General features: G+C 37.2%; 13 protein-coding genes and 2 long non-coding RNA genes across 31 annotated transcripts; 8 read left to right on the forward strand and 7 right to left on the reverse strand.

Moving 5' to 3' along the window:
* Positions 1 to 406: 406 nt before the first annotated feature.
* On the forward strand, positions 407 to 468,101 carry Dpr1 (defective proboscis extension response 1). Its single transcript, XM_076436345.1, has 6 exons — positions 407 to 1,640; positions 144,619 to 144,782; positions 284,660 to 284,870; positions 419,102 to 419,321; positions 425,064 to 425,161; positions 459,570 to 468,101. The coding sequence occupies exons 1-6, from the start codon at positions 1,565 to 1,567 to the stop codon at positions 459,671 to 459,673; spliced, it is 873 nt and encodes a 290-aa protein (XP_076292460.1). The 5' UTR covers positions 407 to 1,564; the 3' UTR covers positions 459,674 to 468,101.
* LOC143214859 (uncharacterized) lies at positions 227,474 to 251,433 on the reverse strand. Of its 4 annotated transcripts, XM_076436350.1 has the most exons (6): positions 244,118 to 244,537; positions 236,888 to 237,013; positions 236,086 to 236,232; positions 235,536 to 235,663; positions 229,478 to 229,626; positions 227,474 to 228,960 (listed from the first exon to the last, which is right to left on the reverse strand). In XM_076436350.1, exons 2-6 carry the CDS (start codon positions 236,913 to 236,915, stop codon positions 228,930 to 228,932), a joined length of 483 nt encoding a protein of 160 aa, XP_076292465.1. In that variant the 5' UTR covers positions 236,916 to 237,013; positions 244,118 to 244,537; the 3' UTR covers positions 227,474 to 228,929. The 4 variants fall into 4 exon arrangements, 3 of the variants coding, with proteins under 3 accessions (XP_076292465.1, XP_076292464.1, XP_076292463.1); XM_076436349.1 differs by having other exon boundaries at positions 227,474 to 229,626; positions 244,122 to 244,537; XM_076436348.1 differs by having other exon boundaries at positions 227,474 to 229,626.
* Positions 251,953 to 261,338, forward strand: LOC143214860 (uncharacterized). The gene is made up of 2 exons (XR_013010234.1): positions 251,953 to 258,035; positions 258,100 to 261,338. It is a non-coding gene; the product is annotated as an uncharacterized LOC143214860 (long non-coding RNA).
* Pect (phosphoethanolamine cytidylyltransferase) lies at positions 352,641 to 526,386 on the reverse strand. Its single transcript, XM_076436343.1, has 18 exons — positions 526,222 to 526,386; positions 525,649 to 525,786; positions 525,296 to 525,475; positions 524,770 to 525,196; positions 524,461 to 524,681; positions 496,899 to 522,929; positions 482,341 to 482,407; positions 466,572 to 466,668; positions 454,074 to 454,157; positions 427,745 to 427,821; positions 425,638 to 425,842; positions 422,876 to 423,069; positions 419,169 to 419,335; positions 400,011 to 400,125; positions 399,596 to 399,721; positions 399,186 to 399,288; positions 398,889 to 399,020; positions 352,641 to 398,690 (listed from the first exon to the last, which is right to left on the reverse strand). The coding sequence occupies exons 1-6, from the start codon at positions 526,263 to 526,265 to the stop codon at positions 522,833 to 522,835; spliced, it is 1,107 nt and encodes a 368-aa protein (XP_076292458.1). The 5' UTR covers positions 526,266 to 526,386; the 3' UTR covers positions 352,641 to 398,690; positions 398,889 to 399,020; positions 399,186 to 399,288; positions 399,596 to 399,721; positions 400,011 to 400,125; positions 419,169 to 419,335; positions 422,876 to 423,069; positions 425,638 to 425,842; positions 427,745 to 427,821; positions 454,074 to 454,157; positions 466,572 to 466,668; positions 482,341 to 482,407; positions 496,899 to 522,832.
* Exu (maternal protein exuperantia) lies at positions 495,155 to 503,981 on the forward strand. Of its 4 annotated transcripts, none has more exons than XM_076436340.1 (6): positions 495,155 to 495,537; positions 501,711 to 502,015; positions 502,094 to 502,375; positions 502,508 to 502,721; positions 502,809 to 502,951; positions 503,037 to 503,981. In XM_076436340.1, the coding sequence occupies exons 2-6, from the start codon at positions 501,728 to 501,730 to the stop codon at positions 503,352 to 503,354; spliced, it is 1,245 nt and encodes a 414-aa protein (XP_076292455.1). In that variant the 5' UTR covers positions 495,155 to 495,537; positions 501,711 to 501,727; the 3' UTR covers positions 503,355 to 503,981. The 4 variants fall into 4 exon arrangements, with proteins under 4 accessions (XP_076292455.1, XP_076292457.1, XP_076292456.1 ...); XM_076436342.1 differs by having other exon boundaries at positions 495,524 to 495,665; XM_076436341.1 differs by lacking the exon at positions 495,155 to 495,537 and adding an exon at positions 500,501 to 500,699.
* LOC143214852 (uncharacterized) lies at positions 509,251 to 521,959 on the forward strand. The gene is made up of 8 exons (XM_076436338.1): positions 509,251 to 509,392; positions 509,609 to 509,749; positions 509,849 to 510,090; positions 515,014 to 515,271; positions 517,280 to 517,416; positions 517,621 to 518,071; positions 518,811 to 518,988; positions 519,490 to 521,959. The coding sequence occupies exons 3-8, from the start codon at positions 510,058 to 510,060 to the stop codon at positions 519,729 to 519,731; spliced, it is 1,299 nt and encodes a 432-aa protein (XP_076292453.1). The 5' UTR covers positions 509,251 to 509,392; positions 509,609 to 509,749; positions 509,849 to 510,057; the 3' UTR covers positions 519,732 to 521,959.
* A 235-nt stretch (positions 526,387 to 526,621) lies between the features above and the next one.
* On the reverse strand, positions 526,622 to 533,701 carry LOC143214849 (putative ATP-dependent RNA helicase DDX5). 2 transcript variants are annotated; one of them, XM_076436331.1, is made up of 6 exons: positions 533,542 to 533,701; positions 531,858 to 533,059; positions 531,720 to 531,779; positions 528,880 to 529,110; positions 528,612 to 528,791; positions 526,622 to 528,439 (listed from the first exon to the last, which is right to left on the reverse strand). In XM_076436331.1, coding segments are annotated over exons 1-6 (1,839 nt in total). In that variant the 5' UTR covers positions 533,544 to 533,701; the 3' UTR covers positions 526,622 to 528,275. The 2 variants fall into 2 exon arrangements, with proteins under 2 accessions (XP_076292446.1, XP_076292447.1); XM_076436332.1 differs by lacking the exons at positions 526,622 to 528,439; positions 528,612 to 528,791; positions 528,880 to 529,110 and adding an exon at positions 529,478 to 530,121.
* Positions 533,702 to 534,868: 1,167 nt separating this feature from the next.
* LOC143214850 (putative ATP-dependent RNA helicase DDX5) lies at positions 534,869 to 540,191 on the reverse strand. 3 transcript variants are annotated; one of them, XM_076436334.1, is made up of 7 exons: positions 538,851 to 539,237; positions 538,035 to 538,292; positions 537,732 to 537,969; positions 537,283 to 537,563; positions 536,712 to 537,205; positions 535,285 to 535,527; positions 534,869 to 535,214 (listed from the first exon to the last, which is right to left on the reverse strand). In XM_076436334.1, coding segments are annotated over exons 1-7 (1,833 nt in total). In that variant the 5' UTR covers positions 538,853 to 539,237; the 3' UTR covers positions 534,869 to 534,897. The 3 variants fall into 3 exon arrangements, with proteins under 3 accessions (XP_076292449.1, XP_076292450.1, XP_076292451.1); XM_076436335.1 differs by lacking the exon at positions 538,851 to 539,237 and adding an exon at positions 538,436 to 538,744; XM_076436336.1 differs by lacking the exons at positions 534,869 to 535,214; positions 535,285 to 535,527 and adding an exon at positions 535,824 to 536,362 and having other exon boundaries at positions 538,851 to 540,191.
* LOC143214851 (RNA-binding region-containing protein 3) lies at positions 539,586 to 542,050 on the forward strand. The gene is made up of 6 exons (XM_076436337.1): positions 539,586 to 539,743; positions 539,963 to 540,442; positions 540,500 to 540,641; positions 540,723 to 541,166; positions 541,297 to 541,447; positions 541,530 to 542,050. The coding sequence occupies exons 1-6, from the start codon at positions 539,723 to 539,725 to the stop codon at positions 541,687 to 541,689; spliced, it is 1,398 nt and encodes a 465-aa protein (XP_076292452.1). The 5' UTR covers positions 539,586 to 539,722; the 3' UTR covers positions 541,690 to 542,050.
* A 192-nt stretch (positions 542,051 to 542,242) lies between these two features.
* On the forward strand, positions 542,243 to 544,452 carry LOC143214856 (uncharacterized). Its single transcript, XM_076436344.1, has 5 exons — positions 542,243 to 542,582; positions 543,012 to 543,288; positions 543,361 to 543,647; positions 543,727 to 543,961; positions 544,058 to 544,452. Exons 1-5 carry the CDS (start codon positions 542,391 to 542,393, stop codon positions 544,117 to 544,119), a joined length of 1,053 nt encoding a protein of 350 aa, XP_076292459.1. The 5' UTR covers positions 542,243 to 542,390; the 3' UTR covers positions 544,120 to 544,452.
* Positions 544,453 to 552,612: 8,160 nt separating this feature from the next.
* On the reverse strand, positions 552,613 to 556,051 carry LOC143214858 (uncharacterized). The gene is made up of 3 exons (XM_076436347.1): positions 555,732 to 556,051; positions 555,054 to 555,275; positions 552,613 to 554,930 (listed from the first exon to the last, which is right to left on the reverse strand). Exons 1-3 carry the CDS (start codon positions 555,876 to 555,878, stop codon positions 554,448 to 554,450), a joined length of 852 nt encoding a protein of 283 aa, XP_076292462.1. The 5' UTR covers positions 555,879 to 556,051; the 3' UTR covers positions 552,613 to 554,447.
* Positions 555,890 to 563,459, reverse strand: LOC143214847 (uncharacterized). 6 transcript variants are annotated; one of them, XM_076436326.1, is made up of 12 exons: positions 563,247 to 563,459; positions 563,040 to 563,098; positions 562,640 to 562,709; positions 561,537 to 561,813; positions 559,592 to 559,787; positions 558,937 to 559,163; positions 558,373 to 558,662; positions 557,508 to 558,269; positions 556,886 to 556,978; positions 556,716 to 556,817; positions 556,168 to 556,477; positions 555,890 to 556,097 (listed from the first exon to the last, which is right to left on the reverse strand). In XM_076436326.1, exons 2-12 carry the CDS (start codon positions 563,095 to 563,097, stop codon positions 556,023 to 556,025), a joined length of 2,460 nt encoding a protein of 819 aa, XP_076292441.1. In that variant the 5' UTR covers position 563,098; positions 563,247 to 563,459; the 3' UTR covers positions 555,890 to 556,022. The 6 variants fall into 6 exon arrangements, with proteins under 6 accessions (XP_076292441.1, XP_076292440.1, XP_076292444.1 ...); XM_076436325.1 differs by having other exon boundaries at positions 563,209 to 563,459; XM_076436329.1 differs by having other exon boundaries at positions 561,537 to 561,840; positions 563,209 to 563,458.
* Positions 563,460 to 665,144: 101,685 nt separating this feature from the next.
* LOC143214776 (uncharacterized) lies at positions 665,145 to 723,268 on the forward strand. Its single transcript, XM_076436157.1, has 4 exons — positions 665,145 to 667,229; positions 712,520 to 712,692; positions 722,045 to 722,248; positions 722,414 to 723,268. Exons 1-4 carry the CDS (start codon positions 666,857 to 666,859, stop codon positions 723,143 to 723,145), a joined length of 1,482 nt encoding a protein of 493 aa, XP_076292272.1. The 5' UTR covers positions 665,145 to 666,856; the 3' UTR covers positions 723,146 to 723,268.
* Positions 723,269 to 874,216: 150,948 nt separating this feature from the next.
* LOC143214762 (lachesin) lies at positions 874,217 to 1,030,713 on the reverse strand. 3 transcript variants are annotated; one of them, XM_076436134.1, is made up of 10 exons: positions 1,030,350 to 1,030,713; positions 978,554 to 978,645; positions 947,578 to 947,684; positions 937,620 to 937,805; positions 924,036 to 924,119; positions 911,278 to 911,401; positions 905,174 to 905,311; positions 904,937 to 905,056; positions 900,952 to 901,119; positions 874,217 to 893,907 (listed from the first exon to the last, which is right to left on the reverse strand). In XM_076436134.1, exons 2-10 carry the CDS (start codon positions 978,621 to 978,623, stop codon positions 893,612 to 893,614), a joined length of 1,293 nt encoding a protein of 430 aa, XP_076292249.1. In that variant the 5' UTR covers positions 978,624 to 978,645; positions 1,030,350 to 1,030,713; the 3' UTR covers positions 874,217 to 893,611. The 3 variants fall into 3 exon arrangements, with proteins under 3 accessions (XP_076292249.1, XP_076292248.1, XP_076292250.1); XM_076436133.1 differs by lacking the exon at positions 1,030,350 to 1,030,713 and adding an exon at positions 1,030,013 to 1,030,336; XM_076436135.1 differs by lacking the exon at positions 1,030,350 to 1,030,713 and adding an exon at positions 985,385 to 987,909.
* A 20,365-nt stretch (positions 1,030,714 to 1,051,078) lies between these two features.
* On the forward strand, positions 1,051,079 to 1,059,202 carry LOC143214800 (uncharacterized). The gene is made up of 4 exons (XR_013010226.1): positions 1,051,079 to 1,051,533; positions 1,052,845 to 1,052,924; positions 1,056,128 to 1,056,582; positions 1,056,674 to 1,059,202. It is a non-coding gene; the product is annotated as an uncharacterized LOC143214800 (long non-coding RNA).
* The last annotated feature ends 32,515 nt before the right edge of the window (positions 1,059,203 to 1,091,717 follow it).

Here is a 1,091,717-nt window from a genome sequence, read left to right on the forward strand (position 1 = left end):
ATTTTTCTCAGCTTGTTCGAATTATTAAAGTAAGAATAAACTGTTCATGTGGCTCCAATCACTTGTAATTGGTGCAAGCAATTTTTATTTTGCACAAAGATCCGCAGTCTACTCATTACATTTGAAACACCAGAGACTAATGGATACATCGAAGCCTCGCGAGAACGTTCGTCAAGATAGCACCCGTACGCTGTCGAAGTGAACTCTGGCGATGGGTGCGAGCATAAACGTTTCCTGTCGCGTCCACTCGAACAAGAATTCCCGGGATTCTTGCCGAACACAGGACTCCCTGTGATGATACCTTCAAAGATCGTATCGCAGCGTAGGATTCTATAGCAGCTGACCCTAGTAGGAGACAAGGAGAGACTCGCGGTACATTCCTGCACCGCTGCACCGGACCAGTCGGCCCTTGAACGCGTGAAGTAGAAGTGGTCTGCGCGTAACCCGTCCGCGCCTGGTGCACGGCAACCCGGGCGCATGCGTGCATCCGGAACGGTCCCCCGCAGAATCACTTCGCGCCGCGACGCCAAGCGGCACCCCGCATCCGTGTATACGCGGCTGGTCCATGTGCGTTCAACGTCGTCGCGTGGGACGTCGACGACGAGGCCGACGAAGACGCGTCTCAGTACAGTGCACTCTCGCGCGTGTTCTCGCTTGCCTAGCCGTCAATTCTACCAATCCCGAAGGATACATGAAATTAAACTAAAAAAAAAAAACGCGTGAAAAAGAATAATTATCAGTGTCCTCGCGTTTCGTGGGTGATCGCTGGTCTAGGGATGAATTAGAGGTGAAAAAGATGCTACAGACAAGCGACACGAGCGTGATCGCGATGATCACGGATTCGCGTGAGATCCAGGAAACCCGGGAGCGTGGTTATCGCCGCGGTTGCAGCGGATTACGGTTCTGCTTCGACGCGACGCAACGGCCTGCTTGAGAATCTTCGTGTGGTACTTTACAGTGTGTTGATGCTCTTGCGGTCTTAGCCACCCCACTGATGCATCGGGAACCGATCCGCGGGATTTGACGCGCGATTTATCGTCGGTGCTCTCTACCCGTCTCGCGCTGGATCGCTCCACGGGATTCTTCGGTGGATACCGTCGTCGGTTGGATCATCCGGTAATTCTGAAGAGTGTGCGACGATACATACGTGGAAAACTTGATTTCGGTAGTGGACGTGTCTCGCGGTCGTTGCCCCATTTCGATTCTCATTGAAACCCTATTGGAACACGCGAGCGCCGGTTCCTGCGACCGCGGAATGATGATCGTCGGTTGATCCGCGCGCGCGAGAATGTTTTAGATGGTACGGTGTTTGCGACCGGGAAATGCGGTAACTGGAGCAAGTTGCATAATTCGGTATAGTGTGTAACTAGAGTAGCGTGTTTACCCGCGGGTGCGGAAGGGGCGCCGCAGGCCGAAACACCGATTTTAAAGCTGAATTAACCTGATCCCCGGCGTCGTTTCGGTTTTCGGTTCTCGGGAAGCGGTGTGTGCGCCGCGCTGACCAGAAACGGTCCAACGTGGGAAACGATCGACGGTGATACAACGTGTGAACCAAGTGTTAAAAATGTGGTGTCGTTGGCTCGCCGTTCTGATACTCGCTGGTTTTCTACTGGTTATCGAAGGGATCGCGGTCAGCCAAGGTACGTGACCAGACCCACAGCATTCTTAAACATTCCCCAGACGTGCCCACTCGAACGCGTTCAATTACCCCGGCGAAACTCGCCCTCGAGGATCGCGCGCGGTTAGGACCACCATCCGTTCAACGAGATGCATTCGCATGCATCGCCTACTTTTCGAGAAGTTCGCGTTACGCTCACCACTTTGCTCAAGAACCTGCGAATTCAATTGAAATGCTCGCCGGTTCGACCGGGCTATCTGTAGACGCCCGTCCACCAATTTCGGCGAGACTGCATTAATAAGTCTCAATCGAGTCACGACACTTTTCGAAATTGCTATGAAATCGAGCTCACGCCCTTTATACCGTTAAATACGACATTTTGGGTTTGGAACGGTATATTTCTGTTACGTTTATGTGTCACAATATAGTTCTGGAAGTGAGTTTTTAAAAATTTTTAAGATACTTTAGGAGTTAGTCTGTTATTCTCTTTTGTGCCAGTGTCGTCTTCAACACTCTTTTGGATTTGGAACGTTATATTTTTGTTACGGTTATGTGTCGCAATCTGGTCCTAAAAGGGTGCGTTGTTATTCATTCATGCTATTCATGTTCTGAACATTTCTGTTGGACATGGGAAGGATTATACTTGAAAGCTCTGTTCCATTTTTTAGTGGAATCGCTGGGATATTAATTTGCAATTAAAGAATGTGCTTCAGATGTCTCGAAATATATAGTAGAGTAGAGACATTTAAAATGAGTCTTTTCATTCAATTCTTGTGGCTGTTCTTTATTAACATTAATGATATTGTTCCATCGAAAAACAGAAATAGTGTCCACATAAAATTTCATATTTTAAGACAGTAGTGTTCAACGGTCGGTTTGTGTATCGCTTTAATCTCTAATGAGCTGAAGCGGACACAATTCAGAGCAGAGTTCACGTAAGAAATGGAAAACAAAGAGTCCTACACACAATGACGAGAGGCGAGTACCTGAAAAATTCTTTCACAGACGGTTTCTCGGGAACTAGTTCTAAAAAATGGATGACTATCCAGTTGCTCCTTAAAGTGCAACATAAATTTTGGAATCACTGTACTATGCGCGTGAAGACTACATATAGTGGCTTTATTTATTTGAATGATAAATGTTAATGTTCTTATGCAAGTAAAGAGTAAAGAGAAGATTAATTAATATCAAATATACTTTAGATGCTCGAACAGTTCTAATGACAACCTCAAATTTACCGTCGGACAGTTTCCAGCTATTCCAGTATGCATTTCCAGCTACGTCATACTAAGTACATCATTTAATCGCATGATTATACGGTTATGTATGCCTAATAACTGTGTAATAATTGATAACTGGACTGCGGATTTAATGCATTCATGACAATATTGGGTGATCAAAAAATTGTTTTAAACAAATTGTACGTATGTATCTATTGGGGTAGCAAGTGCATAGTCTTTTTGAACAATTCTTTATACATTTACTCATACATAAAATACGTGTGTGCAGTCTTTGAAACAATTTTCTCATCACGTTATATGGAAGTGTATTGTAGTAGGAAGATTAAAAGAGAATTAAAAGAGAAGACTGTTAATATGTTCCTTTCAATCTATTATTCTAAAAAAAGAGAGAATATCTTATCAGGTTTCAATTTTTGGTAATTCATACAGAAATTTTAATTTTGCACAAAGATCCACAGTCTAATTATAACAATAATTTTGAACGAATTAGAGGTCAAAATAAATTGTTGTTCTTCTTCTTTGTCAGTTTAAATGGTCAATGGAAGATCTCGATATATTCACATGCTGTACGGAAATGTATGCTATTTAAATTGCACGAAGAATCGTTATACAGTTTGTCAGAATTGTCGGTACCCCTAATTGACGATTCGAACAGTTCCATGAACCTAGCAATGCTAATGACAGCTTTCGGCAGCGTTAACTACTTTGACTTTCATGCTTAGTGCTCCATTCAGATTCACGTAGTAATAACTTCGCAACCATAACAGATAGTACAATTAATTTCAACACTTTAACAACTTCATGCGCAAGCATATAGGACATGCATTAGGACGCATCATTCACCTCCACGTCTCCATACTCCTGCATAATGCGGCAGCTCGCAGGCCGAAGTGTCTCACTTCAGCAGTTTATGAAGCACTTTAGAAGCGAACGAACCGAGCTTAAGTTTCGGAACGAGAAATTTCTGCTTAGTATGTATTAGATGTGCCGATGACTAATTCATTATTTCTTAATAACATAATGATATAATTCCGGGAACATGTTCCACACATTTCTGCTTTCACGCCGTTTCCCGAAAAATTCTTTATCTTTATAAAGATCTATAATCTGTGTCCACCATTTTCCTACAATCTAGACTATTATAAGATATAATTTATGTACATGTTTTGTACATGTCTTGTAGCAAAATATAATGTTTTCATATATCATAGAAATATTGAGAGAACAATAAGGTGGAGTGGGTTAAGTGCGCTCTAGTCTTTGGACTTTAAACCGATGTATTTTCAGTCTGGTATGTAAAAACTTAACGGTGTTGGTATCAAACTCTTGCCACAGTTATTACTGATGAATTAGTATTATGTAGGATTCTAATTTTGCTTGAAAATTGTCATTTTGAAAAATCGAAAATGCTTTCGAACCTTGTTTCAAGTTCTACGGGGCAAGGAAAGAATGATTTAACAAGCCTACTGTAAAATGCTTCTTGTTGCATAAGTATATTGTTTAGTTTTTACCCCACTTACCCCACCGTGATAGTACGCACTTGCCCCGTGTAGTAATATTTACGGGGCAAGTGCATCTTAATGTTTTTCTCAATAAATTTTAAGAAATACAATAAAAACGGTTTAATTAATGTAAACCTACATCAATATTTGTTGTACTTAGCTAAAATAACAACACAGAATATATTAATAACTTGTAAACTATTGCACGTTCAGGGTAACCTCAAAGTTGTACGTGTACCTCGCACGTGACTGTTTGGCATTGGTTAATTTAAGCGAGGAAAACACCTTTATTCTTGGGCGACATCTATGTAGAATAGTTCATACTAACTTATACTACATTAATAAATAAAAGCTAGAGAAATTTCGTTCATATTATAATAAAAATAACCAATTAATGAACTTGTCCCGTTTACGCATTTACCCCACTCCACCTTAACATATAAAATGCAAAAAAGTAGTGTTTAATCGTTTCCTATCATCAAAACATTGTTAGAGGAGAGAAAATCTGTCTTAACTTTCTTGAAGTTTGCAGAAACTTCCAGGATGTAAATGGGGCTAATGAACTGAAGAAATAATATATCGCCTATTAGCATTAAAGTACACGTTGGGTAGACCGCCAATATTCGGTCACCCGTTCTAGGCACATCCTGTGCTGCGTCGATGTCTTCCATCTTCCACATTAATATCGAATTCTGACGCATTAACACCGGGAAGAACGTGTTGTCGTGAATGATGGCTCTAAGGGAGTATGCGCGCATGAGCTCCACCCGAAGTGTTTCGAAATTTAACAGGCCTGCGACCCCTGCGCTGTAACGATTTGCGGAGTATGCGTGCTAATTGAATAATTAAAAGTCACTGCGGTCGAATGTCCATTCGACGGAAAATGCAATGTCCGGGGCAACAGTGACACGGCCGTGGCAAAGCAAGTAATCACCGCTTCGTAATTGTGCAATCACAGGAACGCGGCTGCTCAAGTGGCAAGAAACGAAATTTCACGGGGACAACTTAATCAATTAATTCATGGGGACACGCGTAAACGTTCGTGATCGTTCATAATCGAACAGAACCTCATCGATTCGAAACTCTTTCACCATCTTACCAGTGCCACAAAACGAGTGCTTCAATCCAAACTGAATTTAGTGGGAGTGAAATGTATTTAATTATTACACTGCGGATTTTTGCAGAAAATAAAAATGTTCTTTCATACCAGCTTTAAAAAATTAAATTTTTAGATTACTCCGAGGGCTTTCGCTCTTTTTTACAGAATTAATTGCGTAAAATTGTAGAAAATTCAATTCACAATGTCCACATTCAATGTTACACAAAATTACCCAATGCTATACAAAAACTCAAAAAACTAAGAAAATTATGTTTATTAATTGCGACAAATTAATTTAATGTAAAATAACCTTTTTAGCTACCTTTCAACTCGATGGAACTGTCCAGAGATAAATGAGCAACTGCGATGAAAAGTTTCATTAGATTATAAAATATGTAAAACGTTATTAAACATTATCAACTATCTCAAGATATTGTTTAAAATGTTCCTGTAACTTCGTTTAGTAGTTCTATAGTTGTTTAACTTTTTAATTTGTAACAATTATTTGATTTTTATAGGAATTCAATTCAGCCTATTTTCGAAGCAATGCGCATAACAATTTAGTCTGCGTTTTGCATTTTTATATTTGCGCGATGTGCGTAAACAAGAATGGTAAATAGCGATTCGCATTTGGCTCGACAAACAATCAATTAATCGTCAACAGTTTCATGAGTGCTGCAGCATGGTACATCATAAAAAGTACATCCAGGTTAACTGATCAATGTTTACATAAACGACAGTGGCTCTGAAATGATCATAAATGCATGCTGTGCGAAAATAAAACTTTAATAAGCCGATAATGGAGAGGAGAACATCGACAAACTGGAGCTTAACAATTGTTGCCAATGTGTCAATCGACGATACAAAATAATTTACCTAGCTAGTTTGTAACCGTAATGTAAAATAATATTTTGGACAATGCATATGAAAATATACGTGAGAGTACATCATGAATAATCGATCTTCCTGGATAGATACTTCATCAGCAGCACATTTATAATTCCGTAAGTTATTGTAATTAAAATTCTGCTCATTCCTGCGAACTTTAAATTTGATTTTAAAGTTCCTTCTTAATTTGTTTCTACAGAAACTTTCAGTTTAACAACTTCGTTATTACTTTGGATACCGTTGGAGTTATAGATTTCTGAATAGAAGCGCCACGTGCCTATACTTTAACGAATAAGTATACGTTAATATGTTTACTGTGAGCATACCAGTTAAATGTATTTACGTTTTATGTAAAGCATCGGAACAAATGATTGCAAACCTGAATCAAAAACATAGTACATATTTCTATTCACAGCAGCTTTTGTTTTCGATTTGAAAGAATTGATAATTTATTACCTGGTGCAGGGGGAAGAACGTTTAGTTCACGTGTCTGTCCATTACCAGATCCAGTTGATAATAATGTTTGTAAATGTGGCTAGTACTATGATATTGTTTGCCCGCCACAACAACTTCGTATAAGCTGATAAAAGATAATAGCATCAATGGAAATCCTGTAATAGAGTATCATCATGAGAGTTTATTAGAAGTAGAAACACTGACCAATGACCAGACATAATATCAAACGCATTAGAATGCGAGCGTGTACCACGAATTTCCGAGCTTCATGCTCGTGGTAAACAAAGGGCTACATAGAAATTAATGTGTTGCAATCTCCAACGTATTTTATCTCGATATTAACAAATCTATATCAAATTATTATCGACTTTGTACTGTAACCAAAAGTACAAAGTAGTATGTACATCCACAGTTCATTTCATTTGTGTGTGCATTAAATTACTATCGAGTGTAAAATAACTTAAATTTAAAATAATACCTTTTTTAGAATTACACCTTATCTGCTGAATTAGTTGATGTAAGGGGTTCCTGTTTGATGAAACATATTATTAATACTGAAATAAGTAAGTAGTAGAAATTACACTAAACTTTAAAAACTAAAATAATGCATACACAATTGATACGTATTCTTATGATAAGAGCTAACTACTACACACACATATTCGCATATTATTATAGTGAAATTGAAAAAACTAATTAAAGAAAGCACACTAAAGAAATCGATTTTTTGAAAACGAGAAACTTGAATGCCCCCTTAATTGCGAGAAATAGAAACTACAATATACATGTAGATTTCCTTTTCTGAATGATTCTATTGAGCTGAAAATAAGCAGAGTATTAAATTTTTCTAAGTTATTGTATTCTCTTTTATGTTCTACCCACCCAATTCACAGTCTAATTATTTCCCTAACAATTCAAACCAAATACAATTTTTTCTAAATTTGCGTTACAAAACCAATCTTTCCAACTTCACTGAAAGACCGATTTGTTCTGCACACTTTTAGGAAATTAAATCGGGGTTTGCGCAATTACGTGGATGGGAGTAAGTAGAAACGTACAAATCGGATCTTTAGGCGATAACCAACTTTCGGCAACGGCAGCGGGTGAAGCTCGTTCATCATCGTGTATTTCGGAGCGGCGCATTGTCCACATCACGTGCACGCGTTCAGGGAACATTAAATCGATTCTCGTTCACGCGTGATTTACCACGGCGAATTGAATCGTAAAGTGGTTTGCGTGCTTACGATTTTTCCTGTGTAATCGACCGCAATGTATCCCCGTGCCACGTTTCTCCCCGTACTCTCCTCCCCCGCCCCTCTCGTGCCCGCTTTTCGCCACCTTTTGCCCGAACCAAGCCCACACTATCACCACCGGCAGCAGCGGCAATTCCTCCTTCATTTATCCGCCTCGAAATCGGTCCCCTTCGGGTGAAATTCGCGCCGCGGGAGGCATCGCTAACCGCACGCAATCGAAAGTAGCTGACAACCGCACAAATACGAGAGCTCAAACAGCGGGCGCGCATAATTTTCTACGGCGACACGGGACAAACAAGATTCTGGCCACGTCGACGGCTCATCCGCGCTTTATACTACCGACGGGACCATGTTCAATATGTACTCATGAATATCAATCAATTCGACACATCTAAGATTCTTTTCATTGGCTTCGATCGCCAAAACCAAAGGGATCCGGAGCACGATATCAACCCATCAATAATATAATGAGACTAAGAACTACAATAATTCAACATCTATTAGATAAGAAGAAGTACTTCCAAACAGGAAATTGTTTAAAAAGACCTACGTATTTTAGGTGGCAATCAATGTACAGTGAATGTGCATGATGCGTAGAATGCAATTGCAATAAACAGATTTGAACTTGAAATTCAAGGTCAAAGCACTTTTGCAACCTTTTTTACTTATCTTGATCAGAATGAAAAACGAAAGTGAAAATAGGAAATTGTAAATGGATCAGGGACCCAAACTGTTATGACCAAAAAGAAAAAAAAGTCGTGGAATAACAAGTATTTCATCGACTAAAATCGTATTGGTAATAACTATTACAAATTTCCTTCATCGATAACTGTTATGAGCGATCGCAATAAATTTCTCTCAGTGATAACTGTTATGAGCTGTAGAAATAAATTTCTTTCATTGATAACTGTTATGAGTGATCGAAACAGTTTTTCTTCATCGATAACACTTGTCGAGGATGATCTAATTTTTTGGACACTAATAACTATTATCTGTAACCAAAAAGTTCTAATCATTTCTTTATATTTTGTGTAGATATTATCTGTTGATTTTGTGTAGATAACTTTTTATGAATGATTTTTATCGTAGAAAATTTTATTGTAGAATGACAGTTATTTTTGGACCCTTTGGTTTCATTTTGTTAAGATTATTGAAAGATGAAATACATTGTGTTATCTAGCTTTCATTTCTTACAATCGACTTAGAAAAATGTTATTTTGCATAAAAATCCGCAGTCTAGCCATTCATTATGGAAACTATTGTTTAAATATTTGCACTACGATCTATTCAGATGTTCTTAATAGCAAACTGTCGAAAATAATTATAACAGTAGTAGTGCTTTTCCAATAGATTTTGGAAAAGAAACAGCAATGCAACAGATGAAGCTACTCTTTAGAGAACCCGTATCGAGTTATGTCAAAATCGCCGATACGGTTTCCGCTGATATAGTTTTGATCGACAAGAATTCACTGAAACCAAGTTTAACTGACAGCAGCATTCACCGGCAACATTGTTCCCTCCGTAGTTATGCTTGTGTACTGTGTAGACATTGTGTACGGACGTCGGTAGATGGATTTTCAAACTCCAATTTGTCGAAAACTAGACCTTGGGAAACGTTGTAATAATATACCTCTGAGATACTTTTTCAGAAGGTAATATTAGTTCGTATTCCTTTCTACATGCAATATTTTCAGGCACACAATGTATAATAAACATAACCGTAGATTGCTTTATACAAGATATATTTGTACACAATTTTTATTATTATCAAACTAGAGCTGGAAATTTCTTAATTTATGACTGAACTGTCGATCATGTTGCAAAATTAAAATTTTAATTCATTTCACTTTTAAATAATTTTGATTATTGCAACCAACGTGCCGATATTCAACAAATTTTTAAATATTTCTACCGTTTGAAGTTCCATCCACCCAGTTTTTTGTTTTAAACGTTTAATATCTCTGCTCGATTTATGACTATTGAGACTATAAACATGCGCATTTATGGGGTGCTATCCCATACATTTATTTCTGTGGATAATCCATACATGTTGGGTATTATGAACATCCACGATTTGGACAATACTAATAAATATGATAAATTCGTTAAAAATCTGAATATAGGGCGCGGTCCCCTATAAAATACCTTTTATAAAGTCACTCTCAGTCGTTTATAAAGAAATTTTAATTATAGGTAGTCTAGTGAAGTTTGGGCCACCATGTTCATTTTTATAGTTATATACATATATTGTGTTCTATTATTATAATACATCTTTCTAAATCACTGATTAGTATGAAATATCTTTACAGAAATAGTAGAAACATTTAATTTAAAAACATTAACCAGAAAATGAAAAAAGACAACAAATGTTCTCAATGTCATCCTACACATCTGCAAATTTGTTTTTAATATTTCCGCTGTTAATTGGAAAATATTAAACAGCGTGGTGGTGACTCGAAAAACGGAGGACCATTTACAATTTACAATTACAAAATTAACACACATCGCACAGTGAACAATAATAAAATCATTATTTCATACTGTTTCTGACCTAATTGTAACTGCTGGGATACAAACAATTTTTTCCCACCCCAACTAAAAAATGAAGCCGAAATCGCACTTTTTTAATTCTTCAGTTTCTAGTGTTATTCTAGTGTTGAATGGATGATCGCGTATTCGAGACTTAAGTATGATGTATACGTGTCGAGAGAAGAAAGATTGAGTATATTAGCAAGCAAGTAGGCTCCATAAGAAATGTCTGCTTCCGCTTGAAGTTGGCTGGAACGGCGCACAAAGGATGGAACCCGTACTCGGGGGAATGTGTACAAAGGCAAATACAGTATCATAAAATACGGTCGAAAGGGAAACGTTAAATCGGATTGGCAAGTTTCAGTTCATCATTCCGCTAACTGAAGAAAAGGAATATAGAATCGGCTTCTCATTTTCTTTTGCGTCACGCTCTCATTCTGTCTCACCGGGTAGCGTCACGTGCCAGGAGTCGTTTAGCGGTTGCTTTTTTCTTTCGAAACGAGAAAATTTTTGGAGCGGACCTTCTCCTTGATATGGCACGACACTGCTTTACTTCGCTTCGTCGAGCAGGATTACTTTCTTCCGTGTAGTTCCAGGGCAGTGGCAATCGGGGAAAAACTTGTTAAATCTTCCTACGAGAGAAGAGTATCATTTCTGACCTGCTCTCTGCTACCAGCAAAACTTCCGTTGCGCATTGATAGAAAACATGCACTGACATGACGTGCGGCTTTTTTTCCGCAACCACACCGACATGCTACCAGAGAAATATCGATCTCTCCGTAAGAACCAACACCATTCCCTAGTCTTTTCCCGACTTATCAGTTGAAAGTTTGTTTTCTTGGATTCAGAAACAATTCACGGTTTTCGATAAACTCAATCTACAGCGAGTCTACACATTTTTCTTTTTCACTCGAGTATTTGATGAAGCTTTGGGATTATACAGCAGAGTATTTTCAATGAATTCAACGTGTATAACAACCCTGGCATTCAATATTAAAAACCTCCGCGGTTGTAAATTTTAACCTTGATTACTTCTAACATTCCATTGTAAATTAAAATGTATTGCAACCTAATAATTTTACATCGACTTTGAAGCAATGAAAATATTTCTAATAATTTTTAATTTGTTAAATGAAATTAAATAGTACGTTCTAGTTTCATGCCCTGGATTAAATAATACTGTAATACATATTAAGCGAATATGGTGTAAGAGTTAATAATATTTTAGAAAAACACTAATAAAATGATGCCTTCTCGCCAAATAAAAAAATAATGAACTGCCTACCTCTATGTAAAGGTCAAAAATAAATTCAAGCACATGACTAGGTTTTGGGATTATATCTCAGATATTAAATAGTGATGATGTAATATACAGGGTAACTCAAAATTCACTACACAATTTAAACTTCGAATTGGTTCATAAAATTTGAGAAAATAAATGGGTTATTCCAAATTATAATGATCTAGTAACTCTCGAGCAATTCTGTATCATATCAACTATAAAATTTACTTTAGTTTTACTGTAGTCTTAGTTCGAAAATTACATTATTAAGCATTGCACTAACTGCAAACTCCTACTGCTTGTAATAAACTTGTAGGTTTCGTGCATTTTGCATTTTCCACGCGAAGTAATTATAGCAATAAAAGCTGGATGGCAAAACATTTGAGCGGTAGCCTATTTCTAGCACCTCGAAGGTGTAATACAAAACTTACGATCCCTTTAACACTCTAGTAAAACAGTATATACCGACAAATTTGCATAAACATGTGCAATCTAATAATTATCAGCAATCGTTATCAAGAAGTAGAGAGAAATAGCTCGAAATTCATGACGCATGTGGACATGAATCTTTCGAGAATTAGAATGGAAATGCAGCGGTCTGTGTTGCGGCGCAGTTTGTATGAAGCGACACACGCGAGCGAAATTAAGAATCACGCCGTTAACAGATCCATGGAAAACTGAGCAGGCCGGATGCAATGTAATCACGCATGTACATATATGTATACACTGTAAAATGGGAAACGTTATCGAGTGGTGAGCACACTTCTGCGCTCGACTTATGTAATACATAAAACAGAGGCCGCGGTCTCGCGATATAAAGCCAGAAGTCTCGTGTCAGGTCTCGCGGAGAAGCGTCGGAAGCAACCCCGGGGAAACTACGATGATTTATGATCACTTATATGCGAAAGGTTATGGAGATTTTTGCGGTGGCGCGCGCGAGATCCCGTGCTCATTTCCAGAAAGTCGCCTCAGCTATGTGCATATTGATCAGATCGAAATTTCCGCGCGGTTCCACGATACTAAACGCGGGCCGCATTGTTCCCGACGAGATAATTACTGCAATATTCTTCGTTATCGTTGCCTTATCAGCCCCCTCTACCCACCTCCTACCCTGATCGTCGCATTATACAATGCGTTTATTGCGCACGCTGCCGCCGCAGAAACTATAATTTAGTAATTAACATTGCAACGGTGAATTTAATTTGTATGAAATATTATTCCGATTATACTGAGTAACAGGTATCGCGGTCGACGGCGGACAATGATATTGAAATACATGATTTGCAAGTAAACAGCGTGTGCAATACCTAGGATAATTTCCACCGTTTCATCCTATATTTGAACTAACATGTTGCTAATCAGGTGCGATAATGAAATCTCAGCTAATTCTCTTTCCTCGTGGCAACGTTTGCTGTTTGACTGGGTTGTTTCTCCATCGAAATAAGGTAAGGTTGCTCAAATCGTACCCCTTAAGAAAAAAAACCGTATAAAACTTAGGATTTATCAACTAAATAGAAATTACATGTGTTATTCAAAACTTGTGTTAATATTGTTGTTATATATTATAACGAAATTATAAAATCTATATGCTTTCACGTAAAATAAGCTAAATCTTTAAAAACTTACATCGGTAAGTTAATATAACTGTATTCCTTAGTTTTATTTGTACGCACGGTGAAAATTGCATTCAAATCGGTTAACGTTGTTATGAGCGATAAACATTTCAAGACGATCACGTGAAGACGAAATTCAGTAACATTAAAATATTTATTGCTCATAGCAACGTTAACCGATTTGAATGATCTGCGTGTTACACTTGGGTAGTATCCCTTGTTAGTAAATTGAGACTTCCAACGTGTCAGAAAAGCTCAATTGATTTCGTTCAACTTTAAAAAAATTAATTCGAAAAATGCGATCGAAGATTTCTTGCCACGGGTTGTATTACGAATATCGAAATCTAGCACTGGAAAACGTTTCACTTCTTACCGAAAATTGTGACATCACTTTTTAATCAACTCAATATCTCTAATACAGCATTGAAGCTACATTCAGTTTTAGTGATTAGATCTGACGGAACCCTATGGAAATTCGTTAGTAAGTGCACTGAGAATTGGTTAGACAAGCAAAGAGGGCACAAATCACGGAGGATTGTGATAGCAAGTAAACTGCGATACTGAGATTGTTTGAACAGTAATAGTTCAATGACGACAATTCGCTGGTAATGTGTCTAGTATTAGCGCAACTCTGCCTATGGACGCTAGCAAATTAGATGAAGATTTAGATGCGCCCTAGGCAAAGCTAACTTCCGGACACATGGATGCACACACACAAATAACGCCGCGGGTTATGTACACTCAAAATAGTGTCTCAAGTTCAAGAACGTAAGCTATGGAATACATGGCCCTAACGTGATTAAAGTTGCCGCTTGTTGCTAGTTCAACGGCGTATTGCACACGTTGAAAAACAGGATCCGTTAAAGTAGAACAACTATCTACCGTAATAATATTTTGGAGTTTGTAATAACTAGACAGCGGATGTTCATGCAAAATAAAAATGTTCGTCCTGAATCGCAACAGACCGGAGTCAAATAGAAATTTATTTTCATTCTTAATGTGTTTGAAGGGTTTAAAATAATATGACAGAATTTTTAAATTCTTCTAATATTTTTACTGATTCAAATTACACCTACTCATTTTTGTCATAAGTGCATATAATCCGTTGTGTAGTAATAACTAGACTGCGGATTTTATGCATTTATGACAAAAATGAGTAGGTGCAATTTGACACAGTTGACAAATTAAAAGAATTCGAGAACATTCATTTATTAGGCTCAACTTATTAAAATTATAGAGAAAAGAATATCGCTTCTATCTGGAACCTGTTCTTTGTAATTGATGTAAACAATTTTTATTTTGCACAAAGATTCGCAGTCTAGTAATAACAACCCGAACGGATTCCACAATTTCTTGCGGCATTTTCTGTTTTTCCTGCATTGCAAATATTTGTTTAAATTGCACGCGAGGGGTTGGGAAAAGTGCAGGTACAATTATATTAGGGACAATATGAAATAATAATTTTGTATGTATTATCGTTCACTATGCGATGTGTGTTAATTTTGAAATTGTAAAATGTAAATGTTCCTCTCTCTGTTTTTCGAGTCACCCACCACACTGTTTATCATTTTCCAATTAACAAAGGAAACATTAAAAATAAATACGCTGATGTACAGGATGACATTGCGAACATTTGTTGTCTATTTTAATTTGCTGGTTAATATTTTTAAATTAAACGTTTCTACTGTCTGTACAGATATTTTATATCTATACAATTATTTCTTATGAAATACTTTTTATTAATTCAATAATTGTAAAATAAAAAATCTGTAATCGGTCATTTTCACCGGTGGCGGTAGGTTTAGTTTAAAAGAGAAAGATCGAAATTTGAACTGAAATTAGATTAAATTAACATATGATTTCCATTATATGATAAAACACAAATAACAAATTCACTTAAATTCAATCGAACAACCGTCCAACAACAAGTCCGAATAGATAGAAAATAAATCATTCAAGTAAAATGTAAAATCAAAATCAATTCAATCTGAAGTTAAATAAACACGATTTCTATTGCACGATTAAACGCAAATAACAAATTCATTTAAATTCAATCGATCGTCGTGACACAAGAGGAAATTATCGCGAAAAAACAACGACACGATTCGAGAAAAGATTTAAATCGATGAAAAATAAATAGTTTTGTAATATCATCGACGAAGTCAATCATTCTCCCTAGTTGGACGCAGAATTAATTGTAAACAAGGAAACCGTACTCACCACTTAACGGACACTGTATTCCGTCGTTCTTACACTTGTTCACTTTCTGCGTCTTGATAACAAATGACGCGGTTTACACAGTCACACTCGATATAACGAAACGCACGTGTGTTCACTTTCACTGTCATTATACTAATGACACCGCGGCCGAACCTTTGGGTCTCGCGACGTTTTTATTGGTAGGAAGGGGGCGAGAGACCCGAACAGAGTCCCCGACGATGGGCGATTGCCCCCGAATTGGGACCGGAGTGGAGGGGAGGCTCAGCGTTCGAAAATTCGCCCAATAGAAGTCAATAGAAGCGCGCGTCAGGACTGTTGGTCGGGTTGCCGCATGTTAGGCGGATTTATAATTGTTAATAACTGAAGGACGAAACCGAAATCGCGCAATTTTTCTATTTTTCATTTTCGTCTTGTATGCTGTAATCGAACACGCTATACATATAAACAACAAAAATGAACTCACTATACAATCTACAATTAGAATTTGTTTATAAACAACTAAGGGTGACTTCTTAAAAAGTATTTTAGATTTTTATCATATTTATTACTGTTGTCCAAATCATGTATGTTCATATTTACCTATCATGAATGGATCATGAATTCAAAGAAATAAATTTATTGAATAGCGCACCATAAATGCATGTTAGAGTCTCAATAGCCATAAATCGACTCTGAGATGTTAAACATTTATAACAAAAAACTGGATGGATGAAACATCAAACGGTAGAAATATTTAAAAATTTGTAGAATATCGACACACATTAGTTAAAATTTAGCAAAATTATTTGAAAGAGAAATAAATTCGTACAAATTTAATTTTGTGAAATATATTTGTGTATTCAAAGTTAAGAAATATATTCGAGAGATCAGATTCTCAAATGAGATACCCTGTACACGTAGTTGTAAATTCAGGAATGAGAAAGCCAGAGTAAATTGCTTTCTATTTTACAGGAGAAAGTTGGAACTGTTTAAATCGTTTAACCACTTGCATAATGCGAGAAGAGAATCCGTTCGCATTAATGCACAAGTCTGTTCATCTCGAAACCGTGAAAAGAAATACAGTGCGATTGAAACTGTCGACGAGCTCGCGTTCAATACCATGGAGCGTATCCATTTTTTGTAACAAATTACTCACCGGTTTCATCGTCACTGTGTCTCGTGCAACTCGAAAAGTATAAAGGTTAGTTACGAGCATCTTACGGTATCGATTCCCGTAAAAAGCTCGCACCGCCAGCACCTTTTATCGAAAGCTGTGGTGCCTGTAATAGTGGCACTGTCGCCTCTTTATCAATGACGTGAAAATCGTTTCGTAATAGACCGCACATTCGCGATATACTCTATATGAACATAAATTGTCTGTTATATCGTCGTTGCGGCTTCCTTATTCTTTTTTTTTTCTCTTTTTTGCATTGCCGTCGCTACACACCGGGATACACACGGTGTTCATAATGGCGTATGCATTCGAGACACGTTTTATCAACAGATTTGGAAAGTTTCTTTCGTTTTGTTTAATTCGCCAAGTAGAAAAGGGCTCTCTAATACAAGGAATGCGGGGTAAAGTCTTTTTAATTACGGAGGCGCAAAAACGAGCAACGTGACGACACAATTACACTGCGGCGCGGTCCTGTTCCTGTTCCCGACGAGTTCGCAAGCACAGCTTTCGTAATTACCTGACGCATGCTTCGCATGATCAGTTTCAATTTGCGAAAAAAGCTTAGTCGGCAGCGGAAAAAAAAATCGGGCCAACGCGAAAAATTTATCGCGCAGTATCCCCCCGGCCACGGATACACCGACAGACGTCGACTTTACGTCCGCGTGTCTAAAAAACGATATTTGCCTTGACAATTAATTTTCATAGAGAATATAACGGTTTCGGTGGGAATTTACATGCACAATTCGATTCGGAACGATTGTTATAAAAATTTGGTAGATACTCAATGACTGAATGATTGATATGCTACTATGTTACAAAAGTCATTGGTAGACTGCATTTTCTAGCTCATTAAAAGTTTAATTATTGAAGACATTCGTTGTTATAGTTTCTTTCGAGTTGATATAATGAGTTTTAACTGTGTATGATAGTAAACTTTGAAATAATGCGCAGAATGTACTCGTAAAGAATGAGAAAAGTTCAATGGGTTGATCGATATTGTGTATTTCAAACAATATTATCAGATACGTTATTTAATAAGCAAATATGTAATTTACAAATTTTACATTATGCATTTCGTGATTAAAAATTGATTTATATTGTAGGTTTCCATTATAATACTGCGGTGTTCCTCGTGTATTCCACACAATGTAAATAATATTTAGTCTTTTTTTACATGTAATTAAGGATTAAAAACGTGCTTTAAAAATGAACAAAAATATTTGTTATAATAGCAATACTTGTTTTGTAAAGTAACCTACTGATGAAGTGGCAAACCAATATGTAAAAAGCCTACCTACTATATTCGAAAGAATATTATATAAACCAACAAATATAAATTCTTCACCATTGTAAAAATGTTTACCATAATAAATATAAGTTCTAAAACAAACATTAAAGACGTATAATTTTAGTGGAGACAATACTCGTGAAAAGCAAATATTAATAACGAACTAAGTTGCCAAAAAGCCCAGATGTTCGTTAAGATTCTATACCAGGGGATTTTAACTATTCCGAACGACCACCATAAACGTCTAGCTAGACGCATGCCCGTAATATGGGAACATCCTACGGGGAAAATCAATTACATTCATGGTATGGCAAAGTAATGATATTAATTTTCCGCCGAATTCACCGAAAGCAACCCCTCTGCATGACGGTGGATTACGTAGATGACACGGAAGCCACCCCTAAACGCACCATGGACAATCCGGATAATCTTGCGCAATAGGAACGAAGATTCCCCCATATTCTTTCGTCCTTTGGCAAATCACCGTCGTAATAATTACGGCGGATCTCCGGCGATTGAAAATTGAATGGTTCGTTATTACGTTTCAATTAGCAAGCGCGGATATTTACGGTAATTGCAATCAGTTAAGCTGTTAGGACGCAGTGGGTATAACTAACGAGAGATGGGAGGGAACGCGAACGAAGACAAACGGAATTCAAGCTACGTTTTACACGTTGCGAATTCTGCTCAGATTAATTCGATTGAAAGTTTCCATTTTTTAATTGAATTCGGGAGACCGTGAGGGGAGGCTTCGCTATTAAATCCATGGACATGTATAGAGTTTCAATCGTTCTTTGAAGAAGTTTGGAAATGTCTCTTGTGTCAGAATTTAAAGAATGAAAATATTTTAAACAATTAGAATAGAGTAGAACTTTTACTTTGTTTAAAATTATTGTATGCATGTTCCGTTTTATCTTTTAAAACAATATTTTTTACCAACAATATTTTTAACCACCCGTTTCAAGGAAGCATAACGCTTTTGAGACAATTCTCCTGGCAACTTTGTTCATCTGTTGGAAATGTAATACTTCAATATTTTTAAATGCTTTAAATAATTTTACTGATTTGAATTTGATCTACTCATTTTGATAATAAATGCATAAAATCCGGAGTCCAGTTATTGGGTAAGGTGGAATGGGGTAAGTGCGCAAACGGGGCAAGTGCGTTAATTGGTTATTTTTATTATAATGTGAACGAAATTTCTCTAGCTTGCATTTATTAATGTAGTATAAGTTAGTATGAACTATTCGACATAGATGTCGCCCAAGAATAAAGGTGTTTTCCTCGCTTAAATCAACCAATGCCGAACAGTCACGTGCGAGGTACACGTACAACTTTGAGGTTACCCTGAACGTCCAATAGCTTACAATTTATTAATATATTCTGTGTTGTTATTGAAGGTAATTACAACAAATATGTAGGTTTACATGAAATAAATCTTTTTTATTGTATTTATTATAATTTATTGAGAAAAACACTAACTAAGATGCTCTTGCCCCGTAAATATTACTGTATGGGTAACTATAAAACTAAACAATATATTTAATACAAAAAAAGCAGGCTTGATAATAATTCTTTTCTTGCCCCGTAGCACTTGATACAAGGTTTGAAAGCATTTTTAACTCTCTCTAGTTGACACTTTGTACAAAATCCTATCAAAATGATAATTTTCAAGCAAAATTAGAATCCTACATAATACTAATTCATCAGTAATAACTGTGGCAAAAGTTTGATATCAAGAGCGTTAAGTTTTTAAATACACCAGACTGAAAATGCATCAGTTTACAAGTCCAACTTTGCAAAAACTAGTGCGCACTTACCTCACTCCACCTTATTATATATTTTAATATTCGGTTGGGAATGACCCTAGCGAGTTAATATTAAATTCCATGACCGACATTGAAAACTTGAGTATCGCTGCTGTTAGGCGAGTAAAGTTTCGCCATCGAACGTTCGGCAGCGGCGCGCATAGTTAACTTGTTTCAGTTGTATTAATTCGCGCAATAAAGTTGACGGCATTAAAGGATTGGCATAGTCGGTAAACCTCAAATGTGCTTATATACAATAATTAATATACGTTTTGCTAGGCCGCGGCACAAAGCGGCTGCTGCGCGATCTCTACCTAGAATCTTCCGGTAAGAGATTCTGCGTGGTTTACAGAGCAACTAGATAATGAGATTGTGCCGAGTTAATAATGATTAGTGTATCTAGTGCGGTAGTTATGGAATCTCGCGCGTACCGCGCGCAAGTGATGATAGCTCAAGTACTATTTCGACTCGGCCCCCGTGGCTACTCACTTGGGAGAAATTGGAAACACCGTTGTAATCTCCTTTAAACGGTGGGATGCGCGCCGATGCGCTTTCCCGTCATACATGGCCAGCAGGAGTTCATCTGCTCGGCTCGGAATCGAGAGATTTATCGCGTAGACCACTGATCACCCCTCTTTCGGAACTGACGTGAGATATTATCCGCTCATTTGCTGTTAATCGTTTCCCCAGAAACGGTCTGTTACCGTGTGATCCGTTCCGAGTGATTGATCTTTAATATAGTACAAAAGTTTGTAACACAAGTGGCTTAAGAGATATCGTTTCTGTCGAGAAATCAAAAGATTGTTTTGTATTGAGGTTTGGCGTCTATATTTTTCTTATTATTTTGTCTGTATCTCATTATTTAACAGAATTGAACATTATATTACATTATTTACAGAATGGCGACACTTTGAATTCCGAATTTTGATTTCAGAGGCTTGTTCTTCACAGATAGAGTATAATAAAAAAATATTTGTAGAAGTTGAATCTTGAATTAAAGTAATGAAGTAGCCATATTCATCTCTGTGGTACTCGTGTGTTTCTTATCAGGTTGGTTTTATAAAATATATGTTTGTATAATGTAAATGTATGTTTAATTAAAAGGATATTTATTCCCAAAATTAATTTGAATTTCCAATTTATTTTGCTTGCAATTCATATAACATGGTGCATTTCACGATTGCCTTTTTATACGCAGATCACGTTCGGAATTTATTTCAAATTTAGTTCCTGCGTACGTCAAATACAAAGGCATTCAATTTCATGAAAGACGAATAAAGGAAGAATGACATGCCAGTATTATGCGAAACCTAATCAAGAAAGTCTGCGCCACTCTGTTCTGTGCTGTCCATTTATCCATTGACGAAATTATTTACCTTTTAGTGACGCATGTTTGCTTTTTCACTAAATTTGTTGTCTGGATTTGTACAATTCTTGTAATTATTCGATATCGTGAAGTGTTCAATATTTTTACTTCAAGATGATTAAGAGGAAAATATATTTTTACTTCGGTTTTTTAAGACTGATTTCGACAACTTTTATTTTCTACAAGGGTCCTTTGAATTACTAAGAACATTGTTAATTTTCATTACCATATCCATTAATTACCATCGCCTTACATTTTGGAAAGGACTATGCATTGAGGAAATGATAGTGAATAAATAATGTATATATTGGACCTTAAATCTTCGCAACATAGTAATTATTTTGTTTGAAGAAAGAGATAGCTGAATATCGCAAAAGTTTCATCTCGGAGATTTATTGCCAGACAAATGAAAATAACTTCGCTCGGAAACAACGACCGCGATAAACGCGAAAAAAAGGAAGCTAAGCGAGAAAATTCTATCCACGGAGAATTCGTGGCTGCATATTAAAGTTCCAGCGCTATCGATGTTTACGCTGCTTTATAATCCTCTTTAAACGATTCCGCACAGTTAAAATGCCTGGAATTCGTATTATCACTGTCGTAACTTCGCCCGTTCTCACAGTTTACTGGTATGCCTATTGATTGCAGTTGAATAATCGCTTCGTGATCGAAACTGTTCCACAATTACGGTTGCTGCATATTCGTTACAAATTCACAAAAAATTGCAAACGATAAACCGCGATTTAGTGCAAATAACTTCACTACAAAATGAATGAACACTATCGGATTTTAATAAACAGAAATGTTTGAAACCATTTAAATAACTACTTCATAAAATCATACAACTGTTTGTGATTTCCTAATTTGTTTATCAGATAGTAACTATTTAAAAATATCTAATTTTGGTACAAAAATGATCCACAATAACCTAACATAAATAAATATAATATTTGTAACAGTTAATATTCATCTATGCAAGCAATTGTAAAAGAAGATTTTATTTTTCATATTAATTTATGTCAAATATTTTTGTCTTGTACATTTTAGAATAAAATTGGGTGAAGTTATAGTCTCGATAATTCCTCTAAAAAGTAACTTATAAATCACAGTTTTTAATTTTGCTATCTGGAAAATTTAATTTACTTAAGAAGTGAGAAATTGGTATAAATTGCAGAAGAATTGAAATATCACAACTTTCCTCTCCGTGAATCTTCGTACCGAAGACAGAAGATTGTCTAAATGATGTATTTACAGATAAATCCCTCTCGAGCGTAGAACGGTAATTTAAACGAATTATTCAGTTTTTTAATTATCAGTAAGTGAATCGTAGAAAGTTCGGAAGCAGAAGTTTCAAGAATTGAGCACGCGAATAGGTCAAGCAAATTGACTGAATAGAATACTAACGAGCTGAATGGATCAGAGAGGTTCATGAATTCAATTGACTAATTGCTACGCTCTTTTTAAACGTATGTCTGTATTCATCTCGTGTATCTCGATTTTTACGACATTTTCTGCGACACGTACTTCACGAAATTATATAAATTGTGCACCAATTAAATATCCTCCGGCTGCAATTACCGAACAAAACTGCATTCACAGGCCCATTGGACGTATATTATAGATTTTGTTATATAAATTTCCGATCTAAAATTCATATCGAATATCCTTTTGTCAAGGAAAAACTTTGACGAAATGATGTCAAACGAATTAAACGTGATAAAGAATCAAATAAACGTTATCGGTTTCTTTGATTCTGGAAACTCATCAATTTTAGGATGAAAGTATTTTATACTGGAAAAGCTGGTAATACATCAGTTATTGTAAAACAATACATATATAATCGGATAAACTTGAACAAATATAAAATCGTGTCTGCTCTGTTTTTAAAATTTTATATTAACCTGCATAAAGAATGACATTTTGTAGATTTTTAGTTTGTGTTACAGTATAAAGTAATCCGATATAAAAAATGTCTGCATGTATATGGTAACAACCGATATAAGTCCTTACAGAAATTTACGAAAATATTTTCATCACGATTTCAACCAAACGAAAATATGTTTCAAATATTTCTTTATTTGTCATCTAGTGAACTAAGGGCTGCTCTTTACTTTACCGGACTCGAAAGTGTCAATCTCCTACGAATTATGATGTGTTTGGTATGTGATTCAGTAGATTTGTACCCGGCGCGGATGCAGATCGAAGTTTCGAACCTCTAGGATCAATAGTTGAGGAATTATGGTCGCTTAAAGTTGAGCATATTTACAGTTTCTTGACAGGCAAGGGCGCGGCCATATTGGTTTGTAGTGACGGTCGCAATGACGGGGCGGCAAGGTGAACTCGTGGTCGTCACTACAAACCAATATGGCGGCGCCCTTACCTGTCAAAAATGCTCAACTTTAAACGACCATAGCTTCTTAAATATTGATCTTAGATGATCGAAACTTCGATCTGCATCCGCGCCGGGTACAAATCTACTGGATTACATACCAAATACATCATAATTCATAGGAGAAAGGTACTAATTTTGAGTCCGGTAAAATAAAGTTTACCCGAACTAAGTCATACAGTTTTTTTTTAAAAAAAGATCAAGCTATGTATCAAGAATACGATACTAATTGCCAGATATTTTTATCAAAACGCTTTACAACATTTACATGCGGACATTTCATATGCAACAAGCTAATAATAAACTTTTAGAATGTAATTAGTATTTTTTGGTTAAACACTTACCGTATGGAAGAACCTAGTTATGTCTCGAGAAACGGTAGTGGCTCGGAATCGGCATCTGAAACGTTAATGACCTCTATACTATGTCCATTGTACTTGTGTACGTTCTATTCCGGAAAATAATCTAAATATAATAATATATCAAGTTTTTCGTAAGTACCACTTTGAGATAAACACTTTGGTCTTCGTCCCCGAGAAGATGGTACATACAGAGAAACTTTTAGATATCTACGCCCCATCCATCTTCTCGTGGACGTAGAATACTTACGGACTAAAAGAGTTAAATGTCAATTTGGCACAGTTTTCGCAAGATAAGTTATACTTTTCTGTTATTTGTAGATAAATTTGTCCGAAACTTCGTGAGTTTTATTTTCTTAATGCGAAACACATAACCGAGAAACCTAAGATGTAACTGTTAACTCATCAATAGACTGCGGATTTTATGCATTTATAACAAAAATGGGTACGCACAATTTAAAACAGTCGAGGTATTAAAATGATTTAAGCCCACCAGTGTATTAGTTTCACCTTAATAAGATAATTAAAAGAAAAATGAATTTGTCATTTGACTCCTGTGTCCTGCAAAAAATGCAAACATTTTTTATTTTGCATGAAGATCCGCAGTCTTCACATCAATATTTGAATGAAAAAAACCTCGAAAGATAACTGTTTACCTTGTTATGTCATCGATCTTTTACTACTGTGTCAATTTGACACCAAGGGACAGATTCAGTTCGTGAAATAAGGGGTGAATGAGGGTTAAATTAAGAAAATGAATGTGAATGAATTGCAGCAGTATTAACCAGCTCAGCGCGTCCGTGTTGACGGAAGAGTATTGACGGGAGCGCAAAAGGTTATCGAAAAAATCACTTTGATACGTTGAAAGCAATCGGAACGATTCCGGCTGGCATGGCGGGCGATTAAAAATACGTGATTTTGTTCGGCGTAGCCTCGTTACGAGCCTTGTCCTCATTTTGTTATTTTCTCCGTCGTTTGGTATCGGTTGGTTCCAGCCGATTCACGTTTATATACGGAGCTTATAACGCACGAACGGGGCATCGTTCACGCGCGGTCGAGCATTCGGTCGCATGCACGCGCGAACACGCGGCCGTCCGGCCGTCTGCCAGTGTACAGTCATTGTGGTTAATTTGCAACTGGCACGCTTGGGATTATTGTCTCGAGGGGATTTTCGCGGAGGATATGTCGGTGCACGCGCATCTCTGCCCACCAACCACCCACCTCCTGCACCAGGGGGGACAATACTTTTCCCTCGATCCGGTTTACGGCCTCCATACACCAGGAATAATCTTCATTTCTTTTCGTTGCGTCGAATATTACTGCGTGTGCCGATTGCGGCACACACCGGCTGCCCCCATTGCAAAATCATTATCGTTACTTTCGACCCGGCAATAACGATTGCCAAACCATTAGAAAAAAAACTGCGAATTTTGGTTCGCTTCGCTTTGGTTCTCTTTCTCTCTCGCTCTCCCCTCTCATTTTGATCATATTCTCATCACAATTCATTTTTATCATCTCTTTATTTGTAGCATTATTCTCTGGTAAATTTATAAACACGATGACTCTTTACACAACCCTTTAATACCCAAGTAATAATCTGCATATCCGAATGTTTGTTAAAACATATCAAGTTCACAGTTGTTACAGTTGAGTCATAAACAACTTCAGTCGCAAACCATGAATAATTTTGTTAATATAATCATTAATAATTACAGTAATTCACAATGAGTACTAAAATTAATGGAAATAGGTTAACCTTCTCGTAATCCCCGCAATCGCTGTACATTATGTGTTTAGAATAATTGGAGAGCGTTGAACAACCACCATAACCATCAGTGTACGCTCCCCTTTACTCGACAAACGATTCACAGCAACAATGCACGATTTTTGGAAAATTTAAGGACAAATAATTATTTATCCACTTTCGAATAAATTCTTTATATCGAAAATCACCATTTTAATTTAACAGTATCGTGAATCTGTTGAATATTTAATAGCAAGCTAAAGCTCAGACCTTGAAGTATTGTAGTTTATTATTTTAAACCATTATATTCGTAAAAAATGTATTTAATTAAAAATTATTTTATTATATTTCAGTTTCTTTTTCAATAAAATGTTATGAATTGGTGAAGATTTTAGTTTGTAAAGTTAAAATAGTTTTCAAATATTCTTAACAAGTCTCGAAGTAGAAGTAATATTCGTGTTCCAAGAGCATATTACGTCACACGCCGAATATGGCACAGCATGCCGAATTTATGTTGTTGTTGAAAGGACCGTGTCCGCGAAGATTAAGCATACATTCCGCGCGAATCATTTGGAATCCACGGTTTCGAGGAAACTTTGAAACGATGCTCTACGTAATATCTTCAGGAGACGTCTAAAGGATAGTTCCTCGTAAAAATTTTCTAACTACGCGAAAGTTTCATAGCCTTTAAGTCTGACAAATCTTTTACATACTATCTTAACAGTCACCGCCCCCTCTGTCTCCGGTGTGATCGAGAATCTTCCCTCCCTGTGCAATTTTCTAAAAAGCTTTTGTACATAGACCGACTCGCAAATCCGTGAGAAAAATACATGCTAATTGCAAACTTTCGAAACAGCTGAATAACTTCGACCCGCTCACTTGCAATGTTGCTCTAGCTTACTTAGAATGTACCTCATATGTCAGAAACTTACATCAATGTATTCCACTTCCCTGAAACGAATATTTAATTCATAACTTACTGTTCATATCATACATGTATATTTGTATATAAGCATCAGCCACATGAAAAGAGAATTTCTAATCTCAACAACAAATTAATCTGGATCACCTTTATTATTATTTGAAAAAGATTTGATCAAAGGTATTGGGTATGGGAATAAAGTTTCCGCCCTTTTCACAGATGTCGTTGTACTTAAATACCGGTCGCGTATTTGCTGGAACGTAGTACAGTAAATCTTTTATAAACGCAAAAGCCTCGGGGAGATTCGTTTGCATTTATCGTAGACGGAACGCTATTTTTTTGAGCTTCAAAGGCCGAGCCGAACGTAGAGAAGGACAGCGCGTGTAAAGAGAGACCGCGGCGGCCGAAACTCGAAACGACTGCGACTCTCCGCGTCTCTTTCTTTCCCATACGCTGCCCTTCCTTACGCCCGAAACGTTCATCGTCAATTAAACCACTAAATACAGTTGAAATTATATCGCGTTTGGTCTATTAAATGCCACAAATATATTGATGAAATATTCACAAATAAATAAGTAATAATAAAAAAGATTAAATATTAGTGTTACATTGTGAGGACGTACGGACCTTTGAAATGTGCCGACGACTGCAACTCTCCGCGTCGCATTACTAGTGGTTCACACCGATATACCCGAGCCGAGATCAGATTACTACAGTGGAGGGGATATTTTTTTGCGTTTATAGAGGATTTTCTGTACTTGGAAGGAGTGAACTGGGAAATTTTGTCCCATCCGCCTTATTCGCCGGACATTGCTCCTTCAGATTTCCGCTTGTTCCGGTCCACGCAGTCAGCCCTATCTGGAGAGTCGTTCATTTCCTATGAAAGTATTCGAAATTGGCTCGATCAATGGATTTCATCGAAACAACCAGATTTTTTTCTTCGAGGAATTCGTTTATTACCTGAGCGATGAAAGAGGTTGTAGATGGTGATGGAGCATACTTCGAATGAATTTACTTTCTAGTAAAAAATGGCGGAAACTTATTCCCGTAGCCAATAGTAAAAGTTGAAAAAGATAAATTAGTGAAAACAACGAATTGTGCATCCTCAGGAGGGGAAAATGCCGCGTCAACTCGTTAAGGGAAGTAACGCTTGCTTATGGCATGTACCGTGTTTCCAAATTGAAGTTATGTAATAAGTGTTTGCATCTCGTAATTCGCAAAGATAAGTCCGATCACATTTCAACGTCATCTGACGTGGCGGCTGCCGGGCTCTGAGAAATCGACTGCTCCTCGCACCTTCGTTCTCCTGTTTTTCGCCGCTGGGCTGAAGTTGCCCGATATATCAGCCCGGAAAAAATAAATGATTCATGAGACCAGATTAAGTATATCGGTCAACTTTTAATAACCACTCTCCGGGAAATGTATGACACGGTAAATTCTCCGATTAAATCAGATTACGCGGCGTTAAATTCGCTTCTCTTCATCCTTTAAAAACGGATGTTCGCTGTTTTGAGATGACATTGATAGATCTGGGAGATTGACAAGAAGGTATTGAATAAATACCGAAGAGGTATTGATTATAATTATCTAAGTCGTACTCTGTAAATTAATCTAAGTCTACTCTATTCCATAAATAACATTCATAAAAATAATATTCATAGCAATGTTTTGTTGTACTCTCTAAATTAAATTTAAATAAGTTGGATATTATCAATCTATATTTCTATGTATATTAATTTTTCCACTCCATAATATGACGTGCTACTATAAAATAAATAATTGAGTTGATTCTTCCAGAATAGTAGTACCAATACTAAAAACGTACGTGTATTTTTGACTTATATTCAATATCACTTTTTATGAGTATTAGCAATACAAGAAAATCCTCTAAAGTTGAATAAAATTGGAGATATCCCTCAGATGTATTGAGCATATCAAGCATACCCAAGTTTTAAGACGCATCGAAGACGTCTCGAGCTCGATAAAGATGTCAAAATCTGGAAAGTTTGAAGCTCTGGAACGCTACAACGTATTGAAAGCCCTAGAGCACTAGTAGCATTCGTTTTCCACATTATTATATCATATTCCTACATACTTTCCTGCTCAAAAAGGTACATGTTTGCGACAATTAACATTAAGGCAACAAATTGTAAAATAGTGGAAGACATAGAAACTTTAGATTTACTTTCCGGTGGTTCTGAAGTTTCTATGTCTTTCTCTAACGCTTGGTAAAACTTTCACGATTCGTACAAGACTTTCAAATGCAACACGGTTACTAAATGTTTGAATACTCGCCGAGTTTCGAGCTTTTAATTCCAGACATCTTGAGTCGTCCTAAAATCTCGTAACTAGACACACTTGTCCTGAAGTTCTCTTATTCCTTCCGAGCGCCCAATTCATTTTTAAAGTTAGCTTACATGTGCCGGTGATTATGAAAGTGGCCTAGGTCGAACAAATAACGAAGCCCAAATAAATTGAATTGTTTTGAACAACATATCTACTTTAATTTTATACCGTTTTATTAGGTGTACACAAATAAGTTCTTGACCTGAGAATAGAAACGGCTGTACTAAGTTTTCGAAACGAAACATTTTTTTTCCGGTTGGGCGATTTTATAATACCAACCTAGTAGAGTAAATTACCCGACTAATAGTTTAACATAACCTCAAAATATTATTGTAATCACAATCAACAAAATAAGTTGCCAGAAGTCGCATATTAGACATTGTATGCTTTTCGCATATCAACTGAAGAAAAAACAGTTTCGAGGCTAAGGAGATGATATGTGAAGCATTGGGAGAAGATGCTGTATCTATTAGCACCATCAAGAAGCGGTTCCAAAGATTCCAGAGTGGAAATTTCGACCTCGAAAATGACGAGAGAGCAGGAGCGCCGAAGAAATTTTCTGATGAGGATTTTGAGCAATTACTCGAAGAAAATCCTTGCCAAACGCAAGCAGAGCTTGCTACTGGGTGAGGCGTAACGCAACAAAACGTTTCCTTTCGGCTAAAAAAGCTAGGAAAAATTCAAAAGCAGCGTCGCCGAGTTCGACACGTGCTGTCGGAAAGCAAGAAATTGAGACCACATGCAGCAAAAACGAACAGTGGCGCTCTGGATTCGTTGGCCTGGGAAGTTTTGTCACACCCGGCGTATTCACCAGACGTGCCTCCTTCAGATTATCACTTGTTCAGATCGCTACAACATCATTTCGTGGATACACACTTCCAAACAGTTGAAAAAGTCGAAAAATGCCTCGCAGATTTCATCGAGTCAAAACCGCAATATTTTTTTCACTAAGGGATTCGTCATTTGCCCGAGAAGTGGAAGAAGTGTGTAGAAGCAAATGGAGACTACTTTTCCGATTAGAACATACTTGTATTTTAAATAAGAAAATATTGAATTTGACGAAAAAAGGCCGAGAACTTATTTGTACACCTAATACAAATGTGGTTATCGCATTATCGTAACACAAATAAATATAACATAAAACAATTTTAGAAATGCGATATACAAACATGAAATATGGATACTACATTATAATTTATTCTAAAGAATTACTAGCACCCATATAAATGTAAAATATTTTTAACAATGAGAGAATACGCGCAGTGTTACGTATCGATTGGTCACAGCTAATTCAACGTCGTAACGTGTAGGTAGCTTCGTAAGGTAGTTAAGGTTAGTAGTTAAACCCTGACGTGGTTTGTTTCGTTCGAAAGCTAATCATTTCGCCGGCAAGACGTTTGAAGCCACAATCTCGTAATTGACCTAAGATCGTGTAACGACAGTCGCATGACCGCGTGACAAGTCCAATTATCCGATGAGTTGTCCCCTTGCCCGTTGCGCAATGTACCAATCTACTTGGGAATAGCCCTTGAGCACGCGCCCCGATTGTTAAGAGCTTGCCGCGCGTACCGTTTCATTCGTTTACGTGCACGTGTACACCCCGCAACAATAGCGCTAGACGCTATACAAACCCATACGAACCTACAGGGTAACTGCACCTAATATGGAACACCTGATTTCAACTTGCCGGAAGTATACGTGCTATTTTCCTGTGAATCCGGCATTAGAAGACACCGACATTAATATATCTTCATGTAATAATACAGGGTAGCCCAAAAATCACTGGACATTTTAGATTTTCTAGATTATAAAATGGAATAGATTATTCTTTCATAAATAAATACATTTATTGTTTATTTGTAATGCGTACTGTTATAATTCAATTAATATTTTTTATATTTGAAGAGGTACGACTTCTATAATACATATCGGAGTTTTTTCTCAGAGAATATGTGAGAAATGAATATAATATAATAGTATAGTTATGAACTACTACGTCGTATTAAAGAACATCTTATGAATCACATCTTTCTCTTATAGTAGTGTATGGTTTCATTTACATAGTTTTGTAGTAAGTCGCTGATTGTACCCGGTACTCGTTCTTTTTATCGCTATATAAATGTTCCACGAAACACGCAATCGTACATCACGAGATATTTATACGAGTGGTGGTATATGGTTGATTACATGTCATTAAGACCCCATTGGTTATGCCCCTTACTTCCGGCCGACAATGTATTTTCAAAGGTGGCAACTCTAATCTGAAATCTAATTCATCAGATAGTGCTCAACGTTGATTATTGTTACCATTACTTTGTAATTCTGAATTCTTTTGTAAAAGTATTTTGAACTGCATTATAAATTACCTGAAGTTATCCTAATTTCTTGAAAAATATTCTATACCAAAAAAATTGTAGTAGGATATTAGTCAATATTCGATTCTAAACAAAATTCAAGTGGTATGGTCCAACATTAGAAATTTAATTAATTAAGAGTCATAGTATCTTGCTCATAGCAAACTTTGTCACGTGTCACTTTTTCTCATGTTCGAGAAGAATGCTGGACAAAAGCAATGCGAACACCTTGTACAAGAAACCTGTAGACCGCAACAGTACTTCATCAAAATAATTCATAGTATCAGCATTCTAAATTGGAATAAGGTTGAGTGGGGTAAGTCCGCCATATAACTTTCACTCGTCTCTAATAAATCAGTCGTCCAGAGGTCTCAGTGATTAACTCTAGTTTTAACATTGTTTTAATTTTGATACTAAAGCATTTCCAAATGCTACCAATTTTTGGGAAACCATCTAATGCTAAAATTGCTAATTTAGTCTGGTATGTAAACACTTAACCTTCTTGGTATCACACTCTTGCCACAGTTATTACTGATGAATTAGTATTATGTAGGATTCTAATTTTGCTTGAAAATTATAATTTTGATAGAATATTGTACAAAGTATCAACTAGGACGCACTTGCCCCGAAAATGAGGCAAGTCCGTCTCTGAGAGTTAAAAATGCTTTCGAACCTTGTTTCAAGTGCTACGGGGCAAGAAAAGAATTATTAACAAGCCTGCTTTAAAATGCTTGTTATTGCATTAAATACATTGTTTAGTTTTATAGTTACCCATACAGAGTACGCACTTACCCCACCGTGATAGTACGCACTTGCCCCGTGCAGTAATATTTACGGGGCAAGAGCATCTTTGTGTTTTTCTCAATAAATTTTAAAAAATACAATAAAAACGGTTTATTTAATGTAAACCTACATCAATATTTGTTGTACTTACCTAAAATAACAACACAGAATATATTAATAACTTGTAAACTATTGCGCGTACAGGGTAACCTCAAAGTTGTACGTGTACCTCGGACGTGACTGTTTGGCATTGATTGATTTAAGCGAGGAAAACACCTTTATTCTTGGGCGACATATGTAGAATAGTTCATACTAATTTATACTACATTAATAAATACAAGCTAGAGAAATTTCGCGTTCATATTATAATAAAAATAAACAATTAACGGACTTACCCCACTCCACCTTACTGCACACGCAACAGGCTATGACTGTTTCATTTTACGTTTTCTAGTGCAGCGTGCAAAAGTATATTTGCGTAAAGATTCGCATGGGAGGTATTATTTACAGAGGCAGCGAAGTGGTTACAGTTACGTGCGGCGGCCTGTATATACGGCAATTAGGTAAATAGCGATTTCCGCAGCATCTCTGTCCATAAAATTCCACTTTAGCTCTGCGAGCCGTTCTCGTCCGCAAAGGACACAGGGGAGAAGAGGGTTTCCCGGTCTCCAAACTCCCTAGCGTGCCGTTCATAAGCCTTGATAAATAAAAGATCGTCACGATCGAAATAGTCCGAGCCTACGTCTTACGTATGTACGAGGGTGTGTTTTCCCGTGGCCAGCGGGAGCATACTGCTCGACCATGACTGCCCCCGGAAATTGATATAGAGCCACGAGAGACGATCGCCGGCGGACCTCTGGCATTGAATTATACCCGTAGACCCCAATGCCCGAACCGGGAACTTATTATCCGAGGTTATGACAACGTAAAAATACCGGTCGTTAGACCGACAATGGCGACAGTGACGGTGTTGCACGAGGGTCGCAAAAGAGAAAGAAGGTCAATGGGTGTTTTTTTTTTCATTGCTGCATCGGACGGCAAACCCTTTGTTGCAAGGGTTCTCGAAACAACAACAGTTTTTTCGACTCCCTTTGAAAGCAAACGTAAAGAACTTGTCCCGGGATTTTTTTGTCATTAGGCGTTGTTTTTACATCGGGGCACTAGATCTAGCAGCATTGGAAACCACTCAGGCGGATATAAGGACCTTCTAATGTGCAACGGCAAGATACCATCACAAAAGCCACCGGGATATTCTCCACCGAAAATGCTGGGACAAAGTTTCCACGGCGTTCTTAACCGCGAAAAATATTTCAAGTTACATTCTCCTTCCGGCGCGAGTGCAATCTGGGTTTCGTTTGTCAACGATCAAGTGGTTACGTGTTGCGCGGGATGGCACTAGCCTCTGGCCCTAGAATAACGAGTCCGCGCGCGACTCGTGATGAATACTTCATTCAACATCTACTAAATATGAATGTTAAGTTTCTCTTTTAAGACGATGTAAAACTTAATTCTTTTGTAACCACTATAAAATTCGTGTAATGGATCCCTTCAGCATTTTCGTCTCTGATAAAGTAGAATTTATTTAGGATTCATTTATTTTTTTGAAGTATCAAGAAATTCTAAAAATATTGCCAATATTCAAGTTTGCTAAGTAATTAAATAAGAAAAGGTAAGTCTTCACAGCAAATAATTCTTCCAATATACTGACAGTAACTCGTAATGGTTGTCCATTCGTCTAGCCGCTTTTGGGATAGCTTTCGCCAGATGTAGTTCCATAAAACCGCACGAAATAACAGTACCACATCCTAATCTTCTCCCTGAGCTACCAAGCAAGAGAAAAGACCAAATAAACCCACTCAGACTGATAATTGGACACACAAGATTACCACACAAATACCTCCTACAAAACGAAACCCCGCCACGGTGTGAACATTGCGATCTACCACTAACTGCCACACACATAATTCTAAAATGCACCAAACTAGACCAACCCCGCAACAGATACAAAATTCCCAAAGAAGTCGACGACGTATATAAATCGAAACAAGCCAGAGGAAATCTACTAGAATTCATAAAGTCTGCAGACCTAAGGAATGAAATCTAACCAACGAAGCACAAAGTCGTCGCTAATGACCGAGAAGTCGATGCGAAGTTAAAAAAAGAAACAAGAAGAAGTAACTCAAACAGGAGATAAGTAAAAGTTGATTTCCTTTATTAATTGGACAAAAATAGATTGCAAATAATTATTATAAATAGTGCACCAGAATTGAAATTCTTTTGATATTCCCACTATTTTAAGTTTCACCTACTCCACGGTGTTATAAATGCATAAAACTCCATTCACAATTAATCGAACCAATCTCCTGAGGAAATAGGAAGTTCACAACACCGAATCAAACTCCGCAGACGCTTCAAATGTTGTTCCTGTTGTGCGATGTTCTAGTAATCTTGAATGTCTGAGATGCTATTCAATTGTCTTTCAACTTGTTCTTGACTTCACGAAGGGAAGCTACTCAGGACAAGACAAATTAGAAAAGTTTCGCGATGGACGACCATGTTCTGAATGCGGGAGGAGAAATATGAGGAAAGTCATTTTCTTGGTCGGGAAGGCGGCAACGGAAAAAAGGCAAAAGCTGAAGAAGGGAATTGGATATGAGTACAACGAATTAGCTCTGGAGAATGTAAGTGTGCTCAACGGGAAAAAGGATGAAGCTGGCTCGGAATGTAGAAACAGAACAGAGACTGCTGGCTGCAGGCTGATAATTGCACAGCTTGCAATACGTTATATTACGACAACGGGGGTTAGAGAAATGGCGCAATACCTACGTGAAATAACCTCGGGTCATGCTTTGAATATCCGGGGCGACGATATTCCGTGCGATTTTCACCTGACTGTTCATTTATATTCCTCGAAGTCCTTCCGACAGGGCTGGACGCAGTCTATTGCGGTGATATTAGTTAAGGTGAAAAATATCTGACAACGAGAGAGAAGCGCCGGAGATCAACCGCATACACATACACTTAAATTGTAATCTATTTTCATCAGCTAAATTAAACCGACGCGACGCCCGAATCAACTGCGGATCAGAGCATTAGGAACCGCACTCCATTAAATACCGAAATGCGGTGAATCCTTTGTGGTCAAAGAGTTTTAATTATCTATTATTCATCTGTTGGGTATTACTCTAAATTATCAGGGAGCAAGCCGAGAGTAGTGGCAGATTGATGCAAACAGAAAGTAATTTAGATTATACGCATCTTTATGAAAAATAAAAATTTTCTACATTAATTGCAAGACGTGAAAAGCTCGTTGCATCTTTAACCATTTTAACATGTTGACGTTCGAAACTACTCCTACTTAATTGTGTCATAAATGCATTAGAATACCCCCTTTTTATCGAATATTTTTCGTTCATACTTCGCGGTATGAATTCTTCTATAGTCGCTACTATTAACTGAAAATGAAACAGCACGTTCTATGACATGCAAATCATCAATTTTATTTCCTGGAACGCAACGGGTTCGTCGATCTTTGTGATATGAAATTTCATTTTTGGAAGCTCAATTCTATGTATTTTATTCCTTTATAATATTTTGTCTCTGATAAAAACTGATGTTCCATCGCATTTGTTAATACATTGATATATCCTCACATTCGATCGAAAACAGCATATCTACTTCTATTTTAATATTGCATATGTTTTTTAGTACAAACTACAATATTGGTTTCTAAGCCGATCAAAATTTTCGTACATAAGGGTAATTTTCATTTTTCGTAGACTTTTTATTAATTTTACCGATGGTACAAACTCTGCATGTATTGTCTCCGTATTCGATCGCGAAAGAGCAGATTGTGCCAGTATCTCCGTCACACAACCGCCGAATTATTAGATTATCGAATTCGCGTTAACGTGAACGGCATACCGTAATTTTCCGAAAAATTACTCGCGTTCCGGGAAAGCACGTTCGGTTCGAAATAACTCGACCTCCATTCCCGGAAACGTTCCCCGAAAGTATCAAAGGATGAAAACGCTAGTAGAGGCAGCACACAGTAGGCAAACGGATCGAATATTCTTCGAAACTGTATCCTTTGTAAAATGACAACTCTATTAGAAGTAACTTCGTTCAACATAAGGAAACTCCGAGGAATTCGCCTTTTTCCAGTTAGAATCGAAATACCTAGTAGCGAATTCGGTTGTGGGAGGGGACCTTTGTGTACACCAGCGATTCATTCACTTCGTTTTCTTCCGATGGTGGAGGAACGCCAAAGAATTCCCCTTGAAGTTCTTTTTCGCTAACCGCAGAAATGTATCCTCGCTATTCATCATGCGCATTGTACTCGCAAAGCGTCCTCCACGGGATCCTTTTCGCGAGTCGACGCGACGGACTCGTAACGGGACAAGTGGGTGCCGTCGAAAAATGCAGAAATACAAGGATATCTGCGCGTAATCCATCCACGGTCCATGGAATCGCAAATTCCGATTGTTATCGTTCAAGGGCGAAGCCGCGTTCTGCGAATGGAACGCGACAACAACAGGATCAAGAGCCCACCCACCGTAACTTACCCAGTTGTGACATTAATACCTATGCTCGAATTTGTCGAACTCTCTTTGTTCATTAGATAAATGGAAACTGTTCCCGGCGCCGCTGCATTATTTTACTCGAGTTATTAGCAATGTTTGCCGAGGGTATTTAACCGAGGAAACCATGGTACAGCGTGTTACGATAATTACTTCCGCGCTGTCTGCGAAAAGTGTTTGCGTTGGTAATCGACACCGCTGGATGAAATAGTCGACGTCGTCTCGACCCCTATAGACATTTTTTCGATGTTTACCTTCCTCTGTGTTTTATTATATTTTCTAATGAATTATGATTGCATCCTTGGTGGTCGTGAATTTTTTCAAGACGTATATTTATTGCAAGACTAATATGAAGTGTAGGTAAACTTGTCGAAACGTTACTTCCTCTCGGATTTCATAATTCTTAACAACTTCTTCCTACACATATAATAGGTAGTCTCTTTTAGTTGAATATTAAAATTGATAAATATATATGAATAATATCTAAATATTATTTCATTAATTAATTTGAAAATATGAATAGAAGTTCAGGGGAAGATAAAGCTTCAAGTCAGTTCAGAAAGAATGCAATACCACCACACTCCTATAAAATACTTTATTTAATCGCCAGCAGTATCCAATATTGCATGCTCTAGGAATTTTAATAAGGATCGCCTTATAGGTTTAAAAGTCAATTCATTCCGGTTTTGATGGTAGTAGACAGCCAAGGTATGCAACGAGCAATTCATAATGTCATTATTTTTTAAATTAAAAACTTTATGCTTTCTCTATGCTCGTCATCTAACATGCCATATGAAGTAATTTTGAAAACTAATTTTGAAAATAATACTTTCAGATCTGAATAGAGTTCTGAATTAATTTCTATATGTTTCGACTTATTTATTGAGGGCATAATTTGATTCACTGTGATAAAAGCTGCATAAGAATCGAAACATTAGAATTTGAATAAGTTCGTGATGTTCAAAACCATTTTTTTAGTATCAATGTAGCGTGCCTGCTTCTCATATGAACCTGAGCCATAAGGGGTTGAATCAAATTGAAATTTCCAATTTTGTTCGTAAAGTCATTATTGCAACTACAGATGTAACAGAATAACAGAATAAATGATTTTTCTTCTTGCAATTGGCAGAAATTAACGTCGATAGTACCTCGTTGGTCGTTCCTGCACCATTCTAGCTTTTGGAATGTGATAAATACCATTTTAAAAACTTTATCGACCATGAATCTCAATTGTCCCCGCCGGAATCACTTATCTTGTCACACGAGAACGCTTTAAAATTGTTAACGCGCCCTCCAGTGTTTGTTTTATTCAAATTCGCCAGAAAATACGGGGAACTATGGCGTATCGTGTTAAACGTACTATCTCTCGCGGCAACCAACGTACGGAATGAAAACTTTACAATCGTAAATTGTCCGTATACGCCGTTACTGTGGCGAATAGTACCAGCCACGCGATATTTTCTTCGCTATATTATGTATATAACCTCGTTTCTGGAAAACTTTCGTACTCGCACCGCGATGCTATTAATGAACGAACGAATGTGCTTTTAATATCCGTCGCGCGCGAGAATGAAGAAGAAAAGTGTGCACATATTTACGTTCTCATTAGAATGTGGAAACAAAATTCACGAGGGCCGTGCACACGCGACAATTTTAATTTCATTCGCTCGAAAATTAATTCTCTGTCGCACGATTTTACGGCGTACCGCGCGCGCTCGCGTGCGAAACTCACGCGATAATCGCACGACTTCTTTCGAGTTAGTATTTCAAGCTGCATCGGCGGCTTTGGTCATTAGTGAATTTAAATTTACGGTAAATTTATACACACTCGCGAAAGAGACAAATGAACGTGTTTACTTTCTGGAAGGTATTTTCATGTTCATAAGAATAATTATGTTCTGAGCTGAACACACTTACAGGTAGGTAATAGTTTAATATAAACTACTACATGTATTTTTAATAAAGCTTTTCAATAGAATTTCGTATTACAAAATTTAGTTACATTCAGTAATAAAACAGTAATTTATTCAAGAACAGTTCTGTCATGCAAATATACAATAATAGGTATAAAAAAATCAAAGGAAATAAAAATAATTTATGAACGAAGAAGAACGTATGATAAATGTACAACATAAAGCTTACCATTAAACAGAGCAGAAATAGAAATAAAAGAACACTCCATAAGCGAAAACCGAGGAGCACGGTTTCTTTAAATACTAAATTCGTCGAATAGAGCGCCATAGTAACCATTAAAAAGTAGGTCGCTAATTCCGAGTTTTCTGAAATGAAGTTAATGAAAAGATGCCACTTAGGTTGCTTTTGATGTCATGCTTTGCCCCTTTTTTTGGCAATTCATTTCGCGCATTCATTGCTAGACGCCATACAAAAATATTTTCCGGCATTCAAAGTTTTATTAATTTTTCAATCGTTAGAATTGAGAACCTATCGTTTTGATCCGGCTGTATCAATATAATTCAGAAATATTTTTCTACTGTAATAAGCAGACATGAATAGCCGTCATTGTGCAATTGAAACACGCAGCAAACCGGCCTAGTAAATCCGTAGTCATTTTACACGGCTCGATGTGCGTCGAAATTAATAACTACAGGGGTCACATGTATTTTCATCGAACAACGATACTCGACAATTGAATCCCGGTTATAGCAGACTGATAATTAAATATCTACTTCCCTTCCGACGGTTTAACGCTCGCGCACGTAGCTGCCGCGGCCGCGCGATATGTTTGGGTCTGCAGGTGGCCTAAATAACCTCGTTTCGCACAATTTGCAATTATTTGATAATCCGTTAACGTGGCCCCGTTTAATTGATTACTAATTTATTGGGACGAAGAATTCATTGGAATTACTGATATCGAGAAAGATGATTATCGGTCTAACCGCGACGATATAACCGGCGAACGTGGGCTCCGCATTGTTCGCACGATACAATGCGCGACGTTACTAAAATGCTTCCGGTAAATCAATAGCTGAATCCCTTGAAAACGACAGAGACGATCGTTTGGCCGCGCTACGCTCTTCGAAGTTTCACCTTCGGTTCGTGATTGTCGTGTTTCGAGAGTACTTTTGCTAATCAGACTGGAATCGTTGAACGATTTGTTCCCGGGAAACGGCGCAACACAATATCATTTCTCGGGCAACCGTGGAATTCCGTTTAATTTCCTGCGATTTACCGACTTTAAATGACGACGATTTATATACTACCCCCGGCACAAAGTATTCCATGAATAATCGTCGATACGTTGAACGAATTAATTGAGCGCGCATTAAATATTTAACTTTAATTATTAAATAGCGCGGAAAATAGTACTAGAGGTAACTACAGGCCGTCCAAGTTTTTAAATGGCATTCTATTTTCATAGGTTTCTCGGTTTTTATAGTATTCGTCTAGAACATAATGATTTTCAAGATCGTACAAAGTGATAAATGGAATAATTTTGAATATTATGCAGGATGAGTTTGTAAGAATGAAATAGCGATTACGTGAAGAATGTGTCGAATTGACGAGATGCAAATAATTCGATATTTCGAGAAGGAAAAACCGGAAGAAGGAATGTTTCAATGGAGCGAACGCGGCCGACGGATAAACGATGGAAAGTTTCTTCTGGAGTCAGCCCTTAAAACCGCGCGTCGTAAATCCGGACGCAGCTTTCTGCTGCGAAATTATCGTTCGAAGTTGGCCTATCTGGCCGGCTCAACGGAAATTCGATTTCTACATTGGGGAATGTGTAGCGTGTCCCGGATACTTTATTATCAACGGACAGACGAACGGACTCGGAAAGTTCGCGAGGCACCCGGCGCGCACTTTAAGCCGACCTCTCCAAAGCGTATCCAATCTTCGAGAAGATGCAAATAGAGGCGGGGCACCGAGAGCTGAGCTTGCATAGAGAGATCGGTCAGGAATGTTAACAGTACAACTACCCCGGCGCACTCTAACTATCCCGACTACCGATGTCCGTGTTTCCTCTTAACTTACACCCCGCGGTTGCATTCAATCGGGACTAAAACGTGGCCTTCATATCGCATAAAAATCCGCCACGGACTTTTCACGGTACACGTTTCACACAGACTCCCTCTCTCTTTCTTTCTTCCTCTCTGTCTCCCCATACTGGTTCCATATTCCCGGCAGCACTTATTCATCGTCTCCGTCTGTTACAACCTTTCGGGTCGATCTTCTATACGTGTCTGCTTACCTCAATGGATTTTCCGATCGGTTAACGTGGAAGAGGATATTCGTTCTTTGCCCCGTAACTCAGCTGTAAATTGAAGTTGCTCCATTCGAGGACGTCCAACATTCGAGACAAAGGCGTAGTCCCGGCTATAGAAGCATTTTCTACGACCACTTTTAGCGATACAGTAATACATCCATGTACTGTTACCTAATTAATATAGTATTGGTATATATATATAGGGTATTTATCCTATTAATGTGCTTTCGTATTAAACAAGTAGTCGAAACTAACTTACTAACTTGCAAAAATGAATAGACTCACTATTTTTTTTAAATTGAATTGAACTATTAATATAGTCTCATTGATTTAATAAAACTATTGATACAGTGACACCCATTAATATTCGGACACTCTCAAAAAAACGATAACTTTGTTAATATGTATTGGACTATGTGATTTGAACTTTTTTGGGAAGCTAGAGCAATTAGTTTACTACAGGATGTGGAAAGAAATTTTTTCAAAAATTGCAATTGGTCGGAATTGTAGAGAAAATACTAAGAGTTGCATTTTACAACTTTTTTATGCGGGCCTATATTGAAATTTTAAAAAATACGTTTTGTAGATCTGTGTCAATTATATGCACTGTGACAGTTTCATAGAGATCGGTTGATGCGGGAAAAAACGACAGGCATTGAAAGATGTAAGAATCCTTATTCGTGAAAAACTGCAATTTTTGCCTTCTTTAAACGTTTGTAGCTCATTACAATGTTGACCGATTTTGATGAAATTTTCAGAATACGTTTAATTGATACAGATCTACGGAACGTGTTTTCTAAATTTTCCATATAAGCCCACATAAAAAACTTGGAAAATACAACTTTCAGTATTTCCTCTGCAATTCCGACAACTTGCAGTTTTTTAAAAATTTTTGTCACGTTCTAACATCTCCAAAAATTTCAAATCGTATATTCCAATATTAAAAAAGTCTTGGTCTATGGTCTTTTTAAGAGTGTCCGAATATTAGTGGGAGTCACTGTATTAAATACTGTTGCAATGTTACGTAGGAAAATGTTAAACATTTTTCCAAAGATGCACATTACACTGTCAACAGTTTCACACGGATATCTTAAAATAATTTACAGAGAATATACATTATACATCGTATCATAAAAGTGAATAATTTCCCGAAAAAACGGTTCTTAAATTTTTAGAAGTCAAGTAAGGCAAAAGTAAATTGTTTAAGCTTTCAAAAATAGCAATGAATCTTAATAGCTTTAGAAGCGTGAAAACTTAGCAAGAAATTCATTTTGAAAAATGCACTTCGTCAAGCTCCCAGGGCGACGTTACAGGATGAAATCTTAATAGGACGCCGCGGCAACACAAAAAGCTGCGGAACAACGTAATCCATAAGGCCGGTTAGACCTCAAAGTCGGGACGTATTAAATCTAATGACAAAATCGTTTACAGCTCGCGACGGTAATTCAGCCACGATGGTTGTGTATCGTGACCCACATCGACTACCGAGAGCACATTATCCCGTAAAATCAGCGAAATCTCTCGTCTCGCAAATGAAAATCCATTTAAACCCACTACGCGGACCGTGCTTTCTGCTTCCTGCGAACCGGAGATATTTGAGAAGAGATCGGGGATTGGATCAAATTATTTCATCGATTTGGCCGGCTCTATTCTCTCGACACTCCATCAGCCAACGTTTTGCCTTTGCACGGGCTTCGTTTTTCCGATCGAGTTCTCGGAGATTGCTCGATTTTCGACCACGTCATACGCTCTCTCCTCTCGCCGATACACGATCCCTGGCCTAAAGCTACCTTTGGCTGATTTTTTTCCATATGCTGACCAATATGGTCACCAGTGATAAAAACTCCGCGGAGTGAACTGCATTATTATGCTAAAATTAGTTCTTCTGCTGCTATCTTTGTCGAAGATGCTGGGATTTTTGCGTTTATTTACTGAAGAAAGGTGCCAACCTTTTCTGGGCCCTATTTGTTGCATGCCAATGTATTTATAATGTCTCCATATAGGACCGTATACCCCTAGGACGGATGACCATTTCTTTTTATACACCCTGTACGGTTTTGACATATAACTAGAAACGGTGGATACAAATACCATATTCAAGTGACTTACTTGTAGTGGATCCTCTTATTCCACAACAAGTCAAATTGTATTGTCTCTTACTCTACCATTTCAAAGTTCTCTATACGATTCTATATAAGTTACTTCTAGTTGGCTGCATACGACGATTTCAATTGAGTCAGAATTCTACGCTATAAACCCTCTTCCACTACGTGTCTGCAGTGAAAAGTATGTAGACAATGTAGGCTCTTACCAAAACAATGGATTCCATTGTATGTTCACTCGGTACAATTTAAGAGACACCAAATAATAAGGTCTCGTTATGAAAAACTAGCAGGGGAATGGAACCGCGAATTTAAGGGTGCAGATTCGTTCCGGCATTGCTCGTTGTGTGCGCCGAGTGCACCGAGTGGACTTCCATCCCAAATAAAAGTGTTCTATCTCGATTATAGCCAACGGATATTAAACAGTACGATTTCCTTCCTTAATGACCTAATTCTGAAGTCAAGATACTTTCAAGTACAAAGGTTTAAACATTTCAATTGAACGAGAGTTCGTAGCGTTTTTAAATCAGAATGCGAAGATAAAATTAAGACACTTATTCATAAGTTCATTCAATAAAGAACAGAATGGAACATATGTTATTGAACAAATCTATGAATAAATATATTAATCTTTAAATTTTTATTTAATCCTTAGTACTCGAGTGGCAACTCTGACGTTACGTTACTTGTTACGTTATTAAATTATTTCATATCAAATAAATTACTAAACATTTGCCTATTGCACATGAGCAAATTGCATCAGTTTAATATGCATACTAAAATGAAAAAAATCGTATAGAATGGAAATATTCTAGGTGGGAAGAAATGTTTAATTTTCGAGTTAAAGTAGCTCCGCGAGTGCAAAGCATATTACATTTATTAACTGTGCCAATTCCATGAATAGGATCAATAGAATGAAAACAACATGACAATATTTTTAAGTTCTTTTCATACATATCTTTGCTTTCCCATGTTTCACCAGTTCTGTTACGTCAAATGCATAATATCCGCAAACTAGCTCCGAGAATGCAGCGGTGGACGAGATTTAACTTTGCGAAACAAACAACTGGGGTCCATTTTAAATGGAAATGCGCGCAGACGGAGTGTCTTGGCTTTCTGTTCGACCTTGTCGAGAAGTGTAAAATACGATTTATTAGAGAGATAAGTTGTGATTGTTCGACCGCGATCAATCGCGATTCCCGTCACGGATAAACGGCGCACGGACGACAAATCGTACGGCGCGCGGCGGACAACGACAAACGCAGCTGAAACATCAGAAACGGGAATTATGCAATAATAGAATCGAACCACGGTTAATTGAACACAACGAGACTTTCATTTTAATCGGGGACACGCCTGACCCAATCTCTAACAATCGACGCGTTGTTTCGCGCCTCGTCACCCTCGAATCCAATCAAAGCATTGAACGCGAGTTTGCCCTACTCGACCGCGGGAACAAATAATTTCGACCGCGACTCGGACGTGATTTCGCCGCTCGCCGTGGCAAGGGTTTTCTGTTTTCGGACGAACGATTCAAAAGTGCCATCGATCAAAAATATACAGTTGGAAACGATATTCAAAAAATCAATCAATTGTTTTTCAATAATGAAGTTCTTTAAAGTACCGTACCTATCACTATCTTAGACGCTGGGACATCTGTAGGCGGTTGAGGACGGTTGTCTAATAAATCTGTAGACTGTAATTTGCATTCTAAAATCGGACACTTTATACGCAATCAGTTATTGCCAATAACCTAACATTACACAATTTGATAGGTAGCCTGGAAGCGGACAAAACTTTACGTTCGATCCAATAATTCCGATTGGAGAGAGACCAACGAAGGAAGCTCAATGAGAGAAGGAAAGAAGGGGAGAAATAGAGAACGAGAGAGGGAGAGAAATAGAGAGAATGACAGGGAGGGGAAGAGATATGTTCTAAGCGGCGCGGTATCGCGACAATCAGGGGCACTTGAAATCAAGGAATAGGAAAAAGGGTGCGGCTGCACCGACACGATCGTGGTACATCAAATAGATAAGGAAGGTTATTCGGCGCAGTGATAGCAATAGGATGGAAAAAGAGGAAAATGGACCATTGCTCTGCTAACGGCGTGCATAAAACCGTCGCAAGCGATACGTACTACCACGGTGAGCCGATGTATCGAGCAGCCTTCCGGGATATAATCGTGATATACAGCCAATATTACGGGACATATAGATACTGCAACAGTGCTTTCAGACGCAGCGGGGTATATGACAGAGGGGACCTGAACTGAACGCCACCGCCACGACGAGGTATAGAGAAAAGTAGGATTAAGCTCGGCAGGATGTATTGGAATCCTGTTGTTCGAGCTCGCCTGCGACGCAGCATCATTTCGCTCGCCGCCGCGGTTGAAATTAGAAAATTTTTGGGAAGGAAGCGTGAAAGAATAATGGCCCGACCCGATGACAGATTATAAATGCTCCCCGTGGTTCGATCATTTATTCGGCCAACGTGACCCCATCATCGCTCTTAAATGTTTATTCTTCAAACTTGCGCGCGTAACGTTTAGCCGTCGCATAAGCAACAAGCCAATATTTGCGACCCGGTTTTATCGTCGCGTAACTTCTCAAATCTGCTATGGAAATTGGAATAATGCAGTTCGGAGTTCAATCGTGATCGCGACTTGCTTGTGATTAATTGCGAACGGCAGTGTTGTTTAAACGCGCTGAAACGTGTTCATTCATTTCGACTTTTCAATTAATTAAGCAGACTGCTTGGGTTCTATACTGTTTATTATAGATAGAATTGTTTAAATGTATTCGTTTATGGTGAACTTTCAATGCATTGAACAAATTTTGCTTACGTTCTACTGCGTATTTTATAGCAGAATTATTTATTTAAACATGCAGAAACGTGTTCATGAATGCAACACTTTTGTGCATACACTGAAATTTTCTTGATAACAAACTGAAAAAATATTTGTTACATTATTTTGGACACATTAAAAGTGTTAGGAGAATAAATAAAAGTTGTCTTCTATTTCCAGTAATCGACACAGAAAATTCTCATTTTGCATAACGATCCCTAATAAGTTCAAAATGGTGTTTAAATTGACAATTTTAGATCTGTTAATTTCACTGAATTAAGTAAATAATTATGACTAAATGAATTTTTTTTTGCGTAATGGTACTATGCTTAGAATGGTCATGGTTATATGATTAGAATGGTCACCACGGGTCAGTATAATAAATCCGATATTAATAGATGGCATTACCATTCAACGAGCCATGACGTAACCATTGTTCATTTGGAATAGCAACAGGCCTAACGCAAACAAAGCCCCGACCTTCTGCAAGATTGGAGGAGTATACTAGTGTATTCGTCGAATGAAGAGGCTTATTTATTTCGTATCCGAAATCGATCCCCTCCACATCACTCTTGACCATACGTCAATTGGTATTGTCGATACTAGGTCGTCCGAATAAAAGGCGAACATATTGGGAATAAATATTGACAGTATGCGAAAGTTAAGGCTAACAAACGATGTACGAGTGGATAGAAAAGGAACAAAACTGATTTAATAAAACTTTATACGATAACTCAACTTTTTCTCATCGCAGGTTCCCCGACATTGGATTTTTTCGCTTTGTTCACTTTATCCTTACATCTGTTCATTTGCTTTTCCGTCAATATTGCACCGATATCAAGATTTATTATTGAATATTTCAAATTGCCAGTATTAATTGTTCAATGTTAAATATAATGAATTTTCAATATTTGATTAGCTTCTAAATAGTTTCATATTGAAATTCAATTGAAATCCAATACTTCGAATTTTGGTTAGACCTGGGTATAGTTTTTTGGAAGGGGATGCAGAGCCGAGTTGGGCAAAAATTTAATCAACGATTGACGACTAAATTTCTATTTCAATCGTTAATCGCAATTAACAATTAATCTCCTAGTTTAGTCGTTAATTGCGGTTAACGATTAAATTTCTACTTTAGTCGTTAATTTTGATTAACGATTACATTCCTCTCAATTGTAATCGTTAATCGGATAATTGATTAATGATTAACTGCTGGAATTTCGAAATGAAATACGGAATCAAAACTATATACGAATACTGACAAAACTGTAAACTGAGTTTAGGTGTATTGTGTCATTTTGTCTATAATATAAATTCTGTTTACGTGCTTTTATTTTATTTTTTTTCGATGATTTCTTTCTTAATCAACGATTGACGATTAACTTCATCAATCGATTGAATCGATCGTCGATTTTTCGATGATTTCTTTTTTTAATCGTACATATTAATCAATCAACCATGATTAAAATTTTAATCGATTAATGCCCAACTCTGGTGCAGAAAGAGTTCATCTACATTTCTGTAGATAAATTCGTGTGCAATAAAAAGAACAGTGTTGAAAATTTCATTAGTTATCTAGTCAAAATAAACTTCACTGTAAGTTCGAACAGAACTTGTTAAAAACGCAAGATATACTGTTTATTTCGCTATCTGTTATGACGTACTGATGAAGAATGTGGCTTTTGAAATAAACATTAATCGATCAGATAAAATTCCCAAGCCACTGTACCCGTTTAGCAGAGTTCCGCGGCACGTTTGCAACCGGTTAAAATTTTCGCAACAATCACTTGCGAAAGGAGGCCATTAGGGTGTGATGGCATCGTGGCGACTGGTTCGTTCTTGCTCGTCCCTGGACAGTCGCCGGCAACAGGGAAATCTGGTGAACCCGGGGCGTAACGCTTTTACGGTCAATCCCCACCCTCGGACGATGGGGGTGGTATCACGATTCATCGGAGCCTCGTTGAAATAATCGAACAACGGGCTCGTGTAATTAATCGATCACATGAGAAATATCTGACATCGTTCGGTGTACTTCGGCACTGGCGCGCGGTGGCGTTAACGCATTCCGTCGCATTGATCAATGAGGATCATTATTCGACATATGGACTACAGTGGCTTGTTCGGTAATTCAATTATACCGAGGCACCACCGCGCATCGGGTTCGAGCGTGTTTGGCATACTTGTACGATCTGCGTTTGACGCCGGTTGATTCATCTCGGTGTGTTAACAACGAAACGCATTTTCCGTCGGTTAATACTCACCGCGAAAATCACCCGGCGGAACATTGAAATCGCGCCGTAATGTTCCCCGTAACCGGTACAATGGCCTCCGTTGGATTTTCAATCAGGTTCACGCTGTTCACGCCTCGCGAACGACGCGACGGAACGCGACGCGGCATACACACGTCGAAAAAACACGCCCTGACCCCCGATGATTGTCTTTCGAGTGGCGTGTGTCCCACATCGAAGGGAAACGAATTCGCAAACATCACTGAAAAATGTATGTTTCATCGAGCTGACGCATATCGCACGTCTCGAATCGTGCGAAATGAACTACGGCACGTGATCAGTTTTGGGAAAAGTCACCTGACGCCCCACACTATTTAACGACCGACACTACCATTTTATTAAATGATACGTAACGAACAATTTTAATATCTTTTGAAGAAATGTTTGTAAAAGTGATTAATTTGGTGTTTTTTGGAAAAAGAAAATCGGTGAATTTTTACCCGGAAAAACGGTTTAGATTTAAATGAAAGACAGCTCCATATTCTACCATTTCATAGTTGCTGAAAATAATCTCTATACGACATTAAAATGTCACAAGATATTTTTTTAAAATAAAAATCGCCTATTTGTCGTTCTTCTCACGAGAAACTAACGTAGAAGTTTTTATATTTATTCTGTGTGTAAAGTAATATTATTTTTAAATTTGCATGTAACACTGTTTGCAAAGAAGAACAGGTTACGTATTGTCAAAGAAAGTTGTCATTCGCAGTAAAACCGTGAATGTTTTATTTTATGAATTAAGATTCCGGATCGGACTAGCTGAAGCATTCATGGAGTATCGATCAGAATCGGGAAATCCGGTACTTAGCTGTTAGATACGAGGCACGCTCGGCAGAAAAGTTTCGGATTTCCAGCAATCCCGTATTAAAAGTTTTCCACCGTCTAAGCGCTTAGTTGACCCTATACATTAGTTGACAGGCTGAATTGTAAATGAGCTGGCAGCCAGTATTCCGGCGCTTCTTCGAGCCGGCGACAGTTCATTATAACTCGAAACACGAGGCGCAGAGCTCGAAGTATGGCGTCATAGGCCACGCATTTTGTTGCTAGCGGACAGTTTTCGCGACAAGTAACAAGGCTATTCAGTGGAATAAAAAGATGTAACGAGTCAACGGAAAATTGTGCTGTTTGGTTGCAATGGATTGCGATGCGACAGAAGTGAAACGAATTTCTGGCAAACATATTTTCGCGTCTGCAGCAACAGTTTTGCTGAATAGCATCGGGGATACTAATTAGTGGATTGGGGATTTTACGTATTTATGACAAAAATGAGTAGATGTAATTTAGTAGAGTAAATACACTTATTGTATTATTTTTAACATACTCAACATAGTAAGGAAGAAAATAAATTTTGTTCTGATTATGCTGTTCCAATTTGTACATTTCCAAAATTAAAACTTGCAAGATAATTATTCTAACTTTCTAACAAGTTAGAACCAGTTAATTGTTCAATAATGATCTTTGTGTAACGATTTTCCTTGATAATGTGTACAGAGAGTGTTAGCCTCATTACAGGGCGATATTTATTAATCTATTAATAATATCCAGACAATGTAGTATAGATTTTGTAAACTCCATCGTGTAAAGGGACCGTTTATACATAGTATGTGGACGAAAAAACTTCAAAGCCACTCTAAGCGTGAAAAACAGTGGGTAACATTGATTTTATAAATGGAGTGAGGGGTCGATTTTTATATATTCACATTATCCTGATCGAGCTTGCGTTCAAAGTATTTTGTGAAATATTGTGACATGGTAGAAACAATCTACTAAATGTCTAGACTGCTAGAAGAATTAAATTTTTATTTATGTTTTTATGTTTTATTTTTATTGTGCATAAAAAGATAGGCAGTCTATTAATAACTTACTTGTATATTTAAACAACAAAAGATTCCAACGTGTCCTCCATTTTTGTTCAGAGACACATGTTTTTATACAAAATTAGATTAAGATTCAGAACGAATTAGTTGAAATAGATTAATAAAATTAATGAATTGAGTAAACCAGATTAAAATTATTTTTAATTTGTGTCTCTCCAAGAACCTCCCTTATAATTTTCTAAAGACTAAGTCCCGTTAAATAATTAATAAAAAAAGGTATAAGAAATGTTGTCTATTAAAACAATGAGGTTATCAGTTTGTGTCTAATTACTAAATAAATCGATTCTGCAGATACTGAATTGAATTTTCTAGATTGAATTTTGTGTCTCCTTCTTTGAAAATGAATGTTCAACCCGAACAAATTTGCGCAGACACATTATTCGTTATTTATTAGAAGTGTATACTATCTGTACGGGCACTGACTATGGCATTCACACGTGGGCCGAGAGCTCCAAGTTTTAATTAGAAATCGGATACCTTAAAGTTTTTAATGGACCAATCACACGTTCATGTTAGAAAGCGTCTGCAGAGAGATTTTAGCAAATTCGCGGAACTTTGGATCGTATCTTCATTTTTCAAACGTCAGACACATACTTAGGAAACTTTGATTTAACTTCGGATCTTCATCTTCCGGTGTGTATGCTGTTACATTTCACACGAAAATTATATACAATGCATTACCTACGTTAAAATGTATTGAATTAGCATCAAATGGTAACAAATCAATGAAATAAAAAGATAAACAGTAAAATTTGCAAATTTAATTCATGTAAATAAAAATATAGAATTTTTGTGCGTGTATAAGACCGATTTTTCACAAATAATAAAACAATACGCTCTGCTTTTTTTGTGGAACAATGTTCCAAAATGCAACAAGGATCATACAAATCGCATGCAATTTTTACGAAAATTAGTTATTAAGTAATGTTTCTATACAAATCAAATTTGGATAAAACTGAACTATTGAATAAAAAGCAAATAAGTAAGGGTTATAGAAAATGGATGTTTAAATAAACATTTTGTTAAAAATAATCACCATATAATATTTCTACATAAGTGTTCAGGATTCAAGCAGTGAAATTCGGTCTATGTCGCCGATACGGGTGATCTCCGTTTCACCCGTTTTTGCAACCTATAAATAGAGCACACGTCGCCGTCGCGCGTTGCCGCTTAGCAACAACACGCTCTCATTAGCCGAATTTCACCGCTTGAATCCTTCAAACGTTCTATGTATATTGTATAGAAATCACCCGATTCCAGCGGACCAATCCGGGTTCGCCCTTTCATTCTTATATAAGGCACCTGCGGTGCCTTCTTGTGCTTTTTGGTCAGTTTGTCGACTCGTTCGCTCACCGAACATACATGCGATTCATGTTCGCGACAGGGACAAATAAAGTGAAGTGCCTCATGTGGGTGTTCAACGCAAAATAACTTCTTCTCATTCGCTCGAACTCCTTTTCCTCCACTGGTCCTCGTGGAGTTACCACGCGCGCTCAAATCTGGGTGGTTCCGGCAACCGGCATCTTCCGACCACGCTGGTCGGAGCCGAAACAATAAGTAATACTATTTTACAACAAAAATTATGTGCAATTTTTAATCAAACTGATTCAATCGAGTTGGAAATTCAGTCTAAATAAAAGTTTGAAATGGACATCCAAATGAAAATTGTCTAAAAAATAACCACAAAATAATATTTCAACATAGTTTATAAATACCACTATTTTGCAGTTAAAATGACACATAATTTTTAATAAAACTTTTCCATTTAACTGTGTGAAATATGTTTAAGTATCAGAAAATATTTCAGAAATTAAATACTCTCTCTTGAAGCGACATGCTGTTGGTGTGCGACATGTATAAGGTGTGAGAAAGAGCGGGGGAGGGAGAGAGAGAGAGAGAGAGAGAGAGAGAGAGAGAGAGAGAGAGAGAGAGAGAGAGAGAGAGAGAGAGAGAGAGAGACAGAGAGAAAGAGAGAGTCAATCTGTCTTCAGCGTCTTTTGCCAAAGAATTTCTGGCTGTCTCACCGCACATAGTTGGCGAGCCAATAAGAAAATAGAAGGCTGGACCGGCAGAGGAAACAATGGAACGTTTTCGAAAGAGATTCCTCGGAACTTCGGAACTCATTTTGTAGATAAGGTCTATAAAAGATGGCACGTTACATCCGTTATGAGCCGGTTTCGATTCGTGACACGACTCGTAACCGAGGGAGGCGTTATAGATCTCTCGCCGGCATGGAAAGTACTGTCGAACTGGGAGTGATTTACGATTCAAAGAATTACCGCGACTTCGTACCAGTAGCCCGATGTCAAAAGTATTTCTCGGACGAGGAATCGACAGGATTTTCCTCGCGAATGCGCCGCAAACCGTATTACTTTCAGAAACATTTCACCGTCGATTCTCTGCTCCTTCATTACGGAAATTCTTGGCGAAGAATCAATGCTGTCAGAGGAAAAATGTTGGACGGATCTCTGTTCTGCGACGTGATTCATTACACTAGGGATGAATAAAACTATTCACTCGACCTGGTAATGAAACATTGTACGACTTGCTCCAAAGTGTTTTCCGCGGAATATGATGGATTTCATAAAACTTTCGATGAATTGTTAGTATAATTTCGTTAAAAGAAAAACAATACTATTATAAAGTTGGCCTTATTAGAAGGTCGCAACCTCTGCATTCACAGGCCATCATTCATTTTTCTCTAGGATATTTATACACGATATAGCAAGTGATAAACTGAGGTGAACAAATTTTGGACCAGGAAAGCGTGTTCAGTTTCTCGGTACTTTATCATGCAACAATATCTTGGACAAAAATCAACAATTGGTAGCAAAATTACAGACGTTTAAGCTTTGAAATGAGACCAGGTTTACGGCTGTACTACTCTTTTTGACGAAGTTATCGTAGTTTAAATATCGACGATTTTCGCACATCGACAATTTAGTGTTCACTTTTTCGATCGACTGCAGGCAGAAACGCGGATAGGGAGAACAAAAAGGAGGGTGCTCGAAGCGTGTTGCCGCGATGGATTTACGCGTTTCGTCGAAATATGCCGTTGCAGCGCGCATAAAATTTGCCGGGACGTTGGGCTCGGCTGAATTGTTTGAATTTTTGATCCGTGAAATTATATCTCTCGACAGTTTTGCTCACCCCTGACACCACGCATCCCCTTACACCGAAGATCGCTTCGTTCTGACGCGAGTGCAACGCGCCGCGACAAATTAATTTTCCCTGTCGTTGGATTTCCGACCCTTTATACTGAAAACAGGGAACTTCCGTTCTTACGAACGCACGAAAACGTAATGCATTGATTCCAGGTGAAACGAAGCAGCAAAGGTGGCTCATTGCAATATTTTTTGACAATAACCATACCGTATGTGGATTGACGCGTCTATAAAGAGCAGTGGACGCTATTCTGTGATCGTTCCGTTCGCTGACTGCACTCGTTATTGTCTCTCTCTCTCTCTCTCGCTCTCTCCCTCTCCGCCCTCTCCCTCTTTCTATTGGCAATGCTGGAGCAAGGTCAGCTACTGTTATCTACACCTATAAGTCGATAGAGCCAGAATCTGTAACTTAGAGCTGCAGTACTAGAAGATTGCAATTTCCGTGTAGATATAGATGCTGATAGAATTGGCGCGATTGCATTGGAAAATTACAGATTCGACATTTTCGAAAAAAAATTAAGCTCCTCTTCTTTTTATATAAAAGTGATTTGTTCTATTTTAACAATTACAGTAGGTGCTCAAATTATGAAATAAATGTGATTTTACATTAAATCGATCAATTGTTAAATGGAAACCTAGGTAGTTTACATTCTTCAGATTTTTTCTAAAAACTGCTGATAAACTCTCCGAAAACTTAAAAAAACTTAAAAAACTTTTCTCGTAAACGAAACTGTCATTGAAGATTGAAGCCTCCTCAAAAATTGATGCACGATCTTTTCTCCTGTTTCCTCAGAGACGTGGAAAAAGTAGGGTCGTGTAAAGCCCTCGTGTATATTATTGTAAAATTTACGAAAAAGCTCGATGAAATGACTAAAAGAAGTCATACACCAATTTTTAAGGTTTCGTTGTAATGAGGCAGCTTCAATGTTTAAATCTGTGGTGGTTTCCATCACGAATAAATTTTTAAAATGTTTTTGTATATAGACGTTTTAAGTCGTAGTACTTTCGAGAAAGAACAACAATTATTAATTAAAGTCCACTCACGATATATGGTCAGCAATAAACATTCAGTTATGAAGTATCAGCGTCCAGTGTGGGCTCAAGCGTTCCCGCGTTTGATTCTCCCCGGACTACAATAAATTCAATGAAAATGGCAGCCTCAAATGTTTCAGAAGTGCTATCTGGTGTCTTGAGATATCTTTGAATATGTTCCGAAAACCGTAGGACTTTATTTAATTAATTGAATCCAGGGGTTTGGATAGTTTGTTGTTTGACACTGGTCGCGGGTCCATTTACCAACAGCATATCACATGTCTGGATACAATGACCCTTTGTCTCATTAGCCGATGGACAACGATAAAGGATCGCCGGCCGCGCTTTCGAGAAATCAAATACTACGTCCAGTTCGCCGTTGAAAGCGAACCAATCCAATCTGCTAGCAGTTCTGGCAGAGGTTTATGGACACAGAATACGCAACGCTTTGAATCTTACTGGAAAGTTAAAGGTACTTGACCGTCCACAAAGGCGCTGCGAGCTATGGACGAAACGAGAACAAGAGTAACTTCTCTCATCCTTTCTTCAGGGCTCTTTTAATAACGCTTCGTTGACTGAGCACATTGTACTAGGTCATTTCGAACTTTGTTTAAGAAACTCGTGGAGGTAGCGAGAGGCAAATGGCGAATTTTCGTGCAAACGACAAATTAGCAAGTTAAAAAAGCGACACTCTGTTTGCCTGCTTATTAGTGGTTGCTCTCGGGACAACATTTGAGCAGACTGAATTTTATAAACGTCACTTAAACCAGATCCCTTCTACATTTGCCATATACTACCAACATTTAACGCGTAACTGATAGTTCCTCAATTATCCTTCCTGTTCTTACAAATAAAATTTTGAGGTCTGGCTAGTTTCTAAAAAATGGATTTTGAATAGCGTCGTAGAAGCGGAAGGTAGGGTGGGGACACAAGTCTTAATCTGGCGACTCTGGTTTTACACATTATACAAAAAATTGACTAAAAATTGCAATAATAATATAAAGGAGATATTTCGTTTAAAGTAATTTTTAAAGCAATAAAACTATAAGTTGATTTTACATATTTACAACTATAATTTGAATTTAATAATAAACAAATAAATTTCAGTTGAATAAATTCAATCATAATTGGGGAACAAAATGAACGTTGAAGGTAGCCAATGTTTAACAAGGAAATGGAGATTTCTTAACATCATAATAAGCTTCATCAAACGAAGCACACATTGTTCAATTTGTACCAGATAATACATCTAACATTCTGGGTTCGTGTAACTCCAGATGAAGTTAACCGTCAATCAGGCATCGACCACGCACGAATGTTTCCTTTCTAATCAACGTTCGATGCACTCTCGTGTGTGCTTGTATATTTTCGACATATGGAACATGGGAGATTGTTTGCTGGATAAATGAAACTTTCGCGATGGAACATGCAGGTTGGATATTTGTCCTTCTTTCGTTCGCTCATAAACAACCAACTTCTAAATTATGTATCTACGTTCTACTTTCCGTTTTGCAAATTGCAAATAAACATTTCGAGACTTTCGAAGAGAAACTCTTCGTAAAAATTTTTTCGTGACTGAAACACCTTAGATTTAAAGACTAAAGCTTCCTCTTTACAACTACACTTTAAAAAATAATATACGATATTTTCTAGCAATTTTATCAAGCTTTGAACGAGAAGTGACCTTGAGAAGGCTTCGATCTTTAAATCTATGGCAGTTTCATTTATAAGAAAAAATATTGAAAATTTTTAGAGACGTCTGTAGAAATCCATTTAGTCCAGGCTTATGGTCCTATTTGTTTCTACGAAATTATTCCACTTGAACTATCAACAATTTTTCCGTGAATTGGAAATCTAGTGTTCAAATACTTTTCGAATCCACTGTACGTAGCTTTGGCAAATGCAAGTCGCGAATTTAGAGAATTGTTTCGGAATTAATTAAAAATTTCAATTCGCGAAGCTTCTGGTACGTATAGAAATGAAACGTAATTTATAGGGGAGGCGAAATCACCTGGTCAATGTAATACTGACCGCAACGAGTGTTCAATGGGGTCACTGGAAAACTGCTTACACCATGGGGAACGTGTAACAAACTGCGAAAATCGAGTCACTGCCGGCAGAAAGCCCAACAAATGTTGCGCGATTTTATGACCCGCCGCAACGTGGTTCGGTATGCTGGCCACGCAGCCGGCAAAGCCAGCATTTTTATTAACTTTCCGAACGGCAACAAAACACAACTCCGCTAGCGTTCCAAACATGCATGCCTGCATCCCTTCTTCGGAAATTGTATCAGATGTGAAGTTTTTCGCTCGATCGACCGGCGCCCTAGGCTACGTAAGAATTCCGAACGGAAATTTTAACGAAATTTCCAATCGTCTTGTTTGCCACGCGAAAAAACTAAATAGAAGGTTTAATACGTGTAACAAGTTTCGACAAAGAATTTTATCGTCTCCCTTTAACAATACGTTTAGGCCGGTAGAAAAATACTACAAGTATTCCAGAAAAATGTAAGATGTTCGAAATATCTCACGACCACTATACTGCCTCTGCACCTCCGGATCGGTGAAGATCTGTAGAAAAGAAATTTTAACTCGAAAATTAAACATTTCTTCCAACTCCGAAATAAACTTCTCCCATCGATAACTGTTATGAGCGATCGAAATGAATTTCTCTCTGCGATAACATTTGCCAACAAGATAAACAAGGAAACATCCAAGAGAAAAAATTTTCGGTTACTTATAATCCTTATTTGTAACCAATACCATTTTAGTCGATGAAATACTTGTTATTCCATAACTTTTTTCTTTTTGCTTATAACCAGACTACCGATCATCTTTATGAAAAATAAAAAACGTTTGCATTGATTGCAGGACACAGGTGTTAACTAAAAATTGTATTCTTCTTTTAATTATCCTATTAAGCTGAAACTAATACGTTGATGTCCTTAAATATTTTTGAAATGTCCACTAGTTTAAATTACAAATACCCATTTTTGTCATAAATGCATAAAATCCGCAGTCTAGTTATAACAGTTAGGGTCCCTGGATTTAACCGATCCAGAGGTGCAAGATCACGTGCAGTGGCCACGACATATAATTTTAAACACTCTGTACGTTAAATAGTCAGACAAGGGGTGATTTGGCCGCGACTCCTAAAAAATTAAAGCTTCCTGCAACGTTGCTAGTTTGGACGGGGATCGAAAACGAAGCTACTGTAATTCACATGGGCCTTCTGTTCAACAACGAGCATCGGCAGTCTCGTTTTCACGAACTCTGCTCCGTGAATCGGTCAATTCCCTGTCAGTTGGCAGTACGTTACTCAAATAGCAGGCGCGCGCGCACTGGCGCGGACGCTTCGTACAACAACGTTTGCGAAGGTATATATTTCAAGTCGAGCATTTCCTATAAATCTTCCGATTCTGTATAACATTGACGCCGGTGGCAGCAATGTAATAAAATGCTCTCGCATGCAACCCGCCGGCTGAGTCTTGTCAAACGGCAAATATTAGGCAGGTCCAGTGATTTATGTTCGTGTCGGTGTGTTATCGAGATGCTGGCTGTTTACGGCCCGATTCCGTGAGCCGTAACCGTCGTCGTTACACTCTGTTCAAAACTCATAAAATCACGATATAAATTACGAGACAATAGGCCCGAGTAGATACCATGAGGAAACCATTGTATCACCAGCAGCCCGGTTAACAATGGTCCACGGGGACAATAATATAGCAGAGAGAGGGATGTAATTATCTTTGGCGCGGGAGAGATACTCGGCATTGTCTCACGGATGTCTATCCGACCGCTATTCGAGGCGTTGGCGATCCGTCAAACGTTGAAAGATACCTGAGTGTTTGAAAATTTCTCCATGGGAACGGGCCAGGTTGTCTGTCTCTACCGATATTGACCGCGTGACGCACAATAATCCGTTATCGGGACTGAATACTTTCCACGTCGTCATTACACCGTGTTCACTACCGTTCGTGTAACCATTGTAATGCTTCTTATTGGAAGGAAGCAGCAGTTTCAAATTGCCGGTGAATTAAGTTATGAAGACTCGCGATGGGAAAATTGTTTTATTGACAAACCGATTATTCGATCGCCGCACGACGAGCAAACGTTGCACAACTACTTTTGTCTCTTTCTTTCTTCGATGATACTTCATCGTACCGCAATGTGGTATTTACTCTTTTGCATTTTGTTTCCGTGGTTTGCTCCCGCGCTTTTAAGGCATGGATAATTATGTATACTTCATAGAAGTAGTAACAATGCCATCAATTGATAGTTTTTATTGTCGGCGACATCGATATCTGTGAAATAAGTGTCGGTGTAACCATTATTATTCTGGTTTTGAGCTTCCAAAAAATCAATTGCTTTGCAGTTTCTTTATGAATGTCTATATATGTATGTCCTTGAACATGTGCACAAAAGGACTTGTTTGAATCTATAAAGTTATTTTAATCATAGGTGTTTAATGAATACAACTGGCAGATGTGCAATCACATAGCCAGGAAAGTATATTTTTTATTTCGTTGGAACTGCACGCTTGATGTAAGAAGGATTTCTCACAGAAGAAATTCTCACAGAAGAATTTGGCCAACCAACAATTTTTTGAAGAGGAAGAACGACCACTTTATGGCCCTTTTCACTCGATTTTCTCGAACCACATTTTATGAAACTGTTGTCACGATATTTCGTGTTACAGTCGACCAATTGACATGAAATTTTGAGAGGATCATCAGCATACGTTACTGTATCATTCAAAATGTTTGAAGTCCATTGCTCTTTCCATTTTTAACGTGCTAAAGGCAGAAAATATTTAGGAAATCAATAATCCGAATTACTATGGTTCTAACATTTTTTGTTTGAAAGAAATTAAATTATAGGAGGATTGTGATTCAAAGTATTTAATAATTACTCGATTCTTCAGTTTCAAAGCCGTGCAATACAAGCCCTTACTTAAAATTAAGAAGAAAGGGGTAATTACTTAATGTAGGGTCGAAGCTGTAGATGGTTAACAATTTCAGTTTCGAGAGTGGCAGAATTTTTTAGCGATATATACATAAAAAGTTAGTATATTCAAATAGATGGAAGCTCGAAAAAGAAATGACAAATACATATATGATGATACTGTTTGCATAGAATACAATCATTTTTATCTTTTTTGTTTTTTCATCTTAGGATCCTTTCCTTAAGCCCTAAATTAAATTAGATTTCAGTGAATCCAAAATGACAATACCTAGAAAATTCTATCTTAAGCGTGCTTTTATTTTAGAAATGAATACTTGCCGTAAATAGCAACATAAATGGTAAAATTCGATTTTGTAATATAAAAGAAACTGTTTAGAAGGGTCATCACGCAACATATCCATTTCGACGAAACTTTACAAAGAAGTAGTTCTCATAAAAAGGTTTGATCCAACCTTTATTTTATCTGCAGTCGTAAATCTTGAAGGAACGAAATCAGCCCCTACAGGTAAGGGTGGAAAACTTATTTCGTCGTTTATCTCGAAAGCGGTTCAATGCAGGAACAATTTTGATAAACATAAATTTGGCTATTTAATAACGTGTTAAACAATTGACATCAGTAAACTAAAAAATAAATAATTAATATTTAAAAATTTAGTAGCTTTCCATTTTTTCATATGTTTTTAACCCGGTCTTATATACACTCATCAATACAAACTGTTAATGAAAGTGAAAAATATATTTGCTTTAACATAAAAGGAAATGAATTTCTTGGGGTAAAAACATTTTCATTTTGCATAATGATCCGCAGTCTGATAATGACAAAAATAACATGGCAACTATACAGATTCAGCAGTATTTCACATACACGATCTTAGTAACGTTTTCATTTATGTGCAATTAACAAACCCTTAGCCCTAAATAATTTCTGCTACAGGTATCGGAAAAGCATTTAATAATAATTAGCCGGCGATACAAATGAAACTTATCGAACCGACTAACAATTATGAAAAGTAGTAATAAGGTACAAATAATTAATCAATATCAATTAAACAACATCCTGCATCGAAACAGATGTAAACAATTAAAATGGAAATCAAGTTTAACCAGAAATGTCCATTCTTCCAAATTTAACACTGGAGAAAGTTCTTCTACTGTTCCCCACCGTTGCGGAAAACGTCAATTACTAGGTGCAAGCAAAAAATTAATTGAGTTTAAAAGAGGGGGGAGAGAATGTTACCGAGATAATTATGATGCACATTTTTTGCTAAACGTGGATCCTCTCAGCTCGCATATCATTTTCAGGCTCGATTTTGTGTATGTTTTATGAACTTCCAGCAACTTTGAGAGAGTATCTTGTTCAGAGCTGGCTCTTTAGACCACTTACATAGCTTATGTTCAATTATTATCAGAGTTGGGCAAAAATTTTATTGAAATAAAAATTTTGAAGTGGTTTTTTTCCAAGTGGGTTTTAAACCCACTTTACTCGAAATTTTTATTTTAATACAATTTTTATCCGACTCTGATTATTACGTACCACCATGGGCGTGTGTTGTATCTGTCTTTCACGTATTTGCACGAAACGCATCAGCTCCATTCGCGATTCGACTCATGCGTCTCGCAAAAACCACGCGAAATACACGTAAGTAAATAGAAGTCCAGTCGTATTGAGCTCCGTCCAATTTTTGTACGATCCTTCCGAACAACTTCTGAATTCCACGGCCACAGAATCGACTGTTCGGTTCTGAAGTCAAATATGCGGTGATATTGGGGACTATGTTTCAATACTCGTCCTTGGAGATGCAATACCTTTCCTTGGTGAACCGCTGTAAAACGACTTCCATATAAATACAATTGCATTTGTTTGATATTCTCGACACAGAAGCAGGGATAGTAATAAGTACGATTTGTAAGCAAAATCCTTCAATTTCGATGTCAAAAGGCAATGGCCAAATAAAAATTTGTTTCTTACTTTTATCACTTTATCACTTACTGTGAAGTAACTCGTAAAAAACATTTCCATTCGTCTGTATTTCAATTTTCAATTTTGTTTTTAAATATGTTTGCTGTTGTTAATTTTGGAATTTTTTAGTATCAATATACACACAGCAAGGATAATTGAATTTGCATTAAATTTAATATTTCAATGTTTGTAGTACGTAAGGGTTAAAAAATTAAAATTTTTTTACTGTATCAAACAACAATCATCAAAAAATTCACAAATACAATTTTATACAAAATTTTATACGAATACAATTATATGTATATAAAGTTTTATAAAAACTTTACTGTACCTACATAACGATCTGAAATTTATAAATAAGTTAAAATTAATATGAAAAGAACCAAGAACTAGAGCAACCAGCAGAAAATTCTAAACTCACTATCGCCGAGTTCGGTACAGGCTGAGAAATTAATTTCGGCGTGTCTCGCCGTTCAATTTCTCTGCGAAATTCAGACACGGATATCAAGTCTCCGGTTCACGGTTCAGTCACTGCACAGTTTTATTGCGAAAGTTCAGATCTAGCTCGCCTCTATGCCTCAACAAACATATTACTAATATTTACGTACACACGCACACAGAGGTCTGTGGTTTCTATCCAAAGATCAACGGGGAACGAGATCTTTTCGCGGCGGGATGGTGCACGTTTACGTTTCCCCGACGATTTTCTCTCGAAATAAACTTCAAACCAAAACAGCATATGTTCCCGTGCACCACTTTCGAAACGTACGCGGCCACACACGTTTCCCCACAAACTGATACTTTGTATTGCAAAAACCACTTGTACGTGTGCGCACGCTTTGCATTCGCCTGTGTTTACGTACACGCACGCTTTGTACACAGTTTCTCTGTACACAGACCCCTCTGCACACAACCGTGGATAGTTACAATGTTGCACAAACCTACGTCCTTTGCAAATCCACCTTTGCCTGCATTTATGCTAGTCGATCCACAGAGTTGCAAGAAAGAAATGGCCTTCCGTCCTGGTTAGAATCAGTACACAGTGGTGGATAAAACAAAGTTTAAACTTGCAATTTCTGTAAGGTGGAGTGGGGTAAGTACGTGAACGGGGCAAGTGCGTTAATTGGTTATTTTTATTATAATATGAACGCGAAATTTCTCTAGCTTGTATTTATTAATGTAGTATGAACTATTCGACATAGATGTCGCCCAAGAATAAAGGTGTTTCCCTCGCTTAAATCAACCAATGCCAAACAGTCACGTGTGAGGGACACGTACAACTTTGAGGTTACCCTGAACGTGCAATAGTTTACAAGTTATTAATATATTCTGTGTTGTTATTGAAGGTAATTACAACAAATATGTAGGTTTACATGAAATAAATCGTTTTTATTGTATTTATTAAAATTTATTGAGAAAAACACAAAGATGCTCTTGCCCCGTAAATATTACTACACGGGGCAAGTGCGTACTATCACGGTGGGGTAAGTGCGTACTGTATGGGTAACTATAAAACTAAACAATATATTTAATGCAATAACAAGCACTTTGTAGCAGGCTTGTTAAGCATTCTGTTCTTGCTCCGCAGCACTTGAAACAAGGTTCGAAAGCATTTTTAACTCTCTGAGACGGACTTGCCTCATTTTCGGGGCAAGTGCGTCCTAGTTGATACTTTGTACAATATTCTATCAAAATGATAATTTTCAAGCAAAATCAGAATCCTACATAATACTAATTCATCAGTAATAACTGTGGCAAGAGTTTGATACCAAGAACGTTAAGTTTTTACATACCAGACTGAAAATACATCAGTTTAAAGTCCAACTTTGCAAAAACTAAGACGGACTTACCCCACTCCACCTTATGTGAGAATTAGCAATTTTAGCATTGGTTTCCCAAATATTGGTAGCATTCGGAAATGCTTTAGTATCAAAATTTAAAAAGTTAATCGTTGAGACCTCTGGACGACTGATTTATTAGGGACGAGTGAAAGTTATATAGCGGACAAGTAAAAGTTACATTGCCTTCAGAATAAAGACATCGTTCCTTGAGGATCTAGCTATCAAGCAGGAGAAACGAGGGTGCTTTCTGGTGTGACGACCCCCAGGTACTTACCCCAGGACCTCCAAAGGCCAAGGGTTCAATTCCCTCAATACTAAAATTTCTAATACGCGAATCACGATTCCCAGCTACATGCTGTATGAACGTCACGAACTCGTGCAAAATTATTTATGACAGTGAATATTAATGTTAAAAATCTCTCGTCTTAAACCCTCATATTATTTGCATAAATATTTGCATAAAAGACGCTAGGATGATAATGCACCCATATTTGCTCTACACGTGAAATCAACAAATTATTTTCCATTTGTAACGTCACATTTTAAAGAAATACATCTCACAACATAGACATAAAGGGATCAATGATTTTACAGTATGTGAAAGTAGTAAATGAGTGAATTTTTACCCTGAGGATCGTACAAGGGTTACAGAACGTCTTACAAGGAGAACCCCCGCTCTGTCCCTCACGGATTTTGTTCAGACTTTACAGAGTTATAGATCTCGTTCCCCTGATTACGAAAATACCCCATTATAGGGGCAGACGCTCAATAGTTTTCGAGATATTTGCAATTAAAGTTTCATAACCGTAAAATATATATAGTTTAGTTCAGACTTTTACCAAGCAATGGTGTGGCGCAACAGCAGCGAGCGGAACTGTTACGCAGCAGGCCCGGGTTCGAATCCCTTCGTGGTAAATTATTTTTTATTGTTTTTTTTTCATGAAAAATGCATTTTCAATGTTAAATAAATTTTAAATAAAATATTTTTATTCGCTAAAGGACTAATTGAAAATGATACTTATTACTTTATAGAAGAAACACTAGATCTATTACTACATATACAAAAGATAGTAATTATAAAACAATAATAATATTAAAATAATATATTAGAAAATAATACGTAACAAATAACAAATATAAATATAAATACAAATACCTCTGATTACTATTCATTGCATTTATTCTATTTTGTATTTGTATTTATATTTATATTTGTTGTTTGTTATGTATTACTTTTTAATATATTATTTTAATATTATTATTGTTTTATAATTATTATCTTTTGTATATGTAGTAATAGATCTAGTGTTTCTTCTATAAAGTAATAAGTATCATTTTCAATTAGTCCTTTAGCGAATAAAAATATTTTATTTAAAATTTATTTAACATTGAAAATGCATTTTTCATGAAAAAAAAACAATAAAAAATAATTTACCACGAAGGGATTCGAACCCGGGCCTGCTGCGTAACAGTTCCGCTCGCTGCTGTTGCGCCACACCATTGCTTGGTAAAAGTCTGAACTAAACTATATATATTTTACGGTTATGAAACTTTAATTGCAAATATCTCGAAAACTATTGAGCGTCTGCCCCTATAATGGGGTATTTTCGTAATCAGGGGAACGAGATCTATAACTCTGTAAAGTCTGAACAAAATCCGTGAGGGACAGAGCGGGGGTTCTCCTTGTTAGTGCAAAGAGAAAGTTTACGTTTTCGAAACTTTACTGTTGCTTATAGCAGTTGTTTTGAATTCGCAATTTTAATTGATTATAAAATATGAAATAACCTCCATGAGGATTATTAGAGAATTTGAGAATTTTAACTATCTTCGCATCTTTTATAGGATCATTCTATAAATAACGCAACTTGTTTAAGAACTGAATTCAGCATTTTATGTGTGTTTTAGGTTATATTATTTTATTGTCATTATAATTTTAGGTGCATTGATACTGATTAAACAATCTACTTACAGTGGTTCCAAAAAGTATTTGAACACTAAATAAATGCAAAAATATATGCTTTTCAAAGTCATGGAAATAGCACTATTTATAAATTCCGAGTTAGATGCCGTTTTTGCGTGAAATGAATGAATGATTCCTTTTCATGCATGGTAGTATGAGTGATGCAGTCCATAGTTTCGCACTTTCAATGAGTATTAACGCTACTATTCATGAAACTGCGCGTGCGTCTATCGCAATTGAAAATAAAGTTTCTTTTCATATAGATTTGAAATAAAGGATTTCAATTGCTGCAGTTGAATGAAAATGGTTTAAACTCAACTTCTACGAAAATGTGCAATCTTTTGTGCAATGCATAGTTTTCATAATTTTTTATAAAAGAAACCTGTTTTGATTTAATATATAAAATTGAGGTTTTCATTTAGATGCTAAACAATTTTATATGAGAATATGCACATTCTACAAAGTTATAAATAGTAATTCAGAGAACTGTACTCAATTGTGATATGAAGGATCAAAACCAAAACAAAAAGTATTTTCTCTGCAAAAAGTTAGAGGATCCACAAAATTCAAACATGTGTAAAAATATTGGAACCGGAATTGCTTCAACGCATGAAGGTTTTATGAGTATTGCGCGTAAAAAGCGGAATGAAAATGTGTGTAGGTTCATACACAGGTTTTGTGAAAGCGCTGCATTCTAAATGAAAAATCATCTCGCACAATAAGACTTGTAAAATAACTAAAACCGACTGCGTTGATTTTATGACGTGATTGAATGTTATCTGAAAATAATTCCAATGAATAATATTTTGATCTACACTGTGAATCATGAAGTGCGTAAAATTTAATTTTATAATCTTTGATACCTCTTTCATTTTATTACTAAAATATTTATTCATAAAATTTATTCATAACATAACTGTACTCCTAAATACTTTCGATTCTTTTACCTTTTTATGCTTAGACATTTCTACCATAAATGAATAAAATCCACACACAGTCTAGTAATCATTTATTAACTATAATAACAATATAACATAAATCTCACCAATATTTTCGGCCTCAGAATGTTTTTATCAAAAAGAAAGTTGTAAGGAAAGTTAACAATTTCTGAAATAGAAGCATCTGAATTCAACAAGAAATGTCAAGGTATAAATCGAGCTCAAATTATGCAAATTTTATTTTCTATTATACCAATGAATAATTAATAAGAAAACAAAACTGTATGGTCTATGGAGTTTCGTTGTAATTGCATTTAATGCCGCGTAGACTAATAAGGGCAGCAGAAGTTTCCAAAATGTACAACTTTCTCGCCAAGTGAGAACCACGTACTCTTAGCTGACATTAGTTTCGCGTGAGGAGTACCTTGTTCCTTGTTTCATGTTTCTATCTCGCCGAATACTGCACAACTGAACATTCAAAAGAAACTTTTCTGCAAACAAGGGACTACCGGCTGTTGAATAATTGGTGATTCTTGCGCATCGTTGCATTGCCTCGCAATAGTTATTTGTTCAGATGCCAGTGCGTGGATTACGGAGCTAAGGATACCTGGAGCAGACCTCTGGAGAATAAACTTGCAGATTTGTACAAAACTGTTGACGACATACGAGGCATAAAATATGAAACAATTCATTAATATTTGTTACTGTAGCGCAGCAACCAAGTGGTACGCCTTCTTAACATTGAATGAGAAAAATCAGATTATTTGTTACGGCAAATTTCAAGGTTTTCCTACAGATATGCACTTTATATTTTTAATAACACATTCTAAAGTTTTATTTCGGATGCAAGACTTTTTATAATGTTTACTTTAAGAAGAATCAATAGATTTCACAAAGTGCTAAAATATACTATAATTTACTATAATATAGTGCAATATACAAGAACATACTATAATGTAGTGCAATATACAAGAGTATGCTATGATATAGTGCAATGTATAAGAATATACTATAATATAGTGCAATATACAAGAATATACTATAATATAATGTAATGTACAAGAATATACTGTCATGTGGTGCAATGTATAGGAACATACTATAATGCAGTGCAATATACGAGAATATACTATAATATAGTGCAATATACAAGAATATACTATAATATAGTACAATATACAAGAATATACTATAATATAGTGCAATGTACAAGAATATACTATAATATAGTGCAATGTTCAAGAATATACTATAATATAGTGCAATGTACAAGAATATACTATAATGTGGTGCAATGTACAAGAATATACATATTATAATGTAGTGCAATGTACAAGAATATATTATAATATAGTGCAATATACAAGAATAAACTATGATATAGTGCAATATACAAGAATATACTATAATATAGTGCAATGTACAAGAATATACTATAATGTGGTGCAATGTACAAGAATATATTATAATGTAGTGCAATATATGTATACTGTAACATAGTACAATATACTATAATATACAAAAATATACCAGAATATAGCACAATATAGCACAACACATATGAAAATACTAGAATATACCAGAATATAGTATAATACACTGGAGAACAACATACTATAAAGCATATATAGCACAATATTCTAATATAATAAGTTGCCTTTTGGAAACTAATGTTGTTTTCCACCCAACTTCTTAATTGAATACAATACGTTTCCGCATAATTTAGCATGTTTTGCAACCGGAACTGTTTCGCGTCACACGCGAATTGCTTGCTCGCGAAGTTTGGGAACCGAATTCAGCGGCGTCGCCGATCGAATTAATTAGAATTTCGTGGGTCAGCTCGCCAATAGAATTATTGCGCTTGCCCCCCCCCCGTGTTTAAAGAATCGAGAGCCCCCTACTCTCGCTGCGGTTTCTATGCAGAGCCTTGCACGTATTTCATAAAAACAGTCACCGAGGCAATCGCTGTGTCGAGGTCGGCGACGGAACGACATCCAATATAGGTCCGTCGCCGCAGCAAATCGGTTGGCGGGAAACAACGGATTCCTCATCGGGTCGTCCGCAGGAAATAAAATTTATTGGGACGCCTATCTCTAGCCTGCTGGTCCGACAAAATTTCATTCGATTTGACCGCGGTGTCATACGTTGAACCGCGAGGTCGATCTGCGTACACTCCCGTCCACAAGTCCGCTGGATTCTTAACAGGTTGAGTCATGCAATCAATAATATCCGTTCAAAAATCGTTTCATTTAAAATTTTAATCCGGCAGCGTAGACCCAGACCGAAATTTGAGCCGGCCACACAAAAAGCACACCTAGACATTGATTATATTATGGGTGTAGAAAATTTGGCAGAGTTATTGACCCTCTGTAAGATATCGGTGTGGGTCAGGAACGACTCTGGCGTAGGCCTAGAGCAGACCTGGGCGACGCTGGCTCAAAAAACACATGTTGTTACTACTCTGGGACTGTCTTAACGAGCAAGAGAAGGAGAGAAACAGCAACATGTGTTTTTCGAGCTAGCATCGCCCAGGTCTGGCCTAGAGCTTGCAGGAGTCCGAGGGTTGAAGCATCCAGGGCATTTTCATCGGAATGACCAGGTGTTCGGTGACTTATAGACGGGAGTGTACGCTGGGGTGTGGTGGTGCGATGTCCCGCACACATTAGCACCTGCGGCCGCTCGTGGATGGTAGCCGGGACGTGTCTAGGCGAAAGTGGATGCTCACCGGGGGATAACTGGCGAAGGGTGGAGAAGAGGCAGAGCGCGTCTCGTCAGCGTCTCCAACCTTTCGGCCTTTCATTAACTCAAACAGCCTGGCTTTCTCCCTTTCAGCTAAATGTAACCGTGGGACCGGCGCGATTGCATTCTGGAAGGTTGCCGGCTACGGCACTAGGTGAAACTACCCGTTTCTTTCCGCCTGGATTTCTCCTTTTGTCCGTCTGGAAATTAACGAGTAGACAGGGCATCATGGCCTCACACCGACGACCTGCTCTACCCTGCCCTCTGCCCTGGTCCGGTCTGCTAGGTTGCTTTGCGCAGTTGCTGGCTGCGTGGAGAACGTTAGAAAGAGCCAACCGAAGCGGACGGGAGCGAGCCGGCGACGGGTGAAATGACGAAGGACAAAAATAGCGGAATATTTAAAAAGATACAGCAGAGCGATGGAGAAACAGGCCGAGGGGTGGAGACCACCCCCGGACCACTCGTATAACCCCCTTTCATAGCTTCATACCTCGCGATTTTGGGATTCTGTTACCGACGAAACATTTCCCCGCAAACAAACATCGCCATTACCACCCACTCCGCGTGTCGGATATTTTTTCCTCCAGCGTGGAATTGAAATTAGGGAGCCGCACAAAGGGGAACCTTGCGAACCGTTTGTTCCTCTTTTAAAGACTTATTTGCCACGAGAATATTCTATTTGAGAAATACACCCCCGCAATTTGGAGTGCTCGAGTATAAGGCTCGTGATTAAAATTGTTGATGATGAGGGAGATGATGAAGAGGATACGACGAGATGGATGGTAAAGTGTTTGCTTTTTTGAGTGCTGAATTTTCAATTATGAAGTTTTTGACAAATAGAATTGCTATCATTGAGGAACATCTCGCAATGTCCAAACATTCATTGTCTGTATAATTCAAATATTGAAGTCAATTACCTAGAAAAAATATGATATGAAAAACACTTACAGATAAAAATTACTATAAACTCTAAAGTTATTAGAAAATTCTTCCTGTGCATAAATATTTTCGGTCTACTCATAAAATATTTGTAAATTACAACTATGAAGATAATTGTCTAAATTTTGTCTGAAAAAATCATGATTTTCATAATTTTCCAAATACCAGAGTTGGGCATTAATCGATCAAAATTTTAATAATGATTGATTGATTAATGTACTATGAAGAAATCATCGAAAAATCGACGATTGGATCAATCGATTGATGAAGTTAATCGTCAATCGTTGATTAAAAAAAGAAAGCACCGAAAAAACATAAAAGCACGTAAACAGAGTATGTATTATATGTATATAGACCGAATGACAATACACCTAAATTCAGTTTACATTTTTTTCAGTATTCATACAGTTTTGATTCCGTATTTCATTTCGTAATTTCAGCAGTTAATCATTAATCAGTTATCCGATTGACGATTAATAATCGTAAACCGCAATTAACGATTAATAAGTATTTAATCGTTAACCGCAATTTTAACGATTAATAAGTGTTTAATCATTAACCGCAATTTTAACGACTAATCTAGGAGAGTAATTATTAATTGCGATTAACGATTGAAGTGGAAATTTAGTCGTCAATCCTTGATTAAATTTTTGCCCAACTCTGCCAAATACATACATAAATCACAATTGAAGTGATTCAAGTAAATGCAATGCAGGATGACCACAGTTTTTAAGGAATTATTTTGAAAACCTATACGTTTAATTGTTATTGTTAATTGTTCTGTTGAGTAATTGTTGTGCGATATAGCAATATAATCTTTGAAAAACACACATATTGTCGAAGGTTTGCACAAGCTATATTGCACAACCTGATCAGCTACTTTCATTCTTTTACCCCTTTGGTTTCGAAGCACTATGCTGGTAACCCTAGAGAGTTCCGGCGTCTTTGACAGAGGCACAGCGTAACATCGATTGCAAGGATCTCTCATCGGAGAGATTTCTATCAGAAAAGCCTTTGCTTAAACTTGAACGAGCATTAGGTGCAGCGTTCCTACAGGAATAATATTTTCGAGGAAAGATTGCGATAGCATTTGAAACACCATACCTGAAAATCACTTCAGGAAAATTATATAATACGAACAAACGATGGATAAAAATGTTGGGTTTACGAAAAATTCATCGTATTTCCAAATTCTGAGATATTCATGGCATTTGCACTTGTAAATAGCAATTGTTGTAGCTAAAAGTAAAAATCGCATTGTGTAGATTAAGAAAGTAATTTTGTATTTTGTAGAACTGCAGGTACCTATCGCAGTCAAAAGCTTGATAAAATCTAGCTGACACTGTCAACATTAATAAGCTTATGGTAATTCAGAACTACAAGTACAAAAATTTGAGATTTTAAAAATTACAAATTGTTTATGAAAAACAGTTAAGTGACAAGACTTCCAGTCTTATATTGTCAATTTCGTAGTACACACATACCTTAATTAAAGTCTGCACTTTCGTGTTGTTGCATGAAAATAGGTTCATAATGTGCCAAGTCACGTAGTCAATAGTAGCATCGGGATTTAGTCGGACACTTTGATCTTTCTCTTTTCTGTCCTACATATTGACCCTCAGCGGAATTTTTGTTAAAAATTTCCGTTTGAAAATAATATTTAATCTTTGATATGTTAATGACAACAAATTTTCAAAAGTGATACTATTTATTTCACAACGTTTATGATCATATCAGTAGAATACATCAAGCTATAGTGGAACGAGTGGAACAATCAAAATATTGGTAGATAAGTGTAGAATATGTCAGTCGATGATCCCTGGTCAGATAAGCAGGATAGGCGGACAAGTAGTCAATCAAGTAGAATGTGACGCGCGGTAGTCAGACAAGTGGAACGGGTCTGTCAATGGTCGGACAGATTTCTATTGTACTTACACACAGTCGGCAGACCAATGGTGTTAAACCAACACGCCTTTGTGGTAAATATCTGGTATTGATAAACTTTATATTGAACCTTTACACTTTATTTTAAGGGTACCCATTTTTAAAAAATTTGAAAATAGTAAAAGATTTTGAAAATTACACGTGATGAGAGTTGGAATACTATAAAGTTGCAATAAACCAATTCTGTAGTTGGAAAAAGCTGGTGGAACAGTAAAATGGTGGTTACTTTCCGAAGCAACCTCAACATGGAACCTTTTCTTTTTTTTATAGATATGGTGAAAAAAATGCCGTTACGCACACCTCAGAAGGGGGTAGGGTGGGGCTCACGTGACAGATGGTCAGTCACGCCATACCCACTAAAAAACGGGTCCCATGGAAATCATCGACACAGATTTCTCCGACACGGTTTTCACCGACATCATTTCATTAATTTTTTAGTAATTAATTAATTAATTAATGTGGATTGAATGAAAATCAGTGGAAAAACGAAATATGAAACCGAGTGTTCTTGAATTAATTAATTAATAAATAAAAAATTAATGAAATGTTATCGGTGAAATCTGTGTCGATGATTTCCATGGGACCCCTAAAAAACAGTCCACATTCAGGACGGTCCATGGACCGCCCCACTACCAATCAGCTCAATTCCCGAACTGGCAAAGAATCGGGGGCCCGCTTTCCGCATTTCGCCCGACTCCTTATCCTCTGGCACTGAACGACTCCTGTTCTTGGCAATTAACCTAACTACCTAATATTAAGCCTTGAAATAAGGCTACAATAGTTCCGGCCACAAAAAGTGCTGATTCGGTTCTAGTGTGCGGCAAACAGCATCAGCGCGGAGTCAACGTGACCCGGTGGTGCGGTGCTGGTCAGGCGCGGTGCTGCCTAGTGTGCGACGACCTTTAAGATGTCGACCTTACGAACTTGTTGCCGCATTTTCGTACGTGTTGCGTATGTGCCGGCGGGAATGGGAATTTTCGCTCCTCCCTGTGGGCGCGGTCGCGTACATGCGAACAACGATTCAATTAGAGGTGAATATTCACGTGTTCCAGCTGGCTAAGTATTGTATTTCGTGGAGAACCGGCGAAAGCGTGCCGGCGTCGCTATACCAGCGGATCCATGTAATTTCGTTCCTTACACAATCGGGAATAATTGTGCACCGAGGGACTTCAGTGCAATTTCATCGGGCGATTTCGAATTCCCATTGAAGCGAACCCGCGCAAGCCCAACACTGCTGACCAAACAAATTTCGCTGATATCAGACATTAAGTCTGGGATAGATCTGACGATTACACCAAAGTCTTTTTAGAAATGTTTGGGGATCCGAGAGCCAAATAGTCGCAAACAATGTTCTTTAAAATGTTTTTGTAATTTATAACACCCTTTTACATTGTTTCCTGCAATTTACTATTTCATTGAACAATTATCGGATTCGTTTAACCTCGCGCTATCAAATCTGATCAAGTTTCAGCTTCGAGAAACAGAGCGAATCGAGCGAGTACTGCATAATCATTGATTCACTTACTCACAATTTACAAACGTTCCGGTTCCGTCGATTTTATAAAGTGTGAGAGAAGAGGAATGTTTATTGATACAAAATAGTATGATTTATTAATGCCATACCTAATTGCGAATCTTGTATGTTCAGTGCAACTTGATGTAATTTTGTTAAAATTTTAATTGAGTTTTCGCACATTAATGATTGTTTATTTAATTCCGGAATTGGTTCACAAGAAATTGAGCTGCTGCGAGTATTGACAGGTTCGATATTTTTCAAACTGCTACTAAGCACCTTATTAATATTACTGACTTCATCATTAATGGAAGATATAGTAGTGATGTAAAGGAAATCGATTAGTAGGCACGATATTAGTCACTTTATCGGAAAGCCTCATCATTTGCTCCACTACAATATTGAATAACTTATTCTGTTTAATTAGCCTCTCGTATTGATAATGCCCGTTGTGATTAATAACGTCGTACAATATTCCCTCTATCGCCATCATCGAGAATGTAACAAAGTCTATTTGTTATTAGCTAGTCTTACAACGTAATGAAAGTAGCAATGAAATAATACTCTCTGCAATGCAATAAAACACTCTGTCAAATTAGTTGGCACTGGTAAACTTTTCTGTGAAATTAGTTAAGCCGAGAATGGGTCAAGCCTGCCTGTCAAGAATAAAAAGAAATATTTCGCCGTACCAAATTCGTTGCGCTGGAATAAGTTAGATGGCAACGGCAAACAAATTGGGCAAAGAATAATTCTCGGTGCGGAAGACCCCTTTTTTCATTTGTATGATCATTAACGGGCAACAACTCGCAACGTTATCTTGAAGGCCACTCCAATTATAGTATTACAACAGTCGAATTATTCACCGCACACGCTCGTACGTAGCACGCTCCAAATAGTTTGAAAGAAGACAAAAACAGCTCTGAAAAAACACTCGAAAATTTACGATTGCAGCCGGAACAACTCTGACTCTTTCTCGAGCGTTGCTGCTGCTACTGCATTGGCACGATTTTTTCAGTGTTAACGCCGCAGCGTTATCGGCGAGTGGAAAATTAACCACTTCTCTCTGAAAAGTATCAGATGGACCCACAATTCGTGAATAACGCCCTGTACATCGGCTAGTTTCACGAGTGTCATTTTATATAATTTTTTATTGGGGAAGTGCAAAATGAAACCACCCATAGCTGTCGGAGAAACGAGGGGAATGTGCAGTGAAATTCCTAAAAGAAACTAGAATATAGTAGAATAGAAGATACTAGAATATATTATAATATACAAGAATATTGCATAATATACAAGAATATGCTAGACTATACGGTAATATACTAGAATATACGACAAGATAGAATATAATATCTACAATATATTATGACAGAGTAGGGCAATAATCAACTAATATTAAAAAATGACTTTAAAATAGTCATTAGTCAAAACTTTTTGATTAGTTAGTTATAACAAAGAGCAAATAATTAGTCACAGCTCTAAGTAATTGTTAGCTATTGCTTATTTGTGAATTAGTAGTTGATGATCAGTCATCAATCTTTAGTCATCAGTCACTATTGTGCGAATAACATACATTAATATTATTAATTAGCTATCATTATAATCAAAAAGTTTTGACTAATGACTATTTTGCTACGACTAACATTCAAAAAAACTATTCGTCATTTTTAAATATTAGTTGATTATTGCCCTACTCTGTATTATAATATACTAGAATATATGGTAATATGCATATTCTAAGAATTAATTGAAATGTTTTAATCGACGTATTAATTGTCTGTACTAAAAAACAAACATCTGTTTGAGAAAAAATATTTTCCACCAATACATATTCCCCTTGCAATAGCTGTTCTGATACATTTTTTTAATACAAATATAATATAGTCTTTCCTATTTAAGTGGTCCACCGCGTAAATTATTTGGTTACATATTGATACAGTGTCTAGTACTGAGAAACGCATATCCAAATGTAAAGTCCATAATGTACAGATTGAATGATTAACGAATAAACAGAACAACACGAGCTGGAAAACGGAGAGTGCATGTTATTTCCATTTGCTATTAGAGTTTCATGTGTGACACTATCGTTTAAAGTTTAAAGCAATTCAAATTTTGATTGCGTTCGTTGTTTGTCAATAGAGGATTCTCACGCAAATAAATATTTCGCGCTTTCAACAACGTCAATATTCCATTATATTTTCTAGTTTATTCAACTCTGTCATTGTAATTTAAGCAAATGCGATTTATATTTTAATCTGACGTCAAATTCGATTCTGGTAAAAGGTAGATTGTGGTTGCTATATTGAAATAATTCAAAGATGTATTTATGGCAATATTATAAGAAGACGGGAATGCAGAAAGAGATTTAAGACCAACATACAATTATGTTATGCAAACATAAATACATATGTATTAAATACGGTATTCAAACAGTAACATGGTGAGTACATTAAATATATGTATTAATGCATGCATATGTACATTAAATATATATTGTATTATTACTACGTAACTAAGTATACTATGTACACTAATTATCCTGATACTGTGCTAATACCGTAATTGTGACAATAGTATGGTATGTGAGCAAAGTTACCGAGTTGTGGTTTATTGAATTAGAGATTTGTCAACAAAATAATTGTTGGACTGTGTATTTCGTGCATTTATTATAGTACTGAGGACTTGTTAAAATTATTAAGATCGTAATCTTTTGTGATTAACACGGAAAATTTGTATGCTGTATTACGTTCCACAGTCTAATGGTTATAAATATTTTATTTGCAGGTGGGTTATGTATCTTTAAACGGTTGAAAAATATTTATGAGAATTAGAATCAATAGGTAGATTTTATTATATGTATGATATTTCAGTAGTAATCGTTGTAAAATTGAGCTACTTACAGTGTAAGATGGAATGAAATAGTACGTATATGTAGAATTATGTTTTAATGAAAAGCTTTGAGTGAAGAATTATCAATTAGAGATATTCCAGTATAAAATTTACTTTTTATATCCTATGATTTTATTTTACACAAACCTAATAATTTTAGCACCTGCGGTGTTTTATTTCCCATCGATGCGTATTTAGAGTGTCAGACGGAGTCAAATAGTACGTTTTAATCAGAAGCCTTGGAATGAGATTGTAAAGCAAGGGGTTAATGCGGTTTGAAATTTTGGAGGATCACGCATTACAGCCGCGCCTGGGAACGAGCGAAAAAGCTTAATGCCGCGACTGGAACACGGTACACGCCCTCTGTGAAACACCCCTCCGCGAACTTGTAACGGTGGGGTGAAAGTAACACGCATACACGCGCTCTCAAAGGACCTTCCGCCCCGGGCCAGGCATTCCCGGTCCACAGACGACTCAATTAGACTCCTCCTTGCTTTTGACACTTCACAGTTTATTCGTCTAAGATTAGCGCGCTCGATGCCTTCAAGCGGAATCGTTTAAACGCCCGTGGACCGTAAGGGCTGACGAACATATACGGAAATATTGATCGAACGTTCCTGCTCGTTACGATAACGCTTAATTAACTTTTCATTTTTGGTCTGGTGAATTTCCTATGGAAGCCTTCAAATATTTCACCAATTTCTATTGACAGAATTTTTAACTGCAATGTTTTTCGTCAGTGGACGCGTAAAGGTCATATGAAGATCAACTTTTAACTTATGGTCTGGTGAAATGATTCTGATAGTTTTCCCCTTTGGGAACCTTCAAACATTTCACGATTGATTTCTATTGAGAAAATTTTTAATTGCAATTTTTTCGTGAGTGGACACGTTTAGGTCATATGAAGGTCAACCCCGCTTTTTCTAAATTGAATGATATTTTTGAGTACGTCAATGGATGCAGCGCGACATTAGTTATGCAAAAAGATATTAACCTACTCATGTAACAAGTTAATGGGAAATATTTGAATTTAAATAATTGTAAGACGCTCAGGTTCAATAATAAATGGACTTCGTTAAACCTCTACGAAACAACCCAGGCAAAGCTTAGCTCCTTCATACTTTCACTTACACTGAAGCTTTCCAACGCGATATTTCTTCCCCTATTTTTCATCATTTTCCCTTTTTTTCGTCCCGTAAATCGTAGATAACGGACGATACACTTGAAGTGCCAACGTGAAGATACGTATGCCAGACTTTTTCCTGGCGATATGGCAGCGTCAAATGGTGACATCAAACGCTCATCCCGGCTTGAAAAACTGGCGCTGATAATAACGAAACGCGGTCCAAGATAAAGCCGGCGAACAGTTTTCGGTTCCGTGCCACGCTCGACTGATCCAGTGATCGATTCATCTTTCGTTCTCTCTCGTTCTCTCTCATCTTTTTTAAGTGTCATCCATCCCGGCGAAATGATCCATGACTTTTTGCTAACAAGAAATACGTGCACGGGATTATTGTTTCAAGAAAATCTTTGTGGAGTCTAACCGGATAAAAAATTCATCGACAAAATGAAATCTGTCGAGGTTTCGATTTTTTCCGGCGAGCGATATTCAAATTGAATGAGATTGAACGTTCCTGCCGGCGGAAATTAAAATTCACACGAATATTTTCCTGTTCGAAAGGTTCTACATTTTTCATTGAACATGTAGAAATAATATCACGAATTGTGTACATAAAATTAAAAAGATATTCGATTTTCCTTGCGGATTCAAGGAATTCTTAATATTTGCCGTTTAAATCAAAACTGCCAATAACTACTGCAGTGCCAGCAATAGTACAGTTTACCCTACGAAGTCCACTTAATTTCTATTTATCTGAATTAAATTCGAATGCAAATCCAAGGCACTCGAGGTACCAATTTATTTCGACGGAAGAGCATCCTGAAACTTTGAAGAATCTCTGTGGCACAAAGGAGTGAGCAACGTTTAAAACGTTTAATGCTGCAGCAGTAGTTCAAACGGAATGCATTATTCCTTAAAATGCAAGAAGGAGAAGCCTGTGCCGACGTGTAGGATACGCGACCACCTACGTGTCCACCTGCACAGCGAAGGAAAAAAGGAATTCGTTTCTCCGTTGAACGTTACAAGCCAGCCTTGAAGAACAAGTACCCCGAAGCAACCGTAGGAAGTGCCAGCTGCAGTTGTCGTGGCAGATAACTTCACGTAGCCCCTGACTAGTTCAGATTCCATCCAGTTTTCCGGCGTGGTCACGCGAGAAAAACCGACGACAGATGTTTCCAGTTCCTTTCGTAACTTCTCGACCAACTGATTTCTTTCTATACGCTCCAATCCATCCCCCTCGGCCGCCTACCTCTATTCTCCGACCCCTATCGACTACTTTTCATTCGATGGTCGATCCCCTTCGACTCCGCGAAACACAGTTCAGTGTGCTCGACACGAACGTTGACCGGACTGACTCAATTCATGTGACGTTTATGCAGGATGCTCCAACGATGTACAGGGTGGTTCGTAACTTACCGTTCAATCGGATCTAGCGCGATGTTATGAGAAAAAACAAGTCTAGCAACGGAATCAAATTTTATTTCAAGAAAGTTTATTCGAGACATTTTATTTCAATCTATTCTATTGGGTAGAAGTAAGTAATTTCGGTATTTCAACGTGAAATAAAACCGAATTTCTTTATTCAAGCGATGAACTTTAATCAATAACATATTTCCTTATTTATTCTTTTTGGCAAAAGATCATTGAACAAAAGGGATAATATCTTATCCATTAAAGTTCATTGCTTGAATAAAAAGATTGGGCTCTATATTTCACCTTAAAATACCGAAATTACTTTCTAGCCAACCCAATATTTCATGAATAAATTTCGAATATTTAAGCATCTGCATTCTGCCCCTCTAGTATCTACTTGACCCGAAATATGGCTCCTCCAGGGACCTACTGTCCGCATTAACTCCTGGAGAACTTCAGGCCCAACTCCACACCAGTTCTTTTCATAGCACTAATTCTTTCCTGTGTTGAGCTAGACTGATTCTTCCTGTGTGAAGAATATGCATGTTTCGGGCGATTTGATATTGGGGACAGACTGTACACACATACACACGGTGTGTTGTCCGTTCAGCATCGGTTTCGCGTGCCGTTCAATAAGATTGACCGCGATATATCGTAATCCGACCTCGTATCGCGGCCGTTTCATTGCGATAACGCGGCATTAAATTCCAATGTGCTTGGTTGAGCGCTTTGGAAATTTGAGCGGCGGCGGGGGCGGCGTCTGAATGCTTGATTTTTGCGGGGGCGCGAACGCGCGCGACGATTGTTTTTGACGAGCTGCGTTCGTCCCCCGGAGCGCGGTGAATTGCTTTCGTTCGTGTTTCCGCGGCTGCTCTTAATCAAAGCTAGATCTCTTTGTGTTCATTGCTCGAAACCGCGCTCGCGGTCGTCGATAAAGAGGGCTTCGGTCCCCGGCACAATTACAAACGCCACGTGATCGTCGATCACCGTTTCGAAAAGCACATCCCCCTCCGATGAGTGTGTCGGAGATTACGGTGCACGTTGTGAATAATTAGGCTAAGCTCGGATAAGTGCGAGATCATTTTAGAACAATGCTATGGGACGTTCGATACATTTTTGTATTTCTCATGTGAAAAACAAGATATAAACTTTAGCATAGCTCTTCGTCACAGATGGGCAAAAATTTAATCAACCATTGACGACTTTCTACTTCAATCGTTATCGCAATTAACAATTAATCTCCTATAGTTTAGTCGTTAATTGCGGTTAACGATTAAATTCCTGCTTTAGTCGTTAATTGGGATCGACCATTATTATCTTAATCTAAACTGCTGAAATTTCGAAATGAAATACGGAATCAAAACTGTATGAATACTGAAAAAAATGTAAACTGAGATTAGGTGTATTGTGATTTGGTCTATAATATAATATAAACTCTGTTTATGTGCTTTTATGTTTTTTTCGATGATTTCTTTTTTTAATCAACGATTGACGATTAACTACTTCAATCGATTGAATCAATCGTCGATTTTTCGATGATTTCTTTTATTAATCGTACACATTAATAAAAGATTAATGCCCAACTCTGCTCTTCGTGTTAAAGTACTTCATATAAAAAATATATAAAAAAAGGTACGTGTCTAATATTTTTGTATGTCTTATGTCTTCAACATGTTCCCTTGTCAGTGTACGGTCAGTGTAGGAATTATATTCCTCCCCTTGAAGTTTATTAGTTTAGGCGTAGGTTTCTCACACTTCAATTTGTTACACTGACAGGAACAATGGTACCAATCGCCGCGAGAGCTATTCTCAAGCCATTCTTTATGGTTCTTCTCCTCTATATCCTCAATATAGCTTTTCCACTAAAATCTACCAACCCAATCTTCCTTACATTCCATACTTGAAGAAGAAACGTTGACGTAAGCATAACACAAGCAAGAGATTGCTTTTATTTTGCAAGCGGTGACAAAACTGGTGTTATTCTGTATGGTACTTTAAGCCTTGATAATCTGAAAATTTATTAAATATACTAAAATATATATTTATATTGACTACTTTGGTTTTATTGTTCCTCTAGTTTAATTTCTAGATTCGTTTCAAGTCACTAATTCTTTTATCGTATGTTTTACAGTGTATATATACATTTGGAAATATCGCACATTTATTTATTTGTTCTAGTAATTTTATTAAATTCTTTAGCGATACAAATCGAAGGCTACTTGAAGCTTTCAAATGGTTACGTCAATCATGACAATCGTTTATAACAGTCGAGAAAGATATTTAAATATATTTTTTTAAGTATACCTTTAATGGATTGAATGAACACCTAGTTCATTTTGGTTTCTACAGAACAAGCGATGTCGATCATTTATTTCATTTTGCATTTAAGCACACTTTTAATGAGTCAAGTGAACTTCTACTTAATTTTAAAACGTATTCAGTTAATTCCAAAGTACACTTTTAATAATTTAAATATACCTGAAATTTAGCTTGGTTCCTTCAGAGTAATCGGTATCAACGATAATTTCAAAACGATCAAACGTGGTATTTAATTACTCCTTAATTCCAAATTTAGACACGCCTTTCACGAATTAAGAAACCTCCAGCTAATTTTCAATTCTACAGACCGGACCACAAGAAAATCCATAATTGCAGAGACGCTGGCAGTCTACTTCTCGCATTCCGAACTCTTCGCCGAGAGATCGATGAGCTACCGCCACTTCGAAAATTTAGGGAACAAAGACGCAGCCTAAACTGTCCTAGCCAACTGGATTCAGTTGCCAGTGAATGGAACAAAGGAACTCGTGAGTTTACTCCTCTCGGTGAGACGCCGCGCCGCGAGTGCAAGAAAACGGATTGAATTCGCGCGGATCGATCAGGAAACAATTTACATAGACGTGTCTCCCACATAACGCTCTTCTCGCGTACTCTCCGCTCCAGCTGGCACATGTAGTTGGAAGTGGGTGCTTAAGACGGTACGATTCAGTCCAGCATTTCCTGTTTTTCCTTTACAGCGCGGTCACCTTTGACGCATCGAGCCCTCTGTCACCTACTGTGCCCGTCCCGTTCCCGCATTTAATGCATTTCGAATTTCTTCCACTTCCCGGGGAACGTGGAACTCTCAAAGATCGCACACAGCATCTTTCTCAGAGGCGACCTACGTCCTGATCTTCCACTTCTCAAATCTAAGAGCACGATGTACTACGTGCCACGCATACGTAAAAATTTACAAGATCAGAGTCGTCCCGATTTCAATAATATTTTAATATCATTTCATATTATTTTTAATATGATTTCTCACAATTCAAAAAAGCAAGCCAATGGGGGAATAGTTAAAGAATGCAATCCTTCTTTCCCTAGGAATAATTAAGTTCAAATATTTATAAAAATTCAATAAAGTAAGATATTAACGTATGTGCCATCTAAGAAAGGCCTGTCAAACATGATGATAGACAATATTGCATAACGTCGCTAATTTATAATTTTAAATAAAAAAATGTGAAAATAAAGTTAACGTGTTGCTAAATATCCCCTACAAATATATTTCAATTTTACTTAACGATACAAGTTTTAAATGATTGTAAACCTACAGGCTGGTGTACCCCCTTAATAGGCTTCCAGTAGATGGTGTTAAAAAATGAAAAATAACAACTGGTTTAAGAGAAAACTTATGTTATGCAACTAGTTTTGCAATAAAAAATTATTTAATCAATATATAAACGCGTCTATGAGAGAATATTTCCATAGGGTCATAATAAATTTAAATATCGATTTTTTGAATCAGCTTCACGAGGCTCCTCCAATAATAAAATATTATGCTATATATATTATTTATTATATCAATTAGTTTACCGAGCGCTGTAGAGAATCACGGCTAGAATTTCTCGTCCAAATTCATGTTCCCAACACTAAATTCTGCGGCGAGTGCTTCCCCTCGGGATAGGGCTAATTACAGGCCGCTTTTCTTACGTATTTGCAACGAGATCCATGTACATAGGAATCTCGCGTCGGCGGACTATCGTTGTATATCATCAGTCGGGTGAATGCGCCAATAGTTCGCCGAATATCATAGAGATGAGACGATGAGACCACTATACGTTCAGAAATTATTGAGCCGCCTGGCCGGCCCCCGAGTTGTGGGGCTTGATTGAACTCAGCAATGACGTACGTCGCCGTTCGACACTGGCCACGTATCGAATTTACATCGGGATCGACCCGCGCCTCGCGTATTGTCGCATACAACGACCTCGTATTTTGCTGGGGACCGTGACAGATCAAATTTTAGCTTCCATTCGCTCCGAGGAATGCGACACCGACTAAGATACCTCAAGCCATTTAGCTGATCTGGCGGCCATCAATCTCCATTGATGCTTAGATTTTCTCCTAACTTATTTCTACACCGCATCTACATTACATCCAATGTAATTTTATTATTATCTAATTTTCACATACACAGTCAGCGTCAAAAATGACTCTTCTAAAACTGAACGAAACGACTTGAATTCTTTTGACATATTGGGATTAGTTTACCAGTTAATCTGTAACTAATTATTTTTTTAAATTACTGTTGGTTGCAATTGCGAAGAAAAAACTATTTTTTATATCTGTGAATCTGTAGTAAGGCGGAGTGGGGTAAGTGCGCCCCAGCTTTTGCAAAGTTGGACTTCAAACGGATGTATTTTTAGTCTGGTATGTAAAAGCTGAACGCTCTTGGTATCAGACTCTTGCCACAGTTATTACAGATAAATTAGTATTATGTAGGATTTTAATTTTGCTTAAAAATTATCATTCTGATAGGATATTGTATTTACAAAGTGTCAACTACTACGCACTTGCCCCGAAAATGAGGCAAGAGTGTCTCCGAGAGTTAAAAATGCTTTCAGACCTTGTTTCAAGTGCTACGGTGCAAGAAAAGAACGATTAACAAGTCTGCTTCCTATTGCATTCAATTATATTGTTTAGTTTTATAGTTATCCATTTTTAAGCAAACATGTTCATTACTTGTAACGCCGCGCCGCACCGTGGTCATCGCGATCGTTTACATAGAACATTACCCAACTTGAAGGCACCGATTTGACTGACATTCTTCTAGAATATTGGTACCTTAAAGAAAGTCATATTTTTTCACATCGATAATTCGCTTTCAAGGGGCAAAAAATTCGATGAAAGTACAAAATCTGTAATTATACATGACTTTCGCAAAAAACTATTGATATAGTTTAATTTCTCGTAAAAAGTACATTTCTCCGTAAGCGCTTGGATTTTTTTATCTGAAATAATTTCCAGGATATAAGGACTTTATGGAGTTACACTGAACTTTGATGACTTTTGTCACGCCTTCAAACTGAATCATCGCTATTAAAAATATGTCTTGCATCTGTTTATGGTATCATCATTCTGTAAAAAGTTAATCAAAATCGGTGTTTTCTAATTGGGTCATTTCCTTAACACCTAATGTCCTCTGCACCCGTGTTGCAGACATTTAATGTCAACGTCTGCAACACGCTGCAACGAAATATTTCAATGCAAAGACGGGAGAGAAAATCTCGCACTCATGTGTCAATGTGCAGCAAGTTGTCATCGATTAGTGGAATATGCGATTGCATTTTCCACACACACCCAAATATTCAATCTACTATACAGGGGGTCCTGCAAAATGTCTGACGAGTTTTCTTAGACCGCGGGGCCTTTCAAAACGCGAGACCGGGTTCCGGCGAACGCGCTGAACCTGCCTCGCGCCGACCCTGACAGAATATATTAATAACTTGTAAACTATTGTACGTTCAGGGTAACCTCAAAGTTGTACGTGTACCTCGCACGTGACTGTTTGGCATTGGTTGATTTAAGCGAGGAAAACACCTTTATTCTTGGGCGACATCTATGTCGAATAATTCATACTAACATATACTATATTGATAAATACAAGTTAGAGAAATTTCGTTCATATTATAATAAAAATAATCAATTAACGCACTTGCCCCGTTGACGCACCGACCCCACTCCACTTTACATAGAATTGTCACTATTTGGAGAATACTTCAAAAACCTTATGTTTCTGAACGATTCTTCGAGAAAAGAATTTTGCAATGTTCGAAATAAATTAATATTACCTAGAGCAATGTCTAAGAAATACGATTGAAGAGATAATGTCCAAGAAATGTAATTTCTTCTTTCTTTGCCGTCCACTATGTTTCGTGGATTTCAGATGGAGCTTTCACTATTAAATAGAACAATTTGTTATCTTATATAACTTCACGTGATAATGTATAAATCTTTCAATGGGATAAATGAGATATAGCCGGGAAATAAAAGTAAGTTTGCAAGATGGAGAATAAGGTGAAAGTTATAAACCGGCGAGATGCACAATATGCAGTGTATCTTGGGTTTATGAAGCATAAGTAATATACTGTTCTGCTAATCTGTCTTTCAAAGTTACTTCAGACTTTACACAGCTATTCAACAATAATAACTCTAGACGCAGCACAGTTGCTTAATGCTGTTAGCATGAAGAGTGCCTAACTTTTGAAAATATGATCTTTAGTTTTTCGGAAATAAAATTTCAGCTCTTCGAAACACTTAGACAACTTTTGCTTTCTTTCTTATGCCAGTCTTCACTAAAGCATACTTCTCGTCGGAGTAAAAAACGTATCATACTGTTTTACATTCTATTGTTTTACATTTTGCACCATCTGTAATGATTGTTGTATATATAAAAGTATATATAAAAGTGTACAAGATCAATACAATAAATAATTTTATAGAAAACCCGAAATTCGATACAGGTTTGTTTTTCATCATTTTTTAGCGTATCTTATACGGTATCATAAAACTCTGCAACATGGCAATAATACTAAACGTCATTCTGCGGGATGCAATCGCAGCTCCAATATGCTATTGCAATTTCCGGTAGGTGTAACAGATCGAACAGCAGTCACTTCTCCTTCAACATAGAATACGTATAATTTGCAGTAATATGAAATTTGATAATTTGTCAGATAACATGTATCGAATTCGGACATGATATTCCCTCCAACGAGTACATTTGACGCCTGCATGAACCAGAAATGAAAATTCAATGTTACTCTCTATCGCTGTAATAATTATAGTTTAATAATATTATATAATTAGAAACAAATATGATATTAGGAATAATTAATTTCATGTTAACTAATAATTTAAACTCAAATTTCTCTTCCGTCGTATCCCATTTCCGGTATTAGAGTTCATTATTAGAATTCATCGTACATTTTTTCATTTGATTTAGAATTCGATGACAATTTTGATGAAATTTTAAACTTTTAAATTGATGTCAATCATATATGCTGTATATATTTTTTAAATTGTCATTACAGAAATTTACTATTTCCTCTTCGATTTCTATCAATTGCAATTTCCTCACAAAAATGTTTACCACTGAAACCAGCTAGACCACTTCGAAATTGCCCAAAAGCCAAGCTCAAAGAAGACAAATGAGGAAACTTCATCGAGTTCTTAGGGGCAACAAAACTGGCAAGAATAGCATAATAGACTACATAGTCGCTGAAAACCAAAAAGTTGATGCGACTTTAAGAACCTAAGAAAAAGAAAAATCCTCCTAACTTCTTAAGCAAACCCAAGTCGTTCGGTCCACTTTTTAAAAAGTTACTGCATTTTAACCCGCATCCGGTCCCTCATGTCAGTTTGACACACTTTTTACGTAAAAGATGTTATTCTGCCATTTGTGAAACAATTGATCTGAAATTTCGTGACTTTTATTTTTATAACACGAAGTATGTATATTTAGTATTATGTATTAATAGCAAAACATGCGACCAGAAAATACGACAACATTTGTTACATTTTTATACTTTGTTCTCAATAAAATAATTAGCAATGTTATCAGTGTATCGTTTCATTTCATTTGATATTTTACCACTTTGTCAATTTGACACAGGAGGGACACATTAAGTTTCGAAAATGAAATAGGGGAGGGCGGCTTTTGACTGTGAGTCTAGGTTCTAATTGCATCAAGTACGTACATACGTGTACGCGAAAATTCCAAACGTACCAGAATTCCCACAGTGACACACCTACTACTTGAGCAGCACGGAATGTAACGGGTCACGGTGTAATATTTATTTTACGTGTCTCTCACGGAAAGCAAACGTTCCACCGACGACGACGTGGATCGCTAAATAATCAAGGGTATACCTCAAACGTGATGGCCCGGGGAGTATTTTATGATACGTTTGTCGACGATATCGATCGATGTATCTGCGTTGGGGTGTCCATGTCCGAGGCGCATTGTGCTTTCGTCGCGTTCAGTAGGTCGCGCAAGCTAACCACTTCGAGACGTGTGATGTACAGTCTCGTAAAAGGATTTGACACGATACATCAGCAGACAAATCCGGAGAGGTGAATTGTGTCCGCGTTGGGTCAGCTTTCCCGGTGATCGACACAACGCCGCGAATACAGATACTATTCAGAGAGGATATGTATATTATTGGCAAGATGTTGATTAATATTGTTTAGTGTGACCTGTTTCTGCTGCATTCAACCGAGGAAGTTGGAACATGATGCCTTACTATGCAACTTCAGAAACACAATACAGTATTCTCTCCGTAACTGTCGTATTTTCGGGTCTGTCGAGTCACACTTACGGAAGAGGTACTACATTCTTCAAAGAGGAAGAGGTACTACATTTTTCAAAGAGGAAGAGGTACTACAAACATCAAAGGCGTCACTCTTTTAAATTCAAAAATCAAATTTCCTTATGTTTTGTTTTTTTCAATGAAACTTTTACCATCGTATCGTATTCGTCTCGTGTTTTAACATTGTTTACTGTGATCAATTTAAAAAATACTGTGTTCCCTCATATCTGCGTTACTATTCTTACCATTACAATGGTACGCAATCATGTAACTACACACACACACACACACAACTACATGCTACCATTTAACTTATAAATGTAACATAATTAATTAATTTAAAGTGTTTCAAAAATTTAATTCCTGCAAGCTTTCCCAAGGTACTTAAAGTAATATTTGGCGAAGTTTAATCAACTTGAACGTTGTCGTAAAAGTGTACCAGTTCAGTAATGCACTCCGCCATAAATGAAACAATATTTTAATCTCTGTTACGTATTTCATTATTTGCAGAACTCCGATATAATGAACATTAACAAACGATGTACGTGCATTATAGATTAAATCTGTCGAGGATTAAAACATGACAATTGACAGTCCATATGCACCGCGTGCAAGCAGCTGTGCAATTTTCATGGTTTCGTGTTCGCAGTTTATTTATGTCTCTTAATAAATGAATACAGAACATCTCGTTTTATCACAGGATCTGTGTACCGCATAATAAATGGATCAATGAAATCACCAAAATCCTGATTCGCAAAATCTTCAAAAGACAATCGTACATAAATTTGCCTGAGGAGGGATTATCATATAAATTATTTACACGCAACACAGCAGTGGAAACATTGCCGAGGAACAGTACACCGATCTAGAATTCAATCTCGCCTTCTATTAAATATTACCTCCAGCTAGGGGATCCGGTTGTCAATGCGAACGAATTGAAGCCCCCACACAATTTTCGCCAATTCCTCCGAAACTGGATCCTCTATTCCCATCGGTATTCGATTTTATTACTTGGCCGAAATACGGCGGATTCGGGACGTCGGATTACGAAGCCTAAACAGGTCCAGGAACCGGCAGGTTGTTCCCTTTCGATAAATCAAACAATCACGGAGCATCTGCCGAAATCCGTCTTCACCGCGTTTTCATCCCCTTAGCAGCGGATCAAATAAAAACTGGGATTTCTCCTTTAGCGTCTTGCGCACTACTGGTCCGAGGTCACGCAGGAACGATCATAGGAGAGATCATTAAATGTTTCCCGAGGATTTCGCCTCGGTATCATTTACCCACTCGTTCGGAATACTTCATTACACACTTGAGCGGAAGGCAATTAGAGTAGCCATGCAGGGTAACGTCGGGGCTACGAACTTCCTTGGTGGAAGCTGCATCTCTCCTCTCTCTGTCTCTCTCCCATCCACTTCTTCATCGCTGGCCTGGTTTCCCGGAAACATTAGAATTAGCCGTGAAATTAGCATATTCAGAAGTTTTGCAGTTTAACGGACGACTTCTATGCGCTGGGAAACCTCTTGCCAGGTTGCGCCCGGATGTCTTCGGGCAACCAACGGGCGAACAATGAGTGCTGTGCGTCGCGCAGCATCGCGGCGAGGAAAAACGTCTCCGTGCCCCGGGCAATTATCAAGGCAAAGAGATACTCGAGGTGATCCGGAATAACAGCCTCGCGCGAACGGTGAATTTCCATTAACCTTTTCGTCCGAAGGGAGCTAAGCGTTTACACCGGATAGATATTACAGAAGCGGTATTAGAATAATGCAAACAGAGAAGCACTGTCGCACGGAAAATACCGTTTCGAGACGCGAGAAAAGGAAATCCGGCGATGCGATGGGAGGGATTGTTTCAAGGATATGAAGGGAAAAATCTGTGGCTTTTCCTACGCTGGCTTCTGGGCACGCCTCAAAGGTAGAGGGGAGACCCGGGCTATTTATTTTATTTGAAATTGTACGTGTACTTTTGGAAATTACATATTTAATTTGAAATTATACGTGTACTTCTGAAAATTAAATATTTAATTTGAAATTACACGTGTACTTTTGAAAATAAAATATTGTATTTATCAGAAGAAGTTTTTGAAGTATTCTCCAAATAGTGACTATTTCATTTATCTTTTTTTAACTTTTTACTTATCTTTATCTCGTGAGAACATATAATTATAAGGATAAACTGATTTGGAACAGTCCAAAACAAAGATATTTAATGATACATGAAAGTAATATTCTTTAAAATCGGTACTGTTAGTATTTCTTTTTTAATAGTAGATGCTTGACTGACGATTAATTGTTGGCATTAGTTACTGCTATTTTGGGTAATGTACGCAATTACCTTTAGAGTTCGTTATTTTCTCATTAAGATTTTACGACGTTCAATATTACGAGCTGTTCCATATTACCTGCGTTTGCCCTACTTCTGAGAATGTACATAGACTGAAACTTCGAAAATAAGTTCCTTCCATAAAAACCAGGAACATGATTTTTATTCAACAATCGTGCGTTCAATTATCTCGTTTCTCTAATCTAGTTTCTCAAATGAAAACTTCAATTATATCATTGAAGATCAATCGAGCGACTTAAAGGAGTACATTTCTAAATGAGAAGTAGTGTGAAAACATAAGAAAAAGATCATTTGTGTTGAAATAAAAGGAAATTTGTCTTAGCTCTTACAATGAGTTAAATATCTGATATTCTGTGAGAAGATAAGTGTTATGAATAAAAGTAAATAATTGTTATCCTTGTGCTTACTTCTAATTTACACCAAAAATCTTACTGTAAGCAACAGAGTTGTAGTGATTAACATACATAAAGATGACAAATTGTACAGTACAGTCTGTCTGGACTTTATAACAAAAATATGAAGCATGGAGAACCCCATAACACATTTTTTGTATTTATATTTATCATACAGCAAAACATTCAGTAATTATATTGGCTGTTGATACAAAAGCATGTTTTGCTTCCAACGTCGACGCCAATTTCCTCTGACAAATAAGTAAAATGAAATGTTCTCTCACAAAAACATTTGACCGAAATAAATGACAAGAGAATATTGAGACAATTATTATAATAAATTCAGTCGCGCGTCATCATCAAGTATTGACGTATCGATAAAATTACTTGTTACTGGGGAATAAAAGCATAGGTAGAATGTTTCACGTTTTGAATTGATGACAAAACTAATTTATAAATATTTTGTTAGGTGACATTTTTGTCATATTTTCACTTGTAAAATAGAGAGAAGAAATTCGTAAGGAAACTTATGGAATCTCCTGTGTAATGGGAAACTACACTAACTAGAAGTCCAAAGGAAAAAGAGAAAAAAACCATAGAGATGAAAAACAGGAAAATGACGAGAGAAACCCTACACAAGAATAATAGAAAGAAAAGTATATATAGAGATGGAAATGAGGGAAACAAGATAAAGAACCAATTATGGACAATGAAGAAGGAGTAGAACGAAAAGGGGGAATAAAACATTCAGGATAACCCAACGTACAAACCAGAGATAGCGATTGCTAACACACTGAGGAATAGGAAAATATGAAAAATGGATAAAGACAAACGAGTCTACAAGAAGAAAAAGAACCAACTAAAACTAGGATATATGTACAATTAGGATATTTGCATTTTAACTCTCTTGTAAATTAAAAATCAGGATCTCTGGTTCCCTAAAACCTAGTGATTTAATTGAATTATTTCAGTAATCACTGATTGATAAATGTTGTTACTTCCAAACGGAAGTTGTGTATAAATACAGATAAAATCTAACACTTTTTTTTAACTATGTTCATTTATAGTCGCGGCAATATTTAAGCCACTAGCAACTGTAATTTGATAATAATTCGTATATTTCGTAAAACATAAGCAGATATTTACATTATTTGCTGATCGACGCGTGACCGAATTATAATTCATGTTATTATTCACATTATCAACTTGAATTAGCAATGCAAGAGCCATGTTTGCTCCATAAAACGGTCATGTTTATGAAAAATACATGTTTGCATACATCGCGTATTATAATGAATAACATCACTTTGTATTCAGCTCATAGTTTGCATGAATTTCATTACGAAGTTATGCCTTGAAGTTCATATAGCTGTATAAGCGTAAGAAATTAGAATAAAGCTTTAAAAATGGTCGTGACAAGATATGAAAGAATCGCGTGTGAAGCATTCATGAAAATTTATTTAACAAACTCTAACTTGTATGATGGTATGTGCAGAATCCAATTTGAAAATTTAATTAATTGCTTTCCAAAGTATCAGTTTCACAGAAATAAATTGATGTCCATATTTAACGAAAGTTTCCTAACTGGAAATGTATTAATTACAAAGTTTCGTCGAACGGAGTCATAGAAATTAAACTGTCATTCTACGCCGCCGTTAATATTTCTCGTTCATCATCATCAACAGGTTTTCTAACAATTTTTGCACGGGATGGTTGCCCGTCATTAATTAAACGGTATTCGGGGAGAAAAAACTTTCTCCTCCCAAGGAGGAAAAGTTCGGGGGTTATATACCTGTGCCAATTTTCCCCAACAATACTTTTCGGCGTTGTTTCAGCTGCCAGTCACAACTTCGCTAAATTACTTGTGTATCAAATTTATTTCATCGGTGCCATAATGCCAAAACTTTACAGCCTCTCGTTAATTGGGTACGATTGAAGTACGTAGTACTGTGGGACTTCGATTATGGGTGTTTATCAGCTCGAATAACTAAACAAATTTATGTAAACCAGCAGAGATGGGCATTATTTGTCGAAAGAAATACTATTTAATATTTTAGATTTTATTTTGCTTAAAGAAAATAGTATTTTAAATAAGATATGCAATTTCGAAAATAAAATATTTCTATTTTAACAATCTGAACCTCAAAATAAAATATTTTACTTTTTGCATTGTTATAATACTCTGAGAAACCGCACAAACACATGCGGTTTACGTCTATCTTATCGTTAAGAAACGATTTACACTCATAAATGTACTGAATCCGAACCATTATTTTCAGCAATAATATTTATAATTAAAATTAAAAATAAAGACAAAATACAAATATTTGCACAATATATTCTTCAAATAAAATACTATTTTCAAAAATGACTGCCTCTCTCAAATAAATTATTTTATTCTCAAAAGTTACATACTATCAAATAAATGGGATTATATATATTTATTATTTACTATTTAAAATACTATTTTCCCCAGCTCTGATGTAAACATCTATTTTCACTACTTTATGCTAATAGCATAGAATAATTGGAAAATTATTTCTTTCACTATGAATTTAATATGTGGAATTTTATACAGTATACACGTATATGCCAAAAAGTGGCACTTAAGTCATCATAGTTTATATTTATTTTGAAAATTAATTGAGCAACAATTTCGTATGGATAAAAGTTGTGGGCATGCTCGCCTAAAATGATCTATCGCCATAATACCGTGCAGTTAACTTACAATTGAATTTCCTTATTTCGCTTGGGATGGGAAGGAAGTCGACAGAATCGATTCCGCTCGAGGAAGGAGCAGAACTTCAGATCGGGCTCGACATATCGTTACCTGAGAGTCGAGGAAGTGGAAGAACGACAGCATCGAGGCCGAACAGAACCGCGGACTGACTCGTTGAACCGGAAACAGATTTGTTTCACTGAATTACAAGACGAGCTCCATTTTTTCCCCCTCCCGGAACGCTGTCAACGGGAAGACTGATCAGCAGAATTACAATCGTACCGCGCGGAAGCTTTTATGATCAAACGGTGAAAATCGCAAGTTACTCTCTCGCAGCGCGCGTGCAATTACCGGCCACCGTTCGAGCACCGTCTAAGCCCGCAATTAAACTTTATCTTTAATCGGCCCGGTTGTAACTCGGGGATAACGATCCTTCATAGATTCTGTTGAGCGACGTAAGCTTCGCAACTCGTAAGTCGAATTCGGGGAAACCCTGATATTAATTGCCTACTAGAATTTTCGATGTTCGATCGCGCGGAAACCAAGTCCTTAAGGGTCGAAACGAGAACTCTTCAGAGATCCGATTCTTTAATTACTCGCGAACGTTTTGGATTTTTATTTCCATTAGCAGCCTGCGGGGGAAACTTGCCGAATGGTCACTGAATTTATTCGTTTCCTTGTATTAGGTTGTTGCATATGAAATGTCCAATGTTTTTTGTTATGATAAAAATTTTGGATTAAGATGTGCACCACTATAATCAACGTAATGTATGAAATGATACGAACAGAGCAAGATCAGGATTTAAAAATTGAGAATTTTATTTTATATTTTAACAATTATATAAATTTTTAAAAAATACCGTCTGGACGTCTACATTTTTCTGGACGTACATACGTGGAGAGGCATTTGAGAATTTTTCTTTTGAATTTTGTAGTTCACTCCGTGGGAATGCTGCGTTATACAGTGAAGTCTCCCGATTTTCTAACCGCGTTAGAGCGTAACCGTATTGCAGGCATGTCGTGTTATATGTTGGCTGGTTGCAACTAAACAAAAGTTTCCATTTTCCCGGGGTATATTTTATGCACATCGTACTCGGGGGTATTTAGTCCGCGTCACGAACTTAAACATTCCATTTAATAAATTACGAAATTTCTATTCCGCAATTTTCTAGGCATCCGCCTCGTGGTCTTACTTTAATGAATCGTTCTTCTTTCATTAAACTTCTTTCATTGAAACGAATTAATTATTTTTTAATGAGTTTCCCCGTGTTTCCTTCTCGTGACGCGCCCCGCAAACAAATTTTTAAACACCGTACACAGTACACCGAGGCATGCTTTTAATTCGCATCGTTGATCGTTGATATTTAGGCTGTGCATTTTTATACATTTGTGGATCTTGAAGATCTGTACAAGGGAATATCATAGGCATTAAAAAAAGAACAGATTTCGAGAGAAATGCGATTAATGTTTCGACTGTATGTGCACGTAACTTCATTATTTGTACGAATTTATGTAAATCCTTCTACAGACAAATTTTTAAAAACACGTGCTTTAATATTAATTGAATATGGAAAATAAGATTTGATCTACAGTCAGCTGATAGACACGTGAACGAAATCCTAGAACTTGGAAAGGTAGAGAAACCAAGGAGAAGGAAATTTTGCCAGTGCGGTACGGCTGGCAGACACATTTTCCGTCGAGCGCGGCATCAGAAGGATACTTAAAATGATTCTGTCGTCATTGAGATGAAGGGACAAATGTTCATGGTTAATTGCCACGGGAGATCTTTTGTACTCAGAGAAAGATTAAAAGTCTCTGTTCTCCTCTGGCATTGTCTTTGCCGACCACCTTAAAGGCGTTAACTCGAGGAGATTATAATTTCTCATTGTCAATTCTGCTCGATGTAGCTAATACTTTCTTCCGTCTGCCACTTCGCTCCCTTTTCTGGTGCTTGTGAGAGAGCAGTACAGCAAGAGGAATAGCTGGACCAATGGAAAGTGAAGAAGAAGACATTTTTTACGATCAAATTTTTACGACCTTTTAAAACGATCCTTTAGCACATTTTATTCACTTTGCGAATTGCAATGAATACAAACAATTTTTATTTTGTATGAAGATCCAAAGTCTAGTAAAATGACACGCGAGACTCGCCATAAAACATTATTTCTTTAAACGATAATCGAGCCACGACGCCGACGCCTTCAAACACGCACGGTGCACACAAAAGGTGTTCATTAAAGAATACGACACAGTCTCATTAAAAATAAAACGTAGGATCTTTAAAATAATCCAGACTTATTTCTCGCGATTACGAGCAGGATAGCAGCAGAGGAACAAACCGTGAATAACAAATGTGGTCCGAGAACAATATCGGGGGTTGTTATCGTAATCGGAGAACGAGGAGGGCAGAAAGAGAATGTAAAGAAACCCGAAGAAAAGCGGGCGGCACAGGAGGTGAAGATGAAGGGGAAGGTGAGAGAAATTTATCACGTACAGGTGTCTGCGAGGATACATCGGGATAATGAGATTCGTGCCCCTTTCCACGCCATAAACTTGTAAAAAAGCTCGGGCCGTCGTAACAATGTCCCCTGGTCTACGAGTGATCCGTCCCCGTTGCTTCTTTTTACGACGGCGTCGAAGAGGCTCGGCGACTCGACGGTGGGTAACGAGTCACAATAGTTCCTGAGGGTCATGTTCAGACTGGATAACTTCGTTTGGGAAACATTGTCGACGTGTTCGGCCAGCCCCGGACTCTCCAATAACGTCTCCACATTTTTATCAGCATCCCTATCGTTACCAAGATTGTCATCGATCGACAGTGTCCGGCCGCGATCAGAATCAGCTGTGGCCGTCCACTATGTCCGTTGTCCTTTCCCTGAACGTCTAGACCTGCTAATCCCAACTAAGTCCTCCAGATTTAATTGTTTCGCGTAGTGATTGCACCCCCACCCAGACTCAGGGGACTTGGCTAAAATTGGGGAAATAAGTTACCCTCTCTTTGTCAGTACCGCAGTAATCACGTGACATTGTGACGCGTGCACGACAGAGACGAAACGTGGGGAACTGGGGTCGTAGAAGGGGAAGCTAGAGTGGGGAGACAAATCTTAGGCGACTCTGCCACCATCTCGAAGGGAACGGCTATTCTGTTTTCATTTTACTGTCCAGGGAAAGAGTTGGGCAATAATCAATTAATATTTAAAAATGACTAATAGTCTTTTTGAATGTTAGTCATAGCAAAATAGTAACTAGTCAAAACTTTTTGATTTGGTTAGTGATAACTAATTAATAATATTAATGTATGTTAATCGCACAATAGTGACTAATGACTAAAGATTGATGACTGATCATCAACTAATAAGCAATAGCTAACGATTACTTAGAGCTGTGACTAACTATTTGCCATTTACTTATCACTAACTACTAATCAAAAAGTTTTGACCAATGATTATTTTGCTATGACTAACATTCAAAAAGACTATTAGTCATTTTTAAATATTAGTTGATTATTGCCCAACTCTGTCCAAGGAAATACATTAACCGACGCAACGGTATTCATGCATTTCGAGTGACCTCAAATTTATAATGAGCGTTAGCATAATTATAGATCCTATAGGTGAAGATCGGCCAATACTGTTGCAATATTTGGCAGATGTGAAATTGATTTTAACAGAATAGTGATTTTAATTCTTAGAGGGAATTACTTGTGTCTCAGCTGTTGATTGAGGGTGGTCACGGTGAACCTGAATATCATAATTTCAATAGACTTTTTGTTATTGTTGCTACAATGAGGCTCTCATATTATTCGACAGATGTGAAATTGATTTTAATATGATTGTACAGGAAAATACTTATGTCTATCTTTCTTGTAATAAATAAAATAACTAAAAACAAACGAACAACATGAGTTTGACCCGAGTTAGATGAATCTTAAATCGTATACATATAACTTCAATTATTTCACAGCAAGATATTAATTCTCTAGTGCATGCAATTATTATTATTCTCACTTTCCCCTCTTCGTCTTAATGAAATTAATTTTAGTTTCAATACGTTGATCAATGTGACTTTTATAATAATAATGGAATTATTACGGAAAGACTGGCCTTTTCGTTGCTGTGACGAAGCAAAGAATTTTATGGAAATACATACATATATTTGGCACTATGGTTTGAAAGAGCTGTTTGGCCGAGGTCTGCGTGCCAATCTGAAAGTATTTCTCTTGAAAGAACTTGTTAGTCGACGCAGACCTGAAAGCAACTCTCCGACCGCGTCCCCTGCAATTGGTGTCACTTCTGCTGTCGAAGATATAGCTAGCAGAAGTCTGTTCTCAAGTGGACGCAAGTGAGAGCTGCAATCTAGAGTTAGTCTAGTGCATACAGCGAGTGACGAGTGTATTGAAACTTCAATGTTCTGTATTTCTGTTTATTGGTCGACGAATTTTCCTCCAGCATTCTCAATATAAAGTGTGTGTATTCTATAATGTATGAATAAATTAAAAGTTTAATTAAAAAATAAGGGTGTTCCACATCCTTAACTATCGTGGTACATTGTATTTTTAAAAACAGTATTAATCCTTCTTTATGCATCAAACGGCATCCTGAAAATCTGTTATGCTTTTTAAGTCAATAATTTACTATACTGCGAACAACATGTATTAAACAATTGAAAATAGAGTTATTATGACACTATACTACAGTCAGAATAAAGTTAAATATACACAAAAAATAAATAGAGAACGGTGCAGTATTAAATAGCTGAAAAAATAAAGTTATTATATGATACTGATAACACATAGTCAGAATAAAGTTAACCGTATGTGAACAAATAATTGGAGAATGTACAACACACTTTACCCCGGATTACAGTTCGTTTTCGATTAAATCGACAATGATTTATGGTGTCTACGTGTATCGAAGTATCATTCAGCTCACGTGTCTGTCCATTACTCATTAGTTCCTCTTGCGTCACTTATAAAATTGTCGGTGGTATGGTGCACCATTTTCATCGCATTCGTTTAATGGAATCTGTAGTTAGTACATAGTCAGGTTGATTAAAGACAAACAGTATCGTATCATATCGCATCATCAACGCTGTATGCTAAAAGTAGAATTAGCAAACAATAATTTGAGAATAGGTGTGCTCGATGAATTTTCAAACCTAATTTGTTTCAAGAACGAAACCTCGTACCAGAAATTGTGTTATTCCATATTGTACAGCTACTTTTTCGAGTAGAGAACATTTGGAGTTGAAATTTTACCATCAATTTTATGTGCTTTTACATTGATTTGTTGATATGTTAGACAAGTTTAACTAACAATAAGTATACCAATTTACAATTAAAATATACCATTAAAAATTATAAGTTTTAAAGAAAATGTATATTCATTTTCAACATGGCTACTTTAAACGCAAACTGCATTGTGCAATTTTCGATAATCCAGCATAATTATTTATTGACCAAAAGAAAATTAAATTATAAACGTAAGTTGCAATATTCGCTGATAGCTTCTAAAGTTTGCACCCCAATTTTCTACCTCGTACAGGGAATGAAATTTCGAATTAGAATGAAAAATGTATAACTTGTCGAACATAATAAAATTTCGGCGAGAATGCTCGAATCTATATGCCTCTTGCGTGATCTGAAGGTGGTCCGTGCCGTCACAGAAATTCCAGCTGTCGAACTGCGAGCAGAATTTCTATCGATAAATTGCTTATTTACGTCAAATGCTTTGGAACATTCTATGCAGGTACGGTTGAAGTGCATTGCAATCCCGTCTAGTGCCGATATAATGGCCTGTATGCACTACGTGTGACAAAAGGGATATTAAATTAACTGTCAGATTAGTTCCTGACTTCGAAAGCAGCTGCACAATTGACTAAACCTACGGCGACAACTTATCGAACCACTTAACCAGCCTTGACGACGACAAAATCGCTATTCAAGAAAATGCAATCCGATTGAAAACGTGTACGCATCATTCGCAATCATGGAATGCAAGGGTGCAATACAAGTGCAACACGAAGAAACCGTCAATTGGACTTCAAAGCAGTTCAAAATTATTTAAATTGTACTTTGAAACACATTTAGTGTTGGAAGTCAAATTTAACAAATTCCATTAACTGTTTTAGCAAGCTTCGAGGTTGAAACAGTATTTAACAAAGTAACAGTTATGAATAAATTATAGTTCGTATTGAATCTCGTATTGAGTCTTTTTCGAATAAATTTTTCTCAAGACAGGTGAAAGATATTTTTTTAATGAGGAAATGGTGGAAACTACCCCCATCAAATTTGATCACTTTTCAACTAAACATTGTTACGAGAAGGAAAACTATCCGCTCTCGTAAAAGTAAATCCCAAGTTCCAGTGTTAGAGAGGAATTTCATGTAATTCCGACTTAAATATGTATGTAACACTTGACAAGGTACCTTCTGTCGGTTTGCATTCTAACGAAGGAATTCCACGGGAATAATTGCCAATCGACTAAATGGATTTCACCACTATTCGCAAAGAGGCTGTAATTACGTCGCCCGGGAGAAACTCAAGCGTTCGAGCACACCTGTCGCAGATAAAATAATATTTTATAACTTCGCTGATGTCGGGACTCGTTCAATAGCCTCGAAGGTTCACAACGAATTAAAGAAACCGCCCTTCAATGTTTCTTCAACCGATTAACACCTACGACACTTTTTGTTGTACCTTTTTCCTTGCGGAAGTGTTGCTCCTCTTCCCCATCTCGTCTGCTTAAAAAGAGAAAATTTCTAACTGGCTCTAGAACCGCAGGATAATTATGTTCAAAGTACTAATTACTCGACCACTCCATTAGTTCCGGTTTTAGTTAATTCCTTTACTGCTTCGTAACGGAAAGCTCTTAAGATTCTATGAAAATTCAGGTTTGGTTTATCTGAAGTGGTGTCGCAATATTAATTGAATGAATACCTTTGTTTTTGACCTGTAATTGTGATTTAATCAATTTGATTAAGTTTAAAAAATCTTGTTAGTTTGACTAACCATTTTATATTATATTTTCTAAACTAGATGCTCGAATAGTATAGTGAATAATAATACAGTGTATGTATAGCAAAATTAAGATTGATCTCATTATGTAAAATTGAATCAAATATGTTACACAAAAATTTAGTAATTCGTTATTAGATAAGTAAAACCTAGACTAAAAATATTTATATAAGTGATGCTTTTATAACTGAATTTGAGAAAACAGAAATCCAATAAATTCAAAATTATTTTCCGTTGATTGAACGACTTCAAAAAAATTGTTTTCCAGTATCTCGAAAATAATAGAACATTAAATTCGATACAAAGTATTTTCAATGTAAATTCTACAGTATAACACACCTGCAGCAAATTAAATACGTATCCTAAACAGTGAAGTTTCATACGAAACAAATATTTTACCGAATATTTTGCATGTATTTTCACAGAAATAATTTTATTTTGATTTATACCGAGTGTATATTTCAATCCTGCAGTTATAGATGATTCGATAAAAATAAAATAATGTTTCAGATATAAAATATAAATAACCAGATATAAAATATAAATAATGAATATTTACATTACCACCAAACTGTGGCACGTAATGCATATTGATAAAATTCTCTGGTCATTTTTCTAAACGTATAAATACCTACTATACGACGATATAAATAGAGATTTTACACACTCGCGTGCATACAATTCACAAGAATGATGTTCCGACTGCAAATCCGTACTCTGTACGACGCGTACACGAGACGCGCTATTTCCTTCCGGTAAAAAGAATAGGGGAACACTTCCTCACGTACGAGGTGACATCTGAGGGCGTTTTGTGGTCGGTTTTCCCTTACCGCAACGAGAGTCCGGTCGGACGTCGTCGAAATTTCGGAACATGAGGAAAATATTCCCAAGCAGAAACACGGTTCGTACATTTGCAATCGCGAGCGAAGTTTTGTCACAAATTATAAAAATCGTCCCACATTAAATTCTGCATCCCTGCAGGATAGAAAAATATTCAAGTTCCTGAAATTTTATATAACACGCTACAGTTAACCCCTTAAGACGTGGGTTTCGTATGCTAAATTTGATTATTGTTAACCCTTCATGATAAACTAATTCCTCCAATGTCCTACACTCTTGTAATGTATTTATAATTTGGCATTTTACATAGTCATTTTTAGCACAAATGCATAACATCTACTTATTAGAGATTGTATAAATATAAAAACAACTTCAAGAAGGTTATATGAAATATTTTCTGACGAAATCTGCACAATAATTTTTTAAAAATCATTTTTTATGCATTCAGAGTGTCTTTAATGCGATCATTCACATTCAGAATCAAGGGAGATAAATAGATACTATATTTAGTATATGATCCACCCTCACTCACAGGAAAAGATCTCACGTATTATGAAACAGCCTTGTATAAAAATAAGACGTGCAACAAACACGTTCCCATTTCCCTTACACTAGAAATACCATGGAATTTTATGCGTGATGTCAACATCCTCCAACAGTGGTTCAACCTTATTTTCAGTAGACATGTGCCATAAGTAAGCAGTATTATCTGAAGACAAGAAATAAATGTAAATATAATATCTTCAAAATACACAGTGCAATTCACATTTATTCATTCCACTGTTTAATTTTCGTATAATATTTACGAGTAGTCTCCAGATTTTATATCATTATAAAAAGAAATTTAAATTTAAATGATTAAAAAAAGAAATTCCCCTATTTTACGGAAGTCGAGTATTGGCTAGATATGAACTGAATAAAAAGTAATGATTACGTTCATATTATATTTTTAATATTTACTATCATTCCTAACAGGTTTAAACCAATACAATACGACTATCTAAAATAATTTGCGACAAATAAAACGGTACCAACAAAAGACATTTATCTATGTATCTTGAAGAAGTTTGTTTCCGTTTCTTCCTTCTTTATAAAAATAATGAGCAATTTCTGTGTTTTATACTTTTTCTTATATCCTCCAAGGTATAAAGTTTTTCATCCCCAACTTTGTGGACTATTCGCACCCCGTAAACGTGAGAACGGGCACCCATAAAAAGTACGCTTTGCATATATTTCGATGCTCTTCTCTCGCGATTTTAGATCTAACTTCCGTACGTTTTCCGATTCGTAACAGTCGACAAGTTGGATAACGCCTTTGAGGAAAATCGACGTCAGTCTTTCTACTCCTCATTTTCTTCTCGTAGCTAATCTATCATCTATGCCATGTGTCGACAGTCGAGATTCGTTGGCAAGCTATTGAAGTTCTACCGTAGATCAGAAAGCAAAATGACAGCACGTCAGCGCAGATTGACACGCACGGATGCACACAATACGCGCAAGTACATCACCGTCTAAAAATATCCAAACAAATATGCAGGGCATTTCATGGGTTCGTAACGATAGGTGGCAAACATTTGACTGCTATTGAAAAACATAATTGATATTTATGATAATTAGACTGCATATCTTTATGCAAAATAAAAATTTTCTACCTGAATTGCAACAAGCTGGGATGAAATAAATATTTAATTTCTTGCTGAATATGTTTAATAGGTTGAAAATGATATAGTAGTATGTTTAAATTCTTCAAATATTTTTACTGTAATGATAATAAACATCTATGATATTTATGATGATAAACATTCACCTGCCCACTTCTGTCAGAAATAAATAAAATCTGCAATCTAGTCGCACGTAAATGTTCAAAATTTGTATTCCAAGCAGGGACCAAAAATAACAGTTATTCTAAAATTTTCTACGATAAAAATCATTAATAAAAAGTTGATTATTATTTAAATTTAAGATAATCTACAAAAAATATAAAGAAAAAAATTCGAAGAACAAAATGATTAAAAGATTTCGATTTGTATACTTTTTGGTTACTAGTAACAGTTATTAGTGTCCAAAAAATTGGATCCTCCTCGATAGCTGATATCGATGAAGAAAAACTGTTTCGATTTCTCTCATCGATAATTGTTATGACTGATCGAAATAAACTCGTATCGATAACTATTATGAACGATCAAAATAAATTCCTCTCGTCAACAACTGTTATGAGCGACCGAAATAAACTTCTCCCATCGATAACTGTTATGAGCGATCAAAATAAATTTCTCTCATTGATAACATTTACCAACAAGAGAAAAATTTTCGATTTTAATCAATGAAATACTTGTTATTCCATGACTTTGTTCTTTTTGGTTATAACTAGACTGCGGATTTTATGCACTTATGACAAAAATGGGTACATACAATTTAAAGCCGTGGACATGTTAAAAATATTTAAGGGCATAGGATAATTAAAAGAAGAATTCAATTTTTATTTGGCTCTTGTGTCCTGCAATCAATGCAAACATTTTTTATTTCGCATAAAGATCCGCTGTCTAGTTATGACAGTTAGGGTCCCTGATTCCAAGTTCTAAATTTTCTATAATAAGAAACCATTCGAGCAATATTTTGTGAAGAAAGATTTATACTTTCATGGATTCACTGTATTGACATTTCTGGAAGGTTTTGTACATTATTTCCGGTGTCGCCAGTCCCTTTTTTCGCGGGGGCGACCAGATGTCCACCCTGATGTTTCATCCCCTCGCCAGAACATCCCATGGACGACTAAAGACGTAGGAATTTGGAAGTCCATATATCGCGATGGCAACTGGCAGGCTGCGTTCCCTGGTGGCACGCCTTAGCGGGCCCTAAGGGTCTCTTCCCTCTTCTTTTCCCAATTTCCTCGCTCCGTCCGGTACACTTGGGAGATGCCAGAGGCAATGAAAGTACGCCACCTTTCTGTCCGTCTTAAAAGTTCGGCCAGCCTGCCAGGAAAAGACGAGTTTATGGCCGTGGCCATGCTACGATCCGCACGGGAGCAGCCAACGACTCGACAGCAGCCTCCCTTCTGTTTGTCTTTCCCGTTGCCGCTCTTAAAGTTGTTCCCTTCTTTCGGGCAACACCGTGAATTATTAGAAGTGGAAGGCCGCTGGTTACCTCCAAAATGAAATATTCGATTAGCTGCTCCTTTCCATGGAATCTATAATTCATCGGGCGCGACAAGAATATCTCTGGAATTTGGAAACTCAAAATTTGCCACTCGGAATTGGTCTTCACGGTAACCGTTTGTTCTTATTGTTGAACTTGCACTACTTAACATTAGAAGGAGCATTAAAAGTGACTATTTTACATTACTTTATACAAATAAAAAGAACGTGTCCATCTCCAAATTTTTAGCCATTTTTTAATAATATATACCCGAGGAAGTAAAGTCGAATAATTCCTCATGAATACACTTTTACAAACTCAGTAAAGTACAGTAGATTAAAAATGCTTGTCGCAGAGACCCACCATAGCGTCTGGCAAGATTTTACGATGGTGCTTGAAAGTCTCTTAAACTATACTGTATTGATTAGATTCATGGCGCAATATCAACTATATGGTTTATGTTTCTTCGATTTAAGTCTGAGTTCGTGAATTCCTTTTATAGAGTGTCTGACTCTTCGGTTTATGGTACACATTTATTATTCATGTCTGAATCTAATCTACTAAAAAATTTTACGATTTCATTCTATTTGCAGTAATCATTCCTGAGGATCCATAATTAGTGCATTCGCATACATAGGTTAAAAAATATATTTCAACTCATCTAAAATGTCTATTAAATTTCGAGTTTCATATTTCAATTTGTGTTATTAGTATTAGAAAAATGGCATGATATACGTTGATATCGAAAAAGATAACATTTACTTTAAAAGCGTATATTATTCCTCGAATATTCCCCAAGAGATGTTCGCAATACGGACGTACGACATCGCCAAGAAAATTTTTATCTCGCGATCGATGAAACAGGAATCCATAGTGCGGGCAATAGAATTTTTTTTATCATCTCCTTCGATATGGAAGCAAATTGACAACTCGTAAACGACACTAAACATTAAACCAATTCGACGATGACTTCGCAATTGTTAAATTGTATATGACGTAACTAGTGAAAGAGGACGATGCACACGTATGACGGGAACGAGTGTCGAATCTCTTGCATATTCAACATCGATGGAATCGATTCATTCACGCATGCTATTGTAAATCAGAACCACGATCGGGACCTGTTCAAACGATTTGTTCTCGAAGTTCCGTTCAGCCCTGGATCTCGAGAAATCTGTCCAGTCGATTCCAGAAATTCGCCAATGTTCGTAGAAAGCTTTCGAGAATATAAGAGACTCCTCCAGCGCTCATCTTTTAATATTTTTCTCGATTCATTTATCTTATATCAAACATGAATTACAAAGGAAGGAATTTAATGATTTTTTTCTTTATGTTTTCTTGGATCCGAAAAGTAATTAGAACAGAATAGAAAATATGTTCTTGAATAAATCTATGAATGAACATCTTAATTTTATCTTTGTATTTCAATTAAAAACGCTATGAACTTCCAATTTAATAATTTTTTGAAATATAGAGTTTTTAATTTTCAACGAAACGTAGATGTTTTAATTTTCAAGATAGATTTGCATTCAAATTCAATGTTCCGTAACCTACCGTGTAAAAGTCGAATGTTGAGAAGTTACAATCCTAAAAGTTAGGCGATGAGTTTGCTTGTTTATACCTGTTCCTTCCACGCCTAGCCACGAATTTCGAAAGTTTAAAAGTTTGCGAGACGTGTGTACGAGATTTGTACTAAGCAGGAGGTAAACAAGCTCTCACAGTCCAGGTTCAAGATGTTCAGAGATCGACGAAGAGCATGGGAAAACAAAATGGTACATGTTTCCGAAATTGCGTTCTCAAGTTCTCTGAATTCAGGTAGATAATTCTCATTTTGCATAGAAATTCGCTATTTACTGATAAAAATTCATTATGACGATTCAGAACCAAAAATGAAAAATCTAGAAAAATGTTTTCTATTCGTTTCTGTAAAATTTGAAATTGCAAACTTCAAGAGTGGAAAAGTTACACAGAGAGAAAACTGTGTGCTCGAAAAACTGGTGTACGCATTAGTAATTGGAAAAGCAGCAGAAAAAGTTGTTTTTAATTAAAGAACTTGATGGAAAAGCGAAAAGTTTGAAAACGAGAAAACGTGCAATTAGCAAGTCATAAGAGTCGGAAAGAAAGCAATTGATTGCCGGCAGAATGGTAATGGAACAGCGCGAGGTATACATATGTAGCGTGGAATTCCACTTCACGAATCTCATTCAACTGTTGATATATCTGAAACAAGCGTGAACACATTCATTCCGCATTTGTAATGAATGATCTGACAATCAATGAGCGGCTCCCGCACACAGCTATCGCGCATGTTAAAACGTAATTTCAACGATACATGCTTCACCTTCAATGGCACGAACGTTGAAAGGGTGAAATCGATGAAAGAGGAAAATGGCACTTGAGCGGAATAAGGGAACCAAAGGAACAGGTAAATAGACGCGAAAGGAGCGCTTCGTTCGGCAGAGATTCGCTTGATTCAATAACCTTTAAGTCTTGTTGCTCATTTATTCACCCATAGCACGCCGTTTATCTCTTTGATCCCCTGGGCGAGACTCCTTTTTCGTGTGCACTCGCGACACTTACTTTTTTCACTGACGACCGGATACTGTTTGATTCATTAGGCCTACTTCGGTCTGTGCACGAGAATGCACATTCGAGAGAGACTTCTCACAGAATTTATTATCTACTGCAATGAAACATACTAAGAAGATACATACAAAAATTATTTGAACACTGAATTTCCCCAAAAAAGACGTCACTATATCTCGACTCATTTTAAAGCCTCTACTTCTGCTATTATTCATTTTTGTCAAGATATGTTTGCATGGTACAACGACTGGAAAAATGACGACGTTTCAATCGAGTTCATTCACTCATTCTAACTGACTGGGAATTTTATTCATTTAAAAACGTGACTATGTGGTATTTCAAACAGCAGAAGACTTAAAAAGCTTTCAAAATATCGACATATTATTTCAATTCGTTAAAACACCTCTACAATGCTAGAAATAAAAGTATGCAGCAAATAATTTAAAAAAATTATGATCCTCTTTTTTCGCATCGTACAAGTTCGGTATAAAATATTTTTTAATATCTCTGAAAATAACGAAGACATTGGGAATTAGAATTAATGCTTCATCCTTTGGGTTTGCTATGTACCTTTTTTTAAATGCGAATTAAATTTAAGTGGAAAGATAATGGAATTTCTTTTTGTTATTAAAGGCTGATAGAATTTCAGTGTATTTTCAGGGTGAAAGGACTTTTACGGGAACTCGGATTCGAAATTGCACAAGCCAACTGATACCCAGGCTACCCGTTAAAATAGCTCGTTCAAACTTTCACATTTCTAGCTTCGCTGCAGCTGAAAGTAAACCTGATTGCAAAGGGATGTAAATTCGAATTCCGTCTGAACTATGGTACCTAAAGTATGAAGCCATGTAAATCATTTACCTCGCGCGCAGTCGTCGGGCAATTAGTATGCAAATGCATTTTCATTATTAATCTATGACTCGGCGAAGTACCCGGGCTTGCGCCTTGAGTTTTAGCTCCTTTTCCGAATTACGGTTACCACGGTTACCCTCGTGAACAATTCGACCCTGCCCTGCGCTCCCAGAAATTCAAAACAGCACAAAACAAGTCGGCCAAAGCGAGGGCAAACAGTTGTAATTAAAAGTTTCGTAAAGTGAGCTCGGCCCGTTTTTCTATTACGTGTACTTTGGAAATACTTTGTCCATCGACGGAACCCAGTAATTATAAAATAACTTGCAAAAATATCCATTCACCCGAACAATTTGTCATGCGCGAGGAGTCGATGCTCGTTGTCATTCTCATTGATCTCTGTGGAAACGTTGCAACTCTCTGCGGAGCTGCTACCATTTTTCGAACTAATTCTGCACTTCACTTTTGAGTATGCTTTCAGAGTTTCGATATTTTTCACACAGTTACTATGCAATTTTATGTAAAACTAGAATCAATAAAAAATTGATGTGCAAAAAACTGCTTGAATGTTGCTCGAGTAACGAAGTCATTTTTCTAGTTGAAGAGAAAATTAGTAGTACATTGTATAATTTATTTAAATATGTTTATCACAGAGAAAATATGATCTTGATTGCCCATAGTCAGTGTTGGGCAATAAATAAATTTATTTAAATAAATTTGAGCAAGTCTAAATAGAATTATTTAAAATAAAATAGTTAATTGCTATTTACAAATACAATTTCAATTATTATTTGTTTGACAGTCTGAAAAGTTCGCTATAGCAGACAAAAACGCGTACGTGTTAATTATATAATATATACAAAATACAAGAAATAAGACAAGACCAAAAACTATTTATTTGATTTCCACCTAAATCCAAACAATAAATAATCTTTTATTTGCAAATAAGAATTAATAAATAGATCACTTTTGGAATTATTTAAATTACTTTTATTTAAATAAAAAGTTTAGTCATTATTTATTATTTAAAATAAAATTTGCCCAACACTGCCTATAGTATAAGCCTACGTCTTGCACCACTCTTGTCTAGTCTCTTGTAAAACCTATTTCCAAAATATTGAAATAAATAATCTTTTGTAATACAATTTTTTAATTTCGCTTACAAAAGCAAAATTGAGGAAACTAAAATCAGTGGCAACTAGACTTCTATCGACACGACAACAAAACCGAACATCCTGAAGAATACTGGCGCATCCAGCTGTCTTTGACACGGGGAAGCTTATCGTAAGCGCAGCCTGTCAAGCAACCGGACAAGTTCATAGGTTGCCCGGCGATAAATTCACTATAATACGAAACTATATATATATATTTGTGGAATATTTCCTCGGAACTTTTGCATGACCGACCGGTGCGAAGGCACATAAATATGTAGCAGTGGTAAAGAAGTGTCCCCGCGGCTCTAATGTAATTCCTCCCTGGTCACTGTCGGAAAGTTAAAAACTTGCTATCTCCGAAGGTTTTCAGCTCGAGGAAAGAAACTTCACCGTATATAGAACCGATGAGAGCGTGCGTGGAAACCGTCTAGAAAACATTTTTCATCGTTGCGAGCGACGCAGCATAGTTATACGTATGGACGTGTCCAAATCTCGCGCCGACGCGTTACTTATCGTTAGGGGCTCGAAAACCTGCAAGGATTTGCCAATTCCTCCGATCTTATTTTTCTCTCCTCTGTTACGAGGAACGTGGTCTCTCGCCGTCGATAAAGTCAGCGGCCGAGGACGTACATTTCCGGATCAGAGCTACGTCCGTTGCTACCATTGTCTCTAGCGCTCTGCGAGCCCTTCAGCACACCCGCACACACCCTTCACACACCACCGAAAGGGACTTCCTTCTAAGAGGTATTTTGTCTGAATTTGCTACCGTGTCTCGAAGAACTGTTCTTCCGGCACGTAGCAACTCAGACGAATGAGGATACTGACTATTTAGTTGAAACAGACTGGCACGTGTACTGTGTGGAATAAAAATGTTAGAACCATTTGCTACACTGAAAGTTCCTGCAACGTTTGTGTGACAGACAAGATTATTTATTGTGTGATTGATAAATATAATTTTTGCACTGTAGCTCTAACTATTTGATCACCCACTGCAGATCACAATAATATATATCAATAGATGTGAAATAGCAAAAGATGAAAGAATACCTTATATTCATTATTATACACAAGAATATTAATCCTGGGTTATAAGATACTAATTTCAAGTATAGGTACTTACGAATTTTTCACAATATTCTGTTTCTCCGTCGGATCAACAGGACACTGCAATTTGCGCGAATAAGTTTGAAGCAAAACACAGCACATTATCCAAAATTGTGACAGCGAACGGGAAGAAGTTACTCTGATCACGGTCAAAATAGTACTGCGGTTGTTACCTCGGTGTTTTGTGAATGGTTTAGGTGGGGAAATGTTGCGTTTGTTAATTGGACGAGTATGTGTCGGAAGGACTTTAGATTGAGAAGTGGGGAAACCGTCAAGAACTTACTTTTGGTATTGTATTTGGTCGTTAATTACGTGATTTATGAGGGTAGTCCACTCGTCGCTTCGATGGGTCCGTCGCATGTGTTGTCGATCTGTTTTTTTGCTTGCTATAAACTCCTTTACAGGTATATCGCCTAATCCGCTGGAGGAACGGTGAGGTACGGTAACATTTTATAATACAGGATTAATATCCTTATAACAATGGATATAAGATATTCTTCCATATTTTGCAACTTCAAATCTATAATTCGAATGGTCTGGGAGACGATGACGTTGGACGGGCCTAGCGACGAATGTCCCTTTAAATTTCGTTTGCTTGAAGCACGTACACTATTATGTTCTGTCTCATCGACACGGTCGGGTGGACTGTAGTAGTAGGCTTTTGTCTATACGTATAACTCTCCACGCAATCAAATTTTCCAAAAACTTTAACAGCATATATCTATTTAACTATTTGTTTGCGACATGTGGCTTCTTTCAAACTTTTTCTCTTCCGGATGAGTGGAAGGTGTTGATGTAAAAGACAACTTTACCAACAATTTTCTTTGTCGTAAACAATTTTGCAGCAAGTTTCTCTTACAAATGTCCACCGAGTCAGAGGTGTAGATTCACCCCTAGGGCGGATGACCATTACTTTTTATGCACCCTGTACTGTACACCTAGTAATATGACTATTATCGTCTCAGGAACATATTCGATAGGTTGACTAATAAATAGCATAAAGCTTATAGCATAAATAGTATAATAAATAGCAAACAGCTTCAGTCACATCGAATTTCATTTAATTTGTATATCAAGGGGTCGGAACTATCAATTTTTTAATAAACTTGCACAAGTTGCAAATGGTTCTACAGCATCTACCCTTCAGAAAGTGTCGCAGCAACGTCTCAAGCAATCTGCTTGCTGCAAGTACAAAATAATTATGCTACAGAGGCTTTCGTCGATGATTTATATTTCCCAAAGTTATATAAGACGACGTAGTCCCCGGAAGCAGCGTGATCATCCGTTCCGAAGAGTTATGTACTGTCATCCAGCATTTTTCCGTTCATCCTCATCGGGACCGGTCTCCCGACTCTTTTTCCCTTCGCCTTTGTTCTGTGTCAAGTGTACGGCTGCGAGTGGAAGAACGTAAAGCGCATTAATCTCACGCGGGACTTCGCTGAGAGAGAGCTCGGTTATTTTTCGAAGTTCGTCTCGTGCGATGCTGTAAACTTCTGGGCGAACTTCATTTCCGGCCGCGGCTCCGCCGGAAGGAATTCGACGGCCGGCCGTAAAGCTAACACCGCGCCATCGAAATTTCCTTCTGCCGGTGAGAGGTCAGGGCGAGAAAAAATGGTCTTGCATATCAGAGAATCGGGGGTGACGTCTGTGCGGGATTACAAAAATTTTTATCGGTCACTGACGAGTTGCGCTCCGCGGGGCTGGCCCACGACGACTATAAAAGGTAACGACACGGCCGGCGATTCTCGTTTCATGACTCAGTCCGGATTTCTCAGTCTGGGCCAGTAAGGAAAACAGCGAGAGCTCTGTCGGAGTGTTATTCGATGCTTGCATGATTCATAAATCCGTATTATCGACATGTGCAACCGACCGCGGTATATAGATGACGAAGAAATTATTATTGGTGGCATAGTAGACACTTGTGTCTCGCAGAAAACTAGGCTGTCACGGACGTGATAAGCGTCACAGTTTTGATTACAAATTAATAGTTTGGCATTTCTTGTGTTAGATTCAAGTGAGACACCCTGTAGAACAAAACTCGCGTCAATGGTTTTTGAATTGCTAATCGCACGGGGATATACGATGAAGCGGATCTTACGTGGACCGAAGTTTGATCAGCCAACATTTCATTACCGGCTTCCATATTTTAGTATTTACTCGGCCATTTTCCATATATTATATTTTGCATCTTCTGGTACAAAATTAAACTTGTAACATTTTATCTCGAGGTTACGCAATTATTTGTCTATTAGAAATCAATGATTAATATTCAAGGATCAAAATTCAAATGTGTTAATCTAGACTTAAAAATTATTTTCTATACTCAAGAAGTTTAATCATGTATTCATAAATATTTTCATAATGTATAGAATTGTATTATAGAAGACATGTAATGTTTCTTTGTATTTCACAAGAAGGTCCAATAATTGCACAAATTCAATCTCATTAGGAGTCGCAAGACCTGAAGGCAGTAATTACAGTGATTAGCTCTGCAGTTTCGGCTTGATTACCAAAATTGCTTTGGTTGTTGGTGGATTTTTCAAAGTGGTGATTAGGTGGTTCTTTGCAGGGTCACACAGACCTACTGATAATACGAGGTTTAAAAGAATCTATGAGCTCTACTAATGAAACCAGGAGTACCAAGATACGCTAAGGTTGAAGGCTGGGGCGATTGCAGCAGCTATCGGACCAAGATAGGGCCACACTCACACCGAACCACACCGTGAAAATCTCAATATCGTCAGGTCGTTGGAGGGTGGTGCATAACTCGCCGCCGAAATTCCGCAGATTCCTGGAGGGAACTCGTGAGTGAAAAAGGACAACAGGACGTTCATTTCCGTTAAAAGGCTTGCTCCCCGAGCGGTGTTCTTAATGGGTCACTCGATCCTTCCGCTGAAACAGGAGCCGCCGGTAAGAACAGCTTTGCAAACCAGTCTGCAATAAAGTGTTTCGCCTACATTTCAAGACGTCCCCCTCCCGCCCACGTGTATTCACTCCCGCAACCCCCGCTGCTGGCTTTCATCGTTCCGACTCTTCGCGCATTCTAGTGCATTCGGCCGGCCGCTTGATCCCCCGAGTTCCTCGCCTTCTGAATTCCAATATATTCGAGCGAGCGCCGCCTGTTAATTACCGTCTTCTCGGTATAACAAATATTTGCCGACTCTTCGCGTACTGATGCGACGCGAAAGCGAATTGTCGCACTTTGAAATTGTAATCTCACACAGTTCCAGGGCCCCGAGGGCCCACCAATTTCGAGAGTTCCATGGGGTTGCGATTTTATCGCATTCTTTGCTTCTCCCTTCCCACCATTTTCATTGTTGTTAGGGATTATTGGATGGTGTGAGATCGAAAGTGGTACTTCCGCGGTGATAGAACGAAACTGTTCATTTTTATTAACAGAAGTTGTTTGTTTTTTTATCTTCCAAATAATTTCTTTTCTGTTTCAAGTTAACATTTCATATTGACACTGTGACCCTTGAACAGCAGACGTCTTTCACAATTATAAAACTGATGTTGCTTACTCACAGCATTATTTATAAATTTTTATAAACACGATTTTTTAAACGGAAATGTTTTTACAGCTTGAAATTCTTTTAATTTGAGGTTTCGTTTTCTTCGTCAATACTTTTTCTTTGTCCACTGTCTCGAGGGATGGTGAAATTGCAGCAATTTGTCTTTTCTGCGTTTTCCAGTTCACTAAAGTACATCCGATGGTTTACCGAGAATTCGGTTAATTTCATTTAATCGAATTAATTATTCAATTAAATGCAAAGTAATGTTCGACATGGTACTACAGCAAATGAAAATTGGAATTTGTTTGTGGGGTATATACAAAACATTTGGCTCCCCAGGGCCATCATGTAACTGAGTTATTCTACACAATCACTTTTTAATTTGCAAAAATGTATCAAGTTTGTATTGAAGCTTACACAAATTATACCAAAAGCAATTTAAAGTATAGAAATGTAATCACTTTAAAAAATCGGTATTTTATTCATTGTTACTTTTTATTTCAGTACATACTCGGTCACGGCTGGAATAAAATTGTGGAAAAATATGCAAATATGAATGAAACATGTTAAAGCAATTATGTAGCTGCGAGTGAAACATGTTACAGAAACTGTGTAACTTTGGATCGTGTAAAAAGAGATCTACCATGTGAAACTGTGAAAGCCAGGGTTACTTTTTTCAGCATTAAAATACAAATGGCATTAGTAGATTCCGGATTTCATGCATTTAAGACAAAACTGAGTAGGTGCATTTTAAAACAGTAAAAACATTAAAATTATTAGTGAAAAATATAAATTTATATTTAGCTACTGCGGATATAAATAAAACATTCATATAACAATGAATATTGTTTTTCTGTACGGTACAAAATGAGTAAATTTGACACTGATTTATTGTCATTCAAAACAATGTTGTGTCGTTGGAAATATTAAAAAATGTTCCAATATTTCGCCATACTAATTGAATGATTTCATACCTTTGAACAGTGCATTATTATTAAATATTTTATGGAAATGCAAAAATATATGTTTTGTTAATATTGTTTTTAATTATACTGCGTTTTAATATACGCCTGAATGATTCTTCCAACAATCACGGTTTTCATCGAATATTTTCTTTTGATGGTAATTATTTATAATTTACCAGTAAACTTAATATATTTTTCACTACACATGAAAAATGAAAACAAATGTGGTTTTCATTTACTTTCACACAACAACAGTAAAATAATAATCCACTGGGGTATGTGGAAATAATAAAAATATTATTACTGTTTTCTGTTTCTTCTACTGATATTTTATCTTATAATCACCACGTAAACGAAAACGTATGAAGGATGTACCTAAACACATTCAGCACAGGTCAGTCAAATTGAATGGTAAACGCTGATCACATTGAATCCGTATAGTTTGAACAGTAGAGCTATTAATCGCCGACTATTTATTGAACCGGTGAAAATAACGCAGAAATTTCAACCAGCAGTTTATAAACGCTTAATGGAATTGACTTAGCCGGAGTATTTACGTAATATCAAGTCACCGATAACGCTTTATTCCAATGAAAGCGGATAATTCATGGTAAAATTTTAATTACGATAAAACATCGGATAACGTTAAAATATCGCGGTTTTAATTCACGCCGTTGCCAGCCAGTTTAACCGTCCTTTCCATCCAGAGTTCTCGACTCAACGAAAAATGACTTTGATTTATCCATTTAAACTTTCTACTTGAAATTCTCATAATTACTACCCCCACACCACGCCTCCTTTACTTTGTGGTATAAATGAGGTAACCAGGGCCCTAACTGTTGTAACCAAAAAGAAAAAGAGTCATGGAATAACAAGTATTTCATCGGCCAAATGGTAAAATTTTTTCTCTTGTTGATAAATGTCATTGTTGACAGAAATTCATTTCGATCATTTATAACAGTTATCGATCGGAGAAGTTTAATTCGGTCGCTCATAACAGTTATTGGTGAAGGAAATTTGTAATAGTTATTATTAAATAGTACAACTTTCAAATGGTAGACAATCCATTATTTCATAAATTTTGTATTCATAGAATTAGTTGCTACAATCAAAAATTTAATGTGACAAACATGAGTTTTTCCAAATTTTCTCCTGACAAAAATTACATCGCAAATCATCTAGAGCTAATTTTAGAGCAGAAAAGGCTCGTTTAACGCTAACCTGAGTTGCGGGTACTAGTTTCGATAAATACGGGAGTCTATATTTCTGATTTTTCCAATAATCTATAATATTTTCGTCTATACCGATACGTTTTTCCCGAGTGGAACAGAGTCGTCCGTCAACACAGACAGTCAACAAACAGTCTTGTTATACGAAACCTTCACAATGAATTTCACAGGCTTGCTCCATCCGAAGAAGAGTAGACACCTCAATAATAATAATTAAATAAGCAACCGAAATGAATTTTCTCATCAATAATTTTTATGAACAAGTGAAAAGAAATTCGATCATCGGTAACTGTTATAACCAATCGAAATAAATTTCTCTCAACGATAATTGTTATGAGCGATCGAATTAAAGTTTTTTCTCATCGATTACTGTTATGAGCGATCGAAATTTTGTCTTATTGATAACTGTTATAAGTGATCGAAATAAATTTCTCTCAATGGTAACTGTTATGAGCGATCGAAATAAACTTCTGTCATCGATAACTGCTTTGAGCAATCGAAACAGTTTTTCTTCATCGATAACAGTTATCGAGGAGGATCCAATCTTGTGGGCAGTAATGACTGTTACTTGTAAACAAACAGTATAAAAATCGATATTTTTTAACAATTTTGTTCTTCGAACGTTTTTCTTTATATTTTGTGTAGATTATCTTAAATTGAAATAATAATTAACTTTTTATTAAGGATTTTTATCGCGTAGAAAATTTTAGAATAACTGTTATTTTTGGTCCCTGAAGGTAACAGTTATTTCAACGAGGAATGTCTAACAACTTTTTTCAATAAAGATTGCACAAGTTTTATTACTATCCCTAGCGCGTATATCTTCGAATCACAATAGCGTTCGTGGACCTTTGTTTCCGATGACGCTAATGTTATGGTCTCTGGATTATTCGGCCCTGGTTGGTGAGAGCAAGGACATCGTTCTGCTCGGCGATAAAAGAGAAACTTTTGAATTTACGCGGGCGGTATCTTGATGACAGTTCGTGGACGACGATGAACAGACTGTTTATGAACGGTCGTAAATCAATTTACTATTTTCCATGTTCTGAAGCATTTTATATTAATTTTTTTTGCAACATAATGCGACCTTTTGAATTATTGAGAACGACGCTGTTGGCAGTTTGGGATTATGATTAGACTGTGGACTTTTATCTAGTTAAAATTTTCAGAAATGTGCAAGAAGTATGGCAAAAATGTGTAGAAAATATGCGAACAACATGCTAGAACTATGCAGGGTGTATGCTTATATCGTCTTACATATTTTGTTCAGATTTACAAGTTATTATTCATTTTTTTAATCCGAGGACAATCTTTTGGAAAAAATTTGGCTTTAAAAATCTTATGACCTCATTGTAATACTATTGATTCGTATAATTGTGTTATTATTACTTCTTCTCTGTGTGTATAAATCCTATATTTAATCAGATATGTACTTACATTTCAGAAAATTATATTTCGGTCTAATAGATTTTGTTCTCAATTACCAATGCATTAATAATTTATATCAATTGTGACGAATTCTAAAACCTCGTAACAGGAGTAATATGAATGTAATAATTAGAGCGCGTATCGGTTTTCAGTATGATGCGCACGGAATTGGTAATATGGGTTATTTGCATGTTTAACAAAGTCAAATAAAATATTTTACACTATCAAATTTAGACCAATATAAAATTGACACAAATTTTACAATTTAGATCAATTTGTTAATTGAAATTGTACAAAAAAAATAATGATGATTCGTGTATTTGTTTATCTTTTAAGGTAAACATATATAAAATATACATGTGTAAATCCCCAATATAATTACTAAATGAGATTGTTGCAAAATAATAATCATTAATAATTAATAATTAGCGTTATGAGACAAGTTATTGGGAACAAAATTGAAAAAGTATTCGGAATCAAAAGGGCTAACTAATTAATGGAGTAATGTCTTTGAAGGGTTCAAAACCTTTAGATACTTCTTCGTTTTGAACATTCTGAATTTATCAGGCGTTTGTCAATTTGTGTCAGTGATTGATAATATTTTTAAATGATAGATAATATTTCTAACTTTTATGCACAAGAATAATGGTCGTTGATTAAGGAAGTCTGTCTTTGACTTTTCCTAACGTCACTATAATAGGATGCAACCCGGAATACGGTACATTTCTGAAAGGCTGGAGGGGACAGGAACAATTTAAACGGATACAGAACGACCCGTATTGGCACATTAAATTGGCAGATCAATGGAGGCCACGTTAACTTGTTTGCTTTTCAATTTCCATGATAACTGCACTGAACCGGCGCGCGCGGAATTCCTTTCCGCTTGTTCGCATACACTCTTCGATGCAACGGAGGTCAAGTGTTTTACGCTTGTTAACACACGATTCGTGATCTCATTAATTACGCGGCACAGAATTCTTGATTGTAAATCGAAAATTGTATCAAATTTCATACGTTTTTCTTGGAACAATAATTTCGTAAATAAACATCGATGATAGTCTCTCAATTATCTGTGATTTCTCTATATTAATAAGCAACCGAGCGATTGATTAAACATTGATGGTGTTGTAATTGTCTATTTTTAATTATTCAATTTTTCCTGTTCGCGAAAAGTGAGCGATACACTAAAAAGAGATAAAATCTGCTTTAATTATATTATCGGGCGCTTATTAATATTTAATTAAATTAATTAAGAATGCGATGATCAACGTGGCAAAGTTGAAACGATCTGCCTTGTTATGTATAAATATTGGAAGCAGGATAAATATGAATATTGGTATACTATATTATTCACAATTTTGTTTGAAAAAGAATGTACTTCTTACTCCTGTTTATTGTAGAATTATCATACGGGATTTTAACATTGTATATAAATTATTCTGCTTTGTTTACTGTAGCCTGTTAAATATTACGTGGTATTTTATCGTGATCTCTCGTTTGCAATCGGTTTTCAAACTTTGTTCTGCCATGGAAGTTAAAATCTATTACAAGCTGTATTATATCTTATAGAATACTAGCTTTTGCCCGCGGCTTCGCTCGCACAGGAAACCATTTAATGCCCTCGGAAATTGATATTGTTTCTCCATATAAAACCTTTTAACCCCCCATTCACCCCTATAGAGTTTTAATTTTATGTCATGTCGCTGTCTTAGATTTCAAATCCCCTTTTCACACCCTTAGGGGTTGAATTTTTTAAAATGCCGAAATAGGTGTTTGATTAATTATATCAAAGAGCTTTAAGACCAAGTATGAAGTAAATCCGACCATGAACAAAATATTCCTCATACAAACGTTACAACCCCTTTTCACCCCCTTAGGGGTTAAATTTCGAAATATCCTTTTTTATTCCTTGTATTATATATGTCGATCACAAAGGAAACCTCTGTGCAAAATTTCAGCTTTCTAGGTCCAAGGGATAGATAGATAAGAGCCTTTTGTGAAATGTTGAATATTGCCACATCGAATTTTGGAAAATCCCAAAAGTCTATAAATCCGTAAAATTTGCAGTGGACAAGCTGCAAGCATTTGCAAATTCGTTTCTGGTTTAATTTCCGGTAACGAATTGCTTCCAAAAGTTCAGCCACCGATTGTGAATGTATGTACAAACACGTTTTTATCTTCAGCTTTTCATGTTATATCCATTATTCCTGCATATTGTTGCATCCAAATTTAAATCGGCAGATTTTCATTTCGTTCCCAGTATTTCTGCATATTGTTCCGGATTTAAATCGATTTACATTTCGTTCCCATTATTCCCGCACATTTTGACAGCGAAACGAAATACTAAAAACCACAGTCTCAATGATCTCTGCAAACAGATCTTACGGAAACGCTGAACTCACGAAAAAGATACTTGATCGACTCAGGTGACATTACTATCCAATTTCGACTCCACATGTGCACACGAAGACACACACTGTGACTCGATTCCATTTATGAAGAGACTGGAAGTGAGAAGGAGGGTGTTGTATGCTGTTTGGTCATGAAGATTGATAACCCAGGAAGAGAAACGAGCAGTAAATACGTGACTTCGCGAACGGTGACGTCTATCGAGCAACGCAGTGATCCCCGTAGGGGTGTGTACATACAAATACGGGGGTAGGAAGTTAAGTATGAATAGATCGGAAGCGTAACGCCTGATCAAATAGAGGGAGCAACAGCCGGGGAATGGTAATAGTCGTTTGTTTTTCAATTTCTCACGGTATTGTGAACACATACACGTACGAGCACGCACACCTGCGGCACGGCCATTCGTTCAGGTCACCCAGGACAGGAGAATTTTCTCCTCGGAGTAACGACGCAGGATTCTGGGGACTATCGATCGACTTTCTTCGTGATAGATAGCTCCGACGGTAGTCTAGATTCTCTGCTTAGCTCCCGATCTACGCCGGTACAATCTGTCTTGCGCGTAATCACCTGCTGAAAATCTCGATAAGCCCTCTGTCTTTGATTCTTCCGCGCGATCATTCCAGGGGAACGCAAAGCAAACGTACCAGCTCGCGATTATAGTTGCAATACTGCTCTTCTGGAACTGTCGTGCGTGTATATTTCCGTAAGCGTGATTGTCGCGTTGATCACCCACTCAGCTATCACAAAAATTGGGTAACTTCGAAGTAATTTTTAAAGTTTGTGGTCCATGGTTAAGGATAATAGATCTTTGAACAGTAACAACAATTTTAATCGTAAACCAACAACTCACGCCCCTAATGCAAACTAATCATTTCCTTCGGGATTATCATATTAGGTGGTTGCAAAAATTATAAATTTTTCTAGATAATCTTGTTGATCAGAGTACAAGCAACATATTCTGTCAATGAATTACGAGTTTCTTAACTGTATTACTATAGAAATTATTATTACTTTAAAGTCGAATATTTCAGTCTTTAGAAATGATTCCGTTAAAGTATGGGTGAGACAAAGCAGTCAATCTGTTAAGGAGCTTTGGTAAAACAAGAACAATCGATTTCTCAGACATGGTGTATTCTGTTGGTACGATCCTTCTGGATTACCTTCCCAAAGTTTTATTTGGAAATTCGTAAGACTGCAGGATTTATGGCCCAGAAAGTACAGTCGTTTTGCATAGTGGTAACAGAGGATTGGAACTTTAAGCGCGTTTCTCTCGATATTCAGTTTTCGAAATCGATGCCCGACATATGTATCTGGAAGACTAATCTGGATAACATTTTGCATTAATATTATGAAAACTAGTATCTAGACATATATTGACAAATCGGATTTTTTAAATGGATTTTTCCATTGTTGGAAAAAGAAAGGAGCGATTGCTAAGGTGATTGTAAGCTGTATCCAAATAATTGCTTTAACAATTACACTAACGATTCTGATCGAATATTTTCTGGTTGTATGTAGAATCTTTTCGATTAAATTATGTTAAAGAGATGCGTAACTCAACGAATTCTTATATATGTATGCGAGCGTTACGTTTCCAGATTAATCCTCCATAGTCTCCAGACATGTCGTGAAAGTATCGCCAGTTCTTTTGTCGCGCATATCCATTGATGACGTGGACAAAGTCGAGTGCTTCGCAAAGGCAACGACCTACGATTTGTCAGAACCGCAGGATCGTTTCGCGACGACAAAAAGAAATGTGTGGCACGTCCCGTGACAAAATCTCCTTTTACATTATCTCGAATCTCGTTTGTGGTCGAAACCTCAAGCTTCTCAGCGACAGACGTTTCCATGTTGTACAAGGTGAAGGACTGATTCGTTCAGTGGCTTCACAATACATTGTGTAGCTGTGGTCTGTTTTCCAAAATAAGAAACCCACTTAAAATAATTGTTGCCATAGCTATCCATCTCACTCTTTCTTTACATGTAAAGATCTCTATGCAAGTTCCTATTTTCATACATTATTTTACAAAATCTGAGTATGGTAAATATGTGTATTCATTTATTCATGTTGATATTCAATAATTTAAAGCATATAGAAAATTTTCTATGGGTCAAATATGACTCAGCATTGGTTTGCTATGTTCCTGTTTTCATTGATTAACTAGTCCATGAAGAAATACCTTAATTATATATCAATATACGTGCATTAGTATACATGCGTACTTTACATTCTCTGTTTGTGATTTATTTTTTCAATAGAATCTGTCAGAGTTTGTGTTACGTCACAAGTTGTCATTTTGACTTAAACAAGAAAGTAAGCTAGATGAAAATGTTATTTAAATTTATATAGACTGGTTTTTTTCTATTATTCGATTTAGGGAAGTTAAAAGTGAAAGTTAAATTTAAAAGCACATTCATAGCGAACGCATAGCCGTACAAAGTAACAATCATACACAGTTACACGATCAATTTCATTAGGTTCGATTACATTCGGCTGTCGGAAGTTTTATTGTTCGCTTACAACCCTATTGTTGTACAATTGCTGGCCCTTCGCAATGGCACACCCCGTGATATCCAATAATTCCACTCGAAATTGAGTGGCCAACATCAACGTCAAAATTAACACCTCGGGCCCCTATTGTTTGCGCGGTCATGATCGTCTTTTACCGCAGCGGCATAGTATGAGATCGCATCGACAAAGCACAGACGTTTGGCATTGTGATTTCTATTGGCCGTTGATCGCGTTATCAAGAGAAACAGCAGATCCCAGTGACAGGTGTCGATGCCTACTTCGTTATTGATTGCCGTCGTTTGGTTCCGATAATCATACGAGTTTCTACCTAACCGTGACCCGAGATCGCCCGCGATAGATTAGTCTGAACCTTCAGCGCCGGGTTCAAGCATGCTGCAGACGTCATAATCATGTCATAATCATGGGACTGAACCAGTGATAAGCGCGTTAATGCTGATCCTTATCCACGTTCCGCCATGGCACCCTGATAAAACGATATTATTTAGTAGCGAGCTAAAGTCATTTGTGCTCAAATAAAATATATTGGTTTGTTCAAAATATCTTTGAATTTTGTGCAATAATTGCACACATGGTTGTCTAACATTCAGTATCGAGCATCTGACAATATTTAATTCGACTTTTAGTCCGTAGGAAGTAATTATAGTACTTAAATAGACCAATTAAAAAATATACTGGAAGGTGGCAGAAAATTATAGATCTAAATGAACACGAGTTGCGTTTTGGATGCGTTTTGGAAATGAGCAATGAGTTCCATTTTGGAAAATAAAGTTTGCCTGTAAAATTCGTTGGATGTGTCACACGAATTTCTGGCCAACTTAAAATATTTATACTTTCATCGTGCATGGTTTTATTACGCATGAATTAGACGGACCAGCTTAATACTTTACAAAAAAATGATTTGTACAATCTTCGGCTTTCTATGAAGTAGGTATTTCAACATGACTGCCTAGATAATGCAGCTATGTTTTGTTTAGAAAATTCTCATGGGGTTGGTAAGCTACTTGTTAAAATGTACACGTGAAAGAGCGTGAATGGAGTGGCGAACAATGAAAGTTCCGTTTCAGGAGATTCCGCTGTGAAAGCATCGAACTTGATTTTACATGGCAACCTGTAACAGGCTTAATGCATCCATAAACTAGATTAATTACAAGGTTACATGATCGTGGAACCGCTATTTATTAGCCCATTCTGAAAATCGTCGTACAGTGTGCAAATGTAATTTATAAATTGTAGAAGTTCGATGTTTTCTTAACGTTTCAATTGAAATTTACGAGTTTACCAATTTTTCATAATTTAATCTGCGATTATCGATTCTAATTCATCCTAATTACTAAATGACTTCTTGTTGTAGTTAACACTTACTTATGCTCTATATATTTTAATATACAGGGTGTCTCAAAATTAGGTCCGGAGCCGAAAATGGGAGGTTCCTGAGATCATTTCAAGCGACATTTTCCTTTGAAAAAATGTCGTCCGCGGCTTCGTTAACGAGTTATTAACGAAAAACACGGACCAATCAGAGCGCGAGCTAGACGCGTGCAGCCCGGCGCGCCGGCAGCCGAGTGTCGGTGGCACGCCGCGATGTCGTAACGAACAAAAGTTTCTCGATGATGTGAATCCTCACCAATTTCGATAAGCTTTGGATATGTTGTCAATACCATGATTCTGAACAACATTTCCCTTCACAGTTTCTGTCGATCGGCTTTAGTTTACGATATTATTGTAAAAATTTGTAATTGTAAATCGATCGATGTACTATTTCCTATCCGATTTCGATAATTTTTGGATATGTTGTCAATACCATGATTCTGAACAACATTTCCTTTTACAGTTTCTGCCGATCGGCTTTAGTTTACGATATTATTGTAAAAATTTGTAATTGTAAATCAATCGATGTACTATTTCCTGTCCGATTTCGATAAGCTTTGGATATGTTGTCAAGACCATGATTCTGAACAACATTTCCCTTGACGGTTTTTGTCGATCGGCTTTAGTTTACGATATTATTGTAAAAATTTGTAATTGTAAATCGATCGATGTACATACTATTTCCTCGCCGATGTCGATGAGCTTCATTTCAAAGGAAAAAGATATTTAAAACATCGAATTTATATCATATTTCAAAGTCATCGGAATCGGTGAGGACCCACATCATCGGCAACTTTACCCGAACGATAGAAGAAGCACAAACTTATTGAATTAAAAACTCACTTATTCAGCCGTAAATCCATTTGACTACCACATACAACCACCACACTTTTACATAATCTTCGAATCGGTGTTTTCGAGAATCATATGATTCTCGAAAAATCAATATCTCCTTGGGAACGATTTCATTTGTTTTAAACGACGCCTTCATCGAATACATTGTACGCTGGGAGAGCACAGTTTCGCGCGGCATCGCGAAGAGCATCGAACTCTTTCCGCGTCGGAGTAAGTAATTTCGTTCGATATCGATACGAGTTATAAAAGTGTGCTACGAGTTCAACAATTATGTAAAAGTGTGGTGGTTGTATGTGGTAGTCAAATGGATTTACGGCTGAATAAGTGAGTTTTTGATTCAATAAGTTTGTGCTTCTTCTATCGATCGGGTAAAGTTGCCGATGATGTGGGTCCTCACCGATTTCGATGACTTTGAAATATGTTATAAATTCGATGTTTTAAATATCTTTTTCCTTTGAAATGAAGCTCATCGACATCGGCGAGGAGATAGTATGTACATCGATCGATTTACAATTACAAATTTTTACAATAATATCGTAAACTAAAGCCGATCGACAAAAACCGTCAAGGGAAATGTTGTTCAGAATCATGGTCTTGACAACATATCCAAAGCTTATCGAAATCGGACAGGAAATAGTACATCGATTGATTTACAATTACAAATTTTTACAATAATATCGTAAACTAAAGCCGATCGGCAGAAACTGTAAAGGGAAATGTTGTTCAGAATCATGGTATTGACAACATATCCAAAAATTATCAAAATCGGATAGGAAATAGTACATCGATCGATTTACAATTACAAATTTTTACAATAATATCGTAAACTAAAGCCGATCGACAGAAACTGTAAAGGGAAATGTTGTTCAGAATTATGGTATTGACAACATATCCAAAGATTATCGAAATCGGATAGGAAATAGTACATCGATCGATTTACAATTACAAATTTTTACAATAATGTCGTAAACTAAAGCCGATCGGCAGAAACTGTAAAGGGAAATGTTGTTCAGAATCATGGTATTGACAACATATCCAAAAATTATCGAAATCTTATAGGAAATAGTACATCGATCGATTTACAATTACAAATTTTTACAATAATATCGTAAACTAAAGCCGATCGACAGAAACTGTAAAGGGAAATGTTGTTCAGAATTATGGTATTGACAACATATCCAAAGATTATCGAAATCGGATAGGAAATAGTACATCGATCGATTTACAATTACAAATTTTTACAATAATGTCGTAAACTAAAGCCAATCGACAGAAACTGTAAAGGGAAATGTTGTTCAGAATCATGGTATTGACAACATATCCAAAGCTTATCGAAATTGGCGAGGATTCACATCATCGAGAAACTTTTGTTCGTTACGACATCGCGGCGTGCCACCGACACTCGGCTGCCGGCGCGCCGGGCTGCACGCGTCTAGCTCGCGCTCTGATTGGTCCGTGTTTTTCGTTAATAACTCGTTAACGAAGCCGCGGACGACATTTTTTCAAAGGAAAATGTCGCTTGAAATGATCTCAGGAACCTCCCATTTTCGGCTCCGGACCTAATTTTGAGACACCCTGTATATTATATTTTGCTTGTATATTACCACTAACAAGTGTAAATAAAACATCTGTAATGTAACGAGGTTTTCTGTGACATCTTCCATATAACATTTTCGTAAGAGGTTCAGCTTCTAATTAAATTATTTTTGATTGGAACGACAGAAATGCTGGTAATATCGAAGTACCAATTTCATGTAAAAGCTGTGACTCGGTAAGTTAAGTGAAGAGGTTTCAATTTGATATCCTTATTTCGACGACCCTGTCGCAGTTCATTTCGTTCTGAAATGAAAACTCTCTACCCTGTAAATTATCTCCTAATAAGAATCTTCCAAAGACTATTCAATATATTACCATTTTGAGAGAGAGAAAACGATCTTCTTTTATTTTTTATTCTATTTGAATAAATTCATTGATTCTATTTGAATATTTTAAACATTTTGATCTACATCTAAGTCTACATACGAGAAATTTAATTCATTAATATTGTAGAAACATCCATTATACATGACTATTTTCCAAAATCCAAAATTCAATGATTAATGGCATTAACAATTTCTAAGTCTGAGGAAATTTCATTGTACGTTTTTAATATTGTAGACATCCATTATTCTCGACTTTTTCCCAAAATTCGAAACTGTCTTTCAATGATTAATGGCATTAATATTTGACGACTCGAATTTGAATACACAGTAAAACATCTTTCCGATGTTATCAATGTACAATTCATCATCCGCCGGAGATTAAACCTCCATTTCATAAATCCCTGTCTCCCGGTGCATATTTTCTGGATCCGCGCGATTTGAATAAAATTTGAATTTCGCCAGAAGAAGTTCCCCCATGCATTTAAGGTAAAGTCAACAACAGCAACATTCCTTAGATGTGTATATAAAGAGCACACAAAGGCCGAGCCGGCGCGCAACAACTCCATAAACAAATGGAATCCCATTCCTGTATTGTTTTCCGACAATAATCTCCTTTACCTCTGCGAAATGCACTTCAATTGTTTACAATGTTTGCAATTTTCCGAGGTAAACTGTCCTCGACTCATTTTTCCGTCGAGTTAAATCGAAAATATCGTGCCGTTGCAAGTGCAAGCCAGCTTGAACACGGGAAAACAAGAAAATTACAAGCAGTCGAGTGGAACGTCGTCACTTATGGATTACGTTCCGTTTATTAACAGTCCGAGGTCGCAGCCGGGCCAACGATTAAGTCAATTTGTTGTTTTTATAAAGGTTTCTTTTGTTTTAACGTGTTCTTTTTCTGTTGACACGCTACTGGAAGAAAGTTCCATCGTGTGACAAATTCTCAAGCGTATTTTTCCCGTTAATTATTTGGAAACAATATATAAATATTCTTAAAAACTTTTAATCATTGTACTATTTTGGATTTCATTCACGCGTTTGTTAGAAGTGTATAAAATCCGCAGTATGATACTGACAATTTTATTAGCAACACTAAATGTGTTACTAATTAGAAATACAGTTAGCAACATTTTCAGGTACGAAAAAGTTAGAAAATCCAAAGAAACTTCGAGGCAAGTACTCTACTTACAAAATACTTAATAATTCACGTACGATATCTTCTGCTGTAAACACCATCAGTAAAATCTGGGGTGGAATGCTTAATAAACACAGTCTGTGTAAATTCGGAGCCATTTTCGATCAAGACCAACGTTTTATTAGTAGCTTTGCTTATTTCGCGAATGGACAGAATTTTTGCTAATTAACGGAAAGAGTGGATTAAGGGATCGCAGAGACCTTCACTCGAAGACCCTCCATAAATGTCCCCATTGCGATTGACTGATTCCACACACTTGTCTAACAAGGGGTTTTCGTTCTCCAGCGCCTGAATTGGTAATCAATATCGTAAAGAGGTGGTACGCTGGTTACTCTCCGTACGAGAAATCGATGCTTCCATTTAGCCATTAAATTAACATACATGCCAGTTCATTCTTCCATTAGTCATTCTCTGTTTGCTCCCCTTCCTAATGGCACTGTTTATTAAAGCTCTGTGTGTGGACCGTGGACGATACAGTTGCCCCGGAAAGCTTTACGAACACACGCTGCGCTGTTCAGACTGAAGACACTTTTTTGATCCAAAATGTTACAAAATTGAAAGGTCTGTAAAAACAACATTGAAAAATTTTTCTCGTCACTGAAACCATTGCAAGTTACAAAATTAAAACTTTCCATAAAATATACGAAGTAGTAATAAACGTAAAAAGGGATGAAAAGTTCGCTATGAATGCGTTTTTTGAGTTCTGTCACTTCAGCAACGAGGATGCGATATTACTTTGCACGTCAGCTTGAAGTAATCACAAAATTTTCAAATTACATTGAAAGCGATCGCAACTTCCAACATACTTCCTATGTGTAAAATTCCATGAATCCGACAAGCAGGCGTCGAGGAATGCTGGCAGCGGATTTTAAGCAGTCGCGAGCCTTTTGTCGCCCGGCTGTGGCAAACGTAGCGATGAAACGACAGGTTGTATGACACGGAGAAAAGAGATATTTTATCAGGTTTTTTACAACGCTCGTAAAATGAGTTGTCGGGGGGCGTCTGACTAGAAAGCTATCTCGCCGGTGATCTTTGTACCAGCACCTCCTCCGGAGTCATACCGTTTCCAACACGTACAGGGTATCGGGCGGGAATTTAGTTCGAAGGGAATCGCGAACTGCGCGGCGCGGCGTGGTCGTCTTACGAAAGGATATTCAGTTTCGAATTTTGTTTTATTGCCCTACCGCTCGAATCCTGTTGAGCATCGACCGGATCGAATTATGCAAATCCACCTTTCTCACGATGATGGAAATTTTATTAGTTTCGCCGGAATTCGTATGTTAATTCCGTGCAAATGTTCCTTTCTTCCCCGTTATATTCGCACCGATAACCTCCCGATACGAGCGCAGACGTTCTCGCCGAGAATCCTACAGTCATGGCAACAGCTATCGATAAGATAACTTCTGTTGAAGTTCACGGCGAGTTTATAGAGCACTCGCGGGAACGAGAAATAATTCATTCGCCGGGAAATAAGAATTATTAGAAGGATGGCGATATCGGGGATTGCGAAATTAACATTTCCATACGACGCCGAATGGTCGAGACACACGAGTTAGGTTTACGATGGGGACGTGACTTTTTCGATATTTTTGGAATTAAGGTTTCACGTTTATTGCCACGGGAACTACGAAGCATTAGTCTGAAACGGAGAATCCATAGTTCTCCTGGTTTATCTGTCGTTCTTCAACAAATTCTGTTCGAGCTTGCACGACGCTTTAAAAATTAGTTTACACGAAAAGATTCGTCATTCAAAGACGCACAGATTGGATGTTGCAATGTTCAATAAAATGAATTTTTCCACCCCAACTTTTAAGGCTATTTTCACCGCCTTGACATGAATATCTGCAGCTATAAAAAAATACGTGACAAATATCTTTATGATTTTTATATGTATCGTACTTTAATTAAACGCACTTTAATAGAACCATAAAGGACCATTAGTACTAAAGCGGCATTTATGTAGTATAATTGTAGTAAACAAAGTTCAGCCGCTTTGATTCTGTACCTTTCAACTGTACCTTTCATCTGTACCTCGAGGTCTGCTCACGATAAGCAAATCACGGGCCTCTAAAATCATCACTGGTCATCGTTGTACTGCTAAATATTCAACTCCATGAGGGAGAATTGAAGGAAACTGTTATGCTTCGGGGGACGTAACATTCACGAAATACGCCGAATCAAGCAAACAAACAAGCAAGCAAGATCAATCTGTATTTGATTTGGGCTACTTGTTTGCGATTGTGTTCGGAACTATTTAAAGGATTTATTGAAGCGATAGTTGTTGATTCCTCTGAAATTTTCCTCTGAAAATTGTTTTACACATATTCTTTTAGCTGCTTCACGTTGAAGGGCTGAATGCAGACATTGATATCTTGGAAATTATTAGAACTATAAGAAGCTTGTACATAACAATCATTGGAGAACGAAAGAAATTTCTAAATGGCTTCTGTATGTGGTAATCGATGCAGACAATTATTACTTTGCATAGAGGTCCGCAGCCTGCATAAATTGTAGGCTCCGATTCATAAATTGTTGCGACAAGAACTGAACGGAGTAAAGTATACAAAATATGTAGGAAATATGTCACATATTCAGTTATTTGTTTTTCACGTAAAATATGGAAATCATATGGAAAATATTTGCATGAAAATCCGCAGTTCGTTACCAGTTTACCAAGATCTATGAATTCACTGTGAAAGGCAATATTACTTGATCCAACAAGCCGAAAATTGTAGTAATCCGTAAGCTAAAAAATTGAATACGGATGTTTCCACGGTGGAGACATTTGTGTAATATCTCTCTGGAACGGCCCTCTCGCTCAAACTAAATAGAAATGGAGAAGTAATGTAAATACTAGGATACTGAACCGCTAATTAACAGCGGTAGCCGAGAATTAAAGGAAACGCCAAGGGAAAAGCACGGAGGAAACAGGGAGATAAAAGGTTCAGGAAGGGTAGAGATCAAGGTGGACCAGCCAGACAGACGGACACAGAAACGCCAGGTTAGTTCGCATGATCGTTAGGCGACCTCTGAGGCTAATCGTACGCTGCAAATGAGCTATTTCGTTTTCCACCTTGATTGCGTGTCAGCCATGGTGATAACGTTTGTATAGAGCCCCTTTATGCCGACCAGCCAACAAGGATTCCGTGGGATTTCGTGTGCGTCGCCACTAAATTCACCCGTGAAATTGTGGCCCAACCTTTAGTCTCGTCATCGGCCTGTCACAGACAAATCTCGCAATTCAGGCCAACGTAACCAAAACTGTTCCCACGTGAATCAGTTTTGCCGCGAGCTTTAAACGGTTCCAATCATAACTCGTTACCTGCATCGTTCCCTCGCTACTTTTCAATCTGTTCCTCCTCTACTCGACACCGTCGCGTTTGCTCAACCACGAATTTACAGGAAGACCACTGTCAAAGTTGTGTATCATGGAATGGCTACAGTGATTCACTTCTCATGGAATTTTATTCTGTCAACTAGAGAGGAGCTTCGATGATCCTGAGAACATTGTACCAGTTAGCCTATTGTGTACCGAAAGTACAATATTTTCATGGGAGTGCACTGTCATTTAAAACGCAGTGAGCATAATACGTTTTCAATGAGAATTAATAAGATGTCTGACCATTATTGGACATTTCTACTTGCAGCACAGTTTACACGAAAATGTTTATGTGCAAATTAGTTTGTTCCTTTATGTTTCTTTAGAATAAAGGTTTACAATAAAGTGTAATCTGTAATGATACGGATAATTTTTCCTGTACTTTTATCGCTGTATATTATACATGATTTAATCACATTTGTAATAACTGTGTGAAATGTAGAATGAGAATGATTTTAGATTTAAGACACACTAAAATTATTAAAACGAAACTCAAATTTAACTAGTTTCATGAAATTTCGCCGAGTGCTGATTCGCAGCAGAATCGGTAACGTATTAAAAGGTAGGTGATTTAAAATATGGATTGGGAAAGTTGGAAAATTCATTCTATATACTATTCTATAAATTCCGAACTCGTGTGTAAGCGGATTAAAATGGCCATCGTTAGTTTTACATGCATTTGGAAGAACTAATGGAATCATTTTCGACGATTTATTGAACGAGTTTAACGCATAACTTCTAACGTTTTATGCACTTTCAGTTGATAACAACCTTGACAAAAGAATCATATGAGAAATGGTCATAATATTTCATTTTTCTACCGTCATTTTCACTGAAACTATTAGCTTAGCAAATAAAACATTATTTCATGTTAAATCTACAACTTTAAATTATAAAAGTTGAAATTTATTTTAAAATTCTCAACCGGATAGTAAATAATTAATTTCCAAAATATTTTCAGTTATAATTTTTCATTAATGATTTTAAATAAAAACATCTGGATCAATGCTTTCCATTAATTACAACTAAAACTACCCTTACTAAATTAGTGATTAGCTAGATAAAATTCGGTTATGACAAAAAATGAATTTCCAAAATATATCCAGTTATGTACTTTATTTGTTAAAGATTTTAAATAAACACAGCAATGTCAGTGCTTTCTTTAATCTATGATAAAAATTGCCATTATTAAATTATTGATGAGCTAGGTAAAATTCGATTTTTAAACGGCGGCGGCGTATAATCAGCGGAATTAAAAGACAATGATTATGATACGCCAATAATAACCGGTTGATTAAACCTGCATATTTGCGAATGCAGTTTTGTTGGCGCATCGCTATTATCCGGTTCTTCGTCTGTCAGCTATTTCTGTAGCGAGAAGTGCACGCCGACCTGAAAATCTAATTAACCGGTCGCAATTACTAACCTCCCCCACCCGTATGTAATTAAGGTTGATTCTCATAACCACTCGAAGTCACAGCGAAATATACTTTCTGATGAATTTCAGGAGTCCACGCACGAACGCCTTCTTTGCAGTCATCTCTCTGTTTAATTGCGTATGAAACACCGTGAGAATGATCGTTTGCCAAGCCTGCGTTTCCCGACTTTCCGATTCGCTCCATTCCCCATCTTTTTTTTTTAATTCAACGCAGAATGCAATTACATGACTACGCCATTGCTGTAATTTCTTCTCTTGCTTTTGCCTCATTTCGCCCCGGTTGTGATAAATTCCAAGATCCGTTGGAGCAAGCTCGACTTTATTAAAGCACAAAGGCATAAAGATTAAGTCGCGTAATCATTGAGGTTCGTGGGCTTTAATTATGAAATGAATTTATCATTTTCTCGAAAGTACGCTTCATTAGATAATCAGAAAAAGTAAATTGAATTCAAGACAAAATGCAATAATAACACTCAAGAATATTATTAATGATACTCAAACATCTAATTAACTTTTTGGATTCATAAATTAGTTACTTAATATATAACAAAAATTTTTAATAAAAAACCTTGAATTGGAATTGAGTACAAACCGCACAATGTTTTGAATATACATAGATATAAGTGTGGTGGATAAAATCGTGAAAAATTTTTAAATTAAGATAACAGTTGAAACAGGAAAATTAATTCCAAGTAGACGGAAAACTTTATTTGAAATTGTAAATGTTTTACCTCGTCAACTAAATTCACTTTAAAAAAATTTTGGTCTGCAGCAGTCTGTGAAGAGCTTAAGCTTATGCATTCATGCTCAATGCCAATTTGCGACATATGGAATTGCATAAGCTGGTTATTTCATTTTTATTCAAATAAAATCCTTGAGAGGTGAAATATATTTTCGTTTTTAATCGGTTTCGTAAATTTCAGATAAATATTTATAAAATCGTTCCACAGTTTATTTCCTTCAAATACAAATGATCGAACTATTAAAACTGTTTAATAATATGTAGAGTATTCGATACAATTTTTTAGAATAAAAATCATTCAATTATATCTTGCAATATATTTCATAATTTTTATAAAGAATTATAAAATTTTCCTTTTTGTAAGCGAAAGTAAAATTGAGCTCAGGTTCTATCGAACATATGGATTTATTCAGCATATGGGTTAAATCAATGGAACCGGAAGTGCTTACTGTGCTTGCGACCCAAGTAGCTCTCAGAATCGTTTTCAAAAATTTAGGAATTCACTTTGCTTTCGTGCCATCGGAACGAATCAAAGAGCGCCATTTATACCACGATGGAAAGTGGTATCATAAATGTTTTTCCACCCGGAAATAAACGACGGACCCTTGGAAAAGGTTCGCGTTATCGTGACTCGTATATTATTAATCGTCGAACGCAACATTTGAATTATAACACCGAAGTGCTTCGACCACCTTCATCGCGACATGTAACGATTTTTCCTCGTTGCAATTGACATCTCGGTTATTTAGTGTCCTTTATCTATTGATAAGCGTAAACCGACTGAACCAACAAAACTGGTGATCTTTGTCATAAATTGTTTCCAGTGTCGTTAAACCTTCTATTGTGTATGAAATTAAATTTTCCAATTGCATTGGAAGACTTGAAAAAGGTTTAGTAAGTGAATTCGTTTATTATCTCTTTTAGAACATTTCAAGCAGATGTTGTGTTTAATAATTTATTTGGTATCACCTGCGAATAATAATTTGTTTACGATTTCATGTTTAATGTTTCAGTTAACCTATTATTTTGAAATATTTGTAGAACAATTATTTCATTTGATCCCTTCCAACGTATTTATGAAATATTTCGAATTTCTTTTCATTTCCTCATCGCGCGTTGAAACAAGATAATCTATTTCCTTTTATCCGTTTTGCGAGTAATTATGATGTTGTATATTCTCCGATATAGGATGCCAGCTACGCGGAAAAATACGGAGAAAATAATGAGGAGAAAAGTTTATCGCACAAGAATGTCTTCCTATCTCCAATTCTATTTTCTGCAATTATGATACTGACACGGGGTTATTATGCAATTGTCCAATTGTATGAAACGAATAAGAACACCTTTAGAGTAACAATAAATATAATTTCATCTGTGTCAGCTAATTCTTTCAGACAATTGTAAAATTTTATTACCATGCATACGAAATTATACAGTTCTTTTTTGAATGTGCAACAAAAAACTGAGGCTATTAAAAAATTGGAAGAAGATACTGCCACAAAAGGAACACGAAATAAAATATTTAGATCTGCTTTCGATGTGTTTAATTCCGAATATTCGTTAAGTACGTACTTTCCCAGAGGATTAATGAATGTCGGACCAATATCGGATATTACTACTTGCTGCGTGCATCGATGACGCCACACATGTGCCAGCGATTCATCAACAGAATTGTTATTGACATAAATAATTTTTATTTTGCGTAAAGATCCGCAGTCAACCGAACACGTTTTGAAATTTAAAGTAACTTTTTTAAGGTTCCAGCCACCATTAATCGTAGTACCCGCTCCAATCAAACGATTAAACCGTTCAAGTTCATCGTCGTCGACGAAGAAAACAAACATTACATAAATATAAGCCGAGTAGGCCACGCCATGTTTTTTCGCCGCAGCATCGCTGCAGCTCGACAAGACAAACAGTAATCCGCATCGTTCACGTCATACGAAATCCGTTCGAGTTGGCCGCGTGTGGTTAATAAATTTGGAAGATTTGCATGCGGCTGTCCGCGCATTCCAGCGGCTCTTCAAACATCCGATTCACTATAAATCATTCCGTGAAATGTTTGCAAAATGTTCGAGCCGTTCGGCTCGAACGAAAATCGCGGCGCGCGCGGCAGTCACGCAAAGAATCTAACTGGATGAGCAACGATTTCTCGCTCGCTTGCGTCTCATCGATATTTCAGGGAGCGTCGCAGTTGTCCCCAAAAGAAGTCACCGGCGAGAGATAGTAAATCCTGTTCTCCAACCGTCGCACGCAGCTGTTGTCTTCGGTTCTTCTGTTGCATAATAGAGAAACGCTTGGTCGAGGCTTTTGGCTCTGACATCGGCCTGCTTCGAGCATTCTAAACACAGAATTTCTGCTCCTCATTAGTATTTTCAAATTCCTTGAATTAAAGACAATCTAAACAGTATCCGTACCTATTTCGAAACAGAAGCTGATGTGTACAAACATGTTCGAAAGAATTGTATTTCAATTTTGTGATACTATCAAATTAACCATATTAATATGACCGAGTCTACTTTATTGTACTAGAACAAGGGAAGTACACAAATTTTATAGTCCTATTAGATACTATTAAATTAGGTTACTGAGGGTGACTTACCAGTTCTCGATTGAAATTATTATTGCTATTGCAAAGTTGCAACGATAATTATTAGGTTTTCACATAGACACTCATTGCAAATGCAGATAACTGTGACTAAATAGATGCCATTTATACTCAACGATTTTATAACCGATTAATTGTAATGCAATACTTTCTAAATATATGAAGTAAAGATATTGAAGATAATTGATTTCGACTTTGAAGCAGCATACCTCATTTTACATTCAGTGATTAAAAATAATTGATATCGATATATGTTTTCCGACAGTAAACAAGTAAATACCGAAATATTAAATTCTGAAGTCCAAAGGCGAATGAAATTTTCGTCGAGGTCTTCAGCTGCTTCTCAGTTATTGAAAGTCTTCTTTCATAAGAACTTGTCAAGATGCTTAAAAAGGTTGAGGTTGGAGTCCGGTAAAGAAACTAGGTGAAGTCTCACAGCTCGGTTCATTGAATTTCTGCAGAATCATTTGCTGAACATTGTCACGAAGCAATAGAAATAAATTCTTTTCAATGGACGTTTTTATTTCATTATTTTATCTAATATCGTGTTGTTTGCACTCTCTGTTGTTTTGTGTTCCATTTTGAACGTTTACAATGAAAACTTTCGAATTCGTTTTCCTCTTTTTGACAGCTTCGAATAAACTACGCGAAACGATAAAACTAGAACCATTTATATAAATCAATAGAGCGAAGATGCTGTGTGTACATATTTACGTAACGATTCAATCTAAAATAGGCGCTAAAGTTCGTTTCTCATCCAATTTTACGCGAGATAATGGATGGACAGTTTAAGACATTATTTTAATAATTTTATTCTTTCTTTAGCACTTGTCAATAATGCGTCACACTTAAAATTATGTGGCATGTACCTATTATATCGATAAAGTATTCCATACCTCTCTCGTTATTTAGTAATTTTTTTATGAATAATTTGACGCTGAATATATAAAAGTTATTTTACGATGGTATTAAAATAATGTTTTAGGTTAGTAACTGACAATGAGTAAACTATTGCCTCTGTTTTGTCGCGGAACTGTCGGTTCGCGAATATTCGGATCACTGCCCGCCAAGCTAATCTTGGGCAGGTAATTCAATGATATGATGAGCATAAAAGACAACAATTATTTCGCATGAAAATGAATGACGTTAATGGAAGCGTTTCGTCCCGGACCTGCTAGTGGACTCGTCAGTAAGGCTGATCTAGCAGGTCCTGCCTTATACGCTTGGTAATTCGTGACATTTACCTTATTTTGTCGTGGAAAGATTATTGGTGATGGAAGTTTTGATTACGAATAAAAGAGTCGTTTTGTTAAATCGATCGTAACTGTTTTTTATGGGGGGAAACATTTGTTATTTGTTTTTGATTTGTGCCGAAACCTTCTTCATCGTGAAGAAGGTTTCTAATCAGTTTATGGCTGATTTTAATGATGTTTCATGAAAATGCAAGGCGATGTGTTGATTGGGCATTGCCGAATGTTTGCAAAATCCATTCAAACACACCCTTGATGACTCGTCATCCTCCACGGCCGACTTGAGCAGCCTTCAGGTGAAAGAAGAGAGTCAAAGAATGAAGTAATCGATATTACTCCAGTAAATGGTCTCTTGTGATCGAGACAAAACGCATCTAAATATCGTCCGAAGGAAATACGCGAATATTGTTCCTGCGCGACGGAACATTCTCCCCCACGTTGATCGATCCGATCGATCAATTTAGAATTGGTTTACGCGTTTAAAGTTCATCTGTAATTGACGCTAACGCTTGGCACCGCGCGGTTGTGCTCAGTCTGTATGTGAAAGAATACTAGTTGCAATGTTTCGCGTATAAACATGATGCTTTATGGTCACTGTTTGCATGTTACAGTGACGTTCGATTTACGTATTGTGGGTTCCGTTGAAAACAGTTTAGGTAAGATGTACACATTAAAGAATCACCAATCAGGAAATGGCCATGAGTAAAACTATTGGATTGTTCAGATTTGACGAGATCGATATACAAGAACAGTTTATGAACGGTTTCGATTTTGATAATGAACGTTTGAATTATGTATGCGTAAATAATGCTTGCCGACGACACGTTTATCGTGGTGGTTAGAAGATTTGAAATTCACTTCCGGTAATACTGATATGGTAATGAAATACAACTAGATTTTAAAGAAATCTAGTCTGAAGAGACATTAGAAATTGTCGCGATTTCGTGTCTTTTGATAGAAGCTGACTCGTTGCGTCAGTTCGTTATTTGCGATGTTGACATTTGTGCCGTTATCCGACTAAATGGTTCGAAAAGGTAACGTTTGGCGACGGATCGTGTGAAAGTTGCGATAAAAGACCTCGGTGGTCAGGTCGTTAACTATGTTTATGTTATATAGTAGCGGACGCGAGGGATCTTGACTGATGCCAAAAGATCCCGTTTTATGACGTGCCTTGTCCCGCTGGATGGACAAGAGTGACAAGAGAACAGTGCGTCAGAGTTTGATTGATAGCGTTAAGAATGGACTGCGCGAAAGACTGAATATCACGGTGCGAGTTTAATTCAACAGTGTGAATTCGTCTTCGAGTCCTATCGCGAGTTTGTAGAGTTCCTCTGTGTGTGTGTGAGAGGGCGTTCTTCGTGAGGCCCCTCTATGTATGTGAGAGGGGGTACGTCTCGTGAAGATCCTTCTATGTAGCGAGAAGGTGTGTTGTGAGGGCCCTTCTAGGTATGCGAGAAGGGGTGTTCCTCGATTTGAGTATTGGTGCAATATCACTGATTGCCTTTCGAACGAAATGTATTAATTGGTTTCATGCCGAATGGTGCATTTCCCAATCAACACCCTCAAACTCTGACGCATGATCGAATGATTCGACACGTGATTCTAGTGTGGAATTGACGTGTAGGTTTGACGTGACTGACGCGACTTAATGCGATGTGGCGCGGTTTGAGGCGACTTGACGCTATGTGACGCGGTTTATTTGCCGATCGAATGTATCGTCATGATTAAATGTCAATTCAGTTAAACGTTAGTTTGACGGCATATCAGTTTAATTGAATGCGAGTTCGATTGAGAAAGTTGGTTTCTCCGTATATTGCCATGTTCGAGACAATGTGGCTTGCAAGACGGAGCCATGCAATTTTGCGTGTGAGGATGATTCGACTCAAGAACGTGATGCGGAATTTCGCGTGAAGTAAATTTGACTTTGATTCATTCGCGTCGTTGAGTCTCGCGAGGCCTAAAAATGCGACGTTCTGATCAAGGTGATCCGTTTTCTCGATTGATATGGTACCGATTAACTAATTGTCTGCATATAAATCTATTAAAGCCGTGCTGCCGTTTCCGGAATACCACGTTGTTGTTTGTCGTTCGCGAGCGGATGCAGACAATGAAACGAGTTGGAGCGTCGATGCGAGTCCGAAATCGACGGTGTAAATTCGAACTTGCGATCTTGCCGTGAAAATTCCGTTGTAAGATTCGTTGATATCCGCGGTCTTTGGGACGTACGAGGAGTTGCCGATCTCCCTTTTGATTTCTCCGGCGAAGATGTACGCGTGCATTTGATAACGCGACGGAGTGCGAACTGATTGTCCTAACGTCCGAGTTTATTCTTTGCGGTTCATTTTATAGCACCGAATAATGAACAACCCCATAATTGACAAGACAATGGCTGTGCGTTGCACTTGTCTACACGAGGACTGGTTAGTGTCACGTTGTTCGCATAAGTTGAACGGTGTGAACTCGACTGCCAGCCCTACGTGCGATTTGTAAATGAAGTTGTTCTATATCTAATACGACTTCGTGAAGAACTGGTTAGTATCACGTTGTTCGAGCGTGTAAGACTGAACGGTTGTGATGTCGACTTCCAGTCCTAGCACGACGTCGTCTAATTGCGAATTTGGAATTGATTTCGCGGAGCTATCGAATCTGTACGGATATTTGTCGGGAAGATTGAAAGTTTACGACGGCGTGATGCAGCAGGTAGAAACCCGGCGAATTGACAGTTTCTACCTGTTTTTACGTGCCCCGGCGCGAGCCGTTGTGCGACTACCGGGTACCGTTGGTTCGATTTTAAATCATATTCGAATTTTCCACTCGAATAATGGAACCGGTTGATTCGGATGTTTGAAAAACGTCATGCCCTTGTTGTGTCGTGCAAGGGATCAGGATTGTTCGCGAGTTGATCATCGGGAATTTATCGTCGTTGTTCTACGTTTCCGCGTGTCCTTGCGAATATGGTGATGAATGACTTCTGTTTAGATAGTATTGCGATTTCGCGACGACGTTTCGATGTTCGTGATCGCGTATTGTTTCGTTTGCGTGGTGTTATTTCGCGTTCGTCACCGTGAAATATGATTTGCTTCGATGCGACGCGTTACGAAGATATTTTACGAAATCTGGCGCGTTAGAAATGCGCGTGTTTGCTAACGGTTGTTCTACGTTTGTGCGTATCGGAATTCATTTATCGATCGCGATTCTCGTGAGAAGATCGTTCGCGACGTCTCTATGATATGCGATCGCGTGTGATGCATCGAGTCGTTTATCGAATCCGACGATTTATCCGGCATGGCGGTGCGTTTAATAATCGCGAGGTATGACGTAAAAACAACGCGTAATGGTTTCGTACGTCTCCACCAACTGAGCCTACGCGGCTTGTAATTTACTCGTTAATTGTAAATGATTCGATCGCGGATTCGGCCTTTAGGGAAACTGACACTCGTAAACGTAATTGACATGTTGTATGTTGAAAGTACGGGGTGCGCGTGTATTAAACTTAGAAAAGCGTTTTCTAAAGATTAGACTTTATATGCGATTTGAGGACACGTCGTTTGTGCTTCGAAATGCAGATACGCTGGCCAGTTTCGTACGCGTCAGCCATTGTGATTCTCGTAACGCGTGTAAATATGAGAAATTACCAACGGTGTGTGAAAGTTCCTGATTAGTAAATTCAATAACGTGTCTACCTTTACTGATGGCGGTTCGAATGCGAATGATTCTGGTTGGCTGTTGTCTTTGAATGATTTCCGACGTTGACGATTGCTTAGACTGATGTATGTACTGCGGCTAAGGCTGGTTGCTTCCTTTAACGTGGTTGGGTGGAATGCCGGATGCTGCAGACCACTGTCAGAATAGTTTGTAAATGAATGTTTGTACACGATTGTCTTTTATACGAACTGCACTCACTAGGACACTAATCCGGCTCGAAGGACCAAAATGTTTTGTCGCGGAACTGTCGGTTCGCGAATATTCGGATCACTGCCCGCCAAGCTAATCTTGGGCAGGTAATTCAATGATATGATGAGCATAAAAGACAACAATTATTTCGCATGAAAATGAATGACGTTAATGGAAGCGTTTCGTCCCGGACCTGCTAGTGGACTCGTCAGTAAGGCTGATCTAGCAGGTCCTGCCTTATACGCTTGGTAATTCGTGACATTTACCTTATTTTGTCGTGGAAAGATTATTGGTGATGGAAGTTTTGATTACGAATAAAAGAGTCGTTTTGTTAAATCGATCGTAACTGTTTTTTATGGGGGGAAACATTTGTTATTTGTTTTTGATTTGTGCCGAAACCTTCTTCATCGTGAAGAAGGTTTCTAATCAGTTTATGGCTGATTTTAATGATGTTTCATGAAAATGCAAGGCGATGTGTTGATTGGGCATTGCCGAATGTTTGCAAAATCCATTCAAACACACCCTTGATGACTCGTCATCCTCCACGGCCGACTTGAGCAGCCTTCAGGTGAAAGAAGAGAGTCAAAGAATGAAGTAATCGATATTACTCCAGTAAATGGTCTCTTGTGATCGAGACAAAACGCATCTAAATATCGTCCGAAGGAAATACGCGAATATTGTTCCTGCGCGACGGAACAGCCTCCACTCTAAGATATTGATTCAAATCTTTAAGTTATTAAATTATTGATATGATTGTAAAATATTCCTTTAGAATTATAACATAGTTCCATTGTAAATTGTTATTGTGCTAATTTATAAATTCTATCGTTAATTTCGTTAACTCGTGACTAACTTTTATCTAGTATTAGTTTTTCTTATCTCGATCCCTCGACTACGAAACCATACTGAGTCCATAGGAATACTAATTCTGTGTAGCAAAAGTTTATATGGGATTAATTTTAGTCACTATCCCAAAGTATGTACATATAATGTTTCATACCTTCGTCCGCTTTGCATTTATCGATCATGCGCTTTGAACAACGAGAAATTCACAGTTGACATTCCCGGAAGCATCGTTTATCGTTGGTGTTCGCAACTCTCGTGTCGAATGCGTTTTAATTTATAACTTGACAGTCGAAGTGAAATGGCGTTTCGGCTTATGTTAGGATAATCGGTCCGGAACGTAATACGGTGTGCATGAACTTTTCATTTAGAATAATCGCTCGTAATATGCTGGTTTCAGCGTGGAGCACCCCTACAGATCTGATAGCACTCATGACAGTTTGTGACCAATTCCTCTTTGAACTAAGCGATTGGCTAGTTCAGGGTGAAGCCTGATTGCTCCTGTGAAACCGGAATGCTGTTTAGACTAACTGCTACTGACAACGAATCTGAGTGCTTCTGATTATTCTTGTTTGCTGGCCGCTTGATTACCCTGTACCGTCCACCTGTGACGCGAATATCTACTCTGACAGACTTCTACCGTGTCGCTATATCGCAATTTTGTAATCTCCAAAATTTAATACAAACTATACGAAAGTGTACAAAAATTCACAATATAATACAATTCAAACTTCCAATCGAGGTTTCATTTAATTATCTCCTTGTCTTACGATTTTCTTTACAACTACCATAATTAGATACGTACTTTGTTGTCATTAACCCTTTGGCATACAAATTAAATGAAATTCCATGTGACCAAAGGTACTATTTATTTTTTAATTAATTATTTCGGTTAAGATTAACAATGAATTTTCGTACCAATTCAAAAGCAAATATGCTCTAGGGATGATAATAGACATGGCGCTGGAAAAAGCAATATTTTACTTTAATGTGTAAATTATAAACAATCATATTAACGGTCTATATGAAAAATGAAAATTTCTATTTCTTGTGTAACTATAGTATATTGTCTAATGACAGAATAGTGATAACTACACTGTAGATATTACTGTAAAATAAAATATTTAAATATTTAAATACCTATTGGATCCACTGTATACATATATTACGTGTTGATATAAGACAAGGGGTTGGATTGACGGTGCAAAACAAAATATACGTATGTTTGTCTCTCGAATTAAATGGAGAGAGTGTAGATTTGTTAAATAAATGTGTGCTCTACATGTTTTTTTACAAAACGACCTCGCTCCGCAAGTCTGTAAACCAATGGTCTTATTAGTTCCGCGTGCAGTGGGCGACAGACTAATAGACTGACACACCATTCTTCGAAACCACGTATCTTGGTTTCGACGGTTCGTTCGTTAATCGAACACGGAAGCAATCAGGAACAGGTGGCACTCTGTACTCACCGCAGTGCAATTGTCGTGATTAAAAAAATTAGCGGCACCGCCATTCTCTGATACACCGTCGATAAATAAGGATTACGTGTAATCGCACCGAATAACCGGCGGTACTTTTTACGTGTAAAAAAAGACAGAAACCGAGCCCGCAAAACGTAGACGATCCTAGCCCGCAAACTCAATTAATTGTACACTCTAATGTGTCCAGGAAAAACGAAGGTAAAATGCATGGAAATGCGTGCGCGGTTCCAGCGCGGTCGATGGATACTATCTACCGGGCTTTCATTCTTTTTAATCGTTGCATTGTGCGTGATATTATAATTGGAATTCCCTCTGTGCCATTCTTTTTCACGATTTCTACTCTTATTGTGTACCGTTTGATACGTCCAATTTTGTATCTGATGCAAATTGGTCATATTTTCGATCTGGGACTGAAAACAAGTGTGTTCATGATAAAACAGTAATTATTGTTATTGCTCAAGTTGATCCGTTATATAGATTCCATTGTTTTCTTTGATGTTATGCCGCTGGTTTGTGAATTTTTGTAACATTATTTGCAAACAAACATAGCGAACCTTTTAATACAGTTCACTTCAGCCGATATTGTTGATTGACCAGTACAATTTTTGGGTACTGTTAGTTTTTCATATGAATTCATCCTATTTGCCATCGGTGTAAATATTACAGCCCACCCAGTGACTTGTTTAATCCGTTTTAACATTTTAGCTTATATAGCTAAACGTCGTGTTAATTCAGCTTACTTCTTTCAATTTACTTTTGAAGAAATAAACAAAGTTTAAGATTGTTTGTTTGTCAAATTTGTAGAAGGGATTATTAATAAAATTTATGAGAAGAATTATGAAAGAAGAAAGGAAATGATAAGATATCATGTGCAACTTTATAAGTAGATAAAATCAGAAATTGAAGGAGAGCCATTGAAATCTTGAGAGGTGAGAGAAGGGAGAAGTAGCTTTGAAGATAGAGAGATTGGTTCATGTTGTGAAAAGATGAATGAGCCTGATAGCACTGAGCAGATAAACAAGGTAATACCGAAGCTTGTCAGATCTAAAGTACTAGACCCTGAATTTAATTATTTTCTGCAGACAATATAGATAACTCGTCTAAAATTACATGAACAACAAAACTGCGAAGCATTTAATTACATGTGACGAGATTTAGCTTTTTTATTACAAATTACTGATATTAATACTGATTTCTATGAGTATCACAAATAATTATTAAGAGAAAAATGAGTAAGTGAGTTAAGACAATGAAAACAACAGACAAAATAGTATTGTTAATGTAGTTATTGTTTCATCTTCAATTTTTTAAGATTATTATGTGAAAAAGTACATTTTTATTTCCGTTATTTGTAATTAGTGTAGATAACTTCTAACTCTGCATAAAAATCCTCAGTCTACTGATGATACAATAATTTCAGCAATCTCTTTGAATGTATCATTATGGGAAAATCTCATTCTACTTTGATTCCTCAGTTATCAATTATTCAATACTGCACTATATTGCAGAATGTATCGATTACCCATTAAGCTAATTCACGTTAATTCCCGTAAATGGGTTAATTACCATACCTTTGGGAACATAGTGAGATTCCTCTTACCTTTTGATATTATTCTAAAAATTAAAGTCCGGCCTTTATAATACAATACTAAAATATATCGTAAAATATACGAAACACTTATTAAGATCATTTAAGCTGATTCTAGTAAATAGGATAATTATCAAAACTTTAGAAACTGAATTAATTCCTAATCAGTATAACGAAATACGAAAATAAGTCGTAAAATACACTGATTACTCATTAAGATCCTTTACATTAATTCCAGTAAGAGGATTAATTAACAAAACTTCAGAAACGTAATTAAATTCGTCTTTCGTTTCGACGTTAGCTTAAAAATTAAGTCTGCATCCCAGCACTATAGTGACTAGTTATTAAATCGTTTAGGTTGATCCTAGTAAATGATCTAACTGGAAATGTTCAGAAAAACATGATTTAATTCTTCCTTGTAATGATCATTATTTTAAACATGTTTATTTAGTTGTAATAACATAATAATTTACACAATTATTTCCTTTGATTCATGTAAATAAAGATTAAAGTTTTAGAACTAAGAATTAAAATTATTGAAATTGTTTATACGCAAACTACGAATTTATGTATTTATGATGAAATATATAATAACATCGATAGTGTAGCTATTAGTAATGCGGGATTAAACAGGACACTTATCTGTTTCTAATTATTTTTGCACAGGTAACTTTGCGCGGGAGCAAAAGCTGCTGCCAGGAAACGTCTTCAGCAACCATAACGCCACTAATTCGCCGACGTTCGAGACGAATGTTCCACGAAACGTGACAACGGCGGTCAGCCAGACCGCTTTTCTACATTGCAGGGTTCATCAGTTGGGTGATAAAGAGGTGAGTGGATTCATATGTTACATTCGACCGGACAACGATTCTCTTCGGAAACGAGATACGCGCATCGCTTCTTTTTTATTTCCTGCTCGCATTATGGCAAGACAAGCCTTCAGGATGATAAGATTCGGCTAATAAGGTTAATAACTAGACTGAAGATGTTTATGCAATTCGCAATTGTTGTAGACGAATTTTAAGAAAGTGGAACAGAAGTTATAAATACATGAAGATCCGCAGTCTATTAATAACTAAGATACTTACATTATGTCGAGTAATTGAAGACCCAGGTGTAAAAGCCGGGCAAGTTCATTTTTGTGTATGCACCAGTCTTATTGTATCTTATTGAATCAGAGAAGATGTCTTTGATGCTTTTGGAAACAAAACCGAGAACAAATCTCTGACGCTTTTGAGAAAGGAACGTTCGAACTAGTGAAAAAGTCTCTATTTCGAGGGCGATGCTACACGTACTGTACTTTCAAGCTTCTAGAGCTGATCAGAACCAGTACCCGTCTCTTCATCATGAAGAGAGATGGCCAGACAAACGCCTCCATCCAGAATTCCATTGCTCCACGAGCAAATTTCGCCCTGCTCTCTAGCTTCGAAACGGAGCAGCTCGACTAACTATGGAAATGTCTCTGGATGAAGACATTGGGCTGGACCACCCCTTTCATGAATCGTCGCCGAATATCGGAACTAATTGTTCTGGGATCTGCAAGTATGGTTGGTTACAGCTGCAATTGCAATCGAAACGAACGAGTGAAACTGAGGCAACAATTATTTATAATCTTACAAGGGACGACCACGAAGAGATACGTATTTCTTTAAATTGCAATATCTCTGTAAAAATTTATATATACATTTATAGCAAAATTGAGTAGAAATTCAAAGTTGTTGAAAAATTTAAAAAATTGAAGACGTCAATATATGATTTCTCCTCTATTAAAATCATTAGAGGAAGAAATAACATTGAATTTGGTTTTCATTTCTTGATGCAGACAATTTTTATTTTCGCATAACGATCCGCAGTCTACTAATTACTAATAAAACTAATTAATATAGGAAACTCTGGTTATTGACACAAAATCGAAGTAAATTAATATGAAAGTTGTTATCGAGAAACATTATTGTCTAGTTATTAATTCATATTCGGTAAAAACCACCATATTTTAATTAGCAAGAATAATTCTATTTTAAAATACACGTTGATCAGAGAACAGAAGAATGTGCTATGCATAAAAGGGTCCAGTGTTATATCAAAGGTAACCCTGCAGCTCTGTTGCGGTTAGGTTCGCTTTATCGTTTTTCAAAATCTCCGATCCGCGGTATGCATTCACGGTGGCTGTATGAATCTGAGAGGCTTCTAGGATAACATTACCGCAAGGCTGTCGTGCGGTTTCGGTGCCGGGTTGTTCATAGAATATGCATGACGCGTGTTTCAAGAGTGAAACAACCTGAGAGACGGGGTAAATATGCGTGCAGTCATCGAATTTTATTTTCATTCTTGTTCCGTCGGAAAACGGTGATTACGCGCGGACACATAGCAATTTGTCTGGGGAGGAAAAACGTTTTTCGGTAAAAGGATATTGTTGGATAACGTCGTGTGCTTAAACGGTATTTGCAGTGAAATCTGTTATTATGCTTGTGATAATAGAGTCCTGTTAGTTTTATAAAATCCTGTCCAATCAATAATGGAACGGTAAAAAATTATAGAATTTCTACTAGAATTTGTTCGTTCAGTTTTAAACAAGTCAATTTGTTGTAGTTGTTTGGAAAAAGTTAGCGAAAGAAACATTCGCGTAAACATAGATTTATTATTAATGAAATTTCCATCTAATGTAGTGTTCAATTTTTTTATTCGTTGCTACAACAGTTAAAATGGACTATATCTATCCTGTGATTTTTTTCTATAAATGGAAAAATTTCTGGGTAAACTAGACAGTGTATTATTCAAACACCACAGAATCGAAATTTTCCATAAGATAAATATTGAATCTGATACTACATAGAGAATTTTTTCGATATTTCTGTTTCATGTTCACAATTTTTGTGTGAATATTGGAACATAGTGAACACGTACGACGTTATGTGATATGAATACGTGAGGTCGAGCATACACATATGTATGTAAAAATCCTGCCTTCTCTGTATGAAACACGTAAACATCGTCAGTAAAATATTACCATCGTATATCTAAAGAAAATAACACATAATTTGATTAAAATTTTGTGGTTTATTATTTAGCCATTTTTTGTTATTATTTAGCCATTAGAAATTAACATGGTTAATAACAAAGTTACACTGCAGAAACTGTACTAAAAATTTCACGTAAGCTAGAGCTCTCTCGTTCACGACAACATCGGAGATCATCGTCAGGAATAATGCACGGGATATACGTATGCAGACCCGTTGATACGATAGCCCCACGTCAGCACGATTTATTCATACTTCCATCATTAAAGTTTAATCAAACCGTACGATCTTTACGTGCCGTGCGCTGGCATGAGTTCGGAGAACGTGCATAGCAGTGCTATTTGTTGAAGTTTCAGTAAATGCGAAACTTTCGAACTATGGAGATCGAGGAATTACACGGGAAGATTTGATACAACGAAATCTGGTAGAACTGGAGGACCGGTGTCTGGAGAATGTTTTTCGATCTACCATTAACATTTGCGTAATTATTACGAAATAACATTGTTCTAATTACGAAAGGCAAGCAGTTGCTCCAATCAATTGTAAAGTTCAAATAAATATATATTTGAGTGTGTTAAGCTATAATTCGAGTGACAACTTTGCAACTTTATATTCAAACTTATACGTAATGTTTGTTTCACAAAGTGCAATACTATTGTGTGCTAACAAATGGAGACAAAGAAATATTTTGGTGTACTCTTATTATTTATTTATTACTTTAAACCGAATAAGGTTTATGTAGCATAGTGTATTGATAATTTTTCGTTCCACTGAAGAATGTAAAAAACATTTTCATTTCGTCATTCAGTTCATTTACCCATTGAGTAATAAATCTTCAATAAGAAACATTAAGGAAAAACACCTCAAAATTTAGATATCTGCAATAGTTTTGAAGAAAGTATCTTATAATAAATGTCTCAGATAGTGCAAACAAAAAAGATCCATCACCAAACCGTAATGTAAATTGAATATACATAATTTCAATCTGAGTGCGAAACTCATTGAATTCTAAGCTTCTCAGTAAGCTTACGTTGGCTATAACTAATAGCTAGTAGTCAATCGCCTCCCAAGAGATTCCAATTAGTCAAATTAATCTGGTCAACTACCAGCATGACGATCATTTACGATCAATACAGTAAACGATAGTCACGCGCGCGTGTGATATTGGAAAATATAGTTGCGTCATAAAATAATCATATTAAGTAGGAAACACATTACGCATACATAAGCCGGTTTCATTATTTTATCAAGTCTGTCATCTATGTTATGACTATTTCTTCAAGTTTTACCTACTGGTAAATTATACTTTCGATTTTATAACCGAAACAAAATAATTATTCTTCTGTTAACAATATCGCAGCATTAAAAAAATTTTACTAGGAAATTATGAACAGTGTACGCGATTTAACGTGTCCTCTTTAAGACGAGCACGCTACGAAGAATGCTTGCTCACGTCGCAATGATGGAGGAAAATTTGGAAACAAAACAAACGCTCTGCTCTGCAGAGAAGAGCTCTCTGAATCACTCGACTGGACACCTTCGAGCTCCAGATACAGCTAATTTCTGCTCTGCCCTCCGGAAACATTGCTCCGCCACTGCGAATTGTAACAGCGGAGCTTTTGAAATTTTAGCTGTGCATTGTAGAATCCTACCTTTCACTGGTAATTGCATCCAATTTCAGCATGCATTGACTATGCAAGAATACGTTTGTCAGGTCAACTGTCGGGCTAGCAACCCTAAAAATTCTACGATATCAAAATATTTCATTACTGGGAACCAACACTAAAAAGCAAAGACTCTCGCAATAGTTATTAAATGATCGCAAAAATTCCTGTTCAAAAATAGTCTTTTGATAAAGTACTCAACAGTGACAGCTTGTGTTATTCACAATTTAAAAGATTTTTAGAGTATATATAACCACTTCTGAAATTATTATTAAGAATTATCGATCTTCTCTTACACAAAAGTCAGTAGCTACAAAATTTATTAACAGGCGTTCGGTGGATGATGTGTTAGAAAAACTATTATTTTGTTGAAACTGTACATTATTTTGTTGTAACTGAAACTTACAAACTGTCTTTTGTGAATTCCCAAGAGTTGATAAAGTAAAAGTTTCTAAAATTCGAACTTTTCATTCAGAATGATTAAAGAATGATTCTTTTGCGTTTTATCACGCCCTACTTGGTACCAAAAATAGGTCCGAAATTCGAATGACGCGGTTCTTTTGCAAAGCCGGGTTCGTTGGACCAAAACGCGAAGAGGTCGGCGAATTCCTAAATTTAAAGATGCGATCGATACTTGTTCTTGAACCGGCATTTCTGACCTCTTGTCAGGCTCTGCTAATTGCCTCATTCGTCGACCATCAATGGCTTCAAAAGGATAGAGACGCCCACTGACAAGCTGTGACCTAATTAGGAAGGGCGAAACGGCGTTCCAACCGGCGCGAAATTCGAAACCCTCGAGAGACTGGCAACGATAAAAAGAATAGTGAGGATTTCAGCACGCACCAAGCACGCCTCATAATTCTCTGCCATTTCTTCCGTGCAATTTGCTTAACTTGAATTTTTTAAGAACGGTCTCGGACTACGGGCCACTTGCCGCAACCCGAAAATGAAATTAGGATGTATCTGTCGGGCATCTCTCGTCCGAGATAACGACGTCACATTTTCTTTTATTATCCGTTTACGTGCTATGGTCGCCGCCACTTAGTTTATATTTCATATGAAGAACAAAATTCAACCTCGGAGTACGGCAGTAGGAATTCCCGAGACTTTGTGAAAAGTGGTGTAATGCAGTCTTGCACAGATTTTTTGTTAGAAAAGTACAGAAACTCCGTTTTTATTCTTGGATTCATCTGTATTTTTCAATTTATTTTCGTTTCCGTCAATTTATCTCTGCTGTTTTTATTTTCCAAGGACAGTAATTAAATTCATTTACCTCTCTGCAGACAGACAATGCACACTCTAAAATTGCTCCAACCAAGTTTCTATTGCGAGACAAGACAGCCGATGATTTAAGCGAGTTTAATTGAACTTAGATAATGAGTTTAGCTTTGAGTACGTTTCCTGCATTTTCTTATCAAGCACTTCAGGACAGAACGGCCTGTTTCCTTTGAAATATCTTCATTTGGAGTGTCGATTTTACAGTTATTAAACATTATATTGCAACTATCAACGAGGAAATAATTTTCATTTTCTACAAAGATAATTACACTCCTGCTTTTTTTCGAAGAGAGTTAAATACTGGTGGTTAAAATTACTGAATAAAATATTTGATTAAGCAATCAATGTATGTAAAAATATTAATCTGAATGAAATTCTAATAATTGTAATTCAAAAAATGAAAATAAGAACATGTGTTAATTTAAAAAATAAGGTTCAAATATTAATTATATATTTCGTTTCGACTTAAAGAGAATAAATATTACTCGTATTTATGCGTAAGCATTGCCAATCGCTTTTTCGTGTCATTATAATGGAAATTCGTTGTTGCATTCGTATGTATTGTTTCGAATTACAATAATCTAGTCACAATTACCCTTGTTTCAAGAACAAAGCGTTTCGCGATGTTGTAATTTATATAATATTCCCTTCTCACCTTTAAATGTGGGACGCACGGATAACCTTTACTCGTTCATCTGTGAAACAGCGGTAATAAATGGAGCACTGTTAGCATTAAATTCAGAAAGCAAATTAATTGATTTCCACGCAGCAAATGCCGATAAATGTATTCCAATCTGTCGAAATTACGTGAGTAGAATAATTAATATGTAACTAATTATGTATTTCCTCAAAGCAGATTTCCTCTTAAGCAGATCCACCTTAAATAACCGAGTAATTCAAAACAGGAGCAAGGATACGAACGTAATTTCCAAACTACAGGAAACGAAATGTAAGAAATACTATCTTTCTTACTCGAAACAAACTATTTGAAATGAAATTGCTAGCCAGAGTTGGGAACATTTCATTTGATTTGAATTATTTTAAATACTTTAATATTTTAATTTGGCAAATAACATAAAATAATATAGTCCAAATAAAATAATAATATGATTATTTCAAATGACATGTAGAAATAATATACATATTAGTTTTCAATTATATGATTTCGATAATACCCAAGCCTGTTAATAGCTGAACCAAACAGCACAAATACAACCAAAATAGAAGCACGAATACAAATATAATTTACTAGATACAACGAACAAAATGGAAGAAATATTTGTCTGAGGTAGCAAGACCATCGAAATAGAAATAGCATTTCCAGCTGACTCGCTGCAACATGATTTTAGTATCGAATGGCTGTTGGCGTCGAACTGATTGTGTTATTGCACAGAAGAAACGGGGACGATACGGATAAGGAAAGTTTCTCGCAATACAGGCCGCTGATTTTTCTATCGTGACGACGTTAATAACGCACGACGCCCTGTCCAATGCTATTTAGAATGTTCCGGAATTTCGACAGAGTGTTTACACCGCCATATTATGTCAGTGGTTTAGTCTCGCTCGAAATCGGAACATTAACTACGTTTGCACGTGCGGCGGCGGCGACTTCGCCTCTGGCTTACGCGGCTTACACAGGCCGTCCATCCGTAAAATGGGACAAAGCATTTGCATTGCTAATTTTGTGTATGACGTTAGATCGCACGTTTCCTGACCCGGCACAAGCTTTCGAAGCGGAGTTGTCATTTATTTTATTCGAATGCGCCGGTCTTGTCTGCAATTTTTATTGTTTCGTCCATCAACGGACCCTGAAGAGGTCGAAAAGATTTTCCGAGCCTGTCAGATGGAAACTAGCAAACTTACTTTATTGTTATTTGCTAGTATTGGAATATGGGTATACAGTAAACCACACTCGATTAAATATGAAATAGAATTTATTCTATGTAATATATATATATCTGTGAAGGCACACGTTGTGAGACACGTCTTTCGACAATCTCGACACGAGTGACGTTCGCTCTAGAAAAAACAGATCTAAGAAACAAGTGAGAGTTGAGGATCCCTGGACGCGGACAACATGGATACAATTTTACAATTTGTATATGCGCTCGAGAGTCAAGCGACCGAATCTGCCTACTAAATAACAGTAGATTATTTTTGTCAATTTGTTTCTTAAACAAATTCCAACAGCTAGTGCTATGGAGAGAACTATTTATTCTTATTTGTGTTTATACGGGTGACCGTAATAAATAATTAGGAAAGAAACAGGGATAGTGGGTGGAGCGAGGAACGAAGATTGCGAGAAAGCGGAAAATAAGAAAAACGATAAACAAACACGTTGTATCGAACACTAATTGATTGAAAGCATAATAAAACGCCCTTGATTTTACTGTTGCTACATATTGAAGTATCAATTTCACTTTAGTAACCCCTGGGGATTGAAGGAGAGGATTCTCTATCCACCAGTTCCAAAGTGTTATAGATATGTCATTTACGTTGTCCGAGACATTTTAAAATAATTATTTCTTGCAATTCATGTCTTTAAAATTCACTTCGTATACTTTGGATTTTTTTATGATTACAATCAATAATTGTAAACGACATTATTTAGATTATTATTTGAAATTAAAATATTGTCGTTACCTCGGTTTCTAAAAGTTTGTGAGTATGCAATTAATATTTTTAAACAACATTATATAGACTATTGTTTGGAATTAAAGTGTTATCTTTTTTTATCTTGGTCTCCCATGGTTTGTAAGAATACAATACTTTTGAGCAACATTTATCTGAAAACTTTTACTGGTATGAACAGTAGGGGTAAATATGCTAATCTGTAAAATGTAAAACGTGAAAGAGAACATTATTATGTATACATTTCACATACTGTAATCAGGGATTTAAAACAGTGCCAAAATTTGATAAAAAATTGTTTTTATACGTACCGAAAAGAGGAAAAGTTCGCGGCTATTGATTTTTATATGACGAAATATAAAATCCGGCGTGATAATTTTTTGCTCAACGGGATGCGCTTTAGAATTAATATCCAAAAATGAAATCATCCGTGTAGCACTGCGCTTGCACTCGACATGAAATGGAACTAATTCGAACACATATTTTCCCAATAATTTTGCACAAAGACTTTTTTCCGCATTTATGCGTTAGCTCGTGGGTAAGTGTGAATGACACAAGGTATTGTTTAACTTTACGTTAGTGAAGAGATTCGTCAAAATTTTATAAAAAATACCCTGAACAAACAGCTTTATTTTAATCCTTATAAAGCGGATGCCTTTGACAATTATATGAATAATTCGCAGTATGTTATTTAGTCCAGATATTTTATTATGAATTTTTCAAACATATTTTTGTAATTATTTCTTCTAACTTCATCTGTGTGGTTGCAACAGATATTAATAATTTATTCGTTTGAAGCTACACTCAGTAAAATAAGTCTCCGTACACCCTTTAGAACAGAATAACTTTTTTATAATTATACCAAATGTGACCTGATGTTTTGTAAGCAATTAGAAGCATTGGTTTACTGGATGATGTGCAAAAAAGATTTTCCAAAAATTACAATTGATCAGGTTACATGCAAAAATAAGAAAAGCAGTTTTTTCAAACCGTTCCCTTGGCAGTGATTTCGTTAGAAAGTAGATAGGGACACAGGCCGACCACGCATACGAAAATGCAAATGTCTCGAAAACTAAAAACGACACCCCTATATTGGAAACGGAGAAAGTTGTTCAAAATTTCGAAATCTATAACATATTTAAATTTCATCAAAATCGCAGAGGAGTGCCTCTTTCTGAATAATTGCCAGAACTTCTTTTGTTTATAACTTTTTAATAAAAAACGAGCAACGGCTAAAACCTCTTGGAGGTTACTTAGAAAAGTGACCTTGATGACATAGGTCAATACAGTATATCGTTTTAACCCTCATTACTTAAAATAACTGCTATATTTTGAAAACTTCTTTTGTTTACAACTTTGTAATAAACAACGAGCGCCGGCTAAAACTTCATGAGGGCAACTCAGAATGTTGTCTTTGACAACATATGTCAAGGTCAAGGTCATTCGAGATGCCTCCCCTAAAGTACATATTTACCGTAATTTTTAGAAAATATTTTTTGCACTTCATTCAGTACACCAATGCTTCTAATTGGTACAAAACATCAGGTCACACACACACACACATACACACACACACACACACATTTGGTATAATTATAAAAAATTTATTCTGTTTTAAAGGGTGTACGGAGACTTATTTTACTGACAATGAGTGTAAGTAGATGGTAACTTTGGAAAGTTGGATCAGAATAGACCTAGACGCAGCTATCTAAAAGTCTATCTAAAAAAGCACCATTATACAAAAATTATTACAAAAATAGATTTAATGGAATTCATTCGGGATGAATTATTTCGACCCATCTAGTAGTATTAGTACATATTAATCAGACGAAGTGCTTCCGTATTATATGTCATTATATCAAGTGTCAAAATCGATTCGTAAAATATTGGGTTGAACCAAGATTGGAAGTTCATTTTATTTTCCGAATGCTATTAATTCAGTGACATTAAGTTATTAACTAAGTAAGTTTAACTCGCCGTTAAAATTGAGATCAAACTTACAGTTGTGGAACGTACCGAAAAGACCCCGCTATTTTCGAAACGCCGTTAAGGAAAGTTTAATTCGAGAACGGGTCCTCCGGAGAATATCACAGAACGAAGTTGCGTGAGCAAAATGACAGGGGTAGGCATGCTCTACGTAATTTGATCGCTTCGAAAGAAGCCCCTTGGCTCTTCCCTCGCTTTCCATAAACATCACTTGGGAGATGTTCCGTTTCGTTTAGCGGCCTTCCTAGAAAGACGCATCAAATCGCACATTGAAAAGTGAAACAATTTATTTGATCACCATGATATTCGAATGTTCCTTCTGAGCGTCACTAATATCACTTGGCAGATGGAGAAAAGTTACTATACTTTATCAATATTGTTGTTTTATTAAATTGATTCGTTTTCCAATCGCAAATAGAAAAATAAGAAATAATTCACTCCTTCCAAATTGCACATCGAAAAATAATAGTTTATTCAGTCACCATCGTAACCAAGTTTTCTTTCTAAACGACACTAATATCGTACAACTCAAAAATTAAACGATTAAACGAACTTACCTAACAATAAGTGAAGTTCTATCGTAATTGTATGAAGCACCTCCTTCAATCACCTCGTAGTAGGATAAACTGTACAATTGTAAGTTACAATGTAAGTACAATTGTAAATGTATCGTTTGTTTTTCTATTGTTTCTTTTTCATCTGTAAAGATTGTGATTGAAGGAGGAGACGTGTAATACAATCGTTGTACAGGCGGTATGAAATTGATTCCACACGAACAAAGAAGTAGAAAAGTGCAGAGTAGTTTTTTTTTTATTTGAGGGGCCTTGCGTTCGGGAAAATCAAATTTCAAAATTTGTCACGTACGAGTCTATAGCTAACATCTGTCTGAACGCGGGTTGTAATATCGACAGGAGATTATTCAACGTGGAAAAATAAGTAAAAAATTCAGAATGAAACTTTTTCGTTGGAAACATCGTTCTCAGTAAAAATCCAATTTAAAAAAATCGTTGGGTGGACTTGCAATGCCTCGGTAGAATATGTGCGAACTTGATTATTTCAGGAACGATGGTGGTAACATAAAAATACCATTCTACAATTTAAATGTACTTTCGCGTGTTTTGATTGTACCATTTGTGTGCTGTTAGTGACGAGTCAACAAAGTGCACTCGACGAAGTTTCACATTTCATTTTTTCGGAAATGCGATATTTGATAGGAAAGTTTTGTAAGGTTTTTTATGTATATGTTGTATATGTCACGTCGCTTAGAAAGTGTATAGTAAGTTAATCAAATATTTTACCCTGCGCACACTCATTTAATTAACTAACAAGTTTTCGTCTACGTTTTTACGAATTTTATATAAACTCATCCATTTTCGTGTTTCATGCGACACAAAACTGAAGCAGATTATTTCCATGTCTCGACGATTGCAGAGCATAAAGAACGATTTGTTGATAGCGGCGAAAAAATTCATGTATTCCGAAAAACAAATAAGGAATGCTGTTTTCAGCATAATACAGTTCTGGAAGTCGATTAAGGTTCCTGCTTCAAAGTTTCGGCATCTCGACGGTCGTTACAGAGTTTTGATTGCTTAATGAGCTCGTTAGAGCTTCCTGAATTTCGAAGGGCTTCCTGTGACGTGAAAAGGTTGCAGCCATCTGTTTTTGCAAGTTTCATTTACACACAAGCAACATTTCAGAACTACGAAGAGCAGACAGGTTAAACAGGTACATAAATAAGAAGGAACAAAAGGAAACCTTGTAGCGTAAACTGCTAGTTACCGTTCCTTCATGAATTACATAAATATACTGCATTAATATTAAAGCTTAATTCAATCTTTCATAAAACACAGCGTACATTTATTCATTTTAACTACATGTCCGTATACTATCTCTCTACGTATTTATGAATAAATTATGACAAAATGCTTTCTAAAAAACAAAACATGGATCATTTCATTTAATTTCTACGTAATGTAGCAGACTACAAATCCATTATTAAAGGAAACTTTGTGAACAAGATCATCTATGCAAACCCACCCTTACAGGATCATATTAATAAAAAAGACGAAGCATGTGCTTAAAAACTCTGCGCGTGCATACGTTTTGCGTACATAATCAAGTCAGTTCATTCAATGCTACGATAACAAAGGAATTTGAAACAAATTGTTCCAAACTATACACTAATTTCCACTGCTATTAGTTTTAAGCTCGATTCAATATGACATTATGTACTTTTTTCAGTATTATTTCGCAATTTTTTTCGTTTATTTTGTAAATTGGAAAAACTCCTACGTTGATTTGAAAGACAATCAAAGTTTCTACGGTTTTTTAGTCATTTCCCAGATTTTCCAACAGGTTTCGTCTATTAAATTATAATTCCGCGGGTGAGTAACGCCGTTTCTCTTCAGCACAGCGCGGCGCGGATAGAGAGGCATCTATGCGTGCGAAACTCTAAAAATGAAGTGCACTATTCCTGTTTTGCAGTGTTTACTCGCCGCTTTTAATTTGTTCCTAAATTCAGCCGAAACAGGGCCGAACGTTCCGAACCATAGTCTCGTGGAAGCCCGAAGAAGAACAGAGCGAAACTATGGTCGTAAAAACAGACAAACAAACAAGAAACCGAGCTAATAAAAACGTGGTAAAATATAACAAATGGTGAGTAATAATAACAGAGGCAGTTGATGGAACAAATGCAGCCAACTACACTTCGCGGTGTCGCTTGTTTAGTTTATTTTTCTAAAAATTGTCCTATAACTGGGGTCGTCTCGAAAAAATTCATGTGAACCAATAATTTTGAAATAGAGAACAAAATTGTTGCATACAGAATTTGGTAAATATCAAAAAACATTATCATTATAAGGTGTGTAAAATAGAAATAATAATATTATTGCTTGTTACGTTAACTTTAATTCTATCGACTAATAAAGTCAAGTTTGAGTCGAAGTAATGCTATTATTTTTGTACCAAATACTAACAGTATTATATAATATTTATTTATTATTTATCATATAATATTATTATATAGTAGAATGTAGAGATTTGTATCCCAGCGTAAAAAAAGCTGTCCAAATGTTGCAGTATAAATTACTTATCAAGAGTTTTCCGATTTCTGTGATGTTAATGGTCACCGTAACAAAGCGACGCTTACGAGTGACTCTCGGGCAGTTTTCAGTAACAAATTGTCCGGACCCGCGGCAGCTTGTTAATGTGAACGTAGCACCAATAATACGGTGCGAATTTATCGATGTCATTAAATTAAAATGCGCTTATTTAAATCGGCCGGTCAGAGGTGACCGCAGACAAATCACGTGCTGGTTGCCACCGGAAACGGAACGTGATGTTTGAACGTTTAATGCGCCCTAAGAATAATTATCACACGCGATAACGTGTTGCCGGCGAACGCTTTTGCGCGAGATAATGAGGGGGTGGAGGTTGCTTTGAATTTCGAAGTCTATGAAAGTTTTCGGGACAGTTCGCGAAGCTGTTACAGATAAAAACTTGCGAATACCAACTTCCGGACAGTTTTAATGCAGTGCCTACTAAAATAGACCTGGCCAAACTGCTTCGTATTAACAAATAAATCTACAAATACACGGCTAACTTGTTGCCTTCGTTAAGGAAGCTAAAATATTTACAATTTGCCCTTTTTATTAAAAATTTAATGAGTAGTCTGTAAACGTAAATAAATTATTTTTATGAATGACTTTCTACTAAGGATGTGATCAAGTTCAATGTGTACTCACGAATCCGAATCAATTTCAATAATCAAGTTTCATTCCATGGGTTTCGATTACTACTTAAAAGCAATCATGTTTCAATGATTATATTTGAAAACTATTCATTTTATACAAACTGATACCTCGTAATGAGTACTTACAAGTTTCGAAAAGATACTTATAAGTACATACTTCGATGTTGAAAGGAATCGAATCTTTCACAAGTAGTACTCGAGTCTTGGAAATCAGAACTGCATAGTAGGTTTTAAGCACTTTCTTTATTAAATTAAGAATATTTCCGATAGATTATGAAATTATAGTTATACAGGTTGAAATAAATTATGCATTAGAGGACAACATAATTGTTTTTAAAGGTAAAAAAAAATAATGATTAGAAAAATTAGAGAATTTCCGGTACGATATTCATAAAAGTTTTGAATTTGTTTGACCAAGATTCGAATAAACTTGCAAGTATTAAAGTACTTGTAAAAGGTTCGAAACTGTCCGGCATAGGTTCGAGTATACTTAGGAGTACTATTTCTGTTTTTCGAAATACTTATAGAGAGTTCGAATTCAATCACTCAAAGTTCAGACCTGTTTGCGAGGTACTTGATCCCATCCCCACTCTCGACCATAGATTTGAAGACTGAAACCTTTCTCTTACAATAACTTGCTAAAACGATTTTTTTTCTGTTCTATGGAACAGAAATGAGGAGTTTTTCAGAATAATACTGCAGGAAAAAACAGCCAATCCTAAGTAGCTTATACCAGCACACAAATAGAAATTCTTTGACTCGTGTACTATATACTTGGCAAAGAATTGTAAATTTAAATTAAAATACAAACGCGATGACACTCTGATGCGCACGTAAGTATCGCGAACGGTTTTCCACACCGTATGCGATTAACGTTCTTTATCGTTTCTCTTCGCTTCCTCGATTAATTAGCACTAAAGCGATTTGCTTAATATCCGGAGGGAATTCGGGAATATTTTGCACGGTAGAGTCTAACACTGCGACCCAGCGGCATGGAGCTGGGTGAAATTAATTGAATATTTCGAATTTCTGATCAGCTGACGATAATCGCGATTCGATCACGCGTCCGGCGTACGGCACACGCCTCTATGCTGGAATAAATTAAATCTGGGCATGAAAAAGACCACGGGAAAACCCCGGCGCATTTAATCCGAACAATTGCTTTTCCGATGCCATCATGTTACCGGTGCGCCTGCCCGTTTTCCAATTTCGTGTACTCCTTTCGCTACCCCTGCCTATGAAACTTCTTTTTTCCCCCGTTTGCTCGTCTCGCGCCCTTTTCATAGCGTCCCAATAGACCGATAAAATTGCAAAATAACTTGGACCGGGTGTCGGAATTCGATTTCTTTTTGCCTCCGTGCGTTCCAACGAAATCGCGTTCGCTAATATCACGGCATTGTTAAGAAACGATTTCGCCGTAAATATGGCTAGCTCCCCTAAGTCCCCTCCATATTTGCGTGGCAGACGTTATGCATTTTTGTTCAACCGCGGCAGAAAATTTACGGCTTTACAAACCAGCAAGTCTTTATTTCCTCGCGGAATATAAACGCTTCGCGATATTACCGAACCATTCTTATGGCTCGAAACAATATTTGCAGTTAATTTTCTGTTCAAAACTGTTTAATCACTTATACTCTCGGGATTTCGTTCGATTTTGAATTATTTCGATTGCATACGATTCCCACGATTTTATGCGCGTTTTTCATATATTGCTGATAAATACTATTTTATTGAAATATATTTGGCAACGTTTCCCCTGGTCTGTTGATCATGTATCATTGTTGCATTCGATAATGTAATGATCGCATTCGAGATTTCGATTCATTCACATATTCATGTTTTTTAATGTGTCGAATATTATCCACGCGTTGGTTATGATTTCTGATTCCCGCGTATAGATATAAATTAACTCGTGTACATATAATGTGTACAATAAGATGCGATTATTCGGAATAATGTAAAGAATGAAAATTTCCAATATCAGCTCAAACATTGATACTTTTCGAAGATTAAACGCAAACTTTGCAGAGTTAATTAGTAACTTTGTGCTACGTGTTACCAGCTGTTAACGCTTTATCTATCGAAAGCTTAGTCATAGGATCTTCCATAATTATGCTGTAACAAGGGGAAGCTTATAAATCATCTTTTGTACAATAATTCCAAACGAAATTATTAAATTATGTTAGTGAAAAAATACTGAATCATTGACCGTAGACTTTCGAAAACTATTAAATAATCGCTGGCAGATAATAGGTTAAGTCCAATGGATTAAATGTGAATTAAAATGGTGCTACTCGATGATTATTTTATGTAGATACATGGCTGGCAACGATTCTATTATCAAATAGAACACTACCAAAGCCGATTGAAAAATACTTACATAACAACAATATTTCTTAAATTTTAATCCTTAAAAAGCAAAACCTATAAATTCTAAGTGTCTCATTAATTATCAAATATATTGCACAACGGACTTTTATTCATGTTATAAAAACGGTTTTTTCTATAAGTTATGAATTTTTGTTCGGAATAATTTGAATAATCTGAAAAACAAGAAGAGTTCAAACTGTGCAAATCGATCCAAATGAACATACTGGTCCGAAATTACATTCATTTTTCTAAACCCGAATAAAATGACAACCGGCGAACAAAACGTATCTCATGGATTTTCCGAAACTGTGTTGGAAAAATTCCGGTGAAATGTCCGCGGTTAAGCCGTAGAAATTCCTCATTCGAACATGACTTGCCAATGATCCTGCGAACGCGTATTTAATAAAAATATTGCCATTGGCGCGGCAGCAGTGCTGCAGTGTATGTGAAAAATCGTCGTTGTCAGAATTGGCCTCGCCGATAAAGTTCGTTTGTTCTATCTCGTACACAATGCGTGGAAAAACCGCACAACATTTAAAACATATTGACTCGCGGCCGATATTGGAAGGCTATAAAGGTTAATAATTTTACAGTTTCCTTTCGATATAAAACGACGATGTTTTTTCCGCAACAAACAAATCTCCCTCATCCGCAATACGTCGAAATCCACCCGGAGCCAGCGTCTTATATCGGAAGAAAACTGTAGCAAATTGAAAATGATACATTTGTGTGTCTACTTTCTCTTAATACACTGTTTTAAATGTTATCTACCCATTTCTGTTACGAATGCATATAATCCGCAGACTAATGATGACACACATTCTGTAAGACACGAGACATTGCGTGTCCCACAAGACGTATATTTCATCGCAAAGAAGGTCAGCATCTGAAGTGCATGTTTGCCCGACCCTCCAAGCTTTCATAATTACATGAACATACATAAGGGACAAGGTGCAACCTTCGTTTGAAATATTACAAGCGGCTCTCCACTCCCTTCGCCAAGTACTCGTGAAGTCTTTCGACGATGTTGCTTGAGAAAAACACATATAACCCGGCAAAAGGACGCCGATGAGCACAGATTTATCACTTTCGGGTCGCGGTATTTTTAAAACGGATGTCTTTAAAATCTGCACAAGGGCAGGAATGCTCGGGTTGCACACCTCGACTCCGTGTTATGCACTGTTAACTTGACCCAAATACTCAGTATACACCTGGATGCGCGTGTAGCGCCTCAAAAGTACGTCTAGAAATACGAGAACCGAGAGACCCAAGAAACATATCAACAATATGTACCTCGCCGAGATTTTGTCACTGCTAATGTTTGCCCGAGATGCTTCTCACGTTGCACACTGCTCCTTATGAATGCCACTTCGAAATCAAAGATCTACACGTGAAATGAACCTACATTTGCCAATTAATGAAATGGCCAGGTAGTAATTACTGTCTCGAGAGTCGTCGATTTTTTGTTAACAAATAGCCTATCTCTGTGGTAAATAGACAATTTCTGCATTAATTGCGGAAATTATCCACGTTATTGCATCGTCATAATGAGATTTTCAAGTTCATTGTATCAATGATACAACTATCAATGATACACTAATCTCATACTATAATGTGAACCGATTAACAAAATAAACATCTGTTTATCCGGTTATTAAATTGTAAAATAAATTCGTTTCAATGTTCTTCGTTTGAGTAGCACGACTACATAATTAAACAGGCATTCACGATAGCAGTTATATGAGTCGATGGCTTGATTCAGAAAGGAACAAACAGGTCCGAAATTTCGGGTATTGGAATCCTGTCCTAACACTAGAATTTAGGTCATTCACTCCTGAGACAAAAGGATTTATTTCAGTCGGAGAGTTTAAGGCATAAGGAAACTGCATTGAGATTCAGAGGATTTGAAATTCCTGATCCCCCTGAATCTGAAATTGCTAAAAATATAATATTTACATAACCCGATTTCCCTGAGGAATTTCGAATTCCTCTTAATTATCGGGCTGCAAGACCGCATGCGTACTGGCACGAAAATGTAATTAATGATTGAACCATTTCGGATGAAATTTTGTCATCCGCAAGTGATTATTTATTCCATCGAATGTAAATGTAAACAATGCAATTTTGAGGACATGTCGAATATTATGGGTTTACGTAGAATATGAGATTAAATAAATTTAGTAAATGTTATGAGAGTTTGTAAAAAAAACTGTTAAAGAGAATATCAATTCCGTAGTTTTCGTTATTAATTGTTCAAATTCTTTTATGTTTTTATTTTTTACATCTTTTTGACTTTACTTCCATCTACTGACTAAAGAACTTTCTGTTCACGTAAAGCTGCCCAAAATAAATTCTATTGATTTACTTGATTCACAGACTTTCTGATAAAATGCTGAATTTGATACTATTTGAAAAACAGAACACTCCGATTCTTCCTCGTCTTCGAAATGCGCAGCTACCTCGGAAAACAAACAAGAGAAAAAGGAAAGAAAGCATAGTGCACCGTTTTGGCTGGATTCGTGAATAACTATGGAGTATTTTCGGGACCTGGATCCCATGTTAAAACTTACTTTTGCATTTTGATAGGGATCGCTTGCCGATTCCTCGGTTCAAATCTTTGGGATAGAGACGTCCAACAACTTCTAAAATATCCTATGCCCAAAGAAATCAATTTGTTGAATACTTCCGTTCAGATACATTGGTACAATTTCAATAAACATCAATTAAAAATATTAAGTGTTGTATCTGAGACACCACTATCGTAAATCCTATTCACAAAATGTTCATTTTCAAATATTCGTTCTAATTATGTTTATTACATTCCATTAATATCGACACTTGTCGACTTGTGTAACTGTTACTTGTAACCGAAAAGTATAAAAATCGATATTTTTTAATCATTTTGTTCTTCGAATTTTTTTTCTTTATATTTTGTGTAGATTATCTTAAATTTCAATAATAATCAACTTTTTATCAATGATTTTAATCGTAGAAAATTTTAGAATAACTGCTATTTTTGATTCCTGTTAAATACCGATATGAGACAAGCGGTTTTTTACAAAATGAACTGTTAGATCGGCCGCTCGGATCACTGTGCGTCGCGCGTCGCTTCGATCCCCAAATAAGTAGTTAAGGACTATGATAAGTCTGAAGTTGTATGATGTTCGCGGTCATGTTGTCTCGCGTGCCGACGGATTAGTAACACGTTCGAATTAAATCGCCTGGAAAGTGGTTTGTCGCAGGTTCCAAAAGAAATGCCGAACGTCGCGGGAAGAAAGTAACCGTCCCACAGCGACCGATCACTTCGGAAAGCCGATTACCTTAATTGAGCCGACGGCAATCGCCGTGCTTCGTTCTCGGCAGGAAAGATCTTCCCCGAACCGTAGAGGGACGTAGAGCCACTGTCGTGGCTGCCTCGGTCGCGTTCAAAGTCTGCCGCGATCAACTTTCAGTAATTTGATCAGAGTCGGAGATACCGGCGGTTCCATCGCTAAAATCGGCGTAAATCCGATAACTTCTCGGCAAACAGATTCCCACGCTCGGGGATGGAACTCTTAGAAATGAAGTCACTCCGGTTCTTCCGCCTGCAACAAAACCACGACACCGCTACGAATAACTTTCGACTCGAAAGAGAGAATCGAGAAACTTTAAGCGACTGTTTGCGGCGATTACGGTAGTGCACGGTTAAATTTACATCAATTCAGCAGAGTTGAATTATCGGTAGCGGGACATCCTTTTTCCAAGGATTGGCTCGAGCATGGCTCCACAAAGTGAGAGAATCGATAAAACGAGAGGGAGCGAAATAGCCCCACCTGGAGCATCGTCGATGGAGATGGAGAGTCGAACTACAGAAAATAAAAATGCAATACAACAAATTTCATTTTCAGTGATTGTCGTTCTACCTTTATATTTATAGTGCCAATAGATAGCTGAGATTCTTCCGATTAAAATGAGTCCAAACACGAGGTAGATCGGAATTCTGTCTCTATTGATTTATGTAAATAAGGCCTGAGGATCTGGTGGTCCATTCCCCTTCTACTGAGCTACTCCCACCACACCCATTGGAGTCGACCTCTGTATCTGGGCAATGACGTGACACCTATCTATTATATGTATACTAGGCCCCAGTGCAGCCAGTCACTCACGCATTGACTGGCCTAAAGCACATGCTGATACCTATAGGGTAGGGGAATCGCCTAAGTAATGGTGGGAGAAATGTTTACCAGGCCAGAAGTACAACACAATAGAACTTCGATAATCCGTGATAATTAGTGGAACACGATTGTTCGAATAATATAACAATTACGTAATTTTAGTGCTGAACTTAATCCTTATTGAAGTTTGCAGTAAATCGTGTAGTAACAAACTAATTCCTTGTGTAAAGTATTCAGACGATGAAGAGGCCCGGATAATCGAGGTTCTACTGTAATTAAAACGCAGATAGCTCCATATTAAATCGGTAAAATTAATCCGATTTGCCTTGTGTTTGGATTCATTTTAATCGGCAGAGTCTCAGCCATTCAGTGGTGTTACAATTATGAAGACGACAATGACTGTAAATAAAATGGTCCTTATCCCATATTATTTTTTTTTTTAAAAAGGAATCGTCTTTATCCTTGTCTGCCGAGATAGCTTTATCGCTCGCAAGACACCGAGTGTTCGGAAAAGAGTATGGAATCGTGTAAAGTTAACCGCGCAGATTTTAATGAAATTTAACTATGCACTGCTATGTTTGGTGTAGTTTATCATTAGCCGACACAATAATCGATAATCACTGATTCGAATGCGTAAGACGTACCACGCAACGTTTGGCTAAGCGCCGGAAGCCAAGCTTTGCTGAATCAATGGATTTGGTCAATCACTACTCCGTCAATCAAACCCTCCGTTGTACGCTGCCGAACGTTCAATGCGATCCTTTGACCTAGGGTGTGATTCTGTTACTCCCAGATACTGATGACTCCATCAGCGACCCTTCCCCTTTTTCTTTCTACCTCAACAAACTCGCCGACTGTCCCGAAAATCTTTTTTTCACCGACAATTCTGTTCCTGTCAGCAATTTGTACTCACAAACTTGAGTTCGGACTTTGCTCTTTTTCGTCCCAAGCCTGTCGCTTACGTCACTAAAAATTAGATTAGATTGAGTTATAAAACTAAGTTAACGTCACAAGCTTTCCTTTTTACAATCAGGGTGCATTCTAATTTTATATAGCTTCAGAGTAGTATTGACTTTGCATTTCCTTTGCGCACGCTCCATCTTCCGTTAGCTCTAAAATTTATTTATTCATGGGGTTATTTGTTGACTCTATGTACTGGCTATCAATTTTTATCATGTCTAAAAGTATACACTTGAATATAAATAGGATAACTGCATGAAATAAATCCTTATTTAGAGATAGACAAATTAATTTTATACATTTTTTGTTGTTTAAAGCCATAGTACACAGTATCAACATTGTTCAAAGAATCCATGACTTTTTTCTGGTAAATTCTTTTTCTCATTTCTTGAATGAGGTACGTTGCATAAAACAATTTAACAAGGAGCAGCAGACTCTTCAAAATAAAGCTATAAAGTATACAATAGCAAAGTATTAATTTTGTAACAAACTATTATATAATGGAGTGTCAGCCATGCTATATGTTTAAGTTAGCATTGTCCAAAGGTAAAGTGCAATCAACTTCCTGGATAGCTTGAACAAGATAATTACAGGCTCACTGTGAATCCCGACGGAAGAATTAAGCAACTTCTTGCTACTTTTTGATTCTTTCAAATTAAAAGTATCTTTGAAGCATACTGGCGAACTTAATCGGTGAATTTTTTTCTAAGTAGACTTTACAATGAAAATCTTTGTAGAAGCGAAACTTTCCAGGTGTAATATACAAAGGCTGGAGTTCAACAGAAGTTTACTTCCTCTGTTGAAGATTTTAACGTCGGCATCAAAGTAGAAATAGTACCGAGTTCAATTTTGTATTTTTACGTCCCATCATATTTTTTGCATTCACGTTTGATATAAATGCATAAAAATCCGTAGCCCAGTATTATCCTACTAATAAAGTCAGACGCGAGAAGTTAGTTTTTCTTCTTCTTTTGTGGATCCACTGCGTCGCACCGCCATCATACGAAATGTAACTCATTTCCCTTTTCTTTAATGATCTCTTCCGTTTCTCCGACTTAAGCGTCCGGCTCATGATTGCGTCTTAAACATTTCAGAGATTCATAAAGTTAGACGTTACATCAACATTCGTTTTATGGCCGTTGTAAACGCCGGGCTCAGTTCTTCGAACGAGAACCCCGTGCTAGATAAATTCTCACGCGCAACGATTCTCTGACTCAGATAACACATTATAGTCCTGTGCTTGAAATTCCCTTTTTTTAACTTCACTATTGCTTTTAAAATCTACGGAGACCGGCAGTCGAATATACAGAATATATGAGAGTTCGACGGTTTCACCCTAATCGATTTTCTATATCATACAAAACGTATTGCCAGTTTTGTGTTTATTATTCAAATTTTAGTGCAATTTATTTTGATCTTTATACCTTGAAATCTGAAATATTGGAATCAGAAATAAAATAAAATGATTTTGACACATAACCACATAAATAAGTCGATACAATATTGCCTGATATATTATTGTATATTTACTATCAACTTATTTTTTATTACTATCAAACACCAGTAATTAATAAAGTCTCTTTCGAGGATCAGCAGTCTGAGGTAAATATAATTTACCTCAATCGTATTTCATTAACCGAGAACATAAAAGTAATTTCTTTCAACTCTTTCGATCGTAAAGACTTTATGCTAATGACGACTATGATTATAAAGATGGAAAGGGTTGTAGCGAACCAGTGGATACTTCTTCACACAAAGGAACAAATCAATTTAAATATTATCCGATTATTAAGTATTGTCGTTAATTGCGAACAGTGAAGTAGAGTTCGATTGCAGATTGGAAAGCGAATTCTTTTAGCGACGAATAGTAAGCACTATACAAAACGTGTCAAAGTAAATTAATAACTGCTTCAATATAGAATGTCATATTCTCTTATTCAATGTACATATGTACGTATGTACACAGCCACATATTTATTAAAAAATGCACCACAGTAAATATTTGTAGACGTCTTACATTATCAGAAGTGTGTATTACTAGGTAAGCAATCGTTTGTGCAAATTCCCATTTTGTAAATTTGGAAGACATTGGAATCGAGTAAAATTTACGCTATCAAAAATAGTTCAAGCCTATATTAAATTCTATTAATTACATTATATCACTCTTTGATATTTTACCAGAATATTTTACCCTAATTCCCAATTAGTTTGATATAGCAGTTCAAAGTGGCGCGAATGAAATAATTTTGTGAATTTCCATGGAACACGCATTTCTGCATCAACGTATGAACTAAAACTTACACACTCTCCCACTTAACATTATTTGCTGACAGTTTTACGAGCATTCTAAATGCTCCGCCTTCATTCTCGACGATTTCAATGAGACTGTTTCATAAGTCTTTGATTGTGTCGTTGCTAACAGCGAAAACTCGCTGAAGCATTTTCTAGAGAGTCAAAGAAAGGATCTCTCTCTGCGCGTTCCTTTTTCTTCATTTATTAAACGAAACGAACGCGACAGCAACGGTCCTCTCGAATATCACATTTTACAGTAGTTTAAGTGTGACAGTTTGCGAATTCTTTTCGTAAAAATTAATATTGCGTCTTACTATTTTCCTATGAGCCCAAAATGTTGGCTAAAGTATTTGTTGTTACCGTATTAAAATCGAACCAGTAAAAGCAATCTGCTATAATTATTAAATGAGTAGAAAGTATTTGAGTATGACATAAATAAAACGGATATATAACACGTAATTCAAAATACATTAGTTCACGTCCAATGAAGCACAGGCATGCATTTATGCATAGTTGTGTAACACAGATCAATACGAAGTGACAATTCTATATCGATCGCGATACATGATTTTAACTATAGCGTTTACACGCTCTACTAGCAATGATCTGACTCTAGTCGGACGAATGATATATTCATACTACTTGACATACGATCACAGCATTTGCTTGCCAAGGAACTGCATCCTGGTGCATCCATCTTGTCGTGCGCGCGTCGTTTGTTAATTGCAGTTCTGTGTAATAGATTTACGACTTTGTTGGAAATTGCCCTCGTGTGTGTAATTGTCTGATAATTTTTGCATTTCCATGTGTTTAAAAAACAAGTTCCGCCCACGCAAATACTTAAATCCTGATAAAGTAATCATGCACTTCTCATCAAAACATCCTTAGTTGTTTGTTTTTTCAAACTTTATTTCGAATGTAGTTATATACTGCGAGAGCAACTTTAAAAAACTATTGGTTTATTTCAATTGTAACATTATCAATGAAACTATGACAGATTTTTATTGTTTATTCAAGGCGTTCGAATTGAAATAATTTGAAACGACTAATAAGCTTTCGATAGTTAAAAGATTAATAGGATATAGGGCGAGTGACAGTCAATACCGATTAGAAGTTCCAAAGCACATTTGCCTGTGCATCGGCGTCTGGAATCGATTCAAGAAACGCATTTTTGGATGCTCGACACTGTTCCCGGCGAAACCGTAAATTTCGAGCGGGTTCGACGTGCCATTAGTTATGAGCAAAGAAATCGAACGATAGTTTCGACCGAGCGATATACGGGCACGGAAACCACGCCTCAAACCTCGACTGCGTTAGCAATGAGATTTCGTATCAAGATTTCTGGCGTTCATGTGGGAACGTGTTCAGCCGTGGTTCACAAAGATTAATGACTTTCGTGAGTGTAGCGTGTCATAAATTATATATTTTTTTCGAGTATTGATCAAACGCGTGTCCGCGTTGGCTCGAGGACGTTCTTCCTGCCTTTAAAAAATACGGACGAATCAATATCGTCGAATTTTGCCTTTAGTATATTCTGATATCAATCTTCCGCTCTGCCCGCACTTGTAGAAAAATATTTACCGGGAACCGAGAGTGAGCTTCGTACATTCAGACCGCTTCGGTAACCCGGATTAGGAAAACTGTATAAAACTATTTTTTGACATATAAGAGGAATGCTTAAATAGAGTATTGGCTTGATCTACAAGTTTCTCGGGATTTATATTGTGAAATGCACTTAATTCTTAACCATTCAGTGACGACACCTCTGCACTGTAGTGTAGGAGTATTAACCCTTAGACTGACGGCATTTTTCCACTAAAAACATAATATTTCTTTTATCATATTGCAGTATTTTGAAAATAAGGCAATGTTCAGGAAGTTTGTTTTGGAGAAACGGTGCACCCCATATTTTTTTTAAATTGCGAGGGTGTAAACAAAATCCATTCTGAAAAACGATACAACAATAGATATTTATAAAACAATTGGTATGGCTGTCAACGCTTATTGTGCTTATCACAACAATTAAACGTGGAAGAATAATAAAATAAATGGTACACAGTTACCGAGTGAAAAACGAAATGTGTCACAGCTATTATTAAGATTGAAATGAACGTCGGAACGACTCATGCTCCGCATTCAAATTACTCGGTATTGTATAGAATGACATTTACAATGCACGAAAATATGCTGAATACAAAGGAACGCCGATAACTTTGTAATACAGTTGCGCACATTGAAACGTTACGAAAGTTTTCATATTTGCATTGCAACGAGAAGTCAAGCTGCGCATGCTTCGCATTGTACTTTCTATACCATTTTAAACAATGGCGTGGTATTAACGCGGAAAATATAATTGCGCGAATGTGCGGGACACTAAAATATTACTGGGATACCGTCCCTGGCGTATCAAAAATTTAAACTGCTTAAAAGACGGGTTTTGACCGCATTAACGTCATAATCATTGGTCATTCTAATGTTAAAAATGAGCGGGTGTAATTTAAAACAGTAAAAACATTAGAAAAATTTAAAGATACTTCTAATATTCAATATTAAAACTTCCAATATCCAAATATTGGAATAGTCGACCATTTTAATTCAATTTGTCAAATTATTCTCTATTCCTCTGTGGCCACTGTCGAATCGCAGTGCATATGAATTTTATCGATGAAACGCGTAAAAATGTTATTCTTACTGTTATTGGTTCCGCGTTAAATAATATCGACGGCTCTCTGTATGTTGACGATTTAAATATTGACTCTATGAATGGAAGCAACGTATAATATTAAAATTTTTTTATGTTTTGCCTGATCATCAAGGATATATTGGGTTGGCAAATAAGTTCGTTCAGTTTTTCAGAGTGGAATAAATCACAAAAACCGAACGAACTTATTTGCCAACCCAATACAAGGTGACAAATGTTAGATCTAAAAAAATAAATATTCGCTGGATCATAAGGTTCGCTGGCAACGTTTATTTCAATAATAGCTAATTAATTTTAGTATCTTTAGATGGATTGCAAAATGGTGGTAACAAAAACGCGTTAAGGGAAATATTAAAATATTAAAAGGAATTAATTCGTCACCCACATTTGAAAGGTAACGAAGTTGTTAAGAATAATACATGGACAAGGGGAGAGTTACTTGGCACCGAACCCTAAAAAACACGATAAAATATTACTGCACAAAACGTCAAAGAGTGCACTTCAGATTTTATTCTAAAAGGACATTTAAATTTGCAGAGTAGGGGGGTAGGATGTAAAAAAGGAAGTGGGTGGAATGTAATTCAAAGCCGAATACAGTTTTCATAAAGGTGACAGAAAAGGGGGTGGAGTCGTTAACAAAACTGAAATAAACGTTTGAATGAGTGAACGGCGTTTTAGAACTGAAAACTCGACATTCTTGCTACGTGGAACAAAAAACGCTAGTAGCGTCGGGTGAAAGGCTGCCATTTTGCTGTGAATTTTATAGCCGGCTCTTGAAATGGTTAACAGTGTAAGGGCCATAATACGAGCGGCATATATTTTTCCTCCATAGTTTGCTTTGTTGCATGGTACACCATAATCCACCGGCAGCGTGATACGTGACCAACATGAGTATCCGCCTTTGGAGCTTTCGTCAACCCTCCCCCCACATCCTCCCCTCACCCACTCACCCCTTGTATACACTCCCACTATGGACCATCCCTCATGAAATCCTATCCACATTGTTCCCGTGTATAAGCTGACTTCAACATACTTTTCGTGGTGACGCTATTCAACAGATTTATAAAACAAGTCCACGGACTAACTTTACGAGCGCGCTTTACTCATCGTGACGATCAAAAGACGCTCCATGAACAGACTCGCAGATGCTTCATTCGTTCTTATTCAATACGTTTTTATTAAATGAAACGACGGAAACGACATTTTTCAGCAAGAGCACGTGCATCGCAAAGCTTCACTCTTGTGTACGGTTAACGTTTGTTTCTCTTGGGAAACATTGTTTTGATGAGAGACCAAGATAAACGGTACTCTTTCGTTTTTAAAATTATTCTTTCTGGACTTATGTACAGGATGGGGCACCAGATGTCGTTATTATTATTCACAGCGAGAAATGTTTGGTCGCGTCAAGGGTTTATGAACGTCAACTTTAGAAAGGTTTATGAAGCCTTATGAAAGTAAACAGAGACTCGATATAATGGGACTCGCGATTACACGTCCAATCCGTTCGGCTGTCAACAGAAGACTGTAGTCGTATTTTTGTAGCACATTGCTACGAAATTGTGCTTCGAATGAACGGATCCATAAAACAACGAAATGTCCAGGAATAAAGGACCTCTAAAAACGATCAACCGCAGCATGGACCCAATCACGTGGCTTTAACGGATTTCACTTAATCATCGTCAGGACAATGAATCCACTTCGACTGTACCTTGGCTAGCTCTCCGGAATCGTGGTTCGATAGGAATTACTTTGTTCGTCCCATGACGTCCCATTTGCTAATGAACATTCGAAAACGCGCTAACTATATCACCAAACGGAATTGACGAAGCAATCGAAAAGCTGCTGAAGGCAAATGGAATACATGATGTGTACTGAAACGTGCATTGTCCGAAAGTCTAAAGTCATCAAAATTGGAATGGAACTTTCGGATTCAAAGCTTACGGCAAGCTTACGGGTCTTATTTTCAATTTTAATTTAGATATATAATTTTACTCGTTTTAATAAATTTCATTTATTAACCCCCAACTAATCCCCGTTGATTGAATTGTCTCAACGACACAAATCGCCGGATAGAATTCAACTACCGACAAGCCAATGCTTCTACAAAGGGTTACCAAGACGTGTTGCATTTTTCTGGATGAACTTGCCGCAGCTGCCGCGCGACGGAACTTTGCACCCTGTCGGGAATATCGATTGAGTCTTCGACAATGCGAAGGCGGAGATTATTTTACGGTGAACCGAATCGCACGGCTCGCGATAGTTTCGTGCTCGCTTATTCATTGACACATCCATGTTCCGCGCGGCGAACTTATCGTAGCTTGTCGTCTAGATTTGGACTTTGGAAGTTCCGTGCAGATTCGACGGTAAATAGAACCGTTCGGATCGCATTTGCAAAAGGGTCAATTCATTTTGCTGCGGATCGATTCCTCCAGCGTCCAATCGTCAAGTTATGGGCTATCAAATCAAACAAATCAAGTGTTCATCATTGTAGTTAGTCTAATTTTCAACGTGGAAAATATTTCTATCGACGATAATAGCAAACGCAATGATAAAACATGCTTCAATGGATGGTACAGTAGAGAAAGTAAGGAATTCAAAATCATGCAAGGTCTAGAATATTTATGTTTCTGGGCAACTTCTATACTCCATGTTTGACTATTCTAAAGCTCTAAACAAATAAATAAATCAAGAAAATTACTACCTCATATTTGTACCTCCTCCTCTATTTCTCCGAAATCGATAATTCTCTTCTGCGCCACACACAATTAACTAGACCATTAGCTCGAGTTCGATGTCTAACGACGTGGTCAATCGTGGACGGTGACCGTAAAGACAGCAATAAAAGCAGAGGTGTTATTAATGATACCACCGAAAATTTGTACTGGCTTGAATTTACCTTCGTTACAAAGTCTTGTTTGTCTACAATACTTAATACTTATGTTTAAGCATAATTTCAGTATTTAATTTTTCTATTTATAACTATCCCGAGACTTTCTACGTGAAAAAATATATAAAAAAGAAACTTTTTAAAAACCACGCTTATATTAAAATGCACCAAAAAGGAGAAAATACTTTTTTTTAGATATTAGTGACAACACACACACAATTAGTATACAACAACAACGATAACTCGGCAAGCTAATATAAGCGTGGTAATAAAAACTGAAATGGATAACTCACATTTGTATCTTGTACCCCAATTCTTAGTGCTGGAACTGCGCTACGTAATTAACTAGACTAGAGTATTGGCTCGGGTTCGATGTTTGACGACGTGGTCAATGGTGGATGGTGACCACAAGGACAGCAATAAAAGCACAGATGTTTCTAATGATACTGTCGCAAATACCGAGATCAGAGGCCCCGCATATCGGACAGATTTGTCAAACCTACCGAATGAACGATCGAACAACTAGATTTGGCACGTTTACGTGCACGCATTGTACAGAACATTGGATCAAAGCTATTGCTACGTCGGCGACCGGTCTCTCTATCCTCTCGTTCTTGGTTCATCCTGCCAAAACGTGTGTACAACAGGAGGCCAGCCAATTGCGTTACACGTTGCGAGAGCTATCGTTACAATGCTCAAAGTCGTCTTTACGTTCCGTTACGTGACTTGGACACCACCGATAACGGGAAATCCAGGAATCCAGAGCAATCCGGAAGCCATTTCCGTGTGCTAACTACTGTGTTTGCTTGGAACGCCAATGTAAAGAGCTTCATTGAAGATTGATTGTCTGGATCCGATTGAAATATTAAACCCGCTGCAGTGCCCCAGCCATTTCTGGTTACTTTGGCCAAACACCTAGATGAATTATCATGATCCCACCACTTGCCTGTGCAAGAATATTCACCGCTTTATCTTCTTCACGTAGTTACCCTCAGAATTTTCTCTTCGCGAAAAGTGAAATCTTTATTTAACAAAATAGTTCACAGATAAATACCATATTGCTACCAGATTTATTTCCATGATTTTAGTTTTAAGCGAAGAAATTAAATGATAATACAAATTTGAAGGTTATTTAACTTCTTAACTTAATTATAATTGTCACTATTTTAGTAAAATTTTTTTGTTCATTGGGATACATTTTCGATTTTATATGATAGGGGTTGTTGTGTTTTAATTAATTCAATGGGTCTTCCTTACAGCTTGGACAAAATCGTGCAGCGATACCGTGCAAAAGTCCCTGGGAGTCAAGGACTGGATTCGTTCCTCAAAAGTGATAATTGCTTTTTCGCTGTTAAGCGTTCCGAGTAAAGGTACAAACACCGACCGGCGAAACGTTGCACGTTTCCCCATGTTCCCCGAAACCACACAGTGCATTCGCACTCCACAAATCGAACCGTGGTTTCCTGCGGCTTGAATAAGGAATGGTAAATTCCTCTACAGTGCTTATCCCAAACGTTGCGGGATTTTCACGCATTCTTTTTCGACCGTTACACGATTCTGAACTATCGAAAATCCTCGCGAGCTTCCGCTTTAATACGCCATACACGCCGGAGCCTTGGATTAAAGGATACTCAGGTAAGTGCAAATAGCAAAACGAGAATTTCAGTTACCCGAAAACTGGATTTTGTTTACGAGTACCCCTAATGGAAGCAGCAGACAATTCTCGTTCCACCATTTTCTAGAAGGAAATCACTTCTGGTAGAATTTCTTAGAATTTAGTAGAAATTAACTTGGGCCATTATTAACACTTAGATGACGGATTGTTCTGATAACAGTACAGATAGCAATCGTCGAATCCATTTGTTACGTATTTTGTAAAATAATAATTACAAATTGCCAGAGGATATTAAAAGTTTCATGGTTTTTCATTCTGCATAAAAAGTTTTATAGAATTACTTGAAATATATAAATCGTAATAATCGTAATAACTACACACATACGCCAATTTATTATAAATTTATTTATAAATTTCGTATTAAATGAATTGTTTTTAGTTCATCAAAGTCGTGGTACATACAGTACACAAGTAAAATGAATCATAAATTGCATTAAATTTTATGTTTTACAGTTATTGAATAAATAAAACAAAAATTCCGTAATAATACTATTTGCATTACAACAAGAATAAAATAATCGTTTATTAAAGTATTTTCCATCGGAGCAATAAAGTCGTGCGTGAAAGAATTATTTGAACTTGTAATGTTCAAATTACACATCGTGCTCGTGAAATTTTAGCACATCGAAAATAAGCAAATCGTGAAATATTACAAAGCATGCGGAATATTACAACTCGTAATACCCGTAAATAATTACGACAAAGACATTACAGCGATTGCCATAATTTTTCCGTGTACGTGATAAAGAAATTACGTATGAATGTAATCTATATGAAAATTGCAAACAGAGACATTTTACATCTGTTACGAGTAGCTGTTCCGACAGATAATACGTCCAGTGCGTAATTGACGTTCATGCACGGTAGAATACAGTTTCGACACGCCGTTGTTAGTTAATCAATTAATATTGTAATTTTCCATTACAGACCGAAATTCTATCACTCGGATAATATATAGTAATCCGAAAATATTTATAAAAAACGAATGCGAAACGTTTCCTGCTATAAGCGCATCAACACCATTCAATCGACTAATAAAAACACGCTCGCATAATCGATGCGATCCGTCGAAGAGAAAGTTCCGCATTGACAGAAACTTCTTCCAGTTTGACTTCCATCAGAACTCGGTTAACGTCAATAATGTCTGCATAAACCGAATTCCGTCGAATTCGGGCCACCATCGATTTGTATCGAAGCTTCTTTTCAATTCGCATAGTGTGGTCAAGGGAGGACTGTCATGTAACATGTTCGGAAAATCAATTTCGATAGCATCTAGAAAATATGCTCCCAAAATTTTGCAGATGAATTTCGTGGTAATAATGAAGTCACATTAAAAATCTTGTTATCATCAGTGGTAAGTCAGGAACACACAACAGAAATCATTTATTTTTACAGTTACACCAGTTAGAACTTCATAAGCTAGTTCTCCGGCGAAATTAAAAAGTTCCGAATACAATCACCGATGGGAAGTAGACGAAGCTGGGACGGAGTGGATCGAGGGCGGCGAAAAGAAAGAAACGGTTTCACGTATCAAAAGTTTATCCATGACGTTTTACGTGATATCGCGACCGGTCGCTGGAAACGATTGCGGAGGCTTCAAACTCGATTCATAAAAATGTCCAGTGGAAATGGGGGTCAGACGGATGCAGTTTAAAGAAAGTTCCGGCCTGCAGTCGGGATGGAAACGAACGGGAACTCCGAAACTTTTGCGTTAAGCTCATTACGCGAGAAGCAGATATCACGCGCTCTCTTTGCTGTCGTTAAAAGTTGCGACAATCACAATAAGCCGTTCGTATCACGGCGAATAGTCTGCTATAGGTGTTGGAGTCCTCTCATTATCGACCGGCGATAATTCGTTTAATTTTCCCTTCTCGTACTTCGGATGGAGCGTTCGATCCCGCGACATTTAGCCGTGCATGTGCGTGTTTGGAAATAATATCGCGTACAGACGAATCGAAATCCTTCGATTCCTTTCGAGGGAAGAAGTTTCCTTGAATCCGGCACAAAGTTCTGCGAAGTTTCGAGAAGTTGAAAGAAGTGAGGTGTTTACTATTTGTAACTAACGACAGACACTTAAACTCGGAGAGTAAGGTACCAACAAGCATACAACTTTGTTATTAGTCGTTTCAATCTTTGAAACAGTTTTATCGTGGAGAAGTGTTTATTGACAATTTTAACTGCGCTATAAAATATATAACATACTGAAATTAATTTCGATCATGGCAGTGTGATTTAAAAATTGATTTCTGTATTGTTCAGAACAATTCAAATATAGACACATGCATTGAATGAAGCTTTCAGGGACGAAAAGTTGAGGAATATTTAAGAAACTATTTAATAAAGAGCTCTATGTCTTTTTCCAGTAGACTATTACATAATACGATAAAAAAATCTGTTTAAAAATTCTGTATATATATGTATTTTATGTGGCAGTAAATATGCAGTAAATTTACAGTAAATGCATAATTTTGTACAGTATTCTCTATAATTCCGACCAATTACAATTTTTCCAAAAAGTCACGTCATGTAGTAAACTAATTGTTCTAACTCCTCAAAATAATCCAAGTCGTATGGCACAATATTAAGAAAACGATCGTCTAGTCGTCTACTGTATTTAGAGTATCTACTCATGTATCGTCGCATAAATGAAACATTGCAAACATAAAAGAAAATGGAGAATAGTATAATATATTCTATACTATAATATATTATTCTTATTCTACTATATTCTATACTAATCTAATATTATTCTCTCTATACTATAAATAATATACTATTATATAATATTCACTCGATAGAGTACCGAGGTGTTACTCTACGCCTCTAGATGGTGGCGTGTAATCAATTCACCGTCGAGGGTGGTACCAGCATAAACAGGACGTTGTAGAATCGAAAACTTCGCTTTCCTGCCAGCAAGAAACTTTTCTTATTTCTGGCGATGACATTTATTGGTTTCTCATATATTCACATTCGACTAAAATATTATGAAACCTATTTCACTATTCTGGGCACAATTGTTACGGGGAAGTGTCTTAGTTCCTATAGATCATTTGACATTATCTAACAGGACTAGCTCGAACTACCGTCGATAGTTAGAGTTGTTTAGTTTAGCAGTCGAAGCTCTATCTACTGAACAGAGAGTTACGAGGTGTTAGACTATGCCTCTAGATTACGGTGAGCGATTAGAGATGCTGCCCGCAAGAACCAGTACTGGCATGCCTGAACATTATGGGATCAAAGATGTAATCCTAAGGTACATAGGATTTTTAATATCCTTAGAGCTTGCAATTTCATTGTGGATTGTTTGAATCCATCTAATGAGACTGGTTTCATTAATAATGCGCATTAACAGTAACCGTACTGAAAATAAAATATGACTGGCATACATTTTCTGAAAATTACAAGACTGAATTTCTATAAAAATTTTCCGAAAGGATCGTCGTAATTTCAATAAGTATGTAAAAATTTGGTAATGGTATGGTTGTTAATTAAAAGAATTGGAGACTAATTGGCTAATAGCTCGATCACCATTTATAGTAACCTTGTTTTCGTCGCAAGCGTTATCGTTATCGACCAAAATGGTCACATCCACAAATCTTGCCGACTCCAGCCACGCTATCGTTCCGTTAACCAATTTGTCATCTCTCCGCACAGTACTGTCATGTGAGGTACAGTCTTCTGAATCCACAATCCTGCGCATTCAACTGCGATCTAAAGTGCAGTCATCTGAACTGCGACTGCAGTCCCCAGTTCTGTGCATAGTTGACAAGTTGGTTTGCGGGACGGCACAGGAGCGAGGGGAATACTTCGCTCGCTCCACATGACCTCACCTTTGACACTTTCAAAGTACAGTATACTCGTAGTCTCTTTATCACGTAGTCCTGTTTGCAGATCTGACCGTTTCGGTAAACAACAAAAAAATCCGCTCGATAGGAGGACCGTCTATTGCATTCCAAACAATGGCGGGACTATTAGATAACGATCAGACCCGCATTCCTTCGACTAGCCAACACCTTGGCAATCCATTCCGCGGTCGCACTTCCGATTTACTCGATTTAACACTTTGATACGACTGCCTGTCGCGTACGCGTGATATTTTTCAGCCGCAAGTAATCGGATGGAGACACGCGAACGTGATTTTGTTGTTTGTGTTCTTGCTTTATCATGCGAAAATTAACTCTTTAGCTACCGGATGCCAGTAAATAGACACTTTAATGACTGTGCTTTATCTGCAAAAGGCTTAACAATTTTCGGTTGCATAAAATATAGTTTTACGCCTTTCTAAAATAAACGTGGCTTTCTTGCAAAGTGAACGTGACCGATTCCTAATTTTTTATTGAAGCACATATTGTAATCAAAATTGTATTGGAGTAAAATAAATAATGGATTATGAAACTAAAGGTCCCAAACTTTAGAACGAGTCCGAGATCAGTGTTTAAATATTTCTTGGATCGACTGTATATTGAAAAATTGTTCATAACTACATTTATGATTCAGAGGGGAATCAGACTAAGGGTGAATTTATAGTGGAGCAGCGAGGTGAGCTCTGTGCGGTGAAAAAAAAAGAAAAACAAAGAAAATACATATGTACTTTTTCATTAGTATGTGTCGAAATGTTGTCACGAATGCTGGTTTCTTTTCACCGCGCCGCTATCATCGATGCTCGCCGTTTCACTATAAATGCACCCTAACCCGTCAGCCAGACAGAGCCTCGCAGCATCGAATTAAAGTATTTAATAAAGGTCCACCGTTCCGGTACACACTTTCGGGGAACTGTGTGGAATCGTTCGAATAAAGTGAATCCCTGACAAAGGAACAGTAGCCCTTCCAACAAGTTCCCGAGAATCAATCATGCCCGAGTTATCATCGCTTTTCACGGTGTCCGTGAAAGAGGCGACGGAGGCGAGAGGCTTCGGGAAAAGCCTGAGTCGAATGTTCGGCCAAGTTAATCTTGGAATCTCGGTTCGATGATTCATGGCCGAGCAGAGAAGCTCGACATCGACGGAAGCCGAGCCGTCAAAAGTGACAAAAGTTCCCAGGCAGGAAGACCGACTTATCGCGCTAATTGAAGCCCCTTTCTTAATTTAACTTAGCGAACTGTTTCGCGCGGATTACCGGGGCGAACTTTTATCCAGTCCAGGAGTGCGATCGAATTTTCATCGATGGCTCAAGGACCGCCGGGAGTCAGCATGGAAACATTACAGTTACGAGTTAGTCATAGATACCTAAAAGCAGTGGACCGTCCAATGCAAACAGTTGCAGGGCCACGTGTATTGTGGCAAATTGCGCTCAGTTAGCCGCAAGGATTTCCCTTCGAACCGGCGCGGCTTTATCGCATCCGCGCAGCGTGCCAATTCCGGAAGAACGTGAATACTGGTTTATACTACCTTCAGTTTCTCGATAATTTCGAGAATACAACCGCGGAGTCGGTTACCTTCGTCCTCATGACATTTTTCGGGGATACAGTGTTCCCGCGATTATTGTGAGAACCTCGGGGGTATCCAGTCTCAAGTCGAGTCATATTAAAAGTAGACGAAGGTATGTGAGAGCACATGGATAAAACAACAGAATCCTATTGTCAGCTCGAACAATATTGACTCAATAATATTTTTTAACTATGAAATAGAATCCTAAGGCTTAAAAGAGAAAGTTTGAAATCATGTCGAAGAATTGATTCATTTTTGCAGCATTAGCTCGATGTGATCGTCGATTTTTAATATTTTATAGAGCAATTGGTGTTATCTTTACGAAACAAAATATTATAAATCGAGAATCACAGCGATTGCCCAGGTCTCACCACGTGGAGGTTGCTGCGAGCGAGACCCGCCCACCCCCTTAGTATTTCTTTGTCGTCCCACTCGACGGAAAATCACAAAAATACACAATTACAAAATACAAAAAAAATGCCTGTATATATGTGCTCTTATTTCGCCCAATGTACAAACGAAGACTAAGAAAAGCCTAATTGCAAGCCTACCCGTCCGAATACCTAATCTTCTATACTGTAGTATAAAGTTGATTTTCTCCTTGCATGTGTATGCATATGCTTTTTGAATATTTTCTGTCTTTTTATGACACTTTTGTGCATTTTTCTTACATAATCCTTATGCATTTGCTTCTTAGAACTGTCGCACTAACGTACCAATAGACATAGTATTCTCGCACCAATGTTAATAGAAATGTTTTTCCATTAAAAAAGAAACTGGTTAGATTGTGAACAATTGCTAAGAAACAGGATTATTATTGTTTCATAACAGTTTCGTTTATTTGAAAAATTTCGAAAGCTTTCTCTACTGGAAATACCAATACACGTACATGATGATGAAAATTTTATAGATAACTGAGTGCTCGCTAAACCACATGATGTCAGTTGATTAGCAACGTTACCATAAGTGTCGTGCGTAATGGACAATCAATATTTTCATTGTGTTCTGACTAGCACCGCTTCGAATCGTGATGTGTCACGTGATTTTCAAACATCTGCTCATTCGATCATCAAACTTACATAAAACTCGTCGCGAAGTACTTTCAGAACGTCCCGGAAGTGGTCGGAAAGCAAAGTGATCGTCAGCGCGACGCACAAACCTACCATTATGGCGCGATGAGTCGACGATAATCGTTATCACCCAAGTTAAGCGGCCTACATTGAGATTGAGTCTGGCAGGGGTGCGATCTAATCGGTCGCGTTTAAGTTAATGGGAATTTTCCCGAAGTATAAATTATCCGACTTAATCGAGTGCGCGACTGAAATTATACGTTTCGGCGTTCTCAGCGAAACATAATTTTCCGTTCTACGAGTGTTGCAGTTAGTCATGCTGGAATCACAAATTACTTTAAAATTAGTGCTTTTGTCAGCTGTGTCACGTTATACCAAAACAGTGACGTTTTTGAACGCGAATCTCTAGTATTCTCCCAATATTAACACATTTATTTTTAATCCTTTGCGCTTGAAGCGTTCGTTATACAAACTCCTTTGGTTATCTCTGATGTCTTCATTTTATTTAATAACAAAGTAGAGGATTACAGTCTATCGATTATAAAATCGTTGTCTGTAAGTAATTTTTATTTAACCATAGTTATCTGCATTTTCAATGACTCGCAGCTGTATTGTTATAATTAGAACATATTTGACGATATCAGAAACTGATGGATCATTGTTAAAGTTTGCATTCTGTTGTATTTGACACATTTATCAACACTGTAAGCGCATAAGTTATGTCTAGGGGCAACAGTTCAGTAATATACTGTTTTCAGTAGTACAACCTACCGATGGTCAGACACAAAGAATTTCCAACGTCAAATTCATTGACACATAAAATCTATCATTATCGTTAATGGAAATATTTTTCACATTGGACATGTATGTCAACAATTACAATGGCAGACACTGTGTTTGATCGAATAATGTTTGCCGGGAGTAGTGCTATAGAAGGAACTAAATAAAAATATAACAACCAATTATCAAGTTCGATCACTGTCAAGTTGCTTTCCCGAATAGAAAAGAAAGTGAGTCATAAAGTTCCTTGAAGTACTTCACGCAAGCCGATTTTTAAATAAAGCTTCCCCTCGCTCGAGGCATCTGGCAGCTTTTCGGTTGCCCAGGTTCCGTGCTGCTAACGTGTAATGAAAATATGTTATGTTTCTCGCTTTTGTGGTGCCAACATTGTACATTTAAATTGCCTCGTTTCCAGTCATTTACATAAGCGCTATTCCCTGTGAGCAATCAGAAACACTAAATGCCTAACCTGTGAAAAATGAAAGCACCGGAGCTCGGCCAGTGGAGCAACATGGACTTAAAGTGTCATGAGGACTGAGACGATAAAAAACTACTTTCGGCACTTCTTCTTAACGCATATTTGTCCTTCGTGTGTATTAACACAGTTTTCGTGGTTCTGAATAACAATTTCATTTTAATTTTTAATTAATTCTCACTTACGCAATTGAATTACATTGTATTTCAATTATTGTATTTCAATCATAATTCAAACCTTTCAATTAATTCAATTACTACGTATTTTAATCAGATGTGTAATTGAAATAGAATATAATTAAAATACAGATCTCCAAATTATAACCCAGAACTTTGACGAAGTGCGATATATTTTTCTGTTTTTCTTTCATATACTTGTTTGCTGTCTGTGCGGCGTAGTTTCTATATTCCTCGTCCCCGTTCATAATACGTAACGCTATTTCATGTTTATGGTTGAAATTTAAAAAATGTGTAACGCTAAAGTTATTTCTGTGCAGATAATATAAATTTAAAAATAATAAATTCCTTCTGTTTGAAACCTTCACACGGATTTTTCAACCTATTACTTCATTATTCTTTAATTTTAATTTAATTACATCGTAATTCGTAATTGATGTATTTTATACAAAGTATTTTATAATTGTACTGTAATTGCAATTTAATTACAATGTATTTTATAATTGTACGCAATTACAATTACGAATTACATTCTAATTAATTGAATGAAGATCTGAATTATAAATTACAATATAAGTGAATTACGATGTAATTCAAGTACTTTGTAATTATAATTCCTGGAGTAATTCAATTGTGATTCTGCACAACTCTGTGTCTCAGGCACTGACAAATATTTTATGGCTAAGGAATATATCTTATTTAATTTCCGCGTAGCAAGTGTTGTCGTCATGATGGATCGAAGGAGACGAATGGTACAGATAGAAATACTGCTGCTACTCTTTCTTATAAGCACAAATGAGAGAAAAGTGATAACGAAGCTTGTCCGACAGAATTCTAAACCAAACAGTTATTTATATATAATTGATATATTGATAAATATAGTTGATAAATATAGTGTATCGATAAGATATCGATAATCATGTCGTTCAATGCATCTCTAACTTAATATCAAAAGAGTTATTCTATTCTTTTCGACTCATTAAAATTATCCAAGGAAGAAATGCACTTTCATTTGATCAGCATGAAGATCCGCAGTCTACTGATCATGAACATTTCCCCAGTGGCGCCAATAGAGTGCAGAGGTTAACTCCTTTCATGGCAACGCCGAAAAATCTCCATATGAAATGTAGAACTTTCGCAGCTGACAAATCGCCAGCAATAAAGTGACTCTCGCGAGCCCGGTCACGAAACAAATCATGAGGCAAGAGGGTCCGGACCTGTTCCGCAAGCAAATGACGCGAGGATTGCCCGAAGTGGAGCACAGAAATAAAACTAAAAGAGAAGAAGAAAAAAGGGAATAGAAAGGAGGAAAAAAGGAAACAAATTCTTCGACGAGCAGCGACACGCGCGTTGTACGCCAATTGTCAGGCGATTTTGTATCGTTCGCAAAGTAACGATCGAAATTCTCGTGCAGCTTAATCGAATCAAGGCGACGTTTCCCGCAGTACAGCAATCAGCAATCCGATTTTCCCGGCATTTGTCCGTGCGCCGTTCGCAGAAGCAATTTTCCATGGCAGAGAAAAGAGGAGGACAGCCGCCATCGCCGCGCCGGCCGGGAAAAGTCCGTGTTGCCGGACGGGAACAGAGAAAGGGAACGTGAAGTCGAAGCGACACGGCATGTTCACGTTTTACGGTCACGGGCCATGGTAATTGTTTTTTTATTGAACGTTGCGTTTCTCGCCAAGTCAACCGGCCACCGCCACCCCTTCGAACCAACCCCGCGCTCGCATAAAGGCCCGCAGAACTGACTGACCGGGCCAGGCTAACTGACTGACGGTGCCATTCCGCGGACATCGGGAGCGCGGCTCGTTGATTTCGGCAAACGCCCACCGCAAATTAGCTGTAAAACCAGTTGCTTTCATGTCAAATTGACAATCTCGCTTCCGCGTTTACGACGCGCTCGCTCTGCGTTTTATGAACGCGCGATTTATTTTTCCGCCTCCTCGCACCGCGTGTTTCTGCGTAGCTAATCTCTTCTGTTTTAACGGCTTTGTTATTGCCCGCAATTTCCGCGAGATTTTTTGAAAAAAAATCTAGAGCGACGGTCAAAGCGACTTATTGAACAGTTAATTATTCGGAACGAGAGCTTCCTGTTGCAATCTTTATGCAAGCAAAGAGAACATTTCAATCAAGTCAAAATAACTTATTTAGTAATAAGTTGCTTTTGTAACAAAGTTTCGTTTACCCAATAGATTCTTATAAAAATAAATCGCCAACTTTGATAGAAAGATCACCCATTTATGATCGGCATATTCAAGGTATTAAATTAAGTATACGGAGGTGTGACAATAAATAAATAAATAAAATAATGACGTACCTTTTTGCGTAAAATATCGAGATGTTCGTTAAACGAAGATCTTTAGGATTACTTAGGGACTGAACACGTTAAAAATCGGAATGAATGTTGATAGCGGAAATTGAGCTACAAGCGATAAAATGAATTACATTTTTTATGGGTAAATTTACCTCGCAGACTTATAGGTATGAAACAAACAACGTAAATGTCGTTTCCCTTCGTCCCGAGAGACACGACATGAAAAAAGATCAGTTTAAGATAAGAATATACCGCGGCAGCCATAATTAGAGACTGCAGAAGACATAGTATCCGTAATTAACTTGAACACGCAAATATCTCACCTGCGTTTTTTCTACGACGGACCGTAAAAATAAACCGGGGGAAAAACCTGCCAATGACCTCATTCCGCCGGACACTCGTATCGTGTTTTATCCCCCTTTGCATACGCACGCTCATTTGCATAGATTATTCCCTTAAAGCTTTATTTGCCCGATGTCAGGTCGCGTCTAGTTTTATTACACCACAAATTTTCACTGAGCGTCGGCTTTCTGCGGCGAGAAAAAGGAGAGAAACATGAAAACCATCAGCCAGGTAACTCTGGAACTGTTGAATTTATATTGAAACTTTGCAAGGCATTTCAAGTAGTTACCAATAAACCGAAACGAACCACGGCGGGCATTCAAAATAAATTTTAATCTACGATACTATACTTTCTTGCAGCGGAGATGAAAAAATCTTGTGCCAGTTTCTCCGAAAAGAACGAATACCATTTACAGTTTTCCTAATGTAACGGTGAATGTGATGAGCTTGTATTAATTATCGTGAATGTGTTCCTTAATGGAAATTATGTATTATTAATACTGGAAGTACCGTGTGCTAAACGCAACACATATACTGAATGACCGATAACTGGTGCTACAACCAAAAAGGGGGGTCAGTATAATATTATCCCTTTTCCTGGTTTGAAAAGCTTGGCGCTTACAAGTAATAGAAACGCCTAAGAAGATAAACCTTTCTGTAAGAATTAGAGATAGTTAGTGATAAGTTGGATAATCGAGTCAGTATCGTCGTCGTGTAACCGAAATGCAATTATAATCGTAGGCATAAAATTACAGCGAAGTCGTATCGGGCAACTGACGATCAGTAACGGGTCATTTCGTTAACGACCGTCGATCAGCGACATTCTACGGTAAATGCATCGCAGATCGATCACGTCGGTAATGAATTTCGAAATTCGGCCACAGCTGGGTAATTAAAAATCACCCTTATGCATCTGGGTCGCGGCTCGATTAACTGAATTCCGATCGGTTCATTGATTTTCTATTTTTCCGTGGCACTCCGGCGCGGCGCGGCGTGGCGCCACGCCGCGGACGAGTGTTTGGTTTAATCGAGATGAAACGGAGGTATCGGTTGATCGCCTCGGTAAATAAATCGTTGCTCATTGCACGCATCGTCGGAACAGATTGGTTTGGCTGTACTCCAACAATAGTTGACGTCGACGACATTGATCTTCGCCGCATTCAGATTAGGGGTGAGGGCCGATCCGGCATTGCCACGTTATTTTACACTTGGTCATAACCAATTACCCAAGTTGAAAATTATTTCGTAAACAACGCACATTATTCAATTTACCCAACGCGCATTATTCATCTCTTAAAGGGGGGGGGGGGCCTTCATGTTTCTCTACTGCTGCTATCAACCTCAAAATTTTTAAAAATGTTGTACCATACCAGTTGTACATTTGAGTCAAAGAGAATTTTGAAATCTTAAATAGAAAACATTGTGCAACTCTATCAGATGCATTTTTGTACAATTTTTCCATTATCGATTCATACGTAGGAGCATTTTGTGAGCATTTTGCTCCATTTGTACCATTCGAAAAATTGTTATAAGTCTACATTGCGATTCCAGATAACAGTAAGGAAATTTTAAAGGATGCAATTTTTTTTACCTTAAAAACTTGTCGATAGAAATGTTAAAAATTGTGATTGAAATAAAAATTTGAAGCCAGCAAGTCACCATTTTATTAAGTTCCATCTCTTGAAGAAATTATTGAGCTAATTCTGCAACCATTATTACGATTATCTTTTGCACATTGTTATTCAAACTAAACGAATAAATTATATAGCTGAACATAACAAGCCATTTCGAAAATACTTCTTTATTTGCGGAGACATCACACCATCGGGAAGATGAATAATTGCCCAGCCTGATATAATACGTGCTGTCGTGCGTCGTAGATCATATCCGCCCTATAATCAAAATTTATTGAAAGTAATCCCGTTATTCAGTGGAACTCGTAAATCAAATGTCTCTTGTTCCTTTCTCTTCCAGCAAGTTAACATTGGGATCCTAATTTGATACCGTTACGAACAGTTTATTAAATGTTGAAACTTTTCTAATATAAAGCCTGGCATCTTGCGGAAGTTCTCTCTACAAGATAAATTAAATTATAATTATTCCCTTTCAACAATTTCCTTTCACATATTTCTGTTGGGAGCTCATATCCAAGTATTACGATAAATTAACGTAGTTATTCAGATTCTGCAAAATGTAAAGTTACCATTAACTTTTATAAATATATGATTATATGAATGATTCTTCTATACTCCATGTATTAATGTGTAATATTTTTGTGTTATACTACTTTGAATAGTCCAGTGGTATAATTTATGAATCAGTAAAGTATTTTTTCCGATATAAAATTATTTTAGAGAGAAAATATTTTTACTATTTCAAATATATTATATTTATGATAAACATCGTGTTTCTATTAAACAATAAAGTATGGACATTTACAGAGTCCTTAAGTAATTTATTATAAACTGAAAATCGCAGAAGCAAATTTTTAAATTTTTAATATTCTGTACTTGTACTTCAAATGGACAGATGGAAATTAAGATTTTTGCTCGTGCTTTCCCAGTTAAGCTCACAGCTTCGTGGAATCAGAATATACCGAGCCGGATGTGCTAATCTTAATGGATCATCGATGACAGGGATAATGAGGAATCAGCTCTTGCCTACGTCTCGCAGTGAAAATTCGCGACGCTTGACACGCCATGGTACATAACATGACACAGATTTCCGTTTAACGTCTCGGCCCGAGTGCCGGTCTAACCAGTTTCACGTCACAAGATTCGTTAGGCAGGCAACGCGCGGCTTTATTGACAATTTTAACAGAAATTTCGGTGGAACCCAGGGTAGGAAGTGTGTGTACATCGTATTCGTGAGTAATGAGAGAAGCGAGACAAGATTAGAACGATATCTCGGCAACTTAATCCCGGGGACCACAATTTCCCCTTTAAGCTCGCCACTGCTCATCGGATAAAGTTGACACAATTAACGGGTAGACACAGTTAAGAGGTCCTCGAGCGTGCGGATGTGCCTCTTTTAGATTGCTTATTTCCGAGACAAGACGGGAGAGATACCGTTTCAACGATAGAGTCGATCAGACTCAATATCTATAACAGCATCGATGTCCTGCCCTATGTCATTCACACCTTCGATCTATAATACGTACATTATCTGATAATTCCATGTGTGATGCCGTCTTTCGACGATAATCTTCCTAATAATTGACTAAATTTTAATTGCTTCATGGTTTGGACGTGCTAAATACGAATATGACTTTTCTTTTGTGCAGAAATCATAAGATCCCGAGATATTCCCAGAAAACCTTTTTAAATTGTTAAAAATTGTTCCTTGCGATCGTTTCCATCTTTCAGCAAGTGTGATTTTATCCGTCTTTAACTAGCATTATTTTCTGGGGCACGTCTCGTGTTGTCCATCCACATTGTTTTTAAATATTTGTAGCTCGATATATTTATAACCACGCTTTTTAATATTAAGATTACAACGGGACGAAGTAATTATTTAAATAAGTTAGAAAAATATTGATTCTCTTAACAGAAATGCTGTTGTTGAAAATATTAACTAAGCTACGAATGTCTACTTATGAAAATTATTGAAGGAAGAAGTGCATGTTCATCTGACTTCCACTTCTAACGATCTATTTAGAATATTTTTACGTATGCATAAAATATTCGCAGTCTACTAATAATAAAGTAGTAGCATTAAAATCTAGCGGGCAATGTTATGAAAAATTCAAACAAAAGAGATCGTCCATGTCATATTTATTAGCATAATCTGAATTGTACGTGTATAATGAAAATCTTGTTTCCAGTTCAACGAACGATTTGTTTGTCGCATGATTGTTTAAGGAGCGGGATGGTATTTGTAAACGGCCAGCTAACTATACAGTTTGATTAATCTGTGCGATAGATTGAATCACATTTCGTTCATTCTATATTTTAATCTCCGAGGGCTTAGTTGGCTAAATGGAGGATACTGTTGATGAATCGTTGCGGCGGTTGCAACGCTATGATTGCAATGCCAATGCTAGAATTATTAATGTTTCTGAGCATTGGAACTACTGCCAATATATTGGGTACGTTTCATTTTATTAGTTAACCATGAAACGTTGCGGTTAACCTCGCATTAAACGCGACAGATCTATAACTGTGTGTGCTGCGTAATGCGACCTTAAAGATGTATGGTGCAAATTTAGTGGTGCATTGTTCCATAAAATCGAAGACATGTCTCTGAACGACAATAATTTTATATTAAAATCAATATCAGGGAAATATTATTGCAGCAATAGTGCCGTGCGAATTGTTAGGTAATGAATTGTTACAGTAACATTGAATGAAATCCATCAAATGTTAAATAAATGAATGTTGCATTGGAGACATTGCTATAAACAGAACTAAGACTCGCTAAATACTACTAATTTTAATTAATAAAGATGAATGAAAACCAAAAGTGACACAAAAAACAACTTCTGAAAGTAATTACTAGATTGCGTAACTTTATGCAAAATGAAAATATTCTGCATCGATTTTAAAAAGCAGTGGTTCAATAAAAATTAATATCATGCCTCCATCATTTTGATACATTGAAAACGACATAACAACATTCCTAGGTTTTTATCTTTTACTATTTTATATTTTCAACCAATTTTCTCATGAATGCATAAAAATCCGCAGTCCAACATTCATCTTTTCTATTACCCTTTCCCAACAATCTAACAACTTCCCCCATTGTTGACAGACGGTGGTTCTGAGATAATTGAACGGTGCATGTGCGGATCTTGGAAAATGGAAAATCTCTCTGTGAAGGTGGGGGCAATGATGTATATAGGCTCTAATCTAGAGTGATGGGGTTTAGGAATCATAAGGATCAGTATAGTCAGATTAAAGTCTGAAGACGTCACAGCTAGGGTAAGTTTCAAAGATGAACAAAGTTTGTTTCACGAGTAAGTCAAGGGTGAAATCATTGGATTCGACGAGTTTGGTATGTTTGAATTGAGTGGAAGGCTGAACATTTCAAATGCCCCCCCCCCCTAGCTTTTGGTAACTATTATACGCTATTCTATTCGTATCGAGTTTCGACGTGCTGAATGGGAATAATGTTCTGTTCGGGTGGGGCCAAAGTGATCTTAAAGTCAATTTAATTTTTATAAATGGAACCGTATATTTTTGCCGTGTAGCCTGATAGTGTCTTGTGTGAAGAGATAGTTAAGCACGACACAAGGTTATCCAAGGTCATAATAATTAAATAACAAACGAAAATAACGTTATTAAAACAAATGCTCAAAATTATTGCCCTCCGTTTGTTGATGTTTCCAAGAAATATTTTATAATTAATATCAACATTGGTGCATCATCTTCAAACGTGTAATCACGACGCTTACAACTTTCTTTTATAGTCTTCTCCATTTAATTTGGAACCGTTCGAATACTTTCGTGGTTCACTGTATGTTTAGTATCAGATTTGATGTTGGTATGGAACACATCGATAGTCCTGATAAACGGAGTCTCACAGCATTCAAAACAACATATTTCAGGTGGCCATGCCAGACGAGCCTGTACACACAGTTTAATGAAGCGACATGGACGTTCTCGGTTATCTGATAGAATCCCCTGGTTCCTGTATTCAACACAGTTCCAGTATAAAACGGTCCAGTTACACAGTAACTCGGATTTAGAAAAAGAGCACAAGACGAGGTGCCTTTTTGGCGGAGGGCTCGGAAGAGGGATGGGGTCCTGTGAGTAACATTTAGGGCATCGCTTCCAGGTCAAAGACAATGGAAAAACATTCTCCAGAGATTTAATCGGTCGCCTTCGAACCGGTCTGCGATCGGCCACGAAGCGACCGATGATTTAGTTCGAAGTCGAACTGACCATTCGACGGATTCCCGGATGTACCGGCCCGGGAACCTCGGCGAAACCTCGAGAGGAAAATGTGACGATCAGCGCCATGCTTTTTTGGCTTATCGCCAGATATTCGTACGAACCTTGTACGATCGCAGCACCGAGCAACTCTGTGGATTCTTCTGTGAAGGCGGGCGCGAGTCCCTCAGGTGCTTCGTGGACGATATCGAGATTCTATCTAGAGCTCCGTCTTTTTCAGTCTTTGCCCCCTTCCTTCGATACGCCGCGCCGCCGCCACCCCGCCGCCACCCCGCCGCCACCCCGCCGCCACCCCGCCGCCACCCCGCCGTTGCCTTTCTCTTATCTTTCCGTCTGTGCCCCGGCTTAATCGTCTCCCTGGAAATCCTGCCAACTTCCCGAGAACGTGTAAGTATTTCTTATTCTTCGAGGTTTATTCTGTTAATCACTTTTGTTTCCATTTCTTTCAGTTGTTCCGCGGCCGTTTCTTTTTTCGGCGCGCGTCGTTACAGAGTTCGAGGGAGTTACCATTCCGTGGGCTACAAAGAGCCCCTTTCATAAAGAGAAAGCCAGGGAAAAAGGGTTGAGTATACCTACAGAGTTCCATGCCGGTAAGAATTGCAGGGACAAACAGAACAATGCCGTTACGGTAATTAATTTCGCCTTAACTCCGAGCCCGGTTGGGGAAAGGAGATGATACGGGAATTAATCTCCGTGGTCACTGAAGTCATATACCGCACTTTCTTCTGACTAAATTTGTCCGGCAAATGTTTACGGGGAAATTAATTGTTTCCTGAGTTGTGTGTCGATTAAGGTTATGATAAAAACGGAACGCCTGCGAGACATCACCGTACATCCAGTTTGATGTATTAGGCTGTTGCATGGGAAATGTACGATTTCAGAATGAAAATATTCTGAAGCGTTTTAATTCAGAAATAGTGTTGTAATCTACATAAGGTACAAAGCTAATTTTTAACGCCCTATCTTCAGTCTTTATTTACATATTTAATTGCACTTTTCAGCAAAACTTATTTCAACATCAATTCAATTCTTTCACTCTATTGTGTCACAATATTAGTATAAACTGTATTGTATTTACAGTGGTTGATCAAAATATTATATGAACTGTAATGTAATGGAAAAATTTCATAGAGATAGCTCCTATGAATATTATTATTTATTTTAAATCTCCTTAACAACAATTCTTTTCTAGTTCGGTACAAAATAACTGCAACATTTAAATTCAATTAATTGGAGCAGTAAAAAGAGGTATAGGATTTATATTCAATGTAAAAGTTTGTCAACATGAATGTTAATTAGTCATAAACATTCCCCGTTTGAACCACGTGTTATTTTAAATTGCATTTTATTGGTTCACTCAAGTTCGCTCTGCTCCAACGGTCAGTATCGGCAATTTTTTGTTAATTGTTGTACTGATGCAACAGAAGTACGAAACAGATAATTGGAAATAATACAAACATTTAAAACACGCTGAAAGCTGCATGGAATAACAATTTGTTTTTATACCGTTCCGAATTAAAGAAATCATATAATGGATAAAATAAATTCTCCGTCGACCAGTTTTTGCAGAAATGAAATTAAGATAGACAGATATGTGACGGTGAAATAATGAAAATTAAATAGGAACATTAAAATATTGCAATTTGTGTGAACACCTGCTCAATCATTCAATAATATTAATTTTACCAAATGGGACATTTCCTGAGAGAGAACATCAATTAAGAAGTCAGATGAATGTGCGGGTAAACACGATGGCGGCATAATATTCAATTCAGAAAGGATGCTTCAATGAATGTATAATTAGCTGAATCATTAAAGGATTGGCACGGCTGGGAGTGAAGTCAACGGAACAAAATTAAATTAATACACACACACAACTGTATGCAAACGATTTCATTCGAGGATATTAGGATTTATGTCCTGTTATCCCGTTATAGCGTTAATTCGTTAATATTAAGAATTGTTTACTCCGCGAATTCGCGTGACCAAATTACTGAACAGTGTTGGATGATTTTTTGAAGAAAAGACAGAGGAATTAAAGCAAATAAGGAAATACAAAAATTGAAAATTATGGGAGAATTTTCGATGTGTGTGGCACGTCACTTGCAACTTTTGCAAAACCTTTCGATGTGCGTGACACGCTATTCCAACGCAAGGGGTCAAACAGAAACTTTTGGTACAACCTAATATAAAACAATCTATTAGTGGTTCTCTCAGCGTTTTTCATATTAAATTTCGATGTTGTCAAAACTGCGAGTGGAACATTATGGATTTACGTGGAGATATTTTAAATTCGATTGATTAATTCTCGGAAAGCATCCATTTCTAGATTAGTACGCCCTATATCTACATATATTGGAAAATGTCGGCCCAATGGACTCAGGAGTAGAGTCACCAATGGAAATCCCGGAGGAGACTTCGCGGAAATGACACTTTGCATTCCCGAATTCTCCAAGCTGTGTTGCATGTTAACTGTCATTCTTCGATCTATTTACTCCCGTGAGTATTGCGTTTCTAGTACGTTAGACTCGAAATAGTATTGCTAATCTGTTGCGATTATGTTCCATAATAAATGTTCATTCCGGAATTGGATCTCTTAATGGCTTCATGATATATGTAACCATAATTCATTATCATTCGACGTGAAATTGTTAGTCCTAGAAAAGGGAAGATTCACTATGTTGACTCTTACGAAATATCTTATGAGATAATGAGAACACTCAAGTCAAAAATATTGTAACAGTATTTCACGTACCCATTTTCTGTCACAAAAACATAAAAGTTTCTCGATTAAAAAATTAACAATAGATGACTAAAAATGTCGATGTTTTTCAAAAATACCTAGTAAACGTGTCATTTTGCTAAACAATTCTACGCGCAACCATTCAATTCAACCGTTTTTTAAAAAATACGAATGTCGGCTGTAACAAGTACTAGTTTTGCTTGTCTATTTCAAAAGAAATATTTTATTTTTTGTATTTGAATAAAAATCGAGAGAAATATTTCCGGTACAGCAAACGCCGTTTCAATAAATCTGCCTCTGTATCTCCACCATGTCTCGGAGCTCTTCGGTAAAAGTTGCAAAAATACCAGTCGAAGTTACGTAGTTTTAAGTGGTAATAACAAAATTTTCAATAAACCACTTTTTTGCAACTTAGCAACGCGGTTTTCTGAAAGTTAATATTGTAAAAATAGTATTAACTTGAGGTAAGCTATATGTTTCAGTATAATTGTTGTAGAAGCCTATTACGTTATACCTACTATATTACACAATACCTTAAATAATCAGAACAAGATTTTCCTTCGACATTGGATCCCAATATTCTATTTCTTATAAAGTTTTCATTTAAAACGGCTTAAACAACTCATTTATGTAAAGAGTTTGTAATCTTCGTGGCTTCCCTGACCACATTTTGAATAATTACGGTCGGTTCGCAGGTTTTATGGACTTACAGGTTATTAAAGTGTATGAAGTATTATAATACAAAAGATTTTAATCAAGATTAACAGAATCGTTATTAGACTTTTAATTAATTAAACTTATTTGAAGTTTAGCAACAAATGGGACTAATATTCTACTTGTAATAATATATCGTTATGTTTTCAACGGTCTGCCATCATTTCATATTATTTGTGAGTGACGAAACTATTGCAATAAAAAGAGGCAGCTTCACTTTCAAGTAATTTGTGTAAAGCAATAAAAAGCAACTATACAAATAAAGTTTGTCAATTAATAATGGTTTTGATGAATCTTTACATTGTATATGATGTTTATACCTTTTTACTGCTGCAATTAGTGAAATTTAAATATTGAATTGAGCTACTTTTGTGCTGAAGTAGAAAAAAATAATAATCATTACTATAATTCTCATTACTATAAGGAAATATATTATAATATTTTACACACACACACACACTATTATATTACAATAATATTCATATGAGCTATCTCTGTGAAATTTTTCCATCTGTTCATAATAATATTTTGATCACCGACTGTAAATATAATATGTATAGTTTGATTGACCAATCGAATGAAAGAATTATTCGTTGGATTAAGAAGAAAATGGGTATTGTCTGAAAGGTGACAGGAAGTTAATTTTTAAAGTCGAGTACCTTTGTGAAGCTGTAGTCAAAGGAAGCCGAACATTCAATTCGCATTCTATCATTTTGATTGCCGGGCAATTCGAATTCGAAATGTTTAAAACCGTATTGCGGTTTCCAAATAACAGTCATCTATATGCTTCCGGCCATTTAGGTTCACAAAGCAGCGTGCTGGGAAATCTTCCGTGGACGTAACCTATTTCGAATTCTCTGCCTTCGGAAAAGGAAGAGCGCGTTTACATTTTCTGTTCCTCATCGTTCCTGCTCTTCCTTTCCCAGCTCATTCTTCGCTAACTTTACGACTCTCGCGAGCACTTTAAAATGAAGAAACAAAAGCACTTTTTGCCGGGGTCGGCAAAAATGCGTGTACAAAAAGACTGCAACGAGTATATGTATATTCCAGATTGTAAGAACCAAGTAGAATGAGAATTAGAAGAGAAATAGAGAAAAGAAGAATCCCGCATTCAGGCCTTGATATTGTTGACTGAACACAGATGGCATGAATATAATACACCTTTTATTTGTTGCGGATATCTGTGTACTTTCCAGAATAAATTCCTAATGGTTGATGATTAAAGGAAACTTGTTTTCTTGAAGCACGTTTCCAAGATATTTGAAATACTGTAGAAATATTATGAACGTTTACTTGAATATTTTTCTATATTGTATTTGGAACAATGAAATGCATGGGAGACGGTTAAAGTTTTTCCTGCAAGAAAACAAGAAACGTGGAATAGAACTGCAAACAAATAGCATGAGGTCCTGGCACAGAATTATGTGGAAGTTTTATGATTTTTACTTTTAAGTTTTCTAACTTCTGACAAATTCGTTACTGCGTTAGCAGCTTCTGATGAGAAAAGTGACTACAGATGTGTGAAATAAGGAAATACGAAAAAGTCTTGAGTAATTAACTCGAAGTGGTTTTCTATAAATATAAAGCAAGAAAAACGAAATAAATTGGGGTCAATGTATTTTGTGTATTGTTTTACGGCCATTTAATTGATAGTATAAGTATATACCAAAACTGAATTTTAATTCTTTTCACGATTTTCTTACATCTTTCAATGCCTGTTGTTTCTTCCCGCAACAACCGATTTCGATGAAACTTTCACAGTGCATATAATTGACACAGACCTACAAAACTTACTTTTTAAATTTTCAATATAGGCCCATATAAAAAAGTTTAAAAATGTAACTTTTAGTATTTTTTCTACAATTCCGATCAATTGCTATTTTTGAGAAAAAATTTCACATCCGATAGTAAACTAATTGCTCTAGCTTCCCAAAAATGTTAAAATAGTATAGTACAATATTAAAAAAGTTATTGTCTTGTTTAGAGCGTCCGAATTAATATTCGAGTAACTGTATATTCTACTAGACTAGACTGTGCTCGTTACAGAAGAATTCGTTATAAATGCATGGGAGAGCATAACGCAGCGGTGTATCGTGTCAACCAAGTTGCGGCGCGTAGATTGACAAGCAACAACGATTACGTATGAAAAGTGCAAAGTGCTACTTTTAGATTATTCTAGAACTGCATTTCCGCGTACATGTTTGTGCTAATTTATTCAGGGCGTGTTCTAACATTCTACATATAAGTGTTATGGAATACACGTTGGTGTCGCGTGGGATCTCGGCTCTATGCGATCATTCATCCGTTTGTCAGCAGAAACGTGCGAGTCAAACGACAAAGGTCGCATTAGCTGAATACAAGGGACTTAACTCTTTACGTTCGGTATGATGTAACTCGAGCGTGCACTGTTCGGATAATTGTTACCCGAACATATTCTGAAATATATTCGACGGAAGTTAACGTTTCACTAACAGGGACAATGATCTGAGAGCTAATTATCGAATTAAATTAATTTATACGTTTCCAGAGCAAGAGATATAAACAAAGACAATGGCTTAGTTTTGTGTTAAATTAAGTCAGAACGACACATACAAGTCAAAGGAGTTTTAAACGATGAGTCTCGCGTGACTAAAGCCACATACTTTGTTTGATAAATATTAATTAATTTGGTTATTATTCACTTAGTTAGCATACTCGAATTTAATGACACGTCATATGGGAAACTTCGTGAAACATTATTAATTTTTTATAAAATTGGTCTGTTGGAGGCATTGATTCATTTATAAATGGATCTCATATTAATTTTTTTAATCACCTCTTTTTAAACACCTACGATGATAATAACTTTCATTAGGAATTGAGTGACTATAATTACTAAAGTTCATTCAAGGTCACAGACTATTAAAGTATAAGTGTTCACAGTAAATCTATACATACTGTCCCTTTTCTCTTTTTGTCTTTGTCACGTACCCAGTATTTTTTATTCATGCTAGTTATGGTTAACTTTGAGATAGCTAACAGAAAGTTCTAGCTAAGTATTGCATATACATAGTGTATTATATACCACTATTAACTTATAAGTGTTTCAGTAAGTCTATGCATACTATACATAATGCAAATGCAGGGTTAAGATCCTTTAGTGCCTTCAGAAGCTTTAGGAGACTAACAGAACTAGAGAAGACGCCATGATTGTGATAGTTAAGACAAGACTGGCCGATCGATCAAAAGCTTAAGTCTAGAATCCAGCCCCAAATTCCACTAATAGGAGATTAGAATATGTTGAAAACGTCTAGCCATGTAATACTTGTATATGAAGAAAGTTTATACACTTTCCGTGACATATAACCCTAACCCTTATTGTACAATTTTCTTCGTAGCTACAATAATTAGAACTACGTTATATAATTTGAGTAATTGCCTGAAGGAAAAGGAAAATTTGTATTCATTCTATACCTTCGTTTACTTTAATTAACTGTGTTGATTGCTATTGAATGTGCATCGATATTACTAACTGAAAACTTTAATAAACAATTCCGGAACGGTACAGGAATTGTTACACTCTTAGAATCCATTTTGAAAGCACAGTTCAGGATTAACGAAGATGGTCGAGCATAAAATTTTTGTGTTATCTACGAGAGTGTAAAAGACGAAATATAAAATGTGATTTTTAAAGATATTGTTCTTTAAACATAGATAAGAACGTGATGATTTTCATAAATTCATATAATTGTTTGACGGTAGTATTATATAGTATTATATGGAAAAAGGCGACTCTGCTTCCAAAACCAAAGGAATGTCTCCTCGGATCTTGAACGCACGAAAGATGTCGAAAACTTATTGACTTCTCTATGCGACTGCATCCTTTCCCTCAAGCAGAGATTCCTTCGGAAAGATTCTCTCGCATTTTGGAATTGTAAAAAGCATCGAAAAGGGGTCGTGCGAGACCAGCTGAAGGAACTTTCAGAGCAAAATTCCAGCACTGTCACTGAGTGTGTGAGTAACTCCTACGGTATATGGCGCTCTGAGAGCATTACTTCAAAGACGATAATTTTCATCCACAGTTCATTCGCTACTGAAAAATTATATGCCAATCCAATTACTTAGATGACTGTATATCGCGGATCTTTCTGAGATTATGGAAGTCATAGATTTATAAAATACAAGAACAAAATATATTAAATAAATTTATGTGAAGTTTTCTATTTAGGAACATTTCATTAGAATTATTGAAGAAGAAGACTGAATGAACTCTGAAAAATCTCTCAAAAAATAATTTGCATTGCTTCCGAATCAATGTGAAAAGGTTAGGCTGCTGTTACATATAATTTATGATGCAAAGTGAAAAATAATCAAGTTCTTATTAACATAGGATCAAATTATAATTTCGTTGTTATTTATATGCGATAAACTGAACAGATAAAATATGTCTATCGTATATATCGTTAACTTGCTTTTGGAGACGACTGAATCTGAGAAAATTGTCAACAGAAGTCGAGGTTTGCACGGAGATTCACAGTGAAATTAGAAGAAACTTTCCGAGCACAGGGGAACCGTTTCGAAATCGTCAGAATGGAAAGCATACTGTGGATATGAGCATTACTTTCAATTTCCGCGGTCCGTATTTTCCCGGATCGCGGTATTTCAATCCAGCGGCAGCAGAAAGCTAAAAGTTAGAATCTCGCCGTAGAATCTTCCTCGCAGCGATCGATAAACCCATTAAACGTATTTTCCTCTTGTCACGATATTTCTTCCATTTCATAAAAACAATTCGCGTGGTGGTCGGAACAAGGGGATGTAGCAGATACTCCCCTATCTCTACCCCCTCCCGGTGGTTTTCAGGATCTCTGAGGTTTTTTCGCGAATGGTTTTTCCACGCGGTGGAAAATGACGCCGGACAAGGGGCGGCGCGTATGTGCACAAGGCAACGTATAATTTTCCAGTATCCAGGGGCCAGTGACACAGACGCGACGGCACCGAGTCTTCCGGTCTTGGTATCGATTAAATATAGACCGAATTCGCGATGCTGTGTGCCGGTTCGGTTTGCCAATAATTTCGCCGGCGCACCGGCGCGGCGGGCGCGCTTGGATCCTCATGTTAAGTGGAGCATCGCTCAAACTCGAATACGGGGCCGCCGATAAAGATAAGACATTTAAGGAACGTCGTGATAAGTTGTTTTCAAGTCGATATCGACGAATTTCCGGCTCAACTCAGATTTCCGCGCGGAAGCGAATGGAGCCGCGTTGAATTTCCTGAGGGAGGGGGGAACACTCGATTTTTATTGGCCAGAAAAGGAAAATAGAGTCGCGCCGAGATACACGTACGATACCCAGGGCCAAGGTATTACAAGTTTGTCTTCCTTTGCGGCGAACAGAAGGAAGCAATCGTGCTTTATCGGTAAATACGTATGTATCTACATATGATAACGGAATTTATGGAGTCGATGCGAACGAATGGGCTCCCGGGGATTTTCGCGGGCGGAGCGTGTTGGTATAGTTAAATTTTGCGGGATTGAACTCGTTCGTTCTGAAATTGATTGTTGTAAAGGGGCCTAATAAAATGGACCCCGGATCTGTATGCAAACTAAAACTTTTCAAACATATATTACATCACACAGCTCCTTATATAATAATCAAATTATTAAATAATTATATAATTAATTACCCTGATTTAATTCATTTACATTCCTAGAAGCTAGTATATCATCAACACAAATAACCATATATACTCTCTTTTCACCCTTTCGAAAACGTAAACACGCGGATCAGCTTCTGCACAATGTACACCCTTGGCTGTGACATAGCAGTTGTATGTATATATTTTCTTATACCATTCACGGCATGAACTGTGCTTTATTTGCACAGATCTTTACTCTTCAGATGTACAGGCCAAACAATGCATTAAATGTACGGGATGTTGCCGGTGGATATGTCCTACATTTTGTACGTGAGAAAAGACAGAAAAAAAATGAACAAACATATGAATCTCATACTAGGAGCCCATTTTTAAAATCCGTGTCTTGTTACCACTTTCGTTTTTATTTCATTATTAAGAAGCCGAATAATTTTTACTGTTTTCAACAGGTTTCGATAAGAATACATATCGTACCTTTGAAACATGTAGTAATTTGTAATAAAAATGTTCTTAATCGAGAGTTATAAGTTTTTTAAAAAAATGGATCTCGTAGTGGGCTACTTAACCTTAATTCGTGATAAGGAAATTGTTAGGAGAACGTTATGAACATGTTTTGTTTGATGAATAATAAAATAAGGAACAAATTTGTTTTCGTGCTTGTCTCCACAACGTTTACAAGCTTTGGTGTTGCTAAATTTCTTGACTCCGGTGAAGGAAACAATTTAATGAGCTAATGTAGTAATTGTTGTTATCCTCAGGCATTCCTAGGAAGTGAAATTGCAACGAATTGAAATTTTATAGGATGAACGCCGATGAAAGTTTTGTATGGCCATACTCTAGCTACCAAACCAAGCCAAATTTTCGCAATTTAGAAGGACACTTTCCATGTTGATCAAAATATAGATGTTACATAGATGTTGGACAAACTTGCAACGTAATTACGTTAACTTACATCGTTATTCGCTGACTTTCCTAAGATTCGCAAATTTGTGTACTTCATCGTACATGTGACGGTAATGAGGGTAAAATATTCGATACGCACATTACTCGTAACATGCTACAAACTATAAATTCTTGTGAGTAACAGGCACTATGTGTTAGTAGGACTGCGACATATTTTTCATCTATGCTACCAATTTTACGTAATTATAATTACATGTAATATTTATTCTGAAGCCACAAATTTCTATTTTATCTCTAAGATTTTTACGAACTAAAGATTCAACGTGACTGTTGCAAAAGACAGGAGCAATTTTTACTGTTTTTTGAATTTTGACTACTCATTCTTGTCGTAATATTGTCAATTAACATCTAAATATTGTCCAAACTAGTTTTTGTAAAATCTTTTTCGTTCATTTCGGTATTTAGAACAGAATCTTGTATTAAAACATTTTTGCACATATATTATATGTAGAATACACATATGATATAAAATTTCTTGATAACCGAGTTTTATAATTATCAAAAGACCTGAAATTTTCTGTAAACTGCAATACGTAAAAATACTTATACAGAAGGTTCCCACGAATGAAGAAAATTGGACGCAATAGGGAAGCCATTGTTGGTTGACTCGGTTCCAAGATTGGAATGTTAGAACACGAAGCAGCAGAGTAGAATACCATAAGTCCACATTGATTTCAGTATACACTTCCGCAGTATCACGTCAAGATCTAACCCACTCGATTCCTGAGAACAGTATACATTTCTTGATTAGATTTTGCAGTTTACTTTATTGTTGAGACACTACTTGTATAATCCAATTACTTTCCGTCACAGTTCGAAAACAATAGTGAACAAATAAACTACAAAAATTGCAAAATAAACGCGCCGGATGCTTCACTCGTGATAAAACAGACTTTACAAAAGTTTCACCGTATATTGTTTTCGTTGTATTGTACATGTAGATACTGTATACAATATACACTGCGTGTGACTTCAGTCACTATCGTTTGTATAACAAACTCTGTACTTTTCGAAGCAACTGCAATAAAACCGTAACGAAAATCCAGACTGCTTTATCTACAGAATAATCTATAGTATACAGAATCGCGTTCCGAATCAAAAACATTCATGAATTTGGTGGAAAACTGGCGAAACAGTGGAAAAATACGAGACTCAGTAGCAACTGCCACGCTGGCAGTGTTCGCAATTAATGCTCGGAGTATTTGTTCGTAATACATCCGCGTTGAATTGTATAACTGTGAATCGCGTCCGATCGCTTTAAATCGGAATAATTAAGTCGGTCAATTGAAAAATCCACGAGGTATCTTAATTAATTAATGGTGGGCGTAGCTCGGCAAACGGCTGCCTCAGAACGCCGGCTTACCACACATCTAATTGAGATTCATTAAACAGTTGTAATCCTTTCAACGGCGTCAATAGCACTCGCGGCGTGTCGATCCTTTGGAAGTTATTCAACGGCGACTGTTTGTTTGCCGTTTTGATAGACCGAGGATATACGGTAGCTACCATTGAAAGTATCGATTCTCCTTTTCTTTATTATGTTACAGCAAATAGTATTTTGTGATCTCTGCTAAGCCGAAATCAATTCAAACCTACGTTTAAACCCGCCCGCTCGCGTCATTCAAGCGAGATCCTGGCTAGAGCGAAAGCAGTTTTTTTCGGGATGAATTCGAACCCCTGTAGCGTTATTCAGACCTTTGCGAACATTGTTACGATTTCGCCTAAAGAACACGTTGAAAGCCGCAAGAATACGTGCCCGCAACACATGAAAATGCTTAATGAAAACGTTTCGACGCTATTTACACACGCCATTTTGTATTAGCCGAAATAGCAACTGCACGTGCATTGTGCATTTACTATAGTTACGCGAAACTGAAAAACAAATAGTGCTGTTGACTACGGTAATACTTCGTTAACACGCTCGCAGCGAGTTCGTTGGACGATAATTGCACGTACAGTTACTCGAATTAATATTCGGACGCACTAAAAAAGGCGATAACTTTTTTATTATTGTACTATACGATTTGAACTTTTTGGGGAAGCTAGAGCAACGAGTTTACTATAGGCTGTGAAAAGAAATTTTTTCAAAAATTGCAATTGATCGGAATTGTAGAAAAAATACTAAAAGTTGCATTTTACAACTTTTTTATGTGGGCCTATATTGAAAATTTTAAAAATACGTTTTGTAGATCTCTGTCAATTAAAAATATTCTGAAAATTTCGTAAAAATCGGTCGACGTTGCAATGAGCTACATTAGCTACAAACGTGCAAAGATGGTAAAAATTACAGATTTTCACGATTTTTGGCCTGTATCTAAGAATTCTTACATCTTTCAATGCCTGTCGTTTTTTTCATATGCATATAATTGACACAGACCTACAAAACGTACTTTTGAAATTTTCAATATAGGCCCACATAAAAAAGTTGTAGAATACAACTTTTAATATTTTTTCTACAACTCCAATCAATTACTATTTTTGAGAAAAAATTTTTTAACTTTCTGCAGTAAACTAATTGCTCTAGTTTCGCAAGAAAGTTTAAATCGTATAGTAAAAAAGTTATCGTCTTTTTTAGAGCGTCCGAATATTAATTCGTATACATATAACAATAATACAAACACAACAATACGTTCGATTGTTTAAATTGCAGAAAACAACAACAGGGTGAAGAAGGAAGGTCTCGAATTTTTTTCTACAATTTTTTTCCTTCTTTGTCAATTAGTGGCTCTTTGAAGAATTTCAACGGGTTAACAGAGGGCCATTCATCATTAATTTAGATCATTAAAAGTACTCCAAGTCCCGTTGAAATTGTGAAAGTAATCTTAAGACTGAAGAGTAAAGTTTTTCTAGATATCTAATTAATAGTAGACATGATTAGGATAATTAAAGTGATAGTTCCACCCGGTTCGTGTACACATTTTCCTCAACTAACAGTAGATTCATCACATCTAAGAAAAGGTTTGCTAGGCAACCTTAATGATAAGTCCACTGCGTAACCTGGAACAAAACGTAGGTTCCATTAGTCCCATGTCTTACCATTACACTCATACTTCCCCTTTTAGTATAAGCTATTACAGTACTGTACGATGAACAAATGTTTAAATACATAAAATAATTTGATTGAAAGATAAACCAATTAACATGTAACGGAAATTTTAACTGAAGTATCGCTGTTTTAATGTTTATCAAGAAATTACAATTCTGTGGATAATTATGTGAAATGAGCAGTATCTAAAGGGATTATAACGAACAGAAGCTAACTGAAAATGTATGTTTTCTTTTAATCATTTTATAATAAGCTGAAAATGATAAAATAATACTCTTAGATTTGTCAAATGTCTCTACAATTTTTTATTTCACCAATTTTTCTCTTAAATTCATTACAGACGAATTTTCTATTTCTATTTTTCTTTCTATTTCGAAAGAAACAGATTCTTGATAACGTTCAGTAAATTTGTAAAATCTAGTTTTCAAGAAATTGTCTTTTTGAAATCTTCTTTTAATTTTTATTATTTTTCCTGTCGCATCAATTTTTGACTGCACGAATACCACCTTATTGATGAAGTTGCATAGCTGGCGATAAAGGTCCACGAGAAAAATGTTTCCGATAGTGAAAAACTCGATAATAGCAAATCGTTCAGACAGTGTATCCAAAAAGTGGGACATATTGACTGATTTGTGCGGGATTAATTGGTTCCAGCGATCGCTCACTATTCGAGGCAGAGTTATAGCGCGCGGAGTCAAACTTTTCAGTTGGTTTGCGCATGAATTCGAGTAGCACTCGGTTACTTTGATGTTTTTCATCCAAAAGGTTGTTCAGTATCTTGTTTTCAGTTACGCGTTCATGCAACACGCTAAATTAACGCTTTATTGATTCGCGTGTGTTTCAGCTTACACTATTCAGTCCGCGTTAACGAAGTTATTTTTAAATTCGCACAGTTATATCTGCACGTTTCAACCTTTCCAGAAAGCGCATCGAAATATGGCTCGAAGCCTTTTCGGTTGTAGAAATCGCATCGATGATTCCGCTTAATTACAATACGAATCGTGTGAATAATATTCTGTTTGAAAATAGTTGCAGGGTTTTGTGATTAAATCAAGCATTCGTGGGAATTCTGATCGTGGCCTGCTTGAATTTATGGCTTGCAGCTTCTGTCGCAGTAGTTTTTTTTTGTCAAATACTTTAATAAATATCTTTCGTTGCCCTGTTCGTAGAAATTTAATATCCTCGCTAACTGATACATTCATCGAGCGTTCCCTACGCGCGGTAGGGATTCCCCAATCTCATATTTAGATATTGCAACCGAAACATATTGTCACCCGATACTGCGTTGCCCTATCTTTCTCTAAAATCATTAAATTTTCGTCAATATTAATCCTTTTACCAAAATAATCATTTAATCCTTCGCTGCATAGTGTATCATATCTGATACAGTTAACAAATCTGGCATATAGTAAACTAAGAATGTGTTTTTAGCCGACTTCGAAAAAGGAGGAGGTTACTCAATTCGATCTGTATGTGTTTCTTTCGCTTTTTTTCTAAATATTTTTCTATGTATGTTGTTTTAATTTTTAAAAATATTTTTCCCTTAAATAAAACACAAAAACTGACCTTCTTTCAATTTTTTCATCCCAATTAAAAAAATCATGCAGTGAAGGGTTAATCAGTAATTTATTTCTAACTGCTCGTGATATTATCCACATTTTTTTATTCCGGTTTTGTGTGCCATTCACCAGTTTAAGGAATTTTTTCAGACGTATATATTACTTTTCCCAATGCTGCAGAAATGTACACTAAATTCTAGAAAATATTCAGAATTGTATTTTCAAAGTCAGCGTGCTACGAAACGTGTACTTACACGTACAAAGACACAGACACTGTGTGAATTCATGTAGTTAAATGTTTTCGCTAACAGTCTGTACACTCACATTCAAACATTTATTCTTGGAATTTCATATCCACGGCGGGGTTTAACTCCATTGTTACATTTTTGGTGGCTTTCGTTCGCTAAAAGCAGGAAGGTGGGGGAGAAGTAAAAAAAGAAAAAGTAGTGAAACGGAAAAACGAACTTGAGGCACAATGTAGTGCAGTGAAAAGGCATGACGTTATTACGCCGATATCTGGGCGGCCAATATCTCATGGCGAACATTTCTAAAAGCGATAATTCTTTCCACCTTCTTTTGATTTCCACGCGTACAGTGAAAGAAAGTCGTTATTCCGTTGTACGAAGGGCGAAGGGACAGTCGGAGGCGGCAAACTGGAACAGCGTCGTGCTATCGGAGACGTTTGGCGAACGTCGATCTTCGTGCAGCTATCCGACAATAAAGTAAAAGTGGAAACTTTTCCAATCTAGATGGATCGCGTGCAGAAAGAAATCAGTCTTAGGTTCCGCGTTTCGATTAATCGTGCTGCTCCTTGATCCTTCTTTTAAAACTAGGGTTAAATGATTCATTCGGACCAATCGAATGTTAGGTCGTAGATAATACCCGTTCGGTCCTTCGGTCACTAAACGCGAACTTCCACGGATTCGGGAACTTCCTTACCGCCCAATCTTTTTAGATTTAGGTGTATTCTCCTCGTTCATGGAGCTGAATTTTTTAAGCCGAAACGGTAATTGGAAAGTTAACGCGAGTGCCTGAGGGCGCGCCTGTATACGACATTCGTTATACGAATTGCGACACCGAGGACGCTACAACAATTTGATGATTTAGACTTTAGACTTGTCGGTATTTTACCCGGCTATCAAATTCCCGATTTTATAAAAATTGACGATACTTCTCGATTAAACCTTGCAGCCTCCACTTCCACGATCCATTGTTCATTTTCACCGAAAATGTTTTTACATGATATCCTACATGAAAATCCGAAAACATGTTTTTTTCTACATTTTATGATATAGTTCTAAAAAGCACACCAAACTTCCGATGTTTGAAAAATTGTCTACATTTTTAGATTAAAGCTCGAATTCTCTGTTTCCACCATTCATCGTTCATTTTCCTCGAAAATGTGTTTGCATGATGTATCACTATAATGGGTGGAAAACTGAGTACACGTTTTTTTTTTTTTTTTGAAAATTCTGTATATTGAAATATTTAAAGAAAAACTATACAATTTTGTTTGAGACTGAATCTACCATGGATTTGAAGATCAAAGCTTTCTCTTTACAAAAATCCCATGAAGATTATTGAAAATAATTATGTTTAGCTGTTCCATGTAAGGAACAAATTAGGAAGAAGTTTGATTGATAAAGAACCTCATGTTATTAGTGAAGTTAGCAATACATTTTCCTAATAAAGATGTGTGAAACGACCAAAAAAATGTTCGGATTGATGGAATTTTCAGTTACACTTAACGACAATGAAAGAAATCACCTTTAAAATATTCCAATCACTGAAAGTTATCGACAACTTGTTAAAGGCATTTATGAAGCACACTCTGAATGTAGATGAATTGTGTGCCGATATATTTCTGTCCGCAGAGTTGAAACAAACCTCCATCGGCCGAATTTTTTTTTGAAATTCCATACGTGGAAAATTATTTCCCAGGCAAAGGCGGGCAAAACAAGATGAAAATCAGCAATGTTGCTAATGAATAATCCACGTATTTGCATAAAATCCGGCGCATGTTCGCCGGAGAACAAAAAAAGGCGTCATTGATCCGGCGTGCGTTTAATTACAAGTTGCACATTCATCAGCTTCTGTACTGTACAATGTGTACCCTTTGCTGTGACATAGTAGTTGTAAATATTTTCTTATACCATTGGCGCCATAAGTTGTGCTTTATTTGCACAGCTCTTTACTCTTCAGATGTACAGGGCGTTGATCCGGCGTGCGTTTAATTACAAGTCGCAAATTCGTTGTCCACGACGAATATTATTATAATGTTTATATTACATCATACAATTTCGGAACCCACGCCCATTAATGTTCGTGCAAAACGCTGTGATCTTGTAACGCGAACAGAAATAGAGTTACAGAACGACGACGGCTCTGTATTAGTTAACCATTCGAATGTTGAATACAATATCCTACCGATAGAAAATGCAGTCATCCCGTGCACGGAAAACAAAACATGTTTTCAAACAATTCCATTGGAACGTGCGTGTTCTACGTTCAATGTGCGCACAATCGAATTTGATTCTCGATTGTTCGCAGGCTTTCGGCTTGTGCAATTTGCTGCACGAAGTATTAAATTATCAACGTATGTTTCTCCATCGATAAAAATATGAATTTGCGAGCAACATTCCGTCGGAATTATTTCATACACGACAACGGAACAATCGAGTCCGCATATTTCCTGAGTCACGCGACACAGACATTGTTTGGATGCCCGGTTGCTCTGTTAGCATGTTTGCTCTGAGGTGTTCGCTTTTTTTTATTATGCACAGAGCCTAGTTTGAAAATACTGAAATTATGCTATTTTTTATGTGCCACGCGATGGAATCGATATATTTCTTGCCATGTGAAAAGTTAAATTAATTCCAATAAAACAACCCACAATTGTAGGATTCACTGTCGTGATTAATTATGTAAGAATTTGTCTCTCTCTAATAGCTTTAATAAATTATAAGAAATGCATTGATGCTCTTGAAAGTACATAAAAATAATAATAATAAATAAATACTGATTTGGGTCACGTCAAATGTGATATTTCTGCATCAGATGTAGAATACAATTTCGCTTAAAGAAACTGAGGTCAGCTCGCTTTGATCCCCCAGGAGGCCGAAGTGTCGTACTCTAGATGTCAATGCAAAGGATCCAACAAAGCATACCCTGCAGAAAGAATTTCCTTAATATTGGGTTCGACAAAAAGTCCTCCTGATTCAGTCCTTCTTCAGTGTGCTATTCAACAAATATAAATATCTGAGCAGATTCAAAAATGGCACAATGTCGTCGGAATAAAAAAATAAACAAAATGTAATTTATGTTTAATAAAGTAATATTTTCATTTAAATAATAATATGAAACAGTTTCTCGACCAACACAAAGGGTGTGTAGTAGGGATAAATCTTACAAAAGAATCACGAACATCTTTGTCACATATATCGAGGTATTACAAGACAACTGAATAGAAAATAGAAGCTTTCTCCCAAAAGCAATTGCACATATAAAATGCTCCTATTATTCGTTGCTATTGAAACAATGCGTCTGTTTGAGTGATCCAAAAAATCATTAAGGAATTCCAAGATTCCACGTACCTCACAAGCCCAATCCGGTCACTAAAGGGCGGAAAAGAAAATTTTATAGCTGGTATTGAAGAGCATTGTAAGAGAGCAAGAAGTAGATGTTACAACAATCAATCGGCCCTCCTGAGCCCGAATACGGGCGAATAGTGAAACGATTAAGGAGAGGAATCGTTTCCACGTTATCAGCGGAGCGGTCCTTGGAAAATTATGAGCGGACTTCTGTCGAGAGTGGGGGTGGCTACCAGAAGGAAGAGGATAGGTACACGCGGTTCTGGGTAGCTTGGTAAAGGAGGGAATAATATGTCCCACCTCCGGCCAGTCGATAAGCATCATTTCGAGTCGGCGGATGGGAAATTGGATTGTCTCCTTTCATACATTTTACTCCTATTACCGGGAAGTACACCCGATACGGTCTGATTCAACTTGACACTCACGATTAGTGAACCCACAGAAACTTCTGTCCGCTTCTTTGATACGCCTTCGAGATTGCACTGCTTTCCAATTCCCGTCCTGCATAGGTTATCCCGACCCCCCTCTTTTTCCGATTCTCTGTTTTCCTCCGAGCCACGCGATAAACAAGCGTTCGTCGGCCCAGCCTGCTTGATTGGAGATTTTTTTTTCCTACCAAATCCATTCACTACGTCAGGTCAACAAAGTTTGCTTGATTGTTGCAACGGCCGTGTTTACGGATGAGTTTTAACTTCCAGACGTTTATTGATTTTTCAAACGCAATGCGCGTTGACATGGTTGCACACGTTACGCTGTCGCACGTCCGCTGAAATATTGTCGCATCTCGATTTGACGAATAATGCCGTTGTGATGCAGGTCACAGCCGGAGTGGAGTCTGTAATTTCCGAAGAAACGAGTTTACAGTGAACTGTTGTTCTTTTCTGCATATTTATCTCTTAAACTGTGAATGGTCAAATTCTATTCTGTTTCATATTATTTACAATAAAGCATATTCCGTAAAATTATTTGTCAGATCGCTGTGATAGACTCAATTTAGTCCGAGTACCTAGGTTCAAAGACGAAAAGGAGATCAAGAACACTGATCTCGTAACTAAGTATCCTTTAATAATTGATTGGGTACAAAAGTGTTAACATTTCTTCACTGCCACCGTCTACGGCTGCAGTAATGTTTTAGAAAGTTCGTAATCGGTGCATGAATATTACAGAATTCTTTCTACGCTCTTGTTCTGCCGCCGACATTCTCCATCGCAGTTTCAACGAGTAATTAAAGTTCAGCGTCGGGGACTATTCTCCTATTCTATTTGAAGTTTCGGAAACAGAAGTTGTTTGACCATAACGTTTCAAACTGTTATATAATGAATTATATTCACTCGTAACTCTGATTTGCCGTGAAATGTTAAATATTGCCTCGGACGTTGACCGACACGTATAGGAAATAATGTAACTGCTGGACGGGACACTCGAATGAAGTTTCTCTGTCGCCTGGTACTGACAATTATGCTCCCTTCATTCCCGAGCATATTAACGGATGCTGAAATTGTGCCATAACTCGGTAATGTCGCAAAATTTGTGTGGTCTGAGAAAAACCAAAATTTCCTCTTCAATTAAAATTTTCTCTCTGATGATTTTAAACCATTTTATTAAACAATTGAACGCATATACTTCAAAATATTGACTGCAGTGTGATGTAAATTTAATCATCACAGAATCATTTACCAAAATAAACGTTTATTAAACTAGTTGTCAGTTACGTTAAGTTAAAAGGTGCTATTATGTAATATGTTAATGTATTGTATACTGCTACATAAACCATACTTGCTTTAAAGCATTAAATAAATAATAAATAATAAGCACACACATGCGACTGCTAAATACTTTAACAGAATGCATATGATATTTACTTATTTTTTTAGAATCTAGATGTATATAATAATAGAATTATATATATGTCGCTGAAAAATATTATTTTTATTTGGCTTTTATCCAAATCGAAAAATTGCATTTCTCTATCACGACACAAGGAGACACAATCAGGACACACAAAAGGGGTCTTTCAATACTGTCCGAAATAAAAGAAAAATCCATTGATTTTAAGGGTGGAAACGGACACAAAGACGCACCGAAGACAATGAACATTCAGTGTGTGAACGCAAATCACAAAAGTTTCACTCTACTTATTCCTGGCGTATCTCAGCGCTTGCTCGGACCCCAGAGCATTTAATTCCTGCCGAACCAAAGAAAACGGGCCAGAGATCATTACGACGTAAGAAAATAGACGGCGTGGAAAGTTAAAGAAGTCGAATCGCGTCTGATAAACGGGACGCATTTGAAATGATACGTGCCGAGCATTCGTCGTAGTTGCGCTCTCCTCCTCTGTTCATCTGCCTTTACCCTTTCTCTTCCTCTCTCTCTCTCTCTCTCTTCGCGCCGTCTCTGTTCATCCAGCCAGTTCAATGCTCGCTCTCTCATTTCTCCATCAGCCTCTCTTGTGCTTGTCTCAAGGCTGTCCTGCGGCAGAATTCGAGAACGATAAAAAGCTTGAAACTTTTGGAGTTGGCGAACAATCGTTTTTCCGGTAGCTCCGGGGCAACTTCGGGGCTTCAGGATTCGCGCGTGAAGTCACGTATACTATACATATACATATACCGATGCATGCGCGGGTCCTGTATTCATGACGGTACATTCAGACTGCATTTTCTTGTGTCTGGCTCAAACGAGCCGCGAGTTTGGAACTGTTAGGAATTGTAGGTGGAGACTCTTGACCGACAAAGTTCACCGTTCTTGCGTCTTACGCGGCGAATTCCGCGGCACATCTCATTGTCAGCACCCGTTTAGACATTTTTAATGATTGCTGGCCTGTCATCGAGCTTCCAATTCGACTCAACAGTATTGTTGATTAACCCTAGGAACATTGAGAAGGGCTTCTGGTTTAACAACAGTGATAGCAATTTCTAAGAAATTTTTTAAAATAACTATTGCATATATGAAACTAGGCCTTGTCAGGATGTAAACAATCTTAAAGTAAAAGTGGTTTTTTTCTTTAGTTAAATTCATATTATTTATTATAAATACAAATTCAACTTAACCTGTCCCAGTTCCCAGAATCATCATGTATAATCGGTAAACAAGAAATTTATCTGAATTTCTCAGAATAAAATATGTTTAACACGCTGAATATACCTGTATCTTCCTCACTAAAATTCCCGTCCCGCGGGGACTTTCACATCCTCGTCGTGTCTCGTCCGCAAAGGATTAAAGAGACACTGATCGCCACTACACCAGTCACGTTAGAGCCTCTTAACGCGCTGAGCGGGTTTTCGTGAAAGGATTTTTTCGTGGGACCACGAAGCCGCTGAACATGCACGAAAATCAACGAAAATATCGAGTACAAAAAATGAGCCACTGATCGCAGGATCAAAGTAAAAAATTCACCAGAACTTTATGGATTTTAACTAGAGAGAGTTTGGGTACAGTTAGTGCTGAAATTATTAGGGCACTTGATATAAATGTATGATTTCACACGAATATAACATGATTAGTCTACATTCTTCTTGTTTAAAGTCGAAAGGTTCCCATATTCCTTCTAGAAAAAGAAGTCAAAATTTTCTATTGGTCTTAACCCAATCGAGAGCCTATGGAGAAGGAACTTTCGAAGGAACTTGTTACAAACAAGCACGTTTATGCAATATAGCACGGGAATGTTACACTAACAGTAAACTGTACAAAATGTGTTGAAAGTAAGCCGAACAGAATTGAAACTGTTAGTCAGCAGAAGACGATACTACCAAATACTATCTATGCTATTAATTTTTAATTAGCTTAAAACATTGAAATTTTTGTATTTTTAACGAAGAATTATCAAATAAAAAGATTCCAATACAAAAAATTGGTTATTCTCGATCCTCTGATTTTATCTTCGTGCAAACATAGAGAACGCATTTTTCGCACAGTCGTCCCCAGTGATTTGAACAGCCACTGTATCGTCGAATCGAAACGTAGAAATAACTACCTATTCCATTGAATCTCCAGAACGAAATTATTAGAATTAATCACATCTCCGTCAAGTATTAATTTAGATGCATTCGACAACACACGCACATACACACGATTTACAATTCCCCGTTCTGTTATCAATGCAATCATCTATTCTCTCAGCGAACGTACGTTCGATGTACCGACCGGAAGATCGGATCAACCGGAAAGCCGATAAAAATAGAGTTAGCTTCTCGTAGCAAAGAACTCAATTGCAATTTACCACGGTCAGCTAATGCACAGAAGCACCGTTCAAGAAAATGAATTTCCTCGCTCGCGGCGCAGATGAACCGAGAAACATACCCTACGCTTATAGTGAAGAATGGTATTCAAGGAAGAGAAATAGCTGTCGATCTCAGCTTGGTTCAGCGTGTACCTCCTTTTATCTTTTTCCTTTCCTTTCTTTTTTTGGTCGTAGAATACAGGAACGCTTAATTAGAAGCTGACTCGAGGCCGTCGGTGAAGCTCGGACCCGAGCTACGGACTAATTCTCGCTCGATATCGTTCAGACATTGAGTTTATACGGCTGGGATTGGATTACGCGTGTTTTCATTTGTTCTCGTCAAGAACGGCCGCTTGTCAAGGGTAGGTTGATTGGGTGCAGTCGTCGTTCCGCGAGATTTCCGTGTCGAATGTGATACGTCAGCCCCGTCCGGATGACGACTCTTCAATTTCATTAGGGAACAAGTTCATTTTGCTAGCCACTGCGAAACATTCCACTGTGTCAGCTAATGGAAAAATGAGTTTCAGTTGGTCGTGCGACGTATTGATCAATTTGTCCAGCGCTGCGGAAAGTCAAGAGGAATTTTGTCTTTTAACCCTTCCAGAACAATTGTTGACGTATTGGCGACGTCAGAATTATAATCTAATCCGTAAAATTGATTAAGTAGATTGAAAATTTTCAAAAAATGCTAGAATATAAAATTTGATAGAATGTAGTAGTATCATCTTTTATTTATTTCAGATCTACAAAGGCTTTGATTGATTGTTTTACGTCGCTTCTTCAACTGCTATGGTTATTAAGCGACGGAATCTACAAAGGCTACAACTAAACTCTACAAAAATTGAAAATTACATAAACATCCGCAATCAACGGAGACATTCAATCAATGATTAGAAATTATAGATTGAATCTGGTTTAATGGCATACAGCTAGAAACAAATTCTCAAAAATTGCCTCATAATCACAGCATTAATCTAAGAAAGATCCCTTGAACCCAGAAAAGCAGTTTGTACAAATCATCAATACAAGCCATCAAGGAACAAGTACATATTATCTTGAAATCCCAAAGTAACTAGATCCTCCAAACACCTCGATACGTTCCTGACATCCAGGTGGACTTGATATCGTATCAGGATATTCTCTTTCCGGGTCACAAATCCATTGAATAAGGCTCATTATGGTATGTACATTAATTCCAAAGAGGCCCTCGATGCGACAGCTTGGCGCGAAACGGCATATTGTCATGCAACGGCACCATTAGTCTCCGCAGAATTTTGTTCGAGTAGGAGTGTCCTCGCGATAGGTACGCAAACAACTATCGTCTGGCAATCGGGGATTATCGGCGGAATCACGCAAAACTTAATGGTTCCCGGCGACGGCGCCTATGTAAACCTTTCTCCTTCTCTGTCTAATAACTTTCCTTCAGCTTTTCCTGTACTCCGTGTCCTCTGTTCCTGAACCTTCTGTCCCCTCCGACAGAGGTTCTGTCGGCATCCAATTATCGGCTATGTGGAGCGAGTCAAAGCGGGTTAGCGGGTCAGGCATTCACGCTCGCAATTGTTGTTGTTGTAATCTTTACGGGTAACAAGTGGCGCAGCTGGTCCGGTCGCAGGCGGACAAAGCGTCGCAACAACGGGTATCATAAAGGGCCGTCAAGGATGTTTGCCCGCCGATGGCTGTAATTACGTTTCCCAAAAATTGACGAATTTTTTCTCCTCCGCGAGACCCGTTTAGCGCCGGGTGCCGGTACCGGGCATTAATCACCGAACCGCGATGGAAATTGATTGACGCGATTGTTTTGAGTATGATATACGGGGGCAGAGAGGGAGCTCCAGGATCCTGTGAAAAGCGTTCTCCAGTCGATGAGGTATTTGTTTCGCAGCAAGCCCCGAGGAAGAAAATACGAGCCGGCGGAGAACGAAACTGGTCGCGAAAGTTCCTGCATGAGCTTTCCACGGTCCACGAGGTTTTTCCGATTTCGCTTCCAGGATTCGCTGCCTCGTCCCCGGCGGTTTGTTGGATTCCATTTAGTTATGAGAACTCGAAACTTCGGATTGAAATGCATTGTGAAAATTTCGAATTCTTCTTTCGTTGTTTCCGTTTTATCGTGGTCAACTATGAGTCGCATTGTCGCGCGAACGGAGAGAGAGAGAGAGAGAGAGAGAGAGAGCCAAGATGGAGGAAAAAACTCAGTCGAGAAACACTTCGGCAGTTTATTTCACTTTTAGGTAGCTCCGCCCGGGTCTGAGCGCTCCTGTCCCGGAAACTTTCGACACCTTTAACGCGAGTCTGATTCGGATCTTTTATAAAGTACCTTAAACGTTCGTTCTTAACGAAGAGTCCTTCTCCCCGACAAGCATCATCGCGCTCTTGGAAACTGCGCACCGTGAAAATCACAATTTACGTTTAAGTAGTGCCGTAATGAACTGACTACTTTATGCGATTATTATGAGCACGATTCTCGCTTGCTGTCCGACCCTTCCTTTTATGAGCGAACCGATATTATACCTGGTAAAGACACTGAACTTCTGCAAACACAAAAACATTCTCGTTGTTTATAGTTGCGTAAAAACTGTTTGCAGTGAAGTTATGCCGCTCGAAGTCTTAAGCAGCTTTTTATCGCCCTGTTCGCCTGTTCGGAAAGTTCAGCGCCGCCGTCGACAGATTTTTCGGAGCACTATGGACGGCAAAAATATTTACAATAGTTATTACTGTGGATCTTTATGCAAAGAAGCAGTTAAAACTCTGTCTTTTTTTTTGGTCCCATGGAAATCACCGACACAGATTTCTCCGACACGGTTTTCACCGACAACATTTCTCCGTCTCCAGATTTGTCCGACAATAGCTTTGGCCGACAAAGCTTTTAACCGACAACGAATTTGATCCACAATGACTTGAAACACAGTATGATAATATTGTATGATGATACATATGATAATACATACTGTGGTCGTCTTAAGTTGTTGGTCACAATCGTTGTCGATCAAATTCGTTGTCGGTTAAAGGCGTTGTCGGCCAAAGCTATTGTCGGACAAATCTGGAGTCGGAGAAATGTTGTCGGCGAAAACCGTGTCGGTGATTTCCATGGGACCCCTTTTTTTTAATAAGTTGGCATCCTGTATTAACAGGATGAGACAATATAAGAACTTACTATCTAAAATAACTGGGTAATTATTATAGTTATATCAAAACTATAGTATCAAAATTATATTATTATAGTTGTATCAAAAACTTCCTAGTATCCCTGATGTATATTGGTATTACCGAAGTTCTAGAGAGATCCGGCTCTCCGATGGCTACTATTAAGAATAAAATACGTTTATAGAGTGTTATATGAGGTCCGAGTAGAAAGCCTGGCCGTTTTATTATCAAATTTTGTCATTTTCCAAATCGTGGGATAACGTAACCCACCGCAATTGCGGACACCACGGGGGTAGATAGTTGGTTCACCCAATCCAGTCATAACCATTAGAGGTGGCTTTGCTCCTTTTTCACTTCCACTTCAAGCTCGCTTGGATTTTGCATCAACTGCACAGCGAACGCTACCAATACCCGTGTCCTCTTTTTGGTTTATGATGGTAAAGTGCCATTATAACAAAAATATAGCGAGCGAACGTAATACCGACACTCGGGTGCAATTCGGTGCTTTACTGCTAATGCGAACCGGCCCCAATTTTAAACTGACCTGGCTGTTTCCACATAACAGTTGACCAACGCGATTTTTATAGGACACTGACTGTAACAGACACACATCTTTCAGAACGCGAATTCGATATTAGTATGATACCTTACGAACTTGCAACGATAACTTCACGATTTTACGTGTGTCGTTACAGTTGCTCCATGAAGCTATTACAGAAGTGTGTTACTTGCAATTTCAAAAGTGACGTATAACTTTAAGAAAGCACAATATATTTTTCAAGTATTTAAGAACGCGATATGAACAAAATATATTTTGTTTCTGTCATGATATGTATATGTTTTATTTATGCACGAATTCGATAGCATCGATAGTATCATATGTCCTATGCAACGATAATGAAAACTTAATAGATGAATTCATTATCAAACTTCGTAACTTTGAATTCATTTTAATAATCACGCTGCAGAAAATTTATTTATAAGGGTGGATTTATAGTGGAGCAGCGAGGTGAGCTGTGCGGTGAAAAAAAAAGAAAATACATATGTACTTTTTCATTAGTATGTGTCGAAATGTTGTCACGAATGCTGGTTTCTTTTCACCGCGCCGCTATCATCGATGCTCGCAGCTCCACTATAAATCCACACTTAGGTGCAGAGGATAGTGTTCTGTCTGCAATTATGAAACCAGGATCAAACTCTGTGATTGTAAAAGCAAATGCAATATACAATTTTAATATAATATAATATATCATAAATTTTTATATTTTAGTATAGAAATTATAATGTATTATGTCAATTATTATTTTATGTATTATTAATAAAGAATTCCAAGTCTAATTGAAAAATAGCACCTTAAAAACGTATGTTTTACTATTGTCAAAATTAAAATAAGGATCAATAAAAACTGGAAGCAGTCTCGAAGACAGTTTATACCACTTAAGTTAACAAGTAGGGTGTAAAAATTGAATAAACATTTTAAGAACGATTTCAGCTTCGAAGGTCGATAACAAATTCAATGTACGAAGTTGCCAATGAGTAAGATATTGCATTTCATCATTACTGGTGAATCATATTTGTACTAATATGAACATCGACGAGTAACAAACGCAATTCACTCGTAACACCCTTAGAACACCATTCGATCCCGTTTTCTTTCCCGGGAGTTTCTTCGGAACTCCAGTTCCCCGATACTTCGCTACGGCCGAAAATACGATCAGTAAAGGAGAACACATCGACACACCTAGTTTTGACAATTTATAAAGTTCCCGGGAGCAGCCGAAACACGGGAATGCAGCTTTAATAACCCAACCAGTCCGTAGAGAAGGCTAAAACCAGCAACGAAGTTCTGTTCGTAGAGATTGAAACTACTGTACACCGACGTTGTTTCTTGGCAAGGGTTTTCTAACACCGGTAAAAGTGCATTCGCCAATAATTCATGGGTAATGTATTTGGTATCCGTTGCCACGATTACCGGGGAAATTGGAGTTGCGGTTTGCTGCCGCAGCTGCAATCATTTTTGAGCACCTTAATGTAATATTCAATGTATCGTTACGTTTCGCATACAGGCTGCCTCGGAAACAAATAGATTCAGTGTACATACTGTGTGATAGTGAGCGAGTGTAATAAATATAAACGAATATACAAAAAAACGATCAAAGTTCCAGAACATCCAGAATTGATCTTAGATCATTATATGTGCCAATAATCGGAAAGTGGTCCAAGTCGAAATTAAAAAGAAATCAGTTTATCAGTTATTTCACATCACATTATTTTAAACTAAATTAATTCAATGTAATTTTTACGATATTGTTTAAAATGAACCGTTAGATAGTGCTTGTTATTTCAGTATTATATGGAATTCAGTTTGCTTGAAATATCTCGAAAAAGGAAATATATGACCTAGACCACTTCCATAATTATGGGCACATATACTTATAGACCCGGTTTCAGCTAACATTCCGTGTTTCAAGATTATGTTTTGTGTCTTTATGTTTTATATGTATGTACATAGAATTCATTCCATAGTATTGTCACTTAGCGGTTACATATTGGTCATCCGTGATTGATGTAAAACCGTTTCGGCTGTTGGTGATTTCCCACTCGTATAGTGATAGGTATTTCATCGGGGGGGATGTTTCGCATGCTTGAGAGCCTTTAAAAATTGTGTTCGTCAACGCGAAATGCTTTCCCGCAGCTATTTTGCGTTCCACGCTTTACCATTTGTTTCATAGTCAGCGGTATCGATAATTGACTTTTCCGGATCTCCGACTCTATTGTAAAAGCTTATGAAACGCGAACTAAAAGCTTCGTCTTTTTTTGCAAATTGTGTATTGTAAATCCCTTTTCTGTGTTGCAGGAGAGAATGCGCGACCGTAAAATTTAAATAAAGTCATATTATGCTTAACCGAAAAGTTATTGATACTCGGAACTCATGCACTCCGATGGTCAGAATTGTACTTGGCTACCCCATTACGACCATCCAAATCTTTCGAATACTACTCTGATATATTTAGTGCGCCATTTATTATCGGATGTAGGTCAGCGCGTTAAATCTCGACGGGAAAGCACTAATGGAAATCATTTAAATGCAATACTTTTTCAAATCTTGTTCGAAACACTTTTTTTCAGGGGTCCATACATTTTTCGGCTAGCTTTTTATCATAAAAAATAGCGATGTAACTTTGTACGACGTGTATATTGCATATAATTTATGTTCACTACTGACAGAAGTGTGAATTGTGTACTTTGATTTGAACGGGTCTTTATTTATACAATATAATTATAACGTTTTAATTACTTTAATTGTAACGTTTACAACAATTAACAACTATCTTTTCATCATTACTAAACTCCATATCCTGAATTTTGATGAGTACTCGAAGAATTGTTATTTAACAATATAAACTATAAACGTACCTTTATATTACATTCCATTTACGTTCCCAGTATGCATACAATAGCGAGCAGGAATATATGCAAATGTTTATTTCCAACTCCACTGTGTTATTTCTCAGTTATTCTCAATATGAAATTTCATACATGTAAACTACCTCTGGTAACTTTATAAACAATGTGCGATTGTAAAATGGAATATGAAATGATAACAAAACGACAGAATTTTCGAAAACTTTCAATAAAATTATCAATTAGTCGATATACCTTCCCGTTATTCATTTGCGGTTACAATTCCTACAATTCAATGAATAGTGTTACCCACATGGTAAACAAACTATGCAATTATTATTTGTCACACATATACAGGGTCTTCCACTTAACAAAAATTATATTAATGCTATCGGCGCACTGGTTCGAGCATTTGTTATTTAAAAGCAATTCTGCAAATTACCACATTAACTTCAACGTTTCGATTTTAATTTAGATCATTTTCAAGAAATAATTGCGTCTGTAAATATTATATGATATTATACTGCATGTTAAACAAGGTTGAGGAAAGAGAACTATTAACCTACTTGCTTTGCGAAAAAGAATTTTTAAATTTGTTGAAACAGTGAAACACGTGTTAATTTCATGCCGGTAAACAAGACACTGAGGCAACGTGAACATTTGGAAAGAACGATTATTGAACCAGTAATGTTGCATAAATACTTATGCACAAATCGTGTAAAAGAATGTATTTTAAATATAACATTATATATACTCTTTCAATATTTTTTGTCAAAGCAAACTCGATGCATGGAAAAGCAGCGTTCAAATTCAATTTTATATTCAATGTATTACGGTTTTGTTAGTGTAATCAAACTTTCTTAATGAATATCTCGAAACACAATTTCACCGGAAATGCCCGTACTTCTGGGAACCCCTCAATTAATACTTTACTATCGGGATGAAGTCTAAAGAACGACGAGTCATTATTTACGCGTGCATTATTAAGACAAACGAATTTACTAGGTTCCCGGGATCGATCCTCCCGAGGAAATCTTTATTTCCATCAGTTTTGCAGTTTTCTAGAGCAATTAGCAATGCAAATGGTTTCTAAACAAATTTTTGGTCGAAGAAATCTCGTTTTACAGAAGCAAAATTTATTCTTACGAACAAATTAGTAGGGTAACTGCACCAGTGAATAAACGGGCACCAGTAAATGAACGCTTTTGTATAGTTCAATCGATAATGACTCTTGGGCCAATGGAATATATGACTCTTTTTCGTAGCTGTATTCCTATTGGTACAATAGAAAGAATATACTAAGAATTTATTGGTACTAGAGAGAGAGAGAGAGAGAGAGAGAGAGAGAGAGAATATAGTGTTCATTGACTGGTATTTTTTATATTTTTTATTTAACGTTTTTAATAAAGAAAAATAATAATAATTTCATTTTATTTGTGTTCATTTATTTTTGACAAATGGAGTATAGGGAGCCATTTGGCATATATGAGATTCCTTTAATTCACTTATTTTTTTTTAAATAAAATATCTTCCTGAACAATTTCTTAAATGTTCATTCACTCTGGTGCAGTTACCATAATATTCTTTACTTTAAGAATACGTTAGAAGTTTACGATCGCGTATAGCCTATAAATTTTAAATGTGTGTCTCATATATTTGTGTGGGATATACAGGGTGTCCCAAAATTCGTGAAAATCCCGAAAGGGGGTGGTTCCTGAGACCATTTCAAGCGACATTTTCCTTTGCGAAAATGTTATCTGCAGCTTTGTTTAGGAGTTATTAACGAAAAACACGGACCAATCAGAGCGCGACCTAGACGCGAGTTGTCACAGTCGGCCAATATACATTTGGCGCGCCGGGCCGACTGTGACAACTCGCGTCTAGGTCGCGCTCTGATTGGTCCGTGTTTTTCGTTAATAACTCCTAAACAAAGCTGCAGATAACATTTTCGCAAAGGAAAATGTCGCTTGAAATGGTCTCAGGAACCACCCCCTTTCGGGATTTTCACGAATTTTGGGACACCCTGTATATGCACGAGCATGTGTAGTGATAATGATCATTAATCGCGCCATTCTTTCACCAACGTCAACGTCGAAGACTATCAGGTATGCAGGTAGAATATGAATATTGAAATTCTAATTATTCCCGTTAGTTGTAAGCCGGCCATATGTGGCTCATACATCAGCAGATATAATTTAAAGTTCCTAAACAGGATCCTTGAATGATTGATGCTTTCGCGATCATCAGACATTCACGAGTTCAACGTTCCATCTTGACCCGCGTCCCTTTTCACCGAGGGTAAACGAAATGCTCTGCTATAGATATAAATGCTGGGTTATTGTACCTTCCATTGTCAGTAACACGCTTGTTTCACGGTTCAAACTGTCTGTCGACTAACGTTTAAAATTCTTTTTATTGAAAAATATCGTATTTAATGTAACTTTAGTGTCACAAAAGTCACAAACAATCAGAGCAACTTATTTAATCATATAAGAATAACTTGCTTATCTTCAAAATCGATTTTCTCGAAAACGAAAAACTTCGGATGAAAAAATTTTATTCTATATTTTATTCTTATTTTCTCATAAGGAATCACTTCGTGCCCGCGTGTACATGTTATTCGGTCTGTACAACAATAAGTGCAGTAGATAAATAGAGAGTAACTAGAACTGTATTAGTATCCTTATTACTGGAACATACAGTCAACTATCGTTCTATTCCAATCGATAACATTGTGAGAATTTGTGCAATGATAATATAAAATACAATAAAATGTAAATTTGTAAAATAAACTGTAGGAGATGCTGAAATTTACAACATTTCATTGATTGGTAAACGTGCTGTACTATTCGTGGAGTGATGAGGGTTAAATGCGTTTCATTTTTTATTTGACTGGTTTTTAGCCCTCATGCGCTCTTCTCGTGAAAGTTCAATTGTTCTCCCTCGTTAATGCTGTGAAATATTTGGTCTCTCTAATTGTGCTACCATTCGATGTATTTAATTCAAACAGGATAATGCTCTAAATTAAAGTGTAAATAAAAAAGATAGGAGAAAAGTGTATGAGTAGTAAAAAATATCTCTAGAGTTGTGCAGAAAAATGCACAGTTTGATTCTAATATTAGATTTAAATGACAGACTTGTAGCCCGTACACAATAATCAAACTTGTATGCCTAATATGTAGAATAATAGTACGTACACTGTAAGTTAATTTTTGCATAAATATGTTTCTATCGAAAAATGTCTAATAATATTCAGCATCAGTATCCTCTGAAATTTATTTTGACAGGGTCGCTGGCACGAGTGGAATTTCTTGTAAATTATCGAACACCGGCGATAGGCAAATTTAGCTCGAAATAGGCGGATCAAGAGAAAATAATTAAAGTGCCGTCCATTGAACCCGTACCCCTAGCACATTGTTTCATATTCATTACGGTGATATTAACTTTAGTATTTTCAGTGGAGCGCCGTGTTTTTCGATACAGAAAACGGTTCGACAGAACAGCAGGATTGAAATTTGTTTTGTTTTTGGCAAAATAAATTGTCGAAACCAACAATTTGAAAGAGCCGTGTTTGAAACTTTTATCAGTACATTCACGACTTTTAAAGTAATATATTATTTGTAGCAATTTCGTCATGCTCGTAATTACGATGTACCTGTATTGGCTGCACCTATGTACTTTGTATTCGCTGATATAAAGATTGGAAGCCCATAAAATAAAACGAATTTTCTGTATTCTGCTTGCAAGAAGTTGAAACATCGCAAATAATTTCAGAAATATTAATAAATATTAAGAAGTAGAATATTTATCTCCCATAATTTTTTCACAGTTAATAAATGTAATATATTTAATTACCTGTGTAATATATTTAATTATCGTTATAAAATTACCATATTATTTACAACAATGCCAACAGAGACACACTCAAAGCAAGATTTGAAATAAAAATAAATTTCGGCTACAATTGCCGACAGTAAAATGTAGCGATCCTTGAATTTTATCTATCAGTTTAATATAATCGAGATTGTTGTTTCAATATTGTCTGACAGCAGTATAACAGAAAGCTGCTCGGCGAGTTTTAAATGAGAAGATATCTCAATGCAGGAATAATAGTTAGCGAAGCTGGGAAACTGCACAGAGAAGATGAGACAGGCTAGCTTGTGTACTTGCCTCGCGTACAAGAGTATTTACCGGGTATCGGGGTGCAAATACACACATTGTTTTCTTTCGACGCTTTCAATTCGTTGAACCCCCTTGAGCCCTTCCCCCTTCTATCCCCTGTTCGTAGGTAAAATATTACAGGGCCGACAGTCGATATTCTCCCGCAATTTTCCTCGTCGAAGCGAGTTTCTTTGACCGACTTGCGATGCAAGTAGCTACTCCAGAACGATTCAGCCGTTCGTCTGTAAAGCATTGACCACATTTCCTCTCGCGAGCATTGTTGCGCAGATCTTGGTTCTTAAATGGCGCTATAAATCGCGCTGCCATTTCTGTCGTGAATACTTGATTGTCCTACGAAAAGTTCGCCAGTTTCTCCTGAAACTGTCCGCGGCCGGAATAAAGTATTATATGACAGATCATTTTTTAACCCATTCCTCCGACACTTTGTCTCGCGAATTTTCTACGTGCTGCGGAAAGGGTCATTTTTAAATATTTAACATCGCATCTGCGGACCACTAAATGTGAGCATTTCACATTAATTTATGAAAACAACACGAGTGCATTTATTCAGAACAATTTTCATCATAATATATCTAAGGAAACAAATTCATTGAATAATTCTTCATGTAGCTCTGCAATCTCAATGGTATTTGATTAAAAAAATTTGGAAAAATTCTAAAAAAAATGTTAAACATGAATATAGTGTCCCTAAATCACTTTAGGAATGGTATGATCACTGAGAACATAATTCGCGAAAAAAAACTTTGCATATAACGTTAGTAATTATGATAGATATCGTTAAATTAATTGCAGATAAAATTCCGTCACGAATAATTAAAATACTTTAAGACAGTGTAATACTACAATTTAAAAAAGAAATAAGTTTAGTTTGCAGGGGTGGAGTGATGTGTAAAGTGCAACGTGAATTATATCTTCCCTATTGGTCCCTTCTGGCTATGGTAAAATACGTTTTAATCCCTTAAAATCTATGGTCGACTGCTTTTTTAAAGGTTGCACCATCCCAGTTATTAAAATGTCTCGTATATTGCATTCGTGTATCATATATTCCTTTTATGTGTTTTCTCTCGACCCTTTTTAGTATTTTAAAGTCATTTATGGATTGGATTTGTGCTTGTCGCTTACTTGAACGATAATTTGCATCTTCGACGTTTATAGTACCCACTTTATAATTTATATACTGAGAAATATCCGTTATACTATACTGCATTATTCCAAATTGTTGAACATTTTCGTACACCAAATAAAAGTTTGCAAATTAAAAAGGTGCGTGCTGTCAATTAACAGTAAAAATTACGTACTTTATTCGTAAGCATTCTAAACCCTTCTGGGTTTATTTCGCTTTACAGGAATAATATAAATGAGTACAATAATATAGAATAAAAAAAAAGGAAAAATTACGTACGTGTAATCAATTTTTCAATGAATGTCATAGTGACAATAGTGTATTTAGATTTCTTATCGAAATTCTTGGAACCGATGTAAACAATAACATTAGGAATGCAGTAGGAAAAGAAATTCTTGCTAGAATAGACCTATGATTAAATTTCTTTATGTCTTGTACTTTTGTTGGGGGGGGGGGGGGGGATGCAGAAGGTGCCAGAATCCCATTCCCCGGTTCGTTCCCGAAAACCCCAGCCGAAATGATAGCGTCTCGTTAGGTGTTGGTAGTCCTCGAAACGTGATCCGTCACAGTGTACCCTCAGCTATCTGGGCGGCACGCGTCAAAGTGTCGTTAACTCGGTATCGTAAGCGGCTCGTCTGCACGGCCATTAATTACACTGCCTAATTCCGCGAATTGGTCATTAAGGATCAGCTGTTCCGCACTTAATGTCAAGCTAACCGCGCAGTTCACTTCGTCCCTGATCCAACGATAGTCAGTGCTCCTTCGTGCGACGCGGGACACTGTAATTGGTTTGTTGGAGCTTAACTAACTACCGGATAAAGTCGAACGAACCGGGGGCCCGGGCGTTTAAGCGCGGATTATCCAGAACGAGGTGAACAATATTTACTGCTAATTGCCGGGCTTTAGCTATCCGATTTATTTCCGCGATAAGAAAATTTGGCGAAAGCGCAGCTGCCCGTCGGGATTTCTTTTTATCGGCTTTTGACGGGCTCTCTTTATGGCGGTTCGATTGTATCCGCGTTCTTGATTTACAAATTTGGACATCCACGGGAGAGGTCGGGAATTACCGACCGGTCATGTTGGACTTTACCCGCAAAATTTCGGCTAAAGAGAAATATCACGCATCAGGGAAGCGTTTCGTATCGACCGCTTAAACGGTTCAATCGAAACCCGTCCGATATAACTACGGGAATGATTAAAATCATATTATATTAGCACCATTAATAAGTATTACACTATTCGTGTTTAAAAGCTGACGATATAGTTCATATTCGAAATATTTCTCTGTCCATTTTTTGTTTCACAACTGGACGATGATGTTGATGTTTGAAAATAAAAACTATGATACATTTGATGCGGCAACAACAATTGTATGAAGATAAAACCTTTGTGTACAAATGGACTTTCGTTCTTGCAACGTTTTATTTTGTAAAAAAATAACGTTGCATAGAATAATAAAAGAATTTTGGCTCAGTTTATTTATAAAATACATACAAAGTCCACGCTTTAACACGATGAAAATAGTATTGAATAGAATTGCATCTCCTTATTTTTATAAAAAATGCACGAAATCCGCAATCTAGTGATTTAATGTTTTCTGAAGGTAGTTTGGGGTAGATAGTAATAAATAAGTATGTATATTCCGCTGGCTTATTTTTCTCATAAATGCATAAAATCCCTGTAATGATTTACAATAATATTTTCTGAAGCCAGTTGGCTAGATAGTAATAAATCAATATATTTATATAATACATGCCGTTAACCCTCGCAGCAAATCTAGGTTTCCTTCTATCTCGGAACGTTTACATATTTCCCGCGTCGTTCGAAAGATTTAATCTCACAAATGAGATCCAAATGCAGGTACACCTAGGGCGGCGCATTAAGCAGGAATATCTTGCCAGCTTAAGCACACCTTCTGCCAAGAAAAAATTAGCTCAGTCGGACGTGCTGGGACACAGGAAACGAAACTACTGCTGATCTAGCAATTAACTCACCTGGAGGTCTGCCAACTATTTATATTGCGCTATTATCATACGTTTCGTTCCGAGGCTAGGGCACAAACAACTATGGTTATCTGCGTAGTTTAGATTGTACCCGAATGAAAATACTCGGGCTTAGTTCTTACCGTAATGCTCTGTATTTGCAATATATTTTTTCCTTAAGACGAGATTGTCACCAAAGTTTAGTTGGAACTTCTCCTCCGTTTCAGACTTTAGCATACTAAATTATATCACTACATAACTAAACAATAAGTTTAATAGCCCTAAAATTTATATAACTGTTCATTAATAACATTTAGAAAAGCAGTACAGATGAAATTGCATATCTATACACTGTACAGAATAAGAAAGCCAACGTTTAATAATTAAAATATTCAATTCTCAAAAATATTACAAAGTTCATTATAAATTCAAACTTTATTCAGAACAAGAGAAATAATTGTTGGCAACTTTGTAAACTTTACACCATTTGCTTAAATATCAAGCCATTGATACGTTGATTGTCAATAACCCTGGTTGTTAGTAACAATTATTTATTATGTTTATGGTACAGTGTCTTGTACTCTACGCTACTGTCCAGTTACATGTGTCATTAGAAATTTTTAATTGGCTTCACTGTCATTCCATTTCGTTCGAAAGATTGTAACGTAGTTATCGATGGCCAGAATCAAACAACATGCCAATTGGAAATTTTATCGAAGACCAAAGAAATATTTTACGCGATGATTTGTGTAAACTAATTTCTCACTAGAATGCTACTTATTGTTACTTTTACAATGAACACATTGCAGAGAGTAAAAATACAACGAATAATGGTATTCTTGTCATTCTGGATCAGGATTAGCATCACCCTGCCTGGAAAAGTAATACATAATACAATTAGTATAAAAATGTATAACATGATACTAATCCAATGACTAATCTTTTTAGTGTTTTTCCCAAAATTTTGCAAACCATTTCGTAAAAATAACGAAGCTACTGCTCATTTAGTACCATGTACCTTGGTTTTCGCGATAAAGCTTATCTGTTTTTAATAATTTCCTTGCGACACTTTTATTTGTGGCGTTTTTCTGATTAAAATAAGGCCGAACACGATATAGCTACGATTATAATTACTCAGATCCTGTTACTTTTTCAGTCGGAGCTCCTCTATCAAAACTGTCGCTCTGCAGATCCGACGATACAACGCGACGCGACAGTTACGGAGAGACTACTGTAACGCACGAATTCGCTGAATATTCAAACTGGTTTTACTCGAACACGAAGCGTCTTTCGACTCACTTTTGCGTGTAGAATTACTTCCCAATTTATTGTCTGCGCGAGACACCCGGTATTTTGAAAAACTAGCGTATTTTGCAATGTTGAAACGAACCTGATACTATTCAATGCTGCATTGCCCGTTGTCTGAGTTTCGAAACCTTGAAACGATTCGTTCGACGGTCTCCTAAATAGTTGGGGATCCATGATAAGTCTGACGTTGACAGTGCTCTTCCACCATCTGTACCAGGGCGACACCTGCTCCTGACGAATAGAAAAATGAGCCTTTACACGGCTGGAGAAGAAAGGAAAATTTGTACAAGCATGGCCATTCTCTGCCACTGATTTAAATTATCTAGACAGTTTCGGTTGTCACGGGCAAAAGACACTCCGCCCCGATAAATTAGTCCTGAGTGTCTTCGAAGTGGCCAGGCTTTCGGGCGGTGGCCTGATCGAAAAGGGGCGAAACTGATTCCGCACTGTCACGTATTCGCGATAATTCTTAATTAAATGTGCACTGGCTGGATTTCGATTCGACTACCTGAAGGGAATTGAATTTATGCTGCGAGGAACACTTAGCTAGAAATTCTTGCCTCGTTTCTGTTGAGATATTCGTTCGGCTATGCACCCTATGCTTCTTAGGAATCAATTAACGTGTCTCATTTCCAATAGTTTTTTTTCAATTGAACCTCACTTTTTAACAATCGCTAATACCGTCTATCGTGAACCCGTTACACTACGACAAGTGGTGTAATTTAAGTTAAGAAACACAGTTATTTGCCCCTTAATTCTTAATCGCATTGGATGTACCTAACAATAGAGTGACAAAAAGTAATTGTAAAATTCACAACTTTCTATCGGAAGCGCCGCGTTTAATCAAATAAAAAGAGAATGTTCGATGAAATAGCATGTCCTAAATCCCATTGAAATTATCTGCATTTTAGAATACTGTGCTTGTTCAATTTTTAATTCATCTTAATATTTCTTATCCATTCCATTGATATACACGTTATAGTGTCGATTTTGTGACGGAATTTTCTTTAAAACATGTACTAAAATACTGGCAAAAAATATGGCTGGACCCGTGGTGAGATTTTCTTGATTAAAATAACCCCGCTTCTCTAGCATCTTCCACAATTCTTTGATATTGTAAAATTGTATAGCTGAGAAAATTTGTAAAACGGCCTCTTTGATGTCAAATGACAGATCTTCAAAGGGGGGATATTAAAGTAGAAAATCGAGAGAGAAAGTGTAGAAAGTGAAATCCGGCGAATATTGTAACGCACTTGGGTCGGATAAAACCAAGTTTCATAAACGCTGATTGACGTTACTATGATGGCGCATAAAAGCAACTTGTCATGCCTCTATTAAGCACCCTTCAACGTTGATCTTTTGAACTTCGTTCCGATAGTTCCTGCATCAATATTCTTCCGGAGTCTTTCATTATTCTTCCAGGCTTCGTCATGAAGATGTTTTATAAAATTTCATAATTTATCTCTCCTCCTGCCTGTCTTAACTTATTTTCATCGAAATTAAGTCATTCTCCTTAGCGAGTTCTTCGTGATCGCGTACTCGATATTAAAAGAATGGCCTCCTTGCAGGAAACCTTTTGTGTAGGATCAATTAAATGCGTCACAGTCGACAAGAAAGCAAGTACGCAACCGCGTAAAATAAATTGGTTACAAGCACCGAAATTGAAACTATCAATCAACTTTAAAACCACATCGTATAAATGCAAATCGAAACCAATATGGACATGTGACACGGAAGTGCGGGGCTCGGAATCGAACGTTGAAATATACGAACGATTTCATTCAAAAATTCGTTGTACGGATAACTAATGATACAGTACAACGGGAATTTGAAATTGCAGTAATCGAACTGAAAATCATGAGATCTATAAAGACAGATTTACAGAAATCACCAGACCAAAACAAATTATTTGCGAAATGACCAATTAACGAAATATCAAATTTGCAAAGATTAACTCCATCAGAATCAATAATCGGAAACGACAAATATATATTAATGTTCAACAATAGATATAAATTACTGAACGCACAGTTCTTTTTTTAATTTGTTTTTTTAATATTGCATTGTCATCCAGTTCTGAGGTATGTTTATAGTTTCAAGTCTCTAGCTCATCGGGAAGTGGTTTAAAATTCGATTACAAGATTTCACGCATATACAACAACTCGGCAAGCTAATATAAGCGTGGTAAAAAGTATGTCATGTATTTCTTTCCAAAATTTTGAGAAACATTTTACAAGCTGCTGGACTACTGTTTTCTTCAGAAACTGCCTGAAGTCTGACAATTGTGCACGGACTTTCGCAATCGTGCAATAAAAAAAGATATTCTTTTTTAGAGGTTGTATACGAATACTTATGCGGCTCGCTGTATCTCTGCGTTGATCTTTATCCATTTATTTTCGCCGGAAGCAAAGCGCGTGATCGTGACCCGAGACATGCTTCTAAGAACGAGCTAAGCGGACAAAAGACAAAAGCGGACAGGTGAAGAGCCTTATTAACCTCCCGCGCGCGACGTTGCGGTCTCATGTTCATCGTCGTTTCATTTTGAAGATGCCCGGGGTATTTCAACGTTATCGGTCCTCGTCCTTCGCGAGTTTCGCGCTATTTCTTTAACCAAAAAGAATGCGTCGCGAATGCCTTTGTTCCGGTTCACCAAGTCGACGATGCAGCCACGCAGTCGAGCGTGTTAGCCTCACCTGTCTCACCTTCGCGCCGTGCATTAACGTGTATCTGCTCCGGGGCAGGTTGCTATCTGGGTCGGGGGAACCGCGTCGCATAAACATAAACCAGGAAAGACAGTCGCGGAGCTGCAACAATATAACTGCTGACCTATACTCGCCCTCCAGCCATTGTCGAATGTGGCTGCTCCACTGAAATTCTATATTTTTATTCCTCGATCGAAACTACCCAATACTCACTGCGCGCAGAAAAATTTCACGGCGATACGGTATAGGACAAAAATATTCGCGCACACGCTGAAAAGAAACTTCTTTAACAAGTGCACGAAGCATTAAAAGTGACTTTCACATTACTTTATAAAAATAACAAAAATGTATCTATCAAAATTTAAAAAAAAAAATAAAGTTGTATAATTTCTCATAGATGCTATTTAACATACATATACAGGGTGTCTCAGTTGAAGGAGGCCACCTAAATATCTCCTTCATTTTTAATGGCCCCAAAAAAATATATATGTGGCATAATTTAAATGGTATCGAAGGAGGAATATCGTAGAACAACAGTTTTTTTGGTCATGTTATTTCTTCATAGTTTTTTCAAGGTCATCGTTATTTTTTATCGAGAAAACTTATTTTTGTTATTCCATTTTGTTAATGAGTTAAGCATATTCAAATGTATTTTTTCAGCCGCTATAAGATGGAATAAAAAAATTAGTTTTCCGATAAAAAAATAACGTTGACATTGAAAGAACTATGAAAAAATAACCGGATAAAAGAAATTGTTCTTCTATGATATTCCTCGTTCGATACCATGTAAATTATGCCATAAATATTTTTTTTGTGGCATTAAAAATAAAGGAGATATGTCTGAGATATATCTGTCTCCTCTCAATAGAATTTTCTTCAATTTTACAATGCAGAACAACATAAATAGCGTAGCGCTAAAAAATACCTGCCCGTCTCCGTGAAATAATTTAACGGAAGCGTTCCACAGTGGTGAATTTAACAGTTGCGACTTAATTTTTTCGCAGCAGAAGTAAACTAAATTTTCTGTTCCTCGAAAGAAAATAGACCGTGCGAAAACCATAAAAATAAGAGAAGTTCGCGGAGCATTATAATATTACAGCTTCCTAATTTTTGAAAAGGCAGGCGAAACGAGTTTCATTATTCTCAGGATACCGCGACACGAGCTGCGCGCGAAATGTCTGCATATTTAAATGAAGTACCGTCAGGGCTTGATGAAAACAAAGGTGGCAAGTTTCAAGTTTCTGCCTGACCACCTCGCGGATGTGCCAGATGGATTTAAAGTTTCCAAAAAAGGAGTACAGAAACGCGGTACCATTAAGAGGATTACTCGAGGGAAGAATACGTCTTGAATGCATTTGCAAAAAAGGTCTATTCACAGCTGACATAAAAAACTCGAAAGTTTAGATTACGGAAGGTCGTTTAGAAAACTTGTTAGAGGCTGTATTACTTTCCATTGCGGTTTGTAAACGTTGCTGGCTCGAGAACCAACGATAAAAACGTTAAGTGAAATAACATTTCTCGACTATGACTTTTTTGGCTCGGAACAGTTTGTTAAGTCAGAATTTCTATGCTACGTAATTGGTAAGTCAAAGAAAAGCTACGTAGAAGTATTCACGTTTTGTAGGAAACTTTGTAGAATTGGAAGTAGACCACGTTCATAATCGTTATACTCCTTGGTGGGACCAGAAAATCATCTAATAACAAAACTGTCTTGTTCTTAATTATTTTCTTATCAAACTTTGACAACGTATTTTTGACGTTTTTCTGATTAAAACGAGACCAAACACGATACAATTTGCATTATGTTTACCGTATATAATGTATTTGTAAACTCTTGCGTATAAATTGAACTTTACAATTTACGAATAAATAAGGGGTAGAAACGTTAGAAGCGATTACTTTCAATTTATGAAACACATTAGGAAAGAAAATAAATTTCTATTCCCAGTTCGGTTGCGATACAAATTAAAAAATGTCATTTTGCATAAAAATCCATTGTCCAATTATGACATTAATTTGAAGCCCATTCAATGTCCAGCTATTCGAGTAACCTTCGAAATAAACATTTCTAGTGATAATTGTTTTTCGACGAAAATATGAAATAATTGTTCTGCACAAATTAAATTGCAGAAATATTCCAGTCCGTTCCTAATACAATTTCCTCGGACGCAAAGTAACCGTTGAAATTATACTGTACAGAATCGCAGAGGATCCCAAATAAACGACACGTGACGGAAGATGAGTAGGAACCAACAATCAATTTTGGGTAAATTGGTTTGCAACCGAATATTGTTTCTGCGCGCAAAGTGGCTGAAGAACGCCGAATTCGGAAACAGGAATTTAGTGTGTTGCGGCCTGATATTACACTATGGAACAAACGATGGACTTATGATCAGATTTATGCTTTACTTGCAAAGCTAATCTCTGCGTGCCAGCAGCAGTCGGCCAGTTAATTGCAAGAACACGATCCGTCTCTTGGGGCGCAGCAAACGGGAGTTAAATATGTTTCGTTACAATGCGAATCCTGTTCAGTACTTACACCATTCTGCGTGGTCAGCTACAGGGAGAATATACCGTGAAGCCAAAACGACAGTAAAATAGGGGATGTAATTTCGAACGGAATAAGGTCCCCGCAAGAAAATTAATGGTGGGTGTATTATCAACGTTTATTTAAAAACAGACGGTGAATCCTTATGCACTTTTATACATTTGTAGTTTAAGCATTTGACGGCCTGGCCCGGGTCCAGATTGACCAAAGTATCGAAATCGTCATTTAATTACTTAATTCTGGTGTAGAAGATGTAGACAAAAATTTATTTTGCTTTGTAATAATGATAGTTCTCAGTCTCGTTATTATTTATTAATGATGTGCAAATTCATATTTTTATTGGTGAAACAGAAAGTAAATCGATATTAACAAAATTTTGTTGACGCTTTTAGTAAATTCATATAAAATGGTTGTGTTAATCACTGTAGTTTGTAACTATTGGAAAATGTTTGTATGACATAAATGCATAAATTTTCACGGTTCGTTATTATTTTATGATAATGATGTGTGTATACGGGCAGTATTGAAGTGGATTGTAAATAATCCACTTTTACCATTTCTGTGGACAAAAACGCTTTACAACAAATTTTGGTTTATTGCAAACTCTTAATTATTATTAAATATTAATAATCGTTATGTAACTTGTTATGTAATAATAATAAGAAATTGTTTTTGTCTGATATTATGCTTAACGAAAATAATGGAAGTATTATTATTATTGTTCCTGTAAATTATGACTTTGGCCATTAATTCCATCCGTATGTTCATTTAAATTGAGATATTGTCATAATTTGTAAGTGATACTCATCAGAGTAGGTATAATGATCTATTTTGATTAATGCAAGTAATTATGTGTAGATGTAAATACTAATAATAGGTAATGTAATTACTTTTCCCAATAAATATACTGTTGTAATGTAGCCACTCACGACGACGGTTAAGAAGAAACAAACAGCCCTTCTTGTCCAATGTCTCGAAATGCCAATTTTCTTTCCCTCAATAACGAAATATTGCATACCTACATTACAACACAATGATATTATATAAGATAACAGATAACATAACAGATAAGATAGCAGAATTTTATTCATCCTTTTGCACTTGCAAAATATAATGGTTTTAATGGTGATTAACGTTAACATTTGGTTACTGTTAATAGAAATAGGCTTCGAAACTGAATAATATAATATGTATAGTAATTTTACATATTATATACTCCAATATAGTATATCTTCAATAATGTCTACAATATTGTGTCTGATCATGACTAAAAGCTTTTGATCGAAAAAAAAACAAAAATAATTATATGCTCTATGTCCATATTATACTTAACGAGACATTAATATTATTTTAAATTCTTATTAAGAAACTATAATAACTTTGTAACAAGGAAATTCAATGAAAATTCTACACTTTCGATTTATTGTTTATCACACTCACCTAAAAGACAAACAGTTACCATACCCACCGTAACGATGGAAAGTAATGTGAAGATAAGCAAATCTGCCTGCATGTTCCTACGATTCCTCGGATGGCTAATCCATATTCTTAATGATTCTGGCCTGAAGGTTCCCATAAAAGTGATCACTATGCAAGTCGAAAACAAATTGAATTTTATGTATTCTATTAGGTTGTTGCATATGAAATGTCCGATTTTCGGACGTAAATGTTATGAATCGTTTCATCGAGAAACACTATTACAATCTACAGGTTCATTTATTCATTTTAAGGTGCAAAGCTTATCTTTAAGGTCTCACCTTCAATTTTCACTTAGATATCCAATTTTACTTTTAAATCAATATTTCAATGCCAATCAATTTGATTGCCGAGTATTCTTTTTGTATAAGTGGAAAAATAACATATTGACGATTAATTAACGCACTATTTGTTGATGGTAAAGAAGGCTAAAAAATTGAGATGATAATCTTGCAATTGAAGAACATGGACGACCAAAAAATTCAATTTCCACCGTAATAATAATTTATTTAGATGTTTATTCAATGTTACTGTTAAAAATCGGACATTTCATACGCAACAGCCTAATATTACAAGGGAATCGGTGAATCTATCACAGAACAAAATTATTTTCAATAATTACAAGATACAGGAGCTATGTAGATATTTAGTTTTTCTCTTAATAATTTCAAGAATTTAATGTCTTCATTGTTTGATCTACTAGATTTTTGTCATAAATGTATCAAATCCGCAATCTACTTATAAAACACTAACTTTGTGAACTTACAATCGATATCGTGGTGTCTCGACAACATTAAAATGATAACGGCACAGTTCGCAATAGGAACGTGAAGTTTGATTCAACCATCTCTCCAAACAGGCAAGATGCACATAGGCCAGTGTTCCTTTGCATCTGTAAATAATATGTTGTGAGTTTTTATAAAAATAGCGTAGTCATCTTAAAGAAGATGGTTCGATTAATGTTTAAACAGATGATCGTATCAATTTTAAGATATCAATAAGAGTTTCCAGAATGTATTTACAGAAAAATAATTTGTGTGTAAGAAAAATCAGCGTACAATGTTGACATATGCAAGTTCCAATTATTTTTCACGGCGGAAGACAAACTGGGAAAGTAAACTAATTCGCTGGCTTTTATGCATTTTAAATTATTCGACCGAAAATATCGAAAATATAGGAATTCGATGTCGGAAACATTTATGTCACGCGTTCATGTTTCGCAATGTCAAATCGCGACTGCTGTACAGAGATCAAAGAGAACAGTATGATTTTGCCACGTCGTTCGTTAATAGCTTATATCCGACTGCATTCAAACAAAGCTGGATGTTATTTTCATCATGTCGCTCCATCAACAGCGGCTCCTCAAAATGGCGGACACTCGAGTGTCATATGATGAGCTTATAGCCTGTGCAGAGTGTCCAGCCACAGGTGGCAGCAAAAAATGATTCTATATGATAACTTGACGAAAAATTGAACAATTGGACACTCGTTCTTTTCAGTGATAAGCCTTTGAAAATTAAAATCGAAACTCTCTGGATTGAGTTTCCTGTCTCTATAAAAATAGAAGAGACTTGTGTTTTAAAACGAAAGATCCTTTCAAAAACATTAAATGATGTTTTAATAACCTTCTTCTTGTATATTTAAATTCAGCATTTTTTAACAAAAGACTACCATACATTTTTTAAACATAAACGAAAGGTGTGTTAACGTGAATAAATCTTGCGTGGTCATCATTATAAAAATTAATTTTAATAAAATGGTGATAAAACAACAATGAATCCTTCTAATGTATTTACAGTTTTGTAATTCGTCTAGACATTTTTGCTACAAATGTATATTATCCGTACTCTACTTATACCAATTCAAATAAAAATAGAATTTAATAAACATTAGAATGGAATAGGATAATCGCGATAACCGTATCTTGTCTCTGTAAAATTTTACTACATAAACTTTTATATGAAAGTGCTTACCATTACCTGATTTAAACTGCAGTGTTATTTGCAATTTTAAAAACTGGTGTAAACCCAGCCTATCTCTTGTATAATAGTGTTACGACGTGTCAAAAAGTTTGCTGGTACTACGTGCGTGATACAACTACATTAAGATTGCAAGAGCAAGATAGCACTGCAATTGGTCTACTCAAGGCTGCTTTATACGTGATATGGATATTTTCGGTCGAGTAGAATCCTCCTTGAAAAATGACTCGATATTCCATCCTATTAGAGCTACGTGGCTACCAAATATGTACACTCTCATACCTTCTACCAGCAATGGCAGATCATTAATAAGAGCATTTCTGTACTGCATCTGAGAGCCAAGTCTGTAAGTAATGCTGTCTTCTGACGCTAACTCACTGTACGAAATATTAATACCTACATCTATTTTTAATCATCATGTAGGTACCAATCACTGTTTTATTTTGTTTAAATATTTGATTCTTCTTATTTCCAATAAGAACGTGATTATAAGTATGTGAAATTTCACTGTACTTTTAAAAAGTACTTACAATTAGATGAGTGATAAAAATTATCAAATATTAAAATTACTCATTATTTGAATTTTTCTTTCATCATTAAGGGTGAAGTTATTCTTTTTACTACGACAAAGCTAGACCACATATAGCAAAGATAGGTTTAGAAGAAACTAAAAGTTTCAACAGGAATCTCATACTAAACTTTCCCTAACCAATTACAATTTATGTCATATATTAAAACTTTTCTTAATCGATCAAAAATTTAACGTAATCGAATGTCTAAAATTATGAATGAGGTTTTTGGATAAAAACACATAAAATTTCTAACAGATTACTATTAATAACTAAATATAGGTATAAATTGCACTGAATAAGCTCCTGATTGAACAGGATGCATTTCTTTCGCAATCTCTGCGTCTCCCGTTGCCAGCAAAGAATCCTTTGTAGCATTATCGTCGCTTCATAGGACAACAGGAAAAAAGTGAAGAAGGAGGAAGGAAAGGAAAACACGAATAAATCTTGTGGGAAGGGTAATCAACCCTAGAAGGCTTAGAGTGACTGTTCAAGACTGTCTGTCATATCAATTTTTTTTATACGGTGTCTATTAAAAAAATGAAATTTAGTTACTTTCTTACTGTCAAGAAATTTGTATGTCGCGGCCACCATGGCGCGATTCTACACCCGTGATGTTTTGAAAATTGACATAAAAAACTCCTTGCCAAATTGACCTTGATCGTGACCAGATGATGTTGAATTTCCCATAATTTTTGCAACTTCCTTGTTCATAATATTTTTCATTTCATAGTTTTGTTCGTCTAATAAATGCAAAAGAGACCTTCCGAAGAATTATTTATGTACTAGCAGAGATTAACTATTTAAGGTCAGTTTAAAAAAATTGGATTCCAGTTCTATAAAGTTTGTTACTTTTCAAAACGAAGCAAAAGGTAAAAATAACCGGTTCCGATGCAGCCAATTTGTTGAACAGGAAGGTAGAGAAATTCTGGTTTCCTTCTATGGCGACGCCAAGGCTACAATTGGATACGGGAAAAATTGAAGATTTCGAAAGCAAATCAAATAGCGGAATTGGTTTGCTTGGATTTCAACGTAGCGACAAATTAAAAGCGGGACGCGGGATTCAAAGACTTCGAGAAGAGAACGAATGCAAATTTATTTTCTGAAAGATAAAATGAAAGCAGTTGAAAATATATGAAATTTTTTCCTAGTCAATGAAACTGTTAATATTCCATTAAATATTACTAAAATTCTATCGTTCTATAATCCTTGAATGATTTGAATCAGCTTAAACAACATAGATTTAAAGCTAGAAATTAAAAGACTAAAACAAAAATTTAGATTATACAAAGTAGGTAACAATGCATTCCCGACGCCAGAGAAAATAAAATTATAAGAAAAGTATAAACGCAGTTCCAGTTGAACATCTTTTTTAGAACTGGGCAGAATTTGGACTTAACACATCCCATAAATGAATAGATTTCCGCGGTCTATTTATGACAAAAGTGTGGCGAGAGAAGTTTGATGCTAATTAGGGAAGAATGCAGTTATTTGAGGGATTAACGAGCGCAGTGGCGATTTTTGGAGCGGAGTTATAGAACGGTGGCGGAACGGAAGGTCGAATATGGAGAACTGGGGGATCGCAACCATAAGCCGAATAAAATTCCATTCTCAGTAACCCATTGTAATCCATATAGCCTGGGTAATCGGATACTGGATGACGTAGAGTAGTCCTGTCCACCAGGTAAAAACTGCTAGCAACTTTCTATTAAAACGAACTAGTTGAATCGCTGGCGAAAATCCGCGATAAACAAAGGTCCAACTGAACTGCGTAACATATGTTACAAACGTCACGATTTCGCAAAAAAATCATTCATCACAACAATTTAATTAACTCGGATATCAACACGGACCGCAGCAAGAAGTAATGTGAAACGAAAATTCCATCGTAAATTATTGAATTGAAAAATCAACAAGTTTCGTAATTTCGAATATTGTAAAAACATCGCAGAGATTCTGCAAATTATATGGTAGGTAAAAAGTAACGGAAGACCATCGATATTATCAGACCGGGAAAACATAATTCGTGTTGGCTCAAATTCAATATTGACATTACGCGAAATCGCACAAGAAGCATCACTGCAAATATCCGAAGTATTGGCTGAGTTCTTCAGACCTATACGTTTATTCAACGATTGGAAATGAGAAAAAATCTCAGCTAAGAAAACAACGCGAAGAGTTAACATTTGCAAAAGAACTTTTGTCCAGGAGTGTAACAGGCGATTAGATGTGGACATGTAACAGTGTTACTCCACTGGGAATAGCATCCGCATGCTACTGAATAGACAGATTTCATGGATTTGAATTTGGGGTTATTAAAAAGGAAAAAATATAGTTTGTCACAAGGGGACACGGGTAGAGATTGCAAAACGCGTGATGAAACTCTGTGGAACGCGTGGTGTAAAATGGGTCAGGCGATACGCGTATCGTTCGCCGGGAATTCTCGCGAGGACCTCGAGTATTAAGTTGCCTCGCGGAAAAGGACATAGACAGTGAGAAAAGGCAGAAACAGGAAGAATAAGGCGGATGGCAGGGGACATGACGCGGGGAATGGATGAGTGAAAGAGGAGCAAAGGGTAGAACGGATGGCCAAGCTGTACGACGACGCGGGGAAGAAGAGAGCCAAAAGAGTGAAAGAAAAATTACATGAAAAGAAGCAAAAAAACAGAAAGGAAAGAAATAAAGGCTTTAGTCACGACACGCCGCTGAGCTTTTTATTCGTATATTGAAAAGACTGCGGGCGCCTCTTTTAACTTCAGGGGGTCGAGGGCTGGAATTAAAACCGTGAAGCAACGTAACGAACTCTTAATTCGATTAAGAATGACCGTAGTGGAGTTGTAACTCGCTGGGAAAATGTGTTTCTCCTCGCAACCAAGACAGCAATTGAAACTAAGGAACAACATTTGTTTCTATTGTTAAGCTTGACGTAGTGCGGCCCGTAAGAAGGATGTTACAGTCACGACTAGATTGCACGACTAAGTCAATACAATTCATAGCAAAGTATCAAATGATCGAAAATAAAATGCAAGCAGTTATACACATTTACAACCAATACAGTTATACAGTTACAACCAAATCCTTTTCAACTTGGCGTTTCTGTTGATGCTGGTTTGTTTCACAACAAAATTATATCTTGGTGGGTGGTACAGTAAAAAGTTGAAATGGGAGTAAAATAAAAAATATACAAAAAAATATACTTTAGTGTAATACTTTCATTAAAAATCTGCTACTTGGATTTACATTTTCAAAGCTTTTTAAATAAGAACGTGTTGCAGTCTGTACTAATTATGGTCTGCTCTTGGAAAGAAGATATCTGAGGTACATACATACAATGGTGATAATTAGGCTGCGGATTTTCATGCAAAATAAAAATGGTCTACATTAATTACAAGATACAGAGGCTACGCAGACATTTATTTCTTTCCTTAATAATTTTAAGAAGTGGAAAATAATATAAAGGTGTTTCTAAATTTTTTTAATGTCAAAAATGCTATTGTATTATTTGCAACTTCTTAGAATTATTAAATGAAGAAATAGATTGTTATTTAACTCGTGTTGCTTACAATCAATTCAGAAAACTTCTATTTTGCACAATGATCCACGATATTAACATAATTACACTCTTTATTAGGATCAACATGAATAAATACATCTGCTAAACGTAATGTAGCAATCGCATCCCATTTCAATAAATCTATACGAATGTAAATTTTCATTAACATACGACATTCGTACATCGATGTATTACAACGCTTTCCGTGTATTTTCCCAGGATTGTCTGTAATCGCAACACAGAGAACGTGTTTACAGCATTTCGTCATGGCATTTGTAGGATTTAACAAAACTTACAGTCACACGCGGCTACATTTAATAGAGCTTACTATAGCGTTTCAAACACGCGATTAATGTTTCTGTAAGCGCTGTTTGTCGTGTTATTAGTTCGTTACGTCGAAATAACGTATTACCGAAATGTATACATTTGTCAACAGACCGACGCATTTAATATTACTATGTTCGATAAATCCTAGATTATTGAAGTGCAAGGATTTGTTTCAATTATTCAGAGTAATCGATCTCAACACAAGCATGTTTATCTTGTGTTATGTAACTTCGGGGACTCTTGACTCTTGAATAATATGTATACAATATAAATTTGTGAGTACTGTGATACCGCCAAGCCGTTCAGGATTTAATCAACACATTACGTTTAACAGCATTCTGTTCCATAAAGTATAGTTTTGCATTCCAGAAAATGAAGAAAATTTGTATAGATCTCCATCCACGAAAATATTTATTTTATATTATTTCATATTGTTCCAAATAACAGTAGGTAGTATTCAAGTGAACGAAGCTACTATCTCACCTTGTATTTTTAAATTTTCATGAAATATTAAAAACTAGTTATCTCGACCACATGGTATGTTAATTTAAGTTTTGACAAGTGGACCATCCCCGCTATATATAACCAAAATGGCCCCTAGAACCGTGTTAAAAGTTTCATATAATTTTACGGTATTTTACTATTCATGCGAATAAAAATTCTGTTCACGCGACTTAACTCCTAACACATTGGCTGACAAATTAAAAGAACAACAACTCTTGAGGCCACACTCAGCTCATAGAATATTAAATCCAATTCATGGGTACACCATGGATCTCATAGTCACAGTTAATCACGAAAACTTTATTGCATCCGACAAGTTTTGAATATATGAGTTAAAGTTCAAAAGTAAACACATAGATACATAACAACTAACTTTGTCTACGTGAATGATCTGCTCCTAATGGTACAGTAGTATTAATCATTGATTTCCTGTCGGAATTGCAACGATCTTGATTGTATAGTAAATTCTAACAATTATTCACAATGAAGGGCTTCCCACGGGGTTCGATGAACTTAACATATGTTATCAAGCTCAACATTCTGAACTTTCCCTTATGTTTCCTGTATGTTTGTACTGATTTGCATTTTTCAGTCTCTTCAACGTTCACAAAATGTGCACAAGCATTTTTGTTCAAACACAGAACGAATCAACTACAATTTGCACGATATGGAACGTGTCAAAATGTTAAAACAAGAAACCAACGATTCACTCATAAAAATTGGACACGTTAAAAATTAATTAAAAATCAATCAATTAATTACCTAATTTCGGTCGCCCATAACTCGTGGAATTTTTTATCGATCGCAGCACGAGTTGACTACAGTTCACATAACGTGCAACGTGTTAATAGAATACCAACGGGCCAGTGTTAAGAATTAGTCACCTAACTACAGTCTCCCGTAACTGGTGCAACTTTTGACCAATCGCAGCTCGAGTTAACTACAATTCGCGCGGCGTGCAACGTGTTAAAATGGTCACGACCCGAGTGCGGGACGCAGGGCCGTGTACGTGTCGAGGGTGGTAACCTCGACAAGGGTCGTGGGAATGACGATTATACATTTACCTACAAGGCGAAATGAGCGGCTCCTTGGATGTATTTGTGTGACATATTCGGCAGACGCTGGAACCAACCGAGACCAGACTGCGGGTAAGCTGCTGTTGTTGCCCAACCCCGGGAGACATTTGCTGCGTGTCGCAGTCATTTAAATTGCAGGACGAACCCTCGGGAACCGTGACCGGTAACATCGGCATGCTGGGCTCGTGATCCAAGTTAACTGGAATCGAAGAGAAGGATACACACAAGGTGGTGCATATGTATGATTCACTGCTCGCCGCACGCATCCACGTTTACTTACACCCCACACGTTATTGCGCGGCGTTCTAGTGAAATTCGGTGTCCCAGTTAGATGATTGCCGTCGCAAAATCTCGTTAGACTATCTCATTATACTAACAAAACATTTTCATGCGCTACAGATGCCACGACAAAACGTCGAATGTTCTTAGAAATTCAATCTTAACGCGTCATCTACTCGATGACGATTCTTTCAGAATTTTTCAAAGCTAATATTATGTCTTCATAAAACTTCGGGATACATTATGATTTTAGTGGAATAACATCTTTTTCCATATTTTATCGGAAGCTACGTTTCATTTGATCACATTTTTACAACTGTACAGACTGTTATTGAGACGGATAGCGAGCGTGTAAGTTGATATGAATTAAAATAACCCATGGACATTACCGAAACATGGAATTATTTAATTTAATAGGAACAGAATGGTGAACAGAGAAGAATGGCGGTCGGATATGTGCTAAAAGAATCTACTTGCTAAATACGTGTTCAAAGTATTTAAAAAGAGAAATTTAGAATAAATTAAAATAAAATCAACGATGTAATATGTGCAATATACAATTCATTTTCGTTAAAATGCACCCGCAATGGATTAAATTGTCAGTAACGTTATGTAACCAGCAATTTCATTTCTCACAGTACTATAGCAAGTAACCTTGCAATTACATTTTAGTGGGTATTCACAGGTACCAATGATCGTATTATTCCGCGCATTCAACCCGGATGTATTTATGTTTACGAAGACGTTTATAGTCGATTCCGAATCAAATAGTCATAAACGATATTGAAGATCATAAACAAAGATGCGGTGGCGCTCGCGGAATACTAGATTACACTATCTCTCATTATGTACAATTCTCATAAAGTTGTACAGAGTATTACCTGTGCCGCAAATTCATGCTTCGATAAGTGCAGTACAATTCGATACGAATGAAGACAGAAGTGCAGATGTTACCAACTTGAAATTGATACATAAATATTTTTGCCACATCAACATTCTTCCATTTTTTACACGTTGGTTTATAAGAAGATTCATTATTCCCTACATTATAATTGCATTGAAAACGGTTATACAAAGCTCCTCCAAAATATTTTATAAAATTGCAACAAATTTTCCTGTTTATTTTATGGATTTTATGGAACATAAATATTAAATACCAAACTCACTAACTTGAGTGGAAAGATACGTCGTTATTTATGAATCACACACTTCAACAAGCTTATATAAAAAATTATGTTTCAAGTTCTTTTACAATTTTTTAAAAAATCGTAAAAGTCCCTTCGAAGAAACTCTGTAAGAATCTCTTTTGAAATACAAATTAATTTATATTAATTTGTAATATATAATCTATATAAATAAATGATTAAGGTTCATTTCGAAATGTATCTAACAAATATACTGTTTCTGCAACTTCGTTAAATTACGAAAATACGAGGAAGAAAGAATTCTACGAGAACATAAGAAACATTGTTACAATTACGTTGCAAACATAATAATTGGTTGCATAATATACTTCCACGTTGTCGACCTTTAATAAACATTAACTGGCTGGCTGGGGAGTGACGGATTCAAAATAACAGAAACCAACAGAATGCGGCGCATATGTATGATGCACCACGTTCCACACGCATCTGCGTGTATTTACAGCCTATTAAGCGTAATGGCGGGCTTTGTGGGAATTTACTCCCTGGAATTAATCAATGCGAAATCTGAGATAGTCTCCTGAATTGCAAGTGCCACGATATAATTCAAATTTCGACTGTCAAGTTTTGTAATCGTCCCTACACTATTAACCTTTTAATGATTTATGGACGACGTTGAGTATTACCGTTACAACGATATACAAATCATTCCGTAACTGCTAAGATCCTTGGAACAGATGCCATTCTTCGTGCAAGTGTTACTTATATTTGAAGAAATTATTATGCAAGTAAAATACGCGAGAATCGAAACATGCAATTGATAAGAACGAGAAATGCGTAAACTTGACAAAACTCATGTATAATTGGAATACACAATATTGACAAACTGTAAATGTTTATATACATTCTCTCTTTATAGACTATTTTATAACAATCTAAAATTATTCTAGGACTGCCTCTCCTTCTATAATAATTTTAGTAAATCGAATGTGATATATCGATACTGTTCGATTCTGTTAACCTTTCTACAGTTTCAAATTGTAGGCACTAATATTTGTCACGAATGCATAAAATCGGTCTATATTAATCACCATTAATAAGTGAATTAATAGCAGAATATATTAATCTTACTTGTTGATTTACAGTTTTCCGCAGCACGAACAGAGAGTTACGATAACAGTAATGCTTATCGAAATACGAGTATTTATCAGATACATTTCGTTTTATAGACCATCGTGCGATAAAATATGGTTTTATGAAATTCAAATTGCCGAATTGACCGTACCTGACTGCATTCTTAGCGCGATAGATGCTTAACGGCGGGATCATAACCAAGAAATTCAACAGCTCCTTCCGAGACGTGGCCGAGGTAGTCCTCGATGGTGGGTTCGATACAATAATTTGTGCAAGATCTGTTTCTTATTCGACGTGACCTCTCGGTATGCAAACGAGCCACGGAAGGAAGAGAGTGTCACGGGAAAAGGGAAACGATGCTTGGTAACTGACAGAGAACCGTCCTGTCAGTTCATCATAGTCAAACACGCGGTTCGTTCATTTGGTCGGTCGACGGTTTTTTTTCATTTTCATATCGATGACAAACGACAAACGATCAAATGAATATAAGAAGGAAACCACGAACAGAAAGAGCTCCACTGAATTCATTTGAATTGATGCCGTTGATTGAGGACATTTTAATGTGCCCCGGAACAGTTAATAAAGTTCGCAATTTATTACTAATTTATGGTTTGTCCTCTAAACAATTTTGATGGACTACGAGTCTACGAGAACATTGTGGATTGCCGATCTATTAAATTGGTTATGTTTCTAATGAAACAAAAATACCTGTCAACTTTGTTCAACTTTTTACTGCTCTGATTTATACTCATTATACTGATCGTCCATCAGGAGGTGACAGTGAGCGTGATATCCCTACTCCGCGCCGACGAATCACTTGTCGAAGACAGCAAATCTACAGAACCCTTCCCAACCAGTCAGAACCTAAGCGTAAAATACAGAATTCAAAGAAATTTAGTTCGATTTTATTTTTTATTTACTGGAACCACTGTGATAAACGGAATACAATTTTTCTTGGAATTCTTCTATGGTCATTCATATGCGCATACAAGTAGATTCTGGTTTTATGGAAATGTACATTGAGTATTTTAAAGCACGTATCCATTAGCTGACATTATTGAATTCTTTAAGGAACGTAATTCATTTGATATTTATATTGTCAATGCACAACACGTTCTATATCCGTCGCAAACAGCTTATTGAGAATTATTAGCCAAAGTCCGCAATTTATAACTTGCAATTAAAATGCCAATAAAACAAGCTTAGCGACTTCAAAGCCATCCAATCAGTCGTGACATTAATTTTCCGTTCTCCTGCTAATTATTTGACGTTAACTGAGCAACGCGTATCTCTATATACATATGTATAATAAGATTAAAAGGTTCCGATAAAACTGTATTTTTTAGAACTGTTGTTACTGCCTGCGTTAAATTGCGTTAAATTATACTGTTCGATATTACAATGTGCTAGTAATTAAATTAAGTTGCACTGTGTGCAGAATGTATGGAAAGAAGCTTGAGCAAAGAGTAATAACATAAAACGTAACATAACATTATGAATGGTATAACTCTTCTGTGATAAGAATTCTTTTTATATTTTATGACAAAATACCATTAAATGAATTCATTGAATTGACTTACGAACGGTGGAGGAATACGAAAAAATATAAAGCTTGAGGAAAAACCATAATACTATATTGTCTCATAATATAATATTCTGGAAGGTACAACCTAGATCCCAATTAGTTCGGATAATCGAGGTTCTACTATATTTGATAAAAACTATAAGGGCTTTTGCCGATAGACTTTGGAGCGAACGTGTTAATTCATCGCACGTTTATTCAAATTGAATTTTAGAAGGCCTTTAATGATACAGATGGGTAAAGGCTTATTCTATGTATTATAAAAATGTATAATCCTGATAATTATAGCCATCCGTTTTCAGTCTATGATATCTAGGGTGCCGGAAGAAACCGAATCGATATTTGTTTCATCGCGATGGTGAAAAGCAGGGAAAAATGGTATCTTGAGACGTTACCTCGGTCATGGGATTATGAAGATTAATTAACCACAGTAACCGTGCTACGTCGACGTCGGTAAATTGAATCCTCCAAGTCAGCCGACTCCCTGATTTATGGCGCTACCGTATCGAAACTTTTCCCCGGGAAATGCGCGGATTTGCATTACATTAAATTATAAAGTCTATCACTTATAAGCGATCGCAGATTACCTTTCTGTAAAACGGCTTTGAACGGCGACCCTCCAAATCGTTGAAGTTCAACAGATTGCAAATGGGAATCCGCCAGTCTGTGAGCAGAATCAATAAATACTTGTGAAATTGACTTGAGCTATAAATGTATGACAGTTTTCCCTCCGTTAATTAAAAAGAAATATTGGGACAGAACTCAAAAGTTTGTAAATTGATGACAGTCTTCGTAGTTATAAGTTGTAACTAGACTGATGATGTTATGCACTTATAATAAAAACGATTAGTTGGATTTCGAAACAGCCGAAGAATTAAAACAATTTAAATGATTATTTAATGTTTAATTATTAATAATATTTTCAGATGAAATTTTACTGTCTTACCAAGTTTCTATATATATAATTACCTTAATTATTTTAAATTTATTTAATCCTTGCACTTTTTCAAGCACATTTTGGAGGTTCACTTAAGGGTTAAGGGATGATGTCGTTTCCGCACGAATAGTTAGGAATTTTTTCAGGAAAGCTATTGAACCTTTTGAACATATTTATTGGTAGTTGAAAGACACGTGTGATTTTTTTATAGTAAAAATAATCAATACTACGAGTTTTTATTGTATTGAGTATGTTAGCCAAAACTGTTAGAAAAAAATGAGGTAGTTTATTAATCAATGCGAACTAAATCAATGGTCCGAACTAAAAGAAATTAAAAATCTTGATCATTTACAAAATGGCAGCAGTTTGAAGTTAAATTACCGATTTTTAAAATATTTTTCAGCCTTTGAAAAAATTTACAGATTTAAACAATTTTGGTTCGTACTACATCAGAGTATGTGCTGCAGATTCTATCAAAATTTCAAGTCAATTGGTCAATTAGAACTTAAGAAACTATAACGCATATCCTATGCATAAGTTTAACACCGACAATTTTAAGTATTTTGACTTCAAAAAATTACACTGTAGTACAGTCTAAATAATGGGGAATGCGTATGCAAAACCTCAATACAAAACAGTTGTCTGATTTCCTTCCAAAAATTTCGAAAGACGGCCTACAAAGTGATGCTTTAGACCGGAAGACGCCTTTAATGATTTCTGTTCCCTAGTGTGCGGCCACAACATCGAGTGACGCTTCGGCATTTCAGATTGAATTTACTCTTTCCCACTACCGGACATAACATTTCCCCTCCAGGACCCGCCGCGGCCTCGAAGAAGTTTACCTTTCGACTTTCGTATTTGAGATTTTGTTTTCGCCAATCTCTCGTCCCGCCCAAGTCGCGGAACCGCCGAAGTTTCCCGTCCCCGAGACGCCGTTCACGGATTTCCTCCCTCGGATTTTTCCATCCTTCTTTTTACATTGGCTCCGAGGCAGAAAAACAGAAACATTTTCTGTAAAATTCTTCCGACGTTCTGACAGCGTTGTTCAGCTTCTTCTGCCTTCCTTCCTCTCCGTGTCTAGGAGGATACATGGCAAAACGCGTGTCTCCACAGAATCGGAAGGAATTAAGATAAAATGCATCGAGCACTGAACACGCAGATAATTTATAGCTTTTTGACCGATGATAACAATTGTCTCAATCATTTTTATTGAAATTAATACTAGAAATGAATATTAATTATACAAATAAATACTTAATAAATATATCATTATTAAATATTCATATTAAACTGAATGTGAAATAAAAATTGTTTGCATTAATTAGGGGATGTAGAAGCTACATTCAGTTCCTTTATTAATCATACTAAGGAAGTTGGAAATAATAAAATAGGGTATTTAAATTCTCTAAATGCTTCACTGTTTTGTATTTGATCTACTCATTTTGGTCATAGATGCATCAAATCTGCTGTCTACTAATGGTATTCCAAAAAAGTGGAATGTAAAATAAATATTATTAGACTGACTAGATAGGCTTGAACGGAGAAAATGGAAAGAATAATAATGATTCGAAGGGGTGGAGTATAATTTATATGGGGTATGTTATAATTAGACTGTAGATCTTCACGGAAAATAAAAATATTTAAAGTCAATCGTCAAAAACAGAAATAAAATGTGTACTTTTTCCAATAATAATTTTAAAAAATCATAAATGCTGTTTAATATTTTTAAATTCTTCTAATATCACAGTTTTGTAGTTCTCCAATTCACTTTTGCCACAAACGCATAAAATTCGCAGTATAATTGGCTCGAAACAAAAGCGTTTATGAAAATTCGGGGTGGCAGAATGTAACTTCGATCAAGGACGTGTTATAGGTAAACCGAGAGTGCAGAAGAAAAGGGAAGCGATGAAACACAATTTTATACTGGCACCAACGTTGCGCCGCCTCATCGTGAAATTTTATTGGTCCGCGTGTTTCTATGAGCTTTCGTTGGTGTAGAACCAGTTACAAGAGTTTTGTTTATACTCTTGCGAGTTCCATAGCAGCGAAACATTATTGGTTCGTTTGCACCCTGTTATTGACAATTGCAGCTCATGCTGTGCAGCGGCAAAATGTTACTAGCCCCGGCAGTGTATAAAACTACCACTGGCGTGGTCCAGACTACTGGATTTTTGTTTATATACATACTTAGAAATTCCACAACATGTGAAATGTTATTAGTTTGCTTGCTCTCTGCTGTTGACGTTCGTAGTACACTTTATGCAGCGGCGAAATTATTGATTCGTGCGAACCTATACACTCTTATTGCTACGAACTCGGCTACAACTTTTTTGTTTAGAAACTCGAAATTTCGCGATACTCCATAGGAGATGAACTATTTTTATACCTCACTCATACTTTGAATTTCTTTAGTAATATCAATGGCAAAAATATTTATAGTATGTTTAATCAATCCGGATGACAACCTTGATTTACTTGAAATACTCAGTTAATTTACACTAGTTTCTCAAAAATATTAACATTTTATTCTATTTTAAGCAGAATCACATTTAAAAAGGTTAATAAAAAATTCAATTTTACATCAAAATTTGTCAGCAGGTGTGTAACTACTATAGATCTACAAAACATATATTTTAAATTTTTATTAAGGGCCCAAATAAAAAAGTTTTAAAAAGTGCCTTTTTCATTTTTGCATGCAATCATGTCAATTGTAATTTTCAGAAAATATTTGTTGCACGACATTCAGTAAACCAATGCTTCTAATTGCTTACAAAACATAAGGTCATTTGGTATAATCATAAAAAATTTATTCTGTTTTAAAGGGTGTACGGAGACTTATTTTACTGAGTGTAAATAGTATATGAAAGTACCATATAAAAGTATAAAATTGTCTCAAATATTTTAATTTATGAGAATTTGAGAATGAGGAGAAATCAATTAGAGAGTTAATTATCAGGAAGAGTTTCTGTATGTAAGTGGAGAGGTAGAATTGTAGACTAAATTGTTTAACGTAGTACGTCCCTCGGGTGTTTGAGCACCACCGCTGTCAAAATGACATTTTGATGTTGATGTATACGAGTCCACATAGAACCTATTGTGAATACCTTAGATAGTTCAGTCCATTTCATCCCTACTGGTTTATCGCTAAATATTACCGGATTCGCTCCACGGAAACTGTTCAGACAATGCTGAATGTAGCCGCAATCGTTCATTGTTCGGGTTCTATACGCATTTTGCGCTCGCCCCGTGTCTTGCAACGTTATGCAACACCGATATACGTGGCTGGTTGACATTTATCACTTCGAAGGAAATAGTTGTTCGATGTTTGTAATTAAATGGCAGCGGTAAGTAATTTGCCAGCGGCTATCATTCATTAGCGGCCGGTAATTTATTAGCGTACGAATTTCGGAGTTCCGATGCGTTACTCGAAATCGCGTTGCCTGTTAACGCAATGGTACTGTGTAATACCATTTGCCCTTCCACCGTCAACTTTAATGAACATTTCACGGAATAATATGATTTAGGTTCATTAAATGTGTAGTTGATTTTAATTTTATCGTTAAAGCGTCGACTGTCAGCAAGTGAATCGCGATTTACGATATCATTTTACCTGATTAAAAATTAATTTACGTAATAGAATTATTCACAGAACTTTAAACAAATAAACTTGATTATAGACCGCAATATAATACATGTACTTATACATAGTTCACTTGCCAAATTAGATGCATTTATTATGTAACTTAAAATGATATATTATTTCTCAAATTTTGCACATACAAGGGACAAGTTTAAACGCAAACGCTACTAAAGTTACGCGATCGGAGCATCAGATACAAGTCGTAACAGAATATTTGGTGCAATGGTAACTGCAATTAGGATTACGACGTTTACTACCCAACATAGTCGGAAGTATTACAGTGAGCGCACACAGGACCTCTTGACTTCCGCAACAACGCTAAATACATATCATGTTTCGGTTGTAGATTCTAATCTATCAAACGCGTCTGTAATGCAATACTTTCCTTTGAATGTAGCCTTGGAATGTATTCTATACAGGGTGTCCCAAAATTCCTTCAACAGCCGGAAATGGGAGGTTCCTGAGACCATTAGAAGCGACATTTTCCTTGGCAAAAATGTTATCCGCGGCTTTGTTTAGGAGTTATTAACGAAAAACACTGACCAATCAGAGCCCGGCCTAGACGCGAGTTGGCACAGTCGGCCAATAGACAGTTGGCGCGTCTAGGTCGCGCTCTGATTGGTCAGTGTTTTTCGTCAATAACTCCTAAACAAAGCCGCGAATAACATTTTTGCAAAAGGAAAATGTTGCTTCAAATGATCTCAGGAACCTCTCATTTCCGGCTGTTGAAGGAATTTTGGGACACCCTGTATGTATGTCTTTGCAGTGTCTCTATGGGATGTACAACGTAAACATGGCCACAAAATTTTAACTAATGATTTCAACATCAACCATCATTCTTATTGTCCAAATGTAATGATCTAAGAAGCTGTGGGAGCTCGAAATAAATTAAAGAGATAGGAAAGGAGCTCTGATAAATACGAAAGAGGGGAGGAAAAAGGGAGGAGGCGTTTCGTCCGTTAGAGGACTCATCAGTAAGGCTATCTAGCGGGCCCTGCCTTAAAAATAAGATATCTTAAGTCTGTGGCGGTATACATACAGTATTCCCGCAAAGAAATTAAGGTATTAGGGTGTTTAAATTGGAGTTTTACGATACTTGACGTATCATTCTCAGGTATGGAATAGCATTAGTACAATAAAACAATTTCCCGCTTAGCACCGTTGTTTATCCAGGATCGTCGTTTACACTTGGAAAAGTTATCCAAGAAATCTATATTCGGCACACACACACGTAAAAAAATGTAGTACCATTTCGTCTCCTGAGACTCGATACCCCCGAGGTTCTCACAACAATCGCGGGAACACTGTATATACAAATCATTGAGGAATCGAGTACTAGCGGCTACAAGTCTTTCACTACCCGACCCTCTTGTGGCGCGTGTAGGTAGTTAGGCCGCCACAAAGCTCTTTGTTTTAGCTTAAAATTAGATGTGCATCAAATTTGCATCAATTTAGAACCCCTCGACGAAACTTCATTGTTTATGAAAAATTTTATAGTGAGCCTTGAATGATTAGTGGACCCTGAGTAGGCCACACTGCGTTTATGGCGTATGGCGGCTCCGACGATTCGTGTTATGGGAAACGCGCGCAATTTCATGAACAGTCACGGGAGCGGATTCTCGGTGTACCGTGTTTAGTGGCAATAAATTTCAGTGTTGTGTCTTAAGACGGTCACCTACGTGTACCACATGTACACGCAGCAGCGTGTGTGAGTGTTGGTGACGCGGTAATTACGAACCCAGCGCGAGAGAGTGCCGCGGGCGACACAAATTTTCCGAGCTGGCAGCTACGAGGACATGTTTAAGACGTTGGCCCGCGTGTTTTCATAATCTCTCTAATTTCCATTAGCGCGATAAGCGTGTCGGATCCTGCGATCCCGGCGAATTTGTTGGATCCGCGAATGAATATTTTTCCAGTTGCTTTAGCAAAATTTTCTCAGGAAAATTTGATGCTGGACGACCTTTGCTAAACAGCTATGGAACAATGCTTTAGCGTGTGTCGAGGTAAATTCGTATCTTCAAGGTTCATAGTAGGTCAGAAATCGAGGAATGTTTCGAGTATTTTGTTCCAACCCAATAATTCGTATTCTCGTATAATACATATGTCCACGTTTGATGCATAACAAATACAAAAGTATAATTACCATTTTTACAATCGGATATTGAAGTAAAACAATAATGGTTTTACGTTTCTCTGCCGGCGTGCCGGTTATAATGGTAGAATTTTTCTCTCGGTTTATTTAATGGCCACGATAATTAGAACCTTTTTCTCGGGTAAATGCACACGATCACGGTACGAAGAAAGAAAAGTGAAATGGAAATATGAAAGCGATACGTATAAAAATGCAAGAAAGCCCCCCTGTGTTCGATCAGTTCCTCTTTTTCTATGCATTTCCACCGCGAGTGCTGGATAGCGGCAACGCGATATTCGACGTTGAGCAAGAAATAAATTTATGAGATTCGACTGACGTTTATGCAGTCGATAATGTCTTCCGTGCGGTAATATCGCTTTGCTCCGGCTGCAATTTCACGCCAGTGACCGCTTCGGAGACGGAAACATCGTACGAGAACATATCGTCGGCGATAATGTGCAAACGTTCCTTTAGGAGACCGGGTCCATGCTTGGATGCTCCTTAAAATCGGCTTTACGCGCGTCTTTTGTATTATGCAGAAGATAAAACTGTCGCAAAAGCGTTCTCCGGTCTATCGATCAAAAACACGTGCAGGAAGATGTTGACAAATCTCTATTCTTTTATAGTGACTCACGTAATTGTTCACGCAACCCTTTATCCCTTTTGCTTTATAACGTCGAGTCAAACTTGTGATGAAGAATTGATTAAACATGTACATTATTAACCCTTGCACTCGGAGCTATTTCGACCTGAATTATTTCTATTTTATATGATTTTCTTAATTTTATCAATATGAAACTGATATAATGCCTCATAGAATACTTTTAGTAGTTTATAAAAATATCAAATACGTTTAATAATTTATTGGATATTTTAATAATGCAACAAATATTTTGAATATAATCGTAGAAGAACTATTAATAGCGCATCTCCGAGTCACCACTCGACTGCAAAGTTTTCCATTAAACCAAAACAAAATTCTATTTTTCTGTCATCGATGTAAAAATCATGTAATTCCTAATATGTGCTACCATTTCGTTACATAGTGTATCATAAAATTTCGAGCGATTTCGATGACATTTATTAAAGTTATGAAACATGTATCTTCAATGAGCTAGTCAGTGAGAACAAGAAACACGAGGAATATTTGTTTGGATGAATACCGCGTCGCGGACTATATTATCCTTGGAATAATAACATCTTGAACTGCGAGGCTGATCGATAGAACAGCTCGACAGAACGAAGAGGAGAAAAATGTTGGCGTGCCCGTGTGCGGTTTAATTTGTATCTTGCCCGGGGCTGCGTTTAAGGGGTTTGAAACGTACGGATCAACAACGATTGCGTTACTGGCATTCTGGTGAGAGGCTCCAAGGAAAATATGATACAGAGATATCACTCGTGGCTATTTCAAAATGTTTCTTTCATCTGCGGGATAAACACTCTGAGTGAAGTGTTTGTGTCGCCTCCAACGAATTCCCGGGGGATCTTCTACGGTGCTCGTATTTTTTTTCAAAAATGTTTCTCATGCTACCTGCTTATTAGACTTTGTTCCACGGTATAACAATATCGTGCCAATAAAGACGTCCTTCCGTAAAAACGTAATTATACATATACAAATCTCTACGCATAGCTCGCAAAATTCTAAAATTTAATTTTTAATGACGAAAAATTTAGTTATTACGTTAATGTTATACCTGACTATGTATGCTTCTTTTCGTTACGAACGAAATTATATAGCGACGAAGTAAAAATTGTTTGATGGCCGAATATTAAAGTTACTCACCGCATTTTCTGTAATTATACTAGAAAAATATTCACATTTGGCATACCAGTTTGCGTTCACAGAATATAAATTGATAAATGTTACTATGAAAATCCTGCAAAATCATAGCAGAGACACAACGTTGTGTAAGAAATTAAATGAGAAAGAATAATTTAATGAATTTAACATTTTAAAATCATTACTGTAATTTCACGAAAAAATTTCTATTACACCAACTCGTTCAAAGAACAGATTCATGGTTTTATTATTAAAATTATGTTTTAACAGACAGGACTACAGTTTTACGTCAGAAATTAGATGGGTGAGAGTAATTATAATAATTTTTCATTTTAAAGTTGCAAGAAGAATTTTTCAGAAAATAATAATTTTCTTTGGAAGGACTGTAGGAGAGAGAGACTATGGAAAAAAGGCTACCGTATTTTCAGCGGTGCGGCGGGAGCCACGTAGAAATTTGAAATTTCGTTCTTTTTTCAACGGGACAGCCGACGTTGAAAAATATATTACTTGTATGTACAAACGCACATGAAGGGGCGTATAAATTAAGCAGGGCAACGCGTGTGTACATATCGGGCGGAGTGCTGCTTTAAACTTCTGAATAAATTTATTGGGGCGGTCCCATTCAATTTAATACAACTGTTTTATGGGACTTTTCGGGAACGCAGTTTACTCGAACGATATACGCGAATAATTTCAATTGCGATTGTGGAAGGGGATGAGGGTGTGCTGCAAATTATTTTCGTGTGGGTTGGCGAGTCGTCTGAATGAGTTATAGTTGGACCGTAACAAAATTTCTACCGTTAATAGGCCCAGAGGAATCAGATAATTAGCAGCAAGTGTACAAAGTGCAGCGCAATATAATATGAGAACTGAAAATGTCAGCGGATTATTTGTAGTTTGACTTACGCTTATGAATCTATGCTCTTCGTTTTATACCGAGATACTCAGTTTTATCAAAGAAAATATTTATTTTCCCGATATACTATATTTTTTATTTTTAGCTCTTCGAATGTGATAGTGTTTCCGACGTTTAATCTATTAATAAATTCTGCAAAGCGTACGATACTAACTGAACAATTTTATCTGTGAAGAGGACTGGCAATTACCAGTGAAGCAAATCTAAATTAATTAAGAAAGTGCAACAAGTATCTTCGTTTTACAACATTTCTCTCTCGAATATTCCTTTTCTTCTTATCGAGGACGAATTTCAGGGGGATATTAAAATGCAAATGTTGAATGAGGTATCAGCGAGGCCATTCATTTGGATTATAGTGTGAGAGGGTAATTTTTTCTATTATATCGATGTGAGAGTGGAAGATTGAGATTGAGAGAGTGTGTTTTTCAGATTTTTCGACAACCTCAAAGCCGCCACACACTGGACATTTTTAGACGACTAATATAAAACGCTGTACCTCGACATGCGCAACAACATCCTTAATGTTGACTATCAAAAAGAAGCACACAAGCCATTAAGGTCTCATTACTGCCCTCGAACTGAATGTACCCAGATAACTGCGATAGGGTGGTGGTTTAATGGCAACCACGTAGGCCAGGGTAACGTGGAAACAACTATAAAGGGTTTCCGGAATCTCATAAAAGTAAGACTTTCGATTGGTCGCATCTGTTCAACTAAACTTAACGAATTAAACTTGTGCTATTACTCTATTAAGGAAACAGTCGATTACTTATTGGCATGCTGAACATACACTATACATATGTATTTTAGTCGCGGTAACTGTGATAGATAAATTTGATGTTATTATTTGAAGTATACCATGATTACTGAAGATTTTTATTTAAAAAATAGTATTTATTTTCTACCATATCTTAAACTAGCTACATACTGTAGACATTGATTTAACAGTAAAACTACAAAGGCAAGTGTATATAAAAAAAATTTCCACCTCAGTTACAACAAGCAGAAGTCAAGTAAAACTTTATTTCCAATTTTCATTGTTTTAATAGATTGGAAAAAATGTAGCACACACACACACAGTATGTTTCAATTCTTCTTATTCATTTACTTTTATTCTTATACTTTTATTACTTATTTTGTATTCCACTTACTCACTTTTATCATAAATGCATAAAATTTTCATTCTACCCACTAATTTGATAACAGAGAATGGATATCATTCATTGTATTTAGTAGACTCCGTTTGAAATTACAAGGGGACTCACATTATAGTTGAACATACTGAAAACATCTTGTAAACGAAAGTGTAATGCATAGCACGAAATGATAATTCTGTCAAAAGTATCTTTGCACAGCGTGTTCATTCGTCACAGACGTGTCTCGATTCTTTAAACGCGCATTGAGGAGGAGGAATGAGCGATTCGCGATCCACATGCAGATACGTGCCCTATAGTTGCAGTTAAGTAGGTAATTAGAAGCTGGCTACGAATGTAGTAGTAATGCTCGCCGACCTACGAGCGTAATCAGAGGCGTGTGAACGCACCGAACCGCGTAATAAGTAGGTACTTCGCCGACCATAATTTCTTCCAGGTTACTCGACAATTTTCCCGACGGTTCACGGCTGTTTTTCCGTTTCTCCTAGAACGCCTGCTCCGCGTTGCAATTCGGTGTTTCCTGGACACTTTAGACTACGTTTCCTCTTCTTCCTTAAAATTTTAAATAAAAGAGATTCTTCCGCTCCAGACACGAATTTTCGGAATAGCGTTTGCCAGTTCTTTGGCAACAACTGAATAAACTGTGTATCTACTTAACCCCTTACTACATCTTGGTATAATACTTCTAATCAAAATATTTTTAGTCCATTCTATTCATCATTATTGTTTAGTGTAATGGTCAGGATGTTTCTCCTTTTGTTACAAATATGCTACTGATTTGTCTCACATTCTGTGACTATTCGAATCATTTAAAATCAATTCAACTAATTTTTACGTGATATTGTATATGATATACAGCGTGTCTCTCTCATTTGAACTTTTGCACGCATTTATTGCTCAAACTATATATATAAAGAGTTGTATGTTGTAAGCAATTGTTGCAAAAGCATCAGGTTGAAAACAATATTTCAAATAAATATTTAACTTTCGAAACAAATCCCTTGTTAGTAAATCTACCTTGACAAAAACAATATTATAGCAATTCGAAAAATTTTCTGTAAACGAAACAACAATTACAATTAAATTTTTTTAAAACACGACATTCACTGTAAAAAAGATCGATGTTATAACACAGATTGAAGAAAGGAATGGATATTGTTCATACGTTGCAATTGTCCAAAGAATACATATGCGATATCTGAAAGCCGACGTTTCACAGCGATATTGAAAAAAGGATTTATTAAATTTCATTAGTAATTTCGTATTCTATTGGAGCGCGGTTCGATATTCTTTTATTCCATGGTATCTAGTATTCCGAGTTGCGATTGTGTCGGAAATATAACAAAGATCATGAATGATGGAGAGCCGTGGAAAGAGCGGGGTTTTTCCCATCCTAGTGAGAGGCTCTCGAATTGATCGGTAGAATTATCGGCGGCGCCTCTAAACGCTTACTAATAAAAACGTTCCATCTTCGGTAATCGTGCATAAGCCAGGCTCGACTAGGCTGATAAATTTTCGCCAGCTGACAGAGACGATGTATCGCGTCGTTCCGCCAGATAAAAGCCGAAATCACGGTAAGCGATTCCGATAACCAGATTGCCGATTTTATGCATTCATACGGCGAGTGAAATACAAGAAATAAATTGAAATTCGGTTACGTAGAAAGCAAATTTCCCTGTTTACGGACATGTTTCTATCGCCGAACAGTTCTTTTATTCATGACAACCCTTACGTCACAACTGGATATACATACACCCACTCACGACTGGCGGTTCAACTTTTGTTTAATCTTCCCTTTGAAAAAAACATTAATGCTAATCTGATAAATTTAGGCATTTATCAAAATATAAAATCATATGCTAATTCAATACACAACAATAATGTTTAAAAGCAAGAAATTCCACATTTGTACGTTTACAGTTTATCGATAATGAATTTATTCGTTCCAGATAGAAATGTCAGAATAAAATGAAGCAAAAAATGTTGGGACGCAAGCAACCGGAAATTTTCCAGGTATTTTCCTCAAAATGCATTCGTGACTGCTAGCGGCAAGGCGGAACACCATGTTAGTAATCATGAACTGAAATTTTTCATGGCGGTCTGAGTTTATCTCGATAAAATAAGTTTTAAGATCTGCTTGAAATTATAAAAAATTACAAGCAATTGCAATTTAAATATAAAAGCAAAATGAAATGCTTCAGGCTTTTTTTATCGAATTAGTTAAAACTATTAAATAATGACTGAATTCATCGAAAAATAATGAAAACGTGGTCTTGAATATTTATACTATAACAAAACTGCATGAAAATTTAAATGTTTAATCTTGACCGGGGAAGTGATCAATATTTTAAAGTTAATATATTTAGAGAATAACTAGATAGCATAAACCAATTTTACGCGAATCGTATGCATAGTTCTGAATTAAACGAGGAATATATAAAAGTTCGCAATCAAACCGTTGACATCGATGATTTCATGAATAAAAGAATATTTAAAATTATTTGCATCAAACAATATAGAGGATCGCGTTTCCTCTAAAATATGAAAACTTGTTTCAATTGAATATTGGATTAATTTATATTAGAATAGATTGCGAAGTTCATTATTTATACGAGGATTGCAAATCATTTATTGATTCATATTTAACGTCTATTGATGTGATACAAAATTATGTCCAATATAACATGTACTATTAGCTTTGCATCACTTTGTCAAGGTTCTTAATCAATGTTAATCCTAATTATTTATCATTAATCTGGGTATTTGGTGCGACAATGAAAAGAACTACCTAATATTTTTATTTTATGGTGTGATCTAACCCTTCAAGTTCTCTAAGAGGTTCCCCAATACTTTTACTTTATTTAACTACAAAAATGAGTAGGTCTGATCGAAAACAGTAAAATCTGTTATATCACTTTCAACCTATTAAATACATTACGGTAAAAAATAAATTCTATTTTACTCCAGTTTGTTGCAATCCAGGTGGAAGATTTTTATTTTGCAGAATAATCCGCTGTCTAGTCATCAGCTATTTCTTAGAAGAATTAATTAGAATGTTTGATATTGGAGAAAGTCTCCTACAATATACAGTACAGAAAAAGAAGACATTCTTTCTTGCAACACAGATTTGTACGATTTTGTGTATCACCTGACAGAAATGTCAGGATAGAAGGTGTAGCATGTCACTACAAAAGAGAATATTAGATAACAGATTCAACACACAATGTGCCTAAAATATTGACAAAAGAAACTTTCATCCAAAATCGCTTGGACTAAATTTTTCAGAATGTAGTCAGCATTCCTGGATTTCTGACTCATAAGAGTTCTCTCGGAAGAATCGTACAGTTCAATTTTTTCTCTACCGATACAACTTCGCTCCGCAGTTAGGGAGCCAATTTCATTCTCATTCCATCGCGCAGACATTCGTAATGGATGTCGGCTTGTTCTCGGCGGATCCTAATATTCTTCGTTTGTTCCCGGATCAAAGCCACATCGTAGAACACCATAGCGCACGGCCGGCGCACAATATCCGCGGGATAACCCCGGGAAGTACCATAAGCGACTCGAACTACGTAATCAAACCGTAAAAATACAGCCAGCAGCTTACTAGGAATGTGCGGGGGTGGGGGGGTGTCTTTGATATCGCGGATTCCATGCAGAACATTCCGACAAACGAGGCCGACCTGCGTATATCTCAGGAAATGGAATCAGGTGGCGCGTCAAAGGACGTTTGACGGCGTCCTCTTTCGATGCTAGTCCCAGGGAGGTTCATTGGTTCGATGTAAATACGATAACTTCTACCCGGCTTTCCTTCGAAACTCTGATCTAGACGCGGAACAAGAGACCGTCTCCTCCCGCGAGAACGAAATGCAATTAACCCGTCCGTCGTCTTGACGGTGATCTGCCGGCCAGCCCTCTGATTCCACCGCTGTCTCAGATTGAAATATTAATTACGATGCCGGAGATCTAACGGCCGATCGAAAAATAGAACGGGCGTGTCTGGGCCCAGACAATGGTGAACTTAATCAGTCGAACGACACGGCCGGATCAACCCGCCGGAAACCCCGAAACTATCAAGTCCCGGCCGACTTCGATTTTACATCTATTTTTCTGGTTACCAGGAAAACTTCTCCGAGAACTTGTCGCACAGTCCAAATCCCAGGGACGGTGGACATTGAATTAGTTAGTATCTCACAGATTAATTTCGTCTCTGACGGAAAACTCCGTCTCAGGCTGCGGAGTTTCGTGATATTATTATTGAGGGGTTCCGTGCTGTGAAGGGAGCTATGCCACAAGGGTAGTTTTGTGGGAAATGCTTTTATGAAAAGTAGTCCTTTCAATATAAATCTCGTGAGGAAGACTACAATTTTTTTTTATTCAAATTTATTCATAAAGAGGTAGTCTATTAGTATGACTTGAAAACATTTTTTTTTTTAATTGAATTACGTTCCTGATGGTAGCTTGTTAGTTAGTGGAGAAAATTATCATTGCTTTCGAATAATTTTTTCAGAATGTATCATGAAGTTTTAAATTTATTAGAGATATATAATAAAAATAAATTGTGATGTGCTCACACTCAATATACAATATCTGCGACATGCTTGGAGAACTTTTTGGGACCGCAAGCATTTCAAAATTGCAAGAATTGTTTTGTATAACTATATTTCTATTATAAACAATTCTTGCTAGATCCAATATTTTTTCTTGAAATATTTTCAGCAGATAAAGTTAAAATGCCTAGCTTGATATACATATGTAAAAGAAATAATTCGAACTTCACAAATAGAGAATCGTACGTTCAGGAAAAAATTTTCTAGAAAAATGCTTCAAAAATTAAGTTTTGATTTCAGTACGTCGTGAAGTTTGAAACAAGAAAAGACGTTTAAGTAAAATATTCAGTCAGAGAAACTTTGAAATGAACTTATGCAGAAAGAAACTAAACCGTGAAAAGGTTCTGGGATTCATTTGATTAAAACGGACCTTCATTTAAATGCTATTCATAGTTACACCATGAAACATTGAATTGCTGGGACGATATCGTCCCTTAGGATGCAGATAGTAACGCAAATACACACAGTTGCACAAAATACACAGAATTGCAGAATGCAGGCTCTATTTAGTACGATTTAAGCAGAATTGAAATCGACGATCGAACAAGATATGAAACTGATGTACTATAAACTAAATGAAATACGAAGTATTTTTAAAACTTTGTGAATTTTTATAAGCGACAAAGCCGTAATGAAATTGCTAGATAGTAAAAAGAGGTTCTTTGAGTTTAAAGGATGATTTCTAATTAACCTCTTACCCGAGTGATTTCAATTATGGACACTTACTACAACAAAAGACAAGTGAAATTGAGAACAAAGTGATTGAATCAGTGAAATGTTACGATGAAACGACAGAATCGGGATTTTTTCGGAACTTTTGGCGAACAAACTATCGACAGTCGCACGATTAGGGCGTATCTTGCCAGATTGAAGAGCGGCTCTATCAAGTGTACACATCCCGATGAGGAGGCGGAAACGGAACGAAAGCAAACCCGTAATCCGACTGGTTGGAAAATTAAGCAGAAGAAATGGGGTCTGTGTTGTACGTGCGATGCACTTTTACTGCATCATCGAGGGAGATATTTGTTGGAGCGCGATATCAGCTCTAGCTTCTTCTGTGCTTGGAATTTTAAAGCACTGCAAATTACGTTTGGTTCCTGTAGTCCTCGGATATGCTTTGGCACACGATACAAAGGAACTTGTGTGCCGGTTGTTTTCTTCGGATCTACGTTGTGATTTTCTTACAATAAACGAGCTTCCTACAACGTTGCTTATTTGATATTTTCGTTCTATATTTATTATGTGTACAAATCAATATGTGGTTGTCGCAATTAAGAAATTGTAACTTCATTTTGAATTAAGTCTTTCTCTCCACATTAACTGCATTAACTTAATTTAAATATTATATTTTAATTATTAATTTTTAATAGATTCGCGAAGAAGAACTTGCTCAACAATGGGAAGCAATTAGCAAAAATATAGCGAACAAAATGAGCACATACAAAAAAAAGAATATATAGAAAATACAGTATGACATATAAGTTAAGTAGATGCAATAGGTATAAAATGATCAAGCTAAAACAAAAAGGACACAAACTAATGTGAATGTGAAATGGGAAGAGGAAGATAATTCTGAAGATAAACACAGCAAACGACAATGAAAGCGAAAGAGGTGTATGTGAAAAGCGAAAAAGCATTATGAGTCTGCACTCAAATTAGTACCAACGATAAGAAGCACCTTTTCTACCACACCAACATTGGTATTAGCAACTCTACCACTTAAGTGTTATTTTTTGTACTATTTATGCGTAATATCAGGGTGGAGCAGTTAACTGGGATCGTCTAAATATCTCCCTTACTTGCTATTGTATAAAAAAGCTTCTCAGGACAAAGTTGCACTGTTTCAAGGGGTACATATCTTGATGAATAGATACAGATACAGCCAGATAGAGACAAAGAATAATTTATACCTCTGAATTTCCCCAATTCAGAAGCACACTATGTGGAAACAAATATTTTTCTGGACATTCTGATTTTTAAAATATTTTTAAAAATCGTTCTTTTATTTGCTGACATTCTGATATGTTCACATCCCTCCAACATGAACGAATAACAATAAAAAGAATATCCATCAATTATTTTTCTAAAAAACATCGTCCATACATGAAAAACAATGTATCTGGGTTAGATGCTTTTTCCTCGAGACTTTTATATGACTCATTCAATCCGTTACATTCAAATACATCAATTTTACAGTTTGTGGAAGTCGGATTAATTGTGCTGCATCTGTCGTTACAGATAACAATATTTTTCGATAAGTTCAAGACTTCCTTCTGCTGTCTTCCGATAAGAAGTGTTATTTTAAATTATAAGAAAACGCTGTCTTTTTACAACTAACAATTTTTTCTATAATTTTACAATTTCTTACAATTTTGCTAAGCACGTGTCGAAGAGTGACAACTCTAATCTTCACAAATAAAAAATAGCGCGAAGAGCAGCGAAACAAATGATAATAGCTCGCGCGTTACTATAATAAGATTCGGATTGGTAGCTGTTATACATTCTTCGTCCTGTACTGTTCGTTGAGGTAGAAGGCAACAAGGACCAGAAGGAGGAGTATAGATATCCTGTAGCAGCAGTGAGATATGCATTTAGGCCGGCAGTTAGCATAGAAACTACGAACATCCACTTGGCGGGACTCTAATCTAAACTAATCTCCTGCAATCTCACGCAGTGCCTATACGTGTTACATGCACTCCGGAGTTTATTTGCACGAAATATTTCGCAGGAATTGTATCAATTCGCGGCGGGAACGTTGTCCGAAATAATTGGATTATTCTGAAGAATAAGTTAATTGTATGCGCGTGAACGCTTCGGAATCTACGGAAGCCGCAAGACACTTCCGGTGCATTTTAACTCTGTTTAACTCCCACTAATTATCCGCAACTGTACCGGTGTATGACTTTAACCGAACATAGAACTAGTTGTTAACTAGGTGATATCATTCATCGCTCATGGCGAGTTTGTCGCTTGTTAGTGCGGCGACTATTTAGGAGAAAATATATTTATAACTGCTGTTTTTGTAAGCTGTATTAATTGAATGGGTGTCTGGAAGAAAGGCCTACGTCAGGCTTTCTAAATTTTATACTCGAATGTAATTTATTAAAGAGTGGACAAAATTTCGGCCGAAATAAGTTTTGTTACAAAATCGGAAGTCGGAGCGTTATTTACATCCGCGAGATTCGTTTTGTTTGAAAATCGGAACACAGGAGCGCTATTTACATTCGCGAAATTCATTCGGAAATAGATGCTACCTTATTTCACGCGCGACGGAACGGATAGAAAACAAACGTCGTTTTCTTTATCGATTTCTTGTCATGCTACGGTAAGCGGTGAAGTCCAGAATCAACATTGTGGTTGAATTCTGCGGTTGAATTTCTTCTACTTGCCCTCACTCTCGGTTGCTTCATGAATTTTGTGGAAATTGAATCGTGTTTCTCTGTGTAATTCGTTTCTTTGCACGACGTTACTGTTTCACGACGCTTTTACCGCAAAAACTTGTACACTTGTGTAACAGTGCAGTAAAAATCAAAAAACAACTTGCCGAGAGGGAACAGAAAATCTTCACATTCGGCGTTTTCAATTTTTTGCTCAGAGTAGTAAAGTGTGCAACAAATCAAGTATTTGTAATCGTTTGGAAACGAATTTATTCGTTATTTTTTTCGAATAATTAATTTTCGCCAATATATTAATAGTAAAAATTAATTTCTATACCTGGTGAAAAAATAGTGTCACTCGAATGTATGATCGGTGTGGTAGTCAATGTATCAATAAATATTGTAATTGTTACTTTGGCATTTAAATATTAATCTGCGGATTTTTATACAAAATAAAAGTTTCCAGAATCAATTGCAAAGCACAAGAGCTACATAAACATTTATTTCTTTTTTCAATCATTTAAATGTATTGAAAGTAATACGATAATATTATATTATTTGACAAGTACTCTTTTTGGTTCCCAATAAAGGAATCTCTACGCAGTCGATGTGTACACAGAATGCCAATCATTCAATACACCATTCAACTTGGTGCGCAGATTTGGCACGTTATGTCTGTTTACAGAGAAATCAGACGCGATAAAAATGATGCGATCGTGCCATAAAAGTTTCCTTAAAGTTGTCCGAAAGTGGTTTCACAAATATATCGAAAATTGGAGGCGAACACTGGTGTTGCATTCGTACGGAGTGGAATGCAGAAAACGGCATCGTTACGTTACACGGGCCATCTCCGTTTCGAAATGCACCGAACAATTAGTGCAAAGTATGCTTAAACGTTTCAGCGTAATAGTGTCGTAATAATATTTTAAATGTGCAATCTTGGACATGTATTTATAATTGTAATTGTAATGTATTTACACATTACATTTACAGAAACGTTATAATTATAGACATCAATTAGAATCCGAGACATTTTCACAAGCACAAATTCTGCAATTGCAAATAATTATATTGAATTATTCAGATTAAGTGTTACATGTTTAAATCGAATTATTATTTGAATTAATTATTGAGATATACAGTATCATTCAAATATTCTCTTCCACTTTTTTCGTAAGCTGTTCCGTTTTTAAATTGAAAAGCAAATTTTTTAGTTTTCAAATAAATATTTTCGCAGTCAATTTCAGGAATTGTAAAAACATCTTTCTTGCTTTAATAGTTTTAATAGGTTGAAAATAATACTTATGTCGACATGCTTGAATTCGTATCTTCTTACTTAGGCTTAAAAAATTGGTGTACCTATATTACTCTGGAATGGGACACGATAAAAATAAAAAAAAAAAAGAATTTGTGAATACTGTCACATAAATATCCACTTATTAAAATTCCCGAGGAAAGAACTACCCTTCTAACGTAACTCTTAGTTCTTGCAATCGGCGCAGAACATTTATATTTTGCATTAAAAAACCACTACTTATTGCCAAGCCACTGTGAACGAAACTTGCTGCTTGAGTCGTTCCTTTCGTAAGAACGAGGAAGGCCCGTAAAAGGTGGTTTACGAGGCGATATCTGCGGACGTCGCGCGAGCGTGGGGTCAGAAAAGTCGAAGCATTAAACCCATGTAAAACTGAAACGTGGAATTTGGAGAAGGGCTGGGCGCCGCCGCGCCGCAGCGGGATTCAATATCGAATTTCTGAAATTGCCAGGGGGAAGCAGCTGCGAATACTGCGAAGGCCCTGGCCTGGATGAAATTCAAATATCGAGAGGGGGCCCACTCGACTCCGCCGGAAAAAGGAACTAAGGATATGTAGATGCCAGTTTTCTGTTCCGTGTCGCGGCGTCCCGCGACTACGTCCGTGGGTAGCAAACAGTGTCAGTGGGACGCATTGGCAGCAGGTACAGAATCGTTATCAGAGGATGAGATATTCCAAGCCTTGCTGGGATCGGCGGAACTTGCATTCGGCGTGTAGGCGATAGGGGCACACGGGGGGCGAGAGGATTTGCCAATGGCGAGAGGGGGAGAGGACGAGATTTTTGTCGGTCGCAGGGTACACGAAGCTTTGGCGTTACGCCACGCAAACGAATATTGCCAATAAACTGCCAATCCAATTTACCTACGCAGGAAATGCCACTGTTGTTCATTGTTCCGGGTAACTTCGACTTTTCATCAACCTTCATTCCATATCCGCTCATTCCCTTTCCGTGACTGACAAACTATCCCCCCTCCCCATCATCAGGTTCACCGCTTCCTCCGTTAATTGTTCGCAACTGAAATTGTTAAGACTACTTCCTGTTCCTTTAATTTGATTCGAGCCGCAGCTCTTAATCCCTTTTCGACGGTTAACGCTGCACGAGGTGAGTCACTTAATTGTGCTAGTTACAGTTACTAACAAAATTCAGCGTACGCAAGCTACAAAGATCTTATTTGTTATGCAGAATTAATTTTTTCGTCGGAATGTTTGTAAATAGCGATTTTAAAATCTTACTATACATTTATTTCAAATATTTTCTTTTCAGTATAGATTGTAAATTATTGAATTACATTATTTACATACATTAATATTTATATTCTTTTCAAACAATGTTTCAAATGTTTCAAAAAATGTAATAATGATATATCACGAAAACAGTAATTTTCTAGACGACTAAATGTATTGTGACGGAATACTAAAGTGATACGAGAAGCTATTGAACTGCGACGGTAAACATTTTACTATCAAGGCTCAATGCCATAAAGAACTTTGAAGAAACCACTTTGAAGGACCGTTCTCCCTGTACCATTAAAAGTGAAAAATCGGCGAACTTCGAATCGCGGCATTGTTGCAGCAAACGAGCGAGATGCGCCATTGTCTTTGAAAAATTGTCGTTACAGCTGGTACAAAGAACTGCGCCGAAATTTCGACGTGAACAAAACAAGTAAATGAGTTCCAAGTTGCCTAGGACTTCTGATAACTGTTAGTCTCGATCGTGACGCCCCATCTTTTGTTCAAGGTTCTCTTGCGCAATTTCGGACTGTTCGCAAGGAAGCGTTATAAATGAAGACTGCCATTACAGGCTTTTAGTCGGAAGAATAAATTGTTTCTGAAATGCTTTGGATTATCTCGGAATGAGACATCAAATATGTATGCTCGAATCCTTGTCCTGACTACGATACACGAGCACAGTTATACACTCTGCAGCTGTCTTGTTCGAGTTTCTTCTTCAACAAAATGACGAGTGGTTCCTTCGTTTCTCTGTTTGCCGTACATTTTTCTTTTCTCACCGATAGTATCGGTAAATATTTCGATTCTTGTTTGTTTATAATTTGAACGCCCGAAATTGAAGCAGGCCAAGCTTTTTTAATGAACATGACGGTGATTAGTAGTTAATTACTATTAAGTTAACACAAAATATGTGTGCAGTAACGTAGTGTAACGTTCTGGTGTAAATCATAATGGTTTGATACAAGTACTAGTTTAAAGATCAAATTTTTTCATTGTAATGAATTTTGTATGAAACATGTCTCAACATTTTTCTAATTAAAATGAGACCATACGAGACATAAATCGTAGCATATTTGCTAGTTCTATTAAAACGATCCATATGCGATTTACTGTACAAATTAGTAAAGATTTAATCTCACACTGTAGCTAATTCTAAGTAACTGCACCAATATCCGAACACATGTTCCTCTAAATAATTACATAATCGCGGTTTTACCAGATCGTGAATAATACAAGCAAAAAAGACGTCACAAATATGTTAGTAAAAGTTTCATAACAAAATAATTAGAAAGAAGAAAATCTCGTCACTTGTTTATTCTATCCTATTTTAGACTTAAAGGTAGAAGGAAAAGATAAAGTCTGTACCCGCTACATGTGACATTCGGTGCCGAAGTTTTCGCATATATCGGGACATTACTGTACTCTTTTGCTCGAAAAGTTCAAAACAGTCATAGTTCTAAGGGATGTTGCGTTTTCACCGCGGAGTGAACGCCGGGAAAGGTGTCCTCGGGCAGTCTCGATACAGATATTTAAAATTATAGTCGGCAATATCTCGAAATGGAAAGCATCTGGTTCCGTGAAGAGAAAGAGAAGACATAAAACCGGTCCGGCAAGAGTTTCGCGGTAGAAAAAGCCTGTTGAAGAAGACGGTGGTTTTGAGGATAGCGGGGGACAAAGCTATTCTGTCGGCTATTTGCCTACGTCTACGTCTGTTAAGTTAAACGTCACGACGGCCAAGGGCCATTGAAACGGAACAGTATTACACGATATTCGAAGTTATCCAGAATAGTGTATGCTGCGGGAATATTTGAGGCAACAGAATGTTTCCGTCGTTCCTGACTCTGCTGATTCCTGGCGGAGCAGGAAGCACTCCTGGTGGCGACGATTTCGTCGCCGCCAATATGTCTTGCCGAATCACCGACCACGCTCTTATCGAAAATGGAAAACTGACGCTGGAATACACGGTCTTATCCTCCTCCCTCTTTATTTTTCGACGTTCATCAGTTTTATTTTTCAAAGTCTTGAAATTCACGGCCTTCGCCCACGGCTCCGATGAATAAAATGGATGCCAGTTGATCCCGACAGAGTCTCGTTGAAGTGAGAATTCCGCGTCTCGTCGAATTCGTCAGGATTCACGGGGATTTCCACGGACCGGTTTACACCGAACCTCCCACCCTCCCCGAGTGTCTTAGAATCGTTTTTCATTCGGATCCGGTAAATCGATGGGGTGGCAGGCCGGCGATCGACTTAATCTTGTCCTTTCGAAGGTGAACTTCAGATGAAAGTCCACATCCATCTTGCATTATGCGCAGTATGTTCCGGATTTAAGGGACAAACTTCGATATCGTGAGCAAGGACATCGAGAATATCATCTAAAATTTTTATGAATGCAAGCACGACGAACGACCGATTTACATTGCTGCTCGGAAGTATTAGAACACCTGACGGTTTTACGAAGGCAGCTGACTGCCTGATATTTTTAACACGATGAGTCAATATCACGTCAAGTGAATCGGCGATTGGTTTAGAAATAAGAAATATAGTTAATAAAGACGGCTAATGAACTATAAATTATTGTTGACATTGATGATATCGAAAATATTTTGTATGCAATTGATTGAAAATTAATTGTATATTTAATTTTAGATGTCATGATAACCATACAATTGAGTAATTAAGTTGTTAGAGTCATAGTACGAAGAATGTACTTATTAACTAAACACTATATGTGTATGTATAAAAATGACAAAAATTCAATGTTGCTGGACTTTCATATAACCATTGATAATTTTAATGTAAATTTCTTGATTTGTAACAGTTCAAAACGACTGGAAGAACATAAAAATATTCTCTGCTGGTATCAATGTTTTTTGTAAGTAGAATTAATCCGTAATGGTCAGACACGCTATTTAGATGACTAACCTATGTTTTTACTAAAAATATGTTTATGTTTCTATTGGAATCATTTTCTATATTAATTTCAAATTTATATGGGGAATTATATATGTTTAAAAACCGATAAAAATATATTTCAGGCAATCATAAAACGTTAAATCTTTCTTCATATTAGAATTACTTTTACGATAACGATAAACCCAATTTTTGTATAAAAGTTTTAATACATCAAAAAGGAAAATCTCATCAAGTAAAAAAATTGCTAAATTGTACAGTGTATTATGTAATGTCAAGAACAATGTCGAGAATTCGCAATTTAACTGTGTAAACAATATATAGTACAAACAGTATATAGTAAAAATTCATCAAATTTTCAGCAATAAACTCTGTATTCATCCATGAATGTGATATTAGATTTTTTTTATTTATTTCAGACACATATTTGATATGAACAGATTTGTATCGTTGAGGTGGAAGTAAAATAACACTTCAGCCATAGAAAAGCAACTGCAAATTCCTGTTGTTGATTTTCAGATTTTTCACAACTTTTTATCGGAACATTCCAAAAGTATAGTATAGTATATAGAAAGTATACTATGTATCTAGAAAGAATAAACTGTGTGGTATACCAGGGGAGGAATTATTTACGTGCATGTTCATAGAATTTACAGAAAATTTTGAAGCATATTAAGAAAATTACTCAACTGTTTATGCAAGCGTCAAGAAAATACTTGCGCTTTTCGATCGACTAATTGTACAGGTTGGCACATTAACGTAAACGAACCTCGCGCAAGTATGATCGCGAGAAGCCTGCCTCATTTTGTTTCTTAGAATGAGCAGGCATTAATTATTTATCTCGTGTAAAGCGTGACGCATTTGATAGTAAGCATTGTTAGGAGCCAGCTAGCAGGAATTGTCGAAACACGACTTAGTCAGTACATTTGCAGATTGCATGCAGCGCGTTGCACCCGGGAGAGCGCATCAAAGTAAACTTCTTCGGTATGCACGACGACACTGCGTCCCGCTGGGAACGCGCCCTAAACTCGAAAGCAGCGTATAGACGGTCACGTGAGCACTGTGCAATTCCTCTCCACGTAAAAACGTCCGAAATCTTCTGAAAGGATCCATCACCTGAAAGACTTTTGTCGTCGGTATCGATCAAACGTACAATATTCAGCACCTGTCCACGGTGTCTAAATTTTCAATCGATAAAAATAACGTCACTTGAAACTCGCAACAAAATTGCAACGAACTTAATTTTTATCTCCACTGCTGTAACATTTACAGAATTTTAAGATAATTAAAGCAGAAATGCATATGTGCATGTAACGCACAGTCAAAAACGCACAACAAAATTTAAATTAATGAAAATAAATTATAAAGAATTGTGTTATATTTTGATCTTCATGGTTGTGATACTCAAAGAATTTTGAGATGATAAAAGTAGAAATGCAGAGACGTGTGACGGACAGCCAAACGTTAGGTCGTTGCATATGAAATGACCGATTTCAGAATGCAAATTTTATGCAGTGTTTTAATCAAGAAATACTATTATAAGCTACAGGTTTATTATTATATCATTTGAAGGTACGGAGCTAATCTTTCAAGCCTCATCTTTTAAGTCCTATCTTCAGTTTCTATTTACATATCCAGCTTTAAGTTAAATAAAATATATTTCAATATCAGTAGACGCGATTGTCTTTTTATAAATTTGATTATAAATTTTTTAAAAATACCAACGATTATTAATGCAGTAAATCCTCTATAGACACGACAGCCTCGAGAGGATTTGCATCTATCCGTATGGGGTTAGCTATTTTTTATGTCCAAAGGCCGAGTCGATCGTAGAGAAGGACAGCGCGTGTAATGTTTGAACAGTGCCGGCGACGGCAACTGTCCGCGTCGCGTTAGTAGTGGTTCACACCGATATACCGAGCCGAGATCAAATTACTATGTTGGGGGGGGGGGGGGGGATATTCTTGGTCGCATCTATCGTATAGAAATTGTTGCGTCTATAGAGGATTTACTGTAACTCCGTAACAGAGCCTTGGGGAACATTTCCGCAAAGGAAAAAGTTTACTTTTAATGTCCTTAAACCACCCCGTTCAAGAAAGTAAGACATTTTGGGACACCCTGTAGAACTACCTATCGCGTTATTACTTGAAAATTCAAGTGACAGCACGTGCTTTCTGTGCGTGCCGGAACATCTGTATGCAAAGGGTTTCTCTGTTTTCATAGAATTTCTGACGGTCTCCGCGATATGTGGCGTTTAAAAAATCGTATATCGGAATACTTGTTTACGTTTTCCCGAGTTTATATCTGCGCGCGGCCCCTTCCTCCACCGTGATTTATGACTCATAAACGTATCCCGCCGTGCCGACCGATTTCCACAAATATACGGGAGATCGAAACGTTATTGCGAGCTGGCTGGGTTATATGTTCCACGCAATCAGCGGATTAAATCGTTATCCGTGCCACGGAGAATTCGAGATCTATTTTTCATTCACCGGAGACGCTGGTTACCGCGCCCGTGAAATGTAACAGCCGATGGCCTCGGAACGCTTTAATATCGCTGAACATTTAAATAACATCGGTGCCAATATCGTGTTGCACCGACTCCCTTCCGCATTACTTCAAAAATATTCCAAGGGTTCAGAAGCCAATCAGTGTAAGTACAGTTCTCCCATGTGCATTTATTTCTACCATAGCAGTTGAATTAGTATATGTTATACGTTAATATATGTATAATATTCTTTAATATAATTTTACAACTACATTCTGAAAGACTAAATTCAGTCGTAACATAATTGTAAATGGTATATCCGAATTCTAGTTCGTCAACAGTTAGTTGGAATTGTTATTAATATTCATATTAATTCCAAGAAGAAAATGAACGTTGATCTCAAAGAAATGGATGAAAAATAGGTAAAAGAAAATTGCGATGTAAAAATTTTAACAGGCCTAGGTGTGGCTGCCATGAAACCGTCGAAAGCGTCCACCACCCAAGAAATTATAACAGTTTAAATACAAACAATTTTTCAAAACTTGAAGTATTCAGATACTGGTGAAAGTGTATGCTGATTATTAACGTTCTCTACGCTTTATGCTATGTAGTTAGTTGATTCTGCAATTAAGACTTAATACTGATTGGCTTTTGTACCCTCCATTTATCGATTAAAGTTCTGGCAAATAAAATGTTTTTAATTTAATAATCCGAAATATACACATAAAATGAAATATTTAGATCTGTGAATATTCGTCATTGAATAAAAACGTGCGTAGAATATTTCAATATTTATTTTATCTTTAGGTTGCATTCTCAAAAATCCATGCAATTTCACTGTCTGATAATTATTGCACAAATAATGTAATAGTATCTTTTAACGCAATTGACTGTTCATTATTGACTAATGAAGCATTTCAGTAACAGCGATATCAATTTGAAATATGCGATTTAACAACATATATTCTCATTGAGGGACAGAGTTCATGATTACAAGTAAAAGTTTCCGATTCTCACAATTTTTCGAGAATCGGAAAAGTGTCTAAGTTCATAAAATTGTTTTCTGGATTCATTATATGTATACTGACGAAACCATCAAGATAGAATATTTCTTAAGGTCGCAAAATTTGTTTAACAGTTATTCATGTTTATTTTTATCTCGTTTAAACGTCCTTATACATACGCCTAAAAAGTAATGTGGGTCATTATACCAGTGAATGTGTCCAATTTCAGAAACAACGTAAAACTCTAGAAAGTGCTTTCCGAATCAAAAGAGTTGTACAATTTTGCGAGGCAAGAATTCCATCGATGGAAAACATATTAAACGAAGCGATTGTATATTCCGTATTCATTCACGTGCATTATAGCACTTATCTTAAAAGCTCGAAAGCTTTCGGCATCTCTGTATCGGTCGGATTCCATCTGCGAATGAAAAAGATTACGCAAAAAAATGCCAGGAAACGCCGAACAGCCCGAAAAAAGGCTTTAGAAGTTGCCTATTCGTGGGACCGCTGGAATATAATTCTCGTTCGCGAATAAAAAGGGAATCGAAAAGCATAAAATCCGTTTCAGCGATTTGAAATCGAATCTCAGCACCCGTGAAAAGTTTCTATTAACTCGAACAAAAATTCATTGGTCGCGCATGAGAATTAATGTTCAATGCCGAACGTGTATTGAAATGTCACTTTATTGATTAGTCTCGAATGATAAATCGCCACGATCAATTACGAGAAATGTACACATCGCTCGTACAACGTGCTGCGATAAAAATGTTTAATTCCATTTTCGCATATCGCGCAATCGATTCCAGAAAAACAGTAATTATCAATTATTTCAGTTCTCGCGTAAAACGATTTGTTAAATATTTTTATTTGAACCACGGATTATATTGAGCATTTGCAGTGAAACAAAATTTAAAATTGCAGTTGTAATTTATTCCTAATCCTTAGCACGTATTCTCTGCTCAATTACATCAGTACAAAGATTACTGTGTATATTTAGATGTGCAACAAAAAATAAAGAAAAGAAATTTTCAAATTAAAAATCCGATTTTTACTTACTTTCAAAGTTGAACAGTTTGCTATATACAGATTTGCTTGTAGGAGTTTGCAGCTGTGAAAAGTCACGCTTCAAAACAATTCGAACACTATAATATTTGGCGAGCCGAACTATGCGGTATTGCCGAAGGAAATCCCGAGTTTCGAAAATACAAATATTCCTCTAATTAGCATTGCAGATCAGCGAATCCTATTTCTGCCCTAGAACCGAGCATCACACGAAAATCGCGACGTTAATTAATTAAACGTGGTTCAGTTCGCAGCAATGATAATAAAGTTCTCATCCAATATGTAGATACATGCAAACCGAATATAATTGAACGAGCGTTTACGCGAATATTCGATTTAATGCTCGTGACAGACAACAAACCCGCAATTGTATTTACACGATTCAATAAAACATTAATCTCGACGGCGGATCGGACGCCGAACGATCATCGTTCTCTTTTTACAGGTGGTTATTTACCGGCGGATAATAAATTTCCTTCGGGAGGGGGGGGGGTGTGGATCGAATCAGCGCTAAAGCAGAATGATTGGCTCATATATCTCCTACGGTGGATCTCCTTCATCGAACATCAAATGCCCTGTCAAATTCCGCGCGTGGCCCCGGACATTGTTTACAACTCCGCGCCGGCAGTATCGGCGCCGTATCTGCGAGCGGTTCATTATTTATGAGGTCGTGAAACACACCGATCAGCGCTCATTCGAAATTGACGGGTATCGATCTCACCTGTTCCACCGGTGAAACGCCCCCCCCCCCCCCCCCCGCCCCGGTTACGGCCAGGCATCCCGATGAATGACGGGTCCGTTCGTTTCGTTCGGTATGACGAACGAGCCGTGAAACGTCGCGTCGCGCCGAGACGCTGATGTTGCATCTTTACTCCCGTCGCGTCGCGTCGCGTCGCGTCGTGACGATGCTTCAAAAACGCCGGGTCTCTTCGACCCGACCTCTTCAATGCTCCCCTCTCTAAGTCAGATACCCTTCGGATCACTCTAAGATTGTTTTATTTACTCTCCGGGATGAAAATGTAGCACACGTACAGATTTACAGTGGTGGAGAAAAATATATACAGGGTGTTCTGTAACTGGTGGTACAACTGATTAGGGAGGGGGTGATTCTACGTGAAAAATTGAATCGAAAATGTAGAATAAAATTTTTGTTTAAATAGACAGATTAACGTGTCTTAAGAAGTGCTTTCAAAGATATGTTTCAAAAAATTGATTAAAAAAAACTAAAATTGATGTGATTATACATATGTGACCTTATACAAACAGTATCAGTGTCGCGAGATAACTCGTCTGTGACCCTATCTATACAAACTGTATCGGCGTCGCGAAATAACACGTCCACGAGAACGCATCTGCTAATTTTGCACACCAGTATACATTTGGGAAATATTATATCATGAATAAGCAAGGTAAAGGAGAACAATCCCAGAATAGCCAATTGCTAAGGCATAATGTATCTTTTTGTTCTGGAAAGTCGATGGTAAGTGCCGCACGGAATATCGGATCTGCATCCAGGTTCCAAGTAGTATATCAATCGCGTATGGAATTCCAAATTTCACGGACGAATACTAGAAACGCTAGCTCCGCGTGTAACGATCTATCCGACGAAGCGCGTCCATTGTTCACACAGAAGATATTTGCGAGTACCGGCTCCCGAATACCTCTCGCCATTCGAACTATCGTCCAAGTAATCCGCAGAAGTTCCTCCGGATCGCGGACTGCCTCCTTGGACAAGGACAAAACCAGCTCGCGATTTGTCAATCGGCAATATTATTCTGCGGATAGCCCAGAAGTGTCTTCTTGTTGTCGTCCGGCACGGAAGTTCGTGAAATGGAAATTACGCGCGCGGTTCGAGGAATACCGGTAGGTATGCAAGACCGAAACGAGCCTGCTGTTCTTAATTAATTGATCGCTATTATACCTGGCCCTAATTCCGCAATCGGTTATATAGATACTACTAGACTGGGGATTTTTATGCAAAATAGAGATTGTTCAAGTAAGAAACTGAAGTTAATTGAACATGTATTTTCTCTTTTAATTATCTTAAAATAACGAATCTATAATAACCTATAATAATGAATCATATACTCGTGGTGGAGATGTAAACAACCGATTAAATATATAATAACTGCAATTCATTTTTTTTTTAAGTCGAATTAAAATTCTGTTTCTACGATATTAATATTTAAGCATTATAGAAATCATATGGCAAGGACAACAATATTAAAAAATAAATAAGATCATGAAATAAAGCGTGGAAGATAAGCTCACCACACACACACACACATCGAAGATCTTTCTAACTACTTGTCCAACAATTTCTTTCAGTTCAAATCGAGTTAGAATATCTAGTCGTCGAAAGATGGATTATCTAACAGCGACACAGACTACTGGCGCTTGGTCTCGAAAGTAATATTAATGACATTTGCTACAATAGATAGTACAATAGAGCTTCATACAATACGCGAGATACGTTTATGATATATGAATCCATTTTATGGAAATCGCATCAGTTATACGAATGTGGATTAAATATGCACATAAATTCATTTAAAACACTTGATTTTAAACACCGCTTAACTTTCTTTATGACCATCATAAAACAATTACCATTAATTACGAACACTTTATTACATCGTGAAAATGCTTCATACATGTACTTTGTCACGGGAAACCTTTTAACTGTATTACATAAACACTGTCACATTTTTTTCTATCGTATTAAACGATGCCCTTCAGGGATCTATTTTACTTGAATTCCGGCGAAAATGGGATACCCTTGCAAACTGCCAATGTCCATATTATATTCACATAATGTGCATTTTATTTTACACTGTTTCATGTTCATCCATCTGACATCTCTTATGTATTAACATTTCTTATGAACTGTCCATTGGCCAATATCGAATATGACATATTTTCTTGATGAACAGACTCAATAGATTTAAAATAATATAAACAATTTGGCTCCAGTCTCTTGCAATTTACATAGACAATATTTATAAAAATAAATAATTGCAATTTAAAATAATAATAAGGTTTAAAAAATTGAAGAGTATCAATATATTACTTTCGACTTGGTAAAAGTGGCTTCTGCATCTTGCAAAAGTTGCAGAAAATTTTTATTTCACACAAAGATCCACAGTCTAATATAATAGCTAACATCATCGAAACTGTAGAAGTAGGAGAAAAATGTATTCGTGAAAAATCGAGTGAGTGACTTGTGGTGCTTATAATTTCTTCAATTAAACGCTTAAATTTCCACGATTACTTTTGGATACGTATTTCTAAAAAGCAACACACTAGCCTGTGTAGTCCAGCACGACCTTGTAGAGAAAATCCGTTCTGGTCAGCTACGATATTTCTTTGTAAAGGAATCTCAGCAAAGCTTTCGAAAAATTTCGTTATCAGTAACAATTCTCTCGTCAACCCTTTCACCCTGCTCACAAAGTAATCCGCTGCGTAAAAGTTCCTTCGACCTGCCTCGTATTTAGCGAACACTCGTTGACCACTCGGAGCCCAGTGGCCTCAATTTTCAGCGACCCATTCTCGTCAGTCCGAGTGGGAAAACGCGTTCCGTCCTCGCAAGCGCGTCCGAGAATTTAATACAAAAGTTTCCTGGTCCCACGAAATTTTTGCTCGTACGCGCGTTTGTGCGTAAACCCACAAAAAGACTCTCCGACCCTCAGACTATGCAGACTCATAGAACAAAGCCAGTCAACCACTGGGTCATTTTGATCCCTCTATAAAAGATGTTACTACACATATATTTTTTATATATTTTTCACTGTAGAAAAGCATTTTTCATTTTAGCAAAACAAAGTAAATTAAGTTCTAATAATTCTTATTTGTCATTTCATTTATTGTACTGGATATTATGATAATATACAGAGTGAATCACGTAACGTTGGCACCTCAAATATCTTTGTTGTTTTTAAAGCCTAAGTATGAAGTCTACAAATAAGAGACTTCGAAAAATAGTGAGTGATTAACGAGTGGAGTAGACTGGGAATTTTTAATGGTTAATGCAAAATAATAATGTTCCGTGTCTGTTATATGTACTAGGAGCTACTTAGAAAGTTTATACGTGCATGGGTAGTTATAGTCACTGAATTCCTAATGAAAGGGACTATCATTGTAGGTGTTTAAAAAAGGGTGCTTCAATTTAAAAAAAATGAAGGTGACCTTGATATCTCTAAAGAATCACATAAAAACAAAAATATTTTTGGTATCATCTTTGTCCTTCAGATATTTGACGTATCTTTAAAAACAACAAAGATATTTGAGGTGGAAACGTTAGGTGACTCAACCTGTATATTGCCGATAGTATTTGTTGTTATTATATAAATTCACACGAGTTATATCTTTAAACAATAATTTGATATTTCCCATGGTCTTGGGTACATTTCTATGGTGGTATAAATGCTCAATAAAGATTCAGTACTTTATTATCGGATAAGTTTGCTACACTGTCATAGTAGTAAGATTGATTAACGTTAAGATATTAGCGTCTAACACTTGTGTGACCCTATCGATGACACGTGCTGATCGTAAATGATCACTTAGTCAGACTAATTTGACTAATTGGAACCTGTTGGCTCGTGATCGACTATTGCTAGTTAGTTCCAGACACCCGAGCTGCTTATCCCTCGAATTCCAACATAATAATGAGAAATTTAATTAGTTATCTCACTAAATTATTACCTACATATTTTAGAGAACATTATATGAAAAATGAAATTTGTGTGTAAAAGGAACATACAATCATTAATGAAATCTGCACAAAATTTGGATGTCATGCATTTAGGCCAAAAACGAGTAGGAGAAACGTAAAGTAGTAGAAACATTAGAAGAATTTAATAATACAGTCATATTAGTTCCAACCTACTAAATTTAGTAAGAAAAGAAACAGATTTTTATTTCACTCCAATTTTTATTTTGCATAAAAACCAGTCTTCTAATTGTGAGTACTAAATTACAAACAGAATTTACTTACTTTAAGGTACTTTCCAAGACTCTGTAGATATAATTTGTTGTGAAATATATAGTACAACTAGACAATATTTAGATCCAACAAATCCTAAGATCTTTTAATTAGAAGATTAAGTTAATTATTATTTCTGCAGGTCTTCGAAAACTATCCAGTTTCTTGTATAGCTATTACCACTATACAGATAACTTGCCGTGTAAATCGTCTAGCATTTTCATTATGAGCGTTAATTCGTAGCTTGTGTAATTACTATACAAAAACTTTCCGCGAGGTAAATGTCTGAAACGGTTTTAATTGTGCCCTCCTGTGCCAGCCGGGAAAGTGTATTCGGAAAATTAATTATGAAACGATCTCTTCCAGCTAAGTTTGTGGTCAGACAAGTTTTCTGCGCAAGAAAATTCCATGACGTACAACGTGGGATAAACAACAATTTACTGTACTAATTACCATGTAAAACGTTGCTTGCTAGAAACCATTGACTAATTTTAGGAAGAAGATTATTATCCATCTTAACTATCAAATTATCTACCCAAGTAAAGAACAAGTCAGTATACATACGTATACATCAGCTATAGGCATTTGCAAATTTTGAAAATATATTTTTTACAATAATTGAAGAAATTGATGTTCTCAATGGCTTGCTCTAGAATATTCCCTCAAATTCTATGAAGTATTTGTTGATTGAAATGGTATGGAATGCATTAGTGATTACTAATTAAAGGTTCTAAAAGAGAGGAAATTAATTAGAATTCGTGGCTGTGACGTGGTCACGTAAACCGTGCCCGGAAACCCTCTGCAGGCATTAAACGGTTGGCAGACTGGTTAGCGCCGGAAACAATGAGAAGCTATAGAAAGGGTTTCGAGAAATGTTCGTCGACCAACTGAGATTTACGACGGCTTTTGGTGGTCGCATTTTATCTATGTTTCAGGATGTTAGTAAATCTTCACAACTGTTGTAACCTGTTATGTTTTTCGTACCATTGCCTTTTGAGAAAAATGTACGGTTTATTTCTTAAATGCGGTTCAACTATTTCTACAACCTGGGTAGATCTATGACTTATACGTTGTTTCGAAGGTTACTGGAAAAACAATGTTCAATGAAATTAAGTAAACTTTAATTAAGCTTACAATTTACTGTTTTTGGACCATGAAGAATAAAATGAGATTAAATGATCAAATTATGATTAAAATGAGATTATACCGTGTATAGTGAACATTCGTACGGCGCGAATATATTTGCAAAAAATTGTAAATATGTAATTTTTGTAACAAGCACTAGTATTTTTAATAAATTTTAGTGCTTCAGTAAAATTGTGATTCGACAGCTTGAATTAATGATTACGTAATTATGCGCTCCCATATTATATCTAACAAATGAAACTTTAATCATAACCAGTATCAATTAACAACTGCAAGTAATTGGGTAGAAATTTATGGTAATTATGAGATTTTAATTAAATAACATACACAATTGCACATGTTCAAAGAAACGTGTACTCAATATGATTATAAATCATAAAGCATAAAAGATAGTGTTACATAACAACACAAATGATTTTTTCCTAATAATTCTATCATTGAGATATATCTCATAGATATAGGTAAGTGAGAGGAAGGCATAACGTATCTCATTGTCAGCCAAGTAAACGGAAAAAGTAGAAATCTTCGTAAAGAGTTCCAGTTCGAAGGAAACAATATTTGGACTGCAATGCATCTCCGTGGATGCGAGCATGATCTTCTATTTGGATTCAGATCAATAAACATTAACCCAGATTTGAAGTAAAGAAATTGTTCTCTATAGAGTTACCTGAAGTTTCAATCGGATGATCGCAAAATAGAATCCTGCCAATATTAACTGTAAAAAGTAGATATAACAATTATCCTCAATCTACCTTCATAAAGTAGAATATTCTACAATTTGCATTTGTTTAAGAAAGTTCTAAATTTTACGGTTGAATTTACACTAACAATTTCACGCAATACGGAGACTAAGCTGTGTACAGAAAACCAACAGAATATTCTGAATGAAGCAGAAAAATAATTTTAACCAAAGTGTTAGTATCCTATCTTGTATAAGGGGCATGATGAGAAGAAGGAATTAATGAACCTCCAATATGGCGGTTTACAGGTTTCAATCTAAAATAATTGATTAATTATGAAAGTGACGGATTAACCTTTTAGCTAAGCGAGTTTTTAATCAGGAACTGCTATGAAGGCTCAATGAAAGACAAGCCAAATTGAGACAATACGAACAATTATAAAATTGAAATGATACTAATACAAATGCTACAGTTTATATTATGCAATTACGAATTAACTTGTTAACCCTAGTGAGAAGGTTAATTTGTACACATGAAATGTGCACTAAAAAATACATTTGTCACTATTACTGTCTATCTCAAACAAAAATTTTTGTTACCGAAGAACGATCGCTTTTGTCCCGATGTATCCTTCTTTCCTAAGTGTAGGAGAAACAACGTGTTCCTTTGTCTAAGTTATCAAAAAGCAGATTTAATTATTATTTAAATAGAATATTCACAAAAATTTACAAATTTCTAAGAAAGTTCCTTCTAAGAAAGTTCCAAATTCTGCAATTGGATTTCCACCAATATCTCAGTACTAAATATCTGGACAAAGAAAACGAGGAGAATATTCCTTGCGAAACGTGGAGAAAGTGTAGATAGGGATGGGCAGCAATCCGTCGGTTCGTAATTAAATCCAGGGCGAACGCGCCTTTTCAAGATTCAGCGTCGTTTAAAGCAGCGTGACTGCAGCTGCGGCTGCAAACCCTCAAGATGGATTTAGAGGAATCGCTTGGGCTTAAAGCGGCTTGCTTCTGTTTATCTTGCAGGTGTCCTGGATGCGTAAAAGGGACATGCATATCCTGAGCGCGAGCACCTTCATGTACACCTCGGATCTGAGGTTCCTAGTGATCCATCCGGACAAGTCCGAGAACTGGACCCTACAGATCAGGTCGCCACAAAAACGCGACTCCGGGGTTTACGAGTGCCAGGTCAGCACGGAACCGAAGATGTCGCTGAACTACACCCTCAACGTGGTCGGTGAGTGCATTCTGAATAATTCAGCTGGCCGCGAAAGTCGCGCACGGGCTTCCCGTTGATTTTCATTTTACAAAGAAACCCTGTTCGATTCGACGACGACTCAACGGAAAACAAAAACCGATTTCCCCTGTGGAACTGTCAGAACCAGGGAAGAAATCACGGATTACTACGGATCCGGTGATGAATTTTTAATGCATGCGAATTGCCGACAACGATTCCTGTCCAGTTGCTCTCAGAAACGTAAAAGTACTGTTTGGAACGACGTCTACTTCGTAATCACAGTGGTGGACAAAAGTATTGACCCACATGAGCCGTTTAATGCATAAATGGTGCTTTAGTTAATCATTGGATAATGAGGAATTAAGTAAAAGTTCATACATATCGCAAACAGCTTAAAATATATTATAATTATATTATTTACTGACAATTTCACCCATGTGATACGGTGTTATGCCAAATAGAGAAATATTGACATAAACGGCTCATATATTGTCGACATTACGGATCGGAATGTAATTATAATATTACCGAAATAGTTAACTCTCACGAACAATTGGTTCTTGCTTCACCTTTATAACTAAAGAGATACTTTTAAAAAATGTATCGCAAATGTATAAATATTTTGAAAGAAAGTGAAACGTAATTGTTTCTTCATGGATAAAATGTATTTGCCAATATTTGCAGAATAGTGCATTATTATTTCCATGATTAATCTAGCAATAAAATCTCTTATACAATAAAATAGAAGGACATAATATTAGTTTGACGATGTCGGTCAGTATTATTCACAGAGCAAACACATCCTCGGCTTATTAATTAAATTAGTAGATAATTCGCTAATATCGTAATTAAATTCAAACTCGCAAGCGAATTAATTATGGAAATGAAGTGACATCACTGAGGCGACATAATTATGAAATAATTAGAATATTTACAAGACTATCTACCATAATATCAAATCTTCCTTCATAAACGTATGTTCAACTCGCTTGTACGCACTTGTAAATACTATGGTGTTAATCGGTCAACTACGAAACGGTCTATGCCACACGAACACTTATGCCCTCTGATCGTCTCGTACTCAAACTGTTAACATAACGTATGCAAGATTTCAGTGCGCGTTATACCATCAATAATTAAAAACGCGATAAGAATACGTCATGCAACGCGAATCAGTATTACTCGTTTACTCACTGTTCCAGTTGTTAAAAAAAAAACAATTAAGCACAGTATCACGTGATGCAGACTGGGTGTTAAACACCTGTGCTTAAACTTCCACATGGTCTCATATAGATAAGAATTATTGCACTATACGATACAGAATTCAGTTAACATTTAACCAACCCTCGTATATTCTTCCTAATCTTCAGTGCTGTGTACAGGGTGTTTCAAAATTATACATATGTCGTGACTCTGAATCAAAAATGAAATGGGAAAAAAATGGACCACAAAATTGATCTTGACATTGAATCTTAGAATTGTTTTTTATTACATCGTATAGTACGATGACTCGAGACCTATAGTTCCTGTGAGACTTATGATAGTCGTGATGAGTACTATGCTATAAAAAAAAAGGTTGACCTTGAAAGAAGGTCGAGATCAATTTTGTGGTCCATTTTTTTAACGGATCTCGACCTATTCAGAGGTTCAGAATCACGCTATAGTGATCGCGATATATAATTTTGACACAGCCTGTACACATTTCACTGAAAGTATCGTGAAAATTAAATTCTATCAGTGGCTTAATGGCACACATATAAAGTTATTCAACAGATGTCTAAGAATTCTCACGAACAACCGTCCTCGCTCACGCAAAGATCTTAACTTAGACCGAAGGCCGAGTAGCAGATTTTTCAGTGACCGTTCCATTCGTAGGGCATTCCGCAGAGCTAGCAAAGCATCAGGGTAAACGATACCGAACACGCGAGATTTCAGTTTCGTCTTCCGGGCCGGTGGTATCTCGGGCTCTCTGCGAAATAAAACGACCGCCCGAGGAATAAGTTATATTCCTATCGGTGGCTGAAGTTTAGGCACACTATAAACTACCCAACTTTGTTTCCTGTAGCCTCGAAGGCTTTCATATTGGCATAACCGCCTCGTCGCGAACTTAATCTTTGCGGTTCAATGCTTCCGCAGCATGTAACCCCCCGTTGCTGTAAACTTTCCACCCGGTGCTCCTTATTTTTCCATGGAATTAAAAGCAGTATTCACTGCAAAATTATGTCCATCCGTGTGCAGATAACTTTCGCTCGAGCTGCGAACACCGCGTGTGCTTTTATAAACGAGACTCTGCTGTCTTTTATAGGTCGTTTTAAGGGATTAAATGCATCCATGAACGATAAGAGTAATGTTCTATTTGAGAATATATGTGGATCACTGTTTAATGTAGAATTTGGACTGCAGATTTGTATGTAAAATAAAAATTATTTGCCCCCCAAAAAATATAAGAATAATTCTTCATATTGTTTTTTAAAGCACTATTTCCAAAAAAAAATGTTTCTGTGTGAATTTAAATATATACCTACATTCATATACATTACATTATTTATAATTATAGAAAATCTTTTTATTTTGTCGATCAAATTTTTGTGAAATGCCGTTTGGTGTTAGTAGAGCTTTGAATATATTTTGGAGAAAATAAAACTCTTGTACCTATTTGCTAAACCTATCTGTAAGTACAATACTCTAAAATACTTCATTTGTGATTTCAGAATAATTTTAAAATAGTCCAAGATGCTTTTTGCTTCTATAATGTTTATTAGTTTTCTTTTTAAATAACTTTAAGTATTCCAAATGTATGTATGTTTGTAAATTATATTTACCTTGCTTTTATTCGTGCACCAGTCTGACAAAGTTTGATCAGTTAACTTTGGAGCATCCTGTAGAGTACTACTGCTGAATTTGTGCTATAAAGTATAACGCACGAGCATAGTTCGAGTGGTTCGGTTATTAAAGTTCGATCGAAGAACTCGAATATGTGCAGCCGATCGAAATATCTTCTTCCATTTTACATCATACCGATAAGTACGGTTCTTATATGGATGTCGAACGATAGAACATGTTATTTCACACTGTATATTTCTAGTACTAAAAGTAACTAGTAAACACTGACTTATTATTATAAAATAACAAATTGTATAATATAAAAATTGTATTTAAAAAATGCATCAAATTAACGAAACGTTAAAATTTTCTGTTACACGTGTAACGTCTATTTAATTATCAATTTGATGTGTTGTTACGAGTAATATTCGAACAAACATACGAAATGTTAGTTGGATTCATCGAACATTAGCAAATTCAGTTCTGGTTCTAGCAGCAGTACCATTAACAATAAGTGTTTGTATTAATTTAAATCGTAACGAAGCTTCTACCATTTGATAACTGTCCAAAAAATATCAATAATGTAATTCGTTGATATCTATTAGTATGCTCGAATTTCGCATTTCGATATTTCAGTTTATATTCAATTTAGTGTACTGAAATAACAAGAAATGTTTATTTCTCTTTATTTTTTCATTGTATATTTGTTCAGCATGTATATGTATATGTTAATGAAAGACCTATGGAAGAACTGGAACAGTTTTTCATAAAAATGCAAAGTACTTGAAGAAATCAGAGTTTTTTAAGAAACTTCTCAATTGAAAAAATTAATCTGGTGGATCAAATTTCTCTTGGGTCTCCTATTCTAACAAGGTAATTTCGGTTGAAAATTCCGCTTTGCTTTAGAACTTGCATGAAAAAACTAATTTTCTTTTTCGTAATATGCTTTCACAGTTTAAAATGAAAACACGTCTTGAATAATCTTGATCTATGTAGTGTTTTGTCGTACATGCTTTGGAAAGCAAGATAAGTATAAACAGTGTTATAATGGAAATGTAATGGCTTCTCAGCGCACTTTAATATACTAAGCAAGAAGCTTGTATGTGTTATGCAACAGCTTTTCTCTCTCTCCTTCTCTGTCTCTGTATCAGGTATTCGTGCAATTTGTCCGTAAATCCAATAGAATTGCTCTGCCATCCTCTCTTTAGCGTTCGTACACGTTTTTAATGTATTGCAAAAGTATACCCTCTAAATCAGCTCTCAAACTGGCACAAAATCAACTGCAATGACTGTCGAGACATCCTTCCTTTGTCCGAAGAAATAGAAGCAATATTTCCGCGAAACATAACGTGCATGTAAAGATTTCCGAGCGTGTGCCAATATTTTGCGCCTTTACATAACCTAACTGGAAAAAGGTTTTTATTCTTCTTGCAATCCCCATTACAATTGTAAATAACGATTCATAGGGAAAACGGATGCAGCCTCATTATTACAATTATTATCAATATTTATATATTCATTTGTGCAGTGTAATAATATGTGGACAGATTAAGTTTTACATTTTAAGTTTTATTATCGAATGTTTACATGACTATTCTTGTAATGACTATTCTAGCATTGTCATATTTAATAAAGTATAAGTGATATTTGAAGTGTAAAAACCCTACTTTCGCCTCCTTACACTTTTTTTTTACGAAAGCTTCTTTTGCATTAGGATACGACCGGAAAAGCGGAGATGCACACTTTTCATTCAGGGTGCACTAAAACGGCCACAAAAAATCGTATATCAAATTTTATGGGGTCGTTGCAGGGAGGATGTTTCAAATCTATGGTGATTTGAGTCGTAAAAAAATGTTCAAACACTGTAAAAAACATCATCTTTGTTTTCCGACTGCTTTCTAGTATTAGATCATCCTCAGGAAGACAACAACTTAAGAAAATGAAAATAGGTACCAATTTCACTTTGTAAAATGAGCTTAGAATGTCGGTCAACTTTCTGATCCCGTGACGTCTAAAAATTTGCGTGTTTTTATACTATTGACATTGAATAAGACATAAAAACAGATTAAATTACTAAGGGAAAGAAGTCATTACATCAACAAATATTTTATGATGTACATAATCAAATTTATCTTTATAAAATGAGCCCAGTTAGACTGTTGTTCGGATTTTTAATTTTACAACAGACGTTGACGACTTTTCATCTAAGCCTCGCCGAGCGTTTAATGTTGATCGCTAGCGTGGAGAAATATAATTGATATTTTATTAAGTATACAATTAAAGCATTCTTCCGATAAACGTGACACTGACGAGCGCCGCCTCGCTCCGGGTGTGGCGTTCAATTTAAAAAACCAATTTCCGTATATCCGTTCCCGTCACGTTGATACCTCGTCCATTACAGCGCGAGCGGTAACCGCAATCATTAACTCGCTCGCGGAAAAGAATAAAAATATCTGGCGGAATTTGAAGGAGGAGCTGGCGCCAAAGGGCTGCGCCGTGCCGCTTCATCCGCGTTGCCCATCCGTGCCTCGTAAAAGCGGATCCTCCACCATGAGGAAACCAACGAGCGAAAGAGAGAGAGAAAGAGAGAGAGGGGGCAGGAAGGGTGGAAGCGGGGGTGAATCGCGAGCTGGTAATGTATGTACCGGTTGGTGGTAGTTGCTCGGCTCCCTAGGAACATCTCGAGCACGAATCCCGGTTTACAGAGTGCGAGCAAAAACCGTGGCAGACGCGACAATCCATTGAGAATCCATCGAGCAAAAAAAAAAAGAAGAAGACGAAGAAAGGAGAAAAGAAAGAACGAAGGAGAGGAGGGGTTGATTCTCCAAGCACCCCCGACAGCATGACGGTCCGGCGCACGTAGACCCGGAGGAAAGAAGCTAAAATAGATTTATCTACCTCCGGTCGACGTGGATGCAAAGTCGCGGAGACAACCGTTGACGTTAAAATCTTGGCGAGATGGCACTGGGGAAGAGGACTCGCGAAGATGCACTGGAACAGGGTGGTGGGAGCAGAGATAACGGGGGTGGAAATCTCCGAGAGATGTACACTCCGTGGCAATACTGTAAGACGCTATTACAGGCTGTTCAACAACAAATGGGAGAGAATTTAAGGAATGATCCTTGAAACAGTACTAGTAATGCGGGAGAAAATTTAAGGAATGATCCTTGGAACAGTACAAGATAATGCGGCAGAAAATGCCCAGAGTTCGCTATCAAGTGTACCAAATTAACAGATTTCATGTAGTGTCTCAAGCTGTTGTGTTCCATCACGAAAAATTACTCGCAAGTCTGGAGTTGAAACTATTTCTGGAAACGTTCGTTGTGCACTCCAGACGTCTGAGAATATTATACGGCGAAAACTGAAATGGAAATTTATTTTCTACTTTTACAGCGAGACGTAGACATTTTTCAATTTTGCATCGCTGCATGAACAGTGGAAGAGGAACTAACGAGACATTACAAAAGGAATCTACAAAAATGTGAGCACAAGCAAAATATCATTAGTCGAAGACATTTAAAAAATTTTTTAAACATTGATGGACCTCATCAATAATACGTCGAAAGTCGCCCCAACTCTTATATCGGAAGAAAACTGTAATTACTCATTACAGAATTGCTAAAATCATGTATAGAACATTAAGAATTCTAAGTCTACCTTGAAGAATCAGACAGCACACGTGTGCTATCTTTTTGACCGGGAGTGTAGTATTATCGCGGAGTGTATTCTAATAGCGCTGAATTCTGCGGGATGGGGGTGGCTCGATAAGCGTCTGCAGGGAAACACGTTGAGGAACTAAGTCCCTCTCGTCGTGTCGAATCACGGGGTCGCGTGTACGCCAATCTACGTGTGTGTGTGTGCTCATGTGTTTATGCGCTCGCGAGTACCCGCGACGCGACGTCTAATGCTCGCGCGGGGCCGTCGTTCGAGCAGGGGATGGAAAAAGCGCGCGCGAAATAAATCGCCCTTCTTTGGCCGGTGTGTCGAGCGTACTAGCTCGAAGTCGTAAAGCATGAACTCGATGGCGAAATCAATTTTACAAATCCGTCGGGCAAAAAGCACGCCTCGGAACTTTACGCCTCCCGCCCGCCCGGTGTCGCGAGACGTGCCTGGTGATTTGCTGCAGGAGACTGAAAACGGCCCGGAGACTCTACGTGTGTACTTAACTACGGTCAACAGCTTTTTTATCTCGCAGTTGTGTTCGAGTGTTCGAAACTGTGTGGTTCGATAACGATTCTTTTTTTCGTATTTCTGCGGGCTTTTTGGACCGTACGTCTCGTAGACGATGAACGACATTTTTTAGTGAACTCGGTAAGCTGGTCGGGTAGACGAATGTACTTGGTATGGATTTGTTGTTGTTCGGAATTTTATTTTGTTGACCCCCCATTGTCGTCTTGAATTTTTTAATTTATGTTTTACTTTGGGACTATACTTCAATTTCTTAATTTACATTTTACTTTGGGACTACTTGACACGCAGGATGTTTCAAACACAAATATTTTTATCACAGAGAAGAAGTATAATACAGAAGTTGAATATTTTAAAAATATAAAATACATACACACACAGAGGATGGGTCACCACATACTACCACAAGGGAAACATATATTTTTTAGTGCACCACTTAATGCTTCTTCATATTCTTAATAAGATAGTGTTCACATACTGAAAAATCATTTATTCAAGAGATACGAGAGGCTCAATGTGACGATCAGTCACAATTCCTGGAGAGGGTAAGTATTACGGAGTGAATTGGGCAGGTCTTGTATTTTTACCAGTTTTTCCTACAAATATTTAAACATGGGGGATGGGCTAACTTTATCCTTTAACTTTATCGTGAACACTTTCGCCGTAAACGGAGACGGTTTGGAACGCACTTCTGACGTCTGCGTGTATTCGTCCGCGAAGTGTGCGAAATCGGAATCCTTCTCGCAATTAATTTCTCGTAATCTCAGGGGAAAGACTTTAGAAAACGGGGGCGGACGGTGATCCCGCGATCATCGGGGAAATATTCTTCCGTCGGTGAAATATTCGCTCGGCTTCGTGACCCTCGGAATGAATACAGGCCGTATTAACCGCTAATGCGTTTCTTCCCCGACACACAGGCAAAAACTGGGTGACGGAAGAAAAATACGCGGCAGTTTAGCCCGGTGTAAAAATTACACGAAACCGGCTGCCTTGTATTAGCTCCGGATCATTTCAATTGATCTGTCGACTGTTCCCGTGTTAATGAAGTCTGAAAGAGAAACAGCTGGCCTAGAAATACCGTGTATACCGGGCTTGAAAGGTAATCGATATGAACAAATCCGGATATTGATCGGCACTGTCCGATAATACTATAGAGACAGCTCTCCGTAATTAATGTTTGAGTCACGGAGATATTCCGCCACCTCGACGGTACTTTTAGATCGGTGACGAACGGTATTTGTATTGATCTGGCATTTAAATATGTACATACATGCATATCGAAATATATTTAAATCGGTCCCTTCGAATATCCACGGAACTGCAACTTCGGTTTATAAAAATTTTCAATGCGTCCAAATTCGTCATACTCACCGATTCTAAAAGTGCATTTGAAAGTCTGAATCATCGACTAGTAATGATCGGTTAATCTAAGAAATCGTTTAGTCTTGCCAATGTTTGAACTATAATAGGTGAAAAAAATAGTACAATACGATAATAATATCTGGATACTCAGGGTATAATATAATGCCAAAATTCTCAAAAATTCATTAAAGTCTCGGGGGCAAAGTTACAGATTTTTTATGGCCGTCAAGTGGTTCCGCCGCACTCTGCGGGTGGGCTGGCATAAGTACCATAAGCGATCAAACGTAACATCCCCGTTAGAATCCAGCTCTAAGCCGGATGGCATTAATTCCCGTGTCTCGAACGGCGTCGCATCATCGTCGGGCTGGTTAGCAGCGGCGTACCCAGCGAACTCGATGAAAATGCTAATTAACTGGCGTGGATTTGGGAAACAATAACGGTGTCAGCGACGCCGCCGGACAAAACCAAAACAACGGTTTGACGCGATCTGGGGCAGAACGCGTCGCTCTTGAGAGCATCCTTCGGACGCATTATGCACGCGCGAGCGGTACGCGCGCGATTCGGCGCGAGTGGACTCCCCGCATTCTGTGCGCTGAGCGATTTGGGCCAATGCAGGAAGCGTATACATTAGCCGTTAAGCCGTTAACGCCGCTACTACGCCCCAGCAGAATTAGCGGGCTAATATCGGCGACAACGAGGGTAATTGCGGTCGTGGACGCAAAACGAAAAGTAACCAACGGATCGAGATATCGATCGGTCGCACCGACCTCTGCCCTCCAACGCCCGGCTTTTCTTGATTTCTTGTTCGCACATAGCTATTCTCCCCCCTCTCTCTCTCTCTCTCTCTCTCTCTCCACGTGCACGTGGATATGAGGTTGACCCAAATATGCCTCCTAGTTATGAAACGAGTCCGCAGACTGTTTTTTGCGCGAGATTCCTTCAATTTTTATCCTTTATCCGCTCGGCCGAATGAGTCGGCTTGTTCGGGGATCGAGGTGTGCGAGCACCACATTTTTCAGGTAAATATACCTGAATGTAACTGAATTCCCGCTTCCTCCAACTACGTATGTACAGACGTAACGCGCGCGTCTAGTATCGATTTTTCTTGATTTGTGACGTACTGGATGCTCCTGCGAATTTTTACTATATTGGGGGATTGATTCTGTACATTAACACTGTGTTTACGGACCGCTAAAAGTGACTATTTCTGTTCCTTTGTAAGAAAAATGTGTCTATCCAAATTTTTAGCCATTTTCAAAATATATACCCAAAAAAATAAATTTGTCGAATAATTCCTCATGGATGCATGTTTACAATCGCAATATTCATAAATTAAAAATATTGGAACTATCGTTTTGATGATCAGCTTGATAACTTTGAAAAACTAAGAAGATGAAAAGACATCGGGAATATCGATATATTTATATCAAAATTGTTAAAGGAGGAACAAATTTTTACTTGTTTCCAGTTATCTGTATGCTAGATACACCTAAATATTGTTCAAGTATATCAAATTATAAATTAATTTCTTGTGCCCTATAATTAATAATATTGAATAAAAGAAAATTATTTCCATGCTTCGTTCTGATGAGCTATAAGAATATGACCAATGATCGCGGGTCATTCAGCTCGAAAATAAACTTGGTAGTATATTAATTATAGATCTTATATAACGTGTGCATTCATTAATTCCAGTGGCATTCGTGAATACCAGAGATCGGTAATGAACTTGTAGCTAGCGTGGTAGACATATAAATACCAGTAATTTATATACGAAGCTGTGCACCGAATAGGCGCAGGCATTACAGCATGATTCCGCTAGAAATGGATAGAGCCCGCTCGAGCATAATATTGCGATCAATTACACAATCTGACGAGCTGTAGCGACGCTAATTACCGTTAATGGTTAGGCGAATAAACTATTTTTCCCGAATGAAAATAACATTCAATTTCGAGATCCACAGCTGTGTCCAAATAAGCCAATCGTGCTGGCATTGGCTCGTTTCCAAACTTGAGCGATCCCTCTACTTTGACAATTCAACGAAATCGAACTCTCCCACATTTATTTATAATTTTGTAGGGTATAAATTTAACATAATCTCTTAGTATTATACGTAGTAAGCCTAGAGATTCATTATGGGACATGATACTTCATTATAACTAATTATTTAATTTTTTTGTAAATTGTTCCATTAACTCATTAAAATAAAATGATCAGCGAAAATACAAATATTACTGAATTTTTTAAAGATTTCTTCCATTTTTAAATGGTATAGGGACTTTTAGGCTATCCTATACATACAATTTGATTTTTTAGATTTTTTTTTCTCCTAGATGTATAGTTTGTTTTTAAATTCGTTTTTTAATATTGCATTGTCATCCTGTTCAGAGCTATGTTTAAAGTTTCAAGTCTAGCTCATCGGGGAGTGGCTTAAAATTTGATTACAAGATTTGATTCATACAACAACAACGACAACTCGGCAAGCTAATATAAGCATGGTAATAATAATAAAAAGGAGGGCGTATTGGATTAGTTGATATGGCAGCGCGCATTCTCTCGCAGAATCACGTTACCTCTTGAATCGTACATTGCAATAATTCAGAGGGGGATCGGGAATATTACCAACCGCTGCTAAGAACACTGGCTATATTCTCTGTTGGATATTCCTTGTGTCGTTTCTGATGTTTTCATCAGCGTGGAGCGGAAGACCTGTACGCGTACAAAGGACGCTGGCGTAATTTTCTTTGATTAAAGAATCCACGAGGCTGATTCTTTCTGGGAACATTTCCGTTCGTGAAGGTATTATTAGTGACCATTCGTTGCGCGCGGTTGAGGCCAATTTAGACTGTTCACTTTGAACGTACATCCCGGATAATTCATGCACAATCAAAGGTGTAAAGAGTGTTTTCATTTGCGTTTCATTCAAAAAACTTCAAAGCGAATATCATCCACGTTTCCTTCGCCGGCCAAGGTGCCAGATTGCCATGACCGAAGTCGAACGATTTTTTCCCATTCGTACCCCGATTTCCCTCCGGTTCGGTTTCACCCTCTCGCGAACATCTTGGAACGTCTTGTTATACCGAAACTTTTCCCAGAATTCCTTGGACTTTCTCAATTTGATCGTTCCGCCTTAATTGTTCGAATTTCTCGCATGTGCAAGTTTTATGAATTCGTCGGCGATGTTACAGTTAATTTTCCCCGGCAATTCCATTTTTAACTTCCGTCCAATCCGAATAGTCATCGGTTGCTCCCGGGATGAACATTTCAAAGTTCTCCGGTCCCGAGGAAGAAACTTTTAACGAAGGAGCAACAGCGAATGAGTTACTTGTCCTGTACTATTGCACAACTAGTTTGGCGACATCTGTGAGTTCAAGGTCAATCGGTTGTGCACGTACGAAATGTTGTTGGACGTATAACTTGAGACTCGAATGCAAGAAAGTGTTGTCAGTGCCAGAATGAAATCTCTAGGAAAGTGTCTCGCAACGTTACGAAATTACATGTTTTATACATGTAGCGTTTTCAATGCTTCTATTTTCATTTCGTTGTCACAACAGAAGTACGACCTGTTCAGTGTCAATTTAAACTAACAATAAAAAATAATTCTTTCTGCCTTAAATCTCTATTTTAAAATCTTTATATTAGGTACATGCATGTAATTAATACAGTTATTATGGCTTCTGTAATATTAAATCTCTAATATTTAAATTTCTTCGAGAAGACCATTAAGTATAAAAACGGCTAATCAAATGGTTCACATAACAGTTAAAAAGTTTGATTCGCTTAAATAAATGACAAGTCGACAAAATTATCAGAGTTCTATTTAGTAACAAGGTATTTAAAGAAAACGTAAAAAATTCTTTCTTTGGAAGTTCAAAACCAGGATAGCCTTTTTAAGAGCACGCCCCTCGCCGATGCATCGTGTTCGAAAATATTGTAAACGATCGGCGAAAATCACCAACAGGTCCACGGCAACGACAAATCATTATTAGGCTTATGGTTGACATTCTTCGTGCAATTAAGTCTCATTGTCACGATTGGTCACACTTGGTTACAATATGGGACTGAATGACACGCGTTAACGCACTGACGGCTTAATTGGTTTCACCCCCGACCCCCGCCAACCCGATCCGGCAATCCTCCCCTGGCGGCCGTCGCGTTAGCATTGTCGCAACGCAGCACAGGAGGCTACAAATCAATTGTGAAATTCGTGGTAATCGCACGAGAATAATGGTACTCGTTCTTCGGGGGCTGGCCGCCTGGCAATGCAGGATTTAATGCCGAGCTGCGGCGTGTTAAATGGCCGAGATGTCGATTCTTGCTCGAACTTTCGTTGAATTAAATTCTGCTTTAAGCAGAGCGGACAAGTCGAAGCCCGTGTCGCTGGACTTACACGTGATTTAAGTCGCGTATTGATTCCCGGTCTGAAAGTCTAACAAATGGTGGCTAACAGGGGAGAGCGGGGGAAGAACGAACACCTAAAACTTGAATAAAATGTTGAAGGGTGACTTTTTGATTGCTTATGCAATAGACAACTTATTTATTGATACAGTATTTTATCGATAATTGTCCCCAGCACGGGTCTGCCCAGTGACAATTATTCGCCAGGGATACTATTCTTTGACTTTTACCGAACGTACAGAAGGACAGCGTATGGGAAAGAAAGAGACGCGGGGAGTCGCAGCGCGTCGGAACAGTTCAAAGAACTTCCCATACGCGTTCGAAACTTTCGTCGTCCATTACACAAGTAAATATCGTCGGAATTATATCATATTTGGTATCATTTTGCATTAGAAAAATGCCACGAATATGGTGGTGAAAGTTCCATAAAAAAATAATGAAAAATGAGAAAGTTTTGTCATTTAGGTTGGTGTGGTTTCACCGATATACCCGAGCCGTATGAGTCATACCTTTCGGCGATTGAGGCCTCTCGAGCTTCATGGCCTCGAAGGGGTACAGCCCGCAGAAGTGGGGATAGTTCTGGGACACTTATCGGCCAGACATTTGGGACATTTATCGATAAAATACTGTATAAAAAATAGTACCCAAGTAACAGCCTAGAATGGTCAGATTAAGATTTGTCTCCCCACTCTACCTTCCCGTTCTAGGATGCTATTCCCCCACGCTTCCGACACGTCCCGGTCATGTGAAGCGTTCCGTCTCTGTCATGCATGTCGTACAATACCACGTGACTGATCCGGTACTGTCAGAGAGTGGATAACTTTTTCCCTTCAATTCTGCAACAGCCCGAATTTTTCGCACATCGCTGTACGTGTACGATAACGTTATGGAGCAATTCAGTCGTTACTATTCTCTGTATTCGTCTTAGCAACGTCACGATACGTGCAATAATATCGTTTAAATCTCCACATCGTAAACCGTTCGCGATGCGCTCTAACGGAATAAACGTCTGCTCGGCTCGCGCGAAAATTTATTACGGCCCAACGAAGCCCGTCCTTGTCTCCCAACGTGTCTTCGTAATCGTGTTCCGCGATCATAAATTTTAATTTCTCCGCCGGCAAAAATGGTGGAACGAAAACGTCCGTGATTTTCTATTTGCCCCGCGGAAAGCCACATAGATCAGCGCATCAGTCGGCCGTGAATAACAACAAATGAAATCCGGCTTCCGGAGGAATTTGAATCGGTGTGCCTCAACTTCCGATCGATTAACTATCCGATTTTCACATGATTGCCGCGGGTCCTGATCGTTCTGCAACGAGAATTCTCTTAATACTTGACCGTGGAATTATTATCATAGAAATCGTGTGACTGAGCGACTGTCTGCGCACACGTAACCATTTATCATCCTCCATCTTTGGAAAATGTTTCTGTTAAACTAATTGCAAAAGTAATTCTTAAATATCAACCATGAAGATACAATAAGTATGAATATTAAATTTTTAATATTTTGTAATCGGTGGATTCGAGAAATTCTTGTCTGAAGTTTTTAAGAGAGATTTTTCATCTTATTGACAAGAAAGTCATTTTGTAATTATTTTGAACTGTTTGTAAACTTTTCTTATAAAAAAATGGTCAACTAAAGTTAAAAACTCGTCATAAAATGTAAACAGTATAGATACCAAAATTTTGAATACTTTTCTTCATTTTCCCAGAAAAATCCGGAGAAAAGTAAAGTTTGAAAATGGAAATACCTTTTATTTTCTCTGAGATTGAAAATATTTCACAGCGTATGTAGAGGTAAATATTGTTTTTATCCTTTGCTAAACTTTGACTATCAATAGAACGAACACGTGAATAAATATACTGTCATTGTAATGGTATCCGAATTGTTATAGCGATTCCGTCACACACAAATTAGAAACAATTTTACAAGAATTCCGAGCGCAGCTACGGAACGTTGAGAAAAGAATTTCTGTTTTCCTGTATTTATCTTCTCAGCTTGGCAGAACCAGGACGATGTCTTTTTGGACGTTTCCCGGAGAAACTGTCATGTACTTATACCCACCCGCGTTCCACACGCGTTGTTTCCTTGTAGACAAATCTGCCAGGCAAAGCTTTGAAAATTGGATCGTTTACTGGACGAATATATATTTCTTGCTGCACAAAAATAAATTATCACGCGCAAATGAGAAAATTATTTATTGAACACGCGGGCACAATATCATTCAATCATTTCAACTCTTTTAATATTATTGAAAAATATTCATAGAAGCGAAATTTATAGTATCTTACATAGTATCTTTAATAAAATATATTCTTTGTTTCTTTCTCTAATTTCTAAAATTTACTCCACAAACGTTTTAAGCTGTATTAAGATTTATTTACATTTTACTAATTGTGAGTATTAAGTTTGATTCTTTACTGGAATGCTATACTTTAGGTTATTCTATTTTATTCAAATCTAAATGGTTAGTTTAATTTCCTCTTTCAATACTTAATAAGGACTAACGAAAATAATCGAGATCAATGGTAATAAATTTTGGAAGACTATTTAATAGGTAAAACAGTTTCGAACGAGTTATTTCCTCCAGCTCTTATATTATTTGAATTAATAATGCCAATTAAGAAATGAGGTTTTTCCATTAGGTAAGTGGGCGAACATGAGATATATGACCGGACTTAAATATTCATATCTACCAGGAAATAGGCCTGCGCAAGCCCTATATAGAATTGCGTAGTAACTCATTAGTTACTAAAATCAATTGCCCCAGATTCTATTTGCACCAAACTTAGTTCTCTGAACATTGGGAGAGTGTAGCCTTTATAGTCACCAAAATAATCGATGGACTATCTTAAATTTACATGATATTGAAACTAAAATGGTTTTTCTTTTTATAGAAGATTTCATGCATTTATAATAAAAAGAGGAGGTGTAACTGAAACAGTAAAAATATTAGAAGAATTTAAAAATACTCAGAAACATTCAAAACTTCTCATAGAAAAGTGTCAAATCAAATAATACTATCTATTTCTTCATTTCCAAAATATAATAAGGTTCAAGTTCCATTTAATGTGAATTATAAAACGAAAAAATCGATGAAAAAATAAAAGGTCATGTACTGAAATTTGTTCATATTGTGTACTATTTTGATATGTAACATGACGTTCTGTTATAAACAGGGCGTTTATAATTAATTTCTTATGGATTGAATTCAGCAATTTGATTCGTTCTCCTTTAATGTTCGATTTTTGAAATTTGATTCTTCATTATTCACCCAATGTGCAATGGCTCGCGAAGTGAGATACAACGAGGAGAGACAATAAAAGAGCTGGCTTTAAAGAACTCCGACGGGGAAACGTCGACGTGGAGGAAAAGTTATTTGGACATTCAGTAAACCAAAAGAGATCCCTGGAACATAGAATCGAGTTTTTCTTTCCAATAATCTGCAGATTTCTCACTGAGTGCGCTAGTGTCTATGTGACCGAACTGGAAACTAACTAAATTCGCACTTTCCAAAATTTATGCCGCGGGCAAAATGACGGATGAACTGAAATGAACCGTAATGTTTTGAAGGGAATGAAGGGTTCAGGATTTTTCAGAGTATTCATATTTTTAAAGTGGGAAGCAGCCTAATAAGACGTTCTCAGAAAGTTTCTATCTGTACATTTTTCTACAATTAGAGATTCCCTAGTTCTGAAAACCACTTTTAGCTATTGCTAAAATAGCTTGAAATCCCTGGCGAATTTTCCTGCATCATTTATAACCACGCTGGCAATGATAGATTACGTTGATACCGTGTGACAGAATATCTAACATAAACAGTTTGAAAACTATATACATATAATCTCAGCTAACGACTGAAATGTAACTGTTAATGTGATTACAATGTTTCGACAATGGTGAGTTATAATTCATTTTAATCTCAATCACATTTACTGGTTAAGATTAATTCAATATATCTTGCGATTGCATGTATTGGGTTGGCAAGAAAGTAATTTCGGTATTTTAAGGTGAAATAAAATCGAATTTCTTTATTCAAGCGATGATCTTTAATCAATAAAATATTTTCTTATTTATTCTTTTTGGCAAAAGATCATCGAACAAAAGGGAAAATATCTTATTCGTTAAAATTCATTGCTTGAGTAAAAAAATTGGGCTCTGTTTCACATCAAATTATCAAAATTACTTTCTTGCCAACCCAATATTATCCTTTAATCGTCTTTAGCTGTACATAAAATATTCCCCTCGTAGATCCTACGTTATTTTTATGCAACATGGCATTAAAAGTCATACTGTCCTTACAAGAATATTATCATCATTTATTTCTCAAAATATTAGATTATTGTTTTGAAGAATTTGTAGAAATATTTAGCATCTCCAAGCAGTTTCACCAGTTCGAAAATGAATTGAACGTTTTTTCGGAACGTTTTTAATTCAACAAATATTCTCTACGAAATATAAAATATTTATGAACGTCAGTGCAAAATTCGAAATATTTTCAAACTGGCCGCGGTCCGTGTAACTTTTGCCGCGCTTCGAGAATTGGAATGTCAAAACCAAACACGCATAAAACCGTGGCTGTTGTGCACATTCGATTTATGCAAAAATGCCAAAATCGATATTTTACCCGGTGAACTCCAAGATTAAAATCAACCACTTACCATCGATTTCTAGGCTCGCGTTTGCACTGGTTGCGGCGGGTTCTGCGACGAATATCGAATTTCGTTTTTCGATTTGCAAAATTTGCGATTCAACTGGAATTCCAGCTGCTGACTGATCCCGGCTCGGTTATAATTTCAAAGTTAGTGCCGGCTAAATTGCAAAAATTTCGCCAGACTCACTCCGAATGTTGCAACCATTAGCAAGGTACTCTTTTTTAATTGTATTTGATATTTCTTCAATTACGAAACACTTAATAAATGAAATTTTTCTTGCGATTTATTAAAATTTAACTTGCTAGTTTAAATTGGATATATTCTGCAAGAATTTATCAGAATGCAAACAAATAAAATGATTAAAATTGCCAAAATTAATTGTGATTTTTATCATTATTGTAATGTGTACATTTCATACTAAACTGTTGATAACCACAATTGTTCACAAAGGATTTTTTTGTGTTTCTATCTAGTTTTAATTAAGAAATGAATGAATGCACGTGGATATTTGTGATTGATTATTCATATATTTGATATTGCTGACTGTCATCGACCTACATGCTTACGGAGACCGTTTTATTTTTCATTAAATCGCGCGGTTATTTTAATCTTCAATCGAATGAATTCTTCAGTGTGACTTTATTTTCATTAAATTCACTTTGACCAGCCAAACAATTTACTACTGACCAGTTTTTATGAAAGCGTTTTATCTTTATGGAACTGGAAACTGTAAACCTCAAACGAATCAGTAAGCTCTGAAAATATTGTTTAAATATCGGTGATTTATGGAAGTAAATATTCCCCATATAAATTCACCACAATAATTTTTAGTACACAAAAATAATAAATTTGCAGTGACAGTAAATATACGGAACATAATTTACAAAAGGTTACTCCTCTCCGATTTGGATAAAAAATTTAAATATTCGTTAATATATTTTTCATATATTGAGTCTTTCTTAGTCTTAATTCAATTATTTCAATAATCACGTTTAAATAAATACGTTCGATAATTTATATCTTATAATTTATGCTCGTACTGACAGTCTACAATAGGGATAAGCGAATTACAAATTACAATACGTTGGTCCACGTTAATTTAGAATGGATTGCTATTTATTGTATAGTGACGTTGAATAATTACACAACAATGAATTAATTAATTATTTACTTCGAAACCGTGAACACATGGTTTATACTTTTATACTATCTAAACGTTCAATTACGTTGAGAACGTGCTATTCAGCCGAGACTCGTTTCGTTTGCGTAAAGCTCTGAATTTATACAAATTGGCCTGTGTACCTTTATGCTTCGATGTGTTACTTTTAGTTCTCAATAACTTCCAGAATGGACGATGCTCGTACGATGTCTACAATTTCTAAGCTACATATATCTGAGTCCACACTTTTGTGCTGTCCCAGAGAAAGTGGAACTCATCCTAACGGGGGAAAATTATTTTTCATCGTTTACGGTTACAAATTTCTGTTTTTACGCAGTGCAACCTCGCCAGTAGCGAACTTGAAATTGCCAAGGGGAGAAACAGAAATTAGGTTTTATCAGTCGACGAGGATGTTTCGTCGCATTGCCAAAGTTTGGTCTATTATATTAGTGGACACTCTGGAATGAAAAAATCTCTTTCAAAAAGAACACAATTATAAAGAAGACACAAATATGAAATCGCAATGTACTTGAAAGCTTGCAAATAATTATAGAAACAATTTAATATATTTCTTAATGGTTTAACAATTTAATATGATATTTTACTTTTACATCAGACTCGGTCACGGTCGGGTCATTTAATTAGTGCACTGCGTTAACTAGTATTCCACCGCTTTATTAATCATGTTTATTTTGGGCAGAATTTAATTTTTTACGACTTTCTGTAAAATGATATTTTCACCAAAGCACGAAGGTAGACAGTGGGTACTGTAACTTCTTTTATGATGACGAGGGGCGGGGAGATAGGGTAAACTCCCGGTAAGTAAATGCCAATAAAGATTTTTTTCCTCAACGGAGAAGTTGTTGAAGCACGTTTTAAGACCAGAATTTTAATTAAGTTAACACAGCGTCAAGTTATGATAACGGGGTCACAAAATCAACTAACGTGATGTAATGTCATTTGAATGATTCAATTTGTGTGGAACGACTTCTATTAAGTTTTGTCGTGAATTTATGTGTGTGATGATGACGATGATAAACTACAACTTATTTGCAGTTATCGGGTTTTAGTCCCAGGATTCGAACAGAAAATTAAAAAAAATTTTTTAAATTAAAAAATACGCAAATAATAATGTAATATATATATATATTGTATTTTGTATTGTAATGAATACAGACAATTTTTAATTTGCACAAAAATCCAAAGTCTACTTATGACAAGTTTTTGCTGAGTTTACCGAATAAAATTCAAATAACACATTCTGCACAAAACCATTCCCAGAAAACAGTAGTCTACATTAATTATTTGGCTTTCGTGACTGGTTTCCCATTTTAGTATTCATAAGACTTTACAACCTAAGAAAATAGGATTACAAACTGGACCGAGTCGCAAAAAAGTTATTAACAAACGCAGTAAAAGAGTCATAGCAGCTGGTGCTCGTAAAAAGATCTCTTCGCGAACAATGCGTTTGCACACGGTGTAAGTTCAGTTACCACCCCGAGAATTCCGCAATGATTTTATCAATTTTATAAACCACTGTAAAAACAAGTATACTTATTGTACCTTCTCTTTAACCATAACACGATACAAACTAATAACAACTGGCTATTTTTACGTGATATGAATAAGGGCTGTAATAACATCTCTGCTATAATTGGAGCATTATCTAATCGTTAATGCAGGTACAATATATGTACACTTTATTTATAGAACTACATCATAAAAACAACGAGAAATATCTCTCAGTAACTTCAATTAAATTGCAATCAAATTTGTAATGATAAAATATTTTTCCATTTGTTTCCGAATCTTGAAAATTTTGAAAAATGCTTGCCCTTACTACAATAAATTTGTACATTTTATAAAAATAAAATATGCATCGGTATACCTACATTTTAAATGCTTAATTATAGTAATGTGTCAAAAAATATTATTTCTTACATACCAAAAATATAATTTCATTAGAAAAGGGAAGTACGTGATTTTTATAATTATAAAAATACTGTCACAGTTTTTCACAGCTGTGAGTATAATTGAAAAATACATAGAAGGCATTATGTTGGATATGATTTTAGTTTTTTTCCAGTGGTGCTGATGGAATAAGAGCGTCTGCAAAGTTTTATACAGAAGCCTCGAGCGAATTCCGCATTGTATCAGCGGAGTAATATGTTTAAATTAAGGAGCTTCAAATTTCGTTGCGTGAGAAACTACGGGCAGAATTTGGATAAAATGAAATGAGATGGGGTTTTTGCACGATTGAAAAGTTTTCCGCGCGGTAATTCCAACATGCCAATATTATTATACTTTACTCGCACAGAAATTTCGGAGGGCATTCTTCTTTTTTTTTTAGTATCCAGTTTACTTGAACATTTCTGCAAACAGCTTTGTTATTAGTGCGTCGGGGAAATGCACGCAGAGCCGCAATTTTAGATACTATATGATTAAAAAGAAAATTGGGTGGAATTTTATTTTCTTTACTGCGGACGTTGCTGTTGTGTTAATTTTAACACACGTATAACGTTAAACGTTATTAAAAATTTCATTTCACTGTGGAAGTTGCTGCAACAATGCATGTCATTTCACGCCAAGTCGATCACTTTCTGACGTCACCACCGACGATTTTGTACTTAATGAAATATGTTGTAGTTGACGTGAACAATGTTGTAGTCCGCATACTAACCTGGTACAGTGATTGCATTTTGTAATCATTTTTTATGAAACGTTATATAAGATTAACTATTCTAAAATAAAGTATGAAATAAAAATTGGAAAGAAGATAATACAGTCAAACCTGTGTTTTTGTGCGGTAGCTAAATATTCACAAACTTCATAAATAGCTATAACAAATAATTTTTCACAACATATTAATGAAAATTTTTTTATGCGCATATATTCTTTCTACGTAATGTAGCCCGTCATACCAAACAACTTTTGTAGGAACACTTTTTTGATAACGACAACGTCTTCCGAGATATCCTGTTGATCTGATCAGATATTCATTTACGGCATAAAAAAATCGCACAAAAAAGAACGCACAAAAACAGGTTTGACTGTATAAGAATTGAAAATAAGAGATGTAAAGGATCTTTAGATATTAAAGAATGCGATACACTTGTGATTTGGTCTATTGACAAATCAAGGTGAACCAGGAAAATTTATTTTGAGCCGTGCCTAGCAGAATAATCACGAACTAATTGCATATGAATGAACATAATAGCTCGGGGAACTAGATTCTATGTATAGTATAACAAAAGATGCAGTCTCACGCGCGCGGCCATTAGCCTTTGCATATGAAAAGACGTAATAGTGCACAATAATCTGCATCTAAAAAGATGCAATAGCGCTGTGGTCACGTCGACTCTAGAAATTGTTAAATTGTCCGACGCGTTTGCACGAATTTGAATCCCTGCAATTCCATACTTAGCTTCATAAATTAATGTAATATCGTGCCATCTACTCGTACCTTGATCAAACGTCATATTAATGCACTGATCAAAGAACATCAGCAACCTGAAAATTTCGATCTTTTTTGCTTTGCAGGTTTCTGGGTCATCCCGATAGAGAAATATTGCGTAATTAGCTAATTTTTGATTCTCCAAAGAGTTTGCTAAAAAAATTGCAGTGTGCTCTACTATTTTCTATAAATGGTAAAAAATATATCCTCAAAACTTCAGGGAAATTCAAAAATTATTTGGATAAGAGTGAAGAACTGAGAAACGGCAAAAAATGATAACTATTTAACATTGTCATTGAAATTTAAAGAAACCGATAGTTTTCTATAACAAAGTTTTTGTTACGAGTCTGAAATAATTTAATAGACAATATGAAATGCATGTAAAAAGTAGAATAGCAGAGAACGGAAACAATAACATTTTGTTTATGATTCGATTTTCATAAGATTTCCGTATATCGAACTCTCGAATAAATTTCATAAAAAATTTAATGGCGCCCATATCTCTTACGAAAATGCGATACAGACATAAAAGAGGCGGGAATGAATACATATGAATACATAAAATCCATTGCGTCTGTAATTATGGGCACAGGAACTCTACATTAACGTCAATAAGTGGAAACTGAATGTACCGGAGGACGATGCGGTTCGTTACATTCGTGCAGGCTACAGATTATTGGAAATAATCGGGCAGTGACTGCAACAATCGGATTAGAATTGATGTCACTGACCATTGCACCGTTCTCGATTCATTGTACGAGCATTTGTTCGACGATTTTTACAATACCGTCATTATCCAACGCTTTGAAAGTTGAAAAGTTATTTCTAAAGTCACTTTAAGGTTGGAATTGAAGAGGAATTGAATTGTTAGACGCTTAACTCCTTTTTGGTGAACATTACCAGCATACTGGAGCTTCTTTTAAATTTGTTTTATAATTACTTTTACAATAAAAGTCGATTACTGCATTTAAATGTCTGTTTTGGATCACTTAACACTAGATCTACAGAGCATTGAAAATTACTATTCTACATTGACTAAAAGAGTAATAAGAATTTATTTATTCAGGTTTTTTAATCAACCATTTTTAACTAAATGCATCCTACAATCTCGTAATCCCAAATAAAGAATGTCAAATTCATTTTCACAGGTTTCGTAGCTCTACTGCTAATAAATTAAATACATTTGATGCTTCTGTAAATTGAGTGCATTGCATATCTGAAGCAATTAATTAATTGGCGATTTTAGAGCGTATATGAATAAAGTAATTGGAGAAACAGAATATCGAAACTGATTATCAATAATATGGCTGAACGCTTCGTCCATTCGTTACGTTTGAGTATGTCTAATTAAAATTTACGGAAAAAACTCCTACTCGAGACATTCAATTAGCATGCTGTCTGTAGTTTATGCGATCTTCTTTGAGATCTTGGGAAAGTTCGAGTCGGCGAGAGCTACTTTAAATAACCGAGCGTATAGAGCATATTTCTTAATTAATAAAATACAAGGAAAAGATAAACGTCGTCGTAGAAAGGGAAGAAAATGAATGATAAATAGAAATGAATACGGTGCGCTAATAGACGAAAGCGTGAATATTTTACAACTTAATTACTTAAGTGTATGGCTTTCCTCTCCGCGCTGTACGCTCATTATTAAAGTAATCTTTGTTAAATTGCACGGTGTTGATCGGCTAAAATTACGCCTGGAAAATCTCGTTGAACAGACGCAGGCGTAACTGTGTGCTAGTTATAATGTAAGAAATGACTTCAGTCTGAGGGTCCGAGGGGTCGGATATTAATAATTTTTTAAAAATTAAAAAATTGCAATAAATAGTATAGGAAACCAGATATTTTTACCAGTGGAATCCATACTAAAACGAACTTCTTCCACAGTTTGGGCTCTTCGGTCGAATTGCTAGTAAAAATGTTCATTTTCACACAGATCCACGGTCGAGTAATAAACAATGACGTGGATACTTAAAGTAAATGTTGGAACTTCGGTATTATCTGTTCGAAAATGTTCACGGTGTTGCCACACAGTAGAATAAAAGGAAACGGTAAGTGTGAACTATGTATTTTCTTGGTACAAGAAAAATCACAAGGGGGGGGCACGGCTCTTCTCCGCGAAACAGAGACATGAAAGTGTCTCCGGATGATCGTAGGATATCAACGATATTCTCGCAATAGAAACCGCATGAGTATTGCTCGAGTCGACTTCTTCCTCTTGAACCCGACTTTGAAATACCGAGATCAATATTATTTTTATGGAGCTGCCGTTTGGCGGCCAGAAAGAGAGAGAGAGAGAGAGAGAGAGAGCCACTAAAGAAACCACTTTCATATCGAAATTCCACGGTGGCGCGGAAAAATATGTAAGGATCAATTTTTTAGAATATTTTTGGTTTAGGGCAATTTAGAAGCGTTCTATTGCAGTTTCGCTGCTGATCGGCACTACTTTACGAGACACATTGAAAATTGTATATTGCTAGATAGTTTCTGAATCTGCAATAAACACCGATTCATAATATCTGTTGTAGTTTAACAAATTCTCTACTTTATTTGTAGCTAAAAGAAATTCTTATCTTGTCTACCTTTATTCACACTGAACCGTGGAACCGAGAAAATGAGACCAAGGAAATTACAACGCGGGGTATAAACTTTTGCAAAAGTTTAATCGTTTCTTTTCATGATCCAGTGACCTCATTTCTTTAGGTCAGGCATCACGAACCTCTTACGACACTACGGAAACAGTAGGCGTGCAACTGCTGTGAAAATCGCTCTTAAAAAATCTCACCAACACCAGCGCTTCCGGCGGAAGCCGATTTTCCGCGAATGAAATAGCTTTTAATGTTTGCGAAGTTCACCGCGTTGGAATACAGTACTGGCAAGTCTCGTTTCACGAAGGTAAATGCGGAGTTGCACGAGCCTGGAACTTCGGAGATACATACGTGTCCCGCACGATTTATCGAGAGGAAAATGCTTTCATCTTGGACCGGGTCTACCGCTCGTACGGGTTACATTTAATATCACAGACACCTGTTTCTCGCCGACAGTGTTTCGACCTGATCAATAATATTCATTGACAGATTCTGGTCAATAATATTCATTGACAGATTCTGATCAATAATATTCATTGACAGATGCTGATCAATAATATTCATTGACAGATTCTGATCAATAATATTCATTGATAGATTCTGATCTGATTCTGATAATTATTCTGAAAGCGACTAACAATGTTTCGCACGGTTCATTGTTGAATTGTTTTCATCGCGTATTATAATATCGCGTCCATTTCGCTCGTGAGAAAAGTATCAGTCGACCGGTTTATGGAATCGTGACGTCGTTCTAGTCAGCTTTTCGATCTGAAGTCGGTTTCTTACTTTGCGCAGAGTTTCCGTGGCTTTACCGGCTACGTTTTACAGACTGGCCGAAAGTTTTCTTGTGGAAAAGTTGTCTCGTGTTGCGGATACTTTTCTAGGCAAAGCTGTTTGGGTTCTCTCACCCGGACCTACGAGCTGAAAGTGACAGCTCTCACGTCTGGCTACCCCTTTGCTTGAAACTTGAACACATTCGGAAAAAATTACGTTCCTGTACACGTTTTACTATGCAGTTTTATTTCGAATGTAACTGACTGTTACAACTTAGGAAGTCTCATGTTGCATTCAGTCAAATGCATACATCGTGCTCCGGGAGTTGACTGAACCATTTTTCATTTTTCCTCCACGTTTGCTAGGTCACTAAACCATCATGTAGGATTAGGAGATTTTGGATTGTAATTGATTCATTGAATCTTCTAAGCTTTCCATTTCTTCTTTAGAATTTGAAATACCTTTTTTTTAATAACGTTACAAGTTTTATATGCAATAAGGGGATGCAAAAATTGTGTCCCGATTCACTTCGTACAGAATTTCATACAATCAACATATTTCGTGTACTATTTTTTAAATTATGTACAACTGGAGGAAAAGCTAAACGAGAAATTCTTGAAACGATATATCGTGGTTACTAAAAAGTCGTGTCTGATCAAATGAATTTTGCTAAACCATTGACAGAGCATCCGTATTTTCGTTAATTCTGCGGAGACGTCGCGATCTTTATTTAGCGTAACCTTTAATTTATGGTGAACACGGTGAACTGTGTGTGAGCAATCGTATGATCAGTAACCAGTTAATCATTTATCAATCTATCGAGTTACGTAGCCTCGATTCCTCATTCTACTTAACGTTCAAATATTGCCTGACAAAGTTCCGGATGATCGGGGGGCGTCTGGTCCCTCGTAAAGCTCCCACTCGAATCGATTTCAATTTGTAATGAATCTCTCGATAACTGTAAGTCTCGGCCGCATCTGTTAATCGCAAATAAACGAATCCGGGGACGGAAGCGTTCTTCTCCCGGTAAATTTTCATCATTCATCGGTAACTAATTCAACTTTAATTCATTCTCGAAGATTGCGCTTTTAGCTCCGCAGCTCAATCGAACTCTGTAACGGTTTGTAGCCTCTGCTTGCCTCGACAATAATTAAACAGTCGTCGAAATCGTTTTCCTCTCCTATCTTATATTTTATATACATTTCTTTCAATATTAATGAACCCCATCTGCCAGCTGTGTTGCGTCGACGATACCATCGAAAACTGATTCGCCGTTACTCTCATTAAGAACTGTTTTACTGACGTTCAAATTGCATCTTTGTGAGTTATGAAATGCCTGTTCAATTTCTTCGTCGAACGGGTTTCTCAATGTATAATTTAATACGTATTGCTACTGTGATGGTCATTGAATTAAACTCAATCTCTTATGAATCTTATCAATAAACTCTTATCGAGAAGAAATACATAACAAAGTACAGAAAATAACTGTGACTTTCTTGATGAAATCACGGACTAATTTAATAAGAATAAGACTGAAATGATTCTAACAAGTGCACAGAATAGGAATTTTGACCTACAATACCGGTGAGTAATTGTTTACAGAGTCACGGTACAGGGCAAGTTGTTTTGCAAACTTTATTAACGATTCAGAAAGCTGGTTATCCAACATCGTTATCAAGATTCAATTATGTTCGCCCAGATTGCTAAATCATCACGCTCTGCAGCCGTGCGAGAGTTGCTACCATTTAATGACGCACTTTTTCTTCCAGGGAAGCATGTGGTCAGAATTAGCTATTTTTCGAGCGAGACAAAAATACACGCAAGGTTCATAACGTAAGAGATAATGCTCTCAAAAACATTTTTTACTTGGTCTTTTACAAAAATGTTATATTTTTCGAATCTATCTGAGGAATGACTAACGCAATCAGTGTGGACCTTATCTCAAAAATCTATTTTCTCTCGACTTTCCTCGCAAATGAACTAATTCAATTTTTATGGAACTACACTTACTTTTAAGGGAAAGGCCGATTTTTATTAACTTCGAAAAATCCATTTCTTTTTCTTCAGCCAGAGGGTCATGTAGAGAATTTCTAAAGTTTCAGATGGAAATTTTTATCAAGTCGGTTCACTGTAGGAAAATTCTGAACATGGATCTATCGATTATTAATATTAGAATTGATGCGTGAATATATATTTAACAGAATGCGTTTACTTAGATACGGATCTAATTGCGTTCCACGTAACATCATATTTCTGCGGGAATTACGAACTCGTTCCTCAACAATTAAGTTATACGGTAATTAAACAACAATTTCATTTGTCGATGCGTGTACCACAGTAAAAGTCAAATCTTTATAGCATTTAATTAAAATAAAGACGGTAGCAAGTTTTCAAACACTAATGGACTTCAGTACATTTTGCATCTGATGCCTCTTGCGCGAAACCACGATTCCTAAAGTTTGGGTTACTGGTGACTGTGCATTCATCGTGAAAAATCCTTTGCTGAGAATAGACAATCGCGCCTGTGTGCCATCGCTTTGTAGTTATCGATGTATAGAAACGATCGCGGAATTCTTTTGGTTTTATCCTGAGAAAATTAAATGCACATCTCGCCGCGAAAAGAGGACTTTGATGGAACTGTAGAAGGAATTCTGACTATCTTGGCGGAATTTTATACTGGATAGAGTAAAGTACTTTCCTGCACCAGTATTTGACAAAAAGGTTACCTGCACTTCAGTATTTATAGAATATTTTAATTTGAAGAGGTTAATACGCGAAGAGTTACTGTAAATTGAAATTAACTTCTAAATTAGTGTATGAATATTAAAAGTGAATCAGGGTGTCTGACTATTTTCAGGTATTTCTACTTACAGGGGGTAGTGATGGAGTACAACATTGGAAGACACATTTTATACACTGTTAGAGTTCAGATCAACAGAATAAAATGTTTGTGTATTATCAAACGATACAAAAGTGTTGTACTTTTAATGTCACTGAAATAATAACGGAAGGAACTAATTTCTACGTAATACACATACACTTCCGTGACAACGTGAATACAATTAAAGCTCGTAATACTGTCTCTCAAGATTATTATTCAAAAGTAAATGATTAAGCTTCTCCTCAATGGAGGATGGACTTTGGGAAACCCATTACAGTAATTCTTCAATCGGTGTCCTGGGTCGCCTGTGCAATCGCAGTCCAGTGCCTACCCGCGCCGCGCCGCAGGGCGGCGATGATTGATCTCGGGCTCGGGAATAGCGGTGTGAACACCACAACATTGACTCATATGAATCAAATTTTCAAACTTCTTAATTTTCATTATTTTTTTATGGGACTTTCACTAACTTATTTCCAGCATTTCTCTGATTCAAATGACACCAAACACGATATAATTTTAACTGTATTTAGTGGTTTAATCGACGATGAAAGTTTCGGGCGTAAGGAAGAACAGCGACAACGCGGGCCTTTGAACTGTGACGGCGACTGTCCGCGTCTCTTTCTTTCCCATACGCTGTTCTTGGTTGCGTTCGAAACTTTCATCGTCGATTGAACCACTAAATACAGTTGAAATTATATCGCGTTTGGTATCATTTTAATCAGAAAAATGCCAGAAAATAAGGAAGTGAAAGTTCCATGAGAAAACAATGAAAAATAAACAATTCTATCATTGCCATTACATTGTGAGAACTCGCGGGCCTTTAAACTGTGCCGGCGACGGCGACACACTTCGGCCACGCGATCCGTATTTCAATGTGTTCTTCTCTATGTTCGGCTTTTCGATTGAAGTCTCGATGCGGTCGTCGCGGTAGACGTGGTCATAAAAAAATAGTGTCTACTACACCATTGCCGTCCGTGCAGAACACGGCTGTTGGACATTGATTGAAGAATTACTGTACTCGTCTGTCAGACAGAAGAGTGTGAATCTATTAACGTGAATATATAAATTTTACCGACAAGAGCTTACCGACAACAACATGAACGTAAACATCAAACAACACGTTCTAGGAATCCGACCGCTAATTACTAAAGCCAAACGAATCATACTATCTAACGTGTGTCCCGTAATTCCTCACTACGTTATCGAAGAGAAATTGCACGAATTAAATATCCAATTATCGTCGCAAATCATATAAATTTTCTCGTAGCAAGAGGTGTATCTTATAAACGCAATTACTGTCTCGGCTGATTCGCTCGCAGGCATTATTCCACCGCTTATTAGTCGTCTTACGCCCTCGCACTATACTTTGCAGATTTCTCCCGACTAGTAAATCCTGGCCCTCATCCCCGCAACATAGAGGCACTAACCCATCCATTATCCTTATCTTGTCAACTTCAGATGTTCTTGAAAAGTCGAATAGGGCCCATTCCTTACCTCGCGTCAACAGCGCACAATACCGTCGAGTATTCATTACGAGACAGAGGCGAATAATTTTCTACTAAAAGCGGATATCCAAGTGCGCCTCCCTCATACCTCGGCTGGCTTCCTCTTTCCATTAGTCGGCTGCTGGCTTGTTTATTTCGACGCGATTTCTGAACGTAGATTTAATTGCGCCGCGGGTCCGCGTCGAGTCGGGACGCTTATCTTCTCGGTTCTTCCCCGGGCGTGTTTCGCGGACTCGTTACAACTGTTTTCGCGCGAAGGAATCGTATCTCGGTTATTATTGCGTGCCCGATTAAAAGAATTCGCGCGCCCGCTCAAACGAAATAAGAATTTCCTCCTTTTTTCCTGCATCGAGATCGTCAAAGTCTGTACTACAAAAATTCATTTCTGTTGGTTTGCACAAAAAAATTCATTTCTTTTTTCCAAATATCTCGTAAACTCAAGCCGACCGTCAAAAACTTTAAAGGGAAATATTGTTCGGAATAATAACCTTGACAACATATGCGAAGTTCGTTGAAATCGAAGAGGAGGTAACGACAAGCTTACCATAAATGATTTTTTAAATAAATATTAACTAATTTTAAGGTGCCCTAATTTCAGGGTCAATCCTTTCAGAGTGTTTTTTGTGTGCCTGTTTTTTGTGTAGAACTGTGAATGTGCATAAAGATCCGTGGCCCGGTAATTATCCAACAATTGCGAGAAGAAGGTCACGGCGCAATGTCAGTTCTTCGATGAATCTCGGTAGCAGTTCACGGAATCAGTGTCGAGGGACGGACGCGTGCTGCATAGTTAAAAGTAATCATACGTAAGTGAACTTATCCGGGAGCGTCGTGATAGTGTTTCATCTGTTATTTGCCCGGGGGATGAAGCCGCTTTCCCGTCCAGAACATAAATGATGTGTGTGTCTTCTCAGGGCCCTGCCTCATTCGCCGGGGTTGCAGCAACCACTCTTGCTATTTTCTGCCGGCTGACGTAGACGCAACCGGCATTTCTTGCGATTATTTCCAAGGCGGTGGAACCATTAAGGATTCAAGAGGAACTTCGTCATACCGTAAAGTTTCAGAGAGCGAGTGCGGCCGCGATTGTGACACGTTGTTGGAATCTGCTCAACTATTTTCGTTGTCCGCTTTAATAACCGAGTCTTTTCCGGCCCGTGTTAATGCGGTGCCCCGCGTGTAGTCTAATCCGGATGCCGGGTTTAATTAATTCAAGAGCCACGCTGCTCTCTGAATCCTCGAATAATCGGATATCATTCCCCCCACCGGTTTCCTATAACGTCATGAATTTTCGGGAAAAGAAACCTCGATGTGTCCGCAAGGAGATTTTCTAATACATAGATTTAAAGAGATTCGCACATGTGTGGCCTATTATTTTGTGGAGCAACTACTTATCCTTTTACTGAAAGATATTAAGAAGGTATCTTTTCGTTGAAATTATAGATTTATATTTTAACAACGTTATAAAATAAATCCTGCAGAAAAATTCAAAGAATGAACAAAGTTAAAGGTTTTTAATTAAACGATACTGAAACAATAAGTTTTTACAAGGCTTTAGATGTTACATGTAACAGCAATTTGATTTTTATCTATTAGAGTATTGCATCTGCTCTACTTTTATACGTTTAGTGTTGTTTTAAAATCACATTGTAATCGAAACTGTCTAATTGTATTCTAATGATCTCTTTAAATAACATTTCATTCGGAGTAATTTTGTGTCACGGTTTATTGATAAATTCCAGAAAATTCAATTTTACTACAGCAATCAATTCGAAGATTTTCCTCATTAGTGTACTAAATATTCCTTATACTGGGCGAAGTAACAAGACACTCTTCCTCCATGAGAGAAAATTACCGAGGAGGACCCTTGGTAATTCTATTTTCCACCTTTTTGGAGTTAAAAGAGTTAAGTCACCGAACGTTCGCAGAATGACGAAGGCACTAATGTTATAATTTAAAACACGACTGCAATTAACCTTCGTCAAATATCTGGAGTAATGCCACTTTTATTCATATTTTGTTCGTTACAGAACACAGCACGAATTTACTTCTTTCACTGATGTCAACTTGCTCTCTATGATCTCAACTACGCTCTCAAAGATTCTTAATTTTCGATTTTACATGTCTGTAAATTTAACAATTTCGAAGATATCGAAGATCCCCTTTCAGATTAATTCATAGGTGACTAAAACTACGACATATTCAAATTTAAACGAAACACTACTGCGAAAAGTGTGCGATTTCGCGTGGAATGACCCATACGCAGGAAGTAAAATTGGTCGGCCATGGCCAGACACGCCAGCTGGTTCCCATCTAATAGCACGTGTTGTCGTTGCATTTTTAAACTCGATTTTCTCGAAAACGAGGCGACAGACAAAGAAATGTTATTCCTTTTTTCTCGACTTATTTTGTGAAATTCCAATTTTTCGTGTAGAAAGGTCTGTCCATGTGTTTTAGCTGAATCGTAATTCGTGTGATAAAATGTATAAGAAATACAAACACGCGTGCGCACGTACTGTGTCAATTAACTGAACCTGTCTCGCAATGAAGACCGTCCTGGAAGAATCACCGCTTTTAACCTTCAGAGAACGTTAGCCAATTAGGATTCGTGAAACCCTCGATTCCAGCGCCGCGTCGGATCCACGAGCACAGGGGGAAAATCAGCACTTCAGCTCTTAACGAACACACGTACGAAGAAATTCTAGTCGAACAACTCAACGAGCACGCTTCAATTCTGCCAATCGTTATGAAGGGAAACTAAATTCCAATTTCGACACCGACGAGATCATACTCAACTATTTCCTGCCGTCATGGAGCAGCCAATTTCCCATCGTTTCAGGAGACGAGTACTTCAATCGTCCGTAGAACCCAATCGCGTCGTCATTAAATCGTCCATAATTGTTCGCACAGAATCGACCTTTCCTTATATGGATCGTGCAAATTGTAGAATCTTTCACAGCGTACCATCGACCACCATTTATGTGCTGCAATTAGAAATGGTCGCTTAGCACACTCTCAGTGGATAGACTGATGACTCTTGCCTCCGCCTGTATAATTGACGATATTGAAAATGGCTGCGTTCACTTAATTGGATTATTTCTCTCCAAAATACTTTTCACTAAATACGATCAAGAAGGATTATATAAACTTATTATGAAAATTAAATTCTTTTCACTAACGACACTATTAAGTGGCAGATCTTTAGGTACAACAAAAATTTACTGAGTATGCAGGAGTTGAATATAAATATTTCTTCCACTTTTTTCTTAAATTCGGCGGTCTTTTCGTACAAACTATAAAATGCCATATTAAAGTATATTCCGATATTGTTGGTTACAGCTTTCATGTCATTAAATTCGCAAACCATTAATTTACTTCTGCACAGTGTATAAAGTACAAAGCTTTGTAAGGTTAGCAAAACAAGGGCGGTCTACCGTGTCGTAGAGTTGCATAATATTCAAGCCCCATGCTACAAGGGTGCGCAAGACATGCGCAAAGCAAAATTCACGACCCAAACTATACTCACAAACCTCCAAGAACATTTCAGAAGCTAAAGTTAGAACTCTACGTTAAACGTCACTTTGTAAAATTAGAATGATCTGAACTTTCCCCACTGTGAAGGAGAAATTCGCGTTTCCTAATTGAATCTTTACACGTTCTCTTGCCTCGTACACTTGAAAACGTCTGTGTTCACTTATACTTTGTCTCTGAATCGAAAACACGACAGCCGTGTACCATTTGCATTTAAATTTCCGTTGATTTCTGTCGTTGAGCTTCGTATATTACGAAACTGCCTTATCGAATTAAATGTCTAATAATGTATTTGAAGTCTACAACTGGAATTCTCTTTTAATTATTTGGCATGATTACTATGTATTGCATATCATTGTCACTAAAGTTCCCTTCGTTGGTTAAAAATAATTACTTGGTGACATATATCATGCATATTAGTTGCGCAATAAATGTGAAGAAGATTTTGCAACAATCAATTATTTCTCGTGTGAAGTGACATCATTAATAAAATTGCCTTCAGGTAAAAATCGTAATGGGACTATTAAAACGACACCATTCGCTATTACGAAAAGGAATGGCGACCCTCCCCAGAAGAAGTTCAACGTAGCTAAATTACAAGCGACGTTTCCCTTCAGCAATTTTACAATTTCATGACGCAATGAAATTCGAACATCGCTTTTACGCACCCTGCCGTATAAATCTCATTAATCGGACCAATAAAATTTTTATTCTTAAGTAAATTTCTACTACGTCGCAGAAATTTTACTGGGAAAAGCTTATAAGAGGAGCTACTTTCCTTCCGATATACTATTATATTTCAAGTTGCCAACTTGAATTTATTATCACAGTTTAAATCATTCATAAAGATTAACAGTGAATTTATATAGTAAATTCATAATAACACTTCCGTCTGTTCTTGCACGATGGAAACGTGTTAAACGAAACGTGCTCAACAATTTGCATAAAAGTCAATACAACCCACTTAAATAATCATGTAAAAGTAAACAAAACGTGTTAGGAATCCGTGTGAAAATTATCTATGCAAATCCGTGCTCTGCAGAAAGAGATTGAGGTGTACAGGGTGTCACAAAATTATATGTCGTGGACACCATAGCGCGATTCTACACCCCCGATTTAGTCGAAAATGACGTAAGAAACCCCCCGCAAAATTGACCTTAAACGTGAAAAACAAGGTAAAAAACCAACATTTTTTTAAGGATTAAGATTTCTTAAATTTTTATACAAAAATTTTCTTTTAAGGTATAAGATTTTAAAAGAAAATTTTGGTATAAAAATAAAAAAAATCTTAATCCTTGAAAAGAATGTTGCCTTTTTTACCTTGTTTTTCACGTTCAAGCTCAATTTTGCGAGGGGTTTGTTACGTCATTTTCGACTAAATCGGGGGTGTAGAATCGCGCTATGGTGTCCACGACATATAATTTTGTGACACCCTGTACATATAGTTTCCATGATTCGAGAGGTTTCAATATTTTAATTCACTAATATCCCGAGTTTGCAACTGATTGCACAAGAGGCTCCAGGTGTTCGGTTTTGCCTGGGACAATTTACACTTTCTTTAGATGGGCCAGGTGTCCGTTGACTTATGGTCGGGCGTCGCAGACTATCCGGGCCTCCTAATCGCGACTCGCTTTCATTAGAACGCTTCTTGCAGTAGCCTGACTGGGTGTATCATCGACGCTTGATCACGATTTCATACAAAATCGAGTTGGTCGGGTAGGGTCGGGCCAGATCGAGTCTTCGGTAAGCTAGTACAGAGCTCGTAACGCAGTGGCTCGCCTAAAGCTTTGTTTTTATGGTGTGGCAGGGAGTGGCCTGTGGAAATTGCTATCGGTTACGCGGTGGTTTACGAGGCCGCCATTGGTTGTTCGCCGCTAAACAGCCAATGGAAAGTTTCCAGTGGGCCCTCTGATTCTCACTGTAAAACTGCGGCCGTCGTTTGCGCTCTTCGAAGTTTATCGATCCAAATTTCCACCCTTACTTATACACCGATACCGCTGGCGTGTTACCCCCTTCCTCGACCGGTGCAAGTTAACATTCGAACGGCCATTACCAGGCTACAAATTTCGCGAACGGTGCCCGGTAATGCAGCACGCCAGAGAGTAGTGATAACGAGGTACCTACCGGTAGCCGATTACAAAATTCAACCACTGAATGGACTGTCGAAATTCTATTCTCGAGTGTGCTGTAAATTTCCGCGCATGCTATCCTGACGGACAAAGGGTCTCGGATGCTCAAAATTCCTCGAGGATGGAGAGCCCCTAACTTTTCACCTGGAAACTATGGGAGCTATTAACCCGGACTAAAACAAATTTCAGAAAATTTCGTTGGGATATTTTTGCCGTGATGCGGTTACTATGGTACGAATATTGCGAAACTGTTTGAAAATGTTTGGATAATCAAGGATATTACGCATCCAAAATTGGTAACTTAATTTGTTCCTTGGTGTTATATAAATGTAGGCTTGGTTGATGGCTAACTTTCAATATGTATCGGGTTTGTGACATTAAACTAGGATCATTCGCATAGTCTTCAAATAATAGATCGAGCGGGACATAGCATCCTTTCAGAATCAGGGGAAAACGTATCTAATTGGCGCAATCGATAAACGAGAGTAAGGAAGACTTTCCTCCGGAATTGTTAGCAGCATTCTATCCATTTTCTCTACTTTTCGTACAACAGACAGTCGATATAACAATGGCGAATCTTATAACTGATACCTATAGTAATAGTCAGTTCAGAGTTAAGAAAGTTACCAATAACTGTTTCGTTAAAATTTTCTAAATGAAGCTCGAGATTTCATGAAAAAAACAGCTTTTACGTATACAGAAAAATAAAACTAAGAATTAAATAGAATAATTAAGTTAATAATTGCAGCAGCTTTTTTAGAAAAATTAGTGGAACCAAAGAAGTAGTGATTTTTGGATTTATCCGAAGTTTGAAAAGTACCTATTAAAAGAATGTCTGTTTTCCTTATTAGATATTCAGTATTCCATATAAAATGTCATTAATATAAATGTGTATGTTGATGCATTCATAAAAGCCGTACATAATCGAAATAAATTTAATCTTCTCACTTCCGTGGGGCCAGAAGAGCCAATCACTTTTAATGCTCGGACGGTGTAACGTTAAACCGTCATTAAGAGTATACGTTCACATGAACGCTAAGAAGAGTGGTCTTGTACCTGCTGTAACTACAAACCTTGTGCGCTATCTAAATTGATACTACGTAAATTGTATTATTTCGTTGAGCTGTTTCATAACTCGAATCGGATTACACGTCTAATCCATTACATATCGCATATCTCACAGCGGTGTATAACCGCATACACACAGCGCAAGCCAATGTTGTCTTATTGGTACGACTGTAAAGAAGATTGTAGTTCCTCGAAATATTTCACCCTTTGGATAGAAATCAAATATGGAATAGCTGCGACTAATGCTGGCTGATTTAGACGCGTTATTGTAGGCTACTTCCAGAAGTTGAGCATTGTTTAAAACAAGTTAATTGACGAATTATTCTAATAATATGTTCGAGATATTGATTTAACATTCGAACTACCAAATTGCTGGTTTCATAATTATTAAACACATAAAATTGCTTCTCTCAAACTCACTAGGAATGTAGAAAAGCTTCGTTCATGGAAGTTGTCTAGAATTATGATAAAAAAGTTCTAATCACTGTAATCGTAAGATAGATGATAGTGCAAGAGGTTAATCGATCTGACAAATGAGGGACTTAATCTTTAATTATTTTGTAGGGCAGAGAGAGTTCTTAGCTTACACAATGTATTAAATAAAAGAATGCAGCAATAAGCCATGCAACATGAAAAATGCTCGAAACAAGTACATATCGATCGGTTTCATTGTCGCAATGTTACAAACGTCAGAAAGTAAAAGGCCGAGCGATTCACTAGCACTGTATGCATTTCCCGCAGTCAAAGGATCAGGGATCAAAGAACTGTAATAGTTAGCTGTGGATACGACGAGCCAGTAATAGTGTATCAAAGACAAGGCTTAGAAAAGAACAATACAGAGATACGTTTGCCACGAGTCTTCCATGTTGCATATCTTGAACTGACATCAGTGCTACACGAGTTCATGGATGCACTAATCACCCCAAAGGGAACATGCTGCTTTACTTCCCTCGTGAACTCAACACCTTTGTAACAAGCTTCTAGGATTTCCTCCCTTGAGCTGGTTGTCATTTATTCCTCAGAAATGGAAAATCTAGTTTACTACACAGTTAGATCTTGGGCTAATTTGTGATGCAGTCTTTTGACGGCTGAGTTTAAATAATATCAGTAATTTTAACATTTTATAGAGGAAGTCCAAATGCATACCTTGTTCAGTTAAATTTTAATTAACCGTGTATCTTTTGTTTTATTCAACGATTCCTTTCTGTAGAATTAAACCAACTTCCGCATGATTATAATTATGCAAAGTGCAGTGGAAGCATATTTATTTTCTCCACGTGATGGATAATGTTGCCGACGGTGTTGCTAAATGCATATTTGTAAAAATAAAAAAATAATACGAATTTACTTTACCTACACTTTCATTTAAGTATTGATTGTTTTATGTAAACTCATTAATGCATACAAGCAGCATTAATAATTTGATCACACACATTGTATAAAATATTTGCAGGCAATTTATCAGAAATTAATTTCACATTCTATTTTAGCTTTAGAAGTCAACGAACTTACAATTATTATTTAAATTATTGGAACCACACAGTACGAGAAATATAAATTATTTCCGTACGAATAAATAAATTCGCTGTGCATACAATTGCAACTTTACGAAGTTGGTGAAATTATGGGTGCGATATTGTTTCGATTCGTAATGCTCAACCTTCGGGTAAAGACTTTTACCGGAAGTTTGTCGGCATCCGAGTCGAAGTAGCCTGTATACGACCGTTTTAAGGAGGGAGGGCATATCTCTCGACGACTATGGATCGAAATTTTCCGCGGGAAACGACATCGTCAAGTTTTATATTCCGCGATTTCAGTATCGAAGTACAGTCTCACGTTCGGTATCGCAATCCACGGATGTGTGTACACCGGACGCATACGAAATTATTTTCCGTGTGTGATCGTCGGCGCCGTAGTTTCCTATATTACAAGCACGGTGCCAATGTTTGTCACGATACACCGAAATTGCAGATTCGCAATTAGCGGGAAGATCGATCAAAAGTAGGGAAGCAAAACGATCGGATATCGTGGCCCGGGATAGGCTGGCATTTTGTAATTAAATTTACCAGTTCAACGTGCGGGCAAACGTTGATGACAAATTCGTAAATTAAATCACGCTTACCTTCCGAATTAGTGCATGAAGAACCCCCGCGTACACGTGTTCCTGTTCTGTGTCGGTGTCCCCAGTGTTAATGACAGCCACGTGATTAAAATGTAACGAGAGGTTTAAATGCCTCGTGCACACATCTACAGTGGAATTGTATATTCATCATCTATTATATGTATATTCCATTACATATCTTATTGCAACAAATACAACATCCTACAATCTATAAATAATATATAAAATAATAAAGTATAAAGTAAATCGTAACAATTTCCTGTTTTCAGAATAAAAGTACTTGAGAGCTTCACTTCGACGATTGGCGTTGTTGACGGCATTAAAAAGTTTCTAGAAGTATTGGATATGGGAATAAGTTTTCGCCCTTTTGACAGATGTCGTTGTACTTAAGTACAAAGTATGTTTTTAAAAGGCGCGTGTCTAAGCTTCGAAACGCAGTTAGTGGCAATTGTTTGAAGCGTGAACAGCAGTCAATTTTTCGCGTGAAAAATGTCGACTTTCGTTCCAAGCAAGCAGCATTTGCGGGAAGTCATGTTGCATTATTTTGTTTTAAAGAAAGGTGTTATATAGTTACTATATTATATTTATTATATATTTACGGGGACGATGCTCCTTTAAAAACCATGATTTCGACGTAAAGGCAAAGATTGCGATGGTGTGCCAAAAAATTCGAAGATACAGATTTGCCAGCATTACTTGGTGGAAATCCACGTCAAACATTTAAAGAACTGTCAATTGAATTAAACGTCGTTCGATCTACTGTTGGAAAACGTTTACACGTTATGGGTATGATTTATACGCTTCTTTTCAACAAAAAAGGGCGGAAACTTATTCCCATACCAATATAAAAAATGAATAACTAATAGCTATCTGCAGAAAAGATGCTTCTACAAGATAAGATATTTATTGTACTCGTGCATCTCAAACAAACAGTTATTTCGAAGTGCAGATTTTCTGGGAAAAGGGGAAAATCTCTGAGGCTCAAGGGGCATATCGTAGAAAAATTGTATAGATTTATAAAATTGGATGTTTGAAAAATCGCGCAAAAACGCAGCCGGTTTGTTTCATTTCATTTTCTACGCGGTTTCCCGGTATATGTTCTCGCCGTAGGAAAACAGTATTTCGAATCTCGCTGTATAGCAGAGTGCACGCTCGGGGATGCGCCCTGCACGATAAATTCCAAACATCTTCCGCGAAATGGAGGGAAAGATCGCGAAATTTGTGATCGACCGCCCTTCTCCCGTGGAAAGCCCCGGCAATGCGTCATTTCCCGGCTTCTTTGCACCCCCGGGAGTATATCGCGTGAAACTCGTTACACAATTTTCAGACAACATTATCGCTTTCCGTATTTTCCTTCCGCGATGAGACTGTCCAACAAATTAAAACTTTTTCGAAATCTGCAGCACGCGCTGAATGGTGCTTGTACGGTTTCTTGTCTCAAAATCACGAGTCTGAATTATTCTCTCTTCGTCTGTTATCGAAAGTATAAGTTCGTGCAGAAACGTACAATTTTTGTCTCTTGTCTTAGCATTGTGAAGGGTACCTAATTAAAAACAGTAGCGACTTTTGATGTGTCGTAGATCACTTTTAATTTAGCAACACAGATAGACAATATAACGTATTTTGTAATTTTTAATAATGAAGACAAGGTGTTGCTAAATATCCGAAATAGAAAAAATTAAAAGATTTAAGATAGACTATTTATGACTTATTAAAATCATAGAAGAAAGAAATGTTTGCCTGGCTTCTGTTGTCTGCAATTGATATAGAATTTGTATCTGTATAAAGATCCGCAGTCTAAACTAGACTGTGGATCTTTATACAAAATAAAAATTGTCTGCGTCGATTACAAGCCAAAGAAACCAAATAAAAAATTCTTTCTTCTTTTAATTATCTTATTAAGCCGAAAGTAATACACCGATGTCCTTAAATCTTTTTAGTATGTCCACTGCTTTGAATTGTACGTTTTTATTTTTGTCATAAATGCATAAAATAAGCAGTCTAGTTATTATATATGCTGATTAGAACGACCTGTGACAAAAATCCAACAACGAATACAGATCATTCGTTCCGACGGGACGCGACGCGACGCCGAGTAGAAAGAAATCGTCACGAAAGGTTGGCTCTATTTTCATCGGAAGGAATCTGGACGATACACGAGTCTCTCCGTGAAGTATCAATCATACGGATGGAATAGTCGCGGATCGTTTGTTCTCGCGAGAAATCGCGGATCGCGATAGAAAGAGAGAAAAACGATTTCGTGTTCCAGATGCGAAACGCTGAAGCTCGAGTTTACGAGGTCGTCGCGTCGTGTCGTAGGAAGAAGGTAGACATTTCTGCTTTGAAATCGATGAGCCCGTTAATCGTAGACCGGAACAGATAAGCTCAACGTAAAAGGGTGAGCGCGATAAATGGAGCAGCGAGAGGAAACTGAAATTATAACGACTGATATCTATTTATTTTCGCACGTGCTGCCGCGCTCGCGCGTGCCTCGCAGACAACGACTGTATATAATCGCTTGTTAAAGAACTTTAAACATCTGTTTCTCTCCGCGACGATTATGAGAAATTTATTTGAGATGCAGTTGATGTTTCTGTACGGAACGATGTAAGCGTGCAGCTACGGGAAAATTAATGGACATCCATAAACTTGTTCAGGCTGGACGGGAATGGTACGATATAAATGTTCCGTGATTATATCAATGCATTAGAGTTTCCAAATGAATGTGAAGATAGTACTTATGAAGAGACTTGAGAATTTAGTCATTTGTGAGAAGAATTAGTTGATAAAACACAAATACAGTGAAAATACCAGAATATGTATTATTTGTAACTTGTTGAAATTATTAACAAAGGAAATAAATATCTGTGCAGCTTGCAATCGATTCATCAAATTTTTATTTTGGATAAAGACTCGCATTCTACTTATATAGAGAGCAATCAATATTATCTACAGATTGTGGATTTTTATGTAAATATAATAATAGTAATTTTTATGGAAATTTGTATTTAATCAAATGATCAACAAATATTTTTTTATTGTTCCAAATTCACATCGCGCAAGATCGAGTTGAAAATACCTCTTGCCATTTTATAATTGTAATTACAATAGCAACGCGTCGAATTGTCGGCAATGCGTTCACTACAGGAATCAATACCGCGCGCGATCACTTACACATACAGTTACTCGAATTAATATTCGAACGCTCTGAAAAAGACGATAACTTTTTTAATATTGTACCGTACGATATGAACTTTTTTAGAAAGCAATTAGTTTACTACAGGATGTAAAATGAAATTTTTTCAAAAATTGCAATTGATCGAGGAATTGTAGAAAAAATACTAAAAGTTGCATTTTACAACTTTTTTTACGTGGGCCTATATTGAGAATTTAAAAACTACGTTTACAATTGATCGGGAAATTGTAGAAAGAATACTAAAAGTTGCATTTTACAACTTTTTTATGTGGACCTATATTGAAAATTTAAAAAATACGTTTTGTAGATCTGTGTCAATTGAAAATATTCTGAAAATTTCGTCAAAATCGGTCGACGTTGCAATGCTCTACAAACGTTCGAAGATGGTAAAAATTGCAGATTTTCACGATTTTCAGCCTATGTATATCTAAGAATTCATAATCTCTCTCACATCAACCGATTTCGATGAAACTTTCACAGTGCATACAATTGACGCAGAGCTACAAAACGTACTTTTTAAATTTTCAATATAGGCCCACATAAAAAAGTTGTAAAATACAACTTTTAGTATTTTTCCTGCAATTCCGACGAATTGCTATTTTTGAAAAAAAATTTCACATCCTGTAGTAAACTAATTGTTCTAGCTTCCCAAAAAAGTTCAAATCGTATAGTAGAATATTAAAAAAGTTATCGTTTTTTTAGAGCATCTAAATATTAATTCGCGTAACTGTATATGTACATATATAACTTAGAAATACCTCGTATGAAATAAGTACATAGGAGAAAGGTAAATGGTGACGTATTAGCATTGAAACAAGTTCTGAAGGGCCGAGCTGAATGCAAATGCGCGATTCGAATGATTCAGCCGATAATTGGAAAAGCTCCAAGGGTTCAGGGATCGGGAAAGTTATTCGTGCCTGGACAAGGAAAAAGAGGAACGAACGACGAAGGCGGTAGTAAGAACGAATCTTGCCGATAAGCATTGTAATGGTCAAGTTTTATGGTTGATTTCACTTACGGTGATTAAATAAAGGAACGCGAGTGTCCTTCTCCCAATACTCTATATCCTATGATAAAATATATTTTTTACGATAACCATAATTTATTTGGCGAATGAAAATAAAAACGTGGAGCATTCACTATCGAATTCAACATTTAATGTTTTAATCAATGATTGTGTTAGGTATACAAATTAATTCGTGGCCCTCACAGTTAATTAATTGTATTGGTGGCATAGAAGGTGATAATTTTAAAGAGTAGAATGTATTTTAGTTTGTAAAAAATCAATAAATTTACTAATTAATTTGTTCATTTAATATTGACACGAAATACCGAATTACGTCTTACCCCCTACGTATGGGACAATAAGTGCAACATTAAATTTATAATTTGAAGGTAACGCGATCAATATCCTTGTTCGAATTTTACAGTCTTCTCGCGCATCAGCGTAATATGGATTAAGCGCTCGGTCGGATGATCAAGAAAAAAAATCGATCTCGAGGAAGACGAGCTGAAACGTCATTCTGTAGGCGCCGTTTCACAGCGGCCATAAAAGAACGTGGCTAATAATCCGCGAGGATGCGATAACTCTAACGTAAGCCATACTTTGGCATTTCCGTGAGGGAAGATTCGTTGCGCGTGAAATGAATTAAATACGTTCATCGATCGAAGCACCGAAATTAATTTTAATATTAATTTAATATTAATTTTAATACATACACACAGAGCGTCCTGCACACCGTGGTCAATCGATTGAGAAATAATTTTACATGCAAAAATTAGTCGAAAACAAAGATTAAATTTTTTTATTTGACGCTTCATTTTCGAGTAAATCTAGTTTCCAACCCATTTCTAACCCATTACGAAGAATGCAACATTTTTCTTAATTTAGGAAATGTTTGATCGAATTAATTAGTAAATTCTTAGCAGTCTTGTACACACACAGCCGTTTTGCTCGTAAAGGTTGTACTTGTTTATACTAAAGTGTCATACGCAATCAAGTCGTTTAACCCGTTAAACAGGTAATTTGTCGACTGGGTGGTTCTACGTGAACGCGAATAAAGCGAAATGTCGAGGACCTGCAGCGGTTGATCTCATAATAAATATTAATCAAACTGCAATGTACGCGTACAACATACATATGGATCGGCTTTATTTAATAATTATACGCAATAACGTCTTCAAGGTTTCAGTAATTGTGAATCGAAAACTCTGAAATGGGTCATTTCATCCACGTGCTAGTTCTAGTGTTAAGTTCAGAACTTCTTCGAGAAACTTCTGCTTGGAAGTTCTTCTTTATTGTAAAGGTGCACGTGACTGTAAGAATTTTAATCTAAAATTAGTAACGAGTTGTCTTTATAGCAAGAATGATCTAATCGAACTGAGAAAATGTCTTTTGCAACAACTATTCACAAATTCACTGCACAATATAAGGAGCAAAATATTTAATTTGAAGAGACACTGTTTAAGGTTTCATTTACTGGATATATCACCCTATAAAATCATTATCCGAGGAAAAATGAACTCTGTTATTCCCTGCTCGAATTTCTTCGATTTTAACGGCATCATCGGAAGACAAATAATATTTTCTGAATTTCTAGCAACTAGATTTATCATACTCGCCGTGTGCAATAATAATTGTTCTGCTTTCAGGCCTGTGAATTATTTGAGTCCTTCTGTTTGTACATTGTTCAGGGGACGTAGGTAGATGAATGCATGGAAGCGCGTGCACGTAGTTGCAGTCAGATGATTGTTTGTACTCCACGGAATATCTTATGCGTCCTTTACAACTGACGACGTGTTCTACACATTTGTAAGTGTGCTCGCTTGCATGTTGCGCCGTGTCGTCGAAAGGGTACAATATAACCGACCTTCCCTTCGTACGGAAGCATCGGTATTACATTGGAACTCTCGTTTCAATCTTAGAACGAAAATAACCGCGCTTTACAAATTCTGCCATCGATCGCGAACACGGCGCGCGAGAACAATAGGAAATGACTGATAATCGCTTTTTCAATCCGACCGACTCATGCTCCCCGCGCGTCCCGCTGGATAGCCTTGCATGCTGTACATAATACCAGCTAAAAATACCCAAGAATAAACCTCCTTATGTCCGGAAAGAGCGAGTGAATGCACTTTCTAACATTTTCGAGAACTTCGTTACGGTAAACGTAATTTTTCTTTTAATCAGTAGTGAAATTGTAGTAGGAAATATTTTAGTATTACTTAGCCCCTTGCAGTACAATTTATTTCAGCGATTAAAACTTCTTTGTTCATAATTTCCTAGAAAGTGAATTTGTATCTATTCTATGCCTATGTATTCTCCAATTACTACACATGGATACCAACAATAACGAAATATACAAGGGTGTCCCGGTATTGATGGTACAACCGAGGACGGGATGATTCTACATAATTCTACAATAAGTCGAAAATATGGAATGAATTTCTTTCATTTCAGAAAATTGAGTTTGAAAATTCGGCCAACACGGGGGCTATTGAATAGGAATCGTCTGACGTGTCTGATGATGACCTATTGATCCTACTTCTTGCAAACGCTAGGCACGCGAACTTGACGGGTCTGCAAAGTCGATTTACTCGAAAACAAAGCCTCAAACGAAAGAAATGTATTGTTGCAGATCCGCAGTCCACTCATTATATTGAAGAGGTAAAGAGACAGATAGTCTTTTTGATTCCTCGACGTTTTCCAATTTAAGAATTTGCAGAATATTTTTACAGAACATTTCAGTCTATCTAATAAATACCATAAAACCAGGAACACATGAACCATGTGCTCTCCGATAGCTTTATTAACTGCTCTATAGCCTACAATTTCGAACAGTTACCTCAATAAAATTAATTATTTGTTCGTGCTCAAAAGTATTTTCTGTTCCCAGTTATTTTCCTGAATTAATGACGATCAAACTGTTTCGCAGAGGCTTGGCGATTGGCTATTTTGTTCCTCCGTGCACGGGTAATACTTGTAATTAAAGACAAACCGTACAGTCGTAACGCGGAACGCCGCGCGCCGGGATATGGAGGTTTCATATTGGCACGTTATATTCATGAGTCGGTATTTCCGGTACGCCGGGCTACGAAAAAAGTGTGCAGCATGCAATACTGTACCGTGTACAAGAAATACGTTGGAGACAATAGTAAATTACACATACTGGAACACGTGTGCATATTCTAAGCCTTCTGCCTCCTCGTCATTAGTGGTTTTTTATATACATAGGTCCGCTTTCATTTCCACAGCTATAATCGTTACTGATAGAACAATACGGTTTTGTACGTTTCGAGTATTAAAATGTTTTTTCCTACTGCTTTATTAACGCGTTGCCAGGCGCTGCTATGACTGTAATTAAATTCATTCCCAACGGAAATATTATATTCCGGTGTTTCTGATGTGGAGACGCATGTTGAATATTAATGATGATATTTCCCAGAAGATGCGTGTCGAAATATGATTTATTACATGGATTCATTAATTTCGCTATCAAACTCGGATATTCTGCTCGAGTACACTTTTCAGAAAAATACAGTTTTAAGTATTAATAAGTATTATTTAAATACTGTATTTACTTATCACAATTACTTAAGCATATTCTATATTTTATAGATTTTCACAATGCGAGATCTTAATTTTGTATGAAATCCGTGAATTCGGTTTTCATAAAAATGGAGTTGTGTGAACATTTCATCCGATTATTAATGAGAGCAATGTTATAAAAATTGTGGAGTTACATAAAAATTTGACGAAACCTGTTATGAAAAATGATAAGAATAGAAGAACGTCGTGTACGTGAAGAACACGTCAAGAAGAATGATGCTCGCATTGACACGGTGAAATAGATTTGTGTTTGTCAACGAAAACAATTTTAGCGGGGCGTCTTCATCGAGTGTCGCATCATTGAACCGGAAAATTTATCGTGACGCATAATTCCGTATAACTCAAGAGCACAATTGTATTTCTCATGCTGGTAACTGAATGAATGCATGAACCACGTCGTCCAAAATTTAACGTAACCGGGACACGGTATTGAATTTTTACTTAGAACTATTCGTGTACAATCGACTGAACATGAAATCGTGATGACGTGGAAATATTTGTTTTCCATGTATTCAAATTCCCATGCTGCAGCAAGAATTTCAATGTCGTGTGTTATTTCGAAATGCTTATAACGTGTGCAATACGTGGTGAATATTTCTCTCGGAAAACATTCTTCTACTGGATGATCATAATTAGTATTAGTAATCGCCACAGTGTGAATCTTTATGTGAAATAAAAATGTTGTAAGTTTACTTTAAGAAACAGAAATTAAATAAATCTGAACTGTCTTGTAATAATTTTAAAAAGTTGAAAGTAGTGTAATATTCTTGAGTACAGTTGAATTTACAATTTTGTGTGTCAACTATTCATTTTTGTTATAAATGCATGAAATCCGGTCTAATAATGCTTTTACGTAACACGATAATAAAACGCAAACAATGGAGGATGATAAAACTTCTTCTTTCATTCCTATTTCTTTTAGGTAATGGCAGACCTTCATTATTCAAATTATTGTAAATAAACTGCAGAGATTCATACATGTTCAGTATATTGATTAAAATACAGACGCAGATATTAACAAAAATGTATGTTCTTCATTAAAACGATATTGAAATAAAAATATAACAACGATGGTAATTGCGTCATACAAAACTTGTTTGTTTGTAATTAATGCACACGATTTTTATTTTGCACAAAGATCCGCAGTCTAGTGAATACTCTTTAATTCTGAATGAGAGTTAATGTAATCCTAGTGCAAAACTGAAAAGAATTATTACTAGAACTAGTCGACGGCTGAACCAAGAGGCTGCATTTTAATCTCAAAATTATTAGGCAGCCTGCATTGTTTGCAAAAAGAATGCAGGGGCTTTTACGATAATTTATTTTGTCCCATAAAGCCGTGCGCGTTTTCACCAAATAATTGCAATAAGTAAAAAAATTCTATAGACTAACATATGAACCATCTTTGCAACGGCAAAGTAAAGATTAGCAGCACAGTTGAGCGGAACCGCGCCTGAAGCACTCGCTTAACTTGCTGCGCGGATTTGCTTAAATAAGGTTTCATAAAACCGTGGTGCTAATAGAACACCGGTAACGACGGGAAACGTGAAACGGTGGAACACGTGGAAACGGAAAAACGATCCAGCTACCCGGTAAAAATGACGCTTGAGTAATTAAAGCGCCGCACTAACCTCTTGCTAAATTCCTGCGTTGTGCAATGAAAGGCACCAAACGCGATTTCTAAACGCACGCCGCGCCGTCACGCGACACAACAACTTCATGCAATTATTCGTGAACCACAAAAATAACGTATTCGAATAATATTTTGCTGTTAATACTTTGCTCTTTATAATATGCACAGTCGCTGAAAAATATACAATATGTAATAATTTAAATCAAAGAAAACGGTGCTCTACGCGAGTGTTCATTAAAAATGTTATTCAAATGCAATACTGATAAATTGTAGTTGAAAGTAAAAATTTAATTATCTGGGAAATAATGTAGCAACACTAAAAATTCGAATAATTGAAAATTTTAAACGTAGTTTGCTTGTGCAAATGGAAATTTCGTGGAACAAAATTATTGTTAAAATTAATATTTATAGATTACATATTCACTTTTTGACAGTAGTTGAGTTGAATTAGTCTTATGAACGTGTACAAATGTGAGTGCAAAAAAGGTGTATGTGATAAAGAAAGGACTACATGCTTGAATGTGGACTTAATGGCTTGAAAATAGAAGAAAATGTCAGAGTTTTTAAAAGTTCAATAATTCAAAGAGCTATAACTCTCTGTGAACCCATTTTTTCCACAACTGCATCATTACGAGTACAGTCTAACACTCGCAGAAAAAGCGAGTTCATGGAAAAGTTAGATCTTCTTATACCATTCAACCATTTTCCTATCAGTTTGTTATAGCCCACCAGGAGAATATGTGACTTCATCCATTTCCCAAAATTGCATTACATGGTTTTAAGTGATCTAGTACCAAGAAGTAGATTTCCTATATCATAGTAGAATTTAAATCAAGAAAACTTTCTGAAAATTTTCAAGATATCGCGAAGATTCTTTAAAACGAATCTACGTAACACCTTCGTATAATTTATGTTTAACTGTCCATAATCGATGAGGATCCGATTTATTTCAAATACAAAATTAAAAATAATACACAAATTTATAATTATCACTTGAAATCAAAAATGAAATTTCACCATATAAGAATGTTGTAAAAATGTAAAAACGTAACTTTGTACGCCCTTAATTTTTCAAAATCTCTCTCATGTGTTCCTAGCAGATCATGAGAAATGTTGAAAATCTCATCAGTCGTGCTCTCCCAATAGCAATTTAAGGGGCATATCCACGGGTTGGAAGTCGACGGTTAGAAAAAGAAAATAGTTCAGGAATATGAGGAAACCGCGAGCGCGTATAACGTGCGGGGTACGAGGCAGCCGTAAGACGCTCGTAGTCAGGAGAAAGGTAGAAAAGGGGGCAGGGGTTGGTGATGACGCTTCCCGGTAGGAAGCACTCGGTTACGAATTGCGGGAAAGAGGTAAAGGGAAAGAGAGAGGCGTGGTGGTGGTGGTGGTGGTGGTGGCGGCGGTAACGTCGATGGTGGAAACTGGCCTGCACACTGTTGGAAAAAGAGGATATGGAGCTGCGGAGTTCGAGAAACGCCGGCAGACTACAGGGGTGGAAGGACTTTGAAGGGAAATAAAGAGAGGAAATGGAATAGAGGAGAAAGCGGTGGCAGACTAGGCGAGATCGCAAGCCTGGTCCAGCTTTGTCCTTGATCGCGACGCTCTATTGTAAATTCACGGTGAAAATTTAAACCCCCGGCGAGGCGCGGGTACACGGTTGAAACGCGCGCGCCCTCCGACGCGACGAGCGTTGCCCTCCCTCGTGCAACCTTTGTCCCGGTTGCTTTGAAATTAATGACAGCCAGCCGCTTTATTCGATTGCATTGCGCTTTAATCGAATAAGACTGTTTCAAGCGGCAACCATGCTGCAGCAAGTTTTTCTGAATATTGCCGTGCTCCTCTGCGCGTTAGACAATGGAAATTACTTTGTAATCTCATCTCACAGAAGGAAATTTCCGACCGACTGATAGCTGCGCATCAGATTCTAGCCGCTCGTTTCCACTGTAATTGCGGAACGGATACGCACAAAACTGCGGCTATCTCTGCGATAGCAGAAAATTCCGAACGAAATATTCATGGACAAAAACGTAGGGCACCTTTTAGGGCATTCTTTATGTTTCCATATGATATCGGATGAAATTTACGTTGTAGTGTATGCATTATGCGCATAGCTGTAAGTATCTTTTTTAGAAAGAGAAAGAGAAAGGGAGAGCGCGGAATATGCCGGCGTAAATGCAACTGAATGCGGCATTCTTCGATTGATAAAAAGGGGAGGTGGTCAAAATCTTCCTTTTTCTTTTCTTTTGACATTTGCCGAGGAAGGAACCCTCGCGAGCATCGCATTTTCCCGGGAGTCGATTTCTAAATTCGACTTAAAAGAGCAGCCCCGACGCGAAACGTATTTCTGTCGAAGGGCGAGTCACTGTGGAAAGCTCGGCTTAAACTTTAATGCGGCAGCTTAGGTCGTATCAGTTTCTCGATCCACATTACACTAAGGCGATCGTTAACTTCGATATCGGCCGGACGATTGAACACGGCCGCTCGATCCACGGATTAACGCGTCCGGCGAAGAATTATCTTCATTAATAAAACTGACACCTCGCGATTCGGTGAACTATAGTCGACCCAGGATAATAAAGATTACAAATGCCACTCTACGGCAACGAACGGCGCGATAATCGCACACATGATGTCTGAGGGTCGCATTTCACACAATAAGTTTTGCTATGTTAGATCGCTTTTTTATTAAAGTATTACTTTGTTTATCGTATATAAACTGTTTAATTTATTTCTCACATAATCTACTCTACGACGGCTCTGAAAGTTAACAATTATTTTTAAATTGTTTAACCCCTTTTCGGGTAACGAATCATGCTCGTGATGAACACTTTAAACAGAATCTACTAAATATGAACGTTACATCTTTCTATTAAAACCATTATTTTATCCTATCCCTTTATAACCAATATTTAAGCATTAAAATAAATATGAGTTTGGAAGGTCTAATTGTTTGCTCTGAAGAAAATCGTATGGCAAGGGCTTAATGTAGTAACAAATCGAATAAATGGATAGAATTAATTTTACACGTGAAAATAATCCACTTTGTATTAATATAATGGAAAATACGAAAGCGTTCTTGAAGTTGTAGTTTCCTGGGAATTCTTCAGGTTTCTTTCTTTCGCGTGTGCCCCTTTGAGCGACACTGTTGGCTACCGCAAATGTAACATCTTGTTTTCCGTGGTCGCTGTTACTGAATGCTCTTTACAAAACGCTTCGTTATGATGCTTGTGCCCACTTATCACTAAGATAAACGTTAACCCTTTGACTGTGGCCCGACGAGGAGAGCAATGCTTGCTCTGTACGGCACAGAAGTAACATGTACATATGTAACCGGTATGCTTGGCGACAAACGTCTTTAGGCGTAGTTGGCACATGGTGATGATTTTCGTGAGCCCCTAAAGGCGCTGTACACAGTCAAAGGGATAAAAGGAGGGGAACCGTGTTTCACACCTTCGTTGAAACAGAATACGGCTAGATCGTTAGGGATCGAGGCTTGATAATAAAATTAAATAAAAATTTCTATTGCCGAAGTATTTCTAGTGCCGAAGAGCACTTAATGCCAGACACTGACATTTTATTTAATAATTGCGAGAATGCAACAGTTCATAGTGCATGGAAATGGTCTTTATCGTATATCCATAAACATCAGGAATATTTACACGACTCCGTTGACGTCATCCACCATGTATAATGCAGTGGATGGCAGCGGAGAAATGAATATCAGCCCGTTGATTAAATCTGCATCACGGTTTTCGTTCTATCGTATTTGACACATGTGGGGGCGCTATACACTTACAATTAGTAAAATAAGTCTCCGTGCACCCTTTAAAACAGAATAACTATTTACTTTACTTTTATACAAAAATTAACTATAATTTCTCATGAAGTATTAACAAGAGTAATATCATTGAAAAATACATGGAAATAGTATAATGGTTTTTTGAAATATCTCAAATCTTTATAACGAGAGTATCATGTATGCTGCGATAAGATACACCGTTTAAAATTTCATACGATTTAATACAGTCTTTATGATTAATTTTCTGGTTTTGTACAAAGAACTCTATCTTTTAATCGATTATCGAGAACGATTTGATGCGACCATATCACGAGCGGGAATACCAATATGACATTCGCAGAATGTTATCAAGTATTAAGAAAGTAGTTCTCGGCTTACAGGAAATGTAATCCCGTACAGCCGTTGGTCTGCCCTTATTAGGTCTTAACGGGTTTCCTACGGAAGCTACCGACACCTTTTTCCACGATTCTGGTTTTTTAAATTGCGAGGTCGTTTCAAAAATATGTTGCTAAAGGCCATAGTTTCTCAACTTTAATTTCATTCATTATATCGCAAAGCCGATATTAAAAATTTTACACATTCTGAAGGCTTTAAATGTATGCAATGACGCGGTTAAATGGTAATAAAGCTGCTATTACCTGTGGTTATAATTGTAAATTACACAAAATCTCTAACTTTGTTACAAACTATAAATATTTAAATATCTACAATCTATTTAACAATTAATGAATAATTGAAGGTAGCACTGAATGACACAGGTTTGAAACAGTAGAAAGGTTAACAGAATTTAGAAATATCTAATACCCAACTCAAAATCAGTAAAACATCAATAACTTATCAGTTGCAATAAAACCTGCAGTCTACTTCTGACCATATAAAAATAAACGCACTGTAAGATAATTAGATAAATAAAGAAGACAATGAAGCTATGAAAATAAAAAAATAAAATCCTAGATAGCCCTAGATGTTAATTAAAAGGGATCAGTGATTTCGGTTCAGTCTCGTCGTCACGTGAAAGACAAATAGCAGCTTAAATGTATCTACATACATCTGGTGGCATCACGCGTACCAGAAGATCCGCAAATGTTTGAATCACAGTACTCTACTGCGCTAAGGTTAATTATGCAGCTGCGTCAATACCGTCCTGAGAATTTCCTGGCAACCGCACAACGAATTTCCGCGTCTTTAGCGAAAATAATTCGATAACCCATCTACATAATTAGTTTGAGATCCAGAATATTGGGGGGCAATCCGGTTATGGTTGTCCCTTTTCCTATCTATCTATGTACTCGCGTTCTATTGAACATGCGTAGAGGCTAGCACATACCCGAAATATCTGACTGTAGAATAAGTAGAATTTGCGGTATTTAAACTGTCGGTCCGTACAAAATTTAGAATTCATGTTCCTTTTGCGGCGTGATGGTCGTTGAACGTATTCTACGTGATTTGTCTATAGATAACAACTATTACACAGTAATAAAATAGTTCAACTTAAATGGAATTGTAAAATGAGTCTCAAATCTGTCAGCTACTTCTTTTGTCAACTACTTTTACTTCTTGACTCATATTTCTTATTCACGAGATGAATAATATAACCTACAGTGCTGCAAAATGTATGAACACAATTCACAAGCATCGTAACTGCATGAAAGAATAATAAGAATTCAATGCAGCATGTTTTTCATTTAAAAATTGGCGGTTTCAATGCGAATTAAAACACTGACTGTTTTAATGAACGTAACTTCGTTATAACAAGAAAACAATACATGTCAGTTGTACGAGTTTTTACAAATATGCCTCTCAAAAATTTATAATAAATAACAATAACCATAGTACAATAGCATGTAGTAATATTATTATAAAAAAAGTATCCATTCTGTGTACTGCGTTTTCCTCACAGAATCATTAAAATCATTGACAGATTACAAAATATTTGAATGATATTGATTCTATGATGTACCATTAATTGATTAATTAATTAGGTGTAGGGGATGGAAATTTTGTACTCGCAATCTTCTCTCTAAAATAACTTACGGTACTGACAAGTATTTACAACAATTAAACTAAAGTACAAAGTTCAATATACTTAATTACAATTTTGGTTATGTTTTAATAACAGCACACGCTTTTAATATTTGCTATCAATTTCCGACTCTAATGTCGGTACTGTGCAGCGTGCAGCTGAATGTTAAGCGGATTTTGACAAGGATTAAGGCGATCAGCACAGAAATGAGGTCGACAATCAGTAGAGACGGTATTTACAGTTTTCAGCCGGAATGTGTCGCGAATAGATCTACAGCACAGACATTTCAACCACGCAAACACACGTCCATATTTCTATCAAATATTCGCGTGTCGCAATCGGTTTGCGTACGGTTTCCAGAATTTTGACGAGCATTAAGGAAAGCGGCACGGAAGTGAGGCGCAGCAATTAGGCGAGGCTGTGTAGCAGTTTTTTGACCGAATATAGCAAAAAAGAATGTGTTTCAGAGTTGCAGCCATGCACACGTAACATTTTGTTCCTAATTCGATCCCTAACAAAAAGCGTTCATCCTTTCAATTGTACAAAAACCCACTGAAACAAATACTAAAATTTTCAAATTTTGTAAACTTCCTGATCTAATTCTTTTAGTTGAATCTTTAGATCTTTTAATCCGTAGATGTACGATTGTGCCATTTCTACATTATTGTTAAAACGAAATAAAAACAGTTTCGGAAAATTATTTTTCAACTTTATTGTATCCAATTTAATATTGTAATATTTTTAAGAAATAATGCATTCAAGAATTAGCTGTTCACGCTTGAAATAATTTTACTTTTAGTAATACTCGTTTATAAAAACTGGCAGCACCCATGTTACGAAATTTTACAGACCTTTTAACATTGTTACCCTAACGACAGATATGCATGAATATTTGCATTAAAGAGAGCGACGATTTAAAACCACTGCCACCGAATTTTCAAGGCTATAGATTCGCGAATTGATTTTAAATCGCCGCCGTTTTCGAAACGTATGGAAAATCGCTGCGAGGTATCTAGATTATTGTCAGTGGTTATATGAAGCGCTTTTTGCAAAGAGATCAGTTTTTGTTATTTTTTCCGGTGCACTGCCGGTCTCGATGGTGCAACGAATGGGAAATAGTTGGTGATAACAATGAATTTGAGAGTCGCAGGCAAAAGGCTGTTTCTTTTATTGTTCCGAGTATGTAATGCACGTCGTGATGTTCAGAATGCAAAGTCTGTGGCAATTGTTCTGCTTGGTATTTGCTGAATGCCCACAGTACTCGTTTCAAGGGACGACACACTTCGCTCGTGGATAAAATTTGGATAGATCTCGCCCTCGATTCAAATTCGACCTCGAGATTACTTTTGAAAAATTAAACCAGCAACGACGTCGCATCGGCTTATTGCAAACAGCGTGGACGGCGAATAGAGTACATTTTCGAAACGAAAATTGACAAAATTGATCAGTTACTTTTTCGTTAAAAAAGGGAACTCAAGAAAAACAAAAACTATTAATATAGATTTAGTGAATTTAAATATGGAACTGCACCTAAGTAGTACGTAAAATCAACAAACAATTAATTATCGAATGAATAAATCATCCAATTAACATCTCTGTTCAGTGATTTGAAATCATAAACATAATAATACAACAAATATTTGGTGATTTTCGGAGGTGTTATAAAACACTTATATCACACGTTGTCGTTTGCATACCAAAATGTATGCGGCTTCAAGAACTCGGTAAAGAAAATATAATGAAGTACGTTCGAATAAATTCTGACTGCAATAAAGTAACTTCAATATTGCTGTCTATCAAAAATTTATTATGACTGATACGATGAAGGATACACGAGATTGTAGCTTCTCGGATTTTCCGAAGGTTTGTACTAAAGAATGTTGGTTATTTCACGGCATGTAAAGAGCCCAGCATCACTGAAAAGAGATCGAACGTGATAGATCGTTCCACCTCAGGCAGTATAACTAAATACGATATTCCGAGCACGTATGGGCAATCTTTTTTGCTGCTTATGCGCGGGAAAAACATGATAAATGATGCTCCAATCAATAGTTGCGTTTCCGTGGAAGGATAACGATCATTATCGGCTAGATGGAAACGTTTGACAATGGTGCGAGTCATTGATTACTGGCCACGCATTTAACAGTCAAATTGAGACAATGAGGAATTTATAGTCATGATACAGCCGATTCAAACACAGCGAACTGCTTGCTCTGTGGCATCGAGTCAGAGTCAGACACGTGATGAAGATTTCGAACACGATCTTCCATGTATGCATATTATTAATTTCCTTCGAACCAAAATAAAATTCTATTTTGTTGTGTTGTCGATATACATATAGCCATCGAGGAATTCATAAGCACATAATAAATATAAATTTACTCTCTCATTTCAGACTGTAACAAATAAATAATTGTTCCGTAAGAATCTCCGTAAGAATTAAAAACATAGATTTTTATAACCTAGTATATAGCCCCTTAAATAAATGTAGAGCAACCCGAAAATGCGGTCAGTGGGTAAAGCGCTGCTTTGCCGAAAGGTCAGTAGGTAAAACGCCCCATTTCAAGTTTGCAGAGGATTACCCTAATAGCAGCTCGCAAGTGATACAGGTCTTCTGTTCAAATGTGTAACGATCGCATGTCTATAACTCGAATCTCTTCTATCAAGACACTTTTTAACAACGCTCGAATAAATAATATTTACGAAACTATTTCGAAGCACTAAAAGAAGAAATTAAGACATGTGTCTAACGCATTTGCGATGATTATTACTTTCGAAACCAGTTCACAGAATGATCAGTAATCTTTTCGAAACTCATTCGTTGACAATGAAATAATATGAAAAACAAAATTGTGTTGATTGCAGGATGCTCTATGCAAGCTAGTTCCAATCAACAGGCTATACAGACAGAGAGTATTCGAGTAAATACTTTACTCAAAGTAATTAGAAGTAATTGTTGGTCGAACAACTTTTGTGAATTTTCATCCAGAAATCTCGTTCGAATATTCCGATAAAATAGATTGTTTCGAACGTATCGGCTCTGCGATTTCAATGTGTGAAACAATTTTGGGATTTCCCGGTAAATCGATATGGTGGTATCGTTCGAAATTTAGTCGAATTTTATAACCAAACCGCGCGTGTACGCTATGTTTTCAATTCTCATTCCATTTCGGTATTTCCGCGTGCCAATTTTTTCTAATCAATTTTTTCCAATAATTACTGTTTATATTTCAATAATAGCAAAAATTGCAGCAACTAAGGATCATGAAGAGAATAACAGAAACTATTTTTCACGGTCTACCTTTACAATAGGCCAAATTGTTTGAAGAACAATAATTGTAAAGAGCAATCGCCACACTAATCTTAAGAGGTTAAGTTTTTAATTAGGCGACAAGAATAATGATAGAGATTGTGATCGCATTGGCGAAGAAAGTTCAAAATGAGCTAATTAATTATAACAGCTACGGAAAGCCTCCTTGGTCGAATTTAATCTTCCACAACAACGTTTTTTTCGGCGAACTAAATACAGAGAAAGCGCAGCATCATTTGCAACACCGAGAATTTTCTATGATATTACCATTACTGCAACTCAAAGGGCTTAAGCGCTTTAGTTTCGTGCACCCGGCGAGCGTTCTGTCGCTTTCAAAAGACTGCGAACGAAAAAGAAGCGTCAAACTTGCGTTTTGTCTCCTTTCGGTTTAAAAAACATCGTGCTACGAAAGATATATAAATTTTCTGAATATTAATTGGCGACCTTACCGTTGTTCTTTACAGTATTTTCGCTCTTGTTAGTTCACTTATTGTTGCAACTATGATATATACATATATATATTATGGCTCAACAAGTTTCACATGTTATTAATTAGTGACAATGTTTAAATCTATAAAAATTTGAAAATTGCGATGAAAGCAGCAAGAATAATAACGATACAATAAACAATGAAGAAGAAATCGTAGAAAAGGTTCTCTAACAAATTTTGAAAATATTTAATAAACACATTATTTTAAAATTGTCTTCAACAAATTAATTGATACTACATACATCTTTTATTAATAATTTATTTCAGGTTGCATTTAAATTAATTTGAACTATAAGCGTAACTCAGAAAAAGGGAAATTCGAACAATTTGAGTAAACAATGACGGATTCTTTTCTGAATAAGAACTTGAAACTTTACATTACGAGTCTTTTCGTCTTTTCGTCTTTTCGTGAACCTTGGCGCTGTTAGTAAAGAAAGAAGCTCATCGGTCAATCTTTAGTTCCTTTTAAAACGAATTACATTTCTCTCCACGATGAAAGGTGACCGCAATACATCACACCGTACACGATTTGTGTACATTCCTGTTGGAACGGTAGATTAATGTGGGTGCCGAGAAAAGGGAGCGCATTATTCTCCTTCAGCGCTCTTTATCTGAACTACTCTGAATCTGTCCCTCTCGGTGCAATCATTCTTGACTCGACCTGCAACGTCTTGCTCTCGAGTGTATTATAATTTGCAATAAGCAGGATGCTGTAAACTCTTAACTCCGCCACGAAACTCGCGTGCAATTCTCAAGGCTTCAACGAATATAGGATATGCGTATTGTAGGTTTATAACAAATTAATTTTTGTACAACGTTAACAATTGCAAATGCCTATCACAGGTGACCAGTATTTACGTACTTGGCGAGTTTCCTCTATGATATATTTTGTAACTAATAATAAAGTTTTAATATGAAAGTGTTTGAATGAGTAATGAGTCTCGTTCCTCGTAGCTCCATTCTGCTTTCTTTCTATATTCCTTGCCACCTTTCTTACGAAACTTGTCACGATGTTACGGAAGATCTATAAATTACTTCCCCACTTGAAAAAAGGGGAAGTAATATAAGGTGCATTGACAATAGACGCCGAGAAGTTAAAACCAAGTGTCTAGAACGCTTGGAAACATGTTAAATGAGAATTCAAAATTGGATAAAGTGGTTAAAGAAAACGATTGCTCATATAATTTCGGGATAAATTCAAAATTCTATATATTACTTTAAAGCAAATAAGGTTTATGTAGCATACGACATTTTGTACAGAAGAACATTAATAATTTCTCATTAAAAGGTAATATTCTTCCACCCTGTTGCATTTCTCAAGAAATGAAAATTCACCCTACTAAAAATACAAAATGTTTTTATAAGTTTTACTTGTTTACCCCACAAACGAAGACATATCCATTATCTTTTAATTAAAAAGATTCAGTTCTACATTTCTCTACTATTTCAATATGACACAGTGAAAATCATATTTTTTGGTAACATATTTTATTTCTGAAATTTATGTCTTAACACATTTCCATTTCTTCTAGAAACGTAAAGTTTCGGAGTATAACGTTTCAAACATTCAGAGTAACGAATGACCAGCCGAAATTCCCAGAAACGACGTGACCTACTTTTTCTCTTAGAAATAAGCACGACACGTAGAGTGGTAGTAAAAAAAACATTGACTCCGCGTTCGTCATTAACACCGCACAGCTACCAAGCGTGGAATAGGTTATACGCACGAGTTTCAACTGTGAAGACAAGGGTTACAATCGAAAGTGACCCTTTTATATGCATCTTCAAGCCGAACAATGCAGATTATCATATATTTATAGAGCTGACGACGCTCTAAAACACAAAACATTAAATTTTAGTGTATCATTTAGGTAAACTTAAATTCTACTTAATGTAGCTTTTAAGAAAGCTTTTAAAATAAATAATTTCTTATCAATCATTAACTTGAAATATAAGCCATGTTTTAAATTAATATTTCCTTCGTTTTATTTGATATAGAAAATAAGAACGACAATATAGGTCGGGCATATGAATGTAATGAATCCACGTCGTAATTAAAGTGATTAAAATTGATGTAACAGTATTATGATGCACACGTTTAATAATCTTCGAATTTAGATTGATTACGTTTTTAATCAGTTCCATGCGTGTGATTGAAGATCGCGAAAGAAAATATTATAAATTAATAAATAATACCATTTGTAATTGTATAATTGCCTATTTTCATTATGAGACATATTAATATTATTTACATGGTTGATACATTTTTATAGTCACCACGATTTTCTACACTGATACCATCTTATGGTATTAAAGCCCATTTTCAAGATTCCATTTTAAATGCCTTGTTAAATGGAAAAAGGTGGAACACTGACGGAGCAATTTTGTTATTCACTATGCCCTCATTGCTGACACAAATACGATACGGCAAACATTTTGAATTTCAATGCAGCGTCGGCATCCAAGGGGAAGTTTGTAGTTCTCGGAGAAATGAAACATGGCTGTATATTCAATGTACCGAGCAATTTTTCTCGTGTCAGAACGCATTGAAGCTGACGATGCATCATCTTGCGAAGCCCGAACGCCAACGACTTTGATTGCAAAAATACAGGGGAATAGAAATGAACTCGTCAAGGCTACTAACTTATTCTAATTCTATACACTTTCCTTAAAAATATTTGATGATTCCCTTATGCAATTTTTTTCAACTTAATCAAAATTGGCTTATGTTAGAACTATTTAGTAATTTCTAATAGTAATGGAACGTCAAAGAAATTTTTTAATTACGTTTTAAACATTATCGAAATTTGCCAAATACGAGCTCTCCAGTAACACCGAAGTGTCTGTACTTTATTCGAAAACATAGTAGCGAAAAAATGGCTAAAATAGTGAGTTATGCTGAATAATGCATACTCTTAGGGGAAATCTTGATTGCATCTTTATGCAGTATGGAGACTTTATTCCGCGATCAAGAACGGGAGGAATTCCGATGAAGAAAAAATTTTTATTAAAGAGTTGTTTTATTTTTCCGTGGACTATGACGACCTATGACGGGCTAAATGAAATTACGGAGTCCATTTTGTCAACCAAATCTGTATCATAAGATACACAAAGTGTCATAAGACAGGCAAAAGTATTTGAACATTTAACATTGAAAAATTTCTATGAACATATGTATGTGTTTCGAAAGAAACGCAAATAAAAATTTTTATTTGTGTCTCCACACGTGTTCGCGTATCAAGCTATCATTGTCTGAACAGAAGTTTCGATAAAATCGCTCGGTACAGTCATATTTACATTCCTGTCGTAGACAATGGGATTGAAAACGACTGCGTTAATTTAATCCGCGTCCGTTTGCGCCCCCATTCGTCAGTCGTAACTGCGTTAAACATCCGAAAATGAGAGTCATCATCGGGCAACATAGAATTAAATTCCGTCCCGTTTTTGAACTCGCCACTTTAATATCAGTGTTGATATGCGCGGAAGGATGAATTGCAAAAAGAGGGAGTGAAGGGGCGGGGAGAAAAAAGAAGAAAGTAATCGGCCGAATCATTTAATATTTATCGAACGGCGTGCAATAAAAAGCGATTCGCGATAAATTGGCACATTGAAGGAGAAAAAAAAACCGGCTGGCACAAAAAGAGAGGGAAGCTGGTAGGTAAATGGACGTGGCCTTGCGAAATGGCGCAACATTCGATTCGATTTAAATTGGCATTTACTGCAGCACTGAAATAATGGCGTCGGCTTTTTTATTGGACAATTGAATGTTCATTAACGTATCAGGCGTCAGTCGGAGCGGCGCATTCGGCTGCACCTGCTGTCCGTTCCCCGTTTGTCCCCGATTATTTCAGTTGCGAGTGGGAATAATAATATTAATGGCAGGCGATCACGATGCAATGATATCGCGTCGTCGATAATTTAGTCGTTCGAGGTCGTGGAACATTTGCGGAAGCGCTGTTTCCGTGAACTTGATTAAGCTCCGCATATTTATCACTTTGCACACGACTGTCGTTGTAATATAGAATATCTGATGCCTTAATTATTCCCTTTGCGAATGCCGTTCAGGAAAATACGTGCTACGCATTAGTCAAATAAAAAATACGAGAGAAAAAGCAATGTTTCCCGCTAACTGAAGTTGGAAATGGTATATCACGAATTAATTCATTAATGTATATTATATGTTGATAATATTATTATTCTGAACATATTAAGGTAGGCGCACACTAGACCGCACCGCGATTACACGCCGACCGCCCGCTTCCGCTGTTTTGACTTCCTTCTATGTAGTTCATAGTTCTATGTTTTACATCACTCATGGGCAAAAATTTGCTCATGCCTGATGTAAAACATAGAACTATGAACTACATATACGAAAGTCAAAACAGCGGAAGCGGGTGGTCGGCATGCAGTCGCGGTACGGTCTAGTATGTGCCTTTATTCTTTAACCCTCGGACTCCTGCAAGTTCTATGCCGGACTCATTTCTGACTCACACTACTATTTCACTAATACAGTTTTATTTCGATATAAAATGGTGGCTTAGGACCGGTTGTCGTCGTATTTCGATTGAGAGTACCTCCACATACAACGTGACTAATTTTCCGTTGGAAAAGGATAGACTATGACGTAGTTCTGACACTAAGCGGTGTCAAGCGAACAACTTCTAAAGAAGAAGAGGGGACCGGACAGCGATTTTCTTATTTCGAAATAAAAAGCGTTGTTTTATATTAATAGAAAATTATCGAAGTTGCAAACTGTGTAGAAGGAAGGGTGGAATGATGGGTTAGACATATAATACAAGTCTATTAGTCGGTACAGGCTACTATGTATATGTACAACGCAATATATGAGGCCAGTTTTCCAGACCAAAGTGAGGAAATGAAGAGGTCTCTCTCTCCCTCTCTCTCTCTCTCTCTCTCTCTCTCTCTCTCTCTCTCTCTCTCTCTCTCTCTCTCTCTCTCTCTCTCTACCAATCTATCTATCTATCTCTGGGCACCTTCCCTTTAATATTAATTATCGCTGCCATAATTAATAGTCCCTTGATTAATACAATTTATAACTTGGCGAATCAGCTCTTTGTCGGTTTAGCAGGAAAGAGCTGGATAGTTTCAGCGCTATCATTCCTTTTTCTATCTTAAATATATTTCCCACTTTGATCGCTGGTTGGACGATAAAGCTTTAAAAGGTGTGCGTCATTTTTTAATACTTCCCAGAGGAAATTGACAAATCCTTTCGCTCAACGTAATAGATTGTGCATCGCTGTTTAATGCCGATTATAGATCACGGGTTTTATACATTGTGAAATAAAAATTACGGTTTTATACACAGCGACTAATACAAATTATATTTGTATTAACAGAACATTTTCTGAAATTAATGGGAACAATGTGAATCTGATGGCCATGTTTCTACTTAAACCGTGGCCGTTTATGCAAATTCACACATTTATGGATAATTTACGAAATATTGAAATTAAAAGAAATTTCCTTTAGAATAACAAAACTTTTAATAAATCAAAAATAAAATGTCAAAATAAAACAGTCCATGAAATCTTTAGTATCGAGACTGTACGGGCGCGTTTTAAAGGAAACCGTCCCATGGTTGCTCTTTTATGGGAACCCTTAGACACTATCACGAGAGTAACGTCAGTCGCGAAATGGCACCAAATCTCGATATTTCTAAAAATACATAATATTCATTCGTTTTATACGGCGCAGCGATAAATTTTAAGATCCATTTCAAGCTTCGAGGGAGATTGTTCAGGTACGAGTGCTCGATACTATACCTCTACAAGGAATTAAAACTCTCCAACGCGATATTAGACTTTATGGGGCATACATATTCTTAATACTAGGTTTAAAATTGTCTTTAGTCGCTGCAATTAATTTCCTATTCCTTATTTCCGAACTTAACTGCATATCCTGCTAAAACAAACTTTGTGTGCGTGTAATATTCAAATTAAGAATAGAAAAAGACAAGTTAATTCCAAAGGATCGCACTATGGACGTTTGCGAACATTGCTGTGTTTTTAAACACCTATGCAACCTTATTTGAAAAGAAAGAAATTCAAACATGAAATTTTGTTCCGGACATAAACGATCCAGGTCTTGTTAATAATTTTAATTATTTCAAAATGACAAACCCACATTTTTACATACTTCTAATGCTTTTACTGTGTTTTATATTTCACCTACTCAGTTGTACAATAAACGCATAAAATCTACACAAACCATGTCTGTTAATAAAATTATTTATGATTTTAATTTTTCTGACACAAATAGAAACTTTTTATTGCGAATCGATCAAGTTTTAAATATCTGTGCATGCAAAGAAAAAAGAAAGAGCGGTCGGTTTAAAATCTACCAGCTCTGTGTGCACATAAACTGTCGGGTAAAATAAAAAAAACAAACGGAAACAGTGATTCCGTTGGATTAAGGGCAGCGGATACGACATCTATCGACAGGAAACAACACACGTGGAAATGTAACTCCATAGAAGCGGAAGATATTTCTCTCGGGAGCAGAACCGACAGTTCCATAATTTTATCTGGTCAGGGTTTAATTACTTCCGCTGAAGTTGCCCCCGCGACACACTTTGAGATATTTGGCATATATTTTATGGGGGTTGGGTGTTATGGCTGGTGTTGAGATCTTTTATTGCGCCGGTGCTTAATGGAGATTGGGAATTTAGGATGCTCGAATCAAGGATTTCCGATGGGGATGAAATTTCCGCGCTGAAGCGGAACCAAATGACGATGCGCTGGCAGGTGCATAAATGAGACTCGTATTAAAGCAATTAATATATTAATCGGTTGAACGACGCGCGTTATCGGACTGTGCTTGAATCGTGCCTCCATGTAGAAAAGAAAATGTGACGAACGATGCAATCGAGAAAAGAATTTTATTTTTATTAATTTTTCAAAATTGCTCAAGCATTAGCTGAAACAAAAGTAGAGGATAGTAAATAAATATATCGGTGCTCCAATTTTGAAAAATTAATAAAAATATCTCGTTTCTCGATTGCATTATTCGTCACATTTTTACGCGGCCAAGTTCTATTTTATTTATATTTTTAGTATTTCCTCTTTTACGAGACTTATATTAGACAAGGATTTTGTTTTTAAATGCTCGTGGTATCGCGTATTCATTTTTCATATTTTCAACGTTTTATCTTCATTTCGTAATATTCTTGTTTCACGCATTGTGCGGTCATATGGGGGATCAAGATATTACATTCAACCAAAAATGCAGAGGGAAGCACAATTTTTGTATAATATTACACAATCCATGAATAAATCCATGTATGTACCGATGACAGGTGCACTCTGAAAACTTTTATCGAAAAAGGATAAGTTTCCCAATTGCGTCTGTGTATGCCCAACATTTTTTCATTATATTTGACGCACACAGCCACGTCATAGTATTTCGAACAAATACCAATATAGTGACCGATTAAATAAAGAAAAGCGATAAATCATTTTTAAAATTTTCTCATGGCAACAGAATGTAGAACTTGATATTTCACGTCACTACCATTTTGTTGGATTCAAATTTATGGTGTTCTGCAATACATTTTATACGGACGAATTGTCATCCAAAAATGTAGCGAAATTACTATTTTGTCCACCATTTGGACAAGTTACAATTTTATTTACAAGTAATGCTCGAGAAAAAAAATGCTCGAGACGCTTGTTTAAAATTTTCAAAAGCTACTGTAAAGAGCCGCCTAATGTTAATAAGGGCCTCTGTATGTATAATTGGAGTTCGATGCATTGTGTGCAGATTGTAACTGAAAAATTTCATAAACCAGCGGTGCCGGTTCGCGTTCCACCGCGTAAACGGATATTAATTTCAACACATTATTTCTGCGCTGAGCACAGCAATGTAGTTACGATACTGAAATCCTGCGGGCATCTGGAGGAAAATTAACTACCAGTGTTTTTCTCGGGGATACACAGGGACGATTTATGCCTCCGTTTGACATTTATGTGAAAACGCGCGGAAAAATATTATTACCATCCGCCGCCGCACCGCTGCTCCTTAAGTTCTATTGTCTCGAAAAATTCTGTTTTATTGTTGGCAAAGCCACGCGCTAGCCCCCACAATTCACTCTACGTTCGAGTGCTGAATTTTTTACGCTTAATGTCCCGGAATGCGTTCTAAAGCACCTTGGAAATTCGTGATAAATTCGTGTTCTTTATCTATGGAAGCTGTAAAGAACGAGATAGATTCCAACGCCATGAGAATCTCTTTCCTATCGCATCAGTTTCGTGTTGAGGTAAATACTGAATGGATCACGTTGAATGGGATCATGTAAATGCAGTATTTAGAGGTACAAAGAAGAACTGTTGGAACCAGTTAGCCGATTCATTGATGGCAAATGCTGCACCTTTCATTTTATCCGTAGAAAATGTAAACTTTAGAAGATCAACGATTAATGTGAGAATAATGAATATTTCCTGAAGAAACATATGGCATGTTGATTCATACTATTTTTGCTAGATATGATTGTTCAAAGTTTCATTATGGCGAAAGGTCTGGTTATTAGCTCTTGTGAAAATGATTATACGAAGGAAAAAATTTTTATTTGGCTCTGCCTTGTAATTTCTGCATAGAATTTTGATTTTGCATAAAGATAAATATGTCAGACATTTATATGTGCGCAGGAAAACAATTTACCATGTCCAAAATAGTTCTGTTAGTTCCTTCATCGAATTCGCCCTGGCCAGTACACTCTGTACAACTATGCGATTATAAACTGTAAATAAAACAGTTCGCTGTGTTCTGAATAGTTTCTTACCCATAGATATTTATGTTCTCCCACTTCCACGTTCCATGTGGTATAACCTTAGCCGATAGAATGTGAGTTTAATAACGACTACATCTGCCAGACGGTATCCAATTAAGTTGACTACCCCTGAAACGCTACCCTAATTTGCCTCTGAAGTGTTCCTTACCCCATTCCATCCCCAAAAAGCAAATATTAAAATAGTTACACAAACACCATTTTTTAATAAATAATAATAAACGTTGAATTCAATATATTTAGTTAAACGAAATACCTCCGATACCCAAAAATTCTTTCGAAATTCACGTACGTAACGAAGCGCACAAAGGCAACACATATTGAAAAATTTCATCAAGTTTTTTAAATATACCCTTTTGTGCTTTCGTGACGTTTTTCTCTTGCACGACGAAGTTTCAAGAAATACTTTCCACGTACAAACTTGTTGCACTCCGGATACAATGCTGTGGTCTTGGTGACCTGGATCTTGAGCAGATGTACGTTTAAAGAATTCTTTCATCGAGTTTAATCGCATTATCTTCTTTCCAAGAAATTCCTCCGTTGGCTGACTCAGCAACATGTTAGTCAACCATCAAGCCAGCAGAAAAAACATCCATTTCAACGCCATCGGTCTTTATACCGTCTTCCTTCCTTTCGTTATCAGACAAATCTCCAGAGCCGTTTATCATATCACATTTTTACTTCATACGTTAGAGTGATATTTTCTTGCTGCTCAATAAATTGAATTGCAGAAATGGTCCACGTCACTTCAACGTGAGATGAAATATTTGAGAACGAGAACACTTGGCCTTTCTTTTTAATAAATAAATAAAGAACTGAAACAGTAGGGAATTGTGGGCAACAAAATAGAAACAAAAATGAAAGCACAAAGGGTTAATGAGAATGTAAGGGTATTTTTACGAAATATTAAAATATTTGAAATAAAAAATGATAATCCAGCCAGTTATATTCATTCTAGTATGAAAAACAGTCTAAAATGGTGATTTAAGTTTACCGACGTCGTAGATCAAAGAGTGCAGCTTTTCTGTTTCGAAAAGGTTCAAAGTCAATCGGCTATCTGACGAAACCGATTCGTTTGGTAAGAAAAGAATTGATTCGCGAAGCGCACGTACAAGGTTTTCGGGGAAAGAAACTGATTTTCCTCGGCTTGAAAATTGGAAGCTCCTTTGGGAGAGAAATCTGTATCTAAGCAGAGCTCCGCCAACTGTCTACGGTAATACCCCCTTCCAACTAACTTTCCGCAAAAGTTTGTCAAAGTTTTTTCCCCGTCACAGACTTTAACATGATGTTACCGTGAAACCGGGGCTCTCACGCCGCCGGTGAGCCAGTCCTTTTATGAGTCGCATGAATGACTATTAATTTAGGTTGCACCATTTCTCTTCCGTTTACTAACCATGCTATTTTTTTACGTGAACTCTCTCGACTTGCTGCAAGGTAGAGAGGGAGAGGGAGGGAGATTGGTCAAAGCACTCGGTCGACCTAAATAAAGTGAAATCGAAATCCCGCGAAAATCCTCCATTCGATGCACGCAGCACACTTCCGTGTGATGTTCTAGCTCTGTCGGCAGAACTTTGATTGCTGTGTAATTAAGGTCAATAAGTGCTCTAACCCCTTCTTCCGTACCTTTACCTATTTCGTGTCGGACAATCTAAGTGAAATCGGGGAAAACGCTTGCCTTCGTACCTTTCGGATGATGATCCCTTTGAACAAAGGGAAATCCGAATTCCGTTGTTCCAAATCGAGTACTAAACGATTGCAGAAGAAAAGAATATTCATTCTATAATCAATTAACGAGGAAAGGGATAATTGCAATAAAATTGATTTTGGCATTAGCATTTTCTGCTGTATTCATATTAAAACAAAAATAATTCTTGCAACAAAACGGAAAGATCGATTTTAGCTCAATTTTACTTTTTATTTTATTGAACAAAATACTTTTTTATTAAAAAATGAAGCATACTTTTTTCGAATTCTATTTAATTAGTGCATATCTAAACATACAAAATTTTATAAACTTTAATAGTGTCTATACATATATTTAAATATGATAGTAATAATATATATGTAGTGAAATGTAAATTAATAAAAACCAATGTATCTGATTTACTTTTCCTCTTACGTTCAATGATACTAAATTTTGAATATAGTTAGATCCAAATTTTTAGCCAAAACTTAAGTTTCAAAAATATCCAATGGCACAGTAAAAGTAAAATGACATCACTAAGGCATACACTTTTGGTCTTACGGGTAAAAGAGAGATGAGACACCAGAGAGAAGAAGAAGATCAAAAAACGAAGTGAAAAATGGCGCGCAGCGTATAATTTAATATCAGATTGATGAAGAATTGGGATTCCACAAGAGTAGAAAGCGGCGGTCAAAACGCTCGCTTTTCTAAAGTCGCAGGAAATAAAAGGACACATAGATCGCAGGGAAAAACTAACGGCTGTCCTCAGATTCGTAACGACCGACAGAGCCGGGCCGTTCCATTAGCCGTGATTGGTCAGTTTATTCACTCAAAGCAACCACTCTGGTGCCGGTGATTTGTCCCAGTGCGAGAAAAATCTTCCCTCGAAAGTTACGTCTAAGTGAAAGGGACGTGAAATGACGGCCGTCTGGGAAATCGAAGCCCGATTGCCTGGTTGGACAATGCGGCTGACGGGGTCGACCTCAAAAGAAATGGCGAAATGGTCGAGAATCTCTTCTTATTACGCGGGACTCTTCCCTCCGAATTCGGTTAGGCAGACCGCCATCGGATCCTTGCGATCACGGTTGTATCAGAGGAAAGCCCAATATCGATCATAGAATTTGGATGGATCAGCAGATTGTCTCGAATGAAGTGGTCGAAATGTTTCTAACCGGCCAAAGGCTGTCGAAGGTCCCTTTCACCGCTTGACAGAGGACTTCGCAATTTAATACTAACTGGGCCGGATTATAACCTTGTTTTGTGTTGCAGATAGAAAAAATCGTGGAGGAAAATTTTGCATTGTTTAACAACAAGCTCCATCATCGAGCAGTGCGCGTTTTCATTCCCCGGTATCATCACACAAGTTCGACTCGGGGCTAAAAGATCTTCGTTACCACAACTAATTCGACGAAGAATTTCGCTTACCGACACAAATGCGCTAAAGAGTGACGCCCCCTCCACTCCCCCATTCTCCAATGTTTCTTTCTCTTCGCTGGCCTGTCGAATGCCGCCATTGTTTCGTCGAACAATGGCGCCCTGAAGAAATTCCATTCGACGTCCGTTGATTACGAATCGAATTGTAAGAGATACAGAGAGTCGCTTCCGACTAGGATTCTTTGATTAATCCCGGTTAAATCTTTCGCAGTTACCTTTCGAAATGGCCAGAGTTGGCGTCACGGACATTTCCTGTTTGATCTGTCCTCTAAACCTGCACGGCGAGGCGGTGAAAGCAAAATGAAATTAACTTTTCAAAATTTAATATAGTCGCATATAATATACTATATCATCCTACCTTAAGGGTAATGTTTAGATGGTTTACTTAGGCGAGAGACCTTGTGGAACACCGATAACGTTACATATCGACGATCGCGTGGTACCCTTGCGCGAATTAACCCAAAGATTCAGCATGAAACTGCATCGTCGCGTTCATGTGTCAGAGCGCCGTAAACAGAAGTTAAGTCAACCCCAGGGGAGGATACCGCAAACATGGCGACCCCATCTATAGCAGACACGGTTCCTCATTGCCTGCTCTTGCTTCTTGCTCTACATTTTATAGATATATATACTAGTCAGCCGTTGGGAAATGAGTCTACGGAAATCAGCCGAAATTTCCTGCGTCGCCTGTACAGCGTATTCCAAAAATATGGAATACAAAATTTGTATAATTTTTGTGGCTCGCATGAGCTTAGGAGAGAGAATTTTTATTTTGCATAAAGATCTCGTGATGCTAAATGAACCCTATGACACACTGAAATGAAAGAGTTATGCGTTGAATTGAAAGGAAAAAGACTTCTGATGTGATGGCTAACATGAACGACGAATTGACTCGCTATTGTGTCCCCATTTTAAATACCTTCCCCTTCTACGGCGCTATTCCCCCGCGCGTCCACTAGAGACTGGTGGTACAAGTAGAGAGGGGGTAAGCTTTGCCCCTGAATTCTTTTAAAAGGTTGAACAATATTTTACTTTACTGTGCAAACAAACGACGTCTTAATACGTCAAGGGCCTGGTCAGAGAAATTTCGATCACGTTTTTCGACGTTGTTTTGATCCCAAGTGCAAACTCCATTATTCAACAAGTAGTACTATTAACAGAATCAACACTGGGAGATCTCAACCAACTTCGTCTGTTACGCGGTGGAACGTAACACATGTCGAGCAGTCTGAAGAGTATTTAACTTCGAATAAACGGTCGTTGTTCGCCTCGAATAGGATTCATTCGTATTTGGCGAGAATCAATCGGATCCCAACGAATACGTCGCCATTCACGAGACTGTGTACGCGGTCCGAACAAAGCTGGACAAATAAAATGACGTTATTCTTCAAGCCGAGGTGTCACCGTGATTCCAATTTCTACACTTGATTGTAAATATTGGCGCTTACGGCGTACCGGGTTTCGGGGTTTGCGTCCGTCTCCTTTTGTGCCGTTTCAATTAAAACAGATGTATGTAGGCCTGGCCGACGCGACGCATGCGTATGCCCATGGATATGTGTGCACGAGCGCCGCTCACTGTTTTGCTTTCAGCTTGCCGAACGACAGCAGTTTCGCCCGAACGCGAACGTTTAGATATATAGCATTGCAGCTTCCCTCTGTTCTGGAAGCTCGTCGATATTCTCCGCTCTCTTTTAATTCACCGCCTGTTGTCGTTTCATTTCTTCGATGACGAAAGTGGATTTCAAATTTTCATAGCAGTCTTCATACCATCATCCTCGTATTTTGCGGAACTCCCCGTGCTTAATTTCCCGTTCTCGCGGAGTCTGTTTTTTCTAAGAATCGGGGATGAAATTATAGGTATGTGGAAAATCTGGAAACAGGATCGGGAGTTTTGAAACCATTATGCTTTACATATATATAAAGAAAATTAAGATTGAAGAAGGTCAACTCTGTTTTTTAAAAGTTATTTGCAAGATGACCCAGCCTGTAACCGTAAGTTGACAGCAAGTTCCGCGTGAATGTAATTAGTAATTACGTGCCCCGTCTCATGTCACACACGTTTCATATTTTCTGCATTTAAAGCATTATTTTATTTTCGTGTGGGCTTTTTTCGCATTCGTCCGATTGAGTTCAATTCCCATGCCCCCTCCTCGCCGACTGAGTAAATATTGGAGCCGGTGCAATGACACGTGCCATTTGTTAGGTTGCACGTGTACGGTATATACTTTCAATTAAAATTCACGTGAAACTGAACAATGGCGGAGGCACTGAGAAGCGTTTTCTTCATCCCATGCCCCCGGGATGAACTGTCATGTTTGTTTTTCATGTTTATGCAATCATCGCGTGCCAGCGCGCGCGAATCTCGAATTATTTTTCGCTCGCCAAGTCCGTCTGGCCGCGGTTGTTTGAACTTTGACGATTCTTATACATATATGCATCCCCGGAAACAAATGTCCGTCCGGGTGTATTCATTTCGAGACGTTTAAATGGAACAAGAACTCGAGTATTTAAATTATTAATTCTCATCTGAATCCAAAGATTGAAATAGCCTAGCGTTGAATATATGCATTGACGTTTGAATATTTCAACAGTTCTCTACTTTAACAAGTTGACTGCCAGACCGGCACTCATGGAACTTCCGCTGGATTATAACTTGCTCTCTTTAATAAAACCCAAAGGGTATGTGCAAATATTTAACCGGATTCTAACATTCCCGACCTTTTTAACCCGCATGGATCTTCAACAAATTAGCTTTGTCTGATAATGAGGGACCCAATAAGAACGGTTCAACTTTCAGTCTGCCGCATGTTTGTTCCATCACACAGAGTGCTTCCATATTTGCCAGGTATTGTCTTCACATTTCTTGACCCACGTGAGCCTTTCGCAAAATTATTTCTGCGTGTAAAAGGGAATCCGATAAAAACCCATTGGATTTGTTCCTAAAGAGATTCTGTTTGAATCAAAGTTAAAAAGTGTTCTCATGAAACACTTATAATAACATATTACACACATATAAATATTACAAATAAATAACATATTCGAAATATATAACTCGTTTAATGTTGATGCATGAAATATGTGCTGCTCTTGCAGACAAATTTTTTTACTCACGTGGACCCTACATAATTTTTGCCAATAAGGGGGATCCAATAAAACTTTTCAACTTTCTATTTCACCATATTATTATTTTGTTAAATATAATGCTTTCTTGTTCGACAATTACTATACATATGTATACCCCCTTTATAACCTCCATCCTCCAAAAATTTGTATATCCTTTATAACCTCCATCCTCCAAAAATTTGTATACACTATTTATAACCTCCATCCTCCAAAAAGTATACACATACACCTTATAACCTCCATCCTCCAAAAAGTATATAGATATTATAACCTCTACCCTCCAAGAATTTTTCAAAAGATTTGTATTTTTTTCTCAATAAATATAGACCCATAAAATAGCAGAATTTTGCAGCATTTTTGTGTCATCTGAGACTTCATTATATTTATCAGCTATTGTCTAGACATAAGAACAAATTGAAGCTATTGAGGATAACAAACATTTACGTATCGTACAACAATCGTGCACCAATGATCCTCAAACGATTCAGAAACATAAATTTAATATTAAACGTGTTGTTGGTGAAATAGAGACAGCTTTGTACGATCATGGTCATGAAATCTTCGAAAAGGATAACGAGCCAACGAAAAGAACCGTAAAAATCCCAACACCCGATATTTTCCGGTCAGATACAATCTTTGTCAACTTTTGCTTCAAACTGTTCCTACTGCTGTGAGTTTTATCATACTTGAAAAGTGATTTATACATTATAATGCCATAGTAATGTACTTTGTAATACATGATTTACAGCTTGTTCAATTTCTCCAAATTGAATCCAATCATACTTTATTTTCTTTTAATGTGACAACTTAAAGTTACGAAATTAATGACTGTATAGAAGAACATTTCAAAGAAAGATTGCATGACGGCAAGGGTATTGTATGATGTAATAATTGATGCAATAAAAGGTAAATAATTAAAAAGGAATTATTGCATGATATGACCCCTTGATATTATAGAACATTCGTTTAGTAAATGTTTGCTAATTTCGATTGTTAGGTTCGTTTAGCGTTTTAGTGTGATCGACTGATTCGGTCCAAACCGACATTCATTTCAATTCATAATCATCATAATTATGAAAACAATATCGCTGCGCGTGAAAGCACCGACTACACCGCTCCAATTCCTTAGGCAAATTAGCACGGGGGGAACAGAGCGAGAAAGAAAGAAAAGTATTAAAGTGTTTGCAATTCAAACAAGAAAGGGGAACACGCTGAGGAATCTTGGATCCACAAACATCTCCACGATCGGCACAATATGACCCTCCCGGATCTTCAGATAAATTCGACCGAGACGAATCGCAACGGAGACGAAGAGTAAGCACTCTGAGATTTCTTCCGGTACCTTGGGAGAAGTATTAACGATTGCTAAACCGATAAGAAGTATTATACAGGGCGGTGAAAAAATATGGCAACATAGAAATCTTTCGTACTCATGGCAAATATACTAGGTGTGTGCAAAAGTTTTAGTCTTTTTCAGTCGTTTTTGCATAATTGCTGATAATTTTAATCATAATCTTCCGCCATATTGTGCATTGTTTGTTTGCTATCGTTGTGTCTATATGAATAACTTCATTACTTCGTATGTTGTGTAAGAATAAAAGCAAATTAAAACAATCACCGGATCTGTTGCATGCATCTAATACAAATTGGAAATCGTTTTATTATTTTATATATTAAGACCTCGTTTTCCAAATGTTATTGAATAAAACTAAGCAAGAAGGACAATTTACTGACAAATTATTTTATTATATTATAGTAAAATTGTATATTCTTTTAAACATCTTTGCAAGCAGAAAATGTACATTTCGCTAAAATGCCGTTTATTTTGCATGAAAATATTTAATTTAATTTCTCCCATATCCTGCATGTTGTATGTAGTTTGTACCCAATCTTATTTTAATCTGCCCTCATCTTGCCACAGTTTCTCATTTTCAAACAATGAATTTACAATTATCGTTACCATTCCATCGTATTTACTATTTACTATTGTACGAGTTTGACACCCAGAGACAAATTAAGTTGCGGAAATGAAATGGCACAAGATCTTGGTGCAAGCCAAACTGCATTGATGGCGGCAAAAGTGCATCGATCCGATCTGAATGGAAATGTATAAACGAAGAACAGAAAGAGCTTGATGAGAATGTTTCTGCGGCAGAAAATTTAGTTTCCCCGACACTGGCCTCAGAAAATTCGATCATTGAAATATTTATCTCGCAAAGTCTCATTGGGATTTCTGCGTGTCCGCGTGCGCGTAATAATTAAATTGGCTGTCGTAGAATTTCTATTCGCGGCAGGATTCATGTCGCAACAATTTTTTTCCTCTCTGTTCGTTCACTGAAATTTCATATTTTTTCGCGCAATGGATTTTAGGAAACAAGAAACACGGAAACCAAAACGGAAAATTAATTGCATTGCTTGGTAGTTGGTGGGACGGGCCTTAAAATTGATATATGTATATTCACAGATACTTTTTCAATTAGAAAAATTGGAAATACTGTCCATTTAAAACTCGTGCTGTGGAAGTGGTTCTGATATGATTGAATTTCTCATTGGAATCGCGAGAAAAATCTTAAATTTGCAAGGCACGGTGAATAAGAGGGATATAAGAAATAATGATGAGCCGTTAGAGCGTCCGAGAGGCGATAATGGTGCCATTTGCGTGCTGCCAATCGATAACTGTGTTAATTTATAAGAAACGCTGCATTTAATAAGTGGTAGTATCTGAATAATCACTTCAACGATCAATATTGAATGCTTGCTTACTGTATTTTTTTATTTCCTGTATTGACAAATCAACGACAATGTAAAGCGTGTAAAGAGATGTTCATTGAAGTTAAGTTCATTTTTAATTTATTTACAGATCGGAATTTGAAGCAGCCGTAAATATGTAGAAAATTAATTTTAAAAATATCTAACAAGAATCTATCTACAACATTTATAAAAATATTTTTAAAGAACATTCGAGGATGTACAACATTTATTTTATTGAATTTTTAGAGACATTTCTATCATAAAATAATGTAGACTTAGAAATACAATATAGAAATAAAAGAGAACAGCGAATTAGTAATAACACTGTGTCCATTAAATGCATTGAGGAACTCGATGACGAAAGAACACAGCAAACTCAGGAATGTTTGAAGATGCCATTTGCAGAGATATTTTTAAATAGTAGGTCACATTCTTCATACATTTGAAGAGGTGTATTCGTGGAATAAAATGATGAATCATTTTATTGGAACTTAGTCTTCACAAAAATAAAAGAGAGTACCAAGCTAGTAACAATACTGTGTCCATTAAATGCGCTGAGGATCTTGATGAAGGAAAAACACGGTCAGCTCAGAAATGTTACAAAGTGCCATTTGCGGGGATATCTTTGAAGACGCGGTACAAACTAAGTTGTTTAAACTCGCTGGTAGCACTCTAACCAGACTAACATCGGGGCAGGTGACATGCTAGGGTTACGTAGAGGGATTAGCACAGTTTCTCCCAACAGTTTCGTGACTGACTGACTCCTGCCACCGCAAAATCTAATTGTCTATCTGTATTTCTGTATTCACGCCCGTAAACATGTAAACCACTATTCTGTAATTCATGCTGAAATTTCTACTCGAAACTCGCCAAGATGATTAACCATAATATTATGTGTACGAGCATTCTAATCGATTATGTATCTGTAATAAAGGCTTCGTATATTTATCAAGTATTTGTCCAATAACCTTCTTTTGCAGTAGAATATTTTTTCGAATTATTGTATTGTATACAATAATAAATCATGTGCTTAGAAGGTGAATTGATGGCGACCCACAATTTTATTTTATTGTTTTTCTTCAATAGAATTTCTATACAATACTTTTTCCCCTAATTAAAGAAAAGTTCTCCGTCAACAAAACTCGATAAGCCACTGAATCTGCCATTGTGAACGACTTCTTTCAAATTATTTTTTATTTATCACTATCAGATAATTAGATCGTTTGATAGACTATTGTATAAGTGTATATAATTTCCTGAAAACCAGTATAATAATTACTGTGCATTTTATAGATTCTAAAAAATTTTATTCGCTTGATACTCTGTTACAAAACTGTATTTTTACAAACTTTAAGAACTGTTTTCATTATCCTGAGAGTTTTATTTCAAAATTTAAAAATGATAACACTACAATTTTCTGAAATTTAATTCAGTCAAACTTAATTTTTCCCATCATCATAATTAATTATTTTCACATAGTATTCTCTATTTGTATAGCATTCGCGTTTAATTGATTTTCATTTGATTTTAAATCTTCTTTAAAGTAACTTTCGTCCCGCAAATAAAATCACATATCTTTAATATACTTCATTTTGTCGAAGCCTAAACAAATTGGCTTTACAGACATCTAAATTCATTTTATTCAAATCATTCGTCGAGAAGATAAAACATCAAAAATCATACTCTTCTAACGAACCGGATTTTAAAGCCAATTAGCAGTTCTAGACTTTAAAAATTAATACCCGCAGCCGTACGGTGTCGACGACGTCTTTTCAAAGTTAAAACAATTTTATGATAGTTTATAATTCTCTTTGAGGTTTTACACTTTTATTCAATCAAAATATATGAAAAGGGTCTCCGTAATTTGGACGTTTTTATGAAATTTCCAATGACAGATGAATGAACCACATGTTCGACGCGCCCAGAGAATCCGGAAGAAGATAAACCAATAAAATTCTTTATTAAAAACTGAAATTATAATGAAACAGAAATGTAGGATTTGTTAATATGAATGATTTATAATACAAAGAAATGTAATTATTCAGAATATTCTCCCAATTTTATATTTATAATGAGGCTTTGAATATCACTGCCTCTGCAGAAAATGATCGATGAAAATAATTTTTATACATATATTTCTACATATATCAAAACTAACGAACATTTTCTATGTGTATTAAAGAAAATTAATTGAAGAATATTTATTTTGATATGAAAGAAAATATTTTCTGTGCCAATTAATTATTGTTAATAATGAGCTATTCACATCTCTCGAGTCTCTGTAACATTCAATGAAGATTTAATGGGGCATTTTATTGCATAATCGTTTGCCATGTGCGCCAGGATTTCTCATTCGGGTGCGTTTTCAGCGTACAGAATCCTCCTTCACCGACTGCAAGCCCATGATAGTATGAATTAACAATCGTACTGTAGTTGCGTTGCAAATAATTTCTGCGAGGTCTTCGCTAAAGCGAGCTTGACTGTTACGCCGCTAGTTACACGGCGTTCATAAACTTTCCGCAACTACAATGCGCACATAGGAAATGAACATTTTACGAAACTCGCATCACCACTTTCTGTATTTTGAGTTTGCGAATTTTCCGATCGAAATGACCCTTTCGTGTGTTTTACTAAAAAGCAATCCCTAGTACAATTTGTACAAAAAGTACTGTCTCTAGAAAAACTTTCTTTTTATGGAATATTCGTAACAAAATTTTTGTCTCTATATACTATTCAATAAAATATAACATGATGTTGATAAGAAAATTTGGTTCAAATATTTAGTTCTTGTCTTATTTATATTTTTATGCCTGTATAAAATAGAAACTGTTTTCAGATGCATAAACACAAAATCGACTTGAAACTTTTTTATGTGGATAGTATTATAAATATGTTTTTTTATTTTCTTAGATAAGTTAGCAGAGATTATGTAGATAAGCTTGGATTGATATGTAATAACTGAGAAGTATTTTCCAGTTAACACACACAGGGTCGCATCAGGGTTGAATTTGTCCCCTGTGTCAGTGGCAGGCATTCGACGTTACCATAAAATCCAGTCACGTCCCAAGTGCGCCTTTACATCATAAAACATCCATAAACTTTGACTGATCATGTTCGACGAAACAGTTCGCATTCAGCTTGCCTTGCAGAACGAGAACTGGGGCAAGATATAAGTTCGTACATCAACACTTGATAAATTTTTGCTGGTTCTAAGATAAAAATTGAAGACCATCTTACATTTTGAAAAAATTTCTTTGGGAATTAAATCTCCAAATGGTCTAAAATATTAAATTCCTGGCAAAATAATCACTTTCAAAAAATCAAATTGAAAGAAGACTAAAACTTTTGCGTACACGTAATATTGTATAATATATTATATTCTACAAAATGTCTCCAATGTTTATGTATGAAATTCTGTTATCTTCTCTAGTAATCAATTGTCCATTTCATATCAAGGTGTTAAGTACCAAATAGCGAACACGTTACTGTTGTGTAAAGTAGTGAATTTATCACGTGGAAAGAACAGTTTCACGAATTATGCTATCAATCGTTAGTTATAGTTTGAATCGTCGAAGCTGTGAAACGAACGGCATAAATCCTGACTTTCATGAATTTTATTGAAACGATTCGAGTACGTTTTCTCAAGTGTTGGAGTAATATTGCCGCCATATTTCCGTCCTAAGTACCGTCTTCAATCTTCGTTTGAGTACTGTCTTGAACTAGTTTTGATAAAGTTAAGTGACTTTCGGTGAAAGTGTTGGTGTTCTCCGGTAATCTTCTCATTGGGAACTTTGCGCATTGCTTTGCCGAAACCCCCATCTGACTCGGTGAAACGCCTTAACTTTTGATAAGGCAAGAATATCAATTCTTCGTTATTAATCCCATAACTCGTCGAATCTGATTGTTCTGTTTAGGTAACTGAAGAAGGTAATAGCGGAAAGTGTATCAGCTGTATCAGCAGGAAGAGAGACGTCACACGTTGATATCCCATTAAACTTAAAGTTTGAACAAACTGCTCCACGTTCTCTATCAATCTCAAATATTTCTCTTATCTCAAGTAATAATCAAAGTTGTGCAACTTACTTCGAAAGTTCCCAAAGTGATTTAATAAGATTTAAAATTTTGAAAGAAAGAATTTTTAGGAATAATACGTCTCTCATTAGTTTCCTAACTTATAATTTATTTCTTTATTGTTAATAATTCGACTGCGGATCTTTATGCATTTATGGTTTGTAAAAATTGTTTAAAAATACTGGAGTATCAAATTCGACAGAATTTAGTACAATTTTTATTTATTTTGACAATAGTATTTTATTTGGTACCACTTTCTTAAAATTTTTCTACAAAAATTGAAAATTGCATAAACATCCGCAGTCTATTAATAACCTTCAAGCAAGACAATAAAGTCTTTAATTATTGTACATATTTAGGAAAAGTTCGAGATGAATTAATTTATCGATAAGAACTGGAGAATATTCCTGTTCCTTAGTACTGTGAAATATCTCATATTTCATATCTCATTTCATCATATTTCATTTCACAGATCATAAAATGTTTAATTGCACTACGAAAGTATTGATTCAAGTTAGGTGGTTCCGGAAAAAAGTTTTAAAAAATAGACAATGTAGATCCCCGGAAGACTGGATGTTGCAACACTGTTGCTCCGGAAAGCCAATCACGCTCCCAAAGACGCTTTTATAACACTGATATAAAGCCAATCTCGCGTAAGCCTTGGTTCACGAACGTTATCGAGGGAAGAAAGATTTCCCGTTATATGCAAAGCACCCGAAACTCGATCCGTCCTGGATCAGCATAAATATTGCAACAAAGTTGCCGCGAATTTTGGCCGCGACTCGTGCTTCCGTTTGCACAGTATGCGTCGTTTATCTTGATCACTTCCGCGGCACGGGTTCTCCATAATTCTTCAGTGAAAAATAATGTTCGCGTTTCGTCCGATCGTATCGATAATGTACGCGGCGGCAATAGAATTTTTCAATGGAACTGGCTCGATGTTAAATGCACACGCCAAAACGTCGTTTCCTCAATTTTTCAAATAAATCACTGTCGAATCGACATCATTTTTAATTTCTCCCCCGCCGCCCTCTGACAATCGATTAAACAGTATTTTCCATATACACATATACGGAAAATTTAAACATAATGTGTGAGATTACTGGACCGTCTGCGTTCACAGCATATTTAGTATATACTATAAAGTTATATTCATTCTATATAAATATGTATGATAACAATTTTCCAAAAGTGAAAGTTGCATAAATCTGCAAAATTTATTCATTATATTACCAACATCATGATCAATATTGTAAGTATCGTTTCAGTTTATTTATATTTTTTTACTACGAAGTAGTACATAGATTTTCTCTATGGTTACTACATACTTCATTTTAATGATTACGTTTTCCTGTATTGGTTTGACTTGACATTTTCGAGAAAATCGAAATTAAAATCGCAAACATGGTTAGACGAAATTTAGATCAGTTAACATATTAGATATTTTTAAATATACGCGGGTCTCGATAATATCCTGTTTCTTGCAATCGACTTAGGAAATTCTAATTTTGCATAAAGATGCGCAGTCTAATTACAAAAAAAAAATAATTTTCAAAGCCCATAATTCCAGGCGTGTCTCATAAAAAATTAGAATAAAAGAACTTTGACAGCACGGTACTTCACAGCATTAAAACGAAGGTGCATCTTTAGAAATACAAACGATTCAATCCGAAAGTGAATATTCACCGTTGCCTCTCATTAAATTTATGATGACAGTCTCTATAGCGAAAATATCGTACACAATACCGTACTCAAAGTCCTGAAATGTGTATGGAGAATGGAGCCTCGTCACCGGTCGAACGAAGGCGAAACTTGAAATATCTTTTCCGGCCGTTTCCAATCAACTGTTTTCGCGATGGAATCCCTGGGTTTTATCCCGAGTAATTATCAACCGGATTCAGAATCGCTCGATGGATGAAGAAAGATACGGCGAGAGGCCCCGATTCACCGTCCCGCCTCGCCCCTATCTGTCTGCTTCGTTGGCCAGATCGCGGGACGGAAATTTAAGAACTTACTTGGAAATCCCTTTCATCTCGAAACGGACGGGCTCTTATTGTTAGCGCCGTCGGAACTCGTTTTCCACCGGTCGGCCATTCATTCTTGCCGCGAACATAACTGCCTTCGCTGAAAATCTTATCTCCTGACAAATTTTGTTACGTGCCCGCAGCAATTTCCGCGTATAGTTCTCGTCCTGGCGAGCCACCGCCAGGCATCCGCGTTCGTGTTTTAAAGTCCATGGGTCGCCCGACCTTTTTGCGAGAGCAGAAGGCCTTTTTCCTGACCCCCCGCCAGCAATCTTGCTCATTCGTCTCATTTCCTTCTCCGATGTTAGCTTATTTAATGCATGAAACGTCGAATTTATAATCAGGCGGTTTATTTTGAGTCGCATTGTAATTTTAACATCCTTGGAAACACCTTAATGGGCTATTAATTATTCACATAATTGATCGCACACACTTTAAGGGGGTACTCCCACTACAGGGGAACATACCGAAGTGATACACACCGACTTTGACAAAACTTTGGGAAAGGGTAGTTCTTAGAAAAATATTCGACACATATTTTTTCTATCGGCCATCGTTTCATATCGTAGAGGTGAAAACTACCCTCAAAGTTGGGGGTCTTAACCATATTTGGTCGAATATATCGGAAAGTATTAAAATTGGAGCAGTCCTACACTTGACAAAATGATGTATTTTTAATAAGATGTTACTATTTTTTTAAACACCTTGAAAAATAGCCCTTTTTTCTTAGTTTTTCCAATTAAATGTCAATCTATCTACTATTAATCTATTGAACAGAGGTACCTATAGGAAATTGACTTATATAATTTTTCAATAAATTCTAAAAACTGAGTAACAGGTTGGACCGCAATATATTCAGAAGCAGGGAACAAAAATCATTACTAAAAAGTGGATTACTATTGACATTTAAGATAATCTACGAAAAATACAAAGAAAAAAATTCAAAGAACCTGATGATTAAAGAATATCGATTTTTATATTATACTTTTTGGTTATAAGTAACAGTTATTACAACACTGTCCAAAAAATTGAATCCTCCTCGATAACTGTTATCGATGAAGAAAAACTGTTTCGATTGCCCAAAGCAGTTATCGGCGAAAGAAATTTATTTCGATCGCTCATAACAATTATCGATGAGAAAATTCATTTCGGTTGCTCATTTAATTATTGAATTGTCTATTCTTTATCGGATGGAGCAAGCCTGTGAAATTCATTGAGAAGGTTTCGTACAACAAGACGAATTTGTTGTACGAACAGGTTTGCGTTGAACGAGCCTTTCCAGCTCTAAAATTAACGCTAGATGATATGCGATGTAAGTTGTCAAGAGAAAAAATTTGGAAAAACTCATTTTTGTTACATTAAATTTTGATTGTAGCAATTAATTTTATGAATAAAAAATTTATGAAATAATTGCCTGTCTACCATTTGAAAATTGTACTATGTAATAATAACAATTACAAATTTCCTTCATCAATAACTGTTATGAGCGATCGAAATGAACTTCTCTCATTGATAACTGCTATGAGCGATCGAAATGAACTTTTCTCATTGATAATTGCTATGAACGATCGAAATAAATTTATCTCATCGAATAACTGTTATGAGCGATCGAAATAAGTTTCTCTTATCGATAACTGTTATGAGCGATCGAAATAAATTTGTCCCATTGATAACTGTTATAATTGATCGAAATAAATTGCTCTCAACGATAACATACACCAACAAGATAAAATTTTCGGTTACTTATAATCCTTATTTGTAACTAATACGATTTCAGTCGATGAAATACTTGTTATTCCATGACTTTTTTTCTTTTTCGTTATAACAGTTAGGGTCCCTATTCAAAAGTTCAGACTTTTTGCACACAGTTTGTATTCGACGCTGGGACTTTTGTACGTTCAGCAGCGCCACGGGTCAGGTCATTGGCATGATGTCTTGAATACGTACGCATTCGCAGAGGGTTGCGAATGCCTCGCCCCGATTTCACCCTGGAGACGAGAGGATGAGAAACACGCGAGGCGTGTAACCTCACACTGGCCCGGTTCAAACCGGACGTTTGCATAATACGCGCGAACCGCACAAAATAGCTGGCTAGACAGACGTGCGTGCGAGGGCGAAGAACAGCTTAGAGAATTACGGCCTCTTTCGTCTTCTCGCGCGAGCACAAAGGACAACAAACCTGTGGAAATTCGCAATTCTACGTGCGAACTTCTACTGACTTCGACTATTTTGCCCGTGTGTTTCCGTAGTTCTTAGGCTCCGTAATTTCAGCGCGTAATTTCAGCGCATAATTTCATGCATCGGATCTAAATTACTTTACAATTATTAACGAAAATGGGGATCTATAAATGGGGAGCAATATTATTCTTCAGCTTGTGGACTAAATTGTGGACTGATTTACAACGTTATTTGTTAAATAATGTTGTAGAGACTCAAATGATAATCGACGACGAATGATGGAGGCATGTCAGGCGAATAAGCTATCAGTCACAGTTCTTTGACCACAGGCAGCAGAAACCATTTGAATGGCTGCAGTCACGATTTTTCCAAGATTCAATGCAAATAGCATTCTATACCGAATATGCATTTTACTGGGTGTCACTATACAGGGTGAGTCACCTAACATTTGCAGCTCAAATATCTTCGTTATTTTTAAAGATATATTAAATATCTCGTGGACAAAGTTGAATTCAATAAAAATTGTTTTGTAATTTTTTTAACGGGATCATCCTTTTCTAAACACGATGATAGTTCCTTTCAAGATTTCACGAGTGTATAAATTAATTCATCCGATCACTCTATTTTCATTTATTCGACATTTTCGAAATCGTTTAATTCAAACGAATGTTAAAAATGTAGAGAAATATAGTGATCACTAAACGTGACGTCAAAGCCGTAGGGTGGGTGGTAAAAATATTCGCAGCGAAATTCCTGCAATTTTTAGACTGTAGTCAAATAGTTTAAATCGTGGACGATCGAATTCAGTGGAGTTAAAATGTCAGTGAAATGATGCGAACAAATTTGTTGAAATTGATAAAAACCACGAAAAAGTAATATTGCATACTGGCTTGCGAAAGGGTTCGTATATACGAAAGAAAATTCTATTAACTTTTTTCCGAACACATCTATTTAAGGTAAAATTATTAAACAAGAGACCTTATTGTTACTGCATAAAATACAAGTTTTTAACCTAACGTTTCTATATGGATAACAGACTTTGCTTGAAAAACGCTTCTAGCAGATAACGAGAATTTTATTTTGACGTCTATGGCAGAACGTAGGAAACTGGTTGGCCAATCAACCAGTGTTAATGCTGTCATAACTCAATACACATGCTGGTGTAACAGTTGTATCCTAACTGTTTGCACCTGTGCTCGCATGTTTTACCTGGGCGCGGAACGTCCACGATTGTGCAGGCTTGCAGGAGCTCGAGCGACGACTGACTGAGTCAGTCACTTTTTAAGCTCGTTCGTTCATCCGACTGAATTACAGGGTCCCGATTGCTCTCTTTCACTTTTCCCCGGGCCGTTCTCTCGTTTTCATCGAGCGCCAAGCCGGAGCCGGCGAGGTATAAGATTAATTAAAAACGTATCGGATACGCAGATTTTTAACTAACACGCGCTCTAGAGGACGTCCCTCATAGCGAGTACTTTGCCCGCTCGTTTTTTACCTACTGCCTTCCGTTTGAAAGAGTACGCGGCTTTTGACGAACAATTCTTGAACGCAGTTGCGATTCCAAAAATTGCATAGCTCCGGATGAGCCGCGTTCGCCGGCTGGCAATTAAAATAATAGAATGGTTTCCGGAAGTTTTGTTCCGGTCTCCGAGCAAGTATCAGTGGCAATCTTAACTGGAATTGCAATTCGAAGAATAATAAGTTTAAATGAAAGAATTTATTGCATGCTTAGAGTAGATCTAACTAGAAAAAATTCACTGGAAATGCAGTTTGAAGAATAACTCAATATAAGAAAAGTTTTTGCCTATTTAGAATAAACGTAACTGGAATTACAACTCGAAGAACAATAACACCAGATGAGAAAATTTATTGCAAATTTAGAGTAAATCTAACTAGAATAAATTAGTTGCAATTGCAGCTTGAAGAATAACGATGCAACATGAGAAAACTTTGTTGCTAACTTATTGTTAGTTAGAATAAACGTAACTAGAATAGATCAACTGGAATTGCACACTAGTGGTGGAAAGTTTTCAACATTTTTTCATTTTCATAAAAATGCAGTAATTCGACGAAACATACGGAAACGATAGTGCATTCTATTTTTATGATACTTCCCTTTGCTGGGAAACCTGTTTCTATTATCTGAAAATTGTATAGTTTTTGTGGAAACACTGGGATAAAAACAGGTAGAGGATGCTGTAGAAAGTCTCAAAATGACATTAATGTTTTGCAGAACCTGTGAACTGACGTTGTCCACATGACAATTGACAGAGTGCTTAATATTAGAAGAATAGCAAAATACAAACTGATAAATGCTTTTACAAAGAAAAATAAGCCAGTAGTATGACACTGGCTTTGACAACCGTCAAAAAAAGTTACTAAATAATTGGAATGATATATTTTCCACGCGACAATGCGAAACTACTGTAAAAAGAGTGAACAAATATGCTGTCATATTCTTAAACATGTGCTGTTATGTTTTCATAGAAAGCTTGCTTTTATAAACACATTTTTATACAATTTCTTTAACTTTGTATTTTTAATAGACCAAGTTATGCACAATCGGACAATTTATCCTTAAAATGAGAAAATATTGTTAGCAGTTGCAAACTCTCAATATCTTCAGCTGGTTAGTGCGTCTGACCATTGCTTGATGGTACTACTTAATATTAACTACCTACAACGAACACCGGCTGTTGCGCTCTAATCATCTATTTTTTATTGCTCTTATAATATTGTAATGTTCAATCAATATCAAATTATTCCAGAAAATTAACATTTCGTTCTCCTTAATAATAATAATAAAGGTTTTCAATAAATATTTCGTAACTATTGTTAACATGACTGTATCGTCTCAAGCATTTCATTTGGAACCTTCCGAATACTTTCGTGGTTCGCTGTACTTGTGGTGGCGAACGTGTTGAAGCTGATCCACAAGTTCGCAAAAATGTTGTATCAGCCGAAAACTTACCGCAGTAGATACAGAAGGTCTTTCGCACGCAGCCGGACATCTCGCAATAGAAACATTTCTATCGCGAGAGAACTTGGGTTATCGCCAATGCGAGTGCAATTAGTTCGCGATGACAATTCCACCGAGTAGTGACCATTAACCCAGTTCTTGCGCAAGGGGAAATCCACTCGCACTCGATCTTGACTTTCTCGAGCCTTGATTCGTCTTTTATTGGTAACTTTGCGTCGCATAAAACGACCTACCTAGTTGAAAGTTCGAAGTGACACTCGCGAGACAGCCGGCGAGTTAGTTTGAAAGTCGCCCGGAGGAACGAGAGCGGTGGGTGTTAATGTTTCATCAGGCCACTTGATGAAAATTATTCTGCGCTGCTCCATGCGAAAAAAGTTGAAATTAAAAGATGCAGATTAAATGCCGTGTGTGCGCAGTCCGAGATGTCTCGCGGGACGACGAACTGCTGTTCTTGATTAATGGAATTCTTCCGTGCATAGAGCTCCGGTTATATTGTGCATCGATCAAAGCTATCAGAAATGTTAATTCCACCCGCCGCTATTATCGAGCATTTCGAATTCTCGATCGATCGAAGTAGTCGATAACATACTGTAAGCGCCGACACACACGATCCGTCTTGTCGTCTCTTTTACTTATGCAATCATAAATAAGTAATGCAAGACATAGTTGAACTTAATACGTTTGGTATACACGGTTGGGGTGGGGGACAAAATTAACACCCTTTAAGAACTAATAACTTTTTAAAAATTGAACCAAATTTGTTGAGATGTTAGAAGGAATAGTTTAGCAGCTATAATGGAAATTTAAAATATGCCTTTGTCCAAACGATGGATTGCAGAAGCAAAGGCTTTGCACTTTAAAATGAGTCGAGATTTATTGTTGTAATTTACAAAATTATTAAAGTTCAAATATTAACAATTTCTCGGAAATCGACAAATGGTTTCTTGATCCACTGTATTATTCCTCGAGAGAATGGAATTTAATAATTCCTATTAAGTTTCTTTGTTATTTCTATTCGATTAAACATGAGATTTTACTGCACGTTATTAAAATCTATATCATATTATGCATTCCGCAATATACGTACGATACATATGATACGTAGCAGATGAAATGCGCATACACGAAATATACACCTACATTTTCATATAGACTGAATTTCATATTTTTTGATATAATAACTAAACAATCAAACTGCCAATCGTACAGTGGAAATAATTTCTGAGTGAAAACACTAGACGACATATGAAAAATATCACACAATAAAAATTTCATACTTTATTAAAAAGTATACTAAAAATATGAAACAGAAACAATACCTTACTTTTCCTCTTTGTTGACAGTATCAAATGACATGTGTATGTAACGTTTATGTTGGAAATAAATATAGAATTGTGACTATTGGCAAATACCTATAATTCAGTGCACATAACGCATTGCAAAATTAATTTTGGTTTCGTTGTGTCTTGATCAGAACTCTCTTGACCACCTCGGTCAGTTGAAATTAATTAATTGGGAGAATCCAAATCGAATCGAACTAATTATAAATAATGTAATTGCGAGAGTCAACATCGAATTTCATTCAAATGATTTAAAATGATTAATTGGGGAATTGATCAGTACACGTATGACAAAGTTAGAGGAAATCGTGACCAAATTCAGGCCACAAGAAATTCGATATTACTTGTATCGATACGGGCTGGCGATATTTCAAAATGCAATTATGAATACCCTGTTTACTTTACGATAAATATTTTTATCGAGACCTCGTAATGACGCATTTATGAGATTTATCTCCAACAGCGTGTTAATATTATTTTAATTATTGAACGTAATGAGAAAGCGAATAGAAAATTTATTAGACATCTTCTACGTGATAATTTATAATTAAGAATTGACTTCTGATCACTCGGCAAGCCGTTGTCCTTTGTTCATATTTCTATCAGGTTTAATTGCTGTTGTTTTGCGCAAACGGTCACAAAAATGCTCAGCCCGAATGGTCGGAGTAAAAACAATATGAGAGGATAAGCTCTCAGAAATTGTTTAAAACTTCATTTTATAAGACATATTGAGACATCCTGGACGTTATGGTCGTAGTAAACTCTGGATGCACATATTGCATCCGCATATAACGCAACCATGAAATTCTCCTCTATTTCGTAGCGAATTCAGAGACTGCAGCTGACGAATAATAAAATCTACTGCCCGCTCTATTTCCCAGGGTGTTCCCACTTTTGTTTATTTTTATCATTTTATTTTACATGATGGTTTAAGTTTTCATAAAACGTACCGCTCGCTTCCCTTTTCAATTTCTTTCATTGCCAAACCTTTGTGCATTCATAGACTCTGCAGAATACTAAAGTACTAGAAGATGGTCACACTAACATTAATGAAAATACTTTATTTCTATGTGGAATATTTCGGTCCGACAATTATTAACCTGGTGGATATGAGAATACTGATTTCATATATAAAGCTGGAAGTTTTCTTGCTCAATTATTTAATAGAAAATAGAATTATATAGTATTATCTCAAAGTTAACTTCTGTATAAATTTTGTATTTTGGAGTATAAATTTTGATAGAATTATAATACTACAAGACGTAATACACACAAAAGTAAATAAGCTTTTCTGCTCACAAAACATCTTTCATATTTCACCTGAATACGCATGGCTGCATCTTCAAAACATATTTGGTCCGACGATACATCCTTTGAACCATCCTTCTATGTTCTAATTTCGCACATGCGAAACAACCTGCTTTAAATTCGACAGACATCGTCGTCACAAAATTGTTTTAAAAGAATACCTTTACAAGATCTTCACATCCTACCAACAAAATTGCAGAAACGCACAAGAATTGAATCACGGCGGTTCTCCATCTCGCGAAAAAATCTCGGTCGTTCCGTCTAATCTAATTAAAAACTGAAAAACTCGAAAACCATTCGTTGCCCTATCGATTTCTCGGCACACATGGCGCACGTGGCGACCACAGAAAAAAATTGCGTTCGAAAACCAACGAACCATGCGATTCGGATCGCGAAAACTTTTCAAGCACCGGTACCTTGCGCCATTGCTTGCAACAGAGGCAGATAGTGATGGGTATGATCCTTCTGGATTAGTATCTATTCTTATTAGCAAAGTATAATTATATTTAAGGTACGTATGAATACATACAGTATTACTACTTGATTTAAAGCAATAACAAATAAATAAATAAATACGTAAGTACTCTCCATACCTACTCCAAAATATTGATACTTTATTGTTACAATGGATTCTCATGAAACTGACAATGTTTAGCCGGTTGGATTTTAACAAAAAACAATCGTACAGCAATCAACTTAGACCCAATTCAAAATTTGGAGGTTCTACTTTCTCACGCCATTATTTCAAAAGCCAACATCTGTGTGAAATTATCTTTAAAACATAATGCCATATAGCAATAAATAAAAAATTACTTTGATACCTTATGTCGTTATGTTTTTATCTCAATTTAGACATGTACAGCTCTTATATTTGATGACCCTTTACTTAATGACTGAATTACTTGAAAGTAGTGAGAAAGAATCGGATCGCACCCATCACTAGCAGCAAGAGCGGCAGCGGTTCAAATCGAAAAACGGGCCGGGTTAGCGATCGATGTGGACCATCCGGCAAGAAATATTGCAGGGGCGTGTAAACAAATACTTTTCGAATAAGAGCGTCCGATACGGAGGTCCACGGGATTTTTCCCCGCAGGCAAAACGGACGTCGGACGGGAACGCACGCGCGCAAAACCCAGACCGCACATCGCAAGCCCAATTTGTTTGTACCGCCACTTTCGATACACTCGCCGCGTACCGGAAAAATATCGCCGTGTGCGACTAGGCAAATAACGTCGTTTAGAGTGACGGAGAATTGTTGTTTTCCGGCGGCGGTGTGTGCCACAATTTAAATCCCACCCTGGTCGTCCGCCCTCTACGACCGCCTCCATTGCGTGAGAGCTCAATAGATGAAAAGAGCGGTCGGAGAACATGTGAGAAAATGACCGCGGATGAATGAAACCGCGTGTACTATCTGCTAATGGCTGTTTTCGCGTGGTTACTTTATTGGGCCTTTAGAAAGAGAAATAATGCCCCTCGCGATAATGACGTTCGCTCCGTTTCACCATCCCGCAAACATCGATAAAAATCTAAAAATGTATTGTTGAACCTTTGCACTTGAAGCTATTTTCACTCCAAAATTCTATGCTATGTTCACCGTAAATTGAACCAGCATTTCTTTCGTAAACAGTGTGTATGTCAATTTTTTATACAGTGAGTAAAAGTATTTGTGAGTAAAAAAATGAGTAAAAAGTATTCGTACGCCCTTTAAAATAGAATAACTTTTTTATAATTGTACCAAACAATCTAATTTTTTGTAATCAATTAGAAGCATTGGTTTACAAAATGATATACAAAATGATATGCAAAATGATTTTCTGCATTTACGCTTTTATATGGGCCTATATTCAAATAAAATATGAAACATAAAATTGCTACGGTACGCATTCAGGAATCCAAATCATAAAAATTGAAGAACCATGTAAGAGTTGCATATTTAAGGAAATGCACTTCGACTGACTTCTATAATTATAATGTGACCGAGAAACATTTCGCTTGGTAATCAATATCTCGGCGGCGCCGAATTGGAGTGACACGCCTGCTTGATTAAGCCGCAATTGGAATAAAAAAGTGTTTCAATAAAGACGTCGATCATTAGTCGGTCATTATTGAAAATTTCTCTAGAGTCCTCAAGTATAATTGAATCATAGAACTTTTAATATTTCTATGAAGATTCTTATCAATAGAAAAGTTTAAATACGCGTTGAGCTTTTTACTTTTTCGAAAGAGAGGGTGAGATAAAACTGTAATTATAATTTCAATTACTTTAATACAAAAAAGCGAGACACATCTTCAACAATCAGGATATTTCAGCCGAGCTTTTCGCACTAACAACAAATTTTTGATTCTCCAAATTCAAAGTCACAGTACAAAAGTAACTACATTGTCACTCGCAATATGGCCGAGTTCGTTTTTTATTATGTCACTATGTTAACAAACATGTGCGTACACTTCAGAACGTTACAATGTTTCAAATGTCATGGAGTATGACATGACCAGAATTTTGTTGAGCTATCGAATATATGTCAATGTAGATTTGTTGACAAAATATCAATAACAACCGATTCAAGCTAACATTTCCGTGCGGCGCAATACGTACCAGAATGGTACATTTGGCATCATGCCAACAAAGCCTAATAACCTCTGTTAGTTATCATTCAGTGCAACTTAAAAATACTCATTTCCATAGAAGCAAATTATATTTTCTTCAAACCATTCATAATCATAAACTTTTGTAAAAATATTAAGAAATCAATAATTCTTATAAAAATTTTCAATTCGCTTCTAGTACTATCTTGAAAATTATTGGGAATCATATTTAATGAAATATCTGAAATATACAAGAGCATAATAATTGTTGGAAATTAATTGCTCAATCCAATATTGTTATTTACAGGAACATAATAGACAACAAGTAATATACTATGTCTGGAATAATAAGACTTAATACGTATAACGTCTTCATGGTGAATTACCGTGCAGTACGTTTTCTACAAATTAAACACCGAGGAGCATTTCGCGGATGGAAAGAACTGGATGACAGAAAATAAGTATATCACGATGTTGTCATATTTTTAGACTCTATCGCTAGGTGCACATTCTGCATGCAACTTCTTCCTAATGACATCTCCGTGGCTGGTTTTACGTGACTGGAAACATGATTTACGGCGAAAACCACGGAAATTCGAAACACATATTTGATTCTTCCAGCATGGTGAAATTTTAATGCAAAAATAACGACACGACGGAATATAGGAAACAGCTTATGACTTCTAGTATAGAGAAAGTATTCAATGTGCAAGTATAGCTGAGAAGAGTACTGTACCTCAAATTATTCCAAATAATTTCGCATGGCGAGAGAAGGACATATGTACCACATTTTATTTTATAAAATGTATCTTGTGCAACTACTAATAATTTATCTATGGTTCTATATTTATAGTTATAAATATTAAAAAGAAAGAAGATAAATTAAAATATATAAAACATTTCAAATATTCTCAATATTTGTCAAATAAAATGTTATTTTCATACTGTTTTAAAAACATATTGCATCAAATAAAATATTTTATTTACAACGTTGCACGTATATTTTAATATACAACTCTACACAAATGAACGTAAGGATGAAGAAGTTGACTAAAAATTCGAAGTTTTTATATCCAGGAGATCTCCCTAAAGAATTTGCAAAGGTTGACGAAGCCAACAGGGGCGGACTTCGCAAACTGAATTTCGATTGGCGCAGCGAAGTGTAGATTCGCGTCTTGGCCAGGTTCGAGGCCGGTTTTATGGGAGACGATGATGCGAGCTCACCCCCGCGGCGCTGTCGTTCGAAAATCGGCTTCCGATGCCAGAAAATCGTGGAATCACGATGCCGAAGAATTAACGAGGTACTTGCCCCTCTCGCGAATTATTTGTCCGCTGCCATCCAGTGGATTGAGTGGCACGCTTGAATAAGAATCAAGCGAACAGGTATCGGCTATCGATACCGTTTTAGAAATCCCCGTCGAGCTAATTACAGGTTGTTCGCGGGTTATTACTTGCGGCCGGAACTAATTTTTTTTTGGTCGAGAACGCGAATCCGGGGAGGACGCCTCACTTCATTGGCTTCGATGGCCGAAAGCATTTCCGCAAAACGTTAAATAAGTCATAACGCGCCGGGATGAAAATATTAAATGAAATAGTACCATCGCTGCTCGACGGAAGTAACTTCTTAACTTCTAATTAACTCTTAATCGCCCTTGCCACCGAGCAGGCAGTTAATTTAATATTCGCTTAAAATGCACCGATTCTGCTTTGCAAACCTGGTAGAATTTCTGTCGGTGTCTCATTTATCAGTTTCAATTTATTGCTAATTTGATCCTCATGGAAAATCAAATTTTTGTGCATCAATTGCCTTCTTTTATTAATAATTTTAATATGTTGAAAATGAAAGAAGAACATTCTTAAATTCTTTTAATTCGGGAGCTAAGTGAAAATTTCCTTCTTGCATTAACAATTTTAATATGTTGAAAATATGTGAACATCTTTAAATTCTTTTCAAAGAATCCACAGTCTATTAATCATTGAATTCTAGTAATGCTACCAGATTTGCTACGCTAACATTTTAAAATCATTTTTTGTTGACAACGCAAGTTATCTGCTTGCTATACATAATCATGAGTGACACGTTTGCGGTTCGGTAACCGTTCAAGTTGTGCTTGATCGACCATACCTTAACTAGAAACTCTGCAATTTCTTCACCGCGTGAGGATGTCAAACATTTATAAAATATGGAGGAGAACTTGTTTTAATACAAAGAGGCGCTTCCTTTCGTAACGTCTAAATGATAAAAGTGATGGAAACCGATTAACCCAATTTTTAATGATTCAAGTTTGAGGTGACAAAGTAACAGCCCTTCCTCCCCTGCATTCACGTTCCGGTAATTCGTGGTTGGCCATTGTGAATGGCCCTTTTCATACCTATTCGTCTTCAACAATCTATTGGTCCGTCTATGTCATATTTGCAGGTCATTTTTCTTCGACCGTCGACCATTATGTGGGGACATTTCTAAGCACGTTGAAAACGTTCTATAGTTCAAACAAAACGCGTAAAAGAAGTTTCGTAACATGTCTAATATTTTGGAGGGATGACGCCTTGCACAAAAGCGATGAAAAATCTTTCTACGCCCCATGGTAATATTGTATTTACATTTTTCTGGGGGCATAAAATCTGCTTTTACATCCCACAATATTATAGATGTCTGCAGAAGAATAACCGTTTAACGGTGACATGGATTTTTTGACCTGTACTTTAATCTGTTCATGCAGGACTTAGTGGAGAATTATAAATTTTTGTTTAACGTGCAAATATTAACAAAAGGTGAAGTTTTATCACACTTAAAAAAAAGAGTACATTTCGAAAACCAATTATAACTAAATTTTCTATAGAAGTTTGCAAGTAATATTCAATGTGTCATTTGAGTGTACCATTGTGATATGCATTGGTAACAAAGTGACAGTGGGACAGCATGACAGATTAGGGTTGTGGACCGAGAAATTTACCCAGCTGTCAGGTTATTGATTTTCTGCAGATGTTCCAATGTAGTGGTAACAAAATTTTTTAAATTTAAAAGATCGTGTAGGCAGGGCTGTTTTATTCAATAGCCACCTTAACAACAATACCGAAAACCTATAAAATATTACATCTCTAGGAACACGTCGTAGGGCCTATAAAAAAATATAGTGCACATTAAAGGAGTTTAGAGCTTACAAAAAAACTTTTAAAGCCCATGAAAAAATGTTATAGCCAATGGAACAATTGTTTGACTCGTGAAAATATTGTAGAGCTTTGGGAAAAAATTATAAGCCTACATATTATAGCATCTACAATCAAATAGAGCTTGCAAAAAAGCTTAAAAGTCAAAGAATAATGGCAAAACTATGATGAACAGTTCACGAAAAATAAAAGTTGTACCCTGAATAGAATCTACAAAATGTAAAAATAAAAAATGTTTCTATGGTTCCTAAGGAACAAGCATTTTGTTAAATGAAGGAAACACAACTGTTTATTTGATCCCTGATCAAATGTAAATGTATTTCTTTATCGAACATCCTTAACTATCTTACACGTTGCGTCCCCAATTCCGCCACCTTCGCTTCGATGTGCATATCACTCTGCATTAATGTAAGCTAAAGGATAGTGGTGGTGACCAGTTAACCGTCTAGAGAACCGGCTAACTAGTGGTAGAGCTTGCGCGGCTTGCGGCGGAGAAGTTCGTCGCCCCTGATTTGAGCAATGATAAGAACCAGATGCATCGTCATTTTGCTTGCAGCGCACTGGTTTCAAGATAAAAGTTTCCGTCGTTTTATAGAAAGCAGCGATCTCGAAAAGTGTCGTACCACTTCAGTGAACAGATCATTTATCCACGAACAGGGCAACAACCAACACACCATATTACATAACTGCTATACCTGCTATTAAATTACTTTTATTATTTTTAGAATGCTCAAAACAACTTTCAGACATTTCTGGTACTGACAATGAAAACTTCATTTCGAGAAAAATGCGTTTAAAGTTTCAGTTACCTGTTCGCACTATGCAGTACGAGTGCACTTTCGAAGCTATAAATCCTGCAGTTTTGCGAATTCCTAAATAAAACTCAGATAGTATTCTAGAAGGATCGTACTAACGGAACTATTTTTGATAAATTATTTATTTTGCCAAAAGTGAGCAGCCCCATAAAAGAACGGCCGAAACTAATCCATAACAAGAGTTAAATAAAAAAAGAAACATTTTTGAAACTGTAATGTCACAATCTCAAAAGATTTCAGTTTATGCATTTATTGAACTTTGTAGTATAGGATTTAGGTATTTACCAGAAAAAAGTCATGAAAATCAATTCGAAAGGCTCGCAAAAATAATACAATTTAACCGATGTCGTATGCCAAAGCATTAGTGATCAAAACTTTAAACTTGTATGTGACATATGGCGGTCCAACCACAGATATCTGTGGTCGTCAGGAAGAATGCCGCATGTCACATACTTTTACTTTCGAGATAATTGCCGTTTAAAGTTTTAATCACTAATGCTTCGACATAGGACATCGGTTAAGTTGCATTATTCTTTTGTGCCTTTCGAATTTATTTTCGTGACTTTTTTCACGACGTAAAGCTCAATTAATGCATAAACTCAAATTTTTTGAAATTGTAGCAGGCGGCGTTTTTCCTGGCCACAGATATAGTGTCTACTATTGCTCAGAAGTTTCGGAAATGGTAGTCAAAGATATCTCTTTTATTTTTATAAATCTGTCGCCTTAGATAAATATGAAACATTTTTTTTTATTATACGAATAAAATAATTTAACTATATAAAGCCTATCTTTAAATTAATATTGCACTCTACATTTTCATCTTACCATGATTATTGCTTAAGTGTCCGCCCATACCCAACTCCCACTAATTAAGATTCCTGAGTTTTTCACAATTATTCCTTTGATCGTCGAATAAATGGCATTGCCATAATGAACTCTGCCTTTCATAGCTACATTTGGGATCACTTATTCCTATTCCAGCTAAAGAAGAGGCCAAGTTATAACGGCCTGATCTACATCTATCGGTCGTTGTTAGAATTGCCCGATTTAGATTACCAGATTAATGTTAATCGATGTGAAAGAAAGCTTGCTTTTATCTGCCCCAAGAAAATATTCTTCCATAGAGAACACCCCCTAACGCGAGGACTTGAGAACTGGATGTAGAGATCGCTTGATGGACTTTCAACTGTCGAAATGATCGTCGAATAACCGGTCTAAATATATCTGTGATTGTCAGGAAGAACGCCGCATGTTACACACTTTCACTTTCGAGATATGTCTGTTTAAAGTTTTGATTACTAATGCTTTGTCATAGGACATCGGTTAAATTGTATTATTTTTTCGAGCCTTCCGAATTTGTTTTCATGACTTTTTTTCTGGTAAACACGTCAATCCTATACTACGAAGCTCAATGAATGCATAAACTAAAATTTTTCGAAATTGTGACATGCAGCTTTTTTCCTTGCAACCACAGATATTATGAGCAACGTCGTTGCAATGACTCTGAAATCTCTCCCTGTTTACACGGGAATATCTCGATACGATGCTTTCAGTTTGAAACTGGAGCGAAGACATCGTCGTCTACGGGAGTTGACGAAGTTCGTTCTCACCTGGACTGGCTGTCCCGTTTTATTCAGCGACGCTTGTTTGTGCAGTTGATTGCCTTTGCAGACGCGCGTGGGGGTCGAAGTTAAGCGACCAATTAAAAATGTAAACTCGGCTAATTGGGACATTAAAGGGCATATCGCTTTGAGTGCCGAAGAGATCAGCAATCTGATTGGCCGACGGCTTGTATCTGCCAAAACTTTTCCGCGAAGCCTCTGAAGTTTTCAAAGCCCGGACGCAAACCGGCATCACGGCGCAGCCGGAGATTTTTTGGTCTGGCTGAGTCCACACATTAATCTTCCGAGCATTCATTATTTTCATACGGATGTTACACATATAGAGTGGAGAGAGAGAGAGAGGGAGATATAAGCAATTTGCTCCAGCCTGAAGGAAATGTTTCAATCGTTGATCCGACGGGAAAAGCCGGAAATTATACGGAACGTAGATTGGTACTCGCATATTTACATGGTCGACGGAGCTTTAGAGTAGGGAAATGTGTCTAGAGTTGCTATTTAAAATGATGCGCACTCTCATACACAAATGCTGGAACATGTAAAAGCTATAATGTGAACGTCGACGATTATTTTGAATTTAGAGCGATTGAAAGAGTTGTGAAACTTTTTAGCAGTTTCTATTTAACACATGAAACGTGAAATATTTAATGAAGATTCTAACGTTACGAGCTCCGAGGAGAACAGGTAAAAAATAATTTGTGAAGATAAACAATTTTCTACGTCGAGGACAGATATTTTATACATCAATATCAAAGAAGCTTTGGATCATTATCACAAATACTGAACAGTACTGCAATAATATTAAACGTTTACTGCTGTTATTTATTTCCGACGTTTACGTGAGCAATTCACATTACAAAGCCATTAAAATATGACACGAAAAGTTTTCCTATAATTTCAGAGCAAATATGAAACTTCACGAAGTACAGTGGATTACATTTTGCGTCATTTGTGAATTGCCACGGCTAATACATCGGCGCGGGCGAACCGAGCCCGATGAAAATTCATGAACGGTTATCAAGGCGTATGCTCCAATTTCCCGCTCACCATAATCTTGATATAACCGCATAAGCTCTTAATTGTACTCCCTCTTCTGTTTTATTTTTCCACTGTCGCTCGGCAGAACCTTTATCGCGGTGAAACGCGGAGCAGACTCCATTGGAGGAAAAAAATATGAGTATGCGGTGCGCGCATTCGGTTTTCGTGTCTGTTCGTCCGGCACGATTTTCGTTGAGAGAATTTAATGCCTACGTATCGTGAGTCAGGAAAACTGTATTTTCCCGGAAGTTTCCAGCGTAATAATAAGTTAAGTATTTTTAAACTGACTCCCTCCGCGCTGCGAATGGTCTGCCAAGGATTATGGCGTTGGGCAAACTGCGTAAGTGGAACTACGCGAATTAGCAGCATAAATTACGGGAGTTGATTCCGGCGTGCATCGCGTAATGAGATGGCCAATAAATATTTGAAGATGAAATACTTGAACGCTAAATAAATAGAACGCCCCGTAGCATGTTTAATTATTGTTTACGTATGCCGCTGTGCTTCTGGTTTTTCCACATATGTGCTGCCAACTCGCAATAATTCCGTTTGGTTTTATAATACCGTTTATTTGACGTTTGATGGTCCTTCTTACCGTATGTAATCAGATTACAAACGTAAAATTGAAATTTTATAACATAACGGACTTATTACAAAAGTCTCATTCTTTATTTTAAGCTGGATACATGAGGGACGCTGTGTCTTTTTTTCATTGGAACGGTAATTTAAAATTATTTGTTAGTCAATTAGAAACCATTGTGTACAATAAATAATCTCATGCCTCACTTGGCTATATTTATTTGTAGAAAATGATCGAACCTGTGCGCCGTGAAAATAATTACTATTTCAAACAGTACGACCGTGAAAAATATCTCCTTTATACAATAAATAACATTCACAAATTCACAAATTTATTTTTAAAGTAAATCAGAGATGCAATTTTTAAAGAAAAATTATTTTTCTTATATATCTGTCCAAGTTGTTTATAATTTTCATTCGTGATATGTAAAATTATAGTTTTCTTTAATAAGCTGATAATAATTAATGAACACTAAACGGTAAGAACAATGACAGAATTCGTTCTAAGTAGTAATACCAAACAATAGTCAGACACATTCGCTAGCTGAGCTGAGACACCATCATTTTCATTTAACATACAAATTACCACTCTATGGACTAATATACTGCAATAACAAAATTCTGAAATGGTTATTCGATACTATCCTTCCATTCTAACAAACTGTCATTAAAAAATTGACTTTTATACATGTTTGCTTTTTATGTAAATGTTTTGAAAAATCTTCATGATTTCGTTTTAGAATGCACGTAATATTCTTCATTTTGCCCAGTAGTCCCGAAGTAGCTATGCAATGTACAGATAATATAAACAAGCTTTAAAGCAGAGGTAGGTATCGTAAAAAGGAATATTGCCTCTATACAAGGTTCTACACTATTAAACCGTACTTGGGGAAGAAGTAAAATGGGTCGAAAACTTTTCACCGACGGACTATGTTACTAAATAATATGCAAATTAAATTCCCTCGTAAACGAAGCTTTGCACGAAAAAATTGAATTCCTCGTTTTATTCGACTCTAACATGGTATATGGTATATGTAATAATAACATTATACTGTTGTGTTCAACTGCACTTTCATATAAATATTAATAGTATGCAAATAATAAATAATTGTCCTGGGATAGTGCTTTCGTATTTTGAGTTCTATATTGCTGTCATAATTATTAAGTTCTACAAATGTGATTTTTATTCTAATAAAACGCTAAAGCTTCCAAAGAAGGAATTTAGTAAATGAATTCTAATGCAAAGCTAACTAATATGTCGGTACACAACTCGTTTAAAGAATGTTATAAATTCCATGCGTCATAGTCAACAATTTCAGAAACAATTTAGGGGACAAGATGCTCTTAAGTTAACAATTACTTTGCGCTACACGACAAACTGTGTGCACAGATTAAACACTTTAAATTATCGAGCTGTTTATGCAGGAGGCAAGCGTGTGTACATTTTGAAATATTTACATTTCCTCTTTTGATAGTGGCTGTGGTGCTGGAGCGAGGTTGGGTGGATTCATAACATTAATTGGTCTACACTGTCTAAAAATGAAATAGAGCTTTTCCAGCGCTTAATTTAAATAACACTTTCCAATTTACTCAGTACTTAACAGTTCATAATATTCATATTTTTAAGGTGGAAGTGGCATTTCAAAAACTGATCGTCGAGTGCAAGTGTAACTTTGCGAATATATTCTATGCACGTTCCTTTATCGATCGAATAACAACTGCGCCGATAAACGCAAAAATCGATTGTCGCAAATTAAAAAATATAGTACTTCAAAGAGATTAAAACTCTGTATTTTTTAATATATTTTCTCATTTCAGCTCGGATGGTAGTCATATTAATGTAGCGTTAAATGTAGTTAGTATTAATGTAATGGTCCTTTTTTCAGCAATTTCCAGAAAAAGAATTCTCGGAAATTATAAATTTCTCTTTACTGTCGTAGCGAGAAATTTTTTAAAGAATATTTCAGTATAAAACATGATATTTTAAGCTAAATTTCACATTTTTCACTATGAAACTGGATAATCCTATACTACAAGACCCGCGTGTTCATTTTTATTAATATTTTAACAAAATGCTCAAGTTTTTGGACAATGGGAAAATAAATGCTTGCTATAGTCGATTGACTCTAATCATAAAATGAGAACACGTGAGAATATAGCCCCTCGTCATACCCCCTTGCCCCTGTACCGTGGCACGTGAATACAATAAAATATTAAAAACGTCAGTGTTGCCAAGGCTGTATGAGTACCACTGTGCAAAAGATTAACTCACCGAGCGGTCGGTGTATTTAATTAATTTAAAAGTTGGTTTCCGCGATGGTGGATAAATCCAGCCTTGTTTCGCGTTGACTAATTACGGAATGTTTCATCTGAGGTTCCGTGTATACACGACTGGCGCGGCGCATCAACGAATGACAAAAGCTTCGCCGAAAAAGTGGCCTCGCGAGATCGTGTAAATTTCGCGCGGGCGTGATTTTGACAGGGTACAGAGATTTTTCGCATTGTCGCAGGAGCCGTCACAATAATCCAGTCTCTATCGCGGAATTTCACGAATTATACGGCGCGTGTAAAAACGTGACGCCGCGCTCCGGTATAAAAATGTTTTGGGGCAACTACGCGGACACGTGACGAGCGACGAGCCGGAATTGCACGGTTGCCAACGAGCGTGGCAAGTGCGAAACAGTCGAAATAGGTTGCATAAATTACGAGCAGGAACGGAATGTGTCGTATAACGAGATAATTAATACATGGACGACTGTTCACCGAGCCGAAAGCTCCGCCTGCACTAGAATGGATTTACCGACTGTTTCGTTGCTTATAACCGGCCATACATTGTTTGCCGGAAGCACGTGTTGCCTCTTTTGTTCCAGCCACGATCTATGGCTACCGAAGAACCATTCACGGATCCGAGAAATTCGAGCGATGCCGGTTTCGACGCGGATTCAATCCGAAATTCTACGGTTGGCCGACTCGGCTGGTTGGCCTTTCATTAACCATCACTTTTGTAACACGCTCGCAATTAAAAGTAGCACCTTTGTGCGCACCGCGAAAAGTTCAAAGTGCTCTAAGGCAATGGACAGTACAACGACGAGCAGGTGATGGGAATTCGAAGTCCATGAACTTTTCAAGCCCTTTCGTAAATGTTCCATACACAACCCAAGTGTTAACTACAAATGTTTCTGCAAGTTACAAGACACCACGAACTTTTGTACTTTGCTGCATTACAATTTTCTTCATAACGAGAAAACATATATGATCATTGGGAATATTTTGTTAATAGATCATATTGAACCAATTATTTTGTATATAACTAACAATGTACGCATTAACTTCCATTTCATTGTTTCTCCTCATTGGACCGTATTTAATTAATTTATTTGTGAACGAGATTAAGCCAGTTGAAAAGGAAATTACGATGATGCAGTTTGAAATTGCGGTGTGAATTCAATAGAAAAGTTACGACCAAGTAGTATTAATAAACTGAAAAACAGATGTAAGAAGAATTAAAAACAAGTTGAAAAGACATTCAGGCAGAAACGTGGAAAAACTTGTAACCTTTATAATGCAAGACAGAAAGAAAAAGGTAAAGGCGTAGAGGTTATCGATGGTGTACATATAAGAAATGGATACACGAAAATAAACCAAAGAATGTAGAGCAAAGGGGCAAAGGGAATGCTGCGAAAACGATAGCAAGATTTAGATACTGCAATGAATGGAAAGCTAATCGATACTGGGAATAAAGGGAGAAGAAACTTTGTAGAAATGTTACTACATTTGAGCAGCCCGAAGAAGAAGCGCCAAAGAAACTGGGAAGACAGAAAAAGATATAATGAAGGGAAAAGAAGGTCTAAATTAGCCGCGGAAGATTATAAGAAAGAGATGAAGAAGGAAGAAAGTAACACAGAAAGAACGGACAATAGAAAAAGGATTTAATCCATGTGAAATAAAAAGTAATATTAAACACTGCACTAATACAACGTCGCGGAATATGTTACCAGTAGACTGCAGATTTTACGCATGTGTGAAAACTGTTTTATAAAACAACTTTCGCAACCTATTACTGTATATAATAGTATATATATGTATATAAATACTGTAAATACTGTATATAATGTAAATATAGTGATAGTTAAAGTATAAAATATTCATCTAATATCGAGGAACACCAGAAAAAAATAAGAATTTGTGTTAATGACATATCATCGTTAACAGTGGTGTAATTTTTCCCTCCAACTTTCTGTTTCATTTTTAGTCGTTCGACCCCAAGTGTGAATTTCTCGATATGTACCTAAGGAACGCGAGTAACAACGTTACAGAGAGTACATCGCGTTAATGGCCTTATTACTAAGCTACAAGTGGTTTCGTTCGAGTATCTCGTACAATTTACCAGGAATACCCAAGGAGATTGCAATTATCCAGCAGATGAACGTGTTGCGTTACCGGATAATAATCGATGTTCCCTTTTGATAATGGTAGGACACGCGTGCTGCCGGTATTCATGTTATAACTAGAGCTGTTCTAATCATAAACGCGATTATGCCTTCCCACCATGCACCGAAAGTTTCACGATAATTACTCGGTTCGATGGGATCGCTGACTTGATTATCATGGATTCCAAATACCAGGAATAATTAGAGAATATGTAAATAATGCTACAGCTGTTTGCTGCAGAGAAAGCAGATTGTTTCCTAGAGCAAGTAATCGACACACTTCCATTTTTTTATTCTTAGAATGTACAAGTTGCATTATTTTTATGTTTTCTATAAAATCTTACAAAAATTAAATTTAGGTAATTAACGGAGGACATACACGTAGGACGTCGAAAAGTGAGCTTGACTTAAATATTTCTTTGATATAACCATTCGTTGAAATAAAAAAATTTCTCGAACAGTTGGTACACAAGTTGTGTCACACTTTTATCTACAAAATAGTAAATTTTCGTTAAAAAATATTCAATAGAACTGGGGTGGCAACCATGTTTACGAGACGGTTTTTACTGCTTTTATAATGATCATTTCAATCAATAAATTTTATTTAATGAAAAGTTACGTTTGTTTAAAGTTACTGTTACGAATCGACCATTTCATATGCAACAACCTAATGTAACGGATATTTTGTGGAAATGGTCGGGAGTTGTGCTTTAAGAGCTTTCTGCAGTCTCGTTAATTCTTCTACGCCATATACGAATGTGATATTGCTGGCAAAGGATGTTAGTCGAAATGGCGCAAGGCATTATATGGTCCAGTGGGATACCGTGGACATGCGTTAAGTTATTTTGACAGTAAGCAGCTTAAGGAACAGGTACCCTAGATTACGTCGTCCATACGACACCGACTTAACTACTCCAGTGGCTACTTGCTTCTAAATTGAAACTTTCGCATTACAAACTGACATATTAGTTTAGATCTTAATCTCGTGGATTCGGTCACAGTTTGTTGGATGCTGCCAAAAAACAAGAGCTTTCTTGATCAAACACCTGGTGGAAATGTACTAATTCTAATACTAACTCGATTCTAAAAAATTCGAATCCAATGGCAAAACTCTTTTGTTTTTAATTACTTCTTTATTAATCTTTTACCGACATATTTATGACATTTTTCTGATTAGAATGAGCCCAAATATGATATACTTTCGATCATATTGAGTTGCTCAAATGGCGACTGACAAATTGACAATACAACCTCGATTATCCGAACCGATAATATATGAATTCTGTATCATCCGAATACGTATTTCACATATAAACATTTCAATCCAAAGCGAATGGTATACAACATAAATTATAGTACAAATCAGTATATGTATGATTTAACGCTTTAACCACACAGGTCACTATTCAATTATGCGAACACTCGTGGTCCATTATCCTGAATTATACAAATAAATATATCCAAATCGCACTATGTTTGGCATCATTCCAATCAGAACAATGTCACGAACGTGTTGGTAAACGTTTGGTTTAAAAAATGTTAGAAAAAAAAGTTTAGATAAGAATTTGTGTTAAAGAAATACGGAAAATGAGTCACTATTCAGAAAGAAGTTGTTCAGAATGATGACCTTGACAGCATATTTCAAGGTGATTGAAATCTGTGACGAATCGGCAAAGGAAATAATTACCAAAGTTATAGCTAACGATGGAAAATACGTTGAATAAAATATTCTCTATTTAGCTATTAAAACAAAGGACTTTTATGCACCGTAAGAACGGCAGAAACGTATTCAAGTACCTAATCGAAAAGCCTTGTCCAGTTCTTGGAGAACTGCTATCATTTCAGGTAATCTGTTGGCGGTCAGTTTTTGTTTGTCGCGTCGCGTTCCGACAACTCCACGTGGCGACACCGAGCCGCGGAGCCCCTTGTCGATCGCGTTATCGAATTTCGGTCGAGTCATTAGCATCTAAACTTGAATGAACTTCCGCGAACTCGTCGCGAACTGTTTTGCGGCCATCCGTCGGGGCCAACTAAACTGCCCCGGGCGTTTTCTTGGACTCTGTCGTTGAATTCTCGGGGTTTTTCGTGAGGGTTCCGCGAGCCCCATTATCGACCAAGCGGACAGCGGGGTGATTATCATCAGCTGCGATTGTTCCTGCCCTCGTCGAAGTTCCTGGACGGTCCCGCGAGTCGAATAATTCACTTAACCGCGGTTTGCATCACGCCTGAGCTACCGTATAAATTCACTTTACACTCCGGAATTACGGAACTTAGAAACATGGACGCTTATTAACCTACGGACGGGTACACATCTGCACTGATGGCTTTGGGTTTCGTGAACTTCCCGAGCAAACGTGAGCAGCATACGTGTCCCAACATTCCTTTCGATCATAGGATCAACTCCTTTCTGTTACCATCTAACCCGGAAGATTGTATCTTTGTCCTGTTATTTGTTTATTCGATCCAGAAATAAATACATTTCGATTTCAGGGTAAAATTGCCATTTGTTAAAAGATAATTGTAAAAGCGTTATTAGTAATTTTCGGCTTTGAGACTTTGATTTCATCTAAACTCGAATTTTCTAGTATTAACTATAATTAAAGAAATAGGTCACAAAAATATCTAAACGAAAATTAATACACATAAAAACGTTGTAGTAACACTTAAAAAGAATTTCAAGAAAGAAATCAGTTATTTCGGTGATACATAATTGAATTGTTTTCTCATCACGATGTTGCCTACATCTTATAATTACACGGGTACATTATTATTTCATTATTATTTTGTTCTCAAATAACAGAATTATTAATCTGAATTCTGTCAAAGACTACGGCTACAGCCTTGTAATAATATACTGTTAAAGTCTCAAGTGTACTGTCGGTGGTCAAGACATCACAAACTTGCAAACTCCCTGAAGACCTGTAACATCTTGTCTAGTGCAGGTCATATCCTAAATAACATCTGATTGAATAAATTATATTCCTGGGAGACCTAATAAAATTTAACGATCAAGTGAAGTTTGTATGAATTACTGAACTGTTAGAAACCTCAATCTCTTTATCTCACAGAGTTTACATTAATTACTGCTTACGTAATAAGGTACAGATACAGAGCACTTTGCGTTAGTTATTGCTCATAGCTTGAAGTGGTCCAACTTTGTCAATTTGAGAATAACGGAGAACTACGACTACCAATTTTCAATACAAAAAGATATTTACAGAAGTGTACAATACACAGCATACGAAAATTAAACGAATTTTTACATATTTTTTACATATTTACTTTTAACAATTGCACTCGATATAATCCCTATACATATGCATTTCACTAATTTAAATTCTGAACGTATAAACTGCGATAGCATACTTGTAAAAATCGACGGATTTCCTTTAAACCCTCATTATGTATTTAACTTGCACCTAGGAACGGGTACGTTACCTCGAAACTTCCCGTTTACTACTTTCGAGTGCAATCGTAAACTGTTTTACGAAAGCTCCATCACGATGTTAAAAAATATTAAACAACTTTGACTACGTAAATATCTAATTTACTTCAACTGTGTCAAATTCACAGAATTCGGTAATAATAATAAAGCACATTTTCATTACATTTTTACAAAGAAGAATTACAGAGTTAGAGTAAAACCAAATGTCATTTGATGTAAGAATGCTTTCAATATATTAAGAGAAATATAAACTTCAACTGCATTCGTTTTAACAAACCATGTGGAAAGCAAAATAAATATCTTTTGACTGATAGGAATTTCAATTCTCAATTCCACTTTCTTTTCTTAAATAATTCTTTCACAACAATCCCTAAATAAAACGTAATTAATTATACTTTTTCAGCATTCCGCGATGTAATATCTCTAAAGAGAAGCGAGAAACCTCGCCACATTTAGCACAGGACAAACAACGGAAACTCACTCAACGAGAGCAATGCAAAGAAGCGGAGAGTCGGAGCCAAAAATCACGTAAACACCTGTCGAAAGGACGAGACCAGAATACGAAAGATAGAGATAGTCGTACGAGGATTAAGGGATACAGTAAAGCAGATAGAATACAGGAGGAGAAACCATCAATACTCCGCGGCAGAAAGCTTAAACTAATTTAAAAAAAAAACGTAATTTTCCAATAATCTCGACCCCACAAAAACAGAATTAAGTACCTGCAATTAACATAAATCTAATTGCAACTACAGATAAGAATTCGTCTTACACAGCAAAAATAAAAGCCGAAAATTGCTAAAAAGTTTGGCCTCAAATTTTTTAATCATATGCAGGTCATAACAACGGTAACCGACTTTGATCAAATTTTCTCAAAATGCAAATAAATATGTTTTTAAATCGATAAGAGGATTTCCATTTAGTCCCGCCAAAGATTAGTCCAACTTATCTTTTTTCTTTACTTTTATAATGTAAGAATAATTTTATTACAATCTAAGACTGTGAGCAACAATAATATATTACGTAATAAATATTTGAGAATTTATATCTTTTGCAACACAATTTTGTCCGGCCGTGTATGTATCCCCTTAATTCCTAAATAATCGTACCGGGCATCCGTCTCGCGTTTCCTTCCTCTACCAGGTGATTCTCCGGCATGTGGCCGTTGAAGTCGCTACCAATATCTGTAGTTGCAAGGAAAAACGCCGCATGTCACAATTTCTAAAAATTTGAGTTTATGCATTGATTGAGCTATACAGAATAGGATTTATGTATTTACCAGAAAAAAGGCATGAAAACAAATTCGAAAGGCTCAAAAAATTAATTCAATTCAACCGATGTCCTATGTCAAAGCATTAGTGATCAAAACTTCAAACGACAATACATATCTCGAAAGTGAAAGTATGTGACATGCGGCGATCTTCTTGATAACCACAGATATATCGGTCAGAGAAGAACGAAGTCGATTAAAGCGTTAGGGATCGCATTCTAGTGGTCCGACGCCCAGTATTTTTCTTTTGCCGTGTGTGCCCCCGAGTGGGCACTCTTAACCCAGATAGCCGGGCAACATTCCAAATTTTACGAGCTGGAAGTGTGTATGATATAAACGTCAGGACTGAATCCAGCCGAACCAGCGCCGATGGGCGGTAAGCGCCGGTGTAAGTGCGCTGCACTTTGCGAATCGACTGAGCTGAACGTATTTACCACCCCGTATCTTTTATGCATCGTGCTTGGATCAGGATAAATTTTCGCACGAGTAGTGCGCCGTTTTTTTTACACTCGAAATCCGATTTTCGATCGTCTACTGTGAACTGCTCTTCTTCGAGCGCTTGCATAATCGCCAGTTATTACAGTGGGGTATTTTTTGGTCGTTGTACTGACCATAGAGGCTGCATAACTTTGAAACCGCCGATAGTTTATATATGACTTAATCATCATGTGTCTGGTTTTTTAATTTGAAATGTCCTGCTCGTACAAAATTAACGTCAGAGTAATTAAAGTTATGAACTTTACAACAATATACCTGAACTCATTTTAAAGCTTGAGGTGAAAGTTTTAAAGCTTGGGAAGATTTTCTAAGTCCTGAGTATGTATCACCCCCTAAGTATGTAGGCAGTGACTAACTCTGAAATGAAAATACAGAAGCGTAGAGACAGCCACACCAGCAGTGAATAATCAGGAGCTGTCATGTCAGGGTGCAGTGCGGCATTTCATTTATCGTAACTCTGAAATGCGGGATTTTCTACCATTTGCATATTGGAAAACTTCCACAATAAATCTAGATTCCTACCTTCGATTTTGCGAATTTTCACCGTATCACGCGAAAAGGGAACTATACTACTTCGCGGCCCCAAATATAATTACAGATTCGGACATTGCAAAATCAGTTTTGCATGGCGCAAAGAACACTAAATTTCATCGATGAAGCTACTGCACTTTCAACGTAAAGATACCTCGTCTTTTACCTTGCGGGCCGACGAGGCGTTCGATACGCTTTACATGCACGTCGTGTATGTCTACTAACGCGATCGAACCACTACGTCCCAAAAAATAATACATGTTGGTGAAACGCAGTGCTACGTTCCCTGCATTTAGCGCTCACACACCATCAAGTGGTTAAAGGCACACGTCGCTACGTTCAGGTAAACTACAGTGATTTCCGCCATCGTAAGTCACGCCCAACACCATGGCTTGCACCGCATCAGATGCTAATACAATGGTCACCATGACATTGTCGTGCATACCGCCACAGGTGACGTAACTTAATACGTCTTCTTTTTGCGTACGGTATTGTCGAACGACAGCGGAAACACTTGTTCCGTTGCTGGAACGGCAAACGAGTCGTGTGTTATGGCACACCGCGGAGAATTGAACGTAGTAACGTGCACCGTGATTTTGCCCTAACTGCGACCTGAAACCGTACCAATACGTTTCTTGTCTACGTAGTGATCCGGTGGGCATATGCTCCACATATTGACGGTATCAAAAACTATAAAGGAATATCCAAATACATTTGGATATCCATAAAGTATCTCTGAAATTTAATGGCCGTATGCTCCGTGCGCGACTGGTTCTACAATATCAGTCCTCTACTCTAATACAAGGTCGCGACTCTTCAAATTAAATCGGATCTGTTAAGTGCGTTTTCCAATATACGTGTAGACGCGATAGTTCAACTATCGCACTTTAATCCCGCCTTAAGGCAACGCGTTGGTACTTTTCGCGACACTAAGGCAATCGCGACAACAAATTCGCGCAACGCTAATTCCTCACGCAGAGATGTTTCGCGGTCTATTAATTAATTCGCGGCATGCAGTAAGAATGGCAAAGTCTACCGATGGAGAGAATCCTCCACTATCTCTCTTTGCCATTGCCAAAAACGGTAACTAAGCAAATCCTATTTTAATCGAAATGTAGTAGAGGCGGAACGAGATAGCTAGCGACGGGTTTCCAAGCCCATAGGATCTACCCCGGATCCAAACGCTATGACACCATCCACCTGCCTGGACGTCGTAACGCCAGGACAGATGCGCCCCTTCGCTCAAAGCGTTATTCCAACTCGCGAGTATACACTCCACGAGCTGGCCGCTTTGAGTATAGACCGAAGCCTAGTAACGCTGGCTTTATCAACCAGAGATGGTGTCACGCGGTCATGTGCTGCGAGATCTCCCCTACTTGAAGAGTAGGTGCGGACCTCCACTAATCTCGCCCCGGACATTCCCCACTTCAATTTCGATTTCCACAAATGCTACGCTAATTCAACCCGTTGTGATTGTCTCGCAACTCTAATCGAAATCCCGAATGCCTACACCGCACCCAGCAGCCGTATCGACTGCATGGACTATTTTTTCAGTGGTTCGTTGCAGCTGGAGCATGGGCGCCTGAAATGTCGAAAGACTCGAACGCAAACGCGATCCTTTTGCTGCGCAACGCTAATTCAACGGACAGAGATCCAGAAGACTACTTTACATTTTGTGCAAAATGCATAATTATTTTGCATAATTAAAGTCTAAACTCTCTTATAAAATTGAAATATCTTAAATATTGCTTCAAGCAGGAATAAAAATGAAATGTAATAGAAATCGCGACTACTTCATTCGTAACGCTACACTCTAAGCAATCTATATTAAAGTTAATTGAAATCGCGAGTATCTCCGCAACGCTAACTTTGATCTCTGTTAAAAAAACTAATGCAACACACGTGGTTATTTCGCAACGCTACTGCAAATCGCGGACGTGCCCATCTCCGCTGATCGTTGGGGCGGCGAGGCCTGCCCATGTATACAACAAACTACTTCTACGACTACTATTTCTACAGACGAGTACAGTGACAAGTTAGTAATATTGGGTAGGCAAATAAGTTCGTTCGGTTTTTTACATTGGAATAAATCACAAAAGCCGAACGAACTTATTTGCCAACCCAATAGAATGACTTCGCATCCGAAGATGCGAGGCCATTGTAGTTGCCCTCTTGAGCGACAGTTTGTCGGGCCTCTTCGGCATATAGCCTCTTCTTTCTCTTCGGCGGTCCACCAAACAACTGAAACCCTAAACGTACTCGCAGCGAAAACGATCGACGACTTCCGAAACGAATTAAAAGTTTCGAGAGAAGCCGATCGTTCCGCTGGTGCAATCGAGCAGGTGCGCAACGTTTCGAGATCCTAATCCGCGCGCGTACGCGTCCGCGTTCGCGAAAAGCTACACGAGCAGGAAGAATCGAGCACGAAGCACCCATTCGAACGTCATGCCTCGTCCGATTTAGCTTCGGGACGAAACTTCGAGCTCTTCCAGTGACTGACTATCGCGCGAATCGCGGCCTACCCGAAAGAGAAAGCGATAGCCAGCCCTGGCTCCTACCTACTTAAAATGAACAGTCACACCAAGAAGGTAAGCTACCTGCCTGCCTAATCCTATATTTAAAAAATGGCAAAAGACACAAGCTCTCCAACACATTCACAACACGATCTCCATACAGACGCCAGGGTGCAACAGCCTAACACCTAGAGAGAACGTCCCGGGACGCCTCCGACACCCTAACGTTCGAATCAAAAGCACACTCTAAGGTACGTACCAGTTTTCCTGAAATCGACTGACAATGGTAGTGATCATTGCGAAACAAATCGATAAATCGAAATAACAGTTGAATTGTTTTTAGTGAATTGCACACATTGCACGAAGATCCATGTAGCATGTCACAGATCGACAGGCATATGCGCTACTCAGTCTATTTTAAAGAGCTAACACATTTCCACTGCCTAACACACACACACACAAGTGAAAAATGTGTCGTGCACGATACACTAACCATTGCCAGCCGCCACACATATGATTAAAACAATATTCCATGTGCCCGTTGCTCTTATCCTCCAGAGTAGCACCTGGGCACGCGAGAGGATTCGAGCAACGAACAGGGAATCTTAATATCCTAAAAATCCTAACTAAAAGATTCCGTTAGAATTTTTACGGGCAATGCAGAAGAATACAGAATGTTCTTATATTCTTGCAAAAAGACTCTAGTTGCAATTCAAAATTTAAAATCAATTTACGAATAAAATATGTAACTATGGAAAAGACTAATGGCAATTTAATTGTCTCGAACAAGAGATTTTAATTTATTTGATTTATTCATTCTAAATATTTAAGGAAGTATTTAAAAATCCTCGGACGACCCTTTCGACAAAGCAAAGTTTCGTAAAACAATGGAAGAAATACTAAATGTATTTTTCTAAAAATACTAAATTTAATGTACTCGTGAAAGTAATGTGTATAGGTTAAATTGATATGCCTATTTGCTTTGTCGCAAGAATCTATCCGTCGCGAATTGTCTTTTTGTACCTGGTATTTAATCCTTCAGAGGAATTCAAACTAATTTAAAAATAGGGTAAACTGTACTATTGCTGGCACTGCAGTAGTTATTGACACTTTTGATTTAAACTGCAAATATTAAAAATACCCTGGTAAAGCAAATCATTTTATATTGCTTCTTATTTATTTTTCAAAGCAACGTTGTAAGTTTCCATAACAGAGTTCCACATATGACTGTTAGCAACGCTGGCACATCCAATAATACCGACGGATGACCACAGTGCAGTGTAAATAGTGTTTTATTAAAATTTTCGTTACAAGTATGTATACTTTATCGCTTTGTAACTTAATTTCGGACTGTACTACAGATGTAATAAGTGCGTATATGTTTAATTACAAAACAAATAGCCTGTTTAACGTTTACTTCTTACTGTGCCAATGACTGTACTATTTGTCTTACGATTGTTATTCACTGAATATATTTTATAATAAGAGATTTATAGCTCGTAAAACTGTTCGAGTTTGCTGAAAAATCTCTATTAGCTTATAATAATAGCAAGTTAAGCTCGCTTAAACATTTCAAAAAAGATAAAAAGATTTTTACTACGATTTTGGCTTAGGGTACCAATCATTGCACAGTTTACCCTATGAACGATTATCCTGATGATAAAAAGCGACCCTAGTAATTGTGTACCAAGTCACGAAACATTTTTATCTTTTCGCAAATTGGAGATTCAATTATAAACAACTGTATTTATAAAAAAACGCGACGTACAAAAAGACCCTACCTAGCTAGGAAACAAATTGCTACCCGCGAGAACGCCTGGCGTTCTCACGGTCACTGTACTCGTCAAATTCATCTACTAAAAAAATAGTATAATAAAAAAGACAGTTGCTTATTTACTCACTACTTGTTGGGAGGATGAGAAAGTGCGTTAGAGTCCTGAAATCAAAAAATAAAACAAAAAGATATTAAAATCGATTTGGACAATTCCATTGGCATATGAAAAGATTTCAATTTAAATACTATTTAAATTATTTTCGAAATAAAAAGTATAGACTGTATAATTTTTTATTAATACTTTGGAAAGAGAAAATGTTCAATAATAAAGATTAATTGTGAATATATCTTGGTACTTACATTCTCTCCCCCTTGAAGAAAGTACATTACGTTGCCTCTGATCTCAGCTCTCCATGTCGTCTATGGTCATCAAGGTAGGCAGCATTAGTCATTCAGATAAGCAGCCTCGAAATATTTTACACCCTTAGGACTCTGTAATACACAGAAAAAATTAATTCATTTAATTTCAATCGATCGAACGTTGGAGACTAAATCCGAGGTGGTTGGAAATAAATAATTCAAGTTGAATACTTAATAATTTATTCGTTAATGCTTTGAAAAGAGGATATTTGATAACACAGTTTAATTGATACTCACGCTCCCGTTCTCTCCTGTTTGAAGAAAGCACGACATGATCGAATAGTATCGATCTCGGCTACCAATATGCTCTTTCCATTGATTGATTCTTTTTCCTCGGAATCTGTAACAGAAACAACAAATTCATTAATTTCAACTGACAAACAGTAAGAGACTAAATCCGAATTAATACGAAATAAATATAATTCAAGTTAAATAAAAAATCAAAATGAATGTGAACCAAAATTAAATGAACTCGATTTCTACCGCACAACACGAATTCAATGTACAATTAATCGTCACGACACAGAGAAGTAAGCGAAATAATAGAAAATTAATAATTCAAGTTCAATACTTATTAATTATATTCATTAATGGCTTCAAAAACAAAGTTTAATAACAGTATAATTGAAAAGATAATTCGTGCTCACGCTCACGTCCTCTTCTGCTTGAAGGAAGCACGACACGAGGCGATGCTGCATCTCGACTTCGATTATAATTATCGAATCCCGTCGATCTCGGATACCTATATGCTCTTTCGATCGATTCTTCCGAATCTGTAACAGAAAGAACAAATTCATTAATTATAATTGACGAAAAGTTAGAAAATAAATAAGAATAAATAGTAAATAAACAATTAAATTTGAACATAAAATCTAAATTCATTTTAACGGAAATTATCGCACGACACGAATTCAAAGCCTATTAATTGTCACGACACAAAAGTAAATTGGAATTAATAAGGAATAAATAATTCAACTTGAATATTTATCAATTATTCATTATTGGTTTGAAATAAAATGTTGAATAACACACAGTTTAATTTGAAAAATAATTTATACTCACGCTAACGTCCTCTCCTGCTTCAAGAAACTCCGCCATGATGCTACGTCATGATTCTCGAAAGCTTCGACTCGCTACCAAGATGTTCTTTCAAATGATGGATTCTTTCCCGCGGAATCTGTAACAGAAAGAACAAATTCATTATTTTCAACTGACAAGCAGTCAGAGACTGAGTCAGAATTAATACGAAATAAACAATTCAATTTGAATAGAGAATCAAAATTAATGTGAATCAAAATTATATAAACTTTACTTCTATACAACGAAACGAATTTAAATGGGATTGGACGTCACGGCACAAGAGAAAATTATCGCGAGAAGGCAACACGATTCGAGAATAAATTTAAGTCAATGAAAATTTAATAAGGTTAAACCTTACCTCCGGAAACCAGAAATTGTTGCTTCTTTCTTATGTAATCTCGTAGATTTTGACGAGAAAATGCCAAAAATCTACGCTTCACAATCCTAAGCGATCAGTAGTTCAAAATACGTGTTTGACAGTTTTCTAACTGCCCGTGCTTGTGGTGCCATCCTGCGGCACCGCTGGGTAAGCGGCGTGCGACCGTTATTACATACAAACATGGCGGGCACTCTTACCCGGCAAACACATTTGAAATTGACCAACTCTAAACCACGCATAAATTTTGAATCACTGATCTCCTAGGATTGAAACTTGGATTTTTGGCATAAAAGGCCAAAATTTCTGGTTTCCGGAGATGCACAGCAGCTGGAAATAATTCGCTGAACACAGTATTAATTTCAATAAGAATTCAAATAAATACTCTTGATTTCTATTGGATGATGCAACACAGAAAAGGTACGCACTACATAAAGGTCCTTGTTGTGCGTCTTATACTTTCTACGTGTCGGCGACAAATGACACGGTTGACAAGGTCAGAGTCAGAGGAAAGTTCGTAGTTTGAAACGTACGTGCGTTCGCTTTGACCTATTGGCGATTGCTTCCGATTTGGGACTGGCGTGGCGCGGCGCGGCGCGAAGGGTAGGGGTGGGGAGGGGAGGGGATGCTCGACGATTACAACGTCATCCTGTCGAATAAATATGGCGGGAACCTCGCACACACTCGAGAACGAACAAGAAATTTTCAAATCAATTTCACAATGTATTCTCGTTGGAATATTGGGACGTTTGAGGGCTCAAATGAAAGGTGGAGGATAGTACTTTGTCATAGGGGTACTTAGGTTTAGAAGGAAACACGAGAGCATACGGAAAAATCAATGAAACCTGACTGTCACCCCAGACGAAAAATTTATTCGATTTTAAAAGGATACTTCAAAACAATTTTACAATGTTTGCAGGAAGAATTTTGGGACGTATAAGGGCTTAAAATGTAAAGAGAGATGGTAGCATTTTACAATAGAAGTAACAAACATAAACATATATGTAAAAATCATTAAGACCCGACCGTCAATATGAACAAAATTGACTCGAATTTAAAAGAATTCTTTGAATGAACTTTAAAATGTTTTCCTGTACGAATTTTCGTGTCCTTGAGATTTCTCTATAACGAGTGAGACTTACATAAACTCTAGTAGTTAAAATATAATAAAACAAGCTTGAAACAAATTGTGAAGAGGGTACTTCGGGGAATACGCGACGTTCCCTCTAAAGAGCAAAAGTAAAATTTACTAGGTTAGAAGAGTTACGAAAAGAATTTATTCTCTAGGAAGTTTAAATTACTCTTCAAAGGGTAGTAGTAACATCTGGGTTAAAGAAGATAATTGGATGCGTATAATGGAAAAAAGAGTCCTTTGTAAGTGTTGCCGGGAACGAATATTTCGTTAGATAAAAGTCAGGAAAATTAGTAGAAATATTAGCAAAGAATGGAACAATCTCACCCTCCCGTATAAGAATAACAGTAAATGCTGTTGCTTCATAAAGGCCAATTGTAAAATTAGGTCGTGTTGTAATTCATTTCTGACAGAAACATGAAAATTCACGAACAAACAAATGATTATATGATGATTCACATGCAATAACAATGAAACTGTTTGATTGAAGCGATTGCAGAATACCTGTAATTTTATAACTATTATCTTTTTCCTTCAATAAAACTGTTGTATTAAAACATGAATTTGGAAACTTTTATTCTATACATTTTTGTGTAAATAAGAAATTTTTATTTCCTTGAAAATAGGAAAAAGGTTCAATTAAGTTGGAACCTTTTATACACATATTTATTCTGCTTTCATTTCCTTAAATAATATTGATTAAAATAACATTCCTAACATTCACATTATACCCTTACCTTAAATATCTGTTGAAAAGTATATAATCCCCTAAACTTTTTTATTAATTCAATATAAAATAACTGCTAAAACCAAATCCCTACAACAGAGTTAAACTATTAAGGTACAAGGTTAATTTAAAATAGGAGAGAAATGATTTCCAGTTTAAAGCGCATTAAATAACTTTTATTGATAAATCTGTTTCGAGCCTTGGTTACTGGATATCGTTACGGTACCATTAATTCTACATATGCAAGCTGAAGTAAGAGAAGTGGCTCAGCTTACACGAGGAAATAATTGAAGTATCTGTATAGTAATTCGTTATATCTGACCTAGTTTCCAGCATGTATACCAGAAAGCGGAAAACATACATTAACCTTTAAGTGGTTCGGCCCGAATAGCCGAAATCTAGCAGAACAAGACTCGCCCGATGCTTCTATCGTAATTATCTTTGGAAGAAATCCGAATTTCCAGGTTACCGAAGTTCCTTTCTTAGTGAAGTTGAAATTATATTTCGTAGGGGGGGACGGGTCCGTAGGAAATGGTTGGAATTAATTTTCGACGAGCCGTCTGTTCCGAATGCCGAGTATAGGGAAAAGGAAATTGGCCGATTTTCGTTGTTTCCAGGCCACGTGAATGGTCGCCTTGAATACTTGAAGGCGACTCTAAAGTCGGCCGGCTGTTTAAAGCGCGAATGGCAGCAGTTGTTCGTGTATCAAACGCCGGTAAGTCGGATTCATTGCGTTTCAAAGTTTAACAATGTCCAGGGGAGTCGACTCGACGCGATGCCCGTGACTTTAACCGAGTTCGGGTCGAGCTGCTCGGGCTGCACGTCCGCGACAGATTCTGGCGAGACCTCGAACGTGATTTGGTCCGAAGTTCCGCCCCGTTTATTGGCTCGAAATAGTCCCCGATTTGTCCCCGATAAAAATTATACCCGTGATAGATCGCCGACAGGAAACACGCCCGGGCGACGCGAAGATATCGCACAATATATGTCTCAATAAAAATCTCAAAATAATTCCGACCGGTGAAATACGGTGAGGAGTAAAATCTAACCACTGGAATCATTTTTCAGAAAGTCTTTATTTACGTGTGTCTTGAAACAGGAACACACGCGGCAAAATATGATTTTACATTAATTTGAACTTAACACCTTAGCTACCGGAAGCCCATTAGCAAGATTTTGAATGACTGAGCTGTGTGTGGAAGAAACTCAATAATTTTCTTTGAAATAATAACACTGTCCAACACCAAATTTGATTTCAATATACTGTTGGGTCCTTCTTATAGAGTTTTTTGCGCTGATTCCGAATCTGGTTTTAATTTTTTTCCTATACGTCCAGTTTTTGAGAAAATGGAGTTTTAAAAAAAGACATATTTTTCAACTTTAAACAAATATTGCGATGTTATTATAAAAGATATTGAATTGTTGTTTGCAGCAAAAGATTCTGTAGACTTTCCCGAATACAGTGATATCCAATATTAATACATTATGATTGTTTAAACATGTTTAAACAATGATTAAAGACGGAGATGCACCACTTTTGCACCAATTTTTGCGGATATTTTCGAATTTATCTCAAAAAATAAGGGTCCAGCGAAAAATTGAACTATACCACGCGAAAGAGCAGACTTTTATCTTGAGAAACCCCCTTGTGAAGTTTGCATGGTCGACGTTTTTACCGAACCAGAAAGCAAAATATCTTCGCCCGACATGCGTTGACGCCAGTGGTGCTCTTCCACTAGCGCGGTCGTTCGTCGGGATACGGCGAGGCGCGCTGCGGTGAAACGGCGCGTGGCTATAAGCGCGCAATTATGTCAGCTTACTTAAATGTAATATTTTATTAAATGTGTTATACTATTGTTATTTATTATTTATTAGTATATTTATTCTGTATAAATTATTTTATGTATTTTTTAATGTTAGTCTCTCGTTTATAGTATATTTAATACAAAAAAATACCTTTTGTAACAAAAAAATAATTTATTCACACACTACACTATTACACTATTTACAATGCTAATATATATGTGTACACTATTCAGATATAATACACTATATCGATTTAATATGGAGCAAACTATTTTAATTATGTATTTAAGTCAATAAAAATAGTCCCGTTTATATTGTGTTTGGACTTATTTTACTCGGAAGAATCTCGAGTGTTCATTGGCACTATAATTACAATACATAGATAAGACGACAATTACTGAAAATAAAATTTTTCAGTCACCGCATTGCAGACTTTCCTTACATTGTATGTATTCCGTTGTCCGTAGACCGTCATTTATTTCAAAATATCGTGTTGGTTCTTAAGAAAACTGATGCCAGAGTTCAGTTTCGGCTTTGTGTTTGTTGAAATCAGTCGTGTCAAGCATTTCAAATCTGCATTGCTACGTATAAAACTTCATAAAAAACATTTATAGTTATTTATAGTATTTTAGTTGTTGTGTATATAATATATGTATTTTAGTAGTGTATTATATCTGAATAGTGTACACATATATATTAGCATTGTAAATAGTGTAATAGTGTAGTGTGTGAATAAATTATTTTTTTGTTACAAAAGGTATTTTTTGTATTAAATATACTATAAACGAGAGACTAACATTAAAAAATACATAAAATAATTTATACAGAATAAATATACTAATAAATAATAAATAACAATAGTATAACACATTTAATAAAATATTACATTTAAGTAAGCTGACATAATTGCGCGCTTATAGCCACGCGCCGTTTCACCGCAGCGCGCCGCGCCGTATCCCGACGAACGACCGCGCTAGTGGAAGAGCACCACTGGCGTCAACGCATGTCGGGCGAAGATATTTTGCTTTCTGGTTCGGTAAAAACGTCGACCATGCAAACTTCACAAGGGGGTTTCTCAAGATAAAAGTCTGCTCTTTCGCGTGGTATAGTTCAATTTTTCGCTGGACCCTTATTTTTTGAGATAAATTCGAAAATATCCGCAAAAATTGGTGCAAAAGTGGTGCATCTCCGTCTTTAATCATTGTTTAAACATGTTTAAACAATCATAATGTATTAATATTGGATATCACTGTATTCGGGAAAGTCTACAGAATCGTTTGCTGTAAACAACAATTCAATATCTTTTATAATAACATCACAATATTTGTTTAAAGTTGAAAAATATGTTTTTTTTTCAAAGCCATGATTTTCAAAAACTGGACGTATAGGGAAAAAATTAAAACCAGATTCGGAATCAGCGCAAAAAACTCTATAAGAAGGACCCAACAGTATATTGAAATCACAAAAAAAGTTGAAATTTGTTGGACAGTGTAATTACAGATGAAGCTGTTACTGTGAGTAGACTTAATAGATTTAATAAATTTCACCTATTTACGATTGGTTCAAGTTTGTTCTTCATTTTTACCAAAAAATGGAATTTCGATATCAGTAGTATGAGTACTGGTCACATCAATTCTTGAGCAAACCCAAAACAATCTGCGATACTATGATAAAGAAGGGTATAAATCACAGGTATAATTGATAGTACAAACGTTCTTTGGGTTCCAGGGATCGTTTCATGATTCATCCGCGACAGACTTTAAGACGAATTGCTCGTGCTAATTGCTTTCCTGTCGGACGCATCGTTCCATTGCTCGCCACTAGTTGTTGATACGTTATCGTATCGAGGATTATTCGCGTAATTTACGCCGGTGCTGCGCGAGCCGTTCGAAATCGATTATTTGCCACGTTTAACTTCAATCAGCGTCCAACCAACTGTATTTATACCCCCAGACGATTGTAACGGGGATTGCGTGCAATTTGACAAAAACTGGAATAATGTAACATATAATTAATATTTGTCACGAGAGAATGTTATCAACACGATGCCGCACGAGCGGCGAATTTCGCCTGAAACCTGGCCAAAAGTAGAAGCACCCAGTTTTTCATTTTCATTAACGTGATATACTGCCTCGGCCATTCGCTTGCGGTAAATGCTACTGTCATTTTGAACAAACGCCAGTTCACTACGGATGATTTAAAAAAAAAGGACACTTTGAGATTAATTTTCTGATAATCCAGTCTAACTAACAAAGTAATATACATTATAATTTATAATATCATATGTAAATTTAAGTAAAAAATTACTCATCCAGCGAAATGAAACAAGCTCTTTTTTTAAACTGAATAAGGCCAACATGATGCAAACAATTGTACAAGAGAAGGTTCAAGAAAACGTGTATTCATTGATAATATTACATACAAAATTATCAATTTAGTATCACAAGGTTCATATTTTATGATCAAACAACGTCTTTACTGAAATGATTACATACCAATGAATTTACTTGCTCAAATCTGTTCCCTTAACGCTATCAGTGAGGGAAACGTTTACTCATGGAAGTTCAAACGTACGAGAGTTTACTTGAAAAATATTCAGAATCTAATTAATAGGATACAGTTTACTTCGCACTTTCGGCGCGTTTGCAGTATTTTCCATCATGCTCGCCTCATTTAGAAATTGCATCCGCCCTAAAACTATTTTGTATACACAATGCGCTGGAAAATTCCAACCAACGAGTTCAGGAACTCGTAACATTACATAGTAGTTAATCTAAACTCATAACCGCAAACTAATGCGGATCTGGCATAATTGTTTCTCTTTATTTGCAGGTGTTGTCTGTATGATTCCAGTATTCAATTGTGGATGTATGGGGTATATGAACGATAGAATTCCCATTTATAAGTTGAATCAGTTCAGTCACGGTTAGGTCGTTTCATATGATGAATAAATTAAGTGTCTGGCTCAATTCCACCTATATTTCTAGATTTTGTATACAAAATGTCATCAGCAAAAGTGGTAAATAGAACTATCTACACCCACTACATCAGAATTATAAAACAACACACCCATTTTTCGCCACAAGATTCCTTCTGTTGAACATTTCATAGTTAAATAAATTATGCCGGACTCGTCAGTGAAACATATTTGCTTATTAATATTCCATTTTAATTTAGGAGTGGGTAGTCACACAAGGAATATTTTAAAGATTAACTTGAACTTTCAGTAAGAAAAATAAAGTATGCCACTGCATACTGCACCGTCACCTTTTAATTAGTTCATTCAGTTAGGGTGAAGATTCTCTTCATTCTTCTAGCCGCAGGAATATTTTTCTCTTAAGCACTAGCTATTCACTTAAATGGATTATACTGAACCCATCAGTAGAACTTGCCCGCACTTGCTCATTAACAATCCGAAGTAGCTTCACTTGTCTCATTTTTATACACATAAAACAATGGACGCTAGCAAAGAACAGATGCGTTTGGATGGTTTCGACGTAAATGAATTTTTTCCGTCTACAACGTGCTAAGTTTCTATCTACTTGTAACGATTGGCAGATTATTAGCAAAAGAAATATTCATACAAAATAAACAAGAAATTATAATAAATAATTAAGGAAATTGACAAAATTTAAAATTTATTAACTAATATATTCAAATTCATAAATATTTTTCCACCAATTATATTCATTTATATTCAGTGAAAGTATGTACCTTCCAATTTAATTCTCTTAAACCATGTTTGAAGCTTGTATAGTGAACTTACGCGTATACAGTGAAAATATTTTCTAATGTAATTATCTTAAATAATATTTAACGACTTCACAAAGAAAAATATTTAGAAATTTAATTATTTTTACCCCTCAAGGGATGCTTCGAAAAACTTTCTTAACGAACACCTAAGACTTGAAAGTCCCTGCAAACTTTCAACTTCTTAGGTCGAGGGATTCTGAAAATACAGAGATTAGTCAGTATAAAATCATCTAATACATAAGTGATCTTTGGAGCATCTACAAAATATGACTTTGAGAACATTTTGTTTGCCTATCACCGAATTTGCTTCGATCCGAATACTCCTTTCATCTGACCTTTTTCCCTAAAATAAGCGAGATATTTAAGATGGTCAAGTTAGGTGAAACGCCCTATAGATAACTCTAAGTAATTGCGGGTCCGTTGTAAACATTTTGCGGCACCGTAATTAATTTTGAAAGAAGCACATGATTAATATCCGGCATTAAGCCAGTTTCTTGTTCATCCATGTTTGCTGGGAAAACAGCTTGAAAAGAGCAGCGCAAGCACAGGTAGTCGTGACGCAGGGAAAAGCGTGGAACAAAATTGTTCTCTTGCACGAGGGCTCATTTCTAATAAACCCTAATGTCCGAGAGAGGTATTAGCATCGCGGGTAACGACACCGAGCGTCGCGACGCCGGGTGACAGTGGTTTCCACAATGAGGCGACGAAAGAGCAGGCACCCTTTCAGAGTTTTTCCTCAGGTAACGTTAGGTCCAAACGTTTTTCACTACGATTCCAGAAGTACCCCAGGTAAGCTCATTGCCGTTGCTTGCAAAGCTTGCCTATCTTCGTCTCTTTCTTCCCACCACCGTGCGGCGCCTCCTACATTTTCTTTTTTCGACTCGGTGTAAACCCCCTTTCGGAAATGTGGTGAACACCGGCGGAGCAAAGAGCTGGCTCACTTTGACGAGGTTTAGCCGGACACCATCGTTACCTTTCTTTACCTACGGTGGCAGACGCGATCTTCAAAAGCTTCTATAATTTCCTCGGCATTTTCTTGTTTTGGAATTCGAAGCGAAACGGTTTAACCACCGGACAGCCTGCTGCGAAACGGTCTTGTGCGCCGATCATGCCCATTCTGGTCCAGTGTAATCTTGCCGTTACACTTTGGAAGAGAATGTTTCACCGAAGCCATTTTCTTTTAGGATTGAACCGTAAGCCACAGTTAAAAGCAGCTCTAGTTTTCACGTATTTTTCTAAATAACCTATACCATTAAAAAAAGAATAATGCATATACACTCTCATTCATACAGTGGTAAACGAAATAATAATACACTTTATGTATTCATATGTTTAATATATTTAAAGGTAGGTCTCTTTTTAATTCTATTGCTTCTAGTAAGCGTTTTCAGATAATGTTCTATATAATTTATTTACTCGATTTTGGTTTAAATTTCGCTGTAAACATTTTCTAATTTCCATTTTATGTAACTATTTGGACCAGCAACAGCTGTATCATCTTCGTCTTTTATAAGGAAAGTTGTGTGTTGTGTTGTTACTCCCATCGTAGATTACTCACATCGTATCGAGTAATCTCGTACATGCTGTTAACGCAATTAGAATGTTGCGAATGGGTCCTTGCAAATTACCACGATGAATAGTTCCGCCAGTGCCAGCTTCGCAATTTTGCATAGCGCAAAATTTCGTGGCTTTAAAACCCCTTGCATTGTCTATTCCGTGAAATAATTACATTTACTTCTATAAAAAGAATAAATCCTATCGACTAAGTGGCTCAAATTGTTAAAAATTGAAGGCATTTATGTTATTATATTTCAATATACCATTTACCATAGTCTCCTATTTAAAATATCGTTTACTTTATTCAACCTGATCTATAGTGAATACTGAAGTATACAAGAATTAAATAATGAAATCTTACAAGTTATCGTATCTGGTAAGGGAATAAAATCCATGCCCTAACAAACGACTTTTTGGCAGAATTTCTAATACAAATAATACTAATCGTTTAATCATCAAAACATTACTAAGAATAGCAAGACAGTTTCACGTTCTTTTAACCATTTTTTTATACAACAGAAATGATTGAAATTCGATGTGATAGAAAGTTTAGATTCTTCTCATCAATATTTCCCATGCATTTTTATGGATTTCCCAGGAATATATATTCTACGTTATTCTATCTTCTACAATTTCAATGAAAATTATAGATTCATCTAAAAATTGCCATTTTCGGAGGCGAAAAAATAGCTCGAAACTAATTAAATAATAACACTGTAAAGTCAATGCAAAAGTGTTATTGAAATTACTTGCCCTATATATTCCTTCGATTCTTGTCGGGAGAGTATGATCTCTTTCGATCTCTCTCAAAGCATCTGGATGGCAAAATGCTAAACAATTTTGTCAATGGTAATTATTTTCACGGCGCTCAGGTTCGATCAATTTCTACACTAAATGAATTCATCAAATCAATTCAAATAATTACCATTCTTTCAAAAAGTACGATCGTGAAAATACCTCCTTTATCAATTTTGTCAATGTTGAAAGTTGCGTTACATACACGTATACACGGTGCCTTAATCAACTTGAGAACTCTAGATACCTCGCTTACTTTTTACGAAAAGAAAAGTGTCAATAATCTGAAAGTAAAATGAATTTGTAACTAAAGGAAAAATATTCCTTTATTTATGATACTATTTTATAAATCGACATCAAGTTTCTGACAATCTCGTGGATAACGTTCAAGTTAGCATCATAGTAAATTGATATTAACACCATAATCGTATTGGTATCTTGCGTGTAACAGGAGATAAAGCAGTTAGAAACTCAAACACCCTTCTAATCCCCAATGAATTTAACAGTTTCAGCGAATATATACATGCACACAATTCCATTGAGGAACTTATTACAAATGTATGTAAATACCTATGAAAGGATTAAGCGCATAGCTTTTGCTACTGAAACTTCACCGATTATATTCGCGTTGAAGTTCCACAAGTTGTATATGCATAAATTGAAGGACTTTGTTTGGAAGCAAATTTTAAACAGTCTTTTTATCAGCCATTTTGCTTTTCAGTCTAAATGGTAACTATCACAATTGTTATAATTAAACTGAGGAGCCTTATGTGAATTCTCGCTTGCACAGATTATTTTATAAAAAACTCAGAATAAATGAAAAATTCCTTTAGCCTACCTGAAGAAACTATCTGATCGAAATAAAATAAAACTGCTGTAAGCTTGGTTAATATAAACGCTCCGGATCTTTATGCAAAATAAAAATTGTTTGCATTAATTGCAATTCGTAGGAGTCAAATAGCAATCTATTACTCTCTTTAATGGTTTTATCAAGTCGTAAGAAACGTATATGATATTCTTAAATATTTTTCATCTTTCCATTGTTTGACATTACACCCACCTATTTTTTCTCAAAATGCATAATAACATGTATAACATACGAACATGTTCAAATAACATCGTAAAATAATTGCTGACATATAAAGTGACAGAAATCGGAATTACTGCGAGCAGTTCGCAAAGAAAATCGTAGTGCACGAATTTGTTTGAAGCGCAGTCAACCTTGCAAATCCGACAGTTTATAAATCACTGGAAGTGCAGGACTAGGGGAAGGTATCGCATCGATAGCCATCAATATCGACGTTCATCGCAGAAATCCGAAAATCTCCATCGGCACTGCTTTTTAATTGACGTCGTCGGGGCGCCAATATTTTTCGATCGCTTTCCAAATTGAAATGGTTCCGCGTGGGAATCTAATAATTTCAAACCGGTACCGGCACCGGCACCGTCGAAACCCGCCAGGGTCGGCGGCTTTTATTTTATACAATTTCTCTCTTTCGTCGTGTACTAATTAATGTTTTCGTGAGAATTTATCATCGCACCCCCATTGTTGTGCACGCTTCGCTGAAGATTTAGGAGCGGACTGCAGCGACGAGTGAATACAGCCGTGGCTCGTCGCGAGGAAAGCGTCTGCATACGGGGGTTCGTTCGTGCAAACTTGAAATTATGGGTTTGTGCAGCGACAAGTGTCAGGTTTAGCGGGAACATTTTGCGGTCTTTCTCCTTTTCGCTGTACCGTACGAGTATATACATAGTGTCAAATAATTCTTCGATAAATTACTCGAAGAAATTGTAAGCTAAACTCGATTTTTTGCAACAGAATCTCAGAGGCGATCCACCTGTCCAAGAAAGACCGCCAGCATACAGTCTGTACGCTTCCCTCTTCACCATCAGATTCCCCTCTCGCGGCTCTCTGCAGGAGGCACGTGTCACCAGCAGGGGCCCTAACTGTTATAACCAAAAAGAAAAAAAGTCATGGAATAACAAGTATCTCATCGACTAAAATCGTATTGGTTACACATAAGTATGAGTTATGAGCGATCGAAATAAACTTCTCTCATCGATAACTGATTTGAGCATTCGAAACAGTTTTTCTTCGTCGATAACAGTTATCGAAGAGGATCCAATTTTTTGGACAGTAATAAATGTTACTTGTAACCAAAAAGTATAAAAATCGATATTTTTTTAACCCTTAACTGGGCGCATGGGGTCTATTCGACCCCGAGTGGTATAAAATAGTACATAACTTTTCCAGGCGCGCCCAGTTAAGGGTTAATCATTTTGTTCTCCCGCTCTATCTTACCCCTTCTACGCCATTCCTCGGTGGCGAATATCCTCAAGCTTTCGCCACGGACCGGTCACTTGACATGATGCGCGCACCAAATTCGCGTTGGGTCTGCGTCTGCGTCGTGACTAACTCGATAGTGGCAGAGAAAAGGAACTGTATTCCCCCCGATTTCCACTATCTGGCGACACTGAGCATATAGGGGATACGTGACGTCACATTACTCCCACTACGAAGAGAATTGAGCCACATTTAGTGGTAGTGGGGGAAGCATTTCGAGGGGAATACACATCAGTCCGGTGACGCTTTTCCTGAGGCCAATGTCGGGATAAATCGGGCCTATTCAGTGCGTGCCCCCTCTTCGGGCTGAAGCATTTTCGATGCATCGCGCGTCATGCCGCGCCGCGTCGTTAATATGTGCACGTCCTTTCTCGCGTCCGCAGTGTTTCAATCTCCCGTGGGATCCGCAGCCGGAAACGCGTGACGCTTTCCGTGCACGAGAGACCCGGCCGTGAATGAATACTCGCCACTCGAAAGCTAACAGCATTTTCCGACAGCGCAGCGACCAGAGGTTAAACAGCCTTCGGCCGCTTTTCATGAAATTCCCCCATGCTGAACCCATTCGCTGTCCGGCTCTTCGGTTCGGTTAGCTCAGTTATGACTTCCCGGGGATGTTTTGAACGGGTTACTTAATGCATGCAATCTATAAATAACCGATATACGAAGTAATAAAATAATTGATCTAGAACTTTAATGGCAGCGCTTGTCAACCAAAAGGAGAAAGCCCTAAATGAAAGAAAGCTCCTAAAATGAATACGTTGGTTGTGATCACTAGACTGCCGAACTTTATGAAAAAGAAAAATTTATTGAAAAAATTTAACCCAGACCAGTCACAGTCTTAATTATAAATATATACGATTTAATTGTATCAGGTCGTTAAGTATTAAACTTGACAAATGTGTTCGAAATTTGTGTTTTATTTGTTAAGTTTCATACTTAATGACCTGATAATTAATTCCCATTTACCCAAACCTAGAAAATATTCAGTAGGTGCATTTAAAATAATTTGTTGTACGTAGTTACAGAAATAATTACAATTTTTTAATATTTGGTGTCTCGCATTGTAATATAAACAATTCAAACAGATTATCAGCTACGCGATCGTACAAACAAATCCAGTTATTTACAAGAATATGTTCCAAGCGCAATTAAAACTCATTGTACAAATATGGACGCGTGACATCCAGATTAGAAAACATCAATTGGAGATATTTTTATCATTTCGCGCAGTCAACAACAACCACATATTTCGACTATGAAAAAAAATTCAGTTTTCGGATTCTCTTGTTTGTTTACTCGAACATTTTATTTTTCGTTATAAATATTCACTATTGTTACGGTTCCATCTCATTGTTTACTTGAACAACCAATTCAAATAATTCAGTGTGTTTATTTTCCCGAATGTATTTTAATACACCGCGTGTGTATAAACATTCATCAATAAATCCTTTATACGATACGCCGGAAATGCAATTAAAATGTTTCCTATTTCGTGTCAGGCGTTTGAATTTATTTGTAAATCGATTTTGCTAATGGTCCATTATTTTCACGTCGCAACTTAATCTCAGCCAATTTATATCTGGACACGACGTATGACAGAATCTGTCAACACGATCGATTTCTCTGTCTCTCTCTCTCTCTATGTATTCCTGTGTCAGAGAAATGCGAATACTCTGATTCAACGTAACCATTAAACTTTTACAGAGAACGTTTTCATCGGTAGTTTCAAAGGCGAAAGGTTGCAGGTACATACTACTTCTCGCTTCTATAAGACATAACCATATAAAAGGAACGTCTCGGGAGATGTTGAGTTACTGGAATTCTTAGAAACTTTTTACAACACTGTGATATCATGAAACGAACATTTATTATATCTCGCTATCGATATTACCAATTTGTCCTTTCTGCAAATAAAAAAATCCTTTAGCCACAGATATTCAATGCAAAAATAGGCTTCCCCTTGTTAGCATCCAAATGAAAATTTTAAAAAATGACTAATGTTTTATAATAATTTTAAATTACATTTTCATTAATGCGCGGTACTGACACGTATGTCATTGTACAGATAAGTTTAATAATAGTTTTGGATTTACACACAACTACCACAGTGTTGAATTCACGACATAAGAATTACACAATATGTTTCGCGTCTGACATAGCGCATGATATACTACTGTAGAATATAATATACTAATTTAGATATCGATTCATTGTTTATCAGCAAAATGTAAGGTTCGTAATCACAAAATAAAAGAATAGACAAATTAGGCAAACCATAATGAGACTGGAAGTGATAAGTTTGAACAATATTTATAAAAATCAGCATTTACTATAACTCAGAAAGAGTAGTAATTCTACAACAAGGTTACACGAGACATTTTGAGTTTCATGAATCGAAACTTACAAGAAAATATTTGTACTAACGAAAAGTATTAACATTTTTAATTTATTTTTACTACAAGAAGCTATTCAGTCGGCAAAAGAAATTTGTTTTTTCTTTCTTTAAAAAATTTGCATAAAACTCTGCAGTCTAGTCATTAATGTTAAAAATACTATATAAAAACCTAATTCTATTAAAACACCCCTAAAAAGCTTGATGGCTTTACATTACAGGAAAAGACCGTACAAACATTACTTTTTGCAATGTTTATCAATTGTGAAACCAGTGGAACGAGGTTTCCATTCAGACGATATTTTCGAGTATTGGTAGCATACAATCGGCAATTTCTTTGCGTTATCGGTTACCGTTTTCGGAGTGTCGCAAAATCGAACAAAGAAAAACATTGTCACACTACGATTCGTATCGGCCAGAAAGGAACAAAAGAAGCCGGTATACATAGATAATTAACAACGTGCTGTCACAGGTTATTTGTTTTGTGAAAACAGTAAAAGCTGCCAGGCTGCGGCGCTAATAAAATACCAAACGATAATTGAACCATCGGAGGAGGAGGGGGAGAACGGAGAAAAAAAGGTCTGCTCGCTGGTTCGTTTGAACGCAATGAATTCCTTTGTTTCACGCTAGCCGTAGATCGTGCGACGAAATAAATCCCGTATCCGCTCGGCAACATTTATTGAACCGGTCACGCGGGAAAATCCAGCGAAATCTTTTTATCGGGCCGCTTTTGTTCCATAGGTAAAGTGCCCGGCGCGCGTATCTAGGCCCGCGTTTAATCGTGTAATCGTGCGTTCCACCCCCAACACGGGATACCCAAAATGTACAGGCAGGTAAGCTTCGTGAAATATGACCGATAATACTACCACCCCGCAATCGACAAATTCAATCAGCAATTTGGAAAATGTTTTTCCACCGCGCGTGGCCTGATTTACGCTATTTTTGTTTTGTCCAGTTGGCCCTCCGTGTTTAACCCCATGCCCTATTACGTCAAGTCAATCTCGTGAAAACTTCGAATAAAAATCCACTAAATTAATTTCGTAGTCGATGTACAAATTGTGATAAAGAAGAGCAGTTTTTTTACCACCCCTCGTACACTCACATTGGGAAATATATAGGCAAACAACAAATACAATTTTTTTTCTGCTAGAAAATTATGAAGGTCATGGAAAGGTTTGCAAATAAAAGAAAAAAATTTATTCAAATCGGCATGCTACGTTTAAATGATGTCCCTCGTGAGATGGAGGGCGCCCTCGTTTGAACCTATGGAAATTCCAGTGAGAGCACGTTATAGTAAGGCGTATTGTAAGATAAATTTGTCATGTGCATGGTTACTGCTAGCTTGTGGGTGTTTAGGAAAATTTACATTCCTGAGCAGCAATTTATTATAAAAAAATTTAGAGGAATTTTATTTCCTGTACTAGAGAGAGAGAGAGAGAGAGAGAGAGAGAGAGAGAGAGAGAACCTAGAACTTATTGATGCTTTATTAACCATTGTGAGTCCATTTTTCGAGATACTTAACCCCCATACACTATATGAAATTTAACCGAATTTCTATTTTACATACTGCAAAATATACTTTGCAACTTGGTAATTGTACCTTCAGCGAAAAATTTTCCATCTTCAACTTGTTATAATTTTGTAATTAGCAAATTAAATAGCAGTCTAACTGGACGTCTTTTCGCAGGGAACTTTTATACATATACTAAAAACGTCTGTAACCTTCCATAGTGCTCCTTGCGTCACTTTAATGGTAGTGGTACACTTTTCATTCAGACTGCAATGGAATAGCAATAAAAATCGGGCATCAAATTTTATGGAGTCGTTATTATACAAGATACTTGAATCCTTAAATCCATGATGGTTTGAGTCACGAGAAATATTTTCTGGATTCTGTGGACACGTTTGTACGTGTAAAATTTTTTCATCACTTTCTCGCTTGCATCCTAATGCACACGTTGATAGAAAATTAATTTAGAGGAATGAATAAATGATGGGTAAGTAGGAACTTCGCCCTTTAAAGTAAGATTAGGTAGATTGATGTGCGATTATACGTATCACGAAGTTATGGGCAATTTTTCATCTAATTGAATCGATAGTTTACTGTGTAAAAACGCACACTACCTCTCTTTTCCACATCTTTGAATATGCAACGATATTTACAGAACACAAAAATCTGTATTTGATGCCACCATCATGAAATAATAACTGAATTGCACGAGCGCGAAATAAACGAGAAAAATTGAGGGGTCAGCGTGACAAGTTAACGTTTAAAGTGAAAATCGATACACGCACACCCCCGTGTACTTCATCCTCGCAACGAAATGGCGCGAATCTTATGTCTGCTATTCTTCAGCCATGATTAGGCACATTTTTCTGCTGTTCAGCCAAAGTCATTGAGCTGTTCTCTGATAGAAGCTTTCACTGACTACGATGAAATTGATGAGATCTTCTAAAAACCAAAGTTGGAAACAAAGGAACGAGAAAAGTGTTAAGTGCAGCAGCTGAAAAAGAAAAGTCACGGAACCTAAAACGAGAAAATCGAAACTGCAATTATTCTCAATTGAGCAACTCGTCGGGAACTTCATATACGATGCGTTCAACAACATGTAGGTACTTTTATCATGTCCCGACCATTGATTGAATTTTAATCGTAATTTACATTATATTATTTTTGTTGTGTCTTTTGTTTCCAACTATAGTACGTCAGAAAGATGCTCTCGAATCTTCTATTGAAAGAATAATCCCGAAAGAAATTATTATACTGTATTACTCGGTGCCACATTTGTTGGTTTACATACAGTGGATGGAGAAATTAATGAAAATGTATCCTTTACAGTGAATCAGTTTTTTCAAAACCATTGAATGGTTACAGACAGATAATATGTTACCACTTTACCCACAGGAAGCCTTTTAATAACTCTTTGAAAAGTCGTATGATATCAAAAAGAAGCTTAAAAATATTCTTTTACACAAAAATCCCATGAGAAATCAATTAGATTATGTTCTTGAGCGTGGCTTCTTATTTCATGACGAAAATTGTTATAACTAGTAAGAAATGTGTTAAAAAAAATTCTCAGCTACAAACTATGAAGTAACCGCCAGTAAACATTAACTTTTTTAATATCGGACCATACGATTTGGATTTTTCTTTTGACTAATTAGAACAATTAGTTTACTACATAATGTGAAAAATATTTTGAAAAAATTACAATTGGTCGGAATTAGGCAGAGAATACTAAAAGTTGTTGTTTACAACACTTTGATGTGGGCCCATACTCAGAATTTAAAAAATACATTTCGTAGATCTGTATCAATTACACATATTTTCAACTTACGTCAGAATTGACTTAGACCATTTTCATTGTGCACGAAGATCCGCACTCTATTGACAACACACGAATAATCGCGAGACCTGTTATTTTTATTATCATGCAATACATAAAGTTGGTATTGCGCAGAAGTTCCAACCTTAAAACAGTTTATGTTATGATCGCCACTCGTTAAGTTTTATGAATCGTTCCTGCACTGCTTATACCGCGTGTGGCTAGATACTCTGCACTTCAGCGTGGCATACAATGGATAGATAACGATAGTTTTAAACACATAGTTTGCGTATGTTCCAGCAAACTTTGTTCCCGCGAAAGTTGGTTTCGGGGACAGTTTTGCTTGCACATAATTGCTTGCCCATTATAAATGCACAACATAGAGACATTCATGTGCTAATCGTAAAGTAGGCCGATCTCGATAGGCTAGGAGACCTGTAAACCCTTGGTGCATATACACGATGCGATTTGTCCACAATATGAATAATTTATCGGCTCAGGTTATCAGATAATAGTGTGTAATATTGACACGGCTAGCGAACTACGATCAAGGTGTACCTGATACCTATCGGTACTCTGGCCCTTGAAGCACTATGTTATTGACTGAATTGACTGGATATTAAAAATTGCTGTACAAATGAAATTAATTAGAAACTTACTGTGTGTGCTCGCATTGTTACAGCTAGTTACACAGATTAACGATTTATGATAGCAACGATTGGAATGATAGCAACATGATGAACACTGCAGATAATATTGTATTATTCATATACTATACATATATTAATGAAATATGTGACTTTGATCATTTGATGTTTCCTGACGTTTCTCTGTAATTAATTAGGGGAAATTTTGTTTGTTGCAGAGGCACGTGCCAGGATAAACGGCTCGGCAGACATATACGTGAAAACCGGAAGTATTCTCACACTGACCTGCCTGATGTCCCAAGGGCCTCATGATTTGGGCACAGTATCTTGGTACCGTGGTAGTCAACCGGTGTTGACGTCGCCGCATTCTGAGAACGATGTGGACGGTAAACCTCGCATCACTGTTGAAACTGAGTGGACTGACGCCCTCACATCGACGTAAGTTAATTAACCTGCAGAGAATTATACTTATGAGTAGGCGGGTTTATATGTAGAATAATAAAAAGAATTTTATAGAAAAGAATTAAACCGACTCCGAAAGAACGCACTAAAAAGGCACATACATATCGAATTGAGTAACCTCCTCCTTTTTCGAAGTCGGTTAAAAATTGTCTGCATTAATTTCAAGATGCAGGAAGTACATTTATTTCTTTTCTCGGTAATTTTAGTGAATTGTAAACAATACAGTATAATACTTATTAATCTGAAACAGTATTTTTGAAACAATCTTCAAAAATGCTTAAATTATATTTCCTCGTATCGAATTTCTTATATTTTATATTACTTGTGAATCTCTTGTACGGTACATTAATATTTATTTCGAAAAGCTTTCTAAATGGTACTAAGCACACACTAAGAATCTGGAAGTTTTTTTATTTATCATCTTTGTCGGAAGAAATGTACAGTGAGCAGTACAAGAAGAATGTGCAAAAGACTTTTATTCAACGATAATGTCACGGCACTATATTTTTTTGACTTTGGAAATATTTTCGGAAAGCCCTTTCGATCCCTGGGGATGGTCGAGGGTCGAACCGGATTTTTACCTACTAAAATACCCATGGCGGTGACCACTGGATGTCGATGTATTGGCAAAAACCAATATTGGGAGAGATCCGGAGAAAACTCTGCAAGAATACATCGCAAGACCCAATCTCTCACACGCCTACATGTATAGATAAAATGAATCTCATCTGGGGTTCCAAATACTTGACAAAAAGTGAAAATAGAAAACAACTAATAAAAGAGATATTGGACCACTGTGTATTTATTTTTATAAAATCGTTCGATAAATTCACTTTGCAATTTAGATTTTAAAGTAACTGTAAAATTCTTTGAACTGCGAAGCTGTTAAACACATCCATATTAGTAACTAATTTCCATTATAATGCTTGTTATAAAATACGTGTTCTTGTAGCGAACCACATATTGTATCATGCATACCAATTAAGGCAGGAAATAATTAAAAAATAATTTCTGCCCAGACGAATAATTTCCGTGATTAAAAATGAAGGAGTCTCTGCGAAATATTGAATATTAAATAAATCTGATAAATTCTTTTCGTACATTTCATTTTTTAAACTATCTATTTTTTGTTTTGAAAATTTATATTTTTCCGGATAAATTCATGCGGAGCAACATTATTTCAGTTTAACCAACTGAACCAAATAAACAAAAACAGTGTAAAAAGAAGTATGTACAAGGAACGTCATTTACAAATGAAAAAATTAATATGGTGCCCTATCTTTTCGTCCAAGGCTGTAGTCGTTCGGCCAAGTCCCGTGAAATTGGAATGTTTGTCGACCCTAGAGAAAGATCTTCGAATGTCGAGTTCGAACGAAATAGATACCTATCGATAGGCTGATTTAGAATGCATGAGAGAAGCAACAATTCAAAGCACTGATTTCATTTCTACGAGATGGAGGAGCATCGCACGCAATTGCTGCCACGAGAGAACTAATTCAGGTTCTTGACTCAAGAGAGAGGGAGAGAGAGAGGGCACGGTGAGGGAAGGCCCGCGTAAATTCGTCGACGCGAAACGCCGGCGTCGCCCTGACAATCGTCAATCACGTCCAAAAACAGATGCAACCTGGCTGCAATATTCGCGCGACACACGAACGGCAGGGCTGACAAGGGCCGGCTAGAAATGCAGAGCATGCCCGATACGTCTTCACGGTGCAGAGGCCACCTGACAAAGGACTCCCCTGTTTCCTCTTCACTCGAGGACCAACTGAATATTATATCGCGTACGCCCGGCTTCGTCGAGATGCATACGCGAGAGGAAAAAATTGTGGCGGTGTATCGCGCGGAAAAAAATTCGCCGCAACCCACGCACACGTTGCGTTAGAAAATTTTCGCGGTACTAATAGATTATCCATGGACGGCCGTTCGAATTCTCGAAATTTTAGAATCTGAAATTCGTGGACAAGCTATTCGAATTAAATAATCAATTAACCCAAGTAAAAGTACCACTAGGATTGCTAACTTTTTATGCACCTATTTATGCAATAGACTTTCTATGCATTTGTAACAAAAATTAATAAATATAAAACTGTGGGGACTTTATAGAAGAATTTAAGAATTACATCATTTTCGATTCATTAGAAAAGCAGAAACACGTTCACACAGAAATACGTTCATTAATACAATTAATGAATTTATTTAGAAAAAAATTATGTTTCTTGATCGTCACTGTTAAAAATCACACATTTCATATACAACAACCTAATACGTAATAGTAGCAGTACAAATCTACTAAAAAGAGATCCGTAGTGGATGTTTACTTTAATGTTGATATTAGTTGACACAGATCTTATCTGCATACGATCAGCGATATTCATCTTCATTAATTGCGGAGATTATTAAAACCGATACGGTCAATTTAGCTGGCATTAAAATAATTATTTCTGAAAGCTTATTTAGTCGATACGTGGCTGGTTTGGAAGGGAAGCTGGGACACCATTACGTAACCCTTAAACGATCGTTATTAGTCCCCAAGGTACAATAAGTTGCGATGGTGTGCGATGACACTAACTACTGAAATACGAGAAGTAAATGATTAATCAATAATCCATTGGGAGCAAGTTGGTGGGACTTCTTTACGAGCACCGGTGTCGTGCAACTGCAACTGCATCTGACGTCAAATTATTTGCAGTTGCTCGAAAGAGGATACTCGCTCGAACATCACTCTCGGCCGCTTGACGTGGCTGCTCGGTCAACAAAACATCGTTTACTTTATTATGTGAATGTCAAACGGGATTTAAACTATTAAAAAAAAACTTTTTAAAAACCACGCTTATATTAAAATGCACTAAAAAGGAGAAAATAATTTTTTTAGACGTCAGTGACTATAAATAAAAGCGTGGAGCGCTAAACTATATTGACATAATCTTCGTGGGCGCTTCACGCTTTTATTTATAGTGACTAATGTCTAAATAAATCATTTTCTCCTTTTTAGTGCATTTTAATATAAGCATAGTTTTTAAAAAGTTTTTTTATATATTTTTCTATTTTCTACTTTTTAGTCTTTTTTAAATGGAACGCGAGATAGAATGAGGGGATGACTCCGAGAGACAACGACGTCTCTTGATGGAGTCCGAAATTGTCCGAAATGGAACTGAATGAACGGAACATCACAACCACACTGAATTTCTTCGGTGCGAAGTGGGCCAATGGAGCGGGGATGAGTCGGAATGGGAACGCGTAGTGGAGTAGGGAGCGCTGGCGCGCAGAGTGGGGATCGCTCAACGCGATGACGTACTACCGAGCGTCGCGCGGCGAGGTGTGACGGTTAATAATAAAAAAAATTTTTCTCCTAGACGCACAGTTTTTTAAAAATTTGTTTGTTAATATTGCATTATCATCCAGTTGTGAGCTATGTTTAAAGTTTCAAGTCTCTAGCTCATCGGGAAGTGGTTTAAAATTCGATTACAAGATTTGACGCATACAACAACAACTCGGCAAGCTAATATAAGCGTGGTAATAATAAAAATTACCTGATCACAAAGTCTCCGTTAAATGACATCTTGATGCGGCTTTACGAACATGCTTCCTTGGCATAACGTCTACAATTATTTTTACTGCTATTTTTCCATGCTTCATCGAACTGCGGGGTTTATGCACTCGCGGCGTTTCTTTCTGATTGCTAGTACAATTTAGCATTAACTCTGACACGGTTTAATATTTCGCCCTGAAAAAAATGGAGAATAAAGTTAAGACTTATGTTAATACACAGCAAAGAAACATACTTTTTCACTTATTAATTATGCTTCAAAAAATTCTCTAACTGTCCCCTCAAAAAAAGGGGCAACATTTTTTAGAGTACTGTTATACGACCTGGAAATACAAATAAACATTGAAGAATTTAATAGCAGGTCTGTCGTGACCGTAAATTATGGCGATGTATGCCGTTTAATCCGACCGTAGTAAACAACACGTAGGTACAGTTACACTTTATGGCGCGGAATTCAATAAAAAGCAGCATGCAACTGTTGACACAAACAGCAGAAAACATCGGGTGTCAAAGGCGAGCGTCATGAGATAAGTCCCATGATCGTGTTCACCTAATCGCATTATCGTCGCGACGAGCTTGCACATCATTCGTTTGGCCATTGTAATAATGGCCTCGTACACTTCTCTTGACGCATCGCACATGACACACCGGACGTCCTGCGATGTTGCAGGAATACTGTGTCGAGCGAGGAAGAAACAAATGGTTTCCTTCGAAGGGAGCAGTTCTATCGTCGACAGTGTTTTTCTGTTTCGATTCAGTCCACAACGTGACGATATTTAACTTTTGCTCCAACACGACTGAAAAATATCGAGGACGCGTGCGATAAGTATCGAACTTTTCCTCGAAGATCAGTTTGGCTGTATCTTTGCAAATATTGGTTCGCAAACCTACCATTCTGAAGCTGTATACCGAAACGAATCGCATCTTACAGAGTAAATATTTGTTCTATTCCTTTACGCCTCGGAACATTTTTCACGTTTACGACGACTAGCAACTACGAAACACTTTTTCTGCACTTGTGTGCAGTTCTGCTTATGATTATGTGAATAATTTCGCACGTTTGAAACATAGGATGCCCTACGAGAAGAATATTATATTTTATTACATAAGTGTATTTCTCAGCAATGGACTGCAGATTGTTAACAAAATAAAAATTGTCTGCATTATTATCAAGATAGAGGAGCCACGCAAGTGTTCCTTGCATTTTTTAATTAATTTGATCCCTATTCTCGTGTCTTTACTGTCCAGCAATTAATCTACTCATTTTTATCATAAATGCATAGAAATAGTTATGTTAATGTCTACGTTTTGCAAATTCATTTCTGTTTCTATTTCCTTGTGATGAATTCAATTTTCATTTTTAAAACAACCCCCTGTACAGTAAAAAAGTCTTAATTATTTTTGTAAACAGTTATTTATATGTATTGACAATGGATTATTTGTAATTATCATTTAAAGACGGAGTAAAATGTAAAATTTCTATAGTACCAATAATTATGAATCGTAAATCGTTGAATTCGTTGCAAATTGCAGTTGGACTATTAAGAGTTGAAGAACATGTGAAATATTATTTAGTTTTGATGAGAGATATTTTGAATTTGATGAAGCGCTTGTAAATTTTGTACCTATATCTCTTCTACCATGAAATCTTACGTCAGTAATGAAGGGTTAACGTCATTTATTTCCATTAAACCCGAGCTGCAGGAAGCGACGAATTATATTAAAACATAAATGAATCAATAAACGCCCACAACTTCATAAAATGCTCTGGAATTTACTTAATTTTACTCTGACGTTCTGAAATTATTGTTTGCAGGCTACTTAAACATTATTATAAATCTAGTAATAATTTAGTATTATATAAATATAAGTTCTAATGCATCAATTTGTTATTTCAAGAAAATATGTTTTAACGTGAGAATACTTTTTAAAACGCATTTTTTCCCCGCGAAATTGAAGCTATTATGTAAAAAATAGTGATCGCACCTTGTTCGCTCATGCATGAAGTCATCATAATTTGTTACTTCCACTTATAAATGTATAGTCGAGTGCTGTGATCAGTGAATTCGTTCGTTTCATGCGTAACAAGCCCGCATTTAAAAATCAGATTTGAAGAATACGGTTCAAATATTTCTCGCTAACGTGAATACCGCTATTTCATTTTATTGCAGATTGAGTATCAGTCATGCGAAACTACACGACTCGGGAATCTACAGTTGTGTGCCCACTGTGGCGGAGAAGGCCAGCGTCAACGTTCACGTTATCAATGGTGAGTGAAATATCAAATATACAAACATGTTTCTTCCAACTGTCACTTATTTATTTCTCAAATGAATGAATTGATGTTATAGATTTGAATTGTTTTAATGAAAAAAATAGACAATTATGAGCAGAAACACAATAAAATTTTTATTTTATTTGTATATATTTTTAAATTTCTAATACAGACGTATATACATATAATGATGTTACGCTTGGAAGGCACTATTTATCAGTCAATGTTAAATTAATGAAAAAATAGAATCTTAATGTTAATCAGTTGTGATTAATATTCATGAAGATTAAATCAAACAGAACGTAATAAATAATTCAACAATACTGTATTCAAACCGTATTCAGTCGTACGCGTGCCCGACGAATTTTTAAATTGGATTATCCCGAAAACGAATATCTATGTGAACGAAAACGGATCCTACATTTTCTATTTGATGTTACATGTAAAAATTAGTTTAACTTTGGTTGTACCTCGAATTTCTTCGTCCCCAAATAATAACGAATAAATTGAAGAAATCTTTTCTATTGAATATAACCTCGGGTTTGTTATCTACTGCAGCCATGCGTAATTTTACTTCTCGTTATACCTTTGACCAATCTATTTGCGCTGTAACATGATTTGTAAAAGCCTCTACCAAAAATTCGCCATGTAGAAAAAGTCACTTTGTTCCAATCTCTGTAAACAAATTTTATTATTAAGCCTCTAGAATTACCAAGCTGGCTAAATTCATTTATTTTTTATTACTAACATCCAGTTAATAAAAACGATAGTTTTTAAGGTGAAGTAGAAAAATTATAATTGAAAACAGAAAAGTAAGAAACTAATTTATTTAATAACTTTGGATCTAAGTTTCAATTTAGTAATTTTGTTCAATAAGTTTTTTAATATCTACTCATTTGCAGTAGGGAGTTCTATCATTGTTCTATTAACGTAAATGCATTTGTTGTATTAATAAACTTTGGAAAAATTGTGTAGTGATAGGGATAGACAAAAATAGTTTTCTCATTTTCCATGTCAGTTATGATAACATTATCTTTTAATTACTCTCAAACTTAGCACTGTTTTAATTATACTCTTCGCTACCGAAACCATGTACGTATAATATAATAAGGTATCCAGAGAGCACTCTCTCTCTCTCTCTCTCTCTCTCTCTCTCTCTGTTAGTAATTCTAGGAAATAATTATTTCCGTGTATGCGCGGATTCTATTAGAATTACAGATTACGTTTCGATTCTAACTTGTATAACCACATAATTTGATTCACTTTAGAAATAGAAGTAAAAGGAATAGTTCGAATTAATTTTGTAAGTCATTATTTTATTAATTTAATTTAATTGAATAATATTGGGCAGGCATCTCAGGTAACAGTAAAAAGAAAAGAGAGAGCTACTAAATGGAATAAATGGTCACAGCGCATAATATTGAAAAATACTATCAAAATCTAAAAAAGTTCTAATGAAAAACGTCAGAGAAAAAGCATTACTGTTTTTGATCATTGCCGGGCAGTGAGTGAGTCTAGAATTAATTGGCTTCGCAGACCGTTAATTTTCCGCTGCACTATTGAAACTTCCTCTAATTGTAAATTCATCGTGAAATCCGAATCCCGAAGTTTGTGTAACCAAAGGTTTCCACGCGCACTCTGCTGAAAATTATGATTCCACTGTATGAACACCGGAAAAAAAATATTTGCCTTTAGTTATGCTTCACTGTAGTATATTAGTAGTAAATTTAAGAAATTCTGAACAAACGCAACGACAACGCATGTGTTTTAATGAGCAGGCAGGCGTGCGAGCAACTTTTCAGATGAAGTCGTTATCCCGCTGAAAATGTCAATTATTACGGGACAGATACAACGCCAGAAGCGGTTTAATTATGCGATACGGGCAACGTTCGTTTTCAACGTGTACCCGTTTTCAAACTCGTGTACGGGTAATAGACGTTTTCAGCGTTATTTCGTCTACTAAAATTATCTCGTTCAGTTCCAAATGGATCGCTTACTGTAAACGGAATCAGCGATAATTACATATTAACAGGATACTTGTGTAACGATGACTGCTTAGTCGGTCGTAGTAATTGTTAAGTGGTTTCATGATTGTAATTTTCATCTAAATTATTTTCATCGTGCGATGAAACGAACGGCAGCTGTGAAGTTTCGTAATTTTCGGGATTTACGGTTTCAATGCAAAGTCGGGGCCGCCGAGCATGTTTGCCAAAAATTTCGCATGGTCAAACAGCAAAAAGGAAAGACATAATGACGGTGCAAAGCAATCTGCGTTTGCTTTTAGCGTTCTAACCGCTTTGAGTTTAATCCATCAAGTCTAGTGTAACATTGAATAAAATTATGTGTGGTTCAATTTTGAACTGCGTAGAACCTATTACAACATAGAAGTTACCTATTAATTAATGTTTATTTATAGGTACCAATTTTTCTACAACACTTTAGCTTACTTCAGAAATTATTTTCATGCGATTATTATTTATTGTAATATCAGAAATGATATAAATTTTTCCTAACACAGATTTACTAAAACATTAAATCTACTCCACATATATGTATTGTGACAATGTACATACTTACATGTATTCCGTATTTTCGACTAATTTTCTCATGTCGAATCATCTCCTCCACGATTGTACCATCAATACTGGAACATCCTGTAATTAATAATGTTCATGTACCATAAACGAAACAAAACCAACATTGATTTCAAGCCAACAAAGCCAAACAAACATTGACTTCAAACCAACAAAAACAAACAAACATTTATCTCCAACCAACAAAATCAAACAAACATTGCAATACAAATAATAAACATTATAACTTCAATATTTATTAATCTTCAAAGTTTCGCGTCTAAATTGTAATATTGTTTGGGATTGGCTGAGCGTGTCGGCAGCGTGAACGCGCAGAATTTCGACCGGTTTTCACCAGTAAGTCGATTCGCTCTAACAACGGGATTCACAGCGCTATACGTGAATATCTATCTTCCTAACAAAGTGAAACTCTCCTCTCTGATCTGTTATCAACTCAAACTCTTTATTATACGTTTCTAGCCAAAACGAGCTTGTGTTTTAGCCTGTAACATCTCGCATTTGTACAAAGTTCGTTAACCATTTCGAACGAACCCAAGTTGGTGGAATAAAGTTTATTTCGACGTGAAGTGACTCGTTCTACCCCTTCTAATCCGTAACAAATATTATTCGAGTTACAATTTTTTTGAACACTCTATCCCCATAATTCAAAAAGTATAAGGAACATTGAGAAATTAAATTGCATTTTAATTGGATCGTCGACTTTTACAAACCGATGCAATTTCATAGAAATGCAAGACCTCGTGTGTATAAAATATGATCACTTGGCGCGGAATGGGCTTCATTCGCCAGTAAGCATTACGCGCGTCGTTATTAGTTGCTACGAATGAATTCATTTCATAATTCCATAGGTAAAGGGAAATTGCTATAATTCGCAAAGTAAAAATGTTGAAGCGTCCCTTCAAGTTGGTTAAATGAGCCCTTTGATAGCAAGTTCAGACATATTATTAGCCAAGGCTATCTTAGAACCATCAAACTATCTTCTTTGTCTTTCTCCGCTTCACGCTGTCACGCTGTTTCCTGATAACTTGTACCTGTTCGAGACTCGAGCATAGTAGTCTGTAAACTCCACTCATATTGTTGCAGTATAATACGTTCTACAAGTTGAACATCGACGATAAGCGAGTGTTCCAAGCCAAACACGGGATGTCAACGGCAAAGTTTACCGAATCGCTGCTGGAATTAAAAGCGTTGAATATTTTTTCGAAATATTTACATGTTGTATAGAATATTTGTTTTTCTACTGGGGGCAGGGTTGTGTTCCAATATTGACAAATATAAATCCAATCGAGAATACAACGTACGAGAGTGTCGTGCATTCAGTGCATACGGTTACAGGAGCTTGTAAACAAAGTATTAACGAAAACAAATAGTATTGTTATTTCATGAGATAATGCATTCTCAAAATATTCGTCATAACTGTGGATTTTTATACAAAATAAAATTTGTCTGTGTCTATTGCAAGGGACAAATATCAAGTTGAAAATAATTTACTGATATTTTTAAATACTTTCCATCCTTCTACTTTTTCGTATTTCATCCAAAGACTTTTATCGTCAATACTGTACTCGGGAAACTATAGCTCGGGAAAACATCAAGAAGTCTAAATCATCAAAAGATTATTGGGCCAGTATTATCATACAAATTATACAAAGCAAACTGACAGTCCATCGTCGTAATTGAATTATATGACGTTGTAGCAAGCTCTCAAATGAAAGGTAGATAATACCTCGGGCCGCGAAGGGTTAACACAGTTTTAACATGTGTAATTGTATAGTCGTCCGTGTGGTAGTGAACGTATTATCTTGTTTGACTTAAACGCTTCTCGCGAAAGGTTTTTAGCGCCTGTTAGCCGTCGTTGAATCTCCGACAAAAGGAACGGCAACAATACGGCTGCCGTCGCACCGAAGTCAATTCAAGAATATTTTAATGGCGGGTAGCGAGCGACGCGCGCGTTCCGATTTCATTCAATTTTGGTTCTTTTGTCTCGCGGTGGAGCACAGGTCTTCAGAGTGTCCCGTGCTTGTCCGACGGGGGAAAAGGCCACCGTTAGTGAAAAGTTTCCCGATCAACACGTGCTCGCGCAGACAGATACATTCGGCATTTCCCTACGGCGAACACGTTCGACGGTTTGCATTCTACGCAACGCGATTTCCCTGTTGCGTTCGCTACCAATGAAACTGACTTTTGACCAGGTTTGGATGAAATTTATTTCAAATACTAATTTACAGACAGGGTAATATTTCGGCAACAATATACACAGTTACTCGAATTAATATTCGGACGCTCTAAAAAGGACGATAACTTTTTCAATAATGCACTATACGATTTGAATTTTTTTGGAAAGCTAGAGCAATTATTTTCTCTACAGAATGTTAAAAGAAATTTTTTCAAAAAATGCAATTGTTCGGAATTGTCGAAAAAATACTAAAAGTTGCATTTTACAACTTTTTTATGTGGGCCTACATTGAAAATTTAAAAAGTACGTTTTGTAGGTTTGTGTGAATTATATGCATTGTGAAAGTGTCATCGAAATCGGTTGATGCGGGAAAAAACGACAGGCATTGAAAGATGTGCAGGCCCAAAATTGTGAAAATATGCAATTTTTACCATCTTTAAACGTTTGCAGCTCCTTGCAACGTCGACCGATTTTGACGAAATTTTCAGAATATGTTTAATTCACGCAGATCTACAAAACAAATTTTTTAAATTTTCGATATAGGCTCTAGCTAAGTTGTAAAATACAACTTTTAGTATTTTTTCTACAATTCCGATCAATTGCAATTTTTGAAAAAATTTCTTTTCACATCCTGTAGTAAACTAATTGCTCTAGCTTCCCAACAAAGTTCAAATCGTATAGTACAATACTAAAAAAGTTATCATCTTTTTTAGAGCGTCCGTATATTAATTCGAGTAACTGTGCATGCAGTCGGAGGCACAATTAAGTGGACACCCTTTAAAAACTAATAATTTCTTTAAGCAAAATTTTCAATTCTGTTACATTTCTCACGGACTAATAATAACCACCTTTTTTTGTGTTGGAAGCATGATTTAGACCACTGTGTAACGACTGCTCGGGCGTTCCGCGTTTCCGTGCAGTTGGATCCCCGCGATCGATGCGTTTGACAGATTAATTAGATCCCATGCGTTTTCTCGAATGATGTGTAGTGCGCGCCGTGTTCGATCGGATGCAAAAAAGGCCGAAAGGCAGCCCCGGTAACATCCAGCCCCATTTTTCCCGTTTTCTTTTCCAAGACCGAGCAGGATAAGATTGGTCTGTTTTTAATGCGATCGCTGACAGGAGGAATCCGTTTCGAACGGCTGACGGACTCGTGATTGAAGGCTTGACGATCGATTAGCCTGCGTTAAGCTCACTTCGCTCTCTCCCTCTCCGTTTCTTTTTGGAGGTCGAGCGGCATCGTTTTGCTGCGACTTCATCCCATTGGCAAATCGAATGGACGTCTACTTACTCGCTGATGGCGCTGGTGGACGATCATGTCTGAACCGCAACACAGGTGCACTCACAATTACAATAAATATGAGTGTGTCGAAGCGATATCTTTTTCGCAACAAGAAAATCTCTATCCTCTCTTCTTCTTTTGTTGTTGTTCGCTAGGCACTGCTTTGTGCCCGAAAGAAAGGGTATGTATTCTATCCTTTTATAACGAAAGATATCACACTTTATAGTCTGTCGGACAATTTTATGGGACCCATAAACTCTCCGTTCACTGAAAAACAACGTGAAGCCGCATAAGTACCCTCATCCGCTATACGTTGAAAGCCGTCCCGTGCCAGTCTTATATAAAAAAAAACTGTAGTTTTTTTACATACATGCCTAGATCTAAAAGTTGTAAAAAGTAATCTTCAACATTTTTTCAAAAATCTCTTTCACGTCATCTTTATACAGTTCTTTCTCGTTTGAAAAATGTTCCTGAATGTTGATTCGCGAAGATTGAAGTCATACGTTTATAACGTCACAGGTGCGTAAAGTTTACATTGATTGAACGTCCAATCGAGCCGAACGAAAATCACATCGAGGTCGTCAGGCAAGCGAAAGGCTACGGAGCGGGAAGGGTCTAAAGGCTTAACAAGATTAACAGCGATGTCTGCAGCCTTGCAAATCACTCAGACGTCAGCACGGTAACATTTAACCCTTAGATGAGAGACGCGTACCACTATGGCATCTCGTGCTATCACCTACAACCGCCGTCACTTCCTTACACAGCCACCATCCACCCTTAAACTCCTCTCATGAACCACTTCTAGCCCCCTTGTAGCTGATTCTCCGAAGAGCAACCCCGCTACCTACAATTAGACACGGGCTGGAACACGATCGAAGCAATCACCGGTGGTTCTTGCTGCGACGTGATCGTCAATTCCTGCGCCACTCCAAAAAATCTTTAAGTAGACATTTTTTGGGATGGAAGCAGTGAATTCCTGATTTCTTTTACAAGAAAAATACATTTTTACAATACAAATTTTCTAAAAATTTCATTTCTAATTTTTCTTTTCTAAATATACAGGGTGTCTCAGCCGAAGGAGGCCATCTAAATATCTCCTTTATTTTTAATGTCATAAAAAATATTTATGGCATAATTGAAATGGTATCGAAGGAGGAATAACATAGAAGAACAATTTCTTTTGTCCGGTTATTTTTTCGTAGTTTTTTCAAGGTCATCGTTATTTTTTTTTTATCGGGAAAACTAATTTTTTTATCCCATCTTGTAGCGGCTGAAAAAATACATTTGAATATGCTTAAGTCATTAACAAGATGGAATTTTTAAAAAAAGTTTTCCCGATAAAAAATAACGATGACCTTGAAAAAACTATTATAAAATAACCGGACAAAAGAAACTGTTCTTCTATGATATTCCTCCCTCGATACCATTTAAATTATGCCCTAAATATTTTTTTGTGCCATTAAAAATAAAGGAGATCTTTAGGCGGCCTCCTTCAGCTGAGACACCCTGTATATTTGATTATCTAGAACGAAAATATTTTTAGTTCCGAGTATTAATTATTTTTCTCAGTTTTCAAATTAACTAAATATTAAATTAATACACACTTCCACCATTTAATAAACAAAGCAAAGGGACGAAAACACCGTTTTAAGATCGGAACACAAGATGAAACGCGGTATGGAAAAAAGTGTCGGAAACAGAAAACAAAGGGAGCAATAAATGTAAATGCATGCGACGGATATTATGTGCGGGGCGGCTGCGTTTCTGAAAAATACATGCTTGCGTTAGATACGATTTCACTGATGCATTTGTATGATAACCGGAGGCAACAACCGACGCTGACCCAGAACACCCGAAGATACTTGGCAATTCGATTCGTTGCGGATCTATAGAACCTCTGGATATCCAATACCTTCGGCGAGCTCAAAACACTCCCGGTATCTGAAATGCTCTACAGCTTCTGTCTCCAGAAACTGCCGCGTAACTTTGGACACTGCTGCAAAATGGAAATGACTAGATGCCTGGCGAAATGGTTTCATAGGAATGGAATTAATCCGGATAAAAGTGATGAGGTTTAACTCTTCAACTCTTCAAATCGTAATTCTTACTTTTCATAGCCGCCCTTATTCGAGACTTTAAGAGTCATACTAATTTTAATCAAAATATGGTTAAAACTCCTACAGAATTCTAATAACTGAAATATTCATTTAATTTTAATTCCGTATGTATAATTCTCGTTTGGATCGAAATACATATACATATAACAGTTCAAATTTTTACAAAATTCCCTGATACATATAATGCTTTTATTTAACCAATTCTATATTATTATTTTTCATTAAAGCATAGTCGTAATTTTGCGAAACTATATTGAATAAAATTTTCATTTAGTAAATTCAGGATTTTTACTTGTTATGATCGAGTATAAAATCATTCATTTTAATGAAAATATGGCTTTCTATTTTGCATAAGATCCGGAATCTATTAATTATAAATATTGTCACAATATTCACAACGGAATCAAGGCGCTCGTTACGTTAGACCCACATTATCTAAAAAAGAGCATACTATAACTTCCTGAACAACAGTTTTAATATACATATAAAACTTGGCCGAACAATTCCATGGGAATTGAAAACCTCAGCTACGAACGCTTGCCAATCTATAATTAAATCTCTTGTTAGAACAAAAAGTTGTAGTTTGTAGCGCAATAAAATCTATACTTTACTACATCGTTGCAATCCACTCGTGTAGGAAAAATAGATAACGTTAATATTATTCACACTTTTACGTAATATGAACGAGAACAATTTTAGACGCTGTGTAGTCAGTTTTACTCTATCGGAGTTCAAAGTTTAGCAGTAGCATAAATAACAGGAATTTTCAAACGAGGAAAATTCTATTCCAGTTCTATAATAACCTATAAATGTTTATTCAATTGTAAGTCTTTTCAGAATAATTTAGAAAAATAGGAACACAAAAATTTGTTAAAATAAAAATCTCAAGCTACTTAATATTTGTGAATATGGTTGAGTTTTCATGAATCACAATGGTTAATTTCAAGGAATATTTTACCATTTCAAGAGCTAAATAATTGTATCGTTTCTACGTGAAGCAGAATTAATTAAAAGTATTAATTCTAATACCTTCTCATAAATTAAAAAAAAATTTATTTTCTTACTGAAATGTATAAAATAGTAGGCGGACAGTATTTTAGATGCACGCTGCAGCTGCACGTTATACAGTAAAGCGCAACAGATTACTGTCGTGAAGTTATCCGCCGAAACTGACGGACGTTAAATGAGGACACAACGATTTCGTATCCATCAACGTCCTGGATGCACGGTGATGGGATTCGAACGTGCAATAGATTATCTAGATTCGCTTAACTTATATGCCGAGATTAACGTGTTCAAATATATCGGAAGTCATCAGTAACATTATGCAGTTATAAATTATTTTCAGGGGTTTTCGCGTCGTAATTAAATAATGCAACGATTTATTTAGCAAGATATCATTTGATGTGTATCTTTATCTTCTAAAATTCACCACTATTATTTCACAATAACTTCATAAAACGAATGCTCCGAAAATGATACTACAGTTAAGAGTATTTGATCTATTACTTTAACGAAAAACAAACAGTGCACGTTTTCATCTCCAGAACTGCGGCGTATAGCCTGGAAAACCTACTTCTGACCGATGACGTCAATCTTATATTTTTATTTTGAAAGGAAACATTCTGAAATGCGTTTTCCTTCTACTGTAGCCCAGCAACGTACTTCTAAATTTAATCCATTAAAACTCGAATTCAAATGTTTTGAAAATACAGATTCTCGATCTAAAAATATATGAAACACTCACGTATTTATATTTCTACAATTATTGTTAAATACTTCTTTACACTGTGGAACCCTTAAATAATTTGATACTTCAATTTCACGGTTTTCTTCCTTTTTAACAATTCTAATAAGAATTATTTCTCGCATTTGACTAAAATGTTTCACAGTTATTATGCATGAATTTTTTAATAACACAGACTTAATTAACCACGTTATTCGAGAGTAGTCTATAATCAAAGTCTTACTATTGTAACTGTTACCATTGTTAATATGTACTATGGAATAATATGGAAAAATGGAAAAGGCACTTTCCAAAACTTTTTTATTTGTACTCGTAATGAAAATTTAAAATATGCATATTGTATATCTATGTTGGTTATACACATGCTAAAAGTTTTCTTTACGAGCTCAACAATTGAAGATACGTAAAGTGTTTTATTATTTTATCGAGCATAGTACACGTAAACGTTGTCGCCCTGTTTCTTCGTGACGACGCTAAAAACGCATTCAAGAACCCGACGAAACTAAATCGAATTGTCAAGAGCCGAGGAGAACGATAGACAACGTAGCATGGGTAATGAAGACTAGCATTGTTCGATCTCTCCTTAATACAATAGGGACCGAAGGGGAGACTTAAGCCCTTTGCGTGTTCTTCCCCGCGAAAGTGCGAGACACGCATTTACGTCCTTCTCCCGTCTACGTGCCTGGAGTGTTGCTTATCTACTTGGCCCTGATTTGATTTCGATATCCTGCCATTCTCTCGCGGGAATTCACCATTTCCCACCGCGAAAAATCTACGAGGGGAGAGTTTTCCTGGCTAGTTTTCGAATCACGAAATCTCTTTGTGCGGCGCACCGTCTCTGTGGAATCGACTGATCGAATATCGGGATACTTTTTTTGTCAAGGGAAGCGATATTAGTTCCTGTTATTTGTTCTTCCGCTTTTGTCTCACGCCGAAGTATTCTATGGTCATTCCCGCCTTCGATTCCGCTGTACATCCGAATGGAAAATATCCGCCATGTTTTCTTTTCTTCTGTAAATAAACGAATGCGATTTAACCCTCATCCGTCCATCGTTTCCACTATTCTAATTTGCCCGTAGCGTTGTGCACACTCTTCGCAGCAGCTGAACAAAATTATTTTTTCACGGTTTTGAGCTTACTTCAGGTTTTCTGTAACATAGTTTTATGAAAAATGCTGATAACAAATTTCAACCTCTTGCGCGACACAAAGTTCGAAAGCATTTTTAACTCACAGAGACGGACTTGCCCCATCTTCGGGGCAAGTGCGTCCTAGTTGACACTTTGTACAATATCCTATCAAAATGATAATTTTCAAGCAAAATTAGAATCCTACATAATACTAATTCATCAGTAATAACTGTGGCGAGAGTTTGATACCAACGACGTTAAATTTAAAATCCAACTTTACAAAAACTAGGGCGGACTTACCCCACACCATCTTACTGCTGTAAGTACAGTGTCCAATAGGAATATATATACAATGTATAATACAAAGATAAATACTGGACTTCTCGTACATTCCTCCTTTGCAAATGGTATTCCTCTACACTCTACACAGTTATACTGCATGTGCTACTATCAATAAAAGCTTCTACCTCAGTTGTGTGCCCACCTTTTAAAAGTTGTTTCAAAGTTCGGCAAAGTGAGTTAACAGTAACTACGTCGCGACGATAATGAACGATCGATTCTTTCCGAAGAAACACGTATGACTAGCTACAGTACTGTCTCTCAATTATTATCCAAGAAAGGTGTGAAAGTAGTATCCTTTAGATAATTAGGAATTTTGTTTCACAAAGGGGAAAGAGAGCTTAAATGCGGTACAAAAAGCGGTTACAGAAATAAATTAGTACTAATACTACGCTGACACTTGAAAGAGAAACAAAACGTTGAAATAATGCCAATGAGTATTACTGTGTGGACGAAAATGAGTCGCAATGTATTGATTTCGCAATTTTATTGTTCGGGAAATTCCGAACATGTCAACGAATCGTATAATTAACCGAAGGTGTGTTAATTGGACGCGCAACGTGCAAAAGGGAGGAATGGAAAGACAATGAACTATCGTTGAAGCGTCGATGCAAAATTAATAGACGAAGAACGAAAAGAAACGCCTCGGTCCCGCGTTGCATTAATTAAACCGGGAACGTTCTATTTCAATTTCAAATACCGTGGATTTAGTCTTCCGCTGCTCCAGTGGGGCTTGTCTGATCATGAAACGATAATACCATTTCTTCGATTACCTCGGCAACCATCTGCATTTGCATAATTCGCTGGGCAACTTAATTTCTCACGTCTTAACGCAAGCCGGTGTCCCACAAACCACAGTTTTTGTACTCTGATAAATTATTATAGAGTTTCATTTAGAGAAAGCAACTGTATAAAAAACAGTGCGACCTCGATTCTATTAGTTTATAATGCGATTGCTCATAAATTAAGGAAATTGCTACCTGTAATCCGCTACAAAAACGCCATTCTTCGTTACTTTTTAAACATTTAAAAGATACTTTTAAGGCAATATAGGTGAATATTAACACAATACAGGTATTTCATAACATTTATATTACATTATATTAATCAATAACAGGTTTTTAACTATTTGTAAATTTTAATCAGAACTAAGGATACAGAAATTTTTAAAATCTTCCTTTTCAGATAAAAATTCATTGAAATTAACCACAACTATGTATGTACGTCAAACTATAGGTTTTATTTATAAGAAGTTAAAAATGAAAGAAGAAGAAGAAGAAGAACTCATCATTTCTCGAAAATAAAGTCGTGGTGCCGGTGAAAATCTGCGGTCACAGGCTCTTCATCGATTTCGCGAATTCTCAACGCGACCGTCGCGTCGCGCCCGTAGAATCTATAAATTGTAATCCATGGCTTATACAAAACTTGGCTTCTGCTACAGGGCGATTTCGTATAAACGTAACCTTCGCCATGTATTTATACGACCACGTTTATGCCCGTGCACTTGGTATTTCCGCGGGTTAATTTGGTCATAAATATACGTGGACGTCTTTACAGCGATAATCATAGGGTCGTGTGCGTGCGCACGTGCACGCTTCCCTACGTGTGCATGCATACAGAGTCCCTCAAGATGAACTAAGAAATATTCGCAGCCCCCCCAGAGTAATGTTTAAAACGCAATGCTCTACTAGTACCTTACTGCTTTATTCCGTGGGGTTGTATTATACAGGAAGTCTCGACTGTGGCGTTCTCGCGATTCCGAAATCATTCAAATCAAGCATAATAAACTTTCAAAATTCAAAGTAACTTTTAATGGCAGAAGTTTTTGTCTTCAGAAGAAGTGTCAGAAGATTTTGAGAAATGGTAACATTGCGAATGACAGTTCACGACTTTATCGATTTATTTTTCCCTCTGCAATCTCTGGTGGTAAGAATTTATTATTAAAGAATTTTGGCATCAAATGTCAAGGTTGTCTTGTGTCAATTTTATTCGTTATTTATCCGCACGTTACGTTAAACAAACGTAACTATTTCCTACATAAATCTTGTTCTCCAAAGCAAGCACCATTGTAGTCTACATACAGCTTTCGTTCGCTATATGTATAAGTCGATGGCTCGTAGAGTACAAGGGGAAGGGTAGAATGGCAGAAAAGTCTTTATCTGGTGAGATTTAAAATATTAGAAAGAATAAATGTACTTAGGAATATTTTTTCAACTGTCTACAATGATTTAAGAAAGAAAGAATGAGGAAAACTAAGAAATATTCCCAGCCGGGAATAATGTTTGAAATGCAATGCTCGACTAGTTCCTTACTGCTTTATTTCACAGAGATGCATTATACAGGAAGTCGACTTCTCCGTTCTCGCGATTTCGAAATCACTGTATCAAGCCCAATAAAGTATGGCGCCGCGTAACACGCATATGAACGCCCCGTTATTACTCTCACGAAAATGAAACGTTCCATTGTGAAAAATGCAACGAGAATTTTTCCTCGTTTTTTTTTCGTACGTTCCATGCTGCATCGACTATTCGCAGCTGCTAGAAAATTGACTAAATCTGTGAAAGGTATTTTATAGACAAACGCGGAAATTAATTAAATTTTGGCTACTGATTTTGCCGAAACTTGCATTCTACAAATGTTTAAGATTTTTATATACACATATGTAATATTATAATTAGATTGTGGATTCTTATGCTTTCTATGATTCTATTAGTTTGAAGACAATATGTATATATTATTGTTCTTGAATTCTTTTAATTTTGCTGCTATTTCATGTTGGATTATCAATAAGTTACCAGCACAATGAACTTATTGTTCGTTGTCAAAAATCCACGATCTCGGAATCGTATTAATAGATCCGCTTTCTACTGGTAAGCATGGTAAGCAAAGTCAACCAGTAAAGCACACTAAGGATTGCACCTGTCCGCGAAACGAGATAAACTATTATTAAACTTTCATTAACCTTCTCATCCGATTGTGTTCGACGCGGTTGTGTGCGCGGCGACGAACGCGTGAAATCCGTCGCGTCTAGTAATCGGGCTTAAAATCTCGCATCAATGGGATTCATTTTATTTTTATAAATCAGTGGATCGATTTATTCAGACGTGAACGATGCCAAAATTCCCGTGGACAACTCGTCGCGCTGCGCCCTCGCGGATGAAATTTCCCGTCGATTCGCGTAGAAGCAACAAGCCGGATAATCCTGGTATTTTTCGGTCGATCGAGCTATGCGCGTTAATTACGAGCAGGCAGCGTGCATCGGAAGATTACAGAGGTTTTCAGCGGGTCCCTGTAGCCGCTTGCAGGCCACGTAGCAACTTGGGAACGTCAGAAATTTCACGTCCGGAGAACGAGCTCTTCGGCATTTCGATCGCGGGGGCGTAATTTCGACGACACTTCGCCGCGGCCCATCTCGTTCAAACCCTCAATCCATCGCTCCGAGTAGCCGCCCGAGATCAGACTTAAGATCACATGATCCCGGGGTTTAACGGGCCACTTCGCAGTTATTAAACGATGTTCCATAGCGTAATTCGGATTACTGTCGCGGTTTGTTGGCTGTTCCTCTTTTCTAGTACGTCATTAACCGAATTTCATGGCTATCCAGAACCAGAGATGGGCAAAATTTTTATTTTAATAAAAATTCCGGGTACTGAATAAAAGATACAAAATTTTTATTCTTTATTCGGGGGCTTGAATAAAAAAGTAACTATTATTCAAAAATTATTAGAATAATTTTTTATTCACCGAGAATTTATTCAAGCTTAGAATAAAATTTTTATTCTTTATTCTTATTCTTTATTCTTATTCTTTTTTCTCGAAAATGAATAAATCCATGAATACTTTCGGCCAGCTCGAGGCTACAATGAACACGACCGACACCCGAGGGTCGAGCCCTGAGGCCTGCGCCCAGAACACAATAGTAGTGCAATAAACACGGCCCGACAATCCCCCGGCGAGGCAGGTAGCTCGGCATGAAACCGCTAAGGAGCGAATGGTGAACTTATTTATTTTCCGTGCTACCCTCACGAAAGTCACACGAGCCAATTCGTGGCGTTCTGCCGATTAAGAAAAGCCTAAACTCGACGGAATTAGGACCGTTTCTAGTGGTTTTATTCATTAAAGTATGCTCGAAATTTTTATTCTAATAATTTTCTGGCCATCACCGCGCTAGCGCGACGAAGCGACGGGGACTTGGGACGCCTTGGCCAAGTGGTGCAATAAACACGGCCCGACAATCCCCCGGCGAGGCAGGTAGCTCGGCATGAAACCGATAAGGAGCGAATGGTGAACTTATTTATTTTCCGTGCTACCCTCACGAAAGTCACACGAGCCAATTCGTGGCGTTCTGCCGATTAAGAAAAGCCTAAACTCGACGGAATTAGGACCGTTTCTAGTGGTTTTATTAATTAAAGTATGCTCGAAATTTTTATTCTAATAACTTTCTGCCCATCACCGTGATTGTCACCGGGATTGTCGGGCCGTGTTTATTGCACCACTTGGCCAAGGCGTCCCAAGTCCCCGTCGCTTCGTCGCGCTAGCGCGGTGATGGCCAGAGAATTATTAGAATAAAAATTTCGAGCATACTTTAATGAATAAAACCACTAGAAACGGTCCTAATTCCGTCGAGTTTAGGCTTTTCTTAATCGGCAGAACGCCACGAATTGGCTCGTGTGACTTTCGTGAGGGTAGCACGGAAAATAAATAAGTTCACCATTCGCTCCTTAGCGGTTTCATGCCGAGCTACCTGCCTCGCCGGGGGATTGTCGGGCCGTGTTTATTGCACCACTTGGCCAAGGCGTCCCAAGTCCCCGTCGCTTCGTCGCGCTAGCGCGGTGATGGCCAGAGAATTATTAGAATAAAAATTTCGAGCATACTTTAATGAATAAAACCACTAGAAACGGTCCTAATTCCGTCGAGTTTAGGCTTTTCTTAATCGGCAGAACGCCACGAATTGGCTCGTGTGACTTTCGTGAGGGTAGCACGGAAAATAAATAAGTTCACCATTCGCTCCTTAGCGGTTTCATGCCGAGCTACCTGGCTCGCCGGGGGATTGTCGGGCCGTGTTTATTGCACCACTTGGCCAAGGCGTCCCAAGTCCCCGTCGCTTTGTCGCGCTAGCGCGGTGATGGCCAGAGAATTATTAGAATAAAAATTTCGAGCATACTTTAATGAATAAAACCACTAGAAACGGTCCTAATTCCGTCGAGTTTAGGCTTTCCTTAATCGGCAGAACGCCACGAATTGGCTCGTGTGACTTTCGTGAGGGTAGCACGGAAAATAAATAAGTTCACCATTCGCTCCTTAGCGGTTTCATGCCGAGCTACCTGCCTCGCCGGGGGATTGTCGGGCCGTGTTTATTGCACCACTTGGCCAAGGCGTCCCAAGTCCCCGTCGCTTCGTCGCGCTAGCGCGGTGATGGCCAGAGAATTATTAGAATAAAAATTTCGAGCATACTTTAATGAATAAAACCACTAGAAACGGTCCTAATTCCGTCGAGTTTAGGCTTTTCTTAATCGGCAGAACGCCACGAATTGGCTCGTGTGACTTTCGTGAGGGTAGCACGGAAAATAAATAAGTTCACCATTCGCTCCTTAGCGGTTTCATGCCGAGCTACCTGCCTCGCCGGGGGATTGTCGGGCCGTGTTTATTGCACCACTTGGCCAAGGCGTCCCAAGTCCCCGTCGCTTCGTCGCGCTAGCGCGGTGATGGCCAGAAAATTATTAGAATAAAAATTTCGAGCATACTTTAATTAATAAAACCACTAGAAACGGTCCTAATTCCGTCGAGTTTAGGCTTTTCTTAATCGGCAGAACGCCACGAATTGGCTCGTGTGACTTTCGTGAGGGTAGCACGGAAAATAAATAAGTTCACCATTCGCTCCTTAGCGGTTTCATGCCGAGCTACCTGGCTCGCCGGGGGATTGTCGGGCCGTGTTTATTGCACTACTATTGTGTTCTGGGCTCAGGCCTCAGGGCTCGACCCTCGGGCGTCGGTCGTGTTCATTGTAGCCTCGAGCTGGCCGAAAGTATTCATGGATTTATTCATTTTCGAGAAAAAAGAATAAGAATAAAGAATAAGAATAAAGAATAAAAATTTTATTCTATGCTTGAATAAATTCTCGGTGAATAAAAAATTATTCTAATAATTTTTGAATAATAGTTACTTTTTTATTCAAGCCCTCGAATAAAGAATAATAGTTATTTATCTTTTATTCAAAAATTTATTGAATAATTTTTTATTTGAATACTGCCCATCTCTGTCCAGAACTTTATCCCACCGCGCCGTGGATCCCACTCGCGTTCGAAATGTTTTCGTTTCCAATGACTTGTCAGATTATTTTTACGACTAATCTTCCGATGAACGATCTCCAAATCCGTGTCTAACGCGTTCGCAGCACGAGTATCTAATCAAATAGAGAGAGATAATGGCAGTTTCAAAAGTAATGAGAGCAAATCATTTCTTGGATGGCAGACTGCGGGTCCATTTTGACTCAGAGTATCTAAAATCGTTACTTTTCCTTTTGACCGTTACTATTCCAATTGATCACTGTTCCGCCAAGATTTATACACGGTGGCTCCATAAGTCACCTCCCCTTTTAAAACATGAATAACTTTTTTATTTTTCTATGGCAAAAACTAAGAGTTCATATAATCTATAGTCGCAAATAACAACGATATTAAATGTATTGCATCACAATCGATGAGCATTTCTCACTAGTTGAACTAACCGAGTTAGCAGAAACAATTTGCAGATAATTTTAGACCTAATCTTCCCCAGATTGAAATTGTTGTCGTTCTTCTCGGAAGACTTTGACTGAAACTTCACCGTTTCCGACATGTGCCAAGAAATGGTTCGTGAAACGTAAAACTCACCAATGCCCCGCCATTACCAGTCGAAAGTTCGCTTCTTTCCGCGGAATTCAACACGACTTAAGAGGCCGGGAGAATTGAAATCTGCGAATTCCGCGAAGTCACTACGACTTGCATAAACCTAAATCACCTAGGCATACAGTTTACGTCTGCTTTGAGATAATAAGAGAATGTGAATCGTTTACCGTTGCTCCCGGAATGATAAAACTAGATGCAAAAAGGTTTCACAAAAAGTCATGCTTCTGTAACATGGGATTCACCCATGTATTGTATTATTTTCATTAGCAATTAGTTTCGTAAAATTGATATACTTAAACGTTTGAGAACTGAAATGGCTATGATACTGATAATTAAACTGCGGATCTTTATGTAAAATAAAAAAATATTTGTAATCCACAGTCGATGATTCAATTGAAATTTATATTAATTTATAATGTCATTAAGGCATGAAACTGTAAGCAATAAAATCTCAAAATCGCACGAGATCCAAATAAATTTGATTGTGTCATTTTTATGTGGCAAGGGGCATAGTAGTCATTTTTAGTGCTCGGTAGGTTTAGTGTTAAAAAAAATTCGAATTTTTTTTATTTCAACTCAGGAAGCTCCCGATGGAAACCAGTGACCTAAATAAGAAATGTGCTCACCAAGGTACACGATTCTTACTATTTTACAAAACTTAAAAGGCTGGGAGAACATAAAGAATTATTGTTAGAAAGTTTGTTATCACCTACCTAACAGTAACAAGAAGTTTACCGGCACTAAGGAAATTATAGTCCTTCGTGAAAGGGTTAAAGGGACTTATGAAAGCCAGTAAAAATTACGCGAACGTAAATGCCCCCGCTCTAATCGATTATTTAAGGAGGAAACTTAAGAAGCTCGAGCGATAAAATTCGCTCGTAAATTAGTAGCAAATTGTCTCAAGTTCCCTAGTGGAAAATTACGCGACGCGATATTTGTGGTTAATTTAAAGTTACAAGTAATGCATGCGGTCGTAGGAAACTATTTATTGGAGTTTTATTAGCAGTCGCAGCAACCTTCCATGTGTCCTGGCATTTAGCTCACATTATGACCATTTTTTAATGCTGGTGACTGTTCTTTTGGCGTCATTGTGATAAGTTGCGCACGGACTGGCAGTTTTACTGATATATGAACAATAATTCTTAGAAATGTTCACTAACTACATGTTGCAATGCAATAAAAATTTTTCAGCTGCATGGCCAAACGAAAATTAAGCTCAGAAAATTTAAGTAGAACACAAAATACATTTCCTGAAAAACTGCATGTGATAGTGGAACTAGATTTCTGGTAAACCACTTCTTACACGCGATCGATGATAATCTCACCTGCTTGCAATCTCAGATTCAGAACTCAATTGTGTGCCAATTTATTCCCATTTGAGGTATCTCATTTTAAAATGAACTAATGTTACTATTCTTCTTTTATAAAATAAGATCGTTTTAGCAAGTTCTCTTTCGACTTCATTTATTTACGAATAATTTCATTTCGTCAGTGTTTACACATTGTCGTGTCCATTAAATACCGAACGTGTGAGGCCACATTTCGCATGGTATAGAGCCGAATGTACACGATTTATTGTACTAAACGCTTTCATAGAAAGTAAATTACCCCGCACGTTTCGAACGCGAATCAATCATTTAAAATTCACGCGCGCCATTCTGATTATTTTAATCACCGACAAACGCACCGCGGTGTCATATGTAAAAGACAGCGACCATTTTTGAATTTAAATTAGACATGTTAATACAAGAAAAATACTCTCGTCCGACAGAATAAACCATATCCGACCTAGATTTTAATTTGCGGAGTCTCGCTCTCCTCCCGCGAACATTTTTAATTTACAATCGCTAGATTCTGCAATTAATTTTAAAAGAATTCATTTGCTGCCTTGTATCGTAAAATAGGTTTCGATCATAGAAAATTTCCTCAGACACTTTCAAGCATAAAATCCAAAACTAAATCATCGAAATATTCTGAAGAATTAATAAGTGAATTAAATAGTAAAAATTTCAAAAGATGGGGGCTGTAAAGATGACCCAAGATGGAACCAAATATAGAGGTGCTAATAAACAGGACTGAGAGCGCCATCAATCCATTCCCAGCGAAGAACAAAGTGTTCGCATTTCTTTTACTGGCGTGACTGCCCGTTACAGAATAGGGAACGCGTAAAACCTTAAAGCGAAAGTATCCTCCGGCACTGCTGGGAGCGTGAGAGCTTCTCCGTTTCGCTTGTTTAACAAAATTAGTCCGCCGAGTTGCTAAACACCTCGCAACAAACAGTTATGCTCCTCTTGCAGCGAGCGCAGCTGGAGAAGGTTTCGCGCTCGGCTTGTTCGTTTGAACCCAATGCGAGAGGAGCAAGCTAACTTTGCAATACGTCAATCTATGAGTTGTATGAATTCACTTCCTGGCGCCATTCAGAGCAAAACGCAAGCTTCATTCGTGGATATAAAACGGATCCAATTTCATTTATAAATCCCGTGAAAAGGAGAGGACAAGCCGAAGAAAGGCGGATTCATTTTCAACGTACAATCAGCGCGCATCACGTTGCTCGGATCCGCGATACCGAATATTCTCGTCAAAAATGCAAGTGACATCTTTCCTTTGATTACGGCCAGAAACGCAAGTAGAATGCGGCCGACGAAGAATAAAAATGAAGACAATAAGGGTGTGGGGGGAGGGCTTAAGAAATCACGCCACAAAGGAAATCATCTCGTTCTAGCCGCGCTGAATGAACCTCCAACGGCTCGCCGAGGACGTATCTTATCGCAAGCTTATTCCGCTTCTTGCAGGAATCATTAAATCTCGGGAATGAAGAGTGCCCCGTTTCAAACGGACCCACCACATTGTTGATACGGGAGCATCTTTTTCTTGCACGTTTGTACAATCGAAGTCAGAACGCATGACCGGACCCAACAAGTTGAATTACCTGGAAGTCAAAGTGTCCGATGCCATAAGATTTCGCTAATTAAGAAACGGTAAACGTCTCTAACGGGAACGTCTCTGTTCCGCGACGGAACAATTTCTTTATATGGCCAGTAGTTAATTCATCCTTTAACACGACGCGACGCAGTGTCCTAACCCCTTCCTCACGTCATTTTTTAATTTTTTCCTTGTCGAATTCAACTTCGTCCAAATCTTTTTGATTCTTGCAGTTTTTTATTTATTTGCAAATGTTCAACGTGATTCGATATTCTTATTTTTGGTAGACCAGATTTCTTCTTCTTTTCCATAACTGTTCATCTAGTAGTTACATCTTGCATTGATATCCTCTTTCTTGTTTTTTCGCGATTGTTTCTTAATTTTCAAGAATAATGTCGGAGCTATTACTTAAACATTTGTAGATGATAGTTGAAATGTTTCGTGGAGGGCGCGTTTGTTCCGGGCCATCGTTTCCATCGCTTGACGTTTGATCGTCGCGTCCAAAACTCGCCCCCGCCTGACGAGTTCGTTTTCGCGTTATTCGTTTCATCGGCTGTTTACTTTTTCGCCGCCCCGTTGATGGGACGATTTTCATAAGGCATTGTTGATTCGTCCGAATGGCGTAGGTGCTAACGCGATGCACACGTTCGCCCAATATTTGCGAAAAGTGTGTCGATGCGCGCGAACGCCGCGCCTCGCCGCGCCGCGCCGCGCCGGCTGCACCGGTCTTCCCGTGCAAATACAGGGAGAACGTGTTTGCCACCCACGGAAGCGTTATAATATTTAATTTGTTGTTGCAAAGTTTGTACTGCGTCCGATTGATTACGACACGTACGCACACGCGCGCGTACCTGCGAGTGCGAATCCGTGGTGTCCACAAAGAAAATGGATGGAAAATTGAAGATCTCCGACAAAACTATCACGATGGATGATGTATAGACTACTGGAGTCTTAAGTAGAAATTAATCTTTGGTTTTAAGACGGAATGTTGTTTCTTCTATGGTAAAAGAAAACACACCAATTTGCATATGCAAGCACATTTGCGTATAAGCGCATCAGCACGAGCCGAGCGGAAAGTTTTGGTTACTCGTGAACGACCCATTCGTGATTAATGGAAAATAGCAGAAATAAATATCGGAAAAGTAATCAGTTTCTTCGGGAAGTTAAATAAATAACTCGGCGACTTCGTATGCCGTTCGATGATGCCGGATATTAGTTTTCCATCGAAGAATGGCTACTGTTGTCGGCTGAATTAACTGTTCTCTCCGAGTTGCAGTAATGATATTCTTTAACGATCCACCTCGACCTATTTCTCGACATGTTTTCGCTCAGACTTCATAAATTTATTTTCAAATTCCTCGGGAAAATGCAGTCTACGGAAATTACACGACAACTGCGAAGAATAATCTGTGTAATTCAATATAACAATATTATTTCACTATGTCAGGATATTTTCGGATTCACATAATAGGTACTAAATATATGTAAGATTTTATAACATAGATTTTGTTGAACCTCTATCGAACTGTGGGAATGAATTAGATGTTAGATGCGTTGGTGTTGATGCCGAAACAGAAGAATAATCTTGGATTCAGAGGATGAAGCTAATTCCGCTATGAACAACAAATTAACGAATAGTAAAAAGAGAAAAAGAATAATAGAGGTAGAATCTTCATCAGATGAGGATATTGTTACTGAGAACTTAGATTCTGCAGAACAAAATAAAGGAAAATATATGCAACAAATAAACAAAATTAAGCGAAATACTGGACAAAAAAAATACTATACAAAAAGAGGAAAATTCATTCCAGAAAAAAAATTTGAATTCGAAAGTTGTAATTGCTCGAAGAAATGTATAGAACGTATTAATGAAACACAACGTATAGAAATTTTTGATGAGTTTTGATAAATATAGGTGATTTTAATAAGCAAAATGTATTTCTCTATTGTAATGTTCAACGCCAAACTGTCAAGAGAAGAAAGCCTAGAAATAAAAAAAAAAATTTTTGAATTAAAACAACCAAAATACATATTGATAAAACAGTAGAAACATTGCCAGACTTCATATAATTTGCCTAAATTTTTTAATCAACATATGTATGTATTATGTTAACCTTTAATTTTCTCGAAACAAGAGAAAATGGACTTACACCACTTTCAAAATAAACGGTCCACATATTTCACATAATAAATATTAAAAACTAATAATAAACGTATTTTTAATACTTATGTAAGTATTAAATTACTTATATTATAAATTAATATAAATTACTTATATAAGTATTAAAAATACTTTTATTCTTATTGCAGCATCATTTTAAATTCCAACATCAAACACTCATGTAATTACTACCAAATATGTAAACACATTTAACAATGTAGTTAATAAATAATATGTTTCCACAATGTAGAATTGATATCTCTGAGTAGAGTTTATATATTCCCTTATACAGTCGTGATAATTGCTGCAATGCTGCTGTTATTTTATTACCAAAATCTTCGTGTAATTATTACCTCGGAGAAATGAAAACACGCACTTTAATACATAATTTGTAACGTTTGCAAGGTAAATATCTTCGAAACAGTGAAATCCGATAATGTTTCGCTTATTGCGACGCGATATTTATAAAGAGTATTTATTATCCAATAATGTTTCAATTCGGTGTGTTAATACCTGGCAGAGAAGTGCTTTCTTTCCGACATACATTATAATCCGCGCTGTGGCAGCCGATGGTATGAGTTATTACTGCAATAAACAGAACAATACTACTTAGCGTGAGCGTAATTGTCATTGCGCTCATCGAAACCGCGGGCTAATCGGACCTGAAACGGCTTGCCTTCTCCGCGTAATTTTCGTTTCATTTCAAAATGGTAATATGCGTATCCACGCTACGAATTAGAATCTCCGGCCCATCCGCATATTTCATACGATCATGTTTGCTGAACCTCTATTCACAACCTTCACGGATTATCCTTGTTTTTGGTAAAACGCGTAACAATCGACTTTCCGTGGCACCGCATGGTCATTAATTTATTAACGCTCCTGCCGGTGACATATAGAGCACTATGATACGACACATACTATCCAAAATATACCGAAAATCAAGGACAAAAATAGAGAGCATGTGAGGGCTTCAATTTACATAAAAATTGTTCTCCTTTGAGGACGTAAACTGCAGATCTGGGAAATTACTAAAAACACAATGGCTGATTGAAAGTGAAACAATAAGTCTTGGGAAACTAGAAATTGGAGAATACTTTGTTTGTAATTATTAGATTGCTGGTCTTCGTGCAAAATAAAAATTGTACAACACAGAAGTCTGTTTTGAGGTTAAGGAGGTTGTTTCTTTAATCATTTTAATCAGTTCAAACTATCACATTGATGTTTTTACTGCATTAAATTGCACTTACTCATTTTCTTGTTTTTGACAGCTTTAGGTAACACATGAAATGAATAATTGAACTCATGTAAAAACACTATTATTTTGGGACATATTGAAATTGAATCAAATGATACGTTAAAAAATATCCGAATCCACTCAAGAAAATATCGATGATCTAAGATGGAAGCGAGATGTTCCAAATATTGATCAAAATCACAGAAAGAATTATCCCAATACCAAAACCATAAAAATCCGTAGTCTAATTATGAACAGTAATATGATTTTCCTCGGATTTCGTTTAGTTTTACGAGTTTGATAGAACTGTCTACATTTTTGTCGGAAAATACCTAGCTATATTCATTTGGAAGGTTCTTTTCGAGCAATCGTATTGAGACGCAAAACGAAGCCGACATTCTTTGATCCAGCATTGAAATTTCAGCAGCCGATCAAAGCCAAAGGTTTCTCACGAGAGGAAGCATGGCTTTGAGTGATCACGCGCCGCTAAATCCATGAAAAAGGCTACCGATTTCACAGTCTCTACGCGCGTCGGAATTATTAACAAAATCTACTACAAAGATTCCAAACGAGATACTGTATTCCTAATTTTTAAAGCTATTGTTACTTGAAATTATACTTGCTAAAGAACTACAAATTTTACAACCAACGTCACGAATGTGCGAAGTTGACTTTATATGATAAAAAAAACATGAATGTTAAATCTATTTTTAATAGAAAAGGGTGTATAATTACAAGATGCATAAAGTAACAGTTTCAAGAGATTCATCATCGTTTGTCTACTATGGACTATAACAGAATACGTTCATTATCATTTCCATGCTCTACTTACTATAATAGGAGACTGATGGAAATAGCGTTCGGCACGGTGCCAGTTAAAAAATAATTTTGACACGAGTTAATTAAATTGCTTTAATTGAATAACTGTCCAAAAAGATCATAATTGATCGTTACGGTGCGACCGTTCATACATATTCTCTTTTTCACATACAAATTACAATCATAAAACAGTAATCTCGTTTCCTAACTGTCTCTAAGTCGATAAATATATGCATATAATAAACACTTTATTGAAACACGAATAGTCTTTGCTTCTCAAAAACCATGTACTAATTTAGTATATGTAGATTTATGCAAAGAGTCTCTACAAGCGTGAAAAGCACGATAAAATACAAATGTTGTTTATAAAGTCTTTTATTAAAGTGTAAATTGAAATATGTATAAATAGTACATGGTTTTTAGATTCAAAATAGAATTGCAGATTGAAACAAATTAATGTAAGTAGTAAAAAGTTATGCAATAGCACTAGATCGAATTTCTTTTTGTCTTTTGCTATTATTATGTGCAAACCCTATTTATCGGTTTCGATACATTCCGGACTATGGCAAGCGACTGACCGCCGAGAAATGCTTTGCGCCCGGCACTTTTCTTCAGGGCATCAGTTAACCTTCAACAGAAAGGTCCTAATCCTGCTGGAATTAATTTAACCGTGAAATGTGACGGCCAACCAGTCGTGGCTTTAATGCATCCATGGAAATAATGCAGCAGCCGCAGTTTCAAAGGACACATCTCCACGCCGCGCCGACGCCGCCCGCGTAATTAATGAAGATGAATTGGACCACGTTTCTGCGCATCGTTTCGAAGCGCATTCGCCCGTGAAAGATTCCTCTCGCGGCGAACTATACTTCTTGATAAATTATTCAAATACGCATAACGATTGTTCGGGGGAAATAACGAACAAATAATTGCTGCTTTCGGATACTTCGTTTCGACAACCGAAAGACACGTCGCCTGCGAATTCGTGGAAAGTTTAAACTTTCGTCTTTTTTCGTTGTGATCAATACTAAATTTTAGAATTACAGAAATCACAAAAAAAAATGATAATTATAAATTATTGTATAGAAAATGGAAAAGTTAGTACTGCTGAAACATCGAAGAATTTTTGAGGCACATTGTTTCAGGAATACACAAATAATTTATTGTCATGAAAAGTGTTTTTTGTCTCAATAATGCAATTTAGAATCACGGTATAGAGCAAGCATACGTTGATTGCCCTATGGGGCATTCCCTAATGCACTATACATATCGCTCCTTTGAAATCGGGAGCAATGAAACCACGCCTACACAGGAAATTATACACAAAGAGAGAGCAAGATAGATAGATCTTCTATCGCTGTCGATGTCAAACTTACGAGATTGAGAGTCTCCTTTTCTCTGACGTCATTTGTTCTGAAGTATTGGCCCCAAGGGAACCACGGAGCTTCGAGAGTATAACGCGAACTTACCACCTAATACAACAATTTAATCACGAAAAATTTAATGCAGCGTGAACAAGATTATTTTATACGCGGGTAAACATCCTCAAATTAATTTATCTGCACAAATTTTGAGAAAACAATAAAAAATTAATCTATTAATAGGAATTATAAAAGATCACAAGTAAACTGGTGATTTGATGCATTTATAACAAAAATTGGTACTGAATATCATAGAATTATTTAGCTTAATCAAATAATTAGACAAGCGGAGTTTTATTTTGGATAAAAAATTAAAATCCACAGTCTAATAATAAGACATGTTTTTAAATAACATAGCAACTATCTCTTCCATCCAATATAATTGAAATTAAAATTATAAAATGTATGAAACTTATACACGTCAATGAATTAAACGAAAATGGTGAATTGTGAAAATGGTGATTTCAGCGAACGTTGTATTTGATAAACACTACTGGCTTTAAAAAAGATCTCACAATACTGTTTTTTCCCCATTTGTACTGGGGATCTTGAGGACCCCTTCAATGCTTTCATGGAAACGAATATTTTAGTCGGAGAAATTGCAGATTACCGCGGAAATGAATTCAATTAATCTGTATACATACTACTTTGTAGATTTGCGTAAGAAAGAACTTTCCTACGCTGTAAATGCTCCTCTTATCACTTGCTGCTCTTCATATATCACTCTCCTCCGTCCCTTTATTCTCGCCCTATCTAACAAGTACCCTACTTATCTGCGAACCTCGTTTTTCCCTCCCACAACTATTTTTCTGGTGTTAAGTATTTTTATTTTGCTGTTTCCTCCTTCGCTCTAAACGCCAAGGTAAATTATAAGTTTGCGAACGTGCTCGCTAAACAACTTATAAATCACTTTGTATTTTATAGCTACATTATCTTCCTTTATATCGATGCTCTTAAATTCTATTTATCTTTCTATTTATGATTGTATATATTCATTAAATTGTTATAATTAGATTGCGGATTTTATGCATTTATTACAGAACTGTGAAGATCATAGAAGTATTTAAGAATGTTATTACAATATTATCGACTTGTTCAAATTATTAATAGAAGAAATTAATTTCCATTGAATTTCTGTTTCATGTGACTCACTCAGAACATTTTTATTTTGCATAAAGATCCTGAATCTAGTGATGGTTAAATTCGTGAGAGTCAGATGAGACGAGTTATAAAGTTTCTAGGAAACATTATATTTTCTTTAGTCACGGATGGCATCTGAATATTGGTGAATATAGTATTTAATTAAAATCTCCAGGTGCCGAAGGAGGCTATTGGTCTCCTTAAAAATAAAAGCCGGCATAATCGACGGAAGTTAGTATGCACACTTGATGAATCACCGGTCATCTTTCATCGACCGAAGTCATGTTCCTTCCGGCAGTGTTAATGAGCTGCGGACACGGCCGAAACCGTAATTATCTCGAGCAAAGTGCATGAATTCAGTCTCTTCGCCATGCTCGATGAATGCACAGACCACCATGGAAAAATAAATATTCAAATATGCGTAACAATAGCGGAAGCGAAGCGGTGCCACGATTTGTGTCCGTGCCCGTATCTAGATCGAAGAGTGAATAAAATTAGACTAACTAACGTCAGCGAGAGATGACCCACCAAATGCAGTTCGTCCTAAGTGGTTTAGGTCAGCCATACTTAGCCTTTCTTTTTCTCGGCCCACATGTTTGTCACAAACATATGAATAAATAAATGAACACAACAAACGTGTGATCATAGCTTTAGGTTTCAAGACGTTTAAAACATTACCATGAATGCAAGTATTTCGGGCCACACACATAAAAGCTTTCGAGATGCTCACAGGCTGGTTGACTGAGTTCGAAATCAGAAACAGGCGTTAGTAATGTTACCTGTTTACGCGAAAGTAGCTCTTAGAAGGAATACCGACCAAGTATAACACGCTGATCATGAATAATTTAGATAAAACCTCGCGTGGATGCAGTGTATATTCACGTGAAAAACACACTTTCTGGGGAAAGGAAAGTATATGTAATTTTCTGTAATACGTACTCAAGGTGCTCCGTTTTGCAGATCACTAAACATGATATCTTGTAAGCTTACATGTTCTAACTTTATATATCCATCTCTCGAAACCTGAAAAATTGTAGAAACCAAATTTTAATCACATTTTCTTTCTCGATAGATAGACGAATTAATATGTGGATTTGAGGACTATAAATGGTTAGCGTAAAAATATGCGGATTTATTGAATTGCTTTTTAGATATATTGCAAATGTTTTACGCTTGAAAACGCTGGAAAACTGATGGAACATTTTGCGCATACACAAAACAAGCAATTCCTCTTCGCAACGGGAAAGGTTTGGAAAGACATTGAAGTGGTAAGTTCGTCTCGTACCCGGCGCGAATCCGATGGATTTTATTTTCCCGTAATTTCATGGACAGCCAGTTCGTAGGCCAAAAGTGGCTCGTAAACTTTAGATTTATTATTTATCGCGGGGACGTCGTGTGATTTATCGCGCGTTACGGTGCCGCCTTGTTTTTCCACGGCTCGTGAAATAAAATTCCGATGTATTTTCAACGCGGAGACAAGGGCTGGCGCCTCTACTAATTTCACTCCCCCGTCATACACCTTACTTACAGTTGCACATCACGCACAATACGATTTACGTCATGTGCGGGGGCTCGTGACGAGCTTCCCAGCATTCTGTAACACTCGAGCATCCCTTATGTAGTAATCTCGTCCGAAAATATTGCGACTGTACAACCAGGCATGCTCGCAAATTTACAAGTAGCACGTTCCGAATAAAGTTTATGAGATTCAGATCGTCTCTGTTGTGGACGACGCGCGTTTTATTGTTCCCAATCGCACCGTGATGCCGTGTTCAGACCACTCATTGCACATGCAATCAATACCAGGAATAAGTTGAAATTGGAGCTGGTGCACTGGGCTGTAAAGCAAGATTAGTTGCGAGCTAACTTTTTTATTGTTCCAATTGGCCGTTTTCGTCGCGTTGTAGTGTTCGGTGGTTCTTGTATTAACTATAATCGGATTGGGCAAAGTATTGGATTGGCAAACAAGTTCGTTCGGTTTTTTAGAGTGGTATAAATCACAAAAACTGGACGAACTCATTTGTCAATCCAATATTACATATATAACTACAGTGAAGATCTTTATACAAAATGAAAATTGTCTACCTCAGTTGCAACAGTGGATCTTTATGCAAAATAAAAACTGCCTACATGAATTGCAAGAGCTGGAGTAACATAAACATTTATTTTCTTTCATATTAAGTCCAATAACCCCTATCATCTTTTGTGTCATAACTGCATAAGATACTTGTTTGTTTTTGTTTCTACTAATAAATTGTTATTTTTGAAAGCATCGTTGTTTTATTTAAGTTTGTTGTAGCTACAAATACAAAGATATAATTTTTTCAAATGAATTTTTATTCAAATAATATATTTATAGAGGAATTACGTTCAGGGTAAAATTAACTCTGCATAGTTCAGAACGTGATGTTTTTTCACCTACTTGCTGGAAGGTAACAACGGTATTTAAAATAGGATTTTATTTAGAGGATACTGGAAATACTGAAGCTTATGTTTCAGAAGTTGTATTCATTTTAATTAAGCTTGTAGTGTAATATAATAATGTACACGCAGCATCTCTCTCCTTGTTATTACAGTTTTTATTCTTTGGAATCTCTCCTTGTGATAATATCGTCATATAATATCGTCGTGTTTATAAACATGCCAGGATATTCATATGTACACTCTAGGTAGACATATACGAAAGATAATATACCAGAACTCACAGCAGTTATTTTAAGAATACATAGTTGAAAAGAAACTTGAAATAACTGTCGAGAGACTGTTCAGTTTCGTTAAATTATTTTTTTATCCATATGGAGAGTTAGTTGAAATAATGAAAACCGTAAGCAATGCATTTTGTTGCTTGAGGATAAGTGCACTTAAAAAGAATAGGTAATTAATTTTTCAAATATTATGAATTCTTGCATTCTAATATCAAATATATCTTTTATCTACTTTGATTGTCAAGAAATATTTTAAGCATAGCTTATATGTACTACAGAAAATATTTTATTTTATAATAATAATTGCGATTATCAAAATAATAATATTTTATTTTCGGACATTTCATTTCTTGTGTAAAATACTAGTTTATCTAGACTATACATAGAGTATTTTATAATGATTAGAGGAATAGGTCGAAACTCCTTGCTGATTTTTGAAATAATAAAAATGACGAAGTCTTTAATATATGCAAAAATTAACATGTATTAATTCCAACAAAGAACGGATCATTCGAGATTTGCCAAGTTATAATCCATTCTGAATTTTATTTAAATACATATTGTTATTATTCTGTGATTATTTATTAAATAATTAACGACGAAATAATAAATCCATATCGCTGCATGAAATATAATTCAATTTACAATTTGAAAATGTCAGTTCTACATTATTGTTGCTTTTCTAACTCAGTTTACTTAGAATCATTTCGACTGAATTTATCAATTAGTAAATTGAAAACTTATCTATAGTTACATCTTTGTTAAAGAAATCAACTGTCGTCCCTTTGAGGATGTTTCGAAATTGTGTCATCTTTAACGACAAAAATTTTTATTGTTGCACTGATAAAGAAAATAATTATCGTGGTTAAGTGAGGCGATACAATTTGTATAATAATATCGCAATAATAAAAAATAAAAAACTGCTTTAATGAAACACCATTGCAAACGTGCAGAGTATTTTTTAACTTGAAAAATACCTCACGTTTCATGGAATTTTCTAAACATAAGATATTACACAAAAAATGGATGCGAATTCTATCATGCATACAATAATATAAAGCCAACGTGTTTGTTCACTTATTTTTATTGCAATCCTGTGCGTAAAAATCTTCCAAAGAGAACTAAAATATTTTAGTTTACAGTCTACTGATTTAGTTATTTTTACGGAACTATAAATGTGGACAGTAACGAAATAAAATATCTAAATTTATCGTAACCCAGCTTATTTTCGCTCTATGGCTTATCAATACTTAACCGGATAGAATAATTGATTTCTTTGTGCCGAAATGAAAGTGATACACGAAGATACCGTAATTTATAGTAACCGGAAGCATCTGTCGAACGCATCCGGGCGCATCTGTTGCATACTCTAATGGATACTAAAATTCCCCACCACGCGAGCCGACCGTTGATAATAGAATATTTAATTATTTTAACAGACCAATGAAATCTCGCCGTTTGTACGTGAAACTCGTACCGAATGCTTTTAATTATCGATGTTAACTAATTATATTTTCGACGGTGCGTGGTTCGTAACGATGCGAATTCCCGGCACGAGTATTCCAACTGGAAACATCGAATTACTCGTATGATGTCTGTCCGATCCAATTCCATAATTAACCATCTAATCGATGATCTAATTCCAGTACTGTCGCATTAGTTTAAGGGGGAGGTCGCCGTGCTGTCCTTTGAAATTGACGAGCTGACGGTAAACGTCGCGTGTCTTAATTCCTGATACGAGGCAAAATTGACGTCGCCATCGAATTGACGTCACGCATCACATAAATCGATCGGGTAATGGAAAAATTACGCGGTTTCCCTTGCGGCCGTTTACTTCAAACCATAAACGATCCAGACACACGGACCGTAAAATTTGCGATACGATCAGTAGCAATTAGGGAAAAGCTGTGAATACTGTTTCGCCTAAAACATTTTGGGTTCTCGAAGAATGGTTTACTTTCTTAAAAATTCTGTAAGATCAAATGATAGGATGACATCTTGTTCTAATGTTCCCAAAAAATAATCTATTCACATCAACTTCGGATTTTAGGCAATTATGGCAAAAATAAGAAAGTGCAATTTAAAACAGTGAAAAGATAAAAGGACTTTAAGGGTATTAATATATTATTTTCACTGCATTAAAATTATTAGTGAAAGATATACATTTTTATTCAGCTCGTACATCTTGCAATTGATGCACAAACGTTTTATTTTGCATAAAGATCCGAACTGTACTAATAACTAACCTTTTAATTTGGTATGACAAGTTATTTCGTCATTTGAGTTGTCTTATTATACTCGAGCAAAGTACTATTAGATTGTGAATTTTTGTAATTTAACAAGACCTGATTTTTATTTTGATAAAAAAACAATAAAAGTATTTTTCTCGCCTAAAATATTAAAAAATGTAAAATTTCCTAAATAGTTCAGTCTTTCGAATATTTAGTAGAAGGACTAAATTATTATTTCATCTGAAGTTGACCTATACAATGCCTATTGGATAGAGGTTGGCTGCTCTTTACTTTACCGGACTCAAAATTTGTGCCTTTCTCCTACGAATTATGATGTATTTGGTATGTAATCCAGTAGATTTGTACCCGGCGCGGATGCAGGTCGAAGTTTCGAACCTCTAGGATCAATAGTTGAGGAGCTATGGTCGCTCAAAGTTGAGCAATTTCCAGTTTCTTGATAGGCGCCATATTGGTTTGTTGTGACGGTTGCACGCCGCTTACTGAGTTGGTTAGGATAAGGTCGAGACGGGGCGGATGGAGCAAGGTAAGCGGCTCGCGGTCGTCGCTACAAACCAATATGGCGGCGGCCCTTACCTATCAAAAATGCTCAACTTTAAGCGACCATAGCTCCTCAACTATTGATCCTAGAGGATCGAAACTTCGATCTGCATCCGCGCCGGGTACAAATCTACTGGATTAAATACCAAATAAATTTTGAGTCCGGTAAAGCAAAGTTTACCCTAGAGGTTTGCTACAAGCACGTTACATGCTTAAAATGTTTGATCGTTCTAAAGGTATACAGTATCCGCCGAGATTCATCCAGGAAACACTGAAATCTGCTATGTGCAATTACTATCTAATTGCCTATACGAAATGGACATCTAATCTAGTATACATCATGGTTCTCCCGTAGCCGATAGCAGTAATTCTCTGGCTTATCCCGTCAACGAACATTACTCCAGCGAGCGGCAATTATCGAGAAATCAATCAAGAATGCGATTGTAGCCCAGGACATTCTCTGCATACACATTCAATCCCGTTTGTTAAGCTCCTCCACTCTCACCGAATGCTTTCCCTCATTCCTTTTCCTACATTTGTTATTTGAACTAGTAATATGTTGTATGTTACTATTGTATCATGCCAGTGTTGACTGCCGCTTCCGCCAGGACATGTCTCATAAAACTATTTCATTCGTATTTTAATCGCGTAGCGTAATTGGATTTTCTCCTGCAGTTTATGAAATTAATTGAGAAAGTCACTTTATCCAGGATGAACGTTCAAAGTGTCTACATTCGCCTTCAGTAGTCACTTTGGATGATCGCCTTGGCTGAAATGCGGATGAAAACAATCTTTACACCTTTCACTGTTGATGGATTGTGTCTAAATTCGCCTTAGAGTAATTTCATTCGATCCTCTGTGCGCACTCGAAAAACTCGAGTGCAAGCGATACCGGAAGTTCAGGTCGGACGCTAATCCGGTGCTCGTTGTTCTTGTTCCAGGGGAGCACCCGGCTGCAATGCAGCACGGAAACACGGCAGCAGGCTCGCCGACATCGAAGACGGTCCTCGTGATGCTCGCCTTCTTTTTGGGTCAATTGAGATAATGTGTGTGTTCGCGTACGTGTCGTCTGCGCGTGTGTCTACGAATGAGCTGTCCACGGACGTGTGCGTATGCGTATGCGTGATGGAATGTATGCATGTTGCGCGCGTGTGAGCGCGAGAACGGATCTTGATACGATGAATCTTATTAACCGAGTGTTAGGTGAAATTCGATGGATCGTTGGACACAATAAGACATAGTCATACCACCACCCCCAACCTATCCCCCGTTTGTATCTCGTTCGAATTTACAATCGAGGATGTCGAGGAGCGATCATCGGTGAAGTCATCATCATCAGAAGTTCCCTCATACTTCATCGCGATGGATGCCTCTCAGGAGAAGCGAGTCGGTGAGTTCCTTTTTCGTTTCTTTGGAGATTCGGTTCAAAGGTAATCGTCGATGACAGTGTTATACTATTTTGATTATTTCACAAATTGTAAATTCATGCGAAAAATTGCTCCGGGATCGATCGGAGTTCAGCAAACTGTAATCAGATTAGTGATTAGCTCTGTGATTGCAGTGCAATAAAGTCGCTGGGAAACGATCATATTTATCGAGCAATCAGAAGTTGCGTTTAATAAATAACAGGCATAATCGGACCAACCGAGATGATTAACTGACTAATCACGGAATCATTATACTTTGGATTACCTATGATTGAAGCAATAAGTTAATTACGGTATCGAGTGTCATTGAGCTCTGCGCGTACATTACCGATTCTGGGACGAGTTGAACCAATTTTTCCATTGAACGCGAGCTACTGATTGATAATGATCACGAACATTCTTCGGGAATCTTTTATTACTGTTTTTTACTTTCTTTTTTGCTTGTCAATTGTAACAGTAAAGTAGTCAATTACTATACGACTTTGGTTAGACTCATATTGCACAATGCAGACAACTGTTCTCGAAATGAAAATGTCTAATTACATGTTAAAAGGGGTAAGGTAAAGCGACTGCAAGCGTAGCAGTGCATGCATTGCATTATTTTCATCTGGAATTTTCAATTTTTTCATTGTACTTCGTCACAGTGTCTTAATGAAACGAAAGGGATGTTTAATTAGCTGAAAATTAAGATTTTACAAACAATCAAAATTGTATAATGCCTTCAATGATGAGCATTATAAAATTTACTATTTCTTCAAATAACTTGAGGTGACTTCAGATAAATAAATTCACAATAAATTTTGACGATATAATCAAGGAATACAATTTTTTAAATATGATTCAGATTTTTGTTAAAGTTACCAAAAAATGAGCAAATCGTCGGTAATTGTATGAATCAGATCGACAGCCAGCACTGTCAGCCTCAGAGCTGCTAAAAAATGAAGAAACCGCGTCGGTGGCATTGTTACAGATCGCGGAAGCAAGGATCCCGGATGAAAAACTCCATTATCGAATTTCATTTCTGTTCCGTGCACTAGTTTCGTAACTAGTTCACGCGGCGAAACGAACGAACAATGTTGCTGTGTGATCGGTGGATGTTAGCGGTACATTTTAAGGGAATTAAAGACCACTGATGAAAAAAGTTTTCGGGCGAAAATAATGTTGTTTTCCAGCGACGAAATTTCCGAATTACGGCTGACAGTTTTGGGAAGATTAAAGTCAATTGCCAAATTTACGGCTTTCGGAAAAAGCAAGCCTCCCCTTGCCTATATTTCATGAATAATATTGTTTTTCTGTATTTTAGACACACGTTATATCAAATAATATATTCTAGCAATTTCATGTCTAGATTGAGAATCTCTGTACGAATTTATATTTTGATAATGCAATTAGTTAGTGAAATTAACACTAAAATGCAACAAACAAGATAATTCGAGAGAATATTACAAAAACATTATTTAAATAATTACAAGAAAAGAAAAATTATGGTAAAAAGTATCTATCAGGAATTAGGACTACCGTAGAAAGTTGAAAATTACAGACGAAAATAATAAATTTTGTACGTTAATCAATGAATACAGCTTCTGAAATTCTTTGAAGGAATTGCTGATATTTTTTAACAAAATTGCACTAAAATTTTATCAGAAAAATTTGTATGACCGTCTATACAAAATTACAAGAAGGTAATAATACCTAAAAACGTAAAATTTAAACGTTATTAATAATCGTTTATGTTATTAACTATCGTTAATAATCCGCCAAATACTGTATAATACGTTAAACAGAAGTTGTCATCGACGATCAAATTATGCTCACTTCGATATCAGTTTAATTGATTTGATAAGTATATATATTTTTACTGCAGTTAATAATTGTAAAACATTAAGAATGTATTTACATATAACAAACCGTGATTATAATTAGTGAGAGAGATATATTAAATTCTTCTAAAGTGACAGCAAAAAATAAATGGAATTAAATATAAATCATCTATTGAGAATCCGCTATGTTGTTTATTCATGAGCACATTAATTTTCGTCATCTTCCATCTCCAAACAAAACATAGACTGGTAAAATTAAAAGTAGAATTTTGTGTTAACAATATAGAAATTTGGAGCATTCTATCTAATGTGCGTCTTACTATCATATTGTATTATTTTTTTAACAAATAAACGATATTTGTAACTATGATTAAGTGTCGTTTCATCGCAATAAAAAGTAATATTTGCAATGAAACATTTTTGTATGTACGGGGCATTGCATGTTTCGAAATTATGCTCTAACTTTATGAGCATCAGAGTGTTAATTTACGAATTTACTATATCTCTACCACGGCCGATAAATAAAACACAAATCCGTATACAACAAATTCAGCTCAATTTGTGCTATTACATGTAATACCCGATTATGTACGAGTTTTTTATGACGTATTAATATATCAACGCACAATTGTATATAAGTTATGTCGTGTAGTTACGTCAACGATGAAGCATCATGTATCATAGTGAATTAATGGTAAAGAAAACACGTTTATTGTATTATTACAAACAAATGGTTAATGAGTTTTATGTTTTCAAATATAATATGCATTAATAATAATTGCATATGATATTGGGGCACTTATTCAAACGAGGATTAAGGTAACAGTGGTTCATTTGAATACAACCTATCGATTAATCGGTGATTAATATTGCGTCGCTTATAAATATTACAGTATCTATATGTGGATTTCTTGTTGTTACAATGGCAGACAAAATCTTCGAACATTCTCTTTATGTTAAACAGTAATTAACATTCGATAGATTTACGTATGACCAAAAATTAAAATTAAGAATTAAAAACTGTTAAATATTGAGAAACTGTTATTATTAGTTAACGTTATTTGATACTAAATTTATATCAGGAGAACTGTATCTTGATAAGACTAGACTGCAGATTTCATGCATTCGTATTGTGCATGAATAAATTAATGAAATTTTTATTTTGATCTTAATGAAGCATTTATCACGGGAACAAAGTGTCATTCATTTTCAACTATTTTAAATAAATAAGGAATGTAAAGCAACGTCTGCAGTCTAATATGAAAGTAGAAAATTTTTTAAGAAAAAATGTTACCTTATTTATCGTAATGGAATTCGCACTTTATTTTAACACACTAGAGTTCGAAATGCACTAGACGCTGCACTTACGAGAAATATCAGGAAAAACGAGTTTGTTGAGTTTCTGAATAGTATTTTGTTCGCTATTGTAATCAATTAACAGCAAATAAAGTTGTATTGCTACGTGTATGTTCAGAAGAAGTATTAGCCTGTAGATACATTGATATTTTCTGTGACGACTCGTGATCGAAGAGGGAAAAACAGACAACGATGGAGGCTGTTCGAAAGCTGCCATTCGTTTTTATCCGTAACAAGTCTCGCTAATAAGAAGTCTCATCGATGAAGAAACTCTTCGTTGGCTGGTTTTAAAAGTGTCAGACCCACTTTTGTTGTGGGTGGGAAGCCATTTACACGATTTTGTACTCTTACATGATGTACTTACGGATGATCTATCATTGATGACGAAAAATGATACTGTGTGATTCTTCATAAAAAACTAAACATATAAAATAATTTGAATTCTTTTTGGAAAAATGATTTTAGAACGTTTGATACGCGTATACTCTGATCTCGAAATAATGTGAGGCAAACAAGAAATTAGATCTGATCGAAAATGATATCAATTATAAGTTATTAATGTGGGTTTAATTCATTGATATACTCAGTGGAGCTCTCACACGTGAATTAAACAGTTCAATGAATTCACTGTGTTATTACCAAAATAATTGTTTGTTTCCAATTAGTTAAATGTATATGTTGCTTCAACAATTTTCGTAACAAATCGTTTAATATAATAGATCAGTGGACTGCATATTCATGCAAAAGAAGATTTTATTTTCTCTAATAGATAAAACGTATGAAAAACACGAACATATTCATTTTTCTATTAATATTTTCATCGTACATAAGTTTGATCATTCCATTTACTTTTATTGTTAATGGAAATATTGTCCACATTGAAAATATGAATAATGCAAACATAAAGTATGGTTACGCTCACCTAATTTCAGAGTAGATATGTCTAAAGCCGACGCGTTCTCAAAAAGACCGATAAAATTCCACGTCTCAAATTTATTTTTCAACGAATCTCCGAGCTCTCCGGTTGTATTATAAATGATGGATCATCCGCCGTAGCGCTGCACCCCTAATCGGCGCTTAAGGTTTCGGTCGTTCGAGACCACCTGAGGGATAATCCCCGTCGCGGTAGTTATCGCAAACCACTGTCACTTGTCTCCAATCAGCAGACACGGAGCATTAACTTGCCGACACAAGTGTTTCTCAAATAGCAACGGAAATTGCTCGCGCATAAAACCGGCGATCGCAGCTTAACGTGATTTACCGGCGGGGAAGAAGCGATCGAAAACCTTTCGCGTCCGATTATAGCGTTCGCGTGCCACGGCGACGAACTGGCGAAACCCGCGGTAGTGGTTTTCAGAAGAAAGACACTCTATCAAAAACATCATCGCCGTGTCCCAAGGTTCGACGTGTGGAAGAAATTGCAGATTGCAGTGCTCTAGTGTCGTGGTAAAAAGAGACAATGGACATATGGCACGCAGAAATTACGGTCGAAAGGAAAAACAGGCGTAGTTGCGCGCGTTCGTGTACTCGTGTGTGTTTTTGGAAATGTGTTTCGATGTGCGGTTCTGCGAATCATGGACAGTCGTAAGAATGACGTTACCGCGAACCGATCATTTGTAATATTCGTTCGATCGTGCGTTAACAAATCTTACGTGTGTGCGAACGATGTCCACGTTTGATACTTTCTGATGAAGCGAGAAAGGACGGAGCGAATCACTCGCTGAGACTGAGGACAGACATTGACGCCGATTTTGATTTTTAATGGACTTTTAAAAGGCCGTGAATGAATACTTTCTTAAGGATATGTACTCGAAGGAATTCTCATGGAATAACGTTTTAGACACTCGTTACCTTATTTACGTTTCATATCGTGCATCACACAGCCATCGAATTTTGTTAGTTAACCCTCTGGTGCATGGTCTGTTTAGACTAATGAAAATTGTTGCTCGTTCTTGAAATTAATTGATAGCTTAAATATATTCGCTTCCTTTGTTCGTAGTAGTGTTTTGCGATAAAGCGACGACCTCACCAGAACCGGATGAACAATATTTATTAATGAAAATGCAGGTGAAAGTTTTTCTATCCAGACATTGTGAGGAGTTCTATTCACCCGTGCACTGGAGGGTTAATCACTCTTTACGTATAAGAACCGTCGCAGGAATAAGGCGTTATTAATCATTCTGAATAAGTTACAAAATTCAGTAGGTGAATCGTAATGTTAGCTTCTTCTACAAAGTGGAAATTCACTTTAGTATCCCTTATATTTTAAGTCGATCTTTCGTTAATAGCTGTATCGTAAATATTCGTCTTTAGCGATTAAAAAAAGGGAACGTATTACACGTAATTTTTATAAGAAAAAAATATCATTTCATGAATAATCGAAAATTTCCCTCAGCGACGCTCAAACCCTCACATTTCATTGATAAAGTTCGTTTGTTTATTCACGAAATTATATAATATGATATTGTTACTTGTGATCTTTGGGAACACTAAATTATTTAATCAGGTGATACTTATTGATTGCTGTGTTCGTTTACCTGTCCGCTGTTTTGATACATAATATAATACCTACTAACGTTAATTACATTACACAAAGGTTTACTAATGTTACGGAGATAATTACGCGCCTATGAAATTTAATACGAGATCCACAGTAATTGTAGAAGAATCGACGTAGAGGGCTTATTTAGTCATTTTCCTCGTTTTAATGCATTTGATAAAGCCAAAAGCAGTTTTGGAATGCGGGAGACAAGCGAATATAAATGAATTTCGTACGATCGATCTTATACACTCGATTTTCTTTGTCCTTTGCCCTGGACACTGGAATTTTACTGGTATTATTTTACAACGATATTGTCAAGAGAATTTCCGGCCAAAACTCGTCAAAAGAAGTTCTAATATTACGAAATTCCAAGAGATACGTCTCCAAGTAACAGGTGAATGTACAGGCAAATCGTGTTTTATGGTTCGTTGTATCTTTATTGAATGAAATCTGTATTTTTATCAAAATCCAAGTAAGTGTTTGGAAAAAACACAAAGAGAGATATCAACTTGTATTTTACATTCGTCTCCGTATTGGAGAAATAATTCCGAAAAGAAATCATGAAACGGATATTTGCTTCGGCGAGTACGCGAATTGATTTTGTTTTCATATTAACCCCTTGACATACGAATTAAATGAAATTGTACTATGTATTATTTAACTTATCATTTGTATAAGCTTAACAATGAATTTCGGTATACAGTATACGGTATACGGTGCAGATCCAAGACAAATGTGTTGCTGGAATGATAATAGACATGTTGGTAATATTTGCTGTTAATATTAAGCAATACTTACTTCCATGTGTGCAGTGTCGTAAGACGGACCCAACTTATCTGGAATGTCTGTGTACATCAAGGGGTTAACTGAAATCTTGGTTCGAAGGCAATTGACACTGTAACAATCGAATCAAAATGATTATGTAAATAATTTTCTCTCGAGTGCTATGGAACGATTGTCATTTCTATTTTCGTTTGTCTAGTTTCAATTCGTAAGCTGTTATCTGATCATCTCGTTTCGTTCGAATTGATTGTGTGCTATTTAACGCGAATGTGATCAAGGGAGGATGAAAAGCAGCATGCGAGAAGAATGAACAAATGAGGACGAGAGTGTGCGTGAAGAGCGAAATGTAGAAGAAGAATGTATTAAAATTCCCAGACAAATACCGACCTGGCCAGACGTCGATGTAGAAAAACGAATTCCACCGAATTAACCCCCTTCTAAGACCCAAACCCAATCCCATAACTACTTTCTACTAAAGAGTAGGTGTTAACGATAAAAGGTCGAAGTCACCCTGAACTGATACCTTGGACTGCATTATTTGAATGCAATTTTGTATCGTGAATATTCATCCAAATAATTCCTCAGTTTTTCTATTATGATTAAGTGTAACACTAATTGGCCTAAACAGAATAGGGTTTCAAAAAGTAAATACTGCTCTGCGAACATATATGGATTAAATCCGTATATGGATTAAAATGTGTAGAGCCAGTATTGATGTAGGTACTGTATTTTCGCGATACAGAATTCATTGGCACAGAATTTACTCAATAAAATTATTTTATTAAATTTCATATGAATATTTTTAATTTAATAAAATTTAAGTAATTTGGTGAAATATTAAATTTTATAAGAGACGTATTACTATTGATTTTGGTTACGCTTCCAATCTCGATTTTAAATTACTGTAACTATATGTATAACTTAGACCTAACATAGACCTACATACTTATAAAAATGATTTCGTTAAAGACTTTTAAAGATCACTCAGAAGGGTGGCCTTGACAATATACAATATACGTGAAGGTCAATGTTATTAAGGCTTTTTATAAACATTTACGTAACATATTTTTCTCAATTTTAACTAAAATATTTTTTATATCATTCTATATATGTTTTGCACATAGAATAACGTTGAGTAAAAGTAGATCGCTGTTTTTTTAAGAGAATTGATTAAAGATGTCAATGTCTCCAAGAGAAAACAATGTTGTTTCCAATCGTTGCACGTCTAGCATTGGCAACAGGTCTGAGGAATTTCAAACATGGATGAATATTCAGCCACGGTAGTGCGATAGTTCGAGGTGAACAGAGGTAGCTGTTCAGGGTTACTGGCGCAAAAAGAAAACCGTAAGTTGCAGCGATAAGACGTAGGAATTTCTGTGTGTAAACGACATGACTCTGCGAGCTCTTATAATTTACACCGTGAACTAACAGGTAAATTGAAACTGTGCTCCCACTACCACGTTCCCTTAGCATGTATTCTTTTCACACGATTCTCGAGGCATTCTTGTACATAATGTTTTACTCTTGTAAATAAATTATCCATATGATCCGGACTGATTGATTCTTTCTCCTTTCCAAACTCTCTATACTCCCTGCTTTCTATTACAATTGTATCACTGCAAGGTAAGTACAGAAAATAACGTTTGGAACCGAAAGTGGACAATTTACTGCACTATACAGACATTACTGATTACTAGACTGCGGATCTTAATCAAAATAAAAATTGTCTGCATCGATTGCAAGAAGTAGAAACCAAATCGAATGTTATACCTTCCCTTAATGATTTTTTTTTAGGTTGGTTTATTTTTAAGGTCGCATCAACATCTCGGGTTATTAGCGACCGCGTTACATTACCCTTAATGATTTTAAAAGAGGAGAAATCATATAATGACATCTTCAATTTTCAAAATATTTCAATAATTTTTAATTTCACCTACTAAATTTTACTATAAATGCATAAAGAGAGAGATCTGCAGTCTACTGAATACTAATTAGAGAAAAACTAAAAAAACGTCTTCTTAAAATTTTCAATATAGGTCCATATAAAAAAATAGTAAAATACAACTTTCAGTATTTCCCCTGTAATTCCTACCAACTGCAATTTTTTCAAAATTTTTTTTCCATGTCATGTAGGCAACTAATTGTTCTAACTTCTCCAAAAATCCAAGTCGTATGCTCCAATATTAAAAAAGTTATCGTCCTTTTAAAAGCATATTACACGTTAAGTAAAATATATGTGTAATAAATATTCGTATTTAAGTTAGAATTTACAGGTCATATTTTACATTACATATTAACATTTTCAAAGGTGACCACTATGGCCGATTTTTCAAAGGATGGAATACATCAATGGCTACAATAGCTGTCCATCCCAGGCGAAGGACGCAAATGTAATCATTCTGGAGTGATTGTTGTGGGGCGGAAATCTATTATGATCAACGTTGCACGTCAGGTCTCTGCCAGTGTAAGTGTCCCCTTTGCAAATAAAAATCCATAAAAATCTTCCATGGACCTAGAAATTCATAGACGAAATAAATCATCGAGGGAAGAGAAATCGTGAGAATTGTTTACACGGTCGAAGAATTTGCTATTGCATCGGACTTATGGACGTTTCGACTTTAAAAGCAACTCAGAAGGCCGATTGTGATTCGGAAGTAATAGGAACTGGAACGAAGGCGTAGGTCGGGAAAATCGATAGGCTTGACCCCGATGCGCTTGAACTTTTCTTTCCCTTCGCGATATTTAAGAATGCCCTGCCTCGGTTCGCGAACCCTTTCGTCGTGTGACGTGCTTGCAAAATTGTGACGATTATTAATTGTTCCGTTGCAACAATTACCACCACAGATTTTCACAAACAGTGAATCCAAAAGTATTTGAACAGGTCTTTGAACACTAAATGAAGACCCTTTTCTGGTCCAAACTGTTACAAATTGGAACGTCTGTAAAAATATTGAGAAGGTATTCATGACTGAAACCATCGTAGATTTAAAGGTTGAAGCTTCACCTTTACAACAAATATTTAATATTCAATAATGTATTGCCATCTTTGCAATAAAATTAGCTAAAATTGAAAATGACCTTCGAAATGGTGAAAATTTAGAGTGCAAAACCTAAAAAACTTTAATCAAGATTGCAGGACGACATAATATTGGGTTGGCAAATAAGTTCGTTCGGTTTTGTTACATTGGAATAAATCACAAAAACTGAACGAGCTTATTTTCCAACCCAATATTACACGAAAAAAATCCGATAGATATCTATGCAAAATCCGGAAAACACGTTTCCAGGTACGATATACTTCGAGCGGAGCGAATCATTTCTCTATCGATTCCCCGTCCGCAAGCTCGACGCGCAGCGACCGCCAAGAAACACAGAGACAAAGGGAACGGATCACTCTTGAAGAATGCTCGCAGACGCCGATTTAAAAAAGAATTCGCCATCACGGGGGGGGGAGGAAGAAGTGTCGAAAACAGGACAGCTCGCGGCATCGTGTGGCCTACTTTATCAAACTCCTGGAAATAGGATATCCGGCGGTATGTATTTTGTAGGTTGCCGGGCAAACAAAACAACACCATGGAAGAAGCATCGCACGCATGAAGTAGAAAGCACCGAGAAAAAGAGGAGCAGCTAGGTACGAGGAGACAACGGAGAGACATGCGAAGTAGGCGGCATGAAATATTCTTCCTCCCGGCGAAACACCTTAATTATTCCGGCCGTGACGAATGCTAATTTAACATTTTCCGCGAGGAGGGGTTGCGGAGACAGGAGTATGCTGATTAACCGACACTCGAGACCGGCGTATCCTAAATTCGACACTGCGTTCACCCTGCTATTGTTTGCCGGCCGAACTTAATTAACAACGTTAATCAGGCCACTTGAATTTCGCTCGGTCAATGAAAGGACACAGAGTGTCGCGGCTCGAATACGATTCTCCCCTGTGGCTGAACAAATTTTTGGGGCAGACGACGCGCCAAGTTAGAGTCGGGTTTACCATGATGCTTTCGCTCAAGCTAATTCGTGTGTAAAGCGGCGAATTTCGCACGCGGAACACTGCCAGCTCGAATTCGTTAAAGCCTTTCCGGCCGCGTGTTTTAATAGAAAATTTCTGCTCGACAACCTTGCCCACGTTGTCGCATCGAAAGGACGGAATTATGATAAAAATCGTGACGTCTGTTAGCACCCGACAGCGAAACTGTTCGAGCGCACTGTGTTCGCCGACGAAAATTTCGCTCGTCCCCTCGGGGACGGGTTGTGTCTGAACTCTGTCACTCTTTTATCCGCATTTAACTGTCTAGAATTCTTTTTAATTTATGTACTTTTTTATTTGCAGTAGCCTTGCACTACGATGCAACTATCGTGTCATAAATAATATACAATAATTTTCTCTCTTCTTACACAACCTTAACCTCGTCTACACATTCAACCCGTTGAAGACTGGGAATTATATGTATTTATGACAAAAATGAATGGATGGAATTTAAAATAGTAGGATGATTAAATGAATCTATGTTCATCGACACGTTATCTTCAATTGATTGAGATGATTGAGAAAAGAAACAAATTTTGATGTTGCTCCTATATTGCTTGCTATCAGTGCATTCAATTTTTATTTTTCATAAAAATCCGCAGCCTGGTTGTAACGTTACCACGGCAGGCTATTCGTGTAAATGGAACTTCAACAATTTTTCTAAAATGTTCACAACCCCATCTACCACAGCACATAACTCCTGAAACTCTAGTGAACTCATAATGACCACCGACTTAACACTCCAAACAATTTTACTAAGTAGACGGGACGTAAAAGTTTTCGAGTAGCAAACGAGAAGAACCGTAACTTAAAAAAAGGTTGACGCGCGAGTAGAAAATCCTCCGGTACGGAAGACAGTTAAAACAGCGGAAACTCGTAACGAGCCCTCGTTTCGTATGTGTGCGAAAGTTGGTTTTCCGAACGATGAATTTTTCGAATGTCATCGTAGTCGGCGCCAACGGAATCGCGAACGAAACAAAAATTCATGGACTAGTTTTAAACAGTAGCGGACAGTCTCGAAATCGTCGCGATATCTGCGCTATAAAAATGAGAAAAAAAAAAGAAAAGCGATGAAACGAGACTGAAGAAGTCTGGAATATTTCTGAGCCAAGGAAATCCCGAGTTAACGACACTTCGTCGACTCTTCTTTTCGGTTCATTTAACCCGTTCAACTTTGTCTCCCAATAACGAACCTCAGAAGTAGCAACGGTTGTCGCCCGGTTGGTATCGGAGCCCGAGGAATACCGTGGCGTTTGCGGCATCGCGATGCTTCAACGCACCCGACCGTTCAAAGGGCTCATTTCACTGTAGATACGTGAGATATCGCGCGTATCTTTAAATCGTCCCGTGTGCAAACAATATAAACAGAAAGCTCAAAAGGAAAAGAGGATGAAACCGGAGCGTAGCTCAAGCGTGGCTCTTTCAATTTCAGTCGAAATTTCCTTTGAATGAGCTCCCTTCTACCAACGTAATATCTTTCCTTTGCCCAATTCCGGCAAACGCCGCCCAAGATTGTATCAGCTTTCGGCGCGAATTACTTGGATCGAGAAGCATTTAAGAAGTTACGTACCTTTGAAACGGTCGAAACATAAGAAAAATTCGACAATTCAATGCACAATGCACATTGAGCCAAATTCTAAGTGGAAAAAATATCAAATCAAGAAACAAATATATACTTGGGAATAAAATTAAGTACCTGTAATGAAAACTTAAGATATACTTTTTGTAGATCCATGTATATGATATTGTTATATACATAGACAAAGGTTCATATAAAGATCAATAATTAAAAATGACAAAAACTGAGGCTCCAGTACCGATTTTGAAAATTTCGTCCCGAAAAACAAAACACGTTCAGAATTGGTACATTCATCCCAATCACATTTCTACTTTTTCTTTCTTTTGCTATATTGTCAAGCGAGCTATTTGTACTACAGTTCTACGATTTTCTAAATAGGAATATTTTAGAACAAGCGTTAACTAACAATTCAGGTTTAAATGGTCGTTCGAAGTTGCAAGAATAAAATCCAAAAGGTTTGAAATGTAAAATCCGCTTAGTTACGGAGTTATACAGCCGAACGTAAGCTCGTGCACGGTGACTACTATTATTATTCGGACATCCTTTAAAACAGATTAAGGTTTTTAAAATTGGAACGAACGGATTGTGCTTTTTTTTAGAAGTTCGAAGTATTGATTTATGTACTAAATGGCTTGTGAACGAAATTTCGAAAAGAGCACAACTGGTCTCTCTCGGAACCGCTAAATAAAATACTAAAAGTTTCTTTCCAAAAATTTATTTTAAAGACTCGCATTTTGAACTCATCGTCAAAATCTGTAATAAATCAGTGACACAAAACAGATAATACGCTTTGCAATTTATTTTGATTAAGTAAAATTTCATTTATAAGTTTTAAAGTAATCAAACTTGAAATTAATAATGTAGGAGACGTTCCACGATTTTATATTATCCTAAGCACTCCACACTCTACTGTCACAGGTCGCACACGTAAAAATAAGAACGTGGACGACCGCATTTTACAATTCAACCACCAAGAATACCAGCATCGACAACAATGCATTTGAATATCAAAGGTAGACATAAACTATGCAGAAGGAGGTCAGAAATCTTCGGCTCGACGCATCCGGACCCCTGGAAAAATATTCCAACGGTCAGGATGTTTCACTCATCCAACTTTCCGCAGATACACAAGGTATCCCATTTTCATCTTTCTGCGCGATTGTCTTCCGACTCACTTGTTAGACGGAATCATTTCAAATTCAATTCACTTTGTTTCTACTTTTATTAATGATGCAAGCCTATTCTCCATTTTGTAAATAAATATTTGTACAAACATATTGTACTGAATATACATGTAACTAGTTTATAGCGTACTAAATTAATCTAATAAGATATTAGTATAATAATATGAATGAAGTATTATCTTAAAATCTTTTGTGTCACTACATATTCCTGAAGTGCATATGAGGGTTAAAAATTACATTGACAAATTTTAATTGAAATTAACAAAATTAAATAGGGAATAGGGAATTATATATAAAAATATAGAATAAAGATGAAATAATGCAGTTATTTTTAAGTCGCCTTACAAGCTGCAACCTTTATCGCTCCGGTAGCCTAATTTTTCATTCAGTTCGCTGATGTTAGTGATGTTACGAGACTTCATGCTTCCAAGCTGTCAAAGGACTGCTTCAACCTCAATTCATGACTGTAAAGTACGAGGTCGTCCACACAGCATAAATGATAGGTAGTCTAGAAAGCCCGCTCAACTTATTTCCCATTCCTATTCCTTCTCAACCTCTAAACGGTTGAAAAATAAGAGGAATTCAACAATTTTTCTTATGTATAAAAAGTTTCTCTAATGAAATTAATATATACATCGTATCATGTGATATTTAAACAGTACTCAGAACACTAAATTTTAATCGCTTAATACACACGTAATTATGATCATAACTATATCGTTTTTGGTGTCGCTCCAATTAGAAAAACGAGACGAATACGATGGTAAACTTTACATAAAAGGAATTCAACATTAGAAAAATTGCAATCTTTTGTTTCTCTTGCATTAGTGTGAGTCTCACCAGTGCTCGAACCCTCGCTAGCTCCGTCGTCGAGAGTGTTTACTGCTTGTCTGGTTCGAAGGGGATCCTGGATCCCCCTAGTGGTGGTTACAATTTTCACAGTTACGGTAGAGACTGTTACGGATAATACTGTACTCCTTTAGCCGAAATCTAACGCAAAGTAAATGCGATAGAGGTATTCAATTCGGATCTACACTCAAATCCTGAAGGCTCACTTTGCTCACTCCTCTACTAAACGACTCGATTGTCTCACATAGATTCCACGCATGGCCTTCTCTTCTATGGTCGGTTCGTCGCATCTCCAGGACACCGTTACAGGATTGTTTCAGGACAACGATATTAAGACCGGTTAGAGGGGTAGCCTCATTACGTGCTCGCGAGCATATAAAGGTGCTTAGCTAACCGTGCGACCTGCTATTCGAAATCAGCAGGGAGAATTCTCGCATATACGTTCGAAACGATCCTGACGCTTTGATCGACGAACCGAAACGAGCAATGTTACGCAAGGCTCTTCTGATGTCTCCCTTCTGAAAATTAGATTATAACGACGCCCAGGCGACATCTAATTAAAGAGCCAGAATTCTGTTCCGCGCGATTGTCGTTCTCTCATACATGTCGCACGGTTCTTCAACGCTTGAATCACCCCGTCCCTATCATAAAATAATACATTTTTTTAAAATACCACGTTTTTAAAACGGACTAAAAAGTATAAAATAATTTAAATAAAAATAAATTTTTTAAAAATTTATGTTTAAAAAACGGACTAAAAAGTATATAATAAGTTTTCCTAGCCCCATACAGGTTCCTAACACCACACAGATAGTCCTGAAAATTTGTGGTTGTGAATTTTTAATAGCTATGAAAATACTTGTAAGATTTAAAACGAACCCCTTCGGTGCGAAGCGAGTCAGTGGAGTGGGGATGAGTCAGAGTGGGAACGCGTAGTGTAGTAGGGAGCGCTGTCGCGCGGAGTGGGGATCGCTGAACGTGATCACGTAAGTACTACATACCGAGCGTCGCACGGGGAGGTGTAACGGTTAAATTTAATAGTTTATATCTCCTATTTTTTAAAATTTCTTTTCTAAATATTGCATGCATTAAATATTGTCATCCAGTTCTGAGCTATGTTTAAAATTTCAAGTCTCTAGCTCATCGGGAAGTTAGTTTAAAATCAATTGCAAAATTTGTACCGAACAGACAGACAGACAGACAAGAAACCGAACTAATAAAAACGTAAAACGTAAAAACGTGGTAAAATGAAGCCCTGACGTGTAATGTAGTCGAAATACATACTCCGTCGCTAAAAATCTGGTTTGTAAATATGAAAAGTATTTTCATAACTACACGTCCTTTTCACACGTATACCTGCAAAAATACTGGTGCTCAAAAAATACAAGATCAAAATTTAAGAGCTTATACAGTTTTTCCTCGTTAGCGTTTTCCCCAACACGACGATAGCGAGTAGTCGACTCGACTTGCTATTGGTTAGCACCTCAATGATGTTTCATACTGTAACAGAGCAACTGCCCTGCTGCATATCTGTCTAAAAGTTATCCAGAGAGTTGTTCCAACTTATCAGCTGTTACAGAGTCAAGCAAAGTAAATACAATAGAAGCACCACATGTTAAACATGCGATCTCACTCGACAACGACAAATAGAAGCACGTTATCGCTCTTGCGATATTATACTCGAGTATACAATATACAGATAATCCTCGGTCTCCCTTTGCGTTATTGAAACGTAACAAGATAATTCTAGAGACATCTGTCAATACCTGCGATTTAAAAGAGTTCTGATAATAGATTCTAAGGAAGAATAGCATTGCATGAATTTATCATACAGGCGGTAATTCCCCAATGAAGACATCTTCTAATTGTAAAACGTATAACTTTTATAGCCGCGTTTTGACGACGTTTATTTTGAAGCACAACTCGATGTTTCGAAGTTGAGCTATTTCACCAATACTCTGTATGTATATTGAACGGGCTTTGGAGTACACAGTGTTTTTACTTTTTGGTTTCTTGATGAGAACAGTGAAATTTTGTCGAGGTGCCCCAAGGGATCAGAAAAAACGTTTATCAATTTATTGCGTAGTAAAGTTTAATAAATGGGAACAAAAGGGGATAAAAGGAAACAACCTCTTAATTCTTCCATTATGGCAATATAGAAGATGTAAATGTACATATACTATCCATCTTTATACAAACTTAGAACATCTTACTTCAGAATACATAAAGAAAAACAAAATTGACCATAGAAATTATTTCTGCAACACCCTCGTTCCCTGCAGATTCTAACAAAGTTTGGTTTCCTTAATAGATTATGATAACAATTGTTTTTCAAGCTTGATAAAAAATCGTGTCACTCATAAATGACCGACGTCAAAGTGTTAATATGCACGTCCTCTTGCGAAATTACTAACTTACACATACAACAAATGCGCAAACATTCGCCATCCATCGTGCATAGTCCACCGATGATGTCCATCATTATTATTAGAAATTTTTATGTTTCCGCATAGTTCAAAGAGCAAACACGCGGCAAAAACAATCAACGAATCAATTCGATCGTGGTTCCCAGAGTGGACCGGTACGAAGCGACCGAAGAAACATTGACAGACTAATTTTGACGTTCGACCAGCGGACAAATTTGCTTGTGAATCAGAACAGGCTGCCGTGAGCTCGCGGTTAATTCCGCGTGAAATGACTGACAAATAACAGATTGATTCGCAGGAACCGTTCCTGAGGCGGCTCTTTGTGAAATTATGCAGCTGTTCATACAGTCGCGTTAAATGGATACAAGACAATCGTTTCACGTTTGATGTGCAAGCATGCTTAAGGGGAAGGTCGTAATACGTAAACAGCGGAGTCTCTGGTTACATTAGCTGAGCCGTATTCCTCAGCGCGTGTATCTACTATACGTTTACGACTGGCCCCTTGCTGGAACGCATCGAACGATGGAATCTGATTAACCGACGACGATACAATTGACCAACGCCAGTCGAAACGGAACCGGTCCGCCTCAAGCCGAATCGCTGAGACACCGCAAGCCTCTTCCTGCCAAGCAGAAAATGACCCAAGAGCTATTCCCAACCAGCTTCCAATGCTAAGGTGGAAGGAACTCTCATCAGTGTACTAATTTACCTTCGAGCACTGATGTGTTTGCAGTCAATTGAAAAAGTCTCCGTACACCCTTCATCCCCTTATCTTACTGTATCGAATCAGACTCGTGATGAAGAGTTCAAACAGTACCTACCAAATATGGATAGGGTAATTGCACCAATAGTCAGCCCTTTGAGTTCTATAGTAACTATAGAACTAAGCAATATATTTAATGCAATAAAAAGCATTTTGTAGCTGGCTTGATAATAAGTCTTTTCTTACCCCGTAGCACTTGAAACAAGGTTCGAAAGGATTTTAAAACTTTGTTATAATATCACTGTATCCCCTTTCATATTTCAGCATAAAAGTACATGTTTGTTTAAAAATGGATAACTATAAAACTAAACAATATAATTTAATGCAATAAAAAGGATTTTATAGCAGGCTTGTTAATCATTCTTTTCCTGACCCGTAGCACTTGAAACAAGGTTCGAAAGCATTTTTAACTCTCAGAGACGGACTTGCCCCATTTTTGGGGCAAGTGCCACCTAGTTGACACTTTGTACAATATCCTATTAAAATGCTAATTTTCAAGCAAAATTAGAATCGTACATAATACTAATTCATCAGTAATAACTGTAGCAAGAGTTTGATATCAAGAGCGTTAAGTTTTTACATACCAGACTGCAAATACACCAGTTTACAATCCAACTTTGCAAAAACTAGGGCGGACTTACCCCACTCCACCTTAATCAAAAAGTGAAAAATTTCGTTTTTTACAGTAATATAAAGACAACTCTTTATCCTCCATTTACACACAAAGAGCAATACAAAATATAATGTTTTGTCTAGCCAGTGTTTGTTAACCTTTCTGTACAAAGCAATAAAGTGCATCTTTATTATTATCACTAATATTTGTCCCCTTTACATACAACTAATCATAAGATGCGCGCACGTTCCTCTTTGCTCAGCCTGCGAATTTTCATAGAGGACTACATACGAAACATTCTATGCAATAAAGTTTTAGCACACAAAAAGAGCCAATAAAGCACTAGGACACGCACCGTTCGCGTATTTAAAAATTCCTTTTGAAAGCCTGACAAATTGAAAAATGGACAGAAAAAGTGAACCGCGTCGCCGACGTTACTTACTCGAGCTGTGAATTGCTTTTCGCGAGTATCGATAAAAATTTGTGGAATAAAATACACCACTTTGCAGGTCGTCTATTCCGGGTCGACTATAGCGACACGGAATTTTGTACTCGGCTGTGTAAGATTAATTTGAAATATTCGGGTGAGAGAGCTAATTGAGAGCCAAAGGAATATAGTGCCGGTGTATTCGCGCTAAATTTCCCATGTGCATACAAAAAATTCACACTATCTTGGCCTCTGCGCGAAATTAATTTGCACACTTTCACTATAAAAGTCATTAAGTACATAATATTCCTTCTTTAACAAAAATCTTCTTATTTTGACGAAGCACACATTTGTGGAACAGCTCACAATAAATGAGACGTTGAAAACTACATTAGTACTATTTGAAGCTAATTAATTTTTTTTTTAATTCATCTATAGTTTGACGTAAGAAATCCCCGAGACTACAATTAAAAACGAATTCAATTTGCAATATACTCTTAATACAAATATCTACTGCTGTCATAAAAAAATAATTTAACATACAGAGATCATTCAACTGGATGAGCCTGGATGAGCCACAAATAATTACGAGAAACGAGCAATCAGTTGAGTGTCGGCACATTAGTGGAAGCTTGAACGATTTTGTTTTTAACGAAACGTTTAAACAAGCAAAAAACGGAATGATGCTACGTGTGAGGCTCATTCGACGCCAAACGTTCTGCGTTGAACTTTAATTTACTTTTTCCCTAGACTCGTTTTTCAAGCCTAACTTTGAAATGTAGGAACGACGAGGGCGCATCGTTCGAATCAATTTCCTCCTGACTCGCGTGCAGGAAATCGAATATACCGGAAACGGGTTCTGGTGATGGCTGCGAACAGAATCGACTATCACCAGCTAGCCGATCTCTTTGTAAGATAATCTACCTTCTTCCTATTATTATTTTTTTCCCTTTCCCATTTTAATCCCGAGGCAAGTCTTCAATGGATCACGCCGATCTTATCGTCGATTCGGTGAACGTAACCGTAGTCGTTCTCGCGATATACAGAAAACTGTCGATTTTCATTGTAGTAGCAAAAATTCGATGTTACGTCAATCTAAAATAAGTTCAGACATGTTTCAACAGATTTTTATTTTTATCGTAATGCAATTGATAGCCCTTTGTTGTTTCACAACATTAGAGCTGGTATTAACTATACTCTACTTACGTTGATTAACATTGATTATTATTTACTATCCACGACCTCTTGTTTCATGAATACAACTCTTTTCTCGCAACAATGTGCTGTATTGTATGTACTTTCTAAATTGGATTTAACAATTCAGATGAGACATAATTATTTTACTGAAATAAATTCTGTATAAAAATTATACTTTTTAAACACAGTAAGCTGTTATATTAAGCTCGCTCATGAAGTTGCTTTATAAGTATGTGTACATCATACTAATAAGAGGTTAAATGCAAATTCATGTTTCTACTACGCGCTTAATACGTAAAAACTTCAATAAATCGAAATGTATTTCCCTCGTTGTAAGTTTTATAGAAATGAAAGTGGAATAATAACTTTATTATACATTCAATATATTCCTCATATTTTCGTGAAAATTCACTTCTCGATAAATGCATCAAATCCACAATCAGTTTGAAGCGTTTGTCCCACTGTAATAGTTAATTTCTGTTTTCATTCGTCAAGGGAATGATTGAGATTGCAAGAAATAGAAGTTAACTAAACGCGGAGACTATAGGTATATTTATAAAAGTTGTAGTTAATTGGAGTATGTAGTTACATTGAATTAAACTAATTTGTAGATAGCGAATATTCTTATCTAATATAATAGCAGAACAGTAAAAGTAAAATAATATGTTTAAGAGTTTGAGAGTAAGTATAAAATGAGGTATATTAATTGTCTGTTTAAAAATTATAATATGAAAAATATACTCATAAAAATTGTAAATTAACTTATTTAAATATAAACTGTATATTGAATGTGTTTTTAAAATGAAAACTCGTACATCATGCGTCAAGTGTAACCTATCCTTCATTGGCCGTAGGAAATTAATGTAAACCGGATCATATTAATTACCACCATTAATCACCGAAATAACGCCAAATATTCATCTGTTTAATCACCGATATGATTTAATTGTTCAATAACGATAAAATTACTGAACATCGATTGACTTTTAGCTTTGACCTCTCATTATTGGGTCATTCCATCAACAATTTCGGAAATTGCAATGTTGAAAATCAAGTGGTACATAGTAGTTATTTAAGTACTAACTAAAATTAATTGAGAGAAAGGAGATATGTGTATGAAATTCATCAGTATATCAATAATTAAAAACAACTATTTACAACTTGCTTAATTGTTGCCAGTATAAATTTAAAGAGTGCTATTAATGAAAAATTTGTTTCATTATTTGTTTACAAAATGTATATTAAATACGAAAACTAATAAGAATAAGAAAGTTGACTACAAATTTTTTGCATTTATGTATGACATAAATAAGTAGATTAAATGCAAAACTGTAAAAACATTTAAAGAATTTAAAAATATTTATTTATTATTTATGACGACAACTTTTACTTTGTATAAAAATCCACAGTAATTACATATCAGTTCAATATAATAAAAAGAGAAAATATTTTTAATTCCTACTAACGTATGTTCTCCTTATAAGAAAATATGCATTATTTTATCCTTATATTGAAACTACCAATATGTAGCACACTTTTATTCGTATTATGTAAAATTCGATTTATACGAAGCTATAGTTTAGAAGAATGTTGTAAGTTGGAGGCAATTTTCTGCCTCGTAACTACTTTTCCCTCCTACCATGCACTCTCATTTTCCTTTTTCATTTTCTTCAGCTAACAACTGTTCTACTTATCTGCATATCCTTATCCTCGTTTCTTCCACCCTTTTTTATTAAGGACGGTAAGAAAGGTTCATAACATTTTGAAATATTACTTATTTATCAGTAAACATACATATGAGACTTTCACCGCTGTAAAAATGCTTAATTGTTAGACAATGATTTGTTAGTGTGAAAAAGTTCGATCCAACCACGCATTGGTCAAGGGAAAATTGGTGTTTGGAAATGTTTCGCTTGTGAGGAGATTACTTATCGCAGTCACGACAGGCAAACGTAGTTGCGCGGCTAACACGATTAATTTGCGTTCTATCCACAAGGAGATCGGTCAATCAAAGCTTCTAAACATTAGTCGATGTGCACAGAACGAGAATAGCCAGGCCGAACGTGGAAGGGAGGTTGCACCTAATGAATATTGATCTCCAAAGGTGGAAACTCGGCATGTTAGAAGAAACTAGATCAGGATAGAGAAATTCTAGTCCCTGGCGACTGTAATGGGTCAGGCTCATCGGCCACCGCGTAAGTAAGATAAATGATCCCCTAATGTCTATATTCCGCAACGGCTGCAGATGAGCCGATAGAAACGCACGGTTTCCTTCAAATTACTTTGTCGATGCCGCGATCCCTTTCCGACATTGTCTTAATTTATTGTACTCCGTTCCTTAAATTGCAAAAGTCAATATTAACCCCTTGACGTACGACTAAGGATACTATTGATTATTTCATTTATCATTTGTGCGAGCTTAACAATGAATCTTCGCATAAATTCAGAGCAGATATCTGGGATGATAATAGACATCACTTTGCTGGTAAGACTTGTTGTTAATATTGAACAATATTTTAAGCAAATGTGTTTATATGTACGTAAAGTCTTTGAACGTCCAGGGGTTAAGCTGAGCAAACTTCCTAACTATAGACTGTAAATCTTTATGCAAAATAACAATTTGTATAATACTAATCGCTAGAAACAGGGATCTAGAAAAAATTATTTGGTGTCGTAACATGAATGGAAAAAATTCTGAATTATTTAAGAAATATGATACCTTTATGCGAGACCATTGTACTTCTTTGTCCAGTGAAAAACAAGTGTAGGGAAAAATGTTGGTATTCCTGCAAAAGATGAAAGATTTTGTTACTGTAAAGAACAAAAACATAATAAAAAAGAATTGACTAACTGAATAAAAATTGTCACTGGTGTACAAAGTTAGGAAACTGAAATTTTTGGATATCGAAATTCCTTTGTAAATAGTAGACAAAGAAAAATGACAATGTCTGAAGCTGAAGGTATCGGGTCGCAGTTCGATACTTTATCACCGTAACAGGAGTGACCAGTTCAAAAAAGATAGCCGAATGAAATGAAATATCACAGAACAAAGATCAGATTCAGACTCTGAAGCACCGCAATACCTATAAATCTTCCTTGACATTGAGCTGGGAAACTTGTGCATTGATCGACATTATTCATAACGAAACCATAAGATAACAGACCGTGGCATTATGTCCCAGCGATTAAAATCTTTCAAGAAACGCAAAAATCTTTCGTAGGATATTTATTAAAAATTAAATTAGAGAAAAATCTCTTTTGATCTCTTTACACCCAATATTTAAAATGGTACTAAGAATGCAATTAATATCTACTCACACTTTTAGAAGTCTCTATTTAAATTGTATAGAAGTATATATATTTTAACGATCCGCTGAATTATGGTTGTGGCAATAACTCTGACATAATGCAATTTTGCAAAAATGTAAATCAATGTTTTATAATACCTTCCCTCGCATGAAATTATTTTGCACACGTTACGTAGCTGTGATCGTGTCACATTTTACTGCAGCGCGTCATTATTTCGAAATTACTCAATTAAGCTAACTTCAATACGCTCTAATGAACTTTTATAATATGGAACAAAATCCGATACTTAATAAAATATAGCCGATATAAAATAATATCAACGAATATCAATTAATAGGACCTGTTGAGGTAATAAACGTTATACAAAATGCAATAAAGTCAAATGAAAACTATTATTTACATCGTAAATAACGAAAATGTTCTGACGAACTGTGTAACAACATGTATGTTATATGTAGAGTTATACATATAGGAAACTTAAAATAGAAAAATACTTTAAATTATCATTTTTTATTTCTAGACGATTGAAATAAAAATAAGGAATCTTAACATTGCCAAAGCTTGAGATTTAACACTCCCTTGAAAAAATTAAATGCTCTCTCGAATGTTCTTAAATTTTTGTTGCAAAAGTTTTGTAAGTATAAAAAAGTATTCGTAATAATTGTTTCCAATTTCTAAAAGCTTGCAATAAAGAAAGCCTAAAATTGTCAAAGCTCGAGAGTTAACACTTTCTTGTAAAAATTAAATGTTCTCTGTATTGTTCTATATAATCTTTGTCGCAAAAGTTTGTAAGTTGTAAAATAGAATTCGTACTGTAGTTACTATGCAATGTAATATCCGTCACAAATACGCATTAGGTAATGGTAGGAACATCAAAGTACCATTCCTATTTTCACCCTCCTACTTAATTAAATTTCTCCGTTCTATTCCTGTTCGATCGCTTTAAACCTATCAACGACACTTAAGAACGGCGCGCAGTGTCGGGAATCATGAATTTTCCCGGACATAAATTGTCTTTCGGTGCAACGTTCCATTTCCTTAAATTTCAGTTTCCCGCCTATAATATTCATGTATGATAATTGCGATGGTTATACATGTTCCACACGAACGAGAACATGTAATACCTACTTTGATTTTACAAGACGTTAAATATTTAAAGCACTACTTAAATGTCATCAACGGAATCATATCTCTCCTGAATTTTTTCGAGATCACCAGTGATAAATTAATTTTTCTTTGCAAATCAATCATGCTGTGCCTGTAACCTTTTTCGTCTAATAATATACAAAATTTAATTAAGAAACGTGGAAGATATATGTGTAGACTGCCTTTTGTGTCTGTGCAATAAATGCACAATAATAGATGCGATAAAAAGTTATTATTTTTTTATTCATTGATATTTGTTTCTTAATAAAATTGTTATATCTGACGTATATACTAAGATTTATTTAATTCTCAATAGAACAGCAAAGGGCACACATCGAAGAATGCGAAGAATCGAACGACGGATTGCGAATGGATGTCTATTTTTGTTTCATTCGTGACCTGAAAAAAATATTTCGCTTTTTTCCGCCTAGGAGTTTCGAAGAACAAATAGGTTACACCGGTATTCCGGAGGCCAAGATTTTTCTCAATCGAGAGAACTCCCGATTTTCAGCGGAATGTATGAGAGGCCATTTCTGTTGTCGATCGATTCGACCGGAAAATGTCAAGCTCGAGGCAGCTAATGAGACTCGTTTTTTTTTCTCTCCCCCGCTTCGAGTCCACGAAACTGAGCAAACCATGTCGACGGTCTGAGCTTCATCGAGTCGTTTGCTTCGACGAGGCGCGAATGAAGAACAACTGGCGCGTTAGATAAAGCGAACAGGGATTACGTACGTGAGAATACGTGGAACGCGAGTGCAGTTTCTTCTTTTTATAAATCTGATCGGTTCAACTTGCTCCGTAAAACAGACGACGCGGCGTCGAAACAGGTCGCCTTGAAAATTATGTCATTCGTTTCCACTGAAATGAACTCCCTTGGAAGTTCTTCTCGATGAAATGCTTATTGCGCACCGACGAGTAATCCATTAATTCCGTAATGTGACGACGGCATAAAGTAACAACAAACACCGTAACTCGAGCCTGATGTATGCGAAAGTAGTTCGATGTATTAACACCAGCAGTATTTTGCGACGAGGTCACTAAATTTGACTTTCTTATATAAATTACGAAAATTACAAAAGTTATTTTATTTCATTAGCAATTGTAAAATCAAAAATTTAAAGTGCGATTTTGACTTCTCTGGTAATTCCAATGTTAATTCTAATGTCGAATTAAGAGAATAATAAAATTAGAGATTAATTATTCGTACGTCCGAATTTGCAATTCAACTCAACATTCCCCCAACTTTTGTGAAAACAATTAGTACCTTATTGACCTTAGTACCTCATTGACCTTAACAAAAGATGAGCACATAATTTCTTAGAAACCATACAAAAGAACACGAAGACGAATACATACAATATGCTAGTCGGATATGTGTTAACAAATTCATTCTATTTCCGAAGCATTGATCTTCGATAATCAGGCGCCTAAAGTTAGCCAGCGACGAAGTTTCGCGCAGCAACTGGAAGATTTTCACCGTGTATAAAAATATTAGGGACACGTCGATCTTTTGAGAACCGAAAGGATAACTGTACTGCTGACCTTAGACTTCGCTATCGCTCGAATGATTATAAACGGTACCAGGAATACAGTAGCAGGAGCGGACGAAAGCGGAACTGGGGGAAAAAGGTGGAGAGAGAGAGAGGGAGAGTCAATTGTGCGGACAAGTGGTCACCGGCCCTAACGATCAGCCACGGTAATCGCAGATTTCTGGCGTGCGGTAATAGCGCGAGCAAAGTCACATAAAATCCACGTGCCGGCAGCGACCGAATTAACGGCATGTAGACAATGTGTTCGGCGCAGGCTGCCGAGATGACCAGCTTGCGTGGAGGAGATCGACGCTGTTCAAAATCGGCCACAGAGCCAACCAAGGGGATCATGCTCCGTCCCTGTGTATTGGGTCATTGCAAAAGTCCTGATACGATTTTACGGTCTTCAATTCTTTTTCACCACGCTTATATTAGCTTGTCGAGTTGTCGTTGTATGCGTCAAATCTTGTAATCGAATTTTAAACCACTTCCCGATGAGCTAGAGACTTGAAACTTTAAACATAGCTCAGAACTGACCCATTTCGCGCCGAAGGAGCTCAGTCAGTGTGGCGTTCCGTTCATTCAGTTCCATTTCGGACAATTTCGGACTCCATCAAGAGACGTCGTCTCTCGGAGTCATCCCCTCATACTATCTCGCGTATTTCCATATCTTGCGTTTCTACATCTTACTATTTCATACCAGTATTACTATAAATATCTTACGTTCCATTCAAAAAAGACTAGAAAGTAGTTAATAAAAAAATATACAACAAAAAACTTTTTAAAAACCACGCTCATATTAAAATGCACTAAGAAGGAGAAAATAATTTTTTTAGGCATTAGTAACTATAAATAAAAGCGTGGAGCGCTAAACTATATTGGCGTAATCTTCGTGGGCGCTCCACACTTTTATTTATAGTCACTAATGTCTAAATATGTCGTGGTTTTTAAAATATTTTTTTTTATCACAAACAAAAGAGTACAACCAGTCAATTAACCATCTTTTTCTATAGGTTCTCCGCGGTAGTGGCGCACCCGGGGGGGGGGGCAGAGGCCCAAGTCCCCCCAAGAAAAAAAATGTTTAGCTTCCAAAATTAAAATCGCGCAATAGCCCTTGACAGATATGTTGGCTAAAAAAAAAAAGATCATCACACAAAACCTAGGGCTGGATTCAACTCCCCCCCCCCCCCCAAGATTGCATCCTGGGTGCGCCACTGCTCCCCGGTATTGTTAAGAAGGTATTAAGGGACAACACTCCCTTCATTTTCCATCATTTTCTATGATTTTCTGTTCCCATCTTTCAGCTAACTTTGTTACGCCGTTCTCGAAAAATATATTAACTTTCTCATTTTGCATTTTGTTCTTATTATTTTTGAAAGAAGTGTAGCATTCTTTTAGAAAATTGTACCGCCTCTGTACGATTACAGAGTATACTATATTTTAATTTTATTGTTTGCGATAAAACGTCAAGAACCGCACCCTAAGTAGTCGAGTGCTGCAACAGCCGGGTCAAAGCGACCTAATTCCGGCGAGCAAGGGTTAAATATGAAGAGTACTTCCTATAAAATGGCCGCACCGTAGGGTCAGTTTCCTAATCGGAGATTTGAGGCTTCCACGAGCCGGCATCACGCGGTTCCCACAGTTAAGGATTTCGTGTGTAAACCTGTCCTTTTATCAGGTTGCCAATTAAAATCTCTGGTGGGTGACCATTGATCCGGAACGTGAACAGGGTCCGCTTTAACAGTGAAACGCCATGCAACATACAACAGTATCGGTGTGTTATTCAATACCCTCGTGAAGTTGCACTGCTAGTGGACCGTTAGCATAATTTTTTGAAGGGACACGCTTACGATGGGAAACCTCATACAAAGCGATAATGTTGCGAATATTTAAATATTACGAAAACAGAGCACAATTTACGGACTTAATCTTTATGTTCCAAATAGTATGATTGTTGGTAAAATTATTAATAAATTAAAAATGCTACACAAGAGAAGGAGGAATATATTGAACAGCCATTCTTTAGATCTTATCTCATTAGATTTTTATCTGTCAGGTTCAAATTATAAAATATTTTGTAGGAGTTTACAAAAACCTACAATTGACTAAGATATACGATACAACAAATTCACTAATTTTTATAAAATTTTGGTAAAATAACTTTAAAAATGATAACTCTTTGATTTCTTTTTCGGTCATTGAGTAGATCTTTTATTACATATTCTGTACTCAACCAATTACAATCGGCTTTCACGTCCACCATAGATTGTCATCTAGCCTCGTCGCTTTGAATATTTTTTTGGGACAGCAAAATCTATAGATTTTCACGAATTTTCAGTTGCGAGTTTCCCAATCCGAACTCTTTCAATGGCATTCGATACAATCTTCGTACATCGAAAAACGTAACAGGAAAACAAAACAAAAGAGACAGCCGGTATAATAGAAAACGCGCCATGTATTCCAGTGCTCGTAGCTAGATCAATATTTCAAAATCGACGAAAAGTCAAATTCTGGTACAATAAAATGGCAAACTTCCTATACGCACCATAAATAATGTTGTCATCGCTTTTTTCTTCTTCTCATCTCGCGGAAAATACTAATCGTTATTTAATACCACAGAATTCGCGAAGTTCATTATTTAATGGTGGATCTTTATGCTAATAAAAATTCCGTCAATTCTAAGAAACAGAAATTAAAATAAATATTTTCTTTGAATGATTTTAAAAAGTCGATTAATTCTTATATTATTCCAATGTCTTCGCAGCTTTGTATTACATATATTCATTTCTTTCACAAATATAAAATGTGCATGAATTTATTTAATCAATTACTGTTTGTTAGAGGACTGTTACGAACTGCATAATTTCCAAGAATCTATGCCCTCTCCTAGCAAAATATCGCTGGTGGTTTATAGAAAGGCGCGCGTTGCGTTTAATGAAATAGTGTAACTATGAAGTCTGTTAGCGAAACAAACGGTGGCAGCGAACGTGTGAAATAATTTCTGAGGAAATGGCGGCAGTGTTTAGAGGGTGCGATATGAACGGGTTTCCCAAACGAGTAATTACGCGTTCAAAGGAAATTTACGAGCCACCGGACGCGCTACTCAAAAAATTAACAAAGCCGGGGGCTGTATTAGCATGTGAAAAGTAAGATGAGAGCTGGGATGTAGACGTAACATTTTCAGCTGGCACGATATTGCTCGTTGTAGCTCGGACCAGCGGTACATGCGCAACGCTCCACCCTCCACGCTCGAAAATGTACAGCACCGCGTGCTAATTATACTGTAACGAGTAACACGCTGCATCTCTTGTACGAGTCGATAATACGAGCCCGTTTTGTCTTTGCGCAATTAAAGAGACCACCAGTTTCCGGCTGTTACTCGCAGAGACGCTAAACGTCGTCGCCAATGTCGCACGGTACTCCAAAGTTGTCAAAACACGGAGGATGTCAAATTTCCAACTTCGACAAAAGTGATGAAATGTAACCCTTCAAACAACCCCGGCGTCGACGTCGATGAGAAGGTGTAAGTGACGAAACGGAACTTTTCTGTAGGATTGATCAAAGATCGCAACTTTCTTTCAGTATCCACGGAGTCGTAAAGTGATTAAAGTTTCCGTTTGAATTGACTCAAGCGTTCCCGGCAACTACTTTTAATTAAACCAGTAGTAAACGCTCCGGCCGACACCGAGCATGAAAGAATAGTTTTTGCTGTTGCAGATTGATCGCATTTAAATTCAGAGAGGACGCGGCAGACGGTGCCCGGCTCCAGATACTCGTCAAGTAAATAGTGATTAAAGGACTTTCGTAGAATCGTTCTTGCGAACGGTCTGTCACATCGTGGCGAAAAGAGTCGTGGGAGAACTGACCAAAAGCCACATTTCTGACTCGCAAGTAGATCACTGAAATGTTTTATTAGAACATGTAGATACTTTACGGTGAAAATGACTCTGTTGTCTTGATCAAAATTATAATTATTAAAGATGTTGAATATTTTACTGATTAAGTCCTTGAGGATGAGTGTCGACATATTGATCACATCAAGACTATAATCTGATTCCTGAGATAGCTATAATTTAATTATGTACGGAAGAAATCAGTACATATTGTTCATTTTTTGCTGTTATATATATAAAACTTTGATACTCTATACAAATATAAATACATGCACATGTAATTTTTAAAAAACCCAAACAGTAAAAGGACATTTTATGTACGACCATGCCGGACATTTATAAAACACATCAATACAAAAAGTAAAGCGATTAGAAAATTGTAGAATACATAATAGTAAAATGAATAATGATACTGTTATAAATTATAAAATATATTAATATATGTACAATTATTAATTATCAATATTAAATTATAAGTAGATAATTCAATTTCAATAGGAATGCATAAATGAATATTCAAAACATGACAGAACATTACATACTACATACATATGAATAACAAATATCTGCAGTTCATGCAACACTGTATCTTCAATGAAAAGTGATAGCAACGTTGTTGACGTAGAAAAAGATAAACGTCTATATCTAAGTAAACATACATTTTTTTATCACTAGCTAGAAGATTTCCTGAAAGTATAGAAATCATTTCATAAAATTCTATTCGAGATTAGATTTTATTCTCAGTAAATATACTATACAATAATTTTCAGAAATTAAATCTATCCAATTATTGTTAACGAATGTACACTGCAATTTGCTTATAAGTCTTCATTACTTTTCGTATTTGCAACCTAAATCTGCTAACAGCTAATTACTTCAAAACATAAAGAAAAATTACATAGCAGAACTTATGTATTTCCTAAATTCTCAGAGTACATTTGTATGCCGCATAATTTTCATTATCGAATTGAAACATTAATCCCATATGGAGCTTGAATACTAAAGCCCTTCCTACTTTCGCTGTAACACAAAGCTTCATAGAACAATCCGTTAAATTTATTTCGTCATTTTCAACATGCACAATAATTCGTATTACAAATTATACGGTGTTTCTTCGGCGCAAACGTAAATTTATATCTGTATGTAATTACTATGCACGCCCAGGTACATGAGATATATCAAGTACACGATTAATAGGACCATTTTACTGTCGCTAAAAGCACCAATTTGTATCCAGAATTAGAATGCATTTACAAAGGAAACGCATTGCAACGTTATTTACCTCGTACTGCGTTATACAATGTGTCTTGGCATCACGTTGTGATATCCTTTTGTAACAGATCGCGGATCGTTCTTATTTGTACGATTTTGATTATCATTTTATGCAGGTGATTTTTTTACATTTTTTAATTACCTCCAATTGCTCAATCATGTAAGTGGACGAAACTTCCCACTTTGTTTGACAATACTTTTGTTTTTGTTTAGCAATACGTGAATCAGAAAACCTACTTATAATAGTTATAATATCATTATTAATCTTTCAATACCAGTTTCAGAATGTCCTACATTTATTTATTTTATTTATTCTCGAAATGTTCTATATTTTACTAAATTATCTTTTACAATACTGTATTTATCTTTAATAGTCATCTTTTTAAGTACTCTTTGGGTTTAATTCAACAGTTAAAGACATTTATAACAAGATCGGTGTAATCAAATGAATTGTTTATTATCGAAAATATTGCATAAGCTTGTAAAGTACAAATTATACTACCGTATAATTAATCAATGTTACTAACAGTATATAATTTCTACAACTGTCATAGATTTTTATTAAAATGTAGTTGTGTACAAAAACGTTTGTATCATCATTTGTCAAATTCTCCATTGAAAGACCACTGAAAACAATGTACTAGGTGCCCCTAATTATTTCATACAAATTATATCCCTGCGTGTATAACTAATTATATGTATGTTACCGAATGTACTACATGCTAAAACAATAACTCATTCAGCGAAAGCTTCAACACAAGATGAAGATACGACCGTAGGAAACATGAATAAGTTTGCATAATTTGTTTTATTATCGTACAAAACGCACATAAATAATCAAGATTTATCATTCATAATTACGAAACATTGACTCATACTGCAAACATTATTATGGTGCAGCTTCGATAAATTAGAAGATTGCAAATTAAAAAGGAAAGTGGTATTACAAATCTGCGGGTAACAAGGTCCCGATGGGGGAACGTGTAAATAATTATATATATTATATTATTTATATTATATTATATAAATTACGATTTTATCGTCTCGCACGAGAAACATTTAATTTCGCAGTACATAGTCTCATGAGTCGAAAGAACGAGGCCCTTATCACTAACAATGAGTTCCGACAAATCATGCTCTTATCAAAAATTCACTAGGAATGTGCGTGTAATTCGGCCTTGTGACTTCAGCATCATATAATCCACACATATATATAATGTATAATAGAGTCTATTGTTACGCGAGCACCTTAATATCCAAACATTCTTATCTGATGTTCTATTATCAGAGCAGTATACTAGCAATAGATAACAGGATTCAATGAATTTTAATTATACATATTTTAGTATGTGACTCTTATGCAATCACGAATGTTGAATTTATGCAGATAGACGTAAGTAAATATGTATTTGAACGAACTTCTCCTTATTCTATAATACGGATACCAGAGACTTTGCTATATGTATGTATGTATAAATTATTTTTAGTGTGTCAACTTTCATTAGTGTATCAACAGAAGGCGATTCTACATATTTATATTCAAGCTTAATTTGATATATGAAATACATACATTGATATATGAAATATGTATATGAAATGCACAGTAGTACACTGACCCAATATCATAAACTATATAGCATGACGGATTTTCTTATTAGAAAATAATTTAAATCGCAAGGTCGTTGTTTCTAGATAATAGTAAGGTAAATCTTTTATTCCTGCTCCATTTGTATACTTCGTTATCATGTTACCGATTTAAGCAACGTATTACTTCACAATTCATATCGAGAGATAAATGTGTGATTAGGCTTTAGAAAACTGTATACAATAATTGTAGGTTATCCTTATTCAAAAATATAATGTATAATCTTAATTTTCATTTTACACTGCAACTTGCACATTGCAGTTAAATAATACAATTTTCAAACATCAAAATTATTTAGATCTACAATAAATATTTCTCGAATTAAGTTTAATTTAAAACCTCTCTCTCACTCTCTTTCTCTCTCTTTGAAATGATATTTCGATGTAGTAATATCAATTTTCTTTTATTATACTTTTTTCATTCCTATTGTTATAACTCTGTATTGCACGAGTGTTGTAGACTTTCATAGCACATTCATAACTCGAGAATTCCCCCTTGATCGACACGAGTGTTTTCTATGGTACCATGAGATCGTATGAATAAAAAACATATCGAAGTCCTATTCCAGAAAAGGGAAAACTACGATACAGCATTCTTTTATTCATCGTTCCCGCTTCATGCAAAGCACAATGCGACCTCGCATATATTAAAAAATGTATAGTAAAAACGTACTCTCGTTGCTTGTAATCACGGAAACAAATATTATAAATAACGAATGAAATCATTGAAATTTCCGATTTTAGTTCGTAGAGATTTATCGATTTATTCGATTCGATATCCGGTTATTTTAAACATTGAATTGATGCGTTTATAATTTTCCGTATCATTAATAATTTTTACCGGAAAATTTAATGAATTGCGTAGCAGTCGCGCGTGTATGCAAATGCCGTCGCGCAATATACATTATTGAGTACGGTAATAGAATTTGTGAACGATTTCATGTATTGTGTGATAAGCGAGCGACTTTCAATATTATGTACATACAATGAAGCGATAAGATCGTGTTGCTTGCACGCTGCATGTATTTTTCGATTCACAATGTATGCTATACATTCTACAACGCTATTATGTATCAGCCGATTTTAAATATGTATTTTTTAAATATGCCGATACAGAAGAGAAATATACAGTTACTCGAATTAATATTCGGACGTTCTAAAAAAGACGATAACTTTTTTAATATCATACTATACGATTTGAACTTTTTTGGAAAGCTAGAGCAATTAGTTTACTACAGGATGTGAAAAGAAATTTTTTTTTAAATTGCAATTGATCGGAATTGTAGAAATAATACTAAAAGTGGCATTTTACAACTTTTTTATGTGGGCCTATATTGAAAATTAAAAAAATATGTTTTCTAGATCTGTGTGAATTAAACATATTCTGAAAATTTCGTCAAAATCGGTCGACGTTGCAATGAGCTACAAACGTTCAAAGATGGTAAAAATTGCAGATTTTCACGATTTTCGACCTATATCTAAGAATTCTTACATCTTTCAATGCCTGTCGTTTTTTCGTGCATCAACCGATTTCGATGAACCTTTCACAATGCAAACATATAATTGACGCAGACCTACAAAACGTACTTTTTAAATTTTCAATATAGGCCCACATAAAAAAGTTGTAAAATGCAACTTTTAGTATTTTTTCTACAATTCCAATGAATTGCAATTTTTAAAAAATTTATTTTCACATCCCGTAGTAAACTAATTGCTCTAGCTTCCCAAAAAGTTCAAACCGTATAGTACAATATTAAAAAAGTTATCGTCTTTTTTAGAGTGTCCGAATATTAATTCGAGTAACTGTATAATGGAGCGTTGCTTAATAAAATGAGTAATCCCAATAATGTACGAATGGTGCAGTAAATAATAATTATAAAAATAATACTACATGCTATTTCAATTATGCATACTAGATAATTATACTTTTTATTACCGGATATTGATCTTTTTTCTTTCACAAACTCATGAATTATTCTTACTCGTGTACATAGTAAAAACATTCTATGTACGTATGACGTAGGCTGTTTAATATCGACATAATGAATCTTTCATTAATTTTTTCGTTAGTCGGGAATATTACATAAAGATAATGCATGTCCTTTAGCATGCAAATAAAAATTGTACTTACTAAGAACAGACATTGGGTCTTTCATAAAATTGAAAATACTACAAATACAATGTTGGTAAAAAATCCTTAGTAGTTGAATGATCCACATAAAAAACGAAGATAAAATTCCAGAGACCAAAATGAAGAAGTGAAATTTAAAACAAAAGGATGATTAAATGAATTCAAGAATATCAGCGTCCTTGATTTATTAAAATTGTTAAATGAAATAGAATGAAGCACATACTTTTCACAGAGCATGATAAATCCGTATACTATATATTACTATAGAAAGTAGAGAATTATGATTGAAATGTGTTCCTACAGTGTCATACAAATTTCTCAAGGATTCTACAATCCCTAATCTTTTAATTAAAAAGAAGTCTACGATATCTAATCTTATCGTGAAATCATTTAAAAAATCCTACGCATTTCGCAATTATACGAAGTACAATAGTAATTGGAAACCACTCGAAAGTCACTTGAATACAGTTCCATATTATCGAGACGAAACGCTCGTTATCTCAGTTTTCAGCGCGTATTCGTGGAAGCCCCGAAACACCGATTCAACGAATATTAGGGAGCAAAGTATCGCAGCTTGCGAAAGTGTATCGCTCGCGACTAACAGACGATGCAATTTTATCACATTGCGCTGCATATCGCTCGGGTATCAGACACGTTGCGTGTACGTGCGAATCTCGCGGTATCTAGATGCATTGTTATCAGTGGGTGCGGCGTCCGATCTGAACGTGGTTGAAGTCGATCGCAGCCGACGAGAGGGCCTCCGTCGAAAAGTGAAAGAGAAGAGGGACACCGCGATCGAAAAGAGAATCGAACAAAAGCAGATCGAGGGATCAAGCGGGAAGGAGATGAAGATAGTGCGAGGCGATCGGTAGAGGATCGGACACGAAGGAAAAACAACAGACCGACGAATATCTCGAAGGCGTCAGTCATTTATCCGCGTGGCACGGCATCCACGAAAGTGCGAGTGCAAAACGGAATCTTCAACGCCGTGAGTGAGTGACCATTTTCGTTCTGCGATACGTCGACTTCGCGACATTTTTGGTTTTAACGCTGATGATCTGGCTCCTCGAACGTTATCTCTGAGACGATCCTAGAGAAATCCTACTGTTGCGTGTTTATCGTAAGTCTTTCCTGGCTGTACACACCTCCCATTCCGAAATTTTCTATTTACTTCTGTAATGATGTGGTTCTACATGATTTGTAGAAATTGTTACTCAAGCCGTTCACAGGCCTCATTGGTTAGCCACCTTTCCAGTTCTCTAACATTTTACTGCCGAAGCACTTCGTTCTTGTTCAACATTTTACATCTCGAATAAGCTTTTTTAATAATTAGGCTCAACACCGCCGGCAAAAATTAAAAGAATTTTTACTTTATCAATTTCCTCTAGCTTTCACTTTGTGGAGTTAAATATTTTGTAGAAGGATCGTACCAAGTCGAATTATCTGACATTGATTTGTAAAGAAGTTGCAGGAAAATTTACAAATTTGTATTATTTAATCGTGAAAATTTAGATAAGGATATTCATAATCTTGAGAAATCAATAGCCTTGCAAACCAACAAGCTCACAAAAATCGGTAAATTTTAATTTTAAGTTTATCTTTGGTAAATTTTAATGTTTACAAATATGTATGGTTATTCATTTTTGTCCCCGCTTGAAATAGAAAATGCTCTACCAAAGACTAAAGACATCAAAAACGGTCGGTTTGATTATGTTTATCGCAGTTAGCGAATATTCAATTCTACTAATTATTTTCCTACACTCGCGGGCCTTTCTTCTTCATAATTAAACACTTAACCGTTAATGAAGAGCGAACAAAACAACTGTAAAACACTAAATTTATTACACTTCAGTCTTTTCAGATGCGTTTGTATCGATAGAATTTCTTTGCGTCAATATTGCCTATCAGAATACAGATATGAGACCGTCAGACACGTGCGGTGCGCAAATAGCAAAACCAATCCGAAATATTAACCAACCGGCAGTAGATTTTAATGTAAGATACGGATTTCTTAATGCGTAAATTCTTGAATAGTAATTCCCGTTTAAATTAACTATTTAAATTTACTTTCAATTAAATTTAAATTAACCAAGTTAAAATTACTATTTAAGCGAAGATTTTTAAATATATTTTGGATATAACGGAGTCATTAAAAATCCTATTAATTGTCTTCTTCCAAAAGAAGTAGTGACATAATTATCATTAGGTATATATTAATATCATATATTAGCATTAGAATAATTTTGAATGTTAATAGATTTGTGTGAGATGAAAATTTGTAATCGAAGGTTTTGGAAAATTGCATTAATTCTAACAGAAAACAATGAATGCTGTATGAGTATGTAGTACTTACACGTCTTTTGAAGCATGAAGGCATTTCAGAATTTATGAATGAGAATGTTTTTCAATGAAGTAAATTCTTCAAAGTTGCACTTCATCTTCGTGCAGCAACAGCCATGAAAATATCTACGAATAAATGAATAGCGTTATTGAGTATACATACATGCAACAAAGTGTATTAACTTAATAACTGTAATTACGGTTCTATATGTATACGGAAATGTGCATGCTAATAAGCGTTTCCTTCTGCAAAGCAGAATAAAAATAATTGATTATGCTGTACGGCCGAGTGCACAGTTTATTTTTCAATTTTCTTGTGTAAAACGGTACGAGGATTCGATAAATTTGAAACTACTGGCGCGGCAGGAATGCCGTCTAAATGGAAAGACAAAAAAGAGTTATGACGAACGTATGACCCAGTTGAAACAATTTATCAGTACTACAAAGCGTGTGCCGCGTCCTAAAAAAGGATAAATAACAGATAACGGGAGATAAGCGGCGGGCCAATTTATCACTACCGTCAACAATTTTGCAAAGTGCAACGTGCAAATGGAACTTTGTGCAGATACGATAGGACAGCCTTCCAAATAATACCTAACAAGAGTATGTAAAGAGAGTTCTGAGCCTTTACAGTGCCCATTACATTATAGAATTGAAATGTGTTGCATAGAAAGTAAATATTCTTCATTCTACAAAGTAAGAGCTCACCTCAATCATACAGATACGGTAAACTTTTAAAAATGTGTACCAACAACAATTAGTCATTTAAAAATTGTGTTGAAACCCACATGAATAACTTGCACAACCTAGCTCCAGCACTTTAAATATGCGTGTTACTGAAACTAGAAAAAAATGTTAAACGAAACCATTATTACTTATTAGTATACTGTGGATATTTATGCATTTATGACAAAAATACACACAACAAATATAAAACTGTGAAAACATTCATGAATTGAAGAATGTTCTTAGACTTGAGTGAAACTACAGAAAAGCTATTTCCTCTCCGATATCGATGATTTTTGAATATGTTGTAAAAATCAACATTTTGAACAACTTTTTCCGAGATATTCGTGAAAACCTGCCGGTACCAACCGGTACTTACTTGCTCCTATGGTTGTGCGTGTGTGGTAGCGTACGCGTCAGTATTGGTAGCCCGCCACCGGCCGTTATCTTCTGTTTATAAACAAGGCTCGTGCGAGCTTGAAGGTTCCGTGCACAACTGCGTATGCGAGGCGGCAAGAAATCCGCTTTTCGCATGGCCTCGCTACGACTTCACTGATTTAAAGTTGGTTGAGGTTATGAGAATTTCTTGCCGGCTCGTATAAGCAGTTACATATGCACGGAACCTTTACCTAAACAGAAGATAAGTGCCCACTAATACTAACGTGTACGTTACCACAGACGCACAAGCATACACAGAATTCATTGTGGTAGTACCGACAATTTTTCGCAACTATGTATTTATGTCGGAATGTAAGCAAGTTCGCACCTTTCGTGTATAAGAAAAAGTTCGAAATGTTTTACAACGTATTGAAAAATCGTTGACATCGGACAGATTTTTCAACAGCTTAAAGAAATAAACATTGTTGCAAACAAAAAATCTTTCTCGAGGTCTCATTTATCAAGGTCGTCGATGTTTTTGTTAATGGGGCTGTATACTTTCATTATTGTGAATAATAGGCAACATTAATACGAATCTAACAATCAGTTGTAGCAGTTGTAACCTACTTATTGTTTTGTAAAAAGTATCCTAGTCGTACTTGTTAGTTCAGAACTTCCAAACTGCACAATTTTTTGAAAAATCTGAAGTTTCGATTCGATACCAATATGTACTTCTTTGCGATAATTCACAAGATGGCAATCCCGATACGTAGCGTCTTGAAACTAAATATGTATGTGGTATCATATTAGATAAGGATAACACACGCGTGAATCAATCGACATTTCGTGTTTCAATATTGAATCCGCGTAAAGAAATCATCTGCCAAGTATACGTACCATTTTATATGCACGCTAAACTTGACCTTCACGATTGATGTTTGCATTTGAAACTAATCTAACGCCCGCCAATTCACTTTCCAATACCAAAAAGAACATGGACTAAATAGATCTAATAAATCCAACCAATTCCGTCAGATGTGTCGTTGTTGGTACAGGTGGCGTAAATTAAAAGTTGCGTAAAAACGTGTTAATCTGTGTTACCGACTGTGCTACAAGTAACTTCAACTCCTGCAATTATTCTCTCTCTGTTCCTATCTATTGATACAATCTATTCAAAATCAATTTTCTATGATATTACATTTTCAAAATTACATCTTTATCCGCTATCTTTCGGAAATTTAAAAACATCACTGACAAAGCGCTTGTCAAGGCAATCAGCTATTCGCACGAAATACTTCTTACATTTGTTCCTTTTTGCTTCAAAATGTTAACCAGAAATCAATAATGTTTAAAATGAAATGATATACATAGAGCACACACACACACACACATTATAACGAAATAGATGCACAAGCGATTCAATTCATTATTGAACCGCAACTGATTCAAAAACCATATTCCATACTTGAATTGCTTTTAAAATAAATTCTTTTACCCACCATCGTTGTTATTGTTTCTTATTCTTCGAAAATCTATGAATCAAGATAAAGGGTGATACTGCAGCAGCATTGACTGTAGGTCCAGATGCCATGTTCGCCTCGCAGCTCGCAGTAACTGATATATCTTGAGTGTTTCCCTCCTGTATTGCAACGCGACCTATGCAATGTGTGAACGCAGCTTTAGCGTCTCTCCGTCAGAACTGGGTAAAATAATACATAAATCAAATAGTAAATAATAGTCTATTTTATTTGAAACTTACGTGCACTTTCGAAAATACAATATTTCATTTGTTAGAAACGTTTCTAAAATAGTATTTGGAAAATTCTCAAAATAGTGAGAATTTCTGAAAACATTACTGTACAGGGTGTGTCAAAATAAGTGTGTAGACGGTCGGAGCGAGATTTTTAAAACAATAAGTCCGTTCAGTCCGACCTTGTTTTTTACAGTCAAACTTTTTTCATTGCATCGTATAGTAAATATCCATATACATATAACGAGGAACAAAAGTCTCAAAGACACCATAGATCACAAGTGAACCGTTCTCTTGAAAAACGGTTTTAAAATTGTATTCCATATCTACACATGAGTGTCCCAATAGTGGGTACAACCGTAAAGGAGGTAATTCTACAGGAGAAAATAAATTGAAAATATATATATAGAATATATATATATATAAATTATATATTTTACCTTTTTCGATTTATTTTCATCGTCAAAAAAACATTTTAAACACTATTTAGCACTAGCATTACCAATGTGTCAAAATGACTTATTTCTGATTTTTTAAAACTTCTTCATTCAAGCACACTGAATATATTCAAAATTTTTATTCAGTTCTGCTAATGACTCGTGTTGCAAAAATGTCCTCGTCTATGCAATGTGTGAACACAGCATTACCGTCTCTCCTTCGTCCAGTAGTGACATTCGAACCACGTGACCGTGGGATCGAGAACGCACGCGCAGCTCGGCAAGCGGGCGATTTACTGGCAATCTGGCACGTGCGTTCAAATGATTCTAGTCGCGTTCCAGTAATTTCCAGTATCTAGTAAGAATTTACAGTCTTGTCGTTTGTAACGAGTGTCATAGGAAGAAATCTGCAAAGAAACGCGAAACGGTGAGCGGCAGGAAGCAGTGAGTAATCGTGCCGATACCGCGAATCAATCGAAGCGCAGAAATCGAGGCTACGCGAGTCGCGGACAACCCACGTGTGGTGAGAATATCTGTTTTACATACGTATACGTGACGCTATTCAAGAAGCACGTCTTCTAACGAACATTGCAGAATCGAAAAGCATCCGACAGATTCGGTGCACTTATTTACGACTGATAAAAACATATATACGTGCCAGTTGTTAGGCCCCTTGGCTTTTTCCTGTCATTAGTGGTGTATTCTCTCGGGATTTTATTTTATCGCGCGGTTGATGTTGATTGCCTTGCAACATCGTGGGCCTGATTGCTATTTCCTCATTTCCGGTAAATATTTTTATCACTTTATCCTCGTCACCGTTTTAAATAGGCCTGTCGTATTAACTAGACAATTGTAGCAATAAGTGTGTGTGTAGCCATTATTGTTGCTCTTTTGAAGGACGATTATTTTCTTAATTATGCGCGATGAGACAGTCGATATTATTAGATGTGTCTTTCGCTATTAGTCTCTTTGTTCAGAAGTATTTATGTACTATACTGAATTTCAAGGTCGACCTCGCCGGTGTGTATGTAATCTTCTGCTTTACACACGTACCGAAATATCTTGCCCTTGTGCAAAAACCGCGTGGAAGTTCAAAATATTTTCTAAGAAGAAATTTAAGTTAGAGACGTATGATTTATATCAAAATTTCAGAAGATAATCTTTACCGTTTTACTGGTATATTTTCCTGAATAACGTCTTCGTTCAAACTGAATAAGAAATAATAAATCAATAATTTTTAATTTCCTGCACACGTTATTACATTTTATAACATGTTGTTTTGATTTATGATTATAAATATGCCGTTATTATAAAAACATTCTATCAATATTTCCTTCTCTAAAATACTGAACAAATTTTTCGAAAAGATAAGGATTTAATTATGTGAATATCTCTAAGATTTTAATTATGCAAATATTTCTATAAGAATTTAATTATGAATCTTCTATTATAATTAAGATAAAGTAAAATCTATAATTTTTGTCACAATACAAGAGATACAAATAATTTGCATAATTCCGTTTGTTATTTACAGATTAGTATCTATAAAAGATGGTGTCAACAACAATAATTGAAAATGGAAAAGCTAGCCCTCCGAGGAAGCCTTGCGCTGCAGGTGTTAATCCAGGCAATTATCAAATAGTTGGATGGGACATGGATACCACAGGCAAGAAGGTCATAGATGAAATATGCCAAATAGCTGGTTACACTCCTAGTTCTTCATATTCTCAGTATGTAATGCCATATAAGGATCTTGATCCTCCTGCTATGAAGAGGCACAGCATGAAAGTTGTGACCATGGGAAAATTTCGGGTTCTCAGGCACACCAAAACTAATAAAGTAACTATTAAATTGTGAATAAAATAAAGTTATTATATATGTACTTCGTAATATTACATTAAATAATCTGTTTTACAGGTAATAAAAGCTAAGAGCGAGGTATCCGCATTAACAGAATTTTTAACTTGGCTAGAGTCTGTTAAAGGCGATGCAACAGATGGGATCATATTGGTCTATCACGAACTACGTAAAGTTATCCCTGCTATATTATTGGAATCCTTGAAAAGGTACAATCTTCTGGAAAGATTTAAACAAACAGTCAAAGGATTTGCAAATGGCTTTAATGTTGCCGAAGTAAAGTGTACGAGTGCAGACCGTGCATTTACTCTTAGAGCATTATCAAAAACCTTATTTAACCATGTAAGTACTTTTTTATATAATTTACACTTATAATTATGTATGTTTAATTGAACATTGCAAAATAAACCAAAATGAAACCTAAGATTCATGTAACATCACAAAATAAGTTTAACAAAGCTTTTTCTAATTAAGGAAAAAGAATTAGATGATGCAAAAGATAGAGCGTGTTTAGCTCTCCAAATAGTGCAGCATTTAAGTAAACTGGAACAAAAAAGTGGAACTGAGACGAGTGGTAGCAGTGATAGCGACAGTGCCAGCAGTGATAGAGACAGTGCCATAAAACGAACCGTAGAATTTATTAGAGAATTTGTTCAACCAATAGAAGCAGAAGAAAAAGAGTATGCAGGTATATGAAATAGGTTGCATGCAAAATAGAAACAAAAAGAAATGAACAGATGAAACTAACATGCATACCATACTGACCTTGTTTCAGAACTGAAAATAGTGTTTCAACGTCAAAATACTTTAAAACCTATTTTTGGAGTTTTGTTCCGCGTGAATCGTCGTGAACGTCAACATGCTAGTCCCCTGCGGCGACTACTCGCTGAAGCGGGAATCGAATACGCCGAGCTAGAAGTTTGTATCTAACAAAATTAATTAACTATTAAACTGACATGAACAGCAGATCAAAATTGATTTCTTTTTGATTTTTTATTTCCAGAAAGCTTGGAATAATGGCAAGAAAGAAGGCTTAGAAAAGTTAATTAGGGAAAAACTGACAACGACCGAGGAGAAGAATATAGAAGATGTATTAATCGTTCTTGAAAGTCATTTTGATCCCGATAAGAAACCTAGGACAAGAATTTCGCAGGATCAACCTAGAATTAAGACGAAAAATTTGAAAAATTATCACGACCGACAAAACAACAACAAAAGCCATTCTGGTGACGAAAGTCCGGATACCACCACTCCCAATTCTCCGCTTCCATTGAAATCGGAGTCCGGGAATGGTGCAATTATACCAGAGATTAATAACTGATCGATTCATTTGTTACCCCTTATTGTCTTTTATTTAATCATAAGATGAAAATATTGTTTTTCAGTAACAGAGTTTAAAAATCATTCCGTTTATTCGTATGATAACGTTATTCAAGCGTGATAAATATGTGAGTGTTACTTGTTGCAGTATTGTATTTAAGTTTTATTTTCGTTACATCAAAGTATACACATATCGTATCCACACTGGATATAAAACGCTTGACTTATTTAACGAAAAGAGATATGTACAAATAACACATATTAATTATTTTTAGTTTGTGATAGAGATAATATTTGTTTTGTTTAACGTTTAATATTATGATTACTGTTTAATTTTTATGTAATCAGATTAACGAGTTGTAACGAGTGATGATGCTTAGAGACTGCTCGACGTATGAAGCCTCTTCAAATACTGACCCACTTTTCTTTTCTTAATTTCTGAGATTAGTATAAAATGTTATTTTCTACTGATGGAATAGTGTGTTCGTGTAAAAAGGACATTATTATATTAAAGAATATATATTTTTGTACTATGAGATTTATTGAAACGGATGATGTGCCACTTGTTGCATTTATACGCTAAATTGTCGTACTGAGTAACCACGATAAATAAAGACTTGAAAGCATAGCTATGGCTTTAAATCTCTCGTACGAACACTCCCGCCTAATTTCGTCTCGCAAAATTACCTGCTATAATTCGCAAACAGTTAAATCCCGTAACGCAGAACCTTTTTTCGTGTTATGGAAACGATGATAACTGCACGCAATAAAGGAAAAAACCAAGAAAAGTCTTCAGCGTGACTTCTCTGTAATAAAACGTATCTGGAATGAGCGTAGCCATCGAGATAAAGCTAGAAATGAATTAAATATATGAATGCCTATGCAGTGGACCGTTGTATCCGCTTATATGGGCTTCCATAAAGCATGCCAAACGCCGCAGAGCGTAAACAGGATAGTGCACCGCGTAGAAGATTAAAGAAGTACTTACTATCTAAGGAGACTATTGACATAAGGACGCTGCTTCTAGAATTAGGCGAGGCTTAAATGTCGGATCGAACTTTGTGAGAAGAAGTTGCTGTGATTCACCGCGAACAATCCATGACCACCTAACAGAGCATGAAACGCACAACGGAGTTTCTCCGCCATATTTCTCCAAGTCATTGAATAACAATACGGTATATTGAAGCGTTTGATATTTTTCTTAAGAACGAAATAAACTGCTGCTACTGAATTTTAAACTATTTTGAGATATTGGTAGCACTCGTAGACAAATCAAAGAGTACGCATTGAAATAATCACTTGAGAGTAGTGATAGAATTTCATTGTAATTTTGATGATATAGACGACAACGTATGTTAACATTTGTTACGTCTTTTATCAATATACAATGCGATTATACATATAATTAAATCTTCGTACAGTCAGACAATCACTGTTAATTGATTTCCATCGCGTAGCACAAGAGTTATGCCTTCTTCATCATAATTGGAGATGATAAATTTTAAATAAAACTGTATTGCATACGGGAGGTTCATGAATCACGTAGAAGAGGAAGGAGCAGTGCTACTAATAATTTGATAATGAGCATTTGTCTGTATTTCCAGCCATTATCTTAATGTTATTCCATTCACGAACAGCATACAGTGGAGCACAATATATATTCCGAATGCGGTGTGATCACTGTAACAGAGACCGAAAAGAAAATTGATGCAAGTGGGAGATCTTTAATTTATAATGGTAACGGTGTTCGGTTACGAAATGCATACGAATTTTCGGAGGTATTATAATTATTGCTGTTTACATTTTAATTATAATGAAGCTATCTAAAAAGCAGAAAGAATTTACATAACCGTTTGGTAAAGCAATCCCACGTTATTGCAATTTTTCACTTAAATATTAAAATAGGAAAATATTACTTTTAAATTCCCTTAAATATATAAATTCAAAATAAAACTACAATTGGTAATGAAAAACATAAGTTACATGTATGTGGTTCTCTTCTTCGTTCCTTGCCATCTTATTTGGTGCAAAATAATGGCTGAATTCTTTCGCTTCATGTTTTACAAATAATTCTAATCAATGCTATTGCTTATACTGCTTGTTATATATCTTTCTAAAGCTCTTATTGCTGAATCGATCTTCCTGGAAATAATTTTTCTAATGCTTAGTAAGCAGTATGATTTAGTAGAAAAATTACTCAATCTTGAATAAATAGAAAATCAATATTAGAAATTTATGTACGGTACAGTGCGAATGAAAATTTCATTGTCGTAAAGTATCAAGTAAACAATCTCACGGTTATTCTCTTCTAGGAAAACTGATTCCTCGAAACGATGCGCATGCACAAAACGTTACCGTTCGAGGTGTTCACGGGCCGAGCTCAGCGGCGAGAAAGAAGCAAAAATAAATGCTGTTCTGCAATTTTATTACACGCGTTATCCGTCACATTTCGCGGGTCTCGGATTTCTGCGTCCGTGGAATTCTTCTCGACTTCCGAATACCTATCTCCCATGCGGCACAAGTTCAGGATTGATGGATACATACACAAGTTTCGAGCGGCTACTACTCCGGAAGATATAGACTACTGAAAATATTTACTGCATCGCGTAAATTCACCCATCGTTAATGTCCATACGTTTCCTATAAGAGAAGATTTTCCTTTGGAACTCTAAACTTACAAACGGCGATTAAGGTGAACTTGAGAGAGAGAGAGAGAGAGAGAGAGAGAGAGAGAGAGAGAGAGAACTATTTATTCGATCAAATACTTATTCTCGCCATTCGTATGAAGAAGTATTTAAATAGAGTTGCATACACGCGATGCGTAGATTGCGAAGTGCAATTGAAAACAGTGAAAAGATTGAAAGCAATCAAGAATATGGATACACTATTTTCAACATATATTACAATCAGCAATGATAAAAATTAATTTTTTCTTAGCCGCTGCATTAAAACAAAATCTAGATGTATACGTTGCTGCGGTATCTTGCAAAGAATACAGACAATTGTTATTTTGCACAAACATCCTCAGTCTAATGATCACAAAATAATTTACAGGATACCAGTATGCGTTTGGCAAGCGTTCCACCCTCAATAAAGCAATTACAAAACAAAAAGGCCTGAAACTAGTCGTTTGACCACCAGCAGTAGATTTCGCGTTAATAACGAATCTTTTACAAGAAATCAGTCTGGACAGGTGTTCTTGAGCGGCCACGGTGCATGCGGTTTCAGTTTTTATCTCGAACACTTTCGTGATACGCGGGTAACGGATACATTTTCCGTCTTGGAGCGTAACAAACGATAACGGTCGACGATTATTGCTAAACCCCCTTATTCTTAGCGGATCGACGTAACAAACGTAATTACAGACGAGTACAGGTGCTATAATTGAAACGGTTCCCTCGTTAAGGGTATGCACGCGTTACGCCGAGCCGGGGCCGAAACGATTCGATTTAGTTAAAAAGCAATCGTTTCCGCGCGCGAGCTGGCATGAGAGCTCGTAGCAAGCCGGTCGACAGAATCGTTCACCGGCGCGGCGCGGCGCCTCGATACACCAGCTAACGGAAGAGCAATTTTCCCGGGGTGAATCCCGGTACATTCGGAACGCGTGACATCGCACTACGCTCTATTAGTCACCCGGGGCCCACGACAGCTACAATAAACCGTCACGAAAATCACCACGTGGACGACTCGTCATTCTCACTTTTTACACGGAGCATCTGACGGCCGCGGCCGTGGCAAAGGCGGCTAATGAAAGCAACGCGCTGCTCATGCTCACTCGCTCCGGCTACCGCACACTGAGCCGTTTCCATAAAATACAGTTTTCTTTCGATATAAGTCGATGCCTGCAGGCGCTTTTCGTCGTATTACGGATGAGGGTACCGAGTGGTCTAAGAGGGAGCACGGAGAATGAGCGAGAGGCGAAAGGTAACGGCAGATCGTAAAGTTCTTGGTCATTTTCAACAATTTTGCAGCTGTGTTGTCATATCGTTCACGTTTCGCGGATAAAGTAAATACCACAACTTTTACGAAAGATGTATAAAAATAAAAGTTAAACGCAACGAGTCAACTAGCCCCGATCTCCTCTGGTTCCGAGGTCCAAATTCGCGATCCAATGACGAGTTAAAAATAAGCCGCAACGTTCTGAAATTATCCGGTATATGTATATGTATGTACATAACAGTTTACTATCACGGCGCGTGGCCAGGCGAATTAATGACACGCAATTATAATTCCCAGGGAATCCTTCATTTTTGACACCTCGGTTTCATCGCCGGTAGATCACCATGAAGTTTTCGCGTGCGCGTTTCCCGTAATAACATTCTTCCTGCATATCGCGAAGGAAAAGAGATTCTTCTTTTTCTCTTCGTCTGGCTCGTTTCGTAGCGTGTCCGGAGCTCGGTGCTTCGATCGTTTAATGCTCTGAATAACTTGATCCCTCCCCCTTTATCCTGGCGAACTTGAAACACCGTGTTGGAACAACGAAGTTTCGGTCTCGTTGCGCTTTATTTTTCGCAGCTGCGGTGCTCAGACAAAATTCGTGTCTCTGATAATTATACGGGGTCCTCGAGATTAATCCGAAGAAGTCATTGTACCAAGAAAAACAGTTAAAATTCCAGGAAAATGTAGCTGCCACGACCTTTCTGAACTTGGACCTGAACCTGCTGCAAGCTCGCTTCGCATCTTCCAATTTCGTCATCATCTCTGCGATGGTGACCATTGGGGTATCGTTGTTCCGCTATAAGATGACCATGTTTGTTTCGCAATAAGAGAAAATCGCATCATCTCTTCTTCTTTCGAAGTTGTCGACACCGTGTCAGAACGAGGGAAATTATAGTAATTTTACTTCATTATTCTAACACTTAAAGAAATATTTGTTCATGTATTATTGCATCGATACAACACGATCGTACTTGATGTGAACGTTTGTTTTGAATGTATGCACTTACTCTGTAATGTTAAGCTAATCTTGTTTTTGTTGCAGATGTTATGGTATTGTAATATTCCAGGCTGTTTGATCGAATGCCGACATTGACCCAAAATCAGCGCACCGGCAAAAGTCAGCAACCGGCTAAGCAATTCGCCGTTTATGCATGTCTGAATCACGTAATGTTTCGCGATTCCGCCAGTTCACTGATGCTTCCCAAGCGGAAATACCTCGACGTGTAAAAGAAACCGAAATGAAATTTTATTTCGCAGCGAAAATGTTTCACGGATCATAATTCTCTTTATTCTTGATCAATTGCCGAATGTTCTTTGGCAGAGTAAAATATCAAGAATATGCGAATTTTGTGTTCCGATTGTAAATGAAAATTAATCGGTAACATAATATGATATCAAGATAGTAATGCTTGAATATTCATATTTAATTCAGTTGATATTTAAATTAGTGACACGAGCGTATTAACCAGGAATCTGCTATTTTAATTCAATGAAATGGTAATGTGGCTTAAACTGAAAGTGTCTTCCTATCCTTTTCAGTCTTTAAAGTAGCAGACGGTATTGAATAGTATGAATAATACAGTAAAATTACAGTCTCGCAATTTCCTGAAAAATGATGATACAATTCAGTATTGTATTAATTACTTGTACATGCATTAAGTACTAATTGTAAGTTGAAAATGTTCTTAATAAGAACTTTCACAAGATTCTCTTATGTTCGTGAAGTCACATCAGTAGTACTTATACTCGCACATACATACCACATGTCTATGTTAATATTCTGTCGACACTGGAATTACGAGACCCAGTCAAGTATTTACGAGGTATTAAATTATAAATACGCGTTTAGCAACGCTGTAAGTAACATTACCTGTCACGTAGATATTAAATATATTTTTCATACTATGGCTTCAATAATTTAATCACCTATAAATCATTTGCGACTGATCTTAGCATGACCAGCTCTCAACAGATGAAGAATAGATTTCTGAATCTAGAGATGATATGGGGATTTTTCTTTCCTATTTATAAACCACATTATGTTCCTTCAGTTGTGGTCCAGGTCCTGTTCCATTCTTCTTTCATAGTCGCTCTTACATGGTTAGTAAAACCTTGGTATGATGTTAGTACGAAAGACTTTGGTGCAAAAACAGGTAACTTGAGATTTTGAAAATTGTGTAACTCTTGCACCAAAAGAATCATACATAAAAATATATAAAACCTCAACAAGTAGAATTTCACTGAAAAATTAACTTGCCCAGTTTTTGCACGAAGGTCTTCATTTCCTGGTCGTTGATCGTCACTTATGTTTTACAGAAATAAGACACTAGGTTGAGCATGTTATCGAAACAGAAGGAACGGGTTGAAGAAACTCGATGATCGCGATCTCGACCGAGGATCGAGAGAAAGAGGACGTGGTGTCCGCTCGAGGCCGTCACTGCTCGCGAAGAGGACTCGGTAAGGATGGTTGTTAGCAGAGGCAGCAAGCATGCATTAACAGTACTCTGGATGGGCCGGTGGTTCTCTGGTTCCTTGATTTCCGTTCCTCCCCTCCAGGAGACGGTACCCGTTGAAGGAACAATCTACCACAGAAGGGAGAATTCTTCCGTGGTACACGCGCCGCAGTTCATCGGGAATCTTCGTCAAAATTGCATCCCTCATCGTGCAGTCCTTCCAGATAGGAAGTGTGGTTTTTTTTCGTACACGTGTTACCGATCACCGAACGAGCCGAGTACAAGGATAGAAGAAGAATCAACGGGAAGATCATGTTGACGGTTTTGATCGCTGGATTCTGCACGGTAGGTCCTGTTTTAAAAAATTTTTTGCTAGATCTCTGTCACAGAGATCACTCTATCTCAAATTCGTCAACGATTTTTAGGTACACACGTAGACTCGTGTAGGTATTTTTGCGGAAATTTGAATCAGAAAGGAATTCATTTATAACTTATAAATTGGGTAGGCTTCGAACTGACTTGTTCGACTTAAATTGATATATCCTATGATTATAAATATTGTTTTCACATTTCTACGTTTTCTTATTATTACAGCAATAAATTTACAACTTCTATATTACAATAAAAAGCTGTATATTTTTGCATGAGAAAATGTAAAAATCATTTAATGATTGATAGTTCAATTTCAAAACAGTCTTAAACAGAGTAAAACATAGCACAATCATTTTCCCAGTTTTAATTCGTATTACATACCTGGACTCTTAGTGTCCATATAAATGAGTTATAAACATCAAGAAATTTTTCTCGTGACAGAAACCACAGTCGATTTAAACATTCGAGCATCTCTTTTACAACAAATTCTTAAAACTTGATCTACAATTTTTTTGAGCTTGGTATACTGCCATCTTTGCAATTATTATTACACCGTGAAGTCCTTACACTTTACATAATCTTTGTTCCTTATGTTTGTTCTATAAAACAGAGGCAACGTTTCAACGTTTTCAGAATATGGAACCAAGACTAAAAATTTATTCGATATTTGCAAAAGGTATACAAGTCTCAAATAATGTGCGCTGAGGTTTGTGAATGTACGAACATTACAGAGTAATATGGATAGAGGCAGTTTGATGTCATCTTGCCGAAACGGGAAAAAAGGAGAGAATTTATGGCGCCGTAAAGGCGCAGTTGCGGTTCTCTCGTACAAAACGGAAAAAATATATACTGTATATAGTTATCTAGAAGGCAATCGGGAGAGAGGATTCGAGCAGGAGGACCGTTTTACGTAACAGATTTCGGTTGTTCCTTTCCTCTCTTCCCGTTAAATTCCCGGGCATCAATCGAATCTGCCCGCGCGTGTGCCACTTCATGTACACCTTCACGTGTGCACATTATTAAAATGTGTCGACGTTTACGCGTCCCAACGTGCGTGTAGAAAATCTACGAGATCTCTTTTCTACACTGAATTATTCACAAGACATTTTAAGCGACGTTATTTGCTATTCTTATCTACACATGCCGCAAACTGCGTTTCTTAATATTTGTTCCGACGTGCTACTGTTAGGTGGGTGGAAAAATGATCAAATTCCATCACTTTGTGTTTTACAAATGATTTTTCTAACAGATCTTATTGCTTATCATTTCGGAGCTTCGTTATTGCTTAGTTGCATTGAGATAATTTTTCTAGCGATTAATAGAGTTTACTTTGAGCAGAATTATTCAATCATAGTACCTAACAAAAATCTTTAAGACGTCACAAACCCACTTCGACATTCTTCAATAAGTTATATTACTTATGTTTTCAATCGTTACGATCAGAATTCAGAAGTCGTTTAGTCACGCGACTTGACAGAAACGCGCTAGGAGAAACTGTTCGGTTAATAGAATGTTAGAAAATAAGAGGAATTTATGGAGTTTCTGACACGTGCAGCAGGATTTTATTATAGTCTAATAATGAAAGAATCTCGAAGAATTTCAAGAATGTTGAAACTGAAAATCGTTTTCAATTAGATAAAGTTACTTTCATACTGCAGCTTCACCACATTCCAATTGCGCAACTAGCATAGAAATTACTGTACACGGTGTAAAGAAATTATATGTCGCGACTAGTATAGGATGATTCTATGTATATCCTCGATTTGGTTAAAATTGAACTAAACAAGGTGCCGCAAGATTTACCTTGACCTTGAATTTCAAAAGTGCAAAAGGAACCATGGGTCGCAACTCAATACGATGCAATTAAAAAAATTGTTGACCTTTTGACCTTAAAATTCAAGGTCAAGGTCAATTTTGCGGCACTTTCCTTAGTTTAATTTCAAGCTAGTAGCCGCGACATATAATTTCTTTACACCCTGTACATAGAGTCATAGAGAGAAAGAGAGAGAAAAGATCCTCCAAATAGAGTCATTTAATGTTTATATATTAATTTGGCACAAAAATTTCTTTATTAGCCATCACCTTGTATCGAAACTGTATATTTATAAAGTTTCACTCGTAAAAACTATCTCATTTGCAATGATAATTTAGATAAATATTATTTTTCTTAATACGAACATGTTACTAATAACGTTTTAGGACCGTAAGCACAGCACAGACGTGAAAATTACAATTCATTCAAATAATTATACATAGAGTGGCACGCATATAACTGTTAAACAATACTCTTTTATATATCCGCCATTACTTCATCGAATTTTCCATTATTCTCGCGAACATAATTATTTCCATTACTATTCACTGACCCAATTGAATTCCCCGTGTCGCCGGCCTTCTCGTGCACCGGACCAATCGGGGCTGTCTAGTCGATCGAAAAAGTGTTAGCGTTTCGATAAAAATCCGTTCAAAATTGTTGCAGCTTGGTAGTTCATTCGAAACAAAACCTGATTCAATTTTCATTAATACCACGAATTGAATTCTTCAATTACTGCTATATCGTCATCAAACATAATCTTATTTTTCTGAAAACAAAACGATTTTCAAACCACGTTTTTAAAACTTAGTTTCTATAAGTAAGAATAAATAAAATATTTCTCGTTGCATTTTTTACAAAATGATTATCTCAACCACTTTCCCAGAAATAGTTCCACGAAATACTCATTTTATAAATAACGTTTTTGTTTAAATTATAAATTATAAATGATAATTTCATATTTTAAACAAATGCCTCAGATTACAACGTAATACAAATTCGAAAGTATTTGTTCCGTAAGAACACTATTTGAAGAAGTGCCCGAGGCTATCGTTTCTTTCCATAAAATCTCCACAAGATATCTTCTTAAACGAAATGTAAAAGTCCGAGCAGGATTTTTTAGACACCAGAGATAACTGTTTATTTCGTTTCCGGGGTTGCTCTATAAACTGTACCAAGTAGCATTATCTTATAGAATGCATCGCAGATCAGGTTATTGGATCTATCATTTCGCAAGAGTTAATCACGATGCTTGTCAGTATCTCGAACCAGAACACTTTGATATTGACCTACCTTGAGGAAATAACCATGACCTATACCACTATTACTCGTCTGGCTGACCGTACGATGGGCAACCTGTATGGTACGCATAACGAATATCTTAGGTGGGCATCAGAGCGTTTCTTTACACCGTTATTCGAATTGAAGTCTGTTTTCCACGCGTGTTGGTCACCTTGTTTCATATCGAAGGCAACGCCACAGTAGACACTGCGATAAACGCGGAACAAGCATCTGCCCTGGGCGGTAATCAGGAAGAGAATTCGAGTGACTCGTGTTAATTAAGACTATTGCGGTTCTGATGTCGGGAGGTTAATCAAGATATTACCCAGATATTTAAGAAAGAATTTACCGGTGAAACAGATCGTCTTAATTTATGGGAGGCTGTAATTTGGATGTTGATTATCATATCATATTCTGAGATGAAGTGTTATTTTCTAAACTGCTATATGAGAATTTCTATTTTAAGAAATCAGAAGACTGTTTTGCATTAATTTTTTATATGCATAGTTGCTATTACTTGGAGTATTCCAAAGGTTGACAAGAAATGGGCACAGTACTTTTATGGATGTGAAAAGATCAAGTGTAATATTCTTGTAAAATCCAAATTGGGCATGTCTCCATATCTATAAAAATTAAAGAATTTGGCTCAGAATGTTGCAGCACAAACGCTTATTATTCGAATCATATGTAAACTCTTTGAAAAAGTACCATTAATCTAAATTCTTACCCAGGATTGGGCTACAAACAGTGATAGAACCTGACATTTTCATAGAGCAATAGAGATTAATTAATTTCTCTACTAGGGGAAGGAGAAAATACATGTTTTGCTCAGTTGTGTACACCATAAATGCTGAAATATGCGGTCTGTTCATGATTGCGGTCAATTTAACTGAGTAACAATTTACTCAAGTACGTGATTAAGCTGTGGACAATGTATGCCGGAGGATTTCAAGAAGATAACTGCTATAATCTGACATCTCGTTTAAAAAAAATAATACGAGCTGTTTTGACCCGAACTAGACAGTTCAGAGTTTAAGACACCGCTTCCTTTTGAAGTGGGACATCACTTATTTTCGTTGTAAAAAGTAAAGTTCTGACATGATGTGGGTCACTGTGCACGATTACAGGCAAAACTGAATGGCTTTAAATTGCCGTAAAAATAGGGAGCAACTTCTTTTTTTCATTATGAGTACAACGAACGTGCGTTTTCGTTTCCTGTAATCTATCAAATAAATGAGGATTTTTAGAACACGAAAACAAAATGATCTGGACGGAATAATTATTATACAAAAGTAAATGTAATCCATACAAAATATACCGAATAATTTTATTTGAATGTTGTTGTTTGCAGATTAAACTCATTAAATGCGCGTCGTTATTATGTTTCATTATCGGTATCAATTCATCAATTATTTTACTTTATTATTTCCTTGATTATTCTGAGTCTTTTGCTGAACATATAAAAAAATTGGAAATACTTTTGCATTATTTCCAACTCCTTACAATTATTTACAAAAGAAATAAACGTCTACGTGGCTCCTGCATCTTGCAATTTTTATTTTGCATAATAATTCGTAGTGTAACTATTGGAATGTACAATGTAGAAAAAGTGTGCAACCTATTTTTTGACGACGCTCAATTAGCGAAGGTCACGCGCGGAAGCCATTGTAGCGGAAGGTATCACCGAAATAGAGAAAACAAATCGCGGATGGGAACGCGAAGAATTGTGCACGGAAACGTCACGAATGTTGCCCGAGCAAAACCGTGTAGATTGTAGATGAATGACGGTGGTATTGTTTCAGGTTGCCGCCACCGTTGCCCAGGATTACGAGGTCTCTGACATTCAGTGCAGCGGTGCAGGATCAGCCGCTGATTTGCTGACAGCAAAGATCAAAAGGCCAGTCGGCTTCAGAGGGGCGCCACTTTTTGCCGACGACAGACCCGCCAATCCGCTCACCGACATTCACTGCCAGATCAGGCCAGATCCCAATGATCCTCAGGAAGATAACTATTTCCTGAAGGTTACTGACTTCTCAAGATGCGGTGTCCTCAAGAGAAACGTGAGTCGCCCTTCGAGAATTCGTTTCGCGCGCGCCGCGATTAAATTCCTCGGCCCCGTGCGAACTGTTACGGGCACAACCGGGCCTCTGTACTACATTTGCTCAATCTTAACACGTTCACATTTTTATCAGGTTGTTTTTACGGGCTATATAAATACTGACTTTTGGCTGCAATGTTGTACAGTTTCAATTTTTACATTGCAGGCATTTTTCGTTCCTTATATTTTCTACTTCTTCTTCTCTTGAGCTACCAAACCTGCGGCCACTTTTTAACACCCTCCTTTATCATAGTGATTATTTTTTTAACTCTGCGATCTGAAGCGTTCCTCTCTTTTGTTCCAAAACTTCCCCTTCCTAATATTCCCGTATTTAACTTTACCAACCTATTAGAACAGTTAAATAATACTACAGTTGTTCTTGCATACCATGCGACTGTGATATTACTGACGCATGTAATGCAAATCGATAAAATAAGTATCGGTGCAAAAGTCAATTCCGAGTCTGTACTACAGGAGAAATTAATTTCCAAGCCTTGTGGAAAAAATGGTGTTGCCCATATAAGGCCGACGAGACAGTCAACGTGTTAACCTGTTTGCTACCAGCGCAGCGTTTACTTTGACAACAGTCGTCATAATTATAAATCGACTGCGAACCTTTGTGCAAACTAATTTGCATCTGCTGCAAAAAATAGGAACCAGTTAGCAATTTATTTACTTCTTCAATAATTTCAGTAAATAATAAATTAATTTACTTGCAACGTTCGCCTAGATAGAATTCCGACACTATGCCTATGTACTTTTATAATTATCAAGTGTCTGCTTGATCGACGTGTTATCCTTCAAACTTCAAACTAGTTTCCTCGAGATACGACACATAGATGGAAATGTTTCTCGCACTTCTGAGATTACTAGAAGTCCTTGGTACATCAATCAAATCGATCTTGGCTCTACGTTTATATTAATAAATTAAAATATGGCACCGTTTTAAATAATCTCTAATTTCTTTCATGAAGTAAATGCCACGACGACTATTTGGGTAGCAAAACGGTTGAGGTGCACTCAGATTTTCCTTAAAGCTAGAAATTCATCACAGCTACAGCAGTGTAACAAGGACTTCTCACTTGACCGTGACCCAAGAAGTGAACACTTGAAAGAGATACAGACATTCAGCACCACTTCAAGAAATGGGAGAACCTTTTCCATCGATATGTCGTTTCTCAAAGCAATTACTCTGAAGAGGATCACCTTGAACGTTAAAAAAGTAATGCAGAGAGGTTTTACAAATATCGTCTCACCTCAAGGAGTAAAACAAATACCAGCTCCGTAAATACATACCTCATTTAAAAATAGGAGAGAAGAAAGACTGGTTTACAGATCGTTTGGAAATCGTTTTTATAAAATTAAAAAACAATTGCACAGCTTTGGAATGGCTTTTATTTACTTATAATAGCTTATATTACTCAATCGAGAGTAATTGCCAGTAATATCGATCAATTGATTCGAAAATTCTTTCTGTCATTCTACTAAGTATGATGATTCATCAATTTTGACAGAATAATCGAAAGATAATGTAATATCGCGACGTAAAAAGTTATATAATACCTACGACTATGTATCATATCAAAAAAATTGTCCAAGATAAGTAAATGCAGCAATGACCTAATACAAAATGATGTAAGTTTGTGAATGATCATTTTATTGAGTATGCAATGGTGCTCCGAGTTCTAGTCGCATCCATTTAAAATGTCGTATTTCGATTAAGTTAGCACATAATGTGAGAAATATATTGTGATGATAATGTTAACACATTATAACAAAAATCTCTAAAAGTCTAAATAAATACATTCTTGTTAGTATGTATACCATTTTTCCTTTATTGATTGATGTCTAAGGTAACATAATCATTTGTCTTGTAATTAAAGGCTGGGCGAAAGGGTTACTGAAATATAAACTGTTTCAATATTAAGATATAGAATTAAATTTTGAGTTCTCTTTTACACTGTCGACAGGGTTTCATTCACCTGAGAATATGGTTTCCCGCATTTTCCGGCGTTGTAATGCTAGCCGATCAAGAACTGATCCTCATGTGTCGACCGCCTGAACCCACGTTACTTCGACATAAAGCTGCCGGTTTTGCAGGCACGTTGTAAGTAGCATTTTGTGATCAAAATCCATATTACTGAATGTACAGAAGATTTCTACAAATGCAAGATATTTTTGAAAAATGTCCCCTTTTATCGATACACAATTTCACAATTACAAGTTATTTATTACTGGTAGGTTTAGCATTAAGTGAACGCTACTGTATAATATGTAGGTCGAAACATTCTGAAATTAACATCCCTTTTAGCCCACACGGTGCAAGGGTGTCCGGGGTAGTCGAAGAAACCCCGGGTCGTTTGGAGTACGAGGTAGCTCTCTATCGGGAAGCTACGGGAAATGTATCGGACGCATCCGGATCTCAAACCGTCGATCAGGCGGTTCCTATCGGCACAAAACTCCAGCTGAGAGCTAGAATCAGCTCGGACAGCGCATGGGGATACATTAAACTCTTGGAGGTGACTGTCAGTCCTGATCCTGATCAACCTCACGCACCAGGAAGTGTCGTCCTCGTGAAAGACGGCTGCAGAAATCGAGACTTCGCTTCAATAATTCCTCATCAGCCGGCTCGATATCGGGAGAGGAAAAATGAGGTTTTCCTCGATTTTGAAGCGTTCCTCCTGAGCTCGATGAGGGAACGCTCCACGTTGTGGATACACTCGCAGATTAAAGCCTGCATGGAACCACAGGACTGCCAACCGGTAATGACACACAGTTCAAGGGTTACTCAAGTTACATGGTTCACTTGTTCAACCGTTTTCACTACGGATTAATTCCCTACCCAACATTTGCTCAACTTAAGATGGTACAAAGACTAACGAATAAGATACGGCAAGATTAAAATCAGATAAATAATAGTAAACCGTACTTCTTCTCAGAATTAGAACAAGCAACGAAATGGACTTGAGTATTTTTCGTTTTAAATATCCTTATAGTGCTCATAGTTCGAGATACATAAATCAGAAAAAAACCATCGAGATTTCAACCCCATTACGAGTTTTTTGTTAAACTTAAAAACGTAGAATTTTTGTCTGTAATTGAAAATTGCATGAGACAAGTATGACCTACCAATACAGAGAAAATCAAAACATGATAACAATGCGATATAATCCTTCCTTATCTTATCTGATTATTTGTAAAAACAATGTTTGAGGAGCATACTCTGTATCCTCGCGCATTTTATGTGTCCGCGTTTAATTACAAACAGACCATTATCTTTCACAATGTTGAAAAAAGGTACGAAAAAATGTTTATATGGAATTTACAAGAAACTTTCTGACCCAAAAATGTTTTATTCACATCATCCGTTAGTGCTTTCTATTAAAGATTCAACAATATAAAAAACATATATATTTGTTTTGAACGATTATTTAAACATTACGCGCACAGAATGACGAGAGACTAAGAACTATTGTATATTATGATCGTATGTGTTTATAGGATTTCTGTTTGGACCTATTTGAGCCATCGGGACACGGAAAGAGAAGAAAAAGATTTTTAGAAGAGGAACCACCTATATTTCTTTCTAAAGACAGGCGTTCGATAAAAGAGTACAATGATTCGACTCCATTCACAAAATTCAAAGATAATATAGAATTTGCAGTAATGATGTCTGACGGTGAGTGTTGAAATAAATTCAATATTTAAGGTAGCCTTTGAATACATCAATTTTGAATCAAACTAACATTCCATAAAATTAATTACTGGTTACTTTCCGACGGTAAGATTATACCTTTATCATACATTTCATCAGTTTGTAACAAATTCTTGTCGAAAACATTTGCGTATCCATATAAATGCGTACAAACGCTAACACAAAAGTGTAAACAAAAATACAGAATACAGCAGAAACCATTTTCAAATAACATTAAATATTTGAAACAGTACAATATCTTAACAAAGCAGTGGAATGAATTCCAAGTTTAAATGCTTATAGTCAAATATTAAATTAACGATGGTCCCTAGTGACAAGAAATGAATGTGACCTTAAAGATAAATTATAAATAAACTAATACAGTAGCACTGGGATCGCATATTATTATCAACAATATACGTTAAAATAATTGTATTCTTAGTCGATGAACACACAGGATTGAAATTAATTTTTGTGATTTTTCAGATCTATATCAAAAAGTTGCCGCCGGATTTGAAAACAGCTGTGGTAGTTTTCTTTACGTTGCTACTGGATTGGGAGCACTTCTCGCTTTATCAGCCTTTATCATGTGTTATCTAGCTTTGCGTTTACATAATTTGTCGTCGACTATACCGCAAAATAAATCAATCGACGAACTCATCCGAGACCGAGCGCGAAAATATTCAGAGACAACCCAAGGCTACACCGGTCGATCAACTGTACAATAGCAAAATGTTGCACATTGTGTATCATACATGACCAAACTGATCACCTAAGCCTTGTATGCCGAAGGGAAAGACCAAACAATCCACGGTGTACATATACAAGAAGTATAAACTGCAGAAATAGCTTAAACTTGTTATAATAAGCGTGGTAAAAAGAAACCTTATCTTGTATGCCAAGTCTCTACAACAAATTATTAAAAACAGTATACATGTAAATAATACGTACACAGGGTGAATCGCTTTAACTTCGTATCCCAAATAACTTCTTGGTTCATAATATAGACTATAGACACTAATGGTTCAATATTGTCAAGGTAAATGATTATACGCATCACTATCTACATTATCTACAATGTCATAAAAGCGAAAATTGTCGACAATCACCGAAATTTATACACTTGTATATAAATGGGTATGATAACAGGATGATAACACTTTAAATCATTGGTCTTGCTCTTGCAACAACTACACTGCATTAGAGATGTACTACTGTGTTACATTTCTGAATAGAGCAATATGTTCCAAGGAATTTTGACTTTTCAAACTATTATTTGAAATGCTTTAAACTTTAAACGCTTTTTAGAGTGATAGAGTATGAAGAAGATAGCTGGGATACGTGGGTACTATTTGAAATTGGAAAATATAATAAAACTGAATAGTTTTATATAGTTTTTTTATAGGAGTATTCACTAAATTGTGTAACATTATTTGTAATGTAAAAATCACGAGGACAAATTTGTTTTAATTTACGAACTCTAACTGAAATGCAACTTCTTCGCTGTTACTTTCTTAATTGATGATTCACCTTATACACGTTCCATACAGCCAGGTGCACAGAAAATTGATTACCTTTAAATATTCGCACTCGATATTTATGACTTTTTCACTCGCTTTGAAATCATTTTTACCGGTCAATTTATCGAAACGTACCAAGTGCTATTACGTGACCTGAAAGAATCTTCATTTATAATAATAATTTGAAACTCGATGTAGAATAATAATTTAGATCCGGGTTTCATAAAGTGATTTTATAATTCCGACACAATGTATATACATACACATGCCAAAATATTTATATCTATAAATAAAAATTGAATGCCCAAGGACGCTTACCAAGACGTCCTTTGACAATCAATTGATTAAAGTATTTACAAAAAATAAATACAATAAAATATCTAATTGTGTACATGACCGCGTGATCCGATTATTTATTATAGAATAAGGTATGATTTTATACTCGTGCATGCGATCATAACTTTAAAAGTATTAAATTGTTTGTAAAAAAAATTCAATCGATTATTTGATTTTGCTTTTCAACATTTTATAACGTATTGTACTGTTCTATACTTCTATATAAATATATAGTGCAATGTTCAGTAACAGGGTGCGATCGCACAACGACCTATGTGTCCGAATAAATGACAATCAACAATAGTTGATAGCATTAAAACATATTCAGAACAATTTCTACAATAAACTAAGCAATCGAATGCACGCATACGAATAACGCATATACTAAAGTGCGTAGAACCGTTTTACAATCTAACTTTATGTGTACGCTCAAAACCACTCTTTGGTTAATGTTCTAGTTTAGAATAAAAATAATGTAACGTTTTGTTACAAAGTGTGGCACTTATTATTTATTTTATATTCTTTAACATTTACCTATAAATATATATATGTGTGTATATATATATATTCCCCTTGTATAATGCATCATTCATTCACATTAATTACACGTATCTATTTAACAGGAACGATTGCGAATATTACTTTGTGTGTGTAGTAAATAAGTACATCTAGATACCGCTCAATGAGCTTTACTAGTACGTAAAAACAAACAGAAAACGTGCATGTTTCACATTTTGAAAGATCTAATTATACAAAAAACAACAATGACTGTTAAATGATCAGCAACATTTAGATGGCAAATAATTGTTTTAAATCTTAAGTGACTGTTAAAGAGGATTACGATTTTACTCTACTTTATGCCTTTACACCAACCTGTTTAAAATAAAAAAAGTAATGATACACTGTATGTTCGCTATAATATTTCGATATTATTAAATTTATTTGTAAACGTTCTATGTATTATTTTAAGACAAAAAAATCGTAATATTCTACTCAGTCCCTTAAATATTACTCGTGTTTACATACCAACACACAATTCCTGTCTTCGTAGATAAAAATTCCACTTACATATTAAAATTAATAAAATGTGTAAAAATCAAGGGACACATTATCTTTGGCTCTAACCATTTCCTACACATTAATAGATAAGTTATATAGACGTCAATACAAAATTATACGCAATAAAATAACACAAAATCTCAATATGATTTTAAATTATTTTCGGATTTTACGATAATAAAACCATTGTAAAAAAATAAATTATGTAAAATCCACGGATAATTAGCTATGCGGAAATGCAAGTCTTATACGAGACTTATAAAAGCATTCTAATAATAATTAGGTCGTTCTTTCTTTCTGTTTTTATACATACTTATGCTTCTATATGTAATGACGACTGTGTAAAAATTAAACATATTTACACTTTCTTAATAGTATGTTAATATTAAATAGATGTATAATGTTTATATACAATAATTAGACTATGAATGTCTAAGCAAATTCATCATTTTCTGCAGTAATTTATAAAAGCTATAAGTAAACTAATTAACTTTGCTTTGTTAAGCATATTACTGTTACAGATCAAATTTAAAATAAAATGTTTACTAAATATCATTCATAACTTTCATAGAATTGCACATTCACAGATAGAAGTATAAATGCAGAACGTCTGCAGTATAATGATAACATAGTATACTTCGTTCTATGTTTCTCTGTTTAATTCAAAATTTGTAGATATGCACAATGATATTTGTGCACTTTCGTCGTTGTATGTCTTTTTCCCTTTTTTGTTGAACAGCGAAAAATGTTAAACAACACTTTAACGCGGCAATACTTTATCTACGTTAATCATAAATAATTAAGCCACATATATGTTTAAACGTAAGTAAATAAGTTAAATATCAGTGTGATATCGTATTTACAAATATCTCCATAAAATATGATTATCACATGCTCTGAATGATCAGAGTAAGTTAGTCAGTCCTCTTTTCGTTCTCAGACATTATTGATGCCTCATACGCTGCTAACTCTTTCTTCTCCTTCCTTAAATTTCTGTCCTCAAATTCCAATCTGTAATTAAACACTATATCAGAGCGTGATAAGTCTGTTTAATATACCTGGGATATGCAAACGTCTTCAAGTGTCATCAACATGTTAAGTCAATCGAACAAGTTTTGGCTGAATAAAGTGAGTCCTTTTTAGCAAAAAAATTGCATATCCCATTAGAAAAGCATGAATAGATGAATGTCAAAACAAAAATTAAAAAATAAAGTAAAGACAAATATGACTACTGTAAGCTGAATGAGGAATTGTAAAATACAAGATGGCAAAATTCAACAGGACAATGATTGCTCAAATTGTTAATTACTGTATGTAGCTCTGTGGTGCCCGGAAGTCGCGATTAAGTAGTACGGTGAGGCAACAATCTCCGAAAGGTTGTGCATATCAGCAAAACAAATTGTAAGCATTACGGCAAGACAACGACCTCCAAAAGTTTAACTGAGCAAAACGTGTAGTATAAAAACTCCGGACAGGACAGAGAGAGAAAAAGAAATCAGCACTAACGTCAATAAAGTTCGATAAGCAGATTCACGTGATTGATATCAGCCCTCTCCTGAAAATCCGATCCTGGAGCAAGACTGTTCAGAACCCACATACAATCATTGTTGAAACCTGTCCAAGGCACAACAGCTCTTTCAACTTCCATACAGTAATTTTTTGTGAAATTATGTAACAGTCAGTCTTCAATTATTACATATACATATGATTAAGTAAGTGGCAAAATATTAATTCTGTACCTTTTGCCTCGTGATATTATTAATTCCGTTAATACGTTATTTATTACATGAATGAATCATTCATACACCAGTATCTTTTTCGTGAGAGAAGCGTATCACCTTCAATAATAATCCTAATAATAACTGCATTGTTAGCACGTAATTAAAAAATATTCTTATCCAAAAATATAATCCACTACAATATTATTTTATGTGGTTTATTTTGTCAACCATCCTCTCTGCGTTTTCTTAAAATTTTTTATTCGCGGCTGAAAACTGTTAAAACATTGGTCTCGATTCTCGAAACTCGTTTAAAGAGCCGTTATTCCCTACGGCATTTTAAATGATCGAAATTAATGTGGACACATTGAATCCCACTACTATTCTATAATCTGCTCTTATGCCGGTTTTACATTGGTTCTATATCGACGACTAAATCAGTAATCCGTCGATTATGTATTCGCCCATTCATTTAATCTTTCTTGGCACCTGTCTACAGTATTCAGTTAATCATTTACAGTCTTTAAAAAATTCAACATATATTTGTTGTTTATCTTAAATTCGTGAGTGCTCCGATTGGTCCAGCTTCTTTCATGTAAAAAATATTAGTATACAAATTGATTTATTAAATATAAATGACATTTAAAAATCAAAAGTGTGAAGATTCTTAGTGTCTTAGAAGTTTTACATGTAACTGATAATTTAATGAACAGTATTGCATTTTTATATGAACTTCAATTTTGAACTAAAGAGAACGTATTCTGATATCGATTGGTGAGATATTTTCGATCATGCACAAGATGATATACGTAAAACTGATCTACCTGTGAAGTATAATGCGTTCGACTATCTTTTCTGTCGTCATATCATTACCACTATCCAACAATTTAAATTTATTTTGCCGCTTAGGCTCAGCATATGGATCTTTACCATCTTCGCAAGGCATTATAGGGGTCTGACCATGGCAAACAACAGAAACATCAAAATGTTCCATAAGATCTTTTGTAACTTCATATGGTGCCCCAATTACTACTTCATTAACATACTATGAATTGAGAAAACAGTAAACATTAAGTAAACTCCGACCGAATCAGATTTTGATTCAACTTTTCACATGATATTTAATTTTTTACCTTGCACGCTAGAACACTAAGTACTCTTTCATGGAGATTCATAATTGGATGATTACCACATTTATATCGATTAACTACCGGATCTGTATGTAGTCCAACTATGAGATAATCACCTTCTTTCTTGGCAACCTCTAAGAAATCTAAGTGACCAACGTGAAAGAGATCAAATGCTCCCGCTACATAAACAATTTTGTCTCCAGGCTGTGGACTCTTTCCATCGCTAAACTGAATAATCTTCTGCGTGGTAGGTAAAAATTGTGAACAGCCTGTCCAAGGACTTCTAGCCGATCGATCTTGTCCCATACTTTTACTAGGTTCTCTATCAACACTATATTCGCTATCGCCTTGCTTAAAATGCTGTCTTGTCATTAATAGCATACGTCCTACTAAATCAGTTGTTGAAACACCAGCAGTTCTTTGAACCTCTCTATAATAATGATGCAAGTTTTTAGACATTGTTTTCCATAATTTGTTGCAATACAATACAAGTCACTTCATAACTAATTTATCAGTTAAAATGTACTACCTGTAACGACCTGCTGCTTTGACCAAATGATATGTATCTACACCATCTGCTGTCATAGTAATGTCATCGCCGTGTACACAAAAATCACAATTGTATTTATCTAATGTCTCCAATGTTGTAACATAAGGTGCGCCTTCTACAACTTCGTCTACCCATTTAATACCACGAACCATTTTATACCTGACACAAAAACATTATATTACAAGACAAATATAAGCTCACCATAAAATGCTCGAAAAGCATTCAATTGTTCGTCTGCAACACAATTTGAAGCAAGTGTAATGAAATAGAAAAAAAAAGGACTGTCGTATTCAAATTGAAAATTTAGAATCACCTCTTTAACAGAAGCATACCTTTCCTCTTCCATAAACACTGGTGGTCCCTTATGCTTAGTAATCTCCTCATCAGTATGTATACCCACAACTAAATAATCACCTAATGCCTTCGCTTGTCGCAGAGAATTTGCGTGGCCGAAGTGTACCATGTCATAACTGTGTTAGAAAAGTTAATCATTTCTAGAATTTCATAGCAGAAATTATTCGTAGAATTGATAGCAATTCCCGCCGGCAGTTACTTTGAAGTATTTAGTTGCGAGGAGATAACGTTCATTTCTATTTATTGTTAACTCGCGATAGGGAAAATTTAGTAAATACACTTTTAAATACACGATCATACGTGACAAGATTAAACAAAAAAATGTGCAAAAAAGATACCGCGAACTTAATTAAAGTGTATGAACATAACTGCACGGGAATCGAAGTTGTCACTGGAATAAGTACATGCATTGATTTATAGGTATAACCAGGACGTATACCATATAATTCACGTTTTATTGTCAAGAAACTGACACAGTCATCCGACAATTTTGAAAAGCACGCGAATATTTGAAGTAATTAAATAGTAGAATTCGCTTGATGGAAACTTACCATCCGTCACACCATACCCTTACTTCCTTGCGATTTTCTGTCATGATGAAAGAGTTGCTGATAATTTACAATAGATTAAAAAAAACTCTCGTTTAGCGAAGAACAGTAGATAACCAAGAAGCACACTACGCCCACAGGAGCTTGAAACGAACTGCGCGCGTCGATTAGCGCGTCACGTAATTTTGATCAACCCATATCCCCCCACCACTTCCACATTTTATATTCACGTTTGAAGAGGGACATGCGTCTAACACAAAAACGAACTTTTCAGACGGACTTTAGATATTTTTAAAGCTGTGTGCAATATTAAAACGATATTGATCTGTAAAACATATATCCATTCGATTTACTAGTTCAAACAAGTTGGTGCAAGGACAAGAGACTTATAAACATGCTGTAATTAATTCACTGACTTGTCTTTATTCATCAAATACAAATTTTAATCGATTATACTATACACATACATTCAGCTTCACAAATGCATGCTATTTAACTAGTAAGCGATGTTACGTAATAGTACAATATGATATTAGCACAATTAAAGTGTGGAATACTTTATTATTTATTGACCATTGTACAATATAAAAATATTCGGATAATTTCGAATCTACAATGTTTATTGTATATCAATGAGAGACAATAATACTTTTCGTTCCTACACATTCTGATCTAATAGATTCGATTTATTCAATTGATGTCAATGTATCTACTCACGCTATATTATAGTCACTGAAAAATATACATGTTTATTGCATGACACGTTGAATATTGTAATGAACGACGAAGGATATTATGGTGGGAGTTTCACTACCGCAAAAACAATTGAACAGACATAAGTGATTGCCAATCATGAAAATTCTAATAACATCGCAGAAATGTAGTTATACAGAACGGCTATTTATTGGAATGAATCAATAACACTGACCTAATCGTATTCTGACTTCTCAAAAACGCTGCACACAAAATAAATAAGGTACTTTACCGTGAAGCACAGTACTGATTATTTGTATCAGCATGTATGTCAAATTGCTAATGTAAACATTATCCCATTATGTATCACTGATAATAACCAAAGTGTAACATTCGAAATAATTCCATAAGAAAAATATTTTTTACACTATCCTATGTATCTTATCTATTATACTCTTATTTAAATGTATGTACTAGTTTTTATGAAATTTACGTATACAAGTAATATGTATTTTATAGCTTGTCGTGTTAAAGCAATGTATTGTAAATATATCTTTTACGTGCATTAGAAATTTGATAAATAAACTATTTAACTTTCACGAGAGGAAAGTATAATATGGTAATAGAATTTAATGTAAAATTGTTTATATTTCATACTTATATAGTTTTATTAAATTTCTAATACTACACAGTGCATTGAGATTTCGTACGCTTGTAAATTAACTACAGTGCAATGCATTGTACGTTTTTAAGTAATACAGCTAATCCGTGTATCATCAAATTGTAAATTACCATTTGAATGATGTCCCTTATTGGTTACTTTTATAAGGGTAGCCAAAAAGCGAGCTACTAAAAGTCATGTTTTCTTTGCAAAAGTTTAATTTCCTTACTTATTGGAAATTATATAAATTATAAAAATAAAAAATATTTGTTTCAGGAAATAAATACTGCTGTATCTTGCATTTAGATTTTATAAACTTCTTTCCTGGTTGAATATACATTAAAACTCATAGGGAATAGACTTGTACGAAGTATTGCAAAGAAACAAGTGATCGCAACTGTATGACGTCATAAATCGAAGGTCGTCAATGTTTTACCTTCTGCTATTACACTTACATTTATTTTTACTAAAAATAAAGCGAGAATGCTAGGCGTCCTCGATTCGACACAACTGGGACATCCTCACAAGTTACGTCCTGATTTTGAACGGTAATTACTACCGCATTTGTTCCAATTTACTTTGTGTTCGATCTCAGCAAGGAGCACGTTATTCGGAAAACATGTTCTCTTTTGAATAAAATCTCCCGCCTTCTCTTATTTTTACTATATTACATAAAACTCATTTGGAGTTAATTATATTGAAGTTAATAACCATTTTGTTGTCTATAATTGCTTCCACCACCACCACCTCCACTACCTCCGTATCCTCCACTGCCGTTTTGATAACTGCTGGAGCCGCCACCAGAAACTCCACCATAACTGTTTTGAGAGAATGGTTTGCTACCGTAATTTCCTCCTCCCATACCGCCTGAAAAAAGAGAATAAACAACATTTAAGGACATTCTAACTTGAAAGATAAATCATTTTCGTGAGGTTATTATTAGAGGTGTGCGAGAACTCGAACATGTCGAGATTTCCGAGAATTCCAAAAATTGTCAGGTTCTCATACTCCTCTAGTTACTATTATTTGAAAGGCTTACTGCTATTATTTCCATTCCATTTTCCTCTATCTCCACCACTACCGCCACCGCCACTGGAACGATCAAATCTGCCACCCCTATCTCCTCCATCACGACCACCACGAGATCCTCGAGGGCCGCCACCACGGCCTCCAGAACCACGTCCACTGCCACCTCCACTACGTCCACCATAACGACCCCCTACAAAAAAGAATGATGACACAAAAATTAGTTAGTTATTGAAATAAACATCTTAGATTTTCAAATCCAATTTTATTTAAGAACATACTTTTGTAAATTCCCGGATTTCTTGATAGCTCGTAAAGCTTAGGGTTTACGACTTGTTTCGCTTCTTCTAAAACTTGGATTAAGTCACCAGCCTTGTGCGCGTTTCCAGGTGTGAAAAACGCGTACGCAGTTCCCGTACGCTGTGAACGTCCTGTACGTCCGATACGGTGTACATAGTCTTCAGAATTGGACGGGTAGTCCAAATTTATCACAAACTTAACATCTTCCACATCTGTACAATATTAGAAATTATAATCATGGTAATTAGAAACTATTTGTGTCTTTGTGGTTCAAGTAACTTACAAAGCGAATTTGTTAAAGCGTTAGGGATTCTAGCATGTGCAACATACATAGGTGGAATCAAAAAGTACAGTGTATTTTTAATTGCAAAAAAACTTGAAGAAAACAATTTTAAATTATTTCACATACTCGCTGAACTTTTAATTCCATCTACAGTCTCCACATGATGTGTACAATAGATTGACCACAAAGAGCAACGTTTTTATATTATTTACCTGTTATTGCCAAAAGCTGGAAACGTAAATACATTTTTGGAAATGTAGAGGAATCAGAGCTCAGATGGTTCTCATGGAATTCTCGCATTATGCGTTAGCGAGCTGTACATTTACTCATAGTAACTTCACACCCTTCTCTCCCGCACCAAAGTATGGATCTGTGCTGGTCTTTCAAAATTTGGTCCTTGCGCATTGCTTCGATGAGGTTGGAACATTGGACGAGCACCATGTGCACTTTCCGATCAACCCCACATGCATTCCATTGCACGAGTAACATCGAGATTTGTTTTGCAATGTTGAGAGTTTACACAAATTTTTGTGATAGTACGACATTCAATTACAACAATCTTACGATCAATGTTCGCTGAATGGTCAATAGAAGTGAAAGTATTTCTTAAGGAATTACTGTAGAATGTAATGTCACAACCACTGCAAAACAATGCGATGCCATTCCCTAGCCTTTTAGTCTAAGAGAAGCGGTAAAATATCTATCCTGTTCGGTAGTCCTTGTATGCTAGATGCCCTAACACTATGACTTCCATACTTTGGACCGTCGCAGGTACAGAGTGAGAGTGTGTTTTTTCAAGTGGCACGGCGGGCCGAGGCACAGCGTTAGGTTAGCTTGTTGCGCGGGGACAGAGACCAGCAGTCACGCCCCATTCAATTATTTATTCCAAAGCAAGCTCTCCAGAGTTCTTATCATTGATAAAACTCCGTCGCATGTGCCTCTGAAAACACATAGAACAGCACGTTAATACCAGACTGACAAGACTTTTTTCAATCAGAGCAAAATTTAAAAAGGTGAACCTCCTATCGTCTTACCTGTTTACCTAATCTAATAATACTGCTGAAATATTTTGACTTACTTTTGGATTTCACAATAATACAAATCTAACTCTGGAATACTAATCTTCTAAAGATGCTGAGAGACTAATTTTTGTCATTTCAACTATGTGATTTTAACAACCAAATCTTTTACTTTTCTATAAAAAAGCTTAATTCTTTTTATTTCTTGTTTAATTTGTTATGTGTATTACTGGTAATAAAAATATATACATATATTTATTACTGCTGATGAAATAAATCAAATACATGTGTCACTTTAAAATTATAATTTGTCTTTAAAGAAAAAGATAGAAAAAAATGTAAAGCAGAATAATAAATTCAGCAAAGATTGGTGTTCTAGAATTAATAATCTGATCTTATTGGTAACATAGTAATCAACATCTCCCCAATGCACAGTTTATGATTCAAATTAATATTAAATTGGACCATAATGAACCTGTTTCGTGAAGATATGACAACATTATATGATAAAGCAAAAATATGTCAAAATCCACCTAAACTGTGATGGAACTGAACGAATCACAAGATATTTAATATTAATATGCTGAAAAGTTGAGAATAGTAGTGTTAATTTCTTTATGTGCTTTATACAGTATATTATTTAGCTCCATGGGTATTTAATTAATGAAAATGAATTAAAATTTTATATAGTCTATCTTAGTTATTTCAAAGTAGTTAAAACTTTATAAGCTATTAAAGACATGAAGAAATTGCTTCTACAATGTATATTGGCTAAAAAAAGAGTATTATTCAATGTACACAACTTCTCTATACTTTAATTTCTCTATAATTTAATTGGTTTATCTATTTATAATGTATAATAGTATTTTCTAAAATAAAATCAACAAGATACAATGAAGCAACCCTATTTAATATAAAAACAAGTGTCAGATGTTCAAATAGGTAAATCTTCCATAACCATACAATTGATCTGTATTCATGTCTTCTGTTTACTGATCTCTTGACTTGTTACTAATTTTACAAACTCTATTGAAAAGTAGTACCTTGTGTAGCACTTGTTAAAATAGCTCTAAGAATGCTATTTTATCACAAATAAAAGTTTATAACACTAAATTTGGAAAAACTGAATTAACTATGATACTTTCTAATTCTTATGCTTCTAGATAATCTGTATGCAGCACATAATGTCTTTTATAAACCAACAAGCAATTGTAAAAACAATGGTTTTCATATCTTCAAGTCCTTACAAAATAATTACCTATTCTGAAATAACTTGGGCACACTATACATTATGCACTGAACATGAATGACTAATTTTGTCAATTAATTGTTCTAAATCTTTTGCCTATTGTTCGTTTTTAATCATTTCCATTCACACCGAGAGAAGACTAATGTCAATCAGTCTGGCACATGCCGTTATCCGTTGCCACATCACTATATTACAACTCTCACGAACGTGAAATAACCATCGCAGCCTGACCCTTACATCATACCCACTCATGTGTAAATAAATTCTTACCTAATCCTCTTGCTGCAACATCTGTAGCTACTAGTATGGCAGATCTGCTATTCCGGAATTCTGAAATAGATTATCTAGTATTGGGCAGGGTATGTTTATACATATACATATGTGAGATAAAGCATAGTTATGACTTACGGTTTAATACATAATCTCTTTCTTGTTGACTCTTATCTCCGTGGATGCCAATTGCTTGCCACCCATATCTATTAATTGCACGTGTTATGTCGTCCACTTTTCTTTTTGTTTCGACAAATATAATTGTCTTATTTTCTGGCTCGTTTGAAATTTCTTCTAATAATTTCATAAGTTTGCCCTCCTTCTCAAATTCCTCGCACACATCGACAATTTGAAGAATGTTATGATTAGCGGCCAGTTGCAGAGAGCCAATATTAATTTGTATATAGTCAGTTAAGAATTCTTCTGCAAGATTGCGCACTTCCTTTGGCCATGTTGCAGACCACATTAAAGTTTGTCGATCAGGTCGGATTTGTTCGACAATCTTTCTAATTTGCGGCTCAAAGCCCATGTCGAGCATTCTATCAGCTTCATCTAGCACTAAGTATGTACATCTACGCAAATTGGTTGTACCACGTTCTAGGAAATCAATAAGTCGACCTGGTGTTGCTATACAGATTTCAACACCGCGTTCAAGGTCACGAGCTTGAGGGCCTTTTGGAGCTCCACCAAAAATGCAAGTATTTCTAACTTGCGACGAGACTCCAAAATCTGAGGCAACTTGCTGAATTTGTTGAGCAAGTTCTCTTGTTGGTGCTAGAATAAGAGCTATAGGTCCATCATTTCGATTCAATCTGGGTTGATTGTTTATATGTACAATTGCTGGTAGAATATATGCTAATGTTTTGCCAGATCCAGTTTGTGCGATTCCAACCATATCGCGTCCAGATAAAGCGATGGGCCAACCTTGTGCTTGTATTGAAGTTGGTTCTCCAAATCCTTGTCTACGGATTTCATTTAGAACATAATCTGGGAATCCCCCTTCTTCAAAGAATATGTTCGGCCCTGGTACATTTGTACCTTTCACAGTAATTTCTTTATCTGAGCGATAAGCCTCAACAACATGTGAATTTCGAGTTGTAACATTAGGATGAGGTTGATAAAAATCTTTTCTAAATGGTTGCAGGGTGGCCATGTCCCACCTTGGTTTTCGTAGACGTTCACCAGGTTGACGATTTTTGAAGTTGTTGCCAAAATTGCCTCCGTCTCTATTCGAACTGCTACCAAATCTACCACCCCCACCACTTCCATCTCGACCAAAACGTCCTCCTCCACGAGCTCCGCCTCCTCTTCTATCACCACGTTCACGATCACGATAAGCCCTGCAACAAAAGTTTTATTTGTAATTAAAAATTAAATTATTAAATGTACGAGTTCAAAATAATACGTGAAATAATGAACATTGAAAAGCTAACATTATGTTAATATATAAATTACTGTACTAAATTAGAGCATAAACATTATTCAATGTTAACTAACATTTAAAATTTTGATATATTAAGTACAATTTGCACGAGAAAATGATTAAACGTATAAAAATTATTTTTGATTTTACGTTTGCGTATATATTTAATTAATTTAGAATTGAAATTTGCAAAAGTACACTTGCATTAATAACATGAAATATATTCGATTAACTTCGAATAATTACAAGAAGTCTGTATGTAACGGACGTATGAAATTTCGCTAATATAAAAGCAATATGGAGTAACGCATACTCAATCATAGATGGTAAATGTCAATAAGAAATTTATAGAAAGCTAACAGTTCTACGCGATATTAATAGAAAATCGATATAACTTACATTTCTATGCGATATTCAATTCGTTCACTTGAAAATATAATATATTTTTTAGGAAAATCGGGGTTTTAATGTTCAGAATGACTGAAAAGTACGTTATACTCGTCACACGATCCGAAGGGGATCTGTGAAACAAATGTCATGGCGTCGCAACGTACCAGGAAATAGTTCCTTTTCATATAATTTCAATCTTGTTATATCGTATTTATTATCGTTTCCAGGTTTGATTTACAATTTAATAAAAATGAAATATTTTGAAGTTAATTAAAATACTAAAATTTATAAATAATTGTAAATATATTATCAAACGTTGTACTTGCGTATATTTCCGGAAATAGAGATACGGAGTGGGGGAATATAATACATACACGGAAATACATGAAATATTAGTGTATTAGACACATGATCTGCAGGAATCAAATTTTTTCAGTGTTCAAGATCTTTCTGTAAAATCATGTATTTCTAAAATAGTTTATACAACAAAAATTTCCTGTACCTCTTAAATATTTCAAGGTATACAGAAAAATATAAAAACGCTATTGAATTGTACATGATCAATTCAATTGTACTCTATTTCATCAGTTTATTTTATATATTATTTGTTGTTCTTAAGGAAAAGAAAATGAAAAATACTACATAATTTCGAAAAGGAAAACAATTTTATTGATATAATTCACAACACAAAAATTTAACAAATACATTTAGTTACACGTTTTAATATCATTCCTATTGCTTATAAAATTTATTTTTTATTATATAGAATATTTATGTACCAAAGACTTTTAATACAAATTAAATTGCAACTGGCTTACTTATTCAAAATAATAATAATAATAACTATTTTGAAATTTATATAATAAATGTAACGTCAATAATATTTATACATGCTTACTATAGGCGATGTCCTCTTTTGTTCTCCAAGAATTAAATAATACTTTTATTTAACAAAGTGAATACTATCTTGAGCAACATATATAAAATAATATTTCATATTTTATAACAAGAATAAATTATTAAAACAGTAATAAGTTATGCTATACAAATGGCTTTGCCTAACTAATTTTAACCATTTTTTTAGCATTTTCTTTTCATCAATCCTATTTTGCAATTGTAATTGCAGTCTTTTTTAAATAATACATATACATTTAACCAATCTTATTCTGACTGTTATTATTGACTGGTATATTTTTATCACACACATGAAATATATGCAACATTTTTTCTTTGGTATCTAAGTCTCTTTGTGCACTTTTAATTGCCTTATTAAGTATATCTTCATACTAACAAAACTCGAATTAAATATGATACTATTAACACTGTTTCATAAAAATTGAGTTGTTTGATGCTATGAATACCATTTTAATATGTTACGCCTCTATACTGGTAAGTACTTCCGTAATTGTCTCCTGCTCCATAACTTTGTGCTAAATTATTTTGCCCGTAAGATCTTTGTGTACTGTATCCATATCCCGAATTCTGATTAACTGAATTACTTTGTTTCATATTATTATAGCTGCCATAGTCTGAACCAGAATAACTGCTTGAAACAGATTGATAAGAATTTCCACCGCGACCGCTACTACCACCTCTTCCTCTTGAAGGACCTCCTCTTCCTCTACTATCAATATTTCCTCTTCTACCATTATTTCGATCATTTCCCATGAATCGTTTACCACCTTATACATTAGAAGCACATATATTAGAAAAATTTATTAAACATTACGTAGGACAAACATAAAAACATACTTCTGCTTCCATAATTTCCTGATTTTGCCAATTCAGCCATTTCCGTAAGTCGAGGGTTTATATTTTGCCCTGCCTCTTTCAGTACTTCTATTAAATCTCCAGCGTGTTTCATGTTATGGCTTGTGAAGAATGCATAAGCAGTTCCAGTTTGCCTTCTTCGACCAGTACGACCAATCCTATGTATGTAATCTTCTGATGATGACGGATAATCAAAATTTATCACATATTTGACATCATCCACATCTGTGACAAAATATTTATATTTATAAAGGCAATATTTGATGTATAATCAATTGTTAAATCATTTGGGTTTTTTTTTCATCGAACTCATAGAATGATCTTCAAACTTGGGAATAAATTTTGAATACATCGGATGTTCACATTACATAAAGTTCTGAATAATTTATGCAGTTTGTGATGGTTCAGAATGGAACCTTTAGATTTTACTTAAAAATAAAATTGATTTGTAAATCAGGTTTGAAAACCACCCACCTTTCGTTTCGAATTTCCATTGTAAAATCAGCAAGAACAGCCCCATTTACTTTTAAAGTAGGGCTATTCGGTTGGTTTCATATGAAAATGTATCGATGGCCTAGAGATTAGACAGACACAGCGGTAGTGTCTGGTTTGGGATAAAGGCAGCATTTTAGGGTTTAAGCCTGAATGCATTAATCTTGTTAAGTTTATTAAACAACAATTTCAGTAATTAGAGGCACTGAAAAATATTTTTAATTTGCAATTGAAATAAATAACGAAATTAATCTATATCAAGGAGGTTGCGAGTTCAACAAATAGGGCACAACGATATAAGAATACCTCTTAAAAACTAACGAAATATGCAATTTTTCTAGCATGAATATCTTTAAAAAGTAACTGTTATTACTTTGTAAAATCTTATTATATGTGAATATTATTTGTAGTACGAATAATACGTTTAAAAGCATACTTTTAAATAAATATATTCGTATTACAATTTCGATATAATAATTGATAAAATGCAAGCAAAATAAAATAAAACATTCACTGTGTCTGCCCAATACCGGCAGTACACTGCATTCACTTAGGGTACTCTGTGCCTCTGAAAAAGAAAAGCAGACAGTCTTACTGGTAGCTGGTGTGCATTTTTATAGAACCCTTTTTATATAAATCTGATTATTATAATTTATTATTGTTACTTACATATTTAGTTAATGACAGAAAAATACAAACCTGTTAAAGTATGTATTATAAAGAAATATAGAAAATAGGTTGAAAAATCTAGTCTAATATTTTCAGGGCTCTACTACACATTTCCAATGTATCGCACACTGCTACATACACTGCTGTCCACTGGTCTTACTAATAACGCATCACTGGCTAATCCGATAAGTGTTGCCAATTCCCAGATTTATTTGATATTTAAATATTATACGTAAGTGAATACTTACCTAAACCTCTAGCAGCTACATCTGTTGCAACTAAAATGGGAGCTCTTCCACTTTTAAATTCTTGTAATACGTGATCCCTTTCTTGTTGATTTTTATCACCGTGGATACTTAAAGCTTGCCAACCATCCCGTCTGATATTTCTTGTAATATCGTCAACTTTTCGCTTTGTTTCGACAAAAATGATTGTCTTATTTTCCTTTTCATTTCCAATTTCTTGAAGCAATCTGTACAATTTCAAATCTTTTTCAAATTCTTGGCAAACGTCAATTATTTGAATGATGTTATGATTGGCTGACAAAGTCAAAGAGCCAATATTAAGATGGGTGTAGTCGGTCAAAAAGTCTTCTGCTAAAGCTCGAACTTCTTTAGGCCATGTGGCCGACCACATCAAGACTTGTCTATCGGGTCGTATTTGTTCAATTATTTTCTTAATTTGTGGTTCAAAACCCATATCCAGCATTCTATCAGCCTCGTCCAGTACTAAGTATGTGCATCTGAAAAAAAAAGATATATATGCATACATATTCAATTTCGTATAGGTAAAATTATTTAAAATAATAAGCTAGAATACCTGCGTAAATTTGTAGTTCCTCTTTCCAAAAAATCAATAAGTCTACCTGGTGTAGCAATACATATTTCAACACCCCGTTCTAAGTCATGAGCTTGTGGTCCTTTAGGTGCACCTCCAAAGATACAAGTGTTTCTTACACCTGCCGACTCGCCAAAAGAATTAGCTACTTCCTGAATTTGTTGTGCTAATTCTCTTGTCGGGGCCAAGATCAAAGCAACTGGACCATCGCCAGCACTAAGTCTTGGCTGATGTATAATGTGAACAATTGCTGGTAATATATACTAAAATAAAAGTATGTCTTAATATTTTTCATTTTGATGTGTAGATATATTATAAATTGCTGAAGTATCGAAACATTATTTTATATGTATGCTAGAGAATATTTTATAAAACGAAAAAACATGGGTACATTTTACGCATTAAAAAATTATATTTTAAAACTGGCTTACTCCAAGCGTTTTTCCTGAACCAGTTTGAGCAATAGCAACCAAATCTTTGCCACTGAGCGCGATAGGCCATCCTTGTGCTTGAATTGGTGTAGGCTGAGAGTAACCCTGTTTATGTATTACTTCTAACACATACGGTGGGAAATTTCCCTCTTCAAAATACTGAATTGGATTAGGCACATCATCACCTTTTACAGTTATTTCAGCATTTTCTCGAAATTTACATACTTCTTCTTTTGATCTAATAGAAGATACTTTAATAGAATTTGATTTTCTCTTAAGATATAGACTTTCTAAAATTTCTACCTATTTCTAACTGAAGGGTGTTCCACATAGAAATCTTTACGCAAAGGTTCTAAAGATCTTATGTCCCAGGTGATCTTTCTAAGTGCTCCTCCAGGCTGTTTGCCTTTTATGCCACCACGAATACTACTACTAATTCCTCTACCACGTCCACCAAATCTATTCATATTATTTCCACGAATGTTATCACCACCTCCTCTACTAGTTCCACGACCACTGACACCACGACGGCCTCTGCTTTGGTCTCTGTCTCGATTAAACCTAAACACATTACATATCATATAGACACATATACCTAATTATGTTTTATATATATATTAAATATAATTTATGTACACATAGAAATTAAGATAAATTAGAAATTAATTAGAAATTTATAGTTATTTATAATGAAGATGCTGAACCTTTTGATAAATTGTCAATTTATTCACTTAAAAATGAATAAAACGTAAGTAATCCAAAGTAATCCAATACACGAGAGGTGAACAGTTGAGGGAGAGACCTGTCTAATGCAATTATTTCTATTTTATAGCACTATTATAAATTCATTCTACAATTATTAATTTATCATGGATGTACAATGATACACGTAAAGTCATATATTAACACGCGTCAGAAATTATTACTGTCTTTTTTTTACTATAAATTTCGATTATTGATTGTTGATACCATTGCCTCCTATATGATTCGGCGCTGCATGGTAAGTTGAATAAACTAGGTATTTCAGATGAAATTTCTTTAAGTTCGACAATGTACGTGAAAAGTTAAATTTAAGCTATTTCTACGTAACGCTAAATGAAATTGTCATATCATACTTACATTTAGAAATCGAGATATCCTCGAACAATGAGCAACAGATTATTCCCCCTTGCGGTCAGTTCGACGGAGGCCAATCGATAATTTAGAAGAAGCAAATAATAGAATAATCACTTATCCCACTGTATCGCTAAATTGCATGTAATAAAATACTTTAAGTCTATATGTCTAGAAAAATTAAGTAAATTAAATACTGCAACTAAAATACTGTGGTCGTGTCTTTAAACTTGCCGGTAAATCCGACAGATCAAATTGACAAGTGAACTTCCGAAAGTAGTTCCGTGTAAACTGTTTCCATGACAGCATCGGCGTAGTAATACATAAGTAACGAGTAAAGTGCATAGAGTAGGAAGTTTTAGATAGAGTGGAAGAGTCCTTTCAGAAAGAAGAAACATCAATGAAGTCAAAAGTTCAAAAAAAGATGAAATTTTTCCACGATAATTATAATTGATTATAATATAATTGATTATATATTACGGCTAGGCCTGAAAATTTGACATTGGTATACTACTACCAGTTACTACGCTAATCTTGTATTTCTATGTAAAATAAAGAAGTAATCACGAATGCCTGTAACGTTAAACAATTCGGGAGACACTCGAGAATAGCAGAAACTATTTAATTTTATTCTTATTGGTAGCAACATATGTACTTATCTATATAGATAACTTACAATACTTACATTAGCCACCAATTAGCCACAAAGTGTGCTGTTGCATTCAAGGTCACCTACTTTAGGAACGCGAATATCAATATTTTTTTATGAAAGTTTCGCCTCTAAATAGTCGAATATTCATGTTCGTGGTATAATCACAAAGCCTAATAAAGATTGTTGACGTTTATAATGTTGAAATTACTTCGAATATTATTTTAGAATGTCAGCTGGAATGGCACACGTAATTTTTTGTTTTTGTGTATTCATAATTAAGAAATTACAATAAGAAATAAGAAATTTCTTATGTTTTATTGTAGATTATCATTTAGACTACTAAGCTCTGATTATTTATATTGCTATTAATGTAGTTTTGTACTTTCTATTTGCTTTTAAAATGAAGTTTAGCAATTGAAAAATCACATGTCTTACATTTCTGATACCTTATCTTATTTTATTTTAGATATCTGATACTCTTAGGATTCTTCATTTACCACAAGAACTTTCTGATGACCGACGAAATGAATTATTTAAGAAATATGGTGCTATTAAAACACGTACGCTAAGACCTTCCAAGAAGTATACTGTAACATTTGCACAGTTTCCATCTGAGCAAGCAGCCACAGAGGCATTATTGCGTTTGCATCAATTAAACATCAAAGGGCAATACCTGACAGTTGAATATGCGAGAAAATCTATAGCAATAGAAAGTACAGAAAATGAAATTCCAAATGATAAAATTACAAAGGAGGAAAACAAAAAAGATTCAACAAATAAATCTAGTTTTCAAGCTTTTGTACAAAAATTAAATAGTTGGACGATGAATCATGTTTTCACACAACCACCTCCACCAAATATATATTATAAATATACAACACCAACAAGAAATACATTAATGAGGATAGCTATACAATTGTTAAAAGAACCAGCCTTTTACACACAGGTAAATTAAATGTCATAAGGTCCATTGTAACAAATTTTTAAAAGAGTGTTTGCATAGGTTTTACATTTAATGAACAGAATGAATTTACCTCCTCCTTTTGAAGAACTGGAGGCAGAGTTTCCATTGTTGAAAGAAGCATACAACATGAAGAAGTACAAGGATATATTTAGTAGTGACAGTTTATTTGATAAGGAAACTGGTACTAAAATTATACCTAAATTTAATTTACTTTCTCCACAATTCAGTTGTTATATTCTACATTATTGGTTCTACTAAATAGGTTCTGACAATGATGAGGAAGAAGAGGAATCTGAAATAGAATCAAATGACGAAGATAATGCAATGCCTTTGGAAATTGTTCCTATAAAGAGGAAACATGTGCAGAGCACAAAACGTCTAAAAATTCCGAAATTTGTTAACCCTGCTAAACAAGTTCAACCCACAAGTTCTACACAAAAGATTGTCAAACCTGAAGATATGTTTGAACCAGTACAGCGTGCAGAGACAAAAAATCTTAAAATTGAGTTAAAAACAGTAGATACGTTTCTGGATAATTTAAATAAAGAAGACAATACTTCTATTGAAACTGGTTCAGACAGTGGTTTTGGCTTAATGTTTCCATCCTCTAAAAATCCTGAAACTGTTGAAAGTGAAAACACTGAAGATATTCAACAAGACGTAATTACATCCAAAGAATTAACAGACAATAAAGTTTCAGCTAATGGTGAGAATAGATCTTTTTCATTAATTAGCATACTTTTTTATTGCTGGTATATAAATAATTAATACGATTGTACACGTGTATCGTAGAAAAATATATCTAAAACATAGACAATTTTTTCTTTATATTACAGATCAAAGATTACTTCCAGTTTTTAAGAATTATCATCCTGGAAAACCATCAAATCGTTTATATATAAAGAACCTCGCAAAACATGTTGAAGAAAAGGATCTTCATTTCATCTATCAAAAATTCGTAGTACCTGATTTAAAAACAGAATTTCAGTAAGATTTGTTATTGTACATTTAATAAGTTATACTTCAAGAGAGGTTTTAAGTGTCTACTTAGTAATACTTGTACTTTTAGATACGATGTTCGACTTATGCAAGAAGGAAGAATGAAAGGACAAGCATTCATTACATTACAAAATATAGAGCAAGCACAGTTAGCTCTTGATCAAACAAACGGTTACATTTTAAAAGACAAACCAATGGTTGTGCAATTCGCTAAAGCAGTCAAAAGCTAGCCAAAATAACACATCAATATTCTATTCTTTTATTTATAAGATACACGACTCGAACAATAATAATTTTAATAAACAGAGACATTTTTTAGATGCTTCATAACAATTTCATTTACACATCCTGTATTTAATACAATAGAATAAAAAAATGTTCACCACTAATGTAATATATATAGGTCTTAACATTGACGCGGGGAAATAAAAATACATATCGTGCATTACTTTATTCTTCTAACATAATGATTTTTTATTTCATTTCATTGACATATATAGAAATGTTTACGATATTATTGTATGTAATTGTGTATGAATTTTAGAAATTGTATATAGCAAAAATAAAATTCTGTCAGATTTCGTGAATCAATTATCAACAAGAGTTCCATTTCTGGTGACTACTTAGTGGCAAATGCGTAAAATGGAATCTCGCTTGATTCATTTAGTGGCATGTCACAGCCGCGTCAGCGGAGATCAGCGCCCGCCTGGCAGCCAGTAATTCCTGGGCCTTCCGCTAGAGCGCAATGTTTTGAGTTCCAAAGATCTGTAAATCCTTACCGTGTGCGTTGTGCGTCCGGTTCACCACCGATCACCACCGATCACCGTGTCGAGTTGTAACCGTATGTGCTGTCGCCGTCACTCTATTGCCGTCCCTCATTTCCGTCGTCGGTCTCGCGTCTCACACACGTTAACACGTCCTTCGCATTGCCATGGACGTCAACCTGCTGCTGTTCCAGCACTTGCAATATGCGTTACCTGTGGGTGTTGTGCTCGTAGGCGCTATCCTCGTTTTCGTCTTCGGTTTCAAAAAGGCCGAACAACCACCTTTTGCACAACTGTCGGTGGGTTCCGACGTGGACCGGAAATTTGCCAACAAGAAACGCAGCAAGATCAAAGAAAAGGTTAGCACATCGCGCGAAGCGAGCGGTTCGAACAGTAAATCTTCTTTTTTTTTTTAAATTAACTAACAATGTGGATGCGACAGTTGTGTATGCCTATGTCTACCCTCCATATGGTTGCTTATTCGTGGCAAGTGATTATACACGCACACGTTGTTGATAATCAGCTGGCATCCCTAATTGAAGAGTACAGTTTTTCCACGATGTATGAAACATGTGTAAATTAATTGTATTTATGTTCACCGCTAAAAGCGGATATTTTCGTTTTTTCGATATTTTCCTGTGAATTTCTTTGTTTTTTCTATCACGACACGTTTAGACGTGGGTATTTAATGTTCCATACATTCGATTCTAATGTTTATCAAGTGTGTGTCTACAGGATCATGAAACATAAATATGAACAAGTGTTAAATTTAATTATGTATATTTTAGAGATCTGCCAATGGTCAAGTTTCATCGGAAAAAGCAAGTCCTGTTAAAAAATCTGTAGCAACCAAACCAGAAAATCCAAAGAAGTCTGCTTCTAAAGTCGATGATGTTGATGGAAAGTTGAAAGAACAGAAACAGGATGATAATAAAACGACGTTGAGTAAGAAGGACAAGGATCAAATTGTAGCAAAGGCTGGCAAGGAAAACAAAGTTGAACAAGCGAAAAACAAGAAGAACTTGAAGAACTTGTTCCTAGAAAAACCAGTGGACTTCGACGAAGGTAACGTTTCAATAATTCTTTTCATTTATTTTATTCCTTCTGAAGTAAATTTCTTTTATACCTGATATATAGGAGATTGGGAGCAGGCTTACTCTAGAAAGGACAAGAAAAATAAGAAGAAAGAGGAAGAATCTCCTTCGAAGAAAAACAAGAAAAATGTGAAGAAAGCTGATTTGATTAATGAAGTTGTAGCTAAACAAAAGGAACCTGAGAAAATTGAAATTAAAGACAAAGTTGCCAAAGAAACTGAAAATAATGAATTAAAAGAGAAAGAGAAGCAAGATGTAGTCCTTATTCCTATTTCTAACGAAGAAATAGTTAAGGAGACTGAAGAACAAAAGATAGAAGAGCCGCCTAAGGTAATTTGAAATGGAGAAAATTGTTTAGAATCTATTAATATGTTCCTATTCGAATAATTCATCTCAATTTCTGTTTAAGATTGAAAAAGTAGAAAAGGAAGAAAAGAAAAATGGGAAATCCAAGAAGGCTAAAAAAGTTTCTGAAAGTGAAAGCGCACCTGCAGCTGTTCCAAAGGTAGACAATAAACTTCAGGAACAAAAAACACAAAAAAATGAAGAAAACACAGAAAAAGTTTCTGACAATGTTGAACAAAAGGATTCTACTGTTACGGAAACACAGGAGAAAAGTGGCGCCGTATTCGACGAACTAGGAGGTAATTCTTTTTCATTAACACAGAAATTACAGTTTAAGCGAATTTTCAGGTAAACACTTACAACTGTTTTTTTTTTTTTAATTGTATGTGCTATAGACATCTGGACAGAAGCTAAACCACAAAAGAAAAGTAAAAAGAAAGCTCGTAAAGATAACTGAGAGTATTTAAATGTAATGAGAATTATATTCCTTGCAAAGAGGAATAATGTGAGAATCCTGCTTAGTCCAAACAACATTTGTCATTTCGGACTTAACAGGTGCGTTTTAAGTGACTTACGAACCAACCACCTGACTAAATCGTTCCTTTCCCTTGTATATAACGCCAACTGGACTAGGTTGTTTAATGGATTATGTTTTATAGACTTCATGACTGTAGGTGCATAAGTGAATGTATGAAGAAAAAATCTTTGTATATTATTGATTTTTTCAGCATACCAATGGTTTGCTTTAACAAAGCTGCCTTGCATTTAACGAAAGAGGCATAAGTCATAGTTTTCTCTATAAAATAATTACTGTATACATGTTACTCTTTCAAAAATCTCCATATGTCCATACTTTACGCGTTAGTATTGTATGAGTTACAGCTATACCTATAATATATATTTATAAGGTCTTTACATTAAACTTACATTGTTAACGAGATGGTACTTATGTCTTTTACGTTTTATCCAGAAACGTTAAACTGAGTGTTTTGTTAGGTTGGCTTTTGATTTTCTATCCTAACGAATAGCACATTTTCTTTATCTTATTCGTTATATATATGTATAACGGACAGTTGAAAGCTAAAACTTAGAAAGTATGAGATATACCCCAAAATAGTAAAATGCAGGACAATCTCTATACGAGGAAAAGTTTGCATTACTGATGTACATGTCTTTTTCAAAGTATAAAGAAAAGATATTTTCGTATATCCGATAGTGAGTAATTTACTTCAGCATATAGATCCGAAATTATATGCTTTGTAACTATGAACCATAGGTAATATTTTATTATGGTAAGTACATCAGTAATGAATTTTAAGGGTCGATATATGTAATGTATTTATAAGATTATGCAAATCTGACAGAATTTGTGCCAAGTTGCGAAACAAAATAAAACTAGGTGCGACGAAAGTCATTAATTACATAATGCAAATAATTTATATTCGGTTCAAAGAACGTACGAGTATAATTTACAAAATGCTGGAGCCTCTCATTTCTTGTATATATGAAATACTAAAAAGTGTTATAAATAATCAATTCTACGCGACGCTCTTGTATTAAATAAATGATTAATTTACAGTATACCACAGGTAATGATGAATTGTGAATTGACTTTCGAAGTACCTAGTTACATACAGGGTGAAGCACTTGAAATTACCACCTTGGTTCTTATCAATATTATTTTTTAGATGAAATGTGATAGATAAAACTTACATTTTTTGAAGAAGTACAAATATGTTGTTACACACTGAAATCTAAAAGATATCTATGTTTTTATTTTTGTCTTCTAAGGACGAAAGCGCCTATTTGAACATTAAAAATGATCATTCCACAAACAATGAGTTTTGCCTATATAAAATATATTTTAAGATACCAAACATAATGTAAAACAATTAATATCGATTTTACAAGTCAAGACTGAAGGAAGGAGCGGTAATATTACACAGGGTGATCCAGGTATGGGTTGAAGCAATTTAAGGAAGGGTGATAAAAGGGTTCAAATAGAACAAGAAATGGCCTATGGACGGCGTGTCCAGTTTGCCTCCGTTTTACAGTAATGTCGCCTTAAAGTTCTAAAACATTTTTACCTGTTTACGCTACAGTAATACTTCTTCCAAGATTCGTAATCTCATCCAATGACTTAGTCTAACATTTGTCAATATTCACTAATAGTCCACAGTTTATACTATATTTTTATCCTGGGCAGTGTGATTGTTAATATTCAGTCCTGGTGCCACATGATAGTTATTGCACAGCAATCGCCGGTATAGGAGCCCCTTGTGGAGCAGGTGCCATAGCCTGTTTATATTTGTTGGGAATATTGATACTCCAAAGAGAAAATATTTCCACCATGCAAGAGGGACTACCTTAAACGGTGCTGGTACGATTCGTATTGTGTCTGTTATTGCTTGAAGTGGAACTTGTAGGCTGTTTTCATTATTTCATTGAAACCACGTGTTCTTGCTGCCAGTCTTCCCTGTACGTTTGTATTAGGTCGTTGCATATGAAATGACCAATCTACAGGTTTATTATAATATCATTTGAAGGTACAAAGCTAATCTTTCAAGTCCTATCTTCAGTTTCTATTTATATATTCAACTTTACTTTTAAATAAAGTTTGTTTCAATATTAGTCGATATGATTGTTGTGTAATCTTTCTATATGAGTGAGAAAATGAACATATTGAAGACAACATTATGTGATTGTTTGTTAGTCAAATGGACGTACTGTTACTCAATGATAGAAAAAGCTCAAAAATGTAGATAACAATCTAATACATGAGGAAGGTGATCGACCAAAAAGTTCAATTTATCGAAAAACTCGTCGTTTTTTTTTATTTAACAGACTGTGACTATTACAATGATGCTTACATTATAAAATTATGTTTGTTTAAAGTTACAGTTATGAATTTCGGACATTTCATGTGCAACGACCTAATATCATATCATCTACAGATACCTAACCCAGACCTTTGTGGTTCCCTCGAAGAAGATTCCTGGCTCTTTGGTCCTATCTGGCTCGTTCAAGGTTTTTAGCAGCCACCTCGGTCTCTGGACGGGCAGCCCTATCCTCTTCTCCTTCCTACATTAGGTAATATGCAACAGTTATCCTCAAACTTGACTATGGTCCGATTCTTCTATAACTCAGCAAGACCTTCTGAGCGAGATATTCACAGCTAGCTTCTGTCCATATCTCATGAGCAAAGTTTCTGAGGATAGCCTCAGCATCTTTCACATATTTACGGTTGATATACATAAATAGTTGCATATGCAATGGAGTTGGCATATAACATTGGTTGTGGTAAATGTAACTAAAGCAACCAACAGTAAGGGCAATGTTTCATTCTTTGATGTCATCATTGTCGAAGCGAATGTCGCTTTTCTTGAGAAGTAACAACCAACACAACTCAAAATAACAAAACTAAGATACTGTATCATTGAGTCTATCCCTATATTTTTATCTTTGCAAACTCGTTTCTATAATTTACAGAACCAATTTATTCGTTTATATGTATACTCAATTTTTTGAGAGCTTTTACTTTTTTTATTATTAAAATTAAAAGAATTTATGCAGAGGATCGCATCTTACAATAAGACTGCAAGTTAAGAGTAGTTAAAAATAAATACTTCGATGCACAATATCGAAAATCTGGACGTTTAGAAATCAAAAATACTTTCGTTCTTTGCTCTTCCTTTTGTTATCCGAATTTCTTCGAAATGTATGGTGTCTCTTCCATATAGCTATACAGTTTGGTATTGGTGATTAGATCATAGAAAGCAGTGGACACTAGTCTGTCATCTTTTTATTGGCTGATGATTTCGTCTCCAATGATTGTCTTTCGATTACCTATTCTTATGATACTATATAAGAATACTACATTAATTCTATAGTAGACATTTTTGGACCGTATGTTCAGTTTCCTAAAATATCTTGCGTTCCTTGAAATTTCAGGTGATCATGTGTATTTTGAAAGTTCATCGAAATGTTGACTCACAGTAGACAATTATAAGAAGGTGGAAGTTTCATCTATACTTCTGAAAGATTTCAGTTTCTTCCATATTTTATGTTAGCAACGATTTATTATAGTTTACTGGATCTTTCGGGAATAATGTAACATTAATTTAACATATGTAACATTTATTTCGAATATATAAAAATTCATTAAGGGTAATATTAGTTCGAATTAAAGTAATAATTTCAAGAGCTTTATTCTGTGAATTAGAAAAAATGATGAGTCTTGTCAGTGTTATCATTTTATTTGTAAGAATGATTTCAACGAAGCTTAAAAGAACAACTTATAAGTGAAATATGGGTCAGACCATCAACATTATTCTGCTGTTCATGAATTATTTGAAAAATGATCCAATCCAGCCGTTCACATTTCATGCCATGTATAGAGTATAGTAAAAGGTTAAAAGTTGTCTCTCAATTGTAACAACGTGTATACTGTAATATTACTTACGGAGCTACATACCAGAGTTGTAACTTTGTAGGCATTACTGTCTTAAAGGAAGAATTAGATTTCGAAGATAACTTTGATTATATTCAAATTGAATGTTATGTCCCGAGTTTCTCGAGTTTCTATTTCTAAAAAGACCGAAATAGAATAGCAGAAAAGCAAAAACATATATAAAAAAATGAAAATAGTTCGTAGATAGTTGTGTTTATTGCGCGTACACGCGTTGTTTGTAACAGTTGATATAGAAAATTTGCTACGATCGTTCTTTCGAGACGGTTCTATTAAGCAGCGTTATATATGTTAGTATGTAAAATTATAGTGCGTATATTTAATGAAAAAGAAGAAAAAGGGCGTTTACGTGGGGTATACGGCGAATGGAATATTGTGATAAGTAAACTAATATAATATATATGTAACTGAGGTTTACGTGAACATTGTAAAATAGTATTGTTAAATGATACTATCGATTTATAGCTTTTACCGATAAAAAAGGTAATGAAACGATGTCTGCTTAAATAGCTATTAAATATTTTATACTTTCATCCTTCATCTATTTTCATATATAGATGCTCGCTTATAAGAACGTTCGCGATCATACGAATGTAAGACCATTGTTCGTTCTTTCATATATACTTTTTAAACACAACTCTGTTAGAAAATATCGGCATCCGGAAAGGAATTTCTTTACGCAAGTGTGAATTTCGAACGAGCTTCGATCCTATAAATAGTGCGAGACGGCCGAGCGTTGTTACATGAAATTTAAATGAAGATTGCTTGCATCGAATGTGTCTCCTTCTCGTGCCAAAAGCTATATCTTGCTCTCTGTTGCAAGTAAATCTCGTACAATAATTATTTTTGGTACGGAACAATCACGGACTTTCACAGTGAGCTATCTTTAATCATATTATAAATAGTGTTTGTTTAAGTCTGTAATTTTTTGAAGCAGAGGTGCAGTGTCCTCATATATAGTTTCTATATTTTGCGACAGTATTCCCTCTCTATAGATGCTACGTGTCAAATCTGTAGACTTTACCTCGTTCGAGGCTACAAAGAGCCATTAATACCTTTTCTTACTCAATCATTGCTGTTTCTTCATTTTATCAATACTACAAGACTGATGTTGGAGCGACTATAAGAATCAGAAGCCTGGAAAAACAATCTTTTGTTAGGGAGAGAAAAAATATTGTGAACCTTCAAGAAGTCTTGCAAATATATTTTTTCACAAAAATGAAAAAGTACAATATGAAAATTGATTTTCTAAGGGCTTTATTGTAACAGAATCTAGCATTTCAAAATATTATGCAAAAAGGAAATTATAATTCATTCTTGTCTTGGATCTGTAACAATACCCACTTAATAAGTATTCTATATATAACGATCTCCCCCCGCGTTAATTACGTCATATCGAATTGCGTAAAACAGTAGTGTTATCTGTTGAATCGATCTCATGATAAGTCATCAAATATCAGACTATTTCATAGAAAAGAGAACAAAAGATTCTATGTGACTCTAAACTATAACGCTCTCTAATAGTTTTACTACTTAGGATTGAAAACGTGATTACAGAGAACAATGGATCTTCTTCTCTTATCAGGGATGGCGATATGATTGAGAAGATGGTAAAAAGTGTTTACAAAGAGGGAATACTATTAAAAATCGGACATTTCATACGCAACAACCTAATATGCGTTGCAATTTCGTCACTGTAAAAAAGTCTGTGCTCACGTTAAAGAACTCCTCGCTTTGCTTTGCTGATGAGCTACCAAGAACTTTGTGAAGACCTTGTTCCAATGGTGTTTAGATGTCTCGTGATGTTTCTTTTTTCCCCAAAAGACAATCCAACAGACGTTGGCACTGTACAGACATCGTATAAGATGGCAATGGTCCATCTTGGACAAGATATAGCGAACTAGAAAATCTTTTTCCGAGAAATTTGAGAAACAACCTTGAACCAAGGATCTTCAGCATACAACCTGATCAGGTTTCCAGGGGAATTCCGGGGTTCGCTATACTTTGTTCGTTCTAAATCAATGCTGTTTATTGCTTTGCTCCCTTGAGTGTGTTTAGCAGATATGATGTGTATGTGGTAAAGGAAACTTCTTAAGTTGCGAAGGTTTGTGTTTAGCACCGATCCACAGCTTGTGTTAGACTGTATCGATTTAACGTATAATAGACACTAAGCGAATCGGAGAACGTATTATGTTATCCGCGTGCATATGGCAGCTTTAGTTAATTTTCGGGAGTTGACGGTGTCTGGGTCCGATTGGACCCCTGCGAGTGTTTCTTCAGGGTTGAAAATCTGGGTCCAAACCGACTCAGGCATTTCCCGACCTGGGTTAATAGTTCGTACATTCACTTGATGTGGAACAGTAGGTAAACCAATATCGAATTGTATAAGTTTAAGTAATGTGCTGAGCTGAACTGTGTAAAATAGAATATATATATAGAAGCGGGCAGGTTGGTTGACTCAAGCTGCAAAAAGGGGCAAGAAATAAGAATATTTTCTTTACGTGACGTTTTATCTTAACCACTCAATATGGATTTGTATGTATAGTGCACAGTTACACCACGTAATGTGTAACATTTTCTGTTGAGTCAGAACAAGAAAAATGCACCACAGAGTTAAGGAAGATGCAAATGAATATCATGGTTGCTTAAGGTAGAGACCAAGAACCAACGTTTACTAAATTATGTTGCTACACGATAATATTTTTTTTAATAAGATTGCTTGGCACTTCTTGGCGGTTTCTTCGCATAATGTTACAATTAAATATCGGTTATTCGCAAAGAATGTTTCTGTATATCGAAGGATTCTTGGGGTACTTAAATTAAATGAACTATCTGAGCAGCTGGTGAATAATGCGAGCTAAGTGTATTTAATACTATCATATTTTTATATGTAATATTCTTCTAACTCGCGTAATGCTAGAATTAACGAAAGGCATGCAAAGCTATTCCCGATTATACATCCGGGAATTTTGGAGGTTTTTGGGGGTGCATTTATCGAACGATATTATACATATTTTGAATGAAATTTATATCTGATTAATTTAACATGCGATTGAATATTCGTGTAAATTGTAAATTATTGTGGAGCTATTGCTGACGTGAAATTTTACAGTCAAATCAAAATTCAATTGGCTGCGCAATGCCGCTCTATTGACTTTGAATTATATCAAGCAGAATTTGTTTGCTTCTCTGTTTAACACTTGTGCAATTGATCATGTAATACTGGACATGCTATATCCTGTTAAATACAAAATGAGAGTGGATTATAGTTGGAAAGTGCAAAAAGTATTTACTCTTTTCCAGATTACTTACTTTCAATATTGTCATTACAATCTCCAATTTTTTTCAATGTGAATCTGTAGTTTTCAAAAAAAGACACGAAAGACTTGTTAATTCAGCAAGAATATCTTTACATCGAAGAACAAAAAAGTGGCAGGCACAAGAAATTTTCTGAAATTTGTATAAATGGCTTTTTTCAAATGTCTGACAAGTACCGAAAATCCCATCGAACTGATTAGAGTCGAAAGAAACTATTATCGCTGTTGTATATATATGTATGTTAATCAGCAGTGTCTTTCGAATTAACACGTTCCGTGCCGAGTTGCATTTTTGCTCGATTTTTCATTCAGGCCATTTGCTTTGTTCTGTACTGCATTTTTTATAATACCTCATTCTTTTGGTCAGAATATTCTACAGTCTTAAGATGCCTCTACTTGACTTTACAATAAATCTTTAAATAATTCTTCGTTTTTCAATAAGAATTCCAATCGGCCTGAACGGAACGTGTTAAATAGCTGTATCCAATTTCGTCGTGTATCGTGGTGGTAATATCTTAAATACTAACGAAAAAAATTCTCGATTTCTAGGATATTTCAATATGGCGATCAGCGTCCAACAAAATTATAAATTGCAGTGCTTTTTAAAGTCACTTTTTCGTAATTATATTGAACCTACCATGATTTCTTTTCGCAACTTCTGTCCTTAGGTGAAGACAAATATTTTCTTGGAAGTCAACATGTGTTACCGGTGTGCATAAGGTGACTTGCACTTTACCTGATCGTCTTAAATACCTCGCTTCTTTTATAATAGAAAAAATGTCAGTAAAAATCGATTCGAGGGGGCAAATCTCGTGATAGATTGAATTCGTGAATTGAACATTAATTACTAAATATGTTTCTCGTATCATCTGTCTGTTTTGCTGTCTGAATTTAATTGTAGATATTCATCAATTAATTTCATTCCTATTTTTTTTATATTTCTGCATTTATTTTCTCTTCTTTCTATATTTATTATAATAGAATAACGTTTCCTTCATTAATCTTTCAATTTAGATTATTTTACTCATACCATTACTTAACTATTATGAGTTTATCTATCACTATTAATTACTATTGGGGTTTGCGCCTCGAATATAATTGCCTCAAATGTTTTCACCATTTTTCTGGATGAAATAAATGAGATATTTAGGATACTCAAGTTAGGTGGGACATCCGATATGTATCATCGAGGAACGAAACCGCGACTCTAATTGAGATTGTAGTGGCCTAACACATGCAATACCATCGAAACAATAATGATCGTTCTCTGGGACTCTGGTTATAATTGAAATATCGTGAACGGAACAAAGCACGGAGTTTAGAAATTTGGGAATTATTCTGTGAAGCGAAAACGTCATAGTTCTGTGCGAAATATTTTATTCATCTGGAAGGTTTGTTGTGGTTATTGCAAAGATATGTATAAGGAACGTATCGTACTAATTAGTATTAATGTTATTGATATCTGTATAAATATGTTTGTGTAAAATGCGTGTGTTTCGGTCAGCTCTAATCTTAGTATACTAAGGTACGACTAAATATTAATGTTAAGTTGTGTCGAGAATGCCAGAGAGAAAACAGAAAAAAGCGAAATTACTATAAGGAACACTTTCTTCTGAGGTTCGTAGAAAGTACATTATGTAATCGAGGAGAGAAATATTCTGTTCGCGGAGGTCGCGTATAGTAGGCAAAAAATTTCAAATTTATTTTTCAAACGAATTAAAAGGTGATTAGAGGCTATACAAAAATCAAAGTTGACATTCGATTAACCGAGGTGTGACGGCAGAACGTTTCTCCTTTCGTGAGCGTCTTTCGTTGCGGTCATTTTGGAGAAGAGAGACAAAATAAGCGGGTTGGAACACAAGGTAAATAGAGAATGAGAATGAGAGAAAGAAAGACAGGTAAATGAATAAAAATTATATTTTTCCAGCATTCAGTTGCAACCATTCAATGTACCCGCCCATTATTGTCGTTATACTGTTCTGTACACACTGAATTGTCATTGCAAGGTTGAAAATATTGTACAAAGAGAGAGCTATGGTTTCTTCTTCGTGCTGACGATTTTCAAAGTAGAATATGTTGTTTCAAGGGACCACAGAATATAGACAAATAATAAAACATTCACAACTCAATTTTTTTTCATTTTACTTTTTCATCGATTCTTCCTCAATCATTCTTTTTGTTTTTGTTTCATGATAGTGAAATAAATTGTGTTTTGTAATTTTCTTTGCAATCTCGAACACAACATTTGAGATACAAATTCTTGAATCAATAGGTAGCAATAAGAAGCGTTTTATTATACCGTTTATTCATTATACAAACTGCAGTAAAATTCATAGTACAAATTTATACTTAAATCAATAAACCCTTAACTGATGTACTGGGGTCTCTCATGAACCCAACAAAATTTCTATACGCTAACTTTGCCTACGGCATTATACAAGGATTGCAAATATTAAGTTTTTGTAACTTCTTTGGAACATTTAGTTTTAATTTAGATGGTTATAATTTATACAAAGTTTTAGACAGGTCCTAGCATGATACTTCGTCATCTAAGTAAACACTGTATCATTTAAGGGTTAATAAACGTTTAGTCTAAATTTTTTTTTGTAAACTGTTAATCAGTGGAAGAGGCACGAATTGAACGTACAAAAATGTTAAAATAATTCTCAAACATACTGTATGTACGTACATATTTATTGAGTAAACATAAAATGTTTCTTCATGAGAACATGATCCAATGACAAATTTTTCTATGTAGAATTAACGCGACTTTGCTACAAATTTTACTTCAGGAAATCTTACCGATGTACAAGATTGTTTTATGTGTTCATAGCATATCTATGTATTTTACACATTACATACGACAGAGTACCATACTTTATTTCAACAATTATTGCGTTTACTTAAATATTTGTTATCAGATTTCGAGTTAGTTTTACATAAACGTGAATATTAATATTTTGCGATAATTATTATACATTTTCCTGCGGTATGTTGCAATTATTTTCGCAATCCTTTTTTAGTATATTTGCTACACTTTCTTTTGAACGGTTTGATCGTCTTCGAGTCGCGCGTGTTTCTGTCGAGCAGATCGGTGCTGCTCCTCCTGTCCAAATCGTTACTTATAGACTTCTTTCCTTTACTTCGAATCAGCAATCTGGCAGTCTTTCTAGATGATCTGCTTTTGCTTTTGATTCTTTTCTTTTTCTTACGCTTCTTTTTGCGATCCATATTGGCTATTATCGCCTCGGTGTCGGCGGACACTTTCACTTTCGGCTGTTGGGTCGTGACAGTGACCCTTATAAATGAGTCGTAAAGGACGTCGCCACAAAACTCACCGAAACAGAATTCCTCTCCGCATTCTGGACAAATTTTAACACTACTCTCAATTATGCCAGCCCGATTTTTGCTGCGCCTGATGGGACTCGTGGTCGATCGCCGCTCTTTGGCGATCGACTTTGCTTCCAGTTTCCCCATTTCCACCTGAGAAGCAGAAGAATGCAGATAAATTTGGTAGAACAATTTTTTTCAGTAGTTGTACAGTCTATTTTTCTGTTAATCAATTTATGATCACTAGACGTGTAAAGAGATTCATAAGATGAATACCAATCTTGAAAACATTTCTTCGTCCTGACGTTGCTTTGGCCTAAGGGGCGTCAACATCTTCCAATCAATGGCGACTTGCTGTAGCTCTCGAAGATTCAAACCCCTCATATCCGGCGGTATGGGATTTCCATAATTCCATTCCTTTCCGTATACTTTCAACTCTTTCTTTGTTGGTTTACAGGAAAAATCCTTATCGCGCACCTTTGCATCGTCTTTTTTCACCTACGTTTACAATTTTTATCTAGTCAACACGACTAGGGGTCTACGGAATATATTTCGAAAACTTTGTACGTACAGGGTTGCTTGGTGTAACTGTATACAATTGATACGGAAACTATAAAAAATATAACAAAGCTTCTTTATAAAAATTGAGTGGCACAAAGCAATAAAAATTTTGGCTGACGAGCATTCTTTCATAAAGAATACTCCTATGAGGTATTAAATAAAGTCATTAATTAAATTAAGTAAATGTTCCTATATTTTCAACAGTTCCTGAGATAATCAACTGTACGCACATTTTGTATACGCCAAGAAAGCAAAAAACATTTTATTTCAAGCAGCAGGAAAAAAAAGAATGAAGAAGACGAGTACTTTGACTCATAGTTGAATGAAAATAATTTAGATAGCCATTCTGAATAGATAGTCATTCTCAATTCTTAATTATTCCATCATTCAAACCTTGTCCGGCTTAATTTTAAATTCGGGACAGTTCTCGAGCAGTCGCCGGAACTCCTCCTGAGACTGACAGGTTGCTTTACTTAGGTCAGGCAACAAATTTGCATCCTTCTTATCCTCCTTTAGGAGATCCTCGAGCTCAAACGCCATTATTTACATCTGCAATCCAAGAAAAATTCCTTTACATCTTCACGCTCTCTCTCTCGCTCTCTTTCTCTGCACAATCGTACGCTCTATAAAAACGAAACGAAATAAAACGATAGTGTGCGAAACGGCGCGATTTTCTGGTTATCGTTAAAAGATTTCGGATGCCGCGGGAGAAACCAAGCATCTCTCGGAATTCCATTCGATTTGCTTCATCAACAGTCCCTGGAAAATATTTTTATTTCAGATCAAATGATACTGTCGTCGCCACCACAGTTTAATAGAAGATAAATACATTTTTCAATGTGGACAATTTCGACAAAATTTCTTGTCCGCACCAGACATTGGAGTTCTCATGCTCCGATTGTCGGACATTATCAGTCTCATTAAGGCGATCGTTCATCGAACGAACTTTATCACTTCGCTCGCATCTATTGTCCTCGATAGTTATCCTTCCGTTTTTATCGGTTCGTAAAGGGATGATAGAATTCAAACTGTCCATAGATAGGTCTGCGTCGTAGCTGTCGAGCTTCACTTTCTGCCTGTTTAGAGATCGTATTTTCGATTTCGTGTTTGTCAGTTTCCTTCTGTCGGGTGACGGTGACCTGTTAAAAACGTGTTTATGTTTGCTACTCGATGTTTAACAGATATAGTTCGATTCTCGCAAAAAATGTCGTATATTTCAATAATGATAATTTCGTAAAAATTTGTCGTACTATTTCATAATTCATCGTTCATTTTATTCTAAGATTTTTCTCCATGATTCTTTTAGACGCGAAAAATTTATTTCGGAATTCTTTTATCGAAAGATTTTTATCGGAACAGTGAAAATCATTAGAATACCTAGATCTTTCATCGCTTGATTCAACTTGGCGTCTCCTCATGCGCATTCGTCGTTGATAATGAGGGTCTTTCTCGCTCTGCGTTCGATACCGAGTTCCTGGTCTAGGAAATACTGTTTATTATATTCGATTTCAACAATTCGATTACTCAATGAAAATCTAGATCATTACCTATTAGCGTTCCATTGCGGCCTAGACTTAATAGTCGTTCTAGGCTGAGATTTTGATCGAAGATGACTTTTAACAGGACCTTCGTTTGTGGACCTTTAAAATCATAAGTAAACGTTGCGTACAATGACGTCCAAAGACCACTATGTACTTGCAAGAACGTCTATTGGCGAGAATATGTATGGCAGACCATAAGATAAGACATTGGCAGCAAATAAGGTCGAGCCACAAATAATTTCTGTTCTTTTTAGAACACATTATCATGTTTTAGAAAACATTCATCATGCTTGGGCTACCCAGCAAAGTGCAATTGGATAAGATATTATTGTTTATTTTATTGGCAAATAAAATTGATATACTATAATGACAATCACTCATGCCTCGACCTAATACTATATGTATAAAGATTAAGGGTGTTCGTGCATGCAAATCAATAGAGAATCGTGCCCGAAAACTGTGTACACCGCAAAGCAACTGTTCCCCTGGATGAACGTGCAATGAAAAATCGAAAAATTCGCAAACAGAAATGAAACAATAATTACCACTATTCGCAAGACAGAAGAATAATATCCTCTACGATTCCTTCAAGTTTTGAAGCGATTCAATGCATCATATTACGACTCACTTTTCAATGTCCCTTTTACTAGTATTCGTCGCGTCCTTGCGGTCCTTCATAGTAACGTTCTTCATGTCCCGTAGATCCTCGCGAGAATCTTGAAGCTCGTTTTCAACGTCGGTCTGCGTGCCGAAATCTCGGCCGTTCGCCACTCTGTATTTGCTAGGGGTGAGCAATCTGTTCTCTACGATCGTCGACGGAATCCTCGAGGTTCCAAGACTGTGCACGAGGCTGTTCACGAGCAGATTACTCGAGCTGTTCTCCAGTTTTCTTGGAGACGGAGTCAACACCAAGTTCACCAATTGTAGATTGGCCTTATTCAGTAACTCAGAGTTGTCCAGTGTACCGCTCAACACTATAGCCACGTCTTTGCTAATAGGAACTTGAATCGACTTAACCTCGTTCGCGCCTGCTACCGATTTTTCTGAAACATTCGGCAGCTTTTCTCCTTCGTCAATTCCTTCCGTTTCTTTCTCACTCGATGTCTCTTCATCTTTCTTCGTATCTTGTGCGTCGCTGCTAGGTGAGAAGTTCTGCTGAATCCTCTCGCTCAAACAGTTTTGATCCAACTGGCTCGCGTTCGAACTGTTCGAGTCAAAGTTTCTGGAAGAGTTAATGGCAGTGTCTTCGTTGATCTCGTCGCGTTTACGACGATTCCTCTTTTGCTCTTTAGCCAGACGTTCTGCAGCCTCTAACACTTCACGCATCGCTTCGGCTTGCCTGAACTTCGCGGCTTCCCTCTCCTTCAATTTCCTCTGTTCTTCCTCGAATCTGATGCAGATACGATCATTAGTTATTCATAATAAATATAGAATTGTTTCCGAATTTCAGTGGAACCTTTTAAATTAATTTTCAAACGTAAAAAGATGAGTACCTTTTTTGTTCTTTCTCTCTTTCACATTGAATTCGTTCTTCTTCCAAGCGTTCTTCTCTCAGCCTTCTCTCTTTCTCTTCCTTTCTCTGCCGATCCTTTTCTTCGAGCTGCTTTTTAATCGCATTTTGCAACTCCAAAGCTTTTTGCCTCTTCGCTTCCCTTTCCTGAAGAATGTCTGCGTCCACAGGGATATTCTGACCGCGAAGATAGGTTTTGCTAGGGTCAGACCCAGTTGTGCCCACTGTTGAACTATCCGAACTGCTCGCACTTTCGTGATTAATGACCAATACCTAGATGGACATTAATCAAAATCAAAGTGAAAATTAAAGCGTCGTAAATGTTCGTGACGTTTTTTTATTTACAATAAGACAGTTACGGAGATACTACTGTATACAGTGACCCAAGCGTGTCAGGTTCTTAAAAAATTTAATACTGTAAACATTTGGACTGTGCTGCTATTACAAACAAATGGGTCGTACAGCAAAAAGACTGAGGAACGGTGTTGTAGACTAATTAGTCTACATATAGGAGCACAAACTGGACGTATTAGTCGAATGATCGTACTTGACTCGAGTGTCCTAATCTCGAAAGCCAAGAAGGCGGGGGTGGATCTCCTCGTGCGGTTTCCTGACCCCAGACACTGCCCCACCTTGGCCTGTTAAGTTCGCCAATCCTACCATCAGATAATCTCCTCGATGGAGGCAACGAACTCTCAGGTGTGGTGTAGTAAGGATTCTGCCAAGTTTTCTCGATCATGTCTCCTCCTGGCCGCTTGCAGTCCGGCAAAAATGCTAATGTAAAACGAAAAATCAAATGTACTACCCTAGTGATTACAACGTTTAACAGGTTCACCGACACAGTACAAAATTATAACAATGCGTAGCAAAGAAATCCTTTCTGTCTCTTATCACTTGCGTCGCCATTAATAAAAAATTAAATATCGACTGATAAATTATTATATTTATGTGATTAGCCTATTCCTCACTTCCAGTGTGTAGCCTCAAGACCCTATATTATAAAATTGCATATTAATAATAACAATGCTTAAGATGGCTGACTAGTGGCCCTAAATGGCTAGCTGCTGGAACAATGACCGCACAAACACAATGTAAATTCTTCTTTTCTTCCAAGAAATTATGAACAACAAAGAAATTTGAACAGTTGTAAATGTAAAGAAAGTCATATAGCACAAGGTGATAAGAAAATTATGTTCTCTTACTTCCTGTAGTCGACACCGGAGCGTCTACAGAGTCGCTAGCATAACCGGAAGTCTCCCCCTCGCGGTCTTCGTTCTGCAAGCCGCAGTGGTTCTTTTCGGAATTCTCGTAACGATCGTAAGACCGATGGTCGTGTTGTTGTTGGACCTTTCCTGCCTGGTAACGCAATCCTTCGACGTCAAAGTCGCGTTGCTGATTCTAAAAAGGAACGGAGAAAAACCTGATGTATTCTTGGAGCAAAGGGATCTCGCGTGACTCAACAGCCACTTTGTGCTTTTCATCAATCTTCAAATCCTGCTTCCTCTACCATGGAAGTATATATATATGTATACAGGGCATATGATTGCTGTGCCAGTTCGAGACAGGGGCGACAAACCGTGACAGGGTTTCTATCGACTTTCAAGATTATCGTTCGTGTCTTCTAATTTTAGGACCTATTGCAAGATAGTTTTGTGACATAGAATGTCCAATCTCATTTAATGACAGAAACATTACAGTCGGAAAGTAAGTTAACGATTGGTGTATGCAGGCAACCATGACACATTTTACTTTCCGAATCGACTGTCTATGTAATATGATCGACAGTAAAAACTCAACAATTTTTTTACACGTAAGCTAGACATTAAATTCTAATTATTGATCATTCAGTGTTTACAATATCATCGAACAATAATCGAATAGTAGCAAAAACACCATATTTTAATTAAAATTTTTAGATATTAACAATAATTTATAAAAGAATGGAACGACAAAAGTAATTCAGCACTCTGTGCTCGTGTAAATATAATTCACAAGACAGATAATCTCTGTGAAGTTATATGGAACTCGAGATTTGGAAATTGGTATAGATTAAAAGTTTATAGTTTTTCTGAGAAACTTGGTCATTATAAAAGTTTCGTGTACGTGTAATATGTATGTGTAATCGTTAGACAAGAGGTGACTGAACTCGACGATAAGAATCGATTTGCCAGACTGCCTTACTTTTGCTTTCCCCCTTACGAATGAGAAGTGGTCACGTATAGCTTTCAGCATAGTCCTCACAATGGCAATTAAAAACCCGATCTCATTTGTTATTCTGCCATCGAACGGAATAATTCACCAGGAAATTATACGCTCGCAAGTTTATTGGTTATAGACAGCAAGTTACCATTGGTTAGCTGATCCATCGTGACGATAATAGACACTGATAGGTCGTATAAATTATTTATAAGTCACATATTTTTGAGACCTTCGACTGGGAGCTATTCTTCGACCTATACTTTATGTAATTATATGTAGTTACTATTAGACCGGCTATAATTCGCAAATCCTAGAAACACTCAACAAGTTTCTAGGAATCATTTCATTAACCCTGCGATGATGTCCTCGAGTCTTTCATGACTCAACAAATTGCACAACAACTGCAAATATGAAGTTTCTTTAACTACTTTGGAACACATTTGAGGTTTTCAATTTTAAATCACACATACTTAAAACTATCTTTGTAAATTTTTATGGAATTTTAGCAAAGTCCCAGTATGATACTTCGTAGTCTGATTAAAGATTTTTTTATACAAATTGTAACCTATCATAAAGTAAAAACATAAAAATGTATTTTCTATTATCACTTTTTCCACTTTTCCTATTATCAATTTCTATTATAAAATAATTTTATGACCATCTTAATCTTTTTAATTTTTAATTCTGATTTTTACGAGGTTATTATTAATACATTTTACGTATTAAATAATTTGTATTTGTAGAGCAATTAGTTAATAATCGATAAAAATCCTAAATAAACACATTCTAGTTGTTTTTACAAAGTAATGTAAAATAGTCACTTTTAGTGCTTCGTAGATTTGGGGGAGAAAAAGGTCAAGAAAACAGTAAATTACCGATTGTACCTACACTTAACATAGTTCTATTCCTCTAGCAGAGACTAGGACTAAGCGTTCCGTGCGGACAGACCTGAGAGAGATATTGTTGCTGGTCCTTGCTGTAAATCGGCGGTAGGCTCGGGCTTCTGTGCCTGATTTGCGACACATCCGGTTGCTCGTGGAGATTTATCAAGCTACCACCATTGTAGTCGAGACACTTTAGGCTCGTGACACCGTTTCCGGAACTCTCGATCGCGAGACTCTTCAGGCTAGCGGTGCTTCCGTAATGGCCGCTGGCACGGAAAGGTTTCGAGGACGCCTGTCTGTCCTTAGTTTCCGCCAAGGACATTCTTGCGCCGGCTGGATAGCTGTTGCGTTACGCGTTTTATTATGAACTGTACAGAGGGTCGAGGTGCTTGATTTGTCTAACGGATCGATAAACCCGGTGGACTGCTTTTAAATACGGTTATTAGACGCTTCTGGTCGACTAAGTTGCACGCAGATACGGTATCGCTAGCAACTGTTCAAACATCAGCTCCGATAACCTCGTGAATTCTTATGGACGCTCAATTGTTCTAAAACTGCGCTAACTATTGAATTAACCCTCTTTAATGCTCTGCAACTTTGAAATCGCATATTCATTATTTGAGTCTTTTAAATCTGATAGCGTTATTTCGTTAGAGAATATACTTTTTATTTTTATTTTTGCATGAAAAAGACCTTTCCGAAAGTATCATAGTATCATGTGTCTTTGGACAACCTTACAGAGTTATTCTTAGCTTATTCTCCAGAAGTTATAGCTTTATTCTGTGAAGTTCAATTCAAAGAATTTATGGAGTCATACGAGCAATTGATTATACGTCTGAGTATTACATTAGTCCAATGCGTGTGTCTACTTATTTTAGTTCAACTTATTCATATTTAATATTTTAAAGGGCAGACAGTAACGTTGTGTACTCCTAAGTTCAAATATTCGATCGATTTTTGAAGATGATCTTGTAATGTGAATCAATTTTTAATTAGCAATATTTTTATCATTTTCATTCGAAAGTTACTATGTCGCATAGTTATTTGAACAATTGTAAACGATACCGGTGCTTTACTATTGAAATAGTGTACATGAACATTCTACAGGAATAAAATGAATGTACAACGGGATTCTATTGTTTTATCTCGTTTTTGACAAATACTCACCGAATGTTGTTGCGGATATTGCCGTTATTTTTCAAAAATCCCCAATTCCCGCTGAGTCGTGCCATCTCTTCTACAGTATTCGTATAAATTATTAACGATACCATGCATAATGTTAGTCGTTCTAATACTATTGTAATATTTCCGTCGCGCACATCAAGCTCCATACAGGCATGACAGCATGTCACACTAATTCGCATCGCATACATTTATTGCACGGACTCTCGCATCGAAATCGTTTCGGCGTCTAACAATAAGTTTCACGTCTATCTAACGCGAGTCGAAGGAGAGTCACAAGTTAGGAGCCACCCGTCACGATTTATAACACACCGGATTCAACAGATTGCTACAACTACCATCTAAACATTAACTATTCGAACGATTCGGAAATTCTGAAACTTACCTCTTTCTCTCGCCCATTGTATCCTCTTTTGTTCCACTAACGATGTTCTTCCGATCATTCTTTGCGCGCGACGCGATTGTGCACGAAAAAAAAGAAATGTCACTCGGTCAATAATGATACGGTAGAACGAAAGGGATACGGGGAAAACGGAAAAGAAAAAATGGCCTACATCATCCAGCCTCCGAATAGCACGTCAGTTTTACCTACATGCTGTCCTAGCCCCGATCAGCGGCGAGCATCCGATCTTCCGGAGCGTAACGACTTCCGGCGCGAACTTTCGGTTAGGTTCAAAACCCTGGGACATCAGAAGACGATGCCTGGGTTCATCGTAGGTCGTGTCAATATTTGAGACTGCGGTAGACCCGCAAGACCGAACAAGGTTTGCCCGGGTACCTACACATATGCCCGTATCAAAGGAAAGGTACGCGCGGCCGCGATTCGATCGCTAGTATACGTTTCTATGGGAACAATCGTGAATCAACCACGGAACTCTTGCAGTCGCTGTCAGGGTCGATAATATTGACCAGACTGGCAAGATAAGGGATAATGACCTCCAGCCATCTGTTTGGCGGTCAGAGATTGCATCTTTCACGATGGAATGCGAACGTGCGATTGCGATCACAGGGACAAAATCATCATATCTCAACTTATACGATTTGCATGTGCTAACAAGTCCGTAAATTTCGATTTTCGACTGCAACTCGCCCCTAAATCTGCTTGCCTCTCCGCAAACTTGAACGTACGAAATAACAATAACACACACTTGTGCCACTAGGAAGCTATCTTCTTTTAATGCTTCAGGTACTGCAAGTCTGTTAATAGGTTTTTTAATGACTACGATACACCTGAGAGTAGTTCATTCATTTTATTTGAAATAACAACCTTGAGGGAAGTTGTTGGATTGTAGTGGTCAAAGTAACTTGTTAGTTTGTTACTGCTCTGGAACAATTAATTGAAAAATTCTTAGTTGTCAGACATTGATTTTTAAACGCGCGTCTGCTGCATGACTGGTGGTAGGTAAAGTCTCGCAGACTTAAGATCAGTATGTAAATATATGGCGCGTATTTTTGAGCGGTGGAAATAGTATTTGTGCAAAATGTATTACAAAATTACGGAAGATAGCAAAATCAATTTTGGTTTATTACTCATGTCACCGCCAGCCCCTGCGTTATTCAGCGGGGCCGGTAACCGGGCGCGACGGGCGCGGGGATAACGTGGAACTTACAGTGATCTAAAATACCACATCGCTAAAAATTCTACCAACGACGAGATACTCGTCAAGTAGAAGAAGAATGATATAGTATTTACCCATTCTGTAATTGCCTTATAATGCTATCACCGACGAAATACTATCCCGTCTCTTTACCTAAATAGAACCAGACGATATATGACATTGTTCACGCCCGGGGCAAATCAGCTTGGATAATACATATATTTTGATCTCAAGGAAGGTAAAATTGCAAAATGTTGTGAAAGACACAATAGGTATAGGAATAGAATTTATTGAAAAATCAACATATTTATTAAATGTGCAGCTATTAGCTCGATATTATCCTTTATTCATAAGACACTAAAAGTTCTTACAAATAAAGGATAATACCGATTGCCCAGGTCTCACCACGAGGAGGTTGCTGCACGAGAGACCCGAAAGGGAGTCAGAACGAGTGCAATATTCCTTCTGGCTCCCTTTCTTACAACGACAGACTTAATACTAAATTACGCAAGTATGTCGAGTAATTATCGCGGGGCAAAAGGTGTGAATCGGAGAAGAAGTCTCCGATCCACGGGGGATCAAAGGCGAATCAGGCAGAAGGCTCTGATTCTATCAAAGTGACAAACAAGATCGAACCAGAGCAGAAGGCTCCGGTTCGAAGGTGACGCGGCGCGTACAATGCTTGCAGTGCAGCTCCGGTCAGAGCCGATACCTGACGTGTCCTCATCAAGAGGAATGGACAGTGAGAAGTGTTCAAACGTAGAACCATCTCTCTGCCAACTACCTGCCACCAGGCAACGCAATGCATTGAGGTAACGTGGGTAGGATGACGAACAGAGAATTTCTCTGCCAACTACCTGCCACCAGGCAACGCAAAGCGTTGAGGTGACTCGGGTAGGATTACGAACAGAGAGAATGGCAATACGAGTGAACAGGCCTCAATGAACCACCCCTCTCAATGTATCGACGCCGAATACCGGCTCCAACCGGTCTGGTACATACAAGCAAGGTCCGACACAGCAGAAGGCTGTGTCGGAATCAAGAAAACGAGTAACGTGAATTTAAGACAATAATTACTCGACATATTTATACGACGATATACAATCTTAATAAATAACGCACGCAAGTCGAGCAATTATCGCGGAGCAAAAGGTGTGAATCGGAGAAAAAGTCTCCGATCCACGGGGGATCAAAGGCGAATCAGGCAGAAGGCTCTGATTCTATCAAAGTGACAAAGAAGATCGAACCAGAGCAGAAGGCTCCGGTTCGAAGGTGACGCGGCGCGTACAATGTTTGCAGCCCATCTCCGGCCAGAGCCGATACCCGCCGTGTCCTCACCAAGAGAGATGGTCACGAGAAGTGTTCAAACGTAATACCATCTCTCTGCCAACTACCTGCCACCAGGCAATGCAATGCGTTGAGGTGAACCCGGGTAGGATGACGAACAGAGAGAATCTCTGCCAACTACCTGCCACCAGGCAACGCAAAGCATTGAGGTGAACCCGGGTAGGATTACGAACAGAGAGAATGGCAATACGAGTGAACAGGTCTCAATGAACCACCCCTCTCAATGTATCGACGCCGAATACTGGCTCCAACCGGTCTGGTACATACAAGCAAGGTCCGACACAGCAGAAGGCTGTGTCGGAATCAAGAAAACGAGTAACGTGAATTTAAGACAATAATTACTCGACATATTTATACGACGATATACAATCTTAATAAATAACGCACGCAAGTCGAGCAATTATCGCAGAGCAAAAGGTGTGAATCGGAGAAGAAGTCTCCGATCCACGGGGGATCAAAGGCGAATCAGGCAGAAGGCTCTGATTCTATCAAAGTGACAAAGAAGATCGAACCAGAGCAGAAGGCTCCGGTTCGAAGGTGACGCGGCGCGTACAATGTTTGCAGCCCATCTCCGGCCAGAGCCGATACCCGCCGTGTCCTCACCAAGAGAGATGGTCACGAGAAGTGTTCAAACGTAATACCATCTCTCTGCCAACTACCTGCCACCAGGCAATGCAATGCGTTGAGGTGAACCCGGGTAGGATGACGAACAGAGAGAATCTCTGCCAACTACCTGCCACCAGGCAACGCAAAGCATTGAGGTGAACCCGGGTAGGATTACGAACAGAGAGAATGGCAATACGAGTGAACAGGTCTCAATGAACCACCCCTCTCAATGTATCGACGCCGAATACTGGCTCCAACCGGTCTGGTACATACAAGCAAGGTCCGACACAGCAGAAGGCTGTGTCGGAATCAAGAAAACGAGTAACGTGAATTTAAGACAATAATTACTCGACATATTTATACGACGATATACAATCTTAATAAATAACGCACGCAAGTCGAGCAATTATCGCAGAGCAAAAGGTGTGAATCGGAGAAGAAGTCTCCGATCCACGGGGGATCAAAGGCGAATCAGGCAGAAGGCTCTGATTCTATCAAAGTGACAAAGAAGATCGAACCAGAGCAGAAGGCTCCGGTTCGAAGGTGACGCGGCGCGTACAATGTTTGCAGCCCATCTCCGGCCAGAGCCGATACCCGCCGTGTCCTCACCAAGAGAGATGGTCACGAGAAGTGTTCAAACGTAATACCATCTCTCTGCCAACTACCTGCCACCAGGCAATGCAATGCGTTGAGGTGAACCCGGGTAGGATGACGAACAGAGAGAATCTCTGCCAACTACCTGCCACCAGGCAACGCAAAGCATTGAGGTGAACCCGGGTAGGATTACGAACAGAGAGAATGGCAATACGAGTGAACAGGTCTCAATGAACCACCCCTCTCAATGTATCGACGCCGAATACTGGCTCCAACCGGTCTGGTACATACAAGCAAGGTCCGACACAGCAGAAGGCTGTGTCGGAATCAAGAAAACGAGTAACGTGAATTTAAGACAATAATTACTCGACATATTTATACGACGATATACAATCTTAATAAATAACGCACGCAAGTCGAGCAATTATCGCGGAGCAAAAGGTGTGAATCGGAGAAAAAGTCTCCGATCCACGGGGGATCAAAGGCGAATCAGGCAGAAGGCTCTGATTCTATCAAAGTGACAAAGAAGATCGAACCAGAGCAGAAGGCTCCGGTTCGAAGGTGACGCGGCGCGTACAATGTTTGCAGCCCATCTCCGGCCAGAGCCGATACCCGCCGTGTCCTCACCAAGAGAGATGGTCACGAGAAGTGTTCAAACGTAATACCATCTCTCTGCCAACTACCTGCCACCAGGCAATGCAATGCGTTGAGGTGAACCCGGGTAGGATGACGAACAGAGAGAATCTCTGCCAACTACCTGCCACCAGGCAACGCAAAGCATTGAGGTGAACCCGGGTAGGATTACGAACAGAGAGAATGGCAATACGAGTGAACAGGTCTCAATGAACCACCCCTCTCAATGTATCGACGCCGAATACTGGCTCCAACCGGTCTGGTACATACAAGCAAGGTCCGACACAGCAGAAGGCTGTGTCGGAATCAAGAAAACGAGTAACGTGAATTTAAGACAATAATTACTCGACATATTTATACGACGATATACAATCTTAATAAATAACGCACGCAAGTCGAGCAATTATCGCGGAGCAAAAGGTGTGAATCGGAGAAGAAGTCTCCGATCCACGGGGGATCAAAGGCGAATCAGGCAGAAGGCTCTGATTCTATCAAAGTGACAAAGAAGATCGAACCAGAACAGAAGGCTCCGGTTCGAAGGTGACGCGGCGCGTACAATGTTTGCAGCCCATCTCCGGCCAGAGCCGATACCCGCCGTGTCCTCACCAAGAGAGATGGTCACGAGAAGTGTTCAAACGTAATACCATCTCTCTGCCAACTACCTGCCACCAGGCAATGCAATGCGTTGAGGTGAACCCGGGTAGGATGACGAACAGAGAGAATCTCTGCCAACTACCTGCCACCAGGCAACGCAAAGCATTGAGGTGAACCCGGGTAGGATTACGAACAGAGAGAATGGCAATACGAGTGAACAGGTCTCAATGAACCACCCCTCTCAATGTATCGACGCCGAATACTGGCTCCAACCGGTCTGGTACATACAAGCAAGGTCCGACACAGCAGAAGGCTGTGTCGGAATCAAGAAAACGAGTAACGTGAATTTAAGACAATAATTACTCGACATATTTATACGACGATATACAATCTTAATAAATAACGCACGCAAGTCGAGCAATTATCGCGGAGCAAAAGGTGTGAATCGGAGAAGAAGTCTCCGATCCACGGGGGATCAAAGGCGAATCAGGCAGAAGGCTCTGATTCTATCAAAGTGACAAAGAAGATCGAACCAGAACAGAAGGCTCCGGTTCGAAGGTGACGCGGCGCGTACAATGTTTGCAGCCCATCTCCGGCCAGAGCCGATACCCGCCGTGTCCTCACCAAGAGAGATGGTCACGAGAAGTGTTCAAACGTAATACCATCTCTCTGCCAACTACCTGCCACCAGGCAATGCAATGCGTTGAGGTGAACCCGGGTAGGATGACGAACAGAGAGAATCTCTGCCAACTACCTGCCACCAGGCAACGCAAAGCATTGAGGTGAACCCGGGTAGGATTACGAACAGAGAGAATGGCAATACGAGTGAACAGGTCCCAATGAACCACCCCTCTCAATGTATCGACGCCGAATACTGGCCCCAACCGGTCTGGTACATACAAGCAAGGTCCGACACAGCAGAAGGCTGTGTTGGAATCAAGAAAACGAGTAACGTGAATTTAAGACAATAATTAATCGACTTGCTCGGGTGCGGCCTATAGGCGATTCGGGTAACCCCCGGGGACGCGACTCCCCGTACTCACTCACGGCCGCATCCGTGAGTGAGCCCCTGAGGGACCTCCCTCGGCAAATAAAACTAAAACTTCGTGGTATGTCCTCTTCTTGGTTTGCCCTCTTCTCGGGATGTCTTCTTCTTGGTGTGTCCTCTTCTTGGTGTGTTCCCTTCGAAGTGTGTCCTCTTCTTGGTGTGTCCTCTTCTTGGTGTATTCTAGCTGAAACAGACTAATAATATAGTTAGACATAACAATACATAACCCTGCACACGAGTGCAAACCTAATACCCGCTCACGAGAGCAAACCTAGAACCACTTCACGAGAACCAAACTAACCCCGCACACGAGTGCGAATCTAACCAGCTCACGAGAGCCAAATTAACCCCGCACACGAGTGCGAATCAAACCAGCTCACGAGAGCCAACCTAATACCAGCTCACGAGAGCCAAACTAACCCCGCACACGAGTGCGAATCTAATACCCGCTCACGAGAGCAAACCTAGAACCAGTTCACGAGAACCAAACTAACCCCGCACACGAGTGCGAATCTAACCAGCTCACGAGAGCCAAATTAACCCCGCACACGAGTGCGAATCAAACCAGCTCACGAGAGCCAACCTAATACCAGCTCACGAGAGCCAAACTAACCCCGCACACGGGTGCGGCCTATAGGCGATTCGGGTACCCCGGGGACGCGACACCCCGTACTCACTCACGGCACCATCCGTGAGTGAGCCCCTGGGGGACCTCCGATCGGAGGAATACCAATTTCAGACAAGATATGAAAATGTTTCGAAGCGGGACTTGTGAAAGTCCCGATGCAAACAATTGGAAATACAGAAATACAAATTGTCGAGATCACTGATTGAAATAACGAACTCAAGGCGGGCCAAGGGTAAACGCAGAAAGCATTGATGTACCCTTGGCCGACAGCAAGCTACCTCAAAGTAAATTCACATACAATTTAATGAAATACATATGTTTCTATATCTCGCGAGTCTTAAATTCTAGTACACAATCTTATCGAAAATTGTACATGTGCAATGTGCAGCTATTAGCTCGGTATTATCCTTTATTCATAAGAGCCTAGAAGTTCTTACAAATAAAGGATAATACCGATTGCCCAGGTCTCACCACGAGGAGGTTGCTGCACGAGAGACCCGAAAGGGAGTCAGAACGAATGCAATATTCCTTCTGGCTCCCTTTCTTACAACGACAGACTTAATACTAAATTACGCAAGTATGTCGAGTAATTATCGCGGGGCAAAAGGTGTGAATCGGAGAAGAAGTCTCCGATCCACGGGGGATCGAAGGCGAATCAGGCAGAAGGCTCTGATTCTTTCAAAGTGAAAAACAAGAGCGAACCAGAGCAGAAGGCTCTAGTTCGAAGGTGACGCGGCGCGTACAATGCTTCCAGTGCAGCTCCGGTCAGAGCCGATACCTGACGTGTCCTCATCAAGAGGAATGGACAGTGAGAAGTGTTCAAACGTAGAACCATCTCTCTGCCAACTACCTGCCACCAGGCAACGCAATGCATTGAGGTAACGTGGGTAGGATGACGAACAGAGAATTTCTCTGCCAACTACCTGCCACCAGGCAACGCAAAGCGTTGAGGTGACTCGGGTAGGATTACGAACAGAGAGAATGGCAATACGAGTGAACAGGCCTCAATGAACGACCCCTCTCAATGTATCGACGCCGAATACTGGCCCCAACCGGTCTGGTACATACAAGCAAGGTCCGACACAGCAGAAGGCTGTAAGACAATAATTAATCGACTTGCTCGGGTGCGGCCTATAGGCGATTCGGGTAACCCCCGGGGACGCGACTCCCCGTACTCACTCACGGCCGCATCCGTGAGTGAGCCCCTGAGGGACCTCCCTCGGCAAATAAAACTAAAACTTCGTGGTATGTCCTCTTCTTGGTTTGCCCTCTTCTCGGGATGTCTTCTTCTTGGTGTGTCCTCTTCTTGGTGTGTTCCCTTCGAAGTGTGTCCTCTTCTTGGTGTGTCCTCTTCTTGGTGTATTCTAGCTGAAACAGACTAATAATATAGTTAGACATAACAATACATAACCCTGCACACGAGTGCAAACCTAATACCCGCTCACGAGAGCAAACCTAGAACCACTTCACGAGAACCAAACTAACCCCGCACACGAGTGCGAATCAAACCAGCTCACGAGAGCCAACCTAATACCAGCTCACGAGAGCCAAACTAACCCCGCACACGAGTGCGAATCTAACCAGCTCACGAGAGCCAACCTAATACCAGCTCACGAGAGCCAAACTAACCCCGCACACGAGTGCGAATCTAATACCCGCTCACGAGAGCAAACCTAGAACCAGTTCACGAGAACCAAACTAACCCCGCACACGAGTGCGAATCTAACCAGCTCACGAGAGCCAAATTAACCCCGCACACGAGTGCGAATCAAACCAGCTCACGAGAGCCAACCTAATACCAGCTCACGAGAGCCAAACTAACCCCGCACACGGGTGCGGCCTATAGGCGATTCGGGTACCCCGGGGACGCGACACCCCGTACTCACTCACGGCACCATCCGTGAGTGAGCCCCTGGGGGACCTCCGATCGGAGGAATACCAATTTCAGACAAGATATGAAAATGTTTCGAAGCGGGACTTGTGAAAGTCCCGATGCAAACAATTGGAAATACAGAAATACAAATTGTCGAGATCACTGATTGAAATAACGAACTCAAGGCGGGCCAAGGGTAAACGCAGAAAGCATTGATGTACCCTTGGCCGACAGCAAGCTACCTCAAAGTAAATTCACATACAATTTAATGAAATACATATGTTTCTATATCTCGCGAGTCTTAAATTCTAGTACACAATCTTATCGAAAATTGTACATGTGCAATGTGCAGCTATTAGCTCGGTATTATCCTTTATTCATAAGAGCCTAGAAGTTCTTACAAATAAAGGATAATACCGATTGCCCAGGTCTCACCACGAGGAGGTTGCTGCACGAGAGACCCGAAAGGGAGTCAGAACGAATGCAATATTCCTTCTGGCTCCCTTTCTTACAACGACAGACTTAATACTAAATTACGCAAGTATGTCGAGTAATTATCGCGGGGCAAAAGGTGTGAATCGGAGAAGAAGTCTCCGATCCACGGGGGATCGAAGGCGAATCAGGCAGAAGGCTCTGATTCTTTCAAAGTGAAAAACAAGAGCGAACCAGAGCAGAAGGCTCTAGTTCGAAGGTGACGCGGCGCGTACAATGCTTGTAGTGCAGCTCCGGTCAGAGCCGATACCTGACGTGTCCTCATCAAGAGGAATGGACAGTGAGAAGTGTTCAAACGTAGAACCATCTCTCTGCCAACTACCTGCCACCAGGCAACGCAATGCATTGAGGTAACGTGGGTAGGATGACGAACAGAGAATTTCTCTGCCAACTACCTGCCACCAGGCAACGCAAAGCGTTGAGGTGACTCGGGTAGGATTACGAACAGAGAGAATGGCAATACGAGTGAACAGGCCTCAATGAACGACCCCTCTCAATGTATCGACGCCGAAAACCGGCTCCAACCGGTCTGGTACATACAAGCAAGGTCCGACACAGCAGAGGGCTGTGTCGGAGTCAAATATACGAGTCGAGTAAAGTGAAGTTACGGCAATAATTACTCGACATATTTACAACAAAGATATACGAGTTTAAAAATTACCGCACGCACGCACGCAATTAATTATTGGCATTGGTATTATACTGATTCATTGCTATGGTAATTCTATACTGATATACAGATATAGTGATATGCGATATACTGCTAAACTGATATGCTGATACCTTTGTATACCGATATCCTGATAACTAGATATGCATATGTATATGGTATTACAGATTTAGAGATTAAACCAAAAACGTTAAATCGAGCAAATAATACCAATGCCAATAATTACTACAATATTATGGGTATATACAGATGGCCATAGTACAAGCTCTTAAAAATTAACGCACGCAAGCCGAGCAATTATTGTGGGCCAAAAGACTACACGCAAAAAGGGGAAGAATCAAAGCAGAAGGCTTTGATTCGCAAAGAAGAAACATGAACCTGAGCAGAAGGCTCAGGTTCGGAGGTGACGCTAAGACAATAATTGCTCGGCAAATAAAACTAACTTAAGAATACGCCGCAGTCTTCTTGGTTTGTCCTCTTCTTGGTATGTCCTCTTCTTGGTGTGTCCTCTTCTTGGTATGTCTTCTTCTTGGTATGACTTCTTCTTGGTGTATTCTAGCTGAAACAGACTAATAATATAGTTAGACATAACAGTACATAACCCTGCACACGAGTGCAAACCTAATACCCGCTCACGAGAGCAAACCTAGAACCAGTTCACGAGAACCAAACTAACCCCGCACACGAGTGCGAATCTAACCAGCTCACGAGAGCCAACCTAACACCAGCTCACGAGAGCCAACCTAATACCAGCTCACGAGAGCCAAACTAACCCCGCACACGAGTGCGAATCTAACCAGCTCACGAGAGCCAACCTAATACCAGCTCACGAGAGCCAAACAAACCCCGCACACGAGTGCGAATCTAACCAGCTCACGAGAGCCAACCTAACACCAGCTCACGAGAGCCAAACTAACCCCGCACACGGGTGCGGCATATAGGCGATTCGGGTACCCCGGGGACGCGACACCCCGTACTCACTCACGGCCCCATCCGTGAGTGAGCCCCTGGGGGACCTCCGATCGGAGGAATGCCAATTTCAAACAAGATGAGAAAATTTGTAGGAAGAGGGACTTGTGAAACACGACATATTTACAACGATGATATACAATCTTAATATACAGATCGTATATAACTAACTTCAAAATACACTGTAGTCTTCTTCCTCTTCGTTGATGTGTCCTCTTCATTTGGTGTGTCGTCTTTGTTAGCAGCGGGCTGTTGTAATCTAGCTGAAACAGACTAATCGTATTTAGAAACAATGCAGTTGAATACGGAATTAAATCACGCACACGAATGCGAATGTAACCAGCTCACGAGAGCAAATATAAACCCGCACATAAGCGCAAACCTAACCATGCACATGAGTGCGAATACAACCAAAGAACCAGCTCATGAGAGCAGTTGTAACCCCGCACAGAAGTGCGAATACAACCAACGAAGCAGTTCACAAGAGCAATTATAATCCTGCATACGAGTGGGACGCTCAAAATGTAATTTTTATAAAGAATAAAATTGATAAATTTAAAGAAGACTCAATAGTCTTCATCGAAAGTCTCGATGAAAATTTCAAAAGTATGAAGGACGAGTTTAAAAAGACAAAGGAAGTTTTGAAAAATATTAGTAATCAAACTTACCGTTGTTCCTTGAATTGACAGTTGAAGGTAGGCCAGGGTAACTGTAGATGACCTCTAGTCCACCTCTGGTCCACCTCTGGTCCCTCCGGTTCTCCTGGCGCTCCGGGTCCCGCAGCACGTCCGCTCACGCCGGTCCCCCCGCCCCGACTGACTGACTGACGGAGAGCTCTCGCCGAGCTCGAGCGGCGCCCCCCACTCCGCCGAATATCGATCGATGTCGATCGCCGTGGCGTTCACCTCTGGTCCACCTCTAGTTCCTCCGGTCCTCCTGGCGCTCCTGGTCCCGCAGCACGTCCGCTCACGCCGGTCCCCCCGCCCCGACTGACTGACTGACGGAGAGCTCTCCCCGAGCTCGAGCGGCGCCCCCCACTCCGCCGAATATCGATCGATGTCGATCGCCGTGGCGTTCACCTCTGGTCCACCTCTGGTCCACCTCTAGTTCCTCCGGTCCTCCTGGCGCTCCTGGTCCCGCAGCACGTCCGCTCACGCCGGTCCCCCCGCCCCGACTGACTGACTGACGGAGAGCTCTCGCCGAGCTCGAGCGGCGCCCCCCACTCTGCCGAATATCGATCGATGTCGATCGCCGTGACAATTATTGAAAAATTTATTATTTCCAGCTGGTTAATGTTTATAACAATTCTATTTTACAGCGATGTCCACAAGCAATCCCTTGGCTATCTGACCACCTAATTTTTTAGTCAAAGTGGCTAATAGTTTTCGTGATACGGAATAACTTTTAAACCATAACATTCGCACGCATTCATTTATTCGATACAATTCACAGATAAATTTATTATTTCTGGCTGTTTAATGTTTATAACAATTACTTTTGCTAATGATGTTAACGAGCACTCCCTTGACCACCTGGCCATCTAATTTTTTCGTCAAAATAGGCAATAAAACTCGAGATACAGAATAACTTTTAAACCATGAATATTCGCACGCATTAATTTATTCAAAATAATACTATGAGACATTTATTGATTCTAGCTAATTAATGTTTATAATAATTCCTTTTGCCAACGATGAGGACAAGCACTTCCTTGTCCACCTTGCCATTTAATTTTGTACAGTAAAGTCTTTTCAACATATTTCTGTTCTCACAGATCGATTCCTGGAACATTTATGTATAAAAAAGTGTAAGGTAATAATTCTCGTTTATGAAATATTTTGAAATTACAAATTGAGGTGTCTCATATAAAATTTGGAATAGGAATTGTTGATTTTCCTAAAATTATGCTTCAATAATATATTTCTAAGAATTTTTTGTCCTTGAGTTTTACTTTTCATATTGAAACCAACATCGTCTGAAACAGAGTTGGGCAAAAATTTAATCAACGACTAAATTTCTATTTCAATCATCAATCGCAATTAACAATTAATCTCCTCGTTTAGTCGTCAATTGTGGTTAACGATTAAATACTTATCACCGACGAGAATCTCCTCAGTAGCCTTCTGCACCGACGAGATCATGTCGATGGCCTTCTGTTTCTCACTCCAGTCAGAATATATCTTAGAGGGCGTAAGAGAACACCGAAATAGTCGGGTGACACGAACTCCCATAAGGCTTGTCGTCGGTGACAGAAGCTCGTCTTCTCGTCGGTATCCGTGGTTTCAATCATCTGTCGGTAACATTTCCTTCAGCTGGCAAGCAACAATGTAATTTATGAGCTTTCCGGACCTTGCCCTTAGATACCAGCACTAAACGCATTTTTAATTCTATACACACTTATTGCTTAATAATATTTTAGATGTTGTTACTGCTCGTATCACGTTTAATTTTCTTTATATTATTTCTGACAATTGAACAAAATTTTTTATAACATACATTCAATAGAGACCAATATTAAATGTAATTGAACTGAATCATTGCATTTTTAAAATACATTATAAAGGTCCATTTAAAGGTCAATACAAAAAACCTAGTACTACTAAATTTACTACTAAATTTATTATAAACGCATGGATAAAATTATCGCAAAACTGCATTCAGTTGTACGGTCGAAAACAATATATAAGAATGTAAAAATTTGTCGATATTGTTCAGTACGACAGCCTGTCTTCGTAAAATGAATTAAGAACACTTTGAAAAGCAATCTACCATGTATTCGCGTCAACGTTGGCAGTGGAGATTGCTTTATGCCCCCGTTAAAAGCGATTTTGTTGAAAAAAAAATGATCCAGAAGAAAGGCTTTGGGGCCCTCGGGCTACGTTATATATCACGCTGGCTGACAATTTTTATATAGATTCAAAGAATTATTGTAATTCAGGTACAGAAGCCGATACCCTTCTTCGATTGATATGGATGAGACGGCTCCGACTTTTGATATACGCTCGATTTGAAATGGAAAATCATGCCTGGATTGGATTCGCACGTGAGCTGAAATAAAGTTACATCGGCAGGTTTAAGCCACGCTATATTTGCCTGCCCTACGTGTCGATACCAGTTTGGCATAATACGTGTGCCAGAATTTATATATGTATGTGGTACTCGTTACAGGAAGCTGGCGTTCGACATGCATAAAATTATTAGCCTGTACAATACGACTACGGTTTTTATTGTATGTATGCTTTTTTCATAAATTAGAGAATTACTTACAAGTGAAAACACTCTAATATATCTGTACGCGCAAATGCATTAGTTAATTGGCGTCGGTATACAAATTCACCCGTTCTACTGAATTTATCACATAAATTAGCGGTAGAATGATTTCGTTGAGTACATGAAGTCGTTCATAAACATTTCCGAACAGGCCGCAGAGATACAAACATTTATGAGACACAAAGTAATGAGGCAAATAAAGTGTAATTTACATAAATTCGTGGTAAAATAAAATCACTCGGTTTTAAAAATGTTTACTCTTCTCTCATATTGAGATCGCGAAGATGAGGTAGTTACTATTAAACTTTCGTAAAAGAAAAACATTGATGGTAGATTATTCATAATAAAATGACCTGTTAAACATGTTTTAATAGTTATTGAGATTGTGCAGACGCATGGGGAATTATTTAATAAATTCATTTCTTGGGATATAATAATAAAAATCGCTGTAAGTTTGAATCAATATATATATTCTTGTTATTTTTATATCAAATTATTGAAGGGGGAAATGCATTTTCGTCGAAATTTTGTTTCTTACAATTGTCTTGTTGTTAGATAATTTTTACTCTGCATTGTCCGCCGACAATAAAAATTTCTTAAGGAATTTTCTAAAAACGACAATTTCGTGTGTAATCGAGAAAGAGACTGTGCAACAACTTCTACAATTATTATATTTCCGAGAAAATAATTATTACAAATAATTAGAAAGTCTACTAACAGGCTATTAGTATAGCACCATGTCGACATATGAAAAATTTAGAATGTAGTACATTAATAACAACAATGCTGAAAATGGTTGCCTACTGGATGGCTACTGGAGCAATTGAGGGGTCCACTGCAAAAAATGAGATTTTTAATAATTCTAACACCTCGTGGTGTCTAGAAACTAAATATTTTCCTTTTTAAATAAAAAGAATTGTAATTTAAGATTCTACTAACACAAAACTATTCACACTCAAGTCTTAAAATCACCCAAAACGAGTGCTACCTCCCCCTTGCAGTGGACCCCTTAATCTACATACATATACATTACATATTTAGGAAATTCGATGTTATAGTGCATGGGCTTAAAAATCGGGTTACGTATTTAACATTTTATTTACCGGAAGCCTTCTTTTATACAATAATCCTAAACAAAATTATTAGATTGCGTAATAACGCAATAGAGGGAGAGTTGTTGGTTTATGTTTGAAGTTTCTCTGTTGCTGTTGAAGGATCTATTAATTGTGTTAAGAGGCTTAACAAACAGGCGATCAACGAACGCAATCCAAAAATTCGCTGAAAAGATCATTTCGGAAAGAGGGAATATCCGGTGGCGAGGACACTAGCCGTGGTGGAACTTTATTCCCACAAACGAGCCACGAAAACGCCGCTCGCAGCCCCGGTTTTACCGACATCACGCCGAACTAATTTCGAAGTTGCGGCTGGCTCGCATAAAATTAAGAAAATCTATCCGCGGCCGCCGAAACTTCGCGTTCCGGTTACATTTTTTCGTTGTTTTTTCACGGGCGAGGCGAAGGGTCGGTCGGGTGAAAAGGAGCCGCACGGTTCCGCGATGAATATGAAATACAAAGTTCCAGAAGAAAGTCGGGGGTCTGCGAAAACGGAGAGAGACGAAGAACATGGGGGAAAGGTGGGTTTCAGAGGGTGGAGGGGAGGGGTGTTGCGGAGGGATGGCAGAGCAGAAAGAGAAAAGAGAGAAGGCGAGCCACGGACGCGCGCGGCAGTCCCTGGCAGCAACTTAAATTGACTCGATAAAAGTTCGCGGAATAAAGCGGCCCTGGGCTTCGCCACTATATCAGAAACATCTGCCAAACGTTATTACAACTTTGAATAAAGAACGGCGCCGGTCGAGGCCCGGGGTGGGGGCTCGGGGGTGCTAACCGGTCCGAGAAAGAGAGGAAAGTTCCTTTTCTCGTGGCAACGAGACGCCCGGGCAGAAGGTAGAATCACTCCCTCATCCCTGAGAGCCGGAAACTTTTTCGCTCCTCGACCGTGAGAACTTCGCCAATAAATCAAGTCGTTATTTTAATTTTTCCGGGCGGCCCCCACCGTGTACCAACGCGACACGCGAGCTTCGCGCTGACGACGCCGCGCGCCCCGTTCCTTTTCAGTTTCAGAACATCCGACGACTTCTGTGTGCCGCTAATTGATGGAGTTTCTGGGAACACGAAACACCGTTGATACCCTTCGGCGATCTTGGTGCGTGGAACACGGGTAATTTCTCTTAATATCCGAAGCACCTAAGGGCTACCTTGATGATCCTCGAGGATCTCACTGAAAAAGCAGTAACGAGAGTTCACCTAACGCCGGACATTTCGTTCACACGTTGAGCGCCACGCGAGATTTCAACTATTTACAGAATATTTTTATTTACCAGGAGCTTGTTAATAGGATTTTTAATAATTGTGCTATATGTAGATACCAAAAGGAAGCTTAGAGATCTTTTACATTATAAGCTCAAACGAAATTATTAGTTGATGTTACTGAGAGTGGTTTGTTGGCTCAAAATTAAAATTATGCTGTTGCTGTATCCATTAAAATGTCTTGAACTATGCACCGTATAGACTTTTAAATATTATAAAATACTCGCCTGTAGGTCATGTGTTAATAATAATTGTTAGATTATACTAAATATTATGTTAAAATTTTATCAACATTATATTAAAATAACAAGTAAATTGTAGCTATTAGACACTCCTTAAGAGCACTGTTTCATTTCTCGTAAAATTCTGCGAAAGAATGTTCTTACTTAAAAAATGAGCTTTGTAACTATCTTTACGATCATCTCTACAGTACTTGAAATTTAGGCAAGAGGGATGTAGGGTACTTATCAAAGGGGGCGGATAAACTACTATAGCAAAAACAATGACTGCATCATTCGAATTCGATGATGCCGTTAGAATCAAATAAATCAAATCTAACGGTGCGCACGGAAGCTATTCAGTACAAAGATTTTTCTATCTGTCAGGTGGAACCTTCCACCGAATTATAAAAGTGTAAATACCATAAACATTCAGAGAAGTTCTAGATCCGGTGAATAAAAGAAACCGTGCAAAACCCCAGAAGCATAAAAAGCAATGGAACCTAAACGGACTGGCCCTGTCTTATCGATGAGTCCGAGGATCGCCGAAGGAGGTGTTCCGATCATCAAAAACCGCAGAAAAGTGTTGATTGAGTCGAATCAATTAAAACCCCGGGCGACGTGGTATCGGGAATGGTAGATCGTCGGGGGCAGAAACAAACAGACAGCGGGCACCGATACCTTGTATCTCAATTTATAATGTAATCGCTCCTTCCCTCCGAGGTTTTCAATGGACCCGTCGATCTCTACCGAGCGGCCATTTACGACGTGAAACCGCGGGGCCGACGATTTCACCGACGAGGAAAAAGAGAACGTCGAAAAAATAAAGTGGGAACACGCTTGTCCATATCTGACCGAGGATCTTTTGTGGTGGCTCCTGGTCTTCGAAGCTCCTCTACGTTCGAACCCGATATCTTTTGATCGGCTACCTTCCTTTCAGCGAGATAGACTTCTTCGACGAGTCCTCCTTGCCTGTTTCTTCTCTCTTTTTCTCTTTCTCTCCTCTGCCTCTTCCTGCTTCTCTCCAGTCGACTTCTCCCCTTCCGTCTGCTCCTTTTATCCGCTTCGATCACGTCCTCGCGGTTTTGTTCGGTAAACAAACCCACGATTGTTGCGGTCCGTCCGTGGTTCGTCCCGGTGCGGTGCGGTGGCACGCCATTTCGCGGTCACTGCGAAAAATCCATTAGAACCACGCCTCCTCTGCCGAGACAATCACGCAGTTCCTCGAGATATCTTCACGAATTGCGGAGAATTGTTTGTCGTTAGACGCGCGACGAATTTAATCAGGATTCCAATGAGTAGGCTGCCGATTTTATGATGAAGTCGAGTAACTGCAATTCGGAATGACAGAAAGATCGAAAGAACTGATTAACTTTTGTAATATTGGTCTTGGATTTTTTTTTTTGAGAAGTTAGATGATGAAAATTGCAGTTTTTCTATCAATCTTTCAATGCCTCTCGTTTCTTTCGGTGTTTCTTTCGAACTAACCCCAAACACAGCTTTAATATTAAATGACCACATCAAAAACACTCAATTTTTGACATACATCCTAAATGAAAAATGTTAATATTCAATAATATTGTTCCAATGAGTAACCATTTTTCAACCATGCTAATTTGAATATCTACTCATTGTTCAGTGATGGAATAGTTCCAAAACCGGTCGGAAAGGGAAAAATCGGAACTTCATTGAAACGCGATTTAACAAAACGACGCGGCGATTTCATTTAGACCGAGCTAATAATTATTAGCATTTTAATACGATCGGTTACGGTTAGAGGTAACGAATAAATTCCATTTGGCTGGGTCCATGAAGGCGTACTGAATGGGCGACGGTCTCGTGGTCGTCGGTGCCGAGTCGCAATTGATATTACCGATCGGATCCCGAAGAAAGCAATCGGAACGGAGAAATGGAGATCAAGGAGCCGGCGCGCGGCGGAAGGTGGTGCAGCCGGCCGAATCGATTGGAATTAATCGAATCCGTGTAGGGAGGTGGTGCGCGCCAGGTTAGCCGAGATTTCTGGCGATTTAATTCCGGTGGCCGAGTTTCCATCGTCGGGGTTCTGGCAGCCGTGGAATCTCCCATTCGCCTACGGATCCCCGTACCCGATTTCCATTGATAGCGTCGGACGCGAACGCCGCTGCAGGCGGGCCATGTTCGATCCTCGGAAGTCGAGGATTCCGCGGCGGCCATTAGTAACCGAATTAATTAGGCAAATCGGTAGCCACGATGCAGTTACAATTAATCTGTACCGCGATTCCGCGTGCAGAGCTATTCCGAACGGCTGTACATTCTGCGGCGGGTAATTGCGCGCGGTTCCACCACCGGCGCCGTTTCTGTCGTTCGATAACAAAATAGCCCCCGACGAACCCTCTCCCCCCGACAGTCGGAACTTCCGGTCCGCTACGGCCGAACGATGTTTTTGTTAATTATAGTCCGCCGGGTAATTGAGATACGTTTGGAAATCCGTGGCGTAGTATCTCGGAAAGCTGCCAGACTTTATCGAGTACGATCGGCTTTTTTCGCGTTCCTACGATCGACACTCAACGATCCAGTCGATCGAGAGCTTACTCTTGTCTTCTTCTTGCTTTTCGATGGGGCGGTTCAGAAACGAGATGGACAGGTTTCTTATGTTTCTTGAATCCGTTTAGCCAAATGACGGGCTTTGGGTTCATTTTGATTCGGAATTGTAAACATTGCATTTTTAAATGCTAATTTTTTAGTGGCCGATTCGTCTCATCAAAAATTCTACAGAAACTATTCACGCTACGCTGTTAAGATTAACAAGAAAATATTTTTATTCTCTAGCAGATGGATTAACGTTGTACGATTAACATGTAAACTGGGAGGTGCAAAGTCACAAGCATTGACCATATTAAAAGAGTAGAGTGCTTTTGCATGTAATACGATAAAGCAACAGAACGCGTTGCGCAGTGTTCATAGGAACTTAATAAAAAGAACACAACTGTGAGAATCGAACATGACGGGAATCATTTCAAACGATTTTTATTGTAATAACTTTAACGCAGTTGGCGACGTTAAAAGTGTTCATGTACGCAATCATTGACAGCAATATTTATACTGTTTATATCAATGGTCTTTTTCTATCTTATTTTGTTTCGGTGTTTTTCTGCAAGGGGTTCAATTTAATACATTGCCAATGTTTACGTTCTTATTACAAAACAATTTTTCCAAAAATCTACAGCACATTTTGACAAGATATTAGATATTATTTACTACAAATATTATAATGCAGGATAAAAATTTCCGAAATTAATTTTCAAAGGGGATTTAGAAATAGGGTGTAAGCTCGTAGAATAAACAATTAAAAAAGAGAAATTACGAGCAACGCAGACTTATTGTAGGTGATAATTCGAGAGGAACAGAAATGATTCTCTGAGAAACAATGAAGCAAAGTTTACTGGGTCCACTGGAACGATTCGGATGAAAACAACAGTCTGAAGAACAACGGAAATTAACGCTGTCTTTTTGCAAAACGACCAGAGAGAGGACCGTTAGTGGTTATAAACGGATCGTTGGCCACATTAAACGCATATTTATCTCGTGTTGCCATGGACGACGTTTCCGTCGTCGTTATTTCATCGTTATTTCCCTGTTATTTCCGGCACATGGTTAAGCGAGAATTATTACGAGCGTTACCGGTATCGGCCAGGTACGATCCAGCCTCGCAATATCATCCTTCTTTCTCGCTATAAACCACCGAAAATTAAGTTACGGCCAGGAATTATAGTCACTTTCACGGACAATGAGTGCCCGAATTCGGAAGAACGCCGAGAATTATACTTGTTATTTACCTTTGCAAAAACAATGAATCGACCGAACGAATACGACTAAATAAAAGTGTAGTGATTTCCACGTGAAATTGTTTATTCACTTTCACTTTTCAACCGCTTTAGCAGCTGATAATGTTGGCATAACAATGTTAAAGAAAGGTGTGTCTTACAGAAACAGCGGCAACTGTTCTCAAACAATTATTATTGAAATTATAGGAGTGTTTCCATAAAATTTTCATAGATTTCTTTACTTATATATTATGATAAAAATTGCACAAAATCTAAATAAATTCAGTCTTTATTTTTATAAGACCACATGTACCAGCCAATTCTAACGTACTTATTCACTAATTACTATCATTTTCTAATAACTACCTACCGGTTAAAAATAGATAGACAGATTGTAAATAAAAAATGTGATAACGATAGAACATTACAGTGTAAGCATTGCAACGTAACAATTGAAGATTGCAACGTTAAAAAAATAAGTGGTTGCAAATAATCGTGAACGGGGTATGGGTCTGTGAAAAAGAAATTGGATCTCGGTGGAGCTACGGGAAATGCAGTTCGGACTCTTTAAACACTTTCCGGAGCGTGATTAGAGGCGATCGTAAAACGGATCGGGGCGATTAATTATCGGTCACACAAGAGGCTTTGGACCATAATCCGGCCGAGTTTAAATGTCGAACGTGGGGGGTTACCAAATCGTGGCGGGGTGTGATTTGTGGCGAACGCTTAGAGGACGAAATTGCACCGCAGGACCAAGCAGGATCGGTTCTACGTCAGGGTGATTAGACGTTATTGATGCCCGAACGGTACTGCAGCTTCATGGCAATGAGCATCTGAATCATTCGGCGCCGCCGCCGCGCGTTCGGAATTACCGTTAAATCCATATTCTTTGCGTTAACGCCGGTGTTAACACTCGGCTTGCTCGAATGCCGAGTACTGTTATTGACTCTAAAATCCTGATTGAGGATCTGATTCGTTCGCTCTGTGATTGCTCGCAGCCCCTACAATTTTAACACTACAACCATCGGACGAATCAAACTAACTTCTTTTCGAGTTTTCCTTTCGCGATTATTGAAATTGTACAAATCTTCTCATCAGAAATTTTCGAATGAACTTGAAGCACATATTATAGTGAATAAATATAATCTTCTTATCATTACAATGAGAGGTATTAGATGTAGAAATAAGTACTATCCATACAATTTTATACAAACGACATAGCTATTTAAATGGAAATATACCCTTGCTCTTTTACAGTTTTAGAGCATCGCAACCCCTTAAATGGACCTTCAAAATACGTATACATATTTGAAAAAGGCAACGATTCAATCAATGTATTTAATATTTATTTCCATCGAAGTGGTAAATCCAAACGTAGTGGTAACAGATCTCTGAAAGTTTTACACATACATAGTGGCTGCAAATAAGCCGGTGATTATAATCATTGTTTCCAACTTAGTGATCAGACACACGAGAAATACAATAAAGTGCTCTGTTTGAACACTTTTTCGTTACTTTCTATCAGAGATTGACACATGTAAGAAGCATCCCCGCTGCGATTACACGTAAGCTACATAAACCGAAGCTATTAATTACGAGGAGCGAGACAACGTGAGATAATTAATTACACCGGGTAATCTGCAAGCAGAATCTTCACGCGAGATAGATCCTCAATCTTTTTCCCCGAATTGTTAATTGACGCCGCGGCGAGGAAAGAGCAGGAGAACACTCCGATAAAATCGGCGCGTAGATGGCGCGCCGTGTCTTAATTGCCGTCTCCATCTCGTTTGATTCGCGGCCGATAAACATAATTACAACTTACGGCCGCGAAAAATCGTGTCGTCGTGAATTCGACAGCTCGCTTTCTTCGGAACAGAAGGGTCCAGGTGCGAAACAGTACGGCTTGGACACTCGTCTTCTATTCGATCCAGCGTGCAAGCTGGATTTTCTGATGCCTACCCTCACACATCCCTTCCCAAGCCCTTCAAACCTTCAGGAATCGTTGCTTCCTGATCGGTCGGCCGGGAACGATAAGGGAAACATATTTATTTCCAGGTGAACCGAGGCGAATAGCGGAGACGTGATGCGGAAACGATATCTGGATGTGCGCGAAAATAACAGAGGATTCGCATACAGTCCTCGCAGAAAGTCTGCGACACCCTCTAACTCGGTAGTAGTTCGTTCTTTGCGTTCAACAGACCTCGGATCCAACACTTCTGAATTCATTAATATCTAACAATTTTTCTAAATACATATTTTTAATATCGAAAACGGTGTTCAAAAATTTCAAAAGTTGAGTAGATTTATTTTTACATTTTTCTTTACTTGGAACGTTTGTTTGAAGCAATTTTAATTCGCATTTTTCAACAATCCTTGCTTAACACTACTATGCCTGGTTTCACGCTTTTTATAATTATTGATATTACGAATATCCCTCTGCTAGAAATTATTAAATAAATTTACTCATTCAACTACATATGTAGGTACTGTTATAAAAATGGCGAGAAAGTAAAATAATTTAGTCTTGCAACGTAGGCAGTGGCGACAATTGTTACGAAGTTACAGTAAATCAAAATTAAAAATTAAAAAATTTATATCTTACATGCACCTAGTACAGTATTTTTGTTGAACTAAATCCAATACATTTTTGCTTACAGTTATCGCTTTTAGAGAAAGTTAGGAAATTAGTTGAAGTAGAAAGTTGATATAATTGTCGGCGATATTTTCTTGGAAGCAAATGTTCATTCAACTGGGATACCTGTACTGCTCTCTTTACGAGATAGTATGCAATTTCGTGATTCAGTAGGCTGGTATGCGATAGTTTGCAAAATAACTTGTAATCGAAGAAATTATCCAATAGTTGGTACACGTTTCATTTTCGGATATTAAATATTTCAGCATAATTATCGAGAGCATAAATTTCTTCTGTATGTACGCCGAAATTTTTTTCATTTTCATCGTGTCAGTGAATGCGTTATACACAACAGGTACACGCGACAAGTAATTAAAGTATTCATACAAGTGTAAAATATTTTGTTCCGGATTATGCGTCCGATCCTCATGTCGTGCTGAATTTTAATGTGAAAAACTTCATCAGCTTTTATTTTAATATGGCAAAGTTTCTCATGCATTGAAACGTTCCAAACAATGTCTACGTATGAAGAGAAAAACTGATGCAGAATAATACTTGAACACGTTTCACTCCGCCAGCGTGATAAATAAAATAACAGATGTCATAGGTTTATAGAATATGCAAACGTGCGAAACCCGATGAAATGGAAAACATTTAACAAACTTTGAGAATGCTTCTACCGTGATTATTATGTTTGAAAAAAAATCTTCCGAAATATTTTTCACTTACTACAATCTTTGCAAAGTTTTATATCATTTTAGCTTGTACAATAATACAATGACAAATGTCAATATTTTCGAAATTAAAATGCTTGTCTCTACTTTTTGGAACATTTAATTTATAATAAACATAGTTAAATTATTTTAGGCATATCTGGGAGTCTCTAGACATATCTGGCAATATTGTAAACGTGTAAGAGTCTGTAAATGTCTAAATTATTACCCGGATCCTTGAGAATTTTTCAATTAGGTATCAGGGAATGTTTGTAAATTTGTAAAAGCATATTGAATGTTATCTGTGGTCACAGACATCGATCTTAATCGCATCGTGGAGATTCTGATCGGGAAGGGATATCCGCGACATCAAAAAGTTCGAGATAAAAGTCGACCATTTTTCGACCGAGTGTACGGAATTTTTCATTTCGCTTGTACATAAAGTTTTATATTCCAAGGAGGCAGTCGCGATGCCGTACATCTTTCTGATCTCCAATCGAGCCGTCGCTTAGCGGAGCGTGAAACACATTTGCTCGAATCGTGGTGCCCCTTAACCACGCAAGCACTTACACACACCACGGATCCCTCGTCGGATGTGCTAAAGTAAAACTCGCGCGGAATACGTTCCACTATTCAGCCATCTTCGAGAAAACATTTGCTGAATACTTTTACCCGTATTCCATGCGGATCCTCTGAAATATCTGCCGGTTTCGTGAACTAACACTATGTACGTATACTACTGTGACTGCACAATAAAACCGTCCCCGAAACTCGACAATTTATTATTTATTTTTAGATTGTTATTACTGAAAAATTATGCGTCTGAAATTAGAAATGAAGTGCGAGTAAAAAATATCTGTTTAATGAATGCTTCGTTTCACTTTCTACTTCTTAAAACTCCTAGCACAGAGAAAAAGTTTTTGCGAAAACATCTGAATAATTTGTTTAGAGTCTATTTCCTTGGACATTGGTTCTCGAAAAGTTAGTTACATCTAATTCTTTGAAAACTAAAATAAAGGAAAAATGTCTTTCATTGATTGGAAAATTCCTTTTGGTAAAAATCAAATAAAATCATTGTTTTGTCTATTGATGGCACTTCCTTAATCACTGACGAGCAATCTATGTAGCACGAACTAGACATTATAAATAGTATCTTCAGTTCTCAATCACGAATGGTTAATTCAACCATTGCCCGATGTAGTATCCAATATAAAATATCCTGGATCTATCAACAAGTGATCTCTGCGTCAGCATGAGCCATCATTTCTTTTCTGCCTCCATCATATTCGTGTTATTTAAAGAATGACATTTACTAAATGTTTAAACTCGTAGTTATAAGATGTAGCTAATTTAGATGCGAAGATAATACATAATTTTCTTTCAGTTACTAGTTCAATAGTTCCATTTAGTACTGATTGAAGTATGTTCATCTCATTTGTTCCTTTAGACTGAAGTTTGACTTACGTCCATTATCCAATCAGCAACACCTGACTTTCAGATTCTAATCGTCATAGGATGCTGCAAAGAGTTCACACGAAAACAAAAATCTCTATAAAAAAATTATGAAATTCAATCATTAACGTCTATCGACAAGTTTGCAAGAGCAGAACTCGCAGATGTGGCCAACTGAACGTACCACGCTAATCCGTCACATTAGATATCAACCTTCGGTCAGGTGAAATTTCCTGATCGGCTCTAAGCATCGAGGAGTTAGGAAGAATCCGTGGCCGCCGGTCGCAAGGTATGGTTCAGCTCCGCGGAGGATTGAGGAGCATCCGGCGTAGGCGCCGCGGCCAGAGAGATACATAGAACTAGCGCGAGTGGAATTGAGCGCCGGATAATTGTTTCGAACAATCCCGGGCGACGCTTTTCGTCGGTTTCCATGGCGACTTGCGCCAGGCGAACGTTCTCCGCGTCGGTTGGCAATCGAAACCGGCCGCGGTGGGGAGGCACCCCTCTCTCTAGGGGATCTTGGTGGGGGACGAGAACGTCGTGGCGTAGGCGGGGCAAAAGTTGAACGAAGAAGTCGCTTGTTCGTTGGAAACGCCTCTTCCGCCCGCGTGCCGTTCGTTCCCCTCGCCTCGTGCATGTCGGCCGAAGCCTCGGCTCGAAATCGTTTCGTTTTTATTATCGCTCTTGAAACAGTCGAGCCACGATGTCGGCAGGGCACATCGATCCACATTAGCTCCTAATTTCACGTTATTATCCCCCCCCCCTTTACCACCCAACTCACCTGGGGAAGTGGGGCCAGGGGGTGGGGCGGGGGGACGAGCGCGCGACTCGCCGCGCCCGGGACCCTTGATTTTTCAGTTTTACCACCTTCCGCTTAGGTCCGCTCGTCCTGCGAATTAACCGGACGCTCATTTGCTCCTCGGCTACCTTTTGAATCGCCTCGTCTCGCGATACGAGCCCTTTAACAAGCTGCTCGTTCAGGACACTCGATCTTAAGCGGTTCCTCGAACGCTTCGATTGAAATTATTCAGGAGCTTCTTCGCCGGAAACGTTTAGTTTAGCACGTCGACTGCCACGTCGGTTTTATGTGGATAACACGGTTTATCGTCCATTTTTATAAATTAATCTCTGTCATAATATATGTTTGTAAAGCAAATTTGATTAGATATCGTAGGATCCAAGAGGATTAAAGGATGCGATCAATTAAAAATGTGTAGCTTGGGTCGAGCTAAATAAATTTCATTGATTTTGTGGGTCTTTTCGGGGTGCTGGTTTCACAGCCAACGTGTTAATCAGCTGTCTGATTTGCAGGTGAAATGTATCAAATTAATACAAGAAACGAATTAATCTTCCCAAGCGATGCCTGGGCCTATTTTGACATATATCATTCCAAAATCTTTGTACGGCTTTTTTTACATAATAATCCTGAGCAAAATTATTAGGTTACGTTAGTATGAGTGATTTATGGTTCATAACTGAAACCGTTATTGCCGTTAAAGGATGTATTAAAAAATCCTTAGCCATGCAACATAGATTTTCTAATAAATAATCGCTGGTAAATAATGATAACTAATTGCGAAAGTGCATCAAAATTTACATATGTGAGTTAAACAGACGTTCATCCCCTTAACAATTTCAATAGAATCTTCTAATGAATTTCGAATGTATTTAGGACCCAAAAATGTACTACAAACACCCGACGCCTGCTAGTGATTAACCACAAGCCGTAGACATTAATTTCATATCGAGATCATGCTGGTCTCTTTACCCGTTCATGCATCAACGTCACTTCGGGACGTCCATCCTCGTTCTCGGCGGCTTTAATTAATCTGTAGACGTCTTCGAGATTATCCCGCTTCTTCGTCGTCTCTCCCCGGCGATTTTAATTTATTCTTCGGACTGAATTTTTTGGATACAATGTGCTACATCGACGATTACTCCGAGAGAGTATTCCCAGCAGCGTTTTATACACTGTTCCATCGAAACGTTCAATCTACAAATCCATTTCCGCCTCTTTCATCGTCCACGATAGCTTCAATCGAAATTGGACACGCGATTAGACCGACGCTCTTGTATTGGATATCTCATAACGGTGAGGAAAATGGAGCTTGTCGGCATGATAGAGCCGAATGAGTTGTAAGCAACGAGAGTGAGACTGTTACAGATACGGTATTGTCGAAAATAGAAGTCGCTTGATTGCCATAACACCGGGCGATCGTCTTCGCGTTGTCAACGGCGTTATTGGCCGCGACCACTCTGATAGGACGAAACATACGGCGACTCGATTAACACGCGCATGTGCCAATAGGCACATATCGACATTTATTGCTTGCCACGGTGGTCGATAATGGGACACACGATGTCCAGTAATCGGTTTTCCTGGAAAAATTGCTGAATTCATCTCTTGCCCGATTAAAACAATGTCGCGCGATACGAACTCTAATCAGAATTTGTTTGAACCGTAATCGCCGACTGTAAATAGTGTGGCCAGTGAATGACAAGCTGAAATTAGTATTCGCAAGTTATTTAATTTTCTAGGTGTTATTTCCATAAGAAGGCTGTGTCATTATTAAGATCTCATATGCCAGAACACAATTACAACAATACTTGATGGTCATTGCTTCAATTAAAAATCTGGCACTGGATTAAACGAAAAATGGGCCAAACAGTCGACGAATGCATGAATAAAAATATTCTAGTGAATCATAATTATACGAACAAAGTTTACATGGTACTCACGATAATAATACTTACTTCGAATACGTGGGATGTTGTTCGCGAGACATCTGTAAACTCACAATAGAATTATTGCACAAATCTCAACAAGAGGGCATCGTAAATGCTATTTTTTCGCCTGATACAAATTATGTTCATTCAAGGTGCTATTGAAAATTGTGGAAAATTATTGCATTTATTAATATTCGTTACTGTAGTATCTTCTAATTCAACAGTGATGAAAATATTTCATTATCTTCGGATAAATTTGAATTTTCGTGGATTTCAGTTTCACTTGAGAGTTAAGTAATCGCCAGTGGAATTGTATTTATTGCAGTTTCTAGGTCACTTTGACTATTATTAAAAGATATATGTAGATTTAGGATTATTTTCCGATTTCACCTCGGTAATTTGTACTTGTGTATATCGTGCTTCTCAGATACTAATAACAACGGAATCCTAAATGTCAGTGATCAAGTTAATTCGATTTCGTATAAGGCGTGATCTTTGCCCGTAGCCGTCAGAAAGTTTTCTTTAATTACTATCAATTTTCGATACCTATCGGTTCATTTATCTTCCACAAACATTGACGCACACTTGCGCCGGCATTCCTCGCTTGCGAAAGAGAACAAATGGTGTAAGGTAATTAATTTACGTGGACAAAACCAGTAACGAGTTCGGCGCATGCAACCGGTACGCAGACGGCTTCTCTCACGCGATATCCCGTAATATTCGTATGTACGAAACGGGTTACGCGTCGACTCGCCTTAATATTCTTCCCTCGGTTTCCGTATGTCAATCTAAACATTCCTCTTAGTCCACTAAACTATGAAAATGCTAATCTCTTGTTGCTTCAGGCGTATTTTAACGAAGGTAATAAAGCTCCACTTAATTAACTTTAAATGAAAATAACACTTTACACCTGTGTTCCATTTTTTATTCGAACACCACGTGGTTTTGTTTAATTTCTCGTCGATTATCTCATCAATAATCTATTACAATAAAATTTTAGATAAACTGACACATTTATAGCAGTATTTATTACAGGATATACCCACGTTTAGATTTCTACTTATTGTAAGATGTAACTAGTTCTACTCATGAATTCAATAAGAGACCCGGGACAAAACTTTCTTTTCCATTTCACCACTTTCTCTTCCCATAATTTTTCATAGCCTATCCAACTGTCATACATACATTATTTTATTAGAATTAATGATCATAATCTTGCGTGGAATATATGTATTATCAACTTCCTCAAATCACAAAATCAATGATCAAATATTAAAACAATTATTATCAAAAGCGTTTCATCTCCAGTATAAAATACAAGGCGAAGTTTAAAAGTCTGACTTGATAGATGTTACATGGCAAGGGGTTTAAAAAACCACAAAATCATAAAGCCTACACCATGTTTCACCTTAAAGGAGCATCGCTGCAGTATCGCCTTACTCAGAGCGATCTGTACGATCAGGTGCGCGATAAAGCAATCTGGCGTCGTCGATCGACGACACTGGTGTCCAGTGAAAGTCAACGGTACGTGAAAAGTCCCTCCACCCGAAATCCAGCAATCGCCTGGTGATCTTTGAGAGCACACTATACACAGCTCGACGGTGTCCCTGGGAAACCAGGCTGAACAAAGCTTCTTTCATCGGGGGAATCGCGTAATTAACGTGTCCGATCATCGTGATCATCTTCTAACGCGATGTGGCGACCGATCAAAAACGTTCCTTCTTATCGTTCCCATCGATCTTTCCGCAGTGGTTACCCGTGTGCAGTGTGCACGTCCCAGAGGACCGAAAAAGGGGACCTCCACGTGTATACATACATATATTGTCCGTCCACGAGAAAATGGCACGCGAAATGACAGAGAGGGTCCCCGAGATCCCACTCTTAACGCCAGCCTAGAAGGGCTTATAGGTTCTGGAGAGACAGCGAAATATCGTCAACGCATTGCTCAACAAATGCAGTAGTTTTGTTCGGATGTAAGGCGACGGTGTCTGTTCCGAAATAAGGAAATCGCTATCCCCTTTTCTTCTTTTGAAGTTGTTCGCACGACATAGTTGATTGTCCAACTCTGTTGTACTTGAATACAGAAGTATACTTAAAGGTTTTTCAAGAAAATATTGAGTTGGGGACAAAGTTTCTTCGTATTTTAATGCAGAGATGAATAAAGTTTTTTCCATATTTTAAATGAAGTTTATTAAATCAAGTATGTGCCGTTATGATCGACCACCTTTTTCCATTTTTGAGGTAAAACCATAATCCCGTCACTGTAGAACTTCTGTGATTTCTGGACGAAAAACTGGTACACGTGATTTTCTCAGGCCTCTATTGAAGTCAACTCCACACCATTAAGAGGGTTCTGTGGAGACCGAAACAAATGGAAGTCTGATGGTGCAATATCAGGACTGTACGGTGAATACATCAAAACTTCCCAGCCAAGCTCTCTTAATCATTGACGGGTCGCCAGAGATGTCGATACATTACATTTTTCGATGTTCACCCATGAGGCACCCAAACATCGAGCTGTTTTTTTTTTATCCAGCCTTCTTTAACTGGTTTAGAACTGTTTTGTGGTCGATGTTTAGTTCCTTACCGATATCACGAGGTGTATCTTTGACATCAAAATTTCCAGATTCAAAACGCTTGAACCAACTTCGTGCCACACGTACTGATACTGTATCACGTCCATAAACATCACAATTTTTTTTTGCAACTTAAGTCGCATTTTTTCCTTTTTTGTAATGAAATTTCAAAATGTATCGAATTTCTTCTCCATTTTCACTCATTTTCAAGACGTAATAACTTTTGACTAAATAAACAAATATCACAATTTCTTGTTTGTAATTACTCTATGATATATCACCTTTCAGACGCACTCGAGTAATGCCAGATACGATTCATATTAACAGAGTTATGACATGGTAAGACCATCTATCGGGTGGATACGAACAAACTGTTTCCCCAAACCAATGTTTGTGTAACTCCTCATATACACACACAATTGTGAAAGAGAAAAAATCTGGAATCCGTCATTTCGATGGGCTCGGTTCTAGTATTAAAGGCTCCTACTGTGTTCATCTGAAAACGGCCACTCACTGGTTCTCGGTCACCTACTGGTACGGGTGAGTACTGTACGTGTAACGGGAAGTGTGTGGAGATATCAGGTAGTGGGATACCTACAGGTTTCTCTGTGCCTTCTTTTGGTGGACGAACGATACTGCCGTCGACATGTCCCGGCTTGACGAGCCACGACGGGGACGTTTCGTAGCCGGTGGCTCCGAGGCGGCTCATTGTTCCGCGGCCCTGCTTTGTTCGTATTTACGCGGGCCCCACGGTAAATATCCTAATAGCAACGTAGAAAATAACGGTGGACCACGGGCTCACCTGAAGCGACCACGGTACTTGCATACCGAATTACGGTAATTTGCGCGTTGTTACGCGTCCACCCGAGGAAACGGCCGCTCGAAAATTGTCGATATGATGCCCGCCGTGCCGCGCCGCGCCGATCCTGCCATTCGACCAGGGAACCGTGGAATTATCGATAATTGCGGTCACGTTGAACGGGTAGCGTTTGTCGCTGAAAGGAAAATAATAAGGAAGAGCCCGAAGAGCATGATTGTGCGTCTCGCGGAATAGGAATGAAGGAAGTGATTGTTCTATGAAGAACTTGCTGTATTTCCTTCAATCTGTCGCGTTGGGGTCTTAAACGAAACTCTAGTTTACCAATATTTTTTTCATTGACGAGTTTTAATGCTCACTTTTCTGTTTCGAGTGAATTTCGTGTAAAATCGTCCCTATAATTATAAAAATTCTATGGTAATTAAGTTTCAAACTTTAACCTACTGACCAGGTGTTTTTTTAATTCTATAATTATAAAGGTCTATAAAGGTTTAATTACTTTAATGATGAACAGTCTGTCGTCTTTTTTTGTGACTGTGGTGTTTTCAAAAATTGTTTCAGTGCGAAGCAATTTTTGCCAAATAATGCGAAAACTTTAGTACATTGAGCAAAACGTGTTTGTTTTTAAGAAATCCCTCGAATCGAATCAGAAACTAGAAACCACTCAGCGTTATTCGAGTCTCCTTCTCCCACGAGAATGATACACATTTGTTGGTGACAAGAAATCCATCACTCTTAACCGCACGAGGATGTTTTCGCAGTCCCCGTTGATGACGGCTCATCCTGCGAAACAAATAGTCTATCTTCGGTGGTTTCTCACCCCTTGTACTCCAACTGGGGACAGCATGTGGTATAACTGGAAGCAATAATTTCCAAAACCAGCATCGATACAAAGTGGGACATCTAAACTGGAATGCCTGGGTGTTTTTGTTGCTTCCAGATATATGAAAAAATTGTTTAAGATAGAAGAAGTTAAACTAATACGTTCTCCTAAGATTATAGAACACGCTCACGTTGCTTTAAACGTTAAGCTGTCCTTTTCACACACAGAGAGATTAAAAGAATTTAAGAAAATCGATATACTACTTAGAATTTATATTAACATGTAAGTAAAATGACACGTGCATTTACTCACGACCGAATCGTTAAAATTCGATAATTTATTCTTACAACCGAAAACGTCCACTTTACGAAATTACAACTTAAAAAAATGTGTTGCAATAAACTGTAATCCTAAGTGGACGCTACCGCGAGGTAATTACAGGAAATTCGAAGACGGGGCTTTCGGAATGGATTAGAAATCTCCTTAATTGACTCTGACATAATGACCAGTTAGAAGATGATCGATTCCGTCTGGAGACGACACGGACGTATTAATTCGCCGCGGGAAGACTGGGCGAGTCTCTATCACGGCGTTCTGGATATTCCATTTCCACCTCGTTGCACGGTACCACGGTGATATAAATGCTAATTCGTGACGGGCATCTCCGATCGAGACTAGAGGAATCCGTACCTAATTTTCCTGCTGCCAAGGGATTCACTGCGCATAGAGACAGCTGTTTCTCTGCGGGAACACGAGAAACACGTCCCACTTTTCGCGGCCAAGTTTGACACACGCGGCTCGTCTATGCAACGTTTTAATTGCATCTTCACCATGCCCGGTGTAATATCGTTCCGATCGATTTTCCGACCATTCTTTATTATTTACATTCGCTGAATACGCTCTTGCAAATTCGAACGCATCTCGCGAAAAATCTTGCGATCGATCAAATGTGGAAACATGGCTGATTGAACTGAAATATAGTCAGCTAATACCTTGATTTTGTTTTCCATTATTAGGAAAAAACTGTAGCACTTCGTTACAGATTTTTTATCTTCACTTTATTTTGGAATTGTAAATGGGAATCGATAATAAGCTTATTTTTTTATTTGCATGGGTATATGTATAATCAGTAGACTACGGATATTTGTAATTTAATGTAGTAGACATTTTAAAAATATTTAAGGACATCAACCTATTAGTTTTAGCTTAATAGAATAATTAAAAGAAGAATACAATTTTTATTTGGCTCCTGTGTTCTGCAATCAATGCAAACATTTTTTATTTTGCATAAATATCCGCAGTCTAATAATCAGCGATATAATGCTCGGTAGTTTATTGGCAAATTTGAAAGTCATTTGAATCATGTGAATACATATTAACGCGAGGTGAATGTAATTTAAATTACTTCTACCCAGGTAGTTTCTTCGTTCCTTTCTATTATTTCCACGCAACCCGCGCTGTCGTATTCATTAATCATATTGAAGCGAGTTGATTAATATTATAGGGCGTAATTCATTCTTCCCAATGATTCCGATGCTGTTGCATGTAGAATACTCTTTACTAGTGAGTTTGAATGCAAGGAAAACCTGAATTCGAATGTAAGACTAATAGGATTTAATAGAACGATCAAATAACAGGAAAAAGAGTAATAATTACTTAAAGTCATTAAAGAGAACGGTATAGATTTAGATAGGTAACTGTAACGTTGTGAGATTGGATATTAGCCTCAGTGATGGAGGTGTTGAGTAATACACTCCGTAGGAGTACATAAAATATAAGTGGACTCCGTACGAGACTAAAAATTCTAAATAATCACTACAAGTTTTCAAAAATAAGTAAAAATATTTTACGGATAGTATAACTCAACAAAACTCAACAGCGACCGTGTCAAAAAGTTTTTATTGTAGAGTTGAATATCTGCCATTGCGCATAAATATTGCCGGAATTATTGTGTTTCCATAATGCATGACAGTTACGCTGTGTATAAAACCGTTCCTCATCTTCTATCACCTAATTCCACCATCCTGATCGCTTCGACTGAGAAAATCAACTAGCACGAACGTTATAATTTGTACCCATTAACTTTTTCCGTACAAGCTGGAATCGCTGAAACCGTCTCGTAAAAACGATAGCATAATTCGGAAAAAGCTTGCGGCTTCTCGCGGCGATAACGTTGAGCAACACACGCGTTCACTGAATAACCAGCGTGAAGGAGTGAAGAATTTCCGAGTAAAGTACGTGGGTACCGTGCAGAGGACGAATATATTAATCTAATTACAACGAATTTATGAGTGAATGTACTTACACGCGGTTAGCATCGTAGAGGTCTATCGACTCGCAGCAGCTCCAGCAGCGGAGCAGTGTTCTCTCGGTTCGTTTTTTCCCGGAGTGCCTGTGGCTCTCTTCTTCGTCGAGGGAACTTCCTTCTGGTCCCGTCGTCCGCTTTTCATTATCACCCAGCACGGGATCGCGCGTTCTCTCCTCGAGTGAGACATAACCAGCCGGGAACGGGCCGGGCACCTAACAAGACGTACAAAATAAATTGAGAGACGCGAGATTAATGAAACGGCCGTAGGCGGCGGCGGCGAGCACCGAAGGGACGCGGCTAAAAAAGGTCCTCGGGAGAGAGGAGAGTGAGACACGCCGAGAGAGGAATAAGGAGAGACGGACGCGCACAGGCCGAAGGAGAACGGTCGCGACTACTTTTGCGTGGCCGCATCGACACGAACGGACCCCGACCGGCCGATTGGCCTAATTTACTCGTTTTTAATTAGTCGCCGTTTATCTCGGCCGCGATCATCGTGTTTTCGGGACCCGGCACCCAACCACCCGGCCTTCCTTTTTCACGGCGAGATTGAAACTGCGACCCGTGATCTTGTAGCAGGTTCTTGATAAGACTTTTTTCCATGGGGAACTTGAATAACCTGCTGCTGCCGCGGCTGTTGCTGCTGGAATTTACTTAAGTGCAGACCGGTGTAATGAGCACCGATGGCAATAAACGCGACACGGACCCCGAGGTGTCAATTATGTGACAGGTATTACGATACCGTTGATTTAATAAATATTTATCGCGACGGTACGCACTTACAGTTAGAGCTCCATTTGCGTTTTAGGACAGTCTCGCGAGTGACGAGTTTCTTTCAGAGAGTTCGTCGGTCCTGTTAATCGTCACGGACTTTTACTTCCACGGTGAAGTATTAATGACGTTGGAGTGTAGCACGTAATCGCGACACCTATTGATTAAGAGCAGCGTCGCCAGATGAGGAGAGAGAACACGAATCGAGGGGAACAGTTACCCTCTCTCTCTGCCAGTACCGAACAGATGCACGGCAGAGACGAGACGCGTCACGTGACCGGGCCGCGACGGAAGCGTGGGGAATAACGTCGTGGAAGGGGAAGGTAGAGTGGGGACACTGATTAAGAGATGTAACTATCTAATTGTACCTCATTACCGCATACACTGATCGTGTTTATGTTTATTCACGACCTCTATAACTATAAATATCTTTAACCAAGAACCCTTCATCCCATCAGAATATGCCAAACTTGTATACATATGTATGTAGTAGCAACCTAATCATTTTACACGGATTTCAAAGCAATAGAATTTTATTTCCATATCATTTGCACTGTCTATCATGGCGATGCCATCTCTACAATCAAAGGAAACATTTGTAACACAATTAACTAACAAACTGAGAAAACTTGAATTCCACCTAACTAAGTCCTTATGAAAAGGACAAGACTGAATTACTTGCACCTTGTGCGATCTTCATTACAACATGTGTTTGAATAAAGAAATAGGATCGTTCCCTATAGGAGCGTTTTCAAAATTTCAATAATTGCAAAATACTATGTATTATAAATACGAAACCCCGATCATTTGACCAATGGTGGCATGTTTATTGTTAAAAACCGTCGATAGCAGAGTACACTACGAACATAAGTAAATCATAAAATGTCGGTAGTACCGAGCCGCCATTAGCGCGACAAATAAAACCGAAAGCTCCAGGAAAGCATCCATGAAATTCGACTGGCTAAATATCGAGGGTGCAGCAGCGCAGCGTACCGCGCCCCTTTCGCGCCGATTTTATCATCGGCGCGAGACAAAATATTCGTTCATTTAATCACGCCGCTGATTATTTCCCCGGCACGGGATTTTTTTCCAGAACCAATCTCGCTCTTCAATATTCGAAACAGAGTGGTTTGCACACAGGGACACGAGGCGGTGCCTCGTGGAATGAAAAACCAGCCGGAACTCAATCTACGAGCCGTCACAGCCGGCACAGTGGAGCTCGTTAAAAAATCATCACCGAATTAAATCGAGTCGCCTTTCCACCGTGTAAACAACCCCCTTTCGCGTATAGATTTCGATGGGACGGGGCCAAGGGACAGAGGGACACAAGGGAGAGCAGGGAAAGACAGAGAGAGGGAGGAGAGAGTGAGAGAGAGAGTCAGGGCGAGAAAGTTTCGGGGACAGCGGCAGGCCTGACCCTCGATAATAGATGGCACCCCTGGGTACCGCAAATGAACCACGAAATGCTGCCGGTGCCCAGGACCAACCTGTCATAGGCCCTGCCCGAGACGATGCACCATCTGTCCACCGGCAAGCGGATGCAACGATGCAACAGCAAAGATAACGCCGAGATCCGAACCTGCGGGCGACGACGATTGCTCTCCGCGGCTGTGTTTAATGTCGTTCCGAGCGATCGTTTATGACAGACGAGGCGATGAAGGGTGCTGCCGAGGGTTCACCGATTAGGCACACGCCAAATGCCAGTCGAATGTTGTTTTGTCTACCGTCAATGCATTTTCTTCCGTTTACAAGCCCTGGCAAGGGGCCCGCGTCCATGACAGAAGGACTTCCGATTTCAGAATGATTTTCGAATGTGATAATGCACCTATTCATACGTTCACTGTCATACTGCTGCCCATAATGGCAACACATCAGGACATCTAGTTTAATAGTGTAAGGATGGAAAAGACGAGATTTATCGTAGCAGTTACTTTCGAAACCTTCTACTTTCAAAATCCTAACTTTGATTTACAGTAGAACCTCGCTCGTTGCACAAAAGCGGGAAATTAGGAAATCAGAAAATTTTTCGTGGTACACTTTTTTGGGGAGTTAATATAAAACATATTTTTTTAACTCTAGAAAATCGAATGCTGGGTGTGAAACAAAAGTTGTTTTTTCACTTGTTTTTCCACCGCTTATATTTGGAATTGGAATAAACGAGAATTGCGGGGAAATATATTTGTAAAGTATAGTTGGGCAATATTTGTTCCCGAGTAACGAGCAAACCCGGTCCGTCGGCGGTTAAATGGATATGCAAATCCGTAGCAGCGACGCATTAAGATAAATGCAGACTCCCCGGCTATATTAATATTTCATTCATCTTTGTTGTTAATACACGAAAATGGTAGCGAACTATTTAATCACTCTCGCTTTGCTCCGATTTTTTTTAGAGAATATTAAACGAGTGTGCGTGCAATACAAATTGTTGACTGCGCGAGACCATCGCGTGTTATAAATTAGATGGATTGCATAAAAAAGGAAGAAAAAGCGAACAAACGTGATATATGTATTTGTAGAATATATTTTCGTTTATAGGCGCTCGAAGTCTACGGGATGGTCATCAGCGGCCACTTCGAGCGTAGAATATCAGAAAATACAGTAATGCACGCTTAAATTTGCTGTTTGGGATCTGAAAGTAAGAGTTTCACGTTACAGGGTAGCATTTACCTTCGAGGAATCGATTCGAACACATCTTGACAAAGTATGAGAATATATAATAGTGGTTGTAAGACAATAAACGCGCACTGAAGAACATTTCAAATTCAGTAATTTTGGTTTCACCTTTTCAAATGTGGTACCAGTGGACTGTTGAGATTCTTCTGATTAAAATGAGTCCAAACACGACGCAAACCGATCTACTTTACAGACTGCGTGCATATAATTTTGTTATTTACATTAAGCGTATGTATAAAATTAGTCCGACTTATGTTTAGACTCATTTTTATCAGAAGAATCTCAACTACTCACTGGTACTACATTTGGAAAAGTAAGACACTAATTTCTGAATTTGAAATTTTCGTTATTATATGATTATCTTTTATGTTCGGTCAGTAGTTTTCTCCGTTGAGTTCACGGCACTGAATGGTAGGAGAAGAGTGAGCCACAAGAGTGGCCATGGATATTTAAACGTAACAGATTTAGGAAATTTTAGTGAGTACTACTGTATTCGGGCTCGCATCAAATCTTGTCGAGTAGAAGCTGTATCGGTCCGAATCGCTTGTGATCGCCGGAGGATGGATCGTGCCGAGGGATTGACGATTGTAAATGCGCCAAATGGCGGTGTTGTGCGCGACCCCTCGTATAATCGAGCGTGAAATTTGAAAATTTTCATTATTGCCGGACCTTTCTCGCCTCGGTGCACGCGGAATGGAATTTCGAATCTTGCGTAATACGCTTACGCGTCCGGTGGTTAATGCGTGTGTACACGTGAATGAGCCTCGCGTGCGTCGCGTTTAAACGTGACGTCGTTCGCCGCATTCAATCTGTTATTTAATGACACCGTGTTATTGGTTGCTGAAACTGTTAACCGGTTAAAAAAATACTACCGATTTCTACATATACGTGTCCTTTCATTTCTGTCCGGATTTTTATAGCTGTTCAACGCGACGATGAGTTTCGACAAAGTTTATTTCGTCTCATTCTATATAAATTAGAAAATTTGAATAATAATCTAGTGGCGTGTACTAAATACTGTATTTTAAATCTTAGGGTGGGGTGGCACAGACTGCAATATTTTTGATTTACATTGTATGCAGCCCTTGACAAAAAAATTAGGACCACACACAATTTATAGGAATTGTGGTCTTCAACCAATTCGACATTTAAAATTTCAGATTACGTATGTAGAGATGTTTCACGAAAAATCATAAAAAGATTAATGTATTTAACGTTGAGACCGATAATAGCCACAGAAGGAGCACAATTTCTCCCAAACCAAGTGGAATAAAATAAACGAGATAGAACGGCTTACATAATAGTTCAATAAAAACGTGAACACGGTCAAAATTACACGAAACATTCTGCGTTACGTTCGCGAGTAATATTCTCGTTTTTCCGCGAATAATTCATCAAAACCGCGCGGAATAACAGAACGCGGCGCTTTTTAAAAATAATTGTGACCACGGCTTTTCCGGGGTCGGCGAAGTCGTTTTCGAGGCCATTATGTCACGTCCGCATAATTAACGTTCCTTCCTCGCAATTTTCTGCACGCGCGATTACACGGGACGCGGGGCTAATTACAATTTTCGCCGGGTAATTTAAATTATTTCAACGTGAACGTCTAAACGCCGTGGCGCCATTGAAAAACTCGAGGCGGCCGGTGGACCGTGCCGGCCAAAAATCCGCATCGTAAATCCTGCCGCGCGCTGCCAATCAACTTGATGGAGAATCGGTGTTTTTTGTTTATTCGTTGTCCCGAAACAGTACATTGTTGGCACGGAATGTGTGTTACCGTGAGCCGAGCCGGGGGTGTCGGTGCGGGCATGCGGGGGTGGCTTGACGGGGCCAACAGTTTCCCCCTTTCCGTCGTTAGCTAGCGTTAAATTAGAATCGTCATGGCGGCCCCGAAGAGTAACAGGGACACGGCCACGACCCGTAGAGAAACAGGGACGAAAGAAGCGAGTTGCACCGGTGCTTCCGAATATTTAAAGCTGCCCACGAAAATGTTCAAGTGGCTCGTTTGGGGGGCGAAGTTTCCTCGTTAAAGGGTTTTTGGGCCTCCTTCGAAGACCAACGGGGTCTCGTAAGACGCCGGGGCTCGATGGACCTCGGAGACGTGCGAGGCAATCGCGGAACTTCTCCGAGAACTTCCGGATGAAAGATTTATTCGATAAGGCGGGATAGTTTTACTGTTCTTCGCCAGTTGCTGGCCACCCCCTTAAGTAGACAGGGCTTTGTCTCGTAACTGTTTCGTTTAATTGACACAAGAGGCTTCTTTGGTATGTTAAAATTGGCAATAGAAATATTTTATTCTATGTTATTGACTCTTTTTGGAGTGATCATGAGTGTATAAGTACACCCGTGTTTTCGTTTTCGAACGTTTTTGAAACTAAATAGCTGCGTACAAAACTTTTAGGCACTCGTACAATTAGTTGTTTCAGTTTAAGCTAAGATAATACCAGAATATACAAAGAATAGGCTATAATGCACCAGAATACACTAGAACATACTACATATACATATAAACATATACTAGAGTAAACTAGAATATTCTCGAATTTAAAATTATACTAGAATACACTAGAATATCGTTCGGACAAAACAGAAAATTCGTTTTCCACCATAATTGAGTGGTTGCCTTCTAGAGACTTTTGAATTACACGGCATTTGTCCGCGATGCTTTCGATCGTTGGCAGGAGAGGCTGCTGTCGACCGCAGATAGTGATAAAAGTATCTATAACTCAACAAAAAAAAAATAGCACGGAAAGAGAGGCACAAATCATTGGCGGGACTGGCGGGGGGTGGCAAAGGGGTTGAGGGTGGCGGTGGTCTCCCGTGGGATATCGAACGCGGCCATAAATCGCAAATCAAAACGTGTCAAACGGGCCGGTCGCGAAATTAAAAGTGACGGGCGAACGGCGTGTATTGTGCACGGTTGCATATCGGCACCGTGAAAACCGGCCCGCCATAATTGTGAGTTACGGTGATCACGCACCGGCATTTATTTATTCGCCGGTGCGCTCGTTATTTATGACGAAAATGTATCAGAGCCTGTATCTGCGGCAACGCGTTCCGCTCGTCTCTACATATACGCGTAGCTGCCGCGGTATCGATGACGCACCGATATTTTATCAGAATTTTCGAAAACTGTCCAACCGAGCCTAGAGATCGAACCACCCTTTTCGCAGTGTTTTCACGCGACCAAGAAAATTAAAACGTGTACGGTTTTTTCTATGGAAAAATGATGCCCAAAGACAGTCGTGAAAGGTATGAAGTACACGCTCCACGAGAATTTATAGATAACCGAAATGGGATTAGTCTTTGTTACGGGGAAATATTTATTCAATTCAATTATTCTATAATATTTAATTATTTTAATGTCGATGAAGAAAGATTTGAATTTATTGGTGTAAATATTGTGGTCATTCGTTTATCACGCTGCAGTCAGTTAGTAGGATTTTGTTTGAATCGATTATACATAGATTGGATAGATTTGATATTTATGCGAAATAAACATTTTTTGCATTATACTTCTAATAAATTTTCAGTAATGTATCAATGCTTTTAAAGTCCTTTAATGTTTCTAGTTTCTATACTGTTTGAAATTTCGTCTTCCTATATTTGTTATAAATGCATAATGCTGTCTCATAATTAGTATTATTACTTATCGTGAAGTAATATTATTAGGCGTACAAATTATGTCATGGCCCTCGCAATTAATTTATTTTCTTAATTCATTTCATATCACTCAAGAAACAAAACACAATGAGGGTTAATATAAAAATAAAAATATGATTCCTGTGAGTATGATAATGAATAGGGTAACTGTACCGATAACTGGGGTATCACGCTTCGTTCGTACTTTATTTTAATATTATTCTTAATTCATCACGAAATAATATCTGTAAGCAACTGAGATTATAAAAATACGAGAATGATTGACAATTTTTTTGCTTCGTCAACGAAAATACAATCTCATTGAATTATACAGATTTATTCAGAGCAAAATATTCATTTTTACGTATTTTATTCTTGTTTGGGAAAAAATCGTAGTAAAACGTATACCTGCAGTAATACGTTACTAACATTTACTCCATTTTCGAGTAGTTCTGCGTATTCATTTTGAGAAAGGTTTCTCTGTTCTAAAGTTCGGTGTAAGACACGTCGTTCCGTGTGCAGTAACATTCGAGCGAGCACTAGTCGGGAGTAAGGATGTATAAAACAGCGCAAAGCACGGAAGTTCCAGCGAACACTTAACCAGATTAATCCCAGGATGACAGATACCCAGGAACATCCTCCTGCGAAGTAGGACGTCGAAGTGTAAAAGGAGGGGGTGGTAGCAGAACGGCGCGACGATAGGGGTAAACGCCACGGGGTAGAAAGTGTTGCAGGCGTACAGGTGCCACCAGGGTGCAGTTACTTTGCCGTGCAGAGCGGCGGAAAATTGTTTACTGGATTGTTTAAACGAAATTTACTAAAGCTTACTGATTTTATATCACGGCAACGCAGCCCCGGGGAGCCACCCCGGATTATACATTAACGAAGTTAGCCACGGAACGGGGGAGAGAACGCGAGACAGAGAGTAACGGAGAACGAGAGAGAGAGAGAGAGAGAGTGAGAGGGAGGGAGGACGCTCGGCTAGTTGGAAATTAGCTTTCCACTATAATCGTCCCTGTTATAAAGTCGCAGTTAGCCCGCCGGACTGTAAAGAGTAAACGTGGGAAACGAAAGGGCGGAATTGGAAAGCCTTGTAAAGCGCGGAACGACGCTGAAGAATTTTTAACGAGACCCGTTATGAACTTTTTTACATCGACGGCGAAGACGGCCAGACACTTTTACCGTAGGATTAAATATTGCAGCTTAGAGCGATTTTTAATGCGAGAAGGCGCACGCTTCTTAATAAAAATATCAAAAATATACTCGGTAGTAGGGGTTCGTCTTTCAGGTTTTACTGTAATTGTTCATTTTAAATTTACTACAACTGATGAAGTCTATGGTTACAAATTTATTAAGAATACAGCAAAGAAAACTATCGTTCGCATATTTATATGAAAGCTTGGTTTTCAATGTATTGACTGTAATTTTAAATCACAGCTCAGTTTCGCAATGAAAATTTCTTGTTTAGAATCGTGTCGTGAAATGTAAGAGCTTAACAATGCCAACTATTCGGGATAGAGATTTTCTTGTTGCAAATGAGACATCGTCGTCTTCTATCGAAAGAAGACTACTAATTTCAACAGACATGAAGCTGAAGTGCTCATTCTTTGGACAGGTCATCCTAGAGTGTTTCTCTTGTAACAGAATATGAATGAACCGGTGAAAACTGAAGGTGTTGACGAAGCACTCGAATCCCGAAGCTGTAGAGGTCCGAACGACACTGACCATTCGGGGGAGAGAAAGAGAAATCAAAGGTGCCCACTGTCGACGAGCCAGGAAGCCCTCGAATATTTATGGGGGTTCCATATGCCGCGGCGCGAATCGCCACCGAAAACGGACCGGACCGATCGACCCATCTGGTCGAAGTGGCGACCGTAATGTCCCGTCGGTTATCACCTATAATTTGAGGTAATATATTACCTGGTAATTCGTTGCTCATTGGCGTAAGATGCAATTACGAGCGTAACAGGCACTTCCCCGCGAGCACGTTTCACGTTCGCCACATGTTTCGTGGATCATCGCCGGCGACCCTCGATCGCCAATTTTTGATTCCGATCTCGCGATGCCTAAATCATTTAACGACGCCACCTTACACCCTGGATAACTTCATCAAGCAGGTGGACGTCCGCGCTCCCTTTGTTTCGTCTGCTCGTCTGGCGGGTAGACCCCGTTCCTTGCTTGCACCTTGATCCTAAATTTAAAGGAGATCCCGACAATTTTGTTTAAAAAAGAATTCTCAATTCTATACTTAACCATTTGCCGGTGGCGCCTGAGTCTTTCTTGATCCTGAGTTTAAAATCATCATCTAATTACTCAGATTCTAAATCATTCTTAAATCTCTAATAAAGAAAGTCTCTAAATCATTTTTAAATCTGCAAATGGAGGGAACACGTATTTGATAATGAAAGTATTCGAAACGAACGAGGTTTCCGTTCAAGTCCAGAGGCTCCGTAAATCGTAGAGAAAGGTTTGTTTTCGTGTCTCGAGAAATTCAAAAGAAGCCAATTAGCTTCGGGGTTAAATACTAACCCCCTTTGACCGAGCGGCTGCTCGGCTGGTTCACGCCGAGATAGATTAGACTCGTAATAAAGTGCTGGGGGTGCAGTCATGTTGGGAACGGTCCACGAGGGAGCCACTAAGGCACCGCTCGTTGGAAACTGGTCTGAAACAGATTTAAACTCGTTTCCTCGGGGCTGCCGCGAAAGTTTCTCGCGTTTTAATTAGCCGACCGCGCGCCGGAGGAGAATCCGTACGCTGAGTGCTCGAGGAAATTTTAAATAATCCACCCGTCTCTTCGATCCTTCTTCCGCAACTAAAATATTCACCGTTCAAAACTTTTTTGTGTTTTCAACCTCCTTTTTGTATGCGAGCTACGTAAATCCATGGCTCATTAATTCCGTGATTTAATCATACCCATAATTATGGCTTTGGTTATTTAAAACACTGCATCAGAAAAATTGTCCTAACACATCCATTATAACATCCACATTCTGCATCTTAGGTGAGATTGAAGTTGCTAAATAAAAAGAAAATTAAATAATTCGCTTTCCTTTGTGTGCACATCGATAAGAACTCTTCTATTTGTAGTCGCTGTGTATTTCAATATTTCTACTATGTGTCTGTGTCTCTTGTTCGCTCAGTGAAATTTGTCAGTCGAAATCAGTCGTTTCATCGCATCGCATATAATACACTGACAAATTAGTCTGTGTATCGATCGTTGAAATAAACTGGAAAGTGTTCTTAGTTTTTCTCTCCACGTGCATCCACTCAGATGCATCGATGTCTTTGTATCTCCTCTCACATCCACCCAGCGTCTCTCTCAACAATCCCCTCAGTATTGCTTCAATCACAACATCAAAGTGCCTATCACTTCTTCAGACTTGTCGGATGATACGATTTGTCATATCAATCGACGTGTCATTATTCAGTCGTACGACTACTTTAATCGAGTTCGGTATTCGGAGCTTCACTACGCGTGTCACTATGTTCGAAGAGGGGAGAATCCGGGGAAGCAAACGAGAAGAGGAGGAGAAGGAGGAAGAAGAAGAAGAAGAAGAAGAAGAAGAAATTCGTTCAGTCAGCGAGATGGAGGTAATTCGTGAGGAGAAATTACTTAACTCTCGGATGATACATAAATTAAGTCAGAATCGTAAAGGGGTCCGTGCCACAGTCGCAGCCAGTTAGCGTGAGGGTGCCCCAGGGGGCAGTACACCCCTGCCACCGTCCTCGGTGTTCAGCCTTTCTCCCTCCATCTATGCAACTTCCCTCTTTGTCTGTCCGTCTATCTCTTACCCTCAACCCTTTACGATGCTACGCCACTGCCTAATAGAATTACCCTCGGAGCTGAAGTTAGTCGGGGCTGGATTGAAATTGTCATCGCATTTTTAAAATCTCGTTAATTAAGGGACCCTGGACTCTCGCCGGAGTCGCTACGGTGCTCCTTCGCCTCCCGTATGGATTAATACCAACGACCGTGGACGTTTCCTTCCTTTGCTCCTTCCCTCCGCACCCCCGCGCACCGAATCGTTTCATTTTCCCGTTGCCACCGCTGATTAACACGATACCGGTAATTGTATTATCGTCCTTGCGAACCGGGTTTTTTAGATTGGACCACCGACCGCTGATCGCGGACGAGATTGGATGCAAAGGGGTGGAAATTGGTTCGTGATTATTTGTTTGCTTATTTCTTTTTCCCACTGACATTTTCGAGTTTGCTCGCTGGTCTACTCGTTGCGCAATTTATGCCGATGAATAGCGTACAAGAAATTCCAGCTTGTTAACCAAACGGTGTGTGTACGGTGATATTTAATTTACCATGAAGCTAAACTTTCATCCTAGACACTGTTGTATTTTTGGGCGCGTATGACACTGTGTGATCGATTCTATTTAACATTTTCACAAAATTTCTTGTTCATGCTTTTTTAGATACTTTGCGTAAAGATAACTGCATTGATTTTTATGGATTAATTTATTGAGCAGAATGACTCGGCTTTATTCGTAGTTTATTTCATTACATTCGTACATTTTATAAACATATTGAGAACATTCATATAACTTCATGCTCTTTTAGAGTAATTTATCGCAAGGAATTTTGTAATTTTATTTCTGGTCGGCAGCTTTTATTTGATTGTAGTTGCAAAGCCCATAAATTCATTTGTGTAGCGTGTTCGTGTGATATTTATGATACGCGTTTACACGGATAGTTAGACATATGTATATAATTTTAGTTATAAATCACACGAAAATATACAACATAATATTGCAGTATAATCTGACCGGAATTTAGTTATTATTTTCATACACCCCGTGACAATTGTACAATGGGACCTCCCTGCACTTTCCTTGCTTTTGAAAGCAAAGAATAATTAGTATGATTTTGCACATAGATGCATATGTATGTATATTAAAAATACTCTTTTCCTAGTTGTTATTTTAAAGAAATTATGCTGATTTATGTGAAAAATGGGTGCGACAATTTGTTAGGTCACGTGTGAAAAAAAACAATTTCTCAATTGATTATTAACAATGCATGTACTATGCAACTTTTAAGAAGTACTTCGATTAATATTTTTACATTTTACTACAATTTTTTTTTAAATTTTAACTCAATATTTCTAATGTGATCAGCAGTTTTAGCGTCTGGCTACACCTCTACGAGACTGGAAAAATAACACCCCACGAAAAAGAAAGTCCTATAATTTCGTAAACATGATCACACCTCGCTCACACGGTTCAGCAAAGTCTAATTCCTCGATCCTGTTCCGTCGTCCATGGAAACGGAAACGAGCAAAAAGAAGGCCCTTTCAAAAATCTCTGGAGCCGTGAATCGTTCTACGAGAGTCGGTGAGAGTCGTCCTATCAAAAAACCGCCCCCCGAAGAACCCGTTTCATCCCACGTCGCCCCGCAATCTCGTTACCGATTTAACCTCGGCAACGTCAAGCTCATCAGCGAGCACGTTCGCTCTCGCGGTCGCGAAATTACAACGATTTCACGCGTTTCACGTGTATTCGTCCGTCTTTCTCCCTCGGCTTCTCTTCCCTCGGAGGCGAAAGCCGCAAGGGGGAGCATAAGGGGCCAAAGAGAAGGGGAGGGGGGGGGTACAGTGTGACGGGGCCCTGGCAAAAACACGGAGGTGCCTGGCCAGCAGTCCATTAAACCCTAAGTCCCGTGCGAAGCGATGCGTCATTGAGATACATGAGGATCTTCCTGATAATAATTCGTCCGGTTTCGCGTCCAGCCCCCACACGGTCTCGGATGGGGTTGCGGCATAAGTAGGGGTGGTCCTGTTATACGCAGCCCATACCTATCGCGGATTACGAAATATGTTCCCTAATCCGCGGCCGCACGCCCACCGAGAGCCTCTCTCCAGCGTCCCATGGGAATCGGGATTATTGTCCGCGATAAGCTAATTTTTCTCTCCTTGGCCGACGCTCCGGATCGTGGGGCCTCGGGGAAAATTGGAAAACGACGCCGCCACCGACGCTACACGGTAATAACGATGGTAATGAGGCGCGGGGCTCATACTGCTGTTGGCAAGATGGTCGATCGAGGACTCCTGCGCGTTAGCGGGCCATCGTTGCTCAATTTTGGGCTGCCGCCGGTTTCTGTCGACGTGTTCCGTCATTGAATTACCCAGGCCGGAGTGTTTCGTGCGTATAGTGATTCATATGATTGTTTGAACTCGAACATCCTTTAAATCGGCATACCATTTTTAAGTACACCTTATAGGCAGACAACGGATTTTTATCCAAAATAAAAATTTTCTACTTGAATTATTACAAGCTGGAGTGAAATCAAAATTTATTTTCTTTCCTGATATGTTTAATAGATTGAAAATAATATAACAGTGTGTATTTTTAAATTCTTCTATAATGTTTTGACTGTTTTAAATTTCACCTACTCATTTTTGTCATAAATGTATAATACCCGCTGTCTAGTAATAGATTAAAGTGGATTCTCTAATTTTGATATTTCTATCGTTATCATTGTCTTCACATGAAGGAGCCATTAGTTCACCGTTTGCCTTATTAAATTTGTTTTACAGAGAATACAGTTTTAAGATATGACACAATTTCACGGAAATTTAACTGTATCGAGTTCAAACGTAAAGATCCTCTGAGTGCAAAGTTGTGCGCTGTTAGGCCCACACGTAGTCACGCAGATGAACTGATAACCCTATGTGCAAATACGGAACGGTAAATAGAATAGGTAGGCCAGTTTATCGAATTCGAAGGCGCGTTGGGAATTATCGAACCGAACCTCGTGGATAATAACGATATTGCATGCGCGTTCGGGAGATAAATTTTTAATTAGCAGATATTTGGATGTATTGGACGGGACACGCCTCGTGTCCCTTCCTGTTTTACTCGAGGAACGGAAATCCAGGGGAGACCATGAATATTTATTCCCTCGCGCTCGTAAAATCTGGCATCGTAAAAACTGCGAGAAACGAATTAAAAATTACATTAAAATTTACATCGGTATAACCAATCTGCCCGCGATATAACCTACTACGTTTTTCGCATTGACAAATGGATCTCAAACTTCACTAAAAAAATATATATAAATAAAACGCGAGAAATTACAACGTTGCTTTTCAAGCGAAAACTGCGAGGAATATATCAAATATAAAATTAATCAAATTCATTGGGCACGCTTGATTTGAATTTATTGCATATTTGACAAAAATCTCGCTTGTTAACCTATACAGACGTTTGTTTTAGTTGCACGTAAATTTATAAATCCTTTTTTGACTACTTGTATATGTCATGAGTATATATTTATGCAAAATAAAAGTGTTATGCATCATTTGCACGAAAAGGAAATTAAATAGAAATTTATTTGTTTTGCTTTAATGTTTGTTATTAATACTTTCACTGTTTTGTGTTTCACATTATTGTGAACCTTTAAATTAGGTGTACAAATTATTTACAAACAAATCAATTGTGACAGTCACGAATTAATTTGTATATCTAATTGATTGAATAGAACATACGAAAATGATCAAAAACTTTTGAAGGAAACAGAATTACACTTCGTGCTTGCTACTAAATTTATTAACTTCCCGATTCATAGGGAAGTTACTGTAATGACCCCGAAAATCGAGTTTGATGAATGTATAATGATCTCGGACCAGCATATCGAGCAAAATAATCATGAATATGCAGTGCCTCAAGTGAGTTTCCTCAATGATGGTTATAACTATGCTTTAGAAACAGCCGAATGTAAAGAAGTCATAAAACCTGATTGTTATTTACAAGATAAACATATTAATTTATTTCACGAAATTATGAACAGAAATCTAAACGAACGTGGAATATACAACTTTGCTCAAGATACTGGTTACGTTCGAGCTTTCTTGAGTAATTTACAAGAGATCCCAGAACATGAGACGAATATTCAGATTATATACACTAGTGAAATTGGAAAAAAGGTAGTAGGACATTGGATTTGCACAAGATCTGATGGTAACGGCAATGTACACATTCATGATAGTTTTAATGCTAATCATTTCAACCATGATGTTATAGATTATTTGAATGCCCTTTATAAATATAATAAGAAATATACATATTTCACAGAGTACAATATCAAAACAATGTTTGATTGTGGAGCATTTGCAATTTATTTTGCAACATTGCTATAACAAGGAACCAAGCGAGCAACGAGCCTACGATGTTGGTTTAATGCGACGCCATATAGCAAACATTTTGATAAGTAGAAAACTATTGAATTTCCCTGAAAACGTATAATCTTCTTAAAACGCACACTTAATAATGATAATAATATACTACAACTAACTATTCGGGAAGTTCTTTGTGTGACTCTTGGAGAGTCGCACACCAAATAATATCCGTACCACTAGCCCACTCGCGAGCTCGCAAAGCGAGCGAGCTACGACAACCCTACTCGCGAAGCGAGCGAGCAACAACACCCCTCTAGTTTTGGATAAAATCTCTCTAAATGGTGAGGTAAATGTTGAAGAAATCGGCTTGTATTAGAGTGATTCTATTGCATCGGATGCACTTTAAGTACATTTCTATCGTAATGCTACTTGGGGAATAACACTTAACGGGGTTGGGGTGGGAGGGGTGGGAGGAAGATACGTGGAAGTCGGCCAGCGTTCTCGCTTGAAATTCGAAATACGAGCGCTCGTCAAGCCGGTAATGGCAAAACGAATTTTGCAAGAAAAGCGTGGAGCAATTCCGCCATTTCTCTTCGTGCTGCATAACTTTGTGTGCCACCATCTTTATCGCACTCGTGGGAACGCCAGCCCGGCCGTAGATCACCCGCGCAATATTGTGCAAAACGCGGCTACACGGTTTGCCCCCCTCCCTTCCCTCCTCCTCCCACCACTGGTCGTTGCTTTTGCTATATTTCTCGTCCGTGCGCGCGCTTTATCCCGCGAATTTCGCATACGACGGTCTCTCTCGCTCATGGGAGTAGCTACATTCAATGTGCCGGCCATATCTCAGCTCCGGGAGACACTTTAATGAAAAATCATACGGAGAATGCACGTACCGTTGGGTATAGACCAAATATTTCAGTCGGAATGAGATTTTAGACGGGAATAAATAAGGAGTTAGAGCATCCACGGCCGATCGCCGCCATTTCTTCCTGACGCTAGACGGAAACGAGATTCTCGCTGATTTTTTCTCGCGAAATTTACGACCTGTCAGATGGTACTTTCACCACTTCTAACGATCAGTCCATTTAGCTTCTAACTATTAGGTGTACAAATTAATTCGCGGCGTTTTCACGGAAAAACTAATGTCTGTATATTCGAAATCAAATAAAAATTCAACCCTTAGAATGCCTTAGATCAATAACCGCATACCCACTTCTAATTTCTTTTTAAAATTTCTTTAATGCCTCGGTTGGTAAATAGCAAGATTATTGTAGATTTTTATGTTTTACGCATTTGTAATAAAAATGGTATATTATTTTCAACAGAATAAAGTGGTCAGTGGGAGAAATAAATTTTCATTTATAGTTCCTGCGTCTTGCAATTGATAAACACTCATTGAAAAAGAATAAATAGAATAGAATAAAATTTCTTTTAATTTGAAATAAAATTCTGTCTTGCTGTCATCAATATTTAACCATTAAAGTAAATATAGACGTATACATATGAAATATAAATTTTCTTTGTCTCTTCTAAGAAATTATTAGAGACAAAGTAACCATTTCAACCACGATGAAAAATGTACGAAAAAGGCTTCACGAAATTGAAATTAGGAGAGTGTCTCTAATAAACCGAAAGAAAATAAAACCAAGGGACTTCTCAACGTAGTTATTAAAATGATGATTGGATCAGCCAGGAGGCCGAAATTAATTCGCATAAACGCGAAAACCGCTCGTTTCCCAGGAACATTTAAATTTGTCCAGATACTCTGACACCTAATTAGAGACCGAATGCTTCTTCATGCGTGTCTAACTCCAGCAATCAATTCGTCAAACAGTCTCGATTACCTGTCCACTTTGCCAGGCCTCCCCGAGTATTTGGAATGATGCCGCAATATCAACAGTCGTCATGGTGTCACGGTGGTCCTTTTTACCACAGGAAATATCGAGAGATAGGCCCTATTTTGGCAACAATGGAGGGTCGGGAGAGCCACTCGACTTTCCCATTTCCTCGACAAACGAGCATGGCCGCGAGGTGCGCGCCGCGCGACAATGGCCTGTCATTGTCATCGACGCGGCCCACTTGGACTGCCACGTCCGACCGGAAGTCGAGGCTAATGTGTTTGATCAGAAGGACCCCAGGGCACGAGCCCGGGATCCTACGCCACCAGATCTCGCCACGTAGAATTCGATATCTGGTTAGCCGAGTTCCACGGTTTCTCACGCTACCGCGACGCGACGTTACTGGCGAAAATAAGCCGGTGCGAATATGGCTGATTACCTTAACCGGGCTGCCAGATGCTGGTTACGGCTTGGAAACCTGGTTGACCCACTTACCGGTCTGACTGATTGAAAACTGTCTCCGCGCGCGAAAGTAACTGATTCTTCAGGGAGAAGTTCGGTCCAGCACACTTAGATTTAATTATTATGAATAACCATTTTCTTTGGAGACTGAGGACATGAAGACCATTCTTCACATCATTCACTCTCGCTTCATCTTTAGCCTTAAGTGGTACCGCATTTACTCAGACTATCAAGAGTATCATACTAGTACCATTCGAAAATTCTGTATAAACTTTCTCAGATATCTTTAAATAATTAACGACTAAATTTGATATTTGCAATTATCTGAAATGTTGATGGGACCTCGGTATGTCAGTTAGCTATAATGTTATTCTACACTTTTCATATTCGATTTTCTAGGACGGGTTTTCAACTCTTAGATATAAGGGCAATCCTATTTCAGCCTATTTCTATCATTATTTAAAAGAATAAGCATGAAATTTATGATGCTCTTTTTAGGTGGGCCATTCGGAATTGCGAATAGAAATGGAGGTAGAGAGCTCGTCGAACACAGCTAGGAACTACTAGGAAGGTGGCAACTGTGCTCGGTGGAAAGATCGCTGACATGTTCGAGGAGAATCCGCAAACTCACTCGCGCAAGCAGCTACTTAAGGGGGGCCCGGTTCACATAAAATACCCTATAAAATCGTGAAATATCCTGCAGATCATCGACCCGTGACCGCGTCTCCCAGAAGGCGGCCGGCGCAGATCGATCATCGAAAATTCCCAGCCATTCTCACGCGTGCGAAAAGGGCAGGAAGACCCCGGGTCCCTGGAAGTCCATTGATTCGCGTATCATCGTAATTTCACGGCGCGTTACCTACGCGAAATAACTCGGGGGACCGTGGCCTCGTCGACGTCCTATCTGGCTTCGGCTTTAAACAAGCCACGAAATTGGTTTACTTTTGAGCTGGAAGCCACCCCGTCGCCCGTCCTGGCCGGGGCGAGTTTCCTCCGTGAGCGAAGAAGGGCGACAAAGGGAGGTTGGAGGAGGATCCCACGGGTTTCCGTCGGGGAATTAGCCTTTTAAATTGGCTCGCCTACACCCACATCGTCGCTGCTTTTCGTGGATCGCGCGACACAAACTCTCTCCTGCCTGGATCGCCTCGCCCTGCTGCGTCTCGCCTCGCCTCGCGTCGCGGACACCCCTGGTTTCGACGTCCTTTTGCGTGGGCGGGTTTTGATTGCGCGCCCCTGTGAAATTGCTGGTATGATTGGACTCGAAACTCGGCTGATTAATATAGAAAATTGAAGCGGTTGCAAGGAGCTCGAAAACTCCGCTCTGAATTCCGCCCATTTCTACCAAGAACTTTCATCTGCCGCAATTATTGATACAAAAAGGGGTTGCAAATATGAATAATACTTTACGAGAATGTATATTATATTGATTTCCAATGTATTGGAGAGATGTAAACTTTGATACACAGTAGAGGACAAAATTGAGTGTACACCACTTAAAAACTAATAACTTTTTTAAAATTGAACAACTCAAATTTTTTGAGATGTTCGAAGGATTATTAGTTCACTCAACGTGAACATTGCTATTACTCGGAATTTCGGAGAAAAAAATGAAGGTTTATCAAATATAAAGATATCAACTTTATCACCCTCTAATAAACGAACCAAGATTGACATTACAAAAAATCAATGCACAAGTGTCGTCTCATTAAATAAAACATTGTTCATCGAGCACGCCCGCCGAATAGAAAATCTCCATCCTCTTGGAGTTTCAAGAAACTTTCGAGTATCGTGTTCCTCCCCGGCAAGGGTGGTCCCAAAGCGCGCGGAGATCAGCTGGACCATTGGAAAATGGTTCAATCTATCGACTCGTAAAGTAGATTCCATGTCGGTCTTGTCCGGGCGTTCTCTCACCCCTCACGCTCTGGTCCGGAATTACGGGCAACGGTGAAACGAATCCCAAACATATTTTCGCCTGGTTGGCAAATTCTCTGGCTTTTGGTGTGCGGTATCGGTGGCTGACCACGGGGTTCGCCACCCCCTCGTCCGGTCTCTCCCCGGGGATGTTATCCTTGCGGTCTTGGCCGGAGTTCGACCCGCAAGTAAACGCATCCGGACTCGGAGACAAAAGAGACGGAGAAACGTAAAAAACAGAAACAGAAGAGGGAGAGGGAATAAAGCGGTTGAGTAGGAGGATGATGGGGGAGGAAGATGGACACGGCAGCAAAAAGATTAGGGGTGGCAGAGAGGTAGAAAGGGGCAGCGAGAGGTGGAACTAGCCAGCAAAAGTCCGTGTGGAGAATCGCCCCCCCCGAAAATCCCCTAATACGTGTATCTACATAACCATAGAGAGAGAGGTCGAATTCGTTGCGTAGCCCGCGGCCGAATTCCCATGGGTCCCATAACCGAGCGTCTCCACCCTCGTGACACCGGGACACGCCAGGACCGCGAGAATAACGGGTCCCCTTTCCTGTTATCGCGTACGAGGCACCGGGACCATATGGACAAGTGCATACGCGTTAAAGACAACCCCTCGACGTCCGGGCTGGTTGCCTTTTAAACGATTTTATACGGCCGACTGTTTTGCCACTGTATACCTTTGATCTTGTTAAAGATACTCACCGTAGATGCACTTTCTTTTACTAATGTGCTCCATATTCTGTTTCCATTGTGTCTTGATAGCGTCGGTATTTTTGTTTCTATCTTGAATGTTACGGGTATTCAGTTTTCTGCTTCTTCAATTTACGTAGTTACGATGCGCTTCAACATACTTTTTGTTATAAGTAAAATCCCTTTTTTATTTTATACATTTTTTGGCATAAGTTTCTATTGCAAGCTGCACGGAAATTATTTTTCTGCTTCTTCAATTTGCATAGTTACGATGCACTTTGACGTGCTTCTTGGTGTAAGTAGACAGCGCATCTTTATGCAAATTATGATTTCCATACTTAATTTTAAGAAAACTGAGATACGAAGAAGCTGTCTTTCATCGACTGAAAGATTCGCTGTGGTAAAAATGAAATTAAAATATCACTAATTTATACAAAAATGTATGTATACGTATGTATATTTAACCCATTGGAAAATTCTATGAACTACATTTTTAAGTTTGCATGCAGAACTGCAAATTTCTGAACCTCAAGAAATTGTGTGTATTCATAAAAATTAATAATGTTTTTATTTCAGAAAGAATGTATTGTATAAACATGTACGATACCAATAACGCAATAAATATTAGTGGTCCCGAAGAATTTCTATAGTGATCGTGTAGGTGTTGAAGCATATAGTGTTCAAAAGTTAATTTATATGCTGAGAAGATTAGCGACACAGAGTTTCATCTAAAAATCTTTTCTTGGTCAAAATGTGGGTGTCCGCGAGAGCAAATTGCACGGTATCAGGACGGAGAAGGAGGGGGGATGGGTGAAACAAAGAAAGGAAACGTGACGATTCTTTCTGATTTCGAGGGACAGGGGCGAGGAGACAGCGAAAGCGATATCGCGTATATGTATCCCTCGAGGGGTGCGATGGTTATTTTTATTTATGAGGAAACCACCATGAAAAGGGACCCACCGCCGGGCGACAAACCCCGTGGCAATCTGTTGGGATTTCCACAAGTTGAATTCGCTTGGTCGGCATGCCCGGGGCGTGTCAAAACTTAACGATAATCGTGTTTCCTTTTTCTCGTTCGCCGGCCGAAATGGAATTCCGCGCGCGGTACCTTCGATTTGCAAATTCTATCACTTCATTAACTTTCACCGACCGTTTCATTGCGGCCCGTTTAACCGGCCGACACGCGGTTGTACCCGTAATTGAAAGTTTCGCCGCGCTGGGAAATATTCCTGTTAATTATTATAATGTCCCGCGTTTCGGTGGCGCGACAGAAAACGCTTCGATATCGAACGGTCGCCTCGTAGATTTTTAGAGTATCCCTAACGTTTCGGACACTAGCTATAGCTGTAACATTTAAAATTTCACCGAGCTGTGCTGTCATGTGATTTCTAGAATAATAATCATGTTTATCACGTTCCTGTCGCGTGTGCACTTCTAAAGAGATCAGTTGAGTGCTGCAAATTATAAACATATTAATTTTTGTGATCAGAAGGATTTTAAAAATATTGTAAGAGTAAAAAATCAAGCCCGAGGATAAAAGATATAGTTTTCCGGCCGCGTTAGGGGGAGGGTTAATCGATAAATAACGCAGAATAAAGCAAATAAAGTATTTTTTCATTTATTTAAGAAAAATCTTAAGTGGCGATATGGGAACTGCCCTTAATGTCCTATAGTTTCGTCCCCGTCTTTGGTTATCGCAACTCTTTCCTCGATTTCTTCGTGTAACGTCTAACTTGTAGCACAGTTGTATCTCGACGATTCAGGGAAGGTCACCTACTTCTTGTTTACAGGCGAAAAAAAACCGTGATCGATAGAAGGAAGCATATTTTGTCTGCACTTATCTTTGCTCTTCCTCCAGCGGCGAAAAAAAGGGGCTGACAAATATTTCTCGGCGTAATCTCCGAAGAACACTCTGTCGTTCCACGGAGTCCACCCTGGTACGAGATAGCGGGGCTAATTAATTTCGCCGTTAATTGCCACTGAACACGACTGCGTCAGCATTAATTAGCGTGACTCATTATGCTTCTGTAAATCTTTGGTCTTTGGTAGATACACTCTGTGTTCCGGAAGACTATAATTTTTACTAGGATCCAGTAAAAAAGTTGAACATGTGTGCTTCGTAGTCTCCTATCTAACGAGAATTTAGATTACCATCGAAAACTGTAAAAAAGGTGAAGTACGTTGTAGCTAATTATTGGTTGTTTTGACGAAAATATTACTTTTATGTATATCATTTTTATGATGAAATTATTTATGTATTAGAGACATTATATGTATTTATGAGTATGAAGGTGAAAATACCTTCAGTCTTAATTATCAGGCATGTTTTATTGATGCACAATTTTTTATTGAAAAAACTTATTAGAATCTTTAACTAGTTTTCTATCCCACTCAATCTTATCAATTTATAGTTACTGCACGTTATTTCTGAACCACAACAAAAAATATAGGTAACTAACGTTGTTGCTAATTTAGATAACAAATATAAACTGTATTGGCCCACTTTTTTCTGAGGAAGGGAATATTTTTGTTAATATGTAAAAATATCTTTTACATGTTAACGTATGCATTTTTATATGTATATTTATGGGTCAATTATAGATTAGTTAACTCTTATTAAAATGTATTGTATATGAATATAAATTTAAAGGTTTATTTTTAAAACCATTGAGTTTTTTTACATAACTATACACACTGAATTGTTAGCTCTGTAATTAAGAGTTACGTTGACAATATAACCAGTCACAGTTATCAGTATGTTATTGTCTTTCCAACTGCGGTACCTGGGTCTATTTTGATCTGTCATTTCGAAAGCATAGTAATTAATTATACCAATAATAATCAATAATATTAATATTCAACGTAACTAATTCACTTCTGGCGATTTTAAATTGACAATTGCTTAAGATTCAGAGTTGTGCTAATTCAATTACATTTTAATTCAATTACACAATTTAATTTAATTCAATTACACAACATTGTATTTCAATTATATAGTAATTCAACTACGTCGTAACTGAACTATATAATTCAAACTTTTCAATTAATTCAATTATTAACTATTTTAATCCGATGTGTAATTGAAATACAATATAATTAAAATACAGCTCTCCAAATTATAGCTCATATCTTTGAAGAAGTGCGATATATTTTTATGTTTTTCTTTCATATACTTGTTTGCTGTCTATGCTGGGCGTAGTTTCTATTCATCATCCTCCTTCATAATACGTACCGCTGTTTTATAATTGTACTCCAATTGCAATTACGAATTACATTGTAATTTAATTACAAAGTATTTTATAATTGTACTCCAATTGCAATTATGAATTACATTGTAATTTAATTGAATGAAGATCTGAATTATAAATTACAATATGACTGAATTACAATATAATTCAATTACTTTGTAATTATAATTCATGGAGTATAATTCAATTGTAATTCTGCACAATTCTGCTCAAGATATTAAATAGGACAAGGGGAATATGTTCAAACAAGTTAATAAGCGAAGATGTTAAAAAATTATGTCCCCACTCTACCTTCCCCTTCTACGTCGCTATTCCTCCACGCTTCCACCCGGTCACGTGGCGCTTTTCGTCTCTGTCGTGCATGTGTCCAGTACTGGCAGAGAGGGAGTAACTTTTTCTCCTCGATTCGTGTTCCCTCCCCTCATCTGGCCACAATGATAGGTTAGTAGCTATTTGCTTGAAACATCCTATATAATAAAAATGTTTTAAGCGCTTCAAAACGTTATAATAGTTTGTTTCAGTATCTCCCACACTATACCTACAGTCGACAAACTTTAGTCGACCATAAACAAACAAAGATATTCAAGTCAGGTCTTTTACCCCCACTCTACTTTATGAAAAGCCAAAACCGATCCGATGATTGGTGTCTCCCACCACCAGTTAGCTCAGCATTTTCGCCGATCCTATCGTGTATGAAATATTCGCGGAAACGCCGACAAGAGTTCTCGCGCGTCTCCTCGGGATCGCGTGCCCGTAATTGGCTCCTCGCCAGCACCTTTCCTCGAGGTTGGAAACCGGTAACGAGGAGGAAGTTTTTCGAGAAAGAGACCCCTCACTTTCGTAACTATCGGGATGCTAACGTCGAATCGGTCGCGGTCCGCTCTATTTGTGTTCCAGTGCACGGCATTATGCGGCGCGTTTGCACGTAGATCCGGATAATTTAATACTGGCCGGTATCATCGTGGGAGTTGCCGAATCAGCCGGGAATATGGAAATCGTCGCCGCGATCGCTCTATAGTATGGGAAACGGAGACTCATGGAACTGGAATGAATATCGTTAGACACGGATGTTTAATGAGAAACGATTTTCCTCGATGGTCATGATTTTCTTCTTCCTTATAAGCATGCAGGGATTCGGTAAACAAATTACACTGTCCAACACCAAATTTGATTTCAATATACTGTTGGGTCCTTCTTATAGAGTTTTTTGCGCTGATTCCGAATCTGGTTTTAATTTTTTTCCTATACGTCCAGTTTTTGAGAAAATGGAGTTTTAAAAAAAGACATATTTTTCAACTTTAAACAAATATTGCGATGTTATTATAAAAGATATTGAATTGTTGTTTACAGCAAAAGATTCTGTAGACTTTCCCGAATACAGTGATATCCAATATTAATACATTATGATTGTTTAAACATGTTTAAACAATGATTAAAGTCGGAGATGCACCACTTTTGCACCAATTTTTGCGGATATTTTCGAATTTATCTCAAAAAATAAGGGTCCAGCGAAAAATTGAACTATACCACGCGAAAGAGCAGACTTTTATCTTGAGAAACCCCCCTGTGAAGTTTGCATGGTCGACGTTTTTACCGAACCAGAAAGCAAAATATCTTCGCCCGACATGCGTTGACGCCAGTGGTGCTCTTCCACTAGCGCGGTCGTTCGTCGGGATACGGCGCGGCGCGCTGCGGTGAAACGGCGCGTGGCTATAAGCGCGCAATTATGTCAGCTTACTTAAATGTAATATTTTATTAAATGTTATATTATTGTTATTTATTATATATTAGTATATTTATTCTGTATAAATTATTTTATGTATTTTTTAATGTTAGTCTCTCGTTTATAGTATATTTAATACAAAAAATACCTTTTGTAACAAAATAATAATTTATTCACACACTACACTATTACACTATTTACAATGCTAATATATATGTGTACACTATTCAGATATAATACACTATATCGATTTAATATGGAGCAAACTATTTTAATTATGTATTTAAGTCAATAAAAATAGTCCCGTTTATATTGTGTTTGGACTTATTTTACTCGGAAGAATCTCGAGTGTTCATTGGCACTATAATTACAATACATAGATAAGACGACAATTACTGAAAATAAAATTTTTCAGTCACCGCATTGCAGACTTTCCTTACATTGTATGTATTCCGTTGTCCGTAGACCGTCATTTATTTCAAAATATCGTGTTGGTTCTTAAGAAAACTGATGCCAGAGTTCAGTTTCGGCTTTGTGTTTGTTGAAATCAGTCGTGTCAAGCATTTCAAATCTGCATTGCTACGTATAAAACTTCATAAAAAACATTTATAGTTATTTATAGTATTTTAGTTGTTGTGTATATAATATATGTATTTTAGTAGTGTATTATATCTGAATAGTGTACACATATATATTAGCATTGTAAATAGTGTAATAGTGTAGTGTGTGAATAAATTATTATTTTGTTACAAAAGGTATTTTTTGTATTAAATATACTATAAACGAGAGACTAACATTAAAAAATACATAAAATAATTTATACAGAATAAATATACTAATATATAATAAATAACAATAATATAACATTTAATAAAATATTACATTTAAGTAAGCTGACATAATTGCGCGCTTATAGCCACGCGCCGTTTCACCGCAGCGCGCCGCGCCGTATCCCGACGAACGACCGCGCTAGTGGAAGAGCACCACTGGCGTCAACGCATGTCGGGCGAAGATATTTTGCTTTCTGGTTCGGTAAAAACGTCGACCATGCAAACTTCACAGGGGGGTTTCTCAAGATAAAAGTCTGCTCTTTCGCGTGGTATAGTTCAATTTTTCGCTGGACCCTTATTTTTTGAGATAAATTCGAAAATATCCGCAAAAATTGGTGCAAAAGTGGTGCATCTCCGACTTTAATCATTGTTTAAACATGTTTAAACAATCATAATGTATTAATATTGGATATCACTGTATTCGGGAAAGTCTACAGAATCTTTTGCTGTAAACAACAATTCAATATCTTTTATAATAACATCGCAATATTTGTTTAAAGTTGAAAAATATGTTTTTTTTTCAAAGCCATGATTTTCAAAAACTGGACGTATAGGGAAAAAATTAAAACCAGATTCAGAATCAGCGCAAAAAACTCTATAAGAAGGACCCAACAGTATATTGAAATCACAAAAAAAGTTGAAATTTGTTGGACAGTGTTATCAATAAGTCTTTTAAAAATTAATTTCTGTGTTGTGATGTACATAGTATAGGATGGATTTAGTAATAATGCCGGACTATAATTTTGTTCCCTTTGCAGATAGAAAAAGAATATAGAGAAAAACTTTACATTTCTTACAAAATTTGAAATACTAAATATTAATTTTTTGAATATAATATCCTAACATTGTTTTGTTCAGAATGGCACGAGGAGTCAACTAATGTAAAAAATGTATACATTTTCATTTAAAAAACAAGTGTAATTGCACTTTCCAACTGAACCAACGTACTCCTGCAAAAACTCGCAATGCTCGATGATAGAGCGTGTTAGACAATGCAAAATTTTCCTCTACAATTTTTTTCTATTTGCAAAAGAAACAAATCTATCTAGGTCTAACTTGGCCCCGTTGCTAAGCAATCGTCAAAAGCAATTTTTCAAGAGACAATACCAACTCACTTCCAATGCTACCGACATGCGATGTAATATTTTCCACTCAATGGAACGGTCAGATTATTCTACTCTGATTCCTTGATGCCAATGTCACCTTAGGGTGGCATAAGGAGTTGGATCATTCGGTCCAGCATAATGTCATAGTCTACTGTATCGAATCATAGCTCAAAGTGGTTCTGATCCGCGTGTAATTCGTATCATCGGGGGTTGCTATGGCTGTGTACAGTCTGGCCAGGGGTTGTTGGCGCCAGCCAGGGTTTGAACGCCGCCATCTATCCTTCTATTTGTTAGCGGGCTTAGCAAATCACCCCAACGAGCTTACCGCCGCCTCGAACGAGGGTGCTAAGCCGTGCCTTTTGCACATCTAGTGTCTGAGAGCCGTCTCCTTCGCAATATCGTCGCTAATTTCGGCTTAAGACTGGAGCCTTAACGTTTTAGCCTTGACGTCAGCGTCGATTACTCTGGAAAATTATATGGATTTTCGAGAGATCCGCAAGATTCCAACCATGAACACTCCCTCGTCTTATTACTTTGATTGGATTTTTTTTTAATGTAGCAACTCGTTCAGAATAACTGTTGGGTTGACAGTTTATTTATGTATAATGGCTACGCCAGTCTTGTTATTTCTAACAGTTTTAATAAATTGAAAATAATATACGTACGTTCTTAAATTATCTTAATGTTTTCACCGTTTTAAATTACGTCCACCTATTTCGGTCATAACCTACGAAGTATAAGAAAGATTAAATAACGGTGATTATAATAAATCTTTGACTTGGGTTTGTCCCAAACTTCGGTACGTGCAGGCGTGGCACTTAACGTGTTAAATAAATAAACGTTTACAATGAATGTGAAGATCAATTCAGGTGCATGTTGCTACATTACTTACGTTTTTAAGTTACATATTTATTGAAATTATCTATAATTCTGGGTCAGCAAAAATATTTAGAAACAAATCTAAAAATGTCTATACACCCTCACCGATTTTGTTCGTTCGCATGACCGTCTGTACAGGCCCGTAATTCGCCAGTCAGTTTCGCCAGAACAAATTTCAAGCAACGGCTGGCGCGGCAGGTCAACATTCGTATTAATGACCGCTACGGTCGTCAAGACGTTGCGCCGTAAATCGTTGAAAATCGTAACGTTCGTGGACCCCGTTCTCCCATCCCTCTTATGGGGATACAGTAAATCAGGCCGTAAAAAAAACCACGAAATTTCACGGCGCGGAAACCTCGTGGATCGGGGCGGCGGCAGTGGCGGTGGCGCAAGCCCGCCAATTTAAAGTTACAAATTCGGCCATAAATGGAGGGCGTTCGAGGCGGTTGGGTCACACGTACCGTTTAGAAAGAAAAAAAAGGATCGAGAGAGGAGACAGGCGAAACAGTCGGTAGCAAAAGAGAGATGGCGCGAGGCTTCATAAAAGAGACGCTTAAAAAAGTGGGAACCGTGAAGGAAGAGAGAGGGCTACGGAAGAGAGACAGAGAGGGGGAGAGGGTTGAAGAGCGAGAGAAAAGGAGACAAGTCGAATTTCCACCCTCGGCCGACAATCGAGCTCGTATTTTCCGATTAGGGGGTGGCATTCACTTATAAGCCATACCATAACACTTGTTCGCCGGCCGTTATGAGCCCTTACAGGCTGTGCACAAGGGGTGAGGGCGTCGCTTTCTCCTCCATCGTGTTCCCGACGCCGCGCCGCGACGCTGCTCCGGAGGGACAGATTTACGGCCACCTTGGGTACTGATTTACTCGAGGTTACTTACGAGGTGGCTGCTGTCCGAATGGGCCTCGTTGCAACCCCCGGAATACGCGCCTCGTACTGCGTGGCTACGACCGGTGTCGAGCCACATGTTCCTTTGTAGTTGGATTTTCGAATCTAGAATGTATCTCGAATGAAACAACTATTTCGTGTAATGCGGCAGTTCTGATACAGGGTCCAATTATTTTACAGTACAACTACATTTAGCTGTGCTCCACTTACATATTTGAACGAGCTTGCAATCACACACGTCCACTCTGAGCTGAGCTCTTATTGTATTGTATACTGCGGTCGAATAGCATAATGTACACTTGAAGTTAAGAAACATGATGGTTTGAAAATTGCTGTATACTCCTTCTTTTTCTGATATACTGAGTGTATCTTATCCACCTTAATATTCTCGACTTTTAGCGAATGAAATTGTAGGAAAAGTTGTTTGGTCCATTGCGACAAATATTGCGATTTGTTTTTAAAATAAAGAAAATGTAACAATGGAACGAACACTGGCCTTAAAAATTGTTCGAAGCTATACTATTCTATAACGATAGCAAATGTCTCCTTATATGGATAGGTACCGAGAAATAAGAATTGGAAGGCTTAGAAATGTTTCCAATAACGCATTTTACATGTCTTTTCAATCGATTTATATTTGCAGGTAGGGGGCGAGGGGCCAGGTGAGGTGGTTCACCGGTGTAAATTCGGTAGATTCTTTCCCCGGTTAAGGGATATTCGGCGGGTGGGGAGAGGCGATTGGTAGACCGAGAAGAAAAGAGGTGACTAGGGTAGAATGAAAGGATGCTCGTAACAAATGGTCGTTTCCTCGAGGGGTGCCATGCTCCAACTCGTCTAACAAGGTGTCGGACGCCCCGGGACGCTCGGCTTTCATCTCGACCGACCGGGAATCGACTTTATCTTCATCTCGATGCCAAGACTCACGCCGTGAATCCCGAGTGAATCACGTACTCGAATTGATATTACCGCTGGATTCCGTCTTCTTCGTCGTCAGGTGTCTCTATCGCCGACCGGTAAATTATGCCCCGGCATAATCGATTGTCCTTACACCTCGGCCATTATTGCGGCTTGATTTATTTCATTGCCGGATTAACGCTAATGGCGCAACAATGTTTCCCCCCTTCTAATGCAAATGCATTACTTGTCGATTCTCGTTCCAGTCCTGTGATGGTTGCGTCCAATCGTGTGAACACCACGGGCTCACCGCTCATTTATTTTTCATCGCTTTATCTCTCGATTGTACGATTTGTCATTGTACTGGAATATTTCAAAATATTACGTAAATAATTCCGAGGATGACTCGAATGTGTATAAATTATGAAGCAGGTGAACGTACTCGAGATGCTCAAGGCAAAAGAACTAGAACGCAAGTGTACAGATAATAATTATTGTAATAGTAACACAGATTGCTTAAACAAATGGCTGAAAGAAATCAATTGCATTTACTCGGTTATCTGAGAAGAAATAAAATATGCATACCCGCTAAAGAACTAATCAGACAATACGATTTTAAATATTTAAAAATATATTCCGAAACAGTTTTATCAGTGCATATCATAAAGGTCCTTATAAAAGATAGATTCTGTATAAGTTTTAGCTAATGAGTTGGTTTTCATTTTTGTCTCCCTTCGAAATATCTCCTACAAAAGTAGCCAATAAATTACACAGAAAAATATGTGATATTGAATAGATTCTGATACGTGTTAATGTGTGCTTCCTTTTACGAGCGATATTAATAACAAAGCGAATTTATCGCGACGGCTCTATCACAGGCCATAAATTTCGAATCAACCCTAAAGTCGAGCCATTTCTTTCTCGGGCTCAGAAGACTGTGGCCGTCCACGTTCCGCCAGTGAAATCATCTCTGTTGCAGGCAATCATCAATAGCCGCGATGGGGCTTAAATACCACAATAAAATTTGCAGAGCAGGCCGACTGAAATGGCGAACGAGCAAGAAAGAAATGGCAGAGGCGAGCTTTCTTGCCGCCGTTTATTTTAATTTCGTGTACGCGGCACCGCCGGCCGTTCCTTTGTTCTGTCCCGGCGGCTGTGCCGCTTTTATTTCTCCTCTTCCTCATAGTTTTCCTTTTCATCCTTTTTCTCCGCGTTCACCACACTCCGGGAACAATAGTTGCTACACCGACAGATGTTATTTTAAGACTTAAATCACCCTCTTCGCTCGGTTGACGTGCAATTATTCATCCTCCATTCGGTTTCATTCGCTTCAATTCCAGGCTACGGTCAAAGTGAATTTTATTGGCTCGTAGAGCCGATCCGCGAATTCGCCTCGTCTTTCTTGGGAAACGATGACCTTTCTCCTCTTCGGAAGGCGGCGAAAAATTACGTGTTTCCAAACCGTTCTTCCAATTACCATCTTCCATTTATGGTGGATGCCGCATCATGGATCATGCTCGTACGAAATACCGTGGAACGTGATCTTAAATTAAAACTCTTCGACTTTGTAATTTTAGATTGCACTAAACAGAAAGACGCTTAAATTGGCGGTCACAAATTCCAAAAGCGTTATTTCCTCCCTTGAAAATTTTGAAAAAGAAAAAGAGTATCAAAGAAGCTAGGGCATAAATAGTCAGTTACAATCTCGTCTCGTAAGCTCATCAATCACAACTTGCAATTCCAAACGGCAAACAAAATACCGGTAAAAGAGAATAAAGCCTGCTCTCATTAAACCTTGTAAACATTATCCATCTCTCGGAGCAACCCTTTGGCTGCACGAAATCCTTCGCGATTCCCCTCGCCCTTCGAGCTGTGAAAGACACTGGTCAGGAAAAAGGAAGCGGTAGAAAGGCCAGGAGAGCGGTCTTCTTTTTCCTGTTGGTCCTCCTCTTTACGATGCCCAGCCGAAACGCTTTTTCCCGTCAAAGCGAAGGAGAGCGTGTGCGCGCGCGCGCGCCTGAGCGTACACGTTCGCGTACAGAGGAATAACAAGGATGCTCGCCATAATGAAGACCTCAAGGCGCCGCGCCTCGGTGATAATTACAGGGAGCCAACCTTACAACCTTCTAAAGGCTTAAATGTTAAACGTTATATGTCCCGGCACCACTACGGTAGCTTTTATGCTCCGGCAACGCGCTCCTCGTTCCCTTCCCCAACCCCCACCAGCCTCTTTCACCATTTACCCTGGTTCCACAGCATCCCCCGCCCCAAACGAGCCGAGGCTCGAGTCGCATTTCTCATGCCACGAACGGCGAACAATACGCCGTTGACTTTCCGTGGATGCTGGTTCCACGATTATAAATATCGTTTCCTGCGCAACGAAAGATCATGCCGCACTCGCCTCTTTAATTAGTTTTGCCGGACTCGCAATTACCCGGTCACAAACGATCGCGCCGCTTAATGTCGGTACAAGCACGCCGCGTGTGCTCTCGTTCGGATGGTTGTACGTTTCTTACGCCAGCAAAAGTCTACTTCATTTATAGGATAGCGGGGTCTTGATGTGTTAGGTTGTTGCAAAAGTAATTGCGGTTTTCAGCGGTTTAAACTTCAGCGATTTTTGTCATGGTCGACAATGAGCACTACTGAAATATTATTTCAAGTATCGTGTTATTTTATTTTGCAATTACTACTTCCATGCCTGTGATCTATTTGGAAGTAACTACACTTGAAATATTATTTCAAATGAGATGTTAGTTTATTTGACAATTATTTGAATTAATTGTGAAATTATTCTCCATAATTATATCAGGTGAGCAGACTATCAGGTTCGAGTCTGGTTTATACTGTCACCCTTAGTTGCACATTATTTTGAGGATTATTTTGACTAACTTGAAATAAAACAACATTGAAGTAATATATGTAATATTTCGAATGAGTCGATATTATTTTTATTTTCAAACAATAGTGCGAAATCAATTATTTCCAATAGTTATTTTTTATCGATGGAATTCAACAAATACCATGTGTTTAAGACTTCTTTTACCGTATTGTCGAATTATTCACTACTACAAGTCAGAGAAACGCAAGATCCTAATTGGTTGACACCTGTCTCGTTCGTGTTCAACAATGATAGTCAAATTAGCACACCTAGCGAAGGGTTAAATGACGTCCTCGAGGTGCTAGAGGAGGATTCGACAGCAGAGGACCCGTTAGCCAGGGCCTAAAGAACGGCTCCTCTCGCGGGATAAAAACGACTTTTCGGGACAACGATGATGATTGATCGACCGTTTAAAATGATGAATGGGAAAAGGGTGTCGCCCGTCGAGGGGATTGATAATGAGAAGGCGCTGCCGGAGCTTGAAGATTATCGGCGGCTCGATGTGTGTTACTTTGTCATTAAAACGCGAAAAGGTTTTCGTCCCTTGGTGGAGAGATGAAAAATACTTGGTCATACGTAATTGTTGGTCAGAAATGCGAGCCAAAGACAAAGTAGCTTAATCCCTTTCCTTACGATTTATTTAATAGCTACTTTGTTGTTCACAATTTTCTATAGCAGGAAGAAATTTATAGATATCTATCATGTCTATGTATATTTTATCTAAATGGCTTAATATCGACAACAGAAAAATAGAATATAGAATTTAATGACACAAATATTTAAATTTTAATCTAAAAAGACGGTCAAAATCTTCACCACAAGCTGGGCTCGATACATATTATTAATGCAAAGGGTCAATGATTAATAGACACGGGTCACATAATCTATATTTAAATTGGTGATATTTAGAAATTCTAGAAAATAACAATAAAGAATTAAAAAATTGCAAAATAATTTTAGCTTGACACAGCGCTTATTTGAATACCGATTGATAAAGCCATTTGTTAATAATGTACAGCTTGTTCTCTGAAAACTCTTTGAAAAATCAAAGAAAAATCACATTACAGATTTTATTAAAAGCATTAAACACGGAAAAGCAATATTGTTGGGAAAGGTCTCGCGCGAGTATAGTCGGTGCTATGAATTTCCTCTTATTTTATCCGGAGGTCGGAACTATAAACGTTTTCCAGCGGCTACGAACAACTCTGATCGGATGCAACGTACCAATTTCGCCTCTTTGAGTCTGGTGTGGGTTCTGCCGCTTGTAAATCCGTTCTCGAACATTATATTCCCGGTTTCTAACGATCGTCAAAGGCGGTTCGTCGATGGGACGTTCCGCGAAGTGCATCGGGGCGTAGAACGACGCCGCGGTTTGGAGGAAAATCATGTTCCGGCAGGCAGGAGGAATTCGTACGGGCCGCCATATTTCAGTTAAAGCGTGCGGGGGTAGCGTTCAATGCCTCCGCTCGGCGTTGCCATGGCAATTAATTACCTTCATCCCTTCCCGGGGCATAGGTACGCCTATAACGGGTGTACTGATTGCGTTCGAAAGATATCCGAATCTGTCTCGGCGAGAGGCGAGCCGCTCGCGCTCTCCTGCAAATACGTTAATTACTGCGGAACTGTTTCCCTGTAAATTACTAATGAGATTTTCGCGGCAGCTCGTAAGAAGTCTCTTTGCAATTTAGACCCCTCCTTCCGGGGGTCCAAACCTTACTTCAAATATTACCTTATACAATTTTGATCTCTGATTTATGATGGTGCCACCCCTCAAAGGAAACTGTGGATAAATTATTTTTGGTTTAATACATTTTTAAGAAATTGTAACTCTCTAAGAGTGAACGAAATCCTGGAAAGTGAATCGTTGCTATTCTAAAACCTAAACCGCTTTTATGTCTTTATTATTCTGCATTTGATCTACTCATTTCTGCCACAAATGCATACTAATGATAAGTTTAAAGCAGTTTTAATATTGTTCGATAACTCAACGTTTAATGTCGAGTTTTACGAAAGAATAAAAATACTTACGAAGACGGCACACTAAGAAAATTGAGAATACAACAGGAAGATATAAGGATCAATTTAACCACTCCAGTCATTTAGATAATTTAAGAATGAGATGAAGTTTTCAAAAACCTGTTTGTCAAATGGCTTATTATTATATGGCTTCTGGTTTAGTTGATTTTTGTCAGTGAAGCTCTTTCGAAACACCCGATACGATACGACCAAAGCAAGTAGAACCGTGGCTTTCCCCTATAGTTAGTAGCTACGTAGCAGATAATAGTGTAACTGATAGTAGTGGCTAACTAGAACCTTCCCTTTCGACTTTCCGCATCCCTCTGACCATTTTCGACCTGTCCCTTCTCCTCGAGTAATTTTCGGTTTCCCAGAGCTATCATTATCGACCGAAGGAATCGTCCACACTATCTGTCTTCGTATCTTCTTCAATTCATTCCGGGCATCTCGTTCGGAACTGATGAAATACATGATCCGTATAATTGCATTATCTAATGTCTATGTTTCGTCACGATTAGCTAACTGTACTAAAAAGTATAAAATTGATAAAATAATATCCAGTGATGGACAATTAAAACTCGGTATGTTTAAGATATATATATAACATAATACTTTTAATAAATGCTTTTTATAATAATAATTTAAAAAAAACTTTTAATAAATGTCCTTGTGGAATATCGGACCCATTATTTAGTTTTGGAAGAGGCTAACAATCGATAAGTTTATTCCAAAATGAATTCGTTCGCTGAAACATTTTTCCATCGCGAGTCGCGTTAATCAAATCGCTTTTAAATGCAATGTCCCTCCGTTGTCGAGTGTCGGCCATTTCTCTAACGAGCCGTGCGACAACGCAGTTGCGCCGGGGAACGTAAAGTTTTATAAACAGTTTTCTTCAACTTTCTCGACACTTGTTTCATCAGCGATCCGCCACGGCGTCCGAGCCGCGTCTCAATAATGGCTGCGGTCTTTCACATCGTCGCGAGTAAGCGTAAAATCGTAATCCAATTTGTCTGCGGAGGCCGCAATGGACGCGGCCAAGCCGATGAAGTCGTCGCACACCTCCGGGCTGGACCGAGCGTTTAATCATCATAAATTTCGCGGGGAAACCGCAAACCATCGTTCTCCCTTACGTCGACTTTGTTCCGCTCCTCCGGAACCTGCTTTGGCCCGCTCCGGACTTGTCACGACATTTCTCCGATGCTTCTAAAAAATTAGCCTTCCACCAAGTTTTCGGACCTTTGTCGCGCTAGTGAAATTTGAATCCCCCCTTACATGAGTTGTAGTGCATCACAACTAGCGGGAGATAAATCCATTTGCTTATCACCAATTTATTTTAATACACCAAAATAGGAAAACTTTTTTTCCATGCCAATTATTTCCCTTTCGTTGCGTCTCCCTAACTGTTCTAACTGTTAAACGGTTAATCGAAATAAATACGGTAATTGTACACAAAGAAATATTTTAATGATTCATCGCAAAAAAGTAACTGTGAATTAAGTGTAGTGTATAATAGCTATTTATTAACTTTATTGCGTTCAATGTAGCTTGAAGTGCTAGTCTGTTCCAACTGGCATAAAAAGTACTGACAGGTGTTTAACACTAATTATCCCATATTTTACAGATTTATTCAACGCCCAGAAGAAATCTAATTTCATGTTATTCTAAACACTCTAGAACATCTTAATTACGTAAAAAACGGATAATGACCGTACTACTAATTGACGCTTCTAAAGCGAAAAAAGGTTAGTTTAACGACCAACAATCAGTTTCAAGAATCCTTCCATAAACAGCCGTAATAATAGGTCTGTAAAAGTACTGTAGACTGTCTGTAAAATTCTTCTTAAAAAGAATAAACCGTAATTAATCACCGGGAGATGATAGAAGCCCCCAACACAACGAACGAAATTAATTAAGATCCGTCGCGTATATCGAGGAATCTTCACAATTAATTAACTGGTCGAATTCAAAGCATGCAATCGAAACTATTAACTTTTCTTCCTGGAAGTGGACCGTGTTTTTTCTTCACTCGTCATTGACACGATCGTAAAAGATCGCGTGTTCTTTTTCGTCACGTTAGGTTGCCGGTCTCTGTTCGAGTCACTTCTAACGACGCTATTAAATAAATAATGGCCCGGCTGTCGTTCGAGTCGAACACCTGATTAAGAGACACATGCTCGCGAACCACTCGCGCCGGGACAAAATAAAATGTGTCCGCGGCATTCGCGCGAATAAACCAACAATAATTAATGAGAGTAATTTATAGAAGTATAATTAGAAGAATGATTTATAGAAACTCTAATTTGCGAGGGTACAGCCGCCAAGTAATTTGTTCCGCGGGAAAACGTGTAAATCCGGTTTGAATGTTTAAAAGACGTCGCTCTGCTCAAGCCCGGGCAAAAATAGATGTTCCACTTATTTCGCGTGTTCGCGAGGCCTGCTTTTAAACTCGATATACCAAGCACAACAGGTTACGACTCTATCATCCGCACATACTAATTATTCAGTCATTTCTGTCGCTCCGTCAGCCAGATTTTTACGCGGTCTGCGCGGCCGCGCGCGCGCGCGCTTACGGGAAAAATGGCCGCAAATCATAAACCAGTAAGGATCACCGACGGCTAAACCGCATTGACGTGGGTACTCATTAACTTAATCCATTGTAAAGCGTATGCCATCGAGCATTGTGTCCTTATCGATACACGAGCCCCTTGGAAACTTTTCGTTGCATGCAATAACGATTAGGAAACTACTGCAAATTCCTGTAGTGACGTACAATTGAATTTTTTTCACGGACTTTGATGCACGAAAGATAGTAATTAGTGCTTCCGAAGCACTAAATTGTGCCTTAAATTGCAAACGTCTGGACTGAACGCTGCTTTCTCAGACGGGAGAGATTTTGACCTAGTTTTCCTTTCCCAGAAGGTCGTTGAATGAATTTTTACAATATCAGAATCCTTTCTACTGATAATGGTAGTTATTACAATGTGTACTAATTAATACAGAATTATTACAGATTCATTTAACGTATACAATGTGCTCTCCAGTACACACTCTTGTTCTATGGAGAAAATGGATTTATTGGATTGATTTGGAATTAAAACATGATCTTAGAGAAATAAAAAATGTTGTAATATCTAAAACACAAAATGGATGAACGTTCACTTTAGAAACAGATGAAAATTAATACATATATCACATAGTTGTACATTTTTCACTTATCAAAGAAGAAAGATTTCACATTATTGAGCAAAATTTTAAGTCCACAGTTGAGACCACGTTCTCAGAGATTTTACAATCATTTACGATTTTAATCATCGCGGTAGTTAATAAGTTCTATCGTTATATCGCTAGTTAACGTAATGGCGAGTGAAATTCCCAGGAGCCAGAAGCAACTTTCGAAGTTAAGCTCGCGGTCCGCGCGAAATAATACCGGCATTTTTTCTTCGTCCACTGATAATAACACGTTCGTTGCGCACTGCGGTTAATTATGAGGATTCTGTGTAATTATACCTTCAGGTAACTTGACTGTCAGTCAATTTATGGCACATGTAAGACTCCCTCCCCTCTCCCTCTCTCTGTCCGCGGAGAAAATTAATTGTTTTATTCTGCAACGCCTGCGTCGACCGAGCTAATCGTTCATTATGAATAACGCGTGATAAATAACCTATCATTTACAATAACTGTGCGACAATAGCTGCATTCCTGTGGGGAACCGCAAAAATTCGCGAAATCATTAGGCAGAGAATTATTCCCATAACACAATACGAAGTTTTCAATTGTTGAGAAGAACAAGGACCATTGGTTTCATACACATTATAGAACATTTTTAATTATGAGAGAATTATGAGAATTGTCTGTAAAGAAATATTGAATGATATAATTTTACTTTTAGTTTAAGTATTGATATTGATTGTAGAAATAAAAATAAATACATAGATCAATTTTGTAAATTATCTAAGTATTAAGAGTTACTATCAGAGTAAGACCATTTTCTAATGATAAAACTGCCGTTCATATTTTCATTTATTTTGCTGACAGTATGTATAAAGAACGATCTTCGTCATGTGTCCCACAGAGCCAACCCGTACACCAGAGGCTTAACAATTGGGGTTGTTGTGAAATATGAATTGTAATAAAAATGTTTGCAGTGTTAAAGGTTAATTTATTTTCAAATCCGGTACGAAGTATTGCAATCATTTAATGGAAGTATGTTTTACGGTGAAGAGAAGGACGAAGAGACATAGAAATGTCTTCGACGATTCGTCCGCCATCGCGAGAAATCTCGCGGCGGTGTAACGCCAGTGGCGTCACCCCGTCACCGTATGGCTGTAAATTTTGCAGCCACGGACGGCCAAACAAATGATTTCTCGAAACTTTTCCCCGGCAAACGCGCCGACGAGGGCGGAGGACAGGCGTTGAGGAACGCCGCGTCGTATCAATCTAAATTACAAATTCCATCGAACAATAGAGCGAGGAACCGGAGGGCCAAGGAGGCGTTAATACTCGTTGCTCGGAGGGAGATCGTACTGGCCGAGTGTGGAACGCGTTAACTTAATTTATTTGTCCTTTATTTGGCTGTCAGCCACGCCGCCAGACGTCTGCCAGTGGCGTAGACACCGGCGCAATCTTCATTCCGAGGAGCGACCGCTCTCATAATGCGCCGACGTCCACGAATGAAACGCTGCGACCCGCAAAATATTCTCGGACAGAGTCAATTGCTAGTTGTGCTAATTAATTCCTGGCCCTCGCTATTAGAAAGTAGAAAAATAAATGTGTCCACATGAAGTACCTTTAAAAATATGGTTAAAATAATTGATAAATAACAGTGAATAGTCTTGAACATCATCAATTATGTAGTTGTTAAAAAGGGTCGCTGGTTAAATAAATAAAGTGGAAATAATTATTCGATCAGCTACGAAGAAAATGAAACATTTTTGAAAGGTAGGATTTAGGACTTTCTTTCTTTTTTATCATTTTAGCAAGTTGAAAGTAATATATCAGTACTCTTAAATTATTTTTATCGTATCAAATTGCAGCTACTTGTTATTCTCGCAAATGCATGAAATCCACAGTCTAGTCATCAGAATAAAGTCCCCAATCAGAAATAACAAGAAATTCGGTGTTGTAACGGTGATAAGCGATTGCGGGGGTTGGCCTAATTTCTTGGTCGGTCCTCGTCGGCTACGAGCGAACTGCGTAGGGATGAATAAGCGAAAACCCCAAGCAATTTCGCCGCCATAAAAGTCAAGTTCATTCCGGGGCGATAATGCTTGTAATCCAAATATAATTCTTGTCGGAGGGGCGAAACCCGTCGAGTTAGCGCTCTCCACGGGGGTTAAAATCATCCGGACCGTGGCTGTGTATCTACCACCACCATTTCGCTGGTGGCAGCGGTCTTCGTGCACCCCCGAAATCACAGAGGCCACCCCTGGCTACGACCACAAACACGCTGGCCACCCTCCCCGAAAAGTTTAACCGGGAAGTCGAAGGTTCCCGTGGTTATTGTTGGAGACCTCTTTATCGTGGTTAACTGGATTCCACTTGGACCAAAGTTTGCTTGGTCAAATTGTTTAGACCAGAGAAACCGGAATGGACTACGGTTTTATGGTCATTTAATGGAATCTGATTCCTCGTTTGATTAGCGAGTCTTTGCCTCCGCGAAAGATTGTCATCGGCCATTAGACGAATATACGTCTTAACACGTGTTAGAGTCGTAAACATTTCTCAAGTAGAACTTTCGAAAGTTTATAGGAACTCGGTTGTGTTCTATCACAATTATCAAGGTTCGTAAAAAGTTGCTAATTGCATCGAGATACTGGATCACGTATCAAATTATTCCACAGATTATAAGTCTAGCTTCAGAGATCTATATTTGTTCTTTTAGTTTACACTGTTCTTCAGTTGAAAAATTCAAGCAATTAGAATATGTTCGATCGAGCGGCCGAGCTCGACGGTGATGATTCATATGTATTTGATGCCATTCAGACGAAACGATCTATCGTGCTTGATATAGTAGGACTACCATCAATCACTTTTCATCTTACGAAACGTCGTTTGATCCTACTCTTCTAATCATGCTAATAATATCAGCATTATTCACGATGCTTCAAACTACGTTATGTTACTGTATCCTACCACACTTTTCAGTCATGTAATGAGCTTCATTAATTCGAATTCTGGTCCAAAATGATTTTCAAGTGTTCTCAAGACCATCTATTTACATCCCAAAAAGGCCTAGTTCCATATATCCAATAGTTATTCTCAAAAAAATTCTTAAAAATTACTTAAGTTGTTCATTCACTGGACACTCCATTTGATATTATGCCTCTGGGGCAACAGTTATTAAAAACTAACTTAAAATTCGGCTCGCTTTTCGGCAGCTCTTTCATCTACATCTCCAATAACGTGTCCAGCTCATCGCGAAGCCCATCGTGCGTCGATCGATCAAGTCGAGTTGTCGCAACACTTCCAGAGAGCAAAGTCTCCGTTTAAACCTGGACCCGTTCTTTCATCTACGGGCACGTGACTTCGTCAACGTTTTGACAGCGTTTAACGGCCTCGTCCATTCAGTCTGTTCGGCATCTTCGAGGCCCTTTAAAGGGATGATAGATGCTTGGCACGCGACCGACACGCCCACGATGCCCAGTCCACTAACCCTCCTGGACCCTGTCGGCATGGGATACGTCGGGTATTTAGGACAATTTATCCGTACGCCTGCCTCGGCCTGTCTGTTAACACCACCGGACCGGCCTGGTATCAAACAATTCATATATCTCCTGGCCGACGTCCTGAAATAATAGGGAAATGAATTCGCACGAAAGATGGAAATCGGCTGGCTAACTGGATCGATCCGGGTCGCGGCCGACCGCCCCGGATCATCAGTCATTAGATGCCGTCCGAGATACGGGGAAACGTGGAACGTCGCGAAATGGATTTTCAAAGTCGTCCTTTTCCTTCTTAATGAAAATTAGACGGGCTTATCGCTGAACGAAACTTTGTAGGGTGGCTCCTGATTGCGTCTGAGATCGTTGCGAGTGAAACCGATTACAATAGATTGCTTCTTCCAACGGTCGTTCGTGTTGGGAATTTTTATTATTTCTATGGACAGATAGAATTAAGAAATCTTCTGACCTGGATGACAAGTTAATTCATTACTAGACTACGGATCTTTATGCAAAATAAAAGTTGTCTGCATCGATTGCAAGAAATAGAAGCCAAATTGAATGTTATTTCTTCCCTTGATGACTTTAATAGAGGAGAAATCATGTATTGACATCATGAATTTTGAAAATTGTTCAACAATGTTGAATTTTATCTACTCAATTTTGCTATAAATGCATAAAGATCCGCAGTCTATTCATTACTAATGTTTGCTATCAGCTTACAGAAGCTTCTCGCTTTTTTTCTTAATCTGACAATTAATTTTTCATTTTATTGTGGTATAGTATTTATATCGGTATAAACTAAATTGTCTTTAGGTTGATCATGACTAGGCTGTGGATTTGTATGTACAAATATTATTATATTATGTACAATTATAAATGGTATATAATTTGTTGATTTATAAACTGTAGAACTAGAATGGGTGAATTATGTGCCTAGCCCTCCTTTATACCATTATTTTTGAGGGGCATATAACGGTGAATAGATTTTGTTCGAGGTGTTCATCGCGAATCTGACTCGTTATTATACAATACATACAAGGGGTTAGTTCGGCTTTATTACATGCTATTTCGCACACGTGTGGAATAAATTGTTGTGTCAGGAAATCGGACGAAAGCTTGCAACTGCATTACAACCTCGTTCAAGAGTCGCGGCGGCAAGATACAGCCCGGACATCCGTTAGTGGTTGAACAGTGGCCCGTACAAGAGGAAACGTGCAGGTCCCAGCAATCCCAGAGCTAATAAATTCGCGAGGCTTTGCAGTGCCTCGAGTGGACGTTAAACCAATATTCTCAGAGAAATTCGTGAGCCCTTTCAATTTGTTTCTCATTTGGACGCTTTATTCGCTAACGTTGTAATTTAGGAGAAAGACTTAGTCACATTGACTGTCTCTTAGGATAGAAATTAATTTTATTAGAAGATTAACTACTTCACAACAAATCTAGTCAAATTTCCAACGTATTCTTATATGTATACCTAAATCTACCTTACGAAGCATCAAGTAACATGTGTTTTAAGAACATTCCAACGGTTATTTGGTGTTCGCAAGTACGACCGCAGGGGTAAATCGAAAAATCGGAAGCCGTGGGGGTAAGTGGTACTCCAGAACTAATAAATTCACGAGATTCTGCAGTGCTCCGGGCAGAGGTTTTTTAATCGCGGCGCATGAAACCGTCGTCTGCCAGAGGCACCGAACTGTGAGACACTGCACTCTTGGGATAACCCCTGCACTGGCCCGGAGCGGTTGTCATTTTAAATCACTGCCAGCGTGCCGAACAACCCTGATTTTGGGCAACGTCGAGCCTCCGCAGCCCCGAAACCCTTGGTCAAGCCTTGGAATCGTCGGGTATTAAATTCCCTTTTGGTTTGTCCTCGGCAAAGTGGGCTTTTTGTTCGCAAAAAGGGTAACATTTCGCCGAAATTCCCCGCAAATGTGCTATTTCTCTGCGTGATTCTCTATTATAAATCAACGCGGTCCTTTATATCTTGCTTGGCAAAGAAAATGGGTGATCGTGTAACAAATTTTTTACAGATTGGTTTCAGAAAGACACTTTTTGAAATATTTCTTTGCTACTATGTGAAATTAGATCAAGAGAGAATGATCACGAGGATCAATTAATAGGTGGGATTTATATTTTAATTTTTTAAAATAGGGGATGATATTTGTTGCACATGAGTTCCTTCATGCCACTTGATTTCATCAATTTTCTTTCCTTTTTATACTGTAGAGTTAATTCTAACCGTATTGTCAGCCCAGATATTTATTGCAAATAGTGTTAATATTGTTAGAAAATCATCTAGAAACGCTTTGCCACAGCTTTATAAAGTTTAAATATATTGCCAAGGAAAAAAAGCCAGAATAATCCGCTACTCAAGGATTAAAACTCTCAGAGGGACTGTTAATGAACGTTTCACGATTGAAATAGCATCGGAAAAACTTCAAAAGCCGCGATAGATCGTCCTCGAGACTTGCGAAGGTTGTCGCGCGACTTTCCACGAGCCGGCAGCTTCTGTAATTAACTGTTCGCCGACCACGACTACCGGGCTTAATACAATAATAAGGCGAAGGTAGCCAGAGCGAATAAATTACCAGCAGAGGGGTTGTACAGCTCCCACGTGCGTTGTATTTACGTGGCGCGAATACGCGCCGGGGACGAGCGCTAATTACGAGGATGAATGAACCGCGAATGGATGTCGTTCATCTTACTGAAAACGCAGCTTCCTCTTCCGGGCCGACGCAGCAATTCCCCCACCGCTCCCGTCGACTTAAGCCCAATTTGCATCTGTCGGCCGCCTCGCGGATGCAATTAGATCGGAATTATCGCTGCCCGTTTGTCCGCGTGTAATTGCAGTTAATCGCGACTGCTTTACCGGGACGCGGACACCTCTTCGATTCGAACGTTAATTTCGTTCGTGCTAGTTGATTCGCCGTATTCCCTGCTAATTAGCTGGTTAAATGTGTGATGTTTCCTTTGCCAAGGTAGATTTAGCTAATCTTCTCGCCTGCGTCGCGCCTCAATAATGTTTTGTCACTGGAAATGTCAATTCAAAAAAGAATTTGAATGCTCCCTTTATGACAAAAATTGCAATCTTCATCTTATTGTTAAAATATTTTAATATTTATAAAAGTGTCAGGCATGGGACTACTATAGTTTTATTAGAATGAATTGGCCAATCAAAAAATTGTCCAAACATAAATGTTTTTAAAATATCAGTGGCCTGAACAAATGCAAAAATAATTTGATAAATTCAACGATTTTTTGTCCATAATCATCCCATAATTTCTCAATCTCTTTTTTCCAATATTTATTCAAATAGTATATGTATATTTAATTTTGCAGTCAAATATAGAGTGTCTCAAAATTAACTGACATTTTAAATTGCGCGCCATTTTTTTTGGCGAACATAATCATCCCATAATTTCTCAATCTCTTTTTTTCAATATTTATTCAAATAGTATATGTCTATTTAATTTTGCATTCAAATATAGAGTGTCTCAAAATGAACTGACATTTTAAATTGCGCGTCATTTTTTTTTGGCGAACATAGAGGTCTAATCTTTGACAATTGGCATCGGGAAGTATTGAGGTTTAGTCATGGAGCATTACACGATAGAGCAACGCATAGAAATTGTGAAAATTCACTACACAGATGGTGAAAGATTTGCAGAGACAGTTCGAAAAGTCCGCACGTCTTTTGGTCATCATAACGCACCATCTCGCAATACTGTGGTGCTTTTAATATTATCGGATAATAGCTACATCTGATCAAAATAAAACAATAAAATCAATAATATTCTATTAGCCACAAGCGATCCTTAACAAACTCTAACGTCATAAAAAATTTCTTCTTAAGCAAAAGTAGAGGCTCCAAGTTTTAAAGTGAGTCCAGATACATCGTACTATTTTTTGTAAACGAAGTCACCACAAAATCATCGACAATTTCTCGTGAACGGGAAGTTCAGTGTTCAATTGATCGTCATAGAAAACTTTGGCTATCGACATTAAACGCAGCAGACAATAAACAATGTCTAACATCTTGCAACTGATAAGCTCAAGAAGCTCCCCACCAGTGTCCGTTCTGGAACGAAGAATAGTCTGAATGGAGGCCGAGAAACAGCTCAACGAGTGAATCAACGTATCCATTAAGCGCTTCGAGAAAATCAATGGGCAGTCTTGACGGAAGATTTACCGTTACGGTTGGTTCTATTTCCGTTTTATCAGCGTTCGATTCGTTCAGGGATCGAAAACGTATCTGCTAATTAATGGATTCGTAGCTCGAGCGTCATTATCACGCGGCATAATTAATATCTTATACGGAGCGTAACGAGGGGTGGACTGGTCGTTGAAGAGAGGAACTATGAACGAGGAACGAAGATAGTGAACCGCAGCTGGCTCGACCGTGGCAGACTTTAAGACGCCGCTATCAAAGGAAGTGAGGTCGACCTCGAAGATCGTTAATGGTCGGCCGGGCGTGGGACAGGCTTTCCATAATCGTGGATCACGAAAATACGCCCATTTCTGTCCACCGACGAAAGATAATGCTTGTCCGGCCTGAGGTAACAATGACCGTAAACGATTTATGAATGGAATCTTCCATAAAACCGTGAATCAACGGCGCTCGCAAGTCAGATAGTTGTTCTACTTCTCGTCGGAATCTTTGAAAGTCTGACTCTTTCATTCCTGCTCCTCCTCGATTATGTTATTAATATCTCTCGTGGCTAATCGGTTATTGATAATTCAAGGATTAACACAGCCGACCGCTCCTTCCGTTTCATTTTTCCTCCGCCTCGAAGCCGGGAGATTATTAACGTCACTCGCGCTGATGTAATAGAATTGTGTCAGCCAAGACTGTTCCTCAAGCTATTTACGCGGTGATAAGATTCGGTGCCAGATAGCGTAACGAGCGCCGCGCGGTAGACAGATTGACGCACGATTTTGTAATTGAGATACTACTAATTGGTTTCTTGGGCAACGTTCATCGAAAGAAACACCGACATCAGCTTCGGGGACTTCCAGATTGTATCCGACTCCGAAATTGTCCGTAATGAATCTTTAAGTTTCACACGGTCCTCGAAAATACAATAGTTGCTCGAAGGTTAAGATTTTGAATTCACAGTAAATGCGAAAATTTTCATTCAAGATTAGTACAAAAAATTTAGCCAATTTTTGTGTGATTCTTCATCAGCATGATTAATTCACTTGAACTTGTTCTATTTTCCATGTCAGCTGAAATTAATGACAACCTACATACACTGAAGTCTTCAGAACATTCAGTAGTATAATGTATGAAGTCAATGTTTATCTACTAATCGTTTCTCGATAAAAATAAACATAAAATCATGTGCATTTTGAGATTTTTGGGACTCTAATTCATTAAATACGTAAATAATGATTTTTTTGAAGAATGGTTCATTGGTTTGGGAGTGGAGTAACTGTCTACAATTTGAGGACAGCTATGAAAAATATTAAAAAGTTTCAATCCGAATTATGTGAACATCTGTGACATCATAAAACATTCGTATAAAGGTAAACTTACAATCGCATTTTTCTGAAGGATTAACAAAGCGAAGGCATCTTTGCCAGCATCAGCCACACGTACGGAGGTATAATAATCCTTGAAACGCCAGTTCAAGCTCAAGGGACATAAAATGTCCCCTCTCGTCCCCGTTTCTTCGATAAACCACCCCAATTGGCGAATTTCGCAGTGACGCAGATAACGTACGATCCCGTCGTAATTTCGATAATTGCAAGCGTGGCTATCTGGTCGCGAGCATGATCTTTTTCCTCGTGCCCGCAGTAGGAACCGCGGAACGAAAATCGCACGGTGCAGAAGGGAGATGGGGGGTTGGAAGGTTTCGGCCAGATGCGTCGCACGAGGCGTGTCGAATTCCCCCATGAGGCCAGGGTGGCCCCGCATTCCCATATTAACATAGAGATACGGTGTTCCGATGTTGCACGAGTTTCGGCTCTGCTATACAACCTACCGTCGCCGTTGTATACTTTAGGATGCTCTAATGGAGGCTCGCACGTGGCGCCACGTGGCTCCGGGTTAAGCAAACTATCGATTATGGGATTTCACGCTAAGCACCTATAGGATTACACCGGCGATGGACGATAAAGCCACTGGATTTGTTGCTCTTTTCGAGAGGGAGCGAAAGAGCAAAGATCTCGGTACAACGGGTCTATCTGATCGGTGCACTGCTTCCTTGGCTCTTTCCCCGTTTGTTCCCTGCGGACCCTCCTCACGCCTCTACCGACTTGACTGTGCGAAAATCTTCCCCTCGGCCTGATAGTAGACCCAGGCATCATACCCGCTAACCTTTCGCTGCCAGAGGTGCTGGAAGAAAGGGATGGAATGCAGGTAATTGCTGAGACTCCTTTGCTTGGTGTCAGAGGTGGTGGAGGATATTCCTGCCGTGCTAGATAGTGTTTGCAGACAGGATTAGACGTGGCCGACTGTAGATAAAATCCACGTTATCCGTGAATTAGAATCATACGTTAGACACTTGTGGACCAGCTTCTTCTACTGACAATCTTTAGCTGGTAAAGCCTGGGACACCCTGTATGTATACAATATTATTTTTGAGTTTCAGTATACGTTTAACAATCGCATTCACGATTCTGATCGAATATTTTCTGCTGCGGATATACTGCTGAAAAAAGCTTGTGCTTTGGCTAAGCGTCTGTCGTAATACCTACTCACATACACACACACACACACATTGGACGTAGGAAAGATTAATATAAAAATGAATGTGTTTGCTTTCATGCAAACTATAGAACACAGGAAAATGGAACGCTGACTTGAGGAAGCGATCAATCATCTGCAAGCCTTGAGTAAATTTTCTGATAAAAGTGTTGCAACACTTTATCGTTCTATTTAACGGTTTTTTAATTATCCTACATCAGTAAAGAGTACTTTATATTTGTTCAGAAAACAAAAGTATTTGATATGTCGTGAATATATTTACTTGTCATCAATTACGCTACGTATAATACTTTATTTCATGATATACTGTGCTGATTGAGATTTTTATTACAAGCATATTGGTCGATTTTTTCAGAGCAACAGATTTTTCTCATGGTCGTTCTTTCCCAAGTTGAGTAAGCCATCAGGCCACATTTCTAAATACGATTTTAATTATCCGTTTCCAATCAGGAACACCCGTCCAGCAGCAATTTTCACGGCGATTAGAATTAGAGCGGCTTAGTATGCCGCTACGTGGTTCGTTCCCATGACGTAGAAATGAGCCGTATTTAATCGTGTGTGCCATTGATTCGACGCGGTTGGTTCGCAAGATGGCTAAATGATTTGGGAACCACCCACTACAGCTTGCATTTTCTCATGACGTTGCAACCTGAGATTTATACTCCGTTACATCCGCTACTGCTTTTGATATTTCTTGCTTAATTTAAATTCTTCTTTTACAGACATTATGATTTTTCACATTTTTAACGATCTGTTGTGATAAATGACTCGTTTAGTTTATCTTGTGAAACACATTAAAGTTTTTTTTCCTTGTATCATTAATGCAGTTGTAATCTGTAACACAACAAATAGTCGTATAGGAAGATGACTTTTGTTTATAACAAATTACCAGTACATATTATTCATTTTTCCCATTATTTACGATTTTGATACACAATTTATAGACTTAATAGTATTTTAAAAGATTCGTGTTCGCAACCCCTTGACAAGATTGACAATTTTCAACTTCCCATCATACACATGTATAATGATATACATATGTATAACACAAAAATTATTTTATTTTCGACTATTGCGTGTACACATAGGCGTCAGGCTATTAGGTTGAAATCAATCAATTTCAGTGACAACGGACACGGGGTCGTTGGCCTCCCGCGAAGTCACCGAATGGAACATCACGGGGTATAGAATCGCGGTACAGAAATAACGAAGCAGGAAGTAGCCGAGCGGGGAAAAAGAAAAGGGGTCGCGAGATATCAGTGTCGGCTCGCTTTTCTTCTGGTTCACGGGCCGCGGGTGTATGTCCGACATGCATATCGGAGGGCGTAAGAGGAAGAAAAGGAAGAGCGGTGGTAGAGGGGATGTACGGGGGACCTCAGCAGGAGATAACGCCTTTGAATATAGCCGCAAGGTCAGCGTGGAACTGACCCCAGCATCCTGCCCGACTGAATTCGAGTTTAATGAATAACTATTGAATCCCGCCTCTATCGCTGCCAATAAGAACAAAGCGGAAGCCACGGCACGGTGAGCTGGAATTTGCCGAAGGAAGTCTATTCACGCGCCGGCGCGGCGCGGCGGCGCGAGTACTGCTTGCGGAGGATGATTTAAAATAATCTGGCCGATGATTAAACTCGACGTCCCTCCGCAGGAGTTACACTTTTCTTTCTGTAAAGTAACGGGCAGTTTATCTCGTAGCGGTTCGGTTAAGTGATTCTGGCTTCACTGCGGTCATAAGTTACTGAATATAGTTGCATAAGTTTATTTAGCCTTGATTAATATTGAGAAAATTATTTCGTTTATAAAGACTTAAATATATTAGAAGTCACATACAAAATTGCAAGATATTGTCGTCTGTAGTAGCCAAATTTTCCATAAATGTATGACCATGGTAGTTGTAGATCTAAATGATAGACATCATTCCTATGATACATGTAGGCTATCTGCTTGTGGTTTAATTATCAAATTGCTTACTGTATACATGACACCGAACGTATAAAGGATCATGCGTTCAATCCCCAGAACAAATCTCCATTTTAATATGTATGTGTATATTATGAACAAAATTCAGGCTCAAAGATGAAGAGTTTTATCACTGACGTATGATCGATACGACAGTAAATAAGACATTCTAACAAGGAAGATAAGCAGCGAAACGAATGCTGGTAGCGACGGTGTCCAAACCCAAATGGTATCTTCGCTGACATCGAATGTTATTTAATGTAAATGTCAAAGGGTGATTACATTTTTCGACAGGTGTTGCGATCGCCATACATCTCAGCAGCGTGTGTTGTACAAGGCTCCATGGCTCCACCATTATGATCAGTCCCCATTCATGACACGCAACAGTTCCTCGAAGGATCCTCCTTCTATCGAGGCCCCGAACGATATGAATTCCACTCGCGGCGGATCCGAAATGGAAGCTAATTGCAGTGTCTCTGAACGATCAACACTTCTCGCAACGGATCCTGGTACTGTTGGGCTACGCCCGTGGCAGGTGTGCGTTATGAAGCGTGGTCGCCGGCCCGTGGAAAATGGCGGAGAGCTCGTCAAATTCGGTCGGATCGTGGTGGGAAAAAAATAATAAGAAGACGAACAAGGAAAGAACCTGGGTAGGAGAACGACGAGGCGGGGAGTGATCGCGCTCGGCACCACAAGGGAAGTAGGCAGAGTAATCTCGATGGTGCCGAGGCATCGGTGCCATCGAGCCGAGAGAATAAGTATACATTTTATCCGTAACGTGTTCGCCATTACCCTACGACGTCGAAGCCACGGGCTAAGTAACGGCTCGTGAGGGTCGAGAACGGCTTCGTAATGCGATGTGTGTGCAACATAAGTGGCCATCAGCCAACATAAACAATCGCCATGGTAAGTATATGGTGCGACGATACTCGGCCCCTCTCCCTCTATCGTGCTGTTTAGCCTCCTTCTCGTTCCCAGGACCATGTCCCTCCGTCCCTCTTCGTTCGAGCTAGTCCCGACGACCGATCGTGGAATCGTACCGGGGTCCTCTCGCAGGATACCTGCTACGTATACGGGGCCCCATTGGAGACGGTGCAGCGTAATGGAGCCATTATCGCTGGATAACTTCATCATCGGCCATTGGCGTAGGCCGTTCACCACGGGTACACCTCTTCCGCTCCGTTCACCGATCAACCCGATACAAAACGATTGCCGGGTAGGCGGGAAGGGGTATCTTATCGATGATGGGAATTGTGCTTCGTCTTCGTTCCTTTGGCATCGTGTACCGATATTATAGCACATATTGAAAATTCTACATAATTTAATGTGCCCCTCGTGGACGGATATGGCTATGGTTCTTGGAACATCGCCGTTTATAATCTGGCCCGATCGCGACTCAACGCGTACACGCCCCAATGCGCGACCACTTCCATGGAAAGCGGGGATTGTTAATGACGTTTGGAAATAACGAGGGCAACGATTGAGGGGACCTTTCGGTGGCTAGATGGCCCCCGCTTGATCAACCCTCGCTCGATAGTTTCCGCGTTCTCTTTCGCTCGTGATCAAGTTTATCTCAACTGGTCGTGAAATTCCACTGCAAAGGAAAAGACTTTGCAATTTAACCGTTCAGAAAAGTGACGCCTGATTGTTAGTTCATTCTCTGCGACCGACATTGTGTTATGTTACTGATGTCACCACAATATGTTGATTAATTAGACTTTTCCGTGTGCTAGAAAGTAATCCTAGAAAAGTAAGCAATAATAAAAATTCCGCAGCAACGCTTTTGGGAACACGCCTACCGCAAGGAAACGCAAAACAAAAGAAAACGATTTTGACACACACCGGCGAACTAGGGGGACCCCTTAATTCCGGGACAGAGTTTCTCCCGTGTCCTCGTCGTGTAACCTGTTTTCATCGTGTCCTCCCCGTATCGTGTTCACTTAGGGCCCATTCACGTTGTAATTATGGTAACCATAAGCGGCGAGGTCGTGTTTTAATCCGGAGGAGTAAACGGGCAGACAGACGTAGCCTCTAACCGAGACAAATTTTCGAAATCTATCAACGGGCGGGCATTAGCATAATTTGACACTTTGCAAGTGGAACGGCAGGTGGCTGAGAGAGGGACGATGCTCCGGTGTCAGCAGCCTCTCGGGCCGAGACGCGAGGGCGCGCAGCCTCGCGAAAAAGTCTAGCAAGACCGCGCTAAAAGTCGTATCGCCCTGAACAACGTCGTTCCATGCGAACGTCCACCGGGGAAGATTGACCACCTTCGATGGTAATGGGGGCTTGATTACAAAGCACGCTCCACTCCGGCCCAGCCCCCTGTTTATATCAATATCTCTCTTCTACGTGCACACATCCACACAAGCACGCATCCATTCGCTGGCCTCATCGGCATCATCGTGAACGCGAAGCACGTGTGTGCTCGCGGCTGATCATGATACCCGCCGGTCCACGTACATATTACATACCTACATACACGGCATCGTTCACCGGAAACGCTGGATTTCATCGAACGCCGCCGACTGGTATCTGAAAATCATCTAAACCCGTTTTCTCCTGAACGATGCAATCACGATCGCATCAGGGTTGTCACGGTCCATCGCGGGGACTCGCAGACTCCGCTTCGAACAAGAGACCATTGAATTGCGCGATCTGTGTTCCTAATTTTACGACTACCCGGATTATCAAGTTGTTATCCACTTCTGTCTGAACGATAATGTTTTTATTAGCCCAACGCGGAACTCGCGTTCCATTTAATCCTCCAGAAATTCACCGACCGAATGATTTATTACGATTTGATATGTGTACTAACGAGTTAGCGTCCGCCAAGTGGATTCGAGATATTCGAATGGAAGTATCGGAGCCAGAGCAAGAGAAACCAAATTGTGTTTCTTGATAAATGACAGAAATAGTTCGTTACGGATACGGCGATAGAGCTCGTGCTTCAATAAAAGTGATTAGCTCCGAGAGATTGCTTTAATATTGCTCTCTTAATGTACTGCGTTTACGGTTTAAGTAGAATCGGTTCTAACTTTGTTTTACCATTTGGTTGAACGTTTTTCGTAAATCATATAATGACGTACAAGGTCCATGAATTAGCTTTACAGCTTCTGCTTGAGTAAAAGTGATTGGCTGTAAGAGATTGCTTTAACGTTCCTGCCTTAATGCTTCGGTTTTATGATTCAAGTAATATAGACTCCAACTTGGTTTTACTTTTTGGTGAAACGTTTCTTCAAAATCGTGTAATTATCCACAAATCAGTTTTTCTTTTTAGTCAGCTATTAATGCTTACACAGTAATTCTGTAGTTAATTCCGGACTTCATTTTTTGGGATGAAAATATGTTTCCTCGGCAACATTGATACTACCGAACTTTTCAGTACAGAGGCGTAACACGTTCGAATGGAAACAGTATCCTCGACAAAGGCGCGTAGAGACTGGATCATTAATCATAATCGGACGTCAGTGATGTCTTCATCAGCCAAGGATGCGGCGTGCACGTCTCAGCCATCGAGTTTCCGGTTCGATCTCCTGTCTCGCGAGAGGAAGCACCGACAGGGCGAGAGTGGTCGAAGTCGCAGAGGGCGACACCGGTGGCGGCCGTACTTCGAAATACAATCCAATCCGCGGCGGATTTCCCGTTACTAAAGCGTATCCAATCGACCGCTAGGTATTTTCAGCTGAAACCACCCCTTGGCCTCTCCTTTTTTCGGGGGCGATCGTGCGGAGACGGTGCTGGTGTCGCAGAAACGAGGGTCTCAGCCGGAAAACACCGAGTCAGCACGCCACGGGAACCATTCGCTGAGAACATGGCCGGTGAAATAAAATGTATCGGCTATTTTCGTTCTCGACACCGCATTGGCCAACCTGGCGTTTCTACCCCACCCCCTCCGGCGCGTAACTTCCGATCGGTCGGTTTTGTGTCTCGGCATTCAATATCTCCTGTGTTTCAAGTTAAACGTTGAACCTCGCTTGGCTGAATAGTGCAGGCTAATTCTATTTCGGAGATGCGCGAAGCTCGCGGTGCAGCGGAACATCATTGCAGAAATTGTTTTGGCCCGGTGTCCATTAAGTGCATAAACAATTGCGATCTTTGTTTTATTAAGTGGACGCCCTTTAAAAACTAACTTTTTAAAAATTGGACCAATAAACATGAGTTTTTCAGCTTCTATCAGCTGAAAAATTTTGTTTGCTTTTTAAATTCGAATCGCAATACTTAAGGCAACAGAAAGTAGCCTAGTCACTAGGGAAATGATAAGCATGACAACTCCCGTTACACCAGGCTTCTGAAACTGCATCTAATATTCAATACGTATTTTCATCAATTAGTTCTCAGAGTGTGAATTTACACAGAGTTCATTGATTATGCTGAACATATACGCTTTAGGAGGATAATTATTTATATCGCAGTAACTATTAACTACCGCGAGCAATAAAACAGCGTGAAGCAGAAGAGAAACTGTTCGGTTATGCTACTTCCCGCGCATATGGCTCGAGGTTTAGCACAACTACGCGTAGGTATACTATTTCAGAACTGTACAAAATTCAGGAAATAAACCCACGAACTGTCATAAACAGTTTAACACAAATAATTTAACGTGTAGAAGCAACACAAGATCTCCAGCTCGTTCCTAATCGAACTGAACGGAAGTATAAAAGAACACAAAAGCAAAGTCTCCATCGCATCTAAACAGGAAACACCGACTGCGATTAAACCGTGAGTTCCGCAGTTGAAGCCAGGCAACAGAATAGCCGTGCAGTAGAAAATTAACATTAACTGCTTCAGTCAATCTCCGTGATCCCCGGGTCCTATCGCTTTTTATTACCAATTTCCCTCTTTTCATACTGTAATTACTTTCTCCATTCATCTTGCGTCATATCTCGCGGCATCGGCGATCTATCCATCAATTCTAATTTCCCCGATACAGCTGGACAACTAGGAGATTCCTCGACTTCCTTTCCGATCGGAGCCCGTTCTCCGTTCGAGGCTTCTATTTTTGCTGTTCGCCGTAATCAGCTTGGTCAATTAACGAAGAAAGGGAGCAGCGTGAAGGGAGGACCCGGCTGCACAGGACAATACTGCAAAGATACAGATGAAACAGTGAGGACACCGGTTCCATTCCTCCCGGCGGCGGCAATAACAGTCCCCGTCCAATCAGATGTCTGGAGGCAGCTGGTCAAGAAGGGGTCCTAGAAAGCTCCGCGCTCTGAAATCTGGCGGGAGCAGCCGAAGCAAGGGGACAAAACATTCGCCGCACGGCCGACCGCGGAACGTATAATAAGTGTGTGATTAGCATTATTTACGGCCGGTTAACTATTAACCCATAAATCAACCGGAGGACTACATTATCCGGCCGCGGCCCCGGTGTGTTCGTGTGTGTCCGGTCGCCTCTCTCGAGTCTTCTGCGCCAAGAAAACGGTACCGCACCGAGGTGTGCGGACCGTAGATCGTCCAGCCGATAAGCGACGTGGATTCGTGAGTCAGGAAACCGCGGGGAGAGTGTGTGAGAGAGAGAACATGAGAGAGTGAGAGAAACCCCGAGGAAACAGCCGGAGGAACAGAGTAAGCTAAATAGAGGAATGAGGGAGGACAGCAGCATCGGCGGCCAGCCATCTTCCTAGTGATTTAGGAGGACGCGGTGCTTTCTTGCCATTATCAGTCGCTTCTTTCCCTCTTGTCTTCTCTAAATCTCTCGCGAGTTTTAAGCGGATTACAAGGTATCAGCTCGACAACGTTTTGTTGCCCCGAGTTCGACTGCTTCGCTCCAGCTAGTATATTTCATGTCCGATCTGCCGGATCTGATACCTAACCGTGATGGGAGCTTCGCTACGTTTTCGAACGATTGGGGTGAGGCTCGAGTGAATTTTACTTGAGGAAGCGGGTGGCTTTGCTGCCTGGGAACGACGATGATGAATACTCGGCGACTAGGGTATCGGGCGGAGGAAAGTGCACACGTTTATTGCTGTTAGGGAGTCTGCATCTTAAAAGTTAGTAGCATGATGACTTTAAGTAACTCATAAGTTATTTGGTGTACGATTAAATTTTTCACACAAATGTTGCATAGTTTCCGAGGGGACATACATGCTTTCATGTTATTATGCTGTTTTATCTATGAGGTTTAATTTATGAGGGACACCTTCAGTTTTTTAAATGGAATGCCGAATATTTTTTCTCGAATTCATTAAAAAGTCACCGTGTTATAGGAGGGTTGAGTGTTATAAATGTTAATTTTTTAATGCTTATCTATAAGCAAATCATGACTGAAATATTCGATTCATTTTTATGGGTATTTTAATTTGGATCCAAGATGGTTAATGGTCTTTCGAACAGCGTCCCCCAAAAATTCGGCGCGCCCGGCAACATGGTTCGGCAGAAATTGGAAAATAGACCGGCGGTAAATATCAATGTTGCCTCGAAAACAGGGATTGCAAATTATTCAATGAAAAATAATATAATTTGTTCCGTCGTGCTTTTACCGACTCCCGCATTAGTTGAGAGGTATTGTGCCATACGTCCATGTTAAACATGACCATTAATATCGACGCGGTGCACAATTTAATTGGAACATACTGACAGGAACGTCCGTGTGCAATGTGTTCTAAAGCTCGAATGATGGACACATATAAATGGCTAATTAATTTAATTACAACATCCGCCGTTATTACATGGAAAACGCAACGGTTAATTAGTAAGTACGTCACTCGGTAATTTTACTTTTAATGACGCTCGTTTGCTAAATTATTGATATTACTGGATTTATTCAACGTAGACAATTTAATATTTCAAGCGTACCTTCCTGCAGTTCCGACGACACGTCGAATATTCTTTCATTTTGTAATCACACATTCCATATAGTATATTTTAACTTGAACATTATTGGTTTTTCTATAGTTAATATTATAATTGTATAAAATAATGTGCAATATGATTTGTCCCTAGTCATATGATTTATGTCACAGCTACAGAGATAAGAACATTATTGTGTCTTCATAATTTTCTAGAAGGAAAGAAAAATTGTTTATTTATTGTTCATACTTCACTTACAGAGGAGTGGAATTTTATTTGAATCTAAAAGCAATTATTAACAGTATTATTTAGTAGATTTAAATTGAAATCTTCATCAAGAGTGTAACTACTCTACATTGCATGGCAATGGTAAAGGTGGAAATTGAGAATGAGCGAAGAGAAAACTATTTCATAGCTGCAGAGTACAATTAAACCAATCGCAAATGAAACGAAACCATCAATAAATCATCAGTCTAACACGAGGCTGGTGATTGCCCAGGAGAACAGCCGGAATAAGGTATCCTCCCCCAATGTATTGCATTTACATCGGATTTCGGGAGGTTTCCGCACATCGTACGCGCGGCCAAGCACGCTTCTGCAGTCACCGCAGATCCTCCTAAATAAATTCCCATAAAGCAGCTCCGGTGGCTTGGTCACGTTGGCCCGGTCTTGGCACTTGCACCGTACACTCCCTGCTCCCGTATTCGAGACACGAGATCCTGCCAGTGGTACGTCATTCGCCCTGTCGCTAATCAGAACTAACCGCCGACGCGTGACTCGAATTCACCTCGTCGCCGTCGACGGAACCGGAGAGACAGAGAGAGAGAGAAAGAGAGAGAGTGAGAGAGAGAGGAACGAGGCCGCACAGCGGGAAAGCCGGCCTAGAGGAACAAGGTGAAAAAAGGGACGGGCGCGAAGAAGAAACGCAGACACGTCGTTACGACGCAGCCATCTTTGCATCTCCCTTTCACCAGCAACCCCATTTTTGCGCCCCTGTTATGGCCGTTCCATCGCGAACCGCTGGCTAAGTCTCCTCCTCGACTTCGACTTCTTCCTCCTAGTCTAGACCCTCGTGTTACTTCGCCATCCCCTGTCTTCCCTTCCCTCCTCTTTCCTACTTCTCCACTTCCTTCCCTCCCTCCCGTCTTCTTCTTCTTCATCCATGTTCTTGATCGCCCCGGCAATTAGACTTGCAAAGCAACCGCGAATTCGCGGGGATTCCAACTTCCGGCCGAGTGACGAGGGAGGACCGATTTCCCTTGATTCCTACGGTTGCTCGAAAATCGTTAGCGAGATAAAGCACCGTCGATTTTATTCCGATCTTGGGAATTGCTGGAATTGCCGGGCGAATTTGAACTTGGATGAAATAACGAAAAAAAATGGGTCATCTGTTCTTCACATGTCAATTATGCTCGCTGTTGCTTGAAAGCTGGTTGATCCTTTACAGTGACCGCGTTACTAAAATTGAGAAAATGGGAAATTATGTATTATTAGTAGACTGCGGATCTTTATGCAAAATAAAAATGTTCTTCATTGACTCTGGTAAGCAGGAATAAAATAAAAACTAATTTCGTTCCTTAATGACTTTCTATTGATTATAAATTTTTATTTTTTTATAAATTAATTGAAATATAAAACAGTAAAGAATTAAAAAACTTTAAGAACATTGCAATGATGGTTTTAATGCAGTGTTTAATGCAAAGTTTTTTAATTCTTTACTGTTTTATATTTCACTCAGCCAATTTCTTTATAAATGCATAAAGATCCGCGGTGTAATTATTATTAGTATGCTAATCGCATAAAGGAAACACTTTAGTAACGTGTCTGTGCAAGACTTACCGTATCTACTTGCAAGCCTTACCGCATCTACTTGCAAGCATTTACATACATACGGACTCGACTCTTCTTATGCAGGAACTTTATTCAATACTTTTTCGCAAACATCGAATTAATATCCCATCTGTAATCGATCTTATTTAATTGACAATTTTTGTTTGCATTTTGTACATTGTTTCGTGATACGATTTGTAGGCTGTTGGGCAATAGGAAATGATTGAATAGTTTTCCAATTGAAGATCTCACGATTTGCGGCGGAAATTGAACGGGGGCTCGAGAGGGTCGCGATGACGAGTCACGATTTAATGAACAGCACTAAAACCCATTCTTAGCCTGACTAGCTCATCTAATCTATCCATTCCAGCTTTTTTTCTTCCCGTTTCGCCGATCGTCTCGCTTTTTTTTCCACAAGCGGCAGACGATAAAGACGTCAAACGTCAGTTAACGAGCCAAGAGGTCGCGACCGAACTTGCATTGAGAAATTTCAATTCATGAGCTCGCCAAAGCAACGTCGATCCATTGATCGAAAGACTCACTACTGACTGTAACGCGCTATCATAGTTGCGTAATATTTCACGAACGATCTCATGATGATTCAGGAAACTTCCAATTACCAATAAGCTTCTCAACCCTCGATTTCTAATCTATGTAATTATACTTACATCACGATTATTTAAATTCATAAAATATAGGATGGACCAAATGCATAAAATCCGCTGTCTAATTATAACACCATAATGTCTTTTATTTAATTCCACAGATCGATCAATCTTAAACACAAAATTTCTGTTTAAGCGACTGTTTTAACGTTTTAACACGTAAATCTTGCGCCATTACATTGAAACTATTAAAATATAAGTATGTGCGGTCTATTCCATTCGAAAACGTTCTGCTATATGTACATATGTATTCTGCCAGACCGAGTCTTCATTTAATTGTAATATTCACTCTTGCATATAATATCGTCGATAGACTAAAAAGAAAAATGCAGACTTTACTAATAGTCTAGTCAACGAAAAGTTGTAGAGGGAAATGGAAGGAATACTTAATTTTTAACTTTGGGACTTTGTTTGGACTAGTTAGGAGGTAAACATACCAAAAGTCCTAGGAGGTAAGCGGGGTGCAGGGGAACACGTAGAAGGTCTCCTTTTTCGGTTTTCCGCTTATATCTCGGAAACTATGTGTGCCAGCGATAAGACCATTCTATACAAAAGTAAAGCTGATAAAATGTGTCACAAGATTGATTCGATTCAGTTTTTCGCTATCTCGCATAGCTTCCGAGATATCCGCGCTAGAAGTTCACTAATTGTTCTGAAGTGTTAACTAGTCAAATAAGGCAAAAAACGTGAGGCAAAAATTTCTTTTTCACAATTAGTGAACTTTGAGCGCGGATATCTCGGAGACTATGCGAGATAGCGAAAAACTGAATGGAGTCAATCTTATGGAAAATTTTGTCAGTTTTAATTTTGTATAGTATGGCCTTATCGCTAGGACACATAGTTTCCGAGATATAAGCTGAAAACCGAAAAAGGGGACCTTCTACGTGCCCCCTGCACTCCGCTCACCTCCTAGGACTTTTAGTATGTTTACCTCCTAACTAGTCCAAACAAAGTCCCAAAGTTAAAAATTGTGTTCTTTCCATTTCCCTCTACACCCCCCTTATGAGCATTCATTGACTGGACTATAATAATTTTTTAACAAGATATTGTTTGAAAATTTAAGATCGTATTATTTCTTTGAAATTTTTCCTATTTCTGGGAAATGGCTTCCTCAAAAAGTAAGAAACGATTTTCTTCGGCCCAATAGGGTTTATAGAGTCGCAATTAAATACTTTAATACATGTCGATTTATCTTCCTCGAATCGATCGACGGAAATCGATATCGACCAGGGGGATCCCTGTAGAACGATAAAGTCCCGAAGTAATTAGCCCGATGTTTACACAGTTTAACGTTTCCCTGGTATCTTCGGTTCTCCTCCTACACGGCTCAATTAACTTACGGCGCACTTAATTAGTCGTCCTGACTCTTGGCACGCGGCAACATGGCATGCCGTAGCGCTTTCGAATCGCTGGCGTCCGCTAAATTTTCTGCCGGTCTTATCTGCGAAATAATTATCTACGGAACGGGGATGGAATTTTTATCGACGCGACCGAACCGGCAGATAATCCGGCGAGATACGGCCGCGTTTCGCGATTGTCCGGGCTTCTCGTTCGCCGAGCACGAGATTTTTTTATTTGTTGTTTAATAAATTCTCTGGTGTTAGGATGTTATCGCTGAAAATGCGAACTTCAGCAAAATCAATAATTACCAGATTGAATGTATCTCGATCGATGGGAAAAATCGATTTATTTTTTTAATTTCTTTAAGATTTATTTCTTATGATACCTTTTTGTTTATTAATATACGTATCTCGCAGTAAATGCTGATCAAGTGAAATTATTCGTTCTGTTCTTGTTTTCTAGTCGAGTGCGCAGAATTTATGTCAGCTAGTCAAGTGAGTAATCAGTACTATGTATTTTAATAACTAATTACGTCTTTGTATCACGAGATACTGAGAATGTTATGTCTATTTATTTTAAATTTGATTTAATTATAATTAGTACGTTTTATTCTTTGATTATTGATTTGCACCATTCTCCATTCGGAGAATTACTATAATTTTGCATGTTGGAAAATTTAATGACATAGACGTACACCGAGTGTTAATATAAACTAGATGTGTATTACCAGTTCAGATAAGTAGAAAGGAGAATCCGTTGGTATCGTAATTTATTAGGTAGAACGTTGGTAATTAACGCGGACGTAGACATATTAGTACGATTTTAATCTGTTTTCTTTCTTGTACAAAGGAAATGTATCACATGGACTGTTTGCATGAAGTGTATCATTATACCTTTATCTAGACAGTAATATGCCTTATAAAATTATACAGTAACATTTTCAGTTATTCTTCGAAGAAAGAAATGAGAAATGCGAATAAACTGTTAGCGATCTCAAGAAGTATGGTTGCCTTCGTTTGAGCAAATTTTGCATAATGTAGTTTCTTTGTGAACTAATTTATGAATGGTGCCAGTTATGAGATAGTGCAACATAAATAGTAGTGTATCATAATATATTCACTCATTGACTAGATAGATATTGTGTGTAGTACATAGTGAATCCTTTATTTTTTACTGAAATGAAACTAATAATTTTATAGGGTGTTGTGTCGGTAATCGGAGGAAGTATTAAAAGCATTGAATATACTTAATATTTACGAGTGAATAATATTTAAAAAAACATTATTATAAACATTTTTTTGTTCTACAGAATTTAGAACCGGTTGTTTTCTTTTATTGAAAAATGCGCATAAATCAATGAATTTATTCAATAAATTGCTACAAAAGTACCTTCACAATTTCTCTACTTGTAAAATAAGAAATCCTGAATGGATGATTGTGACCAGTAGTTCTACTTTTAAATAATAAATGCTATAACATAATTCAAAAGAATTAATGAAATTTATAAAATTGATAAGATAAGTTTTTCTTCCTCTAAAGTCCCAGAAAATTGTCAAACTGCGAGAACCGAAGCTCTCACCTCTAAGATTTTGAACAATGGAAAAAGAATGATGGTTAATCGATAATCGTCAGGAAATGATCGGCGAGTTCGATGTATGAGTCCGCGTTGGCCGCCGAGGATAGCAGGCGGCTCGTAATAAAGAAAAATGGCGTCGGCGACGCGAATTTCCATGACGCCGTAGAAAATTCCGGGAAAGGAGCGAACAGAGGGCCATGAAAAATTGATCGAGCACGATATCTCACGTTTAGGCGAATCCGGCGAGGCAAGCAGGACACGCGCGTCCCATGCATCAAAAAGCCGCCGGCTCCGGGCCGTGCTTTAATATAAAACTTAAATAACGATACAGCAGCGTCATGACGAAAATGGGAAATAATCTTATGAATAAGTTCTTCCCCGGGGCGTGCTTGGCTCAGCTGGGCTCGCCGGGAGACCACGGCAAATTTGAGAACCCCCCGCGATTTTACAAATTACCTTTACATGATCGTCGCCGCCGCAACGGCAGCGATTAATTCTGCCCGCTCGTCTTCTTCCGGTCGTTTCGTCGAGTTTGCAAACTTACCAGGTTCCCTTTTGACGTATCCTGTCGGTACACGCGGAATCCTTTCCTCACCGGCTCCTGGAACGTCTCCTGGAACGTGATTAACAAAATGGTGGATCAAATGTGACGTGCTTTCGTTCGTACCTTCTCTAATTTGATGTTGAAAGAAACATCTGTCATCAATTACTAGCAGACTGGGCACCTTGGGTCACTTCTAGCCTGCGTTTGTGAAAAGTATTATAAAATCACAATTTTGAGATTAATTAAAATTCCCTTCTGTAGATACTTAACACTTGTACAAGTATAAATTTGGAAACACACCTGTACTCCATCAATATTAACAAGGGTACAAACACCTCATCTCAACCCTAACTTTCATATCTTCCCCTTCGATTCAGAATTTTTCAAAGTAAACAATTCTAAGTAGATCACAAGTTTTAATTCCAGATTTTTAGATTTCATAGATGAATAAGTCCATACAATGATCTCTCTTTTTGTAGTTGAAATGGCATGTCTTCGCTTGTGGTTAATTTGTACCCTTTCCAGTATCACAACCCTAAATATTCTTTCTAGCGAACATAATCTACCAATAGGACTAGATACAATCTAAAATTTAACTAATTGCTCCGAACAGGAAGTTTGAAACGACGAATACTTAATGATTGGTAAAAGGAGAATTCGAAAATTGGAAGGGCTGAACGACATGATGTCTTACATTCACTAATTGCACTCTTTTGAGTATCACCTACCCTAAATGTACTGTCCAGCATTAATCTTCTAAATAAATTACCAATAGAGCTTGGTAGAATCTGAAACTTAAAACTGGCAATGTTGATAATGAATGGGTTCAAGTGTCATAGATTCACCAATTAAATCCTCTTTTACATCATTTCCGTAAAAAAATCAACCCCTTCGGTCTGAAAACAATGATCGCTCGACGCATGAGTGTAGGGTACGCGGCTCCTAAATTCCTTGAAAGACTCCTCGCGTTGGAAAAATCCGCAAGGTAGCAAGGCTGGGTTTAATCAAGGTCGAATCTTCATTCTCCACGTCCACGGCCGGGCTATCAAATACAATCACCGAACGTGCGGCATCTTTTTCCTCTTTTCCTTGTCGCGGCCCCCGGCCGGGAGAGCGTGGGTCGCCCACACCTCTTTCTCCACACTCTCTCTCAGTCGATTCGTTCTCGCTCTCACGAATTGAATCCTGCCGGATGCGGTGCGGTGGTGGTCGGGAAAAGGAGGCCGAGAGGGAAGATGAAGGAGCGGAGAAGGTTGCCCTGGTAACGACAGAGGGTTTCTCGGCGTGGTTGCCCGGGCAACCTCTAACCAGCGATCCCTAAATATGCGCCAGCGGGCCAGAAGCGGGCTGGAACCGAGAAAGAGGGAGGCGAAAGAGGGTGAGAAGAAGAGAGTCCGCGATCGACGGGATGGAAGGGAAAACGCGGAAAGGGGGTAGAGAGAAGGAGAGAGGTGATCCTCGCCACTGGTTGGTGGAAGGAGGCCGCTCGCTGGTGGGTTTGGTAACTGTTACCGCGGAAGGTGAGGAGACCCAGTTAATTACTAAAGCGTTTTAATCGTCGGCGAAGTTCCGACGGCACTCTAGAGTCTGGGCCAAAAGGGCTTCGGAGAATGCGGCGGCTGTGTAAATTAGGAACTCGCCAGTTTCTCCTCGTCGCAACCACCCCCGCACACCCTCTTCCGTGTACAACCGCTTCTGAACGGGGGACGCGACGCGACGTTTTCGCAAACTTATAGTTTCCAGGCTTAGCCCCGCGAGCAAGGGTGAACGATTCCTCTCGGATCCTCGCCGGATGGATTATTGGGGCTGCGGGATTTCGAGAAGGATCATCGTTTCTGCGAGTTTCGAACGAGGTTTAGCGGCGACCCTCGGCTTCGGCACGTTCGGAATCCACACGGGAATGAAAGGTGGAATGGTTCAAGGTAGCATCAAATTTATACAGGAAGTCCACGCAAAGCATTTTTGTCTTAACACGTTCACTATTGCCATTTGTTTCGTCGCCTGTCTTCACTGTTAAAATGTTTGCGTTAAAACATACGCAAAATGCACCTCCTTTACGAAATATTCAAACAATTTAACAGAGAGTCATGGTGTGTCTCTGGATATTATGCTGCGTACCACGACTTTAAGTAGCAAAGTGTACAAAATTAATTTGGCTACCTTTAAGGTAGTTACCCTACGTAGGGTACATGTGCCTAATTTCATCCCCTACAGAGTAGTCAGCCTTCCTGAAAACAAACTCTGTGTGTGTGTGCATGTGCGAAGCTACATCTTCCCATATTACAAATACATTTAGTAAATAGTATATTAATAATAACAGATGGCTGACTACTGGCCTTAAATGGCTGACTATTGGAACGATTACCCTACTTGTTGTAGGGCTGAACGGAACATTCGTTTCACTTTTGTATGACGTATCTGGACGAGAATAATTACGAACGTGTTTGTTTCAATCTAGCTCTTGTGTCGGTGCCCCAAATTTTATAGAATGTTCAATAATACTGTGATCGTTAGACTACAGTAGAAATTTTGCATACACCTAATATCTCAATGTTACTATTTGTCCACAAGAACATACACAAAATTTAGAAGACAAATTAGAAATAGGTACTCTGGTACCTGGATATTGAGATAAGTGTTAACTTCGATTACTACATCGTTGTGCAGCTGATACTGTAATCGTTTAGTGCAAGAAACATTGGAAAGATTATTCATTTGTTTTTTGCTGGTTTGCAACTTAATTGCGAAAATATGATACAGGGGAAAATGGTTCTTGTTTTTTGTAAACAATACAAAACTGTATGCACGTGTGTTTGCACTCTTTCTTGAAAAATAACCTTTCATTTTTTTAATGAAATGGTATATGTATACATTTGCATTATAATTCAGCGATTACATTAATTTACAGGTTTATTAGAGAAATTTAGAGAAAATTGACGGAAACAATACTGACACTGAAACATCAAGGAAATATTGAAATTATACGAACTCCAATTTCTCATTCCGCTAATGCACTCTCTAATGAAAAATATTTTAATTGGCTCGTATTTTATATTGTCTCGTAAGAATTATTACACAGAATAATTGCTGGCTTTTCGAATAAAACTTAAGCCGCAGATGAAACGATGTAAAAAAGTGATATTCCCACAATCACTTCTTCCCGCAACTATAATAACCTCGATCCCATTAGCAACGCCTCTTTATGCATGCACAAAGAGCAGGCGCCCCTGACAGATAATAGAAATGCATCTGTTTCTAAGCAAATTGACTGCAGACGCGTTTGTCAGCCGATAGCGTATCCCCTAGTGCGCGCACGCTCTTCGAGCATAAATTCTGCAAACCCGAGCCGCACGACAAATAGGATGCAACGAATTTTTAATTCAACAATACCAGGATTCCCACGTTGTGAACATTTACCTATCACTGCGGAAAAAGAGACGTGGGAAAATGAAGAGCCAAAATGAAGTAATATGTTCCAGCATCATTTTTATTCTCATCCGCATGAATTCCATTTTGTTTAAAACTTCATTGTCAAATAAACATTCTTACAGAAGATGGTAGTCAATGATTACAAATGTAAATAATAATTTCAAAGTAATATTATGATTGTTCTAATTTTCGTTTCTAATATTATTTACTCCGTGAATTGATAATTCTAATGAAGTTTACGTACGTAGCAAGTTAAATTGATAAGAGCGTTCAGTAGCGCATATACAACGCAATGATTCCAAATATTGAATGCAGCTGTGATTAAATGGATCTATTGAAACGATCGCATGTCTCGGGCATATTCAGCATCGACCATCTCGTGTAGCAGAACGTTATAGTACATATCGGAAAATTTCATCGCACATTTTCGACTAACTATCACACGTCAATTTATTTACATGTCAGCTCTGCAATTTGCGAGCAACGCATCGAAGAATTATAACGTTTAGGAACTTGTGTAACAGAATGTATAGCAGAAACTAATTTGAAAGTCCTCACTTGCAATAGTATTTTCAATATTTATACACGAAAATTGCAATTATTTTGCAATTATAAAAATCGTTTCATCATGATAAAATACATTTCAGACTGACAAAATTTTTTTACCAGATTCCAACGTGTAATTTGTACGGTGGTAGGAAGAGTAAACCAAAATTTCGTTATTACGAAATACATATAAGAAAGCTAAAATAGCAGTGGCTATACTAAATCGTGACATTACAGTTCAATAAAAAAATTGATTAGTTATCTTAGAACAGTAATGTAATAGAACTAATTTTTGATAGAACTGTAACCAAAATTGCGCAAAGTTTAAATATGTTTAAATCCGGCCGTTTCAAGGCGACACAGTCAAAGTCCGGTAGGTTTAGCGTAAAGAATCAATTCTTTGAAGGAAGGAAGGACACGCGCCGTGTGCGTACCGTGTAAAAAACGGAGCACGAGGCGTTCATTGACCGGAACATGATAGCAAATGATCAAGAATCGTCGCGGAGGCTCTTTTCGGCGAAATATATGGAAAGACGAACAGCAGTTTTCGACTCGGATAGATGGGGACACGCCGACAACTGGGCAAACTCGGCGTCGCGCGCTAAATAACTTTGCTTAACAAGGTGCTGCCGCCACTGTAAAAAGATTACGTAAGCGGTAATGGCCGCCGGCTCCTCCTAAATTCGAGAACGAAGAGTTCCAGCGGAGTGCGCGAAGCCAAGAGACAGAGAGAAAGACCGACAAAGCGGGAGAGAGCCAGGAAGAGAGAGAGAGAGAAAGAGAGGAGGCGGAGAGGAAACTGAGATAGATAGATAGAACGGAGGACAGGAATGGCGAGCAAGGTGGAGAGGGAGGAACAGCTCAGCGTTCGTGGCGGGGGTTAATTTTAATTTCCTAATTTTTCCCACCCCGAGGCGCAGGTAATTTCCTCCCCAGAAGAGAATAGATGTAATTACTTAACGCCTCCGAGCTCCGAGCTCCGAGCTCCTCTTATTAAAAGAGGATCGTGCCCTCGAGGGCTGGAGGGGTGGAAGATTTCTTTGGTGGGGGTTGCGCGGAGTGGTGGAAGCACAACAATCGTCGGAGACCGATCGGGAAGAAAGGGAAACGTTGTCGAGCTGCTTCTCTGGAAGACGAACAAGGCGTCTTATTGTCTTCGCACGACGACCGTGGTGAAACGTCGATCCACCGATCAGTATACTCCGGGTGCGGGTCAGCCACGATAGACTCCTCGCAAAATTTCGCGAGGAACACTCGAGTCGGAGAAGCGAGGAAGAGAATCGGTAGGATAGATATTTTTGCTAGGTGAAAATTTCAACGTCGAGAGGACACGAGAAGAGCGTATCCCGCGGCTCGAATTAGAGACTAAGGTCGACGGAGCAGAGAGGGTCCACGGAAGGGGTGATTTCCCGAATGCTGTGGGGTAGGGAGGAGCCATCTTGCGGCCGGTTTCAGGGCAGCCACCAATTGATTCATCCCCACCGCCGCTCCATTACTAGAAGGAAGGGGCGTCGATTCAATTCCAGGGCTAAAAAACCGTCCGCGAGGCGGAGTCCCCTCCGTAATCCGTCCGTCCCGATTGGTCGGGGATCGAGTGGCAGCGGTGAACCCACCACCTGCCCGACCAATCCCCGCCGTCTGGGTGGTAACCTAAACCAGTTTGGGCTCCGCGTGCAGAGGGGAGCCGTTGACTTGACTCTCCAGGCAGATAGTGCTGTGCCGTTGGCTCGTGCCGTAGTGGTCCTAACACTAACAGGACCCTTGCCAGCAAGGAATCCCTGGAATTCGTAGGTTACGTGGTCAAATTTGCCGCATAGACCCGTCGCGGACCGGACCCGTGATCCCGATCACGTCAGCTGATCAGTGTTTTTGTCAGTGACGGTTGCGCAACGCAAGCCACGGGTGCAATCTCGCAATTCCGCCGGGGCCAGTGCTAATTTCTGTAGTGTTACACCGGTGATCTTCATCAACATACCCGCCACCGCAGTGACTTTTCTTGTTTCGTGACCCGGTTCCGCCGCCGAAGACATTCCGTCGTGAACTCGCCACACGGAGATCGATAGCCGGACTAAACGTTGCGTTCGTGTCGATGACAGTTGACGAAAGATCATCCTAGTGACTCGAGTGACGCCTCGAAGGGATTGTTATTGTGTGCGGGCAGGAGAACTTTTCAGACTGACTCGTGCCAACCGTGTTCAACTATCCTTTGTTCAGCTCGATGATTCGGTATGTCATGTGCTAAGAGAGAATTTTCAAAGTCGACGATTTTGACAGTGCAATTGAGAAAACAGTACCATGTCGCAGGCAAAAATTTAAATACTTCAGGCTAATTGGAGATTGATCGCTCCGAGCCGGCAAAGTCCGCAGTCTCACCTTCCGACGGCACCCGAGCCGACAGTTTCCAGACGAACTCTCCTCGATCAATCATACAAACACATCAATCGCTCATTTCCCATGAACGACCGACGATCTCAAATGGCCAAAGTCAACGTGACCGGAACCGTTATACCAAAATCAAGAAGCTACTCATAGAGCAAGACTGCAGGCTTAAAAAGATGTAAACAAACAACACACGATCTGTCTGAATCGATAGAAACTTGCTTAAAGACTTTCGTACAAGATTTGACTTGTTGGTTCAAACACCTCGAGCTGGGAAGACTGTCAGTCCCGAGTGTCGGTTCCGATGAACACAGAGGACCAATAAATATCGGAGTAGTAGCGTCGATTGAAGACAGACGGGGATCTTTAAATGCAGAAGAAGTGAAGCCTCTCCTGTGGAGAGACAGCCAGTCATCAAGTTGGTACCCAACATGGTCCTGGAACCAGGAGGTGGTCTGTCCTTCCCACTGCCTCCTGGTAGCGGTTCCGCTGGTTCCGGTGGTTCCCTTCTGACGCCGGCCAGGCTGTTCCAGAGGGCGACACCCGTATTTCCGTTTCATCTGACAGGATGGCCACCGCATCACCCGGTCCTCGGACAGGTTCAAAGTCAGGTTCAGCAGACGATGCAGGCTCAGCATCAGGCAGCCGCAGCTGCTGTCAGGTTCCTCAGTCATCATCATCCTCATCATCCGCATCCGGCACTGGGGAACCACCCCCTGGTGCCGGCGATAACTAGCCACCATCCGGCCGCCCATCATCTTCATCATAGTGCCGATCACGCCGATGAGGATGACGAGAAGAAAGGTAGGCGCTTTTCCAGGTCACTTCACCGTTAACTCTCTCTCTGTCTCTCTCTCTTACTATCGGCGCAGCTGCGCCAGATATCGCGGTAACAAGGCGACATTCGCGAGGGGTTTGTTGTTTTGGCAATTGTATCGCGGACAATCCCCAACTTGCAGCAGAAACTTTCTTTAGACATTCATTTGAGTTACTCCGCCATGGTTGCTATCCATTGTCCTTTGTTTCATGGAACATGCAAGAGTAAAAGACTTGAAAAAGCTGAATGAGTAAAAATGAATAGGTGTATCGGAAAAGCGTGTGTAAATATGTGTAACTTCAGTCTATCGATCTCCTAGTGGCATGATGTGCGGTTCATGTTTGCAAAAGCCAATAATTTACTTTTCCTTTAAACTGAAAGGCAATCACGCATTTGTTGCCACATTCTTTCTCAGATATTTTGCATACTTATCGCTCCGCAAACTGCAATTTTAAGGCACGAACGGCAGCCTGCTGGCCAACGTCTACAGTGTAAACTCTACACCGTTACTTAATTTACAATGCGAATTAACTGCGTGTTACTAACAGTACTGTTTATGTCAATGCGATTAGGCACCGAAATATTATTGCTAAAAATAAAACGCGTTTACAATTCGAAATTCACGAGCTCCTGCGACGCACGTGACGAATATTATCATTTACAACATCATTTATTCTGCGAGAAACGGGAAGAGATTGGCTCCAACGTGAAAGATTATACGATCCAGTATATTTTACACCTTTAATCACTAACATTATACTTCCCTCTATATTTTTAATTTTTATGTTGAGTTGTAATAAACAAACCAGCACGGAACGAGTGAATTCAAATTCAAGTTCTTGTTGTCCAGTACACAAGTTCATTGGCTTTTTCACTGAAAGTAATTATAAATGAAAATATTCCTCAAATTTCAGTGTTGCTTAATTTTTTAGGACATTTCACTGATTCAATTAACCAGTCCGTTAACTTGTATTTCTTGATACGTGTATTATTTTTATGCTCTCGACGGAAGATCTTAATTGCTAGGTTCAGTGGTCACGGAGAATCGAAGTAGTTTCGTCCACGAATGATTCGATTATTTGCCCGTCATCCTACCGTGGAAACATCTGTAAAAATCCGGGTGTATAGTTACTGATGGTTGCGAGATAGTATCCGGGCGTTGTTTCTTGCTCGGACAGCCTCTCGTTCGAATGTATTTCCAAGATACGCCTGGAAAATGGTCTACAGGGAGTGCCGTAACACGGTCAATCATAAGATCGTTCTTGACGAGCCCCTGGGATCGCTTACAGGGTTAGCCCCAATCCGTAACGCCCTTTTTCCACCCTTCCTTCGAGCTGACGGCTTGAAATCACGTTTCGTGTAAGAGATCGAGGGTGGAAATCTGTTTTTTACGTGATCCCATTCATGTCCCTAACGCTTGTTTATGCCTCGCGGGGAGTGCCACTTAACCCGCAACTTTTTTCTTCCTGTTGTTTCGCGGAAACCCGCCTCCGATCTAGACCAATTCCTATTTTTTTTACTGTCGAACTTGCTGACCCGTTCGATCTTCATTATACTCGCAGCTTTTGACACTCTGAGACAAGATCGAAGTCACGAAAGCAATTTTATCGATTACAATAATAATGCTATTAGTTTAGCACATTCATCGGAGAAGCCGATAACGCTGTGACTATTATGTGGGCCAGGTTCAATCATCTGTTGGCAGCGAACCTGTCAATGGACCATCTGTCAATGGATAGCTCTAATTTTGGATAAGATGAAACCGTAAATGCAATTGAAAAATTCCTTAGTTACATATTTCTGACGAAGAACTGTTTGTATTCGCCCTTTAAAAATTGCTAACAAATATTAAGAATATTTTTGTGAACATTAACCCGTTTGCCGTATAATAACAGGTCAAAACTCTCGTTCAGAAGATTTCAAGCAAAATCTATGCATACACACTTGTATACATATGAACGTATAGCCTTTCTTTATGGACGAAATAAAATTCTGTTCTTTTGTAACCAACATTTTAAGCATTACAGTAAATGTAGGCATACAATAAATATAAACTTTATTTTCTCTTCTATGAAATTGTTAAGGATGCTTTATATTGTTTATAAATAATTATACTGATATAATGAAGTATACATAATTATGAGATGTGTACACGGACATAATGCATTGTTCCATTCATTAATAAACTGCAGATTTCATGCATTTATGATAAAAATGAATAGAAGTACAAATACAGTAATAAAAATAGAAGAATTCTAAAACACTGTTATATTATTTTCAACTAATTAAACCGTTCAAGAGAGAGACTAATTTCTACGTTATTCCAATTTGTTACAATTGGGGTAGACAATTCCTATTTTGTACTCTTTATTCAGATTCTAAACACATTCAGTAGATACGTTACAGTATTTACCTACAAAGTTTCAAATGGAATGCATCTCCCGGCTGATAAAATAAATTATTCTCAAGCCCACGGAGTAACTAACCATTCAGAATCGACTTACGGTGCACCCAGAAGCAACAAATCTTCCAATCGCTAGATGTTTCCCGGCGCTCCGATCAGAGTCGATTTTTCTTCTTAAATCAGCCGGCAATTCTTCTTCCGTTCAGCTGACAAACGTTACGAACAAACAACACATATCCGAAACTAATCCACGGGGCGAACAGACGGAAAAACGGGCAGGCAACCGGCTAAATGAAATCCGCAATTGTTTTCATTACACGCGCGTTTAAAATACTCCTCTTCTAATTTCGCTAATGGGCCAACTAGCATAGCCAACCGCACGTAACGCGACCTGCGAGCCGGCAACCTAACTAATGAGTTTCGCGGCTGTTTAACGTAACAGTGTTTAAGATAAACGTGTCACGTCTGACAGACGTGAGAGATCTACCTCGGCAGCCGTTTCGCTTCTTTTCCTACGAACCACCGCTATCCGGGGACTTTGACAAGTCCCATTTTTGACGAGTCCATTTGTCAACCAAGACCCGAACCAAGACCGGTCCATCGGAAACGTCTGATTGGCTGCTCGATCAATCTGCCTCTACTTGCAGTCACCGATTCGTTATGAGGTCATTCAGCTCCAAAAATATTCAATTCCCTCGACATCGTCCCTTTATTGTTATTCTTGAAAGAGTTTCCGAAAATGTCTGTCTCCTTGCATTGATGATTTATCCTTGATTGATGAAGTATTTAATCGTTTCGTCACTACATCTTGTATGAATAGGATTCTTGTATTGTTATTATTGTTATTACAAAAACTTTCTCACCTCCTGCATTTATTGATTCATTGTGAGATCATTGCTTTTTAAAAAATATTTAATTTATCATTGTTGCTGTGAAAGAGTTTCCGACAATGTCTGATTGCGCTTTCACGCAATATTATGATAATAAACTAGATAATAACGTGAGAATATTTTTAATCATCATTTTATCCAATCAGTTTTCGAAGAAATGTGCAAGAGTAAAGAGTGTAATCGTCTCCTTTATTTTGTTGTTTAGGGACGGAAGTTTTTCCATTGTTTTCTTTAACGTTCCCCGAGAAAATAATTGCGCTAAAACGCAATTTGCATATATTACTCTGGAAGAGCGTTCCATTATTTTCGTAACATGTCCCCTTTTAATTACATTTACACACAGAGAAATTTAAGTGCTACTTGATTGTTTCAGTTCTTCATTGAGTTTCTACTTCAAAAATCTACTTAAAAAACTTTATAAAGAATTGTCATGCGAATAACATCAATTGGTTACCGAATCATTCCACATTTCACTTCAACCTTTAGATTTGCTTTATTTTTGAGTCGATGTTTCAGCTGATTGGTCATGCGCGATTTCTCAGTTTGGAAATGATCTATCCATATTAATTAGAACTAAGTTCCGCCTGACATTTACCCGCGTTTTTAGTGGCGTTTTGTATTCATTTCAATAAATGCTATTTTTATTAAAGCTACCTCTACCAATCGGTTTTATTCTGAATTATGAAACTGTCAGATCCATTTTAATTAAACTTCAATCCACTTTAATGGACGGACTGATCAAAGCATTTTATTCAGAGTCACTTCTTATCTGCAGAAATGTTTCGAACCTTCAATGAGATGTTAACCACGATGATCCGTGAAATGAACTTTCCATTTCTTGTTACCAGGCAGATTTAAAGTTCGTAGCAAAAGAAGCAGTTCGATTCGATTTTTCAATACGCGGATTAACAATAGGAGTAACTGTTAACAAGCGCCCGGTAGCTAACGAAGGAAAAGGTATCTGATAAGTATTCCGGATTATCAGCCGACTCCTATCGACATTTAATTAGACCAGGGCGTAATTGAAGTCCGTACATTCATGATCGCTCTCGGTTATATCGTTGCGGCGGAATTTTATCGATCCAGTCAGTGCTTTCTATCGACGAGACACGTGAGCTTGTGCATCTTTGCGCAAACAAACTGGACAGTCTCCTAACTAACTAATTCTAACGAATTATGCACGTCGAATAATAATTATTTCGCGCTAGTTTCCCCGTGTAAACAGATATTTATCCCGATAATATTAATAATCATTATCGACTAACTAAGATATAATATGAATTGCAAATGAACTTCTACCACTGCGAAATTTATATGAGTTTAATACGTCGAAGGATTATTTAAATTCGATTATTTTTAATTTATTCAACGTCTTCGATCTCATAATATCTATTCATGCTTTATTTCCTCTATTTCTCGAGTCGCAATTAATTTGCGTATACAATGTGAACTGAAATCATCCCAGAATAAGTAATTATTGTGTAATTTATTCACAGAGCGCCATAGAATAACCGTTACTCAAAAACGCGCGAAACAGAACGTGCGGAAAATCGCACAAATTGTTTCCAAGCTTGCCTGTTTACATATTCTCGCGACAAGCCATCATCCATGACGTGTATCCGGTGTAATTTTCATTAAACCAGATCATTAAGTCCGGCCGTTAATTAAGTCTACCCACTTCTAGACGCTTCGTAACCCACGCCATCTTGTTCGTCATTGAGAATTAATATTTTCTTATAAACGGGTTCCAATATATCGATCTGTCGTGTTCCAAAAACCTGATCGATCATGCCACAAAGAAAAAACAAACAAAAAATACACGCACAGCTTCAACCAACCCTATTTATTACCACACACCAAAATACACAAATATTTTTATGTAGAAATTCAACTTTCACGCGTGAAAGATCATGCTGTGATATTCCTTCCATTTTGTTGTACAATTTTACGTTTCATTCACAACTTTATGCTTTAAACCAATCGGCGCATACACCATGTACGGGGGTGCAATAAATTAAAAATTTTTATTTTGTAGATTTTGACAAGTGTCAGATGTCAGCTGTATGTAAACATTACTTTTGACGAGTTACTATTGTAAAAAAATGGAATTGTTGAATTCGTTTCTACAGTTTTTTATACCGAGTTTAAAAAAATTAAACCTGCTAGGTTAACTGCTAGGTGCTAACTGTTAACTGCTGGTTAAACACAGTTTAACCATGATTATGCATAAAGTTCAAGCAATGAAATATGAAGTTCTGCAGTCAGTTCATTACTGAACAGGTCTGATGGATTTATGCACAAAATGAGTATGTAAAAACCTCAAAGCGATGACGTAGAAAACCGCTTGCCATATAATATTGAATCAGACTCGTGACGAAAAGTGCAAACGATGATTTTGAAAATGATATTGAGTGCGAATGTTATTCTCTTAAATTAAATTAAAATATTCTGTTCAAATTTATGTCGACATACATTAAAAATACATTTTCTTTCTCTTTTATAAATTATTAAGGACTAAGTTGTTCTTCAGAGAATCAAAAAATATTTTTCCTATTAAAACAAGAAAGTAAATTCCTTTTCGGTTCTGGTTTCACTAAATTCGTGCTGGAGATTTTTATTTAGCATAAAGTTCCGCAGCACGCGAGTTCAATGAAGCGGTTTCGAGCGTTTATTTCAATCGGCCAACGGAATCCAATAATTTTCTCTTTATTAGCGACGCCCTGAGCGCCGGTTAATTACGCCGAACACATTAGCGCTCGGAAGAACAGCGAAGCATTCGTCAGTGACAGGAGCTAATTAATATTCCGGCCCGGGGAATAAAACACGGATAAACCGGCCCGGAAGCGTTCGTTATTGAAACGCGGAGACGGGAAACCCGGTGAAGAAGTGTTCCGTCGCTCGCAGCTTTCGTGCGCGTTTGTTTACGCGAGAAACTGCTCCGATTGTGGAACCGTAATATTCAAATCGGAAATTGAATCATTCTGTTTCCGTTTGACATGATTCGAGCGACGTCTTACTAGCTGTCACATCCATTCTCTAAGCCGTATTATTAAATAACATTTCGACGACATTAACACGAAACCTGCCGGGCACAAAACGTGACTAGTGTGTACTGTCTTGTAAATTGTTTTTGTTATAACTAGACCGCGAATCTTTATGCAATGTAACTTCACTCTCATATCCAGGATGACTTCGATTGATTTTACAATTATACCGCTGATCTTCATGTATTTGCAACATCTATAAATTCTTAATGTAAAACGAGACATTTACAAACATTAGTGACGATTCAGATTTGTTTTTTACGTTTAGTTTTTACGAGATGATTTATCAGAAATGAGGATTTGCATAATGATACGCAATCTAGCAATTGGATCTAATGAATTTCTTTTATAACATTTCAAGATTTCTCAATGTCAAATTTCTATTAGACTGTATTACTGTCTGAGCTGAAGGAAACAACATGAAGTCAATCCTTTCTGAAATTTGAATATGTCATTTCGCATTTTTTAATATTTGCCCGGATAGTTATACTATTAGCTAGATGTTAATAACACTAGCTGTATGGTAATGACACTAGCTGGTTGATAATGACACTACCTGCGAGATACACGGTATAATTGTCGTGTTTCTGTTAACGATGACACCTTGACTGCTGGGAAAAGCTAAACTGTCCCCAGCTCCCCTGGAAAGCTAAAGTTGCGTCATAATCGCCACCAAAGCCGCTTGTACAATGCGTGAAACTGTGGTTAGACGCACATCGCGCACCGTCGCGTCTCCGTTTTCCATTTGCCGGTGGAAATTCGTACGATTAACCTTCTTTAACATCGCGTTTGCTCGCGCAAGATGAATGCGATCATTCTGAGATGATCTATGACTGTCATCAATTCGATGGGAAAGCTGTCAACCGTCGGGGACTCGTTCATTACGTAGATACGTTTACGTAGTTATCATAATAACACGGTTACAGAAATCAAAAACAGTTAAAATGAACAGCTGGCTTAAATACTTTCGTCGTATTTTTAACTGTCAGACCGTAATGTCGATCCGGGACCGAAGAACCCGAGTACAGATGTTCCGCGCTGTCGTCAATTCCGGTTTGGAATAGCAATTAGAGAAATAAACCACTTGGACTGCAATTAGATCTTCCCTCGTTTACGCGTGTCTGATGATACGAAGTTAATGTGTCAAACTAAAATCAGTCGCGCGAAGTTGAAGATGATACTGAAGTATTTGATTACTTCCATAACAACAAGTGGTTTTTAAGTTGCAGCTAAAAACAGTTATGCTTGGGTTCTAACATTTCTTTTACAAACTATGAAGATTAGAATTCAGTAATTCAGTCGAATTGAATAATGTAATGAACAAGTCAACATTCGTTAGTTAAATACTCTGCTAGATAAATTTTTCATCTAACCACGAGTTTACTTCGAATTGGTAGTGTATCCATCTATAGTTTAATAACGAGGAAACCTAAAAGCGGCAGGAACTTTCTTGGTTATCTAATAGAAGACTGATGGTTGCGATTATGGTTCCGTATATTGCCTTCTAAAAATATAAAACGAAATTCGCATTACTTATCACAAGATGATACATGTGCTTAAATAAATTTTGGTTTGACACTATATTTCTCTTAACTTGAAAACATTTTCTCAAGGTCACTTTTGTCGAGATATCAAGGTCATAGAAGTTGTTTTTAAATGGGTCCTACTATTTTCATCACAACAATTTTATAGCTCATAAAAAAGAACAAATTCAACGATTTGCGACATGTTGACCTTCGCGTGACCTTCAACGAGAAAATGATGAAATGTTTCCCATTAATTTCAATACTCTTCCTGATAATTAAGAAGGAACGGACGAGATCGACTAAGCATTTTTGTATAAGCAAACGTGAGTTTACTTTGAGTTTCTACAGTGTGTACACGGAAATTTGAGTAATGACAGAACCAGCGTAAGTAAATCGCACGGATAAATGGCGCAGGTGAAGATCAAAAGCTGAAATCGCGCGTAAACAGCATCCCACGTAATCTATTCGTCTGATCATACGCAATCGCAACGGAATATGAGTAACCATCAGTCTCCGGGGCAGTTGAACGGTAACTTGGCCGTTCGTAAAACTTGGAACAGCTCTCCGACAGAAGTCTCTTTTACATAATTGCCCGGATAAGATGGTTCGCGTGTGTACGCTTTACACGATCGTTAAACTTTTTCGCCGTTCGTTGATCGTTAGAGCGGCCGCTGTTAGAAGCCGCTGGCCTCTCGCCGTCGGTTGAACGCTTATCTTTCCCGGAGCTGCCTCCCTTAATCGACGCGATCTATCTACCGATCGTGCGATCCGCGAGTCGGATTTGCGGAAAACTCTACGTTGCTGTTGGCCCGGAGTCGATTCGCGAGGAAACGCGTGAATAATGACCGGTTCGCGACAACCAGCCTGGTATTCCACCAACTGGAAAGATAAGAAGCAGTCATCGCCGATGAAAGGAGGCGCGCGTGGCACGCGGACAGACTCCGCGTGGCTCCTCTGGAATGCGGATCGCGACACTTCCACCAATCGCCATGTTTCATGGCTTATTAATAATCGCAGGCCGATTTCGACGCGAATTTACCGCTGGTTCCGGTAGCCAGAAACGCGACAATCACTTGGGAACGTACAGCCGCATAATTGATGGCACACGATCATAATCACTTTTTTATAAATGGACCAAACGACCTTTCTGCCAAGATGGATTAATTGACTGGACTACATTTAATGCAAATTTTGGAAAAATCGAAATTGCTTTTCACAACTTTTTTATTTGGGCATCGAACGACAATGTCAATTGTGTTGGAAGTCTGTACAGATTGTTGAAATTTTATTTTAAATAATTAATTTCACAAGAGAGGATTATCAATAGATTAGATTATTCGGAGTGAGTTCTTGGTTCAAGGCTGAAATTGCAATTTATTAACTTCGCTGCTCGACATTTATATAAATAGTTTCGGTAGATTAAAAATAAGGTAAACAGAGAGCATGGAATTGCTAAGGAAGCTTCTTTGTTATCATGTTTTGCAGATATGTATAAGCTATAAATGCATACAAATTCACAGTCTACTGATTAGCAAATTATATCGTTCCTTTTTGCGATTAACCAAGTTTTGTAGACCGTTAGACTTTGTTTTCATTTTATTAAATTTATATACAAGAACTTTATGATTTGTCTACTATTATATAAACATATCGATAGAATTCTTAATGTCTGTACGATATTAAAAGAGAGATTAATCATATTCGTATTTCGATAAACACGTCGCTCATTTTATTCATTAAAATTCGCGGAAAAGTGTGTTTCTGAAGAACTATGGGAAATATGAGGAACTTTTAATAACCTCGGAGCTCGAGATAGATCGCGTGATTTATGGGGAACACCTTGGAAGGTTTTCCAAATTCGGTTCATCATAGTTCAATTTCAGGGAGGAAATATGGGAAATGTAATTGTAAACGACCTGCGAGGTCTCCGGGGTCCGGGGTCTCACCTAACTCACCGAAAGGGGGTCGTTAATTTGTAATTTTTTCGACGGTTCAATCGATTCATCTTATCCGTTGCTGTCGGCTCGCCCGACAAATCGGTGGTTTTTTGTCAACCCGCCTAATGCCTGTTCGTTCAGTCTAATCGTAAAATAATGACAGGATGCCGCGATAACGCGGCCGCATCCTAAAGAAGCTAGAATCATTTGGACGCCTCGAAATAAGTCTTCCCGGAACATAGCGTTGTGCGTTCTTCTCTCCATTTGATAATGCAGACATTCAAGCTGCAGACAGTCGGAACTAAGTGCATAGCGTGGTTACTAATGTACTGAAGAAAGTAAGAAATTCATATTTTTTTTCATCGAATAGGAACGGCTACTTTCGAGGTGAAAAATATCTTGGCCAAGTCAGGAAAATATGCTCATTTGACATTGTTCAATTTTATAAAATTACTTGGAAGCATACATACTAGTATAATCACAAGTAGACTGGATTTTTATTAAAATTTCCACCATTTTAATCAGTGGGTAGAAATACAGTAGTATTTGTAAATTCTTCAAATGATTTCATTGTTTCGCATTCCTTCGTTGCCATAAATGCATAAAATTTGCAATCATAAAGCTTTCCAGAGGAATATGAGAAAGTTCTGATATGTTTAGTCTGACAAGAATCGTTTGATTTATTGCACATTCCAGCGACAAGATATTTACAATTAGAAAGTATTTAGTTTGAGTTATTACAGACTAATCTCGAATCGTATATTTTCGATTTTGAATTTCAAACTTTTCGGTAGATGTCTTTTAATATTTATAACAGCTGCTCGAAGCACTTTCCATCACTAAATCAAACAAAATAGTTTGTTCGTATCTACAACTATATTTATTACGTGTGTAAATTATTGTACATTCGTTTCCTTTCATACTTCATTTATTCAAAATAGCTTGCTTGTCTTGAGTGAAAGCAAAATCGAAGAACATCGAAGGCTTGCAAAATCAACTTTAATAGTTCTTCCCAATCACTAAATTAAAAAAAAACTTTTACTAGTGATTCTGCAAGTAAATCGTTCCGCTTGCGTAACGGATGAAATGTTTACTAGCATTTACTGAATTTTACCATCAGTAAAAGATGATATCTGAGAGATTTAATGTCAGCTTTTAGTTATACCTAACGCTTACGAGCATTTACTTATTTTTATGAGTTAGTATTAACACGTTGACTGCTGAATAAACAAAATTTTACCAAACACATAATAATATATTGAATACAACAGAACTAGTGCTTTCTCCACCAATTCGGTTAATTTCTTCAGATTCTAATAAAAATTTAATTCACATGAGTGTATTATAATCAACATTATTTTTTAAACACAGAATTGTCTCGCCCAATTATGACTGACACAACAATCAACGTGTTCAAGAAATAAAAATGTGAATGAATTAAATAGAGTAGAACACAGTAGGGTTAATTGAGCCGCTCATTTGTCAAATCGATTACAAGATCTCCACAAAATAAAAAGGTAGAGAAAATTGATGAAATAGTGTATACATTCATTTTGAAAAATTCTTTCTATTAGTACTAAGTATCTAATTGAAGACTGGCATATTAAAAAAGGCTGTAAGTGCCACTTTTCCAAAAATTGTTTTTTCCGCAAAAAAGGATGCAAGTTGCAACGCCAATGCAATGAAATAAGATGTTACAAGATTAGTTACAAGACGATCTTACAAGTTTTACATAGACTTTCCTCGGAATTCTCATTTTGGCACTTACAGCCTCTTTTAATTCCAGTCTTTGATTATGAAGAAAATTGATTTTAAATGGAGAAGTAAGGCATTGATCAAGTACTTCAACAGGACAATGTAAAAAGCTTGAAAGATGATCGCTTTGGCTTGTGAACGACTCAATTGATACTCGCATAAGCTAGAAGTGGCGAGCATCATCAAATCGTTTCGAATCGCAGTCGGCCTCCCAGCATCCTCGTGAAGTTCCCATTGGAAAATCGTGGATTCCACGTTGCTGAGGCGGAGTGGAGGTACGACGGGAGAAAAACGCCGGGAAGAAGCTAGAAACAGCGAAGGGGCGAGAGACGTTCCAAGGGGTCATAGTCGTGTAGAAAAGGGACAAAGAAGACGGGGACGGCTTCGGGTAATAACTTAATTTAAACTAAACTACAGTTTAATAATTCTCGGCCAGGTCGGCCGTAGAAGATGCAGCGGGCAACCAGCAATTTCAGAGCCGTCGTTAACTGCCGGTCGTTAGTCCCTTTTCAAACTTCTTTCTTTCTCTGGCCCCCACCTTGAACGGCATCCCTTTCGTCCCTTTCTCTCTCTCTTCATCCTTCTTTCGTTTCCCTCCAGCTTCCATCTACCTTCACCAATCTCTCTCTCTCTCTCTCTCCCTCCTCCCCTCTCTCTCTCTCGATCGCTGTTCTCTCTGATCTCTTCTTCTTGTTCATCACGTATCGCCAGCACCCAGCCACGGTGTTACTACTACTAACGCTAACGCTGCCGCTCGGTCACGAGCTAATTTTCGAGCGCGGTTTGCGTGCCACGCCGTGAATCTCGCCACGGGCCCCCAGAAACGCTCGCACCGCGACCGACAAATTGAATCGTCCTCGGCCTTCGCCCGGCGAGGATTCCTCGCGAACCAGACCGCGTTTCCAGGTTCGCTTCGGAACTGGTAGTCCGCTTCACTTTCGAGTAGAGACCACGGCTTCGAACATGCACCACTCCTCGACAAAATGATAACGCATGTGTGCTATCAGGTGCGAGGGAGAGTTTTGTCCTATTTTTTCTCATAAATTCAGTATATTTAAAGTTTCTATGAACAAGTCAATCTATTATTGTATTAGAGATGTCGATTGTTGTTTGGTCACCTTCGGAATTTGCATATTTTTTTTCATGAAGAAAACTTTGTAAAAGTCGGAAAAAGTAATAATCAAGTATGGCTAAGTCGGGAGAATAGGGAACGTGCACAAATTTCTATATAATACATTGATTAATTAATTTTCTGCATTTTAATGTTTTCGTCGAGAAGCTTCGTAGTTCTCGAAAGCTGAAATTCATAATACTGTGGAACCTCGCTCGTTGTAACCTCGCTTATTGCCCGGAATCCTCGTTCGTTGCACACTAGCGGTTCCCACCACGAATTGTTAGAAGTTCTGGAACTCGTGGTGGGGATTGTGGTGGCTAATATCTCGAGCAGCTTACGGAGTGGAGAAATGGGAAAACAGATCGCGCTCTCGAAAGAGGTAACCAATACAACTAATTATACAACCTAGATTTTTGTGTCGTGCAACGGAGCGAGGTTCTCTCTCTACTGTAATTATAATATCTATATCCGCGGAGTGTGTCGTTAATGTAAAAAACTAATGTATTTGCATTTTTTAAAAATTATTCGACAACACTGTCAATATCAACATTATCATGTTAGGATGGAAATTTGCCTTTAGTAATTTGTTGCATGTGTCCATTAATTTGTTAATGGTTACTAAATGAATATGTTTTTGACTAGTCATTTTTCCTTTGAGATCGTACATCGATTTTGTATTGCTATGAAGTCGTTACTGTTTGCTTATTCATCGTTTCAACTATTAAGGGAATGGTTAAGTAGAATAGTCCGTAATGCAGATCGAGTGTAAGGCATGCCTGCTTGATCTCTCACTCGTTCTCAAGATAAGGACAACTACGAAATAGTATACAATACGAAGTCTGATTAATATTTGACTGAACCTTTTAGGGACGACATCTGCACACTGTAGACTCTGATGAATATTTAAACATTTATTACACAAAATAAAATGATTAGAGACGATATACACTTTTGCTCACAATCAGTTACCGACCAACAGACCTATGTATAATATGCTGATTTTTACAACTTTTTTATTTCAGCTTATATTGACAATTTAAAAAATGCATTTTGTTGTGACTATTGTGAATAACTTACGCGTAGATGACTTGGAATAATATTGAATCTGTGTCATCATTGGCAAAATAACTGTACCGTTCATAATCACGATGTCATGTATTTTGACAGTTGATAAGATAAAAATTTAGGGCTCCGGATGTTGTTCGAGAACTGTTGCCATAAAATGTGACTTCGAAGTTCGACTAACGATATCAGTGCGTTACGAAATTCCTTATCTTGTTCTGCCGCAATAATTACAATTTCTGATCAAGTAACATAGTTTACCTTTACATTACATCTGAATCCTTAGCTGCGTGCACAAGCTTCTATCATTTGAATACAAAATTATTACATGTATAGTAATACATGGAAACTATAAAGAATAGTTGATATCTACTTTTTGGTGTATTGAAACTGTTTTGAAATGAACGAACTCATTCGTCTCACTAAGCATCGAACGTCGGCTGGAAGTTAGGCGAAGAAAGCATTAATTAAGCAGTTTGAGTTACAGTGACGCGAGGAGACGTCTGTAGGGGGTGGAATAGGCGCAATGGGAAAGATACGGCTGGCAGACTATAAATACTCGGTATTTATATGCTCCGCTAATTGTCTTCGACGATAAGGATCTCCCTTTTATTACTTTCTCAGCGACTTCGCCGCAGCTCTCATCTCCCACCCCCGTTTCCCTCTGCGGATAAACGCGTCCCGCGAAACAATCCCTCGAGCGAACACTTGTCCCAGATTCGTGTTCGCAAGAAACGCCGTTTTCCGTGTAAACGGCACCTTCTCGGCGATCTCGCAAAAAAGCAAATTGTTGGCTTGCGAACCGGTTCAAGGAAGGAATCGCGAGGGACACACGGTCGAATCACGGATATTCGGACGGGCTTTCTTGACCATTAGCCCGTTTTGGCTCACGGGCTCCAGCTGCGAATTGTTTTTAACGCGCCTCGCGCCAACCCGATGTAAAACTGGCAATGATATTCCGCGAAACGTGTAATCTGACGTGGGCTGCCCGATTATCACTGAGACGGCAACAGATCAATCACCACCGGGGAAATTAAGGGTTGCTCCTCGTTGCACCGGGCGTCAATGATAGCACAATTTCGACCCGCTCGCTGGCATCGCTCGTCGTTCGCAGCAATAAATTCTTCACGCGATTGCTTAATACAAGCTGCCATTTGCCAGCGTGAAACGCGTTACTCTAGAAACTTGCTTGCCTCTGCTTTCAACCCTGCAGAGAAAAAGTTAATGTTTCCGTTCAGGTAGAAGCAACTCTTCAATACCACTTTTGAAGACACAAGCTAATTGTTTAAGTATTAATATTCAGTCACAGTTTTAGCACAACTGCTAACTATCCCATTGCGTTGCTATTTATTTTGTGGTTTATTTTTCGTTCATTGTATGTTTTCTCCAAAAGCTGCCGACGATTGGGACTTGGCTCGAATTGAGGGGTTACCCTTTGGAGCGTGGGGGAATAGCGTCGTAGAAGGGGAAGGTAGTGTGGGAACACAAGTATTAATCTGACGACTCTTGTATAAACTACCCTATTTGAAGTACAATCATAACTGCTAGGAAAAATATTTCTCCAGTAAAAATTAAAATTCGAGATGTAACTGGAATTGAACTTGTTCTTTGAAAATGTAGCTCCGTTACTTTCGCTTAAAATTTTCTCCAACGATCGACGAAATGTAGATCGCGTTACTTTTGCGTGCAAGGTATCGTGAAACTGGAGAAATAATTTAAGAAATATGTATTCCGAAATATTTTGCGGGAATCTCGTAGAGCGTTCGATGAAGTGGAAGCTAAGCTTGGCGAACTTATAAGGTACGCGTTTTTATGTAAATTTAATTCCCCCGTCTTTGGTTGATAAAGATATCAGTAGTAATAAAGTGCGTTCGAACCGCTTCTCGACTCGTTTCCAAGCACGATTCCTCGCCGGCGTGTTACGAGAAAGTCCACGGTTACTCGAAAGAAGCCTTTAAAGGCTGAAACGTTTCTTGATCGTAATTGTGGTATGACGTTTAAATTGCAGTACAGTGGCAGAATCGTAGTACGGCGGCATGATTGCGGTACGCTCGCATGCAACTTAATAGCACGAAATTTATGACGGATCTCTACTAGGCTCCTCTACCATACTCGATTGCCCCGACGTGGACGTGAATTATTGCCGCGACATTTCGCGTTTACAATAAATTGAATTAGAGAATTTCACGGCGGCCCCGTGGTCGCTTTACTTGTCTCGGACCCGATAAATCACCGCGTACGTGAATTTCGTGGACCCCGTCTGAAATTACAGTTTTTAGCGGTGCCTTGATAAAAATATTATTAATGTACCTGCGCGATAAATATAAAATAAATTAGTGGATGCATACGTACTCTGAACTTTCCCTTTACAGATTCTGTTACATTATTTTGTGCATTTATACTTCTGTATTTATGCGTGTATGATATTTTATTTTCCTGTTTGCATTAGAAGTGTTTAATTGAATTCTTAACTATTGTAGTAAGTCTGTGAGAGACTCCCCTAAATTTTTACTTATTTTCATTTCCCTTTCTGCATAACTTGCTAACTTCTCACGCTATGCATATTTCAATGTTAAACTCGGGAAATTATTATTAGTTTATATGTTTGCATTCGATAGTTTACTTTTTGCCAACGATCTGAGACAGCGGATTTTATGCATTTATGACAAAAATGTTTAGGTGCAATTTAAAACAGTAGACTGAGAAAAAATATTTAACAATATTAATTGATGCAAACACTTTTGGTTTTGTCACGTTAACAGTATAGTGTAAAGCACTTAAAAACTTTGTTATTTTATATTGCGAATAAAATAGACAGAATTACAAAAACAATAGGTAAGAGAAACACGAGTAAGGTCTGTAAAATTATGGGAAATTACAATACACGGTGTTGCTGTAGTGCTTTCGTCACTTTCTCGAAGTCACTGTCTTATCCAGCATTGAAATCACCTGCACGCGAGGCCGCGCCATGTGTTCAATAAGAGACATAACACATGTGAGCCACTATAAATGGAATAAATAATTGAATGTGCTACTAAATCCCGTATCGGTGTCGGATACAATATCAGAATAGAAATTGGAACAAACAATGTCTATAAAATAATACTCAGTAACGAATAAATCTATTTTATACTAAAAAAATATAAACAATATCAGTAATCGACGTTAGTATAACATTTAGTGGGACATCTTTGTTAGATGTCTATATTTATCACTATATTCGTTATTTTTTTACTTTAAATTCGACAAAAGATGTCAACCAGACTTGATCATCAAACCACTTGTTATAATTTTTCGAAGAACAATTTTGAAATTATCTCAATTAATTATAAAATACGACAACGTATTATTTGAAATAATATTTTGGAAGTCTACAGGCCTGAAAAAGTGCACGAATAAAATACTGAATAATTTCGAACAACATCAACTTCGCAGTTTCAGAAATTATAAAATTAAACGTCTGAGGTGGCTATAAATAGTGGCTTATTTATGATAGAACAACTTCAAAGGAAATCTTCGATTCCACGTCTGGGAGATCTCGATCCAGATCGGAAAATTGTTTCGGCGCGATTACAGCTTTCTAAAGCGGAAACGTCGGTCTCGTTCGTGGTAATTTATCGGCTGAAATTCGGTGTTTGGATCGCGGCCTCAGCTGCCGGCCCCGAGCGCCGAAGAAATGAATGAACACAAACGATCGTGTGGGGGAAACCCGCCCTGAGACACTCACCCAGGGCTCAAACGGGGCCGGTTCTCGTCGCCGTTCCAAAGAATTTTCAGCCCCGCCACGACCGTAATTTGCCTGTAATTGTGTTGACCGCATGCGATCCAATAGCGACGCGTTTATCACCGGTTCCTCGGAACAAGCACACGTACCGAACGGATGTGAATCATCCGATCATTTATCAACCAGTGTCTGGATCGACGCAACCCCGCGAAGTTATCTTACACACGTACAATTAGTTATTAAATTCTGGTTTTCCGGGGATATTTATCGCGGCTCTCTCTGTCCGGTCTATCAATTCGCGCGTACGACGAAGCGCAGCTGGATTGATACAATGTTTTCAACGTAATTCAATTAAACCGCTCCTGCGCTGATTAGATTGAACTCGTAACGAAAGGACGCGTAAAGAATGTGGAAAGACGTTGTTGTTCGAAAATGGAACGATGAGTGATCGCCAGGGAAACGTCGGCGACGCTGATAATAGAATCGCAGTGAAAGGACTTGTTTGTGAACCGATATCTTATATTGAATTATAATGCTTTTTAATTGAGACAGGGGAAGAATGAATTTTAGTATCGTTCGATGGGAAATGCGCAATCTATAATATTGATTAATAGGGAGTTATTGCACTTTTATGTGATAAGACTGAATGCGAGACGGGAAACCTCAGTTGGGCACGTGTTTCGTTTGAGTGTTTAATTATTGTGCAGTAGATATTGCTATTTTTGTCATTATTCTTTTGACATAAATTTTCGTTCGCTGCAGTATTTGTGTGTTATATTTGTACAAGGAACTGCTGTTCATTTTACATTTGTTGCGTGTTTAATTATTACACAGTAGAAATTATTGTCCTTTCAATATTAAATTTTAGTTCACTACTGTATTTATATGTTTCGGTGAAAATAAAAATTACATTGATGCAGCCACTTCGCGAAATTTTACACTCTAGCTATTTTTACAATAATTTTGTTTGATCTAAAAATTGCTCCATTCATAATTAGACTGTGAAATTTGTGATTCGAGAATTCTACAATTTTCCTGAAGAAAGTTATAATTAACGCAATAATATATCAAAATTCCAATTAAAATTAGGTGAGTGTGTCAGAATTGGAAAATGTACGTTCATTTAAAACATGGAGGGAATTAAAACACACTGGGAGGATTAAATTTGTCAGTCCCGTAAGAAGTTTTAGATACTTGTGCAGTATGTTAATAAACCCCTTTAATTGGCAAGATTAATTCTTTTCGCGTTCCGAGGATTATTAAATGGTCTGAGAAAATGAAAATCTGCATTAACATCCGCTGTACAATCATTACACAGTAATGTAACAGTTCTATCTTCGCTAAGCCGCGATATTTAAGTGAACTGGATTGCAAAATAATGATGCAATCAAACATGAGCTATATGTTTGTACTGTTTTAATGTACTATCCAGTGATATAATGCTAATACCTAGTAAGCCCTACACGTTTTTTTTATCTGCAACATAAATCAGTGTCACATTAAATCCGTAGGAAAGATCGCGATTATACCGTCGTGGACATAATTGGACGTTGCAAAATGGAGAAGTGTATCGAAAGAGTTATGCTGCTTGCTTGACACAGTCTTTATCTTATTCAAACTGTGCGCGAAAGTATTTGTAAAGTTTCTAAACTATTTTTGTCGATTTGTGCTTAGGTATATGTATATTAATTAAAATTAAACAAAATCATTTAATTGTATAGACTTGCTTAGAATCTATTAATTGAATTTTGCCCTCGTTCTTTAACCCCGCTCTTAACCTTTAAAGTTATTATTCATGGAATTACGCCTTTATACCTAGAACGACCCTTGTGAACCAACATTAATTAACCCTTGCGTACTTGCTGATTCTTGTCGAGGTTGTTCATTATCATCCCTCGTATTATATGACTTTCTCTTAATCAGGATTAAATGCAAAGAATCTATTAGGATATCATAAACTTAATTGTAACTTAATCTTTAATTAATGAAGTCAAAGGACCTGAGAAGTATTTCTGAAATGAATGTATGTTTATACTGATTTAATGAGAAAGGAGGTTCCGAGTCGAAGGCCATTTTTACTTGTGCCGATGCTCATTTTGAAGTAAAAATTAATATACAAGCGTAATTAAGAAAAGGTCGATTTATATGTAGAATTGTTGACACATTACTTTTGGATTTCAATGAATTTCTGCGGATTTCACGCATTTATAACAAACATTTTTAACAAACGTTAAATATAAAACAGAAGGTTTGAAAGAATTTAAGAGCATCAACGTGTTGTCATCAACCTATTAAAATTATTACAGGAAGAAACGAATATTTATTTGTTGCTAGTACCTTGCAGTTGACGAAGACAATTTTTATGTTGAAAATTCTAAAATTACAAAGCGAACAAACAAATTTCCCACAGCAACGTTTACATTCAGAGCAGGCGCGAGCGGAACTGTTTCCGCGCACACTCGAAAACAATCGCACACACGATTAATTACATCTTCATTCTCGGATCCTGAGAAGCAAACGTATACGAGGAACGTAGCGGGTCCTCAAAAGGCATAACTCACCGCGGATTATAATTACCCCGGCCGACGGAACACATAACGACCGGTAAAATATGTGGCGTGTGCGCGAGACTGGTCCCTGACACCGATTAATTCAAGCAGCCCGGAGACTTTCCACCTCCGCTCCAATTAAAAAGTATTCAACTTCTAATATAGATACGCGCGGTTATTTCGTCATGTTTCTCTCCGGGACACGGAGTATACACGTCGGGAAAATGAATTCACGGGAACACCCGCTCGTCGGGCCGTTCAAACGATCCGCAGGCTCCGCGCCGGTCGGCAAACAGATCGACAATTTAAAACAATCGACTCGGACTCCGAGGAGATCGCACGCGAAGACGGTGATACGATATTGCCGGCCAAATGACACGCTACGGGGTAACAACCCGTGGTTAGTAATTACAGAGGCAAAGGAGGGGGTGGCTGCCAGGTAGGAGCTGCAACACCAAGCACGCAAATTCCCATTTTTTCCACCGAAAGGCCTCGCGATCGCTCGCAAACGAGCGTAAGCGGGGATTCCGTGATAACGCTGTCGAATTATTAATCGCAAGTCCAATGCAGGAATGATAGATTCGTTCGCACGTGATAAGGCCGCCATTTTGCGGCGTCCAGGACTAATCATGCATCGAACTATTCTACTTGTCACGAGAAGATTAGCTTTTCAATCGGTTATCGCTTCTTTAACTGCAACGGATCTATTGATTCTCAATTTAATATACAGGGTGTCTCAGCTGTAGGAGGCCACCTAAATGGCATAATTTAAATGGTATCGAAGGAGAAATATCATAGAAGAACAATTTCTTTTCATCGGTTATTTTTTCATAGTTTTTTCAAGGTGATCGTTATATTTTTATCGGAAAAACATGTATTTTTTTATTCCATTATTTATAGCGGCTGAAAAAATACATTTGAATATGCTTAACTCATTGACAAGATGGAATAAAAAAAAAGGTTTTCCGATAAAAATAACGATGATCTTGAAAAAACTATGAGAAAATAACCGGAAAAATAAAAATTGTTCTTCTATGATATTTCCTCCTTCTATAGCATTTACAATTATGCCAAAAATATTTTTTTTGTGCCATTACAAATGAAAGAGATATTTAGGTGGCCTCTTCCAACTGAGACACCTTGTATAATAATTATTCGATACCTCAATCATTTATAAAATCGTTTACTGCAAGTGGGTTTTATTAAATCGTTAAAATTCATATTCGCAACCGAACAAATTTATGTTACAAGTTACAACCCAATATATTCAGTCGTTTTATGAGTAATGTAAATTTCCTTTCATAGTTTACTTAAGAACATTGAATATGGAAAAGAAACTTTTTTCTAATTTTCTAATTGAATTATTTGTACAATTGATAGAATCATTGTGAAGTAGCAGAATTATTTATAGAATTATTAATTAATAATGTATTTTCTTTTATTACTCGTGTGGAAAATTCAATAAATGTAGAAAGATGCATATATATAACATTATTGTATGAAAACAAAAAGGAATACACGATAAATCAATCTACAACTTCTCAAGTCCTGAATTATTTAATTCTTATTCTGTTTGCAATCTTTAATTCACCATTGTAGCATGAACTCGAATGGCAGTAATTAATTTAGGGTGAATAGAATTCAGAAAACATCTGAGCACCTTTGTTCGCGGCAACAATTTAATGAATCTTCAAACTAGCTGCAGGATATAAAGGATTAATTACGATTAAACGAGAGCGGCAGATAAGATCGTCAACATTATATTTTGTTTTTTAACTATTGTCGGCAAACGTGTGTTATTAGAGCGGCCCGTGAATATTTATGTGACAAGCTAGCTGCGTTGTGTAATTATGTGTACAGATTAAACGTAACGATACGTAGAAATTTGTTTTTATATACCCACTGAACGCTGTAATTTCGCAATATAAATATTTCGTTATCCAGTCTGTTATCCGCGGCAACCGCCTTAACATCAAATGAAATGTACGTGGAAATTAGTAACATCCTTTTGTCATATATCTTGGTTTTATTCGGGCACCGTTGGCGAAGGTTCGAATTCTTCTGTGAACACCGTTCCGCGAACACCTCATAAAAACTGTGTTTGCTAATTAAAACATCCTCGAATTAATTCGATATAATTCAGCAATATCCTCGGGGCGATCGTCTGCAGTTCCAACGACTACCGAGCACCGTACGGGAATTATTTTGCTAATTAAAATTTCGCTCGAATTAATTTCGCATTATTCAGTGACATCATCGTTATACCGACTGTCGGTGTTGATCAAAATATATATTCCTCAGGTGTAGCGGTATTATTTATTTGCATTCTAGAAAACATTCGCTAATGAGAATTCGCAAACGACTGGTACGATTTCGTACGAGTATTATTCCTATGTATTCGAAAGGACCTTTGAAATTATCTCCTATCGGTATAGAATCTCATGTTTATAGTTCTTCAATCTTTCATTGGAATGTTATTTGAAATTCATAGTCAACAAGTTTAATCTGTTTGGTACTAGAACATGATTGGAAATATTCGGGAATAACTTACGACCCTCAGCAATTAATGCAGGCACTATAAAAATTTCTAAAATATTCGAATAAAATCAGTAGTTTTTTTCCCTTTTAGTGAATCTATAAACAACGTTAAATTCTAACATTGATTTTTATGGATTTTCAATAGTCAGCAAATAGAATTTCTGCAAATTATATCTCTCAATATACTAGTGTACCACTTCCCCGAATACCAGTGTACCAGTTTCCACTTTATCAACTATTTCATATATCCCTCTAACCTTCTCACACACTTCAGGAGCACTTACAGGAGTGTTGTAGGAGACCTTGTTAAATCAACAAATGAGATTCTAAAACAGTTAAAGACAGACAAATTTACTATTCGTAATCGATTAAAACAATTGGGCAAGACGCACGAATTTCATCGTTATTCCAGGCATAATAAAATTTGCATAAAAATAAGGAGTCTGCTCATTGAAAAACTTACATTAATCAAACTCCATTGGCAATTAGCGAAACTCAGGAGCACAGCTTGATTCCAAACATTTCTTTTATTCTCATCAACTTCCTCCTTCATTAGCCTTCCGTGCCAATAATTATTACCGACATGTCGGATCTGATCACACAAAGCCAGGGCAGATCTGATCACACAAACACGTCAACGCGGAATCGTTCAAATTCCACGTGATAAGACCAGCAGGAAACGAATTGTGTTCGAGTCACGTCGAAATGCTCGTTTCATTCGATGAGGAAAAAAAGATCGAGAGATTGAGGGGAAGGGGATGAGAGAGAAAGAGAATAAGGAAACAGTGGAACGGTAGAGGAGAAAAGAGACGGAGAGAGAAGCGTGGCAGCGGGTGGGGTACGATTTCAATATTAGCCAAAGATTGAGATCTCGATCCGGATAAAGTTAACATGCGCATCGAGCTACTTATCGTGATCTCGGACGGACGATGCTGCTGCTTAATTTGTTTACATGAGCGCCGCTATAATTATTCGAAACGCATCGTTGTATTTTGTTCGTTGTTTTTTAAGAATGCGACGGAATATAATTTCCGCCGCTTCCGCGACGGAGATGATCGACTTCTGTTGATCAATGCTACGATAAACTGCTCTAGTTGTGCCGAAGCTGAAAACTACCATAATAATTTTCGTTTGGTGTCTTCATGCCTAGAGTCAGTTAGTCACAAAATCATAATAAACTGGACAACACGTAAATCGCGTATAATGGCGAAAATTAAAAACTTTGTGATACGATTCAGTCTTCTGGTTATAAATTGCACATTATGCTTGAAATTCATAAAATTTCATAATGCAGCAAGGCATACACGATATGGCACGACATGCAGCATGGTCATACCTATGTAGCAGGCTAGAAATAAATTAAAATTTGAAGTGTGACATATACGGCTCACTAAGCGATTCAGAAGTTAATTGGTATTATATCTTGCATCTAAAATGATTTATTACCCATTCTACATTATTGTTGTCACTCGCTGAAAGAGTTAGACTGTGGGTTGATACACCCACAATTATTGAACTAGGGTATTTATGTAGACAGAACAATGATTAAACTGCACGATTGTTTTTCTGAAATGTACATTTGAGAATTTGAATAAAGGTGTTACGATTCTTATTTGTAAATATTTAGCAGATTAATATCAGGTGCTGGTGATTTAACATTATTATAAAGGAATATGTATAAGTCGCGATTAGGGCTCGGCAGTTCTAGTATTGTCATTGCATTATCCATGGAGAAATATTGTTTCTTGGCATTTTGTAAGATTCTCGAGTAGACATATAAAACGCACACAAAAGAACGTATACTTTTCAGCGAAACCTGTCCCCGGGCAGGAGCATACTATAATTTTTTCAGGTCGGAAGAGCGCGTCTCGCGGCGCTGCGTTTCCAGCGAACAAAACAATGCCTCGGAATGAACTTCCTCAATTTACGCAACATCGATACGAACGAGACGCCGCCGTGTATCGATTACCGGCTGGTAATCGTCTCGGACAATTATTACGCAACCGATTCCGGGGCCCGCAAATTTCCATACTCTTAGAAATTGCGATGCGTCCGTTTCAATTAAACCGACGATTTATTCCGACGACGGGTAAGAGCCACGGGGACCGCTTATCGGCGTGCGCGTAATTGCGTATCGGTGCCCCGAACAGCGTCGGTGGGCCATAATTTACAAAAATTGAGGAACCTGCGAGGGGTCGACGCGCCCCGACGCCGCGCCGCTCGACCAAAGGAAAAAAGAAATAGAGGCGGGCACCACGTAAACAGTATTCCGTCAGCGATAAATCAATAACGAGCGTGCGCGCGAGATCAGCTTGCTGAAATTTCCAGGCGGTGCTGCTGCTTGCTGTCCGCTAATTAAAATGCTTTTCGTGGATTCGCGTCGCTTTGCCGGCAAACTGTAACGGTTAACGCCAATTAAATTGCCATGCTCTCGGCGCAGATCGATCCTCGATACCGGCAAACACCGGCTTGAACCACTGATCTTCAAGTTCCCGGGCCCCGGAAGCTTCCGGTCGCGCGGAAGCGGGGAAGATGGTTAGAACTTACGTGTGTGTATTTGTGTTAAGGGGCTACATCCTGTGGCGAAATTAAAAAAATCGATTCCTTAAAAATGGTAAGTGACCTGTACAGTGAATGAACGCGAATCGTTATTTAATTTTCCGAGTGCTATTTCTATACAAAGGCTGTGTGCCATTGCTTAGGGGTCTTCTGGTTTAAAATCTTGAAGAAATAAATGTTTCCTTCTTTGTATTTCCTTAAATCACATGTCAAAACAAATGAAAATTTAGACCATAAATTCTATATTTTTATGATTTAGGCATGATTAAATTTTTCATTAGCAAAGTGAAAATCTAAAACAGGAATAAAAACATGAATCAACAATAAGATCTTGCATTTGCAAGTGCATTCGCAGCATTCTTATTGCAGTAGGTAAGGTCGAATTGTACAAACGATGTTAAATTTCTAATGGCGTTGATTGCACCGTTTAATTTAGCCTGTTAAGCAGATCTCAAAGTAGTCCGAGCGAACAAGAGAATCGTAAATATTAATCGGCTCGCGAACCACAGAAGACTGTGCAGGCTAAACTGGTTGCACAGTTAGCTATTGTTCAATGAAAATAATCATTATGTACGTCTAAACTGATAACAAGGAGGAAGGAACGAGAAGCAGTCGTTCCTTTAACGAGGCTTTGGGAACAATCCACTTAACCTCTGATCGATCCACGATTATGCGATCGCTGGAGCGTTTTATAAGTCCCGGTGCAAATTAGATTTTTAGATGAACAACCGATTAGTGATCGAGACCGTATCGATCGTGCTTCGAGCCAACGAAAATTATAGGAACACGTCAAGATTTATCACGATAGTGGCCGAGTGGTGGTTCGCCGGAATATATGAAGTGCTAATTTAAAAAACCATGATTAGTATGTTCGATGAATTTTCCATGCGCATCCGTTGTAGATCCTGAGGATAGAGCATCGCGCTCGCGAGATCATTTTAATTACAGGGTCGCGTAATCACATGGAAATAGAATTTCTTTTACGTTTGTGTACACCCTGCTACGGATAATTGTTGCTATATTGTTTTCTATACGGCAAATAATTGTTTCGCTGGCTCCGCGTGTGGTAATTCCTCGGCTGTCGAAGCATACGGAAATTAAGGATGCACCAATTAAAGGCACGATGTACTTAGAGCCCTAATTGTTTTCATGCGTGTTAACGACTGCCTGATGACGAACGTTTTCTTAGGGTATACTGACTGACAGCACCAAAGGGACTTGGATCTTCTCGACTCTATCCAAAGAAATCAGCATCTATCTGATCTCATCTAAACACTGCTAACTTTAATTAAGGGAAAAAAGAACAAAAGATAGTTCCTGAGAAACACATATTTTTTAAAATCTTTCTGAATTTCTAGGACCAGTTCCGGAATATCTTCGGAAAATTGTCATGACTTTTCGAAATTCAAATGCGTTTAAAATCGGTGCAGTTTTTCATCTTATTGATAGACAAATTTATTTTATTTATTTATTAATGCTTTAAACCAAATGCTTTATTTAGCAGGACATAATTCTCTTTTTTTATTTTTTAAATATAGAGCAATTAATTAATTGGTCTCTAGAATGTATTCTCTTCCATTTTCATATGAAATTATATATCTTACACAAACACAATATAGTATCGTGTAAAAATTTTTTTCAAAGATACAGCGCCACATATGATACTATTCCTTATTTTAGGAAGAGATAGAAAAATCATTCGCGATGATCTTTAGCCTACTAAACTACTGCTTAATCGGTTCCGTTTAAGTCTATTGAGATGTAAATTTCATGCGAGTTGAATGAAATGCTGATTGACTTATCTCCAGTAGCGCCGCCTATCAACATCAAAACAATGAATATTGGAACAGAACCATGGGAATACATGTACATATGTCACGCAACGATAGATAGGATTCTCTTACGAAACGGTAACTAGGTTCAATACAGAGCAATTCGATCAAGAAAGTGTCAAAACCTTATTAAATCTCCACTGTCAGCATTATGAAATCACTGAACATTGCTACTGCGAATTGCATTGAACTTTGTATATTCCGGCCAACATTGCTACTGCGAATTGCATTGAACTTTGTACATTCCGACTAACATTGAAACAGAAATGTAAAACAATCTACATAATAGGAAAGAAACAAACATGATAACTTTCGATGTTCTTACGTTCGTTCACTAGTATCTCGTGAATGGCAATGTTGACAATAAACAAATAATTATATATATCTTTGGTTCTATCATGTGAAAATTAAGCAAACTTAGAGCCGGACGAGGTTACTCGTAATTATGATATGAGTGAACATTGAACTAATGATATTTGATTGCATTTCTACATTGTCGGTGACGTCAGTTAGCAATGTACTGAAATAACCTACTTTTTAAGAAACAAAAAGAGAACAAGCTCTATCAATGTTAATCATCATTGCATAAAATAATAATTCATTAAAACATAGCTAAATATTATAATAGATGATAATAGAAAATCAATTTTTATATTAAGTTTTCTTTATACAGTGACCCCCACTAATATTCGGACACTCTTAAAAACACCCTAACTTTTTTAATATTGGACTATGCGATTTTAACTTTTTTGGGAAGCTAGAGCAATTAGTTTATTACAGAATTGTAGAGAAAATACTAAAAGTTGCATCTTACAACTTTTTTATGCAGGCCTATAATGAAATTTTGAGAAATACGTTTTGTTGATCTGTGTCAATTATATGCACTGTGAAAGTTTCATAGAAATCGGTTGATGCGGGAAAAAATGACAGGCATTAAAAATTCTTAGAATTACTGCAGTTGGAGGCCGAAGATCGTGAGAAACTGCAATTTTTACCATCTTTGAACTTTGTAGCTCATTACAACGTCGACCGATTTCGATGAAATTTTCAGAATATGTTTAATTGATACAGATCTACGAAATGTGTTTTCTAAATTTTCAGAGATCAACAAAATTAATTCAAAAAGCTTTTCTTGAGATGAAATGACTTAATCATTTATTTGATTTAAACGCCAAATTTAAATAAATTTTTTATATTATTTGTAAAATATCAAAATACTAAAGTATTTAAAGTAATTTCTGTATATGTATATTTATTATCTCATCTATCTTTCTATATCTGTATGTATAATAAAAATCAAATGCTGTTCGTCGGTCACGACATCACGGGAGAACGGCTGGACCGATTTGGCTAATTTTTTTTAAATGTTCGTTGTAGTCCGAATCAGGTTTTCAGATTTTAAAAAATTGGAAAAGTATCACGGAAAAATGGAAAATTCGGGAAAAACTAAATGTGCTTTTAGAATCATATTTCAATACAATAAAAAAACGAACTTCGTAGCTTTTAATCAATATTTCAATAGAACGTCGCAGCTTTTAATCAATATTTCAATAGAAATTTACATTATCGACGTCTGTTTGCATTATCGACATTATAAATATTCGTCAGTTAGTTACTAACAACTCCCCTCTAGTTTCAAATAAAATGTGCCCAACTGTGCGTCGAACTAAAAATTCGAGGCACAACAAATTGCGTGCAAAGTGGCATCGTGGATCAAACACAGTACACGTTACCGAAACTTCAGATTCCTGCACGTTGATTTTTGAGCTCGTCGCGTTCGTTCGCTAATGTCTCGTAAATGGTAGCGTCGACAACGCGCCAAAATCGCACGGTGATCGGCGAGTCACCGGCAATTTTCCGCGATTTTCGAGGCAGGAACTTGCGCCGTGTTCCATCGTCGGAAGACAAAGCAAAAAGGAAGAGGTGGCTCGAATAAAACGGTTGAAACGAAGACCAGGCTAAGAAAAGGCAGGCAAGGGAAGACTCGAGAAGGAGTACGAGAGAGTGAGAGAGTGGGAGAGAGAAGGAAAAGAGGAGAGGAAGAGAAAGAAGAAAAATAAACGCCGGCAGCGGTGCAACAGCTCGTCGAACGAGGTACGAAGCCACGTAAAGGGTCTTCGCATAATATGGGTAGCCCTGGTATCGGCGGCCTGCTGGTCGATAAGGAGGTTTTCAGATACGATCTACAACCAGGCCGGTTAATTATATATTAATACCTTCGCGTGCAATCCTTGGCTGCGTATAGCTGGCATTAAGAAGCCGGGGACCCCTCTGGGGGTGGCTGCGCGGCGTAATGCATGGGAAGAGGAAGCCACTCTTCCAGGAGACTGCCAAGAAAAAACCAGCTAGATAAGGGACCGTCGAAGTATCGTGAAACGGATACGTTTTCTTTCGAGAAAAGCTACTGTTCCCGCATATTTCCTCTTTTTCTTTCATTCATTTTGCTCGCTCACAACCACCGTAGCCACAGGAAGCAACATTCAAGAAAGCCAATTTTTTGGCAAATGGTCACAAACAGGATATGCACTTACCTCGATTTTGATGATAGAAAGTATTTTGTCATCACTCTGAGCAATGTTGTGGGGGTTTTATTAGGCAGTCGTTGATTATTGAAAACTCGTTGGTAAGAGGTAATTATACAGACGAGGGTTCATCTTAATTATATCTACCGGTGATCATTTCATATTTTTTGGAAATCTGTGTATGGTCCATAGTAAGGATTTTTACTTATAAACTAATTTTTCTTTACGAGTATTTTTGTATTTATATTTCCGCATGAGCATTTAAATCTAACCCAAAAATTTCATTACGTAGCACATGTCCACATCAAATGGAAGATTCGGTGAACATATCGTGAGCATTTTACAAATGTTCTTCAAAACATTATAACTATTAAATCAGATGATTGCAATAGAAAAAAAGGAAAGAAATTGCACCACAATAATAGATACAGTTATGGAAATTCTGTAAAAGATTGTACATTTACATAGAAAGGTTGAATAACAGGAACAACTTCAGTAATTCCCACAATGCGATTAAATTTGAAAAATGTTAATTAAATAACTACTCTCGAGGTATAAAGATATAATATGGCATAAAAGATTAGCTTCAACTATGTCAAGGGTTGAATATGACCCAGCTCTCTGTCCTTTATCCGACTGTCAGTCAGTCAGTTAGTTGTCCAGCAGGTAAGATACGTTTCGTTGGGCTCGATTAGTATTCAGGAAACAAGGTGGTAGCGAGAAGTCCAAAGGCCAGCCGAGAGTGTTTTAAAAACCAATCAATCTGAAACACCGGTGATGGAACCAATCTCGAAACGGGTTCATAGTTAGCATTCAATTTAATACGCAGATTCAAACGATGCGTCTGAGATTTCGAATATTCGATGTATCCAAGGTAATATCTATAAATCATACTCGCCTCGAAAATTAAGGTGGCTTCCATCAGCATTCAATTTTTTTCTTCCTTCAATAATTTCCGTAGAGAATTCGTATGGTCACTACTGTTCATTCAGAGTGAGAGAAAATACATATACATATTTCTTCATTTAATAGTTTTAGTAAATTCCAAATACAAATTATTTAAATATATATATCGGTTTAAAGCAATAATAAATAAATAAATAATCTAATATTATTTTACTTATCCATTTTTATCTAATTATTATTGTACCAAAAATCGATCATTTTAGTTCGTTCTTGAAAGTTATCATTTTAACAAGGTCCTGTGACTCCAGTGATAGAAAATTGTAAATAAATTAAGGAGGGAGCACAAATCAATATTTTGTGCATGGTATTTTTACAACAAATTTTAACATAAAACGTGTATTTATTAGACAAAGGTATAGGTATCTGAATTTGAATTAGAAAAGCTCGAGCGTTGTTCATGGACGCTTAACGGTTAATCGAAGGTAGTCAGCAGTAAATTAAACAGCCCCGACCGGCGTTCTTTCCGCGACAACTGGCTCGCACCTGTCGCCGGCACATAGTTGCCTTTCTGTCGGCGAGTGTCGGTCACGACGTCTTTTTTAATTAATTCGCGTTTAATACGCGGAATTTCACCGATCTGTAACAAGATGTCGCGTATCGCAGCACGCGTTGCAATTGGATTAGTCGTGTCGCCCGATCGCCGATAAGATGTCGATCTGAAATTTCAGCTGTTTTAAATCACACAGAAGGACATTTTCGAGTAATAAATATCACATTGACAACTGTTTCCTTTCAACAGGCGCTCGGACAAAAATGACAAGGACTTTGGCATAATAAGCATAACACGGAGAGCAAATTATGTTAATTTTGCGGCGTCGTGCAGTGTCCCACAACGTTATTTTAGCAATTCAAGGGCTTAATGTGTACACGCAAACTAAATGAACCGAATTAAGTTTTGAGGGAAAAGGCATTTAATAAAAATAAACAGATAAACGTGTTCCACATCGATTGTGGGAAGCAGGAATTAAATAAAAATAGTTTTCATCTCTTCGTATTAACCGTATAGAGGTCAAATTACCGATTTTACATTTTCTATTCCATAATTATTGAAATTACAAAGATGCATCCATTACAAATTATTAAATATTATATTTATTTAAGCCAACATTGTTATTAAAATTGCGATAAATCTAAATAAAAGTTAGTCGCGTGATTTTTATAAAACAGCATGTACCAGTTACATTTTGTTAATCATTTTGATACATTGAAAACAACATACCAATAGTATTAGATATTTGTAAATATTTGATTGTTTTACATTCCGTTTATTGTCAGCCATTTCTTTATAAATGCATCAAAATCAAAATCTGAATACATCAAAATTTATGAAGTTTACTTATTAAGTTCACAATCAATGTAGACAATTTTTATTTTGCATAGAGATTTGTTTTATGTTTTAAAAAATTAAGAAATAAATCTGTGAATGGCTCGAAGCATTTTAAATTATATAGTTGTTAAAATGGTCCGTTCTCTAAGGGGTAAATCAGTGCATTATGGTAATATCCATAACAACGTCGATCGTATACAGAAAAATCGAACGCCGTCCCTAAAGGGATGAAACATTATCAGAGGTTTTAGGTCGAAAATTGTACATCGAGTTTAGAAGAATTTTATGTCGAATGTGCACAAATTCGTCTCATTATGACGCAGTAGTAATTGAAAAATTGTAGCGTCAGCATCATTTCTTTAAGAATTGTTCGAGTTACACGATCGCCACAATCCGTTGGATCGGCTCTCCTTATTGCTCTAGATATTTAATTCAAGATCATCCGGCCGGAGGCTAGGCGGCGGCTCGAGCGGAGAAAAGGGCGAGGGGAAACCCTCGAAGGGTTGCCTCGAGGGTTGGAGGGACGCGGAGAGGGGCACTGTAACCGGGCGTCAGGAGGATTGATGGCGTCTAGATGCAAATGCAGTCAGTCTGGCACGCAAGCAACGTATCCACCTACCGACGCCTTATGCCAGTTAACGCCTTACAACTTAATAATCTTGTTCGCTCTCCTCTCTCCCTCTTCTTGCTCGTACCTCTCCCTCCCTCATTCGCACGACGTCTCCTTCAACCCCCTTCCCGGTGTCCTTTCTTTCTCCCTCTTTCTAGCCCCTTGTTCTCTAAATTTTTGGTACCCGATTCCTTTCTCAATCTTTCTCTCGTTCACAGCGATTGAAAGCACTTATAATGTTGGTTTTGGTTCTTCATAACGCAGATTTTATGCATTTTTGACAAAACTGAGTAGGTGCAATTTAAAACAGCGAAAAGATTAGAAGACTAAAAGAGTATTAGTATATTATTTTCACTACATTAAACTTATTAGTGAAAAACATAAAATATTCAGCTCCTGTGTCTTGCAATTGATGCACAAACTTTTTGTTTTGAAATCTGGAATCTCTTTCAATCAGACACAAAGTAAAAGTAAAGTAAAGTTTGCCGTCGCAGTTGTCCTCAATCATTTTAAACATTTTTTATTCAGGCTACAATCATTTGATTCAGCAATAATATAAAATGTTTGTTGAAAATGTTGGATATCAATTACAGAGAAATTGACTTAATGCGCTGGCGACTATCAGCATTGAAATTCCATTCCAAGTCGCATAGCGCCAAGGAATGCATGGGAATTAATTACTGTAGTTTAGTCCATAAAAGATTACATTTGCATAAAGATGCACAGTCTACTGACCACAAAACGAGTGCTTTTATGCTAATATCGTCTTTATCTTCGTGTTTTCTTGGTGTTAAAATTTTTCTGCGTCCTTTATCTGTGCTTTGTCTCATTTTCTAATTAATTAGTACAAATTTCGTTTTCCCCTTATGCGATAAATCATATCAACTCTCAAGTGTGTCAAATTACTTAATTAATGCGTTGTGTGCTCGGTAAAGTATACATATACATATGAGAGTAACACAATACATTCTTCGTGCTTAAACATTAATTCTTGTATACTTGTTCAACCACATTGTCATCCTTTGTATAGTGTATTAGGGTTGGAAGAATTATCACGTAGATTTTTAATTTTCTATCGTAAATTATATTAATTAAATTATTTTTTATTATGGATCTTCTGGTTTGCGCTAGGACTGGGTTCTAAAATCTAAGAGGGTTACAAGAATAATCACCTAGATTTTTATAATTTTCCCACACAGGTTTCACTAATTAAATTATTTTGATATTGTGGATCTCCTGCTGTCGGTTAGGTCTGGGTTCTAAACTCTAAAAGGGTTAGTCGAACGATCATTTAGATTATGTAGATATAGTGGCTCATCTGATCCGGGTTAGGTATAAGATCTGTAGTCTAAAAGGATTAAAAGAATGGTCACTTAGATATCAAATGTTGTAATGTGCATTTCATTAATTAAATTATTTTGTTATTGTGGATCTTTTGATCCACACACGTTGGAGAGCCGACTTGTTTACCATCCTTCCTCTCGGAAAACCCTCTCGGAAACTGGACCGGTTTGGTTGATCTGGCCCGACGGTAAGGTGGAGAAATGATCTAATGGATGCAGGATCCTTCAGTTCGTTAAACACTGTGGCAATTAAGTTTATATTAATGTTTGGGTAGATACGAGATATTGCGACCCGTTTGTACGCGCTAGCTTATAAGGAGGCTGCTGTAGGAAATTAATTGTCCGCTAGGTGAACGCGGCCTCGACGGAGCCGCGGCCGAATGGCTTGTAATTAAAATGTTCCCCGTAAACGGTTCCGAGGAGAAAGTCGTTTGGCTTCTGAGCGTTGCTATACTTTTTGGGACCTCGAATTAATTCCTCGGTCCGATTGGAATATTTCTCAGTTTTATTAATGGCGGTCCATCCACTGCGTTGTTGATAAGCTGTCGTTCTTTCTCGAATTGTCTCTGTCTCTGTCCGGTGGAAATTAAACGCACCAAAAGAGAACGGAGCACTCGTAATCATGATATGAAAAATAAATAATGCGTCTTGCGTTAATAATAACAATTACGGAAAAATAAAGTATACAGGAGGAATATTAGTATCTCTGACATCTCAGTTTGAAGAATTATTTGTATGAAGTATGAAGAATGTGTTGTTGGCGTCGCAAAAAATGAAGTATTAGGTTGTAAAGAAAGAAATGCAGGATTTTTAATTTAATTTTATTAAAATTGTTTTAATAAAAACCATAATATGAAAATGAATTTTATAGATAATTTAATTTTGTTTAATAGCACCATTAAATTATTATGACAATTGATTTTAATATTATTGAGGGGAATAGTATTAAAATTAATTTGACATATAATTTAATATTATTTAAAAATATAAAGCTGTACATTCGTTGACAATTCCTTCGCTCTACATATACTTCGTTGATATTCCGAGCCTGTTGAGCGGCACTTCGGCCTAGTTTTTGACATTTTGACGTTTTGACATCCTGAAATAAAAGCCAAATAATTTAATAAAAATTTGAATACAATTAAATATCAAAAGCATGATTAAATAGAGCGTAAAACAAGCTTTAAAATGACATATAATTCATTAAATTAAGGTACATATTTATTGGTATAAAATTGCAATTAAAACGAAGGAACAAAAATCCTGCATTTCTTTTTTTACAACCTAATAAATGCAATGTCATAAATTAACACATTATCTATCGATGGTTATTTTATAATTTTTACAATTCTTTTTTATAGCTAATAACAATTTCAATCGCGAGCCAACAAGTCACCCCCAGTAACGTAAGCTAATAATTTTGTCTGGGATCATTATGCGAAACAACATAAACATCTTCTATTTTGCATAAATACCTGCACTCTACTTATGTCACAGTATGTTTTTCTAATGGATTGAATGTGTGCGTCAATCGAGCTGTATACTTCTTAAGAAATGGAAAGAGGAGACATTTCAATATTAAGAATTATTTCACAAAAAGAATGGCGAATTAAAAGTGAATATACATTAATGTATTAACCCATAGATAAATAATGTACAATTGAAAATTTGGTGCTAAGAATCATACCGTGCACAATACAGAAAATGTAGACAGTTCTAAACACAACATCTATACTGTAATTGTGTAAAGTTCTGTGTGATTACGACGAAAAATGCAACAGAAAAGCTGTCTAATGGACGCGCATAAAGATGTCCCGCAGTTTCCTTGAAATGACACTATAATTTGTTAACGATTTATATAGGATCCGAAAACGTAACAAAGCACCGGGGGAACGTGCACCGCACCTGTCACGGCTGATCGCTTAATATCGCCGAGAGGTCTTAAATAATACAGAATGTTCGGAAACCTGTTATTTATCATTATAAATCAGTCGCATGGGTCGGCCGTTTTCGAGTGAACTGGCCGCGGACACGAGAAAGAAGTTCTTGTGTGCACGGTCACCGTGGAAATTCGTGTTGCATCCCTTTTCTGGGCAGAAAGTGGCGGTCTCGGGGGTGCCAGAACGTCGTTCCTAACGCTAATGACGTCGTTGACTCTCACTTAACAAGAGACTACCCTCTAAATGGAGGGTTGCGTCCTGCAGCCAACCGGTCCGGTGGTGCTCGCCAACCCGGTGATTACGAAACTCGAATTCACTTCTAAATTACATCCGCCGTAAATGCTGTTAAAGTACGTGCAACCGTCCACCTTGTGAGACCGGAGCCAGAAGCTGACCGCGAATTTTCGTCGAATCGATTTTATTTCGCTGCCCTTTTCGCTTCCGTCCACGCCACTTTGACGCCGTACAGTGGTCCGGATCGAAGAATTTTGTGTCATTTTGTTATAACTAGACTGCGGATGTAGAAACTCGAATCAAATAAAATCTTATTGTCTGTGGTAGTAGCCTTTTTAGATCTGAAATAGATTTCAAAAGCGATAATAATTGCATGAAGATCCGCAGTCTAGTTATAACTTTGGAACTGTTAGAGATGTCGCAATGAAGTTTTCACTAAAAATTTTTTAAAAGTAGCAATTTTTAACTACAAAAATTAAATACATTTTGCATGTGTTAAACAATAATTTTTACTAACTTTTCAGTGATATTTCTGATTAAAAAATGAACTTCTCAACCTATTTTTATTTTCTGTGAACAATAATTTTTAGTGTTGGTGTTAATCCTTAACACATAAAAGAATGCTTTTCTATGGTGTTATTATTATTATATAAAGCTCTAGTATTACCTCTAGTGCTCTAGTAGCTCTAGTGTTACGTCAGCACAGCAGCGTATAACATTGTTAGAACGCTTAGAAACCTTGTTCGTTTAAAAAGCGAAGGCGCATCGAACAGTCAGCAGCACAATGCGCGGACGGCTGGCACTCATCGAAGGTAAAAACAGCCGGGTGTGAGTCGTCCATTTGGAGAACTGTTTCATGCGGGCTTGTCCGCAATAAATCTCCGCGAAACTGCTCAGAAGCGTCGCGTCACGCGTTCACAGTGAGCCGTTTCGTGTCGAGTTGTTCCTCGAACCAGGCACAGAGTCGGTAGGGATGAAGCGATCGGTAGAAAATTGAGATTTTATATCGGAGAAATAAAAGTGCGACGTGTGCGCTCGCGCAAGCCGGCCACGGTCTATCTTTTAATGAAGGAACGCGATCGGCTGTCTGTTACCGAGGACGTAACATGCAATTACACCGTAATTAACCGGAGGCTGAATACGCGATGCGCTCGGAATATTTTTCCGTGGCACGTTTTACGACGCCGCCGCGCCTTGACACCTTCATAATGACATTAAACTTAATAGCCCGGCTCCCATTTTCCAACCCCGTACATTGTGCGGTCTTAATAAGACGCCGCAATCGTCCGGGTAAACGCGAGGATCTTTAATTAAAATATTTTAATCGAGACCCGATTCGACGCTGACTAACGGACGGGGAAAGACTATCATCTCCCTCCAAATTTTGTTTGAAGTCGCTTCACTTTGATTACTCGACGTTTACTGACAAGTTATTAGAAACGCGACGCGCGACGGTGGGATTAGTGGTCGCGACAGTCTTCAAATAATATATTTAAGACGTACACTGCTCAAGATCGATTCCGAACCTGTTTTATTCATTTTGAGAAATAAGGTTCTACATCGTTCATTCGGTTTAGAATACTTGCTACCGTTTATGCTCGCCAGCCTACATGTGTTTGTCAATGGTCTTATTGGAATCACTAGAACACGAACGTTAGAAAACGTTCTCAGATTCCAAAAGTGATTGAACAGTTGTGCAGAATATTTAGAAACACATTTGTATGATATCGGTTTATATTATATTAATCCTCGAATGTGGTACACTATTTTCTCAGAATGCTATCTAAACAGAAGTACCTATTACGCGTTCTCAGCAGAACCCATAATAGGTTGTTATTTAAACAAAAAAAGAGGGGTTATATGTAAGGATACTTCTCCTTACTTGTAAACAATTATAAAGATTGGTTTGTAAATGAAATAAGTTTGTAAACACGCAGGTAGGGTCTAGCAGCGACCTTCGCCGGTCAGCCTGATACAGTGCTGCGGATGTGTAAGCCATTTTCGGTAACTCCCAACAATGCTTCACGATGTCGATCGCCGTGTCGGCAGAATGCCTTCTCATTGATCCCGATGTTGTGCGAGTTTGGCGAAATAATCGGAAACCGTCGTACGTATAGTCCACGTACGTCACGGTCAAGGATCGATTATTAGCAGGAGGCGATCGGCACGTTTGTGCAAGTTCGCCGGGCGTTTCGTGCGCGCGTTTACGGTGCGGTCCACGTTGGATTCCCAATGACCAGCCGCGTTCTTAGCGTGGCGTAATTGCATGATGATACGTTCCGGCCATGTTGGGCCCCTAACGGCGCACGCGACCCTATATGGTGCCCGTTCCTTCGCCGGGCCGATGTCTTATTTCTGGAACGCGTGGAAACGAAAGCCAAACAGGAGTTCTCGAATCGGCAAGGTTTGGCCAGGAATTGGTACTTAGTGTTTATTTGGGGCGGTTCATTCAACCCTTCTGTTTTTGTCAGTACGACGCTTTATAATCTTCGGCCGCTCTCATCAGTCCGTAATGACTGCGAGATAGAGCGATGGGAGCGAGAGTGTATTTGGGCCACGATACTGGGTGTTCCATATGTATGTGAGACCCATTTCAGGATTGGACGTTTGGTAGTTAAAAAACTGGATCGCCTTGTGTATCTAGTCAGCCAGGCCTGCCTCGAGCAGACATCGAGCGCTGCCTGCAATCGTACGATGCCAGCAGATGGCGAGCATTATGCTGTCAGAACGTGCTCGAAGCTGAGGATGCTAGGAATCTGCTCGATTTTGGACAGCACACCCTGCCAGCATAAAGCGATACTTATTCGGTCGCAGAAGTATCGCTTTATGCTGGCCCGGTGTGCCGACACAAGCTGAGGGCAGAATGAAGGCAGGTTCTTCGTTTATGGGGGCAGCACGGTCACACTAATATGGCGGACGTCGATCATGTATATCCCTTGCGTAGTCAACCCGGTATCCAGGTACGCATTTACTGTATTTCAACAATTTGTTAATGTTCCTCTAAAATATATTACAACATTTCTCTGAATGTCCATTATTTTACTCGCTAATATATTAATTTATAGTCTTATAATGAGAATTTGTGCAAACATGTTAAATACAGAAAGGTTTTAAATAATCTATACATTTTGGTTAACTGCACAAGGGATATTATCCGACGTCCGCCACATTAGTGCGACCGTGCTGCTCTCTTAAACGAAGGATCGGGCAGCCTTCATTCTGCCGGCACACCGTGCCAGCATAAAGCGATACTTATTCGGACGCAGAAGTATGTTGTTCTGCTGGCACAGTCTACTGTCCAAAATCGAGCATGTTTGCAATAGGTAAAAAGTACAAGGTGTTCCATAATATGTGGGATTCACTTCGGGATATGACAGGGCACACAAAGAGACAATGTAAAGGACAATGTAATCATGTGTCCTATTTGACCTTGCTTTAAAGTTATAGCTACTTTTGTGTTCAAATAATCCGCGAGAGTTTATCTTTCTGAAGGTGCTCGAAACGAGCATACTCGGGCGGTATTTATGAACAATGCAAATGGAGTGGAATTTGTAGTTGCATTTAAATTATATCTGAACGCAATTTGTATTCATAGTCGAGCTGTAGGAAGTTTTCTGCGACAAACAAATCTGTAATACTCTCGAAAGCACTGTAACACCTTCACCTTTAACATTTTAGCAATGGCTGCCGATTGCGCCATTTTTGTGAACCAGTTCGCGAACACACGACTGTGTTATTCCTTGCGTGCACGTAATTTGAAAATTGAATTCTGAATTAATAATATTTTGTGCTCGATATACACAGCTAAATGGTTTCTGCATATCAAGAGTGTACACTGAAATAGTATTATCCTTAAATACCAGAACTACGCAAATTCTCAACTAAACTGTTCCGAAAAAGATTAATGTGTTCAATTGGAACAGAAATTAATAACAATCGTCTCCTCGAATTGCTTCTTAACTCTTCCTTTTAACGAGATATTGAAAACGATTAATGTCTGCAAGGGAAAAAGAGGTTTAAGATATTAATATCAATCTTCGAGGAAAAAATGGTTTGAGATGTTAATAATAAGTTTTCAAAAAAGTAAGATTGAAGAGGTCGTAAAAGTTTTGTCGTACACGGTAATGGTTTTATGTGGGCATTAAGATGCGACAAAAACGTCAGAGGTGACTGCAAATGCCGATTATCTGCTGTTGGTGTAACCGTAATGAAGATTACACGGACCGGAGTCTTAAAATAATCTTCAACTATAGAGATTAACGCGTAGCAATTTATTTCGCATTTATCATGATCAGTGTTCATCGAATGGCGTCAACCGAAGCCGACGTCTACAATAATAAACGCCATAAGCGCACGGAATCTGTAATTTAACGCTGAACAATGCAGTTATTCGCCAAATTGTTAACACTGGGTTTACGGGGCACTGAAAGTTATTTTATATAAATAACAAAGATGCGTTATCCAACTTTTCAGCCCCCATTTTGTTTACAATATACAGTGAATCACAGTAATATTCGGACGCTTTTAAAAGGACGATAACTGTTTAACATCAGACCATACAACTTAGATGTTTTTGAGAAGTCAGAGCAATTAGTTTACTACAAAAAGAATGCAATTGGCCGGAATTATTCCCTACTCGCGAGCGAGCGAAGCGAGCGAGCAACAATAACCCTCTAGTTTTTTTGTATGTTATTGAGTCTCCGAGTCCCACCGATTTTTATTTGGTTATAATCCAAAAGTTCGCGACTTTTTGTGACTTTCCGACAAAATAAAGTCACGATGGTTTTGGAAAGAGCGAGGTAAACGATTATTTCGAATCCACATTTATTAAGATTAAGATTTTTAAAACTAAGAAAATATGAAAACATTATCCGAATACCCAAAGTCACAAGTTTTTCATTAAATTATATCATAGTGTAACCATAAGAGTATTTAATAAAAATGATTTCAGTTGAAAAATATTTGTTTTCATAGTTTATTTTGCAATTGTTTTAAACAGGTCCATAGCTATCATAGCACCAGAAAATTGAAAAAAAAATTATGATAATATAGCCCCAAGTGTCCTCTTTGGTCAGAAAATTTGGCCAGAAAATTCTGAAATTGTTGTTTATACCTTTTTTATGTGGAACTTTATTGAAAATGTAAAAGACACATTTTGTAGATCTGTGTCAATTATAATACCTAACAATTTTTCAAAAATTGTCTGAATATAGTGATGAATAAGTTGAATAATTCCTCATGAATACACATCTTTGCAATCTTAATAATTGCGAATTAAAAATACTAGAACCCGTCATTGTGACGGGTCCCGTAAATATAGTGGACATCTTAAAAATGCCTTCACACGTAAAATTATATGAACAAAAATGTGTCTGGTAAAAGATCGTCTGTGAATTTTTGCGAACACTTTGGAGTTCATTATTCACCGTGTAAGCATCGGTCCGCTAGTGATAAAAATAATTGGGGTATACTGTTGGGGTACATCGTCTATGGTCATCATTAAAACTGTCTTCCGATAGAAATCTTCCGAACGAAAAAATTAGTATTGGTCGAAACGCGACGTCGCGCCAATGCGGCTACCATTCATTGCGACGGTCGTTCGATTTGCTCGGCTGCTCGCCGAGACCGATTTCGATAGTCTCGTCGGGGTCCTCTTGTCCAATTAAAATTAACCAATCGACGATAATGTCTGCGAATCGGCCGTGTCGTCGTCAACATGGCCGGGGAGGAAGAAAAGAAATCATGAGGCCACGCATTAATCAGCGTAATTAGACGCTATTTATCTGGCAGTTACCTCTGTGCCTCTCCCTACCTCCGACGCGAGCCGGCCAATTGAGACGACGATGGATATCGATCGGTACGCTCATTATTGATAATCTATACGCCATAATAAGCGGCCGATTCAGCTGGTACAACGGTGGCAGCTTGAGGGATCATCGTCGGCCAATAAAGACCCGGTTCTGCCTTCCGGAACTGCGAAATTTCGTTTTCCTTTTAATCTTTACGACGAGCAATTACTTTCCCCCGTCTATTTTTGAGAACTCACGACGTTTATGGCACAAACATTTATGGCTCAATCGTGGCCACGAGTCGCAAACAATCCGTCACCAACCTCTTGCACAATCAAGCACAAATTCGTTCCAGCGAAGTTGCAAGTTGAGACTTTTGTTCCGCACCAATTTTTTTGCCCAAATGTTACTATCAATATAAGTACATGATTTTCACAATATTTTAAAATTTAACCAACAAAGAGAAAGCAATTTCACATACTTTCATAATTTCTAATTTAAAAAATTTAGGAATGCGAAGGATATAAAGAAATATTTTTCACTTGGTTAACTAAAATATAAATCTGTGACAGGTCTTATAAAAATTCTCATACTCCAGCTTCTATAAAACATTTTTCAAAAATAACTCTCAAAGAAACATTTTTCACTCGATTCATTTAAATTTAAGTCCGTGACAGGTTCTACAAAATTCTTTGTCTCGTAGGAACTCTGTTCTCGAAGGAACATTTTTCACTGTGTTCATTTAAATTTACTATGCAAGTTTCTTGAACAATTAGCCTGGAAGGAACATTCTTCACTCGGTTACTTTACGTTTGACATGTTAAACGATTTCGCGATTGGTTGTTGCGCCAGCCGTGACATCCATTGATTCGAAATTGGTCGATCGTTGTCTTTTATTAAATGATCCTAAGACTGTCATTCTTGTGGGATAAATTGAGAAATAGCATTACGGAAGCGATGATTATGGAACGGACGGATCACTGCGTCTGATCGTGTCACGGTTCAGTCGCGGAATTAAATGAATCATTATCATCATGTCAGGTTCATTATGCTATGAGAGAATGATCGAGACGAGACTGTCTCTCCCGGATGAAGAGGAAACCGTGTACCGCGACACAAAAATAGATTAAGTTGACCAACGACGAGCCGGACGTGAAAATTGTTTAACTTGTTCCTTCATGAATTATTTAATGCCGCTACTTGTATCATCCATCAGATTTGATAGCCGTTTCTGATAATAATACCGTGCCCGTGAGAAAATTAAAAATCCGCAAATTACAGCGTAAGTATCTGCCAATGGAACGCGCGGAGGTGTTCCATCAATCGTGAGTGAATATTTCTCGGAAGTAATAAGTCTTAGATAGGATCTATTTTAATATAAATCATGTTTTCACTGGATACACTTTCGAAAGCAGAAGACTCATAAACTTGTACTTTCTCACTGAATCATCATAGAATATCTACTTATAGTATCGCCAGACCATCCTATTGTACATAGAATAATATACAGTGGTTCACAAAAGAGGTTAAAACAGAATAACATTTTCATAATTGTATCAAACGACCTGATGTTTTGTAAGCAATTAGAAGCATTGCTTTACCAAATGATGTGCAAAAAAATTTTCCAAAAATTATAATTTACAAGATTATATGCAAAAATAAGAAAGCATTTTTTAAAACATTTTTATCTGGGCCCTTAGTGAAAATTTAAAATATATGTTTTGTAGATTTATGTTAATCATACACATATTGAAAATTTCATCGCAATCGATTGAGATACACACGAGCTACAAGCGGTTAAAAATGGTGAAAATCGTATTTTTCCACGACTTTTGATCGGTTTCTGCTAAAAATCCACAGAATCGTACATCAACGATTTGCGTCAACCGATTTCAATGAAATTTTCAGTATGTGTATAACTAACATAGATCTACAAAACATATATTTTAAATTTTCATTGAGGGCCTAAATAAAAGTTTTAAAAAATGCCTTTTTTATTTTTGCATGTAACCTTGTAAATTATAATTTTTGGAAAATTCTTTTTTGCACATCATTTAGTAAACCAATGCTTCTAATTGCTTACAAAACATCAGGTCGTTTGGTTCAATTATAAAAAAGTTATTCTGTTTTAAAGGGCGTACGAACACTTTTGTGGGCCACTGTACATTATTCATATGTAATTGATATATATACATATATATATATATATATATATATATATATATATATATATATATTAATCTATATATAATCTATAATCTATATATAATCTAATTTGGTTAGATTATAAAATCACAAAGAAGTAGTGGCACTAAATAAACTACATATTTTCAACAGTCGTGCTTCGAACTCTGCGAAACTAAAACAATTATTTGATCACCGAAACAGCTTAGAACACGAACTATAATATGATACTAGAAACTAATACGGTCGTTCAAGGAAACGACTCCATCGATTCCTAATGATTTATCAATTTCGTTCAACTATCATAAAAATGGAGTACACTCGCGGAAATTAAATTTGCATATAGGAGAACTAAGAATCTGTTTCGCCGAGAAAATTCTCGGAACCCCGAGAATGTTTCATCTCGTGCTATTTCATTTCGCGATTCAGATAACGACCTTCACTATTGCCGAGTCAATCATAATTGCCGATCTTTTTTCAATTCCGCCGTTCCGGTATTAGCATACGTATCGGAGCGTGTTCAGCGAACCAGTCTGCCAAAACAATTCGTGGATCCGCAGATTCTTGTCGCAGATATGAAGCGAGGGTAGACGACGGCCCTCATAAAATCACTGAAATTCCATGTTTATTCAATATGCCAGGATTCAGTTTCCTGGCCTTATCTACGATGAGACGATTGGGGTGAATGATACCGTGCCTCGAACAATTTTGCGACGATAAGCTTTCGATCCCCTGCGCGAGGCTGCCTTTATGCGGGACACGGTCCTTCGTATGCACGACATTGTCCTCTATCTTCTACAGAAATCGATAAACTGAATACATTGCTTATCTGTAATTCTTTTCTATTGATCTCTCGTAGAAAATATACAGAGTTTGTCAAATGTTTTTACGTTCAAATGCAAATCTTTTATAATGTCTTAATGAAACTTAAAATATCACTTGAACTACTTCCTTCTGAAAAGTAAAAATCAAGCATCCTGTTCAGAGTTTAACATAAAATAAAACAAAACTCTTATTAAACAAATTGCTAGTCCGTAAGTATATGTAGATGCTCATATACGACAAATATTTCTTTAATATACGCACGTACATAGGTACTCTTATGAAACAAATATTACTAGTGATTAATAATATATTTAGTGTTTCTTTCTCGGTCTAGTAATATTTTTGATACATATAAATTTTCTTTTGATTCTTATTATTGCAAAATACTTATAAATTATCACCACAGCGGCTTAATTTTTCGTTTTTCGATAAAATCATTATCCCAAGAAGTGATTCCTTTGGTAAACTTTTAATTGAACTTCCTTCGTTTAATGGCTCCGGCTACAACGATATTGTTAGATTGTTCGCCGGTTTAATGGAAAAAAGATGGCGATTGAATTTCTTGGCGAGTTGACAGAAACGTAAATATGTTTGTTATTTCAGGATGCGACGGCGAATCGGACGAAGGCGGGAGCAAGAGACGAAGGAGCAGGACCAACTTTAATAGTTGGCAATTGGAGGAATTGGAACGGGCATTTCTCTCGAGTCATTATCCCGATGTCTTTATGCGGGAAGCTTTGGCTGTGAGACTCGAGCTGAAAGAGAGCCGCGTCGCCGTGAGTACACATTTTACCACGTTTTTTTTCGTGATCTTAAAAAATCGAATCCACGGAATTACGGGGATAAGCCTTCCCTCCAAACGAAACAGAAAACGTACTAGTGTCCGTAAAAAGAAAGATATCTTAAATTGGGCTGCATTCAATTTTTTAATATAATAATACGAAAATAAAAATGTTGTGCATCAATTTTAAGAAATAGGAGCCAAGTAAAAAGGTTTTTCTTTCTTTAATAATTTTAGGAAGTTGAAAGAAATATGATTCTTTTCACTGTGTTATAAATGCCATGAACAGACTGCAGATTTCATACATTCATAACGAAAATGAATTTTTAAAATACAAGACTGAAAAGAGATTAGAAGAATTTAGGGATTTTGTTTCTTGGAATTGACTGGTGGACAATTTTCATTTTGTCTAGTCATGATAGGCTAAAAAATAATTTTTGATTGTAACGACGTAACAGTACGTTTCATTCAGAAATTCTACATAGTCGAGATGTGCCGTCATTATTCCAGGAGCGTATACTCAAATTAGGGGAGAGACTAGAAAATATCTTCTTTAATGATTTCCAGTCGACGCATGTAATTATCTGTGCTCGTTTCACAATCTCGCCTCGGGAGATGCGAGTAGAAAAAACGCGGTTTTATTGCGACCCGATTTGACGTTCGGTTTATCAGGGATCCAAGATCGACTGTGCCGATAGGCGAGAATTTATAGAGACTTGGTCTTCATTTTTCGAGGGTTGATGTCCGACAGACATCGTTGGGGGTGGCTCGGCCTCTGAGCTGGTCTCCCGGGGGTAGTTAGTCCATCTGCTCGGTTCTGAATGCGGTTACCTTCTCGGAGAGGCCGAGCTGTCCTGGCCGACTGGTGTTCGAGGGTAGTAAACTGAAGAAGATCCATCTCGGGTGGCTCCGACTCGTCGACCGTATCATTTGAATAATGAAGAGAATTTTATGTGGACGTCGTTTCTTTCGTCATGGCTTCTTTCGCTGTGGCTCCTCTCCCAAGGGCGAGAGTCCGTAATGAAATTTAGAAATCTTCGGATTCCTTGCGCCACCGGAATTTTTATGAATCTCGCGAACGAAATATCCCATTAGATCGGTGGAAGAAATGATTGCGGTTTTCATTAGTCTAACACTAAACCTACCACCGCTGGTCAAAATAACAATTATTGAAATAATAAAAATGATTTCATAAGAAATTATTGTATCGATATCTTTAGTGGAGCACGTACTACAATACGAGCCGCACAAAGTCTAAATAAAATCAATCTTGTCATTTTTATAAGGGAACATGTACCAGTTACATCTAAATAATTCTGATTGGTCCGTGTTTTTCGTTAGTAAGGGTGGATTTATAGTGGAGCTGCGAGCATCGATGATAGCGGTGCGGTGAAAAGAAACCAACATCCGTGACAACATTTCAACACATACTAATGAAAAAGTACATATGTATTTTCTTTGTTTTTCTTTTTTTTTTCACCGCACAGCTCACCTCGCTGCTACACTATAAATCCACCCTAACTCGGACACAAAGTGTTTCGGAGCGAATTGACAACGGAAAATATGCTTAGAATTACCACAAGAATCGGCCCTTTCTTTTTTCTACCCTTTTTCCGATACACCCTGTATAGCTTTAAAATTTAAGAACAAAAAACCGCAATTATTTTTGCGCCAGGCTAATATAATAGCCGTACCTCTCGCGCTTTTCTCGCTTGCAATACTTTGTTATCTAATTCGTGACAGGCGAAAGAACCGGTAATTAGAGGCGGTTATTTACCGGTTGCTATGAATTATGAAAATCTGAATAAATTTCACGGCATTATTTTTTGCCTTCTGTTAATGTCGGAGATAGATTTCGACGCGATCTCGGCTGAATTATCGATCCACGTGCGCGCACCGGTGCTTATTCCATGCGTCCGGATAACTTGTCAACGCGCAGGAAGTCTATTTCGCGGGAAAACGTTTGAATGTTATCACCACCCCGAAGCCTTGTTCCTTAGCCGCGGGACTGCGAACCCGTCACATATTTCACGGAACGAAATAAAACTAAGTGATATTATTCTTAATTTATTCGCCCGGAAGCTCGATCCGCCGATAAATTGGCGAACCACGCGAATCGTTTTCCGTGAAAGTCCCGCGATCTCACGTAACGCCGAATACAAACGATCCATGACCGGCCGCCATTCCTCAACTAATAAGCGATGTTTTTGCCCCTAATTGACAGGCCGCATGTTTTATATTCCTGCGCTGCGATTGTTTGTGCTTGTATGCTCGACTATTCTGTTCGTAGATGAACAGTTAAATTAAATTAAAATGAAAGTTAAATTAATGCGGACTGTGCGTCTTCGTGCTTTAGAGGAATTTCAAAACGTCACAAAACACAAATTTACACGATTCTCAGTAACTGAATGATTTCAGCCATGCTGTTCATTTAATATAGAAAAACCAAGATTTTTAATTTGTACGTGCGTGGCTGTAGCTCCTACTAGAATTTCGACTAGAAAAAAGGAAAATGTTGACAATTAAAAAAAAACAGAAAGATTTTGAATTAATTCTAGCTTAGACTGTGCTCAGGGAATTTATAATAGGTTCATCGTAGTTCACAACAGAAATGTCCGAAATAATCCAGAAAAATAGCAGGATTAAAATTCTCCGCGTACTCACTTGTAGTAAATACAAATTTACGTATCCTTCCGCAATCTAATTATGAATAATACTTTCTAAAAATGTAACGAATGGTAATTAGGTAATTAAGTAGCAAGCACATTATGAATTTACCACAAATTTGCATTTTTGTACACGATTTCAGAGAGACTGCAGTAAAATAAAATTTAATTCGCAGTTCTAGCAATAAGATTTGAATGTGATATATGTATAAGATCCTATTAAAGTTACAATTTTATTGTTCTTTAGTAATGCTTATTAAAAATAACAAGACCACGTTTATCGAATGCATCTTTTTTTACAAGATAGGTCTAAATAAATGTATTCAGTAAGAATCTGTAAATATATTATTTACAATCTCAATAATTGTAAACTGTAGAATCTGAAGTTCGTCATTTTGACGAGTTTGGAAATTCTAGTGTTAAAAGAAGTGGATAATATTCATAGAAATTGACGGGCGCGAAAAAATTGTTCATGATGTCATTAAAATATTTAAAAACGTTTTGTACACAAAAGTGGCTTTTGGTCGGATCATAATGAACCAGTAAAACAAACGGAGCTTCTGGTAGTTGGTCGTAAGCGATACGCTGGACCTATGAATGTATCAGTCGTAAAAATGTGAAAAGTCCCGCGACACCCTTTTCGGTCTTTCGTAACCCAACACCAGAGACACTGGAACATGACATGACGGTGTCCTTCAATGGGGCCTACGAACGGTGGACCCTCAATTTCACGGCCGATCGAACACGAGGCCACCCTCATATTCTCTCCTCACGATAAGATATTTATATTTATGTGCTTAGACACGCTTCAGGTGCCATGTGCCAGCGCATATTGCTCACAGCGAACCGATACGATCTCGGGGCGTCCATCCTCTCGCACGAATACCGTTTAAAATACAACTTTGTTACAATTAACGAAGCTGATAAGTCACCTTAATAATTGTAGCAAGCTTTCGAAACTCAGAGTATGACCCAAAAACTGTTTAAAAGTTTCTCTTTTAGCTAATTTAATCTTGCTCATTAACTCCGCAAAACGGGCAACATAAAATATTGAGGCAATTTTAGCAACATCTTCCTAGCTGAAATATATAATAAACCACAGTGTTTATTAGCAAAATCTCACCTCGAAAATTGCTCATTTAATCAACGACTCATTAACGGACCGAAATAAATTAAATAGAATTGGGCACAGAGCAAAAATTACAGCGTGGAACGAAATTCGTTGAAAGAATAATTAACCGATACCTATGCAACAACAACTTTCGTTTCATTGCATATTCATTGCTTTCCTTGGGTATAGTTATTTCGGAAAAAATATCTCGTCGTGTGAAACTGATTAATTATTCTGTCGTATAATTTCGGCAATATTCAAAAAATACACCATCGCAGCGTTTGAACTCACAGCGCGAAAGGAGACAAGACACGCGAAACCGTGCGTTGAAATCACCGCGCAAACTGAGACAGAGGGTCGAACTGCTACAGTAGTCTCAGATCGAATTGATAGCCTTTTAATTATTAAGTTTGACACTTTAACAATGCCGACCATGGGAGGACACATGCACAAGTATTTTACTAATCGGTGATTTCAATGAACACGGGGCAGCCAAAACTCATCGACTAAATTGAGGTACTAAATTGAAGTTTCGAGACCATGTTGTGTCAATTTGGGAACACAGAGAGCCGTTTCCTCGATCGGTAGCCGGCAGAGATCCCGATCCCTTTTGTGCGGTGGAAAAGTGAGCGATCTTGGTGACAGGGGCGATGCGTAGATAACCCTGGTTGGTGGTGACACGATGTCATGCAGCCGGTGCGTCTTTTCGAAGGGTCTGGATCGGGAATAGCCCTCAGATTAGATAGTTGATCCCCATGTCAGATAACGCCCGCGACGCGCGGACTCTAGGCGGCAGCTTTTAAAAAATATTGTCACGCCGAGATAAACCGATGACACGGCCCGGCACGGGCAACTGAGAACCACAGGGAGCCTGAGAGAGTCTCAGAAGCATGTCGTTTTACACGTGCGTCGGCTTGTGGAAAGGATAGTAGATCTCGATTGCTACCCTAATCACTGTAAAGTCGTTAACAGGACGGGTTCCAGATTTTGAATTTACGATCACCGGGACAATAAAGATACATTTATTGGGATTATTTCTTTGATTCATTACGATAAAAGTCGTGCTCTATCTTAATTTTGATATAAGATTTACAAAATTGTAAAATATGTTCAATGAATTGTTCATACAACACAAACATCGGACACGAATTAACAAGAGCAAGAGAGAGTTTACGCCGTAGTTTGTGGATTAGAAGCTACTAAATTGTCCCATGAATAATAATATTGCATGAGGCATCATCTTCCGACGCATGTTCCGTAAAAGCAGTAAAGTTTATTGATCAGTGCTCCGGCCGCAGCATGGGACTATTTAAGCTCCGAATGGGTTCCCGTATCGCCATTTTCTCATCCACCATGCTGTCTTCCGTTTATATTCAAATGAACCGCCATGCTTCGTGCTCGTTAATTGTCGATCGTTGCACGCGTCGTTCGACGACTCTCGCGGTGTCATTAACATATTTACTCAAAACCGCCGAAGAACAACCTGTCTCTCGCAAGTGGACGGCCCCGACTACCGACACGAGAGAAGACGAAGGAGGAGACGAAGAAGGCAGAGAACAGAGGCACGCAAACGAACAGCGGAAAGAGAAAGAGGACGCAGGGAAGCGGGATAAAGAGGAGGACAGGGCGGGTTACTGCTTAAAAATCAATCGCATGGGGAAGGACATGAAGCCCCTCTTTATTCTCTCACTTGTTTCTCTCTTTTACGACGTCGCGTCAGAACTGGTCCTATTTGATCCGCTTTATTAGCGCTGCCGGATGATTGGCGCCGATTCGATCGGTGGGGGAACAATTTCAATAACGATCAGGAATTCTGTCGGCTACGGTTCGACGTGGCTTAACGCTCTAGCGGTCTTCGCTGTTTCACGATTTGCGAAAATCGTTTTTTCTTTTGTATCTTTTGACAGTTTCGCGTTTGAAGAAACGTCATCGCTGAAGTCGAATATTTAGTAAAACTAAAAGGAGCTTCTTTTGTTGTTGAACATTTCTCTAGATGAACAGCATGATCCTAGTACAGGTTAAAATGTTATGATATTTAAAGTATTAAAAGCGTTTTCGTCAAGATAGCTTTCCCTAACCCATGTTTCATTAAAAAATGTCGAAAGTTTTACAATAACCGTGTCACAAACTATCGGATTCACGAGACGACATCCGATTCCTGTTGAGGAATCCACAAAGAAGATACATATCGTGTACGTAGCGTCGGACCTGCAAACAGATCATGGTAATTGCTTATTGTTAGCAGTATTGGCTGACGTGATTGGACCCAGTTGCTCCCTCGTGTGTTCACGTTTTACGATCTATTGTCGGTCCTTTACGGGTTTATGGTTGTAAGTCGCGTTAGTAATCGCTGCATGCGAATTAGAACCGAGTAATACCCTAAGTGACCGAATACTAATCGGGTTAATGGCGCGGTGATTACTGTGGCGTTGGATCTTGACGAAGAATTTACTGAGTTACCGGTTCAGGAATTTCTGCTGTGGAGATTGATTCGTTGTGACGCCAATATTATAAATTAATAAATTACAAGGAGATATGTATTGTATACAGTTAGAAGCATAACTGATCACTAGACTGCGGATCTTTATGCAAAGTAAAAATTGTCTGCATCGATTGCAAGGAATAGAAACTAAATAGAAAGTTATTTCTTCTCTTAATGGTTTTAATAGAGGAGAGAAATCATATATTGACATCTTCAATCTTAAAAATTTTCCAACAATTTTGAATTTCATCTACTCAATTTTGAATTTCATCTACTCAATTTTGCTATAAATGCATAAAGATCCGCAGTCTTCTGATCACACACTAAAAAAGTTGTAAAAATCAATTTTTACTATTGTTTTTCACAATTCCAACCAAATGCATTTCATCAAAATATTTTTTAGACGTCATTTACTAAACTAATTCTTCCAGCCTTATACAGAAATTGAAGTCGTTTGGGTCCATTCATAAAACAAGTTATTCTGATTTAAAGTGTGTGTGTGTGATCAGTAGACTGCGGATTTTATGCATCTATGACATAAATGGGTACGTACAATTCAAAACAGTGGAGGTATTAAAAAGATTTAAGTTTCACCTTAACAAGATAATGAAAAGAAGGATGAAATTTTTATTTGGCTCCTGTGTCTTGCAATCAATGCAAACATTTTTTATTTTGCATAAAGATCCGCAGTCTAGTGATCAGTTATGCTCCAAACTGTATATGTACATCAAGATTAATAGCATTTGTATTACAGAAATATTCGTATGAGTGAGAGAAACTTGATTTATTCTGTTTTCTGTGAAACTATCGATAATAATAATATAACGGTAGGAAAAATATTGAAGAACATTTTATATTTTCCAAATTATACGGGTATAGTGATTCCCGATATGTCGAAGTAACTTTAATGACTTACTTGGGCTATCTACACAGCAGCACGAACAGTTGTCTCATATTTTCTCTTTGAAAAACTCTGGACGTTACGGCCCGCCTTGAGTCGATAATTTCATAGACAGCCCACTTAAGAAGCATCATGCAAAAAAATATAACCTTCAACGTTTAGTCAAGGCTTACGATAATTAATGGGGTGGCTTGTTAGCTCTTATCACTATATTGGTGCAATATGAAGGTAACAATCACCATCACCTCAAATTAATGAGCCCGCAGCTGTTAATAATTGCGACTTTGGCATCGTTCGTTGATATTAAAAAATGGGACAGCTGCTGTTCGCTGGTATACATTTCTGCCACATTCTGAACGCATTGCGGGTACCGCGATGATCAATTTTTTCGTCGGAGGATTACCGGGATCATTTTATTCTCATTAATCGAAAGATATAAAAATCCCGAGATTAGAAACTAACGTTTCGTTCGTCCATCTGTCATATCTAAAATCACTGTGTCGACGAAATAACATATTTAGCTCACGGAGGATATTTTATCTCGGGTTCTGTGATTAAATAAAATTGAATTATGGATATGCATCGGGTAATTAATACTGTTTATTATTTCTGATGACGATATTTAATCGACGTTGAACTCGCGACTGCCATCACCCAACGTTTTATCAAACGCGCCCCGCCATAATTCTCGAAGCTGCGTTAATTCAATTTCCAACGATGTTTCAATGGTAAAATATATTACATTAGACTATATGTGTACCTATACATTATAAATTTCTGAGTTAAATATTAGGTCTTAAATAACTTCCGCTGGCAAATATAATGATAAATATACAACAACTTGGAAAATTACGAACGGGAATTATGTTTAGCTCGGCGTAGCTAAACAAGAATTTTTTCGAACGTTCTGTTCCTATTTTAAACGACAGGATGTTAATCCTGTTATGTTCAGATTAATCCTCTCAATTACCCGCAAATTATTCATACCTGCGAGGGCAGGTGAGCCTGGCCATCATCATCAGCCCGCAACGAAAATGAAATAGCGCCGAGGCAGATTCCATTCCCGTGTAAGGGAACGCGTTTCCTGATAAAGTAATTTACACCCTCCCACCCTTGAGAAAGCTTCGTGGGAAGTTCCATCAAACTCGGCTAGTTTCACTGAAAAATGACCAGCTGAACGCGCCTGGCAATCTGATCTTCTCCCCCGATTCGATCTCGTTTCGCCTGTGGAAGGTAAAAAGTAAACAAGAAAACTGAACGAAAGAAAATCGTAAGAGCACGTGACGTGACGAAGGTATTACAAGGGTTGGTGTGGGGGTCTATTGATCCTCGTAGCTCGCGTGTGAACAGCGCCACATACCGGCCCTCGGCCACAACTAATGTCTTCATCCTTTTCAACCATCTTTTCAACCCCTTTTACCGCTTTCCTCCTGTTCTTTCGAACGTGGAGTCCTGCGCTCGCTCGCTCGCTCGCTTGCGCGCGCGCGCGGCAAAATTCACGCCGGCTCTAAATCGTGCTTCACGCCACGAGCGTTCACGCGAGCCACGGGGTAAAGTGTTGAAACTGTTCATGAATCAAGACACTCCGGGGGGTCGTTGGTCCTTCCGCGTGGGGTAGGTTCCTTCGTGTAGTCCCGATATTTAAACGTCGCCGTCGCGCCGTACCGCCCCTCGAACCACTTTTAATTATTCGATACAGTGCCAGCTCGCTAATTGAAGGCTCGCGACAGTAAGGAGACAGCTACACTATTTACATAGTTTTTAATAGTTTATCTAACCCCTTAACAAGTTTTCAAAGATCATGTCAAATACCCAATTCGATGAATAGTACTGCAACAGCATTAAACAATTATTGCTAGTTAAATGAATATTTTGAGTATTTTATTCACTTCCAATATTTACGAAATTGCATGTAGTAGTAATTGCACGACAATAAATTTGGACTTGTTTTAAAGCTAGAAGTCTCTAGTTGCATAATCCATCCTTCCTTTTGTTCTAAGATTTTAAAAAATATATCGGATCAATTTTTAATCAGCAGTCTAAAATAACTTGTTTTCATGAAATCTGAGATGGTTTCTTGAACGAAACATAGGGAGTTTAAACAGAAATTGTTTGAACACAAAAGATAACTGTTTATTTCGACCTCTGACGATGACTAATGAAGATATCTTTCTCGATCGGTTTCAGGTGTGGTTCCAGAATAGAAGGGCAAAATGGAGGAAGAAGGAGCACACGAAAAAGGGTCCGGGCAGGCCGGCACACAATGCTCACCCGCAGAGCTGTAGTGGTGAGCCGATTCCACCGGAAGAACTGAGAAGAAAGGAGCGAGAAAGGCGACAGAAGAAGTTGATGAAAGCTCTTGAACGGCAACAGAGGAAGCTGGCCTCGAAAGTAAGATTTAGAATTCAGTATAAAATTAGTAACAAGGAAGACTGTAACATCTAAGTCACCGATAAAAGTAATCTGACATTAAAACACGAAGAATCTCTATTAGAGGGGGCAAATTAGCATAAATAAGTAACTAGTGGATAGAAGGACACGATGTTCTCGTTTCAGGGCATCACCGTGGACCTGTCAACGCTGAGAGCCGAGTGGGAGTCGCGGAGCGCGGCGACAGCGGGTTCTCTGAACGGCACGTTGAGCAGTTCGTTCAGCCACCTGAGCAACAACAACGAGAGCAGCAGCGTGTCAGGGTCCGGGAACGACGCGAACGAGGAGATCGACGTGGTGGGAGGCCTAGATTCTTGCAGCGAAAGCGGAAGCGAAAGGGTTGACTCTGCGGCGGATGGTTCTGTCGACGGAGAGTGCTACCCTAGACTGTCTACCAGCGCGGGTGATCAGAACGATCCTCGAAGGAGCGTGAACCAGGTGGCCAGCAACCTGCAGAACCCGAACTCCAGCCTGAGTCTGGATCACCTGAACCATCAGCAGGGCATCAACCATTGGGGCCTGAGCCTTCTGGAGAGAAGAAGGGAGCTGGTGTGCATGGCGGGACTACCGCGCCAGACAACGAACAACGCCAGCAACCCAGAGAGGACATCGTCGGTCAGACAGCAGATCAGCGAGGAGGAGGTCCAAAGCAGTAGCATAGATCTGTCTGTGAAGGGCAGGGAGGAGAGGAAGAGGCTAAACCCGTTCTCGATCGACAGTCTCCTGGGCAACAACCGAACCAGCACACCTGGCATTCACAACGAATACAGGCCCTCGACGCCCACGCTGTCGAACGGAAGGGAGTCGAGCAGCCCCACGTCACCGATCTCGGTACCTACTTCGCCCTCCACGACGTAGTGACTCTAGAAATCGATACATCGACGAGCAACAACCGATGATGCTCGCTACGACTAGTTTGGGACGTTTGATCGACAACGAAGTGATGGGCCAGTCACGAACACTATCGAGAACAACGAGACGTTGAAGTTGAGGACGAGAATACACTGTTTAGAGTAGCATTGTAGTATTGCAGGAGGGATCAGAGATCTTAGGTAATTCGAGGAGGACACTGCTCATCGCCGGTGTCGCCTGTTTCCGAGGACCGAGCAATATGGCCGTTGACTATGATTAGGTACTAATTGCGAACGCGTAGCTCCTCGACGGTTGGTTCTATTCAAGGTTTTGTTACTCGAACCCACGATCTGATTCCTTCGGAGTCATCCGTACGACTGAAGAACGATCGTGCAAGACGGAGGACAACGAGCTCGCTGACTGATCGAAGGAGGGCTTATATCAGTTTCGACATATCTGCATCGAGTGCGTGAGCGATGATGTGTTTGTCCTGCGATCCCCTTCTTCTGCCCCGCTAGAAAACGAGAATGTGCAATAAACACGGACGGCTCTTTTGTTCGATAAGAGGATACGCTAGGACGAATGGGAGTGTGTGTATGTGTGAGAGAGAGAGAGAGTATGTGTGTGTGTGGATGCAAGTGTGAACGCGAGTGCGTGTATTTAATGTAAATAGCTCGGAGTATGAACGAGAACGGTTTATTTAATTATTGTAGCCGATTACCCCAGTTCGTCGAGACGCGGATATTATTTAAAGCAATAGCAGATTTCGCCTGATACACCATGTATATAGGAAGTAAAAATGATCTAGGCAGCAGCTGAAAGAGTAAGACGCGCGGTACAAATGCTGGACTACCGGGAGATATCTCCTCGTTTTTCGTGTACGTCCGCGACGAACGAGACTGACGACGGAGTGAGAGACAGAGGGAGAGAGAGGGGATGTTACGAGATGCCATAAAATCTGGGATGCGAGACAGTATCTACCGTATATTCATTTCAAATATATTAATTTATTCTCCAGACTAATTTCGGTGTTGCAACATCATCGCCTCTCCTGTCGTCGGATCCCTTCTCCTTTCCAGCTACATTTCTTTAGCAATATTCGGAAGGAATCAGAAAACTGATGTTCTACTGTGGAAGACTAATAGAATCACTTTGTTGCTTGAAACTATTTATTCTTATCATATCATGTGTTTTATCAAACTTTCAGACATGATTAGAGTCTACTTGTGAATATCAATTTATTTTTACATTTATTCTAATGCAGTCTTTTCTGACGAGATTTGACGATTTCAATTGTATTTGTTATTAGATGGAGAAATATACAGGTAAGTGTCGATATTTTATATATCATATACGATTTAGTGGTTTTGAGATTAAAATACATAGATGCATAAACATGATTTCCGTACTTTTTGCGAAGAAGAGTTTTGTCTTATTTTTTATTTACAGAGTTACAAAGTCTGTTTTGCGGTACTTATAAATTAATAACAAGAACGAACCGTTTTGTAATGAATGCAACGCGCGTTTTCTTTACTAATTTTACAATTTCTTTACAAATGAGCATTCGTCTATACTTGTTAAAGTATTTGCCGGACGTTTAGAATGCTCGAAAAATGCTTAGTCGATTTTGTAGATATGTATAAACAGATGATACGTCCGTCGAAAGCTCAATTAATTTTGACATATCAGGAGTACGTTGTCGAAATATTACACATTTTTCAGAATCATCTTTTCTTCCGTCGGATCCACAGCACACTAATATTTACTCACGCGAATACGTCCGAACAATTCTGCTGGTCTTCTGAGCTCAATGTGGGCACACCTTCCGACACACTTTCTCGCATACGTATGAAAGTGGTTGAGTAAGTCAAAATTAAAAGAAATTACTTTATCAGTTATTTCACATCACATTATTTTAAACTAAATTAATTCTCCAACCGAGATTTATATGTGACTTCGGTGCATCCACATAAAAAATAAGATCATAGGAAGCATCATTTATTTTATATTGTTATTTAGAAACGAGTAGTAACTTGTCCCAGTTCCCAGAATCGTCCTGTATACCTGAGAAGGGCGTTATAGTAGGCAAAAACACATGCCGAACCGGCCGATTATTTTACAACCACCGCGCTCCGACAACTTCAACCCCAACAGATCGACAACACGTGCGACAGACCCACCGAAGCGACGAGCGGACATACACTTATAAATCACGTCATTGACGACCGAAGACAATACGAAAAAAATTTCCTTGACAGTTTCCCAAAGTCCTTCCGACACTCCGGCGTCCAATAACAAACGCTACCTTCCCCACCTAAATCCACCCCTGACGATTCACGAAAAAACCGATGTGACATTCGCAGTACTATTTTGATCGTGGTCGGAGTACGTTCTTCTCGTTCCCTGTCACGCTTTCGGAAAGTGTGTAGTGTTTAGTGATTGTGTAGAAGTGTAGTGTCTTACTAATTGTAAGACGTATTTGCGTAAATGGCAGTGTGCTGTGGATCCGACGGAGGAACAGAAGATTCTAAATAGTAAGTAACTATGCTTTATACATTAGTATTGTTCATAATGTATGATTAATATTCTTATGTGCTATAACAATGGATATAAGGTTCTCTTTCATATTTTGCAACTTTAAATTTATTATCTGCTTAAGCAGGGAGACAACAATTTTCTTTGTTCTACTGCTTACAACCGACTTGAAAGATGTTACACAAAAATACGTAATCCAGTTATAATATAAAGTCATCAACATATGCAAGTGCCATTAATAATTTCATCCGTATGTGCCGTAAATTATTAAAAGAATGGACCGTATGCATAAAAATAAGGAATAGCTTTTACTAGCGATTTCTGAAGTAAATATTCGATTCTGTGTGCATAAAAGATAAAGTATTCCTACTTTCAGAAGGATTTCTAAGTTTAATTTTTTAGTTACCGGTAGCCTATTAGTACGACTCTCGATGACTACGTACTATCAGAAAGTTTTCTTTACAAGGAAATGATCATCGAATCATAAACATTTTAAATTAGACGCCGGTGTGTTAAGTATAAGTAGAAGCATAATTTTCTATTATTACTAGACAGTAAAATTGAGTAAATACTATTTCCAGTAAAAATGCCTTATTCTTTATGCATGCAGAACCAAGCATTTATTAAAAGCTTAAAAAATTATTAAAAGCTGTTACTTCAATATGCACACACGTGGTCCATTATCTGATGCACAATTGGTGCCACAGATCGCATACTATTCAATCGAAACAGGAGAGTAAATGTATCGGTTTCGACGACGTCACGGACTAAAATAAATATGTATGTATAATGCATCCATATGCATGGCATAGAGCATGTACGATGCGAGGGCATCGAACGCGTCGCAATAAATATTTGCGCCGCTCGGGATCAAACAGGGCATCCGATCGACGGTTCTATGCCCATAAAGATTTAAATAGTCCCTGACACGCGCGGTTAATTACGCATTTATCGTCTTCAGCGCGTAAGTTGGCCGTGATTTATAGAGCCGTGATCGCGACCGCGCGCGGTTTGTCTCCGCCAGCCGCCATGACTGATCTCTCGATCGCTCACCCACGGCCGGAGAGCCGCGATCCCCTCGTGAAAGCGTATTTATTTTCAAATCCACCCACGATTCCGCTGATCAGGATCCTTTGTTCGCGTTCCTCTGGCGAATCTCTCGCGAATCATCCTCGCGTAGGAACTAATAGGACTGAAATTGGCACCTTCGATTGCGCGGCTGATGTCTCCGCGTCGCTTTCACTTGGAAAAGTATTTTCTTGCTAACGCATAATTTGATTAATAACGCGATTGAGAAATTACCCTAGTGAGAGGCTCAGTCGAGATTTGACCACGTATTAATACATTTTATCCGATGTGAAATCGTTTTCTATCTTTTTGCTTGCATTCTAAGGACCCTATTATGTGCATCTGGTTCACTCTAGAATGAATAACGTTGGAATTGACATTTGTATTGCGTGGACGGAGAGACTTTCACTTGGAAACGCATTTTATGAAACACAGATCTTTATTAGCCCTAGTAGCACAAAATATTGTTTGAATATTCTATTCAGATATTAAAATAATATTTTCTAAGCCACACTTTTTAATACGAAAAAGATATTAGATGAGATATTATACAATACAGGAAACATATAAAATAAATGTTAAAGAAATGTAAACCAAATATTCATCAAATATGAGAGAAATATTTTAAATATGTAAATATTCATAAAATATACAATCAATGTTTAAAAAATGTAAATAAATATTTCTGTTATATTCTCTATGAATACTTGATCCATATTTTTTAAACATTTATTTTACTTTTCTCTGTAACATTTTCTTCTATTTCTAAGCCTAACGGAGCAATTTTGGTGGCCTGTTTCTCGTGAATCACTAGGTATCTAAATATTAAAAACAGAATGGACCTCTTTTTAATATCATACAATATTGTGTGTTACTAGGGTAGCTTGCGACTGTCCTATAAATTGCAGAATATAAGGAAACCTAAATAATTTACTGTATATTTGAAAAAAAAATTTGTTACTTGATGTGAAATAAATATTGTACGTACATTTGAATATTGAAAACAGATTGGATCTCTTTTTAATATCACATGAATGTCTATACAATATTTTGTGCTACTAGGAAGGTTACCATCTTACTAATAGGGGAATTAATGAAACGCTATTTATGTGCTAATAGCATTTTAGGTGGAATCTCTTTCTAATTTTTTTGTTGTAATTTCAACACCTCGTTACAGTATACAATTGCACCTATTTGCTTTTACAATCTCCTGAACGAAAATGAGGAAATTAGTGCAACGTAATTTGATCGCAAGGTACACTTAAGATTTTCTATAGACGTTCCAAGCTGGTTGAAAATTGTAATTAGCGACGATCATGAAGCGAGAGAGGGAGTCACTGATAAGTACAGACTAAAGTTTCTGAATCATACCATATATGGCCCAAAATTTATTAATGTAGAACGATAGCTTAATAATTTTTAAGAAAAGAACAGTAATGAATTGGAATGAAACCGAACGGATACTAACAACGCAATTAGTTTACTTTAAATCGAGGCTGGCTGTATGAATTATACAATTTTGTGTATTTTATGGGGTTTAAGAGAAATGAAGAACAAAAGAGAACCGTGAAAGCAAATTAGAAAGCCAGACTTTTTCTTGTCTCATTAGTTGGTCGCCACAAATAATATTGTGTTTGGGGTAATATTGAAAGTAGACCACACACACGGTTAGTAAACTTTTTATTTGCTGGAGAACAATATGAATGTATGCTCGGATCAACTAGACCCGAACCTCACTTTAATTTTCAGAACTCCAAATATTCATTAATGAATTTCACATGAGCAACCCATAAACGCTAGAGTACATGTACAGTATTATGAGTTTACTTGATTTAAGGGACATTATTTAATACATGTAAATAGGAGACTATTGGAAGAATAATGTAAACGTAATAATCTTTATGAAATGTTAAAAAAAAATTTTTAATATTTTTAGACACGGGATGCCATTCCTTTAACTGAAAAACGAAATTTTAAATAAATAAGGAGATTTTAAATGAATATATAAATATTTGAAAGAGAGCCTGATAATCTTTATCCAGAGTTAAAGAAATTTGAGAAAATTTTCAAGCACCTGAGATCTGATAATAAGTTATAAGATTTCAAGTATTCATAAGTAGATTCAAATGCAAAATAAAAATTTGTCTATTTTAATGTTAATACATATGAGTTAAATACAAAGTTGTTTCGTTTCTAAATAATCGTGACAGGCTGATAATAATATGTCAGATTGTTAAATTCGTCTTATGTTTTCATTGTACCACCTACTCATTTCTGTCATAAAATCCACAATCTATCTATGGATGCTCCTATACATTTACAAGTATTATCAATTTCGTTAATTGAAGTACAAGATTTACTATGAACGAGAGAATATGCAAAGAATAAACACTTGCAGAGATTTATTAACCCTTGTATTACAGTCGAAGAAGCGAATAATAATTTCTAAACACGGAATCTGATCGTGCGAAACACTTAATATTCAATGCAATGGGTGCGAACGTGTTTGGAGTTTTACAAATTCACAAACCCAGAAGTATAATGGCGTCGTGGGTGTTCTCATACAACAAATATTCGCGATGCGTGTGAATTCGTGTTATGAATATGCATGGGAAATGATATATTAGCTTCCCGTCGACATATATCAAATTTACATAGAAAGCGCGATCTGTTAATTTTATATATGGCACTCTACTTTAGATTACTCTTGTTATACATTTTTATCGTGGATTTTTCGTGGATTTTGTTTTTGCATATAACACCGGTCGAAATCCGCCGTGAAAGTTCCATGGTACGGGCGGACGCCATTATCGTCCGCGAAAAAACGGATATTTATTTTAACGCTTCTGCTCGTGGCGTCGATTATAACAGGCAGATTTTTTAATGAATATTTATGAATTTAATTTGCAGTTTTCGAATTGAAGTAATCGCGAACGCCGGCCGCGGTTCCGAGGCAGAAAAATGAAATTAATAACGGTCGCGTCGCTTGAAAAATAGAGGCATGGCGATTGTTGCGTTTGGAAATTAATGATCAGTGAATTTTAAAGCCTTAAATTCGGAGAATAACTGTTTATCGTGGCAACGGTGTCCGACGTTTGATTGTGTTTATTAAACATGAAAAGTGTGATTAATATAATAATTACTTTGGAAAAAGATGGGGCATTTTTCGTGCAATTTTTGTTTTAACCGGACGTGACTTTACCATTAGATTGTCTTTTTTATTCGAAACGGTTCGTGAACAGAGGTGGGCATTATTTGGCGAAACAAATATTTCAAATACTATTTAATATTTTAGATTTGATTTTTTGCTTAAAGAAAATAGTATTTTAAATTAGATATGCAATTCGAAAATAAAATATTTCTATTTTAAGAATTTGAATCTCAAAATAAAATATTTCTATCTCAACAATTTGATCCACAAAATAAAATATTTCTATTTTAACAATCTGAAACACGAAATAAAATTTTTCATTGTTATAATACTCTGAGAAACCGCATAAATAATACAGTCTATCTTATCGTTAAGAAACGATTTACACCTATAATATCGAATTCGAACCATTATTTTCAGCAATGATATTTAAAATTGAAATTGAAAATAAAGACAAAATACAAATATATTTCCAATATTCTTCAAATAAAATATTATATTATTTTCAAAAATTACTGGATCAAATATATTTTATTTTTAAAGTTGTACACATACTATATTTAAAAAATAAATAGGATTATTTACTATTTACTATTTAAAATACTATTTTCCCCAGTTCTGTTCGTGAACAATAATTTATGAAAGACACTTTGAAGCTTTCCATAGATTACATACATTAAATATCAAAGAGACAAAGTGACTGTCCTAACTGCTGACTATATGGATGGCAGCGATATATCCATCGATGTTTTGGATATATGTATAGATATATTTCTAGTATGGTATACATATTGTGAAATCATCAGTTTTTTTGTGGATATCGATGTTTTCAAATAGTCTAAATAGTTGTATTTGTGTGTGATTTAAATCATCCCATAATAGACCGGATCAATTTTACGAACCGTTAACGAAAATAGAAAACTGCTCTAATATTATTATACATATTAAACATACATTGAAATAATGACAAAACTCTATCAGTACATATTACGATGATGTATTAACATCGTAGCTTAACTATCGATAAATCGAATAACATCCCTTTAATTACGTATCTGCAAACTTACACGATTTTTAGTTTCCTCGTGTCTCGTAAATCTGTTTTACGCTGCACTAACCCAGGTGTTGCAAACATTTCGTTAATTGTTTCACAGTCAGTGAACAGAAACGAATGGACTTTCTTCAAAAACTCGCATAAACAACGCACATTAGTGGCAGAAGCTTATTACACCTCCTCATCACCGCGCATAGTAACTAAATACATATACATAGTATCTATGTTTCATCAGTCTCGCTCCGACTATTGTTTCTCTAATTATTCGAAAATCACTGAACATCGGCGAGTACTTTTTAGTCAAACAATCGCATGCTCGTGATTATGCTCCGCTCTGTTAATTGTGCACTTTGCAATGATTTCAATTAGCTTTCGTAGCCGTCGATATTTTATACAGAATATCGCGTCGCTGTGTTACCATTCTATTCCCCGTGGTATTAGTAAAATTGGTAATTACCGTGTAACGCTGCGATTCGAAATTAACTTTTAGTTAAGCGCGGGCTAATTAGCAATAATGTACTATGCTTCGTTGTTAAATCTGCCGAGTTTTAACTGCTCGAAGATTTCCGTGGGTTTCATTGATAGTTTAATAGTTCAATTGATTGTTCTTATCAGCGGTTTGCCGAAAAAGTAAATTTTGAATGTGTGAAATGTTTTTAAATGTCTAGTTTTTGTTCCATGTTCTAACTCGATGGTTAAACAACATTGGAATGTTAATGTACATACATAAGAAAGTGGCTGAGAATAATAATCTATAAATATTAATTTTATTTTTATAGACTGATGTAAAATAGTCACTTTTAGTGGTCCGCAAGCCTGGAGTGTTAAAGATAAACCGCAAACCCTATCGGAACTTTTGCGATGACCCAATACATGGCAAGATGGCAGCCACCCCTCGATCAGCAATTGTTTCCTTAATTGTTTCGCGGGCGTCGGCGTTCGTTTGTCGGGATTTCATGAATTGCAACGATAGCGTTGTTATCGGCGGCGAGTGGAGACGTGAGAAGGGTTAACCCGTTTCATTAACGCCGGCCGATGGACAACGCACGGTCGGGGGCGGGTACACGGGGTTGCAACGGGGGTAGCAAGGACGAGAGGGTTAACGTTTATCGCGTCGCGGACAGCGAATTGCGCTCGGTGATCGCGGCTAATTTATGCGACGGCCGATTCCGTTTTATTCTCACGCGACCGATTGCCAACTTTTCTTTTCTATAATAACATTTAAATGGCGGAAGTGCGGCCGTAAAATGGTAATGCACGGAGTCAGTCGCGCGCCGCTTCTGCGCCAGACAATGGGACGCCCATAAATCACGCTCGCCACATGATTACGTGTTTCTGCAAAGCTCTCTTTGCCTTTGAGCAGAGATATTAAGCGGCAGCTAGTTTTCCTTTATTTTCATGTTAATTCTTTTGGAATGATTGGCGGGATTTCTCGGTACGCGTAATACAGCAGTGGTTAATTATAATTGAGCAACCTTGTAATGAAGCTGAGTAGCATTGTAGCTCTTTGTTGATACGTTGTATACGTTCTTTCGCCGAGGGAAAACGATGAATTATCCGGGCTCGTTGAATAATCGGACACAGTTGGCGAGCCTCAAAGGTCTCGGAATTTCTTCGTTATTTTAATGCAGCGCGGCGAAATGTTCTTAATATTATGTATATGTTTCCCGGAATCCTTATCTTGCGAATGGTGAAAAGGTATATAACGTATGATGCGGCCATAATAGCGGCTTGGGAAAGTTCCTTACCATATGAAAAATTAATTACCTGTAAAATTCTAACGAAACATTCCCATCTTTATATTTATCTAGACCTACACAATGCTATATTATATAAATATACCGATGCATAAAATTCAATTGCTGCGCATGCATGTATTATCTCTTGCTATTCTTCGCAGCTTCGAGTTTGTTCTCACTGTGGTTTGGAAGCGTCATAATTTGACAATAAATATTAATACACGTGTCAAGAGTCAAGTACAACACAACTTAGAATTACAAAGTTTTCAAAATTTGCAAAATTAAATCATCGTTAAACGGCATGCAATTACGTGATAAAGTAATACGTGAAACTGTAAAAATATTAGAAAAGGGAGAACAGTGTTACATTATTTCCGATTTATTAAAATTATTAAGGGAAGAAATATAATTTAATTCAACATCATTTTCCTGAACTGATGCTAGATCGTTTTATTCTACACAAAGATCCACAGTTTGGTAATGATTTAAATGATTGAAGCTCGGTGATGAAGGAAAATGCATAATTATAGCAATTTTTTTTTATTCAACTGTCGTCGATGCAGAGAGAATTTTTATTTTGCATATAAATCCGCAGATAACTTGGACATCTAGAATTGTAAATATTATTAACGAAGATATTCGTTGTTTTTACACATGCAGACGCACGGAAGAATCATATACATATAAGACGAATTTGAGTGATACCGTATCTTAAAAATTTGGCTTTATCTCACAGTGATCCGTGATTGTCTGCAACAACGAGATTATGTAAAATGCTTTTGCACGCGGTTCGGGGCGGCTTTCGTGGAAACGTGGACACTTGTTGAAGGCAGGATTCGTTCTTTGTTAATAATGCAGTCCAAAGAGCGGCAGAATAATGATATAGTCCTGACTCACGCGCTGTCGTCGTCGCGTGGCGAACAATGACTGGCGTATAAATCATAGACGAGGTACGGCATTGCGTGTGTTGTTATTATCGTTCGGGGACAATTTGTATACAACGGCGCGCTCAAAACACTGTAAAAACGCATTCGTTGTGGGCCCCATAGAATAAATACGGTCTCATTAATTTTGAAGCGGCAGGGGGACGAGTGCGCGGAGAGAAAATGTTCGTGCCCTTGTAACAGCTTCGGATAAAATGGCTGGAAACGGTCCGGTTACGACGTAATCAATTTCGCAGAATTTTTATTAATCGTCGTGAAATTTTTACTAGAAATCAACGAACATATTATTATTATGTGCCCATAATTATGAAAATGGACTAACATTATTCTAAACTAGATTAATTAAATGTAATTTTTACGATATTGTCAAAAATGAATCGTTAGATAGTGCTTGTTATTTCAACATTATTTGGAATTGATTTAGTGTCAACATCCTCTTCCTTTAAATATCTCGAAACAAGAAATATATGTATTACGATTCGCTAAGTGGAGTTTCAGTTACCATTAGAAGTAACTTTCTTCACAGATCAAGTATTTAATATCTAAGAATGAGTTTGAATAATTTATTGTTGATCGTTGCTGTGAATTTACATGAACTGATAAATATCACTGACTTTGCATTTCACGTTCCATAATTGCTCTTTGTTGATCTCGTAATGATTTTGCTATCTTTGTGTTGCCACAGGGACTACTTATCAGTAGCTGGGTCATGCTTCATGCCGTTTCCGAGAGAGCGGGAATAAGCAGGAACACGTCCATCAATCAACCACAAAAAAATATAGTTGCCAATCCGCTGTTTTCTATTATCATGTTACTAACAGTCTGCTGCGATTATGTAAACAGAATACTGTTCGTACTTCTGTCTAATCTATCACAGAATATTGTTTCATTTCACAGAGAATATTAGACTGACTGTATCAAATTCAACAACTACGAAATCGTGTTTCAAGAAATGTAAAAAGACGATAAAATTCGTCTTGAGAGAGCTGCAAAACGGCGGAACGAAAATCTTTATGAAGATGTAGCATGAATTACCACGGCGCCTAAAATACTGGATAGACTGTACTTCAATTAAATCATGTATAGGGTATAAGGGTATAATGGCATGAAATTTCGCGTCGATCCAACAATTAAGAAATTATATTTCCGCCCAAGAGATGTAAAAAGGCGATAAATATCTTCTTCGGCTCGAAACCGTCGGCGCCAAAAATTCTTCATGGAGGTGTAGCATCGATTAGCAGAGTGCGCGGAGTTTAAGAATGACTATCGTTGTATGCAAACGAGCCTGCAAGCTAGTAATTTACGAAAAGCAACCCTTAATCCGTAACAGTCCGTAGCAAATGGCAAAGAGTACGTTCGATTGGAGATCGAAGATATCGAAGACACTGTTGCAACGTTTCTGCCGGGGCCAGTGTTGCGAGAATTACGAACAAGAAGAGGCGGAGGGCGAGAAAGACGAGGAAAGAGGAGGTAGCAGATTCGAGGATTGACCGGTAATTGAGTCCTCAGTCGGACGAGGACAGAAAGCGCCGGCCTTTAACGGCGGCGTTTCTCTCACGACTAATATTATTAACCACATACCGACGTTGGGCACAATAGCCTTTTGTTGTTCGGTCCAGCGTTCTCCATAAACGCGTGTGCACGCGTGGACGTCCACAATCTCCCGTGCGTAAATTAACCGAGAGCCAACTTATTGTTCTAGCTTGTTTTGCCAGACTGTTTTGTGAAACTCATGTTTATCTCCGCCTTTCTTATCAGTTTTAACGTGGCTTCCATTTTAGACATCTTTTCAAAATAAGTATTTATTGTTTAGGATAACATCGGTCCAAATTAATACTTTAGTTGCCAGCAATTTCCTACTAGTCTTTCTGAAACGATAGGTCAACAATTAAGATTTCCTTAATAAATTGTTCAAACGCGACACCAATTTCAGTTAAATTATATTATAATTTTTCAATATTTTAAAACATCGTCAAAGGGTTAATTTCGAACTAAATAATCGTACAACGTTATCCAATTGTATTCAAATGTACATTAAGCACAATTACACATATTATGTACGAGAAGTCTGATTTAATTAGAAATACACTAATCATGTTAATGAGACGAACGCCCTCTGAAACAATTGCAACAAAAGTAAATTCAAGGCTTTTGTTCCACCGCGTAAAATTCTTTTCTTGGTTCCGGTCACTTGTACTTTGGCCTTCCAAGGAACTATCTTTTATTCATTAACCCCCTTGCTATTAACGTCGGATACGAACGTAGTCGTTTGGAGCTGCTCCCTTTCATGCTTCGACTGTGTAATTACAAGCGCGTTTCGTTGATACTGTTAACTTATGCATGTAGCCTGGTGCCGAAATATATCCGCCGAAGTGGAGAAAATGTGCATAATCAGCGAAGCGAATGCGAAGTGTACTCAACGTCGATGACTTCGGCTCATTACACATTAAATCATACCCGGAGCCTACTTACGTTATCACTGTGATCACCAGTCGAGAAACTGATCGTCTCAAACTTCTCCAAAAATATATAGAGTTGGTAATTGGTGGTGCAAGCGAAAAAGAAGTGATCACACATAATAAAAGTAAGTCAAAAATGTAGAACAACAATTTTTATATGAGGTTTCGTCTTTGAGAAATTCGAGTCTGAAAATTCGATGTCTGTTCCTGATGTACTGATTGTACTTCTAGCAAATGCTAAGCACGCGATCTTGATGAATTTTCAAAGTCGATTTTTTCGAAAATAAATATGAAAAAGCTTTATTCGACATTTTCGATTTATTTAATTGTGTGGAATCACCCGATTTCCGGTTGTACCACCACTTACCGATCACCCTGTATAATCTCAATTTCAAAGTTGAACATTTCTTCATGAATTCATACTCTTAAAAATGTCTGAAATTAGACATTCTCGGCGTTGTCTTTTTATGAAGCAAGGGGCAGGGTTTTCTGCCTCTCTTCCCATAGACAGTCATTATTTTGAAGTCTTTATCTTCTGTCGGGACGCCATTCGTACTGGGCAATTTTTGTATTTAATGGGGTGTGGAAACGCGATTTCTTAATTAGCCCCGAGTCGCTTTCCAGCAGCGCAGCGCTCAGAAAAAAGGAAAGACCTTCGGCGGAGTTAAAGGGATAACCCCGACCCGGCAATTTACCTACGGAACGTCATTAATATTTATGCGTTAACGTTCGTCTATTGCCGAGTACGAAACAATTAGAAATTGTTAGAGCCCGTAACACGCACTAGGTAGGTCAACGTGTTAACTAATTACCAGTTAATCGCGCGCCGCGCGCTGCCCTCCTCTTCTTTCCACCTGCGTGGATTACTGGCGAGAATCACGAACGCAATTAGCCACTCTAGACTACACTTTCCCGGGAAACGCCGCGCGGCTGGAAACAATCGCCTAAAAACTTTTCCGTCTTTGAAAATTACGCCCACGGAACATTAAACAAAGGGCTGCCCGTTGACTCTGCTGGCGACGTGCAAAGTGACTATCATTTCCTGTATTAAATGATATCATCAGCGTGCCTGGCGTAAACTACTCGTGAATATGAACGAGGCTACTGTTAAGTTTACCTTCATAAACTCGAAGTTAATGTCGCTAGAACGAATCGCGTCGGGTCCATAATTACTCAATTTTCTAGACGTGGTGGATTTCTGGTTAACGATGGTCTCGCTGATTCGGAATTAATTAATTGTTAGGATCGTCGTCTTAAGAATCTTTGCATGTGTGACTAATCAATCTCATTGTCAAGGAAGTAGATCCGGTCAAAAATTACTTTTTGTATTATATTTCATGGGTTTCAACGTTCAAGACACAGTGTGAACTATCCAATATATATTTTAAAAAGGTGATAAAACCATTGCAGTCAGTTAGTTTATCTGAAAATGTGCATGTTTCTCTAAACAATATTTATTTTTCATAGAGAACCGCAGTCTATACGGTATTATATACAAAAATATATTGATGGAGAAAGAGCTACTGTTTAAATTGAATAATAAACATTTTTTAAAATATTTAGTTGGTTATCTTCAGATGGATCGCCCGGTATAATTGATTGAGATGTAATTGTTGTACGTTTTAAACGGAACTTATTTATGACTGTAGTTAAAGCAGCGTCATTATGAGAAATGGCTCAAAATTGACTCGGTTAAACGAATCAGTTACCATCGTAATTGTCTATGGCCGGTCACCTGGTCCCGCGAAAGAAATCGCGCGAAAGTGAGGCGATGGTCGTTAAAGATTCCGATGGGTTCCGAGGAGTATGAGTGTAAATTATTCTCGGATCGCGATTAGAGGGCAGCCAACCACCTGCCGGATTCACGCACCAGGACTGCCAGGTATTAATAATCCGGGGATTTATGAGGCCCGCGATCGCTTCGTTAGGAAGACGCCTTCGTTGTCGATTGAGTCATACGTATCTCATCTACCCATTCGCTTCGTCATTATTTCAATAGCGTGAACAGTGTCGCCTCCGTGAACTGGCCGCTTACTCGCGATAATATCCAAACAGTTGCTTGTCAGTAGCTTCGCGTTCCTTTACGAGATCACCGTGAATGTCTCCAGTGAAATGGATTTTATGTATACATTTATAGCCAACGTAAATAGTAAATGTTTTGGAAAATCTTTCCATGGAGAGGATACATTATTCAAGTTGTTTGATACCGTAGATATAATGGTAGTTATGAAGATGAAGGCTGGAGCAAATAGTATTTTACAGTCTGGTAGTCATGTCTAGGTTTACGCAGGCCAAGCTTTTCCTGATCAACGTTTAATTCAATAACTCTGAATATTCAAAGAGTTTGAGAAATGGGCACTTAAACGCCAATTTACAAGACGTTAATGAGAATATAATGAATAGACTGCGGATCATTATGCAAAATGGAAATTGTATACATCAATCGCAAGAACCGGAATCATATGAAAATATTTTTCCTTCTTTAATCATTTTAGTAAATGAATGTACTGCAGTATTTTATCAATAAATGTCCCAAATGTCTGGCCGACAATTGTCCCAGAACAATCCCCACTCCTGCGGGGTGTACCCCCTTGAGGGGTCGAGAAGCTTGAGAAGCCTCGGTTGCCGATAATTATGACATCATACGGTTCGGGTATATCAGTGAGACCACACTAATCCAATGACAAAACTTCTTTATTTTTCATCATTTTTTTTATAGAACTTTCACCAACATATCCGTGGCATTTTTCTAATGAAAATTATACCAAATGTGATATAGCTCCGATAATATTTACTTGTTTAATGAACGATGAAAGTTTCGAACGCTTTCTTCCCCATACGCTGTCTTTCTTTGCGTCGAAAACTTTCATCGTTCACTACACAAATAAATACAATTGGAATTATAGCATATTTGGTAGTATTTTTATTAGAAGAATACCACGAATGTTTTGGTAAAAGTCCCATTGATAAATAATGAAAAATAAAGAAGATTTGTTATTGGATTAGTTATGTTTACATTTCTCGGCGTCCGAGGCCTCTCGAGCTTCGCTGTCCTTTTCTACGTTCTTCAAAAGTCAAAGAACAGTATCCCTGCCGGATAATTGTCCACGGGCAGACCCGTGTTGGGGACAATTATCGATTTTCACTTTTGGTAGAAAAAATTTGATTTGAAATCTTTTATATTGATATTTGTAGACGTGTAAACACCAATTACCTTTTGTTCGAAACATTTTTTTGTAAAATTACCGGAAACGCGTCATGGTTCGCCGGTTCGGATAGGAGAAGTTCCTCTGAAAAGTCAATCGAACGGTTAAATATGATCAAAATAGTATCGTGTTTGGTCTCATTTTAATCAGAAAAATATGACGAATGTGTTGGTAGAGGTTTCGTTGAAAAATAATGCAAAAAAGGAAAGCTTTATAAATTACTTTATAATTAATTACATCTCTTACTTAATTACATGTATATCTCGATGATTCAGCTTCGGAGTCCCTTAAAAGGTGCACTCCACAGACATCTCTTTCACATGTTCCAGTTGTACAAGCAACAGAAACTGCGAAAGAGAAAGCATGTTTGGGAACAAGAAGACGCGGAGTAATCTGCAAAGACCAGTGCCAATTAATATCGGGACCGCTTAAATTATAGAAAGCGATCGATCTCGGGGAAACGTGGCTCTCCTCGGGCCCCGAACGTGTCCAAACTGCTTGGACTCCTTGGTCGGACACCGACGTCCAGATTAACGACGCTGATTAGTTATAATCAACAGGCACTTCCGGCGTGACCGCGGACCATTACAAATACGACGACGACGCGACGAGTTTAAACGGCATGGTGCACGGTGGTAGAGGATCGAAGAGAGCGATGCCGCCGCGGACACTGTTAACCGGCCATCAGCTTAAAGCCTGATAATCTTATTCTTCGCAGAAACGGCCGCGTTATAATTCAATCTGCGGGACAGTCTAATCCTCCTGCAGGCCCGTTCCGGCTCGCGGTTCCAGCCGCAGGATCATCGATCCTTATGGAACGGCTAGACGAGGAGAGAACGAAACGAAAGAAACGATCGACCACACCGAATCTCTGCGGAGATGGAGAGAAAGGGAGAGAGAAAGAGAGAAGGATTCGGTTCAAGCTCGTTATCTGGCATGCTATCCGCGTGCGGAGCGGCCGAGCGGAGAACACGGATGAATCTTCGCGGACAAGGTGTAAGTCGATCGAGTTCGATCCAATAGATCAGGCGGCAGATTCCTTGCCAGTTATTACAAGAGGTCGAAGGTCGATCGCTCGCATAAACCATTTAGCCTCGATCGACTATCGATACCGATATTTCCCAGAGGTATCGGCTATCTTCTCGCTCGATCTTCGTCCGACAAGTCCCAAGCTTTCTTTCCTCTTGCTCGACGCGTTTTTCTCGCTCGCTCGGGCGGGCCCCACCCACGCCGGACCAGATTAAATGCTTGGGCCTGGCCGTCTTTCTTTCTTTCTTTCTTGCTTTGTCTCTCTTCACCTACTCGCTTCCTCTCTTTCTATCAATCTTGTTTTATAGGATATCGAGTGTGGATCCTTCTGTCGTATGAAGAAGGACGGCCGTAACTAGTAATTTCGTCTAAATTAATATAGCTTCGGCTTAGATCGCGGCGATAGATAAGCTTGTGACCTACGCGATCACGGCTATCGATGGAATTCTGCTCGGGGAGGTGCGCGGATTTAGGTTCGCATAATCGAACAGGGTTAACTAGTAGAGTGATCATTGCTCGCGTAGATGCGAGCAATTAATGTAGTTTTATGCAATCGTTGCATAAAAATTAAATATCAAGTCAGTACAAAGGTTTTAAGGAGGCATACTGGTATCGAATGCCGTTTTTAGGAATTTTTTTCAGAGGAACTATTGAACTTTTTGCATTAGAAATTGAAGTATATGAATTATTTTTTTCACCTAAAAACTTTTTAGATATTAGTAGAATAGAATTTTATTCCTTCGTAAAATGAAGCCATAACATTTCATATTTAATAGATTTTTCTTGAAATTTCCATCACAAGTATGACTCATTATTACAGAGCAAGGGGTTAAAGCCGATAACGTAAATAGAGTTTTATTTATTAAAAACTTGTGCTTACTCATTACGATCAAAACCGGCACAAAATAAAACAACACAATATTCGATCGTAGTTATCGCGAATGAAAATAGCAATTACCATTTGCCCGTGATTGAGCGCATGATTGAGACCGTGATTTCAAAAACGCTGGTATGTAATATTTAGCACCGTATGTAGTTTCCTCGATTTTTTTTCTAGGAACAAACGATCGGAGGCCGCTAATCTCTCGCAAATTTTGTAAACTCATTTCGACAGGACAGACCGCAAATTAGTCTCAGAATTTCCGAGCCAGGATCGCGTGAGGCAAATATAGTATTGAATTAATGGCTGCTGCGTATGCAGCACCTTTTCCTGTCGAGACGGTCGGTTTGAATTAAGTTTTTGCGTAATGATGCTATAAACAGTAGCTGTTCTTGGAAATTGCAATTCTTATGCGGCAAGCATGCGCCCGGGTGTAATTGAGTGATAGCCGACTGGCGGCGGCGGCGGCGGCGGCTGCCACTTTCCGCAGCGATCAGGCGAACGAGAAAAATGACGGCTGTACACACTTCATGACTTCATTTTTCCAGACGGGCCACCGAGCCGCGCCGGGAGGATATGTGGTGGTTTATTGAACGTGTCTTGTGGCGAAATGATTTAATAGATTCGTCGTTTGCATAATGGCTGCCTTTTTCTGCAACCTGCGTCTTGTCCATTTGTAAATGTCGCGTGTAATCGAACACGACACGAGAGATGCGGGCCAAATGATGAATGCCGGATGAAAGTGAGACGTCTCGATCTTAGCGTAGATACCTGCAGATTAATGTAGATAGCAATCTATCTTTAAACTAAACTCCTTTTGCGAGGCCATGTTTGACTAAAGATGAACGCTTATATTCTTCGCAGAAATAGTTGCAAAAAGGATCCTTGCATAATGTGGTCCATTATCGTTTTTGATTGTAGGAGCAACACAGTTGCAATAGATATTGCTCTAAACAAGATTTCACATTCGATACGATCACTCGTAGGATGAAATGAATGTATTGCAATTTTAGATTACTAAAAAGATATATACCGCTACTTCAACATCATAATATTTCAATTATGTAAATCTTGCACAATGATACCACTAAAACTAAGTGTTTCTGTCGATGTCTAAACAAAAATGTACAAAACCGTCCGATAAAAAGTATTGGGTTGGCAAGAAAGTAATTTCGGTATTTTAAGCTGAAATAAAACTGAATTTCTTTATTCAAGCGATGAACTTTAACCAATAAAATAATATTTTTTTATTTATTCTTTTTGGCAAAAGATCATCAAACAGAAGGGATAATATCTTATCCATTAAAGTTCATTGCTTGAATTAAAAAATTAGGCTCTATTTCACCTTAAAATACCGAAATTACTTTCTTGCCAACCCAATAATATGTTTTACAATGCAAATGTTATAAAGCATTTTGATCAAAAGATACTATTACAGTCTACAGATTTGTTATTAATGAAAGGTGCACAGCTGGTCCTTAAAATCCTATAATGCTTGGAGTAATAAATTTAAAGTTTCGAGATCGCGCGCAAGTACCTACTACATGCAAGTAATTAAAAGCTAATATGAAATCATACATTTAAGTTACAAGTAGCCTAATCAGTCGAGCACACTGTACTATTATATTTTCACAGTTCCCGAACCATGTTATGCAATGCCCAGATTATCAGAACGAACGTAATATATTACAAACGAAGTTTCACAAAAGCTACTGCTTTCCAGTTTGTATCACTTCGTTCGTATGCAATCCTGATATATGTAGAAGGACCGAAAATAATTTATATAATTTTCCTATTATATTATAACTTGTAATAAGAATAACGTGATTTTATAGTTTGCTAAATAAACCATCTGGTTTATAGCATCAATAAATAAATAAACAAACGATTTTGTATTAAATAAATTAATTAATAATTGTAGCACTGTCGTGCTCTAGTCTAGACAACATCGAAACCAGGGGATTGAATTTTCAAAGTCTTCCCCGAAAGAGTATTATCAGATTCCGTCTAAAACCGGCCGAACAAATTGCTTAATTTCCCCTGCACGCTACCCGAAAACTGCATCCGGTGACCAAAAAAGGCTGGGCCGTCTTCGGGTTCCCCGAAGCGTTGCATTCTCTAGAGAGCGTAATCCTCGTGAAGAATCATTAATGATCCGGATCAACGGAAGCGTATACTTTGGTTCACGGCCGTTAACGTTCACGGGGCATTCCATGAAACCAAAACAGTCAGGAATTAGCAGGTGTCGGATGAAATTGGCCTGGGTGCATCATGGGTCCCGTGGTCCGGGAGTAGAGCTCTGATGTACGCTGCGCTTCGTTGCGGAGCGCGCGAGGACGCTTCGCGGAAACGCGGGGCGGCAACACCGAGAGAGAGATAACCCTCTCTCGAGTTGCGCAAAGCAACGACTTAATACGCGGGTTTCGAGGATGGTTCTCTCGAACAGGAGCACGATACGCGGATCGATTTATGCATCTATATGCATAATGGGGGACGCGTCCCGTGGTCCCGGGCCAACTGCAACGGACGCCCGGCGTTTTACGACCGCCGTTACATATTGAAAAGCGCGGAGGGGGCAGGCCTGCCCTAGCACCACCGAAGATGCGAGATAAAAAATTAATAGGCGCTTTTGGCAACGAACCCCGGGCCAACCGGCACGAACAGATTTTATTAGGAAATTTTCGGAGAAGATGCCAGATATCTGTGCCAGCCGACCACTCCGCCTGATCCGATCCCTTCTGACCCCCAACCACGTACACCATGTTCTGCTCGGACTACGCACAGATCCGGACCCCACAGGCGGCTCGTTGGAATTCACTTTTCTGCCAAAATCGATTCTCGATACCGTTCGTCGGATACCGATCTGTCGCAGTGACGGATGCAAGCTTTGTACCCAAGGAATTAGGGTAAAAGACCCATTTACTGTTACGCATCCAATTGCTATCATTCTAAATTGTTCTATTTAAAATAACACATAAAAACGTTACGGGGTTATACACGAAAATATTTTGCGTGCAATTAAAACTGTAATTCATACGTCACCCATAGAGTCTGCAGGCACGTGCAGTGTCGCAGAAATTGAGGGGAATATATTAGGGGTACCGGAAAGTAATGTCGTTCATGCGCGAGTCAACATTTGACTGAAAGTAACGGGTAACTTCGTACACCTACGTTGTTCAGTACATGGCTGCAGGTTCAGGAGACTAGTTTTGTACAAAAATATTGCTTTTTTTAGAGATTATGTGCAAAATGACCGATTCAAATCCAGAAGAGCTGCACATTCGGCTCTCTGTCATTACCGTATTGGTCACCTGCCATTGTGGCACATGCACGACAGAGACAAATGCGTCACGTGACTGGCCGTCGCGGTAGCGTGGGGATACTCATCGCCGGAACCAGTGCAGTCAGAATGGGGAAATCGAGGGGAATACATTTGACCCTCTCTCCGATGACCAGACTGGTCTACGGCACGGGGCACCGTAGTCTACGGTCGTAGTGGGGGACGTTGGAGTGTGCTCATGGTGCTGGAATGGGATAGTGGAAGGGGAAAAGGAGGAGAGGAAAAAACAACCCGGTTCGGTTGTTTCTGGCTACACTGGCCGGAACATGGCGGCATAGTGTCGTGAGAAGTAGAAGGGTAGAATGCGAGACGAGTCTTAATCTGGCCACACTGGGCTGTAGTCACGTGCAACATAAACCTATGTTATCCTTCGAGATGAGTACAGTAAGTCACAAATATCTCTTTCTCTCTCCAATTAATTATATTAATTAATAATAATTACACACAAACTACATACTTACGTGTTTGGTTAACTAATACAGAAACTACACCAAATTGTTTTGTCTTGCGAATATTTTGTTCTTGTGTTACAATGGCAAGAAACATAAAATACAATTTATTTACAAATTGACTCTAGTAAAAATAAAAATATAACTATGATAATATTATTTACGGAAAGCACATCACTCAAACCAATAAGAAAGTTTTATTTTCAGATAATAAGCTTTAGATTGTGTCTTATAAAAACTCACGTGAGTATATACAAATTTATTTATTTATTTGCCTGTAAACCAAATTTATCTAGTTGGGGGATAATTAATATTCGATATCGACGTGAATATAATCAGAACGTACTTGAAGGATTAAAATTGGGAGCTGACGCGTTCCAATATTGAATAAGGTCGTTCTCCTTAAAAAGAATGTTGCATGTTCTTAACGTCATTGGGTTGCATACTAAGTCGACCCTGAAGAACCGGCCTGTACCGTGGATGCCTCCAAATATCTGGTTTACCCACACAGGTCATCGACACTCTCGATCAATTAATTTTTCTGCGGAAACTGATACTTGTCTCTCTGGTCTTGTACAGATCGACGATACGGATCTGTTAATGATAGTCACGCACATCTTGTCTGGATAAGGCACAGGATTTATTTCACCAGTCGATCTCGAGTGCTGCCGCAGCAGCAACACGCGTGGTTGACGTAGGTGTAATTCCAGGTACTCTTAAAATGATTTCTCTTATCAATTTAATACCGAGTTCTAATATTAGAATTTGCTGATACATCGAATATTTTCTTTTACTAAAAGGTTTTCTTTATTCATTAAGATTGAAAAGGCTACAAGAGTGGCTTCTCATTAGTCACATTCATCACGTGTAAATTTGAAATTAGTCACGATGTAATCATTAGAATTAGAACATGTGTAACATTCAAACTTACTTATATCACAAGCTAGTAGAACTTCTGTATCCTTAGTAATTTCCAAGTAGCAAAAGAAAAAATCTGTATTTATTCATATATCCACAGTCATTTTGTTGCTTCAATATTGACAACAGACAAATAAAATTGTCGACTTGAAATAAATGGATAGCATCCATATTTAGTAGACTCTGTTTGGGTTCATCATTCAAACAAGAGGTTCATCCATATTCGACTACTCTCTCTTAATATTGTTCCAGCGACACTACACACTACAATTTAATTCCAAGTAAAATAAAATTGGGTATAGTGAAACAAATTCAGTGACAATTTGCAGCCACTTCTCTGCGAAGCCGAGTACCAAGTGAGTCATCGAAACGAGCCCCTGCGATCGTTTCCGGGGCACGATAACTCGTTCTAAGTTGCAGCGAGCCAGCCGTTCATAACGAGAACATATTGCCCACGTGATAGGTCTCGAAAGCAACAAAACTGGGATTTTTCGCGAGACGGAATCCCTCGAACGTAGTGGAACCGCTCCGCGGTCCGAACTGGGCTGGACCGGGCCGTCTCTCCGTCCAATCTCTCGGTCAATGTTCTTAAACAATCGGTTCTGTTCACGGCAATATCGTCGATAAGTATCTCGAGACGGCTCTCCGAGCCATGAGCTACGATCTACGTAGTGGTATGTGGTACTTTGATGGCGGCCAGCCAGAAGTAAATCTAAGGTTTACGAGGCAGTACCGCCTCTTACTAGCACCTCCTCGAGCACTCCCCAAAGTTCCGCAAGAGCGAGAGAGAGGAGAGCGTGGCCGGAGAGAGACAGAGGGAGAAAGAGTGCTCGTTGCTCGGCCGCTCATAATTCTCATAATAAATCGCCTCGAACAACTGACGCCCGTTTTACAAAGGAATCACCGACCGAAGGGGGAGGGCCGTGCCAAACGGATCGGGAAACAATGGCTCGGCCGGTGATCGCGAAACAATCGTTCCGGAGAAACGTTGTAATAACTCGCCCCTCGTCGCTTTGAGCGCGTCGAACCAGCGAAAAAAAGAAGCCGTGGCTCTCATTAATTTCTGTAATTACCGACCAGCTACAGCCGACTCGTACGTTTAGCAACTTATGCGAATGCTCCGATAGAAATGTTAATTTAATTGAACCGACGCGCGTTCATTGTTTCACCGCTTATTGTTTTCCACGCGGTTCTTTGACTTGGTGCGCTCTATTCAGTCAAGGTCCTATTATCTCGACAATTTTCAAACCCTTTGCACCTGAAGCTAGTCGGTGTCGGAATTCGGACATTTCGTTTGATCTAAAATATTTTGGTGATCTCTATGCAGATTTTATGCGTTCGTAGTTAAAGTGAATCAAATGCAGAAGAGTAAAAACATCTAAAGCATTGAAATATTCTGTTTCAGTATTTTTTCATCTTAGTGCAATTATTCAGAGAATAAATAAATGTTTACGTAGCTTCTGTAGCTTGGAAATAATGCAGACAATTTTCGTATGACAACTGTAAATAATGCAGTATTCTGAGAACACATTATTATAAAATTATGAACGAGTATTACAATTATTATAAATATTATAAATATGTAACATGTATTAATGGAGTATATAATTTTTCAATTCACCATGTAATGATCTGTAAAATCAATCGGCGTGGCACATAATAAGCAGAAAGATGCGTCTGTTCGGAAATTTTACTTACATTTTTATCGACACATGTGTCGCTCACCATTCCGACTAACGTCCTCCTACCATCCCGGACGAGGATAGTACTTCTTCAGCCTAAAATATTGGTCCAAGCGACTAACTGCCCGCAAAAAACCCGTCCGACACGTTGAAACGAGCTGAAAACTCTAAAACTCGGTGCTTGCCCCACACGGAGCACAAATTCCGTAAATAAAAAAGGAAGTGGCACGAAGAGATTCGGACTCGCGTCGAGGAATAGCACAGAAGCTCACGGACCTCCAGGACATCGCATCTTCCCATAGTGCGGGGATAATTTGAACAACCCCCAATTTCCCGAAAGGAGGATACACGTCGTGCAACATAGTCGACAGCTGTTGGACGCAACCGTGGCCCTTTATAATTGAAAAAAAGTCGTCCTGGTGGATGCTGGAGGTCCAATTTGTTCGATTATCCCGAGAGAAGGTAGCGGGTCGGACGAAGACCGAGGAATATCGGGTGCTGGAATGGGGAGAATAGAGAGGGGGCGACTGGGCCTCATGGTGGAGGAAAGGTGGCCCTGGCGGGTCGGTCCCCGGGCCCGGGACAGAAAACCTACTATAGATTACCGGGCCTGTTATTACGAGGAAGAGCGGAGGTTTTTTCGGGACCAAAAATTGGTTTTTAATGCGGGGTTCGTCGCTTTCTTCTGCCCGGAGGGGGCCTCTGTCGGTAATAACTATATTATCGAGCCCTATGACCACGCGCTTCACCATTATACACGTTTCGCATTTGCTATAGCGGTTTATGGGAGCTGGCTCGGGTGGATCGCCCGAGAGGGTGTTACAATGTGTATCGAGCAAAAATATTGGTGTGTAATTTTCAAGGAAACTCGACGACCTCGCCGACCCGTTTTGCAACCATCATCCCGATCCCTGGTAAACAATTACGCTCCAGAAAATAACCGAACGATTTTTAATTAATCTTTTTCCGCGGGCTTTTGAATATCCAGCCGACCTCGAAATGATGGAGCAATTTCAGAAAGGATTATGTTGTTTCGCGTGAAACGACCAATTTCGGAATCTTTGGGGATCGAGGTTTTCGCTGGGGAATACTATTACGGAAGGTCCTCGCATCTGCTGGTTAGTAATAAAGCTGTGTCCCTGGATCGTTATTGAACAGTCTACCATTAATATTTCAAAAATGATAAATACAATATTTTACAATTTTTGTGTAACAACTCCAATCGCTATATGTATCATGTGTTATTATCAATATATTTAAATTTCCTTTTTTAAGAATATTCAGAAATTGATATCCATTAAATATTCCAAATTGGTTCAGTCTAGACACAGCCTCTTTTGATATTATACCTCTCACGTGATTATATTGTTTTGAAACTGAAGAGTTTAGTAAATGTTTTATAATTTTGCATTGGAATACTTTTCTTTATAAACTTGAAAGTTAAAATCAATTAAATCTGAACAGTGTAGAAATTATTTAAAAGACGCGTAGATTCTGTTGGGTGGATGATTGTTAAAGTTACCAGTTGTGTGTAAATGATGAGAGAATTAACGTCCGACTGTCAAGGATTTTCGCTCACGGTTTGACGAATTCGTTGCTGCACGCTACTAAATCAAGTCAGTCCGGAGTTGCCGAAGGGGAAGCAGGTCTAATAGAATTCTGTCAATTATCCCACACAGATCACAAGGTACCCAGTTACCTATTTCTATTAGGCGTATTATTATAAGTATTCGTCGGAAGGATGGCCAATTACGGCAAAGATTTCTGTAAAAAAGAAACCCGCCTCATTATTACAGGCCTTCTGGCGGCGAGCAATGAACTCCAGTCGGAATTTCTCCGAAATTGAACTCCCGAACCATAGTGGTTTAAGCTTACCAAATATCAATTTTCACCAAATTCGAAAAGATTGAAAATAATAACTTTAATAACAATTAGCATTTTTTTGGTGTTATTGAGACCATTTTTTAAGGTATTAGGTATGTGCAGAAAATGGTGAGTTGCAAATTATGGCATCGAAAGGCTGGCAATAAGCCTCAAGTTCTAATTAAAAGTAGATTATGTCCGGAATAGTCAGACAAGTGAAGTTAGAAAATTCGACGGAACTTGATCACTTTTGCTATTTATAATTTAAAACAGTAAAAACATTTAATAATACTATCATATTATTTTCAACCTGTTAAACAGATTTAGAAAGAAAATAAATTCCTGTTTCTCTCCAGTTTGTTGCAATTCAAATCCGCTGTCTAGTTTTTAGAGTAATTCAAAGAGGCGTCTCCGCACAAATAATAATCTAAAATGGCTATTATGTTGGGTTTGAATTTTTGAAAGGTTATCAATTGATGTATACAAAAATGTTGAAAAACTCAATTTTGGCCATGAAATCGGGATTTCAGTATACCATGTACTGCACAGTACGTAGTGATCGAACGAACCCGATCGCCTAATCACGCAGTCTCTGTGGCCGCGGGAAGAAACGCTTGCGTAGGCCGCATCCAGTTGCGTCATTTCCTAGCGGAACCAGTACGCGGTCGAGCGACCACCAGTAAATTTCTATTAACGGCGCGGCGTTCGAAACAATTGGCCATTAAATCGAACGGTCCCGCGGTAGATAATAACTGGCAATAATCGGCCGGGGCCACCGGTTAGCTTCGACGCTGCTGGGACCCTCGCTCACGGTTCGGTATACCGAAACAAGCCGAGCATCGGTAATGAGAGGCCAATTAGAACACCCCGCCGATGGAATTATCCCCCGACGGTTCGAAATTCAAACTGGCTGCCGTGAGCGTTCCTCTTAATGCCCCCGAGACACGCGAGAAAGAGAGAGGAGAGACTCCGTAAAGGGAAAGAGACCGAGACGCGCACACATACCTCTCGATGGAGGAGAGAACAACTCCTGCGTTCCTCCTTCTCACTTTCATGCGACCGGACACTGCGAAATCGTGTCCACGATCGACCATCCCCACCGTTGCTTCTCCTTTTTTCGTAATTCATTTTCGAAGATTTTTTGGTTAATACTGCTCCATGATACCGGGCACCGTGAAATTGCATTCGCCTTGATGAACTTGCAGTTTTCGAATCAACATTTTTTTATGCATGCGTTCGCTTTCGCTTCGTGCGTTTCGGATGAGCGGCCGCGTTCGTTGTATTTCAGGAATTTACGGACATGGCGGTATGGAGTGTAATGGTAGTTTAAAACAAACCAAATATTGTTATTTTATTTCTGTCTAATTCAAATCATATTATAATATCTAGCTATTCTATATTATGTATAATTATATTGTGTAATACATATGTTACATAATAGATACTTAGATATTAGATTAGGTACTTATTACGTAATATATCATTAATTGGTATCTAAAATTAAAGGAGCAAACACATGGTTGTAAAAAAATTATTCGAGCATTAAATACCTACGAAAAATAGTACTGCTCATACATATGTATATTAGATAAATACAATAGAAGTGTTGACAATATTTGCAAAGAATATTAATAATTGATTCTTTTGACCACTTATCAAATATCCAGATTGCAAGTCTACGTTATGAAAAAATGTAAGATGTATGGCAAAACATTAGAATAGTTTCTAATATTTCTGATGTTATTTTCAATACCATTATTGATTTTTATATTAACGTTTTCTTTGTATACGACGAGCTTTACCAATATACAAGATACTTAATGTGTAATTTATTAATAACAGGGATTCTTTTATGACGAAAATGGCTTCAACATTTCTGAAGACTGTCGAATGCAGAATTAATACCTGTCCATTTCACTGCACCCTCGCAAACGACTGTACAGTCTACAATGTAGAGTCTTTGAGACCCCTAATTGGTAAAATGCACGTCATTATCCTCCGCCAATCGGAAGTCGGAACTCAGATAGGCGTTCTCCAACAGCCATTTTGAAGAGTAATAAAGGGGCAAGTATTGGAGCCACTGAAGTAGTGTATCCCAACATTTTTTGTTAACGCAAGAACAACGTCCCTAATACCTGTATTACAGGAGCCATTAGTCACATGGATCTAGCAATAAAATGCATCAATCACAGTCACTATAAATTGTAACTGATGGTTATACCGCGAATTTTATGCATTTACGAGAACATGCAAATGAATAAACCATTGAAAATAACGACTCTCGCAACTTTTGACACTCCGCTAAGCTGTGTTTATGATATTTTCAAATTAGCAATTATGTGTAAGATTTAAGTACCAATCTATAGAAATAGGGATTAATCTTGTCGATTAATAAAGCGACAATATTTCACATGTAACACAGGTAAACCTGTTGAGCAATTTTATGTCAAACAAACTAACTTATTGGATAATAAAACTACCAACAAATTCACTATAAATCTTCAGTTATACTATACGTTCACTTAGGAGAACATGCAAATGAATAAAACATGAAAACTGACAGCTCTGACAACTTTTAAAACTCTATTCGGCTGGTTATTATATCTGCATGTTGTGTATTAAAAACTTCAGAAATAATTTATAAAATTTAGAGTTGGCACACTTGGAATTAATCTACTGACGAATCACTCTAGAACCCAACTCCACGCTAAATACATTTTACCCAGGTTATAAAATTTAATAAAATACTGTTCAGCCCTCCGCGAAATCTTTCATCTCTTATTGAACTGTCTAAAAGACTAACTTATTGCATAATAAAGCTTTAAATCGGTGTCGACCGTCGGATTATGGAAATTGACGTGGGAATTCGTGGACAGGCCATTACCACGGCAGAGTGATAATATCGCGGGGAAAGGTTAAGGCACGTGTACCTGTCGATCGTCGAAGTAGTCGGTGGAAATCGATATTGTTTCAAGATATAGGCGACAGGACCGGTAGCCGGGCAAAACGGGACCAGAAATCGAAAGCAGTTGCGAGAAAAGAGACGGCTTGTTACGCCGGTCCGCTCAATTTACGCCCGTGTATAATTAACAGCGGCATGAAAAACGGCCGGCCACGCGCTATCGTGCCCAGGGACACGGGAGATTTATAGTTATTAATTTTATAATAGACTCATCAACCGACGCTCGTGTGACGTTGCCACCGCGTGGACGAGCGCCACCGTTCAACGGAAAATAATTTGCCTCTAGTCTATTCTAGAGCGAGTCACCATTTTGTGAGCGCGAACACTTTTTTAACGCTTCCTTTAATTACGTGGGTTGTCCTAACTTGTTACACATGTTTGCAATGCTTTTATAGAGGTCTAAACAATTTTCGACTGGTATCAATTAAAAAAGTAAGGTGGAGTGGGTACGTCCGTCTACTTTTTTGTTATTTTTATTATAATATGAACGAAATTTCTCTGGCTTGTATTTATTAATGTAGTATACGTTAGCATGCACTATTCTACATAAATGTCGCCTAAGAATAAAGGTGTTTTCCTCGCTTAAATCAACCAATGTCAAACCGTCACGAGCGAGGTACACGTACAACTTTGAGGTTACCCTGAACGTGCAATAGTTTACAAGTTATTAATATATTCTGTGTTGTTATTTTAGGTAAGTACAACAAATATTGGTGTAGGTTTACATTAAATAAACCGTTTTTATTGTATTTTTTAAAATTTATTGAGAAAAACACTAAGATGATCTTGCCCCGTAAATATTACTACACGGGGCAAGTCCGTGCTATCACGGCGGGGTAAGTCCGTACTATATGGGTAACTATGAAACTGAATAATATATTTAATGCAATAAAAAGCACTTTGTAGCAGGCTTGATAATAATTCTTTTCTTGCCCCGTAGCACTTGAAACAAGGTTCGAAAGCATTTTTAAACTTTGTTTTAACATCACTGTATCCCCTTTCATATTTCAGCATAAAAGTACTTGTTTGCTTAAAAATGGATAACTATAAAACTAAACAATATAATTTAATGCAATAAGAAGCATTTTATAGCAGGCTTGTTAATCATTCTTTTCTTGCCCCGTAGCACTTGAAACAAGGTTTAAAAGCATTTTTAACTCTGAGAGCCCGTTAACGCCCATTTTCGGGGCAAGTACGTAGTAGTTGACACTTTGTACAATATCCTATCAAAATGATAATTTTCAAGCAAAATTAGAATCCTACATAACACTAATTCATCAGTAATAACTGTGGCAAGAGTTTGATACCAAGAACGTTAAGTTTTTACATACCCGAACTGAAAATACATCAGCTTAAAGTTCAACTTTGCAAAAACTAGGGCGGACTTACCCCACTCCACCGTATAATTATGTTTTAGACAATGTTTATTATTTTTACATTGTACATTATCATACATTGTAATATACAATGCTGTATTTCTTTAATATTAGGACTACGGAACTCGTCGAAGTGACTCATCGCAAATAGTTTAAATAATTACAAACTTGATGATATTCAGAAGATAATTAAAATAAAACTATTTCGTGCACCTTTTTATCTACGACATCAGTTCAATCGATTGCATTCGACGGCAATAAATAGAAATTGTAGTTCGACTATCATAGTGTTTCATGTTAGACGCATATTTCATATTAGGGCAACTCCCTTTGCTTATGCAGACATAAATCATCTCGTTTGCGAATGGTTCTACTTGTTACGGACACCTTAATTGGAAGATTTCGATCACGTAATTAATAAATCACGTATTTTCCTCCAGAATTCGGTGTAATTAATAATCAAAGCAATTCGTTGTTAATAACTACTCTGAATTAACGCTATAATGAGGGTCGCAATTTAATCCAACGTAGAGCCCCTAATTGAAATTGTAATTTGGAATTTAATATGCAATTAATTGCGAAAATAATTGCAACGAATGTATTGAGCCTTATGATTTAATATATCCGCGTGCCGAATCAATTTTCGATAGAAATCAAAGAAATGTGATTGGAGGAAACTCGTAATTTGCCATCGAAATTGTAGAAACGTGCAAAAGTAATTCAATTATGACGTGTGTCTGAAATGAAACTGATAAAATCGGATTATATAGCAGATTCCTCAGCGAGCAGATGATATTTACATAATTTTCCACAAGACAAGTAATATGCTGCTTTCGGACGTCATTTACAATTCGGTTCATCGTTTAGTCATTCGAAAAATTGAATTTTATGCATTGAAAGCACAATGTCTTGCGATTAAAGGAAACTGACAGAAAATCCATATAAATCATTTTACTCTGCAAACAGTATTTTCCATCGATGGGTATCGTCAAATTAAAACTTGGTTTCTATTAAATCGAAAATGTAATTTTCTTTCTAGTTCTCAACGAGATCTGCTTTCTGTATTATTAAATGTAATTTGATTAAGAAACTCATTCGCTAAAATGAAACTTGTTAAATGTACATATCAATGAAAAATTTCACACAAAAGAAATAAGTCGAAAATGTAAAATAAAATTTGTTCATAAGAGTCTTTGTTTTCGACAAAAATCGACTTTGAAAATCGTTCATGTTCATGTGCTTAGCATCGACAAGAAGTAGAACCGGTCGGTTATGAACAGACGCGTCAGACGATTGCTATTCAACAGCATGATCATTCGCCGTATTTTCAAACTCGATTTTTGCGAAAACAAAGTCTCGTATGAAGACATTTTATTCTACATTTTCGACTTATATTTTTATGTAGATTCACCCCTTTTTCGGTTGTACCATCAGTTACCCTGTATAATGACTAGACTTTCTGCATTTATGACAAAAATAAGTAGGTGCAATTTAATACAGTGAACAGATTAAAAAATTTTAAGAGTATTAATATATCACATTGTCATTACTAGAGACTGCGGATCTTTATGTATTTATAGCAAAATTGAGTAGATGAAATTCAAAGTTGTTGGAAAATTGAGAAAATTGAAGCCTTCAATCTATGATTTCTCCTTTATTAAAATCATTAAGGGAAGAAATAACATTGAATTTGATTTCTGTATCTTGCAATTTTTATTTTGCATAAAGATCCGCACTCTAGTCATTCTATTAAAATTATTGGTGATAAATACAATAGTAGACATTTGACTCCTGCGTCTGACGTGCTTGATAACATTTCCTCCGGAAATGGAGAAAATTCGACAATAAAAAGGTTTCTACATATTAAATAATTAATCAGACAGTCACCTTAAGAGAAACTTATTGATTTCGCGATTGAGCATGACTTTGTTTCCTCGTACGAGAGGAACGCGCAAAGAAAAATGGCAGAGGAAAAGTAATCCAATTTCGCGATCGCGAATAACTTCGCGAAACGAGTTTCCCGACGACATTAAAAAACGGTATGATAAATCGGCCCGCAAAGGAAGCGCTTACTCCATCAGGAATATTATCGCGCGTCAAAGAAGTGAATTAAAGTGCGATAATAAAATTCCTAGATTTCGCTCAAGTAATTATTTCGAACTGCAGTTGGTTTCAATCCGTTTCTACATTGATCCGGCAAACCACCGCGCCGTGGCTGCGCGGATCTCGTGTTAAAGGTAATAGCTCGATTTATAACGCGTCGATAATTATTCGAAGTCACGGTTTCAATGGAGCCAACTGTGACTAATGAGAAGTCGAAGAACTATCGGCCGCGTAATGAACGCGCCACTGTCTACTGTAAACATAAATTATTTCACAATGACGAGCGAACGATAATTCATCGATTTTTGAGAGACGGTCCCCCGAGTTAGGCGAACGCCGTTTCACTCAGGTCGGTAATCATCGAGCAATTACTCGTCAGTTAATTTTCCCACAAATCATGCGAGCCCGACGACAAAGGAGCGTTGCCTTTTAATAATCGTCAAACATCGCGTAAACTGTTGCGAGCTATTCAGCTACGATAAATTATCTAAGGGCGAGTTTCGCCGGCGATTGTTTAACAAACTTCTGTTACTTATTGTTGCTTCCGGGGGGAATGATTTACATGAAAAGTTGAAAGGTGAACGCTTCAGTTCGTGTTCGCCTTGAGCCGTTTTAGAAATACTTGCGCACACGTCTGAGACCGATGCCTAATGATTTTGAACCATTTAGAAACATATATTCAACAGTCTAGTGATCGAATATTATTTTGTAAGTCCTTTTATTACACCTAACTGTAGAAAGTATTGATAAGAAACGGAGAAACTGCAAAATACCTCATGTAAAATATTTTAGTGAACACAGACAAACTTCATCCTGGTAGTATGGTAAGATGGATGATACAGAATTTCTTAATTCACCTATTTTAAACAAATAATCATCTATGAAATTAAAAAATCTTAGTAGAAAAGTATGATCCATACTTTGTGTATACACCAAGCTTGAAATAAAGTCTTCTGCTTCAGGTTGGACAAAGATAACAATATTAAAATTTAGAAACTATGACCCACATCAAAACGAGTCAGTAAATAACATTACAAGCAAAAATCTAGAAAGTTTAGGAAACAGTATACTAATTTTCTCTACGAGATATTGCTATAAGGTTAGATTGAACTGTAAAAGGGATGACCAGCACGCTTCCAGTCGATTCCACTAATTCCGTGGCGATGGTTCGAGGTTTTAGCCTAACGAGATCGCCGGTTGATCCGCAAGACAAATGATAAGGGCGAGTTCGATCGAATTTATCAAAGAAATAATAAAGAGGAGTATCCTGCGCGTCCGCCATTCCGGACAAGCACACGGAAAAGGTGTGAACTCTTTAAGCCGAGGTGTCGGCTCGTCAGCAGTCAGGAAGGTGTTGGGCCGCGATCATTTATTATCCCGAGATTGAATTTCTCCTTGGCTCGACCAGCGCCTCGGTTTAATTAAAATATCGTTATGGGTAGGCGTGGATTCGTGCCGCCGTATAGTGTTTCGCCCCGTCTCCTTCCCTTTTCGAAAGGCATCCGCAGCTAAACGAGTAACAGTGCAGAAGAACCGGCACATGGGGACGATGGAAAACCGCGAGCTTCCGTTAGCCGTCCCCCTGCGTTCCATGGACCCGGAAAGTTACGATTTTTATTCACCTGCCCTCAAAAACATCCCTCAATTCAATGTAGTAAACGTTTTAGTTGCACTTATAATGACTAGGCTCTTGTAGCTACCACCACATGATGATTAAATAACAATTCAATGTGGCTAAATAGAACTACCTATTTCACCCTAATAAGCTTAAACATGTTGTATGATCCTAATGTTGAATTTTCTTTCACGATCTGATATGATATCTATTAGTTCAGAAACATGTTTTGATGATCATGCACGTACATAGCTCATTTTTCTGTGAGTACATTATGTTCTAGTTCCTATTAATCTAAAATTAATCTAAAAGTATTCGAACATGAGGCTTCAGTATTCTTTAATTTAACTTTGTTTTTTTTTATTAAAAACCAGAATGAGAGAGGGACAAGTTCAATTTACCAATTAGAAAATTTCTTATGATAAACATGGAGTTTACATGGAGTTTGAATATGTGCATGTTTTCTTGTATTAAAAATGTCATTGTATTAACTCTTGTATTAAAATCACAAATATGCATATACATTATAAATGCATATAAAAATCCATTCTAGTTGTAACAATTCGTAGACGAAGATTCTCGACGAAAAAGTGTTCCTTTAATTTTGCATGTCAGTGTGTTACTGCAAACGACAAGTGCCTCTCGAATTAGGCGCGATGATTTTGTCTTTTTCTTGATCTATCGGGATTCATATCGTCGACGGTCAATTTCACGGAGCAGTCCGCTTACGTTTGGTGTCGTGATCGCTCCCAGAAGGATTCGTAATTAAACCAGGAGATCGCATTTCGATACACAGAACCGTTTCTCCCGGTGCACACACAATCAGCATAAGCAATCGTCTGCGCGAGATTTCGAATTGGGAGTATCGGTGCGTCGAACCGGAGAAAAAAATATTGTTGCGAAGGGCGAACATCCCTCGTAAATTTCGCGGCATTACTTGCACCCCGGGCGCCGTCATGTCTCGATTATTATACAAAACATCCGACGTAATCTTACTGACCGAATATTATTTCCGCGTCATCTGCAACAACTTTCTTAAATATGTATTTGATTCTCGTCTAATTGCTGTTCAATATATCCATAAATAATCAGTGACAACGAAGAAAGAAGTTCTAACTTAATTGCCTTCATACACATTGTGGTAACAATGTTGGACAACCGATAACGAGTCGCTTACTAATTAATCTCCGTAATTAACGTAGTCAGTGACGCCCCTCATCCTAGACACACTTTCCAAGGGTGAAATTAAAGGTCCAGCAAAAAACCGCGCTAATGAATAGAGACTTTGGCGGTATCCAGTGATTTCGCAAGTTGTCAGTGCATCCGAAAGCAGACCCTCGTTAAACCGACGGCGAATTTAATAAAACCTCGATATCTTAATACCCGCTCGGTTTCTCCGAACTGAAAAATAAGTGATGTAAAACAACGGTTTTGACCGTGTTCCGCGATGATTTTTCAATCTAGCCGATCCTTCGGCGGGTCTCCTAAAACGTGACCCTAATATATTATCCGGGTCCCCGTAGGAATTTGGAGCAGCGAATCCGGGCCCCGGATTCCCATTACGGGGGAAGAGCGGGTTTCGATCGGAGCGGCGCGTTTGCCCAAAGTATTTCGCGCCTACCGAGATCCAAGGCCCGGGAACGGCTTTAATTAAAAATTAATCGGCGTAAATTAATTTAAATGCAAAAAGTGGGACCGTCTCCGGGCCCGAGTGAGAGCCCGAGGGGGTGGAGCCGCGCCGTTCCCTCGGTAGGCGGGGCCACTGAGTTAGGCGATCGTTACAGTGCCCGGCGGACGATAATCGAAAAGCCCGGCCGATTCGAAACAAAAGAGCGAAGATCGGGGCCCTGTCGGGGACCTGTGGTGGGGGCGAACGAGACCCAGTCTCGTCCCGTGTGCGTTCTCCCTCAACCAACCACCTCTGAAAACTGGTTCAGAACTCTTCGATCGTTAATACCTCGTTATCGCTTGGGTCAGGGATCGAAGTATATCGATCACTTTTCGATCACGGAGCCGATAATGCGGATGGACGCCGTCCCGTTGTGGTTGGGAAACGGTGGGCCGATTATCTGTCAACCGATCGTTTAACGAAATTGGAGAATCCGAACGGCGAGGAGACCGTATCGGTGGCTGGCGCACACTTTCACGATACCCAACAAAATGGAGATGCAAGCCGCACGCGGTTAACTGCGCTCACGTTGTAATGAATCCTCGGCGAAACTCTTCCAAAGCAAACGGAGCTCTTAATTCGATTTGATTGCTTGTTGACCCTTATTTCCAATGCTGGATATACGAGGCATTTTCAAAATGTAGAAGATAGCGAAATAATTCTCAAATATAGATCACATTTTTGTTATGAATCTAAACTGGAAGTAAATGTCCGGTATCTAAAGAAATCCCTCGTGGAAATTACGGAGGATGAGGATTTCCAACTGACCACAACGTCCCCGATCACGCATAATAGACAACAATGTGCCATAGAATCCAAACTTTACATCAGACGACTATATCTAGCCGTCCTACACGACTTACGAAACAAGAATCATAGACTCCGACAGCAATAGCACAATTAGGCACCTCTCCATCGGAGACTCTGACAGGAGAATAGAAGGCAATACCCAAACCCGAATTTCGAAGCCGGGTCCATTCTCACCGAGGAATCACAAAAACGCATATAACAAAGCGCCAAGGTGAAAAAACGATCGGTTTTCACTCAGTCATCGTGTTTCGACGCGCAAGAAATCACATAATCATTGCTCCAAACGGCAGTGGAGGCGCTTGGAGGAATCACTGCGTAGCAGAACGAGCTACCGGTACGACCCAATTTATCGCGGTATCATTAACTCACTATGTATCCTCGAATTAAGTCGGACCGTTGAAACCGAGCAGAAATATTGGCGTAAGCAGCTGGAATTAAGTTAATGATACGTCCGGTTGTTCCGCGGCCTGTATCGAGCAAAGCGAACCATCTCCTCGAATAAGGGGCCTGAAAAACACGGTTTCATCGAACACGATTCGTCCGGTTTGTTAAACACGGGCCCGGGTTCGATATTGAATCTTAATCCGCGGACGGACCGATGCAAATCGGGCGCGGATCATCGCGGACGCGGCCAGATCCGCGGGATTAAATTCCAGCGGGATAACGAGATCCTAATTACGGGACGACTTCCGACAGGGCCGGGTTTTCGATCCGTCCCTGCCAGCGGCGCTTGTAATTTCCGCTCGATAATTTTACGACGCCACGTTTATCACGGAGTCATCAAAGTTAACGCGACGACCGATAGCTCCAGCCGGATTCCGAGCCGCGCGGTATAGTAATCATCGAGGTGGACGAGTCCATGCCGGAGCATCGCGGCCAATCGTAAATTTCAACATCGCGCCCCGGCGACTCCGGTCCGCGCTAGAAACCGACGCGTTTACACCGCCAGTTATTAATTTGACGAGCGGAGATTCAAGTAATGGCTGTGGCTATTAGAGGAGGGATCGCCATTGGTGATAGATCAGTTTAGAGTGATGAATGGCTCGGCATACGCACGCTATCGTTTCGGCAGCTGGCCGGGTTGGAGGAAGCGTTTTTGCTGCTGCTGGACAACAGACTGCAAACATAACTTGGTCGGGTGAAACTCTGTAGTAGTTGAGGGACTTTGTAGCTGGGACAGCGAAAGTCTTGGAATTCTGTCACATTCGCAGACACGTGTGTGCACGATGCATTAGTTAGCCTAAGGTTGTCCTAGACTGGATACAGTAGATTGTCGGCAAAACAGAAACGACTCATGGACATCGACGCCATTTTCTAGGACAAAGTTGTTAGATGCAAATAGTGTGTTGTACACTTTTGTTTTCAATCGGAGTTGCAAACGTTTCATCTAAATTGTAATTTCAAGTAATCAGTTCGAGTTCTTAGCTACCTGTGATGGGTCTAATAACAAGATCAACGTTCAAATGATAGAAAAAGGTTCAGAGATATTTTTGAAAGAGATTGACGCGTAAGGATTTGATTGGATCTAGTGGCTGCCGTGAAGTCGTCAAAAGCAGTCGTCTTGCGAGAGTTAATCACACACAGTCATTTGTTTTAGTGGCTGGGATCCAGGTCGACAGCCAAATATCAATATTATGAGTTAGTCGGACAGCACGCTTTCACTGAAGTCTTTCTGACCAACAAATTTTAGACACTTTTTCATTTACTACCATCCTCCTACAGTCCTGATTGCTAGACAGTGGTGATCAAACTGACCTTGCTACTTCTTTTATTCCCCTTTTCTTGAACCCTGCATCATTGATTGTAGGAAGTCTTGCGTCCAACCATTTGTCTCATCTACTTACATATGTTCATCCTCATGGACTGTGCACGGATGACAAGTTATCTAAAAGCAAGAAAAGGCGAGTCTGATTGGAAACTAATGGATCCACTACTTTTGCAAGTCCAATAATCCTAGCGTCTATCATTTGTGGTTCTGTTATTAGTCAAAATAACATCCGCAAGTTGGATTCTTCTGGGTAGTTAGCCTTCTTGTCATCTAGGTACAAAAATAATGTTTTCGACGAGATGATTCATTAGAAAATTGAAAATAGTAAAATAGAAAATGTAGTGTCGGATTAAGCAACTGGCGCGCTTCCTTTTGCCATACTTCCATTCATGTAGTCATCTTCTCATCCACGTAAAATGTAAGAATAATGTAAAGACAATTAATCAACCCTTCAGAGACAACAGCTGGGTATTGTCCAGATTCTAAAGAATATTTCCAAAATCGATTCTCAAAATTTGGTTCTCGAGAGATGGTCACGTACCTCAGCTAACGTTGGTACCAAATATGTAGATCGAACAGGCGAGTTAGAAGCTTCTGGCACAGAAACATTCTCGCACAAGTCAGAGCAGAGGCAAGTCAAGCGATTGAATTCCTCTTTGTTTCACTTTACCGGGAAGAGGAACTGTGGCCGGCCTCGCCGAAGCTGCGCCATCAACTCGAAGTGCGGCCTGTCGTTCGCGTAATCTCGGCGCGGCCGCCGAATCGAAAAGAATTCCAGGGAAGCTGTAAAAGTCGGCGTCGGATGCGGCTGATCCTGTATCGGCCAGTAAAACTTGTGCCGCGAGTATCTAAAAGTTGAACGGCGAGCGAACAACGGCTGACTGGCCTCTCGCGAAAGGCAGCGCGGCGTTCATAAAACGGCCGTAAAACACTAAACGGCTGTAAAGCTGCCGCCCCGAAACGCGCGCGGGCACCGTTGTTTAGGTCTCTGTTGTTGCTGTTGCCGTTCCCGTTCTTGATCCTGTTCTCGTTCTCGTGCGTTAGCATCGCTTTCTTCCTTTGCCGGTCCCGGCCGAATAGAGACACGGACCTTCAACGTTAAATCATCTGACGGCCACGCCCTCCAGGTCCTTCCTCATGTCGGGCCCTACTCGCGGGCCCTCTCCAATCCTACAGGATGGACAACACGATTTCTCGAGCCCCCGCTCCGCTAGTTATGCTTTAATAGTTCCGTAGATTGATTTAGAAGTGAATTTATGTGTGACGGTGGCTAGGTGTAGGCTGGTTCCGACTGAAATTTCTTCTCGATTGGAAAATAATTGATACTCCCGCTGAGAATCCTGGGAAATGGTGGGAAGAAAAGTCCCAGACTTCGATGTAGTCGTTCGTAAACTGTCGATTGAATATTGCTTCATATTATTCGGATGGAGAAAGGCTGCGAGAGAAACTGCAGAGCCAATCGCTTTCGAGTTACGCAACGCCTTTGTATTGTTTATGTAAAAAGTGGAAACAATACCTCGTTTTTGTTGTGTTGTTCGAGGCAAACTACGGTTGAATAACGTACTTCAAAATAGCAAAACATTGTCTATTTCACAATGATAACGGTTTCAAAGTTGAACGTGGAACCATTAGGGAAAAAAGTCTCAGAATTATTTATTAATCATGAAGTTTCTGATTTATATTTATTTATATTTTCTGTTAAACAGGCCAAGCTTGTTGTGCAATCATTTATTAATATCTTGACTGCCATGTGAGTCACGTCAATTTTTTACCAAACTGGAGACTAAACTTTTATTGCAATCTATTAAGTAGACCAAACTTCATTAGGCTCTACGAGGTTTTAGAAGGTCTTTCCTATTCCTGTATTATTAAATAAGTTGTTCGAATTTGTTTATAACTCTAATGGACATCGGTGTGGCCATTTTGCAAGTTCGCCTTCTGCAACAGGATGAAGAAAGGCAGCTGCACGAACTAGTACGAAATTATAATTCATGCATCCAGCGGGAAGAAAAAGAGATCCCGTAAAGTACCCTCCGAAAAAGTGAGAGGCGATAACGATGAATCGTTATAGTGAGCATTTACGCAAACAACAGGGGTAACGTGGGATCGTTACCTTGAGCCTGAAAACCTTGATGCCTCTCCCTTGTCCAATGAACCCTCAAAAACTTGCAAATCTGCATAAGGAATTCCGCAGCTACTCACACCTATTCTAACAAGAACAGCTAGATCTCGAGCAACGAAGAGCATTGAGGACGATAAAACCGTCATCTCTCATTTCCACAAATTGAAGTACGTCCGACTGAATGGGGATCAACAAGTTCAGCCTCGGCTAGCTGAGATTTCTTGTCGCGCACGCGAGTACGAAGCAGAACATGCGGCTCGTTTCCAAGCCGAACAAGGAATTTAGTGACTAGTCTCCGGGCCGACAACCAATCATCCCGAGGAGGGCATGGGGAGGCCGAAGGAGGCCAGGAACGTAATCTTACGTATCAATTAGCCTCACGGTCCGAGGGGCTTACCCCCCGCGGGCCTTTGACCGTGCGCCGCTTCGTCTTCGAGGTGTGAGAACCGAGACACAGAGAGCGTACAGTCGTTTTACAACGTCTTCATCGTCCGGCATGTCCCTTTCTCGCTCCGTCTCTCTTCCCATCGTTCTCGGCGAAGAGGATAGCCAGTCGGAGAGCGAGGAACGCATCTGGACAGGTAAAAGAGGGCCCCCGGGCTCGCGTTGCATCGGAACCAATGGCCGATGTTTGACAAGTCATTCTCAGCAGTGGGTGGAAGTTTTGGTAGCTAATGGCTCGATGTAATTTAGCGCGTTGATTGGAATTCACTCGGCGTTTGTTCCTAGATCTTCTCGCCGACTGTTTATTAGCCTTCCCGTGCTACGTTACGAACCGTTGCCTGTTAACGATGATCCCTGGCAGACTCGCTGTTTTCATGCCACGGAGATTAAAGTTTCCCTTGTTCCTGACACGCTCGAGCGAACTACTTTTGTCGTGGATCATTTTGTCTGTGATTGACAAGCCTCGGCCTCGTTGAGATTGTGTTTGCTTTTCGGGGCCCGATACGGTTGTACGTTTTGTTCCTCAATTTTACTGTTGAACGGTTCGATAACCGGCTGGATTAATTGATCTAGTGTTCATTTGTGAGATGGAATTTGCTACAATAACTTCTTTAAATTATATTGGAAGAAATAGTGAAACAGCACGGATTCTGATTAACTTCAGTTCTGATAATTCAGACTAGTTAGCAGTGGCATCGAAACAATTAACCGTGAAGGGGGGGGGGGTGATTGGAAGTTCCATGGAAATTTGTATGTTGAACAACCCTTTGACAAGGTTCTCAATTATTGTAGGACATCTTATTTTATAGATATTGTAATCCTAGAAGATGTTAGGTCACATTACAGATTAGGATGATGTGTAAAAACGTATTACACTTTAAAAGTTTTATATTATTAATGGTGAAGCCACCCAGAGTTGTGAATGTGTCTTTTAAAAAATACAAATGACGTAATTTAGAAAGTTGTAGGCATTTTGAGAATAGAAGAACTTCTTCATGGCGGCCTGCAATGTAAAAACCGAAATTTTTCACTTAGTAATTAGTCTCAAAAAAATTCTCCAACCCATAGCACATTTTTAGATAGTCAATAAGGTTTACCCTCTAAGTACCTTGAACAGGAGCTAGCCGAGAGCAAAACGAGGTGATTGATATCGTCGAGAACCGAAAAAAACTCCGACACCGACGAGCCGACTCGTATTGACAGCAATGAACGAAGTGGGACGCTTGATTGAAACGGACACGATAATTTTCGTTCCATTTCCATTGGAAAATTGAACGGTGCGCATCGAAAACGTGGACGCGCCACGCACCGCTCCGGGGCGCAGAATAATACCTAGTCACACGCGTTCAACCACGGTCAAGTCCCGGACTCGAAATTACCGGTTTCGGTGAACCGAGTCTCCATTTCTCTCCACCAGAGGCGAGCTAATCTGAGGGGCGTAGTTACGTCAGGTGTTCGATTCTCGCGATGCAAATTCCGCTCCGTAAGCTTCAACGAAATTCCTTTGTGCAAGCATTTCGGGGCTGATTGCAAATTAACTCATTATTTGTTGCCGATGCCACAAAAGATACTTGGTCATTGTCGTTGGAGGACGTCCAGCCTGCGAATTTTACGTACGACCTGGCGGGCCGGGAATTTGCGAATACAGTCCTCAACCTCCCTTGAACATCGAATATTCTCTTTTGGAAATATAAGCTTCGGATCTAGAATTGCATAAAACAAAAAATTATTTTACTGAAGGAGAATTCGAGAATTATTTATTGTTACACTTCTTCATACATGAAACATGAATTTCCAAGTCTTTTCGGTTGAAATAGATTGAAATTGAACGCGGGACTTACTTAAAAATGTTCGACTTCTGAGAAATATAAATTCTATTATCAAAATTCCATGAAGAAAGAAGATCAAATTAAATTGTACAGTCCATTTGTTGAAAGAAAATTGATCCTATTTTGTACAAGTTTATAATAACGTTCAAACAATTATTTACTATCGCAGTCATCGCATTCAGCAGAACAATTGATGGACTCCCGCAAACTTCGAGCACCCTCTAAAATCTAAAACATGCTGACTAACGTACAGTTTCACAGTTCCCGAAATCGTTTCGGGGCCAGTGTTCCCCGTCGAACATTTTTTTTTAAAGGTGCGAGACGAAGAATACCGTGTGGAAGACGATTTAGGCCGGACGGATTAGGTATCCCAGGCCCCCCGTAGCTACGCATGGGCCCCTTTTTGGTGGGTGTTAAGTAATACATTATGTGGACAGCACCTGGCACCGCGTGCGGACGGCTGCATAAAGCTCTGATCCTTTTCGGCAGAGAGAAAACGATCGGGACTTGTTAACACTCCCGGAAACACCGTGGTCAGCCGCCGGACAAACACCTCGTGCAAAACCGAATCGGCAAATTGCATCTATTAATTCTCCAAATTAACCTCTTACTTAACAATTCAAACTTTCCTTCGAATTCTTTAGATTCATCCCTCATTTAACAATAATTTTTAATTTTTCATTGATGAACTTCGTAGAGATCAGTTGCCGCTTATTAGTTCAATCAATGAGATCACGTGTTGTTAAGTAGAAGCTTATGACATAACTGAATGTTTTTGGTATAAACTGATGAGTATTATATTTATAAATCTGTGATAAGACCGTGGAAGTTATATTGTTAACTTAGAAATATTCCGTCGGTTAACTAAAACATTCTGTATACTACAACAATTTCGGTTTCATCACAGTTTCATAGATCATTTATAATTCTCTGTTCCCACACATGATTTCCAGCGCCAATGTCGCTTGACAAACTCAGTATTAAAAAGTATTCAATTACCGATCTAATTAACTCCATCTCCAAATTGAATTACGAGAAAAAAATGCTTCAGGTATAATACCAAAGCAGTCCTTTCGCTGGCCACAGGTGGTTCAAAGTAATTATTCAATTAGCATAAACCTCCGTATATAAACTTGACGCCGACCGAGGATCGCAAGAAAAGAAAAGGCCGCGCATTCCAGTGCAAAAGCACACGCGATGAATCCCGAGGAAAAAGGAGGATCGGAGGTGGGAGAGTCGCGGGAGGAACACATAGGGCCGACAGCATTTAGAATCGGCCTTATTGCGGGCCCACAAGGCGCAGTTAACGAATTCAGATGGGCACGTTCACACCTCCGGCTGATTAGGCCGAGCATAATTTTCTCTGTCCGGCTTGTGTTCGGACAGCAGGGCCGTAGGTCGTCCGAGGGGACCCGACCGAGGCCGGCTAGCCACGAGAGAAGGGTTCAAAGTGGAGGGAGAAGCCGGTGGGCCCGCAAAGTGGGGGAAGGGAGGAGCGGCGGGGACAGATGGAGGGAGAGAATAGTGGCGTAGAAGGTGTCGGGCAATACTTTCCAGGTCGTCCGTCGCCGCTTGACGTCTTAATGCACGTCGAGAATAATCTCACCGCCAATTTATTACACTCTTTCTCATTTCTTCTCGACTGCCCCCTCCGCGCGACGTCCCACCCCTTCTGCCTCGGCCCCACGGCGCACCTACTGGACCCTTCCTTTTGTATCCTCTCGACCAGAGTGGCTAGTCCTTTCTTTCTCGCTCCTCTTCTCTCTCGAGCTCGTCGCCTTTCTCGTCGTCCTTTTTTCCACCGACCGTACGATGCGCACTCTCTCTTTCTCCCTTCTCTTTCTCTCTCTCTGTGTTTCTCTGGCTCTCGCCCTCGCGTCCCACCCTACGGCCAGCCTCGCACCTAATAGAATACGTAATTTGAATTTTTGAATTACGCAGCGGCCCACGAAGCGCTCGAGCGCGCGCCTCGCCAGGGCCCGCCTCGAAAATAGCGAAACCCGGCTCCGGCGACACAAGAGAGAACCGCTCGATAAATTTATGAAGTTTATGGGGATTTCGAGAGGCCGCCGCGCACACCCCCTTCGCGCCCCGTGCCCCTCTCGACGGCCTTTTAGACGCGCAGTCGGGTGCCCGGGAAATTCGTGCAACCGGGTATAATCGATGGTTCGATGGCACGGTCGGGAGATGAATCGGGTTTCAATTTTGTTGGACGGGGATCGTCCTTTTTGGGATCGACCGGATCGCGACGGGGGCAGGCGGGATTTAATTCGGGCAACGGCGCGGCTCCATTCGACGCTGAAGGGCGAGTTTACGATCGAGCGGAAATTCCGTTGATTAATACGCGTTCGTGAATTTTGATTATTTTCGGCGATGCGTAGACGAGCCCCCCGTGTTATCTAATGCCTCGCGATGGAATGTTATTTAATTTCATGCATTTTTAACGCTCTCGTGGATACACAAAATATTCTACGGCGTTCAATGACAATGTTACAGGATTTTGTACCTATGCTCATTTTGAAGAGTGAAATCTTTGTCGACTTTGACACCATTAGAATTAGCTTTTCCAAGAACTCTCGGCTCACATAAACCACAGTCGGAATGAAATGCTTTCTTATGATAATGATATTGCTTTTCCTTAGAAATTTCACAGATTCAAACAACTGTACAGGGTAAACATTGTTCTCCACGTTCGTGTCAAAATAGCCTCCATTTACAATGAAATGTTATAATAGTTTTTTACACAAAGTTAATTTTTTGAAGCATACACAGGCTTGTAGAAAGTATGTATACATATGTCTATACGTTTCAATGAACAACACCAATTTATCATTGTATTTATAGCAAATTACATGTTTACAATTTACAGCAATATTTGATTACATTCAATAAAATTGTTTGTGAAATACCAAAAGTATTTAATACCCTGTGTACCTACTATTATATGTATTATTTTCTAATTATCAAAATATTTAACATAATCTTCTCGTAATCAATGCCGAATATTTTAGTTTTGCAGAAATATGCACAGTTTACCAATAATTTAGTAAGCCACAGTTCGATGACGAAAGAGAATGTATAATTCATTAGCGCGCCGCCATTAAATCACGCGCAAATGACTTCTACCTACTCCGGACATATTAATTTTTATAGCTCGTCGCGTGATCGATTAGATGATTGAATTAACGACAGGGTACGAGCGGATTCTTGTAAAATCCACTCCGTCGGACGTAAATTACAGCTTCCCGGGGAACAAAGGAACCCGGGCACTCGGTCTAATTTCGACAGATACACCTGGTTTCTTTAATGAACCGTGAAGAAATTAACGGAGGCCGTTGCTCTCCGATGACGAAAAAGCCCGTAAATCTCCCGCTCGTATAATAATTTAATAACGGATATTCGTATGGGTATGTGAGACCGACACCTTATTTAGGCGACGGTTAGGGTCCTCGGCTGTCTTCTTATGTCCATAAATAATCATTCCCGGATTAAAAACGAACCGGCAATCGTGGAATCCGTGTATTAGCTGGCCCGGGCATCCGGAAATTTGGGTTTTGGCTGCCACTTTGAGGAGCCCCGCTTTTTAACCGATGCCGAGGAACGCGTAATAGTCGCTTAATTTCGTTCGGTCGCCCTTGATGCATGATTTATACGTGGAAGAATGGTGCTGTTTTGAATACGTCCTGATTAAACTCACGGTAAGCCCGCGATCGCATTATTAGGTGCTTACGATTTTAATGTCCCCAGAAATATTTGCCGAATGTATAAATGTTAGTCTCCGACCGAAGAAATCGTGTATTGTTTGCATTTTTGATCAATGAACTTAATAAATCATTTTTTTGTTATTGAAACTGTAATCATTATAATGTTCAAACGCTGGAATCTACTTTCGCCTGTTAACCTCTTAGCTGTGTTGGTTTTTAAAGTAGGTCGTAAAAGCTGCTACACATTTTATTAATCACACCTTTTTAGTTACTTAAAATATTCGAAAATCTCGGAAAATTATAAGATTTAATGTAAATGGCAAGTAAACTCATATTACTCATTGTGTCCTCTTTATTATTGAGTTCAACTTTGTGTTCAACTTTGTGTTCAACTTTGTGTTCAACTTTGTGTTGAACTTTGTGTTGAACTTCGTGTTGAACTTCGTGTTCAACTTTTGTATTCAACTTCGTGTTCAACTTTTGTATTCAACTTTGTGTTCAACTTTTAAGGTCAACTTTGTGTTCAACAAATAACGCAAGATTTTCTGCAAATGCATAAATATCTGTAGTTCAGTGACCATTTATCCCGAACGGACTGTACCTTCTACGTAAAAATAGTCCCAGGAGTGTGTGTCTAAAGAAACAAGAGTGCATCAGTCACGTTAACGAGAAAATGATTGACGACGTTCCTCGCAGCAACGTAGTGACGAATGCTCGTCAACTATCCCTCACACCGACAGCGAATTTTAGATGGTGTCTGAAAGGAACTTGCCTTATTAAGAGTAATTGAAAAGTCATTCGGCAGGAAGGGACACATATAGACAACAATGTAAGACGATTTCACGAGATCCCTGCTTTCCGAGTCAATTGGACAAGGGAAGATGCGTGTGGATCTGTTGAAGAATGCCACTTTCGAGCAGTTTCGAGTCGTCCCGGGATCACCTCGAGGGATCTCGAAAGCAGAGATACACGAGACCTGTCAAAATTAACACGCGAACCAGCAATCGACGTCAACAATCCTCGCCAGCTACCAAATCGCAACAAAGTGGACATCTTTTCGGGGCGAGTATCCGCGTGGAATAGTCCGGGCGGACTCATTGGCGGCTGAAGTCTTGGTTTAGCTGCGGGACCGGGCTATAAAAGAACGCGATCCCACTAGCGTGGCTTGAGAAGGAGAAAGAGGGAGCAGCGAAGGATGAGAAACGAGATTAAGAAGAATAAGAGGAGGAAGAAGAGGAGAAGAAGAAGAGGAGGAGGAGGAGGTAGAAGAGAACGTGGAAGACAAAGAAGAAGAAGAAAAGAAGGAAGAGGACGCGGCAGCTGTTGGCCAAATTAAGTGATCATCTCGTCATCATCAGTGAAGCCGCCACGAGGAGGAGAACGAGGCTCTCGTAGTTGTGCTACGAGTTCCACGTTGATGCCACGTTGCCGCCGCACTGCCGCCACGTTGCTGCTGAAGCGATATAGGCCCGTAAAATTAGCATCGGCGGATCGTAAAGGATGCCTCGGAGAGGAAAAAGATAACGCGCACCGGCCACGGATTGGACGTTGTCAGTAGGAGTAAGAGAAAGGCCTGAGAAACCGCGAGACCGTGGAAGGGAGAAAACATTGAGAGGGATCACGGGCCAAGATGGGCCCGGCGCAGACCATGAAGACCGGCTTCGAGGATGTGTCCCTGGACGGATTTAATAAGCGCGACCGATAATCGTCGTATTTACGAGCGGCCCCGAAACTCTCTGGCTCGAAATTAAATTATTGTCATAATAAAGATGGCCGTTCGCGACGTCACGGCGCGACACCCGCCTCGCATCACATTGCCATTTTCTGCGGGCCCCGCTAGCCGCGGCGCTGCCTGTCGGGTTAACCAAGGCCCTCTTCCTGCGGCCCCCACATTCGAAGCAGTTCCGCTTCAATTTTGCTTATGTTGACTACCTCGCGATTCGCGGATGCTGATTATTCAAGTTTCTTTACGGTTGTCACACGAAATGTTCGATCGACATCATGAATGTGATTGTTGAAGTGTTGCTCGCATATCAAAAACGAAGTGAGATTTTGAACTCACGACCATAATGTGCTGCAGTACAATGCAGAACGACAGTTAATCCACTGGGTGATTTTTATAGAGTTTCTTGTCCTTAACATGAATGTGGAAACAAAATTGTTTGAACAATCCGGAGACTTTGGAAAGATAAGTGCATATCCTAATTAGATTTCAGATAGTGTACACTTCTATAAATTTTTAACTTCTAAATTTAAAATAGAAAAATGTTTAACAGGATTCACTATGGTTAACTATGTTCATTGGCGTACATATGATAAAATGTCTGATAGGCTGTAGGCACCTTTTTGATTCTACTTTCTACATATTAGCCCATAAGAATTTATATTCACCTACACAGAGATCTGCAGTGTAATTATAATGAAACTGTATGTATATCTGTCTACAACAATTTTTCCATTGGAGTAATAGAAATAATTTGAAATTGAATAATTACATGTATTTATTATAAAAAATTGAGAGTAGAAGACAGAACATAAAAATATTTTCTCCGGCACTCACTATTTATACTTCTAACTGGAAAAAGTATGCACGCCGAAGATTTATGTAACCGCTAGTGAACAAATAAGTTAAAGACCGTTTCTTAATTCAATAATAATATACCTTTAACTATGGAAGGTGTTTCTCGCAGCTGCAATTAGAATTCACGAACGCTTGTCCACGTTATACGCGGGCGGCTTCAACTATTACGTTATCAATCATTTCAAATTAATAGTTCCCGCATTAGCATAGAACATGATTATTGATCCATGACCACTTTCTGGATATTTATACACCTATCGTCAGCCCATTAATTATTGCAGTCGAGCTGGCCATCGCCGAAGTTGTGCTCTAACGTAACACGCAATAAATATTCTATAGGATAGGCGCGAATTCAGCGGAGCGAGCAGCAATTAGTTGACATTAAGTAATGTCTAGAAATTTCTCCGTGTGGTAACGTTAGACAGGTAATTTTAAGGTATCAGGCGTCGACCGGCGTAATGAATAAGAACGTAACATTAATTTTCGCCAATTTGCATTATCGGGATATTAAATGCGCGTTACGTTGCTTTCAAACCGTGCCACAAGATTCAAATTTTAAACATTACACCATCCAGTCCCGTTAGTGTTCGAGTATTGAAGAATATTCTCTGCGAAATTGTTCGTGATCTCATGTTGATATTCAACAAATTCGGGAATAAATGCTTTTAATTTACACTGTTGATTTCGCAAATATGATAGACAATACATAATAATACACTTATACGCGACTACTTGATAGATTTCGTATTTGTAGAATTGTATGATTTACAGCTAAGAACTACTTAAAAAATGATTGAAAAACAGCGGTGATTACCACGCTTATATTAGCTTGCTGAGTTGTCGTTGTTGTTGTCGAATGCGTCAAATCTTGTAATCGAATTTTAAACCACTTCCCGATGAGCTAGAGACTTGAAACTTTAAACATAGCTCAGAACTGGATGACAATGCAATATTACAAAAGAAATTTAAACAAAAAACTGTGCGTCCAGGTGAAAAAAATTTTAATATTAACCGTCACACCTCGTCGCGCGACGCTCGGTAGTACGTAATCGCGTTCAGCGATCCCCACTCCGCGCGCCAGCGCTCCCTACTCCAGTAGCGTTCCCACTCTGACTCATCCCCACTCCACTGGAACACTTAGCACCGAAGGAGCTCAGTATATATTTTTGATTACTTGCAATGTTATTATACATTTTTCAAATTAAAGTAAAGATTCATTTATTAGCAAACATTTTACAGTGGTTCACTAGCATTTAAATAATGCTTCCACCTCCAGCTCTAACTAGCACTCTTGCACTCGTGTCTCTCTTGCAAATAACGAATTGTTTTGAGTGTTCAACTAGAACGTATCGATCAGGGGTTTGATTAAAAATGCATGAAGCCCGATTAGAATTGCATGTGCACAATAACTGCAGAGTATTAAGGGATTAGTGCTAGAGCTGTTGCAGTTGAAGACAGCTCTATGCGGAGCGCCATTTATCTCCCTGGATCCGCACACAACGTTCAAGTACTGCGATTCCATTTGCCAGGGGTATAACAGCGGCTGTATTGGAATAAACTGTACAAATTGTCCATCGTTTAGGGCGCTTCTTTCCCGTTACGGATGACTTACTCGCTGCTATCCACCATTTATCCCCCATAAATCCCGATATTACGACGCGCGCTGCTTTCCGCGAGATTCGGCCGAACTTGAATTCCATCTGTGGATGAAGAAATCAACCATTAGGTGGGCTCGCGGCAAGTGGATTACCGTCATAAATATCGTTTATACCTCGTAAAAGAGCCGGCAAACGGCCAGCGACAAACCGAACCGAATCTAATTCCTATTATCCGCGAAACGATTAATAGCCGTGTTTACCATAAGTCCAACACAAAGTGAAAGCACCGTACAGAACCGTCGCGTTGTCGCTGCCGCAGCCTCGTTCGCGGCTTGTCAATGGAAACACGTTAAATCGGATGTATTTATTGTCGCGTCGACCCGTTGATTATCAATTGCGAGCGCAGCTTTCGTAGCAGGTGCACGTCCGTTTCTGAAACCGCAGAATTCACTGTACGTAGCTTCCAGGATTCCGAAGCCCTCGGTCATCGCTAGCCTGTGGAATTTAATACAATATTTCTTTTCTGTATCAACTACAAGACACAGCTAAGTGAAATTTTATTTTATTAAATAATTTTAATGTGTTGCAAATAATATATCTGCATTCTTGAATTTGTATACATATAAATGTATATAAATGGAATATATACATACATATATATTTATTATACGTATAATTATAATACATATGTATACATATGTATGAATGTTCTCTTCTTCTCTTCTCTTTCCAAGCTTTAATTATACAAAATTTAATGTTTATCGATCGTATTTTTGATAATCAAGGTGTGATGATATCGGCGCACAGGTTCGATCAAAGATTATACATACACTCTAACGACAAGTTCTCTTGAAATTTAAAAAATAATTCGATTCAAAGTATGGCAATTTGTTATGAACGTATGATCTTCAGAAATAAATGAGGATTCACAGTTGTGATTTCAGCCTTCTTTGAATCGCATTTTTAATTGTGCGACGACGGCAACAATCGATTGATTATTTTAGTCTTTTTTCAAATGTAGATTGTGTGCAAATTGCAGCTACCATTTTCATCAAAGATATAGTTGTATATACATTATTGAATATATTATAGATAAAACAAGAATTACAATAAGCTTTTTCTGCAATTTCTATATTATATCGAACGTATTGAAGCTGGTTATGAAGAAAATAAATTTCTATTGGTTGTCGGTCTACGTCCATTCAGTTCTAACATTTTAACGACAGATGACTCAATTCTACGTCAAGCCGGACGCTGCATTTTATTACAAGTGACATCCTGTTGTGTCAACTGAATAACGATACAAAATATAAAACAAATACTTTATCAAAATTTAGTGAACACGTTCTAGTAAACAACCTGTCACATCGGATATTTCCAATAAGAAACAAAAAATAGATAATAATCTAGTACAAATTGATTTAAGTATCGAAGTAGATTGTGAATTTTGATGTCTATGTATCACAAATAAATCTTTAAAAAATTTGTGAAAGTATGCTGACACTCGATACCACTTTAGCTTATTTTTAATTCACCAAACTCGAAATTTTACTCGATATCAATTTCTCCATGCATATCTATATGCTTGATCCACTAGTCTAGAGTTTAAATTCTAGACAAAAAGCTTCAGCAGACCGCGTCGTCGCGTAATTAAATATCTGGAAATCACACGGAGACTCCCTGTCAATCGATCCTACATTACACGGGCGCGCTTATAGTCCCTTGTATCGAAATAAACACGATCGCAAGGAAATGAGTAGAACGTTACAGTCCCGCAGAAAAAACGAAACGGCGCCGGTGAAAAAGGCGAGTTTGCGAGGAACCGATACACGTATCGCAGCCTCTAATGAAGTGGTCATTAAATTAATAGCGGCCGATTTAATTCAAGGGCATTTTTCCCGGTCGAAAGTGGTTTCCGCGGAGCGGCGAGCAAGGTGACGCGATTTATATTCAACGTGGCCTCCGCTCGTTCGTCTCTGCCTAAGTTTCACGACTTTTTTCTCGACGGTGCTCGCTGGAGCAGAAAGAGAGAGGATATCTAGAGAGAGAGACGAAGATAGAGTGACGGAGATGGTGAGAGAAACCCACAAGAGAGACAGGGAGAGACAGAGAGAGAGAGAGAGAGTTCGCGCGGTGATACGTTTTGCCGACGGAGCTGGCGTTGAAACAATGAACCGACCAACCGGCGTGGTCCCTGCAAATCTCCAGGCTTAGCACCCCCATTGTCACCCCCGTGCACGCTACCCACCCCTTCGACCCATGACGACGGAAGGGTGCTTCGCGGATTTAGACGGCCCTGTCGCCATAGCAACTGCAGCCACCGCCAATCTCTCGAACTTGTTCTCCATACATGAGCTGGTACACGCGCACCTCCTCTCTCTCTCCGTTTCCGAATCGACCTGGCACGCTTCGATTTGTCGTGGATCCTTCGATCCTCTTATTCCGTTCCACTTTCCAGCTTCTCCTTTTTCAGCGGATGCACCGTGGCTCCAAAAACCACCAATCCAAAGAGTTACAACGTTTTTTGACCGGTTCCGTTCGAAACGCGAATCGTGGAACTTGTTAACCCCTATGATTTATTTGAAGGTTTGGTACGGGTTAGGTGATTGCAGCGATTTGAAATTCTTTTATTTGCAATTTCGTAGAAGGGGACAATTGATTGAGTGGCTATGGATTCTTCAATGTATGTATAAGGTAAATGTGCCTCATCTCAGCCTCTACACAGGAGCCAGCATTTCTGACAACAAATTGATTCATTGAATGAGTGTCTCGAAGAAGGATCTATGACCTATCAGGCTTTTTAAATTTTATAGGAGCGCAATTTCGAACTCAAACGTGAATTGCTATAATAAAAATCAGCTGGAAATGACATTCTTCCAGACACTCATTCACTTAGAGGTATCTGCTAACTCTTATGCAATTGAATGGGAACAATGATCAACCTACTTCTCACTCTCAGTGTATTAATAATAACGATCATTAATTAATTTTATTATTAATTATTATTATTATATACTAGCTGCTCGTAGCGTGTCTACGAATTTTTTGTCTCAAATTTTTTTTCCTGCAGTTTTCCAGGGCCATAACGAACAAAACAAAAAAAGAATTACGCATATCCATCGTTCGAATCGCGAGTTATGATCTTGGGTTCATACAAAAATCCCATAGAAAAGAGCACTTTCACTTTTTCCCGAATTTTCCATTTTTCCGGGCAACTTATCCAATTTTTCTTCCATTAAAAACCTTATTGGGACTATTACGAACATTTTTTTTTTAAATTAGCCAAATCGGTCCAGCCGTTCTCAAGTGATGCGCTTACCAACAAACAGCATTTAATTTTTATTTATATAGATTATTATATATATTATTATTTTATTTATTAATCATTATTATTAATTTCGTAAGATTGAAGCTTCTCTCATTGTAACAACCCCTGAAATTGGATATCCGATTTTCTGAAAAATTTTCTAACGTAAGTATTGGCCTTCTCGATGTGAAGCATGTACTCGTTAAAAGTTCAATAGTTCAGCATTTTCCAACATGGACGTGTAAAACGATGTAGTTTATTTTGAGCTACTTTTTGAAACCTTCAATGTATGATCCTTTTTACTGGCCCAGTCTTGTAATCAATTCAACAACAATATCATTCCATCTAAAAACGATTTCCCGTGCCCTGACGACCATAAAAGTCACGTTCTTAAATTATGTACCTTGACATCTTCCACCAGTGTTCACACGCTACGAAGACTAGAAAATTCTAAAAACTATCATACTTGAGACACGGGAAAGAGGTTCGAATGATTCGCCATAAATCGACTGGAGAGCCAAGCATAAATTCCCGTCGGAAAATTCGCAGGTTTCGGAGGCGACCGGGTCTCTCTTCTCGGTCAAAAGAATTTCTTGCGCGGCGAGCGAGAGGAGAAATCGTTCTGGGGGCTTAAGAGAAGCTTGCCCGCCCCTCCTCGGGAAGGCGTAAATCCACGTAATTCGATTTGGTGTCCCTTCGATTCCGGGGAACCGCGCCGGAGCTTTCGCAGATTCGTTCCTGAAGGAATAAGAATCGTAGAAGAGGATACGAGAGACAGAGAGAGAGAGGAGCTTACGAGCGGACTCACGGACGTGATAAAATTTCGACAGTGTGCGACTTGTTCAAGGGATTGGCACACAGCGAGACAAAGGGTCAGGCAAGATCGGAACTAGGGTGAGGAAAAAAATAAGGTCTAACTTCTCCCTCGCTGGACAGATTGGCCGGCAAGAAGGGGAATTGCGTGAAAACGTCTCCATTTGCGGGACAAAGAGCTCGTCTTTTTCGAAGTCCATCTTCTATGTTTTATCCTCCGAGGCCCTTCACCCCTTGTATCCGACACCCTCGCTGGCTTGCTCCTTCTTCAGCCCTCTTACGGAGCTACTGAGCCAGTAATGGCGGCTCTGATCGGTTCCCTCGCGACGATTCCTCCTCGAAATCTCCGACGACTTCATCTTGTCGATGCGGAGATTATTTAATGGATTTGGTTCGAAGTCTCAAGACTTTGGAGATGGTTAACAGTCGGGGGTGTTTCAAGTTCGACTCTGCTATGGATCTACGGAAAAAAATTCTGCGTTGTTTTTATAATCTCTATGACTATAATGTTAATAGTGATGTCCATAAAGTTTGCATGCTTTGTAAATTGTGCTTGTGGTGCTTCGAAACTGTTTTAAAAAGTAATTATACAATGTGGGAATTAAAGTATTAGAAGCACTTGCATAAATTGAAGATTTTACAATTGAAATAATTAATTTTCTAGTTGTGAAGTACTGTTGAAGGCACAATGCAAATGCAAGTATAAATATGAAATCCAACCCCTTCCCATAATAATATCAAGTCAGACTCATGATAAAGAGTTGAAGTAAAATTTGTAAAGTGTGAATGTTATCTCATTCTTTGAAGTTAGAATGATATTCTATGCTGACGTTATTAATATTTACGGTTTCGTTTCCTTCTAAAAAATAATTTCAGCCAAAGAAGACGTTGCAATCAGGAAGAAAATTGTACAAGTGGTTAAATAAACTAAATCATTGTTTGTCCATTCTCGATTAGGGGTGAAAATATATATCTCGGACAGTTCGATAATCGCGAGTCATAACCGTTCACCCCCGGTAATTGCAGCGGACTCGTTTTAAGTAAAATGCAAGGTTATGGAGGCAGCCGGTTCTTAATGATTGTAAATTGTCGCGCAAGAGGGTGGCTTCGTAAACGATTTAGCGATAAGAGGCGCGGCGGAGCAAACGCAAACCGTAGTGAAAACAAAACGAGAGAAGACGGTAAAAATGTTTCATAGATACAAAGAGCCCGCGGGCTGGCCAGGGCGGTTCGTTCGGTGGAGATTGGCTCAAATGAAATTACCCCTCGAAACCACCGCACCGACAATCTCCAGCCGCGAATAAAAACCGCGTACTTTGCCCTTTTAATACACGCATTTCTAACCGGCGAAGATAAGCCTTTTCCGGGTCTATTTACGAACCCGTTCGCTGGTTGATGTAATTGCGCGGTGCTCCGATCAAGGCGGTTTTACGATCGTTCGCGTTCTACTCGGCTGATTTTTCGGGAAAATTGTTTACCTACTTTCCTGCCACAGACATATTCTTGAGAACACTGTGAACATATTCGTAACTCTCTCCAACGCAATTTTAGTCATGTCTCAACTTTATTCAGGAACAAATTCTGCAGTATTCAAAATATACATATACAATACGCAACAAAATATACAATCTGCAATTAATTACATATTTTGTGCAGTGGGGTAAGTTCGTTAATTGGTTATTCTTATTATAATATGAACGAAATTTCTCTAGCTTGTATTTATTAATGTAGTATAAGTTAGTATGAACTATTTTACGTAGATGTTGCTCAAGAATAAAGGTGTGTTCCTCGCTTAAATCAACCAATGCCAAACAGTAACGTGCTAGGTACACGTACAAATTTGAGGTTACCCTGAACGTGCAATAGTTTACAAGTTATCAATATATTCTGTGTTGTTATTTTAGGTAAGTACAACAAATATTGATGTAGGTTTACATTAAATAAACCGTTTTTATTGTATTTGTTAAAATTTATTCAGTTATAAAGGAAAAGGGAAGGAACAACAACAAGGAACGCAAAAACCCGAACAACAAGAAACGAAAAATCACGAACAACCATTGTCAACGGCTCCATCCGTCCTTGATGTGATTCCTACTCGCAAGACTCGAAGAGATTAGCAACATACCAGTTATCCGAGCAGCGCACGATAGCTAAATCTTGGCAATTATGGTATCAAATTCGAGTCAGCGATTAAAGGCGGGGCTCCGCGCCGGTAACTGGTAAAAAGAGTGGAAGCAAAAAAGAATTGACCCGATGGGGGATTTAAAGAACTCCCAGATTTTCTATCCCCAATAACACCGGGCCGCAATCCCTTTATTTGCCGCGTGCTTATCTGCGCCGGCAGCGAAATATTTTCTGTTCGCCGTGTAATTTCCATTCGCCAGCCACACGGACAGCCATACACACGAGTGGCCGGTTTTTCCGTGAACGGGCAGCAAGGCCAACCATAAGAAGAGTACGGCGAATTGCGTATCTTGGCAAAAAATTACCCCGAAGATAGAAAAGAGAGATGGCAGTTGCCGAGGGGGTGGCTGGTGGAGAAGGGGTAGGTAAAATCGGAAGCCAGACAGCCTGCGGCTAGAATGGACCGTGGACCGTGTTAGCCAGGAGCCGGTGCCAAATGAAATTATCCCCCGAAAGCACCGACGATCTCGGGGGTTAATTCCGCGAAGGGGGTGGCGCCGGCGCTGTTTGTTACACCCCAACATCGGTATCACTGCTGCCCGCTGCCTTGGGCTGACCATAATTTAATACCGGCCGCTAATACATCCCTACCAGCGTTGCTCAACCCTCCGGTAGATAAGAGTGTTCATCCCTCTGGTTACACCTGCACCTAGGGTGAAAGGGTGTAGCTGCACTGGCAGCTAAAATTTCGGGACGAAGATTTCCAGGCGGTTGCCGAGGGCGCGTTCTCTCTCTCGGTGATAAATGGGATCGAACCGAATCGTGACTCGTTTGATTGCCCAGTCGAAATTAACGGGTCAAAATTGTGAAATATTCACCGGCGGAATTAAATGAATGTTTAGCTTCGGGTACGGAGTAAAGTTATTTGATGGAAGACGTATGGAAGAGTATTTTCTATTACATGTGTGTGTTCTTAAAGATGGAATTAAATTCGAAGATAATTATTGAATGTTCAACTTCACTTTCGGTGATCTTCTCAGACCTACAATTCTGTAGGGAATAAAAATATTCTACAAATTCTCAAGGTAGAGATAAAGCAAGAATACTACTAATAATAATATGTATTTTTTAATACCTAATAATTCGAGAATATAATTTAAAAAATTTAGTTCCTCAACAGGTTGACTGCATTAGAATTTTATATGTTTCGCACAAGTTTTTCATATATTTCAATCATAGATGTACATAATCAGCGTTATTAATAACAATTGTTTTCTGGCAATGAAGCTCTCACCTTACACTGTGATCTAGTTAATTTCAGCATCATTTTGAAGTTATTAATTATTTTACTAACATATATATATTTTTAAAATTATCAAACAGAAATTAATAAATTCATAATATTAACATATCATATTACTAATATATTTTAAATTCTCAAACAAAGATTAAAAAAAGAACGATTGAGTCTCTTTCCAAGCGTGTGAATGGAAATTCGAAATGATTAAATCCGATTATGTGTTAACGTTGAACAATCAGGGTTCGAGGAAACAATATCGTCCGACAACACTCGCCGAAACAGAATATTTTTTGTCGCTTGGTTCTTCTTTAATTCGAACCAGCGCGTCCATATATTTTTGCGCGACAGTCGGAGACGTCGGCGAGGATTTATCGTTTTAATTTCTGACGGCTCGGAAGAGGAAAGAAAAGAGGATATCTCGGAAGGACCCGAGGGATCCGCTTCCTCGGAGGACGAGCTGGAAGTGAGGCAGCGCGAGAGGGTACATTCATCACGAGTTATTAAACAAGCCAACAAAAGGCGGCGGCGACCGGAGTCGGTGTGGAAAAAATGCTGGAAGATAGAATCGGCTAATCAGTACATACTCCGCGGTGATAGATGACCGGGAGGATTAAGCCGAGAGACGTTAGTTCCTTCCTCGAGGATTTCGTCCGACAATCGTAACAAGAAACGAGAAATACGGAACGAGCAGGCGATGAAACATGCCAGACGGTGGAAATATAATTCACGGAGAATTAGTGAAATATTATTTGATTTGCCCGCGCTAATGTTTTGTGATTAAGATGGCGTCTGTTTCCGTCCGGTCCGTGACGATCTCGCGAGTGAAATGCCAAGATGGATGACGGAGCAACAGGAACTGCAAAATCCATACGGTAAAGGAATAATAAAACACAAATACAGTGTTCCCGCGATTGATGTGACTTTCGGGAATGCGGATGATGTGACTTTTTTATCCCCACTACTAGGGGGTTCCCCCATGGGCGGTCGATCGCGCTACAAAAAAATTAAGGTATTAGGGTGTTTAAATTTGAGTTTTATGATACTCGATGTATCATTCTCAGGTGTGGAATAACACTAGTACAATACAACAATTTCCCGCTTGGCACCGTTATTTACCCAGGATCGTCGTTTACACTTGGAAAAGTTATCCAAGAAATCTATTTCGGCACACGTAGAAAAACGTAGTACCATTTCGTTTCCTGAGACTCGATACCCCCGCGGTTGTCACAACAATCGCGGTATAAACACTGTATATGAAAATCCGAAATTGGGAAAGCAGATAAAGTACATTCGTAATATTTCAATGCAAAATTAATGCCTTACAAAAACATTTTAGTGAAATTCGCTCATGTTTTGTACAACATACAAAAACTTAACAGTCTTTTAAAAATCAAAGATAAATAATTGCAGACTTTTAAATGCATTTTTATATTTAGAGATGTCCAATACTTCTGAAATGCAAGTGACCCGCATATTCGGAAAGCTGCATATAAATAGAAGGTGTACCAGAGATCGGTTACCCTAGTCCTAAAAGAGGCAGAAAGTTGGTCGGGAGAAAAGGAAAACAATTTCCGAGGAATTAACTAGCGCCGCCATCGTGTTTCGGATGCTACGGAGCATAGTTTCGTCGCGTTCATCCCCCGACATGGTGAACTACCCCGGCAAGAAGACATTAATCAGGAAACTTACGTCCGGCTCGCATTCCACTGTCTCGTCGCGCGTTGTATCGCATAAATACGACGGGGGCTGATGGTTAACACGATTCCCCGTGACACGTTGAAGAGGGAGGATTCGTGTTCGCGAAACTTTCCGTCAGGGGTAGGAACGTGCCACGCTGACAGACCATCATCCAGCCAGCAACGATTCTCTCCAGCCCCCTGGCACCCCACCCCGGAACACACCGGTGTCGGCTTGGCCGCCCCTCGAGCCCACCCCTTTCTATATTCGTTCCTACAGAGCCCGGGGTCTGCTACCCTCTCGTACCTGTAACATCAATTAAAATTCCCGTGGTCGATGAGCCGCTGTTTCGTGCGATCGTCCGCCGTTTTTAATTGGATTAGAGCGAGACGGCTACACACAGGCTAGGCAGCATTCGGGGACCGGGGGTGGGTCGCGGACGTCGAGGGTGCCAGGTTACAGAAAGAGAAGGGGTTGGGCTCTCGGATATATGTATGTATATTCGGACGAGGAAAGGCGAGGGACCGCGCGGGGGAGCAGGTAAATGACAGAGACAATCTACTCGCACCCCCTTCGATTCCCCTTCGTGCTCTGCGATTCGCGTGCGGGGGCGGGAGAGGGAGGGGGACACACATACACATCGGTATATCGATTCAGGTGGGTTAGTTAGAAAGGAAAAGCCCGGTGAAATTAGAGAACCAAGTTGTCATTTTTTCTCTGTTCTCGGAGAGGGGTCGGGGTGGGGGGCTACCGCTACTGGCGAGAATCGGAATTGAAAGTTTCGCGTGACTGGGAGACTCGGGACTTCGAGGAAACGCGAACGCTCGTGGACGATTGCGATTCTGCAGCTCTGTGTCGTGGTTCCACGATTAAGCAGCGAATATAGGCATAGCCATCAAAATAATTGTTTATGTCGATCATGGAACGTGTTTTGGTTTGATCTCAGCCTCACTCTCGTGAGTTTTAGAGGCATCTCTGAGGCATCCCTGAAACTTACTATTCTATTTGTTGAAACAGTTCCTACATTGCTAAATTGCTGAAAGTTCAAGTGTGGTGGGTGCAAATACAATTTGTCAGGGACAAACTTAATAAAGTGAACTTAACTTGTAAGAAAGATATTCTAGATCAGATAAAATGTTTGGACGCTGCAGTCAAAATAGCTTTGAGAGCGAAAGGTTAATACACTAACTTCTTCTCTTGAAATTTTTGTCAGCGATCGCATTTTGACTATTTAATATTTGTGATTTTAATACATGTGATACCCCGGGACCATTTTCCATAGAAAATTCCTAATAATTTAAATAACAGAAAGTCAATACATACTCTTCTTTTTTACAGTGTTTAAGAGTTTCATATTTAGTCCGATTCTCTAAAGAAAATATTTTTACTATATTAAAGAGTCCTTCGGAAATAGTTAATCAATTTCAATTTTATTCAATAAAGTATAAGGGAGTGCGCAGTGTAGTATGAAAGAAAATATAAAAATAATTAAGCATATAAATGTTTTAGGAGTTAGATGTATTTATTGCTTAGAAGTTTGCAGTAGTTGTTAGTTGAAGTGTTACAAGTTCGCCCATGAATTATGTCAAAACTGATCCGACGGCGTCGATATGTTAATACAGAATCAAAAGTTTGACTTGAACGTTTCGTTTCGAAGGAAATATACGATCTTTATTGTGTAGCAATCGAAAATTAGGATGCGTAAGAATTCACCACGATAGTTAAGAACTAGGTATCATTGCAACAGAAGCGAAAACGAAGGCATTGACCACATTGTAAAATTTTGTGCAATTTCTCCGAATCGATTTACAAAATCTAGAAACAACTAGATCAGTTTCTTCGATTAAGTACATATTTCGAAGGATTGCGATAGAAACATTGTTCGATTTTCATTAGGCGAAATGTTTGTCGGATTTCGAGGATGCCCAGTAGAAATGCATAAAGTCCGCAATGCTAGTCATCATCAGCGGTAGTTCAATTTATATCAGCCGCGATAAATAACTCAATTATCTTCCGGCATTTTCTCCGAAAGAAACGTGGCCATCTACGGGCGCTGTAAATCACATTTATCGGACGTGGAACGGTAGAAATAGGCTAAATCCATTAATTAAGGAGGAAGTTTAGAAGCGTTGCATGCGTTTGAATTGGAAACGCGACGGGACGAACGCGGACGTGTTTGCCGTTTGCTGGCGGGAGGAACGAGAGATCTCTTTTTGCTGGGACGCGGGAACAATATTTTCAGGAACGATCAACCATATCCGTGGGATTTTTCGGCGTGAACTTTCGACTGGACTGTCCGCATAAATCACTCGGACAGCCCGCAAACCGCCAGGGGCGGCATTCGTGCATCGTATCTGCATTCACAACACGCGGCATTAATTATGTATTCAATAAATTTTAAACGCATCGAAATGAATTCAAATTGCAGATTAATATTAAACGGTGTTGGCTAATTGGTTAGGCAATTATGCGGCGTTAATTAAACATTAGAGGCGAAGTCTCCGAGACTTAAGGACTGCTTCGCCATCTGGCGAATGCTCGGTGTCATTCTCTGTCGGAAGCTCCTTACAGTCAGTGCCATCTGAAGGCGAATCATGTTGGATGTTGGTAAGTCTACAAACTATAGAAATTTTAACTTTTATCCTACGCTTAAGATCAGTACAGACGTTGCACAGACTTGCATCTTATGGATTTTTTGTTTAGACTTCGAAGGTATCTTCTGTACCATTCCGACGTCGCGCTCAATGTTACCGATAAAAGAAAATATAATATTGAACAGGTCAACAAATATTTAGATGATCGTTTTGTATACTCGAAATTAAAAAGCAAAATGAATGTAGGAAAGAAACCACTCGAACGCTTTCGATGTGAGTCTTTTTCACAGACGAGATATAGGAATGGACCTGACATCCTATGGGACTTGGTGTCCACAGGAATCTGTAATACCGACACCTTAAAATGCCAGTGATAGCACCGAGTGGTGATAGCAATAATTTTCTTTAAATTATATCCATAATTTGCAATTAAATCGGCTATAAATATTGTGCCCCTAGAAATAATAATAACAGATCTTTTTAATTCTATAGAGGTGTTGACACTCTCTCTCTCTCTCTCTCTGAATAGTAATGGGACTAAATGGGAGCACCGACCAGATACCAGATTGCTAGCCTTATGCACGATCGTGTCACTCAAATATTTCGGTGTTCTCTTACGCCCTCTAGGATATATTCTGACTCGAGTGAGAAACAGAAGGCCACCGACATGATCTCGTCGGTGCAGAAGGCTACCGAGGAGATTCTCGTCGGTGAGAAGGCAAATCGTCACGGAAACCATATTGATCTTCATGAATTGTTACATTCTGTACCGAGCAGATATTTCAGACGATGTTGGTTTCAATATTAAAAACAAAACTCAAGGACAAAAATTCCAGTCTACAGATTATTATCAATACAGCGCAGCGTCTCGAGCATTTGCGGCAAGTGGTACTAGCGGGCTAGCGCAGGCTAGCGGGTTTATCCATCGGCTGCCTCAGCACAAGCGAGGTATAGCAGTATAGCAGTGGACTGATGATCATCTAATATACTTGTCCGTACCTCCCTTTACTGCAGTATTACACTAGAAGTCTGATGGTGTGCCGAGTTCTCCGAACTAGTCTACATTCGTGTTATAAATGTTTAGAATGTAATTATACATAAGTGATGTACATGTACAATATACAAACATTTTATGTATGAATTCGCAATGAATAAATAAAGACTATGTATTAAAAAGAACATTTGCGTATTATATTTATTGAACCAACAATTTTTCCCGAACGTCCCACTAGTCCTAGAATTATACTACTGATTTCTGCAAAAGTATACTAGTCATTGAGTTACTGTACTTATATGGAATTGCAAAACTAGCGTATAACTTTGAAAAATAAAAATATTCCTGGGTCTTGCTCGTGGTTAACTTGCACTACTGAATTTCGTGCCACCTCCTTCGATATCATGTTCTCCTCATACAAAATTCAATTTCCGAGATTTTCGAAAATGTTCGAGCGTCTGACTTGTCGTTGACTTGTACTACTGAAATCCCGGATACCTCCTCGAATATCATGTTCTCCTAATCCAAAGTTCAATTTTCGAGATTTTCGAAAAATTTTCGCAAATTTTCTGCTGTCTGGCTTGTCGTTGAGTTGCACTACTTAATTTTCGAAAATTTTCGAGCGTCTGACTAGTCGTTGACTTGCACTACTGAATTTCGTGCCACCTCCTTCGATATCATGTTCTCCTAGTACAAAGTTCAATTTTCGAGATTTTCGAAAAATTTTCGCAAATTTTCGGCCGTCTGGCTTGTCGTTGAGTTGCACTACTTAATTTTCGAAAATTTTCGAGCGTCTGACTAGTCGTTGACTTGCACTACTGAATTACGTGCCACCTCCTTCGATATCATGTTCTCCTAATCCAAAGATCAATTTTCGAGATTTTCGAAAAATTTTCGCAAATTTTCGGCCGTCTGGCTTGTCGTTGAGTTGCACTACTTAATTTTCGAAAATTTTCGAGCGTCTGACTAGTCGTTGACTTGCACTACTGAATTTCGTGCCACCTCCTTCGATATCATGTTCTCCTAGTACAAAGTTCAATTTTCGAGATTTTCGAAAAATTTTCGCAAATTTTCGGCCGTCTGGCTTGTCGTTGAGTTGCACTACTTAATTTTCGAAAATTTTCGAGCGTCTGACTAGTCGTTGACTTGCACTACTGAATTACGTGCCACCTCCTTCGATATCATGTTCTCCTAATCCAAAGTTCAATTTTCGAGATTTTCGAAAAATTTTCGCAAATTTTCTGCTGTCTGGCTTGTCGTTGAGTTGCACTACTTAATTTTCGAAAATTTTCGAGCGTCTGACTAGTCGTTGACTTGCACTACTGAATTTCGTGCCACCTCCTTCGATATCATGTTCTCCTAGTACAAAGTTCAATTTTCGAGATTTTCGAAAAATTTTCACAAATTTTCGGCCGTCTGGCTTGTCGTTGAGTTGCACTACTTAATTTTCGAAAATTTTCGAGCGTCTGACTAGTCGTTGACTTGCACTACTGAATTACGTGCCACCTCCTTCGATATCATGTTCTCCTAATCCAAAGTTCAATTTTCGAGATTTTCGAAAAATTTTCGCAAATTTTCGGCCGTCTGGCTTGTCGTTGAGTTGCACTACTTAATTTTCGAAAATTTTCGAGCGTCTGACTAGTCGTTGACTTGCACTACTGAATTTCGTGCCACCTCCTTCGATATCATGTTCTCCTAGTACAAAGTTCAATTTTCGAGATTTTCGAAAAATTTTCGCAAATTTTCGGCCGTCTGGCTTGTCGTTGAGTTGCACTACTTAATTTTCGAAAATTTTCGAGCATCTGACTAGTCGTTGACTTGCACTACTGAATTTCGTGCCACCTCCTTCGATATCATGTTCTCCTAATCCAAAGTTCAATTTTCGAGATTTTCGAAAAATTTTCGCAAATTTTCGGCCCTCTGGCTTGTCGTTGAGTTGCACTACTTAATTTTCGAAAATTTTCGAGCGTCTGACTAGTCGTTGACTTGCACTACTGAATTTCGTGCCACCTCCTTCGATATCATGTTCTCCTAATCCAAAGTTCAATTTTCGAGATTTTCGAAAAATTTTCGCAAATTTTCGGCCGTCTGGCTTGTCGTTGAGTTGCACTACTTAATTTTCGAAAATTTTCGAGCGTCTGACTAGTCGTTGACTTGCACTACTGAAATTCGTGCCACCTCCTTCGATATCATGTTCTCCTAGTACAAAGTTCAATTTTCGAGATTTTCGAAAAATTTTCGCAAATTTTCGGCCGTCTGGCTTGTCGTTGAGTTGCACTACTTAATTTTCGAAAATTTTCGTGCCTCTGACTTGTCGTTGACTTGTACTACTGAAATTCCGGATACCTCCTCGGATATCATGTTCTCCTAGTACAAAGTTCAATTTTCGAGATTTTCGAAAAATTTTCGCAAATTTTCGGCCGTCTGGCTTGTCGTTGAGTTGCACTACTTAATTTTCGAAAATTTTCGAGCGTCTGACTAGTCGTTGACTTGCACTACTGAATTTCGTGCCACCTCCTTCGATATCATGTTCTCCTAATCCAAAGTTCAATTTTCGAGATTTTCGAATAATTTCCGCAAATTTTCGGCCGTCTGGCTTGTCGTTGAGTTGCACTACTTAATTTTCGAAAATTTTCGTGCGTCTGACTTGTCGTTGACTTGTACTACTGAAATTCCGGATACCTCCTCGGATATCATGTTCTCCTAGTACAAAGTTCAATTTTCGAGATTTTCGAAAAATTTTCGCAAATTTTCGGCCGTCTGGCTTGTCGTTGAGTTGCACTACTTAATTTTCGAAAATTTTCGAGCGTCTGACTTGTCGTTGACTTGTACTACTGAAATTCCGGATACCTCCTCGAATATCATGTTCTCCTAATACAAAACTAAATTTTCGAGGTTTTCCGAATTTTTTCGAAACATCGAATTTTGTATTAGGAGAACATGATATTCGAAGCAGGTGGCACGGAATTCAGTAGTGCAACTCAACCACATGTCAGACAGTCGAATATTGTCGAAAATTTCTCTGTTTATACTAGGAGAGTTCTATTTCTAATGTTTCCAAAAAATTTTTGGGGATTCTGGATTTCTGCAGGGTAGGAAATAAGAACACTAACTTGTTGTAAAAACATTCTTTATTTACTACCACAACATTACAAATTTTAAATGTATACATATCGTGTAGGAGAAATTTCGTAATTACGTATGAATTTCTATACTAATTTGTCGCTTAACAAAATATAACACTTTCCACAACTCAAGATAAGCTTGTCGTGAAACGCTGAAACTGGTAGACAAATCATTGCAGTTTTTTCAAAAATTTATTAACAACCTTTAGATCCTTTCTGATCCATAAGCCTTATACATATAAATCTGTAAGTACTATCTATTTACAAACTTACTGTTATAACCTTGTTCTTATAAATATTAGCAGATTATTATAATATAATTTCTTATACATATAAATATGAAAATACATAATATCTCTTACATAACTAACTGTTGTTACAAACCTATTTTTTCCCCAAATTATTATAATGTAATTTCTTATATCTACATAGGAACTTTCTACTAACAATAAGTAGGAACATAGGGAGAATGGAGTCTTTATTGTACGTACACAGAGTTTCATTTGTTTATTATTTATTCTCACTACAAGGATTAACTAATCAAAACGATATTCTATCTATTCGCGAGACTGCAGTGACTATAGCTATTTTTAATTTTAATTCCTACCATCACCAATCCTATATCTCGTCTGTGCTGTTAGCCTATTTTAGTTCCAGCATCACCGACGAGAACCTGTCTGTGGTTCCAAGCACTGAGATGGTAATACAGGCAGTGACACGGAAAAAGGGCCAAGTGGTCCTCGAAAAGATTGCTGCAAAAATTCAATGGGTGATAATAGGTCTATCCTTATATCTCGTCTGTGGTCATATTCAACATTTAAACCGAAGCATCACGTACATATGTTTGTTCCCGCCAAATTATATTAAATGACAAATACACGTAAAGCGAATGGAATATAACATTTTTTTCTTCGTGCTAGTATTGCTCAGAAATCGTGTTCCATCGGTAACGTTGGGCGTTGACACTAAGGGTGGATTTATAGTGGAGCTGCGAGCATCGATGATAGCGGCGCGGTGAAAAGAAACCAACATTCGTGACAACATTTCGACACATACTAATGAAAAAGTACATATGTATTTTCTTTGTTTTTCTTTTTTTTTACACCGCACAGCTCACCTCGCTGCTCCACTATAAATCCACCCTTTAGACCCCGTTCAGACACGGCGGAATCCGCGCGTTTGAACGGGGTTTTAATGGTAAGGGGTTCACTCTGGGCACCGACGAGATATAGGACACAGACTTAAGTGACTCCCATCGAGTCCATTACCATTCAGTGTTAACATCTCAATATAATTAAAAAGATGTATTATTATTATTTCTAGAGGCACAATATTTATAGCCGGTTTAATAGCAAATTATGGATATAATTTATAGATAATTATTGCTATCACTGGCATTTTAAGGTGTCGGTACTCCAGATTCCTGTGGACACCAAGTCCCGGTCTATTCCTATATCTCGTCTGTGCTATAAAGACTGCTAGCCTCTGTGCTATTCAACGACATAGGCAACTGGCACCAACGAACAGTATTTCGTCGGTGGCATCGTCTGCAACTCTTCATTTTTGGAACAGATTATTCACGGTCGCTGTTGGATGGCACCACCATTCATTGTGCTGAATTTTGACGAGCTTTTGATAGCGGCATACACCTGTAAAAATGGTTGATTAAGTAATTTTTAAAAGGTCACATATTAATATATAAAGTAACACTGTTTCAATCATAATGTGAATTAAAAAGATTTTCTTGAAAATAGATAGTGAAACAGCAACTTATGTATCTACCGCTGATACTGTCGGTTCCTTCCAAAATCCAAAACCTTCCAATTAACAAAATAAAGGAATTTTAATTATTACATCTAGATGAGAGAAAGAGAGAGTCGACAATATTAATAATAATCAAGTAACTCCGCAATTTTCTAGCAGCAAAATCTACATACAATAACATTTTTATTTATTAAAACTTGAGGAAATAAAAATGATCAATAAGAGTACTTATTTCATTCATCAGTAACGTTCGAAATGGTTAATGTTTATATGGAAGTTTTCCCGAAATAAGTTATACTGTTCTGTTATTTGTAGGTAAAGTCCGAAACTTCGTGACTTTTATTTTTTAATGCGAAACGCATAATCGAAAAACGTAACATGTAAATAAAAAATCTCAACAATTTTTCAGTGATTTCTATGCAAGAATATATTTTCTTATTCATTATAGGGATAATTAGTCTTTGCAGTTTCAAATTTTTCAGATAAATACTTCAATAGCTTTCACGAGCATATTTCCTTACGCGAATCGTTCGATACCTAAATGCGCAATAAAAATTAAATTCATAGGGCTGGTATGTGGTTAAATATATCACCATTGTTTTAATATGCTCTGTCATAATTTCATCGATTGCGGTTTTACGCTTGCGGCGGGCTTCATATGAACACGTGGCCAACATTATCACTTGTCACTAAATGTATTCTCAAGCTGACGCCAATAGTAGCCAGATTTATGGCAGTACCAGATGAATTTATAGCGCGTGAAGCATATTCATTATTATTCACTGTAATATCTAATGACAATTATCTGTAAGTGTGATTATGTATTAATCGTGGTATTAACTGACCACAAATTCAAATATACATACGTGTGGCATAGATAAATTCCACTATCACGGCTGACGGAATTATTTAGTGTAACTAAAGTGTAATTGTATGATTTATAATTATAACTAGCACATCCTCCGTTGTCTATTAACACGCTGCGTGTTGTCTACACACATTGTAGTTCTATGTTTTTAAGAAGTTCGTGGAAATTATTAGGTTTTACAATTTGAAACTAATACACTGGTGTCCCGCGAAAGCTTTTTAATACCTCCACTATTTTAAATTGTATGTACCTACCCATTTTTGTCATAAATGCATAAAATCCGCAGTCTAATTATTACATTTGGTTTACATTAAATAGGTGTTACATTGTTTCGAAATTCTTACGGAACATTGTTTGAGAAAATTATAAATTATTTTCAGACCTTCTATATCAGGTGTACTTCGAAACAATTTTTTCACCTAATTCTTCTATAAAATATTAATTCAACATTTATGTATACAGGGTGATTCTGAGAACTGGGACAAGTTACTGCTCTTTTTTAAATAAAAATAGAAAAAATTATGGACGAAAAAATCGTATGTCATAATCCAAACTTCCTATGACCTTATTTTTTATGCGGATGCACCGATGCACCCGCCAGGTGCATGCATGTATATAAATATTCTGAATCGATATAGTGTTTGGATTGATGCCTACCCATTTTTGTCATAAATGCAGAAAATCAGTAATTTATTCGTCTTAATAATTCTAACATGCATCGTATAATAAAAATGTTCATTTCCAGCAAACTTTTTTCTTTACACTATGCCATTAGGATAATCCGAAACTTTCACAAAATTTCTCTGAGCATCGACCTCGGCAACCGAACTGTTTGTTAATTAATATTCATTGTTATACTACAGGCGTTGGTAAATATGGATTTGTTTTCAATACCCTCCCAGCACATCGCCGCCATTCAGTCGAAAAACGGGATTGAAATTTTCAGTTATTCAGTCCTTTGCAAGACTATACCCATCCGAAATACGTACAAAGTGAAGTGGCAAAGGTACATTTTGTCAAAGGACATGTTCACTGACCGAATTCCTAACAGCTGGTGATTGTTTCTGTAATATTGTATTGTCACTATATAACTTTCACTTCAACAATGAAAATAAGTATGCCGGGACAAGTTAATTCGTTTCCCGATTTTCTATTTTTATAACTGTTAAATTAATCGCTTCGTAACAAACAAAAATTTGAGAAAGTTATGTTTTTTGCTATCTTGCTCTGCTATGTTCCTCATTGATACTATAATTATGATAAGTATTCATGAAAATAGTATTAGAATTAATATTAAATACTGTAAAAACGATAATAAACATTTACTAAGTACAACTAAACATCAATGAGCAAAATTGTTTTTCTTTACAAATAGTTACATTTAACAATTCAAAAATATAATAACTAGACTATGCATTTATGACAAAGAGATGGAGAGAGAGGGAGAGAGAGAGAGAGAGAGAGAGAGAGAGAGGGTTATATTATTTCCAACTCACTAAAATTATTTAAAAAAGAAATAATCGTCTATGTAACCCCTATACGTTGCAACAAATGCAATTTTTATTTCACATAAAAACTGCAGTGATAAAAATTCGTAACATTCAAACCCCGTCTGCCCAAAAGCCATGTTGTTCGCTGCAGCCAAACGATCTGTCAAGTATGTTTGTAAGAACGTTCCATTGTAGTCACATAAAAATCGTCGATCGTTCGCCGCGTTTCCCGGTCAAATTGACTTTATCAAGCATTTAAATAGAAAATTCTAACTGCATGGATACCGAAAAAAATAAAAAAAAAAAAGGAACAAGAGGTGAACGGGCACGACATTGTTGATGGTAAACGCGTCACGAACAATCGGCACGTTTCCGTCGATTACAAAGCATCGGGCATCGACGCGACGACCCTAAAAATATCGAATTTCAGGGATTCCGAGGATGGAAGAAAAAGTTGGAGGGCCCCGGGGGCCATTGAAAATTCCAACAGAAACCAAAAACCGTTTGTGCGGAGTCAACGGGCTGCAGAGAAGTGCATACACCCCCAAAACCATAGTGAACCACTTATCATTTTCAGGGAATTTGTGAAATACAATTTATGTTATTACTGTTAAATTAATAAATAAATTATTCTGATCGTACCGTTTAATTGCTAAAATTTCTTAAAAGTTTATAGGATAGGTGTACAGGATTGGCAAGGTTTGCTTCTTTCATTTGACGGTGAGTTTTCAGTTAATTAGTGAAGCAGTGAATTATCGATCTACTTTTATAGACTGTATACATAAAATCGTCAAAATGTATATCGGATATACATTGTTCCATAACAATTACAAGACTGAACTTGTTTAGATTATTTTTAGAATAATACTTGCTCGAATAAAGAAATTTTAATTTTTAATGCAAATTCCTTTTTATTAATTACTGCGTTTCTTTTATTTGCCGTATTTTTTATATTTTCTTTATTCTGCGTTGACGTTATTTCGACTGACGAGGTAGTACGACTTAGGAATCTCATATGTGGGTACGACTTAAGACACGGCACAAGTTAAATTTAAAAAGTAAACATAACCTAACATTGAATAAAATTAATACGATTTCGTTTCGACCAAACGATTATGTAAATTCGACTGAATTTATATTTAATGAGGAACATAATTTGATCAATAATTTAAATGCAAGAAAATTGAAATAAACTTACTTGATGACAGGATTTATAATGAGGCTGTTTTATGGCAGATAATAATACGTAAAGCAACTTGGTTGACTCAGATGTATATGTGATTGCCGTTGTACGTGCTGTTGTCGTCGGAGTTCGTTCAAAATTCAAGTGGTACGACTTAAGCACTGGTACGACTTGAGCAACCTTACCCTATTATATCAATTTCATATGTCCATAAAACGAAAAAAATCATATGAAATGGAATTATTCTAGGTCGGAAGAAATGTTTAATTTTCGAGTTCAAATAGCTCCGAGTGAAAAGGTTTAAGATCACTTACGATCTCAGTGGTGTAGTCAAGGTCCGTCGTAGTCGACATATTTTTGAGCGGGGGTGGTGTAGGTACCAATAATTCCGGGCAGCGTTCATCCGCACGTGCACACACGGAGAAAGTCCGAGGACGCGGGGGCGGTTAGCGCGCATATAACGCGGGCAAACGGTGGATTACGAATGGAGCAGTCTAGATCTGTCATTCAGTTTAATCGTTTCCTATGCACTCCGCCGTACCCATTGTCGACCGAGCTCTATAATAATTTAATGCCAGATATAATAAGTTACTTGCTGTCTGGCCGACTGCCAGGCTTGCCCTATTCATTCCTCTATGAAAGCTGAAAAGCTCCCGCCGAACAGATGGAGCGTTAACTTATGGACCGTACGCCTCGTGGTGGCGCGGCGTCGCGGACCCCAGCGCTGCGCTTAAGTGAATTTAAACGTCGTCTGATCTTAATTGGTCAGCCTCTAATTGAGACGGTCATTATAGGCCATTAACGCGGGATCAACGGACATTATCATTTTCCTGGTCGGAAGGGAAACAATAACGTCGATTACACTTCGGAGTCCATCGCTTACTCTCTCTCTCTCTCTCTCGCTCTTTGTGTGTGCGCGCATCGCCCGCGCGCCGTGATAAGAAATGACAAGATTTTAATGATCGTTCCCGATGAGATATCGTTCCCCGATTCAATGCGATGATGGATTCGATTTTGGAACGGTACGGTTCGAGCCCATTGTCATGGAATTACCGCTACTTAACGTTAGTTCGTTATAAATGCGCGGGGGATGATATCTGATTCCGTTGGTCGAACACCGGGGATACTTTCCCGTGATTATTGATCGATGCTCGGGGAAAGATGTTCACTTCGAATTGTGAAAATGATCGTATGGAGTGTTGCAAGCTGTGCTGGGTATCGTTTGACGAACTGGAGTTCGGGCTGCTGAATAACCGAACCCAAAATATCCCAGACAATTAGAATGATTTAACCGACGTAATTAAAACTGCAAAGGTAAAATTCATCGCGGAATAATTTCTTGAACTCTTTTTAGATTGTACAGATCCTAATAAACTTCTTATTACATATTATGGAATGCATTAATTTTATTTTCATCCAGTTAAAATGGCCACAACAATTCAATATAACTTGGACTGGTCAGTTAGTTTGAATAGTTTGAATAATTTAGCCCTCCATGTGACTCTTTAAAAATTAAATAGCGTTCTTTTTAACTAATTTTTATTTTTATTTTTCTAAGCTAACGAACTTGGCCGTATTTTGTTTGATCTCACAACTTTTCACGGCCATAAGAACTTGGCTCCTGTTTACAGAATGTTTTTGTTGGGATTGTATTTGCTTGAAAAGGGTGCGCTACATTTGCACACAAAGCCTAGGGCCTCGTGATAACATTTGCTACGGGGGCCCGCGCTGGCTTAATTCGGCAATGCATACATGACAGTAGAAGTGTGACTCACAGCAAGCTAAGAAACGATTACGATTTCATAACTCTCTTTGATGTAACCGCCGCGTCCCGGAGACACGCCATTTAAGCCATCATTTTGTTTCTGTTTCGGCAACAAAGAACATTGATAAACATGCTCGAAGTTCCAGGGACGGATGCGCAACGTCAACTGAAAAGTTCCGCGTTCTTCGTTCGGTGGACACTCCGCGTACTAATTACTTCATTTATCCTTGTATCTAGTCTCCGAGCAGAACTACATAGAGCACTGTCCAGTTCCTTTTGGACCACTTAGGCATTCAGTTTCGCTCGGCACCGGTCTAACAAGTAAAACAAGTTGCACTGTGATGCAGCGCGGTGCAGAGAAGACGATATGCATTGGAACCCAAATGATTTTTAATGCATAATAGAGGCGATAAACGGTCGGGGAGAGACGCCAGGCAGCAAGCGGTCGGTATTAATACCAAGAATCTGGGAATTTGTCAGTGAGCGTAAGACATTTTAATTACAGCAATTTAAATTCAATAATTTTGGTATTTTGCTCGGGTTGGAGAAGCTGCGCAGCTGTTCTGCGAATTAGCATACTAAACTTTATCACCGGCAGCTCGACAAAGACGTGCCAAGACGGCTGAACTAATTTCGAAGATAGAATAAAGTTGGTGGCGTGCGCGTTCGTCCCTAGCCACCTTCGGAAATGATAACTTAAGAGAAACTAACATCGTCATCGCTATTTATTTTTACAAAATATCGCCGTGCTCAGCCCTGGCAGCGCGCTGTCATCCATAACGGGGACGCGTCATTAAATTACCGTGAAAACTTCCCAGTTTCTAGTCGGTTTATTACTGACAGCTTTCGAAACAAAGTTACGTGACTATCAAAGATATAGTGGTTAATACTAATCCTACCAAGTCCAAAACATATAAAAGTGAAACACCGTATAGAAGTGAGAAGGTTGGATTTACTTTAAACTTTGTACGGTTTTAATTATAATATGTGCTTAAATAAAGAAGACAATTCAGTCATTTCGTATGGAAGCGTTTTATAATTTCAATAACTATGGCATAGAAAACCGGTCAATTTGACCGTGGCAGGTTTAGTGTTAATCATCATAATTTGTTCACATGCTATTTTCAATCGTATTCGTGCGTGAGTTTGTAGACAAGCTGATTTTTATACGATTTTTATAGGCTTATTTTTGAAAATTGAATTCAGAGAACTAATTTCGCTGATTTGATGATTTATTGCAGCAAAACTGAAGATATAGTCAATTATTGGAAATATGTGATCCTAACATAAATTCAACCCCCTCCCCCGTTGTCCAATATTTCTTCTCATTTATTAACAAAGACACCCAATAAATTATTTTCAATATTTTTCATAACAGTTTTTCAATGAATTCATTGATCTTACAGTGACTGGTAATTAAATTCTAACAGTTACAACACATTACAATGCTTCGTTGCCTTTCATAAATCTGTGCACGACAAATAGTAGGGGTGGACGGGTACCCTAATAAAAATACATATACAAACCACAGTCTAAACAATACATTATGTATCGTTTAATTGATTAAATTACCATGCGTATGGACGTCCATGAACCACTGAAAAATAAAATAATACAATGTACTGTGCAATAATATAAACATTCTTTTTCATTTATTTATTTATTTAAAGAGATATCCTTCTGTAAAGTTAACAAGATTGAATAATTTTCATGCGTGACTTTAAAAATGATACTGAGTCCAACGTTATAATTCTTTTTTTGTATTTTATTACGTACCTTTTCGTAACTTTTTATACAGATTTAATTAATTGTTGCCTTTATTTCACCTCCCTTGCAATAAAGAGGGAAACATTTTAAACCTGAAGCTAAAATATGTGCACGTTTTACATTGTCTAAAATGAACATGGTAATAATATGAATTATTTAATTATTTCAAAGAGTATGCTGGGGTTTAATTAACATATGCAAGATATGTATGTTTCCTAATTTATAAAAACCACGAATTTATGTAAGTGATTATACATTTCCAATGTCTTAACAAAATTGATGCACTTTTCACACCTTGCAAACACTTGGTATAAAAATCTAGATAGTTTAGTCTAACGACTACTTGATATCTGAAGTCATAGTGTACAGACAACACGTAAATTTTATTATAAATTATTCTACTGAAAAAACTGTAAATTTTGCTTTCTGAAAATAGAAAATAAGAAATTATAAATATCTGTTTATGCACGACCCATAGTTGAATGTAAAATGAATAAAAGTTGAATGTAAAATTTAAGAATGTACTTTTACATTGCAAAAATAATGAATCTAAATTGTGACCTACGTTGAGCGAAATCAATGTTGTCCATCTCACCGTAAAGTTCTCCGAAATCAGTGTAAAATATCCGTCGGATAATATTCCCGTTTTCCTGAACCGATCCCGAGACAAAGTTCTAACTTATCTTTCATTACCACTACCCGCTACTTGCGCAAGCAGATCAGGGAATTATTATGTTTTATTATCTCCTTTTAATCCCGAAGGTAGATTAATCTACTCCACGGCTCGCAAAGTAAAATCTAAGAAAAGACACAGCAGCAAGTTCGCGGCATTCTATATTCTGTTCATGCTCGCGCGGGAACTTCGGCTCTGAACCAGATAACAGATAAAACACGAGAAAGCTTGCTTCGCAGCGGGTGACAAATTAAAAAATAACTTCTGCTATATTTGATTACATTCTTTTTACGGACTGGTTTCCCGTGCAGACAGTTCCCCGAGAATTCCAGCAATAATCGTGGATCAAAATCAAGTAATCTGACACACAAAACTGTTCCATGGAACACTATTTCGGTGATCGGTCGAGTGAGAACGGAGACGGTGCGCGGCGACGGAGAGGTTCGGAAATGTAATCTTTGCAATATTCAAGGACTTCATTTCTGGATCGGCCGGAAGGGATTCCAATTATTTCAATAGCCGAGTAGTTCATCAAAAAATAATTTCGCGAAACTATTATAGACCCGAGATGACGTGGGGCAACGTCGGACTGCAGAAGTCGGCAAAGGGGCCTTTGAAATTATCGAGATTTCAATTTCCCGGTTTCTAACGGACACTTTAAAATACGATCCCCGAGGTATCCCGCTCATTTTTATAGTCATTACCACCGGCATAATTTTTCGTATATCCAGAGAAAGGGTGGGAGAGAGGAAGTAGGTAAGTCACGGCCGTATTTCTGGCGCGGCCGAGAGACCGCTTCTGGTTCTGCTTGCTGGGCGATGAAGAAGAGGGGAAAAACTGGGCAGAGAAAGAGGATGGATAACGTTGGGTAGTGAAAAGAGAGGGAAAGGGAGGAGAGAGAGAGAGAGTGAGAGGCTGAATGGAACCCGGGGAGAGGGAAGGGGTAGAACGAGTTACGGAAATTTGTATTCAATTTCAGTGGAACTGTTTTGTTTTACTCAGTTTCCCTGCATACATTACATCACAAGACGTGCTCAGCTTTTCAAACGATCTTTATATTATCAATGCGGTTTTAGAGCACACCTCCCGACGCGGAAGACGAGAAACACCCTCAAAGGGTATCGTCTGCGTGCGAGTACGCCCACCCCCGCCACAGCTACCGACGCCTTTTTCCTCCTCGAGGATTAGTAGAATGCTCCGGTGTAATAAACGACGCCACTTTCTTCTCGGTTACTTTTTTTTCATAGTCGGCGCCGCCACCGACGCCTCTGTATATTCTTTTATAAACGTCAGTAAAAAGTTTGACGACTCCTACCACAACCAACCATACATGCGCACCCCCTTTATCTGCGCTATCAATTCGGATCGAAAGATCGTGTCGCACGGTGGCCCGAATTGAGAATGTCGGTGACGTTTTCGTAGGGACTTTCGAAATACAGTGCTGGGTAAAATAATCAGACATTTTGCATTGTTTATAATTTTGTTGATTTGAAGTATCGGTAAGGTCTGGTGAAATGAGATTCGGGATGGCACAACAAGGTGGGCACCACCCAATTCTCACCTGAACACAACAAAGTGGCAACTTTTGACTTTTGTATATTTAAATATTTCGTATAATCGAAAGAAGAAGGGGTAAAAGACCCAATTATTGTCCTGAACTGTTTTTCTTGAAACGACAAATAAACGTTATGGAGTTATACGCAAAACAAATTTTGCTTGCAATTAAAAAACCAGGGACCAAAAATAAAAATTATTCTGAAATTTTCTACGATAAAAGTCATTAATAAAAAGTCGGTTATTATTGAAATTTTGAGATAATGTACACAAAATATACAGAAAAATATTCGAAGAACAAAATGATTAAAAAATATCGGTTTTTACACCTTTTAGTTACAAATAACAATTATTAGTGTACAAAAAATTGAATCCTCCACGATAACCGTTATCGATAAAGAAAAACTGTTTCGATTGCTCAAAGCAGTTATCAATGAAAGAAGTTCATTTCGATCGCTCATAACTAGATTGCAGAGATCTTTATGCAAAAGTAAAAGTGTCTGGATCGATTGCAAGAAATAAATTGAAAGTTATTTCTTCCCTTAATGATTTTGATAAAGGAGAAATCACATATTGTCATCTTCAATTTTTCAAATTTTCCAACAGTTTCGAATTTCATCTACTCAATTTTCTTATAAACGCATAAAGATCCGCTGTCTACTCATAACAGTTATCGATGAGAGAAGTTCATTTTTCGATCACTCATAACAGTTATCGATGAGAGAAATTTATTTGGATCGCTCGTAACAGTTATTGATGAGAGTTTATTTCGATCGCTCATGACAGTTATCGATGAGCGAATTTCTTTTCTCTTGTTCACAATAATTATTGATCAGAAAATTCATTTTGGTTCCTTATTTAATTATTGAGTTGTCTTCTCTTTTTCCGATGGACAAAGCCTGTGAAATTCATTGAGAAGGTTTCGTACAACAAGACGAATCAACAGACCATAAGAATAACACAAAATCTGTTTGTTTGTCACATTAAATTTTGATTGTAACAATTAATTTTACGAATATCAATGCAAACATTTTTTACTTTGCATAAAGATCCTCAGTCCAGTTATAAGTGATCGAAATGAAATTCTCTCAACGATAACATTTACCAACGAGAGAAAAAATTTTCGTTTACTTATAATCCTTATTTGTAACCAATACGATTTTAGTCGACGAAATACTTGTTATTCTATGACTTTTTTTCTTTTTGATTAGAACAGTTATGGTCCCTGATTAAAACTGTAATTCATAAGATAGAAGAAGCAGCGCTTGGTATCTTTTTTCCATTAATTTTTGATTCGTTAAGTTTTTTGAATTTAATATTTGGGCGATAGCAATTGGCCTAAGCCTTACGCTATTACCGTCATCCACATAAAAATGAAGTCAGAAGCTAGGAAATTTGTCGAATTGCTGATACTTGTGGTATTCTTGACCACTGCTGGAAATGCAAAATGTCGGAATTAATCAGCCAGGTTGGAAAGTCGATTATGAACGCGATCATATTTAGCGGTGATCTTTATGTATGTATACGCATGTATGATACGAACCGACGACTGTTTTGACGATCAGGAATAGGATCCTCATTCATAGTGCAGTATACATATACAACTACAAGAAGTATGTGAACCAAACTGAAATAGAAACATCTGGAGACGTGGCGCGATTAACGTGTTCGCTGTCACCATTTATTTCGGTAACGGGTTTCATAGTTACCGTTTCATTGAACGCAGACTGGCGTAACTCTGGTCGCGAACTCGGCGACCACGAAATTTTTATAAAATTAAAACAAAGACTACTATTAAAATAAAGGCTAACCAATTCAAGCAAAATAGGAAACTTTTCATCAAGTTCTTCAGGGAAACAAAATTAGTGACAAAAATGCCATAATAGAAGACTACATAGTCGACGCAGAAGCTATTGCGACTTTAAAAAAACCTAAGAAAAAAGAGACTTATGGTGATAATTACTACTTTAATTCTTCTACATTTTGCAGAGGGTGAGCAAACTTGATATACCCAATCTATCAGTGCAAAAATTAATTTTCAAGTTCTGGAAAACACAGTAAAAATGTAATGGGGTATTCTTCTTCAGTGAACGTTGAGATATTTGGCAGTTTTCATTAACTTTTTAGAGAGTTTTGGTTCGTCAACATTATCTCAACAATTTTTTCATGATTATCTTCGTAGGGACTTTAAATGGAAAGTACCTGGCAAGTAATTGCTTGTATATCTCTAGTACTCAATAAATGTTTCTAAACGAATATCTATATGGTTAAAAATTCTAGTGACCTTGCTTGTAACAGAATTCATGATTTATAAGCAGAATCAAGGATTTGTAATCTTAAAGAAAACGCATAGGAAATGCTGGTCTCCAATATTTGGCAACCAAACGTGCGGACTGCGACCAATTTAATATAATCTTCGACGTCCATCGATGTGTCATAAATCCATGTTTAGGGAAGCAGTAACCTCACAGCTGGACATAACGATTCCCCGCAACTGCTAAGGAGGAACGGAACTTTAGGGGAAGCCCACCAGGTTGCTATCTTATCGTTCACTCTACGCAAGGACGTTTCTCTTCGTTTGAGAAAATTTATATTTCTTTAATAATCTTGTCCTATTAAACTGTCATTATGCCTTTTGAAATTGTGTTAGTCTTGTACGCAGATTTTATGCATTTATGACAAAATTGAGTAAATGAAATTGAAAATACTGTGAAGATTAAAAGAATTTAAGAATATCAACATATTATCTGTGATCTATAAAAATTATGACAGAAAGAATAAATCTTCTATTTAGTTTCTCTAATTTTTATTTTTCACATGAAGACCCACATCTATTTATAAATTAACGCATTTACAAATCGAGTATCTCAGCTCGAATACAGAAAAAAAATTAAGAGGATAATTAGACTTATTAAGTAACTAGTAAATACTTTATATAATTAGACTAATAATTTAAAAAAAGAATAATTATTTCACTAATAATTAACTGGAATAATTACTTCACAAATAATTAACTGGAATAAATAACTGGCCCATAAAAAAATGCATAAAATCTGCAGTTCACCCATAACGTAAGTGGAAGTTCAAATTAGTGAAATTGTATTTCGATTCGAATACAATATCAAAATGTCATTGAAAAGAAACACACGAATGTATGGTAGATCATTAACCATATAATTAAATATTCATCATATATAGTGAAATTTATTTTCAAATTATAATAGCGAAAAAATAAATATTTCTGCTACGTAGGTTAATTGCTACATCATTATGTAAATTAATTATATCATAAATCAATTTGAACATGTCAAGTACACAATTCAATTTGGACTTCCTCCTTTTTAGAAAATTTTTTAATAAAATAGTTGCTTGCACTCGTAACATCGAAATATTTTTGTCATTTACGTATATTATATTCGCACATAAAATTGATAATGCGTCTATAGGAACCGTATTTCGTGTGGCGTGCGGTATATCCTGATAACCAATTCTAAGCCTTACAAACAGAATTTGTGATGTATCGAAAATTTTCACTGTGCTGAATTATTTACCGGATGTATTATATTCGATGTTTAATTTAGTTTGCTTCGCGTACTCCAATTGTATGTAAACATGTACATATATAATACATAATGTCTTCAAAATATGTGAACACAGTTTTTAGGAGGTCGCTTTTACAAACTAAATGAATGAATGAGTAAACTTTCTTCATTGCAAATAAATTTAATCAAGTATTTAAGTATTTAGCAAGAATACCTTTATCTATTAATAAATTAGAATGTGTAGGACTCCTTTCCCCCCCTCTTTTTATATTTTTTGATTATTTATCTAATGCGATTCATATTGTGCAATTATAACATAGATTTTGTAAACTCATTAAGTTTTACTTTGTAATTATTAGACTGCGGAATTAAAGTACAATTTAAAGCAGTGGACGAATTAAGAAAATTTAAGGACATCGGTGTATTAATTTCAGCTCGATATGATAATTAAAAGAAGAATGCAATTTTTATTTCGCTCCTGTGTCCTGCAGTCAATGCAAACATTTTTTATTTTGCATAAAGATCCACAGTCTGATAATTATATTGTATATATTCACCGTTATTCAACTATAATTTTGAATTATTTAATTTAATTTTGAATTATTAAAGTAAAAATTTCAAGCCATACCGTACAGAGTAAATAAATAATCGGAGGATATAAATGTAGATAGAAAAGGAATTTTTTTACTCTTGCCTTATTTTGCACCGTGTCATGCAGCAGAAATCTTTTGTTGCAATGTGAAAAATAGTAAAGTGTAAGGGTATTGTAGGACTTTTCCGCAAGTGTAGCAGTTGTGAAGCTGCATTCAAATTACAACTTTTAGTTTTTCCCTTTTCCGTAAAATTTTATGCGGTCGAAATAAAACCCCAGAAGAATGAAAGCACACGAAAAGACAAGCAAGGTGAAAAATGGCCACCATCCGGTTGTCTTTCGACGCGGGATACGTGGAAAGGCTACATTAGAGTTTAACAGGATTATCGGTATAATTTTACGGGTACTTTTGATCGTATTCCGCGGGGAACTTTCAGCTCCATAACAATTACTCGGACTACTACACGAACTATAAGTGGGAGCCGTGTAAAATCAGGGAATCTGTTCAGTATTCGAGACTCTGCCGACTAATAATGCACCATTTGACATTTGTAGTCGAACTTTTGCGACCCCTTTGCCATCTATATTCGGGAAAACGTGTGGAAATGCTAATAAAGTCACTTCCTGGTGAAACTGTCCCGAAAATACGCAGGGTGTGCCGATATATAGGATGTCCTAAAAATATTCGAGTTCCTTGAATGTGATCTTGAGGTTATTTGAAGCGACATTTTCACTTGCAACAATCTTCGCTTAGGCTTTGGAAAGGAGTTATTAACGAAAAACACGAGTCCGACTCGGCGGCAGGTTTCACTAAGCGTAGCGTTGGCATCGCGTCGCGGTAAAGCAGTGAACAAGAAACGTAGCAGAAATTGATTTAATTAAAACTCACCGTAAATGCACTTACTGCTTCGAAATGCGTGTTACTGGGTTACTAGGAGACGCACTGAACAGCCGATTTCTGATATACCAATAAAGTAAGTTCACCAATAGCAGCAGCAAACTTTTATTTTACATAATCCGCACAGTGATTAGTTTAAATATGATTATTAAAAACACATTCACAACCGTGAAAATCGAACTGACACGTATTTAGAGATGTTCTCTCTACCGCGGCTCGAACGACACTAATTGTACGTAAGATTTTTCTGAGGAGTTAGGGGGGGGGGGGCATTATGGGTATCGAACAACGAAGTGGTCAGACAAAACCAGGACACGAGGGACCGCTGTAAGACTAGAATTTATGGCAATCATGTTTCGGTTTTTTTTTCATTGAAAATTGGTACGCAGAGTCGATGGGTAACTGTTCGAAAAAAGCTTGTCCTTTTACCCGACAAGAGGTAGAAATGTCTGTACGCGTGGCGTTTATGTACCTCTATTGTCCTATACCTTCCTTAAGAAACTTTCTAAACGAAGTACAGGCTTTCTTTCGAACAGTTAGTAATCTGCAGGAAAAAAACTGGAACATGTGACTGCCATAAATTCTAGGCTTACAGCGGTCCCTCTCGTTAAATCATTCTCTGTTTCTGCATTCTCTCTGTACTAAAATTAATACTAGATTAGATTAAAAATGTACACTCTATTTTACTGAATAATAGCAGTATGTTTAAATAAATTAAATGTGTGTGAGTGTTTCTTCTCTTATAATGAACTACGTAATCAAATGTGTGAAATTGTACAAATTCACGATTTCCTTTTTACCAAGTTGATGTATGTTAATAAAATATTTATACTACTAAAAATTTACAAAATTATAACAACGTGCTAAAAACTAATATCAAAATTATGTCGCGTCATTTAAGAGATTCTACGAAAAAACAGAGTAAAAGAATTTAAATACTGAGAAATTGTGAACTTTTGTCGACAGAATTGTCACGGATAAATGAAGAAGATAAATAAATCATAAGAATCATAAATTACTGCCCATCATTTAAATTAAAAATGCAGCAAAAGGAATCAAATCCTCACGGTGAGAGATTGATGTGTTCGAAATGTTTGACAAACGTACGTTATAAATGCGGGAAATTGTAAACCTTTGTCAACAGAATTGTTACAGATCATACAACAGAGAGGTCATCTACCTACGTTTATTAAAATAGTCGAAGTTCGTTACGGGCTACCGTTCACCAGAAAAACAGTGAAGCTAAATTAAAAGTGACTAAAGAGTAAATCGTATTTATCTGAGTAGCGGCAGATCCCCGGGGGTTGTCCTGATACCGTGTATGTCAATAACAGGTAACGATTTCATGAGGAACTTTATCCTCTCTGTACGGTTTTATCGGGAGTGCAATTAATCTTGTCGATGTAACGTCCGGCGGAGCATAACTCTTATCATGTGTGACATTACCGCAACGTGTTCTTCGTGTATCAGCATCTTTTCTACCACACTTGTGCTTCAGAAGATTTCAACAATTCGAAATGTGCGCCGTATGCTTTATTGTTCTCGTGCAGATAATTTCGACGTTTACAAAAGTTATTTCAAAATTGTGTGTGCAGAGAATGTTTCCGAGTTAATATATCGTAACAAATAAACTACAAATGTATACATTTATAGCATAAAATATAAACGTGTGTATTAATTAGCACATTAATTAACACAGCATTTTTATTCTACTCTTACCACAATTTTTCATAAACGCAATTTTCATAAAATATACTACGAAATTGGAAAATTGCATAAAACTTCATACTTTAGTAATAAAAAAATAATGTGGCTTGAGAACAAATACAGTCGAATTCAAAATTTTCTCGCGAGTTTTCTGCTTCAAAAAATATAATTCGGAGGTAGTTGAAAAATAATTTAAAGGAAATTAATAATGAAATAAGGATGACTATTAATTTTTAGTAATTGTAAGTTCACTGTTTTGTGTTGTATATATAATTTAAATTTCTTATTATTTAATTAAACTTTCGAATTCTTGCTAACGAATTAACTTTACCATGTTGCATATATATATATATATTAGTCTAGCATTTATTTGCTTCGAATGATTAACTTCTTTTGAATGCAAGAGATATTTATATTTATTACGTAACTGCTGTAGACTATATATCAAAGACGGAGTGTATTAATCGAATTCTTATTTGTTTTAGATTTACCTCACGTATTTAATATGAAGCGCGTTCCAAAGGAATAGTGAAGTTGTTGCTTCCCCGAAGATGCTTCTTTATGAATGGTCATAATCGAATAGAAAGTTTTATATTTCGCACTCGATGTTTTATGAGAGTCGTTTTCCGCTATTCCGCTGGATACGTTGGCAGATTATGCGAACGTTTCCTCGGCATCAAAACGAACATTTGCGTGGAACGATTCCTCCATGTCCGGTTTAACGATGTATATCGAGAAGGCTCTGGAAAAATATTCGTTTCGTATCGTTCATTGCAATATCTACGTACATATTTGGAATTCCCGCTTTCGTGATAATATGTATTGAAAATCTAAGATTATTCGTTGGAAATAGAAAAAAGATCAAGTAACCTCATTCTATTATAAATGCACTTCAATTATAAATGCAAAAGTAGAAAAATTTATTACCGAACGAAGAAGGTTTAAAAGCATATTATTGCGTCAGATCTCTAAACTTTATTAGTATATTTCCAGTAATTGAAAGTTTAGTCAATTATTGAATTTTTTAACTACAACGAACTGTATAGAAAATTATTATAGATAAATCATACATTATTTCTTTTATACATTTCTTTTAAACATGCATTTCTTAATACATATTTACACATGTTTTCATATAATTATATAAACTTATATTGTTTTTGAAAGAATGTAAGCTAAACATGTAATGGATAATAATGATAACCTATGTAATACCTACTGGTACGAGATAACAATCGTTTGTTAGTTTCTTATATAATTATTAGACTACAGATCTTTATGCAAAATAAAAAATGTTTGCATTGATTGCAAGACACAGGAGCCAAATAACAATTTCATCCTTCTTTTAATCATCTTATTAAGGTGAAACTAATACACTGGTGCCCTTAAATCTTTTTAATACATCCACTGTTTTAAATTGTACGTACCCATTCTCGTTATAAATGCATAAAATCCGCAGTCTAATAATTATATAAGAAAGTAATGTATTTTTAGTGTCATATATCATGTAAGAAGCAGGTTAAAATTGCTTAATGAAAATGAAAAAGGTTCTTAAGAGTTGGTGGCACTGAATAATACTTTCTCCCCAGTTCAATATTTGATTACACCAATTTACCGTTTCACCAAATAGCTGGTGTTAGCGTGAAAGCAACAAGTTCGTCTCATCCTGCAGCGACAATAAATATGTCACAGGTTTATTTGAGAGTCAAATAAGCCGTTGCTTTCGTACGAACGAAACTTTTGTGTCAAGTGGTCCGCGCCGCTTCAGACAATAATCCTTACCACAAAAAGTTTAATCGGCGCAACCGGCGAACACCATTCAAGTAGCAAAGTCTCATCGACAGAAGTCCGTGTGCACGTCCAAGACCCTCCCAATGATACAGCTGAGAAATTCAAATTGAATTGTTATTCTTATCTTTCGCTACCGTAACTATTCTGTACATTCTGAAACTATTCGAAAGATAAGAATAAATGTGAAAGCGATTATTATAAGTACTCTGACTCAAAGTTCAAACAAATCTTACTTATTATATCATTTAGTAAAGTGAAAATTATACTTATATGTATATTGTCATGACGAGAAATATTTTTTATATTAAATCAGACGCGAAGGTTCAAATATCTCGACGAAAAAAGGCTTTCTTTCGTCTTATTTAATATTAACCCCTTGCCCTATGATTTATTTTACGCGCGCGATTTCAATAATTATAACGTATTTTGTAATTCTTAATTCCCTAAAAAGGGAGAAACTTTATATCTATGTTCCTCAATGTGTTTAGGATATGCCTGTATGTTCTTCAATAGCTGTACAAAACCAAAATAGAAGTTTATTTCTAATTATTTTAAGTTTATTTCTTATTTTTAAAGGAATTTAATAGCATTCATATATATTGGATTTTATTCCGAATCTTCATCACGAGGCTGACTCGATATTGTAAGGCAAGGGGTGAACTACAAGTACTTAAATTTTAAGCAATTTACATGAACTATAAGCAATGTATATGTATAATATAAAATTCTACGTTCCATTATAAACAACATAAAGTACATCTTTGCTTCGAAATAATAACCAAAATTTGCAAATATGTTGTTCCAAATAAGTTTAAACAAGAATAAATATATTTAAATGATAGGGGACCATATTCATGATACATACGAATGATATGAATGCGTCTAAACTCAATTTCCTTCAAACTTTGCGCATTAGTAGTTCTACGAGTTTTACATAAATTTTACGTGATAACTCTGTTACTAGAAACTAGCAACAGAAACCAATCCGTAAATGTTTTTGGAAAAGATGAATTTGCGACGTTGTAAATCTTGCAGGTTACAAGATAAGAATAAAATAGTTGTAGTTAATCAATATTCGTTTTGCGTTCAAATATTTAAAATATTCAGTAATTTAACCATTAGATTTAACAATAACATTTTATTTCACAATATAAATTTTGCATTAAAAAGTTGCAGAGAAGTTAAAGTTGCAAGATATGATTGTACTCGTTCGTCTCATAAACAATGCACACTAATAACAACCATTAATTTATACATAAATTATTTTAGTGGTTGTAATTGTTTACCAAGATCCATTGTAAAATTAATTGTAAATTTTTTTGTAGTAAAGTGTTGCCCTAATTTTTCAAAGAAGTCCAAGTCGTTTGGTCCACTTTTAAAAAAGTTATTTTATTTTAACTGATGTCCGAATATATTACTTCGAGTTACAGAATATAAATACAGTGACCCGAATTAATATTTGAACGCTCTGTGAAAAAGACGATAACTTCTTAAATATTGCACTATACGATTTGAACTATTTGGGGAAGCTAGAGCAATTACTTTACTACAGGATGTGAAAAGAAATATTTTTAAAAATTGCAATTAATCGGAATTGTAGAAAAAATACTGAAAGTTGTATTTTACAACATTTTTATGTGGGCCTATATTGAATATTTAAAAAATTCGCTTTGTAGATCTGTGTCAATTAACATATCCTGAAAATTTCGTCAAAATCGGTCGACGTTGCAACGAGCTACAAACGTTTAAAGATGGTAAAAAGATTTTCGGCTTCTAATTGCAATAAATCTAAGGATTCCTACATCTTTAAATGCCTGTTGTTCTTCCCCGCATCAACCGATTTCGATGAAACTTTTACAGCTCATATAATTCACACAGATCTACAAAACGTATATTTTAAATTTTCAATATAGGCCCACATAAAAAAGTTGTAAAATGCAACTTTTAGTATTTTACTCTACAATTCCGATCAATTGCAATTTTTGAAAAAATTTCTTTTCATTTTTACAATATCAAAAAAGTTATCGTCTTTTTTAGAACGTCCGAATATTAATGCGGGTGACTGTATGTAAAGTGTTTCATTATTTCGTCGAGCATAAAGATTTGCGTCTTCTCGAACGCAATGGAAAAATTGCATCGCCTCAAAATACCAAGGACAACAATCGTCGAGGGACGAATTATGGTGGGCTCGAATGCTACTTATCCGTACTTTGGGAACTGTATCTACGGGTGTAACGAGGTGGCAAGACGGGTGGAGATCATTTCTCGGAACGACAACTGAGTACCTGCTTATATGTACATACATCCGTGGCGTTAGCAGCGCGTTGCGTCGCTTGTATACAGTCGCAATTGCGCGCAAGGTTCGGTATATAATTGGGATGAATATTGAGAAGTTGGCAGTGAAGTTGTAAGTAAACTTGGATGCCTCGAGGCGAGCTCGCTCCACTTGAGAGCAGAGACGTGTTGCGGACAGATCTCCTCTGCTCTCTCCTCGCCTAACCCACTCCTTATTCACCTATCGCTGCTGCCTTCTGCAAAACTATACGAATATTCCGGATTATCCAGACGCCTCGAAACAGTATTTATCACGTATATTTCCTTCGGTTGTTTGCCGAATAACGGGCTATGAAAGATGAAACACCCATTACAGACTACCTATCCTCGTTTCATCTTAACACGGTCCAGTCTGTGCAAAATGATAACTACACTGCGGATTTTATGCATTTACGACAAAAAAATGACTAAATCAAATGCAGAAAAGTCAAAACAATCATTTCTTTAACACTAGGTTTACGGGACCAGTCGATTTCGAACTTCATGAGCAAAATTACAAAAGCCATAAATATTAATTCTTTTCCGATTTATGCTGACAATAATTGGTGTAATGAGACGAATATATACCCAAATTTATTTCCCCCTCTACCCTGTAATTTCAAAATTTGGTATGATACGGATACCCGTCAAAATAACGGGTAAGCTAGTCATAATAAACCTTTTTCTTTCATGAAATTATTTTTCAGGTGACAGTTGTAGTTAAAAAACGTAGATACTAAATAAAAATCATAATTCAACGGAGATATCTTTTGATGGCTTTGAACCCAATACAGTATTTTAACGATAATTGTCCCCAAAACGGTTCTGCCCAGGGACAATCATCCGGCAGGGATACTATCCTTTGACTTTTTCTGAACGTAGAAAAGGACAACGAAGCTCGAGAGGCCTTGGTCGCCGAAAAGTGTGAACATAACTAATCCAATAACAAAACTTCTTTATTTTTCATTCTTTAAGTCTGTTAAGATTGTAATTGTTTTTAAATTAAATGAATCTTTTTTTTTAAAGGAAATACGTGGTTTCCTTTACCTGCCAATTTGACTAGGTAAACCTAGTGTTAAGAAGAGAAATAGAAATGTCTCTTTAGCTCCTGTATCTTGCTTCATAAAACTACAAATTAAAAAATTTTTTATAATATACATTCACCTGCCCTGAACGCATAAAATCCGCAATACAGTAATTAGTAAAAGCGTCGCAGAATATCAAACTCATTTTCGAAGAAGGAATGTAAGACTGCTGCGAAAATAGAACTCGGGAAAGAATTTCCAGTTTCGCAACGAGTTTCAATTGTTTCTGAAAGTGGCGAAACTATATTTTAGTTCTTCGCCGGGTTCTCAATGTGGCAAGAAAATATTAATTTTCTCGAACAAGGGATGACACTTCCATGGAAGTCACGATGTTTGACAAAACTTTGTACAGGATTCCATACGGTCAGACGGTCCCGAGTAACACGTACTGTGGTTTGGCCCTAGTTCATTTTTCCCAGTTAACCTACATTTGTTCCCATACCCGACTGCCTCTTCTCTCCAATTACAGGAATATTTGCGAATGCTCCATTCGCTGAGGTTAATACAAACAAAACCATTTTCTACGTGCTTCTTCGCCGCCACCATTTTCCTAACGCACCACAGTGTGTCGAGTATATGGGCGTTCGGGAAAAAAATCATAACTCTTAAAATATGCAATTTTCGAGTAAAGTACGAATCGATTGGTACATAAAAAATTGTTTTGTATGTTTTTTTTTGTTGAGTTATTTTCGATGGACTTGTTGAAGTCGTCATTGTTCCGCGACGGAACATATTATATAAATAATACGCATAAACTAGATGAAATACATATAATATAACAAAAATACTATATCACGGAATATTATAAATATAATATGTAAAATAAACATAAATACTGTAGGAAATGAATTTACAGATTAATGATAACGGACGCATTTGCGATTGACTATGTTCGGCTTCAGTTTCACGTCTGATACTCCTGACCACGACGGATATCATATAAACAATTGAAAATAAAAAAATATATAAAAAACTTTTTAAAAACCACGCTTATATTAAAGTGCACTAAAAAGGAGAAAATAATTTTTTTAGACATTAGCGACAATAAATAAAAGCGTGGAGCGCTAAATTAACTTGACGCAATCTTCGTGGGCGCTCCACGCTTTTATTTATTGTCGCTAATATCTAAAAAAATTATTGGTGGATAGTTCTCTGGAAAAATCATCGTTCCCACGAAGATTGCGTCAATATAGTTTAGCGCTCCACGCTTTTATTTATTGTCGCTAATGTCTAAAAAAATTATTTTCTCCTTTTTAGTGCACTTTAATATAAGCGTGGTTTTTAAAAAGTTTTTTATATCATATATTTTTTTATTTTCTACTTTTTTAGTCTTTACATATCTTGTATAATCGATTTTAATTACCACTACAACCTGTAAATTCAACCATCTTTTGTAAAAGGAAAAATATTGCGTCATGTGGCGGCTGCAAATCGAAGTTTCCATTCTGTAGGATCAATCGTTCAGGAGCTATTGCAGTATGTTTGACAGGTGAGGGCGCCGCCATATTGGTTTGTAGTGACGTCCGCGAGCCGCTAACCAACTTAGTACGTAAACTGAGCTCCTCCGATGCGAAGTGGGCCAGTGGAGTGGGGATGAGTCGGAGTGGGAACACGTAGTGGAGTAGGTAAGCGCTTGCGCGCGGAGTGGGGATCGCTGGCCGCGATGACGTACTACTGAGCGTCGCGCGGGGAGGTGTAATGGTTAAATTTTTAATACTTTATATCTTCTAAACGCATAGCTTTTTTTTAAAATTTGTTTTTTAATATTGCATTGTCACCCAGTTCTGAGCTATGTTTAAAGTTTCAAGTCTCTAGCTCATCGGGAAGTGGTTTAAAATTCGATTACAAGATTTGACGCATTAATATAAGCGTGGTAATAAGGGACTGCATATTTAGAATAACATAATGAGTAAACATAGTGTCTTATCGTTTCGCGCGGACTCAAGTGGGAACTCGATAAGACTACGTTAAAGGCGTGGACGGCGAACGCACGCGTCTCAACGTCAACATTCTCTACCATTTTTAACATTTGTGTATATTTATGCACTTGACCTTAAGGTCGACCATCATATCAAGTCTAATGTGCTTTAAATTAATATAATACAAAATCTCAAAGGAACCTTTTGGTACTTTCTTTAATACTCAATTGTAGTTATGTTTTAAAAAATGATCTTGAAGTCAACGAGGAAAACCTTTCCGAAAACAACCCCCGCGGGATACTGATCACTTGATGCCATTCAAATTACACATATAAAATTGTTTACTTTGTCAGAATTAAAGAAGATACTTTGGGAGTCACACTTCAGTGAGACACCCTGTATTTTTTTTACGCTTCAACTGTTTTGCACTCCCTGTAATCATTTTTCCCTGCAGTTAAATGGACTGAAACCTGACTATTTACCATGAAACGAATCTCTCTATAATAATTGATACGGCGTCCATTCGAGAATAATTTCAGACCGAGTAAATTCAGAAACAAGCAGCATCCAATAGAAATTGTCGCACGCGTTCAAGCAGAAAAATAAAAGCAATCTCGAGACGAGTGACAATAATAAAGAGTAATGAAGCGACAAGAGAAAAATGGATGGTTAACAGGGAGACACTTTGGACACGGAGCGATCGCAAATGGCAACAATTATAATAGCAAGGTACGCGCGAAAAGTTTCGAACGATCTTGTTGCTTGAAAGCAGAGACATGTTGCGGACAGCTAGTACTCTGCTCCGCTCTCCTTAACCACGTTATTCGCCTATCGGAGTTCCCCTGTGCAAAACTATGCGAATATTCTCGATTATCCGACAGTTTGATGGAATTCGTATTTCGTGCACGACGACGGGATGCACTACTCCGATATCTGAACGGAGACGAACAAAAACCCCGGCGACTTTTTCGCTGTTTCCTTTTCCCGTGATTGTGGTGCGTATATGTATATTCGCCGATAAAGTGCGCCGATGATGGCGCATTAAAACGCGTCGACGCAGTTAAACGCAGTCTAAGGGAATGCGATATTGAATCTCCTCCGACGAACAATAATTTTGCGGTATGACGGGTTATCGATGAGGCGTTTCAATATTTTATATGCCTACATCGGGCTTTTATCGAATCGTTTTCTATCGTTTATATAATGGAACATATTGAGAGTGAATGAAATCATTTGTTACTGGAAATCGGGAAAGGATGCCCGTGGAACGGCGGGCTTATATAAGCCCACCAGTATTGGAATGCTCGTCGTTAAAAAGAGTAATGAATAGACTGTAAATCTTTATGCAAATTCGCATTTCTATGGACTGATTTATAGCGACAGGAGTTAAAGATGGGCTCATTCGTCTGCTATTAATTCCTTAAAGGGTCCTTCTCTAGGTCACCGCTCGAAAATGTCGAACATCTTTTGCGGTTTTTACGGTTCTACGTCCTACTGACAAACGGGTAGATACCGCCTTGCGAATGTGTAAAAAATGTATAAAAAAAAACTTTTTAAAAACCACGCTTATATTAATCTGCACCAAAAAGGATAAAATAATTTTTTTACACGTCAGTCACTATAAATAAAAGTGTGGAGCGCTAAACTATATTGACTTAATCTTCGGGAGCGCTCCGTGTGACGGTTAATATTACAATTTTTTTTTCTCCTGAACGCACAGTTCTTTTTTAATTTGTTTTTTAATATTGCATTGTAATCCAGTTCTGAGCTATGTTTGAAGTTTCAAGTCTCTAGCTCATCGGGAAATGGTTTAAAATTCGATTACAAGATTTGACGCATACAACAACAACAACAACAACGATGACGACGACAACTCGGCAAGCTAATGTAAGCGTGAGAAAAATCGTAAAAGATCGAGGAAATGTAAAATTGTAAAAGATCGGGGAAATATAAAATTGTATAGAAATTAATTTTATGTCCTCAAAATCAAGAAGTAGGCAGAGCAGTCCTTCAGCGTAATAGGAATTAGGTACTATACGGTTAAAAACAATTTGTGTGGGTGTAAGCTTCCTGAAATTAATATTTTCGATTTTTTAAATAATTTCATAAGAAGTGCCACTAGTAATTATGATCCTCAGAAATAGTTGCACACAATATTCTAAGATAATGCATACCCTATTTGCGTTCAACATTTTAAAATAACAAATTGTGGTTTATGTACCATTTGATCGTAAATCTTTATGCAAATTAGCATGTCCACGGACAGATTTATAGCGACAAAAGTTAAAGATAGGTTCATTTGTCTACTATAAATACATTAAAGTCTTTCTCTTGGTTAATGGTTGATAAAGTCGAATTTCTGATAGATCAACTGTGCCTGTGATAGTGTAAAAAATTTAAAAACAAGGAAATATAAAATTGTATACAAATTAATAATCGCCCAGACTCAAAATCGTCCTTTTTTGTTTCCGAGAATTACGTTAAAATTTGATTCCCATGTACGACATTAAAGCACAATAATTTTAAATAGAATTATCATTTTTTATGGTTCTATAACATTCGATATCTGTAAGCTTTACCTTCGTTTCGGAAAAGAAACTCTGAAATTTAAATTTTATATTCGTTAGCAATCATGAAGATAATAAGAAATAAATGAAGAACATCTGGAAATTTATGATGTTGAGAACACGTTAAATCAAAACGTTTGCGAGTAAATATTGCACCAATTGATGGTAAAATTGTCGATATGTTATTTATAAACGCGACGTTTGTAAGAATGAATATCTGAAATTCTGTTATACAAACAGATCGTTTATTAATATTGATCGATTGCAGATTCGATGTATGTGATACGAGTATAGATGTCTCACGTGTTGTGTAAATAATGTAGCACATATAATTTTACGAAACTCAATAACATTTCAATTGTATTGAAATATCTTATACACAATTTTATTAAAATATAATTTTTTATAAGTTTATTTAAACTCTTGTGTCTGGTTAATCGCTACCAGTGTTGGGCAATAAATAAATTTATTTAAATAAATAATCATTTAAATAAAAATTTAAATAACAAGTTATTTATTATTTGATCAAGTCTAAATGAATTATTTAAAATAATAAAGTTAATTGTTATTTACAAATACAATTTCTATTATTATTTGTAATGACAAATAATAAATTAAATTGTATTTTTTTATAGGCAGCTAAGCCCTTCGGACGTACCCGACCACTGGCGGTATACCTGAAAAGGTTGCTATAGCAAACAAAAAACGCGCACGTGTTCATTGTATGTACAAAATACAAGTAATAAGAGAAGACCAAAAATTATTTATTTGATTTAATATTTATTTAAATAAAATAATAATTTATTCAAATAAAAAGTTTAGTTATTATTTGCAATTAAAATCACACGTTTATTTATTATTTAATTATCTACAATAAAATTTGCCCAACACTGATCACTACTACCCACAAATAAGCAAATTAACGGAACAATGGAACATACTAATCATTGTACAAATAAACCGTGATATAAAAAAAATTGCTACGATTAAAATGAACTAATTACAATGTTCCGAATTTACAGGTCGTTAAACTTTTAACATTCCCTGCATAAAAATTCATTTTATTCCATGCGTAGACACATTAAAGCAAACTACATTTTTCAGTAATTTTGCTACAATTTGACGTGCTCGTCTAAAAATGAAATACTGAGTGAAATCTGTTAAATTAAAATACGAAATTTGGTAAATTTGTTCACCGGAGGATCTTTATTTTCATTATTAATTATGTATAATGAATTAATTCATTAAAGTTATATAATTAATGTAGTCGGGAAGAACATACTTAAATCTCACTGTCCATGGCGTTATAGATAGTGCAAATAAATCCCTTCTTCAGCTTCGGGGACAAGGTCAACAGGACAAAGGAGAATCACACTGTAAATCTTGAGACGGCCGTGAGGAACGACGACATCTTGTGCTTCGTTAAAACGTCTTACACGGATGGCGCGTACGTATTTCCCATGAAATTTTCGCCGGACGAAAATTATGCGGGATTCTCCACTCCAGTTAGTAATTATGCGCTCGCCAGTCGAGTTAACTGTGTAACCGTAAGTACTTGATATTGTAACCGGTATCAGGCGCTGACGGGACGAACCGAGTCGTGAAATAACGTAATTTGACAAAAGAAAACGAATTTTAGGTACATCGTGTGCGATCCATGAATTCGTCCCAGTTTTTCGCCGTCTGCTTTTCTTCGTCTTTGTTGTACGCGAAATCCACGACTTGTTAATGCGGCCTTCATATATGTGAAAGAGATGTGCACGATACTTGTGAAAAATTTATCCCCACTACTTCAGACTATGTACCTTCTGTCATATGACCAGGCCGTGGCGGGAGTGTGGGGGTACAGCGTTGTCGAAGGGGAAGGGCAGAGTGGAAGACAAGTCTCAATCTGGCGACACTGACTAATCCAATGACAACACTTTTCTGTTTTTAATTATTTTTCTATGTAACTTTCATCGAAGCATTTGTGGCACTTTCCTTATTAAAACGAGACCAAACATGACACAATTCTGAGCATATTTGCTTCTTCAATCGATGATTCAGAAACAATTTAAAAAGAAAGATGATTTTTGTTAATATTGCCAGCGAATTTCAACGAGTTATTTTCTCATAATTGACACGTGTGTAGGGATACGTTCATACATATTTGCAGAAGTTCTGACTTTCCTTTTGTGTTTTGCTCTTTAAGAAATATTACTACAATAAAAAAAATGACTATTTTACACGCATAGCAAGAGGTTTAACGAAAATTTGAAACTACTGACTATCCTGTGCTATTATTTTCCACTGAAAATTCGCGATTTTAATTAGAATCTTGTGCGTTGGAAAACCATGAACCGGAAAATTTTCGATATCCAATACAAAAACGAGAGCGTAAACAATTTGTACTTTTTATTGTATCCGTGCGAGTAAAACTGCCAAAGGTGTTTTCATAAATTGAAAGGTGAAACGTACGGTTAAAATGCACGATTAAAAACACAGTTAAAAATATGTGCAATTAATCGGAAATATTTTATCCGAGTGTAGTAATACATTAATGGCGAAAAGAATTATTTACAGAGCGAACTTTTCGTTTATATCAACTTTCAATCCTTAACCCGTTGGTTGTTATTCTGGATCCCTTTAAATTTCCACGGGATTAAAAACTTTCTATTCACAGAGTGGACGCTGTATAAACCATGATTTACCGCGTTACTTTTTTTGTTACCCCTAGGATCTTCTGGAAATTAAATGAATTTAGTTTAAACATTTAAAAGATACAACGTTATTGATCTGATCGCTAAACTTGTGAGTTGGAAGTAGCAATTCTCAGTCTCATAATAATACTTCATTTATATTCATCCAATGTTTAAAGAAGAACATTTTAAATACCGTTTAAAATATTGAATGCTATACCGTATGGAACAATTGATATTTTAAATAAAAAGCACGACCTCAGTAAAAGAGATTTACCTTAACAATTTCAAACGTAGTATGAGATATTTTAATCTTGTGTATGTAATTTAAAAATATAAAGTAATCACAATATCTAGCAAAGCAGATATGTACAATCAAGATAAAAAAATATAAGCTTACTGTTTTCAGTTTTCCTTGAACAAAATACCATTTTTAAATTTAAAATGTTCTGGAAAATTTGTTATAACAAATGGGATATATTGATCTTAAAGTTGTCTTTATTATAGTACGAATTATTTATATTATTTGAAATAATACTTTGCTAATACTAGCTATCAACTTCCTTTAGCATTACTCCAAGGATAGGGAGTGGAAAAGAAGGAGCAGTGCGTTTCAGTAAAAATTTTAATCCGCGAACGCCGATGATGTTTAAATAAAGAAACTTCCATTGCTTTTATGCAAAATTCGTGTTTAAGGCGGTGAAAGTTTCGGGATATAAGAAGTATATAGAGCCGAAGCCAGGTGGTGAAGAGTATGCTCGCTCAATATTTATGTACCGGAAGTTTGCGTTCAGTTACAACAGAATTCTTCTCGTTTTTCAATGTTTCTCCAAACTCGTTACTAGATTTCATGCTCGGGGCAGAAATCGCGCGGATTTTATACGTTATTAAGTGTGCAATAAATCTGAAGGATTCGTCATTAATATTTCTTCACTTTCGACAGAGACAACAGAAACAAAACTAACTTAAAAATGTTCCTTAAATCATTGATTGTTGTTTGAATTATATAATTTTAGTTATTAATTTGTAGTCATTTAGTTAATTTTTAATTATTGGCTAATTTTAATAGTTGAACTTACTCAGATGATGCTCTTATGGAAAATTATACAATGAACTTGTTTAAACATAACTGAATATTAATCTTGTCATTTGTACAACACATGCCATTCCTTTAAAGCTTGTAATGTTACAAGTAGATTGTGCAGTTAATGCATTAATAACAAAAATGAGTAGATCAAATACAAAACAGTAAAAACATTAAAAGAAATCATAAAAAATATACTTCATTATTCTACACAATTAACGTAGATTTAATTGCAACACTATTAAAACTTTTACAATTTTGTCGTTCCATACGATGCACAGTGTATAATGAGTAGATTGTGGACTTTTGCATTTACGACAAAACTTCATGATTAAAATTCATAGCGATAAAATGTCTACATATATTGATTAAACGATACAGCAATATAAAGTTATCATAATAATAATACTACAATACTTTAACTTAGTAAACTTATAAATATTGAGAAGAAAATGAATTTCTATATTTATCTCCTATTTCTTTCAGTCAATGAAAAATACCTTTATCTCGCATGCACTTCTGTAGTTTAATAATGTGTATAATGATTCTATAATATAATAACAATGCACAGAGTATACAAAATGTCTTGCAACACGTGATATAATTGAACTGAGAGTGATTTTACTCAAGCAAATAAAATCATGCAAAAATTTTCATATTCTATTTGAATTGGAAAGAAATCCTCAAAACAGTAAAGAAATAATTTAAGGATCCGTTGCACTATGTGCATCCAATTAAGATTATTAAGGAAGGAACTTTCTGCTTAACAGGTGTTTGCTATAATTTGATTATTATTTTGCACAAAGATTCGCAGCAGAATTATTGATAATAATTTTAGAATATATTTAAGATTCGAGCGATTTGAACGGTCCGTAGAATATTCGTAAATGGACAGGGCGGAGATAAAAATCTGAGATATACGCCGCCAGAGCCAAATGATTTTTCTATTAAATATGACCTTCGAGATTCAGTGTTTTGGGACAGGATGGACGAATGTTCAGCCCGACTTCGGAAGAACGTACCGGAACTTCTGCGATTCCTTTGTTCGATTGATGTTCAATACGAGAAATGTGACGGCCGATACTTCACCTCGGCTGCGATATTCCTCGGGATAAATGTCGACGAAGATCGCGGACGAGTATTCAGGAGACAAATAGTCGAGCAGTGGGACTCCTATCCCTGGCAGATTGCGGATTCTATGAAATTCTATGAAATTTCACGGTCGCTAAACTAAACTCACTGCTGTCCGTTCGACTAACTATTGCGATGCAACACCGTCTTACCAACACTCTCAAGAATACAACAATGATTCTTTACCTTACTCATTTAATTAATAAACTGGAGTGTTTTGTGCAGGTTCGAAAAATACAAGAAAATGTTGAGCTACAAAATATTTGGACATTTTAAAAAACAATCCACTAAAAGGTGCAAACCATATGGGAATACAAAGTGCTTTCGAATGTTATAACGAATTAATTCACGAGGTACGGTTTAAGTGAACAGTATACATTTCAGAACCTTCAACAATAGTAAAATAAATTAATACTGGAATTATCAGGGAAATTAAAGTGATTAATTTCAGATTGCTGATTTTATGATTATTAAAGTCATAATGCACTTGTATGGGAATTTATTGGTTCAGATTTACGCATCCAACAAGAAAACTCATTTAAAATCTCAATAAAGGCATTGTGGTAGTTTATATAACAAAGAACCCAGTTGGGGGTTTACGCATCAAATTAAACTAATATTAAAATTCGTTCAGAAAGTAAAAATTCAATACAGTTATATTGTTTGAATAACTGTTACTTAATAATTGTATGACTGTCATAGAAATATGTAAATTAAAATTACTAACTTCCTCTCTAGCATTGCATAAAAATGATTAAACTTCAAGTGTATATTATGTATAATTATGCATGTCTATAATATGCACAATTAATGCATGAGCTGTTCAAAACTGTCTTTTAAATGTTAAAAGTGAGTTAATAAATACTATATAAAGTCTTCAATAGAGAAAATCTTTGCTGCAATATAAAATAAAAATAACAATTACTTTAAAGGAGTACATATTTTCAGATGTAATCTTCGTTTTACTTTTATTGCTCGTACGTTAATCTGTGGAGATCAAATTAAGATTCGTTTCATACCATGGAAAAAGGTTGTCACTCACAGTAAACGTCAATTCATTTCTCTTGTATTCGGGGCCACACCGTGTAACGTTTAGTGACAACCAGGCAAAAATGGAAAAAGAAAAAAGAGAAATTCATTTCCGCTGCACGATAATCTCTGAATACGGTTGGATATGCCGTTTTTAGCGTCCATTGTTTAACGTTTAAACGTTTCCCTCGTATTCTTCATTAAATATGGAAGTAATTTTACGTGATTCCATGGAGCATGTGTTTGACAGGAAGCCATACTCGAAAAGAACTTCTCCTCTCTAATAAAATAAACCCAGTCGAATTTTATTTCATCTTCTTCAACAAATATTATCGCCATACTTCAATCTGTTAACCTGAAACTTATTCATAGTTTTCATAGAAAAATTAGTCATTTTTCTGAAGAAAGCGGAAAATCATCTTGTACTTGTATTGAAGAAATAAAATGCAGACTTTGACCACGCTTTAAAAGAACAATAACATGTTTTTGAGTATTTGAAAAATATAAGAAACAGTTTCTTCATTCTTCAGTCATTTCTCGATTTCTTGTTCTCTTAGCGAATATTTTACAGATTAAAATTTTGTTATCAAAAAATGATTTTCGACCCAGTATTTATTTTGTACGATCAAGTGTGATTTTAATATTCATCCGAAATAAATACTGTTCGCCATTCACCGTCGGCTAGAGTATTTTATCCGATCTCCCAGAATACTTGACATTGAGGATCCGATTTCCTGTGATGCGCCCGTTTTGACAGATTAATGCCGGGAAACTGCGATACACCGCAGACAAGCGAGACGGGAAATAAGTTCAACCTCGGTTCAACAAAAGCGAATGTAAACCAGAGGTAGGCATTATTTGGCGAAACACAAATATTTCAAATACTATTTAATATTTTAGATTTTATTTTGCTTAAAGAAAATAGTATTTTAAAGAAGATATACGATTTCGAAAATAAAATATTTCCATTTTAACAATTCGAACCTCAAAATGAAATATTTCTATTTCAACAATTTGATTCACAACATAAAATATTTCTATTTTAACAATCACGGAAACACGAAATAAAATATTTTACTTTTTGCATTGTTATGATACTCTGGGAAACCGCATAAACATACAGTCTATCTTACCGTTAAGAAACGATTTACACTCATAAATGTATTGAATTCGAACCATTATTTTCAGCAATAATATTTAAAATTGAAATAAAGACAAAATATAAATATTTTCAATATTCTTCAAATAAAATACTATTTTCAAAAAATACTGCCTCAAATAAATTATTTTATTTTCAAAAATTACTGCATCAAATAAAATACTTTATTTTCAAAGTTGTACACATACTTTAAAAAATAAATAGGATTATATTTTATATATATATTTCCTATTTACTATTTAAAATACTATGTTCCCCAGCTCTGATGTAAATCGAGTTGCGCCCAAATAAACAATGCCGATATCGGTAATCGCAGATACCTTCTGAGTTAATACCGATGCTACTGAAGCATCGTACACTGACACTGATTACGAAAAACTGAAGTTATCCCTAGGTATTGAAAATGTTAAAAGTGATAACGTTTATATATTTCCTTCAGCCCTTAAGTGGACCTACAAAATGTGCTTTAAAAATGCAATGATTCAATTAAATTGTGTTTAAAAAATATTATATTGATATTTACTATTCATCTCCATCAAAATGGTAAATACAAACGTAGTAGGGTAGCAAAATTTTATCTAAATCCACAAATAGTTATATTATTAATAGGTACACATTAAATAATTATTAATATAATTTGAACGGGGCTGCATTGACCCCAATAGTTCACTTAAGGGTTATATTTAGGTCTGGGTTAGGTTACGGATCTTTGTGCAAAACAGAAATTTTCTAGATCGACTATAAAAAACAGAACACAGATGAGAATACATTTTTTTATCAGTTTAGTAGGTCTAAAATGATATGTAGGAGCATTCCTAAATTCTTCTACTGTTTTCACAATCTTGTATTGCATTTCATGTGTCAAGAAACCCGTATCCTTGTAATGTATACATTAATTCATAAAATGATTGATCAAGTATCTTTTCGAAAAATTCTTCGCTGAAGCAAACGTGCACATTTCCAATCATTTTAACCTTTCAACCGAGTGACTGTTCAATTATGAACATTGAGCAAGGATGACCAAAATTGATATGACAGAAATGTAAAATCTGTTGAACTGAAAGAAGAAATAGAACAATTTTTGACAGGTGATAGCAAACACGAATGTCACGAATGTATTGTAAAAAATCAAAAAAAGTCTTTCAATCGGTGACGCGCTAACATCGCGAAGCTGTTACTTAATTCCAATTTTTTTAGCCAACCCTGTGCACCACTTTTTCACTTTTCAGTTGATCGGTTCACAAACGTCGCTTTTCAATCTTTCCGCCATGAAACCGCCGTTTTGTTCCAACCATCGTTTCAGTCGCATGTAAAATTCAACCGAGAGGATTCACCCGTTCGAACAGCGCGGAGCGTTCGAAATTTTTGCCAAGAGGAGTCGTTTCTAATTCGCACGAGGTGCGTCCGTGTCGCATTTGCATCGCTTTCTAATGCAAGGTTCGACGGGTTCACGCATCCATAAGTGGGCACGTGGGATATTTCGCTGAAACAAAACCATGGTTCCAATATTTATTTTCGCTTGCACCAAAAGTGGAACGCAGTGACAAGAATACACCAGATATTTGGCTCTTCTTTTTCGTTCTTTTTTGGTTCCTATCTTTCGCGTCCGTTTTCCCTTATTTTTTTTTAGCATGTGTTCTATAAGTGTGTTTTGTATGTCACTTTACCAGGTGTAGATAACTTTAGAATTTTTATTTTCACGTCTGAAGTACTGAGAATCAATTAATGCATCAAATGGAATTTTGACGGAGTTTATGTACGGAGATATTGTGTTGAAAAATACGTGTCTTTTACTTAAACTATACTATAAACATTTTATCTTAAATATCATTACTCGACAAGATTTTTCGTCCACTGATGCGAAAGTGTTAAACAACATAATATTGGATTCGTGTGATACCAAATATATGTTATTTTTTGACAATCTTATTCCGAAATCATTAATAAATAGTAGGTGTAATATAAAACAGTGAAAACATTAGAAAAATTTAAAAATACTGTTATGTTATTTTCAACTTACTAAACGTATTAAGAAAGAAAATAAACAGGTAGAACATTTTTATTTTGCATACAGATTTTCTGTCTCTCAATAACATTACATTACGATTTTTATGATATTTATTGAATTTATGGATTATATGATATCATATATCGTATAAATTTTTTTAATGAACGTCCCAAAATAATTGTTACAAGCAGTCTTTTTTATCGTACAGATTCTAACATATCTGTTCAATGATACTTTTCGAAGGAGTTCCTACGGTTTGTAATCCTTTTCATAAAAGTTGCATATTTGTTGAATCAAAGAACAGAACTTTTCAGAAACAGAAGATAATTTGTTCTCGCCGAGTCTTGCTTTCAATCCTTGTTTATAAATATCAGTTGGGTGAGGATTTAGGCTGCGCGCTGGCCGTGGCAGAAGAAAGATCTCGGCTATAGGAAAAAAGGGGACCCGCTGCGGGGACGAATGGCAAGTAGACGTGTAAAAAGTTTGCCAGTCTACGCGTACAGTGGAACGCGAAAAGTTTGAGGGAAGTCCTGGAAAGTTTCTGTTGGCGGCCAGAGAAAATCTTTCGTATAGTCACGCCCCATACGGAATATACTTGCCCCGTTGTCATTTCTTGCGGGTCTATTGGGGATGAACGATTCGTGTACCGTCGCGTTTCGTGAACCCGCTGTCACCTGCTTATAATATCTCGGGACGTTTCATTATTTGCTGCGCGAACTTCCGATGCTGTCTGCGCACGCTGTCATCTATGCGAGAGGTCAAAAACTTTTTCGAATTTATTACACGGAAAGGAATAACCACACGATAGAAACCACTAATGGCACCATAACTGCATGGTGTGTTTCTGCGTTTTTAAATCTCTTAATCTACAGTCCGGCATTTGGTTAATTTTAGAAAGAAAAATTTTCCTGGCTATAACAGCATTTCGTATTTGCTACGTTGATTAAAACTAGTGGATTTTTTGCATTTATGATAAAAATGAATAGATGAAATACAAGATTATGATTTTCGACTTAATTAAATTCGTCAAAGTGGAAAAAAGTATATTTTCATTCAGCTCCTGCTTCTCACAACAAAAGCTACAACTTTCCTGAAAATGAAACATTTCTTCCGTCCTAGAATAATTCCACTCCGCATGAATTTTTTTCTTTCTGTGGATTTGAAATTGATATAACACCTCATACAATACTTAAATATATAGTAATGTATTCAAACAGAAACAAATTTAATAATATCAACAATATTTTGAATAATGGCAAATTTTTAGTGGTTATTCGGAGTCACCACTCGAGTGCTAAGGGCCAAATTTTCTCCGACCTGTAGTCGAATACCCTGTATACTCTATCAGCGGTAAAAGCTCACCAAAGAGAAACGCGCTTCGTCTATACAACGAAACAAGCCAAAGGTTAAATCACAATCTTTCATTCGAATAAAATCTTGTCCATTTCCGTTGAAAAACAGCGTCCACGGCCGGCGGGCATCAATCCGGATCCATGATCACCGAGAAACGGACAGTGACATACCGTTGAACTGGACGGACGGTACGCGGGCCAGATGACAGAGAGAATAGTCCGCGTGAGAGACGGTACACAGTGACTCGTATACAGTCACGAATGAGCGTAATTACACGCAACCTTTAATGATAGGCGCCATTACGAAGAAGAATTAGGCGTGAGCCTCCGCAGGACCAGTTCTACATACCGTATTCTAATAGAGGACGCACATATAAACGGCGGATAATAAGTCACTTACACGAATCCTGGACCAGGAGGTTGGCTGCACGCCAGTTCTATTCGCGCTTCGGTTGTTCCGATCTATTCTATACCGTGCACGTCACACGCATGACGCTCTTAACTAAATTATGGACAAAGTAGTCCGATTTCCCGGTTTAAGGGGGCACTCGCAAAGTTCCGGCTCCAGCCTGGTATATCTCCATTGAGAATCGCACTTGCGCAAACTAACCCTCTGATCACGGCGCGTCGCCGTTTTGTTTCATGTACACACGTCGACCTTGACGTCTTAAGGCATACTTCGACTTTTCACTTTGGACGTGCCTTGTTATTCGTCCACAATCAAATTTATAAAGATTGTCTTCATCCAAAGTGATCGGTAAACTGCTGATCTTTATGCAAAATAAAAACTTTCCATCTGAATCACAATATAAACTGGAGTGAAATCAAAATTCAATTTCTTTCTTGACAAATTACCGGCCGGTGATTATTGCATAATTTTTAAAAATCTATGGTACATTGCTAAACACTTTTTAACCCCTCGTCGTACCATTTTCTTTTTATCCCCAAAAATGTCGTAGAAGGGATAAGAAACTTTATATGTATTTTTTGCATGGCTACATTTATTTTAATGCTTAACCTGTTCGCTACCACCGTCACAAATACGTGACATCCATAATCCCACAGTTCACTTAAAAACCATAAAATTACTTTTATGCACTTTCTCGTTGTTTAAAGTCATAGTAGAATGCATAATTTTCAGAGAATCTGTGACTTTCTTCTGCTAAACTCTGTTTTAATCATTCAAAATTGGGTACGTTGCATTTAATAAAACTTTCGAACAAGGAAGGTAAGCAACGAAACAAATGCTGGATTCAATCCATGTTCAAACAAAAAGGAATCAAACTTTATTTCATCTGAAAAGAAACGCGTAACATTGATATTTGTTAGACTTCATTAAAATCTTCATGACGAGTCTGACTCGTTAAAATACGGCAAGGGGTTAATGGAACCCTCAACAGTGACAGCAATCTTCATTGTGAATTAACAAGTCACCCTAAATAACGCCATCTAATAGTTTCATTTAAGATTGCAATGTAAAAGAAAATTTCTATGCTTTCTTTTGGTATAGCACAATTATTGAAAATCCTATTAATAGGCGTCCGGTAGGTAAAGTGTTAATATATTGAATAGATAAAAAATAAAATAATGGTACCTTGTAATTCTTCTAATGTTTTTGCTGCTTCAAATTACATTTACTCATTTGTGTCATAAATGCATACATATAATCCGCAGTCTAGTGATCAATAGATCTCTATGCAAAATAAAAATGCTCTACTTGAATTTCAACGAACTGGAGTGAAATAGAAACTAATTTTCTTTCTTAATATGTTTAACGGTACGAAAATAATGTAACAGTATTTTTAAATTCTTCTAATGCTTTTTTCTGTTTTAAGTGACACCTACTCATTTTTGTCACAAATGCATAAAATCCGCTGTCTAGTGATCAGTGAACTGCATTGATCGGAATAAATGGTAATCTGATGGGACAATATCTGGTGAATATCGCGGGTGTGGCAGAACATCCCATCATAGTTCCGACGTTTCCTTGACCGGTTTTGCAATGTGGAGACCAGCATTGTCAGCTGAGAAATCACTTTGTCATATCTGTTTGCATATTCTGAGCATTTTTCTTCCAATGCTCGACTTGAATTAACTAATTGTTCTTTGACGATTAGCAGTAATGGTTTCGGTGCACCACACAATTCTGAAAGAGATGATTTTTTATAATTGAATACCGGAATCACACATACACAACATTGGATGAACAAACATTTCCTCGAATCACATTGTGGAGCAGTGACAATTCTCTTAAAATAATATACGAGTTTTATTTTATTAATCCTGAACACACAACTGTCTTGTTCCATTTATTCTGTCATTATTTAATAGATTTTCCACGTCTTCCTCGTTCGTGTATTTTTAAAGAGGTCAATTTCTGTAATTGTTATGTACATTAAAACGTTGAAAAAATAATAAAATGTACTCTGGGTTTTTCTCTTTGCATTGCCAGTGAAAAATCGAACACGAATGTGTCAATTTCATTTATATTAAGAAAGAGTATACAGGGTGTCCCAAAACCCCTTCGACTCCGGGAAATGGGAGGTTCCTTAGGTCATTTGAAGCAACATTTTCCTTTGCACCAATGTCAGCCGGGGCTTTGTTTAGGAGTTATTAACGAAAAACACGGACCAATCACAGCGCGACCTAGACGCGCGATGGCACGTTCAGCCCGGAGCGCCGGGAGACGAGCGTGGTGTAACGCCGCGATGCCGTAACGAACAAGAGTTTCTCGAGATTATGTGAATCCTCCCCGATTTGGATGAGCTTTGGATATGTTGTCAAGACCATGATTCTGAACAACATTTCCCTTTACAGTTTTTGTCAGCCGGCTTTAGTTTACGAGATACATAATTGTAAAAACTTGTAATTGTAAATCGATCGATGTACTATCTTCTACCCGATTTGGATGAGTTTTGGATATGTTGTCAAGACCATGATTCTGAACAACATTACCCTTTACAGTTTTTGTCGGTTGGAAGAACTTTACTTGTCAATTCATATGGGTGGATCTCTTTACCCGACTTACGGCAATTTTACCCGAACGAGGGAAGAAGCAGCAACTAATTGCATTAAAAACTCACTTATTCAGCCGTAAATCCATTTGCTGCTTCGAAAGGTGTGTCACTGGGTCACTCGGTGACGAACTGCACAGATGTCTTCAGGTATACGACAGTACCGAAAGCTAAGGGACGTACGGCCAGGTCGACGAACTGCACAGCCGCTGGTAGAAGGCCTAAGGGATGCGCGGTCAAGTCGACGATCCAGAATTTCACTTTCACTTTCGAATCGATAAATAATTCGTATGTTTATTTCACACAGATGCCTTGAAATTTTTCCACACTCACAATCACTGTTCACATTTGTCAACACATAGTTATGCACTAATAATAATTGCCATATCCTTGTCCTGCTGCACAAATCACAACAATCAGGGAATGCAATCACTAGACTGCGGATTTCATGCATTTGTAGCAAACATGAGTAGGTGCATTTTAATACAGTAGAGAGATTAAAATAATTTCAAAACACCAATGTATTATTTTCAACTTCTTAAAATGATCACAGTAAGAATCAAATATCTGTCTGGCTCCTGTCCCTTGTAATAGCGGCAGCCAACTTTCATTTTACATAAAGATCCGCAGTCTAGTGATTGGATTAAATAATCGTTTAATTAGTTTAAGCAATTATTATTAGTGCATAACTATGTGTTGACAAATGTGAACAGTGATTGTGAGTGTGGAAAAATTTCAAGGCATCTGTGTGAAATAAACATACGAATTATTTATCGATTCGAAAGTGAAAGTGAAATTCTGGATCGTCGACTTGACCGCGCATCCCTTAGGCCTTCTACCAGCGGCTGTGCAGTTCGTCGACCTGGCCGTACGTCCCTTAGCTTTCGGTCCTGTCGTATACCTGAAGACATCTGTGCAGTTCGTCACCGAGTGACCCAGTGACACACCTTTCGAAGCAGCAAATGGATTTACGGCTGAATAAGTGAGTTTTTAATACAATTAGTTTCTGCTTCTTCCCTCGTTCGGGTAAAGTTGCCGTAAGTCGGGTAAAGAGATCCACCCATATGAATTGACAAGTAAAGTTCTTCCGACCGACAAAAACTGTAAAGGGTAATGTTGTTCAGAATCATGGTCTTGACAACATATCCAAAGCTCATCCAAATCGGGTAGAAGATAGTTCATCGATCGATTTACAATTACAAGTTTTTACAATTATGTATCTCGTAAACTAAAGCCGGCCGATAAAAACTGTAAAGGGAAATGTTGTTCAGAATCATGGTCTTGACAACATATCCAAAGCTCATCCAAATCGGGGGAGATTCACATAATCTCGAGAAACTCTTGTTCGTTGGGGCATCGCGGCGTTACACCACGCTCGTCTCCCGGCGCGCCTGGTTCAACGTGCCATCGCGCGTCTAGGTCGCGCTCTGATTGGTCCGTGTTTTTCGTTAATAACTCCTAAACAAAGCCCCGGCTGACATTGGTGCAAAGGAAAATGTTGCTTCAAATGACCTAAGGAACCTCCCATTTCCCGGAGTCGAAGGGGTTTTGGGACACCCTGTATTATTTCAATTTTCTATGAAGATATAAATAGTGTGTCAACAAAAGCTAATTTATTTCAACAAATTTGTATTAATAAATTTAGTATATGTTATTCCAATTCTTATTATTTATCTATGTAGATATATTATTCATCACTTATTTCAATCTTCCTTAGCACTTTTAATTTTTGAAGACACCTTTACTATGCACTGAAGGAAATGGATTTTCCACGTCTTCCTCGCTCGTGCATTTTTAAACTGATCAATTTCTATAATTGTTATGTAAATTGAAAAGTTGAAAAAATAATAAAATGTACTCTGGGTTTATCTCTTTGCCTTGCCACAGAAAAATTGGCCACAGTAAATGGATTCCCAATATTCGAGACATCAAATCTTTCAAATAATTTCCTCCAAGATATCTAAGATCGTTAATATTGTAAAATTATTAACCCAGCCTGTGGTTTTTAAAATTGCAGGTGCCCCATTTATTCAATTTAATGTACATAGTTTATATCAATAAAGGAAAGAATAATTTATCGTGGATTTCACACTGATATAATTTTTAATCTAATGGAACATCGCTTATAGCGATAAAACTTTCATCGAAGAGATATTGTGGAATTATTAATGGAATGATAGAATGACCATATCTGTATTTCTGAACGTGGTTAACGTTAAGAGAGACAAATTAACGTGATTAAAAGTTAATTAAATTTAAAACGGTCCTCTCAATGATATTGCTCGTTAGAAAGATCTACATTAATAACATTGGTTATTTCATCCAACGAGATGATCAATGCGCTACATTTATTCTAGAGGAACATGAAGATATTAAGTATTATTTAATGAGATTTGGGAAATTCTTTTTGCGCAAATAGTCACGTTCAGCCTTTCATATTAATTAGAGCCACGAAGAGTGTATAATTGACGGCATAGTATATCAAAGTGTAGACTCGAATTTAGTGACTAACAGGTTTAGAATGACGCCGAGTTAGCGTAACGTTAAGTTTAGATTACAAAGGAGACTGGTCATTGTAAACTTTAATTAACCAAACATGTGTTCTGAGAGATATGAAATCTTATATCATCTACTCCTGAACAGAAATCATCTACTCCTTCGCCATCAATTATGGAAATAATTTTAGCAGAGTTAAAATTCAAATATAAACAAGTGTTGTTAAATGAGCAAATTGTTGACTCGTCGCCTATTTACGAAGTATACAATGTAACGCGTACACGCATGTGCGTGCGAATAAAATTATTCAGAACAGCTCATTATCGTCTCGTTCTTTAATCACTGTCCGGTTAATCTACATTTTTCCGGTTTGCGTTATTCAGAGAGCTAGGCATTATGAAATTATCCGAGCCGGAGCACGTATCACGAAATTATCCTGGTAAATCGAGCAGTGACAGTAATTATGTCACCGTCAGGCCGCGTCTATCTCAATTATCCGGTTACATTTCCAAATTTTCGTCCGGTTTAATGGCGCTGCTTAAATTTCTCCGGGAAATGCATTGAGCGCAGCCTTCCCTCTTTCGTATCTCGGAGCAAATCGATGCTCATCGTACTAATTAATTTGCGTCCGGAACTGACGGTTCCGCACGGATCAAATTAAAATTACACCAGGCGAAAACTTTGATTATACAAAGACGTGTATGAGCTTGATTTCTTTTTTCATAATTGCCCCCTCGCTTAATTACATAAATACGCAACAACATTCTTTATTTCCTTTTCACTGACCCAGACGATTATTAATTAATTTTACCGGCCTAATCAATTTTAACAGTGAAAAATTAATTATTAACCCTTCGCTGCATAGTGTATCATGTCCGATACAGTTAACAAATCTGGTATATAGTAAACTAAGAATGTGTTTTCTTACTATTCTACACATTTTATCTCATTTAATAAAATGTTGTTTTAATTTTTTAAAATATTTTCCCCTTAAATAAAACACGAAAACTGACCTTCTTTCTATTTTTTCATCCTAATTAAAAAAATCATGCAGTGAAGGGTTAACAGTACATCAATTACACTTTCGTATCAAGTTTTTCAACAAGTTAGAATTGAACATATTCCATTCAGAGAATCACTTACGACTTTACAAAAATAATGATTATGTATAATATTCTTAATTATTAGGAAGCAATACTATTAAGAATTTAATTAATCAAATCCTTCTTTAAAAAATATTAATTTGCATTAAAGAAGTATAATTGTTTAATATAAATGAATAATACCTATCGATTGTAAAATAATTTCTCAACATTACAAATCAGAAACGTGCTTTTTAATAACTTCTTAATATATTTTTTAATATATTCCTTTCTTAAGTAGATTCAAATAGATTAATATATTTCCTTTTTTAAATAGATTTCATCGACATAATATCTAAATTATCTAAAAATCAAATTTCATTTCATTACCATCAAGACTTTAAAAATGCATTTCAATTTCTTTCTCGTAAAACACTGCTTCAAACATGGTACATACATGGTACAATGAAATTATTAAAAAATGTTTTATTTACATTCCAAATATTGTGCTTCGCTTGCAGAACAGAGGAAGTTTCGCGATGTATGAGTGTATCCATACATATACTAAATACATTCGCGAAAAGATTCAAGTATTAATCGCCACTTATTTTACATTTTTATCATTTAAAAATTACAACGCAGCTTTGGTTGAAAATATTGAAAAGCTGCTTATGGCAAAAACCATAGGATTATCAATTAGGATGATTTCGCAGTTTTTCATACACAATTGAAAATAAAAATTTGTTTGCAGACATTCATAGAAAATGTATTTTCTCTTCATTTTAAAAAGCAGAATATTTCTTTCTGTTTTGTATTTGAGTAATTTATTTTTGTTATAATGAACTGTTACATAAATGTTTAACAGTATATTTTGATCACCAATTTGTACTTGTATATACATATATAAGAAAGGAATACATACTAATTGTAAGAAACAAAAGTTAAAAGTACAATATCGTTCCGTAAACTTCGGAATCTTCAATTAATTTTACTGTAGTTCAATATAGAAAATTTACATTATGTTTAAAGTATGAAATATTTTAGACATAACTGAGAGAATACAATGATAGAGTTTGGACACGAAGTAAATCGGAAATTCGACTCGCCCTACTTCACAGGCAAGGAGAGCAATGCAGTTTAAAGGATTGTTCTTGTTCTCATACTATGCAATAGCTAATTAAGCGGATAATTATTATTAGTTAACTAAGCCCGAAATAGTTAAGAAAGTTTGACAGCAGCGTTTTGTGTGTTCTGTACAGCCTAGGTGTACGATATCTTCCTTGGTTCATTGAATAAGAGGATGCCAGAAATTCCGTTCTCGTGATTTGGTATGTACCAGAATTCTTGGCATGATGCGTAAGATGCGAACATGATTTAATAAATAGTGATCGTATTCAACTTGTAATTCAGTCAACTACTTTCTTGTTTCTTTTACAATTGACATACACATATAATATGTACATGTTACGATAATATTTTTGATAATATTGCACAGTAATTTAATTCGGATCTGTGTCTATATGAACCATCAGGCATCACGAGAAAGCAAATTTTTATGTAGAGGCATCCATTAAAAAGTGTTATTCCAAATTATGAAATGACGTTGTTGTTTTACAATGAACAATTTCTTTTATAATTTTACTAATTACGTGGTCGAAAAATGTCAACTCTGTTCTTCGCAAGTAATGGAATTAATTGGGGATCAAATATTTTGACAGTGTATGTACAGTGTTATTATCGGTAATAATTATAATCGACTTAAATTTTTTAAATTAAGTCCATCCACATGTAGAATTTTTATTTTCAAGTTTTGTGCCAATATTCATCAACATCATTAATCTGGGCACTGATGTGCACGGTGTCCTTATGTAACAAACAGGAACAAATAAGTAGCTGTCCCAATTAAGTGAAGAGAATTAGGGCTATTTATCGATTACGTTTTTTTCTTCGAACAGATGCATATATTAAATAGTTCAAATAAGTAGAATTTGCTTTTTTTATATGAATATTTATAATCTCAGCAGTATTACAGGTGAAATATCTTTAAACAAATCATTTTTCAACCAACCAATTTTATCACTAGATTTACCCGTCAAAATGACGGGTTCTAATATTTTTAATTTGCGATTATTAAAATTGTAAAGATGCTTCCCTGAGGAATTATTTACCAAATTTATTTCCTTGGGTATATATTATTGGAAAAATGGCAAAAAATTTGGATAGACACATACTTGTTATGTTTATAAGATAATGTGAAATACAGTAAAATCGCGTTTACTGTCCGCGATCGCGTACGCGATTACTGTCTAGTGCCTCCACTGTCATGCTGTCCTTCTCTACGTTCGGCTTTCTTTTGAACTCTCGGCTCGGTAGACGCAGTCATAAAAAATAATGTCGCTATGCGATCACTGTCCGTGCAGAACACAGGCCGTTGGACAGTAAACGCGACTTCACTGTAGTTATTTCTAGAGCTCCGTAAACCTAGTGTTAAACTTCATTAACATCGACATTTTCGTAGTTGCTAAACATTTAGAAAAATAGTAATGTAGATGCATTTAAATACCGATATGAGACAAGTCATTTTTTACCAAATGAACTGCTAAATCGGTCGCCCGGACCACTGTCCATGGCGTCGCGTCGAGGGATCGCGTTTAAAGGGACTTATTCGTCGCTCGGTCGCCGCTCGAAGGTTCCGTGTTCTCGGCGGATGCAACAGTGTTATCCGAGGCAGCATGTCGGCCGAAGTTTTCCAAACAGCGTTCCCCGACGAGCTCAGCTTTCTCCTCCGGGTGACAGTCGAGGACGTGCTGGATGTTGCTGTGGCTAACCGTGAGGCGGGAGAATTTTGTGGTTCCTCCGCGCGCGCGTTGGACCTTCGTCTGGTCCTTCGTTCAGGCGATGTCCTGTGACCCGGTTAGCCTTTCGGAGCTTTATCTCCCTCTCTCCATCACTCTCTCTCTCTCTCTCGAACCGCACAACAGTCGCCGCTCGCCTGTAATTATCCTCTGCCCGGTACTCCATAATTTTCTTTAATCACAGAAGCCCGTTTTCGGCGCCTAATGCGACAAGTCGAAAGGATTCGGCGAACGTGCCGGCCAAACACGCTCTCTCCCTCGCTCCCATCCTCTCATTCTCTGGACAGACGGCTACCGTATCTGTGGGCGTACACCCTGGAATGGGATGGGTTCCGGTTCCAAGGACAAAGTGCACCGGGCATGAAGCGAACCTGGGAGGAGAGAGGGGTGGCTGCCGGTGCCACCGGAAGAAGAGTGTAACAGAGGGAAACTGAGGAAAGAGGAAAACCAGCGGGCGAGGTCGATGCTAAAAAGTGAGAAGGTACGTGGAACGGGTGGTAGCCGGGGAGATCCAGAACTTCGCACCGTTCTGCTGCTACTGCTACTACTGCTGGACGGACCGAATTAGAGCGCCAAGACCGATGTGGGTGCGGAACCCTCGGCGTGTGAGTCGGCACGAGTCCGTGGGTGTTTCGTGGATGCGAGAATCATCCGCGTGAATAACTATCCGTGCGCTTGGAACAAGTGGGAGGAGTTCGCCAAGCGCCGGACACGTAAGGTTCTTTTGAAATACAGAAAATTGTTCGTGTCTTTTAGATCCTTCTTTCCTCCGCATGAAACTGCATCAAGGATCTTAAGTGTCCCATAAAACTGACCGAAGCAATCACAAGATACATGTTTATGGAATACAAATTTTCTTTAAACTTCGTTTTCAGATTTGAAACCAGTCCTGTGTAATGACGAGGCAGACTCGTGATCACTAGACAGCGGATCTTTATGCAAAATAAAAATGTTCTTCCTGGATTGCAACACAAACTGGAATGAAATAGAAACTTATTTTCTTTCTTAATATGTTTAATAGGTTGAAAATAATGTAATAGTACTTTTAAATTCTTCTAATGTTTTTACTGTTTTAAATTACACCTACTCATTTTTGTCGTAAATGCATGAACATCCGCTGTCTAGTGATCACAATTTCAAACAGGATCTACTAAATACTTTGTGCAATTAAAAAATGATTCCGACTAAATTGTATCAGTGCTCGGTGGTCTAGAAATCTTAAAAATGCTTTTTACGTAAAAAAGTGAAGGTCAATGTTGAGTTTTTTAAATGGCACCATATGTTTTCGGCATTATAGGATTGTTGAGACGAATTCAAACGTAATTGAAAAATAAACTGTATATGTTATTCTTTTATTTATGGATGAAATAAAATTCCATTCTTGCGTGACCAATACTGAAGCGTTGAAGTGAAGTTAGGTACACAATAAAATTTTCTTTCTGCGATGTATTCTGTGGTACATCATCTAATCATTCCAGTCAAATACAGTGATGTCTCGATACATGAGACACCTTCGGGACCGAAGTGTCACTTATATGTATTATGTAAGGATACTAATCCTTGATCTCTTGCCGTTAGCGTCAAAGACGAAAATGGAGAGCAAGCAAAGGAAACATCAACACTAATACTAATCCAGTGACAAAACAATGTTGTATTTAATCATTTGTTCGTGAAGCGTTTATCAACGTATTTGTTACATTTTTCTGATTAAAATGACACTAGACACGATACAGTTTGGAGCATATTTAATATTTACTTGTATAATTCGTGATACAGTAGAGCCTCGGTTATCCGTACTAATCGATGGGACATGAGTGTTTGGGTTAACAGTTATCTAGCTGCTGTGTTAGATTAATTTTAAATTCTATTTCCATATTTTAAATTTGAACGTATTCATTACTATTTCCCTGTTATTTATTTGAAGTATTTTTTAACATTAAATGGTAGCCTCTCAAAGATGCGAATGGGCTGTAGGTTCTAATATTTGTTCAAGAGGAACTGCTAGGAGAGTTTCGAAGCCTGGCACTAATTGTGAGTATGTATGTTGGAAGATGTAACAGGTTCTCTCTTAATAGCAACTATCACGGTAGCGTAATGGACTGGTACGCTATTTGTTGTTCAAATTACGAAGCAAAGCAGTAATACATTACTGTGCAACTCTGTGTGCTTTAATTTCATGTTTGAATAAGTGAAATAATCTTTCTACCTTCTACAATTCCATTCTTGTACAATTAAATATATACGAGCTAATTATTTCGTCTGGTTACAAGACTTACTGTTCGAGAGAATAAATTAATTAATTACCTACATTTTCTACAATCTGTTCTAAATTTTGAGACATTTGAAAACACTTTGATTTACACAAAACGTGCTCTCTAGATATAATACCCCTTTTAAAGTTAAAAATGCTGCATTGAAGTTTTTAACTAAACTTGTTAAAAATTAGACAATGAAAAATGAAAATGATTTACAACAGAGAATGATGCTTATAATAAGGGACGATAGACTCAACCAATGTTTGACGACTGAGTGTACACGTTGATAGAACAGAAAACTTGAGCAAAGGAATTACTTAAAGGGAAGAATTTCCATTCTGGAAAGCGGTACGTTTTCTAATTTGCTTTAAATCTATTCGGCTTTAAAGGAGTTCTTCTCAGGGACTCATGCAATTACAGTTCGGAGAATCTTCTTCGTGGCGGGCTAAATTCATGCTCCATTTAGAAGTTATTTCATTAGACGCTTATACCATCATTTTGATCACTAATTATGGGTATAACTGTATTTTGCTCATTGATATTGCTACTCCTTTTGTTCTGGAAGTTGCTACTTCAAACATTTGTAGGCTTTCTTGGTTGGATAAGTTTATAGTATCTATGGAAGAGAGTCAACTTTATCCAACTTTAGTCAACTGCCAGTACAAGTTTAGAAGATGTCATATTTTTGATTTAGAAAACTTTTTAATATGTGAGAGTATCTGTAAAAAAGTGTATGTTTTGATCTCTTGAAAAACTTGTTTTCTCGACCACGTTTCTAAACAATGTCACGAAATTTTTTTTACACGAAAAAATTTTATATCATTTCTTAAATAAACTTACGATTTTGTAGAATTTATTTTTAACAGGTACATTTTTATTTAACTTGTGGCTCATTCTGGAATTTCTCTGATGTAGACACAGTCTTTTTATACGAACGAAGGGAGAAATACAACTCAATCATAATGATCGAGGCATTTTCTCGTCCCAAGGAAAGATGAGTACCATCATTTTTCTAAATATTGACCTCCCTTCGCGAGACATGTTGTGTACCGAGAAAGAAAAGTGCAATTGAACTTTCATAAAATAGCAACATCCCCGGAGAAGTTTCCTTTTCATATCTAATAAAAAGTTTTTATCCAATTTCCCGAAGTTACCACACTTACGCCTTCTCCGCTGAACTTACCCTGAAAACTCACCAAGAGTGGTCAAAGATGCGTAACTAAAAATTTAAGAATCATTTAACAGCACGTTGTCTGCTCCTACTGCGTTCGTTCACAAGTTTTTCTTCGAATTTGTTCAGTGCATCCTTTTAATCCTATTCGATATTTGTACCAAACAAACTCCAATTAGTGGAAATTGAGGTTAGCACAGCCCGCTTAAATTTCCTGTTCACGTACGATACCTTCAAGTTTGATTTGGCCACTTTTGTTCAGGAATAATTATTTACAGACTACAATAAAATCCTTCTGATATTCAGTTTTATAAAACTTGAAATATGTGATATGTATGTAGACTAGAAAAATTAGGTGACAACAATATTCCGATATACAGCGAGTTTCAAAAATGAAGACAGCGAGAGATTCTCCATAAGAATAATAAAATTGACCATGCATGTCTATTGACCATGAATTTTCTTACTTGAAGGACATACACATTCAAAATAAAAAATTAATACAATGAAGATTGCTAATTAATGAATAATAATTTATTCTAGTAAAAATAATAAAATTGATAATGACGTGCAAATCTACGATCGGCATAAAGAGAAAGATGTAAAATAAAAAAATATATAAAGAAAAACTTTTTAAAAACCACGCTTATATTAAAATGCACTAAAAAGAAGAAAATAATTTTTTTAGACATCAGTGACTATAAATAAAAGCGTGGAGCGCTAAACTATATTGACGTAATCTTCGTAGGCGCTCCACGCTTTTATTTATAGTCACTAATGTCTAAAAGAATTATTTTCTCCGTTTTAGTGCATTTTAATATAAGCGTGGTTTTTAAACAGTTTTTTAAAAATATTTTTTTATTTTCTACTTTTTAGTCTTTTTTAATACTGGTATGAAATAGTAAGGTATAGAAACGCAAGATATGGAGATACGCGAGATAGAATGAGGGGATGACTCCGAGAAACGACGTTTCCTGATGGAGTCCGAAATTGTCCGAAATGGAAATGAATGAACGGAACACCACGCTGACTGAGCTCCTTCGGTGCGAAATGGGTCAGTGGAGGGGGGATGAGTCGGAGTGGGAACGCGTAGTGGAGTAGGGAACGCTGGCGCGCGGAGTGGGGACCGCTGAACGAATGTTAATATTAAAAAAAATTTTTTCTCCTGAATGCACAGTTTTTTAAAAATTTGTTTTTTAATATTGCATTGTCATCCAGTTCTCAGCTATATTTAAAGTTTCAAGTCTCTAGCTTATCGGGAAGTGGTTTAAAATTCAATTACAAGATTTGACGCATACAACAACAACAACGATACCTCGGCAAGCTAATATAAGCGTGGTAAAAAATAGCACGAAAATTGTTATAAAAGGACGCAGGAGAACATATGAAAAACAAATTAAAAACAGGGGTATAATTAATATGAAATAAAGGCTGGGGAGTGATAACAAATGTAAATGTTCAATTACACGGCGCGCCGCCCTCAAATATTTGATCCCATTCTAAGATAATACAGTGCACACATAATGGCTGTTAAGCTGACAGATGAATTTTTCGTGAGGACTGCGGGCGGAATGAAAATTTGAAGTAATTAAGAGCGGGATTGCTCCCGTCGCGACTTCAACTGGAACAGTTAGTTCTTACTGCTTCTGCGGAGACACCGTATATAGAATTATAATTGGCAAATGCAAATGGTTATATCGAATGGGAGCTTCCCGCTACCCTGACATTAATTCCATTTGCTCGAAACACGAAGTGCATCGATGACATCTGCACACTAGTGTTACGACGAGGCTGCTGTAGCAGCAACAGTTTCTGCAACCGGAACACCACGATTATCCGGGACATCTAACGTCAACCACTTTCTACTGACGTGGTTCCTGCGATAATGGAACGTGTGCGAAAGTTTCGATTTCGGGATCGTGGTTCTCCGAATCGAGAACCGAAAATGATTCCGTGTATCGTACCGTTTCCAAGCTGCCCATAAGGTGTTTCCATTTAATTTGCACAAGAGTTTCTCCGAGGTATTTAAATCACTAAAATTTATGTGGTGCACCATCTTCGAAAATAAATTAATTATACCCATAAAATAAGCGTAGAAGACTTTGGTCGTTCTGGACAAGCATGATTTGTAAAATTAATGTTTAAGAATTATTGTACTGATTTATAAATTTGCAAAATTCGGAGTGCTCTAGTGCATCCTCTTTAAAAATAAATTGAACATTCTCACAAAACGAGTGTAGGAAATTGTTACTATTATCGAGAAACATTATTTGGAAATTAATGTTAATGAAAAATCTTTGTACAGGTTTATCCAGAGATTGATTCCATCAGATTCATTTTTAAATAACTAAAGCAGTCATTCATAATTTTACTGCGGATTTCATGCAGTTGTTCACAAATTATAATTATTAATAAATTCATTAATTATATTATTTTAAAACAGAAAGTATACAAGGGTGTAAGGTACACAAACTGTGCTTAGGGGTTGTTCTAATCTTTTGTAAGCGAAAATGAATTTATTGCATACAGTTTATCCAAATTTATGAATTTCAGTACTAAGAATTAATAAATCGTTTTAAATTTAGTTCATTTTGTCAAGCCGCACCAATTAAATTATAAATTACTTCATATTTGATGAAAGTTAATAATCGAGGATATATCAAGGCACGGTAGTGCGTACTATCAAGGACAAATAGTAGGTGTAAGGACAGAAATATTAGCAGACCAAAATTGATGAAACCTTCGAATGAACGCACGTGCGAAGAACGATGCATCATCGCCGTGACATTGCAGCGCATCGCTGGCCAGAATTCGTAATGATATATGCGTGCGAATGTCAAGTTTACGTCTGCGAAAATGCGATTTGCTGAAATTAACACGCACCGTCAAGCGGCCGCCGGGAAACGAAAAAAAAAAATACCCACGAATGGAGGAAAAAATATATTTCGACTGATTCCACGGGGTTTCGATGGGAATTTATGCGATTTCGATAAGAGGATAGGGACAATGAGCATTATGACGGTGAAGTTGCGCGAAGTTGTACAAACAGAACAGTTACGATAACCGAAGAATTATAGAAACTCATTGCGAAAGTGGAAGTTCAGTTAGTGAACTTTGTAGCTGGAGATAAGTGTACTTTCCACTGTTTGTTGAAAGTGCTAGCCACCGTTTTGATACTCTGCTGGATAAAATCTATTTCGACGCTTCTTTATTCTACTTCCGTGTAATTTTAAACAGGCAGTACAGTAGAATGAACACGCGTTTTTTTGAATGGAGATGAAAAGCTTAACAGAGTCTCTACCACTTTGACTAAACAGAAAAATTAAACTTATATTTCATGTATCATTGTACCATTGTACCATTGTACCATTGTACCATTTTAATTGTTCGGTGTAATTTTATAAGTCGTAACAGTATGTATGCTAATTCAAAACTTTACTTTTTCGATTAAAACACATTTTAATTTATCTTGCCTCTGTAATTCAATATTTATTGTGTTCCTTGATGACACTTGATAGATTTGAATGTGAAATGCTGAATTCACAGGCGCACATTCTTCATGGAAAAATTAATATCCCGTCACTTAATGACTGTTTTACGAATCCATTAAAAACAGATAAAAACAGCAATATGCTCTTTTTAATATAGGTTCCCTTAAGTCTCTAATAAAAGAAAATCTTTATTAATCTTGCTCGTATAATTCCATTCATCATTTATGACAAAAATGAGTGGATGCAATTTAAAACAGTGTAAAGATTACTGCATTAAAATTATAAGTGACAAATTTAAATTTATATTAAGCTCTTGTTGCAGTTAATGCACAAACTTTATATTTTTCATAAAGATCCAGAGTCTATTTGTAATCACTCGTGTAAAGTTCAAAAATCTGACAAAATATTTTACCTAACCAACTTACAAGAATTAAAATCAGGGATCAAAAATAACAGTTATTCTAAAATTTTCTACGATAAAAATCATTAATAAAAAGTCGATCATTATTGAAATTTAAGATAATGTACACAAAATATAGAGAAAAAAAAATCGGAGACCAAAATGATTAAAAAATTTCGATTTTTTCATACTTTTTGGTTACAAATAACAGTATTAGAGTCCCAAAAATTGGATCATCCTCGATAACTGTTATCGATGAAGAAAAACTGTTTCGATTGCTCGAAGCAGTTATAAATTTGTCTCATTGATAACTGTTATAAGTGATCAAAATTAATTTCTCACAACGATAACATTTATCAACAAGAGAAAAAATATTCGGTTACTTATAATCCTTATTTGTAACCGATACGATTTTAGTCGATGAAATACTTATTCTATGACTTTTTTTCTTATCGGTTATAACAGTTATGCTCCCTGATTGAAATTCGTCTGAAAGGATGAGCATTTGCATAATGTTTACACTCGTCGCCCTCGAAATTATTCTGTATTCCAACTTGGAAACGTTCTTGAATTCGGCACATGTGTAAAAGAGTTGAATTAAAGTGTCTTAATTAATAACCGTCTGTTCTTTATGGATTAAGATTCCAAAGTACTTCTACTTCCAAAAGCTGGAACCCCGGACGCATTTTTCCGGGCATAGATAACCGAGTTTCGCATGCGAAAGCGAAATTGTAAAGGAAGAAGAGAGTTTAGGGGTCTGTCCACGGATAGATACGTCGTCTCCTTGAAGCAACGTCCAGCCACGGAATACTTTGAGGTTTGATTAAGCCTTGTGTGGCCAGTCTGGATCCACCTAAGTGATGCTAATTAGTTTCTCTTTGCAAGGAAGGAACGAGGGAGAAAAAGGGACTAAGAGAGGTTGGTGTGTCATGCAATTTACGCGGAGCCGCGTGCGTGTTATTCTTACACACCTCCTCTCACGGAATACGCTTAAGGGGAAGATAAATCCATTAGTTTCGGCCGCCTGTTCGAATGCAGCCAGCCTCCACGGAGACTCGGTCGTTTCCTCGGAGCCACTACTTTTTCATTTGAAACCTAACATGCCACTTGGACAGTGGATGTTTGCTACCTGTTCGATCGTGTGCACTTGAGGAGTCCGTTCCCCAGAAAATAAAGTAACATGTTATATCAAATGATATTTAAAAGTGATCACAGGCCTGATTATAATTATAAAATAATATAACATCTTATTTGAAATGATATTTCAAACAATTCAGAGGTGTCCAGGTTTGTTTAGAACGTGCTTCCATCTGGCTAAACTAAATTTCGAACGGCACTAAATGACCTTGACCTTGTAAACGAAAGTGCTATAGGCCTTTGAATTCGTGTCGGTATAGGCTACACGCTTACCTAAATAAAAACATACAGCGTCACCTTGGAAGATTTGTGACCATCGTAAGATGTTTCTCCCGAAACCATAGACATATATGTAGAGATAGACTGCGCCGTCTTATGGGCGAGTTGAAGCCCACAATGGCGGCGCGCGGTACAAAGAGTGAGAGAGAGAGCATTAGCCGGGATCCATAGCGCTCTCTTTCTAATTGATGTATTTATTGATGTTTTATTTTTGTTTTTTGCCGCCATTGTGGGCTTCAGCGCTTCGTACAGGCCGCGCAGTCTATCTCTATATGTCTATGCCCGAAACAGAAAAGTGTGAGTGGGTGATCAACATATTAACGTTGTTAAAAATTCCATCGCTCACACAGGCAGTGAACGTTTTCAACAGAAGGTCGAGCCGTCGTGGTTCAATGCGATCATTTCACGCCAAAATTAGCATCGCAGGACGGGGTCAAAGGTCCTAACTACGGTCGACCTCGGCGACAGGTTGAATGCGGGGCTTGAAGGGTACGGCCGTGGAATAAAAGATCCAAGATCCTCCGCGGAAGCAAAACGAATTTGACAATGGCCGAGAGAAGGGTGGCCCGAGGTAAATGCACCGACGCACCCACACAATCGCCGCGCGTAACTGAGAGAAGCGAGATCGAGAAGGAAGAGGAGCGGTGGCGGTGGCGTGCGCGACGGTACCCGCGTTTAATGAAAGAAGCGCGTTAATTAACAGTCGCTCCCGATCGCGATATAGGTGGCCGACTATAAAGATAACAGTGTACGCCAGTGCAAGGGGGTGCTTCCTTCGTGGCTAAATGGGCGGCAGCTACGCAGGCTTGTGTTGTTCGAGTAGTCGCGGCGCCATATCCGACGACGAAGTCCTGCGACAGCATCAGGCCTGGGATGTCGGTTGTTGTTGTTATCTCGAGCTGTTTCCTGGTAATTGTCCTCCCTCTTAGCGGTACGAGCCGCGGCGGCTTGTTATCTAGTGAATAATTCAATAAACTACCCCGTGGAGTTTGTAAAGCGAAAATTTCACGGTTTAAGGGTGAAAAACAATGGCCAGCCGGGAAAATCCCGTGGCCCCGTGGTCACCCCGGATGCCTACGGATCTCTCCGCCGTTTGACGCGAGTCTATCTTATCTACCCATCCCACCACAACCGTCTTCCGTACCCACGATTTCTTCCCCGCTTCCTTGGCCCCGTTTTCGCATGATCCCAGAAATTTATCTTCTTGCGCCGCCGCGCCGTTCCCAGGGTCAAGCGTAGCCCGGAATTAAATTTGCGCGTGTTCCCCAGAGCTGACAATCTTCTGCGGACCGAGTGCGTTCTACTCCCCGAGCACGGGCTAAGTCGCATCGCTCGGGTTTGGTAAAGAGCGAGCAGATTGCGCTATTTTGGAAACCTTGCTTTCCTTCTGAAATGGTAATTGACTTTAGTACAGTCTCTTGTGTGATCTCGTTTATTGCTGATCTCACGACTATTTTCCGCGATTGTCAGAGTTTTGGTGTACTGACCAGTAGGGGTATGAGAGAATCCACAATATTGAGCCGGGTCGGGCCGGATCCCTAAAGTTTGTCCGACCCATAAATATCGTCGGGCACACGGCAGGTTTGGGACCCGAAACTTAATTGGAACCCGAGACTCAATCTGGACCTGGTACTCGCTTGGTACTCGAAACATAATTTCTAGAGGTGTGCGGCACGGGAGTACGGGACGTATTCCGTACAGAGTATCAGAAATCCCGAAAAAATTCACGGGAAAACCGAATACCCCCGGGAATCTCGAAAAAATCCGGGAATTCCCGAATATTCTCGCACACCTCTACTAATTTCTCAAACTGATCTTTTAATTTGCAAGCATTTTCTGTTCATACCGCCATAATATGCCTCAAATTGCAACAAATGAGCGGTACGAAACTAAAATGCTTTCATATTAATAGCAGAAATTTGTTCGGACGTATTTCATTTTCTATGTGCGCGGTGTTTTCTACAAGTGGGTCATTTATTCCCATATGGTAGTTTCAGAAGTTTCTACTGGGATCAATAATATCGATTGCTATAAGGGCGAATAATTTTCTGGATTTTCGTGAACTAATGATTTCTAAAAATACTTTAGGAATCACAGTTTCAACATTGAGTTGTTCTGTATAAATCATTTCTTTCAATTTTGCACTTTTGAAATATATATTAAATAAATGATAACTATCTCTTTATTTATTACCAATTTTTACACATGTTACCTTTTATTTCATACATTTTGTCTTTTATTTGATATTTTTCATTGACTTTATTTATCACGAAAATGATATATGATTTTATTCCATTCAAAATATCTGTATCGTTTTGTGTGTTTTTATTCCGACTCAGATAAAAGAACTGAAAATAATTTGAATGATCCCTTTTCGCAACATTAACAAAGTTTTCATACATGCGAAATATCCGATGGGGATAAGACCATCAACAAAACCATTTCATATGTGATTTGAAAACGATACGTTACATATTTTTTATATTGATATGTTATATTATGTTGTACATTTAATAATGTTGTATTCACGTATTCGTATTTCTAATATTAGACTTTTCAGTAGCAATTTCAGTGTAAATTTTACAATTTGTTGTACAATTAGAAAATAGATATATTTAATAAACTAACTGAATATTAGCTTTCGATGTTGTGTTTTTTTCGAGATCGCAATATTTCTTTAAAAATACTATATTATTATTTTTAGCACGTCTTCTCCATTACACAGAATTTATTTCTATCCATTTTGAAACGAAACTTTCGAAAAGCTTCTTAAAATACGTACAGAGAACACAAAGAACTTCCTCTTCCTTAGTTAAATTACTAAAGACCTAAAATAATAAGTACAGGACTAGTAATTTCAAGAAAAAGAAAAATCGATTCGATATAAGTTCGGAACTTTATAATACCTACTTTTACTGGGCTTTTTTTTAGAATAATGGTTGGATGTTAACGATCGATACACCGAAATTTATTTATGCACATTATCTCCTACATCCTTCAATAAGTTTCAGGCAAGAGATACTCCAAGGATCGTGCCCTCTTTTCCATTTACGTGGAATAATTTATTCATAACGCTTAATACGATGTTGAAAATGCAAATGGAAAAGGTGAATACTGTTTCTAACAACCAGAAGTTTAAACGTACCGTAAGAAATTTCTAACTGAATCAATTACACTAAGTTTACTGTAGCTGGCCGAGACCAGTAGTCTATAACCTGTTAGTGGATACGGACTAAGTAAACGTTATCGGTCAACAGAATCATTCTGGAACCAATGAATACAAAGCGAAGAGAACAGTTACCAGTTAATAAACCTAATTGCTGAGTAGTTCGTCGAAACCAAATAGAATCTTTCCATGTGCAAACTCGCGCGAGGAATAGTTTGTGGACGTAATATAGATACAATTTGCATTAGCCTGTTTACTTTGAAAAGTAATTGTAAATTATTCATAGGGTGTACATGTGCGTTATACTGCACTGATTCATGATCTATCCGATTTCTGTTGATTTCTAATACACTATTTAGTTAGAAGAACAATTACACAAAAAGGCGCAAGATTATAACTATTATATAATTATGAGTCATTATTAGGCTGCGGATTTCATTCACTTATGATAAAAGAGGTACATGCAATATGAGATAGTAAAAACAATTAAGCGAATTTAGGAACAGCAATAAATTGTTTTCAACTCACTAAAATGATTAATGGACAGCGGATTTTATGGATTTATGACAAAAGTTGGGTAGTTGTGATTTAAAATTGTACATACACAGATTAGAAGAATTTAAAAATAGTGTTATATTATTTTCAATCCACAAAACATATTAGGAAAGAAAATAAATTTCTATTTCACTCTAGTTTGTTGCAATTCTGGTAGAAAATTTTTATTTTGCATATAAACGTCCGCTCTCTAATTATTAAATTAGGATTATTAAATTAAGCGAGAAAAGACTTTTTACTTGGCTCTGGTTTTTACAATTCTGACAACATGTTGATAATATTAATACATCGAAGATACTGTAGAAATATTCTTAAATTCCTGTAATGTCTTTACAATTTCGTAGTTCAATTCTTATCATGGTGCAAAATCCATAGTCTACTGATCAGTAATAAGTAGACTGCGGATTTGTATACAGGATAAAAATTGTTTGCATTGATTACAAGACACGGGAACTGCATAGACAATTATTTGATCTACCTATTTTTATTATAAATGCATAAAATCCGCAGTCTAGTAATAAGTTTCTTAATTTTATCTAATCTTAGCTTCTTAACTTCGCCCCCTGAAATAGAATATTCCTCTCTCGAAAAGATCGCCCCATAGCGCGACATTCTCTAATTTGTGGAGTCTAGCATCGTAATTCGAGAATGTTAATTTTACGGAACAACGACATCGGCGTTCTTTCAAGGAGCAAAGGCGATTTATTATAACAAGTATCGCCTGTCGCAATTGCGCAATTACGGATTCCTCGTAATACTTTGCGACCAAAGGAGACACAGATTGGAGATTAGTAAGACAAAATTAATAGGACGCTGGCTGACAGGAGAATACTACGATCCACCTGGGGCCATGGCGGCTGGTCCGTTCCAGGGCTAGGAGTATACTTTGTGTACTATACTTAGCGATGCCATGCGACGCGACGGACGAGTGGGAAAGTGATTTTTAAATAATTCTCGCCGTGTCACTAAAAATATGAATTATTAAAGGTAACTCCGTGAAGCGTCGCTGCCGAAAATATGGATCGGTCTGCGGACTCTACCGATATACATATAATCGAGTGTAGTCGCAAAAATAATTAATGATCGAACTTTTATAACGTTGCTGCCGCGAGAAACGAGACGAGAGAATCGGGAGGATAGTCGGGCTTGTTTGCTTCTGGGTTAGCAGTCGGTTATTAATCTTTTGACGTATCATTCGCTTTCTGTAGCACGTCACATGGACATGTACCACTGGAAGTACAGGAATTCGTCCATACATGGTGCCTGTCCAGTGAATGAACACAACTCGTATTAATGCCCTCTGCACATGTTTAAAATACAGCAATTCTGTTGGATTCGTGCAAAAATAGTTGCAGTTTTTTTTCTTGTATTCTAGAGATGCGTACAATTTTGCTTTATTTGTTAATTTGAGCTAAATGTCGAATGACTATCTTCACTTGCAATCTCTCAATATGTTATCGATTTCAGCAATAATGTTTAAAATTAAAATTAAAAATAAAGACGAAATACAAATATTTCCAATATATTCTTCAAATAAAACACTATTTTCAAGAATTACTGCCTCTCTCAAATAAATTATTTTATTTTCAAAAATTACTACATCAAATAAAATATTTTATTTTCAAAGTTGTACACATACTTTAAAATAAATAGGATTATTTATTATTTACTATTTAAAATACCAGTTTCCCCACAGCTCTGGTACTAATAAACTGAGAGTCGCATCATGTAAACGTTTACAAGATAAAAATGTTGACACCGACTCCATGTGTTATTGTTCGTATATCATTTTATATTTACAAATTCCCGAATTTTCCGGGGACACGTACCAAGCATTCCACGCAATTTCAATTCTCAACATAGCTGATCTTCTGCAACTCTCTAATGTAAACTTTTGCACAGTTACATCTGCGATTCCATTCACGTCTAATGAGAAGATCGTTCTAATTCGTGCTGAGGTAATTACATACAAATTGTAATTGATAGAGTAACTAATGGAACTTCCGAACTGGGATTTACGTAACCAGAAATGTTACAATTATGGTTTCTTGTATTAAGAAGTTGCACTTTTTTAAGTACTGTCATTCATTCCTTATTATTGATGTATCAATTATTGTTTTTCTACAATCATCTGTGTGTAAGTTATGAATTTTTTCTTCGAATAAGTTTTATCGACTTATTTTCTAGAATTTGGATATTTTTAAACAATCTATTTATTGTTCCTCTGTTTCGCCTAAGATTCTCGTGAAATTAAATTCGTTGTTGCATTTTGCTGCAGCTGAAGTGAAGAAGACTTTATAAGTACTGATTTAATAATTCGTTAAGTACTAGTAAACTTTATTGGTAATAATTAGACTGTGAATTGTATGCATTATGACAAAAATTAAATAATTTAAATACACTGTCGTGGATTATATATTTCCATTCCATTAAAATTATTAAGAATTACTAATCTAATAATAATTACTAGAGATCTTTATACAAAATAAAAATGTTTGCATCAATTACAAGAACAGCGATCCAAATAAGAATTTATTTCTTCCCTTAGTGATTTCAATAAGCTTGAACAAATACTATTACAGTCTAATAATTACTAATAATACTGAACAGTAAAAGATATTATAAAGTCATTGAATATGAGTATATAACAATGGAGCTTTTGTACATAAACCGTACCAAGTTTTTCTCGATCTAACCTTCAGCGAATATTGTGACACACGTTTGTTTATTGTTCAAAACTGTAATTGAAAAATCAATATCGAGTGTAATTTAATTTGATACTATTTCAATGCTACGAGCACTTAACTGCCCGTACATGTACTAAATCCGCTTTATGGTCTCTTTACACGATTACAGATTTAAGTACACCGTAACAGTACACACTTGCGCTACTTCAAGAATTACTCACTAACTCCTAGACCATTTGTGTGTGACAGTTTAGTATATGTGTATAATATCGGACTGTGCAAATGTTGAACGTTAAACTTACGTCAGTCAAATGACTGGTTTCAAATTTCCTATTTTACAATAATTATTCAAATTATAAAGATGCACTCGCAGGAAATAATTTCATTCAGTATCAGATCACCGCAAAAGCACGCGTTCTAAAATCGAAGACTGGAATTAAAAAGGCTGTAAGTGCCATATTTTATAAAAAATGTTTTTCCATAAAATGGTTTGGTTACAAATTGTGAGTTGATTACAAGATTGGTTACAAGCCAATCTGACAAATTTTACATGGATGTTCCTCGGAATTTTCATTTCGACACTTACGCTTTCTTTAATTCCAGTCTTCAATTATTCTTCTCGTATAAAATTAGCAATTATCGGTCGCATCGACAGAATATTACATCGCGGACACTGTTAATTACAGCGCTGGCAATGGAGGGTTAATAAAAACAGCGATTAACATTGCCTGTCGAGGGGAAAGCGTCCCGATGTTATCTGTCCTAACCCTCTTCACTCGTCAGGCTCGCCTACTCGTCGGCACGTTTGTGGAAGTATCGCTTCATTCACCGGTCAGGTGTTTTATTTCCTTCCGCGGGTCGCGTTTTTTTTTATCGTCCCATAAACCCGACGCCATCTGTAAGTGGACCGTTTATCGCAATCTGACACCTACCGCTACGAGTAGAGCTGTACATAGAATATGTCCGCATGTAAACGACCCCTATGTACAACGAGCTCCGCGACCACCATAATGCTGTGTAGTATGCCAGCAAGGGAGATAACGCGGCATAACCTGAGTAACACATGCCGAGGGTTCGGCCTGCGATGTACGCGAAGGATCCTAACGTCCAGCAGAGATCAGGACGCTATGCTGATTAACGGGGAGCCTTTAAGGAGCCAATCTTGTCGCTCGCCATTCTATGGAACACGGAGTATTACGTACTCTGACAGACAAACAAATATAGCCACTACCGTTCCCATTCTGTGTCTATAAAAGGGCAAGAAAATTGCTGTTTTGGCGTACATAGGGTAAGGTTGCTCAAATCGTTCCAGTGCTTAAGTCGTACCACTTGAATTTTGCAAGTCCAAAGTGCCGTGACGAGGGTCATTGAGGCGATCCCGCAAAATGAAATTAAAAAATCTATGCTAGCATTGCTGTAACGTGCCCAGCGGTGTGTTGATGCGGAAGGGGTGTATTTTGAATAAAGAGGAATAATTTTGGCAAAATTTTTTGTTATTTAAAAAATTCCATTATTTTCCGACGCAGTGTCCCAAAATAACGGAGTGTCTGGTGGCCACAATTGACGTCATAAGATAATTCAAAATGATGGATAGCGATACACAAATAAGATATACAAGTATATTTAGGAATTATTTTGTAAACATTTCGAAAAATGGTGCAAACTTGTTGCATGAAGAATTGTAAGGAACGACGAAACCGTGATAATCGTGAGTAAGTATTTCATACTTAATATCGCATATAAAATTGCTCGTACTATCCTTTTCTTCAAATAAAATAAGTTGTGAGTAAAGTAAGTTTGTGAAAATTGAACTTTTTGCAAATTATAATCGACAAAAAAAATGAATTAGCAGTATTTAAAGTAATAAGAGTAAAGTAAAAATGAACGAGTAATAAAATAAAATATATCTGTGGTTGTCAGGAAGAACACCGTATGTCACATACTTTCACTTTCGAGATATTGCCATTTAAAGTTTTCATCACTAATGCTTCGACGTAGGACATCGGTTAAATTGCATTATGTTTTTGAGCCTTTCGAATTTATTTTGATAATTCTTTTCTGGTAAATACGTAAATCCTATACTGTAAAGCCCAATTAATGCATAAACTCGAATTTTTTGAAAAAGTGACATGCAGCGTTTTTCCTTGCAACCACAGATATATGAATGTTACAGTTTCCATAAATATTTATACAGAATGAGATACAGCAACGATTCCTCGTTTTCCCTCTAACACTTTAGCATTGCGGTACTGCGACTTCTCAACAGAGAAGCATTGAAACCAGCACTGTTCACGTGAAATTTTGAATATATTTACCTGTTTAACAATATTCCTTTTTGAGCTGTTAACATGCTGTATATATTCTCATTTATTATGTACTTACTTACTATGTGATTACGTGATTTCCCGTTCGTATTTTTCTTATTTTAAAAAATTTCTAACAGTATTCTGCGAGTGTTGCGAAATATTCGAAAGAAATTAAATTTTGAGGGGACACAGTGCATTACCCAGTGAAGCAGAAGCATGTGCACTTGAAACAATTCCTTGCTTGGTAAGAAATAATTTCATACACAGGCATGTGGAGTTTCTGCGACCCATAAAAAAGACGCGAGACACCTCTGCGAGATATTTGTACGTTTTACGCTGTATTCCGCATAAAGGAACTTGCTTCCAGAAATGTCGCGCCCTATGGAATTACAACACTCATTTTGGAAAAATATGAAACCGTCAAACAAGAAATTCATGGTTCGGCAGAGGTGATACCTATTATTATAACATGGTCAATTTATAATTGTTTATGATTTCCTCGGTTATTAATCAATAAAGCTACCTAATTTTTTTCTTAGTAAGAACTCGTACATTGTGTGTTACTGTAAATAAATATTTCCTCCGAAATTGCTACTTTCTATAATTAAATAGTTCATATGATTCCTTTACTCCTATTCTCATTTTCAACAGAAACAAGTCAGGGAACATAAAGTTTGCAATAAAGCTGAACGTGAATTTTATATGTTTTTTAATCTAGCAAGAGTTTATTGGAGTAGAAAGCTTCCACCACTTCCATTAAGAAGTGCTATTTTATATTATAAGAAAATGCTGCTTTTTTTACTATTTAAAATTTCTTACAATTGTACTAGCCACGTGGTCGAAAAGTAGCAACTCTAATGTTCACAAACAAAAAATAGCGAGAAATTTAAAATGTCCCAAATTTAATGGAAGACCCCTTAGTTCCTCTCTCTCTCTATGAATTTGCACAGGAACTCGATAAAATCGAAGAAGCAGAGATACTCACAGCGCCTTGAATATTTACTTACTAACGACAAAATGATTCATCTAAGGTTCGGATCAGTGCAATGTGGACTAATCTCTCGGACGACCATTAGTTTCACTCGATTCCCCGTAATAAATGAATATTTCATTGGAAGTTGGAACAGCAAAAAAGAAGAGCGCGATGACAAAGTGTTGTAAATTTGATCGTGCAGCTAAAACTCAGCGTCTTTCCCGCGAGAAAAAGTGAACAGACTCCCGCTGATAAGACGATTCCTCTTCCGCCTGTGTCGGTGAAAGTAATCCTAAGTTATGCGGTATTTCTTCACAGCGAAACATGTTCCAGGAGCGAGCAACCCTCCGGCACGTTCAATGCAGCCATGGAATGATAACGCTTGTGGATGAAGTACTAGGCGGTTGAGTTTTAAACGTTAGAATGGTAGAAGAAGCGACAGTAAAACTTATATGGGAAACAAATACGCTGCGCGAATATACCGTCCATAAAAAGTGCCGCGTTGCAAAATGCGTGGAACATCGCGAGCGAATTTATTATATATTAATCTTTTTGTTAGTACCAACAAATTTCTACGACACCCAATAACATTGTACTCCGTCATTTCTAATATACAGTGAGTGTACACAAAGTATTTGTACACCTTTTAAAAACTAATAACTTTTTTATGATTCTACCAGACGAACTGATTTTTTATAATCAATTAGAAGCATTGGTGTACGAAATGATACAAAAATTATAATTTACAAGGTTGCATGCAAAAATAAAAAAGGCATTTTTTTAAACTTTTTTATTTGGGCCCTTAATGAAAATTAAAAACATAAACATATATTTTAAAATTAAATTTATAGATTTATAAATTTAAAAATTAGAAATTGTAACATATATTTTTAAATTAAATTTATAAAATGTATAAATTTTAAAATTAAAACTTATAACATATATTTTAAATTTTCACATTAAGGACCCAAATAAAAAAGTTTTAAAAAATGCTCTAGTTATTCTTGCATGCAACCTTGTAAATTGTAATTTTTGGAAAATCTTTTTTGTATATCATTTCGTAAACCACTGCTTCGAATTGATTATAAAAAATCAGGACGTTTGGTAGAATTATAAAAAAGTTATTAGTTTTTAACAGGTGTACGAATACTTTGTACACTCAGTGTACATACAGTAAGATTCAATAATTAGATTAAAATTAGAATCATTTAATCATAATAATTTCGTTTAAGTTTAAAAGTCCTTTAGTTTTACTCAAAAGTGAATTTCTTCGCATAAGAACTATAATTTTAACATTTTTGTTCTTTAGTAACTCTTTTCATTTTATCGCTGTAAGTCAATATATCTCATGTGTAGTAATTTAATGCTATTAAACTAATGTAATTTGACTTAATAGGGAATTTATCTGTTACAAACTAATGAAGTATCATTTTAACCTCTTAGCTGTCTACACGAACGTTATAGACACCTGCAATTTTAATAATCTCTACCTAACTTGAATACTTATGAAAACTGAAGCATCCCTAAATTATAAATATTGTTTGAATTATCGATCGTATAGTTGTTAAATGAATAATATATTAATGTTCTCGGCGCCACACGGTTCGATCAACTATTAACGAAAAAGCAAATTTTGCACGTTAACTTAAACTTTCAACGTTTCGATCCATGTGTGGATCCTTTTCAAGAAAAAAGAAACTAACATATTATTAACATTAACATATTATTCATCCCTAAATTATATTCGTAAATAATAAAATACTTTAAAATGAATATATAAAATACTCTGAAATAGTTTATACACTACACACTTTGAAAACCGGCTACACATAAAATAATTAAATTGTAGATTCGCGAATACGGTACATTTTCTTGGAACTTCCATGCACTTGGTCAACCAGGTAACTTGTTGACGACATTGAAAGACCATCCGCAACGGTTCTCGATTTTCCGGGCACTAAATAAATAAACAAAACCACTCGAACGAAGTGTACGAACATCGATTCATTAACAACCGGGCGAAGCTCATGGTAAACTAAACATGGATGTTCCGGAGGAAAATCTTGACTCAATGCGAAGCCATTAACATTAACATTCACCCCAAAGATCCACTCGCCGACGCGATGGTTCCCAAACGTATCGATCGTTTTGCCATTCATCGGCTCATCGGGAACGTTTCACGGAAGCACAATCAGCTCTCGAAGCGGTTGGTAAGTCATGAAATAAATAGAACTGGCCGAATAAATTGCGGCGAATTGTCGGGAGAAATTAGTGAGATTATAAAAATGGTTTCTCCAGAAATTTTCGAATGAAATTCTTTATTGGAGCACGTATTACCATAAAAATTGCCCGAAGAGATGCATTCTTGTCGTTATTTACAAACCAATGCACATTAGTAGCATTCATTACTCTTTATCTAATTGGATTCTTTCATTATATTCCCTTAAAAATCTCTTTTGCAGATCGTATTCAGCTTTTTGCAAACCAAATTCACCCTTCTCAAGATTCTATTCACCTTTTTGCAAACCACATTCACCCTTTTCAAGATCCTATTCAACTTTTTGCAAACCAAATTCACCCTTTTCAAGATCCTATTCAACTTTTTGCAAACCAAATTCACACTTTTGGAAATTCAACATTCAACTTTTTGTAAATCAACTCTTTTGCAAATCATACTTTTCTACAAATATGTTTAAATATTATTGCAATCAAATTGTTCCTACATTCAAAATTCCATTCCATTTAATAGCGAATATCAAATACTTAATAATTTGTGGTAATTTCATGTATACGTATTCATATAATGATTATGTTAATCTACTGGGGCAATCGTTACCACAGAATGATTAATAACATTAATCAAATGTGTATGATTTGACGGATCCCAAAAACTTCTTCAACGCCGGTTGTTATATATTATATTCCTTTGATATAATTCGAGGCTTGTTATAATGGGTTATCCAAAAGTATCTTTAGGACGTTGAATGAGAATATCTGTCAAACGCCACATGTTTGTTTCGTGTCACTTTCTTGTATTTCTAATCTACAATGATAGACAATTTTAACAATGGAGTCGTATACGATTGAGGAGCGTGTTGAAGTTATCAAAATTTATTTTTCAAATCAGTGTTCAATAAAAAACACCCATCGTAAATTACGTGATTTTTACGGCATACATAATCGACCATCAGAGCAAACAATTCGAAATTTGATGAATAAATTTAATGAAACTGGATCTGTTCATGATAAACCAAAGTCTGGCAGACCAAAAACAGCTCGATCAAATGAAAACATTGGCGCTGTTCGTGAAAGTGTTGCTAATTACCCATCAACATCAATTCCACGTCGTCCTCAAGAATTGAGCATTTCTTCGAATTGATGTCTGTAAACGTAGTTGTGGTGGTCATTTGACACATATCGTCTTTCACAAATAATTGTCATAGATGATACCTGAGAATTAAATAAAAATCCTAACAACTTCCGATAGCCTATTTTGGATAACCCTGTACATATAACAAAAGTTATTCCTAATAACACGAAAATTCCTCAAGGAATTCAAATAATGTAAAAAAAATATGAACGGCGCGGACGGTACAAATTGAATTCATGGAACTGACAGACACAATTCGTGCATTAAAGAGTTGGAGGAACATAATTTATACGGGAAAAATTATTTTTCAACCGTGCAGAGGCACATGGAGATAAAAATGTGGTACCAAGCCAATTGAACCCTTTGCACCCGGTTGTCCCTCTGAGGCACCACTAAAAATTGCTGTACGATTATTCAAAATATTGTTTACATTATTAAATACATCGGTATCTAATCAATTACTAAACATTTAGGTATTGTATGAGGTATTATATCAATTTCATATCCATAAAGTTTCAAAAATGTTTAATTTTCCGGTTAAAATAGCTCCGAGTGCAAAGGGTGGAACCCTTGAAACAGGGGAATTCTGCCTGTATGATCGGACTAGATCGAGACTCGGTAGCGTTTTAGGTTGGAACAATCAGCTGGCGAAGGAGGGGGCTCCGGTAAGTCGCGAAATAAATAGAGTAGCATATACGCGTCGGATTGTCGTGAGATGAGGGGAGATTCGAGGAGGGGGAGGAAGGGGAGGACAGAGAGACAAGTAAAAATGCTACGGTTGAACGTAGGGGGTGTCGTTCGTAGGGGAGTCTGGGATTTCTATCTGGGAGGAGTCGTGCGCGGGCCGTTATTATTATGAATGAGATTTACACTGGCTGACGATCGAATACTTCAGTAGGTAAACCAATATATCTTCGCGTGGCGCCGCCGCCGCGCTGGTCCCGTTGCGCATGCAAATACGAAAGATTGTCCAGTACGTGGCAAATATTTGTCTTGACTTCTCATCGAGACGTGCGCCAAGGGCTGCGCGAAAACTGGGCACACACACACACAACCCAGTAAAAGATCCTCTCATCCTCTATCCGGCACGGATACACGTCCTTTTCCACCGGTATTCGCGCCAGTTTTAATATCGTCCTGTATTTACACGGCATTACTTTCAGTACACGCGGCGGAAGGAGGAGATGCGCCGGAGCGTTTCCCAACGACGATGCGCATTTTACAATCGTACCCCAGGCAACCTCGGACCCGGTTTACGCCGCAAGCCTCCACGCTACGCTCAGGCATGCTCGCGGAAATTTCACGCGGAACAGTATCGCGTCTTCCGCGAAATAATAAACGCGGACTTTGCCCCAAGCTGGTTTTTACGCTCCTCCGTTGTTAGCCGAGTCCTCTACCACTCCCCTTCAAGCTTGCAAGATTTCTTTGTTATTTGTCTACTATGGGCTAATATTTCGGTATAGATATCCAATAGCGCAGAAGCTACTCACTCTAGTGGAGAGAAGAGTTTCTCGCGAGCTCGAACAGACCGCGAGAAATGAAACGGAGAGGAATGATCGGCGTCGTTCGACCGAATTATCGAAGACTTCTTTGAGAGTTCGTCGTCCGACACTGTCGGCATCGTACACTGAAGGAAGCTAGCTTGCAAAAATTACTGTGAGCTGCAAGATTTAATGAAGCCATTTTTTTGAACATCATCATTTGGACAGTGAAGGAAAACGAATATGTCTGGGCAGTGCAGGATTCTTAAATTAAATATTAAATATACAGGTTGTCAGGAGATAAATCTATATGAAAGAATAAGTCGGAAAATAGCAATAATGTTTTTATTATTTTATTATATATTATTATTTATTAATAATGTTTTTCGTTGGACGCCTCGTTGTAGAGAAAATCGGGTGTAAGGGTGCGTCGTGTTCGCGTGCGTGGTACAGCGTCTTCCATTCAGAAGTGTTATTTTATATTATAAAAAAGCTGTTTTATTACAATTAACAATTTTACTAATAACGTGTCGGAGAGTGATAACTTTAATCTTCACGTATGAAAAATAGCGCGAAGATGACATCTCTTAATGGAAGCCCTTTATATGCAGGAAGTAGAATTGGTCGGCCATGGTCAGACACGTCAGACAACTCCTATCTAATAGCACGCGTATTCACTGCGTTTGCAAACTCATTCTTCTAAAAAACGAGGCATCAAACGAAAAAACATTTTTCTTCTTTTTCGACTTATTTTATCATGTAGGTTCACCCCCTCGCGAATTGTTCGATGACACCCTGTATTTTTTGATTACGGTAATGTCTCTATAAACGAAAAAGCCTCGGGGGGATTCGGTTGCGTTTATCTCAGACGGGTAGCTATTTTGTTTTGAGCTTCAAAGGCAGAGCCGAACATACAGAAGGACAGCGCGTGTAAAGAGTGATCACGCGCGGGCCTTTCAACTGTGCCGGTGACTGCGACTCTCCGCGTCTCTTTCTTTCCCATACGCTGTCCTTCCTTGTGCCCGAAACGTTCATCGTCAATTAAACCACTAAATACAGTTGAAATTATATCGTGTTTGGTATTCTTTTAATTGGAAAAATGCCACGACTATATCGATGAAAGTTTTATAACAAAATAAGTAATAATAATAAAGATTAAATATTGGTGTTACATTGTGAGGACGCACGGGCCTTTGAACTGTGCCGACGATTGCGACTCTCAGCGTCGCATTAGTAGTGGATCACACCGATATACCCGAGCCGAGATCAGATTACTAATGTGGAGGGTATATTTTTTTTGCGTTTATAGAGACATTACTGTTGTACTATTATATTATATTTTGAACTGACCTAAAATTTAGACAGGAAGAAAATACTGCGACCAACAGATTAAATGTAACACAATAAAAATGTTAATTGTTTCGCAAGTTCAGATTAATGTGAAACGTTCTGTGGGTTTTTTCGATCCCTTTATAATAAGTAAATCATTTCCCGGCGAAATAGTTTTACTGTGTAATATCGTGTGAATTTATTCGAAGACCTGCAATCTGCTTGTTATCTATTCTCGAAATGGTTTCATTAATAAAACGCTTTAGAAATTACCAAATTGCAAGCTCCATTAAGAAAGAATGTTCTGATCATCAGAAGTCAAATCTCAAATTCGCGACTCGAAAATCGATGGTTTCCGGACATTCGCGAGACTTCGCGTTCGTGGGAACAAGTTTCGAATTTGAGACGGGCTGAGAGCTTCAAATCCGATTAATGTTGCAAGCCCGTGAATTTCGCAGCCTCTTTCAATGATTAAGGAAACTTCCCCACACGGATTTTCGGGAAATTTAATATTCCGTTTGCTGTTGTGAAGCACGCGAGACTTTGTCATTCTTGTAGAACGTAAGTGGAGCAGCGGCAGAAGAGCGGAAGTGATAGAAGTGGAACTAGCCGGGGAAGAAAATGTCGGCATTTGGCGACGAAGAAAACAGAGGCGAAAAGGTGTTTCAAGATGTAGTGCATGAATCAAGAAACAAGCAGTGCTTTGGATACGTTGAATCATACGTTCCTGTGTATCGCTGGCGAATAAAAGGAAGTAAACCGCAAGAAGAAAATGAGCAGACTCGATAAAAAAGTACGTATGTTTAAAGAAAAAGGTTTTTAATTTGCCAGTGGCAGTGCGCGATGATGAAGGGAGAGCCGGTGAATTTGTAAAATACATGAAGAACTGAGTGTTCGTTACAGCAAGCAATACGGTTGAAAAGATGCAAGCAGAAACGTGCTACGTTTTCGAGGTAACTGCTCGGGTTTATTATTGCTTCTTTCTTTATTCACCATCGAAAAGCACACACAAAACACGTGATTAGCAATGACCATACCTAAACGAAAATTTCCAACGGCATTTCCAACAGTTAATTTACACATTCGTATATTCATTTTCTTTTTGTTGTCGTCGTATCAAGAGAGTTCAACGTGTTCCGGAAAGTCTCTGGCGTGGGCTAAGAAAAAATTTCTTCTCGTTTGCCGCAACCTTGTTTACACGCAACAATTTGTCCACGCGAAAAGCCGCGGCTCTGTTTACTTCGTCCATCTTTTTGACTTAATGCCCATCGTTTCGAAAATGAGCCGGGCTTTTTGTCTCGCGGAACAGTCTCTCCGAGGAACTCGCATTTCCGCGCGATTTTATCATCGGAATAAGCGCTGGTCTGATAAACTGAAACTGTTTTTGCATTAACGCAGCTGCTTGTCCCGCTAATACATCGCGCGCACTGTTAACAAATACTGTGGCAGCTGCACGAATCGTGGAATATAAATATCTAATCGTTGTACTGCGGGGTTTTGCGCGTCTAGTGCAGAAACTGATGGACGAGATTTCAAACGGGACAAAGAAGAAATTATAAAAGGAATTTTTCTTCACTATAAACCAATATGGCGGCGCCCTTACCCGTCAAAAATACTAAACTTTAAGCGACCATAGCTCCTCAACTATTGATTCTAGATGATCGAAACTTCGATCTGCATCCGCGCCGGGTACAAATATACTGGATTACATATCAAATACATCATAATTCATAGGAGAAAGGTACTAATTTTGAGTCCGGTAAAGTAAAGTTTAACCCCTACCGCGATTTGCCTCGCACACGACTATGAGTTCGAAATTCAAAAATGTCGAGTTCCTTGAAAGGGGCGGTTCCCAAATATGTCCGTCCCTCGGCTTTGTTAAGGAGTTATTAACGAAAACACACGGAGCCCGGCTCTGCGGCAAGTTCTACTGAGGGTAGCGTTGGCGTCGCGCCGCGGTGAAGCAGTGAACAAGAGAAGGAATAGAAATCGATTTAATTAGTACATACTCACTTGTTCAACCGCAAATGCACTTGCTGCTTCGAAATGTGTATCACTGAACCACTCGGAGACGAACTGCACAGCTGACTTCAGGTGCACGGCAGTGCTGAAAGCTAACGGACGTACGTTCAGGTCAACGAACTGATGCTAGATAATAGACGCGAGCTTCGAGCGACACTGATTTTACGCAAGATGTTTCTGAAGAGTTTAAGTGGGGGATTATGCATGTCGAACGACGCGACGGGGTGGTTGGACAAAAAAAACACGACACGAGAGGGACCGCTGTAAGACTAGAATTTATGGCAATCACATGGCAAAACACCGTGTGTCCTTCCGTTAGAAGGTTTCTTAAAGAAGGTACAAGACAATAGAGATTCATAAACGCTGCTCGTACCTGACATTTTTTTTTAACAGTTACCTATCGACTCTAAGTACAAATCCACACGGAAACCGAAACATATGGTTGTCATAAAATGTAGTCTTATATCGGTCCCTCACGTGTCCTGTTTATTGTCTCACCAGCCCGTCGTTTGACATGCATAATGCCCTCAGGAATAGCCCCTTTCAAGAAATTCGAACATATTTGGGTCACCCTGTATTTACATTCCTAATCTCCCCACCTTCCTCCTCCACTCTACAGGAGTTTGGTGGGGGAAGACCCAGAAGTAGGGAGAGGAGTCGTCTGTGAGTCATACTATGAAGGCTTTGCACGACCGACCGTGTGTCTCAATTTTGTTCGATAAAACAGTGAAAAAAAAAATCGTACAACAATTTTTCAGATGTCGTTGTAAAGAGGAGGCTCTAATCTTTAAATCTATGGCAGTTTCATTCAGGAGAAAAATTTTTTTATCTTTTTGGAGGCATTTGAATTTGCAGCATTTTTAGAAACGAATTAAAAAGAGTTTCAGTGACATGGAAGGAACTGCTGACTGATCGTGATACGCCGCAGTCTATTAGAAATAAGATTAGCTAGAGTGGTTTTTCATTTAGCAGCATATTTGGCTGCATCCCCCTAATCAAGTGAGGAGGATTATAAACGGGTTTATTTGTTAAAGAGCACACGAAAAGCGAACCTGCTTGGCAGCACGCACGATTCTTGAGCGACTAGAAGCGCTTTTTAACTGGCATCAGTTAAAAGTCGCCGTGAAAGGAAAGGGGAAGCGTGAAATTCGCCGAGCTCCCCTCGACGAGAGCTCGATACTATGTGTCACATACTGTACACATTCAGATTTTATTACTCCCGGTTGGTCTCTTTTTTTCAGCTTTTAAAATTAACCGGCCGAGCTCGGGACGAAAATTGAAACAGATATTCCGAGGACCCCGTCACGGTTCGCTCTGCGCGTCAAACGCGAGCACGCCCATAAAATACAATGTCAGACAATGAAATAAATTCGCTACGACTTCTTCAAAATTGACACGATACGTATAAGTTTACGACGGGGCCGCTTCCTCGACGCTCAGAGGCGTCAATCGAACGGAGCTCACGCGCGTCTGCTCGATATAATAAACAGAGAATTTTGTTGGAAGTGTCGCAAACTATTTTGACCCCTCCTGTCGGATTTTAATCGTGCGTCTGCTTTATTATCAACCCTTTCGAATAGAAGATGAAGGACACTGCACGCTCGTCCTTCTATTATTTCAAGTTCGAACTGTATCGGCCGGATAACAAAAGCTTGTGGATGTTTTTTATCCCTGGTGCGGCGTTCTGTTCGATGACACGACACCATTGTCAACAGATCTTTTATTGCATTTCCGTGAAATACGCGCCGTACTCGAATTCCGCCCGGTAAAGTGTGTTTTGCGGTTTCTCTTCCGACACGGTCTCACGGATTTTCCGCGGAAAATGCAGATCGAGGAAACGAAATGAGCGAATGAGTAAACTGCCGAGATGGGTTACGTTCATCGGAACGAAGATTAAAGACTTCATTCCTGCCTTTTTCATTTATTTACGAAATGTGGGGCTTGTAGTTTTTCGTTTGAATAACCGATGGTGGGATATCAGGAGGAATTTTAATTCGTGTCGTATTTATTCATCTTCCGTTTATAATCTCGTCTAACATTTCTGTTTCATGTATAATATCTATCTATACGTGTGGAAGTGCAAATTCGCATTTATAATAAATTACTATAATATTAAGGATAGCAGTTAGCAAGATGGAAATCTTCATTTAAAATTGCCATGTTAAATATTCCTTTAAGAAATTTTGTGAGTCATGAAAGTTTAAAATCTATTAAATGGTAAGTAATGTGTTAATATAAATGGGAAGAAGATATTGCAGGTAACTTAATTGAACAAAATATTACAACCCAATACGGGGTGACCCAGAAATCTTGGATTTCCTTAAAACGGGCGATTCCTGCGGTGATTTGAAATATTTTTTTCTTTTACGGACATGTTCTCCACGGCTTCGTTAAGAAATCATTAACGAAAAACACGAACCAATCAGAGCGCGGTTACAGCAGATGGATTCCGCGTCGGCCAATACCAACACCACGCACAGCGAGCCTGTCGTAGCCGCGCTCTGATTGGTCCGTGTTTTTCGTTAATAATTTTTTAACGAAACTGTGGAGAAAACATTTTCGTAAAGGAAAAAGTTACTTCAAATGTGATTTTAGGTATCATCCTTTTCAAAGAAATACATATGGGACACCCTGTAGAATTCACTTATCCTGGTGCAGTAAATAACTTACGAATTACATAAATAACCACAAAAATATTGAATAATATTTACTCCATAAATCGCGAGTACTACGAGTTAGTTTTTCTAGCGCGTTAGAATGTTTGCCTCCCGCATTATGTTGGGCTTCATTATTAGTTTCACGCTCCAATTTTCTATAAACCGCTAATATTGCGTTCCCCGACCACTCCGCTATCTTAGATTGATTTTATGAAGGCAGCATTCATGGCAGGGAAGATTTACCCGGTCCGTTCGATCGCATTACTGCTTCCGCTGAATCTTGTCGAATGTCTGAATGCTCAAGACAGCAAGAAAGGTAAGAGTCACTTTCCGCTTCATTTCTACATCTTGACTCTTTCGCTCGGGCCTTTCAATCATCACGATCTTATCACGTTTCTTTACGTTTAAAATACCCGCGAAATCAATCATCGATCTCAAATGGCCGCTCGAGCACTTCCACACTGCCATAAACACTAGTCACTCGTATGTCCATATACCACATTATTCGCCGATTACAATTTCAATATTGTATATAAAATTTTATAGTTGATCCATAAATACAGACAATCCGCTTCCATGAATTGATAATCTGGTTCCAACTCGAAACATTTTCTGGCATTTTCAGAGCTAAACATTGACGACAAGTATTCGATAACGACAAAAATATAAAAAGTGTCAGATTAGGATTTCCTTAAACATCATACATTTAATAAGAAATTGACATAAAACAGTGAAAAATATAAAAAATCTAAGAATATTGCCATGCTGTTTTCAACGTAAAAAGACTATTGAGGGGTGAAATGAATTTCAATTTAACTACTGCTTGCTCCAATCGATGCAGAATATTTTTATTTTGCATAAAGATCCGCAGTCTAGTAATTAAATTAGTACTTAATGGAAGTCGTAGTTACATTAACATTCACATTTACTCAGTACCTCAATTCATTTAATTTTCGATGCTGAAAACGTGTTTAAAATTAAATTTCTGAAATGTCTGCTTTCAGAGATTGATCGATTCAATAGTCCTATTAAATTAAAAACAAAATAAATATCTTACGTATACTAAATCTTGATCAATGCTAATTAAAAAATATCAATATCAAAATGAAGTATATATGTATTTAAAAGAGCACTCAATGCATCTTTTAATCAAAAGAAAAATAACTAATTGCTGGTTTTATTGCTTTACAATGGAAAAGTGTAGATGTATTGCATTGCAGGTGACGTCCTTTAAAATGTATTTTTAATATGCTTTTTATGGAAGAAGAATTTTTCGTTACAAGACCCTTTAGTCGAGAGTAATTTTGTTTCGCACAAAGAATGTGCGAGGAGCATGAACTTCACAGAGGCGTTCTTCGACCAATTGGATTTTTCAATATCGAGCGTCCCTTGAGACAGGGTATTAATATTTGAGCCTTTTGTTCTCCGTATGCTTAATGGACCAATCAAACCCGCGTGATAGGTGAGATAGTGGTCGCGCATCAGGAAACGCGTGCCGGTGATCGTAGCTACGGGAAATGCGAAAAAAGAGGGTCGAGATGCAATTTACTCTGTCGTTCGTGACAGCCAATCGAACGACATTTGTCACGACGTTGAACAAATGCCGCATAGTCGAAGTAAATCTGAAGATTGATCGAACCCGGCGCAACCAAACTTAATTAGCCACGTATCGACGCGCTCCGTTCCCAGAGAAATCTGAAGAACTGTCAATCAACAGGTACTTTCGCATCTATTATTGATGATGGCCGATTTGTTTGCTCTATCGATTGCCCAAACTGTGCCTGTTGAGTGTGTGCACACCCTAGTTAACCTTCTCCCTTCCGGTACAGGATACATAACCACTTGACTGCGGATATTTATGCAAAATAACATTTTGTGCATCCACTGCATGATACGGCAGCTAGACAATTCATTTCTCGCATCGATAAATATCATATACGTTTACTCGAATTAATATTCGGACGCTCTAAAAACGACGACAACTGTTTTAATATTGTACTATACGATTTGAACTTTTTTGGAAAGCTAGAACAATGAGTTTACTCTAAAGGATGTGAAAAGAAATTTTTTTGTAATTTTGTTTTGAATTGTAGAAAAAAATACTAAAAGTTTCATTTTACAACTTTTTTATGTTAGCCTGTATCAGAATTTTTTTTAATCTCATCTTTATTTTTATCTTTTTATTAATAGTTGTTAAATTCGCGTTCTACTGTTCCAAATTGAACATACTCATCTTTGTCATAAATCACTAGATTGCGAATTTTTGCGCAAAGTAAAAACTGTTAACAATTTCTGCAATATACATATAAGAGCCACATACATATTTATTTTCTTAACAATTTTAATGAGAGTACATTACACTAGATCTACTCATTTTTACCATGATAATTATAATCACTAATAGAATAAATAAATCATTAAAAATAAATCATTATTTTGTATATTTCGTAGTCTATAATATTTGTAATAAATATCTAATTGTATGTGCAATAACCATTCACTAAATTACTAGTTTATTTATTAAATTTACTAAATACTTTATAGAAATTATAAATTAGTTCCCTCTTTACATCAGCGCGATATTAACACAATTTAATGATTGTTTACTCTATGTTTATTAATCTATTCCTAAATCTAACTGGTGCTTATTATATTGATGTTGTTCATGCAAATGTTGATATTCAATTTAGTATTTCATGCAATAACAAACTTCGCAACGCACACATGCAAAAGCAATTTGTTCATATGTTATATGTATTAATTTCATTATAGGTTGAATTTAATATTTTAATAAATACAAAGATATACTGACTGGCAAAAATGAAACATAAAATGCATTTATACAACTACAATAATCGTTGTTAATAAATGTTCGATTTTCATTTTTTATGATTTTCTTTAATAAGAAATATTTTTTGACCCTATTTAATTAGTTCGTGTCTTAACCCTTTCGGTAAATGTACGTACAGTGGCATTCCAAACCACTGCAACAATACCGAAAATTTGGTTCGCACCTGTGACATTTCGTTTGCCACATTCCGAAAAATTTGCATTCGTTTTAACACGAAAAATCCCTACATGTACCATCATTTACCACATGCAGCACGCTTCAGCCGTCGATCGAAGCTTAATTTAAGCGCCAAAAATACTTTTTGGAAACGCCACCCGTTAAAAATTATTCGCCGAATGAAGCCCTTTTGTGCGGGGCATTCCGCCATGACAGTTTTCGGCGAAAGTAGCGCGCATTGCCCGCATCCTCGGAATTAATGAAATTCCGAAAATGGACAAAGGATTTTCCCAAGTGTCAAGTAATGAGCAAATAGCCTAAAATGGTCACGGGTTCTTTGTTAAAATGTGCTAGCCATGTGCACGAAAATTACTTTTCGAACGAAACAACGGTGAAGCCAGCTAGAATAAATTTTGAGCGAGCCTAATTATTAGGCCTTCTGATGGACTTTTTGTGGGTCAATTTATTATCTCACTCAAAATAATTAGTCTAATCAATCACACCATTACTCTTGGTTTTAACATCTGCTAATATCTTTAATATCTTTTGATACAAATGTATCCAATATTTATTTACAATACTGAACTACATATTTGTGTGTCCGCTTCCGGTGGGAAATTTTTTAAATGTTACAAATATTTACTGTTTTGAAACTTGAAATTCATTATGCTCGATTTAGAACAGCCAATTCGTAGTTAAAAATAAATATTAACGAAAGGGTCAGATAACTGATCTCCATTGTTCTTGTCAAATTTTCTCGAAGGGTGTAAATTAATAATTCCACGTGAAGCCAATCTCCTTTCAAATTATCGTCAAGATATCTTCGAAATGGATGTAAGGTCCTGACGGGTTAATCAAAGTTAGAACACGAGACAAGGGTCACGTAGGTACATGTCGCTCACGGAACACATGAATAAACCGATTTTACGTCGGAAGAGAATTAAGGGACGCATAAAAGAGATAGAACCCCGATTGCAGTCTCTTCTTAATGATATCGCCGGTATAAAAGTCACGATCAACGTAGATAATCTTTTCTAATCGAATAAAGTTATATATTCTGGGGAAAATGTATGTTTCGCATAGTTGAGCATCTTTGTAATTATCATTCATCAAGGAACGAAGTCATATAAAAAGATTTCAGAAAAAATGATTTGTTCAAACAATATTTTAAAAATTCATTTGGTTTTGCAATATTTCTTGTTAATTGTTTATCGACATTTGTGTAACTTTGTGTGCGTAATCTATGGATCAAAATTGGGGAGAGGTGTTTTTGGAATTTTTTTCTTTCTGTCATTAAACAATAATATGATTAAATATATAACATTTTCCAATCACATAGGCACGAGTATTTTCACCCTCTTAACATGAATGTCAGCAGCTACAAAAACATGCGTGTCAAATATTTTTCAACAAACTATGTTTTCCCTTGTAAGTAAAAATTAATTAATCAATCGGGTACTCTATCTTTTTGATCCTGGCTGTATTTCAATTTGAGAAGATGGGTGTCTCAGGTTTACTGACACCGCGGATGAGGAAAATAGTCGGATGTTTGGAAGCGGAGGGGCACTTCCTCGAGGTCACTCGTCGAGTTCATATAAAATCGGGTTCGCTGAAAGAATAGCCCGCCTCTCCGACAATTATCGAAGCCCCTTGAATCACGGCAGTGAATGACGGCTTAATCAAGCTCGGAGAACGAGAAAAGGATGTCTGTACGTGTCGTTGAAGGGAGTATCATGTCCGTGCGAGTAACACGATGAGAGCGAGAGAGAGAGAGAGAGAGAGAGAGAGAGAGAGAGAGAGACGCGAACGTGCATGGAGACACGGCCCTGATGCAATTTGCCGCGTCAACCATGACCGTCACTCCTGTTGTTGACCGTTCAGTCGCCCCTCGTAAAGAGCGAACGTATAAAAAAAAAGCAGCCCGAAAGGAAAAGTGTTAGGCGAACGAAGGCGGCGAAGCGACTTACGTGCGCTTTCACGACCAGCTAAACAAACTCCGGCACGCATTACTTTACGAGCGCGAAAAGACGTGATCCTTTCCGTTGTTAATGCCGACCGGACGTCCCTATGAGCAGTTCGTGATCCAACTTCAGCACTTGGTCAAGCCAAGACCAAGAACCTGATGACGGGACATCGTGCTTAACAACGTTTCTCGTTACACCTGGATCTCATTCTACACGGCACGGTTTTACACAAATCGTTTTCGCACGGGTTTTCGACGCGTTTTATTTACTTTTATGGATCGTACACCTTTCAAAAGCGAATAACTTTTTCAAAATTGCACCCAACACCTTGAGTTGTTTTTTTTTTGAGACGTTAGAAAGATTAGTTTACTAGCTAATGTGTAAATAATTATTTTTTTAAATTGTTATTGGTCGCAACTGCGAAGGTGAAAGGAAAGGTTATGATTTTTAAATATTTTGTAAATTTATAAGCATGTATTTTGTAAATCTAATAAGTTATATACACGCACAAAGTTCCATTTTGTTTTTTGAATTTGCTTTTATGACTTTTTTCTGGTAAATACGCAAATCCTATACTCTGAAGCTCAATTAATACATAAACTCAAATTTTTTGAAATTGTTTGAAATTAACCATTATTGTTTCAATAGCGTCTGTGATTTTGTAGCACAGTAAAAGTAAAGTCAATTTTATTAAATAACTGAACACATTTATCTCATAATATTAATCGTCATCATCATCCTACGTAACCATTTAAATATAATATAAAAAGTAATCATGCTAATTACTTATGTTGTCTACTTCTAAGTTATGTTTTTGGAATTCAAGATTATTTTTATACAGGTCGAAAATATAGAATACACAAAAGAAGAAACCATAAATGATTTTCGATACACCATTAGAATGTCAAATTAATGAATAATGAGTTTTGGAGTGTCGTTTTTTAAAACAACACACTTGTTTTTAAAATGTTAATCATTCCGCATATTAAAAACGTATCAAAAAGGAAAAATTCCATGTAATGTGGGAGACCGTTTTTTCCTTTAAAAAGCATCATATATTCTCCAGCTGTTAAATACCATAAGCTTTTTACGCGCGTGATATGTAAATTTTTACCATACGACCAGCCATCTAATCCCTTTCTCTGATACTATGTTTCCAAAATGCTTAACAAACGTATTTAGGAGGGAAATAATCGTAGCTTTCCCGACATTATTCTTTAATACTATTCCTACACGTAAAATACGAATAAAGCTGCTATGTATATTTAATTGAATTATTGGCGACTGTAACATGCACATTTGGATCAGAACCGTTAGAACAACCACAAAAGTAAAATTAACGTACTCAATATTGCATATTAAATTACGTATAAAATTAATTCATTCAATTACATATTCCAGTAAGAGTCAGCATCGCATAGAATTTACATTATTAGCTTCTATAGCTACCAAATTAACAATCATTTTGAAATCCTCGATTGTTTTCAACTTACGAATATATATATATATATATATATATATATTAATAAGATTAATTTCATTTAATATTATTAATATTTAATCAGATTAATTTTATTTAATATTATTAATATTTAATAAGATTAATTTATGAAGAAAATTAATTACAGAAAATGTTTCCGAAATGACAGGAATAAAAATCTGAGTGATTTAATATACCAAGGTTTCGTTGCACCAATCTTTCATTTATTTAAATGAATATTCCGTTGTTTCAGTTAAATAATGACACGATCCTTCTTTTTCATAGTTGAAGTTAATTCATACCGACGTGTGCGCTGAATTTTTATGTGAAACTACAGTGAGCGCCACTTTTTAACGTTTTTCTCCATGGTCTTTTGAAACATACATCCAACAATTTCACCGTCCTTGACGTCCAGCGATCTATGCTTTCGAGCACTTATCAAAATTAGTCGAACGGTGGGAGCAACGTTGACGCCAGTATTTAAATGTACCCAATGCAAATTGTGCATATTTATCATTGGTCGCACCCGGAAAACAATTAATCAACGATGTAAACTGAAATCGATTCCACCGCGATTTCAGGAAACGTAATATGCGCTAATTAAAAGATTAATTACCATTCCATTTTCAGTTCATTATTTGAACATGTAAGCACTAGTTGGCGGATTATCTATCTTTAATTAGCTAAACTAATTGCACATCTACATATGCACTTGTGATCGTTAACTGCATCAGATATGTATATATACACGTTGAAATATTATAATTATTACAAGCTTACGGGTTTTCCCGTGGAATTAGTTAACATTGATCTGCCATATATTTTACTACTTCGTGTACACTTCAATTCAATACTACTTCCTAGATTTACAATAATTGGAATTTGTATAAATATTTAATGTAATTGTTGTACGAGAATATTTATTTTTTCAAAATCAACTCCTTCAGTAAGAAAAAAGATTGTATTACAGGTTTCAATGAATAAATTATATCTCACAATTTTCTGTTAATTAGGCAGTAGATGTTGATGTACTTTAAATAGTAATCACCATAAAAATTAACACATACTTTTTCTTCAAGTACGTCCAGAAGCAAATATGTTGTTTCTAATTAACAAAATTTCAAAGTTAATATTCTTTTATTTTAAACATATAGATAATTTAGTTGATATATGTTCCTATATTATTTTACATTGCAGTAACAATTAGTTAATTTCTTTTGAAGTTGTGTTAAATGTACCAAGCCCACTGGTCTGTGTCTGATCAAAAACAACATTATGTTCTCTCACTATTATTTAACTCTACGAAGTTTCTTTCTCGCCCAGAAACACCTTCTATAACTGAGAAAAGTTATAGCCAATGCTCCTGCCATAATTTCCAATCGATCTACAATTAGAATCAAAAATAAGGTTAGAACCTCGTACCATCTTGAAGATAACTTTAACATCTGCGCTTGCTGCACACTGTAGATTTCTACTACATACATGGTGGCACATAATTAGCCACTGTGTGGTGAGATAGAAACCGCTACTTTCAATAAATAAATGAGAAGGATTTGCTAAAATTAATAGGAGCAGGAATAGATTATTTAACTTCGGTTTGTTGCAATCGAGGTAGAAAATTTCTACTTTACACAAAGATCCGCAGTCTCTTTATTGTACAACTTAAAAATGAATTTAAGATATTAATTGAATAACTACGAAACAATATATCCCAGTGTAGACTAAATTTTATGAACAAAAAAAGTAATATTTATTTCGGCAACATGAATTCTTAGTTGTTTCTTGATCATTAAAAATTTTTTCACAACCAGTTGCTTGAAGATTAGATAAAATTTTTCAGTAAAATTGTTTTCCCATGTTCTGCATTTAGCGTAGTCAATAAAATTGCTCGAATTTATTTCCCATCTTTACTTCAGCTGAATCAAATAAAAAACAATTGTCCTGATATCTGGGTTAAGAGCCGAGTTAAAATGAAAATAAGGGAAAAGCATTATCCGAAACATTTACAGTGTAATGAAGAAGTGTTTGAGCATCCTCTTCAGTAAAGGTTAAAAAGATCTCGTTAACTAATCATTGTTCCACCATTATAACTGAATACTTTTTACGTAGAATGACGAGAAGAATCAATGCAAAAGAAAATTATGCATTACCATTAGAAAATTGTCACCATCTCGTTTCTCAAAAAATATTATAATTATTTTATACTAGAAAGAGAGGAACATCGAAAGCCAATTATTATAAGGTACATTTCGCCTGCTGCAAAACAACTTCATCATGCGACAGAGAGTTTTCAAATCAAGATGGTACAGTTACATGACTCGGCCTGCAAATTCGCATACTTCAATAGAGTGAACTTTAGACATCACACATAAATATACAGAGATAACATATTCGCCTCTGAAAAATGGGTCGAATTTTGACTCATCAAAGCCCGTATTTATCTGGAGCTTAAAAGGATCGCATCTCAGGTTCCGGACGCTCGATAAAAACCGAAAATTCCCGGCTAGGTTCTGCGAAGCTCGAGCGGAATTTTCTTCGAAAAATTTTGTTCACACTCTTCTCAGTTTTTAGTTAATAGGTGTAACGCGAGCATGCCGGAAGGTACGTCAAATGGCGCTGTCGGCTCGGCATATCTTATTAGAAACAAATATTCATGTCACATACCCGGCGCCGGCTGGTGCCAAGTGTTTGACTGTTACCCCGCGGTGCACGTGCGTGAGAGACCCGGCATATCCTTCGTCTGTGTTTCAGAGAAGTTTAAAATAATATTGAACGAATTTTTCCTTCCGGCGCGGCGCCGTGCACTTCCTCGCGGCCCGACTTCCTTTCCGCGTGTAATCCGCGGCCGCGCAGCCCCTTTTTTTCGCAAATCCGCACATCCACCAACGTGACGGCCGTCGTTAGCGGACGCTCATTCGATTCCCGACAACGCTAAATGTGAAACTACCGACATTTTTCTTGAAATTCGGAATTCACTTTCTCACACGCGGCGAAAATGCCGTTTTAATTGCAATGTCTATCCTGCAGCCCTCGATGTTACACTCGTCACGTACTTTCCGGTCCACGTTATGCGAAATACGCAAATAAAACACACCACCGCTAAGTTGCCCGCGATATTTTTATGCAAATTCACGCTTTTATAAACAGATTTCCAACGAGCACGCGCGAATCCATTTTTAATACAGTCGAAACTCGCCGAGCCGAATTTCAAAGGAAAAGCGGAAATTTTCGAGCCGGAGAAGTTCCGTCTTATCAAAGTTTTCAGGCAAGCGCGGTTTAACAAACGAAAATTTGATTCGCCAGGACTCTGGGTTAATATTATTCTAATTGCGGAGGGTCGGAGTAAGTTTAGAGTTCATTATTTATTGACGTGGCTGCGCGAATTTTAAATAAAAACATTAGTTCGTTAATTTTGTGGTCTCCTCTTCTCTAAAACATCTGTAGAAACCAGGTGAATAAAATCGTGATATTGCGTATAAAATTCAATACAATACAAGGTGTCCCAAAAATGTACTTCCTTGAGAGGGTTGATAATTGAGGTTATTTGAAGTAACTTTCTGCTTTGCAAAAATGTTCTCCGCGGCTTTGTTAGCGAGTTATTAACGAAAAACGACGGGCCAATCAGAGCGCGACTACAGTGGACGGATTCTGGCGCGGCCAATTGCGACTCCGCGATCAATGGGTCCTTACGTTGAGCCGGAATCTGTACGCTGTAATCGCGCTCTGATTGGTCCGTGTTTTTCGTCAATAATTCTTAAACAAAATTACTTCAAATGACCTCAGAAATCACTCCACTTTCCTTTGAAGGAAGTACAACATTTTTGGGACACCTTATATAATACAATTTCGTTTTATACTTAATGTACTGACACAATTGAGTTTCTAATCTTTAATTATTTCAGTGAAAGGATAAAAATAATCCGTACAAATCACAATTATAAATAGTTAAATTAAAATTTGGTTTACAATCCGGCTGATTGAAAACTACATTAATTTTTACAATTTCAGAAGACCGTTTCTTCTGTGGAATGAAAAATATAGATCTATCCCCTTCAAAATTAAAGCTGTTTTTCATAAGGATTCAATTCTGCCATTCAAAATGGAAGCTGTATGTGACGAAGGAAATTTCTACGCTTGTTCTAAAATTCTTGAGAACAGTTTCTGATAGAAAAAAAAGAAATAGGTTAAAACATGAAATTCAACTACCTCTTTCGTATTCCAAATGTGTGGCATAAAGTATTATATTTCTGCCGGAAGCCACGTTCTCCATCCCATTCAGATTGGCTCCGATGGTATTGAAAAATTTCTTTTGCTTTCGCAAATACTTGCTTGTCCAAACAGTTCCCAGCAGAGAGACAATAAGTCACTGACAATTTTCTTTTCCCACGAACAGAATCCAGATATCTAATAACAATTTATAATATCTTGCGTTTCACTATATAATAATTGAACAGCGGATTTAGGTGTAATTTTTAAAACAGTAAAAACATTACAGAAGAATTTATAAAATCTATTGTATTATTTCCAGCCTGTTACACACACATATATTAGGAGAGAAAATAAATTTTTATCTAACTCCAATTTGTTGCAATTCACGTAGAAAATTTTTATTTTACATTAAGATCCGCTGTCTAATAATAATCTTGAAAACTGATGAGGTTCTCACACGAATATCAACTAACAAAATGTCTTCGTCGACGAAATAAATTTCTCGTCAATTCGACTGCTCATAAACTTTTCGGAATTGAATATTTGCACAAAGACCCGCGGTTTAATTATACCGCTAACGGACACGACGATCGTAAAAAACTAATTGCAAATTAGTTCCAGATGTTTTACACTAAGATTCATCGGTAGTCGATAAACTCCTTCGTTTAAAAGTAGGTCGGAGTTAGAAGGAAGCATTTCCGCGGGATTAATTTCACTTCATCCGAAAGTTTCACTTTTGCAGAGAAGTGTTTGTATCCGTGAAATTTTTTCCACCTCGGCGGAACATCCGCGGAAAATCCGGATTCCCTCCCGAAGAATCGTGCTGCTTTCTTGCTTTGCTTTACGAGCACGTATTTGACATGCGTATCCCATACCGAATTGCCGAACTATATCGGCCTATCAATGCCTCCGTGTTCCAAAGGGAATGCAAAATCGGAGAAATGCACGAATGTGTCTGATTAATATTAAACTGGAAGTATTACTTACCCGATATCCTTCGCCGTGTCAGTGAAATATTACGATAACGAAATTCCAGAACCGACTAGTGAAATCGCAATATTTTCGAGGAATTGGAAACAATGATATTTACAAATGCTCCATTAAATGATAAGAAAAATGTCGTACTCTCCCTTGAACAATTGAAATGAATATGTTAATTGAACGTAGAAATGTAAAACAATTTAAAATCACGTCACATGTTTTAACAAATCATTTTATTATTTCTACTCACTGCATTGTCCCTTTTGCCAATATCCAATTTATAGCCGTAAAAGAATGTAGAAATAATTTTTTCCATTTGTTGACAAGAACCTTAAACACATTTTAAAAACAAATTAAAAGTAACTAAATATGTACAGAATGGTTAAATTTTGTAAATTTTCATTTGAAGAATCCTTTGCTTATTTCATCAACATTTTTTAAAATATATTTTTACACAAATATTTCACGTAAAATAAAATAATTATGAGCTGCAGCTTGCAGGTAACTATCTAATATCATGTAATTGATACTTTTGTGATTATTAATTAACAAAAAAAAATAGTATGGATATTTAATCACATTCACTCTAAAAGAGGGAAAACAGTTTAGCGTAAAAATGTTTAACGTATTTATAATAATGCAGGATGCTCTTAAAAAGCAGCTTCCAGTGGCCATTGTATTTTAATCAGTTTACTTTTCGTACCTGAAATAAATACAAAATTATTCGCTTCACATAATCATTAAAACGTAGATACGTATGTACTCTAAAATAATCAAAAGAGTGTATATTTCGTATCACAGTTGTTTTCTTTTGGAACCATGCCGGTCTTTTACGTTGCTTTTTTGTGATTGTTTAAAGGTTAAACTTACCTTAATTGCATCAGGAATTCAGCAATCAACAGAAGTTGCCGTGAAGTTTCTTTTTACTTATGCACCTAATCAAGTTTAATAACCAATAAATTTCCAGCAATTGAGGCCAGGGAGCCGCTTTTATACTTATTACGAATTCGTATTTCAGTATTCATAAAAGCTAGTATAAATTACAAATTTTTTATTTTTTAGATTGATCTACAAAAGAGATTTATTAAACAATTTAATGTTGAAAGTATATTTCATTCTACGTTCATTCAAGATAAAGAAATTTGTCCTGTAGTAAATGAAATTCGGCAACAATATCTACAATAGAAAAATGACTATGTTTCGTTGGTGTTCTACCACTGAAGCATACATATTTTATTCATCCGACATCTACTGACACTTTCTACTGATCCCAGTCCGGATGCATTGAACTGCAAAACGATAAGTGACGGAAAAAAGAGACATGAATTAATGTTTATCGTACAGCTTCATATATCACACGAAGCTCTATCTTTATTTCGTCGTGATACTGACTACAATATGTTCACAGATATTTACAGGATTCCATTTGCACCTTTATACAGTTTTGCATTTTTCAATAATTCTCGTGACACTCGCGTGTTGATTCCACCGATCACGATACTGGCAGTTTTATAAAATGATCGTACATCTAATACATTGCATTGTCGGTGTTCACGTCCAATTCAAAATCGCATACAAAATCGTCGTGTCCCCTGCGTAGGATGATTCGAAAATAATCGAACCAATAACAAGTATTCATTACTGAATGAAAAAATTAATTGAAGACAAGTAGTAATGCAAACCATAGATCAGACATTGAATAATAAATTGTTTGGCACTTTCAACTTGATATCAATCATCCTATGCAGCAAACGCTTTATCTATAAAAATCGATATGACGATTCTCGTAATGATTACGCATATTGTTTAAATATAAACGTATCGAATAACACAAATTAAGCTGTACGTCACGATATGATATAGCGGTGTAATAATTTATCATAAAAATGTCCAAACAATGCGTAAATAATTACATTATTACTTCATTGATGCAACACATATTGTATTAATATCAACGTTTAGCGACGAACAAAGCAGATACAAATAATGATGATGGCTACTTCGAAACTTGATATTTCGTATCGAGCTTCACAGTTGTCGTATCCGAATTACATATTTGCTTTCAAAAATGTTGCGTTGGCAGTATCTGGTATGTTCATTAATACATACGGAATTTCATTTTAACATTATTAGGGGTATCGAAGCACGTCCCTATTAATAAATCAAGCAATTACTATTTTAATGTTTGAAATTATTGTAAAGTATCCTCGAAAGAAGAATTTATTTCTATATGAAAAAATACAAAGTTTTGCGAATCTCTACCATTTATAAATACACTAACAATGAACAAGAACGGAAAGAAGTAAATTATTTAACACTTTGACTGATACGATAAAACTTTCAAAAAGTAAATAGAAGTCCAAAAATAATTTCAAATAAATTCTTCTTATTTTTAGTGACATTGGTGAACGCTGATGTGACAATCACACGAAAAGTATCCTTCGAATCAAATGTTTATCTGGAAATAACAGAAATAATTTGCGTGTAACATTTTATTCGAAACTGTGGATAATAATCTAATGCGTCGAATCGACAAAAAAGTCTTCTTATTGTTGCAACAAGACGGTTCGCGAATTCTAATCGAATAAGTTTAACAAACCCAGATCGAATGAAACGTATCCTTCAGAATTCCAACATTGCGAGAAGACCTTCAGCGATTCTAGGAAAGATTTACCACGGAAAAATCAAATCAACCCGGGATACGAAGGATCCTTTTGCACGACGAATAAACATCTAAGGTACCTGCCCGTCGAAGATCACCGTAATTTCTCGTTCCGTGGATTTGCTCGTTCGCGTGCATCCTTACATCCATTAAACACACAAATGTTCATACGAGGAAGCCGTGGGTCGATACAACACGCCGCCTTCTGCATTTATATGTATTTTCCGCTAACAGTTCCGAGGGAAATCAACCGAATAGTCTACGTGTATCAAGGGGACTTTACAGGCTACTGTACAACTCCTAGTTACACAAAAATTCGTTCGACGCTTCGAAAAATAAATCCTTCTCGGCCGCGCGCACCCCGCGGCTGGGGTTAGGGCTGGGAGGAAATTAGCCGACAAAACTCCTTTTTCAACGTGTTGGCGGCGACCGCAGTCTAGTGAAACTAACTGTACAATCTTTTCCCGTCTAGTTCGAAACGAACACCACGATCGCTCGTCGAGATACATTTTAGACCAACGGAAATCGCCCAGGAAAGAAGAAAACGGAAACGTTGAAAAACGACTGCGATTATAATGTACAACGACGGTCCTAATCGGAGTCTACTCTGTACAATTGTTTCACGTTACGTTTTCTTATCTCTTTTTTTTTTTTGCTTTTTTATTATTATTTTCGCTTGATTAGAAATCAGTTCTTTCGTATTGTCTGTTGTTACAATCGGAGAAGCGTTTGGAAGCATGAGTGTGTGTCTGTGTGTGTCGGTGGTCGTCGAATTGGCCGTGATGTACACCTGTCAGATAATCCTCAGTAGAATAGCCCAGCGGCGGGTCAGACACCGAGACTCGAAAGGTGATTCGGAGACGTCCGGCTCGTGAAATTCGTATATGTTACAGGCAAATGAGGGGATCTCGGCGTCACGCGGCAGCTTTCGAGGCGCGATGGCTGGCGAAAATTTGGCACTCGGCAGGGAATCTTGCTGGGAGGTGATGGTCCGTCGGAAACCCGGTAAATACCGTTTTGAATTGCTCTTGATACTGCTAAACCAGAGATTTCTGATATTCTAATTTTCCCGTAATTATGAAAATGGCCAATCAAAACCTAAATCGAGACATCCGCCGGGAGAGTGGTAAATTGAACCAGAGATTTCTAATATTTTCCGATGATTATGGAAATGGTCGAAATCAAAATCAAAATCGAGATAATCCGCCGGAAAAGTAGCAAATTTCGTTTCGAAGTGCCCTTTACACTGCTAAATCAGAGATTTCTGATGTGTATTCGGCGGTAATTATGAAAATGGCCTGAATTAAAAACGAAATCGAGATAATCAGCTGGAAAATTCATTCAAAAATTTACGATGAAAACGTTTGTATAATTTCATTAACTGTGAAAGAAAAAGTTGGGTGCCAGTCATTTTGAGATATCACTCTCGACCATTTTTACTGAAACAATTGCAGAACCAAGTAGAGAAGTACAATGAAAATTAAAATTTTTAAATTAGAGGTTCTTAGATAAATTATTAAATATATTGTTTAGTTAGTATTTTGGTCGATGCAAAACTGAGGAAGGAATACTGTAACTAAAAAATAAAACGTAACAAATTGATTAAAATATGAATCGTTTCTTCAGACCAAAGCATTGTAATATCATGTTCTCTTTGATTTGTATCTCACAATTTTCAAAATTTCACAACTACTACGCGAGTTTCGTGCTATAAGAACAAGTATTTAATATAAAATTACATATTATAATGGGAAAATACATTTTGCAGCAGTCTAAATATCTGGAATCCAAGGGTACGTGATTTAGACCACTAGACCACTGCCATAATTACCGGCGCAAATAATACACGAAAATATAGAGTTACGAGAGCAAGAATAATAGAACGAGACTAACGAGAGCAAGAAAATTAAAGCAGTATTTTGAAAGGTAACAGTAATTAGATAGATTCGGTCTGGGCTAGATTTGGAAGTATCGTGAGTATCCGGCGGGAGTAGTAAATTTAGTTTTGGTATAGACATAACAATGGCGATTTCAATATTAAAATAATAGAATTAATGTGAGTAAAAAATTAACAGTATTGTGGAAAATTACTGGTTTACGAAACGCGTTATGTTAAACAGTCATAATTTACACATTATATTTTATTTATGCAGTATAGATATCAAATACTTTCAATGTTTACGCTGTAATTACTGAAATAAAATAATTAGTAAAGAAAATGCAACATGAATATCAATTTTAAGAAAATAATAATAGTAATTTGGTCTACTGACTGTATGCAATTATGAAGTACCCACAAAGAATGTATGTAATGTTCTTTAAGTTTCTATGGAGTTTGTAAATAAGTTCAAAGTTTCGTTTAACTAATGGAAGTAGTTGTTGAAGTTGTTACTGGGTAAAAATTTAAAGTTTATGAATATTTCTATTTATTCAATTAGAATTCTTATTCAAATATAGTTTTGAAATAATAATAATGCTGTTATGAGGTATTTTTTCATTAACTCAATTTTACACAGCGATGAACAGTGTACTTTTAGTAGAAAAAATGTGACACAGTTAATATTACGATGCTGTAGGAGATAATTACAAGAAATTATATGGATTATGATAGCATTAACAGAAACAAGAGAACACTGTAACAATAATAAACACAAACTGTAGAACCTGTGAAACAGAGTATTCATTACAAATAAAATGTAATATTAATAATCATTGACAATGTTGATAATCGTTGACTAATATTTAAAAAAACTCAGAATAATCGAAATAATATTAAAAACCGAAAAGTAAAACGTTCAACTCAATTATTTTTATTTTATAAAACTCGGTCAATTCAATTTTTTGATTGAATAAACCGAATCCAATTAACTTTCGTTTTCGGAGTCACGGGTTGCTCGATGTTTTGTTAACGAATCGAATCATTTTGCATGTAACATATACAACATCATCGATTGCATAAAAATCGTAAAGCAACTATTCATACAAATCGTATATAGAGTATATGGTAACGAATGCTCTCACACACGCGACACGAATGTGATTATTTCGTTGCTATCAACCATACGGAATCACTTGCAAACATGTCCGTTTGTTAGATGAGATTTACTGTTCTGATATTGTCTCTTTTCCGCAGGAGATTCTGAAAGTAGAGACGGAGCGTGAATAGTCAGACGTCCGAACCAATCAGATGCTCGATTGGCATTGATATGCTGCGAGTTATGATATAAATCCGATCTCTGCTTAACAACTAAATAAAACTAAATATACGCTATGCTCCTAATTAATCAGATATGTGTATCGGTACACGTAAATACAAACGCGTGGCCGAACTTTCGAGGGCAATTTCAATTTCGGAAGGTTGTCTTTTCGTAATTAGCTTGTCATCGTGCTTTCGGATCGTTCGTGGCAGGTCAGAATTTCGAAATTATTACACGCCAAACGAAATATCGTTGCGCAAAGAACACACTTCCTATTTTGTAACTATGTGTAACAGTTTGATTTGATTTTTAGCTTCATTTTTCAATGAACACTATCGACTGCATGCTTCGGACCCATTTCGGTAATTGAAATCGAATACTCGACGCTTAATGGGCGAAAGTATTTTCGCGGGGGAATAGGATGTGAGTCGATATTTGGAATTTTGAAACATGTACGAAGTAACCTAAGGCTTTCAGACTATGATGATCAAGCTGGCCCATTAATTAACACAGCAAGCTTTTGTATGAAATATTTATTTGTAAGAATATGTTTCATAAGTAATCTCCAACTTCAAAGTATATATTCATTATGAAGTTGTACGTAGATACATTGTAATTTATTAATACAGAGGGTGGCGGGGGGATTTTGCATGGAAAAATAAATCGAAAAAAAAGGAATAAAATTTTTGCGTTTGACGACTCGTTTTCGAGAAGTGAAATTGGTCGGTCATGATCAGACGCGTCAGACGGTTCCTATCTAACGGCACGCGTACTCGCGGCATTTTCAAACTCGATTTCTCTGCAAACGAAGCTTCGGATGAAAAAATGTTATACCGAAGTTTTTTATTATTTTTCTTATGTAGAATCATCCCCTGCCCAATTGTGCTACGATCTCCAGCCCACGCTGTGTATCGAAGGCCGTGTTGCACATTTTTTTCCAATTGCAATAGCTTCTATAATAGCTTTTACCAGTTGCATTCATAGACTGTCAAAGGTATGTATATTTTTCGAATGCAATATTTTAACGCATTTGGTATAAATAAAATATATTCGTCTATGAAAACATTTTTTCAGCGGACCAAACACTTTATTTTTCTCTTGTTCATGTTTTATCTTCACCCGGCACTTTTCTCGAACGTAGCACGCGCGTTGCAGTAGATGTAAAAAGAGCATCGCTTTATGACCTATGAACGAGATGCAACAAATTTTATGGGAGAATGTGCAGACGTTCCACTTTTTATTTGTAGCGAAAGGATTCGCGGATTTAAGTCTTTAATTTAAATCTCCATGCGAAATTAACGTTATGGAACGCAAATTTGTTTGCGAAAAAGGGAAGGCTGAAAACCTCGAAATGGCTATTTTATTATTGAAAAATCAAGGATAGTTAATTACTACATTTTCTGAATATTTTATGAATATAGTAATACTACGGTTGGAATAAAAAAAAGTATAATGAGAGTGAAGATTAAAACGTTATTAATGAATGAAGAGCAGAACATTTCAATAAATGTATGAGTGCCCAAAAGGCAATCTAGATACATGAATAATGTAAATAACATTTCATCCCTCAGAAAAGTGCAGGTTTATTTATGTAAACGTTTTCTCTCGCGAGACCAATGCAAATGTTGGCCGCAAGTTAAAATTGACACGCCAAACTAAGAGACAGATTTATTATGTATAACATCAAAGTGTAACTCAATAATATAAAGAACACCTCTAAATAAAATCTACGATTTGTGAATATCGAAATCTATGATTTCAATGAATAAAGATCCACTAAATTAACCATTGCTGTATAGAAAAAGTCGCCAAATTAAGTTTCCCCATTCTAGCTTTCCTGGCAGAGAGGGGGTAACTCCTCCCCCTCAATTTAAGTCAATTCTTCTGATCTGGCAACATATTACTCATAAATAATTCATATGAAGATTAAGCATTAAAATTGAACCAATGATTCAAAAAAAATTCTATCACATCATTATTTATGTATCTATCAAAACTTAAGGTACCATATGGTTTTAGATCTGTTCCAACTTAAGAAACGCTTGATATCTTAATTGTGTTATACACTCAGTAAAATAAGTCTCCGTGCACCCTTTAAAACAGAATAACTTTTTTACAGTTATACCAAATGTGTGTGTGTGTGTGACCTGATGTTTTGTAAGCAATGAGAAGCATTGGTTTACTGAATGCTGTACATAAAATATTTTCTAAAAATTACAATTTACAAGGTTGCATGCAAAAATAAAAAAGGCACTTTTTAAAACTTTTTTATTTGGACCCTTAATAAAAATTTAAGATATCTGTTTTGTAGATCTATAGTAGTTACACACCCGCTGAAAATTTCCTCGAAATCGATTGACATACACACGAGCTACAAGCGGTTAAAAATGGTGAAAATACGACTTTTGACCAGTTTCTGCTTAAAATCCACAGCGTGTCGTTTTTTCCTGCGTCAACCGATTTCGATGAAATTTTCAGCATGTGTATAACTAACATAGACATACAAAACATATAATTTAAATTTTCATTAGGGACCGAAATAAAGAAGTTTCAAAAAATGCTTATTTTTGCATGTAACCTGATCAGTTGTAATTTTTGGAAAATATTTTTCGCACATCATCTAGTAAACTAATGCTTCTAATTGCTTACAAACAAACAGATCGTTTGGTACAATTATAAAAAAGTTATTCTATTTCAAAGGGTGTCCGCGGAGACTTATTTTACTGAATGTATGTAGTTCAGTGTCCAGAGCTACTATTTATCATTGAACGTATAATCTGTGTGAGATGATCAATGAAATTTCGTGTGAACTCAAAACAGATATGTTGTCGGTAATATTTGCTGCTAATACTGTACAATATTTCACTTCAATGTGCAAAATTCCAGAAGAAACACGTGACGTGTAAGAGACGTCTTTCCACGTCGAGTTAATAAATGCATAGATAATGATATTCTGGAAAAATAATTCTATCGATTCGATTCGCTGTGCGTTAGGGGAGCTCTTTCGCCGTCGAGCGTAGAGGGGGTGGCTAACAATGAGGAAGGGACCGGGTGTCACCACGGGGTGTCTCCGAAGTCGAAATTTCTGAGCCGTGGCGGGCATTATTCGTTGGCAAAGCGAAACGCAACTGCCGTCAAAAGTTGTCGGGGATTCTTGCGAGCGGAACGACTCGAAGAAAAGGCCGGGCCGAGGACCCGATGAAGTCCACGGTCGGTGGCTGACGACGATGACTCCCAGCGAACCGTGAAATCCTCTTCACGAGGTGCAGCACGGCCAGGTTCGATGGGCCATATTTCACACGACCATTACGCCACCGCGAGGGTAATAATACCGCACAATTACCGTGGATCTGAAGTTCTCGAAAGAAAGGAAATAAAATCAGCATAAAGCGAGCCACCAAATGGCGCCGGCAGACCTTTAATGAAAGTACCCGCGGCGGATAAGAAGGTAAGACACGGCGGATGCCGGGCTCGAGAGAGACGGGGCGGGGCGGGGAGGGAAGAGGGGGAGGGGGAGGACTTGGCCCTTAAATTAATTCGCGATGAATTACGTCCGTGCCAGCTGTTCGGGCAGTTGTGTTTATTTATGAAGGAACTAAGATCTTCTTCGCGTAGTCCTTAAAGCCGGATTTCGCTTATATAATTTCTAACGATCGCCGAATTCTTTCTGCCCCGTCCATTACACGCAGATTGCGTTTACGACTAAAGCTTACCCGGGATTCTACGGATAAACCGTAGAAACAAATATTTGGTAATTGCATAAGCAATGTTCGTAACAGTAACTTTAAACAGACATCTTTTTCCAAATGTATAACGAAAGTTTTGTTGAACGAGGAAGCATGAACAGAATATTATATATAAATAGTTATATATGTCTCTAATAAATTATTAGATACATTTCTAATACGTTTCAATTCATGCATTTTTTTATCGAGTGAAATCGCACAAATCTTTTATTGTCTTGCTATTGTACTGTATGTTTAGGGTACAAAATTATCTAACACTGATTGTGAGTCGGTTAAAATAAGACATTCTTCCCTGAAAATGATTTACTTGACACATTAAAGCTTAAAAATCTACTTTTGAAAAATAATCCCGTCAGAAATAATTAAATACGTTCCTGAGGGTTTATTATTAGCTCACCTCGGAAATTAAAATTGAAAATCTATCAAATTTTCTAATATTGATAAACAACATCAATTTTGCTTTCTTCTAATATTATCAGATACCCAAATAATGATGACAGTATATGTTCGTAGCGTTAACAAACAGTCAAAAATAAGAAAAATCATTCACCTATGTACAAAAAGCAAAGAGAAACTTATAAAGCACTTTCTTTTAATCATTTATGAAACAATTAATCATTTCACATAGATCACACACTGATTGGTGTATCAATCTGCGACTAATCGGTTTGATGATAAAACGTATAATTTCTCTAGAAATTCAATCCACAATGAAAATTCCCGTTTGCCTATTAAAGTCGAACAAAGCGCGCCGGTTTCGCATTAATTAAAAACATCAATTCGACAGCGGCTTAATCTACAATTCCATTCGAGGAGTCTCGAGGAATCGTCACAACGGTTCTATTAATTCTTCGAATATTCCGTGACCGCCATGAACGATCCGAACCGGCAGCCCCTGCCATTTTCTCGAGTCATCGTTCGTTACTAGGACTCGCTAATATCGATATTCGGCGTGGAGAAAAATCCCGGAAACTTCTTCTAGAAAGTAAATTCCTTCACTAATAGAAATCGCCCAGAGCAGATCGTCTTGATGGGCCCTCGATGGGAGGAGTGAAATAAAAAGAGGAAATCCATTGATAGCACCAGTCACGTTTAGTTACCCTCGACCCGAGGAACCGAAACGGGTAGAGAGAGATTCATTTATTTAGCGTTGGATACACATCGACGACTGGACGTTGGCATAAGCGTCTGTCAACGTCGTAATCGAACGCTAAACTTGTCACGGATTAATCCCCAATCCTGCGCTTCTCGGCTAACTGTACAACTGTTTCTCCCTCTTTCTCTTCCTCCGCTTTCCTCGGAATCTCTCTTTCCCTTTTCTCTGCAGCTGACACAGAGGGATTAAACCGAACTTTCCGCGTCAACAAATAAACGTCCAACGGGGGAACTGAATCACGCTATCAACAGTCAGAAATAGAAAAATATGATTAGTATCTCATTTTCTTCACGCTCATTCTCCGTGTCGATCGCTTCTATCCAACTAAAATCGTCTAGGAAAAGGGACTCACTTGTCTACCGAATGCGCTCGCGATGCCTCTTGCACTTTGGATGCGAACCGATGTGCTAGTATTCTTTGATGGCAAGCCATGCGATCGTAGGAATTCGAATTTATACGATGGAATGATTGGTCCGATAAAATTCAATGATTGATGCGTCATTAGACGTTTAGAGATCATTTTTTCTACAAAAATTGCCTCGCGTGCACTATCCTCTTCCATGATTTTAATATAGGACACTCGAAAAAAGCCAGTAAAATGAATTTGCAAAATGTTTAGAGGAATTGATAGATTAATAACAATAGCTAGATTGCGAACTTTATGAAATTGTGGTAAAAATGAACCACTGAAACACAGAAGCATGTATTAAATTGTTGAAAGAAGAAGCATTCTTCGATCGATTTAGAAAATTGTTATTTTGCGTAGAAATCCGTAATCAGAACGTACGATTATAAACCAGTGATTAATTCGATTATAATGTAACAAGATCTGGTGTCCAGTTAATACAACGAGGTGAAAGGATGGTTTTCCTGCCGGTTGTGATCAAAGCCGGTCGCAATCGTTTCTGCATAGTTCAGAAAAACCGTACGGTAGCCGGACCTAGATCGCAGGACCGTCGATCAAAGCTTTGTTCGATCCGTGTCGTGCAAGTGTGTGTCATTGCGCTCGTTAAAATCGTTTGGTCCGATCGAAGGAATCCGCTGGAACACCCGGCGAACCCGAGATGTCTTTTGCTCCACACATAAAAAGCTGCCGACAGTCATTGAAAACGCGATATACCCTATTACGCTTTGCCGCTTACGAGGTCTACTTATACAGATACCTTAGTTACCCTGACGTGTCAATATGCACACACATGTACACGTGCAAGCCCCTGCGTGTGTGTATGATACATAGATACGTGTACAAGCGTATATGTACACCACGCGAATTTTATTGCCACTGAAACTGAGAGAGGAACGCACCAGGCTGCTCGATTCACGTGTACAACGTCATTTCGAATTGTCCGAACGACATTAAACGTTCAAAGCAGTAACTCTTTGCTGGATAATAAAATTATTACAAATAGTTAACGAATTATCTTCCAAATCTTTGATTCCTTCGTTGCTACAGACAATTTTTGCTATCTTTTAAATTGGACCGTTTGCATTCAGAGCTTTCAAGGTCATAGATCTTTTTTTTTTAAGTAACTACATATATTTTGTTACCAATTTATTAACACGTTTGTTACCATCGTTTACCTTCTTCGTTAGCATATTTTATTAACTGCAACGTACCTCCTTTATATTAAAACAATTTAGCAAAAGACGATTCCTTGAATATTGTGTGCCAAAACGTTAAACAACAAAATGTATGGAACAAGTTTGACTATGTTCAGATAAGCGAATGCCTTGATTATTTAAAAAATTCTCCGCAGCAACAATAACACAGATTTTCGCGTTCAGATATCACAGATGAGATGGAACGCAAAATCTCCGTCGCTCGAATAATTGTAAACGGCATTGTACACTGGTCTGGACCGTGTTTCTCGTCCGTGTATACACGCTTGCGTCCGTTCGTCTGTCTTCGTTATCTCAGATCTCTTAGCGACAGTTCCTAGTACTCTCGTCTCGACCAAGAGCCTCCCACGATCGCGGACATCGATCCCTCCTGTTTAATTTTCGTTCTCATCGCAAGATTTTCACGCCGAATGATTTTCACTGGGCGTGGGTCAATAAGGGATTGATCGCGCGGGCCACGTATGCCGGTTGAATTTTGGAAGACCGCCTCGCCCGGAGCAAAATGTCGCGGTCGGCGTGTTGCGAAAGTGAAATTCTCCGGGAAAAGTGTTCTCGGGATTTTAGGAAAATATGGCGCGGCTGTCGCTGCGAACTGGACACTGACAATAAGTGCAGCGGACATACTGATGCGAACTTTTGAAGATGACCTGAAGTGATGCTTACTAGTTCGTCGGATATTTAACAGAGAAGAGCGATGCGATTTTAATAATATTCCTAGAATGTTATTTATGACGATAAAACTAATTCGATTTTAACTGTACAGTGTCTTTTTAGACGAAAGGATATCGAGGTGTCAAACATAATTTTTGTTCGAATGTATAACGGAATTCATTCTACGGCATACAAAAATGAAAAGTGTACTTAATAAAATGTCTTTAGTCTATATATGTATTACTCATTGAAGCTCATTGTATCTCACAGATGCCAATGAAATTGTTGCCAAATGCATTACCGCAAAAATCAATTCTCCAATCTGGACAAAGTGTGAACGATACGGCAGCGAAAGTGTTAATCGAACGAGATCGCTCTTAAATAATCAGCGGTGAATGGTTTGATAATCAACGAGCCGTGTTCGAGGAATCAATAATGAGCAAGCGGCGAATAAAGGATTCTTTGTTTTCGCGAATGTAAATAGACGAGGCGAGTGAATAGAAAACGATTCGACGGGATCTAATAATTCCGGTGGAATTCTCCCGATAGAATTGTCCGGCGTCCGACATTTCGAAGCTTGAAAGCGTTATTTTTTATTAGCTAACAGATAGAATGGGATAGAGGCAATCGTACAGCGCCGGATCAATGCAAACAGCGAGTTCGCACATGTCGGGAATACATTTGTTAATATTTCATCGTTCTCTTTTTCGCCGGGGCGAAATAAAGTTTTCGACGTACGCGGCTCGTGCGTTTCATTTCCACTATTGCACTGACTACGTAATTTATGAGTCGTACGAGCTAATTCGGCCTTCGCTGGCAATCGTACTAACAAAAACGTTAAACGCTGTATAACCGTCATCTGAGGCGCCAGCAGCTTAAACATTTTTTGCTTTCTTCAAGCATCAACATTTTTACGGAGTTAATGGGACTGGTGTTTGCACTGAAGCTTTTGGAAAAACTGGTTTTCAAATTCCGGTATTTCCAAAAGTACCGGTCTTAGAATTTTTATGATAGAAGACAAACTATAATTATTAATTTTATACATAAAATAGAATATAATAGATACAATTATTATTTATCAGTTTACTTACTGTGGACTCCGTATAACCTGATCAAAAACAGTCGGGAAAACTGTGTATATGTATTTCATGTAGCAGAAAAAGTACAATGTACAAACAATGGATAAAACAATGTCGCAAAAATGTACATTCTCTGCCATAGAAGATACATGTACAGACAGTTATCCTAAACAGATTTATGGTCGGGCTATGGCGTTGGTCTTCTGTATATGAGATTAAAAAAATATGACGAAACAGAATACACTCTACACAGTAACGAATAAATAAAAGAGAAATAGAACAACTACAGTTCGTACAATTTTTTTCGGTCTATCTAATATTTATAGAACTACAAAAATATATTGTATACGAATAAACGAAAAAGAACTGAGGTAACTGAAATCCGTCGAATTTCTGTAGTCTGTCCGCATTCATAAAGCTACGAAAACATAACAAAATAAAATATAACACTGAGATAATTAACATTCTCACAAAGTATGAATTATAAATTTTGGGTTCATTTAATATTTTTCAAGATATATTATTATAAAGAATATAAAATGACTACTGAATTGTCGTTGGCCAGTCTGTGTGCTGCCGCATAGCACGATCAAATGCGTTTATCATTTTTTATGTCGAGCATTAGCTCGATCGAGCAATCCAAACTCATTTCTGATTGGTAAATTGCCAATTTTATGCATTTATACCAGCAATAAATTCGACACAGCAGTAAAACATTTTTAAAAAAATTATGGGCAAATGGAACAAATATGTCTATCCCCTTATATATTACCTTTTTCGGGAAGTCATTAGGAGCAAAAAATAATTCTTAAAAACAAATAGAAAATATGTGTGTGCACAAAATGAACGGACAAATCCTTTTTAAAAATATCAGAGAATTCTAAAAACGACACTGTACATCGGAATACCAGCTGGAATCGAATCAATAGAAAATTAAGACTTAAATCACTCGTTTTTCCTTTGTTAAATATTTTCTTTCGTGTCCCGAGAACCGACTTCGAGGAACGTGTCCCGCATACGCGCCCGCATAGTGCCGAACGTTCATCGTTTTAACCGGGAACCGCCGCGATCCGTTGTCCGTTGTTCTGTTATTAAAGCTACGATTTAAGAATAAGCCACTCAGGGAAGACGATACTTCGTCGGCGCTGAATTAACCGAGAAACAAAGCGTACCATCTGCCGGACCAGCCTTGTATCGATCGAAATTTTAACAGATTTCTCAAACCTCTCAGTCCAACACTCATTCATTGGAATCGTTGGTAGACGACGATCAGCATCGGAACGATGACCAGCAGACTAGACTCCAGCCGATGATCCGAGTTAGAGCCGACGCTGATCGTTGGCCTCTTTTTGCCGATCCTCGTAGTCGGCACCGGAGTCGCCACTGGTGGATATCCCAGATGACCATGGATCGTGTTGTCCACGGACAGAGGTCTGTTCTCCATTTTGTCCATCTCTGCCGAGCCGTAAACAATCTCATCCTCCTCGTCGTAGAACGACGGCCGGACTACCGTTGGCGTTTTCGCCGGCCCCGAAATCTCTGCAAAGTATACAAGCACAATATTCCAATTTAGTAAGTGAAAGCTATTTAGGAAGTAAAAAGCTTTTATCGTCAATTTCATAACGCAATCTTCCGTCAGACGCGTCTTTATTTTATAGGGCACTTATCTCAATTACTGTGCCATTTAGCTAGCTAGATAATTCGTACATTAATAATTTAATTTAATTAAAAAAATAATTAGAGATAATTTGATATCACTAATATCTAAAATCTAACAAGCAGTGAATACGCCTCATAACGTGTGCACTAGTGAGAATTAAATCCGATAGAGTTTAATAAGTAATCGAGTTTAATGGTAATCTGAAATTGTTTTAAAAGATTGTTTCAATATTTCCATTGCAGCACGCTGTTTACGGAAAATAGAAAGCAGATTTAGCATCACTGAATTATTAAAACGCAACGAAGAAAAAACTTTAGTATAGTGGCGTGAACCTTCTGTTTTGCTTTCAGCATACTAAAACTCGCAGAAGAAGTAAATTTCTATTTAATTCCAGCTTTTATGAATTAGTCTATGGAAATGCGAATTTGCATGTACATTCGCAGGGTACTTAGTACTTACTGGCTATTGCTCTTTTAAAAAACCGACCTTGTTCAGGAACGTTTTTGATACATGTTAAACAAATTTTTTATAAAATGTTTTAATAATATTTAAAATGATTATGTGACGACAATCTCGGACTTTTACAATGTCTTCACAGTCTTGTATTGCATTTATTCATTTTTGTTCTAAATACATACAATCCACAGTCTAGATATAAATAAGATAAAATATAAAAGAATAATATTATGAATATTATTGGCACATAACAAAAGAGAGTCAGGAATGTTTTATGTAAATTTTACGAAGAATACATATTGTACACTTCGGAAAAGATTACGGCCCTGGTTAGAGTATGTGTATTCAGGAAAATTCGCGGAATTCCGCAAGGAATTTCAAATGCTGGGAGACTTATTGAGTGGTTAAGAACAGGGACTATAACTGTTATAACCAATATAAAATAAAGTCATAGAATAACAAGTATTTCATCGACTAAAATCGTGTTGGTTACAAATAAGGATTATAAGTAACCGAAAATTTTTTCTCTTGTTGGTAAATGTTATCGTTGAGAAGAATTCATTTCGATCACACTTGTAACAGTTACCAATGAGAAAAATTTATTTTGATAGCTCATAACAGTTATCGATGGGAGAAGTTTGTTTCGGTCGCTCATAACAGTTGTCGATGAGAGAAATTTATTTCGATCGTTCATAACAGTAATTCGATGAGATTTTATTTCGATCGCTTATAACAATTATCAATGAGAGAAGTTCACTTCGATCGCTCATAACAGTTATTGATCAAGGAAAATTGTAATAGTTATTATTAAATAGTACAACTTTCAAATGGTAGACAATAAATTATTTCATAAATTTTTGATTCGTAAAATTAATTGCTACAATCAAATTGTAATGTGACAAACAAACAGATTTTGTGTTGTTCTTATGGTCTGTTGATTCGTGTTGTTGTACGAAACCTTCTCAATGAATTTCACAGGCTTGCTCCATCCGAAAAAGAGTAGACAACTCAATCATTAAATAAGCAACCGAAATGAATTTTCTCATCAACAATTATTATAAATAAGTGAAAAGAAATTCGTTCATCGATAACTGTTATGAGCGATCGAAATAAATTTCTCTCATCGATAACTGTAATGAGTGATCGAAATGAACTTCTCTCATCGATAACTGCTTTAAGCAATCGACACAGTTTTTCTTCATCGATAACAGTTATCGAGGAGAATCCAATCTTTTGAACACTAATAACTGTTATTTGTAACCAAAAAGTATAAAAATCGATATTTTTCAACCATTTTGTTCTTCGAATTTTTTTCTTTATATTTTGTATACATTATCTTAAATTTCAATAATAATCAACTTTTTATTAATGATTTTTACCGTAGAAAATTCCAGAATGACTGTTACTTTTGGTCCCTGGTTTAGAATACGTTCAACAGTGGATAGCTGTGGTCACTGTACTAAAATTGGCAAGAGTTTGCTGAGTCTCAATGCCCGAAGCATAATTCAAATAATAGCATTAAAGGAGCTTAGGAAATAAAAATGAAGAATAGTTCTGTCGGTGATTCACCATTATTTGTTGCTTGATAGATTCAGTTTCTTGTTTGAGATAAACTTTTGCACCGCTCACCCGTCTTCTTAGCATTCTAACAATGCGACAGGTTACAAACACCGTCGCGAAAGTTTTATCGTCTTTCCAGGCGAGTGTTCGTCACTGTCCCAGATCATTTATTCACACACACGTTTTCTGTCAATCGAAACAGAAAATCCAGCCATTTTCAATAAAATGACGAAATCATAAAATCAAAAATTGAAATATTTTGAGAACGTGAAAACAATTTTTAAATTCATGATTAATTTTATGAAAAGTAAGTAGGCGAATTCATAAAAGAACAAATGTTACCTTGTTTAAAATATTCAGCATTGTTATCTGACATCTGCGACGTAAATAATTCAATTTTGTTAACTTCATTGTTTGGGTGTGATATAACTTTATCTTTCAGTGAACTTAAATTTTATTCGGTGTATTTATTCTGTATGTCTGACAATTTTGATATAATTCTACATTTCATTAAATTAATAAAAATTACTGTGTATTCTGTGTATAGTAAAATATCTGTAATATGTAAAAAAATAGTCTGATTGTATTTCTTCTTACATTAGAAACAAAAGTCGTGTGCTGTATTTTTTATTAAATTATACTAAAAATTTTACGAAAATGTATAGAAGATTTAAAAGATAGTCTTGTACAACTGAAAATAATATTGTGTGCATTGCTAAAATAACTTCTGCACAGTACTATAAATGCACCAGCTTCATAACCTTGTGATTATTGCTGTAAGTAGAAGGAGTCGATGATAGCCAGACTGTTAGCGACATTAAATTTTATATTTCATAGACAACCTTTCCCGTAAAACGATATTGTTCGACTTTTCCACCATCTTTTTGCTATGAAATCGGTGGTCAGAGAACAATAGTGTAGCAGTTAAAAATAAAGGAAAAATATAAAATAGATTGTCCGCGTGCGGAGCATTGTTATCGAGAAAATGATATTTAATCTCTCGTCGGGCACACATGCCTCGAGTACAGGTGGCTGATGTGTTTGACCATTGATTAATATATCTACAATGTACGCAGTGCGCTATTATCTGTTTCCCACCAATCTTACCGTACCCTAATTATCAATTTACGTCAAGTTAACGTGGTAAACCAGTAATATCAAATTACCCTCTGTGATTATAAACACTGAAGCATAAATGAATCATATATATCATACATATACAGTCAAACCTGTTTTTGTGCGGTAGATAAGGACCGCAGAAAACAAATATTCACAAACTTCATAAATAGCTATAACAAATAATTTTTCACAACATATTAAAGAAAATTTTTTTATGCGGTGGAGAGGGACCGCGTGAAAAAGTCTCACTTAGAAAATATGTCAAAGCTTTACGAAATAGCGAGGAAGTGCTTTTCAAACAAAATAAATAATTAAATTACACATGGAAACATTTTGAAAAATTTTAATTTCTCATTTTAAACATGGAGAAATTTTCAAAATGTACATAATTCAATACATATACAGGGTGTCCTGCTGAAATGAGATCAGCAGGATATCTCGTAAGACGTTGTCGTTATCAAAAACGTGTTCCTACGAAAGTTGTTTGGTATGACGGGCTACATTACGTAGTATTAATTGTTTTCTTGTGGGTGGAGGATATTTCAAGGTCACCTTGATTTTTTTAAATGGAATGTCCTATTTTTTATACCATAAATCGATAGAGTAGCAAATTCTGAGTATAAAACTGTTGACCTTCATATGTCCTAAACCTAATAGTTAACTAGGTATTATCCAAAGAAGAAAGAAAATTGTTTCTATAATATCTCATTAACTATTAGGTTTAGGACATATGAAGGTCAATACTTTTATACTCAGAATTTGATACTCTATCGATCCATGGTATAAAAAAATTCATTTAAAAAAATCAAGGTGACCTTAAAATGTCCTCCACCACTCCACCCACAAGTAAACGATTAATACTACGTATTGTAGCCCGTCATACCAAACAACTTTTGTAAGATCACTTTTTTGATAACGACAACGTCTTCCGAGATATCCTGCTGATCTGATCGGTTATTCATATACCGCATAAAAAAAATCGCATTAAAAGAGACCGCACAAAAACAGGTTTGACTGTAATCAAAAACAATTTTAAAGATAATAATAAGCACACAGAATAAAAATACAATTTTTCCAAACAAATATAACGATTTTCCAAAACGACATGTACTACAGCGACTTGAAGAATTTCATGAAATATGTTGAAATTGGTATAAAAACTGCGAGCAAAGTTTTGAATCTTAGACTTTAGTATTTTTGCCTGTGTCCATTGCTCGTGACAATGTGCGCTGTGACTCACTGCCAATTTCTTTGGGTCCATCTCGCTCGTCGCTCGCTACCATAGTAAAGATCAAAGAAGCCGGCGCTCGTTCATTTCTCGGCAGTGACGAGTAACGGCGACGCGTCGCGGAATCATCGCCGACGCTCTCACGATAAACGAGAATATACGAACCAGAAGGGGGTGCGAGAGGGGTGCTCTCGGTATCACGAAACGGCATTGATTCCCAAGACGTAATCGGGTCTGAGCTTGTCGTCGGTGCTCGTGACGATTTACGAAGGAGGAGAGAGCCGCGTGCGAGATCCTTCAGCGGCGAAGTGCTTTGGGTCCTGGGCTGTCTCTCCCCGGAGTGCTCTGACCTGATTGAAAGATCCCGGGGATCGTATGCGAATAGATGAGGATTGACCGAAAGAAGGCGGGACGACTGCTCTGATGTCGTCGCGAAATCCTCGGAGGTTTCCGGTGGCAAAGTGAGGATGCTTGTAAACGCGGGCGGCCGTGTTTGCTCCCGCGAAGGCGGGATCCTTGTTTCTATGATGGGACGATCAGTCTTCGGTAGAGGAGTCCTGGCCGCCCGTGGGGGTCGGCCCCGGGACACCGGAGCAACAATTTCCACGCGGGGCTTCCGCAAAGACTCGTTAACCTACCGGCTCGTTACGTATCAGCCGTGAAATAACACCGGCCTGAGACGGATTTCCGGCGCTAAGCGCAACAGCTATCAACCGCTATGTTCCGTTCCGTTCCCTTCTGCTACCAACCCGAACCCTGCACGCTTAGTTCCACGTTTGCCTCGCTTGCCTCGCCTTGACTTGACTTGCTCGCCTCGCCTCGTTATCGCGAAGCCTTTCGAATGCTCGTGAATTGTTCACTCTTTCATTACCCAGGACGGTTACAATCGCGTGCCCTCCTCTCGCTTAACAACCGACGACGGCTCGATGCTTTGCTAAAGGAGAAACGTCTACCGAGCTACTTACACGTCCTGGGCGCCTTTTGTTCGCTCACATTCGACAACTATGAATATATAGAGGAGACGGGCGACGGGGTCCTGATTACGTAATCCCGTGAAAACCCGGCAGCTCGTTAGTCGATTAAACTAGCCGGAAGATTTTCGGTTTTTGTTTGGCTGCTTGCTCATCACCGGACAGGATACACTGCGTTAACACTGTATAGGGTGTACCATAACTGACTGAACACCAGTAAGTGACTGTTTTCAATGAATACTACGGAAAGAGACTTTAATTATTAATTTTTAATAAACAGAAGACAAGTAGAACTTTATCTTCATTCTTACTAGTTTGAATAGATTGAAAATAGTGTGGCGGTATAATTTTAATTCGTCTCATACATATACTGGATTGTACTCCTTCACTTTTGTCATAAATGCATGAAATGTGCGTTGCGGTGAATTTTCAAAAATATTCGTCCGAGTCGGAACAGTACACGGGCGCCATTCCTGAAGGATTAATCACGGTGAATTAAAGATTACACGTTGTTTCCGGTGTTTTTTAGTTATTGTACTGGTTGCATTTGGTAACAGGCTGGGAAATGCGCTGAATTTTGAACGCTCGTACCGTTGTTATTCTTATTGTTGTGTATCCTAGCTGTACAGGGTTAGATTGCGGTTATATCGGATGCCATTGTCGATTGCATGCGACACGTACCGCACACTTGTTTCAATATGCTTTTAATGCATCTGACCGTTCTTGCGCAACCAAGTTATTCTTCCACACGCACAGTGTGAGCAATGGACGAATCATAGAAAATCTGATATCTAAAATTCGAAGTCTAGTTACCTGGAAATTCTAATAAAAGTACGCTGGTTTGGATATTATTTACAATTTTCATTGACTCTCCTTTAGTGAATGATATTTGAATTTTATTCCAATTTTCAGTCTATTTTCAGCTTATTTGTTTAATTTGATTTTTGCCAAATTAACTTGCTTGTAATATTACCAATGTTTTCTAATTTTCTATGTGAAATGTTGATGCCGTAATTGTTATTAAAGCAGAGGACTAGATTTGTTCAGAAACTGTATAATTTGTTAATATAACAGGAAGAGAAATTATTTGCATACGTTCACGCATTTTTCAATCAATATCGAACAACAACGTTCTCCCATCTGTTTCTGTCAAACTTCATTCTCGTCACTCTGCCGATACAATAAAATTAACCTCTCATTAATCAGACCATTATTCTCTCGTTTCAACCTGATTTAATCGGTACAGATTTTGAAACAGTAGAAGAGGTATAAAAATCAATTGTTGGGGATAGATCCATCAATCATCTAAAATATGGAGCAAGATCATCAATACTATGCATTACAGATTTATCATTTCTTTATAAATAAATGTTTACTCTATTTGAAAAAGGTGCCGTATTAATTTTTACATTTAATAACTTCATTATATGCGCACACGTAAAAGCATGCGTGCTGTACAAGGTGAATAACAAATTATAGAAAATGCGACTGGAGAGCAAAAGGTACGGCCGCAACATGTAAATAAAATATATTGGCGGGGAGTACACACACCGAGTCACTTTAGAAATATTTTAGTGGCATATACTCACCATATAACCGAATACTGCTTTCAACATCACCCAGGGAATTTTTGGCCACGCACTTATACGTCCCCAAATCGTTTTTCTGAAGATTTCGGATAGTCAGTACCATCTTGACTTCAAACTGCGATTTGGCCACTGCTTGCACGTCGTATTGCTGGCTAGCTACTATCATTCCTGTAGGAACAGAAAATTTGTATTTTTCGATATTAATTTCTACATTTCCTGGAGGTGAATTATTTTTAAAACAAATTTTTATTCAAAATTAGAAACTACAAAAATTAATTAATTTCTTATAGTTTTGTAACACGTTTGTATGAACTTTGTGTACACGCAATTGAATTCTTAAAAATTATTAGTAATGTTGTCATTTTTATAATGTGTATCTACGACAATAAGGAGAATTGACCAACCTGTGGTCAGACTATTTTAGTAGCCACTGTGAGATCTTTCTATTACTATATGTAATGTAATGTATTTGTTTGAAATATGAAATAATTAATAAAACAACTATTGCAACATAATGCAACTATTTTTGGAAAGCATGTGAGGGTTAATGAGAACTATTCTCTCAGATCTGTTGCCTTATTAAACCTAATTATTTATAATGCGATTAAAGGAAGATTATTTTATGTGAAAAAAAGACAAAATGGTTTTACCATTATAAAATCATAGAAATTGGAAATATCTACCGTACAGTAAAACTGCTACAATCTGTATTCGTGACAAGTAGAAATAGCAAGCAATGGTCAGACAACTGGTCCGATGTACTCGTATGCAAAAAATATTTAAATTCAGTTCTCTCGAAAACGAAACATCACGTGGAAAAAATTCTATCCACCATTCTCCATTTATTTTTCCATGTAAAACCATCTCGTTCTCGGTTGTATCGCGAACTACGCTCTATGATTCGCAAAGTCGTCACGTATGTGTTAAATTGAGCGGAAGTTACTGCGGTCAATCAGATATCCCTTTAATCGTGGAACCTGAATTTTCCTCTTGCGTGAAGTTTCATTTCTTTTTTGTCTTTATAGTTCTGGCCATATATGGTCAATCAGAGTTTATCAGTTTTGTTTTTTAAGTGGTATAACAGATAGCAGAATACTTCAGCCACTTTCAGTAGGACTTCAAATTTAAACTTCAATAACAAATTGTTTCACATATAATTTAACCCCTTGTCCTACAATATCGTGTCAGACTCGTGATGCAGACTCTAAACAGAGTCTAATAAATATGTATGTTATGAATTTCCTTTAAACCGAGATAAAATTCTATTTTGGTTTCGTTGATGTATAGTTATCGGAGAACATGTAGGCATAAAATAGATATAAATTTTTTAGTGAATTACGAACTACAAAGAAAGTTCTAATCACTGAAACAGTAAAATAAATCGTAGGGCAAGGGGTTAACTTTTTAAAAAATATATGTTATACACCACGTACTTTTGCAGAACAATTAATACAAGAGAAAAAGAATATAAAATGTTTTAACACGACTTAAGACATACAAAAATTAATAGAAATTTGAGGATACGTCTATGTAGCCTTTTATGTTGCAATTAATGTAGACAATTTTTACTTTCCATAAAGATCTATGTATGAATTATGATAGATACACAAACAGAAAACAGGTTGGATTTTAAAACTGGCATAAATTACGATTTCCATGAAATTGTTTTGTATCGTAATTTCGATTTGAGAATAATTTCCATTACGCTAAAAATGGAGGCACGCAGTATGTAATGCATAAAGAGTTTGAAATAAAATTTAATATACGCGCATATACGAGATCGTTGAGAATATTGAAAACGAGCCGGAGAATATGGAAAGATGCATAAAAGTATGCGAAAATTCACTTCTTAAACGCGCCACGGGTCTCCTTATTACACTCCGAAACGAGCCGCGTGTGCGTGCGTGTATCTACGCGCGCCTATGTACGTGCATATACAAAATACATATATCGTATATACACACATATATATGTAGGTATACGGTAGAGAAAAAGGGGCGCAGGATTTTCTGTGCGAGGTGAAAATTACATACGAATGCATTGGGACGAAGTACTCTGAAGAAGTTGCGCTAAAGCGAAAGCATGTCTACTCGTACGGGCTACAAACTGCTACGAGAATATATTTGCGAACGGCCGGGAGTAATTCACTCTCGCATTGGTCTACAACTTTTTTGCGAATTCCCGCGAGGAAATATTAAACCTGTTAAAGAAAAGCTGTGTTTGCTCCTGTCGCAAACCTTGACAGCCGTTGTGAAACACTGCCGTGCAGTTTGCTTTAATCGTGTTAGAGAGACCGAATCCGTTAATGTAATTCAACATCGAAAAAGTCCACCTCGAAGTTGAATGTTCTGCTCTGCATATTAATTTCATTTTCATATTGTTTGATGGTTTTGTATTTGACTAGACTGCGTAACTTTTATTTTAAAGCGGCGCAGAATTTTTTGCAAATATCTGCACATTACAAATTAATGAAAGCAGGAAACCCACGAAAAGGGCTGGAGAATTGATAATTAACAAAATGAAACTAGTAGAAAACTGTAGACAAAAGTGAGTTTGATTTTACATTTTTGTGATAAAAATTTTTACATTCATTCATTATATTAGCTGTAACAATTTATAGGACCTCTGCTTTTGTTCCTTACAGTTTGTAACTACTGTGAAGCAATTATACGAAGTACGAACTGTATTCCAGTGTCGCCAGATTGAGACTTGTGTCCCCACTCTACCTTTCCCTACTACGACGCTATTCCCCCACGCTTTCGCCCGGTCACATGACGCGTTTCGTCTCTGTCGTACAAGTGTTCGGTACTGGCAGAGAGAAGGTAACTTTTCCCCTCAATTCCCCTCCCCTCATCGGGCGACATTGCTGTATTCCCCTCAATTTCCCCGATCTGGCAACGAAAGTGATACGTTGTCTTTTTTCGATATCCAGAGAGCCTGTTATTGGCAATATTTTTTAACGTTGAATTTATGTACACGCACAGCGAATGTTTCTGGAAGTGATATATGGCTATGTTCAATATTCGAAGAGATTGTTATTGGCAGAAGACAATTCCGATGCGAATGAATCGCCAAAAGTGTTTTAACATATTGGTAGATATATATTTTAAATCTGAATAAAGTATGGATAAAATATTCATTAATAAAAGAACTGTATTATAACGTTAATCCAGTTTATATTGTTATAAATGCATCCCACTCGCTAAGTACACAAGCTGTGTGAAGATAGAAATGATTTCTAGTGGAGGAAGTATATTTGGAATACTGTTAGTAATTTGGAATATCGAAGTACTTCAAAAACCATGTTATCTATTAATTACAAACATTAATAACTTGTTACATCGAAAATAATAGGAGCGAATGACCTGTTATCTAATATGATTTAGGGGCGAATCGTAATTTTGGATTCCTGACTCATTCTGCATAATAAAGAAACGTCAATTTGTAAATGTTCCCTGTCAAATATTCACTGATTGCGATCATCGTTCAAATATGTCGGAACCTAAGAATAAATAATTTAACTCATTAATTTGAATATCTATTATAAAGTTTCATGTCAATTTTGCGATTATTTGTGTGGTAAACCTCGCCGGATATATTATTACTAACAGTTCTGTGTAAGTCAACTCTCTAATTTGTCTTTAATTTGTTGACTTCACACATTTCTCGCCTGAGTAACAAAGAGATAAATAACCGTTGAATAAATTGTTGTAAATTTTTATACATCTCAAGCAAATCGGTTTTCCAACTATGCTAGACCTCCACCGGCAGAAGTGCCATGTTGAAACTGGTGGAACAAAAATGGGACAATTCGAAACAGAATCGATTAGTCGACTGTTAGCGAACGTCAAGGTTGGGTTGTAGGGCGTAAAGCAAAGAAACATGAAAGGTAGAACGCTGTGGCAGGATTTGCTCGGACCGGAAAGTACATGCAGGAGTCCTGGACTACAAGCTAGAGATCAAGCGACCAACAGAGAGATCTCACCGTTATCCTTCTCCCAATAATTAATCGCCTTCGGCGAAGCCTCGACAAAACATTCCAGGGCTACGTCCGTGCTCAGAGGAGCTCCGACCAGTTGATTAGGTACCTGAATTACCGGCGGAACTGTGACACAGAATCACAGATACAGATTGTAGTCGGGCCCACGCTGTAGGCGTTCCCCTTCGTTCACGGCGAAGGAGTTCGGTAAAGGATCGGACACGTGCAATCACTATTACTCACAATGAACGTTGATAAAAATGCGTTTGCTGACTGCCGGTGGCACGCCGTTGCTGGCGATACAGAGGTACACTCCCATCTCGTTCCGTGAGATCTTCGTCAGGTTCAGCTCCTCGCCTTCGGCCTCGTACGCCGAGGTAACTAAACAGAATAAACTAACTAAATAAACCAAATAACAACTAGCATTTTTAACGTATGATTATTGAGATTCCAATGCATCCATCAGGAATTATTCAACAAATGTATTTCTCCGGGTAGACAGGGTGTTCACGAGGTTATTAGCCAACGTTATTCTTGCAAATAATAAATAGTAGGAAACAATGAGATAGGAAATATAATGTTTTTCGCAATCATTTTTTTGTATGTACACTACTTGTTTAGAAATGTATACAGGGTTCAGTTGAAGGAGGCCACCTAAATATCACCTTTATTTTTAATGACACAAAAAATATTTATGGTATTGTATAAATTAAATGGTATCGAAGGAGTAATATCATAGAAGAACAATTTCTTTTGTCCGGTTATTTTTTCAGTTTTTCCAAGGACATCGTTATTTTTTTATCGGTAAAAGTTTTTTTTTATTCCATCTTATAGCAGCTGAAAAAACACATTTGAATATGCTTAAGTCAATAACAAGATGGAATAAAAAAAAAGTTTTCCCGATAAAAAATAACGATGACCTTGAAAAAACTATGAAAAAATAACTGGACAAAAAGAAATTGTTCTTCTACGATATCCCTCCTTCGATACCATTTGAATTATGCCAAAAATATTTTTTTTGTGCCATTAAAAATAACGGAGATATTTGAATATATTTTTTAAACGAATACATTTCAACATTTTGAATATTTCTAAAAGCAAAATAACGATCAAGAACGTAATTAACAGAGCCGAAATGAAAGCTTTAATATGATCTAATAAGATATCATCAGAGTTTGAATAGTAACGCAAGAAGAATCTGATTATTATATTCTTATCACTGACAATGAGATATCATTCTTACCCGGCGCAATTCGTTATCGAGTAATTAAAGAATTACAGAATATCGATTCCGAGAAGTATTTAAATTTTCCTGGATCTACCTGTGAAGGTAATCTCGCGATTATTATAAAAGTTCTTAAATTCATTACAATAGGAACGGTCTAATCGATATCAATAAAACTGAATGTAGTCATCGACCTTGCTACGGCATCACGTGATCCGCTAAATGTAAAAATTACAGAAAATTTATTCTGAACTTTTTAACTTAAATATTAGCAAACACTTCGTTCGTTTTGTATTGATTATGAATTATTTAAAGATAGACTTAAAAAAGGGTGTATAAATATTATTGATAAGTGAATTTGTAAAATTGTTTGTACAAAAGGAAGAGAGAAATATTTTTACAATGCCATGAATAAGATTTCATTTCATTCTATTAACATAAAATTTCATTTTATGAAATTCGTGAAAATGGAAATAATCTTGTGGTCCTCAAGTTATAAATAAGTTTTCCCACTAGAGAACAATTTATCGAGTTTTAAAACTCCAAACGCCAAGTAACAGTTTTAATGCCAGTCATTACTCTTTAGATTATCTTTGTCCAGAGACAAGCTTCATACATTCCAAGGCTCTTTTTAATTACTGAACTTCAGGTCATTGCACTTGAAGATGTCCCCGAGAGAGAATGACAAGAAAAACTTGAAAGACAGTACTATTATTTCGTTTCTAATCTTGTTCTTCTCTTAGTGCGCTCTCGCTGTAAACTTCGAAAAAAGTATCGGTTTTTCTGAAGTTGTAAATTGAAGCTGCCATTTGTACTGTGTGCGACCTGCTAATAGCAGAAACTAATCATCTGCAATTTAATTATGCAACACATCCGAATAATAGGACAATTTAGTCTTGTAATCGGAGAGCTTGTAATTTTGTTTACAATCACGAAATGATGTCCCTACGGAGCTTCCACCCGCAATGCGATGAAATGGTGATACTGCAGGGAAAATATTATTATTTATGCAGTTGACAAAATTGGGAAAGTTGTTCAGCTCTGTTTCAAAATATATTATTCGATTACAACCAGAACAATTAACAGAGAATTGAAGTTTTCTAATTGAAATAATAAGGAAAGTTTGTCAATTTGGATAACTGGGAAGGTATTTTATGAATGTGTCAATTTCTTTCTGATTAGTGTAAAATTCGTGAGAATTCTGTCGTAAAAATTGGTGAAATACTTTGAAAAAATACAATTCAATGTCACAATTAAAACATAAGTTACACTTGACATCAACATAATAATAATTTTATATGTGATACGGTATTAATGTATTAGAACGCATTTTTATTATTTGTAAATAATCAATAAATTCAAAAACACCTAATATTTACACAGAGAGAAATTAAATGAACAGTTTGCTGGTCAGGTTTGATTATAATTTATATTTCTCCTATTTTTCCCAATTACGTACATTCTCGATGTAGTTATACCAGCACAGCGAGGAGAAACATTATGTCAATATTAGTTTGGAAGAGAGAAGCGATGGCTAATGTAAGTAAGAGAAATCACACCAATACCAAACGCTTTCCCTCCTTCAACGAAATCAGCAGTCTCTTCGGGCAACTTGCATATAAATTCCGTAGAAAATTGCAGGTTGAAAACGAACTTTCGCCGCACTATTTGCTAACTGTTCCAACAGAAATCGCTAATTAATGAGTTTGTAAATCATAAATCATCGAGTTACGCTTGAATTCTCGACGGGGTTGCATTACGTCGCAGATTCGAAAGCAACACCGGTAATTAGAGGAGTATAGGTAAAATACATTTTGCGTTTGAAGACTGAATGATAGATTGAAGGATCATCTGGGAACTGGCATCATCTAACTAAACTTTGCAGCGGTATTGCTTAACAAATTATCTGCTAGTGTTACTTTAATTTATCGAAATGGATACAAAATTTTTTCGATCAACTCCGGACAAAATATATTTAAATATAATTCAATGTATGCAAAGTATAATACAATAAACAATTCATATTACGTTCGACAAGCTAGAGTAAAAAAATAGTAAAACCCATCTTAACTGTACTATGCAGGTTTTTCTTACATAATTACGAACTGAATTACAATCAAATTGTGAATATGAAATTTGCAAAATGTGTATAACTAACATATATTTTGAATTTTCATTAAGGGCCCAAATAAAAAAGTTTTAAAAAATGCCTTTATTATTTTTGCTTGTAATCTTGTAAATTATAATTTTTGGAAAATCTTTTTCGCATATCATTTCGTAAACCAATGCTTCTAATTGATTATAAAAAGTCAGGTCGTTTAGTACAATTATAAAAAAGATAGTCTATTTCAAAGGATGTACGAATACTTTTACACTCACTGTATAATATATACAATTTTTAAAATTGTTCAATATAATTTTCACAATAATGGTATTCCTCGAAAAAGTGGTGGGTTCAATTTTATATAAATTTTTCCTGTTGAAAGGAAGTACTGTTGTCCACTGTCCACCACTGGAGACGAAACAAAACTGCTCTGCTAATTGAATTATGTAATATCGATGGTTATAAGGACCGATTAAGTATCGATCCTTGAGTCCTTAACTTTTCCCCGTGATAGCCAATAATTATCGGCATTGTAGGCCAACAATAAGCTATATCCCTTTCGCCGACAACTACAGACGGGCACACTTAGCACGTGGCGCAAGGGTTTCACCGGCGCATGTATCGACGCCAGCCTCGTCGACAGTGGACTGAAATTTGCCTGCGATTAGTAACACAATGCTGAAGCGAATACTAAGTACGTCGTTTAGCTCGAAACACCGTGGAAAGGCGGGGGCGGCTTTGACTGTCCGTTTCTGCCTATCAAGTGCGCCGCGATTTTATGGTAACCGTAGCCGAGAGCCGTTCGTTCGTTTTCACCGACGCGACACCGTGTTTAACAATTTCGTTTTACGCGTATCATACGTATGGACGTTGCCGAGGGGGTTTATTGCGCGCACCGTTTCAAGAGCGCAATGGAGCTGCATGAATAGCTCCTAATATTGTTGAAGAATGAGCTGCGCCGGCCGAGGGTATCTAGTCCTCTTTTTCCCCCGTTCGAGATCACATGTTGAGGAACTACTCGTTTCAGAGAGAAACGCCAAAAAGACAACGACGCACGGTGGTCAGAATTCAAGAATTCAGTGACGTTTCGTCTGAACATCGGCCTTATCCAATACCTATTTAAGAAGCTAGATCAGGATTTTTTTTAAGAACAATTAATAAGTCAAAAATTTTGAGTTTTTACAGTAACATTGACATAACTCTCAACTTTAATCTCCATTTTTTCTAGACCGAAATATTAAAAAATGACAGAGTTATTCTATAACAGATGGAACACTATATCAGGCTAACGAGATTGAAATAATTCAGAAAATAGCTATCGAACAAATATAAAACATATTACATTGTGTACAGGAAACAAATGTTGTTTCATATTTTTCAGTGAAGATTTCATTCCGATGTTCCTTGTAGTTCGTTAGTTGTACCAGAATGTGATTAAAACTCTTTGACCAGTACTGTGAATTCTTTTTATCGATTGCATGGTTTCACTCATTACATTGCCACAACATCAGAGACACAGGGTGTTATATGTATATTAAGTGTAACTGTTGGAATATCTCTTGAAGTTATAAAAACAATGTTTTTGATCTTTGAAAAAAATTTATGGTTTCGCGATCCCGTAGTCAAGGATCGTGGAGCAACTCGTTGAACTCATCAAAATATTCAATCGCTGCACACGATGGGCAAGGCAAATAAACGATTAAACGATACACGGTCCAAACAGAAATGCACGATGAAATCGTTTCGCGCTAAGAGAACGCTTGAACGGCGCAGTGCCGCTGCCGCGCTCGGCAAAAATTTTCAGCAGAACGGACGGATAATAAAGTGCGAGTTCAAGCGTGCAGGTAAGAGGAAAATTTTTCACGAAAGCACTGGGAACGTGACCCATAAAAACACGGAGTTCTATCGATTCTTCGCACGTTTACGAAGTGTTACTTAACAATTTCTGAAAAGTTACGTTGCCCGCAGGCAGTTCGAAGTGAGTCTGTGCCGTCGCGGGGGACGTGGGCTGAGAAAGAGCCGAGAGAGGGTTGAGCGAGGGTTGAAAAGAGGGAGGGAGGGTCGAGGTAAAAATAAGGAAATTAAAATACCGGGTGAACGCAGTCCCAGACTCCAGCATTACATAATTACATGTGCCGTGACGTATCGTCGCTACAATGTGGCAGATCGACAATATAAATGTACAACAATCTTTTTGATTTCTAACAAAGGGAGGTATTTATTCTAGATGATCGAGAATTAATTCCTTATTTGATCAAAAACGAGTTGCCACGTAATTTTAGATGATCAAAAATTTGTTCCGAGTTGCTATATTATTCTATAACTTATAAATAATTAAATTATACTTGTTTTCAACTTCTAAAAATTTAAACATAAATTTATTAGTGCATTAGGATTTGATTACGTTAAAAACCAATGCTAAAACTGATCTCTAAAATGATCAAGAACTAGTTCTCTATATCTTCATTTTTATGAGTCACTGTACAGTGGCGGACCTACACTTAAGTACACTTAACAAAATGAAACTTTATTTCATCTGCACTTGAACATTGTATATTTATACAAAAATGAATTAATTATTTATAAGTATAAAGTATATTTTGATCGTTTATAGCTCGTAAACCAATTAACTAATTTCAATGAAATTTTCAGAGCGTATATAATTTATACAACACGTCTTTTAAATTTTCGTTATTGGCCCAGCTAAAAAAGTAGTAAAAATCAATTTTTACTATTTTTTTCCGCAATTCCGACCAAATGCATTTTTTCAAAATATTTTTTAGACGTCATTTGCTAAACTAATTCTTCTAGCCTTACAGAGAAATTGAAGTCGTTTGGTCCATTCATAAAAAAGTTATTCTGATTTAAAGTGTGTTGAATCAGTTATGCTCCTTACTGTAAACAGTCATTACAGATGATTCAAAAAATACACTCGGCATTAAAGTTCAAATATAAAGTGTACGTAAGTATATGGCCGCCACTGTACATCCGCCATGCATCGCCTATATTAAATCTTACCGTGAGACTTCTGGTTCTGACCGCTTCCTGCAAATGGCTGCCGAATTATAATCTTCTTGCCGTCTTCTCTGCGCCAGGATACGCGGGGCGGTGGCACGCCTCTCGCACGGCACGTTAACCTCACCTGTACGTGTTATGAAACCAGAATTATAAAGGGAATCGACTTCGTTATTGCCGAGCGAGGCGTTATAACGCCGGCTTTCGCCCCGTATAAATATCTTTGGAAAAATTAGAGCCGCGGGGCCGCATCGCGAAAAATGTATTCGCGCGGAAGACCATTCCTAACCGCTCGGGATTATACCCAGCTCTTATACGATGGAGTTGTTCCTTGAAAACTGCCTCGATATTATGAGCAATAAACGAATGATTCAGGGGATAGAAGGGGAATCCTCGTGAAAATCGGAATGGCTTGAATTTTGTTGCAGCCACTTGGCAGGTTTCGTTCCCGACGCGACGGCCTCGCAAATAGCGAGTATACGATTATAGAGAATTTTTCGCCCAGCCCGCAGATGTATTTTGCAGAATTTTCGCAGAGCGTAATACATGTTAAATTTACCTCGACCGACTACGAGTACGTTTCATTCCGTTTCATCTACTTACAGCAAACAATGGTAATGTCGGTGAGAATACATTTGCGAAGGCGACTGACAACGGTAAATAAGAGATTTATCAATAAAATAATGTCAAAGTTATTTCGTCAACCTTGTGCTCAAATGCGAAGGAACGGAATTCAGATTTGTCCTGAGGATCAGATATATCGAAGTGTATATTTTCATTAATACATTAAATAGATTATGTACTCCGATTATATTGCGTCCACTGTAATCCATTGTATTCATTTTAATATTAATGTAATTCCAGACGATTTCCGTAACCCACGCAATGGCTCACGAAAATATTCGCACGCTTACAGTTGCAACTTTTAACGCGTGAATTACGAGGATGTAGATACACCGAACTATTTAAAACAGTGTGATATCTATAGAGAAAGAAACTTCTAAGGTTGTGTCAGTGAAATGAGAACATATTTTACCGTGGTGGACAGTACTCGCAGTATATATTTTATACAAGCACACAGCATCAGTGGGTGTACGAAATTTAATGCATAGCACAGAGCACTGAATTACTATGATGTAATTAATTACGAGACTACGGATCTTTGTGCAAAATAAAATTTTTCTACCTCCTTTGCAACATGTTCCCTTTCTTAATTATTTTAATAGGTTGAAAATGAGATAACAGTATGTTTAAATTCTTCTAATTTAGCAATTAGTTTAGCGATTACTTTATAATTACTTATTAAAAAGAATATCCACAGTTTCTGTTCCATTTCAATACTTGCAGTAAATTTTTGTAACATCATGGAGAGTTCTATTAAATCGTGTAATTTACTAGTATTATTACAATTTAAAACAGTTTTTTTTTATCAACCATGATGTTAACACGTTTTCGATTTATGGAGATATTTGCTTGTTAGTTAAGTGATAAAATATAGGGAGCATTCCCCTAGTACTAAAGTTTGAGTAAAGAATAAATATTTTCGATTGCATTAATTTTACTGATTGGTTGGTATATGCGATTGATCGTTGGGGAATAAATATCTTTGGATCTATGGATTTTTAATCAAAAGTTCCTACAACTGTACAGTCACGCGTTGATGAACGCGAAATATTCAATTGTCAAATGTGTAAAAAGCTTTTCATGACTTTCGACCTGTAACTGCGATTTTGCACCATTTTAAATCGTTTGTAGTTCATGTCGCCGTTAACCGATTTCGATGAAATTGGCAGCACGCATATAACTGGAATATGTCCATAAACTATACTTTTATAAAATTTTTATTACAAGCCCAGATAAAAAAGATTGTACGCTGTATTCACAATTCCGATCGATTGCAATATTTCCAAAACTTTTCGTCATGTAGTGAACCGATACATCCAGCTTCCAAAAACGTGTCCAATTATAATGGAGTTATTCCATGTACATGCCTTTGAAGAACCAAGGGAAATTCAACAATTTTTTAAAATATATAAAATTATGTTTCTTTAAGAAATAAATGTACTATATAATATTTAAATATATAGTACTTTCTAGAAAATTGAGTTAAATATCTTTATTCAACGTTATTCAAATATTTAGTAAAACATAAATGTGTAGAGGTACAAAAATGTTATAATGTGAGAAGTTTTTGTATAAAAATATAAAATTATATTATTAACATCATATATTATACAGGGTGTCCCGAATTTAAATGGCAAAACTTCAGGAGCGGGTAGGGGACCCAAAAACCAAGACAAAAAGTCTTTTAGAGATTTGTACTTATTTATTTACATTTTATTTACGTTATCATCTATTTAATGTAGATATTGTTCAAAATGTTGCCCTCTTGCAGCAATGCAAGCATTACATCTAGCACTGACTTGATAAATTGCAGTTAAACATTGTTCTGGTGATAAATAAAATGTAAATAAATAAGTACAAAAATGAAAACTTGTTTTGTTTCTTTTTTTACGATTTTCTCCAAAACGAAGCAAAAACGAGCAAATCTCTAAAAGACTTTTTGTCTTATTTTTTCGGTCCCCTACACGCTCCTGAAGTTTTGCCATTTAAATTCGGGACACCCTGTATATTAACAGGAAAATATTGAGATCGATACAGATGGCAATAAAAAAAGAAGCGAGTTGCATAAAATTATTTAAGATCATATATTATGATAAAAATGGCTAAAAACTAGAATAACCACATGTTTGTCATATTTATAAAGTAATAAAAATTTGTAGTGTTTCTAAATCTAACGTCAAAGGGTGTTCGATGAATGGTGTGAGCCCTTGTGCCTTTTCCCAAAGTGGTGAGTGGAGCAACACGATCTAAAGGAAGCCGCACACTGAAACGGGGTGACAAGTGATGCGGCATACGTGTATCAGTGCGCGCGGAACAACAGAATGTTCATTTATTTGTACACATTAGCCTGTGATTATACGATACCATACGCCCCGCCACTTGCCATAGCACCTCACCGTGCGTCATCTCCAAGGCAGTGTGACAAAGCGTGTTTATAGACAGAGCGTATTGTACGCCGGAGAATCTGCACCCTATAATCGCATCTCTCGGTTCACATAACGCGGTTCCAGGGAGCACTGGATGCAATTTTGCATTTGTTTCGTAGCCTGGCGAACCCGATACTGTCTTCCCCTAGACAAAGAAGTGACGAGCTGGAGGGAGAGAATGAAGGTCCCTTGATATGATGGCGATAGCAATTCCATTATGCAGAGGTATACCGAACCAAGCACACTTTCTGACATATGTTCACGAATCTTGCAATTTCAGCGCGGAAAGTATTTTTATTTCTGGAGGGTCGATTCTACAATGTGTCCTAGTATTCGCGATATGACATTGTTTCATATTGGACAGAACATGCTATGTCGGAGAATGTTACAATTCTCTCTCGTCTCTTCTATACACAACTTTGTATTATTAGTCGTTTGACATTTTTGTATAGTCTCGTTTAATTCATGATTCCAATACTATCAAATTATGGACGTCTTGTATAAAATGTCCAAACATTCTAAAGAACTGACTTATTAAATTCATACGTTCGTGGTAAAAATGAGCAGTTGCGATTTGAGACAGTAAAAAGTTTAAAACAATTCTAGAATATAGATATCTTACTTTTTTACCAATTAAAATTATTAAAGAAAGAAAGCAATTCCTAAGTGACTTCTATTACTTGTAGCAGATGCAGACAATTTAGATTTTGCATTTTCTGCAGTCTAGTCATCAGCAAGCAGTTGTTAAAATTTGTAATTAATTTGTCTATTAACTTTTATCCATTTCACTCAAGTATAAGTACATTCGTGATGTCATTAAAAATTGAAACAATAATGAACTAAAGTCAAATAGAGTGAACAATAAATTTTCAAAAAGCAGATTGGGTATTGCGTCAATATAATACAAAATAATGTTATAATCGTGTGCGTGAATTTTTACATTCGAAAACGCAATGAAAATCTCGAAAAATAAATTTCTAAAAATGTCGTGGAAAGTTTAAACAGTGTATTCAGAAACCGGCTTCTTTATAGGATCTAAGAAATCTTTTCAATGTCGGGATTTACTGTAATCTCTTTCGGAATAAGAAAATGTGTATAACGCACAGTACCGCTCAATGGTATTTGAATTCTCGTGTTATATACACTTTAGGGGATAAAAGCAACTAATTGAGAAAATGAGAAATAATTGATAATGTCACAATTAATATATATTTAGTGTTAACTTCCAATTATTAAAATCCAAATTTCTTCTTCGTTAAACAAGTGACTAAATATTTTTGTTTCTCGAACGTGTTTAAAATTTATTGTATACAGAAATCTATTAGCATAAACTTATAAACATTTATTAACAATTACTTGTTTATTTCTATTTAAGAAATTTGAACATTTTTATCAGAAACCTTTTTCCAATACAATATTAAATAATACAATGTTAATCAGAATATGCGTTGATTAAGATTGGAATAATTTCAGTTCGTAATCGTGACGGACGCAAATTACTTATGTCACTTATAAAATTGCGCGCAGCTGTTTACTCAAAGTCTAGAGTTTTCGCAACGAGCTTTTACGAAATTAAAATTTATGAAGCCATTCTATGAGACCTTGTGGGCACGATTGTTAATTACTGTTGGACTTTCTTCTAGCTTCTCCGCTAACTTGGGATACGTTTGAAATACCTCCGTACAATCTGTTAGTTGAAATAGCTTTTGATATTTCAAGCATAGTATTTTCAGTAATTCGTAGACGCATTTTAACAGTAAATGCTCTCTGAATTTGCCTTTCCATCGAAACCATTGTATTTCATGTTTTAATGATCGCTTTGTTAGTCGTTCTCGGCAATATTTTTTTCGTATTACCTCGATAAACAAATTTCTCGTTAAACAAGACGCCCCTGAATGAAACGCATAAGCTGCTTGAATTTGTAATATATGGCGCGTCATTTTGCTACGTGGTAAATCTGTCCAGCACAAGCAGATTAAATTTTCGTAGTTGTTTCTTGAGACTCGGTGAACCTCGACGAAATTTTTAATTCCGTGAGGAGCACCATTTTGAGCTCGTATCTTCGAATTTATTCATTATTCATGCATTTGAAGTTTCTTATTTTGGAAAAGCCGGTTTGAAACCAAATTTTCACCGAAGCGTGACTTCGTGGTCGCTACAGTGAATATTTAATTGGAAGATTAGCAATAAGAGGATTTTCCTCGTTCAGAACGGTCTATACACAGATGTATTTGGACTTTTCTTGTAATTATTAATGAGATTTTCCTAAAAATTGTGAGATTCAAATTGTACTTCAAAGTGCTCACTTTCTATCAAAGTATGCTTTCGAAGTTCACTTTTATAAATATGTTTTTCCTCTCAAATCGTATTAATTAAATTAAACACGGAATTTGACTAAAATAGTCGATGGTTATATGGTAATATGACAATTATTTGAAATTTAAACAATGCTACGAGTAAATGAACAACGTTAAATTTTCACATTTTCGAAGACCTGCAAATCTATAATCGATTCGCTGTACATTCTCTGTTTTACATAATTACTGTTCAAATACGGTCTTTCAACGATTATTCAAGTCTGAGTTCCTGTTCCATTCATCGGCCCGTTAATTTATATAATTCATGCACATAAATTTCACATTACTCATATAAAACTGCTAGAGACGTTTTATTAATTTCCACGGGTTGTAAGAGCGCTACAAACTTAAGAATATGCTCTAGTGAAAGTAATTTACGACACTGGGGCTCTGTAATACAACACTTATGATTTACAACTTGTGTATGCTAAATTAGACGCTTCAAAATGGGTCCAGATTTATTGTGGTACGAATCTTTTTTACAAAATTGTAACACCTTAATTATATCACGATTTTTTAAAGATCAGAAATCCAGTATTTAAATACTTCTGGAAGCCACTACAAATCTTTGTAGTTAATAAAATTACTTCAGCACCTTTATTTACTTAGAACTGTATGCAGATACTGTTTTCACGAGAAATGTTGTAATGCCATCAATAAACTTTTAATGTGACAGTTCTCTTGACAAAGTTAGCCAACTTTATGACGTGAAAATAATCGGATAATTACAACGTTGCACCCATGAATCAAACCATGCTGCGACAACTAATATTGCAATTTCAACACATTGAGCTCACTATTTTAATAACAAGAATCCTTGGAGACCCTAGGTAACTAGAAATTCCAGGTTTACCATTCTAAGAGATAATTCACAAATGGACTTGAAAAGAACCTGTCCTGAAAACCCGATTCATCTTCCAGTGTAAGATAACGATCCCTGGAGACTAACAGAACAACAGCCAACGGATATAAAGACGGAGATTACCAGGGTCAACGTCTGCTTCGAAAACCATAAACAAGGTTGTCCTCCGACGGTCCTAGAGGTTGCACAAGCAATTTTTCGCACGCATTCTTCGGCCTCGACCGAGCCCTACAGGACCGTTACAAAAGGAGATATACAATTCCAACTTTTCACGGAGAAACAATTGAAGACGAGACTATCTCAAACTATTCCGCAGAAATAAAAGTTGATGTTGAATATATTCATATTTATGATCGTATCTAATTCGTGCAAGATGCAATGTTTTAAAAGCAATTCATCACGGAACACGGTTAATTAATTATTATAAAACTGATAACTAGACTGCGAATTTTGTTCAAGTCACAATTTTATACACATAATCATATTGTTCAAACCGTTTGATATTTTCACTTGAAATGAGAAACAAGAAATAGCTAATTAGAATAATTTATTTCGCAAAATTATTTTCAATACTATTACTTGGAAATAAAAACAATAGTTCTCAACTAATAGTTGTAACAATTTCATAGAATGTATTATTTCTTTATCTTCTTTATTTCAAACTTGACAATAGAAATAATTCTCGAATTGTGTGAGATAATATTTCACCCAAAGTCATTTCAGAAGTACAATTTTACAGTTGCCTAAAATAATTATAAAATAAAACAACATATTACTTCAAATGATATATTTCAAATAATAGTATTTCAGAATTGATCACAGGCCTGAAAATAATTATTAGACTGCGGATCTTTATTTATGCAAGATAAAAATGTTCGGTTAAACTTTACTTTACCGGACTCCAAATTAGTGCCTTTCTCCTACGAATTATGATGGATTTGGTATGTAATTCGATAGACTTGTACCAGGCACGGATGCAGATCGTAGTTTCGATCCTCTAGGATCAACAGTTAAGGAGCTATGGTTGTTTAAAGTTAAACATTTTTTACAGGTAAGGGAGCCGCCATGTTGGTTTGTAGTGACGACCGCGAGCCGCTTACTTTGCCGCCCCCTCGACCTAATCCTAACCAACTTAGTAAGCGGCGTGCTGCGACCGTTACTACAAACCAATATGGCGGCGCCCTTACCTGCCAAGAAACTGGAAATAAGTTCAACTTTAAGCGATCATAACTCCTTAAGTATTGATCGTAGAGGTTCAAAACTTCGATCTGCATCCGCGCCGGGTACAAATCTACTGGATTACATACCAAATACATAATAATTCGTAGTAGAAAGGCTCAAATTTCGAGTCCGGTGAAGTAAAGAGCATCCAAATGTTCTACTTGAATTACAAGAAACTGGAGTTAAATAGAAATGTATTTTCTAACAGTATTTTTAAATTCTTCTAATGTTTTTACTGTTTTAAATTACACTTACTCATTTTTCTCATAAGTGCATAAAATCCGCTGTCTATATGTACAATGATGGCCCGTCTTCGGCCTCGGTAACGATCCTGAATTTTCCCGAGGCGTTCCACGTGGGCTCGCAGGGTCAACAGTGTTTTCCAATTCTACGAACCATCCGGTCCGTGACATTGAACCAAAGGACGTACCCAGAGAAGCAAGAGCCAGTGTCTCGAGAACAGCCGGTCTCGGTACCTCGGCGAACGAAGTTTGTAGTGCGCGGTTTCCGGGTTAAGAGTATTAAAGTGTGTGCAGTGAGAAAATACGTCGGGAAGGCAAGTAGTTGAGAGAGCCGCTGTCAACCAGCTACTCGAGCACTTCGACTGGCGTTAGATAAGTGACGAACATACTCTTTACGTATGAATACACTCGTTCTCGGAACGTTTTTCAATTGAGAGTCCTGGAAATACAGTGGCACCGCGACACCGAAACCCTCGGACACTGTTTGCCACTTTTATTTCACGATGACTGCTAATCTGGTCCCATGCACACTAATTAATTTCTTTACAGTCAGAAAGTCTCCATGCGCTTTTTAAAGTGGAGTAACTATTGGGTTGGGGACAAAGTTTCTTCGTACTTTAATGCAGAAATGAATCAAGTTTTGTTCATATTTTAAATGAAGTTTATTAAATTAAGTATGTGCCATTTTGATCGACCACATTTTGCCATTTTTGAGGTGAAACCATAATCACTGTATAACTTGTGATTTCTGGGCAAAAAAATGCGATACGTGATTTTCACAGACCTCTTTTGAAGTCAACCTTCACGCCATTAAGGGGGCCGGCGCGGCCGTGCAAGAGTGTGTGGGCACACGCACACATCGCTAAATTCGCATATACGTATATGCAATTACAAGGTGTACGACTTTTCGAAATTACGCTTCAGCATTGCAAGGAGTAGTTCAGAATTGGTCAATTATGATTCCTAAAAGTCAGATACAGGTGGGTACTGTGCCCAAAATGCATATTTTTACGTTATAGAGGAATAATTTGTAATATTCGGCGAAGACAAATAACAATTCGGCCTGTCACAAACGACAATACAGCACCTCGAGGTTCCGAAATTTTGCACTAGTAGCATGACAATCTGGTTCCGAAGTTTGATGGTTGGACGTTACAAATGTTCCCATAGAATATGGCTGATAATGCAGTGAGCGAAGTGAAGACAATTCTAAATGAATTAGTTGATACAGTTTCCATCGGTTTTTCCTTACCGATTTCTTCCTACGGGTTCTTATAGAACAGCTTCCAACGCTAAACCTTAAACTCGCTATTGTTTAACGGTAAACTGGACGAAACTTGATCAACGAAATCCGATATTCTTTAACCGAATGAAGGAAACTTTATCTTGTTTTGTCGAGCGACACAATTAAATTGCAAGAGTACCACGATTATTCCAACCTTGCAATCTTTTATTTGCACCGGGGAATTGTTCCTTTAAAATAACGTGCCTTTTGTTTCTGTTGAATTTATATTGCTATATGAATGATAATCATCTGTCGAATTAGATGTGTTTTAGAAAACTCGTGAATTTGTCTTTGGCGCCTACTTACGATTTTATAAAATTTTTTTGGAAAATTCATAAATTTTATTTAATAAATATAAATTTAATACTGATTCTGAAACAGTGCTAATTTAGTCATAGATTCTATTGTGTCGTAGCATTAAGTTTTACACTCGGATAAAAAATCTTGTAAAATCAATATTTACTTGTTCTATTTTGTAATTATATCTATTTGGAAATGAGATCATTGTGAAGTTTGCAATGCTAACACATTTTTTAGCATTGCACATTTAAATTGTAAATATTTTCACGATTCCTTACAAATCAGAATTTCTGATTCAGAGGCGATAATAATTACCGGAGCAAGTAAAATTACCGTATCACGGTACACGGATTTTTGAGCAGTGATTAGCTCGGTTTTATCATTTCCGACGGAATACATTGAGCGGACGGATTTTCTCCGCGAGAGCTTACTTTGAGACGATCGTTTCCTCTATTCCGTCGTCTGGTGAGGTTCCCGTGAACGACCTTATCAATTTCGAATTAAGGACACAGGTAGGTCGCGGACCGATATCCTAAATCTGGGATGATACAGAAAACGAGTTTAAAAGTTCTAGCCCCGTCTCATTGAAATTCAGATAAAGTACGAAACGTATCATGCGCCGCGTCGGAATATCCCGTCACGCGACGAGATTTTTATAAACACTCGAGAGGAGCGAACGGTGGGAAAACCGCTCGACCGCGAACGCTCGCCATTAATAACAATATTTATAGCCGAAATGAAAAACTATCGTTCGTTTGTTTCGATGGCTGCCGGTACGGGACCGTTAACCGAAGGCTAATTCACGGGTTCCGATCGGAATTGGAATTTTCATTTTTGATGAACCCTGCGCGCTCGGCTCGCAACCGTGGAGACATTATGACAACGAGAAGCCGGAACCAATATTCCTTTTCGAGAATGCGTTCAATTTTCCGAGTGAAATTCGGGATATTTAGACAATCGTCCTATGCAAATCTTTGCTGTCCCGCTTCTTCCACGCGTATTTTTCCTTTCGTTCGTTTCATTGCTGTTCCAATCAACCCGGCTTTCGTATCTTTGATATTCATATCGTTTATGCTGAATATAAAATACCTTTATATAATAGTTGCACGCAGCTCGATTCGAACTTACTTCCGGTTGAATTCGTAATGTCTGAAAATGCTAATGTATTCGCATTGTTCGGAGAAAGTTGAAAGTATGCTTATTCATTGTTTTGATATTATGAGACATATTAATGAGTAGGGAAAATGGAAAATTGTGACGACATTTTAATAACATTGCTACATTATTTTTTATCTGTTCACAAAATTCAAAGGCAAAGTTTACTTTTATTTCGTCTCTGTTTCTCACAGATGACATAGAAAATGTTTATTTATTATTTCACACGAAGAATTAGATTGCAGATTTTGTGCATTCATAATACAATTATCAATTAAAATTTTAATCAAGATTGATTGATTGATGCGTACGATTAGAAAAGGGAATCATTGAAAAATCGACGATTGACTCAATCGGTTGACGAAGTAAATCGTCAATCGTTGATTGAAAGAAGAAATCATCGAAAAATCGGAGACTAATTTAATCAATTGTTGAAGTTAATCGCCACACGGTCTATCCATAAATTGTAATAAGGAGGGAGAGGGAGACAGAGAGCGGACATGGAGAATTGACAGAAATATATCTGAACAAACACTCATTTTACATTTTTTTCAGTATGCATACAGTTTCGATTACGTATTTGATTTCGAAATTTCTGCAGTTAGACGATTACAATTGAAAAGAATGTAATTAAATTTAAGTAGAAATTTATTTGTCAATCGTTGATTAAATTTTTGCCCAACTCTGACAATTAGTTATAGTGTGCAGTAGTAGAAAGCAGTGTGTCGCCAAATGAGGGGAGGGAGTACGAATTGAGGACGAATTTCGAAAAGTTACGAAGTGTGGGGGAATAGCGTCGTAGAAGGGGACGGTAGAATGCGGACACAAATCTTGATCAGGTGACACTGGTGGAAACAGTAAAAGCATTGAAACGTCCGACTTTTTTTAAATAACAAAGAAATCCTTAAACAGCTCCTGTTTCTTGGAACAGATGCGGACAATTTTAATTTTGCATAAAGATCCACACTCGACTAATAACGACCGCTAGGGTTTATCTAACCGGTTAAATATTTTAGCCACAGAACGGAACCGGTCGTGTTTGTACGTTTACGCACTTAAAGATAACCCATTCAACTCGCGAGAAATGATAAACAGCGGTCATAAAGCACCGGGGCCGGGCATAGTCTTTTACTTTCTCATTTTCCGCAGACCGTAAATACCTCGACTGATTAAATATCTTTGAACAGTCGTGTGTATAAGGTAACGTCGAGTTCCTTTTTTCCGCGCGCGTCGCATAAATATTCCGTCCTTAAACGTACGGTATATTACGGTGAGTTACGTCGTCATTTCTCCGCGGCTTTTTAATTGTACTCGCGCGAAATTTAGTGGGCGAACTAGTTTTAATTACTGAAATTCACGGGGAACTGAATCTCCGTTGCATAAGCGTGCCCCCCTTCCCGGCTCGCAGGCGACGCGATCCATCTGACGCGATTGAAGAATATCGCGAAGAAGGAAGTCTACACAGAGTCACTTTTCAAAGCACTTTAACGTTCGTTCCTGGGGAAATGTAATATTCCCCGGAACGGGGGTCGTAGCATCAGCTTTGATAAGAAAACCAGGAAACGAGAAATATTTACACATTACGCTACACGTATGTCTCGGAAGTACCGCGATTCCGTGATACGCACACGCGCAACAGGTTATTGAGACGCTTTAACAATATTCACGGAATATTCCTTTCCGTGACGTTTGACTGAAATCTATGAGACTCTCGATCTAAATGTCGCAGCATGTGCAGGACGTTTTACCAAAGGGAATTTAAATCTCGTGATTAAAGAGGAACAGAAGTACGATTTTAATACGTCTTGATTCTCTGCCGGGTGGATGTTGCAGATCGTTGCAAATGTTTTCGGTCAATGATAACTAGACAGGACAGTTATGACAAACATGACAGGATAAAATTCGAAATAAAGATCATTTCAGAGCAGTTGATGAGCACTGTTCCGTTGTTTTTAACGTTTTAAAATTATTTAAAAAGGGGACACATTTTTATTGGACCTCTGTCTCTCAAAATTGATCCAGACAATTTGTATTTTGCATAAAGATCTGCTGTCTAATCAGAACTGTAGTAAAGTACGTATTGCATTTATAATAAAAAGAGCTTTGAGTCTTTCTTTGTTTATATTTAAAGGAACATAGTAATTGGATTAATTTTTAATCGTATGTATTATATTATATTTAGATAGAAAATATTAATACTTTATTGAAGTATTAAAGGATTCATATTATTACTAATTTACAATAGCCTACAATGATTCATACTAATTTTGAATTGAATCAATTACTCACCTGTCCTCCTTCGCGTTCCATGACATCGCTCGATGTATCCTCAGGAATGAAATCAGGTGGCACAATAATTGACAGCGTACCTGTCTGAAAAAAATATTTTTCTTGAAACAATATTTAATAACAACTAAATTACGAAAGTGTTATTTTAATATTCTAATTCATATGCGTGCAATACAAGTACTCGAGTTTGACTTTTTTTCATTATTTGCTTCTATCATTTGAATTTAAAACAATTTATAACGTGCTACTCTTCTTCATTTCACCTAACTTTAATAAATGTTGTCTCGTGTCATTTTTCATTAATCAATTAGTAAAAAGGTTACAAGCTTCATGAGATCAGATATTTCGAGAAAATTGAGATCGAAAATCCGGTGCTTACGCGTGCAGTTGAACAAGAACCGGCTGGCGCGTCTGATCATGACCAACCAATTCTACTTGCGAATTCTGGGGCAGGTGAAACCGCTGAACTTTCAATTGTAAAAATGAAGCGTCAACCGAAAAAATGTTATTAATTTTTTTTTTACTTAGTTTTGAAAGTAGAGTTATCCCCTCTTATACTACTCGTCCTGAGATACTCTGTATATACAAGACCGAACAAAAATCAGGAACAATTATCCCATTAAATTAAACTAATACAGTGATGTCCTTAAATCTTCTTAATACTGCTTTGAATTGTAGTTACCCATTTTTATCATAAATGCAGAAAAGTCTAGAAATGTCAGAAGAATTGTGTGTGTGTGTATGATATTTTATAATATTTTTATTTTTCATAAAAATCTGATATCTATTATTTTAGCATAAAGCTACGTCCACTAGGGTGGACTTTGTTTTTCGACCATGAAATTTTTTGGCCCCGTATCCCAGAATTGTGACAAATGTTGATAAAATATCTGGAAAAAATTTGGGGCCGATTGGATCATGGGAAAAGGACGCGCAGCAAATTTGAAAATTTGGAATTTTTTAAATCTTGACATAAATAGACGTTATTATATACGCGACTGTGTTAACCCTTTCGAAGTAATTCCAAAAAACTCTCAGTTAACAAGCAGTCTTCGATGCGTCTTAAAAATGTAATTATTCATGGAGGGATTGATTAGGTGTTTCTCTCTATATTAAAAAATCTTCAAAAATCCTTTGACAAATTCTGTTTTGTGGCGTCAGGATACTGCTTTCGATATTCCATCACAGTTTGTAGTATATATTGTTTTTCTTCTTAGTTTCTTGAAAAATGTTTTCAAGGTCATTTGTTCAAGTTTTCAAGATCACTGATGTTTTTTCTATTAACAACTGTTTATGCTATACATGGATTCTTAAAGAGAAAAAAAGACAAATTCAACGATATATCATAACGTCTATTTATGTCAAGATTTAAAAAATTCAGAACTTTCAAATGTACTGCGCGTCCTTTTCCCATGATTCAATCGGTCCCAAATTGTTTCCAGATCATTTTCTCAACATTTGTCACAAGTCTGAGATACGGGGCCAAAAAATTTTCGCAAAATAATTTTCGTCAAGTATAGCTAAGGTCCAATGTCCACACTGAAGCAAAAACATGTATCTCAAAAACTCACTTTTTCTACCGAGTAAAAGAAAAAGAAGGGAACGAGAGGCACCAAAAATTCGTTCGACGTTGCTTCGGTGTGGACGTAGCTAAAGAATTCATCACCGAAAAGTAGCTCGATGACAAACCAGTGCGAGCCAGTATCGCATAACAAGACCGAGCGTACAATTGCCACGCCACTTACATCCTGCGCGACGTTTCCGTTGTGCCGAAATTCGCGGCGCGCGCTATATATTTTCCGGTTACGCACCGGAACGGGCCAGAATTTAATGTTAATGATACGCTTAACGGCTGCACAATGCATCAAGTAAATTTCCTTTCTTACCGAATCTCTAAATTATATCCGTACACATTACTCTATTCGCGGAGAGCGAGAGAGCGGGACTGAATAACGCGCGGAAGCCCCTAAATCCTGGCTGTATTTCGCTTCCAACTCCCTTAGCCCCCCCTTCCTCCCTTAGTGGAAGCAGGAGCAACATATCACGGGGTTGTAAGCGACACGAGGAGAAGCAGGGTGGTGTGCCTGGGTGGTCGACGCCGTTGCCAATGAGCGGCCGTGGCTTTTCATTAATTAACGACAAGCCGCGCGCTGCGATATAATAAGTAACACGGTCGACGCAGTTGTTGTTCGCGGCCCGTTCCACTGTTGCCTAACAATCCGCCGCGGAATTTTTCACCTCCGTCGAAGCAATCGCCGTTAACGTGGACCAGAGGGTGCAAGGACGACGCCAAAGAGAGAATGAAAGAGAGAGAGGAGAGAGAGGGAAAAGGGGTGGCTTGGGGGCAGAGTCTGCGTCGAGGGTGGGGATAGTAAAGTACGAAACGTCGGAACGGATTCTCCTTTCTTCTCCCCCGGGGCTACGTTGAATCGCCCGCGAAACTGCTTGTTCATTACGTATTTGCAGCGCGATTTCTCTTCCGACTAAGGGAGATTTGAGTAGTTGACTTTCATCGGCTGCGAGATATTCCCTTAAGAGCCGGCGAATCCTACGGGATTGAAAAAGTGTCTTTCGCTACTTCTTCAGCGTCTGAATTGTGCGTTCGACCTCTTTGTCGGACGACTCGCGAACCCACCGCTCCTCGTGATTGCACCGTAGTTTTATTTGCCGATAAATATTTCGCTACCGATCGTCTCGCTTCTCAAGGATTCCAGGGGTCTCGTTGGACGAAGATGGAAAACGGCGATTGTTTCGGGCTCTTCTTCTCGGCGCGTCGCACAGTGCACGCTTATGGGAGTCAGCAGAAAGTTAATAACTTCTAACGTAATCCATTTTCTGCCTAAGACCCCTCATACTTTTTTAAACAGGACAAGAACGTGGTTCGATTGACGAGAAAAAGGTTAAGTTCATCTTTATTATTTAATATCGTATAATTACTAGAGGTGTGCGAGAACTTGAAAATGTCGGGAACAAATTAGATCGGGTCGGGCCGGGCGGAAGTATTTCGGGTTTCCCGACCTTTCTGCACGCGTTTAGTAAATCAATGGCTCTAATTGCTAATAGGAAGTCGGCCAAATTTTTGAAAGGTTATTCGGTTCTATAAACACAGTAGAAATAGCTTCGTCCAGCTAGCAAACCCGTTTTGACCACTCCGCGCCGTGCGTAAATAAAATAAAACTGGAATACAGGCTGAAGCTGTTGCGTACACCTAAGATCCGCGCCGACCCTCCAATCAGAGTGCTCGCAGTTCCCCAGTGCCCGAAAGAAGTGAACCGTCACCGGGGTAGAACGAGGAATCGTAACGATCAAGTCATCAAGTTGCCGACAGTCGTTAACAACCTGCGTGGTGGGCCCATGCGCGAGCACGCTAACAGTCGAGATCTTGCGAGACATTGCGAGCATCGCTTATCAGCAAACAAGCTGTGACTACTGTACCGTCGTAATTCCTCAACGAGGGGTTGGGAGAACGAAAACGGCGGTGTGTGTGTGTGTGTGTGTGGGTGGTGGTGGTGGGTGGTTAGAGGATGGTTGAAGCCAAGTTCGGTCTGCGTCAGGACTTTTCCAGGTGGTCGTACGTCAAACCACGAAACGTCAGTGGAGTCAGAAGGACCTCGCCTTTACCCCGAACGCGGCTCCCCACCCTTAATATCTTTCCACTCCACTTACGGGTTAAGGGAGCCAGGCAACAGTCGACAGAAGCTGGAACCACCTGCACTGCGCCCTCGGCAGCAGGCGAGGTGTGCACGTAATTACGAGGATGTAATCCACGCTACGACAAAACTTCAATCGTTATAACCGAGTCGTCTCACAAGTCACCGAACTGCTTAAAACAGTCTCAACGAATACGTTCAGCCGAAACAAGGAGCAACGAGACGACGACGACGACGAAGCAACGCCCCCGACGATCTTGCATCCCTAGTCTAGGCTTCACTCTCCCATCCTCTGCGTGACAGTTCGGTGACAGGCAGACACGTGCCCGAGCACGTAAACTTGACGGTGTCGCGGCAGTGAATTATGAAACTACGCTTCATTCCATAAATTAATTATTTCCTACTTGGGAAAGACTCAATCCAGTCTCCTGATAAATATACGCCTTAATTGCCGGAGACCCGATAGGCTTGTTCCGAAATTATTCTGTTGATCCACGGGGGATGCATTGTTTGGAAGCGGTGGGTATACAGATAGCAGGTTAGGGGATCGAATCTGCCATTGATTTAAGCTATTGATAAATCATTTGATACATCGTTAACCCATTGGCGTATAACGGGTTAGACTCGTAATGCAGATTCCAAACACAATGTACTAAATATTGCTCCTTTCTTTTAGATCGAAATGGAATTCAATCTTTTTGTAACCATTATTTGGCATTAAAAATCAGTATAAAAAATAATATATGTATGCTCGCGGCGCACGGTTTCGATCAGTAATACAGACAAAGCAATTTTGCAAAAATTAACCTCTCAACGTTTCGATCCAGGTTTGGATCATTTTCAAGAGAATTGCGTCTGAAAATATGTAATGAAAGAGTATAATAAATATTTCACAAAGGAAAGAACCACTGATTATATTGAAAACTTTTTGAAAAACATACTTGCTATGTATAAAGAATGTTTAATAAGGTATGGTTGAAAGACTGAGTTTCATGTCGGTCTAAATTGAACTGATTGTGAGATATAAAGATCGTTAAGAGAGAGCAACACAGAACTATTGGAACGACACATATTGACATTCAGCCAATCAGACACAATGATCGACAAGCTGTTGAATCGATTCTTGGCGGTAAATTCAAATGGAACGAAAAGCCAATCCCAACAAAACACATCCAATTGAATACCATATACATATGGTAAGAAAATAATTGACGTTCAATAGTTATGACCAAAGATGTTATAAAACACAAGTGGTTATTGGTAGAAGATCACAATACTATGTGTAAGTGGAAATAAAAAAAAATCAGTATAATTCGAGACAATTCTTACATTAAGAAATGTCTTGCTGTGTAATAAATCGTTGAACGTTCGTCGATTTAATCATATTTTTATAGAACTTCTACTGTCATATCCGTGACGTCCTTCTGATTTAGATGACATCAAACACGATATAATTGGATCATACTTACTCGTTTAATTCACGATACAGAAGAGTCTCTATTATCCAAAATAATCAGTGGAACACAGTTGTGTAGCTTCAGTGGTATATTAGAACTTTGCTGATTTGTACAATGAATCGTGTTGTATGTATATTGTATACAGATTGTTATAAATTGAACTATTCATGAATTCGGTTAATGTAGAATTCAAGTATCATCGGTTCAGAAATCGATTATTTGATTGAAGGATAGGCACATTACACGCCTTTTGTGATGAGGATTGTAACGGGATATTAATGTACTTTATTTGCAATGCAGATTTGGCAGTAAGCTGCTGTGACAGTCGTATTTATAAAAAATTTTATGTGGTCCTCCAGGGGGATCTTGTTAGGGTAGGGCTAGGTTTCAGTTTAGCACTTTCGTTTCAATATAGTGGTAATATCATGATCTTTTTTAAAGTGTTAATAGTTTCGTTTGTTTGTAAATACCCTCTGCAAATAACAAATTAAACATTTTAAGGAACTACTTGGTTGATAATGTTTAACATGTATCGCATATTAGACTCCTGCTAAATTTAAACAAATAATGAAAGATCGCGGTCTTCATTTTAGAAAACGCTGTTCGTGCGACCCTGATTAAATGAGATTTAAAGGTTGAACGACGTTTTTAGTAGCTGATGGAAATAGAAGGCTTCATTTTAATACCATGACCCTATGGAGACTATGTTAAGCATTAACGAAGTGCTATTTCTACATCTAAATGGTGTAAAATATTTTTTAATAATAATTTTAATATTATTCAAATGCTGTTGCTAAATTCGTGAAACAGAAAATTATATAAATGAACAGTCCAGGTTGAAACTGTTTTTAACAACTTCTACTATTTATTTATACTCTGATTTTGTAGGTCAATCCATGGAATTGCGAATTTGCATACAAGAATTTTCAGTCTAATTACAAATAAAAAAGTTGAAATCGATAGTATTTTAAATAATTTTCCACACGACTTTTAATCATTTTTTATATGAAAAAGTAAACTGCTTTCAGAAAATCCGGTGAATATACTGTTAAACTTGAATACGATGTGACAACGTCATAAGGATTATTCTGATCGACATGGGTATTATTTTAATCTAGACCTGCCAAGAATTCTTAAGACACCTTTACAAATTTATGAAAGACTATATTCCTGCCACTACTGCTAACAATATTTTAAGACATGTATTAAGAAAATACAAAAATGTTTTCTTAACTCTTATGCACTGTTCAGGTGAATATAAAAACGATCAAACGTTTAAAATATTTTGAAACGTGTCCTAAAAAATTAATAGAATAATAAATAAAAATGATAAAAAATTCTAGAAATGTAAAATAACTTCCAAGTACAAATTGATTGAAAAATTCTTTTTTAAAAATTTCTTTCTTATAAATGTATCTGTTGTAAAAATATTTTACCAAATCTTCTAGAATTGATGAATTTATTTCAATTCGTAGTGGCAAATTAAAATAATTATGACTATAGCTCTACAACATTTATTTTTAGAAGATTTAAAAATTATGCGATAGGTATACTGAATCGGTTGAACTTTCTTTCGCCGCGAAAAAAAAGCAGCAAACGCCGTCGTGATGGCGCGGAAACTGGCAGGAAATGCAATTAACGAGAACCAGACTATTCGGAGATTTCTTATTATTCCATCTTCTTCTGTGTACCCTTCCAAACCTTATATAATTCACTGTCACCACTTTGCCAAAAATATTTTTCTATTTTTATTACATTGCTTTATTGAGACTGAAATAAAGTACATATTGTATTATTATTATTATAACCCGTAGTATCAAAGCTTTTTATATTTAACTAATTGCTGCAATAATCGCAAGAATTAACCCACGTAATGGAACAAAAATAAAAGATTTTATTCGAATTCCAGATCGATAATCTGATTAGAAACAGTTCAGATTAACAAATCTTTTCTGTGACTTTCAATATTTTCGCTGATTCATCAAACCGGGGACACCTAGTGGATGTTATTAATCATGCTGTTGCAACTGTCATTCTTACAGATTGCCATAATTATTTCATGAACATGCACCTACATAAATTGAATTGATAAAAATATTTTTGATATTCAATAAGTATTTTGCTTATAATCGGCTTCAGTTTCTCTACCAAGGTAGAAAGACGACGTGTTACGAAATTACGAAAAAAAAAATAGTCGAAAAGCTTTAATAGACAAAATACGTTCGTTCAGCAACGGGATCGCGAAGAAAAGAGGCGAGGTATTATTCCGAAGCAGGAATTAATTGTGCAAAAACCGGCGTATCGAGACAAGGAGCATGTTTCCGCTAATGCAAGGAACTGCGAGGCCCAGTTGTATTAAAACAGACAATGCCTTCTGTTAACCGTACAATGCGTGCGAGCTCGAAAGGTGGAGCAAGGGTGTAGGAGATTTCCTTTCGTCTCTCCTATAAACATCCCGAACTGCAGTTTGTTAGCCGCGCAGTCGAAACGATAAGTGTGCTGGAAAGGGGCCGCCTCGTTGGGATCGCGCGGAAACGAGCAGAGAAATACAGTTAGCCGAAACGAAACTGCTCATAGAATTCCCCGCAGGAGGGTGGCGTCGAGTTTTACCACTCTGGGATCTAGAGAGCCATGAGGAAACCGAGCGACGAATTTCGCGAGGGGGGGTGTGGGCCAAGAAGAGGGGCCAAGGGGGTTGTTACGATGGAACGAAAGGGACAGAAGAACCCGGCATTCAGCCCGATGGAAGGGTTTCCCACCGATTGACTGATGCATTTTCGCTAGTGTTTCTCGCGTTCATTACTTAGAGACCTTGCGCGGGTCTGTGCAGGTTCAAGTCAGCGTCCTTGCCGTTGGCGGGGATGAGGGTTGGGGGTTTACCGGGGATAGAGCGAGCAAGAAGAGGGTCGAGGGACCCACTAACTTGGCAACCATCGTAACGGCTGCTGCACTATTTAAGATTACCGTTTCTTCCGCGAGGGGAGAGAGAAAACGGAAGAGGGAGATTTCTGGACAGGTACGGGGAAGTCTGTGGGGCTCGGATTCAATCTGAAATGTCGGAAAATTAGATCTCAAAGGAAAGTCTCGGCTCTATCTCGTACCATATCACACTTTGCCGAGACGAACAGAACCAGTACGGCGCGGTGAGTAGAGCGGGTAGGGTTGGGGCGAATACTTTGTAGAGAGTGCCTGTTGGTGCACAGGCATGCCTGTTCACTGAGGATGGGAATGGATGGTCGGTGGTTTGGTCGAGAGTCGAGTGAATGAAAGGTGACGTTTGCGCGTTAGAGAAAATAGCTTGTTAAAGACGACCCTTCTCCCTCGAATTCTTTCCCGGGGTGGTAAGGTCTTTGCGGAGGCGGGGCACTTCCACGTGCCACGTGGTGATGTTCGGCCTTGCCTTTAGACTACGTTCGCCGGAAATGGAAGGAAAAATACAGCGAACGAAACACGGCCACGGTTGTTTGGGAATTTGATTCGGTCTAATGAAGAAACTATCGGGGGGTGGAACAGTTCCCGACGACTTTATCGCCGGCCAGATTGCCCAGTAGCCTCTTTGCTGCTAAAAGCACCAGCTAGTTCTGCGCTCGTGAAGACCGTGCGGTTCGCGAATGCGTTGAAATTTTTAGCGTGGGATGGGAATGGCTCGTCTCGCTGCTCGTCAATTTTATGCAAGGTTATCTTCTCTCCGCGCGTCTGAAAGGCAGGAAGGTATGTTAAAATAAAAATTTTATGCCGGCATTCAGATCGACCCGGGCTCCCAACCGCCATGATGCAGTTCAACGTTCTTCGGGAGTAAGCGGTCAGCGGTACGGTCTTTTGGGGAAGACGAATTATTTGGTTCTATATTATTGCGGTGATCAGACGTCCCCTACCCGAGAGGTCACAGTCGTTTATTTCACTGATCTATCATTTAGATCTATTTTTTTTTCTAACATAACCATTTTGAGTTGAAATACAATTGAACATCAGCACACGGCACATAGTGTGCGAATTTGTGTGCAAAGATCGAAGAAAGCAGTTCGCGTTCATTTTCCGTCACTGGAATATAAATGACGGCGAACTATTTGATGAAGTTTCGTATATTAAAATGTGATCAGTGGGAAGATTGAAGACTGGCAACAAAATTATGAATCTAGTCAACATAGATGGGTTGAAATTTTTTAATACTTCGCATATAAATACCTTAAAAAACATGAAACCTGAAAAAGCCCAAAAGGGAGCTTACAAATCATCTTTCGAAAAATAATTGAATTAGTTCTTGGGTGATCAGAAATTAATCTATCATTGTTAAAGCATCAAATAGAGCTCGTGGATGCGTAAACTATTGTTGCATCCAGCCAATAATAATAAATACGAATAATAATAAAGACGAAAAGCGTCTTTATGTTTCATGAGGACGGCAATAAGCATGCATAATATATGCGGCTCTATACAACAGTAGCAGATTTCGCCGCGAATGAAGCAGGGTGAAATCTAAGCATTATTTCCAAGGTGCTCATAAACGAAAGCTGACATACCAGAACTAGAGGAGACGGCTTGTTAAGTTCCCTGGAATGCTGTGCTCCAGCATCTCCAGAGAAATACCTTCGATACTTGCAGAGATTGTTACGTCGAAGGTAACTAATACTCACAAGGGACATCACCAAGCTAGTACGCGCTGATTGTGATGAGACTTCATATACAAGTCGAGCAACGATAAATATTCAACACATATTACCTTTGGTTGCTCGCTTTTACATTTACGTCGCGGAAAATTACACGCGAAAAATCGATTTCGAATGCATGCAGAGCAACGGAGATGAAAGAAAATATTTAATCTAAATGATCTTTCTCTTCATAGCGCACACAAAAACTAAATGTTTATACATTCATAAGGGAGCGGCGTATGAACTGGCCGATCCGCTTTTTATCAATATTGTAAATTTATATATTCCGCTGGAAAGTTAACGTAAAGTACAAACGAAAATGTAAATATACGTCTCAAAATTCATTTAGTATTATAACAAAGCATTGATAAAAAATGTTCTCTTTTTATTTAATGAGAAACTTATCGTTATAAAATGGTTGAAAGTATAAACTGAAGAAATTACAAAATTCATTTATTTTATCATAATTTATTTAACGTTACGTTCTACTTTAAGATATTGGTAATCAAATTGACATTTATAATTTACAATATGTACTGTAGTTTCGAATTAAATTGTCCAATTGATGAAGAATTCATAAGATCATTAATATGAACCACAGGATTCATCGTGTGGTCTAAAACATCCCCTATTTTAAATTACAAATGCTCAATAGTCTGTACAATAATATTAAAATGCAAATATTTCTTTTAATTAGCCATTCGACGATTATATTAAAATTCACTGGACCCTTTAGAATTTGAATTTGTTTCTAAAAGAATGAGCGTAAATTAAAAAAAATAAAGTTTAATTTTTGAGCCACCTTGAATTATACCTTCAGGATGCATGGGAATAGTGGCATAATTTTCTTTCGAATGTATTAATCTGTTTCGCCTAATTCCTTGGCCCCGCAAATGCCCGAGGCTGGCACGCCTAAGTTACGTAGCAGTCGGCGAATTAAAGTATGCAAACACAGCCAATCGCGATGAAGGAATTTGATATCGTGTGAAAGATCGTGCCAAAGCAACGCGGAGAGTCACCTAATTGGAATTGATGGGTTCCACAAACGACGTGCATCCCGGAACTTTATCGATCTAAATAGTGTCGGCGGTACCGTTTCCAATTAGTTATTTCACCGAGTTTCTCGGCTTACCGCGATTCGTCCTACCAGCTAAACTGTTCGCAGAAAGCTCTGATTCCGACCGCTTAGTTACTGAAAACGCTCGAAACAGCAAGCGACTAAACATGTCCGATAGCCAGCTGTACCTAAGTAAATTGCCTTTTTCATCCCCATCTAAACCTAAGTTAAATCACCCTTACCACGTAGACTCGACGATATATCCTGAAAACACCGAAATATTCCTCCTCTGTCTCTCAAAATATCATTTCGGAACGATTACCAGCACCTCTCCGACCAGCACTTTTTCTCTGTTCACATCTCTCCGGTCTAATAAATTATGATTTCACCTTTCGTTAATTTTCGTGAATTATTTTAATCCGTTTCGATATAACCCCCTAGTATTGAATGAATCGAATAAATTCATTTTCTCCATAAAACCAGAGGAATTCGTCATATAAGTGAAATAAAGAGAAACATTCATTGAAAATTTAGTAATTTTTATTTGAGAATTATCGTTTCTGTACTGCTATAATGTTGACATTCCTCCTCTCAAAGGGTTAAAAATACTAGAATAATTTTCCTGAGTTTACATTTAGTTTATCCTGTTTAATATATTTTTAATGCTTTAAAAGCCGACGATGTAAATAACACAGATTCCGTGTTATATTTAGACATGAACTGAGTTGAAATGTCCGTAAACTGAACGTGTCAGAGGCCCCGTGAAAAAGAGGATAACCGGTGTTACAAAATAAAAAATATCTGAAGAATGCCCTGACATGAATATCAATGTACGAAGTGGAAAGTGTTCGTATGAATTATATTTACTGTCAAAAATATTTTTTAATTATCATAATACAGAGTTTTATTTTCCAGATTTAATTGTCTCTCCTTCTGCAATATCTGACTAATTGCAAAATATTGCTTGTACTCCCCCCTCGCAGTTGTATTTTAACTAATTTAAATTTCACTATAAAAAAGGCATGTCGTTGCACGTGCGTGTAAAATGAAGTATTCATATTATGCAAAATCTGTGGATATTACAGTTAGACTGGGGCTGCATTTTTTACTAATCATTGAATAAAATATAACAATACGCAAATTAAGGTTTGTCACGAATGCATAAAATTCGCAGGCTAATTGTAACGTGTTCTAGAAATAAGTATATAAAACAATATACATATCTGGAAGAGCACGTAATATTTTCCAATCTTTTTGAACATTTCAATGTTTCCACACTTTATACGCAAAAAATTCGCTGTTTTAATATTCATGCCACATCAATTTCACGGAACTCGCAAGTTCCGAAGTTCACAAAGTCATGGAAGTGTGCGAAACCATTTAGTTCGAAAGAGAGGAGTCAGATGCTCAAAGAAAGCAAACATAACTTTGATGAGAGATCAGGGAAATAACTCCGGATATAAACTTTCCGATTTCACTTGACGAAATTTTTGTTCAACCGTTTTAATGCATAAAAACTCGCGATAGATCAGCACTCAGCTTTCGTTTCCTTTGATAATATCTATTTCCTGTAACTTTAGGTGCGTATAAAACGAGACGCTTTATTCCTCGTCGATACGTTACAGCAAGAACGATGTAATAAATGTTCTTGCCTCTGTATTATTATCAGTGGTTAGCAGATTTTTATACGTTTGTTGGAGCCCTGTTCCTACAATATACGATTCCCAGAAGTGTCCAGTAAAATTTAATAAAGCTATAACTTTATTTTAAACTCCACAAAATCTTATTCAAACGAAGTCATTCCTTTCCAAGGTATAATACCTACATATAGTGTAGGAAAGAGATTCCCCATGCTTCAGTACAGTATTTCCAACGTTTTTGTACAAATTCATCATTTTATTATCCAATAAGACATATTTCAGTATTTGTTAAAATGATTGAGACCTGTTTTACTATTGATCCTACAATATTTGTCTCTGTTATAGACAAACTTTTATTTGTACATTTTACATGTAATTAATTACATTAAAAATAAAACTTTCATTTCTAGAAACTTTTTCTTATCCGTTATATTTTATAATATTCAAAATGCGTCAGTTCTACTATAAATAAGAGAATACTAATTAACAAAATTTAGGACATGCAAATGTATACAGTGAATGATCAAATTATTAGATCGAGCGTACGTAACGAATAGACTGCAGATTTTCTGCATTTTTTATGGAAATGTGGACGTAAAATTAACAATAGTTAAAACATTAAAAGAATTTGAGAATATCAATGTACTTTGAATTTAGCAAAGTTATTAACACTAAACCTACCGAGCCTTAAAAGTAACTGCAACATGTTCCCTTATAAAAATTACAAGGTTGACTTTATTTAGACTTTGTGCGGCTCCTATTGTAATACGTGCTCTACTAGAAATATCTATACAACCACTTCTCATGAAATCATTTTTATTATTTGAATAATTGTAAAATAAAAAATCTGGAACAGATTATTTTGACCAGTGGTGGTAGATTTAGTGATAAAAAAGGAATGAAATTCCTGTTCGCCTCTTGTTTCTCATAATTGATGTATAAAATTATTATTTGGCATAAAGATCCACACTCTAGTGATGAATAATGTTGTCTACCGTGCTGCTAAATGTAAATTTATTACTTGACTGTGTTAAAAAGTTGTCAACTTGCACGAACGGTTGTAATAATTAGATCACTCAGTATAACGTGAACGTGCTCTACGATTTGTGAAAACTCGCTTGATCGACTTACTTGCCATTTCATGGGATTCGTGTTAATCTGACACATATAGACGCCTTCGTCCTCCTGTTGCACGCCCTTTATGTGGAGATTCCACATCGTATGATCACTATGGGACACTGAGATCCTCTTGTTATGAGTTATTACGTGCTCGTGGATCGCCTGGATTGCCTTAGTGTCCGCTTTCACCCAGCCGACCTGTCAAGGACATTCCTGTTAGAAAAATTGCACCACGTCCTGATAAATTCGTCGTGAAACTCGCAACAATAACCAGCAAAGCGGTCGAGTACCGTGAGAACAAAGTGGAGATTGTGGTGTTTCTACGAAATAACAGCTAGGAAACGAGTCTCGGAATTACAATTTCGTGGCAAGGACATTTCCGTAACAGCTCACTAGCATTTTGCAAACAGCATTTTGGATGACTCATATTTATTCGAGGACATTTTCCAAAGCCTCTTTATTATCGGCTCAGATTAAGAAGTTGTAAATAGCAACTTTCGCTATTTTCCATAAAAAATAGAATCTGTATGATTCTTGTGGGTCTGTAAATGATAAGAAGCACGCAGAAGGACGCATCTTCGTTTATAGAAGTTCATTATATCAATTCCCTCATCGTGCGGACACCATGGGGACCACAATTCCAACGAAACGCGATTTTAGGGTTAGGTTTTGGATTCAGCGGACTAGAATTTAATGTTTATACATTTTTTTCGTCGAATCGTATAACATTACATTGAGAAAAGTTGAGAGCTTTGCTCGCATTAGTGAAAAATTAACCAAAGAATGATTTCCCCAGCAATCAGTAAGTAACATGTCTTCGGTAGGCGGGAGAGTTATTCTTAATATTTCGCGAGCGGCTAGCTCGGGGAGCCGCGGGGTCGAAGTCTTTCTAAGGTTAATCGTTGGTAGATTTTCAGAGCGACAGGTTCAATTTAGCGAGCAATTTAGTGGAAAACCGCGCGCGCAGGCTGAGCCTCTTAGCGAAAGCGTAAGGTCCTTCGGTCAGGCCGAGGGGGCTAATGAGACAGTACAAGGAGGGAACGAGAACGATCACGGGTCAGAGACGTGTTCATAGATTTCGAGGCCGGGGTGCCACCGCAATTTCCCTATAGACAGGTCGAATACGGAATACAAATAAGCCGGATGCCTAGTCCCCCTCTAGCTTCTAGGGGTGTATAAGGGGGAACATAGGGGGATGAACACGCGGAGGGGAATGGCACGTATAGGCGGTGCGCGTACGCGTCTTCTATCTCCTTGGCCAAAACTTCGCTGTGCGATATTTGCATTTTCCTTCGAATATTCCAAATCTCGCGAAGTCACAGAAGCGGCACCACCGTCGTCGGAGACCCGGAAACGCTTGTATTAATAGGAAAGGGGTTATCGGGTGTGCTCGCCCCGGCTGTTGTAATGGTGTTCGGAATTGTTTTCGCAGAGTGGCTCTTGCATTCGGGAAGGTGTAATTGAAATTTATTCGTACGTGGCCTGTGATCGATTGTAGCCGTGTTCGACTGGATAGAAGCGATCCATTCGATTTTATGGTACGCTGCGCTTTTATTGCTAAATTGTGATAATGAGAGCCAGTCGACACTCTTTCCTCGCCAGGCTCATTGTCATTCCTTAATACGCGCCGCAGTGATTCCGGTCAACTGAGAAACGAGAATCATGAGCCATGGTGCATTGTCAATCATGCGCGTTTGATCCTAGATCTATGAAGCAGTGAAAGAGTATGAAGCTGATCTTTTTATATGTGTCAAGAAATAACTTATTGGCGATAGCATTATGTGATGTTTAAAAACTACAACATGGGGATGACAATCTTTTAAATGAAGAACGTGAACGAGAAAAGATTCAATTTTTACCTTAATATTAAATAAAATGTAGTCGGAAATTTCTATATTAACCAACTCTTGATTGCATATTAGTATGAAAAGAAAGTGTAATTATGACATGATTAAGAGCTGGACATTTCAAAATTATGCATAACTATATCGTTTAAAAAGTCCGAGAAGCTAAAGGGACAATTGTTAGCGTCATTAAAATTAAGAAGTTATCAAGATGCCAGACTGCAGTAATACCATCCAATCTGCTGCTTTAACGATTTAATTAAATCAGTTTAGATTGGTATTATAAGAAACAATGAGTATAATTCAAAGTTGGATTTTCTACTGAATGAGGATCATGCAGATCAGAAATTGGCATTGGCAAATATAATGTGATTCATAGTTATAAATATTAAAAATTAGAATGAGGATTTTATACTAGAAAATATATTAAAATGTAATTCACATTTCTTGAACTTATTATTTACTACAAAGTTCCTATTTCATTATTTAGTATCTTTTTCTGTAGAAAGAAAATTTTATATCTGTTCTTTTCTGAGCTAGAAAGGAAAGCAATATCAGCGAGCAACTCGTTTAAGTATTTTTCTTGTACTCATTGAGAAAGTTTTCCACAAGTTTCTAGTTCCAGAACGTCAAATCGTAAACATCTTTATGCAAAAGAAACCTACACTACTTCCAAACTCTGGGATTATACTTCTAATGTGTGCAGGAGTGGAATATGAGTTTATGAAAGTATGAATGCAAACACGTGAATAGATGCAATTCTATATCTCATTTTTGGAGCATTTTACCCTCGAAGATATTTAAGGTTATCTAGATAGCTCAAAAGATATAAAATGTAAAATATCGTTGAACTGCATTCACTGCATATGTGGTAGAATTATAGAATACGATATTAATAAAGGGCATTTAATAGCTCTTAATTGTAACATCAAAATATTATTGTTTTATTTCGTAATTGCTTACCAAAATTCCGATTTCTATACACTAATTTATGAAAATAGAATTTATATGGAATCTTCTGCCCTCCATTAACGTATCCGTAACATATGTATGGATTATCACATGTATTTAATTTGGTACGCATATTTAATTTCACACAACAAAGACACGAATACGATACCAAGGTATTACGTAATCCCGCTAAATAAACGAATCGTCGAATAATATGGCGTATTAAGTTTCACGTCGAAATGGTGAATTGCAAACATACATATGTAAGTCCTCGTTAAAACGTTCATAGTTTCCAACGATTTTCACCACATTACCACCAGCAAAAAGACCGACAGAATGTTATTAATTAAGTTAACAATGCTGTTCACATAATAAACGTAAAATATACTCTAATGAAACATACTTATCTTAAACCATTCATTTTAACCGATATTAACCTCTCGCCAAGTGAAGATATATGAAATTGATGCACATACAGTTTCTCTGTTCATTAACATTCAAAATTGTTTTTTATGCCATATTAATTGGCTATCACTATTTATTGGAATAAGAAAAATCCAGACTTTAATTTGTTAGTAGAAATTATACACAAATCACAGCTAATGTAGTGCAAAATCAGACAATTATTTATCATTAAACATTTTTTACACGTAACTTAATGATAAAACCGCTTCAAAAAATAATTAAAATACATGAGGAGTAGTCTAGATGGTATACACGACAATTTTTAATATTTCAATAAAATGTAGCATCGAACTTTTTTAATATCTCAAATATTGTACGAGTTGCAAATCATTAAAATTTATTTCTCTACGTAAAATACGATTTTTTCATTTCAGACGTTCCAATTCTTGTCAGCAATGTAGGTAGCAGAGTGTAACCAAAATTTTTTAATATTTTGTTCTGAAAAAATGAGGAATAAAGTTGAGGTATTTTTTATCACTGTAAAAACTCGGAAATTTTTACTCATTAATTTGAAAACAGCATATTTCTATTAGGTCGGAAAGAAAGTTCTTGCGGTTTTTGTTATTTTGATTTAATAATAAAAACCGCAAGAACTTTCTTTCCGACCTAATAGATAGCTAAGGTGGGTTAGGTCTGGATTAGGTTTAAGGCATTACACAATCTTGTTCTCCGAGGAAAGTATCCTTAATGCTTAAACAAATCCCGGATCACGAAGGGTTAATGATTAAATGGAAATTATAGCTGGCCAGTGGGATACTTGGGGGAAAAGTTTGCAGTCACGCGCCACCCTCCGAGCGATGTCATGCTCGAACTTTTCTTTTCGTCGGTGGAGAACGTTAATGCGTCGGACAATGATAACGACATTTCGCAACGATACGACACAGAGCTGTAAATAACATAATTGGCCGGCAGAATGGTTGGAGATTGGTCGGACAGGGGCTATTGAATTACGAAATAATCCGGTTGAGATTGCGAGTGCGCGCTTCATTTGCGTCCGTCGGTCCTCTCCACCCCCGAAGATTCGCCGTCTCGGCGTTAAACTTTAAATGAAAAATTAGCAACAGTCGCTCGTTACCACTTTACTCTCGCGTAATGTCATTAGACGCTCGTAACCGGATTATTTATCTCTTTATAGCCGTGCCAAAGCGATCTTAACGAGAGCAAGCGGGCTTATTACAACACAACTCATCTCACGTTCTCAGGGATGAAGGGCTGACGGGGGTTGGTTTGCTTTTCAAGGTGAATCTGCCATCGACAACCTACTCTTCGATTTCAATAAGTTTCGAATATGTTTTTAATCGTTAATGTACGATCTTTTTAATCATTTTATCGAGCTTCTAATCAATTTATCTTCGAATGAGGGGTCAACATTGCAGTAGGTTAAGCTACCATAAGGGCTTCGCACGAACGAATATGTTCTTCATTTTTCTTTCATAAAATAATGAGGAACAATCCAACATCAATTTTTAAGGATTCGTTATGTGATGTTTTCAGATCTGTGACAGTTTCATATACGAGAACAATTTTTGAAAATTTTTGAAGACGTCGAAATCGAACGGTAGGTAGGTATGCAGCTGCACGGCTTTTGAATTTTCATGGTCCCGATGCTCCTTTTTCTGTCGCCTTTTTTTCTTGGTCACACCGGAGAAATTGAAACACGTGTTACGAGCGCTCAGTTATGGGGCACCGTTGAAAATTCCCCGGAAATTACCGGATAAAACGTCGCGCCCGTTTCGATCCGGGGCAAGTATGAATTCGTTCGAGCGCTCGTTTCCATTTATATGCGAAAACAACGATATCAAATGTTCCTATTATTGTAGATAATAAGCCCTGTCCCGGGCCGAATGGCTAATAACTATGCTTTTTAATAACAGCGAATGAGCCGCGAGTAAGTTACACTCTCACCAGCCGTTATAACGTTTTATCAAGGAATTTGCTCTGCTTCTGGTGGAGGTAAGCTGTTAACAGTAGTAAACCAGTCGGAAAAAAGTTTGAACACGTGTATATTCTCTAAACACACGATTTGCTAATATCGTTCTGTTATGATCTTGCTCGTTAATGATATCAGTCTGCGCGCCTCTTCGCCTGGCTTGCTGTTAGCTACGCAAATATTGATATTTGAATGAACAGTCGTGGGCAAATTAATAGTGTAATCGCCTTTAAAGTAAATATTGATCGCGGCCCTTAAAATAAGGCGTGTTCAATTTGAAATTTGATGGAGTGCCTCGAGTGTATTTGTTTTTTATTTAAGGTGGAGTGGGGTAAGTGCGCCCTAGTTTTTGCAAAGTTGGACATTAAACTGATGTATTTTCAGTCTGGTATGTAAAAACTTAACGATCTTGGTATCAAACTCTTGCCAAAGTTATTACGGATGAATTAGTATTATGTAGGATTCTAACTACATCTACTAAATACTTCTACTTGCCCCGAAAATGAGGCAAGAGAGTCTCTGAGACTTAAAACTGCTTTCAAACCTTGGTTCAAGTGCTAATGGACAAGAAAAGAATGATTAACAAGCCTGCTATAAAATGCTTCTTATCGCATTAAACTATATTGTTTAGTTTTATAGTTATCCATTTTTAAACAAACGCTAGGGCTCAAAAACTGGGTATACCATTCCTGTATGTACAAGTTTAATCAAAATCGATGGATGTCACTTCGGGATGGTCCTTCGTCAATCAAAACGAGATGTGATCCTATTTTCCAACTCTGCTGCTGAACTATACATTCGAAACAGTGTTGATAAAACAGGTACAGTTGTGATGAAATTATTAAAGCTATAGTGTGAAAAACATATTTATCTTCCACGTGACAAAAACGGTTGCCCACAGTGAATATTTAATTTTAAAAAAAATGAAAAATATACCGTGCAGCTAGGATTATATTTAACATTAATTGTTTCAATGAAAACACGTTAGTTTGTGCGAATAGCTCTAATAATTTTATCAGCCACTGTATATTATTAATAATTCTCTTATGCTTTCTGAAATATAAAACCAATTTTAACCGAAATGTGTACTAGTCAAAACAAACAATATCACAGAAGAACAAGTTTAAAGAAATGCAAACAATTTTGACTGAAAGGTACGCAGAACGCAGCAGGATTAATTAAACATCTCGTTTATTCATTAAAAACTGGGAATATAACAGATTTACTGTTTTCATTTCATTCTTTGAACCTTTTTTAATCTTTAATTGAAAGCATTGTTTAGGTAGCGAATATCCTGATACCGACAGCTCACGATAAAACTTTGCTTTTCGCGAGTTGCAACACGCTGTTAAGTTGGCTAGCATAATCCTGAAACATAACTCCCCTATTCGTGGTCTGGTCTCGGTTCAATATCGAAAGGATAGCGAATATGACCTGACCTAAGTTAAGTTTTAACTCGGGTCAAAGCAAATAAGCTTTCGCAGATTGGAAGTAACCAGTTACATCATAATGAAAAAGGACAGAGCTATGGCACACACACAGCTCGAAGTTAGGTAACGCGATTTCGCAGTGCCGAAGAAAAATGTTCATGTGTGAAAATAATAATGTTCTTGTTCACGTAACAATAATATCCAGGTCATTAGCGATTGTATTTAAATGAGATAAATTATACAGAAGATTGTTAAGCTTGCCCATAATTTTTGTACCAATCTCCTCCAATTAAAGTGGAAACTTGGGATTTTTTGCATTACTATTCTACGCAGCCATAACTTCCACCCTGCTTTGCCTACACCGGGGCGCGCACAGTGACGTGTAAGGAAATTGTGTTCATGGCCGCGGATATGAAATCTAATACGACAAGGGGACCGGTTTTATTTTTCTGGCCAAACACGAGGACGAGTCGGGAGGAAGGATATCAAATCAAAAGGAGTGTATGTGAATTTAGCGGAGTACGCTGTTCGAGAAATCACTCTTATCAAGAAAACAGCTCGCTCTTGCCCGAAAATGAAAAACACCTCTTTATCGTTGATATTGAAAATTCTCTGATATTATATTTCCCTCTCTCTAGTTCACATTGCTTTGATTAATCTCGGACTCCAGTATTACTTCTGGATTTATTGAAAATGGAGATACAACATTTTTGCGTGAAACACACCTGTAATAAACTAGCAATGTCGATAATTGAAAATTAATTTTTATAAAGAAGGACCATTTTCAATTTCCATTTGCAAATCAATGAAATATACTGTTATTGAAACTGATATTCATATACTTCTGTATTGTGTGTAATTTTTTATATAATTCTTATCTCGATACTGTTCTATAGAGACAATTTTTAATTACTAAAATTTCGAATATTCATATCACAGCTATACTAAAGTCCAATTATTTTAGTAACAAAACCTGGATGGATACGAGTATCTCATTAATGTGTAGATAATTTCATAGTAATCATCAACAATGATAATTCTGTGAATTAGGTATGTCTACAATACCAAAAACAGATGTTTCCGAAAATGTGTTGTTGTACACACATTTCAATATTCTTGAAAGAATTATTAATCTATTATTCTAATTTTCCAAAAATTCTTGTGTATGAGATACTTATCACAGTCTTTCTATTCGAAATTCGTCGATAATGAAGTGGAAATTAATTTCGAATCAATCACAGCAAAAAGACGATTAATAATTGCCCGTCGATAAAGTGTTAATATCGCGAGAATATATTTCGTATCGGGGTGGAGCGTATCAGCAAAAGATGGAAGAGCTATTTGTCGCGTACTAAGAACTAGCTCTCCTTGTCACGAAATTAAATGTTCCTCGCTTCTGTCAATCCCCTTCTCTCGAATCACTTTTGTTTTCCCTTGTAATTTGAAACGTGACCGTAGACCACCACAAATTGTAATAGCTCCACCACATTTTTTCGCATTGTGAATCGCAACACGTTTTTCGCGTTGTTATACTCAGCTTGACGTTTCGTACAATTGCTCGTGAATAATGCCATATTAGACAGAAACGGTAGGAGCAACGAGTAATGATCTTCTCGCGATACACAGAGCGGCTTTTTTGCGTAAAATGTAGCATAATATCGGTACCGAATATGACGGTATAATGGTGTTGTCACACACAAAATTTGTAATCGCGAGTTTCTTTTAAATTCGTTCGTTGCCAAATAAAATATTACTTCGAAGTGCCTAAATGTACCAATGAATAACCATGTGATTTTTTAAATATTAATTCACCATGCATTCATTTTTTGGGAAGGAGTGTGTGTAGTAATTCAAACATAAACTAAAAATACTGAATAATAATACCAAATAATAAATAATGATACTAAAGATTATATTACATATTCTAATAATTATACTATATATCATACATAGATATAATTATATTATACATACATTAAAAACACATATTTAGCTACTTAAAATAATTCTAAAGCCAACTCTGAAAAGGTTCAGTATTGTCTCTGCAATACCGAGCAATAGCAATTTTTTAAAAATTTCTTTTCCACATTATGTAGAACACTAATTATTATAATTTCTCAAAAAAATCCAAGTTGGTTGAAAATTCACCAATTTACTACTTCGACATGCTGTAAAACAACTAATGTGTGTTGTTAGAAGTACTTTTTTAAAGTGTGACGTTATAAATGAAACGTAATTTATTGATTTAAAGCGTAAAACAAAAACGGGAAGAATGTATTCTTGTTTAAAGAGTGTACGAATATAATAATAAAAATGTTTAGTTTATAAATGCATTTATAAAAATTATTATTATTTGTACTAAACCGTATGTTCCTAATTTTAGTAGAACAGAAGCTAAAATTACTGATCCAAAAACAGGAACATCTACGTGAGCCTTCAGCAATCCACGAAATAAATATACAGCGAGTGTGAAAAGTATTCGTACGTCCTTTAAAATAGAAGAACTTTTTTATAATTGTGCCAAACTACCTGTGATATTTTATAGTTAATTAGAAGCATTGGTTTATGAGATGATATGCAAAAAGATTTTCCAAATAATTATAATTTACACGGTTACATGCAAAAATAAAAAAGGCATGTTTTAAAACTTTTTTATTTGGGCCCTCAATGAAAATTTGAAATATATGTTTTGTAGATCTATGTTAGTTATACACATACTGAAAATTTCACCGAAATCGATTGACGCAGGAAAAAACGACACGCATCGAAAGATGTATGATTCTGTGGATTTTAAGCAGAAATTATCAAAAGTCCTGTAAATCTACGATTTTCACCATTTTTAACCGCTTGTAGCTCGTGTGTATGCTAATCGATTTTGATGAAATTTTCAGCAAAGAAAAAAGTTTTAAAAAATGCCTTTTTAATTTTTACATGTAACCTTGTAAATTATAATTATTTGGAAAATCTTTTTTGCATATCATTTCGTAAACCAATACTTCTAATTAATTATAAAAAATCAAGTCGTTTCGTACAATTATAAAAAAAGTGATTCTGTTTTAAAGGGCGTACGAATACTTTTTACACTCACTGTATACGAATTTCACCGAAAAAATTCTGCATTATGAACATAAAAAAATAATCACTATACTGTTGTACAATCTCGTATCAATTTTGACAGAAATGTCCATGTTGACAGAGCTGTGGCGCAGTGTACTTGTACAGTATACAAACGAGAAAAAAACTGTCGAACGAGCAAGAGCGTTGCCAGAGAAATGTCCATGCCTCCTGTATCCTTCCCGGGAAGAATTTGGTACGTCAGCGGTCGATGAATTTTCATAGGGGAAACTTACCCTGTAACCCCCCAAATGTTTGACCAGACACGTAAAAGTTGCGTCCCTTCCGAGCGGCACCGTTAGATTCGTGATAGGGCCAGCGAATTCGGGTGGGAAAGCACCGCCTGAAACAGATACCCATGCACGTGAAAAACTCCTCCGATTTGCATATCTTGCTCGCAGCAATTTCGCGACATGACATTCATTTACTAAACGGGACGCACTTGATACCAGGGATGCCTGTGCACAGTGCACGCGAGGGGAGAGGGAGAAAAGGCTTTGTCATTTTTGGGATAACGACAGTTGAAAAACCGATTATGCGGACTCTGCTATTTACGGACATTTTATCGTACCATAAACGTCCATTATCGGTATGGCAATAAGCGAAATGATATTCCTCATTTTAAAAAATCGAAACAACTTCGAAACCATGGAAACTGACAGCTGAATGTGTCCCTGATACGCTGAAGTTATTTCATCGGTTGTTGAATATGATTTAATTAAATTCTAGAATAATAAAACATTCTATAATAATAATGATAAAAATTCTATAAAATTCAATCAATCCATCCGATGAAATATGAACCGAAATGTTAATTGTAAAAGATTATTATTCTCAGATATAATCATACAAACTTTTGATTAAACGCAAGACTATTACCAGACTGCAGATCTTTATGCAAAATATTCTGCACCAATAGCAAAAAGCGGAAGTTAAGTAGATTTCTTCTCTTAATAATTTTGCTCGTTTGATAATATTATAACAGTGTTTTGAAATCACTAAATATCAAGCGAAAAGTTCGCAGTATCTTAAAAGTCGGTGACGTCAAATTCTGTTCATTAAGGCTTCATTAATGGCTACTTCCGTTTGGCTGCAAGTGCGCCACTTTGGTTAGCAGGTATATGCTCTACATTTTAGGTATACGTGGATAGACCATTTAAAGTTGAAAGTTTCTTCTTGTAAAACTGCCACCACACGTAGTTTTCTAGTGTTCGGAGATACTTTAGAGCTTTGTCGTAGGCCACATTGGACTGATTTAATGAAACCGGGATTGAAAATAAAAATGAAGCTGCAGGTGAACGTCGTTCGATGCAATATCGACGATGCAGGACCTCCAGCCGTCTTTTCGCTGTGTACTTCGAAAAGGGAAAAGCAATTACGGTTGCAACGTTTCTATTTCTTCTGTGTACTTCTTTCCCCGGGTGAAATGCGTGCTCTAATTATTTTTTTAATAATTGAAGCTGTAATGAATGCCCAAAGTCTTTAAATGAACTACCTGTTTATTTCCAAGTCGACATACTTGCACTATTCTACTTAAGATTTACTTATATTTTTAAGTCATACTTCAGGACAATAATGTATGTAATAATAAAGGCAATAATGTCTATATTAAAACTATGAAATATGCATGTATAACAGAGAGAAGAGTAGAAATTCTTCACTTTTCAAACGAGTGTAGATTCATCTTTCATATTTGAATGACACAATCCTTTGTCAATCTTTAAAAATTCATTTTTGTCATACTATAGCCGTGTAAATTAGAAGGAAAGAAAATTAAAATAATAAATTTGAATAAATAAATAAATAAATAAATAAATAAATTTGATTTTATCATATGTTTTGGGATGTGGTGGTGTAAGCAAGAATGTATAAAAATATTCACATCAATCACTGTGCGTACTTAATCAAAATAAATAATTCATTAATAAATTTTCGTTCGTTTGTAGTTAAAATGTTTCAAAATTTGAAAAATTCTCAAACACTGTGAGAATATCTACAGTTTAATAAAATAACATGCCGGACAACCCAAGGCCCGGAAGCATCCGATAATTACCAGTAAACGAACGCCGAGCCGTGACGCTGTGTCCGTAAATAGTAGTTCAATGATTCGTTGTTTTGCGAGCCCTATTAATTGAATTAAAATGACAGGGCTCGTGCGGGGTGTGTTTCCTGTCGGAGGCTGTGTTTTCAATTTCTTTGTAACCGGAGAGCTCCGTTACACGCGATACGCAAAATAGACACTGGAAATATAATACTTGAAGATCGATACTTCGCTGCGTTGTTCACTGCTAGAATAACATTCGAGCGAGCGTATTATATTTCGTTGTCCGTGCCACTGCCAAATTATTCTGATACTTGTCACGATCTAGTGCCTACTACTCTATTTTTTTTTATCCTTCGTTTGTTTGTTCGTTTTTTTTTTTGGATTTAATACAAAGGCTGGCAGACGTTTCAAATATTTTTCATGCAGAAACGATGACGCTGCCACCCCTCCTAGCCCGCGCGCGGCGCGCATTTATTCGTGCGGATACATTAGCCTTACCTTCCACTCTGGAATGCACTGAATAATTTTTGTGATCGCGACTCTGTTGTTCACATCGGCCGTCTCGGCTTAAAATATGTATAAGTTTTTTCCCCGGCAAATCCGTCGGAAGGAGGGAACCACAATGGAAAATGTCGAAGTCATGGTGACCGTACCCCCGCCCACACAATACCGTGTGGTTTCCACAATGTGGCACGATTTCGATGGAGAACGTACGATGGCAGCTCGAATTATCTGGGCATTTGAAATAAATGTAAATACACCCCGTCACAAAATTATAAAACATAAGGAAATTAATAAAAAAGTATATTTTAGTAAGAACTATTTTTCTTCCTTTATTTCTAATTTTATTGCTTAAGTTACGACTTTGTATAACACTTTATACAGTTCTACGCCTCCCCTAAAGCTACTTTAATCTTGCTACTAAATCAATAAATTTTTACGAGGGTATTCTGGTTTCGAACTTTCAAAAAATCTACTTTTAAAAATTTTAGTCGAGTAAATAAGTGTTCTTGAACGTGTACAAAAATTTCCTACACTGTGTGTGTGTCCTACTTTATTGTTTCCCTATTTATTGCATTCTTTCCTATTCTCAAAAGAGAACGCAATTTTTTCTTATTTGAAACTATGGTGAACGTACGTTAAAGTGGAAAAAGAACGTTTACAAAATCTGTTGTAATCGCGAAAAAAGAAATGCTATGATAATCCGTCGTTTTTAAGCTGCTCGGCGATCCCCATGGAAACTTTAAAACTTTGAAAATATAAACTTTTCTGCACTATACATATTTTACTATACATTTATTAGTTCACTAGGAAAAGAAACTTTTTCGCCCGGCGAGTATTTTTCAGATTCCAAGATTTTCCATCAACCCGTATAAAATCGAAAGCACCGAATGCATTTTTTAGGAAAAAATCCGGACTCGTTAATCGTTGAAAGAGTGTCGAAATATTTTTGGATGGCAGTGTATTAACATCGCATCAACTGCATTTTAGGTGCATTCAGATGACTTAGGATAAGTCGTTTAAGTGCGCTGCCGTCCATAATTTCTAGGACAGTTATGAGAGCTGATGTGAACCGGAAATATTGTTAGAAAATTATTGAAGCTTCAGAATTCTTATGTGGAATGATAGTTTGGACTAAAAAGAATTTATTTAACGTTATGGAACAAACCTTACCGATTAATCACAGTGAAACGATATAACAGAATTTTAATGTATCTATTATATTACAAAATACTGATCTCAATTTTGTAACTGGACTGCAGATGTTGCATTTATGGCTGTGTAAATTGGTAAAACACAAAGAAAAGCAAGTCTACTCGTTTTTGTCATAAATGTGCATAGTTATAAAATTAAGATCCGCATTTTGTAATATAATCGACATATCAAAATTCTGTCACAGTGACTGTAAAGATCGATTTAAGTTCAGCGCTATTCAGAAAAGTGTACAAGTTTTTCATTCAAGAATGAGTTTCATCATTCACCCTTCGCATCCAGCCCTTGGTACATGGACGCAGGAAAACTTCATCTCGTCACAACGGATGCTTCGTAACATACTTGCTTCAACTATACATCGAACTTCACGTTTCGTTCTCGAGGCACAGCGCGCAAAGGTAATATAATACGAAATAATAAACGAGACGTGTCCGTACAATGTCTGTAATATCAAACGCCTTCCCTTTCATACAAATTAAATAGTAACCGTTCTTCATTATAATCTGCACGGATGAAATTTCACGTTCCAGTCGATTTTATATATTGTCATCTCTTTATAAGCCGCAACGTGTGGTGGACAGAACTTTGGATAGATTAATGGATGGGACTTTGAATTAAAATGTCTACGGCGTTGTTTCTCAATTTTTGATACTGGTATTGTGCATATCAACTCTTCAATCTCATATGTATATACAGTTAGGAGAATAGCTTTTTTATGAATGGACCAAACGACTTTCATTTCTCTGTAAGGCTAGAAGAATTAGTTTAGTAAATACATGTCGTCTAAAACATATGTTGAAGAAATGTATTTGGTCGGAATTGTTAAAAAGAATAGTAAAAATTGATTTTCACGACTTTTTCAGCTGGGTGAATAACGAAAATTTAAAAGATGTGTTTGGTCAACTTGTATAAATTATATACTCTCCGAAAATTTCATTGAAACTGGTTTACGAGTTATAAACGATCAAAAGTGGTAAAACTTGCAATTTTGGAAGATTTTCGGCCTTTTTACCACTTTTGATCGTTTATTACTCGTAAACCAATTAACCGATCTCAAATTTTCGGAGTGTATATAATTTATACAAGTTGACCAAACACATGTTTTAAATTTTCGTTATTGACCCAGCTAAAAAAGTCGTAAAAATCCATTTTTACTATTGTTTTCACAATACCGACCAAATGCATTTTTTCAACATATTTTTTAGACGTCATTTACTAAACTAATTCTTCTAGCCTTACAGAGAAATTGAAGTCGTTTGGTTCATTCATAGAAAAATTATTCTGATTTAAAGTGTGTGTGATCAGTTTTGCTCCTAACTGCCATCATTCTAGTGTTAGCTTTTATATGTAACAAATATTTTCTTATTCCATAAGAAAGAAAATTTTGTTAATGGGCAAGATTTTGAATTGGACATGCCTACAACTTTGCATTTAACTCTTTTGATACTGATATTTTAAATATTATCAACCTTTCAAAATCCCATTCACACACAATTTATTTAGACATCTTTTCACGTAGTTTCTCATGAGAACATTTTAGTATATTTACATGTATACACACACGAGGAAGCTGTCGAGAATTACGTCCTTGACATGTTTCAAGGTCACCAAAATCGAATTTCGTGAAGATCGTAACTATGTCGTGTTTGGTGTCATTTTAATCAGAAAAACAAGAGGAAAGCGATGGTAACAGTTTCATTTTCAAAAGAATTAAAAAAACTTTCGATTTCAAAAGGTAGGCACTACATAGTATTTTGATGTTTGGCGAAAACGCCCGAACCTCAATCCCTCTTTCTCTTTCAATCGCTATAACCTCTACGTTCGGCATACTATACACAGAATATATTGTAGCATCTCTACAAAAACTGTCGCTCGGCAGACCCGACGCGCAACGATGCGACAGTTATGGAATACAACTGTACCAGCGACTCATATTATAATCCAATTGATACCACGAGTTTGCATTTCCGCATGTAGACTACTGTCCCCATTATTTCCTTGCAATTCGTTGTTCACTACTTGTCAGTGGATTTAATCGTTTTTTCTCGCGAAATGAAGTTCTCTGTCGCTGTCGCGGCGCAGACGATTAATTGTATCGAATTCATTGATCAATCGCGTCGTTTCGCAAGCGACGTGCATCAACAATAATCTAATACGAGTCGGAAACGGTTGCGAGAGTCCCTGTCCATCGAAATCCCGATAATACGCAGTAGTAGTATAACAGGTTCGCAAAAAAAAAGCGTTCATCGACGATTTTCCGCGAACGGAGCGTAACAATCGCCAATGCAGGAGATACACGAAGTAACTTCACCTGAAAATTTTTTCCTGTCTGCAGCCCGACCGACAGGTATACTTGATCTGCGGGTAATGAAACGTTTTCGCGTTTTCACGAGTGGTCTCCGCCATTTAGTAGCAGCGACGCCAGGTATGGTTTTTAGTCTGACAATGAGCTTCTTGTTAACGAAATCGAGCAGATCAAAGGTTAGAGTACATTGCAAATAATGGAACGCGTGTTCTGCACGTCAAAGGAAATATCAATTCGGTTGATACCAATGGAACCCTGCATGAAACTATTTGCGTCGATGTTTTTTTTTTTGTTTATCCACTGGGACGGAAACTTTTCGTTCGATGTTGGATTGCAAATGAACGCTCATTTTGGCGCACCGGTTGTACGATTATACGATGACAGCAGAGAGCCGTCAGCAAACATGCAGCGGCGGACACGTGCAATTGTGCAGTAATGCCTCGACATATGTGGAAATGCTTTATTGATTTGTGATTATAAATATTATCAACATGTTATTTTTAGAAACGTGTAGCAATTTTCAATTTTTCAAAGACTATTAAACAATCATATGATTTGTTCGTATAGGCCAGCAAGATGATTGACAAATGAAAAATAAAATTACTTATCGTGGTCAGTTACGGTGATTATTTCATTTTGTTGGAGAAATATCACTGATAGAATAAAACTATGTAATTTTATCACGCCTGCAGCGTAGGTACTGTGCTTAATAAAAGACAATATTTTCATATATTTTATAGTTTCGTAAACTTCACTAATTAACTCGGGCTGTTTTAAATTTCATAAATTTTTATAATACTATTTTTAAAATCTAAATGAAACGTATTTCTACGTCAGCTGAATCACGCGCAAAATAAAGAAATAATATTGACAGTAATAATTAAATCCTGAAAGAACGTCAAGCAAATCTGGGTTTACAGATATTACTTAATAAATTATTTATGAACCACACCCCTGATCTAACTAACGTAATCTCGTAAACTAACGAGATCATCACGGTTTAATAATATCATTTGTGATCATTATTTAATTGATTATTCTCCCGCTTGATTAATATTTGAGAGAAGGATAAATATTTTCAAACACCGTAACCAATAGTTACTGTTAGTATTTAGTAACAATAGCTATATGTCTATCTCGCAGTTGTGTTGGGGCGCCCGCCCGCCTCTCTCGTCATCTTTGTCAGACTTCATTCCGTGACGGAACTGCGATTACTAACGTTTGACCTGTTTAATACTTCACTTCGATGCGTCTTTTGTACCACTTCGAGGGTTTTAGTTCCGGATAAGCCGAGTTTAAAGCAATGTTTCATGACAACGTGTTGCTCGATCGTTAAATGCGTATCAACAAAATAAATCACTATATTGGATTATCAGAAATACAATTTAACTAAACCATCGTGAACATGACAACGCCAGTTGAAAATATGAATATAATTAAGCACTTTTTATTCAACAAAAATGTTTTATCCTATGAAAAAGCAGAATGTATCAAATGAAATAATTGTATTTTGTATTGAATTTATTAATTGAAATATTATATTTCATGAATCATCTGATATCACAAGATTCGAGTGTTCTAATTGTCATTTATACGAATTATTTGTCATATAAAATATGGATACGTAGCATATTCAAAATATGGATAGTTATTTAGACTTCCAGTTGCCACATTCACCAATTATTATAAAATATAAATATATAGTATTCAATATAAAGTTTAATATTATATAATATTTGATAGAATATTTAATATAATACTATTCTACTAATTTAATACTGAGGTACTTTAATACTTTAAATTTACATATTTATATAGGTCGCTTTAACATCAGAAATGAATAAGTGACAAGTACATCAGCATTAACATTGGAACAATTAATAATTTATTTAATATTTCAGTAGGGCTCATTAAGACGCTTAAACAAGTATGCACATTCTCCTCATATTTGTCTGCACTCTAAATGAGTCAAATATTGTTATTGCCTAGTATACGTTTTAATACAAGACCGAATGTATAGAGCAGAGAAGTTTTCGTTGCATTGAAAGTATAAGAACGACCGATTCACGCGAAAATTATCAAGCATCAAAATTTATAAAATTTCAGAAGGAAAACTTCTTCAAGCTTCCTTGGCGCTTCGTAAGCCTGTATTCTTAAATTCTTTAATACATTTTAAGAGCAAAGTAACGACCATCTCTTGTAAATGACTTTGAGAAATGACGAGTTGGGAGTTAATTTATTTACCGCCGTCTAGCTGTAACTACCCAAGTTAATTATAAAAGATGTCGGTGCATAGTTTATCATGTTTGCATAGCACATTTATACTACGGGATTATTAATGAGAAAACATTTACCGTTCAAAAGCTGAAACAATTTCTAAGGAAAGTAGACATCCTGTTACAGATTCTTAGAGCTTGTTTGTGCCACCGATTTTCAAATTATTTTATTTCTTATTTTTCTCTTCGTGTCGCGATAGTATTGATCACCGTTTCCATTTACGAAGAATCGTTGTTGCACATTATTTAGACATTTACGCTTACGAAAAAATTACTGCATTTAATGTGTGTTGCTGTAACGCAGTTGTCTTAGAAAAATGACTACATTGACTTCACGTAGGTTTTCCTAGATTTTAATTATACATAGCCAAAATCATTGAAACATGCAAACATCTTTGAATTTTGGGCTTGCGATTTACTTTGATCAGTAGCTAAAAATAAATACGTGTCAGATATTTTTCAACAAACTATGTCCTGTATAAATTTCATTATAATTAGCCTGTTACACATGGGTAATGTCATAGAAAAAGTTAATAAAAAAGTCAATAATCGTGACGTTTACTTTCTTCTTCATAATTTCGAGCAATCTTTACATAAACTAGTCCTTGTAACATCTTAAAAAAAATTCAAGCCTTTTCTTCCAATTTTAAAAAAGTTATTCGTTATTATGTCGGAATATTTTTGTTGAATTTGATTATATGATTATATTGATTATATTCAAATGAATTGAAGAATGTTTGTCTAATCGGTTCCGTGTCTGTTCGAGCCTCCTTAGAGTTCCCATGAAAATCACTAAGAAGTCTGAATAAACACTTATAAAATGATTAGCATTGTCATAACAGAACTCGACAGACAACGTAGTGCTACTTTGACTGCAGCAGTTTCCTTTCAGCGTCGACAGACAGTGTCTTGGACAAACAGCGTGCATGTCAAAGTCCGCCGGCTATCATTCCCACGGCAATTACCGGGGAAGGACGACAGTCCTCGAGTTGTCGGCGACGACAACGACGAGCTAATGCTGTATAGAAAAGATATCGATGCATTTCAGCCACGCGAAATCGCCTCTGCAAAAAAAAAACAGCCGCCACGCCGCGGGACAAAGACCGGCTTCAATTAGAAGCGTCCCCGGATCCTCGCTCGCGGGAGACGATATCGCAAAGGAATTAAATCGAAATAATTAGCTCGGGCGTAGTTTCCTCGAGACTTTTAAATCCCTTTTCCGCGCGACGTCGCGTCGCCGTGCCGCGGAAGAGGGAGGGGAATATCTAGCGGCGCGGAACGAAACTCAAAAGAGCCGAACTAAGATGCAGTAATGAAATAAGAGGCGACACTTTCTACTCGAACCTCCGGGTAGCGGGCGCCGGACGGAACGGAGTGTTGGCCAAATGTTATTTGGAAGAATTAACAAAATGCTAACGCTAATTCGTGCAAGTTGAATCCAATCATTCAACAAATTTATTTCGTTGTGTTGTATTAAAAGAGTGACGAAAAATTTGGGTGGATACATTTTAATGTATCGACATTAAAACTATTTAAATATCACTAATTTCAATATGATTTCCCCGTATATTTCATACGTCTCAATGGGTTCGACAAATGTTCTATCGACTGTCTGAAGACCCCGACTATCAATTAATTAATAAAATGTAATGTGGTAAAATAAATTACCTCTCAGTAGCTCAGATGTAAGGGCGAATAAAAAATGGCGAATGATAAATACCGAGTAGAGGTATTCCCAAATGGATCGCGAGTAATGGGAATAGCAGCGCATAACTCGAATGATAAATGATCGAATAACGAACAATTTATTCCTTACTCTTATACAGCTGAAATTTTATTCGAATAATGCCGAACTCGGCGAGGGTGAAAGGGGTGCGGAAACTGAGAGAGTAGAGGGGCGGGATACGGATGGAGGAATCCGAGGGAAAGATAAGCCCGGGAGTCAAGCCGTGGGGATCTTAAAAGAGACAATCTTGACCTATTTGTCTCATAACAACGGTAATAGGATCGGAAAGTATTATAAGTAGAAGTGACAATCGCCGTGGGACAAGCAGTCTGCCGAGTGGCCGAGAGCAAAGTAAATTGATGGCGGGCCAGCATTACGTGGAAATAAAGGCGGGGAATAAACGTCCACTCGCCACCGAGCCGGGAAAAATGAAATTTCTGTATCGAGTCGTCGCGGGCCGAAGAGGAGATATCTCGCATTGTAATTTAAGGTCGTAATAATTCTCGATTCGCTCTCTTCGGCGCGCAGAGGACGTTTCTTTTTCTTATCCCGCGCCGCGGTTTCAACCGGCTGAGACAATCCGGTGGCGCTTTTCTCATTTCTTGTCGTCGGCGACGTTGCTCGAGCGTTACACGCGGAATTTAATGAAAGCTGGCGAAGCTGTCGAATGCTTACTGAGACACCGAAATTGTCCCTCATGGGTAAATCCATATTCTGCGTGCGACGTATAACGATAACTGAAGTGCTCATTTGGATTAAATCTATAAATTAAGAAGTCCAGAAACTTGACCCTTCAGAGCAAAGGTGAATAGAGCTCCTCAATGTTTAGATGGAAAATCTTTCACCTGCATCTTCATTAATAAATATTGTTCGTCCTGGTTGAAAAATTTCTTTCATTGACTCCAAGATTCACAACATACACACTCCTTCTTGCATTTTTCTATGAAATTTCAATAAAATCGGGAACTTACACTTGAATGATCTCTGCACTGCAAAATGTTATGCATTTATAGCATACTGAACTCTCGACTAACGCAGCGGAATTTCAAGAACCCGTGGAATTCCTCGATCTTCCAATATGATATATGATCTTCCAATATGTCCTTGATAACTAAATTCATTGTAAATAATATTTGATCAATGATATTTATCTTAATACAAATTTTTTTTAGAAACAAGTTCCTAATTTGCACTGACTGAGGTAACGTGAAAATTGCACTTGAGTCGCTACTGAATTTAGAATGGAAGTAGTAGATGCTCAACAAATTTTAATTTCGCAGTCTTTGAAATTTCAAAGCGAAGATGCTAACTGATGAAAATTAAAACGTTTGACTAACATTAACTCCCCATTGGAAAGTAGTTTGATAACAGAATCTGCATTCTCCATAATCCGTAATCCTGCACGTCAATGCTCGAGATTTTCGCATAATTCGAAGAATAGTTTGCTCTCCACGTCGAAATTGTTTAAATTCAAGGCCAGTTTTAGTGCGAGATCGAATGTGAAAGAATGAAGTTTCTACGGTAAATTTCAAATACCAGAAGCGTTCGTGCACCTTGGCCGACTACTTTATCGATTTTGTATTTCTATCGGATACCGATACTGTGAAACGTCAGAACGTTGAGGCATTAAAACAAACTCATTTATTTTCTAATATTGCCGGCCGATTGGAGCCTTTCTTAAATTATTCCCAACATATTCGGCACACAGGCGTAAAATGTTTAGAATAGCAAAATTTAACCTGTGAAAGCTAGTGGATTCTACAATTTGAATACTGAATCATTCGAACACAAAGATCTACTTTTCATTCATTGTTCATGAGAAAATTATTCTGAAATTGAAGCTTGCTTCTACTGTTTCCATTTTAATATTTATCGTTGTAGATCGATAAGCAAAACGTCGGGAAGACAAGCCCATTGTTCTACATTTCTATTTAATATTGATGGTTTATTATTTTTTAAATGGACAACTTCTATCAACAAAAGATAGCTCATAGCAATGAACATTAAATATTAACGTTTGATCGCAACTCTATTGTTCTTTAATATAAAAGATTTCCTTTGCAAACATTTATTATGCATTTTGCTCTTGAAAATAATTGTATGTTATATTTTGTAATTTTTATCCTATAACGACACGATTACTTAACAATTTTTTCTTTAATATACGAAAATCACTTATACGTCGCTAACACAACAGCATACTTTTATGTAAAAATTGTTCAGCTTGCTAATTGTTTCTTTAGAAATTGCATATGGCTGCAAAGGGATTAGACTATGCAAATCTTTCGTAATTGCTGTAATCATTCAGTACGCAAGGTGTAACAGAATTCATAGTAGTAATAAAGAGGAACACTCTAAAACAATTTAAATATAAAAAAAAATTACACAATTAATGAATTATATTAATATTAATTATGACTATAATAATATTAACATTGAACGGCATAAGTAGTATTTCCGATATACAGCGAACGTTTCCATTTCCAAAAGGCACGCACAACCTCCGGAAATGGGACCAGTAAATATTTAATGGCCGTGATGCAGTTCGTCTTTAATTTAGATACCTAGACCTAGAAGCTTGAACATTGCCCATAAATCGCTCCCATCCGTCAGGTTCCACGATATATCGCGCAACAGGCAGCGATCTTTCCGGCATCAGAACTTTTCAGGAACAGCTTATTATCGAACTTTCCCGGGCAGCTTATTGCCTATATTAAATATCGTAAAATTCTTAACTTCAACGGAATGTTCGCGTCAGCGTCGAATTAGTATCCCGAACGTAACCGTACGCTTCCTCTTCCGTAATAAGGAATTTTATTAATCGTGACGTAAGGAAGCTTTACTTTCGCGTTATTTACTCAGCTGTGTGCCGGCTGCCCAGTGTTCTTCCAAGAAATATGATCCCCGAAACAGGTTTTCCCGTTCGACGAAAAAAAATTTCCCTATTTCTTGGCTAGCTACTGTCATCCGATCGGGGCCTGGACGTCGGCGTTGAATTTCGCGATGGGTTTCACGATTTTCTGATACGACTTGTTCCCTTTGCCAAGATAAGGTAGAGTGTACTTCAACAAACTGCTTTCATCAATCAAATTAACAGTAAATGGAGGCTAAAAGTCGCTTGTAATCTGCAACAGGATTATCGCTTTGATGCGGTCTAAATGCAGTAACCAAGACCGATACGAAAGGGGATTGAATATCAGGTTGTTGCATATGAAATGTCCGATTTTTAACAGTAACAGGAAATAAACGCCACTTTTTTTTAATGAACTTATTGATCGAAATAAGCGCCACTGTAATCGACGTATTGTGTCAATGAATTTCAAGTTTTTTGACTGATTATCTCCACTTTGTAATCCTTTTTACGAATATTTGTTGGATGTTTAAGATTTCTTTGGCAGCTTCGTCATCTTTTCTATTATCAAAAATTCCAACACATCTAAGGACTTATTATTTCCTAATACATACAGTATTATATTCGATCTGCTTAAGAGTGCCGCGCCGTCCGTTTTTTAAATTAAAGCTACCACACCTCAGAGCATTCCGACAGTTCCAATGAGTCCCAAAGCAGGCTAAATAAATGATTTCAAATTTATTTAAATAAATCCTTAGGGTAGCGTGCACAGGCCGCAAATTCGAGTACTTCGTTCGCTGTAATTTGAGCTCTTCAGGGACAACGTGCGACTGTCGGTTTCTTTTTGTACCACCAATGTTATATTACACATATTACCATAATTTGCTCGAGTCGTAAACTGTTGGATATTTCTCATGGCTATCCTCGAATTCTGATAAGTTAACATTAATAGTTTAAAGTGTACCGTACCTAATAAGTAACAAATTTTGAAGCATTCTTCAAAGCATAGGAAAGGATTAGAAAATGGTATTGAACGATTGGAAATGTACAGGAGTCTGTCGTCTCTTCCTCACGTTCTTAAAGCCGTTTCTTAAATTCGCAATCACGGCGAAAACCGTTCCGCTGATCGTTTTCTTTGTTCCCGTTTGTTTTTCGAACCTCTTCTCTCACTTTCTTGGACCGGAAAATACGAGGCACGGTAAAAGTTTGCCTTTGTTATTGTCTACAATTGAAAGTGCATCGTGGCGCCATAAGCGTAAACAATATTAAAGGCATACGTTATGAAACGAAACGTAAATCTGTGATACGCAATATCGGGATGATAAGGTGGAACATTTTGCACGGACCGATGTGCCGGGGCTGGAGTGGTCTGATTTTATAGAACAGCAGCCGTTTCCACTTCGCGTCGTACAATTCTTGCTGTTTCCTCGGATCAAGGTACCTATTAACTCTTCCTGTAGATAGTATCGTCAGATTTTGGTAAACCTACCATTGACAATGTTTGAATTTTCATCCTATAACTTCCATCAATATTTATAACACTCTAGCAAGTGTAAAAGAGTAATTACACTCAAATTATTACAATTATATAATTTTCCTCTACATTCTAAAAACAACACTGTACTAATAATAGGGATTCAAACTAGTAAAATTAAAATGTCTCCCAAAGTAATAGTTTTTCGACAGAAAAAATGACCTTCATGTGTCCTTAACGCGTACACATATAAATAAAACAGTGGCACTAAAAGTTTTGTATGAAACAGTTTTATAATGACGAATACTCCTGGAGAGAATCGCATTTATTCATTAAAATTTTCCCTGTATGAACAGAAATATTTCAAAAAAAGATATTTCTGTTCTGCTTCTGTTCCCTGAAACTTTTATTCGGCAAAAGATCCGCAGTCAAGTCATATCACATCCCAATGTATCACTGCAACATTAATTATACGCTCACACCGGTAACGAGATAAATGGAGTGAAGCGATCGTTTTTGTTCGAATAAAATACGGCCATAATGCCGAGTATCTTCGTGCATTCGCGAACCGCAAAACAAATAAAAAATACCGCGGGGAAAAAATGAGCAAAACCCTATGTACGACATTATAAGATAACGAGACCGGGTATCCATTTATAAATGGAATCGCGTATGGTTAAAAATTATACCGGTGCTTCGGTTATCAAGATTCCGAAATGTAAGTAATTAATTTTAGAACAGTCAGATATAACGGTAAAGTATCGCCGGAGCTGGCGTGAAATTATTTCCATAGAATTAAATTAAATGGGATTTCATTTCGGCCGGTGTACAGCTGTCCGAAATTAGTTTGAGAGCATTTTGTAGCTGCCACAGTGCCGCCACGTTCGGTACATGGGGAACTCGTGCGCGTCACTAGCTTTTAATTTTTTAACTTCTTGAAATGAACGGCCGCGCCGCCCGAACAACTCCTATTGTCGCTCGTAAAAAACCGAAGTGACAGGAACGACGTACTGAAAACTTGCGGTGTAATTTGCGGGTCTACTGAAAATTCATCAAATGAAAGAAGTTCGCTTTTACGGACCCGGCAAGTTTTTATTATGGGAAACTCTTCAGTATCAGTCTTAATACTTCTTTTCTCGAAGTAATATACACGCGAGCTTTTTTTATGACGAACCGCGGAAACATATTCCGCCGGCGAAATTTAGAATAAAATTCAGCCTGGGTCTATTTTGACCCAGAGTATCAAAAGTGTCATTCAATTACTCAGTCTCTGGTGAATCAATTGAATATATAGCTGTTGCCTTTTTAAGGCTTTTAAAAATGTGTTTTAAAAAATTGATAAATAAAGCAGTCCGTGGACACTTAAACATCATCAATGATATAATTATAAAAATTACCCGATGTCCTCGGGTTAAGCAACTCTTAAATCAAACGATTTTCATCAAATTTGTCCATTCATTTAGCTGATGCTATTTATCTAGCCTTATAACATTTTTAAATAGTCGGAAACTTTCCAGCAAAGATGTACTTTTGCTTGAAGTGACACTTGACCCGAATACTCTGTGCGGACAATGCTTGATAAAAGTAGCATGTAAATTCCTACAAGCCCTATTGTGACAAAAAATTGAACGTTTAATCCCCATTCCACCGAAACTAATCGATAACATAATCACTTAGACGACAAATGTAAAGTCTAGGTAAGTAACATTTGGAAATTCTTGTTGAAGAGAAAAATTGTATGAAGTGCCAAGCATAAAATATATGTAAAACATCATAAACGCTCAAATGTATAGTATTGTAGTATACAATGAATGAATTTCTTCTTAAAATTAAAACTTTCACATGAAATTGTTTTTATGGCTACAATCATTGTAAAAGAATGATGAAAAGTCAAAGTGACTTCTCACTCAGTTAGCTGCACATTCTCATAATCCACATAACACGTGATTATATCACCATTCATTTTGCCAAGCTCTACAACTTCACTACGAACACGTGTTAAATTTGTGTTTAATTAAATTCTCTCTACTTCCTGTTCACAATCTTAATAAAACACAAATGTAACTAACAAATTCTTCGAGTTGAATGCTTGCAGAAAACGGTGCGAACACTTCAACGTCTCCAATTTATGCACGCGTTAAAATACCCAAGGTATCATTTGCGAATACTGCGGTTTTTAAACAAATGCGAATTTTCACCAACTCCGAGCTAAATATGTCTAAGAATATTATACATCTTGGATCAATAAATTGGAAATACGCTTAAAAAGCAATGAAACAGTAATTTCGCGCGAGCTAGACTCAAAAAGGAAGAATTTATATTTTAACTCGCGGAAGAAAAACATTTTATGTAGTAGAATCCAATATGTTCTTAGTTCCGACATTTTCCACTTTTCTGCAACTTTCTGTTCTCCCTTCGACCTTTTTGTCAGCTGTCTCACCCAACTTCATACTCCATTTTATACTTCTATTTTCGACTTTCTATGCTCTTACTCCTCCCTTCTCTTTATCGGCTCTTTTTTGTCTTGAATTCAAAGTTTCCCTTTTTTGACTTATCTCATTCCTTCTCGCGCTAAGTTTATCTTCGTCCTCTTTCTTCGAACTTCGATTATTTTTCATACGAGTTAGTTCATTTCGAAATCGGCCGAGACCACTCTAAACCACACCGAGATATTTGAGAATTTTATTTTTTTTCAGGAAAACACATTATTCATGTGTCTATTAAAATAAGATCACCAAAAATTCAAGGGGCATATAATTTTACACAAACTAGATCTGAATTAATATTGGGGTGGAATGAAAGTTCGTAGCGTTTTTAATTAGTAGCATTTGTAGCATTTTGTTCTATTGCATTCTGCCACTTTTGTCACTCGATAAACCTATGAATAAATATCTTAGTTTAATCATAATAAAATCTTGATTTAATAAAATCATTTAAGAGTTTCAGGATTCTATCTTGATAAATACATAAACTTTCTGATAAAACGATTTCATTCGTTATAGTTTTTCTCTTCGCAGTACAGTCTGCAAAATTCATCTAAAAATTTTTTTTAAATATAATAACGAATTTTGGTATCACACTTATCATGTATTTCCTTCGCATTTTCACGAAGTCCTCCTCCGTTATTCCAAGAGATCCCTTTCGTCACCTGCCTTTACCTAATTACTGCCAAAGCATTCCGTAGGTCTGTCTCGCCGTCCTTGTTTTTGCTCGCTATTCTTGTCCACGTATTTACATCTCTTTCATCCCTTTAAACAGATGCCTTTGTCTCTTCTCTCCTTCTCGCATTCCCGGCGATGCCCGACGCATGCCAGGCGGAAAGCACACCTTCGTACCACCCTATTCTATTAATTTGCATTTTTTCCCTCCTTTTCTCAGTTCCTCCCCACGTGCACCAACCCCCAGCATCACCACCCCTATTTACATTTCTACTCGGTTTCTCCTTCCGCCCTGAGGCTTTCAAACTTCCGCTTTACTTATCGCAAGACGCCGAGGCATAAACCGAAATCGGCAGAAACAGACATCGGTTCGATTTCAAATCAACAGCTACACTACCGTCCATAAGTATTTGACCACTTGGCGGAATCGAATCTAAGAGTTTATATCAACGTTATAACTGAAATTACTTTGAACTAGAATGAATATAAATGTATATGATTGGCATAGAAGCATTATAATGCATTACATGTTAAGGATTTTACCAATAAATAGATGAAAGTTATTAAATACTTCATTCATCAATATATCCACCTCGCTGGGCAATGATGGGGTTTACAATTCGAGGCAATCTATTATAGCAACAAGCTTTTTCAATGTTTCTTCCTGGAAATAGTAACCAGATAGTAGAAACCGCCATACTTCAGTGTTTTTTATTCACAGTAATCGATGTTGAATATTATCTGTATTATTAATTATTACTTTTATATGAGTGTATAAAAGAAATACTGTGGCAAAAGTTACATTGGGATGCTTTACTTTGTATTAGCTGTACCCGCGACTTTGTCCACGTGCAATAACAAACCCAAAAGTTGTAAGCAGAAACGTGCCCAAAAGAGGGCGAAAATGTCGTCTTTGGTCACTAATGACGTCACAACTTCTGAACGAATGGACTTTTTCGAATGCGGATTTCTCCTAAACCTTCCCGAAGAAACGCTGCGTCTAATGGCTCAAACCCCAGCTTTCTACGTTCAGCCGTTCTCAGTTGATGCCGTCACAAACAGACAGACAGACACGATTTTATTATACATGGTGTCTCAGCTGAAGAAGATCACCTAAATATCTCCTGTGATTTTAATGGCAAAAAAAAAAATATTTATGGCATAATTTGAATGGTATCGAAGGAGGAATATCATAGAAGAAAAATTTTCTTTTTGTCCGTTTATTTTTTCATAGTTTGTTCAAGGTCTTCGTTATTTTTCATCGGAAAAACTTATTTTTTTTATTCCATCTTGTTAATGACTTAAGCATGTTCAAATGTATTTTTTCAGCCGCTATAGGATGGAATAAAAAAAAACAGTTTTCCCGATAAAAAAATAACGATGAACTTGAAAAAACTATGAAAAAATAACCTGACAAGAGAAATTGTTCTTCTATGATATTTCTCCTTCGATACCATTTAAATTATGCCATAAATATTTTTTGTGCCATTAAGAATAAAGGAGATATTTGGGTGGCCTCCTTCAGCTGAAACACCCTGTATATAGAGATAGAGATATTTTCGATAAACTGAAGGTGGTCAAATACTTATAGACGGTAGTGTACCTGTGCCCTTCGGTTTCCAGCATTTCCAACAACTTTTTCCATTGCATTCTTACAAGTTGTCCCCGTTAACCTATGCCGAGTCTATAAGTATATGTGTATGGTGCAAGTGCACGACAGCGTGGAAGAACAGTGTTGTAGAAATGGAAGGTAGAGTGGGGGGACAAGTCTCAATCTGGCCAGAATTGACTGTAGTAGTAGACGATAGATTTTCGTGAATATCTCGGAAACTAAGCGGCTCGCCGCTAATGTGCAAAGGGAAAAGTTGTTCAAAATATCGAATTCTACAACATATCCAAAAATCATCGAAATCGCAGGGTAGGTTTGTAGTTCTGCAGTTTCGCCCAACGCTCGAACAATCGGCTGCACGCTAAGTGCATTCAGCTGCATAAACGTAAATATCGGTGCAGACCGTGCACAGATCGGCGCGGACCATGCGAAATGCCACGAACGGCTGGAGGAGACCGATGGACGAGGAGAGGGGGGTGGTAGGGAGAAAAATAGTTTTTCGCGGTTCGCGAACTTTTAACGCGGCTGTTTTATGAACAGATGGAAATGAACTCGCCGGTATCGATCTTCATTATTTTAGTGGCTCTATTTGCGGCGTCGCGTCGTTTCGAACCCGCCTCGGCCCTTTTCCAAAGAATTACTACATTTGCATTTCGCACTCCCTTTTTTTCTTCATTAACTTCTGTAATCCATTCATTAATTATAATGCCGGATTCGCATATACGCAACACGTGATTGCAGCCACGTAGAATATGCTGATTTTTCTTGCGGAAATATATCATATATGGTGGAATATTCCGCTGTTAGTATGTTTTTCATAAATTTTTTATGTCTGTTCATCGAAATATGGTCTGGAACAGTTATTACATTTTATATATTTAGTACATTAATTTCTTCTTTATGAATCTGTGTTTTTGGACAAAATGAAAGCATATCTTTAAAAGTACTTCTCCAGATTGATATTCTTCGAATGAATTTTAAATTGTCTGTTTAATAAGAATGTCTTCTATTTACTGATTAGTGGAGAAACTCCAAAATTTATGAAATATGACATTTCGTATACACTAACTTAATAAAATCATTTTTGTGCAATTATATTTGCAACAACTAATTTACAGAATTTTTAAGTAAGCATCTTCCCATATGTATACGACTTGGGTGGTATTTATTATCAACTATTGGATTGCTATAAAATGAAAGCAGTTATAACTGCATATAGCATGGAAATAAATATTTTCTGTACAAATGCCATCTGCTTATCTGTTAAAGTTGTTAATTAATACTACCAGATTTTGCTACTGTGACAAAAACATTGAACCTTGTTATTTTTATCTGAAGGTCCAATGCAAATTATACAAATTATACCACTGTAATATTTTCAGTAAACTTGAACTTGTATAAAAATCTGTACTCCTCTCAACAACTCAACTAATGCGTCAGGTAATTGATAAATATATCGATATTTTACAAAGAAGTCATGAATAAAGGGTTCGTCCAAATGAAATCGTGAATAGGCAATTTTCTTCTTGAAGTTTCGGCAAGATTTTGCAAGCGAGTCAAAATGATAAGGGTTCGACCTGAAATTGCTTGGTCGTGGATTCTGCATGACGACAACGCTGCCATACATTCAGCCATCTCAGTATTAGAGTTTTTAAATTCCAAATCGATCGCAACATCGAAGCACTCACCGCATCCGCTTGATTTTCTATTTTATTTCTCCACGTAAAAGCGGTCGTGAAAGGAGCGCAATTTTAGTCAATTTATGAAGATTCGGAAAGTGAATAGCGAAAATGTCAGTACAGCCCCGAGGGGGCTAATCTTACAACGACAATAATAACTATCTAATTCACAAAGTGAATTCTTGAAATGGTTTTCGATACGGTCGTGCTTTGGGAATATTTAATACACTGATCGGCAGCATACATAAATTTATTAAAACAAACGCGGATATTTAATCGGATTCTAATATTAAATAATGCGAATCAATTTTAATTGAGCTCCGGCCACTGTTAATCAATTTTGAATGAAAATGATATTTCGCATTAGCCGCCTAAAATCAAATATTCATTAACCCATGAAATCTTGAACGGGAGAATTTACGGCCAGGGGCAACAAAGTGAAATAATACATACAAAATCATTCAAATATTCGCCTGTGATTTAAAAAGCGACAGTTAGAATCAATGTGGTTCCGTGAATCATGAATTAACTGTGGATATATACGTATTTATGGCGTCTGCAAAATCAGATAAAAGAGAACTGAACTGAATTATCAGGTTTCTTTTTATTAATGCTAGAAAACTTTCCTTCGTTTTGTTTCTTATGAGATAACGTCATGAAAATAGGAATTTGCATAAAATCTGCGGACAGTTTAAAAAGTAATACTTGTACTTCGAGTACCCACAAATGCGTGTGCAAAATACTAATGCGAAAAGTAGAGTACTCCTAAAAAAATTCTATAAATTGGTTCAGAAATGGCATTTAAAATCCATCATTAAGCATCAGATACAGCTGATCATTTTCGACCTATTTCTCTGCCTGCGGCATTCATTTTTCCGGAAACGTCAAAACGAAACGTCGAACGACAGTCAAAGAGGACTGTAAGTGGCGGCGAGAATTGATTTAGCTTAATTTATTCTTGAGTTTGGCTGGTTTGAATAGGTTCTCCTTTGGCTCCGTCGTTCGTTAAGCAGCCGATAAGCAGAACTTCTCAATTGGCCGGAAGCCTCCTTTCAGCGCCTCGCACGTACCTTCAGGACCTTATTTATCCCTTTCATTGTCGATATTCGATATAACGAAAATGCCCGACCCTTCGCACTTACTCGTTCCGCGCGCGCTCTTCACAGTCTTCCTTTGGTACGACGAAATTATCATTTCTGATAGATTTCATTCTGCTCGAGTCGATTTATCAATGCGCCTTTATTCAAGCCCGAGCCTCTTTCATTCTTCCGAGGATCCTCCGTTTGAAACCTCGGCATTAAATGTTACTGTGAATACGCTAACTACGAGCCATAAGTCGTTAACGTTCGCCAAAGAATCTGTTTCAGAGATAAAATTGAAAACGACTCGGGAAGAGAGCGCGAGAGAATCGTTTATTTCCGACGAACCTGTACTATTTATTTATATGCATAAACGCTTGCCAGTCAAGCCTAGGACTCTAATATCTATGGGGAGAGTCTCCTAGTACATACTAAACACATAAGTTTTTTAAAAATATATAAACTTTATTGTTCCTAATAATTTTTCGACAAAACTTTTATCAACATATTCGTGACATGTTTCTGATTGAAACGACTCCAAACACGACCCAGTTTCAATCATATTTATTTGTGCAATGCTCGGTACAGATATGTTCGTAAAATATTCATAATTAAAAACAAAAGAGCTTTGCCATTAGCATTTTTTAGTGTTGAGCTAGTATTAGTATCGAACATTGCTGTATTCTTATATGTTCCTAATTGAAAGGTTACCCAGTAAAAAGGTTAAGAACTATTATTAGCCTCACTTTTATCCTAATGACTCCGTGTGCACATTTAATGAAGATATTAGAAGTCATTGTAGATGGACTTCCAATGTATGGACTTCCCAGTCCTTCAGCATTTTCGTTCGATCGATTTATTATTCATCTATTCATTACCTTCCGCTAATGATTATTTAATATTCACCATGATAATAATTCATGTACCACCTGGTTCTGTTCTGGCATCGAAGGCGACTCATTAATGCCGTAGTTCCTCAAAGTTAAGGTATTTTTAAATACGAATAATTATTTGCTGCAGTGCATTTAGTTAATCCTTTCAATACCGGCCGTCATCACTCGGCAATTTAATGCAACGAACCGGCTCCTTTATAGTGGCTCCCGTTTTATCTCGTCTATTTTAAAATACAACAATAAGTAATTCATACTTTAATCCGCGTTTATGCTTTGAGCGTTCCGCGTTTTATTGTGTCCATAAATCGGCCGTCTCACTTAAAAGGATCGAGTAGAAAATCAATTTTCCTCAATGGAGGCTGATTGAGCAACAGACCTCCATTATTCAGGTTTATGACACGATTATATGAAACCGTGTTGGGAAATGTTCACTTTTCGGTATAAGAATGAATCAAGCGTTACAATACCATTGACTCGTTCAGAGTCATTGTGTTACATTATCCAATATATCCAGTATCAAGTGCATTATTCGAGAACGTGGCTTCGTGGAATTAACACGGTGTTTGGTTAAGCATGAGTGAACACCCATTTAACAGATTTACGTGACGTATCAACTGCACAAAACAGACGGCAAATAGAAATTTCTTTTTTTCCTTAATAGTTTTGGGAAGTTGAAAATAATATAGCGAAATTAATCAATTATAATATAGCTAAATTCTTTCCATTTTTTCACTGTTCTAAATTTTATCCATCCGTCTTTGTCGTAAATTCTTGAAATCTGTCTGTTATTTTACAAAAATAATAATAATTTAATTGTGAATTATTTTGGCTCGCAGAAAATGCTTACGGCTTTTAGCTGAAGAGTCAAAGGGTTAATGAACACCTACTTTTTACTCTCGGCTGCACTTGTAATCACTCTATTGTTCGGATAATCGAGCGATGTTCAGTAATACGACGGTACAAAGTAAAGTTGAGTTTCTCGGCAGCACTTAACAAGATAAGTTTCTTTACAATAATAACAAAGATTGTAAGATACGCTGCTTAAGTCGAAAGAACAAGGAACTTCTCGGAACTTCAGCTGCGTTTCAAACACGGAACTTCGGAAGTCGATTATTGGCACTCGGCTCTTCCTAGGGGTCCTTTATATCCGATCAGGAGTTTCCTTCCTTCTGGTTCTAGGTAAGTGTTAATTATAAGAACGGTCATGAGAGAGCACTGTCCCATTAGTGGATCAAACTAACATTGCGGAAGTGTCATTTTTTGCTGTAGTTGCGACCGCAGTATATTATCAATTAATTTCAATGATATTTATAATATATTCAATCCTTTTTACATTCGTTTAAATCAAAGTATTCAAACCATTTTGGTAATGAATAGGCAATCAATTCTGATGAAATTTTCAGAATATGTATAATTGACACAGATCTACAAAACACGTTTTTTAAATTTCCAATATAGGCCCGCATAAAAATTTGTACACAAATTTTTTTCAAAATATTTTTTGCACGTCATGTAGTAAACTAATTGTTCTGACTTCTAAAAAAATCCAGGTCGTATAGCCCAATATTAAAAATGGTCCTTTAAAAAGTGTGCCAATATTAGGGTATATATTATATATTAGGGTGCCCAAATATAGTATAGTCGCCTGTTATGGCACTACCTTATATCTTGTAAAGAAGAAGTCCCACTCTAGTTAGAAAATCCTCAAAGAATAATTTACCACGTTTACTCAACAATGTGCAATCGCACCATTCTATAGATTTTAGTATCGATCCTCTGCCAGTTGTGTCTCCACGTGTTGAATATTATTGTGGTTAGATTTTCGATTGTATCTTTTTCGAGGGAGGTAAGTGATTTTGAAATGTTTGAACATATCTGTAGTTTCAGTTTATTTATATTAATGTTTGCCAACTGTTGGTTTGGGCTGAAATTCATTTTCTCTTTGTCAGTATCTAATTTATCAGTCCACGTGGAGTTTCCAATATGGCACTACCAAGGGTTCCCTAATATGGGTATAGCTATATTGATATTCTTGGTGTGGGTGCCGAATATGGCACTAGGTGTCATATTAGGGACTCAAGGTGTACCATATTAAGAAGCCCTTTCGCTGAAACCTGCAAATGACACACCACAAAAAAGATATTTTTCCGAAGCTGTATTAATTTTTAAACAAACTTGACCCCAGAATCTTATAGGGAGGAAAGGCATCTACAACTGGTAATTTTTAGACGAAAAAGAGCATTCTAAAATAATCGAAAAATGACCAACAAAAAGTGGTTCATATTTGGGCACTTTAACCTATTTTGGTCCACTGTATGTTTTTTGGCATTTCTCGAGCAATCAACGAAAACGTAAATATTTTTAATTTAATCAAACAATTGCATCCCTTGTACCCAACCGGCTCATTGGCGTAGGTTCTCCTCAAGCGATGAATCTCTAGATTGCAGGTTCGAGATTCTCTGTCCTTTTTCCCGGAACCGTACGATTTCATCTGTGGAAGAGCATCTAACTAAGACCACAGGAAGCGACGACGCTCGACAAAGACGGACAACGAGCGCTACTTGAATACTGCGCAGAAACAGAGATCTCATCCCAAAATGACTGATAGAAAGGGACAACAATCCTGATGAGGTCTTCAAAAGACAGAGACGGAGTAGGCATCTCGAAGAGCAGACTTCGCGAAAATCTGTTGTGGTAGTAGTGCTGACTGCGCGAAGACGAAGACAAAGACCATGCGAACTGCGAATTCGTGGACGAATTTCATGGTGGGAGTACCTAGGCCCCTAAGGTGCGTTTGGAGACTTGGAAAAAGAGGAGGGACCATCGTGCTCTTCGCGGAGAAAGCATGACTGGGCTTCCGATAAATCTTGAGATCACAAGTCAGAGTTTTGTTAACATATACCTACTTATAATTTCATTCTACTTATATGTATTTTTGGAACAACTCTTTGTTGTGGTAACTGACGATCCAACATCGATAAATAAGCACAAATTAATGTGACGAAAATCTGTTACAAATACTGAAACTATTTTCTTAGTTTAGTTGCAACTTTAGAAATTAGATGCACTGATGTCATTAATACGTCCACACTCATCCTCAAGGCATTAACATAATTTTTTTCACGAAATAGAATCTATTGTGGCAAGTATTCTGTTCATTGATCCCAATAAAGTATTGGTTGGTTCGTTTAATATATCGATATGATATTCATTTGAACAATATCGATATATTAAACGAACCTTCATTGAGTTAGTGTTCATAGTCACGCACCAATGAAAATCGCAAAGCCACAGAAATGGTTAGTTAATGAAGGTTAGTTAATGAAGTTAGCACAGTCTGAGAGCTAACAATTTATGGAATGTTTTTAATTAAAGCTCAATGTTCGTAAGATTCCCTCGGCAAGGTTCTGGCCCCATCTTGCCGAGCTAATCAATACAAATTGGTGTTCGATACAAGGACACACCGTCATTCTTTGTGCACCGCGTTCAACGTTATCTCTGTTCTTCTTCTTCCTTCCGCTGAGACGTTGTAAGGGGGTGGATGCATCCCCGTGGAACTACCCCAAATAACCGCGATCGCGAAACGGTAGTTCCATGTTTACAATAAAGCCCCGATGCTTGTTTCGAACGAGTTCGGGCGTCGCGAACTATTCGATGTAATCGCGACTTTCGAGGCGGTTATGCATCCTCCAGGAGACCTTAAACATGGCTGCTCCCGCGCGCTTGTAAATTGCGTGGAAACGCAACGCTCCAGAAATTGTCAAAGAATAATTCATGTTTACGCTCGTGTACGTAAATAGCTCAGTTCGAGTATCTTTGGAATTTGCATGGGTTACAACGTGTAAATCACTTTGAAAAGCAGATTGAAATTCATGTTCAGTAAGGTCTCGTTTGAGGAACATTGCGTTTGTAGATACTTCAGGTGCATATTGGTGATACTGCGAATTTTTGTGCAAAATAAAAATTGCCTGGATCGATTGCAAGGAGCAGGAGTGAAAAAGAAAGGTCGGCCCAGAAATGAGGGGTTTTCTGAGTTTAGCTCTAATTTTTGGGCCAAATTATAGTTTCTGTCAAGACATAAATCTAAAATCTAAATATTGAGAATTTATATTTCGCATAAAAATCTATTAAGACTTATCTCCCCACGTGTATCTGTCTTGCATTCGTCACAATGTCATGTGACTAATCGAGTACTGGCAGAGAGGGGGTAACTTTTCCCCTCGATTCGAGCCAATTCCGCTGATCCGGCGACTCTGAGCCACTGTACATATAAGGAGACGCTTCCTATGAAATAATTCTCTGAATTAACGTTTGGAAATTTCTAGGAGGAAGCAACAGTTGAATGATCAATCTAACAAACATCGCTGTGATGGCCCGTTCGCGAACAGTTATTTCGTCGGGGCTGTTTATCGTTGAAAGTTTCGCCGGAACGTTCCTTGAAGTATCGACAATAATTGATTTCATACAAAGCCAAGCGAAGTCTCATTCAGTGTACGAAGGCGCACCGTTGGCCCGTGTAGAGGTTATTGCGTTTGCTCCAATTAACCATTTACCTTTCACGGAAGAATTAGCAGATAATGAAGCAGAGGAAAAGTTGAAGCAAAGTCGCAAATTCATTCGGGAGTGTACTTAATTCGAGGAGGGCACGATACGCGCTCGTATTACACGCTTTCAGAAGAAGTCTACTCGCCGGAAGTTGATGTAATAAAGCGGCCAACTAAGAAGGCAATTGTCGTGTTTCGTTCACTGTGTCTGTCAACAAATCGAGAAAAGGACGAAATTGAAACGAACCGGAACTCTGTCACTAGTATTCTTCGCATAGGGAACTTCAAGGGCTGGGTTGGAACAAGCAAATAGTTGTCAATTTAAATTACAAACGTTCCATTAAACACAATGCTGTCAGAAACACGGGTCGCTCTTCCGAATAATGTAGTTTATCAAAGCTTGGACATTATTGGTCCTCCATTGTTCTTGCGTCTTTAAATTGTTATTGTCAAGTTATAGTTTTTAAATGTTGTGTTGTTTGCTGTTGGTATCAACAAAAGCAGCTGTTTATTAGTTTATTTGAGAAACATTAAAGAATCATTAAAAATAATAATAAGATAGTTTGAACATATTTTGAATAATTTTTACGACGAGCTATTCTCTTCAGAAGTGAAAAACTACCTTTTAAGTAGTTTCTGAAATTTTTGCAACTTTTAGTATCTTTCCAATTTCAAACTATTATCCATACATTTTGGAACACCCTGTAGATGTCGGAAATGAATGATGCAGCATGTATCTGCAAAATTAATGGAGAGTCTAATATTCGTATTGAAAAATTGTCCTCAACCAGGAACAGTGAAAATCACAATGAAACAAGATAATTTAATGTAGTATATTCATTTACGGGGAAAATGCTTTACTACCATAAATTATATTAATATGAGAACAATATGGTGGAAACCTATCCAAAGCAGATAGTATAATAGGATAAAATATCAGTTAAAAGGCTAGCTAAAATGATGCAAATAATTTTGAATTCAAAGTGACGTTTGAAATAGTAGCACGACGAAATTTTCAGTGACTCTTAGATGCATTTAGTTGATAATAATTCCCACAATTTCCTCGTAATGGCGACGCGGTTTGAAAGCCCTCTCAGAATGACGAAGAGAGAACCGAAGCTCACGTTGACCTGAACCCTTGAGATCTCACTAATTGAAGATCTTCTACTACATGGAAACCCTCATTGAGTAAAACTACAACATTTTAAGATATTGTACCCCATTGAGTTCGTCTGTGAAAACAATACAATATCATAAATTAGAAATAATATTCCCTATGTCTGTTCTCAGAGAAAAATCTTCGATCAGAAAAATGTTGCCATACTGAGAGATTTTGCATAATATCAGTTTGATAATGAAAAACATAAGAAAACAATTTTCAGTTTTGGCCCATGGTTCTTGTTGTATATTTTATCTTTGTGACGAGTAGAACATGATACAATAAGAAAAATTGATGACCTTATGACCGTGAAATTCGAGGTCAATAAAAATCGCTAGAAATCCAAATTGTATAATTATTCTACTTATGTAATTTGCATTATACTAAAAAACTTGAACGTGTCAATCTGAACAGCTTGTTCACTTTTCAATCTGTCGCGAGATATGTAACCATTCTCGGATGACTCAGAAGCAGACAGGACACTGTAGATCGACCTGATTGGGCGCATAAATTTTCCCTTTCTGGTCCCTTTCTGGGTCGATGATATTTTCAGAGACTTGACGATTCATCTGGTTTGCTCCGGGAAAAAGGGGAGGGCGGCGCGACGCGGCGTAGCTAGCTGGCACTCGGAAAAAAGTAATATTTCACCGAAAAGGGGAAGAGTCGTAAGGCCAATATCATCGTGTATCGTCGGTGACAGCGTGCGTTTCAAAAGCGGATTAGTTCCGCTATTGTATTTACAGGTGGTCGTGAAGTGAACGGCTTAGTTGCGAAATTGGTCGCGCGACCCGCGATGCATCATAACCCCGCCGCATTCGTCGGGTTCAGTCGCTTTTAAAATTCTCCCGGCAAGAACTTTTCACGTTAACTGACACTTTCGAAACCGGGTTGCTGAATAGTCGTGCAGATAGACGGTTTTGCTGGTCATCCGGATTTGTCGTTCCAACCCCAACCGCGGAAAATGGAAGAACCGAGTTTAAAGCAAACACACTTAACCAACCCAAATCCGCAAAGCCAGCAAACACGATTTACAAATTGTATCGCCATTTTTCTACGGTTATTCTATTACCGTGTATTGTAAACCATTTCGTTGTGATCTTTATTTACCAGTCTGTGTTCAAAGCAGACTTGGGCATTAATCGATTAAAATTTTAATCAAGATTCATTGATTAATGTGTACGATTAAAAAAGGTAATCATTGAAAAATCGACAATTGATTCAATCGATTGATGAAGTTAATCGTCAATAGTTGATTAAAAAAAGAAATCATCGAAAAAAACATATGTGTACGATTAAAAAAGGTAATCATTGAAAAATCGACAATTGATTCAATCCATTGATGAAGTTAATCGTCAATCGTTGATTAAAAAAAGAAATCATCGAAAAAAAACATAAAAGCACATAAACAGAGTTTGTATCATAGACCAAATGACAATACAGTTGAACTCAGTTTACATTTTTTTCAGTATTCATATAGTTTTGATTCCGTATTTCATTTCGAAATTTCAACAGTTAATCGTTAATCAACAATCCGATTGACGATTACGATTGAAAGGAATGTAATCGTTAATCGCAACTAACGACTAAAATAGAAATTTAACCTTTATTCCCGATTAACGATTAATAAGTGTTTAATCGTTAACCGCAATTAACGACTAAACTGGCAGACTAATTGTTAATTGCGATTAACGATTGAAGTAGAAAATTATTTGTTAATCGTTGATCAAATTTTTGCACAACTCTGGTTCAAAGTTATTATAATTACTGTTTGCCAACACATTATCTACTATCATTATTTGATTATTTTTTGAAAGTCTATGGTAGGGTGACCTATCTGAGCGAACATAATTTACATTAACCTTACACAATGGCATCCAACAAAATTTTTATACTTCAAGTTTTGCCACTTTCTTGCCATTTTCTTAAGATAAAAATGAAGTAGAAATTTAACTTCTATTTGTTAATGTACATGTTTCTGTGTACATAATTTACAAATTCACAAATATTATAAACACATAGATAAGTGCAATCTAAACATTCTACAATTCTACAATTTTAATCGTGTTAATGCAATTTGAAAGAGTAATACGACTATGAAACATTTTTTACTATTATATTAAAACTACATGGCTTTACTAACGATTAAAAATACATAGACAAAAAATTTCCCCCGATCATTTTATTTTCCTTTTATATTTAAATTCACCTTTATTCATAATTTCATAATTTAAAAAAGTATATTAAATTACAATCTAGCCATAGTTAAATTAAAGATTTTTGAGGAGAACGTATAAGGGTTGATAGTATTTCGATAAAGATTTTAGAAATATACATATATAACACTATATGCCCCGTAACTAATATAATTAAACTATGCTCCGTGATTTAATTAATTTTCTTGTTACATTTCAAAAAATTTATACGTAATTCTGATAAAGGAAATTTTACAAAAATTCGTTGTTAGAGGAGATTAAATTTCTCATTATCATTGAGTTATAATTATACCTTTTTAATTAAAAATACGATTGCTTTGACAAACATGTCCTCAATAAATATATCGTGCATGCTTTAGTAAATATTAAAACGTGTGTATAGCGATATATATGCATGTAACATTCATCATGCGACGTCTCCGTGATCATATTATAATTAAAAGTCCACATTATGCACATTTATTACTTTTTAAATTCGTGAAAACGTACCGAAAATGTCGTTTGGATAAATTAGGAGAGCTATTAACACCGCTAGAAGCGTTTTTTGTCGATCCACCATTTTGTGACAGTCGCCGATCCACCTGGAACAGCGTAAAAGAATCCAATTAAATATACGCGAAAGGTAACAAAGGAATCATATTTAATTAATTACTTCTCTTTTTATGACAAAGTGAAATTCTTAACCATGCACATTAAAATTCGTTATCGTTATTGTGCTCTGATTAAAAACCTATATGATCATTGACCATACGCAAAAATTTGATTATATTCCATCATATACGAAACATTATGAAATTTTGAGCGAATCAAAATTAATTAATTACCGTACGTGGACGTGTTTGTTAATTATACTTTCCAACATAACTGTTCGAAAAATTCGTAAATACATCGGTCCGCTATCAATGAAATGACGAATACGAAATTAATAAATAAATTAGGTTAAATGTCAAACGCTAGACATCTGACCAGAGTCTGATTAAATTGCGAAATATTGACGGAAAATCCGAAATCTGCTCAAATTTAATTTCAATTCGTGCTCGAAGTGCCACTGTGAAAAGAGTCTGGCTAAAAGTGAAAAATCTTATGGTAATAGTAATGTGATTCGATCCGAATGAATGGGGCTGGTAACCCGAAAGTAAGTTTAAACCGAGCCGAAGCCGCAACCAGCTGAAAGGATTACTCCAAAAGGATGTGGCATTGGGTTATTATTCTTCATTAGTTACTTAGGGGAATAGCGAAACTGGGGTCTTTAACGGCTGATCGATGAGATATTGATTATACCTTTGATTTAGGAGCCTTCAATCATCCAAATATCAAGAAGTTCGAGCAAATACACTATCCGTCAGATCGGTGACACCTCTTATTCCATTTACGGTCTCTAATCAATGTCTCAAAACAATTAACCATGTCGTTTTATATCCACCATTACATATAATACATAAACTTTGATTCGAACAAAACAAACTTTTCACTCAACCCTACATTATGAATATTACTTATTGTACGTTACAGAAATGCTACATACTTAAATTTCATCTTATTAAATACTGTGAGTCCGAAAATGAGAAGAAGCACATGATGAACACTATATACATTTTAAATAATACAACAATATAGAGATGCGATAATAACACTGTGACCGGACGCATCTTCGTGTGTCATGTAGTGCTGACTCGGCATAACTCAGCACTGCTGAGATAATGGCCACGATTTCTCGCGCATGCGCGTCCAAAACAGTAACGTATCCATACATATTATTATTGTAGTATTTGACGCGGGCAGTGGAGCCCTGGGACAGTTATGTTAGCAGGAAAATACCGATATTTTACGGGGTGTTCAAGGTACCTTATTTTATCGAGAATTTTGCTTTACTGTGGCTAAAATCGCTTGCGAATCGGCCAGTGCGTCGAACGCCGTGGTTCATGACAGGTCGCCTCCGCCATGATGTTCAACTTTTCTAATTGAGCTTCTGGAAAACGGACTGCAGTCGTGTTTTTCTTGTAAAGTCAGCCAGTGCAGAAGGACGCATTCATTCTGTTCGCTTACCAGGTGTGTGAAAATAAATCTTTATATAAAACTAGTGGAATCCATTGATTCTACGACACGTGGAAACATTGAACCACCGTGTTTTATACGTGAGGGCATACAAAAATTCATGTCCACAATTTTCTAAGATTACAATATGTCAGTATGTTCTATCTCACAAAATTCATGTTGGAATTAGAACGTACTGTTTCAACTGTACATTTTATTTCGGGTATAGACATCTGTCAAAGAACAGTTTTAACTCGAATTCGAAACGGACCGTGTCAAGTTAAATTTTTAATTCGACTCATCATTTTCAGATTAGTAGATGAGAGGATCAATAGTTTGTCTTAATTTATTTTAAGCAACGTGATTCTACCACTTAAATAATTGATAACGATCGATTTAATCCCTATTGGTAACAGCGTGTTCAAGTTAGACAGACATTAATATGTAAATGTTACGATTAAGATTAAATTCATAATATACGAACTCACTTCATAAAATAATCATTGTCCCACTATCATACAAGATCTGTCGTATTATTACCAGATGAATTAAGCCATTAGTGCAACCATGTAATAATGTGTTATAACGTGTAATTATATTTTTATTTCGAGAAAATTGGTGCGTTAAAGGCCATCTGTAATTATTATTGAAACATATTTAAATGTTTCTATGTGACCAGAGAATATACCGTTATATTTGGAAGAGTCCGTAGAATCTATAGTGTCTATACGGAGAATTTATACAGTAAAATGCTGTGTAAATACTGTACCGATGTTCTTGCAACTATCGAGGTAAACTATGTCTAATCTTCGCTTCTGTTACTGTCATGTGTCACGTGGTTTTCGTAACTAGGCAGGCACCGCGTGTTTACGAAATGCAACTGACCAGATTCGCAAATATCATGCGTACAAATACCGAGGTTCTACTGTACATAGAGTAGAACGCTATCGATCGCGATTACATGGTTTTTCCGAGCAAGAGGCATAAGCGTTCCGCTCGTTGCAGCGTGACTTCAGTCGGCTCCATCATTTCCCGCGACTCGTTACGTCTTCTCGGGCGTAATGGTCCTCCTTAGCTCAATGGAATGATTTCCACACGCCATGCTACAACGTCGGCCGCGCGTTGCTTTAAACAAAGGAGGCTTGTTTTAAGCAAACGAAGCCGCGGCATGGGACCGCCAACCGAACTCCTCTTGAAAGGGAAGGCTTGAAAGCGTCGTTGAAACATGAATCCTCTCCCGGGCTCTTCTAACAATTACGTAAACGCTGAATAATAAAAAAATGGAGGGGAGGAGTGGAAGAGGAAAAAAGATGGAAAGAAAGGGAAAAGAGAAGGACATCGTTTAAAAAGTTTAAATGAAACCGAATCTGGAGAAGATAAGAGGGCTGAGGTACACCGTTGTCCTAAGAAACTCGCCCAGATGCAAGTTTAGATATAAAAAGCCAGGCGCGAGTGTGTCCCAGGGAAAGGATTTGATTCTTGGTAATCGGCTGGGGAGTGAACGCTTAAACGCTGGCAATCTGAGTGTTTGCCAAGAAACTGCAAATCGCGAGAAAACTTTGAGAAATACTTGGAAATCAGTTTTCAGCTGCGCGAGCGATGCTCCCTTCGTTATCACCGCCCGGTAAGATCCGGGACGTAATTGCAGCTGCTTTTGAAGGACGCGAATTCCAATCCGTGGCGAAACCGAAAATATTAACGACGTACCACATGGGATTCGCATATTTCTGATAATCGATATAGAATTGGGTTAAGTAAAGAAAAATCTATCTTTCGTTTTGAAAAGATTTATTCTGTACACACTTATCCAGGGTGTTTCCGAGATCATGGTACAAAACGGACAGATGGTGAGTCTACATGCGGAAACAAGTCGAAAAGAAGGAATAAGAGTCGTCAAATCAGGGGAATTGACTCGAATTGAAGGGAAAAAGTTAACCTCTCTTGCGACACATGCACGACAGAGACGAAATGCGTCACGTGATTGGGCGTGGTGGAAGCGTGGGGAAATAGGGTCCTAGAAGACGAAAGTAGAGTGGGGAGACATGTTTTAATCTGGCGACTCTAGTACTACTTATAATAGTACAACGTACTTATTGGAAAGTGTCCAGTATTTCTTTAAAATTGTTGAATAATTACGTTCCTTTTAAAAATTTGTATTTGTCCATTAGTGAATTCTATTCAATCCAATAGTTTCACTCTAAAACCCATTTTCTTTAACTTTCCTTTTTGCAACGTAAAATGTGAGAACCTTGTTCTACAATTTATATTGTAATAAAAGAACGTTGTCCGGTAATTTATTGAGCTTAAATTCCTATTGTCAGAACGTTCAATTCTATCAAATTTCCAGTACTTCGCAGACGTATGAAGGGTATGACGAGAATCGGATTTCTTATACATTTTCCAGGAGAGTTATAAAGTTGCGACGCTGTGCGATGTAAAAAAAGAATCTTTCGTTGTATGACGCGACACGTGGAGATTTTGTTTCAAGAAAAATAGAAAACGTTTCAGCAAGGTTGCAGAAAATCCTGACGCAAAACAAAATGTAAATTAACTGGAGTTATTAGAAGGAGTTCTGACGTGCACTTGCAAAGGACGACGGCATCTTTTGTTTTTAAATGACAGTGGACATCCTTCTTTTCATTATTGGAATAGTTATCCTTCAATGCAAATTATTTTAGAGTTAAGAATGAGCAATGATTATAAAAATATACGTAGTCAAAATAAAATAGTCAGAATTGATGGAGAATTAATGCGAAATATTTCCAGAATTTTTTAAATTGATTTTTGTGTAATATGTAGTACCAAAAATTAATCAACCACAATGCAATTTAATTCTTGGAATCAGTTTTTTGATTCTCATCATCTTATTCAATTCGATTTGGAACGTTTACTGATCACACAAGGAATGGTAACATTGGGTTTGGATTTCAGCTAACAAGAAGCCAACACGCTGCTGTCTGCTGAACAGCCAGTTCTCTGCAAACAATGCCCCAGATGCAATTACGTATATACGCGTCGATTATTGTGCAATGAATCGATCATCCCCCTGAGAATTCGGCTGATATAAAAGGTCATTGTGGATGGATTCGCAGAATGCATGATAATTTCGATGAAACTACTTTTCCGAAAATTGGATTACAATTACCATAAACGTTCCAATAGATTCTCTTATACTACAATAATTCTACAATATTAATTACTCCGAGAAACAATCTAAAAATGCATCAATGCTTAAATTTCACTTCGCTGTCGACAATAATACACTGTCTGATTCAGGGTAATACCAAATTTTTTAAATAATGGTAAAATCGTATCGAATTATATACCTAACGCGAACGTGTAGATAACATTTCATTTTCCATGTAGGTTCATAAATTACATTATTTTTTAAATAACTACACCATGCCCTTGCACACATTGCACGCAGTTGCATTGCAACATTTTCTGCATCTGCTGTCTAATAATTTTAGTAGATCGAAAATATTAAATATCTCGGCTCTCTTCACTTTTTTAAATTATTGCACTCAGAAATTGCAGCCAATGCAAATGTTAAGGCTCGTATAATTGAAGTATTATGTTTCAGATGTATTTGAAAAAGTTTTTAAAAAACGCGTTGGAAATATTTGTTGGATTCTTGAATTTAAATGTTCATACAAATTAAATTCGAACAATTTATGAACGTGCGTATGCGCATCATACGCATCGCATTGCCTTGAACGCTTTAAACCTTCCAGTATATTGCAAGTGCAATGTAAATATTCATTAAAACCACGACAACGGGACCCCGTACACGCATGATACAGTTTTATCTGTTGATATTTATGCCAAAAATATTGAAATGTTCTCCCAGCTGAAAAAGTAACTCGTACGGTTGTTCATCGCGGTTTTAAAACGTGACAAGATTAACGCACATCACTCGGACACACAGATTACAATATTACAACATCACACATGTTCTGACGAATCAGACATTGCCGGCAATTACTAAATTAATGCACGGCAACTTGAATCGTAGCAGTCGTAAATTTTATCGTCGTAACTTGCACTTGCGAAATTAGTGACACAGATATTTAACAATCAATGAGCAATGGCCCGGTGTAGAGCTAAAATTGAGAACTCGAGACCGCAGTGTACATTTTTACTTTTCCTATATTCGGTCGTTGAACCTTCTATTATTTATTTCGGTTACAAACTGGACCAGTAACGATAACTTTACATTTGTTTTTAATTACAATATTGATTTTTACTACCTATAACATATACGAGTAATATTAGCGTTGTACCAGCTCAATATTTATTGACTTTATTTATTTGTACTTTTTTAAAAATTATATTGCTTTTTAATACAAAGTATACGAGCAGCATTAGCTTTGGAAATATTCATTATTTTATTGATTTTATGTATCCTTATTTATTTTTAATTCAAACTATACGACTAATATCTGCTTCAAAAGGACTCGTTATTAATCTCAATAAATTATTTTGTTGATGTATATATGTTGGGCATTTTTTACATTTTCCATGTATTGCTTTACAAAGATGATGCTGCATTTTAAAAATTATATCACGTAATTTTGGTTATTTTGCTAAATAAAACAGAGAATATGTGAAATGTACTATCTTTCATTGCGATCAAGAAATAATGTTAGACCGTTAAATACAAATAGTATTACCGTGTAAAGATTAATTTAATGTAAGGATTAATGTAAAAGTTAGTCAAAGTCTCGGAATCTCAGTGAAATCTCTTTATGAGATTGAACTACATATTAATCCGAAGACTCTGTATTTTCAGCGAATTGAGACTTATTATCTAATGCCCAGAAATCGATAAAACCCACTTCAGTGGTCCGTGACAGAATATTTCCTATTTCAGGCAATCTTATATATAACGACCATAAAAAGTTTATATTCTCTGAAATCATATTTCTTCTGAGAAATGTTCAATGAAATAAAAATAAAAACTTATTATACCCCTTGAGGGATCCAGAGTCTCTCGATCACCAAGAAATATAATATGATACAATAACAAAACCATTTCGTTTTTAATTATTTTTTTTGTAAAATGTTTACGGGCATATTTGTATCATTATTTTGATTAAAACAAAGCCAAACACAATACAATTTGAATCATATTGACTTGTTTAATTCACGATACAGTGGAACGTCGATAGAATCGAATAGAAAAGCAATCTATATACATAACAGGATTTATTGTACAAATCAGCAAAGATTTAATCTATCTAATTGCGAATTTTTATTTATAAGAATTTGTTCATGTCAACTTACTTTTCGTCTAGCCAAGTTTGAAGAACAATCTGATAAACTCACTATTACTTGAATGTACGCAGTGCGTTCGCTTTGATGTCCAAGAGTATACTGAATCATTGCACGCACATAATGTAAACAATGTTAGAATACACGGATTCCTCAAGTAAAACAATATAAAAAAAAACTACGGAATAACATTCTCAAGTTGCGAAATAGAAGTGCGTCGTCTTGAATACCGACGCGAGTGCATGCATCAACAAATTACTATACAGGGTGTCCAATTTGAAGTTTCGTACGAACGTGCTCCCGAAATTTCAAGGTTGTTTACGTAATCGTGTAGCCTATCCCGAGACGAGTTCACTGACCTATAATACTCTCGTCTTCCAAGGCCATTGAAGGTCATTCAGTGCCGTTCAAAATGTAATTTAAGTAGCACGCCCTATATTTTTTATAACGAGCTATATAGTTTGTGAAATAATTACGTCCGGAACTTCAAATAGGACACCCTGTATTTGACTTTGTGTAAAGCGACTGAATCTATCGCACAGAGCTTGGTACTTAAAATTCTACGGACAAATGAAACAGAATGCGTAATGAACGTCTTCGAACGTATGTAAGTATTTCCACGTTCGTCGGCAATTTCCTACGCATTAGCACGCGGAACGCGCGGGTAATTCGCTTGATAGGGTGATGCCGACGATTAATGTTCGAAGTGACAGAATGATATATAATATCGCGACGTATACCGGTCACGAGTTACGGGAGGCCCGACTAAAGTCAGTAGTCGAAGTCAGTGATTAGTCAGAGGCAGACCCGGCGTCAAGTTTGCTCTGCCACTGCTGAACTTCCTTAATCATTACGGACCTGCCTAATCGATACAAGAGCATTGTTATTCGCGCTGTGGAGAATAACGGCGTACTATCCAGCAATGCGAAATGAAAAATTGATTACGGGAGCGAATAGCAGTCTCGCAAGAATTTCAATATGCAATTCGTGGATTCTGACGAATTTGGTGATGTTTGGGGCTGACGCGATGGTGGAGTGGGAGGAGGAGAGGGGGAAGGTAGTTTAAAGTGATATTTGCTCGATGAAACGTGACGTAGATTTTTAAAATCGGGCTAATGGAAATATCGGTGCACGATTCGAAAGTGCGACTCGATTTAATATTTTATTCTTGTCGCTTCGTAATTAAAACCGTAAATCTGCAATTGCCGATCTGTTTGGACCACGGTGTGCGACATACATATTATAGACGTCTTTCGATTACAATATGTGCGTTGTTCATTTTAAACATCTTCTAATTATGTAGTACTTCATCAAATACACAACAATTATGGTACTTTCTTCATATCCTTTGAAAATATATCCAATTTTCTCTGCATAATGTCAAATTTTTTATTACTCGCTGAGTTTATTGCAATTCGAGTTGTTTGTTGAAAGCATCAAATTTTAAACAAAATAGAATAGCACGAATGAGATGATTGGTTACGTGTATTCAATAAAATATCGAAATGCAATATTGATAAACTACAATAAAATACTTCATTCTGCAAGGGTCCCTAAAACTTCGACTACCAATTAGCGACAGCTATGAAAACATTTCACTCCGTATCTTCAATTTGTTATTCGATGCAGAAACCCCTCTCTATTACAGCGACCGCCATCAGTACCCTTTTTACAGTAGAATAAATCTGTTCAAATGTAATCGAGCCTTGAGCTTTTTCAAGGAGCTGGGAGGTTTAGCTTTTTAGATGACGCGTAAAACGAATTCTTAACAAATCGCATCTTCTTAGAATCGTCGAGAAACTGGTAAAAGGAATAACTATTAAACGAAACATTACGATCGACGTATCGGTGCGACCATACTAATTCGATGATGAAACTTTTACCAACATATTTGTTACATTTCTCGTATTGAAATGACACAATGATTCTGTTCCAGTAGAACCTCGATTATACGAACTAATCAGTGGAAAATAAATGTTCGGATAATAGAACAGCTTCTTAGCTACACTGCTAGATTAAATCTTTACTGATTTGTACAATAAATCGTGCTGTATACAGGGTGGGTCACCACATATTACCACTTCGATTTACATGACGTTAACAATGAAAGTCATCAACTTTATTAAAATGGAAACGTATTTTTTAAAAGAAGGTGTTAACCTACATTTGTGAAAAAAAATCGTTTATTTTAGAGATATGAGAGATTCAATGTGACGATCATTTAAACAACTCTTTCTAGCTCCTTAAACAATCTGAATTCGTGCACAGTAATGCAATTGCGAACAGCATCCGAATATTATTTTCGACCATGATACATCATCAATTTTTGCATCCTCATAGCATTCGTATTGCATCCGGGATAATCCGCATCATTTGCAAGCGTCGCCGTCGAAATAGTTTCACTGAAAACAATAATTCGGAATCGCTTAGAGCCGTGATAATACGGATGATCCACGGTAGTTAAGAAGTTACAGCGGCGCTGGTGGGTTCGTATGCAGAAGGCATCATTGTGTGCTCAAGATGTCCAAATATTTGTCAAAGCAGCCGCGACGGTCTGCTCTTAATTCCCCTGCCCCCCCCCCGTACGCCCCCCGCGCGCGACATTTTCCCGTATCTCTTAAAACGGAAACACAGTTCGCGCAAGAAACTAATTTACATTTGAAATTTCATTTGTGTTGAATGCAGAATGAACCTTCCGCCAGAGGCTGACCTCCTTAAACGCATTCTACTGATCCGTTAATTTAAGGAAATTTTCAAATAAAGTTCGCCCGTTCATCAAACCGCGCAAACAGTCACGCGTCCGGAAAGAAAATTCATGCCCGGAAAATTTTGCGCCGCAACCGAAATCTGACGCGGTTAATACTCCTTTCATACCTCTTCTTTTTTTCTCTCTTCTTTTTCCTGCTTCTTCCTCGGGGCCGGTAGTCCAACGGCGAACCGACATAGCGTCGCATAACTCGACACGCAAAACAGAGTGATTTACGAACAGAAATTTTGCGTTCGCCGCCGTGTCGTTAAAGTGGAATTTATATTCCGTTCCGATGGGCGTTCGCTGGTCAAGTAGCCAAAGTAGAAATCGGCGCGTGCAATATCCGCGTATAATATTAATTTTATATTATTTCACGATGAATATTGAAATTTACTTGAAATTCGCCGGCGTCGTCCAGTTTGCAAGTGTACAATATCGGAAATTTTCATTTCGCGGTGGCTACACGTTCGCGCTCGTTAATCTTCTTTATCGCGGGTAATTTCATACGCTGAGCACAAGTTTTTCAACAATCTGTTTTCTCGAAATCCGGACCGGCAACGCCTACGACGCAAACACTCTCTTAAAAACACTTTAACATTTTTATCTTGCTTACGGACCTGCCTATGGCCGGGAACTATGACGATAAATCTAGAACGAGATATTAATGAATCTCAGTATTTAATAAGCAACCTGTAATAATAAATAATTCAATATTATCTAGAATAAAATATTCTGGATTATGTTATTCAAAAACTAGCTTTAAATATATCGTCGGATGTTTTAAATAATTCAGAGGTACAGGCCTCGATATTAAATCTAAATATAATTTATATATTTATATATACATAATTATATTATGTTTATAAATTTTGTCCTGTATTACCTTCCCTTGATAATAATTCGAACCCGCAAACACAATTTTCTACAGAGTCCCGATACTGTTTGCTGATTGAATCACATCAGCGTTTGGGACGAAGAAGCCACTCGATATTTGTATACTTAATCACGGCTACGTTCCGATAAAATATGTAAGTGTGGAATGAAAAATTCATTCGATAATTTACATGGGATTCCATTAATTCTTGATCAGAGCAACGGATGAAGGAGGTCAGTAGAAAATACATTTACTCTCGGGCATGACCACAGGTTCTCGAAATAAACTATTTTATTGGACGCTCAATGAAGTCCCTGTCGGCGCGTCGCGTATTATACAGGGTGATTCTACATGTAGGTATAAATCGGAGAAAAGGAATAAATTTTTTTAAAGGAATAAAATTGCACGGTTTATTAATTGGCCTGGTGCATATACCATTGTTTAAACAATCCTCGAATCGGTGAATTTGCCTTTTCCGATCGATCATTGTTTTCGGTAGAGCGACGTGATCCAGGTGCCAACGTATCATAATGTGGCCACGGACTTTTGAATGGTATAATAATACGTCAAAAAATGAATGAAATGCCGAGAAGAATGGAGGGAAGCTTTCTGTCAATTCCCAGGGAGCGACGTTAATTGGTATCGGGTGGTCTTCACATCTCTGTGAAACTTATACCGCATTACCGCGATAGAGAATGAAAAATGAGGGGATGTAAACGGACATTAATTTTTCGTTCAATTAAAATATTAAGGTGGATAGTTTACACGATGAACATTCGGAAAACGCATCCATAAATAGCCTGCGGTTCTTTGTGCAAAATAAAAATTGTCCTCAATTGCCACAAACTGGAGCAAATAGAAAATGATTTCCTTTCTTCGTAGACTTAATAGGTTGAAATTAACGTAACAATAGTTTCGTTTGTACAGAATATTAATATTTATAATAATATAAAAAACATTAACACGTTATAAACGCGTCAGGAAAATTTGGCAAAATAGCAAATTTTGTTTAAAAACGCGTTTGGAAATACAAATTTTTCATATGTGAATTATTCGAATGAAATGGAATCGGGTTGAATTAAAAAATTTGTGCAGCGTTCCGAAAATAAAATAAGACGATTCTCTTCGCGTTAATTGCTATGGAAAGCATTTTTTGTACCGGAGTGAAGAGTGCTCGGCGAATTGCTTAAATATGCGACGCCGTGTAACGCTTAACGGAGTAACCCAATTACTTGACAAAAAGTTTAGTGACCCATGTGTAATGAGATTAATCGCGAACCGGCCATACCTCCAGCGAACAAACAAGTCGACTTCGTTCGGAATTGACCCGCAGGACAAAAAGCGGTTAATTAATTACTTTTAGCACCGTCCCGCGCGAGACCGAAAGTTCGTTTCTACGGCTTTGCGGTTTATTTACCGGTGCTGCTACTCATTGTTGCACGCGCGCAGAATGATCACACGTTTTTCTTATTGTCCATCGATTTCCCACCATTCGAAAACTAGATTGCGATTACACGTTTAACGTCCGCCCTTGTCTCGTTCCCATTAATCAAAAAGAACCTAATTTAATTCGAGTCGCTATCAACGTTAATATTTTGACATGATGAATTATTTAAAATTTATTTCTTTGGATATATATTACTTAAAAATGGCTAAAAATTTGCCTAGACACATTCTTGTTATTTCCCTTTACTGTACAATTTAACATCATTAACGGTTCACAGGCATTAACAATAAATCATGTTTCCAGTAATTATTGACATCGATTGTATTGTATTTAAAACATTGAGACAGTGGTGTTCTGGTCACTAAAATTAGGCTTTCGTTTATTCATTAATCACCGTTCAATGGTCAAAAGGGTAAAGGCATCAATAACGATAGAATGAATTGTGTGGTTGCTGAAAAAAACGATAATTAACCGCCAACTAACGATAGCGATAGCAGTTTATGATCGTGTAAATTAATAATAAAAGACGCTATCAAAATTTCATTAAACGATTGGTTCTATTGTCTCTTTAAATTTTTAGCCATAGAATGTTATTTGACACAGATGTTTAACCCCTACCACATCGCCTTGCTATTTAATTCTAAGCTCACATACATGTCGATGAAAAGTAAATCATTCGTAGTATGTTTGAAAATCAATGTGCAATGGTTAGGTTGCTATAACATGTGTCAGTTTATATTGCAAAGTTAAAAATAACAAAGTTCGTCGCACGAAATCTGCGACGTCTCCAAGACATTTCATTTGAGCGCAAGGGGTTAAAGTCGCTTAAAATTCGGCCAATAAGAATGTCAGCGTAAAGTTCAGCAATTTGTCAGACTCGTGCAAGCACACGTCCATTTAAAGGGGCGTGAGTGTGCACGGTTGATCTCGTTCGGAGTCGCAGGAAGAATGGAAGGAAGGGGTTTGCGGCTTCCAAAATAGAGGTTCGTTACATTCGGACGCGGTTGTCTTTGCACAAGTCGGCGACTTGAGACGTCGGATACCTTTTCTCATTAAAAGAGGAAAACTCTCGTGCAAAAGTTCTGGAGTATCAATGTACGCGTCGTCCTGTACCCTCTATCCGACCCGTCTCCTGGCCAGACCCTCTGCCAGAGACCCTGTTCCCCGTCCAGATTCTTCTTCTTTTCTCCGTCTATGACGTTAAGCGGCGCGGTGAAAGCGCTCGCAAACAAATTACGATTACGGATCTCCTGTCGACTGTCATCCCTCGACGTCTGAATTGTCGTGGCGAATACGATGAGGGGATGGGATTAAAAGAAAAAAAGAAAACTGGAAAAGAAAGGAAAAAGGAGAGAGGAGCAGGGATTGGCCCGTTACGAACGCGAAGGAAACGTTGGGAGGGTTTGGAGGACACAGCGAACAATCTGGCCAAGTTTGAAAATGTTTTAAGAGAAAGAGAGAGGGAGGGGAGGAGAGAGAGAGAGAGAGTGGAGCCGTTTACGTGGCCGCGGGAAGATTAATGCCGACCGTTCCGGTAAAATAAATTCGCGACAGTCGCGTATTTGTTTCGCCGGATTTTGATTCGGCCCAGTCGCGTTTCGCACGTTTCAAATGACGCCGGCGTGGCGTCCGTGGTCTCTGGATCGAACCGCGCGCCTCGACGCCGACATTCTTTTTCGGTGGCTTAATTAGAATTATCACCGACAGAAGTCCGCCCGAATTGTTCTTCTACTTTCATTGGACGTTTCTTGCCCGAGCCCAGACGCGCGCGCAAGGATTCTTTATGCGCCACGATGTTTTGCTCCAGCCGCCACCCCTATTTAACGACGCGGCCGGGATCTGTTTTGCACACAGCCGAATGAAACTGTACCCACCGAGCCACTTTTCGTTTTCTCCATTTTTACGGATTCCGAATTTAAACAGTGGGCGGGCACACGGCCCGACCAACTCCGCGAGCAGTTTGCGATCGTTTTATGGGAGACTCGTCGGGAATCCGCAGGATTAAATAATTCATACCTTTGGAAACCGTGCGGCGAGCTCCAGTTTACACTTTGGTTGCCACCTCAGTCGTATGGTCAGTCAAAAATGTCATACACACTTTCAAATGCATAACTTTTTTTAGAAATAAACCGCGAAGCACAACGTAATGGCGTATATAATATTTTTGTGTTTGCATTGTGTTCCAGTTGAATGTTATATATTTTTTTTTTATATGATATGAAAGCGTATGTCAAGGAAAATTTATTCATATATGACACAATGAGCTTCACGGACAGAAATGGGATGAACATTTTACATCATGAACATTTTACGAGACCCGAGTCTAGTAAATCGTAAATCAATGGATTGATTAAAGGAGAGGATGTTTCAATTATGCAATATATTTTCAACAATTCAATTTTTTAAGCTTTGCGAATATGAATATCATTTGGTTTGTTCATTTCTATTTTATTATCAGCAAAAATAAATACCACGCGCAGAGAACGGGAGAGACAGTGTATGTAATCGTGTAGACAGTTCAATGAAAAAACTGCAGCAAAATATGCCGCATTATTTTATAATCCTTAGACAGTAAAACACCCAAAAGAAAATATTCGCCGGACAATAGCCGGTGAAGTATTGCACATGTCAGTAATATTAAACGAAGTAAAAAGAGCTGATGTTTGCCTCGAGATAATGGGAATCAGCCAACACATTATAGTATCCGTGAAGAATATCTCAATACGGTGAAAACAATGTATGATAATATTCACGGAAATTATTATTAATTTATGAATTATTAATGACACAACTTAGTCAATTATTTGTCACGTACATGTGTGAGCGTGTACAACAATTTCTATATATTTACTTTTTAAATATAATTTATTGCAACTTAGTTAGAAACCAATATACTCGTTACTTATGAAACAATCTTAACTGAAAAGAACCGAATGTAATATTAGCTGACTAATTTAGTCGCAGTCCTATGTAATTATTTTAATTCAAGCATGATTCATGATCAAAGGATGTCAATAACAATACATATCAAATTAATGTATCGCGTCTACAGATTGTTCCCAAAATATAATATAATAATAACTTCACAAATAAATCCCGAGTTAATTGTTGTTTATGAAGTTTATATATTACCTCTTGGATACGAATAATGATCGAATTCTAAAACAACTGAATTTCGTAAATAAGCCAGCTTAAATGCAATTTTGCTACTTTAACTGTACAATATTCCATTCATAAATACAGAAACGCATTAAGTGTAGTACGCTTAACGGAAGAACCAATTTCTACCGTTTCCATGTTTTCGCAAGTATTGTATGCATTTGATGCATATTGTTCCATGCAGTGAAATCTTCATTTTATGTACATTTTGCGTATATTTATTTTATTTATATTTGCCAGCGGTGTAAATCATTCACGTACCCAAAAATGGTTTAAAAATATTTAATTGGAAATGAGTCGAGCATTCTTTACACAACTATTGTTTCCCGGAAAATTTAAAGCACAAATTATTTGTGCAGAAAACAGCAAAAATATAGCGTGTACAACACTTAAAATTATTGATTTTTTAATATGGATTTTTATGAACAATCTACATTCTCCATATGAATTATAAAAACAAAAACAATTTCCACTTTTAATCATTTTAATAAGATTAAAATAATATATTAACATGGTTCAATCCTTCAATATCTTTACAGTTTTGTATTGGACTAATCCACTCTTTTATTATGAATTTATCATTCATATGAAGTGCGCCCCATTTGGTAGTTGGCATTTTAGAAAATACCTTGATAGTGTAAAGATTAATGATCTGTGACGTCCTTCTGTCAACTTTTAACCAACAAAGTGCTGAAATCGTGTCAGTTCCATTACCACAGAGCGCTATACGGTAATAGTGGCAATTACAGTGCGAAACAGAAGCTTGACAGCGTCAAACGTAAAAGAATACGATACGAAAGTTATAATAGCATAGTTTCGTTTAACTAACTTCGCCGTTGTGTATTTTCTGACGGGCACGTGGTCAAGGTTTTCCCCGTCGAGGACCGAAAAGAACGGATGGAAATTCAATGGCAGACACGATGCTCGAGGCCGGCTCCCGGCTTCTCTTTGCTATTGTCAGCGAGTCTCCTCGTTGCCGGTCCGTTTCGATCTCGCCACGTTAAGTCCACGATAAAAAGAATAACGGCTATCATCCACGATATTACGAACGGATAGTGCCTTAGTCGAGGATGTTCATAACGCTGATAAAAGCGGATCCCCGCGACCCATCTGTGTTTTCTCATTCGCGAAACAAGCCTGTGCCCGTGTGCGAATGCACCACCGATATACTTTTCCTTCTCCTTTCAAAACGAAAGTGTTTGGCGAAACGGCGCGGCGTCTTGCGCTCGTGTTGTCTGCTTTATTTCAGTGCTGAAACCGTCCGCTTTCAGAAACCAGTGAAAAGGTAATAAAATGAATCGCTATTTTGCTTTTCGAAATGTAATTCGCTTCTGTTTGCTGCGACGAAATTATCCATGATAAATATACTTGCAAGAAATGTATAATACGCTTCTCGCGTGAGTCGAAAAACCGCGTTAGTCGAACAGTGTCTGAGCACCACTGCTGAAAAGTTATTAAAATTCATCCATTCTACGGGTGAATCTACGCCTCTGGATCGCTGGACATTTGGAAGAAAAGCTTGCCGTAAAATTGTCTATAACAAAGAAAATTGTTGTTGAAGGTTTTTATCACGTTTATATTAGCTTTCCGAGTTGTCGTTGGATGCGTCAAATCTTGTAATCGAATTTTAAATCACTTCCCGATGAGAGCTGGAGACTTGAAACTGTAAACATAGCTCAGAACTGGATTGCAATGCAATATTAAAAAACAAATTTTATAAAAACTGTGCGTCTAGGAGAAAAAAAGATTTTAATATTAACCGTCACATCTCGCCGCACGACGCTCAATAGTACGTCATCGCGTTCAGCGATCCCCACTCCGTGTGCCAGCGCTCCCTACTCCACTACGTGTTCCCACTCCGACTAATCCCCACTCCACTGACAATTTCGGACTCCATCAAAAGACGTCGTCTATCACATTCATTCCCTCATTCTATCTCGCGTATTTCAATATCTTACTATTTCACACCAGTATTACTTACATTACCAGTATTCATACCAATATCTTGCGTTCCATTTAAAAAAGACTATATAAAAAGTAGAAAATAAAAATATATAAAAAAATATTTAAAAATAACGCTTATATTAAAATGCACTAAAAAGGAGAAAATAATTTTTTTAAGCATTAGTGACTATGTATAAATAAAAGCGTGGAGCGCCCACGAAGATTACATCAATATAGTTTACGCTCCACGCTTTTATTTATAGTCACTAATGCCTAAAAAAATTATTTTCTCCTTTTTAGTGCATTTTAATATGAGCGTGGTTTTTAAAAAATTTTTTTATATATTTTTTTATTTTATGGTAGTATTCTGGTAGGATGCTATGCGCGTACAAATTAAATTTGTAAAGTATATTTACGTGACCCCCCTAATACGTGATTTACTTTACTATACGTTTCGCATTTACAACAACTCTGTTTCAGTTTGGACAATCTGTTACACTTGGTTGTTCTTTCAGTTTCCATTACACACTGGTTGCACCTAGGAAGAAGTCTTCGATCGAGTTCTTTATTCTCTACTTTATCTCTCTTGCCATTTTTCTTTTTAATACTTCTTGCGGTGTACTCTCTGTATCGGTTTTACTATTGTCTTCAAAATTCGCGTGGTTGTGTTGTAGTTAGTTATTTCTTATCAAGCGAACAAATCTTGATCAGCAATCTGATTGCAATCAGGCTGCAATCTTCAAATCTATCACAGTTTCGCTTACGAGAAAAATTATTGAAAATTTTTTTCTTAAACATCAATACATTAAAACACTGCTTAAACATCACACGATAATACGTATATATTGCTATTTAAAGAACACATAATTTCATACACAAAAGAAATCGTTGAACATCTCTTACTTTTCAACCATGCATAGAAACAATGCAATTTGTTAATGCGTCCAGGACAGCAAATGATTATCTGCGAATTTTTTCCAGGGGCGAAACCGGTTTTATTCGTTCGGTCGCGGGTTCGACGAAACTTTACGGGGTTCTATGGTAAAAAGTCCGGCAAAAACTAAACGCCCAGTCACGTAATTGAAGCTGCATCAGTAAACAACTCCATTCCGCCATTAAATCTTGGCAGTGGCCAAAAAAAGGATCGCAGGAGAGCGGAGCGATCGTGCGCGTCCAGTTTTTCGAAACGACTGCGGTCGTACGGTAGTTTCCTCGTAAAAATAAGTCGTCGAGGAGAAAGTCGTCGCGAGAGGTCTTTGGACTCGTTGTCTTTGACGTTTTTGACTAATGACCGTCGGCCGGGCACGTCGTCCGACGGCTATTCCGCGGCGGCTAATGATCGATTGATTAATGTAACAGGAAATTAGAGAAACCTTCACGAGTTCCCGTGGAAGTCGAAATTTCACGAGCAAAAACGCGAGAGCGCGGATGCTCAAAAAGTTTCCAAACTGAATTTTTTCTTGATATTAGATTATATAATATGAGCCTGTGTCGAACAGTGTATCTCTGTAACTGTCGTATGGCTTCTATTAGACGCAGAATCGCTAGATCAGTTGAATTGATTCGAATTGAGAGGAAACATGACATTGTGATCCATGCACGTAGAAGAGGGAGGTAGAGTGTAGAGACAAATCTTAACCTGGCGACTTAACTTGGTTTTTGATCCATGAAATAGTGAAGAAAAATTACACCAATTTTTAAAGAATTGAACAAAAATTTGTACATTTTTCGAATGTTTTCACAGAGATTTCAATTTGTAGCATTTTCGAGGAAATATGGGTCTTCAGTTTCTCACTTTCCCCAAAGCTTTCAAAGCATGAACATTGTTCCTTAAGGAATTTTTATTGTTTAGTCTTTAATATACAGTCCTCCTCCATCTAGGTGGAATTAATCATGAAATTGCCACGTCACGAAATGGGTTGAAATCAAGCCTCTTCGTAAGCCAATGCTTGATTGAGATAGACTGAACAGGACACATTCAAAAATTGAATTATATCGATTAATCGACAGAATTCGATCTTTGATTTCACCCGTCCGGAACTTTTTGAATATACCGCGTCCATGAGTCTTGTCACTCAGTCTATCTCAATCAAGCAGTGGCTTACGAAAAGACGTGATTTTAACCCATTTCATGACGTGGCAATTTTATGATTAATTCCATCTAGATGGAGCAGGGACGTATGTAGAGAACTAAATAATAAAAATTTCCTGACCAACAGAATTCAATTTTTTATTAAACTGGCTTGGTGTATTTTTTAAACACTTGAGTATATATGTCAGTGAAAGCTTGCAGATAGCCTTGATTTTACCCTGTTTTGTGACACGATATTTTCGGATTAATTCCATTTATTTTATCGAAACGAGCCGCGCTGCCTGTCTCTCCCATTGGGAAATAAAAGGCACAGTGGGGGATCGGGAAAACAAACACGGGCTCATAATAGAGCGGAGGCTGCCGCTTCAGGAGGAAGTCATGTTCGATCCTGAAAACTTTCCGGAACTTTTCCCGTCCCTCATGCTACCGGATTTTCCCCTTTGTCTCCCCGGTATGGCCAAAAAGTCGGTGGCGAGCCGGTCCCGACACCTTGCGCCCTGTGTATTTTTACGATTTTCCCCCAGAGTTTTCGGAAAACTTGTGGCCACGTGTTGGTGTGTCCCGCCGCCACACCGCCAACAACCGGAAATTTAGAATTTAGATGCCGGCTCTTTCGGAGAGGGGGCACTGGCCCCATGCTGCTGGATATGCGCGCGGTTCTCGATGCTCGTTCCCTGAACGGTAAGAATAATGAGGGAAGTAGTTCTTTATCTTTTTTTCCTATATCTCTTTCTCCCCCCTCCCTCCATTCTGCCGGTCGTTGTCCCAAGGCTGGAGATAATTTGGGAAACTCGCGACGCGCTTAGGGCGGTGCCCATGCGGAACCAGGGTTTTGCGAAAGGATTTGATTTACGTAGCTAAATAACATGCCGCTGCTGACAAGCAGCCACGGGGATAATGAACTTCAGTCTGAACAATGACACGGTTCGTTACTGAGAAAAAAGGTCAGTTGCTCCGGAACTAAGATTTCATCCTTCAGGGACGATGTCTGTGCCGAATATTCCAAAATTTAGCACATGAAATTGTCAGGAATGATTCATGTTTGCAGACATGTTTCTTCCGATTCTTTCGAATTTTATTCAGTTTCGCTACAGTGATTGGTAAAATAGATTATTTCCTGATTCCAGATTTATTAAAACGAACAACGAGGTTGATATCCTGTTCGAGAAAACCGTTTGTTGCAATATTACGATGAAATAAAGTAGAATTTTATTGAATATCCACAGAATCTGAAACACAAAATTCCACGCGGCATCCTATGAAATTGATTGTAATTAAAACACAAACGTCGATTAATCAGACAAATACCAACTACAACAGCGCAAAAACTGAAACGCTGAAACGAACACAAGGGAACAAAACAAAATCGGTTGAATAAAAGGGGCGGTTTTAGTACGGCAACCGTAGTAAATTTATTAGACGGTATTGTGTAAACGAAACAGCAGTATTGAAAACAAAACGCGGACAAACACGTAATTTTTATTCAACCGGTGAACGAACAAAAACAATTTCTCGTTAACATACCGGACCATTTAGTGGAGTGAAATAAAATTCGCGTACGCAGTACGTCACGTGAAAGGAGGCTCGTGATTAATAGATACTTTAGGATCTAAGGTTTGGAGAGGGGGTCGTCTAATGTATAAACAATGAAACCCCAGCAAATGGCAGCTGGTTATGCTCTTTGTTTAGATGAATTATCTCTTATGCCAGAATCCTATTATTAACCCCTTGACGGCTAATATTACCAGCAACATGTCTAATCTAAGAACATATCTGTTTCAATCTTATCCGAAAATTGATTGTTAACTAACTAACAACTAAATTAACAGCTAAGTTAATTTAACAACTAACTTTTCTATTGTTCTAGGCTTTCAAAAATTCTGAGATACGTATCGGAGTCCCTATTTTAATGGAGAAAAAATGAATATTGGAAACAACGAAATTCAAGGTCGAAATTCCAGGGTTAAGCTCGCACGAACGGTAGGTAAGTAAATAAATGGTATCTTTGCTCACATGGAATTTTACTTAATCTTTACATGTCAAGGGATTCGCGATTCGTTAAATTGTAATGATTCGTATTGTAAGAATAAAGTAATCTCGTGATGGGAATTGATGTCCGCTGGCCTGTAGGAAGTTATCGAACGGCGCGTGTACGGGAGAACATTTCTCGGAGCTCGTCCTACTCCGACAATTACTTGGCGAAAGTGCTAGTACAGATTGCACAGGTGAAATTCCCCGTCCCCGCAGTTTATTTAAAATTTTCAAGCCCTTGAGAACGTATCCCGTGCAACTCTGGCAATTCCACCGCCGCTCCCCATGGTGTAAGTCCACGGGAAACACACGCGACAAACTCGAATATACGTATGAAAGCCCCGCGCGCCCGGCTACGTTTGATCATCAACGACATGAACTCGGAGAAAGATTGCGGAAACATTGTTCCGCAAACCGCAAAGGACCACCAAGTAATCCATGTTTATCTTCGAAATGCTTTTTCAACGCTTTTTCCACCGTATCGGGCGATTCGTGTTCTACCGGATGGTTTTCAAAGAAATCATAGAACCACTTATATACGGGGATTTATGTAATCACATTTTCACATACATATACAGGCTGGTCCACCTAAATTTAACCATATAAAATCTGCTTCAGTTGTGTTAATGTTAAAAAATATACTGTATGTAATTTACTAGAAATTAACTGTCTATTTAATTCTAGTTTTAGAAGTCAGAAACGGATACTGTTGCCTGTAGTACTGCTAAACATACATTTGTAACAATTCTACTGGTAATAAGAATTCAGTGTAGCTAGATTTCCATTTAAAAATTGATTGTTTCAACGTTTCATAAATTTATGCGGCTGTTTCTAATAGTTCATTCAATCAGTGCATACTGAGAAAGATATCTGTGAGGGAAAAGGTCTAAAAATTGTATTGTTATAAAAATATTCTTGATTAAAAATATTCATAGAACATGTAACATTCGTTAACATTGACTCTTCAATTATTCACTTCGAAATGAACCAGCAAATTTCCAATTTCTTGGATCGAAGCACCCCCTATAAAGGTAGTTTTACTCAGTCCAGCAAACCCCTAAACTCGTTCCCTTCATAATTAATAATGTGTAATTAACTGACATGAATTTCGCCCGGCTTCATGCGATTCTAGCTCGGGGGTGTCGTCGCAAATACGCGAAAGCTCGGAAACGCAGTGTTTTTTCTTGGGGGCACGTGACGCGGGGCGAAGAAAAATTTTTAACTGGCTGTCAGGGTAAAGTGTGCAGCTACGTAGGAGAGAAATTTAAGATTCCGCGCGGGACAAGTAAGCGCGCATAGACCCTCCCGGCTGTCATCGTAATGGGGAAGTTGGCGCGACAAGAGGTGTTTATCTCCGAGCCAGCAGGATCCCTAAAATTCCGGAAATCCCGTATACACGAGGTACGCGAGTGCACGCTGGGAGTCTGCTGACTTTTCGAAATTGTAGACGCGGTACCTGCTCGTCGGCGTAAAATAAATCAGAGTACAGGGTGAGAGATGTACCAGGCGATATATATCTCGGTACGTCAGGTATATTCCCCTCCTTAAGTTCTCGTTGGCCTTCGTTCGTACGAACGACGCCGACGCCGACGTCGGAGCCGAACCCGAAGCCGACTACGGGCCACGTCTATAGATTTGGCTCACGTCGAAGTCAGAGCACAGGCTCTCGCCTCCTGTTCATAAATCTTCTTGGGGATTCCTTTCCTTAGAGCACCGATGCGCGCGTTCAATCTGACGCGGCCGTGTTTTTGATACAATAAGCGCGGAACAAGGCCAATCCTAATTGATTTCGCGACGGCGCGCAGCGCCGCTACGCTTCATCGACGCTCCTCCGACGATTTTCTGCGAAATCTCTTTTAACTTGCGGAGCAAGGCTAATTTATGATAGCGCCGGTTCTCCGAGCACACGTAAACAGACATGGGTAAATTTTATTCGAAATAATGTATTTTGCACAATTATCTTCAATACGGTTATCTGAAAATAATATTGATTTATATTTGATTTGACAAAAGAAATAATCCTTTAAATAATATGCAACAAGGATGTCTGTTATATGTATCATCAAACATAATTTCGAGAAACCATTTTATAATTATCTGAAATAATTATAAAATAAAATAACATGTTATTTCAAATAATGTTATTTCACCGATTTGTTTTCAGAAAGGCCAACTATTGGGTAAGGGCTGAAATAAGATAGATACCTTTACCTTACCCGATCAAACAAATTAAATAATGAGAAGAACCTTATTTACTTAGCATAAATCTTCTTCAAACTTTTTTGCTTCCAATGATTATTTTATGAAACTTTTACCAACATGTTCGGGATACTTTTCTTGTGGAGATGATACCAAACTCGAAGCAAGCTTCATAAAGAAATAATTAAAAACAAAACTGTTTTGTGAGTGGATTAGTATTATGATATGACTGTAGTGGTACTTAATGTTGCACACTTTTGAAATATGTTAGAATTGTTACATATTGACGAATATGGACATAAGCTCATGAGCTTATGTTTGATAACTCGTAAATCGAAAGCAATTCTTATTTTTAATTGTTAGAATGTTAATTTGCAATGGAACTATAGGTTCGAGAAAGTCTCAGTGTTGGCAGGAAAAGATTAAAAATTAAATTTTAAAAAGCAAAATTACAACTAAATAATTGTATGTGAGAACAAATGTCCCAGCAGTCCTTGCGAAAGTTAACCAGAGGCACACTCTCTCGTCAGCGTTAAAAGAGTTAAACAAGTGGGAAACATTTTTTAGCAGAAAAAACAGTCTTTCCACGAGTGGTCTGTGTCGCGCTTGAATATTTAGCTACATCTGCTGAATTCTGGGAGTATTCACTGCAACGCCTAACGCAACGCCTACAATTTCTAAAAAATTATTTCTTATGTGTACAATATATTTCATATTCTTAGAAAGATGCATACCACAAACTCACTGCATTATAAATAAATGAACAGGAAGTATTAATAAAATAAAGTAAGAGAATGATTTCTCAATATTGTTGTAATATCTATGTAACAAGTTTTATCAGAACCGACTAAATATATTTCCAAGCCGAGCGCATTATTAGTCATGCATTGTATCGAGATTTTAATCTAACTATCGTATTCCTCAGCGTGCGCAGCACACTTACACAATCAATTCGAATATTGACGCGAAAATAATTGAATTACCAAGAACTTGTACGTGCGTAGCAAGCCCCGAGTAATTTAGAAGTGTCGATGGTACGTGAGATTTGTTTACAGAGATTCATAGGCGGAGTCCATTCGTGCGTTCCGCTCTCTTTTAGAATTTTCAAAAAAATTTCGGTCAGATCAATCAATATGCCAAAATTCTAGTTCACATGGCAATTTATAAAGAAATGCTTTACAATAGACATGGAGTGTTGGTATTCTGTAGTTTGTATAAAAGTATTGTTGTTCAAAACAAATCGAAATTCACAAAATTTGTAACAAGTAAAACTCGATTCTTTGATCCTTATTTTAGTGTAATTCGTCCAAATAAATGATATTAATTTATAATTTTAATCGCGCTGAGTAAAGTATTCAATGTATCAAGATTACTATGATCCCCAAAAATTGTGTAATAATATTTTCATATGTAGAGATTTAATATTTTAGACGTAGACAATATTTTAAATCTAAAAAACATTCTGATCACTTTTTCTCATGATTAGTACACTGCTGATTTTATGCATTTATGATACAAGTTAATAAACGAAATTTTAAACCAATGAGAAGATTAAAACAATTTACATATGCATATTGATGCATTATTTTTACTAATATTATTAAAGACAGAACAAACTTTTTATTTGGTTCCTGCTACCTACAATTTATACAGACCATTTTTATTTCGCGTAATTTTTAGTTAAAAAGCAAACACATTAAATTCGCCGAATAAAGCTAACGTCCGAAAATTTATAAAACAAAAATTTCAGCCAAAGAAATCTTAATATTGCAATGTCTGGTTATTTTTATCTGTGAAAAGTCTCACCACAGCAAATAAAATTTCACGCGATCCCTTTTGTTTGAAATTCGTCTGTCTATGGACTGTTATCAATGAAAGCAGAAAGTTCAATGGTAATCGACTTCGTGTAACCGAAAGAGACGATAAATTAACACCGATTTAGTCCCGCTGACTGTAGTACAGTCGAAAACAGGACCGCGGAGTGTCGGCGAACGTTGGCAGAAAACATATCGAGCAGGTCCAATTTCCCGTGGCGATATTTAATCCCCGTTAATTAAGCCAATTTTTTCCTGTTTGAAATTTTATCAGGGGAAACGGGGTCTGGCAGGACGAATCACAGTCGCAATCCTTCTTAAGCTCTTTCGCGATTTCTCTTTTTCCACATTCGCCTGTATATTCCCCTTAATGTCGAAGTTGGTCCAAGTCAGGGTACGTCCACATTACCCTGTAAATATTTGAAGAAGAATTCCTCTCCAGCATTCTGGTTACCCGCCACCCCCATTTCCGCTCTTGACAGGCATGCGCGATGGAGGTGCGAAGGTTAAACTGTGTTCACCGGCCTCCGTGTGGTGTATATACGGTATGCTCAAAAAGCCAAGACCGCCGACCGGTGTAACCAAAAATTCGATTCTATCAATCAAGAAATTTTTATTGTTCAGTCTTCTACATACAGCCATTAATATTCGGACACTTTTGAAAACCACATCACTTTTTTACACTTTACAGTCGGGGAGCTATTTTAACTTGAAAATTAAACATTTCTTCCGATCAAGAATAATTCCACTTTATATGATTTTTTTCATTTTATGGATATGAAATTGATATAATATCTCTAGACTGCGGATTTTATGCATTTATGACAAAAAATGGGTGGGTGTAATGTCAAACGATAAAGAGATTACAAGAATGTAAGAGTATCAATACATTTCTTACAACTTGATAAAACCACTAAAGAGAGAAATAATTACTATTTGGTTCTTATGTGTTACAATTAATGCAAACATTTCTTATTTTGCATAAAGATCCGCAACCTAAATATCTCATACAATACAGTCAAACCTGCTTTTGTGCGGTATATAGGGACCGCACAAAAAATATTCACAAACTTTATAAATGGTTATAACAAATAATATTACACAACATATTAAAGAAAACTTTTTTAAGCGGTGGAGAGGGATCACACAAAAAAAGTCTCACGTAGAAAATATGTGAAAGCTTTACGAAATAACGAGAAAGAGTGCTTTCCAAACAAAATAAATAATTAAATTACACATGGAAACATTTAAAAAAATTTTAATTTCTCATTTTAAACATGGAGAAGTTTTCAAAATGGACATAATTCAAAACATACAGGTTGTCCTGCTGAAATGAGATCAGCAGGATATCTCGGAAGACGTTGTCGTTATCAAAAACGTGTTCCTATAAAAGTTGTTTGGTATGACGGGCTACATTACGTAGTATTAATTGTTTTCTTGTGGGTGGTGTGGTGGAGGACATTTCAAGGTCACCTTGATTTTTTTAATTGGAATGAAACAACTTTTGTAGGAATACTTTTTCGATAACGACAACGTCTTCCGAGATATCCTGCTGATCTGATCTGATATTCATATACCGCATAAAAATAAATCGCATAAAAAAAGACCGCACAAAAACAGATTTGACTGTACTTAAATGTTTAGTAACTGATTAGATGCCAACATATTTGATGACGTAAACGTATGGCAAATGGCAATAATGGCAATTCTGAAGGATTCTGTAAGTTTTGAAAGCAATATATAAATCTCATAAAGTTTTATCTGAGGCAAGTCTCAAAAACGTTTAATCCTTTGTACTCGGTTGTCCCCTCTGAGGCACCACTAAAAATTGCTGTACTATTAATCAAAATATTGTTTACACTATTAAATATATCGGTATCTAATCAATTATTAGACATTTAGTTATTGTATGAGGTATTATACCAATTTCATATCTACAAAATGTTAAAAATTACAAGGAATGGAAATATTCTAGATCGGAAAGAAAGTTTAATTTTGCAGTTAAAATAGCTCCGAGTGGAAAGGGTTAATATTTCTGAAATAACGAAATGCAGTCATATTTGAAAATGACGTGTTTTTCACTGACAAATTCCTCGCAATTTAGAGGGATGAGACTAAAAGAAAAATCGAAAAATAACACCCTAATACGCAAGCAATATTCCGTTAAATTATTTGAAGAGCATCTGGGCGAACGAACTTTCGACGGAGAGAATTTGACAGTCACGGGAATTCTCCTCCCGGTGAGAGCTTTTTCTTCGGCTGCTCGGACTCGAAGGCTCTTTGTAACACGCACACCCGAAAACTTTGTGCTGACAGTCACGTCACCGCTCGCCGCCGCTTTCGTTGCTCGTAAAAATGGAAAAGAGGATCCTGTCGACGAGTGTCGTCCTTTTTTCCCCTCTATCCTTGTGTTATTCTGAATCCCGGCGGATAAAGTCTTTCGGAAAAACGGTTTATTCCGATTCGACGTTTATTTAAAAATCTGATGGAAGATTCGACCCTCGTCCGGCCCTCGTTTCTACGGCTTAATCTATCCCTTGGATTGAAGGGAGCGTGGAAAATCAATATTTTGTAGAAACATAAATAATTAACACGTTTGCAGTCCCATGTCGTATGTATAGGACACGGAAACTTAGAATGGAAACTAAATACATCACATTTATAATAAGCTCTGGAAATGAAATTAATTTTGACGAGTCGGAAACCTACTAAATATGTACGTTACTAGTAGACTGCGGATTTTATACATTTATAACAAAAATGGGTGAATCAAATACAGAGAATTTAAGACAAAATTACATTTTAAAAGTTTAAAAAAATACATTTTATTCAACTTCTGTTCGTACAATTTGATGCGGAATGTTTTTATTAATTAATTTCCTTTAAACCGAAATGAAATTGTCAATACACAGTGTTTCGGAAATCATGTACAAGCGAAACATGTCGAAAATAAGGAAGAACATTTGTTTATTCGACGCCTCGTTTTCGAGAGAAAACGAAGATCGGGTTCGTGTGCTTTAGTATGTGCAGCAAGTAGAACAGGTTGGTCTTGATCAGACGCGTCAGCCAATTCCTATTTAATAGCACGCGTATTTGCTGAATTCCCAAACTCATTTCACTCGAACTGAAGCGTCAAACGAAAAAATGTTATTTCTTTTTCCCGACCTGTTTCTGCGTGCAAGAGTTTTTGGTGTTGAATCAGCTGTTCGGAATCTTCATGCAGATTCCCATGTTCACACAGTTAATTTCATGTATACGAATCTCTGTAAAATTTTCCTTGCGTTGAAAATATAACGAAAATATTATTTATACTTGTTTTTACACGGTACCTTATATTTCACAAACTCGCATAAACCCTGCATGCGTAAAGATCTGTTACCTACTAATTAAAGTTAAATGAAGCCTTCAAAGAACTAAATCAGAGTGGAACGTTAATTAATCTTCTCTGTTACAGTGATTGCAAAATGAAATCGATAAAATAATAAAGTCCTCTAATCTGGAATTAACATATAATTAAATCGTCATTATAAGATGATTTATCAACGAACGTTTTACGTTTTCCCAATATGCGTTTGTTACTGTTCACTGACACGTTAAATAATTTCTTCAAAGGACGAAATCAACATAGAAGATTAATTAATTTTCGTTGATGAAATCTCTGTAGTCGATAAAATAATAAATTTATCCTTCATTCTTGGGGTATCATGTGAGAATATTGTTAATATAGGACAATTCATCAACGAACGCTTTACATGTTTTCCCAGCATGCGTTTCACCGTGGTTCCAAAAACCGAGTCAGCTTTTTAGTGGTGTTTTTTTTAAGTGCGCCTCGCGTAACGTTACAAGAAAATGTAACTGCGTTTCCAGTTGCCGAGTTATTTATGGAGTACTTATTCCCTGTTTCCGTATTTCGGAATAACGCCAATTGTTCCGTCGCGGGAGCCTCCATTAGTGTTTGAAACATGTAAAAGTTTACGTTTATATACGGTACACGGTGTGGCCAACGATAAAGAATTCCTCCAGGATTTATGAGAAGGGCTATATAAAACCTGAAAGTTATGTCTCTAGACTTCGGCGTAAAGCGAATGTTCAGAAACAGTGTGGCCGCGAAGAAATTTTCGAGAGTGACCTGTCCTGATAAATCACTTTAGGTACTTTCTAACGTTGGATACTTGCCGCCGTATTGATTGTGGGCGAAACAAGACAAATCGTTATTCCCGGGACTCATTAATAAATTCTCGATTGTTATGTGTTTATAACAAAACCGTACGACGAGATAAAAGATTCTGTATAGATAAGAATAATAAAAACACGTGCACAGCACGATGTTTTCAGCATTAATTTTCAGCCACTGCATTTAAAACAAAATGCATCTGTGTCTGTGCACTACAGATTTTAAAAATTTAATAATATAAAATTTTAAATAACACACTATATCACTTATTCGATGAGTTCTTGAACGGATGGTAAAAATACAAAAAAGAGTGATCTGCCATTTTATTATCTAGTGATTTATTTCGACATAACTTTTTATTTAATGAGAATACTACAAATTAAATACATTCTATTTCTCGAAGATAACTTCAAAATTAGGTAAAAGATTGGAGTTCGAAATAAAGTTGCAATTAATTGATTGTGAGGTCTACGAATTAATTTATAAAAATGGATTGTTAGCGAGGTTTAATATTTAACAGGCGTATCAAAGACATATGCTTGAACGTCACCGGAAACCGTCGTTCATCCGATGGAGCAAGAATTGTCGACGGAAGACGTCGTAAAAAAGATCAGTGATAGCTTGCCAATGTGTCTCACGAAACGACCATAAATGTGAACATAAGTGGTTCAACCTTCGCTCAGTCCTCGTTACCACTGCTTTGCGAATCTAGTGGCGGGACATTACTCCTCGTACCATTGGCAGAGAAGCCATTTTCTCACATCTTTTCCCTTGATTCGCGAGAATTTACGACCCTTAGAAAATGGTGTACCTATCCGGTGTCAAAGTTTCATCGAGACCATGTAATTACTTATCGGGACAGACAATACGTTTAAATCTACTGGTTTCCTTCTCGAGATTTTTATTACAATTTATTTACACTGTTGCAAAATTAGATCCGGTTGTACAATTGTTTGTATGCTATTTTCAGTATTTACAGGAACGTTTGTGCTTCTCGATTTCTAATACAAATTACAAGTTGAAAAGTGCAAAATGTATTGAAACAATACAAAAAATAAAATATAAAATATAAATTTTCATTGAACTTAGTTTTCTCGTGCTATCACTTTTTTAAATAGAGTTCTGGATCATGTTGAATGTGGCATAAAATATTATACATTTAATACATATAATAATAATAATCTATTAATAAATAATGAATGTGTAATTTCTTTTTAACACTGTATGAAGTAAAAATTTAATGGTACTTAAATTTATATTAAAAATGGCAATGGACCAATTCATAAAATAATTTTAGAGCATAAAAAGCAAATTAACATTTTTCTTATGACAATTACAGTTTTAAAAGCGTATTATTAAAAACGTGTCGAAGGAACTTTAATGTTACAATTTTACAAAGTGTGATTATTCACAGAAAAACAATGGGAAAGTGTAAAATAATGTTGTAACATATACAAGTTTATATACAAATTCCAATTCACCGGATCATCAAGTTTTTGAACCAATTTATTGCTACACCGTTATTTCCGCTTCTACATTAATAATGGCGCGCCACTGGCTGCGTAACACTGATCTCTGTATCTTGTAACAATCAATTTACATCACATTAGTATGAGAAACAAATGATATCATACCATGAACAATGTTAATAAGCATTGACCGTAAGTGGAGATAACCACCAATGGAGTGACATGGTGCTTCAATGTACGATAAGTGACACAGTGCTCCACTGTGCTGGAATGTAAATACCACGGGCTACCATAATTCGCCATGAAACAATCCTTACGAAAATTATTTACTCTATCCACATCATGCCGCGCAAAAAATATTGTCCATAATCCATGAATTATAGAAACCATAAAATACGTAAAGTAATAAAATTATTAATCTCGCTGATCGATATACTGATTGTATTTATAGGGAACGTTTAAACAGTAATTCACTGATCGCGAAAGCTAACAGCACTGTTTCCACAGTATTTTATAACTATATAAGTAAAATAATTCGGAATCTTCCGGAATTAAATGTTCCGATAGCAATACCAGAAATGCTGCGAGAAAACTGTACACTGCCAGTGGAAAATCGCAGAAATAATTTCGCGTATCCGTGCGTTCTAATTTACTGGGCGCAACGTTACGCACGAATAACAGAAATACCGCAAATTATATTTCGAATGTCAGGAATCGCAACGATATAACGATAGTGAGCGCTATTGTGAATGGGCGAGTGCCTCTTGGCGTCGTTTCATAGTGGAAATTAACAAGTAATATCGAGTACCTCGCAAAACCGTAACTAGATTATGTACTCTGTTTTTAGGATAAAAAAAGGACGATTTATCGCTTTCGATAAGTTTCATTTACAGGCTTGTTTTATGACCGCGGTTAATTGCGATCCCGTGATTACGCTATTATCGTTGCGATCCGGATGAAAATGTGTCGGAATTACAGCGAAAAAATAGAAGGAAACGGACGTCGGTCTTCCGGTTGCGATACGAAACGGGAAAAAATGGAAGCAACGCTGTAACATTTTCATAGAACATTTACGATTGATAACGTTGAATATGTAGGTGGTGGTCAGGTAAAAAGAAAGATCTTCGCCTTCGACTGCAATCTTTCATCTTGATCACGTTCCATAGATTTCATGTTATTATTTACGCAATGGAAATAAAATTCGTTCGGTTACTCTCGTTCAGAAGGATCCATTTGAGGGTAACATGGTGAATATTATCTTTTACGACTTTATGTAAGGTCAGGGAAATATAATTAACTGATTTTAGTGAATAAGTAAAATGTCGCAACGGAATCTACTTGCAATCCCAAAGGGAAATCAATAAAGTATTGAGAACGTACTTGAAGGAAGCAAATAAATATTCAATGGATAAATCTATTCAATATAATGAAGTAGAATATTTTTTAATAGCAACTAAAATATGGAAGAAAGACACATTTCATGCAGATATATTTTCAAGAATCAGATTTTAAGATTTTTATGAATTATATATATATATTTCGGTAAAGTTAATTCCGGTTGCAAAATCAGAGGTTAGATCAGTAATAGATACGACTTCCTCGTTTCCAACAATCGTTTCCAAGCATGACTAGAGAGAGAGAGATAGAGAGAGGTAGAGTTCCATTCCAAGAAATTCATATCCCAAACACATAGTATCACGAAACTCTAATCCAGCTTACGCAAACAACGTGTGTGCGACGCAGAGCAGTTGCGTTATGCTTGCGAGTGTGCTCTGATAACCGGGGGCGCATCTTATTAGTAAGTACACGTCATCTGAAACTAATCGAACGATCTTCCCTGTATTACGTATGTATATGTACCTACTAATCGTTTCAATACTGCAGAAATTAAGGAATCGTGACTAGAAATTAGATGAAAATGTATTTATCCCTCAATCGTCTTAAAAAATCGAAAATAGTCCAACAATATTCCTAAATTTTTTTAATGTTTTTGAGATTTGTAGTTAACCTATTTTTTATCATCAATAATTGTCAATTATCTTTTACTTAATTCATCGTTAGTTAATTTTGTTCATGTTGACGATCGGGTATTATTGATTATTGGACATATTCATATTCTCAAGGTCCCTGCTATATTCAACCGACGGAGCGATGGACCAATCGCTTCCCCTCCTCGCCCCTCCGTTCCGGTCCCAATTCGGTGGTAATCGCCGATCGTCGGAGTCTCTCTGTTCGAGTCTCTCACCCTTCTCCACCAATGAAAAATTTGCGGGGGTATTCACCCCACCGCTGCGCCGTACCTGCAACCCTCGCGGACCCAAGATTTCGGCCGCAGTGTCATTAGTATATTCAAAGTGTGAGCGTGTCAACCTCTTGATTTGTTATCAAGACGCAGTATCGAATTGTTTTGTATTGCTCGGGGTACAAGTTTTATCATGACACTTGCACTCTGAAATACTGTCCACATTGAAAATATGAATAATTAGATAACATTGTAGATGAATTTGAACAGAGAAAAAATACATCAGAAGTAATTGGAAGTATTTCGAGTATCCTGTTGACTCTTCCATAAATACACGATTTGATTTTAAGAATGTACCCAATTAATTTCTACACCCAGTAATTACACAAAAAGGAGGAATCCATTAAGCATTAAGAATCCTGTTTCGATTTCGACCATGTATCAAAAGTTCCAGCTAGGAATGATCAGCAGAACAGCCGTAAAGGACAGAGCCGAGCTTCGACATGGAAAAGTTTCGCAAAGAAAAGTTTTCGTATCCCTTTGACGGTGTGTCTCAGGGAACTAAGAAAGAAGCTTTGTGTTCTAATTAAAATTTGGCGTTTCGTTCGTTAATCGCGAACGTCATCATGCTCGGCGACTATAGATATGGTACGAATTAGCATTGAACAACCGTGTCGTCGGTCAAACACGAACACGTCGCTGACATACATGAATCCCGGCGAGCAGTCAGGTTGGATTGCAACACCGGATAAGAATGAGAACAATGATCTCTCCCCTCGTGGTAGGTGGTAATTTACGTTTTTACCGGGCCGAGGGTTAAGTTGGTGGCACAAGACAGTCTAAGCAGCGGCGGACGAGCAAGAAAATTAGCAACGTTTGCTTCGCGTAAGAGTTATGAGGGCTTTGTAGCCAAACTACTCATGAACATTAAGGGTCATTACAATGTCCATAAATCTCGGCCACAGTCCGGCGCAATATTTATGTTATCAATTCCAACGAAACGAGTGTACTCCATGACGTTGTATTTCACTGTCCTCCTTGTAGATTCCGGAACATTCCGTATCGGGTAGGCCCATTTGTTAACGAGCTAACAATAAGAGGGAATATTAACGCGTCGACTGTCGCGTCACAAAAATCTTCCACAAAATCAAATTATCCACGATCAAATTTATCACACTGAGTACTCCTCCAACCCTTCGATGTGCTTCAAATCCTAATCCAATTTAATTTACTCGAATAGGTATACACAGCAATGAAAATTAATTTATTAGGCTTGGTCAAAAAATGGTGTCGTGTATTTTATAAATTCGACAATCTTGAATGGTTTAAAAATCTTCTTATTGTTAACCGAGAGCTTTATTTTAACCTTTATTTCAATACTCGAGTACCCCAGTATCCACTTTCAATGTCTTTTTGAAGCTTTCTTAATATGTTTGTTGGCAAATAGCAAAATTGTTGTAGATTTTTACTTTTTTGAATAATCGTAGATTAATTTATAAAGTGTTGGGTATTGTCATAAGGTTTGAGCTCTGCTATAATCTCTTATGAATAAATAGGAAAAAATTACATTCACTTTAATAATGGTAGAGTACACATTTAATTAGATACCTTATGTATAGCTGACGCACAATTTAATTACATTTTGGTAAAAATTCAAATTTAATCGTGGTCTCGAAATTTGAAGTGCATGAATTAAATTGATGTAAATTATTTGAAACGAAGAATTACATCAATCAACAATTGATTGAATTGTAAGAAATGATATCAAAACGTATTCAATTATAGATGCAGTTATTCATGTACGGATGCAAATAATGACGTGAGGAAATATTGTAACCTATATATAGATATATTTCATTTGGAATTGTAAAATAACTAGAATATCGTTCTCACATATTATTAACAGCAGAATAGTGTGTTTTATAATGAGATAAATATCATTACAAATGTATTCTTAATTCCATTTTTGATCAAACATGGATGAACGTAATAATGAAATCTGATAGTCTCGAATTTTTACGGCTTCTGGTTAAAGATGAAGTTTAAATTATATTTCTAATAACTTATACCTTGTGAAAGAGTAGATATTATTGTGAAACACTGAACAATTTGAAAAGAACAACACCCTGGATAATCACCGAGGTTTTTCTTTAAAATTTCTTCCATTTGCAATTTCAAACGAGACTCGAGACACACTTTAAGTAGTTTAACTCGTAATTGCTCGGACGGTTTACGATAGATGTCAATGTCTTTCTTTAGACAGTAACATTTTGACATTTTTTCAACACGAAAAGTTCAATGGATTTAGTAAAAGAAATAATGCAACCATTTTTCTATTAATAATAAATATAAGTACATTATCCCTTATTTGAAAACATTCACGAAGTGCATCCTTACTCGATTAATAAAAGGTTAGAAGGATTTGGAGTTTTATATTACAATACAGTTTTAAATAATCAATTAATGTGTAGGATTTCATACAATTAGAAAACTGGTTGTACAACAGCAAGGTATTTAATAATTTTTATAGAGGAAGAAGCAACTTGCAGGATCTTTTTCATTTCAGATAGTGGTTTTTATACGAAAGAAAACCGAGTGGAAAGTTGCTCAGTTTCTGTCGATACATAGAAGATTAAGAAATACTTCTGAACTTACTCGGCTAAATTTCCGCTCGGGATAATTACAACAACTCTTGCCAACGTTTCCAGCAAAAGATTCTCGATGATAATTTTCTGGATATAGTAGAATGAACTAAACGAATTACAAGGATATTTTCTTATGAACCATTCATCTAAATAATAGAAAATATTGTTCTCGATCAATAGAGTATATTAAGAATACTGTAAACATTTCTTCTTTTATTTTCATTGTTAAGATCCACTTTATCATCGAAAATACCCTTGCCTTAGCTGTGTCACTTTAATCTTCGTAACCTAATTCGTCTCCGTCCAGCGTTAACCTAAATTAATTTGCAGGAAGTATTTTTCACTTCCTGGAAATCGTTTCCAAAAGATTAATGTAATTTTTATACACTCTGTACGAAATTTGCGAAGGTTCGGACATTTTTAGAGAATGAATGAAATATTGAGATGGATTTACGGTGTGAAAGATATTCTTTTGTTTAATAATATATGGCTTTTACTATAAAATATTGTTCTACAAAATCATGTAACAAAATGACGGAAAATTCGAAAAAAACAGTAGACTTACATTTTAGAAAGATACGCTTTCTGCTGTCTCCCTGTTAAAATAAATTAAACACCTACACAAATACGCTTATTTTTCCATAAAAAACGATGTTTCATTAATATCAATTTGATTAAAAAATCATGATATTTTAACCTTCAATATGTAATGATTAAATGATAATGATTAAATTATATTCAATATTTATTAAATATGCAAAGGACAGGAGCCAAGTAATAAATTCTTTCTTTAACAATTTTAATACGTTACTGTAATACACATCAATGTTTCTAAATTCCATTAATTTGTTCACTAGCTTAAATTGCACCTACCAATTTTTGTCATAAATGCAAAAAATCCGCAGCCTATTCATTATTATCGAAATGGTGGATACAAACGTAGTGAGAGGGTAAAATTTCATCTAAATTCACAAATAGTTACGTGGTTGATAGTTACAGACACATTAAATATTGGGTTGGCAAATAAGTTCGTTCGGTTTTTGTGATTTATTCCACTGTAAAAAGCCGAACGAACTTATTTGCCAACCCAATAATTATTACCGTCAATTCTAATGTTCTTAATAGTTCACTTAGGGTTAATTTGCTATCGTGTAGAATAAAGTACCACAATATTTGGATTTTTAATCCGCAGAATAGTCTACAGAAAAAAATGTGACATACAGAACGTGCAAAATCGCTCGCGTACGTTCGCAATCGAATGAAAGGAGCGCGCACACAACATTAAAATTAATTCACAAAGCGAATTACGTCGTGAAGTTCGCCTCTGTAAAGATGTGGCGAGCACACTTTCCCGCGCACCGCACGAATTTATAAATAATTTATAGAACTGCGCCGGCAACAAACGTGTATAATGAACTCGTATAAAGGTTCAAGCCTTAAGAAATCCGCAAACAATTGCGTACTCGTCTCTTGGCGAAACACTAACGATATTTCTCGCTGAACAAAGAAAAGTAATCCATATTTTCGCTCGGGACGCTTTCATTACTCCCGTCGTCGTCTGCGCGCATTTTCTCATTTTCCGATTACCAACTGGGGAAATTTCATTTGCCTCCATTTACATCATTTTCTGTGTCGAGGCTTTAATTGCGTTCGAATGAACTCTCTAAGCAGCACAATTATAATTCAACGTTGAGCTAATCGAGTCGCGGCGCGAGCGCGAGGGGGTAGGCGAAACGCGCAGAAACCAGCAGAAATACGCGCAGAAGCGCGCGACCGTGCGAAATAGCTGCGGCCACTGCGGGAATAAATCACCGGCGAGATCGGGACGCATCCGATTAAACGATTCTCGTTTATCAAACATTCTTTTTTCCTCGAACGGAGGAAGACAAGAGAGGGACAACGGAGAGCCGTGGGAGAGGGACAGAGTGAAACAGGGGAGGAGGAACAGAGAGCAACAAGAGCCGAGGCAGCCAGGTACCCCACTGCAGCTCCGGAAAGCACGATCTCTTTCCCGGTAAATGAACATCGAGAGATACCGATTCGCTATCTGCAATCGTCATTCATTTCCTCGTGAAACGAGCTCCGAGGCCGCATTAACGTTTTTATTTTCATGATAAACAGAAATTACAATTCCCCACCGGGAACTCCTGCAGCCACCCCCCGCATACCGCCTCCCACCCGGCTCGTTTCAACCCTCTCCCCCACCGATAAACACGGAGCCAGAAACGAGTCAGGATTCCTTGATACTAGCCGCATTCCTGGCCTTTAATGCAGTAGAAAAATGTTTCCCATACCCCACGAAGCAGATGAACCCCCCGCGCCGCGAAACCAGAACCACCACGCGGCTCCGTATCTCACGGAAATGTATGTGCCGCGAGTATGATGGCGACAACGCGGCTGTAATGAATAAATCCGAAAATTCTGCTGCTTGCGGCGTCTGCTTCTACACTCTTTGTTGAAAAGATAGCATACTTAGTCGGTTCAAATTCTACGAATGATACGCAAACAGGGATTGGGAATTTTTTCTCAGTTCTGTTTGAGATTTGGAACGTGGAACCTTGTTAACACGCGTTCTCGTGTTATGGAATTAATGGGGCATTTAGATCGAATCTTTGTACAGAAGTGCCTCGATATTTGTGAAAACTTTGGGACCGAAATTTTCACAAATATCGAGGCACTTCCGTACAAAGATTCGATCTAAATGTCTGTACAGACTACTAGTCTGTGAAAATTCGAAAACTAAATACATCTTTGCAATGGACAATTGAAACTGCATTAAAATAGAAAATACCATGTGCAATTAAAGGTTACAATAATTTCGGAAGGACTCGAATAATAATTAAAATCAATTACTAGTCATATTTTGATTACTCACGAAATTTTGTGTTTCATTTTTGTATTTCGTGCATTTATATACTAGTCCAGTGACAAAAGTGACGTTTTTTGTAATCTTGATTTGACGTAAAGATGTTGTTGTGGACTTATTTATTCGGACGAGCCTAAAAATAATCGTACAATATCTCGATGAGTGCTTGTTATTTTTGAAAGGCAATACAAATTCTTTTCGGGTGGTGAATAATTATCTCGCAGAGTGGTTTTGGGAAATGACGTGTAAGAACACTCGATCCTGTTCATCTTCTGCGTACCCCTTTTTCTTTTAGTCTCTTTACACGTATGCAGACTCTCTGTCCACGCTTTGTCACACGAGTCGGCGATTTAATTCGCGCAGCGTTAAATCGCGAGACTGCAATTGGTAACATAGCGGTAGGCAGGAATAACGAGTTCAAAGAAATCGGGTTCCGCAGCGATGAATACCGACGCCCGTTCGGTGGCCATTCGGCGATACACGGTGGACTGTTCCAGAAATTCCTTTGAAACGCGTGGGGACGGTTGCCTTTTTGCTCGGAACTTGAAAGGGACGTTTTTCTCCTCTACCCCATCATCTGCCGCCCCTGTCCTCGGCGAACCGCCTGGTACCAGCTAATTTTCAGAGGAGTACAATTAGCTCTTTTGCATCAGATTTCGTCTTGCTCGAGCATTTACAGGATTGAAAGGGAACCTTCGGATATCTGGGACTTTTCCCGGGTACCATTGTCTCGAAAGCATTGGTGCGTGGGCGATGCGTTCGCCGAGATATGATCCGTGATTTTCAGGGACAATCGGGGGATTTCGAAGGGTTTCGTTATGGTAATATGTCCGCCAAGCCCCGCCAATCATTTGTTGGTTGGAATATCTTTTTATTGTCCCTCAACTGTAACATTTGCAAGGGTTCGTTGTCGAGTATCGTTGTAATTGCCACGGTTTCAAATAAATTCTAGAGTATCAACGAGAGAACAAATGAATGTAAAAATTACGAATTCCGAATTCTTTATTCTACAATTGTTGAAATTGTAAACCTGTTTTTGAGGACACTTATTGGATACACTTATTTCTTTCAATAATCAACCACACTTGTACTCGAGGAAAATGCAAAACAAAATTGTTTTTTTGGAAGTTCGAAACCAGAATGCTCCTTTGAGTACGCATTTCAAACACTTTTCTGCTCAATCAATAATTAACTCCCGGTCGGATGGAGCGCAAACAATGGTGAAAAAGAAATTAATATCATTTCACGGTCGAAATATTGTTTGCCATATCGATTAATGGTAAATAAATTCCCTCGTGGAGGCATTCTGATTTTCAATTTTTTATCGGTTTTTAGGAACTTTCCAGAAGAACTGTTGAAATTCAACAGTTCTGACGTTGTTGAACCTTTTTAATTGGGATTGTGTACACATATTTCATGGTATTTGAAGTATATGTCGGACTTTTTTTTAAGTAAAAATAATCAAAATTACATTAGTTATAAATTTTTTTGTAGGGCATGTTTCGAAAATCAACTGAAACAAAAAACTGAAGTATAATCATTGTGAACATAGTTATGGTCCGAACCGGAAGGAATTAAAAGAATTTTTTAATTTTTAGAATTTCGAAGCCGAATTACCTACTTTTTGTGTTTTCTGTCTTTCGCGAATTCAAACAAATCTTTTGTACACATATTCTATAACCCACACTTTAAAAAATGAAATACCAGAAGGGCTCCTTAATCCTCGGTCAATTACAGTTGAATCAATTAACGCACGGAAGAGAAATACTTTGCTCCGGCCGGTTCCCTTTATGCAATAAAATATTATTTCCATATCATTAAAACTTGACAACGATATTCAAGCTGCCGCTGGTGCCCCGCTACTTCCTGACCCGGTCCGAAACATTTATGCAAATGTTCTTCGGGATAGCGAAAGAAAAAGGAGGAAACCAACCAGTTCCTCTGGTAGGAAAGGGCTGCTGCAGTAACACAAAGCAACACGTAGACACACGGATTATCGATGTTTGCCCCTAGAGCGGAAAAACCGTAAACCGCAAAGCAATCTAACTTGGTCCGAAACAGCATCGCTATACACGTGTACCGATGGAGAAAAAGAAATTAACTGCTCATTATCGGTGAACCGAAAATAAGTACTCGGAAAGTTTTTGTGGATTGTATCGCGGTCGCGTGTGCATTTCGAGAGCTCACAACGATTTCTGAAATCTCGCCATTCAGAGCTTGTTATCTTTTTCGTTTTTGCGCTCTCCCTTCGAATAATCTCTTCCCCAACTCGGTAATCGTGGAGTCAATATTTAGTTTATTTTTATACCATTTTCGAAGGCATCTCTTTTTTCAGGACAGAATTTAATGTGTTGTGAAGATTCTACTTTCGCACATCGTTATTCACATTTCTCATTACGATATTTTTACATGCTGTAGCAGACAAGAATTGAAGATCCATTTTTGGGTCTTGGATCTGTAAATTGAAACCTATATAGAAACATTTTAAAAAAATTGTTGCGTATGAATCTGCCTCAGATTTGAGGATCGGAGCCTTTCTTTTACAACGATATCTTAAAACTAGATGTACGATTTTGTTCACTGTTTCATGGAACGAAAATGAGGATTAAGTTCTTTATTGTGCTCGATCTCTTGTACTTCACTTTGCACACGATATGCATACATAATAATACGAAAGTTTCAAAATAATTTTACATTAGTGGGACATTAAGTGGGTAGAATTAATTAAGACTTATCATGTTTAGTCATTATCAACAGTTTAATCCTAGGAATCCTTATCCTCCAGCTGACGCGCTGAATATTAACAGGGGAAATTGGAGGGTCTTGAGAATCCTATTCTCGTTGTGATCACCACTGCCAAAATACTTTTTAAGAAAGAATACGCGTAATAATAAATTTAAAATATTTTTTGTTTCAAAATCACAATAATATAAATAATTAAAGAAATTGTGCTAATATTCTTCTCTTTCGATTCATGAATGAGACAAAATATATTTTTTTTTAAATCGAAAAAAAAATGAAAATGTAGAAGCAGGTTAATTTATAATTAGATAGTTGATCTTTTCTATGGTAGCAAGTAGAAGTACAATGGTCTTCCTGCTATTTTAAAAATGATTTCTGTTAATTGCAATATAAGAAAGTTGCACAGACATTTATTTCTTTTCATGATATCAGTGAGTTGCAAACAACACATTTTTCAATTCTTAGAATTTACTACAAAAATTGTTTTGAACTGTTCATAATGGTCCCTAGCAGGCAGAAGTTTCCATTTCAAATATTCTGTTTCGCGATTCGAGAATGACACGGCTCCGGCGCCGGTGTAGGGATGAAGAAATCAACAGCGTGCGGGCCGAAATCGAAGGATAAATATTTATAACATCATGTAAAATGCAATCGATGGGTAGAGCGCGAGAGGTCCATCGAGACGGAAAATTTGATAACAGACCGGGTACCTTAACGCGCTTTCAGCAGTTCTCGCCCGGCCCGCGGAAAAAGCCGACCCTCAGAAGAAGTGGATCAGACTTGATGTATGTTCGGACATGTCGAAAAAACGTGCGGACTGCATTGGAAATTCGCGAGAAGCCCGGAGCCGCCTCGGCTGGAACGGAACGAAACAGCATCGAGATTTATAAGGTCGATTTTGTACACCGGCGAACAACGGGTCTAACGACTCGCGAAAGACGCAGGAACGCGCCGAGCTAATTCCTGGCTGCGTGTGTTTCGCGCATCTTGGATGCTAGTTCAACAACTACTCCGCCCCCCGACGAACACCGAAGAGGTCGGAAACGGAGATACGTAACACCCACGACAGTTTTAACAATTAATGGAATTAACGGTTAGACAGAAGCCAGTTCAGCGCCTGATTTATCCTCTTCGGGGGGGGGCTTGCGGATTTTTCCTTTACCCGGGAACCCCTGTTGACTGCAGCCAGACTCGGCATTCCGGAATTGCTCGTTAATTGCCGGTAATTCGAATACAGTAATGCTTCGATGTATGGAGAAACTTTGGGACTAACATGATAGTACTGTTAAACTTCCACTTAAACTGTTTACAGATACTATTCCTTGATCTTTTATTGCTCGAATAATATTGTACAAACGAATTTATCAACATTGAGAACGCACCTTAAAATAAAATTATAGATTTCAGCAATACTTATCTTGCAATACAAATTACAACCAAAAATAAAATCGCATTTGCAAGACGTTTGTAGGTGCATAATAGACTGCATAAATTTTAATGTAAAAGGGGTACGATCAAAACATTACTTTTTTATGTATAATACAATTGGACAGATCACCCTACATAAAACGTCCACACAACTATATTAATTTAGTGTAACAATATTAATTTAGCGATAAAGCTCTGTTGTTAATTATTTTTTTATGGAAGTCTTACTAGTATATTCGTCACACATTTTTGCGGTTGAAATGATACCAAATACTACACGTTTTTTATCACATTTATCTCGTTAATTCGCGAAATAATTGGTGGAACATGCGTGTTCGAATAATAGAACTAGCTGCACTGTTTCATTAAATCTTTATTGATCTCTACTACGAGTCGTGCTGTATATTTCGGATAATGGAGAATTCAGATATCGGTTCGTATAATCGAGGTTCTGCTGAATCGGTTGAAGGAGCAAATACATTCCGAATTGTACCGTGTTTGGACTCATTTTAATCGGGAGAATGTCACAAATATGTGGGTACAAGTTACATAAAGTGTTCACAATTAATTACATGTTTTGCATTGTTTTGTACAAAATTCCTCTGTGAAAATTCGAAAACTAAATACATCATTGCAATGGACAATTGAAACTGCATTAAAATAGAAAATACCATGTGCAATTAAAGGTTACAATAATTTCGGAAGGACTCGAATAATAATTAAAATCAATTACTAGTCATATTTTGATTACTCACGAAATTTTGTGTTTCATTTTTGTGTTTCGTGCATTTATACATATGTATTATACATAAATTAATTATCGGTATTATAAAAATATGTCTTTAATGCTATATTACCTCTTGCACTTGATAAGATTAATTAGTCTCTCATATCTCGACCGTAGACACCTAAAATTTAATGAATGTTGACATGCGTGAAGCATTAAGCGTTCCAATTTATGTGAACTATACTAATTTGAATTACAAATCTATTCAGAACACGGAAATTATTATTAACGATTACATGTCAGCAGTGCTGTCGATACACCCGAAATTTTACGCAAAGTCGATCGATATTCCATATTTCTAGAATAGTTTAGAGCCATATTTTTCATGAATTAACAAAACCACTAGGACTACCCTGATACAAAGTACTCGGACGACGCAAAGATTCAATTTTTAATCAAATCGAATTAATTCTCTCTTATTAAGCACGCAAGTAATTTAAATAATTCGATGACGGTCTGTGCCAAATATCGATCGCAAAATTATCTGATATAATTTTTCCATTGAATTTTTCTATCGAATTCATTTAGGCAGATTCCAATGGCAGAGCGGGTATTTCCCGTGAAATTAATGATTTTCGTAAACGTTAAATGAAATTTCATTGTGCCACGTATTAACCGTTATTCCGTAAATGAAATCGTAAACCAAGCAGAATAATCCATTCTATTATACGTTAACATTATTATATGTACATCATACTCTTCTATACCTAAGAATTACGCGTTAAATAGTACATTGTCCGTTATTAATGTGTTTATACCGCGACCCATTGTTAATGCATTATCGAAATATTAGTAATGATCAAGCTGCAAGCCAAGGCTGCGTAATTTATTAACATTCGCAGGGCCCGATAAAATTTCATAACTTTCTCCGCGGGCATAAAAGTGGGGAATAAAAGCGTCGGGCCGCGTGACATTCTAAATTTTTCGCTGCGAAATATGCGCGAAAACCGGCGCGGCGTCAGGTGAACTGTGAAAGAAAGCGGGTTTCGAAGGCCCGCACATTCAAAGTTAACCATAAATTACGGAAGATCCGGATGCCATCATTATTTAGAGCCAGCAAACACATGCATCGTCCCGTGAATTATATTTCAAACCCGTCGAAGCATAAATACGCCGCCGGAGGACTGCAAAATTTTACCGTTTTGTTATGTCTGGCGTATATTTCCTTGGCAGCAGCGGCTCGCGGCGCCGCGAACCATACAGAGAAACGAAGAACATTTTCCAAGGAAATATAAACGCGTCGAAACAAGCCACGTGTAACGCCTGTGTAAATCAATTCCCGCGTTATTTTCCGCGGCGCAGCGGTCCTTCGCGATTAGAGGTCCCGGCACTAATTGCTCTATTATCGTAAATTACAAGGCCGATCGGGAGAGCCCGCTAGAAAGACGTAGCTTACCAGACAGAATTTTAATTTCGCCAAGGCGCTGCCCCAGACACGATACTTCTCCGCCTGTTTGCTAGCGATGGGCATGATCCTTCTCAATTAGTATCGATTCCTAATACTGTCATTGTGTTTAGGGCACGTATGAATACACGAGTATCAAAGTGTGTTGATTCCTAAATGATACCTTCTTAGGAACCAGAGCTGGGGAAATTAGTATTTTAAATAGTAAATAGTAAATAATCCTATTTATTTTTTATAAAGTATGTGTATACAACTTTAAAAAGATAATATTTTACTTGATGCAGTAATTTTTAAAAATAAAATAATTTATTTGAGGCTATATTTTTGAAAATAATATTTTATATGAAGAATATTGACAATATTTGTATTTTGTCTTTATTTTCAATTTCCATTTTGAATATTATTGCTGAAAATAATGGTTCGAATTCAATATATTTATACGTTAAATCGTTTCTTAACGATAAGATAGACTGTATTATTTATGCGATTTCTCAGAGTATTATAACAATGCAAAATTTTATTACGTGTTTCAGATTGTTAAAATAGAAATATTTTATTTTCGAATTGTATATCTTATTTAAAATACTATTTTCTTTAAGCGAAATAAAATCTAAAATATTAAATAGTATTTGAAATATTTGTTTCGCCAAATAATGCCCACCTCTGTTAGAAACATCGATTCTCGAGATATTTACGATATTTAATTTGTTGTAATTTCATAAATAACAATCGTACAACAATAAACTTGCACTCACTTTAATATATTAGTACATGATATAGAAATCCATTGTTGAAACCTCCATAGAAACATTCAACTATTTTTTCCGTTAATGAATCTTCCACCAATTTGACGATTGAACCCTTTACAACGCTTTAAAAATGTTTCTACGATTTTTTCCAGTTTTATGGAACAAAAATAGAGACTAAATTTGGTGGTGTAGAATCTCTTGATATACCTTCATTGGAACATTAACATCACGACTAAAAAAATTCGCACGTTATGTTTAATTTGTGTCCTTCTACAAGAGAGATTTCGATCTTAAAATCCACAGTGATTCATTCTCGAAAAAGTTTCCAATGTTTTTATAAACAGTTTAATTAATAGCATATTCGAGAGTCTTCAGTTTTAGACCTGTCACGCCGTGCAAAATTGTCTAAAGCAAAAATGAATGGCAGATGGTAAAAGTATATGTTTGAAGCTGTAAAATCAGACTTGGTACATTGTTGTACCACTGTATCCAACGAAATTATCACAGTTTATATATCAACGATTTTTCTAGACATTCAGTGTTCAAATCGGAATTTCGTTGAAAAAGTATATTTACCTAGAAACGAGAATCCACTGATCTATTGGAAATGCAATATTGTCGAAACTGGCAAAAGGATATTTTCGTCCGATGGCTATGTCTGTTCCTTCGGAAAAAGTGTTTTCTAAAAGTGGCGAGATAATTAGTCAAAATGGATATCGGCTAAAGGACAATACATAAAATATTATTCATAAATAAATTAGTTCTTACTATTTTTGTCTACACATTGGCAATATCTCTCGTTGAAAATCGATTTAATACAATCCAAAGTACTAAAAGTAACTTAATTTTCGATTAATTCAATACGCTTTAATTCTTTTCAATACGCCTCGAAGCATGATTAGCAAATTACTTGAAAAACATGAGAATGAATTGAATCACTCCCATCACTACTATTTGCTTAAAGACTGTGTGTGGATTCGAGAAACTTCTCTCTTAGTATTAGTTTGTTAGTAGAACCGCGAAACTTTGTATATTTAGAGAGAGAGAGAGTTAAAAGTTCACGAGGAAATTATAAAATACAAGATCGTACGAATTCTAATAGAGTCTCGTTTTATTCTTACTTTGCCCGAAGCATTAACGGAGGCAGTACGGTTTTATATAATTTTAATTCCTTTGTGTTCGTGTCTGTACAGACGCAAGTTTCCGTAAACTTTCCTAGTTAATAAATTGGCCGGATATTCTGCTATTTCATTGTCGGGATAGCAAAATTATTTAAATTTCACATTTCTTTGCTTTGTGCCCGATAAAAATGTCTGGACGTTGGAGAAGAACAAATATATTTTTACATGTATGCGTGGTATTGATTTTCCTGTAAAATTTAATTTACTGTCGAACAACGTTTGAATATTAATAAACGATTTTCAATCGGGATAATATTCAACATTATTTAAACCAATTTCAATATCTTGCTGTTTTATTAACCTTTCAACGCTAGTCAGACACAATTGAAAGTTGTATTTTATAATTTCATAATACAACTTCCTGATTTATTGATATTCCTTCCTGATATTTAAACCTATTACATTCTTAAAATTCAGTGAATTATTATTTTAACAAATGTAATAATTTTACAGATTCTCAGAGTGCGAGTACGTGAAAATAGAATTATTTTACCATCGACATTTAAAATCTTTCAAACAATATAAAGAATACGTGATTTATCGTATTTCTCTTCCGATAAAAATTAGATTTCAGACAATTTGAAAAATAATACGTGAATTGTTTGCAAACCAAAATATTAACATACACGACATAACCTAACGCAGACCTTCATACTGGCAATTAATTCAATAAGAAAAATCGAGCATATTAACAAATGAAAATATTGAAAAATGACACAGTGCCTGTCAATAAGAAAACCGCTCTGTGTAGAAATAGAAAAGTCATCAGAGGCACACGCCGAACCTATTTGCGCTAACATAACGGCGGTTCGGCGTTCTACTAAAAAAGCGAGGAAAGAAGTGAAAGACGAAAAAACATGCCGCGGAAAAAAGACTGAAATCCGAATGAAGTTATTGTTCAGTCGGATACATTTTGCTCGAATGAGCGTGTTATAGAGGCCCGGGCTGGCGCGCGTGCCTCGGTGTGTACAATGTGTCTCAATTAAAAAAGATAACGAAGACACCCGGGCAGAAGTACCAATCCAATTATTCCCGGCAGCATTCCGCCATTTATTTCGGTGCCTAAGGACGGCACGCGCGCGCTGTTTTCCTCGCGTCTCGATGCACACTTCGAAAAAACCGGTCAACAATTTTCCGACCCTGTTCCTCTTTTTTTCTATCATATTTCTTTTTTTTTTTGCCAACGAGCAAAAGAGGACCCCGCCGTTGTCTGCCGCAGCGCGGAAAACCACTCGAGTCCGGCGGAGAAATTTGAAGAATGCCGGAAACTTCCGTTTTCGAAAGCGCCGCGCGCCGCACTTCGTTACACAGGCGAGCGCTCGACCCTCTTGCCTCGAAGCGTTCCCGTTTAATTAAATTAATTTCGCCTGAACGAGGTCCGCGATGTCATCGAAGCAACGGCTGGTTTATCTTTACGGATTAACAGCGTGATTTCTGGATGATTCGGTGCCGATGCTTCTCGCCGACCGGAAAGGAACACAGTTTGTTCAAAGAACGAGGAAACGGGCGACCGGACTCCGCCGGGGAAAACTGCGTGGAATGTCCTCCTGTGGGAAATTAGTTTCGCCGTTCACCAAGTTATGAGTATGCTACACCTACCCTCTTTAACTTCCAACAGAATCCTTCTCTTCCCCCCCCCGATTTTTAGTTGACATTCCGCGCTAATTTCAGTGTCGCCGCTTCGGAACGTGGCGCGGTTAAAAGAGTTTTAACACCAGAACTACCGAGTAGGATAATTGTTCCAGTAGTCGGCCATCTTGAGCATTCTCATTATTAACACGTTCATTGCCACGCCAGCACTTCGGTGCGCCACAGTTCCAAGAAATCTAATCAATTTTTTATTCCAACCCGTAACTGATAAGTTCAGATTTATTATGCTGCTATTTCAGCTGACACTTCGTAGGTCTTGTCGAAATTTTGGACAGAGCATCAAAATCGTCGTAAAATTGCTCAGTTTCTAGCGATTAACGTGGTCATCGCGTACCGATGCTGTGGAATTATTTGAAAATGATTGTCATAATTAATGTCACTGTATATCAATTTATTAATGTGCATATCAACTAGATTATAGTGTGCAGTGAGAGCTTCGTTATCAAATTGCTAACAATTATAATTAATAACGTTGATCTATGAATGAAATAGGTGAAACGCATAAAATTTGCGTGGCTTTCAACAGGAAGACTAATGCGTCTGCAATGTGTACCATTAGAAATATGTTTAAAAAATTGATAAATAAAGTAGTTCGCCGTCCGAGGGTTAATACACTATTTTCTAAATTGTGTATATGTAGCTATACATTAGAATCTTGGAACTGGAGAATAGGCTGGCCATTGTGCCCGTTCAAATATACAGTAATTTATTAGTAGATATTTATTTTTAGCTTTCATGTAGTCATAATCATATAATAATTTTCATTGTGTGCTTCAACGATGACGTTCGTTCGAAAATTTCTGGTGGAAATATCTTCAGAATTTCAGTAATTGCGAAAGAAAAACACGGAAACATTTTGACTGGTCTGGCGCAGTGCTAGTGTTAAGTACTCTAAAATTAAATTGCGCTCGCGAAGTGGTTCTCTATCAGTTTATATAGTAATAATATTAATGAAATTAGTCGGTAAGAGTCTGCCGATGAGTTTCATTTAAAATACGAGGTTCATTAAGCCGGAATTGTAGTTTAAATCTCGAATGAATAATGGATTCGAATTTATTGATTAAATATGAATCTCCACTGAGGAATACCTTTTCGCGAATTTTTGTATGCTCCATTACACTTGAGCAATGCTGCCGGGCGGATTTAAAGATCGAAAGTGCGAGGCAGATTCTATTATATTGAATAAAAGTGTAAGTAACATTGATCTTTATATTTATCAGAACCCACAGCGTCGTTTATAAAACGTAGATTAGAAGTATTTGTAGACTATATTAATGAAATATTTAATCTTCTAATATTTAATATCTTCCTTTCTCACTTCTTAGTTACACTAGATTCGCGGAATACTAAAAATGATTATTCTACATTGCTTCATAAAAGCAACAAGAATGCCCAGATTTGTAGTAATTATTATTCTAATATTTCGTCAAGAAATAATCTGTTGAATGATTCCTCGCGGATGTATCTTGACAATTCTCAATAATCGTAAATTAAAAAATGTAGAATCCGTCAAAATGACGGGTTCTGGAAATGTAGTAAGAACAAACGAATTGCTAGCCGATGAGATAGAAATACACGAACAATTGTACACCATTTCCAATGAAGCAACGTTTACACTTAATAAATAAGACAAAAAGACTCGTCATTCGAGTGCTAAGGGTTAAACTGCAATATAAAATGACGCCCACTCATTCCAAAGTGATAATTACAGAAAACAATCTTCGTAACGCGACAAAATAATATTCGTTCTTGGAAAATGTCGATAAGATTTCTCCATCCTGTACTTTGCAACGAGAAACAACAATATTCATTCCTATTTCAATCTTTTATTTACGGAAAGACGGGCGATATCAATCCGCTTGTTTTATTGTTTTCAACAAACCGAGTGTTTGTTCAGATACGTTCCATCGGGGATGGTATTTTCATTGCAATTATCAAGAAACGTTCGATTTTTAATCATACTTTGATGAACAAAATTGCACTTGCCGTTACAAAAATTGCATTTTATGATAACTGGATCAAATGGACATTCACGTTATTGGATAGGTGTGTGTATTTTCATATCGGAAATGCTATTAATGTTTTAAAGCGATACAGAGAAGATGGACATGTCGTAAATATTTCTGCAAGAATTAACAATCTCTATTATTAACTTGTATTTATCGAATACGTCGTTAGATGTATTCCGAATTGGAGAATTGTTTCTACATTGGTGAAGATAGTACTTTTCAACTTTGTCTCGAAATTTTCAACATTCTAGCTACAAATGAACTCCCGTATAAAAATACTACCCCACGAAATGTTAGCTATTGAATTGTTACTAAATAACAACTTTTACGCGATAAAATACACTGGCTAACCCTGGATAATTAAACCTTTGTAAAAATGACGATCTGAATATTTGAACCCTGTGGTATGGAACCAGAGGGTATGCTAAATGTTTTAATTAATAGATTCAACACCAAATATAACTTTTGCACGAACCCTTTTTCTTTAAAAGTCAAGCTATTTTTATAGTTAGATAAAAAGCGTTCGACTATATTTGAACCGCGAAAAATGCAAAAGTGGTGCAAGTCAATACAGTTAACCATTAGATAACAAGGAATCAAATAACACAGTTCTACAAAACATACTAAAATTATGTTTACCCCTGAGACGTGGTCTTAAGCCAAGCATACAGGTACTGACTCACACCACTTTCGCACGGTTCATTTGTATTTTTAATTGGTGTCGTCGTTCCCACGACAGCTCGGTAATCTACAGTTAAAACGATCCCACCGCAAAAGCTTGACTGGGTCCGAACGCAGCGATCAAGAGCGCCCGGCTTATCCAAACCGATCGTAGGTGATCCTTCACTTGAATCGCACAAAGCTCGAAGACACAAGGCGTCTGAGAGCACCGTCCAACTCGCTGGCAAATGGGTTCGACTATTCCGGCACGTAAACCGTAATTTTCGCGGCGAGACCTCTATCGATAGGTGTTAATTTACTCACGGCGTGGCGGAAGCTCTCGAGGTTTTCACACTTTCGGCCGAGTCTTCCATTAACACGGCCACAATCGAGTTATCGTCGGTAGCGGCGGAATAGAAGTTCTCCGACGAGTTTCGCCGGAACTTAGATAAATTCCGTGGGGTCCATCGGCTCTTTCGTCGGAACGCATCGATTCACAGAAAACTTGGACGTTCCGACAAAGCGACGACACCGTTGTTCGAGTTACCAGGTTACAGTATGATCGCCTTCGTTCTGACGAAAAGATTTAAAGATCCCCGGCCGGAAGCGTAGTCGGCGGCGGCCGAGCCGCGTGTTTCGACAAAGGATTTATGGGGCAAACCTGCGACGTAATTCCCGAAGAAGTTGCTCATATCTCAGGGGCTGGTTACGACGAAGGCCGACGAAGCGGTGCTCCGTGGTGTCGGGAACCGAGTGGACATCCCGCCGACACGGGTACTCTTCCGGTTGCGGGGGTTACGGATGTCGGACGTCTCGCGTGGACGCACGTGATCCACGGTGAACGGGCCGGGATGTTGGACGCGCACGCACGGACTGAGGGATGCCGGTAAACTGATCGGGATCCTGACGGCCCTCCTTCGTCGAGGAGGCCTCTCTTCCGTTCAGGATGAGGCGCGCAAGCCCGTCCGAGCGCAGGAGCGACGGCGGCACGCAACAGGCAGAGGGGGAGGGCCACAACTGTGGCTTGGAGAGAATGGGACTAACGGAGGATGCAGGAACCGGAGGAGACTGAGGGCCGAGGTGGAGAAACCGAGGGACGAAGAGAACGCGCGCCGAGACTCCCAGAAAACTACACCGGCAGACCGGGGTGACGGGTTGACCGACGCGCGGGGCGAGACGGCGGGGAGGAAGGGGCGAAAAACTTGCGGAAAGTATGAGAAAGGATGACGAGGATAATGAGATAGAGGAATGTGGGGACGGTGGCAGCGATCATCGGGGACCCGGCTGGGGGTAGCAGATCATTGGTGCAATGCAACGATACCACTGCACTGGCTAGACGCAGTGTTTAGGCTCTTATGCCTCGTATGACTTTTTCTTGCGGTTAGAAGGGTTTTGCTGCTGGAAGCTTCTCGTGTAACGACAGGGGAAACTAGTGGTTTTTAAGAATTTTTTCAGAATAAATATTGAATATATACTGCTGTGCAAAGGAAAGAAGCTCCCGGCTATATTTAATAGTAAAGCGTAAAAAATCAATTAAGAACACTGTAAGTTTTGAAAAAGGATTCCGCTGTTTAATTGAATAGTTCTGAGAATATACAGTGGGTAACGGAAGTATATTCGAATGCCCTTTAACGCAGAATAACTTTTTTATAATTGTGATTTCTTATAATCAATTAGAAGTATTGGTTTATGAAATGATGTGTAAAAAAGATTTTCCAAAAATTATAATTTACAAGGTTACATGCAAAAATAAAAAAAGCATTTTTTAAAACTTTTTTATTTGGGCCATTAATGAAAATTTAAAATATAATTTTGTAAATTATATCTTGTAAATTATAATTTTTGGAAAATTTTTTTTGCACATCATTTAGTAGGCCAATGCTTCTAATTGATTATAAAGAATCGGGTCGCGTTTGGTACAATTATAAAAAAGTTATTCTAGTTTCAAGAGCGTTCAAATACTTTCGTTACGGATTGTCTAATACTTAAAATGCAATAAATCAATCATTGTACAATACATACAATACAATACAATTTCTGCATAAAGATAATGTTTGTCATTATAGCTTATAATTATACTGGGTGTTTCTTTCTCTTGAAGAGTAGTGTATATGGATCTAGAACTTTTTGGGATGTAAACAGGTAGTCTTGCAGTACAAGTGTTCTTTTTCCAGTTAAATTCTTATTATTATTTACTGTATAGTATATGGTAGACTTCTTAATAGCTTCAGCATTGTTGGCGTACAATGTAGCATCTGTCACAATGATCAAAACACTGTGCAAGCATATTCAATATAAGAAAAAATCGCGAAAAATAATATTTACTAGGGGTATGCGAGAACCCGAAATATCGGGTCGGGTCGGGAACACGAAATTTTTTCGAGATCGGGACGGGTAGCCGAAAATTTCGAGATTCTCGAATTTATTCCCGAAAAATTTCGAGAACCCAGTAATCATTTATATTCGCGGTTTAATTAATACATTCATAGTTTCGGATTTTTTATTCTAGATGTTTTCGAAATTGAAAGAATGTTGTCCACCACGAATTCTTTTCAAGAGTATATTTCATATTAATGTTATTGGCGCTCTGGTTCGATCAGTTGGAACCAGAGCGCCAATAACATTAATTGTAGTTTAAACAATTGTCGATCGAGATCCAGAGAACTGTTATATTTCATATTCTCGAAATTTTCGGGAATCTCGACCTCTTCTTGACTCGTCCCGACCAACGGGTTCTCGCACACCCCTAATATTTGCTGATGCAAAATATTTTAACTACTACTGCCATCATTTACGGAAAGAAACTGAATTATTAAGCTGTCTTTAAATGGATAGTAGCGAAGTAATGGTATGAGATGGTATAGGCTACCATGGAAAGACGAAGTTCAGAAATATTCAGACATTATTAAGAAGCAAATAAATAATGTCACAAGAATTGTTGGTACTAATTTCATATTTCAAGCGAAGATTTTTGCAACTGACAAAATTAAAATTCTGGACCTAACATTATTTGCAGACGAATATTAAGATTTATGCATACAATCTTGTATAAAGATCTGCAATCTAATCATATGTTCACACTAAACTTATCACCACCGATCGAAATAACAGGTTCCAGATTTTTTATTTTACAATGATTGAAACAATAAGAATGATTTCATATATTTACGTACGAAGTCTACATAAAATTAATCTGGTAATTTTCATAAGGGAACATGTACCAGTCACTTTTAAGTAATTGATTAAGTAAGTAGTTAAAAAACTAAAGTTAATTAATTAGACTGGGGATCTTTATGCATTTATGAAGAGATTGGTTGGGCGAAATATAAACCAGTAAAAGATTTTAGAAATTCAAGAATGTTGTAATGTTGCTTTTAATATAACAAAGTCGTTAAGGGATAAAATCAGTTTTTATGATATTCCTGCTTCTCACAATGAATGCAAAACATTTTTATTTTGCATGAAGATCCGCAGTCTACTGATAACAGTCCGATTCCTAGGCTGAATAAACAAAGATTATTACATAGATATAAACTTTGTTATTACCGATCTATTTCCGCTGATTGTACGTAAAATATCAAATGTCGTATAATGCAAATAAAAATAATATAATGCAACGGGAATGTTAAAATAAATGAGTACACCGGTAGACTGGGATGACGAGTTGACCGGCGCGGCGTGTTTGGGGAGAGGTTGAAGAGGATGAAGAGGGGAGGGGTTAAAAAAGTTGCGGAAAGTATGAGAAAGGATGACGAGGATAATGAGATAGAGGAGGAATGTGGGGAACGGTGACGACGATCATCGGGGACCCGGGTGGGAGCAAAGTTGGACCTGGAGAAAAAAATGTTAGGAAGAGTGATCGGGTAACTGAAACCGTCTGAAAGGATGGAGGGAAAATGAAACGACCACGAGGAAGGACGTACGGAAAAAGTGGAAGATATAATGAGGTTGGTGAAAGGGGAGTAGAGTCGCGAGACTGTGGTGATGATGAAGATGATTCTAGGGGTAAGTTTTCGGGGAGGCGGTTGTAGAAGTGACCGGTTGGAAGGGTTGAAATTGTGAGGACAGTTCGCAGAGATACGAGTTACTATACACCATGACAATACTGTAGAACACGTAAAATCGTACACGTCTACGTTATACGACAGGATTTCTTCTTCTTACATTTTTAATAAAAACGAGTTCGTGAATTTGAGAATGTCAATACATTGTCTTCAACTTATTAACACTGTTAAAGAAGAGAAGAATGGTTTATATGGTGACTGTTTCGTGCAATTGATACTTACAATTCTTGTCTTGCGTAAAGGTCCACAGTCTAACTATGAGTTAAATCGATTTAATAACATTGAACCTACCAAGTATTTACACTAGATATTTACATATTCTTCTTCGTTTTCGAGAAAATCGAAAAGACAGAGTACTGCTGAATAGTATCTACTTCTTCTGGAAGCTACTCGCGCGAATAAAATAGCCAAGAAATAATTATTCTGAAGGAACAATGCTAACATGAATATACTCTTTCTCGATTTTTTCATCGAGGTTATTTCTTAATTATATTTATTTTCACTTATTTATTAACGTCATGTTTTGTTTCATCAATTGTTGTCTACGTATTGTTTCACCTTAACTGTCATATTGTATAGCAATAATAAAAGTATACTTATAGCTCAATTTTTTAAAATGACATTGTTGAACTTGAGAAAATTTTGTCGCTTACTAATTATTTTTGGTACATCTTAAATATTGAATGAGTCTTATCAAAATTCTACGACACTCAACGTATTAACTTTGGAAACAGTGGTGGGATAAATGGACAACTGCAAACATCGAGAAGGTGAAGAAGCATCGAAAGAACTTCGTTAACGTTGTGGGCGTACGAATGGACAGGGAAATAGGAAATCAGTTTTGTAAGAAGGAGTAAAGGTAAGTAAATGAAGTAAGTAGATGAACACAGCCAGCCAATGGAATTTAGTATAAGCAGAAATGCCTAGTATCTGTGAGGCTGAAGATAAATATAATAAAGTAATAGAATAAAATGTTGTGAAATACTTGGTAAATATGATAACGATGATATAGAAAAAATGAGAGGAGAATTTATGGTGAAAGAAGATACAGGAAGAAAAGTAGAACACGAAGAAAATAATAATATAGATGAACAACCAGGATAAATACAATTTTATGATATCCATGAGAATATTCACCGAAGAGAGAGAAGAAAGTAAAGTGAAATTTACAATCACAGGGAAATGCATATCGGTTGGAAAAATTATATAAACTACAAAATTTGGCGTGTAATCAAAGAAATGTTTAAAACGAACACATTAAATAGAAATACATATATTAATTACAGGATATTATTAATAGAGAGAGAAATAGATATAAATAAAGCTAAAAAATTAGCTACACATTTAATGACAGAAGACGATTATTCGCCTAAAGACTGTAGGACTCCAGCTCGTGTAATATATGTTTGATATTCATTTGACAGATTGCATAGGTGCCTTGGGAAATTCGAAGTTGAGAGCCGCGTCTTTAACACTAGAATTACCGAGCACTAAAAGTGAGTTGTTCTTAATGTCTTGTAAAAATTACGAGAGTAAATGTACTAAGAATATTCTCAATATTCCAATACAAATTGAATTAAAAATAAATTGAAATTTTCATTTGCCATTTTGCACCAAATACTCATCAATAAAGTCACAATTAAATGATAGACAGCGGATCATTACGAAAAATAAAAGTGTTGTGTCCGAATTGCAACAAACTGGAGTAAAACAAAAATTTATTTTCTTTCTTAATATGTGTAATAGGTTGAAAATAATGTTTTGAGATTCTTGTAATTATTTAACTGTTTCAAATTGAACTTACTCATTTTTATCATAAAAGCATAACGAAATGAGCTTGGAATAGACTTGCTGTATAAATATCGTCACAAAGAGGGCATCATAAATGTTACTTTCTTGGTCAATACAAATTATGTTCATTCACTGAACAGGACTCCTTGGTGACGCTTTTATTAAAGCATTTGTGAAAAGGTAGCAACGGGCCAAAGGGAAGAAAGTTTGAACAAAGCGTCGCTCGAAAGACGAGAGAACAAATAACTGAAGGTACGGGACACGAGAAATAAAGTAACCGTAAAAAAATGTGTGAACTCCGAGATAAAGGAGGGAGGATAAATAGGAAGTGGCGAGAAGCAAAGGAAAACAGGGGGGGATGTGTTGGAGTCAGAAGGAAGACTCGGGGTTTGATTAAATCGCAAAGATACCGGAATACCGTCGGCGGTGGTCCTTCAAAGGATAAAAAGCTTCGATAATTTACAGCTGCTCGCGAGCGCACAGTAGAGGAAGACAATCCTTCCCGTAGACGACATCGATTGCGAGACCAGCTCCGGGGCGCATTACCGTTATTAGATTCACGAAATCTTAATACGCGAAGATGTTGGTTAAAGCTTAATTGGAGGACGCCGAGGGGTCGGTGGTTCGTCGTCAATCAGCGTGGAACGCCGCACCGGCGAAAATTGTACCCGTAGAGTCGAGTTCTCGAACGTCCCGGCGGGTTTGGATTGCGAAATTGCATCGGAGGAATCGGGTATCGTGCAAACAAAATTTTCGTAATTTCAAAACCGGCGAGAATATTTTGAAAGTCGTGTGCAACGCGAGAGCGACGCCCGAGCCGACACTTCGCGGAAATTGAAATTTCCCTCCTTCCCCCTTCTCGACACTGGCAAATGAAAGAACAAAATTAAGGGGGACCACCGTGTTCATCTCATCGGTTCTCTCGTTCAATATTAAACACGACGAGATGTATCCAGCAAATAAGCGAAAGTTTTAATTACACTCACAATGATACTTTAACGCCGCGCCACCACCGTGAGGATTGTTGGCTCGAACCGATGCGACGACGACGGGTTACCTACCGACGAGGACTGCTCCGTTTGATTTGAAACGTTTGTCTCATCGATGATTAATTTTAGTAGTAATCCCGTGATAGTTTCCACCGTTATCTGCCTGTTTACAGACGAAACTTAATTATTAGACTAATGGTAGATTAATAGCGGGTTTTCGAAGTAAAATTATTACATTGGTATCGCTGGACTGCGGGTTTCGTAGGTTTAGAACGAAAGTGAGATGGAACAGTCGAAGGATAATTTATGGGGACGTTATTAGTTTTTAAAAGGTGTTCACTTTATTTTATTATTTTATTAGAATATTTATTCTACATGTGTTATACATAGGAGTAACATGTCAAAATTATTTATAGAAGGAAGTCGAGAAACGAGTCTTTTCAATAAACGAAAGACGTACACTCTTAATAGGGAAAAAACGTTTTTTAGCTAACGAGGGAAGGAATAAAATAAGAATAATTGTTTGTTCTTCTTCAATGAAGCCGAGTTGATCGTATTTTTCGAAAATTCTGACTCGACGTCTCGGAGACAGTTCTCGACGAAGTCCACGGGAAGTTTCCGGCCATCCCGATGTATTTCCATCGCGAAAGTCTGATTATCCAGAAAGTTGTAATCGTGTTAAGTCGCCAACGGCTGTGTCACTGTTGGCTGAAAATTAATAGACGCCCAGCCTCGTCAAGAATACACCGTGCTTCCGCTGCTCTTGATGATAGATTTCATAACGGAGTAACGTCTCAGGCGGACGTCGCCTACGAAAGGTCGCGTAATTCGATGGCGCCTGTGAAAATCAACCAGAAGAATCAGAATCTTGAAACTACTTTTATTTTTTTATCCGATATTTCGTCGATTGGTGAACAAACCAACGTAGAAAGTCACATTCGAAAAGCTTATGCTTTCTTACGTAAAACAACACTACGCATTTCGCTCAACATGCAATTATTTATCACTTGCACACTGCAAACCTTTATATAATAATTTATAAAAATTATTAGATACAAAGTGTAATGAAATTAAGTACTCCACTTATTTTCCATCTTAAAAGATATTTCTGAAAATTCCACAACGCTCCAATTTCTTGAAATTTCTTTACTAAAACGGACAGTGCATAAAAGTTTACAGATTTTTTAGTGAATTCAATTTTTCTCCGGGTCTTCACAGCATTATCAATCGTCATTTACTTTTTGCGAAAGCTTTGTCTTTCTATTGTTGTACCAGAACAACAGGCTATCACACCTTCTATCTTGCGGCCATTTTAGCTTTTTACTCGAGGGTCAGTAGACCGGCCACTCCTATTGAATTTCACGAGCATTCGAAACAATGAAAATGGCATAAGTAATAGCAAACGACACAATAAAACAACATGCGTTCACTCCAACGGCTGCGTTACTTTACTAGATATAGAAGTTTTAAATTAGTGATTTTGTCCCCGGCCTGCACTTTATTATTCCGCTGGGACTATTCCACCCGATGGACGCAGATTTTCGAAACATAAAGCATACCAGTTGTTTATTGCGCATTATCCTGAAAAATAAGCAGCTTTGCGTAAACACGTGCATGAATAAAAGTGTGCAACGTAGGACATAATCGATTGTAAAATGGGACTGACTATATATATGAAGATATACCATTGTTAGATCATTTGCTCGAATGCACAAATACAAATCGAATTAATAATAAAAAGAATATTAAATATGATTCGATAAATAATACTTATAAAGAGTATTTCAGATATTAAAAATTGTCTTTTATTTCATTTTTATTTGAATTTAATTAATTTAATTTCGCGCAGATCAGTGCACAATTATCGATTTCGCAAAAATTAGTAAAATTTCTTTATCGTTGATAATTTGCTAGAAAAAAAGACAATGAGATGTTTTATATTTTCGTTCACAAAAGGTATAAATTGAAATATTTGAATAGAGATAGGTTTTTAATTTGGAAACTTCACAGAACCATTCAATGACAGTTGAATGATTAGCGTGAAAGTTTAAAGAACTCTCTTTAAAAAGATACGTAGTTCTCGAAAGTGACAAGAACTTTCTTGATGGATAATGCCAAGCAGCAACTTGCATGCCATTAAATAGGTTAGGCGCCGTTGGAACCTAATTAACTCGTTTCGATACTGTCGGTGGTTTCGTGTTTCGCGACTGTTACAATGGATGCAGTAACTTCAATCTGAAACATTTTCCGTACGAATCAGGTAACATAATTAAAAGTTAAGTCGCCGTAGTTTTCGGCGAGTTATTTCACTGACAGTAATTGTTTCATATATCCTAGATTTGACAGTGCGAGATTAAAAAACACTAAGGAATCGAATACCTATCGGAAAACCTAATAACCATTACCTTGTGGATCTTTATGCAAAATAGACGTTTATTTCTTCTGTCAATAATTTTAACAAATTACGAATAATATAATCGAATTCTTGAAAAATCTTTTTATATCTTTGCTACTTCGTGTTTCACCTACTTTTGTAGAAGCTTAATAATTTTCTTTCAAAAGCATTCCCAAATGACATTATTAAACTATATTTTTTAGAAACAGAAAATAGCTTTATTTGGTATATAATGTGAACTAACCATTTTTATATAGTTTTTTATTTGAGGTAATTACTATAAAATAATATATAATTTAACGTAACAGGTTGTAACGAAACTGCCTGTTATTTTATTCACATGAATTTATTTATATTTGACCACAAGAATCTGAATTTTTATAATGTAATCACAGTTACTCTTGATTACATTGTAGTAGATATTATGCAAGACAAAGTATTTAAAATTGGAAATAAGAAATTAACCAAAAATTATTGCACATGATAGCCGAATGATGATATAATCTAGGCAAAAATTATGCTCACGTGCGAATAAATTAACGAACGGTTGTTTTAAAATAGCATCCGGCCAAACAGGATAATACTTTATTTAAATCTCCATTTCCCAAAAATTCCTTATTTACATAAATAACGTTCAAGCCAAATATAACTGAATCCATTAAAAAGCAAAAACACGAAAAAAAAGAGAATTAAGGGTCCTGGCATTCATTTGAATAATCGAGTTTTTCTTTCCCATACAGATGTAGTTAAACCTATAATTAACTGCAACCGTTATCCATTGTAATTCGCATATAATCATACTTCTTTTTTCATTTTAATGTCATCCTGATATCTCTGAAGGTTTTAAATTTTTAATAAAAGGTTTCCACATCATCTAGTAAACTAATCTAGCTCAGCAAAAAAGCAGAACTCGTTTGGTCCATTTATGAAAAAGTTATTCCGATTTAATACTAAACCTACCGAGCCATAAAAGTAACTGGTACACATGTTCCCTTATAAAAATGACAAGATTGATTTTATTTAGACTTTTTGCGGCGGCTATTATAATACGTGCTCTACTAAAGATATCTATATAATCGTTTCTCATGAAATCAGTTTATTATTTTTCTAATTAATAAAAATCCTGGAACCGGCCATTTTGACCGATGTTGGTAGGTTTATTGTTAAAATGCGTGCCATCGATTGTAAGTACTATACTGACTGTAAATACAGGCAGTCGCGTTGAAGGGGTTAAGAAAGCACTTGGCAGAATTCGCAACGATCGCGCAACGAGGCTACGTCGTTGTTCATTCTCGAGAAGAAGAGAGAGACGCGCGTGGCGAAAACGCGAGGTAGGCGAACACGTGGTAGACTGCAACAATTACCGGCGGAGAATGTGTGCAGACGGTTGCAACGTGTTAAACGACACCACCCCCGTAAAGTTTCTTTGATGTCGCGGCCGCGTATTAGCCGTACGCGCGTTTGGGGGTTGCGCAAGAACGCGGCCGCTCGAAATTCGTAATGCTCGTGGAAGTTCGGCGCAGAGCGGCGTAATCGGGCGGAGTCCGGATCTAGGGGGGAAGTAGTTTCAGCGATTTTTGTCGGTGAACGCCGCCCCGGAAGTTTCAGGGCGCTTGGAATTGATGACGGGGAATTGCTTCGCGGCCGAGAGGAAAACTGACCCCGAAAGCTCTTTCGGAATTTTCTCGGCTGTCTTCAAACATGCGAAAACGGTCGCTGTATTTATTCTTCCAGCAAGGGTGGCGTGTAGGGGCTGCTGCATGCAGTTGCTCGCGAAAGCTCTGATTACTCTAACCATAAAAAAAAACGTACAGCAATATTTTCGAGAACAGATACTTTTTTGAAGTAATTCCATAATTTTTTAATTTCGCCCAGATCAGTTTCACAAAAATTATTAAAATTTCTTTATCATTCATAGTTTGCCAGAAAAAAGAAAATGAGATATTTTATATTTTCGGTGACAGAAGACATAAATAGAAATGTTTATAAAACAAGATAGGTTTATGGATATATTTGGAAAATTACTATAGCCGTAAAGAAAATCGTACAGCAATATTTTAGAAAAAAAATTTTTTTTGCATTGATTTTTTTTTATACACAACTAATAAATTTAACATTTTTCAAGCTGCGAGTTCAATGTACTCCCCTTAGTATTCCTAGGGTTATAAACTTGTCATTTAAATATTTGTAATGGTACAAGATGGCCTAAAAGTCACTAAATCATTTTCAAATAAAATCTTTATTTTTTTGAAATTCAAATTTATTCTTTTATAATGTTGTTTTAAAGTTTGCTACTTGTCTATTGCAACATGAAACATTCCAGAAGAAATGTACAAATAAGAGAAATGAAATGAAACAACAACAAAAACTTATTGTATTGAAACGAAAATACTGGAAAGAATAACGCGGATATTGTGCCATGACAGGTGCACCGTGCAAAAACGTAACGAGATTTTTAAAAAATTTAAGGTCTCCCTTAAAACTTCATAACTATAGTAATTATTGTGCGTGACGAAATGTCCGTGTCGGGCGCTCGCAACAAATTAAGCGGGACTCCAATTTTCTTTGATGTTGCACGCACAAAACCGCGACGAGACTTTAGTGATAATTATACAACATTAGAAACGATTGTACATTTCCTAATGATGACCGTCATCACGCGTGGAAAACTCTGCGACACGACAATGTACTCTACATGAGGGGTTTGTCCAAATTATAACTAATTTTACTGTCTTATTAAATGTTAATGATCTGTAAATTAAATTAGCAGGTGCTCGAAATATTTATAAAGTCCGCCATTGTAACCATGTTATATGAACAAAGTTCTCTAATGAAATTAATCTTCTACATAATGTTTAATTAAATATATGTTCGTAAATATGCATGAATGATATAATATTTGATTTGATAATATCTGATTCAATACATGAAACAATTAATATGCAAAACAGTATAGAATATAGTAATTTACATCTGCATTTCAAAGTAAATTAAAATCATTGAATCTGTCTAAAGTGTATAATTGTCCTAAATAATTAATTTATGAAAATCTTCCACAAATTTATAGGTGGTACGACTTAGGAAACCGGTTCCTTTAATCGTACCGATGTAAGTTTTTAAAGATTTAGTTTATTTTACGTGAAAGCATATAGATTTTCTAATTTCGTTATAATAAATAACAACAATATTAACACAAGTTTTGAATTACACATTTAATTTCTATTTATTTGATAAATCCTAAGTTTTATACGGTTTCTTTCTTAAGGGGTACGACTTGAGCAACCTTATCCTAAATTGTCAACTCAAATTATAATTAAACTAACGATTAACTAAACAACGATGCTTCCACGGTGTTATAACGGCATTAAAGCGAGGGAAGATAATCGTTAGGAATTATACCAACATGTCTCTTATAATCCCACTAACATCCGTTTTGAATTTCTGCAAAAATTGTTGAGCCAACAGAAATGACAAGCTACGTAATAAGTGGTATCTTGGATCACATCGAATTTCATTTGATTCGTATGTCAAGGCGTTAATTACCGACTGCAATTTGTCGCTGATAGTTCCAAGAACCGAGCATCGTCAAGTTCGCAAAGTTTGTTCGACGTTGCATGTGTCACATGATGTAAATATAGTTGCTTGTACACGTTATGCTCTCGCGTGCAACAGAGTCCGTGCTGGTAGCGAGGTGACCCCCGTGGAAGCGCACGCAGCGCAACTAAAACAGAATATTTTAAGGAGTCGCGAGGAGGACCGTTTGGCGATCTTGTTACACGGGATTAGAAGTGTTTTCTGGCCGGAAAACGAGCGACAATTAAAACGGGAAATCGTGGTCGCCGGCCTGCGGATTACTAATCGTAAAGAAATTAAATTTAAATAAGCTACCGCCGCCGGTTTACAAAGCGAGCCAATGCCGCCTCCCGAACAGGATCTTTAACTGAGAAATACTAATTGGACGCAGTTTCTAGTCGGTACTTTTCCTGGCAATTAGGAATTTACGTGGCAATCCTTGTGGGGTCTTGCAGGTCGTTAACAATTTTTGCAATTAACGTTGAAAATTCTGGAGCATTGTCCCAACGGTTTTATTAAGAAAGACTTTCCACAGTTATCGGAAACAGCAGTTCGAACTGCTTCCTGATGGTTTGCTTTTCCTTACTAGTGGAAATCAGATTTGAATAGCATCTTTAAATTTAATACGATATCAACAATCTTCGTAGATATCAAAGTCGTAGCTGACTTGCATGGTAAATCGAAATTTTTGACTTTTCATACAGGTAGTAAAAATGATTTTATTCAGATTTTATACAATTTTCATGTACACGAATGAACCAATTTATTTAAAAACAAAAACATCTTTGCGATTGTAATAACGACAGTATAAGAAATAGTTTTCTTTTTCTATGACGTAAATAACGATCCATTTATTTGAAATAATCTGAAGCAATTACCAGCTAAACCAATTCAGGATTAGATAACACTATTAGAGCTATTGTGTACTCTTGCCATATCAATGTGGAGGGCCCTTAAACTTCTAATTCTAAGAATTGAGATAAGGCCACTTAGAGACTATTAAAAGAACAATTTTATCTTCTTTTTTCCTTCGTAGGTAGATCAGTAGCCATTTTCTTTTCACATATCTCAGGTGTAGTTTTAGTGCATTTTAATATCGTTAATATCCGCTAGAATGTCCTGTTTATAACAACTGTGTCGTTGGTTCAAAATTGACACTGATATTCCCCAAGCAAGCTATTCTAGATAATAGGTTAATATTTTAGCAACAGTATAATTTAAGATTTTAGAATTAATAAATACTTTTCTGCAGAGGAAGTTTCAGCATATCTAACCAACCTCTGGGGCACCTATTTTTAAGTACATCATAATAGTACGCAATGAAACAAAATGGTGTTAGTCACAAGAGTTAAAAACGGTCGGTCCCATTGCTACAATTAGGAAACTTGAGGATAACGAAAGCGTGTACTTTCGTGTACTCTCTACATGCGCAGACTTACTTCTGTCCCAAACACTTGTTGTACAAGTGTAACACTCGCACAATGTAGCACGGTATTATTTTTGTAGAGACAAGCTAATAGTGTATGTTATCTTAGTATGAACATTGTCAGTATAATTTTAATTCTGTTTTTGCCTTGTGACGAATAATTGTTTAATAACCAACTTAAGACGAATACAAATTCATTGGGATATTTTCATTATTTGGAGGTTTAATTGAATGGTGCATCTGGTGTAGAAACGTGATTAAACATAAAATTCTTTCACTTTCAAAAACTGTCATTGTGATAAAAAATCGTCACGTTCCCATAGTTTAAAATACAACTGGTTACAATTAACTTTTATTTATTGCGTTCATTAGCAAGGGCGCTGTTTCTGAAAAGAAATTATACGATGCTATTATATTAACGATTACTGCATTATTCAAAGTAGACGTAGCCAGCCATGGCCAGACACAATTTTTCAGCAATGCGATCGAAATCTTATACAACAAAATTCGTTACAACATTTTTAATATATCCGCTACTCGATTGTGTACTTTGTGCATTTGCAACGAAAATGGGAAGATGAAATTTAATACAATCGAATTGAAAAAATAAAAGGACACAAATTACTTTTACGTTACTTTCCGAATTCCTTGTCTTGCGATTCCGTTCACTAATGTTCTATAGAAAAAGAAAATTTATACTCATTGTATGTGTACCTACATTTAATTTAAAGGCATCAATATTTAGTAGACTCTGTTCGAAAACGCCGCCACGAGTCTGGCTCTTATAATGCAAGGGGTTAAAGAGTCTGTGAACATTAATGGGGTCACTGTATATCCAAATATCTTTTCGGTTTCGTGTATTATTTATCAGGAGCCGTTCACAAGTCAGATCGATCGGCTGCATTTTTTACATTTCACTTTCAAAGTATTCGATCAATGAATAACTTTTTACGTTTGTTATGAATCTCGTAAACAATCAAGCTTAGCTTTTATTTGCAGCTGAAGCGCGTTCATTGAACAGATCACTGTATAATCACATAATAAATTCCACAGCTAATTCCTTCAAAGGTTCCGGAGGAGAATTGAGTTGTTGAAGAATCCGAGGATCCTAATCTTCCAATACCACGAGTCAATGATTCTCGAAGAACCGTCTGGATACCGAGGCTTCGGGGCGAAGCACGGTAAGAGGAAGTCAAAAGTGTCCAAGAGAGGGTGGTAGACGAGGGTGTACAGAGTCTGGGGATCGGGCGGGGTGAACAGCGTGGGGGGTAGGGGGTCCAAACTTAAAATTCGGCGAAATAATATTTCGATGATATGCCGAACCGCGTCACAGCTGCGGCGCACGAGCAAAGGTCCCTCGGCCCGCGTCATACAAGATTGTTAAAGCTGAGATCGGAGGGAGAGATTGTGGGTGGTGGTGTTGGCTGTGGAAGGGCGGGATTCGACGGGAGGCTAGTAGTGAAACAGCTGGCACATACTGGCGACAGCCCGCCCGTCACTAACTCAACCTGGATACACACGCGCCATGTGCGCTAGATACAAACTTCATTGATGTTGGGTGAAAAGAACGACTGAGACTTCCGTCATTCCGCCCCACCCACGCTCCTCGGACGCGTCTTCGCGGGCTGGGTTAACGCTCTTGTTATAACAAGAACACCGCGGTCACCGGCTCTTCCTCTTATCAGTGCACCGGCGATCTTTATGCGCTCGTGGCATGTGCGAAAGTACACCAGGCGTATCCGGAAAGTTCCGATTGGCTACCAACGAAAGGCAGTAAATTTCTAAAACATTTGAATGGGTCTGGAAGAAGGGTCTATGTCAGGTTTGTTAAGGATGTTCTGGAGGTATATAAAAACGCAACAAAATTTTTGAAAATTTCACAAGGTATAATTCTTACTGAATTAATGCAATTACCAAAGTTTGGATACGATTCACTGCACCGTTTAAGAATTATAGCAACTTAAAGTTTGCACATTTTAACACGTCTTCTTATGGAGAATTCATAAAATTCCACTTCAAACCCTATTTATAAACCTTGAAAAAACGCAACTAGAAACTCCAGTTTTTTTTGTATATGTAGTAAAAATTATGTAATTAATTATGTTCAAAATTTATTAGGATTCACTAAACAGTTACAGAGTAAAAAAGTTATAAACTGCTACAAAACGTAACAGCTACACAACTTAAACAACAAAGTAAAGATCGTATGATGAAAATAGACAATCAAAATTATGAACATAATTGTTCAAATGATAATTTGGGTGTTCATTAAAAATGAAGAATGGTGTTGCATGTACACAGGCTGGTAAAAAAATATATTATTATTAATTGTTGGAAACGAATTTCATATATAATTGTAATTTTTGAGAGACAAAGGTCCCTGCAAGGTTGCAATATTAATTCGACAAATTTTCATTGGTTAAATGACAGAGATAACAAATAGATGCATAAACAACGTAATATATATTGTGTAATAAATGTTACATTTATTTACTTGGATATGTATCTTCGTTTATTTTCACTGATAATATTTATTTATTTATTTTCTTCAATACAAATTTATTTAAGATAGTTGTTCAGTAATTATTATAGATGTCCCATTAGTTATTGCCTGTTAAGGTGATTCAATATTCTAAATTTTTAGACGACACTTTCAAAGAAACCTGATCTATGAATTCTGTCCATCATGCTGTCTATTCTTTTAATTATAATCGTGCAACAAGTTGCACAGAAACCGTGAATCACTATAGAGCACAATTTTTGTTTTTCTTCACAAGCAAGTAATTAACAACAAAGCCATCTAACGACGTAAAATGCAGAAGAGAGGGTCGATGGTATCTCAGTAATTTTATATCGAAAATCTTGTCAGAACGACGAGACAAGTCGTTGCGAAAAATTATGAAATAAGTTCATTAGAATATCCTGTCATTATGATGAAATTGCATAAAGCGATCTTCACGTAACATTAGTAGCGATCATCGTTAACGGTATCAGGTCTAGCGTTATGAAAAGAATGTCCCAGATATTCAATTTTCCATTGAAAATCTAGTTAACGTCGCGTCACCGCCAAATAAATCAGGCCACCTTAAAGGCGGAGTGTTTGCACAGGCGTTTAGAGGTAAAGAATCAAATTATACATTAATATAATCGGTCAACTGATCGGTTTTTATTTAATTATACAAACTGTAAAAATGAACTTACGGAAAATCTAAATAAATTCAATGTTGTCATTTTTGTAAGGCAACGTTTACCAGTTGTTTTTAGGGCTTGGTACGTTACTGTTAATGAATGTGTTCTGATCTCCTAAATAATACTCCTATAAAGGAAGAACACGCCACTTTATTAGTAATTAATCAAAAATATCGTTACATCATTTATTACGTATTAATCTATGTAAAAATAATTTTATTACATCGATTAACACAAGATTCAGGAATTTATTGAGATCTTATCATGAATCATTATCAGATTCACCATTTTTCCAATGAAACTAAAACAGTATTAAACTAAAGGTACTGTTTGCACAGAGCGAGTGCTGAATGACAGAAAAACGGCTTGTTTTAACAGGTAAAACTATGACAGAGCCCAACGACACGGGATCACAACTCGCCCAAGCGATTGTGCCAGCTGAAGGAACTCATAATTATGATTTCTGGTCTTACATTGCTGGTGTAATATAAAACTTTCCTTTCACGGGGTGAGTTTTTTGCTTGGAAGTTCACTTCTATTACAGAACAAGCCGGGCGCCACGAGGAAAAACAAAGTTTCCCTTTCTACGTTTACTATAAACTAGAGGAGGAAATTACACAGCACGTGGCGCGCGAGTGAAAAACCTACACTTTATTGTTCCTCCAAGAAAGAGTCAAATAAATTAATTTACCCCCGGTAAACATTAATTGCAACTGCTTTTCGTTCCGTAAACTCGCGGGAATTGAATTGGACACTTGACGATAAAACCCTTGCGGAATTATTTCAAGATATGTTTCACTGCGAGCCATAATTAAATAAAACACAATTAACATTTTCGATATCGCTCTTTTTGGCTCCTGGGATCAGCTTTTTCCAACACAGTGTGTCGAATAGCTTCTGTTTTACGACCAATAAAAATAAAAGTTTACGTAACGTCGGGCGCGGCGTACCCATGCTGAAATGCAATGGGAGTGTTCAAAAATATAAAGCGATTACTCGATTTTATAAAATTCTAAATTGTATTAAACGTTACTTCGACTGGTTAGTTCTATGTGCTTTCAGCTTAAATTGTTTAAAGTTCATCTGTTACACACCAGAAGAATTTATAAATCTGCAATACATGTGTTAAAATGTGTTATACTTTTACAGCACAGTAGTGCTTCTTTCAAAGGACAGATAAAGAAAATGTCTTGCAGGATATTTTTGCTATCTTTATAACATTATACACAGTTGTGTATCAAATCCATTAAAAAATCATTTTTAGAAATCAAATATTTTAAGTCTCTAAAATAAATGTAATATATATTTTATTGTGTGTGTTTCTGACAATGCATTATATTTTATTACAAACTGAAGATATTCTTAGAAATATTTTTGTGTAAATGTTACTCTAAATTTGCACAGTGTTTCTATTTCTTCAAAATTCTTCAATTCACTCGATACAATAGTATAAAAAAGAAAACTGGCTTAAATATATAATTTTTTACATAAATGTATACTAAAAATACTGCATAATTTTTAATAACTGAATCACGAAACCGACCGTTGAATATATTCACTGTTTGTTTAATAATTCTACGTGCCCGCTGCTTCCCCTACTTTTTTATCGACGATTTCATCAATTTAACGTAAGCCACGCGCCAAGTCAATAACTCTCCGAGTCACAGCCTTCCCATTTTTCTTACTGGAAATTATGAGAGACCATGAACCATGGAAGGAATTGAATAAGCAGAAAGCTGGTGGGACCTGGATAATATTAATAACTTCTCGGTCGATCGATTGCTCACGCACCGACTAAATCAATTCGACATTGTGTGACATACGAACGGAGAACAATGTGGTAATAACCGGTCTTTTGAACAATATAAAAAAAAGACCATTGTCCATTTTCCACTGAAGGTAGAAATCTAAAAAATTGAAGTAATACCATGAAAATGGCACCTTCTCATTGAAAGTATTTAAGAAAAAGGTTAGAGATTAGATCAGGGTTAAACAATGATTTTTAAGCATGATTTGTAACCAAGATTGTTTTATTTTGTTCTCATTTTTCACAATATACTCCGTAATAAAGCGTGTAACTCATGCGATTTTTATTATTTTTGCTTAAAAAAATAACTTATATACTTTAAAGTTCCATTCTAATGCAACAAGTTGAATAGTTTTTCTGAAAATATTGCTAAGAACTGATTAAAGATGGCCTCGAAAACAAGAATACCAGAGTTGGGCAAAAATTTAATCAACGATTGACGACTAAATTACTACTTCCATCGTTAATCGTAATTAACAATTCATTTCCTAGTTTAGTCGTTAATTGCGGTTAACGATTAAATTTCTACTTTAGTCGTTAATTGAGATTAATGATTATGGATAATTGATTAATGATTAACTGCTGAAATGTCTAAATGAAATACGGACTCAAAACTATATGAATACTGAAAAAAATGTAAACTGGGTTTAGATGTATTGTCAGTTGGTCTATAATACAAACTCTGTTTACGTGCTTTTATGTTATTTTTCGATCATTTCTTTTTTTAATCAACGATTGATGATCAACTTCATCAATCGATTGAATAAATCGTCGATTTTTCGATGATTTCTTTTCTTAATCGTACACATTAATCAAGTAATCATGATTAAAATTTTAATCGATCAATCTTCAACTCTGCCCCTATCCCTTGCCTTACGATTTATTTTACGGTTTCAGTGATTAGAACTTTCAATGCAGTTCGTAATTAACTAAAAAAGGGGAAAAATTATATCTAGTGTGTGCCTACATTTCATCTCGGTTTAAAGAAAATTAATAACATACGTATATATGTATTCATTAGACTCTGTTCAGAATCCTCATCAAGAGTCTGACACGATATTGTAGGGCAAGGGGTTAATTACATTTTTTTAAAATGGCATTGATTTTATGGAATTCTTGAGGTTGATGGACTGACACACAAAATGTGAATGGATTCATCCCGTTCGATAAATGAATATTCTACAGTCCGTGAGAGCTGGGCGAAGATCTTGAAGGAAGTCGAAGGTTCGGTGAATGGTAGACTGTACTCGGATCGCTTCATGCGTAATTTCAAGGATTCGTTTTATTACCGGCAGGGTACATTGTACGAGCAGATAGTCGGCTTGTCGTTCTCGAGTAGCGACACCGTCGTTTCATAGGTTTACGACAATTTTCAGTACACCCACTTAAACGTGGAAGCAAATGGCCATAATAAGCTTCTTCCGACTCCGCGCGGCTCGGACTCTGCGGTTTGCATAAGAGCTTCTGCCTCTGTCACGGTGAGTTAAAGGACACCCATGAACTTCGAGGATTTCACGTAATGTGTAAGAAGGGTTGCCCTGTTTAATTAACAAACCATTGTCGTCTAGACGACCCTCCGAGCAGAAAACTCCGGACGGACAATAGAGGGATTCGATCGAATAAATGCTAATACGTCTTTCTCTTCTCTTTCACAGAATTGAATTCGCGATCTTACTTCGCGGACACTTCTTAGACAAGGAACAGCTCTTTCGATTCCACGGTGGAACACGCTGTTTTCATTGAAATTTTATTACTGTGCTCGATTGTGCCCGGACTAATTAATAGTTCAATAAGGAGAAGATTCAAAGTGTGAAGATGCAATAAATTGATAAGGTAAGATAACATTCTGTCTATGCAAAATTGTTAAAACAACGTTTGAAAATTTAAAGGTAATGAATCTGTAAATTTGTTCCCATCACATTTATTTATTTATATAGCATTTATTAGATTTATTCTTATCACACTTTCTACTTTATCCTCTATTCTTATTACATAAAATGAAGTCACATTTATTTTTATTTCATAAATAAATGATTTTGATATTTTATATGATTTTTAAAACAAAGTGAATAATTCTCTACTCTGGTACAGATAAATTTATCGTATACTAGTTTCTAAAACGAAGTAAATAATTATGTACTGGTACAGATCAATGTTTGACACATTTTTTAAATAAAGAGCATAAATATGTACGTAGGAAATTTAATACAGGAAATAGACTTTAGATTTGATAGCACCTAAGTATAAATATCTCGTCTCCCTGACATCTTTTCCGATAGAATCTAGTTATGAATATAATAATGTAGCTCCTATAATATATAAGCAGAACTCTGTCATACGTACAGCACTATTGGCATTAATTATTTCAAATCGCACGAATTCGTCCAGACACCCGAATCGACAGGTCTTTCAAGAAAATGTGAAAGACGTTCGTCATAGTCTATAATAAGTCGTGATTCGTAAATCATAAATGCAGCTTGACAGTTTGCAGATTAATACGCTGGAATACACAAGGGATGTTTATACACGTGACGTCTCCGCGACGGAAATCTAAATCTGTGTATCAGAGAAGCACGATGGAACCGCTGCCAGTGTTACGATCTCAATCTCGGTGAGATCTTCGCATTTTATGGGAAGGAGGTTGCGTCTGTATCCGTGCAGATGGATATTGAACCTGGTCGTGCATACGAAAGTGCAAGAGACCCGTCGCAATTACGCTATTTATCGTTTTGCTATGGCAGTCGCTCAATTACTTATTCCGAGTTCACTCGACCTTGCGAAATCACAATGATTAAGATATCCAACTTTCTTGCGGACGCGTAAGTCTTAGAACATGTTCCTTCTGGGTGCAAAGGAACAGAATTAATTAGTTCTATTCTGCTACAAAATAGTAAAAAACTCAAAAGAAATATTCGTTCATGAAAAACGAAGGTCGCCTTCATTCTTTTCAACGGTACTACATATTTTTTAGTGCATAATGTAAGGCAGGCATGAGTTGTCGACATTTTTTTCTAAAGATCTATTTTAGAGATAATGTTATTATTAAAATGTTTTGGAGCCTGCGAATACGAGTTTTCAAACATTTTTGCTACTTTCACGCCGACAAAAGGGCGAGAATAAATATATTAGATTATTAATTTGTATTTTCCAAAATTTGGTCGGTTTACTGCAACGGCTGGGATGGGTACGTTAATTGTCGGTAGAGCTAATGGTAATGTCGTTACAAGGCACAATTCTAGTGCGTATATTGGCAAACGTTTTCTTAATCCACCGTCATTGTAATTGGAGATTGCTTTATAATACTATTGTTCATTACTGAACAACCCGTGGAATATTTAGTCTGTCTTAATTGTAAATGTGTTTGTGCCACGAGTGCAAAGCAATTAATTAGTAATTTCATAGAGCATACGTTTCTGTTTAATTCGTACCGTGCACGAAGGGAACATTTTTTGAGCGCATTACAAATGCAACAGTAAAATAATTCCTCGGTTAAACTTGTGTGTATAGATTATTCTACTGTGGCTCGCTGCGGTCGCGGCATTAAATATATAGGATATACAAAATACGTTTAAAATTTAGCAAGGAACTACGGTCATGTGAAATCAACTACTGCCGTCGTGAAATTACTGACAATATTTTTTTACTGTGAACATATCTTCAAAAAGAAATTAAATTCGTTTTATTTTTATCTTGAAGTAATGTCGTCTCAATGCATACTCTTGACTCAGTTTTATTCCACAGTTGCATATATGCAATATATAATATATATTGAAAATTATAAAATTTTTTATGTTTTGTATTGAATCAAATTATAGTTATAGTTTTATTCCACAGTGTCGCACAAACTTGTTAGTATACATTTAAAATTAAAAAATTTGTTATGTTTACTTTCTTGCTAATGAGTGTTGTAACATTTTTTCAGTGGATGATACAAGCTCTCTGTGAATGGAAACAAGAAAGTCTGGTACATTATCAATCGCGAAGATTGCTATTATAACTCCTGTGAGTATTTCTTTTCAACTAATTAATTAATCTTGAATTTCATTATTTTCATCGCACTTTAGTTTGGGCGCAATGCAGCAAATACACGTGCTATTGATAGGAGTCCTCTGACGCGTCTGATCATAACCAACCAATCCTACTTGCTGCATTATACTATAGCATGCGAACCCAATGGGAGTTCTTTAAACTCGATTTTCTCGAAATCCGGGCGTCGAACGAAAAGACCTTATTCACTTTTCTCGACTTATTAGCACGCTTATATTAGCTTGCCGAGTTGTCGATGTTGTTGTTGTTGCTGTTGTTGTATGCGTCAAATCTTGTAATCGAATTTTAAACCACTTCCCGATGAGCTAGAGACTTGAAACTTCAAACGTAGCTCAGAACTGGATACAATATTAAAAAACAAAGAGAAAAAAAATTTTGATATTAACCGTCACACCTCGTCGCGCGACGCTCGGTAGTACGTCATCGCGTTCAGCGATCCCCACTCCGCGCGCCGACGCTCCCTACTCCACTACGCGTTCCCACTCCACTGACCCATTTCGCACCGAAGGAGCTCAGTCAGTATGGCGCAGTATGGCGTTACGTTCATTCAGTTCCATTTCGGACAATTTTGGACTTCATCAAGAAACATCGTCTCTCGGAGTCATCCCCTCATTCTATCTCGCGTATTTCCATATCTTGCGTTTCAATATATATCTTACTATTTCCTACCAGTATTACTATATCTCGCGTTCCATTTAAAAAAGACTATATAAAAAGTAGAAAATAAAAAAATATATAAAAACAAACTCTTTAAATCCACGCTTATATTAAAATGCACTAAAAAGGAAAAAATAATCCTTTTAGACATTAGTGACTATAAATAAAAGCGTGGAGCTCCCACGAAGATTACGTGAATATAGTTTAGCGCTCCACACTTTTATTTATAGTCACTAATGTCTAAAAAAATTATTTTCTCCTTTTTAATGCATTTTAATACAAGCGTGGTTTTTAAAAAGTTTATTTTTTATATGTAGAATCATCCCCTCCCGAGATTGTACCACCCCTCCGGCAACACAGAGAAATCCTAAAATTATACATTAAATATTTTCGTAAAAAATGAGCATTGGCAAAAAAAGCTCGAACACGTGTCCGCTTATTTTGTCTCTAGAATCACCAGAAGAAGTTTTATTAAAATCGGCCAGTTCACAGATACGGCTTCTCCTTGTGAGTATTCTCTTTGTCTCGACAGGACACGCATGAATTTATGAAGTTCGCCGATAGTAATCGATCCGTTCGTACCGCCGCAATATATCTGACGTATGTACGTAAAGACGAGCGATTATGGCGACTTATCGCCCGGGGGCATAATACCGAAGTGTAGGACCGTTCCTATTGTTTCCACCCTCTTCACCCGAAATGTTGGACCATTGTTTAGATTTTTCGCGAAGATCGAGACGATCGCAATATAGGCGGACGCTTGACGTGGTTTGAATGCACGAAGAAAAGCATTCTTGGCCCTTTCGCCTCTTTTTCTGTATGGCTCCCCGCAAGAAGCGAATATCGGGGCTGAACAATGTCCTGAAATGCACGCTTCCCGGTCCTTTTATTTTCTTTTCGTAAACCAGTTAGCACGTCCCTCCGAAAATTAGAGCGCCCGCTTTCGTTTCGACAAATTCCGAATTTCCTTATTAAACACGAATTTATTTCTCAACGACGTCTATACATCCCAAATTTTTTGACAGCGTGCCGCGTTCTATGCAATTATTTTGTGACGCGAACTTTGAAGACAGGGAGACTTCAAACAAATAGTACAACATTGAACTAAACTAAATTTTAAAAACTAAAATTCCTCTATTCTCTCAAACCATTATTAATTTTTTCCGGAAAAAACTGAGGACACGTTTGTTCTGGAAAATTCTACAGGTTCAAACGCCTGTAAAACAATTTTAAAAAAACCTTTCCTGAATTAATCTACCATAGTTTTGAAGAACGAAGCTTCCCCTTTATAACGAGGACACCAAACTTGTACGATTTTTACAATAATATAAGGCGCATCGTGAAGACTTTGTGTACGAACAAACTTGTGCCTCGCTTTTGTCTCACAAAACTGTCAAAAAAAATCATACGTCCAATTTTGAGATCTCTCTGGAACCGGGAAGCTTCAGTCTTCAAATCTGTGATGGATTCACTCACGAATAAAATGTGTTGATGTTTTTACAGAAAGAAGTTTCTACTTGGTCCTTAATTCTTGCAATTAATATAAACAATTTCTATTTTGCATAGTTTATTCTAGTGTATCATATTCCACCACTTTTGTCATAACTGCATAACATCCAGTCTATTAATAATTTTCAAGAAAATTTCGTCAACAATTGCAGTCATAATGTAATCCCAACAAGCCAAACTTCTTTGTTTCATTGCTCTTCAAGCTCTTTACGTTTAAGTCGTCAAGTTTCCTAACAAATTCAAACAGTTTTCACTGAAACGCTTGGAGAACAATATTTCTGTGTAACACGAAAGGATCGTTTCTACAGTGAACTTCATTTTGTCAGTTAAATTATGAAGAAATCCTCAAAAATATTTACCTACGATGTTTGACAGCAAATTCAGCAAAGAGTTAATCGCATTGACGCTGATCCGAAGCAACGATTCCGGTGTTCGGACGACGCAGCTGGATATAAATCCCGAAGCGCGGCGATCGATCACCTGCGAATCACGTTGTAAGAAGTTGTCGGGCCGCATAGAAATCGCGGCACGGGCATAATAATTACGCATAACCCGTTGCTCAGGGGGAGCCGGGCCGCCATCGACGCCCACGCAATGGGCCCTGTTACGCTTAGCCATAGATTACGGCAGACAATTACCGCGCGACTATCAGCGAGTAATTATTCCGACGTTAGCAGAAATTTCCACGTGCATTCCTGCCACCGCGCCCGTGGGTTTCGGTGTGCACGCGCCCGCACACACCGTCGGAAGAGAGCTAGAGAGAGAGAGAAGACAAACGTTGCTGCACTGTTCGGGAAAGAAACGGCTAGCTAGTCGGAAACGAAAGTGGAACAGAGAGAAAGAGGGTGTAGGGGGTAGGAGTATACAGGGGTGGAGAGACACGTACAGATGAAACGAGAATTTTTGTAGAACGGATACTAGGTTCCATTAGAGCGGATACTTTTAATACTACCATTGAAATTTGTTTGCCAATGACAATGCGGACTGTGCAGCCGAAGAGGAAGGCAGGCATAGGCTCTGCCGGATCGCGCGGCGGTGAAGAGGCGAGAGGATGTGTAGGTGGAGGCTTGGTCCGCGGTTGAAAACGCTTGCTGTCGGCACGAGGGACGGAAAAGGAGAATCAGCCTCGAAATAGCGCACCCCGGGAACGAGGAAAAGTGAGAGAGAAAGAGAGAGAGGTTGGTTCGGGGTGGAACGGGGCTTGGGGACACACGGTGGGATGGGGACACGGAGGGGTGGCGAGAGATGCGCCACGGCACAATGGGGGAAAATTAATCGCTGAAATCTGGGTACAATGTAAAAGAGTCGCGAGGTTGGGGGTTGACTGGGGGTTTATGAAAAAAGCTACGACTCTCCGGTGAAGCCATAAGTCAGCGATTTCCTCTGGTACATTGAGCCGACGGCCGTGCAACCGCGCGGACGAGCGGAGCGAGCACCGAACTATCTTGTGAGTTCTTATGGGCCGCCACGCCAAACTGTAAGACATACGCGACGCGTATGTCATTTCGAACCTACCGTTATCTTCGAACCTTTCACAGGACATCAGGATTCGGACCGCCGAAAATTTTTCGGTGGAACCACCGTCATCTGGGAAACACCTTATCTGGCCGGTCGAGAGGAACAACGGATTGCCGGACCTGCCGACAGAACCATTCCGCCAGTAACCCTCAGAAAGGTTTGCTGTACAAATATCATCTCTTAATCAATATTTGTTGTTAACCCTTCGGGGATGTCTGTGCACCGTGATAACTCTAAGGAGTACAGTGTGGCCAGATATCTGTCTTGGTATATGGCCACCAGTTATCCTAATCTATTGAGGGATCCCGTGCGAGGGGCAGCTATGCCATGAAATATTAAAAAATGAAATTTTTGTTCATTCTGATTCATGACAATAATGAATAGGTGCAATTCGACACAGTAGACAATAGATGCAAGGAAAATGTTTAGGAACATATGTTTTGTCATGTACTGTACCTCTAAATGAAATATTCTATTATAATGACAATATTCGTAACACTTTCTGTTCAAGCCAAGTTTGAGATTTCGACATACAGAGATATTAACTTATAAGTATACTGCGGATCTTTAGTGCAATATAAAAATTTCTTACTTGAATCTCAACACACTGGAGTGAATTAGAAATTTATTTTTTCCCAATTATGTTTAGTAGGTTGAGAATAATATGATAGTACGTTTAAATTTTTCTAATATTTTTGCTATTTTAAATTACATTCACTCATTTTTCTCATAAATGCATAAAATCCGCAGTCTAATTATAAGCTTCTATAAAAAGAATTGTAGTTTCACCAGATTTATATTGGAAGATTATTTTTCATGAAAGCCTTAATATATCCCATAAAACCGGAGTCGCCAGATTAAAACTTGTGTCTCCACTCTACCTTCCCCTTCCGAGGCGGCCGGGTCACGTGACGCGTTTCGTCTCTGTCGTGCATGTGCCACACAATGTCACGTGACTAATCTGGTACTGGCAGAGAGAGAGTAACTTTCTCCCCTCCATTCGTGCTCCCTCCCCTCATCTAGCGGCTCTGCATAAAACTACTGTTGTGGAATAGCTCGCTCTTATACGGAGCCCCTCAATTGTCGGAAGCTTTCGCTTGAGGACCGCTTTGATACGAGCCAACATACTCTGGCTTGACATATTCTCCCTCTCTCTCTCGCAAATTCTCGAAAAGTCTATCCGGATATATTAGGTAGTCCCAAAAGTTTCTTTCGGCATGTGTTCCTTTAATGTTGCTAAATAAATAGAAACAATCCGATAATCTTAATGTTAATGTTTTAGTACATCCTAACATGAATGTGCATTATGTGCATGAATCGAAAACCAACTTTTGGAACAACCTAATATTTATTTAGCAATATTAAAGGAACACGTTCCGAAGAAACTTTTGGGTCAAGCTAATATTTCAAAATATGAGACATCAATATATGAGTGTTCCTTGACACTTTATTGTCAAGATATAATTAACTGGTGCTTTTTAAAGAATGATCCTCCAGCGATCATTACATTTTTGAAATTTCATTACTGGTCCGTAGCTAAGTACAATGAATAAAGTGTGAGAAGAATAATTTCAAAGTGAAACAGTTGTTATGATGAGTTTAGAAATACAGGTAACTTCGCAAGAGATCTGTTTGGCAAACATAGGTTGTATAGGTTAAAAGCTTATTTACTCGCGAGAATGTTAAATATTCACTTGACTGTGATAAACCGTAAGCTAACTTAAAGGAGTCCTCTCGGATTCATTACTTCTACTTTGCCGCGCTTCACAGAAACGAAAGTTCGTTATTATTGGGGCCGTGTGAAGCACCTGGAGAGTTTGTAAGTTTGCCATGTTAAGTAAGTGCATCGAACAATAAAACTTTTTGCTCACCTTTATTCCGTTTGCTTTCGATATCTACACCGGTGCCTTGTCGTCTTCAGATTTCTATAGCGTTCCTTTCAGGAAAAATCATTCTTGGATTTTTTAAAAATTTTATTCCTGATCCCGATATTAATCCCTGATTGTTCAAATTAGATTACCGTAGATATTTTGTTCCTGACCTTTAATTTCTACATATTTTGGAGGAGGCATAACTACATGATAAAAGAGAATTACATTTCAAAGATTCAATGACATTTATTTACGGAACTGCATCGTAGAACTACGTAGTAGCAATTATTATAATATTGAATTCACAAATTCATTATTAACATTGTATTATTGAATTCAATACAGTCACTATTGACATTGTATTACTGAATTCAACACATTCATTATTGACATTTGTATTATTGTATTCAACACATTCATTATTAACATTGTATTATCGAATTCAATACATTCATTATTGACATTGTATTATTGAATTCAATACATTCGGTATTGACATTGTATTATTGAATGCAATTCAATAAAGCAAAGTAACAAAAAATAATTCAATTAACAAAGATCACACTAACAATAAATCAATTGTATAATTTCTGAATACTTTAATGAGTCAATTAAATATTTGTAAGTGATTGCGGATCTTTATGCAAAATAAAAAATGTTTGCATTGATTGTAAGACACAGAAGCCAAATAATAATTTCATTCTTCTTTTAATTATCTTATTAAGGTGAAACTGATACACTAGTGGCCTTAAATCTTTTTAATATACCTCCACTGTTTTAAATTGTACGTACCCATTTTTGTCATAAATGCATAAAATCCGCAGTCTAGTAATTACGTATTTATATTTATGATCAAACTTATTTATTTATTGCAATATTATTCACTATTACTTAATTCTTATAATACTATTTACTATTACTTATTTATTGTAATACTATTTAATCAATTTTCGTGTGTACATTTAAAATATAATTTCTCAGCTTTTACGATAACAAAGTCGTGGAAACGATTCTGTGGGCCTTAACAGGATTGAAGGGTGCAGAAATGGCATTATTAACATTCATTAAAATCCTAAACCAGATCCCTGCAATTTTTAATCGGCTCTCAATTCGATCCGATTTCTCGGCATGCCCATATACCTCTAAATCTGATAATTAAGAATACACTGCTCTCGAAACGACAGTATAATCCGGCTTATACTTTCTTCCATCATCTCGACTCGGCTTTGTTATCTATGATTCCGGCTGTTCGCTGTTCTCAATTCTACCTGACGTTCATTACATTTGATTAAATAATTCGCCATACTTTTAATTAAAATCTGTTTGCTTGCTGGATAATAATCGACTACAATATGAATTGAACGAATGAATGGGATTTGTTGTCGAACGTAACGGAATAAAGCTATTTGAATGGTGTCTGTTACGTACGGGAACTTTTCTACTCGTTTCCAATCTCGATTTCAAGAATAAAATCTGCCATTTCCTAATAATTCACACGATTGTTTTCTAGTCAGGTAATTACTAGACAGATTTTATGCATTTAAGTATTAATATAAATTAGTGAAAAGGTTAAGAATATTTAGAGTTGTCAACGTATAATTTTTATGTAAAATTTTTATTTTGCATAAGATTCACAGTCTAATAATTACACTATGCAGACCCTAGATGTAACTATGTCACGTACTCATACTATTATTGTTAAATGGAATCGTTAGAAAGATGTAGTGAAAAAGGTTAGTGTAATAACACAGCTCCACTTCAGAATAATTTAAGTAAATCAGCAAAGAGCAATAAAAAATCAAGTATTTTCTCATTAATAATTTTTTTAATAAACTTCTACTTTTTATTCTTTCAAGAAATACACTCTAATTGTTGAAGCTCTAATGGTTAAATTATTATTTGAAGCTGACTCCTATTTACACCAAGTGAAAGATCACATGGTTTCGATGAAATAGTATTATATAACAAAAATAAAATAGGTAATAACGAAAAATATCTAAAAAAGATAGAACTGTCTCCTTGTTGCTGCCCTTCAGTTTTTGATAAATTCAATGCAATCAAATGGTTCTAATTCCGAATGTAAAGAATAGAATGTTTCTTAAATATAAAAATGTCAGAACAACCGTGGCTGTAATATCAATAGCAAACGCGCTCGTGTATTTGTCAATTGCTAATGCAAAATCGCAGTCTATTTACCAAAAAGATTTCATTCGACGCGCTACAAATTCCTGCCGATTCCGTTGCACATAAATCAACGGGGATTAAAATTAAAATTGAAACAAGAGAAATACTTGCACGTCCTGTTGAATTGTTATTCCATACAACGTTTCTATGCGCAGTGTCGCGCAGGAAAAGCATTCATATCTTTTTCCAGTCGAGCTTATGCATTGTTCACTGTGGAGTTGCGCATTTTCCGGGGCGCGACAAAAACCGCACAGTAGGCTCCTAAAGGAACCCTAAAATCTTTTGACAATGCCTTCCCATTAATTGCGATGAAAAAACAGTTCATGGCGCATTATTATGTTTTTTCAAATGGGGAAAAGCGAAGTAATGTACAGTAAAATGTGGCTGTAATTAAAAATGACAAAGGAAACAAGGCTTTTCATTAAAAGATCGCTGAAGACACCATCGTTATTTTATAATATATTTTACTCATTGCAGTTGATGCAATACATTCATATATGTAGATTAAGAAATGTTTTGCATTTTGTGTTTCTAGTGAAATGACAAAAATTAACAATTCACATCTTTTTTTTAAATGTTCTTATTACTTAGGAGAAAATGATTATTATTGTTTGCAAAAATTTTAGTGCATTCTTCGAGTAGGGGAACATTCTCTATATCAATTTTGAAATTATAATATTCAGTATTTTACTCTTCAGTTCACTTTATTTAAAATAGTTAAACATTTTGCGCGTGCAATATTGGATCTACATGTACCAAGTCAAGGAATCAATGTTGTTATAGTGAATATTCTAATTTATACTGAGAATGTACCGTGTAATTATTCAAATCAAGAAAGCGTGAATAATACCCTTAATGATGTGTGATTGAAAAATATTTCGTTATAATTAAAATACCCTAAAACCAAAATTAAATTTGTATTACTTTCGCAGTAATTACCCGTTTTGTACGCGAGAAAATCTGATCAGTTTCATCCAGGGCTTCATTAGCTATTTGATTGTATTTTATACCATAATTTTGATACTTTGAATGCACGTATCGAACAGTTCGCGGAAAATAAATTACTACGAAATAACAAGTTCACGAATATCGATGTGCAATATTGTAAAATACGGTAGTTTTGAATAAAATCCAGAGAATACGTCATCGTTAGAAGGGTTGGAAATGGTGGCGTTGATTTTATTTATTTTTTTGTTTTTATCAAGATATCGACAATTATACGGCCAGATTAACACACAATCTAATTAGTCGAGCTCAATTAAAATAGTTGTTCCGTCGAAATCGTTCGTAAATTGTCCGTCGAGTAGAAATACCCGATTCGCCATTTTATTCGCGAGGCGTAACACCGGCATTCGGTCGATATAGGATGCACGTGACAATTATTAAAACAGGGTCAACGTCACTTAACGTCGTCGTCATTTATCGCCGTTTAACAGAATTAATGATCACACCTGTACGCGAGCGGCGTGATGCGTTCATTAATACGGGTGGATTTCACTGCGGACGTGGTGTTTTTCGCGATACCGAAAAGAGCGTCGAAATATTTCCCGGTCGCGATCCAGTTTCCAGCCATTACCATTGGTCAAGGACTGCCAAATATTTCGAAACTTGCGGATACAATTTTTATCATGATTTTCTGCATCATTCGATTGGATCTTTACGCAAAATAAACATTTTATGCATTAGTTGCAAACTACTAGGACCAAATAATTTATTTCCTCTTTAACACTAAACTTACCATCACCGGTCAAAATGACCGGTTCCAGATTTATTATTTTACAATTATTGGAAAAAATATATTTAAAAAAAACTTTTTATAAACCACGCTTATATTAAAATGCACTAAAAAGGAGAAAATCATTTTTTTAGACATTAGTGACTATAAATAAAGATTACGTCAATATAGTTTAGCGCTCCACGCTTTTATTTATAGTCACTAATGTCGAAAAAATTGTGTTCTCCTTTTTAGTGCATTTTAATATAACCGTGATTTTTGAAAAGTTTTTTCATATATTTTTTTTTATTTTTTACTTTTTAGTCTTTTTTAAATGGAACGCAAGATATGGTAATACTAGTATGAAATAGTAAGATATAGAAACGCAAAATAATGAAAATACGCGAGATAGAATGAGGGGATGACTCCGAGAGACGACGTCTCTTGATGGAGTCCGAAATGGTACGAAATGGAACTAAATCGCAGTCACTGGAGTGGGGATGAGTCGGAGTGGGAACACGTAGTGGAGTAGGGAGCGCTGGTGCACGGAGTGGGGATCGCTGAACGCGATGACGTACTACCGAGCGTCGCGTGACGTGGGTGTGACGGCTAATATTAAAATTTTTTTTCTCCCAAACGCAAAGTTTTTTAAAAATTTGTTTTTTAATATTGCATTGTCATCCAGTTCTGAGTTATGTTTAAAGCTTCAAGTCTCTAGCTCATCGGGAAGTGGTTTAAAATTCGATTACAAGATTTGACGCATATAACAACGACAACAACGACGACAGGGCAAGCTAATAAAAGCGTGGTATAATAAAAATGATTTTATAAGAATTAAAATTGTGTAAATATCTTTAGTAGAGCACGTATTATAATAGGAGTCGCACAAAGTCTAAATAAAATCAATCTTGTCATTTTGATTAGGGAACATGTACCAGTTACTTTTAGGGTAGGTTCAATGTTGAATCATTTTATTCCTCAAAATAGACATTTTATACATTAGTTACAAGCTACTAGGACCAAATAATTTATTTCTTCTTTAAATGATTTGATTCCTCATATACTCTTGAATATCGTTCCATGAAAGAGAATAGGGTAATATAATTCACGCGGTTTTGTTCTACATTTTAAATCTACAAGTTATATTTCATTTATAACGACACATTTTGATAAGAAATTTTAATAAAACCACTCACAACATAGACTAAAAAAGATCCATCATTTTACAGGATGTATTTGATGGATTTTATACATTTATGATAAAAACGATAAGTGCAATTTGAAGAAATGTAAATATTAGAATAATTTGAAAGTATGAAGTTTCTACTTGGTTCCTAATTCTTGTAATGAATATAAACAATCTTTATTTTGCATAGCAAACCGCAGTTTAATAATAATACATCGAGACTCTCAAATTCTCTGTGAATTTTTCTACTGTTTGATATTCCACAATTCCACCGTCGTTTGTTATAAATGCATAATATCCAGTCTAGTAATCATCTTCAAGAAAATTTCATCAACAATTCCATAATGTAATCCCAACAAACAGAACTGCTTTGTTTCATTGTTCTTCAAGCTCTTTGCATTTAAGCCGTCAAGTTTCGTAACAAATCTAAACCGTTTTAACTAAAATGCTTGGAGAATGATATTTCTGTGAAACACGAAAGAATCGTTTCTACAATTAACTTCATTCTGTCAGTTAAATTTTAAACTCTTCCTGAAACACATTTAAAAAATTCACCATAGCTACAGTTCGTAAAGCACACTTTATCAATTAAAACACCATTTTTCATTTAATTCTTCATAATTCTGCATTTATTGTAAACATTTAATTATGACTTATGTATATAGTATGCAAATATTTACTCGTGCTCGTATTTCATTGATATACAAAATAAAAGTTAATCGCTCTCTTCCTCGAGCCGATATTTCATCAGAATTTTCGCAATAAACAATCAGGTTGCCTGCTATTTAATTCAGCAGGAGTTGTTTATGAAATTTTTAAAAATCTTTTCGTGTTCTTCCAAATGAATTCATTAACATTTAGTCAACAGAACATTATTTAATAAAATATAGGAAAAATTGAATTTAATACTTTTAGTAATAATTAATTATTTACAATTATATACATTATTTACGACTTATTGAAATTATTAAAAGATTGAACGAATTTTGGTGTGACTCCCTTTCCTAGTCGTTGATGCAGACAGGTTTTATTTTGCACGAAGACCCGCTGTCTAGTAATAAATAATTACTGAGTTTATCAAGTTTCCCTTCACAAATTCCCAGCAGCAAGGAAACTGTACGAGCTGAAGCACTCCGATAATAATCTTCGACTATGCGCGAAATCTTTTTCCGCGGGAATTTTCCAACGAGTCAATTGCAAAGTTGAAATCCCGAGCAGTCATTCTCGGATTAACGTTAAATCCTCGAGTCATCTTCAGAATTATAATTACCCGGGACAGCGTTCCCGCCCTCCATCCCTGCCGCCCCTCCCCGAACATCAGATTACTCCGTTTTTCTCTGACCCGGCCTAATTTCGCATTCACCGGAGGCAGCGCACCGTGTTGCACTTGATATGCATTCACATTCGGCCACTTACACTGTTTTTACGCGGGCCGCAATATACATCAATGCGTAGTCGCTGCTGGTAGTACACGGGAGTTTTTAGCGACCCCTGCGCTAACGTCACTTCATATATCAATTCGCAAAAACGTGAAAGCTTGTACCCGAGGCGCACGCCACGCCGCGCCTCGCTCCGGTCGAAAACCAGCGCAAAACAAACGTTTCAAAGCGGGAGATCGTCATTTCGGCGCGTTCCCTTAATTTGCGTTTCAATTATTACACGGACAATTATTGCGTGCTCGCGTTTTCCTAGATTCATTAATAACGTGCGAAATTGGAGTACGCAATAAACAAAGGACTTCGTCGATCTGCAAAAATATGAAATTTCTGCAATCACTTTTAATTAATTATTTCTGTACTTCTCGCATTAAACCGCATCAACGGTATTTTTTTAATTCCATTTCACATTCGTGTCCCTGTCACAATCAAAATCCAATGATTTTTTGCCATGAATTTAGTACTTTTATGTAGTGAGAATAACGCGCCGCGCTCCGGTCGAAAACCAGCGCAAAACAAACGTTTCAAAGCGGGAGATCGTCATTTCGGCGCGTTCCCTTAATTTGCGTTTCAATTATTACACGGACAATTATTGCGTGCTCGCGTTTTCCTAGATTCATTAATAACGTGCGAAATTGGAGTACGCAATAAACAAAGGACTTCGTTGATCTGCAAAAATATGAAATTTCTGCAATCACTTTTAATTAATTCTTTCTGTACTTCTCGCAATAAACCTTATCAACGGTATTTTTTTAGTTCCATTTCACATTCGTGTCCCTGTCACAATCAAAATCCAATGATTGTTTGCCATGAATTTAGTACTTTTATGTAGTGAATAACGCGCAGCAGCGAGTAGTGTACTAACAAATAAACCGTGTAACTTCTGTCTGTAACTTTTGTCAGTATCATAAAAAATTTCAGAGATATTCGACTGGGAATTTAGCTATTTCCAGTATAATTAATAAATGAAATTGTTCGAAATTAGTGCCAATCAAGCATCTGTCCTTTGAGGTACATTATTTGGAACAAAATTGAAATAAAGCTCGATGAAGGTAATAAAAGACACAAAGAGAGAGTTTAACGGTAACAGTAATAAAATTATTACTAATTCTGTTGAACCGTCAGTTCCAGGAACTGTAGGATATGCGAACGTCAAGAGGTCAGTTGTTAACTATCAGAAATAAACTTGCCCCCTCCGCTCCGAAGAAAATAGTTAAAGTAAGTCGGTGGAAAAGAAGATTTTCCTCTTGGTTGGCTTATAATGAGAAAAGTAATTCCAATTTAAATAATATCCCGAAGTGCCGGGAAAAATAATATCCGCGATCGTGCTGGAACTCGCCGAAAGAGGAAACTAATTCCAAAAGATAGCTCGATCGAATGATCTCGCTCTCGAAACGTCGAAGGCAATCGATTAAAAGTATCCGCGGTCAATCCTTAATACCCGGCTCACCCTTTCGGGAGGTGCGAGTGTTTGAAAATGATTAACCATAAGAACTTCTGATCCGTTCGTTATCGAACCTGGCACAAAGTTCGTATCGAAACAAAGTTTTAAATGTTCACTGAATTGGTGACTTGCTGCAAGAATAATTTCTTGTTACGATATAGGAAATGACAACGAGAAACGTAATTATATTATTAAACAAACATACAATTGTTTTGATTCGTTTTCTTAATTTTTTACAAAATATTTTTCTGTGTTACTAACAACTCGAGAACTAATTTTTTCCTGTTGCAATTTATGTTGTTAAACGTTTATCCACTGCATACTGGGTTCGTTTAGACTTCTCACTGCAAATAAATTTACTTGGAAATGTGTAAATACATACATTAAAATTAAAACATAAGAAGAACATTTGTCAGATATTTTTTGATTTGATAAAATGTTAATGCTCTTCACTGCAGATTATTTAAAATATAATACACTTTTTGAAAGAGATATTTTGTTTCTTTTAAAGACATTTGCTTATCTATTCGATATACTCTGATTGATGATAATAATGGAGGAAAAGTTGTATTGTAACTAAAATTATATAGGACTATCTTTCTTTATTTTATTTCTACAAAAGAGAAATTGTTAATGGGAACCTAAATCGGGGAAATACCACAAGTAACCAAGCTTTAAAATAACTGCATCGAGATATGTATTGAGGTTCAAGTTGGCTGTATTCAGGTTAAAAAGTTGTACAAGCACGTGCCGCGTGAACTCGAGGACCTCAACAGTCGCTTTTTCCGCTATTTTATAGGGAGAGTACCAAAAATGTTTCCAGGCTTTAAATAATTGCTTTAGTATTGAATTTCTTCAGAAGGAAACTACTTCCGGAAGTTCATGATTGAATTCAGTAATGCAAAGTAAACAAGCCGAATAATCGAGTGAAATTCATTATAAACATCATCTGCGACATATATAATAAATATACTCATGCAGAATAAAAAATTTCTAAGCTTACAAATGATGTATTTAGATATATTCTGTATTTCTATGAAAAAATTATATTTTAAACAATTTGCAATTACTACTTTTACTGTACGAAGAGTAATACAAATTCCAATTATAAAATTAAGAATAGAATTAAAATAAAAATCTAAATTCTCATAATGAAAAGTAAAACTTGTATATTTCAAATTTCGAAGAGTTATCTAGGGTGTTGATACGCCTTCTCATTTCTCCATAATGTTTTTCAGTAATCAAAAGCGCTAAAAAGGTCAATCTAGACCGCAGTCGCCCTCAAAAGTCCTATTTTTACGTTTACGACTACCGAGATTGCCCCCTGAACATGTCAGCGAAACTTTTCGGTTTCCCAAAAATATTTAGCAAACAGAAATCCAATGTCTCTTAAAGAAAGTAGACTCTGTAATATAACAATGGTTGCAAGGTAGAAATATTAACACCTAGAATTGCGAAGCGCACCTTACAACGTCAGCGAAACTTCTCGGCTTCGATTTACTAAAAGTATTTACTGAAAGGGAATAAAAAGAAACCAGATCATTGCAGTTCCTTTCATACGGAAATTCGAGCGTCCCGGTTGCATCGGTCGCACATGCGGCAAGATAGAGCAAATAATGCATAAAAAGTATTTCTTTCTCCGAGCATGTGGATGTCGCAAACCGGAACAGGAAGAGGAAGAGAAAACTTCTCTTCGATCTCGTATCTCGTCATTATCTCCTTGTCGCAAAACAGCGTTACGCGCATTTCGATGTCTAGACGGTGCTGGTTATAACAAACCAACGATGTATTATCAGCCCGGAATTGCCCGGAGTACTTGCACGGTTGTTTGCAGCAAAATTTATCTGAATTCTGCTCTCAGCTCGACTTCTGTGATTAACTTTTGTCACACAATCGTAACTAGACCGTCGTTAAACTTGCTCGAACAGTTCTGCATGTATACAGTCTACAATTCTGCCGACCTACTTTTTGATGGACATGTTCAGAATGTTTTGCACTCCTTTTGTGGATTATTCAACCCTTTATTAACAAGGTAGCCAAGTTTCTTCTGAATATGTTCATTATTTTAAGATTGTCCGCAGATGAAATGAGACGATCAATTCTTCAGTAAATGATTTTAATAAGTGAACAACTCTTTGATGAAACATGCAAATTGAATTTTTAAAGGTAACTGTAAGCAACAGAAATGATCTGTGTTTCTTCTTTTAAGAGCTCTAATAATATTCTTAAATTCTTGCAGTGAACGCAGAGCTTGACCTATTCATTTTTGTTATTAATGCATAAAATCCGCGGTTTAATGATCATTATGAGAAGAGTGCTGGGTATGGCAGAAAAAACTGAGCAATTTTAATTAGCTGTCACCTTTGCTATAAACTGGTTTCTCGCTTGCTTTTCATCAAACAAGCAGTAATAGCTTAGCAAAATATTCTAGAGGGTTGTTAAAGCGAATGATTAAACGGTGTATTTCTGATTTCATATCGTGAGGACGTTATTTATAAAGATATTTAAAAATGAAGGGTATCATGGAAACAATCTACACGAACTGAAGTATCTCTAGGAAAGCATCAGATAACTTTTATACTCCATTTTGTGTGTATTAAAGTGAGAGGAAACATTTTTTCATTAACTAAAAGCTACCTTGTGATCAAAATATTGTTCATTCTTATTAATATGAACATTTTCCTACATTTTGCAAATCTGCATATAACACAAATGCGTCACGGTACACGTTTACGCGAATTTCTATTTTCACGCATAATTTTGTGTAAAATGTTCTTCATGATAAAAATATTAATTGAACTGAAGTATCTCTAAAAAAAATCAGATAACTTTTATACTCCATTTTGTGGATATTAAAGTAAGAGGAAAAATTTGTTCATTAACTAAAAGCTACCTTGTGATCAAAATAGTATTCATTCTTATTCATATGAACATTTTCCTACATTTTACAAATCTGCACATAACAAATGCATCAGGGTGCACGTTTACACGAATTTCTATTTTCACGCATAATTTTGTGTAAAATCTTCTTCATGATAGAAATATTAATTTTCGTCGATACACATCTTACATTTTACGTTGCGCATAACGCAACAAACGCATCAGACCACACAGCCCAACTGATTGTACCGTGAGGTGTTCTTTGAATGCTTCCGCGGCAGTCAAGGTCCTAATATAAAACATATTCGAGTTTCATTAGGACGAGACGCTATACACGTGCGAGCTCGTTGTTGCGCGAATACATGTAGGTAGGAACAAGATATCGCGGTGGATCTACACCATGCTTTTCCAAGCCAGTTTTCAGGGTCTGGATGGCGTCAACGAGCAAACTTCAAATATATCGTCGACCGTTAAAAGCGGATGAAATTGTCTCACGCGGCCGCACGCGATTAGGTCCGCCTCCTTACGATGGCAAATGTTATCTATTTAATTTCCTTTCCCGAGGCTTCTAACGTCGGCATCCCCTATCCTCTCACTCCTTTTACCAACCAGACGAGTCTGATTCTCTTCCCTTTCGATGGAACGAGGGTGAACATTCTCCCTCGCGTTCCCCGTCATTCTTTATTTTTACTCCGCAGATCTAGACATTCTTTCGGACTATTGCCGTGATGGAAGATGCTCCGGAATGCAGTGACTCGGAAATTTGGTCAAATTCAATCGATCACTAAACAGCGGACGTTTATGCAATTATTAATTTTTCTAGGCAAAAGAAAGCAGAAACAAATATATCAGTGGCAGTAGCCTTTATAGATCTGAAATAAATAAAAATCGTATTAATCCTTTGCACTCGAATGGTGACTCTGAGGCGCCAGTAAAAATTGCCATAGCATTATTAAAACAGCTTTAATATTATTCAATTTGTCTGTATTCTATGAATTGCAAAAAGCTCCACCTTTGTATGAGAAAACAGGTTCAATTTGATATGACCAATGTTAAAAGGTTACATAAAATAAAAATGACCTAGGTTTAAGAAATGTCTTGATTTTGCAATTAAAATTGCTTCGAGTCCAAAGGGTTAAATTCGGTGGAATTTTATATTCTAGCGTTTTTTGAAAATTTACAGATACCGTAAACGCATAAAGATCCGCAGTCTATCGATCACCGTTGCAACATCGAACATAAATCTTGCTCGAAAATAATATAAACATTAATTTTGTGGCTGTCTTTAGTATACGAACTTGAAAATCAATTTTTACTACAATTTATTCAGTGAACCAAAGCCGGCTATGACTTGGACGAAATTAAAAGTTAGTAGATCATTCAATGTCATATTTCCAGACATATGTATATACTGTGATTAATTCAGATTTTTAGTCAGAAAAAAATCAGAAGAATACAGATTTTGCATTGAACTTCAAGAGCGAAATGAAAACTTATCTGAAAAAGGAATTTACTAAATTACCTTCCTACCGTATTGATTTTTTACCATTATGTCAACTTAAGATGAACGAACAAATCGAGTTGGGAAAATAGAGGATGAATGAAAGTTAAATAAAGTATAAAAAAACAATCTGTACACTCATATATTTGTAGATTAAACTGGAAGTTTATTCAATCAAATAAAAAACAGACTTCTTGAAAGCACGCTATTTTTCAATTTTGAACAATCGATGCGATATATTCGTCAATCAACAATCAAGGATTATTGAGTGTCAAACATTTAAAAGAAAGTCTCTAGTACATCCATTAATTGCTCTACCACATTTTTACAAACTGTACTATGATAAAGTAAATTATTTCTCGTAACAAAGTTTAAAAAATTAGCGTCGTGTAATAACGTGCACGAGCAGTGTAATTGAAACTGATGGAACAGATGGTTATGACGACTGAACTGTGTACGTAATCTACTTAGAGAATTTTGTCTGTTAATAAAGACTGCATGATGGCGTTGATATTACCAACCATTACCCCGGGACCATTCGAACCGCCTGAAAAATGATCGTGCCACGAAGAAAATGAAATTAACGAGAGGATATTAAATATCCGCATAGATCGAACGGAGCCGCAGGAATCAGACTTCGGAAAGCAATCCAGGTTAAAGTAGCTTGTGCCCGCTGTTACACAGACAGGCTGATAGATAAATGGAAAGGGTGGTTCCGTAAACAGACAGTTTTTATCAGATCTACGGTTCTTGGAAGCCTCAAGACCGTTCCAATACAAAATTAATTCACAGTTTATTCTCCGCAACTCAAATTTCAATTAGCGATCGCCCTCGGAAAATGTTTTCCAATACAATTATACTTTAATTCAAAGAAAGTTCACGGCATAACAATGACGTTCAATTCGTTCACAGAAGAGATATATTCCAAACTGACCTCTTAACAATTTTCATTCTAAATTTATCTTTATTTTCTTATCTACAGTGGATCCAAAATGTATGTGAACTCAAAAATTTCCAATTGTCAAGAAATTGTCAATATTTGAACTATGGTAGCTTCGTTTAAAAAAAAGTACAATAATAAAGGACTCATTTTGAAGCTCGTAGCCTCTACTTTTTTAGACCATCATTCATTTTTTTCGAGAACACCTGTGAAATATATCGCTGGTGAAAAATTGAAGAAGTGTTTTTGATCGAAAATGCTACAAATAAAAGCATAAAAAAATTTTATACAATAATATAATATAATAATATGAGAAAAGTGTTCAAAACTTCTAGAATCCACCACATTTTATGTAACATTTACTTTATACGTTTGAAAAAAAAGGTTTTGAAAATATCGATATATTTCTATAAATATAATCGTGAGTGTTGCATGCAAATATAGCGTTTGAATTTTCCGCGATACAACGTTGTTCATTTGAATTCACATAGGGAAATAAATTATGGGAGGAAAATGAGGTCTTGCATTAATAATTCCTGTTTACACGGGCTGACGTTTTTTTGCTCAAGTGTCTCCAATTTGTTTTTGACTTGTTTACGTTACTGAATTAATGATTGGGAGAGCGATTAGCTTGTCTGAATATGATCCTGTGATTAATTGTTCGAGGATCGTTTTTAATATTTGGATCTGCTGAGAACAGAATGGGTCTGTATAATGTCCCATACATTATCAGGAAATTTCAAGACGTCATTTGTAAGAAAGTTGATGCAAAGAAACAGCTGTTTTTAGATCCACGTAGTCTGCGGGTAACAAATGTTAAGAAGAAATGAACAAAACGCGAATAATTTTCATTTCTATCAAATTAAAAAGTTATTTATCATGTATTTCTTGTTAGTATAAATGTATCAAACGTTCTGCTTATTTAGCCCAGATGCGAGACTAAAATACACAATTACATTATTTATTCAAGAATGAATTATTTTCGTTTTGTTCATGGAAGTGGACTCGATGAAATAATTCATTTTTTTTAATGGTTCAAGAATTTTATAAATAAATTAATGTGTAACTTGATAGTGTTTAATATTCCATCAAAACGTTTAATGTAATTAAAATATATTATAGTTATAATATACTTTTTTGATTGAATTGTAATTTAAAAGCGAATGGAAAGAAATCACATTTTGTGGCGTTTAATGTTAAATTTACGAGAAAAGGAAACCTATTCTGCACTCTCCACCAAGAAAATGTTTCGTCTCTCTTTCTGTCTCTCGAAACAACCGGTGTAGCATATTACTCGGGCTTTGACTTAAAGTAGTGATTTCGTTCTGGTGTCTACACCATCTCTGTTCCCCGTCTCATAGTAACAGTTCTCTCGGCAGCGAGCAGCCGTGACAGTTAGGGCAAAGAAACGCATTTTGAAGAAGCACGTACTGATCGTAAAGCTTATACGAGGATTGCACGGGCAAGCGTGCGATATGGCGTCTCCGCGACATCAAAAAACCTCAGAGTGATGCTGTTCCACTGTCAAACACCTCCAACCTGATACGTCTGGAATCAAAGAATCTTTTCGGTAAACAAAATTCAGAAGTTCAATAGCTTCGCAATTATCTTTCATTGTCCCTTCCTCTATTTTTCTTTTTATTTCTGAACCCTCTATGGAAGTTCATCTCTTGGAGATTCTTAATTAATTTAATTCTTTGGGAGTTGTAAAGATATACTGGAATTCTCAAATTCTCGCTTTTAGTCTCTTTACTCTTTTAAATGAGGAGCACAAAATAATTTTCAGGTCACTGCGGATTTTATGCATTCAGATTTCAATTTTTTGGATTTTTCAGGTTTTTATTTTTGACTTATCACAATTGTTAAAAATATAATACGATTCAGCTATAACAATCGCATCTTCCAAACTAAAAATTAGAGTCACTTTACTCTCCTCTGTTTTCTTATTATTTGCAGCTTCAAAAACAGTTTCTGCCATACATTTCACTGTGTTTGAAGATTATCTGTATACGCCCAAATTGCACGCAGATAATATGTAGTTGATAAATTTTAGTACGATGGTATCTCGTTTTCTACCGTTGTATAACGTCCCAATTCCTAAAGATAACAGTATATCCCCTATAGAAATATAGACCTCGAAAATTTTAATCGTCCGAATAATAATTGCATGCAGATTATTCTTGAAAAGAGCAATTCACTGTTACACGATTACACTGATGAACAGAAACTGTTTAATTCGGAAATAACTTTGAGCTCATTACTGAAACTAATCAGATAAATTAATGAAAAATTAAACAGAAGTGTTTTAAATTTCAAACGTCTCTACGAGGATGGCAAAATTTATTTCATGTCTGAATCCACCACAGATTTCAAGATCGAAGCTTCTTCTTTAAAATCACACCTCAATAATATTATTGATTATTATTAATATTAATAATATTGAACTGTAAAAAGTATTTAGAAAATTTGTTATAAAAAATGCCTATCCTCCTCCTCCTCCTCTCTACTATATGAAGCATAAATAATATAAAAGAAAAGTAGGAATGGATTTTGAAAGTGGAGGCGTCACGCTTTAAAGCACGTCTGGGCAACTTGCGGCTTGCGAGCCACGGACGACTCCTCTCCCTACTCCTGGGTCCTCCCACCAAACTCCTGTGGAGTGTAGGAGGAGGGGAGATTAGGAATGTGTATAGTGTATAGGCATTGTCGCATTCCTCCTAGTTAAGCGAGGCAAAGCACGGTAGGAGCAATGTGAAATCATTAATAGTGGGAGAACCAAAACAGTGGTAGTGGGGGGACCGATGCATCGACAGTGGGAGTCGTGGGATGACAGCGAAAAATAAGTTGCCCGGGCCTGCTTTAAGGTGAGTCTAGATAAATTATACAACTTTTTCCACAAAATTGTAATAGTTTAAATTTTAAGTAGCAATTTTTACCAAGGTTCTTGCAAATTTTTAATCTGGTGACTTGTAGGTGGAAATGTATGTTCTAAATGCATAAAGACCAAGGTCCAATTATAAATTTACGTTCACCTTTCTTCCTAAAGCTCATTTCATGCAATTAAAAGTGATTGTTCATCCAACGATAGCGCTTCCGCTGACTAGAATCCGTAAAAATACGACCCCTAGCACTCCTCTCACTAAATTACGAGAATTGAAGTCGCAAGATTTATGGCGAAGCGGCAAGAAATCTCGAGTAAGAGGGGAAAAAAGGGGGAGTTAATAAACAGAATTATTTATCACACGTGTGTCAAGGCATCCGTACGAATCTCTTAGGACACGCGTCCTTTTTGCATCGCGCCGAGCCTCCTGCTTCCGTCTGCTTGGTTCGCAGGGTTCTGAAGAACAGCCGACGAAGAGGGGAGAAACACGAGCGAAGGCCGAGAATGCTCCGGGAAATTTGTCAAAGTAACGCAACCCCTTCGAATTTGTCGAATCTTTTACCCGCCTGGGTCATTGTACATGCTAAAGCACCGACCTGTTACTTTGACACTTTTCTAAGAGCGCCGTTCATATAAAGGAGAACACTATTAAGACGTCGGAAGATTTTCGTGACTCAAACGTGCAGTAATTAAAACGACGATAACTTTCAAGTTACGGTGGATTCGATTCGGTTTCAGAACTTTGCTCGTATTAACACATTTACTGCCATGTCAGTCATATGTCGATGATACTCTACTAGATTTAGAAGTTAATTTATATTGTAATACGTTAGAGAAAATAAAATTTTATTAGGGCTGAATTGTTCGGAGGGTTAAATATTTAAAAGTTAATTTTTACTGTGATATGTTAGAGAACATTTAATTTAATTGGGATTGGAGGATGCAGAAGGGTTGAAGGAAAAATCTAGTTACTTTAATCTAGTTATTTACTAAACTGTAAAAAATTTATTATAAACATTATTTGTAAAGCCGAAATGATAGAAATGTGTAGGGTAAAGTGCCCAAATATGGTATAGTCCCCTATTATGACACTACCTTACTTATATCTTGTAAAGGAGAAGTCGCACTCCAGTGAGAAAATCCTCAAACAATAGTTTACCATGTTTACTCAACAATGTGTCTTCACGTGTTGAATATTTTTGTGGTTAGATTTTCGATTGTATCTTTTTCGAGCAAGGTAAGTGATTTTGAAATGAATCTTATAAGAAGGAAATGCATCTACAACTGATAATTTTTTGGACGAAAAAGAGCATTCTAAAATAATCAAAAAATGACATCAACAAAAGGTGGTTCATATTTGGGCACTTTACCCTACTATCTAAAAGGGTTAAAAGAGTAATCACTGGACAGTGAGTGTTCATGCAAAATAAAAAATATTTTACCTGAATTTCAATAAAAATTTTCCATCTTAACAATTTTAATAAATTGGAAATAATGTAACAGTATTTTTTTTAGACTCTTCTGATGTCTTTACTGTTTCGAATGTCACCTCATTTTTATCATGAATGCATAAAATCTACAGTCTAGTAATCACTGTGCTCATTCGTTAACTAAATTAATTTGTTTTCATGGGATCTTTCTGGAATAGTGTGGAATATTAATTATTGCTAACAAGATAGGAAAGACGTGGTAAACATGAGAGCTATGTAAAGCCATGACTTGATTTTTTTGTTCAGTTTTCACTCTGAAAGGTATCCGGCTTACTTACACGCATGCTTACGGGTATCAGATATGCAAGGGTCATGATCTAAATGCGGAGAAAGGAGTTATGGGGAGGAGATGTCAGAATGGAGCAAAGATATCTCCCTTACCGAGCATTTCTAGAAGATATTTGTTTCGAAAGACCCATATGGTTCGAGGCATTATTCTATTTCTGCCACATTGAGACTCTTAAAGTTGTCATGCATTCAAACCCGGAATTCTATATTTATAATAAGATTGGGACACCATAGCGATCTCAATAACCAGCTTAAGTACGTGAAAATATATGTATAAGGAAACTGACAGACCTGTCTGAAAAATTAGAAAATTTATTTTAAGCTGCACAATTTTTAATTCTCTTTCTTTTTAATGAACCACTATTACTATTACATTATAACAGAGTTGGGCATTAATCGATTAAAATTTTAATCAAGATTGATTGATTGATGTGTACGATTAAAAAAGGTAATCATTGAAAAATCGACGATTGCTTCAATCGATTGATGAAGTTAGTCGTCAATCGTTGATTAAAAAAAGAAATCATCGAAAAATCGAAGACTAAATCATCGAAAAATCGAAGACTGATTTAAAAACTCAGTTTACATTTTTTTCAGTATGCATACAGTTTTGATTCCGTATTTCATTTCGAAATTTCAGCAGTTAATCATTAATCAATTATTCGATTGACGATTACAATTGAACAGAATGTAATCGTTAACCGCAATTAACGGCTAAAGTAGGAGTTTAATTGTTAATTGCGATTAACAATTGAAGTAGAAATTTATTTGTCAATCATTGATTAAATTTTTGCCCAACTCTGCACTATAACAGTAGGACAAATTGTAAAGTGTATTAAAGTTACAAAACAATATTACATCATCTAGCTCCTCTAAGAATAGGCGCAGTATAATTGCATAATAAAGCTACTGCTACAAAATTCAAAATAAAAGTTCGAGCAAAACTTGAGAAAAATATACACTCGGTCCAACAATACTCGTGAAATGCCAAAAAATACAAATTCCAAGCGAGAAAAGAAGAGAATGAATTCTCATGCAAAGGACTCGGCAGCGTCTCAGTCTCGGAGATCCAGAGAAAGGGGCATTACTCTCGAGTATCTCGAGCGATCTTAAGAGATTCTCGAGGAGCGGTTATCAGATATGTAAATTGAATAACCTACGCGACAGTAATAAAAATTGGGGCATCGGTCACCGATGATTTCTCCGGGGTTAGGGGGAAGTTGCCGCGTTGATACTCCCGGTGATCGTTGGAGCCCCTGGGGCGACTCGGGGGTGTGTGTCCCTAAACGGCTAGGCCTAATCCAGAAATCAGTGGCCGGGCAAGTGGATCGTGGTGGTTATCAGGAGGCAGTGAATCATCGAACGAGAAGGAGACACTCTCGCCCGTGGATCGCGATAATTCGGCACAGCACCAGCACCAACGGTACGGTAGATCAGTGGCCCGGAGACTCGGAGAGACAGTGGAAACGTCATCGCTTCGTCGAACGGCAGCCGGAGGAAGAGAAAGGTGGGAGGATATGGCTCACTCCACTTTAGTCTCTTCGAAGAGAGCTCGTAGAGATAAGCCGCCACTCTCACGACTGGCATGATGGGACACCAAGACCTGAGAAACCTGGGGAACACACAGACAAGAATGATCGTTCGGGCTCCCGTTGTGTCGGTGTGAGACCAACCCCTTGTTGGGGAGGGGAAGGGGTGTCGTACGCACGATGAGCTACACGGAACCGCATCGCACACTCATCTACCTTGAGGAACTCCGTTGGGGCTTTCCGGGGAGGAATAAGACGTATCCTGTGTTGGCAACCTTGAGACGTGATACCGGGCTCAGTTAGACGCTTGTAAATGTAATTCGCGAGGGTGCCAACGCGCGTCGGGATACTCGTAAATGTTTTTTCAGAGGGTCTCCGGCTGCTTTAGTGGATCCATCGTCATTAGACTGCTTTTCTTCTCGTCGATGGAAGGCTACGTAGCCGTACACCGAGTACTGTGGGTCGGGAAAGAGTGGACGCACTCGGTTCTTTCGTGAAACCTTTTTTTTCTTTTGTTAATTAACGTTTTAATGTTGCTGCAACAACAAAGGTCAGTCGCAACACTGCACAGTGCGTCGGCAATGGACAAAATCGAAAAATCAACATTTATGTTGGCATTTAAAACCTTCATAGAAGTATAATTATAGCACAATTATTCACCGCGGAAGCGATGGGAAAGTTTTAAAATATAACTCACCTTAGAAATCAAAAAATTCTCGTGTCCAGTCAGGTCCAAAATTGACTGTTCCTGCCATTGTCCTTTGCTCGTGATCTCTGAAGTGTGAGAAAACTGAAAAAGTACTCAACTTAGCTTCCTTTTGTTTTACTGAATAAATTTCTTTGATTTCGCCCAATTTTCTTTTTGTTAAAGATAACATTTCTCTGCAATTGTTCAAAAGTACATTAACTTGATACCAATGTTATGTTTTCAGATATTCGTGGACGAGAACGAAATGCAGCCTGAGCCACAGCAAGCCCTGTGAACATGTATCCCCAAAGTAAGTTGAAGTAATTAAAATTTTTTAATTACAACTTTGTTTTAACATGTCCTGAAGTTAAAGAATGAACACGTGTGCATACGGTATTTCTACAAGAGAGAATTTCCCTATTATTCTGCATGTACTATTCACTTCTACTAAAAGGAGATAGAATTTTCGCTCGATAATTATCAGAGGTTCTGGTACGTACTACGAGTTATCGAGAATCGTGAAACTCTGCGATACTATAAAAAGACACAAGCAAATATCTGGTGGAGAACGTGGTAGTCAAACTAATTGTACATGCAATGCAAATTTGATTTTGCTCGAACGTTGTTCTACGGTGAAATGAAAATGTGATAATTATAAAACTTGAAGAAATGAAAATTTATTATTGCTATGAATAAGTCTTTCTTTCGTAAATTATTTGACATTAAAATCGTCTTGTTAAACTTTTAGAACGGTCATAAAGTGGTCAAAATTGACTCGGAAGTCTCTTGAACTATTATAGGCGCAATCTTTAATTTCTATTCTTAATTATAACATTTTTTATTCAATGAATTTATATCGTTAACACATACATACATATTATGTTCATTCACTCAACAGCCAACAAAAGCCTTGCTTTGGAGTCTAATTAGCAAACAAGTTAGCTTTAAATGTTAATATCAGCCCGAATCAATAATTCGGAGTCTGTATAATATCGCATCGTATCCGACAGCTTAGAAGCAAGAAATTTCGATTACATGGGAAAATATATGACGGAAGTGCGAGCAATAATCCGAAAGATAAAACATTTTTTCGTATTTATTCGCTCGGGCTGCACAAGAGCACGTAAAAAATGAAAAGTACCGAGAAATGTGATGGAACTGCAATATGTAATCAGAGTTGCATTCAAAACAATATAGAAATGACGGGGAAAAAGAGCAGAAGGAAAAGCAACTCGACTGGAATAATTATGAGAACCACGCTGGAATATTTTCCATTACCCAATGGAGTAGCGTCGAAATAGGTGAAATATTGTTGACGCGGACAGAGAGAATATAAATACTATTTCAAATTCATGGCCACGAAGGTAGAGATCGCAGATCGACAATGGCGCAGACTTTGAATATTAAAGGCGACTGTGTTGACACATCGAAAGCGAGAGATCTCGGTTAAGTCAACATTCGACTAAGTTATCTTTGGATTGTCAAGTCGATCCTCTATCGATTAATTTGTGACGATTTTGAATATTCATTAAGAAATCTTAAAATAGAACAAGAATATTGTAGGATTATTTTAGAATTATTCAGGAGAATTTTCAATCTATCTTCTAAATTTGCTTTTCTCTTCTACGACATTTCTACGAATAAAGACGTTTTAATCGCGGTAACTGCAAAGAAAATGATATTCGGCAAGGGGTTAATCTTATACATTGCTTTGAAGATGCCATAAATGTATAAAAATACACCATCTAGTCGGATAGTATTTTCTATGTTAATAAGTTCAGTAGGCCAAGAATACTGCGGAAAGTAATAAAATTTTCCGACGATTCTCCTTTTACTCGTCCCCAAAAAGCCATTTTATGGGTTCTCCTATAGTAACAAGTTCAGTAGGGCAAGAATCCTGCGAAAGGGATAAAATTCTCTGGCAACTTTTATTTTATTCGCGTCCAAAAAAGCTATTTTATTCGTTTTCGGGAACTACACAGCGGTTTTACTATCACCCAGAGAAATCTTTCATCGATCACCCGAATGAGCTAACGGCCAATGAAGGTCAACAGAACCAGGGGAACGCTGCTGGTGGAAACAAAATAATAAATTTGCTGCTAGGCCCCGATAGAAAACGGGATAAAGGAACGCGGCTTATCGTATAAGCAGAGCCTAAAGATAACTGCAATATTTTTTTTTTAAGACAGATATCGGTTTGAGGGCTAGGCGTGGTCCGACCTCTTGAAATAGGACGTCCGCGTTATCGGCGTTATCAAACGGTGGTGATTGATGGAGCCCCGGCTTTTATAATAATTACTCGATTATCCTCATATTAGACCGTAATTGTTTACCGCAATTTGGGAGCTAAATATAAAGGGAGGGCTGCGATCGGCTCGTGTTTCGAGATGGCGAGTTCTTCCCTCTTCCGATATAGCGGCTCCCTTACTTTAGATTAACAGCGATTGCTGGACTAAGGATTTTTGTGCATTTAAGGGCTGTTCTGGATTTTCACTTTCAAAAAATCGGTCTCTTTAATTCTTTAATTCGATTTCTTGAAGTATAAGTAGAATACGTGTGCAAAAGAATTGGTTTGAATTCGTACAGTTAACGTCGTTATAGGATTTTGAAGTCTGCAACTCGCAGTTCATATAATTTATAGTTGAATCTCCTTTCAAGTTGCTTTTTTCTTACTTGTCTAACATGCTAAATACATAAACATTTTTTAAAATCTGTAATCTCGAATGCTGCCATTTTATAAATAATCAAGGTTTTTAATTTCTTTTGGTACAGACCATAGTTAATATACTTCCTCATTTTTTTCTTTTCGATCAGCATAAAGCCTATTTAGTGCAATTTAGGCAGACAACTTTTATTTTCCATAGAAACCAGCAGTTTAACGATTGGCAAGACAGTTCTGCAGCGACTGAATCATCGATAGAACAATAAACAATAATGTACAGTATTTTGATTCTAGCGTCCAGGAAAGAAGACAGGGATTTTCAACATTAAAAGTTTAATAACACTTGATTGCTGTGTAAATTTTGTGCGTTATAATTTTGTTCGCATAAACAGTATATTAGTGAGCTACCCATCGCAAATAGGATTATAATGAGGTGAATGGATTTTGTTAAATTTCCACTGTTAGAAATTAATCTCCACGCGTATACTTTTGCATAGAAATTCAATTTAATAGTAATGAATCTTGGGACTATTATTTAATATATTTAAAAGAAAAGACTCCCTTTTTTAATAATTTTATCGAGTTGAAAATAATACGACAATATCTTCAAATTCTCTAAATGTCTTTCCTACTTCGTGTTTGATTTATTTCTGTCATCATTTGTACATATTTTGCCATAAATTCATAAAATCCTCAGTCAGTAACCATAACAAATATTACACAACAGGAATAAATTCTTTCTATTGTCGCAGTATTACGGATCATGTTTAACTCACTTACTATATGCAAAGTGCCTAAAATTGTTGATAAAATACGACTAATGACTAGACTGCGGATCTTTATGCAAAATAAAAAATGTATCTCTTCTTTTAATTATTTTGTTAAACTGAAACTATGTAATACGTTGATGTTCTTGTTCTTCTAATTTTTGTCTTAAATGCATAAAATCTGCAGTCTACTAATGACTCTGCCACGTTTATCGTTTCGGTTTACAAACTGATCGTCGCGCCAATGGGCCAGCACAGAAAAGGTTAACTCGATCCCATAAATGTAACGAGGGTAGCTAAGAATTTACTTGAACATTGAATGTCTGCGTAATTGTAACGAACGAAGAAACGGGAAGGAGTGGTAGGCTCGAGCTTAAAGAACAGTGGCCAAGTTGAAAAACAATTTTCAGGCCCCCCTCCTATTCTATTCGAGTCGTTTCATGGCGTGCAAGCTCGTTATATACAATCCCAGAGTGCCCATTCTACTGTGGGCTAGGGAATTACAGAATGTAAAAGTACAACAAAAGCTGCGACCGGGAATGGCGGAGGAGCGGAGGCCACCAAAGTCTCTGGTCCCGTCATAAATCGCACCGGTCGACGTGCAAGCGGTAATAAAGACAGCGTATGCTATCGATTCGTTTCCTTTCGGCTGCTGAACGATTCACGGGAAATAGACACGTTGCTTCCTGGCAAGTATTTATCTATTTCGACATTATTTCCCGTCTCGAATACGCGGTGACTTTGTTCGACGAAACCGAGACTGTGAAGCTAAGATTCTGTGGGAAATATTCGAGAAAATTTCATGTTTGCTAACTCCTGTAGATACAGTGAGGGGCGAAAGTATTCGTACACCCTTTAAAACAGAATAACTTTTTTATAATTGTACCAACGACCTGATTTTTTATAACCAATTAGAAGCATTGATGCAAAAATTATAATTTACATGGTTACATGCAAAAATTAAAAAGGCATTTTTTAGAACTTTTCTATTTGGACCCTGGTACAAAACATATATTTTAAATTTTCATTAAGAGCTCAAATAAAAAGTTTTTTATTTTTGCATGTAACCTTGTAAATTATAATTTTCGGAAAATCTTTTTTGCATATCATTTCGTAAATCAATGCTTCTGATTGATTATAAAAAATCAGGTCGGTTGGTACAATTATAAAAAAGTTATTCTGTTTTAAAGGGTGTACGAATACTTTCGTCCCTAACTGAATTTATTTATTAAGGTTATTAATGTGTTCACGACCGTGTCACCCATATGTATGTGGACGAAGGAAATATTCGCCTAGATTTAATAATTAATTTTATAATTTCAATTTTTTCATCTTTTTATTTCGTTAGGTAAAGTACTTTGGTTTCGTAGAATGTTAGAGGTTGTCGGTTCGCCAGTCAAAGTGTTAAACAAAATCTGGACTGGCTGAAATACCACAAAATTGAGATGCAACAAAAAATAGTAATGGAATACAAATAAATGTTTAAAATCCCTTGTTATATCTGCAACATAAGAAATAGTTGATTTAAGAAGATAAATTCTCGGAAAACAAATTGCCAGAAAAATCTTGCTCTAACGCAACGTTGGGTATCAATGGGTTGAGCATTGTTATTATTAATATGTTATTTTTTAAATGTTATATAATATGGGGACACGAGGCTACATACACACACACATAAGCTGGAGGTAAGAAATAGGCTGATTCAAATGTCGCTTAATAACCATAGCAGTGAAAGAAGCGACGTGAAACAATCAAACAAAAAAGGCTGATTCAAATGTATAATAATTTATTAGTAGATTTGAAGCTATTGAGTAGAGGATGAAATGGGGCACATTTACCCTAGTGTTACGGGAATAAAACGGAGACGGTATTTTGGGGAAAAAAGAATGATTTCATGATTCCGAGGGGAAGCTAGTTTTTCACTTTAAAGGCTCCAATTTGAATACTGCTCGCCTGTGACACTAGTATATCCGCTTCCGCGCCGGAAGTCGACCTTTCCTCCGGTTCACCAAGCCAGCCGGGCGACAAGTCCCTCTGATCAGGACTCGTCAGTCAAGGTGGATCAGTTGAAGAACAGGGAACGTAGAATAGAAGAGACAAGAACCGTTGTTCTTGCAAAGATACGTCACGGGGTGGCGAAAGTGGATCCAGAATGGAGGCGGAGTGGTTGCGGATTGAAGCCGCAAACCAGTCCGCAGTATATTCTTATGTAGGCCTACTGGAAGCAGAGTTTCGGCAGCTTCCGGGGAAAATTTACGAGCTTCGAGCTGATGGGGTTTCCGTGCTTTGCCCGAACCTGCCACCTAATATCTTTACTAGGGCACCCTCGATCTCTCTCTCTCTCTCTTTCACCCTCTTCACCCTTTGCTTCTCCCCCACACCCCGCTGCTCGTCACACGTACATAATCGAGACACACACCAATACCCAACTACCTTTTATTATTTCACCTCAGGGCCACCGAGTAGTTTCGCACCTTCGAGCATGATACTTAACCGTCGCATCACGGACCGTGAAAGCCACCAGCTAGATCACACGTGACCAGACACCATAGTCCCATAGTGGATGGTCACATTATCAGGGATCCGAGAATTTTCCTAGAAGCGAAAAATGTTTTGAATTATGGTTTGACCAGGCTACACATCTTTATGCAAAACAAATCTTTTCTTCGTCAATTTTCAAGAGATAGAAGCCAGATACACAATTACTTATTTTTTATAATAATTTTAACACATTGAAAATGTGATAGTGTTCAATTGTTTTAATTGCTCTACTGATTTACCATTTTTGCTGTTAATGCATAAAATATATTTAAGTCAATTTAAGTGCTTATAATATTATACTATGATCAGACTGCGAATGTTTATGCAATAGAAAAATGTTTCGCATTGATTGTGAGAAACAGGAATAACATAAAAATTGATTTCGTCCCTTAACGACTTTGTTACATTGTAAGCAACGTTCTTGAATTTTTAAAAATCTTTTACTGTTTTATATTTCGCCCAACCAATCTCTTCATAAATGTATAAAGATCCGCAGTCTAAGTTTATTGTATTTACCTGTACAGAGTTTATTTTAGTGAATGAACTGAAAAATCTTAAAGGAAGAAACACGTTCCTCTATAACAGGATTTCAGATGGGATTCTTCTGTGTGCTCTAATTAATAAATAGTAATTATTTTTAAAAAGAACAGGACTAATGAGAAGACGAATTCTGCCTGAATAAGAACAAAATCGTATTTAACAGTCGTACTTCTAATTAGATCGTCAGTTGAGAAAATTAGTTAAAGACCTATAAATGCATTTGTTTAGACCATTTTTGTCCACAATTTTCGATACCATAATCAACAGCGATAAATTTACGACAATTTAATTTGATAGCTGTCATAATCAAATTACAGGCTTGACTCTCGTCCGACAAATGCTAGGACATTTGGCGCAAACTGCAGCTGTCGTCGTACCGTTTGTAAAATGTCAAGCAAAACACTCGCACAAAAGAGCCACGTAATAATGCTAAAACGTTACTAATTACTTCGTTTATACTACCATTTCTACAGTCTAAACTGTGAAGAATTCTTGTGCGGAAAAATGAACAGTTTAACTATTAGGTGGTACCATATACTTATGTAATTTTCCTTTTGGCGTGTTCACTTATTCATCTCAATAAATTAAACGAGAATTATATCTTAATCGTATGTTCAACGGTATTTGGAATGACTTGTTGCCAAATCTGTACACAAGATCATGCATTTTTATAAAGAAGAATTATCTGCATCAATTGTAAGAAAATAGTAAATAAAATCCACACTAATTTCTTTTTGGAATATCATTCTTGCAATTAGTTGAACGACATTTTTTTTTATTTCGTGAAAAGTAAATGGTGAACAGTTAGAACGGAGAGTAAGAAAATAATGCGAGTCAAACGAAGTTTTAACATTATTTCATACCAGTCGTAGTCGCGATTCAAATAAGTACGAAATTATAAGGATGCAATCACCTAAGACAAGACCTTCATCCCTTCGGCGAAAAGTTTGCCGCTCTCCAACTTCTGCCCATCGTCTCCATCAATCAAACTTATCCGTTTACGCTAATTAATTTTACCCTAATATTAAATTTTACTTAAAAGTCTGACTCGCAGCTTAAGAAGGGAAAGGAATTACGAAAGAAATCTGAAACACTTGGAACTGAAAATTCCAGTAAACTCGCATAAATATCGTCGTGTAATATCCTTCAAGAATAAGTAACTTGAAAATATTAAATAATTAATTTTTCAAATTAAATGGTTTATCGTATAATGTAATAACATTATTATTAGTACAGTGAATGGTCCTTGAAGAACAACAAAGTTAATGAAAATATGAAATATTATAAATGCGTTAATGACGAAAATGAATAAATTAAACACAAAACTGGGAAGACATTAGAAGGCTCTAAAAATATTGTTACACTATGTTTCACCCACTCAAATGATTAATTGAAAATGTTTCTTACGAAAAAATGTTATTTTACATAAAGAATCACAGTCTACGCAGAAGCGATAAATATTGATGAAACTTTAGCTCGTTAGAGACAATTTCAATCAATAGATAATGGAAAACGATTCCCTTGATATGTGAAAATTATTTCCCGAAGTAACTTGATTTTAATGGACTAGTCGGGTTGGAAGTTTCTTTACAGCCCGCGGCTACGTTCAATAAGTCTTCCCCTTTTCGTAATTTTCCATCGATACTTTCTTTTACAACGTATTTCATCGGCTACGGTGTGATTCGGAGATAGCTAAGTTGAAAATTATACGAAGCTCATCGCGTAATTAACTGTTGGCATCCAATTATCTGGATTGATTTCATAAAAAATGTTTATTAACGAGCCATAATGAATAAACTGTGGATCTCTATCGAAAATAAACATTCTCTAAATTAATTACAAGCTACGGGAACGAGAAGAAAATGTGTTTCTTTTTCTATTGATTTTAATAAGTTGATGATACCGATACTCTCGAATTCTTTTTACTTTTTTAGTACCATCATAATTCAGCGTAACTAGGCTTTCATCTTATGATTTTATTTTTTATTGTAAATTCGTCAATTTACGGAAGTACCTCAAATAATTGGATCACCTATTGTATATTTAAAAAAATCTGATCTCGGTACAAAAATATTCTTTGTTGCGTAATCGTCCACACACACACACATTGCTAGTTCTTTATATCATTATCCTACAATTTTAAACAGTTGAGAGATGAATTAAACAGTGGAAAATATTGATCGATTATTTACAACTCGACAAAACTAGTAAAGAGAAAAATAAATTTCCATTTGGTCTTCCTTAAATGGTTCATTCAAACAGAATCTATTAAACCCGAAAATTATCCATTTTCTTGGAAGCGAAACAAGATTCTATTCTTCTGTTGTCAATATATATTGTATATATGTCCCAGCATTAACCCTCAAACGACCAGAAGGGACCATGGGACCCACTGTAGTAATAAAGATTATATAAAAATGAAATATGGAACGTGAATGTTGAGGTTCCTAAGTAGATGGTGAAAGTATTAGTAAAATGGCATTCACCGTTTTGATCACGATCGGGGCTGTAGGTGGTCTAAAGAAAATGCAGAGTTCCAGTTAAACCGGATCTAAAATATCCGTAAAAAGCACGGTAATTCTAGACGGTCTGAGACGATACGGCGACCCCTCTTAAATGCTATTATCAAATTTAACTCCGTGAAAATACTGCTTTGGGAAGGATCAACGAATCAGCCCGCTCACGCATTCAACACCATTAGTTCCTTTATACCCGGTCTCCGCCCCGGCCCGGGGGCATAGAGGATCGCTTCAGATCAAGTCCCGTCCCGGCTTGTCCCCCTTGAAATTATTTTGCACCGAGAAGGCGACAAAGGTCCTTCCACTCAGACACCGTAGCCGAAGAAGGAGGCGAATCCGAAGTCGATATCGAGTAGTTCCTCCGGCTTCTGTGTCCCTCGCTGAATAACATGCATTAGCCTTTCGCCAGATTAGAGAGGAACCGGAGGAGTTTGAGCGGGCTGTGTCGTCCGGCCAGCTGCGTCGTCCGGGAGGAAAAAAAAGAAAACGGAGAGGAGGAGGAGGATACCAGGGAGAGAACTGGACCGAATCGGGAGAGACGAACGGAGGACAGATATCGAGAAACGGAGAAGGGATCGAAGCGAAGACGGACACTACGGATTAGCATATTATTTACGCGCGAGATCCGAAGCCCAGGCAATCCCGAAAACAGTTGGCTGAACTTTAAATCTCCTTCTCGCGTAATACTTCGCGCTCCCGGGTCCTCACCTCATTAAAGCCCTGTGTCTGAGAGATTTTCTTCTGGACACACCCTCCATTCCCTCGCACACCTCCTCTCTACCTGGACACGTCATCATCCAACAAGAGAGAGAGAAAGAGACGCCTCTTCGTCTACCCGGAGCAGTTTCTCAGCTCGTTGCGTCCCTCGGTAGCGAGCACGTAGCAAGGAAGCCCACAGCCAATGGGAAAAGAAAGTCACATTCATTTCGAGTCTAATTTACCGTGTGGAAATCGCGGTGAATGCCATTAGCGCCGCCCCGTGGATCCTATGTATACCCAAGAACCTTTATGCTACGTGCCTGCCAGGTGGAAAGGACGAAGGAGCCTTTGGCTCGGAGCCCAGGGACACCTGGAATTAACGTGCTCCGCGTCCCTCTTAACGAGGTAAATAGGATTATATTATGAGATGTGCCGATCGATTGTTGCGGCCCCTATCCGCCGCCACCCACCCCCGGAGGTGTGTCGTAATTTATTAATTGCCGGGGGTGGGATTAATACGCGGACGTTTGGATTAATCGTTCGTGCTTAAGCAACGATACATTCCGCCCGGAATAATTTCGTTTGCTCTTTGAAGCGAATCGAGCTGCGCCACGGCCGACGCGGGAAGTGACACGATCAGACAGCTTATTCTGGGACTTTGTGATTCACTAGATGTAACGTAGTAGGACGAAACGCGAGTACAAATATTTAGGAACATTATGGGTAATCGCTTTGTTAAAGTTGCATGCCGAATTTTTTAAGTTAAAATCGAAGACTCGAGCGACGAGTCACAGTACCACTAAAAATTGCTATGCCACCATTCAAAATATTGATTAGATTATTAAGTATGTTGGTATCTAATCAATTACTAAACATTTAAGTATTGTATCAGGTGTTGTATCAATTTCACAACCATAAAATGTTTAATTTTCGAGTTTAAATAGTTCCGAGTGAAGGAATAGTTTTATTATAGTAAATAGGTACCTGGGTAGAGCCGGTTGCAAACACAAGGGTTAATCAACAGTAGAAATGAGAACCAGTTTTACGCAAGTAACAAATAAAATGCAGAAGCTCCATCCACACCAACGACTCCTAAAAATTCATACCAGACTGATCCAGCAATTATCGGACTCGTTTAACAGGAAATTCTACGATTCCCCGAACTTTTAGCCGTAGAACTCCATTAAAAAGAAGGCAGTTCCACTATCTACTGCGAATCTTGCACAATCGATAAACTATAAAATCACGGCTTACTGAATGTCGGGAAAAAGAAGGAAAAGCAACGGGACGCATGGCGGAGTCGTATGGACGGGAATAAAACTGATCAGGAAAAAATGTATCGATTAGCAACCTATAATTATTTTGAAGGGCTGGCTTTGATCGTGTTTCGGAGCACCTCTGGCAAACGGCCGGGCCATCTGCGGAAGACACTAGTTCAACTTTCTTTCAATTGAAATCCGTGATTCTGCTCGGAGATAAAAAGGATAAATTACTTTCCTAGCGAGTGAAAAAATTCAATTAAAAATGAGGAAACTGCGGACGACAGATGGATTCAAAGGACTAAGCACACATCTGCAGAACCCACTCCGTCCCCAACCCTGGACCAGCTCCCCCGTCCCCCTCCTGGCTTCAGGTTGGACGATATCGAAAGTTAAACGTCGTCGTCGATGCCGAGTGCGCGGGTGCTTTTGCAGAGATTTGCAAGAAATTCCTATAAATTTGCTGTCCGATACTGTCCTTAGAAGATAGGTCCTCCAGAGCGGCCATGGGAATTTTGTATGATCTAGCTGACTGTAGTGATCTTGACTATACGCTCCGTGTGTGTGTGTGTGTGTGTGTGTGTGCAAAACTCTCCTCTCTCTCTCTCTCTCTCTCTCTCTCTCCTGGATCCCGATATTGATTTTTCATGAAGCCCGGTATAATTAGCGGATTGTCCGTTGAACCCCCGACTAAAACGATCCGCAAAGATCACATTGAATTTTCTTGACGGCGCTCGACCTGACAAGAGAGCGTGGTTTAACGCTCGGATACCAGCCTTATCGTTGTGCGATTCATTATTGGGAACCTTATGAAGGACCATTAATAATATCCCACGGACACGGTAACAAGCTTTTGCACTAGACCAGCGCCTGTAAAAAATATATGTGTAACGGAACGATATACCCAAATAATGTCTACCGGGCCGGTATTAAAGCGCAAAACCCACCGAGGCTTTGTTTCGCCGCGTAAATAGATGCTGAAACGCGCTCGCAAACTTTGTCTTAGAACAAGAACTTCCATCGAGTGTTGGTGTCACTGAAATCCAATTTACAAGATTCGGCGTGGTTATGGAGCGTGTATTGATTCCGTGTTAATGCGAAAGTATATGGGTAAACGGGCGGAGCCGAAGAAGTAGCGAGTGTTCTTAATATGCTGTATGTAGAATTAAAACGCTAAACTCGTGTTCTTGAGCGACGGTCGAGTGAGACGGATACTGATAATGGATACTCATTTATGTACAGGGTGTATAAAGTGTAATGGTCATCCTTCCTAGGGGTGAATCTACACCTCTGGATCGGTAGACATAAAAGTTTGTTTTTACATCAACACCTTCTACTGATCGAGAAGAGAAAAAGTTCTTATTAAGATAAGAAAATACTTATTAAGATGTAAGCTGTTGAAGTTTTTGCAAAATTTGATTGTGTGGAGTTATACGTAACCTGACCGTGTCAATGAGACAGAATATAATCGCGTGACTGCCTCGAGACAAACGAAATTTGAAGGGACTCATTTTTATTGTAAAAATGTTTATCTTCCTCATTACATAATTTTCTTGTTGCTAATGTGTTCATGTACTACTCCTTGTAGCTACGTACTAGACAGACTAGACAGACTGACGTAAAATTAACTGGAAAGGATACTATTAAATTTAATAGAGCTCGGATTCACGTGTTAATAGTTCGATCGTGAAATGTAATTAACATTAATTCACGAAATGCCACACGCATACTCTGCACCTATAGAACACGACGAAATTTCGCGATAATTTGAATGCCGAATTAGTAAATCAGTTTCCATATTTTACACGGCACACGAATCGGCAAATTCAGTTCTCGTGTATCATTTAATGTGTATGATGGATGTCACTTTTCGGAAGAGTAATACATATACAGAAAGAGAGTGAATTTGAAAAATTCTTTATCATTGAACGTCATATTTTATATATTGTAGCAAACACCAATTTTATTTGATTTACATCTTTGCAATAAATAATATTTTGAATTTCTTTACAATTCATTTACATTTTATTTGATTTCTTCCACAA

This window comes from Lasioglossum baleicum, chromosome 13 (genome assembly GCF_051020765.1).
Source record: "Lasioglossum baleicum chromosome 13, iyLasBale1, whole genome shotgun sequence".
NCBI lineage: Eukaryota > Metazoa > Arthropoda > Insecta > Hymenoptera > Halictidae > Lasioglossum > Lasioglossum baleicum.

Excerpts from the sequence above, each read along its gene's own strand:
- LOC143214858 (XM_076436347.1), bottom strand. The coding sequence starts at position 555,878 with ATGGCGTTTGAGCTCGAGGATCTCCTAAAGGAGGATAAGAAGGATGCA. Across the intron at positions 555,276-555,731 it reads TTAAAATTAAGCCGGACAAG|GTGAAAAAAGACGATGCAAA; the intron begins GTTTGAATGATG and ends TTGTAAACGTAG. Across the intron at positions 554,931-555,053 it reads AAGAAATGTTTTCAAGATTG|GTGGAAATGGGGAAACTGGA; the intron begins GTATTCATCTTA and ends TCTGCTTCTCAG.
- Exu (XM_076436340.1), top strand. The coding sequence starts at position 501,728 with ATGGTGTCAACAACAATAATTGAAAATGGAAAAGCTAGCCCTCCGAGG. Across the intron at positions 502,016-502,093 it reads GGCACACCAAAACTAATAAA|GTAATAAAAGCTAAGAGCGA; the intron begins GTAACTATTAAA and ends TCTGTTTTACAG. Across the intron at positions 502,952-503,036 it reads TCGAATACGCCGAGCTAGAA|AAAGCTTGGAATAATGGCAA; the intron begins GTTTGTATCTAA and ends TTTTATTTCCAG.
- Pect (XM_076436343.1), bottom strand. The coding sequence starts at position 526,265 with ATGACAGAAAATCGCAAGGAAGTAAGGGTATGGTGTGACGGATG. Across the intron at positions 525,476-525,648 it reads GTGTTTATGGAAGAGGAAAG|GTATAAAATGGTTCGTGGTA; the intron begins GTATGCTTCTGT and ends TTTTTGTGTCAG. Across the intron at positions 522,930-524,460 it reads GAACGCATTATACTTCACAG|ATTGGAATTTGAGGACAGAA; the intron begins GTAGATCAGTTT and ends GTTTAATTACAG.
- LOC143214851 (XM_076436337.1), top strand. The coding sequence starts at position 539,723 with ATGTCAGCTGGAATGGCACAC. Across the intron at positions 540,443-540,499 it reads AACCAGCCTTTTACACACAG|GTTTTACATTTAATGAACAG; the intron begins GTAAATTAAATG and ends GTGTTTGCATAG. Across the intron at positions 540,642-540,722 it reads TTTATTTGATAAGGAAACTG|GTTCTGACAATGATGAGGAA; the intron begins GTACTAAAATTA and ends TCTACTAAATAG.
- LOC143214859 (XM_076436349.1), bottom strand. The coding sequence starts at position 236,915 with ATGTTGTCGAGACACCACGATATCGATT. Across the intron at positions 236,233-236,887 it reads GAGACACCACGATATCGATT|TGATCACTTTTATGGGAACC; the intron begins GTAAGTTCACAA and ends CGACTTGCATAG. Across the intron at positions 229,627-235,535 it reads CAGTATATTTATTGGGAAAA|GAGCAGGTGTCGCCCTGGTA; the intron begins GTAATTACATTA and ends TCTATTCGTCAG.
- LOC143214856 (XM_076436344.1), top strand. The coding sequence starts at position 542,391 with ATGGACGTCAACCTGCTGCTGTTCCAGCACTTGCAATATGCGTTACCT. Across the intron at positions 543,289-543,360 it reads ACCAGTGGACTTCGACGAAG|GAGATTGGGAGCAGGCTTAC; the intron begins GTAACGTTTCAA and ends CCTGATATATAG. Across the intron at positions 543,648-543,726 it reads AGATAGAAGAGCCGCCTAAG|ATTGAAAAAGTAGAAAAGGA; the intron begins GTAATTTGAAAT and ends TTTCTGTTTAAG.
- LOC143214762 (XM_076436133.1), bottom strand. The coding sequence starts at position 1,030,062 with ATGGAAGACTCGGCCGAAAGTGTGAAAACCTCGAGAGCTTCCGCCACG. Across the intron at positions 978,646-1,030,012 it reads TCGAGAGCTTCCGCCACGCC|GTGGATCGGCGACTGTCACA; the intron begins GTGAGTAAATTA and ends ACGCTGTTCCAG. Across the intron at positions 905,312-911,277 it reads TCAGAACCAGAAGTCTCACG|TTACCTCGGCGTACGAGGCC; the intron begins GTAAGATTTAAT and ends TATTCTGTTTAG.
- LOC143214850 (XM_076436334.1), bottom strand. Across the intron at positions 537,970-538,034 it reads CACCCTTCAGTTAGAAATAG|ATCAAAAGAAGAAGTATGTA; the intron begins GTAGAAATTTTA and ends ATCTTCTATTAG. Across the intron at positions 535,528-536,711 it reads TGTAGCTGCTAGAGGTTTAG|ATGTGGATGATGTCAAATAT; the intron begins GTAAGTATTCAC and ends ATTTTGTCACAG.
- LOC143214847 (XM_076436325.1), bottom strand. Across the intron at positions 561,814-562,639 it reads AATATCCGCAACAACATTCG|CTATCCAGCCGGCGCAAGAA; the intron begins GTGAGTATTTGT and ends GTAACGCAACAG. Across the intron at positions 556,979-557,507 it reads AGTAAAAGGGACATTGAAAA|GTCCACAAACGAAGGTCCTG; the intron begins GTGAGTCGTAAT and ends ATGATTTTAAAG.
- LOC143214776 (XM_076436157.1), top strand. The coding sequence starts at position 666,857 with ATGGTCCTGGAACCAGGAGGTGGTCTGTCCTTCCCACTGCCTCCTGGT. Across the intron at positions 667,230-712,519 it reads TGAGGATGACGAGAAGAAAG|GATGCGACGGCGAATCGGAC; the intron begins GTAGGCGCTTTT and ends TTGTTATTTCAG. Across the intron at positions 722,249-722,413 it reads AGAGGAAGCTGGCCTCGAAA|GGCATCACCGTGGACCTGTC; the intron begins GTAAGATTTAGA and ends TTCTCGTTTCAG.
- Dpr1 (XM_076436345.1), top strand. The coding sequence starts at position 1,565 with ATGTGGTGTCGTTGGCTCGCCGTTCTGATACTCGCTGGTTTTCTACTG. Across the intron at positions 1,641-144,618 it reads AGGGATCGCGGTCAGCCAAG|GTAACTTTGCGCGGGAGCAA; the intron begins GTACGTGACCAG and ends ATTTTTGCACAG. Across the intron at positions 284,871-419,101 it reads CTACACCCTCAACGTGGTCG|AGGCACGTGCCAGGATAAAC; the intron begins GTGAGTGCATTC and ends TGTTTGTTGCAG.
- LOC143214849 (XM_076436331.1), bottom strand. Across the intron at positions 528,792-528,879 it reads AAATCCGGGAATTTACAAAA|GGGGTCGTTATGGTGGACGT; the intron begins GTATGTTCTTAA and ends TCTTTTTTGTAG. Across the intron at positions 528,440-528,611 it reads ATGGAATGGAAATAATAGCA|GCGGTATGGGAGGAGGAAAT; the intron begins GTAAGCCTTTCA and ends CTCTTTTTTCAG.
- LOC143214852 (XM_076436338.1), top strand. The coding sequence starts at position 510,058 with ATGTTGACGGTTTTGATCGCTGGATTCTGCACG. Across the intron at positions 510,091-515,013 it reads TGATCGCTGGATTCTGCACG|GTTGCCGCCACCGTTGCCCA; the intron begins GTAGGTCCTGTT and ends GTATTGTTTCAG. Across the intron at positions 515,272-517,279 it reads GCGGTGTCCTCAAGAGAAAC|GGTTTCATTCACCTGAGAAT; the intron begins GTGAGTCGCCCT and ends CACTGTCGACAG.